Source organism: Accipiter gentilis, chromosome 2, assembly GCF_929443795.1.
Source record: "Accipiter gentilis chromosome 2, bAccGen1.1, whole genome shotgun sequence".
Classification (NCBI taxonomy): Eukaryota; Metazoa; Chordata; class Aves; order Accipitriformes; family Accipitridae; genus Astur; species Astur gentilis.
In genome coordinates, this window is record NC_064881.1 from 28,145,875 (window position 1) to 29,298,288 (window position 1,152,414).

General features: G+C 41.5%; 18 protein-coding genes across 41 annotated transcripts; 8 read left to right on the forward strand and 10 right to left on the reverse strand.

The window, feature by feature from the left end:
- Positions 1-116,425: 116,425 nt before the first annotated feature.
- TRIQK (triple QxxK/R motif containing) lies at positions 116,426-180,957 on the reverse strand. Of its 4 annotated transcripts, none has more exons than XM_049826418.1 (5): positions 180,876-180,957; positions 161,917-161,997; positions 159,155-159,235; positions 131,413-131,498; positions 116,426-121,673 (listed from the first exon to the last, which is right to left on the reverse strand). In XM_049826418.1, the coding sequence occupies exons 2-5, from the start codon at positions 161,975-161,977 to the stop codon at positions 121,560-121,562; spliced, it is 342 nt and encodes a 113-aa protein (XP_049682375.1). In that variant the 5' UTR covers positions 161,978-161,997; positions 180,876-180,957; the 3' UTR covers positions 116,426-121,559. The 4 variants fall into 4 exon arrangements, with proteins under 4 accessions (XP_049682375.1, XP_049682397.1, XP_049682386.1 ...); XM_049826440.1 differs by lacking the exons at positions 159,155-159,235; positions 180,876-180,957 and adding exons at positions 179,075-179,124; positions 180,059-180,324; XM_049826429.1 differs by lacking the exon at positions 159,155-159,235.
- Positions 154,456-850,628, reverse strand: VIRMA (vir like m6A methyltransferase associated). Of its 2 annotated transcripts, XR_007509260.1 has the most exons (25): positions 850,497-850,628; positions 847,126-847,241; positions 846,802-846,888; positions 846,350-846,398; positions 845,569-845,737; positions 844,522-844,644; positions 843,700-843,984; positions 841,871-843,023; positions 840,316-840,807; positions 839,411-839,565; positions 837,923-838,005; positions 837,409-837,502; positions 836,728-837,272; positions 835,912-836,147; positions 834,906-835,158; positions 833,118-833,335; positions 831,735-831,867; positions 830,983-831,135; positions 828,307-828,467; positions 827,944-828,040; positions 826,700-826,866; positions 826,221-826,552; positions 825,231-825,374; positions 824,376-824,768; positions 154,456-154,467 (listed from the first exon to the last, which is right to left on the reverse strand). XR_007509260.1 is itself a non-coding variant. In XM_049826205.1 (24 exons), exons 1-24 carry the CDS (start codon positions 850,557-850,559, stop codon positions 824,611-824,613), a joined length of 5,466 nt encoding a protein of 1,821 aa, XP_049682162.1. In that variant the 5' UTR covers positions 850,560-850,628; the 3' UTR covers positions 824,221-824,610. The 2 variants fall into 2 exon arrangements, 1 of the variants encoding a protein (XP_049682162.1); XM_049826205.1 differs by lacking the exon at positions 154,456-154,467 and having other exon boundaries at positions 824,221-824,768.
- Positions 465,655-487,198, forward strand: CIBAR1 (CBY1 interacting BAR domain containing 1). Of its 2 annotated transcripts, none has more exons than XM_049826355.1 (8): positions 465,655-465,748; positions 467,767-468,001; positions 470,551-470,619; positions 475,290-475,391; positions 479,095-479,199; positions 480,366-480,479; positions 482,111-482,230; positions 487,055-487,198. In XM_049826355.1, exons 1-8 carry the CDS (start codon positions 465,717-465,719, stop codon positions 487,160-487,162), a joined length of 885 nt encoding a protein of 294 aa, XP_049682312.1. In that variant the 5' UTR covers positions 465,655-465,716; the 3' UTR covers positions 487,163-487,198. The 2 variants fall into 2 exon arrangements, with proteins under 2 accessions (XP_049682312.1, XP_049682318.1); XM_049826361.1 differs by having other exon boundaries at positions 487,058-487,198.
- RBM12B (RNA binding motif protein 12B) lies at positions 491,864-498,521 on the reverse strand. Of its 5 annotated transcripts, none has more exons than XM_049826250.1 (3): positions 498,423-498,521; positions 495,258-495,303; positions 491,864-494,535 (listed from the first exon to the last, which is right to left on the reverse strand). In XM_049826250.1, exon 3 carries the CDS (start codon positions 494,505-494,507, stop codon positions 492,408-492,410), a length of 2,100 nt encoding a protein of 699 aa, XP_049682207.1. In that variant the 5' UTR covers positions 494,508-494,535; positions 495,258-495,303; positions 498,423-498,521; the 3' UTR covers positions 491,864-492,407. The 5 variants fall into 5 exon arrangements, with proteins under 5 accessions (XP_049682207.1, XP_049682217.1, XP_049682247.1 ...); XM_049826260.1 differs by having other exon boundaries at positions 491,864-495,183; XM_049826290.1 differs by lacking the exon at positions 495,258-495,303 and having other exon boundaries at positions 498,423-498,509.
- On the forward strand, positions 500,056-536,287 carry TMEM67 (transmembrane protein 67). The gene is made up of 28 exons (XM_049826224.1): positions 500,056-500,266; positions 502,730-502,818; positions 504,283-504,376; positions 505,937-506,036; positions 506,494-506,563; positions 506,651-506,725; positions 508,550-508,612; positions 511,031-511,185; positions 511,306-511,414; positions 513,024-513,110; positions 515,105-515,170; positions 517,369-517,525; positions 517,916-518,039; positions 519,210-519,315; positions 521,256-521,312; positions 521,409-521,507; positions 521,994-522,092; positions 522,439-522,525; positions 523,229-523,328; positions 523,430-523,569; positions 526,090-526,230; positions 526,707-526,787; positions 527,952-528,068; positions 529,275-529,391; positions 529,474-529,578; positions 529,942-530,044; positions 532,603-532,745; positions 533,203-536,287. The coding sequence occupies exons 1-28, from the start codon at positions 500,056-500,058 to the stop codon at positions 533,281-533,283; spliced, it is 2,976 nt and encodes a 991-aa protein (XP_049682181.1). The 3' UTR covers positions 533,284-536,287.
- PDP1 (pyruvate dehydrogenase phosphatase catalytic subunit 1) lies at positions 563,781-571,719 on the forward strand. 3 transcript variants are annotated; one of them, XM_049826313.1, is made up of 3 exons: positions 563,781-563,899; positions 564,395-564,429; positions 567,732-571,719. In XM_049826313.1, exons 2-3 carry the CDS (start codon positions 564,399-564,401, stop codon positions 569,381-569,383), a joined length of 1,683 nt encoding a protein of 560 aa, XP_049682270.1. In that variant the 5' UTR covers positions 563,781-563,899; positions 564,395-564,398; the 3' UTR covers positions 569,384-571,719. The 3 variants fall into 3 exon arrangements, with proteins under 3 accessions (XP_049682270.1, XP_049682275.1, XP_049682260.1); XM_049826318.1 differs by lacking the exon at positions 564,395-564,429; XM_049826303.1 differs by lacking the exon at positions 563,781-563,899 and having other exon boundaries at positions 564,164-564,429.
- Positions 642,306-668,169, reverse strand: CDH17 (cadherin 17). The gene is made up of 17 exons (XM_049826237.1): positions 668,125-668,169; positions 665,249-665,347; positions 664,457-664,594; positions 662,878-663,016; positions 661,511-661,669; positions 660,644-660,843; positions 658,786-658,917; positions 657,773-657,923; positions 656,837-657,052; positions 655,476-655,552; positions 653,808-653,999; positions 652,310-652,554; positions 650,323-650,453; positions 648,972-649,208; positions 646,886-647,002; positions 646,666-646,782; positions 642,306-642,415 (listed from the first exon to the last, which is right to left on the reverse strand). The coding sequence occupies exons 1-17, from the start codon at positions 668,167-668,169 to the stop codon at positions 642,306-642,308; spliced, it is 2,505 nt and encodes an 834-aa protein (XP_049682194.1).
- On the reverse strand, positions 691,740-700,666 carry GEM (GTP binding protein overexpressed in skeletal muscle). Its single transcript, XM_049826342.1, has 5 exons — positions 700,488-700,666; positions 698,383-698,725; positions 695,234-695,310; positions 694,547-694,751; positions 691,740-692,925 (listed from the first exon to the last, which is right to left on the reverse strand). Exons 2-5 carry the CDS (start codon positions 698,714-698,716, stop codon positions 692,648-692,650), a joined length of 894 nt encoding a protein of 297 aa, XP_049682299.1. The 5' UTR covers positions 698,717-698,725; positions 700,488-700,666; the 3' UTR covers positions 691,740-692,647.
- Positions 734,157-804,887, reverse strand: RAD54B (RAD54 homolog B). The gene is made up of 15 exons (XM_049826466.1): positions 804,800-804,887; positions 801,809-801,962; positions 800,944-801,118; positions 761,616-761,816; positions 758,153-758,440; positions 754,841-755,003; positions 753,895-754,120; positions 746,190-746,397; positions 745,507-745,646; positions 744,622-744,912; positions 743,196-743,371; positions 740,817-741,078; positions 739,619-739,685; positions 737,964-738,164; positions 734,157-734,520 (listed from the first exon to the last, which is right to left on the reverse strand). Exons 2-15 carry the CDS (start codon positions 801,944-801,946, stop codon positions 734,303-734,305), a joined length of 2,754 nt encoding a protein of 917 aa, XP_049682423.1. The 5' UTR covers positions 801,947-801,962; positions 804,800-804,887; the 3' UTR covers positions 734,157-734,302.
- Positions 777,920-785,109, reverse strand: FSBP (fibrinogen silencer binding protein). The gene is made up of 2 exons (XM_049826328.1): positions 783,724-785,109; positions 777,920-779,431 (listed from the first exon to the last, which is right to left on the reverse strand). The coding sequence occupies exons 1-2, from the start codon at positions 784,092-784,094 to the stop codon at positions 778,906-778,908; spliced, it is 897 nt and encodes a 298-aa protein (XP_049682285.1). The 5' UTR covers positions 784,095-785,109; the 3' UTR covers positions 777,920-778,905.
- Positions 805,027-822,232, forward strand: LOC126049648 (RING finger protein 151-like). Of its 4 annotated transcripts, none has more exons than XM_049826375.1 (7): positions 805,027-805,194; positions 809,545-809,662; positions 810,619-810,844; positions 812,092-812,231; positions 813,921-814,083; positions 815,329-815,449; positions 816,356-822,232. In XM_049826375.1, the coding sequence occupies exons 3-7, from the start codon at positions 810,639-810,641 to the stop codon at positions 816,590-816,592; spliced, it is 867 nt and encodes a 288-aa protein (XP_049682332.1). In that variant the 5' UTR covers positions 805,027-805,194; positions 809,545-809,662; positions 810,619-810,638; the 3' UTR covers positions 816,593-822,232. The 4 variants fall into 4 exon arrangements, with proteins under 4 accessions (XP_049682332.1, XP_049682344.1, XP_049682362.1 ...); XM_049826387.1 differs by lacking the exon at positions 805,027-805,194 and adding an exon at positions 805,262-805,651; XM_049826405.1 differs by lacking the exon at positions 805,027-805,194 and adding an exon at positions 806,305-806,345.
- Positions 850,629-856,099: 5,471 nt separating the features above from the next.
- Positions 856,100-889,788, forward strand: ESRP1 (epithelial splicing regulatory protein 1). Its single transcript, XM_049822299.1, has 15 exons — positions 856,100-856,480; positions 856,686-856,814; positions 857,718-857,831; positions 860,317-860,431; positions 868,008-868,106; positions 868,216-868,270; positions 870,081-870,191; positions 870,282-870,414; positions 870,498-870,540; positions 872,013-872,314; positions 873,847-874,065; positions 876,021-876,207; positions 878,130-878,298; positions 887,847-887,952; positions 889,471-889,788. Exons 1-14 carry the CDS (start codon positions 856,349-856,351, stop codon positions 887,935-887,937), a joined length of 1,899 nt encoding a protein of 632 aa, XP_049678256.1. The 5' UTR covers positions 856,100-856,348; the 3' UTR covers positions 887,938-887,952; positions 889,471-889,788.
- Positions 889,789-913,983: 24,195 nt separating this feature from the next.
- On the reverse strand, positions 913,984-914,948 carry LOC126048241 (GSK-3-binding protein-like). Its single transcript, XM_049822969.1, has one exon. The coding sequence runs from the start codon at positions 914,854-914,856 to the stop codon at positions 914,245-914,247; it is 612 nt and encodes a 203-aa protein (XP_049678926.1). The 5' UTR covers positions 914,857-914,948; the 3' UTR covers positions 913,984-914,244.
- Positions 914,949-970,137: 55,189 nt separating this feature from the next.
- Positions 970,138-1,008,042, forward strand: DPY19L4 (dpy-19 like 4). The gene is given in 22 exon segments (XM_049823827.1): positions 970,138-970,584; positions 970,586-970,693; positions 970,695-970,851; positions 970,854-971,138; positions 974,561-974,668; positions 975,649-975,773; positions 976,425-976,515; positions 978,290-978,411; positions 979,248-979,393; positions 981,244-981,367; positions 981,934-982,068; positions 983,349-983,480; positions 983,570-983,668; positions 984,833-984,906; positions 986,711-986,869; positions 988,574-988,693; positions 989,794-989,914; positions 991,400-991,456; positions 993,871-993,953; positions 995,769-995,901; positions 996,889-997,047; positions 1,000,983-1,008,042. Coding segments are annotated over 22 exon segments (3,108 nt in total). The 5' UTR covers positions 970,138-970,179; the 3' UTR covers positions 1,001,148-1,008,042.
- A 3,098-nt stretch (positions 1,008,043-1,011,140) lies between these two features.
- On the forward strand, positions 1,011,141-1,067,414 carry LOC126047444 (neural-cadherin-like). Of its 2 annotated transcripts, none has more exons than XM_049821097.1 (33): positions 1,011,141-1,012,499; positions 1,024,736-1,024,930; positions 1,025,386-1,025,611; positions 1,026,929-1,027,133; positions 1,027,539-1,027,650; positions 1,031,370-1,031,619; positions 1,032,545-1,032,687; positions 1,033,036-1,033,208; positions 1,033,553-1,033,721; positions 1,034,967-1,035,137; positions 1,038,423-1,038,595; positions 1,038,723-1,038,890; positions 1,039,830-1,040,079; positions 1,042,739-1,042,866; positions 1,044,045-1,044,231; positions 1,044,391-1,044,534; positions 1,046,264-1,046,547; positions 1,047,560-1,049,177; positions 1,051,707-1,051,800; positions 1,052,586-1,052,770; positions 1,053,377-1,053,609; positions 1,054,607-1,054,884; positions 1,056,450-1,056,664; positions 1,056,951-1,057,082; positions 1,057,915-1,058,038; positions 1,058,167-1,058,299; positions 1,058,382-1,058,562; positions 1,061,392-1,061,558; positions 1,062,231-1,062,495; positions 1,063,300-1,063,480; positions 1,064,795-1,065,048; positions 1,065,971-1,066,125; positions 1,066,552-1,067,414. In XM_049821097.1, exons 1-33 carry the CDS (start codon positions 1,011,374-1,011,376, stop codon positions 1,066,951-1,066,953), a joined length of 8,721 nt encoding a protein of 2,906 aa, XP_049677054.1. In that variant the 5' UTR covers positions 1,011,141-1,011,373; the 3' UTR covers positions 1,066,954-1,067,414. The 2 variants fall into 2 exon arrangements, with proteins under 2 accessions (XP_049677054.1, XP_049677061.1); XM_049821104.1 differs by lacking the exon at positions 1,066,552-1,067,414 and adding an exon at positions 1,065,681-1,065,738 and having other exon boundaries at positions 1,065,971-1,066,083.
- Positions 1,067,415-1,070,419: 3,005 nt separating this feature from the next.
- Positions 1,070,420-1,096,262, forward strand: INTS8 (integrator complex subunit 8). Of its 5 annotated transcripts, none has more exons than XM_049821119.1 (27): positions 1,070,420-1,070,638; positions 1,072,147-1,072,321; positions 1,074,373-1,074,513; positions 1,075,404-1,075,475; positions 1,076,603-1,076,654; positions 1,077,670-1,077,852; positions 1,078,351-1,078,458; positions 1,079,179-1,079,334; positions 1,079,800-1,079,900; positions 1,081,335-1,081,476; positions 1,082,640-1,082,710; positions 1,082,857-1,083,032; positions 1,083,925-1,084,058; positions 1,084,693-1,084,803; positions 1,085,495-1,085,696; positions 1,086,247-1,086,368; positions 1,087,425-1,087,609; positions 1,089,087-1,089,120; positions 1,089,781-1,089,837; positions 1,089,921-1,089,982; positions 1,091,067-1,091,185; positions 1,093,053-1,093,156; positions 1,094,768-1,094,818; positions 1,095,428-1,095,501; positions 1,095,585-1,095,649; positions 1,095,753-1,095,796; positions 1,096,047-1,096,262. In XM_049821119.1, the coding sequence occupies exons 1-27, from the start codon at positions 1,070,509-1,070,511 to the stop codon at positions 1,096,161-1,096,163; spliced, it is 2,988 nt and encodes a 995-aa protein (XP_049677076.1). In that variant the 5' UTR covers positions 1,070,420-1,070,508; the 3' UTR covers positions 1,096,164-1,096,262. The 5 variants fall into 5 exon arrangements, with proteins under 5 accessions (XP_049677076.1, XP_049677102.1, XP_049677109.1 ...); XM_049821127.1 differs by lacking the exon at positions 1,070,420-1,070,638 and adding an exon at positions 1,071,110-1,071,517; XM_049821136.1 differs by lacking the exons at positions 1,070,420-1,070,638; positions 1,072,147-1,072,321 and adding an exon at positions 1,073,064-1,073,121.
- A 97-nt stretch (positions 1,096,263-1,096,359) lies between these two features.
- On the reverse strand, positions 1,096,360-1,110,577 carry CCNE2 (cyclin E2). Of its 2 annotated transcripts, none has more exons than XM_049821180.1 (11): positions 1,110,474-1,110,577; positions 1,110,272-1,110,377; positions 1,110,032-1,110,088; positions 1,107,850-1,108,001; positions 1,104,823-1,104,958; positions 1,102,204-1,102,350; positions 1,100,886-1,100,981; positions 1,099,946-1,100,080; positions 1,098,987-1,099,098; positions 1,098,043-1,098,197; positions 1,096,360-1,097,617 (listed from the first exon to the last, which is right to left on the reverse strand). In XM_049821180.1, the coding sequence occupies exons 1-11, from the start codon at positions 1,110,485-1,110,487 to the stop codon at positions 1,097,516-1,097,518; spliced, it is 1,212 nt and encodes a 403-aa protein (XP_049677137.1). In that variant the 5' UTR covers positions 1,110,488-1,110,577; the 3' UTR covers positions 1,096,360-1,097,515. The 2 variants fall into 2 exon arrangements, with proteins under 2 accessions (XP_049677137.1, XP_049677126.1); XM_049821169.1 differs by having other exon boundaries at positions 1,110,272-1,110,380.
- Positions 1,110,578-1,121,564: 10,987 nt separating this feature from the next.
- Positions 1,121,565-1,133,549, reverse strand: TP53INP1 (tumor protein p53 inducible nuclear protein 1). Of its 4 annotated transcripts, none has more exons than XM_049824164.1 (5): positions 1,133,443-1,133,549; positions 1,129,978-1,130,261; positions 1,129,114-1,129,462; positions 1,127,389-1,127,422; positions 1,124,855-1,124,991 (listed from the first exon to the last, which is right to left on the reverse strand). In XM_049824164.1, the coding sequence occupies exons 2-5, from the start codon at positions 1,130,087-1,130,089 to the stop codon at positions 1,124,974-1,124,976; spliced, it is 513 nt and encodes a 170-aa protein (XP_049680121.1). In that variant the 5' UTR covers positions 1,130,090-1,130,261; positions 1,133,443-1,133,549; the 3' UTR covers positions 1,124,855-1,124,973. The 4 variants fall into 4 exon arrangements, with proteins under 4 accessions (XP_049680100.1, XP_049680090.1, XP_049680121.1 ...); XM_049824155.1 differs by having other exon boundaries at positions 1,129,114-1,129,465; XM_049824143.1 differs by lacking the exon at positions 1,127,389-1,127,422 and having other exon boundaries at positions 1,121,565-1,124,991.
- Positions 1,133,550-1,152,414: the final 18,865 nt, after the last annotated feature.

Genomic DNA, 1,152,414 nt, shown 5'->3' on the forward strand with positions numbered 1-1,152,414 from the left:
GAATGCTCTCTCTCTCTGGCATGTCCAAGCTCTCCTTTCACAGTTTTTTTTCCCCACATATAACTAAACTACAAGAACTATTTATTTGAAAGCCAAATACCTGCAGAAGCAACAATTTTCAAAGTTTGATCCAGTACGTGGCTAGTATGAGTGCAGATTGCCCACCAGTGTAGTTGAGGCATGCTAACTTCTTCAACTAAAAGCATAGAAGAGAGTGATGGGTGGGTGTTAACATCTGACGGCCTGCGGTTCCTCAGCCTGAACAGTGCTGTCAAATGTTGCTTACAGCTCCATCGACTGGGAGCAACCCTCAGCACAGATCTGGAGTAAAGTGTGAACACATGCCTCTGGTCTAGAGTACAGTATTTAAGGCATTTCACTAACACCCCACCCACACCATAAAAATATAAATTAATAATATCAGTCTGAGGAAACAACTGTCTTGAATTAAGTCTACTGCATGATCATCACCACCCTAAGAGAACTTTTGCTCTCGGACTGTTTCTGAGTAAGAAATTAACCTCTGAGATTAAAGTGAGAAAGTGAACTGCATATGGATATATCAAAAGACCAAGGAAAAGAGCTGGACAAGCATCTGGAAAAAATCAAGTTCACCCCTGCTTAGATTCTTCCAAAACAAGATTCTTAAAAGTTTTATTGGGCACCTGAGAAATGTCTCACAGTCAGGTTTTTCACCTGGTGGAAAATGTTGGAGGTGCCAGTTGCAGAACAGCCATCAAATCTATCACACCTACTTATTTTCTTGCTCTGTAGGCAAGTGGTGAACTCTATTTCTCGATGCCTCTCCTATTTGCTAGAAGTTTCATCCTGTTCTCTGCTTCGTAGCCCCACATTTTCATCAGGACTTATTTTGTCCCTGAGGCACCGACAGTAGCTAAGTCCCCTATGTGAGGTCAGTTATGGACCATCCGGATACCTGAGAGGATCAGGCATCTGTGTTCTAACCCACCACTCCGTGCTTCAGCAGGACTTCAGATACTGGGGAACTCAGCAACGTACACTGACTGCCTATGAATTCTGGGCAGAGATGTAGTTGCCAGAAATTTAAAATACTGTGCCTGAGAAGTTACTGTGATGTTAGTTGCTAGTGAAACCATTCCTTCATTTCTGTTAGATCTGTAGAGCTTGAGTGTGCTGGCCTTAACTTAGAAAGTTGCCCTTCCACATGCCTCCACCCAGCAATTTCCACCTTGGGTGGGAAAATCAGTGCAAAAGTGCTTGTCAGCCTTATCAGTTCACCATCAGTCTCAATCCACTTCCCTTTAGCACACAGGAACACACTGTCCTGATCAAAGACATCTTCACCAATACCAGATCCTGGCTCACAGAGTTACACTGCTCATTTTATGCTAGTTTCTGTTGGGCATCGAGGTGTTTTTGTTTTATAATTCAGCTGAGACACTTGAAGGCGGACATAAAGAACAGTTTTCAGACAAGCATTCTGGCTTGGCAGCCTCTATTCCCACTGAAGCAAAAGTGAGTTTTACAGATTTCACTGAAGACACAGCTACACCAAGAACAAACACGTCCAAGCACCTCACTCCAGCTGTCTTGTCTTGTAGGTGAATGTTCTTCCCTTTAAAGAATATGCTTAAAGGGACTAAGCATATATGTAGAGAGATTATCTCCTGTGACATCTGTGACATCTAAGATGAATGAATAGCGGATACTTAAATTGAAATTCAAGAAAGCATTGAATGAGTCAGAGCAATTAATTCGAGGTCTGCTGGACCAGTTAGCCTCTGACCCCTTAAACACTCGAAGAGAGGTTAGACACAACATTTAAGTTAAATACTTATAATGGCAGTCTTACTACTTCCATTGATTCTAGAGGGAACCAGGATCTGTTAATCTAGGAAAGAAATCTAAATCAATCATTGTCCTCTAGAACAGAGACACTGATGTACACAATCCCAAAAGATCCCTTCATCAGTTTGAAAAGTATGTGGATCGAGTTCTCACCTCTTTTACACCCTTGGCAGAGACACTGGGTCCCATGACATTTTGCAGCTATAATAGAAAAGAATTTAAAACATTGACTCATAAAGATCACATCTGCATCTCTTCCCTTCTGACTTCTCCATCTTCCACCTTATCCTTGCAGTCTGCTTTGAGATGCTTTAAATATATACACATGAAAATTGCATGGGGATTGTTCTGTTCATCTAATTAATTTTAGCATTGCAAATTAAAAAAAATTAAAAAAGTACAAATTTGTATTGTACCAGGAAATCACTTTTCTTTTCCTATACATTTCCATAAAAGTTGTTTGTTTGTCTTTTAGTTTTTTGTAGCTTGGATTTTCTTTTTTTTTCTCCAGGAGAGGATGTCCTAAATACAAATTGGTACAACAAACCCAAGCAGATCCACAGGCAATCATTTAAGGGAAAATGTTTGCCTTATACATATTCAATGACAAACCAAAGTGTTCCTGTATAACAGCTACATAATATATATTTCAATAAATTATTTAAGTGTGTATTTATGTAGAGGATCTGTACAGCACTAAGAGTACTTCTCTGATGCATGGATGGATGTCCTAGTCTGGAGAAGAAAGCAATGCTGATTTTGCTAAGTAATATTCTAGTAGACTGGGGCTGCAAGCTTCATCTCTCCACATCCTCTCCCAAGGACAAGTAGCTTCAGAGCTACTGAAGGCTTGAGGATGCCCTGTGTGATGCCAGGACACTCTCTGCTGACCATAGTCTGTATTTCCTCTTCCCCTTGTTTTTGTGCCAGGGTATCTGGCTGCATCTTCCTTGCCGAAGTGCCTGCATTACCATGCCTTCTCATTGCTCTGGCTGGTATGCAAGTGTTCACTTCCACTGGTGTGCCCCCAGCTCTCCCTACTATTGTTACTGATTATTTTTCTGAGACGTAAGCTGTTCTGGATGTCAATGCATTCCATAGGGAGGATGGTACAGCTATGATATAGATTACAGAAAAGCTACCCAAGCTGAGTGCAGGATGCTGCAGCTGACAACACTTAAAAAATCATTAATAAGCCATGTCTCTTTCAACTACATCACTTCCATGATCTGTTCCAGTCTCACGTTCCTCTGACATCAGATGAGCAAGACAGGTTTTATGATTTAACTTTGCTTTTTCAACTTTTTTTTTTAACATCAAATCCATGACACAGATTTCGCTACTTTCTGCCAGTCCCTTCTCCATTATTCAACATTAGTTGGAGAGATAAGTCTTGTTAGCTTAAATGGGTGCAGAGCGGAATATTTAGATTGATGTATAGAGATGTTGCTCATAAAAGCATGCACAAGGCCTTGACAAAATCATGCAACCTGTTTTCTCCAGGCAGTTTAAATATTTTCCAATTTAGCCAATGACTAGACTTATCCACTATTTTATTCATGAAAACAGTGTCAAAATGAGAAATAAGGGCATTCTGCTTCCTCCCCTAATTTGAAATATCATCTTGAATTGGAAATGAAACAGTTTTTTAAAAAAACCTTACATGCCTCAAAACCATGATTTTTTAATGCCGAGACATTTAATTCCCTCCCCCCTTTCAAACTGTGATTTTTTAGACAAGTGAGGCTTTTTCCAAATGCCCTCAACTCCCATGAAATAGTTCCAAGGCATCCTCTCCAGTTATGTCAATCAGTTTCAGGCAGTCTGCAAAGAGACATGACATTTCATAACAATGACATATCAGCCTGGGAAATGATAGGTGGGAAATAAGCAGTTTTCTCAAAATAATCTCATTCATCTACAGAAATTCATATTACACATAAAATGTTACCTTTATTCAACTTAACCCGGTTAAATGCAAAAAATATTAAAAAGTGAATTAAAAATTGGAGGGCTTGCTACCTGGGAAAAGATTCAGGTTTCACAAGTAATGAGTGGGAAGAAAAAAATGTCTGATTTCTCTGCTGCTCATGGGTATTTTGATTGAATTTAACACATCTCAAGCTGCCAAAAGCCAATGCTACTCATATGAAGCAGCACTGCTTCTCCAATTAAAAAGTGGAAGCGCAGCTGCTTCCAGGCAAGTGGAAAGGAAAGTTGGCTTGAGTGGCAGCAAAAGAAGAGGAAAAAAAATAAATAGATGTGCTAATTTCTTTATACGAAGTTTTTTATTTGGTTGTTTTTTCAAGCAGTTGGCTGCTGTGGTGATGAGAAGCCATCAGGACACAGGTGGAATGACTGCTATCATGCATTAACAAAGGAAACACAGAAACGTGAATTCCTTCCCTGTCGCTCCCTTATTTCCTTTTTAACATTTTTACCAGCTTGTAGGCTCACTCTTGTTCCTTTTTTCTTTTCCTTTCCTGCTGGGAAAAATTGTATATATTGGACCCTTGGAGTTCACTTCTCAAAAGCGAAAGGATTAACAGAAATTTCTTTTTGAGATACCTCAGGAATAAGACATGTATATATGATGTGCATTCTTCCGTGGTGTTTGAGCAAATATGGATATTTTAAAAGGGTGGAATACAATCCAGCTGGAGTACTGATGTTTTCTAATCCTTCCTATTGAACTGGTGTGCAGCCTAGATCTACTACTAGCTGACCTGTCAATATTGTGCTTCAATTTGTACACAACAAGAGTTGAGAAAAGCAATAAAAATGTCTTCATTGTGTGATAGTACGCAGGCATGCCTAACATCCAAAATTAACCACATGTAAATTCCATTGTTCTGACATTATTTATCATACCAATGAAAGAACATAGACAGTAACCAGCTATCACAGCTCTTTTCCATTCTTCTTCAGACTGCTGGCTTTATGCATCATAAATAAGTAAATAAATTAATAATGCAGCTTAAAAAGGAAACCTGCAAACAATTAAAGATGGGTACAGACACAAGATTCAAATATTCTCAGATTCTAGGATACATTAGAAGTTGGAACTCACAAATTGTTCTGAACTTTCCCAAATGCCCATAAATGATTACTAGGTCAAATTCTAGATCAAAGCACACCTTTTGAAACTATTTGGAATCCAGATACAAGTTTGAGTGTGCAGTTTAAGAGCTGAGCTGAGACATCCTCAGGTTACTGTGAGTTTCCAAATCACTACATATTAACTAAGCCAAGTTATATGTGTGCTTTTGTTCTTCACCAAATGTGAAATAGTTTGAAAACATTTAAAATAATCCTTATAACTTGGCACTCCCTGTGGCCTATGTACATATACATAGAGAGTTTATCCATTTCTATTGATTTGTAGGTACTTGTGCTGTGATAACTTTGTTTTCCAAGCCTAATTTTTAAACTATATATAGGTAGGAAAATAGACCAAAGAACAAGATCTATACCAGAGAATTTCTGGTGGTGGAAGATGGACCAATTATCGTCCTACCCTACATGGGTTCAAGGTCTAAGAAAGCAGGAAATATATGTCCTTCCCTTAAATGAGCTGTCAGATGGACTGAACTTTCAAAACTGCCTACATTACACAGGAACTTACACTGCACTTTAAAAATGTGATATTAGTGTCCAAGAGGCAGGGTTTTCTAAGGCAATTTGGCATTTAACATTGCAGGTAGATGTCAAGTGGGATTTTCAGAAATGCCCAAATCCCACTGAAATCAATGGCACTGAAGTCAGTCCCCCTGAAAGCAATACCCAATCAATACTCAAATGTTACTTTGCAGTGACAGGCAACCTTTCCAATGGCTAAATGCAATAGAGTTGAACCCCGTGCCAAGTCTTTTATGCCAATGACTGTTAAATAAAATAATACAGACTATTTAAAGAGTTCACTGCTATCTACCTTTCAGATGTAATTGGAATAGTCTGCTTGCATGAACTGGGAAGAAAGAAAGCATCCAACAGCTTAGTGCTAGGCACATGGCTAAAGTAAATCATACTACTGCCATATCAAATAGTGAAATTAATTTTTTTTAAGTTAATACCTAGACCAAATAACAACACAGCTCTCTCATCTGGAGGGGTAAAATGGCAACTTAAGCTTTGTGGCTGCTTTGCTGTAAGAAAAATCAACAACAAAAGATTTCTGCATAAGTCCTTAGAATGTCAAAAGAATGAAAATGTCGTTGGTTTTGTTCTCTTTTGTTAATTAGCTACATATTACCATTAAAAAATCTTCATTTAAAAAAACACAACCAAAAATCATCCAACAAACCTCTAGCAGTATTTCTGGGTTTGTTACTTTAATTCTATTTCTATCTTGAACACCATATGAAAAAGCAAGAATAGGCTAACCGTACTGAAGAAATTTATTGATAAGTAATATATTCACCATAAAAAGAGACTGGAATTATTTCTAAATTTAAATGTCATTCTGAAAAAGAATGTGATGAAAAAAATAAAATCAATTGAAACTTATAAACCCCATCAACATTATGGGTTTGGCTAGTACTTTGAAATAACTAGGTTTTCCAGTTCACCTCCCTTGATATATGGCATTGTTATTTTATTAGTAGTAGTTTTTACTGGTATAATTATTTTTATTTGCTGAAATGCCTAAGTTTTTCTTTGGCTTGATCTAAACCAAAGTTCTGTCCCTAAATTTTCAACTCTATTATCAATTTAAAAATAAAAGCATAGAAACCCCAGACATTATTTCTTATCCTTAGCTAGTAATTTGTGTAGATTGGACAGAGCCAATAAAGTAATTTTTCAAAAACATTTGGACACTATGAAAATCATTGTTCACGGATATGAAAGCTTCAGTCTTAAGGCATCCTCTAGAATCGCTGCCTTGACAATACTTTATCTGAAGCAAGCCCTTACAAGCAAATTTTTCAAAAGTACTTTGGTGGAGTGATGCCCAAACTTCTGAACAGCAGGTCCTATGCCTTGATTGGGTTTGTGGACAGTAATTTTCACTTAAAGGATTTTTACCAACTAGAAAGCTCACTTTTGCAGATATATAATGTGTCTATTGGGCTGCCAACAGGGCTTGCTTGAATTGCTGTCCTGACAGAGCCATCTAAATGCAAACCTGTCTTAAGACCCGCTCTTAGGAAATAAAAAGATTTGCTGGTGAAGCTCCTTCCTTAGAGATCCTTCCAGTGCAGATGCGATGCTTATTGACAAGTATGTCTCACCCATCCCTTGGATGAGACAAACTATGCTGGCAGAAGGATTTGATGTTTCAACTAAGAGTATGTTAGGGAATCTGTCCGTGTAAAAGTGTCTTATAAAAATAAATTACACTACCAGCTCACACAACTGTATTAACCAAAGTTGTTAAGGGCAGATCTGGCGTGTGCAGAGCAGAGGATCAATTGGGGAGGGGCAGGGGAAGCTATTTGAGATAACTTCAGGTGAAACAAAGCAGACTTCAAGAGCTGTGAGCTGGTGCTAGGCAGAACTGCATGTTTTTTCTCTCTGAAGTGAGGAGCACTAAGGCTTTGTGCAACTTCATTACTGCTGGGATTACAATCTGACCTTGCTTGCCAATCTGAAAGCAGACTCGGACCCTCACTGTTCATCATTACAGGCAAGGTGTTACCAGATTTAAGTAGGTACCCTCAAAGGAAAAGAAGATCAGTACATCAAAGCATTATCTCTAGTTTATTTAATGTGGAATGACCAAATGGCAGGCCTTTTTCATGTTTGAGGTTAGAACTGTAAGCAATTATATCTGTACCATTGTAACTGATACAGCCAACCCTGCATACTTACCAGGATCTCTTTCATCCTGTTTAGTTTATATAGCATTATCACCCCTAGGAGCTCACATTGCTTTCACAGTTTTCTAATGTTTTATAGACATATTTGGTCTCTAGGGATGAAACGAGGTACAGAAAAATAATACTCAGTCCCATCTAGATATGCCTTTATCTGCTGCTTTAGCACTACTGTGAATTACAGGCTATTTTTACAGCTTAGGAAAATATCTGTATCAAAGCAATGCAACAGTGAAGTGGCAAAAATACTGCATAATTCCCAAGTCCTGCTAAGCTAGATCTGAGTAGGATACACTAAAACAGACCTAAAGAGAACACAACTAAAGATATTCTCTGTGGTGTCTGACTGTGGATTTACTGTCATACCATGGTCTGGGGAGTCTGCAGAAAGCCAATCTTATTCAACTTCCACTCAAGATAGCTCTGTGACCGAAACAGAACATTTCCCTTCATTTCACCGGCCACCTGAAATGTGGCTAGCTTTCCTGGAAAGCCTCTTTAGGGGCAGCTGTGGAAATGGTGCCTCCTTCCCCAAAGCTGTGCCCCACTTGCAGTGTGAAACACAGCCCCTCCCTCCAGCTGCTCTGTCTCAATTTCCCCCCTCAGGGACCATCCTCCTTGAGAGGAAAACTAAATGTTTTCTCCACAAGAGTACTTCAAGTGAGTTTAGCAAGCCAGGCTTGTGATACACAGCTCTGAGCTGCCCACAGCCCCAGGGAAGGGCACTCAGAGGGGACAAGTAACTCGGTCCCTGGCGAGGAACTCCTCTCATTTCCCACATTGCTTTTAACAGCATTTCAGACATGACTGACACTGCCTAGCACCCAACCTATACTTTCTGGAGTAACTTTTCCTGTAACGAAATGGAAAATGTTCAGGGAAAGGAAAGACAAGGGAGAAGGTGAAGTATCTTCTTTGGCTTGTGATGTGTCACCACCAAGTGACAGCCCTGTTTCGGCTTCTATCCAGCATACGAGAGCTTTTGCCTGAGGACTGTCAGTGGAGGACTTTGTTCTATGAGAGTGAGAAGTCATTTATTCATGGGAGAAATGACAGCCAACAGGCCATGCTATTCAATACTTTGAGAATGCACCCCTCACTGCCTCCACAACAGCACCATGAGCCTGGATCTGTCCCCAACAGCACCGTTTACACAGACTTCACCTGCCAGAATGGCCATGGACTGTGGATGCCTTTGGTCTTTTATACAGATGAATGTGTAAATAGTTCTTCTGCTTAGGTGCATATCATTTGTCTGTGCTAGGTTCTGCTGTGGAACAAAGCTGCTTATTGCTCTCTGTTCAAGTTAGCCTGTCCTAAACTGAGTTTAGTGGGCCACTTGATGATTTTCTTTCTCCTTTGCCTACAATCTCAGTAGAAGCTGTGGTTTCAGGATATGAATCTAGGAGGCTGAAGGTCTGTGAGGAGAAGCCAGTGCAAACAGAAGCCGCCCTAAGGCTGCTCTAATTTGTGGTGTGGAGCACCCATGGTTTTGGGACCCCTCAGGAGCGAGAAGGTTGGTATCTTGCTTTCTGCCATGTGCTGTTCAGTCCCATCTAAGGAACAGAACAGAGATTTGCACTTGTTCAAAACCAGCAAACAAGTATTTTGCACCCTCATTTCACAACTGATTTCCACGCTCTCAGTAACTGCAGGGTAAGCTGGAAGGAAAGGCAGAGTCTATCCACTGTTTCGAATGTACAGACTTCTCTATATATGACAGTCCGAGTCAGCAGTTCTCTAAGACACAAAAAACCACAGTGTTTTTCACAGCTCATCAGTTAAGATATTATTTGAATTTGGGCCTCTTAGGAGCTGGGTGGCCGTATGCTATTCAGAATGAGAGGACCATGCTATCATGGCCAACAGATTTTCAGGTGTTCATCGCTATTGTCTATACAGTTTTAGGACTTAAAAATAATAATAATGACACCTCCCATATTTTACCTTACTTTTTTTTCTATTTCTCTTAGCCATACAATGAAAATCTGCTTTTAATTGTCTGATTAAGTTGAAGTCAGCTCTGTGGGGGTAAGGGTAGTCATAGTCCCTGTTAGCTATGTAAAATACTTTGGCTCAGAATGCAGTACCCCTTTCTGCTACTGTATCAGCTCTCATGCCAACAGGCATCATCATGGAGCAAGTTTATAATAGGAAATATGGAGTCTACCTGAACAATGTGAGAGCTGGAGGATCCAAACGTATGTAAACTAGGAATTAGCAAAAGTAAAAACCTAGGCTGATCATCACAGATGTCTTTGGATGGTTTTGTAAGGGAATGTGTTGAGTTGCACCTTCGAGTAAATAAGTAGCAGAAAGAAACTTCCGTGGTATGTATGGCTTGAAAAGCTTTTCAGTCTTGAAAAGAGCATTATTATTATTAAAGAGAAGGAAAAAAGGAGGTAGATACTTTTTTTTCAATTTAAAGGTAACTAATGTGCTGTGTAGAAATGGTGATGCAAGACATGTAACAATCAAAAAGTGTTCTCAGTAGCATTTCTCATAAGTGATATGTCTCCTATATACGGTATATATACGGGAGACTGATTGGCAGGGACTACATTTTTTGCTCAGGAATTAATGACCATATGACTTGTGACACAAGCCAGTACCTCCCCAGCACAGCTTAGCCCCCTGATTTCTCTCAACAGGAGGAACTAACCTTGCTACACAGCTCTACAAGGGAAAATTCTTCTCTCAAGTCACATCATTTTTAATGTGACCGTACACGGAGTCACAACAACTTAGACTGCTCCATAAGGCACTGGACGGGGGGTAGGCAACAGGAATTTTTTCAACAATGGACAAAAGGATTAGGATTTTACTGCCCAAAAGCCTGTATTCTTATTCTTCTCATTCTTCTGTAATGGTTTAATACCATTAACATGTAAGCACTGAAAGTTCGGAACTTGTTTCCTGTGGCGAAACCCTCAGGCATCTTAAGGCAAAGTAAGTGGTGATACTGATACTGTTATTGAATAGAATGGAGCAAAATGGATTTTTCGGGAGCCTAAGGAAGCCACAACACACAGGTGTCCACTTCAAAAACCAGACTTTTAGAGAGCATGAGACATTATGCGGAAAAATCTGTTTCTTTATTATGAAGACTAGCTTAGTGCATGGACAACAAAGCAACATGTGGCTCTTCTATTCTTATGCTAGGTTTTATATTAACTATTTTTTAATTTCACTCAGGTTAATGATGAATTTTAGGGCAACGTTCCACCTCACTACCTAAAATAAGCTAGTGGCAGACCAGTGTTGATTGGTAGTCTCCCGCTTTCTCTCTCCTTCCCTCCTGTCCCTTCCCTTGTACCACCTCTGAAGGTCAGCCCTTGTGCTGGGCCACTTCAGTTCACTGGCAAGACACCTGAGGTGGCCAGAAAAAGTGGCAATTTTTCTGCCGGTTTCACAATTTGAACCAGCTCAGGGAAAGGCCTGATAAGCACCAGAGCTGGCCCAAAGAAAGAAGAGGGACTGCCTGGCTGAGAGACGAGCAGTCGAAAAGGAGAAGGACCTCTCTCTTGGCAGCAGCGAGCTGTTAGACTACCCCAGCTTCACCCTCAGACGAAGGAATTTTTAAAAAAAGGCAAAGTAAACGAACCAGCAGCAAGGTTTTAAAGGCGGTGGTGGGAACATGCTGACGGGGGAAGACAGACCTGGCTGGGTTAAGATGGACTGTTGTTATTCATCCCGACTTTTGCATTTGGCTGCAGAAAGAGTGTCTGGGAGCTGCAGCCTCAGAGGGAGCTGGGAGGAGGAGGGGAGGGAGACAGGAGGAAGAAGGAGGGTCGACTCTGGCAACACTGATTCTGGATAATTTCTCATATCCTTTGATAGGGGAAATAGCCTCTCTAGGGAAATATGGAGCTTTTGATATTTGAGGCAACTTCTTATGAATATTTTGAGATTTCACCCCACCAGTGACTCCTATGGGCAGGAAATGTCTTATGGGAAGCAGAATAAAGCAACTTTTAGAGCAATCGTCATCATATTTCAAGCAGTACTAGCTAACAGGATTCTCAAGTTACTAGAAACTTTCCGCTGGCTAATATAGAGCCTATTACTGAAGTAGTATATTATTTGTTAAGAATGCTTTATAACACTGCCCATGCCTACCTACATGAACTAGAAAACTATGGTCAGCAGTTTGCTAGCAAGATTCACATTTAAATGCTGTTCTGTTGCCCACAACCTGGGGCAATGGATTAAATAAACTCTTATGAAGGAAGACACAACCAACCAACCACCCAGAAACTGAGCACGGCTTGGTCGAGGTGACAAGATTGTTGGTACTGTTGCTTCTGGTGACAGCACTATGCAGAAGCACTTGCAACAGTTGCCTCTGGGGTGTCTTCATTCTCCATCTACTTCTCCTTCACGCCCATCTGTTGTTCTGCAATGTGGTGTGTGGAATAGTACCAGAATGGACAGCAAGGCCAATATCTGGAATATAAGTATTCTTCAGTCTGACCATCTACCACTCTAAGCTTGTACACTTTTATCAAACTTGATCTTCAGCTCTCTGTACTGCTGTTTGAGATAATGCAACCATGAGTATATTCCTATGTTTTTGTTGTTGTTTTGCATATTGCCTCTCAGCTTGTGCTTAGACTTGACAGGTAACGTGTAGCAATTCTTTCACAGCGGCTCATCGCCTGCTATTGCAACTGCACTACCAAAATATGCAACACAGAAGAAATACAAGCTTATAAACCCTTTTAAAGGGTTTCAGAATGTTGTTGAGATTTACAGCAGTAAATAAGCAAGTCTGATCAAATTATTTGAGCACTGTCACTCAGCACGATGGCACATGACTTTTGGTTGCCTCGTTAGCTAGGATTCAGTCTGGTCTGGAAAAAATAAAACATGGAAGAGAATGTGGGAACCTAGGTTCAGCCCACACTCTCCTTAAAGGACTGTGCTCAGCCAAGAAAGGGTGTGCTTCTCCAGGATCTTTTCAGGGGTGACCAGTTCAGAAAACACTTTTTCTGAAAAAAGAAGAAGAGAGAATGAAAATGCCTCTTCATCACACTGATTACAGCACCCTGCTGCAAGAGGGACAACTGTGATACAGTCCCTGCTGTAATTAGTGTTAAAAATGTAATGGATCTTAAGTAATTATTAAGGAATTATCATAAGGTAGTATAATTAATACCTATTATTTGTAATAGGTATTAAGTACGTGGATGTATTTGGGAAGATGAAATCATCAATCAGGGATAAGATTCAGATTTTGTCCTCTAAGTATCCAAATTAATCATTAAACCCTTTCAAACTCAGGTGTCACACCTGACTTTAGTCTTACTCTAGGAGTACGTTACGCATTTTGTTCTATATTCTGTTGCCATACAAAAGGAAAACTCCTCCGAGCATCAGCAGCGCTTCAGCATGGCCTCGGCTCACTCATCTGGGGGCTGATGGAGGCACCGCGAGGCTGGTGGGAGCTGGCTGGGTGGGGGCCGGGTGCCTCTTTTTGGCTGGAGCACCAAAGTCAATGCAGGACAAGCCTTGCAGTAGGTGGAATAGGGAATTGCTGTTTAGACATGGGGCAGTCCAATTTAGACACAAACAAGCAAAGCCCTTCACAGCTGAACAGGACTAACATGGGCAAAACCACTCCTAAAGGCAGCTGAGACGGTTTGTGCTCCAGCACTAACCTGATCTGTGGGACACTCCAAGAAAAATTAAAATGTGTATTTTTTCTTTGAGAGAAGACCTTTTCTGTAGCAAGTCACAAGCAAAAATTGCTGGTGATTTGCTTTTGACTGAACACTACAACACCACAAAACATTGACGGAGCTCGTAAAGCTCCAGTATGACAGGGCAAATACCGTCACCAATACCTGGCTTTTGATTGCAAGAGTCATATGAAAGGGTTACTGGAAATTCAGCAGCTACAGTGATGAGTGCTATTGAATTCCATAATTACTTTTGCTTTTTAATCCTGATGCGACCTGTGGCTTCATTCAAAGTGCCATTGCTGGCTCCCTTGCACAGGCCAAGTACTGCTTCAGGGGAACACAAGGCACCTTCCCATGGGCCATGTGTGTCCCAGGGGCCTCCAAGGAGTACCGAAGGGTGACTGCAACTCAGTAAGGTGTTTCAGCTTGAAAAGAAAAATGCAGTTGTTTCACTTCTGTCCCTTTTTCTGATGAAGGTTTCTTTTCTTCCATATGTCTGTCACCCAGACCATGAGAAAAACTTTTCTGAGAGCAGTGGAGCCAGGACTACAACTTTTTCAAAACCAGTAATCAAATGGGTAATGAGTTTTCCATTGAAATTTTGATAATACAATTGCACTGATATTACAAATGGCCAGCTACTCCTTTTTCACACGGTTATGAATCAAGCATATTCCTTTCAAGTAGCATGAAAACAGACATCAGCAGTAAATCAATCTGGACATATTAAATGATCGATCTTATTTATTCAAGTAGATCACGTCTTTTCTTAGGACCAACTTTTGGCAGAACTGAAACATTTAAAAGAATTTCACATATATAAGAAAACCAAACTGTTTTAAAGCTTGAGAATTATTATTTTTTCATGTCTCCCCAGGTGCCTGGGTTGAGCAGAGGTTTAGATTTTGCCTCAGAACTGTTGTAAAAAGTTAATTTAAGTGAACTGCTATATTCATGAACAAAGAGACTTTTTACACTCAATGACGTGGGTCATTAATTGGACATCTCATTCATCATAGACCCTTACCAGAGAAAACAAAGAACAAGAACTAAAACAGGACTCTGGCTTTGTTAAAAAAAAAAAAAAGTTTAAGGAATCTGCATTTAATCAAAACATGCAAAACAATCTCCAGATACTGTCTGGCAACAAATTTAGGATTTGCAGAGCTGAAGTGTTCATTTGCTTGGCCATAAATATTATGTTGATGAAAGACAGTCCTAACTCTGTCTTCCACCACTTCACTTCTGATAGGGAAGTTAAGATTTTATGTGTTTGCTTAGAAACCCATTAGATCTAACCTTTCCAGGAGAATTACAAAGGCGAATGATAAATGGCCATGTATCAGTTCAGGGGAGGGAGAGGTTTCATCTGGGGTACTGCAGGGGTAAGTACTCAGTATAGGCATATTTGTTGTTATCATCCATGATAATGCATAGCATATAAATGAAAATCAAAGATTATACTATGACGGGAGGAACTGCTAATGCTAGTGAGGGAAAAAATATTTAAAATGACATCAAGTGGTTAGGAAGAGTAACAAGAAAATAAGATTAAAGCTGGAAAAATGCAAGGTATTACACCTGTGAGAAAACACTCCAAAGAGATATTTAGTGAAAGGAAAAAAGCAATAATGCAAGAGGGCTGAGGTTGAGTGGACTATTAGATACAGACTTGCAACAGGAAAAGACAACAAAAGCCAAATGAGGTGGTATGCATTCACAGGCCTTAGCTCACAACTGTGGAATTAGTAAACCTTTTCCATATGAATTGACAGCAAAAAGGCATTTAGAGGAAGGAGATGATCTGTGAAGTGTGTGGGCAGAGTTTTGCATAATTATAACCAAGTCAGAGGTTGCTGACTCTTTCAGACTGTTGGGTTCTGCATCATCTTGGCAGAAAGATTTCTAGCTACCTACACAAGCCTTGCCTCGGATCCCTCCACAAGCACAAATGTAAAGGCTGTGCAGAAGGACCTGAGAATCTGGGATTAAATTTTTGCACAGTGCCCTCTCTATTTCAGTACAGAGTTTAGCCCTCTGTAAACACAGGAGAGAAAAATACTGAACTGCACACAAATAATAAAGTCACAAATACAGTCTCTTTGTTCTGTGAACATAAGCACTGCGTGGGCTGTTACACTACTAATTTTAATTCAAGCATCTATATTGGGCTAAAACAATGTCCTTAGAGGTGAACACTATCAAACTGCAGTATTTGAAAGTGGAATTTGAATATTATTTTTAATCCAACTTTTTGGGAAAGTATGGAGTAATACAATACCTCTTTATTTTATACAGCATCTTTATTATGTAAACCATAACACCTTCTGAAAGAAAGATCACATAGCAGAGGAAAGCAAATGATAAAAAGTTCCAGGAAAAGGAGAAATATAGTGCAAAACCATCTTTCAATTGGTGACACCAAATCTATAATCATGACAATTGCAAATATTTGCATAAAATCAGTGCACTTAAAGAGCAAAATATTTAGAATACACACAACATTTTCTCCTCCTTAGGATTAGTGGCTCCTATAATAAATATCTACATGAAGGAAGAATCATTTTTCTCTACTCAAAGGTAAACTTTCACACTTTGTCTAAAATTTTCCACACATAAACTCCTGGTCATGTTTTACACCATGTTACATATTTAATAACTACTCACAATCAACCTGGGAAAATAACACCAATTTATCAGGAACTGGGCTCAGCTCTGAAAGATTATCAGAGAACACTATAAAAATACTGCTGTTTGTAAGAGACCACTAGGAACAGTACGTTATGCCCTGTAAAGCAGCCAGGGCAGTTTTATTAAGGTCAGATGGCATTTGAAGACAGAATCATGAAGAAACATATTGAAAAGGCTTTTATAGAATGGTCCTGTTGTGAAAACACCTTAGGGACTTAAGCACATGCATACATATGTTTCTTGTTTTTATTTCCATGACTTCATGTACAGTCACCCAGTTTACCAGTCAAAAAGTTTTCTTTCCTGTCACTGCTGTCCTAAGCCTTTATTTTACCTGTGTCTTCAAAGTATATGTTCCATACAGCGTGAAAATTAATTAGGCTTTTATCAATCTCACTAAATATTAAAAAACCCCAACCTGATCAAAACCAACAAACCTGCTTAAAAAACCTGATCAAAACCCAAAGACTTAAAATATAGATTATGATTATTATTATAATTATTATTATTATTTACAAAATGCATTCATTTTATAATTAATCACTTTCTAGGCCGTTAAGACAGGGGTGTATTTGAACTGGAAGACAGACACTGAACCCAGCAATCTGGTGTAGCGTCCAAGGAGCTGGGAGAGCAAAACCAGGGAGCCAAGTCTTAATGCATAAACAAGACCAGGGAGCAGGAAGAAGCGCTGAGCACTGCATCGGTAGAGCCCTGCTCCTGAGCTCCTTGCTCGAGCAAACGGCCATTGATTCTGCAGCCCAAGGTAGCCTTGCAGGAGGGAAACTATTCTACTGGTGAAGTCTTGGGTCAGCTCTCTCCCTTTTTTAGGTACCTCGATAAACATACTTTTTAAAGCAAGTTTAAAAACATGCATGTTTTTAAGGAAAATGCAATGACAAAAACCACCTTGAATTCTATGTGGTGTTTTCTTACCTAAAAGCTGTACTTCTAACTTAGCCAGTGTCCAATGAATTGCAATAATTGCAGCATTTTTTATATTCAGTTATATTTCTCATTGTTAGTTTAAGATATCAAGTCATTCCTTAAAATTTCTTTGGCTATGCTAACAAGTTCTGGATTCCTAAGAATCGCTGCAGTACAGAACTATTGCAGCTACCAGGCTAATTTTGTATGGATTTTCTGAATCTTTTCAAATTTACCAGTTTTCTTTCTGAAGTACAGTCAACAATACTGGAATTACAGATCCAGCATTAATCACAGTATGGCCATCAATCTGGTAACATGTCTGCAGTTCATATATCCCAAAGAGGTTTTATATCTTGCTGGTAGTTCATGTAGAGCTGGCTATTTATACTAATCTCCCCTCCGTCTTTCCTAGTCCAAAGAGAGTCACAGGTTTCCAGGACAAAAACCCATTTTAAGATTGGATTTGTTGTTCCTAGAAGCATGACCTGAAATTCAGCTGTGTTAGAATGAGCTCATTTTCCCAAGCAAGTCAGCCTGGCATATCTTATCAGTCCCTGACATTATTTTCTATTTACCTTTTCCTTTTTAATCATTCGCTAATATTACCAGCAATGGTTTTATATTGTTTTTCCTACCACCACCAAGGATAGCGTATGTAGACAGAGAATAGATCCCAGAGGGACCCACTAGAAACCTGTCGGATGATGATTTCAATTTACAGTTGCATTTTACATTCTGGTAGCTAGGCTTAATCTGTATAATACTTGCTATATGTATTGCATGTATTGTATTATACCAAAATATTGTGGGAGACTAGGCCAGATTCTTTTTTGACTGTAAATGAAAAGCAAATGTAAGAAACTAAATGTACCAGACAGGGAAAGATACTGGATTAAGAAAAGAAGAATTGATTTATATCGAGGAGATTTTTAAAATTATCATTATGTTAAGATGTTCAATTTCATTAGCTGGTATAGACCTTACTGTACTACTTTAGTACTATAGCATTTTATGTAGAAGCAAAAATCAGGTTTATATTTTCATTTAGGTTTTTTTTGTTGCTACTGGGAAGAATTTAATATGTGTGTACATATATTATTTAAGTAGAGTACATATATTATTTAAGTAGATTTTGAACATAGCATAAATTTACATCCATGTTCTTTAAATACATTTATTCTATCAGAAGATGGAGACTGACAGTATTTGCCAGATGACAATCTTTACACATGATTTGTTCATGTTACTTTGGACAGGACTTAGAATTCAATTACAGTACACAAAACAGCATTCAAGATGTCTTTATTTTTATTAAATAATATTATTTGTCTGTTCTGGGCACCATGAGAGAAGAAAGAAATTGGAGCATTTTTTTCCTCATCTTTAACACCATCTGATTTAGGAAGAATTGTTTGTGATTCATAAGTCTACAGCATCAAGAAATTTGTTTCTGCTTCATCACCTAAGCAGGACTGTCATCTTTGACTGCCTTTGGTTCTCAGCAGTCTTGTGATGGTCATAAATCTCTCAAGAGTGTCATAACTCTGAATTGTATTTGATGATTTTGTCAGAAACAGTCATAAGTACAGGGTGATTTATACCATCACTGTTGTGAGCGTCCAGCTGATTGAATAACGTTAAATACATTCTGTCATGGAATTATTATAAAGAAAAGTTTATTGACAGTGGACAGACAGATGAACAGGACAACTTTTAAACAGTACTATTGAAAATGAAAGAAAAACAGTATCCAGAAACAGGATCCAGGAAGGAAATACTTTCAAATAATACTTCCAAAAGGAAATACTTTCAAATAATACTTTTAAATACTTGTAAAATAGAAATTAGCATTTTTTCATTTCCTCCCAAGAAACTCTAAAAACAAAGCTTGTACAAATATACAGGTGGTTGTCAGTATTGACATTATGCTATGCAGTCATAACGCAAGAAAATCTATTATCACTTCTTTGAGGTAGTTACTAAATTTTCCTACTGTTTTAAAATACAATCAAGAGAAAAAAGCCAAGAATCTTGGGAAAAAAAAGCAAATGTGAGCTTTTTCCATTGCCTTCAATACGCTTCAGAAAGCAAACTTATTTGGTTGGCCTTCGTGTTAAGACTTGACTTCTTTTTGCTCTGTCACTTCCAGTCACTTCTCAGATCTCCATAGATTGAGTCAAAGGATGCCAGGTAGGAGCGTCCTCACTGAAGTTACAAGACATAAATTTACTTTGGTGCAAGATGTAAGGGAGGTCTCCTTGGTGCAGGATCTAAGGGAGGCATTACTGCCCAGGATTTGGTTTGAGAACACAAACGCAACTAAACTTGTGCACAGACTTTCTTTGGCAGTGGTTGCAGCCTGTTGTAGAGAAGCTTAAGTTGTTTCTAGCCAGGTAGGTGCGCTGCCACTCTCAGTCCTTCCCCAGCCCAGAAAACGGAGTACCAGCCACTTCATCCTGCTTCTTTCCTGTGATGGCAATTTCACACAGCTCATATTTGCACTTCTCTGAGCGCAGGCAAACTGCTGAATTTAATGGCAAAGCTACATGAGTCCCACTGCAAGCACTTTGAGCAAGGGATAAAAATGAGATTTTACTAAGTAATGTATTAACATGTAATAATGAAGTACCATTGAAACAATCTCTTACCTGGGTTCAGCTGCTGCTATTGTTTATAATCTCTCTATATCTTTGCATTACATATCTGCTTGGTTTTTTGATAATACTTGGCATTTTGTTAATAATACTTGGCATTTCTATAGCATTTTTCATGTTCCAACTGCTAATTATTTTATTTTTTTTTCCTGAAGAATTATTGAAGCTATCTGTTTAGTAGACAGTTATAGTTGTCTTAAAGAGAAAGGCAGTTGTCTGAGTTGTCTCTGAGAGAGAAGTTGTCTTAAAGAGAAAGTTCCTGTCCTCTGGAACAAAACACTGGGAATAGCTAGGACTTGCTAGGGTTTCTGATGGTTTGGGGGATGGAAGTCTCTTGCCAAAAAAATAAAAGGTTAATTTAATTAACAGGATGACACAATTTCCAACATTCATTTGCATTAAGCCACTGAGCCAAAAACAATTATCCCAGAATCCTAATTGTGACTCCTAACATACTTCCTTTAGCAGTGTTTATATTTTGTGTAAAGCAAGAACTTGTGATTATGATCTTGATTTTGGTGCCTGATAAATGTATCCATAAGCAAATGAGGAGGCAGAGCACTTGATTAGGTGCTCCTCAAAAAATTGTTCTGATCACAATTTATGCAAAACAAACCAAAACTCTACTGTACAACAGCAGAACACTTGGCAAATTATGCTATGCTACTGTATCATCTTTGAATTTTTTAATGCAATACCTTTCCATCTTTAAACTGGAAGAGATTTTAATGTGTTGTTGGAATCAGGTTTTATGTCTGATGATTGGTATGCCTCTTTTTGCCAACTATGAGGCTGGTACTGATCTTTTTTCTTCCAAGGGTACATGCAATTGCACCTATAATTTCTCTAGAATATGCCCTATTCTTTGCTTCTCTCCTTCTATTTTTCCTGTGCATGTTTCATGTTACCAGATAAAAAGCTGCAAGGACAATGTGGCACTCTTACAGTGATAGACAAAGGAGCCTCTGGGTTGCAGTGTAAAACTAAGTATTTGGAGTAAAAATAAATTTCCTTTTTTTTGTTGCTGGAGAGGTGTTTTGGCAGAGATTGCAGAGGCAGGTAAATTTGGAGAGGTACTAATACCAAATAAGAAATCATATCACTGACAATATAAATTCTCATGTTTTGTGAATTCATGAGCAAAAGTTCTCAGAGCTTTGAGACAGAAATGTCTCTCAGGGACTTCAGTGGAGTCTTGTCCAGGACCTACTGGGGCTCAGCAGGAAAATCCCCCATGCCTCTTTTGGCACTGCAACAGCACTCAAAATTAAAGAGAAAGTTTACATCAAAGCCCACAGACAGCAGAAATACACTGATGGGATTCTGGGCTAAAACAAGTTGCTGCACTGCTGTATGTAGCATCATATGGGACAGTATTAAACGTTAAAAATGAATATTACACAAGTTTGCAGTTCCAGCGTCAAAAATCTCAGAATTCTTCCAAGATTGTTTCAGAAATTTACATTTTTTCAATTCAGTCTATCACAATTTTGCCACAAGCCACAAGCTGGGATGGAATAAGACAAGTTTTTTAAGGTGAATTACTTTTAATGGGATTTGGGCACCCAAACTGTTTGGAAACCTTAGTCAATATTCTTTGCATTAGCAGCATATGGTCTTAGTATTTTGAAAAAAACATTACACTTACTTACTCAAATGTTTATTCCTAGTGTGAGCATTCAGACAGCACACTGGATTTTGCAATATCATAAACAGCTGAAAAAAGACACCAGTGAATCCACCAAACCTTATGTCTTAGTGCCTTTTGAAAGGCATTATAAAATGATGTAGATTCAAATACAGAATGGCAAAGCTGATATATCCTAGAAAGATTATTTCCAAGTCAGAAGTCAAAAGATGTTTATTGTGCCAGTGGGCATTGAAAAAAATTGAATGCAATCAAAACCTCCAGAGTTGTTTTCCTATTATTATTTATATTATTAATACTATATCCAAAGCAAAGACTATAGAAAAGTGTGAGGGGAAAAAAAAAAAATTAAAAAAATTACAGGCTGCCAGATCATTTCCCAGTTTGGAAGCTGATCAGTCATTTCCAGTTTTGCTCTGTCTTTTTTTCCCCCTTTCCTCTAAGCACAAAACATTGCAAAACATAGCAATTGTAAAGAGCGAAGTGAAGGAAAAATAATCCTAGCCACCCAGAAACATGACCTAGATCACAGAGGAAGGATGGGAAGGGGGGAGGGAGAAGTATACTTCTGAGACATATAGCTTGTGTCATTAAAAGCAACACTGAAAAGCAGAGGTCCTTTTAAAACTCCTGAACACTGAAATGATGACAACCTGACTTGGGCTTTCTCTGCATATTCAGATGCTACTTAGAGGCACACCAGCATCTTCTGCATCTGCCAGCTGAAGTGTATCATGTTACACAGCAGTTACAGCTCAAAATATAAATTAATTTCAAGGCCTCATGATCTGGACAATTTACAAAGGGATATCCACCAGCAGCTGAGCTATACACGGATGTCAAGACTTCATGTCATAATTATTACACTGCCAGTGTCCAAACAAGCCAGGTGCCTCTGTAGAAGAAATAACAAGCGTACAGCCTACGCCAGACAGGCATGGGAGACTTGGGAAGCAGATAAAACATACCAGCATTTTTTCTTGTTTTCTAATGACTTTATCACCAATAGTGTTTGTTTGTTTAGCGGGGACGTTATCAGCATTTAGAGCGGTCGGTAGCAGCTCTGGTAGTCCTCTCTGGAGGCTGATGGCTCAAGGCAGCACAGGGCTCTCAGGTTCATTGCCCTGCCCTTCCTGGGGCTGGTCCCAACACCCACCACCCCTGCCAGGAGAAGGCCCTCTGCCTTATACTGCAGCCATCCAAGGGCAAAATGCTTCGCTCCCTGCTGTTGACACAATTTTGTTTCACGTTACATTATTTCCTGCTTCACTGGGAAATAAATATAGTCGCTATAGCAAGTGCCTTTTTCTGAGCGCGGCCATCTCAGAGGGTCCCTGTCACTCTCTGTCCACACAGTTGTTGTTTGAAACTGCCTTCCAAGCGGGGACAGACAGAGGTGAGAAACCACTGCCACCTACAGAAGTATTTTTCCAGTTCTTCAGTTTAGCCACAGGTTTATGTTCATACATGGCTTTGCTCAAAAGGGGCTGCATGGATCAGTCCTTCGGCAACCTGTAGGAGACTTCTGAAGCAAAACGGCTTCATTCGCAGTTTTGTTGCAGGAATTAACCCATCGGCTCCTCAACCATCTCTAATTGGGTGCCAAGGGTCCCTCTAAAGGAGCTGTAAAGAGGTAAATTGCATAGGGCACTGTGCTGAAGTGCAGGGGACAGATCAGCTTTTGCTTTTTGACTCAGCTGATGCCTTCATAGCTGTGAGCAAATAACTTAATCTCTGCTTCTGGTTTTATTTCTAGCAATTTTCTTTTTCTCTTAAGACTGGTCTTCAGGGAGATCGTGTCTTTCAGCAAGTGCAGCATCTTAATTGATTACAGTTTTAGCAAAAATTGGCATTTCACCCCAAAAACCTATAAAGTACTTTGGGAATGGACCTGTTAGACTTTTGAATGATGGGAATAAATTCCAAAATATGTCAAACTTTTAAAAGTAGATTGGGTAAAATTAGAAGGAATAGTCTACACTTGTTAAAATATGCACAATCTTCTTCTCTAACTTCTTACTTTCTCTCTCTGTTAAGCACTTTGTGATGAAATGTATTCTAAACAGATCAACATTATTATTCCATTCACATTTTTAAGTGTTAATAACCTTTTTCCATTTTGCAAATCAACAAAATAAAAATGGCTTATAAATTCTTTCAGATTAAGAGATAAGGATGCTCAGCCTCACAAAAACATTTGGTGGGTTGATCTAGCATTAAAAATTATGTTTAGGAAACAATTTACCAGCCACAAAACACAACCTTGTAAGCATGAAGCATAAGTGTTACATATTTCTACTATAAATAATTTCCAAATAAAATGTTGCTTTATCTGTACATAATAAAAATAAGTAATAAATTCCATTCTTGAACAAACTAAGGTATCACAAATGCAAGGAGGAGAAGGAGAGTTCAGTTTTTATCCCCACCATTAAGACTGGAAGCTTCTGACATTAAAACTAACTGGAGGGTTACTTAATTGGAACAGCAGCTTGAGAAGGGATCTCTTGTATTGATAACTCTTATATTATAAAATACATGTCTGACTGTTACTGGAGAACAGCAAGTTTCAAACAATTACATCTGAGTTGGGGCCGAGGGCTCCAACAGTCTACTTTAGGAAGAGAAAGGGAAATCAGCTATTCTCCCCAGTATTTCTTCCTCCCCGCTGAGAAAATCCTGAAAGAAAACACCACAGAAAAAAAGCTAAAAAAAACATCAAACCAAAATTAAAATCCAATATACTTCAAGAGAATTGATTCAAATATAATGAGTGCAGCCTTTAAAAAACAATACTGTAGCAAATCAGTCCTTGCATTTTCTTTTGTGTAGTCTTGAGCACTTTTCCTAAGACATGAAGTTAAGCTGATGGCTCTAATTTCCCAGGATCAGCCCTGGCCCTATTTCACCTCCTGGAAGTCACACATCCTCCACACGACCTCAGCCATCATCTCTAATGACTCAGCCATCACCTCACCCAATGGTCTAAGCACTGCAGACTGGATTACATCAAGCTCAAACTAGTGTTAATATCCATAGTTGCACTCTACAGTTTTCCTACAGAATTGATAGAAGCTAAAAGAAGAAGAGTTGGACAAAATGGTTTCTGAGGGAAATATTCTGAGGCGTACTATGGTTTGGCTAAAACAAAAGCTGTGTCTCAAAATGTACGGAAATATAGAAATAAACACGAGTTCTCAAAATACATGGTTCGTCTCCTAAAATGCATATGATAATTCATTTTTCATCATAGCAAACAATATGAAAACAAAATCAGGAAAGTAAGTTACCTCAAACTACAATGATGTAAAAGCAAATTGTTAAGTGTAGTAGGTTTTCCATGATTTAGCTTACAAGATTTTCAAATTTCTGTGTGTTTGCAGGAAGACGTGAGAACAACAGAAGCAAATGTAAGAAATCTTGTCTGCGAAAATTCTCATAGTTAGCGATCCCACATTGAAAATGAGTAATCTCCATAGAGAGGATATTTATTTTAACTAGGTAAGTGTTGCTGTGGCTTCTTTAATTAACCAGAAATCCCTAGCACCAATTTTAGCATGTCCAGTTTCACAGGATACTATACTGAACCTGATCCGCTTGAGACCCTTGCCCTTACACGATGTAAGACTTACATTGTAGGAGCTTCATGCCTTTATGAAATCTCACCTCACCTAATGCATGTGGCAGAACCTCACCTTTATTTAGGCTGGGTTCAAATCCTCCCCTTTGTATATTTCTATGTGAATTAAGCTTTATGTTGAGGAAATACTTGTGGAAAGCAAAAGAAGCGAAAGTGCTGTGAATGCTCATTTAAATATAGACATGTGAGAACATTTGCAGGAGTAGTCTCTCAGCAGTGTGGGAAAGCTATCATCTCCAGTATTCATGCAGCACACCAACAAAACTATCATGGATGTTTTGTGAAAAAAAAAGAAAAAGAAAAAAAAAAAAAGGAAAAGATCTCCTTTCCTCTTCTTCATAACTCTCAAATTGAACAGCCTGTGACAGTGGCAATAGCATGCCAACTAGCACGTGAGCTATGCATAGACTAAATGAGACATGTGTTTTTGACCCTTGCAAGGATTTCTTGTGTGCATTGTGACCCTTTCTTCAGGCTTTCTGGGATGTATATATGATACGTGTGGGACCCCAGCAGGACTATATGGGGAATCTCCATATATCTGCCTCATCCACAAATCAGTTTCAAACACAGTGGCCCATTTGTACCTCCCACAATTAAATGAACTTTGCTAAGTGTTTACAAAACATGCAAATTCTGAGAGAACCCAATACAGAAAACATACTCTGCAGAAAATTCCCCAACTTTGTGCTGACTCGTAAATAAGTCTACAACAGCAACTCCTAAACTGTAGTCCACAGCCAGAGTCACATCTGGTGATCCGGTCCACAGAATGATGCCACTTTTGTCATGTTTTTAAATAAGTAACAATGATAAGGGTGCATGACGGTTTGCGGAAAAGATGTGATCTTGGCATGAGTCTGGGATCTCTCCACCCCTGCTCTCCCACAAAAAACAGTCCCCATGTCTATGCTGACGAATGGAGCTAGGGCACTCACACCAGAACGCAATGCTGAGTTTCATCCCAGGAAGATTTTTTTTCCCAGAGACCCGAGGGATTTGCCTCCTCTGAATTTGGCTGGCACATGCATGCCGGTACACCCTGGCTGAACTGCAAGTGGAAATGTCTTGATGGCACGCACCGATGGGGAAAGTCTGCAGCGGTGGTTTGACCTGGCTCACTCAGAACATAAAAATTCATAATCATCCCAGAGCGTGTGGAATCCAACAAATCATCTCCAGAGTTAAAATGTCTAAGAAGGCATTATAGACGTCACAAACAAATTAACAGACATAATCAGCCAGATCATCAGCTGGTATAAGTTGGCAGAAGTCCACCGTAGAAACATAAGTTTTGTAAAGCTAACCTGAATTACGCCAGCTGAAAGATTCGGTTTATTTTTTCTGCCGTCGTGCACATGAAATAACCTGGGTATCTTAAGCTTTTGGGTTGGTTTTTTTCACTTTTTATTTTTGTATGAATCTTGTCTTTATATACACAGACATGCAAATAAATTAAAGGGTCAATTCTCCATTCCATCTGCTCTACAGCAAACCGTTTGTTGCTCTTTAAATGACAGCTGCTTGGCCCAGGAACAAGTTCGGCTGCCACCGTGCAACACACGTGTGTGCTGCTGGCACAGCGGCAGAAAACCCCAGCTGCGTGCTGCCCTGCCCGCTGCCGCTCAGCCCCTGCCCTGCCCCGGCCCCTCGCTCCCGGGCAGCGGGGCTGAGGCACACTCTGGTCAGGAGGCAATGGTCGGGTGTCACTGGAGAGTTCCCCTGAAGGGGAAACATCTCCCCCCGCCCCGTCGTTTGGGTTTTTTTCCCTGTTATTAGGAGCAAGGACAGGAGGTCCTGGTCTAAAACCATGCTTATGCTGCAAAACAAGAACAGCAAAAGAATCACCTTAACGTGCCTAGGACTCGTTCTTAAGTTCAGATTTAGAAAACTCTAAAAGCTCTATGAAACCATTGCGATGGTGCCCACAATAGGGGGCTTATCAAATTTCTGCATTAGGAGTTTGCCGCTGAGTTTTATTAATTAAAATTATCTGCTCTCACCCTCTTGAATTAATAAAATGTGGCTGGCATTCATTGCAATATTACAGGCCATGGTTATTATGAAAATATAGTTGCTAGGATACCTTCATTATTTCATCCTCACATTATACTGGTCTATCAGTTAAAGAAGAAACACTCAAGCTACTTCTCAGCACATCTACGCATATTCCTGACGTGTGACTTCCCTCATCCTGTGTGCCACTCCTCTGTGTGTTCACCTTCAAACCGTGGCACAGGGAACAAGAGAGGGACCACATCGATTTGCAAACTATAGTAATGGTGCAACTCTTCCACTTGGCCTTTTCTCGTCTTTGTTAAAACGAGGACAGAAAACCAGATGTCTTTACATCCAGTATTTCTCCACTGAATGGACCTGAAAAAAATAATGCTTTTTCAGGGGCAATTTCACAAGTCTATGCTATCCATTATCCGTTTAAAACTTTTTATCACACAACCTCAGCAGTGTAATGCCTATTCAAAAATGAGATCCTGCAAAATTATATATTTCTCAAGGCAGTTATCTAATAAAGTACATGAGGTATTCTCATTAGATACGAGAAGGCAGCCAAAGCTCTGGAAATACTCAGTCCCAGAACTGAATTTGTCTGAAAGTCTGATGCAATCTGATAGACTACAATGGAAACTCACCTTGGATACACATGCTAAGCATTATCCTCTGCAGGAACACAGAGCCTGTGCAACACAAAACTCCTGACACAGTCTAAATGGAAATTAAGTAGGAAGCAGGCTTTATACAGACCTTCTGGTATACTGAATTTCACAAGCAAAGCAGAGTACGCACCCTTCACATCACTCCCAGAGTAGGACTGGAAAGTTGGAAAATATTCTGGCCGACCAGCAGTTAGTGAACATGGAGAGACAGAGAATAAACAAAAAGCATATCTGCATTTCAAGCTTTTTTTTTTTTTTTTAATAACAATTTGACCAAATATAATGCAATGATCAAGTGAACAAACAGAGCAGCTACTGACATTTTCAGACAGATCACCACATCTAAACAGCTGATCTATAAATAGTCTGCTCACAGTATTGCAGCACATGCTGACCACACAGATGTGATCTTGCAAAGCAAGTACCAGAGACTGTACACAGCTGTTTTCACTTGGTTAAAGCCTGTGTGGTCTTTCCTCCAGGACAAAGAAATACACTCCATTTTTTGAAAAAAAATTACAACTCCTACTGCATGGACTAATAGATTTTATATATTAAATAGGTTAATTTTGTCCTGGAAATGATCAGTGGTTCATTAAGCAAATAAAGGCTCTCAAAGAAACAAGCAAAGTAGTTTGCATAAAACATTAGGAAAATATTCCCAAAGCACTCCAGAAATTTCACAAGATATTAATAATTTGACATGATTATGTATGATTTGTTGAACACACAAGCATGCTTGAGCAGACAGAAGGAACACCTACGACTGCCCGAGAGGCACTTACTACATCCAGGAGCCTGACTTTTCAGGGTGCTTTGTGTTAAGAAGTACTGAGCACTCTTGTCTCTCACTGAAACCCTGGGGAGCTGAGGAGGCTCAGAGCTTGCAGAAGATGTGCAGAGCGTTGCAGAAGATGCTCAGCATTTACCAGGTCTGGGAGCTGTGAACCAAACTCTGGGTGATGCCAACCTCTTCCTGGGAACCTTAAGAAAAATGATTTCACTTTTCCCATGCTGTCCAGGAGCAGCTTTAACACCCTTCTGAGCCCATGATGTTGCTTGGCTGTTTGCTGTAGAGGGAAAACAGCCTGATGAGAAGGGCCCCATGAGCCCCTCTGCGCTCAGGGCTCCAGCTGCAGTGTCATCAGGTCAGTGTTGTGCAGTGATCTGCTCCCTTCTGCCACCGAGTCCCAGCCCATCAGCTTGGTCTGTCACGAGCTACTCCTGAGCAGCCCCACGGCCTGTCAGTGTCAGTGTCCTGTGCACGAACATGCCCGCTCCATACCAGGAAGGTGGACTGGTGACGGATCATCCTGATGTAGGTTGCTTCCCTCCTAAGGCATGGCAGAGGAAAGCCACTGATGTCTGAGCTGTCACAGCCAAAGCTCTGTTCCTCTACATGGCTGCATAGTCCTATCCTTCACTGCATGTAATGCCAGCTCGTATGCTCACTTTATATGGACATGTAACAGTACTGGGGAGAAGGACAAAATGATAAAATGATACATTTTACATGATAAATACCTTATTTGCTACCAATTGGCATGTCTGTTTATCTCCTAGTTGATGAAGCCATGAACAAAATACATATGTGATCTCAATCAAGTAGTGATTACGGTTCCTGAAATGTAAATGAGCTGCACACGGATTTTTCTTTCTTCACAATACTCCACTTCTTTCACTGTTCTATATGTGCTCTTTATTCTATTCGCATTAGGAGATTGCCTTTCATTGTCGTGTTCTCCACCCTCCTGTTATAATCAACTCTTCTGCCCTTTGTTTATGTCATGCCCATTCTTCTTTCATTAGGGCTTAATTATAGCCTGTGCCTATAACTTTCTGCCTTTTGGCTGTTTACAGTATTGGTTTTCTGCCTCTCTCTCATACACACACTTCACTCCTATTCTTTAGATCTCAACTTCTATACAGTCATCACCTTTTGAAAGTGCAAAGCAGGACAATTAGTCATTGTAACAAGTTTTCCAAGGCTGGAAGGTCACATTACAACTCTTAAACTTCAGTGGTTTAGATGTTTTGAGATGCAATGTGAAAAATGTCTTTGATCTTTTTATTGCCTTGGTAAACTTTTTATGGGGCAATCCATTTACCTAGTCCATTACAGAGCTCAATAAAATATTCTGTGCACAAAAATACTGCACTTCACCAATTACGTATATATCTTTGCTCTGTAAAATTTACACTTCTATGGAAAGGTCTAAAATATTTTATGAATACAAATTATTTTAACCTCAAAGCCCACCATTGCAGCAAATTAGTTGCTACCTTATTTTCTCAGTACTTTTAATCCATGGTATTAAGCAACCAATTTTGAAAGTCATGCCTTCCACTTATGAAAAATGAAGTCTTAGACCTGATAAGTGTGCAGTTGCTGGAATTGCAAATACAAGTTAACTGCTTGTGCATGAAGCCAACCAGCTCCAATGTATCTCTGGTCAGCTGTTACCCCATTTGTATGCCCAGTTAGCCCCGCAAAGGTGTCCGCAATTGGCACACACTCCATTCTGAAAGACCAGACTTCAGAGAGTAATGCAAACTCACAACACAAGCCAAGGCTGGAGCTGGAGTCACCAGTTTGGACTCCTCGTTGCCAGATTCAATATATACATTAAAAGTGTAAATATATACATAATACTGGCAGTGTCATCTTCTCTCACATGCAAAATTATCTGCTTTTGAATTCTAGACAGCAGAAAGGCAATTGCTAGCAATTACAAAAGTCTGGACCCTGTTGATGATGACCCCTTTGAACTAGCTCAGCTCCTTCTGTTTGTGTCACTTCAGAGACATGAAGTAACTGCAAAGGCAGCTTTATTGTTCAGGAAATGTTTCTCTCCCAGACTGAGGACCATCTTCTCACAGCCAATGTAAAGAATCACAGCAATGGGCAGAAACTGGATTATGTCTTCTCAGAGTGTAGGAAAAGCTGGGTTTTGCTCCTTGGATGATCCCTGGGGTTAACCAAGTATCCCAGGACTGGGAGCAGCAGAGTGGGGCCAACACGGAAGGAAATTTGCCATTCCTGTCACCACTGTGAAAAAGGGAAAGGTAGGTGTAAGGACTGGTACTAGCAGGAGGATCCACTCACCTTCGGCTCCTTCAGCAGTCACCACAGCCCCAGACGTCCAGGCCCTTTCCTGGTGGCAGTGCTCATGGCACGTCTAGAAAAGGAGTCAGGAAAGTCATGGCTATCTTACTGCCTCAGCAATCATTTACTGTAGGCAGTTGCCTACTGTGTTTCTTTGGCAAGTTTGATGTGAACAGAAGGCTGATACAGCCTCAGACGAACATCTGCTGACATCTTCAGAAGCTGGTTCGTATTTGAGTAACACACTGCTAGTCCAGGGCTTAAAGAATCGTTGAGATGGCATAAAGCTATCATTGTCCCTGTTGTGCACTGAGGATCATTTGTCTCCGCTGAAGAATACAGACACATCTTCCTTTCCCTTTCTCAGCCACTGAGTCAACTGGATACTTTTCTCCCTTTCTTCCTGTTGTGGTTTAATCCCAGCCAGCAACTAAACACCACACAGCCGCTCGCTCACTTACCCCCCACCCACTGGGACAGGGGAGAGAACTGGGAAAAAAAGTAAAACTTGTGGGCTGAGATAAAGACAATTTAATAGGGCAGAAAGGAAGAAAATAACAGTAATTACAACAACAAAAAAAAGACAATAATAATAAAAAAAGGATTGGAACATACAAAACAAGTGATGCACAATGCAATTGCTCACCACTCACCAACTGATGCCCAGTTAGTTCCCAAGCAGTGACCCACCCTCCCTGGCCAGCTACCCCAGTTAATATACTGGGCATGACGTCACATGGTATGGAATATTCCTTTGGCCATTTTGGGTTAGCTGTCCTGGGTGTGTCCCCTCCCAATTTCTTCTGCCCCTCCAGCCTTTTTGCTGGCTGGGTATGAGAAGCTGAAAAATCTTTGACTTAGTATCAACACTACCTAGCAACAACTGAAAACATCAGTGTGTTTTCAACATTATTCTCACACTAAATCCAAAACATAACACTATAACAGCTACTAGAAAGAAAATTAACTCTATCCCAGCCAAAACCAGGACACCTCCCTGTCTCTCACTTTCTGCCTTTGCTCTACCATTGTGCCACCACTGCATCACAGGTCTATTTTCCTCTCTCCTAGACCTCCACGTATTTGCTCTCCAGCTGGGCCTCCATGTCACCTCATTGCCTCTGGCCACTGTCCCCCAGTGCCCTGTAAGCTCACTCATCCAAGTTTCAGCCGCTTCATGGGATTTCAGCCCTCCCAGGTGGTGGGCAATGAGTATGTGGCAGGATTTGCTTGCTTGGCTTTTCTGCCTGGTTTCAGACTTGTGCTTGTCTGCGTGCCTTCTCTCTTGCCGTAATCTTCTCCCTCACCTGAGATTCCCCCCTTCCCGCTCCCTTCTTCTTCTCCCTGAAAACTCAGTGCTAAAGAGACCTTTTCCACAAGCCACCTCCATGCTAGAGGCAACTGTATGCATTGCCATTCACTTAGTTCACATGATACATCCCCCACCTCTTTTCTCCTTCTTCCCCTGCTACTGCAGCACTTGACCTGCATTATAGAGACGTGTTGGCTGCAAAGAGGAAAAATGATGATACCAGAAGTCATTTAATTGGTTGGGTGAGAGGATGAACTGCAGCTATCATCTCATATGCTCAACTAATTTTAGGAGGCAGGGATCCTATGGAAAGCATGATATCTCAGAGGGTCACACCAATTCACAATGTTAGTGACTTAGATACATGCGAGACTTTTATACCTAATGCTGCCAGTATCATAAACTTTTACAAACTTAGATTTACTCAGCAAACAAAAGGAAATAACAGCGCTCTAAAGAAAAATTGCATCTATTAAGCAATGTAACGTAACAGGTATAGCAGTATCTGTGACCTATCTCTGCTATTTAAACCATGAAGATGCTGTGGTCCTGGAGAAACTAAACAATTCCCCGGCAACAGTGAGCAGCAGTGTGAGGCCATTAATTGAAAGCGTAGCTATGGTCCTGCAGTACACATTGTAATCCCACTAGGCATCATGTAAAATTACTTTTATAAAGTCAGAAAAGGATTTGAAAAGCTTAGAACCACAGGATATAAATCTAAAATTACAGGGTGAAATTTTACAACACTTCAGATACTACGTAAATATAACTTTAAGACCTTCGAACCTACTCTTTGCATTACACTGATGATATAGGAATAGATGAACTCATTGGTTTTAGAGCTTAAATTCACATTCTCTGAAAACAGAAAACAAAGCTCAGATTTAATCTGAGGAGATCATTTTCTGTTGCTGTGAGTACTACAGTTAAGACTATGTATACTAGATTTGTCTCCAGTCCTCTTCAGTGACAATATCCCTGTGTGAGACACAGGAATTGCTTACACTCAGAGGTAAGAACAGCATTTTATATAATATAGAATGAGTCTGATCTCTGTCAATCCCTGACAGAATCTAGTCAGGTGAAAGATCTGGAGAAACATGCCAGTATCTATCAAATTAGTTAAACTGATTTTCCTCTCCAATTTCCCCTCCAACTCTGCCTAATAGTACTGAAATATTACTCATTCGATCTTTGGAGAAAATTTCAAGTACTGCAAGTGGCATTACTAAAATGTGTTAAGGCAACTAAACAAGTCAACAAACGTTATCTTATGTCTGTATCTGACATAACAAGAGAAGTAGAGGGGTATATCTTGATCTCTTTTCCCTTAAATCAGGAGGTAGAGAGGTCAGAGTTGAAAAAAAATTCTGCTTCTCAAACTGTGGAGTACCTGCAATACCACGGCATGAGGTGAGTGATAAAGCACTGTTCTCTGGCATCGCATTGCAAAAGCAATAAAGGGAGACTGATTATTTTATACATATTATGTCCTAAACAAATATTTTATTTCCCAACTTAAGTAATGTCAATGCAAACATTACTCATTCTGGAAGTCTGTTTAGATTTGCAGAAGTCATTGTTGATTCTGAATGCTATACACTAAAATTGATTTTCTTTTTGTGCCTCAAATTCTTTCAGTTTTATTATGACTGCTCACATACCTAGAACACTGGAAAGATGCATAACGTGCCATCTCATGCAATCAGGATCTAGGACATGAAAGGCTTGTTCAGAACAATGTTCCATGTCATACAGTGCAGGAGATCTGACCATGAGTTAACTCCAAAGCACAGACACATGTCAATGATTGCGTAAGTACAGAGGATAGCGCCATGATCTAGCCCTTTTCCTGGTCATGATCTCGTTCCCCACCATGACCTTGAACACAACCTCTCCCCACCAGCACACTTTCCCCCAGAAATGAGTTTTGGCCTTGGTCTTAGATCTTTTCTGACCTGAACAAAGTGCATAGATGATGACTCCCCTGTTAGCATCTTCCTGAAGACAAAGGACAAGTTCTTTAACTCCTGAACAGTTTGGCAACCATGGTTTTGTGGTAAGGACTTAGGAGTCTTAGTGGTATTAATACAGTGTGAGGAAATTGGTTTTCAAAAGCCACGACGCATCATCTATCAGCTCCAGTCTCACTCAGTTTCTCCCTGCTGGGTCCCCCACATCAAGCCTCTTTGTAGTTTTTGAGACACTGCTCAGTCCTAACCCTGATGGTGATTTCTTTTTACCACATCATCTTTCCAGTGCAGACTCCCTGTATGTAACATCTTGAGGTACCACGATTTAAAAAGAGAATATCTGTACAGGCTTATGCCACCCTTTTCCCATTCATTTTGAGCCTCTTGCTGAACTAAAGGTACCCTTTATATCATCCAGGAGACATGCCACTGAGTCATCTATCCCATTATATGACCCCCCCGACACTCATTCACTTCAGCTGAAGAGGAACTCTATGCGGGGCAAAAATGAACCTCAGTCCCACCCTCATAAAGATCCAACACATCCTGGGATACGGTGTGCATGTATTTATTGATACAGTAATCATGGCGAGTCACATTCTCTCTCTGTGTATTTAATGGAGACATTATTATTCTGCCCCCTTTGCCTCATTATAATAAAATCCTACCTTGGATTTAATAACTAAAATAAATCTGCTTGAGTCAGGCCAAGAGCTAAGTTAGTATTCTTCCTAAGGACCATCTTAGCTATGCAACGGAGAGATGACACTCTACATCAGCCAACATATGATAACCTATCTTTAATTTCTCTCTGCTCTGGTGCTATTATCTCTCCTCTGCCACAGCTGCATACTGCTATTGTCAGTGGTAAAGACAAGACATCTCTAATTAGAGGGCAGGATAAATTGCTTTTATCTGCTTTTAACATGCTTTTACATGGCACCTGGTACACAAGTCTTAGCTAGGCAACGATAATTTGAAAAGCAAATCACTGCTTGGAGAAATATGATACATTTTAAAAAGAAAATTAAATGTATAGAATAGCAGAATCAACATATTGGAGATTGCTGAGCTTTAAAGCTGTCAGAAGTCTTGTATTCTTATGTTTTATATTGAGTTAAAATAAGCAATCACAGTCTATATACCCAGCAGTTTCTCTCCCTCTGTCTTTCTGGATGATCCAAAGAGCAAGCTGTGATTTTGGAACTATACATTCAACACAGTAAAGACACCCTTGCCATGCAGCAACTCTGTCTTCTCTGATGGTAAGTCCAACTGAACAGTTTTAAAACATGCTCTACAGGATCAGCATTGACTCATGCAGTTTATCCCTGGAATAAACCCATCCTGTGTACAGTACAAGTCCATATTACTGCTTTATACCATGCTTAACAAAAATGAAATAAAAAAATACAAATATGCAATGACAAACATTTATCTCTGGAGAACAAAACTTATTAAGAAATGATTCACCTGTTCTAATGACCCACCTATTACAGCAAAACAACAAATTAGCTACTAAGGTCAAAAATTACTGATCTTTGGCTCACAGTAACCATCAAACATCAGCCAAAAATTTCAGCTGTCCATTACCTCTCTGAGTTCAGTTCACATAGCTGGGAGTGCATGACTGCTGTACTAAAACCACACTGTTCAATCCCTTTGCTCATCATCAGAAAGTATCAAGTGTTCTTCCATGAAAGGCATCGCTACAGAGACATATATTCTTTATAATGCACTGTCAGTTGGCTTCATCTTCTCTAGCAGAGTCAGGCAGAACTCATACTTCTAACACATCCTCCAGGCTTTTGATTACACTTTCTTCAAAATCTGTTGAGCTTGTCTGATTGTTAGGAGCTTTCTGAGATGTAAAACTTCATAGATCCAAATGGTGACTGGGCCAAACTATTTTATTTGCTATTTACTGCAACTTAGCAGTTTGGAAAGTCTATAGAAACATCCAAGAGTGACAGCTTGCAGAGAAAAGCTCAGTAGAGCTTCTGCTGTTAGTTTAATGAAAGGGAAATCTCTTTGCCTCCAGACTATGATTTCTGGCCCAATTTTCTCCTGTGGTGGCGTGCACATTACTAAACGCGCTCACAGAGCTGTAGTCTGCAGCGTACACCAGTTGCTACCCGTCAGAATTGCAAGTACAATGCTGGTAAGCAGGGTCGGGGAAAACACCCCAGGCCAGAATAGAGTGTTAGTCACGTTGGATGAGCTCCTGTCTAATCATAAAGCTAAGAAGGATCTTGTTTTCCCTAGCTCATTTGCATGAAATATCCTGCAAAGAGAAACCACTTGTTCTCTGTCCTCTTTAATGTATAGCTAGGTAGCCTTTTATTCAATCCCAGACTGGCTCAGAAAGAAAATAAGCCAAGCAGTTCCACCAGGGCATACTAAGCATTTCTCAAAGCCTCCATAAACTGTAAGAGACGCGGTGTGCATGCAGGGTGACTGACCAGAGCACCCAAGTGATGGGTGATGGGAGAGTCAGTCCCATAGCGGCAGTGGTCTAAGGCAGTAGGGAAAGGTTTGCAGGGAGACTGGGTCTCTATTAATACCCTTGCTGATACTTAGGAAAGAGAGACAAACTTTGGGAAACAGACCTTTCTTTCCTCTTCAAAAAGAAGGAATGAACATCAAGAACCTATGTTAATCTATGAGGCAAGAAATGTCTGACTGGGTTATTTTAGCAAATACAATGTGCAGAGCTGATGCTGAGCAAAACTATCAAGTGTAGGTGACAAGATACTTACAACAATGTTTGATGACTCGGGTACAAATCACAAAGCTGCAAAAGTGAAATTGCAATTTAATTGCCTGTCTCTAATACAAGCAAAATATTTTACAAAACAGTTGAAGACTATAATTTTGGTTAGAAAGTCAAGCACCTGGAAGTTAGAAAATGCAATTTTCTGTAAATAATTTTAGTAATACAGTCTCTGATAACCTTATCAGAAGCCATTTTTCCGTGGTATCCTGATTTCACCTAGGGCACAAAGTAGACCGGGCTTACTCAGTTAATGAACAACTATCCATTGTTCTTTCTCCTGTCCCATTTGCAGCCCCCTGATGCATACTATTCAAACAACCTTCTAAAATCAGAATGATTAATGTTTCTCCAGTGCTCATCACAACATTATCCAAATCTTGTTTAATCACACTTATCTTCATAACAACCTTGTGAAATGACAGAGTGGCCACTCTTTATGTTTCAGCTGGGGACCTAAGGCATAGATAGTAATCCTGAAAGTGTCTACTGATGCCGAGTACCCAATCTGAGACCTGTGAGACCCCTTTTTTTGATTAGTTAGCATTATCTTGCTCTTTGTACATTCAAAACAAAACTATTGTTGATGTCAGTTGGAGCAATGAGTTCTGAGCGTGTGTGAAAAATCTGTCTCAGATCAAACCCCTTAAAAGGCAAATTAGTGCAGAAGTTCTTGCTTAGTATATCTTCTTCAGGATCACCTGGGGATGTGTTGTAGAGATGAGAATAGAATCTGCTTCTTTACATAGGTATGGAGATATTAGTGCATTGATATACACATACATGTACACAAATATATGCATACACATTCATTTTATTTATCAATTGATTTTTACAAGGAAGGAGATAAATTACACTGTTATTCAAGATAATAAGTACTGAACAACAGAAAACGAGGATGGCAAAGATTTACCACCTAAATGCCACATAATATTTGGCATAACTTACCCTTGCTTTAGGCTGACTTTAAAGTTTTTCCCTGTTTCGCAGTTTGTTTCTTTTAACATACTAGTATAGCTTTCTTGGAACATACCCTTTATTTTTTTGAGCTGACTTTGTCCTCCTTGAGGCATTTATATCCTGTGAATACATAAGTGAACAAAAGGATCAGATTAGATGAAGGAAGAAGCAAATTCAGCAATAGATAGCAACAAGCACTTTGCAGTACTTATCATCAGTGAATAAGGTCTGCATCTTTCTCAGATAAATAAGCAAACACAAAACCAATGTAAATACATGGATAACCTCAATGGATTCAGTGCTGCAGACAGAAAATATGCTGTTTCAGGGGCTTCCAGGAGTAACCTTGACAGAATCTTCCTCGATGGAGGCAAAACATTGCTCTAATTAAAGAATTTTAAGTGTATCATCTTCCTCAACTGTTTAGACTAGTTTTTATTAAAAATACATAAAATTGTCTGAGCCCCATTTGAAAATTGGAAGCTGATATTTAGGCTAATAAAATTTAATTTATAAATATAATGAAAGGTTTTAATTTTTTCTCCATGTTTGTCATGTTTTAGGATATTGTTTTGTTACATTAGCACCAGATGCACAGTAAAGACATGTTTATATTTCCTCTGCTTCAAGTTATCTAATATATAATACAGTAACATACACGTGTAACTTGCCGGTATCTACATGCCAACCTAAAAAGACTCATCGTCCTTATTAGATTTAATTAGATCTAGCCACAACTGCCAATTAAGCTGTCACTTTAATATAGAACTAAAGCGTATGGATCAAATATGTAACCTTAATTGAAATTAGTAAGTCTTAGTTCCATTTTTTCCTAAAAAATTGTGTTCCTCATTAAAGGAAGTAATTATTTTAGTTTTAACTTTTACCAATTCACCATGAATGCTAAAAATAAAAAAATGCAAAAAGAAGATATTGTTGGAAAAATTGGAATGTACTATGGTCTGTATTATTTATGAGTGATTAGGGAGAGTAGGAAGAAGGGCAAGTTTTCACTAACAAAGCAAACCACATAGCTTATAAATATCTTGAGCTTTGAGATGCAGAGAGGATATTTGTTCTGGTGAAATATACATATAAAAGCAGGCAGAATTACATTTCTAGTCAATTCAACGTATAAAAACTTGTGTAAAATCCCACAATAGACAACATGTAATCCAACAGACTGAATTTTTAATATTAGGGTGATTCTCATGGGGAGTCCACTCTTAGTGGCCTTTTCTGGCATGGCAATGTATTCATAGAGTAAGAAAAAATATCAGGTTTGAAAAGTCAGGATTCCATAAGTCTAAGCATGGTTCAAATACATCTGTTGACTTTCAACACCAGTGTCCCAACTGCTTTTGAACTTTTTAAATGGAACTTAACATGGCATAATGGTTGGCAAAAAAAACCCTGAATCCTTCCCATCCTTCTACATACTACAGATTTTAGAAGGCACATATCCACATTGGTTACGCACACTCTGAAACTAGTTGAAAAATAAAAACTGAAAAAAAATTAAAATCCAGCTATTACTGAAGTCAGCAAGAAGGCTCACAATTCTTTCCTTCTGAGCAGAATCAGGCCCTTGGTTCTCTATGGAGTAGCTCCTGAATTCAAATGTGCATCAAGTTGATGATTCACGTTCTCAAAGAGCACTTTCATGAAAAGGCAAAGGCACAAGTGTTAAGGTGTCTGTTGCTACTTGCAGACGTGGTGATGGTGGACTATTGATGCTACAGTTCACGCTGATTTGGCTCCTATTTACTGGCATTTTAAGTACCTTGTCCAGATCAGGTGGGACCATTAATCCAGAGATAACAACTTTGGAAATGGTCCAGGTGTGGCAAATTTTATACAGATTCCCCTATGATAGAGAAGGCTGTGTTTATACAGCTTCAACTTTTTACAGAAGAATAATAAAAATTCACGTCAATCCCATACCAGCAAGGCAGGAGAAGAGGGCCTTTTTAAGAGGAGTCTACAGATTTAAGAAGACTTTTTTTTTCATTTTTTTGTTCCCCAAATGGCTTCCTAAAGTGGAGGTACAAGGAAAAGGTGACAAGAAGTGCATAGAAAAGATTTATTTCTGGCCAAGCTTTTGAGCCATCCATCAGTTGCTCACACATAGCCTAATCTAGCCACTTACACAAGTGAGGGAGGAAAAGGAACAGTGCAAAGTGGGTGAGGAAAGGAAACGGCTGGTTGCATTCAATTTTCAGCCAAAGGGCTATTCATATACTGGAAAATAAAGATTCTTTCTGACAACCTTTTTCCCACAAAGTTTGGTACTTAAAATTACTATAATTTGCATGATGAAAGCTGGCTTTTAGGTATAGTAAAAATTCTAGCTACAAATCTCCATCTTTAGTCTGAAGTTTTACCTTTTCTTATTTTATCTCCACTTTGGCAGGTTTTCTGGACCCTGGGACTGTGAATCTAAACACTTGCATCTGGACCTGGTTGCTTGGGGTCCTCTCTGTGAGTAATCAAGCACATTTATGGACCTCTGAATTGTCTTTTCCACTGTAAAATACAACTGCGGATTTTCCCTTCATCCTATCTGAATGCCAAGCTCTGTCACAATGGATATCAACCACGGTTAGTGCTGGGCGGCAGCAGATTTACCCATGATGTTCACTCTCTGCAGAAGGACACACCACTCCAGTCCTGGCTGTAGAGCGAAAGCTGGTCCGTGCTCCTAGACAAGGGAATCTAATCCCTTAATAACTTTCCCAGGGCTAGACAGCAGTGTCAGTTTTTCCCTGTTAGCTTGCCTTGAGAATAGCAGAAACAGACAAAATTTCCTGTAAAAATATATGTACCTATTAAAAATTATGACAAAAAAAGGTCTTTCCAAGACAAACAACCCACAGCCCTATTACCTTTGAGAGTTCAGGTATATATTGTCATATATAGGTAAATCTGGTTTGCAGCTCTGAATGACTCACAAATTAATGACTTTAACTGTTGGTGTTTTAAGAAAATTGCAAACTTCCATGAAAAGAATTCAACTGATTTCTTTCCTTCCCCTGTGTCTTCTAAATCACAGAAATCAAAAACTCTGACATTGCTTCATCTAAGAATGTTTTCTTCCCTGAAACGAATATTTAGACAACATATTTATTTTTTAAAAGCCTTGCTTTTTTGAGACTGAACTTGAACTCCACTTACTGGCAAGTCTGCATTTACAAGGCTGCCAGCTAAAAATAACACATGAAGAAAGAAGTCATGTGGAACAAGTCAGGGCACAACACAAACATTAAGAAATAAAATTCCTTGCAATATTCTGTACTCATACAGAAAAAGTTAAAGTTCATGGTCACAGAGGAAAAAGCCTGTAAGCAGTCCAATGCAGTATACTATTGCTGTAAGCTGAAACACAGCCTACCCCAAAATGTTCTTTTCACACTAGTATGCAAGTATGAAAATGTAAGTAAAGCTGAGCAGCTGATCAGGTGAGCACTTTTTTATTAATACTGCGCAGTGCCCCTGGTCATGGCAGGATTTATACTGGACTGGTGGCAGAATTTGAAGACACTGCTGAAGCTGTGGAAAACCACTGCCATGAATAAAACCACCCATATTTGCTTAGAATGAGCCAAGATTTATTAAATGTTCAGAGTGAGACTGAGGAGAGGTTTAGAAATTAGTTGGTACGACCCGGGTTCTTCCAAATCTCCATAAAATTGATACAATAATAACTACCACTAGACTGTAGCATAATCTATTGCTTGCAAAGTGCTTTGAAGTTTTTAGATAAAACTTGATGTGCAAGCTATTAAAACATAAATAAACCACAACATGAAGTTTGTGTATTGAGGGCATTTCTAGATAGATATGGGTAAACATTTTTTACTGAGCTTTTGGTGGTGAGAGGCAAAGGTTCACAAGCGTCTGTTCTGTGGAATCTTCCACTTAGTATCTCTTCCCTAAAAAGAAATAAGTCATCATCCTGAAAATATATATGTAGACTGTTTGCAGTATTAGACATAAATATGACATAACTATTACAAAGTCCCCCTTTAATCATTTTTTTACAAAGATGTTTCAATTTATGAAAGCTTTCTAATCATTTACATTTCAAAATAGAACACTTATTTTAGAATCATCTTTGTCATGTGATTAAAAATTCTGCTTTTTACCCAGTTCTGTTTCAAGATAAGAAGGTTAAGGCTTTCAGACTGCCTACTCAGAAAGAGCCATGTGCTGCATTGTGTAGCTGACTGGTGTATACATAAATAACAGTGCAGAATAAAGTGGATTTGTGAATGGACCTAATAGTGTGCACATGCAAATCAAGAACAGTACTCTCTTATACTGCTGTTTGTGCAACACAAGTCACAGATATGCAAAGCATAAATGTGCTTCTGCCTTTGGGCTACTGACTAGCTATTGCACAACGATTTGTCTCAAATTAAATGGCTTCAAAGATGCAAAATAAGCATGTCATTCACCTGCCATATCTTTCTTTATTATGCGTGATGCTATCATATCGTATTCTTCCTAATCCTTCTCTGGGGGTGGACTGTTTGCACCACTTCTGGTTTGTCTCTGACTGCAGTGGTACCACTGTGAGTTTTCTTTCAGCAAAACCACTTTCATTTGGCAACATCGTAACATCTATCACAAGAATCAAGAGCGAGTCCTTTTTGCTGCTCTGCCAAGATCTTGAAACTCACCTCCTTGTACTGTGAGCATTTTTGACCCGAGCTAATGCGATTCTTGACCTGTTTAAGAACGCCGAGAATCAAACCGCCGTCTCTTGGGAGAGGCAGGTTTAGCAAAATAATCTCAAACTCATTGAATCACCATGGCAGCAGAAAGAGATACAGATTTCCGCGGAGTGAAAGGATCTACAGATCGGAGGCAAGGACACAGGAAAAAAACCCCTCTTCCTTCCCCTCCTCCATCAATACCTCAGAAAGCAGACCTAGAAAATAATGGGGAACTGAAAGCTGTATCATTGCGGTTGGGGTAAGTAAGAGCCATCGAACAAAGGCCTTGGGCTCACAGGGAGCCCGGGGGTGGTTAACCAGTATCTGTGTGAGCACGCAGGACATGACGGGGGATTGCCCTCGTAGCGACCTACCGCCTGAGATCCCTATGGCCGCTGCTAGCTCAGCTACATTGGAGGACTGCTAAAACATCTCCACTGGTCTGGTCCACTAATCACTCAGGGCAAGGTTGTGGCACCCTCATTAACACATTCAAATCAGGCTGGCTACTGAGGAAATAAGCTGTACAGCAAAGTAAACAGTGAAAGAATTTGGGCTGTTATCAGCTCGCCTCATAAGCAACGAAGTATTAATTGATAGAAAAGCTATGCTCTGGTAAAGTTTGAATGCAGACTTGCTGTTCTCTTCATAGACGATTAGAGAAAAACATAAATATTTGGAAGTCAGGCAAGAAAAAAGTAAGGAATCGATGTGGTCCTCTCTCCCGAAGTGCCTGCCGCTCACCTGTGTGAGATCTGGGATGGAGGGCTTATGCCCCACTGCCTGACCCCATGCGTCAGGTCTGCATAGGAACTGCTACAGAACCTACATCTCATCCACCCAGCTGCACAACGTGCTTCTTGCCGAACACCCAGCATCAGTATTACTGTATTCCTTCAAAATCTGTATGGAATACGATAATAACCTAAATACAGGACTGGCAGTTCCTGATGCTTGAACCGATGCACAAGAAAAGGAACAGAAAGTACTTAGGGAACCCCGTTCACTTTCCTTCTTTGAAAAGAGATGTCAGTGACACTTGCAATCCCCCAAATCCCCTGAAACGCCAGTGAGTACTGCTGCTCGCCACGACGGCTGGTTGTGTCCGGGAGCAGAAGCGCGGGCAGAAGGAGGGCACAACTCACAAAGGAAGGAACACATTGAAGTTTTGTGTGGCGAACATGTTCATTTTAATTGCTGGGGAACAATGCTACTCCACACCACCCACGGCTTGGGCCTGTGACTTAGTGGCACAGTCTGTCCCTACACATGCAATATGGCTCGCTTGTTTTTTACTATTATTTTTTAGCACAACTTTACAACGAGAAATTTAACGGTTTCCTTTCCTGTTTCTGAGTGGCACTTGCACATTGTTTTCATGGTAGCTTTTTGTAATTTGAGGACCATGTTTCTCTGACCCATCACTCTTGCCAGTTTGGGAAGGAAACCGCAGATGATTTTTTTGCTGCCCTGAGCTACTACCTCCAGCAAGCAGCTGCCTGCTTTACCTGCCTCTACAGTCAGTCCCACACTAACACAAGGTTAGAAAGCACTCTTTATGCATAGGGAACACACTTATGGTAAATCCATGCTATTTTTAAACAATCACAATTAAAACCACCGTCACGTTTTCCTCAGTCCTGGCATGTGGCTGAACGTTACATAGGGTTCCCCCTCTTGGAACAATTTTTTACTGATCTTGCTTTGTTTAAACTGCTTTGGTGCACGATTTGATGGAATGTGTGGAGCAGAAGGAAACTTTGGATTGAATGCCAGATGCCTGCTTCATTCCTCTAACCTACAGTGTTATTAAAATATTACCAACTGGTTCTCAAGATCTTTCCACTGCAACAACTTAAAAATAATTTGGATATCAGTTTTTTTGCTTACTGTTGTGTTGTGATTGTTGTCTCTGTTGTCACAAGTATGAATATCAGGTAATGGGTACCATTCATTTTTGTAGTTAGTAGTTTTCCTGGGGTGCTAGTGACAGGAGAAATGTATGCATTAAAACAAGCGTGATGGAAAGCAGCTCTCTTTATAATTTCAGCCCAGCTGCTGTATTGATGGATACAATCTTTACCACATGCTCCAGGTGGCTTCTAATGCCTGACTCCCTGCAGAAACCTCTATTTACACATCTTAAACCACTTATTGGATTTGAACAGGATTTTTCAGCCTGAGTGCAGTAACAGTGTTCACTTACGTAATATTTGTAAATCCTGGCTTTACATTTCACTCACCAGACTATCTTCAGAGATATTCAACAAGGCCTTTATGTGGTCTGATTCTTGCTTTTTACTGAGATCCCGTCAACTTGTATGGCTACAAAGCACATTGCTAAATTTATTTTCCATCATTGTCAGGGATTTACAATGAAGTGTAACTCAATTAATCAGTCCTTGCTGAATAGTGCTTTTCTTTGTCACCAGATTTCATATAAAATTCATCTGAAAGCTTTGTATTCAAAGTTCACAGAGGTTAACCTTTATTCAGGGCATGCATCTCCAAAGGCTCTAATCAACTTGTCTACTGTTGTTTAAAACTTCACTTACTACTGTACTAGTTGCTTTGAATTATTGTGCTTGAGACCTTTATTTGGTGCCTGAGTGACTGAAGTGGCACACTGAAGGCTGCAAAATAAAGGGCTTTTATAATTATGGATGGGTAGAGCAGTTACTAAAGTATATATATTCCATCTTGTCTCATGCATTACGACTGTCCACCACCCAGACATTTACTGTACACTTTGTAGCTGTGCAATAAAACTTCAAGTGTTCTCATTCCCCCAGTAATGCTGTGCGCAGCCCAGATCTCGTATAATGTTTAAGGGACTTAATAATAAGTTAGTGTACTAATTAGTGGAGACAACAGCAGACACCCATGATTTATAGCAAATGCCCAACAGATGATTACACTGCTGAACCACAAGTAAATCTTTTCAGCAGTGAGCCTTTACAATTAATTGCACATCAGTATACTTATTTTGCTCCTTTATATTAAAGAAAAAGGGAAAAGATGAAAATGTTCCCTTTGAAAGGTGGACCTTATGGTGGCTGCAGGTGTTTCTGCTGATAGAAGGCATTGGTATGCAGAAACAGAACCATTTTCAGATAGGATAAACTTCTACTCCCGTCCTCCTTTGTTTAGTATGAAATATTATTCTCCACTTGAGTGATGTTTGCATTCCTTTCCAACACAGTTGGTTTGATTTGTGACCTGAATACAATGACATACATACCAGTGATCCATTACATGAACTAGCATATTTGGGATTCTTGAGGGTGGGAGTGCAAGGGGACAGCAATCTGACTACATTATTTCTTTGAATTTCGGTGTAAATTGCACATCTTGGTGTCCCCGTCTGTCCCCCCCCGTCCCGTCCCCCCCCCCCTCCCGTTAAAATCTCGTAAAGATATTAAGCACATAAATTTAATATGAATGCAAGGCAGCTGGACTGATACAATAGATCTAAGGAAACATTAGTGCTTAGATTATTGACCCAAAAGGCTGTAAGAAGGATTAGTATGACAGACTTTAACAGTTCCTCCCGAGCCTTTATAGTCTGTTGGATCCAAAGTCCAGTTTGCACAATCTCCCAAGCAGAGAATGTTCTCCAAATTAACATGTTTTCTAAAATACCTGCTAAGCTACAAACCACACTCCAGCAGAGCTGTTGAGGTCCATCCAGTGAGTATTAGGCAAATCAGAAAATAGATAGAATGTAGAACAGAAGCCAGCAAATAGTAGGCTTGAAAACACATCATCAGAACACTAAATACAGCAGTATGCAAATTTAACAAAAGTATTTACTTGAGATATTGGCCAAATCTGAGGTAAATGACACACAGAATATAGTTTATAATTCACATTGAAAGATTATTTTGGGCTAATGACTATCACCTTTAATAGAGATTATTTTTTCTTTTGTAATTACTACAGTATAAACAAGAATAAGTTTGATCCCTATACATTAAACAATAACTAGTAAGAGGAAGATTCAAATTAGTCATCTGGCCTCTCATGGCATCACTGACTTTTTCTTCAGTCTCACTAATGTAAAAATGTCCATGCCTTCATCTTAAATAAGGCAAACTTGGCGTTCTAAAGCAGCTTTTAATTTTCCATCTGGAACTTCTTCCAAAGCAAAGATGGCCATTGCACTTCCAAAAGATAAAAGAAAATGAAAAGTACTCTTAACCTTTCCTCTGTTTTTTTCTCATTTTAGTTGTAATGTTCCAAATATTATTGGAGGCAAACTGAATGATAAGGAAATCTGAGGGAGGCGAGAAGAGGAGACATAGTATCTCAAAAGCTAAAAATAATGGAAAATCCCTAACAGCTTTCTTTTCGCAAAAAATACATTTCTCTTTCAGGGAATTAGGTTTCTCCATTGATATATTGGAACATTGAAGACTATCTACGAAAACCATTTTTCAACCAACACTACTGTAATCACAAGGCTGCTAATGACATGCTGCATAGCTTCAGGGCAAATCAATTAATCTTAACATCAATATCTCCATCTGTGATATGAATATAATAATTCTTCCCTTTTTCTTAATTAATTCATAATATTCTCTCTCGTTACTTGCCAAATGCCCATAGCATTCATCGTTGAGGACTAATTCCAGGGAGCTGGAGGGGCTGACCAGCAGAGAGGCTGTGAACCCAGGGACAGAGGTCTAGTTCAAAGCGTTGACAGAGAGCGGGGACCTCCCCGAGAGCGAGGTCTCTGTCCTGCTTACCACAGGGTAATGCCATCCCAGGGAGTCCTGGGGGTGAGACCTCTCACCGTGACATCTAGCGAGCCCAGTCTGACCCTGTGTTTTGGCCACCCACCAGTGTTGCCCGCCTTTGGCTTGGGGAGCGTTTGCTGATGAGGCTATACCTAGCGTCAGCTCCCTTACCGCAGCGTGACTCTGATCGGGTATCAAAATATTTTATCCAGGATGGCCTTAAAGGCTGCCAGACACACAACAATAAACTGGCTTGGCCGCTCACGAGGTACCGGCTAAAGCCCGCCAAAGCTGATGGGCAGTGCTGTCACTGCAAATAGGGTCTGCAGCACTTCAAAACTATTAGAGACAATTTCACTTGGGAGTCTTCTCTTCCAGGAGTTACTTATCAGTCACTCTGCTGGCATGTTGCAATCACATTGCTGTTACAGCCTAGTCACAGCCCCCATTACATGACAGTTGCTTTAGAGTACAGAGCAATCCCATCGCACTTACTTTATATTGACAGTTGTACGATGCCACTGTCATATCACAGATATTTCCTTGTCATAACTTAGCGACATTGTAGTCACATGACAGATACTTTTTTAGAGCACACTGAACCTTTTGCATGGAAAACTCTGATAACGGCAGTCACTGCTTAGTTCTCTCTTACCTGTAGTTATGGCAAAAACATTTTGTGGTGGTCACTTCTACTAGGTGCTTTGACTGTCGCACAAAGAACCATGGAAAAGTTCCCCTTGCTCACTATAGACCAAGTCCTGGGTCTTTAGAACCACTCTAACGTCAAATTAGAGAGGGGGGTAATTTTATTTACAGTCAAGTCCGTATTTTATAGATGCTTCTTAATCTTACTGTTCAAATACTGTAGGCATTTCCTCTGGATTTTGAACTGTTATCTTTACTAAAGCTACGTGAATAATTAAGCATATAATTCTGCTTGCGTGTTTTCACAAACAATCATTTTTTTCAAAAGCATTTGTCATATTATTTCACATTATAACTTTGTAACTCTTTGTAGCCACTGTGTTACATGTGTTAAATAAGCGACATGTAGGTTGTGTATCAATACAGTTCACATGGCATATTTCTGCTCACTCCTTGACTGATGAGTCCAAGGAGAAGCCACCACTGTTGTTAATGTTCCTTCAGGGTTTTTGAGCAAAATGTTACACTGGAAACTGAAATGGCTTTTAAGATACATTCCTCCACATGTCTTTAAAAAGTAATCCTTTTCCAGCTGTTATATCACAAGAATATTTAGAGAAGGAAAGAAGCTAAATATGTTCTAAGTGAGCGAGTTTAAACTTTGGTATCAATGGAGATTTTGCAGTATTGCCGTTACTGTGTATTTATCTGAATATTACAACAGCTTCTTTTCCCTAAATCTCCATATCTACATGCTAGCAAAGAAATTCTGTCCTGTTTCAAATCTGCATCAAAACTCAACACCTTGTAGTCATTTCACCACAGGACCAGGTAATCAATGCAAGTCCCTTCTCTAGTTATATAAAATTTCCCAGTACAGAAGAAATAATAATAATAAAAAATCACCCGTCCCCCCAAGTGATTTTCTTTGTCTGTCTTTAATACTGCAATGAACTATTGATTCTATGAGTAAGTGTTCCATATTCCTGTCCAAATAATCTTGGGACTCATTATATGAAGACTGGCCCTTGTCCCAGGTTCCCAGCTCTACAGTTGGACTTCATTACTGATCCTACACATTGTAGGGGCTGGTACTTCCCTTCAAGTACTGAGCTGGATGTAGCAGAATAATTTCTTAGTTGTAGGCAATCTTCACTGAAGACAATTTTATGTTTCTTTTTGAATTGTAACACATGTGAGGAAAAAACCTGATTTTAGGTCTTTCTTTTAACAACTTTCTTATAAAACATAACTGTGGCGAGCCCTTTATTTAATTTTTGTTAATTTCAACACTTTTTTCCATCTTGATTTCCCAAACAGCTATTTGTTTGCTTTAAATCATCTCAGAGACAAGTGCTGTTCCTCCTCAGGGGACGTTTCCGTGTACTCAAAGCAGAAGCTCACCATGGCGGATGTCATACCATAGTATGGCTGGTCTGGGAGGGAGACTGATTTTTAATACAGGTTGCGACATTGATTCTTTTTCTTGCATGTTGCATTGTGGCATTATCTTCTAATTATTCACCTGGTGTATTTAAGGTGCAGCTCTTTAAATTCTTTCCCCATATGTCTCTCCCATTAAAACGTTCTTGTGTTCAAACTGAAGGGCATGATGAAAATTGTATTAAAGCTTTATAAAACGCAAAGACAAGGGATGCCCTCAGAAACACCACCGCTGATATCAGTGGAGGTAATATGGACCTTGCTGAACTTGAGCTTGAAGCCCAAATTTAAAAACTACGATCCCTCTGATTTTGTCAGGGATCAGACTTGAGTATGACAATGCCAGCTGTTTGAAAACTAGGGTACTTTTACAGGCAAAATCCCATTTTTACAAGCAAACCCAGCACAAACCAAACAGGGTTTGTATCTGGACACTTTATAGAGTGTCTACTTGTGCCAGCACTTAAAAATGACATATGTAGATGATGTGCCATTGCAAAACCACATTAAACAAGAAGCCTGATGTTCTGCTCATAATATAACATTTACTCTAGTTGATAACCTTAACACTTGTACTCATTTTCAGCACTGCATTACTAAAGTATCTTGAAATAGAATTGGAAATGAAATAAAATTGAAGATGAAATAATCTTAGTGCAAAGTCAAATTAGAAAAGAATCAATAAGTATTAACATTTTAAGAAATAACCAGGGGAAAACTAGCAAATTATCCCACAGAAAAGAGTTATTAATACAAACGAATAAGAAGCTAATCAAGAAGAGGAATCTGAACACCCACAGAGGAGTTTGCAAGCTGTCCTAGGTTTATTTCATTATTAAGAATATACAGATAATATCTGATGAAAAATGAACACAAAAATCTAAAATCTACTTGTACTTCTATATGACTAAAATCATAAGCAGCCAGATTATGCAGACCTGCCAAGTGAAGGCTTCCAGTAATTTCTCTCTTCACAGCACATTGCATTCTTATACTGCAGAAGTACTCAGCATGGAGCAGATCTGCATCCGTTCAGTGGCCTCCAGCTTCAAGATTCCTCCCAGAAAGCAAGATGCAAGAGATGTACATACAGTCTTGTGTTGAGGCTCTACATTGTGGGGTACATTTTTCACCAAATAAAACCTATGTTTTCTTAGGCATCAAACACTCATCTCCAAAATTCAGACTTGAGCCTGTGAACTGCAATGTGGTCTATGCCAACTCCAAAGAAATTGCTTAGAAAGTAGAGACTCTTTTCAGAATGATCCATCCTTATATACAATTTTCCTAGCACCTCAAAACAAATATGTATTTTTTCTCACTTTGGAGGAAAATGGGTTGAAAGCATCTGTTTTTCATGCCATCACACTTTTTTAATTTAAAGAGCAAAACCAGAAATATATAGCGGAACTAATATGGGCCACAGTCTTTTTACACTTATGTGTACTATCTGTAACTGAAGCAATAAACCTTTCAAAACAAACGACCTTTTTTATGTCCACTTTTATTTGTCTACCGTTCAAATAATAAAGAAAGTCTATAAAATAGTTCTACTCTGTAACTTGTGAAGTTAAATCCAACTCACCAAAATAATGAAGGAACAACGCTCTTTTAAAAATAGATCCGGTTGTAGCTTAATTAAAGAAGTGAAATACATTCCATAGCTATGAGGCACTTCACAGCAACACACAATTTATTATCCGGAATTAGTCACTGGGTGAAAAAACCCCTTTAAGTTCAATGCTTACTGTTATGGATTAAGGTAGTAGAAGTGTAGGATGCTACCAATTTATTTTGTTGTTATTTTTAGACTGTGCTAGTGATTACTTTCAAGCAATTATGTGCAAAGTTGCTTGCTTGGATTTTTTTTTGTTAATGCAGATAGGTTCATTGTATTTCTTCTATGTATTTCAAAATATAAAAATATGGTAAAATATTTCAAGTCAGTATGTTTTCATTGTTAAAAAGTTATTCCTGAATAGTTTCCTTTATGCATTGAAAATACCTTGGGTTGTTATGAGCAGTTTTTTACTTATCATCTGGCATTACATGATTTGTGTATGCAGTATTTATTGTATATTACACAGGTTAAATGTTTATGTAGAGGGCCAGTATAACTGTCATATAGTCTATAGCAAGGAAATACCAGGCAAGAGACCTGATCTCTCTCTCTAGATGCCCAAACACTGGATGGCTGGCCAGCAGACCAGAGGCACGTATGCACTGATGGGGCATCAGGCCTGGCCATAGCTGAGGGTCATTGCTCAGCCATCCTCTGCCCATGCCAGAGCACACACACAGTGTCTGTGGGACTAGTTGGCCAAAAAAAAGATGATATCACAGGTCATGTGCTATGCAGACCTGGTTTAAGTAGTTTAATAAACAAAATTAGCTACCCTTGAGAGGGTACACAGACTGTGTTGGTGGTTTCTTGACTACCAAAACCTGCTGAGTAAATCTGACCACAATTCCAACAATGCAAAACAACATTACATTTATCCAAAAGGAAAATTTAGGGGGGGTTGTCCAAAAATTTCATTTACAAATTGGAGGTTGTCTTCCCTTTGCATTTTTATAATACCATGACTGTGCACTGTGGAAGGTTCCTTAGTTATGTGCACAAATACATCCAGAGCAGCCCAAAGTTTGAACAAGACAATGCAGTGATTTACTGTTGGTTTTCTCACTCACTGGAGAATAAGTGTGGGGTGGATCAGAGAATTCCACTGTGATTTTTTTTTTTTTAATAATTTTGGGTGAATTGTGAAATAGAAAAACATCTGGAGATGAGAGGGACAGGTGCAAGAGGGAACATACCAAAAGGTATAAGTAGGAGTTACAATGCAGGTTTTAAACTCCTGGTGGTACTATATGCAGAAAAAAACTAACAATTGTGAGTCCAAGAAGAAATATGTTAGAGGCAAACGTGCCAAGACGGAAATAATCAAAACAGAAGCTGTTATGCACTAACTCAATGCAGAAATTATTCAGTGCCTGAAAAAGGGCACTTCCATGAACTATCACAGAATCACAGAACCACAGAATAGTTGAGGCTGGAAGGGACCTCTGGAGGTCATCTAATCCAGCCCTCCTGCTCAAGTAGAATGGTAAATTGCAGAACATGTGCACTAAAAAAAAAAAAAAAGGGGGGGGGGGATAGAACCCTAGTTACACAGGAAATCATTAAATTGAAATTTCAAGGAATAGCACAAGCATGACAAATTACATGGCAAAAGTTCAAGACCAGTAATGATTGGTGCATACAGATGATGTGTCATAATGGTTTTTGCCTACAGAGAAGGACTTCACTTTGCCAACATCTACCTTCCAGCTTCACCAAAAAATTCATTGCATTCCAGCAATACGTGATTGGATTGCATAAAGGTCACGATTATCTGCTGAGCCAAATGGGAAATGCAGATGATACACCAGTTTCCTTTGATGAGCCATCCAATAACATCATTGAAGAAATAGGCACAAAATCCGTCATCATCAAAACTTTGGGGAATGAAAAAATGTGCATTACAGTAATGCTGGCAGTGTTAGCAGATGGTATAAAATTGCCACCGTATGTGATCTTGAAGCGGAAAACAATGCTGAAGGACCAGCTGCCTACTGGAATAATTGTTAGGTGTCAAAACCAAGGATGGATGTCTACAGACTTAATGAAGGATTGTCTGAACATCGTTTGGAACAGGAGACCAGGTGTGCTGGTATGCAAAAGGAGAATACTTGTCCTACGTACATTCAAAGGGTATCTAACACCAGCAATGAAGAATATCATTGGAGAAATGAATGTCGCTCTTGCACTTGCACCAGGAGGAATGTCACAACTGCAGGTGCCTGATGTAGTAGAGAACAAGCCCTTTAAAGAGTGTTTGTAGCCCTTATGGCTCTTGGCAGGGGATCCTGCTGTAGCTCCTACAGGGAAGATAAAGAAGTCCTAGTGCAGCACTGCTTTGTCATTGGATTAAGACAGCATGGGATCAGATAAATCCAGAAGTTGTCACTGAATGGTTTAGGAAATACTGTATTTCAAATTCCGTGACAGGAGCCAACGATGATTTGAGTTCAAAGAAGCACCTGAGACTGGTGAAGACACTAAAAAGGGTTGTATGTTGGTTACAGATATGTAATAAACTTCCTTTAGAACCTTTTTCTTTAGGGATGTTATTTTAATTTCAGCATCATTGTCCCTGGGTAATATGAGATATTGTCTATAACTTGAAAATGCTAGGGAATCATTTTAATAGATAATATTCTGAGAAAGATGTATTAGATGAGGAAATCTGAGGAGCTAGCAAAAGCAATTTCTCTCCAAACTATTTACCAATCTGTTATGTAAATAGAACATTTGTCAAATTATATAAAAAAAAAAAAGCCAACAACAAACAAACCACTTTTCAATTGGTACTGCTGCTGGACTGAATGATAAATTCCCCAAGCTCAGAGAAGACAAGGAGGAGGATCTGCTGTGAATAAGGGTTCAAAGTCTGGCCCGTTGTTTTTATTTCAGTGTTGACATCCAGCAAAACCCAAGAAAATAACCCAAATATTGCTTTGGCAGCACTTAAAGTGAGACACAAAAAAGCGAGCCAGACTGGCTCTCACCACCCAACCCCCAAACCAAGATTGCTGCCCTCGCACACCTCCAACTCTGAAAATCTGAAGATCTGGAGAATCATGGAGATGTTTACAGATCAGGCTGCTTCAAAGGCAGCTGGAGAAGGAAGTTACCTCCATGGCTTTGATCCTCACTGGTACCTTGCCAGAGAGTTCCAGCTCTTGTCTCTTCACTTACTGTGATGAAGCTGTTGTCTACAAGCAGCAAATCTAGAAGGTTAGAGCTGAGACCTGTGAACTTCTGCCCCAGGAAATCAATAGCCAAGGCACATTACAAAGCTGTGCTGTAGGACAGCTTAAAAACCCAGTGGCCAACTTGAAACTCAATGCATATCTGTGCTGGACTTGCGAGGCAGCCTCCTGCAGCAGAGAGCACCGGGCAGTTATCTGTGCTGGAGAAAGTGAGAGGCAGAGATACCAGCCACAGGGTCAAGAAAAGACAGGCATGAGCCAACAAAGTCTTTCCACCGAGTTCAGTGGGTTTTGGATCAGGTCCCTTGCAAATACTGTCTATCTCAAAGGTCAGCAGTGGAAAATTTGGATGTTTAATATTAGTCTCTTTTTTTTGTTGTTTTGGTTTTTTTATTAAATATTCTCAAGCTAAAGATTTCCAGGCATACAGTGCTTTTCTTGTTGCTGTGTGAAGGAGATGAACAGCCTTTTTCTGTGAAATGCACTCGTGTTATAACTGGTTCCCCAGTACATTTATCTCTTCAGCTATATATTGCCTTATTTATCCATCCCTATCAGCTTTTCATTTGTTTTTTCTAAACATTGGCGCTAACTATACAGAAGCCAAGAAAATTCAAGGCAGTTTCCAAAGCTGATCATTTATTCTTTCTTTTTGTAATGAAGACTCTGAACCAGCACTGATGATTTCAAAATGTATGTCTACAGTTTATAAGCAAATCGACTTCCCTGCCATTCTGTGATGGAGCCTTAGAAACCACACAATGCCTGTCACTATTTTTCAGATATTTAATAAATCTGGTTCAATGATTTTCTGACAATTCTCCACCAAAATTATTCAGGCAGCCGGAGTTCTTCCTTAAAAAAAAAAAAAAAAAGTCAAAAACAATGCTGTATGGATTCAATTTTGAGTCAATAAATTGTTGATTAATCTGGCTCATGGTGTGTATAAACTCAGGCTTAGCTCTAATGGTAATCATCTCCAGAGTGCCATACAGCTGCATGCTTTCATTTCACACCAAGGGAGCAAGGATTAAATCCCTAATGGAGAAGACATATAAACAGTTTTAGTCTCTGCAACAAGCACAGTCCCCATGGCAGCATATTTGTGTATACAGCATGTGAACGTGTGGAGAGGAAGGAGGGACTGGTTTAAAAAAATAATAATAATCTTCACAAGGTGAATGGTGCAACATGTAGGACAACAGAAATGAGTGAGGGAGAAACCTAAGTGGATCAGGGCAGTAAGTTTAGCAGGGTGCGTTGCATCGTTAGGCACCTACACCGGCCACACTCAGGTGGCGCAGCATAAAATATCTCTCCTGCTCTGAGTGACAACATATGTACGGTGACAGTCTGAGACAGTGAGCCGTTATGTGCAGGCTGCTGATAGCCGTAAACTCCTAACAGCTATGTGTGTTCATTAGTATGCCGCCCTGACCATTAAGTGGTTTCATAAAATATGGTTTTACCCAGACCCTTATTTTCCACGATATAATCTTCCCAAAGCTGTCCCAAAATCTCTAATATAGCATTGTTAAACAGAATGCATTTGTATAGCTTTCTTTTTTCTTAGAGAATTTTAATCCCATTTATTGGTAACTAGCTTTTAAAATGACATTTTTCCTTGCTGCATTTAGCTTAGTCCAAGGGGAAAAAAAAAAAAAAGATGCCAGATGTCACGGGGCCAATAAGCAGGTGGGCCGAAGCTTCTGTACCAATTCAAACTGGCACCGCATCAAACCTGGTGGGTATAACCTTTAATTCAGTGCTTCCCTGGCACCAGATCTAGTGCCATCTGCTTAGCTTTGCTAAGCTGTGCTTGTTTCTGTGCAGGGACGATGCCAACAATGCAAACTGTCTCCTACATGTGCAGGGAATCATCGGTGCAACTAGTTTTTCAAGACCCATATGGTGGCATCTGCAAATGTACACTGTCAGCATTGCTACTCGTACCACCCTTCGTGTTTAAGAATGGAAAGAGAGAGCCCTGCTTTGCAATTCACATCAAGCTGAAGGGATATTCTCTTCCTCTGTGCTCCTGTTCTTAAGGGCAACTCTGGGATGAACGGAATGTGTAGCTTTTAAAGAGGAAGCCGTTTAGAAATCAGGCATGGGAACTGGAGGAAACCAAATAACAGTTGGGAAAAAAATGGTGATTTTGTGGAAACCCTCTTAACTCGTTGCCTGAAAGCTTCCCTGGTGTAGTTAAAGCCAAAAAATCACTGTATCTTTTCTCCTGGGGCTATGAAATAGGTTCATTTCCTAGCGGTCACCCCAAGACATGGACACATCCTCTTGGCAGGAATGGACGCCGTCCTATCCCCTTTTCTCCATGAGGTGGTACCATCAAGAAGAACACAGGTCAGAGGGACAGGGTAGGTAGAGGCTGGCTCCAGCACAGCTATTCTGGTGCTTATTCCAGGCATTAAGGAGAATGGCTACCGACACAGAGTAGGGGATGAAACGATAAACCTACGTGCAATAATGAACAAACCCAGAGCTATTAAAACTCACTTCAAGCTCTCCAGTTTAAATTTGTCTTTGTTAGAGAGCAGCAATGCCTCCTTCCAAGTGCCGGGATGGGGGAGTTCATGGGGCCACGGCCAGCCGATGCCTCCTCCTTGCCTCTCCCCGCCTGCCGAAACGCACCATCCTCAAGAGTGCAGGCTTTGCAAGAGCTTTGCAGAGCTGGCAGGTGTGCGTGGCAGTTTGGAGAGGAAGGGCAGAGAGGCACCATCCTTGCTCACACCTCTGAGCATTGGCTTGGCATTTTCCACTCCTTCATAATTTGGCTGCTCAGACATTCCCACTGGCTCTGATACGTTGCCACCTATCACCAATGTCAGTAAGCAAGATCCTGACATGCTGCTCTGCCAACCATCATCAAAACACCTCCGTGCGGTCAGGAAAAGTACATGTTGACCACAAAGAGCAGCTCTCCTTACTGCAAAATGATTAATCGCTCTCACAGAAGGCCAGAAAAATTTGCACTGAGGAGTTTGAACAAAGCCACTTTCTTTGGGTTGCAGATGCTGTGGTGGAATGGTTAAATACAAACAAAAGGGGTTTTTTCAGTGGAATAATTTTCCACATTTGATTTCACGGAAATTTTCTATTGATCTAGCAGTCTTCAGAAAAATCACATTTATATAGAGCATAACTCTACCTGACAGTGTGGCTTTAAAGCAAATCCTTCCTCCCTTGCTCCATGTTCCTCTGATCCCCAAATAGTTCTGTAACTATTTTATATAAGGAAAAGTTTAACCGAGCAGTTTGGGAATTGTGAAGCCTGCTGCCATTTTCCTTTGAAACCTCAAGCAATTCTCTATTCCTACAATAACATGCGCTCCCCCCTCCTTCCCCTTCAGTGTCATTGCCCTCCCACTGCATGAGCACTATAGGCCTCTCTGGGTCAAATTCTGCTTATAGGTCAAAGAGGGGGCAAAAATTATTCTTAATTTGCAGCAAAGTTACAAACCTTCACTAATTCATGGCTTAGTTTCAAGGTTTGGATAGAACATGTAACAAACTATGCCAATATTCCTTTTTTAAATTTTAATTCTATCAGTCACGTTGTCTTCCCTTTATTTAGAGTAAGATAACTGATCAGCACCAAACACAGCTACAAGTCATATCACTGGTAATGAATAAGGACTTTTTTGTTGCTGTTATGAACTTGCAGATAGCTTTAAACTGTGACCTTTAAATCACACTAGTCCAAACCTGCCTTTTTTTAATTTTTACACTCTACATGTTCCTTTCCTTGACATTCTACCTTCCAAAAAATTATAATTAAAGATTATAACTAATAGAAATTAAAACTTCCTTTATGGAAAGGCCAATCTTTTTTCGGCAGAAAGTTACAAGTAGAAGAAATATTTATTTATTCCTTTGATACATTAACAAAGAATTTATGCCATGGTAATCTGGGTCAGTGTTAGACTACAAATTCTTCCTCTAAAACAGTTCACCGTGATTGGTATACAATCTGTATGAAATTTCTGAAGGTCTTCTCGTAATACACACTTCCACAAACAGACAAAGAAGAAAAAATTCACACTTGTTGCAAGTTTGATACGGATGCTGCTGGTGCATTGCAGAAAACAGTTAATTGCCCAAATCCACCGCTTGCACAGTTAAGCAGAATTTTTGTTTTTACAAGGAAAGATTACTTGCAAATACTCCCTCTTGTGATCAAAGCTAGAAAACCAATGGAATCATTTCCCACTGGTTCAAATCTTTCTGACTGACATTGTTCAAGTGTTACAAATAGCCTGCACACAGGATTTTTAAGCCCATCCATTATTTGGTCTTGTAAAAGTGATGGTTGCCTTTCAGAGACATTAAAAAAAGGCTCATTCATCTCCTGATGAGGCATTGCATGTGCTGAACTTTGTATTTCATTTCATTACTCATGTGAAGAGGACATATTTAAAAGGACGCATTCGTTTCTCCTTTCCCAGTTGATAAGACAATATTTTAAAATTACATAAGTTGGTGAGTCTTCAAGGAAACAAAGGAGCATTTAAAACAACAAAAACAAAGTTCCTTTTTTTCATCTTAGTGTCTTCACTGAGTTAAAAAAATATTTTCTTTTCAATGTAAATCCCTTCAACCTTGAATTTCACCCATTGACCAAGGGTGGCTGCTGGACATTATGAGGTTAACAATATAGCACCTGCCTTAGACTTTCCAGAAGACTGATTAAAATGCATATAAATATTTTAAAAATAAAAACAAGTACATAATCCATGTTTTAAAGGGCTGTTAAGCTGCCTTTTTCTGCTTAGCTCAAAAGAGATGCTGGCCTTAGAAAATGATTTTAACCGCAAGAAATGCCACCTGAGTCCTCATTCAGAAAATACAAATTTGTGAAAATCCAGCTGTATCTCTTAGCTGATATTTATTTTTCACAAAAATGTTAATTAGGCTCCTGGGTGTGCCTTGTGTAGATTCAAGTCTTAAATTTAATGTCCTGATGTTTCACTGAGAGTTTACCATTAGCGTGTTACTCATTGTTTACCTCACCACCCACTGGACATGCTCCACCATTGATTTGTTCTGTCAGTCACTGTGGAAGAGGAATAACACTTCACAAATCAAGTAATAGTAACAGGGGAGCACACAGATTTGATGAAGAGAAAATGTTGTTAGAGACAAAAAAGTAGTTAAGGAAATTAGAAATTAAATATGCTAACTTTGACCCATTTATGCAATCTTACAGAGCTCTGGTTGCCCTCTCCAGCTACCTGAGGCAAATTGGAAGGAACTATGATCACATTTCTATGTGGAGACCAAAACCATGAATGCACCTGGATTTGCTTCTGTTTCTAATAATTACCACATGAAATGTACATGCACTATTGCACAGTCAGTAGAGAGACTCTACCCTGAGCTATGATGGACCATGTCTCTGGATGATCCCAGGCCTACATGTCACTCTAAGGCCTAGATCCTGCAAAAGTTTCTGTTCATGTTTCAAGGCGCTCCAACACAACCTGCTGCCAGCTATTTATACTGATTGCTCATTGCTATTTACTGGACATTCCTCAAACGCTTCATTTTCTCTTCCCAGACATTTTTATTTATTGTTTTGGTTTAAGTATGTCTTTGACATTCCTCTCCTTGCACTGTAGTGTATTTTACTTTGGGCACCAACAAACTGTTGTTTTTTCTTGAGATGTTTCTTTGTTCCTTGTTCTACTGAGATTGCTCCTGAACTTTCTTCTGGGCGCTCTTACACGTACCGCTGAAGTGCTCGAATCAATAAAAACCTTTTGTACGCTCTTTTATTCATACATGGCTCCATCATCCAGATACTAATCTGTATCTAAAGCTGTAAAGTAACACTCATGGCTCGGCCAGTTTGCTTCCAGGGTCCTCAAGGCTCAGTAACAGAGTGCCACATGCTCCCAAGTAAGAAATGATCAATAGAACATGCCCCCAATATTTTTGTTCATCTCACTTGATTATGTCAAAACATTCATATCAAATTATTTATTTCTTTTCTGTTAGCAACAGCTTAACCTTGGATTGTTTTAGGTTATAAATGAAGAAAACGATAGAAACCAAGTAGAATAGAGCAGACAAAAAAAGGCCCCTCGGCCCAAGCTGTGCTAGAGCACCAGACTGGCATTTCTCAGTAAACAATGGACAGGCTAAAATTCTTTAGTGTTTTTCACACTCCGCTGAGTGCTGTTCTAGTGCATTTTCTTTGGGGCCATTATAAAGCACATGCAAGAAACGGTCTCTGGGTTTTGCGAGTTTGGAGGATGGTATGGCTCCCTGCAAGCAGGGCTAACCTTTCTAAAGCTTTTGTTCTGGCGTACCACGGGCTGAATAATCTGAGAGTCAGACACAGAGCACATATAAATAAATGAATCACACAGAAGAATATGAAAATTCCCATGCAGGATATGCCTTTTGCAACATGTTAACCCTTTCTTCAGAGAATTTATGGACAAAGAAGTTGTGTTGATAGCTCCAGTCATCTGTGCTAACTCTGCCGTAACTTCATCCATGTGGAGTGAACTATGTCTTCAGCAATGTCTGGAATGTTCCCACATCTGCTCAATTTATTTCAGAAATGCCAGCAGTGTCACAAAAATGTTCATCTACACAGGCTTGTACAGGGTCTCAAGCTCTAATAAATATTACTACTTATTAATCAGTGACATTCATTTTTGTATGTTTAAACCGATTAAACACAATGAACAACAACAGAGACAAGAAAAGTATAATCCCCACTGCCATTACATTCCCATTTAAACAGATGTTTCCTTTCCTTGTTTTATAGACTGGAAGAAGTAAATTAGTTGCAGAGTTTGACAACACATTTTTTACAGCAGCTTACAAACTATTTAAAATCACTAAGCAGGAGTATTAGCATTGCATTTGCTCCGGGGCTACCATGGTGGTGAAATAGGCTTATAGGCACTTTCCTAAAGCCTATGAATGATTCAAACCCACTTTATATGCAAAATCATATATACATGCCCTCTCTCAGATATTACATGCTATGCCTATCTGTGAGAAGGAATACCCACCAGCATCTAAAGTATAGTCTTTATTTTTATTGAGTAGAATTCCAGCTCTGAATGGGATCAGTTGCCAACCACTGTAGAAACATATAATCTCCATTCTGAAAGATTTTATACTAGAATTGTAAATCAAAAGGCAAAAGGAAGATAGAGACAATAAACAAGAGTACCAGAAAACCAGGAAAACCTATAATGTCCTAGCTTACAAGATGTTTAACCACTGTCAATTTTTAGACAACCAGGTATATACTGCTCTTATCAGAGTGTACGATTACACTGCTATATCATTCCTAGTTGGCAAAACCAGTCCCTGATTATTCAGCTCATAACCATGCTTCACATCATCATGCTTTCTGTCCACACCCCAAAGAATAATGGCTATCAAACTACCCTGGGAACCAATATATTAGCAGAAAAATGCTTATTTGGTGTGAGGAATGCATCTCACAAAGAAAGTAGAGGTTTTGAAATTCAGTTGCACTGCCAAGCTATTACAGACAATCATTGAAAAGCACAGACTGAACATATTTATATACAGGGTAGATTCCCATTCTCCCAAATGCACGTGTTTCAAGGAAGAATACACAAAAGCTTGCATTTAATTCCTGGCTTCACATGCAGCACACATTGGGCTAGGTTGTATAGTAAACTTTGAAGATAGAGACACCTGAGTAAATATGCAAAGGTCAGGCCAACCAGTAGGAGTTTGCAAAAAGGCAAACTACCGATTTCTGGTATGCATGAACAGGGAAAGATGGGCTGAGGAAACGGTGAGGTACAGTTCTTCTGGAGATGGTTGAAGTACTGTGACAAATTAACACTCTCCCTCTTTTCCTGCAAGCTACACCCTCATGACCTTTGGTGAAGCAAGTGAAAGGAAACTCTATCCTGCTGCAACTTCAAAACACTGGCTGCATGGTAGTAACACTTACACGGTGGCAAGAACTAGCTGGTCTATCACCCTGCACACCCCTAGGTTGCAAATATGCTCTTAGCTCAAAAGATGGTATCAAAGATTAATAGCAGTCTGCGCTCATTCTGAAGCATGTGAGACAAACAACAGCAGTGGAGACAGACTAGACCAGAGAGCTCCACATTATGGAAGTGAAGTTAATAACTTTTTCTTCTCAGATCAGAAGTTTGCTACACTGAACAACGAATGCCCATTTTTATTGCTTTTGTCTTTCCAACTTTGGAACTCCAGAATAGTCCCAAAGAACACACACATAAGGAAAAGTCTCTGTATTGCATGTAAGAGCTTGTTCAATGCAAGGAGGAAAGACACTGTGGAAGCATAGTGGGAAAATTATGTCTCAGAGAAGTCTCCAGATGATGAGGAAACTGAAGTAGGATAAACTTGTTGGCAAACACACTCTCTTTTATCCACTTCTGCAATTGCACTGCTTGGCCCATTAGGGGAATGGCATCAAAATTCAGCCTTCTGTCCTACCCACCTACCTGGAGGTCTGCATTAACCCTCTTACAATATGCTTCTGAGGAAGATGCAGGAGACAAAATATCTGTTCCTCACAGCGGAAGCTTCATATCATTGAGAGTACAACTGGATGACTGAGCAGATGAAAAGTGTGGGAGACAAGATACATGAGCAGAGAGTCAACAACATTTAGGACAAGCTGAATTCTGTGGAACAGAAATTCAGGAGAGACATGCAGGAGAAGAATACCATCTTAAGAGGGAGAATTGATGAAAAGCATGGTTGAAGTTACAGCAGGAACACAAGGACAGGAAAGTACCGGCCCAGCTAGTGCAAACTGGTACATTGGTAAATCTGCCTTGATCTATACCAACTCTGGATTTGGACTTGATATTACATCTATAAGAAAGGCAAAGAATAAATAGCATTTCATTGGTCTGAATTAAAATATAATACTCAGGAAATGAAATCTGACTAAAAAACCTGACTGTCCTACAGAAGAATAAATATAGGTCACATACCTGCAAGTTAAATTTCAAACACCAAAGTGACTCTCTAGCATTGCTGGCGCAGGCCCTGCAAAACCTGCAATGCAGCTAGGTGCTCTACGCGAACCTCTCCCACAGCTCTGTAGATTTCTATCCAAAGAGAAGCAGCAGTGAGAGGAAAAGAAAGTTGAAGCACACTGTGGGTGCAGTTGCAAGACAGAGCCAAACAATCACCTGTAAATGATTTTTTTAAAAAAACCAACAATGATAATGACAAAACAGGAAAAGAAATTGAAAAGCAGTTAAGTGGTGCACTCTGAAATGTCTCCACTGAATTATGATAAGTATGTATTAGCTGCAGTATGTTTATCTATGTCCACAAGAGAGGATTAGCTGCAAACATTCTTCGGAGATAAACCAGAACTATTTGGTGCTGGCACTGTTAAATTTTTCTGATATGCAGGTGTTTGGAGTATGCGTGCAGCTTCCTCATTGGTTTTGATCCAGTTATTTCCACTGAGAGTATTTTTACGCACCAAATGTGACGAGGTACAGAGAATAATAGCAAACACTCCACACATCTAGCAAAAATAGCTTTATTCACATTGAAGCTTAAAATAGTTTCGTGCATTAAGGGCAATGAATGTAAATACTCACTTTGTCAGAAAAACCTGGGGTCAGTGAATGTCACCCGCTTCTCGTTGGCAGGCATCCCCACAGGCTGCAGAGTGCAATGCTTCTTGCAGATGGACGAGAGTGTAGCTACGTTGTTTCTGATAGCAGAGAGGGCAAGGTGTGAGCAGGGATTTAGGGTGGCTGGGAGGTGCAGTCCTGGGTCGAAGGGTGGGTGAAAACAGTCCTCCGCAGTGCCTGGTGCTTTTGCAATGCACCCGTGCTGCGCCAGAGCTCTTCAGGCCAGCCCACCACCATTTCTGTCCTGCTCTAACTGGCCTCATGCCAGGTCGAGATCTGCTGTTTGTCACCTCCCACCTCTTCTTTTTCCCAAAGATCTTCAGCTCAGCTATCCTCCAAGGACCCAACTTTCCTAGCCTCTTGATGAGACAGGCCAGGAAGATTTCTCTAGTGACTTTGAAAGGCACCCGCTTCTTTCCGTCTGGAGTCTTTTCTGATGTCCACTGCATCCTTACTGCCCTAAATGTAGTAGCTGTAATTTAGCAGTAACTTAGGTGTTTATTTCAGAAGTGGTGCTCTGTGTGACTTCCAAAATCTAGGCACAATTTTGATAACTGAATTCAGCAGACTAGATCCCAACTTAGACATGTGAAGAGGAGATTAAGTTACACAAAACCCCTGAAACTTTACAACTGCACATTTGTAACTTCTCCAATTTTTGCTGAAAAGCAACATTTTCCAGCTAAAGTATCTTTCCAAATAACTCATTTCCTACATCAACAAACCTAATTCCTCCTATCACTTACCAGCATTCCATTCTATCAAATGACTTATTACTGTAAATTGTGCCTCTCCTGCAGTTCCCGCTGTCCCGTAACCTCTTGGACTATGCTACACTTACCTAAGACACAGGGGCATCTCTGCAACTTCAGACTGATTCACATGGAAGGCCACTATACACTTTCACCTATGGAGCACTGCATGGTTTTAGTCTTGCCGCTCTTGCCTGCTGAAAGCCACATTCTCAGCCCCTATGAAATGTGACCTATTGTTTGCATGTAATTTCCAGTGTTTCAAATGTGAGGGGGTTTTAAATTTTTACATGTCAGTGCTCCGATTTCTGAAACTTATCACTGTGTTCTATGGTATAATTAGACACCTTGAAGTCTCCAACTATTTAACTACATGCACCCTCCTCCACTGCAATTGCCTTTCAGCATAGGTTACTCCCACTGAAATCTTGTATTATCCATGAGATCTCATTGATGTTTCATGGCTAGTAACCATGAAAATGCATTTCATTTTTGTTTTCTTCAAATCCCACATTTAACTTCTCATTGCAGTTGTGCGGCTTTCACCTGAAGTCATGAAGGATTTTTTGACACAAACCTTGAGATGAAAGGAAAGAAATGTATTTCCAAATGTTAAATATTACAAGGTATTGATAGGCTCCAGAGGACTATGGATCTATTCCTGTATCACTCAATGTGATTTTTACTTCTGGCTACAGTTGGAAGTCAGTATGGCCTTCATTCACTGTAAGGCTAGAAGCATTAAAAATTCAGAATAATAATTTCCATTGAATAATACACCTAAAGTGGACAAAGATTTACCTTCATTAATTACACAGCAAGAATATCTATATATTATCACTTGAAGATAGAAGTCCAACACACTTAATCTGCTCATAATTAAAGGAGCAGATTTGCCAGTGCTGCCAGAAACTGAAAAGAACTACAGTCACACCACATAGAGGACTTATATCTTCCTGACTTTCATGCTGAATTCTGTAAACAACAACAACAACAAATTCAAATGCACCATATAAAAATACAGCATTAAAATATTCTGGTATGAATCTTAAAATGACAGGGCAGAACATGATTACTGCAAAAATTAGATCGTTAAGGAAAACTAAAATAGCAGCCCAGACTTCTCTGTGGTCTTAATTCTGCAAACTATTTCAGCATGTCCTTTAGCACTTCTACACTAAGCATAGCACTTTTAACACAATTAACTGTAGGCCATTGTCAAGTATTTCAGTGAACAGGAATGGATATCAGGGTTGACATCCAACATAACAAACCAACAAAAACTCTGCACAAGACCTTGTGACTATCAAGCCAAACCATTCTCTCCTCTTCATTTAGTCAGTGCTAAAAAGCGCTCTGTAAGTCTGGAAGGCATCTTACCAATTCATCAGGTCTTACCAAGTGCTATGACTAAGAACCATGTCATATAAAGTGATTTTTAAACCTCCAAGACATTTTGAAAATCTTTAAAACTTTTTTAAAATAAAACTTTTTTTTTTTTTTTTTTTAACTCTTATACTTTCATGAGGACTTTCAAGTTCCTGAAAATTTCAAGACTTCTTTATTTTGTAATTATCTGACAACCTTTCATTCCCAGTTGTACCTTCACGTATGGCCTGGTCTGCTCATAACTGTTAGCCTTTAACCAGCTCTGTCATATTCCGAAAGAGTTTTCACTTGCTGTTTTTTCATTTCTCTGCTAGACAGTAACATGTTCTCTTCCAGTCCTTTTTCCCTATGAGGTAAACACACCAAGATCTTCTAATCTCTTCTTATAAGAACAACCCACCCTTTCCCCCAACAACCGTTTTTCCAGTTTGAATTCATGTGTCTTAATATAGGTGATCAGAACTGCAAAAACCTCTCTCTATGCTCATATTAATATCTAGGCTGAGACGTGAGGCTTAGCTGATATATCAGGGGACCGGGCTTACCACCTTCTTGGAAGCATCCCTAGGATGGCTCAGATGTATCCTGAAACTGATGAGGGTACCTGGCTCCTCTCTTCCTCTGCCATTTCCTGCCACTGAGCTTATCAGAGAAGTTCTTTCTAGTTGCCCCTCTAAGTGATTGACCTTGCACATTTTGCTATTGAGTTACAGCTCTTTTCTACTATTTCAGTCCTCTAGGTAACACAGATCTTCCTGCATTATGCTTCGATCCTCTCCATATTGACAAAACCTCCAATTTTGTCTCATTACCACACTGCCACTTTTTATGCCTTTGTCATTACTAAAGCTATTAAGGAAAGGTATGGACAGAGGAACTGGTTACCAGAGGGAAAGCCAGAACACATCATTTACTGTGCAGCAACTGCCCATGTGCACCCTCCTACCTTTAGCGAAAGAGAGGAGCCATCTGCTATTTATCACGGGGTACTGAGGGGCAAGTGTGTTCAGAGAAATAGCTTCTGCACTTAAGCTGTAAACTTACACTCCAGCCCATGACAGTCATGACAATTGATTAGGTCTCCTTAATCAGTCCCTAATGATCCCTCAAGACTTCAGAGTACCTCCTTCCAGCCTGATGATCCCCTTTAAGCACAAGCCATTGCATGATTATCTTGCCCTCAGTCAGCTCTTTACCTATTTTATAAGTTCCCTGCTAATCCCCATCCTCTCTAGTGCAATTAGTAAATTCCAGCAGAGCACTACATTAGATGCCCTACCAAAGTCCAACCAGATTTGACCTACCTTACTTCCTAGTTAAGTCAGTTATTTTACTGAATAATGATATCAGGTTAGTTCTGGTAAATACAAGTTGCATTTTAGCTCACTTAGTTTCATATCTTTGTTTGTACTTTCCTTCCAAATGTATTCCAAACTATATGCACTGTTGAGGTAAAACTTATGAACCTGTAATTGTCCAGATCACTTTTTCTCCTTTCTTAGTACAGGTTTATATTTCTTATTCTCCAGTCATACTCTCCACCCTTTTAAATAATTTATAAATATAACAGCTAACAAACACTAATTATTTCATGTGGCATTGATGATTATGTGCACGTTTTCTTCCTATGCTTGATGAAATTAAACTTTTCGGATTTTGATCCTATCTCAAATGTGGAGATTTCAGATTTTCTTCTTTTCCCTTGGATATCTTGATTAGTTTAGCAAGACAAATCATTGTTCAACATCTTCACCCTTGGCAAAAACTGGAAAAAAAAAAATTCTTTTTGCTTTTAAGCCATAGCTAAATGTTAACCCTCACCCCCCACAGAAGTATGGCTTCCTTCATTGTTCCTTTGTTAGATTTACTACTACCAATAAATCTTCTGCTATTTCATAGAATTGTAGAATACCAGGTTGGACGGACCTCAAGGATCATCTGGTCTAACCTTTCTTGGCAAAAGCATGGCCTAGACAAGATGGCTCAGCACCCTGTCCAGCTGAATCTTAAAAGTGTCCAATGTTGGGGAATCCACCACTTCCATGGGGAGATTATTCCAATGGCTGATTGTTCTCATTGTGAAAAATTTTTCTTTTGTGTCCAGTTGGAATCTCCCAGGAGTAACTTGTACCCATTACCTCTCATCTTTTCCATGTGACTCCTTGTAAAAAGGGAGTCTCCATCTTCTTTGTAGCCACCCTTTAAATCCTGGAACATGGTGATAAGGTCTCCCCTAAGCCTTTTCTCAAGGCTGAACAAACCCAGTTCTCTCAGCCTTTCCTCATACAACAGGCTTCCCAGTCCTTTGATCATCTTTGTGGCCCTTTTCTGGACCCTCTCCAGCCTGTCCACATCTTTTTTGCGTAGTGGGGACCAAAACTGAACACAGTATTCCAGGTGTGGCCTGATGTGGTGGGTTGACCCTGGCTGAATGCCAGGTGCTCACCAAAGCTGTTCTATCACTTCCCCCTCCTCACCTGGACAAGGGAGAGAAAATATAGCAAAGCGCTCGTGGGTCAAGATAAGGACAAGAGAGATCACTCACCGATGACCGTCACGGGCAAACCAGACTCAACTTGGGGAAAATTAATTCAATTTATTACCAATCAACCAGAGTAGGGTAATGAGAAATAAAACCAAATCTCAGAACACCTTCCCTCCACCCCTCCCCTCTTCCCGGGCACAACTTATCTCCCGGATTCTCTACCAACCCCCCCAGAGGCACAGGGGGACAGGGAATGGGGTTTACGGTCAGTTCATCACACGTTATTTTCTGCCGCTTCATCCTCCTCAGGGGGAGGACTCATCACACTCTTCCCAAATTCCTGCGATCAGAAGATCTTGCTCCAAAGCCAGAATTTGTTTTCCTCAGATGAATTAGTTATTTGTCATTAGTACTGCCAGCAAACTAAATACACTAGAACAGCAGCTGAACATAAACAATAAATAAAGTTTTGGTTAAAAAATTAAAAATATTGAAAATATTTTCAAACATTTTCTCAGATCTAGTTTTTTTATATTCGTCTCTTTTGATCCAGCCAACTTCCAGAATGCACTGACACTCAGAAACAATAATGAGAAAAAAAAAATCAGTAGCTAAAAAAACCCAACTTCTAATCTCTTCAGGAGCAATGGTGTTTTGAAGAAAAAGACTGGAGTTAGAAACTATATTCTGTTTATTTTCTCTAAATGAATTGGACACATTTATAATAAAATCATGCATTTTTTCTTTATTAAATTAATTTAGGTAAATTAATTATAAAACAATTATCTGAGTTTTATGTCATGCAGGAAGTGTCATTTATATGCCAGTTGTATGCAAAGAGAGAAAAGGTTGCCCTCTTAATTTATTGTAATGCATGCAACAATGAAACATGATTTAATTGAAACAAAAGACGAGAGGATGAAAAGAAACTTCTTCTTCTTCTTCTTTTTTTTTCAGAAAAATCCAAAGCATTTGCATGCAAGGCCTTGAAGCATTTCCACATTATAAATTATATATTTATATGTAAATGGACTTCTGGCTTCTGTCCAGAATATTTGGCAAATTGAATGCTAGATTCTGCTGTCTTTACCTCCATTGAGTTGTGAACTATTCCCTGAATATTCCTATAGATATCTACTGCTTCACATAACTTAAGCTACCATATGTAAGCAACATGTAAAGGTGAAGGGTTTTATAACAAAATGGGTGCCTCAGGGAGCTGCCTACTCCCCATTTGAAAAATGAAGTGTCCCATACCTGTGAAGCTGACGTGGATGGTCGAACCTTGGGATCGAAGCAAAAGGTTTGGACTGTTCTTCCAATCTCAGAAAGATTTTCCCCATAAAAAAAGATCCCTTTCCACACTGGCATGAATCCATGATAGATCAAAATCAGTTTGTGTGGCACTGAGGAAGAAGCGGTAAAGGGGAAGAAAAGAAAAAAAACTGGTGCATTTACAATAGCCCAGGGATTGACAAGGAATACCCTAACCACTGCACAAAATTGTGATCCTTCATACAAAATGGACGTAACTGCAGGAGGGAAGGAGACCACTTAGGAGTAGCCAACTATGTCTTGCTTAGGAATCCCAGACTGAACCCAAGAAATCTTTTCTGAAGAAACCAGTTCATACCCTCATAACTTCAAGGTCAATTAATTGTTTCCTGGCAAAATTATTTTGTCAGGAAATTCCTGACCAGCTCCTAATTATGAGCCTTATTTCATAACCATCAGTAACGATCATACTGCTGGTGGGACAAAGGGTTTAAATGATTCAATTCTGACTCCACAAGATGACTCATCAAGTTAAAGGTGACTTGCTAATAAGGGCTACAACTTCAATACCAAGGAAGTGTAGGAAGACATATAGCAGAATACACTTTACAATTCTGCTTAAAAAAGGCAAAAAAAATATATTACTTAATCATTTATCATCAGTGGAAAAGAAGTCTTTGAGGAGGTGACGGTAATGTGGGAATGTAGACAATAAGTGTGGGAATGTGAACAATAACGCACCCAGTCACCATTTTGCAGAATTTGCCTTTCCTTACTATTTCCTACAACAAATTATTTATAAAATATTTATTTTGTCGATTATTGATGTATACTTTGCTTGCATTACTTTTCATACAATAATTCCTTTAAGCTGTTCTCTTTTGGGGTTCTTGTTTGAAAAAAAAAAAAAACCAAGAGAGAAAGAAGGATTTTCCTTTGCTTAGAAAACCCTGGATCTCCACCTAGGGATCTCAAGTTTCAAAGGAAAACCTTTCCAAACCCCCTACCCTGAGGCTTTTTTAAAAAAACGGAACCAGTGGTTTTTCTCTTTGGAAATGCCACTGCAGCACATTATAAGAACTGTAGTCAGACACCTTATGCTGCCACTCTTGTTTGGGCTGGAATCTCTATCACCACGTTTGCCTCTACCACGCAACAGATAAGAAAGCAGGCAGATATTGTAGAACAGCATAGAAATACCTGAGCAAGATTAATGTAGGAATAAATGAAGCTTTACAGCACATTATGCAGAGGTAGTCCCACACTTTTCTGGAGCCTGGGCCACCTCAGGTAGCTCTTACTACCTCTACAGTGAATCATGAGAGTCCATAAGAGATGGAGGTACCCAAGCATCATTTGCAACTAAACAATTTCTGATATATGCCAAAAGTTGAAATTTTCCACTACAAAGAACAGGAATCTCCAGCAAAATTCTTGTTTCACCATCTGGTGGTAAAGATACAAAAATCTGACATTGAATGATAGAGCTGATACTGCAGCAATGACACAGGAACCAGGAAAAAAATGGTAGTTTGGTGTCACATAAAACTATTAGGAAAAATATTTTGCACATACAACGTCTGATACAAAGTCTGTTGGTTTCCATATGTAGATTTCAGAGCATGACTTTATAAAAAGCTTTGTTCCAAAAGGCTACAATACAAGCACTCTTGGCTGGACCAGTATTGGAGTCTCATAATACAATTTTACAGCAGAATTTAAGGCAGCAGTAGTTCTGCTTGTCAAATGTTCCAAGGGAAAGGTAGAAGCTTTTGATAATGACTTAAGATAATAAATAAATTGTGATTTTAAACTATCACTTTCTATTTTGGAACATGTATTTGCTTCAGAAATGGGTTTGCCTCATTTGAACAAAAAGCCTTTGCCTTATTATACAGAACGAGGGGTGGGCTGTATCATGTTCAGCCACAGTAAATCCAGACTCATGTTTTAGTACTGGGCTACCCATAAGCTCAGAGACACAGCTGATCTCCTTCAATCTGGAGTCCCTCCTGCAGTGTTAGTAAATAACTAACTGTTCCACTTAGGCAGGTGCTGTTACAAGGCAGGTTATAATTACATCTGCGCTGTGGTTACAACACGAAAAACACAGTGCCTGGAAACCTTAAAATTAGGAATGACTTCAGGTTCAACCAACTTGTTTTAAAATGTGGACTACAGCAAAACTAGAAAGCCCAATAAAATAAAATATCACAGTCACCTAGTATAATTAAAGCGAGTGAGCCAAATGATTTACTGGTTAACTGTATAATTCCCCCTGGATAGAAATACATCTGATCTGTAGCCAGAAATGCTACAAACATTGTTGCTCTCTCTGAAGTTGAAAATAAATATCTCTGTTGCTTCTTGGGGTGTTATGATCTCCTGCAGGCCAGTAGGTCACTGCCCTCTTCAGTGTGACACTAAACAGAAAAGGTGAAATAGTGGCAATGAGAGTTTTGCTATTGATTTCAGCTAAGCCAGGATTTCATTCCATGTGTTTCACCCACTCTTAAATTTTAGTAACACTTATCTTATCTATCCTAAGAAATTTCAATGGCAAAAAACCCACTTGACAGGCATGTAAATCTAGAAGCTTGGAATTTGGTGTGAAGGGAGACGAGCTCTCAAAAATTGGTTCCACATTCACCAAGATATTCTCAGCCTGCTGTGGGAATCTCCAACATGTTAGTGCTTGATCCTATCTCTCCCCAATGTCAAGTGCAACATCTCTTCAGATTTCAGCAGGAGAATGTGGTAACAGGCACGAAAAAATGAGTGAACTATGCCTTTTTATGCTATCCCTCATAAATCACCTTTGTTTGCATAAGGCCCTAGGCAAAGTCCATTGAAATCAGTATAAGCCTTTTTACTTTGGATCGAGTCCATTATCTCTGCTTCTCCTGCTCCTTTTTCTTTTGGCTGAAATGTCACGTCTCACTTAAGCGCTACACGGGTGGCCAACTGAAGAGATGGAGCCAGCAACAGGAGTGTCATGAGAATACATGAATGAGATATGTATATTCATAGAAAGATTCATTTTAAAGCAGAATAGCAGAGTGAAGATGCACCAGTTGCTCTTACACACTGATAATTTACACATTTTACACATTATTACTTTGCTGTTCTACAGCAAAAATGTGGTTACTATAGCAACTGGTTTGTCATATGATCAGAATGCTATTTTTAATATCACTCAAAGATACATATTAACATGCATAATATATGGACTGCTTATGAGGGCTGAAAATATATATACTAACATTTTTAAGCTTATAAGGGATAATTCCTTCTGATTTCTTTTACTGTCTGCATTTTTTTATTAGGCTATGTAATTAAAGACTGTCAAAGAGTGATGGAGTAAAACTGTCCTTGCAGCCCCTGGTGAACCCATACAGTTTTTTCCTTTGTGGTACAGGAGATCAGAAGTGCCTATGAGGTTCAGAGCTCCTAGGAGAGTCCCAGGGCACTGCCAAGGTCTGGCTGGATGTTACCAAGAGTTTTCGTTCCTGAGAATCTTTATCATCAGCTATCACCTTCTTCTCCTCCCTTTTTGTACCATGCTCCTGATTCAGCTTATTTTTTTGGATGACCCATGTCAAATGAATCAAGAAGACATCTTAAAGCATCAGTTTCTTTTCTCAGTTTAACATATAAAATGTTTCTGGAAAGACATAGTCCGGCTGCAACAGACACAAATAAGCCACTTCCCAGTATCATAGCACTCCTGAAGTCCCATGCACAAGACAGCAGATATGACGTCTTTCTCTTTGCTGCTAACCTGAATTTATCAAATAATGGATTTTCAGTCCAGTGGTCAAAGTAAGTGTAGGAGAAGTGGATGTTCAGGGAAAAAATAATTTTAGAATGGTGGTGGGAGGGGGTTGCACACTTTTTCACCTTGTCTCATTGACTATATTATTCACAAATTTTTGGCGGTGTCGGGGTAGGGAGAACTCTTACTGAATTTGAAACTCCCATTCTGGGAGCAGAATACCCATGCACTCATTTGCCGCAACAGCCAGGGAATATACTCACAGCAAAGCTTCTCAGGTTGCACCAGCTTACAGTTTGTTTTGGAGGCCGATGCAAAGCATTCCTACTGCTCTGTTGAGCCTTGAACTATTTAAGATTGTAACTGGTTAGGGAGGGGGACGGCTCCCAATTCAAATTATTTCAACCTTTTTACTCCCTGTGGAGACTTAACATGCTGTCAAGCCCCTTTGACTTGAGTTGATGGCAGACTTGGATGGTTTCTACTCTAGTATATGGGTTTAACATTACAGCTCCCTTAACACAGAACTCCATCTATACCATGCCCTATAGCCTTCAGCAAAGTTGCCCACATTGCAATTCTGAACTCTCAAAGGTAACCTTGAAGTATAACTTGGGTTCTTTCATGCCATAGGAAGCTTATAGGAATCAGTCTGCATGTCACTGACTTATGGATAGCAGAGAGAGGCGACAGATGCAGAGCTGCCAGAAGTCAGGAAGGAGGACTTGTGGTATTACTCCTGCATGTCTGAGCCCAAAGGATAAGGTCAGTTCTCAACATCCTGCAGAAAAAAAAGTGCACCTGTCTCTCAGCACATTCATATCATCCATGGAGCATTCAGTACGTGGTTGATGCTGCAAACAGAGCCCATGTTGACTGGGTGACTGTGTTGCTGGTTGGCTGGTGTGAGCTAAAATTATTCTCAAATTGACCCAAACTTGAGTCCCAAAGGAAAGTATCTCTCTCCTGGTATCATACTGCTGCAGCAAGTCACCACAAAGCACATAGCTTCTAGGATGCCCACCAGTAGTTTTCACAAGAAAAGACAGAGTACTTGTGATGCAAAGAGCCTGAATGAAATTAACCCCTCACCTGACTAAAAAAGGGTCCAGAAGTCAGCATCCCAAAAGGTTTGGAATCATGAGGACAGTTGCGGTTAAAAAAGCTTTGCCTTATTCTAATAGCTCAATGGGTTGGACAAGTGAAAAAGATGTTGCTGTAGATAGTGGCTCTGATGATACCTTGACATGAGGAATTTATATGTAATTATTTGTGCAGGAGGACAGACTCATGATGAATGCCTTATATAAATCCCAGTAAATATATAAATCAAAACATGCTATCGTACAAATATCCGTTTCTGTTCCTATGCTATTATCGTGGTATACAATAGAAAGCTTCATTATCTATTTACATCAACACTCTCACAGGACAGAATGCTTTTTTGCTTTCTGTTGTCATTATGTTGTATTATGTGTGGCAATGTCATAGCAACCCAAGATAATACAAGTACTGTAGCACAACAGTGTAATATTTTCTGGTTTTTATTTTTGAATGAGACAGAATACAGCTACCCACTCTATGCAAGCAATCCACATATACCAAAGATTTAACACAATGAGTAGCAATTAACAAGCCAACATTACTTACTGCAAGCAAGACTTTTTCTCCATTACATTCCAAAGGTTTAAAATAACTAAAGGCTACAATTACAGCATTGCAAAGGTATGAGCAGTATACATAGCACTGTAGTTCACAGGTTTGGGGTATGTCACTATGCACTTATTCACATTTGATCTAATTGAACATATGTATGAGATGTCTGGGCAACAATGATGTACCTATCACATATGAACTGGGTCAGGTCTTGGATTAATAGGCTAAAGGCTGAGAATCACCTTAGGATATGTTTATCTGGCATTCACGACACTAGTAGTATTTGTAATTGGAGTTGGTGAGAATAACTAATCAATATGTGCATGCAGAGTAAAATGACATTTTTAGTCACCTGAGACAATATGATCAGAGTACCTTCTCTTAAATATGCAGTAATTACCATGCCATGACCTTGGCGGAATAATGTATTTAGGCAATCAGGCACAGAAAAAAAAAACACCAAAGAGTATCATGAGCCAAAGTAACGAACTTTCTTCCTGCTGGACTTAGCTTGTGCCCTGAAATCTCTCTGATACTCTGGGGATGATGGAACCTGCCAGAGTTCAGCTTGTCAATATACTGGGATGCTCACCACAGGGTACACATTGCTAGTGGTTTGGTTTTGTGCCTTGTATCTAAAAATGATATACAACAAGACAGTTCACACTAGCAGGATACACTCTGTGGTAGGACACTTTGCATTAACTTGACTACTTCCTTTTTTCCTTCTTTATAGAGATTTTTTCCTGTGCTGCACTAGCTTAGTTGCATCGGATGGGGACAAGATGACAACCATTTTGCAAACTCTGACATATAGTTGCTATGCACAGAAACTAGACATCTAAAGAGACTTAAATATGGTTTTATAAGCAGTAATAAAAGTGGTCTTACCTGTCAGTGAACAGAGGAAAAAAAAATACATATACAGTTAGAGTTTGGATTAAGCATTGTTAAGACTGACATATGTAACTACTGACCTGATGTTCAGGTGTCTGGGAGGAGGCAAGAAGCATACTTGGGCAAACAGGTAATGACTGAAAGAGCTTCCTAACCCAAAATACAGAAATATGCAAATCCCTTCAGGAATCTAACTTATATGGATGCCAAATCTTTGCTGACCCCTGTGTGTAGGAGTGGATGAGGATGAGAGAGAGAGAAAGACCATGCTTGGAGGCAGAGGAAGCAGCTTTGGTTAGAGCCAGTATTAAGACTAAAGTGAGGTTCTGCAGAAAAGCCCATCTAGAGCAGAGGGTGGTGTCTGGTACAGGCTTAAAGATACAAGTAAGAGAAGACAAACTGAACCCCCCAAACAATCCGGAGTCATTTGATCCTCCTGTGTTCATGGCACAGGATATTGATATTTTCTTGTAAACAGAATTAGGTGTAATATACCTGACTAACATGACTTTTTGTCTTAACTGGATGATCTGCAAGATGTCTAAACTGCTGGATAGTTTCTTGGATTAAAAATGGAAATACGCTTTATAAATATAGTTGAGCCACAAGATTATTTCACAACCATTTAAAAAATGCTCATTTTTATAGTGCAGATGAAGCCAGAGTTAATTAACACTAGTCACTGGAGACAGCAGTAAGTAACTCACCTTTTTTTTTTTTTTTTTTTTTTTTGCTTGTGCTAAGTGGATTGCAATTACTCCCCCAGTAATACTGTGATAACAAAGTTCGATACACAAAAAAAGTATTAACAGCATCAACGATGCATCATGGGAGAGCAGTAACGTGAGGAAAAATAAAGTAATGGTTTTTTGTTCAGATCTGGAAAGGAAAGATTTTTCCTAATAAAGAAATGTATTTTCAACATTGTTTTCTAAACCCAGAAAGACTGCAAAGATTCAAAACCAGAAATCTTAAATAAGCCTTAAATACTTTTATAATTACATACATCTGCTTTATTTTATACAGATGTTTATGGTTAGGAATGCATTATTAGAACAAGCAAAGGCTTTTTTTAAGCAGGCAGGGCCACAGTTTCAGGAAACTGAATAAAGCCTATTTATTTTCCCTGCAGGTTTGTTTTTGGGTTTTTTTGTTGTTTGCTTGTTTGTTTGTTTTTTAAATGCTGGTATTTCATCTTAATACAGTTTGCTAGCAGAGCTCAAAAATAGCCTAGTTCCATCCCATCAAGTCTTAATAATACTGTTAAAGAATCAGATATGAAGCATTGCTGAGAATACTCACGGAAACGGCTAAATCATTCCACAACAGAGTAGTATGGACACTGTAAGAGCAAGGCTGTACAAAACCCAGGGTTTTCATTATTGTCCCTGGGAAATTGTGAATAATGCCACCACTGTCCTCCAGATCAAGTTAGAAAATGAAACTAGACTTTCCGCTTGTTCATCTTGGTAAATTAAATTTTAATATGTTACAAAAAGATAACAGTAGATTGCTCTATTTAGTTCAACATGCAGAACAAGTCTCTTAAAAATCCCACTGTAGGTAAAAGCTGAAGTCTATAGGACACAAAATGCTTTAGATTTGTAACTACTTTGCAATAACATGGAATTTTGTTTTCCAAAGGACTGTGTTAGAGAGAGGCATGCTGTAAGAATCCAGAGATGCTGCCAGTAATTAGGCAGCTGGGTGGCCTAGAAATCTTCTCCATTACACTTTTGTTTCCTTGCCAGTTCTTCATGTTCTCTCCTGAAAGAATGTTTTGTTTTTGTTTACATAGCTCTTGTAGGCAGAATGAATAAACCTTTTTTCCCCATGCTTGCCAGCCTTCACCGATACAATATCAGCTTCTCCATTTATGGGCTTTGGGCAGGCATTTCAGAGTATTTGGTTTGACCAGAAATCAATTTTCATGTTGCTAAAAGAAAACATCTTTGTAGAACTCAAAGTATTTTGAACTATCAGTCAGGTAAATTTGAAGATGAAGTTTACATGTGTTTTAGAAAAAGAGATCTAGATGGAAACCTTGGTTAAGCTGAGTCAGGACCAGCTGGGTACCTGCTAAGAGGAAATCCCCTATGGAAAGAACACCTTTCCCTGCAAAATCCCCTATTTCCCATCTCCCTCCTTCCTTCTACCACCACCTTTTCATTGTAAGTGTTATGTCTGTTCTGCTGAGATATTTATAATCTCCCCATTCAAACCACCCCTTTGGGGCTCTCAGGCTGAGCAGGGCAACCAGGCAATGGGCACTCTCAAAAGACAAGAAATTTCATTTGCTGCCTGAAATATTTTGGCAGAAACTCATTGAGCATACATGGGAAGGGATTAGTCAGCTCCCTAATATGTTTGTGATTGTTAACTTCTGCTCAAACTATCCAAGCACGTGATCCTTTCTGAAGGCAACAGGTCAAAATTCAACAATTTATCTTGTTTCTTGGACTAGCAGGGATGAAAATTTTACATTTTTAACATATGGGGCACTTTTTTGCTTCCTATTGTCTGAAGTGAAAAGAAAACAAAAGGAAAAGGAATATGGGATTTATTTCAAATTTTCAGAATAATTATTCTCCTTTGGGTGGAATCTAATCACTGTGTTTCAGAGCAAGGGGAGAAAGTTTCAGAAACTTATGAATTCTAAACAGAAGTAGTTTTCAAATATAGTTATTTGTCTCTCAATCAATAGATACTAAAACAAACTGTAGAAAGAAGTAGTTACTAAAAATAAAGAGATGAACATAACAGAAAAAATATACATTTAGTCAATTCTAAAAAGCAAGTCAGGTAGCCAATTTCACTGCAAGATCCCCAAAATATATTAAAGATTAAAAAGTTTAAGACTTCAGTCACAGAATCTTCTTACACTGAACATTCAGAGACTTTAAAATAAAGTTTTTACAACAGATAATCATATATACAAACAAGAGTAAAGCAATCCTGCTACAGAAACCTTAACTTTTTCATTACTAGAGCTTGTAATTTGACATATTCTGCTAAAGAATGTTTTTATATTCACCTGGAACAATTACCAGAAGAATCAGTACAGTTTTGTGGCATCAGATTGTGCATTTCATATCACTTCTCATAGTACTGTCCACTATTTGACATTTTTAGACATTTTCAGCTCCTGTTCTGAAATACTCTGAACTTCATTCTCTGCTCAGGTGTGAATATTTCTGGAAATTTGAGAACAAATGAAAATAAGTTGTTCCACATTTTTGAAGTGGAATCAATGTTATTTTGTAGCAAATTAAAATTAAATACACTGAAGACATTCCTTACTTTGCCACAAACATCTTACATGACTATATTCAAGCCACTGAGTCTATTTTTCTGTGTTCCTATAGATAGCAAAAGATACTTCTATACTTGCCAACTGCAATGTTTTGTGCATGTAGTTAGTTACCATCTCAAAGTTCTTCCGAAATCTATGAAAACCTGGGACGACAGTGAATACGAAAATGTTAGCTATCCATTTCCTTTTGCATTCATTTTCAAAATGGTCACAATCCATGTCCAAAAAACTTTAGCTTTGAAATAGGAGATGCTCAGGACACTAGTTTTAGAGGAACTTGTAAGTGGACCATAAACTTTATGGTATATAATAATCAGAAGCCTGGATATACCTGTGCTTACTCAGTTTAAAAGGCCAAAATTATTTTTTTTAATTTCCAAGTGTAATCCTTCACACTGCTGTGTTTACCTCCAAGAGACAGGAGTGCAACCCCTGTATCCAGCAGAACTGAAGCTTCCCTTGCACAGCAGCCATCCATCCCCACCGGCAGGGCTCAACCCGCACCAGCTGCCGCCTTCCGCGCAAGGGATGTGCTCTGCTTCGAAGCAGTTCACTGCCTGGATAAACAATGCTGCTGTTTGTTTCGACAGCTTAAAAAAATATCACCGTATCACTGACATGCCACTGAACATGTCAGAAGCTAGGCCATTTCACTGTGCTGAAGTGCTTTTCCTTTTATTGCCAGGCCTATAACAAGATTATTGAAATGATTCAACAATAGTCAAGCTGCAGCTATAGATACTTGTTGAAAGTAAATAATAAAAGCATTTTATCAGAATTGCTGTCATTTTCCTGTTGAGGGATACATCTGTTTCATAAGTACATTTTTATGTGTGCCTGCCTTATGTGAACCTGCTCTAATTTAGTTACACTGATAGGTACAGTTGTAGCTTTCTTTCTAACAATATTAACAGATGAATAGGGCAGTCATTTTCAGACAGCAATTTGCCACGGCTACAGTCAAAGTGGATTGGTTTGAGATTGCAACCTAGTAAGAACAGGGTTTTTTATTATTATCGTTGCAGTTACTTTGTTGTTACATAGGGTTTTTTCTTTTTCTTTTCTTTCTTTTTTTTTTTTTTTTTAAGCAGGCTATTGGAAACTGTTAGTTATGTAGTAATTTGAGATAAAAATTTATTGCAAAGAAAACCAAATAGGGGTCAAAAACATTCTTATGAGAAAACCAGTGATAAAGTACAGCCTATAGATATGGAAATGTACAGAAAACATCACCTCTCTGTGTACTGGGTACTGTCTAGAAAAATAAACCCTGATCACGCGATGCAGCTGTCCGACATACACACAAACAGCAAGGGCCATTTTTAGAAGATGACAGCTAAGGAGAACTGTAAAGCAAGTGGATGCATCATTCCATTTCTGTGTGAGGAGAGGAATCTGCCTGTGCTTGGAGATGCAGGGAAAACACGTGCTATTTTGAAAACCAAGTGCTTTTGTAGTCAGACTCAAACCTCAAAGGTATCAGCTAGATAAGTCTAGATGCTGTCGTTCAAAATAGCAATCCCATAAACCCTGCCCGAGCACTATCAGCACCTAAGGCAACTAACCTCCATCCCAGAAGCACCTGTCCACCTTTGCTGCCAAGTGAGTTTCAACCAGACCAATTTCACCCGGTTTTAACTGACAACCAAGGGTCTCAAAATTATGAACTTCCACCTAGAAGCTGGTGACTTGACAAAGGAAAGAGACCTGAACCAACAGCCCCACCTAAAGGAAAGGTGGGGTTTAAGCTCATAGGTTCCCCTTTCCGCCTGACCTCCTGGCTATCTAATAAAAGCACCGCCACTGTCTTGGGCACTAATGGGCGTCCCTGTCCCTGCCCAGCCCCCCGGGCTCCCCTCATCCGCAGCAGGGCTGGTCTCCAGCTCCCCACAGCCCTGCCCTGCCCGGCCATGGGCCCTCCTCAGCCAGGCCCACCTGCAGGGCCATGTCCTGGCCCAGCCTCGCCATGTCCCCGTCCCCAGGGAAGGGCCCAGGGCTGGGGCTGCCAGGATCCCCTATCTCCACCTTCCAGACCCTTTATGCACTGAACTGGTGGTCCTGCAAACGCATAAAGATATCTTTACGTCTAATCCCGTGTGCATGTGCTAGAGGTTCTCAGACCTCTCCCTTCCAGGGGTGTAAGTAGGGAAATGCCTTACTGCTTGACTGCCCACAAGAAAAGCCCCACGGAGCTTTACACCCAGTGCTTTCCTCATGGTAAGCTTGCCAGGGTGGAAGACACTTCACGCAAATCTTCACCAACACACTTTATTCCATCATCTAACATCGTGCTAGACACCAGCATCCACCCTGTGTCTATTTTCAGTGGCTAATAAGTCAAGGCAATGAGTAATGATGAATAGCTCCAGATCATCTGCATTTCCTCTTCAGTGAAGCAATGGTTATAGTGGTACCCCTGCCCCACCACCCCACCCTTCTTGTGTGATAAGGCACAAGGAGAAAGATGGCCATAAACAAAATAATTTTCTTGTTAAATAAGTAATGACCTCTTCTTGGGTCAAGAGGCTCAAAAGGTTAAATATATTAAAAATGAAAATGAATCAATAAACATTAAGACAAACATTGAATTAGCAGCTTTGCAGCATACAAATTTCCACTGTTATGAGTTTACAGATGTCAGCGTGTTTAACTCAAGTTACTTTAATTTTCTACTTGCCTGTTCTCAGCTGGCAAAATGCAGGTAGTGGGGAAGACCGCCAAAGCCCTCTTTCCTTTAATTTGCAAGGAACCAGGAACAAGAGCCCAGTCATCCTCCAGAGACAGCGGGTTCTGAACAATATTGCAACCTGGCAATAATGAAATCCCTTCATCCTCTTTAGTGTTTGCTCCTGACAGTGAAATTCAGAAACTCTCAATTGCTGGAACCTGGAAATATCAAAGTGTGCTTCAATATCGATCACCACCACCACCCCAAGAATATCTATTGGAGGAAACACAGGCAAAGCCTGCCCATCTTTGTCCCCTGCTCCTGAGCAATATGGGGCAGTGAAACCTTACAGGGTAAGGGAAAGTGCAGGATTGCAAAGACAGCTTGGACTGTGTCAGAAATTCAGTTTTAACAACATTTTTTCAATTCCCTTGGTTTTGCTAAAAGAAATACTACTTTCCCTCACATTTACCTCCATCCTCTTCTCCTTTGAAATAATTGCAGGAAGGAGAAGGTTAAGCAATCAGCCCTGAGGGAACACCTAAATCAAAGGTTATCTTCAGGGGTATTGTCCTTAAATTTATTTCCATAAAAATAAACAATGGAAACAAGGTATCTGTCCATAACATAGAGGAAGGGAGAGCTGTGGCTGTATGACTTCAGAGACCTGGTATGATGTAGGCTCCAGGGGGAACTACCCCCCTCAAACCTCACTCCAGAGCACCCAGGAAGAAATGAACCCCTCCCTGCTCCCGTGAGTCCTGCCTCCGCTCGGCTTCACAGGAGCTGGCAGGAGCATCAACGTGAGCTTCAGCAGAGCCAGAACTTCTCCCCAGGATACGAGATCCAGCACGGTGCTGTTAAATACATCCTGAAGATCTGCCACTCCTCATGAAAAAAGGGTTGGAGGTGGTTTCCCCCTTCTCCACAGTGGAGGGAAGCTCTTCGCATTGTTTGTAATACATCCAAATATCTTCTTCAAACAAAATATTTCCCTCATGAAGCACTTCAGCCAAAAACCTGGTACAACTTTCCCTCTGAGATGACAGTCCTTAATGAGAAAAATAAAAGAGTGTAATTTTGTGACTGGGAAAGACCTTGACATCAGAGATGTGGGAAGTCAGAGTGGGGAAGGGAAATACTTAGTTTCCAACATAAAAACTGATGTCCTTGCTCGTTGGCCTTTTTAAAAAGAACTGAAGAAACACTCAGGTTTTTTATGTATACACACGTTTAGACAGATAGATAGAAAATTTATCCAAATATATTTTGTACAGTAGGTATTAAAAGCCTAAATAAGTGTGGAAGTTTGTTTATTTTACCCAGAAAAACTAGACTAAGGTCCTTGAAGGCAGAGACTTTTCTTCTGTCCTACAGATTTAGCACCGGGAGTACTGGATAATACCAGGGACTCCTAGGTAGCACAGTGGTATAAAAAGTAGCTTACCCTTCTTGTCCCACTGCACCTTTTCCTGTCACTTGCATTCATAAAGGCTTGTCAATCCTTTTCTTCCTAGTTACTTCTCAAAGCTTTGCTGCTCTTGCATTTAAATAAAAAATTTTCATTAAACTCATGAAGATAATTTTCAGCACTTTAGAAACTCAGCTCCATTGGGCTCTCTGCTTACAGTTGTCAGACAGCTGTGTATTGTCCTTTCCTAATCAAAGTGGTCAAACTGAAGAGACAACAAAGACAAATAATGAACCTTTCTATCCCTCCTGAAGTAAACATTTCTCTAAGAAGTGAGCTGGTCCATGCGCAGCAGAACTAGCAAAACCTCTTGCCCTAAACATACATGTCCAACAACCCACACTTACTTACACTCATACCCCCCCCCAGACCTTCCCACAATAACTCCAATTCCTCGTTCAAGTCCTCCCACTTATTACCAGGTCCCATACTTATCAGATGGATGAACCAGAAGTAGCCTATGTGGTGGATTTTTGTGAAATAGGCATCCAGCAATTAGTTGAGGAATACATGTCTGTTACTCGGCTGGTCACCTACACAGAACACAGCTGCTGGGCTCACGCTCCAGATGCGCTCTCAGTGGAAGTACTAATTTTGGCTATCCTCTTCTATCTGCTTGGTGATTTTCATAGATTTGGTACATTCCTATCTTTGAAGTCAGTTGTGATGGGTTAACCCTGGCTGAACACCAGGTGCCCACCAAAGCCGTTCTATCACTCCCCCATCCTCAGCTGGATAGGGGAGAGAAAATATAACAAAAGGCTCACGGGTCGAGATAAGGACAGGAGAGATCATTCACTATTACCGTCACGGGCAAAACAGACTCAGTTTGCAAAAATTAACTCAATTTATTACAAATCAACCAGAGCAAGGTAATGAGAAGTAAAATGAAATCTCAGAACACCTTCCCACCACCCCTCCCTTCTTCCCGGGCACAACTACCCTCCCGGATTTCACCACCAAGCCCCCCCAGCGGCACAGGGGGACAGGGATGGGGTTTATGGTCATCACACGTTATTTTCTGCCGCTTCACCTCCTCAGGGCGAGGGCTGATCACACTCTTCCCCTGCTCCAGCGTGGGGTCCCACCCACGGGAGACAGTCCTCCACGAACTCCTCCAACGTGGGCCATTCCCACGGGCTGCAGTTCTTCACGAACTGCTCCAGCATGGGTCCATTCCACGGTGTGCAGTCCTTCAGGAGCACGCTGCTCCAGCGCGGGCCCCCCATGGGGTCACAAGTCCTGCCAGAAAACCTGCTCCGTGGGCTCCTCTCTCCACAGATCCGCAGGTCCTGCCAGGAGCCTGCTCCAGCGCGGGGTTCCCACGGGGTCACAGCCTCCTTCGGGAACCCACCTGCTCCGGCGTGGGGTCCTCCATGGGCTACAGGTGGATATCTGCTCCACCGTGGACCTCCCTGGACTGCAGGGGGACAGCCTGCCTCACCAGGGTCTTCACCACGGGCTGCAGGGGAATCTTCGCTCCGGCGCCTGGAGCATCTCCTCCCCCTCCTTCTTCACTGACCTTGGTGTCCGCAGGCTTGTTTCTCTTACATGTTCTCACTCCTCACTCCGGCGGCTGTTTCTCCCCGTCCCAACTTTTTTTCCTTCTTAAAAATGTTATCACAGAGGCGTTACCACTATCACTGATTGGCTCGGCCTTGGCCGGCGGCGGGTCCGTCTCAGAGCCGGCTAATATGGGCTCGCTCTCTCTCGAACACAGGGGAAGCTTCCAGCAGTTTCTTACAGAAGCCACCCCTGTAACCCCCCCCGCTACCAAAACCTTGCCAAACAAAACCAATACATCAGTTTTGGTAGAAATTGGTAAATGGGCTCAAAAAGTTATGGGGGAAGAGGACTAAGATTTCATGATTGCTGAAGTCTTTTCACATAAAGCTAAAAATGCCTACTCTCAAAAAACATCTTTTAAAAGATATTTTATTCACCAAATTTTCCATCAAGTGGTTAATGTGCCACAAGGAGCAGAAAATCTGGAAAAAGATGTTTTCAGACTACTTTTCTTGGGCCCAGCATCTATTTTTTCATTTCCACATTAAACAAAAGAGCCAGTCATATGTAAGTTAATAAAGTGAACACAAGGGAGATGTACCTCCAAATTGGAGCCAGACGGTGAATAACATAGTAGGAATGTACTTAAACCTCGGTACCAGCTCGTGACAAGGTCTGCTCTCTGTCTTAGCCCTTGGATTTTGGAAAAAAGCTTCAGGAGCTAAGAGAAAAACTTTCAACCTGACAAATATTCCTTGGCTGGAAAAGGCTCCTGTTTTAATTCACCACAGATGTGACTTTTAATGAAAGCATTATGGCTTTGCAGCTGCATGGATGATACAAACCTTTTAAAAGGAATAAAAGACTCAAAATGCTTTATTTTCACTGCACCATTATACTTGACCTTTGCCAGGCTACAATCCTAAAACCAACTACAATGCTGTTTATGGTTACCTGTCTCTTATCCAGTCTAATCCTGGGAGAAATGGGGCAGCCTGACTCCTGCTAGATGGGAAAAGAGAATAGCCCCATACTTCCCTGGGTGGGACTCAGCACTTTGCAGGATTAGGTGCCTGGTGAGTATAGATGCCAATGGTAAACAAAAAGGGAAAAATCTAAATGCACCAGCCAGCTAAGAGCAAAGAAATACTGGGTCACATTAGCACAGAGTCACTAGATAACACTGAAAACTAGGTCAATGTGAGGAACACTGGGAGCTTTTTCTACAGCAGTCATTCTCCAGAAATTAAGCTGGATCTAAGGGCTGGCTATTTGGCTCGCATTCAGACACCTGCTTCATGCAGGCACAGGGGTAAATCGTAAACTTAATTTCTTCCCTTCATTTCATGTCTTAATTCTGCTGGGCAAGAGACAAGACAGACACCTGTGTAATAAGTGTGGTTTTTTATAGTTAGTTACGTAGCATCATCTTCATCTCACCTAACTTCCAGCTGATTAGAAAGAGTCCACTTCTCTCCCTCCACACAGCGGCATCTCTGGGGGTAATTCACCACACATACCCTAGGATGGGATAAATCACCTCCTAGAGAGAGCCTGTCTCTTTCAACATAGAGAAGCTCAGACTAGACAGTTTTCAGATAGCCATTAAGGTGCAGCAAATCCCACCCTTATTATATGTGACCCCAGTGAGTAATTAAAAAAAAAAAGCCATGAAAATAATGAAGATCAAGCAAATCTTTTCCATCTCACAGAACAAGCACTATTGTTCTAAACACACAACTTAAAGTTACTTTTAGTTAAGACGTTTTGGTCCACCTTCTTTCTTGCTATTGTTTCTGTATGCACATAATTCTCCTGATTTATTTCAGGTTTGTTTCCCTATAAGGAAAAAAAAAAAATCAAACCCCTGTGGTTAATATTTTCTTTCACCCAACATGCCCTGTACAGGTACTGCACTCATCTGGCCCCGATTCAGCAGAGCACTTATCCATTTATTTAAGGACTGCTAAATCAAGGCCAGAGGTACCATCCTGTGCCCAGCAGTGAACTAATAAGCCAAATACCGTGGAGTCAAGTTTGACATGGTGACAAATTCACATTTCTCAACTTGGATTCCTGGAAATCCCCACATTACTGTAAAAATTTGGACTTCCGCTGATTGTACCCTTTGTACTGGAGTTGTAATATGTTACATCTTCTTATTGACTCAGTGAAGTTTTAAAAAATATTTACCAATATTCATATAAAACACTGATACAACAGTCTCCAATAATTAACCCAGAAAATGTATATCATATGCAGAACACATGGAAAGAAAGCAAATATTGTAAGAGAAAAGTTCATTTCCAAGCATAACAAGCAAAGGAAATAAGAGGACCCTGGACAACTGATGAGAGAGCACTAAACAATTTTGTTTAAAGGGAGAAAGTTTAAAGTTATTATTCTTTAGCAAATCATCCTGAATGAATTTCATCATTCTTGATTCAAATGTGGGGTTTTGACACTTTAATTATGAAGAAACTCTTCCTGAACCATACAATATGAACAGAGATGCCATAAGTTTAAGTAAAATGCTATTACCTCCTCATTTTGCAAAATTCACAGTCTCAATCAAATTAAACAGCATTTCTCTGCAATAGATGAAATGAATATTGCAAAAATGAAATTGTATGCATGGGTTCAGGAACATTTTAATCATTTTATGCTTTATATACATATATATGCATATGTGTGTGTATGTATATATCAAGAATGGCATGCTGGCAACTCTGCAGTTTAATGACTATATCTTTTTCCCATAGTAACATACCCTTTTATCTTCTTGGAAATGAGAAACATTCACTACAGCAGTATAACGAAGCAATGTTCATTAAAACAGGGTATGTAGGTAACAGATTTCTATTCCTACGTTACACCACCTACTTGACTAAAATACAGAGCACTCCATGCATTCACCTAATTTTATTGCTTGTACCCTCCTGCTCCCCATTTATTATTGAGCTACCACATTTATAATTCATTTGGACAAGTTTGCTCCAGAATAAAGCACAACCAATCTGCACAGTACAATGTTTACCTCTCACCCCTCCTCTTTCTTTTTTCCCCTCCCTTCTGTTTTATAGTCACAAATCACTTTTACAAGCTAAGGCTGATTAGTTGTCAGTTTGCTCCCCTTTTTAAATTTAACACACAAAAAAATTGAGCTCAATTTGTTTTTTTGTTAATAAATATGTGCTTCTGAATAATGCAGGTTGAGCAGTTACTTCAGGTATTACATAATACCCTAGCTCAATTGATAACATTTTAAGCCTGTAAATCAGGTTTTAAATTTGCATGACAAGTACAGCACATATGACATTTAAGCTAATGACTTGCTTTACAAATTTATGGACCCTTCTCACTCCTATAATGCTAGAAAAACAGGAAGCTTTTGTGCTAAAGTATTTTGATTCCAAAACATTGCAAAGTCCGTGTTTCACGTTTACAGGATCTGTGTTCCTCTGCCATGCAGTAAATTTTCAGGTGGTAAAAGGGCACTGCAGAGGGTGCAAAACATAAAAAGAGACAGACCATAACAAGCCCTTTTCAACACTAGCCAGAACTGAACTGAAGCAGTTTGCTCTACTATATATAAAGAAAAAAAGCTTAAAAAAAAAAAAATTCCTTAGGGAACAGGGCAGGCATTTGTAGAACTTCTTTTCTTATAAGGTATCCTCAACTCTATTTTGGCTGAGGGAGAGAAGCAAGATGATAGTTGCTGAACAGAAGCGAAGACACAGGAACAAACCAAATGTCCCACATTAGCTCACTTCTCCATTTTCACATTCAGGGTAGATGAATGTGCAAAGGAAAAAAAAAAAAAGCAGTCTGGCAACACTGTAGGTAAATATGTAGATATATTTGTCCCATTGGCATTAGGGCAGTTAGGTTTTCACTGAGTCACTTAGTTCCTTACTGTACCTCCTTTGTCCAGCTCTATTAAAATATAAAACATGCATAAGTGTATTAATTCAAATTACATAGTTGTATATATATCTACTAACCTAATTTATAAGAACAGTCTTCAGTAAGTACTTAACACCTTGAATCTCCAGCTCAGCTGCACTAAAATGACTTATATTGGACTCAATTCTCACCTCAGCTTGCTCAAATACAGAATTCCCTGTTGTTCAGGAAACTGGTGGCTAATCAAATACCAACCAATTAATGAAAAATAACAGATAAGATACCAGATACACTGAAGAACACCAGCCAGCACAACAGGAAACAAAGCTTGAGTGAAACTATGATTTCACAACGCTATTATTAATTTGCAATTGAAGAAAGAAAACTGGTCTTGTGGCTAAGAACCTGTAATAGGACTGGGGACCAGACATGTGATTTGCTTCTTAGCTATGTTGAAGTCTCCCTGAATAACTTTGCACTGGCCAATTTCTCTTCCATATCATTTTCCCATATATGACGTTATGATGTTTATACTTCCTGCCTCTCTGTCCTCTTTCCTCACCTTCACCCCTGGAAGCATTGGAACAGCAGCTGATCTCTCCTAAATGCCTGTTACTTAGAGTTTCTATCCTACTAGGGTTTTTCTATCATCTCTATCATTATCAAAATGGAGTTTCATTTCCTATTCATTAAAAAAACCACAAGGTGTAGGTTAAGGAAATCTGAAGTGCAAAATTTTACAATAATATTGTTTAAAAAAAATCTACTACCATAGCTAAAGAAAAACACTATCTGAGGACTCAGTGAAACTGTATCTATCTGCTAATCATAAAATACAAACTTTAAGATATTTAATAACTAGATATTTCAACACTACTCAACCTTACTATATCACAAGCCTTAAGGTCAACTTTGTAGAATTACTATTTTTTCAGTACTATTGAACTGCACAAAACCTTCTGCAAAATAAATAGAAACAGATATGAATTAAACATGATTCAATCTTAAATAAGTCTGCATATATAATTTTATTATAAAATCAATAATATTTTCTATTTTCCTCTTAAACAATATAGTCAGCATTTTTCTCTAAGCAGGGCTGTCTTTTGGTGATGTTCTAGGGCTTGTATTATGCAAAACATCAAACTACAGGCCCCACTTCATGAATATATATACCTTTTCTTCCAGCAACCTCAGCAATTATAAAACTTCCCAATTATTTTTTTTTACTCTACACTGAAATACATTAATTGAATGGACAGTATCCATGCATGTTAGACCAAAAGGGGTTGAGTGACTAGATAAAAGCCTTTTTTTACCTAAACCAGTTGACCTACTGAAAGACTTACTTCTCTTCACATAATAATATTAAATTTAGCCTTTATTAATTATATTTATTTGAGACAAAAATGCAGAAGTGCTTGAGTACACATAGAAAAAAAAAATACCAAATTAAAAATGCTTTAAAAATAGTTTTTCTTTACTTTAGCAATATGTACAGCATGGCATATCTCAACACATTAAGTACATTAATAGATCAATATCCAGAACATACTTGTTCATAATGCATTACAGATGGCTCTCCTCTAATTATTTACATATTGCTATATGGAGGCTACGATGCTTACTGCTTTGATGGTACTCTGAGTTACTGTTTTGATGACTCTGTGTAACTTTGAAGAACTTCAAGGTGATGCTGCATTTCACTTACAAGTCCTCTCTTGTTCTTATATATGTGCTTAGCATACAAATTGGAAGATTTCTATTTACAGGTCAGACACTAAGTGAACAACAATCTGTATCAGATAATCTGAAGAATGTGCTAACCCGTGCTTCTTATTCATAGTTTATATGTTGACCAGCCAGCTTAATAACTCAAAATTTAAGAATGATTTCTCTGATTGCAATGTTCATGTTGCTTTCTTAAGTCTTTGTGAATAATTATAATCAACAACTTTTCAAAGTGTTTCAGGAATAAATCTCACACCAACCCTCTGATCTGCCCTATTCTACTGAAATGACTTAAAAAAAACCATTAGTGGAAGCATCTTCCTTTGTAAATTAGTTTTCTCCATCCAAAATCTTATTTTTATAATGAAAGATACTTCAGAAGAGAAAATTATATTACTTAATGTAATTGAAAAGAAATAGCAATGTTATATTAATCAATAATAATATAAAGAACTGATTTAAACATTCAGAATAATCTTCCAAGCACATACATATTTTAATATACCATTTTGATTGTTTAAATATAACTATGAAGTCAATTTAGATTTATATATGCTTTTTTGATCTTCCTGAAGGAAGAATGATATAAACCAGAAGAGTGAAGCACTTTGGAGATAGTCTTGCAGGAGTGGAGAGGAGACTGTCTGTAGTTTAAAGGTGGAAGAAGGCTTCTGCAAAAACTCTTCCAAATTACTTTTTTCCTCTGAGTCAATTTAATCCCTTGGAGAGAATATCTTCTAGAGTGACCTGCTTGAACCTTTGTGATCAATGCAATAAAACACTAAAAGACCTGGAGATTAGAAAAGAGAGCCTTGAAACTAAAAAGAGTGTTCCTCAGGGCTATAAGTTACACCAACAGAGTGAGAATAAATCCCAGTGGGAAGGGAAGATCCTGTATCCTTACCATTAATTATCTGCTTCGTAATCTACTCCCATTATAATTGTAATACTTTCCAAATGCAGCTCTCCTTTCTCATGCCTGCAGCAATGCACATTGTTCCCTGTCTGACAAAAGCCCTCTTTGTTTGGGAATCACAAGCTATGTAAACTGCATAATAGTCTTTAAGAAAAAGAATCAGGTCTTTGTTGTGTTTATGCTACACATTTCTATTCCATGTTTTATACAAATGATTTGCCCATAGAAACCACATGGATGTTCCAACAGCGTAACTTAAGAAATAGTGATCTACGTGTCTAAATGCTGCTTTATTCTGTGCGCAGCTTTACCCACTGTATGTGTCTTCATTAATTATGTTTGTTCTTCCCCGTTATTTAAAAATGAAGAAAACCAAGTTTATCCTTGGGTACAACTGAGGACACCAAAGGCTTGCTCAGAATTATCCACAAGAATCACTTTGACCATAGGCGAATACAGTGCATACGTTTAAAAGAGGAGGAATGTGTTTATTCCCACAGATCATACCACTCGCCTCCACCGCAAACTAGGAGCATTGTCCACTGGTACAACGTGAACTGCAAACTATACTCCCGCACAAGCCTGTCGCAGGCACGCCAGTCGTATCCCCTGCTTTACTGCCTGACGGTCCCATGCTGTACTCTGCCTGAAGCCAGAGGACAGGCTCTTGGGACCAGGACTAAATGCTGTGGTCTCTAGTTGCAGAAGACCTCCCTGGTCTTGCCAGGGCTGCTCTGGCTCTGTTACTGCACAGGCACTGATAACGGAGCATTTCTCACAGCTTCGTGGTCCTGGGCCTTGAAAAATACAGGACAAGGAAGTTTTCAGAGAAGGTAATAAGGCACGAAATGCACACCTGTAATTTCACAACGAAGGCAGATTGTATTTCATGCCTATATTCTACGTGGCCACATATAGCGTACGGCAATTTTAGAGGTTTCCATCATTTCTTGCTCATGCTTTTTCCTTTTCCCAAGAGTGCAAAATTACTAGAGCACTAAGGCTCCCTCAGTTGGTATTGCTGAGTACCATCTTTGCTAAAGTCTGACTCCCGAGCATATCAAGTGTAATTCAGCAATGGCTCAGTTGTTAATGAAATGTTAAAAAAGATCCCTAAAAAAAGAATGAGGCCTATAGTTTATGAAAGGATTTGTGAGAATTGGGGAACAATTACCATTCACTAAGACACTTGCTTTGCCAGCTGCATACATATATTCTATCTCCATGAAGACCCTAATCCACAAAGCTGAAACAATCTTTCGGGAAAGGCCAATGTTTTGAGGGGTTCATTGTTACAAAGGCAAGCAAGATAATCAAGGACTAGTCATTTATAATCAGAGCTGTTAGTAATAGAGACACTGGTCTGAATCGGGAATGTTTCTAAATTATTTCATAGTTATTCAATATCCTTTTTCTTCTTTGCTTTGAAATTATTTTGTTAAAAAAATATTTGGGTCAGATTTTATCTTTAAGGTTTGCTGTTTAATTTTCTAATACTTTTAAAACACAGAAGAAAAGTGGTAATAGAGTAATCACTTCACATTAAGCAACAGCAGAAGAGTAATGAAGTGGAATCACAGTGTTCAAGTCCTTCATTTACAAAACACTCTTTTATCCCAAACACCTGCATCTTTCCCCAGGCTGAGGCAGCATTTTGACTTAAAACAGCTCTAGTGCATTATCGCTTCAGATCACCTACAGCCGACTGATTCTGGGTGTCAATTAATGTTATTACCACCTAATCAAATGCTACTTAATGCAAACTGTGGGCTATACCCTTGGCTTTGTATACAGCTTAGGATTCACAGTTGAAGAAGCGAAGCTGTTTGCAAAGGGCAGTTTACAGAAACTGCAAATATTACACTAGTATCTAAGCCAGACAGACAATTAAAAAAGAATTGTGTATTTCAAGGGGGAAATTTTAGTGTAATTACTTTCAATGTATTATATGCAAAGGTCATACTTTCTAGATTATCACAGGTTTAGAGGTTTCAAAAGCATAAAGTCTTTATATTAGGTGGGACTCTGTCCCTGCTCTGTAAAAATATTCCCCAAATTGGAGTTGGGGGCAGGGTGGACTAGATGATCTCCAGAGACCCCTTCCAACCTCAGCTGTTCTGTGATTCTCTGATAAGAAGGGTTAGCCTTCCATGTGGTGGGTATGCAATTATCATATGCAACCAGCTATGGTACACAACCTTGCGCCTTCTCACAGTCACGAGTGATATGTCACGTACCAAGGTATCCTCCTTTTCACCTTCATCCTCCTGAGAACACACCTTAATCAACAGATTGTAATCTAAGCTGAATTCCTCCTATCTTCTTCATAAGCTTCAGTGCAATATGCATAGTAAGAGACCAGACGTACAGAGTATGCTCCTCCCATGCTCAGCAGAAAGCGCAGGCACAGAAACATTAGCATTTGTTACAATTATGATATCATATGAAACACCAAAATATGCACTGCAACATGGTTTGGAACTTGGGGAATTTAGTATTTCTTCCCTGGGTGATGCCAGGACCACTGAGCCTCCTTGTTCTTTCACCCCAGTAACTGCCAACATCTCCCCTCCAGGTCTCAGAAGAGCTGGCACTTACAGCTGTCCCCTGGGAGTTTGCTGGTAGAGTGTCATATCCCCACAAATGAACAAGGAAGAAGCTAAACCCGAGACCTTCTTCCCTTAGGATTGTACACCAGTTGCTGACACCCTGAGTGAAGGAAACAGCAGCACCAGCTCTCCCCACAGGCACGAGCATTGGTGACAGCATGAGCTTTACCACCAGTTCAGAGATTGCTAAATAGAACGTGAGCAAACCTGTTCCTGTAAATCCTGGTGGGACAAAAACTGCAGTAGCCATATGATACAAAGAGCTAATCCAGCTGTTTACTTCACTTTCCCAGTCCAAATTCATTAAAAAGTTCCAACAAAACTCTCTTACAACCTTAATGCCTTATTCTTTGTCCTGCCAGAGGAAGAGTAAAGCCAGCATGAAAACATTTAAGTCTAAACCATGTATTGCACGCTCTGGCTGATTCAACAGAAACGTTCACATACTCATTTTTGATCCAGATCAAATTTGAACTTAACAGATCGTATCCTGCACCATGCAGCCACCACACACCTGCAAAAGGGAGTAAGTGTTTCTCACCTTCCCAGTGGAGGCCATCCTAGCAACCTGCTTTGGTCAGGATTTTTTAGTTCAGTGTAACAGTACGCTTCTCCACCTCTGATGCAGTATCATACCATCTTGCATACAAAAGTACCTGAATGCAGATTGAGCTCTTCCAAAACCTTCTCAGCATGCCATTAAATTTGGATGGGAGCTGGGCTGCGGTAGCTGGGCCTGTATAATGCATTGGGTTAGTCCTAATCCTGTCACACAATATGCAATACCTATCTATCTGATTGATAGATTATTTGAAACCCTGCCAAAACACACTTGAGAAATAAGTTATCTTACAAATGATTTCTAAAGAATTTCTTTCCTATTATAATTAAAAGCCCACTTTATATACACTAGGCATCTTATTCCCTTAATTATTTTCAAACAGTGCCTGAATGGTTTATGCATTCATCCCCAAACACACCAGCCTGTTATTCCCCACTGGAATATAGCATATGCTGAAAATTAATTATTTGAATATCTAAATGAAAAATATTCTTTTCCAATATCTGTTTGCTGACCAAACTTTCCATTATGAATCAAGCATGGCTAGGGAAGTTGCCTGTTATAAGAAGAAAAGAGCAATGACATAACACAAAGACTGATCTATGGAATGGACTAGTCATACTGCTGGATCTGCACTAACCATTGCACGCTATACCATGGCTTGAGTACAGAAACCCTTCAGACTATATAACTGCAACAGCAGCACCTGATTTGCATTTGACATCATTGCCTAGGGTTCTCCAGCTGGAAAGGCAATGCCCACCACTAGCCCTCATTGGGGCTCCAGGCCTTGCAGAATCCTACCTCCAGGCTGTGTTTGATAAAGTCCGTCACGCCCAGACCTAACTGCTGCCACCCTGTCGGTCTCTGTGATCTTCTTTGCTGGCCTTTAAGGGCCACCTTGAGCAATTTCTCTCAGAGCTGGTCATAACTCTGCCCTGAGTTTTAATGCCTAGTGCTTCTATTCTTCTCTTTGGTATTATTTTCCAGTGAAATATAGATACAACCATCTATATTTAAACAAAATCATCATTATTCTCTTCTGACCAAATGCTAAAAAGCTTTAAAATTAATGGCATTCAATGCCTGAATAACACCTTTCTGCAAACTTAAACATAGCAAAGAAACACTTTGAGCTTTCAGTTTGGATTTTATTACTGTATTGCACATGACAACTAACTCAATAAAACAGGAAAACAGTTTTTTATTACATAATATCTTTGATTTTTAACAAATCAAAACCTTTTTGGTAAATCTTCATGCATCTATCAGGAATTCTAAAATATACTTCAAACTGCATAGAAATATAGGAATTATAGTTTTAACCAAGAGAAATGAAATATAAGGCTGGAGTTTTGGTGTGCTCCAAACTCATATCTAATCCCCAATCTAGGTGCGTGAGGTCAGTGCCTTGATTCTAACCTTCAGAGAAGACAACAGGTAAAGTCATTGCCATATTAATACCTGCTTTCAACTCAGAAACCACCAAGGTAGCTGCACTTCTATGTACTAAAGATGCTATAAATGGTTGTGACCATAATGAAGGCTTTTGAAATTTGGAAGTAAAATATTTGAAGTGGAGGAAGCTGTGAAACCAGCTCCCAGAAACAGGTCAGAAAAATGCAAACTGCAACTATTTTTGAATATGACTCTGTATACAAGGCCTTTTTGACTTGAATGTGCTTTTGCTGTAATGTTTCCCAGTGATTTAAGAGGTATAAGTGTAAAAAATTTGTCCCAGGAAAACACAACCAGACAGTCAGACTGAGAAAAAAGTGAGAGAGTAAAAGAGGTGTTGTATATGGCCAGTGTTTTGAATGACCAATAAGCTAGTAATGCAAACTGCAGAGCAAAGTTTCAAGCTTTCTGAAGTTCGGGGTTTTGGTTGTGAGTTTTGGGGATGGGGATGGGGGGTGTTTTGGTTTGGTTTTTTGGCTCTAGTTGCAACCTATTAAGGAAGTAAGGTCTTGCTGTAATTATAGATGAAATTCTAACTGTCACTTCTAAAAAAGAGCACAACCAGTTCTTTTTAAAAGACAAGTCCATGAAAAAAAGTCATATTTTGATGTAATAAAATGTTGGCTGCAGAGTTTCTTAAGAGAATGCTCAAAAGCAAACAAAAGTTGCTTGGGAGTTGGATTTATTTTAATGAGCTTCCAGGAACACTTATGACATACCTACGCCAGTGACCACAGGTGGATATCCCTGCTGGGTAACACTCGGCTGCTCCTGAATAAAACAGGAGAGAACAAACAAACAGAAGAGACGAAAGAAAAAAGGAAGAGATTTATGTCAGGGTACACTTAATGAACACCTGCACTTCACAGGCCTGGGTAACTATTTACCACCTTCTTCCCTCCAGATAAATATCTGCTAAGAAATTACTCCCTTTTCTGTATCACTGACAAATTAAATGAAACCCTTGAAGAATGCTCGGAGGCAAACTACGCATAGGTTAATTTTCCTTTTTTGTATGCCAGGAAAATAATCATCATGGGAGCATCTAATTAAAAAGGACTCGACCCTTTGTGCACGGTCATGCTTGTTGCTTCATAACAGAATGACTATTGATCTGAACATGGAGAATGCAGTTAAACAGAGCTTCCAACTTTAGTGGTCCAACTGCTTGGGATCAGAGCACCCTAGCAGTTATCCATCAGAAAATCACCTGTGTAAACTTCAAACTGGCCACAGTGAGACAAATCACAAGGTATTATTACATATGGGAAAAAGGTCTCAGCATTCTTTGCTTCACTGCCAGTTTAGGAACTTGGCCCATTTGTCCAGATCTGCCTACCTTCCTCTCCCCATTTGTGATGACGATTTATGCATGGGCATGCTGGGCCCATGCAAGACATTTATAAGCCCAAAATAAGCTATCCAAAGAGGCTAGTGGCCTATAATCAATCCTTGGCACTTTGCAACCTGAATGCAAGCTTTATTTGCAATCCATGTGCCACAGCTAACAGGGACCCTGATGTACAAACACCCCACCCCAAGAATGCTCAAAAGGTAAATCCACAGAGAATGTAGAAGGGCAGCAAAATAAGCAGTACATTCTAGATACTGCTCAAAAAAAAAAAAATAAAATCCTGATCAGAGAATGGAAAACAACCACTCTGCATTGCACACTAAAAACCAACTAGTAGCAGTTCAGCAAGGTGAAGCCATAAGTTCTCCAGAGCTGCCGAGACCAGAAGCTGAAATTCTGACAAGTCCAGCACACTGTTGTTCACAGCCTGAAATCTGTCCCCAGTCCTGCCCATCAAATGCTTCTGTAAACCACCAGTGCCCTTGTGCTATGAAAAACGTGTATGCCAACAGAGGACAACCTGTTTTTCAAAGATGGTCCCCCAAGGACTGACAAAAACCTGGAATAGCTGAAGAGCGAATTTTAAAGGCCAGAGGTAGAAGTCATCTCAATCAAATTTACTTAGGTATCATTTAATCTGAATTAGTCACCTGAGCATATCCAGGAGGTTTGTCCCACTTAGCTTGCAGTCCTGACCAAAGGCTGGGATGTCAGTTCCTCTGGAGAGGACTATTCCTGTTCAACGAGCATAAATAGAGATTAAACATTAGTCTGGAATAGCCATGGAGTGTCAGACTGTTTAGACTTGGTTTAGATTAAGACACTTACATGTAGGTACCCAAATACGCATGTCTTAATCTCAGACTGAATCCTGCCCTGAACTTCTGGGCCAGCCTAGGAAAATATTGTCTTCATTGGTTTAGGAGAAGCTACACCTAGAATAATCTTCCCCAAGATCTGTAACCAAGCAGAAGTCTGTGCAGTAATTTTTCAGCTCCTCACTAATCCAAATTGGTCATTTTCAGATTTTCAACCTTTATGAGCAAAGAGCGAGCAACTCACTGCGCAATCATAGTGCAGACCTTCCTCAGGTGTTAAACTCCTATTACTTTTTGTTTTTCCTTTAAAGCACCCCAGAGGAAATAATTTCTTTCTAGAAATGCTAGTGCTCTTTCCTTCACTCTTTCTATTTATCTCAGTCCCCTCTTTACTTTCTGCTACATCATAAATGATAGCATTTTTGCTTTATCTTCTCTCTCTCCTGGTTTCATAGCTTCAAATAACTCCTTTTTATAAGTGGTTACACAATCTTCTGCTGCACTGACCTGGATCTGAAGAAAACAGATCTTGTATTCTTTATTTTAAATGTTAAACAAGGAGAAAAAGGATGAAAATTCTATTTTCCAAAGATTCTTGACTCAGATTTCTGTATTCTTACTACTGAACATGCACTTTTTGCGTTCACAAATTTTGGATACATAGTCATAGCACAATACTTAGAGAAAACAGCAGTACTGGTATTATTGCATTAATGTCAAAACAAATGTTCCATGCTCTGATGGCAAGAAAGTTGGTCCATCACCAAGGGTCAATTGCTTTTGCTAAAGGTGGCTTAGTTGTCATTAAAACAAATACACTGTTGTGACAAAAGCATCATAGGAATTATGCTCTGTGCCCCATACAAAAGGAGCCTTGACATCCTACAACAAAACTGGACCCTTAGTACAAAAGGCCAGAAGCTTCAAATACTCTGAGTATGACAGAAGAGAACAGGAGAGGTCAAAGTGCACCTCCTGGTGTCTTATGTCCTCATAATAGCAGCTAGCAAAAAAATGGATTATCCTAGGAAATGGACCATATACTACAAAGGCAGAAAAAAGGCTCTCAATGTTCTTTGCCAGCCTGACCAGGGGAAATCCTGACCCCAAGTCCCCATTGTGCAAGTGGCCGGGTACCCAGGCTGCTTCACAGTCAACTTGGGACATCACCTGTGCCCTGTCCAACATCCTGACTCTGGCTGCTGGGAAACACATTCAAGAATGTGGGATTCTGTCTCATTTGGGAAGTGTGAATTTGTAGATTCGTTCAAACATATTGCAAGATGCTTATCTCACAGTGTGTCGATACCAAAAAGATCCCCACTATGCTGTAGTCTTCATAAACAAAACAATATATTGCCTCAAACTGAAAATAAGACAGTAATTCAATAGAGAAATTTATAGACAACATACAACACTTGAATTCATTTTAAAGACTGCACTTACAGTCCCCCTTGGGTTAAAGCTTTTCTAACACATCGGGGAGAATCAAGCAAACAAAGTCTATATTTTCGCATAGAGTGTTTTATGTTCAATACTTCAATATTTATGTGTGGCATTATTTACCCTACACAAAAATAAAGGCTTTATGTCTTTCATTTATTCAACACTTCAGAATTGCTAATACCCATGGGTATATTACACCCACAGGTTTATTCCTCTGACAATCCTTACCTCAGGAAAATGAAATTTTTACATTTTAAATTAAAGCTAACTCTAATTTGCAATTGTAATGTACTGTAAGAGATTATTATACAGCATGTGTGCCAAAGGAGTTGCCTCACTCCGGTAAGGTACACTATAGTAAGGGCTGCTGTGAATGAATGTGACACATGAGAATGGGGAAAAAATAAATCAAGTAACTCAGGTTACGAACTATAACAACTCCACCCTGCTAAAGTAATTTCAGATGTGGCTGATAATCTGCTAGAACCCACCAATCTCTCCAGCCTGGCAAGGAAACATGACTCCACACACTACCCACCTGCAAAACAAACAATGTCTTTGTATCTATGCAGAAAAAGTGATGTCCCCGGGGTATCTCCCTTTTTTAGTTGCTTTGACATTAGCTCATCTGTTGTAGAACACCTCATCAAGGAATCTTTCTGGATATATTGTGTAAAGAGAAAGTTCTCAGTGCATCAGTTACAAATGTGCATCTTCCTATTGAGCCTAGATCTGTTCTAGGTGTCAATGATCCCTATTCCAAGAAGCTGCTCTGAAACAAAGCTGCTAATGCTCTTCTCAGATCTCTCTGAAGTGCTAGCCTGCTAAGCTACCTTTGCTTAATTCCACTCCCACATCAAGGAAGCTCCTGCTCCATCACCATCCCCTTCTTCCTTCAGAACTGGAAGAAGGATACCAGGTATAGCTTGGCTATACCATCTCCAGGACCCACTTCTATATTGTGAGTGGTGAAAAAAGGAAAGATTCACTCAGGATGATGCTGTACCTGACACACATCAAGCCTAAAGTACTTGCTCCCTGCATCCCAGAGATCACTTCCCCAGTCCTGCTGCAGGACACAGAGTTAATAAATCTTCAGAGCGTTACTAGTTCTGAAGGTGTAGTTTGTTGTCCTTAATGCAGCAAGAACAACAGAGCTCATGCTCCTTGACAGCTTTAGGTGCCCTGCAGAAAAGGATTGCCCATCCCTCAAGAGCAACCACAAGGGTTCATAGGATCTGTGGTCTGAAACGGACCAGACGTTCCCACAGAGCACTTCCAGGGGCCGGAGACAGAGGTGCCAAGTGTCCTCTTACACCGGTTATGTGCATTGGCTGGCCATATATTAGAAGAGCGTCTTAAAAAGGCATGTATGAAAACAGACCCCTTTGCCATCATGCTTTGTTTGCTGCCAGTGACTATGGCACGCGAGTTACTCTCCCTGACGTGGTCTATCAAGTGTTTCCTGCTTAAAACCAATAAGCTGTGAGAGTGTTATTTGTTCCCCCACCTCCCACTTTTTTAATTTTCACTGCAAACACAGCTTATTTACACTCTGTCTCTTTTAAAAATCAAGTGTCAACCAAGTGCTAAACTGCTGCTATTTGCCAATGTTTCATTAACACCTTATTAACTTCCAACAGCTGAAGGTGACTGGACCCTCACCTCTGTTTATTTCCTCAAAGTAACAGTTAACTGAAGCATCAGGATAAAGGCACCCCTGTAAATATGACTGAAAACAAACATGCATGCAGAATATAATCATGCACAACTTCAGCCAGATCTGCTAACAGACACCTCTAGTTAATTTTATGCACAGTCACATACTCTCCAGTTCGGAGCTTCAGATTCTTATTAGAGATGATAATAAAGATCTCTGTGTGCTTTTTTTTCCCTAGTCCTTACCAGAAATTGGCTAAAACAGAAATACAAACCTTGTACAAATTATGCCACCAGTAGTTTGCAATTTCAGTTTAAACACCAGGTAGAAAGTTGTGATCCTCTTGTCATGTAAATGAGCATAGCTCCACTGATTCCCATAAAAACTGTGGTGGCTTACACAGCTGAGCCTCCAGCATGTGTATATACATTCTTCTATACCAAACTCCAGCATATTGGGTTTGCATGGCAAGGTTTTTGTAGCAGGGGGGGTATAGGGCTGGCTTCTGTGAGAAGCTGCTAGAAGCTTCCTCTATTTCCAACAGAGCCAATGCCAGCTGGCTCTGAGACGGACCCACCGCTGGCCAAGGCTGAGCCCATCAGATACAGTGGTAGCACCTCTGGGATAACAGATTGAAGAAGGGGGAAAAAACCCTACACAATAGCAACTGCAGCCAAAGAGAGGAGTGAGAATATGTGAGAGAAACAACCCTGCAGACCCCCAGGTCAGTGAAGAAGGAGGGGGAGGAGATGCTCCAGGCGCTGGAGCAGAGATTCCCCTGCAGCCTGTGGGGAAGACCCTGGTGAGGCAGGCTGTCCCCCTGCAGCCCAGGGAGGTCCACGGGGGAGCAGATATCCACCTGCAGGCCATGGAGGACCCCACGCCAGAGCAAGTGGGTGCCTGAAGGAGGCTGTGACCCCATGGGAAGCCCACACTGTAGCAGGCTCCCAGCAGGACCTGCGGACCCGTGGAGAGAGGAGCCCACGCTGGAGCAGGTTTTCTGGCAGGACTTGTGACCCCACAGGGGACCCACGCTGGAGCAGTCTGTGCCTGAAGGACTGTAGCCCGTGGAAGAGACCCGTGCTGAAGCAGTTCGTGAAGAACTGCAGCCCGTGGGAAGGACTCACATTGGAGAAGTTTGTGGAGGGACGCCACACTGGAACAGGGAAAGAGTGAGGAGTCCTAACCCTGAGGAGGAAGGAGTGGCAGAGACAATATGTGACGAACTGACCCCAACCCTCATTCCCTGTCCCCCTGTGCCACTGGAGGGGAGGAGACAGAGAAAATTGGGAGTAAAGTTAAGTCCACGATGAAAGGAGGGGTGGAGGGAAGTTGTTTTAAGATTTAGGTTTTTATTTCTCATTATTCTACTCTGATTTGATTGGTAATAATTTAATTTTCCCCAAGTCGAGTCTGTTTTGCCTGTGACGGTAATTGGTTGAGTGGTCTCTCCCTGTCCTTACTTTAACCCATGAGCCTTTTGTCATATTTTCTCTCCCCTGTCCAGCTGAGGAGGGGGAGTGCTAAAGCAGCTGTGTGGTGCTTAGTTGCTGGCTGGGGTTAAACCATGACACCAGTCCATGTAGGTATAACTGTGAAAGAAAGAAGTTTTAAAAAAGCAAAACGCAAGAAATTGGACTCCTAGAGCAGGGAGACAGGAATCATCCTCCTTCAGAGGGATCTCTGAGGGATTAAAACCTTTCTTTTAGTTTTCCCTGATTCACCTGCCCTAATTTCTCTCCCCCTTCCTCCGCCCCACCTCTCCCTTTCCATGTTCTCATCTAATTTGAAAGGAAAGGGACAGCACACTTTAGACATATATGTTTGCTACCTCTCTCTCTTCCTCTGTTTTCCATTTTACGAAAAATCTTTCCCGCTGTTTTTTGTCCCGCTCTTCCAGACCATCATTCTGCACACACTGAAAAAGGATCCAATTTGATGGAAGGCAGTTTATAGAGATTTCTGGTCTCCTGCCCAAATGGGCAGGGTCTTTTGAGCTCCCCTATGCTGGGGGAGCTGGCGCTGTTCTGGTGGTTCTCCAGTTCATATTTCTAGTTTTGATGGCATATCGGTTTCTACAACTGCATTGCACATGTATTAACACTGGGAGCTTAGCTATCAGAGTGCTAGCTACCACTTTTCATCATCCAAACAGGAAGAATTCACCATGCTAAAAAGTGGGAGGTCTCTTCTATCATAAGAAGCATTCAAAGAGAACTTGAACCAATCTTTTCTGATTTTGGTAATCGCTCTCATATCAACCATCAAATTTTCATACTGTTCCTCATACATATAATGAAAAAAAGTTTGCTTTCTGAAATATTCTCTGCAAAAGCTGACGAATCACAGAGAAGCTAAGGTGGAAAGAGTAAAAAGAAAGGAATTAGCAGGTATTTGAGAACAGAAATACAAAGAATCATACGGGTGATTAATAAAACATGAATAAAATAAAGGGGATGTTGGTGCCACTAAAACCAGTCTTTGCAAGGCTGGAACCTTGAATTATTCTCCTCATCTCAAAATACTGTGTTAAACTAGAACATTTTAAAAATAATTGCAAGCTCCTAACATGAGCATTCATGTAGCTTATCTGATATGATCAATATTTTTTTGCATCTACCCAGGAACACTCCCGGGTTTTACTAGTTTTGATATAGGTTAGTGGATAAATTTTAATCTGTTATTCTTTTAGCGTTCACTCTGTTTATTGTTATTGTTACACACAGACTTGTGTTCAAAGATTTTTAAAAGTCTGCAGAGCAGTATATTTTACATGAGGACTAAAATGAATGCTTTGCTTTCAGTTCTATCTCTGCAAGTACATTGGACCAGATTTTGGTCTCATTAGCACCAATATAAATCTGGAATAGTTCCACTAGTCTCTGTAATGTTACTCCCAATACATGCTGATTTAACTGAGATCACAAGCTGGTCCATTGACCTAAGTGGTGTCAGTGGGGATGTACTGAGAACAAAATTTGATCTACTAAATTCAAATCCTTGAGGTGTTGTTCTAGCAGCCAAGTTATTTAGAAAGAAAACACTGAACTTGAATGTTGACCCTCCATCCCAGCTGGATCTCCATGTAAACTGTGCTCCTGCTGTAGCCTTTTAAATAGATCAGCAATTTACATTTTAAATAGATCAGCAATTCAAATTAGTGAAATGCCAGAATGTAGGTAGCATGGAGGGGGGAGAAATTAGCGCCACCTGAAATTTCATCAGCATTCAACAGTGTAACTCTCCTTACATTTTCTGAGAGCAGGGACTGGATGGGCTGTAAGGATTCAACTACCGCATGTCTGTGCCCAGAGACGGCAGAAGTGGCTGTTCTATAAAGGATGGCCAGACATAGACATGAGATCCCAGGTCTTGACTGGACCTTGACTGGCCATAGCAGGTGGGCTCAGGCCTGAATCTTGCTGGGGAGAAACCTGCCAAGGAAACAGTTCAGACAACTGCGGGAGACACAACCATGTTTTGGCCTGGTGTGATTTGCTAGTGCAGATGTGTCCCACAGATCTCCTCCAGAGGGTGGGATAACCTGGGGGGAGCCACGTATACAAAGCAGGGGTGTAACAACCCTGCTGCTGACACCGGGCCCCGAGCCGACACGGGCTCGCGGGTCAGAGAACCCAACCGTGCATCGGTTGCCTCTCGGCTGCCACGCACAAGCACAAGACGATGGCTTTGTGCTCTGGTTCTTGCTCCTTTAAAAGCCCAAACATTTCTGAGAACGGGAGGTGTTTGCTCCCGGGAGCTCTGGGGTCTAAACCGGGTACCTCTAGGGTTAAGCTGCGATGGCCTGTAGGTTTTTAAATCACATTCTTGGATTTTAGCACCGAAGGAGGCGGTCTGAATCTCACCGAAGATGTATTATTGGCACCGAGAGCAATGCATAAATATAGGAAAACGTAAGTGGAAAGGCCAGCGTAGCACTGTATGACTATGTGGCGTTTTCTTCTGAAGGCTCCGGCCCAAGTCAGTCTGCATCATGCAACGGCTCATCGGGCCCCGCCAGGCAGAGACTTGTCCTTATGTCTTCCTGTGGAGCCACACACACAACAACGCTCACTTGCCACTGAGGGCCCAACCTGCGCTCCTTACAACAGGCTTGTGGGATTATTTGGGAGCTAGAAGCAGCCAGTTCTTCTGAACCAGCTGCAGGAAAACATAAGGCTGACAGAGAGCGAGATTTTAATGAGATGCTTTGTTTGTTTGCTGATTTTTCTTTGCTTCCTCATTTACTTGTCTCTCCCGTCAGGTATTTAACCATTGTTGCTGGGCACTGAAAGGACTTTGAGCTACATTATTTCCACCTTTGACCTTCAGCACTGATCTTACTCTGAATGCACTGGGTGATTTTGGGGTGATAAAATGCTGCTGCAGTTCTCAAGGCCGGGATCCTTTCCCATGCAAGAAACAGCGGAGCCTTGGTGCTTATGTTCACCTACATCGCTTGCTTCCCATGCACAAAAAGCCTTTAATTGCTGCTGCCAATTAGAGGCACGTGAGGCAGGCATACACACCTCGTCCCCGCGGTGCTGGGTCTGGCTGTCCTTTGCTGAAGGAATACCATTGCATTTTATCTGCCTGCCTCACGCCCTGACACACAGCGTACAGCAGTGTCACGAACTTCAGTGTCTGCCTTAAAAAGCATCTGCGCCGATCACAACACAATTATTCTTAATCCCTCCAGCTCTGATATTTGTTCACCTCACACCAGGAGGAAGAATAGGGGGCAGTTGCTCGGGATAAACACGAACAACTGTGGGAGATCCCCTCAGGAGCAGCTCTGTCACCGAGGACGTTTGCCTCATTGACAGCCCAGCGCAGCCTGTCGGCTTGGCTGCTGCTCTCTGTGAGAGAAATGGCAGCATTTCAGGCTGTTAAAGGTGTGATTGATGGCTGCTGTCGGTCCCTACCTGTCAGCCCATCGCACTGACAGGAGCGAGATCCCCCCAGGGGAGACAGCCTTACACGATACAGCCCACCTATCCTGTTCAGTGAGACCCTCATGTCCTGCTGCAGCGCTCCGGGCAGGTGGTAATCTGCTCGGCAGGGCTGGGGAAGGGCAAGCGAAGAGCTGGGAGCTCTGTTTTTGCTGGCAAGGGCAGTGCCATCTCTCTCAGAAGTACACGGAGGTGCCGGAGCAGGGCTGGGAGCGCAGCCGAGGCGGGCTGGCTGCTGCAGAGAGCTGGTTCAGCCCGAGGTTAGGACAGATCCTGCTGCCGCAGCTGCGGCTGCGGGGACGTCAGTGGGAGAAACTTGTGGGATGCTGGCACGACTCCATGGCTTTGCATGTGCAACGTTAAACACGTGCAGAGGGTTTGCAGTATCTGCTCCTGAGCCTGAGGAATGACAGAAGTGATACAACCATTTACCCCTGCTTGGAGGAATCCCCCACGGATTCACATGGCGGTGCTGGCACACGTAGGTGTGAATTCTTCACCCCACGGGAGCGAGGCTCAGCGTCGTCTGACTGTTCCTCTGATTTTGCGTCAACCTAAATAAAAGTATCCAGTCAGAATAACAAATCACCCTAGGAACCAGGGATTTTTTTTTTCTATTTCGTGTTTGCTAGCAGGGGATTTAAGGTTGTTTTTCAACGGTGCAGTTTAAAGAGGATCTTTTCATCCACAAGAGCATCTAAATCAAACCTCAGACCGTTCAGCCAGTGTCAACACAAGAAAGCAACGGCAAGAAAATCCAGTTACCTTTCAGCAGCGCTTTCCCTTTCTTGCTGTCCCCTTCTCCTCCCCACCCTCTGCCCCCCAGACCAGCGGTGGTTAAGCTTTGCGCAGCTTGACCTGCCTCTCCTTGCATCTGGCTCACGGCAGCACCGGGGCTCTTGGGCCAGGAAACCCCAGCGGGGCCATCCAAAGCCCACTGACGTCAGTGGAAAGACTCCCACTGACTTCAGGGAAGGCTGCATCAGGCCCAGGTTGAAGCAGAGCCATCTTGCCTTCAAAACCTTTACTTGACAGTTCATAGGCCGGCACCGGCCCTGCATTCAGAGTTCTGGGGACTTGCTACAGTGCCTGCAAGGCGAGCGCTGACGCCACGGCTGGATCACTCGTCTGATGCCTCAGATACGAGTGCGTCTCGCAGCTTCCCTTTCCCCTCCAAATCAAAGGCAGCAACTGCAGCTGCACAGACCGGCGAGTCTGTTTAGTTTCTGTGGGCCAACAGCCACCAGCTGTAGAGGCTGCTGTGCCTTTTGCTGGATGGGAGCCTTTAATTCCAATAGACAATGTGTACAAATATTTCCCATATCAAAATTGTTCCATATCTTCCTAAGTTAATTAAATGCTAATTTTCTAATGAGGTGACAACAATGGCAATAACCTGTTATCAGCATGCTAGCTAGTGCCCGTAACCAACGGGTGAACACAGAACCCTTGTGCTGTTATTAAACTGCATTCCTATATTAATTAATTACTTTTGCAGCTGTATTATTCTGAAGCTGGACAGAAATGTGGATAGTAATTATATGAAAAAAACATTTACATTATTTGGAGATTGCAGAGTTCCTTTGTGGTATTTATTATTTCGCAGTGTTATTATAAAAACCCTTCATGCGTTTTCATGCCCAGTGCATGCTAGTTTAGCAAGAAATGGTGGAAGGAAAAACTCAGGATAAAAGTGCTGTTCAATCTACATGGAGCATAAATTAAGGTATACAAGTCTCCTGAGCTGTGCAGTAAGAATGAAAAAGCCACTCGGAGTTCAGATTGAAGGGTGGCCATATATCTGTCACATCTTCGTACTCAGAAAAGGATTTAGATTCTTAAAACCTGGCAGAGGTGGAATTTACGTGCTTACATCCAAAACAGGGATTCTGCTGTCTACTTCAGGAGGTTTCCAAACTGTCTCTGACTTCAGCTGCCAGTACAAAAGCTCCCCAGACATCCTGAATTCTGGTCATACCCAAGAGCTCTTCAGTCTTAAAAAGGTCAAGTTGCCCAACATCCAGTTCAGGCACCAGCTTAGTTGGGACCCCAAAAGTATGTTCCTCTGTTTATCTTCCCCCAGGGCTGGTTTGAGCGCACTGAAAATTCCTACCAAACAGCTCTGAAATTGGATTTTTCCTAAAACACAATGGTAGCTATCAATTTCTTTTGAAATATGGCCACTGGAGTCCTCCCCCTTTCTAAGCTACTGCAGTATTTGAATGGGATGTGAGAGATATAGTCCAATGCCTCACTCTGCCCCGTCAGAGCTCATTCCTCCTGTGATACATTCTAGTCAGGAGACTTCATCTCCCTGGAAGTCCGCATGAGATTTTTCTCACCCCTTCTCACAGAAAAGGAGTGGTAATTTCCATCAGGACTCTGATTTAGAGACATGATCACCACTCCACCTTTGACAGAGGTAGTTTAAGCACATACCATCAAGAGAGCATTCAGATGGTGGGGAAAAGGACAAGCCTTCATAATGGCACAGAAATTCAAAGCCTATTAAAGTCCTGTTCAAAAGTGGGGAAGGGCATGGAATTTCTGATAGGCTCCTGACTTCCATGTCTTCATGTCCTGCGATCAAGGTAAGGCAGCGTGTTCCACCCTTGGGCACAAAAAAAAGAGAGAAATAAAACCCCCAAAAACAAGTGATGCGCAATGCATTTGCTCACCACCCGCTGGGCTGGGCATCGGTCAGCCAGTCCCTGAACAGCAATTGGCCCCTCCCAGACAACTGCCCCCAGTTTATATACTGAGCATGATGTCCTATGGTATGAAATATCCCTTTGGCCAGTTCGGGTCAGCTGCCCTGCCCATGCTCCCTCACAGCTTCTTGTGCACCTTCTCACTGGCAGAGCATGGGAAACTGAAAAATCCTTGATGTAGGATAAGCGCTGCTCAGCAACAACTAAAACATCAGTGTGTTATCAACATTATTCTCACACTAAATCCAAAACACAGCACTGTACCAGCTACTAGGAAGAAAATTAACTCTGTCCCAGCTGAAACCAGGACAAAAGTTTTTCAGCCATTCTCTTAACGGTATGAACCTTGTCAGTATGAGTAACAGGTGAGGTGCACCTGTAAACGATTTCTCTGAGTGCTTCACACAGTCAAGTGTAATGATGTCCTACGATGGAATAATAAACCCTGCCAGGAAAATGAAGCCGTAATGTGAAATTCATGTTCAAAACTGTTCAAAGCAATTTGGTTACTGAATTCAGACAAATATCTCCAAACTGTTTTCATTGCATTTAGTGCTAGCTGCATCAAGGCAAAAAATATGAGGCTGATAATAAACTTGAGTCCATTCACATTAAGCAATAGGTAGACAATTATCTTTGCTGTATTCCTCTGTGTGCTTCTTTCTACTCCAAATGTGGATAAATAAATTCTTATTATTCCCTCCTAGTAGTTGACGATGATGATAATAATAATATTAATAGTAAAATAATCTACATTTAAATAGAATGTTTCCTCTCAAATCATTCTACAAACTTTGCAGAATGATGGAGTGGGACCATTTTAACCAGTTACTGAAATGCAGCCACCTCTGGAGTGAATCACAGTATCTGCCTAAACATGGAAAATGTCAATGCTGTGTGATAGATTAGGAAGAGGAGAAGGGAGAAGCACTATAACTAAGTAATAATGAAAGGGAAATTATTTGAGTTAAGGTTTGTAGGAAAACCATGGCTAAAACCCCTTAGATTTTGGAGAAAAGTTCTACAGGGTCTTTAGTAATTACTAGGTTTTTGAGATTTGCATCATCCTGATGGCAAAATCTTAAGCTGTACAGCTATCCCAACAGTATACTGGAAGAAGGAAAAACCTGCTTGTGACAGACCAGCACTGCAGCTTCCCTATGGCTGTGAAATGTGTTCTGAGCAAGTCTCGGGATGAAGCCTGCCAGCACCATGCAGTGAGTGAAGTGAACTGCTTTTTAAGATGCCTATTTTTGTCCCAACCTATCGCCTTTATCTTAATGAATTTGGTATTATTCAGTGTGGTGGATTTAATTAAAATATTTAAAGTATTTAAATTATTAATGATTTAATAATTAGAAATAAGTATTTTAATCCATGACTGAATAATGTATACAACTATTCATTTTTTGGAAATGAGGGTTGAGGTTTATCCTCTTCCCTGTATTTTCAATTCAGAACTATTCAGAAGTTGCAACTCTGCCACATTGGCTTCCTGCAAAATACAGTGAGTGCAAAACATCTTATTTGATGCAGCCCCAGAAAACACACATGTGTGTGGGAGACGGAAAGTGATACAGCTTCCTAAAGTTCTCCTAAAATCTTGGTGGTGGTTAGAGATACAGCTGTGTGAAAAACATCAGAAAAAAAACAAGTCACAAGACATAAACAAAAAGGATGTAATTATGCCAGAGCAAATGTAGAACATTTACACCAAAAATTGAATTACTTTGAATGTGCCCACAGTCTTTCTCAATGCAATATGCATGCATACTCACCCTTCATACAGGTAACAAACATGGCCTATCCTGGGAGCAGCTGGGGACAGCCCTTCAGAGATCACGGGCCCGCAAACCTGAGCACACCCAGAAGTAAATTTAATATTGCTGCGGTGTGAAGTGGGTCAGTGTGTTACCAGAAAGGTTGTTGCAAAAGTCACCTGTGGTCCCATTGTGGACAGGGAGCAGACAGCCTGGAGGACAGCAGCCCTTCGGAGGCTTGTTCTCACATATCTGCAACTCCAGACTGCCTTCTGCTCTCCAGAGACTTCTGGTGTGGGCAGTTGCTCGCTGTACATTCAGGATCAGCCGAGAATCAACCCTAAACCAAACCAGCCTCTACGTTCCCTTCATTTCTCACAGGAGTTGGATTTAGGCACCGTCCTCCTGACAATTTAGTGTATGGGCTCTGCGTCCCCTGGGGCTTCTGCTCATCCTCCCACGTGCATTCCTGCCTTGGTTTTACCTCCAGGGTATTGCTTGCTCAGGTCTACTGCACAGAGAAGCCCTGTCAATACTTAAACTGCTGGGAGGGCTGATGCAGCAGGAGGGAGCACCGTCAGCAGCCCTGGCCCTGCTGGGACTCAGGACCCCCGGACCAGGCAATACCACTGGGAGAATCACGAGGATACGCTGAATCACGAGGGTATAACTACGAGCAGACTTCTGCCTTCTCCAACACAAGCTGCTCTGCCGGACGCACTGCACCCATCGCTGTGAGCAAGGGCGATCTGTGCCAGCCGCAGTGAATCAAGCCACTACCTGCATGGGCTCTTTTTTTAAAATGCAGCTGCCGCATAGCCAAAAAAACAAGTCATTAGGAATATTACAGTATTAGTCAAATCAGCTTTGTTTTTCGGAGGGATGGAAGCCAGTGATATAATTCACAAATAGTGGGTGTTGGTGGGTGGTAGCATTACACAGAGGTTTTCAAGCTCTTTTCTCCTGCGTGAGCTAATTTTCATTCTTGGACAGACTTCCCGTGTAATTGCTGTTGAAGGACCACACCAGGTTTGTTTTTCCCAAACTCCCAGGCAGAATGAGCTGGCTGAAGGCTTGGGCTTTGGATGCAAAGGCTGCTCCTTTGGGCCATAGCACTGCTGTGGATTTGAGGCTCTGGAAGAAGGGGATGAACTGCTTGCTGGTTGCTGTCCTCATTTCAGGACCATCTATTCAGCCTTCCACATCACTGATTATTCCTCCACTGGGACATAGACAGCCCAAAGCTTTTTCCACTGTGCTTTCCAAGGAGGAACAAGTGTCTTTCCCAGAGTACTTTATCCCAGTTCCATCTCCAAGGATGGCTGTGATGTCTGCCTCTAAATGATTCAGACTAGCATATAGTAGAGGTTTTACAGGATATCCTCTTTTTCCTCCTCATTAGCCTGCCAACTTCAGTCTCAGCCTATGCTAAGGTCAAGGAACACCTTGTGAGAGGAGCAACATAAGACAAAATCTCTCACACATGTGACAGTCTCTGTATTCCTCAAGACTTCTGAGACATGGGAGAACTTGACAGCACGTGAACATGTTGCTGGTGGATCTGTTTTTGATATTGGGCTGTGAGGCATGTAATAGTGGGGTATCTATATAAGCTATAATTTAATGAACTGAGAGCTTGATTTCTGTAGCTCTCTAAATTGGGGCAGTTAGGTAGCCTGGTGTTTTGTAATCCTGTTTTGCTTAATTAAAGTATTCCTGTTGGCTGGGTGGAAAGACGTGTTACCCTGTTACTAGCACATGATGAAAGGAGGCAGACATCATTAGTGTACATGACTCCTTCCTCAGACCCCATCGGAGATAGGGCCTCTGTAGTTCCTTTGGAACAGAATTAGCATATTTCTCATTGAAATGTTTTTTCTCTCATATTCAGCTGCATAGATTTCCCTGTTACAAGTATTAAACTGTTTGGTTATCTGTACTGTGCCTAGACTTTTGCAAAGGTTCATTTACAAATGAATCCTTGCTGTTAGGTTAAGGAAGGTTTATTTTAGCACTTGCAGTTCCTATAATCCTGAGTTGTTAATGAATTGACCAACTTTTCCTCATCCTTAGCCTGAGAGATACTTTTCATGATCTCGACTCTTACTCCTGAAGAACAAGATTGCACTGGGGTCCTCTCGTAAGTTTTCTTGGGTTTGTGCCATTGGAGGAGGGAGTGCATAAGAAGCAGCATCTGGCAGTACATCTGCATCCAGTCCCTGCTGACATCCTGAGATCGTCTGCCCAGGCTCACTCCTCCCTTCGTGCAGAGCTTGACATATCTGGTACCTCACTGCCAGACAACCTCAGCAAATACTTTTCTCTCCGAGGGAGGCTAAGTCACTTTTTCAGTGTCTTCATCTTGTGTTAGCTCATTGCTGATCTGACGGAAGAGAGTATGCAGTCTCTTTTCAAACTGCTCACGGCTCTCTGGAAGAAATCTGTTGAAGAGCCTTGATCTGACCAAGCTGGAAGGCCTCATCTAGGTGCAAAGATCAAAACCAGCCTTCCTCAGACCAATGACCCTGAAGTTTTAATTCTTTACGGAGGACACAAAAACTAAGATGGTAACTGAGATAAATGTTGACGAGTGGACGTGACAGATCTGTTCCTCAAGGTTTTGCAAGGAAGCACTGAAGGCCCCCAGGCCAGCTCCATAGTTAGCTGATTAGTTGAAAGTCAGTTATAACTTTTTTCTGTTATTCTACATCACTTTGTGTTACACATTACAGTACATACCCTCTGACAGACCCTTTCAAAGTAACCGAATGACTCAATGCTTATCAAGGATACTTCTCTTCAAGTTCTGAGAAATACAAGATCATTTTTCATTCCGAGTTGGCAATGATGATCCCCAAACTAGTGGTGGAATAGGGGGAATAATAGCTTTGTGGAAACTACTTGAGATCTATACTGTAAGGAATGATGAATATATGACAGAGGAGTGAGGCCTACTTTTATCCTTTATAAATGTGCAGTGTAATGAAAGCTTCCTTTCTGTATTTGTATTATCTTTAAAATATAAATGCACAACTCCTGTGCTGCAGGAATGATTCTTGTTTCCAAATGCCCTTGCTCTCAGGGAACATTTTTTCTTTCTTCTATCTATATATTTTACATGAAGATGTACAAAACAGAAGTTATCTTCTTCTGTAGGTAGGAATTCTGTTAGTAAGAGACATCTTTTCTGTGTATAAGAGCATAACATAGTGCAGCAGAAACACTTGCCCCCGTGAGTTTGAGGGTGCAACAATCACAAGCAAAGTAGATGACTGTCTCAGATGCGTTGCCTCTCCATCACCCTGTAACACTGACATAGTCCAGTCACAGCAGTGTATATGAGAGGTTGAATAATGCATGTGAAGTGTCTGTTAAGCATTTATTTTGTTCTTTTCATATGTCCTTCAGGCATTACCCACTCCATCATGACACCAACTTGAAAATTTCCTAATACAGAAGGTAAAACTCACTGACAAGGAAAAATTCCAAAACCATTGCTGTTGTTAGAGTCATAGATCTGATATTTCTGTGGAGAATTTACCAAATTTTAGCATCACAGTCTTTGGAAAAAGTCATACATATTACAAGTAATCCCTATTTTCAGGCAACCTTTAGCCAAAGGGAGGTAATTATGATTCTGTAACATTTCAGATGAGAAGCTACATTTGACCAAACTGTATGACCCACAAACAAAGCCACTTTTCCATTAACTAAAAACAGTTGATGACTGGTTTTTGAGAAAAGAAAACTCTGACATATTCTCATGAATAACACAATCATGTTTATAACTTGTCTTATTTTAACGTGAACTCACAAGCCTTCATGCATAAGGGCAAGGACTGTCAACTGGCATTCACAAGAACAGAGCAGCTTTTAAAGGGCTGCTCTTTGAAATAAAAGGCTATATAGCGCACTTGGAAAATCCCCCCCCCCCCCAATATTTCCTAACTTCAAATGGATTTGTGGCTTTGGTAATGTTCTGAAGAAGCCACTCTACTCTCTTCTCCATTCAGCACATCCCATTATTACTGGAGCAGCAGAGAGACAGTGGCACAAAGGTAAAGTACTGCCTGAGAAGAGCAGCTTGAGAATGGCTACGATTGATGAACAGATAAACACAAATATGACTGTCTGCCTTCAAGAAGGAACAGTCACGTGCTCATTAGGGCAGTGAGAACCATGATACCATTGTTAAAACAGCCCTGCTTTATGTAGACAACCATAGCACCTTAGCTCATCTTATAAAAGAGAAGCTGAAGGAAGCCATCAAAAGGAAAGCAAGCAAAAACCTGACTTTCACTGTGCAGGCTGCTCTGAAGGCTCCTCGGGCAGGAAAGGCTAAATACAGCTGCCCTGAATTCAGAATTTGGTGTCCTTCTCAAACCAGAGCAGGTCTTACTATACTACACAGTAGTAGTTACTTGAGGCCTCCTCAGCTTCAGCCAGGCGAGAGCAGGGGAGGTGGCAGATTACTCCCCAGCCCTTCCTTGCAAAAGGATAATGTCTACAGCTTTCCTACCAAAAGCAGGGGGCATGAGCGTGGCATTCCTTGACTGGAAAGCAGTCCCACAGACACTAAGGGAAGCAACTATGCAGAAACAAGTTTCAAAAGGACAACGAAAGACAACTTTTCTGGCACCTCCCTGAGAACCTAATAAATAAAAGTAAAAAGCCTGAACATCTCAGCTTCTATTTATTTGTGGCAACAAATCAGGCACCAGTGGTGGTAGGAGACTCGCCCTGTAGGTTACGATCTCCTCTGTTCTTTTTTGTAGACTGTCCAAAGCAATCCAGGACCGCCGTCACACCAGCAGCTCCCCACTGAGCAGGGGCGATGCTTTAGGAGTGCAGAATCAGCAAAAGGGATCCCCTCCCATTTCCCCCCCCGTCCCTCCTCTCTGCTGATAGTATCACAGGAGAAGAAGGTATCTCTAGAGAAATGGGGACATTGCCAGTATCAGTACATTTACATTTAACTCAATAACAGACACACAAAGCTATGCTAGCTTGGCATAAAGCAACATTTTTTACATGAAGGCAACAGCAATTAGCCTGACTTATGCTTTGTGTAAATCCCCCAACCCCCCTTTATTCCTTACTTAAATAAATGAATCATTGAGCCAATGAGAAGTTGCTTCGCTTCAGACATCTTTTATCCCCTCCTGGCCCTTCTCTTCCCCTGTGAAAAATAAGAAATTGAGGCAGCTCTGATTTGATATCAGAATTATCTTTTCTTCCAACCTCTTCTTTGCAACATCGTGAGTTGCAAGGTGGCTGTCTTCTGGAAGAATTGGCCACTTTCCTTTGGTTTTCTTCCACTCATTCCTGGAAGAACTGCGATAGGAGAATGACATCAGTTTGTCACCAAACTCCATACTCACCTCCTGTGGCTTAGCTCTTTAAAATTCCTACAATCTCTTTGTGAAATGGCAGACTCCCAAAGATCTATATGCTGCTCAGTTTTTCCAAGGTTCAGCAAAATGAAGCTCTTTGTAGCTCACATTTGTAACTGTTATGACCTGAACAAACACCTTTCAGGGAAAATTTGGGCAAGGCGTGAACTGTGCTGCAGGGCTGTCAGCTTTTATCCACACTTTCAGTGATTCAGAATAAGACAACAGAATCAAGCCTATTGGTTGATTAGTCATGTATTTATTAGTGGTTTTAACATGCAAAACTAGTATAACAATTATAGGAGTTAGAAAAAAATATCGCACTGAAAAAAGTATTCATGCAGAATGAGGCTTCTACTTGAACTATCCTCCACAATCACCAGTTAGTTGATTTGTCCCAATATTTATAGTTCATCATCGCAACTGCCAAAACTGGCAACCACCAGCATTGTTGTCTCAATTAAGGACAGTAAACAGATTGCCCCATTTTTTTTAATGAAAAAATCTAAAATGTAATACTTCACAGTTTAACATGTTTATTCATTTAAACGAGCTAAAAAATAGTGGTGTGACATCTGCTTAAGAGACACTGGTACCTAACATTTTGGCTGTCTCCCCACCGATTTGGTTGTGATTAAGAGGGGATAAAAGAAAGAGTAGAGGATTCTGTCAATTAAATGCATTGATGAACTACAAAAAATATTTTTCTACTCCTGGAAAAGTGTAGAAATACATCTACAAAAGAATGCATTACAGCAAACTAAGAGGATGATGGGGAAAAGTGTTGCAAAATATCTCTGTCGGCTCTTTCAGGGAAAAATATTGTAAGCACAAGATCACAGACAATCTTTGCCAGTTTATTCATCTCATGGCTTCATTTCCCAAAGTGCAGGCATAATCCACTACAAAATCTTTTAAGAAGCAGTTCCAACATCACATTTATGCTGTCTTATTGATGTGCCATATTGTTATTTTCTTAGTCATAAGCACCACTAATTATTATGCTACTGTAAGTAAAACTTGAAATGCGATCAAGATGTGTAGTATCCTGTTTGTTGGCACCCTAACTTGCCTAGTCTGCATTTCAAGTACAGTCCTTTACTGAGAATTGTCCTGAATGCATTTGACCTTCACCAACTGGCTCTGTGTGCCTTATAGGCACAATCCCGTATCAGCAAAATGAATCATCACTCCACCAGGAGCTCCTAGCAACATTTTACTCCCTGAAAGGGCAGCATTCAAATCTTGGCCCTAAGTCAGCAGCTAAGCTTCTTCCATGGTAGCAATTTTCATGGAAATGGGATGAGTGGTTTTTAAGGCTTTCACTGTACCTTCATTTAGTAGGGTTGTTTAAAAACTGTTTGTTTTCAAACACAACTTGTTAGGTCAACTACTCTAGATGACACCAAACAGATGAGTTTGCTCACGTTGCGTATGTTCGCAGTTACATGTTGCAGCATCATCTCACAGTCTACGTGTCATCCCTGCTACAGCTGTCTGATGCACGGAAAGAGCTATGACAGATCCTGAATCACATGGTGTCTGTATGATATGCAACAGTGAACTTTAAATAAAGTGTTCTTCAAGAAAAGTTTAAATATATCTCTAGGGTCCATTAGGGAAATGCTTAACATGCCTCCTAAGCTTCCAGTAAAACATATTTATGGACTCTAGGAAATAGAGTTAAAGCCTTTCCTTGGCAACGTTCACCAGCAGCACTAGTAAAACTACTATACTGAGGCTTCTGTCCTGAGATGGTCTAAATGCTGGTTCTGCTCTTGTAGGATCAAAGGAAAAAGGAAAACTGCTGAGGAAAGATTTACTGAGCAAAATCACTGCTGGAAGACTGTTGTGCCTTCCTAGCCAGAAACTATTCCAGGTGGGACATCCACTCCGACCCACAGCATGAGGACTCGGTACAGGCATCTCTTCCACAACCTCTGCTGGAAAGAAATTCAGTTTACTCCACAAGCAGAGGGCAAACAATACTGACATCTACCCTTTCCCCAGAAGTGAATATCCTTGGAAAAACCTGCCCTGTTTACACAGCAGCCCTGGCTTAACAGTTTGATCAGCAATCTTTCTTTGAAACAAGCGTATAGATGTATTACTTTTATAACAAAGTCAATCTGTCTGAAGTTGATGGGAGCTACACGGAACAACTTTGTCTTCACAAAGAGATGTGCTCTATTGGTAATGGGTAGGATGCCAAGGGAAGTTCTCTTGATTGTCTTTTGAGTATTCATAGGCTACACTTAGTTTTAATATGAGTTTAGGGGCTAGAAGTGCCTAGAATAATCCAGATATTCTAAAAGTGGTGAGTATCACTGCTCACATTTGAATATTGTGCTGTTCAGATTGCTTTAATGTCCTTTTAAATGTATATATAATTCAGTGTGACACATCCAACATTAATAAGAGCACAAAAATAGTAAAAATACATTTATTATTAAAATAGACACTGAGCAACTCATACAAAGATAGGTGGTCCAAAACCCAAGAAGCATTCAATCTCAGATATAATTAAGGGCAAAATAAGCCACATGTTTGCAAGATTAAAATCAGTCTCTACTTAAAATATCAGGCATGGACAATGTAGCACTCCAGAAAGCAGAAATAATTTCAGGTCAGATTCTGATTTTCCCTGGGAGTAAATCAGTTGTAATTTCAGTGAACTCAGGGGAATCATAAATTAGTAAGCTTAGAATCAGACCTCATTGCTAATACTGTTGTGCTTGTGCCTTTTAGAAAACCAAGGATGAATAATTTGATGAAAAATGGGAGCTTTTAGCTTTATAAAACTATTGACATAGTCCCATTAGAAATTTTTGTACCGATAAGAGAAAAAGTGTATTTGCTGCAATATTTGCCATGTATTCCTATGTACACTGAACAGAAGTCTACCCAGTTTATCTAAGTAAAAGGAAATTTTCTTGTTACATAAGAATATCTTTCATGTAAATGAAAAGGCCTAATCTAAATGAAGCCAACAGACAAACTGCAAACTATGGCACTTGTGGGCAATATGGACTCATAAGCCACAAATCAGGGAAGCTGCTTCAGTCACACATATATGCGCTTTGGATTTTGTCTATGAGTCATAATTATGGGAAAAGCAATCTTCCTGTTCTAGAAACTACATATTCATAAACTTGACAGTAAGAATAGCTTGCTTTTTAATGTAACTGATTCAGAAAGCAGGTTACAAAACAATCTGCATGAATGGGATAACGACACATCTTTCTCAGGCCACACATCACCCAGAGAGCTATGTGCAGACACTAAGAATGCAATCCTTCCAGCATTTTATGGAACAAGAAAACTGCTCATGCAAAGTAACAGGAGAGGTCTGCAGCTTCTTGTGACATGTGCTGTGGCACCACTGAAGTGAAAGGCATGTCACATTCAAGGAGACAGCTTGTGATATGCTTTTCCCTACACTGAAAGTCGGGCCATGTGTCAGATAATGCTTCACCATAAATGCAACATGTTGCTAAGTGTTTGCTCCTGTGTGCAAGTATTAGTGGACTGTAAGTCATATGAATGCATAAATGTTAGGATTTTGTGTCTGTAACAGTCATAATTAGAAAATGAGAAATATTTGCACATGTATGTTTATGCTGCTATTTCATATTCTTCTCGGAAGACTGTTGTACTCTGAATTTCTAGAGGAGTTGTTTTGCGTTGCATAAAGTGAATGAGGTGTATGACAGATAAGAAGTGGACCCTTAGAGACTCATAATGTATATGGTCATAGTTACTGTATAGTTTAAAAATTAACTGTATTGATCTAAGTTCTGTAAGTGGTGATAATGGGACTGTGTCAATTTAAAATAAATATATTTTCCATTATAATATTTGCTATGATTTGTATCCCTTTGTCTTCAAAATCACTGTGAGAAATCTTAGTCGGGCATTTCTGGAACAAGTCACTAAATATCTCAGTTGCAACTAAACCTATCATTCAGCCCTGAAATTGGTATCAAAGATAAAGCCGAGCTAGTTTGATAGTAGAATTTCAGAATCATGATAACTTTTCTGGAAGCCAACCTGCCTAACTTCCTTGCCACGTTCAGCACCAATGACTCTGTGCTTTTCTTGGTATCAAAAGTGAATCCAAACTACAGAAAGACTGGCCACATTTTTAAACGAATCAAAACGGAACCTTTACAACCACAAGCTCAGTTATATGCCAAACCCAAAACAGAACAGGATAAAGCTAGAATTTTACAGCTCCCTGCAGCTGCTTTGACATACCAACTTCTTCAAGTGGCTTGTGGTTATCAAAGGGATCAGAAATGTTATCTACAGTGCATATTGTGAAAGGTACATTGCAACAACTGAAGGATGTCACGGGGCCAAGATTTGCCCAATTATTAGTATGCATGAAAAAAAAAGTTTTCTTAATACTTACAACTTCTCACATTAGTGTGATGATTAAAATGATTGTATAACTGAAAAGCAATTTTTTTACAACATCCCCCTAACAGGTAGAGCAAGATGATATCACAACCAGCAGGAAGAGTATAATTAAAATACGATTTTGACTTTATATTAATAATAGAGCAATACACTAATTAAAACCAACATCGACTGAACTTTCTATTTACACTAGTTCAGACAGCACAGGAGGCAAAGAACTGTGTTTCAGAGGCATACGCGAATGTTAGAGCTTCTGTCATCCAGGTGCCATTTCTGACAGAACACATGTGTGCTGAACAGTTGGCAAAAGAATGAAAAAGATTACTGCAGATATATGGGCACACAGAATCTGGGATGACATAAAATTAAGTCCATATAGGAGGTGACAGACTGCTTCTAAAAAGATATTTTTTCCTACAGTTTCTTCCATCTTTGTGCATGTGCACACATGCACAAGAAAGATTAAAAGGGAGGGAAAGGATGAGGGGGTTTTGATATATTTTAAATACAAATGAAGAAAAGTCTTTTTATTTGGTATTTCTGCTTTCTTTTGGGAAAGGAAAAGGAACTTAATTTGGCTATTAGGAAGCTTTGATTCCTAAACTTAGTCAAGGCAGACTCTCCTCCTGTGAAGTCAGCATCAATACCCATGATAATAATAGCACCTGTCTTTTGACATCAAAGTTCTCTGCCTGAGAAAAAAAATAATGTAAACAATAAACTTCATGTATTGTACTGCTGCTCCTGGCTTTGGTGGTAACCAAATACACTTGCCGGGCATGAGTGTTCTCTTATTTTGGAGATCTGGAATGTGAAAGTGACTGACGTATTGGAAAACTTTCTTATGAATTTGGACTGCAAGAAATGGCATCATTTACTGTCTCACAGTGAAGAGACTGTGTGTTCCTATGTAGTCTTGTTCAAGCTGAAGAAATCTTGGTGATAGATTCATTGCATCTGCTAGTTTTCATCTGGATCCAGATCAAGGTCAACTTCATTGGAAATGTTAAGATAAAAGAAAGCATAGAAAGCCAACAAAAATACCAGTATAGCTGCAAGGACAAGGGCAACTTCCTGTAGAAATAAGAAAAAAAAAAACAACAAAAACCAACCTGTTAGAAATAGTACCATATTTTCAGATAAATCAGGAATAAATATTATTTCCATTCTATAATGCACATCAAAATAACATCTGACATATATAATTGCATAAGGCATTGATACTTAAATCATTTCTTCTTTGTGATTACCATTTTGGAATATTATAAAATCCATTCGCTTAATAAAGATTTTGGTGAGTCTGGTATACTGCCAGAAATAGGATATTTGGCTTAAAGATCTTTAGTCTGACCTAGAAATAGGAGCTTTATGTCCTTTTATTATGCTATTCCTTCTTTTTTAAAAGAAAAGACAGAATTCACAAACCACAGTTTTGAACACAAATTTAGTTACGAATTTACACTGTGAATTTTGATGTTTTCTAGCAATATGTTACTGCTTTTTGCCAACAAATTTGTAATTTTTTAATGAAGCAAACACAGTATGGTGGAAGTCAATGAAAATTGCTACCTCTACCTCCCAACCTCCTGGCACGCATTACAATATGGAGCTACAAAATCCTTCAGAATTGGACGAAACTTTTCTTCCCTTCCCTCTGCAATAAGGCAAAAAGCACAACAATTTGCACTTGCACTTGCCTCTCTTCCCATATAATATTGCAACTTGCTGCATCTTCCTTAATTAACATAAAAGAGTCTTCCAAAGTATACATGATTTATAGCAGCTTTCAGAAGCAGAAAAATGTTTTTGTACTACACGTCATACTCATTATGTGACTGCCTATCATCATATTCTATCTTAAGGCTGGACTCTGTTAAGCTCCAACTTTAGATCTCACATATAATAAATCATAGTATGATCATCCTCTTTATAACACTACTTCTTTCAAAGTCCCAGTATTTCACATTTTTAAGTTTTTATTTTCCTGGAAAGCACAGCACACTTCCTATAGTGTTGACTCTCATTTTGCTAGACAATGAAAGAAATAGAAATTTGAGAAAAATCCTTATGTTCCTTCAGCTCACAGAAAGTGCCACTTCCACAGCTAACAACATGCACTGCTTCATTCCTTATCATCATGGTGTATTTTAAAAATCATGCACTGAGGTGCTCAAAAGGAACAGGTTAGTTTTTACCCCCCTCCCCCCCCAAACCGTTTTCCCTCCACAAAAAGAAGCAACAAGCTCCCCTCTGTATCTCAGCTTCATGTTAACCTACAAACCATCTGCATCAGAACAATCCAGCTGTATACTTAAAAGGAGAGAAGAAAAACAGTTCAGTGACTTTATAACAACTAATCTGAATTGGTACAGAAGATGCCACATCAAATCTACTCTGCCAGTGGGACTGAAAGGAGATGGCTACACCGCTCCTAGACAATCAGACATCCTTTACCGTCCAAGGAGAGAACGTGACCCTCTTTGGTGTAAGATTCATTGTGTCCTCTAAAAGAGGTCAGATGGATTCTTCCTAAAAATGACTATTTCTCCCCGTAGACTAGAAGGGGAGTGGAGGTGATATCTCTGGTGCGGAGACCTGCACTGTAGGACAAATTCCATCCAGTATCTCTAGACTGGTGGTGGCTTTGTGACCAACTTTGTGTGCCCACTGCCATGAAGGAGTTAAAGCTGTGTTAGCTTCATTTTTCGAAGTCTAGCCCATAATCTGGCATTCTTCTATAGAACAGCATTTCATTTGCATTTACATGAATGCATTATATAGTTTATCAGAATGTTGGATCAATAATTCAACATATGCCATCTAATAAACTTTGAAATACTACTGCCTAGTTGGCGTATGCTCTATAGGAGTCTTTGTTCTATAGAAACCTTTGCTTTACATTGTATATGGATGATTAATTGAGATGTACTTTAAATTTATTTTACCACATTAAAATTGCTCCTGTAAATTTGCTGAGGCTGTTTGCTACAGATTTCAACTACATTTTCCTCTTAGAATTATATCATCCTCTGAACCTCATCCTCCTGATTTCATATGATTTGATTAAAAAAAAGAAAGTACATCTAATTCACTAATATATTAAAGGAAAGTGATTTTTGCTTTGTTGCAGTTGCAACACGTCAGTATCTCACAAAAGGGCATGGCAGCATCAGACAGGTTTCATTTATTTCCTTGTATCCACAGCTGTGCTCCCAGACCCATCTGGCCACACAGCTACTAATCTTAAAAGGATGTAATAAACAAGTGACATACAACTGCAAGCTCCATCTGCTCAGGAGAGTGGACAACAAAACCGTACAATGCAGGCACCGTTCACACTTGACACAGAGAGCAAATTCATTCAAGTATTAAAAAGTTTTTTCCCTTGTTTGGATGCCACGCTTGCCACGCTTTCTGCTTTACAATAGGTTCACCTTTCCTCCCACTTCTCCCCAGTCTCCCTTATGAAGCGCTGTGGTAGCAGCAGCAAAATTTGGGGAATGTGTGCATTAAAGATTTGTTTTCTAGAAGTGGAACTGGGAAAATCTTGATTTTTATTCTCAGTCTGCCCAGTAACCGCTTTGACGGGAGGAGTTCTTTAATTCCTCTGCTTAAGTTTTACAGTGAATAACACTGAGATAACAATACTACTTCGCTCACACAGACATTAGGAACCGGGTGGCTGGATCAGTATTTATTAACCCTGGGAATGAAAAGCCTTATTGAAATTCCAGGTTTGAGAATTATGCAAGAACCTTAATTTTGAGTTACTGAAGAAGGCAGAGTAACAAAAATCTAAAATAAACAGCCTAACAAAGGACACCTGGCTCTCAGCTAGGGATATGCAGTCTCTCAAGAAATGCATCCAGTTTATGAACTTTTATGAACATAAATTTTGCAATATAAACAGCAAATGCGATCCTACACCACTATACCGTCTTTGCAACAACAGTATATATTGTCATTTTAATTTGTTTTATACTTATCGGACTTTGTATTTTAAGCCATGCATAGAAATGAAATGTTAAAATACTCCCCACTCGGCATATATAGCTCCTGTTCTCTTGCATTTTATGGATCATCCCCACCATCCCTCTGCGAAATCCATTTACTCAGAGGATTTCAGCATGAATAATTAACCAGTATAGAAAGAGTCCTATAGAAATAAAGTTAAAATGATCACAGGGCTTTTTCTCCTTTTTTTCTTTTATAACATGGTACAGAACGCTAGGAAATAACATCCCTGCTCTCAAATCCCAAAGTACAGTCAAAGAAGCCTTTAAAAGGAACAGAATTTTCTATTATATTTTCATATATTTAGAATAATGTCTGTAGAACCCTACTGATTTCAGCTTGGTTAAGTTTTCAGAAACTTTTCCATAAAGGAAACACATGCCATTACAGCATAACGTAGATTTAATTCTCCTATCGGTTTTTGTCAGTTTTATGTCTCTCATGTCAAAATACTTGGATAATGTCCTCAGATTCACCCTGATGGAGCAAGTTGCAGAGTTGGGAGCTAAACAAGTTTAATCAGGAAATGAAAAAATAAGGGTTAGGAAAAACGTTGGCTGTAACAACACAAATCTGGACACTGTGAATGGCAGCATTGTATCCTACACATATAGAGAAATACCACACTTTCAGGAAATTTTGGATTTTGTACGTATTTTTTATTGTCCTCCAACGAGAATCGTACTATTTTTATCTGAAAACAGCTTAAAACTAGGTGAAAGAGTATCACAAATTGCTGTCTTTGAAATGCTAAACTATCCCTAGCTATTTCTGAAAAGAGATGAAAAGAAAATCATGCTGACCAAGGATACCTGTAGAAATAAAACAAACATACGTGGACTTGACTATCAACTTTTTTATCCTATATAAATTCTAACTAGAAGACTTTATCTGGACATTCACTGTGACCATTTTTTAGAGTTTCAACAAAATGATATTTAAAAATGGATGTTTACTTCCTTAATGCAGGTTATTCTACATCTAATACAAGGTAACAAAAGTAATTTATTAACTTTTGTCAGTAATTTTTTGTGTTATCAATTTTTATTGTAAAAATTTCAGATGGAACAAAGATCATTATTGTCTCAAATGAGAACAAGTACTATTACAGAATCATCTAAAAGGCCTGGCTATATGATCACAAAGCAACAGGATTCATTTTAATATAGCTAAATGCAAGATCATATATACAGGTATCAAAGATGTAGATAGTACTTACAAAGTGGAGGACTCTGCCTTGAAAAACTGTGACTCTGAAAAGGTCTTTGGATTTAAGGGGTAACCACTCCCTCAGTGTGATCTCTGGACGTGCAAAGGTGGAGAGATTTCCAGTAGGGAGATGACTGGTATTTATTTTATCATAGAGAAGAATGAGAGGTAGTTTGGTTACAGCATATAACTACATATGCCATACACCTGTATTTAAGTAAGGCTCTTCACAGTGTGGCATCCTTTCAAGGTCCAGCTGTGGTTAGATAAGCTCAGTCTTGAAATAGTCTTGCTCCATTTCCTAGGAGCAAGAATGACTGAACATCCCAGGTACCTCTTGGGGAAAATATGGGCTTCCGTGGCTGTGAGTCTTTTATGGTCAGATCTCTCAAAAAAAAGTACATTTTTATTTAGCTATTGGAAAGAATACTTCAACTTGGGCTGGTATGAAAAGGAGGTTCTGGCTGCCAGCCTTCGAGCCGGCAAACTCAGCCCCCCAGACTGCTTCAGGAACTCGAGAAGACTGGGATTACTTACATGATCAGTGCTATATTCTGAACCCCTGAGTTGTTAAAAGATTGTTAAAACTAATGGCACCTCATGCTTTAGTGCTTCAGACTTTTCTATATAGGATCAAAAGAAGTTTCCTTCTTTTTCAGGAATTTTTCCTCCAATTGTATTGATTTCATTTCTGGGATTTGAGGTTTTGTTATTATCAACTATCCTTTGAAGTGTCAGAGATTGGTCATAAGTAGACACCAAAGCCTGAAAAAGATGGACTGCTGCTTTGAGATGGTACAGAAAATTCTCCTAAGCTCCTGCTTGGTGCATCTTGTTCACGTGCTCAAACCACCATGATTACTGTACTTACGTGTACAGGTCAGGCCAGGGTCAAACGGGAGCAATCTGATTTTGCTTTTCCCTTTGTATGTTTTTTTTTTCCCTTCCCTTCCATTTCAAGGTCAGGGATCAAAGTCTGACTACTGGGATCACTGGGAATATCACACTTAGTTCACTGGCGGCACATTAACCTGCCCCGCTCTTTATGTGAGGCACATAAGCTGGTTTGAAGACCCAGTATTTTGGCCATTATAAAGTGCCTGGACTTCCAGAAAGTATTTGGATGAAATTTTATGATTTGTAACATATAGAAGGGCAGATCAAATGATCTAATAGTCCCTTGTGGCCTTAATTTCTGCAAAGCTATGAAACTATATTCCCAACTTATCTTGGCAAATGTAGTTCACTAACTTAGCAGATTCTGAACAGCGTGAAATCAGAGACTACCCTTTGCCAAAATACATTAGGAATGTCTTGTTATCTATTCATACATAACTTGTTCCAGATGAGATGAACTCTTAATAGTGAGCTAGCTAGCTACACAATAGATTAAGTAGATATGCAAAAGAATGACAGACAGTAAGCTCTCTCTTTTTTAGGCAACATTTTTTCTTTAGCTCAATCAATGTACTATGTTGCTAATAATTCTCTATGGAGTGGTATTCTGCAGTTGATTATGTCTTTGCAAGTGGGTGTAAAATACTACTGTTCAGATTTGTGTCCACCTTTCAACAAGAGAGAAAACTTCATCATCTGCCCCATGGACCACTGATTTATTCGTGCGATCTGCGGAAAAAAACTCTCCCCAAGAATTGCCATTGCTTTTGGACTCTGCATACCAAACCCCAGCTACCTGGGGCTGAGCTCCCACATTCCTCAAACCATTTGCTGCTTGCCACCCTCCTGCTGGCAGCTCTTCCTCACCCACTGCGAGCAGAGTTAGCATCGATGGTGCAGACCCCTCGCTGCTCCACCTGGTAAGGACGAGCAGGTGGGCTTCCACCAGCACGAGCCCCCCGCGGGGGGACGACAACCAACCAACTATACAGAGAAGGTTCAAAGGCTCCCTTTTTGGTACTGCTACAAAGAATTTTGTCTTATCCAAACACCAGGAGACATACAGCATACTGCTTTCTCTCCGAGTTGTTTCTCCGAGACGGGGTCCTGCTTTTCCAAGAGACACCATATATTTTGGCACTCTCTGCATTAGTGTCACATATATAAACAGAGCCAGCACAACGGCTCTGCTACAAAATTTAATTTTTAAACGCATTTAAAGAGCAAATATTACACACCAAATACTAGCATGGTCACCCTGCCTGAACTAACTTTTGATAGTTATTAGGGCTTAGCTGCTTCTCTGACATTATCAACACGGATAAAATCTCTCATTGGGGAAATTAAAAAGTACTAAATGCCAGTGACTGAAAGAAACTTTGTTACTTTAAACCTTGCATTAAAATGACAAGGCAATCAAAGTTTGACAAGACAAGCTAATTAGTATGCCAGCGATGAAATGTGAAGGATCTCCAGGGGATTGGTTCTGAAAAGTTTTATGTCATTTATAGGGCCTTTTTTTTAAGCAAATGTTGTCAGCTTTCATGGTGAAATACACAACAGTTGAATTTCATTATCTTCATAGAAATTAAGGACTAAAATCCCCTCACTATTTTCCAGTCCTCTTCTTTTTATCCCCCTAAATACTACACCAAGTCTTAGTTTACAGCCAGGAATATAAGCTCTTCTGGACAAAAGTGCAAAACAACTCTAGAGGTGTCAATGAGCACTAAAGACCCTATCGTTTTAAGTGGCAGTATGGTACTTACTGTGTTAGGTATTTCACAGAATTATAAAAATATTCCTCTTTGCCAGAGAGCTTGTACTTTTACATGTATGATAAGGATATCCCTTCTCTACAATATTTTTATTAACTGCAACTTAGCTTTTTATAAGAAAATGTTAATATATTTTGAAACGCTGCATACTGTAGCATGTAGTGAAACGATATAAAAGTAAAATATATGGTAAATACACATATTTATGTGTTTTCTCAAAGATTTACAAGAACTTTGGACATTTCTGTTTAAAGTGCTGTCTATTACATTGCACTGTAGTTACACCACTTTTTTCTTCCTCAACACAGACTGAAGTTAGTCAACTGTCAGAGCACAGAATTGGGGCCTGCATCATATAAAAAGACTAAAATGCCAGCCTTTGGAAGGTGAATCATGTCACTTATCACCATCAGAAAACTTTGTTAATATGAAGTGACAACTGTGATGATACCTTCCCAAAGGAAGAGCTCAGGCACACTCAAAAGCTCTGAATATTAGCAAACAGTTAAAGGAATGCACACTCAAGCCTCAAAACAGTTTCACCAAGGTACATAATCTGATGGGACCTCAACTCTGCTGACTATTCTGACAGCCACAGGCATGAGGAGCAGTTTAACACCCTGCTGTCAACGCTAAGCAGGAGACTTCAAGAAATTCTTACTTCAAATTTTATCCAGAAGACAACAGAGGAGTATCTGGGACAGGCGTGGAGGATGAATGTAAGAAGATTGCTCTTGGACACCTGGAGGAATTTAACAACGGACTGAGCAGAACGAGCCCTGCCTGAGAGAGGGGGAGAGGTTACAGGGCTTCACAGCTAAGCAGCCTCTCTGGGGTAGGGGGGGTGATTTCCCTGCAGACGCTCCAGGCGCATCCACTGCCCATGGCGAAGCTCTGCTGAACTGGAGGGGTAGAGCAGGGTGAAGAGCTGTCACTGCGAGACGGGAAGAGGTGTGCAAGTTTACCCTGAGACATTAAATATGCCTCGCTTCCGTGCTGAGCGCTGCAGGGTCTGTCAGCAGAAGTGCAGAGTTTTATTCTACCGGGATTGCCCATATTCTGGTAGAAGTATTGTAACATTTAGTAAGCCTGAGGTTGTTGGCATTAAGCAGGTTCAGTGAGAAGGATGCATACAAAGGCCCTGCTTTCCTTCCCCCACAAGCACATTCCCGGAGGGAAAGGTGCCCAACTTACTTTCCCTTTTGCTTCAGCTCTGTCAGCTTTTCTCAGCAATTAGGGAGCAAAGCAAATGACTGTGACCTGTTTGGGGACGATCGAGAGTCATGTTTTAAGGTCCAGGCATGCAAAAAATATTACAGCCGCAAGACAGTATTTTAAAGAATTTCCTTCTTTTTTTTTCTAAAGGCAGAGACAGCATTGCAAACCCAAGCCACTGCATACTGCAAATAGCAGAACCCCAGAAACACAACATCCCATGACCTGGAGAGCATGTGTGTGCCTTAATGGCAAAACTCATTCTTACCTAGAAGTCAGCTGGTGTTCTGCTATAACCTTCATTATACATATGATTACACATATGCTTTCCTACTCCCCCTCATTTTTAAGTAAGAATTGCTTAAGAAAATGAGGAAAAGGTTCATTTTTTCTCACTTGTGAAAGACATGCAAAAAACTTGCACATTTTAAAAGAACTAGGCTGTACAGTAGAAGTCTCCAAGTAGAACATCACTTCTAAAAGGTCATGTCATTGAAAGTAAAATGAAAAGTAAAATTTAATAAGAAAGGAAGGAAAAAACATTGAACTCAAAAGGTTAATAATCTATCCTTTAAACAAAAAAGGCAATCTACTTTTTCTCATTAAAACCTGACACACAGCACTAACTGAGGAGATTATGTTGTGAAAACATACTGCATCGCACGGTAATGCTTGATCGAGATCAGCAATCAGGAGCAAAAAGAAAGCACTGTTTCGTGATTATAATAGCAAATTCTGGAAGACAACCAAATACATCATCTGGCAGCTCAACAGCTGTTACAGCTTGGTAGTAATACCTTGGCATTTGCTATAAGCTATAACTTGAAAAAATTGATTTCTCATCTGCCAGAAACAAGAAAATGTTCTCCTTTTAACATTTCTAAAGTTTCTTTCACCAGAATAGCCAGGTATTTGACCCTTTTTTTATTTTGCTTGGTTTTTTACCCTTACTAATTCTGTATCGATCTGATTAAAAAGTAAGTTTTTAGGGAAAAATACTGGATATAACTTAAATAAACAATGTGCGTTCAGATGAATCCTGTTTTGATGACACACCAGGTAGTAGACAGCACAAAATATCCCTAATTGTCCTCCTTGCTCATATTCACAGCTGTGAGCAAATAGTCATTATTATACTCCATACCTGCCTGAAAAAGGGACATTTCCAAAATAAAGTTCTGTACCTTTCCCTGTGTTTTGCTGTTAGTTAAGACTTCTTTTTCCAAGTCAGAGGCAGTATACAAGGATGTAGACCATGATAATAATGACAAGAATTTACAATACTTTACAAACCCAGTCTTTAAATTACTCCTTGGTATAGGATAGGAAGAGGAAGAAGGAAGACGTTTATTGCAATTTTTAGAACTATATGAAATTGTTAAAGCATTTGTTCTGTGTGTAGAGAGGCTCCCTGAAAATATCAATTTTCTAAGCATACAGTATTTTACTGACCTTAAAGTAGGTCTGCATCATAACAAGAACATGGACTACTTAAAATCTTTTAGCATTTCAACTATTCTAGTTATTTTAGGGTTAAGTAAAAGCAATCCATCATAAATATTTTAGATTCTGGCATTCCACTTAGATTTTGAAGTGTCATAAACAATATCTCTCAGAAATCAATATTCACACAGTACATCTGTGGGGAAAAGAAACAACATATACACAAAGGTGGTATAAGCTATCAAATAGATTTCTACCTTTACGCCTAGTGCAGTTTTCTTGGCCTCTGCTTTTAATCTTGTAGCTCTTAACATAGGCCTGGTTTTCTTATAATCTTGTTTTCCTAGAGTAGAAAAGCACATTTAATGAAAATGATGCAAAAAGATTATAAAGAATGTCAGCAATTATTTCAGTTGAAAAGTCAGATCTAACATTTTTGAAAACATCTCACAGTCCAGCACTTTAAACAGGAGCGACTCTGTAAAACGGGCTTAATCCATGGAACAACGGTCCTTAACACAGACAATGACAGCAACCAGCAAGAGCTGACAAATCAGCGTAGAACCTATTACTACAGAGGGACATCAAAATACGCATACGGATAGCCATTCACTAGTACAATATTTATTAAATTTTTCAGTAAGCATCAGAAAGCAAGTAAGTAGATTAAAGGTGGATGACGTTTTTCCCTCACATTTCAATCAAAACAAAATTTCCATTATAATTTTTGTTGGTTAGTCATCTCTAATGCATATATAAGTGTGTAATAGATGACAGTATGGTGAGTGTAAATGTTTCATCATTCTGAACTAGAACATTATTTGCAAGTATCAGAACTCAGAGATATCCCGGTCAGTCCAAGTAAGCACTAACAAAACCACTGCTTCACACCACCTGCTTGTAGAAACATGTTACACAGAACCTTCTAGAAGTGCCTTAGACGGACTTTTTAAAAGTTACAGGGACTATCTCTTGCAGTCACAAAGAGTGCAGCCAAGTGCACGATAACTGTGAGTCCACATGAACTGAGTTCAGCAGAGGACATGCAAGTACTTAAGAATGGTATAAATCATTTATCTCAACTTAATAATAAAGCATAAAACACTTGATATCTCCCAGGGATATTTTTGCTGTCTGAAGGGCCCGTTACTGCTGTGCTATGTACCATTAACCATAGCTTCTTTAAGTCAACAGAAGTCAAAGTACAGATACAGTCACAAAAGGAGGAGAAGGAAAAGAGGAATCTGTGAAGAAACTACTCAGAGGGGTAAAACCTCAGTACAACCACTTTGGCTTTTCAAAAAAGTCCCGTGTGTCCCGTCCCCCCTCCGCCCCATGCATACATGCCTTTTTGTCCTTTTTGCCTATTTCCAAAGCTGAGCTACAATGCTTAAAGCAGAAATGTTTGGCCATTTTTAAAACACTAATTTTACATAGTTGTACATTAGCTTTCATTATTGCTCCATTCAAATAATTTAATCTTTTTTCTAAAGCTGTGCCCAGTAGTTTTGCGTATGCAACACCCCTATTTGCTCAACCAGATGTGATCTTACATTCATAATCAATAGTACGATCTTCTCATTTTATGGTCACCTTCAAAACTGGGATATCATAGTGCAGTGGTGAAATTCTGAAACATGAATTGCAAAAGAAAGGTCTTCTCCAGTGATATACTGGATTCATGAAAACACACCTCTGCCTTTGTCTACTTTTTCTATCGCTCTGCTCATATTCAATACAAAGCTCCTCTCTGTAGCATATTGTGGATGCCAAACTTGCGTTACGAATTTGCTTTCATTGTATGATCTCTCTTCAGCCCTAGGGATTATATATTGTGAAGGTCTCTGTATTACCCTTTGGTCAGATATTATTCATAAAAGACTTGAAATAACTTAGAAAATACTCAATGACAAAAGGAAAAATAACCGAAACTATGTCTATTGGAAAAGAAAAAAAAAGGCAGCATATATCCAAGGAACCTTCTTAAAGGACGGAGTGAAGAAAAGATGACAGAATGACTATTTCTGTCTGATGCTCCAATATATTAATCCAGTCAATGTATCTCAGTTGCAGGACAGGACCACTGCAGCATTATTCTTCATTAGTCAATAATATCTGATAATAGGATGCATCAGGAGTACAGTAATTTTTTTGAACAGTTAGGGAAAGAATTGCAGGAACCACCAAAATAGCTAAGACATGAGACGAAGCCAGCCAGAAAGAGAACGTGTTTCTTCTCCCTGAAGTACTGCAGTCGTACTTTTGCTATGAAATAGTTAAAGAGCTGTCAGAATTTCTGTTATAAATGGCAGGAGTTTATAACTCATAAAAATTCACTCCAGGCTGAAATTTGGCATAGATATACCCCAGCCTTGAATTTTTTTGTTTGTTTGTTGGGAGCCAACTTTCAATAAAGTGATGCAGCTGTTCTTACTTACTTGCGAACAAACTATAGAAATTTATCCATCTGAGATGTTTTAAGCATGAAAAATACCTTTGTTTAGAAGTATACAACTGACAAGGACTAAGTTCAATTTCAGTTCTCATAATTCAGGCTTGCTGCTCTCCCGTCTGGGGTAAATAAAGCAGGACAGCCAGAGGTTTCGCTTCCAGTGATGCAATGGCACTAGATAATGAAAACTGGAACGCTTTGTAAGGCCCACCAGGAATGGGAAACAAGTCAGCTACCGAAACCCACATCCCCTTCCTCACATTGCCTGTTCTCCCTCCTCCTCTGCCAGGCTCAACTGTGAAGGTGACATGAGCAGGGGTAAATGTTGCACAGGAGACGCAGTCTGTGAACTACATCTACCAGCACGACCAAGCCCATTCCTAGAGAAAGGAAAGCTTACTGGTGTTCTTTCCCTTGGTTTCAGGCGCTCTGCTACTCTTTATTCCAGTATCATGGCTATGGCTAAGACTGGATTCTACTTATCTAGAGAATACTTCCAGATTTATATTAAATCTGATACGAACAACTAACCCCCCTGTATAACAAATAGGCTATTTTAATAATTACTGTAGAGCTGGTAGTTCTCCAAATCTATGCACCTGCCTTTAATTTACCACTCTCCTTGCTAGATGTGATAGCCAAAAGGGGGGAAAAAAAAAATGGTAGGGAAACAGTCTGAGTCCACCAAGTGCAAAAGTTTAAAAAGGGCATCTGTGGAGTTCTTTGTAATGAAAACCAGATTCAGCAATTGTACTAAAAGACTCTTAAAACATCTGAACTTTCTGAGGCCTTGGGAAAGACATCTGCACTACAGGACTATAAAGAACTATGAAATGCAAAGCCCCTACCATGTGAATACTGATCATTACCACCTGGAAAACAAGCGGAAATAAATAATACGGGCTCCTTACCTTCTTTAGGGCCTGCAAATTCAATCAGTTGGAATACATATATTCACACTCCCAATGTCTTCTAGTTTTAGCTCACTTATCCTGCAAGCTTTCTTGTACATTTATCTGTCAGAGTCATGAGCTGAAGCTGTTTCTTCTTCCCAGAAAGTGACCATCAACACCAGTTAAGACAGACTTATCAGAGCCCCATTTGCCTGCTTTACCCAATGTCTATTCAAGACACTGAGTCTTCCTGAGGGAATGTATGAAGGTGTGAAGAAGAAGCCAAAAAGACAGAATTGGAAAATTGGAAAATTTCCAGACCAAATCTTACTTTTTGTATCACTTAAGCAAAATCCTTTCCTCTTCTTGTTATTGTTAACAATTCGTCATCTCATCTCTTATCTCAAACTCTGGTGCCAGCTTTCCTTAACTTTTTTTATAACTACCCCAACTTCCTTTTTTTTTTTTTTTTTAAACAAATTTGCCACTTCTTTCTTTACAACTTTTCCCAAGTCCATCACTTTCTTTCCATTTTTAAGGCCGAAGAACTAGTCCATGATAAGGCAACTTTTTCTTACTGACTACAGCCATCATCTCTCTGCTTGTCCTGCCTCCTGCCAGTCCCTCCCAAGACCAGCTGCAAAGATCGTCCACACTTCCATTTGAGTGCTTGAAGTTGCCTTTGCCCTTTGGAAGCTCTCCAGAGCTCACCTTTCATCCCCCCACTTCCCTCGATCCTTCTGGCACAGTTTTTTCCAGTCCTTTGGTGGCAAAGGGACCTGAGTAGCAGCTGAACTGAGTTGTGCCCTGTTCACAGATCCTGCTTGGAAAACTTTCCACAGGTAGAAATGAAGACTATTCTGCTAGCTGTAAGATTAGAAAAGGGTAAAGATAAGGGTGAAAAGCAGGGATTTTTTGAGCCACTAAACACAGCTGTATTGTGAAAAATGCCAAAGTGTCTCCCTCAGAGCGAATATTAGGGATTCATACAATATGCAACATGAATTTGTTTCTCCTCATGTAACTAGGATTAAAAATCTACAGTTTTCACAAGAATTTTTGTGATTTATCTCTACTCACAAGGGAAATTGAGATCCCATATATTTTCTGTTCAATAACTTTAATAACAGATTAGAGATGACCTGATCTTGTATATTCAGTACTCTTTTTAATTAAACCTCCAATGACACCATGATTAATGCAAAACTTAAACTAAATAATACATATAAGCTAGACAAGTTCATTAAGTTCTGGGTGACCATTTGCTTTTTTAGTCTACAGAAATAATGTGACTTATCAGGTAGTGTGCATAACACTGTACTTTTGCATACATACCAAACGCTGTTATACATGTAACTGAGAATGCAACATGCTGAGCACTATATTTAAGAAAACTGACTACGTTTAAGATTTTGTTTAAGGATGCTGCTATTTAAGATACAACCCGAAAAAATCTATAGAATAACTTCACAAGAAAAAAAATTAGATTCCCAACCCTTCTAGATATTTACTCTTTTATTCTAACAATAGCTCATTACTGGAATTGAATAACAGACTAAAGACTGCCTCTCTGCTTTTCAATTCATCAGGCTTAAGCAGAAACAGGACTGCATCTTTGGCCTTTGTTGATGCTGCTGTCCAAGCTTATTATCATATGAATATCTAGTTATTGTTTTATAAATGTTCACATTTCGGGAGCTCCCTGCTTTCTTTTCTCTCAGTAGACTTTACAATATCCACCTTCATTATCATCATGTGGCAGCATTGCTCTTCGCCTGCATTTGCTACTTTAAAAATTAATGCACTGCTATTTTCTGAATACTGTACTGCGTAAGCTGCTTATGAGTACATTATGCTATCAAGCAAGCACATGCAGAAAAGCTTCCTAAACTGTTATTCTTTCAATGAAAATACAGCTGGTTCTGCTTCAAAGGCACTTCTTTTCACCTGCAAATGGACTTGCTCCTACACTTATTCCTCAATTCATTGTCTTTTATTTGTGTCTGCAAATCTTTAATTGCCTTTAATTAGAAAAAAGTAAATTCAGTGCTTTAATCTTGCAAATACATTCAATCATAATTCTGTCTGGGATGAATACCAAGTTCTATTCACTGACTGATCTTTATAACAAAGGTATATAAATTTATTGTCCGTTTATATAGACCGCACCAATTAAGCCACAATGGAAAAGCAAATAGATAAGAGTCAAAATATTTGAAATGAGAAATGTGCAATCTAAATTTAATTACTCAGACAAATTATTTGAAGATGAGTTATTTACAGCATGCCAAAAAACCTGACAGATAGTAAAATTTGCTAATCAACATTACAGATTTAAAATTCCTTTCAACACTTTCACTATAATTCATAACAACCAACAAACTGCTGTCCTGAATCTTTCTGTGCTGGTGTTATAGTCATAATCAAAACATTAGTAAGACATTTTCCATACAGTAGAAATCCATTTTATATGTTAAAGTATTGTTTAAGGTGTAATAAAACTACAACTACTGTGCAAATTTTAGTTACCAGTAGTACTTTAACTAAAGTACATTAATGTAACTGATGCCGAAACCCATATTAAAATGTATACATAGCTAATTAGAAACTAGAGACAGACTGTGGCAAGCTCTACTGTCAAACTGGAAGTGTGAAGTCACACACCTAGTTAAGCTGAAATCAATGTTCTTATGATTATTGATCTGAATTAGGGAAGGTTCCAGGAACCCTCCACAAAACCCCTCAGAACAAACACAGAACAAGTCCTCCAGTCTTCTCAGGTTTTCCACAGTCTGACTTCGAGCATCCCCTCCCCTTCCCTGCTGTAAAAGGGGGCAGGAAAAAGTTAGATCTCGCTGGCAGGGCCAATGGTCCCAGGTGGAGGAAGGCTCAGTCACACCATCCTCCACAACCTCCTTGCACATGCAACACATAGAAGGTCACAGCCACTGCACCTGACTTCAGTTTTAGGTGATTGCTTGTTTGGGTCTCTCTTTACTTCCCACAGAGAGACTTCTCCAAAGAGTGAGTGACAGCACTCTAAGGACAGCCTCAAGTGCTCCCTGGCAGTGCCTATTTTACTGTCACTAACAACAGAGAGACCCTAGAGATGTTCAGCACCCAAGTCAGGTGGGTTGGTTTCACCTCTAAGGTTAAGCAGAATGAATCTGAGACAAGGAAACTAGATCGAAAGGACAAGCGGAGAAGAAGAACCTGTTTCCTACATGATTTTATCCGGACTCCTGGGACATTTGCGGATATGGCCAAATTACCTTTGAAGTAATTATCTTAAGTATTACTAGTACTATAGAGAGAACACCACAGGGCCACGAAGGGACTGTAAAATGCATCTAAAATCACAGCTTGAATTCCACCCTTGCTCAGCTATGCCATGGTGGTTCCCAAGCCAGTTAGCTATGTCCGTACTACAGAGCCACTGTTGTGAAGGTGTACCGTAATTATCACACTGCTTCTTCAGAACTGTTCCTGTGTACCAGCTGTGGCCCCTGAGGCTTTAAGCTGCAGTCTCATAGGATAGTTTAGGTTAGAAGGGATTTGTGGAGGTCATCTGGTCCAACCCCTCCACTCAGAACAGAGCCAACTTCTAAACTGGATCCAACCTGAAAGTTAGCTCCAGTTGCTCAGAGCTAGTCTAGCTGAGCTTGTCTAGCCGAGTTCTGAGTATTTCCAAAGATGGAGATTACACAAGCTCTCCAAGCAGCCTTTTCCAACATTTGACCATCCTTCTGGTAAAAACATTTTTCTCCTACCTAATTGGAATTTCCATGTTCTAATTTGCCTCTTGTCCTATCATTGTGCACCTTTGAGAAAAGTTAGACTTCACCCTGTCTGTAGCCTCCTATTAAACATTTGTAGACAGCAATAACATCTCAGCTGAGCCTTCTCTCCTTAGAGCTGAACAAACCAGCTCTCTCAGCCTCTCCTTGTACATCCTGTGCTTAGACGGTCATCTTGGCCCTTCACTGGACTCGCTCGAGTATGTCCGTGTCCTCCCCCTAGTTTTCTTGAAGATGGGCACGGCATTTGCCTTTATCCAATCATCAGGGAACACTTCCCTGGAACCAGCTAAATGGCTGACAGCTCAGGGAGAATTTGGCCATAAAATCACGTTATCTGAAATACCTTAATGTAACTATAGTAATGTAACTAAAGTGCACAAAAGGTATTCAGCAGGGTCTGTAAACAGCAAGTCAATGGACTAAAAAGTTCAAATCAGTTTGTGCTTTCAACAATTCCACAACTTTAGAGTAGTTTGGTTTTTAATAGGAGGGAAGACAAGTATTTTATTTTTTTCTATGTGCCCTGGGACTTCTCAAAACTGGGCTCTACCATCTCATACACAGTAGCAGAATTTTTCTTTAAGTGACTTTATTAATGCCAGCAAGTTAGCTGTCTGGCATGGGGAAAGAAGTGTTTTCTCAAGTGCTTTGTAACATCACCCAGATCCATAAAGGCACCTAGGCACTTAGCTTCTAAGGTGCATGTACAGAAGTATATGATTAAATATCTTTGAGAGATTTTAAACCAGTCACTGTATATTAATTGAGTAACAGAATTTCAACCCAGTGAAACTCTCTGAAACTCTACTGACACGACAAATCTTAAGCATGCATGCCTCATCCGTAACACTATAACTCTAAAACTGGAAATAAATATTTATTTAGGAAGTTAAAGGAACCTCAGGAAAACAAAATTCCACAGGAAATTTCAGGCCCAACCTCAGTGAAAATCAGACATCAAATCACACATCAGTAGCAGTGTTACGTTTGAGTATCAGCAACAGAACTCTAGCTCACATCTATGGGAACAAGACCAAGCTCTCAACTATTTATTATGGGTTTTTTGTGCTCTTAGTGTCACACAGACATATTTAATGACCATTCTTTTCCTGAGAAGCAGAAGTGAGATTTTCTTATTTTTAATTGCTGTGATTCTAAATGGAGTTTTTGGAGTCTTAGGTTAACAGAAACATTTTGATATGTCTTATACCTACTCAAGAGTATGTCTGTACTCAGAAAAGGCATGAAAACCCCCCACAGTCTCTCTCTATTTTATTCAGGTTTAATGGCAGTTCAAATCACTGACCATTTTTCAATCTTGAGAGACGGAACAGCTTGACACTAATAATACATTTGCAAAAGACACATCATCATTTAACACAACATTAAGTGCTCAGGGACAACTTTCTACCGTAGACACAATGTGCTCTGAGCTCAGGGTTGACATTTAATACTACAAAGATAATCCAACCAGTCATTCACGAGGGGTAAATTAATTTTCAAGCAACTGTATTTCAGCTTTAAGCCAACAAGAAGGGTGCATTAAAATGAATAAGACACTTTTATGCTGCATGCAAGATTAAAAAAAAAACAAACAACACCAAAATATAAAGCATTCTTACGTATACCAAAATATACCCATTTAATTATTGCTATCTTTCCCTGATTCCAAAACAGAAGTCTGGTAATATTTGTTAAATATAATATTCTGACTAGAAACAGAATCCCTTAGAAAATCCCTCAGAATTTGCTATGATTTGCCATGAAAAGCAGCATTTCATTAAAGAAATACTTTACAATTAAAAATTGTATTAGACATTCGTTGATTGTAATGAGTAATTAAGAACATATTTAAATTGGCACCTTTTCTGATACTTCTTTTAAAGAGTATTTTAAAAATCTATATAAGCAATTAAGAAAAATTCAGAAAACAGGTTATCAATAATGGACAAAACAAAAAATAACATCAATACTTTAAATCAGCTAATTAGTCAGGTGATTTCATTGTTTTCAATACCTGTAGAATATACTCAATTAACTGCAAGACCATAATAAAAGATCTGAAGAACAGCACCAAAAATATTGATGCCTCCTAGATACTATTTGATGGGCAGTCCTTTTTCACACCTTTCTATGCTAAATGATCTTTTACAATCTTTTGCTCAAGCCCAAGAGGTTCATGCCTACAGCCATTAAAAAGTACTAGCTCCATGTAAAAGGAATATCTTCAACACACATGATGGCAGTTCTTCAATTAACCTTTCCAACAATCTTCTTAATATTTCCTACTCAGACAACTATGAAAACATTAAATACCTTTCTTAAAAATAAGTTAACACAACTAATTTGAAACAGATCACTCGGTGGGTGTTTAGCTTCTTTTCTTCTCCACCTACATAATGTATACATGCATTGATGTGCAAATGTAGTTTTCAGCACATTTTTATTACTTTGCTATGGAACAACTACTAGCAGTTGCACTTTCATATAAACAACCATGTTTTAGTATAAATTCTGAAAATGAGAAAAGCAAAACAAAAATACTACTGCTTAGGAGTGAAGTACCTACCATTAATGCAATTAAAAGCCATATTTTTATCAAACATTTGTTTAGATGACTTTTGGACAATGGGAACTATCGTACTATTTCTTTGATGATGAAAGGTGTGAAAAAGGCAGTGTAAGGCATGGCAAGAGGGACACACAGGACACAAAGAGTCCTTCTGCCTTTGTGAGACAGACTGCGCCCACCTCCGATTTGGCTTACACTGATTTTATTAACTTTGTTGGCTGCAGATAGAGGAAAATGTGATATACCCTGAAATAAGTGGAAACAGACTTACGGTAAGAGCTTTCTAGGAGGAGGGAGGTAGCATGCAGCTCCATCATTCCAGAGCTGCGCAAGTCCTGAGTATGCTCTTCTGGTCTTTGCCATCTCTGTCCCTAGAGGCCTCAGACTTTTTTTAATATATCCCATTTTAAGGTATACTCATACCTCACTTAATAGGGGGAAAAGCTGAATAGGAGGCGATCTGCCAGGCAGAAGCTAAGCAGCAAAGACAAGAGAAAGAGATGATTACACTGTTGTCACAGACACGGACCTGGAGGACACATCCAGCAACATGTTCCACACAGGGACAACAGAGTCACAGAAAAACCAGTCCTTAAAAATGGAGATGGCACAGCCTCACTAGCTTTCCGCCAGTGCTTCACTAGGTTTACTATGAAAAGTTTCCTCATGTCCAGTATCTAACTCAAATCTCCCATACTGAACTCTCAGCACATTACGTGTTGCCATATCCACCACAGACTTGGAGGACAGTTGATTTATTCCTTTCTTTGCATAAGGCTTTTATATATTTAATGACTGCCATTACACCTCTCAAGTCTTCTACCCTCCAGATTGAACCAGTCCTTCAATCCCAGTTTGAACCAGTCCTTCAATCCCAGTCCGTCAGTCTTTTTTTCTGGGCTCCTCTTGCTCTCCTCTGGACTTTTCTGATCTTTGTACAAAACTGAACACAGCACTTTGTCTGAGGCCTTACTGATATCTTTTACGTATACACTCTCTTCACACATTCAATCACAGTCTGCCTGTGACTCTGCTCACTGTTACAAACCCTTTCTTCAAAATTATTGCCTAAGCATTTCTTAGTCATATTCAGTCTGTAAGTTGATTATTTATATCAAAGTTAAGAATCTTTCCCTTTTCCTTGTTGGATTATATTCTATTTTTCCAAGCCATTTCATGAATTTCTCAAATGTAGTTTGAATTTTAATCTTAAACACTCATCTCTTTACTGCCTCCCGTAGCGGTATAATTTGCAAACTAAATTCATCATCCTACTTGCAATTAAAATATTGGGTCCAGGACAGACCACTTTTACAAACAGACAATAAACCATTAATAACTACCAAGAACAGCTTTCATAACAGTTTGGTACCCATCTTGCAGTAGCTTCATATTCATGCATCTGTAGTTTGTTTACTAGAATACTTTGTCAAAAAGCCTTGACAAGGTCAAGGCATATGGCACCTTTTCCTCTTCCCCATTGATAAGGTTTGCTACTTTGTCAGAGAAGAGAACTGAATTATTTGACAAATCATGTTGGCTGTTGCTTACCGCCTTGTTGTACTGTAGGTGCTTACAAGATACTGTCCGTCCCTGTCCTGAAGAGCTTACTGTGAAGGATGAGGAAGCTGCATTCAATAATTTATGAATATTATATGTCCCATCTGTTTGCTTGTTATTGTGATGTTGGCTTTATAATTACTAGAGGTTAGCTCCAATAAAAGCTAGCCTGTGCTTAGGCAGGAAGGTAGTAAAATACTACTAATAGTTCTCCACTGAGAGCACTTAAAGACAATAAAGGAAAATATAGAGACTGATGACCAGGTCACCCAATCCAGTTGCCCACAATAAAGCATATCCATGTTACACACATTCCACAAAACATCTTCTCTGTTCTCCTTATCCCCACAACTACATAGCCAGAAATTTCTCTCATTTGTCTTACATAAATTACTTTCTTTTGACCTTCAGCAGAACAGGAACAACTGAGGTCACAGGAGAAGTCAAAGATTCCCTACTAGCATATTTTTTTAGGAAAAAAACCACCACACATATAAATGATTCTAAGACTGTGATCAAATGGAAAACAATACCCCCTTCCCTATTTCCCCACTGAAGAAAACCCCTTCAGCAGCCCTAGCCTATCAGAATCAGCAAGAAACTCTTCCAGACACATCTCTGGCAGTAAATTTAACCTCTTGGGCATATGAACAGGACAAAAGCAACCACTGCCTGAAAAATGTTTTCAATACCAGCAATCTGAAATTTATTCCCAATTACTCTGGTGTAGATCATGCTACTGCCAGACAACATCACTGAGTCATTCACAACAGTGGTTGCTGAGTAAGTACCACAACATCACCAAGTACTCTAATACTACTAAACCTTCTGGATAAAGGGTCAGTGGTGTTTCAGGAGAGGAGGATCTTTCTCCCTCTGCTGTAGTTAACCCCACACTACGTGATGTGTCCAACCGTATTAGGTGACCGGGGCCCATCCCAGGGGAAGTCACAGTGCAAGTGTGGCACCACATGGATCTGGAGTCATCCCTCCTCCCATGCCCCTGTTCCTCCATGAGCACCCTCCCAGGAGCCACAGACCTCCCCAGCCAAACCTGACCAGCCGTTCTGCTGTGGGACTTTGCTTAGAGAAGGGATGGTGACATCTCGTCCAGGAAGGGAAGGACACAACCTGTCTCCCACAGCTTCCTTTTCCCCAGCTGGAACAGAGAGGTCTTGGGGGTAGAACAGAAAACCTGAGCAACTCGGGGAACAGAAGAGGCCGTACAAAACGAGTACAGGACCTCCATCGCAGATACCACGTTGCATCCATTTCTAACAATTTCAGAGTTTTCTGTTCTCACACAATAGCATGGCAGCATTTGAACAGTATTAGTACATCACCCAGCATTAAGTCATATATCCGGTTTCAAGAAAAACAAAAAAAGCCTTGCAGCAAACAGAGAACATTGACAAAGTCGCGTGATGAACCAGGGACAGAGCCTCAGAGACAGTGCAGCTCAGGAGAAGCTAGGGTCACTTCTCTCTAACGCCTGCCTTGTTGAGCTGAAATCTTTGTTAAAGTTAGCCTGCATCCTGGCTGAGAAGATTAAAAACATTCTTTGCTTCAGATTGTCTCACCGTTAATTCACCACTGGTCACAACTTGCTAAAGAAAAGCTTCCCACATCTGAACCAAACAAAGCCTGGACCGGAGCTAGAACTTGTGGGTAATGGACTAAATTTATGGATTTAGTCCAAGTATGGGATTCATGGTGTTCATCTAGGAGCGGAGAAGCTGCAAGAGCTGAGGGGGATACCCTATGAATGAACACACCCACATTTAAAAAGGGAAAGAGTAGGAGAAGAAATAAAAGACATCTGGGTGAAGAGACTTGCGTAAGGTCAGGCACCAGAAGAATGGGACAACTGTGATCCTGAATGCCTTAACTCCTGATCCAGTGTCTTATCCAGTGGATAATGCTTTCCTCAGAATCGAAAATAAATTGGATGCTGTCTGCCAAGATGCAGTAATTCCTTACTAGTAAGTCATATCATTCTGGACCAGCTGTGTATTACAAGACCATCCCAAAATACAAGTTGTAATTCATTAATTCTGCCCAAGTAAAAGGTTTCCAGTAATACTGTCAGCATTTGCAGTTCTCACTTCAATGAAGCATATTGCGAAGGATGCTTTGTCAGACCTATATATCACTGTCACTCCAGGAGTCAATGCACTGACAGTCTTAGCAGAGGTGGATGTTACAGGATACTGTGAAAGTCATTATGTAAGATGGAAAAGCAGTTTTTTGGAGTCTCACACCAGCAATGCAGGAATCAGAGGCTTTTAATGGAATTAGCGGAGAAGGGAACATCTCTTGTACACATCACCATTATCCCTTGGGATCCTAAAATTATTGGTGAGGAATAATCTCTCCAACTCACTCATAATTTTAGCACTCTTAAGAACTACGTATCTTCAGTTCGCCCACAATTTAAACTTCTTTCCTTCAACAGAAACACCACCTGACAGGTCTTAACTAAAAGTGAATGACAGCAATAGCAGCTTACTTAAAAGTGTAAAGGCAATGCATATTTATAAGCACCCAGAGTAATGGTTTAAGGACCTCAGAACTAAAGGTGTAATAATGTCTTGAAGGCATATTAGGAGACACAATTTTACTTTCAAAAGCCAAACTGGGCTACAGTCAGTGATGAGATCTGTGTTTGTCTTAAGATAATAGGATAGAGGAGCCTGGCTAACTTTAAAATTTACCTTCATTTTTCTGGACATACCACTCCATCCTTTTCTTTTCCATTTCTGAAGGCTCACAGAAATGGAACTATGTGTGTGTGCATGTAGTGTATTAAAACATGTAAAATAATGGGATTTTGCTCCTGAGATCAGGACTGGACTTGCTGCCTTACAGGCAAATGTCTGGTGTCATTCACAAATACTGCAATCTTCAATATATAATGAAGAATAGCTAGGCTTTACTTCACACCTTCTCTTTAGGCATATAAATTTGTCAAGTAACTTAAATGTTTTATTCTTCCAATCACTTTGCCATCAGAGTGATAGTAATGAGTTTATCTGAGACCTTTTGATTTTATGTTGTCATTCGCACCAGCATCAGTGCTCTGTTGATGTTTTAATGAATAAAGTCGGCTGGTTTCAGTAATAATCTTATTTTGAACATGACTATATTATAAACAATTTAAATAGTGAAAGGCATGTATTAGGGCAATTTATTCAAAGAAACAAGGATTGCTCGCAGCATCATTTTTTCTGAAACTTTATTCCACAGGATGATCTTTTAAGTATGCTGCCTCTTGTAGGAAACATACAAAACCTGGAGAGACTGCTGAGGAAAACAGTCTACCATCTGGAAAACTATTCAATTAGAGCAGATAAAGCACGGAGCTGTTTTCTATTCCTGAGTCTTCCATAAAATTACTGTATGACCTTGGGAAATCTCTTTTCCTTGCAAGACTTTGGTACTCATCAAAAACTCCGAGATCCTGGTCGAATGGTGGAATAAAAGTGAAAAACACTCATGAGTGTTATCTATTAGGGATGATTCTCTGATGGCCTATATTAATTTCTTTTTAAAGATTTTAAAATTACATTTACAAATATAATGAGAAACAATTTTTAAAAGTACCTGAAAAAGTAACCGAGTCTGCTACTGACCCTTAAAGTCAATTTCTTATTCATTAAAAATGCATGTTAAATATTTATAAACCCATGCACAAAGCAATTGCAGTTTCTGGAATTAAAAGCATACAAAATTAAACAGAATTAAACAGAAAACTAACTTCTAGCTATGCTTGTTTCCTCACAAACTGTTTATATGGACACTGCACTGATCACAAATGTCCTATGTAACCCTATGCCCCCCTCTCCCTTCCCTTGATGAAGAAGTCCCTCCGTGTAGAGTCACCTAGCGTGGTCTAGCATGCAATGCAGGACACAGAACTTCAGCCATGCACCATGAGGTGACCAGTGACTTGGTCCTAGTTCAAGGGCACCTCCCGCGGGAGAGTGCTGATGTGCAGCATCGGCAGAGAGAACCCCCCACCTCCCATGGCAGCGGGCTCCCAGCAGATAGGACAGGCATTGCTCAGGACAGATGAGACAGGTTATTTGTAAACTACCTGAACAGTCTTGTATTGACATTTCCCTCTCTGATTGATTCCGTTCTTTAAACATACCAGAAAGGACGCATTTATTATACATCGCATGCAGAGTGAAAAGCAGTCAATGCATTTCTTTTTCAGAGTCATTTTTCAGTTCCTCACAACCTAAAGGTTTGTCTCACATTCACAGCGAACTGTTTTTTTGAACGTCTCATTTTGTAGTTAGATAGATGTAGAAACACAGAACAAAACAAAACCACACACCCTCCCTATGGCCTGTTTTTCAACAGTTCAGTTCCTCAGAAGTGAGACACAACTTCACTTTCAGTAACAGTGCAGTCCTTATGACAGACATACTTTTCATAGATCCAAGAAAAAGCCAGTGGATCTGATTATGCTAAGTTCTAAGAATTTAGCAAAGGGATTTTGCATATGCAGAACAGAGGACACTAAATTATTAAAACAAAATTACTGCAATTAACATTTGAGTGACACATGCCTGCAATGAAGATTTACACTGACTTACTTCTTAGTTCTTTCGGTGCAAAATCCAAACGTGTGGCAGAAGTACAATGCTAATTTAATACTCCTGTTCTAATCGGTAATTTTTTTTCTTATGATAAAAGGCCTATAGAGTGTGGCAAAAGGACTTGCCGACAGTTCACTCTGTGGTATGCTAGTGCTTTATTTTTTTATTGGTTTTCTCCACAGAAATACCATAAGGAAAATCTTTAGGCGCCCACCTGTATTTTTAATACAGATACGGATAGTAGCAAGTTCAACGGCAGGCACTGAAAAGTCAAGGAATAAATATATAGTTATCTGCTCCTAACATATATACTGGAATACAGAAATTTATGAATTTTTATCATTGTATGATAACGTATGCTGCTCAGAAGCCCCCTCCTCTTTCAATAGCTAAATACGGACAATAAGACTCATTGATCAAGTTGTATGATGTGTAGTAAATGAGGCAAGTGACCAATGGAAGATGACAAACGCATTTATGGTTAGGGTAATAGATGAAGACCAGAATATCTTTTCCTCATTCAGCCACATTTTTTGGGTATGACCTTGGACAAGACATTCACGTTTTGATTCATCAAATGTGCAAGGAGCCCTAGGTAACAGTCTTCCTTCTTTTGGGTTAGGAAAAGTGCAGAGATTTGATGAGGTAAAACATGGCAATAGTCTTACCTCATTCTCCTCCGAGGCCAACATCTCATGCCATGATCAAATGGCAGCCTTAGTTGGTGTGTCCCTGTCATATGTTAGTGACTAACAGTCCACATAAACATGTGTGCCTTGATCACTTTCTAGTCCAGGTGTTTACCCAACTATAACCCACTCTAGCTAATGTATCAACCTATTCCAAGATTTATGGAGAACGAAGTTCTTTCAATGTCCCCCATACTTGTGTGCACTTCCAAGACCCAAGCAATTTTATGCCAAAGATTTCAGTAATGCTTAGTGCTGCACACCCACATGAATTTCTTTCAAAATGTGCTAAGCTAGGTTAAAATAAGTCTTGGGAAATGACTGATTTTGCGTATGCTGTTCAATAAATAAATAAATAGGTGGAGAAGGAAAACTCCACCCACAGAAAGCACTTCAGTCAGTGACATACGCAGTGCAGACAGCCCGTATTACCATGCCCTTATTCCACAACCTTTGGCACCTGCTGTAAACTGTTTCCAAACTCCACCTATTTACTTGCCGAATGAAGTATGTTCCCAGGTTCCTTGACAACCTACAAATACTATGCATTCCTCTTTTCTGCTCCCCTAGAGATGAGGCAACTGCTAGAAGAATTTGGTATGAACCATTTTTTAGTTTGCCAATGACATTTTTTGATGACAAGAATGCCTGAGTCACATCCTATTCCTACCAGTGGGACATGCTGCAACAGCTATGGCTAAAGGGTGACACAGTAAAGTCCTGTCACAGATGTGTAACTGGGGATCCTCTGACAAACTGCACACTATACTTACTACTAGACTGTTAAGTACTGCACTTCTATAATATAAAGAACAAAAAGAGCAGCAACACCAAATGTACACCCAGCAGTTTATTTAAACCCCCCCAAAACAAACAGGAAAAGATGATGCCATGGAAATGTTTTGATAGTTTCAGAACATTATGTTGAAAGCACAGGCACTGAAAAACAAAGGTTAGTGTTATGATCAAAATGTGCCCCTTTTCTTTCATCTGTCTCCTTTCAGCCTGGACTTTCAGCGCGAATTTCATATTCTCCTCAACAAAAAGGGAAAAGCCTGTGAAAGTCAAGATTATGTTTTCAGTTCTCCTGAAATCTTGATTTTGGTGAAATACTCAGCATTAATTTTTCCACAAGTAAAACTACAGTCAGAAAGTTATGGTAGTCCTTCCAAATGCATTTTCTAGCTATAAATATCTTGGAAAGCTGCTCCACTTCACAGTGAAACTTTGTCCATATGGAAGGTATGACTAGGAAGGACTTGGTGAACTACTGAAATCCAGTACTCTGTGAGTGAAGGCACCCATACCATTAAGTTTTGTTCAAAACTGATCATAGAAAACAATCAGTTGGAAAACAGGTTAGAGCTTTGGGGTTTTTTTGTCTTTAGCCCTACCATTAGGACATTACTCAAGAAGATCAATCTCCTGTTGGTAAGAAACTGCCTTCTAATTTCCAGCTATGTTTCTTTATGGACAATTTAAACACAGTTACAGACTGGATATATATGGACTATTGTATTTCCCAAGTGTTTATTCCCAAAACATTCACTGAGAGGAACAATATTTGGCTTAGTTTGTGTTCAGCTGTGCTAAACTAGGCTCTTCCTGGTCACCCTAGTAGTTCTTTCAGCATCTCTTTCACTTTTGATTCATCTTTCTTAAACGTGGATGAGCACAGCAGTACTCAGTACTTCAAACGCACTCTCTCCAGTACCCTATATAATGTCTTTGTTATTTCTTAGCTCTACTTTAAATACATACAAGGATAAAACACTCTTTTTTTCATGACCATGGCTGATCATCAGAAACAAGGGGACCTTTCCCCTAAGACTTCCGGCTGATGAATTGACAACATTGGTAGCGAGTTAGCTAGTCATCAAAGTAAAGATATAAGCCATGTTTTAAGATGCTGATGCAACCCACCCGGACATTCCCATATAGCGATGTATGACAAGTACCATATCATTAGTTTTCTGTTTCTTCATCTGCCCATGCACAGGAGTGTACTGAGCAGCCATGAGAACCTTTTCTGTGGTAGGACTCTATGCTGGTACCACTCTAAGCAAATATTCCTAGCATTTCAGAAACAAATTAGAATAATGGCACAGAATGTCAGAATAATTCAGGATGGAAGGGACCTCTGGAGGTTACCTACTCTAACGAGAAGCTAGGCCAGGCTAACTTCACAGTTAGATCACGTGGCTCAGGTCTTTGTACAACTCAGTTTCAAAAAATTTCCAGAGATGGAAATTCCACAATTTCTATGGGCAACCTGTACTGGTGTTTAGTCTCCTTTGTCGTGAAACTTTCCCAAAATTATTACCAAGTTAGCAACATGCACAGTTCTTTGATAGTATTTTGACAACAGAAAACAAACAAATTGTGAAGAAACATAGTAAGCCTTTCCAGTATGAAAATGTTATTCATTTTATCTTCACACTTATGAATTGGATGTTGCTCCCAATTACAAGGAAGAGCATCTGAAATAACTTGCTAAATTCAGTAGTGTGATACCTGTCCCAAATCTCCACCACCGTAAAATCCAACCTTCCTACTCATGGCCTCTTGACTGTAGGAAGTGTTTCTCTTCAGACTAGAAATTACCTGAAAGGTAGCTTGATAAAGCAAAAAAGTTAACACTGAACTATGCTTTTCAATTTCTCTTTTTGCATCAGTGAGAGAAGTAAGATGAGGAAGACAACCCTCTATGGACTACATTTTTTCTGCTTTTGCCACAGCTAAAATATTTTATTGTCCCTCTCTGAAGAATACGTGGAAACACTTCCCTTTTTGTCCTTTTCATGATGATTATTCATTAGAATTTGATAGTTTCTCTACACAAACACAACAGGTCATATTTACTTTTTCCATTAAGCCATTTGGACGGAAACTCTTCCATGGAATATATGCTATGGGGTCTGTGGTTTTCCAAGCTGCCTATCAAGATACACGGAGCCTCCTGTGTTACAGACATGAGTCTGATTTTCTTGTAACTCTACCAATCGTTTCCATCTGGTATTGTACTTAACAGGTTGATTTTCTGAGACACTTCACACTATGAAGTATGTTAAGGATTGTACCTTCAGTTCTATTTGATTTGCAATTTATTCAATGTTTCTCCCTGTGCAGTTCATTCTAGTTTGCACAGTCCCCATCTATTCCAGAAAAGACACAGCGGACTGCAGCCTATCTTTTCTGATAAAGTATTTCTTCAGAGATAATCCCACTAGTCACTTCACTCCATTTCCTTCTAAAGTTCAGTAGGCAAAATACACTTTACTATACCTGAACACTATGGAAAAGGCTGTGCCAAAAAAAGAACTCCATTTAGGTTTTGTTGTGCCTTCCACATCTATGGAAGACATCATCATCATCCACTGCAAACAGTGTAAAATCCTTCTAAAAACACATGGATTTAAACTATCGTAGTTATTATTCATAAAGTAATTCAGCCAGTAGGACTGATCTGGCCTAGAGAGGCTGCTGGACTGAAATCAAAAGTGATTCTAAAAAGTTGGGGGAAGACTACACAGGAAGCGAATCCTTCTTACACTTCCTAATCTATTCAATCTGCATGTTATACAGAATAAAAACTCTTCCTAGACTCACTCACTCGAGGTGTGGCTTGGCTTTGCAATATGTTTGACAGCAATACTGGCTTACGGCACTTGTTGGCCTGAGTTTTGCCACACACTTCGGTCCCTGCAGTGCGCTGTCCTGCTCTTCGATGCATATTAGCTCAGTTTGTGCATGCAGCCAGATGATGAAGTAGATCAGGGAATTGATTCAACTGAAAAACTGCCCAGCACATTTTTTTCTTCAAGCTGGATCAAAATGGCACACAAACAGCTGTGCCATCCCAGAGGATGGTATAGTATACACTGTGACATAGGGAGAGGAACAAGTAGAGAGAGGTCGGTGTTGCTAAAGGTCACTTTGTAATGTCAAACTGTACCCTCTAGCTATCTGGTTGTAGGTGTACCAATATATTACACAATGCCAACAGGATCTGGAATTCAGGGGTCTGCACACTCCAATTGTTACAACAGTCCCTGGCACAGTTTGTGCCCAGACTAGCCCTCTCCCAAGGAATTCCTACAGATGGCTCAAGACTTAACATGGGCCTAGAGCAATTTTCAATGAGAAGTCTGCCAGCAGCCACTCTGTTTTAGGGACAAAAGAGTTTAACAATATGGCCAGGGTCATTCGATGCCAGTTGGCCCCTGTGCCAGAAAGCAGTACCATGCTTGCTTAACCCACAAGTGCAGACATAAATCACCAGCCCAAACTCAGACCTTTCACCCGTTAGAATAGAAGCCTACAGAGATGATTCTTACACATCCCCACTCAACGCCTGCAAAACCCCTAGGAGGCCCCACCTGCATTCTACTTTAACTTAAAACTTCTTCCAGCTCTTCAGCGACAGTGGCTGAAGGCCCCCCAGGCCAGGCCTACACAAACAGTTGCACGCTCATTTTGCCTGACATGTGAACTGCTTATGTGCAAGCCAACTTCAAACCAGGGGACGCTTTGCCATAATACACAGCATCGTGGCCAAGTTAATTAGCACTGCTAAGAGGCACGTCAACACAAGCACTATGCTCAAGAGGTCCAAAGCTGAGGGATTTAACACACCCTCCGAGTTCAGACTTATTCACAACAGCTTCAGTGAATCTGGGCCACGCTTTCATCAGTATGCTGTAACCTTGAGCTGAAGGGACCATGTCTAATGCTGAGACACTGTTTCACTCCATATGCTAGTTCATTATCCAGCTCCTCTCTGTTTTGACTGCCAACAAATAATGATGTTTTTCAACACTTCTCCACTAGGAACTGAATGCACAAACATCGCATCATAAATGCCACCCAACATCTGCCAGGCAGTTACCATCTTCCCATGACTATCACCTAGGCTGAACCTGAGCAAGTGATTTAGTGACAAGCTGTGTCACATCCTCTTACCTATCACGCCCTAGATCATCCAAACGCCAGTTCATATGAACAAGAAAACCCACAGGTATTTGGTTAAAATTCCACAGGAAAATTAATTCTAACAAAAAACCCCATGCATTCTAAAATCACTGTCACTTTGTTAATGAAAAATCAAATATCACAATCAAGCATATCAATATTGTTGCAAATCTTACAGCACCAATGCAGCTATGCTGATAAGATATTCACAGAAAATAAACTAAGGAAAAGGCAGGCTTTTTCCACTTTTCCTATTTAACAGGCAGTCAAACCTCTTGAAAATATTATTATTTACTATATGACTTATTTTACAACAGTATCAATAGCTTAGCAGAGCAAAATTCACTCAGTCGGTCCCATGTTAAATAGGGTATCTATGTAGCTAGGATGATGACAAGGACTTCAATGACAAGGATGATTTCAAGTAAAGTATTTCAGAGATTAAATAACAGATTAATGACTTGTCTTACATGATCTGTAAATTTATTAACTGCAACCAGAGCACTCAATCAGGGCAGAATATTTGATTTCCCACATTCCACTTCTTATTGTGGAGCTCTTTGTTCACTTCATGGTGCTTCGCTGTACTGATCCAACTGCTACACAAATGAAAAACCTCAAAATAACTTTGAATGTGTGAATACTCTCAATAGTGCTTATTTTTAATCAGCCTTTACCATCAAGTAAAAGCAAAAGCTAGTCACATGATGTTTGTGATTTCTGTAACTGTAATTCAAATTAAGCAACTGCCTTCTTATATTTTCATTCTAGCAGTTTGAGCTTACTAAGATCATTCGCCTGCTGCCCTGTCATTTCCCATCCAACACTTAAAGCCTGCAAGTAATATGCAGAGCCTAGCAGACAATCCCGTGAATAGTTCAAGACCTTGAAAACCACAATGTAGCCAGTTCCTAACTTTCTTCCAAAATAAGGCATAACAGAAGAAAAAGCTTCCACTGAAAAAATATTAATACAAACCAGTTACAGAAATCCCTGACAACATGCAATTAATGGACCGCATGATAGCAATCACCAACGTGAACAAATTCATTACAAAAGCCAGATGACTGTTCTATGGTCATGCTTCCCCTGAACACAGATATCTAACACATTTTTTTAAGGCCATAAATAGGTGTAATACCTGCTGAACTACATAATGCACATGGTTACATCCTGAGGCATGAAATACAAAAGTCCTTTCAGTTAAACCTCTTGAATTGAGCCAAGGGGACTCTATGTCTTTCTTCTTAGGCCAGTGCCCCCTGCAATGCTCGCCAGTCTGCTTGCTGCCTTCCGTTCTGCAAGTCCAGACAATGGAGGAGCAGCAGAGGTTTAACAAACTGCCACTCTCCACTGCGGGACGACGACTAGACAAAACTTAACCACACCAAAAAAAAGTAGCACTACATCTCATAGCATTGTAACTGATGAAATGCAGTTACAACTATGCATTATGTCCACCTTAAACATCTATCAAGCGCATCTTGAATAGATGTATGTGCACTGGGCATTTCATTCTTAAGCCTTCTGCACTGCTGCCTTATGATAAAATAAGAGGAAATCAGATCTGTAGTTCACTGCCCAACTCTACTTGCACTTATATTGACGTAATATTACCTACAAATACAAGCACACGCACCACACACAGAGAATGCATATATATGAACACTGTATACATAGAAAAATTATGCCTGAGGTTTTTTAGAAACGGGTGTCTAAAGTTAGATTTACAGATTCACATTGAGATAGGAGTACTCTGAAGTCCACCCTTCACACATACGAGTTAGGATTTTCAAAGCCTGGCAAAAGAATTTCTAAAAATGTTAAACTGCTCTGCCTCTGAATGTACTATATACGTGTGCTTATATGTCTATAGTCAAATTTTTATTATTTGGAGAGGGTGCAAAGAGGTTGTTTTAGGTTGATTTTTTGGACTGCAGAAATGACTCTACTGAAGAATGGATCAGAAGCTGAGAGTAAGTACAAGCACAAATATGTATCATTGCAAGAGCCCTGTAGACACCAGATACCTTACAGGAATTGCAAGTGCTTGAAATAACACCATGCTGAAATGCAGTTCAGCAATTGGAAACAGCGTGTCAAATTTCACTCTCATTTACACCCATACAAAAATTCGTTGCGACTCCACCGAGCGAAACGACGATACCATTGAGGAGATTAAAATAAGAGCAGCCTCCATCTGTATAAAAGTACTAAACGAGTATAGTATAAACATAGAGTAAGAGTAGTATAACCAAACAAGTTCAAAGAAACTCTAGGCTTCTGGTGGGAGCCAAGGGTTAGATACACCAGCCTCCTCCTCAGCACCTCCGCGCGGTGTGCGGACACGCTCCCACAGCCCCCAGCCTCTGCAGTTGGCCCTCCTGCCCCTGCTCAGGCTGGGGCTGCGTCTGCCCGGCAAATGAAAACCAAGTAATACCCACACAAGCACAAGTACATCTCCAGATCTACCATCACCTTTTATGCTCTAAGCCAAAGCAATAAAACATAGCTTTACTGCTTTGGACTGTAAAAAATAAGTGATCCCATACTATATGTGCTTAAAATCCATCATCAGCCTTCACAGAACATATTTAAAAACATCCCAATCGTCACAAAATGTGGATTAAATTAGTACAGCCAGACTATGCTTCACTTCACAGCAGTGTTTTCCTCAGCTGCTCCTGCCTTAGTTTCCAAGAATTGATGCCACTGGCACAAAACTGAAATCAAAACAGCAATCACTGACCAAAAGATCTAGTTCAATTTTTGTTACAAAGAAATTCATTCTTCATAAAACCTCCTTCCAAACAAAAGAAAAGGGACTACACATGGTATCCGTGGCATATCACTGTGAAGTACGAAACTCAGCACAAGAGAAGATTCCAAAACTTGCCAACAGTCACACATAATAGCAAAAGGTGGGGTTTTTTTCTAGTTCTCTTTATTATGTGCTTAATAGTACATTTTTATTAGAAAAATTCAACAGAGTAAATGTAATGCTCCACATGCAAAGAAAATGGCACACTGTGCACTGGATCTGCCTATCTCTTGGGTTGTTTTTACTCTCTAAATAAATAGTAGGAGAGGTCTCTCCCCTTCTGTCTCAACTTAGAATAACAAGTATTTGTTTCTGTATTTTTCCCCTCCCTACCTTTCCCTCAATAAATAGGTGACTGACATCAAATGTGTGTGTCGGGGGGGGGGGGGGGGGGAATGATGACTCATTAAAAAAATAAGTTGGAGAATTTTAATACCATTGACATCAGTCCTGCTACATCTTTGCTTGTGACAGCGGAGAGCAATCTCGATGATGCAAATGCTGCCTTCTGGTCCTGTGCCTTTTCTTAACAGACAAAAGATACAGGAATTCCTGTTTTGTGATAAATGGTGTGATTTTGAAATTTTCAGCACAAATTCAGTCCAAGCATTTTTTGCTGTGGCTGCTGTTGCTGTTGTTTTAGAAATGAAATCTAAAATTTTGATGCTGATAACAAACGTTTCCTGATCCAAAACAAAACAAAAGAAATCACATTTCACTTCAAAGTATGTAATATATTTCAGAAGAAAGTATCAAAATGTAACGCTTCCCTTTTTTGTGAACTGAAAAGGAAGACTGCTAGTGGCCAGTTTGATTTGAGTATGTAATGGCACTACTCAGGATACGGAAGGTGGAGGGACGTTAACTCTGTAAAAAAACAGAGAAGGTGAACAGTAACAGAAAATGGAGAAAAAGATGAGGTGGCTAAAGAGACTTCTTTTAGCAGTAGGGCAAGTGGAGGTGGCAATCTGCCACAAGAAGGGCTTCCCTCTTGGAGACAGTGGGGCAACAGGTCCATGTTCATGACTGAGCTGGCAGCTGGAGGTGGGAACCCCAGAGACGTTCTCGCTGCTGCTAGTCGCCGTCCATCCATCCACCCATCTCACCAAGGTCTATTCTTCCATATTGTCAGTGCAACCGTATTACCACAAATGACTCCTGCGCTTTGGAGGACTGGGACTGCTTTCCTTCGCAATCACCCAGCTGACAGCTGAGCTGCCCTGTGCAGGAGGCTGGGAGGGAACAGAGCCAGCTCTGTCCACCACGCTCACGCTGAGATACAAGCTCTTCTCCATCTCATCAGGGCTACGCTGGGGCCGTAAACCTTGGCACTTGGATAAGGTACCTTTCTTCTGGATGCGTCACCAGTTCCCCACACCGAGGAGTTTTAAAAGGGGAGACTTTACCCACTGAGTTTTATCTGTTGGTTCAGGTGGGCAGTTCACTCGCCCCTCCTGTGCTGCTACAGCCGAGGTCTTGGGACTCCCACCCAGTCCCACTCACCGCCCCATTGCTCTGCACGTGCTATGCTAACGAGCACCACCACCACCACCACCACCACCACCACCGAGCCATCGCTCTCAGCCTAGCACCTTGTGCTTTCCAAAACAAAAGGAGAATTTATTTTCATTCATAACTTTTACTCCTTCCCGGGGGATGTGAGGAGCCTTGTTTACTCCAGAGATCCTCTGGGCTATGCCTATATAAGCTCCAGCCCCTAAAGGATCAAGCCAGCAAGTCAGAAGATACAGAGCAGACAATAAGCAGGCCTTTGAGTCTACAAATTGGAGGTTGAATGATTGGCAAACAACCTCTCCTCATGAAAAATTATGCTACAGCAACAATAGTAATGGGAGCCAAAAGTATGTCTATTCCCGATTTGTAGACCAGGTTTTAGTTATGCTATAATCCTCTCAGTATGCCTGCTTAGGATCCCACAATCACACGAGTCATGAACACTACCCACAAATCCTGCAGCTTCCATGCCGAGCAAGCGACACACCAGATGAAGAAGGATGGAAAATATACATGTGGAATTGTTCTGGGAACTTAAAGCACACATAACAGTAAACAAAGCAAATATGGTGCAAAACCTGTTGCTATTTTCACAGCATTTGCGGAGCAAAGCTGCATAAATGCAGAAAGATGCATACTGCCTCACACCTTTCCTTCGATCCCAGCAAATTAAGCACAGCAGCGCAAACAGCAGCAGTGAGAAGGAAATGCTATGCAGAAGAGCTGCTCCATTTGCTGCTGCACTACAGGTATATGTTTGAGTATGTGAGAGAAAGCTGAATAAAGAGCGTTAAAATTACTTTTCCTCATGCCTCCTCCAGAGCCTCAGCTGCTCATGGGGAACTGAACGTGGAGAGATTCCTCGGTGCCATCCTCCCTCCTCCAGGCACAGTCTAAGCCAGTTTGAAAAGGTTGCTGCTGTTGTTCCCTGTCCCACTTGGGGACAGTCTTCACGAAGCCAGTGCCAGTTTGGTCTGATAACTAAAAGGCTGCCTCTGCTCCCTACAGAAAAGGCAGCGCTGCTGTCGGATACCAGAGCACTTGCCGAACGAAAGGCACTGCAGACAAATTTTGGCTGGTGGCAGGAGACATGGCTGAAAGCCAGCTGACAGAGAAGAGCAATATCAATCTCTATGCCGCGGGAATCCTCTGAAAATGCTACTCAAGCAAACAGCAACCGCTAACGGCACAGTGGCAAACAAGATACAAGCGATCCTCCACTTAACGGAGGAGAGAAAAGAAAAAGGCAAACGGCTGAACTGAAGTGATCAACATGAACTTGAACCATGGCACAGGGCAAACATGTGGCATGCCGTATGGAAACTCAGAACAAAACAGAAAGCTTGGAACAAAATTCAATTAAAAATCTGCTTTTATTTCAAATTACTCCACTAAACATCTAACTGAAAATTGTGTTGAGTTGAAGTCGACATGACTTTGTGACATGTTGCTCCTTGAAGACTGCCATTTTCCATCAAAAAAAAAGGTAATAAAACTGTTTCAATCTGGTTACCTTCTATCCAGCAAGGCTAGAAAACATTAAATTGTGAGCTAAAAAAATCAACATCACTGTTAGTCAGGAAGAGATAGCTGTTCAGCCAGCATCCATCATAATATTTTCAAGAATCCATAGATATCAAACACCTGGAAAGTAAGGATGGCAATCACTCCAAGCATGGATTTAGCACTTTAAATGAGTTTGATAAATTCATTTTTTTAAAGACAGGCCCCATGCAGCCTCCCTTCGCCCACTGTTTCTAGATATAACCTTTCTGGGAAAGGGTGATCAAATGTCCATCTCCAAAACAGATGAGCCTGGAGCATGACAGCGTTCTGTATTCTGTGGGGTCTTCTACTGAACAGCCTCACACTAAAGCATCCCTGCAAAAGTACCTAAGCTGCCAAATCTAGGGCTTATTTGATAAACAGATTTTAAGAAAAAAATTTAAATTCCTTCTGTATAATTTCTAATAAGTATCTGAATGAAATCAGATAATGAAGAATTAGATCAAGAGGAGTTAAAATTAAGGATCTGGAGCATCTCTCCTGTGAGGAAAGCCTGAGAGATTTAGGACTTTTTACCCAGGAGAAGAGTAGGCTCATCAATGTGTATAAATACCTGAAGGGAGAATGCAAAGAGGATGGAGCCAGGCTCTTCTCAGTGGTGCCCAGTGAAAGGACCAGAGGCAATGGGCACACCCTAAAACACATAAGAAAAATACTTTTTACTTTGAGGGTGGTCAAACACAGGAACAGGTTGTCCAGAGAGGTTGTGGAGCTCCCCTCCTGGGAGATACTCAAAAGCCATCTGGATGCTGTCCTGGGCAACCGGCTCTCGGAGGCCCTGCTTGAGCAGGGGGGGTTGGACCAGATGACCTGCAGAGGTCCTGCCAACCTCAGCCATCCTGTGATTCTGTGATAAACAGATGAATTATCATCACTTACGCAAAACTATATAAGAAGAAAAAATCAAGAAGTAATGGCAAAAAAATGAAAGATTCCATTATGGCAAGAAAAGTTCTTTACTGGACAATATTTGTCAATAATACACCTATTTGTCCCATAATACACTTAAAGGCGTAATTAGACTAGAGGGCTCGCTCCACAGAGCTCAGCTACCAGGCTTAAAACTAGCCCAAAATGCTTATACATAAACATGCCCACAACATTAAAGTATATACCCATGAATTTTCAACCCCCACCTCTCACATTCATTAAGTTCAGAGAACTAATTTCCATTGGCAAACTCTATGGCTATATCAGTGAATGACCAGAGTGGGAGCTTAAACAACCATCATCAGAGCAAAAGGTAGTGGATAGTCTATTTTAGTTCTTGCTCTCTGTCCTCTAAGGAATACTACAATCACAGAAACACCTCCTAGGTTATATAGTTTATTTGTCTGCCGGTGTGAGATTCTTCCCTACGATAATTTTTAGCGCTTGCTTTTGCCAAGTTAAGAGCAACGTGTCGCATCTAAGGAAAATGATCTTATTATGAGCCCCCTCAGACACTGGCTTTTGCAGTACCCAATGGATCACGGTGCTGCATCATATAACAGGGAAGGTGCCAAATTGTTCAGACAACAAGCTAGCCCAAAACTGGAGAGTCAGCAACATAGCAGGATCCTTCTGCATGCTGGGCCCCAATCAAATACTCGCACCCCCTTGCTACAGCACAGCGTCCTCTCCCCTGCTCAAGGCACAGCTGATCAGTCCTGCTATCTCACACGTGTGAGATGTGCGACTGTGGTGCTGTGTGGTAGTAATGTGCCAGAAATAGCCCAAGCTGTGGAAAAGGGGGAGGTAATTTTGTGAGCCTTGTATTTAGATGCAGCTTTACATTCCCCTGGTCCTCCAGCAGCTCAGCCTGCTCTCCAGGGATCCCTCTGGAGATCATCAGTGTCTTTCAGCCTGCAGAGGACTTCAAAAAACAACTCCAACTGTGGTCACCTGAAGGTGTTCACAAAAGGAAGAAAAGCAACCCTAAAGCAGGTGGCTGAAAAAGAAGTGACTGCAATGAAAAAGATGCAGAGAAAATGCCAGAAAGCTGATGCAGTCATCCTCTCACCAAACACCCAGTTACACGGGACAAGTTGTCCCGAAGATGAGCTGCAGGGCTCCCAATTCTCACCAAAGCCATTTGGGTGAAATATTTGCGGTGTCACCCTATGCTGGGTAACAGTTTCCTTGTAAGGTTTTCTATGTGAAACCTAAATTGCACAAAAGCAGAGCGCCCATCTATTTAAAACCTTTTTCCAGTATATCTGCTTCCCATCCGTAAAGGTACTTGGAAGACTTCAGCTGCATTTCTATCTCAGAGAATGAACCAAGGAAGCCAGTCATGCAAATTGCACACAATTAGGATATATAGAGCATTCCACAGCTATCTAAAACAAAAAAAATACAAAATGGTCCCTTACTTTCAACTTTAAATGCAGACAAGACCATTAAAACAGTTACATTAAAATACTAAGGCAGCACTAAAAAAATTAAGACATGTTAAACATCAGGTCATTCACATACCCCTACCTCTTTCACCATGAGAATGTATATTATAAACAGCCTTTTCTTCCCAGACACTTGCTATTTTTATGCATATTTAAACACAGATGTGGGTGCTTAGCAACTGTAAAACAAAGTCATTCACTTAAATAACTGAGTATAGATTAAGGTATTTCATTTTATATACGTACTTTTAAAATATTGTGCCTATTTACAGTATCATTTAACACCTGGAGAGACAGAGTCCTCATATATGGATTCAAAAAATAAGTCAGTTACCTTTGCATTTAAGCAAAGAAATAGGGATTTGAGTCTGCTATGTAGGTATCTGTGCGAGTGTACCTGTGTGCGTGTGCATACTTTGTATACAAGTTACCTATATATACAACGGGTAAGAACAGAAAGAGACCTAGGAAAATAAATAATTAAAATGTTAAAAGTATTGCATTAGGGTGAGAATAAATGCAGTTATACAATGTAAAGATCTGTATCACTCAGAGTATCAAAAATTGTTATGAAGCAGGAAGAGTATTTTGCTAGAAATGCCCATATTTTCAACTGGAGATAAACAGGAAAATCAGGAAAGTTCCAACAGTTCAGAAACACCGTGGAGCTGCTGCACTGCAGTATTTCACTTTATTTCCAAACACAGAACATGGACTTTATTAAGTTACTCGAAACACTGTCTTCCTAAAAGGTTTTGCTGAATCAATTAGTCAACAGCATATAAAAAACATTTCCCTAGACTGCGCATTATTTTGCGCCACTCACAAGCAAAATGAAGCTTTTGAAGAGGAATAATACATTTGTTATACTAACTGGTCTGGGTGAAAAGACAGATTTTTTTTAAGTACACAAACTTTCCTTCAAGTCTCTTACCTATTTGTTTCCTGTACTGGTCAACAGGAGTCCTTGCTGTAGAGGCATCTTTTCTACCCATCGTTTTCAATCCAAAAATCACTGTCAGTATCAGAAAAAAAAATAAAATGCATTATTCCTAAATAAGTTACTAAGGAAATCAATGACTTACAACATCAGAAAAAAACTCTAACAAGCAACATTTACATGATTATACACAAAGACATAAGCCTTCCCAGCGTACAATGAGACACTGGAGTTAATCATCACTATTCTGAAGACTATTAGATAAATTCTAAACATACCTTTTTTCCTATTGCATGGGTTATTAACATTACAGAATGCCTGTTAGTTTGAATAAATAAAGAAAAAAAGGGATTTAAACTGATTGCACTGCAATTCAGCATTTGGTACCACTGAATTACATTCCTATATAATTTTTTTCTTTAGTACACCAGGGAGTGAATGTAGTATTGCGAGCTGCTTCTATTGTTGGCAAACTCATTTACACCACGCCCAGGAGTATGAAGCAGAACTAGGCATGTGTGCATCCACAGGTGTAACTGCTCAGGAAACCCACCTGCAGACGCAGCCCTCCAGCCACCTTGAGCAAAAGAGGAACAGATACTTAAAACACAGCAACCCCACACTCCCCTACCTTCCTGCCACAGGCTCTAGAAATATGCAAATGAAAGTGGAGGATAAAAATGGGAGCTGGGGCTGTGCCCATCTTATACCTCTCAGCCAAGGTATTGAGAGTTTAAATCACCTTCAATGCATTTAGGTAACAACCAACCTGACGCTTGAATGGGCTTCTCACGTTGCACAGCACAAGCAGGTGACGCTAAGATTGCACAGGGAACTGCCCTATCATTCATGTGAAGATGCTCTTTTTGGTACTTCGGTGCTCCCACACCACCCATGTAACTGAACAAGCATCATCTGAGCAGTGTTGTAGCAAACTCCCAACATACCCATTTAATGTGCAAAAGCTTATGGTGTCTTATTCATCCCCTCACAGGGCTGCCACTCAAATGATACAGTAAGATTCTACAAACATGCTCATTTCACTTCTTTTTCCATAGTCAAAAAATACCTGGCTTTTATATTCACGCCTGTTGCTCAAAACACTGGTTTTCAAACCATTTTGGCTGGGCTGAAGACCACTCATCACAGCGATGATAAGCCCCGCTGTCTGAGCATCTTTATGGCAAAACCGTCCCAACGTCAATCCCTGCACTCACAAGAGGACTGACATTTTCCAGAAGTGTCAGATTTACCGTTCAAGCGCAGAAGATGCACAACAGCCAACACTTGCCTTTTCACAACCGGCTTTGGCGAGCACAGTGCCAAGGGCAAACTTTGGCTGAACCGCCTGGGGTAGCCACAAACCATCTGCAGATTGTGCACATATGGCCTTGGAGTGTCTGTAAGAGTTTTACTTTTCTGTTAGGCATAACCAGCTGCATTACAGCGAAATGAGTTTCCCCAGGCTCTGCCAAGGCACGCTGTTTGGGAAGCGTAGCCCTGGAAGGCACTGTGATGCCAAACCACGGGCCAAAAAGCATGCCAAGGCACTGCTGAATGGGCTGCTGTCAGCATCCCAACCTTAAACATCCACCATTATTTCCTTCATAGCTTCAAACAAGGTTTAAAGTATAGCTGCAGGAACGATCCCACCAGTTATTTGTGCACTTTAAAACCACACAGTTTCTTCTTTTGTATTTATCTATTCTACAAGGATTATTGGCATTTAATGTCAAGTGACAAACCCAGGCTCCTTAATCTGAAGTGTGGGACACGGCATAAAATGAACTTCAGTGCTCAAAAGCTAGCATCCTTTTTAAAAGGTATTCAGGAATAATAACAAGGTATAAAAGACTGCCATTATTTTTTAATCCAAACTGAAAACTCAATGACAGTGTTCTAATGTTTCCATACATTACTTTGGTTTAATTCAGAGAATACTCCCATTTCATGTAAAACACATAAGCAGTGAACTGTAATCCACTGGGGGTTTTCTTCCCCTCTGTTATGCTTCCCAGCTATTCTCTTGACTGAGTTGTATTTCTCACATAACGTTCACATCATAATAATGACAGTGGAAAATAAAAGTACCATTTGAACTTCCAGCTAGTTGAGGAGGTAGCAGACACATTTTTACAGTGCAAAACTAGTTCTTGGCTTTTTTATGCCACTATTAGAGACTGTTTTGACTTGCCTTTTGCAATCTCCATAGCCTAATAATGTTTTGTAACAAAACGACAGCTGTGAAAGATGTTTGCAGTTTTAGCAGTGCCAATAAAACACAAGAAGAAAACACAGGCAAAAATTATTTCCCGACTTAATACGAGCCACAGAGATGCTCTCATTTGCCCGCATGGCTCGGTGTCACTGACTCCCACATCTAGAACCTCGACTCCTCTTTGTTCTTCAAAGGGATGCAGTAATCATCATTCATTTCCACCGCTTTGATGGTTAGATAGCAAACGCCCGAGAAACCCATGGAGACATTAGCACATACAGCCGCAATGTCTAATAAGACAGCTATTTGCATAAAAGATCAGCCACAATTTAGAATGTGTTGTGATAGATGTGGAAAGGGAATAACAGATCTATATTAGCATGTATAAAACCAAGATTGTTTTCACAATTTAATTCCTTGGGGACTGTGGCTCATCACCTTCTCTTGTAAAGAATCCTACGTTCCCTGAGGAAGCAACTTGCCACAAGCCAGAGTTAAACTAAAATATGGATTAATAAGAGATAATATTTATTATTTATGAACCTTGCTGTAGGAGTGGTTTCCAACATAACTTTCTGATCAGATTTCCATAAAGGAAAAGCCTGGAACCTTTATGAGTCACAAAACGACTTGAAAAGTGCCTTTTCCCCATTTAAAATAACAGTGGACATCCTACAATAATTGGTCATCTTAATTTTACTGTAAACAAAATTTGCACTCAAATCTTTCCCAGGTATCTATGGCTGCTCCACTGCCTCCGACGTCAGCGAGCGGAGGAATCGTCCTTTCCTCCATTTCCTTGCCGAACCAAAGGGCTCGGCAGCGTGCCATGCTGCATGCACCTGTCGTGGTGTTGCCCCAGCTGGCAGCTCAGCCCCACACAGCCACTCGCTTACTCCCCCCCAGCGGGATGGGGCAGAGAATCAGAAGGGTAACACTGAGAAAACTCATGGGCTGTGTAAAGACAGCTTAATAGGTAGAGCAAAAGCCGGGCACACAAGCAAACCAAAACAAGGAATTTATTCACCAGTTCCCATGGGCAGGCAGGTGTTCAGCCATCTCCAGGAAAGCAGGGCTCCGTCACCCTGGGAAGACAAACGCCATCGCTCCGAATGCCCCCCCTTCCTTCTTCGTCCCCCAGCTGTATATGCTGGGCATGACGCCATATGGTCTGGAATGTCCCTGTGGTCAGCTGGGGTCAGCTGTCCCGGCTGTGTCCCCCCCCCAACTCCTTGTGCCCCCCCAGCCTCCTCGCTGGTGGGGTGGGGTGAGGAGCAGAAAAGGCCTCCGCTCTGTGTAAGCACGGCTCAGCAATAGCTAAACCATCCCTGTGTTATCAACACTATTTTCATCATAAATCCAAAACATAGTCCCACACTAGCTTCTATGAAGAAAACTAATGCTATCCCAGCCAAAACCAGCACAACCCTGAGCAGCCTTCAGGTCCCTGGAATTTTAATGACTGCATAACCATTTAAAAAACACGTAAAGGAGCTTGCCACTGCTCTTTTTACAGGCTACCAAAAATACTTCAAGAGTAATTTCAGACTATTTGAAGGCAACTTGAGCCCTCCTCAACTTTCAAGCTTTTACAAAAGATGGTTTTAAGTAAATGAAGCGAGGCCTAAAGGAATGATTTTTTGTTTATTGCTATTTCAGAGATACTACAAGGTCAAAAAGACATCTTTGTTCCTGTGGTTCCCGTCACTGTTTTTTCACCCTCTTTCTCTTCCTCTCTAGTAATTCACCTTTGAACGCTTACAGCCTCAGAAGAACATATAATTTTTCTTTTCCTCCTCTTTTATTCATAAGCAGTGACTGATAATAATTAATACACACAATAAATTGACTATTATCACCTCTAACTGTGAATAGTGCTTTGTGAGATGAAAACCATTTCTGAATGTCCATTCAAGGTCTGGCCACAGGAGTGTTTAAATCCCAATTCACTATTCTTGATGCATACACAGCCTGTATGAACCAAAAAAAATTTAAAGCAATTACTTTAATGAAATAGACATAACATGAATGACTTTAGAAATACTAATGAAGAATAAGTGCAGGGACTATACAGCACAAAGATTGCACTTTGTGCATTTATGGTGCAATACAAATGATTAATAACAGTGATGCTACTTAAAGTGGGAACCAGTGAACATTGAAAGATCTACATATGTTCATGTGTACAAACTTTCTTAGCAGTGAAATTTGATAGTATGTCTGTACTCTTCAACAATAAGCTGCCTAAATATTAATAGAGAGCACGTTAAAGACATTAAAAAAAATATCAGTGAAATGACTGGTTTTGTAGCTGAAATATAGCTACTCAGTTGAGAGAAAAGCAAGTAAAACTTCAAAATAGAAAAGAACCACTACAGAATGTAAAAGTACTAGACCAAATCTTCGGCTGTAATTGAAAATTCAAGTGAATTCACAGTGAATATCTGCATATATGCAGAAGTGCCTTATTGCAAATGGATATCTAACTTAAAAATCCTTTTTCTTTTTTGTTTTTGTTTTTGTTAGTGGTGGTGGTGTTGGATGCAATGCAGGTTGAGAATTTGAACTCATAACCCAAATCATTCTTTAATACAATTCAAAGCTTACTGATGTCAGTGAAAGAACTGGTCTTTTACCAGTCAATTCCATAGTTCATAGTTTAATAAGTAATGGATATTAAAACCCTTACAGGTTACAGCAGAGCTAAAATAACCTTTTATCCTCCTCTGGAAAAAATCCAAGGAGCACATTGGATCTGCGAACATCAAGTTATTCCAAAGAACTGGTAGCACTGCACTTAAAGTGGGAAGCCGTCTCCATGTAAGTATTTTGGAAATCATTGCTGTTGGGTTATTTTAATTGGCTTTTTTGGGTCTACTGCTGAAGTACAGTAACTAAGGTCTGTCTGTACAGCAGTGGAAGAAATGCAGTGGAAGTAAACTACAGCCAAAATGGCAAGAATAATGCAGCTGAATACTTTTAAGCACACTGTAGCCAAGAGAGAGAATTTTAAAACCTTTACTACTACTATTTAAAAAATGCATACAAGCAAACAAAAAAAAATTTGAAAAAAAATGCATTCACATTCTATTGATAAGTCTTACAGTAGTCTTCACCGTTCCTCTGGAGAGTCACTCTCAAAGGATGAGACTATTATTTCAAAGGAATGAGTACCTGCCCATGGTGCTTCTTGCAGAATCTAGTTCTGCTTTCTTTGGGGATTTATTTCATTTTCTTTTAATAAAAGGAATTTAACATTTCTTTACTTAATTTAACCTTGAAAGGAGCAGGTGATTTAAATTCAGTAAAATTTGGGAAAATGAATAAAAAAACCAGGATCCATTACTCCAGTTAGAACAAATATTGCTAAAATAATCTTAACTTTCTACACAAGGACAACAAACACTGTACCATATCCCAAGATTAAAACCATCTAGGAATCACAACTTTTATTCTGGCATATATCAGGCTGTTTCACAGCTTCATGTAAGCACTAGGAACAAAATACACATTGTTACTTCCAGTAAGTGGCCTTTGCACTCTAGGGAAAGGAGCTGCTCTGTTGTTAGTTATACAGTGCCTAAAAAACCCATGAAATTAGTTCTAAATTTATTTAACAAAAGTAGTACACAGGTAATAGTCCATATGAATACTCAGCATATTCTCCTGGATGTTTCAAAACCCTGAGGCAATAAATTATGAAAAATAAATTTCATCAACAATCCAGATTAGTTCCACCTAATTTCAGGAAGGTGAGTGAGACACCCGAGTTATGCAGGAGGCCACCTCCGCTCCCTTTACAGTGAATGAAGAAAGAGATGCAATGGTAAGGAATCCAAATAGCCTCCAGCAATCTTGCTTTCTTGCTACACTCCTAAACCTCCCCTAAGTACTCAAAATTTGGTGGGGTTAATTAGGCCCAAATATTTGCATTTGCTCCTCTAGCAATAAGTCTACTTACTTTTGCTAGATGTAAAATGTTTTTAAACATCTGAAGAGTTGAAAAGATTGTCATTAAAAGTATTCATGACAGCCAGGAAAAAAGTAAAAATTTCAAGGATTGCAAAACCTAAGATTTTTTTGAAAAGACTTCATACTTATGTAAATTTGTTTTTTTAAGCAAAAAGAGGCTATTAAAAATGTCAAAGGTTCCTTCCATTCCCAATAGAGTACAGTTTGTCACAGCTTCCACAGGAAGAAGAATCAAAATGTACTAGGCCAAAACTCACTTATAAAAACATTACTTATACAGAAGCTATCTGTTTAGCAATTGGTGTTATACTTGTTATAAAAACAGTACGACATTTTGCAGAAGAATATTCCTATTTGTAGTGATTCTATGCACCTTACATTTACTTTTCATTATTAGGATTTGTAGTCTTCAGGACCAAATTCCCTACTCACATCAGAGCCAAGTAGAGCTGTACCATCTGTGAAACATATATTTATTTTAATATGAAGACAGATCTTCATCTGAACAAATTTTAAATTCCAAACATTCAAAGATTTTTATTTTTTTTTTCATTTTTATGAATATATGACAGCATTGGTGTGTCAAGAAAACATCCTTAAAGAAGTTCATGAAGGAAAAAAGCATACATGTGGTTCGATTCTGCCTTGCCAGACAGTTCAAAATGTAGTATTTCCCAGAGGAAAGACAAATCTCTGCTAAAGGGAAAACTACACGATAAATGACACCATATGCAGTATTTCAGAATAACATTCTTGAAAATAACAGAATCTGTTTAAACTTCTTTCAGGGGGTGGACTGTGGTAGAAATCAGAGCTAAAAAGTGTGGGAAGAGAACGGGCATCCAGACCACCCTGATGCCCAGAGGCACATCCACCAAGGATGGACACAGCCTCCATGGGAGCGACTGCAGAGGCTGTACAGCCACCTCTGCGGGCTGAGGGTGAGTGCAGAGGACACCACCACCACCACCACCACCACGACTGCGCAGGACAGAAACAAAGCACGCGCTCTCTGCCTCGTCAGTTAGAAGTTCATCGAGTCAAGAGCATCGACGAGAAACAATTATTGCTCCGTCTCAGTAATTGAAGCATCAGCAGCGAACGTTTTGCGGTTCAGTTAAATCCACGCGGTTTTATGCCCTCTTTGATCCCCACCACACCCCCCTTCAGCACTCATTTCCTTTGATGAAGTAGGAAATAATTTAAATCACAGGTATAAAGCTAGAGGTCACAGACCTTAAATTTCAAAATCGGCTAAGTCTGCCTAAGCACTTCACTTCTAATATGTTATGATGTTACAATTCTTGAATAGAGCACCAACTGGTTTCACTGATGTATTATTCCAAAACCTCAGAAACTTTGTTTCGCCCTGCTAGGTGTTACACCAGGGGAAAAGTGACTTCTTTCCCTTCTTTAAATCAGAAAATAATCCTTCTATTCTCCCCTTTCTTTAGTTTTGGGAGGCAACAAAAATTCCATTTTTTCCAGATGTTACTCCTTTGCTGGGACTGCCACAAGTCATAGCTTGCTATAAGTCTGGGTGCTTTAATTATATACACTTTTTAATTCCTCATTTGTAGATTTTAAGCTTAGGCTCATTTTTGATGGAAATGAAATTCTTCTTTCTTCCTTAAGTGAGAAGAAATATTTAGGGAGTAATTACACTTCCCTTTAGTATATCCATCTTAATCTACAGTTCACAACCATCCAAAGGACAGAAAGTCTGTTTCGCAACGTTTTCAATATTGCAAAATGGGATAATGACCTTCAGTGAGAACAAATCTTGTAACTTTTGAAGTTATTCACTCACAAAAAAATTTTGCAACAATAAGTAATTCCATACTGGTCATTCTTTTTGTTTCTATTGTGCCTTTTTTTTTTTTTTTTTTTTGCTTGCATTATCTTGGACCATTAAAATACAAAATTTCTGAGTGAATTATTTAAAAATTGAAATAGTTTCCTTGAAGTAACATACCAAAACAAGACAATTTGAAACTGCTAGAATTTTTCCTTTCCTCTCACCCTGTTTTTAAAAAAATGCTTTTTAAAGTATGTTAGGCAAAGTTTCAGCTTAATTCTTCCCCTGTTAATTCTAATATTGATATCCCATCTATGTTGACTCCGTTTTCATTGAAATTTGTCTATCATTCAAGAAGAAAACCAGCTCTCAGCAAATAGTTCATTCCTGCCTGACAATCAACCTAATAACTGAAAACCAGCAGAAAACAGACACAAATAAGCCACAGAGGCACAAAGCCAGGAAAAGACAAATATGCCTTTCTGTTATATATTTCACTGTAGTATAAATGATATCCCATCACACATGACTTCAAGTCACAGTAATTGCTAAAACTGGTCATCACGTTTATAGCCTAATGATTGCCTCACTTCTTACCTTCAGCAAGCATGCAAAAGTTGAAAGCAGCTACAAATGACAGCAGCAAATAACACTTCAGTACACGTAGACCTAATCGTAACACTTCAGCAAAACTGAATTATTAGTTCCATTACTAAACCTGGTGTTTGAAAGGACTTAAAAGGTAATCTTTCCATCCAGCTTTCAGAATGAAGGTGGGGTTTTTTCCTTCTATGAAACTACTGCAGCTCAATAAGTATTAAATAGACTGATCTATGAATGAAGAAAAATAGTTTTATGCCACTTTTGTTATCTCATATGCTGTATTACGTGTTCAGGAAAGCAACTCAACTTAAAAAAATAAATCAATTCTAGTCACCAGGCAAAAGAAACTTGAAGTGCAAAGGGTTTTAATTTGGCATTTATGTTTTCCTCTATTTTTCAATAACTGATTAAAGACAGAGTAACCTGTTAATCACCCCCATAAAGATCAGAAGATGAAGCTAGTATGCATGTCTTTAGCCTTAGCACAATACATAATTTTTTGTATTTTGTTTCTTTAAAATTATCTGAGGCGAAAACCAGTAGATAAACCAGTAGACAACAGTGTTAACATATCAAATGTAAAGTTCAGCTCTACAGCACTTAATAATGAGCTTAATAGTCAGGCTTAGTGAACAGACCCATAGATGTTAGCGGCAGCATTTTCAAAACCAAGTCCTACTCTATTGGTTTTGAAGGATTAGGCCATAATTGGGTGAAGAGTTTATTACAGCGCAGGTAACATCGGCTCAGTAGTTTCCAAAGTAGTTCAAAACAATAGGCCAAGCACACTCTCTGCAGATTATATCTAAATTGCTCAAGACTTGGCTCTCCTGAAACCTACCTAGAGATCCCATTAAACGCAATGATTTTTAAGATAAAGAATAAAGTAATAGTGTACATGATACCATCTCTTGAGGAGCTTTATGTTCTCTTTGGGCAGAAAGTGAATATAAGATCATTGATATCTACTAAAAGTCTGAATCTTGAACAAAAATTGAATTAAAGGAATGAATCAAAATCAGGCTAAAGCCTTTATACGCACCAAATGAAAAAATAATCTTTGATAGCCATCAGAAAATGTGGTAAACTGTTTACTTGCCTCATTTTAAGGCAGAGGAGACAAGTGTGGAGTGCAGCTGGGACGAAGAGGCAGCAAAAAGAAAAATCATCTACCAGCAGAAAAGTTTAGGTTGAAATAGCAGAAAGTCATGTGAATGCCTGAAGGTCCGGAATGCAATCATTTGTGCAAATGCCTGCTTGGGCTCTTTTCACAGCTTTCCGCAAAGACCACAGGATGGGAGGAGACTGCATCCCCGCCTATTCTCACTGTTCTTGAACAGTGTGCGTGTGTCACAAGGAAGAAATTTTGCTGCACGGTTCATTGTCCAGGAGAATGTCAAAGGAAAGGATGACACCAACTGTGACTAACGCATTGGAAAAAAAGTACTCCTTCAGATGTTTCAAGTCATGCAGTACACGTGAAATTCTATTTACTGTAAAAATATTAGTGAAATACAAAATTGAACACTTTTTCATGGGTTGCTGCTTTTGGAGACAGCACATTTTTAAGATCCTGGGTTCTGACATGTGAAAGGTTGGCCTGCTCTGGCCTAAAAGATACCTCTGATGAGAGATTCCTACACCTCAAACCAGTTAGGAATCGAATGGAGTAGTTATGAGACTCCTACAAGAGATCATTTAATGAGTAGGTATCACCTTGCAAGCATTTCTTCAGAAACCCTAGCCTGAGATAAAATGGCAGACAACAATCCACTCCATTCACTCTAATTTCCTGAGTGCATCTCTCTAAGCGCTAGGGGTTTGCACATGCTCTTGGCTAGTCTCAAAGGAGAATGTATGCTTCAGCACTGTCACAAAGTTTTATTAGGAGGAGGGGGATATATATGCTGCCTGAAATTTAACCTTGTAGACTGCATACAACAAAAAAAACCTGCTAGAGCATATAGTAATGAGTTCAGACTGGTTTTCATAAGAATGTTCAACACCAACACCACAAGATGCTGTGGCTTCCTGCTACAATTGCTCAGTCTGGCCACCACTGTACCAAAAGCTGTATAACCCTGTAACCAAGCCTAAGAAGTTTAAGGAGAGCTGGGTCAACTCTGAAAAGGACTTTAGCTAAGTTGCTTCTGCTTTTAACTTCTGAAATACTCTATCCCACGCACTCAGCTTTACAGCCATCCCGGTTGTTTCCACACCGATTTATTTATTTTTTTCTTAATAAGGTGAGTTAATGAAAATGTGTACCAGTATAGCACAGGGGAAACATCTTTCCAGCTCTTCACTGTTTCCAGCACTGACAGTGCTCAAGTCTGAAGGCTTAAAAACAGACAAGAGATAAGTTTCGTCAGAGAGCCACTGCCCCGAGCTTTTTCCTATACACACCATTCCCTCCCCTTGAAGGACTCCTCAAGGTACAGTACATATTCTATAGAGTCCTTCTATGGTCAGGATACAGATTTGAGCCAACCCTATAAAACAAACATTACTTGTGTGCAATAAATGACAGAATGCATTCTTTACTCTGCATATATGGCTACGTTTTAGTACAGTACCCACATCTAGATCGTAATTTCCATGGGTCTATATAAACATGCATGAAGATAAACAGGCTCTCTTCCCATGCCGAACTGGAAGAATTCATCCAGAAGCTTTGCTTTGTAAATAATTTCAGATGTATTTTACTGAAGCTATAAAGGATATTAGCAAGTGCACTGGGACCTTTTGTTTTATATTATTATGATCTGTTACTCTAACAGAAGTTACTAATATTATTTAACCCCACTGGTGTACTTAAAATGAAAATAGTTTGAAGCTTTTTTTAAATAGGTTTTGTCTCTATAATAATCATTTTTTTCCAGAATACCCTCTTCCTATTTAGCCTGTTGGGCTGCTGCTTCGTATACCCAGAAAGATACCGAAATAATCCAGGTTTTCAAATTATCCTATCTTTCAGAATACAAAAGTAAACAGCAATCTAAGAATGCTTTGTTAACCTTTTCACTCCAAATTATGGAAAGATTCATTCATAAATTAAATAGTGTATGTCAAAAACTGCCAAAGAAAGGAACATCCATCCTTGCTCCAACCATTTTATGATTGCAGAATCAAAAAAACCCCAAATTATTAGCTGCTGCAATTCTTTGTGGTTCCATTATAACCATACCTAAGTTTAATCACACCAAAGTCCAAAGTTGAAAAAACATATTACAGAAAGCTTTCCATGGTGCATATATACAACAAAAAAGAAAGAATGCCTTCCACACACTCTGTAACGGGAAGAAATGACAAATTCACACGGATGCAGCATAGCCTTGCCTAGGACACTCAACACTACCTACGTATGTAGGAGGGCCTCTGCAGCAGCCAGGTGGGATAGATAGCTAATAGAGCTTGTTGAGGTCCAGCAGGGGTGAGGTAAGGCAGACATGTGGTCAGAAACATCATGGCAAGCTTGAACCTACTCTCAAGCCCACCTACCAAAGGTAGGACCATTATCAGAAGTGAGCCTGTGTCTGCCAGGACTTTCATCATGCTTTCAAATTCTTCAGGATGCGTTTTTCATAGAAATAGAACCAGATGCAACATTCTGGCACTGGTCTTATTAAAGGGATTTAAACAACCCTCCTACCTCTCCTCCCATCTCTACTAGGCAGCACCAGCCCTTCTTGACACTGCCCTGCACTTGAATCCCCTTTGGCTACAGGAGCTTCCTCACAAACCCCAAGTCTTCCCACAGTCACAACTTTACAAGACAAAAATCTTTCCATTTTGCACACACAACCAGCATTCCTTCTTCCTCGACTCATTTGCAGACAAACTGCATTTTAACAGACTCGCGTTACCATGATCTCAGCCATGCTTTAAAATTCATCCCTTCTCCATCAATCCAGCAATCACTGAACCATCCATCGTTTGTCATTACTGTTTATGTTTGCACACAGACAACTGACTAAAACAGCAAAAAGTATCACACCCGACACAAATGCTGGAGAAAGTCCCCACAAGCTCTTATCCATTGACAGTGGCCTCCAGCCATTACTTCTAAGTGCTGGCAGCTCACCAGCTCTTTATCCATTTTATTGTTACTGTACAGTCCTAATTTTTAAATTAATTTTAGTTGAGTAACAGTAAATCAAGGGCCTAATCAAATTTAAATGTCAGCTATACAAATAGTGTACTTTCAGTCTGACAGCCAAGACAGAAGAACAAAACAAGTAATACATTGCTTCAGGTTAACTGCTTCCTTTTGGCAAGAACGTAAGTAATACCAAACTGGTCTAGCAGTAAAGTAAGTGATGTAATCTTAATTGGAGGCAGCATAATCAGCTCCACACACAATAAGTGCCACACTAAAACCACCCACTGCACAATTTCTATGGCTTACATACTACATGAAAGAAAGATCTATATTTTTTAATATCAACTTCTAGGGATGATCACCTTTAAGAGCAAACAAAACTTTAATGTCCTCCACACTGACTTGGTACAGTAACAAGTTAAAAACATAGGTAATTTAAAACAGAAAGTTTAAAACCTGTTCAACTTGAAACTACAGGGGAGTCTCATAAACAAGCTTTGGGTATCTGAGAGGCTTAGGATGTTGCTGACCCCAGCTGTTTAACCACCTCTCTGCCAGGGGTGAGCAGCCTGTAAGAAAGGGCAAAAAGAGGGGGTATGTTCTATCCCCAGGACCAGGGCCCCATTCCCAGCCTATGCATCAGCAAAAGCCACCCAAAACCAAATGTGAATTAAGGTGAGGGAAGCTAACTGAAGTGCAGGTATTGCTGGCTTTTCCATACAGACTGCAACCTGAGGGGTGGGGAGACCAGCTGGCAGCATCTTAAACCACAGCATCTAAGGCTTCCAGAGCACATCTGTCAGAGCCATTCATGAATAAATTTGAGCATAAGAGTTTGTAGAATTGAGAACTTCATACGTAAAGATTACAATGAAAACACAATAGATAAAAGCACAAAAAGCTACAAAGGCTGATTGATAATGTAAATGTGAGAGGGAATTATCATGGGTAAACTTAACCTTTTCTTCATTTACACCACACAGCACAGCCGGAGAGAAAACAATTGAAACTTTGAAATCTACTACATTTCCAACCCAATCTGTTTCCACACTATAAAAAGCAGTTCATAACATAAAAGGTTATTTTGTTCCCATTATTTATTTTATTTCAATGGAAATACACGAGGATAAATTTGGCTTTCTGGCTAAAGGCAACCAACTACAGGCGATATAACCCCATCTTTTATTTTGTTGTCTTACTTAAGAATAGAAATAACAGCATTAGTAGTTGACAACAAACTTGTGTACAAAATGGTGTGCTTCAGTTTGCCCTCTGGATTTTAACTTCCCAATACCATTCTCAACATTAACCTAGTGCTAACCTTTGCTCTTTCCCTCTCTCATACTTGCCCTTTCTGGTATAAGTGACTTGGCCACCGTAAGCTTCTGCTGTCAGAACAGTCTTTCCCCATTTATTCACTTCACTATCTCAACATCTATTCCTGGATTTCTATTTCACCCTTCCTCTCCTGACTATCTCCCATCTTTCTTTACACCTGCTGTTGGGTTTACATTGGCTAATTCATCACATCGTGTCTTTCCAATTGTCTCATTTTTTATGGTAAAACATACTGCATGAAGGACGATGCCAAGAACAATCACAACGCATGAATAAACAATATTTTGTTGATGTATGAATTATATATTTAACACTGCAAAAAGTCCTGGGACACAATAAACTGTATTGTATAAAGCTCCATTGTACCATTGCAGTATGTGGTTAGAGAGGCAAAATCAAAATTAAAAATAACTAACGCTGATTTTTAGCCTTGCTGCTAAAAAAAAATGCAGAAGAAACGGGAAACAAAGGGATTAGCACCGTCCAGGTCAAGAGTGCCTGGAGTAAGTGTTTACTCAACCCACTGAATTACAGGGGTATCTATGCACAGCTAGTTATACAAAAGCACCTGGGGTGCCTTGACATTTTCTCATGACCTTCAAACGTAATTCTAATGAATAAAAATTTATTAGGAATCATAGGCTGTTGCAGATAATTTGGGGATATTAAAGCTGCATTAATGCAAGTCCTACTTGGAAAAACACATGCAAAGTACTTTTTCTTCTTCTGCAGCAGTACCAGTGACCACCTATGTTTGCCATTACATGTAACCAGAGTTCTTTGCTAAATGGCAAACACCACTGTTTTTCTGGAACTATCTTTCCTTCTTATCTTCTTTCCAAAGGGGGGGAAAAAAAAAAAAAAAATCTTACCTGCTTATTCTGTGTGTCAAAAAATACTTCAGGACTAAAACTGATTATTAAAGAGCCGTAACATAAATTGTGTTTCTTCATCTCCTCTACCAACGACACCATGATGTTTATGTTGTGCATAATACTGCAATGATATATGAGATCATCAGCTTGATAACTAAAAACAGTTTCACTGTGCCTGTGATTGATAAACTATGGAAGTATTAAAACATTAAAAATGTTAATCTTTGTAATAATCTCCTGAAAACTTTTTATATTAATTTAAACCATCGATCATTTTAATATTTAATCATTGCAGATTTCATTTTAAATGAGGATAGCCATTCACTGAAAAGCACTTCATTTTTTATTTTAAAAAATGAACAGCTTATGTATTCTGTAAATCTCTTCATATTTTTTCCTCAATAAAAAGTAAACCTGAAAGCAAATGAAAAAGATCTACAAGAACAGAAAAATGTAAAGCAGAGTTTGTGTCAGAAAACACATACTTTTGCAGTCCTGTTCCCCAGCAGTAACTGTATTACCACAGTAGTATCATAAGACAGTCAGAGGATTCAGGCAGACTTCTACTGTAAATGAAAATCATTAGCTTCTTTGTCTACACCTTGCAACCATCTATGTTTCATTCTCTTTATATATCTCATAACATGTAAACATAACTATTTATGAAGAATAAATACTTAATATATTGACTTGGCTCTCCAAGATGATGTTGAATTGGTTTAGGTTTTTTAACATGTAACCCCATTTTGTAACATTAGCCTGCTTTAGCAACATATAAAGACTGTCCAAAGTATCCTACCCTCCTCTATAATTCATAGCTTGTCTTGCCTAATGAAAAAATTAGCCTAATATGGAAACATCCCAAAGTAAAACAAATCCAAGAACTTCCTAGTTATGAGAAAAATCTCACAGGAACTCTAAAATTCCAACTGCGATTAACTATAACTAAACTTGATGGTATTTGGTTTCTTTTGAGAGACTTTTAAAGCCATACAAGAAACAAAAACTAATTCATGGTCTCAAGAAACAAATTTCACATAAAAACCCAAAGAAAAGGTCTTCATTGCACTGCGAAAGAAACCCCTCATCTTGTTTTCTATGCAGAGTCTCCTAAAATTGGATGTCTCCTGGAGCTACTGCCATAAAGTACACTAAGCTTACATTGTCCTTTAAGACTGGGCTACAGGATTTGGCTGAAATATTTGAAGGAAGTAAATTCTAGATATACAGTGGACAATATAACAGGTTAATATATTAGCTTACATTACTAGTCTTCGTTCTTTATTTGTGACCAATAGTGAGTCAGAGGATTTTCCTGTACCTGCTATAAAACCGGCACACAAACTGGCTTCCTTTCCTGAAGAGGCTGCAGAGTGTAACAGCAAAAGCTATGAAGTTAGGGAACTGGCAGAAGTGCACATGGAATCTTCCAGTGCATATAAACTTACTCTGTATAGTTCAAGTTTATGAAAATAATAAAAAAACACTAATAAAAGCACTACCTTTATTCTTGATTTTATGAAGAAAAGTATGTGTCTTTTTGCATGTCACCTTTTGCTAAAGTCTGTTTTTAAGAAAAGATGTATGGAAAAATCCTGTTCATTCAATGAGATGCAGTAACTGAATTCAGGAACTCAGCTGCTTGCATCTGAAACGGAAGGGATAGTCCTGTTTTTATGGAACTTAATAGAAACACACGTATGTGTTTCTATGTATATCAATACAAGATTTAAATTTAAATACAAGAGGAGTTTTACCAATGCTAACAGGAATCTCTGTTTTAGTCATGCGAAGTAATCTTTCAAAACATAGATAATTGAAGAGCTTCCACATCTGCGTTGAAACAACTGAGTATCTTCTATATTGCTTTTGCAGATACAAAATACTATTAGACAGACTAAGAAGTCAATCGTAGAACATTGTTGTAATCTCTACTTGGTTAAATTAATAAATCAAGCTCACAGAATTACAGGATTGTTGATGTTGGAAGGGACCTCGAGGTCATCTAGTTGGGCTCATCTACCCCTGCTCAAACAGGTTCAGCTAGAGGACTATACATAAATTACAGAATTATAAATTATAAAATAAATTACAAGAAGGATTTACATATTGAAGCAAGAATAACAGAAGAAAGTGAGCAATTGCTTTTTTGCAAAAAAATGTGTCAACTATTTGTAATGGTGGGATTACTTTACTTCAAAGTCAACACTTCTTGTTTTCTCTATGCTCACACTTACAGTACTGACCTGAAGTAGGCTTACATCTTCACAGCTTCCATGAAGACAGAAAACAAGTCCTAGAAGGGTAAATTGCAGTAATTTGTGATCAAAGATAATCATGCCAACAAAAGTATCTGCCAAATTTTTCCTTAGTGAGCAGACAAGCTATTTTCTGAACAATGAAGTTTATCCCCAGCCCGTTTTGTATCAAGAGGTGAAGCGATTCAGCCAAGGAAGACAGGCCAAATAGCACTACTTCAGAAATGGTTCAATTTTCCCCATACTTGTAGATTTTTGTGTATCCCTTAAACATCACTTTCTACAGATTTCCACTACGGAAGTGACACATCAGTAGCAAAGGCTGGAAGAAAGTCAACATATCTTTAGTAACAGGTGCCCTTCCATTCTGATTAGCTGTTTAGGAACGAGCCTGGTCCCCAACAGCAAAGAACTTGAGCCCTCTATGACATGTAATTGAATTACTGTGTGTGAACATGTGTGCTGTACATACAGCCCAGTTATACCATAAGCTCTTTCAAAGGGGCTTTCTGGTACTATGCTCTGTCCTCCTAATTACCTAGGCTGATGTAAGGCAGAGCAGTTGAGGGCCACGCAAATACGCTGGCAGAAATCCCTGCCAACACTTCACACTTAGAAATGTTGTGGCTCCCATATTTCTGTCCAGCATTTTCTGAGGGTAAGCACGGCCAGCGCACTCTGCAGAAAACACGAATGAGTCCAACGCACCGGGAACACATCACGCCTGCAAGGTAAACACAGCCAGCTCAACAAGCCTGGGCTGTATCAGATTTACTGCATACACAGAGCCGTCCGACCCCGTACAGCCCCATTACGCACCGCACGTGCAGCGGCTCTAACACGTCCTGGTCCCACTGCACGTGGGGGGTCAGCATGCACACCCGCACGCACACACACCCACAGAAAGCAGCTGTTTGTCCAGCTCCCAGACACCCAGAAACCCCCCACACACGGGGTTTCACACACACATACCCAACCACACCGCGCTGGCGGGCAGCACGTGAGAAGTTGAGCTCATGAGGGAAAGCCGTGGGGTGTCCTCGCACGGACGCATCGCAGGCTTCCGTCAGCTCAGCCAGCCTGACAGCCTCCAGGCCCAGGCCTCAAACACAGCCCTCGCTGAAGAGACGCCGCAGTAAGAGATTTATTTCCCTCCAAATCAGCCAGTCGCAGCCTGGTGAGGGACCCAGCCTGGCATCACCTGGGGGCACGGAGGAAACAGGCCCGGCAGCCGAGGAGCGCTCGGTACGGCGTGAGGTGGCACCACCACCGGCCTCGACCTCGACCTCGACCTCGACCCCGACCCCGACCCCGACCCCGGCCCCGCGGGGAGCCGCCCGCTCTCACCTCCCCGGCACAGCGCATGCCGCCGGGGGCGGGGGCAGAGAAGTGAGACGGGTCTTTTCCCGCCCACACCCAACATGGCCGCGCCGGCCGCGGCTGCTGACCCCTCCCGGCCCCTCAGCCCACGTTCCGAGGGCGGCACCCGGCCGCCCGCGGCACCGCCCCGATTGGCAGCGCGCTCCGGCCAATCGCGGAGGCGAGCGCCTTCTCCCGGCCAATGGCAGCGGAGGCCCGCGCCGGACAGCGGGCCGGCGGAGCGCGCCGCCAGTGCGGACGCTCTCTGCCCGCAGGCCAATGGCGGCGCCGGAGGAGCGGCGGGGCAGCGCGCGCCCCCCCCGCCCCGAGGAGGGGGGGGGGGCGGTTGCCGTGACAACCGCAGGCCCGCCGGTGGCGGCCGGCCCTGGCGCCCGCGGCCCCTCGCCCACCCCGGGAAGCGGCGCGGTACCTCGGGCCGAGCGGCAGAGCTCCGCCTCCTGCCTCCTCCCTCCTCTCTCGGCGGGGCGACTTCCTGTGCTGGCGGGGCTGCCGCCGCCTCCTGCCCGAGCGTCCCCGCCGCCCCGCCTCCCGCTCCCACCCGCCCTGCCGGGCAGCGGCCTGCGCGGGGCCGGGGCGCCGAGCCCGCCGGGGTGGGGACTGCCCCGGCCCCGCGGCACCTGCGGCGGCGGCAGCGCCGCCCGGCCCCCGCCCTCCCGCGGCGCCCGGCAGCTGCGGCCGCAGGTGGGTCGGGGAGGGTGCTCGGGCAGCGGCGGCCTCGGCCCTCGCCTCCGGCCGCGGCCCCGCAGCGCCAGCTCCCGCCTGCCTGCGCCTCTCGGGCGTCTCGCTGGGTCTCCGAGCGGAGATGCTTTGGGGGAGGCTGAAAGTTCAGTCGTGGAGTGTTTCAGCATCCCCACCCCGCTTCGCACCCGCCGCTCGGTTTTTACCGCTCTGCTGCCTACCTGTATCAGAATTGTTGCTCCAGACGCGTAGAATGGAAAGCGGTTGACCGCCTTCACATCATCACCATCACAAGCCCGCTTCGGTGGGAACTTAGGTTTAAGGTCCTAAGAAAATAACGCATGGGAAATTACTAACCCCGACAGGTAGTTTTTCACCACCTTGAGATGACGCTAGGTCCGTTGCAACAGCTAATTCATTTACTTCAGTGCGAGCAGTAAGCTGCTGACACTTGGAATAGCTTACTGATTAGTAGTGCATGTGCACGCTCTGCTTCCTGCAAAATGGCGGTTGGTAACCAAGTATTAACGCTCCTCTGTAAGGAGAGATACACAAAAAAGAAATACTTGCATTTGTTTACCTCTGCGACTTAGGAAGTGAAAGCCATACCCGGCTGAACTTTCCCATCTTTCTAGATGGCACGTGTACAGAGTCAGAATGAGCCTACAGAAAAGTTGATTCATCGGAGCTTCTGTCTGGCACGTGTACCAAACCGCAGAGTTTTCTCTAGTCATTTCTGGAGCACACTTAATGGATGGCTGAAATTAAACAAATTTGTCAGAAATACAGCCTGTCCTGATTTCGAGTGGTGAGACACAAAGCTTTTTTGTACCTTTTCTGCCAAGAAATCTCACACTAAGGGTATTCAGCTGTTTTGAACATGGCAGCTCACTGGACCCAACCTTACGTTTTTTTCTCAGGGTATCTTGTCCCCTGTGGGACCCACTGTGAGCACCACATCTGATTTTTCTGACTACTGTGTGCTCAGAATTTTCAACAATGTTCTTTTTCATTCATACTCTTAAGAGTAAACCAGGAACCATATACATGTAAAATATTTTAATACTTTATTTTGATTCCTTGATTATTTTGATATGATTCAGTTAAACCCAAGTCATGATTATGTTCATGGATATTTGAATACAGTATTATGTGCAAAACAGCAATCACGTTCAAATAGCTGTTACACGTGATTTTTGACTGCGTAATCACAACCAAAATAAACATGAAGGAGTATAAGAATCAGTGTACCTGGCTACATGATTTTGTGTTATCTGAACCACTGCTGAGGAGTTTGTCCTTGTGAGTCCTTGTAGCAAAATACATCTAGTTCTAGTTCAGTTTCACCTAATTTCACCTAATCACGATACTCATTTCACCACCAAGTTATTCTTCTAGGTAATAAACCTTATTAATAAACCTTATCGAGTATGCCCAGCGGCCTCGATACTGAATCCATAAAGAAGTCATAAGGAATTACAACTTCATGAAAAGGAGCTATACAACCACTGAGAAATTTTCACCATTTTTAGTTTCACTGTCTTTAATTTCTTCATTCTTAATCCTCTTTTTATGGGAAAAATGTTTGTTTCCCATTGCAAGGTTTCTTCTGCAGACAAGGCATGCGTACTGGTAGAATGGTCAGAAGGGTGGTTGACATTTAGATGACAGAAAGTACTGCTGACAGGCTTGCTGTGTTTTGTAGGATAAGAAGCAGCCTGGATGGGGTATATGTGTCATGGGATATTTATAATCTGTCTCTTACAGGTATAAATACACAGGGGATACAATTACTAAATCTGTAACTATAACTGAAATGTATATCAATCAGAGAGGAATATTTTATTGATTTTGCCACACCCATCAATTTGGTGCCATATGCCTTGAGCAGATGAATTGAAAGATCCAAAAGTGTTTTTTTAAACTTCCATGGTTTAATTTTATCTGAAAAAATTTTGAAGAAAATGTATTGGCCGTTGTTTTCAGCGACTGTCTTTTCCTGGTTTTCCTCCCGTTTTTCATTTCTTCACAAGATCTTCAACTTACTCTGACAATTTGACAAGAATCTGTCTCTTTTTGTTCTCCTCCTATGCAGTGGTTTTCAACTTGATGATTTGTGAAAATTTTTTGAATAGAAGTTAAGTAAAGCCTACTGAAAATAGGCTTCCTTTTCTTATTTGTCTTTTGCAGAGCTCCTAGAAGCAGTCCCTGAGCTTTTAGAGTTCAGTAGATAAAAGGTTGGAAAATGATGCTCAACACTTTTGTTCCAAGTTGACAACACAGATTAAATTAACATATAGAAAACTAACTCCCCAAAATGGAACAACTTGTCTGCTGTCTAACCTGATGTCTCCTCATCTATGTCTAACCACATATGAGGTAAAGCTCAAAGATGTGAAAGAATGTTCTTAATTATTTTTGTTCTATTCATTTTGCCATCACTGTAAGTAAGAGTTTTGCCACGTCTCTCATCCAGAACTGTAGCCTGAGTATTGCCAATGAAGCAACAACTATGGGGCTACTATTCAGGCTGTTATTAAATCTTTCGAGTAATACCTTAGTCCAGAACTTCTAAAAGGTACAGTATTCCCCATCCAACACGTACAGTCTTGCTCTGCTCATATCCAACCAGAACTGCTGCTGAAAGAAATAATGCCCTTTGCTCATCCCTTTGTCCATGTCATTGCTCACTCTGCATTTCTCCAGTGTCTCCTGTCTTTATGCCAGCTCTGTAAGCACTTTGCCTTCATTTTAAAATCCTTTATTCCTATCCTGTCTTGTTTTCACTTAGCTTTAATATGTTGCTTCTTGCCTCTTAACTTACCTAGGATACTGGCTTCCACTGTGCTTTTATTCATGGGGTTTTATTAACAAACCCAGTTTTGCTTTCCCCATGTAACACTGTTACTCTCCAATCCATCCAAAAGACAAGTACGGCAGGATAGCTACCATTACTTGATGCCACTGGTGTGCTGAGCTGATTCCTACTGTGCTTCTCCCATATTTACTATTTCTATCTGTTAGTTCATGTCTTGTCTTACATTTCATTTGCAATTTCTCTAGCACAGGTACCTACCTTCCTGTTGCTCTTTAGTTGGTTAGTATTTAGCACCACTATCCCTAAAATCAGACATTCCTAAAACCTTTGCAGCATAGCCTGTAGCAGAGCAGCCCTGGACAACTGTCCTTACCCCTGCACCCTGCCAGGGCACAAGGGATGTGGAGACTGTCGTCTCTCCTTCCAGCCTTCCAGCTGAATATCTCCATGTAGTGTCAGTCATGATAGATGGTGTGTTTTGTGGCAAAGACAGCCTGCCATTAGGACAAACTCATTTCACTGAAGAACCATCTGATGATAATGACTTTCAGTCACAGACTGACCTAGGCTCACGCGAGTCAGTGTGCTGGAGGTGAAAGGCTCCATATTCCATTACCAGTACTCTGAGCCATCAAGTCTGCTCCATCCCACCCCTACTTAATCTGTATTGATAGACTTGGTAGCATTTTCCTAACTGCTATCATCCATACAGATGTCTGCCGTCATTTTGTTGATACAGTCAATCAATACTACATTAAATGTTACCTTCAGTTTACCCTTAATTGTCTAAAGTAGATGTGGTATTTTCATTATTTATACAACTATGCCATTAAATTATGCATTCCAGATTAAAAGAATAAAAGACTTGTTTACATTATTATTATTGCTCTGGCATCAACTTTTGGATTTCTGTGTAAAGAAATTAATCTCCTATCGGAGGGGGAAATGGGGACTGACAAGCACTAGCTCCTGTTGCCTCTGGGACATAATTATGCTTGCAAATACAAAACCAGAAAAATCATAAGCTTAACACAGTAGACACTCTTGAAAGTTTCATCTCAGCATGAAGCTATGTTTTAATTATTATTTTTGTCTGCATTGTTCAGATCGACAGTGCACCAACTAGAATAAGTGCTTATCCTAGTTAATTCTTCATGAGGCTTATGACACTGGAAGATGCATTTAATTTATTTCCTCTTTCTTTTCTTAAGCCAGCACTGACTAGGTGGTTATCTATAAACATTCAACAAAGGTTTTACTACTTTAGGGCCAGATCCAAATCCTGTTGAGTCAATTGGAAACTTCAAAGGTCCTTGGAACAGGCCCTATTACAAGACAGAGCTAAGCTGTGATTTGTTTAGGGACCTTGCAGAATAAAAAACCCCAAACTTATTTATATTCTGCAATATTAACAGATTTCCTATATGGTAGAGATTGTCTGTTCTTATGAACTGAATCTGGACACTCTAACATCCCCACACACCTCAATAATAATTTTATATACATATGTGCATGTCCTGATTCCAACCAAAGATTAATAACATTATAATAGATGATGTTTTTTCTAATACAGTCCTTGGAAATATGATTGTATGTAATACATACAGTTCTTACACCTGAACAACTGTTGTCTGTGTTGTGAGAGAAGGTTTTCATACTTACTGATTTAATTAGATAATTATAGTGATGCATTTCATATTGGGAAAAATCACATATTTTGAAAATTACTGTGATGCTATTTTGGTTCATTTTTTTTAAAAAAGTAACCTGTTAAGTATCAACATAATAGTTATCTATTATAGAATCAGAGAAAAAGCTCAGCTTCCAAGAATGAATGTGGGTTTTGCCATGCCAAAATTAACCAAAGAAATGCTCTGCCTCCAAATATTGGTGTGGTCATCCGGGAAACAAAAACCTATTTACAGTTTTATAAATTATTTGTAATATAGTTTGGGAGCCAGGTTCTCCATATTGCAGGATAGTGTCCCAAATTACTAGGTTGATACAGTTCTCCTCAGTTTCCCTCAGGAATCTCCATTTTGTATGAATAATAAAATATCCTATTAATTCTGGACTTGAACTTCTCTCCCATCCCCTATGTGTGCCTTGACTGAATTATGCACTGTCCTCCTTTCTACAATACTATTCCATTAGGTAATACAGAGTTGAACACTTCAGTAGGAGAAACAGAGAGCTTTTCGTCATACACCCAGTTACCCAACAGCAGAATCCTTAGGGCCCTCTCCTAGCAAGTGTGGGACCTGAAATCTAGTGTTTGTTTTGAATCAAATAGAAAGAGGGATTGAAAACAATTCCCACCAGATAAATACCCTTTCCTCTGGACTGCAAGGTAAAACAGGAATTTCTTTTCCATGAAAAGGCCTTTCCTTGGATAACTTTTTGTAAGGTGTGATCTGAGAAGTGCCACCAGACCAAATGCTATCATGCCAATGAAATGGGCACAGTGATGCAGCAACTCTCTGAGTCTAGTGTCTAAGGGACCACTAAATGTTGGACTTCATTTTTGTGCAAATGTCACCTAAAGCTGCAGTTAGATGCCCAAGTCCCTTTGCATATCCAGCCAAAGGGACTCTGTAAGACCCAGCCTCATGAACCTCAATCTGTTTAATGCAACAATGGAAATTTACTGGATGCTCTGATCACCATCTATGAAAACCTATCTGAGCAATCAAAATCTGGTAACAAAGAACTCCTTAAACTTTATATACCATTAGAAAGAATATATATATAAAGAGCTAATAGCTGGGAGTTCAAGCTCGACAAAGTGAGAATAGGAAGAAGACATACACTTTTCCTAAGCATTATACTGGATTCTCCACTGGTTTACTGAATAGGTGCTTTTTTCCTCCCAGAAGAGGAAACCTTTTTCAGTAAGGATGTCTCCTGGCTTTCGAGAAGCTGTAAAACAAACTAGAGGGTGATAATCATCCCTCTCAGCTTTACAGTCTATGCTTCTACTCAGCACACTACAAATAATAAGTTGTTCAGCATTTTATTTCTTATTGCTGTTTTTTGTGTACTCTCTCTTTTTTATTTGCTACTTAGTAGACTTCTCTCGATAGTTTAAATGTCCTATAGTCATTGATATCACTCACATTTGAGTGATTCAGAAATAAAAATTACTTAATCTTCATTGCAGGTCTATAAGATAAAGGGGTAGCAACATCACAGTTTTACAGATGGGGAAGCAAGGCACAAAGAGCAGCTGGGAGGAGCCAGGAAACTACAGATGAGCACATCTGACTTCTGTACCGGGGAAAATGGTTGAAACTACAATAGCAAATAGAACTGGATGGATGCCACATATGGGGGCAGATACCTCATAATTTTTGAGTATGAGGGTCATGCCTCCTGCATCTGTTAGAGTTCTTTGAAAGAGTCACCTAAAAATGTGGGTAAGGATGACTGGTCAAAATATTGTAACTGAAAATCCAAACCAGCTAAGTTGCTATGGGAAAAAGTTAAAAGGAAAGTTACTTCTCTTGTTTAAAGCTTAGAAAAAATAAATAGAAATAATAGCTCTGTTTTTGTACCAACGAGATAGTGGCATATTCACAATGATGTGTCTGGGATGCAGGCTGCTCAGTACAGTCCTAAATGACTCAATAGTAAAGCAACAAAATTTTCTGATTATACAAAATAATTAAAAACAAGAAAAATTAAAACTGGCTTCAATGATTATATATGAAACATACCATGATATTCAGGAACTGCATTTTAAAATGGCTGATGAAATCCAGCAATAAGAACTGCAAATACACCATGGGAGAAATAACTATCCATACAAATAATGGACAATAACACCGTCATCTGTGAACTTGCTGAGGGTACTTGCTGTGCCCCATCATCCAGATTATTAATGATGATGTTAAACAGGACTGGACACAGTATTGACCCCTGGGGTACACTGCTAGTTACTGGCCTCCAACTAGACTTTGTGCTACTGATCACCACCCTCTGGGCCTGGCCATTCAGCCAGTTTTCAGCCCACCTCACTGCTCATCCAGCTCATACATCAACAGGTTGTCTGTGAGGTTCTTCTGGGAGATCACGTCAAAAGCCTAACTGAAGTCCACGTAGACAATATCCACTGCTCTCCCCTTGTCTACCAGGTCAGTCATTTCATCGTAGCAGTTTATCAAGTTGGACTTCCCCTTGGTGAAGCCATGCTGACTACTCCTGATGATTTTCCTGTTAATGTGCTTGGAAATGGTTTCCAGGATTAGCTGCTCCATCACGTCCCCAGGGATCAAGGTGAGGTTGACTGGCCTGTAGTTCCTTGGGTCCTCCTTGCCCTTCTTGAAGATAGGAGTGGCATTTGCTTTCCTCCAGTCTTCAGGCACTTCTCCCAGTCGCCATGATTGATCAAAGATTATTGAGAGTGGCCTCGCAATGACATCTCCCTCAGCACTTGTGGACGCATCCCATCAGGGCCCATGGACATATGTACATCCAGTTTGCTTAAGTATTCCCTGACCTGATCCTCTTCCACCAAGTGTACATCTTCCTTGCTCCAGCCTTTCCCCTTGGTCTCTGGGACCTGGGAATCTGAAGGCCCTTCTTGCTAGTAAAGACTGAGGCAAGGAAGGCCTTCAGTACCTCAGCCTTTACCATGTCCTGCGTAACCAGGGGCCCCATCTCATTGAGCAACGGGCCCACATTTTCCATAGTCTTCCTTTTGTCACCCGAACATACTTGTACGTTGTTTACCCAGGACTGTTCTTTGACACTGAGGTCACGGCACATGCTCATAATATTATCCCTCTAACCATCTACAATGGTGTGGCTACATGCAGGCTACCTTTAGTAACCATTCCTGGTAGACAATGGCTCATGCTTCTGGAAGCTTGAACCATGCTTGGAAATAGTTTGGGAGAGACCTAGCTGACATAGGCCAATACTGTGCTGGTGACTGTTCTAGCTATTTAGTAGCACAGGTGATCAAATGCAAGTGCCCAGGATCAGCCTCTGGCAGAGTTCATTGTACTGCTATAGACACAGCCTTAGCTGTGTCTATATTAGCATTCAAGAAAGAAATCCTGAAGTCACTGTAGTTATTGGAAAATATCAGCTCAGTGCTTAGCACAGGTCAAAAAATCAAACTAGAACAATCAGAGTTGCTTAGAAAGGAACAGAGAACAAAACAGAAGTCCTCATTATACCACAGTATGCAACAATGTGTTTGCATCTTGAATACTCTGTCTTGTCACCCTGTCTCACAAAAGACACATAAAACCAGAAAACATTACGGAGGTAGGTAACAAGGATGATCAGATTTGGCTACTGTACAAGAGGTGATTAAACTGATTAAAGCTCTTCATCCTGGAAAAGAGATAACATGAGAAAGGGACACAAAGTCATTGCTTGTAGAGACTGTAAATGAGGAGCTGTTATTTGCTACCAAAAATAAAAAGGAAGAGGGCACCAAATGAAAAAAATCAGGCAACAGGTTTAAAACAGAGGTCCTTGCTGGACCATGGACCTGCTTCCTTGCTTTGCCTTATCTGGGGTGGTCAGTGGACCCAGTCATCTCCCCCTCTCTGCCCATCACGTACAGATGCTGTGGGTTTGGGTCCTGCTGGTGAGGGCAATGCCTGCCCTGCAGCTGCCAGCAGCTCTTGGCCAAACTGCCTTGTGGAGGAGCCCTGCTTTTGGTCCTTCCTCACAGTAAATTTGTAATTTAGCCAGAAATTCAATACCTTACTGTATGGTAAAACTCTGTATATGTGTAGATTCGCATGTCAAGTGGATAAATATGACATTCATCTCTTTTTTAAAAAAAAATTCTGTGTTATTTTAAGGTTACTGCCATCAGAGTAGCATTTACATTATAGTTAGTGGTTAAGGCTACTTAGAAATATTTCTTCTCAATTAATGTTTGTTTTATGTGGGCAGTGTTAGACTTTTATATATTTCATATATTTTATGGATGGGTAACAAGATTATTCAATTAAATGATTACATGATTCAGACCAAAGTAAGTATGGCTCCTTCAGAGTTTTGTCTCACTCATTGTGACAGGTTATATGTATTTCAGCAAAAGTATAGTTCGTCATGGACACCAGTAAAATGGTGCCTACGTTCCCCAGATTCATAGTTTACAGTCAGAAGAGGAGGTTAGATCATCTGATCTCACAGTATGTATATCCTGTCCTATTAAAACTTGCCTGCTTACTGTTGTGCAGAGGTTTGCTGAGCACAGGGACATGAGTCTGCTGCGGTTTGTTCCCATAATTAATCACCTTAGAATCATAGAATCATTTAGGCTGGAAAAGACCTTTAAGATCATCGAGTCCCACCGTCAACCATGCCCACTAAACCATGTCCTGAACTGCCTCTTCTACACTTTTTTTAATACCTCCAGGGATGGTGACTCCACCGCTTCCCTGGGCAGCCTGTCCCAATGCCTGACAACCCTTTCAGTAAAGAATTTTTTCCTAATTTCCAATCTAAACGTCCCCTGGCAAAACTTGAGGCCATTTCCTCTCATCCTATCACTAGTTACTTGATAGAAGAGACCAGCACCCACCTGGCTACAGCCCCCTTTCAGGTAGCTGTAGAGAGCGATAAGGTCTGCCCTCAGCCTCCTTTTCTCCAGACTGAACAGCCCCAGTTCCCTCAGCCGCTCCTCATAAGACTTGTGCTCCAGGCCCCTCACCAGCTTGGTTGCCCTTCTCTGGACACGCTCCAGCACCTCAATGTCTTTCCTGTGGTGAGGGGACCCAAACTGAACACAGCACTCGAGGTGCGGCCTCACCAGTGCCCAGTACAGGGGAACAATCACCTCCCTGCTCCTGCTGGCCACACTATTTCTGATACAGGCCAGGATGCCGTTGGCCTTCTTGGCCACCTGGGCACACTGCTGGCCACACCTTCATAGTTAAGATCAAAAAAAAACCAAAAAACCAGCCAAAGAAAGTTGTTCCTAATTTCTCATTTGAATCTGTTTGATACCCTCCTTCATCCATTGGTTCTTGTTCTGTCTTTATCTAACAGAGGAGTCTTGAGCATCTTTTCACTGCGAAGGTGCTTATACACTGTAGTCAGAACACAGTCTAGCCCTCCTTTTAATAAACTGTACTTACTGAGATTTGGGAAGTTTTACTGAGATTTCTTATTGTTAGGCATTTCCTTCAGCTCTGACATAATTTTTACAGCTGTCTGCTGTGGTCTATCTAATTTTTCAAAACACTTTTAAAAGTACAGGTGATAGAAGTGCATGAGTTATTCCAAAAATCATCCCATCAGTGACAAGGTCAGAATTAAAGCATGTCATTAACACTGGCCATTACTTTTATTACATAACTTTATATCCAACAACTGAGTATGTGCTTTGTCAAAGCTTTGTTTTGGCAAACTGCATTGAATCATTTGGGATCGGTGACCATAAGAGTTTCAAATCGTTGTTTTTCAGGATAAAGCCTTCCACCCTTGTAGGTATCGCTTTCAATTCTTTGTTTGGCTTCATTTAAAAATGGTGTAATTGTTCCAGATTAGCAACAGATTCTTATCACTGTATTAATTCCATCCTCAATGTTATTTACTACCTGCCAAACTTTTTGTTCTCATTTTTTATCAAAATGAATTTATATTTCTAGCTGGAGCTTTGGCAAAAATCTTAAAGCATGCGTGGCCTGCTGTCATTCCCTGCAAAATCTCGGTAGAAGTGTGTCTTCAATAACAGCTACTTTTTTGGTTCACCGTCTATTTCTTAATATCTTTAATGCGTGCTCTATTGTTTTGTTATTAGGAAAGTCACGCTTTACCATTTCTTCCCACAAACACAAGTGGACTGCCAAAATTTCCTAATTAGCTTAATAACAAATTCACAATTAGAAAGCAGGTCTTTCAGTTTGACAGCCTTTGCCTAATTGATGGGACGCGTCGTGGCTACAGGCCACCATAGTGCAGGAGCTACCTCAAGGCTGTCCTCTGGACCACATTCGTGGCCACCCCTTTTTTGCTGTCGGGAGGGAAGACAGCGGCAGTGGTGGCAAGTGCTCTGCAGCTGCACGGGCACCAGCTCCCTCACTGTGTGGCTGGCATGTTGTGCCTGGTGGGGCTGCCCCCCCAAACACCTTTTCCCTTTGGTAATGATTGACACAAGGCAGAAGGATCCTTCCTAGAAAGATCCTGGCATCACCTGCTAGGAAAAGCAGATGGGATTTTTACACAGCCTGAATTCAAGGATAATGTGGATGCTTTCTCTGTCAGCACTTCAAACCACTTAAGTAAGTACAGACATAACCCGTGTTTCCTGGCTGGCCACAAGTCCAAAGGCGTAAGGTAATTAGTTCCTTAATTCCCCTTGACTGCAATACGGCTTTGTGAGTTTCATTATCCCCTATGAAAACTGTATCTAAATGTTATCAGACCCAGAGTTTGGACACTTAGTCTTAAGCTCATAATGGTGCACAGCATTCATGGAGAGCATCCCTGTTCTCCTCCTTGTTTTGCAGGGGTAGAATAAGAATAGAGCGGTAACAAGCTGGAACTCCTCAGACCTGACAAATAATTGCCAACCATTGCTCCAGTTAACTGAGAAAATACTGAACCAAAATGTTGCAGCTTTGCGCTGTAATGTTTTATCCTAGCTTCCGCATATTGTGGGTCTTCTTGATGCTGCCCTGCTTTAATGGCTGCGTGGAGTCTATTTTTTTTTTTTTTATTAAATGAGATTTATATCAGAATGATCTAAATATAAGCTAAAATTACCTAAAAAGAAGATTTTCAGGGTTAGTGTAGCCAAAGTGAGCTGTCTTTTCATTTTCATCTGCTTAGAGCATCCACTGACTCAGTATCTTTATTCCAATAAACCGTTTACCCAAATGAAGGGCAGCCAGATCTGACTGGAATTCCTTTGACATATTTTATAAATCTATTATTACTAATACTGGTAATACTAATGAAATTTTGAACTATGCACCATATAAATGTACAACAAAAAGGTATTCTTTGCCTGAAAATTTCTGAAAATGAGCTTTGTGTAACACTAATGAGCTACCCTGCAACAATAAAATAGTGGACACAGTTTGAAAGGGGGGTCATTAGCTTCCAAGGAGCTGTTAAAAAATGTCAACACCAGTTTAGGATAAGGTATAAAAAATACCCAATAACATATTGAGAAGCTATTTCTTCAACGTCATGCATAAAACAAGATTTGAGTAGCTGGAAAGAACTGGAATGTTCTTGGTTCAATCCCAACCTGTATTTATAAATAAAAAGCTGGTTTCTCAAAAGATCAGGAATTATGTTTAACTTTTTACAGGGAAATCTGTTCCAGGATAATAGAATTCTGTAGTGACAAAGAGGAAATACATGCAAATATTTAATTAGCAATAATTCAGCATGGAGAATTAATAGTTACCCTATATAACAAAGCAAAAGGTAGCATATCTGAAAGACAATGTTATTCTCAGTTATGAATAATTTTTTATATATTTTTATTTCATCCAGTATCTAATCTCTTCATTCTTACTGAAAATGTTATTCATTCTGGAGTTGTATGCAAAAATCCTCATCCTGCAAACATTTATGTATATGCTTTATATTATACAATCCAGTGCTAAGTTAAGAAAAGTTCTATCTTCTAGGGACTTCAGTTCTCAAACACTTCATTTAAAAATCAGCTTAAAATTAAAAACATTTTTTTCTCCTTAACAGACTGTACATTTTCAAGTTAGCAGAATAAATAATAAATTAATGTGACAGGAGGTAGGCTAAGTATGAGGACTGAAATGCTCCATTTACAACTCTAACATGTTTTGAGAAAAATCTGATCAAAGGCATTTTATGAACAGAAATTTTCTATTTCCCTTTTGGGGTAAATTGTCTTTACTGTGCGAAGAGGAGTACTACTGGGAGCAGAGAATCTTGTTTTGAAATCTGTTTTCCTAGAATGAGTGCTTTACTTTTGCAGTTTCATAGCCGTTAGTCTTTTTCCAGCACTAATCATGCAAGTGATATCATAAAAAGTAACTTTTATAAGTTTTAATCACATATATTTCAAATCTCAAATAGGCTGTTCAGACAATACACTGTTTAGAAGACCCTATTATACCATGCAGTAGTGTGTGATGAGGAGATGCTACATTTATTTTAGGAGAGAAAGAAATCTGTATTTCATTTGTTACACTGCTAACTTCACTTTAGGTAATTGCATTCAGCTTTATTATTGCCCAGAGCAATAACTGATTGTTAGTTATTGAAGTCTGAAATGATTTTCTCATTTCCCAGGGGAATCTGGAGATTTACATGGTGCACAGCAGTAACTAATAGATATAATCTGGTCATAATGTAGCCCTATAATGTGTTATTTACTTGTTGAGAACACGGATGTTGAACATTTTAACATTTCCTCAAGAAGTGTGGCAGATTTTACTCACGATATGTGAGCTATAAGTGTGTACTACTCTTAGTTTCACAATCGTTGAAATGCCAGCAACCACTAAAACATATATAAAACACTGGAGATCACACACCTGTACTTACCTGGCTGCACTGGAACTTGGACAGATTTTATCCTTGATTTCTAGAATGTATGCACATGAATTAAAAATAACGCACAGTAAGTAAAATTTCATCAACGATACTCATTAGTTTGACTTGGAATATTCTTATTATACGAAGATAATTACAGCAGGACAGATAAAGGTTTTTATGGAGTAGAGCTTACTTTTCTTGCTCTCCTCTGAATTGTTTGTATCTATTTCTGTACCAGTGTATATGCAACCCTGAGTATTTTCAGTAGCTGTGTGCCTTGTTTTATGAACGTCCTGTGCCATTCTGTAGTCAAAGGACATTAAGGGTGTGCAGTCACAAGCAAAACATCCCTGGATGTATTCTGGAAGCAGCAGACATTTTAAAGATGGGATTAAGTTGCCTGAACATAGGCATCTAATGCCATTTTGTGTGTCGTGTTGTATTAAGAGCCTGCCCACAGGACTGGCAGGTAAGGCGTGGAGCCTGTGGGATATTTTGGCCTTCTGAAGCAGCCAGGTGAAATACCTTAGGGCACATCAGGTGTCTCGTGACCCCCCTTTTTAGTCAACAAACTACCCCTCCGAAAGTCTGCTGCATTTATTCAGTGCCCAGAACAAGGGACCCCAACCTAACTGGGACCTTCTTTAAGGCAGTAAAATAGACCTAAAATAACAATCGCTTCAAACTCAGCAGTTTTGTGGTATAGATGTCTGCCTTTGAAGCCACATTCAGAAATAGGCTCTTAGAGAAAGAAAAAAGAAACTGTTCTGTAAACTTGGGTTCATTCTGGCTTACTTAGTTAAAATACTCCATTTTGAGGTTACAGTAAAATGAACTGCTAATGTTAGATAAACAAACCAATAATAGGAAGTAAAGTGATGTTAGCCTTATAATGTATACTGGCAATGCAAGTATGTTATACATGATACTCAAGTAGATAAAATACCAACTGCTGATTGTGTAACAGTGGTAAAATGTTTTATTAAAGTAGGTTTTCCTTTCCATCAAATATGAATGTTTTATGAAGGTTTCAAAGTATTCCTTATGGAGACATTAAGGAATCTGTTCTTCTCTCAGTCCCCAGGGGATCTGTGACTGTTATTCACATTAAACCTAATGAGAATTACTGACATAAATACCTGGTGCATCAAGAGGCAACCAGGCTCTTAATCCTTAGCATCTTCATCATCCTTTCTGCACAGGCTCCACTTCTTCCCAAGCTGCTGCTTCTTCCATTCCTAGGGCTTATTTCCATATCCAAAAACATTACTGCTAATGTAGGAGCGCCTTCTTTAGTGTGGAAGATTGCTCGTGGAAAATCCTCTTCCTTGACTAATCATGCTGTGTTGCTTTCTTCTTCACTAGAGACAGACCCTATACCACACAGCTAAGATCTGGATGCCATTTAAAAGTTTTATTGGGATCCTTATTGGGTGGGGAGGGAATCAGAGCCGTTTCTGCTCTCTGGATTCAGCTCCAGACTGTTTATTGTCAGGGTGAAAGATGAAAGGAAAGAGAGAAAGAAGAAAGCAGTAAAGTGAGGACTGCAGGAGAAAAGGGGCCAGCGGGGTGGGGGAGTGAGAAAGGACAGGACAGGTCTGTGCTCTGATAAAAACAAAATATACAATTAAGAGTTCAAAGCCATTCCTTCCCAAACAGCAATCAGAAGGAGCAAAATGAATGAAATCCAAACAACACCATCCTCCCTTGAAACACCAACCCTTACTATTCTTCCTCCCTCCCAAAACCCAGAGCAAACAGCCAGACCTGTGTCCTGGAGTTAGGTGTCCCTTTAAAGCCTGCCATAGATTTTCAACATGAGATGCTGAACTGACAGTTCCTCCTCTGTCTCAAAGCACCATCCAGAAGGAAGGTGCTTCGTTTATTCTACTTCTCCTATGCTAGCCTAGATTCACTGCCTCATCTGCTCCTGCACAAACTATAAATAAAATCACCTGAAGCAAAAAGGCTGGGTTCCAGTGGGTAATCTTACATATTATGCTGTGATGGATCACTGCCGATAACATGTACTAAAAATGTCACATTTCACACTAAAGCCATACATCAGGTAACTCCTGCACTGGACCGTCAGTCAAGGCCACATATATAATCACTAACAGAATATGGCTTGAATTTTTTTTTAGGGATTTTAGTCAATATTAAAATGACTCAGTCTCTCCAAATCTTGTGGTGCCATTCATTTTCCTGTATCTTTGTTCTGATCTCCTGTGCCTCCAGCTGTGCTACGTTCTCTGCTAGTTCTTTTTTCCTACCTCAGTCACCTCCACGAAGCTCTTTCCCTCCCTTTTGTTCCTGCATGTGCATATTATAGAGAGGTCCTGTATTACAGAACCTTTCAAGCTTTTTAGTTGGCTTCCAATGATAGCTCTCACTGCAGTACTTCTGCCCTTTTGCTAATCCTGACTCCCTCACATTGGCCCTTTAAAATTATATCAGGGTTTTTTTCCAGAGGAGTTTTTCTGATAAATAAAAAATCTATACAGAACTAGAAGATAAGCTTTTGAGAACTCGTCATACAATAGCTTACTTTGTGAGTTTACTTTCTCTAATTGCCGTGCTCGTACAATTTCTGCTATAGCCACACGATTGTGCATCTGGCTAGCTCAGAACAGCAGCTCTCAGTCTTTTAATATCTGAATCCTCTTTTCTATACTAATTATAACTCCACCACTCCCCTGTGTGTTTGTCATAGCTCTCCGCACCCCAATATTAGGTTCTGTTCTGATGGGACCACTTCTGCAAGACTCATCAGCCATATTCCAGAAGAATTAGATGAATCTGGAAGAGACAATGAAAAGATTTGGATGCCCAGGTAAATAAGAAATATTTCATATGGCAGTGAATTAGAAAACTTGGAGTTTGGTGGGATATATGCCAAGGGAATGGGAATGCCTGGTAGGAAAATATTTAAACTAGATGATAATGCTAGTCAAATAGCAAAAAGAGTATGGTAATACTTTTATAAAAGAGTAATACAGTGACGAAACTCACTCTGGATGATTTTTATTTGATTATTAAGAAGATTTCTAACCTTTTGAGAGCAGAAACGCTGGAGTAGCTTTCAATGGAAGCAATTTGTAGCAAGAAATCCAACCCTTTTTAAGACAGACATTAAGGAGAGTCCCTGGTGTCGTTGCTTGTGGTAGCCAGGATGTAGACTTAGTGATCCAGGGGTGTTTACTGTTCATTGCTTTTTTTCACTGAACTTGAAAACATATCTGGGAATGCTGCATCCCTTTCTTGGGTGCTATATAAACTATCACCTCTGCTGTGTGGCTTTACATTGCTGCCTTCCAGTCTATCCAAAATGATGCTAACATTTTCTCCTCTGAACACGTCTGTCTGATAAGATCAACGTCATCTTTCTGTATTTTAAATGTATTAGAAAACCAGACTTAATTTAGTGGTCTTTGTTATCTTCATTATTAAACAAAGTAGTAATCAAAATGCATGATCCTTGCTAATGTCTTAAAGAACTGACTTTCTAACTTGGTAAACCTAATTTTATTGAAGCCCCAACAACCTATTGGATAAATATGTCAATACTGTACATATCCTCTCTGGCTTGCTACCATTTTCCTGTTTTGGACAGATTAACTCAGCAAATAAACTAAGTACACATTAACAGTATTGACTGTCAGGTGAATAACTTATCAATTATATATACCTAAGTTAGATTGCATTATCGATAAAGAAACCAAGACCTATTAAAATCAACTTTTAAATTAACTGTTTCAATGCTTACTCCTGTTTGGCATTCTCAAGGCTGTGTGTTAGAGCTACGAGCAATTATTGGCTCCTTCATTTCCAGAATATACTTTATTAGAAAAAGTGCTTTCTTTTGGAAGCAATGGAAGTTTCCACCATTTTGCTGTCCATCAAAGGCTGACAAGCAAGTCTTCAGCTGCTGAACCAACTTGTGCAACTAGAAGAGAAAAGCTACTTCTTCTACTGAGTTCAGTTTACAGCTCTTTATGATACTAGTAAGTTTTGCTGCTGTTTTAATTTCTCAGAATTTTTTTTAATATCTCCTCACATCCCTTGCCCACAGCTTTCTTCTTACTACCTTTTTGAACAAAAGAAAAGAAATATTCAAGGGGTTGGTTGTTTATCTGCCCTTGCAAAGGATTCAACTTTCCTTCAAACCATACCTAGACCTCTTCAATATTTGCACTGAATATGACTGTGTGTTTCCTAACATATTCCATAAGGACATCTAAGGTCAAGACTTTTAGAAGGATGGTCATAAAATTTCCCTAGAATTTGAGACACAAATTCTAACACCATATCTCTTCACTCTCTAAAAGGGCATGTGATAGCAGAATTGCCACTGATTTTTCAAAGGACAAGGTGACAAAGCATTTTGTATTATTCATATTGTCTTCCATTAAACTACTCAGGAAAACAAGATATTCTGAAAGAAGAGAACAACATTTTTGGTGATGGCAGGGAAGCCACTGCAATATTCTTGAAATGCCTGACATGTTGGTAAGCTTTATTAGTAATTATTCCGCAAAGTGAGAGCCATCACCATGGAATACAAATGTTTTCAGGGAGGAAACATCACTGTCCCTGGGTACCTGGGGTAGATATTCTGAATGGTAACACCCAATCATACATAGGCTATTTCTTAATCTTCCTTTCATATTTTACATCTTAGGCTGCCACTGTTAAAGGATGGCAGTTCTTCTGACGGTGTAATTTTTAATTGACCAACTTATGAATAAAGCTGAACTACACAAAAATGTTGTTTTTCCAGGCTTTGGGGGATTATTAAATGACCTTGTCAACTCCTGGAGGATAACAAAACCCAATGTTTTGCAGTTAAAGTGAGAATTTTTCCCTGTTGAAAATTGCCTGTTGTTTTTATTATTGTAAGAACTGGTCCACTGAACTTAGCACAGCCTCTGAGGTCTCAGTGAGAATCCTATGATTAATGAGGTAGCCATTAATGTCAGTAGATTGAACAACTGAAATCTGATTATATTAAAGTGCTTCCCAAACATTAGGGTCACATTAACAGTTTATTGAAACAAGCTGATAAAATTTAAAATGGTCATCTAATTCCCTAGGGTTCCTAATTGTTGCATGATAAATCACTCTGTAGAGAAATCTATTACAATGTTCCAAATGAGAAAATGTAATTTACTGTACCATTAGTGGGGTGTTTGAAGCACATCAGTTCTTTCATGGGGGAGTTTTGCCAGAATAAGACAAAACTCTGTATATGGAGATTTCTTTTTCTTTTAGGTCAAGATAATGCTCATGCCTTGAGCTGCCTAAATTACATAAGAAAAATGAGGCATCTTGTGGAAACAAATCATCTGACAGTGACTTGCAAGTCTATTACTAAAGGTCCAGCATGAGTGAGCATTCATCTATGTTTATGGTATTACTCTACTTACAAGCACATTTTTGCAGAGATTAAGAAGTTTTCATGACTCAATTATGGTGGCTTCTTAAAGGGAAAGAATCAGCTGAAAATTCACATGTTTCTGGTTTCAGAACCTCAGACGCTGAACCAAATCTATGCACAGAGGACCTAAGTTACTCAAATCAACATCAGCAGGACCAGGGTCAGTCTTTGTATTTTTTTCTCCTTTTGGTGTCAAAAATTCCCACATACTCACCTGTATTTACATCTTTCTTTTCCCCAATTTACTCACTGTATAATTTTATTATTCTCATTCTGTGCCTAGGTAGAGTTTGAGCTTCGGAGATTAATATATGTATTTCATTGTGTGTGTGTAAATAATGTGGTTCTAATACTTAATAGTTCATGAGATTTATTTCTTTTTGGGGGCAAAGCTAATATTGCTGTTGTATTTGGATCTTTCCTAAATACACAGAAAACTAAAAAAAAGGCATTACAAGTAGAAAGGCCTGTCACAATCACAACTGACATGGATAGATAGGCAGATATCCCTTTGTCTCAAAACCAGGCATCAGACAAAAAAATGAAACTGAGACATTCTAGAAACTAAGATGTTTGCCCACAGAACATGCAAAAGAGTTGCTGAAGGACTGGAGACCCACTGTTGACTTAAGCACCCTTATTTTTCTTCAGTCACACTGGAGTAGAAATGGCACGTGGTATGGCATGACAGTTCTGTGATGTAAAACCAAGTGATTGAATGGGATAAAATGCTGACATTTATACCTGGCATGCTACCAATAGGGACCTGGGTTTTCTTGAAGTGTGTCATTCTACCTGTGACAAAATTTTATTCACATTGCATGTGAAGAGGAAATTTGTACATGTTCCACATTCAAAAAAATTGGTGCATGATGTGGACTTAGTACTGCTTGCAGCTTCATAGCATCTGGGAATCTCTGGGAATCTGCTGCACAGCAGAGTTCTATGTACAAGGAGAGGCACAACGACAGGACAAAAAGACATGTTTCAGTAAGTTTCAGAGGATAAAAGAAGATATGCAGATGGATATATGGAAGTTAAAGGGAACATTAAACCAAGCAGCAGTCTCAGCATTGTTTGCTGTAGGTTTCACAGGAAAGGAGAAGTCTAGGCTAGCTGCGTAGAGAATAATAGGTGCAGCTTTGTGAAAATTTGCTGTTCCCAGCAAAAACACATCTGGAAGAGGAATTACTGCCACTGCTTCTGTTTTATACAGTGCTTCAGTGGTCAGTATAGTCTCATTGGAGACTCAGGTGCAATTTGCCAGCTTTAGTGGTGTGGAAGTCAGGTTGCAGAGGATGCAGAATAATTTTTGAACACAAAAATCTCTAGGTTTTTTAAATGGAAGAGACAAGAAAGAAGTAGTGTGGCAGTTGAAAAGCATTCTTTTTTTAAGATGGGAAAAATATTTAGGTTTATAGTGGTAGGAAGGAGCAAGATGAGACTGAACAAAAGCAGAGAGTAAGAGTGACTCTAAAGTCACTATCTTGAGGGGGCTCAGGGGATATCAGGCAGCAGACTTAAAACAAAGTACATATTTCAACTGTGGAACTCATTGCTACAAGACTGTGGAGGTAAAAAGTGAGGTTTTGGTTTGGGTTTTTTTTTCCCAAAAGAGATTAGACTTTTATGTAAGATAGATTCATTAGTACGTATTAAACATGACTGACCCAAAGTAACCTTCAGTTTAAGAAGTCACTGAACAGTGGTGGGTTTTATTTTCCTTTCCTTACCACCTGCTTATTACTTCGCTTTCAGATATTAAACACTAAGTACTGTGCAAAAAGAGTCACTAAAGATGATGAACATACCAGTCTTTATATGATGCTGATGAAAATACCAGATTTTCATGGGCCCTTTTGAAACCACTGGAATGGGTCTGCCTGATCATTCTGAGAGATTGAAGCCTGCCTGGACTTTGAGTTGTGTCTGACAGCACAAAGTACAGTTCCTTTTTAACCTGTCATATCTTCCTATGTCCTGATGGGGCTTAGGCATCCAGCTGCCTTTTGCCATTCACTAAGGTCAAGGCTGAAACTGTGTGACATCCAGACCACTAGATGAGATCTGCTTTCTCGTCTCTGGGCTGCACAGCTCTTTGTTGTGATCTCCACTCATTTTTGGCCCTCCTGTTAGCTTTGTTCTTTTCAGTTGATCAGTCATCTGGCTACACTGCAAAATGGGGAAGAAAGAAGAGTCCCAGGGACCAGTAAATTTTGCTGAGGAATACTTATTAGAATAATGCACTTCTTTGTTTTTTGGGGGTTTTTTTTTGAGATTAAGAGATAGGGTGGAAAAATGAAAGAAAACATGTAGAGATGAGATGAAGAACGTCACTTGAGGAAGGAGAAAGCAAAGGCAAGCCAAGAAAAGGAGACAAATCAAGGGATATGAATTAGCATGCTTCTGGTTCAAGTTCGGCTGTGACTGAAGTCATTCCAGTGTAGTTCTGACTCAGGTCAACCTTTATTATTCAGTTTGGAAAGCCCAGCATAGTTTGAATGAGTTTGGAAAATTAATAACTGAAACATGTAGACAGGTGTGTGACAGGAACCGGGCTATGTGGCAGGGCTTCTGACAGAGAGAAGCTTCTGCTTTTCTTTTCTCACCCTTGTGCATTGCTTCTCTTTGTCTTCTGAAGTCTGATGCATGGGATGGAGGATTTGAGAAAGAAGTAAAACAGCACAACGTGTAACAATCATCTGGTGCCATCACCATACCAGCACCAGCACTGGGAGTAGGGAAGGAAGAAGGGAGAACGTTCAAGTCTCCACTGAGTGTGCCAATATAGTGAATAGGAGGGCTTCTTTTGGGTGCAAATTGCCTTATGCCTATACATGGAGTAATGCAGCATGCATTCAGACACATCATTACACTTGAAGTTTCCCTCTTACTGGAAGCAAAGTTGAAGACACACAGTGAGACACCATCTGGGTGGTCCACCTACAGAGTGGCTGCAGGATCCTTGTCCTCTGTGCACAGATGGTGTGTGCCTGGGACTGGTACCTCGTCCAAACCTCCTTGCCATTGAAGTCATAATGTAGACTTACAGTACTGGAGCTATACAAGGCCCTGGCAAATCAAACCTTTGTCCTTCCTTCTTTGTGCCATACTGATGTATGGTAATGTAGACCTACCCTTCGTGTCCTCTCTTTTCTTGTCTTTGTAAATCCACATTGGTCAAAACACAACACAGAGGGACAGAAAAAACCACATCAGTGAAATACACTGGTAGAAGTGCTGAGCCCAAGCGGTCACCGATGGGAGTAACAGCACACAGCTCTCTGTCTGGAGGACAGGTTTGAAGATCCAGCCACCACCCCCATCATCTCTGTCCAATTTTCTCTCCTATGCAGAGTGAACAAGAAGTAGTAAGAGGGCGCAAAAGGGCTGAGGAGCTGCCCATTTAGCACAAACATAGGGTTTCATTACGCTAGGTTGTCATGCTGGTTAGCTAACAAGGCCTGCCTCAACCCAAAGGGACACTGCTGGGACTTGCATTATACTCACTGCCTTACTGGGCATCCTGAAGAATTGCTAAGAAATAAATAAATAAGAAAATAGAGTAATAACAAACTAATAAATTAGCAGATTGTTTCCCTGACAGTGACTGATTTCCTAGACTACGTGATGTTAATGCACTGCACAGCTATTGGTTTGGGAGGCACAAAACTACATCAGTCGCATGCCTTCTCTCCCCTTTTTTGTTCTTTAGGACTTGGCTGACTTTGAATTGAAGACCACAGAGTCACAGTGGCTGTGGATGTGCCCCCACAGAGTTTTTTAATACACTATTTTACTGGGGAAAGGTTCTTCAGATGTAACTTGTCTGTCAATTTTTCTCTAATTATTATTATTACTGCAATCTATGAATGATATTTATGAATTTCTGTGGATCTATGATAACTATGGATTTCTAGGTTTTGGCATTAGAAACATGAATATTGCCTAATGTGCAATTCAGTTCCTCTGAAGCTGCTGAAGGGTTCCATGCTGGTTTGCAGGGACTGCTTGCACACAACACATTACAAATTGGCCCTTTGAATGGTTGGCAGTAGAGTTTTTTGTGATACCATTTGTGTGAAATTGCCTTCCTGGTTTTGGTAAAACCTGACTGAAGTCAATAGAACTACTGCAGAGATGAATTTGGACCTTTGTATTTTGTTTATTCTAAAAAAGAAAAAAGAAAATATATTGCCTTTATGTAATAAGAAAACATACATAGTATTTACCTGAAAGCTCTCAAAAGCTTTTTCATAAATACATGTTGCATTTCCGTTCATGTAAATGTGTATTTGTATTTTTACAAAAAACCTACTTATTAGTAGCACAGTTAAATAAGTGTTTTGGATGTGTAGTAGGAGTTTCTTAACTCAAGCATGATTTACCTTATCGGCTATAATGACTGCCAGGATAAATGCATATTTTGCTGTAACTAAAAATGCATATTATTAATATTTTTATAATAGTTTACATTTATATAGCACCTTTCATCCCAAATACCATAGGGTATTATGTACGTGAATAATCCCATTGAAATGGTGTGAATAGTCCATTGAAACCGATGGGACTATTCACACAAGCAAGACTATTCACATGAATTAGAGCTATAGAGTCTGGCCCTCATTCTATAATGTATTTTTTCTCCACAAAATTGACACTCACCATACATGTTAGTTTTAAATAAATTAATTGGAGAGGAGATGAAATTGCAAATGCTGTTCCTTTCAATATATTTTCAGAAATTCACATTTATGAATAAGGGTAGAAGGCCAAATAATTTAATCTCTCTCTCTCTCTCTCTCTCTCTCGTATATTAACATGATAGTTTAGTGCCGATTTAAAATGAAGATGTCTCTTGTTAATGGCTTATCCCAAAACAACTTACTACAAATAAGGAGCTTAACCCTAGAAATTTTTACTTAAGGAAGCAGGTTTTAATCATGTTAAGAATCTTATTTCACTCAGTGGGATTACTCACATGAGTTATGATTCCAGGATCAAGATTAAGGCTAGATAAACCAGTGGCTAATATAATTGATTGCTTTTTGGTCTATATTAAATAAATATTCTACACTGAAACAGCCACTTGAGGAATCAGATTTGGGTGACAAACACTTTGCAGTGCTACTTTTAATTTCTGTGTGTTAGAGATGCTCAGGAAGCAAACTTTTTGCAAGATTCAGGGTAGATTATTTCTTAGTTCACCAGCTCTAACTGAACAATGTACCCGCAGTAAATTTCCATGAAAGAATAATTTAATTTAGCGCTACTGATCATGAAAGGATTCTTGCTCTGCTCTGCTCCACGTTGCTTGTTCCCGCCTTCTCAGCCCACCCTGGCCTATGTCCACCCAAGCAGTTGTGGAGCCATACATTGATATGTCAAGGACTGATCTGGCTGAAAACTAGCCAACTATTTTTTGACCAGTTTAGCCTTAACCCCTACTATTTGCCCAGCTGAAGTCCATGACTGCACAAATAGCTGTGCCAGCACCACGGAGACAGTGATGCTGCTCTTAAACTATAAAATGGTGGGACCACTTCCTTCAAAATTGCCCATAAAACTACAGCATTAGTGTGCAAGGGCTGAGGTCACCAGGGACCTGAGCATTGGAAAGGCTTAACAATCAGTGACAGCTGGCTTTCCTAAAGGTGGAGAGTTAGATGCCTTAGAAAGATATCCCAGCACATAAAGGTAGCAGTGGTGGTATTCAGGAGAAAATGGCAATGTAAGGGTTGTTTGGGCTCCTGAGAGGCTCTTATCCATCTCTCTGTACATTGCACAGTCAGGATTAAAAAAGAATTTAAGAGACTCTCTGGTAAAGTGGGAAGATCAAAAAAAGAGATGCGGCAGGGTTCTTCATACCTGTATTGGGTTTGTGTGGCAAGGTTTTGGTAATGGGGGGGTTACAGGGGTAGCTTCTGCAAGAAGCTGCTAGAAGCTTCCCCTATGTCCGACAGAGCCAATGCCAGCCGCCTCCAAGACAGACCCACCGCTGGCCATCAGCGATGGTGGTAGTGCCTGTGGGATAACATATTTAAGAAGGGAAAAAAACGTTGCTGCACAACAGCAGCTGCAGCCTAAGAGAGGAGTGAGAATATGTGAGAGAAACAACCCTGCAGACACCAAGGTCAGTGAAGAAGGAAGGGGAGGAGGTGCTCCAGGCACCAGAGCAGAGATTCCCCTCCAGCCCGTGGTGAAGACCATGGTGAGGCAGATATTCACCTGCCGCGCATGGAGGACCCCACGCTGGAGCAGGTGGATGCCCGAAGCAGGCTGCGACCCTGTGGGAAGCCCACGCTGGAGCAGGCTCCAGGCAGGACCTGCAGATCTGTGGAGAGAGGAGTCCACGCTGGAGCAGGTTTTCTGGCAGGACTTGTGACCCCAGGGGGACCCACGCTGGAGCAGTCTGTGCCTGAAGGACTGCAGCCCGTGGAAAGGACCCATGCTGGATCAGTTCATGAACGGCTGCAGCCCATGGAAAGGACTCACTTTGGAGAAGTTTGTGGAGGACTGTCTCCCATGGAAGGGACCCCATGGTGGAGCAGGGGAAGAGTGAGGAGTCCTGCCCCTGAGGAGGAAGGAACAACATGGGACGAACTGACCACTACCCCCATTCCCTGTCCCTCTGTGCCACTGGAGGGGAGGAGGCAGAGAAAATTGGGAGTAAAGTTAAGCCCAGGAAGAAAGGAGGGGTGGAGAGAAGGTGTTTTAAGATTTAGGATTTTATTTCTCATTATCCTTCTCTGATTTGATTGGTAATACTTTAATTTTCCCCAAGTCGAGTCTGTTTTGCCCATGACGGTAATTGGTGAGTGATCTCTCCCATCCTTATCTCAACCCACAAGCCTCTTGTTCTATTTTCTCTCCCCTGTCCAGCTGAGGGGGGGGGTGGGGGGTGGGGGTGATAGAACAGCTTTGGTGGGTACCTGGCATCCAGCCAGTGTCAACCCACCACAACAGCACAATGGCTGAAAGAGTCACTGGGGATGCAGAAACCTCCCTTCACACCCCCATAGTGCCTGATTTGGAACATTGACCACATTTTTTTACTCTTACACAAGGTGCCTGCACACTGGCTTAGGCAGCTAGCCTCTTCCTTTTCTTATTTGCCTTTATAGTGCAATGTAAAGCAGAAGACCTCCCACGTGGACACTAGAGGAGACCTACCCCAGAGGAGAGCACACCCTGGCAGATGGGGGACTCCCTTGTGGATGTGTGAGACCAGGGCTTATATTCGTGCTCTAAAGCAGGCAGAGTGGTGATGAGAAAAAAGAGGAGAGCCCCATTCACCTACCAATTCAGTAAAACTGAGCATGTCACTCAGCTAGACCCTAACATCTTAAGTCATGTCGAGTGAGGAGGCAGGTCTGGGTATGAGCCCTAGATGAGGGTTTGCAGGAGTGATCGGTGTGGGCTTGCTGATCTCCAGATTACCCAGGGGTTAGGCATGCGACAGGTCAGTAAGGTTAGCTTGGACTGTCACATTGGCAGGCATATTGGCAATTCCTTGGTGTCTAAGAAAATGTAGGCATCTGGGCATTTAGTTGCTTTTGAGGACCTCAGTTTTTCCTGCTATTGAAGTTAAGTACTTCACATGGCTGAAGAGTGCCTGAGTCCTTTTGCAGATTAGTCCTAACTTGTTAGAGAAAGTATAATTTTTTCAATATATATATTATATTCCATGTAAAGCTTCCTATGCCCTGGCCTAGAGGTTGTATTACCCCACCTTGAGGAAAGGTCACAGCCATAGGAGGAATATGAGGACAAAAATTCACTTTTCAGTTTTGAATCCATTATATGGGGTTGTTTATTAGTTCTGAATATTGCATGACCAAAAAGGGCCTTACTATCTCTCAAAAAGCAAAGATCCCCTCAAGGGCATTTCAGAATCTCTGTTGGAATGTCTCATATGAAAATGTGGCAAAGGATTTTTCAGCAAAATTTTTAAGAAAGCATATTTAATACTTTGTTTTCTTAAGTATTTATTTCAAATACTTCAGATTCACTATGCTTTTAATACTAATGTCATACTTAAAATAAATCACAGTGTGTACTTCCTGTGATCTTTTCAGAACGCAATAAAACAGATTGTTTTTAATGGCTGTTCCAGCAATGAAAAATATCTGTGTTAGGTGGAAACAACAAATTGATGCTTTTTCAATTCCTTTTAATGGCATGAGGATCTTTGCAACATGCTGTGAAAAATATTCTCTTAATGATAGGCCTGTGGCACAACTTAAGGAGTCATCAAGAAATAAATGCTCTGCTGTCTGGCTGGCAGCTTGGTGTCCCTTAATTGAAGTATTATAAGATTCTGTGCAGAGTAAAGCCTCCAGGGTTTTGTAGCTAAATGGCACGGACACCTCTGATGAAACATGCAGATGAAGATGTGTCAATACAATCTTCACCAATTTGCTGTAATAGCAGAGACTGATTAATTTTATAACCACGGGTGCTTCTATTAGCTAACCTAAGGAATGATTTAGACTTTATTAAGCGACTTATTTCTATCTTTTTCGAGAGACTTCTACAAGATAGTTTATCTCCAAGTGCTAGACAGCAATGCTTTTTCTAGTAAGGATTCTAAATTTATTATTTAAGGAGGGATCATGAGCGTGACTCAGTTACGTGCAGCATAGTGGGGGCGAATCTTTGTGACTTGGCAAATCAGCTGTACTTAGATTGGTGTTTCTCAAAAAATAAAGTGGCTTGATATCCTATGCAACTGAAATGGCAGCTCCTATATACATTTTTAATGTACAAAAAGGGAAATTGAAGCAACTAAATCGAAAGTATGTGGCTCTATATTTTTATCTTTTTTCTAGACTATAAAACTCTTTTAATATTTTATTATAATTGCTTATGGACATCTAACATGATTTGGTTACCCATAATCAACCAACACTTTATATTTTAGGGCTTTCTTCAATAAAATATGAATTACCACATGGACAATGCATTTCAGTGCTGGCTGTGCAGTCATGTTGCGCTTTCTCTTAGGAATAAGGAACCCAAAATTACTCTTGTACATTCTGGACACAGCAGACAGTTAGGAAAATGATCTTTCTTGCCTGGATGGAAAAAACATGAATTGATCGCTGTCATCAGTTTCCTTACCCATTCAGCAGGAAGACTGATGGCCATGTTTTTTCCATTGCAGATGCCAGCATGCCTCCAACCGTGGAAACTGTACGTCCCGCATTGTGCCCTACTGCTGCCTCCTGACAGGGGACTGCATCTTTATTGCCAAGGGAGAATGTTTTAACCACTGAGTGGAGACAAGACTCCCTCCTTACGAATATGAAAGTCTTACTTACCAAAATACTGGAGACATACTGATCTTGTCTTTTTATTTTTTCTGTTAATTTTTTGTTTTATTTTGTTTGTTTTCCAGCTAGCCAGCTCTCATACAAACTAATAAAGAGTATGCTGTTCACAAAAGCCAAGTCCACACATCACAAATTATAGCCATCAGCATGGGTATGGAGTAAACCACTTCCAGACTATGGCAGAGAAAGCAGTTACTCTTCACTCCTGTGGTCACAGGAACTGGACACAATGCAATTCAGTCTTGTGGGTTTTTTTATTTCCAGTCTCATTCTGGGATGGACATTTGCTGCATGAACTCATCTGTTACAAGGTAGGAGAGCTGCACATACAGTCTGAAGTTTGTGTTTTCCCACCACCAGCAAAAATGTGAATGTGGGAGGGTGTTTCTTTGGGTAAAGGCTTTTTTCTCCCTTCCCGCTCCCCTACTGTTTTTGTGTTTTGATTTTTCTGTGTGCGTGAGTCACCATTTTTATATATTCATTTCTCAATTGTGGCTAAATCTGTAAATGTATTTCAACATTTATTTGTTTGAAAATTGTTCTTATTACTTGTTTCATACAGTTTCTTCTCTTTGACCAACTGTTGAAATTATGAAACAGTAATAAAAAATGCCCCAGTAGTGAACAACAAATGTCACTTGTTCTGAGGGATATATGCCATTCGCATTAATAGCAATATTCTTCAGAATCACAGTATTTCAATACTTCATTCTTGCAGGCATCTGAAAGTTCAGCCTATAAAATTGTAGGAATCCCTACTTTTTGACTTGCCTAAGATCTTCTGAAGGTCAAATTATTTCTGACTTTGCCTCCTGTAGGCTCCATATAAATTTTTCTCAAGTATGTGGTGCAAGCTATGCACCAGTGGTTGTCTGATGTAGCATGGCAGGTCCAAATGCTTGTCACTGCAGACACATTCAAAGAAATCATTATCCAAAGGTTTGTGGGAGCCAAAGGCAACTTGCTTGTGAAGAACAGAAACAGCATCCCTTTGGAATTCAAGCAAACATTGGTGATCACTTTTTATCACACTTGCTTTGCTTTTTTTCTCTTTCCTACACCTGTAGGCTTAATTTTTTTCCCCTCTCCTAACTAGGCTCGCTGTCATCCCCACAATTTCAGAGTAGCAGGTCAGAACTGGAGTAGCATGTGAAATCTGGCTGCTTTATCTTAAGCAGGTACATGCCAGCTATACCTAGACTGCTTCTCTCAGTATTTCAGGCTTGTTCCTCCTGCAAAGATGAAGAATAGTGCTGCTGATTCAGGTTGCATTTGTGTTAAAGTGAGTAAGAACCTGCTCTGATGCTTACATTTCTCATTGAACGCTGCTGTGGCAGCTCCATGGTATCCTACCTACCAATTAGTTTTGCCTTCGAGACCTTCACAGGGAAGTCAGATTGCGGCTACTGAGAAAAGGTACTGTGGCATTTACTGAAGATCCATTCCCTTGTGCTTGAATTGGGAGCACAGAGACACTGGTCAGGGGAGATGTTGCTGAGAAAAGTCTTTAAAAAGTATATTTATATATGGGTGTCTGTGTGTGTTTGCATTTACACATTAAAGACCAGAAATATGCCTTAAAAAAGAATTATGTATGGCGAGACAACTTTCCAAATTAAAACACAGGCTATTACTTCGGCTTATACTTGTAATTCAAGCAGTGCCCCTAGCACCCTGCCCTCTGCATCCTCATGGAGAGACAGGAAGGAGAGCTAAGCTCAGATAGGCTCCTTGGCGCCATGTTACCCTGTCCAACGAGGCTCCCTAACCCTTGAATCGGCACTGCACCTAACGCTGATTGAATCACTAAGCACTATTGATTTCAGCTTTCTAGAGGAGCCATTCATACAGCCTGCAGTGTATAAAAGAGCTTCTATTCTCCTTGAAAATGATTTAATATAAATAACTAAAATAAATGTCAGTGGGAGATCTGTGAACTTATTAAGAAGAGGTAGACCTCTTGATGTGTTGCACATAGACTGAATGTGTATGCGTATAGATTTAAATAACGATACATGTATTTTCAGTCCAAGCCTGGCACAGCAGCAGAATGGACCTCAGAGTGAGTGCAAATACACCGGACAAATTACATAATGTGCATCTGCATAGGGAAACCCGGAGCCCAGGGGCACCGTGTCGATTAATCCTACCCCAGAGACTCCTAAAGGTTGGAGAATGCATGCCTGTAAATGTGGACTGCGTCCCCTGGTCACACAGGCGGTCCCTGGATACCTATTTGCACCCGCCTTGGCGAGGTGTTTTTGTGTCTTCGAGGGTGACCAGAGCGAGGGAAGAAATCCTGCCTTACAGCCAGAAAGCATCGACTTGGGTCCGTCCTGCTTGACAGCTGCATGGCTGTGCTGCTTTCTTTAGCCATTTAATTTGGGTACGGTTTCCTAACGATCCAAGCAGGTTTCCATTCCACCAGAAGACTTTTTACCCCTCTGCTCCCTTCTCACTGAAGCTTGAGCATAAGCAGGTTGGCAGGTGCCGGGAAGGAGGGACCCTGCGCCTTCCCCAGCTTCCATCTCTGCCCACCTTGGGAGGAGGACGGCGGTGGCCGTGCCGTGCCTGCTCTGCATCCATGTGGGCTGGGAGGAAACAAAGAGCTCCTACGTTGCAAAGAAGCAGTACACTGCCACGGATTTTTCCCAACATCTCCCAGTCTTTAAATAGTCTTGTTTGTTTAGGCTTTCTGGAGGTGAAGCACAGAAAATACAATACCATGCCAGATCCAGGCATTTCAAGTTAACTCTGATTCATAGTCTGCTGCAGGCAGTAAAAATCTCTCTATCGCCTCTGATAAAGACTCTGGATCAGCCAGATACTGAGGCACTAACAAAATCTAAAACTCTATGTACGTGTGCGCACACACACACATAGAATTCTAACCATATATACATCTATGCATTGCTTTAAATTTTCATACTAATATTGCATAATGCTGAATTATAAAGTAGGCCCATTGCTCTGTTAGCTTTTGAAAAATAAAAATAAAAAATATCTTCCCTAAAAATGGACAAGATTTTTTGTTCCATGTTCTTAAGGCATGACAGCCATCGAAAGAGCTATTTAGTATGTTACATGGTTTAATAAAAATAACTTGTCTGGCAATGTCTGAAAGCTTTTGCAGCTGCAGGGGTACTTCTTGGAAATAAATTTGTGTTTACACAGGTGCAGCCATATTTAACAAAATTTTTATATGCAATGCAAACAGCTGCCTGTCTGTTTTCTTTGGCAGAGCTCTTTCCAACTGAAACAATTTGTATCAAATATATCTCTCTGTGATACCTACATAAACAATAGACAAAATTCCTGTGAAAGGAACAGGTTTTCAATAGTGTGTCTTTTAGATAAACTAGAAAGCAAAAGCAGCCTGATTAGAAAAGCCTGGCCCTTCATGAAATATTTTACATTTGAGAAGACCTCGGGAATTCACTGGGGAAGTATTAAGCACTCTGTAGGATACCTCAGAGAGTTTTATCAAGTTACAGTCAAGCTGAAGGAGTCTATGATCAGTAAAAGATGCTTAGCAAATTGGATATTTTTCTTAAGAACAGTACCGTAGGTACTGAGGTATACTGTATTATTCAACTTTTGCCATATTTTTGTACAGAATGATGCCTTTGCCAAAATATTTAGCCGTAAGTCAATTATCATTTTTTGACTATACTATAAATATTTTGTTATATTTTTTCCATTGTATGAAATTCTAGTTCATTCAGAAAACTATAATTTATAGAAGCCTTAATAACCCTGCACTTTTCCAATTCTTCACAAATACTTATGCTTTTTAAGGGCTGCCCTATCGCCACCTTTCTTTCTGTCAGTCAAAATTCAGTAGATGAAAAGTCTGTGGATTTTAAATTGCAGCCTGGAATATGGGTTTCATAGACACTTTCCTCTGCCTTCCCTGTTCCCAACCGAAAGAGCAAATAGGAAAGAAACATTTTTCCACTTATGTTCATGTTCACAATTCCTTCCGTGCTTTGTTCATGTACAAAGGTTTTCTGTTTCATTTGCAGCAAAAATATGTTAGCATTAATATTTGCTGCTATTGATTCAAATTGCATTCAAAGATTATTGTACACATACACAAAATACAGCTCTAACAACATTACATATCAGTTTTTAATTATTTTAGCATCGATAAGGAATAATTTTCTGTCCACAGAGGAAGAGCAAACTCTCCAACAACATTATCTTCTCATGAATGTTTTTTTTTTCTTTCTTTTGTAACCATGCAGTATAGCATGTGAACCCATGCATGTGGTGTTTGATGGGTCCTTTTACTTCATCAGAAGGTGAAGTGGAGAAGGTAGCAATGCTTCTGGCATCCTCACTACAACAGAAACCATGTGTCTAGATAAAGATTTTAATAAATTATATATTTGTATAACTTCACTGACTTCAACAGAGGATCCAGCGGGCTTTGTGCTTTGCTTGCATTTGTGTGGAGCTGATACAGCTCCTGAGTGTTCAGAATGACAAATCTTAGCTCTGTTTGTTAGCATCGCTGCAGCTCTGCGGAAAGCTCTTCCACAAAATGCAGTTTTGTGTGCCAGCATTGAGGGGGCTTGTCACACCCTCTCCTAGGCAGTGTATTTTTAGGGTGGTGGATTGTTTGTTCTTTCCCTGTGGATTTTCCTCTCAGTATAAATACAGTCCAATAAATGACCTTTGCTTAAGACTCTTCTGCACATGACATATTCACATATCTCCACAAGATGTATTTACATATACATATTATATCCCATACATATTATATCCCTATATAGAATGAGGCAGTACATTACCGCTGGTTGGAATTACGGCCACAGCAGAAGATTCTGTGATTGTGCATTTTCTACACTTTCTGAATTGTTCTGGACTTCTGTTTGAACTTCAGTCTGATGAGCTAAGAACCCGAAAGACATGTTAAAGAAAGTTGTGCTCCACTTGTAAAGGCTGCTTTATGTTTATATGACTGCATTAGCTGTGAAAAGCAGTTAGAAAATGAAAATTCTTTGTGGGTATTTAGCTTCTTTTTCCCATCTAAATAGCATTTAAAGCATTAACTACGGTGTGATTATTTGTTTCTAGGTTTAAGAGACACACTTCTATCATCAGGCGTGCCTGCACATTTGGTAATTGTGTAAGCTTTGTGGTTTTGGTAGGAACAGATTTACTAAGTGAATGAGGACTCCACATACCCCTTAAGCTCTTAAATTTTCAGTCTGAAAGATTTCGCTCTAGTGCTTTTAGCTGAACTGGACCCTAGGCTAAATTAGGAACACTACTCACCGACAACCAAGGAGTCGGAAAATCCAGTATGTAAGTTTGCGATAGCAATCTTTTTCCTAATAAATGAACAATTAGATAAAAGAGGGTATTACATTCAAGTGAAATTAAAAACATTAATAAAAAAGAGATGTAGAAAATTTCACCTTGATGGAGAAAATTTATTTACACATTAACTTGGGACCGTGTGCTCAAGAGTGATGATCTCACCAGACGTTACAACAGAAACAGACCTCAGCCTGGGGCAGCTAACCAAAAGTGTTGAAAATGGCACTCTTTTATGTCAGTAAGTACTAACCAGTGGTTCTTAGCGCTGCTGGGGACTCTTTTAAGCAGGTTGCCTAACTGACTGCTGGGCCATGACAACTTTATAAACAACCCATTCCAGTATCTCTTTCAGATCCTAGCTTGCTTTCCACCAGAATTCCCTGTTAAAATGCACGACCACCACCTTTCTGTTCAACATCAGAGTAAAAAATATTTACAGGAACATGTAATGGTATAAAGTCTTTGGAGACTTTAAGAACCTCCTAGACAAAAAGGTGCATTACAGAAGCAATGATTATTATTTGGGTAAGTAATATCTTCATTTAAGTTACTTTAAATATACCTTATCTAAACCACTCTTATAAGACTTGTGTTCTTTCCTGTATGGGCTGTTATTTTAATATGCTGTCTTTACATGATATAGCCCAGGTTTGTGTAGGGAACCCTAAAAGGTGAACTGAAATGCTACAGAAGCTGAATCTTTAGTCTTGGATCTGTCTATGAGGAAGCACAAAGAAGCTGAAAATGTACTTTAAAGGGATAGCCAAGTTCTTGTCTAAGTCATGCAAAGTGAGAAAATCATGTCTTTGACATAGATATGTCTGATGAGGACTTACTACTGGGATCCTCCCCTTGAAATGAATTCTAGGGCAACCACCCTAGAATAAATAAAGAATAAGACTTGTAAGTCAGTAATAACTGACTACAAGTTTAGCGAGGCTGAGATAACATGCAGATACATTAAATCGGGCACTAATATTAAAAAGATGATACTAAAAGCTATCTCAAACCCATCAGATAACTATGTTAAAGTTTAATATGAACGCAACTATGAAGCTTAACTGCATTCTTTGGTATAAACTGTATCTTGAATTATGTCTCCAGAACAAAGACTCATGCTGCCCTATAGTGGGCGATGGATGAGGGGGCCTTGTTCGTTCCTTTATCATTAGCTTATAAATCACCCTTCTTCCCTTTCATGCTTTCCTCTTACTTCCTCTCCTTGAAGGTCCAAAATTAATTTAGGTTGTACTGCTGTGTGACTGGCCTGAGAAACTTCATGTGTGTCTGTGCATTAGCACCTAGGCTGGACGTTCCTGGCGGAGCAGCCTGGACGTACTCTCAGGACACACGCTTCCTTTACAGGTAGATGGTTTGTCCTACTCCGGTGTGATGCAGTCAATAATCGTGTCATTCATTTACAAACACAAGCAAGCGTTGTTACCCCGGGTGCATAAACATGAAGTTAAGTCACTGGGAATTAATCCTCCCAAGATAATGTGGTGAAGCAGTGGTGCAAATATATTATTGCATCATTCAAATTAATCAAATACACAGTGATAATGCTAGCTGAAATAAATTATCATACAGATACTAGGAAATAAAATGGGACAAGGACTATTTTCTAGGTTTCAAAGCAAGTGGCACATCTCATATCCATATCATTAAATTTAATTCGTATCTCCTTCTATTCCCCAAAAATAAAACAAAAGTTGTTTTGTCCTTGCATAATCCCTACTGGGAGCAATCCTAGTCCCGTTCAGTCTCCCTCAGCACACCTGCGTATTAGCTGCTGACTGGCATGTGCCAAAACTAGACTGGAGAGTGTGCTAACAACAAATAGTATGGGCAGCCCTTGCCATAATTATGCCATGGCCATAGTTTTGACACAGTTGCCCTGCTTATCTTCCTGGCACTGTGCTTCATCAGCTCAAAGGCATTTTGAAGGCAGTGGGATATTTTAATTTTGCTTGAGCTAAGGACTTAAATAAATCCCAGAATTCTCCCTGCTATACAGCAAAAGTGCTTAGGTCCCAGCAGACTCCAAAGGAGTTTGGTGATTTTCAGAAGAATGTTATATCATATCACAAAGTCAACTCAGAAGTAATAATAAAGTCTTTTTTTTTTATTAAAATGTTTTTTAAAAGAGTACTGACCAGCAAGATACTGGGTTTTTATGTTTCATTCTTGGCTGCTGCTCAAAAAGGTGAGAGGCAAAAAATTATAACACCTTTTTATTAATCATCTCTGAATTTTTTTTAGGGTGAGAATAAAGATTTCTATTCAGTACATGGCAACATTTCAAGTTCACTTTGGTGATTAAAAAAAGATCTATATCCTAGGGCTTGAATCTGAAGTCCTGCAAAGCAAAAAACCTTTGATAGCAAGGATAAACTTTGTTTGCTAAACAATAAAGTCTCATTGGTCAAGTGCTTTTTGGTTATACAAAGCTCTTGAGAAATATGCCATCTTTCATTCCTGGATGTGTTCAAAGCTGTTCTCCGGAGTACAGAATTTATTTGGCTTTGTAACCAGCAGGTGCTGTAGTAAAAGCAAGCTTTTTAAGGGCCATTTGACCATATTTTGTCCTTACTCTGGATTGGAGTCACATAGTTACATGGCAGACACAACCCTCTCAGCACTCCAGTATATTGACTTCAGACCACAAGCCAGTAACTGCAGTTATAAACCTCTGTTGCCATCGCCTTTTATTATGTAACCCGTTATAATATTATTGTGTCCCCGGTCTGCCTGTGATCACCATGCCACTTCATTGTTCTGGCCTTTTCTGTTTGAAACAGATGTTTAAAAACATTTGAATAAGATATTTCAGTTTGTAGACTTCTTGTCATCATCCTGCAAATTTACAACAGTCAGCAATGTAAACATGTACTTGACAGACTCCAGCAGCTTGTAGTCTTCAGAGTTCATCCACTCATTTCAGTGAGGCAGATGTTTCATTTTAATACTCTTCATACTATAGATTAGGATTATGTTTTTTCTTTCTTTTTCTTTCTTTCTTTCTTTCTTTTTTTTTTTTTTTTTTTTTGAAAAGGGAATAAACCTGACATGCTACTAATGTCATTTCACACTGCGGGCCAGATGGCGAAAAATGCAAAGGCTGCAACTCTGTTTATGTATGGGGAAAAAAGGAATTTTGTTCCTGAAAGACTTTCAGCTCAATCATTTGTTACTTTAAACTAAACACTAGATGATGAATAAAGTAGGACTATCTGAACTTCAAAAAGGTCCTTGAGATTAAGTGCTTAACAATGTAATGCATCTGGAGGAAGAGTATTACATTATTCCTGCTTGCTGCGTTGGAAAGATGTTGAGAACGTTTTCACTGTAGTGGCTGCCTAAGAGCAGGGTGCTTCAAGACAACATTTGGCAGTCCCTTGGAAATTTCTGGAGATATAAATCATATTTCCATCATTTTTTTTATTATTATCAGTGAAAGACAGTACTTGAGCCAAGGATTGGCAGACTGTCTGTGCTAAAATAGCTTGTTTTATCTGTCATTTCAAAGCAACAAAATGGTATTTTTACCAAGAATTGTATAAAATATTTGCAAAGAAATTCAGCATTATTCCAGGTAACCTCAATTTAGACTCTGAAACTTAGAAAGGGGAATATTTTCACTTCTTCTCCCCTCCCCAGCAGGTTTATATTGATTTGCAGATTATCACAGAATTCATCTAAATTTTGTGATTCTGTATGAGTTCTAGAGAAAGGCTGAGAAAACTCTAACTGTGCTTTGATTTGTTTATTAGTAAAGCAAATGTTCCAGAAGAGACTTCAATTTGGAGATCAAACTGTTTTGCTTCCCCCCCCCCAGTTCTGTAGTACAATTGTAGTACATCTTGGATGTTGTGGTCCAGTTGCCTCATTATGGTGTGTGGGTGGACAGGGCGGTATTTTCCATGAAATACTATTGCTCTTCAAGAATAGAAGTGGTTCTCATGCATCACTGGAGACTCCACTTTGCCAGGGAAAGTCAACCTTCAGACAATTATGGGAACAGAAGGGAAGCAAATCCCAGGTAGCAGTGCAGCATCATATTCAACTCTAATTCTTTGCATTTAGGACAAAGTATTTTGGTTCTTGATTTTTTACTTATTTTTTATCAAAATAGTGGTGCGTGTTTGTTGGTTTGGGTTTTTATTTTTTTTACATGGGAATTTTAGTTCGCCAGCTAGCTCCAGTAATTTCCAAACAAACATGAGAATGAAGTTTGGACTAAGTAAGAGAAAATATTCTGTTCCTCTGTGAGGTTTTTTTTTCATGAGTTTCCCTGTGATCATGTCATCATAGCCTCTGCATGACACCAGACTGGAAGAAGAAACTCCTATGTAGCTTTCCTCAAATGAGTTATGTCAGATTTGTAGAGGAAGGAATTAACTATGTAAAGAAGGGGAACAACCTTTTGAGATGAAAATTGTCTGGATGAACCCAAGAAAAACTCAAATAGAAGAGCATTGACCATCCTACGACCTCACAAAATTGCTTCCTTCACTCTTGGCTGAACACAGTGATGATATATCACAGTATGCATGAGAATCTGCCCGGATTTGTTAGCATATTAGGCCCTAGTTAAGGCTGAAAGGCAAAGATAGGATATGCACAGGCTGCATCTTTCCCTGAAACATTTGCTGGTGCTGTAAGCGCTACCCACATGAGTATTTTCCAGCATCAAAGTGCTCAGGAATAAAAAGGAAATACACAAGAACTCTTAAAATAAGTTCTCAGCAGTATTTCTGACAGTTCTACTGAGTACAAAGGTAGCATCAAAGGAAATTAGTATAAATGTTTGGTTAAGTCAGGTAAATAAGTGCATTAAAAGGAAACAACGTCAGGTGTGTGTCAACAAGATGAGATTTCAATTTAGGGTGATAATACAAACTGTGCCTATTGTGGATGTAGTCCCAGAGGTCACAGTCAATAATATTAAAACACTCCTGTTACTTAAGAAAACTATTCTGTCCAGATATTAATATCTAACAGATCCAATCTAAAAATTAATTTTAATACTGCTTATATTTTTGTCATTCAAAACAGAGCTTAATGCTTTTAATTATAATGCAGACCAGGAGTAGAGGAGGACTGAAAGCTCTGACTGAACCTCTTTGAATGCCTGAACTGTTTGAATGTGTCTGAATCTAACCCATCCCCGTACATTTTTGGTTCTTGGCCAAACCCAAATTAAAAGAGGGGCTTACTTATCATTTTAGATACAACTGAACTTTCCATGTGAGCGACTGACGTCACAAATTTTCCAGAACTCACACTGCTAGAAATTTCTGAAGAATAAATTATCACAAAAGTTTTCTCCTATTGCAAACTACCAAATCCTAATATAGACTCTAACATTGTTATAGCCTTCAGTCTACACCTAAACTCCCTCCAGTCTACACCCAAAAAAAATTCAAGTATGTGCTGGACTAAGTGTGGCTAAAACTTTTGAAGTGTCTGAAATAATACACTTTGGAATAAATCCACTGTCAATCTTCTTTTGGTCTTTTACATTAAGTCTATCAAAAGTGAAATGGAGGTATTTTGATACATAGAGACTCCCTTACAGAAACAATACTCTGCAGTGTGACTAGGAAAGTCTTATGTCTCTGTGTTACTTAATTAAAAGATGATGGGCAGAAGGGATAATAGGTTGTTTCTCAAATTTTAATGAATTTTATCATCATAATGATGATTACCAAATGTCTATATTTGCGAAAGAACAGCAGTTCATAAATATCAAATTTGTGCTATTATTAACATGCAGAATGTGCCAGGTTTTATCAATATAGGAATCTGGTAATTATCACTAAAGCTATTCATTAAAATTAAGAAGTAACTAAATAAGGAATGGGAATGCCGCTTATTTCTTAACATCCGAAGAGCAGAAGAATCTACCTATTGCCCTTTCCCAGCATCTGACACTGTCACAATGGAATAGAAGGTTGTCACGGTATATTAGTCCCCAGCTGCTGGGTGGGGGTGAGCCGAAACTGAGGCGTTTATCAAAAATAAACCCGGGGGGAAGCTGGGGACCGTCGCTCCTGGGGCAGCACTCTGTTAAATCAGCGGTGCTTCTGCTCCAGCGAGCGACGGAGGGGTGCGCCCCAGTCCACCTCGCTCCCCGCCTCCCGGCGGTGGTCTCCGGCCCTGTTGCTTATCCGACAGCCGGAGCTGGCGGGGGGACCGCGTAGAGATTGCCCAGCGCTGGAGGGCCTAGGGGGGCTGCACCCCTGCCCTGGGGAGACCCGTGGCTGAGGGCTCGGCACAGCCCCCCAGGAGAATGGCGCCGGACGGGCAAGTCGCTGCCTCAGCCCCGGTGCGGGCCCATGCTCGCCTCAAGCCTCACGGGCCCCTTGGAAGGTTGTGCCTAGCGGGGCCAACACCCGTGAGCGTGAGAGGCCTGAGGGGTGAGGCTGACCCGCCACGAGGCAGCCCTAGTTTCTTCATCGTCGCGTTGGAAAAAAGTACGGGAGGGTGCAAAGCGATGAGGAGGAGGTCTGGCGCTGGAGGGAAGGAGGCAATCAGGGAGCAGTGGAGGCTCGGGGAGGAAAAAGGGGCCGTGGATTCCGTTGCCACAGTGACCCTCTGGTGGAGCTGGAGCCGGGCAGGAGAAGAGACCGAGGGTCTGCAAGGAAGCCCACCCGCACAGCCAGGGGTGGTTAGTGCACACCTCCACGAAAGCAGCCGTCGAACCCCCACGTAGTACTTACTGCCAGCCAAATGAGGTCCGAGGCATGGGAAGGGGCGCCGCTGGAAAGGACTGTCATCGTGCTTATCAATACATTAGTACTAGCCAGCATCTGCACCGGACAGTAAAGATTTTGAAGCAGACCCGGTCTTCCAAGGCGGCGAAGGAGGAGGTGGAAAGGGTACATCTTTTTGAGGCAAATACCAGTTACCTCTGTTTCATAAAGGGCTTTCTGGTCTCCTGGCATTGTGTTATACATCTTCAGCCTCACTCGCTGCCCCCTCCTGTGTAAAATTTACACAAGCATTGAAAGATTGTGGAATACCCAAGGAAATCATTTTTCAGTCGATTGAGTTCTTAATGGAAAAACCTCCCTGAATGCTATCTTACAAATTAGAAGATCCCCTGCTTTCTAAATAGTTCAATTGAAATCAGCTTTTGTATTTATCCTTCAGGTCATTCAGGCTCAAATGTTGTTAGCTCTGAGTCAAAAAGTCAGATTTTTAAAGGGAAAATGTCAAGTCCTTTTAGGCTTCAACTGACCTTTTAAACCAGATTAGGGATTTGAAGCATTACACATGGATTTCTACATTTTATATCACAGTATTTAACAAATGATCAAATACAACTCCCAAGAATACTATTTTTACAAGCTTGACATTTCAGGCCTTAAAGGATGTTGCTGGTCTTTCTTTTACATAAAATTACCCTGGAGAAATTCAGCCTGTTTTCTGCTCTTCCATTTCTCTTTCATAAGAGGGGAAGTTCTGTGCATTTTATTTCATGCTGTTGTTCTCTCTTTGGCATTGCAAGCAGCAAAATATCATGATGAAATCCTTGAGATATGCTCAAAGTGATTGCTACAATAAATTCACTCAGTGGGTGTCACATACGGTTAGAGTACAACTCAGGCAGTTACAGATGCCAACAGGGCCCTAGGAATAGATCTGACCTTACTTTCGTGCCTGGACTGTCAGATAATGCCACTAAAAATGCACTAAATCTTCCTAGGAGGAGATAATAGAAACCCTGGTTTGGTTCCAGCACTTCCCTCACACCGGTAGGACAGAGAAACTGGATGGCAGAGTGGGATTGTGCATGTGAGAGAGGACACTCATGAGCTGAAGGACCAGCTCAGTCCAGTGCCCAGAGCTTGCAGACACAGCAGGAACAAGAGGAGAAGTCCCATTCTCAGCTACTGTGGTCTGTAATTGGTCTCTGACAGTCTTACATCCCACGAGCAGGACAGTCACGGTCATTTGGTACTGCCAGATGATGATACTTAAGGAGAAGGTAGAGACAAGGTAAATTTCCTTCTTGTGGGCTGTCAAGGGAAGGAGATCCTAATTCAGAGGTATCTTATCAGAGGGCTCAGCTCTGCCTTGCTGTCTTCTGAGGTTCGCCCATTAGAGCTAATTATGACGCTGGAGTTGGTAGCTGGACCATTTCTCTGATCCTAGCTGGAGAGAGCCCAGCGAAGGATTTCACATGGACCAAGCAGGCATCAGATAGCAATGGGATTCAGGTTGAAAAAGCTCTGCAGTAAACCACCGGTCAGAACCACCAGCTCCTTCTAAGTCTGTAGTGGAAACGTGTTTGTCATTTGGGCACATGGTTTTTTTCATACCAGACTAAGACCTGCAGGTTCCCTGACAAGTTCTCCCCGTAATTCCAATATCATCTATGAAGTCAGGATTATTATGGAGTGTAGAGGCCATCTCAAGGCTTTACATATAGTCCCATTTTTGTTCAAGGTCTTTTCCCAGTGACATGTTCCAACATAGACAAACACAGTGCAACATTCTGCTACGCACTGCAGTCCAAAGAGGTGGAAGCACAAGAGTTTGTTGCCACTCAAACATTCTCGATCCTTTGATAAACAAAAGGAGTTTAAAGGGTAAATTTTTTAGAAAAAGATCAGAAGCTGCCTTCAAGTTGCAGCCCTGTGTTGGTAGCATTTAATGCAAGTGGGTTTGTATTTTATTTGCCTAACAGGCAGTTGCTGTGCACACCACAGTACCTGTATGTGGTGAAATAGAGGCTTGCAACATCTACACTTTTTAAGTAAGCATGGAGCTTACCTTCTGAAAAAGAATTTTAAAGTTTCAATTGCACAAGTTGTTATGTTGGAAGGGACTGAAGCGGTAAGTCTTGTTAGAGCCAGAAATGGTGCTGACTTTGAGTCACTTCTGGTAATTGCTAACTATAAAGTAAACACCATTCTCTGCATAGAGCAAGTGTATACCTCTGTATGCTTTGATACTTTCTGCATCATGACACTAGTACTGTCATTATAGGATCAGAATAATTCAGTTTTCCCAGGTCCTACATCAGAAAGGTAAAATACAAAAAGAAGCCATCAGCAGCTCTGTGCCTGGAATGGATACAAAATTATTTTAGTCTGAAGTTAACATATCAGAATTGGTTAGAGCAATTATTTACAGTCCTTAATGTTAGTTTTGCTGGTGATTTCACTATTTTCAGCTCTTCTTACTGATGGGTTTAGAAGTTCTAAGTTATTCAAAACAATATTTATAACACAGAAAAAACATTTGTTGCTTATAGCCAGATGTAGAAAGTCATGACAACACCTAATGATAAAATTACCAAAGACATCTGACAGATGCCATCTTTGTGATGCTATTGTTTTTTGTAGAATAAAATAAGCAGCTATGCAGCTGTTTTAAAATCTTTGTCAGACTTTATCAAAATCATTTACCTATCACCATATATTTGTTTCTTGTAATGGAAAATACCTGTACTATGACAAGAAGATGAGGTTAATCTGAAGCAAATCAACATGATAGTTTTCCATTATTGGAACTCAAACAGGCTTGTCAAGAAGAGATGACACAGAATAACAATGCTGCTGCTGTTACACAAGCAGGCATTCACAGAACAAAGAGTATTTTGAGATATGTTTTTCTTCTTATTTGGTAACATTATCTCATGAAAATTAGGCTATTCTGTTAAAGCTTAGGAAGGCAAGCCCTTTTGAAATTACATGTTCTTCTTGAAGCTTCTGCTTTGCTCAAGTTTATCACCTTTACTGCCACACAAAGGAGTCTTTCTTTGCTTTAGTCATTATTAGAAAGACATAATTAAGAAAAGCTTGCCAGAAACATTTGGATTCATCATGCACTCCAAGTGTTGATGGGGAGTACTTGGTTTCTGATACAAAAGTTATATTTGCTTAATTTATAAATTTTATAGGACAGATCTTCTGGTCATCTGTTATTTCTTTGGAAGCAATTATACATGGAGCCTTCTTGGACCCTCCAGCTGACTATAGGCACTTTCATTTATGCCAGTCAGCTCTGTGCGTTAACAATTAGATGTTCGTTTGAGTTGCGCTGAAATGCTCGCAAGACAAAGCTCCTAAAAAACAGGATATTGCCCCCATAGCTCCCATTCAGAGTGTTCTGGACTTCCTTTCTCCATTAACCAGATGTGGCAAGGAAACAACACCACAAAACTGAAATGGCTAGTTACTAATGATAACTTAATGGATATAGCATCGCACTTTATTTCCAGTTTGGGGAACATCCTGTCACAACAGAGCTCTATAGTAGGTGACATGTCTATGATTTTTGCAAAGCCTAAGGGGCAACATTTTTTAGACTTGCCAAGTAGGAGCACAGCCAATTGAAAACACTAAGTCTAGGGTGGAGAAGAAAGTATGGTAATGTTAAAATCCCTACAGTTTGGAAATTGTTGTTTGCTTTTAAAAAGCACAAAAACCTCAGCTCTTGTTTCAGAGAATCTGTCTTCTCTCTTAAGTGTGCTGCAGGAATAGTTTTCAGCAAGTTACTCCAGGAACAGCCTGACTAGTGAGGAACTTAGCTGCGTTCCCGAAGCAAATTTATCACTGAACTGTACTGGTGGAGCTTCTGGTAGAGCTACTGGTAACCAGTGGGCCATGGTCCTGTCCTCACCATGCAACAGGGTGTGATGCAGAGGTTCCTGAACTAGTGCCACACGCAATGGTAGTCCTGGCACCATGTCAGCGTGCCCAAACCAACCATGGGATGCCATTTCTGATTTGTTATCTCAGCTGGTGTCTGTGCAGACTGTTCAACAGCAGCATGGACCAGGCTGCTAGGTTGTCTAACATTGCCCCTTGCACTCTGTGGCATACTCGTATCTAACAGTATTGTTCAGCAGTTTGCACTTGATGTTTCCCCTTATTCTTCCCCTTTTTTCTGATCCTCAATCTGAGAAGAACTACATCCTCCCCGACCTGCCCCTGTTCTAAGAGCATCGGCAGAAGCAGCCCAAGTGCTGTGTTCTGCATCCGTCCTGCCCTCTGCTTGGGAACAGTCCATTGGAATAATGATGGGGCTGGAAGGGGCAGCTAAATGTTCAGGATTTTGAGGCAGCCAAGAAAGAGAGAGGTAAGGTACATATAAAATTAGAATTATTTCCTTTTCTAATCTAGAGGATGTTCCTAGGGCCTTACATCAGCAGAAAGGCAGACATCGTATTTTCAGAAGCACATGGTTGCCTTGCTCCCATTTATCATCTGCCTTACCAGATTAAATTAGCCAGAACATGAAGATCCGGCAAACTTTCTCTGGGGTTCATGCTGGTTCACCACCACATGGACTCAGTTTTCGCATCACTCCCCATGTTCTCTCTCCCTTCTAATTCACTCCTTTTTTCTGGTCACCCATTTTTCCTCTGCGTTGTGCTAAAGCAGCCTGTTTCCTTCCCCCAAACACCTGCTCAGACCACACACGCCAGTTAGCAGCTCAGTGCTTTGCATCTGTGTCTGAGGTCTGTGCTGAGCTTCCCCCACCATCCATGGTTTTGGACATAAAACCTTTTGTTTGCCTGAGAACGCTTTCCCTTGCCCTTTACTTCCAGGCAAAAAGACTTTTCTTTCCTAACTATTACTTTACATTTATATTGGGTCTATCTTCTCAGAGCACCCCAAAGCGCTTTACATACTCTATGCAGGAATCAGTGGAGGGTGACTGCATTGGGGCTCTCTTGTTATTTCTGTATTCTTAGTTACAGCACTCTGTGTCATGGAAGCTGACTTGGTGACTGACAAGGTTAATTCTCCTTTGCCTAATGCATTCCAGTAGAAAAGCTACAAAAAAGTACAGTTTAAGTGCATAGCATTTTAGAGGGAATATCAAGCAGAATTCCTACACTGTTTTAATCTTGCTCTAAGGGAATGTGTGAGAAGCATAGTTGATAGGAAAGAGTATTTACATAATTTAGATTACTCCAGAGCACTTCATTATAATACCTAGAAAGAATGGAAAGAACAAGCCTTTTGGAGCTGGCTGTCTGGTCATCAGAACCATCCTTAGCCAATGATAAGAATCAACCCTTTCAGCAGTCAAGGAGACTAGGGTTTGGGTGGTCCTCATGAGAAAAGTGTAAAATATGTGAGAAAGGAAATACTATTTTACATTTCCAAGGACATGCCTCTATATTATGTATTTCAGCCTTTCAATAAAAAAGCCATCAACAAGGTATGCAAAATAAGGTACTGCTAGCATTGCTTAATCAAAAAACACATATTGGTCTACCTGTCACCTTACAAGGACAAAATATAGTCACATGTTTGAAGGCTTTACAACCTTGCAACAACAGTGGCTTCCATGCTTATGTCAGAACAGAGGAGGAAGTATGATCATATTTAAACTTAAGAGATCAATACTTCAAGCAGCCAAGGAATAGAGAAATATGGCATTCCATTTAACAAGCCAATTCCTTAATGCAATATGGTATAATAACTCTTATTTTGATGGTAACTTTCGGACAGGTAGAACACAACTGGCAGTAGTGAGACTCCATGTGGAAAGTGATGACAGAGCAATAACAGGCTATGAACAGTGAATGTTTGCACTGTACATTCACCATGTGCTTCCAGTGGACCAACCCACTGACTTTGAATGACTCTATAAAAGGACTTGTGTTTTGACCAATGCACTACATTTTCCTTTTCGGTCCCCATAATACAGCACATCCATCCACCCTACCATGGGGACTTACAAACGTACAGCAGACACTAATGGGTACCTGTTTAGCACAGTCCGTGCCACTGTCCTCAAGTTCCCCTATTCCTGGTTAGCATGTGAGACACCTCCTTGTACCTACTTCCACTTATTTGCCACAAGATAGATGATCACGGAACAGCTCCAGATTGAAAATGCCTGCCACACCACTGACAGCGGAAGCAATATCGCTTACAGCGTGGGGAGTAATGCAATTTTTCTTTCATCTGCCCAAAATGCAGTGAATAAAAACCTGAGACATACCCCAGAGGGAGAGGCTTTAGGAAAGTGACACTCCCAGCATAGAGCATTTCAGTCAAAGGTCCTCTTCTTCCAAAATGCCTCTAGTTGGTGCCATGCTAAACCCATGAACACTTACAAATTCCTCTTAGCTGGAGCTGCTGTAAAATACCGTCTACATTTACACTGAATGTTGTGGGCTTGTTGACTGCTGTGGTCTCAGCAGTCTGTAAGATACTCAGTTTGACCAAGCTTATGCCCAGCAGGTCCCAGGACTTGTGGAAATTAGTATGTCTTGATACCTGGTTCTATCATCCATAAAGCAGAGCACCCACATGATAGAAATTAAGATTGACAAGAAATCATGCAGTTCAATGCATCATATTTTGTTATTATAAAAGACCATCCGATGAGGTATATTGCATGGCCCTGATGTTTTGTGGAAGGTGCTTGAGTCTGGCCTAACAGTTTCTGCCTACCCTTATGCTCAGTTAAACCCATTGCTGCTGATGATGATTGCAAGTTCACTGAGCCCTACACCTCAGATGCCTGAGAATATCAAGAGCTAATCAGTGACTTTTTGACAGGAAAACCAATGACATATTCTTCCCTGTTGGATAAAAATCTCTTCACCAGCATGCACCTGAAATCCCTTTTAAAAAGCCTTATTCCCTGTACAAACCAGGAATGAAGGCTGTGGTTGTAATACCTGGAAGAGACCTGTGCCCACCTGTCGTGGACTCCTGATGTCCCAGTTATGCTTGTCTAGAAAACAAACTAATTCTTATTCTTCTTAGATGGTAATTGTGTCGCAAAACAGATCACCATAAAAAAAAAAAGGGTATTATTGTTTCTAGCTAGTAAGTCACTAGAAAGGAAATTAATAGAAGGTATGTTTATGTAATCTCATGATTTGGTCTGTACTTATAAGGGCATCATTAGAGAACTGTTCAACACAGTTGAACACTGTGAGTTCAACACTGTTGATATGGATTAGAATACAGTTATTTCTTTCCAGTTTATCCAAAGCTCCTGCATGTTCCAGCATTTCATCAATAACACTGTCAGGGATAGATAAACTCATGATAGTTAATTTTGATAACTTTATTTTTCTGAACCTGAACTTCTTTCTGACTAACATATCCCTATGTCGCTGAAGCGTTTCAGAAAAAAAACCAAACACCAAAATGTTTGATAAAAATACAGTGGAGCTCCTTTTCTATGTCCTCCTCTTCAGTGACTGCAGTATGGAGATGAAGAAAGTATGTGCCATCATGGCATGGGCAGCTCTTTTGAGTATTCACAAGTACATTGATTTTGATTTCATTAAGGATCCTCAAGGCAATTCAGCAAAGATTTTCCAAAGGCAGTGCTTCGCTATTCTTCAAAAAACAACAAAATTGACTGGATAAATGAATCTGTGTCTGCCTTTATCCAGTTTAAAGAGCTTTTATTATCTTTCTGTGTCCAGCTTGAAAAAAACACTTCTGTGTAAAGATGAATACATAAAATTAAAGAACTGGACCTGACCTTTTGCAACACAAGAATCCCGAAATGAACACTGTTTGTTCACATTCAATTCTCACAGTGAAGGGTGAAGTGTGAAAATAGCAAGGAACTTCAGACACCAAGGAGGCCTTCAGGCAATGGCATTCTCATTTGGAAGATGAGCAATGTCTGATTCACATTTTCATAAGGCTTAAGAACCTCAAAAACCTCCAAAAAGCCTTGATCTAATACCAAATTCAAGCATCCTTTTTCTTCTCTAGGTTCAGTTTCACAGTAAGCATTACCCTCATCCAAGAACAGTAGTCCTGGTGCACTATTCTACGAGTACGAATATCTTCACCCAGAAAGCACCTTTCAACAGCTTGTAATTATGTTATGATCCTTCCATTTTGTCAGTGCCTCCATGATCTGTAATGTACTACCCAATATTAAGGCCAGATCATGCCAAAATCTGTTTTCCATGGGAAAAAATGTGTTGAGGAAAAGTCTAGTCTTCATTCAATTTTTCAGATCAAGAATGGACCTCCATTCTTCAAAAACTAATTTTGCGCTTGGATCAACTAACCACACTGGGCTACTAAGACCACTCCACAATTCTCTGAGAGGGAATCACCTTGGACATTTTGAATATATGAGCACCTATCTCTTCAGGTCACATTTTAAAACTTCACAGACTGTGGGCCAGTGGCGTTGGTGATTCAAGTCTCACATGGCATCTCATTTCTGGTAGGCAGAGATGTAGATGGGTCAGGCCACGGCTCCAGCCCTGCCTGGGACCCTGTTTCCTGTTACGTGGAAAGTGCACATCTGCTCGAATGTCATGGGAGAGGCCGGGGGACCCCGTGGGACACAGAGCGACTAGGAATGGGTTGCCACTGCTGGAGTAATTCCTCCAGTCAGCGACCAACTCTCCGTCCTGCGCTGAGGAGCCCCTGGAAAAGTAGAAAATAAAAGCAAAAGTTCACATCTGCTCTGCATGTGCAGGACATCTGGTCCTTCCCAGGGAACACGCCACCACCTACCACCCTTTGGCGACAAGTGGAGGGAGCCGTGTGGCCCACCCAGCGGGGAAGGTTGGGCACCCCTGGTCAGGAGCAATCATTTTAAATAGCAATTAGGGAAACATTTGGCTTTCAAGTGCTCAGATCACTTGCCCTTCCAAGACTGCTTCAGGCCCTTTCCCCTCACCTTCAATTACTTTCATGTAGCTTTGCCCCCATTGCGTCCTTGCGTCCGCAGAGCAGCTCCTCCGCCTTTACCCGTGGGGGCTGCCACTTGGAGCCCCAGCCCCAGCCCAGCCCGGACCTGTTTCCTGAAGGCAAAGGGCTGCCCGCTCGGCATCGGCGGGGGAAAGCTTTGTTGTACTGCTGTCTCTGGCTAATTGGCTCTCTGAGACCTGATATTCTCCAGGACTTTTTGCACGAACAGCCAGGGAAACTTAGGGGTACAGAAGGGGCCTCAGGGTGAAATGCTTACTCTATTGAAGTAAGATGCAAAACTCCCTTTGACTTCAGTGGGGTCAGAGTTTTACCCTGTAGCTTTAATTAGCTTGCATTGTTGTAATTGTCCTGTGTCACTACGTGTGGAATGTAAAGTATGGTATGTTCAATAGTGATGTATACATAAATGATTTAAGAGGATATGAAAGTGGAGGAGTGCATTTAAATGGCATGAAGTTACAGGAGCAGGCTTGTTTAAACGCTACCTACTCCGTGCTTCATAATGAAACTGAAATCCATGTGAAGCCCCTGTAATTTAACAAAACAAACTCGCTCCCCCAAAAACAAGTATCTGTGAACCACTGGGAGAAATGTCACAGAAAAATGATCTGACAAATATAAAGTGAGCCCACTTTCAGATCATTCAGAGTGTCCCTTCTAATAAAGGTCTGAAGTTTTCATACAGATTTATGGGTTTTAAACAGGATGAGATGGCTGCTCTGCCAGGGAGAGGAGGGAAGAAAAGTCTTAACCGCCCTGCAAAGGGGAAGGGGACGTGTGGTGTAGGATGTTTAGCATGCTGCAGTGTAGTGGACATAAGAAATGCATGTCAGGGTGTCACAAGTGGTTCATAGTGGCCAGAGAGACGATGTTGCAGAGTGACGGATATTTTGACAGGAGTCACTGTGTGAAGACTGTTCTATGCAAATGCTGTGCCTGGGATAATGAATAGTATAATTTTTTCCTCTTCTGAGAGTTTCAATGGAAAGGACACCTGGATTTCACAGAAAAAGCCCCCACAGAGGAATTAAAAAAATGTTTTATTCATTTATGATACAGACTCTGTCTTGTGTGCAGATTTCATCATTTCATTGTCTCTGGTATCTCAAAGAAGAACAAACAGCTGGGTCCTCACTAGATGCTTCCATAGAGGATTTATTTTCTTTCTTTTTTTCCACACAGGAAAATGCCAGTCTATTTGTACAGGAAAGAACCAGACAATGCTTCCATATTTCCCATTTCTTATCCCTGCTGAGTGAGGAGGGTCAGTCCAGTTTGGGAGAGTAGAATGGGAAGAGCCACATCATTTTATGGCTTATCTGAGTCCTTCCTCACTAACAAGCCTTCTAAGTGCTAGAGCAAGGAGCAGTGAGGCCAGGCACTACCACTGCTCTGGAAAGGCTGCACATGGTGTGCACAGGGCTTCAGTTTTAACAGAAAGTCCACAGTCCAGGATACTTCTGCGTATCATTACTATGTGTTCAGACATGGTGTCTGCATCACAACTACACGCAAGATAACTAAAGTGAAGCTTCTCATATGCTTTTCTTTAGCCTTTCCCAAATTTTCAGTCTTTGGAAATTTGCCCTTTGATATTCTTTTAAGGTAGAATCATAGAATCGTAGGATCATTTAGGTTGGAAAAGACCCTTAAGATCATCAAGTTCAACCATTAACTGAACACTGCCAAGTCCACCACTAAACCATGTCCCTAAGTGCCACATCTACTTGTCTTTTAAATACCTCCAGGGATGGTGATTCAACCACTTCCCTGGACAGCCTGTTCCAATGCTTGACAACCCTTTCGGTGAAGAAATTTTTTCCTAATGCCCAATCTAAACCTCCCCTGACAAAACTTGAGGCCATTTCCTCTCATCCTATCACTTGCTGCTTGGGTAGGTAGGGTGGTATCAGGTATTTGTTTCTTGAGGTAGAGGGGGTGATAGTCATTCCGCTCTGTGCTTCAGTTGCACGGGTTTGCTCCAATTCTTATTGACACTAACAAGGTCCTAATGTGCTGTGTATCATAAATTTAACACTAGCAATTCTGTCTGCTTTGCATTGTATTTCTAATTGCTTGCATGATAGCTGTGAGAACACAAAATATAACTCAGTCTGCTCTGAATTCTTTTAAGGGAAGAAGAAGTTTCTTTCCATATCCTTTGTTATTGCTATGACAATATTCTTTGTTAATGCTATTTACAACTGAAATTTAATGTTTTATTCCATAATTTTCTCTAGATTCTCTATTGCGACTCTTCTTCCTTTTAGGAAACTCTGGGGAGACAGAATGTCTCTATCAAGAGAATACCCTGCATAAGGGAATTAAAAAAAACCCACCAAATTGTAATGAAATATGCTAGCAATTGTATAAAAATACATTGTGTGGGACTTTTGCCTGTGGCAGTATGTACGCACATGAATGACAGTATTGTGTGAGACAGAGCATTGTGTTGTTCCGTGCCAGTGTATAAAGCTACACTCATTTTGCATAAATATTTGACTGCTTTCTGGGATGTCTAGGATTTTTTTTTCAAGTAATGTTCAATTTCTCTTTCTCTGCAGCAGCTCCTTGGATTTGCATGTTTCAACCATGGCTGTCACAATGGGGAAATGTTCATGTGTCACTTCAGTAAATTTGATCAAATTGGGGAGAAGAAGTGGGAAGAAAATGTATGGCTTGAAAATCAACCAAATCTGATCTATTTTTCATTCATAAACTATGTAAAAACAAAAGAGGTTATGCTTTTAGGCAGAGAGTCCCTTCAATTTCTAATTATTCAGGCTTTGCAATGTTCCACATGCTTATGGACCATCTCCACAACTCCACGGAAATCCAGAGATAAGATGCCAGCTGAGGATGTGGTGCCTGTACAAATATCTACAAATATTTGTGTTTCAGTGTTTCAATCCCATGTGCACTTATGCAATGAAGATTTTTCTCTTCTCTGATGCTCCAAAGTAGGCATTTCTTCCATAGTTCATTTGATGATGAGAATAAGTTGCTCAGATATCTGGTCTGCTTACTTATATGGATCCACTGTTTTACAGCCTCTTTGCATTTAAGAAGCAGGAAGAATACATATGCAGGATGAGAGATGACACCTTGGAAACTAGGGACTCAGAAGAGGATTCAAGGGTAGGAAAAGACAAGAAATACAGCAAGATCTTCCAATGCAATGCCATGATGAAGCTAGTTTCAGCTTTGTAACTAGGTGGGCCAAAAAGGTAATGTCTCTCAGCACATTGAAAAATCTGATGATGGCACAAAGTGTTCAGGTGCTGTGCACACAGTTTTAAATTGGAAATCTAGAGTTTGAAAAAAGTCTTAAACTTCATGTGAAGGCTAGAGAAGATGTGGTACAAAGAAGCGTGACTCATTCAGATTCTTTAATAAGACATGTACTGAGAAATGGCATGGAGAGTAGAGAGATGATTGGATGGTGAATCCTGAAGAACCTTAAAGTCCCCATTTAATCTAACAGAAAATAATGGCTGAAGTCACACATTGATAATATAAATTAACTAACGTTTAACACTGTGAATGATCAAACTACTGAGGTAGAGCCTCTGTCTCTTGGGAGCTTAGTCAACACGGGATGCCTGGAAGGTGCCTGATTAGCCATCCTTTCATAAATGTTACTCAACCCTCAGTATAAGGGTAACTGGATAAGTGTTAATAGACCATGTTATTTGGGAGATTCAGTGACATAATCTAATGCCCCTTCAGTCTGTACACCTGATGAGCTCAAAGGAAACTCTTAGAAGGCTGGTTCAGGACAGAGAGTCCTCCCATTGCTCCCATTTTGCTGCTGCTTCTGTCCAGTTTGTTCGTTCAGCACTTCCAGATGTCAGCTGTGACACTTCCCATAGACGTCAGAGTAACCCAAAATGAAAGGAAGGCAAGAATCGAGAGCAGCTTGAAGCTTTGCCCAGTGACATCTTGGCAAACTGAGTTATCATGTATATCCTGCTATCACTTCAGGGCAACTGCACAAGTGCAAATATCTTTTCAGCCCTGGGCATCTCATGGAGAGCATTCCCAAGAGGTACACTGAGTCACTAAATAACCAGTAAGTCTTGCTCTAATGCATCTCATTTGGCCCAGCTAATTTTTATATGTACTAGCAGGCACATGGAAACACTGCAGAGGACTTGCCTCACAGTGCAGCTGATTAGTAAATTTTCTGTCACCTTGTGCCTGTGGCTGGGGTTGCAGGCCTGAAAGAATGATACCCAAGTTTTCTGGCTGCACAATTCTGTTGTAGATGAACTCAGAGTATTTACATTATTTACATTGCATTGAAATGATTCCTTTTTTGATAAGCAATGTTTTAATTTCTCATATATTTAGGCTTGAGGAAGCCATAATTCAAAAGCAAATACAAATCTACTTCACAGTATGTCCAATTAAAAAAAAAGTTTAACAAAAAAAAAAAATCCATTCCATTATAATGTGATATGCTGTTGAAAGGGATTCAAGAAACCCATCTCAGATGGGAGAAGGGCTGAGATCGTGAACAAGCCACAGAGCATGGAGAGAGTTTATTGTGTATGCTGTGTCAGGAAGCAGGATTGACAGAAGGCTCAAGGAGTCAGTCTCTAATTTGAGTCTGTGAGCATGAGACTGACAAAACTTGAGCCATGCTCTGCAAGTCTATGGCCACAGCAGGAGGAGTTTATGCCCTGTGCATCAGCTGCACAGTCTGTAAAAATTTGACACTCCGCAAATTTTCAAACATGGATTTCACCAGAGCAGGAACCACTCAGAATGACCATCCCTCAACCAAGCCTGTGTGTGAACAGTCTTGATGATGTGCTCTGCTGGTCTTCTCTGAGAGGCATTATGCTCTAGCAGTCACCAGGTCTCCACCAAAACTGCTGCTATCAGTCAAACAGTTTATCTTAAATGGAGAATGACTCACACAGGCAAGATGTAGTAAAGGTGAGAGGCTGTAATAGCCTCTTTGTTCAGGCAAGATGAGCTACTCCGACATTGCTCTGTTCTTCGAGGGCACTAAAGTACCCTCTTTGACAGCAGATACAGATGGAATGGCAGAAATGCCCTCCACAGCCAGTGCTGGTCTCAACTGGGAGGTGGCAATGAACAGCCCATCTCACCAAAGACTGAAGCCTATTGCCTGTGTGCTCTGCCTTGCCTTGACTCCTGAGAGGTGGGAGGCACCCATTCCTCTTTCCTAGGCTGCTCTCCTAGAACAGGAAAAAGTAGCCAACAGGGCATTGCAATAAACCTCATAAACATCCAGTCAGCTATGACTTGATATCCCATTCAAACAAATCAGAGTACAGTGGTGAACCACATCTCCTTGGACTCTCCTCCCACAAAGGGCTGCAAACTTTGGACTTCAGGATGCGCAGCCTGGCCTTAGGAGATCTATTATATGCATGATAGGTGAATTAGGAGGCAAAGTTAGACTCAGACTGGGGCAAAACCCATAGCGCAGACCATATCAGACTATAATGTCTGTAAGACTTCAGAGCAATTCCCACAGGGTTGTTTCTCCTCTGAATGATTTCCTACCCAAAAGGAAGATTAACATTTTAATAACAGCAATTGCCATTTTTAAGGTCCACCTGCATTGCACAGACTGCATCTCTTAAGAGGAGGAACTAAATTGTTGGCATCTCTGTGAAACAACTGTTACCCTCAATAAATACAGATTGGTTTTACCAGGTAGCTCTGACCATGAGCATAACTTGACTGTGTAAAAGATGCTATACAAGCACATAGGATAAAATGTGTATAATTTTAACAAGCCAGACAGACAAAGATTGGCAGAGGAAACAAAGGTGGAGAGAGGTCAAGGCATCTGGTTCAAGGTTGTTCATCAGGTCAATGGTAAAGTCAGGGCAGACAGTTGCCTTATACAGTCTCTCCAAACAGATAAAGTAGCACTGTGAGAGCATCCATATTTGTTAACAACAGATATTTTCATTATATTTCCATTGAATTTTCCTTGGCAGGAGTTCTTCTTGTTACTAAATTCTGGCTACATTCTTTGAAAGAGTGATTTAGTTGCTGTAGATTAATAGATGTGGTTTTTACTGTCACAGGGAAAAGCCGCTATTTTCAGTCCTTTAAAAAACTTGTGTTCTGGTGAAGGGGGTGAAACAGCTGAAAAAACTTGCTGCACAGGGCCAGTGGAAAAATCAACAGATGACAAAAGTTAAAACATGTTGCAATAAAGTGAAATCAGCTACACTTTATCCTAGGGATTCATTCATACAGTCTTAACCCTATGTGAAGGGAAACCTGATATGTTTTCCCTATTGCAAAATACTCAACAACAGAATTTGTCAGCTATGCCCCGGTAATTCCTCATTCCCACATTACTACACTGAACAATTTTTTACAAAACATTTTTTTACAATTGGCGATCTCACAGACTGACTCCTTTTTAAAAGCAACTTTCATATTTAAAGTTGAAAAAAATTAATATTCTGTGAAAAAAATAGAGGATTAGATTGTTTTCAGACTTTGTATGCAAAGAAATAAATACCTTTGAAAGTGAATTGTTCTATTCTTGAAAAAGAATCAAAAGCTTTGTGTCCATTCGTATGAAATACTTAAACAGATATATGTTCTCTTCCTTACTTTCATGTGAGCACCCAGAGCAGTTCAAGAGTTTTTTCAATAAAATGTTTTGTGACAGAAAAGAAGTTTCTGCAAAATCAAAATTTCCACAGGGAAAATTTATCTAGTTTCTTTTCTTTTTCTCTAGGGAAAAGAGAATTTAAATATTTAGTTCTGAAACATGCTTTGAAGTGTATGAATTACCTCCAAGCTGAAAATTCTGCTTTCTTGCATATATAAATAACCTATGTGTCTCTCAGTCATGCATATCGGTAATGTTAGCAACCGGTCTGAGTCCCAGGCACTTACTCCTGAAGGGCACAGAAAGACATCCATTCTCACTTAACCTGTGTTTCAAACTTTACTAAATACAATTATCAGTCTTCTGAGAGACTCTGCAGAGGGGAAAGCATTATATATTCTGTATTTTCAGATGGAATTGGTAATAGCTGGAAGTGTGAGACAGTTTGATAGCATTTAATCCCATGGCACTCCCCTATCAATGAGGTTTCTTGTTACATCACTCCACTACTTTGCCTCAGAAAGTGACAACCAGTTCAATACTGCACAACACTGTCTACGGTTCATAGCACGGGCACAACCAAGCCACAGACCAGTACAATTCCTGATTTTTAATTATGGTCACTGGCAAATAAAGTTGCTGAACTATCAAAGAGAAATACAAAGCTTTTGGACCTGAACTGTGAGTTTGCTCCACAAAAACTCTAGGCTAATCATTTATTATATTGTTATTTTTATTAGTGGTTATCAGCTATTTTTTATTTACTGCATGCAATGATTATATGTTATATTCATTATTTTGTCTGCTATGGATGGCTATTTTGTAATCTGAATAGTCTGAATCATGGCAAGGAATATCACAAAAACATATACAATAATAGAAACAAAAAAGGTTTCTATTAGCGTTAAATGATAAGTTATTGTAAGGAAATGATCTCAACGTTCTTAAATTAATACCAAAGCTGGGTAGTAGTTAAGTGGAAATAACATTACTAGTAAGGGCTTGCAAATCAAAGGTTAAGGTAGTATTCCTTGTGATCACTTGGTATGCTTGCTGTTTATTTCTCCTGTCCTGAAAAGCCATGTACTCCTGTTAACAAAGACCCCAAAAAATCAACACACATATATTTCTGGAAATGGGATTTCAGTGGGTGTCAAGGAATATGGAATCAAGTGTATGATTGCATTGTTCAGTATCCCACACATGGCAATGAAGGTGAAACAACCTCTGCAAAAAGTGAATGAAAAACTCTGTTCTGCAGAACTCTTATCCAACACCCTAAAATGAGAGACTGACTTAAAACCAATGTCTGAGATTTTATATTGTTTCAGGAATACAGTGTAACAGAACAACACCAAAGGTGTTAACACTGGAGATTGAGCTAGCTGTGATATCTGTCTTGTCTGTGTTTTCTATATCCATGCTTCACCTGTTGCACCCCAAATATGAAGAGAAAGCTCGTATAGGGAAGAAGCATTCTGAAGGAAACATTGATTTGTACTATAGTGTATCATCCATATAATTCTCCATCCTGTTTTGACCATCCTAATAACTGCACATGAAATTGAAGCCTTCATTGTGTTTTACCTGATTTTACCTATCACAAAGTACAGTTAGTCTACAAATATTGTAACCAGAAGTACAAAACCAAGTATATAGTAGCATGAGGTTTTTCTTTCTAGAAGAGAACTGGCAATAATTACGAATAATGAGAACTATCGGCGTTGTATCATCAAGGTTAAAACTGAATTGATTTCCGAGGGGTATCTTACAAAAATCAGCTGTAAGACAAAACAACGGGAGGCAGTGTTGGGCAAGGCACAGCTACAGCATGGCACAGGGCAGGGGCTGGCAGCCTTGGGCTGAGCTGAAATGTGGTCCTTGGCCATGGTCAGGAGTGGGGGAAGACCCCAGGGGAGGCTGGGCATGGCCAGGAAGGGCTGCGGGTGCTCCCAGGGCCTAGATACCTTGACTAGCATAGTCACCCTTGTCATTCCCTTAAAAGCCTATGAATGATACTGGCAATGAAGAAAAGGCTCACAGAGTGTGAGGAAACAGCAAGGCTTTCAGAAAACTTGGAATCCTCAAGTTAGATGCAATTTTTGGAAAAGAGACTGTCTTTTCATGGGGTTCTTCATACTTGTAAAACCTACCTCCTGCCAAAGGTAGCAGGAACTTTAATGATAGTCCCTGTGTAAGGGCTTCACGAAGGGAATATTTTAAAGTAAGTAAATAAATTGCCCCACTGAAACTTAAAAAAAAAAAAAAAAAGAAAAAAAAAAAGACAGCTCCAGAGGTGTTAGTTTTACAGGAAATCCTGTCTCACTTGGATGGATATATAGAGCCTGAAAAACAGCAGAACCATTAGGTAGCAGAGGTGAGAGAAAGAGAGTTACAGAAATACTTTACAAAGGGATACTATTCACCCTGTGTATATATGGACTGCATGTACAGAAGGCTACACTCTTTAACGGAGATGTATAAAATCTCTGTACAAAGTACTCTTTCTACAGCTGTCCTTGAGACATATCACAGTGCATCCCTGTTGCTAGACAGATGCTAATCCTGCATTAGCCAGTGTAACCAAACCTGCTTCATCAACGCAAGAAAGCCTTTGTCCATCACAAGATCCTCCACTGAAAAAAAAGAAAAATAACACATGAGGGGAAGAAAATGAGTCTTAAAACTGGTCTTGAGAAACAACAGACCTGGGCTTTGTTAAGCAGAGGGTGAGAAACTAGTTCTAGACAATGTAACTATTTTTCTTGAAGCTGTCCTGTACTGAGACGCAGGTGCGAATTTCCAGAGGACCCGGCAAGGAGGGTGCACTTTGACATCACCCTCACTTACAGATCATACCAGATGGTTAGCTGGCAGTTGCACAGTTGCAAGCCCGTCCCATGTGCTTTCACCCCCAGCCAGATGTACACATCAAGTCTTGTCTCCTTAGATTCTGTACCTGCCAAGTTGAAATGCAATGAGCTTATTAATATATACAGGATTCAAAGCAGGATGGGCCTTATAGGTCAAAATTAACCCAGAATTAATTATCTGCCAAAGAGCAAAACTTTGCAGAAGTATGCATTATGCCCTGTGCTAGAAGCTCTGTAGGCAGTGGTTCATACCTAGCGAGTGCCTGGGTTAAGGACAAAGGCCTTCACCTGTTTAACTTCAGCTCAACTGTTGAACAAATCCTGGGCTTGAACAGAGCCGAATCAAGGTGAGACAGCAAATCTGACACTGGGTTTTGCTCTGTGTGGGACACCTGTAGTTTAAAATGCAGGAGTAGCAGTGACCCAGAGCACTTCTTTGGTTTCATATTCCCCTTTGCTTGCTATTTTGGATTAAATCCTGTATGATGCAAGGCAGCACTTTATTACGAAATGTTCACTGCCTTTTTTGTGGGCAGCCAGATGAGTTTTTGGGGCCAGCTTTTATCTGTCATCAATCAGTGTGCAACGCTTAGTGGTGGCATGTAATAAAGCAGTTTATCAGAGTATGATTTGCAATAGGGTGAAAGTATTTAGATTCTCTGTTTGAGCACGTGTGATATTTCTGCCTACTGTCCATAATGAAACCCAAATGCAATAGCGAAGCATTGATTTCTGCCCTAAATATTCAAGACAATAGAGCTATGTCCTCTTTTATCCTCAACAATTACTGCATGTATCCTTCCAATACCTGCTTTGTACTATTTTATGTAAAACTATTTTTTCTTTTTGGTTTTGTAACCAGAACCCTGAAAGAATTTTCCACGGCTAAAAGACTATTTGTGCCTGGCTTTCTGCTGCATGGATAAGCTTTGTTTCCTGTGCGGCAATAAGTTATTCTTACTGCAGAGATCGTCATTATTCTAGAAAAGCAAGGCACTGGACCATATCCAAGCACTCAGAAACCCCAGTGATAACAAAGAATTTGTACGTAAGGAAGGTGAACTACAGTTCTGTGCCATCTGTATATCACTGGCTTTTAAATCCAGTTCACTTAGTAGCTGGATGCATGTAGACATTGAAAGGGACTAGAGAAAGAATGGGTCTTTGTCTAATTGAAGACTTACTTTGGATTCATGCCACCTGTCAGACTTGACATAAGGTCAACAGTGCCACATACTGCAAAGATATTAAGGAGAATAAGAATGGGTTTCTCCCTTGTATCCATTGACAGCAACAGACCTTCTGTGCCAGTCATCCATCAGTGCCAGTGAGACAGATTCAGCATCCTGCCCTGGCCTGTGTCTGTACTGCCTGTGACCCTAGATTAACATGAATAAACTTGTAAGTGGGTCCTCTATGAGCTTGCTTTAGAATACCAGATTTGATGGTAGGTGGCAGATGAGCTGAAATGATGTATTCAGGACAGATTACTGAGGAGAAAAAAAAATGAGGTTACGTACTGCTAGAAATACTGAGATTCCCTCACTGAATTAACCATTAGCTATTTCTGCCTAGACAATAAAGCAGAGCTATAATGATAACATGAGTCCCCAGGTCGTTGATTCCTTGTCCTGTAGGTGCAATGTTGGTATAAATCAGCAAGCTCTCTAATTTGCTGGAGCCTGGGAATCCCCACAGTTGTACTGGGACTACCAAGCCAGGGAAATCGCCATAGAGGACTACTACAGAGGCACATGAGCACAGGAGACCTCTGTAACACGTGTTGGTAAAATTTTTAAAAATCAGTGGAAACTAGATATGTGTTGTAATTCAGACTGAGCCCCAGAAGAGGCATACAGGAGAGGGTTACAAGGTTGCTCTCAGGTTATCACTTGTAATGGTTGTCACTATTGTTCTTTTGCACCATACTGTTTTCTCAAACCCCAGTTGTGTTTTGTCAACATTAACACAGAATAACAAAGAAACATTTTACCAAAGTCTATAAAGCTCTGGTGGGGATGGAGCTCACTATTCCCAAGGTAAGAGCTTGCCCTGAACAAAAATACCTCACCTTCATGTGAAGAGGTTGGATAGCATACATAGAAGGAACAGACATAAAAGACCACTTTGTCCTGGTGGCAAACAATATATGCAAGTCAGCCTGATTTGTGTTTTGATGTTAGGCTATTATAGATGGCGAGTTCTTCAGGCAAACTGTAAAGAACTGGCTAACAAAACTGTCTTATCACCCACGACTGAATAAGCGGACAACAAAACTAAACCAGAGGAGCGTCAGTGAAACTGTGGAGAGGTACAAGACATTAAACCTCTCCTTTTTCCCTTGTTTAGGCCTTTAGTTATGATTTATATGAGAACCTTAAATTCAGTGTAGTGGACCTTATACAGAACAGGAAGTTCCCCATGATTTGAAGCGCAGTTTTTCTTGTGCTCCATTTGACATGTCATGGGATCAAACAACATTAATTTGGAGTCATCTAGCGAAGTGTCTACATCTCTTGCAATTGTTTTGGAGACCAAGTGGACTTACAACAAACATGCCAGCTTTTTCTCTGAATTTGACTTAACTGAAGGAACCATCCCTGTCCTAAAATTAAATATGCACATCCATTATTATTCTCGGACTAGGGACAATAATTTAAATTAATATCAAGATGCATTTTTAAAAATCATCAATCTGCCATCTTAACTACATTATTTTCTACCTTCAGGCACTTGTTGTAGTTTTTATGAACATGACTCAAATAAATTGGCTCTTTTTCCTCGGTGGCTTCTTTAATTACTTTGTTATTATCCAAGGAACTGGTTTAATTTAAATGAACACAGTGTTCCTGCCACTACTACCCAGAGAAAACACAGACTCAGAACATGCTGTTTTGTAGTTACAGTGTATGGCTCTGCATGTGGATGCCAAAACTGGTCTGGTCTTACCCATTTACCTACCTTCATGTGATCCAAAAGACTCCTACCAGCCCAGCATAATCACTTGTCATGAACACTTTCTTGTGAGTCTTTCCAGATAAAAAGCAAAGGTAATTAGGCAATTAGATTAAAGGACACTTTTACAGAACATTTATTTCATACCTAGACTACACAGTTACTTCATCTTACCCAGGGCAATGTTCCCTTACTGAATATTTGTGTATTTTTAATCAAAGAAATGTGTGTAACAAACACACACAAGAAATTAACAGCATTTGCCCTGTTATGTCCTTATATTCCTGTTATGGTAATACAGGTTGGTAACCTGGTTCTGTACATAGGTGTAAGATTCTTCCTCCCCCTTTTTTTTGGTGTCTTTCCAACTAAAGTACATAATAAAATACATAAGAGGGTGTTTTTTTAAAAAAATACAAGCAAACACTGGTACTTCATAAAATATTTAAAGACCTTACAAAAACGCAAAACTGTATTTCATTTCCTGAAATAGTTATAGTTTCAAACTCCATCTATTTCTTTTAAACCAAACCCATATGTGTTCAAGGCAGTTTTAATCTGTGGAAATACTTTATTTTTGGCTGGCCTGCGTGAGTGAACATTAAGTATGAAGCAACAAGTATGGCAAGTCAGGATATTGAGAAGAAATTGTTGTATCTCAAAGAGCAAATTGTTAAAATCTGAGCAATTTCAGCTTGTTTGTCTTTTTCTGTGATTAAATATGAGCCACATGACCATATTTTACAGTGATGGTCTAGGTAGCTAGCGTATTTTGATTTTTCTGTGTGTTTTAATGGTAAGAAGTCTCCCTTCTGGTGCAAAGCTGCCAATTTTTGTCTCTTCCCTCAAGAGAGGACATGTGCACTGTCATTTATTAGAGCAGCGCTCACATATGCGGTCATATGGGGTCCAAATCATCACACACATTACTCACTTTTGTTCTTCCTTTATTACTTTCTTAATACCAAAAGGACATCTCAGTGGCAAACTGCTCGAGACACGAGCCCTGGTTTCTGCAGGGAGGAGGACAGCAGCAGCAAGAAAGCAGCTACCAGTCACCGGTCTCACAGCACGGACACCTTGAGAAGTCATTTGCAGAACACGTGAAATGCAGCCTCTTGATTTAACGGCCTTTCACACCATTCCTGTACAGACAGAAACCACGGCTCCAAGTACAAGTCAGAGGAGAACTGGGCTGGACAGCTCGCTGTACTTCATCCATGCTCGCTGTAGATGACGGCCCTGGTTGGCCCTGATGTGTCTCCAACATTTGATCTAATTTCTGTTGCCATTACTCAATTAATATTGTCATCACGAAATCAGAGGGAGAGGCAAGTACAAGAAAGGGTCTGTGATTATTTTCTTTTTTAATGTGATGTCTGCTGAGCATAAGGTTTATATTTGCTTAATTAGGACTTCACTATAAACATTAATGACCCTAAGGCCAACCTGATTTGTTTGAGAAAGGTAATAAATTATCTGCCAGAACAGTTTGATCTCTGTATAGAAGTCTTACTCCAGCTGGAGCCTGACTACATCCCCAAGCTTCCCATCAGTTCATCTCACACGCCTTTTACTTTACTGCACCACAATTCCTCTTGCAGCAGCCTCAGACATGTCAGAAAGAAAAAATATAAAAAGCCTCGTCTTTCCCTTTCAGACGGATGCTCTGCTGCCCACCGCAGCGCTACATCCTGAACAATCATTTCTTCTTACGACTACCAGGAACGTGTCAGGATCTTGAAAGAAATAATTAGATGCCAACTTCAGATAATAGAGTATTTAAAAATCAATTAGCCTTAATGGGAATACTTCGCAAGTTTTCTCATGATTCTGCCGTTTGACACGATGTGTTGAAGTGTGTCTCACAGACAAGTAATAGCCCAGTATCTCACGGGAAAGTGAAGCCTCCACTGTGATGTACTAAGAGTGCATTTTACTGCTTCTGGAGTCCATTCATTTCTTGCCATACCAGCGTCAATGAACTTCCTAGCTGCTGTCAGCGTGTTTAGTGCACATGTCAAGCCAGCACTGTGCTGGCCCTGACATCAAACAAACTGGCAGCAATCAAGATATTACCTCGAGCTGGCAAGAAAGAAAAATAGCAGGAGCCTATAAGGAGCAATAACTGAAATACTTTCTTTATCGACCACCCCAAGTTTCCTGTAATCTTGTGGCCATAGAATAATTAATCTGCTACAGACGATGGCATGAAGATTGTTGAGAAGGAACAAGTTATATCTTTTTGCTTCTCACTTCATGGAAATGTCATTTTAAAGCTGAGGTTTTCTGGAGCACGTTCTGCTTTCTTGATTTCCTGGGGTCTGCCTGGGAGCCGGTCTGGTCCAGCTTTGCCCCCTTGCTGTAAGTGCATCCTTGAATACCTCTTACCCCTAGAAGGCAGATTACAGACACAGCTCTGCTGGTCTGCTTGGCAATTTGAACACTTTGGGATTTGTTTTTCCCTCACTGTTTTTTCTTTGGTGACCTGATGTTATATGATGGGGCGGATAACTGACTGATCATTGGTTCATATGTCCTTCTAACTACAGCTCTCACCGAATCACTTCAGATTGACTTGAGTGTAAGATTTACTTCTTTTCTAGTCTTCCCTAAGTCCATAAAAAGTGTACATTTTATTTTGCCACCTCTAAGGAAAGGAAAGAAAGCAAGGAACCACAGAAATACCACTTCTTCCCCTCTTCTCCCCTTGACCCATCCCTGAGATCCAAGCACGTGAGGGGTGGCAGACTCAGGATCAGTCCCCTCCTTTCCTGGGGGGTACCTCAGTCCATTTTTCCAGAGAACCACCAGCATCAACAGGCTACCAAGTTCTCCTAGGCAGAATTTTGCTTAATCCTTCCTGTTTATGTTATTCCAGCTGCTACAGATACCAAATCCCCCCCCACCCCACAAAAAGAAGGACATTCAAGCCTGGTGTTTGAGAAACAACAGGAAGATGAGAAACCTGGGTTTCAGAGCCCATTCTAGTGAATATTTTGTCCCTTATCCCCAGTAGCACAGTGCCAGCAGAGCAGATCAAGCAATCCCCGTACCTTGCAGCAGCCCTTCGCCCAGTTCTCCTGGGAGAAGGTAAATCTGGAGTCAGGTGTTTCATACAGCAATTGCCCTCCAATGTCTCAGGTATGTGCTGTAAATGCTGGATCACATAGAGAAGGGGATGAAGAGTCCCAGCCCTGCTTTCTCCCCACTATTTTGTGACAGAAACACCCCTTCCTACTTATACACACAAAAAAAGAAAGCAAATACAAAGCAAACAAACAGCAATTATTGTATTCCTGGCCAAACCAACTTGATGTTTTGTTGATGTTCTTTCTTAAAATGCTTTTTCTGTTGAACCACTTTGATATGTTTTAAGCATTTCAGAAATTAAACAGAATAGCTGTTCATATAGTAGACAAATATTTGTCTGTTATACATACTAATAGCACAAAGATACTGCATGGGTAAGGGAATCGTAAAGATTTTTAAAAAAATGCTTCATAAGCTAAGTAAACAAAAACATATATATAAATCAAAAATAGCATAAATCAGATTTTGTCTGTGGGGTGCCCTTTCAAGCATCAGAGCGTGGGAAGAGACTGCTGTGAAACATTAAAAAAAATAGCTCTATTTGCATCATTTCAGTGGCTCCAAACAAAACAGCCATCATTGCATGAGATGAATAAGGGATGCACTTTCCCCTGTCATTTTGCCTGGCACTTTCTGACATCAGCTCAAACTTTAAGCAGCACTCAGCCAATCCTGCAGCATTATCATATCACTTTGACTATAAAATAAAAAAATAAGCAAACCCACCCAGATGCAGCAGCATATCTGCTTAAATGGATTGTTCAGCGATCTCTCCTTGAAGGTAGTTTCTCAGGCTTTTTAAATGGGTAGCCTTGAGCTCATATATCTCTTTAAGTACCAACACTATGAATCACCTTGAAGAACTTTAAAAAAAAAAAAAAAAAAGAAAAAAGAAAAAAAAACCACCTTTACTGTTGTACTAAAAATGAAAAATGGAGTTCCTTCTGGCTTCTACTGCCTGAGAACTGTGTCATCATTTTCTTTTTCTTCTTCTTCTAGTTTGTAGACTTAAGGAATAAGCATTTCCCAGGGTTTGGCTGACAAATATTTGTATACGAAAACACCTGCACGATTGAACAGAACAACATGCTTATAACTTGTCCTTTACTCTGCTTAGCAATCAATTCTTTTGCAGATTTGTATAGTTATGATGACACAGTAGCAAGGAGCTCTAAGCACTTGTTTCATCTGCCTCCTTTTTCAAGTGCTTATCATTTGAGTACATTAAGAAATATTGCTTTGAGCTGTGCAGGCTGCTATCTAGGACCCTGAGAAAAGATACAGGGACCCCTGCTTCACACTCCTCCTGGAATCAGATAGGAGTGTAGGTTATGGCAGTACTGTGTCCTCTTTTCCCAAAGCAACAGGTAGAAGCAGATAACTCCGTTGGAGTAGATGGACAAGATTCTTTCTTACCTGTGCCCATCAAGTCGTGGGCTTTTTGGCAGGTTTATATAGTGCTGCTGTTGCCAATAAAGGCAGCCTGCAGCAGAAAAAGGGCTCCCGTGTCCAAGTCCCACTCCCTTGAACATGGAGCCAACCCTTGTTCACTTGTCTTTCCATCTCTCTTTTACTACAGATATAGTGATGACAAAGGTTTGATTTTGAGTCATTTCCATCTATTATATTAAAAAAGCAATGTTTGGAATAGGGGGATTGCTCATTTTTCTGAAATTGCTATCTTTAAATGAGGATTTAAACAAACCAGACAATTTTTATAATTCTTCACAAGAATTCATTGCAAGAAAAAAAAGAGAAAAGAAAAAAAAGACAAGAAAATAAAGAAAACCCACCAGGGCTGTATTTAGCATCAGAACGTGTTCAAGTATGGAGATATTTTTTGTTCTTTAGTCAACAAGGAGTTAATTTTGAGATTTTATTTCCTCCTTTCTCTTGCAAGCACAGTAAGACTATAGGAACTGCTGAGGAGACAAAGGATGGGAGTACAGGGAGGGAAGGCATCCCGCCGATGGTTTTGTTTGTTACTGTCTGGCTTCCTGTTCTAATTTGTTTTCATAGAGGTTTTCTGTTCATCAGCCCATTGCCTGCTTTGCTTCTGCTTTCGAGCCCTTCTGGATCTGAGAGCAGCTGTGCTAGCCTTGAACATCGCTGCGTCACTGGGCAGAGCCAGTGATGACCCTGTGGGATACTGAGAGACTGCGATATCCCCAGGGTGCTTTGATTGAGATTAGGCTCTGGAGGTACTGAAGGAGACTGCCTTTTCCCCTCTGATCTTGCCATGTGTAAGCTCAGAGGAGGAGGGGGACCATTTCACCTTCAGTGTGGAATCTGGCATCGAATCAGCTTGTGGGGATGGGATGCAGAACAGGAACAGAATAAATTCATCTGAAAGGAGCTCTTGTGCCCAGACAACAGTCCTATAGGCAGGCAAGCGAAGCTGTGCATTTATATGCAGTGTGGAGGGTTGGCGAGGCTGCTCTCCGGGCTCCAAGCACTCTCTTGGTTAGACTTCAACATGACAGACAGCCATCAGGTGCAGACACAGATGGGAGATGTAGGAATTCTTCCTAGAGAGGACTGAAATAGCTCCTGACATTCAGAGAGCTGCACTGGAGATGGACACTTCATAGAGATGGGGGTAAAAACCACGGTGGCTCAACGTGAGGGGGTGGGGAGCATGGAAGAAACTCTGTTTCCTTGAGAAAAGATCATAGCATCTCCTGAAAAGAGATGTCTTCTCCAGGCTAGCAGCCCCCGAAGCTGCTTAGCCAAACTCCTTTGCTGCTGGAAATTTGGTACCCTTTTTCCACATCCAGATTCAGGTGGTCCTCATTGCTGCTGTTAGGGCACGCCAGGTACTGCTGCCTACCAGCCATGGAGGAGCCACTTCACTACTCCTTGGAACATGGGAGCACATCACATATCTTCCCCTAAATTATGTCCAAATCAGTTATCAAAGTGGATGTTCAGGGTTGACTTTATTACAGTATTGCAGGCTTGAATACCTGCGTGGTACTCTGTACAAGTGGATTAGGAATCCTCTACCCGTTAGATCATCCCAATCTATTTGCAGTGTGGGTTTTTCTTTTCCTGCATACAAAGCTTTGCAGCTCCAGGTATTGGGCTGCCACTGCTTTTGTTCTCCTGGTTTGTTTTGTGTGCCCATGGGAGCAAAGAGGACGCAAAGAGTAATCTTAGGTGGAGCAGAGATGCTTCAGAGAGGGGCTTGTTAAAAATAATCACTACTCCATGCAGGCTGGTGAGAAAAATGACACCCAGTGGTGCACTTTTCCAAAAAAAAGGGAGAACATGGAAAATTAGCAGTCAGGAATGAAAGACAGGTAAAATCCCCCATTGCCTTACTTGGACAAGTCTAGTATTGCTTAATCAGTGCTTCAGCAGCTACGCTGCAAAGGAACGACACACAGTTCAAACCTGTGGTGACTCACAAGCAGCACAGCACGTACCAGCAGGAGCAGCCATGGGGTCTCACATGTACGATGCTCTTTCATTCAGACAGGTTTCAGCAAACCCTAACTCAGAGTTTCTCACAAACTCTCTATCAGAGAAATTCTTTGTCCAGTTTCAAATATACCCAGTCCTGGGCTGGAACGAAGAAAATGTTAAACAGCGTTCATTCAGAGGGACTACAAATAAGGACTCTAATGAAAGTATGGTGGGATTTTCACATAAATAGATTGAAAAAACTTAGAATTAACAAGGTGCAAACCAGTAGCACCTGCATTTTTATTATGCCCTCCAAATTGCCAGTTTTACACTTATCCTTGCTTGCACTTCTGAGGGACATTATTGAAATGAACCTCGGATGTTATATTCTGAAAAGGGTATAACACGATGTCTCAACCTGCCCACATACTGCAAGCTTTTTTTCCAACCCCAGCCCCAGCCCCAACCCCAATGGACTTGTCAGCAGTTTCTATCATTAGCAACATAATCCCTCCTCTCTCCCGCTCTCTCTTTTTATGTTTTCCCAGGGCTGCACCAATAATGAATAATTTACCAGTGTGGAGAAAGAAAAGTGTCACTACTGGAGTCTCAAGGCTCATCACTCACAAGCCTGTCACATGGTCAAGAGTCATCAGTGCCATTATTTGTGTGAAGAGAAATTAGCACTAATCTACTGCCGAGTCTCTTGCTCCAGCCACTGTAAATGGTGCCAGATTCTTAAAAGAGCAGATTGTCTGTGCCACTGCAAATTGCTTATCTCAGTAAAGTTAAAAAAAAAAAAAGTCGTCTTCTCACTTACTTCACAGAGGACATCCTACACGTGTTAAGAATTAGAGGAGAGGCACTGTAATGCAAAGGGCTGTTACCTTTTCCGCACTGGAGAAGTGCTAAAGATTTGCCTCTCTGGTATTAATACAGAGCCATTGAATCCATAGAAAGGTTTTCAAGCAGGACTTTCAAAGGCGTACATTTTTTTGCAGAAAGGAAATATGGCTTTCCATGTCACAGAATAACCATGTGAATTTTAGGAAGGAAAGGAGATGTCCTGTACTGAACTATGAAACATAAACAAGGCACAAAATAGAACAAAATGGCGTCTTGAGTAAATAATCAGGGCAACAATGAGAACTACTGTACTGTGAGGGGCTTCCTCCTATGAAAGAAAGGAAGAGATGGGTAATGCACTCGGTTTGCTCCAGCAGTCACTTCCATCCATCGATCCAGGGATTTTAAAACTGCTACCATCAGCAGGTTTTTGGAACACCCCCTGCATGAAATCCGCAGTCAAAGCAAAGCAGCCATCGGCCCAGCTCATCCCCATGGCAGAATAAGTGACAGCTGGGACTCAGAGGCAGAAAATCCCGCAGTCCCTCCTCAAGGCCTCCGTGGATCCCATCAAAGGGCGAGGTTTGCTCTCCGCCGGGGACCAGCCCCCACATCTGGTGGAGTCCAAGCAGAGCTTGTGGCAGGAAAAAAAATAGTTTCCATCTCTAAAGGTTTTGAAAGGGATTCATTTTCTCTCCTTCCCTTTGTTCAAAACAATTTTCCAATTTTAATCACTAGCAAAATAAGCTTGTCTGAATAGGGGAGTCACAAGTAAAAAATGTAATCCTTTGGATCATGAGAGATGCTGGCCTAAAATCAGAAACATGCCATTATAAAACAAAATTTGGAAGAAGGAACTTCTTTATTTTGATCAGAAAATCACTTCATTTGTTAAAAAGTCTTGCCTCTTCTCACTCCGAGAGGACCTACAGGGAGCTGGGTCTCTGGCCTGGCTCTGTGCCCGGCAGCCAGCCTTTAGGACTGCCTTCACACTTCTCCTTGGCAGCCCAGCTCTGCCAAAACACACTCTGGGGGCAGCCCCCAGCTACGGCAGCCAGCATATTCCCCAAAGTGGGAGGCTACATGAGAAACACAACACAGCCTTGGGCTGTATTATGGTTTGCACCTAAGATCCTCCAAGGACACTATGCAACCTTTCTGCCACAGATTCACCTCCTCTCAGCCCTTGAAGGCCACTCTGTCTCCACTCGAACCTGCAAGGAGACTGTGTTTGCTTTTGAGGAAAACAGGGATAGATGGTGTGTCTTGGAGAAGATCTCCCTCTCACAGCGAGGGGAGGACCACCATGTGGAAGGGCTCCTTAGTGCTGGGATCAGGAGGGACCCCAAAAGTACCCAGCTCTTATGGAAATATCTGCATCCAAACACCAGTGCAAAACCTCAAAGAGCCTTCACAGGTAGTAAAATAAGCCTGGGTTTTAAAGTCCAAAGATCTTTGGGGTTTTAATTTTTTTTTCAGGATTTATCTTTTTTTTTTTTTCAATTAAAAAAAAATAATGGCAGAATTTCACACAAGTCTCCTGTCACTTGTGCAAACTAATAATGTTGTCCTAAAGCTGGTTTCCTGACTGAATTTCCTGAGTCCCTTTCCAACACTTATCCTTGCCACTATCCCTCTTGTCTCAGTTTTGATTGTACTGCCACCCAAGATTGGGAAGTGGCCATTATTAAAAAAAACTCAGCAGATGAGCAGCCCAAATGACATCCAGATTCTCTTTCCTTCTCAAGCTTTCCGCTGCTCAAAGTCATCTATTCCACTACGGTTCCAGTGTAGTTGTGTGTCCCAAATCAACACAAACCACTGCCAAAGCATCTCTACCTTGCTGCACTCACTGCATCCCCAGTGCCCAAGGCTGACTCCCTTCCCCAAGGCCAAGGTTTCTATTAGTCATCACATCCTTGCCAAGAGAAATGACCTACTTTTCAGAAAACTAAGGCATTGCAAATGTGTTCTGGGACTGCGGGACCAGGACTCAGAGGAGGGGACTGACCCCCGGTGAAGTCCAGTTACAGAAGGGAAGGACGAGAGCTATGAAAGAGCAGCTTGACCGAAGAGGCATCTCCCGGTGGTGCTGGGGATCAGCTCACCATATCCTGCCTCTGCTTCTCTTCATCTCTGCACAGCAAACCACTGTTGCTGTTCCAGCTCACTAGAGCAAAGAGGTAGAAACCTCAACTGAAGTGTTCGAAGGGACTCTTCAGAAAGAAACTGACTGTGGCTGAAGGCTTGAGTTAGACCATATTCAGACTTGGATTTTACTGTTATGTTGCACAGGAGCCCCTGATGCTTTCTAGCTCCGGGAGCACCTCTGTTGCTGGGAACATAACAGTGTTCACCTTGTGAAAAGCAACTTGTGTCACAAAGGCGGAAGGAGGAGCAGAGTTGCTGTGGAGGCTCCTGTGAGAGATTTCCACCATGCGCTGCTGCCTGCGGTATGCAAGGTGGAGGAGAGGGCACCCACGGCCCCACGCCTGGACTTGCTACAAAGGCAGTCTTGGCAAATCATGGCCTCTCCATTAACCACAGGAGGATTGGTCTCCACCTTCCATGAGGAGGGCGAGAAACTAAGCTGCAAAAGCACCTTACATCACTCCATTGGCAAACAAGGGATTTCTTCATCTGGCAAGGCAGTATGCTAAACCCATGAAACCTGCCGAACGCAGATCTCCTAGGCAGATCTTGCCTTTCTCTCTGATTTTCCAGTGTCACCAGCCCCATGATGTTACCTGGCTAGATGAAAACCTCATAGATGACAGAGTGACAGGCAGGCACCCACAAAAGGCATTTTGGTTTTCTGCAGCTGCATCTATTCTTCCCAGCATTTCAATCTTTTTAGTCACATTCATTTTGCCTTCAGGAAAGAAGTTTATTATGATCTTTGCTCAGACCAACTGGAACCAGCCTGAAACATGAAAACTATAACATATCATATCTGATGATGTCAGCTCACACTTCTGTGCAAGCCTCCCCAAGACTGAGTCATCGCAGGAGGGTTCAAAGTAATACTTAATAGCATTAGCTTAAAGGTATACTACCAGTGGGCTAATTTATCAGTACTTCAGAATGGAATGAATTTTTCTGACTTGTTGGTGCTGCCTTGTGCTCCCAGTGAAAAAGAAGCAGGATGCCCTTCCTGTATCTTGGATCAGTAACAAGCTTGAGATGATTTTCCTTTACAATCACAGCTGCAGTATTTGCTTTAGTTATTTCTTGGCACACACTTCACACTCTTGCGCAGTGTCAGGTATCAAACCTTTAAATTTGGAATTTAAAAATGTACAGGAAGACTCTGGCCATGTTTCACATGTTCATGGCGTGCAGCCCAAAGCCTTGTTCAGCAATTGTAGATGCTCCAAAGTGACCCTAAAACAAATCAGAATATTAATCTGCCTTAGAACAGTAAAACTCAGGTCACTTGCTATGTGTATGACCTTCTGAAAAAACTCCTAGGCTAATAAAGTCTGTTAGGATCTCCTGAACAGATGTCACACACATACTGAAACTTCTGAATGCATTGCTCTCTTGCACAATACAAGTCATTAATGGCTGGATATCATACATATTGATCTATCAGTGTTTCTATACACAGTCCACTTCTTAGACTGGCTGCTCTCAGAAGCAACAAACACTTCCTAAGCAGGTGATGTTCATTTCTGTCTCTGCAGCACTGTTGACTCAGAACGCCTTCGCCTTATGATAAATTTCTTGCACTGCCTTGGCTCTGAGCAGAGCGGTGTCAGTAGACGTCTGCAAAAACAACTCCTGCTGTAGGTCCACTGTGAAATTTGTCGCACCACTCACAAGTGCCCAATATCTCTCAGTGACTTAATGAGCTTCTCTGAAAAAAATTCTGCTTCACCCCAAAGAACTCTCTGATTGATGCAGTCTGCAGCATTTGTCTTTTGTCAACTCATGCTTGCCTCATGATGCTGTGATAAATCACAAATGCTATGATGCAGTAGCTGATTTCACTGCAGACTGAGCCCATCACAAATATAGATTTAAACAGTTGCTTTGAAACTTAACCTTTTTTTTCCCCAGCTTTCTTTACAGAGGCATGTTTTACAACAACCAACATTTGCTTTCTCCTACACTTTATTATTATCAATTAGCAGGGTCAAAGAGCTCCCCTTAGGAAGGCTTAAAACAACACTTTTCCCCTTTGGTTGTAATGCCCTACACCAGCTTCTGTGCCATCTACTATGTAGCAGTATACCTCCCCTTCGCCTTTGTGATCCTGAATATCTATGCCTTGCTTCATGGCCGGGACATGCAGTGGCAGCCAGATCACAGCACTTCCATGCAGACCTTATTATAAGAGCACAAGAGTATCCATTAAAAGAAATGAAATCTCTTGCTTGAGAAAAAAAACCAAAACCACACAGGCACGTGCAAAAAACCCACAGCAATCTTATATTATAGTCTGAAGCTAAATCTCAAGCTGTATGGACCCCAAGCCAAAGTGTAACCATGGTTAAGGGAAAGTGGCATAATATGTATTGTAACTACAAGCTTGCACCACAATAACAGACCTACAGGGCCAGTCAAAAGGTGAGTTTATTTGTCTTTGTTGGCAGTAAGAATTTGTGTAGGTTTCTTGGCTGAAATTTCTTATTTCCTTTAAAAGAGGGAAATGGAACACTCCCCTTTCCCCATCACTCTCCACCAAAAGAGCAGCGGATGGATCCCTATATGCTCTGTCAGCTGAGGTTAGCTCTGTAACACGGATCTCTTTTCTCTGAGATATTATTTTACTAGTAGCTGTAATGGGCTATTATCTGTGTGACACAGCCTCTCGAGTGACAGAAGATACCCCTTTCTCCTCTGCTGACAGACTGAAGAGCTAAATTATAATTTAAGGAACCAGGTACCCAGTTCTGTCAAAACATCTTGTGTGATTGTTTCTTATTCAAGAGAAAACTATACATAATCAAGTAAAGGTGTATGAGGGTTCCAGGTCTAAAAAGAGATATCAGAGACAATGCTAAGTAAGTGATGTTAATGCAAGGATGACCTTCTAGCTATTGTGAACCTAGGGTTGAACAGCTTAAGAAGAGCTCAGTAAGGAAAACAGATATTGCTAGCTTTGCTAAAATTAAAACCTGGAAATAATTCCAAATCAAAGTGAAATTCGCTGTCTGAACTTCACAAAATAAATAAAAGAATACAAAAAAATAATTTATTCTGCAGGTGAAAGAAGATACCTGACCGTTTTAAATTCTTCCATTTTGAAGACTTTATGGTTTTAAAGCTTATGAGCTGACACAAGACAGTGTTATGCTAGAAATATAGTGTGTGTTCTTCCACTTAAATGAACAGAAGATGAATTTTAAAACATTAAATGGTATTTCTTGAAGAATTATATGTAACATTCCCAGTGCAAGTTTAAACAAAAGTCAAGATGCCCTGCTTTTGGTATCCCAGGCTTTGAATTGTGAAGCAGTTTTTAGATAATTTAACAGCCAGAAATGGTTTAAAAGAAAGACAGGGAAACTGCTGGTATACGTACCAATTTGTATTCTCTGTTTCAGACCTCATAACTTGTTTCTGTGACTGTGTGACAAGCATTGATGGGAATGCTTGTGAAACGATTTTACACTATACTGAAAGAAAACCTTTGATGGTATTTTTCTCCCAACTATAAGTTATTTATACAACATCTTTCACTTCCCCTATTAATATATATTTTCATATTCTAGGAACACAAATAACAAGACACCATGCTAGTGCTCTTAGGGACACAGCAAAAATTTTACATTGAAAATACCTGCTCAAGTTGAGTGGCAAACTTTACAGAATCCAACTCACAAGAGTTTTAATACAGCGTTCCTGCTTCAGTTCAAGCAGATGACACCTCTGGTCTCTCTCTTGAACTTAGCTTTGAGATCGTTTCAGAGGCACACAGGGTGTAGGAGCGCAATGTGAGATTTACCCTTGGGATTTCTTCGACAGTCACAATCACACATGAAAAGAAGTGAGACAAACTAATTTAAACATAAAATGAAGGAAATGTGACACAGTGTTTGCTGAATGGTGGTTGTACCCCTCTTTGGATCGTGTGGTGCCCCGACCCCAACGCATCTGGGCAGGTCCTGTGGGAGTGTTTTGCAGACCCTGAACTGAATATAACTCGTGCTCACTGTCTGAAATTTGATTTTAGCACTAGTCTTCTATGAGTGTCCTCTTGGCTCCTCTTTGGCTGTGTGTAAGACTCCCTGCCCTTAAAGGCAGCACTGTTTTCCACAGCCAGGATTTTCTGTTTGGATGTAACTCTTTTCTCACAACTGGGGAGCATCAAAATAGAAAATGGTTGCTTTCCCCCGACATGTATCTAGGGGCTAAGGGGCCATGACTCCCCATTTTAATCCAGCTGTTTCTGTATTGATAACAGGAGTACCCTGCTGTCCACCTTTTTATGAACTCTTGTTTCTTTCTCGGATGGGTTAGTGGGGCTGGACCCAGTGGCATGCAGGTGGAGACTCTGCAGTCCCAACTACACCACCTAAGGCAAATTGCACGTGCTGTGTTTATCTGTGTTAATGGTGGTAACAGCCTACTTGTTCCCTCTTTTCCTCTGTAGGTCCACACCTTACCCCAAAGGAAGAAGTAACCTCCATTGAACTTGTCTCATCTGCTACAGTCTCTGATCAAAGCTGGATCAAAGCTCTGATCACCCTGGCTCATCTCCCCTTGCTTCCCTTGCCTCAGGTTCAGTTAATCCTACTCTAACTTCAGTAATTTACCTGGGATTACAGCAGAGAATCACTTTGCTTAGATGTTTTCCTGAACAGTGGTAATGACTGAAAATATGTCAACACGTGGAAAATTCACAATCTTCAGTTTATTCCAGTGATTATTTTTCCCTTACTTTTTTTATTCTTGCAGTTTAGAGAGCCCAGATTCCTTCCTGAAGAGCCCATTAGCAACCAATATTTTCTCAGCCTAAAGTGAGTTTAGAGCACTCATGTAACCTTTCAGTCCCTTTCTCAACAGAAAAATTAGATCTCTTGAAGCTTGCAAATGCAAAGCACTTTCTCTCTAGCTTGGGAAATATGTGTGTGTGTATACACACACTGACACAAATATATTAAATTCCCGTTTGAATCTTTCAACATCTTTTTTGAAACATAGACACATGTCCATCATAAAGTCAGCACTGTAGCTACTTCCTACTTTGTGATTCAGTAATTACATTAGCTATTTTGCAACAGCTTGGGATTTGGAGCTCACTTTGAACAGTTTATCCCCAAGACCGCTACTACTTTTGGAGCCATTGCTTGCCAGATCAGCTGCTGTGAAAGTCTGCCACCATTCTTATTCCCTGTTCACCTCTCTGCATTTGTCTGTATTGAAAGCCATTTTCTTTGGCTTGACCAGTTTGCCAAGCTGCATGTATCACACTGTCTGACTTTCTTGTCTTTGTTAGTGTCTATTTTTCTGTCTACTTTTCCATTATCTGGAAAGGTTGCTAGCAGTCACTTCCTGAGTATAAAATGAGGACTGAGCTTCAAATAAATATATCTACAGATTAGAAGCAATTTTACATACGTTTGCATTCATTTTGTATTTAGTCCCAGATTATTTATGAATGATCTGAAGAGCACAGGATGACTCAAAATGACCCGTAACATGACAACTTCTCTGTATGTGACTTCTCAAGACCTCCAAGACCTTTACAATTGCGCTCTCGCAGGGCTTATTTTTCAATTAAAACACTACTTAATATTAAGACAAAATGCCTGTAAAATTTCAATTGTCAATTAAACTCACGGCATCAAAGAATGAGCTGCAGTGATGAACACCAGTGGTTCTGAGCAGAGACCTGCTGGCCATAAAAACACATTGATGTTGCCTAGTAATCACTATCCTGTAATACTACTAATATAAATCTTGTATTAGTTTTTACATTCTGGTGCTCTGGGTTTTGACAAGGATGTTAGAATGACACCAGCCACTTAAAAATTATTCCTCAGTGTCCTTAGCCTTGTGAAACAGAAATTATCCCCATCTTTGGCTCCCTTATTAAATTTGTAGACTTCAGAACTCCTCATCCATAGTATTTCCTCCTTTTCTACTTATTAAATATTGGGGTTTTTAAAAATCTCTAATTCTTGCTTTCCTTTCATCAGAGCCAGATGGACTTCATGCAAAGTTGTCATCTTTCTTGACTGGTAAATGGCAACCTTTCTGGTTCTCTGACAAGCTCCTTGGGAAAAAACCTCTCAGTTTTCATATCGGTCTTTCTCCGCAGTCAGTTTCACATAATGTTATCTTTAACTTTAGGAAATCAGCCTTTTTGAAGTGTCAGATATATTACTGGTTGAGGTTGTTGTCCATTTTACTATGTTAAACCTACTAAGGAGGTGAAATCTGGTACATCAGTGACCCCTGGTTGCAGACCAGCAATTCATTTAATTCACACTGCAATTCAGAATTGAGTGCTCCTATTGGCTAAAAAAAATCCCAAACCCAACCTTTTTGTGCCAGTCTGTATTTTGTGAGATCTCCAACAGGTACATGCTAACTGAATGTCTCTTTCTGCAAGTTGAACAATGAGATGTTGAATGTCCTAGTTGTGAATTTGGGATGTTTGATGGATCCCAGACAACACCTTCTTCGAGCTTTGCTAGTTAAATCATAAGTTGATGCTTGCTCAGTCTCCTGTGGTTCCCAGCCAAGACAGCTAGACAGCTAGAGACAGGGGAAGAGGAGAAGCCAAGAGTACAGCATCCAACCTGAGCAGCTCAGCCAGCAGCCAGGAGCAAAGGTGACAAGGACCTCCCCAGAAGGCATCCAGGGACTTCTGCAAATGCTAATATTTTGAGTTTCGCAAAGCAAAACTCTGCAGTGTTCTCCAGGTACCTGACTTTCCACTACTTTGCCATTTGTAAATAGAGATTTTGATATCACTTCGAAGCCACTCAGCCCAGAGACTTCAATAATGACAATTGCTTGCAATTTTGTCTCATCCATCAGTATTTGGTTATTTTCCTCCTTACCTGATTTCCTGCCATTGCCCTCTAAACAGCTGAGAAGTGTCTCTGTTCACAGATTTTAGCACACAAGTTCAGTCTATTCACAACAGGTTAAGTTGGAGTTCACAGCACTCATCCCCGCTTGTGTCACTGATTTAACTCACCATTGCTTGCTGCGGCCATTTCCACGCAGGAAGAGGGAGAGACCCCAAGTCCCACAAGCCCGTAGCAGCTGGGTCAAATTTTAATGAGAGGCAGCCAGGCAATACTACAAAAAGCCAAGACCTCCAGCTCCCTGCTACCTACACATTCACCAGCTCATCCTTGGCTGTCGCTCAGCCGAGCTCTCCTCCTGTGACTGGTGCCTTTCTTCAAGAAATCTTGACTTTCTGTTGAGGACCACCACCACCACTAGGATGAGCTTCCCAGATGACTCACCATCACGATAGACACTGCAGCCTCACCACCCTCCCACGTCAGCTGAGCAGCTCAACCAGAGCCAGAGCCTCGCAAACCATATGGAGCTCTGCACCGGCAGCTTGGCTTTGGCCGCAGCGAGAAGTAAGTACCTTCCTTCAGGCCATGCAGGTGCCACAACTGCACAGGATCTTTAGTGCACTTAGAAGAGTTCTAATGACCCCACTCGGGCCTCAGAGATACACGGATATTAACTAGACCCAGACTTTTAAACTATCTGAACAATAACAATTACCCTTTTGGTGGAGTTATATTTACATAGGTATTTCTGGTATCTCCAACGACTTATTCTCTAACTGTACACAGACATTTCCAGGAACAGCAGAGTAGACCGAGACTGGATTTCTGATGTAATAAACAAAAAATGCAAACAGTTCAGGCCTCTTTTTAAACATCATAAAAGAAGAAAGAAGGGCAACAAGCCCATTTCCTCACCTTTTGCAGATCTCCTTTAAGAAAACATGGCTTAGTCAGGCAACTGAACAAACACAGTATGAATATTATTTCTCTTAGAACAGAACCTCTAATGAAAGTGAGCAAGAGGACTTCAGCTTATCCTGTGTAGCTGGCAAAAATGAAATAAAAACACACCCAGCAAAATCATCCCTTGGTATTGTCCCACCTCCTGCCCTAACTGTAAGGCAGCACTGCTATCTTCTGTACGCATCCCTGGGGCTACATCAGGCGCCTATACTGCTATTTATTGCTTACTGTCAGGGTATGAGGAGAATGGGTGGCTTTTACTTGAGAAAATAATTTAGTTAGCATATATAAAGCAGAAATGCATTCAAATGGTATAGAAATAAAGTCGAACATAACCACAGCTTTCAGAAAGCTAAGAGGGTTTTTTCAGAAAAAAAATAAATGACATCTTCTTTGTGCCCACATATTTATGAGAAAAGGACTTTTTAACCTATTTTATTTCTGGAACTGGGAGAATGTTTCAAAGTGCTCCCATTTAATTAGCTCACCTGAGAGAAGTATGCAGCAGTTACAAAAATGCCCCAATGATGCCCATTCCTTTCATGAATATTATTTAATTTCCTGCATCTCCAATCCGATGCTCTCACTCTCTTCCTCCGAAACACCTGTGCTAGCGGGCTAAGTATAGGATCCCTATTCAGCGCTGTCACAAAAGCAAAGAACATCTGGGCTTATATGTCCCTGCTACCTTCTGGCAAACATTGTTCCACACATGCCCGTTTCACACTTTTGTCTTCTGAGCCTGCTGGGGGGTTTCTGGGAGCTTTTCACTGTCTTGCTCAGGGAAAACAGGGACAACATGTTTGTCCGTAGGCACTGGAGGGGCGATTTTTAGTGGCTGACAACTAGACCAGGTTTCCTGAGAAGAGTGGTTCAGATTCATCCCTGGTATAACTCTGCTGACTCTAATGGCTTTTTACCAGGGATGAATTTGGCCCCATGTTGTTAGATGTGTGCATATTAGAAACAGAGTCATTTGCTACAAGGGAAACAGTCAACATCTTATTTGCATCCGTGCATATCAACAATGCAATTAGGGCAAACTTCTTTGAGAATTGGATTCAGATGGTAATTAAAGAATTGTGTTATGAATTTTAATTTGGCATTAGTGAAGTAAATTATTCTGTATTGCTCTGTTCTCACAGTTTGGGCAGAATACATTACGCTTTGCTTACTGAGACCTTTGAATTAAAAAAAAAAAAAAAAAAAAAAAAAAAGGAACCTAGTCCCTGTGTCCTTAGAATCTAATTGTGTGGAAGAAAATGAGTTACATAAAACATTTGCCAGTGATTCAAAGTCAAACAGCAGCGAACATCATTCCTTTGATTCCCTCCCACAATTTGGGGACTAAGTTGGAAGGGTTGGGGAGGAAACTCTTCTAAGCAGCAATAATTTGTAAGATCTAATAAAAAAAAGAAAGCACATAAAAATAGCTACTTTGAAAAGACAGGTGAGACAGAGACATTTTAAAAACTAATCAATGTCAACATCTATATCACTGATAATAGTATATGGCCAGCAGATATGACCTTAGAAATTCTGGGTGAACTTACAAAATCATATTGGACCCCTGACATATATGTAAGAGTGCATATGTGTGTATATATACATGTGTGTGAATATATATGTTTGTGTGTGTGCATTTGTGTCTGTAGTTTTGAACATCTGACCTCCTAAGTAGCACAAACCCTAAGTTTTAGCTACTAGCTTTTTGCACCACCATTGTGTTCAGTAGCTAGGTGCTGTTCTTCATGTCCCAAACTCTATGCTAGTAGTTCGCAGAGGGTTCTAAAGGAAGACTAGCAAGGACAAGGACAAGGACAAGGACAATTCCGGCATAACTATTTGTTGAATGGAAGAAATCTAGGTACATGCATGTGAAAGAAAAGGAAATGTTGTTTTTAGTAGTCGTCAGAGTAGTATTTAATGGAGCCACTGAAAGTGAACCTCCTTGTGCAAGATGCTCTGCATGTTTGCAGTAAAAGATGATAATTGCTTGCAGAATTTGCCCTCCAAGTAGACAACACACAGAGCACAGCATGGGAGGGGGAGGATGTTATTCCTCCGATATTATATGGCACACGAATCTCCTTTCTTCAACAGTGTGTGATCCAGGCTGCCAGGCTCCTGCATCAGCAGTGCCCAGCCGCTCCCAGGGGCTGGCCCAGCTAAAAGGCCTAGAAAAGGCAAGAGGAAAAAACCTATTACGTTCAACCCTTCTCTCCAGAAAACAAGTGAACAGACAAACTCCCTTTAGGGACTGGGAGACCCGGGTCCTGTTCCCAGCCACGGCGCTGCTCCCCAGCAGGATGCCCTGAGAGGGTTTGCTCCATGGGGCTGGTGAGGGGGCAGCCCCCTCGCTTCCCCCCCATTACCACCCCTCAGCAGTGCCTGTGTCCTTCCTGACAGATGTTGCCTAACCTACTCTTGAGGATTTCTGGTGATAGAGATGCTACAACTTCTCTAGGCAGCCCATCCCAGTATTTCACTGTCTTACTGTTAAAGTTGTTCTTTCCTCATTATTTAACTGGCATCTTTCCTGCAGCAATTTAAGTTGATCAGGCCTTGTTCTTTGACTAGTGAGAAAAATCTTCTGGTCCATTTCAAGTCAATGAAGCCATGCTAGTTTCTACCAGCTAAAGGTATAAAACTAGAAAGTGCTTGAATATTTTGTTACATGGGAGAAGTGAAAGTCGTTTTGTGGTCTGGGTTTCTTAACAGAAAAAATTAGCAGCTAGAATTCCAGGGCATCAAACTGTCATGCAAAGGGCCATACTTTCAGTATTTCTCAGTTAGACAGCTGAAGAGCCAAATGTTTCATGAGGACTAGGCACTTTCATGAGAAGGAATTTCTCCATTAGTTTCATTGTGGATTAAAATGTTTAAGACTTAAATAATCTTTGGATCAGGTCCTGACCTCATATTTGTATAAATATGGACTAGTTCAGCTGAAGTCTATGGAGCTATGTAAAAATAACACCAGTATAAGAGAGGATCCAGCCCAGAATATGTCAGCATATTCTCAGCCCCATGATATTGCCCAGCATCAGCACCATATTGGCTGGCCCCATATGCTGCTTCCAAGTGTCCTGACAGAGGTATTTGCAACTGCTGTTGGAGTGCTCAGATACGTGCTACAGTATGAAACAGATGGTAGCTCCATGTAAAATAATACATCCAAAGGTACCCACTGTAATAACCCTCCCGGTATTCATGTCTTTGAGGTAAGTTTACTACAGATGTTAGCCAGAGGACATACTAAGCTTATTCAGTGGATGTCTTTAGGGAAGGTAGATGCTTCACTCCTTACAAAATCAAAAATATATTACATTTGGTTTTTTTCTTTCTGAGATTAGTGTTTATCTTCAGATGTTACGTGTTGGTTCATCATGCTCTGCAGATGCAAGCGTGGGTGTTCTCTAATTTGCCAGCGAGGCGCAGCGAGTTGCAGGGCTGTGAAGGCAGTGGGTGCAGCACCCTGTCTGCCGCGGATGCCACGGCAGGAGGGCAGAGCCCATAAGGGATAACATCTTTTGTCAGCAGCACAGTGCAATAAAAATGACAGCAGTGGCAGTCAGTATCCAGCGTGCCCAGCTGCCCAGTCCTAAATGCTACATAACATTAAAAAGTAACTACAACAAGAACAACAACAACCCTATGTTGTCCCTCCTCATTAACTTTTTAAAGCTTCTGCTTACTTTGTGGAATCACCATTCTATCACATGGTCAATAATGTATGAAATGAAAAACTCCTGTCCACCCTGAGATGAAAAAAGCAGAGGGAGATTTACAGTAACTGCTTAGTGTTATTTTCGGTAGTATTGAATTCAGATGCAATTAAAAAAAAAAAAGAAAAGAAAAGAGCAGAGGCAAGAAAATTAAATTAAAAGAAAAAAGTGATCAAACATTTTAAAGACAGTCAGTGAGAGAGAGATTATATTTTCTCTTTCTTGATTTCTTTTACTCTGTCTCCTGCTCACAAGAGAGCCACAGGCTAGAGAGAAAGCAATGCCCTTTTTTTTCTTCATTTCCCTTTGTAAATGAATTTATTGCTCATGGAAGACACTCATCTCTGCTAGCCCCCAAGACCCAGAATTAGGATTAAATGCACATCTTCAATCCATCCTCCCATCACTTGGAAACTCCTTGACCTATTAACCATCTCACTGTTAGGCTCAGCTGAAGCATCTGTCCAGAGGTAGAACATGGCAGGATTTTTCTGATGGTGTTCAGCACTCCAGGGCTGGAGAAATACTTTGCCCTGTGCGATTAACACATTCATGTAGAGAATGGAGAACGTTGAAGAAATATATTCCCAGCCCTTTCTTCCAACGATTAGCAAGTGCATAGGGTTTGGCAGAACGGGCTAACTGAAAGAGGGCAAGTGGCATTTTCAGAAGCAGATTTACAAAAATAATGTGCTTAGCCATCACGGCATGCTGTCTGTCTCCAGCGTGACTCTTCCTGCTGCCACTGCTACTGAATTCTCTTGCAGAGGGAACAGCACTGACAGATCCATATACACAGCATCTGCAAAACCTAATTTGGATATGACCATTTCAGGGAAGCTTCCCGAAGAAGTGCTGAACCCACCCCTATTCCTGGTAACATGGTCTGCTTCATTGCTAGGGCTACTGCCCCAGCCATCTCCAGCTTTAGCACGCGAGTCAGAAAATTCAGTGTGGAATAGCAGCAGCAAACGGCTTCTTCACCTTATAACAACTCACAGCAAATTGGTGTAATCTGCATTTCCAGCTACAGGAGTTTTTGAGCAGAATTAATTGTAAATGACTTCTAGCCTAGTTATAATCTAAAATACCGTTTCGTTTTGGCAGTAGAAAGGAACTGCACTTTCTGCATAAAGCCAATGCCTATAAAACAGAAGAAAGCAAAGCATGATCAGTGTGGTGAGCAGGAGATAAAACAAGCTCCTTGGCACTGGGCAATGGCAGAGGAAGTCTGTTTCCTCCCTGATAGCTAGTCGAACATTGTTACCCTAAGCTGGGCTGGTTCTCCTCCCACCAGGCTGTTCATATACCATCTGTCCGTGCTGAAAATTATCAGGAGCATTATGTTGCGTCTTCACTTATTAAAAGGCTGAATGCAAACTTTCCAGAGCATACAGAGTGTTACAGCTTACTGCACCGGAAACTTTATACCATTATGTCTAGCGAGGCCCCTGAGTCTCTGGTTTAATGCCTTGGAAATACGACAAAGTAGAGCCAAGAAAGGGCAAAGTAAAACATGAAACTTTAAAATCAGGATCCACAGACTTTTCCCGTTTCCCTCCGTCTTTCACGTAAAACTAGAAACAAAACAAATTTATACTTCTATTGCATTTTTAAACCAAGGACAGGGTAAAATCTTTCCCACAAGCATTCTGTCTGTGCTGCCTTTGAGGGGTGGGAAAGCCTTCAGAAGAAAACTGTAGTGCTGGCACTTTTTCTTTTCCCTCAGGTCCCCCATCAAAACTTGCTTTCGCTAAAATGTGAACAGAAAATCATCTTCAGATACCGCCTAGATAAGAGGTGAAATGCAATTCTTGCTATTAATATTTAAGAATCACATGTATCTCCATGTGTTAAAACACTCTATTTACCACCACCAGCATCCACTTTCCTTCAACAGGCAAGTTGGTGTCTCCTGCAGTAATGAGATGACGATATACTAACTTGACCTGTAGTTTAGATATTCCTACAACAAAATTAGAAAATTGGCCATATTAGAATAATGCATATGTGAGTTTAGATTCAGATTTCCATGTGCACCTCGAGGGTGGACAGGGGAATACAGAAAGAGAACAGGAATTGCTCACTTTTGCTCACAGAACAGATAGACAGCAGATGCTGGGCATAAGGCTGAGAGTCCTGGTATTCAAAAGGGCTGAGAGTCCTGGTATTCAGATCACTGCTTCAACCATTGCCTCTTTCTCCTATTTTGAGAAACATATTTTTTAATTCCAGAGTTAAAATCTCTCACTGTTGACCAGTTTCATGTAGCTGAAAATAGGATACAAATTCAGGAAGATGCCTTTAGTGGCTCTTGAGCAACTTTAACAAGTGGGAATGGGTGGATATCAGTTTATTGAAACCTATCACTGATCACTGTATTTTTAAATACTCTGGAAAATAAACAGCAGATCTCCCTCCTGTTAAATAATCCTTTGAAATATTCTGCTCTATGTGAAGATGCTATTTTATTTATTTTTTACAGAAGACCAGATCCTATTCTTTATCCATTTCAAACACCCCCCAAAAGATTAGAAAAAGTGTATGTCTTTTAAAAGCCTTCTGTAGCATGGGAGAAATCTTTTTCTGTAAGTATTTTGTTATGGACTTCACAGAGGGCTGATTTTCTTTGCTAAACTTCCCGATGGCTCCAATTAAGGGTGAGATTTTAGAAGCCGTCCAGGCAGCGTTAGGACAGTGCCTTTGAGGAACCTCACTGTACTCTCTACAGGCATTGCACATGCAATCGCCTTACTGGCCAAGCATGGCCCGCGAGAGGCTCATCTACCCTAAAGCCTTTGTTGCTCAGATTACCCTTCTCTGTTTATTCAATTTTCGCTTCTCACCCAGATCTGCCACAAAGTACGCAAGCATATGTCTTTCTAAGCCAGTCTCTATTATTTTATAAAACCCAGTGCAAAACATACAGGAATTGATTGTGGTAGCTGTCAAGCCTGCAAGTGATTCAAGCGTGTTTGCCCTTTCCTTCACTGAATTTTTGGGTGTTATATAAATAGAACAGGAAATGTAAAATGCAGGTTAAGTAAGTCATTCAACGCTTCTGGTTTTTTTTCTGATTTGTGCCCTGTTCTGGCACCTTTTTTGAAACCCCTTTTTGTCCGTCAGCTAGTGTTGGAATATTTGTGGTTTGAAAGCCAAAACAATAGGTTCTACAGTATATGTTATCATCTTTGTCAAAATCAAGTATTGAATCAGAACCAGGATCCATCCAGGTTCTTCAAAAACCATACTAGACACATTCCTCATTAGGCATCTGTTTATTCCAAAACACAAACACACAGGGGATAGAATTAGATAACACTTTTCTGGCTTACTAAATGGGTTAGACTTAGTAAATATGGTACTCGATTTTCAACTGATTCTACCATCTGTCAGCAAACTTATTGCTTTTAGCAGGGGTTTTTCTTGTGGTAATTTTCTGGGAGTTTTTTTCCCCTCTGTTCTTTTCATGAATATACATGCCTACAAAGTTTAAGGGAAAAGTAATACAGAAAAATGAATTAATCCACAGAATCTGAATAGTGCAGGTTAGGTTATAATCAGAAGGTACAAAGGGACTTGCAAATTGTTATTAACAAGCAGCACAGGAAAAAAAATCTCATGTGTGGAAGAAACCTCCTATTGTTTTCCAGGTGTGTCTAAACCCCTCAGTCAGCTACTGGGGCGAATGGTGCGTGTGCAATGCACAATGCAGCAGGAGCTGTGTGTGTGGGCAGAGACTGGTGTAAGAAGGACAAATAGCTGGGATAAGGTAAACTACCCAGAAAATTGGCTAACTGGGACCCAATTTCATGAAAGCCTAAGCATAACATTCCTGTTGTGCTTTCATACTGAAAAAAAATAATAATTAATATACCTCAGGCCTATTCTGATGCTAAGTAGGGGCAGAAGTAAATCATGGCAGTAAATTTAGTAGCGTGTAGTTGTGATCCTGAGACTGTTGTAGTCCATTGCCTCCCAGACACTGGTATTTGAAAAAGTAAGAGTCATCTATAAAGAGGTTTCTTGCTGACCTACCAGGGCCAAATCAGTCCCTGGAGATGTGAACTTAACGCTGTTATCCCAACCAGAAGCAGTCCAGCACACCTTGTTAGTTTGCACGCAGCACTGCATGGCGATGCCCATTCTCCTTGGAGCAAGTACAGGCTCTGCTGGTTTGCAGGTCTTAGAACAAGCTCTGCTGCACGGTGTAGATATGTTGCTTCTACACTAGGAGCTGCCTTGCATCCCACAGGCAGTGCTGTGTTGCTGTTGAAGAGCAGGTTTCTAGTCTCACTTCTTGCCATACACATTGCATGTTTAGGGAAGGTATGAACTCTAAGAAGGAAGGGGTAAAGGAGAATGAAGACCTGTTCAGAGACACTGGTGATGGTGGTGGTTTAGCAGTGATTTTCTCCAAGGTGTCCTTGGCACACAAGACCATTCCTCTCCTCCTCAGGAGTCTCTAGCACCAGAACATTGTCACCATCCCCTCATTTGCAAGAAGAGACTGCTCCCGATGGGCAGAGGGGACAACAGGAAGATCTTGTGCTTCCCCTCCCAGTTTCAGCTGGTCCCAGTATACAGTTTGTCAGACACCGATACTCTTGGCCGTTCTTCATTCACAGTTTCAGGCCAAGCTTGTCCCCCTGACCAAAACAACCCTTTTAGCCCGGGAATAAACGAAGAAGATGGCAAGGCATGACTTAGCTGTAGGCAGCTTATGCAGAGGAGTTGGCCTGCTGAGATTTGAGAAATGATTAATGGCAGGGAAATGGATTTCGGGAAAGAAATGGCAGATAGTCAGAAATTCCTTATAGGCAGGTGCATCAATATACCCACAGCATTAAGCACCGTTGGAGCAGGCAAGCCCGAAGCTTGTAACGATTCATACACTGTGCGATGAGCAAAAGTACAGAAAGTAATCAGGAATGAGATAAAGGTTAGCACCGGGTATAAAACATCAATACAGGGGAGGAGTAGGAAGATTATAGAAATGATTGTGAGACTGTAGAAAAATGATAAGAAAAGGCAAGGTGAAGAATGGAAAGAGGTGTGAGTGAGATGTAAGATAAATGGGAAGACATGTTTTGTATACATAAAGGAACAAGAGGTGGAATGAGAGATAGAAGGGGTAATATATTGTTGAAAGGGCTGACAATATAAAAAAATAAAATTATTTATTTATTCCTATGTTCACAAAATGTGATGGAGAAGGAACCAGATATTTATTTTCCATGAGAAGAAAATATACCATAATAAATCAAGGCTACATCCAAGCTGAAGTCAATGAAAGGAGGACATCAGAAGGCTTAAACTAATTGCCAGCATCAAAGACCCATGCCCTATTCAGAAAAAAACAGAGAAAGATAAATGCAGGTATATTAGCAAATGTACTGCATTGAAAAACTTCTTAAAATATGAAAAAAAAATAAATCAATGAAATAGAAGGTATCAAATTTAATGCCTGTACTTTTAAGAAGGGATTTGATCTGACAAAAAGAAACCATTCCTTTTATTCAAAACAACACTGGGAAAAGTAATCAGGTGAAGATAACATTGGATGAAAGTGCTGTCGGAGAAAATATTGGGAAGAACTTGCAAGAGAAAGCTATAGTGACAGTTCTTGTTTCAGTTACAGCAGGCATCATAGACTTAATAACGGCAGTAGACTGCAAACCTCCCAGCAGCATGCCATGGCCAAAAGACCTAATATGAACCATTCATGGGTGAACAGGGAAATAGAAAGTAGGGTTATGGGTATTAATTTACCTATGTAGTCAGTAGGGGCAAGAGCATTACTGAGACATGCTGTTTCTGCTTACTCCACCTACATTTATAGGGGACAGTAGAAGATTGGAAAGGGCTTAGATTGTAGGCAGAAAGATGCTGTGAGAAGTTGAGGACATTCATTGGAGCGAGGGAGTGAGTGAGCAGCCTATACGGAAGCTGGAATGAATTTTCCATACTCTCTGCAGGGAAAAAATTTCTAAGGGCATTAAGTTGTTTTATCTTGCACATAGAAACATAACAGGATGCAGTGATTGGAGGCTGACATCAGTCAAACTAGATTCAAACAGCGAATTCAGAAGTGTGTATTTTTCACACAAATAGTAATTAACCACCAGAAATAAATGACCAGTGGCTGTGGACAACTCTTATCACTTGAATTCAAGACTGGAAGTCTTTCTAAGAGACGCTGTGCCGCTCAGGAAGAGGTAGTCTACACTGACCTAAGAACAGCTTCATAAAACTGTAGTTTGGGTCATACTGAGCGTCAAGCAAGATGTCCCTTCCGGTGTGAAAGTGTATAAATCTATGAAACACCAGTCAAACTTCTGAAAGAGTTAACAAGCTTACCACATGGCATCTGCTGTCAGGAGATCATTGTGGAAAAGGAACAGTGTTTGCCACACAGTTCCCTGAAAAATGCTTGGTGTAACAGATTATTCTGGCAGGGAATATAGAAATAATATTGGACTTCAGAGTGAATTAATGGGAAAGGGGATTATTGGAGAGTCAGAAGCTTCATTATTAGGACCAAGGTTTGTTGTGTTTATTTATTAAAAGATTTTTTAGTCAGGCAGTGGTATTTGATGATGATACCAGGCTTGGAGAGAGGCAGTCAATAACAAGGCAGAGTGGATTACAGCTGAAGCTGGTGCTGATATATTACAGACAGGGAGTGAGATAGACAGATCAGTGTCTTGTAATTGATTGTAAAGAAATTTAAAGAGATGAAGGACTAAAAGGGAACAAGCATCCTCCGCAGGAATAGAAGAGGGGGAAAAAAGGCTAAAAAAGAGCTATAAGTTAAACGCTAAACCCTTTGACAGTGTTTGTAACAGTTATTAACAAAAATGCAGAAAAAGATGAATAGCCTTGAGAGAGAGATCCTTGAGAGGTATTTCAATAAGATCATACCATAAGTTCTGAACACAGGTACTAACCCTGTATCCTCATTAGCAACACATATGTTACAGCATCACTTTATGTAAGCAGAAGCTGAAGAAATTTAGCCCAGCCTGCTTCAACAGAGGGGAAATGGAGCATATACGTACTTGTGAGAACCATGGTTTCTATCAACCAAATGCTGATGTACAGACCTGGAGTGAATTCACAGACCTTCTACAGTGATAGAAAGGTTAACGCAGAGTGTTTTGTGATGGCTTCTCTCACTGAATTGTTGGTATTACATTCTCATAAACATTTGTTAAATGGCAGAGTCAGGCACAAAGAATAATGACCAATTGAAAATAAATATTTAGAATAGATTTTAATGCTAGAAGGGTCTGTGGAGATCATACTTTAACTGCTTGTCACAGATCTCCTGGAAGCATCACCTTTCATCTTGTGGTTCCTTCATGAAAACATTCAGTGGTCAAAAGCTGGCTCAAAGCTGTGGGTAGCCTGATGGTGGATTTCAGCTATGATCCTTCCTGAGATCTATAATAGATGGTCCTGTATGCAATGTTTCTAAAAATGAATACATTGCGAAAGGTAAGGGATGAGCATATATGAGAAAATGTTTTCCTCCTCATAAAAAAACACATGCCAGAGGCTGGAGGTTAAATCATAAAGTAATTTATCTCCCCGCTATTTGCTGAGCCCCCTTCCTTGAGCAAACCAGCAACGAAACTAGCCTGAAGTACCATTTCCAAACAGAAAGGATAATGCTGGTGCCTGCACCACAGGTGTGCCTGCAGGATAGAAGTGCCCCTTCTCCAGGCGTTAGCGTGGTCCTGCCCCAGCTACAGGCAAACACTACCCGTGCCCTGGACTTGCTGGTGGTGCAGAAGGAGCTCAGTGCTCCCTGCCCTCCCTGCTTTTCTCCCTGCCTGGGGCTTTGCACAGGAATTAATTTAACCCCTTGCCGTGCTCTGTCTCACAGACCTTGCCTGTGTTTTTTTCTTCCTACCAAACACAGGTTTTATTCTTGTTCAAATTATTTATCCCAATGCACCTAAACTTTTGCTCAGTCCCCTGCTGAGTTCCTGAAAGATAATGAACTAACTGATTTCTGGGTAATTTATGCATAAATTTATATACTGAGCTGTAGTTTAATCAAACTCCTTTGCCTTGTGTAGTATAATAGCAATATCTAATGAAAACATATGAAGTATGTGTTTCATAATTACCTCAGACAGCTCATTTCGATTCGCTTCCTATTTAAATCCCCAAATTCCTATCTTCTTGCATTGTAAACACTTTCCTTCCTATCTCATCAATCTGAGTTATGTAAATGATGTGGGGGTGGGGGTACAATTAAATTTTTGCCTCAGTGTTATCAAAGGCCCTATTCTCCCAGAAACATCTGACTTGGGTGTATACAAAATATGCTTTTTTATTTGACTGAAAAACAAAGTTAACATTAAATCACAAGTAATGGTCAACACCAGTAGAGTGGTATTACCGGAGCCAGGACATACAGACTTCTAGATTAATTATTTAGAAGACACAGACATTAGAAAACCGCCTTTGTGATACTATACCGGAGACATTTAATATGAAATACATGCAGTACTATGGCCTCAACTCTACTCTCACTGAAGGCCGGTAAATCAGGTGTATTCACTTTGAAGCCAGTGAAGCTATAGCAATGCAATTTGGCATTAGAGAATCCAGCACTGTTTTCTGAGGTCTGAGAGACAGCCAATTTTTCATAGCAGAGAAGGGAAAAAAAATTAAAAGCTAAAGTAAAACTAGGTATCAACTGTTTAGTAAAACTACTCTTCATCAGCCCAACATGATATTTCAACATCCATCTGCAGGGATACAGATACATTTTTGCTGCATCCAGCAATAGTGAACTTGTAGTTATGGGTGGTGGCAATAACGCATCTAGGGAAAGGGCATAGGAAAAGATATCAGCGCTGATGCCACATCAGTATAGAAAGAAATTGTGAGTAGCTGACAATCTGCTATCCACATAGTGTTCCTGCTTTGAAAGATTATTCTTCCCTGGAATTATTTCCAGGCATTTACAGTATAAGTGTCAGTTTGCTTCTTTATTATTTTTCCCAAAGACTACAAGTTACACATACACCATCAATGAAATGTAGTTACATCTCTGACAAAACTGCAAGAAAACGGTACAAAGCAATATGATACACAAGCAGAAGATGAAGAGAGCCTAACCAAGAGCGCTGAGATAAGTGCCGAGCGGTTGACATGTTTCAGCAGTTCTGTTTCATATACAGAGAACAAAGAGTGTTGGAGCAGCTTCTCAGGGAGTATGAAGTGAGAGCCATTTACATCAGCTGAAGTCTGCCCCCTGCTATCTAGTCTGAGACAAATTATCTTATATTCAGAAAAAAAACCCTGCTGAACCAAAGAGCAAAAGCAACATTTCCATATGAGAATGAGAGAAAAAGAGAATAGAAATTTGAAGTTTATGAGATGTCAAGTCTCAGCTACAGGATTTTAAAATCCGCCTGACTTTAATTGTGCCGTTTGCCCACTTGTTTTTTTTTCTGAACACTGTCTTATCGGTGGGTTATTTCCCCATCTGGATCCACTCTTTTCCATCTCCTGCAGTCAGTGTTTGTTCCTGCCAGGTCATGACATCACCATCCTTCATGTCACAAAATTGATCAACAGCTGCACTGCTTCTACTTAAAAAAAGAGAAGAAAAAAAGACCTCTGTATTCAGTTCTTAGCAGTAATTGGTTTACAGTAAACCACAGAGTTTTGCAGTGCTGGGAACAAGCAATTTGTGAAGGAAAAATTAACAACAGAGCATGGCAAAGCACCTGTAAAGAGATTTTTATCAACTAAGTATCATCTAATTCTAAATTGGACGATTTCCTCTAAAAATTGCATTACAATGAAAAGCCTGGTTTTTTCCTCCTAGTTAATAGTTTCTACACAGTAAACAGTTCAATTAGCTCAATTTTCAAGCTCTTCTGAAAGAAATGTGGGTGATACAAGGCGAGTCCAATACTCACTAAGCTCCAAGGACCAGCCGTGGCAGGACCTAAGAGTTAGTCATCAGTTTTGATACATCTACACTAACAAATTATTCGTCTTTTGAATCATGAGGTAAGTAGGGATAAATCAGATCGTATGTAACTCAGTGAGCAAAAATATGTATAGTTATCCCTCATGTGCTTTGAAGGAAGATGAGATCTGAGAGGGAACTAGCAAACTGCAGGCAGCAAACACTGAAGTGCCAATTCTGGACTTTACAGCAAATGTGAGCCTCATCAGCTGGGGCTGACAAGTTATTATCAAGCTGGTGGGACACTCCCTCGCATGCTACTTCTATCTTAAAATTTGGGTGCCTGTATGTTCAGCTCGCCCCTCTCATCCACCCTCAAACTGCTTTGCTACAACCTTGCAGAGGCAACATCCTTCCTCAAGCTGACAATGCTGCTGTCTTTGGAAAACAGCAAAAATATCAGTGCCTGGAGAAGTCTTTCTGCTCAGGAACATGGAAGTCATTTGAAACTCTTGCTAGCTAGCCTAGGGAAGATAACCTAGCAACAGCCTCTCCTTTCAACTAAATGTCCTCCCAGCCAAGCGTTCAGGGGGAAAAAAATGTAAGGAACAACACTGAGGGAGGAGGAACAGTATGAAGCAAGTTATCACAAAGGGAAGAAGCCATGTAGTAGTGTTTTCTGTTTTGTGTAGTGTACGTGTTATTGAAACAGAGCTGCTGAGTGCTGCCTGCCGTTCCCAGGAGAGAAGTGATTATACAGCAGATGAGGGTACGACAGGGGACAGGCTCAGAGGAAGAGATACAAGCGGATCTGTAACCATTAGGCCACAATTCCTGATATCCTGGAAGCAAATCCAGTATTCCTGAGCAGCATTCCTTAGTTGTTTAGGAGACAGGTTTGCCCTTCTGGCAGAGAAGGGCCCATCTGTTAGGGCTTGTTGTGCCCAGCAGCCCGACAGAGGGGAGGCTGCTGCAGCTCCGTAGCCCCCGGACCAGCCAGCAGTGAGGCTGAGCACGTATTCCCAGTAGGCTCACACACATACCATACTTATACATACCTATGGCCAGCAATATGGATCAACACAGACAGAAAACACAGCACTTGCAAACACAGACGGTACCGTGGCCTCAACCTGTTCCCCTCTCTAACGGATCAGGATGACAGCCCGTTAACGGAAAACACATACACCCCATATGGATCCCTCTACTAGCTGGCTCTAGACACTCTGCCTGCCCCAAAAGTGGCCCTGGATCCCCTATCTCCCCAGCTGTTGACACCCGGACACGTGGGTTCCCAGGGCCTGCAGTCCCCTTTGGTCACTGGTGCAGAGCTGGCAGACCCTCTGGTCTCTGCCTGGCTTTCCAACCTCTTATCCAACTTGCTGGCAAGTCCAGCTTGACGTTTGCTAGCAATCACATGCTGGCATATGTACCCAGGCAGTGTGCATGGGCTCTGGCCTCTCCACTTTCTGGCACCCCAGGCACCTGGGCCCTATGACCCAGGGTACAACTCCAGTTGCTGGCCCCATACACCCTCATGCATGCAAAATATCCCTCAGTCAGGAAAACAGTTCAAAATAGAGTTTGATAAGAAAACAGGGGCAGGGCCTCATGTCTCTGACCAGGGTATTGGGGCCCCCCTGTCTGCCCTTGTGTCTCTGAGTTCCTTCATGTCATGAGCCTTTTATCCCATAACCCAACAGCATCCTCTTGTGGGAGCAGATCCACAGGAAGGGCAACAACCCATTCTCCTAACCAAAGGCTGGCTCAAGCCTGAGAAGATCTGTGACACTCATATAAAGATCTCAGTCTTACTCTTTCTCCATGCAGTGGGTCTGTAAGGCTATTTAACATAGTTGATATTCCAGTTCCCTTTCTAAAACAGGGTTGCATGTAAAACAGCCTATTAAAACAGTATGATGCTTTAAGACACCAAGAAACATGAGAAACACAGTTCAGCTGTCACCCTGAATACAGATGCTTGTGTACCTGTGTACTGCCACAAATCGTTTTTAGCCCATCTTCTCCTGACAGCAAGGCTTTGGTGGCCATGATGTTTTGAGTACAGTGGCTACTTTCAACCAAAATTGTCCAAAGATGACTGAGACCTCACAGCCTGAATGAGTGCTTTTTTTGGTGAAAATGGGCAGCTGGATACCCTTTTACTGCCTCCTTTAGAAGAAAAACTTTATTGTGAGCTCATTCATTATTACCTGTCGGAGAACCAAGACAGGAGAGAGTTAATACTCTCAGTGTCTTATCTACAAAAAAAACCTCCAGTGAGACTTCATCCTGGCTTAGACACAGAGGGCACAAAGCTGCAGCAGACTTGGCCTCACTTGTTCTGGTGCTGAGGCACACCACTGGTTTCACTGGGTGTGCACACAGGAGCATGCTCACCACATGCTGGATCACTTTGGGTTCTAGTTCTGTCATGTAGTACGTGGCCCCAGGCCCTTTCCAATACACCCCATCCAATCCTGGTGCTGAATACAGAGCCAGCATTTTACTTCAAGGCTTATTCATAGCACTCATCACTGTAGCACCTAACTGGTTTGAAATCTGTAATGACTTTACCTACATAACAACCTGATGATGGAGAGAGGTATAATTATCTCATTTGACTAGTGACGAACTTAAAGAGATTAAGATGAAAATAGCAAAAAAAATGCCCATTAATTTTAGGTGCCCACTTTAGGATGTCTAGGAATTAATTTTTTAGAGTACTTAGCATAATGTAGCTGTATACACTCAAGAACTTCACTGCAGTTATGAGTGCTTGGCACTTTTTATATAGAAACCCTAATCTAAGTTAAGCACTTTCAAGTGGAGGAACATGTAATTATTGGCCACCTGTGAAAGAACTGATACAAGTGACTGTCCAGCATCACACCACAACTTGGTGGTGGAACGAGGGAGAGAATCCAGCTTTCCAGGTTTTCTGTGAGCTGCCTTCCCATGAAACTATCCCCCTTCTCTTCTCACAGCATCCTGCCTGAAGCACTGGGTGTGTCCTAACAGCAGTCACAAAGAAAGCCAAAGCACTGCAGGTAATAAGCCTTTTCCCACACAGACGTAACACATTATTTCTGCATCCTCCCTTATATGAACTGAATAAGCCAAGAGTCCTTTGGAAAATAGTAGGTGATCGTGCAAGTACAGACTATGCTGTTTCACAAGGCCTTTGGCTAAGATTTCATAGGTGGCCACCCATTCTCCTAATCCCTGATCTCCTAGTCTTATTTCTCCTAATTTTTGAACACTTGACTTGGCAATCAGAAAGTCCTCTAAACACAGTGTTTTCCCCTGATATAACACAATAGCACATGTGGCATCAAAACAAGCACTTGGAATCTCTTTTCATTTCAGAAATACATAATTTAAAATAGTGATTTGTAGAGGACATATACTTTTGCAATACCATTGATATCTATCTTGAATTCTTAGCTAATTTGGGGCTTGATAAAAACATTGGTTTTCTGTGACCACTGACAGGATTGTAAGACAGCTCATCTCAGCAAGCTCTGGGTGGGCATTCTTCTGCATCACAGATATTCAATGGTACATCAAAAAATTAGTCCCACAAGTTGAAAATGTGGATTTAAATCTCCCAGTTTTGGTTTATGGCATTCCATGTGGTCATCCCACCTTTTTTCAAGGTTGTTTTCTGATGTTGACTGGGTCAAACATTTTTAAAAATTCACTTGCTTTCCAGGTAGTATAAATGGCAATACGTAGGCCTGGTCTTTTTGAAACCAGCTCATCCACGTAGAGATGATACTTGTCAAGCAGCACCAAGTATCAGTGACTAGTAAGAGTCTTAATGTCAGGCATGTCAGCTCCTAATTTCCCTCATAAAATAGCTAAAGAAATCCAGTAATCTCACTTTTATACATACAAATAAGAACACGAACAGCTCGTTGACTCAGACAGTAGCCACCATTTTGTATTTTCTCTTCTCATTTGATATATGTTTGAGTGTCTCTCCCACTTTCACTGTGAAATACAGTGAAATATTGTTGTGAATATTCACAACAAACACAGCTGTGGTAGCTAACACACATGTTGTGAATAGCAAAACTATTCAAGTAAGTCTGACGTTGACTTGGAAAAATGAAGGTCGTCTTGACTGTGGAGCTGGGATTCCATCACTTTGGCTTAAAAATAAAGAAATAGATGAAGAAGGAGGAGGTGCATGGGAGTAAACAAACAAACAAACAAAAAAGGTAAAATTATCTAACATTTAGCACAGAATAACACTGAACAAATGTAAGAAGGACTTGACACACTGGGCTATTGCCTCTATGGTGGTCAGCAAAAAAGAGGGGGACACTTGGAGGAGTCAGTGGTGTCATACAAAGCAAACAGCAATGGGGACCTTCGCTAAGAAACTGCATCATCCCCAGGACGTCCTCAGCACAGAGATGTATTCAGGTGGCATGAATTAACTGTGAGTTAATACATCTTGGAGGGGTTTACTTGAACACAACCTACACATAGGCCATTTCTGAAAAATGAATAATCTATAGCTAGCATCATTAAACACAGGATAACTGCCTCCCACAACAATAACACTGTCTACAGCATTTGTCATGTTTCCCAATATGGGAAATGCCACTGAAAAGATAAACATGACAGCTTGGTAAATAGCCAAAGCAACTCTTACAAGTTATGCCTATGTCAAGTAATATTTTTGACCTGATTTGCACAGTATGACTGAGAAAAATAAATATTTTATTTTGAAAGTTTGCTGGAATAATAATGAAGTGATCCGAAACAGATCTGCAAGTGACAGTCTGTTAATTTAAACGTATACTAGATGATAGGAAGCATCTTTTCCAATTAGCCAGCCGTGACTGCACCGTATTTTGAAAAGGCTGAGAAGATGCACTAGCCTGGCTTTGTCAATCTGATAATTCTCTGAAATAAGTAGCCAGCAATTATCTCATACAGCTTTACAGATGCATGCTTTGGCCATCGGTGAGGGCTTGACAGCAGGCTGTATGGCCCTGTGTTGTACTGGGCATACAACATGGTACAGGCTGGGGTTTTCAGCTAACTTATAGAAGAGTTGAAGACTTTCCTCCCTCCTGGAATGAAGGTCTTTGGAGTGAAAATTTGTAGTCCAGTCTAAACCCAAAATATTTCTAAATATATCCTACTAACTCCACAGAAGTGAAAGATTGTGCACACTACTAGAGGAGGAAAAAAATGTGTTTGTGGCCCAGAGTAATTTTTAGTTGCTCTATGTGTGTGTGTGTGTGTGTGTGTATCTATGTACAGACACACATGTCATTTCTCTTACAAACTTACATCTATACATTGTGTATTGCTATATCCAGGAGCCATCTTAGAAAGAAACAGAAAAAAAACCAAAAACCTTTCTTTTACCAAAGATTCGACGCTTCTTAAGAAAGCAAAAAAACCCAACACCACCACAGAATAAGAGTTAAAAAACAATGGAGGGACTAGTCAGAACAACAAAAAGGAATGACTCGTTTCAGGATGTCTGTATGTATCATGACAATAATATCTAATTAGGTTAAGTGTTCTATTTAATAATTCACTGTGTAATGAGATAGAGTAACAGAGAGTAATGGGATTTGTCAAAGCCCAAGCCAGTGCAATATAAAACATGCTAGATATTTAAAACACATTTAGAATAACAAGATCAATTGATTTAAAAGCCACTTATGATGTTTTGCTGTTGTGAACTGCCACATCCTATGGGTTATCTGAAGGGAAAGCTGTTTACTTGACCTTTTAAAACTTTTTTTGACAGTGACTTTCTGGAGGAGATTATCTCTGTGCACTAGGCAAAATGCATAAAAGCAGGAAACTATGAAAGTATGTACTCTTAAGCCTTTCTGAGACAGAAAAGAAAAAAGGAAAGAGAAAATATACCTCCTTCTAAAATAGCCAGTACATAATCTCAGAAGTTCATTATAGCCTTGAGCACACTGGTTTGCATCCCAGATTAAAGGATTTTCAAAAGGAACTGTGATTGTCTTGTCACGGTTGAGCTAGATATTAGTTGGCTGAGCTGAGTATCAAATATGGGAAATTAGTTGCCATTAAAAGCTAGCTTCAGGCAGTTCATTTCTCATCAGCCAAGCTGTGTGAGCCTCCTGCTGTGGACAGTGAACATTAGCTTACTAAATACTTTTGCTAATCAGACACTGCATTACTAACAGAGGTTCCTGAATTTAGAGGGGAGGAGTTGAGATTAACATACTTTTCTTTCTCAGAAGGGTTAACTTGCCTTTTCTCCAGGCCTCTATTAAAAAAGATAAGCCCAAATGCTTCCCTGGTTTTGTTTCTGCTTTTTGAACCATTCTTTTACTATTATTTTCAGTCCTGGGAAAGCCATAGAGGAGAGAAATTGAGTCAAGGTAACTTTAAAGTTAGATAACAGGAATTTGCTGTATTACCTGGTACTTGTAGGAACTTGCTGGCTAGGAGGATAACAACTATTTGCGACACCCTGGCAAACACCATCATCTTTGAAACAAATTTTATGTGTGACGTGAAGTACAGAGAGCTCCGGCAGCACATGATGAGCCATACTTGCACTTCTGCTGTGTTCCTTTTAAGGAACAAATAAACTGCTTTTGACAAAATCAGAACTGACCCAAGTGTCTGACATAGGCACCTTTTTTTTTATTTTATTTTGCTGGTGTTTTTGAAACATTAATGGCATTATTCTTCTCTTAGCATGCTCCTTTGCATTTACCTCATTGCTATAGCTACACACTAAAGTAGTAGAGTCTGGTTTTACTAGATTTCCAGGATGATTTCTAGACCCTACCTGCAGGTAAATGTGTCTGACCTGAAATGAACATACAGATTTCCACATGTCACCAGCAATATTTTGTTGTTGTCATGAACACCTTGAAAAGTATTGCTAGAAATCCGCCCAGTACATTAGGCAGGGAGATAGAAAGACAGTAGGAAGATTAATCCAGAAGGTGCAGCATTCAGAGGCAATGGGAAGACCAAACTAAGGGTGGTGGTGACCAAATCCGATCATGTCCCTTGTAAAAGAAACTCTTACCGAAAGAAAAACTGCACTGCAGAGAACATACATGCCTCCTAGTACAGGGCACAGATGCAGAAGGTACACATCTCTCCTGCTACCTCACCACCCTGGCTTTCAACCAACTCCCAAACCTTCTACTTTTGTTTTGTTAATGCTGAAGTAAAAGGATCTTCTGAATGTGAAGAGGAAGGGAACTCTGAGGAGCAGTTTTAGATTTCCATCATCACCTCTGCCTGCCACCTGTAGTTTTCTGTGCAAACTTGATGGGCGTGGTGGGCTTCAACCTGCTAAACCTGCAATGAGAGTCATCCCTATGACTGCATTCTCAGTAATTTCTGATTTTAAGGCATTCATGCAGTTTGGCACCTAGAGGAACCAAAACTGCTAGGCAGTTTTGAAATCTTAAGCTCTTATTTTTAATCTTTACAGGAACATTGTTCATTGTTATGACACTGGTGGGATTTTTGTTATGATTCTTTGTGTTGGTGATATCGCCGGTTAGAAAATTGCATTCTGTCAGGCAATACATATTTATACCAGTCACAATAAAATTAGACAGATTCCTATTTTAGTGCAAGTGTCACAGAAATAATAATAAGCAGGTATATCATCTGTATCCAAAGCCTTGTTTTCAGAAGCATTTCAACCTTACGCAGCAGCTTCTGCTAAGTTAAGGCAGAGCACTCGCTGATGTAGGTGGAAAAGGAGTTTGGCCACTCTCAAGATATTCAGCTGAGGTTGTGGGTCTGAAATGCTTGACTTCCAAACAACCAGCCTCAGCAGTATCTGTGCCTATCTGGGGAGTGTTCAACATACCATGCAAGAACAGCGCTAGAAGTATGGTCAGATCCTCACACACACTCAGCATTTGTGCTCTTATTCTGTTTTTTCTTATTTTGAGTTAACTCTCCTTTTTTTTTTTTTTTTTTTTTTTTTTTCCCCCCCTCTGTGGTACAACAGCCTATGCTGAAAACACTAAACAAAGAAAATGCTGAGCATGTCTAGGAGAGTGCCTTAGGTCTCTCAGTTCTGAGGCTTGGCCTCAATATGGTGACTGAAGTGAAGGCAACCCCATCTTCTCGGGATTATCAACTCTGAACTTATCCTGTAGGTAGGCATCTCTGCTTTTTCTGTTATGTCTGTCTTTCTTCAAGACACAAATAAGTAGAGAAGCAAACCAAGCCCCAGAGATGAAACAGGTAGAAATAAACCTGCTTCTTGAATGCTAAGGATGAAGGTGGTGCTGAGCTCTTGTTCACTTTCAAGATTTTTGTGCCGCTAGAGAAGCCCAGAAGTGGATCTTTAAACACTGGATGAACTTCAACATCAAAAACAGAGGCAGGTAAAGGTTTTAGATGGCAACTAAGTGAGATCCAGGATTAAAATTCTGCATAGACAAATACCAATATTTATGGCTGAGGAACACCCAGCCTGGACTACCTATAAAGTGCAGGAAACAAGAACGGGAAAGAAGAATGCCCAGCAGGCCCCAAGCAATTGTCCATTTGGCCAAGTGTTCTGCCCCAACAGCAGCAGCAGGAGACACCTGGCCCTCGCTTCTAATCCATTCTCTGCAGTCCCTGGATTAGAGATGCCAGAGGGTACATCCATTCATTCCCTTTATTATTATAGCTATTGGTCCATGAAATTGTCCATCTTTTCTTTGAACCATCTGAAGCTATCTGCCTCTAAAAGCTTGTCCAGAACTTCCTTCTGTCTATTTTAAAGCGATCTCCTACTAGTGTTACTGAGTGCCTGCACGTGGTGGATGAAAGCGCTGCTCTAACCTCATCTACCATCTCCATGATTTCATACTTCTGGAGTACCTTCCCCTCTCACCAGTCTTTTCCTCTACAAGAGTTTCATCCCTAGGCTGAAAGGCCAATGCTTCCTCTCCCTAATGATTGCAGCTGTCTTCCCTGCACCTCCTTCTCTGTTTTACAAAGACTTCTAGAAATTTCTGGAGCACAAGCTTGGAAATGAGGGGATGTACAACAAATTTATAGGCATCATCACTTTTCCATGTTCTGTTTTCTCCAGCTATGCATGCCTCGCAGCAGTCATTTGTCAACCAGGTGCAAATACATACAGCACCCTCTAGAGTTAGCCAGGTCCTCTGTGGCACTCCAAAGGAGAGAACTTCAAGAAGGTGCTCCCTACTTAAAAGCATCTAAAAGCTAAAACTTTTCAGAGCATTTGGAAGGTATGAGTTTTTCTTACACGCAGTTTGATTCAGGCTATCCCTCTCATTGTTTTTGCTCAGGAGCTGGTCCCCTCACCAGTGACATAGTAGGTTTAAAATGTGTCCCATTTATCTGATGCAAGAAAGGGATTCCTTCACCCTGTGCAGAACTGTGCTGTACACACTCATTCATTGAAAGTAACTGAATAAAACTTCAAGGATACTTGCAAAACTAAATACCTAATCAGCAACTGTACTTCCACTGTTTGAGTTGTTCTTTCATGGTTTGTCAGTACAAAACAAAATGTAGCTAAGTCACTCTGACTCACTACTTAACAGCTCTGCATACATTAATGATTGCACTTACTAAAAGCTTTAAATTGGTACCAGTTTGATGAAATCTGTCAGGCCTATAGTCATTGTTTCTGACAGTATTATGTGTTTCAAGTTATTGTGCCACTTAGTGCCTTGTTTCCTCACGTAATAGTTTTATGTTGGAAAGGCTGTTTTGTTAAAGACGTTTTTACTGTATGGGCTCAAAAGAGGATTACAGTTTCTCTGGGCGAACTGATCACATGAGGGAGGGGAAGCAGGTCAATTCAGCTTCCAAATTCAAGGAAGGTGTTTTATCCTCTACATATGGTGAATGTAAATTTTATTGAAAGCCCTGAATTAACTGCAGGCTCCTGTTGAAGCTATACAAATAGTGTCATATGTGCCCTGGAAAGAGAGGCTTCATTGTTTGTCTTCTGGTAGCACTCTGTTTTCTGGAGCCTAGAAGACAATTACTTCCTTGCAAACACAGGCAGATTAAATAAGTCACATTTTGTCCTTTTTGCCATCTGCCCCTTGCTTACTTTATTTTAAGCTGCATGACTAAGCTTTACTATCTGACATGTGAAGGTGGGACATGCTGGTTTTCTGCTCAGCTCCTTGAGGCTTGTAATGAATCCAAAGAAGCAGAACTGATCTGCAAAGGGGTGAGTCAGAAAATCAGTAACTGTACAATAATTACTTGCTGTGCCAAATAGCAGGACTTGGATCGTAACATAACAAAATCTCCTCAAGGAAGTTTCATGATGGAGGAGAAATACATATTTCTTTCTTCTAAAAAAAGCTGGTGGGCCTGATTCTGACCCTAATGCAGCTACATCAGTGAAAAGGAAACCAGAGCTTTACCCGGTGTCTACAGAAATCTATTTTACGGGTAACTCTCAGAGTAGAGGATAAGGAAGTAAGAGAGATGGGGCCACTTACACTTCAATCCCAGAGTCACTCTTAAAAAGCAACAACCCTTTTCCCCAAAGCTTTCCTGCAGGACAGAGGTCCTCATGAGGGCCAACAGGGAAGGGAAAGTCTCAGGTACCAATACTGTGTGGGGAGACAGCAGGGGCAAAGCAAAGTCTCTTGCAGTGTTGGGGACACGCTGCCTGGTGAGAGCTTCTGCATGGCCCCCAGTGCTGGGAGCTGGGGTGGGCAGCTAACAGGGGGTGAGTGGTGAGCTCCTCATCACAGCATGAAGGGCTGCCACCATGCCAGTGGATTTAACAATGCACTAAAGCCTCTCTCCAGCCTTGGGCTAGCAGGGAGCCTCGTAATTCCTCTAAAAATGGGCTGACAATTACGTACTAGTTGAAGCAACTGGTGGTATTTCAGCAGACTGGGTTTCAGGTAACCAGGGAACTGAAACAAAACTGAGCAAAAATCACATGGCGAAGGGTAAGGTCAGACACTCTCCTTTCCATATACCACTCTTCTGTGTCCGTGCCTATACAGGGATGTATGACTTCACATACATGCCACTTATCAGGAAACCTATTGGTCAAAAGGACTATTGCTTCCCTCCCCCAAGCACATAGTGTACTTGTTTGGTGGGTTTCCCTCCTTGTTTTACACTGTTGGAGCAAGGGCTATACTTGGGTAGGTTTTTTTTTATCTAAAACTATAGGCACCATATACTTAATTGGGATCCTGTTGCCTTTTTATAACAGTGCTACTACAGCAATGGAGAGATTTCCCTGGTGATAGACCACAAGAAGTCTGAGATCTCACTGATCCGTGTAATGAGGCAGCATCTTTGACATCCCCACTGCCCAGGCAGAGAGGCCTCAGCTGGGGCGGTGAATTGGGACCACTGGAGCCCAGGAAAAGGGCAGTCTCCAGTCCACTGGCTAGTGGTTGCCTGTTTGCTGGGCCAAATTACTGAAATGAATAGTTTAGAGCAACTTAAGACTAAAGCTTTGTCCTTCAGGGAATGTTGGCTTCTGTTAAAGGTCAGTGCAACCTTTGTGTCTCTTCTTTAAAGAGCAAAACAGCCATGGGCAATTCTGGTTTTGCTACTTTCTTTTCCAGCGGCCAGGACAGCAGGGCCAGGATGGCAAAGACGACTCATCTGTACGTGAGTGGGTATCACAGCATGATAGGGAGCATCCACCCTCTGTGGGGGATAGCATCCTGGACCCATGCCCTTTGCATGTTTTCCACTCCACCATCTACACAGCGTTCTGCATAGTGTGCACGCACGCTTTCCTAGCATGGTGTCCATGCGGTTTTTAACTGTACATCTCATGGGCTACATTTTGTGGCAATCACACAAGAGGAAGGCTGGAGGATGGAGAGGGGAGTTAAGAAAGGTTTGCATCTGGTGGAGATGCAGTCCCTCAATGCGTAGGAGGAAAAACTGCGCCCAGCCAACAGGCTGGGTATATGTGTATAGTCTTCCTAGGTTCCCTCTCTGGTCTTAAGAGGGCCAGGCAGCTCATGAGGGTGATTCAATGTTTAAGTGGACTGAAATGACCTTGGGGCTGCTTCCCTTGATTACAGAGGATCTACAGAGAAGTATGGTCTGTATTTTAGAAGCTTAACGAGAGACTGAATCCAAGCCTCTACCTGAACAGTGCTGACAGTTTACTAGGTGAACAGGAACATCTTAGCAGAGGAGATAGGTCTTTACATGATTTGAGCCTTGAGCTTGTCTGAGTAAGAGCAGCCCGGCGTGCTCAGTAAAGACAGAAAGGTACTAGCTCCGTGGTACAATTTTTCCATTTATTGTACCCACTGACTTAAATCCTTCATTCTTTGTGTACCCATTGATGCTGTAAAAGAGTGCCATGCTTAATATATTAGGATACGTTTCCAGGTATGTCTGTTTTAATACACATGAGAAGTTGCTCTAGAAATTATGTGCACTGTTAAAATGGTATCATGAAAAACAAGTTTAGGGATTGTCGTACTATACTACTTTCTCAATCTCGTGCTTATCAGAGGAACACCATCTAAGACACTTCACAAAGAAGCTATTCACTACAAAACTATCAAAAGATCTTAAAGTTTTCTGTATTTTATTACCTTTTGATACTGGAAGATTTGTTTATATCTTGGGAGGCCAACATGTGCTATGATAGTTGCTCTGATGGTGCGTGGGATCTTAGGGCTCTGAGGTTTAACATCTCTACAAGCCAACACAGATAAGAGCAATCTGAGAAGACTCTGCTGTCACACAAGGAACCTAGAATAACAAAACCCAGGCAGAGCAAATACAGAGTTTCTGCCTTTGTTTGAAGTGCTGAAGAAGTGCAGGTCAACGCTATAAATAGGGGAGGGAGGAAGGAAAAAAACATTTCTGTCATTCCTTCAGGAGCTGTTGCTACTCAGATAAACTTGAGTAACTTGAAAGCCTTGTGCAATTTTTCTTTTGTCTAGGCACATGGGCTCTTACTATGTAGGTCAAAGACCTTTAATATCCAGCAGCAAAACAGGAATCCTGTGGGATTAACGATCGTATTCAAATAATACTTTTACCTTTTCTCTCCCTTTTCTAATTCATGGTAGTCTGCTTTACAAAGCACTATCACAAACATACTGGACATGGCACAGAGTCTGACAGCCCCTGGTCATACAGAGCAAACCTGCTTAACCAGGTTTCCAGGTCTCAGATAAATCCTTGCTAAGCTTCCCCATTGCCATGTTTCGCCACTCATAAACTCACACAGAGTCCTCATGTGAGGGATGCTAAAGCCAGTTGTAGCCCAATGTATTTCCTTTTCTGACACTTACACATGAGGCATAGATGTGCCTTTGTGTTACACTACTCTCTCTTAAGAGAATTTATGTATGGTGAGAAGCCACCCTACCATAACTTTATAATGATTAGAAACTGCTCTGCTCTCTTATTGCATGCCACACCCAACCCATGTCCAAAACTTTTTCCATGCTGTGACTAATGCACCAGATTACATGAGCACTCAACTTCAGAGTGATCAGTGAGAATGACAGAAAATAATGCAAAGTTTCCTGTGGGCAAGTCTAGATAATTTTTGTCTAAAACTTAAGAGTTATAGATTTCTAATTTATAACACTTATGAAATGGAAGAATTAATTTTACTTTTTTTAAGTGTCTGGTTTTAAGCAATTGAATGACTTGCTTCTACAGCAGACATCCAATGATCTTTTTTTCTCATTGTTGCCCTGCATCCTCTCCCCACCGAGGCATGGGGATGGCAATGTTCTTTAACAACCAGGATTCCTGGGGAAGATCAGTGCATCCCAGCAACTGAGTTTACCTTCACTACCCATTGCCCCAGGCATACTAACACCACCACAAAGTCTGGGAAATAGGTCCTGTGTTAGGAACTAAACAGAGGTTTGGAGGCTGCCTGCCTTTACAGTCTGGGCTTTAGGATAGCAGCATAGTGCTTACGTAGTTGCTGGGGTTTTGTTTGTGGTTTTTTTTTTAACAAAGTTGCAACTGAAATTATACTCTCCTGAATGCATTGCTGAGCCAGTGGGCTAATGATTTGAACTCAATCAAAGTCAAATGAAATTCCTTGCCAGCAACAGGCAAAGCCATGAAGAAGTATGTTTTCACAATGTGATATTCCATACTGATGAACAGTCCATCAACCCCTTGTTACAGTCCTTTCCATAATGACCTCCAAAACCTGATATACTTGGAAGAATTTGCAAAAAAAAAAAAAAAAAAGTCCTAGCTTTTACACAATCAAAGCATTATCCCAAAACACTTTCACTTTGAACCTTTCCCATTTACAGCTGTGGAGTATTGCATGGAGAGAAGGCACTAATAAGCTGGTCCAGACCATTTAGGTTTATAAAGGTCAATGCCATCACCTTGAATCCTACCCAAGAGACCACAGAGAATTGCTGCGGTTTGTGGCACAGTGGTGTTAAATGTTCCCTGCTTTTGATAAGTGGGATAGCTCGCACTTTTAAATTCCCTCCAGGAATAGCTGCAAGTAGAACACATTGCCGTTGTCTGATCTCAGAGTAACATGGATAAGCAGAAGAGGATTCATGCCTAAAACAAAAGGTTATGCTCACATGAAAAAGCACAGAGACAGAAACACAATTTTCAGCACAAATTCTTTCTCAGGCATCCAGTTTCTCATATACTACAGTCTAACCTAGATGACTTCAGACCCCTCAAGTCCTGAAAATCTGATGGTAGGTAATACTTTTATACCACTGATTAATAATGCAGATAAAATTCTGGATGACTTCTGTGTTGACCACGGCGATCTCACCGAAGCCTGGTCATTCATGAATTGGGTCGTTTGTTCACATAGAATCAGCCATAATAGGGACATTGAGAGGCGCACCTTCTCCACACTGCGGACACTGTAATCCTATCTCCTAACTAACCTCTGCAGTTGCCCTGTGTTGGTTTGAATGAGGAGTGAAACAGAGTGAAGCTTTGAGCTGACCTCTCCACAGAGACCTTCGAATGGATAAATCTACTGACCTTTGAGCTTTTGCAGCATAAAAAAGCAGCAAAGCCACTTCAAAGCAAGTTCCAGCTAGTACTACAAAGAACCACTGGCTTGTCAAAAATACTTTAAGAACAGCTAAGTCTGACATTTCCAGTAAAATCACGTTGGACATGTTTTACTCATGTTTTTACTCGACGCTATGCAGAGCGCTCTGATCGTCAACACTGAGGCAGTTTTCAACCTCTGTCCAGACACATAACTCCCCAATAATCTCTATCCTCTGCCCCAGAAAAGAGATCTGGTGACAACAGCTATTTACATTGCAACTATCAACATTCAATAATGTGAGCGGAGGCCTCACCAGACCCTCTGTGAGTCCACTTGTCTCCCTGCCTCCAGGGACAGTGGCAACCCCCAGGGCCAACACAAAATCTGTGACATGAAGCCATCCAGGAAGAGTCAAAATCCAGACTTCGCATCTAGATGTTGCTGCCCTCTCAGTGAAGACGTACACATGGTGTCCAAATACAAACGATGAAGCCATTTGAACAGTGAAGCAAAGTATTCACAGCAAGAAAAACTCAGTTTCACTTGTGTTGGTGCAGATCTTATGATCAAATCTATTTCATTCGAAAAACATTTGTTCTGCATTTGACTTTGCCAATATGCTAATAGGTCACCCATCACTCCCCCTCCAGTTTTCCCCACACATCCTTAAACTAAGATTTCACAACTTTGTTGCTCTGTAGATGGTCACACTTTGCCATGAGCATAAGATGTTCATGCCAGGAATTTTAGCTTCCTTCCTCCTGTGGTGGCATCATTTATGACTCATCTATAAACCAGCATGACAGCTGAGCAAAATCAGGGGAAAAGGCCTTTAAAAGCCCTTGCATCCACAGTGAGGGAGAAAAGATCTCCATAATTACCCACCAGGTTCGCTGTAAAGAAAGTGATGACCACACACCCTCCTTATGTCTCTCAGGCTATCAGCTTTTTAGGGCGCTTGCGCCTTTGCTGAATTTTGTCCAGAGAGCAAGGTACCAAGTATGATGGAAACAAAGGAATTATGTTTCTCCCAGCATAACGAGCATATCACAAAACTACTAAGATGGTTAATAAAGTAGCATTCTTATCACATGGCTGTACCATATGAAAATCTCTAATAAATCTCTAATACTTCAAGAATCTCAGGAATTCTCTGTATGAAATCAGCATGGTCAAGCAGCTGTTTCTCATGACACTTTGACTAAGCCTGGTATCATCTGGGCATTTAGTCACTTTAGATTGGCTAGGGATTGAATATAAAATTTTCCACTTCATTCTTCCTTGCATTCTTTTCTTTAATAAACTTTTTGCATGCGTTATATAAACTAAACAAGTGACACCGATCTGAACAGGAGTGTCAAGTACTAAATAAGATGAATGAAACTCCTTTTTCTTTTCTCACTGTTATAAAACAAAAGTCCAACTGTTCTCTAATCTTTCCTTACATTTACTATCTGGTAAGTAATATGTGACAGTGGAGAAAGTCTTCATAAACACATGCAAACTTTTTTCACGTAACAAAATGCCTGATATCCAATGATTTAATAGGTATTTCACCAAACCAAAAAAAATCCTTATATTTGATATAAATACTTACATTATACACTTTTCCCTGCCCATCCCTCTGAGGCAATGTGAGATTGAGATGTCCATTAAAAATATACCAGACCTTCACACAGAGTGGAAATGACATCCTGTTGCAAGCCGGACATTAGCTTGGAAAAGTGATGCTGAGGATCTCCAAGATGAATTTAGCATTCTGGTTGAAGAATTCAGGATTATTCCCTGGATAGGCAGTAATATCTTCCTGAAAATGGACCATACTTAATACAGTTATGAAGGAAAAAACCTCAAAGAAATCAGGGAAAGCAAGGATTAATGCCTCTGGAAATAGCCTACTAAATGAAAAAAAAGCCCACACCAACATTTAAAGAGCAATGCAGTTATTAATTAAGGGAGTAGAACAAGGAGAGGGAGAGAAGCTGGAGTTAGAGAAACTGGAGATGCTAAAGCTACTATAGAGGTAAGTAAGTGAGGGATCTATGAAGACTTATGAGGCTATTGTACTGGAGAGGCCTGTATTGCCTTGAAAGTACCTTATAACATTAATAGAGGTCCAAAGAAAGCATAAGCAGTTATCAGTAATTTTTTAAAGAGATCAAACCAAAGCTCAGTGTTAATTTTCTACAGTTTTCCTGTAGAGTAAATATTAGTTTAAAAAGTCAGGTATTTTTACAAACACTTTTCATGGACCAGGAAACACCTCTATTCTCGCACATGCTGGCGAAGCAGAGCCTGCGCATTCCTGCACAGATAACGTCTTGTGGGGTCAGCACCATTTTGATTTCCAAATCCAGAGCCAAACCGTGTTCCTGCAGCTGTCACAAATGCCTAAGCAAATCAGTGCTCTTGTTGGTAAAATGATGTGTCTTATTAGCCACTCCCTAAATTGCTTAATCACAGCAAGCATGATGCAATTTGATAGGTTCTCAAGACAGGCTTTCGCACATCTTTGAGATGTGGTACCTAAAGATTGAAAGACACTATGTCAATAGTTTTTTAGCCACCAAGAAATAACAATTTTTTAATCGCATGCAACTTACTGTTTAGCACTAGTTGAGCAAAACCAGACTCTTATAGCTGGTCTTACATTGTAAAACAAACTGTAAGCATACATCCATGTAAGAAGCATGTAAAAGCCAAACTGAAAATTTACAGTCAATTGAAACCATAGCTGAGAAAAATGGAATGCTGAGGAAACACTGGCTAGTGTAAGCTTATGACAAACTAAATTCAGGGCCAATGCAATTCCTCCATAAAGTACTGTGTAACCTAAACTAAGATACAAGGCTTGCACAGAAGGAGGGAAGTAAGGCAAGAAACTGGACAAATATTCAAGTAATACTTCTGGAAAGTGTTGGTTCTGAGGAGCAGTATGAAGCCAGATAAGAATGTAGAAATTGCTGGAATCATGCAAAACTCATTATGTTAGGAAGAGAAACAGGAGGGCACCAAGTCACCAAAGCAGAGAGCAGAAGATTGGGATGATGACAGGATCCTTTGGTTTTAATCGAAAGTTAGAGACCTACAAATGATGACAGGCTGCAACTCAGGTGGCTCCTTGCATTGATGGAGGGAGAGGTGGACATGGATCATGGTAAATATCATCCTTGAGTCCCCAAGCTGGAATTTGACTTGTTTCTGCTTTCCTACTTGCAGAAATTTTTCTTTCTTCTGTTCTACAGCTTTGCTTTCCACCACGTTATCCTCCTTAATACTCCAGACACCCAAAGCAAAACTTTTGAGTAAAGTGAGGTAAAACATAAAGGCATTGCCTGCATTGCATGTTCAGCAAATCGATCACCAGGTCTACTGTCCCAACCTGTTGTTTCCTTTGCTAGGAGCTGTGAGCCCTCACTGGAATTAACCCCTTGTAATATTGTAAGCAATGCAGTAGCACTCCAAAAAGCAGAGGGAACATATAATATTCATAAAAGGTATTACAGGCATTCCCACATCCCTCACAGAGGGAATCAAAGAAAGAGTTGAAGGAGAAGACGACTAAACAGCATGGGTAAACAACACATCCTTAGATCACGGAAACGGCAGGGAGGATATAAAAAGGTAGCAGATGGATGTTTATTCTACCCTCTAACAGCAGCGTGCAGCCAGACTAAGGCTGCACTCTTTCTTTGCATTCTGGCCAAGGATTCGCACTTCTCTGTGCAGCAGAGGATGGCAGCAGCATGGGTGTAGGCAGAACTTGCCATTTCTCAAAAATCAGGGTTAGCCTTTGCATTAATTAAGGCATCAGGCTCCCCTATCATCCTCCATCCTTATTACTATCCTTGGATTTTATGCTATATTTAAAATCATGCCATTTCAGAATTCTGTATGAATAAATATGAATGTCAAGACCTGTGTGCATCTCTTATGCACACAAGACAGTACAGTACATCACGTACTCACAGAATCTTATTAAATTTCTCTGAGACACATAATCCTGTGAACCTCATTCTGTAAACACAGGCGGCAGTTGTACTTCATTTCTCTCCTCTATCCTTCACAATCTCCTCTCAACTATCTCCTCCCTCTTAGTCACTAACTAACCAAGAGCCGAGCAGAACCTAAGCACACACAAATGTATGTGGATAGGGTACCTGAAGATAAGCATTAGGAAGAGGACAAAAGCTTGATCAGAGAGGAAAAATAGTGCATTGAACACGTGCCAGTTACTTAAAGGTATCTGAGTACTAAAAACGAATGCAGACGACTGGAAGCAGCATAAGAGGCCCTATTTGGGTTCAGTGGTTTGTATTTTTAAGGATTTTTTAAAATAATTACTTTATCCATCATTATTTTATCAGTGAGATTAAAATTAAATGGCACAGTATTTAGTTTCATTAATCACCCTTCACAGTCAGCCTGCCGACAACTGTAGCACCAAATTGGGACAATTCTGCCACTGGATGATTCCCAGCAGTAGGTACAGCATGGTACAAGAGCAACCTCTGCAACCAGGTGAACCAGGGCTACCCAGGCAGAGAAGCACTCGGAGTTGGAAAGGAAAACTTTGCCCCCGGTAAGCTTTGCAATTGCCAGTCATGCCTTGATCATTTACATTGGTCTTTACATTGCATAGGGAAGACTGGTACCGTAAAGAAAGTTTGTGGAAGAGAGGCTGCGACAGCCCAGCTCAGAGCCCCCAACAGAGATGCACGCTCCTGAGAGAGCAGGTCTGGAGTCTTTGGTGGTGAGTGAGAAAACCTTCAAAGTCAGAGCGTCCTGCCCTGGTTGACAGATAGGGAGTAAACAGAGAAAAAAACCAGCAGGCTAAGCTTGTTTTATTATCAGCTCAAACTGATACATGACAGGGATTTAGGCCAAGTTTGGCTAGGCATTCAGGCACATGTTTAAACTTAAAGACAGGCATTGTCCTGTTATAACAAGTGACACTATCAGTCTTGAAGTAAGGTACATGCATCAGTATCACAGAGGATAGGGAAACTAACCTCAACCTACCTCTCCGCGGGAGCCACGCTTGAATTCGCCACATGAACGAAAGCATTCGCTTGCAGTTATTTGCAGAACACAAACTTTGCTCTTTTGAGGGAGATGGTGATAACTGGGATTATAACAGCTCAGAACTGGATCCTAAAATTTCACAGCTTGGGTTGATCATTCTAATTGTTATTGATTAATAATGAATATGGTGCATTTGTACCCAGGAGGGATGGGAGAAAAAAGGCCCACATTTTTTCCACCGGGATGTGTAATCTGCTGCCCCACAATATGCAGCTCCTCCAGCACATGGTTACAGGGTAAGGAAAATCAAAAGACATTCTCTTTATTAGTTAGCAGTAATGACCTTTTATTTTTGATTATTTGTGCATTAACAGCGTGGAATGGAGATGTGCTATGTAAGGAAGTTATTATTTGCTAATTTGCAGCTTTTAAAATACAGAGCACACTATCTATTATGTATCATGCATTACAATTACAACAACAGTTTAATTAATCACCAGCACCCTGTTTTGTATCAGTCTGCTGCTGAATTCTGGGTAATGGCGTTGTTTACCATTTAGCAAGTAGCAACATTTCACTCTGTTTCACTACATTAAACTGCTCAAATAAAGCAAACGGATATTGGAAAGAGTTGGCCATCTGCCTTTATTTTCTTTTACTTTTGTTAAGGAAAGGGAAAAAAATAAACCCCACCACAGCCTCTGAAAGGAGAAAGAGCACAGCCATGAAACTGATAGTGACAAAAAACACCCTTTTTTATCAGGTCAAAATCTCATCTAAATGCAGTTCTGATGAATGGTAAAAAGCTTGCTTTGTGGATTTGGAGTGGGTCTCAAGACCAGCAATGAAGTCTAATGATTATTTAATGGTGCCGCACTTGAAGCAGGATTATGTGAGACTCTCTCCCCCGTTAAGAGTTTGATGAATAGGTTTTGTGACAGCCATTTAGGAATAAACAAGAATTCATCAGTCTGCATAAGAAGAAGCCAGTTTATAGATTAAGTTTCTTGAGGTAATTCATGAGGTCAGTCCCATTTAGATGTAGACTATTAGGGCTCAGCTTTTGAGAGCGGCCATACAAGGGAGTTACTCCAAATGGACCCCGCTAATACAAAGCCCCCTTTCAGAGGGAAGCCTGAAATTTTTATGACCCTGCTGCTAGGAAGCACATCAACTTGTCACTGTGAAGATCTGCTGGGGCAAGACCTCATCACTCTATTAAAGAGCTCTGTGACCCTATTGATTTGAAGTATTTAAAGCAGGGGTGAAGTTCAAAGCAATTTCTTTTCTATACTATTACTCAGCCTCTCTGTGTCTTGGCTCTAAAACATCTGCTGTCAGTTCCTCTCTGGTGTCTGACTCTGGAATCTGTCACTGGAGAACAGAGTAGTTTTATTTAGAATAAATTGGATTCCTTTTCAGGTTTCAGCATTTCGTATTGTGATCAATGGTTTACACTCCTTCATGTGCCAGGAGACTTAACTGCCACTGTACCCTTTCATGTCTCTTCAGGACTCAGATGGAGCTTGCTCCTGAGGCTCTGTAATCGAATCTTTCCATTCTAACAGGTAAGTAGCCACCAGTTTTTCTAATTGGCCAATCAATAAAAATAATAAACTTTCACTTTTGGAAAGAAAAAAGAAAGGGGCGGGGGGGGTGTGTGTGTGTGTGGAAATCCCAGCATGTCACTCTGGAAACAAAACCCTAACAGGATCTTTTATGCTTATTTGCGCAGAGAGAAAAAAAAAGACACTGAGTAAACAACTCCATTATTTTTAAATGTCAGCAAGTAAACCTCGTAGCTGGTTCTCAGAGGTGGTTCTTCAGAACAATGCAGGCTCGTCTACTTCTCTGCAGAAGCTGCAGGCACCAGGACACCTCCTCAACACTTAATAATACATCACATCAGGTGTATTTATTACAGATGTGGTTTCTGACACCAGGATAGTTATTAAAGGCTGTATGGAGCATGAGATTAATATTCAGTTTGATGATGTTGGACAAAACAATTGAGATAAAAGATTGGAGCAATGGGATGGAAATGGTAATGAAATGGTTACAAAAATATTTAAGGTAATGATGCATAGCAACAGAAAGAAACTAGGTAGGGTTTTCTTGTGGAAGATAATTATGTACAGGATTACATGGAGCAAACTTATCTGTTATCTTCATCAAGCGAACTAACTTCTGATGTCATGAAAAATGCACCTTCTCTGGCTGCTTCGTCAAATTGCTATCATATTCCTACCCTACCTGTACTATTTAGACACATTTTATCACATATTCTAACAAATTGCCTAATATAACTACAATAAAAGGGATATATTTTAGCAGACAGAAATGTGTCCGTTGTTTTCAGCTGATTTGTACTGATTTACATTGCCTACAAATCTGCCCCATAATATATGTTGTCATCATTTTATTAATGCTGTTGTTTTACACAAAGCTCCTTTTAAAATTGAATGTGTTTCTGGGGGCAATGAATTACGTTTACTGCAAGATGGCAACTGCACAGTTTATTCAGCAGTATCTTTAAGAATCTAGAAGTCTGAAGACGGATGTACCTATTGCTTGTCAATCAAAATATGGGTCCTTTGCAGCTTTGTATTTTCTTTAGTCAGCAAGGAAATCATGTTACTGCTGTCTGAGGTCAACAGTAAATGCACCAGCAGAATCCCTGCCTGAGAATTTTCAATAAAGAGGGCACCAAGATGAGGAAGGAAGATAATAGTTTGTATTCTGCTCCTCTGAGGAAACGGGTGATAAACAAAATTCTAAGCCATTTCTTCTATCTTTCCTTTTAAAAAAATACAGCTGGTAGAAGTCACTGGCAACAGAACACCATTACAAGCTGATATCATCTTGAGTTCATGCTGCTGAATATGTTGGCATTTACGGCACATTCTCCCAGGGCACATTTCAAAATGAAACTGAAACTTGATGGACCAACTGTACTCCATTAAAAAAAATTATAAAAAGGCTTTTTTTTTCCCCCAGCCTAAAGAAATGAAGAGTTTCAAAACACTGTTTTCTACCATATAAATCTACATGTTGAAGGTCAGTCCAAAGGCAACAAATCAAAGCATTTTTTTCTCATCTTTTATTTTAGATTATGAATGATGCAAAAATTTATAGAGCGTGCAAATTTATTACCGTGTTAATGGGCCCCCCTGTTTATATCCGGCAACATATGTTATATCCAGAATCACTAGGAAGCAGCAGCATTTTTAGGGATGGAGGGGGAGGCAATTAAAGAATTAGGCCTAATTACCGTGAAAAATCTCTGGAAGAAACATACAGAAATCTTTTGCAGAAGAAACACAAAGAGAAGGCAGGGAAATATTCTTTAACATGAACACTGTTGTAAACTGTATTTCTAATCCATGCATTCATAACCAAAAGGCAAACACAATCTCAACTCAATAGCTCTTTTCATGTAATTAAATGAAAAGAAACAAAAAAAGAATTTGTGCCTGTGTAGAAATTTTCCTCTCTTTTAGAGTCTTCATGGGCATCTTGTTTCTAGCAGCTGAGCATATACCGAACCAAACACTCATTAAATGGCAACCGGCATCTTGTTTAACATAGGCTTCAGCCCCAGCATGGGGGCAGGACCACTTTGCAGTGGCTGGTAAAGGGATACAAGAAGAAAAGTAGATATGGCTGCAGGAGAGATGACTGTGCTTCACCCAGGGGGTTATTCAAAGGCACTCCTGAGGATCCCAGGCTGCATGACAGCAGTTTGATAGAAAATGTGGAAAATGCCTCATTTAAAGTGTTTCTTGCAGGCACGTAAAACTGGACTTGCAAAATGTTTACCTTTTTAGCAAACAAACAAACAAGTGAGTCAAAACCTGGCAATCTCACAACTGAAAACCAAGGTGTTCGGGGAAAAAATAGATACATGTCCCACCCTTTTATGCTTCTGTTCTTCTGTATGGGCCAGGCTTGCAGCTGACCTTGCCTCCACAGAGTGCTCTCCTGAAAAGGGGGAAAGATGTTAGGTGCTATGAGAAGTGCAGAATCAGGCTACAAGCATGAGGTAGCCAAAGGAATGGCTGTGTAAGGCATCACTGTGAAATTTTGTAATCAAAGTCTCAGGAATTTCAATTTCTTTGGGGAAAAAAACCAACAATCTTTCATGAGAAAACATTGTGACCGGCTGTACAATTTTCTGTTCCTATTACAAGATGGAAATGAGATGCAGGAAGCAGAGTAGCTTCAGACTGTAGGACCGAGCACAAATATTGGGCTTTTAGCATTGGCTGCTATGACCAGAAAGCAGACCATTGGAAGATGCTTGCTATAGTGGGAAGAATGTATGGGGGCAACAGGCCTAAGCTTTGCTAAAAGTATTCAGTAATTCGGTAACTCTTGAAATACAGAAATCACTGTCTTAATTTAGCTTTGGTAAAGGTATGTATGACAGTGGGGGTCTACAAGGGAAGAATTGTCCATGCATTGTTGGCTCCATGGGTGTCCTGAACCCACCGCAATGAACAGGTATGTCATCCTCACTTCAGCAAGGACTGCTGATGTTGGAGTAAGTTCACGGTCCCAGGCTCTTAAGTTGTTTTACGTCCTAAATATTGATCTCTTTTATCTGTGTGTTGCCATATCCATCTTTGTCTTTAATCATTCTTCCTCTACAGGTGGGTTATCATTTTTCCAATGCCTGTGTATTATGAGCTTTGCCACCAACAGAGATAATATCTCCCCATTCTAGGTTGTTTAGTGTGAATCCTTCCCATCCTGAAGTATTATTAATCATGTTGTCATCACTTAAATAAATAATAATCAGCAACAATTATTTCTATTTTCACAAAACCACTAAAATAATAAAAAGCAAAGCTGATATTAATTATTAATAAATATGAAGGGGACATGTGTTTTGCTGAGATTGAATTTCTGGTTTTCATCTGTATTACAGTGTCATCTAGAGGTGCTAGATAAGATGAGGGTATCTGTGTTTTCGGTGCTGCAGAAACTCCAGCTAAAATGACCCAGCGAGACAAAGAAGAAGCAGGTATGAAGGGGACAGGCAGAGCGAGGGCTAGCAACCAGACCATCTGCCTCTGTTCAGATCCCTATGGTCACGCAGAAGTGTGGCTTGGCAAGAGGAGGGCTCACACAACTTCCCCTACCCTGTCTTTCCTCCTACCCAGCCGTGTCAGCCCGGCGGGGGTCAGGCAATGTATACCTGGCCGCAGCCCAGCCAGGGCAGTGAGCAGCCGCGGCGCTGACAGCCCTTCAGCCCCTCTCCCTCCTCCCACGTTTCTAGCGTGGCTTTGTCTTATCCCCGTTTCGAAGGTGCGTCTTTTCCCTCCCCTGTTCCTCTGCACCCCAGGAACTGAGCTATACGGTGGAGGAGCCACACCTTCCCTTAGCATAGAGCGAGTCATTTTCCATCTGGTTTCTTACAGACATGAAGTTTTTGCAATTGCAGCATGTGTGTTTGTACCAGTCTGCGCATGCGTTTCCCTCCTTTCCTTTGCTAGCAATTTCTAAACCTATTTCCCACATTCCACTGCATTTGGCAGAGAGGCTGAGGTTTGAAGACATTACATTTCTAGAAGGCTTTGGAAGAAGAGACATCACCCTAACTTTACTCAGGAGGCAGGAAGCAGCTTCGGTTCTGGGTCTGGCAAGGCACATGTGCCTTGCCCAGCCCAAAATGTAAGGGATGAACAAATGAGGTGGAGGACGGGAATGCAGGGCACTGGAGTGCTGGAGGATTTAGGGGGTGCAATTATCTAGGCAACCATCTCCTTCAGTCCTGCTGCTCAGAGAGTGATTTGGTTTAGGGGGGACCTGAATGATTTATATGCATTATGTCCAAATGCAACCAGATACCATACAAGTCGCTGCTTGTAAAAAGATAAAAAAGAAAATAGAGTGGGAATGCAGCCTCTGTACTCCTGAAAGACAGCTCCTGCACTGGCCCACCCGGTGCAGAAGCAGAAGGTGATGCAGAACCAATGTCTTCAGGCTGCTCCTCAGCAGCAGGGAGCAGAGCCTGAGAACAGTGAGTGACTTTACTCTTTGGGGATGTCCAGCCTGAGTGTGACAAAGAGGGCAGAGCCCAGGCTCGGCTGTCTTAATCAGAGGGGGAAGAGGTCTGGTGCACAGCTAGTTCCCCTGACATAGTGCAAGAGTTCTCCAAGGTGTCCTTGTGTAGCCTAAGCCTCTGGGGCTCATCTAGTAACCTGTGCCATGATTGCTGATGGATCCAGGAACATTTATTTCTCTTTCACTTGAATGATGTGGAAAATGCACGAACACCTACTTAGAAACCTGGCCTCCTTCTTCGACAAGGGTGGAGAAATGTCACCATTTCAGATTTGCCCCATCTGTGGTTCCTGTGGTTTGAAAACACTGGTGGATCTGTAGAAGGAGCAGAGCAAGCTGCTGTAGCACTTGATCTTGTGCATTGATGTCCCAGCAGAAATGAGCCAACATGACACTGGCATGTACTGAGGTGGACTCTGTGCTCTGGGATCAACAATAGGTTAATTGGCCAAAAAAGCTCTGGGTTGTCCAGGTTGGATTTGTGTCACAAAAGTCACAGGCCAGACTGTACTGCCAGAATTTGCAGGTGGTTTGTGCTTCAGAACTGTTATTTCCAAATACAAGAGCAAAGTGGCACAATCTTTCCCCACCTTTGGAGAGACACAGGAATGTTTGCATCATACACATTATCGTGCTGAAAAAGGGGCTGGAAATCCACTGGCATGGCAGTAAAGATTAAAATGTTACCACATTTCCTTTCCCAATGCAGTCTGAGGGCATTTCTGTGGGCAACAAGATGAGGGAGTCAGAGCCAGCCTGAGTAGGAAAGCAGCAGAAAGAGGTCCTTGAGATAATTTGGAATAGCATTTGCAGACAAGGCAAATGAATGTCGCACAGCTGGGCAAGCTGTTAAAAGTCCTAACAACACACCTCACATTTTTTCTTTCCACAGTATTTTCATAAGATGGGAAAATTGAAGGGAAAAGAAAGACTCCTCTATTCCGTGTATTAATAGTAATAAGTTGGACAGTGATGATATAATGTGATAAATTCTGTTCTCAAGAAATGAAATTCCAGACTATTGGTTATTCAGCAAAATCTCCACAAATACAGTCCTAATATAAGCCTTAAAGCTATACACTCATTGGCATGATAGCATACAGTGCCTCACCTTTCCTGAAATATTATGGTTAGTACTATTTGTTTGCACCAAGCATTATCACTACATATGGCTCCACTTCACATATCTAGTAGCTAATAAACACAGACTAAATCACAGATAATAAGCACCGATTTGTGCAGACAAACTTGTTATTTTAGGAAAACTAGAAAGTGACTAAAGTACCTTTTGTTCGATGGATTTTTTTTTTGTTGTGCAAGAAGAAGGAAACCGCCTCCTGAGCAGTTATACCCATAACCAGGCAATTTTCTAGCCTGAGAAAGTTGTGTTTGACACTCAGTTATATGGCTTGAAATTTTCATTTTGGGTGAGGATAAGTGTCTTAATTTCCAGGGAAGTGTCTTAGTTTCCTCCTTGGAAGGAGGACATGCAGACCTTCTGCTTGCTGGAAAATCAGCCTCTCCTCACCTGCTCTTCACTGCATCTATTACCCATCCCATCCTTCATTTTCCTATGAAAACTTGAACTTTCCATCTGCTGCCTCTTTGATCTCTTCCATCTTGCACGTTTATAGGATAATAATATTTTTCTCTCTTTTACTAAAAAAAAAATTTCCTCCTTCACCACCACTCCCTTTACCCATCTCTAAATTTATTGAATGCACAGTGTGTTATTGCTGTCCAGAGAGCCTGTCCTCCATTTCCAAAGTCATCTCTCTTCACTGACTTACACCATTTGCTCTCAGTGAACTCTTCCCAGTGAAAATCTTGAACAACCTTTTCAACAAACCACTCTTATCCTCTTTGTCAGCCACCTTTGTGAATGAAGCCTTTTCCAGGATAATGTGACCACACTTGGAAATTACAAGAAACCATGTGTCTTCCATTAGTGCAGCAGGGCCAGAGCTGGTAAGACCTGCCAGCGACATGGTGAAGATTTGTCCACGTCTGGCCTTAGAGGTCTTGAAATCTTTTCTTTCTTTAGCTTCCTCAGCTCTGTTCATACAACGTATTCCTTAGAAGCTCTGTGTTACTTTCCTTCCAGGTTTCAGAGAGCAGAGGCAGGTGATGAGTCACACGCAGGCCACCTTTCCTTCTCTTTTTCCTCTAAACTTACTTCTGTTTCTCTGCTTTTCTATTCAGAGCTCCTACCATCTGTGCAAATTATAGTCCTGAGCTGTTTCTGTGATGCATCCTTGTGAGTGGTCATGATCAAGGAAGATAAAACATAGATTTTCATTTCCACTGTCCCAAGTCCTCCTCACAGCCTTTCTCTATCCTACCAGTCATCCATATGCGTAATCTAGTTATGATGTTTGGCTCAGCTTTCCTCTAGACACCAACATCTGGGCTATGTTTAAGACCTACAGGTCTTCCTGCAGAACATCCTTCAGACAGAACCGTAGCAATCCCAAGAAATTTCTAAAGCTGTTGCCCAGATCATGATAAAGCTTTTGGTATTTTCACTGATCTTGAGAAATGCAATATTATATTGACCCAAAATGCTGCTGCAAGATTATCTTCGTATCCCACTGCCCTGAAAACATCACCTCTCTCTCTGCATTTCCCCTTCTGGTCAGCAGGTAATGCCAGCCTACATTGTACACTTACTGGACTATCCAACAGGATCCTCCAAACATTTTATGATGCCAGAGTTGGGGTTCTTTCGGGGGTGGGGCGAAGTGTGAGTGATATCTCTCTAGTAAGCACTAAATACAAACATTGTTCTCCTTCAAAATCTTGTCTTGTAATGCTTCAACCATACAATCCTCACCATAGGAAGGTGCTGGGGCTAAACTCACAAGTTAATGGCCTTCATTACCGCTTTAAGGACTTTAAATGCAAAACGTGAATCCATAAAAATTTTTCCTTAACCCCGAAAGATCCAGAATTTCCCCACATTTGGAGTTCCTTCCATAAAGTAACTCCCCAGGTGCCTGGGGAAATTCCCTCCACTGGCCATACACAGACTATGTGTCATAGCAGAGCTGAACAGAGCAGGGTGTGCCTTATGCCAGAGTCCAGTGGGATGCTCCCGCCTGTCAGACCTGCAAAGCCTGAAATGCTGTGACCATCACAAAGACAACCAAAAAGAGCAACTGGTGGTATTTTACTCTCTTTGAACCAAAAAGCACAGTCAATGAACTTGGGGTGTGGAAGCCCCAGGGTCAAAGCTGCACTCTACCTAAGATAATCTAAGTAAACTATCTCTTCTTCTGTAAGAATGTAACTCTGCCCATCTAGGACCTAACGCATATTTAGTAGGGTCATGCAGGTAAAACAGTTTTAACAGAAAAAGCTCAGGAAGTGCCCCTGTGGGGTACCATATGGCTTAACAGTTTGAGAGGTGTCTAATGCTTTAAGCCTGGAAAAGGAATATGAATATAGATGCCTAACAATTCAAGAGAGGCTGGATGTAGCTGGTGATTTCCAAACTAATTTTTTTACCACACCAGCAAATATGAAGTTCATCTGTGAAACCATATTTCACTTTATAGTGGTTTTAAAAAATTAAATTAAATTGGACATTAGAACAGAACGGCCAATAGGAGTATATGCAGAGGTATAGAAAGGAGAAATATTTAATCCCACATTACTGTTGTAAGGCTAATCATAATATGAAGGACTGAAGTAAAACCCTCCCTAACAAGTAAGGCACTAATCCTAGAGGTAGTTACTGTTACTGGCCTCTTTGCTCCTCTCTCTGGGCTTCCCTTTCCCAAAGCACCTTCTGCTCTCGTAGGTGCTGCCTGCAGTCAAAAAGGCTTTCGGTGGACCCACAGCTGGTCGTGTAATTTCATTATCGGAGTAGCTTCAATTCATTGTGTCTCATTTCTATTTACATACTGTCTATAAGCATCCGATGAGACTCTGGAAGGTTCTTGCTAGCTGTAGGGGTTTGTGGGATAATAATTTCAAATTAATGCTTGGCTTGGAGCTGATTTTCTTATACTCAAGAGCAAGATTTTCATTCTTTGTATCTGGTCTGTTCTAGTTGATCAGGGAGGTGCAGAGCTGGATGAGCTTAATCTCTGAGCAGGCTTTTAGGACAAACTCTTGCCATGGATGAGCTGGAAGTTCGTGTGTATGCTCTAGTCTTCACTCAAAGTGTGTGTCTCTTTTAGGCAAGAGTTTCTTCCAGCAAAATCATAGTCAAGAATATCTGCAGAAAAATAAATACAAAAGGATTGCAGTGAAGTTATTTTTACAGAAGTTTCAAAAAATTACTGTATTTTTTACTCTCCACTCTTGAAAGATGGTTTAATCAGGTTTCTGATACCCCAGTAGCGTTACACTGTTACAGATACAGCAGACGCATCAAAAGCAGGGGCAGAGATGCATGCGGAAGCAGCACTGGTGACAGCAACACACAAGCTTTAATGTTTAACATGGACCTTAATTTTAAAGTGGCTTTTATGTAGTGAGAAAGTGTATCTTATAGAGGCAGTGTTCTCATGTAAACATTTGCAATGTTTATCCAGTATCCATTTCTGAAAGGGACCTAATAATAGCAGAGGGTTAAATATTGAAATTGCAGATATTTGTGTACATTACCCAATTCTAATACTATATTTAATCAGTAATAAAATTTAATTTTAAACTTAGTTTACCATGATTCTTTTAACTTCTCTCTCTGCATGCTGGGTCTCTTCTGAGCATCTTTGTTTCTCCTGTTGGATTTCAATCTGTATCGGGTGTGTGCTTTTGAAGCAAGTTGCCCTCATTTACCACACTTGCTTTGCATTGCAGCACTATCTTGGGTGATGTGAACCGGCTTATTTACACATTGCACTGAGCTGTAAGATGAGCTCTAGAAGAGCGTTTAATGCCACTAACAGGCTTTCGGTCCACAAAACCACACAAGAGCTATTCTAGGCCAAAATACCTGAAAGGTGTATACTGTGGACACAGGGTGAGCATCACCAGTTTCCCTCTGCAAGCCCTCTCCCTTTGGGTCACACTTGTTAGCGAGTGGGGAGACCCCAAGAGAGAGTCAGATGCCTCCTGTGGTGCAAGACCCCAAATCACTGCAGAAACACCTGAGTAAAGAGATGAAATGGGACAAAACACACAGGTGATGTTGCACTCAGACTTACTTACCTTGCAAACACTGTGTACTGTTTTAATTAATAGATACCTAATAGCCTTGCCTATTGTTGATGAGGTCCTGTGATGTGCCTGAAGAGGACCACTAGTGCAGAATAGCGGTGGAAGGACACATGTCTGATCCACCCGCTGCTGAGGACATGCAGGTTAACTCCCCTCAGGCAGGCTGCAGAAAATAGGCTCAGCCATTTGCAGGGTTTGGCCAATCCTTCCAAAATATTTTACAGGTATGCGTTGATGTTTCTCACTAGTTGTTTTGTATGCTCAGCTCTCTGTCCTGGGAAGTCTGAGTTTATTAGACATCCATTATAATTGACACATTGTTGCAGCAGGGGTGAATAGATGCATTAGACAGATGATCTTAATTGGCTTTCATCCAAAAGAATTAAAATAAAAAGACAGCTGAATTTCATTCACATTTTCAATTAGTAAAACTTCCTTTCATTATTATAATGCCTGCTGAAACAGCAGCCACATCAGGGTGACAAATCCCGTTATCATGCTTTCTGCAATTGTCTTCCAAAAAGGCGTCTATTGAAAGCATTGTCTGAGCGTGTGTATAATGCTGACAATCAAGCTCCGCTCGGAAAGCTGGGGGAGGGTGTCTGACTGTGATCTATATAGAAATGCATTTCTTTCCCGTGCTGCTGGTTCTTCAGTGCTGTGTGCTTGCGTTGGGGCAATGTGCTCTGACAGGCTATGCGTACTAACAAGATCAATCACTGAGCATTAGTGGAATTCTCATGCTTTCCACCTATTTTTCTTCCCTTTCTTTATTGAGCGTGATCCTCTGCAGGTGTTATTTGTTTGTCAGACTGTTACATAGCAAATGTGGAAATAATTTTTTTTTAGGGAGTAGATAACAGCTGAACCCATATTGCAGACAATGGTTTCACACTGAAGTACTAATCGAAAAGAATGTGAAAATAATTCTTTAGGCATTAGAGGAAGAAATAAATGGCTTCTCGGGGGTGGGGAGCAAACAAAGGGGCATTAGGGTGTTGTTTTTTTAAATCCTTTTTGAGCAGCTAACCAACCTAATGCACTTGTAATGGCATCCCAGATTCTTAGCTTAGCCAACTCACCTAACTTAACCAGACAAAATGATATTATTTATTTGTTCCATATGTGACACTGAAGAGAAGCATGTGGATAACTAAGAAAATCAGTTCATATGGGACTTGTGTTATCCAGTTTCCTTTCAACGAGTTACATGCCAAGAGCCAAATGTATTGCCTGAGGGTTGTTTTCCTTTTATTTATTTAACTATTTACTTATTGAATTGTTCCAACTTACATAATTTCCTACATCATCTAACTTTTGACAGTCGTGTTCTTTCATATCTTCCCACCTGAAACTACACATATGGATCACAACCATCACATTAGGGAATGATGTTCCGTTTTCCACATGCAGAAGCTGGGATCCATTAATTTCAAACATCCTAACAAGATATAGTCAGTGAATGCCAGAAATCCAGTTAACAGACTGAAAACTTGGCACTCTGATGCCACAGGTTTTCTGCAAGTGACAGCCCCTGCACAGATGAGGGGTATTAACACCTCTGCTAAAGCCTACTTTATCTTTACATGAGGATCTTGTAGCTCTAATCTTTTGAAACTGCCTCGTTCATGGATTCCTCGGGATTTTGGATACCACTGCCTTTGCAATTTTGTCTGCATAAAGTCAGCCAGTGAGAATTTCATGTGTAGTACCTGTGCTTTCACTGTGCCTTACCTGTACCAGTCTCAGGTACAGCATGAGCATGATGGATCTCAGCGATGCTTTATGGACAGGCAGAGAAAATTATATGCATCAGTTTAAAGGACTGGTCCTAAATTATGTTCTTCTGTACTAGAAACCTGTCCCCTGCCCATGCTTCAAAAGCTTCTAGGGACAGGTGAGCTGACCATTACTCTCCTGGGAGCTGGCTTGTCTGCTCAGTGTAAAACTACTGCTATAAAGAGCTCAGGCAAAGTCATGTCACGGGAGGAAGGAAGGCTGCGAGGCAGCAGAGAAAGCCAGCAAGTCAAGAAACCTTTTTTCCAACTACCTGCCTCCTCTGCAGTCTTGCAGTTCCCAGTGTCAACATCCATGTTCCCCTAGTTATTATTATTACATACATTTTCACAGCAGTAATTCCCAGAGCATTGTGAGGCTCTTCAGCACACTTCCCATTCTCCTTCACAACACCTTCTTTGAAGAGGTGAGCTCCAAGCACAACAGGAGGAATCCTAATTATCATCCATGGTGAAAACTCAGAAGAGAAATAAAGATTGGTAGGAAGAGTGGCACCTTGCAGGCAGGCAAGAACCAGACTTGGTTCAACCTCCCACAGAAAAGCAGCTCCATTTCTGTCAGTCCCCCTGGGACATGCTGTCCCTGCACGTCAGGTCAACACCCCCCCTCACAGACTCCCATGTCCGTCAGAGACAAGGCACCTTGCAGCAGGCTCCTGCTATCTCGAGTTAGGTGGAGGAGTATTTCCCCAGGAAGACTCCTTCCAATGACATTTCTGATCAGCAAGTTTGCTGTCACCTAGTTTATATAGATCTACCGGGACATGTCATTCATTTTCATAAAGTATTGTGAGTTCTTCAGTTGGAAGATGCTAAGTAAATGCAGTTATCGCCTGGAGGAATGAACTCCACATTATTTTCAAATTAATGCAGTTGGTACTTTTTATTTCCTCAGATTTTTTGTTCTTTGTCTCACATGCCTATGAAAACCCAACAGAACTGTGCCCTACCAGTCTGGGAGAGTTCCTCACTCCCGGCCCTACCAGTTTTGTTTTCCACTTTTTCATCTGGCTGGCCGCCTCCAAAGGATTAATTAAGCATTAATTTAATATCTGTCAGCATTTCCGTTAAGTAAAACCAAGACAATTTTGCTCTTGGTCAGGTTTCTGGTAAGGAAGAAAATGTGTTTATTTTTTAATGATGCACTGGAGCTCCCGAAGTTGCTGTAAAGCATTCTTTATAAAGTGTGAAATGTAAAAACAAAAGAATAAACCAAAGCTTAAAACTAAAACCACTAAGGAATAATGATGAAAAGGGAAGAAGGCAAACCATTTCTCATCCTTCCTACTAGAGATGCATTTTATAGCTAATGCATTTAATGAGTCAACATTGACTTATATTGCCTGAAAGCTCACTGAATTATTGAGTATCTGTGGTATGGATTATATGGAAAAAATAGTTTGAAATAGCTTTTTCCTCTGTGCAAATTTAATTTTATTTATATTCAGCTACAGTTATTTTCCAAGGTTGTTATTAGACGAGTTCATCTTTCCTGTATATTTTAAAGACCTGATGTGGTTTAGTAAAAAATAGACTTTTTACAGAAGCTTTAGAAGCTCTGGGGTTTGAAAAACACCTGAGGAAAGCTTAACTGAAAGAAAGACAAAAGAATAAATCAACAACAACAGCATTTCTCTAAGACATATGTCTACTAATTTAGCCTGAATAAAGCGTCTGTCATATACTGGGCTTTTTTTCAGATGGATAAATATTGACTTGGTTTGATTTTTTTTATGTCCTCTAAATAAATAATAACAATCTGAATATTTTATTTTTTCCCTTGGGTAATGGGAGGGCACACTGCTGGTGAACAGAGATGAAGAGGGAGCTGCTCCAGGCACAGGTACAGTGTATCCTTCACTGCGGACCTGTTTATTAGATTTTTCAACTTCCAGTCTTAGGTGGTAGATTGATTTGGCAGAGATTAGATAGGAGGTAGAAAGGAAAGCTGTCTTGTTAACCATTTCCCATATGATGATTTAACATTGACTTGGCACTGTTCTTTAGTGCCCTGCAAACAGACAGTTTTCCAAAAGGGATGGTGTCTGCAGCTTACATGCAGAGCTTTCCGATAGCTCTGTTTCACAGACATTTCTCTGAAAACCTGGCCATGGATGACACACCAGTGGGAACCATATTAGCAATATCATGCTTGTCAAACACAGCTTTGAGAAATATTATTTATAGGGCTGGCTAGTAAACAAATCCATTTTGTGAAAAATGTTCAGTTTTCAGAATGTGATTTTGGTCCACATCAGAATGAAAATGAGAGCTGTCAAACTTTTTTTTCGTGGAGGGAAATAAAGATCCTGGGGACTAGCCAATAAATGGTTTGCCAGGATGTGCTCCTGGGACGCGGAAACGCCAGAACTCAGTCCGTGTTTCTTCTGAGTCTGAAAAACACTCTTGATTCAGGAAAAAACCCCAACATTTTCTCACGAAAAACATGTCATCCACACTTTTGATACCAATTTCAGTTATTAGCCACGTCGTAACTGGTTGTCCATCTAGTCTAAACAGCTAACCTCTATACTGCGCACTGCGGTTCTCCACTGTTCCTCTCTGGCTAGTTAAACCTTTCACCTTTGTTCCTGCTAATCTATCTGGTGTTTCTCAAGTGAACCAGAGCTACTAAACAATGAGATTTGCCACCACAGCCAAAAACATCCATCACCTTCCTTTTAACTGTGCTGTCTTCTAGGGCTGTACGCCCCAAGCTGCATGTGCCTCATGATGGGCAAAGCAGATGACTCTGATTCTTGGGTGCAGCCCTCCAAAATCATAACACATACATTAACATGGGTATCATTCTCCAGGAAGACTTGGTTTCACTGGGCCACGACCTAAATAAATGCAATTTGGAGCAGAAAATCTGAATGTATCTGATTACTCGGTCTCTGTCTTTCAAACCATGTTCTTGTCCTCTGCAGTCAATTCCTGAAAAGAAATACTCATTTGCTTAGCTTTCATACTCTTAAATCAGTGAAGCTGCTCTCATCCATCAAGCTAGTCCAGTGCACTTTGCAGAATAGAGGCCTTATATTGTAAATTCCTTTCTAAAACGTCTTTCCATTTGGGGGTGATTACATATTGTAGAGATATTTCCCATGCTGAGAGTATGACACAGTGGAGCTTTAATTCCTCTGGTCATTACCACAGTGCAAATAATGGGGCAGCAGCAGCGAAGACCCAGAGCTGCTGCTGGTGTGATAGCAAATTCAGCTGCATAAAAAGTGCTGACAGAAAGGGTGCAGTCACAGCATAAGTGAAATATTAAAAAACCTGAACTTTCATTAACAGGAATTAATTTGCACGGTCTTGCCAGGCCTACTGTACATGCTTACGAGTTGTGTAAATAAATATCACTGTCCCTCTACTGTAGCTGGGGAACTTGGCATAATCTAGAGATGAGCCTGCAGCTATGGGAAGCGTTGGGAAGAGGATCCCACGTGCTCCACTCCCTGACCGATGCTCTGACCACCAGAGCATGCTGCCACCCTACAAAGCATGAAATGAGACCATTAGACAGCCTGGCTTTGCAGTGTGTGAAGTGGGATATCCTTTCTTAGGGCACAGTGACCAGCTAGCAGACATGATAAAAGAAACCTCAAGAAGCAGAGGAAAACGCGTACCAAGTAGGAGGCTGGATCTTATGTGCCGTACTTAAAAATGCCTTCTCTCAGGAAGGTCTTAAAAGTCAATCCTTCAACAAAACGCTCCCTTCAAAGGAGCTAGGAAGAGCTTGTGCGTAAGCGTGTGAGGGGAACACCTCGCAGGGCTGCTGCAGAGGGCCAGAAGGAGCAAGCGAGGACTTGGGAGACACAGGGAGCCACCCTTTCCCCTTCACTCTGCTTCACAGCAGAGAGAGGAGCTACGTTGCTTTAAAACACACTCACGAGGAGCCACATTCACTCCTGCCACCTTCACAGCCTTATCACCAGTCAGGACATGAAGACCCATTACCCCAGTGACCAGAGGTCTCTCTCTTCAGTAGCAACACAGGGGTGAGAGGCAGAGGCAAGGTCCAGGATCTCTCAGCTCCCTGCGCGGGTCCTTTGCTCCTGTAGCTGCTGCTCATGCACCTGAACCCCAGGAAGGCTTTAGCTATTTAACCTATGAGCTGCCGACCGCACGGGCAGACCAGCACGGGCCTTGGCAGGTGCTGAGGGGCTCACCCACCCTCCCCAAGGCTGTCTTTGAGGGTTGGCAGCACTTGGTGTTCAGCTTGGTGTTGCTGGCATGGGGCAGCTGGCAGGAACTCAGCGATGTAATTTAAAGCTTCTTAAACGAGTCATTAACATTCTATGTGGGCACCGACAAATGCGGTACTGGAGGGCTCGTGTCAGGTCTCCATTTTATTTCCACAAGGCCACCATGAAGGCACAGGCTCATGCAAAGTCCCAGGTTCACTCGCCTGAGCCTTTTGGAGAGGTGGTCGGACTAAAGGCTCAAGTAAGGTCACCGTGAGCTGCTGACTGACCAAGCCATGTGTTCAGACACCCCCCAGGGTCTAATGGGACCTTTGATCTGAAAACCTCATTGTGGAAAAGCACCTAAACTGTTTCACAGATAAAGGTCTAGTCTAGAAATGGACAGCCTCTCTCCAAAGGAATGCCGTACTTCTGGGGCACTATTCACCTCTGTGGCTGTCTATTTTAGCTGGGTTTGTTTGCTTTAGGTTGTAGTGGTTTTTAATAACGTCTTACCTCACTCTCCCCATGGCTGAATTTTAAATGGAGAATGGCAATATATACATGACACCATAAACATGCTCCTACACCAAAACCACATGCTGAAGGAGGCTCTGAGTCATTCCGAGGTTTCCTAAAATTGCACAGTGAACAAAATTTGACGTATAATTTTACACTACATTTGTATAATGTTGCTGGTTTAGGAGAAATACAGCTAAAAATACTTTTGTATGAATAATCCTCATTTAAGAATTTATCTACTTTTTTTAATTGAGACAACACTGCTTCACACGTGGCTAGAGGAGTCCTGTTGAATATGATGTCTCCCCGGTACTGAATTTTGTGCTGCCAATGCTGTGTTGCCTGCCTTCCTCCTTTCCATCAACCAGTGTACACACCTTGGTGGAAGAACAATGTTTCTTTCTCCAAGCCAGCCCTTGCTGCTTCTCAACAGCATCAGTTGGGGGACAGCCTGACACTGACCCACCACACTGAAGCACCAAGGAGAGAGAGAGAGAGGAATTAGCAACACAAATCCGTCTGGATAACTGAGAATATCTGAATGGTGACTCTTGTTTTTAAAACTATCCTGGATTCTATCATAAGGCAGGCAATCATTTCTAAATGCTTTGTAAACACCACATATTTGATTTTTTAAAGTATTTAATTTTGCTTTTTTTGTTTGATCTTTTTAATGATTGTTTCTCCTCGTCTCAATGTGTTTGTTACTATACATCATTTTTCAAAAAGAAGGCATCAAAATGATTCCAGTGCTTTAAAAACAAATGAAGGGATGGCCTTCGCTATAGCAGAAAATACAGACATTAATTCTGTGTACACCACACTGCCCAAAAACTCATCGTGTCTGGGAGAGGTAAATATCCACATTTCAAGAATAAGTGACAAAAGGCAGCCCTTTTTGCATCCATACGATAAGGGACTTATAATATTAGCAAAAAACCAGGAGCAGTTATTAACAGGCACCATGGTCCACCATCTGGCAAGACTCTTTAGGCCTTGCTACTCTAAGGTGGTTGCAATGGTGCCACTTCCCGAAGACAACATGCATGACAAGCTATTAGTTGGAAGTGAATCCAATTCATTCTTTATATAAACTGATGTATTAAATGCTGGAGTAGTACCAAGTGAGGATAGATTGCATTGCTGCTTTTGCCTTGTTTTTGTTGTTATCAGGATTAATTTAGGCTAGTGTTAAATGCTTTGCATTTCCCCTGGTTTCTTTGTCGCCAGTTGATAACAATTTACTGAAGCATATTTGGTTGCGATGTTCTTTTTTTCTAAAGAGTGTGATGATGTTCTTTTATTAGCATAAGCACTCAAGCTGTGTCCAATGTCTTAAAGCAATTTATACAAATCGTAATCACTTGAGAATTTTATTCCGAAATTAATGCTTTAAGAGTTTTGATTAATTCACTAATTTCAAGATTTCTACTTTAAATACTTCAACACTGTGCATTAGCAATCTTTGTCATCCATGGTATATAGTGCATGTGACACGGGTGAAATCTCAGCACTGGAATGCATCCACAGTTTAATCTAACACCAAGCAGCAGAAATGGTGATAGAAACGACCTGAGAGCCCACAGCACTCAAAGATGATTCTTAGTCTAGGATCCTGTGAAGATGCTGCAAAACTTATCAGTCCTGCCAAAAAAGTAACTGAATCCATCAGAAATTTACTCTGATCAGACAAACATTAACTTTACTCTGCAGTATAGGTCCCATACAAATAAAAAAAAAAAGGTCACACCCTTTTGTTTCACGCTTTCCTTTGATCAGGACCAGTCAGCCAAAAGTTGGTGGAAGCTGTTTGATTTCACTACAGGGCGTGGTGAGGACAGAAACCAGTATTTAACAGTACTTACCAGGTGGCTCCATGCCTCCTGTTTCACCCTTAGCAATGTCAGGCATCCTTTTGGCCTCAGTTTCCCGAGTTCAGGGAATCTGATGTGAAATGCTGAGGGGTATCAGAACCTGACTGAGGTTTTCTGGCTTGTTATTTACAATTATCCCAACAGCTGTCAGCATTCCTCACATGGGGACTGCTCTGCAGCACAGTGTACACAGTAGAAAAGCCTATAAGGATATTTCATCTCTGCTTCAGCTATAGCATGCAGCCTTTCTGAAGAAACAAGAAATGTACAGGAGAAACCTCTCAAAAACTGGAGGTGATCTTGTTTTTTCAGATATAAGGACACCATGGATGCCAAGGCTGACATGCTGTTAAAGATGAGGTTTTTGGCCATCAAGCAGAATAGACATAGGACAACCATGATGCCTCCTTTCACTTTTCTGCTATGGCTTTCCCAGGTGTGCATCTCAGGGTTTGTGTTTTGCCCGTCAGAGCACATACCTATTTGGTACGTGGATGGCAAAGGGCTGAGGGCAGAGTTAAAAGTCTGCCTCTACAGTCTGTGATCTCAAGAGATTCATGTGAGACAACTCAAAGACCTCCAAAAGAACCAAAGAACGTAGGAAATAAAAACTGTACAGCAGTAGTCATAAAAGACAGCATATGTGGTTTAACTGAATTTGTCTGGAGTCCAATTAAGCAATAAGACACGATAGGGTGTGTCGTATTACTGGGCCATTAATGCAAGTCTCTAGAGCACTGTGAGGCACAAGGCCAAAGAGAAGTGCATTAATGGCCCAGTAATACATGCTTTGTCATGTCCCATTGTTTTTAGGTTATGATAATGGTTGTCCTTTGAAAAGAAAGAAGAAGAAAACATACTTGAAAAATTTGGAAACCAAAATCAAATTTTCGTGTGAGTGCTAAGCAGAAAGGAGGAGCTGCACCCTACGTGCCATAAATTGGGAGATGTGGGATGGAGACTTCATTGGCTGCCTGGAGCTTCCTGTTACACTTCAGACATCTCATTGACGATCAGGTAGGGATCATTTTCTGACCTCTGACTGAGTTTACCTGGCTTTTGGGTGAAACAAAATTCCACCCATTTTAGGTGGAAAATCAAAGGCAATTTATAGTGCCAAATTTTTTTTCCAAAAAATAGTTGGAAATATGTTAAAGGGCATTTAAAAAAAATAGACTTTCTTAAATCACCACATCCAGACAACATACGAGTAAGTGTTTTCAAACTGCTGGCCAAGAAAATCAATGCATTGACCGTCACTTTTTGTATGGGATACTGGAAAAATTGTGGAGGACTACTGGAAACCTCATGTTAGAGCCATAGCCAAATAATCTGGTTAATGTGAGATCAAAACTCAGGCAAATTAATGGACCAGCAAATGAGGGGTTCAATCAATACAGATTTAAATGATGATAATAAATAATTATGTCAATCAATATGGTTTCATAGAAAATACATCTTGTCAAATTCATTTAATCATGTTTTTGATGAAATTACTACATATGTTGATAAAAGTGGCTGCATTGACTTAATATATTTAGACTGAATGCACTTCAGCTTAGTACCACAGGAATATTCTGATGAAAAATTAGCATCATACAACATCAATATTTCAAATACTAAATGGATTAAAAACTGACTATATGACAGAATTCAGGAAAAAAAAACACATTAATGGGCTTTTCTGTACAATTTAGAGGGCCTACAGTGGGATCTGAAAGATGGTGAATGCAATGATGTGGTTCAATATTTTTATAAATAAATTGGGTGAAATAATTGAAAATTTTTAGATAGGTAAACAAATACTGCTGAGGAGAATTAATAAACAAACTAGAGAATAAAACAGACTAGAACACTTGGTTAAACCGAAATAAATTGGACATCATGTACTTTATTAAAGTCAGAGATACCTAAAACTTCCAGAGAATGCCCTGAATGCCTGCACTCAGTCTTCCAGGTATGCACAGAAATGTCTAAACTGACTGCCAAATGAGAAGACAAAATAGAGAAGTATTTAAGGCCCCGAGGCAGTCTAATTTATTTTGCTTTTACCTAGACTCTATGATAAACTTGAACTTCCTGACTGCCCACTAAAGGTAGTTTCCTAAATTGTGCAAGTATGTCCAATTACACTTGCAAAGAGAAGAGGGTGCTTACAGTTCCTGATAGTCTACGTGCACCTTTCTGCAGAAAAATGCCTCTTTTGCACATACTGACTTTCTGTAAGACAACTTTTCTTTTCACAAGTGATGTGGGTTGGCTTTGACCCGTATTATTAACCTCAGTTCTTCCTTTTTTTCCAATACTGGCCTGCCCTTACCTTCTTCAGTGCGAAGGCAGGGACTGAAACCAACAAAGTGGGAATAAAAGGTACCGTTGTGCCAAGAGTAAAAGGGTAAAATGTGACCAAAGCAAGGTCACGTCCTCCACTGCAAAGCCTTTAATTGGCACTCCCCTTTTTTCTGTGAAAACCACAAATGAGTGCCTTGTATGATACATCATCATGTGACAGTGTTGAAGCTAGTGTTAATGAAAAAGTCCTTCATGATGTTCTAGCATTGCACTGGGTGGGGTAATGAGCTCGCCTCTAAGTCTGGGAAGGTGGCAGGGTTTGGAGTGACATGTAAGACAATCTCAAATCAATGAAATACTAAATCCTCAGTATTTCCAGCCTTATGGAAAAAAAGTGTCTTTTGAAGTCAGTCTCCAGTGTCTTCCTCCCCTAATCTAATCAGCGTCAATACATTTTTGACTAAAGCTTGCCTCTGTACATCACCTGTCATAACCTGAAGGCACAAAGGGATCAGTCGAACAGCATCCCACAGCCGAGTATCCCACAACATCAGGACCAGATGAGACCTGGATGGTGGCTGTTGTGCATTTTGGAGTCTGATGCCAACTGACTTTTGTCAGCTGATTCTGCCTCACGCAGGATATAATGTGATTTTCAAAGGCCTTTTGATTTGGAATTGCTCTTGGTTTAAGAGGAGTGCAACAGGTAGGTTCTGATTTCTAGAATAGAAGTTTTTTTCTTAGATTACTGACATCTAGCTGTAAGGAAATCAATTAAAAAAACATTTCTTACAGTCACATTCAGAGAAACATTCTCACAAGGCGTATCTTTCTTTAATTTTGGCTGTTAAAAGCATTTCATCAGCAGCTCCCTTCTCCGTTCCCAGCAAGCCTTGGTTACTCTGGATTGCCGCCTTCTAAGATCCAATTACTGTCTCTCATTTTCACCGCAAGGTTTCACTCTCTACAAATGAAATTTGGAGAATAGACTATGACTGAAAAGCAAACACCATTAAGGAGAGAGAAATAACAAAAATCATCCTGTACAGATTAGAAATGCCTACATAAAAATACTGAAGTGAGTTTTGGCATGGAAAATGAAAGATAATGTGTACACAGGAAGTGGAAATTATTTTCACCTGTAAAAGAAAGGGTGAGTGAAAAAAAGAAGGAAACTAGAGCGTAATAGAGTGGAGGTCTTTCCCTGTAATGAGGTGCTTACCTGCCATCACATGTGTACGCAGTACTTGGCACAACAGCACTGGTTTTCCACCAGCACTGGTTCAGCTTTCTGTTTCTGGCTTTGGTATTGGTACCTGGAAAAATCCAAGGGCTGTCTTCAAAGACCTCAACATTATTTTAAGAATTTGTCACTGAAATGAGGTTTTTCCTCTTCTACTCTCTCAAGGAACAAAACAGATGGAAGAACAGAAGAGAAATATCAATTCTTCATCACGTACTTACGGTATTAAATAGATACATACGTATGTATATATATAGACACCCATGCACATAAAAACATAGGCAACCTTACTATGAGAATAACTGCCTAAACCTGTTAGCGTACACCCACAGCCACATGTGCATGTGAACATGCACACGTTATATAATTTTGGTTATGTAGTTGAAATCACTACATGAAAATATTCAATTCAGAACTGTTTCCATGGGGATATCGGGGCTTGCACATCATTGTGAAGAAACATCTGTCCTGATTTGGGATTTCACCAATGTACCTTAGCTTTACTTGCTTAATGTTGGTTGAGATTTTACAGTCAAAAGCCCTCAGGCAAATTAAACTAGCCATGTACACCCTCAGGGAAATGAGACTTTAGTTACATGCCTGATACCAATTGATGCCAACTAGAAGAACTTTATGATATTAATGATTGTCTATAATTAAAGAACTGTTAATTGAAGTGAGTCAACCAGTCTACTGGAAAGCTTATACAATTTTTTGAACCTGGCTTTCTAATGTAATTGTATTTCAAGATGCCTGAAAATCACTTAGTAATTAGTGCATTTTTCAAGGACTGAGAGGAGTTCTAGCCATCCTGTTCATTGATTTTGATGGTAGAATAGCAGTTCAGATCCTAAGAAGAGTTGAGAAATTTCCTCTTAAAAAACTCAGCTAAGCTTTTCACTGAAGTCCATATCCTAAAATCTGCACGTGATTATGAATTTGCAGGATAAGGAGTACTTGTATAGCATGCATTTTCTTCTATCTCCAGTTTTGAAGGGCTTTCTAAATGCAGATACTGTTTTAAATATCTCCTTAGGAAATAACATACCCATTATCTTATAACACAATCCCATTAAGGACAAGTAAGTGCTATGAACATGTGAGCTGCTTGCATAAACTGCCGTGATGCACTACCAGCTATATGCCATGCTCATGGCATCAAAGGCCGGTGCTAAGTATCGTTAGCAGCACTGCCTGTTCTTACTGTGAGCTGTGCACTTTTATACTGTACCGAGAGCTCCCACTTGCCGGAATCAGTTGATTTTTTTAATGTTAAAAGCTCTGATTCTAACTAAAAGAATATTTCTAACTCATACAGTGGTAAAAAGGCTGAAAATAGCTCCCAAGAGCAACTTCAAAGTCATGAAAACCCCGAAATAAAATAAGGGAAACCCCATTCAAATTCAGTTCCTGATGTACAAAGTATAGGACTGGCTAGTACAGTTAGCTTACCTAAAGCCACAGGCTAATAAAAGTTAGACTCCACTAAAGTTTAAAAAATGGTAGATCAGCAGTCTGAGTACAAAGCCAAGTAAATTCATAGCCCTACCTGTTTCCTCCTCAAAAGTGAAAATGTTTGATGTTGCCTGGTTTGGGTTTTTTTTTTTTTAGGTAGGGAAATGTTGACTGGTATTTTCTGCTTTTTAAATACCTTATTGAAATATAGGATTACATATGGTACCATGTTAATAAACACACAATAGCTAGGTGCCAGCCCACCTTATCACACAGCACCTAAATATGGACTTTCTTGGGATTTTCTGTTTTGTTTGGCTCATTGAACACACCTGAGATACTCTGACACCTGCAGAGAAAATTAACTACCGTGCTCCCAAGCTAATAACTGCTCGGGTAAACTCCGAGATCGTTACCTGAAATCAGAGGAAGGTCTGTAGCCTTTCAGGCTGAGGTCAGCTACAGAGCAGGGCTTGGCAAGGAAACAGCAAGGTATGTGTAAGACTGAAAGCATAATTCTGAGGTGCACTTCAAGCTTTCAGAATAAAGTGTGAAGAAGAATCTCCTCTGCCCATCTCTAATGATAATCAAGATAATGAATTCTGCAATAGCTGCAATTTTAAGACTTAGTTAAGGCAATTCTCAAGTAACCTACATGAATTTAACACACAAAAATAATTAAACATGCTATGGAACAGATGCTGTACAAACAACAGCAATCAAATGATTCACACTTAGCAGACCTTACCTAGCAGTTAGTTTACAGCAGTTCTGAGTGACTGAAAGAGAAAAACAGACATAATGTATATAATTTCAAACACAGCACACCTGACTCACACCAATTTGGAAGATTCAATAATTTTAATCCATTTTCATTTTGTTAGACCCTTTCATTCATGACAGTTTTTACTTTTATATATTTATATATGCAGACATATATATGCATAGCCCGTACCCTTAGCAGTTTCATCAAAATCTGCTCCAGAAATTATTATTTTGTATTTCAACTCAGCAGCACACTGGTAAAAAAAAAATAAATTAAAAAAATCCAAATGCAGAGAAGACAGAGTCAGGTTTTAACATGGCTTAGGTGTGCTTGCATGTGGAAAAGGCACAACCATGTGCCCATCGAAAGCTCTCATGATTATTCATTCAGACTCATCAGTTGTAAGCCAAAAGAGCAATCTGGTGATTTTTATATATAATTGCGTAGACTGTTCATGGATCGTGTGGCAAATACATATATATACACATACACGAATTGTTCATATGCTTGTGGATTCTGGACACTGGCTTACTACCAAGGTATGTTATCAAGGTATGTTCATTTTAAGTACTGGCTACCTTCCAGGTACTGCAGTGATAGGCAGTAAATAAGTATTTATAATAATAATTAGCCAAAGTTTGAGGTATCTAACCCATTTTCTATCTTGCCTAGGTAAGGACTGAGTTAGCTAAAAAGAAGCCAATGAACTGCCCTAATAATTAGGGGGAACTGTAAATAAAAGAAACAGAAAGCAAAAAGGACAACAAAAGGGAGCTGATTTACATGAAACTTTCAGCTTGACTTAATGTGCACAGCTCCTGAGGAAGTTTCAGGGCCAAATTCAGCAGTGACACAAGTGATGGTGTAAGTTAGATATGTGTCAATCACAAAAAGAGTGTCAACCGGGAGAACTGGCAACATTCTTTAGTAGCACTTTCATGGGGTGATTTGATGATGGATGGTTGTGTGATCTAAACTGTAATTTATGCACTGTGGCAACTGAAGTGGAGGTTGGCAGCGCAGAGAGTAGATGACAAGGGTGAAAAAATAAAACAGGCTTTCACCTTTAGTGACAATATCCCAATCCTTCCAAAAAAACACACTGGGGGTATTCCAGCCTGCTTTTACCAGGGCTGAATGTAACCACCACGCAGTTATTCACAGGTGCCAATTAGAAATATTTTGCTGATTTACTAAATGATCTTTGGCACTTACTTCCTTTTCCTGATTGATTTCACCTGAATTGGCTCAATTGCATTTCAAGGGGGGGAAGAGGAGGAATCTAAATTTGAAATTCAAAAATTTAACTGAAATGTTATTATTCTCTCCTTTCCCATTTCATTGACTTCATGACTAACACGGTGTGTGACTACCTGCCCACCACTTGAGGCCATCTCTTGAGGGTATATTAAAAATCACACCACCACAGACGGCAGCAGCCCTTTTGTTCTGCAAGACTCTTGCTGTAAGAGGAATGACTCTGACACTGCCTTATGCCAACCTGTTTCAGTTGACATAGGAAGAGATGAATAAGCCAGATCTGTCAGAGTTGAAGAGACAGAGAGCCACCAGTAATTCTCACCATTAGCGATCCTTTGTAGAGTTGCCAAAATTCTCCAGTAAAGCTGCTTTTTGGGCAGAAAATTGAATTTTTCACATAAATGGATGGGTTTTGTTAAAGGCATATCTATTTTTTTCCCCAGTTATATAAAGTTTTCATTGAAACACTGTATACTTCAATTTCCAAGGTTTTTTGTTGCCCTTCTTTTTAAATCTCTGGCACAGTATAAATCAGAATCAAAGCAGTTTTGATGCAGAAATGCTGCTGTGATACCCGATTCTTGGTCAGACACTTCATGACCTTATTGACCTGCACAGACTGACTTCTCTAACGAGATCAGGCTTTCCATGATGCACCGCGGCCAGAGCCATCCCCAGGCAGTTCTGCCGTGGCTCCAGACAAAGAGAAGATATGGTGCATCGTGTGGTCTGCTCAGAAAGTCAGGACCTCAAAATAGATGAAGGACTGAGCTATAACCGTAACACAGGACACTGAGATATTTCTGGGGTTTGAAATTCCATAGTTTAGCTTTCCACTGAAAAGTTTTCTTCAGCAAAATCCTCTCAATTTTTTAACCAGCCCTAAGCCTTCGGTTTTGACACTGGTTTCCCTGCATTTTCTCCTCTGTGGACCTCACTCATAGGCTGGAAAACCTGAGCAGGCATTTGGGAGGATGGAGCGATTGTGGCAGGGGATGGAGAATTTGTCTTTTGTTTTCCATGGGCAAGAACAAAAGGAATGGCATTTTCTGCTTTGCGCTATGCATTTTAGCTGACTGTGATGTGATAGGTGTGCTAATGTTTTGGGTTTTCACCATTTCAGCGCTGTGGTTTTAGTTTCCAGAAAAGGGTGACTAGGCTCTCAGACCGAAGCTTTTTTATGTTGTATTTAAATCCATAATAAATAACATTTAAACATTAATGTTGCTGCTAAATTGAGCCTTAACTTAGAAAAGCTGTTTCTTAAATCAGTCTTTTGCAATGCACAAGTGCACAAGAAACAGTTTGCTTTCACTACCACTCCTGTAAATTCAGATAAATCACTTAATGAACACATAAAACATGTGATTGAGAAATCAAGGTGAAAACATAGAGAATTTACTAAAATAAGAAAATAAAGGGTAAAAATTAATAAAATTAGTCAGGAGCAATCTGACAACGTATAGTGATAGAGGGGTTTCAAAACATTTTTAAACATTTTTTAAACATTTTCAAAAGCATTCTTAAAACATTTTTTGTATTGTAATAACACATATACGTTCTATATATTATTATAATTAAAATAAAAAATTGGGTAGGCACATATGTAAAGTGTCTTTCATCTGAAGATGGAAGATGCTTGGCCTGGTTTATAATCTGTTTACAGAGAACTAATCAGCAGCAACATCCAAGGTGAAGGTGTGTGATTATTAAGTGCCAACAAGCAATGGCCTGCAAGTCTTCAGGACAGCGGGCTGTCCTGACTGACTTTGGGCAACCAACTGACAGTCCAAAAGCGATGCTGCGTGAACTTGCTGGACCAGAGACGCTCACAGTCTTTCTCCATGTCCGGATAGAAGATCCCGCTCTTTTCATTTGGAGTATTTAATATGCAAAATTCCTTCAAACCATCATTCTGAATTTTCATCTTTGACATACGTTCAGCAAATAGAAAAAATTAAAAAGTAATGAGGAGAGTTCCCAACTGCTTTGAGAAGATTCCACATATGTGCTAATTAGCGATTCTGTCTGAAAATATTCCCTGAAAGCTGTATGGGTAGTGCAGCCTGGGATAAATAATGCAAATGCCCCATGGCACTGTCACAAACACCACAATCAGTGCTGTTTGTGATTTCAGTGAGACTCTCCATGTTCTGCACCTGAGACTAAAATATTAATGAAGTAAAACTGTAGTAAACAAACCTCCAGTCCCATTCCCCCACCCACAGTCGGCACACACGCGCTCACGCACCCCGCACCCACTTGCTTCCTGGCACAGGATAAAAAGTATTTCGGGAAGATGAGAGTTGACTTGTGAATGTTTCCTTTGTACATAAAACTACTCCTTCCCCCAGTTGCTACACCAAGAGTCTCTTCATCACTGGACTAGTGCCTACACAGATCTTTGATGTTAGAAATGGAAGGAGCATTGCTGTACGTTGATAAAAATACCAGCAGGTTCTCTGCAACCCGGACTTACCGACCAGCATGAACGAAAAGAAAACCAAACAAACCAGTGGTTTGCACCCATTTCCCATTCGCCCCCAGTACAGATGCATCGGTCTGCTGTACAGCCAGAGAGCTAGCAGAAAGTTGCTGTTGTAGGCAACAGGCAAAAACTCAAGACAGACATGCCAACAGGAAGGTCTTCTCTGACTTGAGACCTGAGCCAGGGAGTGGACTAGCACCCTGGGAGGTCCCTGGCTCTGCTCTGCATGTCCATAAAGCCACACCATAGGCTCAGGCTGCCCACAAAGACCATCTGCACTTGCGACAGGCTATGGTGGGGCATGCCAAGGTACAGCTCTCTGGTCGCGTAAAGGACAGTGAAGATATAAAGGCACCTCTGGCATGCTCTCCCCTTGGACAAGCAGGCAAATCTTCAGGTCTGAGTTGTCCTTTAATATACACTTTCACTTACTACAAAACCCAAACCCATCCTGGAAAGCGGCACCGGTCTCTAGAAATACAAATTCCGCTGACTTTCAGTGCAAATTGAAAAGGTGCCTAAGCAGTACTATCTAGCTATCTAGCTGCATAGTGGGCTGCCACTGATTTCTGAGGAGGTTAAGTCTTTAATCTACTTAGGTTCTTTGGAAAATTTTGCTCAGTTAAGTGCCTAAGCCACTTCTGAAATAGGAGCTAAGATTTCAAAGTTGCAGAGAGGCTTTAAAGAACTTCATGTGGCATTCTCCTGCCCACATGATGCATCGCTGGAGTTAAATTTTGCTCTCCTACAAATACAGCTTCTCTGCTAACTCCATTACCACTATTGCAGGTGCACGGCCAGGGTGAAATGCAGAGTGGATTTCAACCCCTAATGACTGTTCACAAACTATTGTCCAAGTTACAAATAACCATTAACCTGTCCACTCATATTTTAGTCTATCGTCTCATACTGCAAATCATTCCTTCCAAGATTATAGGGACTGCACATTCTTAAAGCCTCTTATGAAATTACAGCCCTGCTGTTTTAGTCCAGTGTTACAATACCTGCCCACACTCTGTAGCACAATTCAGTGTCAGAACTAGTCTATAAATGTCAGTCCATGAACAGCATCCAGTAAAGCCAGTGGAAGAAAATAATACTTGCTAGTGTGATAAGTGAGGGCTAAACAGTACCGTTAAGGGAGTTTCTAGCTGTACAGAAATCTATTCAGAAGTTGAAGATTTGAGACAGAGCTCTCAGCTGTCCCAAAACTACACCCAGAGTCAGTCCTCAGACCTTGTTTTGGCCGTGAGATCTGTAAGCTCTGGTCTGCAGAGTGGCGTGTGCGTTTGCCCACAGGTACCCCAAATCCTTCCCCACCACCAGTCCTCGAGTGACGGCTGTCCAGCTGGAGCTTGAGGATCCTGGGACACTCATCAGATTGAAAACAACATCATATTTCCTTGATTACTGCTACTTTACTCCATAAATTGGGAAGCAGCATCCAAGGTTATGTTCGTCTACCCCAAGACCATTAGTGCCAGAAGCATTGCCTATCTTCCAGTACCTATTTTAGGAACACTTGAAATTCCCCTCAAGAAACCAAAGTGTGGCCTAGACTAGGCCACCACAATGACAAATGAAATTTTACAGTGGCTTGAGAGTCTGTGTTTGGCAGACTGTTATCACCTGCCATCAGCCTTCCCACCACTGCCTTGGTGCTCGCTTCTCCCTCTTCCTCAAGCACCTCCTGGATGCGTCCCAGCCCAAACCATGACTGCAAAATATCCCTGTTGTATAGCTGGCTTCCTAACCTCATTTAAATTCTTCCTTCAAGCTACCTCCACCATGATGCCCTCAAATTACCACCATCTTTTAATGAGAAGGATGCTATGCATACCCATTTTATCGTTATTGTATTCTCTCAGCCCAGCTGCCTTCCACCCAGTAGCTCCTGCCTGTTATGCAGATTGTGAGCTCTCTGGGGTGCCAACAGCTCTCTTCCTTGCATGTCTTCACAGTGTGTACCATGAAGGAGCCCTGATCCTGGATTGGGGTCCCATAACGCAAACAACTAGATAAAAGAATAATTTGTTAGCCCGGATTGCAAATCTTCTTCTGCAAGAAAAAATAAAGCAATTTCCCCAGGCTGTCAGAGGCACTTTCATGTGTCAGTATCGTAGCTCTCTTCTGGCGATGACAATGGTGCATCCAATTTCCAGGCACAAGAGGGAATGTTTGCTGCACTGATGTGAGCTCTGCGTGTTGCTGCTCTACATCTAGCCGTGCCACGGAGAACCGAACGGCTTGCAGGGAAGGGTTGTGCTATTGGGAAGGCTGTTTTCTGTGGGATGTTATTTTTAGCGTGGGGTGAACTGAGGGTGCGGCCTTTGATGGGATTTTTCCTGCATATGATCCCTTTCCTTTCAAAGAATGTAATATTTGGCTCGTGTTTTGATTTTGTACCTCACAATCATGAAGGGAGAGGATGGGCAAAGTTTGTTTGCACGGATTTATTATTAATTACAAATCTGCACTACGGGTTGCATACACTGAAGTGAAATCACCACTGCAGGTCTAGCTGTGGAGGAGGCAATTTATATCTACATTCAAAATTCATACAAAGAATATTATATTATCAGTAGGTATGTGAGCTGTCTTCCACCTGTCTAGAGCAGTCTCGAAAATATTCAACTGCCGTACCTTTTTTTCAGCTCACTCCTTGGGTAATTGAATCCAACTATTAGCAGCCAGGTACTAAAGTTTTTGTCCCATAAGGATTTCACTTCTTGATACAAAAAAGGTCAGCTCAGTCAGTAAGAAGCATTGATCTATACTGTCAGCACCTCGCATCAGTGATTTCAAATACTCCAGGGTCTGACCATAAACACATTTTCAAAGAGGATGTAACCAATGGCATCTCCTTCTTCTGCAGAAAAATATAAGAGTTTCCACTCATCAAACACAGCACAAAGATGTACATATCTATGGTGAGGCAAGTAACATCTACATAATGTTTTACAAATAATTCATACTTCATTTAAGGTTCCACTTGTGCTAACTTGACATGCTATGTACTTAACTTTATCATTTTTAATTGAAAATACGAAGCTTAAGCATCAGCAGCTTAAAAATAAAACCCTGATTTTCTCTCTCGCATAATGCTTTCTAAGTGTCCTTTCCCACTTATGACCGGTACATAACTATTACACCAGCTATCCAAACCTATAAACAAGAAGTGCTGTTTTGCCTTCTATGTTAAGATACTTCAAATAAAAAAAAAAAAAGATGGACATTTTCTTTATGTTTAAAAACATGTAATTATCCTGAACCCATCCCAGCAATCTAGTTAAGTTTCTCAGTAAAACACTAGTTAAACAAGTAATTGATTTAGCTTTGCAAAGGAAAAAATACTGCATTGTCTACAGGGAAAAGAAAAGTTTGGGCAACTCTGAAAAGTGAAAGGAAAATGGAAGTGGTTCAGACTCCATCATCTCAGATCAGTGGTCTCAGATCTCCATCATCACCCCTTCATTGATACCCCTCAGAGTCTGCATGACTGACACCTGTCAGGCAGGTGATTCCACCTGCCTTAATATTTTTTCCGATCTTTACATGTAAAAACCTCCCTGTCAGGACTGTACTGAAATCAATAACAGTTGCCCCATCAAATCTAAATCTTTAGGTCATTTTCCACCTATTAACCAGGATATGTTCATTAAATTGCTTATTTTAAAAACAAATTTATTAGGGATATTTAAGCCTTTGTTATCGTATAATCCATCAACTGTCCCTGTACTATTTCCTTAGTCTCTAATTTGAGTGATAACTTAAATAATGGCTTCTGTGGATTTCTGTATATGTTCTCTGTTTTATAGAGAGAGACCTACAGGTTACATTACAGTATTTCTAGTCTGTAAGAGTCTTGCTTGAACAAAATTTCATTTCATTATTCCACACAATGCTTTAACTATGTGCTCCAGTTTCGAGTGTTAGTGCTCCACTCCATTGGTTCTTACCTAGTTACTAGTACTTTAATGATCATTGGACCTTTGAAATTGATGACTGCCATACAGAAATTAGACCACAAATTTCTTGATTCAACTTAAATTTTCAAATTTTCAATTTTCAATTCAATTTAAAAGAATCGGAAATGGATCAGTCGCTGACTTAAAACCTTCCAAATATTTAGGACACATCTGCACGCTGTGCTCAAGGCCAGCTGGACAACCCATTGCAAAAGGAGGTGCAGCCGCCTAAAAACTGGTGCTCGTTTTGCTCTGGTTTCACCCTGCTTTGCACACCTAGATACCGCAGATACCGTAGTCTTCAGTTCTTCCCAGTTCGAGTGAATCCTCACTGATGGCTCATTTGACCAATTTTGTATCCCAAAGATTGCAAAGGCACTGCAGACCTCTCTCCTCCATTTGCCCAGAACTCTCACGGGTTTACATTTATTTGAAAATTAGGCTAAAATTCAAAGAGAACAATCCGTGCTGGACACGCTGCAGAGCGTGGTACCCCGACCTCGGAGACGGTAGTGTCAAAAGCCGGCATGAGGTGAAACTAAATGGCGCAGGTGCTGCCCTGGCTCCCCACGTCATCTGTTCATCGCCTTGACGGTGATGTGGTTTGTGAGTGGGGATCTCTCACCTAACCTCTCGGACCAGCCTTGCGTCCCCGCTGCAGAAGTGGGAAGCCGGGAACAGAGCTGTTCACTACCTAGAGGGGTGCCAGGGCTGCTTTCGGTGCTCCAGCTCCTCGACCGGTGGGAAGGCGCTCCCTAAGGGCTCCGTCCTTCCTCCTGTGCCACCTCAGCTGCAATGTCCCCCCGCCCAGGACAATGCTGTTTGACAGACCCCATCCTGTTGTTCAGGTCTCCCACCCACCGCTGGCTCCAGCAAAGGGAATGAACAAATGAAGAGGTCAGGGACCACGGCAGGAACAGCAAGCTCTCCAGGGGAGTGTCCAGAGTTTGTGGGGAGCCCTTGGCTGGGTAGAAAAAAACCAGAGGGAGAGATTATTTCTCAGGGCTGCAATTACTCACGGGAGGTGCTGAAATGAAATGATGAATGTTAATGCTTGGACTAGCCGGGAAATGGCAACCTCTCAGTGTAAATGTGGGTCTATTAAAGAGGGAAGTCACCCTTCGGGGACTGCAGCGGGGGAGGTGGGGGAGACGAAAGGGAGCTGAACTTTCAAAGCGGGAGGTTGAGCTGTGGCCTGTATTTTCTTCTCTACCCACACTGCAGTGCTTATTTGCTGCTGGGGCTTATTAATTTTTCACTTATGCCACGCTAAAAATAGTTAATTATTGAAAATGCATATCTGTCTGATGGTGAAAGGCTGTCTCTTCCAAACAGGTGACTGGTTCAGATAACCCCAGAAGGCACTTCTGGGTCTTCTAGACCCTTGATCAAAATTTCTTTTTTAATTTGAAAAGAACAGAGGTGATTAAAACTGAAAATGATGGTAAGTCTAATGAAAGCTTCCTCCCTCCTTCCCCAAGAGCTAGTGTAATGGGCTGAGGTTTCTTTCTTTTTTCTTCTTTTCTTTCTTCCTTTCTTTCTTTTTTCCCTTCTTTCTCTCTCTCTCTCTCTCCCCCCCCCCCCCCCCCCCCCAAATGAATATTTTCAGTGTATTTGTCATGCTGGTACTTTGATTTTTTTTAAAAAAAATCAGATGTAGAGATTTTGCTGTAACAATAGAGTGAATATGTGTGGATAATATTACTCACAGCACTGGTGAGAGTTCAAAGGCTGGAATGTCCAGACTAAATACACAGCAGAAAGATCAGTTCTTTAACATTTCAATTAGACAGAAACATGAAACAACAGGCTAGTGACTTCAGCTTCTCGAAATTAAACAGTTTGACACTGCACAGAACACACGTCAAAATTCATTATGCCTTCACAGCTTAAATCTCCTCCTCCTGAAATAGTGGCAGGAGTCATTCCTCAAACATAGGAGTCACTTTATAAATGCAGTGGGTCCTATCCTTACCTGGAGGTGGGGGGTTATCCTTCACATGGCAAAACCTAGATCAAGAGCCTCTTTGGAAGAAACAGGTCCCCAAGGATCCTGCTGTGCTGGGGAAGGGCTGGACCCTTGCCTGTCCTGGGCAAGCTGTGGGATCAGCAGAAGTGGAGCACAGCCCATGCAGGGACAGCATCCTTGCCCCTGCTCCATATCACTGTCGTCCCTGTGGTACCTGCTAGCTTTGCTACAGGATGGGCATGGCCACATCTGGGCACATCTGGGCGGTCGATGCCCTGGTGCATGGAGCGGGGTGTGCTCACGCCTGCCCAGCCTCCTCCCCTCCCCTCCTCCCATCCTCTTTCCCACCCTCGTTCACACCTGGGCCCATGAGGACCGGGAAAGAAGGTGGGACTTCCACTGGGGCGGCCACATCACCTTCCTCTGGGGGAAACACCTGGGTGAGAGACAAGGGTCTTTGTCATTTTTACTCAGTTCTTACTGCAATGCTTTTCCTACAGCAAGGCCCTGCCCGAGCAGTGCCAGCAACACAACCCCCATGGACAATGTGCAGGACTTGACCCTCTGTGCAAAGGAATCCCTCGCCCATCTCCCATTACAGGGTTGTCAGCTCACACCTCCCTACCTGCCACCCCAGCTTTGACCATAGTGTCATAGCATAGTATCACCTCCCTAATAAGAAAAAAGGTTAAATTATTTGTCTAAGGAATCATAGGGAAATCTCTTACTATCTCCAAGTCCACAATGTAACTGGCTGTGTTACTAATAAAATGTCCAGTGTCTATGTCTCAGGAGTAATTGCCAATAAAGCTTCTGCACTGTGTCAGCTCAGTTTCACATACTCCTCTGACATGTTTGCAGCGGCAACTGAAACATTATAGCTCCCTGAGAAAATATTTCTGTTATAAGGTATACACACAAACATACATGGTCAGAGAATTGCTTTCATGTTAGAAACAGGATCATGCAGTTTGCAAGAGGAACAGTGATGGAAAGAGAATATATCTTTGCTTTTAAAGCAAGGTGTCTAGAAATGACTCAATTATCTCAAGAGAATAAGTTATCAATTACTATAATTGTTATTTTATGGGCCCAACTCATGGACCTGCAGTCTTTGTCCCTAAGAGTTTCCAATATCAGCATAAACCAGGGGATGACAGATAGCTACAGAGAGAACTAAAAAGGTGGGGGAAAGACAACACTGGCCATCTTAATAAGCCAGACTTTTAGCTCTCTCTGAGTCTCAAGGTTATTTTGTAGACGTCACAAAAAGGACTTTTGAGGATGGACATGAAGAAAAGCAAAGAGAAGACACTAATATGTGTAAAGGGTGTCCCTTCCCTATTGCAAGGGATAACAAGGGAGAAGGAGGAAAGATATTTGCTTCAAAAATTAAGTGTTTTAACAACCAGACAGTGGAAGGTGACAAATGTCATCTCCTTTCCTTATGCAAATCATTCATGAGGCCATCCCAGCTCTTGAAGATGTATTGGTCATTCATCATCTGGAGAAACCATATCCAGCTGCACAGATGGTTCATACATTACTTTAGTCATTCTCTATTTTTCAGGGTCTATGCCTAGTAACCCCGGATTCATGGCATTATTTTAGCTCCCAAACATGTTGAATGAGAGGATTACCTAATGACAAATAGTGACACATAAATGTCAGGCTACTCTTGTTCTCATAGGACTATGGGTATTTACTTTTGCCAAATCTTCATTTTCTCTTTTCAGTAGCCTCCCGGGAATACTGAAGCAAAATTGAGGAAGCGGTCACAGAGCCCCACAAGGGTTTAAGTCAAGCTTTTAGCCAAATGGTCTTATTTTAGGCTTCCTGGTTTTCAGCAGAGCTGAGAAATGGGCAGCCACATAATTCCATGCAGGAGCCAGTGCTCATACAAGACCTGGCCAACTATTCCTGCTATGGGTCTCATTTCTGGAGGATATCAGACTGACAAGCCTCAATGTCCTCCGGATGTAGTGTAAACCCATTTCTTCATATGAGCCTTTTACCAAAGAACACCACTGTCTCATACACCAAAAATCCATAAAGAAGACTCTGAGGAATTAACACAAGATTACAAAGGAAGAAGAGATTTTTGTTAATGATTCCCGAATGATAGCCCAAGCACTCTGACTAGCTAAGTGTATTACATCTTCACCTATTGTATGACACTCCAGCCTGATGGAGAGACTAAACAAACAGGGGCAGGAAGGCTTAATTTCCCCATGCTGACACCAAAACTCCAACAATTATTCACAGCATCATGTCAGCACCCCACTTCTGCTTCCTCTTCAAGAGGAACGAGAGATAGTAACACTGGCTTAACTACTCCACCAGGTACCATTGAGATGAACTGGTTTTCCAGTCATGCAAATCACTAACCACTATGTTTTATGATGGCATTCTCCCCACTCCCCAAATTCTGACTCCTGTGCTCTGTCAGACTGTGTCCTAAACATCTCACCTTCTTCTGCTATGAGAGTATCTACAGCAAACCAAAGGTCACTCACCCTGTTAGCATGGTAAAATTAAAAGTCGAGTTCAGCTTGCTACAATGCTCCTACAGAAAGTAACAACTGTTGAAACAAAAATGGAACCGGAGCTAATTCAGCATTTAGAAGTAACCACACTTCAGCTTCACACTCTCACATATTTCACTGCCTCTTGTCATCCATATCAGACAGATACCTAACTATATTTGCCAGAATACTCTTATGTGGTACATAGCCCATGCTATAGTCAAAGCCATCTGCTCAGACATATTCTCCTGAAGAACTGAGACTGGAGAATGAGAATAGGCAATTAAAAGCAGTTCTGGGAGCAAAATTTTCTTTTTAACCAGACCCTTCACAAAAATACTGAGACAAGGGTGAGGGTGAGGTATTATCATGGATTTCCTACTTTAAAAGAAGTTCAGTTCCCATCATACCAAGTTTATTTCTAACAAGACCTGCTGCAATCATCCACACTGACTTGTTGGCTACTATTGCTCGCTTCACAGCACATTGGCTTCAATTGCACTATGCACACAAGAAAAAGCTTGGAACTTCCACCCCCCAGAACAGTTTTAGTTAGCACTGGAGATCAAGAAGTGGGCACAGAGGAGAGAGTTTATGCTAGCCAAGGCACTCCAGTTTTCAAATCTGGATCTTCTCGGGGAAAAACTAAGGGACTGTGCAAGGCAGATGTGAAGCCCTGGAATTTGAATCTAATCTCATCAGACGCCCCGTTACAATCTAGTGAGACACATTAACATGAACAAATGTGTTCAGTCTGGCAGCACTCTCATGCAAGCAGAAATGCTAGTTTCACAGGAATAATTAATAGCCCTTTTCCGCCACTGGGCTAAACAAGGAGAAAAGAAAAACAACAGGGTGAGATGAAAAGAAGATACAAAATAGATGAAGAGGATACAAATGTGAGTTTGATAATGACAGATTTCTATAAGGACCTACACTGAAGAAAAGATAGAGAGCAGCTGAACAGAGAGGGTATTGTGAAATTAGTCTAAACACAATTTTGATTGACCAAGAAGGAGAATGCGGGGGAAAAGCCAACAACAACAACAACCTGGAGAGTACCTAGAAACTCCAAACCAAAAGGCTTGGGCTTGTGTGCACTTTCCTAGGTGTCCAGCCTGATACAGAACCAAAGAGCAAAAGAGAGAAACAGAAAATATTACTGAGCAATGCCTTCAGTTAGCCATCTGCTGTCAGCGGTCTACCAAAGAACTGACTGACTCAGCTCCATGATGGGTATGAAATTAGTCGGATAAAGTTTTCCATATGTACATGCCCTCCTCTCCCTCAAATAATCTGCTCTTCTGAAATAAATCAATGAGATCCATTCTCCCTCTCCAACTGAGAGATTCTCATTAGTCCCACAGCATCTTGCTCCCCACCACACCAGTGCCAGAATGGTAAGTGCCCAGGGAGCAGAGGGTGTCAGTGCCTCAGGCTGAGCTAAGGTACAGTAAGCTCCAAAACCTCCACACCAGTTCTAACAGCCAGGTTATAAACTTCTGAAAAATGTGAGTTCATAATGAAAATACTAACACACCAAATCCTATAATACTCACATTTACTGTATGAAGCTTTATATTATCCCATAAAAATAAATAAAACACATCAGCTATCATATAACCATGGGGATTTCTTCTTGTTTTTTTGCTCAGATCACTGTTTTGCATACAGAGGAAAGGGATGATTTTTGTTTTATCTTACGGTTTAATGTTTTTCTCTTCTTTTTTTTGAACAGACTTTTGCTGTGATGTCTGTAATCCAGCTCCCAGGCTACATAGTTTCTTCTGATATACTGTGATCAAGTCCCAACTGGTTGGTCTAGTTTCTTCACATATATCTCTTTAGATAAAGCCTTTGCAGGAGGGAGAAGATAGCAATAGAGTTGCCACAAGCCTTGGATTTGGCTAGTTTATCTTGTACCCTACTCCACTTTGCTAAAGGACATTAATTGTCCTGAGGTCTCCGTGGCCTGTGCATTTTTTTTTCCCATTTTTCTCCCCTCTATTACCCTCCCACCAGCAGAAATCATAACCGTGCAAGCAGCAACTGCCAAAAGGCAGCAATTCATAATCAGCAGAGTGATTACAAAGGAGCCAGCAGCAATGCTGAAGTTTACAGCACTTCCTGCGCACAAAACTACATGGTAAAAATATTTGCAGCAGAGAGTAAACAGGCTTAATGGGCTCCAGTTTAATTTCTTTTTTATAATCCTGTAGTGAGAGTATATAGCGCTTGGAAAAAGTGCTATGCTGACAGCACAGAAGATGCAAGCGCTCTGCTTAGCTGCACAGCATGTACGGCATGGACACCACAAAATGCCAGATCTGCATGCCCAGGTCACATTGGGCATTGCCCGAGGTTGAAATTGCAAGGCTGCCAGCCTGACTGCAGCAACAGCCTAACCCCCACCCCTGGGAATGTCCCATCACACCAGCTACCCAGGATACAACAGTGTATTTGCATTCTTAAAAAAGAAACATGAGCAATACGAGGCCACTGAAAAGCTTTGGTGATTTTCCTACCCTTTTTTAAACAGACTGCATTTCCAGATCCCAGGCGCAGATGATGTTCCCCGTCTGGAGTTTCACATATGCAAGAGTCAATGTGTTTTTCTCTTATTCTCCCTGCACTTCCTGGGAGCTCCTGCAGCCAGAGAAAATTTCCAGCTCTGCTGGCTCCAGTGCAGACCAGCTACTGGGAGGAGTAACAGGTTACAGAGGGCTAAAATCTTTGAGTGATCTGACATGATTAGGGAGAAAAAGTCAGCTCATCCTCTATATCCTTTGCCCAATCCAGGCTTTACTTTGGATACATCAGGATGTGGCGGAAAACTACTGGCGCTGACGAGTGGCTGTCTTCTACACAGCCAAGGAGAACCATGGAGAAGATATATCACTCTCCATCACTGATTTTAATAAGTCCACCTTGTCTCACTCTTTTGCCAGGTGCAAAAATGTGGCACACAAAACAAGACTTAAAAAACTCCCTTCCATTTATAAGGGAGTGGAAAAAAGATATATCAAAGGGAAAAAAAACAAACTACACATCATACTGTCTGTAAGACAGATGCACTTCAAGTTTTCACATCTGGAAAAATATTTATTTGTCAAACAGACAGGCTGCAAGGGATTCCCTGTCTTTTTAGCTTCTAGGGTGAAAGGACTGCAAAACATCTCTTTTTAAACAAAGGCCTTTACCAGAGCCTAAGCCTGCTTTTCTAAGAGATCAAGAAACTTATACTTTTAATCTCATGTGATAATCATGGAGCTGCTTAACTCTAAATACTGCCTGAGACTGTGAGTTGAATTCATTATGGCCTCATTAACTGTTCAGGACTGCCTTGACACCCTAGCAAGGGGATGGTGAAGAGAGTTCCTGAGGCAGTGGAACAGTCCTGGTATAATTTTCCGTAAAGAAATGTAGAGGGATTGGGAAATTCTTTCATCAATTCTTGTAAATACAGAAGCCTTCAAAATTGTCTTTTGCATTTAGTACTTAGGAAAAAAGGCCTTATCCTTGGAAGATGGCAGGGATGGTGGATGGTCTGCCTCAGTTTCCCTCAGAGCAGCGGGAAGAGACAAGAAACCATTAAGAATAATGATCCAAGCAAATGCACAGCCTCATGAGCTAGGAAAGAGGGTTGATACACTCTTGGATCTTTCATTGCAAATAGCCCCCATCACTGGGGACAAAATGCCAGAATGACCACTTCCGAAAAGCTGACCTGTATCCCAGGGTCCACTGGGAGAGGAGCTAGAGACCACAGTGGCTGTCACTCACAGGGAGACGGTCCTGCGAAGAAGTCACAAGCTGAGTTGCCAACCCTAAAAGTTCCATAGGCTTTAGTTTTGTGACCTGAAACAGAGTCAGTGTATGACATGTCCTGTTACACCACCAAGAGCTGGATATCTAACTGCAACAGTGGACATTAGATACAACAGAGGATAACTTCACCTTCAACCTTTAAAAACTTTGAAAGAAAACAAAACCAGAAGAAAAAAAAGACTTGAAGAAATGGTCAAAGTAAAGCATCCACCACGTGAGGATTCACTCAAGAAAAGGAGTTTCTGAAGCAATGAAAAGGCCATCAGAAGCATTTTGTCTCTCAAAGCAGGGTGTCTAAAAAGAGTCGAATGTGACAGACATGGCATAGGTATACAGTATGCGTACTGCAAGAGCTACAAGTCTCCAGTTTTCAGGGTTTTGAGAGAATATATATATCTGCACTGTGAATAGGAATGTGGACAAGTGTTGATGAAGAACTAAGATTTTTCTTTTAGACTCCAACTTTCAAAAAGTTGAGATATCTATGTATACAGATGTGGAAGGTATCTGCAGGATGAGATCACTATGGTTTGTATAAATCTTTTTACCAGTTTCTCACTGCTTTAGTTTTACATTCACAAATTGTTACTTCCTAATGAAAAAAGCATGAGGACTAATTTTTTTTTACTGTTGACCACTGTAGGCCATCTTCAAAACATGAGCCCAGTTGTACTCAGAAACTCAGCCTGACATGGGGAGATTTCAAATGACTCAGCCATAGAATGAGCCTCATGACTGAGACCAGGGTGAAAAGCACTGGATAGCTCATGAGATGTTGACAATAACTCTGAAGGCACATAACCTTGATGACATCGTGGGATGTTTCTTTGAATCGCTCACAGCTTCCAGCAGCTGCCTAAAGGAGAAACGGACTGTGTTTTCATTTCCCTTGCTAGAGGAGAGAGCCCTGCAGAGAGGTGACAGGAATAAGGCAAATGCTAAGAAAAAGAAAAACAAAAAGTGAGATTCCTTAGAAATTTCTAAGCAACACTGCAGAATAATAATTCTACCAATTGTTCAAGAGCTTCTCAGACTGCATTGTCCAATCTGGACCTAAATGCACTTCTTGCAAAGATCTAAAGCCTGCAATGTGGCAAAGCTAAGTGTTGTGCAGACAAACCCAGCAGCACCAGAAGAATATGACTCAGGATGTCTTCATCATCTCTCTGGGTAAGTTTTTAAACAACCAACTTTTCTGACATGCTGTAATAAAGATCTGCAAAAGGAAGAACACCAGCAAAGCAGATAAAGAATTTTATTTCAGAGACATCGCCTGAGAATGACTTAAAGACCTAAACAAAGGCATTCCAAAACATTGTAAATTATGATTCACATCACAACCTCTAGCAGTCACAGTTCAGGGTGATAAGAAGTTGATTAAGGAGCTGCTGTTTTGGGGCAGGATAGGGAGAAAATTGCTTCATTTGAAAATTTCTATATTCTTTGGCCTAATACCTAAAACAGCCGTCACGACATGCTGCATACTTTTCTACTGAATGAGGGAAGGGATAGTAGAAGTGTCCTATCCCGCAGCACCCCAATTCTGGCTGCATACAGATCTTTCCATACTGGTCTGCTGCCTAGAAAGTAATGGGACAGAGGGAACTGGGAACAGGATAGATGTAGGAATTATAATAAAATATCAACATTTTTTAAGTTAAGTGTCTGCACTTAGGAGGAAAACAAGTCTTGGGTTTCAAAGATGCTGTTGCAGGCTTTTTAAACTGCATGCAATAATACTAGGAAACTATCGTGCTGAAGATGTTCTGCAAATTTCTTTGGGAAGATTTTATGCAGCAGTTGACAGATTTTATTATATGTATGTACGTTTCTGTTCTATACAAACATTCCCATGCTGTGGTACTATGTTACAAGAGCTCGTGAGAATGTGGTGGAATGATGAACACTCATCCATCACCTCCCAATGGACTACTCAGAAGTCCATTTATTTATGAGAAGGTAAAGCCATTTTGCTGTTTTCTAGCTAGTAGCAAAAAAATGAAACTACACAGTACACTTATACTTGTAGACCTACATTTTTAAAAATGACAAGTTAGATGTCCAGTGTGAAAAACTTTTTTAAAAGTTACTTCATCTTTCCCTCAGGGTTGGATGTCTCCTCTGTCTTCTCAAAAGCAAACCGTTTCTGAAGTTTTTGGAGGTTATCCAAATCAGATCTCTTTCAATGTGCAGGACCCAAAATCCAGACAATTGAGGACAGTTTCATTCCGTTGCCTCTTCAGCACCACATTTTTCTTTGAGAAATGGACATATCAAACTAATTTACACTGAACTACAGCATTATGATTGTTAAGTTTAAGTAGGAACACATAAAAACCAGAAAAGACTGTACAAAAGCTACAAAGTTTGTATCTACTGAGAAAAAAAAGATAAAGCTAAACTCTATCATGATAATTACTTATGATCAGAGATTTTTCTTCATCAGGAAATCTATTACCACACTCACTGTGTGCCTTTTGGCTCAGGTAATTTTCTTTTAATTTCCTAAAAACAATAATCTTTCCAAACTTCTTATTTGTTCTGGCAATTAACTTCAGCCTATTTATTTTCTTCAAATTTATATACCTAAGGTAAAAAGACCTTTGAGAGGCAGATTTTGTTTTCCAGGGTCTTTTGGAGGTTACAGCAGTAAATTACAAATTCTAAACTAATATGCATATAAGAAAGTAACAGAACTTGGAAAGTGGCACACTTAAAAATATTAGCAGCTAAGGATGTAATAAAAATTAATAATGAAAAAGGCACAAGATGTTGTGATGCTTCCTCAAGGCTGGTTTTCTGATTTCAGGAGCAGCCAATATTGAATGCTCTGGAGAGCAGGGCAATTCATCTATTTTTACAATACTTTGCTAGAAAGCAAATGTTGGCCTGACCCCAGCTGGTGATTAGGTTATACTGAGGAATCTGAGGATTGATAGCCCTTGTCATTTTAAATTAGCACTAAATGTAGTTGAGGATGTTATTCTTATTTGGGTAAATATTGCATTCTTTTTGCAAATCATCTATATTAAGGTATTTGTCTCATAAAATAGATTGAGGTCCACTATTAAACTGTGTGCAGTATAAAAAATAGCACATGTAATTCATTTTTACAAGTGTTGCCTTTAACTTTCATCAGTAAGAGCTCTTGACAGGCCATTCAAGATTTTCCAAGCCTCTATCAATTCCTATCTTTTTCTTTCTTCCCCTTTCCATACTAAATAGACAAGACTTCTGATCTAACACCAGAAAATGACAAAAAGCATTCATCTGCTTTGTGTTTGGAGTCTGCAACATCCTTCACAGAGTTTTCTCTTTTGTTGGAAGATTTACTGTTATTTTGCATTTCTCCAAAATAAATTATGCCAAATATAATATACACATAGACATTTCTCCAAGAATATATCAATCCATCTAATCTTACTTGTGAATGCTAAATACTTTGGAATAGCTTCTTCACAGGGTGTGCAGGGAGGGATTGTTAGCATTTTCCAGCCATCAGCCTTGGTTTATTTAAGTTTCAACTTATTTGAATAACTGTAGAGAACTGTATTCATCTTCATCAGCTTGATCATAACACTACAGCTTGGGTAAGGCATTAGAAGAGCTTTTGTCCAGTTGTGCTAAGTGCAAAAATCACGACCTCAGGAATGAGATAATTCTTTGCCCTGGGTAAGGACAAGTGCCCATTAGAGACTTCTTGGGTGCATTTTCTCTGACTGGAGTGTCCCCAGCTCACCCTCCGCTACAGATCCAGCATGTCTTTCCTCACAACTTAAAAGAAAGTATATCACTTTACTGTAACTGGCTATGCTAGCATTTAGCTGTTGCTCTAATACAGTCCCAGAGAAAATGCTTAATTTTAAGCACTAGAATAATTCCATTGACTTCAGCAGAGCTATTTGTATGCTTAGAAGAAAATATGTATTTAAGTGTTTTGTTGTATTTTAACAATAATAGGCAGTCACTGAAGCATCAGATGACGTAGATTAAATATATAAGCCACTCATCTTCCACCAACTTCCTTCTCTTGCAGACAATTTAAAATTTTGTGGCTGATGCATGGGAGACGGGAAAATACAATGAGGAAAATGTCATGCATCTCCTCAGAATTGCTAAATATCTTCAGCTAGCTTTTCTTATTATATTTGCCCCTTCAGAAACATGAGACCTACTAATTAAGCAAGGACTGGAGACTTGTCAAGATTATGAGAGTACTGCTATGACATAACCATAATTCTTGATGACATTTCACTTTCCCCATCCAGAAAAATCTATCACACTTTCTGAGATGTGACCTTCATCTTGTTAAATGAATACTATAGCAAAGAGCTCGTTTGACCTCTTACCTGCCCTCCCCTCTCCACCCTCCGCCCGGCCTCAGTGAGTCTGTCAAGCTTGTTTGCTTCATATTAATTAGCTTGATTTCTTTGGCTATTTTTACTTAGCACACTGCTTTTGGTTTTGTCTCTCTTTTCACCTTGCAAGTAGCTCTTTGGACCACACGTTTTTTCCTTTCCGACTATCTAACTTGCCTATCAGATTGCTCTCTTTTTCTTCAGCCTCAGTGTGAAACTCCTTATTTAGCCACATGTTTGTCTTTTCTTGGTACATTCCTTACTAGCAGAGGAGCGGTCTACATGGTTTTCTTTCTCTAGTCTTTAGTTCTTGGGGTTTTCTGTTCCCTTAGTCCCACTCCTCAGCCCATTTGATTTTTACAACCATGTAGCTCATCCTCTGGAGAAATGCAAGTCTGACTCCAGCATCTTTTTGTTCTCCTTATCCTCATTTAGCATTCATTTTTGCTGCAATCTCAGACCTAATGAGATTGTGATCAATGCTTCCCAAGTTGCCCCCTGCCTACATGTCTTCAATCATACCTTGGCTGTATAATCTACTATGCTCTTCTTTCTGTCAATTGGGGAATGTATATAGTTAATGTTAAAAGGAATCTGAAACCACAAAACAAAGCTTTTTCCCCTCCACTTAATAAAGTGGAATCTACCTTGTAATTACAGAACTTCCTTTGCATCCTTTCTCGTGTGAATGCTGTGATTTATGTGTTTATTTTTTTGTGGAGTCACTTTAGAATGCAGCTTTTTCTATTTTGGAAACTCAATACATTCCGGCTTTCAGCCTACTCGAGGAAAAAAGCAAAACAAGTATGACAAAATACCCTTTCACACACAATTATCTACCAGGCAATCACTATCCCATAATATTATCTCACAAAATAACCAGCTCTCAGGCAACATTAGCTTATCCCTGCAATATTTGTGTGTATGTCTTTCTTTTACAAGATACCCTGGATTTCACAGGTGGTGGGGGGCACCTTGGGATGCCGTGGTTGGTTACCATTGTAATTAACCAAATTTAATCAGCGCTTGAATAAAGGACTGGAGCAGACATGAAAGCGCTGTGACGCCGAGTGAAAACATTGAGCCTCCTCTCTGCCAGGTGGAAATCCAAGGCTGGAGCTCCTCGAGCTGTACTGATTTACAGCAGCGTAGGGCTTCTCTGCTTCGCTGTGTTCAAGAGAAGGGTCTTCACCTGACTTGTTGACTGTGATGATAAACAATCTTCCTTCAAAGAAAACTAAGGCGAAAATCACGTCCACACCTTTGGCTCAGCCAAAGGCTCCCATTTAACTTCCAGAAGAGAAAACTTGGGGCTTCTCTAACCCAGTCATAAACAAATGAATTTTGCCCTAAGGACTGACACCAAAAAAGATGAGTCCCATGTCTCAAAAGATTTTGAGGTTTTGACTTTTTTTTAAGCCCTACCATCTCTGCTCCGTTGTGTGCCTTTTCCTTTGTACATTATTTGTCTTAGACCGGTAGCTCTCCCTGACAGCTTGTGTGTTATATTTGAATGCGTTTTCCACACTGTATGAGCTATGACAACACAAATCATCCAGACAGATTACAAGGGAACGCCGCGGTTCATCGTCTTTACACCGCAAAGCAGGGGCGAAGGGGCTGTGGCCGAGGGGAGGCTGCCGGAGCTCCCTCCAGGGTCTCCCCAGCCCAACCTGGAGCACTGGGGCACCAGGGAGGAGCCGGCGTTTCACTTCCAGGACTTCAGGGGCTTTGGGGATCCGCACAGGAGATGAAACCAATTTATGATCAGACCTCTGCACATCTGTGCCATTATGGAAAGGTAATAAATATCAGGGAAGGAAAGGATATCGCAGACTCGATTTGAGAAAAACTGAAAGTCCTATGCCACAGGCCAAATATAGAACTCCATTAACCATTGTGAAGCACTGTTGATGAGGAGAGTAAAAGAACAGCCCAGGAGGAAATTAATAATTCTGTATTAAGTGCAGAGCTTGGATGGTGTTTGGTAAATAAAGCCTGGGGTCATGCATTGAGTGATGGAGAAAAACAAAATATTGAATAACTACCAGTTCAGCAAACACCATCCATCCTGTGCAGGGAAGAAAGCATTTTGCCTATGGATTAAAGAGAGTATTATCTTTCGATCAAAATTACATCAGAACGTTATGCACACAAAGGGGCCAAATAAATTTCCACAGCAGCTTCAGTAGTTCTGTTCCCTAATTTTGGGGTTCTTCACAGTTTTCTCTGTATGTAGTCCTTTTATATGTTTTCTTATGTAGCGGGTACCTTTTTGTTGTTGTTTACTAAGAAAGTTTAAAAACAAGCAGCTTGCATGAACCTACCTCAGCTTCAACATTATGCAACTTCACTTACATTTCTAACTCTTCTGGTTACAGCAAGGCTTGTAGGTTAATTATAGTGTATTGCAGGAGGAAAAGACTTGGATCTTTGTGCTGAAGGGCGGAAAAAGGCTGTCTCTAGGCCTTTAGTGACTTAGAGGTGTCTGGGTCAAGCATCACCTTTCTCCACCTTCATTCTGGAAGAGGGGGAGCTGGTCCAGCCCTGCTTACTGGGGAGCGCAGGTAGGGTCCACCTCCTCCCCTCCTGCAGAGACTGTGTCCTGATGTTCCTGCAGCCCCCTGAGCTTCTGCTGCTGCTGCCGCTCCTGGGGTTACAGCAAGAGCATGGGCCTTCTCAGCATTCATGTCCAGTCCTTCCAACACCACGAACCCAGACTCAAGTCAGGAACATAAAATTTTCAAAATTTGTACCTCACCCAAAGCTCTAGCCGGCATTTCGGGAGGGGTGGAAAGGAGCACAGGGAAAAGAAGCAGCAGCATTCCCTCTGTTTTGAGCCGTTTTCTTGCCAAATTTCAAAGGTCTTTTGCACAAGATAGACAGCTTAGAGCTTCTAAAGATGAAGATGAAAACAAAGATGACAAAGAAGAGGAAGGAGATGCATGAGGAGAAGAAGGAGGAAGAAGAGAAGAGGTTATGACAGAAAATCTTCTGGAAGGGTACACAAATGGTGTTTCAGTATCTGATCCACCATAATTTTCATGCAAGTCAACATGTTTAAACTGGGCTTTACAGAGACAAAATTGCACATAATAAATGACTTGTGACCGAAAATTAGAAAGACATACCATTAATGGAGAAGCCTCTGAGGTGAGTGTGGGAAACTGATAAACAGGTGTCAAGGTGAAAAAAGTTGGTGAAAGGAACTGAGGGAGTGCAGGGCTGGAGAGCTGGGAAAAGCAGGCAGGCACCAAGCCATGAAAGTCATCACAAGAAACAGAAGACTGCCCCAGAAGAGCTGCTAAGCTCGGGGGGTGACTCAAAATTTAAGGATTCCAGGGGCTGATTTTAGCATTTTATTACATGAGCAAACTACTTGGAATTAATAAGATTATACAAGGAACAATGTCATTCAACACAAAGATTGGAAATGACAATCAATATAAATCTGTGCATCCTCTTTCAGAGAAGTGATCATAGAAGCTAATGAAATGCAGATAAGTGCATTAGGTTTTCCACTTTTCGTGCACCCTCTTATCCTGTCATTTAAAACTCAAAAATCAATCTGAGTTACCTTAAGTGGCAATACTGTATCTTTAATGCTTGATTCATTTGTTGTGAAATACAGTCAAAATAATAATTTGAAAGGGAAATCTGAAAATGTCAGATAGCAAATGCATATTTTACTTATTTTAGTGTTTGTTGATTTGAGGCTTTGAGGGCAACATGGTAAATATTCGGTTTGGCTGGCACAAACTGTGCAGGAATCTAATAGAAAGCAATATTGTTGAAAATGGATATCAATTGAAAACAGAGAGCAGTGTCAACTATTCCCCACTGGGAGCAGACAACAATAAAACCAGTCAAGCATTACACAGTTGAGCCTGCCAAATGTCATTAGAGTGTAGAAAAAAGTAAAGGCACATACAAAGGGGGGGGGGGGGGGGGGACCACAACGAAAAAAAAAACCAAAAAGCACTCGCCTTATTTGTATTTTTCCCCTGGACAATTTAGTAAGATAAAACGGGGGGGGGGGGGGGGAGACACAACCACCCCAAAGTTTAAATTCATTATAATGGTGTTGTCAGATAATTTGGGGAAACATATCATCCTATTTGGAATTAAGAAAACCAGAAAGATAAAGCAAGGCAGTTTAATGTCTCTCAATTGCAAAGACATCTCCCAACAATTGCACAGCAAATTACATTGGAGTACAATTTTAATTTTGAAATATCTGAAGTTTTTTCCTAAGTCTTAATACCGAGATTATAGTATTAGGTGGAGTAATTAGGAAAATTTATTTTAAGCTCTGCTGAAACAACAATTAAATAAAAAAAAATAATAATTAAAAAAAAAAAAAACCATCCACAAACCCAAACCCAGGAGGAAAGGGTTTTTACGCCGCACCGTTAAGAGGAAGATTCAATATCTGAAGCAACACCCTGGTTAAGAGAACTGCGGGAGGAAGGATGCTCCGCTCCGCGGAGCTCCGCGCCCCCCGCCCGGCTCCGGCGCGGCGCGGGCGGACAAAGGGCGGCGGGAGCGGCGGCGGCGGCGGCGGCGGCGGCGGCGGCGGGAGCGGGAGCGGCGGCGGGGTCTCCCCGCAGCGGGCTGCAGCTCCACCTAGTGCAGGGCCGGGGAGGGGCTGGCAGCCCCCCCACCCACACACCCACCGCGTCCTGCAAAGCATCCCCCCCACCCACCCACACAGCCCCCTCGGCCGCCGGCTGCCCCGGCGCGGGGTCCCGCCTGGCAGCGCCGCTCGCCCCCTCGGAGCCATTTGCGGGATTCCCCCCACCCCCCAAAAATCCCCAGACCAACCCCAAAACCTACGTGAGGCACACGGGCTTCACAGAACCGGGCAAGCAGAGCACGCCTTAAATGCAGAAGGCCCCGAAATACCATCTCCCAGTGCCGGGGTGCCTCTGTGACGTACCCCAGCTGAGCTGCAGTACCAAAAATCTTCTCGCTCAGCCCCTTACAGAAATACTGTAAAATGACCATGTTTCGGTTGCAATCCTGGCTCCTGCTGTAGGCACGGAAAGCAGAGGGGGACTTCTCTGGAATTAACCTTCTCCAAGACACTTGGACTTGCAGCTCTCAAAAATCGTGTCATTTGGGAGTGTTTCTGCTGGGGGCTCAAATTTTGGTGTCTGTTTTTACCTGCCGTACAGATAAGCAGGTTCATCATTCCGATTGCCCTTTGTTCTGTTACACGTGCCTACGTGCGCTTCTTGCAGGTCCAGGTTTCCTGCGTTACTTTCAGTATCAAGCAACCTTCCAAATCAGGAGTTTCTGCTTCACTGACCACAAGTTGAATTTGAACAAAGGACCTGGCACTTGTTTGAGTAACCTTTTCGGACATACTGTTTTTTACTTCCACGGTTAATGCCTGGTGGTAGACACACCGTCTAGAGAAAGCCTAATTTCTCTCTCTGCTTCAGAGACTAAAGTTCTCCCTCTCGCCTAACAGCAAAATGGGTTCCCAAGCTCACCTCTGCCCATCTCTGCCCATCTCTACCCTGCTGCAAATCCCCGCCGGTGTCCTTGCAACCCAGGCAACCAGGGAAGACCTGCCTGTCTAGAGCTCATGCTGATCAGCTACCGCTTTTACCTGGGAATACCTGATCTGTGACTTTTTTATAGTGTATTCTGGTCTTTCTGAAATGCCTGGCAGCCGATAGCCTATCACTCAGGGTATCACAGTGCTGAAGTCAAATACCATCATCGTTCCAAAAGGAATTCTATGGTTTACCCGACTCAAAGACTTCATTAAGAGAAATTCTAATCTGCTGAGAACTAATATATATATATATATATTTGCAAAGTCAATTAGCTAGGTAGTTGCATAGTAAGATCATTTAATCACAGGTCAGCATAGCTGGGTAGACATTAAGCCCATAAAGCAAAGACCAAAAATACCTTTACCATGTGTTAATGTAGCTGATAGATCAGAACTACTTCTCCGGAACTAAAAGAGGCTGCATCCTGTTAAAATTCCCACATCCCCATGGCAAATTTTATTTCCTTTTGAATTCAGTTGTAAAAATTGGAAGCAAGGAAATTCACAGGCCAAAACACTGTCTAGATAACATTAAGGGGCATGTTGCTTCCAAAGCCTTGTGTGGGTTTTAGCCACATGTCTCCCACTGATTTTAATGGGATTTGCATGGCTAAAATCCTGTGCAGTGCTTTGAAAATGTATCCCTAAGGGTCTGTCATGAATTCATAAAGCCTCAGAATTTCTGAGTTAAAACCTAAGTACAGTGTTGGCTGATTTTAAAGGTTTGTTACCACTTTCCTAATTAAAATACAGCCTAGTTTGGTAAAAGGGCTATTCTAGTTTGTGTATAGTGTACATGTGTATAATATAACTCTAGTTCGTGTATAATTTAAATGGTTGTGTTTTTTACACTACAAAAGAGCTGTGTTATATGCACTTTCTAATTTTCCTAACACTTTCATTATACATTGGGTAGTAAGCCCCAAACAATGAATAAAATTGCTACTGTTCTTTCAATGAGCTCGTAAATGTCACTGAAGAAATTGCTGTCATGTTAAGGGTGAGTTGGTTTTGTGGTGCACTTACACTACTTATTGACAGAACAGTTTGTTCCAATATAAAATTACTACATTTTTCTTTAAAATGTTTTACATAGTATTATATCATTAAGGAACAAGAAAGCCAGCAACACAAATCAATATCTCACAAAATGTTGGGTTTCTGACGAATGCACAAAATTAAGGAAAGTCAATGGGAAGGCTGTTTCTCTTTCATTCTCGTGCCTCACAGGAGGGATCTCGGGTCAACATTGTCATTATATTGAGTGGCCCATGAACAGCCAGTATGTCAGGTCAGTGGTAGCAAACTGGTGCTACAGACTGCAAGCCAATTTCATAATGCTTTGCATTACCATGCCCACCAAATTTGCGGGTATATTTATCTGCATTTTCAAAACTCCAAATCTGCTCCTGCATACTGTCTCCTCTTTCACCCACGCTCATTAGAGTTGGATAATGTTATATTTGATAACCACCAGATAGAAAGAATGCCCTAGGCTCATATAGCTACCAGGGTAGGCAAGCATTTTAGCACGTCCTCTTTTGTCATATTAGATATTCAATAGGTGGTTACTGAACACACATAAACAAATCTGGTTTTGTGTAAGCAAACAAATACACCTGAAATACTTGTCAGTAAAATCAGTAGGTATAAGAAATTGCACCGCAGCTTTGCAAGTGTGTCCATTTCTTCTGTCAAGCTTAAAAAATCACTGAAACCAGCTTTGTCCCTGCTACAAGGTAGACTAAGTCTTGGGAGCATTAGTTTTAAAAACAGATTCAGGAAAGAACCGGCTTTCCAGATTCTGAGTTAAGCAATAGTCAAGTACAACAAACTTTCTTGACATCATCAGCTGAACTAGCCCAATGCGCAAAAGCAAACTACCTCCCAGCAATCCAGTCCTTTTAAAATTTCTTATTTCATATTTTCGTACCAACGGGACTCTTAATTTATGGAAGTTACCCTGAAGGATGAATAATCCCTGGCAGGTGTTCTTTAATGAGGACTGGTTCCATAGCTCAGTGGTCCACAAACTGCAGCCCATGGCTCTGTAGTGGCCCAAAAGCTTCAGATAAGTAGTCACAAATGGACTATAGACTATAATAAACAGAAAAATACACAAACTTACATTGTGTCCAAGCATTCCATGCTGCTATTTTCCATGTAGTTTTTCTGATTTGCCAGGAGGAAGTTTTCAGCAAAGTGCAATTTGCACTGTTGCTCTGGGCCCTGCTTTGAAAAATTCCCTGGTAGGTTCCTCAAAGGGCACATGGCAGCTGAGGGTTAAAGGTGGTTCACTGGTCTAGAAAAGCCTTGGGGGCCATTGCCTTAGCTAATTATGGGCAATGTATTTTCTCTGAAATCATCAACCCTTGCATTTTAACTCCGATACTCATTATCATTCTTTTTAAACAACATCAAAATTAAAGAGAACAGTGCATGAACCCTGAAAGGCAATATCCCTTGGCCTCACATATGCATAAGATTTCTCCTCCTCTCCTTTTTTCTTTTCCTTTCTTCCTGCCCTCTAATCTCACTTCTCGTTGATTGGTCTTTGATAAACAATAACATACAAGAAGCAAAACTCACACAGGCAATCAAACACACAAGAGTAAAACCGTACAAGAGGCAGTGTCTATGCACTGCTGTGAGTTGCCCTCTTCTTCGCTTGTTTTATTCTTCATTTGTGTCCCTGAGGAATTTTTCTGTTTGCCAGAGACACATTGGACCTTTCTGATTGAACATGTTTTAATTCTTCCAGGGGGAACAAAAACCAAAACCAGCTCTTTGATTTTGAAAGAAAATTGTAATCTGTATTGTCATCTCTGAGTCTGCCTTTGTCAGTGAGGCTGGAAGAATGCGCTCTGATCAAATATTTGGGTGTGTGCTTTTCACTCTGGAGCTGAGGACCTAAGTTCCATGACGTATCTTGGATAGTGGCCAAGTTTAGTTCCCTAATAATTTAAAACAATAACCACCTGCTTCAAAGGGGTGAAAAAAGACATTTCCTTCTTGCTGTTTGCTAGTTTAGGATCAGCAAAATCTTTTACTGCATCAGATTGAAATGTAATAGCTGTAAGGTTGAGAATTGAAATCTTGCACTAAGCACTTCATTGCTGCAGGCTTTTAATATTTTTTTTTTTCTGTTAAAAACATAGCCATACAATGCCGCTTCAGATCTCTGAGTTATGTACTTTGCCTCACAAGACCTGTCACTTAAGAGATGTAGAGTCTACCATTATCAGCCTTTTAATGAGGTCCAAACAGAATGTGTGTGTTTATACACATCCATCATTAGATATGTACATTTGTGAAGTAGAAATATCTATATGTCTGTTCTGGAAATTCTTACAGCTATAATATCCATGCAACTTCTACAACAGTGTTTTAGACTAAAGACCACCCCGGATCGATCCGTGCCCATTTCAGACCCAAGCAGATTTTAAACAGCATGTCATCCATCTTTGAAGAAATGAATAGCCTTTTTCTGCCCATCAATGGCAAAAGGAAAAAAGTGTCTTTGCAGACACATGAGACAGAAACTGGGTGAAGGCCATCCTCACAGAGCAGCACTGCTCCTTGGGTTCCTTTTGAAGCCACACAAGGTTCCTTTTGAAGCCACACAAGCTTCCCCAATACTGTTTCACCCCAAACGCAGCACGTCTCCCGTGTTTCCACCAGGGCCATCAGACTCTTTTTCATTCTTCAAGTGAAACAAGGTTTTGGTTGCCCATATCTTCAGTTTCCTTCAAAGGGCCCAGCTGGCCTACAGCAACAACCAGGTGGGAAGATGGTTTGATGGTTTATTTCAGGCTACCAGTAGGTCCCAGGAGATGGGCTGAGAAGCATCGTGTCCTACAGGACGAGCTGTTTTCAGGTGCTTGGGAAAATATGAAAGTAAAGCTAGTTTTGTAGGCAAAAGCGAGGAGGAGGATTTACCGCAGCAGCCACAGGGACAGGGCTGAATGTCAGCAGTGGGACACAGACCCATCTCGCAGGGTGATTTCAAGACACTGGAGGGTGGCACCAGGGGCTTGGGGTGCACTGAGTTGGGTACGTTTTATTTATCCTTCTAGAATTACAGTATCTCCTCCCTTTACAACTCTTTAGGCAAAAATCGAGTTCTGGGAAGGAACAAGGAAAGAATACTGAAACAGATGACCAAAGCTGTAGGATTTGCTTCTTTTAGATACTCAAAGTAATTTGCTGGGCAAAAAAAGAGGAAAAAAAAAGACCCTGTTTTTCCCCCTCTGCAGAATTTCCCCCTGCCTCAGAACTGGTCCAAAAGAAATTGTAATAGAAGAGGAGTATATTGTGGCTTCACGTTTTTGAGGGCTTTCATGAATGGTGAGAATGATTGTCCGTTCATGGAGATTCAAAGATGGGCTTTTTTTTCCTTAACTGCTCCTTGAACAACACAGTCCATATTTGACAAGTTAGAAGCATTAGAGAATAAATTCACAGAGATGAAAATAGAATTTCCAAAAAAGTTTTCCTTAGACTTCAAAGCAGATAAAAAGGATTCAAGAAAGTTTGATCTTTATTTTATAAGTATGTACAGGAGAAGGAGAGAAGGAAGGCAACAGTCAAAGAGAAGTCTAGTTTAATATTTCTCTTGTGGGCATACATAATGAGAAGTGGAACACCACAATTCCTCAGTGTTCATAGGGTAGCAATTCACTGCCATGAAATTATATCTGGCTTCTTAGAAAATTCCTTCACTTCTCTGTGCTTGTCTGAGGTATGACAACTGGCTCTTGAGGCTCACAGATGTTGAGCTGTTGTGGATGGATTATTCCTAGAAAAATTAAAACCTAACAGAGATGTAATCTTTTTTTTAAGCTTTCCACCTGAAAGGCAGTATATTTTCTCTAGAAAAACTAATAGAGTAATTAATTTTTAAAGCAAAACCTTGTAAAGTCTTCCAGTTTATAAGAATTAGACAAAAAAGAATGGGTGAATAGTATTCCTATTTGAGCAAAAGAGCATTTTGAAGTTTTAGCATTTGCAAAAAAAAATTATGTAAGTGAACGTTGACAAAATGGCAAAAAATGCACAAAGAAATAAGTCTGAAAAAAAAAATCAGAATTAAACAGAATGCTTTCTTCTAAGGTTTTATTTTAAAAACTGGATTTTATTCACAGTTCGATGTCAGGTCAGACTAATTACATCCATACCAGGAAATTAAATAATGCCAAGGAGTGTTTCCAGCCATGGCGTTTCGTCATCTGTACAGTTAAATTGTCCCCAGCAGAGCTTTGGCCCAGGCCAATAAGTACTCTTCCAAACAGGTCCTAGGCCTGGTTTAGGAGCTACTGTGGGCCAGGGACCATTTCTGCTGCACTGTTAGGGTATGATCACGCTGTGCAGAAGATAAGAGAATTTACCAATACAAGTGCAGCCTGCTCCATGCTGGTTTGCTCAAATACTGAAGAACGGTTCTAGTTATATAAGATTTGCTTGTACAAACATGACAACTTGATCTGTATCGTGCCAAAAAAGAAACCAGATAAAAAACCTCCATTACTATAGGTGCAAGAATGTGTAATGGATTTATACTACAGAAATAAAAACGTGTGCGTGCTCATGCATGTGGTCAGTAGCTGTAGTAAGAGCTAGACGGAAGACTGAGCCCAAGAGTGCAGTAACAATGACTGTTACTTAACAACAAGGAACCTGTCTTCCTGGGCTTAACTGACTGATTTTTGTTTTCATTTCTGTACTCAAAGCTCAGAGGTACACTCGCCTGATCAGTACCAGACCCAGCATTTCCCTCAATGGCTTCCTGGCACAGAGAGGGTTTGTCTTTGCAGATGCATGTGGAAGTACCACGTTAATTTGCCATGAGTTACTTTTGAATTTTTAAAACCTCATGCAATTCTGGTTATTGGCAAAAAGAAGCAGGTAATAAAGATATGTCAGCTGTATCATACCACAGACTGCTGCAAAGATCACAGGAATAGCACTAGACAAGCCAGCTCTGAACTAGATCACGTTGGTGCGGCACTGACCACATGGACACAAGAAACTGGAGTCAGCACCAGCTCAGGTGTTTCCAGCAATGCAGATCCCTCTTAGTGACCAGGCAGCGATCCAAAGAGCGCTCCAGTGCAAACTGGGGAGCACTGGGGCAGGCTGTTTGCACGGCAATTTTTGCTTTATGAGAGCTCGGTTCTGAAAGCACCTGAGGTAGATGTTGCTCAAGTTTGTTATCCCTTCAGAGTCATTCAGCGAACAAAGTGTTTGAGGACTGAACCCTAATTCTGATAGCTATTTAAATATCTAGTTAGTGATTCTGTTAGCTATAATACTTACCCAAATGCAAACTTGTTTATGCATGTTAATGTTTAAATTCCTTCAACAAAAAGTACAACTGAAGAAAAATGAAGAATGTCTACTATAAGTCTCAGACTTCTGTCACAGTTGCAGCAAAACAGAGACCCTCACATCTTTTGTTGGTAGGAAGGACATTGGGTTTTGTACGTTATGAACAGCTATGTCTGATGTACCCAGTTATGCAGCTATTTTGCTGATAGATATGTTACTCATCCAACTTGCATGACAGAGGGTTTTATTAGGCATATTGGAAGTGAGTGTTTTGAGCTGTGATGATTTTTTAAGGCATGATGAAGGGTCCCATCTACCCTAATCAACTTTGCATAGCCGGGGCTCAACTTCCAGTGTTGTCTTTCATCAGTGCAAGTGTCAGTCACTGGCCAACGCGTTGCCCACAGCCCTCTGCCCTCATTTCTTCATGGCGGGATGCATGTTGTTCTTTCAGGACAATTTCTTTTCGCCTGCTTTCCCAGCTTGCTTGGCCATGACAGGTCTGCCCCGGTTATGGCATTCACCATATGGCTGGGCTTGGCTCCACCCTATCTTTTAATAATTCCATCTCACTGACCATCCCCCTTGCATTACTTTCACCGAGGGCATTTCAGAATTCAGCCCCAAACTATTGGTTCTGACTAGCTTACCCATGTTAAATCTGAAAATATTAGCATTCATTTTCCGCTCGGTGATAGCCCCTGAAGTGACCTTAGTAGGTTATGTCTCATTTCATATATTTTTCTCCTATGGTAAACTGATACAGTGTTGATACAGCTACAGCTATTAAGTCACAGCTTGAATTCAGATAAATACGTTTGGAAACATGGTTTTAGAATATCATGTAATTCACAAGCATTCATTCCCTCTCTTTTTTTCTGCAAGTTTATGTATCAAAAATACATGAAAATATTGTAAAAATCTACTGTAAATTTTCCAGAGAACAAAAATATGGAAAAAATAAATACATGAGGTTATGTACAGAATGGACTACAGACCTCCTGCTGTTCTGAGGTGTTGATGCAAATTCACATTCCAAATTAAAAGCCAAGCTGGCTAAATATTTGTAAGTGGGTTTTTTTTTTTCATATGAGCCCTACAATGTTTTTAAGCTGTTGAAAGACAGAGAGGGAGCACTGCTTACTTATTTTGATCTGTGAGAAAGGAGAGCACTTTAAAAAATGAAAGATATTCAACAATCTTTTATCATTACAATACCTACAAATACATTACTTGCATTATAATGATTTTATTTAATATTTTTACATATTTTTGGTTGCATGCTTAACCAAATTGGTTTTTTTTATCTAAGTCTATTTGTCTATACACTTGGGAACACATGAGATTGTCCCTGCATAGTCCGAGTGTCATGATGAGGCCAAGAACTTTCCTACGGTTTTGTAAGAATTGCCTACAGCCATATTTCGGCCTACTTAGGCACATACAGTGATAGTTTTAATTACCTCTGTACATGCTATCTCCCATAAGGCTGCAGCCTCATGCAGCACAGAGGATGAATAGCGGTCACCGTGTTGGCTGTTTTTCACTATTTCTTTCCAGTCTCTTATTTAATGTGGCCAACGCTTTGTGTCCTGTGAAACAAGAAAACAAGGAAAGGCTTGTTTCCTTCTGCACTTTGCCAGGGCACTGATCACTTCAACGTCAAGCAATGTGATAAAGCTAGAAAGGTAACAACACAATCCCTCTTGGATGGGGAGGGACAGAGAGGATCTTACTCCTGCCTGCAGGCAAGACTGTGACGCACAGGTGGATCAAGCAGCATCCATCAACTTAGGTGCCCTGTTTGTTACACTCAAGACCTCCTTTTATCCAAGTTCATACACATTATATGTCAAAACCCAGCTCCTGTCCACAGCTGGTCCATAGGACAGCATTGCCAACTCCTTGGTTTCTCATGAGGAGCAGGCTGGTGGTGGGGACTGCGGTCAGTCCCACAATGGTATAAGGGCTGAAATTCGCAGTCAGGAGCCTCTGGTGGGATGACAGACCTCTCTCAGCTTGGTTCCCTGCCCTATTTGCTCTCTTCCCTGGGCCCAGCAGCCTGCTGGGGGTGCTCGGGGACAAAAATGTTGCTCAGGGCTCTTTCCTCCCCGCACCCTTGCGGCAGGGCAGGAGAAAGAGGGAGGCTGTCCTGTCCCCGTCCCATCCATCCTGGGGAGACACAGCACTGCAAGAGGGGCCGGGATGCAGGCAGGGGTAGCCCCATAATTATAAAAAGTCCTAGTGCCAACCAAAAATCTCTTTCTTTCCCTTTGTTCTTAAAAATCACTGAGATGTTTCTGCTGGGAGAGGTTTTTTCTCTGAAACTTTTTTTAATAAAAGACTCTCTTTTAACTCTTATATCCTCTTTTAAGTGACAGAAAAACACTGCTCTGTGCCAGCCTTTGAAGTCTGGTATAGTTGAGGTGAAAAGAAAAAACGATAATTGAATGGGTAATTTAAGGACCTTGAAATCAGTGCAGCTCTATACATATAGCTACAGATATATGTACACAGCACACCAGAAGTATAGGTATACAGTAAGATAGCCAAATTCCGTACAACTACGTATTTATAATTTAACTGTACAATATTATAAGAACCTGCGTAAGAATCATATGCTTTTTATCTGGCACCATTTGACTGCATGTGTTTCTGTTCTGGTTTATTGCATATCAGCTAATCGCATAATTCGGCTGGATGCATACTAAATTGAAGTCCAAATGCTGTTCACCGCAGTGTAATCCCTCTGGATAAATGAATAGTCAGTATACCCACTGGACTGCATTCCACCATCTCTACTTTGTAAACAGCTGTTAGCATGTGTTATAAAATAGAAGACAAAATCTGTTATTGCTACATATAAAAACGTGGTTGCTACGTTAAAATCTTCACTGCAGTTGTTAAGAGGAATGTGCAAAACATTAAGATGAGCTGAGGAAGCACTGAAATGCTCGGTCCTTTCCACGGCAGCTTCAGGTGAGGGCAGGTGCTGCTTCAGGGGCGCAGGCAGCAGAAGCACCCGGCTGGTAGGGTGCAGGGGAAGCCCCTGAAGTCCCATCAGGGATTCCTGCAGACTGAACCACACCTCTAATGAGCTCTTGATAGACCGCATGGACAAAACATAGCACCTGCAAGTCCTTTCCCGATTTGTGTGCATTCAGAAGATGAGACACATGGAAGTAAAGCACAGCAAGTAAAAAGAAGGTATCTTTTCCAGCTGTGCTGCCATGGAGCAGCCTCACCCCACCTGCCTCCCACCCCTGACAGCTCACGGGTTGCCCCTGCTTTTCAAAAGAGCAAGCAGCAGCCAAAAGGATGGGTTTTTGGAGGAAAACCATACCCAGCCATTTTGTGAAGCAACATTTTCCTCCTGACTTTTTCACTAGGCGGGCAACGGGGGCAGGTAGCAGCTTAGGGCAGAGGTGGGAAGGTCATGGTAGCCCAGGGAAGGTCCATGGGCGAAGGGGAAATACTCACAGGGAAACAAGCATACAAGCCGGGTCTGCACACGCGATGGGAGGGAGCCCTCACCCGCTTCACTGCCCAGCCTTCAAAGCGCGGCACCGGCCGAGAGGCCGTGGGCTTCAGCGTTCAGTCTGCCATCTCTCTGGGGATGCCTTGCGGCAAAGCTGGCTGCATCAGCATCCTTAACAGCAGCGTGGAAGTCTGAGTAACTGATCGTAATGGTCCCCTTCTGGCCTGAAATTCGATGAAATCTTTATAGTTCTGTTTTCTTAGCCAAGGGGTATTGTGCGAGAAGTAATGGTCCCCAAACACTCTCCTGATTTTGAATCCTTTCTTTAGTTTTAATTTTCCTTTGATCCTATGACCAAGCACTGTTTTGTTTCCATTTTTTCCATATTTGCTTTCCTTTCCTTCCCCATTGAGCAGACTTAATTCTTGGAGCCAGATTTGAGAGATCTGGAGCCGGAGGTTTCCCTCCCAGGAGCACGGGAGGGCTGAGGCAAGTCCCCCTCGCACTGCACGTCAGCCCCATCAGTCGCTCCTCCTGGGTCTTTCTGGGGAATTGCCAAAGGGTGTTTAAAACTGGCTTCAAAACGTGGCAAATAATATACAGATGTTTAAGTAGGTGTGTTAGAGGTCTGCTATTTTATCTTACTCTTTACTTGCTATCAGCACATCAAAAGTGAATGCAGCACCAGAAGCTACTCTCCATCACTCGTGCTGCTAACATGCTCCAGTGAAGAAAGGAAGGGATATAATGTGAGATTCCTGTAAATGAGATTCTTGTCACTGAGGCCAACAGCGTGGCAGGATTAGAAAAAGGAGTTATGCACTTCTGTGGAAAAAGAAAGTACCCACACTGATATTAGATAAGACAGAAAAATTAAGAGAAAGACATTTCCATGCTGCAGGGCAATGGCTACATAGATGGATAGGAAGAAGAAATTTTCCCTTGAGTTAGATCATTAAGAAATTATTATTTTTCCAGATTTTCTATGTCCCACTCTGAAATATCTCCTATCGCCACAGTGTCCATGTTTAACAGACCTCTGTTTGGAGGCAGGGTGGGAAATCTTCCTCTGCTTCTGATTTAGAGGTGGCCGAGTATATCTTGGAAATTAGCTGTGTGCATTCCCTCTAATCCGTTTTGCTTCAAGGGTGTTCACATCTCTATGGTTCTGTTTCTACTGGCAGTATAAGAAATGAGTTCACTGGCAGGAAAGCTCATTAAAACTGTGAGATTTACAGGAATATCAGTGACTGGTTTTTGAAAAAGTCTGGTGGAAGTTGTGACTTACTTGCCCAGGCAAACCAAGAAGCTTCTGAAATGCCATCTGAAATGCCATATGCCATTCTGGTGAGCTGCTTATAAACAAGATTTGGGAAAATTTGGGATAAAATCTCAAATACATTTGATATAATTGTAAGTTACTCTTGCATAACTTCAAAATGGGAAAATGAATTGCATTTGTCAAAGATTTTTTTTTAGGCATAGTTTGTTCTGTTATAAAATTGCAACTAAGTTTTTAACCTGTAGCATGATCTTTAAAGGTATCCACCTTTAAAACTGTGTTAAAATAACAAAAGTGACCAGGAAAATCCAGCCAGGAATTCTGTTGTAATTTTAATGCAGCTGTATTATATATCTTATGTATTTCACAACATGCAACCCTAATTCTGCAAAGAGCTAAGCATGTGTTTAAATTTATACATTTTGAGTTTTAATGAGAACTCATAGAGTGTAAAGTTAAGCATACATAAAATCAGATTAGGAGTTAGTGTTAACACTGCAAGTGGTACATTCAAACACTGGAGGGAGAAAAAAAAGAACATGTACTGTAGATGAGAGAAATTTGATGAATTAACTTTAAACTTCAGATGCTTTTTTATTTTTTAGAACACAGTGTTCAACCCCAGAATTGCAATAATACCGTGCTTTCTCCCTCCATTTCATCTGTATTTAAGCAGGCTTTTTGGGTGCAATCACTTCATACAATCAGACCCTTTTTATGAGAAAGCATATTCCTAAATGTAAGTGTCTGTTGCTGGATCCTATTTTTCATATTAGTATATCACCTGACCTTTGTAAGACTCCAGCTTATCTGATCACCGTTCCCAAGGCAATCCATTATTCTGCCATTGATACTCCTATTATGAGGGGTTTTTTAAATTAATTGACTTTATAGTAAAGAGGAGATGGTGGATTTAAATAGAGGTGAATATTTCACAGGGGCATGAGTCATATCATACTTAAGCTGCACAGTCTATGAGAGAGAAATGCAGCCTTTTCCAATCAGTAGATCTAGTGTATATCATCTCTGGTATTTCATTTATCTTATTCTTCTGCATGCTGCATGTAAAATCACTTTTGGATTTATTCAATCTCTGTGCTGTTTTTTCTGATATTCTTTAAAATACGTACAACTTCTGCACCTTGCAATGTACCAACCTGACACACTTCTCTGTCTTTGAAGAAAGCAGGGGCACAAAAAGAATCTTTTTTTCTTAGATACCTCCTCACAGAAAGTAGATCTTTTCTTCCACGTCAGAGTAATTCATGTGTTTCATCTCCATTCTCCGGAAGACAGTTTTCTGCCAAAGGGATGGCCAGGGCCTGGGGCAGTAGTACCTTAATTTTCTGAAGTCTTGTAGGAGTTTCTCTAACATGGTTACTCATAAGAGTGAAGGCAAGAAATTCAGTTCAGCACTACAGCTCTGAGTGTGGGTGGAGGCTCATGAGGAGCATGAGGTGCACTCTCCTTTGGGATGCTTGTTGGCACATCCATGCCCCAGGACTGTCCCACAAGCGATACTTCCAAAGACCTTCATTGCCACAGATTTTTTCCTCTGGCCATGCCCTCGTTCACCATCACTTGAGGATACCTCATTGGTCTAACTCTGTGAGCCTCCTGGAGGAATATTTTCTCAAGCATGTAACCTCTGGGGTGTATGCCTTAAAACATTTTAATCCAGCAGTAGTGTGAGTTAGTGGTGTATGCAGGTTATACAGTATTTCCCTCCTCGATCCACAGGCTAGTAGGTGAGAGCGAGGTGGCCGTGCTCTTTCAGGGGTGTTGCAGCTCTGGGAAAGTGGGAGCCTTGAGACAGTCTTCTGGAGCCACCTTCCTCCTCCATCCACATGTGGCAGGCACGCTGGGAGCCCCACACCCAGCCCTTCCTATCCCCTCCCTCAGACAAAGCAGGTGGCCCCATCCCTCCTGTGGACACCTTCCCCCTTCCCCTCCTCTTCCTCACCGGCCGCAGCCACCGTGAGCCGATGGTGTCTTCCAGTGGCCCCTCATCCCCACCCCCCCACCACCTCCACCACGGGGAGGGTAGCACCCGGTTTAGGTTTCTTCTCTGTACTCCAGGTCTCTTTGAAAACTCCCTTTCCCAGGGAGCCTTCCTACCTCGTTTCAACCACAGGCGGCCAAGGGCAGCAGATTCGCCCCTTCTCAGGGTGCAGAGACAAGCAAGGGGTGGGGGGAGCGGGAGGGGAGGAGGGTAACCTTGCTCCATCCTCATGGGCCACTTCAGGATTTCACCGTGTAGGTAAATATTGAGCAAAATTCATGAATATGTTAAACGTCACATTTTCTCAGTGAAATACTTACTGGGTTTTGTCTTTAAAAATTTGTCTTAAAAGATTAATTAAGGAGATGATGCTGATCTTACTAACAGGGGTGTGATCTCAGATCTCATTCCTGGCTTTTAACTGTGTACAATAATTCAGTTCACCCATTTATCCCTTTAACATAACATTTAGGTTAAGCAGGAGGCCTAAGGGGAACATGTTATTACTAGCCTGTTTTTTATTTTTCTTTGATGTCCTCGTTTCTATTCTCATTCATGTATTGGGGTGTGCAGCAAATGAACCTTGAGCATTTATTTTATTTACTAATTTTGCTTACTAGCGTTATCAAAAGAGTGGAGCAGCTGTGAGCTTCACAGATTGAGCATACATCTGAACATTTAACGGCCCCAGTTTATCCTGGCTTCAAGGCATCACAATATAATATTCACTGACATGAAAGCTGAAGAAAGGATGTCATGGCAAGTCTGAGCGTCATGCTGTGAGAGGGTATGTACTGCGAGACCCTCACTCCATTGGCTTCTAATAGGCTAAGTATTGATATGCAAATAAGAGAGAAGCTTGTGTGTGGCCTTTTAATACAGTCACTAAACATCAGTTCAGAAAAAAAAAAAATGAGTAAAGCCTCTCCTCTTATATTTCTAAGTACAGATGCACAAAACCCAAAATGGATGCATTTTCACTCAACTGCTTTGAAAGCAAATGAGGCCACTGCTGAAAAATCTTGCGTAGGACCTAAAAGCTGAAAAATTCTGATCCAGATTTCAAACACCAAGTGCTGAGGTAGGCTGATAAGCAGAAATGGGCTAAACCATAAGGGGGGGCGGGCGAGGGGGGGGGGGGGGGGTAAAAAAAAAAAATCATTTCCTTCATTCCTAACATGCCTCCCTGGGAGCAATACATGTGACTCTGGAAGATTAGGTGCTGGGTTGCCATCCCTGAAAATAGAAAGATGTTTCAAGGTAGCAGAAAGAGAGGCCCAAAGGGCATCTCCAAGGAGGCTTTGACTCTTCTGGTTCTGACACACACAGATAATTCCCATTTCAAGTTTGAAGCGGGGGCAGCGGATGAGAGGAAAGCAGCTGTTAGTTTATCTTGTAAACAAGCCCCAGCGTGCCACCAGATTATGACAGGGCTTTGGGTTGGAGATGGCCCTAGACAGCTAAAAGAGTGAAGTGTTTAAAAAATAGAATTGCCTCTGAGAGCACCATTACCCAGCTATTTTGAGCCACCTCATATACTACAACTGGCCTGAAAGCCCCAAAACAGTAAGGATGCTGGAAGTCCTCAACCCCATAGCTGGGAGGTCATGTGTGGTCCTCACCTAGAAGCCAACCACCGGGAAGAAACATAGCCCAAAACCTCCTTTATGCACTGAACTCACCTGCTCTGAGCAGGCTATACCAAGACTGAGCTTTCAAGCGAGGCATCCCGGAGAAAAGCCACGGCTGCACATTAAAGGCAGTACCAGGTTTACTACATATTGTCGCAGCGTGGATCACAGGCAGCATTTAATAGAAGGCTCAGTGGCCGAAGGATGCCCTGGTGAATGTCGCTTCGACCGGGCTCTTTGTGCTGCAGCTCTGTGTGGCCGAGCTCCACGTACATATGTTAACCGCTATTAGCATATGTTGGCTCCAGCTGCCCACATGCCCACCTGTGACTGTAGCTGATGCCAGGGGTATCATGAATAGCCCTGCCTTTGTTTTTTCCACTTGCCTCCGGGCTTGTCTGTGTGGGAGTTTATAACAGTGCAAGATAAGATGCTATATTTATATTCCTATAAGGCCCTCACAGATTTGCATTCCAGAACGAGCACATTTTTCCAGCTCAGCTTAGGCTGCTTTTGAAAGAGCTCAAGCTAAGCAAGAAAAAGCCATTCTTTATTCCCGAATAAATGTGTCCCACATCAGTACGACTGCCGAGTTGCCATTCTCCCCTGTGATTTCCCATGTGAAAACGAAGGGGCGCAGCGGGACAGGGCAGACCCACCTCGGCAGAGCCAAGCACCAGCTGCCAGGCTCCCCCCAAACCTCTCGGTGCATGGGTTCCCCAGTGCCCTCCTCAGCTGCCCCTTGCTCCTCCAGCAGCTGGTCCCACTTCTTCCTGCAGCCCTTCTCCAAATGGCTGTATGCATTCAGACTACTGCGTACGCATATCCCCTCCTAAATTCAACTCCTTTCCTCTATATGCAAGCCTACTTACAGGATTCATCTTACCTTCCATTTTCCCTGCTGACATTAAACAAATAAAAGCAGCAGCAGGGAAAAAGAAATGTAGAAGTCAGCTTAATACCCAGTGGATATAGACTACTGAGATACTGTAACACACACCTGCGCGCACACACTCTCATGCACCCATAGAGAAGAGCAGAAATCACTTATACGTCTTCCCATTATAAAACACACTTGCCTTTCACTACAACCAGTAGGGAAGCTGCTTAATAATGAAGACTTGAAGGTCTGCTCTTATTTCACTAGGCTTCAAATGCTCAGCTCAGCCCTGTGTTGTGGGCATCATCCTTTCTGGTGTGGAAGGCTTAGGAGGATTCCAAGAGAGCCCATTAACATTGCTTCTTAATTGGCTCAAGCCATCGATGCTGATCTCAGCTTGGCACAACCTTCACTTCCCGCGCATCACTCCAGGTCCCTGCCAGTTCAAAGAATAGAAAATCAGAGTAAAACCTGAGAATGATGCTTAAAATAAAAGCTAGAACTTCCTTAGCCTGGGAAATTGCAGGTGAAGGATGTGCATTTTACAGCCTTCCTGGGAAAATACTGCTTTCACAAAACTAACAAAGACATTTGATTACAGCTTTTAATTCTGAATTGGTGTCAAAGTGTTTAACCTTTCACTTACCAGTGCGCCACCACCTCAATACTATTTTGAAATGTGATTAAAATGCATATTCCCTCCCCCTGTTTAGCTGAGCAATGCTTGAGAAGAAAGTAATTGCAGGTGTACAGAGGCGTATTTTACACCCTTGGGCTGCTTGGGGACAAAACTCATACCAGCAATGACGATTCAACCCAACTCACCTGAGCTCCGCTGCGTCAGAGGAGGTAATTGCCATAAATCATCTGGTGCCCTGCTCTCCGCAGCACAGAGAAGATTAATGGCAGCAGACACCAGAGCTGCCAACTCGGAAGATTTCTGTGGTGGAGCAGGGACAGCTATGCACAAGGAATTTGTGATAAAAAGCTATAGTGGGACTATAATAAAGTGCTGGAAAGACGCCGAGGTCCTCTTCTATAACGCAGACACATTAAGGTCTGTCTGATTGTGGTGACAGACAGGTATTTGACTGAATACACTGGCAGCTATTAAAAAAAACCCCAGTAGCTAAAAGCTAATGTCAAAACGTGATGTAGGCCTGTCAGATGCCATCAGTAATCATTTTTTGCTATGACCAGTCACTGGTAAGGAGGGCAAAGGAAACAATACTGTCACTGACTGCAAGGGACCGGCTGCCTGTGATTTGTAGGCTTCAGAGGCAGAAGGTCTGCTGCCACCCTCCTCGACAGAGAGAGAGAGATTTATTGTCTCCACTGTGTTCCTTTGCCTTGGTTAGAGGAAAAACATTGCTGGGGAAGAAGAGACTAGGAATGTGTTGCACGGAGGTAAGCAGAAGTACCTACAGTGGGATTATAATATATAGGCATAAATGCATCAAATAGCATTATACATAGAGGTAAAGGACCACTACATGTAAAGCCTCTATAAGAAGGGTGCAGAAGGGCTGCTGGAGAAGCAGTATTTTGTAGTAGAAGTTCATCATGAGCTATCTAGCAGGAAAAAAAAGCAGAGCAGCAAAACGGCCTTAGACCCTTTCCTTGCATCCATCCTTCGGCCATGACGGTGGGCATATGCTGCCAAGAGGTGCGGTGGGAGGCAGGTGGCCCTGGCCGGTCACTGCTCCTGTCCGGCTTCCCTCTCATTTCCCGGCAGCAGCAAGGCCATGGCAAGAAGAAGAAAGCCTGGACTAAAAAAGGGGAATTACCAACTGGGCCTTGTTTTGTGACCAGCTGTGCCCCTCGTTACGTAGAAAGTTGCGCTGAGCTTACCAAATCTCCCTTAGCCCTGTCCACAAGAGAGGGGCCATACCCAGGCACGTGTCTTCGTTTGCAAGACAAGTTTTAAACCTCTGTCCCTCACTCCCCAGGACAGGCTGTCCCATCGGTGTTTACAGGGTGTCCTGGCTTGGGCTTTTTTCCCGCAGCACTTTGGGGAGCGATGGTTGGGCTTCGTGGCTCAGGAGCTGCATCTCTCAGCCTGATTTCCCAAATGTTGAAGTAGAGCTGCAATGCCATTCTTTACTCCGCTCTTTTAATGACACTTTTTTTTATTTCAGGCTGGACATTGCTTCTCTGTGTCCAAACAGACTTCAGATCTTTTTTCTCTTCTGTTAGAGAGTCCATTCTCTGCCAATAACCAGCTGCTGCTTTTTATTTTTGTATCTTATTCTTCATGCATAAAGCAGGGTGCAGCTTTCCCAGGACCAATTTCACCACTAAAAACATTTCGCCCAACTTCAGAGTTAAAAACAACAAGGAAAATTAAAGCGGGAACGAAACTAATCATCTGCCGCTCTTAAAGCTGGTGAGGCTTTTAGTCTTGCCAGCAGCAGATCTCCGATGAGATCTTTGTAGAGTAATGCAGTGGAGGCGCGCCGTGGCTCGGTGTGACAGATCCAAATGTATCCTGTCTGTCCAAAGGGGGCCAGTGGCTCACAGCAGCTGTCGAGCTGCTTTGTAAACAAGTGGGGGACATAGCTGTTTAACCTAGAATCATGCATCTGAAAATATGCTTTGCCTCTCCAAGGATTTTGCTGGAAATGCTTCAAAGGATTCTGTTTTTCCCAGAAAGCTGCATCATGTGGTGTTTATCAACTCCTAGAAAGTACTCGCAGCCTTTTTCCATAGGAGAACGGCACTTTGCAGTTTGACAGTAAAATCACACATGACTTGTTAAGCACAACTTCCTAATGTAGCTCCCTGTCTGTTGCAACAGTCTCCCTGGTGGTAAAAAAATACAGTACATTACACTCGCTATAGCAACTGTGATGGCAATATGCAGATTATATGACCATATCACTCTCCAGCATCTAAAAAAGAAATATTTATTTTAGCATAGTCTGTACTGCTTTCACAGTCTCTTCTTTTACTGTTCTTTTGTGTTGCACTGTCTTAACTTCATCCCGGGATCTCTTTGGTATTGCTTGATACCAACCATTTTCTTTCTTACACACACGCCTTTATATCTGAGTGGACCTTTTGTATTCCTTAGTCATCCACGCTGACCTCTGTATTCTGGTGTCTTTCTTTCTAAATAGCACACATAACCCAAGTTCATGGATCATTTTATCTTACAATACATACCAATTTGCCTATGTGTCTTCATTCTCTCCTGTGGCTTATCTTATTCTTCTGCTTTCTTCCACCTATTATATCTTTCTTTCAAAATGTGCCCTGCTGAAAGAGTTTTTCTCCCTATCTTTTAATTGGGTTTTTAACAGAACCTAGAGTAAGTTAGGGTTATTCTTATTTTGGAAACTTGTTACATAACAAATTCCCATCTTTTTTCAGATTTTCTCTGAAAATCTCTGGGTTTCAGGTCAAGGACTACTTTTTCATGATCATTTTTTATCCCTCGTGCAAGGGCATTATAGGGAAAGATGTGTTATTTGAGCTGCAGCTACAGACTCATTGTACAGCCAGGAATAATGAAGTTCTGGTTTGAAGTTTAAGCGTCGAATCATTCTTCTTTAGGACTGAATTAAATCAACTAATTGTTTTTCCATCTCTAGAATAGCAGCAATATTGTACATCCTACCTTACAGGGCTGTGTGAGGTTGCAATAATGACAATGAAGTCATAAGCTACCCCAGACCATCCAAATCAGTCTTGAAAAATGTATTACCATGCTTTTTTTCTCATTTGTTATTGTGTTTTAGCTTTTTCTCAGCAAATAGGTTTGCCAAGTCCAGTCTGAAGCCTGCATGCTGCTGAAAGGATATTGTACTGAAACAGGAGTGTAGGTGTGGATGAAGACTGCCAGAAGCAGCTCCTATTACCCCAATGAGAGAAACTGGGAGCCAACTTCCATATATCCTGTAGTCTGGACAATGGTGAAATACCATCTTTTTGGCAGTCATAAATGGATAAGCAGTAGGTAAAAGCTAAGTGCAATGTGAATTCTGTGCAAAAAAAGGCAGAGATCACAAGGAATTAGAGAAGCTAAGAAAATGCAGAGGGATAAATAAATGAAGGAGGCATGCCACTAGCCCAACATGCTTAAATAGAACAGATGAGAAATCTTTAGACCCATGCTCTCTTTGTACCTGACTGACATTCATCTGCATCGGTATAGACATACCCCTCCAGTACCGGCAGAGAATAGGTCAGTCGTTAATGTTAAGCTTTTCCTTTTACTAGGTTTTGCCATGTGAAGCATCTCCTGCTTTTGCAAGGTAGAGTCTGCATCCAGCAGCATTGAGCATCTAAGCACATACCACGTTTCTTGCAGAGGATGTACACACGGATATGTTTTTTAAAGTTGTGGTTTCTGTACCTTTCTTGTGAGAAAATATATGGACTGTCCGCTTAAAATTTTAGCATAAGATCAGGCAGGAGAAAAGGTAGTAAGATTGTAGTAAGGATCTCTACAACAGACCAAAGAAGAAGAGGAGCAGACTAGGGATTAGGTAGATGTTTTTGTATTAAGCAGTGTATGCAATTTGAGAAGAAATACATTTTTCCCTGTTTCTTTCTCAGTCTCATATAGAATCCAGGTCCTCCTCAGGCTCTGTACCTGTTAGACAGAAGTCCTAGTTTACATGCACATTAAGAAAATGGAAAAAAATAAAGGAAAACTTTTACCAGTTTTATTTTATTTTGACTTTTTTTTTTTAAATGAAATTGTGCTGCTTCTGCATTGCTTAAAAAGTTAATGTTGACTTGAGGATTAGATTGGGTTTTGGAAATGTGAAAATACTGATTTTAAAAGTATGGATTTTCATATTTTCCTCAACTTGTTTTTCATTACAAAAGGAGGGGAACTTTTTTAAGAGCGCTGAATGGAAGAAAACATAAATTCACAGGCTTTCTTACATTTTTTCTAACTGTTCTGTGAGAAGGGAAAGGAGATTTCTTCACTCTTACATGTGTTAACTCCATACTTCTGCCCTCTACCCTTCATTTTCCATTTGAAATGAGTGGGATGAGGAGATAAAAAGAAAATTGGCAGACAAAAAGAAAATCAAAACTGGCTAATTTTCTTTTTTTAGAAACTAAATTACCAAAATCTTTGTTGATATATGAAATTAGAAACAATCTTTCATTTCATATTTTCCAAGTATAACATAAAAAAACATCGAAAAAGGCTTTTGATTCCAATGGCACCACATCTTTCAAAATGTATTTTTTGGACAAAAATTTCCGCTCATTCTGCCATAGTCATTGACACTGACCTTCTACATGTAGATTCAAAGAGATTAATTAAAGGCGAGCAGCACTGCTAAATTGTCAGCAGCTGGGGGATGAAAGCGATTCTGGAGAGTAATTCTCCAATGACACTGTGGATAAGGCAGGACATTTAGTGGCTAAATTATCTCCCTCCTGAATTTAAACCGAGTCTGGTGAAATGGTAGTTTTCTGAAACTCCCTTTATGGTCAAATCCTATTGCTGGTGGCATGACTTTTTTTATAAAGCAAAAACAAAATATAAAATAAATGGTATAATTAACATTAAATGGTGCAAGTATACAGAACTTACTGTGCACTAGGGATTATACATAAGATGAACTTTACAGTTTTTACATTCCAAATTTATAATTATTTTTTCCCCTGTATTTCTCAATATGTTTCATTGGCATTCACAGAACAAGAGTAGAGTTCCCCTGTGGTTAATTTAACCCTAGGAAATTCCCTAGAGCATAATCAAAGATTGCACAGTGGCTAACATTCCTCTCCTGTTTCAAAACTAATGAAGTTAAATCCTGCTGGCTAAGACAGTATTTCTAAAAGTCTATTAGACTTTAAATATAGTAACCGAACAGACATCAGTCATAACTACAAAATGCATTTTTTACCACCTGTCTAAAAAAGGCAGTACAGCCACGGAAAGACCTCATCCACAGGCTTGAACCAGCCTCATTATCACCTATGAATTAAATTGAAACTGCCAAAAGTCACAGCAGTGAATTCTAGGCATGACAGTCAGACCATTGCCCGTGACACAGGAGTGAAATGCTTTCTCCAGACCTGGCCTGGGATTTACTTTCTTCATGGCTACCCACACGGGACTAACCTACTTCCAAGGGTGCTCAAGTGGGTCACGGGTGTAAGAAATCTGCATATCTTAAGCAATTAGGACTGTTGGAAATAGTCATATTAGGGAATAAAACACTGTTTAAACCATGCTGCTAACAGGAACACTGTTTGAGGGGACCAGGGTGAGCAAAGCGGTGTGAACCCCAGCAGTACTCCGGTAAATATCTGAGTTTTCATTTTTTGTCAGAGTTTGTGTTCCTCTTGGCTCTGGGATATCCCCACAGGGGACAGAAAAATGGGAAACCCATACACATGCATTTTGTATGGGTATTTGTGCAGCTACTCAAACTTCTCATTCTTGTGGCTACCCTGAACGCTGTGAGGTGGGAATCACCCAAGCAAGGAGTAGAATCACAAACCATCAGTCCCACCAGACAACCCAGAAGTAGGGCCACACAAAATCCTAAACATGCCAGGGCAGTAAGTGGTTTAGGTAACATTTGCTTAACATCATGTGTATATGTTAGGTTTGCAAATAGGATAAAAATCATTGGAAATAAGAAAATGACTAGAAATGGTTCATTGTAACAGAATGAGCAAGGTAAACATATCAGCAATACTTCTCCTTTTAAAAAAAATCATTCTTGAAGCCCTTGGAGGCAAATTTGTTGGTGGCTCTGGATAACACTGTTCTCTTTAGTTCACAGGAGTCCTGCAAACATGTCTCATAACTGAAACCCCTTTAAACCCAAACTTTTTTTTTTCTGCCATTAATTGAAACCCCTATGCAAACTGGCTACAAAAAAAAAAAAAAAAGTTGCTTTCAATTCCTGTTCAGAACTGCAACCAGCTCCTTTGTTTACTGTGGGTTTATCAGTTAAATGATCGCAAACAAACCCATTAACCCTAAATTATGCAAAGAACCAAAATAAGAGGCACTTGACGATTCCCAGGATTTGTTCTCAGCCCGCTTCTTTGGAGAAAGATGAGATTTTTCTGTCTTAATACATTTCTTCTTTCCAGCCCACTTCTGCTGCTGGTTTCTCCAATGTCATCAGTAATTGGATTAAACCCTGACAGATCCCTTTAGTTCATTAAAAGTGGGAGGAAACAACACATACTGGGGCAAAACAATCCCTGCCCTAACTCCAGCAAAGCCAGTCCAGTATTATCGCAGATGAATTTAGCTCACTCTGTCTTAATCTAGTCAGTGACCCCTCCACCCCACCTAACAGCAGAGTTGTTAGGTGTTTTTCTACCCAGGATTTTTATAATTAGAGAGACAATATCTTAATCTTGCCTTTACCCGCTGCTAAGGCAACTGGAGTATAACAAAGCCAAGTGAACAACTGGGGTCAGCAAAAGTGAATCATGAAATGACCCAAAATTAAACTGAGGAGCAGGTAGCTCTCGGCACATGCTTCTCCTGCTTTCTTCTGTACTCTCAATTTATGCAACGGACTGTTTGCAGTGGTTGGGTTTAATACAAAGATTAGACATTTTCCATGTATGGTTGGAGCAAATTATGTCCAAGCAGGGGTTCGGCGGGGCTTTTCTGGAGGGCTTTTCTTTTTTGTTCATTGATTTTTATTGTTTCTTAGGATACTATGTTGATATTATATTAACCAAAAACTTCACATTTATTACAGTAATTCATTACAGTATCAAGGGCTGGAGAACTTAGTGGTATTAGTGGTTTCATAAAGCTCTTGAACTAATTTTCAAGATTAAATCAGTAAGCAACTTCTAACACAGTTTCTATGAAACAGAGCGAGTAGCAAGAGGTCGACCTAGCTACAGATAGGGACTTGAGGGAGTGCAGAAACTGCATGGCTATTTTTGCACAGATTTCTCAAATTTTCTGGGAAGAGGGGGCTGCAGTCTGCAAAGAAATGCCTTGGGAGGGCCAGAAGCAGGCAGGTCCAAGGTGCTGTGCAGCAAAGCCATGGCTCCAGGAGGGCATCCTGCAGTGCCTATGCACAGGTGGGGCGGAGGGAGAGGACAGGGGCCCCAGTGAGGATGCACACAAGACAGCAAAGTGACTGGGAATGAAAGACCCCTTCATGAGGGATGTCCTGACACCTCCCAGAACTGAGATCCCAGCCCAGAGCTCAGATAGCCCTGTTCCCACAGCCTTGGCAGGGGCAGCTCTCCCTGCTGCACCGAAGTCTCTCCTACCGTGGAGCACTGTCGGCACCTCCCTTTTCCTCATATGGGGTTCCCACCCCATATTCCTCTTTTTCCCCCATCCTTTGCTTCAAACCTCCTCCCAACACAGTGCTTCAATCTCCTCCCTGTGCACCTGCAGTGTGGGGAGAGGAAAGAAAGAGGATACGCAATAGCCCAAGCCTGGGGTACTCAATATTATGCTTTAAGCCAGATCCAGAGTGAATGACAAGCCAGCCCAGAAGACAAGGAGAAAAAAAAATATCTCACTGTTAGCAAGGGCCTACATTTTCCCCACATGTTCTCTGTAGGAAAACATCAGGCTTGGTTGTAAAGATTTAAGAACTGCACTTGTTTGCTGCAGGAGAGCACTTGGCAAAGAAATAAATGGGAGGCTTAGTTTGCTTTGGGGAGAGTTGTGCTGTATTTGATTTATTCTGAATTTATGACTTTCACAAAGACAGTTGCTAAGGGACACTAGTGCAGGAAAGGACAGAGGAACCAATGCCACATTTTATCATTTTTTAAAATAAAATAACTTAATTGATCCTGGTTTAGAGCCACTGCACTGCACCAGCAGTTTTACCTCAGTTTGTGTACACCACAACAGGCAGGTTTCAGCATAAGCAGCACCTGTCTCTCCAATTACTCTTCTATGTCTTTAAATGCCACCATCATACACCTTCCATTGCACCTGGGCAATAGTTAGTTCAAATCAATCTGTTTCCATCATTACCAATCTATTTTCTGGGGACTAACTACTTCCAACCCCTTTGGTCCTGTAATCATTTTAAACTCTACAGAGCAAGGTTTTCTAGAAGTATTTTATCCATATACTGCTGTAGGGCTTTAACTGCATCAAAACCAGGTGTTATCCTTGGATATGTCTTTCCCCCCACCCCAAATAATTTAACTGCAATTGTTAAAAGCTGCATTAAAAAGCCCAGATTTCCATATTGCACAGTGCAGTTTTTAAAACGATGAGCCTGAACCTGGAAGCTGAACAGAGTGTGAGCTGCAATTTTTCAGATCCACAAACCAATAAATTAACATAACAGGAACTAAAGGAGAAATCTGATTACATGAAATTGCCAGCCAGATGCCAAGAATGCTGTTGGAATCATTTACAAATATTCACTACTGTTGCACCTCTACTCAAAAGTCATTCCTTTTTTCAGTATTACTACTTTTCTAGAAACTCTGAGGTGCCTTCTTGGCATGAAACTCGAAAACAGACATGCCAAGGGCATAAAAAAGGCACCAAAGATGGTTTCTGTGTGATTCCTCCAGAGACCAAGAGCTGTGCACCCATGTGCCGATGTTGGCACATGAGCTGGGGCTTCCCCAAAGGTTGTGAATGGAGTTGGCTGAAATCTTCCAGACAAATGATTTACTGGCTGAAGAATGCAAGGTAGGGTCAGTCAAAACATGTTATACATTTGTGACAAATACAGTTGAAGTTTTGGTCTAAAAAGTTGGAAAATGTTGAAGTATTCTAGGATGCCATCTTCTCAATGAAAAATTTCAACAGCAGTATCCTAGGGTTACAAGAGACCAATCACTGCTTCTTTTCTTCTTTTATCTTTTTGGGGGTTTTAACACTTTCTCTGATGAATGAAATGAGCAAAGCCTTTTTCAGTTAAGTAAAATATTATGTTCAACCCAAAATTATTACTCTTCTTCATGTTTTCTGTTTCCACCACCAATATGAATAATCAGTAACGTACATGCTATACTCATGGCTTACACTAAGCAGAAACATTTAGAAATCAACCTGGATTGAACAGGCAGTAACAGAGAACATTTTCAAACCAGCTTAAAAAGGTAGCCTATGGCTGTAAACAAGATTTTAAGCTCTTTCACAGCAGTGCAGAATAGATATTGAGGACAGACTGCACACAGCATATAGAAATCCCTCTTTCATTCCTAGAAAAATGTTGTCACACACTTCCCAAGAGACAGAATTTTCTGATAGGAGCAGTGTTTGCAAAAGGAGAGGGCTCAGGGGAGACCCTACTGCTGTCTGTATTGGAGGGTACAGAGAAGATGGGAGCCAGACTCTTTTTGGAGGTGTGCAGTGATGTGATGAGCAGCAAGACACACAAGCCACAACATGGGAAATTCTGATTCAATATTAGGAGAATTTTTTTTTTTTTACCATAATGGTGGTCGAACACTGGACCAGGCTGCCCAGGGAGGCTGTGAGCCTCCATCCTTGAAGGTGTTTAAGACTGGAGAGGATGCAGACCTGGGCAACCTAACCTGTTTAGTCCTGTTCTGACACATGTTGGACTAGATGACCTCCAGAGGTCCCTTCCTACCCAAATTGCTCTGTGTTTCTGTGATTAGATGATTCTAAAACTGAATGATGATGCATTTGGGCAGCAACATTTCTTGGCTCGTATTCTTAAAGACTTCCCACCTTAGGGAAAGTTCAAGGGGAAAGAGGAGATCCCCTGCATTATGTGCTGGAAGGAGGTAGCCTGAGTTTTACACTGGTCCACTGAGGTTTGTACTCTGCTCACCAGGGCTTCCTTCCCCATTGAATCAGGGACCTTCATTCATAGTTTGACAACAACTCTGCCCCTCTGCATCTTCTTTGGGAGACAAAGCATAAGTGGAAAGAAATCTCATGGAAAATCTTCCCTTCAGAGGAATTCGAGGACTTCAGCAGCCTTTCGGCCTTCTGTATATCACACCTACCTCATTCACTTGCATGGGAAGTACACGATATATTGTGAAACTCATTAAGAGGTACACACTCTATCTCCCTCTGACTCCTTTTCATCATGTTTGCATAAATATGGATTTCACTGTATGTAAAAAGCATTAAAAGGATAAAATTACTTGGATTATTTTTTTCCAAACAGAAAAAAAAATAGCAATCTCCTTTAATTGGGATCTCTTACAGAAAAGGACCAGGATACTGATTTGAAACAGATTTCCTTGGAAGACTAAATGATGTTTGAGCACTACATTTTTGGCACCTGAAGTACTAGACCTTCGATTCTCTTAAGCAAATTACTTGATGGCATTACATCTTTCAGACTCTGTTGCACTCCAAACAATCCTAATTTCTAGCTATTGGCATAAAGCAGATATCGTATTGTCTTATACCAATAAGCAGGTAGTAATGAATGCATTATAAAAGAAGGCATCTCTTTCAGGTTCAAATCCAATTTCTTGAATAATTAATGTGCTAAAAATTATCTGCAGCTCTGTGTGTTCCTTTGGCGATTGAGACAACAGTGATTTGTATAACGCTGTCTTTGTACTTACAGCCTTTCTCTCGTTGCCTTTCTCAGCAAATTCTTGAAAAAAAGGCCTTCACAACCAGACGTGCACTAATTGTTCATGGCCTGGACAAGATTCTTGAATTCTCATCTCTTCTGGTAGCCTACGAAAGCATATTGTTCTTTAAAGAGAAGAAAGCTGTCAATCAACTTCATAAACTCTCTTTCCACTTAAACACCACTACCTGCTCACATGTGATGTAACTGTCCCAAAATACTCTGCATTTTGTGCTTTGTATTGGTTTGGCATGGGCTAGATTATGAAACAGCAGAGTAGTTCTTATTCACTGGAGTGTCTAAGTAGGTATAAATACACCATATCACTTATGGTGAAATTCAGCCCAGGTTGTTTCAGTTCTTTATTCCTCTATGATCATTGGGCTTCAATTATGTTACCTGTGTTACTGTAACAAATACTTTCATCACTAATGCAGATCCAAATTCCAGTGAATAAAACAAGATTACATCTGATATTGCCATAGAAGAGAAATTTCCTAAATCTATAGCAGATTTGCCAGGTTTAGACCATCAGTGATATATTCAGGTGAATAAAACCCCAAAATCTGCAGCATGTCTCAAGGGAAGGTGATTATGGTCCGAGGTCCATAGGTGATTGAAATATGGAATGCATATTATTTGTTTCATTGTTTTTTCCCAAGAGATGGTATCTTTGGATAAACAAATAAATAGGTTGGCACAGGGGTCCATGTTGCTGCTTGTGCTGGACCAGAAATGTCACCAAGCAGAGGATATCACCTTGCATCCTTACTTTTCCAAAGCACTAAGTTCACTCCTGCAGGAGCCAAGAAAGGGACAGAGCCCTACAGTAATAAATAGCCCAAGAAGATAAAGTGGCACCAAAAATCCACCGAGTAAAAAATATCTGCTATTACATTTAGTTAAAAAAGAAAATCACCCCATTTGATTGTCTGGGAAAATGTTTCCTACACCTGTGAGGCAGCCAGCCCCAGGAAAGCAGAGGGAAACCGAGTGGCCCTCTCAAAGCACAACTTATTTGGCTGAATGGCACAGGAGCAGCAGGCTCAGCTGGTCACCGGTCCGTGCCTGAAACAGCAGGTCAGGCTGCACGGCCAGGGGAGCACACATGCTCATCGCATCCCCACACACCCCAGAGCTCGCTCACCAAAGAGCTGGTCCCCAGCGCTCCAAGCCTGACGTGGAAGTTGGCTGTACAAAGCACCAATACAATCTGGTGTTTCTTCCCACTCTCACCTTCTCCCGACCAGCCCCTGGTGTCGAGGCTTGCCTGTCGGAAGGCTGGTGGTTCCCAGGTGTGGACATTGCCCCAACGGCTCGGTGGCAGGGCGATGGTATCGCCAGCAGCCAAACAGAGACACAGCTCGTGCCCTCCACAAATTTGGTCCCACCACTGATCCGCTCTGCTCTCCTCGCTTGGGGGAGGTGGGATGGGGCCAAGGGCGGCGTGGACACCACCCTGCGGCCATGCCACCACCCTCAGCACCCAGCCTCCTTTCCCTGGGAGCAACCAGCCCTCGCCAACAAGTCCAGCTGGCGTAGCAGCAAAGCAATTTTAATGGGCGTTTATCCCAAACACTGGGATATAAATAATCTTATAAATACAGAAAACACATAGCCAGTGTGACAATGCCCTAAGGGAGGATAAGGGAGAAGTGTAAACTTCCAACTACCTCGAGCTCTCGCTGGCAGTGTACCTTCCCAATTAAAAGCCGTGGCAAAATATCTGTTCCCCAAATCTTTTGGCAAGATCTGCTACTGGTCAGGAAAAGGCACTTTGAAATGTTATTGCTGAGGAAGTATGTATTTTATTCTTTTATTGTTCATTTTCAAGTTAAACACATGCGCAGTCATTTTTGTAATCTTGAAGATGTATTTTAATTGATTTCCCGAGTATTTTAAGGTCTATTAATTCCACGGTTCTTGCAAACACTGCATTTTCTGCATTCCAGCTGCTGTTCTAATCACGTTCATTAACGGAATTACTTTTACCTGCCAGCGAATATTTTACATTGCATTAATAAATCTTCTGTTTGCTATCAGAACTGAGTGGACAAATAAAATAAAATACCCAATGGCGTGAGTTTCCACATGAATTTAACACTGTTCCGTTATGTCATTCTACCAAGGGGTTTAACCAGATTTTAATATAAAAGTGACAAAATGAAAAATATGTGAATACTATTTTAAAGTGTGTACTTTTACATTTTTAACAGTATCTCCTTTTTCCACATTAGAAATTAACTGGTTTTTCTCATATGCTTTGTTGTGGTGAAAGTCTTAAGGAAAGCGTGCTTTCTTCCTGAGGTATAACCAGCAGTTATAATATCCAGTACCTCACATACTGTATGGTCAATTCATTTTCCTATATTTCATGAGCAATATTAAAAAATACAAATATTAAGAAATACATTATAACCTCCCAGTTTTAGACTGTATACCCCCTAACAGCCAGCAGAAAGACCCAATGCAAAAGTCTTTTTACCTGTATTATTTTCCCACTGTTCTCCATTAATTTTTCTAAAAGCTCTGAAATTCTGCCAGCATCACACGTGCACGGAAGATAAAATGAAACAGCAATTAATCCAATCATCTTTGATTTAACATTAATGTAACTCAGTGCATTAGGCCTTGTTTTACATGCAACTGTGTTGTTCCGACTACATTTCAGAAAGCCCCCAAATTAGCCAATTCACAAATCATAATTGAACCAAGAAGGATGAGGGTATTCCACTTAGTATGGCCCTTCTGAAACATCTCTCTTCCCTGAGGAAGGAAGGCAGATTAGCAAGACGGGCAACTCTTCACCAGCCAGCGAGAACTGAAAATGTGAGATGCAGCACTACCTATGCTAGTACATTCAGCTGTGCACTGGTTGCTGCAAGGCTACAGCAGAAAATTAGGACGATCGGTACTTTCAGGGAATAAACTCTGGATCCGGCAAGTCCCTTATCCTGTAACCCTCGCGTGTTCCCATTGAGCACGGGAGGAGTCATGCGTGCGAGAAGAGTTAAGCACGTGGTCACATATTTGTAGTGTGAGAGAGCTGACTAGCGTTCCTCTTTACTGCCCTATTAATACTGGCGGAAGTCAAAATGATTCATCTTCTTGTAATAGTAAGCATGGAATTAAGAAGTATTAGGGTTAATTGTACAGTGGTACCATTGCAACGCAACCTGAAACTGCAGATGTGACTTAGGCATTTGTTTTGGCCATCTGATTAGCATCAGAGTTTTTCTGCATTTTGTTCTTTGCATATTGAAGGTTTCGCGACAGAGATGTAGTATTTCCTGAAGATACATCCCTTCATTGTATTCCTACTCTGAGTGTGGTTTTGATTTTATGGGAATGGTTGAACTTAAAGATTGTCACTCAATCACATGGACACCAAGCAAAGTTCAATTGCAGTACAGCTTTCGTTAAAGATTCATTAATAGACACTTCACATAAAGTGCTACCACATTCTCTTTCATATTTTTTTTCTCTCCCTACCCCCTCCCCTTTTTTTTTTTTTTGCAGCTGAGAATAATTAACTGTTCTTTTGTGAGTGTCATTTGTTCTCAAGGAATTAAATGCCACCTTATTTCTCAGAACAAGAATTCAACTGTCATAATTATAGCTTCATTTCAGGAGGAAAAAAAATCATAATTTATTACAGATTGTTCAGCATGTGAAATAGGTTTAAATGTCTTTGAAAGTAAATTGTGGCATGTCACGAAGGGCTTTTGCCATCACTGTAATTGATTTATAATTTTGCATTTAAAATTAACAACATTCATCCATTGTTCTCTTGTTATATAAGATTCTGGCAGGGAGTTTAGAGTTTTGTGTTCAGTTCTGGTCACCACATTACTGTAATGATAATAATAAAGTTGTAATAGTTTAAGAGATAAAAAATGATATGAAGAAGTGAAGCCAATACCAGCATTAAAAACATGCTTCAGACTGAAAATAGTTTTAGAAAAATACACTGTGTCAGAGAAAAAAATGAGTAAATGGGGAATTTATTTGAATTGTGTTAACTTCAAAACACAAGAAAGCTAGATTTAATTTTAATTAATGTTTACATTAAAGTGACCTACCAAAAAACCAGAAAATATATCAAAATTAAGTTTCAAATAATTGGGCAAGTCTACTTCAATAGAGTTCCTACAGGTGAAACCACTGGTCCCTTCCTTACTTTAGAAAGATTCAACCCACAGCTGCGGAACTGTGTCCTATCCCTGCATTTCAAAATTACCCCGTAGTTGCAGAACAGCAGAAAGAACAATTTCATTTTGTTCTGGGTGATGTTAGTGTTGTGGTACAGTTAAGCATCATAACTGCCCATCCATTTTTTTAAGTGGCTGCATTTCTTGGATAATGACATTGAACAATGTAATAATGTCATTGAGCAATGACAAAACTGAGATAATGACATTGAGCAGTGCTGCACATACCTGGAAAAAAAAAAAAAAAAAGAGGTCTCTAGGAATGCATAGGGAATACAAAAAACCACAAGACTCTAGATCCTGGATGAAAGATTGTATTTATTGGTTTTCAAATACTGTCTGTGATTCTGACCTCAGCAATTTCTTCAGGTTTATTTGATTTCATTGATCTCATCAGGTATCACACATAATGACATTAGTGTAAATGAAAACAAAATTAACTAATTATTCTACACACAGTTATGGGATAGAGAGAGAAATTAATGAAGAAAGATGAGAAGACTGATTTTGTCAGTTCTGCCAGATAAACAACAGGAAACAGATTCCCAGTTGGCCATGAAGATTCCTGTTGTGGTCTCCAACCTTTAGACCACACAGCCTTCAAAGAAGAATGCATACAATGAATACAAATGTGAGAAGACAAAGACTGGTTAATATACTCACTTCTTTAAAAAGAGGCAAAGAGCACCATCCCTTTCCACGGTACCTGGAGTTCATCTTACCAGAAACTTCTAAGATCCCTCAGATAAGAGACACCTGCCCCCTCGAAAGCTATTACTCCCATTTAAGACGGACAAAAGTAATCAACAATCTGACTCTGACCCATAAAACCAGGCTCTAGTAATTTCTACCTTTTGTTTACTCTTTTCCCCGTGCTTAATTTACAGAATCACATTTCATGAAACTTTAAGTTTTCCGAAGAAGGAACCAATAATAAAATTACATCTGCATCATTGATATTTTCATCAATTAAGTAAAGTTTTAAAAAGTTTGGTGGTGGGTTTTGATTGGGATTTTTTTCAGATTAACAAAGCAAAAGGTTTAACATCAAACTGGGGTGTGGAGAAGCTAAGAGAAAGCCTTAAAATATGGCCCTATTTTAGTAAATCTTAGTCATGGCAAATGAAGTTGAGGGTAAAACCAGTCCTGCAGGAGTCCCTACAAAGGAGTTTGATTCTGAAGGAGGCTGCGGCAGACAGGGGCCCACAGACTGCGCCAGCTGAACGGCACAGGTTATACCCTTCTAGTGGATCAGAGAAAGCTGAAAAGCATCAGTCCTGCCTCCTTCTCCTCCCTGGCTTTGGAAAATTTTCTCACCAAGTATTCTGCATATGTAGCCTATGATGGTCACTGACCCTTCCCCAGGCCAGTAAGCAAGAAACATTCCCCAGGACACTTTCTTATCCACATACACGTGCAAAGACAGGTCACAATCTAACAGATGCCATGAAGGCCATGAGACGATTAGTGATCTATATAATTTGAGATTGTGATACGATCTCTGAGGCCAAGGGCAATTCAAAGACCAGGGCTGGAACGGGGAGAGGTAATTGTGCTGACCATGTCAAACGTTTCCAAACTCTACAATAAACAGAACAGGACTGTGCTGTCCTTACGCTGCAGAGAAGCCTGCTGGAACCTAATACCACTGGGAAATTCAAGGTCAGTTTACTCTAGTAAAAATATTGTCATGTAATGTTGGCAAGGTCAGTGTCAGCTTGGATTACCTGCCATGCAAGTGCCAGTCATGCATGTTCTGCTTGCCTTGGGCTAGTCTAACTCGTGCTCTAACTTTTCAAAGATGTTTACGCCTACATCCTCACTGGCCGACATGGGTCAGCAATAAAGCAGATTTCACTGCATAGCAGCTGATTTCAGTAGCTGGAGCATCAAATCTGTTTCATCATAAAATCTTTTTGCTCCTTTTGTAAAGCACATACAGCTTGTCTTCACACTCTAATCCAGTCATACAACAGTGTGCTTCTTCACACTGAAAACATGCAGTGAAAACTATCTTAGAGCTGAATAACCAATTCCCCTACAAATGGTGGCTCTCACTCCCTACTCTCCCCCAGCCAGTGCTTCTGGAAGTTGTTGGGTTATTTCTTCTCAGTGTGTGGAAGTTAAAGCACACATGGAAAGAAATGAATTCTTCATTTGACATATTCTTTCTGGGCTTCTCTCCTGCTGCAGGACTGCTGTAATGAACTGCTGCCTCCAGCAATCATCTTTTCTGCCTGCCCACCGCCCACCTTCCCCCGGTGAAGCCCTGGGGCTCCTGTAGCACTGAGATAACAAAGCCAGGTTCCAAAACCTGCCCTGTTTATCAGGGCTTCACAGCCCCACTTCCTTAACCCTTTTCATCCAGTGGACATCACCGCACACAATCCACCCCCTGCCCCAAAACCTGAGCGAGAACACGAGCAAAAGCTGTAAATCTCGTATGAAGCGTGCCCTACACATGCTTTGTATTTTTTTTCTTTTTTCCCAGGACCTTGCTCAGTTCCTTGGAATTATTCAGGACTTACTTTCAAGGTCAATATGTATTTGCCATTAACATTTTTATGGTTTAGACAGTTCGCCTGACACATGATGATGTCTCAACCTCAGCAGACCCTGGGGTGGGACTGGAAAAGGGAACAGGGACAGGGACGGGGATGCTGCGGCTTCAGCACCGGGTGAGAATCGCTGCCAGGAGCCAGGCTGGAGGTGAGGAAATGGTCTGCAGCAACGGTCTGCGGGGCAGTCTGAAAGCTGAGTCTATCAGGCACTTGTCACCAGTGTCTGATGTGTAATATAAGCAATTGTGCTGGTTTTTATCAGGAACACACCAAAACAGTTAAGCTCAACATCTATACCCACTGAATACAGAAAGCAGTGATAAATCTGCTATGACCTGGGCCAAAACTGCCACTTCATCTGAAATAGCACATACTTTCAAGTAGTTACAACATGTTAAGGAAACCAAGCCAGGTCAGATTTGAATCAGTAGCCTGAGAAAAAGGCTCTTTTTCTTCTTGTTCCCAGAGTAATCTTGGCCCCCATGACCACTTCTAACTCCACTAATTTTATAAGAAGGTTTTGCAGAGATCAGATTTATGTCATTCCACGTTCTAAAATCAACTGCTGTGCAATATAATGTACATAATAGCAGTGTCCACATTTTATACCCATTTTATGATCCATATTCTTTATTCTTTTATTTTACAGGGGAAAAAAAATGGCAACTTGTCAGAAAGTGAGGGATTTATCGCTATTGCCCCCTTTGTCTAGAGAGAAAATGCAGTGTGATGGGGCATCGGTTTTGTAGTGATCTTCTTTGTAGATCACCATAAGGAAAATCTTTTTATTTTGTTCCATCTCAGCCAAAGGTTATAACCTCTTCCAGGTTATGGTTATCTTAATACTAACAAATTACTTCTTTTTTTTTTTTTTTTCATCTTTAGTAATATGGAATTACCGTCATTTGAAAGAACTGTTTAGGTTCCTTGACCAGAAGAGGCGTTTAACTATGTCATGTGTGATGTATGGTGCATTTAATTGCTCTGTGCAGCTATTCAAAAAGCATTCAGAAGTAATCATTTAGCATTAATATCCTGGGGCAATTCAAGGTCACAGTACATTAAAAACTAATTCAGAGTAGTTCTAGAATACATTTTTCATATACAGAGATACATAATTCTTTTATGGTAAAAGTGACAATGGCATTGCAGCATGATGAGGGGACAGGGATATTCTAAATATCTGCTACTGGTCTTATTGCAAAAGCAGAAAGACACCTTTTCACCATTACTCAACAACTACTAATTTCCAATAAACTCAACAAATCCAGATAAGTGGTGATGAACAAACATGCTTACGATAGCAACCATAAAAGCTTGATTTAGGATTCTTTTTAACTAAGAGTATCTGATATCTCTTTTGTTATTCTTCCCAAGAGTCAAGCTTCTAGGCAGTTTTTTAGGGACAGACCAGCATTGGACAATTCTAACATGTCCATAGCTAATTACGCATGTGGTACTCCCATGCAGAAAATCAAAATAAAAGTATTCTTTCCTTAAAATAATTGATTTTAGATTATGGAAAAGGGGAGGAAAGCATAAGAGACAACATCACCCTCAGTAGTCACAGGGTGAGTCCTCAGAGTCTGGAGGACAGAGCAGTCACCCTCCTGTCTTGGGGAGAGGAAATTCTCTTCAGTTAAAAGAGCACAACACAGAAATCACAAATACCAAAGACACATGCATCACAACATGATTCAGTGTAAAATTATTCATAGCCATCCTTGTCACACTCACACTGTTACCCACACACTGTACAAGGGAAATCTTGACAACCTACAAGTCAGATCTCACAATGGAAGGAGAAAACAAACGAACAATTAAAAAACCCCCATTGTATTCTTCACAACGTTACCTGACAGCCATTTTCTGCTGCTTTAGAATGCCCTTAGCACCTAGATGAGAAGCCACTCAGACTGCACAGCTTTTGGGAAAACTAATCAGGCGTATTCTTTCGATGGAACAAGACCTTAACTTGGGAGGAGGAGACTGAGCTGAGTTCAGGCACAGAACAAGCCCCTTCCGCACAGGTTGCGTGAGCCTTCCCTCATACTGGGAGGCTGCAACTGGTGCTGGAACCTGGAACTGGAAACTACCCAGATCAAAGCTATGTCACACGGGTCTGTACCAGCTGCAGTCACAGTTCACACTTCTGCTCCCCCACACAGATATAAAACTTGAACTGAGGACCAGCACTTTTTAGCTCCGAGGATGACAGCGGATGAAACACAATATGTAAGCATCAAGAAGTGAGTATTGGACACCCGCTGGTGCGCACTGAATTAAAGCATGGCAAACGCAAAGGCTGCCAGAGCTGCCTTGGTCAGGCGTCAGATTTTCTCTTTCTATTAAAAAGGAAAAGAAAAAGGTTGGTTGCAAATGAAATCGTGAACAGAAACACTGATGTAGGCAAGAGCTCAAGACTGAAGTGCTGCAACACATCACATGCTTCTTTCTCACTCCTTTCTTCCATTTTCATATAACCACTGAAGTCTCTAATAAAATAGGCACTTAAATTATTAGTGTCTGAATGTAACATCCACTGATAAGCAGGCAGGCCATATCCCTCAGCATCCGCATTACTGACATCAGCTGCATCAGGGTATATTTATTTCATATTTTTAAGGCTTTCCCTTACCTTTATTTCTTTTTAATGAAAGCCCTTTTTCTAAAGAACCAAAATGGCACCCTCAAAACAGTCACAAGTAGCAAGCCTGGAGGAGAGCATTTACCAGATACTACAGTGGCTTGGCTAGGGTTCCTGAATGGTGGATATGATGGGAAAGTACTAGCTTTTTATAAATTATCTCACACAGCAACCTGATAATCATTTTTCTATTAGATACATTAGATCAAAATGAACATTTTAATGTAGATATCATGGGAAATTGTTGAACAAAAGAACTCCTGGCACATCTAAAGCAGCAACTCTTCTTTGGAAGAGAAGAAGGTTTAAAAGAAGTGCTATTTGGAAACTCTTGCTAGAATAGCAGAAACAGTTCGAGTCCAGCTAAGGTACCTCAGATGTGATAACAAATACGTTAATATACCCAAACAAATAAGTTTCTTTGCAGAAACAAGGGGTCCAATAACAATAACTCTACAGTCAAAATGCCATTATTCCAGTCCCAAGCCATCACTTAAAGATCTCTATCTTGTACAGACCTCTAGTCTGCTTTAGTCGTTCTCCTCCACCATCCTACAACGTCCTTCTTTTGCGTAGTGTGCAACACCTTCACAAGTGCTTCACAAGCAAAACTCATCAATAGCAAAAACAATTGTGAAAGTAGTGAGACGTAAGAGTATGTGGAAGAATATCCTAAAATCATCCTGAAATTATTGCAAGTAACACCTCTCAGAAGTTTATTTTTAAAATACCAGCATCTATCATGTTAGGCATTAATGTGACAAACTACTGTAACAACTTTTAGGACACTGCATTTTTCATTGGGATCTTAATATTTCTCGGGAGGCAGACATTAGCCTTTGTGTATCGGTATCCAAAATACTTTTAATAAAAGTTTATGTAAGACTAAGGAAATTATTTCTTGAAAGTATTATCTTTTTAATTCTGTAATTTTTTGAATTTGGGATGATAAATCAGCTTTTTGAGAAATCGAAGAAATCTAAACTTGGCTCTCAGCTTAAAACACCTAAATTTCAGTAACAAAATTCAACTTTCTTTACATTTTGATTCAATATTAATTTAAAAGCTTTTAAAAATAAAAATGTTGATAAACTTAACATATTTCAACAATAAACTTTTCATGTAAAAATTATCTGTGTACTGATAATGTTATTGTGATCAAGGATATGTTTTTATTTTATTGCTCTCAACTATTGCATGTACAGTCTGATGTAAGTGCACAGTAGAGGTGAAAGAAGGGGACTATTAACCTCTCTTTAATGTTTCACATTCTTTTTGAGCATCTTCAAGTGTGCTAAAGTTGTTTGTCGCCAAAAACTCAGAACCTTTCTTTGTCCTTGAGAGGTGATACCTGAATATAACACACAACTGGGAAGCCTAAGAAACAATCGGACATGAAGGGCAATCAGGATAATAGTTAAAATCACAATGACACATGGGTAGATGTTTATGTTTTGACTTAACTTCACTGTCTAGATGACCAGTTTTAAATGGCTCAGCAGTCCAGATAAACACCTGCATAAGTATTTGCAGGATTTTTCTATCAGTGAAATATTGAAACAGGCTTGAAATTAAGCATATACACAAATACTCTGCTGTTTTGAGAACTTCTTAGGCATGCCTAATGCAGACCTGTCAAAAAATGTGTTACTGTCTACTGTGCCACCACTGTTAAAGTGTACAAAGAGACCTTGTGCCCACAAAAAGAGCAGTCACGCATGATTTACTTACTAGTAAACAGACTAACGAACATTTCTAAAGGACCATTTATTTTGACTTTATTGATTTTCAGTACCAAATCAGAGGACGGTCAGAAAGCCGTCACTGTGGTATCAAGTAAAAACTGAACATGCCAAACAAATCAGTACACGGAGTCGCAAAATTTGGTCACACAAGGTAACAAGTGAGCTTTCAGACAGACCTCAGTCCAGCCAGAGCTCACTGTGACTTGACTGAGAACCTGACAAATCTCTGCGTTCCCACTTCGTACCAATACATCTGGTATTATTGTGGTAAATTCACCTTCTTGGTCTTTCTCTGTAGTATGCCACCACATTTCTTTTATCCCAAGTCCCTGGAGTATGTGGGAGCTGACTGTCTCCTACCTGGGAAAGGGAAGGTTGCAGCACCTTAGAAAAAGCCCAGCTACTGGGATTTCTCCATCCCTTTATGTCACAAAAGTAGCTTCAAGTCATGGAGCATTGGGCCAAGATCTGACTGGTTTATCCTTGAGTTCCTCATGCCTGAGTCCATGCAAAGCTCTCTTTCTAGCTAACAGCTCTGCAAGTCAGCTAGCACTCCCAGCCATGAGGGAGTATTGTTATCCTCAACTTGATGAGGTTCAGTGATGCTTTCAGCTATCTGTGGGAACACCACTGGATGCTAAGGAACAAATGTGATACAGTACAAGGAAAAGTCCTCTTTTTCTGTTTGACAGTCTCATTACCGGAATAGATTTATACTTTAAAATCTAGACATTTAAAAACCCAAATCTGAAAAAAAACCAAATGGAAATGTTGCATGGTACCCACTGCAGACATCCTATGGGCAAAAAATTAATTTTTGAAATATCTTGTAACTCTGTGACATGAAGGACCCGTTCAGAAAATCAGTTAAAGATCTTTAAAGAAAGAAAGGAGATGAAGTTTCAAAATTAGGCCTATTCATTCTGTCATGGGAACATTTTTAATATGCTTTACAAGTTTTGCACCCAACATTTGATATTCCATTCAGGCAGTCTGTTCCCAGAAAACACTACGCAGATAGTGCAGTGACCTTCTGCAGCCCAAAGGCAATGAATTCAAACCCTGTTTTCTGCAGCTGGTGTTGCCACAGAGTACAAAATAGATGAGAAGAAAAGTTTGGGTATATGGCAAATTTCTTTGCGTGTTCTCTCTGCGTTGCAGTGACTGCAGGCTCCTACCTTCAAGGGTTTGTAATTGTTTACTGGACCTTTTCCAATGGGTGACCTGGAGCAGACAGGGAAAAATGGAGTGCAGATGGAGCAGGTGCAGAGCTGGGCACCACTGGCACATCAGCAGTGTGGGGATGGCACAGCCCCTCCTGCCCTCCCCAGGTACTATGTAGGGGCTACCTAGAGAAACCCCCCCCCTCCTTGCCAAGCCAATCCACCCCAGCTGCTGTGCGGGTCAACAGGCTGAGCAGGGGGACGAAGCAGAGGACAAGGGGAAGAAGGACAGATCACATCGGACAGATCGTGCGGTGACTTGAGTACATGTATGGTTAATTTTCATCTGCTTAATTTAATTACTTTGGTCCTTGGGAATAAATCATTTTAGTGCGGTCCTGGTTTAACCAGAAACTGAACCCATATGGCTGGGGGTGACAGACTATACAGTAATTTGCTGCACCTCTGAACCCCCCAGTTATATCTTGCGAGAGGAGGAGATAAAATGTTCTGTGTTAAAAAGCACACACAGGAATTATATCACAAAGGAGAGATCAGAACAGCAAACTTAATGACTTAATATTGTACAATATAAAATCATTCCAGTTGAATAACTTTTAATTTATTATAATACATAGATGCCAATTATGCCTGATTTATTAAGAGAAGTTCAGCAGTGCCAAGGCCCTGTGTTTGAGTGGTTGCCATGGTACCCAGCTTTTACAAGGACATCTTAAGGATCATTAAGGTGTCAAGGTGATAAGTTTGACACTCAGTGGATTTAATGACGGATGATAATAATGTTACCTCTTCACATCACAAAACACCTAGGATTCAAGTTAGGAGGTATAAATTTTAAGCATTTTTTATTTTAGGTATTTTTTAAAAGAGCCCATCTGAAGCTGACATGAAATAATGTTAACCCAAACTACATTCTACTCCCTTCGGCGTAAATTCCTTAACCTCAGGTTTTTAGTGATTTCAGGTTGCCACCTTCCCTCAAAGCATCTCGACCTGCTTTTATCAGATCTCACAGGCTTACCCCTGACCAGGGATTCCTGAGCAGCACAGGAAATCGCTTCCAGGCTGAACACTGCCAATGCAGCTCCCAGCAAGTCTTACAGAATATTTGATGGTAAGAAGGGAATTTAAAAAAAAAGGAGAATCTCTGCTGTGTACTGTGAAAAAACCTGATGGCAATATGCTCTGCATCTAAGCATCTAAGCTCTACACCAGCTGTCAAGCACAACCAATTCATTTCACATTGGACATAGAACAACCTTAGGCTGGTAATGACTTTCAGTTACTTGCGTAGGCCTGATTCAAGCCAATAACTCGAATACAAAAGTCTCTGGAGGCCTCAGTACATGCCTGGACCTTAAAGATGCACACACAGGAACCATCATGACACGTTATTTTAGGTGCTCGTTTCTGTTCTGGTACAAGAGGACATGCTTCAACAGGGCTGCCGCAGAGGAATGAGGGCTCAGAAGTGCAGCCCTCCCAAAGCCGCACACAGCACTCCACCCGCCCCCAACAGCAGCAGCTATCATGCAGGATGCTTTTATCTGAAAATACAATATTCTCGTGCTTTTCTATTTTAACTTTCCAGAAATATTACCCACATAACACCTTCTCTGGAAAAAAAATAGTCAAGTCACTGACCCTTACCTTACAAACTGTAAAGCAGTGGGACTGTCTATGTCCCTTCAGTGTGATGACAGTGTCATCAGACTGATGATTCCCAGGATACCACTGCCATTTTCAACCCCTGGTTCTGCTCAGAGCTAGACACAGCATCATTTCCTTAGAGCAATTTACCAGTTTATCCTCACCGTGGATTAGAGTCTGACTTCACAATCTCTTTTAAGAGAAGATTTATTACACTGACACTGTTTTCAACCTGCCCATTGGACTGGTGTAAATAAAAGACAGGGATTACAGATCTAAACCCCAAATTTACCACTAGCAGCCAGCACTCGTGCCTACTAAGCTGCACTTCATTGCCAAGCATCGCTATGCCAGGTATTCCATGTCTAGTGTAAACATATTTGACAAGCATAATCACAGTTTAGCTCTAGTATCTTCTACTAAAGCTATCTTACTGACATGAGAATAATAGTCTAGGACAAGTACATAATGTTTTTCAGTCATTCTAAACAATTCTGTGCATACTTTGCTCCAGGAGAACAATTTTTCCTGTGCCAACATGGACTCTCTTGCTTGACTTGGCCTGCGTTTTTGGCATAGGTTCCAAGCCTTGACAACTTCCTCTGTGTCACTAATAATTTGGGACAAATACTGGCCCTTCCCTGGATCTTTCAGTCCCTGAATAACTTCTGTGTATTCATGCAAATATATTTTTCAGTATCATTTTAGGGAGTGACATTCTGGCACTTCTAGACCTACAGGTTCCTCAACTTGTGAAACAGGAGTCTGGAGCATGGGATCTTGACCTCCCTGTGCTGGTGGCCTTTGCTTTCTGCAGAATCATTCAGTCTCTGTCCAGACTTCACATGGATCTGGAAAAGATTAGGATATCCTGTTCTGGACCTGTTTCTACTGCAGTGCTGACAGTCCTGAGGGCATCCTGTCACTCCACACTCATCTACATTTCAATTTCTGGTCACGAAAGCTCAACAAAATAATAATAATTATTATTTCAAGATTATGTTTGTTGTTCACTTTGCAAAGTTATTATGGTAAGTGACACCTGGTCAAGTTTCACCAAGTACTGGCTTCCCATAAATCCTCTCTTTCGACCACAGGGAGTGTCAATGCTTGTCATGTATTAGCCACCATGCTATTAAGTGATATCAGTAAATCCTATTCGCATCAAAGGAATGCTGTGAATTCCTTTGTAATTTATTTTTCTAAGGAATCTGCAACTTCTTACCTGTTGAGTAAAGCACATTTCTATTTGCTGTTATCGTACATTTGTGTGGACTTTTCTCAACACATATTATTGCCACTACACAGTGTCCATTCTTCTTAGGAGTAGTCCATCTGAGCTGGGTATATTGCTTTACTGTGTTGTACCCCATGCTGTGGTGTCAGCCCCTGAAAACTCTTGAAAAAGGATGAAAATGTATCACTGCTCTTCTGCATCTTTTCCATTTGTCAGACATTATCCCAGTCTAGGTTACCTGTAACAGGATGCACAGCAGTTCCTTGGGTATTTTTGCCTGACTCTGTGATTGAGTTTTGCAGATATCCACATATGATGACTCTTGCAGCGTTTAGTATTACACAAGCATGCTGGGAAGCACTGTCTTCCCTTTCCAAAGCTTCATCCTAGACTGCACCGTTTCTGCTTTTTTGCAAGCTCAAATGCCTAGTCAAGAGAAAATCTATGTATTAAATGATTTCCTAAATGTCTTGACTCAGATTGCAGCCCTGGTCCTTTCTGTTACCAGACAGTCAGCCTCTCAAAATTGCAAGATTGTTTTTTGAGATTTCACATTATGGAGAATTTTATGACCTGTCTCATCACAATCCTTCTGATTAAAACATTTCCTTCCTGTAATTCATTTTCATACAGCTTGCAGTATTCCTCAAATTTATTAACCACGGTATGAGAGTTAGCCTATCCTACCACAGATAATTGAAAATAACTGAGCTGAGCCAGTGCATTAAAACCAGCCACCACCAGAACCAAAAGATACCTTCTGAATTGTTCTTTCTTTCTTTATACCAGTTCATCAGCCCTGCAGAGTGAAGATCTTCTTCTACCTCCTTCCACTTTTCCAAAGAATCACAGTTTTATAATGGGTTCATTTTTGTTGTTTTCAAATTTTTGTGTCCTGGTGCCACTTGGTGTTAAAAACTCTCTGAGATGGGATGTGTAACAGGTACATACTTACTTTGAAAGTGCCACTTCCAAACCTTCTTAATTTATAGATCAATGACCTTCCCAAAGTACAATTTTTCAGTTTTCTGTTATTGCCCAAATGCAAGAATTTTATTAAACAAAATGTTCCACTATGTCTACTGAAAAGCAAGGATTTTCACACAGTTCAAATGTGCACTCTGTAAAAATACATAACTTTCATCTTGGACATTAATTTGATTTAAAATCAGATTGGACTCTTTGAAACAGTTACTGTAATTTTAATGCTTTTGATTTGTTGTGGTTTTTTCCTGTTGAAAAATGAGGCTTTTTCTTCTCCAAGAATTTGTGTAGAAGCACGTGATGTTTCTGAAAAGTAGATCTTTAATAAAAAGACTTGGTGAGTGTCTTTCTTTTCCATTCACCTGAACATTTCTGCAGACTCTCATTGTTCTTCTTCCACATACAGATGAGCTATCAAGCTTTAACAGGCTTTTTTTCCCAAAAAGAGAACTTTAAAATAGGAGAGCAATTATATCAGAAGCAATCCCTCTTTGCCCAATCACAGAACAGAAGCAGTATCACGTGATTTATGACTCACAGCAGCCCAACACCTCGATTTGGAATCGCAATTACCAGCTGCAATATAAATCATCTGGATGGACGCTTTTCCAAAAACATGGATATTGAATAAATCAGAGGAAATCACAATCGCCTGGTTAATGTTCACCAAAGAGGGAGGGAGTCCAAATTTGTTGAATAAATTATTTGTTAAGAATTATTCACTCACTTCTACTTACCACCATCTTTGCCAAAAGCCCCCGGGCTCTCTGAAGCATTAGATCAGTACTAAATACATTCTTCATAGTGTAATGACTGGAGCAGGAGTAATAAAAACACACTTACCGCTGTCAAAATTAATCTGTTAATAGGAAAGTTTGTGGCAAGCATTCTGTAACTCATATCTGTGAGGAAACAGGTTCCCCATTTACAGAAAATGGAGCTGTTTTTTCTTAAGCGGTGAGCTGCCTATTGTGTAGGTAATTACAAGAAGGCCTGTGTTGACCTGGCAATGAGGTAGTGTATCTAAATACCTGAAGTGAAGGAGAAAAACAGAAATGAAAGCGGAGGCCCCATCTGTTAGACTATAATGATTGTGCTATTTGAAGGCAGAAAGGTTCGTCTGAAGCAGCTGGTTTCTCTCCAAGTGACCTTTCAGCATTTCTGCTTTTGCCGTCTGACAGATGTGTCAACTCAATAATTTCAAAAGCCCCTGAGTAAATAACCAATTGTGAGCAAGGATGACCCAAAGCGATGACAAAATGGGTGCACACACAGCACATTACAGAACATAATACCTACGGAAAGAACGGGGAACATTATCGAAGAGGAAAAACATTTTACTCTTTATTTTTGTGTAAATGGTTTTCCTGCCCACAGATCAGTTGTTTTCAAGGAAAAAAGGAACTGTGAAGTGAATGGAAGGGCATTGTGGCATGTTTGCCCTTGGAGCACATCTGTAAGCTGGCTGCAGGACTCAGATGCAGTCGCCGATCTCAAAATGGACTTCAGCTCCCTGCCTCAGCCCACAGCTGGGAAGAAGGACTGAAGGCCACAGCTAATTGGCTTTGTGAATGATTGAGGAACTGCAAAGAGGTGACTGCAATCAGACAAGACCTGATCGAGTTTAAAGTCCGCTGAAGAGTTTTCAAAAGTGATGCAGAAGCTGCTTTTAACTCGAACTTGAAGCCTGGCTGAGGAGAACGCCATTGGAGACCCCTGAGCGTGCTCCAGTTTGATGACGCACCGGTTACTCTGCTGAGGGCCCACACCATTAGAAAGGTGCTTCTCCTGCACTGCTATCATGGACCCTCCACAAAGTATCAAATCTGCTAAATTTAGTCATATTTAGCTTAGTTGCACTTCAAAGCCTGTCGAGCTTTAAAGGAACTGCCAGCGCAGACAGCAACAAACCAGCCCGCGTTTCACTGATGGAGAGCAGTAACACAACAAAAAGATTAGATGTCAGTAGATTCATGCTGAAAGGTGGCTGGGCCCCTTCGCTTCCTTATGGTGTGGTAGAAAGTGCTAACAAAATAAACCTTCTTCCTATACTCCCCTTAGTGTGTAGAAGTATCTAAGAATCCATCTGAGACTGTAAGAAGGCCAATGCTGGAAGTCAGGAGGTCTGGACTAAGCCATGATTCTTCTACAGATCTATCTCAAATTCTCTTCACACCTGTTTCCTCAGATGTAAGATACAATGAAGAATATATCCCACAATGGTGCAGCAAGCTATAATTCACTAACTTCGATAATGAACTCTGAGCTCTTGGAAAGAAGGGAAGAAGTGCAGAGGATTACTGCGTGTTGGTTTTTTTAAAATATTACATTTCCCCTATATAAATCAGATCTCAAATTAAAAGTTTGATAGTCAGGAAGTTCAAGAATGGTAACAATAAAATTGTGTTTCTCAGGTGTTATGAGCAGGTCCAGCATGCAAGGCTGCAGACAACTGCCATGTAACAATTTCATTGCATTGTCCATCAGAAATTAGAAAAAACAGAAGTTTTAATTAAAATATGTTTTCAATGTAAGACCAGATATCTTTATTTATTTAAATGACACCTGAGGATATTTAAAGATTGATAATTTGTTTACCAGAGAAACAAATAAAAATTTAACTAGTACTGGTGTCAATCATATACATACTCTGAAAATATCATAATGAATACCTTAAGAATATAAAAATAAACTTATTTTAAAATCTGTATTAACACATATTCTAATTTAATGGAATTTTAAATCCATTCCGTACAATATCAGACACAAGCCAGTGTAAGACTGGACTTACAGTTATACTGATGAAACTTTTTCAAATTTTCAGATTTCTTGCAGTTGTTTCTAATTTTGTCACTGATTGGCCATTGTTAGTGAAGTGCAGCAGCTGATATGCATGCAGCAGGAGCTGGCAGAGTGTTATGGTTTTGGCAGTAGAGATAACTTTTAGATTTTTTTGAAGTTTCTAATTTTTATAAAACCAACAAAAGTTGTAGAATTGAAATTCCTTTTCACCACAGATCAAGAAACAGGCCAGATTTCACTCTACAGTGGCAAAGCCAATTTCCTTAGCCTTCCTACAGACATGTCAACTTCAGTGATGGGAGGAAAACTCAGATTCCACATCCATGAGCACGTCAGCATTTGGCCTGATTTAGTGATGTAGATACCTACCTGTTACTAGACAGGTTGAGAGGCAATAGGCCAAAAAGACAAGGAGAGGCATTTAGAAATTATTTTAATTAGAGGGGAATCATACGAAGTTTAAAACTGGCAGGTTTGGGATCAGGATTAAAATTTCACATTTCTGCAGTCTTACAACATGTTTGTTGAAGGCTTGTGCCTTTGTAAGGAATCGATCTCATTTTTGGCAGAAAATATTCGTTGGATGGCTGTTGCACAACACACAATCCAAATATTTAAAAATCCCTAAAAATAAAGAAGACTCTTTATGTATTCAGCTGCCTTGAGAAGTAAACTGCCTGTATGTGTTTGAACCCAAGGAGCTTGCCACCACTCCATCTAACACAGTCTGTCATGTTTAAATCTTGGATGTGAGGGCTATTGACCCCTTTGTAATTTATTGCCATCCCTTGCCGAAATAGCATCTCACACGTGACGGACTGTTTCCATACACATGGGGGCTCACCCCAATCCTCAGCCTGCGCCATTCTTCAGTCCTATCTCTGCATTTCCCTTCTCTCTGCCTTTCTTCAGCCACTTCAGCAATTTCTCTCAGTCCCTTGCAGGGCTGGACCTGAAGATCCCGCAGCAAGCTGTCCCCGGGAGCACGTCTGGCTTGCCCTGCACCCCTCCTCAGTGGAGGAAAGCCAGTTTCAGACCAGGGCCCAGATATGTGATTCATTAATTCTGACTTCGTGGTAACTCAGTGCAGAATCTCCAGGGCTGGGGTTCACTATAACCAGCTCTGGTTGCCGTTGTGACTGTGGGGACATACAGCCAAGACCATGGACGCTCATGCTTGTGGCTCTGACTGCACACCTCCCCTTCCCTTTCCAGTGCTGAATAAATTTTACATACTGTCTCATGTGATCCACACACTAGCTTGTCTGTCTCCATAAAACATCCCAGAAGCAGACAGGTGGCTTCACTGCAAGAACTGCCATGTTATAGGAAGCATCTACAGCATTTGCTCAAATGGCAGGCCATGTCTGTATTAACGAACAAACAAACGGCAAGTGGAGGTTTCTATTCTTTTTCAAATATCTTTCATATACTACCTCATGCATTCCTATACTTTTCTTTTTCCTTCAGTAGCAAAGGTGGGGGGGGGGGGGGGGGGGGCGGAATCAGGCCCTCAAAACGTAAGAATCAAACAGCTGGCAAACAAGTCATATGTGTACTATCAGCCTACGTACCAGCTCATAAGCAAGAAGTCACAGTTTTATTAAACCATTTAATATGAGATACCATAAGTATAAGGTAATTGTTACATATTTTGGCCCATACTGTTATCCTAATTATTATCAGTGTACCCTCACAGGCTAGTACTTTAAAATATTCCAGCACATTAAAACAGCTGTCAATAGTAGCAGCAGAAGCTTGTCACAACCGGGTGTTTTAGAGTCAATGAGAAACGTGGGAACTGTGCTGGATAACTTTTGTACTTACCTTTTTTACTGTTGTCTAAGTTGCTGCTATATTTAGAAAAGCCCCATGCCTATCTCCATTAGGTTTTTACACAGGTTTTTATGAAATCACATTATAAATTCGAGGTCAGCAACCACTGAGTCAAGTAATTTATCAAGTCATTACCCAGATGCAGTGCCTAACATCAGCTGTCTTATGATGCAACTTGCAGTAGAAAAAAAAGAGTGCAACTCCCTCCATGAGGAGCAAGGTGTGTTTAACACCACACGGTGTTAATTTATCCAAGAATACCTTTTCAATCATGATCATGTTACATTAGAAAAGAAGGAAGAGCAGCTACAATTTTTTAAATATCCCTCTGTTTCAGAGGAGAAACAAATATTTTGACTGTGCTTTTCTGTTCTGTCTTAACTGCTTCAGGGGCTTTTTCCTATCCATTTTTTTGCAACACTCTGTTATGGTTGCTAGAAAACATTATTTTTCTCCCTATCCATGTTGTTCTTTTCTATCTGGCAACCATTGATTTTTCTTTTCTTTGTGTTTTCTTCAAAGGTAATATTAAGATGGTTGTTTCCATTTAACAACTTCAGTTTATAAAGCATCTTGTCAGAGCAAAATTATTTTATTTGTTCAGTGCTGTGCAACCATAGGACCAGTGTAATTCCACAGGACAGGACCAGTGCATGTACAGTAAAAATACATATATCCTTTTTATTACAACTTATTACAGGAGGATTTCTCAGCAGACACACAACTGATTGATTGGTGAAGTTGAGGACTGATCTGCAGTGTGAAACGTCTGTTGGCCTTAACAGGAAAGCAGCGTTTCAGAGTCTCCCAGGCTCGGTGCTAATGGTGAATACTGCACCTTGCAAATAAAATCTCTAGTTTCATAAGGTCTGTTTTCTAAGATGTAGCATAATTCACTGTGTTCAGTGGTTGAAATGCCTCAGTAACCGGATTCAGCAGACCAGAGTCCACCCCATTTCTCAGGGGTGCTGCTCAGGAGAGATCAGATTCTGTATAAAAGGGGCCATCAGCACTTACGTGTGTCTCAAAGGCTTTTGGAGATCAGACAAGCCCATCAGCACAATCTCTGTTCTATTAAAAAATGTCAGTGCAAGTGCAAATAAGGAAGGAAACAGCTCCCCAGCCTCATCCCAGGGACAATGTGCTCCAGAAACAGGACACGTGGATTTTCAAGACAGTATGTCATCTGTAAGGCATCCTCAGATACTTCAGGGTAAAAATCTCTTTGGATACTATTACTGAACACCACATGAATAAGCATTTTAGAAACTACTTTCCCTCACCCACTTTTACTCCCCCTCACCTGTCCAGCTTAGCTATTTCTAGATCACCTAATATAATACCCAGGTGTTTCTTTATGTCAGTATGGTAGCTGGAATATGCTGAGATGTTTCCATTACTAACTCACAGACATTAATTCATGTGATATGAGATCAGGGAGGTCATATATAACAGCCTTATCTTTAGAACATGTTTCTGCTGAGACATCACAAGGTCCATATCTGCCCAGCTTTGGGCTGCAGAGTGAGAGCTCCTAAATACGACTTTCCCAGTTGTACATTTCTTATTGCTTGTATTCTGTTTCTTGACAGGTGAAGAAGGTAGCAACCAGGCTGCTTGTTTTGGCCTCATATTAAATTTCAGTATCTAAATAATACCCAGATACCATGGTGGATAGCAAGCATCTGTAATAAACAGTCGTCTAGAATGTTATCACATACTGGAATGCATCTAAAATGGGAACAACACTAGTAAAAAAGCATCTAACATGTCCTCATCAAATGTCTGGGGAAGAGCATAGTCTTTAAGTGGTGAACCATGGATTCTCTTATACAAACGCCAAATTCAAAAAGAAACAAGATGCATATCCAAAATCTGAAACCTGCAAGAGACTACACAGGGAGACGAGGAGCCAGTGGGCAGCTTGTCTCTGACCCGCATGAGTGGATCTCCTGAGCACGTGAGTCATCTTAAAAATCGCACACCCAAAGAAGTATGCATAAGCACAGGTGGGGATGATGAGTTTATGCCACTCAGATGTTTGGGACCCAGTACAAGCACAAATTTCAGCATACTGAGTTATTTTACGACTTAGGTAAGAGTCTCGGCTGAGTGGAAATTTACAAGCTCAAACAAAGCCCGATTTTATTTCTGGGCCCAGTGGAGCTCTGTAGTAATAAGCATTTGCTTACTAGCATGATTGGTGTTACAGGAGCCAAAAATTGATAGATGGTTCGATTAGATTGCAACAAAGACCTGTGCCATATTCTCCACACTGAGTGATATGTAAACTGTAAAGTCAATTAGCATTTTTTTGCTGTCACTCTGATACAAGTAGCCAGGTATCCATCTTCTCAAACATAAGTTATTTTCAAAAGCATGCTACCATTGTAATTTCAAACTCACAAAATAAATGTTTGTCTGAATAAAAATCTAAATATTAACATTTAAAGTAAAAAGCAAACATTCAAGCAGGTTGACTGCTTTGCATAATTTTGTTAATTTAAAACTTCAGCTAAATTCAATAGGCTTACATTTCACTATAACATATTAGAGATTTAAGAGTAATTCCACTTAGAATTCGTCTAATACTGATTTTAAGAATGATTGCATTTGCAATCAGATAAGCACACTAGAACATTATTACAGTAATAATATATTGTGAACTTACAAATTATAAACATTTCTGCCGTTTATTTCATGCTCCCACATAATATTTGGATGCATTAAACAAAAATTAAAATCCTGGAAACTGTTTCCTGCAACTTACTGTACTAAAAGCTGCTTAGATACAGACTTGCAGAGTTACAAATATTTTTAGTGCGGATAATTTTAAAGGATCTTACTGGTTTAGAGCCTAATTTAAATCTAAAAAAAGATACCTGATTCTGGCATTGTGTAAACCTGTGGGGAATCTCTAGAGAATGGAGCTATGCATTGAGTAACACATGTGGACTTCCAGAGTTCATAAAGCAGTCGTAATTTTTCTACCAAATCATACCCTAGTGGATTGCAGGATGCTATGGTCAAAATTATAGCATGAAGCTTATACTTGAGTAATGTGTATCTGCATTTAATAAACATCTCCTTTAGACAAGTGCAGTTGCTTAATACTAAAAGCAGCACTATCAATGGAGAAACAATACATGCAATCCTGTTAAAGACTTTCTGAAAAGAAAGCTTTCTAGAGAAAGATAACCAGCTTTAAAAAAAAAAAAAAAAGAGAGAGAGAGAAGAAAAGAAAGGAAAAAGGAGAAAAAGAAACCCTTCTATGAGTTGAAAAGGACAAGTGACTATAAAAATGTAAGCAGTCAACCCCCAACTGAGAAATAAAAATAGAAGAAGGGCCATTAGGCCCAGAAATGTCATCTGTGTCCCTCCTCTGTATGTCTGTGCAGGGGATGCAAGGCAGGAGAGAGATGCATTGAACTGGCTCACCTCCCTGCACAAAAGTATATTATGATATTATACCATCTGTTTTTCAGTCAATAGTAAGGCTTCTTACTCCTCAGTGCCTTCTGACACTGGCTTGTAAAATGGACGTTGAGTCAGTATTTTAGTTCAGTTTTCATGACTAAAAGAGCAGAAAATAAAAAGAGTGCTTCGCTATTAAAGGAACAATAAGAGTTGAGGGTAATTGATAAATTTGTCGGGTGAACTTCAGGTCTTATCATACTCCTTGAAGTTTCCAGTAACCAACCTAGGTCCCCTAAACTGCAAACAGGAGCCCGTCAGGCTCTAAGCACACTACTGGGGCAGAGGCAGGTAGGTTTTTGCGCATGCAATAGCTGTCTTGGGCTTCTTTTGTACTTTTGCCGACCAGGACAGCCGTGCGATGTAGGCAGTACTCGATCTGGTTGGAGAAAAGAGGAGGAGGAGGCCGTCAGGGTGAGAGAGGGGAGACCCCTGGACAGGGTTGTCCCCGAGCCAAGAGGGGAGCCCCCCGCTCTCCAGCAGCAGCTTTGCAGGGCGTTCCTCCACGAACACACATCCATTCATTTCTGTCTGCTAAGTCTAACCACATTCCCTTCACTGTTTGTAACAGTTTTGTTCCCCTTGTAAATCTTTTCAGGATGTGTAAATGTAATGTTTAATATCATGCCTTGTAAAAGCTACGCTCTGAAAATGGACAGATGTTTCCAAGTAGGTAATGAGTAACATCTTTCTCCAGCTTTCCTGGCAGACGCAGCGGAAAACAAATACATATGCACACATAGGTTACACTCCTCTCAGAGAAATAATGTTAGTGGCAGTTTCCTTTCAGTGGCCAAACTGGTCAAAGAAAATTATTTTCTCACAAAATTCAATATCTAAGTTTCTCCTTTAATTGGCTGAAACACCATTAACAATCCCCCAAAAAGCAGCTCAAGCCACCGCCAGCTTAATCCAATAGCCATTTCAGTCTGAAGAACAGGGAAAAATAGATACAGTTTCCACACTGTATGTTCTGTAATACAAATTAGATCGGTCATAGGAAGTCATTCTGGCCATACAAATGAACTAACAAGTATCCATAAAAAAGGGGAAAATAAAACTGAAGGCTGTTTAAGTACAGAAAAAGAAACGTCGATACACTTTGTAAAATAATACTCTGTCTCACACAAAAATCTAACAGGGGTTCATTAAAAAAACTAGGACAAGAATTTCTTGTGTTAAATACAACAAAAACATTTAGAAAAAGAAGTTGCAAAACACACTTTTGTAGCTTTAGCTATTCAGATATTATCAAAGGGGCTATTTCATTAAATCAAAGCTAATTAAAGGCAGCTAACCACATGCATTTTTGTGTGATTTAATAAAAACAAAACATAGTGAAAACAACTTTAAAGAGAGATTTAAGAACTGTGGGTGAATATAAAAATCTTGTTTCCTTCTTTAACTAACACGACACTAAGAATTAAGCAAACAAGATGATTCTTTGTCATCTGAAACAGTGCTGTGAAAACTCCAAATGGAAGCAAAGTAATTTTTTAAATTCCCAAAGAAAAGGCATTATGAGAGTCACCATAACCATAAGCATCAGCCCAGCTCCAAGGTAATGCCCTTGGCAGGGACCTCAAGCAACAGCAGCTCTTTTGGTCTACTTGAGGGTCTTGCAAGGGGACTTTGCTCTGACTTTTGATTTTATAGTGTACTTCCTTGCAGCTTTTATGTGGGTGCTTGCTCTCAAGTGCTTGGATTGCAGAAGGGGAGCAGGGATTTCATAGTATGACCTTTGCTGGGGAAAGAAAGCAGGTGGTCAGCGCATGTTCTGTGCGCTTCATGAGAAAAAGCAGCTTTTAAGGTGGATAAAACATAAAATATCTCAAATCTGGCACATCCACAATCACTTTGAAAATCCTGACATACATAGTTAGTGCTATCTAATGTCGCCAAATTCCAAATAATAACTTCCCTGACCCTTGTCTGGAATTAAGAGTTACACATAGGAAACAAGGGTGGTACATGATGCCTGCCAGCTTCAGCACCCAAGAATTCCTCAGCCCACATTTTATTAACAAGCAATTTTTCCTGTTTTCCCAACATACTGGACATAATCAGCTCATCCAATTCCACTGTGACTTCTTTTGAATGAAAACTTAGAACTATGGACATCAATCAACTTCTCCAATGCCTTTCTTCTGCTCAGGAAATTCCAGGACAGGTTTGAAATTCGCAGGGTTATTATTCAGAGTTGTCCATCAAGCTAAGCACACTTTGTGCAAAGAGTTCAGCCCCTGAGCTATTCCCTTTGGCTATCTGGCTGCTTGCTGATAGGTGTGGCATATGATTGCTCGTGTCAGATCATAAACTATCATTTCCAGATGTTCGACAAGCCTTTACAAATTGGAACCTTAGTGATGTTGAGATAGCCACAAAGGCATGCCCAGCACGAGCCTTCACACAAACAAATATGATGATCAGTGTATCTGGATGTGACACTCTGAAAGCTAAAGAGGCAAAAAAATCATCACTATGAGCCCACCTAGGAAACCATCAATACAGGTTTGAATTGTTTCAGCAGAGTAACTATTTATAATACATCTTGAAGAATTCACAGAGGCCAACAGACAGCATTACTGTCTTTACAGAAGACAAGCTAGGGTCTAATAGGAAGAAACTTATTTCTGCAGATCTTTTGCCTCATTGTATGACATTTAGCAGACAGTTATTTTTCTCTAATGGATGGCTTAAAAAGCTCCATATAATTGATTCATTCCTTCTATTTTTCTATGGCATTTTGGAGTTATTTCTACAGACTATTCTTGGTTTCCCTCCTACCAGCTTTGCCTGACACTTGCCTAAGGGTCTTCTGCATTTGAAATCGACAATTACAGAAATCTCTTTAAACTTTAGTTCTCTATCTTTATTTTTACTCTTCTTTTATATTGCCATAACAGCAGTCTGCATTTTGCTTTAAGAAACCCACTGGGCATGATTTACTTCATTTCCCAAAGTACGAAAAAGTTTGAACTTTCAGGGAACTATGCTGAATTTTCAAGCAACACCCAAGTAACACATAACCTCACTCACCTGCCACGTCCCTTAAAAGCCCAGCAGAACCCACATTGTTTAGCAAGACCTGGGGCAGATTTATTAAATACACCAGAGATGAAGCTGCTCTGTGCCCACATGCCAGAGGGGACAGTGTTGAGCATTCCCAGTCAGCTGGGCAGCAGGCTCCTCTCCATTTCTTGCCCCAGGTCCCACAACAGCCACTCTGCACCAGTACAAAATGGTGTTTCGTGTGCATGTGTGTGCACATCTACTGTTTTGTGGACCTCAATAATAATACTGCGTGGATATAAAAATCAAAGTTGCCTCTAGCCATGTACAGTTTTGTGCTCATACTGAACATATGACCTTACAAATATCATTATTTTATATAGCACCATTCGAGGCTTTGTGTGATTCCAGCCAGCAGAATATGTAAAACTATCTTTTTCAATCATCTCTTTAGATCACTATTTCAAGAATGTTTAAGTATGAGGCAGGAAAGCTCACCAATCCCATAACAAACAAATAAATAAAAAATAAAAACACTACTCCAATACATATGTTGCCCTAATCATGATTCATTTGATTCCATTTCATCATGGAAAGAGAAATAAGGGAAATACTTTTGTCTACAAATAGGCTTTCGAGGAAAGGAAATAATCAAGAACATATAAGGAATATATTCCAAAGGAAGCCTTAAGGGATGTGCAGACTTGACTCCTCAGAAGGGAGGGAAGATTTGCTTGGTAGCTAAGGTGCAGACCAAGACAGCTGACTACATCCCCAGCTGGACCACTAAGGCTCTGTGTGACCTTGGGAGGTTAAACAGCTCCAGTATAACCTTGGCCCTATTAAAATCAACAGCAGAATTCCCATTAACTTCAGCATTACTGAGACATTAACTTCAACATTACTGAGACCTTACCCTCTGTGCTTCAGCTGTCCTGCGGTTATCAGCGTCTGTAACCAGGCAGCACAGCCCCTCCCTAGCACACACAAACAACATATGGGTAAGTTTAGCAAGAGTGACTTGACACCAAATACCAGAATGCACAGAGCTGACATGCTCATCTCAGTGGAGATCACAGGTGCTTCTGAAGCTACCTAGAGCATTAATTATTATTGTCCTGTTAAAGTGCCCAGTCTCTGTTTCTATGGACAAGGACCAAGATTAGCTTGCCATGGTGCAGCTGGAGACCTTGCACTCCAAGTATAAGGTAGGAGACAATCACTGACTGTAGAGAGGAGCAATGGCAAAGAAATGAGCCTGGCCAATGTGCTAAGCGGTCTTTTAGGCTAACTGGTGTGATTATTTTTTTTAGGCATCATGGCACACGCTAGTTTTACAGATGGCTTTGGAGCTGCTTCACAAAGAGTGATGGGGAGTGCTCTGTGAGCAGAGGAGACAGGAGGGGAAGGATGCATGCACGCCACTTGTTTGTAAGGACGTAGGTTGGAGCTACCGACAATATGCCAAAGTCCAAAGCTCCTCCAGAAATAATGACGTAGCAATGACTACCAGCAAGTATAACTCTCTGCAATGTTTATTTACCTCTGATGCAGCGATAGTTATAGATAAAACATGGTAAAGAGTCAGTGTGTTTGAGCACATGATGGGCTGTTCGTTTGAATTCTGTTTATATGGAGTCTCTAAGAGAAACTCATGAACTTCCAGAAAAGGTTTGAATGCTTTGGGGGTGACTGTGATTTAAAAGTGGCAGTAAAAGAAAAAAGAAGACAAGGAAGGTAGTGGTTAATTGACCTTTATTGTGCCTTCTGGTTCATTTAGAAATGGAAATTAAATTAACATGATAATTCAGTCCTACTGTGTTAAGACTGCTATAAACCCATTAAATTTTATGGCCATTGATTTAACATTTTTTTCTATTAACTGGGTTTAATTTTCAATATTGTCATGCAGGTTCTGAAAAGTGGTAGCTTGGAAGAACCCGGGTGGATGAACCACTGTGTAGCTGCTTTATGCTGGTAGCTCAGTTACTGGAAATCATGAGCCCAGACTCTCACAGGCGTACACTGATTCTGGCACACGCCCTATGCAAAGCGCAGGGAAGTGCCCAGAAATACATGGGCTTCCATCATTTCCAGAGTAAAACTAAGCCTACCTGACATCCAACACCCTGAATTTAGCATCAAGGAAATCAGTTAGTTCTTTTGAAATGCTCTCTGTGCTGATTCAGTACATTTCTTTCAAAAAATTTTGAAACAGGGCTCATGTTTGGTGTGTTAGCTTGCTCATCCCTTCCATCTTCTGCAGAAAAAATATAGCCCACTACTTCTTCAGAAAGAAAAAGCGATGTCCACTTCAGAAGCCCTAATCTTGCAGCTTCTTGCAGCTAACTCTATATAGATATAAGCCAGTAGCTGCACAAAGTCTGATTTTTTTGTTATTCCTTTCTATTTTATTATTGTATTTAAATCATTCTTACATATTTACAATTAAATAATCAAGTTTAAAGTAGAGCTGGTTGGAAATCTTTCAGGAATTTCCATCCTACAAACCCAGAAGTGTAGATTAAAAAAAACCACACAAAACAAATTTAGGGAAAGGTTTCTCAGGTCCACCAAATGTCAGTGAAAAAACGGGAAATTTAAGGGTAGTCTTCCAAAGTGTAGTTTAGAAAAAGGTGATAAATGTTATTCTATGCAGATTTATATGGGTATTTTTTCACATCTCAAAAAGACACTCTGCAGTGCTGCCATATTTTTGCATAATAATCTTTTCTGGAGGCTGATAGCACTCTTAAAATAATATTTTTCTTCCTGTGAAGTAAGATTTAAGTGGAAGGAGAATGTAATTTCTATAATACTTTTCTTCCTGAATTAGTATTTATTTTTATATACACCTTCTTTCTTGAAGAAATTAAGTCAAATTCATAATATGAGCATTCTGTTTACTGTACATTTTCCCATGGTACAATGGTTACTCCTCACTAATTTCTCATAATAAAATGCTCACTTGCACACAAAAGGAACTTTAGTAATGTAAAAGCGTATAGAAGACAGCCTGTAACAATTCATAGGAATATGTTACCAACAAAATCCCACACCAGCAAAAGTGACACCATTCTATCCTTCCTTTTCACTGTCTTTCTTTTTTTTTAACTGAATCTAGAAGAGTGCACCAAACTCCCCACGTAGCAACCATGTTCTGATATGACACTTGGCTCTTTAACCTGCCAGAGCTGGCAGCAAATAAGGGAATAAAACTGTTTCCTACTATTGTTGGCAATAAATGCCTGTCTGTGTTAATTACACTTTACGTTGGTATTCATCATTCAGTCAACACTGCCTGTTTTACAGCTTTTCCACAAGAGACTAAACCCCAACAGCATCTCTGCCGATAGCAAGCCGTGGCGAGGCAGAAGTTCCCGGGAGCAGCAGCTTTCAGGGACTGGCCATGGCTGTCCACAGTGCAGAGGGCTGTCTTATTTCCTGGAGTAGTTGCACACACTTCAGGGTTGCTATCAGGCTGGAATTCAGCCCAGCGAGGCACATTTAACGTTGTATTTTATTTTGCCTTGCGTAAGAAACTTCGGGACAAAAACACTGTAAAGAATGCTGTCATCAAATTAAATGACAAATAACAACAAAGGAAAAATCAATGCTCCATAAGCAAAGCAGAAAAAGACTTTCAACTAATGCTAGAAGAAAAGTCTAGTGAAGCAGCAAGAAAGTTTTTCCAGAAAGGTGAACTACGAGAATATGATTTTGGGGAGGAGTAGAGGAGGTGCTAAATGAAAATGGACAAGCTGGAAAACAAAGGATTGAATGGCAAACAGGGGCCTGAGCAGAATATGAACGGCTAACACCTGTGTAAGTGTGGTGGGTTGACCCTGGCTGGACGCCAGGTGCCCACCAAAGCCGTTCTATCACTCCCCCCTCCTCAGCTGGACAGGGGAGAGAAAATATAACAAAGGGCTTGTGGATTGAGATAAGGACAGGAGAGATCACTCACCAATTACCGTCATGGGCAAAACAGACTCAGTTTGGGGAAAATTAACTCAATTTATTACCAATCAACCAGAGTAGGGTAATGAGAAACAAAACCAAATCTCAGAACACCTTCCCTCCACCCCTCCCTTCTTCCTGGGCACAACTTCACTCCCAGATTCTCTACCAACCCCCCCAGCAGCACAGGGGGACACGGGGAATGGGGTTTATGGTCAGTTCATCACACGTTATCTCTGCCGCTTCATCCTCCTCAGGACGAGGGCTGATCACACTCTTCCCCTGCTCCAGCGTGGGGTCCCACCCCCGGGAGACAGTCCTCCATGAACTTCTCCAACGTGGGTCCTTCCCACGGGCTGCAGTTCTTCATGAACTGCTCCAGCGTGGGTCTCTTCCACGGTGTGCAGTCCTTCAGGAGCACACTGCTCCAGCGTGGGTCCCCCGCGGGGTCACAAGTCCTGCCAGAAAACCTGCTCCATGGGCTCCTCTCTCCACAGATCCACAGGTCCTGCCAGGAGCCTGATCCAGCATGGGGTTCCCACAGGGTCACAGCCTCCCTTGGATGCATCCACCTGCTCTGGCGTGGGGTCCTGCCCGGGCTGCAGGTGGAGATCTGCTCCACCGTGGACCTCCCTGGGCTGCGGGGGGACAGCCTGCCTCACCAGGGTCTTCACCACGGGCTGCAGGGGAATCTCTGCTCTGGTGCCTGGAGCATCTCCTCCCCCTCCTTCTTCACTGACCTGGGGGTCTTCAGCATTGTTTCTCCTACATGTTCTCACTCCTCTCTCCAGCTGTCATTTCTTTCTGTCCCAACTTTTTTTCCTTCTTAAAAATGTTATCCCAGAGGCACTACCACTATCGCTGATGGGCTTGGCCTTGGCTGGCGGTGGGTCCATCTCAGAGCCGGCTGGTATGGGCTCTATTGGACACAGGGGAAGCTTCCAGCAGCTTCTCACAGAAGCCACCCCTGTAACCCCCCACCTCTACCAAAACCTTGCCACACAAAGCCAATACAGTAAGGAAAGGTGTGGGTATTATCTGTTCACTGTTTACCCGAAAACTCAGAGATGCAGAAGGCTTATTCAGCTTTACCAGACCTGTTTTCGAGTTTTCAGCATGGTAGTTTCTAATTTTGTTTTCAGATGATTTAGAGTTGCTTTGACTCTATTTTTCCACTTTCCTGGCATGGAATGCAAATGTACATTCACATAATCAAATTCTACACCTTCTATCACATGCTGTCATGTATATATGTGTGTGTATATACCGTAATCTCCATTAAAAGTTTCAGATGAGGGCTGGGCCAAGTTCATACAGTTTTGTCCTTATTGTAGCAGATACATTAATCCTAGTCAAGGCTGTTAAAGACTTGAGACCAGTTTTACTCCTATTTGTGCAGAACAGTGCAAATTCACCTCCTTTCCCTGACCCACGACTGACAGAAAGTCTGTCTTAGTGCAAAGCAGCCAATGGTACCAGCTCCTATGATGCTTTGTTATTTCTGTCTGGGAGCAGCACCTTTTGCTTTCACCATTGTAGTCAGAATATGAAAAACAGGACCACGTCCAGGTAACTTCAGGCTATGCTGAACAAAAGGTGAACCCTTTATTTTCCTCCCTCCAAAAAAAGGTCAAAAATGGAACAAACCATTAAGGGTGAGTGAAATCTCTCAATTACTTTTTTTTCCTATGAAAAGGTGTAATTTTTTATTTTAATAATCACAGGGAATATTTGTTTGTTTGTGATTGAAATTTGGAAAGTTTTACTGAAAAACTCCAAATCCTGTAAGCTAAGAAGTTTTGAAGGCTTGGGATTTGGGGAAGGAGCTGTACAAAACCTTTTTTTGGTAATGAATACAGTAACTTTCCTACTAGACCTGGATTTCCACTGAGGTCTAAGGCAGCTACAACAAAGCTGCATGGTGAGCTGTAAACCTCTGTAATGCTTCTTCCTGGGGACAACACAGTGGTTAAGGGAAAAGCCTGGGTGAATCAAAGCAAGATCTACCACGGGAGATGCCTGGAGGGAGAAGGGGCATAGAAGAGGATGGAGGGGGGGAAAAAGGGAAGAAGAGGGGGTAGGAAGCACCTGTATTCCTGAAGCATTCAGGTCATCCCAGTTTCCCCCTGCAGCACTGCTTGCAGGAGACTGAAAAGAAAGACTTTACCTCCTAACATGCTTCACAAGACCTGTGCATGAGCTGATGTTAATTTAGGGACAAGAATTTGGTCCCAAAACTTGCATGCCTTTTATCAGCACCATGTCATTTTATTGTTCTTATGTCTTTGAGTTTTACTGGGTTTGTGGGTTTAAATCAAACAATTAACAACAGAATGTGGTTTCTATTTGTGGTTTCATTCCAACATCTATTGCAAAATGTTATAGTGACACCATTCCCTGTGTATCCCAATTACTGCTGCAGATGTACATCTGAACACAATCAGCTTATAAAGCCCTGCTGTTCATCTGTCTAAAACCAAAGACCAGAAAACAGGCTCTAAAGTGTTTAAGATTTAAAAAAAAAAAAAAAGAATGTAAAGTGAGGGAGAGAAACCATCAAGACAGATTTCTTTTTAAATACAGTCCAGATTGGTGCTGCCCAAAAGCTGTTCCTAGCAGCTCATAGCTGTACTGTAGCCTTCGCGATAACAGTTGGTGGCCTCAGTCGCATCTTCAGCATGTTGTTTTCTGTAGTACCCCTGCCTGTGACCCACAGGAAGGTCATGGGGAGCCTCAGCAGGAGGACAGAGGGTCCCCAGGCCCCACAGTGGCTCCCCAGGCTCTGGCCCCCAACAGAGGTGCCCAAGATTGGAGCTGGAGCTGCTCCCTGATGGTGGACAGGCAGAGGGGACCCTCGGGCTAGGGGGATGGAGGATGCGTGGGGGATGCAGGTTTGCGTCCTGCTCCCCAGTGCCTCATTCAGAGTCTGAGTCCCATGCACCACGCAGGCACAGGTGGGTGCTCAGCCTGTGGTACCTTGCCTCTTCCCCGGGATCTCAGGCACTGTGCTCAGCAACGACGCTTTTCCAGTCCACCCCATTACCTCATCCTGTGGGCCCACAGCCATTGCAGGAAGGCATGCAGTGACAAGAATGACTGAAAAGTGAATTGATATTAAAATAGTAACAAGCAATTATTTTAATTAGCTCTTCTCGTGACTGAATTTTCATTGTAAGCTTGCACAACCAAATTATTTCAGTGGGAATGCTGCTGCTTTGTTCCATAAGGGAGCTCTCAGGCAAAAATGTGGCAATGTACTTCTAGCAAATATCACAGATCAATACTCATCTTTTTCCAGACTCAGATTGATTAATATCCATGACATACTAACTGTAAAATGAGCACGGTACAATTAATCCTCCCTGTGCAACAGAAATAACCCATTAACTGAAGCAAAAATACAGTGTGTCATCACCGGCCAAAAGCTTAGCAAGATGAAAACTACTAAGCTTTGGGTTTGAATCTGACTCTCAACCCCAAATTTAGCAAGACAGTAAACAACCTGGAGGGTCCATTTGTGTTCTGTAACCTCACTGAGCCCAGCACAGTCCTGTGGCTGATTTCAGGTCTGCACTGGCAGCGTTTCATCCTCACCATGCTGAGGTGGCCTTGCCTGGTCCTACACTGGGGAGAGGGAATTGCTCTGGGGGATCTTTCTGATTCTCAGTATAGAAGATGTGTGAGACATTCACCTTTCCAGTGGGCAGACTATTCAGTATTTGATATGGGCCAAAGTATCTTGCAAGTGAAATATTTTCTGTTAAATTAGTTGGTTTAGGGTTATATTCTTATTTTGCTGAAGCAATGAATGCTGCTCTTCAAATCAAGTGAACATAGTAACAGTTTCAACTCTACTGTCCCAATGCCATAGCCTGAGAAGGAAGACTGAAAGAAAACCATAGAATCATAGAATAGTTTGGGTTGGAAGGGACCTTGAAAGGCCATCTAGTCCAACCCCCCTGCAATGAGCTGGGACATCTTCAACTAGATCAGGTTGCCCAGAGCCCCGTCCAGCCTGACCTTGAATGTTTCCAGGGATGGGGCATCTACCACGTCTCCAGGAAACCTGTTCCTGTGTTTCACCACCCTCGTCATAACAAATTTCTTCCTTATATCTAGTCTGAATCTATTCTCTTTCAGTTTAAAACCATTACCCCTTGTCCTATGAAAAACATATCCAGCAGGACAAAGACACAGAAGAAAATGTTCTTTGCATCTTGCCTTCCACAGACAGACAGACGACCATAGGAAAATGTGGGTAAAAGTGCAGTCTGGTGATGGGTAGTAGCTTTCAGAGAGCAAAAGTCCCCCGGCACCCGGCCGGACTGCCCAGGTCTGGCACAGCGGTGCAGCACAGCGGTGCAGCACAGGGAGGGGAAGCTGCTGCTGCAGGCAGGTGCTGCTTGCTTCAAGAAGCTGGATGTCCACAGCTGCCCCGGCCAAACACAACAGCATTGCCAGCTACAGACCAGCAGCTGAGATTACTGGGGTCATCAACTACACAGGTGTTGGTAGATGATAATACTATTACTGGTAATGAAGATGATACCTTTACTGGTAATAATACCTGTAAAGAGAAGGTTAAAAGTGGGTTATTTTCACAGGGAAAGAACTGGGAACAGTTAACCACAGCTTAAGCCTGTGTAGATCAGAGTTGAAGACTTATTTTGCCTGTAACGATCTTATGGTATCAAAGCTACTCTGGAAAAAAAGGTGTAACTTTTACACTATGACCGACCATCACCATGGGGACCATAAGCTCTTGACAGCTGTGGTATCTCTTTTTGCAGCTACGGGTTGCTCAATAACAGAAGACAGAAATACAGAAGGTTAAAGATTGAAAGCTCTGAGTTCTCACTTTCTGGGAGCTAAGTCCTACACTGAGAAAGCAAAAGGATCATGAGAACACTCTCAAGCCTGACCTCAGAAGTCTGGTATTCAGCATCCCTCCCAACAGCCGCCTGCCAAGACTCCGAGTTTCACTCTTGGTGGAGGTAGCAATCAAAGGCAAAAAATGGGGAAAATGTCAAGGTAAGGGAAATATTAGTGTCTCCAGGTATCGGAGTCCATTTTACAGCTGGTTCCTGACACAAACACAAACTCTGCACTAGGAACGTGAGCAGAGCCACAAGCAAAGAATTACAGAAACCTCATGCGAGTGTAACAAAAGCAGGAAAACTGCTTCCAAACCCATAGGAGTCAGAGGGGATTTAATTCACGTTGTATCTTTTAGAAGATAAAAAGCTATTTTGAACCATGTTTTAATATGTTTATCAAAGGAAAGATACAAATCCAACAATAACATCCCAAATTCCTCACAGATGGAATATGGGAATCAAAGGGTTTTGCATAGAAATCTGTTGAAGTCAGGTTTTGTTTAGACAGTAATCCTGCAAAGAATCAAACAACTTTCCCCTCCAGTTTTAACTTGGATTGAGCTCTAGACGTTGGAAGCCATCTGTCCTTGCAAATCCAATGCAGACAGAAAACGATCCTGACTGACTTGGACCAGAAATACATGGTTATTTCAGTACCCGCTGAAGAAAAAGGTGTGGAGGTCAAATCATCCTAAGACTATTTCACCATGAAATGGCTACACCCCATTTAGACATTTGTAAGAGCGTGGCTGACAAAGTACAGATGGAGTTAAAATGTAAGGTTGAGTGGAAGTCATATTTTATATCAAAACTTATCTATTACTGCTTAGTAGGTTGTGCAGAGGAGCAACGGAGGCGAGCTTTACCCTTGCTGACTCAGGGAGTAGCAGCGATCAGTTAAGCAACGGGGACGATGCCTCAGCATCTCTCGGGTAGGGAAAGAGCAGCTGCATTTACTAGAAGAAATAGTCCATCTGCCTGTCTTCTCAGAAAGAAATGAGTCCGGGGGAGAAGGTGAGTCACCCTGATGCCACTAAGGGACTGAAGAGCAGTGCCAGCAGGTGAGGGGACGAAGCACTGGCTAACAGGGCTCGTGGCAGCACCTGCGTGCCAAAAGGCAGACCCTTGGGAAGGCCCCTGGTGCCAGCCACCATGCTGTGGCTCACCTGCAGGGAGGCTCTTCCCATCTCAACCCCACACAGGTAAGTTTATCATATATTGTTTCACATTTTTCAATTGCACATCAATGTTTTATAAACATTTCTATGTTATCCAGTTTGGGTGCTGTGAATATTTTATTTGTGCTTCAATGGCTTGAGTTGAGAGTGATTTCAAGGCAATAAAGTAGGAGAAAAAGCTGAGGCTCTGAAGAAGTGTCCTATCTCGCCAGCACACTCCCCAGAGTATCCAGAGGGAAGCAATGCAGAGCCCCATAGAAGCCAGCGACAAGAGAGCAGCACTGAGACAGAAGTGTCTGCTGATGGCCAGTGACAACCCCAGCAGGGTCTTTGCCCTTCACTAGGATGTTAGGGAGTCATTGAAACCCATAAGGTCCCCAAGGCATTGCTCACAATGATCCTGTTCGTAAAAATCTGTATTTTCTACAAAGGGAAAAACAAGAGTTTGACTTCTTAATTAATACTCCACACAACAGCATATGAGTAGGAAATAAGCGACTGGCATAAGGAACAGAAGCTGCAAGATATGCAGGGGATTGAACAGAGCAGGATAAAATTACTCAGTCAGGGGCAAAGCCAACAGACTGCCTAGAAGTCCCTGAAGAGCCACTCTGGGTGGAGGTGAACACTGCAGTCCCTACTTCTCCAAACTGCTGCTGGGACAGAAAGAAAATATCTTGGTGAGGATATTGCAGTCTGATCCAATGCAACCAAAGAAACTTCCAGTTAAGCTGGTCTCTGCACCATTGTCCTAAAAATGATCTGATGGGAACTCTTCATGTGGTATAAAAAGCAAAACAAGTGATCAAATGCAGAGGCAGATCCCAGCTTCCTTCTCTTCTTCATTGATTCAGTCTACTAATGAAAAAATAAATAGAAAAAAATATTCAAAAAATATTTCATGTACAAGAGGGCTTTATTTTTGGCCTTCAGTTAGCTTCTTTTTTCCTGGAGGATCACCACAGGTACCACAACCTAGACCTAGCACACTCTTAAGATGTTTGGGGTTTTTTTCACAGTCCCACATTGGTACCCATCAGAACACACTTCACTCTTCAAAGTATACATCTCAAGATGACGAGTCATCAACATTAAGCTTTCCAGCCTATTAACATGTAGTATTTTGCCTCAGAAAAAACGCACTGTAAGGGGAAACAAGCAGCTGGAGATTCACGAAGCTAAGCATAGCCTCACTTCTTACCAAATCCTCCTGTCGCCTAAGAACGAGAGGGCAAGCTCTTCTCTGGAGACAGGTCTCCACCTTGTCACACGCTGCCTGTTTCCCACCTTCCCTTGCCCAACCATTGGCCTGTGCTACCCTTAAGTAAAAACTAGCACTTTCCATGTTTTGTTTTATCCTGAATCTGGACGGGAAATGTGAATATTGAACACTTTCAGAGAGCAAACAATGCCAAGAAGGAGAGATAGTCCTTACTTTGTGACAGTTCATCTAGCCAGAGTCGTGTCATATGTGAGACACAAGGAATCAGGCTCCCTTATGACATCTTCCCCAGCTGTCCCAGGGAGATCCGATTGAATGCTGAGCTGATTTGAGCCAGAAATAAGCTAGGATTGTTCAACAAATATCTTAATTTGGGGGGGAGGGGGGGGAGGGGAACAAAAACCCCAAAACAACTTTTTTAAAATCTATATTTTTCCATTGAAAATAATTTTTGAAGAAACTTGCTGAATAAGAATACTGATTCTCTGGGATTTGGCGGGGGGAGGGGGGGAAGCAAGAGGGAGAGAGAAAAGAGCCACATTGGATGTGGGGCTGGAGGGGTAAGTCATGAGAGAAAACTGTTGCGGGGAGCTGCCAGATTTGCTGAAACCTCTGCTGGCTTGCCAGATGAATCAGACCACAGAATATTGAATTAGGAAGATTTATGACTGGGAATTTGAGGAAGTTACCTGCGATACAAAATATGTTATGTGAATGAGATCTCTTCTGTTCTATTGACAGAAGCGTATAATGAGCCGGGAGCCGGGTCCCCTCTGCATTACCTTCCTAGAGATGCTCTGTTTGACTGACAGCTGAGCTGGAGCGAGTCAGCCACAGGGAAAACAAGGGCAGCACGCTCTCAGGAGCTACAGAGAAGTCTTCTGTGTGAAACTTTCTGAAACTTAGGAAGCTGAAAAGGAAAAAAAAAAAAGTAAAGCAAATAATATAAACTTTCCTTCTCCTCTTCCATCATTAAACTGACTTACGCGCACACACACACATGCAGAGGAGCCTCAGAGTCTTTCAAGCACCTGGGAGGGCTGGAGCAAAGGTCACAGAGTCCACATTTATTTACCCAGCATCTGCTGCAAGAAATACAGAAACGGTCCGTTGGCATCTGGCAGCATGAAGAGCTATCAGGCTACCGTTTTCATAGAGGCTTCCAAAATACACTGGGGCACTAGGTACTATCCTCATATCGTACCAACCGGGATAGCTGGTTGCTCTAAAAAGCTAGCCAAAAATGCCTCCTACGTAGGGCAACCCGCAGGCGACACGGAGGTGTCACAGCTGCCTCCGCAGCGCCTTTTTCGAACCCCTTCCCCGCACAGGGGCACGTGCCAGGTCCAGCGCAGAGCACGGGGCTCCTCTGCCCCGCGCCCAGCAGCCGCCCAGCACCAGGAGCCCACGGGGCTACCGCTTCTGTGCCGCATCCTGCGCTTGGCAGCAAGCGGTGGGGCTTGGCCAATAATACACTGCGGGTTTCATCACTCAAAGTGATTTACAGCAGCGTAATTACTATCTCCACCTTATACAGGGGCTTTTCCTCGCTAGCCGCAGGGATCGGACATGGACAAAAAGCTCCGTCTCGCTTACACCGGCACTTGTGCCGTCCCTAAATTGCACAGTGGCAGAGGAGTGAGTCAGCTCCCTGAGTTCACACCTGCACGTGCAGGCTGAGGAGGGCTACCGACCTGCTTTGCAACGCAAGCAGAAGCCAGCGCAGGTGCTTCCACAGATTTATAACCCCATAGTTACATTCAAAGAGTGCATGGGATCTGACAAGACGCCGGACAGCCTGCTGATACCTTTCATCTTAACTTCAACAATATCTCCTCGTAAAATATTTATAATTATAAAATTGTTTACTCAGGCACTCAAGCATTATGGCTACCAGCTAGAAAGCACCTCAGTGTTTTATAGAAGAACAAAATTAATCCAATTTCCCCCTTGAAATGATATTACTGTTACAGAGCCTTTGCAAAAAATGCTCGGCAAATATCTGTGAAATCGTCTTTTATAATATGACATGTATAATGACACCGTGTTTCTCTTTGGGCAAATGTATCATGTTACCACAAGCAAATACTAACAATGCACAGATGTGAATGCTGCTGCGAACATCAATGCTGTCCCCTACAAAAAAAAAAAACACCACGTGAAGTACTGTATCTTCATAAATCTTACAGGTTTTATGCATTGCTGCCATTGGGAAAACAACAACATATTGAACGGTGCATTTTGAGACAGGATGAGTTTAGTAAGTCCACCTAGCTTAACTTAACTTCACCGTATGCCGATCTGGAGCCCTGCATCTATCTCCCGAATGTTACGGCGTGCATTACTGCTGGTGTAACAAGACAGGCAAAAAGGAGGAAGTGCGTTTTAACCGCAAAGTGAGAGATGTCTTCCTGATTTATTAATTATTATGTTGCATCCAGCATATTTTGCTACAAGAAATGTTACACACTGTTCTTTTTTAAAAAAAATAATATTTGTTCAGTTGTTTCTATTGTTCCAGGAAAGTGTAAATACATTGTACCCTACTATTTTATGTTTTTAAAAGGTGACCTATACTTTCCATTTCAAATGCGGTTTCTTTAATGAAAATATTGTAATGTCAGTCCATGCAAAGCAAATGCATATTAATATGCGTTTACATCTGTCTCATATTAATATTCATGCCTGAATCCACATCCCTACACAAAGCCAATTTTCTGACCATCTGTGTGATGGCTGGTGGATGCAATGAATAAATTTTATTTGTGAGGGGAGTGATAAATCATGTATCTTCAGTTTTTCACCCACAATCTCTCCTCTTAGGTGCTAAAATGTTTTCATTGTGGTTAAGAATTTTTAAGTAAACCAAACTGATTAACCCCTTAGCAGATCGTGTAGCTTCATTTCCCAGGTGAAAGTCCACAAAAAACATACAAGGTATGGTTATATGACTAAGAAAGAAATACCACAATTTTAGGAGTTTTAATTCTTTTCTTTTCTTCTAGGATTATTCCTGTCTCAGAATCACACTCAGTGTGATAATATAGGTCAAATTTCTCATACTGGTGTTGAGGAGTACCTTAGTTTGCAAACAGCCTGACCGCTTGCAGTGGGCTTGTCTTTGGAGTTAAATATCTATTCAGAGTAAGACGATTGTAACCTAAACTTCAGTAAAAACTGTTTCACATGGCTTTATTAGTGCTAAGGCTGGCTAAGTAACTGTCTGGGTACCAGCCACAAAAAAATGATTGCTAAAGCACCAACTCTATATCAGCTTCTGAGGGTCCAGAGTACAAACTGACTCTGACTTTCTCTGCAAAACAAGTTTTCTCTGCTCCTAAATTCCGGAAGGATAAATTTTGACCTCAGGCACACCAATGTCCACCCGGAGTAAGTTTTGCTGACAGAGAACAGCTTTTTATCAGAGGGTTGTTCTCAGACAGTTCATAATGTAAATGTAATACAGTCCAAAACCGCAACTACACAAAGCTAAGTGCAATAACTTTCAGTTGCAGAGTGTAGATAAAAAAAGATGAAAATTCTCAGCTAAGCTTAGGACCCAGGCAGCCGTAAGCCTGGGAGGATGATTAAAAAGTCTTGCCTCCCAGTGCACCCCAGCCCTGGCCACACTTTTTAAAAAAATCTTTTTGAACTATACCATTACCCAGACCCCTAAACACAAATATTTGCTTATTCAGGAGCATGAGATCTGAACAGACTCGGTCCTGCATCCTGCCTAAGCACTGCTGTAATTCGGAGAGATGGTACAAGAGGTACCGTGGCTCCGTCTCCAGCGGGCAAACAGACGACACCTAACGAACAGCAGCAGCAGCTTGGGTTTGTTCCTGAACGCACCAGCCCTGGGTTTGTCCCTGAACGCACCAGCCCTGGGCACATTCACTGAAAGACATGCTGGGGTAAACAGTGCCAGCGCCAGTCACCTTAGGCACGGTTAAAGCATTCGCTTGAATAGCGAGACTTGTGTTTGAGTCTTTTTCCAGTCTGCAGTATTCAAACCATGGCTGCTACCACCTCAAGGGAATTCCCTATCTTTCAGGCTGCTGACTAGTCTTCATCTATTTCTTTTGAATCAGCTCCTCTGAAGGACACATGTGCGCACGCAAATTTCAAATTAAAACATGGTTTTGCCAATACAAGACTAAATTATTTCCTCTTACATCTGCAGTGAAGTCACTTCAATATCAGTTAACTGGAGTTGCAATGACACTGTTTGGCCTGGGATACCAAATTCTTTCCTTGAAGTTGGACTTTGCACATTTATGGAGATACAGATTATGGAACCAGCAAAGAGGGCAGAGATCATTCTTTCCTCCTTCTAATGTAGGTCGAATCATGTCAGCAGCAAATAACCTACTTCTACCTTGACAACCCAGCCGTAGGTAGTTTGAACATTATTGTGCACTGAACTGGAATCTGAAAAAGGAATTGTGAATGAGCTTCACACTTCATCAGCATAATTGGCAAGAAATTACTTGTAGTTCAAATAAAAGCATACAATTGCTAAAAAAGAAGCGCAAATAGCACTACAGAAAATAAGTAACGTAGTCAGTCAATCATCATTTCCAAGAAATCAGGTTTGTGAGGAAACCCTGGCTGAAAATATATTTACATCTAATATCCTTTTGTCTTAGCAAATTGTGTTCCATTTACAGTTCATCATACGGGAAAACAGGACATTTCCAGAGACTGCCGAATCCAGAAGTTTAAATCTTTATTCCTTCATTCCTTTTCAGGAGGCAAAGACAGAACAAAGTGGAAGCTGGCACCTTTCATCATGACCTTGCCATTCAGGGCCAGTAGTGGTCCTGAAAGAAATTGCTGTTCTCATGGGTGTCAAGGGACCTATGAGAAATGAGCTAAGTTTCGTCAAAGTTCCCAGTGGAAAGCATCTGTATTACAGATACTGCTAGGAGAACTAATTGGTTTCCATGACTAATGAAATTCATATGGAAATCTTGATCAAAACACTCCCTTTAGGTTTATGTTTAAAGTGTGTAAATAAATACAATATAAAAATATCTAATATTTTATATTGATTCCTAATAAGTTTTAAAGCATAAAAAATGGAATGGATATGTGTATCTTTTATCCACTTGGAAAAACCAAAAATCATTTCAAAACTGGTTTTCACTCCTCTTATTAGTTTCTTTAATTGCTCATATCTGCTGAGACACATGGAAAATCTCTTCTTCACAAAAGCAGCAAGGGTAATAAAACTCCTGATGTTCACAGGGGCTACTCACATGCCAGAAGATATGAATGTTTATAGATGCTTTATCAGGCTGAAATTTTAGAAAGGCAGAAATCAATTCTGTAATCAGAGGGCTCCCCAAATCAAGCCTAAAGCGGAATTTTCGAAAAGTCCCTGCAAATCCACTGTAATTGTACTGAAAACAGACGAAAGCTGCAGAAGCACCGTGGGACAAGCTCCTGGTACCAACATGCTCCCAGAGGTCCCAGGACTGCATTCAGCTCCAAATGCCCACCCTTTAGTGACCCTGTCATTCTGTGCCCACAGCCCCCAAAGAAAATAAATAGTAGTAGCCTTGTATGTTCTAAGCTTCCAAAGATCATTTGTGTCCAAACACAAATAAAAGAATTATTCAGATAACATTTCCAGGAATGCCAGCACAGGAGGGGTTTTTCCCCTGGTGCTTTGGGCAAAGGGCATATGCACACTGTTATCCCCTCCAAGACCCTCTCAACAATTCCAGCACCTCTCAGTGAGACTAATTACAAGAGAAATGGCGAAGAAGCTGGTGTTAGATCAGAAATTCAAGCCCAAGTCAGAGAGCTTGATTTCTTCATTCCTATTCCAAATGCAAAGGCAGGACAAAGCAGGCGGTAAAGCTGTGCTCGTACTCCAAACCCTACATTTTCGTCTCGTTTGGTGTCAAAGCACACAACGCTGTTCGTAGAGGCCACGTGCTGAAGCTTCCACTGGATGGAAAGCCAGCTGTGGAGACAGCTGCTGTCTGCCAAGCTCCTGGCTGAGCCCCCCTTGGTCAGCGCAGTCAAGCACAGCCTCAGACCCTGCAACCCCACAGTCAGTGTCCTCCAGTACTGGCACAGCGAGTCCAGCCCACAGCCACGGAAGTGAAAAAGGGAGTGTGCCTTAGTAAAACAATTCCTCTCAGGGCAATTGCACTTCTTTATAGCCTTTCTCCTCCCCAGTATCCTCGTGGGTTGTTATAGTCTCCCTGGAGAACGAATTTTAATTTTAAAAGAGCCTCCGGTGGATAATGTTAAGAAGAAAACTCTTCCCACAGGAGCTGCTGCACTTGCAGCAATAATATTCATCCTCAAGGCTGAAAATGCTGACAAGTTGAGGTAGGTGCTCTGTTTCGGCATGGGCCGCCCATCGCCCCACCATCCCTATCTCCTGTCCAGTGTGATCAGTACCTATGAAGCTGCCCTAGGGACTGCAAAGACAGTTGAGGAGTTTAAAAGGCAGTTAGCTGAGATGATAAACTGCTAATTTAATTGTCTCATTCCAAGTAAACTATGTCTGTTGGTGGGAGGAGATTTTAAAGAGCAACTGGGAATTTCTGGGTTCCCACCAAGCCAGCACTGCGTAAGTACACTGAAAAACCCACTGAGGGGAGAACAGGTTGAAGGGAAAACCCTCATTGGCTTTCACAGGCTCTGAATCCAGTCTTTGCTATTGCTTCACATGTACAAATCTGCAATCATCCCCCTGTAAGTCTCCAGGATGCATTGCAACGAAATAGGATTTAAATGGAAGTTTTCTGGCAAAGTAGTTGGAAAACACTACTTCAACTACACAAAAACTTTTCACAGAGTTTATCTGCGTCCCAGCAAAACTTCTGCCAGCAAATCCTTTTCAGCAGCAGGATATAATTTCTGGTCAAACTGAGAAAAAGGATGTTGTCTCTGCACTTGTGACAGGGACACTGGGAACTGCACGAAACCCCAGCTTCCAGACCTGCTCTGCCTGACTCAGAAGAAAGACAGGCACTTTAAAAGAGCCTCGGAGCTGAATTTTTCATGCCCCAGGAGTGGCCTGGGGACTGAGAGTCTCTGCTTGCCTCACTGAAGATGTTTCAATCTCTGTAAAAAAAAAGGTGAATATTCAAAAGTGTGAAATACTCCTTGAACCAGCATGGGAGCGGCAGCCCCCACTCTCAGCTGGCAGCCTGGAACTGCAGGTGGATGAAGGTGGGCTTCTCCCATCCAGGCACAGCGCCCTAAACACTTTTCACAGGCACACACATATGTCTCTCTCATTTTTCCCAGAAGAAGAAAAAACTTTGAAAAGTTTTTGTTGCATCCAGCACAGAACAGCAAGCTCCTTTCACCTGCAGAGGTCTTGCAGGCCAAGGAAGTCTACCAAGGAGCTTGCAGACACGTGCTTCCCCTCTCACCTCCTGCTCCACCAGGAGATTCTGCCTCTTGGTGTGCTTGCATCTTCTTTCCACTATGCTCTTTTCATTTCTGTGCTTTTCCTTCTCGCCATTTGATGTTTCCATCAGCTCCGACCCGTAGAGGGGGAAGGGGAGGATGAGCATCACCACTTCTCCTGGGCTACCACCAGCCAGCCCTGCTGGAGAAAGGAGCCCTCTCTCATCCTGCACCTCTGCCACAGCTCCCTCCATCTCCAAGAGACCAGAGCTGAGCAGCAGCTTCAGCCACCCTGTCCCAGCTATTCCCCTCAGCCTTGGTTCCTGCTTTTCTCTCGGGTGCCGTGTTCCTCCTGTTTGTCACACAATCTGAAGGGTTTTCAGGAAGAGTTATATTAAAATGTTGCTGCAACTTAGAAATGGTTGGTGTTAAAATAAGGCTGTTTCCAGGAGAAATAGCAGCACGTAGGGGTGCTAAAATAAGACTATTTCCAGGAGAAATAGCAGCACGTAGTGGTGCTAAAATAAGACTATTTCCAGGAGAAACAGCAGCACATAGGTTTGACCTTGTTCTGACTGCTAAGGTAGGCAAACGTTCAGTCGGCATTGCTTCTCCACTTGAATAACAGATCAGGTAAAATACAGACTGGTGGGCTTTTGGAAAAAGGCAAAATTTAACTGCCAAAAAATGTCATTCTAAATGGAGAAGAGGGTGAAAATGAATAATGCTTCTCTGTGCATGGTCAAGCTTTTAAACTGCATCTCCTCTTCTATTAGAAATTCTGATTTCTCAAAACTCTCATCTTGCCTCTGTCAGTTTTTCTTTCTTCCAACCCATTATCAGTTTTGTCTTCCAGCTCTTCACCACAGAGGCTCTGCACATGAGGACTCTGTGCCACCAGTCCAGTTTCTTTGACTATCCTTAGTGCTATGTCCATTTTGACTCGTGTCAGAAGTTCTCAGATGGAAAGTTTCACCATCAGAAAATGTAGAAAAACAGTCCATGTAAATGCACAGACCTCAAGAGTCTTTCAAAACTGGCTTCTTACCTGTATGGAGTCACCAAGCCTTATAACAGAACTGTACCCAGCTATGGTCACACTAAGATTACCAATTTTTTAAATAAAATGCTTCTATTCTTTCTCAACAAAACTCTTCAGAATTTCTCTTCAGTGGAAAACACCCAGATTCCCTCTTTGTACTCCCCAAACCAACTTAATTATTTTTCCAGATCCTGGAATTTCACAAAGATGGCAAATACCCTCAACAAATCTGATCAACTAATTAACCCTTCCCTGCTTTTCCATCACTCACGATTCTACAGCACTAAACTCATGCTTGTGTCCAAGGAATTATATTTTGCAAGTCTGCATTAAATCCATGAAAAAAGTTTGGAGGATTGTAAGCTCTTAAAACTTTAAACCACTTAAACTCAGTCGGATACAGCTTGGGATGAGGAATTCTCAGCTGTGGAGCTCACTGGCGCTCCACTCACTCACTGGACTGATGCCAACCTATGAACTAGCAGAAAATCTAGCTCGTAGTTACTGCACCTCCAGGTGATCGTCCAAATAAAGCCCAATCAGCAAAATAAAGCTTTATTTTTAATTCACAAACAAGAAGGCCTGCACCTTGAGAAGGGCCTGGTTGTTCTGAGCTGTGAAAGACATTCTTTATTTTAGATGTCCCTCATATCACGTCACTAGTTGCAAAATGATATTAATAAGAATCAGTTCTAGAACCAGAACACTTCATTTTTATTAGTCAGTATAAATGATCTCCTTAGTACCCTGCTTCTGACAGATCTCGGGTTTTCAGCTAACGCACGCCAAAACCTGTCTCCCTAGCATTCAGCAATAACATCCTGAATAATCGCAGGAACTCATTTATCGTTAAAAAGTTGTACCTCAAAATCGGCTGCCATATCATCTGGCATCTTGAAATAATTGTATTATATTTAACCCCTCAATAACTCAGCTACCTAAATAATTTTCAAATTGTATCTTCCCTTCTCCTAGGCTTTCATTAGACTGACAAATATCTGTGTCACTACGTGAGCTACAAGTTCCTTGGAACAAGCAGTCTTCCTTGCAGTGTTATTGCCAGCTGATGCCAGAAGCAGGATGAGTGATTTGTTTGCTTTGTGAGGCTGGCTTTCATTGTCCTGAATTCAACACTACCATCTTGCTAATCCTGCATTTAAATCTACGGTCACTAATGTGCCCATTTTTGGATCTCCTCACTGAAGTATGAAAGGCTTAGAAAGGCTAACAATAATTTCTCCATCTGTAGGGCTCACAAAAAACCTGAGGATTAAAATCTTTGTGGTGGATAGGTTGTAAATTATGTATTTCTCTGGACATTACTATGAGTAATTCTGCTTTCCTTGGAGTGCTATGATCCAAAGTCTGCAAAAGATTAAAGGATTAATTTCCTTCTTGATTCATTATTGCACATTTTGTTCCTTTTTTCTTATGTTTCTACTCTGTTTATGTACTAAAAATGTTTTATTCGTGGATCCTTACGTAATTGTCCATGACCATGGCACAAGATACATTCAAATGCCTTGACGCTTCAAATATACATCTCATTTTATACTGTTTAGGACTACACAGACATAAACTGCATCATGTTCTTTTATTCTGATAGTATGACATCAAAACAGTTAAGAGCCTACAAGTTCAAATTTTGCAGCATAAAACCCACTTTCCTGTTGCAAAATGTACAGATGCAGGACTGGGCTGATTGCTCTAGAAGGCTCTGTTTGGGACTGACTTTTACCCTTTCTCCATATCGACAAAGTTGAAAGTGTTGGGCGGGAAGGGCAGGGGTAAATATTGGAAATCTACATCAAAATTTTCAAGGGATAGTAATATCTCTCATTGGCAGTTTTTCATGACTCTTCCAATTATGATCAGAATAAAAGTTATTTTTGCCTGGGTAAGAATTTGCAGTGCAGTTGGAATGGCACAAGATTCTGCTAATGGACTCATGCAAATGTATAGTCATAGCATACAATAAAACCTCTAATTAGTTCAGATATGACATTGCTCTCTATTCCAGTTTACTAGTAAAGTTAAGGGATGGTGTGTGCTTGTTTTGAATACATTAAACATTTTGTTCTGATTAGATTCTATGCACATTTCACAGAGGAAAATACATCTGCTCCATCAGTGATATAAAATGGGTATTTCCTCAGGGGTGTGTAAAGTGTGTATAAATCTCTGCATCTGCCTGAGATTTGCATAGATGCTGGTACATAGGTCACTTGTGCACTTAGTTTTCTTTGTGATCTGGGAGTAGTGCTGGTTAGCTCTCAACGCTGTAATGAGATCATAGGCATTTCTTGCTTACATGTGTAGAGCTTTATTCTGTTGTGCATAGGGCTCTATGTTGCATTACTGGTTTAGTCCAGTGTTTCTACATATTTAGAATGAAAAGCGTACTTTGAATGGTATTACTGACCAGTGTTTATGCACCCAGATTAGTTTCATCTTTCATGTTAAATTAATAATTCACATATTTTGTCCATCAAGTAACAGTAACAAGTCTGTATGTTGAAAGTATTTGTCACACCTCACAGAAAAGCACCCTTTTGTATAGCCTATTGTCTTGCATTAACTCACTTTTTTTCTCAAGGAATTCCCCCTGCAGCAATCCCCACTGTAAGCCATTAGTTGAGCACATCTGCCCACTCTAATGACCGCTCTAGTGTACACATACCTGACTGCCATCTAATTTAGACATCACCCATAGGACACTAACACTAATGTCTCCTGGGCCAGCTAAGTCCTGGATTATTGACTAGCTACAGTTATCACTTCATTTGGTCTTTGGAGGTGAACCAAGTGCACCTGAGGTCATAAATAGGTCAAATGATTATACAGCTTGTAGACGAACCACGTATTTTTGTTACCCTAATAAGAACCAAAAATATACTTTCTAATTTGTTTTGACAGCGAATCCAACTGCTTCGCCTTTATGCAACGTCCCCTTTGTGTAGCTATGAAAATGCAGCCAATTAGGCATAACATTCTTTTTCCGTATGAGCAGCAAGTTAAATAAATTGATGCCATTTAAAATTAACACAAAAAAAGAAAGAAAATTGGTGGCATCAAATATCTGATAATCAATCTTTTATTTTATAAAGAAAAGAAAAAGGAAGAAATCAGGGCTGCTATTTCTAATTAAAATAGTAAATAGAGATGTGATAAACAATGAGGGTTATGATTGCTGCCTATAAATACATTGGGGGGAGGTAAACACACGGAGAAGAAAGAGCTATTTAAGCTAAAGGAAAACGCTGGCATGAGAACAAATGGGTATAAATTGTTTCTGAATATGTAAGACTGGATTTAGAAGAACATTTTAAGCCTTCAGAAGAGTGGGTTCCTGAACAGCCCTCTAATATTACGGTGGGGCAAAAAAATAATTGGGGTAAATTGGAGCTTGATAAAGAAATTCTATAACCTGTTTTCATCTGAGAGCAAGGTACTGCATGCAGTAATCCAGGATTTCCCTTTCAGTCCCAAATCTGTGAAAATTGTGTTTGCACAATAAGTCAAATTCAGTTCTGTTGCAGAAAGCACAGCTCAAGAGATATTTGTGCCACTGCATATATTTACACTGAAAGCAAATCCACTTCTCTCTAGAAAAGCAAGAAATCACCTTCTTCCCAAACCTAACAGGCAAATTTGTGTTAATACCAGTTCTGAACTTGGCCCATTGTGCCGCAAATTCAAATGTTCACGTTTATAATGGAAGCTGTCCAGTACAGCACCCTTAGGGGTAAATTCTCAATTGTAGCAAGTAAATCTGCGAGAATGGAGAATTCTGGGTTTTCTTCTTCTGTGGACACTCATATACATACTAGTCTATACAACGCAACCTCTATTCAAGGGGAAAAAATGAGGTAGTAAGGACCGTATTAGGATGCAACCTGGATTTCAACAGCTGTAGCTTTATGAGAGAAGATAAAATATGTGCTTAAGAAACAATTTATTTTTGTACAGAAAAGGGAGTGGTTGAACACATGAACAAATGCATGTGCGTTTTCATGTAAATCAGCAAATCTACACAACAGCTGAGTGGGCTTGATCCTATACAGCTCAAACGCCAATTGCCTTCAATGTGAGCTTGGCATTTCCAAGCAATGTTTACAAATGGATCCATGCCAACATGCCTGCATTAAAAAATGTAAGTGGATACCATATTATAAGATAACATTTTGATAAAAATGTATAAAGATGAAAGAAAAATAATGTACCAACTCTTCTGCCTCTTAATTTTTGTTTGTTTCAGGGTAAGAAGCAGATACATGGTTTTCGTAACCAAGTTGGTACAAAAACCTGTATTACAGCAAAAAGGTCAGTGCTACAAAGCAATGTCTTTCCCTTGCCAAGTGTGTTACTTTCACCTGATGTTATCAACTATTGTGCTGAACATTGTGTAAAATCTGGGGAAAAGATAATCATTTTTACGTATTTCTTTTTAGGTGATTTTCATCGCAGGAAGGGTCATCAGCGGTCAGCCCCTCACCTGCCTTCGAAGCTGGGTGAAAGTTGGCGACTGCTGAAGTACTGGGACGAGGGGGGATGAAGGCGGCAGCAGCTGCCTGTTCCGCTGGTCCTCGGGAGAGCCAGATAAGATGCGTTGAGACACGCAGGAGCCGCTCCAAATGTGCAAACCTCCCTTGCTCTCATCACACGCAGCAAGTACCACAATAAACGGGGAGTGATGAGGCTTTAAAAAAAAAAAGAAAAAAAAAAAAAGAAAAGAAGAAGAGGAGTAATATTGTTACAAATAGCAGCGTCATCCCCAGAGTACCACTGCAGCTCAGAGAACTGTTGTTCTGGGAATGGCTCTGCTATTAGTACTAAAAATTAAGCAGTCTCACTAGATGCGGCTAACAGTTTTTAAACTGTCAAAGTGTTTCATATACAGTATCTCTGTTTCCCAATTCCATTTCCTCATTAACAAAGCCAGGAGAAAAAAAAAAATGACTGCAGTAATTAGTTCTCCTTCAGCTTTTTTTTTCCCCTTCTAATTACACTGGCTCCCCTCCCCCTGCCTGTATACATCAAAAAATTTCACCAGCTTGTGGGGGGAGATTTATGCAAGCCCTCGCTGAAGGATCAGGACCAGTGTCAGAGCAAGCACTGAATCATTCTTTCTCCTACACAACAGGAGCACCAGAGATTCAAACCTATTCCTTGAACATGGGAACACTGATTGGAGCCAATGCAGTGGTTCAGCATCCCTAACCATTTGTACTGGTTCTGGCTGGGATAGAGTTAATTTTCTTCATACTAGCTGGTATGGGGCTATGTTTTGGATTTGTGATGACACAGGGATGTTTTAGCTATTGCTGAGCAGTGCTTACACAGAGCCGAGGCCTTTTCTGCTCCTCACCCCACCCCACCAGCGAGGAGGCTGGGGGGGCACAAGGAGTTGGGGGGGGACACAGCTGGGACAGCTGACCCCAACGGACCACAGGGATGTCCCATCCCATATGACGTCATGATCAGCAATAAAACTGGGGGGGTGGAGGTTGGTGGAAGCTGCTCTTCCTCCTTGTTTTTCTTGGGGGGGGAGGGGTTCCCTCTCTTTTTGTTGGGGTTTTTTCCCCCTTTTTTTTAATTATTAAACTGTCTTTATCTCAATCCAAAAGTTTTCTCACTTTTACCCTTCCGATTCTCCCCCACATCCCACTGGGAGGGGGAGTGAGCAAGAGTCTGTGTGGTGCTTTGCCCTCTACTGAGGTTAAACCACATCACCATTCCCAGGACTTTGCTCCTTGCCAGTACCCTGCTTTTTCCCCCAGCCACACTGCTGCTGCTGTGGACAATGGCCACGGCGATGAAAACCGATGCAGGGGGTACATCGGCACCTCCATCGGCTCCTGCCTTCCCACACAGCTGCAGTAGCAGGTGGGCATGGGACAGCCACACGCTTGCCGGCATGTTTTTGCACGCAGACTCCAGGCTTGATAAGGCTTTTGTTAACACCAAGGTGAAATGAGGCTAATGGCCCTTCATCAGCACTTTCCCCAATCTTACCTTCCTTTCTTGATCTTCAACCACAGAAATGCCTGTTCTTCAGACACTACTTTGTCACTCAGTATTTTACAGAGGAAGAAAGAGACAGGGAAGAAATTGATATTCTTTTACAATTACCTTTACAATACGGTAAGCACGTGCAAGGTGAAAAGCTGAGCAACGACAGCAGTACAGCTGCAGCTGCCGCCTGCGCCTCAGATCCCCTGTTCAGCCTGCGCTCATGCAGCCTGTTGGTTTGACTTCCCAAAAAATCCCATTTAAATAACTACATACAAAAATGCTCATTTGCCCAAAAGAAAGGCTCATTTGTACCGCACAACGCTAGATGTCATTTGATTCCACCAGCTTGAGAGGTTTGCTGCATTGCACAGACACCTATGTGACGAACCAGCCGTCTCTCTCACTAACACGTACGCATAATGCGCACCTGCGAATCCCATCTCTCCTTTGTGCAATAAATGTATAGCATTAAAATATAGGCATCTCCCAGAATTTTTAGAAAGGCCTCAAGTCCAAAAGCTGAACTAATGAGATGATGCCTGGCTAGAAAAGTCTTTGGTGCTATTTCATTATTAGCTTGATTCTTGAGAGGGACAACAGGAGTCCCAGCCTGCACTAACTGCATAAATTATCTTAATGGGAGTGATGTCTGTACACTCAAAACTGGATTTCACACAAACTGCTTTCACCGAGGCCAGCCAGGCACTGGACGGTTTGACGGCTGTTTAATGGATTGAGCCACTTTTCATCTGGTAACTAAATAAGGAATAGTTCCACATGACATTATTAATTCTCTGAGCGTCCTATTAATTTCTCTACTTTGTTGTCCTGCAAGCGCTCAGCCCTCCTCTCCACTCAATAAATAAATGTCTGGAGAGCAGACAAATAGCCACGGTTTGTGCGGACTGCCAGAGGATGCAGGGACCACAGCAGAAGTGCTCTCTGGCATCCTCGTCTGCACGTGAGGGCTTTTCTTTCCGCCTCAACGTGCACTAGAGTGCACCCAAAAGCAACCCCCCTTCAAGAGCAGATGCAAGACAAGGCTTTTGCTCTGTCCCCAGTCGCCGCTGGGAGAGCTCAGACAGCCCCGTTTCAGCCCGTGCCTCCGGTACTGCCATCTTCCCCTGCCTTCTGGGGCCTCTTGCCCAGGGAAAAGGGAGAGGAAAGGAGAGAGGTCACAAAGGACATCTCCAGGGAACAACAAGACAACCCTGCGAGCATGCCTCTGCCTGAGCGGAGCCCTCCTTCCCGTCCCACGCCGGGGCGGTCACTGGTCATTCACTTCCACTTACAGTCACTGTACATGTCTTCTGCTGCCCTGCCTCCAGGTATGGTTAGCCAAGCTCTGTCTTCGGGCAAAAGATGTGACAGAAAGCATTAGATTTCAATAGAAAAGCCTCTTGATTGAGTTTATTGTGAAACTTTTAAAAGTTTTTGGAGGAACAGTCATGCCACTGAAAGAACTGACCTCTTCTAACATGGAATATCCTCAGGTTACCATTGGCTTTGGAAACATCTTTCTAGGAAAGTTACAGATCTGAACTTAACAAATGCAGATCTTTCAGGAGAAATACATGGTTTGTTTTATTTTCAGTTTATACCCCAGTTTTATTTAAAGAGGGTCTTAGAATAATACTGTTGCTTTGAAATCCTAGGTACATCTCAGCTCAGCAGTACAAAGTAATTTAAAGAAACATTATTATATATATAATGATAAAATCTTTTAATAGCATTTAGTTCAATAAACAGCAAAAACTAAATCTTAGATCCCAATATTATTAGATGCATAAATCTGCACCCATCATGCTCTAAGCTCCAGCTCGGTATGCAGAATTCTGCACCATCAGGATTTTCTAAGACCTGAAAACGGAACATTTTTCTCTTCAAATTTTGATATCATAAGGAAACAAGTGATTTTAAAAATGTGCTAGGTTTTGCTCTTCCCTGCACTAGTGAAAATCTAGAGTAACATGAAGCGAGTTTCATCATCCAGGACTTTCAGAGCAGCTGGGAACAGAATGTACCTAGTTGTGCATATTACCTTGTTTCATCACTGAAGATTTTTTAGCATTTTTGTACTTGTCTCTTTCCGAAATATGCATTTTTCTCTTTTTGTTTACAAAAGAAATTTGAATAACACAGTTGTTGAAGTTTCTTTGCCCATTTAGATTCAAGCATTACCACTGATGTTATCTGCACTCCACCAGAAGTAACATGTTTGGTCAAGGATAGAGGAGCAGAAAGATAATTCTGGTTTTTCCCTGCAAAACTCAAGAGGAGATCATTGGGAACTAAAAACCTATCTTCCTCCCCTGGTGTGAGAACTACAAAGCTCTCCAACTGTGATTAATGAGAGGTCTGGGCTGGAGCCTATAGTGATGACAACAGGTTAGTGAACAATAAGGAAATGAGCTTATGAAGTAGAAAAGTAATTCTTCTGGTGTATTTCTTAAGCTGCACACACCACACCTAATAAACAGCTAATCTAAGTGAGAATGCTTCAGGAGATGTTGCCTTTCTAATCACAAGAACTCCGGGTATCTTCACAATATCTCACGCTCCATATTTGTTCACCATCATTGCGCCTTCACTGTGAGATTTAACTTTCTTCTGTCCCATCAAGCAGTCTCCCAAATTTATCTTTATTCTTCACTTCACATCACTTGCCATTCTCAATAATCCAGTCCCCAAAGTCCAACTAGTGGCCTGGGGCTCAGGTCCAGTCCATAGGTGTTTTTCCATTCAACCTGCTATATCTTTCCTAGACAAGACAGGGATGGAGTTTCAGGCAGCAAACACTGTCCAAACAGCAAGAATTCTCCCCCTGCAACTGCCAAAGAATAATAGAGAGCACTAGGGTGTAAAGGATTTGCCTTTTCTGTCTCCACGTTTCCTACTGAGTCATGTAATTTGGGGAAGCAAAAGATTTCTGTGGTGTCTAGACCATCCTAAAGCAGGGTGATAGCCAAAGAGACAGATTGGTGTACAGAAACAGATCCATAACTCCTAATTCCCTTAGTGGTTTTTGATAGTGACACCTTGTCATATACTTGAGTTATTTGTAGCAAAGAAATAAATATAAATTATGTTCCTAGACAACAAAGTTCCCTTTCTGGCTACATTTAAATTAGTTATTGCAGTTGCATTCCACTTTGGACAAGTCAGTCACTAACTTAAATCCTTTTGTTTGTTTGCCTGTGGACTGGAATGAAAAACAGGAGCTCAAAGAGGTGATCAAATTCTGGTTTTGATAACAGAATTCTGAAATAAGCCAAGATTAGAATGTGACCTGTGGGTTGTTTTTTATTTTATTTAAATAACACCCTACTGCAATTTTGTCCAACCATATTGATGTAGAATTGTCACCTTTTCTTCCCTTTATTTTGTCTTTCCTCTTCCTAACCCTCAGCCACAATAACTCCACCTTTTAGCTGATGTCTTAATAAAATACAACTCTGTCATTCCAAAAGTACTTCCCATTCCAAGCAGATGCTTCTAGTTTCAGTGATCTTACTAATAAGAGTCTGGCATCTGTATAAAACTGGCTGTAAAATATTTTTCATCCTTGTTTTCCTTTTGTCACAGGTAGCATTTGGAAAAGCTAGACAATCCTAACAAATTTTGATAGCCAAATACCCCTCCCATCTCACTGCTTGAATATTGATCTCTTTAGGCTCTTATATATATCCTCTATCTATTCTACACTTAAGCAAAGTCAGCAAAGCTTCCCAACAAACACACCATAATGAATCCCATTACCTTAATCAAAACCTTGCCTTTCTGTAACTTTTGAAACACTCTGAAGCCCTTCAAAAAGCCAGATTGACATTTCATTTGCTTCATTTTGCAGTAAAAATGCCAGATCCACATCTTGAATTGTTCATGCTCCTTCCCCTTTAATTTTTTCTCTTCCTGTTTAATTTCGGCTTCCTTTTCTGCTTTCTAAGTAAAATCATACAAGACTCAGTTAATGTGAGCTGTCAAATAGATCACACTCATATCAGCTTTATTTTATGAGGGAAAAATGGTTGTTTGTATAATAGTACGCAGTTGCTTGCCCCCGTCACCTCTCTTTTACACATGACCCGTATCGGGACTCATCATGTGCACCAGAGCCACTGTCTAACTCCTGTACCAACTGTAACAGCTAATAACAAAAATCACTTCAGTGACCTGTTTGGTGTTCAGGCTCAGGTGACAAGAAATGGGTGAATTCTACGTTGCTCCCATTAGTGGAAGGCCGGATCTGTTAACTAGCACTTGTTCTGACCTACAATGCTGAAATCTCCCAGGCTTAGATCTGGATTGGTGGCACTACAGGTTTTGCCAAAAAGTTATACCGTGTTTAGCTTCATTCTTTTAACTCTTGGTCACTGACACCCTTCCATTTCTTAGTGTCTCCTGCAACACTGTGCCACTCAGTAAGCTGTCTCTACTCCCAGTTTTTTCCTTACCAAGACAATTTTCAGCCCATCATCATCTTACATCCCTCTCTCTGAGCAAATCTACTTCTCTCTCCAATCCAGCTGTGAATTTTGCTAACAGTACTCACAGGAAAAAAAGTTATATAGCAGCAATCTTTCTAATCTTAAATGTTTCTCAATATGTACAATAGCTTACAATACATCAGTCCCACCGGCACTGTGCAGATGCCTAGACCACTCAACACTACTTTCCAGCCAAACTATATCCTTTTGCATTCCTGGCTTACTCGTTTTCTTTTTCACCTTTGTAATGCTTCACTTCTGGTCTCCTGTAGATGATGAATTTTTTATAACTCTTGCAGATATAATCTTTGTCCAGTTGCTAAACTTGTTTTTCAAAATCACCCTGATCTGCAACTGATACCTGTTCGTTTCCACAGCAAACTCAGTGACTCAAAAATGGTTTCAAGTCCCCAGCTTCAGAATTACAATAAAAAATCCTAGAATGTCTATTTTCTTCCACACTGTTACCTGAAAGACTGCAAGTTTAAAATTACATTGAATTCACTCGTACTTAATGTCATGCAAATACCTCTAAGCTTTTCCTGGGTTCCCATCTACAGAAAAAAACCTACAGCGTGGCACAATTTATTAACCTCTGTTTACTGATTCAGCAATAGCAGGAAGGGTTCAGATTCTTACTTCCTACACCAAAATAAATTAATAGATTTACTCTCAGTTACACCACTTCAATACAAATCACAAAGCCTGACCTGAGTATGTAGCATCTCAGGAGAATCTGTAACACAAAAAAATCAAAAGATGAGCTGGCTTTCCTCCAAGAGGGAAGCTAAGTGCCAAAAGAACATGCAATATTACCAGCATTAACATGTTTATAGCTTTTTATATTCTCAGCTGTGCCCAGGATCTGTTGGGTATAGCTAAGGAAAAGCTGCCGCAGAGAAATCAGTTTTGACACCCTGACTCTGGATCTACTTCTACCCCATTCTCAGTTCCAGTTCTGTTAAAAGACACTGAAGGCCACTCAGATTTTGTATTTCCTGGCCTAAGATCAAAGGGAACGTCTGCTAGTCAAGGGCAACCCCAGCACAGTAGAGCCTCCTCATTCACAGACCCCCCCATAACCCTGTCTCTGGGAGAGGAGGGAGGTTGGCCTGAAATGGGGTATGGTCGTTCTACACCTCTAACACTAAAGCCGTCTCAGGTGAGGGCCACTTGCTGTGCTGCTGGGGCAAAACAAGGTGCCCCGACCCTGGTGAAGGAACCCACCCCGAGCTCTCCTCTGGCAGTCCAGGTAGTCCATCAGGTGGGTCAGGGAGGATGGCTGAAAGAAAAAATCACTCACCAATGTTGGGACCTACAGAGCACAGTCACCCCTCAAAGCTTTTCACAGACCATGAGGGTGTCCACAGTTTTCACTTTTCAACTCAGTTCCACGTATCAAAGATAACGAACTGTGGTCTGGAGTAGCTGAGCCATGCAGTAGGAACCATTGGACCAATTACTTTTCATTATATTTGCTGGAAGATGAAAATAAACAGTTGTGTTTTACTCAAGCAGACGTTGGAAGCACAGAAGAACCCAGGGTAAGACTAACTAAAAACCAGATTGGTCCAACTCAGCAGAAGAGGTTGCATGTCTCTAGAGCACAGCCACTGCTGGTTATCACAGCAAGCCACTCTACGCTTATTTAAAATTATGTGAGTAAAACCATTTATTAATTTATTTTAATCAGTTCTTTATCATTATGGAAAAAAATTACTATCATGTTCTCTTTTATTCAAAAACTGTGTTTGTAACTTCTGAAAACATGTTGTTACTTCAACCTCACACAGAGGTTTTACTCATAATGTAATAAAGCAAGCCAAGACTTTTGAAGACTCTGTAACGGTTTGAAAAATGAAATGTTAAAATTATCTAAAGTTTGAACTGGGATAATCTCTGAATTTAAAACTCCTAATTATGCCATTAGATAACTTAAGACCATTTAAGAAGACCTATTATCACCTACTGTGCACATAGCACAAAACTGGCTTTCAGCTGAAAAGCAAAACCATCAAACTCAGATAGAAAAGGACTGCCCTGTGACAGGGATACAGCCTTCCTCTACAGTGTGGTCAAAGGCAGAGAAGCATTCCCCACAGTAGTCTATAAATATACTTTTAATCATGGACATCATGATGGCAATAAGGCTTGAGAAGTTAAACCAGTCTGTCTGCCATCCAGTCCTTCCTTTCTCCTGGACATCCCAGCAGGAGTCCTAATTAGACAACTCTGGTTAGCATAAGCCTGTGCAGGAAATGACATAAGATGATCTAATGTTTCATGGCTATGTGACAATAATAACTTTCAGTCATCCAGAATCTAGATTTGAACAGATCTGCAAACAAAGTTCTCCCTACTCCTTAATTCTCTAAAGCACTTACTCCCCCAGCTGATTTTAACATGGTGTGTACATTCACCACCTAAATTCAGGTTAACTGCTGTTATATTCAGTGGAAGTAAACAAGCTCTTCAAGAGGGTGATTTCTAAGGAATAACATTTGATTTACACCAGTTTACAGAAAGAAGCATTTAGGCTTTGAATGCTATATTCCAGGCCTAAGTTCTAACTATTCAATAAAAGCTCTAAAAAAAGGTAGGCTACCTTTGGTGACTTGGTAATGTTCGTTGTTATTCAGCAAAGTCAGTAGGGAAATTCTGTGTCCTTTTAAAGGCAATAAATTCCCCCTGTAGTGCAGACAGCCTTTCACTCGGTGAGCTTTGAAACAGTCCATGGTTAGAAAGTTATCCAGCCCCAAAATCTGAAAACTAGGGTTCAGGAAAGGCACAGAAGCCACACACCCATTACTACTGTATATGATTCAACAAAATTGCAGGAGAATGCACCTTTGTAAATATTTTTCCAGAGAATAACAGAAAATTCTTACAAGAGAGTCCAAGCCATTTCATGCTTAAATGTTATAAATTTGAAGTAACTCCACTGGAATTCATGGAACTCCAGGGCTGTAAAATCTGTATCAGTGATCAGGGACTCCAATTTATTCATTTTTTGGCATATCTACCAAGTTTTCTTTATGTATCTGACTAGACTTCTAGGTGTAATTTAACCAAGAGAATAAGCATTATTTGAATTTGTAGATGAAATGATTGCATGTTCTGGGAAATACTTCTAACAGGTGCACTTTCATCTAAAGTAGATTTAGCTGGGGCATCGTTGCTAAGATTGTTGGCACCTGGCTCTTTATTGTATAACAATCTAGTAAGACTTATGGCAAAAGAGTGAATCGGTTTTGGAGCAGACAATGTGCATTAGACTCTGGGTATGTGTAAACCCAACATATCCAGCTGCATTCTAGGCATTAAAGAATTATATATACCCACTGGAAGTGTACCACGATTCTGGCAGAAGTTCAAGAATCTCTGAACTTTTATAAACCCCAGAAGAGTTGTTTAATAACCGAAGTTGGGGGGGGGGAACCGTTAGCATATCAGTCATTTTTTTGTTCTTCTATAACAACAAGGCCTTTTTCAAGCAATGAAACTGAACTTTCACTGCAAAAGCCCTAAATTACCTTTCAAAGACAAAACTTGCAGAAAAACCATGCTGGAACAATCCCAGGAATAAATTGGTCTAAAAGGCAAAAAAGAAAGTTAATGAGTTAAAGAAAGAGAAATATACACAGTAATGGATATAGTATCAAATGTATTACAGAAGGGACATAACCCCAAGGGTAAATCAGAGACTGTAAAACTGATAGCAGACAGAAAACAATTAAATACAATAATTAATTTGTGCATCCAAAAAGTTAACAAGTACTTTATTGGTATAAACTCTTCATTCCCAGTACGTCAATTGAAATGAATGCATTCTGCCCTGAAAACTCATACCATTTTCAATATCCTTTTTATTTCACAATAGTTAGTAGAGCTGATGCAGCACAGGTTCTGATATGACTTACTCTTTTTTGACTTTGTATTTTGCCACAGACTCAAGTGGTTTTGAGAGCAGAATCAGCCCTTGCTGCTAAAATGGTAAATCTGCATAGCGGGCACTTCACACCTGAGATACAGATTAATTTCACAAGAGAGATTAATTTCACAAGATACATCCACAACTATACAAAGCCAAGCACTGTTTTGTACTGATCTCACCAGTCTCTTACTCAAACATCCTGGGAGTCTCAGGGGCCTGAAAGTGGTCACCTGCAGGGACCCATGTGGATTTTGCTCCTTTAAGTTAAAAGTGTTCACCGCTTCTTTCTTCTGGACACCTTTTAACCTTCTTCCCAGTTCTTTCTTTGAGGCTCACTTCAGCAGTTGCTTTTCCTCTCTCACCTGTTAGATTACTTCCTCTATCTTTCTAAGGACATTTTCCCCAGATTTCCTGTTCTGTTCCCTGTGTCACATAACAGTGCGTGCCAGAAACTATGCTTGACTTTGCAAGAGAAAAACGTTCAAGAAAAAGTTATTATGCTAACTATAGCCCATGTCAGCTACCACCTGTTTGTCCCACCTTCCTTGAAGGCCCTCTTGTAATAAATGAAACCATTATCAACATCAAGGCCTGGCATGGCACATATCTGTGCCATTTAAGGCTTACTGGGTGGTAGTCAGTAATGGAGCCAACATTTCTCGGTGGCCAATACAGAGGCCTAGTCTTTGACTAAGACAGGAGGCACCCACCCAGTCTTGGTCCATGCAACAGGCTGTTGATTGCTCCTAATTGCAATTAGGAGCGTGGCTGCCAAATAAATTACAACCATATGGTCCAACAGACAGATGGATTCAAGGCATGTTAAAGACAGCGTCAGCTACACACCACCAGGTAGCCAGACATACATTAGAAGCAAATGTTCAAAAGATGGATAAAGTAGCATGCTTGTTGCACCTGGTAGAATGAAATATTGGCGATTGAGTAACAGAGAGCCAAAGGGAAAAAACATTTGGTGCCTTGCTTGCCTCAACCATTAATGAACCATTTTTACATCAGTAGACACATTATTAGCATTATTAGTACTATTAGCACTGTTAGTAGGACCACAATGAGATCCTAAAATGATGCATTTAAGATTCTAGCAGCTGTGAGTGACCACCCAAAGAAAACCCCACCAGTGATATTCTTCCTTCTTTTAATTCATTCCAGTATCTGCCCCTATGATATACAATTATCAAGGCCATTCTGGCTGCTTCCATAGCATTTCTAATAGTTATTGAAAATTTGCATGTTCTAATATTTCTTTTACATGAGACAGTTTCATATCAGTTGCGTTTGGGGTTATATTTTGATACCGGGTACAGTATTTAATGAGTAATCAACGAGAAAACACAGGTGGTTTATAAAAAAAAAGATGGCATCCAATAACAGCTACATTGGAGTCAGTAAACACAGTTTGATTGGAAATGTCATTAATTAAATTATATTCACACATTGTTCTGAAACACACACATCTTTTTCATACATAAGCTAATGCTGTTTTCTTATACTTCTGCAGAGTGGTCTTAAAATGGCTGGCACACCAGGCAACCACTTAACTGAGGACTTGATCCTGGATAAAAGTGAATAGTTTCCATCAAGTCTTGCCACTCTTTATCCAAGCTGTATCCAACACAGTCCTTCTGATCTCAGTGGGGAGGACTGTCTCCATCTCAGGACATCTGCTGGAAGTGCTGTACGCAACCAAGAACAAGGGAGCGTATTTTATAATTTTTTTTTTTACTTTCTAATACTTTCAGTAACACTTGATCTTTTCATTTGTTTTTTTTCCAGACAGGCAACACATCTCCTACCAACCACTTTTCTAGTACTACAGCTTGGCTATTGTTCAGTTAGGAGGGCACAGACACCTTGTACAACACTGCAGCCTCCAGCTAACTGGCAAGGGCTCCAGCATTTATGCTACTGACTTGCCTGAGTTTCCCAGTTCCTGCTCCTCTCAATCCCATGGCCAGCAAGTAGGATCAGCCAGACTTCATATATGAAGCAGCCATGAAGCCAAGTCAACTATCTTGTGTCTAGGGTAGACAGAAAAGATGTGTCATGTAGCCTAAGTGTTGAATGTTAGACAAGTTTAAGCTTTTTCTGGATTTTATTTTCATATTTCCAATATCTTTTCATGTGGGTTTCATACCTTGGCCAATCTGTGCCAGTCCATCTGTCTTTTACTTAAATATGCACTGGACTCTGACTCCTTTGTCTTTCCAACTGGGAACTATTACCTTTCCCTCTAAACTTCTCACAATTGTCTAAGTTTAGTCAGGTTCATACTATACACAGTGCTATACATATAGCAACCAAAGGAAACCCTGAAACCACAAATTTGAAAGTATTTGTACTCAAACAAGGCCAGAGATGCTGTGAGTTTTATCATTTTCTCAGTCCCAGTCAGGCTCCATTATCATTTTTCTGTGAAATAAAAGTCAAATCCTCAGCTTCATTAATATCTTTTCCATTAATTTAAATTTGAAAAATTGAACATTTTTTTCTGGTCTTTCTTCCCCTTCTAACTTTTAGCTGGTGGGGCTGGCCTATTTGATATTTCTGAGAGGTCTCATCCTCTGAAGTCTCAGCATGTGTTTTTTCTCTTTGGCTCTCTGTTACTCAGTCGCCAATATTTCATTCTACCAGGTGCAACAAGCATGCTACTTTATCCATCTTTTGAACATTTGCTTCTAATGTATGTCTGGCTACCTGGTGGTGTGTAGCTGACACTGTCTTTAACATGCCTTGAATCCATCTGTCTGTTGGACCATATGGTTGTAATTTATTTGGCAGCCACGCTCCTAATTGCAAATGGAGCATCCTCAAGTCTCTTCTGTTCCAGGAGATGCAGCAGTTCCTCATTCCAGCATTAGGATTATTGGGAGATTGATTTCTCAGGCTTTTCCTTGCTGCTTTACAACTTCTCTCAGAGCCATCTTCAGCGTTCAGCAGTCCTCCCTGGGGATGTCCAGCAATGCGAAGCCTTTGTGCAAACCCTAATGCCAGATGCAATCATTTATAATTTTTCCTGTGACATACAGGCCCCAGTCATAGCCAGTTTCTGTCAGAGAAACATCTGTCCTATCAGCACCCGAGCAGCTGTGCTGGCTCTCTTGCTGTAAATTGGAAATACTTCTGTCAATTGGTGAAACTATCATAAATGCCCTCATGGTCTTCCATTGCTTTTTCTTCATCTATTACCAAGCCAAAGACAGAGACAAGACAGAGACAGAGTCTGACCTCCTACTGTGACCCCTTTGTTCAGTTGAGGCACTGACCACTTGGTTAGCCCAGGGTTTGATGCATGACCTTTATCAGCCTTTTCTGACATAAGATGCATCACCAGGTATGCCACAAGTATGTCTCCTGACATGTCATAGGTCACCAGATGGGAGGGATATACATTTGAAGCATGAATTGCTAACTTCCAGTTATTTCCAATCTCTTCTATAGTAATGTATGAGGAGATAACTGCCCCTATTTCAAAACAAAGTTATCTTAGCGTTTGCACCTTCCTTACATTCAGAGAAGGAAATTGCGATCCTTCAAACGTCTTGTCCTGGAAGGTTATCTCTCTCAGTTCAATTAAGCTTCAAGCCCACCCAGAAATGCCAAATCCGTTGCCAAAGTGATAAATGTGGGTAGTGGGCAGTCAGCAGCTGAGATAAAAAAGTCTACCCTCTAACAGACAAGCTTTACTGGAACATACACAACTATGCAGAGCTAAGCCATGATATGTAGCCTCTGTTAATAAAATCTCACCATTCTGTTGGCCAGATGTCCTGTGAGTCTTGAGAATCTGGAGATGGTCTACAGCAGAGATCATGCAGATTCAACTCCTTTAAGTTCAAAGCATTCACAAGTTCAAAGCATTCACAAGTTCTCTGTTCTGGTCACCTTTTAAATTTTTTTTCCCAGTTCTTTGTTTAAAGCTGGTAATGCCTCCGCTTACCTCAGCAGTCACTTTTCCTCCCTCAGCTGTTGCATTCCTTTCTTTATCTTTCCAAGGAGGCTTTTTTTGGCTTTCCTTATCTCCTTCTGTTTTGCTTAGGGAGTCTTAGATAACGCAATGGCAAGCTACTCTTCTTCATTAGGAGAGGGGGAGGAAGGTTCAACCATAAATTAATTATGTTAGCTGTTGCTTATGCCGGCTACGGGCTACTTGGCATACAGCCGACTGACTTAAAATAAATTATAGACTAATTTAAATGTAGCTTTTAATTGTTTAAATCTAGTCACACTAACTCATCATTAATAATTCTTTACTTCATCAATACTTCAATAGATATCAATAGCTTTTAAAATTCAAGCAAATTGTGGCTATGAATTCTGTCTATCTGTTTTTCTGCTGAAGTATTTAAAGGATTTCTGCTCTACAGATGCAAGATTTTCCTTTACATAAGCATCATTCATGTTCTGTCATATCATGTCATCTGGATGCTTTATAACTATTTCTAGCTAGCATTTCATCCAGTTCATCTAATATAAGTTTTATTGACTTTTCTAGGATCATCCCCAAATTTGCTACTATTCTCTTCCTTTGCGTGGTGGTTTTAATCAGTGGCAGTTTCAATCTGAGTCATGTGTCAGTGCTGGAAGCGCTAACCAATATCCTCATTACTGGGTGTCTTTGCAATTCCTGGGCGTTCTCCCACAGAGCCCTGGAGTTTTTTTACCTCTTCATTTGAAAAATTGTTTCTTGACACTATTCCATCTTTATTTTACACAGGTAAGATCAATGTAGTGAACTCCCTGAAATCTTCTGAAGGTTTTTGGCAGCCTGTTCATCTGTCATAACCATTTGTTTAATTCTGCGAAAGCTAGTAAAAGCCATCACTTCCTTTATAGGTTTGTTGTTCCTAATATACTTAAAGGTTTCTTGTTGTTTGTGCTAATGCCTTTGTAGAGGAAAAAAATGAGTCTTTAAATAGTATGTACTCCAGACAACACAAGGAAACAATTCAAATATGTAAACACATGTTTAAAAACATGGAGAACAGAACATGACTAGGAACAGTCGGCATAGATTTACCACAGGCAAATTCTGCCTGACTAACATGATAGCTTTGTATTATAAAACGATTGGCACAGTGGGCAAGGAGAAAGCAGTAGGATAATTTATACGTTGACTTTAGCAAGGCCTTTGTCATGGTCTCCTATGGCCAAGTTGGTGAGATATTGGCTGGATAAGTGGATGACAGACAGAAAATTGTCTGGACTGCCAGGATCAAAGGGTTGCGATCAGTGGCACAAAGCCCAACTGGCAGCTGGTTACTAGTGGCATCCCTCGGGGACTGATACTGGGGCCAATACTGTTTGATGTATTCATTAAAGACCTAGAAGACACTCTCAGTAAATTCACAGATGAGATCAAACTGAGTGGAGCAGTTGATATGCTGCAGGTAGAGATGCTATGCAGAGAGACTTTGACAGGTTTGAGAAAAGGGCTGGCAAGAATCTTGTAAAGTTCAAAGAAGCCAAATGCCAAATATTCCAACATAGGTGTAGCAATCCCATGCAACAGCATAAGCTGAAAAAAAAAATGTGAAAAAGCAGCTTTGACAAAAAGGACCTAGGTGTCTTGGTGAGCAGTACATTGAACACCATCAGCAGCACGGCCTTGCAGCAAAGAAGGCCAACACATGCTAGTCTGCTCTAGCAGGATTGTAGCCAGCAGGGTGAATCAAGTGGTTGAATCAAGTGGTTCTTCCTCTGTTTGACATTAATGAGATCACATCTGGAGGACTGTGTCCAGTAGGGGTTCCCAGTACAAGAAAACCATGGACATACTGCAGCAAGGCCAGTAAAGGGCCATCAATATGGTCGTGGCTAGAGCACAAAATGTATGAGGAAAGGGTGTGAAACCTGGCTTTATTCTGCCTGGAGGAAGAAGGCTCAGTGGGGCATCTTACTGCTACCTTCAGCTACAGCGGTACAGGGAAGATATAGCCACTTTCTTCTCAGAGATGAATGGAGATGCAACCAAAGACAGATGCAACAGACACAAGCTGGAACATGCAAAATTCCCATTAAAGATTAGGAAAACCTTTTCCACTACAAGGGTGGTCAAATACTGGACCAGGTTGCCCTGAGGCATTATGGATCCTCCATCTTTGGAGTTGTTCAAAACTTGACTGGATGTGGCTCTGAGTAAGTTGATCTAATTGGACCTTCTTCAAACCTTAATGACAACCTCCATCTGCAAATATTATACATCCACCCTGGCAAGTCCTAGGCTGTTTCCACTTTCTCTGAGATTTTCCTTTGCAATCCAAAACTCCCAAAAGACTCCTATTCCTGTAACATGAAATCTTTAGCAATGGCAGCTGTGCTAGGAAGGAACTGGAAGGGCTGAGATGGTGCATCCCCATTAATAAGATTCAACAGCTTCTGACAAGCAAGTGACTTCTCTGAGTCAGAAGCTGAGTGCTTCTCAGCAGCTGTTTGTTATACATAGTACCTATATATATGGTACCTAAACTAAAGATGGCTCAGGTGTGTCTTCTCCAAAGCAATCATATTTCCTAGCTGATATTTATGTTTAGCCTGCATCCTCTCCCATTACTAGTGATTGGTAGGAGGAGGGTAGTGGGATAGTGACATAGTTTTAGGACTTCTCCTTCCCACAGTTCAGGTCTCATTCAGATCTCCTCTTGTCTTTTGAAATTTTACTCTCAGGCACCCCAGCATGATTCCTGAGTTACTCTGAATTTCCACTTTGGTAACTGAGAACAACATTGACTCTTGTGTTGCATCCGTTCTTCCTGTGCTTTTATGGTCACTTTTGAGAGAAGACAGGGATACCACATAGGTCCTATTATTTACACAGGTCGGGGGGGGGGGGGGAGGTGCCCAAGAATAAATTATATTAATACAACTCCTGTTAATTCAGCTACACTTTTGAAGGGAAAGAAGTAGATTTGCCATTTATACTTACACTCATACACTGTCCAAAACAAAAAAAAAATAGCTCTCCATTTCCTCAATGGTCCCTTTAAAGTTGGCATTACAATTAGCAAATCAATTGTCTGCTGACATGAAGAAGGGACAGAAGTTATCCAAATAGAGTAAACAAGTAGGTTTCTCTGCAATGGAGCTAATGACCCCCTACTGATTTACTTCTCAAGGGGGAAACCTTCCATGGGGATTCTTTGATGTCTCTTAAGGACAGTAGCCTTCCCTTTAGTGAGGTCCCTAAAAGGGCTTCTTTCCTCTACAAGGATTTCTATATTTCACAGAAGGTATAAGAACACAGTGACTGTAAGACTTCATTAAATTTGGTAGAAATCAGTCACTAGATTGAAAAATTAACTGGGCAGGCAAGCATTAAGGCACTAAGGCACATGTATTCATATGCCTTCACAAACATAATACACACACGTGTATATATGCCTGTTACAACATAAGTCTCATTTCCTTAAGCAAGCAAAATAAAAATACCTTTACAGAAACACACACAAAAAGGTCCAATGAATAATAATCATCCTCAGCGTTTTCATTAGAGAAGATTATTTTTAGCAAAACAATAATTTAGGAGCAATTATTAATATTTCATACAGGCAGACTACCCACCGCCTGCTAACAGAGGCGGCACACAACTAAGCTATAAAACTCCACGAAACACCAAGAAGAAAAGCAAGGTAAATCACCGCCTTTTATTTATGTTATTTGTACTCTTCCAATTATGAAAATCCATTTAAGGGATGGCAATCCCAGCAGGATAACAAAGGGTCTGTGTCAGCACTTCCAGCTGTTCCAGCCCTCCCCAACAAACACGCGCAGTCGCTGCTCTCAACTACTCAACGTTCATTGCATCATCCTCACTTCCAGCTCCCCACCTAGCTGGCGAGGACTCCAGGCAGCAATATCCTCCTCTGCCCCCATGACCCAGGACAATATGGGATTGGCCACGGCACCGCCAATGCCTGCTGTCAAACTCGTACTTCTAGCTGTGCCCGCGAGGCAAGCATTAAAAATAGTTGGCAACATTGACAGGTCTAAGTCAAAAATTCATGGGAGGCTCTTTAAGCTTCCTCGGCTGTGTTTTCACTCAGTATTTTCCAATCTTTTCTGTGCCTGTGCAAATAAGCAGCCCATCATGCCCAGCCACCACCACATCTTCCTCACCGCCTGCTCGCTGCCCTGACCTTTTTGTCGCTGGTACCTTGGGACCATCCACCTCCGTCAATGGAGACCGTGTGTGGTGACATTGATACGAACCAGACCTACTTTTGGCACGGGGCTGAAAGGTCAGCTTCTGTGTGTGTAAAATGAAAAAAGCTGAAGGTCTTGAAGCACATTTCAGCAGTAAAACTTAAACTGATGTAAAAACCAATACAGAGGAATCACTGCAAATGTGTATTGCAAACACTGTCATATCCACCTAAACCTAGCTTGCATCTTCTTTGTACCAGTATCTATCAACCCAACCCAAAATTTAGTCAAGATTTCCACAGATTATCTAACAGTGTGACTTAAAATTGGCTTGGTTAAACTCAACGAAGGTTTTGAGGCTAGAACAGGCATAAATTGTTAGTATGATCTTTCCAACCACCAGACTAGAAAAATTATATATTCTAAAGAATACTAATCATCTAAAAGAATTCTAAAATTATTCTAAGTGAAAATTATCATCTCTTTGGGAGCTGAAAGTTATAGAGGCAAGCTTCATTAAAATGCATAATTAGGTACAGGAAATACAAAAGATTGATCATAAAGCAGCACAAACTAAAGCCCTGAACCACTGAAGGTATTCCTGAAGGATTATCCCAGAGTCTTAAAAAAGTGATTTGGATGTGATCAAGAGATTTTAAACCAGTGAAGAAAATGAGTAAAATTTAGGCTGCAGTTATGCCAATGGGAGCTTGGTAACTTAAGTGTTGTAAGAACTTTGTTCTACATTCATAATTTATAGTGAAATTTGCACATTGGCATTAAGGATGAAAGCAGTACATACACAATTTTAACTTGTATTTATCTGCTTTTCTGTAATTTCATAGCATGACGGGTGTTCTTCCTCCAACATTCCCTCAATCCATTCAGCTCCCTCCCACTCAAGTCAACAGCAAGAGTTCAATTCCATTGTTTTTCCTTTGAGAAGTCTAGGGCAAAAGAGGTAATGAAAAGCTGCAATGCTGTATTTGTACCTCAGTGCATACCCATGTTGCTGTGTTATTATCCTTCTCTTTTTTCTCGTACCTTCTCTGTTATCTAGCTTTCTAGCATATGATGGACATCTGTCTCATCGTAAATGCAGCTCTTAGGACAAGGACAGGTTCTTGTTTTGTAAGGTGGCTACCATATTCTAAATGCTTATAAAAGTATGAATGATAATATTGTACAGCCATGGCTGGCCACTTATCTTAAATCCTTATCACTTATGGGCAACAGCGTAAGTCTGGGAAGGTAGCAGGGAGCTTAGAGAGTAAAAGGATTGATAATTAAAATTGCAATTTCCATCAGTTTCTCAGAAATGAATTAGACTGACACACAACATAACACTTTGTCTGTCAGCCAATTAAAGTAAGTGTAGTCATTAGTTAAGCTGTTTAAAATGTTGTAACTTCACTTTGTGCTCAGCTAAAAACATCTTTGACCATGAGGCTGAGACAAAGCCTGCTGAAGTTAGTTCAGACAACAGCAGTTCCGGAAGAGATACTGCAATTAAAGGAACAGGTATCATTTCCCAGGCTAAATGAAATACTAGGAAGATACTTGGGACAGGCTAGGATACAACCACTTATTATTCATAACAGATTAGTATTTATTTCCGTTTGCAGTTTTTTTCCTACTAGAATAACAGTGGTGCAGTTAAACAGAGCATCATCTATAGACACTTTAGCCAATCCTCTAGATTTTTTCACTGGTAATATCACTGCCTATTACATTTTGTGGGTTTTACAATCACTTTTTTACAAAACTTCTATTTGACTAGTTTAAGTTTATTCATTTCATCTCCCAGATTAATTTCTGCAGGACATTTCAGTTAGGAATGGCCTTTTTTTAAGCAGCTGAACTCAAGTCCTTATTGTTGTTTGCATCACAGAAGTAAAAGTCACCGTGCAGCTCTTAAGAGTCCCCGGTACTGCATGGAGAGGAATATGGGTCAAATCTTACCCCAGGTTATCCACAAGGTACTCTTCCCTTGAGGCTGTGCTGTAGATGCCAGGAACCAGGAGGCTCTGCACATATTGCAAGCAAGCTTGCTGAAATAAGAAGGTGAGAACTGGGTGATTAAGCCTTCTGTTTAAACTCTTTTACAGGACTGTCCCGCAAGATGTCCACACTCCTACATCCCCATCAACATAAAAGGAAATGATCTGAGCTTATCCTTCTTTCTTTGTAACACAGACCTCAAAAAGCTGTTCAGGTTCAGCACGCGATACCATCTTCTCTGCGCCACCTTGGTAACACAGCAGCTTTTTACTTTCCCTGGGCTACATATACATATCCTCCTCCGAAGTAGGCTTCTTTAAGTGCCATTCTGCTGCCAGCTTCTGACAGCCCCACTCACACACACGGACCCCAGCGGGGGCCAAGGTCACAACCACGTAGGACTGCAGCAGCATCATGTGGTCGGTCGGTGGCCCTGGAACTCGTGGTATTCTCATAAAATGTTGCTGCACTGTCTCTGTCACAGCCCATAAACCCTCACAAAGCACATGCGTGTCTGCACCGAGCTCTGAAAGTACACGTTTGGATGTTAGGGGCTGCCTCTTCACAGCGCGTTACAGTGGATAGATAGATGCTGGATTTGATTTAAATATTTTTTTCTCTATCCTCAGCCAAGATATGCTCACTCCTTCTTTTGTTTAATATTCCATCTTAATGAGACTATTTCTATTTTACACTAAAAGTGAGCAATTTCATCCTGCTGCAGAGTTGTCCTTTTCTTTTACATACATATATTAGGTCTAATTTGCAAGTATATATAAAAATTCCTTGGGGATGAAAATCAGTCTTATCTTAAACTACACAGTACACTCCACATATAATATTTTCCTAAGAATCGGTGTGTACTTCCCTACCCATCATTTATTAATAGGCTTACCATCTGTATTCATCTTTAAATTCCACCAATTAATAGACTCAAGCCTGGAAACATTGTGGGTACAGCTTTCATAATGTGCAAAATCTGATAAGCAATTCATTTTACACTGAGGAATTTAACCCAATACCAAAAAGATTGTAAGAACAGATTTGTTGCAAAGACTTAAAATAAATTGATTTAGTTGGATGAGACAACTTTCACAGGCATTCATTTAAACACTAAACTTCACTAGCTGCACAGAGTTAACAAATGTGCTACAAAGCTCTTCAACTCCCACACAAGCTGACTCACACAAGATAACAAAACTATTAGTTCTTGAAAGAACTCCATATTTTTCTTTATTGTTCCAATGACTTCCCCAGTTTTGAGGGGCACAATTTCAGAAGTGTACACTATAGAGAAAGCGATGTTTGGAGATGGATGGGTGACCATGTTATAAATCAAGGAAAAGAGTCCTGGTGACAAGTGGTTTATGTCACCATCCCAGCTGCAAAATCCATCCAAAACTTAGTAATTTATCCAGCTGCATCCATTATTTTTCCCACTAGCTAGCAGCCCATTCCAAAGCAAGCACAATCATTGCCGTTCAGTTCCTTCTTTTCACTGCATCCCTCTCATCTCATCTTTCTTTTTTTGTTGCTGTCACTTCAAAACTTGTGCTGGATGTCCTCAGTTAATTTGCCCACACTACTCATTTGTGGGTCCAAATGTCATTTTCTGTGACTCACGTGTTTTCTTCTAATACTTTTTATCTCAGTTGCTCCACAGTGAAAGACTTTTTTGACTGCTGGATCAATATGGACCTGTCAAACCCAAATCTGAAGTTCAAGATTTGTAAATGTCAAATTTAGATCAGATATGTCTTTGGTTTAATTTTGATTTGTTTCTATTTTTATTGGTATTCTCAACAAGAGTCCATACAGTTATTTCTAGGAACATTATTTCTTTGCTTTGTGTAATACACCTGAATGTTTAGTTACTAAAAACAGTGACTCGCAAAGCAGGTAACACAAATGCAGCCTTGTGTTTTCCTTCTATTTTGTCTGACTTAGGTCCAAATACAGATAAGTAACAAAAACAAAATAACAAAATCCCTGGGTGTTCTGGTCTTTTAGGCTGTGCCGAAGTTGGGGCACCTTGGAGCACTTCCAGCCTCCTCGGGCTGGAATAAGCGGTCCAGAAATTTGGACTTTGGGCAAAGAGCAGGCACTCACACCAGCTTCTTCACCCTGACATCTCCTGTTTTCCCTGGAGTGAAAGCCAGAATACATGAGTCAGAACTACCCGTGACCTGAACCTTCAGGGGACTATGACTGCAGGGGTGCTGCTGTACCACATGCACCAATTAGTTTATGTATAGCATTAGAAAAATAAACCAAATTATTGAACCGTATGAGATCGATTAAGTCTTGTACGGGTAGCTCAATGAGAGAGTCAGGAATGCCAAATAGCAGTCTGGAACAAAAATGCTTATAAGAGAAAGCCTGCTGGTTTTGTGAAAGGAAGGACAAAAAAACTGCTCAAGCAGGTTTGTGGGAAACCACCAGAGAGAGGACTGGGAAGGGGGCTCCACAAAAGAGCTGGGCAGAGGAACCCAGGTGGCACCTGATGAGAAGCAGGTGCAGAAATTCCCTAATGTGCCAGTCAGGTACAGAAAGAGCTGATGGTATGTCTGATATGTGAAAAGAAGGAAGGGATGGAAGAAAGAAGATTGAGTTTGGATTAAGATCAAATTTGAACTGAGAATGTAATGCGAATTGCTCAAGTCTGGATGTGGTTACGGGGAAATCGCAGAAGGGGAGGGAGGGTATGCAGCAGGTTTTTGGATCCATCCTGTCATTAAGAATGGGAATTCTTGAATCAGTATTGAAGAGGCTGAAAAGAAACAAACAAAACTCTGTGCTGATCTGTACATTGATATGTAGAAATAAGATTAACTGCAACTACCACCTGATCTATTGATTAGATGCCACCAGATGATGAACTGCAAGCTAATGGCAAGCTATTACCCAATTCAGTCTAGGAACAGCGGAGTAAATCAATACATAGCAGATATGTGACTTTTTTTGCTGGTTTGGGGGGGAGGAAAACTGTGAGTTGCTACATTCTTTTAGGTACACACAATACAGACATGCACCTTAGGAACTACATTTTCCTCTTAGTTTTCATGGGACAATTAAATTTGTTTTCTCTGCTGACTTCAGTGGACTGACTGGACCATCATTTTAACAGCCTTAATCCCAGAAGTATCAGCAGCTTCATTGTTCAAGCTACACAATGGATTTCTGCCTGAGAGGTAAAAAGAGGAAAGCCTGTACAGGGGATGCAGATAATACCTGGAACTTCTCCATCGCTGGAACAGCCAGCTTAAGTCAACTGTGGAATTCTCATTAAAATTCTGGAGCATGTGGCTTTCATCCTGTCCCTTATGCAGAGATTAGACCTTGTTGCCCTTTAAACTTAATGAGTTTTGACAATGTTTATGACATTGTTTCTAGAAGGTGGAAGAAAAATATTTTTGCAATTGTCACTTTGAATATTTGGGGAGTTATAGTGCTCTCAAGTTGAAAACCCAAATTGTAGAATCAGCAATATCAGTCACCAGATGTCATATACTTCAGTGCTATACTTCAGTGGGAATAAGTATGATATTATTGTCTCTCCAGATTTAAAAAGTCATTGAGATGACAAATACGAAAAGGAAGACAACGGTTCAAAATACTACAACTTCAAATGATGGAGTAGTACAGAGAAGGTGTAACCACTCTGTTCTCAGAGGTGAACAGTGATGTGACCAGAGGCAACAAACACAAGACGGAATATACAATATTCCCATTAAAGATTAGGAAAACCTTTTCCACTACAAGGGCAGTCAAACACTGGACCAGGCTGCCTTGAGAGGTTATGGGTCCTCCATCTTTGGAGTTGTTCAAAATTTGACTGGATGTGGCTCTGAGTAATCTGATCCAATTGGACTTGATGCCCACAAATTTGTCTAATCTATTTTGAACCTTCTGATACTGTCCCCTGCCTTATTCTGAATGCCCTTTCTGATGATTTCCAACATTCTGTCAGCTATTTTTGCTGCTGTGCATCAATCCAATAAATAAATAAAATCATTTGGTTTAGTCACTAAACAAAAAATTATTAATCCCATCATGCTATGTATTAGTCTTTCTGAGCTATACTGTGAGTTTATTGATGTACCTCAGCCTCAGTCTTGATACCATCAACTAGTGTCACATTTTGAATAAGTTTACAAGTTCCTCATGACAATGAACATGTCTTCTTTTTAATTGTGAAGTGCCCGTGATAATCTTGATCATCCTTCAGGCCTGATATAGCAGAAATGAGAATAGCAGGTATAGTATGAAGTGTGAATTACTGCACTTTGGGGCTAATAATAATAATTTTTGTTACCAGTTAGTTTACTAATACTAGAAGGAGAGAAAAAAAATAGGGTTTTTTAACTGATTATATGGTTGATCCTAGTCAAAGGTGTCAACCCGGGAGGTGATTTTAGTATGACAACTCATGCAATTTAGGATTAATTGGATAATGCAAAAAGAGGATTGGCACTACTGTCATTGGCACCACTGCCAATAGTAAATCCTGATTTGGAATCCTATGGATCAGCTTGGTACCCATCTTCACAAAAATTAGAAAAGATGTTGGGATGGTCTAAAAGAACAACTGGGAAAGAAAATAAAAAAAGTCAAAGAGCTCAGATCATTAACCCAAGAACACAGAGTCTCAGCTGAGATATGATTCCTCTCTAGGGATATAAAAGGGGTAACATCAGGGCTGGAAAGAGCTATATAAATCAAAGCAAAACACCAACACAAATGGCTATGAATAAATTTACATCAGAAATTGAAGACCAGAACCACAAGAAAGGGGGTAGTGGGTTGCTACAGGAGGACTTAATGTGCAGTGACTTTCTAAAAATTGACCTCTCTCTTCAAGATTGTGCAGATCTACTTGAATAGTTCCTGAGAGCAACCATCTTCCTTAGCCAGGGACAGCCTAGCACCTTGACCCATTCCCTGTCATAACAAGTTTAACAACCAAACAGAAGTTTCTGCTGCAGGTACTGGTCTCATAAAGAGGCCTCAGCAAACGTTAAACCTCTAAAATTCCAGAAACTAGATAGAGAGGGAAAAAAATCTCCCATCAAAGATTACAAGAAGGTACAAAAGATTCAAAACAAGATGGATATTTTTAGATTAAGGACTATGGATTTTGTCAATCTGCCAGGTCACTGCTGTCTGTATCTGCCCTGAACTTGCTCCTCTCTCTCTCTCTCTCTCAAAGCAATGCTGTGGTAGAGGAATTCTGTTCAGCAACAGACCTGTTCGGTCTCAGCTGGAGAACTTGATTTAACTGCTTTCAAGTAGCTGTTGAGAGAGTTCAGAGAGAAGGCATGCACACACACATGCAGAAAACCAGTTTTGGAAAGTATCCTCTTGTGAAAGGACAGGAGCAGTAAGCCTGCCCACCCTGGGGAGAGAATCTGACGTCTGCTCACAGATACAGATGACCAGGACATCATGAAGAGGAAGGCTCTCACACAGTGAGATGACTTAAGTTCTTCCTTCCTAGCAGAAAATGAGATGATGAACCGCAGAATGTGATTTCTCAGGAAGATGAGAGGCTGTTTACAACGGAAGAATCAAGGATCTGGTTCTAGCAATTATCAAACTAGAGACTCGATACATGCCAAAAATAAAGGTGAAGTCCTGCTTTCCCTTTTATTATTTTCAAACTGTCTGCAAAGCTCATTTTTCACTCAAATGTTTCACAGGTCAAGTATGGAGAGGAGCATGAAGTTTGCACTATCCCTCTCCTCATGCCGTAGCATTTATTCTGGAAACCAAGGAGGGCCTTTAAAAGTAAATTTTGTTCTTTGCAGCTCCTGATGATGTTACAAGAATTAACACTCTGGAGTTTCTGGGAGAAACCAGCAGTTTATTTGATTCATTTTGCTTTCTTATTTCAGAGCCTCTCTTTGTTAGAAGTCATTGCAGCAAAATTATTTCCACTGCAAAACTGCTTCATAATTTTTTCGGCCCTCTGCCTGGGTTTTTCAGTACATAGAACAGTCCTAAGGAAAATGTGGGGAGGCAAATATTGGCCTAGCATATCAGTTAAAGCCTATGAAGTAGGAACATAAGATCAATCCACTTTGGAAAGCCTCATCTTCAAATTTTTATTTATTCAGTATTGCTCCATTCACCCACTGTGATAAAAGATTCCAGACCGTACGACAAGTCATGATTACATATCGGCTAAGTGCTTAAATTGACTCTTTATCCACAGCCTGACCAGGAAATGACAGTCACTCTACTAAGAGATTTCACAAAAATCCTTCTTATTGAAAAATAATTTTTATTTTTTTTTTTTTTTTTTTTTTTGAGAGAGTGCACAGAGGTTCCCATGAATCAGATAATTCTGCCTTTTGGCAACTTTTCAAAAGTTACCAACATCAGGCAGAAAGTCAAAGTGTTATGAAGTGGATGAGGGCAAGCTCTCCCAGGAAAAGAAGAGAAAAGCTTGAAGATGCATGTACGTGCCCTACAGGGAAGCTTTCAGGCCAAGATCCCTTCTGACTCATTTCTGGTGTCAGCTCAGTGTACGTTAATGATCACTTTGATTTTTCAAAAGAAGCCAAAATTTCTCTCAAGTGATTACTAAAGCTGCACATAGCATATTATTAACCACATAAAGACCTGATTCTGCCACTAGTAGCAGCTGGGCTTGCTGCTCTACCTGCATCTCACAAAAGCCATGGAAGTTTCCTGCAAACTTAAAAGTCTACTACAGAGACTGCATCTCACAGGATCTGGGTGCCTCAGTAGGATCACCGATCTCTCAGAGAGCCAAGTTCAGCTGTGGGGTCTCGAGTCATACCTTCCCAGTGCTGCAAAACTGTGACAGACCACTAGTCATACACCAGAAACTCAATGAAAAGCAAAATCTCAACTTTCAATTTCAAAGTTATCCCTCGCCCTGCTGCCTTCAAAAGAATTCTCAGGAGTTGGATGTATTTCCCTGACTGCTTTCAGCTGTAATTTCAACCATCAGCCTCCTTTGGCTACCCAGCATGCCTTCCCTGTACTGCACTCGGCTGATGCAAAGGCAGCCGGCTGCCCGCTAGGTCCTACCTTCAATTTGTGCCAGCCCAGACAACTTGTAACGAGTGAGGTTAATATTCACAGACCTGCCTCTCCTCTGAAAAGACATGTATACACAAAGCCAATGCTCAGCAGGTGTAAAACTCTCAGGCCTCACTAGGGACCTCAAAGGAAGCAAGAGGAACCCCCGCAAGCTGCTGGAGACAGCTCTCCTGCTGCACTCCCTGGCCAGCTGGGGTTGCAGCCTTGTGCCTATCAGCCTTGAAAGGCAAAGCCCACGGGAGGCTTATCAAGGGTCCTGCTCAGAAATTTGATGACTGGTTGGGTCCGGAGCAGAAGACAAAAGGAGTATCAGGTGACTTGTGACAGAAGGGCAACTGGTGGAATGCCGTCAGAAGTTTCCCAGCCTTGCACAGAACACGGCTCACCAAGGAGCAAGTTGCCACCTGGAGCTCTCTGATGCCTCCAGACCTCTACATCCAACAAAGACTTTTTAAGCTCTCTTCCCTGTCGAAGCTCCTTGCTCCTTTACAGCCAAACTCACCAGCATCTCATTGCGCTTTCTCTGTGGTCATTGAAGTTGCTTTCCATCAGCAAAGACAAATATCAGTAAGCGGTCATATAGCTGCAATTTGAAAATAAAATACACCCCCCTGCCAACAAACTAAGCATACTGATGATACAGGCAGTTAGTTTAATTCAAAACCTGAGTGAAAATATCAAGCTCCGGCTGACAGAAGAAAAAACCCTGTCTAGTTCCATTTGCATTTTCTCTAACAGAAGAGTAGACCCAGTGCACCAAGTGTCATTTACTGTAATTTCATTATTCAGGGAAGTGTCCTCTCTACTTTTATTTGGTGTTACCCCAATAAAAGTTATTGAATTTTTTAAAAAAGGAAAATCAAGAACTTGTGAGCTGAGATGGTAAAAAAAAAGAAACACTATTATCTCATTTAAAAAAAATAAGGAACAGTGTTTTATTTTAAAGAACATTTTATAAAATTATGATTTATTTTTAGCATATCATGCACTTTCCTGTTAAGTATGTATTCCTGTTACTATTAAATATAAGGTTAAATTAACAGAAGCATCAATTAATCTATTATTTAAATGATACTTAACAGTTGTAATGTAGTTCACTCTCTTTTGGTTTTCTAATCAATTCTTAGAACTCCTCACATATACAACCAAAATTAACTTAATTGAAGCTTAGCTTTAGCAGAATCAGTCTTCAGCAGATTTCTGTAAACTGTCCAAGTATGTTTGCACTAGGAACGTATCCTCCTGCTGCCATAGTAGAGATAAGAAGGGACATTCTGACTCCCAAAACAAGCACGAACGCTCAACTGAATCTCTCAGAACCCACTATTTTCCATCCATGCTTATAAATTACTAAAACATCAGCTTTTTTTTTTCACCATCACTTTCCATTTTTTCCTCTTTTTTCATGAAGAGTGCTTTATGCATGAATGCCTACGGCCAAAATTGTCACAAGCTTTTTGTTGTAACTCACTGTTCAATTAACGAATTATGTCTTAAGCTTCAGCACACACAAAAACAAATGTTTAATTTTAAAAGTGTATTCATAGAAATCTTTTAGCAGATTTTGAAAGAAACATAAGCAGTAAACTGTCACTGGAAATATCTCTGTGTTTTCCTTATTTTCATTTTCCTGGAAGAATATAAAATTGCAGTTGTGCAGTTCACACCTAACAGTAATTTATAGGAGATAAAAAACATTTTAAGTTTCTTTCAACTGTGCAATATAGAATTAACCACCTTGTGGGGACATGCTTCATTATTTCCTCATCTTAAAGGCTGACAAAATTACATCTTCCTTGTAACTCTTAAACTCTTTCACAGACGCAGTGCAGGGTATGAAAACTTAAATTACACAACCTCAAGAATAAATAATAATGTAGCTATCACATATATTCATGTATTATGTAGTACATGAACTAAACAACTAACTGAAAACATGTAACTTTCCAATTTTCCATTAATCTGTATACAGTATTATCTGTTACAAATGATACACTATCATGATGATGCATTATCAAAGTTCAAAGCTGGTGTATATCTCTTAGAGTTGGAGACACTACTAATGGGGTATTATTAATAATCTTGAAAATAATCATGCATATGGTGGATGATTCTGCTTTAAACTGTGTAGTTAAAAACAATTATGGGAAACATTTTGATATTTCCATGATTTGAGTCCAAAATAAAAAACATGTCCATTTCAAAAGTCTTCGTTTTCTCAACTGAAAAAAGGATCTAATAGATTGTTAATATACTGAGTATCTGCTCTACCAAGATTTATCATTTTAGCTAAGGTAATCTTAGAAAACAACACTAATTTGTCATCATTATCACCCAAGCTCTGCAGGTGACTATAAGTACTATTGTGCATTTTTTGTTGACTCTTAAGCAATTTTATTTTTATAGCCCTTAAGAAAAAGTTCTGTGCATTTTGTTTGAAGCCATGCTTAAACTTTTAAGACCTGCTTTTGCCTCGCATCTGGCAGTGCACCACGATTAACTGAGAAACTGCTGCATAAGCTACAGCAAGCCTGAAGTGACACGCTCCATTCCTGTCTTCACTGAACCAAGCAGCTCATCCCTCCTTTCCCTCTAGAAAGCATGAGGGTTGAGCGTTCGGTATTAGGGCAAGAAGGTGACATGACCAGGTGCTCCCTAGGTGGCGGCTGTGCAGCCAGGATGGCAAACTCTCTGGGAAGAGCATGACCTCGAGACAGCCAGGCCCAGCCAAAACAACCCTTGGCACTACCTTACCGAGCCTTGTGGCAAGCACCAGCAGTAAACGTCTCTTGTCGCTGTTCACACAGCCATTAGCACACCTTTCCAGGGGTATTCTTCTTGAGTGTCAGTTCCCTGCCTAAGTTTAAAAGAGCAGACAGGCCAGGTTTAATAAAATCTTTTAAAGGGCAAAAATGAATAACCATTTATCTTTTTTTGTGTGAACTTTATTGCAACCTTAGCTAAAGACGCAAGGAAAATCTTTTATTACATTATTCTTAGGGTATTGCATTTTCTTCTTAGCTTTGAGTTTAGTTTTTGTCAAAAGATTTCATTTCTTCGGGCTGCCTTGATCACTGAAAACAAGGTTTAAGCAACAGTTCCACTGCTCAGTGCTGCTTTTTAAAGGTTTGTTTGACTAAGTCAACTTTCACCTTACTCATATAACAAACTAGAGTCTATTAAAGTAAGGAGCCTGTAGAAAAACATAGTGTAGCATGACTTCTTCATCTGACAGCAGTGTCTCTAGGAGAATTTGAAGTGAAAACTTGTAGACTGTATAAAACAATTTTCAATGTAATTAAGCAAAAATCTCTAATTTTTTTAAGTTTCTGCTTGACTTGGGGGGGGGGGGGTGGTGTCCATTTTATGTGTGTGCGTGTGTGTGCATGAAACTCCAGCATGTGCACATGGATAGTTTGTACATCATGGACAAACTGGGATGAGTTTATTGTAGTTCATGTCATAGTACAGCATGACTGCCTCCACATGTGCTCTGAGTGAGATATTGGATGGATTTTTTAGGAAATTCAAAGCATCAACAAAGGTTAATTTCATTTATTTCACTCCTGTCAATCTGAGGAGGGTTTTTTTTTTATTGGCTCGTAAAGATGGCCAGTTTTATTAAAGTAGGAGGACCAACCTCCTGCTGAAGCTCTCTCCTGTCCAAAGAAAGGACCCGTTGCAGGGACCTCCAGGTGGGCTGCCCCGTGCACAACGCACTGCACACAGAGACACCAGCTCACATCCATCACCCACCACAGCCAGCACAAACCTCACCAGGCCGGCTCTCGGAGCCAGCGCTGTCCTCCACATCCCTTGCTGCACTTCCAGCTCCAAAGGCAGCACACAGCAAAGCTGTCTCTTCTGCCCACAGCACAGTTATACCCTGGTACAGCTATAACTGGGGAAGGTATTGAGAGCTTTGAACTCAGTCTCAAATTTTCCTTGGTTATCTCGGTCCTTAACTTCCCAATTGCTTTGCATTTGAGCTTGTGCCTGTCAAGCCAGCCTACTCGTCGTCTTCTGTATCAAAATGAAAGCATGGCTAGTTTAAAAGGGCTGGTAACAAAATCCTGTAAACTGAATGAAAGAAAGCAAAACCAAAAAAAACCCTACCTCAGCATAATCATCTCTCTATAGCATGAGAAAGAAAAAAGTGACAGCAATTCTCAGATTTTTAAATTATCCTTATTGATTCATGTTGATGTCATTGCTGAAATGTGAATAAAAGATTGAGTTTGTTTACTAAGATCTATTCAAAACTTTACTGATAGCTTAACAAATAATAACTGTATAAAAAATTCAGCTGGGTGGAGACAGACATACTAAAAGGTATCTTCTTAATAAGGGAAGAGTTCACTGCCATATATTCACCCTTGAACACACCAAATGCATTTCCTGCACAGAGGTTGAAGGGAAAAGAACCAGGATGGGCACTGACTCTGCTGGTTCTGCCCTGCTAAGAGAAGAGCAGATAGAGAAATTTATTTTTGTGAGTAGTCAGTTGATTTGACTAGCACAAGGAACTTATTTGTTGAATTATCTTAAAATCATCACATTTCAGAGTAGAACCACACTTTAAACATGGGAAATGTTATTTGCTGTATATGTATTACGTAATTAAGCATAATTAAAGTTGAAAGCCACAGAACCACACTCAATGCTACTGCAAGACTACAGAACATTTCTGTGGCCAACACATATGCTGAAGATGTCAGCAGCCAAGAAGTAATACACTTAGTAGCCTAAACTACAGCATGCTGTGGGCCAGTATCTGTGCAAGTATTTCAGAAATGAGTAATGAATAATTATTCCAAGAAACAACTATGCCACTGCAAACATCGTCATTTCTAGATACGCAGACTGCCAAAGACTAAATATAAACCTTGGAGAAGAACAAAAACTCTCTTTATAAGGATGCAAAATTCTACAGTAATTCCCTGTTTGAGGCATCTCAAAGATACCATATCTAGCTAAAGTATTTCACCTCTTGACTTTTCTAGAAGCCTTGCTGTGATTTTTGCAGGCACTAAGTCACACAGAATATTCTATGTTCGCTTTGTACACTTCAGAAGTAGACAACAAAAGCTTCCCCCCCCCCCCCCTTACGTTATGTTTTATTCATAACCATTGAAAAGAAAAATTGAAACTATGGTGAGAGTCACTCTTTAGACTTTTCTCTGTTAGAAAATTGAATCAGAACTGTAAATGGTTTCAGACACAGATACCCAGGACCAGCACTGAAAGCAAATCAAGAACTAATGCAGACCTGGAAAAGGCAGTTCCAGTACAATTTTTTAAAATGCAATTGAAATAAGATCTGATTTGCACCAGGGTTGCCACCAGAATCGTTCACTGGTGAATGAGGTAAGGGCTATCTCTGAGACAAAGAAAACAGCTGTAGGCTTCATTAGACTCCAGAAGAGCCACGGTTTACAGCGTGCATCCTCCTCCCAGCAGTTCTGGACTCCAAGCAGCTTCAAAGGAACAAACTGCCCCAAGGAAAGGCCACCATTGGCAAGGGTGCTGTGAGCATGATCCACGGTGGCTCTCCCCAAACCAGAGGCATCCAATCTGATGCTCTGGGATGTCTCTCAGCTAAAAGACAGTTTCTTAGTCTGTATTGGAACAATCTCATTTCTTGACCTGCATAGCACTGAAATGATGACAGTTGGAGCCTGATTCTCTTACACTGACTGTTATTTCTGATATTCTGATACTTGGTAAAAATGCCCTCTAGGCCTGAGGATATAAGAGCCATGTTCCAGGCCAACAATGCAGAATTTGCATTATCAGAATGTACCGAAAGGTGGCTGTTTTCAGTCTTCTACATTCACAGGTAGCCATGAGGAATAAATCATACGTTAGAGAACCTCTACAATTTCATCAGCTTGTATCTGCAGCCAGATTGTTCCCTAGGTATGTGGAGCACAAAACTTAAGTTCTTCCTAAGCAAAGGGCCAAAGAGATAGAGAGTCAAGACATACTCACTAGAGAAGTTGTTATCTGACCAGTTCCCACTCCTCTAGCTCTGCACAAATTCGACTAAGGTAATTTTGAGAAGAAATTGTGTAATTTTTCTGAGACAAAAGGAAGTCTAGCTGAAGGTATATTGGGGGCTACAAAGTTAGAACAACTTCTATAGTGACAGACCACTGACCAAGAAAAATATAAGGGTTATGAGATGTTTAGCCAATTTATCACCATTTATATTACACTACAGGTATAAGCTTATATGTGAATATACCAGTGCTATGGTAAGGAGGGCTATAGAAAAACCTATGCATAAATAAAAGTCAATTACATTTAAAATAAAACTTTTACTTACCATCTTTCTTTCTTTTGATTGCATTAAGCAACACTTTTGAATTTATCAGTAGGGTTTTCTTCCAAAAGAGGGGGCACCCCCCACTATTCTCTACCATGTGTGGGCAGAGAAAAAAAAATCATTCACGTTTCTTTAAATACCACAAAACAAAACAGATTAAAAAAACCAATGAGCTAATATTTAGATAAAAACTATTACAATTATGTCATGTATTTTTTTATATCAGATGAATTGTGGCCTCAGAATGTTAATAAAAACCATAATGTTTGCATCCATAGTTCACACTGTTTAAAACAATGACAACTGATAACAGGAGTCCAATGTATTTTATGCACACTACTTATCCACTTAAAAAGCGGATAAGGGAAGACAGCAAGGAAAGCAACAGGGGCCTGATCCTGTTCCCATCAAAAAAAACGGGAAGTTTGCCATTAACTACAAGATGCTGGATTGTGCCTTTGGTTTGCTGGCAGAACTGTATGTGAATTTTGTAATTTTCTCTTGTGGCTAAAACACAGTCATTTGCTGCCCTCTAGAAGCAGACTGATGCATATACTTTGGTTTTCTTCAACAGAGGCCTGTTCCAAGCTGTGATTTTTAAAATATATGGAACAACAATGCAAAGCAATGTCAAAGGACTACAGAGATGTGATGAACTACGAGGTACTGAGAATGTTGAAGTGTTCTCTGAATTCAGAGTCATTTGATAACAAGACTGATTATTCTGGTGGAAACGTGGAATGGTGTCATGTATTGCTCCTGGGATTATCAAGCAGAGTTAACGTCCAGGAAGAAATCAACTCAGATTATTTCTTTACCCTGTTTAATAAAACTGAAAATTAACAAAAGAGGATCATGACTGCATTTTTTAAAGCACAACCCTCACCACACTGATACAGACCACAGAGAGGAATAGGAGATTCATCAGGTTACGCTGCAAAAATCACAAAATAAGTCAGTAAGTTTCAATTATGTGTAATGTTTTAATACTTAAATTTTTATTGCCTCCAAAAGTAGTAGCAATCTCACTTATTAATAATGACTACTTACTTATCAAGTTTTTAGAAATTTTTGTTCAATTTTATTTTGGTTTTATTAGCAGGAGAAAAAAAAGTCTAAAAAGTGCTGGGAAGTACCTGGTTTCTACCACCTCTCCAATGACCTTGGAATGGCTAATGAAATTTCCTTTAAATTATAAAAAAAAGACAACCCTCAAACCTTCTAACCTCAGCTCCAAGCAGAAGTCAAAGAATCTAGGTGTGAAAGCAATGAATAAGATTCAAATGTCATTTACCATTCAATTATCATCACATAATGCAATTATATGACAAGTATACAGTTTTCGTAGGTAAATATTTTTTTTATTTCACTACCCTCACAAGTGGATTTTACGGGTGAAATATTCAAAAGCAGGAATATTGCTGTAGCACCATTCCACAAACTGCCAAATGCCATTTATTTAGATCTCACACCATGCTCATTACTACATTATGTTCCCTAAAGTGACCAAGGACTTGCAGACCAAGACTTGAACAGCTGAAAAGTTCTTGATTCTCCTTACATCAGACTAACACTATCAGAAAAACTGCCCACTTAAGGATATCTGCACAGAGCTACCAAAAATCCGATGTATTCATATTTACCAGCCATTTTAAAAAATCTTGTCTTGCTTCTTTTCACAGTACTTTGACAACAAATACAAGGAGGATGGGCTTGCAACTTTAAATCTGAAGTTAGGTACTCATTAGAATCAAACTGAATGAGATTGTTGTGCCATATATCATTTTAGAGATGGATATAAATCTCCAAATTAAGATTCTGGTTGGTGAAATATATTTCTGATGTCTCATTTAAGTGTCAAAAGTTAGGCAAAGTGAATCTGTAGCTGTTTACATCTCCTAATAAACCTTAACTTATTAGTAATGCTAATGTTACACACTCTCCAGAATAAGTCTGAATATTTTTCCTTTGAGAAGTGCAAATGAAAGATTCAAGAACTCATTTCATGTACACTCTCCTCCTAAACAGATCTATGCTATCTTTGCTTCTAATTGACTTATCTAAAATCAAAGCTTGGTTTAAAGTGAGGTACAAGCCAAGGTCAAGACCAAGGGTCCAAGAGTTTAAACAGATTTTCCATGAATAAAAAATAGTTGTACAGTTTTCCAAAGAAGAGGATGAAGAAAGAGTTCAATCACTTTACTTTGATTACTTGAGTCAATGGCAAGGTCAGTAAATGTGTATACTCCCACACTAAAATACAAGCAGAAGGTGGGTCATGCACATGTCAAGCCCTGAGCATACCAATCGAGACTAGCATAAGGTTAACTATTATAAATACCCTTAAAGAATGTCAAGCCAGGAACTCAGAAAGTTTTCTCAGCTTGCTGGCTGTGGAGTTTTCAGCTAAATAAAGCATGGAGCGGATGCCACCAAGTGGTAGCTGCTATCACATACCAGTATCTTCAGTATGACCTCACTTCAGATGCAGAAAATATTCCTGATACAGCAGTTTGTTGGGAACAGAATACTACTATTGTAAAAAGAGGAAAACCATTTTCTAAGAATAAAATTTGATTCCTACTGCTAATGACAGAACTGTCACAGACCTAAATGGAACAAATATCAACTTCCTTTTGAAGCCTTATAAAATACTTAAAATCTTCTGAGAGCAAATCCAAGGTCACCCAAAAGATCAGATCTGCAGTTCATGTAGACAGCAAACCTGCAGGAGAGCCCCTAGGTGCATCCGGAAGAGATCCTCTCAGTATAACTGATTGTTTGTTTGGGTATATCTAGACTGCTAAATGTTACAGAGCCATGAGACAAAACCAAGTATTGCTTAATTGTTTTATCACTCCCCTACTCTTGGCAGTTCCAAATTGCTCTCTCTCAGACAAAGTACAGGCACAGTGCTGGGAATAATTTACTCCAGGGAATGATCACAAAAGTCAGTTGGTTGCAACTGCATGAAGTTTGCTGCATCTGCTCTGCCATAGACTCCCTGCATTCTCTTCCATCCTTCAACATTATTGCAGCAAATTTTGCCCCTCAGATACCTCATAAACCACATCCCAGGACATAGATACCCTCAGTTCCATGCTATAAAAACACTCAGGAGGGCTATTTCATGCCTTTGCATAATTTCAGCCACAGTGGCACCGCAAGAGACCCAAAGGAGACATACATGTAAACAGTACAGATGCAGCCAGCCTGCTCTCTGCTACCAATACAGACCTAGTAATTACAGTGAGGACATAAGACAACCCCTGCCACTTGGTGTTGGGATCTCTGGGAAGCAGTTGCTTACATGAGAAGCAATTCAGAAACATGCCCTGTCTACAATCTCATTTTTGAAGAGCAGTATAGACATCCTTCAGGAATCCTGCCACAACTACCAGTATAAGTCTGGCATAGAAGACATGAAGAAACTTCCATCAGAGGTATTGCACCCTGGTCCATGTTGCAGACACCTGGTCCAAGCACATGAGCTCCATTCATCTCACCACTCTTCCAACATCACTCACTTCAGTTGTGAAGGATCTAGAAGAAATTCCCTACTTGCTGAATGGGGCAACAAAGAACTCTCTACTCTTCCAATTTGCTTCTCAGGCAGCAAAGTGACTTGCCACCAGTTTTGTATTTTAATAAATACGAAATTGAAAAAGAATAATTCTGACTTGCTTGTTCTTGTTGACTCATACTCATTTCAATAATAAAATATGTCTGGAAAATAACTATTTACTAATTAAAATTATGTACTACACTAATAATACAAGCATCTATTTAATTAATGTGTGTATCATCACAGTTATCTGAAAGCAAAAGGCAGATTACATTGCTTCTGGCACTAGCCCGAGGGGAATGGCAAAACAGCCTGGCTTCACTGCCTACCCTCATCAATCAGAGTCCCGGAAAGCCAAGCGGGCTGCTTCAGTGCTACTGCCACTGAAGGAACGAGGGACGGTGCTGTAGAATGAGTAGCAGGCCCACTCTCCAAAGCTTCTTTTCCTCACTATCTATACCCTAATTTCAAATAAATCTTTTGCTTCTTACCAAAGATTCCCATGGAGAAGTGCAATAATAGTCTCCTTCCAAGAGTCCCCTCCACCCTGTCTCTACAGCAACACAAGTAGATTGGCATAGGCTCTTCATCTTCAACAATGTTCACAATGTGCCTACACGGCTCAGGAACCTTGAGCAGGCTTCAGTAAAGCACTTTGACAGCCTAGTCTAGGATTTCTACAGTGCTACCAACAATAACTGGAGCACCATTTGTTGACACTAATGAATAAGAACATTCAGAATCATCTAGACTGCAGATCCGGGAAACAGATGTTTTCCAGCGCCTTCCCTGGCATATGAATCAGTACTCACTACACGTAACTGAGATCGTGGTCTGCATCACAACAAATGTGATTATCTTAAACAGAGTATCAAACATCATAAAACAGTGTCAACACAGAACATCATCTGTGGATATCTGAGCAGTAGGTCTTAATGATAAACCAGAAACAATGTGTATTAGCTAGACTGGGGTAACAACTCAAGGAGATAGGGTCCTACTATATAAATGAGAATCTAGGAGAAACAAGTCTGAAAGTGTATATGGTATAAAAAAGCAGCTGTAAGACTGATAAAAAACCTTACTTATGACAGATCACTGAAAAGAAGAGACATCAAACAAACTTGTATAGCGGCATGTTCCAGACATATTTTGCATTTCACCTTTGAACTCAGTTTGCATAAAGAGAAGCACAGGAGCAGAAATACTTACCCACAGGTAAGCAAGGAAGCAAACAAAAGAACTCTTCTTAGTTTATAAAAAACATAACACCATAAAAGCATGAGTGCCTGTACTGAACAAGATCCAAGATTCTGCTAGCCGAGCATCCTACCTCTGACAGTGGCCAAAGCTCTTTTAAAGGACTATGAACACAACAGGCAAATGCATAAATCATCAAGAGGCTTCTACGCTCCAACCAATACTGACAAAATGGATGACAGAAGGTTATACCAGCCTACGGGTATTAGCCTGAGGAAACAATGTTTTACTGTTTTTCTAATTATGTTGTCATTTTTTTCTCTAACAAACTAACTGATTTTTAATTAAGATATCTGGAACTTGGTATTGGAGACTTGTGCATCAGGGAAGGATGGTTGCCACAAGCTGCCTCTTGTTTTTGAGAAAACACAGAGCTTTGAATAAGACCTGCTCTAGTTCCTGCATTAAGGGAACTGCAGACCCAAAGAAGTGAAATAGCAGGAAGACTGGAACTGCTGCAGCAGAAGAAAACACTTGAAATTATTAAATCTCAAAGAAAAATCCCCAATCTACTATGAGCTAAACTTGTGTGCTAAAATTAATGTTGTTTGACATCCAATGTCTACAGTGATTGCCATTCTGTACCTATTATGGGATTTGATAGCATAGGTGGACATGAAAATGGGAAATTATAAAAAAAGTTTAAAGAATATAAAAAATATTCTGAAGTTACAAAACACACTAGGATAAAACAGTCACACAAACATATAGGCAGCTCATCAATTACATACAGAAACTTAATCACATAAAATGTAGTGCACGGATGAGCCTCTGGACCTGTATGGATCAGTTTATAATTACTATACCATATAAATTAACATCAGTTAACTTAAATGAAAGTGACTGAATATTCTTTTTGGTATTTTACACGTATATCTAGGACAAACTCATTGATGAAATGTGAAATTCCAACCCAGAAAAATGGATCTACCTTACCAATGGCTAAAGTGTTCCCTAAATATTACGGAAGAAATTCTATGCCAATTCGTGCTCTTGAAATTTCCACAGACTCATGCATACCCTGTTTTTTCTAGCAAGCAATGACAGGCAATTCTTCACCACTGCTGAAAACTGCTGGAGTTTTATACTGTTGTTCAATACAACAGTACAGAGAATTTACTCAAGTTCATTTAAGTCAGGAAGACTCTGTTGCTTATGCTCTGGAGAAATATTGGAAAACACTGTCAATTGGATATTTCAGAGCTTTCTTATCTTCAGAATTTGTCATTTATAAGATGTCATCATCTGTAGTATGTTATTCTGGAAACTTACTTAGAGGTAATGAGCAGGAAATTTGGCATTACTTTCAACATCATTCTCCATAATTATTTCTAAATCATAGTACAAAAATATTTTTCCACTCCATGATTTATGCAGCTTGTGCTCTTGTGCGCTCTTTGATGACTCAAAATTTCAACAGGCCCTCATGACATTATTTTCAACTTTCTATGTGCAGCTGGAGCTGGTGGGCCATACATTCCAGGACTATCTGCAGCATCATATAAAGAACTATTAAGTCAAGTCATGTGCGAAATCAGCATATACAAATTAAGTTTTTTAATGTCTATGCCAAGTCCTATACTTCAGGACTGAAGTAGATTTGCAATAGCTGCAGATGAGCTGTCGTTCCTCTCTTGTGTCTTGTTCCAGTGACAGCTACTTCTTTGATTTTAATCACAAGCAACTTTTCCTTATTTTCAAAGTCTTTTACCCTCCCATTAAGTGTCAGTCTCTGTTTCTCATTGGCCTGTATTTTGAAGCAAATAACTTTGTACTTCTTCTTATGATGTTTATATAGCACCTCATACGATTAAGAATTTCTGGGTATTCTGGTACTTGCTTTGCTTGAGCTTTCCTGGGTGACCAAGTCTAAATATGCTCTAAGTAGCAGAATAGATATTTTCAACTTTCAGAGCTCTTAACACTACAGAAATGGGTTACAATTTATGAGCTAGAGGTCCAGTATGGGGCCTCGTGAAGAGCCAAGACCACTGCAGGAGATCAGGTGATTGTCCAAAGAACATGTCAAGGGCAACGATTTGTACTTAAGCACTTAGGAGCAGGATGCTGTGTGAGCACAAAACAGTGAAAAAACCCAAAACACCCACATTTAACAGGATAAGCCTTGCTTTGGTATGTCTGTTGTTTGCATATAGGATAAAGGGCTTAGACTTATTTGGAGCTAGGTAGAGAAAGCAAGGCTAAAATGGAACAGTATGTCTCAAAGTATTCAAGCTAAACAATACGCAGACAGTATGAGCTAGATAACTGAAGGGCAATTTGGGGGACCTTCTTGGGGGAAAAAAAAATTTCCCTAAAAAAAAATGTTCCAGAGATGGATCATATTGCACCCCGATAACAAGCAGCGTGACATGGTAGAGAGACAGGTCATAGAATTGTAATTCAGTGGTAGTTGTGTGTAATAAATAAGACTTAGAATGATAAACTCAGATCTTGCTACAGTGTGAGGAGTTACAGAATTGCACATTAATAATAGTGATGTCATTATTAGCTAGGTCATTTAACTGATTTATTAGATTATTGGTAGGGGGTTGATTTAACAATAAGCATTATAGCCTGCCATGTCTAGCCTGCAGTCGAAAGAAGAACTTCAGGTAACAGCTGACCTCTCACCCCTGCATCCTCTGAAGGACATTTTGGGATTGGATGTATTAGTCTGTCAAGTCCTTAAGGGCCGCAAACCTTTGGGGCAAGTTTTACCACTGATTTCACAGACTTTCCCTAAGGAAAAATGGCATCATTTCATTTTAGCTTAGTTGGTGCAAACCACTAAATAGATCTAAATAGATCCTCATAATGTGAAGAGTAGTTTGCTTCAGGTGAATTAAAACTTCAGCTTAAGTGATCTAAATAATATACTTTTAACAGAAAAAAAAGATGGAAAGTTAAGAACCAAATCTTAACTAAATCAGTTTCTATTCACATGCTCAGGCAAGCCTGTGAAATTTTCACACACATGCTAACACTTGTCTAAGTACTCAGCTTTTGTGCACTGCTGTATTTTCAGGTAGGTTTGTACTGGACACAGCACACTTCCCACCTTCCCTCAAGAGCCTTTCCTGCATTTGTCTTGCACAACACTTGCTGGGACTTTGCCAGCAGCCTCTTTCTTCAGCGCTGCGACAGGGTGATGCCCACACAGTCCCTAGTCACGTTCCAATACATTGCCTTTACAGAGAGGGCACCTGCAGGTTTTTTAACTGGGTTGGTGGGGGGGTTTCCCTTTTTTTTAAAGGCCTTTCCTGGCGCTCCATGGGATTTTTCCCCATGGCTGCCCAACCTCAGCAGCTCTCCCTCAGTGGCGGCAGACCGGCGGGCCGCTTCCCCTGGTACTGTTTCTCAGTTGGCAAGCCTGGATGTACAAAAAAAAAAAAAAAAAAAAAAAAAAAAAGAGGGAAAGAAAAAAAAAAAGAGTATTTCCCCACAAATGAGTTTTCTGAGACTTCCCGCTTTCTGCTCCTTCGCCGGTCCGGGTCTCCTGGGAACAGCCGCTCGGAAACGGGAGGCCTCCTCAGCCCCTGCCCTCCGGCGGGCTCGGGACCTAACCGCCCTCCGGCCACCGAAAGGGACGGGGTCGTTCGGCGGGCGACAGCCGGTCCCCGCGGACCGCCGGGACTTGGCGGCCTCCCCTCACGGCGGGGCGGGGCGGGGCGGGGCCGGGCCGGGGCGGGCGGTGACCATGGAAACCGAGCGCACGCGGAGCACCGCCCTCCTTCCCGCCGGGCCGCCGCCGCCATGATGCTGCTGGGCCGAGGGCTGGACGCCAGGTAACGGTGCGGTGAGGGGCGGAGGAGGCCTCCGGGGCGCCGCCGCCTCGGTGCCTGCTGCGGGTCTCTGCCCGTGCCCCGGAGGGCTGCTCCTGGGGGCTTGCTTGCGTGGCCGGCGGCTGGCTGCGTCGCCTGGCCTTGCCGGGCAGAGGAGGAGGCCCTGTTTCAGTCAGGGTACCCGGGGAGCGGCGTGGGGGCCGGGGGGCGATGCGGACCCAGTCCCACTTACAGCAGCGAACCTCCCTCGGGGTGGGGGGTCCGCCTCTGTTTTCCTCAGGCAAAGGCCGCAAAACTTTTCTGGGCTTACTGTTCTATGCAGGGATGAAGTAAAAGACTTGCCGATTTAATCGGGCCTCTCGCTGACGATTTTGTGGCCGCCTTTAAGTGGTCACACATAATTAGGAGGGGGAAAAAAAAAGAACTCTTCACACCCCCATCAAGGAAATGTAGTGTTTCATGTCCCAAAATTAATATTATTTGCATGGGAGTACTGTGAGATCAAAATTGTAAAGTGGGTGAGGAGAGGTGCTTAAGGCTTCCCCCTGGGAGAGGAACGCTTTCGCACATGAAGACCTTTCAATAAAATAGGAAAGATGTACCTTTTACTGAAGATTTTATCAGATGGTATTAATTTTGAAAAACAACTTTATTAATACTTAATGAGACTTACTTTCCCACTCACTGGGTGAAACCTTTCCCATTCAAATGGTTCTATGTTCAAGCATGTCCTGGAGGACTGAACAACTTACTTGGAATTTTTTTTTCTTTGAACAAAATCTCTTTTGAACAGGCTTCTAGCGTGCTTGCCATGAAGCAACACAACTGGGTTTTTGCCCGTAGCAGAACTTTGGCCTGAAATATTTTTCGTGAAGAGTTCCAGAAGAAAGGTGTCCTTCATTTGAGTTGACTGCATTGTTGTTTAAAGTATTAAATTTCTTCCAATTTTTCTGATGTTTCCTGATATTAAGTCAATATTTAAATATTGGTCAGCATTTAGAGTTGGGATAGCTTAAGGATATGAAGGGAGTTTTTGTTTCTCTCTCTCACTGGGACAGTAGTATGAGTGAATTCTCTTGCTGAAAATTTCAGCACTTCATATGAACCACCTCATGTAGACTGTGGAGGTTTCTTGGGACCCAGTATCTGGCAGTTACTGTTAGCTAAATTGTCCTGTAGTTGATTCAGATCAACAACTGGTATGAATGCACTGACACTGCTTTGGTTTAATATTATCACAGAAGCATAACTAAAGCAAGACCATCAAATGTGGGAATAGGAAAGCAAAATATCAAGTGAAATAGATGAATTAAAATTCAGAATGATTTACCTAGATCGTCAATAAAACATAGAGGCATTTGGTTCAAATAAAAAAATGAATTAAATTAATATAATTTAAAAGAAAACAATTTGTTGGCGTGATGAATCTCCTTTCTGTGTTTTTAGAGTTTTCATCTCTGTACTTGTGTCCATTCACTTTTCTTCTCTAATTCGCAGGGATATTTATCCTCTAGTGCTGACCAGGAGCAGTTTGGTACCTGTTCACAATTTAAAAAACACTTAATACATTTACAGATTTGCCCTCTACTGCCTAATTTCTCCAACCACTGATTTGTCTGTTTAGATTGCAGACTCTTGCAGGAAGTTGTATCACCCAGTCTTCTTTGAGACCTGTAGGTGTTACCACTATGTTAGTAATTAATACCAACAGTAATAGTGAGATTTTGCTTAACCACAGGAGGAAAACTTCCAAGCTGATTTTTGTGATTTGGGTTTTCCTCTATTTGTTCTTTGTTTTTAAGTATAAATCATGCTTTGTTTCTTTGTTATCAATTCATAAATAAGCACATATTACATCAGACTGTTACAACATTATCTTTTTAAGAATAGATTTCCATTTTGCACTGAAATGAGACATCTAAATTATGTATAAATTATCAATAATATATAGTTTTTCTTCTGTATGTGTTGTAAACATTTGCCCTCTTCTTATTTTTCACTTATTTTTCTTTGGTATCCAGGGACAATCAGACTAGACAAATACAAGATGCTGTTTCAAATGTGGAAAAACATTTTGGTGAATTGTGCCAAATATTTGCTGGATATGTTCGTAAAACTGCCAGACTACGAGACAAAGCAGATCTTCTAGTAAATGAAATATATGCATATGCAGCCACAGAGACACCAAACTTAAAAGTTGGACTGAAAAACTTTGCAGATGAATTTTCCAGACTTCAGGATTATCGCCAGGCAGAGGTACAAAATTGAAGCTGTACATGTTTTGTTTGCCATCTGAACTTTGCAGTTACTTATCTGTGATTAAAAGGCAAAACATATACTCTGCAGTCAGGAGAGAAACATAAAAGACACTTAAATATATTAGTGGCAAAGCAGGATAGGGTGCCAAAGCATTCATCATTTACTCTGCTAATAACTTGAGTGAAAACTGCCTGTGGTTAGTCCTGTTGAAGTCAGTGCATTTATCCATATGAGCACTCACAGTATTTGAGACAGAATAAGTCTTTTATTGGTCTCAGACTTTGGATTATAATCTATAGTTAATAATGTGTTCTTTTGTGACTTGAATTGTCTAGCAGCAGCTGAGGTAAAATCAGTCATTTTCCTTTTGCTGAGTCTGTTATCAGAAGCAGTATGGAAGAGAATACTAACTGGAATGCTTCACTGGGCACTGACAGCCCCTCTGAGGTGCTATCAGGGACCACTAGATTTTGTAAGTCTGTAGTTCAACACTAAAGTACAAACTTGATTTGGACTACATGTGAGAATATAGTCACATTTCTGCTAGATCAATGAGAGTGTGAAGAAAGGTGTTTTTGCCACTTACACATCTCTGTGCAGGGCCAGTCAAACTGTAACTTATGATCCAGAATTCCAAATGCTGAGATTTAAGACAAATTAAATTCATTTGCATGTACGCAAACTAGTTTTTGGAGTACATATCTATTCTTGCAGTAGGGCATAGAAAATTCCCATTTATAGTTTTGAAAATCTAAGAAAAATTATAATTTAAAAAAGAGACTAAAGTAGTTGACGTTCTTGGTGTTTTCAGGTAGGATTTTTTTTAAAGAAACATCGCAAGTAGTTTATATTAACAAAGTAGAAAAAGAAAAGCTTTTAATCTATGAGGTATCTAGTCTACTAAGTAGAGGGTTTGAAAAACAAGGAATACACATAGATCTTTAACAATGTATTTAGGGCCAGATTTTTAAGAAGTAATAAGAAATCCAAGGGTGTGGATAGTGTGGGTTTTTTTTGGTTTTTTGGGGTTTTTTTTCCATAAGCTCTTTTGCATCTGGCTCCAGCTGAGCCACATCTAGGTTCTTATACTTCAGTTGATGTAATAGGAATTTATCCCTCTGTTAATAGGGTAAATTTATATTATGGCTAAAGTTGTGTGTGAACTCAGACTGCATGATCTCTCTGTCTGTTTTCACCTTTAAACTATGACTGAATTTTGAGGTGCCTGTTTAACAACCTGATTTTGCTTCTTTTGATATTTTTTTTTTAAGTGCATTTTTAAAAACTAACATTTGGCCTACCATTCTCCTACTCTGTCTGTCCCCAGACCACCACTGCCCTTTGAAGGAGAAAAGGCAGAGGCAGGAAAGGAAAAGAGAAGCTTTTAGCCTTTAAATCAAGTTCTCCTTTGCTCATGAAAACCAAATAGATAATCTCAGCTTTATTTCTTTTGGGCATCAGGTTAATTAACAGTTTTCATATATATTGACAATGTGGGCAAGAGAAAATTAGCTTTTAGGGGTTATCGATTCCTGGTCTTCAGCTGTAGTGCTAGATACATAAATGCTGAGGTGTTAGGTATACTTGCACATCTGGAAGGGTAAGAAAGGAAGATGGGCAGGTTATTTGGTATGTCCATATCATGTGCTTCATTTAGAGCCTTGCTGCCCTATCACATTCTATTCTATTGTTAGTTTAAGTGAAATTGTTTGACAGTGCACTGGTAGGGTGTACTAAAGGAGATATGTTTGCTTAGTTGGCATAGATTTTGACTGACTGGTGACTGCCAGTTTAGAGGGGAGTGTAATGTCTGTCCCTTCCTAGTAGAGGTATGCACCTTGTCCTAAGGCGGACACAACAACCATGGGCCAGATGACTCACTGGTCCGAAGTCATCAGCAGCTTATGCTGGGGCCACTCAGGCAGCATTGTCAATTTTGACAAGCATGCAGGTCTTATCCTATTGCCTGTCTACCATATGTAGCTGTTTTTCTGACTAGGAGAACTGAAACAAGAATTCAGATGCACTCATCCATGAGAGCATTCATGCATTTTACACAGCCTGTTGTTGGTATTTTTAATATTTTCAATACCTGTGATGCTGTTTCCGTTATTTTTAAGAACAGAAGTGTTGCATTTCATATAGTATGTTTGATAGCAAAGATGGCGTAGTTCATAATCTATCAACAAGTGTAGAGCAAATACATTGATCTTTAGGTAGAAAGCTACAGATCTCCAAGATGCAGTGCTTGATGCATTTAGTACTCAGTTGTTAGAATCTCCATTTTTCATTTATCCTGATGTATTGCCAATGAAGAAAAAGAATTCCATGAGAAATCAGCTTGAGCTCCTCAAAATACAAATTATTTACTGGTTAATTTAATTGCCTCTGGTTTTTGCAATATTTTTAAAACCTCCATCCCACTATATTTTCAGCGTATATGGACTAAATTCCTAATAAGATGAGTCACTAGTAAATGAACTGTTACCTCTTTCTGCACACCATAGATGTGGATGATTTTAGTGACCTTGTGATTTCTTTTGTAGGTTGACAGGCTTGAAGCCAAGGTTGTTGAACCTCTGAAAAGTTATGGGACCATAGTGAAGCTTAAAAGGGTAGGTTTAACGCCTGTTTTCTCACAAGGAACATTTTGGTGTTCTGGCCACTCAGTTGAAAACTTCTACTTTACAGGGGGGAGTGGTTCTGATTTTTCATATTGCAGTAATCAGACTAGCTAAATTATATAGTAATACATCTGAACTAAAGCTATATATATATATATGTGGAGGGAAAAGCTTTGATGTGAAGACAAGGATATTCAGACTCTTGGAGCACAAGCAAATGCTAAAAAAAAAAAAGCATTGTGGATAGTGTGAAACTTCCTGGATAGTGCAAATTCAGGATGTTTTTCATTATAAATAATGTTTTTCTGTCGTTGTTGTTATTCAGACTTCCAAAAGATGAATTACATGTAATGCTTTTGGCTCTTTGTCATCTATATGCTGCCTTTAACAGCTTTTCTAACTTAGAATTGCATTCTACATTGAAGTTCATAATGTAGAAGACACTATTTGAAACTGATAAATAGGTAGTGGCCCAAATCCCTCTCTGTCCTGCAAAGTCATCGGGATGACCTGAAGATACACAAAAAAAATGAGGTCCCTTCATTCGCTACATTCTGGAAACAGTGTATATAGGGGTCTGAAATATTCCCACAAAATATGTGTAAATTTCTTTCCTCCAGGAGGAATAAGCTCAAGCAAGTAAATTTTAATAAGCGGATACTAGTTTATAGGACGAAAGTAGTTCTTTGTAATACTTGTATATTACATAGAGGATACCTTCATCCTGTAAACTTTTATATATATATATATATATATGTATCATAACCTATATAAGTCAAAATGTAAAATTATCATTATTTGATGATATTTTACATACAAAAATCTTACACTGTGTTCATCATGGTTAATTTGAGTACATTGTGGCATTGCATCTCAAACTAGCATTTTTCATATGTTTTTGTTCTTGTACCTTTTAAATACGGTGCAGAACCAATTATAGTGTTTGGAACTTACTGCACAGCTATCTCGGTTGTTAGAGAAAGGGTTATGAAGGAAATGCATCCTGCACTTGAGCAGTACTACGTTTGGTAGTCCTTAGCAGAGTTGTAGACTTCAGAGCCTGTATCCTAGAATTTGGTATCTTAACAGTCACTCTGAAACCCAGATTCTGAGACCTGGAACTGACTGAGTATTCTACAGGATACAAATGTTGAGGGTGGAAGACAAGTTTCATGTGTTTGTGGCATTAGCGTTGTTGAGGAGACACAGAGCACTACAGTAGTGCTTGGGGATTGAAGATACTGTCCTGCGGTGTGTTGCCACTGATAGCCGGTAAATGCTGAGGACAGAAGCAACTGAAGGCAGACCATCCCTTGCAACAGCGAATGGCATTTCCTATCATCTTTGCCTTTCAGAATGCCAGAAAGCATTACGTAATATTTATCTTGGCTACAGTGAGTACAAGAGCATTCTTAAACTGTAGATGGAATTAACTATTTTATCAACATACCTGTTAAATAAGAGAGACTCCACTAAAGATGTAGGCCTGTAAATGATTGTATTTCTTTTCCCTCTGCCCGTCACCATAAACCTTGGTTAAAACTTCTACTGTCTGGTCTTCAGTTATCATCTTTAAACACTGGGACATTTTTAGTGAAGAAGGAAGTTTTGTCACCCATGTAAAGCTAGCACAGGGTGCTAGTTGTAGAACTGCTTTACCTGTGACTACATTAGCTGATTAAGTAAAACCAGGCAGAATATGTCATTAGAGAGCTATTTATAAAGGGGATATTCTCACTGCTACTTACTGGATCTGTTCCAGGGTGTACACAAAGTATTTTTGTCCTGTATCTAAAAAGAACTGTTACTATTTCTGTGAGGTAAGACATCAATGTCCTGTGATAATAAATGCTTTAAAGAGGCCTAGGTCAATCAGAATAGTGTTGTCCTTTAACTGCTAATGCAATAAAATTGCTTCATGCACATGTCTGGGTTTACTATGCTGAGTAGCTCTCTGGGGCAGGATTTAGCAGCTTCAGTGGAAGCTAATATAATATTCTTGTCCTGTAATGCAGCTTAAATGTAGGATTTTAGGATTTCTTTCTGTTTCATTGTTCTATATATCAATCTTTACTTTTCTGCTTTTTGGCAACTCTGTTCCTGGTTCCTTCATATAAAACAGGACATCATAAAACCAAGGTGATCCACCTGCAGAAGAAAGGATTGGTTTGCTTTAATAACTTCAGTGACTAAAGCAGGTAACAGTACAGTGATAAGGATCTGCCAGCTCATTGTCTGGTGGATGGACTGTAGCTGTACTTCTGTATGGTTTGAAATTAGATGGCTGACCAGAGTTCTTATGTGTGACTTGAATTCATAGTTTAAATCCAGAGGGACTATGAATAATTTTATATTCTCTGTACCTGTCCTTTATCTCACTGGCTATTACATTCCATTTCATTTTTCCTTGGGTGTAATTAAAGCATATTTTCCAAAAACATGTCAAATCTTGGTATGAAGACACTGGAGGGGAATGTAGGACTGTTTATGGTAGTTATTGGTTAGTTGATGTTTATGGTGTTTTGTTTTAAATTAAAGACTCCATCTAATCTTTGGTTCTTGTTATATGTTCCACTGAGATTAAAGAGAGCTGTGATGTTCTGTTTTTTTCTGGATGAAGGTATTTAGATGCTAGTAAAACCAATTTTTCATTCTTTTCAGTTAGCTAATAATGTAGACCTTAATTCTTTAACCATAATGGCATTTTCCACAGCTTCTGAATATTTTTAATGGGTTTTTTCTGCACCCTTTTCAGTTTTTCAACATCCTGGACACAATATGTATGTATCTGTGCCCTATCTTTGTACATCCAAAACTTGTATATAGCTCCACCACTATAGCCATGCTAGCACCAAATCTTTTCTAGCAGAGAAGTATGTTTGGTGGCTGTTGTTGCTACAGAGAACAGAGGTAGAGAAGGGAACAGTGCAGTCCCTGTAGGTATTTCCAAAGTACTATGTGCTAGAAAGAAAATAGTGAATTTTATAATGGTAACTCTAGTGGTTTCCTTAGCATGTTCAGGTATACTTTGCATGAAAGTCAGAACCCTTTCAGCCACAGCGTTAAATCTGATTGACTGTTTTAAATGGACCTAGAAAGTCAGTCCTGTTAACAGGGCCCAGTCATTAAATAACACTAAAATTTAGAATGTAAAGCAATAAAAAAATTGTTTTCTATTACTGCTTTTCTTGCAGCTGCATGGTTTTCATAATGGAGAAAGACTTTTCCAGCAGTCTTTCAGATGGCCTTAAAGGTGGTGTAAATTCCCTTTTGAAAGAACAGCAGCAAAATTAGTTTTGATGAGCTAAAGATGCAGTTGTTTTTATTATCAGAAACCAGCTCTGTGTCCCTAAAGATGAAGCAAAATGTCAGTGATACACACAAGGACATAGAAACAAACAGTAAGAATAGAAACAAGGAAGAAGCTGCGTGGTTTGATTCTGAGTTCATGTACAGACTCATAATTGAAGAAACACAGCACTCTGAAATTTGGCATGCTTGTGCTTGTCATTGATTAGTGATCCAGTCACAGGATCACAGAACTTTTTGAAAGAGACACATTCTTGGTCGCATGTCTTTCTGGGTGAAGGAGACCAACAACCAAGTTAAAACTCTGAAATGCAAGGAAGGAGCATGGACAACTTCCTGACACAATAGTTTTTTAATAGCTTTAATCCACTCCGTTCTGGAGTGGTAGATAAATGGGTCTTTTTAGAGGAAATGATGGTTTGAAATGCATGCTCAACTCCTGCCTCAGACTTTGTTAGACTGGTTCCTTGGGCTGTATTTCTGCTTGTTCTAAGGTACTGCTCCTTTAAATTAGAGCCATCAAAATTAATGTCATTTTGCCACTCCAGTGTCAATGGAATGATAAATATCTGACTGACAGATATTAAATTCCTTGAATGCCAAACTATTTGCAAAACAGAGTTTTATAGCATGAACAAGAATTTGAGAGTGCTACGTAAACATTCTTAAATTGTCACAGATCTTCCTAGAAGTACATCCTACTTCTCCTTTGGAAATGAGGAGCAAAAAATAATTATCAACAGTGTCTGCCTTTTCTAGATCAAGAAATTTCATCTTCTCCAGCTACAGCATTACTAGGATGTATTTTGTTCCAAATATATTTAAATACCTTACTAACTGCATATATAAATATGCAGTTTAACACTCTCAGCCATGGATTTTCTATGGCACCTTAAGCTCTGTGAATCAGTTTTGTGTTCTCCATACCTTCTGACTGGTACTGACTGCTGCCTGTTTTGTTTTTTTCTTACTGATTTATTTGATGCCACTTTTTATTTCTAAATGCCACCTTTGTTCCATTGCTAAGCTCAGAATGGGCCTGTCTTCTTACTGTTTTGGGGATCTTAGCTTTTGACCATCTACTATACTTTTCATGAAAAGCTGTAAACGTATTTTTCTTTTTTTCCCACACATTTTAAATTATAGTGTGTGCTACAGAGAGTTGTGCAAGGTGCTAACTCTCTTGGTCCCCATTGACTTCTCTTTCAGGGGATCATTTAACAGGATAAGATCAGTAAAATCTGGTTTTGTTAAAAGCAGAAGTTTTGTTCATGTTTTCTAGGCAATGCATATATGAAGAAAAGTATTATCCTAGATATATTTCAAACATGTCTAAAACATTTTATTTCCAGGATGATCTTAAAGCAACTTTAACAGCAAAGAACCGCGAAGCCAAGCAGTTATCTCAACTGGAAAAGACACGTCAGCGGAATCCATCAGATCGACACATTATTGTATCCTGTATTTCTAATGGCTATAAGAAATATTTTAAAAATTTCTTGAGAATTAAACTATTGTGTATAGAAAGTAATAAGAGAAGAATCCTCTGTAGAGGGACAGTTTCCTATGTTAATGTTGAATCTTTTCTTAAACTTTATGATGAGTTACAGCTTGTAATAGCTGCTTTGTTACTCCCTTTTTGATTGAAAAGAAACTACAAAGTATTTGATATGTTTATGCAAGAGAGCTAGGCATAGATCGCATCTAGGGATTTGGAGGGTTTTGAAAATAAGTGTAATCAGACAACTCCTTTTTTACTTCTGTGGATTTTTTTTGTTTTACTGTTTTTCTCCCTGTCATTTTGGTAGTTGCTGTGCTTCCTTGTACCTAGGTGGGGTTTGAGTTTCCTCCAACTGTGAGATGAAATGTGAAAGGGAAAGTTGTTATTCTGTTAGAATACTCAACTGGACTACTCTTCCTTTCAAAAGACCAGTGACCCTCCCCAGTATAGTATTCAGTATCACAGAGGGAAAAATTAAGCCTCCACAGAATTTCCATTAAAATCTCATTGAAATTTCAAATTCTAAAGCAATCAGAATCTAGGAAATCCCAAACTAAAGGGGATCAAGGCAATCCTACTTCAGTCCCCTTATGCCTGTGTATTAAGATAGAGATTTTAAGTTCATGGTGATGTGCTGTTTATTTTTTATTACACTCTTATCATTGGACTCAGGAGTGAAGCAGTCCTGTTCTTTGTCAGATTTAATCAACTTTATTTCAGAAATTAGGATCTTTCTAGTGATTGGGGCATGGGACTGCCGAAAGAGCAAAAATTGTGATGGTCAAATGCCACCGATGAGAATTACATTTTATTTTTGTCTCTGCCAAAGAATTCCCATTTAATATTAATCAAATCAGTTAAATCAAGTGATGACTAATTAGAATTCCTCATGTAATAAAGACATATGGATGTGAGCCATAGGGTTAGAACTTGAGCTGTGATGCAGAGTTCTGTTCCATTAGAATTAATGGAGTAAATGGTAACAGTAAGCTATTTTCCCCAAAGGGAAACTGGTCCCAATTTTTTCCCTCTTGTGCTAATTCCCAGTTGAATCCATCAGTATATGGCTGGCACCTAGCTTGTTTCTTCTTGTCTCTTGCTAAGCTACTCCTTCTGTGTAATATCCTTCTGTGGCTTAGCTTCTTGTAACACCTGTGTTTTCTGTACTTAAGACTTTGCCTGAAGAGTTATTAAATCTCAGTCTGGTTTTGCATATGGCCAAAGGCACCAAACGCTACATATTTGCATTTTAAAGTGATCAACACAAAATGCATAAAAAGAATTGGGAGCAGGAATATGTTCATTTGCTTTTGAGGATGTATGCAGGTCAGCTTTTTGGTCCAAGAGAGGCTTCACCATGTTCGTTAGTATAGCTGTTAGGCTCCAGCAGTCGTTCTCTTATTCTTGAGCAACTCTGATGTTTCAGCAGCTAACAGCTTTGGCCACAGATAGCAAAGAATCTGTACTCACTCCCAGATTTCAAGTTCATCTTATAAAACTTGGGGGTAGTACAGCTTTGACATGAAAACCTTACCAGATATTTTTTTTTAATATAAAATTGTATTTTTTAAAATCAGAATTGATTTTTCTTTTTTCCCCCTGAAATGGGTCTACCTATGTTGTCTGATTTTTTTTAAATTTTTTTTTTTTTATAAATAAATAACCAAACCCTCAGTCCAAGACAAACTGCTGTACTGACATATTTTTGCCTGGATACTTGAATTCTAGCAAAGTTGTAACAAGCTAAGTAATGTCTTGGAGCAGGAAGCTTCAGACAACATAATAATAGCACCCTCCAAGTATACATAAGTTTTGAAGTAGCTGAGGTAAATGCTTCACAACATATTAAAAGTAGAAGTGAAAACAGATACTTTTATGAATATTGATTGTTATTTTGCCATTTTTTTCCTTTACTAACGTTTCCAGTCACAGGTAAGTGTTTCAGAAGAGAAAATACCAAACTGCTGTTGTGCAAACTATGCAGGTTCTGCAAGTTTAGACATTTCATTCCACAACAAACAAAATTCCTTTCCCAAAGCATCTGCGCACAAAATCTGGCCAGTCTATTCAAGATGGATTGAGAAGATATATTTGATTATCATAGAAATAACATACTGTATTTGCATGTGTAGTGGCTGCTTTTGCATAACAGCTGCCTTCATTTACAGAGAGTGATTGTAATAATTGAGAATACACAAAATGTCTTTTCTTAGTCTGTTTCCCTCTGTGTTTTGGGCAAAAGCAAGATGAACATGTGACTTTATGTACTACTAAAGATCATTACCAATTTTGTTTGCCCAGTAATGGCAGAATTCTGTCTATGACTTTAAGCTGTTTTTGTAATGAGATTGTTACAACTTCATAATCCTGTAATATAAAGTTACCAGATTATAATCAAAGAAAAAGAAGTGACAGAACATGCCTTGTGCCTTAGGTTTCCATATGCATACAACACTAAAAACTAGATCATAGGAACTGGGGCTGTGGTGTCTATTTTCATTTTTAAAAAAAAAGTTGCTCTCTTAAGTTGCAGTGTTGTAGAAATGGGAAGAATCCTACGTCTTGATCGTAGGATGCAATTACTTGATGCTTATACTATTTCCAAATCCCAGCACAGAATAGATTCCTGATGATATTCACTGACAGAGCCTGTAAGTAAATACTGTCTTGACTAGTCTATGACATTTGACTAGTAATGTATGGAAAATAAGTTTAGACCCAAATTTTGCAGTCTTCAAGTGCAAGCTCTTGCATCTTTACATCATTAATTTGTAATAGTATACAGTTCTCAGACTTTACTTAACCAGAATAGCATCAATATCTTTATTGAAATGGTAGTGTGCATTTTTATAAAGTTCATAGTTATATCTAATAAAATACATAGCTAAAATGCTTTTTGTAGTAACAAAATAAGAAAAACTGTAGGGATTGGTTGGTGTGTCGCCTTCCCAGTGCCCTGTTGAAGATGGTTTTTATAAAAGATTTTAATAATATAAAAATACTAAAAATATAAAATACCTGAAATGCTTTTGGATATAAAAATGGTATTAACTCTAGTCTGCTGATTGAGATACTTATGGGAGTAGTGCATTAGTTCCAGCTGCTGCTCTATTATCTATTCAAATAATTCATAAAATCTTAGTAAGACGAGGTTCAGTGCATAACACTGGAAAAGATTTGTTCTAGACTCAGCAGGTTGATCTGCACTTGAAAATAAAGGGTGATCTTTTCTGCTCATTCACCACTCCGGCCTGTGAACTCCTACCCTCTCTTTTATACCAGCTTAAGAAATATCTTAACTTTTCTGAAGGGTAAACCCTTGCGCTGGGTTAATTCCCTGAACCCAGTCACTGTGTCACCAGTGGAGTGTCAGGGCTGGCTCAGTGGAATTAGCGGATGATTATTACAGAAAGTGGATTAGGGCAGTGGAACTTTCCCGACTGGCTGCAGCTAGTCATTTTTCATGTTTCAGATCAAAGTCACAATGGTGTAGAAGGCATCTTTATTTGTTTATTAAGCTACAAACAAATTTACAAATACAGAAACACAGATGTGTAGTATCTTGAAAACCTGAACTTAAATGTTTTCATGGCAATTAGAGTAAATATCTTTGTATCAAATACAGGACTAATTTCACCTTTGTGTTACTTTACCAGGCTGAAAGTGAATTGCACAGAGCTTCACTGGATGCAACCCGAACAACACGGCAATTAGAGGAAACCATTGATAATTTTGAGAAACAGAAAATAAAGGACATAAAAGTATGTGTGCTCACATTTCAGTATATGACAGCACATTTCATCTTGCATAATAAAGTTACTATAGTTACTCTGGCAAGATTAGCAACATTTAGTATTAACTTAAGCCTACATAAATACAAATCTTGTGGTATTCATTAATATTTCATAATCCAAATATCATGAACTTGCAATTAAAAAGTCAGTTCATTATTCTTACAGTTTATTGAATTCAGAATTTTCCTGTATCTGATTGTTTAGTGTCTGCACTTCCAACAGGTGCTGTATTCTACTTTACTGGTAGCTGCATTTGTTAGTGGAATGATACATGTGGATTAATATCAGCAAAATTATCAGAAAGAGTGATAAGTAAATAATACATTTATCTGTGCTGAAATTTGTGTAGGTTACTGCCATTAAAACTTTTACTCATGCAGCAAGCACAAAATGTTCAGCGAGTGCAAATAATCAAAGTTTTCATTTCTCTCTTAATGTCAAACATAAAGTGGCTTAAGTCCCAAAGACTATAGTGACTGAAAAACACTTGCATTATGTGATCTCAAATTTAATTATAAAATTGCTGAAATGAGATACTTTTTTATTTGGGGGGAGGAAACAGACTAAGTAGGAAAGAACGAAAGATGGTTGAAAAACCCAACCAAACCAACCAGTACTTGGATGCTAGAGTAATATGAAAAAGATTGTGTGAGTTCTGAAGCTGTCATCGTTGTTTTTTAATATATATATATGTAAAGAATATTTTATTATATAAAATATATAATTACCTGTAAATTATAAGTATGTATAAAATTTATAGATAATTTATCCCCAACCTGTTATAAAAGACTGCCATCAATACATCAAAAATTCACTGACTACATCTTGCAAATATATGTATCAAGGAATATCAAGGGAGTTTTCAGCATGGCATTTTATTTATTCCTAATGAGTCTCCTCTTTGTTTTTCAAGCATTTACTTGGAATTTAGTATGAAATAAAAACTGCGTGACAGCCTAGCCAACATTTATGTTTAATTTCTAAAATTCAGATCTGACTACGTAAAAGTACTAGGTATCATGCAGTTATTTGTATTGTATAAATACCAAGTACAGAATTCAGTAATTTCTTGTATTTGAAGTGGAAACGTACTTTACTGCATTAAGAAAACCTTTGTTTTCATTTGCTTTTAGAACATATTTTCTGAATTTATAACTATTGAAATGTTATTCCATGGGAAAGCTTTAGAGATATATACTGCTGCCTACCAAAATATCCAAAATATTGATGAAAATGAAGATTTAGAGGTAAGAGTGATTAAGATTTGCTTTTCCATTTGCTTACTACATAAAAACAATTTTCACACTTTGGGGCTATACAGGTCCCAGGCAGAAAATGCAACATGTTTCAGGTTCTCAGAACAAACTTCTTAGTATACTGAGCCCTTTTTTGTGCTTTTCCAGCAAAAGCATGCAGGTTTATAAAGTCAGAGATTTTAAAAACAGAGGAGAACTGCAGTGGCTATCTAATCTTTCCCACAAAATAAGGATAAGAGACTTTTCCTAAATTAACTGCCACTCCAAGTTCAGCTAATCATAGTTCTTAAAGAAAACCTCTGCAGTGAATCTCATTGTAAACATGCACAGTGAGAGAAAATCTTACACTGCTCTAGTAAGATGTTCTAAAGATTAATTATCTCATTAAAAATAACTCTCTTCTATTCTGAGTTTTGTTTGCTTGTTTTCACATTTCAGTCATTGTTTTTCATTAGGCTGTTATAGAATTAAGAGACATTAGTTACCAAATTGCTTTTTTTGTCTTATGGCACTTATACCTTCCTCTCAAGTCACCCTTTCTGTTCTCTTTGAGTTATAGTCTCTCTTTTCCAAGACTTGTTTTTCAGTCCTTTATTCATTCTTGCAGTTCTTCTGGATGTTGGGCCTTTAAACTTACTATCTTTGAAATGTATGTTGTGTATATGTGTTCAACTTGTCAAGAAAGTTGGATCATTTTCTGTCTTTTTTTGTAAATCTTACCAGTCCTAATTTTATTTTTTCCATGACATAGCTCAGGACCAAGGATGGTGGTATTCAGTTAGCACAAGACATACAAAATTAGGATTCTTGTCACATTTGAGACTACTTGGTATTTTTACTTCATTTAAACTACACCATGGCAATTTTGTACTATTCTGGCTTCACAATTGAAATGTCATGTGGCATGACTTCAAAAATATCCTTTAAGTTAATACTTTGTCTTTCACAACCAAATTTCTAATCTCATTTTATATGTCCTGTTAATTGGATAATATTTACTTTCCACAAAAATATTGACTGACCATAATTCTACCATCTTCCTGGACTTTATTATTAATAAAGTCTTGCATGAACAGCTGCTTTATTTTTAGTATCAGCCTGTTAGTCTGTAATTTGTTCTTTGGCTATTGGAAGGAACTGGTAAATATAATGGATATTACAGTCTCCCCTATATTCTAAGGGTTTTCCCCGATTTTTCTTGAGCTGCACATCTCCTGTACATTTCAGAGAAAATTTCTCTGATGCAGCTGTGACTGGCAGCAAGGATTTGCTTATGAAGGGGCTAAGAGTTTCTCTCTCCAAGAATTGGAAAGCCTGCAGGGAGTTGCTGGGGTTCATACCTCTAGGTTAGCATGAAACTCAGCTACATATGTCGGTGGGAAACCATTGCAGTTTTCCTCTTGTAAATCCCCTGAGATCTCTGAAGAATGTTTACTTTGACTGTGTAAATGTGTTGAGCAAGGATGTTGTTTCAGCTAAAAGTGATTGAACTACAGCTGATGCCTATCTCTAGAGCAGGTTTAATTGTCCAATGCTGCATTTTTGTTAGCTTCAGTCTTGGTGATTGCTAGCTTGCAAGCTGTATCATGGTACCCAAGTCATAGCTTCCTTCATTTGAACAGGTTTTTCGGAGCTCACTTTATCCACCAGACTATCAATCTCGCTTAGACATAGTTCGTGCAAATTCAAAGTCCCCCCTGCAAAGAACTGGCACCTTAAAATCTTCATTGAGGACAGTACAGGTAAGAAAGAAAAATTAAATGCTAGATCACTGTATCAAAAGAATGTCTTAAGTAAAGCCTTAGCTAATGTACATGTACATGTATCCACTATGTTTACTCAGTTCAGGACAGTTACAGAGGTAAAGACACTTCCAAGGGCATAAAGATCATAGTAAGCTTTTAACAATGCAGCTTCTAAATATCATTTTTATTTGATGAAAAAACATAATCAGCTTTTAAAGCTGCATTGTTTCCTTTTGAAAAATAGCCATGTCCAGCTATATTATTTCTTTCATCAACAAACTGTGGCATCTCGCAGAAAAAAGATCTAGGAGCTTACTGGAAACAGAATTGACATTCTTTAAATAACGCATATTCTTAGTCTCAGTATCCCGATCTTAGAGTGTGGATTCTCTACCAGATCCTAACTCAGACTAGTGATACCTCCTAGCAGCAGAGTAAAACCCATGACCAACAGACCTTTCCTTTTATACTCTGAAAATTCTGAGCTGGTGAGGAAAAGGAGGATGATAAAAATAAGTGAAAGTGCCACTGCTTTTGAACCAGCTACCTTGCAAAAATATTTGACACTTGTTTGCAGCAGTAAACTTGCAGACATTGCAGAATGGCTAAATTATTTTTTCTTTATTGCAGCCTTAATCGTGTAACTTAAGATGATTATCAGTGTTTCAGTTAAAGACAAAGATGGCCAAACTTAAAATGTACGTTTCCCACTTTTCTTCTTTGGATAGAATCATGCATTGATATTGCAATGCCAGAAAGTTTTCTTGACTTCATACATACCATTACCCCTTCTCTTCTCTCAACACAGAAAGGATCAATTATTAGTTAAGTCATTCTGTTGAAAGTATGAGTTGAGTTAAAAGAACGCAGTGATGCAAGTGCATGAAGACCAACCTTGACTTTGAATAAGTTGCCTGTCCTATCAAACAAGCAAATTTCACATTCAAGCTACTTCAAAAAATACCTACCCGTTCATTTTTTTGAAGACCAGAGGAAGCTGTCAAAAATCTGTTGCTATCTTCCTTGAGAACTTCCTGCAGTGCTGTAAAACTGTATCAGAGGTATAGAAGCATCTGTACTTACTTTGAGGTGCCACACTTAGCTATGGTTTGGACTCTCTTAAAAAAAAACAACACCCACCCACCCCCCCCCCCCCAAAGAAACAAAAACCAACAGAAAACAATGTGTGTACACTGTGATTTCTCTCAGAGATGGAGTAGAACTCCATTTTGTCTAAATTCCAAGTTTACCTTACTCTTCTCCTAGACCTCTTTTAGCAATAACTTCAGATGTTAATGTTCTCATAACCTCTAACTGGAATGCCTGAAAAGAACAGGAAGTCATCTAGACCTAGAGGGAAAGTGCAATACATTCAAAATAATGTCATCTTACTGGGCTATGCAATGTATCTGCAAAGGAGGATCACATGGCAGAAAAAAGGCCTCGAACACCCTACTAATGCAGTCACTATAGGGCAGCGAGGAAGAGGCAGGCATCCTGTTCCATACATCCCCCATGCTGCCCTTTCTGATTCTGCAAATAGTATATTGCATCAGGATCACTGCCTTGAATTACACTAAGGGCTCTCTAATCTCTGGAACCCACCAAACCCCTCACTAGCAAAAAATGTTGCATTCAGAAAAACCTTCAGGTGACTTGTTTTACCTTTCTGTAAATCTTTCACTCCCAAAGTTTACACAAGTCTGGTTTCATGCTACATAATAATCATTTACTGATCATTTACTGACCATAATGTAGTACTTTGGAATTTGCAATTTAAAGCAATATAAATAATACGGTAAGCAGTTCACTGAATCACACAGACTAAGACTACAGGGCAGAGGGGGGCACACAATCACTAACCTGTAGGTGGGGGTAGGTAGTCAGGGCATACCAAGATGGGATAAATGGCACTGGTAACACAATACTTGTCTTTCAGAAGATTTAGCACATACCATCCTTGAATTTATTTCTGGTTCTGTGGACTATCTTTCTGTATTATTCCCGTATTAAAAAAACTAAAGTACTCCTTGAGCTTGCTTCATTTTTTCCACAAAGAGCTACCTTCTTTTAAAGTTCTGGTGCCTTAACGTGATGTCATGTTGTAATCCAAGTGTCACGTTGTAATCTAAGTGTCATGTTGCTTTGTGAAGCAACATGATAATCTAAGTGTGTCCTGTCACTTACTGCTGGAGTGAGTATTCTGAAAGGAGTACTGTATGCTAAATTATCAAAAGCAGAAATTTGCAAAGACCACTAATATTTTTGTGTCCATCTTAATGCTTTTGTCCCGCAACTAACTCTTTCCCCCCGTGACTTCCATAGTTGTTTTCAACTTGCACTCGGACTAGCAGAAGTAACTGAGATGCTAGTTTTTCCATCCTACTTGCCAGGCTTCATTTAGCAGACAGTACCATAAAACCGCAAGAAAAGGAGCCATGGCCAATCCTGCTAGAAAGAATTAATGTCCCCAGCTGCACTGACAGTACAAGGCGACTTGCATTTTTTAATTTCTATGCAATTGCTATGATCACAAGAGAAAACTTTTATGCACCAGGGAAGCAGTTTTTCATAGGATGGCTCCCCATTATGAAAAAACCTCTTCAGGGGTTCAGGGCTTTCTTTAAACATGACTATTGCAGATACTTAGTTTTATACAAGTTCTGAAAAGGCCATTTAAGTTTTCATGACAATCCTTTGTCAATCCTTTCATTTTGCACTTGGCAATTTATTTTCAGCATTTCATTTTACTGATTCAGGTTGGTATGCTGTACTTCAGACAGAACTATAGCAGAAGAGAATGACCATTTCTAGATATTTTAAATCAAGCTTAACTACACAAGTTTTATCCACATGCATTTAATATAGCCAACTGTTTTGCACCTGCCTTCTAAGACAGCAAAGCATCATTTTAACCATGGTTGAAGATGTCTGCATCCAGGTGTTCCAACACTGCCTGCTGTGTGAGACATGAGAGAATTGCCGTGCTTTCTGTAGTAACACATGCAGTGAAACATGCAGCTTAACAGCTTAAGCAAGGACAGTCATCACCTACGTGCAAACTTAAAAAAAAACATTTTCACATAAAATTGTTTATGATGAGCAACAAATTATCAGATTCCATTAAATTTTTTAAATTAAATTCTTTTTTCAGCATTAAGTAATCAAAAATTAAATTTGCAAATACTGGTATGTTCTAGCTTTATGGCAAAGTAACATGGATTTAAACTGCCTAATTTCCTTTCTCACTTGCCTGACTGATCCAGTTGGGTTCTTAGGTTAGCCATCTTGCCACCACCTCACTGCCACCAATGATAATATTTAATTTACTATTTAGTTAATTACAGTATGGTCAGAGGTACTTGAGTAGTGAGCAGAAAAAAGCCCTGAAGTGAAAATAGCACCTCTTATTTCAGGAAAGGGAAGGGGGAGCTTTTGTTCAGAAATATGATTGAAGTTCTGCTTAAGAATTTCAGATGCTCTTAACTAGAAAAAACTTGGAAAATTAGCCTATCCATTGAAATGAAGCTACCTTGGTAAACAGGCTCAATCTGCAGCACTCCTTAATCTCCAATTACAAATCAGTGTCATTGTGTTTTTCTTCTTTCACAGAATGAAAGATTGCTGGTTTAGGCATTTAGACTCAAGTTAACCCAGCTTCATCCAATGATTAAATCCATTGTCACTTATGTTCAGAGATTTGTAAGCAAGCATTTGCTTCAAGCTAAATTATGTACTTTGTGAGCATCAACAAGACTAAGGATTTTTCTGCTTTCATTAGTTCAGTGATTGCAGTTCGCTTTATGCACACACAAAAAACTTTTGTTACATACATAGCTGTATGTATTATGAAATCTCAGAAGTCAAGTTAATAACCAGCATTTAAGGACTTTTAAAATAGGGGGTTGTTTAAAAAAGAAAAAAAGGCAAGTTTTGTCTTCAATACTGAAGTTTTATTATATCACTTATGTGAGAAAAACTCAGAAAATACAACCAAAATTAGCACTGCAGATGCCCTTAGAGAACTGCTGAACCTAAAATCATTTTTCAAAAGCATTCCAGATGACTTGTATAACTATCTTTAATGTTCCTTTTCTCATGGGGAAAGAAAAAACCCCCATATATTCTACTTTAAATTGTAAATGTTGCATCTTCTGTGAAGAATCTGTCTTCAATAGGAATTAGATTAAGCCCTCATTAGAAGAAAGTATAGATTGCAGACTGTGTCAGATGAGATGAAAGCTTGGCAGCTGGCACTTGTTTTTAACATTTGATGAACCAAAAAAGGACTACTGCATCATTCTGAAGGGCAAGTGCTGATGGGCAGGGAAAGAAGTTCATATATGAATCAAGACTCTTCTAGTAAAGTTTGTCTAATTTATTCTCAAAAACAGCTTAGAGCAGCATCGTGTTTAATTTTTCATTTAACTGAAGAGGTTTGATGTCTTCAAGATAAGATTATGCCTTAATACTCATCTTCAGCCTGCTGTCTCAACAGCCACCCCAGAAAAAAACTGACTTACATCCTGTTGATTTTTTCACATTAATTTGATCAATGCATAGTTTTCCCTATCCTATAATAATTCTCAGGACTACGGGGATTTTTTTAGCTTTTAAAAATCATTACTGTATTTATATTCTGTGCCATATGTCCTTCTGTTGGCATAGTGCATGTTACTAGAAGTTGAAGGGTTAAGGGATAAAAAATTTCTCCCTCTCCCCTAAACGAAAAACCTACAAGTACTTAGACTGGAAATGCCAACAGAGAATTCTTTCAGGAGAACAAACACTTGATTTACCGTTGCTGGATTTTTGTTTTAGCAGATTTCCAGCAGTATGCTAAGAAAAGACGAAGAAGAAGAGGAGGAAGATGAAGATGAGGAAGAGGAGGAGGAGGAGGAGTTAGATGCTACTAAGGAAGTGAGATAACAAAACTGTTCTAAGAGTCTTTTTATTTTTTTGATTGGGGGAAAAAAAATATTTCCCTTTATGTAAAGGCTTTTGTGTGTTAATCAAAAACTTCGCTGAGGCTGTATTTTTAAAATTCCAACAGGAGCAAGAATTGGCACTAATAGTAGAGTGCCAGACAACAAATGACCAGTTTCAAAGAATGGAACAAAATCTGCTGAAAATGGACAATTTCAGTAGCTAGAAAATGAAATATTTAAAGTAGAATCCTGTATTATATTTGCATAGATGTTACACTGCAGTCACATTTGCTTAAACTTACATGATGAACAGCGTCCAAAACCTGCACTAAGCTGACAAGCAGTTATGAACATAAGGGTTTGCTTGTTACTTTGCCAGTATATTACCTTATTTTCTAGCTACACATCTTGGATTTACTGAGTCCTCTAGCTATACCCCTCATAATTGGTTTTATACATCCTAAAGTAACTGTTGTACTCAAGAAGCTGATGACGGCAACAATCCTGTTAGATTTCATTTTGTTACCCACCTTGGATGGCATAAGGCAGGGTGAGGTGTATTGTTTTCTCATCCTCGTTTTCCTCAGGCTTGACTAAGATGACTTTTGATTCCTTTACACATACAGAATGAACATTGTCAAATAAGGACCTAGCCCAGTATCTTACTTTTAATGCTGCTTTGCTTTTAAATAAAAGTGCCTTCATAATAAAACTAGTTGATATTTTATATAGTTGACATTTATTACATTAGTTGACATGCTGCAAGTTTCATGTGTCTAAACCAGTTGATTCAGTTACCAATTCCATCAAACGTACAAGAAATTGCACTTTTTGAGTGTAATTTCCTATGCTCTTTGGAGATGGTGGTTATGCATGTTCATTTTTTAATAGCATACACTTGTCTGCCAGAAAGCTGCTACCATATTGTTTATCTCCAGCTTTAGTATCTGCTAAAGAAAGAACACATGGATAAATCCAAACCTGTAACTGGGAAAACAATCTTAAGTTATAACCAAATATTCTTTCAGTTATGGAAATAAACCAGAAAGTGAATTTTTAATATTGATGCTGCCTTTGTCCACTAATGCAAAGTATGCAATGCATACTTGTTTTGACAGGTGAAAAAAACAGGTTTTGCAAAAATTAATGTGATAAAAATATAAGTGAAAATGTCACAATATAGGGTTCTGTTTTAAATCCAGAAAATAGTTTTACACAATTACACACTATTGACATTGAACTACTGTTGACAAGGGGCAGAATACTAATGACTAAAACTTAAAAAGTAACTAATTCCCATCTATTCCAGTGAATAGGGCACTTCAATAAATATCTGTATCACAACATCAGAATTAATGATCACTTTACCATTTCATATTCAGTGAAGTCATGTAGTCCATCTCCAAAACAGATGGTTAACTTCATGACTACACCAAGTTTTCATATAATGCACATATATGCAATAGCGATTATTTCTGTAATATGTCTTGAAAAAGGAATTCTGAATAAAAAAAGGAAGCAATGTCTAGATTAATTCCCACTAGAAGATTAGTAGCTAGGGTACAGAAACAGAATTTTTTTTTCCTCAGCAGCTTCAAATTCCTTCTCCTCCCCTACCGCACAAAAAAGTCAACTTTATGAATTACAGAAAAAAATTATAAGAAGGGAGAAATATGGTGTTGGGCAACTTTGTCCTGCATATATGATGTCTTAAATTTGCATGTTGGACAGAAATTGCGTGACCTCAAAACTATAGACGAAAAAGTCACTGCTTAAAAGTATTTTAAAGCCAGAAGAATTTAGAGTGTAATTATGGAATTAAATACTACCTAAAGATACTTTTGCAAAGATTTTTCGCATGGTATTAAGTGCTTACTGCAAGACTGACAGTACTCCATTTGCTCATATGTATTTTTGACTGATGCCTAGGTGATGCAGGCTTGTATCCATTCTTGCTATAAGAGTATTTTGCCACTCCATTGAACATGCTGTCCCATGCTCTTGGGACTAAGGATTATCTTCTTGCACTCATCAGATTGTCGTACGTCACGGCTTTCCTGAATGCCTCAAGCTGCTTCTGTACATGATCACTATTACTAGTTTTTGATGACAGAGACTATTCTCCTTTAAATCATAATTTTTGGACAATGGTAGCACAAGCAACTTCAGAGTAAGCATAATTAAGGAAATTAGCTATATTTTATATCAGCACCACAAACTGCAGCATGTCATTTGTTATTCTTTCACTATATGGATGGTACTTAGAAAGGAAGAGCAATAATTCAAGCTATGTAATTACAGACTGTCTCTGATTTGTCCTTTATACAGAAAGTACAGTACTTCCAAACCGTTAAACATCTCAAGTTATAAAACCCTATTATCAGTAAATGCTGTCATCACACCATGCACCTGTACCACCTGTTCAGGCAGACTCAGAATATAATGCCTGTACGTACACATCTACATCCCAGTTGGGAGGAAAAAGCAAAACACCAACCAGAATGTACTAACAAGGTAACAGCTATAAACTGTGAACCAACTGTCCTATTAACCTTCTTCTTATTTAACTGATGTACTGGCATCCCTTCCCAATTTCCCTGTGCTTCAAATCATCTGTGCATACTTTGAAGTACAGCTCTTGTCTTTATAGACTTTTTAAAAAAACCCACTTTTTTGGCCTATCAATCAGATATTTCAGATTAACCTAGAGCAGTCATAAACTCTAATCTGGCTTTAAATTAGACAAATTAGCTACAGGGCAAACAAAAAACATTTTGAAATGCCTTAATTATGACCTCTACCATTATAAGCTTTATGACTTTTTTTATTTACTATTTATTTATTCAGTAAGGGGCAAAATGTTTACCATCCCAAAAAGTAATGGTCTCTTATCAGCAATTACTCTTAACTTTCTTGAGAACGGATAATGCTTTTTCTAAAAGATAATATCACACTTAGCCAGCAAAAAAAATCTACTAAACTCCCCTTTCCAGCTTCCAAATCCTTTTTTTCATTACAATTCATGTGTTTGTACAACACTACTCTAGAAGCATAGTAAAAAGTTTACCAATTTATTTTCAGTGTTTGAAATCTCCTGTTGTGTAGTAGCTAGAACTGTAAAACCAACAAATCATCTAAAGCTGATTAACTGGAGAAGTTAGTTGCATTCACATTTACAACACAGCTGATAATATAGAGGCAAAAATTAGCAGTAAAGATGATGTTAGCTTACAAAAATAATCACGATGAAGTTTTCAAAAGCATGATTAGGTCAGACAAGTTTATTTTGAGGATTCTCATAACACATCTTTATTTTCCCTGCAAAGTCTTCTGCCTCCTTGATCACTTTTATAGCAGCTGTGAAATAAAAGCACTAATTTGTTGGGTGTAATTCCATTTAAATTCAGTGGAGGATTCAACAGTACTCTTCTGAAGCTAATTCTTACCAGACAGCAAAAAAAAAAAAAGTATTCAGAATTTGAACATTTGTCCACATTGAAGTTTCTTTGCTCTGAGGAATCTACACATACAGACTTGACATTATCATTCTTATTCAAAAGGCTTTTTTCCTAGGACTTAAAACAGAGGACAAATAATATGCAGAAGAAATAAAGCTACGCTAGCCTTTTAAAAATTATAGAATAAAAAAAAGTTTCTCTTGATTTTGTTCACTTCTACTTAAGAGTTTACATGGAAGTTTAGTAATGAAGATGACTACATAAACAAAGTAATTAAGGTTTGACCACCAATGAGGGTGACCAGTCACTGGAAACAGGCTGCCCAGAGAGGCTGTGGACTCTCTATCCTTAGAGCTATTAAAAATCCAATGAACAAGGCCTTGAATAACCTGTTCTCCTTGATGCTACTTTGAGAAGGGGGTTTAAGTAGAGACCTCCAGGTCCCTTCTATGAATCCATGATTTTTTGGTGTTGCCGAAGCAAAGGTTACAACAAGTTTCTACCACCAAGTTTCAACTTTGTTTTTTTAGTTTGAGAAGGGACTAAAACTTCCTACAGTTCTTAAGTATTTCAGTACCATCTTGTACAGTTGCAATGTCAACAAAGTCCTTATCCACACAACCTAAGTTTCCTGCTGAGCCTGAATTTTGAAGCTGCAGTTCTTCCTCAAAGAGGCTAGTTTTAATTTCTTCCTAAAATTTAAATATGCTGGTACCAAACCAATCAAAGCATTCTAAATACTGACAGAAGCATTTATTTTCTTACATAAGAAAACAACATAGTTGGTTGTCAGCTTGGTTGCCAGTGACAGATGTTAGTTAAAACTAATCAGAGATTGACCTGGAATACATCCAGACATCATTAGCAACTTAATATTCATATTATGAGCATATGGAGATAAAACAAAGACCACTCCGAAAGCTCAGGCTGAAGTCAGAATTCTTGATCTAATTCCAGCATTCATTTTCTGCCTCAAGGTACTACAGTAAGTAAGGAGAACAAGAAAGCCTATCCAACTGATTAACACAGATTTTGCAGTCTTTGTACACTACCTATTCATTGCTGTGTTGACGAACTGTAATAGTTCACTCTTTCCAGAGGAAGCAGCCAGCATCATTCTGAAGAAGACCCATGTATGCTAAGCATAATAGTTGAGATCATTAACTATGCAAGTTTTAAATATAAGACACACATTTAATGACAATTTATTTTTTATTTTAAAAAAGTTGCAAAGCCAGCTAATGTGAACAGGAAGCTCTTTTTTCTTCTTTTAATAGGAATACCTGCAAACACATGAAACTGAACAAAACCTGAACAGTTTACACCAAAAAAAAATATCAGTCATTTTCTAATTTTATTAAGCTAACCTCAGTAAGAAGTGTTATTTACTAATGCAGGTAGCACTGAAGTTCTATTTGAACCGTTTAGGTGGTCAGTCAACCAGCACTTACATTTTATTTGATGCAAAGTCATAGGACATGGAATTAAAGCAAACTAAAAAAAAAAACCCAAAGCATTACAACTCCATGCCTTTATACCTCGATGCAAGACATTCAATGTCCTCCAGAATTTCTGGGCTCTTCTCTGCCACAAGAAGTAGGCACAATACAGTTCTCATATCTTAACCATACAGATATTTCAACCAAGAGCTAAACAACTGAACTAGGTATTATTTACAACCGTTGATGGAAACCGTTTCTTCTGCATCTTCCAGCAATTAAAAAAGTGAAAATAACTGTCAATACTGTCAAATCTAGAACGTTTTATTCTAGAGCATCCTTTCCTCCTTCACAGCAAGCTCAACTTAACTTTCCGTGGACCAATTGGCCTATCATTCAGTTCATTAATAGCAGCCATAGCTTCCTCATAGTTTGTCATAGCAACGATGGCATCACCTGAAGGTAATCCTTGTTCGTTGTACTGTACAGAAACTGACTCTGGTATCACTCTGTAGCCATAGAAAAAATCCAGAATCTCATTAGGAGTAGCTTTAAAAGGTAAATTTTTTAATCGAATAGGAACAACACGTTCAGAACCACCACTGAAATTTGGATCTGGCATAAATCTTCCTTCAGGAAAACTTCCCATTTTATTATTCCCAAACTCCATTCTGCCAAAAGGTTCATTGTCACCACCAAAATCCATGAGGGGTGGTGGACCTCTAAAATCCTTAGGAGGGCACATGAAGTCCTCAGGTGGGTGCCTAAATTCAGAAGGATGCCTAAAGTTCCCAGGGGGACCAAATGAATGCATGGGTGGCCCCTGTGGTGGCCCAGATGGTGAACCAACTGGACGGGAAAGCTCACCTCTGTCATATGGATGTGAATGACCCTGCATTTCATTTGGTGCAGACAATGGTATGGTTACACCAAACTTCTGCATCTGCTCTTCAGATATAAGTCTTATTAATACCTCCGTTCCCAAGAATCTTCGACGATTTAAATTTTCTGCTTTCATGGCTTGCTCTTCAGATTTAAACTTCACTAATGCTTCTCCCAGCCCAAGTCCTTTGTCATCATATAGCAAGTAAATATCATCCTCATCTATATCAAATCTCGCAAAGAACTTTTGCACTTCGATTTTTGACACATCAAATGGAAAATTCCTTACATAAACACACGTCTTGGGGCCGGAATGACCTTCCCGATAACTTTTTTCTGGTATGGCCTGTCCAGGATGATCTCTGTCTTGTGATCTTTTCCTCTCACAAGAATCAATGATTTTCAACATTGACTTTCTTGAAATTGGAAAAATGTAAACAGGACGATTGAGAAGAACCTTTCTATGACATTCCAAAGCAGCCTGATAATCTCGCTCACTCCTTAACATCACAAAGGCATCTCTAGTCCTCCTCTGATGCTTATCTGTTAGAAGCTTGATTTGTTTGCTGCATATATCCAGATCAGGAAAGAAAGCTCTCAAATCTCTCTTCTCCAGGTTAGTAGATAGATTTCTTAAATGTATGTAATATTCCTGGTTGGGAGATGAACGAGAACGTGTTCTTTGCCTCCTTGGTGATCTTGAATGAGAATGCTTCCTTGAATGCATGTAGCCTGAACTTCTTGGAGAATGGTCTTCACACAAAAAGTGATCGATTTCATTTGGAATGTCTACCCTCCCACCATATTCAATCCACCGTTCCTCTGTAGTTGGGCTAATTTCTATAAACCTCTGACCCATGTATTGTCTATGACGTTTAAGTGCTTCTAACGCATCACCAGGCGTAGCAAATTTTACCAAGCAATCACCATTGTTTAAACCATTGCGATGCTTTATCAGAATCACTCCATCCACATGTATCCCAGAAAGGAAAGCACGTACTTCATCTTCTGTTGCAGAGTAGGGTATACCACGTAGAAATAAGTAAAGATCATCTGGGTTAAACAGATGAGAATCCTTTCTTGACTGATAGCTTGATTTAGGTATACCTATATCACCATGTCTTGTGCCGTTGGTATGGAAACCAGCCTCCGGATGATTTGGTGGACCATAACCAGGTTTATTTATTCCTTTTGGAAAAGCCGTGACTAAATGTGGAACGTCTCCAACACCCGATGCACCAGAACCATTAGTACCTGTTCTTCTAGAGCCTGACATAGTTTCTCGTCCCCCACGGTCAAATTGTTTCCGGCTCATTTCTATGGTATTCTGCATTTCTGCCTTGCTGCTGAGAAAAAGCTCTATGCGCGAGTCCTTGATAAACCCTCCTGAACAGCTCATGGCACGCCGTGCATCTTCGTCTGTTGCAAATATAATAAAAGCCTCCCCAATCTCTCCTCCAATAATATGCACACCTCCATCAGGAATATTCAATCCCAAGAAGAAACGACGAATATCTGCAGGACCCGCAACAACAGGAAGCCCCTGTAAACGGATGACTACAGCCATGCTGAGCTCAACCCACAGCAAAAATCACCTGCAGACAAAAAGGTACACATGATAGCACGTCTTTAGTACTCAGCTATTACAGTATCTTAACACTTAAGAAGCTAGAGCCTTTTTAATGAATGTCCTTATCTCAATCAAGAGAGAAGGTATCAAAAAACCCACAAGTTCACAAGAACAAGATTAAAACAAGATTCACTGAAAGTTGATTAGTCAGAACAATTAGCTACTCCACCGGCACACATGCACAAGTCTATCAATATTCCCTATCCTAAGGGCAACAAAATCCACCTGAGTCACTCCTCACCATCCACGATACCTAAAGAACACCTGAAGTCTTTCACGGCATAGTTACTGTATGCCAGAGATCTCTGCCCAGTCCTAAGGAACAAAAAAAATCCCGTTTACTTTTGAACAGGACACTTGTGATAGTAACACAGAAAATACTAGATGATAAAGGAGAAAGGAAAAAGGATAACTATGTCACTGGAAAATGAAGTAATTCACCAACAGTGATGACTTTACTGCTTTGACAAGTTGCTCTACCCAGTGATCAGTTCTGTTCAATAACGTATGTTTTCTCAGCGTTCAAAAATGTTGTCTCTTTCATGTAGTCAGAGTATTAACTGCAGCAGCCACATGCACTCAGGAGAGCATATCCTAGTTCCCAGCCACAAGTCTGTGAGAAAAAAAATGCTGTGTATGATCTTGTCACAATACTCAGTGAGAAGTGTTAAGCTTTTGGCAGCTTACCTGTTTCTGCTTTGAAGACCTGATAAATTCTGTAAAATCAACTTAACTGTGGAAAGAAAACGAAACATAATTAATGGCTGATATCCGTACTTCGCTTTACATATTGTGCTACACTGCCGCAGCTCATCCATAGCAGTGGCTAATATTAAAGCCAAGCATGTAATGAACCCACAGTTTGGGATACTATGAAGAACTCCTTCCATGTTCCAAGATGCTATGCACTGCATCTTTGTGTTTCCATTTTAGAAGCAAAAGAAATTCAAAATTTAAGTTGACTTCTGGAAATGATGAAAACACGATGAGATTACTTGGTCATCAATTCTGCCACACTGAACTGTTGAAATGAAAAAGACTGACAGAGCATCGAGGGAAAAGCTCTCAATTCAATTCTTTTGAGTCCTTGAAAGATGCGCAAGTCCATGTCAAGATTACAGGACGTGTCCATTCTTCTGAAATCCACCTGCTTTCAAAGTTCACAACAAGACTATGCTAACTCACCAGTCCAACACTGCACTTAATGTACACAGTGAAGACTATCAAATCAAAGAGCAAAAATACCCAACAAGGAGAAACTTCAGGGAGTACTTCAATTTAGAAAGCAAACTTCAGTATTTTCCCTATGTTTACTGCCTTTCAAACATAAGAACAAGAATCACTTTAATACACTGACTTAAACATATCCTGATTTTCAACATTATCTAACACCACACAATACATAGGACAGTACTCTCAGAACAAACACCAGCTTCTGTAGCAAATGACTACACGCCTTTAAAAAAAGCCCAACGTGCCAATGACAAGTGTTTGAGAATATCCCTTGTACAAACCCTTTGCTCAGTAACAAACATAAAGCATTAGGATCCTGATGCCAAGTTATATCTATTGATAACAGTAACTATCACTCCACCTTAGTTTAGCCCAAATTCTGTAAGGAAAGGATTCTACATCACTTCTACATCAGCACTTTGTAAACACAACAAACTGAAAACAACTGCCTATTTAGTAACTTCACTAAAGATCATCTGCTCTCTGTATTGTGGTGGGTTGACCCCAACCAGCAGCCAAGCACCCTCACAGCTGATCGTTCACTCCTCATCCCCACCAGCAGGATGGGGAAGAAAATAGGAACAAAGTCAAGAAAACTTGTGGGTCAAGATAAAGACAGTTTAATCAGTGAAGAGAAGTGAAGCAAAGAAAATCACTCGCCACCTCCCACAGGCTGACTGATGTCCAGCCTGCCTCCGAATAATAAGCACCTTGGAAGCCAATAAAAAGTCCACCCCCACCCCTCCCCCAGAAAAAAAAGATAAACCAAAACCCTTCTTCTTCCTCTACCTCAGTTTTTGTTGCTGAGTATGATGTTACATGGTATCGAATATCCCTTTGGTCAGTTTGGGTCAGCTGTCCCGGCTGTGTCCCCTCCCAGCTTCTTGCCTACTGCCAGCGTACCCGCTGGGATAACAGAGCAGGGGCAAAAAAGAGAAAGCCTTGACACTGTGCAAGCGCTGTTCAGCCATAGCCAAAACACTGATGTGTTGACAACACTCTTTTAGCCACAAATCCAAAACACAGAACCATAAGGGCTGCTATGAAGAATGTTAACTCCATCCCAGCCAGACACAGTACACTTTATAATGTATCTTCTCAACAGATGTGATGGCAATGCCAAAAAGCAAGGAGAATTCAAAGGCAGAATTTTCTTATAGGACCTTCGTGTCTTGAAAAATCAAATCCGCTGCCCTGCTACTTCATGATGTATTTAATCTGTAGTATTTCTGAATTTCACAACTCTGCATTCTTATCCCAATTTTTAAACAGCATTCAGAACAGATCTCCTCCGTATTTCTTCGGTGATAAACGGCAAGTTCTCCACGAGGTACCATGGATACAACATAAAACCTTCAGTGGTGAAAACTAGACACAGTGATTCCAGATCATAACGTGGTATTTAAGAAGTCCATGAACAGGAATGCAAGTTCAAATAATAATAATCTTTTACTGACTGTATATTAAACAATCAAGCACTCGTAGAAAGCGTAGACAAGCCATCCAACCATTTAAAGTGAATGACCAAAAAGAGTGACTTTTGGGATGAAAGTGCCACAAAAAACTAAGACCAATTCATTAACTGAACAAGGACTTCAGAGAGCAAGGATTGAGATAATGGATAGATAGACAACTTCATGCCACCAATTTAAATGCACAGAAGTATGCACACTGTTTTAAGAAATTTTAATTTGGACTGAGTTAACTAGAAAACAGTACTATACCTATACTTCCAGAGCCTCAGCAAATTCCAGATACCATTGAAACGTCACCAAAACAAACAAACAAAAAAAAAACCCCAAACCCCAAAACCAACTTGGAAACATTGTAGGAAACTAAGCTGCACTAGACTAGCATTTTTACCACAACGCTGAGAGATCATGCAGTCTGCATGCAGTGAGCATGCAAACTAGAAAGAACACCCACAGAAATACCCCAACTATAAAACCGGACCCATATGAGAATAACTAGTAAATCAGAGAACGATTTCTTATTCTAATCCTCTTCAAGATAAGCCTTAACAATCGAAGTAAGCTGTTGCTCATGGCAGTGTTCACATCGCCGAAGGAAAAGGCGAGCGAGCCCTGCAGCCGGGCCGGCGGCACGGCCGGCTTCAGCACGGGGCCGCTTCCGAGCGCTCCGGGCTGCAGAGAGCCAGCCGGACGCCCCGCCGCCAGCCGCGCCGCTCGAGGGCCGGCCCGCACCGGCCCTCGCACCGCTCCGACCACAGACGGCGCAGCCGAAGCCCGGAAGGGGCGAGCGGGCCGAAGCCCAGGGCCGCGGGCGGCGGGACGGGGAACAGGGAGCGAGGGGAACGGGGTGAGGGGGAGGCCGCCCCGCGCCACACGCGCTCCGTCCCGCCAGAAGCCGCCTGTGATCCGACCCCGCGGAGAGGCGCGGCCTCCCCACGGCACCGGGACAGGGCCGAAGGGAGGCACCGGGGGGGAAGGGTGATGGGCAGCCAGGCGGCACGAGGAGGCCGCGGCCCGGGGAACTGCCGCGCAGCAGCTCCGCGAGGGTTGGGGCTGCCGAGAGCCGGCTCACGGCACGAACCCCGCGCCCTCGGCTACACGCAGCGCCCCGGAAAGCCGGGCGCTCTCCCTTACGCCATCCACCCACCGGACGCGCCACTAGGACAGGCTCCGCGCCGAGCCCCGCTCCCCGCAGTTCCCGGCACAGCAACCAGCAAGATGGCGCCCTCCGTCGCTCCCCCCCACAACACTCTCAGGAGAGGCTAAGTTGCGCCTGCGCAAGCCCCTCCCCTTCGCTCCTACAGTTGAACCCGCACGAGTCCTTCCGGCCTTCTCTCGAGCCGCGGCGCCGGGAGAGCCTTGCGTGCGCATGCTCTGAGAGCGCGGCGCTCCGAAGAGCCGCCGGGAGGCGGGGCGGCAAGTGCCGCGTTCGTCACTGTTGCTCCCTCACCTGCGCATGCGCAGTCTGACGACTCCCCTCCCCCCGTCATTTCAATACGCATGCGCGCCCCTTTGGCGCGCAAACGGGATCGGTGCTGGCAGAGGCGAGCCCCTCTGCAGCTAGTGCGCATGCGCCCCGATCCCAGCGGCATCCGTCTAAACCCAAGGTTTTATATAAACGGGGGACAGCGTCGTTTAGGGCGCCCTTGCCTCGGCGCGCCAAGCGTTGTCTTCAGCCTCTCATCGCCGTTCGTCCTAGTGCCTGCCCGGCCGAGGAGGAGGGGCGGGGGGGAAGGAGGGCCCGGTGAGGCCCAGCGCTGGCTGGCCTGAGCCTGGGGGTGCCTCAGGCGCCAAGGAGGGGGTGTGCACCCGCCGCTTCTCTTCCAAGGGCTGCAGGCACGATTTCTAACCGAACTCGGGGCTGGCTCAAGTCTGGGGTTTGGGAGGAAAGGCAGGCAGGGACGGAGCGGGGAAGAGGAGCAGGAAAGGTGTAAGGCGGTGTACAGGGAAGGGTACAGGCAGACTACTTCGGTTTTGCAGCTGAGGTAGTCATTTTATCCTCGTGTTTACCCCACCTGCCTTTCCCTGTCTTTTACAGACTCTTCCCCTGTATTTCCAAGCTTGTTCTCTACACTACGGCTCCATTTCTGATAGGCGAAAATCTGCATTATGTGTGGTAGACACACTTAGTAAACTTGTTGAACTCAGCAGAAGAAATCTGATGAGGAATAAAGCATTTGGTGCGATAAGCATGTGGGCTTCCAAGCAATGCTAACGCAGAGAATGATAACAGTTAGGTAATTAGCACACAAGGAAGGGGCAGCAAGGAGTAATTAAAATCCAGGACTTGAAGTGCTCTGCAAAGTTCTGGTGACATTCGAGGGAATGTGAACAAGAGCGTCCTGGCAGGGGGGAAAGATAAAAGGGAGTAGCTTCGGCAGCGCATCCGCTCCTGTAGGCGTTTTGTGCGTGCATTCGCCCCGTTACCACTTACACACACATCTTACATTTGTATTACACATGGTGTAGCGGTTTTAGAGATGAGGCACCGGCAAGAGCAAACCAGGCCTCTCAATGGTTTCTTCCCGCTGACCTCCTCCAGCTCCATGCTCTAAAACGAGCCAAACGAAACCCTCCTAACTTCGCTTCTCCGGCTTCGGCTGCTCCGGCCCTGCCGCCCCGCTCGGCTTCCCCGACCTCCCTGCCCCTCAGCTGCTCCCCTAACTCCTCCCGGGGCTCGCCGCCCCGAAACGCTTTGCCTCCTGGGGCGGGCCCCTCGCGCTCGCCGTACGGGAGGCGGTGGACCAATGAGGGCGTGCCGCACGCGGCCGCCGGTAGCCATGGCGACGGCGGGGCGCTGGGCCGCCGCCGCGCAGCTCGTGGTCGTGGTGGCGGCGGTGGCGGCGGTGGCGGCGGCCGCGTTGCCGCCGCCCGCCCGCGGCTTCTCCCTCCCGCTGCAGCGGCCCGCCGAGTGCGGCGACGCCCGCTACTTCGACATCTCCCGCCTGGCCTGCGCGCCCTGCGGAGCCCACCAGCGACAGAGCGCCGGCGGTGAGAGACCCGGCCCGGCCGCGCGGGGTTGGGGGCGAGGCGGGGCTGGCCGGGCCCGGGGGCCGTGCGGGGGCTCAGGCAGCTCCGTGCTGAAATGCGCCCCCCAGCAGTGGGAGGTGCCAGGTGTGGGCTCAGGTTTTGGCGGTAAAACGGCAGCGAAATGGGCCAGGATCCCGCAATAGACGTAGGTGGCCACAGCGCGACTTTGATACCTGCACCTGAGATACATCGCAGAGAAGCGTCTGTAGACCTTTTTTTTATCATCTTTCTTTCCTCGGGCATTTGTACGGTTATAAGTATTCGCATTTTCATCGGTAAAATTCCATAGGGCCCTGAATTTATGTTCTCGAATGCTTCTGTGACTTGAAACTCCTTGTCACATCTTGAATGTCTGAGATGTTAAGTACCTGAGATCTTCAAGCTGTGCGCGTGCAAATCCAAGTCCCACGTGGGAACCTGGAGGATACGCAACACACCTTGACAGCGTGAAATGAAAGATACAGATGGTAGTTTGCTTTCCTTAGGAGTTCAGATGTAAAATAGTGTTCATCTTTTATAAATACACAGTCCAAGAGAAGCAGGAGTTCAGTGTTGTGTGTGCAGGAACCAATTCAAGACTAAGACCCAACAGCATCTCCAGAACTGGTTCCTCAGGCAGATGCAGTGATCTGGATGGCTGTGTTCACAACCGCCGCGTAAAAGCTGGTCACCTCTTCCACCACCATCGTGGTATCTTAGAAGAGTAACACCATAGTTTACTTGCAGAAAAAAATGCACTGTAATAGTTTTCAGACCCCCTGATAATGTGGATGTCTAAATCCATAGCTCCTTTCTGGCTTTGAATCTTCCTCTAACTCAAGGGCTTCAAGAATAGATGAATTCCAGGGGGAGGTCAAGGATGTTATAGACGCTCGTGACAAATTGGAGGAGCCAATTTGTAGTGAATAAAAAAGGTCGAATTTATTAGCAAGCGATAAGAGAGCAAAACAGCGCTGGGCGGCTGGGGAGGCAGTGCTCCGCCACGAGCTCGCAACTTTAGGTTATAGTTACATTCCTTATATACATTCCATGTATCTCTTTCTTGCAAGTCTCCGCCTTGTCCTGCTGCTTCTTTCTTCATTCGTGCAGGTCTGTCACTAGGCAGATTCGGTCTATCTTCTCAAGGACGAGTGTCTTTTGATATAGAATGTCCTTTGATGTAGAAAGGTGCAGTCTTGGTGGAGTCCATCCTGTTACCTGGTAGATTATAGTTGTTGTTCTTTTCCCTCCTTAGCTAGTAAGTTATAGCCGTTGCCCTCTTCCCGTGACCTTTACGCACCAATTAAGCAAGTTTTGTTATTTACCCAAGGCATCTGCTAACTCTCAATATGTCTCTTCTCCCTTCCCGATTTCATGAACAAAGTTAACTCGTTCATTACAAAGGATGGGTTTTTTTCTGCAGCATCTGACTGGAGCAGTGTAGGTAGCTGCTACTCAGTCTGCTGTTTGCATCTTGTCTGACTTCCACTTGGGATTGCACAAGTCTGCCCATGCACTCCATGGCTAGCTGATCACTGTGGATTCTGCTTTCAAGCAACATGCCTAATTGTTTAGGTGTCATCACGGTGAATGTCACAACTCAAATCTCTTCATTGATCTAATCCTATTGGGCTTTTTCTTCTTTATAGTTAAGTATGAACGGTTGATCATTTTGACAAATGTTGTTTCTGTAAAACTAGTCTCATGAGGACATACTTTAAGGTTATAAAACTTTTTGCAGAATTTTACATGATTTTTACATGCACAGTTCCATAAGCTTAAATAATAATAAATACAACAATAAATAAATTTAAAAATACGGAGAGAGGTCCATGATAGTGAGACTGAAAAACAAGTTGTTGAGCTCTAGCAGCTCTGTGCACTATGTTCTGTTATTTACTGAAAACCATTCAATATAAAGCTTGATCCCCATGCACAATTTTAAAAGCTTTGAGTTTGAAATAGCTTTACAAATGACAATTACATTTTGAGAAACCTTTGCCTATAAACATGTTTTGTTTGTAGGACTGACTTCCTATTCAAAGGATAAAAACTGTAGACAAACATACAATGCTGGTGTTGTACAGAGGATGGGCTAAGAATGGCACTGTGGCAAGATTTAAAGAGAGAGATTATATCTGTTATTAGACTGACTGATACAGTTTAGTTTTAAAAAAAACACAAAAACACCAGCTCTGGGTTCCTGTTCCGACATGGTCTATCAGTCAGCCTAGTAACATTTTCCTAAAACATCTCTGTACAAACTGTAACATGAACATTTTTTAAAAAGCAAGATGATTTTCATGCAGCTGTCACTCAGGTGTTTTATTTGTCTATCTAATAATCTATATTGACCTCTTGAGAACAATAGTGGTTGTTCTTAGTATTCTGTGAAAAAAAAGTCAGTTTTACATAGATTAAAAACACCTTTGGGTTTTTTTTCAGGTAGTTCATGTGTGTGTCAGCCAGGATACAAGATGGCTTCTAGTAATGGTGGGTCCTTGGTTATTTGTGAAAAATGCCCAGAAAATATGGTAAGTATTGAACTTTTCATACTTTACCATAATAATAGGTGCTTTTTTAAATTTTAAATTTCCTCCTGACTGCACATTATTTTTCATTAATTTAAAATTATTTTGTATAATAGTCTTTGCTTGGGAATTTTTAAGACCATGCTTATAGGTAGTAATTTTTTTCTCTTTAGAAGTGCTTATTGCTATTATTTTGCAGGCATCTTTTCATTATAAATTTGACCCCCACAGACAAAGTAAGAGTATTTTAAATGTTTAATTTCCTTCCACTGCTTTTCTTTTCTGCTTCATGTTATGTTATCCTTGCCCAGAGACCACTGTTTTATAGAATGCCAAAGATGCTTCTCAGCTCATGGGTATCTTATTTGATTATTTGTATAACTCCTATTATTGTAATATTTAGGCTGTATCTTTGTAGTCCCCGATACTTTATCTTTTTACTTCAAAATGAGCTGCTGCTATTATGTTACTTTAATTATATATACCTTTGTAGCTTGGTCAGTTCTTTCTACCTTTCTTGACAAATTAAGCTATAATTTTGGGTCCTATTCACAGTGTTGAGCCAGAGGCACCAGGCTTAACCAGCTTTTTCCTGCTATAGTAAATAGAGAAATAATTTTTCTCCAACAAAAGCAACTTTTCAGGGTGAAAGCCTTCCTGAATACTTCTTTCTCTCCAATAACTGTAGAATAACTCTCAAGACACCGGCTTGGTTGCATAAGTTAGGTGTTTAATGGCTAATGGGTGATGCAGGTAACCTTCCTCTTTCCATCTTCTTGCTACATTAGACAGAGACATTGACAAATACCTATTGGTGTTTTCATCATTCTGCTTTTTCTTTCTCTTTCCTGTAATGGTGGCATTTGTCTTTGATTCTATGGCAAGGCTTACGCAAAGATAAAATGATAATAGTGGAGAAGAGAATAACATCAGTATCACCTGAGGATGGGCAGTTATCTTCATTTTCGTCACTGGTTTTGATCTGTAGTGCAGCTACTTCATAGTATAAAATAAGTGTGGATATGAGCTGTTTGGGGACATGCAAAATTCCATGCAGTTTTATAAGCTGCTTCACTTAAAACTCCTCCGTTTCCATTATTTCTATATATTTATATGCAAATATGTCTATTGATGCAGTTATGTTTCTTGGTATTTTTATTCTGGTGTAGAACCTCTGTATCTTTTTTTAAACCTTCCATTTTTAATCAACTCTTATCTTCACATTAAATGGTGTTAGCTAATGGGTTCAGAACAACGTAAGAACACTTTTTTTAGCCTACATCTGCATAGGAATTACTTTTGCCAGATTGTTTAACCTTTTTTATCTTTAAAAGCTTCTTGAATGTTATTGATGTTGTTGTATCTGAACACATTTCCAGTTAATAACATCTGGATCAGGCATTCTTCACAGATATTTGGTGATGTCTGTATTTTTGAAAATTATAATAGTTTTACATTTTATTTTAGAGCGGAGTTACTCAGGACGGGTGGAATTGTATTACTTGCCCCAAAGGCCTAACTTCAGAAGGAAAATGTAAATGCCTCAATAATGAAATATTAGGTAAGACTTATATGCAAGTTATGAGATATTAGTGCTTGTTTTAGAGATCTGAGTTTATTAAGACATGCTCTTCTGTTAAATAAGAAAGGAAATGTAACATATGTTTACATAACTAATGTACAAATTCAACATTCCTCTTGATCTTAAACCTCACTCCTGAAAGACAACAGATAAATCTGTACCATTGTTCATTGCAGTAAAAACTATTATGCAAACATTAAAAAAAAGTATACTGGTGTATCACTTCCTTTCAGCTGGCTGGCACTTGGTGGAGGCATTACAATTGGAATAAAACCAATGTCAACATAGACTAAGACAAAACATTAAAATGTTTTGAAGTATGTGATGCACAGGTACTTCACAGTACAGGAATTACACATATACAAGCAGGTGGAACAGAATAGCCTGAGCAAGCCAAGCAAACCGCTGTGCATTAATATCAGTGGGTTTCATGCCTCCCTGAAACACGTGCCTCTACCTGTGATTTCCTGCGACATGCTTCCCTGTATCTGTGCTTCTTACTTGATGCTCTCTAGTAGTTGCAGATGAATTTCAGAAGTCAGAGAAAATTAATTTTAATGTTAACCTTAGTGTCTGTGTTAATTTTTGCTTATCTTGCATAGTAAAAAACTAAGAGCAAAGTATAATTTTCATCAAGGGTGTAAAACAAAAAAGCTCTCGGGAGCTCTAGTTTTCCTTATTTTCAAAGACACAGGATGGAAGAGACTTCCTGTGTGCCTGTAATTCTTTGAATAAGTATTATTAATGTCCACTTTGGTTACGTTTCTAACAGAGTATACTGGACAATCACTGTTTTCCAGATCATTAAATTAAAATTTTCCTAGGAATGTGTAAAAGAGTGAATAGCAACCTGGTCTAGTGGAAGGTGTCCCTGCCCATGGCAGTGGGGTTGGAACTAGATGATCTTTAAGGTCCCTTCCAACCCAAACCATGCTATCGTTCTGTGATTCTGTGATCTCCTTAAACTTTATGAAAGTTACAAAATACATTCTGAGCCTTTATGGTAAAATATTGAGAGCAAAGCTGATTCTGTAATTTAACATGCAGAAAGTATTAACATGCAGAAAGAAAAGTATTAGTATTGTAATTCTTTTAAATTATTTAATTGCTGGAAGATGCAGTTCTGAAACTTTGAATTTGTGGCATATGCATGAATCATTTCAGATGAAAATTAAAAATATTTTTTTCCAGTAATTTGTAAACTTGATGTTTTGAGTTTTAGCTTTGCAGTGAAGCCTTGGTTTGAAATTTGGTTCAGAATAAGTGACAAAGGAACAGCAAAACTGGACGTGAAATACTGCATTTCTCATTAAAACTAAAGTGCACGTGCATAGCTATAAACAACACACATATACATATATGAATGTGCATTTATAGTGGATGTTATTTGCAAGTTGTGCTCTTGATGTTTTTTAAAATGAGATCTTTGCATTTATTTTAGATCTGAATAGACACTTTATTTTTTCACACTTTTCTTAACCTGTGTGACATACTGTGCATCATGCAATTTTATCACAGTTGCTTTTCTTTTCCACTTAGTGGAAAGAAGAATGGATGGCATTTTGCTTAATGAAGCATTGTGCATACATTGTAATGGAAGTGAGCAATCGTTCTCTGCTTCAGATGCATCAGGAAATAGGTGAGTATTCTTTGCCTTTTGTGATGACAAATTTGAACAAGTCATGTTCTGTTTAAATGGAATATTCTTGAGGAACAGTCTGTATCTTTGGGATGACAGTTTTAAAAGCAGTGAATTGGAAATCCTCAACCCTATATCAAACTCAGTGTTTTGTGTTCACTGAAGTCTTTACATGACCAGCAGCTTGGTTGGTTTGTTTGTTTTCTTTTAGTGTGACTAAAAAGCCAGCTTTGCATTGGAAGCAGAAACAGAATTCTTATTTTGATAATTAACTATTTCATTTCTTTTCTACTCCACTGACAATAGAAACAAATCGGTAATGTCTTTTCGATTTCAGTTCAAACTAATGAAGATGCTGATAGTGTTATCAGGCATACTATGTAACCAGCTTTCACTAAGTACTAAATCTCATACTCAACTACATTTTAAGTGCATTCTTCATGTTTGTGATCCATAGGTGTGTAAGATGTGAACAAACATTCATCAATGTAAGCAAGTCTTGTGACTGCAGCAGCCCAAATGTTTTAGTAAGTAGAATAATGTTTATTGTATTGAAGCTTAGAAAAAGACTTGACAAGTGTATAAATTTCCTGTTGTGTTTTTTTTTCTTTCAGACTGGGGGATTGTGTTTCAGTGCTAGTGAAAGCTTACCTCCAAAGGGAGTTGCAACTGTTCGTTTTGCACAGCTAGTAAGTGTGTTTATTCAAAAACATTTTCAAGCTATCTCATTATTTACTTTCAGTAAGTCTCTTAAATTCTGTTCCTGAAAAACAAAAGGCTGTGGTTTGTTGTCTGATCACAGTGATTGGAAGGTAGTTTTCATCAAGATAGAGTGTAGACATGTAGACCAGGCAAGCGTTGTTCTATCAAATATGTTTAAGAAAATTTATGCCCTCTTGGAAACTGAAAAAGAGAAGTAATTTACATGAATTTAGTATCGAAACAAGCAGCATCTTGTCTACTGTATTAATTGTATGTATTTAAAGCACAATCATGTATCACAAAAACATGCTGAAGAGTCCATGAGGGCCTCCGGGCTTTTTTTTCTTTCCTTTTTTTTTTTTTTAAAAATATGTAAACTTTGTATTCATATAAAATATTTGAAAGAAGGTACAAGGATTGAAAGGACATTTTCAGTTGTCAGATGGTTACAGCTGATAGCAGATAATAGACACCTATAAAATTTGAGATTGTGTATGAAATTGTTGAAACTCCTTAAATTGGCTAATGAATGAAATTATGTTCTATTGAGAAGAATGAAGGTGTTTTCATTGTTTTAGCTAATGAACTTCTATTAGTTGTGAAATCTGCTCGAAGTTAGGACCGTTTTCCAAGTAGTTCTGAATTCAGGAAATGCTACGTGACTAATAAATGTAGTTTGTTCTTAAATGAATTAATGTTAAAGGCTACTGCTTGAAAGAAGCAAAAAGCAATCTTCCATTTTCCTGATAGCAAATACTGGTCTTGCTTTCTGAAAATGCCATCTTCTAAATAATATTTTATTGAAAACATGTCTTTTCAGTTGTTTACAGTATGTACAAAAGCTCTGTTTAGTTCAAATATGAGTAGTTATAAAAAGCAGGCTGTGAAATAATTAATTTGGCAATTTGGTCCTGAGTTAAATTTATCAACCAGTGTCATGGTTTAACCCCAGCCAGCAACTAAGCACTGCGCAGCTGCTCACTCACTCCCTTCCCACCCAGTGGGATGGGGGAGAGAATCGGAAGGAAAAAGGTAAAACTTGTGGGTTGAGATAAGAACAGTTTAATAGGACAGAAAGGAAGAAACTAATAATGATAATAATAACAATAATAAAATTACAATAATAATAAAAGGATTGGAATATACAAAACAAGGGATGCACAATGCAATTGCTCACCACTCGTCAACCAATGCCCAGTTAGTTCCCAAGCAGCAATCTGCCCCGCCCCAGGCCAACTCCTCCCAGTTTATATACTGGCCATGATGTCGCATGGAATGGAATATTTCTCTGGCCAGTTTGGGTCAGCTGTCCTGGCTGTGTCCCCTCCCAGCTTCTTGTGCCCTTCCAGCCTTCTTGCTGGCTGGGCATGAAAAGCTGAAAAATCCTTGACTTAAACACTACTTAGCAACAACTGAAAACATCAGTGTGTTATCAACATTCTTCTCATACTGAATCCAAAACATAACACTATACCAGCTGCTAGGAAGAAAATTAACTCTATCCTAGCCGAAACCAGGACACCCAGTCAACACCTTACCCTTGAAATCATTAGTACTTCCCTTGTGCAGTAAAGAAAATCTGTTTGTCACAGAATCTATATTCAAAACTTAAATATTTCTGCTCTTGTTCTGTATATTTTGTCTAATTTAGTGAAGTGCAAGAAATTACTGCATTATGGTTGTGTTTTGAACTGACCTGGTTTGATTGAGACATTTTTACATTGAGACATTTTAGCTGACAGTTTTCCAGACTGTTATGTTATGCATGAATTGTTCTGACCAAAGGCATTGAAGCAGTTCCTTATTTACAGGGTATAACACTGACATCAGCGTGGTTTCTGAAAAACCTGCAGTCCTCAGCCTCTGCCTGTTGGGTGAGTTCCATTAATGTTTGCAGTTTGCTTTTTTATATAGAAGTGAGACTCTGTATAAAAGCATGGCACTTCAATTTTTGGAAGTTAGCTTGCTTATTTTTAAAGAATCTTATTTGAGATGAAAGTAGATAAGAAAGAAATATATATACAGAATGTTTAGAAAGAATATTGAGCACTAGTCAATGTTAAAACAAGTCTCCGGGGTTGGAATCTTCACAAGGTGAATGGTGTTAAAGAAAAAATCCTGCAATAGTCAGTAGGTATGTGAACCGTTACTGAAAATATCCAGTAAGGGATCACTCAGAAAATCAACTTCTTGTGTATTCAGTATTGATTGACAGCTGGTCTTTACCTCCTACTTGGCTTTCAGTTTTTCCTTTTGTTTTGTGGTGGAGAAGAATAACCACAGAACCATCCTTTTTAGCTTTGGTTTGCTTTGCTTTATGTATGCAAGTGTTATTTACCATTATGATGCTCTGGGTGGCAGTAACCATGGGTAGAAGAGTGGCTGCAGCAATAGAATGATGCACTCTTGTGAAGGGGATATGCCTCTGCCTCTTTTTTACCAACTCTGTTATCACACATCCTCATTTCCCTTCTGTATTCCTCTCCTCAAAATCAGATTTTAACTTCTCAGGCCCTACTTTCTGTCCCAATCTGTCACAACCCAAAGGGTTACCTGGCCTACAAGTGTATAAAGATCACAACAGTGGATTTGCAGAATTCCATATTACACAAGCACACAGAGTCTTTATTTCCTACATTTCTTTATTACAGATTACTACAAATTACTATCAGTAAAATAAGTATACTTACAATTATTAAAGCAAGTATATATGTATTCCAGTGGTAGCAGCAATCAATAGTAGCAGCAAGCATATATTTCAATATTACAAGTTACGACAAAATTATCACTTGTAAAGCAGCAAATACACTTATGATCAGTTACCTATATGCATGCCTATGTATATTCATTATTCAAAATAGTACCAGTACAGAGCTCACCAAACAGCTTCCAGAAGTGGGGCCTTAAAATCAACAACAGATGAAGTCTCACTTTGAAGATGATCTGCATCGCAGAGTCTGGAGTCAGCCAGGTGTCCCCAGCTATGGTCTGATAACTTGCCTAGGACACCTCATAGAAAAGTTTGTGCAGGGGGACTTCTCTGTATGTGTGTAAGAGAGAGAGAGAGAGACAGACCAACAGGGACAGATTCACTCTCCATTTTGGGTAAAAAGTAAGTCATTTTTATATCACAGAGACATAAGGCAGTATAGGACAGCATCACCTGGAGCAGCCAACAGATGATGATGTTTTATATTCTCTCAGACCAGTTTTTATTTTTCCAGACTGTTTTTCTGCTCTTTAAGCTAGAACAGCCAATAGCAGTTGCTTATTCCTACTTTCTTAGAATGTTTTACCTCTTTTCCAGACTATTTTTCACATTTCCAGATTGTAAGTTTCTGTTACAGTTCCTTGGTTTTGTGCTTATTGATGGTATCTCAGGATGTCTCTGGTGTTTATGTACCCAGCTGGACTTCTCAGGGACGTTTCTGATTCCCAGGACTAGTTCCCAGGCTAGCAGTTCCCAGGCTGGCAGGCATTCTCTGTGTCAGTATTTCAGCAGACTTCTGTTCGGTATTTTCCCAGATCACCTTTGTGGCTGTTCCCATCGCCATCTCATACACGTAGCTCTGAGATGTATTATCCTACTTAACCCATTCTTTTTTACAAAGTGAGACTATCCTTGTCACTTATATAAGTTTATCCTGTTTGTCTTCCTCAGCCTGCTCAGCTCTTCAGAGGTGCCACCTGAATGTAACGTGCAACTGCCAATCTGACCCACACAAAGGCAATTAGGTGGTGGCAAGTTAATACTAGTGCAGTGATCACTGCACACAGATGCCAGGCACCACTTCTGCCTATCACATGGCAGTGATTTGTTTACCAAAATTGAACAATAGTGTAAATACAACATAGTTTAGGAACAGCAGAATAGAAAAAGTACTGAAACTGAAAAGAAGATATTTATGATACATGCAGCTATAGTTGTCAGTCTTAGGTCTTTGATAGATTCGTCTTTGTCATACAGCCTAAGTGATGTTAAACATTTTGATTCATACTTCATTTTCTAAATGCAGATTTTGACATTTCTGTCATGTCATACCATCTAGCTGATGCAACTAAAATAAACTGAAAAAGCGAGAGCATTGATATGCTGCCATCTCCAGACCTATAAAAATGTGGAACTTGAATAGCTGGGAGAAAATATTAGGTGTTGACAAAACAAAATTACTTTCAAGAAAAAACGAGGGTTTAGGAGTGGCTTATTAAAGATAACATTAATTTTATGATTGCCTTACCAAAAAGAGGGGTAAATAAATACTTTTCTATGTTCTTGTGTTTCTCCACTGCAGTTGTACTCTAATCTAACAGCATGCCAAGCTCTTGGAAATATGTGTGTGATGAATATGAACTCATTGAGTTCTTCAAGTACTGATGCCTGTGGTTTATTTCAGTATATTTATGTCAATACAGCAAGGCTAGGCATTGTTCATTCAATAGCCTTCTGGTAAGTTGCCTTTTCCATAACTTTCAGTCTTTAATAGTGTTTTATAGAAATTATTATTCTAAATGTTCTTTGATGCAAAACATTATGTTTCTTTAGAGAAAACATTGCAATTGTTTTCAGGAGGCATAATCTTCCATGGCTATATTATGGTGATCAACCAGGATTAGCATCCCAAGTGCTTGAGGCAAATCATTTCCCTGCAATCTTCAGTTTTAAAGGAACAGATAAGGTAGGTGTTGGGTAGTAGACATTGGGAAGCGGACATAAAGAGGTTTAGATTTATTACAGATGTGGCTCTACTAAAAATAATTTTTAGTCAGTCAGTGTAACAAAACCAGCGTGAGGTCTTACGGAAGAGGAAGGTGATATTTATGTAAAAAATCTCTAGGTAAGATGATTTTACTGAGTTACACTCGCTTACACATTTGCTTTGCTCACACTTTCATACCCACGTTCTCATAAGGCCAGGATGTGCTTGCTTGAGTGGTCTGACCAGGATCAATTGTGTGTGACACAAGGACCAAGGGATGCCAGCTATTAAGTCCTCATTGTGTCCCCAAGGTTATTCTGGATTGGCAGTGATGAACTAGTAATTAGACAAATCTTTTATACCCCTTAGGAGTTAGTAGTTGTTTTGGCATTGTCCTTTGCTTCAGAGTTTTGTTTACTTCTATCTCTGTAAATCTGAGGCAAAGTTGGTCTTTGTCTTTTTCTCTCCTTTGAAATGTATACACCCTTTTGTCAGTTTTCCTGGTGAGCTAATTGGAAAAAGAGGGGTATATGTGATGCACTGTAACTTTGTTGCCATTCTCCTGCTGCCAAAGTGCAGGGTCTTTTGCTGACAGGTTGTCTGTACTGTGGTTTTATCACAACCCATTTCTCAGCTTTATTGCTGGGAACAGTGTTGTTCTTTATTGCTATGTCGTGTTTAACCCTTTCTTTCTGTTGCTTCTGATGCTTACACGCACCTTTCTATCCCTACTTCATTTATACCAACCTCAATATTTCTGTTACAAATCTCTACAAGCTGAGTTGTATCAGAGATGGATTCAGTCTATTACTTCAGCCTTTTCCTCTTCCTACAGTGAATTAGTGGGGGGGGAAAAGAGGAAAAAAAAAAAAAAAAGAGGTGAGGAAAAACAATCATTTCAATGTTAACAAAGCCAGGTATCCATCCCTGGGAGGAATAGACTGCTTAAGTAGCTTGTTAACTAGCACAGTTTTAAGAAGAAATCAAACAGTAATGTGTTTTATTTTACAGATTCATTGTAACATTAGAATAACTAGACTAGTTTATTCAAGTTAAGCCAATCATAGAAAGTAGTGCTAGAGATAGCCTGTTTGTCCGTTATACTGCCAAATTTATCTTAAGTTTTCTTATTGACTCAGAAATAAAATAATAGGTTTTTTCAGCCATATTCCAAAAGATTGTGTTTTAAGTTAAACAATGTTGCAATGCAGCAATTGTTTTAACAACTAAAATATTTATTATTCTTCCTAACACTGAAGGTCCTGGAAGCCCTCAAGATCCCAGCCTGGTATATGTTAGAAATCTGCATGGATTTCTGATTAGTTTAGGACATGTCTACTTGTGTAGAAGTTCCTTTGGAACTTTCTCCATGTCACCAGTGAAGCTGTAGAAGAATGGTAAAGTATGTTTTTTTAAACAAAGTAAACTAGCGAAACCAAGATTAAAAACATAAAATCAAAGGGGGGAAAAAATGAAGCATTATGCTGGAATTTTTGGGGAAGCATCAAACGATGAGACAGCAATCCCTAAAGTGTTTATGTCCACTTTATGGCAGTTTCATTGTTTCTGTATCTTTTTTCATCATCAGGATGTAAAGCTGCAATTTATTGCAGCCTCATTCGATGCAGCAGGAAACTTTCTTAAATGGCAAAGTGTGGAAGGAGGCATCTTGCAGGTATGTTTGATATTAATTATCTTTTTTTGATACCATAACATTCTGATTGCCTTTACCCAAATTAAGACAAAAGCCAAGAGTTTGGTTACTACACTAGTGACAGTGCATAAGGTAACTATAGAGCTAGATTAGGGACAATAGCCCTTGATTCTTGCTCACAATGATGTCTACAAAATGAAAAGTATAAAGTCAGCAACATTGCCTTCATCCATTGGACCAATTTAAATTTAGAATATTGGAAAGCTCTGAAAAACAGTGCTAGTCATATAGAACCAACAGTCTCTTTCTTCCATTCAGCATACGGTTACCCATGTACATAATTTATTATTAGCCCTCTTTTTCCTGTCAAGAAAAGTGTATCAAAGAATACAGTCTTAGTGCACATATGTTTATAGATGATTCTATGAGTATGTCCCTGTTAGATGCTGTCACCTGTTTTCACACATCATGGGGATGCCAAGCAAATCAGTAGTTACGTCACTGTCAAGAGAGGTAGGAAAACTGATCTACTACCCCATTTTCTTTCAGTTCTCTTGGGATTTTTTGTTTGCTTATTTCTTTTGGTTTTAAATATAAAATGTACACTTTGGCTAACATCTGCCTAGCTTTTTCATAACAGAAAGTTTCAAAAACTTGCTGGGAAACTTTACGTGGAAATGGGGAACACTGGCTAGAAGATTCACAGTGTCCTTGCACACTCTACCCTCAGATTTCAGTGGCACACACACATTCTACTTCAGCAGTACTATGCCATATAGATAGGGAAAAACACAAGTAAGCAGCAAGTGGAAAGTGCAATAGTAATTAGCCTAACAGTTAGCTGAAATTGGCAGCTGTGAAACATGTTACGGAGTAGAATTTGTTTAGCAGTCCAGTGGTGATCTAGGCACTCTCAGCAGTTCCCTAGGCAGGAAACAATAGGAACACTAGCAAGAACAATTGGGAATTGTCTGTCCTCTTTTCTAGGCTCTTCATGTCACTCTTGGAGCATGTAACTTCAAATGCTCCAGTATCTACAGGAGAGCAGCTGACATTCAGGGTTTAGATAGTGACTGCTGTTTATTTTATTACTGTCTCGGGATGAACTGTCTTGCATCTGCCTCTCAGATTTTAAGGAAAGCTAGTGTCTGAGAAAACAGGTTACTAACCCAATTACTGTGCACAGATTTTAAGGTTTATTGGGACACCTTAATTTCCTAAATGCAGAGCTTTTAGTAGCTATCAAAAATCAATGGGAAAGGAATAGCTTTTCTATTCAAAGCCTCTTTTAATGTAATAGATTGTGTGTGATGATAAGACATCACAGTGCTAAAGCGCTGTCAATGTGTAATTGTAGCAATTCCCAGAATTTCAGTTGCACATTAATAGAATTGTGTTTTATGTAAATTGACTTGATTTTCATTTTGGGAAGATGGCTAAGCCCTCCCATAAGTGCCATGCTCATTTAGTTAGAATTTAGCCTATTTTTCTGGGTTCTACTTAGAATGGCTTGCTCTTTGCAGAAAATGTAAAAGTTACATTGAAAAAGGAAAAAAAAAAATCTGTTACTTGCCATGATAACTTTGATCCTCTGAGTATGCTACCTTAAGAGAAGGGGGCCAATATGAATGTGGAGTTTTTTTCTGATGGGATTCTTGGATTTAGCAGAAGCCACCAATAAAGCTTGAGACGGCACAGTGCATTAAACATTCAGTCCCCAAAAAGATTATTTTTGCCTGGTTGGATGCTGCTGGCCACAGATTTCAACTTCAGTGATGAACTGAAAAATACTTTGCAAGTGTGAATAAGCTAAAACAGCATTTTAAGAGCAACAATATTAGTACAATAAATACTTGTGTTTACTCTTCAAAATCAATCCCTTTCTTCTTAAAAAACAGAACAAAATATCTTTTGTGAGAACTGTGAATACATAAACTGCTTGGAGTACCTGTGAATATTTCATGTGAGAAAATGATACCTTTGAATTAACCTAGTTATAATTATGTTTTGTTCAGCTTTGTCCTGATACCCAAACTAAATTGAATGCAGCTTATGCATTTGGAACAACTTACCAACAAAGTGTAAGTAAGAGATAAAATGCTATTTTGAATTAAGTTACTTTATACGTCATCAGTAATTCAGTGCATATTGAAGGACCTCTGGAGTTTAGCAATAAGTTGCAACATGGACTTCTTTCTTGTGAAACTGTTGCTTATTTTAATTTCTTTATTATTGAATGAAATAAATGTGGGTTTTTTTAAATTATTTAACTATACATCACAAAACTTGTGTACTACATAGGATAATCAAAATAAATTGACCTGGCATTTGTATTAGTGAGGTTGCTGACTTATCAGTGGAAGAACACAATGCCTGAATTCTGATAGTCATATGCTTTGTGTCGTAACTTCTAATTTTCCTGCCTCCATCTTTGGCCAGGTTTCATACGGAAAGAAGACATATGCAATCATGTCATGCCTGTATGTTGTCCCATCAACTCTTTAATATATGCCCTGATTTCAGTGAATTTAATAAAGAGATTGAAGGCAAGTTTTAATTGAGCAGATGACTCATCAGAGTAAAGAGATTCTTTAGCTGTCTTAACTATGGAAAAAACTATTGGGGTTTTCACACCTTACTAAACACCAGGAAAGGGAGAGAGGATAGAGCACTTGAGCTTGTGTATATGTAGATGCTAAATTCAGTCAGACATAGACATGGTTCTGCCAGCAGTAAAGCTTCATTAATTTTTTTTTACTTATGTGTTAAATGGAGAGTTAGTAGTCTCTTTGACAGGGGGGTGGAGAAATAACTTCTTTATTTTTATAAAACTCCATATGTGTGAGCAGCATCTAATACCTATATCTCCATTAATATTATTTATTAACTTGTCTGCATTCAAAACTATTCCCCACATTATGGGTTGCAGTGTAAAATAGATAAACTCTGGCTCCTATTTGAGTGGTGTGAAAGTCTTGTAGTGTAATAGCTGTCAAAGCTTTAGTCCTTGAAAAACTGAAGTGTCTACCAAATAATTTTGGAAAATCTTTGTTAAATATTTTTACTCTTCCAAGTTGTTTAATGTTGTTTAAACTATATTTCAGACAGAATGGAAACTTACTTTCTATTTGGGATCATTGAACTAGTCAAGTATGGTTATTCTTTTTTTGTGCTTTTTAAAATGTTATGTATTTGATCTATTGAGTCTGTAGAACCTGTTGTTAAGTATTAACAGCAGTTAGTATTACTGGGTTTAAATATAAACACCAATAAATATTAACTTACTGAGTATTTTTTAACGTGATGATATTCACGGATTGTATGCATCACTTTTTTTTTTTCCTACAGCTTTGGAGAAAACATGGTTGACGTTATATGAGTATTTAAAGAATGCACAGTTGTTCACATATGCAGAAAACTGCCTCTTTTCACATTTAATTTCTTCACACAATCACAGAATGGTTAAAGCAGGCAGAGACCTCTGGATATCATCTTGTCCAACCCCTCTCCTCAAGCTGGTCCACCTAGAGACAGTTGCCTGGGACCGTGTACAGACAGCTTTTGAGTATCTCCAAGGAGTGAGACTCAACAACATCCCTGGGCAACTTGTGCCAGTGTTTGGTCATCCTCACAGTGAAAAAGTGTTTCTTGATGCTTAGAGGGAACCTCCTGTTTCAGTTTGTGCCCATTGCTTCTGGTCCTGTCACTGGGTACTGAAAAGAGCCTGGCTCTGTCTTGTACACCCTTCCTTCAGATAGTTGTGCACATTGATAAGATCCCCCCTGAGCCTTACGTCCAGGCAAAACAGTCCCAACTTTCTCAGCCTTTCCTCATAGGAGAGATGCTCCACTCCCTTCATCATCTTAGTGGCCTGTGCTGGACTATATCAAGTAGCTCCATTTCTCTCTTGTACTGGTGAGCCCAGAACCAGACGCAGTACTGCATGACTTCAGTGTTTGTGTTTCTTGACTTGAGTGTTTATGCTGTTTCAAATTTTATGTCTGTGAAATTTGCTAGGATATTTTTTCCTAATCTGTTGAAAAATGTTAGCAGAGCTTCATTCTCCTCATTAGTCATTCTAGTCAAATGCAGTCATTTCCAAGAGGTTTGTATAAAATCATTAGTACTTTGTAATTGCTTGCAAATAGCTGCAATGCCTTGTCTTTGTGAGAAAGTGGGACAGATTCCACAATAATTTTGTAGGGGAAGATTCCACAACTTGATAAAATCATTAAATGGCTAAAGTGATCTTTCTATTTTAACAATTTTTTTCTTGTAGTGCAAAATTCCAGTTTTGAAGATTTTATCAGATTTTGCTAATCCAATCTTTTATGACCTATTCCTTGAATATAATGGTGACAATGGACAACAATATCTTTGGGCGGTACCAGTTTTAAACTTGAATCTTCAGTACAGTGAAATGTTTGTTAATCAAGGTAAGACTGTCATAGTAACATTTCTGTGAACATAAATAATCTGAATAACTTCAAATAGAAAGAATTTGTGTTAATTACTGTTACTGCATTGTTTAAAGATACCACAACACACCATAACTGGTTTCTGTTTTAAGAATTTAGGGTTTTGGGGGCAAGTTCTGATAGTGTTAAGTGCAAGCTTTGGTTGCATGCACTGGCCCAGTCAATAATATGCACAAATAAAGTAATCTAATTTCACAATGTATTTGTTTAAGTTGAAAATAAATAATTGTACTTCCTGAATAGTTATATTTATTATACAGTTATATGTATCATTTCTAGTATATTTCATTCTTTTTGTGTGTCGAATTAGTTTTTTAAATATTATGTGACTGTCATGTTTTTTCAAAGGCAGTAATATGAACAACTGGCTTTTGACTCGTCGATTTTTTTTGGTGGATGCGCTAAGTGGAAAAGAGAATGACTTGGGAAAACTACCAAGAGTAATTCGGATTGCTAGCAAAATAACAATAAGGTGATTAATTGCATATAATATATAGTACATAGAAAATAAAGCCAAATTTGTGCAGTCTACGTTTTATTGACTTAAAAACTTAAAAGAAAGTTGTTTTATTATGTTGTTTCTCATATGTCCTGTGCTGCTTTTTCCATTGCATACTTTCCACAGGTTGTTCTGATGAGTGAGTGAGAAAGCATAGCATTGACTTGCGGGGGTTAAAATTACTGTGATTACTTCCAGGTGCCTGGATCAGACTATGTATGCATAATACAAGTTAGCAGGCATTCGGTCACATCTTAGAAGCAGGTGTCATCTGGAAAGACCTAAAAATTCCTCTGTTTATTCTTTTTCAAGGTGTATGTTGCTGACTATACAAGGATGCTGTTTCATACTCCACATTCTTTTTTGCAGTGTTTGTACAAACTGTTGCCTATTCTGTTACACAATCCAGAACAGACTTGTAGTCATTTAACTGAAATTGTAAGACTACCTGTTAAGGTTATTACTGATGGTTAATCTCAACTGGAATATGTTTTGGAAGAACCTCTTTTTCTTTATGTAATGTCTTCCTCTGAGATAACTGTCTAAAAATTGAGATATCCCTTCTTCTTTGGCTCTTCTTTACAACTTATTAGTAAAAAAGATTGCTGAGTAGCACTGAGTACTGATCCATACCAGTAATGATTCTGAAGAGTAGTTTAATGTGCTAACTCCATTTGCTGAGAATTAACATATTACATTGTTTCAAACAATAAGGATTAGCTTATGTATCTTAGAAGAATGCCCTCCCATCCTCCCTTCAAAAAAAATATAATGCCAGAAATTCAAAATACCCATAGAAAAGGTCCTTCTGAAATGTTTTGAGAAAAGTTACCTTTTGGAATTTACTTCAATTGCAGCTATCGTAATGTGATCAGTAGGTAAAGATTGATTCAGGTATTTTCTTACAAATAAACGATCCTTCCCAGCTTTTTCTTATTATATATTCGTGTACGTGCCTTTGTACATTCCGGTTGCTTTTCAAATGTGAATTGCCATATCATTGGGTTTGCAACTCACATTTTATTGATCAGCTTGTTCTGTTCATTTAGTATTTTCTTATTAGTACAAGTTTCAATGAATACTTTCCAAGCAAGTGATCCATTTTCTGTATTAAAAATAATACTTCTGTTTGTATTTCTGCAGTATTCGTCTGGTATCCCATACTCAGAGAGGAACTATCTACCCTCCTCTAATTACTATTGCTTACACAGATGTGCTTGTCCAAAATCCTGAAACCCAGAGTGTGATGGTGAGATCTTTGTGCTATCTTAATTGAACTGATTTGTTAATCATATTTTTATTTCTGTTGGAATTCTAGTTGAGTAAACTTGAGGGGGGGTTAAAATAAGCACTTTCTAGTTCTGCTCAGTTATGAAGTTGCAAGTTTTGACTAAAACTTAAAGCTTTTAAAACAAAACAGTTAATAGTATTTTCTTTTTAATTCATCTTGAGTCTTTTTTAACTTAAAATACTTAGAATTTTACATTTGGTTGTGTAATGCTAAATAAGGCTACAGTTCAAATGAAATACACACAGAAAATAACAGGAAAAGTACTTACGCAATGCACTGAAGGCAGCAATATATGCAAGAAATTGAATATATAAAGTAGTGCATTAAGAGGAGGTTGTTAGGGGACAGATATTTCAGGTCACCTGTAGTTTAAGTTAAAATATTGGTAATATATCTAAAACATCCTCTAGTATTTTGTCTGCTGTGTATTTTTTTATAGCACATCTCTAAGAATTAAAGTAAATAATAAAAAAATCCTTAGCCAGAAGGATTGGAGATCAGTTTGGGGGATCTTTCTCTACTGAAAGCCACCAAATTCTGCTGTAGCAGATGCAGAAGGGGACATTTCCTACTTGCACTTTTGCCTGCCATGGTGGGCAGCAGCTCACATGTCCTATTCCTGTGCCTTGTTTGCTTGTTAGGTCGCACTGCTTTAAAAAGTGAAAATGTTGAGCTTAATATAGTAAAATAATCATTCTGCTATTAAAAAAAATTATAATATTAACATTTTCTGCTTATCAACTGTCAACAGTTCAGGCTTCCAGTACAGATAGACGTCTAGCTAGAAACTTCTGGTGCTAGAACCATTCCTTGTATTCCATATTAGCTGCATGAAAGGAAAGAAGAGACAGGGAATTAGAATGATAAAAAAATTAGTCAGACAATTCTTCTCTGCCTAAATGATGTCTTTATTTAACCACAAAACCAGCACTGTTTTTAGAAAATAATTCATTCAAATGGCGATGGCAAGAACAATTGTTTTCAGTTTCTCTATTTTCTGTTATACTATTTCATCCTTACATCTACATCTGATGTACTTAGGTCTTATTAATTTTGGATGTCTTGTTGCATTTAACAAATGTTGTGCAAGTAAAAAATACACTGAATTTCATTCCAAGTTCTATAAATACTGAGATTCTAGTAATTGAGCATGTTTAGACTTAAATCCAAGTGAGGTAATAGAATGAGCTCTGACAGAAACAAATGATTTAGGAAGCCGGGGGGGGGGGATTGGTTTGGGAGGGGGTTGTCCTTTTTTTTTAAATCAAATTAAAAATACTATTCATTATCACACTTGTGTTAACTTTAGCCTTGCGGTGACAAATGCTCAGGCCAGAATGTTATAAAACCAAGATGCAAATCTTTCAGACCAAAGTCAAAATAGGTCTCAGATTAGATAGATATTTAAGCTACAGGGAGCGATTTTGAAGCTGCATGACAATTTTTATTTCATTCAAGGTGGAAAAAAAAATTGGTATCTGAGCCATGTAAGAGCTCAATTTATGATTTTTCATATTGCTGTAATTACATTAAAGTTACTTTTAATCAACACTAATAAAAGTGAAAGTATCAAACCTTTGGTGTCTCCTCTCAGAAGGAAAAAAATTATGCACATTTGAAAGGATTATAATTAGGTACAGCTAGTAACTTGCAGATAGCAGGCATTACTGTTAGTAAAATCTGCACTAAGCATAGCACAAGCACATGCTAGTACTAAGCCTGGCACTGTAGCACACCAGGTCAGATGTATACAGTAAAAGAAGATATATGTTGTCCTTGTATAGTAGCACTGGATGGGAATTCCCACTAACTGAATGTGTGAAAACTACCACTGTCTATAATGGTTGTAGCATTTCAGAATTTCTATGCATATTTACTTTTTGTATCTTAATATTCAGGTTTCCTTCTCAGTCGATTATGAGATGAATCAGTCAGAGGCTCAGATTCAGACCGATGTAAGTTGTATTTCCCCTTAATTTGTCGATATAATGATTTACTTATATTTTGTGTTTTTTTTAAAATATCTACAAATAATTTTTCATTCTCTTCAGATCACGCTGGGTGTTTTGGGTGGGCTCGCAGTGTTATGGTCCCTTCTCAAGACTGCAGGCTGGAAGAGGCGTACAGGAAGCTCTATAATTGATTTGCAGGTATAAACAGCTGGTGACCTAAAAAGGGACACATTTTCCTCTCTTTAAGGAGACTTTTGCTATCATTCCTTGTGATATAACTTTTCTGTTTCTTAAGGTAACTGAAATGATTTCTAGCCTAGGTCCATAGAACTGTGACCTAGAGTTAGGCTCATTGGAGGAAGCAGGTTTTTTGCATTTTTGGGAATTCTGATGTTGTCATTTAGGAAATACTTTTGCTAGAAGTAAAGGTATTTACAGAGCCGTTCTGATCAGTTGAGTGGACTGTTTTCAGATTAATTGTTCTTTGAACAAAGACTAGCATGTAGGCATTTCAGATACTGAATATACCATAAATATATGACCACAGTAGAAAAATTTTGTTCGAGGCTACTTTTCAGTACTGGAGTTCCCTGTAGTATGACCTGCATAAAATTTTATATGAATATACATATGCATTACTTAATTCGTTTTACAGATCTCTACAGTGTGTTTTTATAATTCCAGACAGTTTTGAAGTTCTTACTATTTTATGCTGGAGACCTTGCCAACGTTTTCTTTATCATCACAGTGGGCACAGGGATTTATTGGCTTGTGTTCTTCAAAGTAAGTGTTTTTCCAGATTTGGGTGTTATGAAAACCTATTAATATTATATATATTTTTACACAAAAATTAATTTTCTTTCTTTTTTTTTTTTGCTTTTCTGGTCAGAGTATTGAGGCAAGTTCTATATCATATTCTGGTTTGTGTGCTTAAATTTTTGTGTTCACCTGTTTCTTAGGATTCATTCTACTTGCAGTCTGCTTAATAATCACTTAAAATATTTTACAAATTCAAAATTATTGCATATTAAATATTGAATTTTTCTGAAAAATGTTGTTCACTTTTAAGCATTTAGTATGTTGTTACATATGCCATCCATACTATTTCAATGTAACTTCTCAATTATAGGCTCAGCAGTTTGTCTCTGTCCTTTTACCACTACCATCTCAAGAAGAAGATTTTGTTACATATGTAGCATGTGCATTTAGTTTAAAGGTAAATATTAAAGACATTTCAACATATGCTTCTGTATATTTTCAGCAAGCTTGTTTTTAAACAACTTGTGCAGTTCATTTTATTAGTGTATAGATGTAAACAATTATTTTATTCCAAGAATTAAGTTATTTTTCCATAGAAATTTACTTTGTGGAGTCTTTATAGGGAAACGAATGTCTAAGAAGATATCTATGGAAAATTATTCTTTCAAGAATAAAGGTGTAAAGAAACCCAAATAACACCATATCAAGAATAAAGCAGAATATAAGTGTTGTCAGTTCCTGATTAAAAAGAAGACAGATTAAAATAATTTTGTTTAAACATACTTGTAGAATTCAGAGATTGGTATTCTTTCTTCATGGGACATACAAGTATTTTATTAATTATGGGTATTGAATTGGAGTTCATAATACAGGTTAATATTTTATGGGAAAATGCTTTGACAATTTTTTGGAATTTGTTACTTTGCTGTATTTTCTTCATAATTTTGGACAACATCACATGACTTAACCATTATTCCAAGCTTTTAAATTAAAAAAAAAAAAAAAGTGTCAAAAGTTGGTAACAAAGTTGCAGTCTCAAGTGTAGTCAAGTATATTACTTGTCACATTTAATGAACGACAGGTGCAATGACTGTTTCTTCATCTTTGTCTGTATGCTGTTGCTGTCCGTCCTTGTTATATTTCTCCTTTTTCTTTCTTAGGCTCTGCAATTCTTACAATTGCTGGTTTCACAACTTACTATAGATATTTTCTTCATTGACTGGGAAAGACCTAAGGGCAAAGTTCTTAAAGCAGTTGAAGGTAACTCAGACTGTGCTTGTTTGTATAAACAGCTGTGGTTAAATTTGGATATTACTCTCAGGTATTAAATTTCAGAGCTTTATTGTATGTATTCTTTTTAGGTGAAGGTGTTATTAAAAGTGCTGCTGCACCTGTGAGCATATGGAGGACATATTTTATAGCAAATGAATGGAATGAAATTCAGACAGTGAGGAAGATAAATCCCCTCTTTCAAGTGCTTGCAGTTCTTTTTTTTCTGGAGGTATTATTACTACAATTATTATTGTTACTGTTAGTAATTTTTTATGATTCACAACCAAACTATAACACAAGGGTCTGGTTTTTTAATTCTTGCATTCTCTATGGTAATAGTGGATGACCTTCAAGTTCACTTGAAAACATGTAACTTAGTAAAATAATTATTTTAATACAACTTTTAATTTATATGTATGTATATATAGGTCATTGCAATATTTCATTAAGGAAGACTTTAAAAAAAAACAAAAAAACCCAAAAAAAACCCCTTTCATTACCTTAGAGACCTTTGTTAGTTTTGTTTGGATTTTTTTAATGTAATGAGTTATCCCAATGGCTTAAGAGACTGATAAATCTGTGTACACACCCCATTCTGTATTTGCCTACTGGCTCCCTCCTGCCACAGTCTACAGCTTCATTTCTGGTTTCATACTTATCTGAACTGAGCTTCCTTCCTGCTAATTTGCTGTAGTGACCTTTTATAAAGTAGGAAATGAAATGTGCCAGTTCTGTTACTGATGGTATAACACGAAGCAGGATGCCTTCAGTTACAGTTTAAGGATATGTGAGAAATTGTGCTTTAGCTATTCAGAAACGTTTTTGTTTGATTCTTCTGTAGTTTGGTAAGTACTTTTATTTTGGGAAGTCTTCTTAAAGCGTGTCGCATATAGTTGTTTATGTGAGGTTCTTTTACATATTTTTAATACTTTTATTCATTTTTATAGTCCTGTTTTTAAATTTCCTATTTTTCTTTTAAATTAAATACAGTAAAATACCCCAAACTTTGCTCATTCACTACATCAGTATTTTCGCTGTTGGTAAATACAGACCAGGACCAACTTAGTTGCCATGTTACAAGGAAGGAATGGGAGAAAAGAGAGCACATATTCCCAAAACTAACTAATCTCCTCAGGTTACTCTTCATAGGCTCCTGATATTACTAAAAGGAAGAGGCTACTCCTAGTAGAGAGTGATTAACATCTTGTTCTATAGCTCCTGCTATGAATTTCCCTCTGGAGAATCCCTTTCTTGCCACTGGAAAGATACCTAAATAGGCTAAAATTGGTGTTTGTGAAAACCTCAGATAATCTTTATAACTTTCATTGTCATGGTGGAGTTTGGAATGTAGTTTCCCTAGAAGCGTAATGCACGGCATAGATATGGCAATCAGCTGCTCACTACAAGGGGGAACTTGGGTATTGCTCAAAACCTGTCTTCTTGGGTTAGCAATTTTGATAAAGTGACTGTTCATTTCTCATTAATCATGGTGACAGGCTGTACAGTAGTAGAAAACGAGCCAGGAAAAGTAATAGTTGGAGGAAGTTGGGAAGTGTAGAAGGAGTCTCCCTCCCCTCAGGCCTCATGCCGGGCACCAAAGCAGCCGCTGGTTGGCACTGGTTGCCACGGCAGTGTTGACTAACTGGCTAGTGCAGATAGCACTCTAGCAGAAAAACTTTTCAATATGGTACTGGGTCTGGCTGGGATGGCGTTAATTTTCTTCATAGCAGCCCATAGGGTGCTGTGTTTTGGATTCGTGGCTAAACCAGGGCTGATAACACACCAATGTTTTGGCTATTGCTGAACAGCGCTTGCACCCCGTCAAGGCCCCCAGCGAGTAGGCTGGGGCTGCACAAGAAGCTGGAAGGAGAACACAACCAGGACAACTGACCCCAACTGACCAAAGGGGTATTTCATACCATATACCATCATGCTCAGCAGTAAAAATGGAGGGAGGGATTTTCTGGGGACTGGCTGGGCATCGGTCTACTTGTGGGAGGTAGGTAGTGATTGATTGCCTTTGCATCACTTGTCGTGGAGGGTTTTTTCACCTTCTTCTTCCCTTTTCCTTCTTTTTAAACTGTCTTTATCTTGACCCACAAGTTTTCTTGCTTTTGTTTTTCCTGTTCCCTGTCCCGCCGTAGTGGGGGTCAACCCACCACAGGTATGTTTCTGGTGCAGCTTCAGTTCTGAATGATTTTCACAAAATTTTCACGTCTTTAATCAAGACATAGTGTTTCTCTCATATTTTTTATTTGGGAACTTTCACTAGATTGTTTATTTAAAATGGATTCAGCCATACCGTGGAGAGAAATATATTTCTGTTCAATAAAAACAAAAAAATCAGTTTGTTACATTTGCAAAACAGATTAAAAAAATGTTTTAACACTGGAACATACAGGACCAAAAAGCTGAAATTTGGCAGAAATAATATCCCTATGCAGTCTAACAGTAGAATCTTCTGGAGTTTTTCAGTAGAAGTCAATGTTGACTTTTTGTGAGATTTAGCTGCGTATGTTTTTGAATTTATGTATCAACACACATATGTACAGTTTATGTTTTTAATTATGTTTCTCAGTAGTAACACTGGATCACACAATTGGGCTCTATCATAGTGAACATGCTACTATTCCCAGCTCCATTTTTCCTAATTTTTTCTTCTTATTTCCTGTTAGGATGGAAACAGCAGAGTCATAATTAATACTATTCATTGCCTCATGTTGTTATGTTGACCTTCTTATCTCTTCAGGTGGTAGGATTTTCAAACCTGGCTTTAATGGATTCTTCTTCTAGTCTTACAAGAAGCAGTGAGAGTTTCATAGCTCCTTGGAGCCGTATTTTAAGATTTGGTGTGTCTGCTGCACTCTGGCTAGCTATTGCCTTCTTACAGGTATGCAAAACACGTGACATACTGAATTATCATTTTCAGGCCAGTTCTTGGAAGCTAGAATATATCACTAGGCAATCCGTAGTACGTATCATAGCATTGGGTGTATTCTTAACTATTTTGCTTGATCTAGATTTTTAGCTGCTTTAGCATGGTACACCTTTAGAACTCAAAATGAATCTTCTGAGCTGTGAGACATCTTACCTTGTAGTCAGAATTTTAATTCTCTCAAAGATGTGAATTTATGCAATCGCTTTGTTTTGTTTTAAACAACTTTGAAGCATCTCGAAGCTCAAAATGAAAAGCAGGTTATTGCTACAACTTTACTTACAGGAAGGATGTTGATCCCATTTCAGAGTCCAATGCAAAGGTGGCCCCTACAGAAGTCTGTAATTTGTGGGTGTTAAACTGTGAAGTTAACTGCTTAATGAAGTCAATTCTGATGAACTAATTAAAAAAATGTGGTTTATTTATTTCAGATTATATTTTTTTCTGTGTTTTATGAAAGATTTGTTGAAGATAAGATAAGCCAATTTGTTGATTTATGTTGCATGAGCAATGTAAGTATTTCTTTGTCTCATTTGTACAGTGGCATTTTTAATAGAATAATACATAATATATGAGTATTAAATAATATTTATTCATTTAATTTAATCAGAGATTCCTAGCTAACAGCAAAAGTCAGTGTTTCTTTCAGCTCACTTTATTGGTGCAATCTACAGGAAGATTTCAGTTAAATTTGGAAAAAGATTCTGGAACCATAGGTGTCAATGTTTTCTTCTAGACGTGGGATTTTTAGGTTGTTTTTTGAAGTTAAATTGGTTACATGTGCTCATACAGAATTTAAAAGTAACAAAGTATGACAGAAATTAGGTCTGGAACCATTTGCTGCTGTTCTGTCTAGTGGTTTGCATTTTAGTGCTTTTGTCTTACAGACACAGCCATCTTGGTTTTATTTAATATGTTTATGTTCAGTTTGCTCCTATCCTGTGGTTGTCCCTCAACCACTGAAATTCATGGTTGTCCCTCTTGGAGAGTTATCACCTTTTTCATGCATTTTTGCTTACTTGCATCTGAACTAATTCCATTTCTCTAGTTTAAACATGGGCCTTGAAGCAGGCTTTCCTTATTAACCTTTACTGCAGGCTTTCCTTATTAACCAAAGAAGAGTGCAGTCAGAACACATTGGATTATCTCATTTGTCCAGAACTTTTTAAAAATACAGAGATTAACCCCTTTTATCAGCCTTTCCAGCCTTGGTTATTCCTCTTCTGTGAAACACCCATGTAGTCCATGGGTTGAAGAGAGAGTTAATTTTGTGGTTTATGTGATATATAAGCATGGCATTCTACTGAATGAAATTCTGTTAAATACAGTCTCCTAGGAGCTCAGCTGGAATCATGCATATGTATTCTGTATCACAGAAATAACTTTTGAATCAAAATAAAAACTAATAACTTTGCTTTAATTTTTTGGCTCTGTGGAATTAAGTAGTGATCCTTGCTGTTGATAAACTAAAGCTGGTTTGTGTTTCTAGTTAAACATACATAAAACTAATCAGTAAAAGAGTTATTAAATATTTTTCTGCCGTATTTATTTTGGTACCTGCCTACTTTGTATTTCTAGAAGGGCTAGTCTTGCTGATCTCCTCTGTGAATTCAAAAGTTCAAAAATAAAATTATAATGTTTAATTAAAGTATTCTTCTTTTCCCCATCTCTTTTAGATTTCAGTGTTTCTCTTGTCACACAGCTGCTTTGGTTATTATATCCATGGTCGGTCTGTGCATGGACATGCAGATACCAATATGGAAGAAATGAATATGAACCTAAAGAGAGAAGCAGTAAGTAAAAGTATTAAAGTTTACACCTGCTCTAATTATTTATTTTATAAAAACCGCGACACCTTTTCATTATGGATCTGCATTTATGCATTACATTGCACCAAGTTATGATACTTAAAAGATACCAACTGTTGGTGTATAAATACATGACTCAATAGTTCTTTTAACTAGCTGTTCATCTTTCTTCTTCTTCACTACCTCTTCTTCTCTGTTACTTCTTCAGATTTCATAGATATAAAATTGCTGGTTTTCTAAAATTTTTTTTCATGTATTTAAGAACCTTCTTTTTGATATTGAAGCTTTTCATAAGCTCATGGCCGCATTCAAAAAGATGCATACCAAAAAGCTTTCATAAAGAGGCAAATCTGAAAAACTAAGAAACAAACATCTACTCTTCCAATAAGTTCTTTTATTCCATCTTTTCTGCTGTGGTAATATAACCTATTCTTTACAGAGATCAATTTGAAGAAGTATTTTTTCTAGTTTGTCCTATGTTGTATCTGTGCTGCAAGATCAGGCAAATGTAAAATGTCTAATACACGATTGGAGCACTTTGCACTAAATTTCATGATATCTTGCATCTTCATAGGGACCAGTAGGAAGAAAGTCCTTTAGACAAAGGATATTTCTATTTCAATGATTAGTGGACAGAAAAAAACATAACCATATGAAAATTAAATCTCAAACTTGAAATGTAGAGGAATACTTTTAATAATATTTTTTACTTGTGTGTTCCTATAATTTTTTCCTGATTGCTTATTTTAATACAATTTTGGGGAAAGCTGTTTTTTCCCTATGGAGATGTCGAATTTTCTGTTTTCTCAGGGTTTTTTCAGATTCATTAAATGTGACCTGAAAAAACATATGGAAAAAAGTCAGGAATCCAAAGCACAAAAAAAGCAGGACAAGTACAGAACAAACAATAAACATAAAAGAAAGGTCTTCAGGGTGAATGTCAAAAGATGTATTAGAAGCTATTGAACTGAACCCAGGTGAAGAGAGGAATATGACTTTGTGACAGCAGGGGTCAGAATTTCATGTCCGAAGAAAATCTTGCTCTAATAGAACCACAGGTGCAGTGGATTCAAATACTTAGAGATATTAAGTACTATGTGTACATGAAAGAGAGGAAATTAAAAGCTTTAGACTTTTGGTGGTCTATGAATGACATTAGTAATGTTAATTTACATTGCTTTAATTGTATAGGAAAATCTATGTAGTCAGAGAGGTTTGTTACCAAACACAGATGGCCAGACATTTCAGATTTCCATTTCAAGAAAAATGCGACTGCACTATGACAGGATTCATGAAACCCTGACAAGAGTAAGTGAGATATTTGTATTCTGTAAAAGTTATTTAAAATACGTAATTTTTCTGCTGAAGTCATGGTCATGTTATATTTCAGAAACGTGGTCCTGCTAGGCTTTTGGACTCATCTGCAAATACTTTCGAACAAAGCACAAGGGCATACAACACCATGAACAAATTTCTCAATTCTTTTATTGATCACGTATGTATGTTGACATTACTTTAGTAAGGAAAATATAATTATAGTAAGAAGAGACTAAAAATTCTAAATCTGAAAGACTGTAATTTCTCTTTTAGCATATATCCTTAAAGACTTGTTTTTAAAGACTTTATGGCAACTAGAACAGTGCTTCATTAAACAAAAATAAAATTGGAGTACTGTCCAACAGTGCAGCCTGCCCTTAAAAATGACAAATCCTTTTTTGTTATGTACTTATTTTTGTCTTGGAATAGAACGGTGCTTTTTGTCATTCATAAAGGTCTAAATAGCTGTACTTCACTTTGTAACAAGTACTTTTCCTTTGAAATCATAAAACAAGCAGTATTGGTTTTCCTTTTCTTATAGGTTCATAAAGAAATGGATTATATTGTTAAAGATAAGTTGCTGCTTGAACGGATTCTTGGCATGGAGTTCATGGAACCACTAGAGAAAAGTATTTTTTACAATGGTAAAAAGATTTGTGACTTGGTATTTGTACTATTATAAGTATGTAGGTTTTGTGTAGATTTCTTTCCCAAGATTTACAATCTAAACTGGACTTACAGCAGGAGGGGTTATTAAATGACCGCTTGTGAGGGAAGTATTTAAGAGAAGGTCCTCAGGTTACAGAAATCCTATTTATAATTTGTCGCTGGACTCCAATGTTTTTTCTTTTAGGCAACTGAAAGTATACTGTGTAGAGACATACGTGTGTCTACGAAGTGCTCCTTTGACTTGCTATCTAGATCCACTATCCACTTTGTAAATGAAAAGAAGACCCACAATATTTAAATAGCTCCATGCCATTTTTTTTAGTATAGAACCAAATTTCTTATGAAACAATTAAAAGTACAGAAAGACAATTTCTTCAAGGAGTATATTGATCACAGTGAGGACATTTTAGTGGAATACTTGATGCTAATACACCACTCATCTTTACAGACTCCACTAAATTATTTGGGTTCTTGAATATTTTATTTCAAAGCTTTTTAAGCATTGCCAATACCTACAGCAAAAATGAGTATTCCAGCAGAAATAGGGATGACGCCAGTTCTGATTCTGGTCCCTGGAGCTATGCAAAATCAGACAGACTTGGGTTCTCCAATGCATCGTCCTGAATCCCAAGCCCATGCTAAACCTAGCCATAAGTATTTCCAAGTGACCAGTACACGTGTTAAACAGATTTAGATTTAGTGAAAGTTCTTGACCATATCTCAGCCTTCAACCTAGGTTCCTAAATTGGAATCCCTGGAAGATTGAAGCTGTGAAACACCAAGGCTTTAAAAACCTTAACCTATTCGTAATTACTGCCAGGTGACCATATCTGCATCACTGGAATCCTCACCCAGTGTTAGGTCTTCCACTTCCTCCACTTACAAGGTTCTGAAACCCTGAGTCCTGGTCTCCTCCTAGTAACAGATGCGGTCTGGGGACCAGTATCCACACTGCAATGAAATATGAGCTGTGAACTTAGGCCTGATACCAGTCTGCTTTCTCAGTCTCTGAGCTGTACAGAATCCCTCAAAAATTATCTTTGAAAACCTTAGTTCAGACCCTGATTCTACCCCTAACCATAAATATGGCCATCACCTGCGTGAAAACTAAACATTAACTAGTGATCCAAGATGATGCAAGCCCTCATTCTGAGTCCCTTAAGTACTTGGCTCTCCAGCCTCACTGTTCAAAAAATCTAAACCTTATCAGAACTGTAGTGCAACACCTAGATGTTACCAGATGACCATTACACATCCTAAACATGTCATTATTCTTATATAATAGCAAGCCGCAGATTACATCACTGAGCTGTGCAGAACTTTTCCTGCTCTATGACACTGGGGCTGCAAAAGCTGAAGCCTAATTTGAATCTCAAACCTTGCTATATAATCAGGAATGCAGCACATGCTTTCAAACTAGCCATGGTTGTAGTCTGATATTTTTGCTCAGTCCAGACATCTGAGCTACACCTAATTCATTAAAGGTTTGGGGTCTCCTCCCCTGTCATGGTGAAGCACTATCTTTAGTAATAAACGTTGCCAGATAGCCAGTATCTGCCTTAAAACTATAACTAGGGCTTTCTTCAGCCTCAGTCTGTGATTCCACGCCTTGCAATATCAGTCGTTCCAAACCCTATTCTAAACCCCAGGTCTACTCAGCCATAAATATTGTCAGGTGTGCAATGTCTGAGTTAGAATTAAGTGTATAAGCAGTATTCAACAGAGGTTTGGTTTGACTGCCATTGTTTCAAAGTTCATAATCGTAAGCATTGATACAAATACATTGTTTGATGGTTTAGATTGCCATGGTTTCCAGTTTAGATACACATCAGGATTTCATGGCAGTAGGACATAGAAAATTTGTAATGAAAATATGCTGTTTCCAATAAAACCAGCATTAGGCATTTTCCTGAAAAAGTAGAAAGAGGGAAAAGAATCTATTTTCTGTAATTGTTTATTTTAAGTGTTCTTTTCTCTTTTGAAAGTGGTGCTTTTTGATAAAATAAAGAAGTGGATAAGTGGTCTAGACTACTTTGGCTATGAAGAAGGTATTTTAAGCTTAAAAGACCCATTTCCTGGGAAAACTGTTAACCAATGAACAAAGATAATGTTAAGCTCTGAACTTCCTCCTAAGTAAGGCTTTAAGCATATGTTTTTATTATTTTGTTGAGTTGGGGCCAGAGGTAACACTTGCTAAAAATTTTAGTGACAAGGAAGTTACATCTGCTTCTTGTTCAAACCAGCCTTTTTTAAACAAACTGATTGAGATTTCAGGAGTGAATAAAGTTGCATGTGGCACGTGGGCTTTTCCTATTGTTTTCCATCAGTATTAAGCCATTTTATAAGTTAAAAGGCTTGTACTATTTTGCTTAAATAGAATGACATAACTAGCTCTTATGATGCCATAGAATGCCATAACTAGCTCTTGCTCTGACTTTCCTTTTTCTTACCAGCTTTCTCAGCGTGGACTGATGAACTCCACAAACTTACACTTCACAGAAATAATTTTTCAAAAATTATTTTCTTTCTGTAGATGAAGGACACTCTTTCAGTGACGTTCTCTATTACGGCAATGAGACAACACTGCTCATCTTTGATATCCTGTTTTTCTCCATTGTGGATCTGGCTTCCCAAAGTTTTGTTTTAGCAGCTATTCTAACATATTTGCAACAAGAGGTAAATTTCAGTTTAAGAACAAAGTAATATTTTAAAAATGTGGGTTAGTATGGAAGTTTGTATAGTTAACTAGATAATTAAAGCAGTAAGTTAGCAGTACGTGGTGACAGAAGATTATACTGAGAGCTTATAAAATAGTTTTTTGACTTTTTTTTTGTCAAATAGGCTTGTGAGAAATTAATTTTATTCACATGCCTGTCATGAATAAAGAGGCTACAAATAACTTTCAATGGAAAACACAAATATCTGTTACAATTAATCACACATAATTATATCATATTTCAGTGTGGAAAGATATTGGAAAATGTTTCAAAAATGCTAAAGGGAGTTGAGCATCCAATTCACTCATGTTATTTAAAATTTAAAGATAATATGAAGTTATTATTTTATGTTAGGTACTGAAACATACTGGTTTAAGTATTTCTTCATTAATACATTTTTTCTAAAATGTTCTTAGGCATTTAGGTTTATTCGTAATACACTTGGGCAGAAGAATTTGGCATCCAAAACCTTGGTGGATGAAAGATTTCTCATTTAATTGAGAAGATGAAGAACTTTGTTGAGGAGTTAATCATGGAAACTATGTCCACAATCAAAGCATCTCAGACCAGCAGATTAATTGTGCACTTTTCAATAATAATAATGTAGTGTTTTTGAAATTTTATCATTTTTTATATTGTGTGCTATTAAGCTTTACTTTTGTGTATTTACAAATATTTTTTTTAATTTGTGAACACTAAGCCATAGCCCTTTAAAAAAAGAAAGGTACATGAAAATAAGACAGAAGTAAGCTTACTGTTGCTATTATTAGAATAAGATAAAAAAAAAGTGACCGCTCACTTTGAGGTGATAATTTGAGCATTCTGGTTGGCAGGAGAGGTTGTCATCTCTTAATTTTTCTCAAAATCCTTTAACTCTTTTTTCTTTTTCTTTTTTTTTTTTTTCCTTCTTTCATTTATTTTGAGGTATAATGTTTAGCAAACATATTTCCAGTTTTACACAGCACAGGACTTGTTCTGAATTAAGTTAATATTTCAAGAGGATTTTTTAAAGATCACTTATTTACAGCAACTCCAACTTGAAATTTTAACTTTTCTTTATTGTGTCGTAGTATTCTATCCTTTTGTCTCTTCTCTTGGAGTTTATCATTGTTTTTCTTGGGTGTGGCCTACACGTGACAAAGTTTCCGTGTGTTTGAGATACAGTAGTGTTACAGCAATGCAGAAAAACAGGCTAGTTATGATAGTGCAGAGGAGATGGTTATAGGTATTTGGGGTTTGTTCCTGATCTTCTGTCACCTGATGCGAGATGCCCAGGGAAATAACAGTAATTCTTCTGTGATGTCTCCACACAAGTGAAATAGAAGCAATTGTTGTTCTCTTTTTAGAAGTGTTTTCACAGGTGCCTATATATGCTCATGTACCTCTGTCTCTCTTAATTTTCTGGCTTTATTATCTTTAGATATAACACAGAGACCGTAGTCATTTTACCATCCTCATATTTTTGGAATTTAGACAAGTTAATAATTATTCAAGTGCCACTTATTAAGTGTTAAGGGAGATTATGAATGGCCTTCAAAACACCTTAAAGTGAGGTGTCTACCTCCCATTTATATCTCTAAAAAGTCTCTATACCTTTTTAAAATTATGTTTTTCAGTAAATGATTAAACATGAATAATGTTTGCTGTTTTTACAACTGTTACTTGTCTTTAGATGATTCAACAAGGGACTGTCACCAGCAAAAACACCATGAAAATGTAAGTTGAGGTTAGCAAGCTTATTCCAAAACAGAGACTGAGGACATGATTAGTTGGACCTGGCAGATTTCTAATGTAGACATGCTTATCTGAGTTGAAGCAACGTTGTATTTCAGGTGTTTCTTGGCTTCATGAAGAAGAACATGTTCTCCTGTTGGTATCATATCATATCATGATATTAAACTTCCAGTAACATGGACATAAATCTCAGGGTCACTATTGCTCTAATGCATTTGCTCTTGGTGTTGCAAAACCTGTGTAGCTTGCTAGTCCGATATAGTTGCTATTAACTGATAGAATGTGTCTGCCAGTAAGGTAGATAACTGAAGAGTGGATTTTCAGTGGGACATCCATTTAATAATATGCAGTTTAGCATGGGCATTTCCATGTGATGCTTTCCTTACTTTTGTCTGCTTATGTGCACAATTCTTAGTTTGTTGGTGCACATTAGGTTCTGGATCCGCTAAAACAGCCGAAAATCAAATTTCCATTGAGTACCATGACTGTATGACTTCATTAGTTGTGAGTTTTCTGTCATATTTCTTGTCAGTGATCTACTGAGTGCCAAAACTGTAAACTAAGCTAAGGAGCCATCTGAAAAATGGTCTGCAGTAGGACATTTGCAAGGCAAAGTTAGGCTCACATGATGTCTTGTGTATTTCTTTGGTCGATATCTTTGCATAGCAAAACTAAACTTTCCAGATCTTACAAGTCCTACTGAAATGTCAGTGTACAAGAGGAAATACAATCTTTCTCATGTGACCATATTTATTCAAGGAGACTGGTGTAACTAAAGAGTTGTAGAAAGTTGCTGTGGTCTGTAAGTGAGCAAGTATTACCCTAATGAATAACCCTAATACAGGTCTTTTCTCACTGTCACTTTCCAGCAATAGTACTGTGCATCATTGACAATGCTAACAGGCAGAAGGTTTTTCTCTGTGTGACTTCTGAGGATGTGTTCATAGTCATGAAGTTATTCTAGGGAACAGAACCACACTTCAAACATACCTCTTCCAGAATGGTCTGATTTATGACCGACTTCAGTCAGAATAAAACGTAGTAACCAGACCCAGGTAAACCAGGGAATGTCTGCAAGCAAAATGAAGATGCGATTGTGCCATCTGTAGACACAGACATACAGTTTTACTTAGTCTAGTACCAGCAGAAATGGAGACATCTCAGCATGTGGGCTGTCACTCTGTACCCTATTCTCAATGCTTTTGCTAACCAGGTACACCTTTCCATGCAAAAATCATGCTTTGAGTTTGCTTTAGATATGCCTTTAATTATCTCCTGCCAGAAGGGCATGTGAAAGCTTTAATGACCTTGCAATTTGCAAGAACTACTGCTAGAGGCAACTCTTGTTACAGATAAATGATAAATTCATCTAAAAATGTCGTCTCAAAACAGTTCAGTCGGTTGGCCCCTTCTTGCTTCTCGGTGCACACGCTACTCTGTTGTGTTTTATTTTTCCAGGTCATTTATCTCAAATGTTAACATAGCTAACATAGGCACTCTACATGATTTAGGAAATAATTACAGGAGTCAAAAGCTTCAGGAGTTCATAGAAGCTTTTCTTCATTCTTGCTGTCCAGTGAACACTTGAAACAGGTTGACTGCGCTTTGTTCTCCTATTGCTTGGTATTTGTTCAAGAAATAGCTCTTGTGATTGTATTTCTATTGCTTTTTTAAAATTAATGTGCAGCTACCATGTGTTGTTCATGTGAAGAGTGTCTTTCAAGTTTCTAAATGTTTTATTTAATAACATAGCATTTCAAACCCTCATATCTGTCCCTCTGAGCAATAAAAAAATTTTCAAGGATTGGATAAGTTTTTTTGCACTTGTAAATCAGGTGACCCAAGCCTACAACATGCTTTTCCTTCCATGAACATGAGAGGTTTCAGAGTAGGGCAGGAGGCTGCTACTGGCCCTGCAGTCCAGAGAAGCTCTGTCAGGACAAGCATAAGAAAGGGATTTTGCAGTCGGCGTGGCAACGGAGGGTACAGTTTTGGATAGCCACAACTAGTGGAATGAGATGGTTGCTTTTTGCCAAGCGTCTTGGGGGTTAGATATCAAAATAGTTAATTCCACAAATAATTATAACTTGCATATACAGACAAGGTACACTAATTTCAAGAATATGTTTAAAATTCACAGGTTTCATTTACTAGCAAGGACTTGATTGATTTATGGTTTACTACAGCATTCATTTTAATGGTAGGGGCGGCTGTGTGTTTGAGGTAAATCGTACCAGAGGTGAGAGGTGCAACTGGCATGACGCTCGGAATTTCACCATGCCCATCAGATTGCTGCAGCATGGGCAGCGCGGTGATGCCATCTGAGCCAACTTCATGGGGTTTTCTGTTTGTTTTCACCCTGAAAGGGAGTGTCTGAGCAGTAGATGACTAGGGGAGAGTGACACTGTGATATGCTTCTATGAAGATCACGAGTAAATGGGGATGGTGGAAGGAGGTAACTATCAAACCTCTCAAAACCGGTCTCCCTCAACACCACCTGCTTTCCCCTACGTCTCTTCCTTTCTCTAGCCAGGGTCCCAGTATCGCACCCTTTTCTTCCGTACCTTTTCAGCATTTAAAAGCACTAATCCCCTGTCCCTCTCTCCTGTGCCTCGAGCTGGTGCCTCCGCGTGGTGCCTGCCACGGCCCCTTGCTTCGCCCCACCGCCTTCAGCTGACGTGCAGGTCCTGCCCCTGCCTGCCCGCCCGCGGGTCTGGCAGCAGGGCTCTCTCCGCTGGGGCAGTCGCTGCCTGTCCCCGCTTCCCTGGGCAAAGGAGGGAAACGCAGCCTGGCAGGCCAGAGGCTGAGGGGAGGGGGCCTTTGCAGGAGAATGCTGCCAAGCTGGGTAGGAATGAATTGCGTGCCAAGGCGTGCCTCGAGCTAGCAGCGCAGGTTCTTTGGTGAGAAGAATGAAAAACCAAACAGCGTCAGAAATCCGTTTAGAAGCATGAAGTGCCAGCTTCCGTGTCTGCCTAAGAGGAAGAAGGAATGAAACCAAGACACCTCCAAACAAACTGCTCTTTGAGCACTGGCTTCCTCCGGCTTTGCCTCTTTTACTGCCTACATACCATCTCCACCCCAGCACTCCCCACTTCCTCGTGTGACTCCTACCACGCCACAGCAGACAGATGACACCTGCTGCAGGTGGCACGGAAAAGCCACCGTCCTCGCTGGCCCACCTCCGGCTGCCGAAGGCAGCGGGACCGCGGATGTCACCCCGCGGGCAGGACGGCCGAGCTGTTGCACGCCGGTGCCCACAGGGAGGACCTGGATCCACAGATGGGGCTGGGGATCACGGAGCCTGAGGAGCGTTCCCCAAGGAAACCCCACGGGAGATGCATTTGCCTCTCTAGGATGAACGTTTCCATCTTATCTTGGTGGAGCTTCAGTAAGCCTTGATGGTCCAGAGCCCTGACCATCTGCATCCCTCTCTGATCCAGACTGCTTTACCAACCTCCTGGTGCTACTCGAGACTTGTCGCCCCCTTAGTTTTCCCGGGTGACCTCTGTCACAGCAGGACTAGTGGTAAGCCTGGCAGCTGGGGAGAGGTGAGGCAGCCCTTGGGGTTAATTAGGAAATATTTTATGTTCAAAGCTCACCTGTGGAAGAGCTCTGCAGCTTGGTGGGTCTGCAGAGATCAGGAGGCAGCACCGCGTTAGCTAACATTGAGAATTTCCCTTTGAATGTTCAGGATTGTTCTTTTAATCTGTGAAAGCTGAGCCCACACCAGACAATCTCCTCACAACCTGTGATGTTCCTGGTATCAGAAGCAGAGGCTTTATCTGAGCAGAGAGAAGGAAGTGTACTTGTCATAGCACTAAAGCAGTTATGCCTAGAAAACACGCAACAATTAAGAGACAGATCTAGGTGGTTTCTTTCTGTGGTTGGGGGGTTTTTGCATAAGTGCCTGCTATTACAGCAGTTATCGAATTTCCATTTTACAGCTCTGTGCATCAGGGTGGCCGAAAGGCTCATGCAGTATGGAAGAAACTGGAATGAAAAAAACAACCTGTAACCCCATGGTCTCCGTGACCTTTTCACCCTGGTTTACAACTGTGGGGAAAATAATCCCCTTCAAATCATGCAAAAACTAAGTCTCCAGTTCTTCCTGCAAATGCTGAACAGAGATATTTGCTTTTGGCTTTGCCTGATCCCTGGGACAAGAAGAGTTGCCCTGACCTCCCTCCCGAGCAAACAGCTCACTGTCTCCCGGAGCCTGGCCTGCTCCCCCTTCCCAACCCAGCTCCACCAGGGGCAGCCGAGCTGGGACGAATGGATTTTGTTCTTTCATGTGCCGCGGTTTCCCCTGAATCCTTTCCATGCGCCGTGGGGCTGCTGGGGCACCGTGGGGGCCAGCACCCCCCTCCATGGCCTCTTGGAGGACAGATCCAGGCACCGGCCCTTCCCCTCACCTCTTCATTTCCAGGTTCACCTGGGCCTGCAGAGAGCCAAACCCCCAGAAATCTTGGCAAGGGGATGCAGGAGTTACGCTGATATCTTTATGTTTAATAACAGCTGTGCTGAAAGCTCAGTGTTTATTACATTATCCTGGAAGGTCAGAGCAGAGATGATGCTGGGAGAGGGGCCTCTCAGGTGTTCATTTCTCCTAAAAGCATACAGTCAGATATTAGTTTCTGGTTGTTTGAGACAGATTGCACTTTTTCCTGGGAAGGAAAAGGCTGCATTTCCCATTTTCAACACTTTCCTTCTTTTCGTGTGTGTGGATATAAAGATCTGAGCTTCACCACTGAAAACACCAAAGTTGCTCATCTCTACCTTGTATGCAGTAGTTCTCTCTGCAAACACTGGAAAACATTACAGCATGGTCAGACACATGACAGGACATGCAGAAGTTTTCTGTCGAGATTGCTGTGCAGAGGTGGGTTGTGTCATGGGGCATCCAAGCTCAACACAGAACTTGCTGAGACTCCAGGTTCCCCCCACAGCATCCCAAACCCACAGGGACAGGGAGATATCCCTCTCCATAGGCACGGAGACAAAGCCTGACAAGTTCTTCTATGTAGACATGATTAGATTTCTCAAAAAAAAAAAAAAAAAAAAAGAGCTAATATGGCTGCCCAGTTTGCACAGGCAGCTGCAGCTCTTACTCCTGACTAACACCAATCTTATTGCATGTTACTTCTCTTAGATGGCATCCTGCCTTTGCATTTGTGGAGCCCAGCAATATGCTGTTTGGAAGGCAAAACACTGAGTTCATTTGAAGGCTGGAGATGCTGCAATGTGTCCCAGGGATTTGTGAGCATGGTGATGGGAAAGAGCTGTATCTGAGACCTGTGGATCAGGACCATCTGGTCTGGCAACAGAAACAGCAGGATCCTACAGCGATGCTGCCTGGTTTGCAGCTGCAGATGTGCAGTTACAACATCCCTGTTATCCAGGTTGGTGTAAGGGAGGGTCGGCTGCTGTCAGTGAGGAAGTTTTGCTTCGTCACCCCAAATACTGTGAGCAAACCGCAGTTTCCTCAACTTTTTTTGCTGTTTAGAGCTAGCACTGCTCTCCAGTGTCTTATTTCTGGCAGTATGAATAAATGCAGAGCAATGCTTCGATGACACACTTCTTGGAAATAATAATACTCATTGCCCATACTCACCAGATGTCAAGCCAGAAAAGACCATGAAGTAATGGAGCCTTTCTCGGTGGTCCGTCCGTCCGTCCCCCGACGGTGTTCTTGGCTCCTCTGACCCTGCCCTACCGATTCCCCATCATTTGTCATCAAGGGCAACACTGCAGCCTCAGCAACCATTACCTGGGAAGGGCTGAGACTCTTAAAGATGCAATTAAATAGCAGACGCATTTAAATGTATCTAGATGGAGGAACAGAAAGGAGTTGATCCCCTCTGGAGAATGGCTTTTGTTTCCCGATGGCTTTTAGCTTTCTCAGCTTCCCCTTTCTCTCCAGCACTGCCGGGTTGCAGCTGCTTTAACTGGGAGAGCTTGAAATGGGTGCAGCAGGTGAAAGCAGCAGTTACAGAATTTGGGAAGCTTAAACCCCCCCCAGTCATTGTCATGCCACCAGTAGTTATAAAAGCTGTACTGGAAACAACAGTGTATAATTAGAGGAGGCGGATGTTTTCACGTTCCATGCCGTTGTATGTGCTGGAGTGCAAAATCCTAGCTGCTTTTCACACCCCTTGTCAGACTCCCAGCTCAAGGACGGTACGGTAAGAGCCTGCAAGGAGAGCGAGCCAGCTCTGCGGGTGCATGGGCTCAGCAGTAAACCCCACTAGAAATCAGCTCACAGCTGGGAACGAGCCCTGGCCCCTAACACCATCTGGGCAAGGGTGCTGAAATGGATCTAAATGGGCAAGCGGCTCAGAGGGTTGTTGGTAAGCAAGGAGCCCTGGCAGGGTTTGCTGCCCTGCAGGGCCAGGACGATGCTAGTGGCACCAGGTGAGGAGAAGAACAAGCGGAGGAGCCAGGCCTGGGAAGAGGTGCCCAGGGCAGCGAGGGCAGCGGAGCAAAGCACAGCATCAGCTCAGGTCCACCATCTCTTTTGGCTGTTTTTTTGCACTGCACAGGAAATACAAGGCAGCCCGTTCTCATGTGCTCCTTCTCTGCAGCTCCTTTGCCACAGGAGGAGCATGCAGTATATGTGAATGCTGAAGACACAGTACCACCACCATCCCTGGCTGTCTGCAGTCTGGCCACCTTTGTGCTGAGCTGGGACGAGAGTGAGGGACCCAAAGCCAATGCAGCAGGGACGCTCACCCTGTGATGACACCTTCTCATACATGTATTTGTAATCAGGCCTTGTATTCAGGCCTTTGTATTCATTTGTATTCAAGAATCACCAGACAGATTTCCTTGTCCCAGCAAATACAGCATTTCTTGAGAAAAGTGCCTACCGTCCTGTCTGTTGCCATCTTCAAGCTTTTCCCTGTGTGACAAAGGCTCAGAAGACCGACAGTACATGCATGACTGGGACCTGCAGGTCTGATTTCTGGTGACTAGACCCACTGATATTCCTGTTTGATCCCTGGGCTCCCTCCTGGGTGTGTGGCCACGTGTTTGGCTCCCTGTTTGTGCCCAGCCAAGGCAGCCTGATGTCCTTCCCCAGGGAGTACTTGGGTCTCTGCAGTCACCCCCAGAGTGAAGGAGGGACCTTTGGTGAACCACCAACCTTCCCATTTCGTAAGCAATCATTGAACCATAGAATGGTTTGGATTGGAAGGGACCTTCAAAGACCATCATGTCCAACCCCCCCTGTCATGGGCAGGGACATCTTCCGCTAGATTGGGTTGCTCAAAGCCCTGTCTAACCTAGCTGTGAACACATTCAGTGTTGGTGCATCTACAATTTCTCTGGGCAACCTGTTCCAGTGCCTCACACTCTGACTCTGACTCATGACTCTGCACCTGGTTTTATTCCTGTATGAGAAAAAATGCTTTTCTGAACAAGTTGCTCCTGCCAAGCTCCTCTCTACTGAACACCAGTTGCATTGGAGAGCATCTGCTTCAAGAACCATTAAGGCTGAATTTTTTACTCAGGGTGAAACCAGCAGAAATTGTATGCACAAAGTCAAAAGCCTCCTATGATGTGGTAAACAGCAGGAGAAAGTGTGTGCATGTGTTGTGTTGGGGGAAAGATGGTGTATCTAGGGTCCCTCCTGATAAACAGTGAAACCATCTGGAGCTCCTGCTAAGGAACTGGGAAACTCAGTTGCCTCTCCATGGGACTTCTTAACAGGCCAAATCTCCTTAGTTACAAGCACTCTGAAGCAGAGTTTAAGGAAACATATATTTATTGAGAGAAGATGTCATTTTAATTTAACAACAGAAGCCGGTAGAGGGTATGTGCATCTAAATAATACAGTGCTGCCCAGCCTGCTGGGTAGGTTTGTCACTGACGAGCCTAAAACCCATCCCTGAGACATCCCAAAGACTTGTCTCTTCCACCCCAGGTTCATGGCTTCAGCCCAGGTCACCCCTTGGGACCAGAGGCAGCCCCCCAGCACATGCCCTCATAGCCTCAGACCAAGCCAGATCCTTGCTCCACACGGCCAACTGTTGAGGGATTTTCCCAGGAGAAGTGTAAGAAGCCCTGGGGATGGCCAGGGACAAAGCCTGACCCCTTCAGACAAGTTCCTGCTGCAAAAGAAAAGCTCCTTTTCCCTCCTAGAGACTCCCTGGGAGCTGCCCCCTCCCCTGCTTCCCTGACGGGAGGCAGCCAGGACCAGTAAGGGCACTGGGAGTCACTGGCACGTGCAAATTAAACTGTCTGCGGGACCACCTACACCATCAGAAAGGTGGGGAGTAGAGAGCACTTTCCTGCAGGGCAAAGTACACTTTCTTCCCCCAACCACCTCTGCAAATAGGCCTGATGGTTCCCAGCAGGGTGGCCACTAGTTAGCTCCCCCGGTGTTTGTAACCATTAGCCCAAGAGCTGGTAGGGTCCAGTTACTCTCCTGGCCCCAAGGCATTCCTTAAGAGTTTAAAGGAAGGCTGTAAGCAATCATAAAACTGCCCCAAAGCTCACATCCCTGTCCAAAGTCTGGTGATGCTGCAGCTCTCTGTCTCCCCTGTTGCCAAGGCCTGATTTTAGCTAAAGGAAAGGGGAAATGGCCCTGTTTGCTTTGGCCGGTGATGCTGGTGCCTGTAAATGCTTTTCTCAAAAAAAAATGACCAAGCACATGCTGAAACCCCGCTGGTAGCCTGTTCCCCCCTGCTGTCTCATAGCGCAGGCTCTTGCACAGTTTGCTCTCAAAATACTCATTTTTAGGGTTAATTTCTGAATGGGGAAGGTACATGTGCTCCCGACGAGCTACACTCTTAATCAAATGCAATTTTTCTCTGGGTTTACACATGTGTAATGAAGTCTGTACTCAAGCCAAGCCTGCAACAGAAATGTTTTAAACAACCTTCCTCTTGTTTGCTCAGTGCCGGAGCAGTATTGACTTAAGAATATTGTCTTGCGGGTGACCTGTTAGAAAAGTTTAAATTTCTTTCGTAACCTGGAGAGAAAAGGGGGCCTCTCATTGAAGCCCTTTCCTGGCAGCAGCAGGAGTTTGTGCTGGGCTCACCGCAGCCCCGCTCCCCAGGCAGCCAGCTGTGCCCATTAATTCTGCTGGAAGGCTGCACCGGCCCGTCATCGGTGAAACGGGAGGGCTCTGGAAAAGCACGAAGGAACGCAGTTGATAATTCCCTGTTTGCCTATGCCTGAGCATACAGGTTTAAACGTATGTAAACACAGCTCCAGAGAAGTGATTTTGGAAGGCTGAGCCAGCGCCCGAGCCTTGCTGGGGTTGGGCTGGCTCCTGGGTCAGGGGGCTGCGCTCCCAAAACACGGCAGAGAGCTGACAGGGGTGATTTCACTGCGGCCAGCATCTTTGGGAGCGTGTAACAAAGCGGGACAAAAGACACACTTCTGTAAGCTGCGGGGGCCGAGGGAGGAAGGGTGTTTTCTGGCACCCCTTCCTCTCTCCAGCTGCTGCTCCCAGCGCAGCCGCAGCAGCACTCCCACACCCCTGTGCCGCCCAGCCGCCTCCGAAACGGCCCTTTTGGCATCAAGGCAGCACATGAGGATCAAACCCGTTGCGCAGCAGCAGCTCTGCTGTCAGGCCGAGCTCTGCTCAGCAGGAAACTCCTCCTCAGCACCGCAGCAATTGGAGCTGGAGAAGCTCTGCGCTGCCAGCCTGGCGCCCCAGAGACAATGACCAGTTTTCACACCGATCTTGGACATGTTGCAGGGGGTCGCTTGGCTGGTCGCCCCAAACCCCTCTTCCCTCCTTAGTCCACAAGTCCACTTTTTCATCCTCTCTGAGGACATTTTCCCACATTATGCACCTGCCTATCCCAAACATTACATCCTGCAAGACCCCGAGTGTCCCCCTGCCTGCGTGTCCCGCAGCAGGATGGATGCCAGCCAGATGCAGTCTCTCCACAGGGACAGGGCTGCCACCGGGAACGGGTGCAGCCAGGCAGCTCTGGCTACCACCATCCTGTGGGGTTCCTCCCGCGCTCGGCTGCTAACAGAAGTCGGGTCGGACAAAGCCAGGCTTTTTCTTGGACAGAAAGCGACTACAGGACCACCTTTGGCCCAGGGAAATTCTGCATCCAGGACCGATGCAGGGTTTTGTTTTGTTTCCTGGGATAGAGGGAGCTAGGGGGGAGGAGGGTAAAAACGTCTGGGGGAACACAGGAGAAATGCCTCTTGATGAAATTTGCTGTTGTTTCCCAAAAATACCTGGGCTGAAGGCTGAAAGCATCAGTGTTGCAATTTAACTCGCATGATGCCACTGCGGCACAGAGGGTTGGGGATGTCCACTGAGAATGGTGGCTAAAACACTCCGAGCTCCCCAAATACCTTGCAAAATGTTGTATCACCTCTTTGCCATCAAATCTCCGCCGAGCACTTGGAGACCCCTGGTCCAAGCCTGCTCTGCACAGCCTGCTCTTGCACAGGGACAAGCTCTGGCCCAAACGCTGCCTGTCCAGCAGCAACCCCAGAGCTGGCAGCTGGGTTTCAATGCTGAGGCTTCTTCAAAGCATGAACAAAGCCGTGATCTCCTCTGACCACCCCATCCAGCAGCTGCTTATCAGACTCTGCCACTGCTGGCTGCCAAGGGGATGATTTTGAGGAAAAAGACAAAGGAAGAGCCTCCTACTTCTGCTTGTGACAACCTCTGCATTGAACTCCAGATGGATTTTTAAGTGTCCTACAAAAGCACAAAATGTGTCTCAAAGGGACTTCAAAACATGCATAGAATAGGATCTCGTAGAGGGAGAGAGGTAAATGTGAAAGATTACATGGATATATATCTGTGTGGCCAGAGAACAGCAGATTAAAAAAATATATTAAACACTGCAAAGTATCAGGTTACAAAACTTCCCCCTGCCAGGAAGTGACCTTAAATAGTCTCTATTTTATTTGTTATCATGAATTTGCTTATGTTTATTTGCTTCAGCCTGCTCCATGCTGTGTCTTTGGCGTGTCTTCTTCTTGTGTCTCTCTTATGTCCTCCTGTGCCGTTCCTGCTCTCCATGCCAAGTGAAGAGGTAAAAGGGACAAAACAGCAGAACTGATGTTTCCAATGGAGAAAGTACAGCCCTAATTAAACCCAACCTTCCTGTAATTATCTCAGGTTAATGTTGGTTTTGTAATGTTATGCCTACAATAATCTGAGTTAAAGCTGTTATATCATATTGTTATTTGTTATATATATGTATTATTATATGGAACAACATGCAAGTCACTCCAGGGCCATCAGCTTCTTGTCACTGCCATCAACATCTCACAAGATTTACTGAGAAAGCATGAACTGAGGCAAGATAGCTAGACATTACCAAAACCCCAGTTATTTTAGATCAATTATAATCAGAAATATACTTCCATGAAACCGTATGCTGGGGCCATATACCCACCTACATAGACATACATTTCCTGTTTATGTACTCGGTCAATTCAGTAATTAAAATCACATTTTTCTCACCCCCAGTATAGCAAAAAGTAAATATGCAACTTGTTTTGCTGCACTGCTCTGTACATCATTGCCGAGCATCAGCCACAAAAGGGTCCAGGAGTTAGTGCTTAGCTGGCAATTTTGCTGATAATGCAGGAGGCAGAGCAGCCTGCTCGTTTACAGCCACCTCACCTCTGCTGACAGAAGTAAAAATGGGCTTCTGTCATTGTCAATAAACAAATTAGAAACTGCTCTAGAGAGAAATGAGCCCCGGTAGCCCCATTGCATCAACAGGCAAAGAAGGGGAAAGCCAGGCCCTTCCAGCATCTGGCTGCAGGAGATGTGAAGAAGGACCTGCCTGCCTGTAACAGTGCTCCTCTCCAGTCCTGGTCTGCTTTGAAGGCAGCCCGTGGACCCTGGCCGGGTGTGGACTGAGTGGGGCCGCGTTCTCCGGGCATTGGGACTCGGAGCTTGCTGGCCCAGCTGACACCGGGCGCTGCAGCTCCGCCAGGCAGTAACGTACATCCTACAGCTGGCGGGATTTTTCCATCAAAACAAGAGGTTTTCATCAGAAAATGCCAGTTCATCAAAATCAGCATGCTTTGAACCAGCAGAGCAGTTTCTAATGAACTTCTGAGAAAAAAGAAACAGATTCTTTTCAGGACCTGCCTCATTCCTTGCTGGTTTCTTGAGCTATACAGTTGCCCAGGACTCCTGCATATGCGGCTCTGGGGGGCTTCTAATATTTCCAGACTTTTTGTTTTCCAGGGCTGGGAAGCCTGGAAACGCCTAACAGGAACAGAGCTTATAGCTCCCTGCAGCACAGGACAGAGCCTGTCATCCTGGAGGATACCATCTCATACCAAGAACATTAGGATTCCCATGCCCAGGGAACAAGGAGCCAGGATGCACTGAACAGGACTCAGATAATGCAAAAGGAAAATTCCTGGGGAAAAAAGGAGGTTTACAGGAACACCAAACACTAAACCCCAGGATTTCCATTCAGGTCTCATACATGTCTACATGTTTATCCAAACTTCATTTAGAAATTGGACATTTGCTTTGTGGTCTGTGAGGAACAAACCCACCACCCATACTCCCACTGCTGGGAAAGGAGAGTGGGTTTGTAAGTCTCCGTCCCTTCCTCTCACTTGTTGCAGGAACTGCAGGTTTTCCTGTGGATTTCTTATGGGAAAATGTATTTCCCTCAGTGCTGGCTTCACTGTATTGAAGGCACACAATTCGTTCTTTTATCCAGGTGCTTATCTCTCCTGTGTTTGATGTTTAGAAGAGCTATTTGTTGATGATTTCCAAGGTGTCGTAGTAACAGATGTTGCTTCTCTTACGTACGCCAGAGTGAAATTGCCTGTTTGAGATCCAGAGATAGGGCAGAATAAGAGATGTACTGCTTTGGCTGCGGCTATGATAGTCTCTTCTTCTGGGTAGACCTTTCCTTCCACCACCCAGGGCAAGACTGGATGTCCAATTGGGCAGGTCTTTTATAACTGCTGGAGGGCCTTCTCTGCAAAGTGCAAGGGCATTTCGTACAAGGTGACAAGCCCACAGCCCTCATTTCCTTACCCACACCGAGCTGTTCAGATGCCTTACCAGCACTGAGCACCTGCAGCTCGGAGAGACCCAGTCTGCAGGACTCATGCTAAATACAGGTGACATTCAGGGGCATTTTGCAGAACTGCAGATACCTAGCTCTGACAGACAGTTTCCAGCCCCCAAAGGGACAAGGCACACACTTATCACCTCCCTCTAAAGTGCTTCCGTTGCTGTTTCTGGTTGATTACCTGTGGTTAAGAGTCCGCTTAGTTATAAGCACTGACTTGACTTCCTCATTAAAAACCCACATGTTCCTCCAAAGGTCTGTTTTAGCATCACCTGATGCAGGCGTGAGCAAAGGACCACCACCTGCAAAGGGCGGCAGACCCTGAGCTGAGAGGAAAAAAGGTGTCCCATAGCTCTGGCAGGATTTGAGGAAAGGCACTAAATACATCTCATTTCTTTTGCTTGTGGAAAGTAAAAGGAGTAAGTGACATGGGGAACAACAGACAAGAGAACATGAGGAAAGATGAAGGGTTTGAGGGGGAGAACAGTTTTCCCCTTGTCACCAGTGAGGCTTGGTGCCTACAGCAGGGGTTATGAGATGCCTTCTGATGTCAAATATATCCTGGTCTGATGTATCACCCTATTTTCCCTACCATGACTTTATTACCAGACCACTTTGTTGCTTTAGTGCATTAAAAGCCTCTGCCAACAAGGTTGTAGTATTGTGCCTCCAGAAGAAACATCCAGAAATCCTCACTGGGTTCAGCGTGGTGCCTTTTTTTTGGTCCATCAGAACTATACGCAGCTCAAATGACCCTGCTGCCCTCTGTAAGCAGGTGGCCACCCCCTCAGAAGCAGAATGGGCACAAGAAATAAAATGGTTAGAAGAGGTTAGGATTCAATAAATGGAGAGACAAACACTTTGGTTCAGGGAATGGCCCATCCTTTTCCCACCCTGATGGACGTGGACTTACTGAACTTAGAGACACACAACTGATCAGTCCTTCACCTCTTTCTCTTTGGTTGTGAGTTTTTGCCCTGTTTGCTGCTGGCAGAGCAAGTTCTGCACTCAGCCGCTCACATCCAGATGTCACAAGAACCGATCAGCACCACGCAGAGACACCTGAACGTGTAACGTGCCCCGCTTTATCGGCTGACCTTCAGCTCCAGCACTACTTCACTCTTAGCCTCCTCAGATTTTCACTATGGGAAAATTTGGGCACTCCTTCCACTGCTTTGGTTTTAATTAAAAACATGGTTTAAATTCCACTCATTATTTTGAAGAAATTGAATAGCTTTAACTGAGCTAAATGTGCGTTTATTCCTTTAAAATCTTTTTTTTTGTCATATGACTTTTCATCTTCTAATTACTCCATAAAGGCTTGAAAAATTACTGATTTCCTACAGTCCATGTTTTAGATGAAGGCTCAATGCCAGTTTGCTATGGGGGATTAAATATAAAGCAAAGATGAAAGAGTAAATGCAGTCCTCTGTGTTCAACAGAGAAGCCAACTGTACTGTTTCGAGGCATGTTTCAGACAGAGCCATGCAAACTGATTTGGAAAGGAAATCTCAGCTGTAGGCTGAGAGATTTCAGTGCTAACTGCAGCAATGCTCTCTCTCTCTCTCTCTCAACTGAACTTTATCAGAAAAACAGAAACATCCTTAGTATTCCTAGCACAAACCAGGCATAGATCCAAAAATATTTTACCTCTGAGTAAGTGGGGAAATGAGTTTTTCTACTGTGCATTCTACTCCAGTGACTCACCAAGCGGCTCAGCCCCCAGCGTAAGGCGTCCTTGGTGATCCATCAGCAGCAATGCTCAGCCAAGCATATGCCATCGCAGTTCACGGGCTGCAAGTGAACTGAAGATTAATTTCACTATGGGTATGAAATGCATATTTCATTATGTCCACTATGTAGATGTGATGTGCATATAATCTCAGCTCAATTTTAATATTAAAGGATGGTAAGTGCTGGTTTTCCTTAGTGTTCTACCAGTGTTGTATCAAATACCATGTTCAAAACAAAGCCCCGTTCATATCAGTTTACGGTGGTTTGTCCCAAATGTCCAGTGGATCCCTTCTCTAGGGTACACACATGCCATATTCCTGTCTGGGAAAAAAAATTCCAGGAAAATGTTCACAGGACGAAGGTTGGCCCTGACCTGTCTTGTGCTGTGGATGTGCTCTCCCACCCACCATCTCAGGATAATAAAGCATATTTATTCTCACTACCGTATTAAGGAAGAGATGCTGATTCTTTAGCAAATCCCATGGCAATACACACCTTTAAGCTCAAAAGGCACAGCTTTATGATAGAGTGGAGCCAAGAGGAGAAGCAAACCTGCTTCCCTCACTCCCCTTTCTTCTCCCTGGGAGTCCATGGCTCCCCTCACCCCAGCCCAGCAGTCCTCTGCCTCCTCTCTGGGCAGATTCAATTCACTGAACCAGCAGTATCCAATGCAATGAGAAAAAACTGAATATTTCCAACTTTGGGAGTTGCATTGTCCCAGCAAAGGGTCTGTGGAGCATGACAGCTGGCACAAGGAAGGGGGCTGGGCTACAGGTGAGAAATGCAGGTAGCAGAAGGTAGGAGTGCCGTGAGGATGTATTATTATTGAGGCTGTATTGATGTATTATTGCATGGCTGTATTGCTGAGCCGCTGCCCCTTTCCCCACTCGGACCCATGAGCAGCGGCAGCCCGGAGAAGGCGTTGCTCTCACCGGTGAGCACGGGGCAGGGCCAGACATGCCAAGTCCTCGCCTGCAGGGCAGTACGATCTGGCTCCCAATCTGCTTTGTAATGACCCAGGAGCCTGAAAATCTCCCAAACCATTACCAATTATTCATGTGTCATTTTTGATGTGTTAGCAAACAGCCTATGGAGACAAGTTGTTCCGACAGTAAGACAGACACCTTGTCATTCTTCATCTAGAGAAGGCATTCACTTTTCAGTAGATATTACATGAAGTCCTCGATGGTTCCTGCTTACCAGCCACCATCTTCAGACCTGATCCAAACCACACAGAAGTCAATGTTAAGACCTGCTGACTGCAGTTGTGTTGGAACCTTTTTTTCTGTCAAAATAAATGCCAATGTAATGCAGGTCTTTACATGCAATATATCCTTTATAAAAGGAAGTCGTGGGCATACCTGTCTACTTTATGGTGTATATTTTTGCAATGAATTAAAATGCCAAACTAAATTTCAAGGACTAAGCTGAAGTTATGCACAGAAGGTATGCAGAGTGGGTGCAGGAAGTACCATGTCACTCGCTGGTTTTGGTGAAAACAAGAGAATGGAAAATGTCCCCCCTCCCACATTTGCTCAAGCATTTTTAAATGAATGAGCAAGATCTTTCACATCGTGGTTAATTACAGAGATGGAAATATGTCTTTCATTCTACCAAAGCATGAGGACCGAGATAAGAAACTAGAATTACAATACAATAGAGCTAATTTCTGAACTCAGCTGTAACTATGGCAACCTTCATTCACAGTATTTAACTGAGACTATAGAAAGACAGTGCACTCAGCAAGCCTGAATAAATTATCCACATAGCTGGCTTACAAAAGTTTCAATGACATGAATTTTTTAAAAAATTAAACTTTCTAAGAAGTTTGTATTTGCAGAAATCATTTGATGTTACCTCTGCATTCCCTGTTCATGTTGACTACAGGGACAGGTCTTTCCAGATGACAGGCAAAGGAAAAAAAGAGGTGAAATACAAAATTAAGTATTAACATAAATTCTAATACAATGTCCTGTAATTATGCAGTTACTGGCACTGTTATCCTTGATTGCATAAAATCAAAAAGTGACACTGGGCCAAGTTCTTCTCTCACTTAAATGTATGTTTTTCCCTCCCATCTTCATTAGCATCAGCAGCCTCAGCTTGCTGCACTGTCACAGTCCCCAGTGCTCCCCATACATGAGCTTGAATAAGGGAGTAGCGTGGTGTTAACAGAAAACAAAACAAAACAGAAGTAATCGATCAATATAGTGACATTTCCTCTCTGCATCCAGCTCTTCTGATGTTCTGGCCTGCCAGGGAGGTGCTTCACTCGCCGGCTGCTCCCCAGCACGTGGCACAAGCCCGTCATTCAGCTCTGCTTCATACAGCATTTTTATCTGTTCTTCTGGTGCAGAAAGTGGCCGTAGCTGACAGAGGATAAAGCAAAAGGGAGAAAAATAATAATTTTCAAGCACCAGATCCAAACCTTTCCTCTTTATATTTGATGTAGCTGCCTGGTTTGAGGCAGCTAGTGAACAAGCTTTCACTTGCTATTTACTGGTGATCAAAAGAAGTGGAGGAATGCTCCAGATCCTGTATTTACTTCAACGTTCACTATACCGATGCACCATATGGAAGCAACCACACCGTAGCAATACTTGACAAACCCTTGACTAACCCAAAGATTGGTTAGTGGTGCTTGGACACAAGAAAGAAGGAATTTCTAGTTCACAGGGATGGGCAGATTTCTGGCAGGACTCTTATCACTGAAGCTCTAACGCGGTCAGGGATGTGTGGCTTCCCAACATCATACTATGCCTGATGATCTGGCCTTGGTAGCAAAGCCAAACAGGCTTGGACGCGGTCACAAAACACAAGGTAGAGGTGGCAAGGCACCTGGAAGAATTAAGATTGCTGTTGGCATGCTAAAATCCTGAAAACATGAGGGTCTGGCACTGTGAGTGCTGTAAAGATGGTGTTAAGAAATGACCCTGGAAAATGGTACAGCATGGGAAGAGACTCAGTCATGCTATAGTCCTTTTTCCCTTAATCAAATTTTCCTTGTTTCATATAAAGAGAGACCAGAGGTTTGTCTATTCTCATAGGTCATCCTTAAATATTTGAAACTAGCTGCTTTTTTTTTTTTTTTTTTTTTTTTTTTAGGAAGACCTGGCAGCAAAACAACATTTTAAAACTTTTCTTTCCTGACATGACTGGAATGTTTGGGTGTGAGCCTTGCTGCAGTGAGCATTGCAGCCTAAATGCTGTGTGGCAAGTCCCGTGCCTTTGAACACAAGCTGAGCATGGGGAGTGCACTTCATGTGAACATGGGAGCCCTAATATATCGCCGTCTGGAAGCAGTTCAGATGTCGACGATGCAGAGTTGCTACTCAAAACTCCACGTGGCTGAAGGACACAACACACTGACCTTTACTACAGCCCTGGGAATGTTACAGCAGCCTGAAATGACTTTCTAGAACTGCTCCCACTGCTCGAGTCGGAGAAGACTCTTTGCCAGCACTGGTGCGGACACTGTGCCTCTGAACAAAGCACCTTTTTTATATGCACTTTTCAGAGACAGGGGAGGAATTATCTCTGATTCAACAGGGCTTTCAGATACCCTTTCCAGATTACTACAGTGGTTTCATTCAGTTATGCAGGCTTCAAATTAAAAGTTAATGAAAACTAACACACTTCTCATTTCTCCTGAGGTGCATTTGTTCTCTTATTTAGATGGCTGAGAAAAGTAAGTCAGAAGAAAATTCCTCCTTGTTTGACAAAGGGTGCAGGGACTCTGAGAACTGCCTGGCAGCACATTCCTGCGTCAACACCATTGCTGTCATTTTGAATCAGCCGTGCTCATTTTCCAAGTGCGTGTTATAGCCACCTCCCACATGGCAACGCGTGTGCAAGTGAAGTAGCTCTGATGGGCACCCTTTGTCTTCCCAGGAAATGACTTAAATGGTATCCTCAAAAAGCTGACAATTGGAGAGTAGTAGAAATTACAGACTCATGTTTGGCACGGAGTGTCATATTCGCAGCTGTACTGACTGCTTGCCAGGAGCCGTCTGCCTACAGAACATGCCGTCTTCCAGTTGCTCGACCTGAGATAGTTCAAGAGGGTAAGAGCAGTATTAGAGAAGCGAACAGGCTTTCTTTTTGCAGATTTCTCTTGCTTGGTTTTATAGCTCTCCTCTGGAGGAAAGCGAGCTTGTTGCCAGTTTGCAGGTGATGGCAGATTCAGGCAGTGGTTTCCAGATTAACCTAAGGCATTGCTTTTTGACTCTGGGTAAGGCATCCCTTCATTATTAAAATGCAAGAAACACACAAACCTTTGAATCTTACCTATTTTACTCACTGATACATGCAAATACAAACCAGAAAGACTTGAATCTAGGAAAATCACTGGGATTTTTTTTTTGCTAACATCTTTAAACCCTTACAGCTTCATAGCCCCTGCTCTCCCTAATTCCAGCTCTCCTTTTATAGCCGTTCCTGTTTGCTCCTAGCAATCATCTTGAGTCATGATGCTGGTACTGCATATACTGCAATAGACTCAAGCATTACTCTTTATACAATTCCTTTATCTAAAATACACGTAAAAAGTTCTTGTTTTTCTCAACACAGCAAAAAGCAGGCAGCCAAACAGCAGGAGCTCACCTGTGCTCACATTCAAGTCTTTTCCAGAAAGCCCTTTGCCCCAGTGTTCTCTTTCCTTTGAGTGTCACATCTCTGAACTCATTTTACTGTGCCCTTTGCATTTCTACCCTTCATTTTTTATGTGGTTTTTTTTCCTCTCTTACATGCACATGTGTGACTCCACAACTCATGGCTTAACCACTTTCTGTCTGTGTGTATCATTTACCAGTACACTGTATTACCAGCCTGTATGGGACATAGTATTACTTAATTTTGTGATACTGGTGCAATATTTTGGGAGGTTGTAGCCATATGTTTGAGTTAATGCCTAGGCTGTGGTGATACTGCTTAACTTAGGGTCAAACATGATGCATTGTCCTTTAGGGAGGACCATTGCTCAATAGTTTCACTATGCAGGACTGATTACTTTGTATCATACCTCACTAACAACTATGCCCTTGAAGAAGAACTAAAAGACTGATAAAAAGGGAACATCCTGCCCCAGTAGGCACCAAAGGCCAGATGATTGCCAGAGAAGCATGAAGTCAGAAAAACTGCAGTAACTAGGGGAAAGGTAAAGGCGGCAGGGGGAGATCACTACCACTGACTCAATTCAAGACTGGAAAGACTTGCCCCCCCATACCTGCAAGGAGCATGCTTGCTAATTTACATAGCAAGAGAGGCTAATTTAACTAACCAATAGTAGATGAGATGGTGACTATTAACCAATGAACATAAATTTAGGTGGGTTTTTACTAAACATGTAACACAATAAATACGTTGTAGTTCTTTGGTGTGGTGTGCTAGCTTTGTGGAACTATCACCTAGCACCCATCTTTGCGCAAACATGAAATAAATAAATATCTTGGCTCTCTGCATAAGATTGGCTTATTGCACACCAGGTATCAAACCCCACTTATGGGCCAACAAGGTGGATTGCACTGTTTTGGTTTTCAGTAATCAGAGTCATTTAACTGCTTCCTCATGCAGAATCAATTTAATGTATTTTTTTCTCATCCCATAACTTTCTCTTACTATTTTCAACAAGAGTTGATGTGATCACAGGCTGATTACATTTTGCTGGATGAAAATGGAAGTAAGTTACAATTGCACATGTGGGATTTTGCAAATGGCCAAAATGATGTTGGGATAGAGGCATAGGCTGATGGAAAGAACAAAAATCGCTCCTGGGGTGTGGCTTTGTAATCCCTCCTGCTCCCCTGGCCCCGCTTGCAATGCCCTTCCCTTCTGCCAGAGACTGCTGCCTGCCCTGCTCTGCCTGCTGAGCAGCCTGTGGAGCCCTGCCCTGAACCTCTCTGTGAAATGATCCAAGTTTAAAAGTGCTTTTGGGGTAGTTCCCAGCACTTCCACTTTAAAGTATGGCTGGATGCGCTCTTGCATGAGTGGCGACCTGGAGGGCCTGGGAGGGGACATGAAGGAGGAATCAAGAAAGAGCTTCCTATAAATGAGGGTATACAGCCGGACGACTTAAACCAGACAGGTGACAGAGTGAATAGAAACATACGGACCCGCCCTAGGGACCTCCAGAGTTATCTGTTCTTGTGCCTTTCACCTGAATGGCATTGGTATGACTGAGACAGATTATACAAGACCGTAGTGACACGTTGCAACCCAGATGTCCACTGGGTGGAACAAAGCACTCAAGTATGTACTTCAACTGTGAATCTAATGTTTTCCCTGAATCTAATGTTTTCCATTGAGAACAAACAGTAAGGTAGATTAATTGCTGTGAGCACTGAAAACGAATGAGCATGAAGACTGTGCCTATGATGAAAATATTAGTGAATGCATTTGTTTTCTGAAGGTTCAAAGTAAATATTTTATTCATTGTCTCATATGTGAATGCATGATTATATCAGCAACACATATTAAAAAAACGAGTATTGTGTGCTACTGCATTTTGCTAAGGAAACAGAAATACTGACTTGAAGTCAACCAGTCCTTATTAACCAAAGCTGTAATTTAAAACGTAAATGCCTTTCTGAGCTCATCTATTCTAAGCTGGATAGAGCCCAGCATGTTTCAGTTTTTAAATAACTCATTCCCATGACCTTTGCAACTCACTACCTTACACAACAGTGCAAAAAAGAGCCTCATACACATGACTCAGGCTGCCTTAGGGTTGCTGAAATTTAAGAAGGCAGCCTACATAACATTATCACAAGCAAAAGGAAAATAAAAGACTGATTATACAACATCCAGCCAAATTGAACAAACCACTGCAGTTGTATAAAGCTGTGGGCTGAAGAGATGCATCCGAAGTTCAAAGAAGTTTTAAAGAAACAGCCTGATGTGGCAGGTGTTTAGCCCCAGTGTTTAGTATCAACGCTGGTAGAAGAAATAATCCTTCCTCTCAAAATACTACTCTAAAACACTTAGCTTGCAATCTAGACATACTCCAGGACATTTGAAGCACATTGAGTAAAATGATCGTGGGGAAAGAGTAAGGTGCCAGAACTGCTAACTTGCAAGCCCAAAATCATCCACAGGAAACATATGCCGTGGTCTCCTGACAACGAGAAGGGTAGTGGTCACCTTACGCTTACTCAGTGTCTTCCTGATGCTCCCAGATCTTTCTGGAGGTTACTCAGAGGCACAGCCCGTCTGTGGGGAAACCTGTGATCTTGCTCCACCTCCCTGGCCTGTGCCACTGGGACATCATTGATCTCTGCAACTGAGTATGCAGGTTATTGGGACTTGCAAGCTAGATCCAGCCCTGGGCTAGAATCCAGAGCCAAGGAAGGCACCCAGGTGCCAATTCAGGGCAAAACTAGAGTGGGGATCCCTAAATGACCTTCTAAAAAACTCCCCGGGACAAGAAGGGCACGCCTAAAGCAGGCGTGTTAGAAATGGTCACAGTCAAGCCTTCTCTTTTGATTAAAAGCCTGGCACAGGAGCACAGCTTTGTTCTGCTGAGATCTACAGGATCTCTCAGAGGGAGGTGTCTACCTCCAGTTCCTGAACACCACAAACAAAGCTCCAACTTCTCTTGTAAGACATAGTGTTGCTCCTTCTGCCGGTTCCTATCTTATCATGTAATAGCCTAGTGGCTAAAGCTTAGTCCCTGTAACTGGAAAACACTGGTATAATTTTCACATTCAGTCCACACTGCATGTTTTTCCAGGCAGGTACAGTTACCGTCCAGCTGTAGGTCAGCTGAGGTGAGGGCAATCCTTCGCCCTGCAGTGAAGACTGGTCCCCAGCTCACACAGGGATCCACCACAACTTTGGCTCAGGGTCAGCAGCTGGGACTCTGTAACCTTCTGCTTAGGGCAACTACCTGGAAGAACAGAATAATTTACTGGATCTAGCCCTAAGACTTCAGACCGTTTAAAATTATTATATTAGTTAGATTACATTTTTAGTTATTTGTCTGTGGCTAGACCCAAGCGAACTCCTTTCCAAACCACCGGGAAAGTATTTTCCTTGTTTTGAGAAGCACACTGTCTACGGACAGGCAGACAAACCAGATTGAAGGTAAGAGGATAGAACAAATACATTTTTGGTTTGCTGTTTAAAAATATAAACTAAATATGAAGTATAAAGCAAACAGTAAATATTTATGTAGGTGGGTTCACTTCAGATAATAACTCTATTTATTAACCAAGGAAAACAGTAACCTAACTCATCTTTCTTCTACAGAAAAAAAAAAAAAGAAGTAACAAAAGCTTACATATTTTCATCAAACAAAAATTTCAAACCCCAAAGGGTAAGGCTGGGTCTTATTTTCCCAGTATTTAGGCAAAGGTAAACTGCAGGAATGTAAATAGGAGTGAGAAGGAGGTCATTTCTGTCTGGTATTCTTTCTGAGCTTCCTTGTTGCAAGTGGAAATGAGACCTGGTCTAACCCCGGGCCCCGAGACATCTAAGAGACTGGTTCGGAGTCTCCTCTTGGTTCTAAATCCAAATTTCTAATTTTATCTTCCATAACCACTTTCCACTCCAAAGTACACCTTCATGCTAAGAAGATAACACCAGTACTTTAAGTCATTGGCACTGGTTCCTCTTCCTCACTGCTGGAGAAAATATTGTTCTTTAACATTCACATTTGCCTAGTGAGATCTCAAATCAGCCACCTGTTTCTGTAGAAAATCTTTTAGACCATCCTTTAGCTTTCCATCTCTTGACTCCAGCGATCTCAAGTAGAGACGAAAGGCCGTATGCAATTACCAATCTCTAAACAATCTTTAATTTCAGAAGTATCATATATGATAAAATGAAACCGGGATATCATTGTTCCAGCAGTTTTAGGCAAATAATATTTTGTCTGTTGCTAAGTGTAAGCTATTCTTTTTCTGGAAAAATGCAGGCAGATTCCTCTCTCCTCCCAGCTTTAATCTCCACTACTTCCCCCGGAGCCTACTGAATCTTTTGCACGGCAGCCACCATAACTGCAAATGTAGTTACTTTTTTAAGTGACTGTAACAAATAAACTTAAAAAATGCACATGATGAACTACAGCTGGAAAAGGGATCAGCCCCTCCAGAGCCAAAATAATTTCTGGAGCCAACCTCCTGATATCCTGAAACTGCTTTTTCATAGCACAGACAGTGATAATTCTTGAAGCTTGCCAAAAAAAGTATTTTCCAATAACATTTTACTACAGACTTTCCTTTACTTCATCAAGTTGTCAGAATGCTGTATTCCTCAAACTGAATACCAAACCCTGAAAGACAACCCATGTGAAGGGTGCAAGGTAGTGTACGACTCCTAGCAAATGCAAAAAATGCATTTAGTCCTCTGCTAATGAGATTTGAGGAATAGAAAAGTGCCATGGTTTAACCCCAGCTGGCAACTAAGCACCACACAGGTGCTTGCTCACTCCCCCCATGTTGGGATGGGGAAGAGAATTGGAAGAGTAAAAATGAGAAAACTCATGGGCTGAGATGAAGACAGTTTAACAGGTAAAGCAAAAGCCGTGCATGCAAGCAAAGCAAAACAAGGAATTTATTCACCACTTCCCATGGGCAGGCAGGTGTTCAGCCATCTCCAGGAAAGCAGGGCTCCGTCACCCGTAATAGTTACTTGGGAAGACAAACACCATCACTCCAAACGTTCCCTCTTCCTTCTTCTTCCCCCAGCTGTATATGCTGGGCATGATGTTGTATGATAAGGAATATCCCTGTGGTCAGTTGGGGTCAGCTGTCCCGGCTGTGTCCCCCCCCAACTCCTTGTGCCCCCCCAGCCTCCTCGCTGGTGGGGTGGGGTGAGGAGCAGAAAAGTCCTTGGCTCTGTGTAAGCACTGCTCAGCAGTAACGAAAACATCCCTGTGTTATCAACACTGTTTTCAGCACAGATCCAAAACATAGCCCCATACTAGCTGCTATGAAGAAAATTAACTCTATCCCAGCCAAAACCAGCACAAACAGGATAGTGCAAGGAAGTCCTGGAGGGCAAGAGGCAACCGATACAAGCTGAGCAAGGAAAATTCTGATTAACTACAAAGAAAAAATCTGAACAATGAAAGCAGTGAAGCACTGGAACCGCGGCTCCGGCAGGCTGGGGCACCTCAGTCCTCAGAGGTGTCCAAAATGGGACTGGGCAAGTCGTGAACAACCTGACCCAGCTTTGAAGTTGGCTCTGCTTTGAGCAGGAAGTTGGCCTATAGGACCTCCAGAGGTCCCATCTGACCTCAATTACTCCATGATTCTACGAAGCTGGATCCCAACTGCTGAGTGAAGCCAGACCCAGTGCTTCGTTTCAGAAAGGAACTGAGAATGAAGATACAAAGGGCCTCCGGGGGGGACAAAATAAATCAAACTATCCCTGGGTCCTACAGTGACAGCAAAATACCCACTGAAAGCAATTGTCTCTGATTCCCCATTGGCCTCCCTTTTAGAAAGGGCAGGGGAGAGACGAGTCATGTGGCTTAGTGCTGCTGGCTTAGTCTAAAGTTGATACTTATGTTTTTAAAAAAATCACCTTTTGCAGGGCTCATTGTAAAACTTCAGAAACATTCATCCTACCCAGGAGCCCAGCTGTGTTAAAGGAGGACAAATGCACCACCCACAGCAAACACTCCCTGAGAGGGCAGCAAGACGCATGAATGTACAACCGAAACCTTCCTTTGAAGCAGACTGAAGATCACAGGCCATCGCTCTTTGCAGGTACTCCATCTGCTTTGAGCTCTACTGACACATTTATTTTTGCCATGTAATGCTCCTGATTTCTGCTAAAAATAAATTACTGCTCTGTGGAACAGCAGACTTGCATTGCTGTCACTGCTTCTATAATGCTTTCTGGGAAGGAAAGAAGATAGTTTAGTCTTGTCCTATTCTTCCTGTTTATTCACTACATGGCATATTTTTGTCCCTTATTTTCCCCTTTGTTAGGCTTTTCTTTCCGCTTTCAAAACTCGTATGACTCTTCTATTTTTATTTTTCTGCCTGCTCCAGGTTGGTATGGCAGCATGCCAGGTGGAAGTGTTTGATCTGTGCACACAATTTTGAGACAGGTTTTATGAGTGACTGCTCTTTTCAGCAGGCACAGGAGAAAAATGGCATTTCTGAAACACTGTGTGCAAAGATAACCGTAAAAATGTTAAGCAGTCAGGATATATACAATCGATTGAAGTATTACCCCGTGTTCCTGAACTGGCTTTCCGTAAAACTGAACCAATAAAATATTTAAACATTAGGCACAAGAACTTATTTAAACTAGATGGTTATTACAAACACCTGATTTAAAAGGAAAATGGATTTTGATGATCTGTAATGGAGTTTCTCTGGAAATGTGTGTAGAAAGCTTTAGGGGAACTACTGCAGCACTTCAGCTGCAGGGATAATGCATAGCTGCCTATCGATTCTGCAATGCAGAATTACCCACTGTCGGCAACGGGCACAGTAGACAAGAATTGATGTCTTTTGTTACGCTCAGATGATAATCCTTCCATCCAGGGAAACAGAGAGACTTCACATACCTTGAAGCAGTTACAAGTAATTGCTTTTCCATCAGTCCTAAAATGTTAAACATGGAACAACATGTTTTTATTCATTAAAATGATTTTTATTCCTTAGAATCAGCAAAAATGGACTGTTGCTCAAAGTGCACAAAAAGGTCTTGGCAGCAGCAAGATGAAGAAAAGGAAAACCTAACTTTCCAGTCAGATTGCAATATCCAACTTCTGGCACACCAGCAAACTCGCATCAGCTTGAGGAGCAAAATGTCAGCCAAGTTTTAGTACTTTGTCTTTCATTTGCAGGATTTATACACAGCTGCCAGGGCCGAATTCTCTTCTCACTCAATATTTTAAAATTCAAATTCTGTCTTTTGTTCAAAGAGATAGGTGGTATCAACAGGATACTGTGAGACAGGGAGCCACAGCTTCCAATACCAGCTCTAAAAGTAGCTTCTCTCCTGGCCTTCAATCAGGAAGAGAAAGGGATGAATAGAATAAATACACAGGGAGCTATAACACTAACATTTCATTTTCACAGCATGTTATGGGGAATTGAACTAATGGGCACAAGATGTTCTCAAGACCAAAGTGCTAAATGCTAATTATTTTGTGGATTTTTTTTTCTCAATAGGCAACTCTAGACAGCAACATTCTCTTTAGAAGTCAAACATGAATCCACTCTACAAACCCTGTACTTCCAATCAGAAATAGAAGGTGAAGAGTGGTGACTGCATCCCAATCCATTTCTGTATATCTACTCATACAACTATCACTCAAATATACCCAGGCACAGGTCTCTCTTCCCACAGCGTTTTACCTTCTGATGCCTTAATTGTGCCATTGTGCACATCTTACGTAGTCTTTAAAAACATTTCTAAACTTGGGTCCTTTACAGTCACTCTTGCTGCAAGTAGAAAATTATGTAAATGGTTGTTGTTAGAGCACACTCTGCCAATCTAACCATGTGCTACCGTTAAAAAGGAATGTAAATTATTCATCTTCCATGCTGTTTAATGAAGTCTTTAATGTACAATGGTGTCTGTCAGATGGGTTTTTTTTATAATTCTAAAATAGGCCTCAAAGAGAAGATGATGGTGCACTGTTCTAGATAAACAAATAAATGTCACAAAAGTCATCCACAACACCAAAAAATGAACATTTTAATACTCTGTGCTTCAATTACTACTGTGGAAGACTTGCGTTTTTAAAGATGGCATAATTTTATCTTTCTAGCTGGTTTTCACATAGAGGGTCACAGGACAGTTCTTTCCACTCTCTTATATCCCAAGTAGACCTCTTGAGTCTTCTGGGCACTAAGTACAGATTTTCGTTTGTTTCCTCTACTGGTTTCAGTACACAGCTGTAAACATCCTACCAGCTGGATAAAGATGCAAGCACAGTCAAAATCTATGTTTTGTTACAGCTGCTAAAGGAATGCTAATTGCAACACTCAACAGGCTAGCCGAACATCTGCTGGCAACAACACACAGCAAAGTGGGCATCCCAGCCACCCTGAAAATAGAAAGGCATGAGAGCACGTGCATCTATAAACAGAGCAAGAGATGATCAAGGAAATCAAAATGTTGTTGAATTTATATACTTTCCGTATTCAAAAATTTACATGAAGAGTAAGGCTGGATTAAAGTATCTCAAAAGTGTATGCAAAATTGAATGTTGCCCTAGAGATGTGGAACGGGGACAGAATTGTATCTGACAGAGGGGAGAGAAAGGAAGAAGGGGAGTCCACTGCTCCTGTTGCACTGGTAGGAATGACAGGTGCTGCTCTTCTGGGGAAGGACTGTTCCTTCTTGATAGCCATTGCCCTCAAACCATTCCTTGCTGGCAGTGGCAGCAGCCAATGTGGCGCTCTCAGAAGCACAGGACAGAGCTGTCCCTGGTTGTTTGCACTCCGTGGCAGCCTGTTTTGCCTGGAGTGATTGTGGTGAAGGCTAACCACCAGGGAGCAAAGGAAAAACACAAACCCCAAATGTTGCAGTACAGGCTTCAGTGGTCTCTTGCAGTTAACGTGCTTTGTGACTATTAAAGGCACTTCGAGAACATTTCAAGGGGAAAAAACCCCCACACCAAACCACGTTTCCCATTCTTTTAAAATTAATTCAGAGTAGAAGTGCATACGTGCTACAGAAGTTTTCAGACATTTTCCCATTTTCAGTCTCCTTAACAGGCAGAAGTTAAATGACTCTGACTCCTGATGAAAGGAGCGTGGGGGGCAGGTTGCCGCAGGGGTGACTATGCAGCACGGCCGCACTTGCAGGACAGCGGGACGAGCCACCACGGCTTTCCCTTCAGCTCCTCGACTTCGGCGCCAGCGGGAGGCCGGGGGCAGCCGCTTGTCCAGTTTTTATCTGCAAATCACCCGCAATCACCTGTAACATCCGCGTAGCGCTCCGGGAGCAGCTGCCAGCCGCAGGCACGGCAGCCCTCACCTCTGCCTCCGTCCCCGGGGCGAGGAGGAGGAGGCGAGGGCAAGGCCGGCGGCCCGGCGCCGAGTGCCGCAGGGCAGCCCGCTGCCGCCCGCCCGCCCTCAGGAGTGCGGCGGGGCTCGACCTCCCGCCGGCGGTTCCCCGACGGAGAGGCAGCTTCGGCCCGCTCCCGCGGCGATGCGGCGGAGGGAGGGCGGAGGGAGGACTGAGGGGCGGCGGGCGGCCGAGGGGCGGCGGAGGGAGGACTGAGGGGCGGCGGGGGGCCGAGGGGCGGCTGGCTCTCCCCTCAAACACGCCGCCGGAGGGGGGGGGGGGGGGGGGGGGGGAGCGTTCACGCCTTTCCCGCCCCTGCGCATTGCGCGCGCACGCAGCGCCCGCCACCTCTTCTCCCCCGCTTCCCCCCGCCCAGCAGTCCCTCAGCCGAGCCTCCGTGTCACGTGCCCTCCTTGCCCTCCCCGACAGCCAATGGGAGGCGCGCCGCGGGCCGCAGGGCCTTTATAAAGCGCCGCGCAGCGCGGCGGCCGCGGGCGGGAGGGGATCGTGGCGTTCGCCGGGGGTCCGGGAGCGGCGGGTGCGTGTGGGCGTCTCGGTCCCTCGAGTTGCTTCCCTGTTCCGCCCGGGGGAGCCGGGCTGGGCTGAGCCGAGCCGTCCGGGAAGGGGCCAGGTCTGTGCCGGGGCGGAGGGCGGGAGGGAGGAGGGGGTCGTGCCGGAGGCGGGCGGCTGGGGAGGGGCGGCCATGTCGGGGCCGCGCGGCGCCTGAGGGGATAGCGGGCTCCGCCGCGGCGACGCCCAGCGCTGGCGGGCGGGCCCTGCCCGCGGCGAGCGGGAGCGGCGCCTCGCCTTTGCCGGAAGGGAGAGCGGAGCCGGCGGGGGGCTCGGTGCCCGGCGGGGCGGCGGGTGTGGGCGCTGGCAGTCGAGCTCTCCGCCGGCGGCTCCGGGCGCGCCGCTGCGGGGCTGGCTCGCTCCCATCGCCGGGCGGGCGGCGGCGGCTCCGGGCGCCCGCTGACGGGCTGCGTGCGTGTGTGCGTGTCTCCTTGTCTCTGTCGTTCCCCCCTCCGTGTCGGAGCTCTCCGTCCTCTCTAACAAACTCTCTGCCTTGCTTCTCCCCCGCCCCCCGGGCTTCTGCTTTGTGGATGTTGGCGGCTTCTTGTTGTGACAGGAGAATGTGTGTGTGTCCTGGGCCCAGGCGGATCGGTATGTATCCCGCACCGGTACTCGCTGGAGCGCCGGGCTCGGGGGTCGGATGGGACCCGGGGAAGGGATTGCCAGGCTGGGCTGTGTCTGAGGGCTGAGACCCAGCCGGAGGGAAGGATTAACGGTTCTGCTTGCCTTGAATGTTTCTTGTTCCTCCTCTCCCCTCCCCGACAGGCTAATTCATTCAGTTCTGTCGAGTGTCTGAAAGGTACCTGGGGTAAATGTTTTTGTCTGAAGCCCTGGGTGTCTTTGGCACAGTTAAAGCAGGTGTTTTGGAGGAACCTGTCAGTGCAGCATCAGTTGGCCTTAGTTGTTATAACAAGCCTTTATTAAAGGAAGGGGTAATATCTTTTCCATTTTATTAGCGTTGTACTACAAAACCCACAAAAGGGCCAATAGTGAGTCAGATGGTCAGATTATATTTGTGGCCTTAAAAGTAGCATTTGCACCCTGCTCCGGGCTTGGAGAGGTGTTTAATACTGGCTTGATTCTAATCTCTTGACAAATCTTCATTGGATTGTAAAATTTCTGTTTAATCTCTTTTCCTTCTCTGGCATCTCTTGATCAACCATAATGAACTTGGGATCTTAAAGTAATTATTTAAGGGCTAGTTGGAGAGACTGGTTATATTTGGGGTATCCATGATGTGGGGATAAATGGGATAGACTTAGGATAATTTCACTTCAGGTTGGCAAACTTGGAATGTCTTTTACTTAATCAACTAGGATTTATTAAATCTGATATGTGAAACAGACTAATATCTTCAGCTGACATGGATCTTCTGTAGATGATACAGGCTGTGGAAAACTTGAGGCCAACTTCTTACTACTGTCTTGAATTTCATGTAATGTTTGATAAACTAATGATTAAAAAAATCAGCAAAATATCCTCTAGTGGCACTGCAGACCCACTATAACAGCAGTACTTTCGTGGTTTTCCGTCATCATGGATCAACAGCAAAACTGTCAGAACAGTTGTTGTGGCACCATGTATGGGTCAGCCCTGAACACTAATGCTTAGCAGTCAGGAGAAGTAGATTCAGGTAGAGTTTAAAGGGAGACCAGCACCAAATCTGAGGTGCTGCTGTGGACCATGCACATCTGTAGAACCTTGAGGTTCCCATTCTGTAAGTAAAACTGTTGCTTTTAAATGTTATGTGAAGAAATATACATAACTGTTACCAAAATAGCTCCATTATAATTAGAAGGCAGTGAGTAGATTTTAAAATCTATATTTGGAGTTGCAGTTTCTTTCTGTCATGCTGTATGCATGTAAAGCCTGGACTGGAGAAATAGACTTTCTGGGAAGCAAATGGCTAACATAACTTTAATATGCATGTGGAAGTTCAAGCCAATACAGTGCTGCTGAGTGTCTGGACAGCTGCCTGTGGTCCACAGGGCTATAACCAGAGCTCTTCCTGGTAGGTGAACAACAGAAAACTGCACAGTTCAGTTTTCATGGCTGTCAGTGGGAGACCTGCGAGAGGTCAATGGACAAGAATTTTTGTCAGTGTAAGTAAAGACTGACAGTCACTAGTCATGAATACTAGGAAGCCAGTGGCATAGTAGAAACATGAACTCTACTTTGCTTGCAGTACTTATGTATCTTGTAACAGAGAAGCGGGTTCCACTCCTGGTTCCTTAAGGAGAACAAGTAAGCTTGGAGGGAAGAATGTGACTTGCTTCCTTCTCTTGCAACCCAGAGAATGAGGTGAAGCTTCATATATTTCCAGACCCTTCTCAGCTGGTCTGGGTAATCAGAATCCTGTGGCAGAAACTATGGAAAGCTTACAGAACAGGGTGATTACAGAATGCAATTCTTCCTATGTTGCATGATCCTTTAGATTGAGTATTGGGGCTTACTGCGTATTTTATAGGGGTTGTGTCTCGTCTGAAATACTGGTATGCCTGCTTGTCTAAAAAAAAGGCAATCAATTTAGTGACTGAAGCACCTTGCACAATACAGCAGTATCCAGTTTTTCAGTAGAACAATTAAATCTGAGATACAGTGGTGCTGATAGACTAGTACTTATGACTGCAGTAAGCCTTATATAAGAGAATTTGTAATGGTTTTCTCTAAGAAGTTTTATGATGAAAGTTGGAAAGAGAAAACTGAATTCCCTTTAACTGTGTGTGCTTCATTCACACAAGGCACAGTTCAGCTTTTTTCCACTATGGAATTCTTTTCTCAAGTACAACATCGTAAAAGACTTCCTGATAGTGAGGCATAGTGAGGGATTTAAGAGGCACTCACACTAATGTTGTGACCAGGTATGTAAATGGGGACAAGGAAGAGTATGTTAGAATAATCTTTTTTCAGAGGAATTAAAAATTAAGGAAAGTTTTTGTTGTTTTTTTAGATGTGGCAAAAAGTAGTAGAATACTTTTCTTGGATATTAAACTTAATAGTTTATCTTAACACTGAACTAGCTTTAGGCTAATGTGCAGGGCTCTATTCTAGTCATGGAAGCAAACACAGTTTGCCTGTAGTCCTTCAATTGAGTAGCTTTTTAAAGCAATTTATAATCCTAAAATCTACAGGGGTAGATGAGTTTCTGGTAGGAGAGATACATCTGCTTTCTACCTCTTGTATTTTTATCTGATAAGCTAGAAAAGTGCTGCATAGGCTGCTGTGGCTATTTCACACATGTATACCATGGTGTCACACAAGTTTGAAGTTTTACACGTGGAAGGGGGGAGAAGAAACAAAACCTGTTACTGACTTGTGATTGCCTGAAGAATATCTGCTGTCCATGGCCTACTGCTTGCTTTTGTCATCTAAACCATCTTCATCTTAAACCTAGTCATATGTCATCTCAAAGTTGTTTCTTGAATCTTACTGTTAGATGCTTTATCTCTTCAGCTTTACAGAAGGAGTGAGTTTTCCTCCTTGTGTGCCACATCTGGCTGTCAGCTGGGAAATCAGCAGAAAAACAAATCACCATAAAAGCCTTATAGAAGGTGGCCATACTGTAGAGTTCTCCATGCTAACTGTTGTCTCAAGTTCTGTTTGAAGCTGCGTTGTCCGTCTGGATGATGTTCTCACTTCCTGTCTGCCATCTGGCTGGGTATAAGAGATAAAATATCTGTGCTGAACTTAATTATGGTATATCTTTTTTGTTATTGCCCCATGTAGTGTCTATAAACAAGTGCCTCTTAATGCATTTTCTTTCTCAAGACCTGTGAAGCTATGAACTTCATATAATAAGCAACTTTGTTAGGGGCTGTAAATGTCTTAACTCAGAGTTCTGGGAAGAATCTGTTAGCTGTCCCCCTAAGCATAGTTGTTCTCTTGTCTTTCAGCAATTCCAGTCCGAAGCTCCAGGCTACCATTGTTGTCTGATGCCATGCCAGCACCAGCTCATCTGTTTCCACTGATTCGTAACTGTGAGATTAGCAGAATAGGCAGTACTGTGTGTTACTGCCACCATAAACATCTCTGTTGTTTATCATCTCATTTTGCTCACAGTCACTTCAGATATGCACCTCAGAAGAAATTTGCGGCACTTTATAGGCCAAAGGAGAACTTTAATCACTTTATTCACGTGAGGGATTATGCTTCTACACCACAGAGATTTTACCTCACTCCTCCACAGGTCAACAGCATTCTGAAGGCAAATGAATACAGTTTTAAAGTTCCAGAATTTGATGGTAAAAATGTAAGTTCTGTTCTTGGCTTTGATAGCAACCAGTTGCCTGCTAATGCTCCGATAGAAGACCGGAGGAGTGCTGCCACTTGCTTACAGACAAGAGGGATGCTTCTGGGTGTGTTTGATGGCCATGCAGGTTGTGCTTGTGCTCAAGCTGTCAGTGAAAGACTGTTTTACTATATTGCTGTCTCTTTGTTACCTCATGAGACTTTACTTGAAATAGAAAATGCTGTGGAAAGTGGCAGAGCTCTATTGCCCATTTTACAGTGGCACAAGCATCCCAATGATTATTTTAGCAAAGAAGCTTCCAAGCTTTACTTCAATAGTCTAAGAACTTACTGGCAGGAGCTCATTGATCTCAACAGTGGAGAGACTACTGATGTGAAAGAAGCTTTAATCAATGCTTTTAAGAGGCTTGATAATGATATTTCTTTGGAAGCTCAAGTAGGAGATCCAAATTCTTTTCTCAACTACCTAGTACTGCGAGTAGCATTTTCTGGTGCAACTGCCTGTGTGGCCCATGTGGATGGTGTTGACTTGCACATTGCAAACACAGGTGACAGTAGGGCAATGCTTGGGGTTCAGGAAGAAGATGGGTCTTGGTCTGCAGTTAATCTGTCCTATGACCACAATGCACAAAATGAACATGAAGTGGAACGTGTGAAAATGGAGCATCCAAAGTCTGAAGAGAAAAGTCTTGTGAAACAAGATCGTCTCTTAGGTCTTCTGATGCCTTTCAGAGCTTTTGGTGATGTGAAGTTTAAATGGAGTATTGAACTACAGAAGAGAGTAGTAGAATCAGGCCCCGATCAGCTGAATGACAATGAGTATACGAAGTTTATTCCTCCAAACTATCACACTCCCCCATACCTCACAGCTGAGCCAGAAGTTATACATCACAAATTACGGCCACAGGATAAGTTCCTGGTTTTGGCCACAGATGGGCTGTGGGAGACTATGCATAGGCAAGATGTGGCTAGAATTGTAGGGGAGTACCTCACTGGTGTTCACCATCAGCAGCCAATAGCTGTTGGTGGCTATAAGGTAACTTTGGGACAGATGCATGGTCTCTTAACAGAAAGGAGAGCAAGAATCTCTTCAGTATTTGAAGATCAGAATGCAGCAACTCACCTGATACGTCATGCAGTGGGTAACAATGAGTTTGGCACTGTGGATCATGAGCGACTGTCCAAGATGCTTAGTCTTCCAGAAGAGCTTGCTCGAATGTATAGAGATGACATTACAATTATTGTGGTGCAGTTCAACTCACATGTTATAGGTGCATGTCAAAATGAGGAACTGTGAATTTAACATAGTGAACTAGTTACCAAAGTTGTAACAATGGCCAGTATGAGCAGCAAATAAAAAACAACCAGCTAATAATAAAGCCCCCAAAACCCCTCAGTAAACAAATTGGTTGCTTGCTAGATTCACTGTATCTATTTTTCCTGCCTTCCCCTGGAGCTCTAAATACATGGGAAGTGCTGTTGACCTAATGCAAATTTGAAGAGGATACCATAGCTTGGGAAAAGGTTTTTGTAATAACTTTGCACTATTGATTTCATGAATGCTGCTAGAAGAATGTCTTGAATTTGGCAGACTCGGATGAGGGAGGGAAGGAGGATAAAGAATTAACTATCAAAGATCTGGCTGTTCAAGAAACAAAGCCTGTTTATAAATACCTGTAAATATCTACACATTATCTTAAAAGATGAGTAAAAAGGAGTATTGCTGAATTCTTACAGGGCTAATTTGTGCAAAGTAAATATGGGGTTTTGTGAATACTACTGTTTCTTTCAAGCAGAAGGTCACTTTAACCAAGTAAATCTTCAGTGTAACAAAGTTGTCCCACTTTCATATAGACAATGTCATTCACTTAAGGATATTTGTCTAAGTGTTGACTTTCAATGCAGGTTTAAGCCATAATCAATACCTGAGATTCTGTTACAGCTTAATCATATCTTATGTGCAGTAACTTCTAAACTTGTGCATCAGTAGTTGCTTGGCTGTGGGTTTCTGCACAATTTGTAGGGCAATAATACATTACAACCTGCAGTAAGATATGAGATAACTTTGTGGAGAATTTTAATTTGCAGTATGAAGAAACTTGCAGACTTTCAAAAATTCACTGTTGTTCGTCAAGACTGCGTTGGCTTTCCTAAAGGTCATGTCCTTCATGGACTCCACCCCTGTCTGGTGTTACTTATCTGGGAAATAAATTTTCACCTGAAAATATCAGGAGGTCATTGCTAACCTCTTTGTGGCTTTGTAATTTGCACTCATTGTCACTTTGGCTATTTCAAATCGTCACATACTGGATGTCTTGCACTTGAACTCATTTGTAAGTTGGGTTAAAAATTACAAATTACAAAAAATTGAAATATGTCTTGTAAATAGTGTTTTAGTTGGGAAGCTAACTGGTGTGCATGTGTATGTTTAATGCCTTTTTCTAGCAAGTCTTTATTAGCAGCTCTGTATTTCTGGACAGCTGGTGTATGCATGTTCTTACAGTCCAGAATGCTATCACAGAGCAATATCTGAAATGGGTCTCTTTGGCTTGTAATGGTTGAAGTTGAACTTAAGATTAGCTATAACTCGTGTGCCTGAAGTTGTTGGACTTGTAACTGTAAAAAGTAGGGACTGACAACAAATTTATTGGTCATCATTGCATCTATTTCAGATATGTTGCATTGTATACAGATCTATTTTAACCAGCCCATAGGTTAAAAACTTAAATGCTGGCTGAAATACCAGCCCTTGATGACTGAGAGAACACAGGTAACTTGTAACAGTGTTTTAGAGAACAATGGTAGGTCAGCGTATTTCACTTTACCAAGGTGTTTCAGTTAAAATACCTCCCTAGGCTTCATCATAGCTAATTAAATCAACATTTAAAAACCTAGCTTATTTTGGCTAATTGAGTATATGGCATTTTCTACTAAATACAGATATTGCCAATTAATGCTACTGTTACATAGGGTACACTTAGTTTGAACAATGAACCTGTGCTATAGTAAACATTGGCTCCTCAAATGCACAAATGCTATGTGTACTTAGTGGCCTGCAGCTTCAATGTGTCTATTTCTTTACCCAACCTTAAATATCAGGATTAACGTTGCTGTGAGGTTAATGATATCTAAGTTCACAGTCAAGATGTGTACAACCCTTCTTTATTTGAAGGGAAAAGGGGAACTCTAAAATGCTTAGACAAGTACTGGCTGTTGACATTGCTTCTGTATGTTGTGTTTTGATGACTGTCATTAGCTAGGTCAATAGACTTTATGTTCGATCATTCAAATGCAGTATGTATCTAAGCTGTTGCAGTATTTAACTTTCTTACTTTTTTACTGTTAAAGCTCTATTACTGTATTGATGTATTTAACCTATGATTATTGATAAGGATTTGGTACAAGTCATAGCTAGAAGAACTGAACATTGGTCCCATGGATACAACTTTTATTGAGGAATAGCTGCTTTTTGTAGTAAACATGCGTATGTATGGGGTCAGACAAAATAGTATTTATGTATTGCCTGGAGACTTGCTCAGTATGTATGCAGTGAACAGAAGCAGTGTAACTGCCTGCTGAACAGGTGACCTGAACAAACATCTTTTAACAGATTCCAATAAAATGATCAATTATGCAGAAATCCGTGTGTATTGGATTGATACAGAATGTGATAGCTATTCTACTAGGGCTGAAGCTTATGAATTACTTGTATTTCAAGAATATGTTCTGTTGTGTCATCCCTGTTATGAATAGACCAGATGGCCAAACAAAGTATACGTGGAAACAGACTGAGAATTGGACTTCAGAGCTCCTGAATGCCACTGTGAGGCTTGAACTCCTACATCAGGCATGCTGGTGCTGCTGCCCCTGGCAGCAAAGCTCAAATCTTTGTCAGTTATCACTCTGCATGTCTCAGTTCCATCATCTCATGATTACCTTCAGGGCAGTGCTGCAGGTAAAGCAGCATAATTAGATCATTAAGTTGTGGACTGTACCCTATACAGAGTAATACAGCATTTCATAAACAATCTAAAATACTTAACGTGCAGATTAAAATGGCATGAGAATGAATTGATGGTAAACTAAATAGAAACAGCTCTTTTGCCACAGGCAGTGGGCTTGTTCTGTTTGCATTGTCTACCAAACTTGTTGCATTGCAGAAAGTACTGCTACTTTAGATGCAAGGGGGATGCTGTGATTACTTTTCCAAATAAGGATTTCACAGCTGCAAATACATGGCTCAACCCAGAAGGATGGCTGAATCTTGACAAGTCAATGTGTGCTTTCAAGTTCACCTTTAAATCTTGAATCTTTAAAACTGTTCTAGATGAATGTGTCAACAGAACAGGTTACCAGTAGTACTAGGTAAGAGAGGAGTGGGAGATCATCTCTTAGTCTATGCTTCCAACTTAAGTTCTGTTAACTCTGTTCCCTTGTGTTTAAAAAGGTATGTGCATTATATTTGCTTTTGACAGTTTTACAACTACTGTTGTGATAACTTGCATATTCTTCATTTGCCCTCTATGAGCATGACTTGGTGAGTACAGAACTTAGTAAATTATTTTCCCTTTCCACTCATTTCCTCATTGCATGGCAGAGTTTTGCATGTAGCAGACTAAAAGTTGACACATGCAGCAAGGAGCATAGTCTCATTGTGGACTGTTTATAGTTGGACTGTTAAACCCAGGTGCTTTGAACAATTCTGGAGTGAGAGGATGCCTGGTAACTATTTCTGATGGGTGCTCTGCAGAATGTCTAGGCTGCTCTGCTTTTCCTCAGTGGGGAGGCATATTTGTAATGAGATTACCTGGCACAGATAGATAATTCAGGTTTCTGGTTCTAACCATCTGTGATGTCCTAAGCTCCCTGATGCAGACAGTCCATCTGGTTTCATGACTGCTAATAAATACAGGCCATCTGATTTGCACCAGTGACCATTATGAGCGTAGACTGCTGAACACTGTCATCAGTGCTGCTGCACAGAAGTCCAAAACGGTGCTAGCACAAGGCATTTTGGGATGCCAAGGGAGTTGGGCATCTTTTAGTTGATAAGTTTGATCCTATGTAAGAAAATTGGGAAGCTCCTGATTGTTATTCTGTAATGTATAAATAGAAACTAAATCTCTGGAGGTGGAACATCTGGCCAAAATGTCCTGTCTTTAATTTTGAGAAGCTTAGAATGAAGCAGATCCTGTGGATAGAAAGAGAAGTAGCTTTCTTCCAGCTGGCCAAGTGGCACATGGCAGCTTGAGGTGGTTTTCTTGCTGTATGTACAATGAAGAAACTAGGTTTAACTTACCAAAATGAGGAAGTCTAAAGTGTCTGTCTCCAGAGATCATCTATATCCTGATGAGAGGTGCTTCAAGTATGATAGCATTCCCCAAGCACTGTTTGGTAGATGCTTTTTTCTGTTATGTTCAGAGGCTCAAGTATAGAAGTTAAGGAGATACTTCATTGTTGTGTATTTGGTCCTGTGTTGAAACTAATGTGCTTAAAATGAAGTGGGCTCTAGAATGAATGCATTCATGGTCTCTCATGCTAGGTTAACTGTTTTGTCCTTGTTCCCTACTCTTATTTGAAAGCCCTCCATTGCCAAGTACCTTTAGTTTCAGGATCTTGCTCATTCTTGTTTTGTTTTCTGTTCAGCAGTGAAGGCAGGATGTATTAATGTCTGTCTTAGCACTGAAGTATGTGTATTTGTGCAGGAAAAAGGTTTGCTAAAGTGTTCTGGATTGAATTATTTATTCAACAGCTACAGCATATTTAATTGCTGTGCAAACAAGTAGATATTGTTCCTTTGTCAGGAGTGTGGTGTTATATACAAGCTATGTAAACTCATTGGTAGAATATTTTTCAATTCAGTGTTAACCTGACTTACCAAATCTTGATTAGGGAGTTATTTCTTTTAGTTTATTCTTTTAAAATCTGTTAATTACAGTCTGTAGTTTGAAGTTGAACACAGTGTAAATGTTCTATCATCAAATACCTGTGCAGTGCAGGAAACACATCAGTTCACTTTACTTTCTCCTATCCCAGCCAGCTATTAATACCCAGCCAGGTATTAAAAGTTACTGATGACTGATTCAGTGCTGTCTTGTAAAGACCAAAACTTGGAATGAGTTCCTGAGTTGTTCTTACCTTTGGAAGTAAACAGGAGGAGAAATAAAAAATAGATCAAGTCTTGTAAGGCATCCTTTAAAAGGACAAACTAATTTGAATTCTGGTACTTCTGTTTGGCATCCTATCCATGTGAATGCTGAAGCACAACCAATGTCAATTTTACATGCTGTGTTGTTTCAATGAAAGAAACCTTGTAAGTATGTGGTTCTCCCACTACACTTTCATCTCATTCTGTGTTGGGCGGGGGGAGGTGAAAAAATGACAGCGTGTATCTGTTCTTAGGGTTCCTAGTCTAAGTAACTGGTTGTACAGATTGCATAGGATTTTTTAAGCAGCAGGCTCTTTGCAATCGTCATGGTGGATCTTTCTTTGAAGAGAAAAATTAACCTTTATTTATAGACTTTCTGTTAGAGATTTCCTAGCTAGGAAATCCTATTTAATACAACTTGCCAATGCCAAACTATTTGTATATAGCATCATGAACAAACTGTTCAGTTTTAATATCATATATCTGTACATCAGGGTAGTATTTGATATATTGCCTCACATCTTAATTGCAAAATTAATCCAGTTAGGTCTGTCTAACTGTCATGTCACAATGCTGAAAGACAGGAAAGATGCCTAATGAAAACCAGCAAAATCATTGATGTTAACAGGAAAGCACCCCGTGAGCTGACACACACAGCCATGCATTAAGCCCAGTGTCACTAAAAAGCTCTGTTTATTAATGAAATGAGTCAGCTCCCTACGACTTTGGTCTCTGTCAGAATTGTTGCAAACCTATAATCATTAATTCTGCAGGTCTTCCCTGTTGCCCATCCTTGGTACTTCCTTGCCCACTGTGGTGGTTTGTATTGGCTAGGCTAATATAAGAATACTGTTTTCCGGGGTTTTATGGATTATATACAAGTTGATTGAAATGGTCAATAGTAATCAGTGTTCCTAGTTTTAGGCAGGTGGGAGAGGGTGAATGGTGCTTCCCTAATAGCAGCCTCTTCTAGAGGGGGAAAAAGGTAAATCTTTATTCATCTCTTAACAAGAACTGGCTGCTGTACAGAAGACATAGCTATAGCACAGCAGTGCTTGACAGGAATTTATTACTCCTGCTAAGAAGCAAGGTGTATTAATCTGTACAGCATGCTACATTAGTACAGCCCTACCACTCTGCTACTCAAAGTAGTTCAAATGCCCCTGCAAAACTCAGTGTTTTCCTGTGTATACATAGTCACTGTCTGTTATGGGCAGATACCTTAACAGCTTTATGTTAAGACAGCTGAACTTACACACTTCTCTGTGTGTGCCTGCATACTGAGTGTTGAAGCTGCTATTATGGGTGATGGAGCTGTATTCAGTGCGTGCCGTGGAGTCTTAATAGCTACTCAGCCCACTCCACATCTACATTAAACTCCACTGGGTGTAATAGAAGCTTAGTCACCTTGTCCATGTATAGGCAGCTCCATTTAGGTGTTCTTTGGAGGCAAATCTTAACCATCCTTTCCAATGTCTTCAAGGATACAGTGGGCCTGTGTTTTTGCATCTGCCACTTCTGCATGATGACTGTATCTAGGTTTTTTAATTCAGTGGAGTACCTAATGTACCCACAAATAGCCTTATTTTATGGGGCTGTTCTTGCCCTTTGGTCCTTTAGGTATATGGAAGTGCATCTCAAAGCCCGGTGTTGTCTTTTGTGCTGACCTACACAGGCAGTGTGCAGGATATGGCTGTCATGAGCTATGATGTGTTGCTATTACCCCAAAGACTCCCTTTATTTTGCCTGTTACAGAGCCCTGCCAGTGTTTAACTGTTGTTAAGTGGGCAAGGTATGGTTTCCTTGGCATAACTTCTGAAGCCTGCACTTGAAACAGTGTTCAGCATTCCTTCTAGTTTGAATGAGTAGGAATCTATAAAGTAAAGGTCACAACACAGCAGATCAGAGGAATCTATGTTCTTCTATTCATTCTACTGCAAAGCTCAGTCATAAGAACAGCTCTATAGAAAAGATGATCTAGGCCTTTACATAGTTACCCTTTATCTGAAAAAGAAATAATTCCTAAATTGGGGAGAAAATGCCTTTTTGTCAAAGTAGTCCAGCTTCTAAAAGGCTAAAATACTAATAATCAAGGAAAAAACCCCAACCCGAACTTGGTACAGAAGGGAGAAGATGACTCTTCTAGCAGGCAGCTTGACAGCACTGTAACTGTGGCAATGGAAGCAGACTTCTGCCAAATGGAGTCAGGGAATCTGATGTAGAAATGGACACCGAGGTGCCATTTGCTACTTAGCAAACATTGACATGAAAGAGTCTGAGAAGCTGTTTAGCTTAATGTCAGAAAGATAAGCATAGAAAAAGATTTGTAGGGGTTCGACAGACATTTGACAGTCTTTGGTTTTTGATTATTTTTTTTTTTACATTTGGGCCATGTTTATATAACTTCATGCCAAATCATCTTCAAGCAGGTGAAAAGCGCCTATATTCTACAGAACTGATGTGTTAAGATATGTACCTCTTACAGCTGAGGAAGGCTACTGATTACTCAAGAGTGTGTAAGGAACTGTTGTGAAAATCCAACAGACAGAAAAGTACAAGGTGGAGAGAAAGTCATACAAGATTAGGCTCCAAAAATAACAAAAACCCTCCAGGTTGGCAGCTGGCAAGCATTCAAGCTGATATTACTGCATTTTAAAGCCACTGTAGCAAACAACATTTTGTCAATTAAAATTGCCTGAGCTATGACATGGGTTCAAACAGTTGGAATATATCATTTTTTGATTTGGTAAAGGCACAATCCAGACAATTTTGATGCCTGCTGTATTTGGTAACCTGCATTAAAATAGAAATATTGGAGTGCTATGGGCCCTATTTCTGATGCAGCAGCTCACAGGAGCCTTTGAAGCATGTCAAAGCAGTGAGATTAAAAGCTCAGTTCTGAAATCAGGGAATCATGAAAGTCCCTTTGATATGAGATCAAGTGTTCGCAGGGTACCCGCAGGAAGGGTGCTTGGAAGCTCTGACTTGGTGCAGCAGCAGCTAACTCCTGTGGGGTTTTTTGGTATTTTTGTGTTTTTGTTGTGGTTTTTTTTTTTAAAAAAAAACCACAAGATCTGTCTAGCTAAGGAAGAGACAGAAAAAGGACATGATAAACTCTGAGGCAATGACTGAAATGGCAGTGAGTAGTCAGGAGGCAGGTTCAGAAAAGTAACAGAACATGGAGTTTTTCAATAGTACACTGAAAAACAATGTGAATCCTAAAAAACATCCAGGATAAAGTAGGAGAATGGGGGGATCATGCCATAGTGTGTCTTTAAAGTTGAAATTGTACACATGAAAGAAAACTTACATGTGTGTCATAAAACACATGCAGAAGGCAGCACAAAAAACTATAATGGTGTCAGAGATGGCTATGAAGAGAAAGATCTTGTCAGTTACGGTTGGTGGTGTGGTCCCTGCTCAGAAAAAAAACCCAAACAGCAGGCTGCATGTGAGATCAGAAATGGCTGAATGCCTAAGCTGAAGACAAAAAAAAAAAAAAAAAGGCTGAACAAAGTACAGGTGCTGCTGTTTTGATTTTTTTTTTTTGAGGTTTACTTTACCATATTTGTGCAAACATGAAAACAGAGACAAAAGTCATCAAGACAACTATAGGGGTGCAGGGAATTTTAAAAACCAAGGACTGTACACATTACAAAACAGTACCCTTCTGATTTTTATATTGGTGTGGCATCTTAGTGCAGAAGAGAGAAAGGAAGCCGTGAGTGAGGAAGAAAGAAAAAAAGATCAGAAAGAGTGAGCAGAGGAAAGATGAAAATCAGAGCTGAGAAGCACCCACTGGAAAGAAGGAAGAAGTGGCACACAAGAATTCATTTAACTGCTTTAATGCATTGTTAAGGATAATGAACAGTCAGTAACTGATCATGTCTTTTCCTTTGTGTCACAGCCTGGTAAGGGTTCTTTTTCTCTATTCCCCTTTGTCTATCTTTTTGTCACTTAATTTTCTTTTTCTATCAAAGTCTTCTAATTTGAATGATGGCAGTATGGGTTTTTTTCAGAGATTTTTGGGCCCTAAGGCTATGCTTGCAGACCATGAAAAGTTATGTTTGGCTTATGATGCAGTTAAAAGCAGTTGTATGCTGACATTTTCACAGTTGTTAAAATGCAAAAACAGAAGTTTTGCTCTCATGCATTCCACCAGTTGCTGCCCAAATGAATACTAATCGTTGCAGCATTCCCTTGTTCAACAAGTTTTTCTAGTTCTCCATACCTCTGGTGAATGCTGCTATCCTGAAGACAAAGTACACAGAGTTCATTTTGTCTGTCTTAAATCACCCTCACCCAAGAGAAGAGCATGGTAAAAGCATGCACATGGGTGTCTATGGGCATTCCTTAAACAAGATGTCCTCAGGGTGTTCAGAAATCCTGCCAGTCCATCAAAGGCAACTGGGCCATCTACTACCAAGAGGGGAGTAAATAATCAGATGACAAAGTTGTTTGCAAAACTGGGAGCATCACATGATGCCTGGCAGCTATAGCTTCATAGACAAAGAACTAAATTTTTTATCATAAGATGGCTTTCAAGGTATTTCATTTCCAGAGACTTCCTCTGAGATAAATTTAGTTCCCAAAATATTCCACTGGTGGGAGTTGGACAGAACAGTGCATAAGTCTGCATTGGTGATATGGTTGATTGGGCAGAACCTGCCAGGAGTGCAAGTCCAACATATGTTTGGACTTTGCAGTAGTGAATTGTTGAATTATTAATGACTATGCACTAAGCAAAAAATGACATTCTAGAGTATTAGATTAACAGGGACAGTAATACATCCAGACCTGACAGCAAAGCAGGACAAGAATGCAAAGCCCAAAGGTAATAAACTGGACTTGGATCTTAGGGATGATAATTTAAGGGGCAATCCTATATATACTATGACAATAAAAACATTGCTCTGGATGAAAGTTTGTAAAGTGTGAAGTAAAATATCTAGTTCCAGCTGAAAAAAAACCCCAAAACCAAAACCCAAACAAAAAAAACCAAAACCAACAAAAATTATTTTCCAGTGTAAGTTCAAAGTTTTCTTGTAAGAGAGGGGTGAAAAGAGAAAACTGCTGATTACTAATAAGGACAGAGAAAATGTTTGATCGAATAGATACTAGTTTTGATCTGCTCCTGATTTTAAAAACCACTAGACTTACCCAAGATACAGGTCTTTGCAAATGTTTTTGTAGGAGGAAACTAAGCAGCAGCGTAAGTTACAATGGCTGCAAATGGCATCTTGGATTTAAAATGTGTATCCATTTTCATATGCTTAATTCCGTTTGCAAGCATTCAAATGAATTTTATGAATTACTTTTCAGAGAAGCAGGGAAGAATCATAGAATCACTTAGGTTGGAAAAGACCTTTAAGATCATCAAGCCCAACCATTAAGCTAGCACTGCCAAGTCCACCACTAAACCATGTCCCTAAACACCACATCTACACCTCTTTTAAATACCTCCAGGGATGGTGACACCATCACTTCCCTGGGCAGCCTGTTCCAATGCCTGACAACCCTTTTGGTGAAGAAATTATTCCTAATACCCAATCTAAACCTCCCCTGGAACAACTTGAGGCCATTTCCTCTTGTACAAGCACTTGTTGCTTGGGAGAAGAGCGAAAGTGCAACTTCTTTAATTGCTAGTTTTCTTTTATCTTAAATTTCAGTCAAACTAAAATACTATTTTGTCACTTAGGAATTTGAATAAATCATTCTATTCTGTGAACTCCTCCCAGATGCTTTATATCAGCTCTTTACTATTCATTCATCATCTGTAATTAGTCACTTCAGTCAAAAAATGAGGTCAGAACAAGGAAGAAATTGTGGTTTGAAATTTTTTTAAGAAGTCAAACTTGATAAAAAAAAAAGGGTTCTGCTGCTCTTTAATGTGAGGAAAACTCTGGGTGAATTTCATCAGATTCTTTATTTGCACAGAATCGCAGAATGGTTGAGATTGGCAGAGACCTCTGGTCTAGCCCAATTCTCTTGCTTAACCCCCCTGGTCAGAGAAATTGCTGTCACAGCTAAATCAAGTAAAGCAAAGCTCTAGGCAGGTCAAGAGAAGTTTGGACAGGGCAAGCCTGAGAAGCATCAGTCCTGAGGCCTTGCAAACTCGGTACAAAGCTTACAGTCTGTTACTAGCAATGGCTATGCTGTATTACAGGGCTGCATGGTTACAAAGTCCACGCTGGCTGCTCCCTGTCACCTTGTCCTTCAGATGTTTGGAGGTGGTTTCCAGGAATACTTGCTCACCTTCCAAGGGACAGAAGTGAGGCAGACCAGTCTGTAGTTCCCTGTGTCCTCCTTCTTGAAGATGGCAGTGACATTTGCTTTTTTCCACCCTTCAGGAATGTGATGGGTTGACCCTGGCTGAACACCAGATGCCCACCAAAGCTGTTCTATCACTCCCCCATCCTCAGCTGGACAGGGGAGAGAAAAATATAACAAAAAGCTTGTGGGTCGAGATAAGGACAGGAGAGATCATTCACTAATTACCGTCACGGGCAAAACAGACTCAATTTGGGAAAATTAACTCAATTTATTACAAATCAACCAGACCAAGGTAATGAGAAATAAAATGAAATCCCTCCCTTCTTCCCGGGCACAACTTCACTCCCGGAATTTCACCACCAAGCCCCCCCAGCAGCACAGGGGGACAGGGATGGGGTTTACGGTCATCACACGTTATTTTCTGCTGCTTCACCTCCTCAGGGCGAGGGCTGATCACACTCTTCCCCTGCTCCAGCATGGGGTCCCACCCACGGGAGACAGTCCTCCACAAACTCCTCCAACGTGGGCCATTCCCACGGGCTGCAGTTCTTCATGAACTGCTCCAGCATGGGTCCTTTCCACAGTGTGCAGTCCTTCAGGAGCACACTGCTCCAGCGTGGGTCCCCCATGGGGTCACAAGTCCTGCCAGAAAACCTGCTCCGGGGGCTCCTCTCTCCACAGATCCGCGGGTCCTGCCAGGAGCCTGCTCCAGTGTGGGGTTCCCACAGGGTCACAGCCTCCTTCAGGAACCCACCTGCTCCGGCGTGGGGTCCTCCATGGCCTGCAGGTGGATATCTGCTCCACCGTGGACCTCCCTGGACTGCAGGGGGACAGCCTGCCTCACCAGGGTCTTCCCCACGGGCTGCAGGGGAATCTTCGCTCCGGCGCCTGGAGCATCTCCTCCCCCTCCTTCTTCACTGACCTTGGTGTCCGCAGGCTTGTTTCTCTTACATGTTCTCACTCCTCACTCCAGTGGCTGTTTCTCCCCGTCCCAACTTTTTTTCCTTCTTAAAAATGTTATCACAGAGGCGTTACCACTATCACTGATTGGCTCGGCCTTGGCCGGCGGCGGGTCCGTCTTAGAGCCAGCTAGTATGGGCTCGCTCTCTCTCGAACACAGGGGAAGCTTCCAGCAGCTTCTCACAGAAGCCACCCTTGTAACCCCCACCCCCCGCTACCAAAACCTTGCCACACAAAACCAATACAAGGAACCTCTCCTGATCACCATAACCTCTCAAAGATAGTTGAGAGTGGCCTCACAATGACACGCTCTCTCAGCACACATGGATGCATCCCATGAGACCCTGTGGACTTCAGTCCTTTTTTTTTTTTTTTTTTTTTTTTTAAATTGTTGCATAACTTGATTCTCCTCCACCTCTCTTGCTACTTTTGCACAGATTTCAGGAGCCTGGGATTCCTGAAGGCTGGTCTTACCAGTAAAAACGAAGGCAAAGAAGGCACCAAGTACCTTAGCCTTCTCTGTTCTTTGTTAACATGTCCCCTATACTGTTCAGCAGCAGGCCCACATTTTCCCTGGTCTTCCTTTTGCAGCTAATACTTGTAGAAGTCCTTCTTGCTGCCCTCCACATCTCTTGCCAGATGCAACTCCAGATGGGTTTTGGCTTTCCGAGTCCTGTCCCTGCACACTTGGTCAGTGTCTCTATATTCCTCACAGGCGACCTGTCCTCGCTTCCACCTCTGGTGTAATACCTTTTTATATTTGATCTTTATCAGGATGTCCTTGCTTATCCTTGCAGCCACCTGCTGCTTTTGTTGATTTCCTGCACATTGAGATGGATCATTCTGGAGATAGAGGTGATGATACTTGAAAATCGACTGGCTTTCTTGGTCCCCTCTACTCTCTAGCAATGTATTGCACAGGATTTTTCCAAGCAGATACCTTAAGAGGCCACAGTCTGCTCTCCTGAAGTCTAGGGGTTGATCCTGCTATTTACCTTGTTCCTTCCCTGCCAGATCCTCTACCATTTCATGGTCACTGCAGCCAAGGCTGCCCCTGACCTTCACATCCCTGGCAAGTTCTTCCTTGGCTGTAAGTGTGGTGTCCAGCAGAGTGCTTGCCCTCGTTGGCTCTGTGATCACCTTCGTTAGGAAGTTCTCATCAATGCACTCCAGTAACCCCTAGATTGGTTGTGCCCTTCTGGGTTGACCTACCAGCCAGTATCACAGTGGGGCAGAGATTTGTTAGAATGTAAAAATTCAGCATTTAATCAACTTCGTTAAAACAATATTGGCTTTTGTGAAGGTACTAATTTCTGAATAATGCAAAGAGCAGGAAAAAAAAAAAAGACTATAGCCGTGAGACTTTTTCTGAAGTCTTAATCAACAGCTCACCTAATTTTATTCTGCAGCATGGGCAGCAAATTAAGAAAACAGAAAAGTAATCAGGATAGCAACAGACAGCTAAAAAGAGAGAAACCACTTACCTTAGTCTGAATTCTGAGTAAGTGAAATGTAAAATAAATGTTTAAACAGGAAGGAAAAACCATGCTGCTTTTAGAGAAAGTGAGTCAGTTGAGAATTGAACCAATACCCATTTACATGGAAGAAGTCTTGAATGAAATCCCAGCTCAAGTGAATTCAAGAGAAATCCTTGGTGGTTCCTATGAGGCATCTGGCAGCATTTTACTTATCTTTGACAGATACAGATTTTGTTTCTTGTTCTGCCAGGCATGATTGGGTAACCATAGGCAAGTTGCCCAAAATCAAGTTTTGAAACTTGGCTGCTTAATTTGCAAACCTGGGTCTGTGGATTACAATTTCAAAGCTCCTGCCCATACAGGCTCAGAGTGCCCATGCACCCTTTGGACTTCAAATGGCTCTCTGAAGGCTCAGCACATCTGAAAAGTCAAGCAAGAGAAGTCACAACTGAACAAGCACTTTGCATGCTTTCCCTTTCTTCTCAATGTGTCAGTTCTCCTACTCTTCTACAGATTTTTGTAGCCATAAAATAGTAATGAGGCTATTTACAAAGACACTGCCAAATTAAACTAAACTTTGTGGGTTATACTGCAATTAGCACAGTAAATTCAAAATGCAAACTGCTGTTATACATTCATACAGTAACTTTATTTTATTGTCTAAAACTTTCTACTAACCTTCGCTGTTTTCTTTCAGCATCATCCCATAGCACCCAGGAAACCAATTTTGCTTAATCACACCTTCCTGCCTGGGCAAAATGTGTTTGGCATCATAACTAATTGAGTTTAAGAAAAAGCCACATCAGGCTACAATAACACAGCAATTGGCCTGTCTAATTAGTTAAGTGTGTTTATTTGCTTTTATAGACCCTTGTTGTAGGCAGTTGGTCTTTGATGTTCCTTCTTTTGGGGTTCCTTTCCTGTCACAAAACACCTGTTCTCCACGTAATTGGGAAAAGTTGGGATAATGTAATTAGGCAAACATCCCCTAGCTGGTGAATCTTTTTCCTGATGGGAGTTTAGCTGAAAGAAGCACTCTTTCTTTTACCAAGCACTGATTATTCACTAATCTGTTTAGCCTGGATACGGGATACCCAGTAACTGCAGTCTTTTTTCTTAATGAATTATTTGTAAATTGGGCTCCTCCTTGTGGGTGATGTTTGTAGCACACCGCTGGGCAAACGCGAGCTGATGATCCCTGCAGGTTGCTGCCTAGGTTTAGAAACAGCAGATCATTAACGATTAGTATGCAAAAAGCATTCCAGTCACGTGTCAACACCCACTTCATATATTTTCTTTTGTAAAAAAAAAAATAAAATAAAATTATAAAAAGCCAGGCCAAGGCAGTGTGAAGGGAGATGCTCTCCTGCAGAGACCGGCAAGCCTTTTATTCACAGCCTCGGTGTTAGAAAATAAGTAGCAGCCTAAGTTTCAATGGCTGCAAGGTGCAATGGCTGATAGGAGCGAGTTTGCCCACCACCCTTCAATTCCAGTTGAATTAATTTTATATTAGCTGGAGATGCTGCTCCTAACAGCAGCAGGGATGGCAACAGCAAGAACCCTGAGAGGAAACACTTCTCTGTGTCCTGAATCAATGCAAAATGGCAGTGACCCAGTCTGCCCACAGTTTTATTTCATGGTGATTTTTCAGTAAAATATTCTTTCCAGTAAAGCTGAAGTAATGTGCTGTGTTTTCAACCCTTAAAATATCATGTCTGAATGTTATGCTAAAAGGAAGGATCCTGCTGAAGTGGAAACTCTGTCCATTCAAGTCTGAAAAAATCAATTTTTTACTTTAATAGAATTCTATAGATCCTTCTTTTATGCAGTTTATCTTTGATGTTATATCTTCTTATATTTATTTCCAATCACAAAACATCTGTTCTCCACCTAGTTATGAAAAGTCAAAATAAAATCAGGTCCACCTGAAATAAAACCTGAGATTTTCTCAACACAGCCCTTTTGAAGTTGTTTTTTAAATTTTTTTATTTTATGTAAAATTGAGTATTGTGAAAGGCAAACACTCTTGAAAAGGAAACTGACACACTCTTTATAGAAATAATAATTAAAAAAATCTCCCTCTTTAATATTAACCAGGTTTTTTTATGGTGCCTTTAGGAAGTACTGTTTCTCGTTGTGCTTGACATGTAGCTTCCCTGGGTAGGAAAAGCAGCAGAGGATGGTTCTGGTTCTGGTGGGGGTGTTTGTGTGGCTCCCAGCTTTGGCAAATGGCAAGTGTAACATCCATAGTCACTTGGCAAAAAGGGGAAAGAAGCAGTCGTTCAACTTCATTTCACTTTAGTACTGTTTTCTTTTCATTTACAAGATGGAAGAAGGAGAAGCAAAATCATATCTCTAACCATCACCTTTATTCTCCAGCAAACATGTAATCCAGAGATTTGTCACACAACCTCTCCGAAAGGGATATGCAGGTGACTAGGCAAGATCCAATACAGGGAATATCCCACGCAGTCCTCCTTTGCTTTGCTCTCATTCAGATTTTCACCCTAGACAGACACAAGCAATGATATTTCTGAGACGTGCGCGTCTTTCTAAGCGCGGCTGTGACCAGACATGCATCTGTACGTCCGACTGTGAGCAGTCGCAGGTGCAAGGTCTGGCCCGCCAGCTCCGTGCACTGCCGATTTGGTGTCATTTGTCAGCCGCTATGAGCTTGAGTGGCAGCAGGAACGTGGTCCAGGGGCTTCTCCTGTCCTCTTCCCCATCCCGTAGCTTCACCCTACTGAGTTGTGAAGTGCCACCTGAGCCTCAGAGCAACCAGAGGAGTCACCAAGCCAGTAAGCTTAATCTCCCATGGGGATCTGAGTGAGTATGTCCTTTGGACATGATGATGATCAGAGTGCTCTTGTGATTTTCCTAAACAAACACCTAGGCTTGATTTTTCATTCGGTTTAGAGTTATAACGACAGTAGAAATATGCTATGAAAAAATAAAAAAACCTATCTAAGTGATCTGATACATTACCTACTATGCATACTACTGAGTGAAGAAAAAAACCCGTGCAGATATGGGAAGCTTTTTCTGTACAAGTCTTTTTTTCAGTAGAAGTAAATAAGCCAATTTGTTTGCTCTTTTCAGTGAGAGAAGAGGATATTCAACAGCTGTGAAAGGAAATAAAAGTATGAATTATAAATGAAAGGTTTTCTTATAATCAACCTATCAATTGTCCAGTCAAGAAGGAACGAATCGGTTATTGTCTTTGTGTCATTGTCACAGAGATAACGAGGGCATAAACAGCTGAAGTACCTGCAGGATTTTATAAATGCATTTGGAAATTAGAATGACTTCCATACCTTTAAGATAAAAGCTATTTTGTACACACTAAGGAGTAAGTTGTTTTAGTGGCAAGTTATTTTTTGACTGCAAACTATGGGTTTCTTGTAACTTTCTTGAAAAACTATTATGTTGGCTGTGGAGATGGTATAGAAGATAAAAGAATGTTGGAATATTGGAAGAATGGCGTAGTAAATATATAAATACGAGGAGTGGATTTATTGGCAGTTGTATTCCTGGCTTGGTCAATAATCCAAACAAGCCTTTCCTGCAGAAGCTAATGTCACTGTATTGTAATTAATGCAAATTTTTCTTCCTGAAAGACTGGCCAAAAGACACCTTTTAAAAAAACAATATGCGTGCTGTTCCTCAGAGGAAGAATGAACTAGTGTGACCAGTTTGAAAAGAACTAACAAGACAAAGAATTCAAAAATATGTGAACTGACAGATTTGGTTTAGGAGAGAAATATTGATATTTGAATGGATAAGCACGAAATTATGACCAGCCTGCCCGTCTCTTCATGTAGGGGATGAACAGGCGCTTCATGGCAAGGCATGCATAGGTATTCTTTTCTTTTATTTTAGGTTTTGTCTCCGTGATTAGTCCTATGTTTTATGAGAGCTTGATTCTGACATTTATGACACATTAATTCTATCATTGTCCTGAAAATAACAGAACTGCTGGTACTAAATTCAGTCAGAGCTGCTCAGGCGAATGGCACAGTCTGTAACCCAGATCTCAGCCTGGAAAGAAATACTGGTCCCCTGTGATAGAGGCTGACTTTGGAAAGGGAATTTATTGAGATGGCTACAACTGGGCAGAGGTACTCAGTGCCTCTGGTAAATCAGATACTGATGGTTATCTTAGTGTTTTGCACTAAATGGACTTCTGACCTGAGCTATCTAAAAATTATTATGTTGCTAAATATGGTCAGTAAAAATCAGTCTTCCTCTGGGTACCTTAAGGGAATCAGGTTCACCTATAAGAAAGCCAAATAATTTGTTTAATTTATTGATAGCATGTTCTACTGCCTGCCAGAATACTGTCAGAGAATTGAGTTCCTGCGAGGTGGGTGCTTTTCAGGTTTTACTCAGCAGGTTACAGCCCAACAACAGAGCCTGGCTCTGAAAGACGAGACTGTTACAGCCTAGGAAATTCAATTATTTCAAGAGTGAAAAAAAGTCTTGAATCGTCTGAATTGTACGTGAGTTCACAAATTTGGAAATAAGCCAGTGCATCCTGAATTTTTCTAAATCCTAATTTTCTGATGTTTACATTGCTAAAAAAAACCCCAGCTGCGTACCACAGCATTTCCTTATACATATGCTAGATGCTAAATGTAGGGCTAGAGAGATACCGCCATGTAGGAAGCCCTTTGTTTTGCTGCCATATCTGTGTACCTTCTGAACCGATCTAAACTCGGCCTCTTGCTGGCAACGAAATGCACATCATCATTCTCTGAAACAAAAGATGTTTGTTTATGTGATGCCCAGCGTGCTGCCCTTCAGGTCCTTGGCTCCTGGAAGGAAGGGGAAGGGGCCGAGCTACTGAAGTCACGAGGGAGCCGTGCTGTAGCATTTGAATTCTGCTTTGAATTTTTAAAAAGTGTCTTTGATGTTTGAATTTACTCCATGTGACTGCTTGAAAGCAGCATCTGAACAGCATTTCTGTTTGTTATTTCTTACATCTGTCATGTTTGGCCCAGCTACTTAGCAGGGGCTATCTGGAAAAGCTTACCCAGCTTGCAAGCCTGAGTGTGGATCTGCTCTGGCTGGCACAAGCCAAATGACTCATGTGTCAAGAATGGCTCTCTCCAGATTCAGCCCAGCTTTATAGCTTGAGATTGCTCGGCCTTTGCTTTTCAGCTGACATCAAAGAGTGTTAAAATAGATGGGGTTTTGTCTCCAGGCATTTTCCTCAGTTTAAACTGGAATTCTGAAACATTTCCATTTCACAGAGCAGAAAATACAGTATTTTGTGCCCAGAAAAGTTTTTCCTTACGTGGCACACATTGAGCAGCCATGTCCTTCTCAAGTCCCTCCTTCCATTAATTGGCCTTTGCTCTCTTTACTTAAACAGACGAATGCTCTTAAAAAGATGGACTTTTTGTTATGTTTAAAAACATTTTTCTGGAGGAAATTATTGGAAACCTTGTTACTCAATATTGAATGTAAATATTACCATTTTTTCTAGGACCAAGGCTTGTGTCTTTACAGGTGAGGCCTTAATTTTGTTCTCCTTTTCTACCTCCTAGCAGCTTATGCAGGCAGCAGGTCTCAGAGGGGCTGGCAGCTCTGATAGCTCCCGTTAGTTCTTCCATCCTTCTTGGCACATTAAAAGTTCAAAACAAATTCTAAGTTAATGTTTCATTTATAGTAGAGAAATCCCAATAAGCATATCAGCTGGCAGCTAGGATGGATGCGTGTCAATCTCCAGAAGTGTTTTCTTTATAGTGAAAACAGTTCCAAAGGACAAAAAAATGTAATGAAGCAAAATGAAATAAGGAACAAAACAATAACATAAGCTATGACAAAAAGTAAGGGGTGGGAGAAGGATGAAAGGTACACCAAATGAAAACCGCAAGCTTTGGGTTAGAAAATTTGTTTCAAACAGGCCATTTTTATACCCAAAACAAGGCACTTGCCTGGTACACTAATATACTCCAGAGTCATTTGGTGTGGCACCAATATAGCCTTTATAATTTTAAATTAGCACTCCTAAAGGGAAGAGTCCTCTCGAGAATTTTTTTCTTCTGTTTTTAGCTATACATTTAAAATTGATGTTATATTGCAGTACATGTCTGTCCACCTAAGCTGCTATCAGCCTTCCTTAGTGTGCCCCATCCCTGGAAACATTCAAGGTCAGGTTGGTCAGGTCTGAGCAACAGGATCTATTTGAAGATGTCCCAGCTCATTGCAGGGGAGTTGGACTAGATGACCTTTAAAGGTCCCTTCAAACCCAAGCTATTCTATGATTCTAATGTTGTTACTGCCCACAGAATTTTGCTGAGGCAACTCCTTCAGGACAGAGTTTGGGCAATGCCTAATAAAATGGGCCTTGGATCCATAAAGGAGCCACGGGTTGCCACTGCAGTGTAAATACTCAGTGTTACTAATAGCAATCAATGTGATCAGAGTCCTGCACTGCAAGCAGTGATCCTTCCTCGGTTTTCAAAGCAAAAATATCCAAAGTCAATACAGGGTACTGCTAGAAGCCTTGAAGAAATGTTTTAAAAAGATGAGGATTGTACAACCTGCTTAGAATATGTATTTCATCAGGATGCTCAGAGCAGCTTTGATTGCCATGGAGATAGTCACAGCACTCCCTAGAAATACTTATAGTTAAACACAGGAGCAGGTGTCATATTGGGAAGCTTCTCCTCTGGAGTGCCCTGACACCTCTGGCAGAGTTCAACAGTATAGAATGGGTTCTTATAGGAAATTATTTTATATTGTGTAGTAAAACTAAAACACATACACAAGCTTTCCTGATTGTTCAAGGTCTGCCTGCATCATTTCAGATCGACTTAGACTGGAATTTTTGGAAAAGAGGCCTCATTCCTTTTGGAAATTTAGCAGCCCCTGGAAGGAAACCAGTGGGATTTGCAGTGTTGATTTTTACAGCTGGAAGGAGCAAAGCAGTGAAGGAACTTCATTGCAGCTCATCCACCTTGGGTACGATTTCTCCCACAGACTGCAGGCTCCAGTAATGAGTATCACAGGATGCTACAGATTTTGGAAAGGTTGTCATTCAAAACAGCATATGCAAAAAGTGAGTAAAGTATCATAAAGTCACTGTAATGCAGCCCAAAAAGATCTGGGATAATCTGAAGTTACCACTGTCTTGTGACATGGACTTAGGTCCTTCCTCTCCCTTTTAAATGATGCTGAGCAATTTGGACAACTGTTAACTCAACGTGCTATCTGGTGCCTGTGGAAATTATTTTCCCCGGGAAGTAACTATTTTTTTTCCTGTCCTTCACCACCAGCTTATTATTGTTGGAGGTCCCCCAGTGCCATACCTGCCAGCTTGGGGCGAGGTTGACCATCATGCCAGGAGAGGCAAGAGCTGTGAGCGATTTCCCTTGCCTCCACTAGAGCTCAGCCGGGGCCAGCAAACGAGAAGCCAGACAGAGGGCAGCATCTGCTCAGCGAGCGGCCGGGCTCCGGCCGGGCTCCGGCCGGGCTCCGGCCGGGCTCCGACCGGGCTCCGACCGGGCTCCCACGGGGCTCCGGCCGCGCTCCCACGGGGCTCCGGCCGGGCTCGGGGAGCCTGCCGAGCAAGAAAATCAGCTGTGGTCTCTTAGGTGCAGTCGCTTGGGACAGTTCTGGGAGCATAGGAAAGAAGTTTTCTTTTCCATAAGCTGCAGGAGCTTCTGTGATGGCGACGGATCGAAGTTAAGGGCAGCCTCGCTGGTGAAGTTATATATGTAGGTATCAAAGCGTTCTGTGGAAGGAAACCTACGGCTGCGTAACTGGTGTAGCAATCATGGCTAGAAAGCTGGATGCTAATTAAAGAAGTGGGGACAATAAATGGGACATCTGACTGTGGACTTTTGTAGTATCACATATTATCTGGAGCACTGATTTCAGCTGAAGCAGATCAAAAAGTGACAACTGGTCCAATTAACTGCTAATCCAACAGTTACTTCTTCTTGTATATATATATATATAGGCCTTTGTTTCCTGATGATAGACAGGGTTGTTTATATAAGGACACAAAGAGCTGCAGATTGCTGTGACAATTTGAATAACAGAATGCCTGTACAGTTACTTTCTTCTGCTGCTGATACTGGAAGCCATAGATTAAGGTTTGAGTTGCAAAAAGGATTGAGTGAATTCCTGAGCCTCCTATAATAAGTACTACACAAAAGGGAACATTGACAGCTCCTTTTTAAACCATGAGTACCTAAAAATTAGCATCTACCAGTCAGTTCCACAAAGCCCGAGTACCTTTGTGGAGCTGAGCCGGTGCAAAGCAATTAACGTCTTTCGTACCTAGTTTGTTCTTTCTTTCATCTTATTCCTAAGAGAACTGTGTGAGCGGTCAAATGTTTGTGGGATGTTTCTGTCCTTGAGAGCGTCAGGCTTTGATCACCTCCGCCCACCAGACATGGTGGTCTCCGTCACTGGGCAGGGCTCGGCTCTAAGGCCCCAGCTTTCCTTACTGGTGAGTTACAGGTGCTGGATATATCTACCGCAGCCTTTTTACCAGGGTGAAGTTAGATACCAGCTCCGCGACAACCTGCGTCTTCCTGGGAGAGGGACGGTGGCGGGGCTGAGCACTGGCTAGAGCCCCAGAGCCTTGAGCCCAGGTGAGCTCCCCAGCCTCCCTCCCTCGCCAGCCCCTGGGGCTTTGGGCACACCTTCCTCCCTCCCTCTGGCTGCCAGATGTTAAGAAACCTGGCAGGTTGCTGCCTGCAGCATTAAAGCAATTGCCTGCTGCAGAATGGTCCCCGCTGGGCCAAAAGGAAGAGAGCTGGCAGCTCCAGTCTGTCCTTGTGTGGTGTGTTGTAGTCCTGCGCCATGGAGACCTTCGGAAGGAGGGACAGGGGATTCCCGGGAAGCTGGGGCAGGCCGCTAGGCTGGCATTGATGGGCTTGCAGCAGGGACAGTGCAGTGCTCTCCGGCAGTTTTTTAAGATGACGGCCTTGTGCCTGCTAATGCCTCCTCCCCTGTGTTAGCACACTGAGATTCATAAGGCAATACACCATTAAAGCCCAGCTGTTTCCTCAGCCAGGGCTGGACAACTGATACCATCTCTTCCACAGCCCGCTGGCATGCAGGGGAGGTTTGTCATTACTTGAAATTGGAACAAGATTTGTCCTTGAGGGCTATATTCAGAAATGAATTTACACAGACTGGAGGTATCTAGTCCAGAAGTATTTTAGTACTTATTCTTCCTAGACATTTCCCTTGAGCTCTTATGCTGCCTGCTGAGATATTCTTAGTCCAGGACAGCAGGTACAGGGTTTCCCCCACAGCCAGCTCAGATTAGGGGAGTTAGCTGGAGTGGTCCCGAGTTCACTGAAGCACCCAGTCCAGAAGACGCAGAATATACATGTTCGTGGCAAAGGACACAACAGCACGACGTGCCATCAGGGCTGCCACCTTCTTCTCACTGCTGCAGGACTGTTTCTGCCTCTTATCTGTGACGGCTTAACATAAGCAACAGTCATAATCTCACAAGAGGGAGCTACAGTGTTCCCTCATCCTTGTCAAATGTCCTTACCAAAACCATCACGTTTTCCCTAAGTCTTCTAAGTCCCTTTCTCTCTGAAGTCCCACATCTCTCCCATCCAACCCTGAAATAGGATGCAGTTTTGACAGAAGGAGGGCTTGTGTCCCTGTCTCTCCTCCCCTCCCCTGCTTTAGCAGTTATTGCAGCTTCCTGGGAGCTGGCAGGTATTTTGAGCTCTACTCTCTCGCTTCCCAAAGGAGTACTCATCACAAGTCAAACAGGTAAAAAGTGGGTGCCACTTCAAAAGAAAACAGGGAATCTTGCTCCATTCTTGATCACTTCTTGAAAGAAGTGATTGATGTAGGGACCTTTTCTCTGAAGGATTCCTGGCTTTGGGTCCCCCGGGGGTGCAAGCACCTAGGGGCAGTGCTGAATTAATCCCCTCAGATCCTTAGAAACGCAGCCTCCTTCCTCCACCTTGGTTTTTATCAATAAAAAGTTAGATGTCCACACACTTCATGTGATGGGGTCGGACATCTCTGAAGAAATATCCAGAAACTCCCTACTCAGAGATGCCTGACCCCATCCCACGTGGTATACAGACATCCAGTTTGTACCAGGGAATCCTGTGTTCTACTCAGCAAGTTCAGTATTGCTTAAATTCCTTACTGGTTTCCTAGGGATTTGGGTGTCTGTGATAGTATTTGTATGTGTTTTATTTTTTTTCCATAGGTTATCTATGTTAAAGGGTTTGTTGGTTGTACACCCAATCTACAGCTGTTCTAAACATCTTACTGGGTTAAGCCAAGTGAAGCCAATTGTTTTGCACCAGGGATGCAATGATTCAGTTTCTCCAGACATCCTCATGGCCCACCACCTATCTCTAGCTTTTTCGTGGCCTCCAGTTAGTCCATCCTCAAGTTCAAATAGAAAGAAAAAATGCATTACATTAAAAAAAATATCTTTTTCCAGTTCTTTTCCTTGCATAAATTTGAAAGTGTGCTTAGTAGCACTGAGAGCAGGCAGAGTGGGACCAAAAGCAGCATTATGACTTATGCAGGGCTGAAGATTTTGTACATTAGATACTTACCTATTCCAGTAATGGGGGCACAGTGAAAATCTCAAATAGATTTCTTCCAATGAGTTAACAAGCTACTGTAAGTAGGTACTCGTAAGATCAGATGCTGGTGTCATTCTCCACAAAGTTAATTCAATTCAAGTAGCTTACACTGCATGATTAGGATCTTAAACTTCAACTGCATGTGCTTCATTTTTTCACATACGGGCCAGGTTGACAAAATTCATAAATACCGAATATTATCCTAGCAAATTGCAAGCATGTTTGTTTTCACATTCAATTTTAATTAGGACAAGACCACTGTGAATCATTTGAAAGGTTCTTGGGACCCATTTTAATGACATCCTTTTGTCTGTTTTTCCATGCAAACTTCAGCTGGTGTACTCATGGAAAAGATCAATATACAAATATACTCCTCAGAAAGCAAAGTTGTCTTTGTTACTTAGTAAAACAAACAAACAAGCACATGGCTTTCATTCAGGCGTGGCAATTTTCTAGCTGGTAGGTATGTAAGTGAACAACTGAAGTGAAATGTTTTGTATCTCTCTTTCTGATTTCTTACTCAGGTGCGACAGGGGGATTCAGACAGAAAAAGACAGGGAGGACTCTTCCCCTGCCATGAAAGTGCATGCTAGAAGAAGACTGCCACTTCCTACCTGCAGTGCTAAAAGGGAAGTAAAGACCCCGCGTTAGCTCTGGGGTGCCTCCATTGCACAGCGGGTACACGCTGCCCTGTGCTTCTCTGCCCATAGGAATGTCATCAGCCATTGCCCAACATGGGTTCTTAAATCAGAATTTCTTCTATCCACATTCCTAAAGTGGTCACACACATACTATACAATGATGCTTTACATTAAAAAAAAAAAAAAAAAGTGTATGTCACTGTAAGTGAGTTGAAACTGTTCAGAAGGGACCTACTGCCTTCACCATTGTTCTCTGTTCCAGTCGTTATGCCATGCAGTGGAGTGAACTGCCGGTTTATCTTTTGCTCCAATATTTATGGGAGCGTTTTATTGCCAACCTAAGGTGGTAATGTATGTTTCTTCTTGATCTTCTTTAAAAGAATTTACAGAATTTATGCATTTTTCTAAGCACGTACCAGAAGAAGATGTTGCCGTTCCAGAGAATGGAGCACAGTCCTGTGCCCTATTACTTTGAGCACTTGTTCTTTATTAATCAGTGCAAGAGTCCTCTGCTCTAGAATAATTCCTTGCTACCATGATTGTTGAATCTTTTCCCAGTTCATTTACAAATTGGACTATCACCATGGTAAAAGTTAAACACTTCACTGTAAACTGCTTCACCAGCAGATCAGTTTTATTTTTCTCAATTAATCTTGAGTGCAGGGCTATCTGGATGGCTCTTCTTCCCTGGTTGCTGCTGATACACTGTACTGTTTTGCAAGCTAACTCCTCTCATTAATTCTGCCTGGTTGTTTTTGCCAGCGTGACTTGCTGGAGTGCATACAGTGCCAAAGTTTGCAAAAATTTCCATGTGGCTGAGGGGTATTCTGCAGGGAGGAGGAGGAGATGTGAGAGAAGTCACCTTTTGTTAGTGCAAGTGTCTTGAATGCAACATACGGAAAAAAGTGCAGTAAGTGGCAGCTTCTTTAGTTTCTCATTTTCTGCAAGGGTGAGCCCTTTGTCAAGGAATCAAAGTGAGTTTCACGCAAATTTTTAGAAACTCTTTAACTCTTGGAGTGCTAGAAATATCCTGTGAGATGCATAAAAAACTTTCTCTTCTGAGATTTTATATTTCAGTAGGTGGCCTCCTGTGTTTACATATGCCACACATCTAACACATCAGCCCTTTTCTCCAGACCCTTGAAGGGAGCTTCTGATGGAACCTCCTCCATGGTGCAAGTTGACCATCTGTGCAGAGTGGATCCTTTAAGCTTGTTGTCAGTCGTATAGGAGCCTTGGTGGGATGGGTGCGAGGCCTCCTCCTAATCCCACTGAAGTCAGAGGAAGGACTCCCATTAACTTCAACAGGCCTTGGATCAGTGCCTGTGGGAAGCTATTTTGTAAATCCCAGCTTGCCTTGAGCAGCCTAATAATGCCTACAGTTCTTTTAACTTACTAGGACATGTTTTGATACAAAGCCGTTCTTTATTTCAGTTTTTCTAGGATTACTTGGAGGAATAAGGTCACCCTGTTGAGCTAAAATCTGGGGTCTTGGAGGTTAGGAGGAGAAACTGGTGGTAGGTCCAGTATTTTCTTTGATGCAGCCCTGTTTATTTGTGAAGAATGTAAATAGCTCTTTTTTCCCAGAGCACAGCTGAGATCAAGAAGGTTACAACTCTCTTGCTTCTAGCACCAAAATCTTCTTGCAAAATCATCTGTCTTAGCAAATGCACTCTTATGCCCGTTCACAAATGCTGCTGTTGTCTGACCATGTAGCAGTCTCTTGTGCAGTCTGCTTGCTTTCTCTTCCAGTATAAATTAGATCTTCACTCACAGCACCTCCCACGAGTGACTATTTCCCTACTTACCACCTCCTGTTCAGACTCCATTTATGCTGAATAGTTATATTTACAGTGCAAGCTTCTGGGAGAAGTGACCATTTTGTGTTCTGTGTTTATACATCAGTGGTTTCTTGGTCCACCATAATGACAACACCAATAATAATAAAAATTAAAGCGTGGTGCTCCCTGCTTTCCTGCTACTCTGCCCATCACTCCCTCCATGCAGTACTCCTCTGGTAACCCTGTCTCAGGTGGGTTTGCAGCTGCAAAAATGCTAATGGGATGTCTGTTCCCAGCCCCCTACATCCCAAAGAAGGAGTTAACTGGAAGGTGTCAAAGGGGTAAGGAAAGTTGACTGCAGAAGGGGAAGGACCTGAAATGGCGTATCTGGCCATTTCTTTCCCAACTGAAGCCCACAGATGGCTGATTTAGGTTTGGGGGTAGGAATTCTGCATTCCCTAGAGGAAGGAGGGAAAGGTCCTGGCCAGCTTCTGGAGACCTGTCCCTGTGCACGTGGGCAGCTTGTTTTGAACAGCCAAGTAGTTTCAAAGAAGGATCTAGTTATTAAATGTGAGTACATAAAAAAGAAATGCTTGTCAAGCCTGCTGCTGACAGGATTTCCCGTCTTAAAGCTTTGTAAGTAAGGGGGGGAAGACTTTCTGGAAACAAATGCTTTTTCTTGAAGAATGACTTGGCACCAGGAAAGGAGTTCACTGTGTTTGCACTGACCTGTCAGAAGGTGAATTTGGACTCACTGCTGTTGCTTATCCTGCTGGACCGTGGGGTTGATTTGTGAATGTGCAGTGTTTACAGAGGGGAACGTGAGCTGGGCACATCCAAAGAGCGAGTTACAGTTTGTCAGCGCAGCTTCTCTAAAAGGAAGATTATATGCAAGCATTTGTAATGTAGCTTGGGTGCCAGCTAATTCTGGGGGCCTGTGGTGTTCATTATAAAGGCACATTGCATTTCTTAGTGCTTGGAGACCATTTTATCACAGCCTTTGATGTATAAACTGAAGTCAAAGTAGAAACCGGCTTTTTTATCGCTGGTGGGAAGGTCATAGCGTACCCTTGCCAAATGAGAGTTCAGGGCACAGCAGAGGGCATCATTAAACAGAGGTACAGATCCAGCCCTCTGAAATGGCTGTGCAGGCAGCAAAATTTAACTTCAGCTGGGCAGTTGTATTGATGCTTTTCATACAATCACCATGCCACCCAGGGCTCTTGCTCCCCTTGGCTCTTCTCACAGTGGGATTATGTGACGCAGGGAAGTGCCATGCTGAGACACCAGCTCTGCATGAGCTGCCTTGGCTACTAGGACCAGTTGTAATCGTGTTGATGCAATGCTTGACCTGCGTTAATTGGCCTTTCTGAGAAACTACGTGCAGTAGTCCAGCAGACTCTGTGTTGACATGCCTATTTTGTTTGTACCCCTCGCACTACCTTAAGTATCTTCTGCTGAGCCATAGAAACATACTCCTATACCAGCTGTACCCAAGCCATCGTCTATGGCCCTGGGTACTGTGAGAGATGGTCAGTGTCACCATCTTGCAGATATGAATTAAAAATAATTCACCTTCTCTGTTTATTTCAGAGCACTTTTGGCCTGCCGATATTTTGGCCCATGTTCTTCTAGCGTATTTGAAACTCTGAACAGTGTGTGTAGGAAAGAATAAAGTTACTCTGAAAATACAGGCCACTGGAGAACAGCTGTGTTGTGCCTATCTATCATTAAATAAAGAATAGAGCTCTAAAAGTGTTTACAGATTGTAAAACAAAAGCAGATTGAGTATGTTTTAAATTCTAGGAACTAACCTAAAATTCTCTATAAAACAAATATATGGCTTACAGCTGGAAACCTGTCAAAACACCCAAATGATTGCTCTGCACTGTCTGGAAAGAGTTTCTGTGCCCAAAGACTTAAGAACAGCAACAGATGTACTGTTGCATAAGAGAGACATCCCTGTTTTGAATTTCAGTTTATAGTACAGAAAGGCATACAATAGAAGTGAAGTTCTTTTCATCTTACCCAGGTCCCTCTGCTTCCTCCTTAACATCTTGCTCCATGTACTTCTCCTGTGTTAAAGCGATTAGCAGAGATATAGAAAGATGAGAACATACATCAGTATAAGAAGAGAAAAAGCCATCTGGCTCAGTGTTTGTGGCTGGCTCTTAATTCAACCATGTTGGGTTTTTTTCCATGCCCCTCAAGCCCCTCCTTTTCCAGAAACAATCTATGTGATCCCACATCTCCTCTTCAGTAACGTGTTCCAGATGGTCATCTTTGTGAAGAATGGATTTGCCTTAGCTTCTCAGTTTTTTCCTAGTTTCTTTGTTTTCAGATTGCTTCTCCTTTCTTTGAAACCCCTTCACCCAATCATCTAGCTCTCTCTGGATCTTTTTCCTAGTTTTTATAGTGTAGTCAAAAGATATTTGTGTCACACAGACATTTTTATCAAACACTCAGTCCCTGCCACACAAGGATAATGAGGCTTTTCTTGTCTTTAAATGAAGATGAGGAAGAGAGGTTGTGGGAGGCTGCGTAAGGAGGCAGTTTTACAGAATGCATTCAATTAATCAGTATGAATTCAGCATTTTCATTGAATATTCTATTCAGTGGACTAAATAATATTACTACTATCACTCAGCAGTATCTCCTCTTGCACTTTAGGATGGCATCTACACTGCAAACAGCTTAGCTCTGCAGTTCACATTTATCTCCTTGTTTCCTGGCTGCCCACATGGCACCAGTTTGGGTTCCCTCCTAATCCTTCCTTTGGAGGAACTGGTTTTCTCTGAAACACAGTGTGCATGTGGTTCTGGAGGTATCTCCTCCTTCCTGAGACCCCTCCAAGTAGCTGGGAAGGATGATTTCCATCACTTTGGCAGCAGGACGGCTGCCTCCCCTTGCATAGCCCTCTGGCAGTATCCTGGCAGCCTTTGGACCCTCAAGCAGCCCCACTTGCTCTCCTGTGCAGCCCAGGACACATAACGTCTACCTTTCACTACATGCCCTAAAACCACTCAACATATTGCTGGGCTGCAGCACGGCCATCAGAGGTCTTTTGGACATTTTAAACCAAAATAACAAAGCCCATAGAAGATAATTTAGTTATTGGGAACTACACTGGCTCAACAGGCTGTGTCTGCGCTGATAAGCAAAATCCCCCGGCACTGCCCTTCCAGCCCAAGGCAGGCTGCACGGCACGGCAGCCACGGCCAGAGCCCTCGTGGCGTGACTGTCCCCTTTGAGCCGAGCGGTCTTATCCATGCATGTTATCCCAGGAATAGTCCCTCAAAGGTACCCAGGCACTGTCCATGAGGGGACCTGATGGCTGGGGCCAAAATCGCACCAGGCAGCCAAGCTGGGCAGGGGGGACAGATGTGTGCCAGTTGCGTGTCAGCGTTCAAGCCCCGTTTCGTCTATTCATATCGGCAGGGCTGAAGAGTCTCTATTTACAAGAAATTTTAGAAACTGGAAATAATTATGAAAACATCCCGAGGCCTCATGGGAGTTCAATAATTCTGAAGATGGAAAAAGATAGTCTTTTATAACTGGAGTGTTATACCCTTAGTCCTCCCTGCGAGGAAATAGCCAGCTTTCCTGGACAAGAAGTTAGACAGGGCTCATTAGGTTAGGAAGATTTCCCACATTTTCCATCTGTTGGTGCAAATTTTTGAGGCAATGAATGTGTGACATTTCACGAAGTCAAGAGACTCTTTCAATCTATAGCTGGGGGCTATTCGTGCTCCATGGAAGCTCAGGCTTTAATGCACAGATTTCCAGGAGGGAATCGTTCTGCGGTGCGAGGGTAGAACAGCTGGAGACACCCATGCACAGCCTGTCTCCAGCCCTGCCATAGCTCGGAGGTCTGCTTGGGAAGTGGGCTGGTCACCTACCCAATGCTTTTCAGCACAAATCCCCCTCTGAATTGCTTCTTCTCCATGCCTATAGCCACAGGAGTGCATCAATTAAAATTAGCGGCATAGTAAAATGCAAAATAAAAGAATGCCTTCTATAAATACACCTTAAAACAAATAGGCTTTTTTTAACGTGGAAAAAAATATTAACCAAAACAGTGGATATCTCACAGTTCTTATTGTTTAGAAACAGGGATTTTATTTCTCCAGCCTGCTCTTAATTTTTCCATTCTCTCTCAATTTGGAGTCCAGTGCAAATGCAGTACAGCCACATTTCTTCTTTCCATCCTACACCTTGCAGATCACATTGACAACAATTTAGGCAAAAGAATTGCTCAGAGTTACAAGGATCATTTGATTTACGGAAACTCCTAAGCTGGAGACAGCATGCTCTCCTGCAGGAGACCGGAAACGAAAGAATGTTGTATATTTTTATTAATATCTTTGTTGTCTCTCTGAGTTTATACCAGTTATGAAGCAGAAAAACTTTCAGTGTGAAATCTTGCTTATCAAAGCTCAGTTCCACATCTTTAAGCACAATGACAAGAGCAATCAATCAAACCAACCTACTTTTTTTTCATATTCCCTGGTGGGAAAGCCTTCTGAAAGCTAGTTGTTTGTATCTGTGTTCAATACAGGCATGAGTAAGACTAAGAGAGCTGCAAATATGAAGATTATTCATAGTAATTTCATGCCGAAGAGTATTCCATGGCAACTATATCAAGATAAATACATTTTATCCACATGTACTTTTTGAAGGATTGTCTCTGCTTTTTTCTAGATTAGTAATTGAGCAACAATACACTGCAAGCATGTTCATCGGATTTGAAATAGGGCAATGACTGAACCACATTTGCAATTGTTCCATCTCATTTCCAATAGCTTTTGGGCGCCTGAACTTACCCAGCTCAAATACCCAGGAAGTGTTAATGTTAACCTCACCTGTTAAAACAAAAACCCAACTTCAAGGTATACTTTCTATTGTGCTAATTAGCTTTTTCACCGTAAAGCTGTTGATGAAGATGTCTCCAATCTCTAACTGAGACCTTATAACTTTGTCCTCTGCTTCTCTCTCTCTACGTACCTCTGAGAATGCAACTGAATTGTGGAAATCCATGACTTGGGAACACCCAGATTACACTTAATGCACAGCAGGATCAGGGCTGCGGTTTTGTATACTGTGGTGTCCAAGCACCACTGTCATGGAGTGGTTCCTTTCCACAACATAAACCATAGCTGTGTTCTCGTGGTTAAATACCCTGATCCACTGTATGATCACCTCCAGATTCAGGCTGTCCCAGATTATGCCTTTTGCAAAATTTTGCCACCTACACAATGAAGCATGATGGACTCTGCAGCCTGTAAGATACCCAGAGCTAAGCTGTGGTCTGCTTAGCTTTTGCTCTGCAATCAGGATCATGCCTTTGCTCTGAGCTGTTTGCCTTGTGATATACAACAAGTGATTTTACAATGTTAAGTACCATGGGTTTAAAGGTTATGTTTTCTCTAAGTTTTCTTACCAAAAACCAGATTTGTTCCTTAATCTGGTGGTTACACCAAAGCCATAGGGATAACTCTTATCTGTTATGAACATACACTCTCCATCCAGGAGGACGGGGAGACTGTGCCAGGTAGATGGGGGCATCTGCTGTACTCCAGGGAGGAGGGAACAGTCTGTAGGCATCTCCTCTTTTCCCTAGATCTGTACTTGCCTTGTGTTAGCTTAAGGGTTTGTAACCCTTGCAAAGCTCCTTAATGGAGGTGTTTAGGGAGTTGCTGTGGGTGGCCTGACTCTCAATGGGTCAGGGCAGGACTAAACACAGCCTAGGTCCGAGGTCTGGGGACCCTGACAGCAGCGGCAGGTGGTGACAGCAAGGTCTCGCAATAGTCAAGGGAAGTGGCTTCACGGCAGAGGTGGGGAGCAGCAGAAAGCCCCAGAGAAGACACCGTGCTGCCGCCCCTGTGCGCTCACAGCACGGGTCTCCTCTGGTGGGAGCTGTCACGGCAGCCCGGTGGCTGCTCTCAGCCGGCAGCTTTACCAGATCCCTGTGACATTAAGTCTTTTGGCAGGGAAAACTGTGGAAAAAGCAAAAGTTGCACTGGATCTTGTTTCGATTATTTGTTTCTAACCTCACTACAAATGGAAAAAATTTCTCTGGCAAGCATTTGCTTGTTATTTTCCTATTGTTTTATCATCCTCCCAGCTCTCAGTAGGGATGAATAATCCTCAAATGCCACTCTGAAGGCTGACGCTTAGGCCAGGTTATAGAGCTGTAGCAGTGGGGATGGATGTTTTCCTTCTCTTTTATGTTTTATTTATTTCCCTTCACTTTATTCTGCTTCTGCTCCATTCTTCTCCTTCTCATCTTTTCTTGCTGCATTTCCAACTACTAAGTGCAACCAGTAGTCCCTTCAGTAAACAACCCCTTCCTCTTTCTCCCAGTTCTGTTAGGTGGTGAGAGATATGGTTTGGTTGTGATTAACATGAACATTTCCATAATCAGGACAAGTAAGGTGTAAGCAGCTCATCCATACACAGGCAAGCAGTATAAGGTAGGACATTTGGTGAATGTTTTTCACAAAAAAACAAAGGGGGGGGGGCAGGAGTATCAATATAATTTGAGGTAAATTTGCAGCTCTTGAATCAAACTGAGCCAAAGATTATGTTCAAATTGGCTTTTGTCAAACACATATGGCCTTTTGAATTTCAGAGACTGAGCAGAAATCTCAGGTAATGATGGGCTCTACACAAGGAGAAAATTTGCTGTCAAAGAACTGAAATAGGGATTTGCTGCTTGAAGGTCAAAATCTGACTTAGGAGAAGATGGGTAATGAGGAGATGAAGGGAACAAGTAAGCTTTTCTGCAGCATCAGTGACCTTAGTGCAATTGGATGTCTCATGTCATTGGGCAGATACATTAAGTTTTTACTAGAGCATGAGTGCATTTTTTTAAAGGCAAAGATGTTATTTCAAATCCACAGAATTTTCCACTGGGTAATAATTAATGCCAGTCAAACTATAACCTATAAGAATTCACTTCACATTATCTTAAGAACTAAATTTATTTCAAGATTGCTTAGGTTCATAGGATTTATGTTACAGAGAGGCAAGAGACACATTACAGTGCCTGAGTCATGTAGAGGAGGATTATGCAATACTTAGCTATATCTAGATCTAAATCTAGGCCTTTTCTCCCTCTCAGTTTAATGTCTTTATTTCAATAAAAATGTTTGTTAGTCTACTTGAAAATACAGAAACATTCAAAACACACTTTTGTTCTTTGTTTTTAGGATTGAAGCACAATTCCTCTTGTTAAAGCTTAGTTTGAAAAATTCATTTATAACATAAACACAAAGAGCATTGTAATGTCAGTCTTAATCCCAGCTGCCTCCACCTGTTCTCTGCCTGTTTGAAATAGAAAATAAGCATCCAACGATGTAAGGAAATAGCACTTACACTTGATTACTGCTTGTTTCCAAAGCATCTTACAACATGTGTAATCGTTGTGGCAAATGGCAACACAAGGTCATGTATCCCAAGTCTCCCATCTTGCCTGTCTGCTGGACTGCACTCTTAGCTCTGTTTCAAGATGCAGACCGTTAGAGAAGTTGAAGGTTAGTTACTGTACTTTTCCAGATGCTCTCCCCCATCCCTCCCCTAAGTCCCAAAGGCCGTGCGGTCTCTCAGCCGCCTGCTATTCCAGCAAGGCAATTCTGTTTTGAGGTTGTATCAGCCAAGGGTGTTAAAGAGATGGAGAGCTTGGCAGTCTTGCTGGATCACAAGTTCTTCCTGAATATCCAAGTCTCAATGATGTCAAATAAGTATCAGGTTTTACTATATTTTTTTTTCTTTTCTGTCAGAGGTAGGGTGGCACATGCTTTGTCACTTGCGCTATGACACTTTGTCATGGGTTGCAGTGTACCCTGCAGCTCATAAACTGCGCGCAGGGCCAGAAAATGTGTGTGTGCGCCCCTGGAGAAAGGAATGGGTGATATCCCCCTTTTCAAAAATTTTACTAAATAATCAAAATCTTTTCAGCCAGACCGTAAATTCTGAATTGCCTCTGTGTACACCCACCAGACAGAGCAGGATCTGTGCTTCCCCATCCCATTCCTCCCACGGGCAGAGTCTCTCACCACGTCCCATCTCGTGCAATGTGGTACTTCTCCCCTCACCAAGCTCTCCGGTGCATTCAAGGTGACATCCTGTGATGAAGAAGTCCAGACCACAGAGGAGCTTGGATGGAAAACAGCTGAATTTCAGCTCCTGCAACTAATGGAATATTGTAACAATATTTCAAAATAGAAAATCTTTATGGCCAAAATATGTTTTTGTTGTTTGTTTAATAGCATGAACATCTTCCATAGGGGACACCTATTTTTTTGTGAAGAAATTTGTTTACTCAAAACCCTAATATTCTCAGTAAGTTTTTGGAGGTGGGAGGCCAATTCCAAACCATGCTGTATTTGTTTACTATGGACTGCATTAATTCTCTTTGTTAGATTTAAGGATGAGATATTTAGCTTTCAAATTTTGAATTTAATTCCATGGTTGGGTGAAGGCTGCCATATTCCCACCAGGTTTCTCCAGCCACATCCACTCAGCACGAGTGCTGTGATGGAGTAGACCATGATTAGACACAGTCACCCTCTAGCTCTACCATAGAGATACCAGTCAGCCCCGGTGTGCATCCATGGGCTGGGATCTCATGTCCTCACTATAAAAAGCTATTTTTAAATGGAAAGTTTGAGTTTGGACCTTTCTGTATTTGCTAAGCATCACACAAAATTGAAGCACATTTTAGATAAGGGATCTTAACATTACAGAAGAATGCAAATGTCTGAATGACACTAAAAATCTTTTTCTCCTCTGGGAACAAAATACCCCTCTCCCAGAATGCCTCTAGAACTCCTGTTTTGCTAGTCTGATTGCAGGAACTTTAATAGAATAGCAATATTTTTTTTTAAGCAATTCCTTTCTTTAAAAAGCAAATATCTCTTTTTTTATCTTTTGCTGAAGACTAATCTTGGTAAAATCTAGTGCTCATAAAACTACAGCACTGCCCTAGGAATTTTTTGAAAGACTGAGTTATTTCTTCCTGCTGAACTTTCAAATTACAAGAAAAATATACCACCCTTTTCTAAAAATATATTCTCCCAGTTACACTCAGAAATAAATCTGTCAGTGTGTATCCTGATAGATACAGACTTTACTATTACTGGTTAATAAACATTGAGTTTCTCTTTCCAAATCTTACAGTAACTTATAAATGGACTGTTTAATTCATCCTTACCTGAGGTTCTTTGTTCTGATGTTAGATGAAGAATTATAACTTCTGTTTATTTTCCCTTGTAGTATATTGAATTTTGATACCTTACTGAGGGCATCCTAGCCTACTCTTTTAGAAAAAAAATTTGGTTGTAGCAGTATAATAGATAGAAAACACATATTGCCTGTTCAATTTACTTTGAAAATTGCAGTTATAGAATTTCCACTTAAAATGTTGCGATCTTCCCTTCCCTTCCCTTCCCTTCCCTTCCCTTCCCTTCCCTTCCCTTCCCTTCCCTTCCCTTCCCTTCCCTTCCCTTCCCTTCCCTTCCCTTCCCTTCCCTTCCCTTCCCTTCCCTTCCCTTCCCTTCCCTTCCCTTCCCTTCCCTTCCCTTCCCTTCCCTTCCCTTCCCTTCCCTTCCCTTCCCTTCCCTTCCCTTCCCTTCCCTTCCCTTCCCTTCCCTTCCCTTCCCTTCCCTTCCCTTCCCTTCCCTTCCCTTCCCTTCCCTTCCCTTCCCTTCCCTTCCTTTCCCCCATAGGACTGTCAACACTGCCTGGCTTTATTCTACTTGGGAATTAGCAGCAGGGAAATCTGCTGTCCATTAAAGGTAATTTATCTTCTTTTTACAGTACCTATTTTGTGTTTTTTCTTACGATAAGAGAGGCAGAGTCAGGATAAGAGACACATTTTGTGGAGGTGGAAATAAAATGGCACTAAATCACATTTTCATTTCTGTGGTTTTCATCTAGAAAAACAATTAGTTGTTTTTTCTTTGTATGATGATAATTAACCCAAACAACTATCAATTTGCTTTACCTAATTTTTCTCCTAAACATTTTTCCAGAGTTCATAAACTGCACAATGTTTCACAATGGCACAGGAGATAGCTTGAAAAATCAGTGGGCAGTAAAACTGGGTAAGCATGAACACACAGAGGAAGGCTTAGCAACTGGGGGGAGACACCTCCTTGGATCCAGTGAGTCTCCAGAAATGCGAAGAGCCGTAAGGCAGCCTCCTGAGATCCAGCCCACCCTTATTACACCTGATTTAATGATCTGCCCTTTGCTTTGAGATAAAAAGTGATAAATATTCTCAATTTCAGTTTAAGACCTCCCTTTCCATCCTTCATACCTTTGATTAAGAAAAATGAATATGCCTAAGTGAGAAAATACCTTTCTGTTTAAATAGCTAAGGGATTTTTTTTTTTTTCTTTACAGCTGTTCTTAGGAGACCTTTTTGGACAAGATTTCATTACAAGTGATTTTCTTATGAAGTATATGGCAGCAAAAATAAACTGTGATACAGTTGCTTTTCAGTCTGTCACTATGGTTCAAAACTACAATTTCTTATAGAATTAGATATTACAAGGAAGAGGATCAGAAATATCTGTTAGACATATAGACAGTTTTTATGCAGACCAAGTAAGAAAGAGATTCTGGTTTTCAAGGGTGAAAGCTGACACTGAAAAACTTATCTTTTCTCAGTTTTGCCTTCATCCTCTTGCAGAGCCACTGTCAAGATCAAGATTCATGGTTCCTCCCATGGCTGCACAGGAAAACATTGTATTTTTCATCACCTGATAAAGTTCATTAAAATGTTGTCTACAGCACTTTTCTTAGGTTATTTTTTCTCAGTGGCATGTTACACCATTTTAAATGATTCCCGAGGGAAATAAGGGCCCTGTTATTCAGCTGATGGGATGAGAGAGACAATCTCTCACATTCCAAATGAAGGGAGATATATTAATAAAGAAAACAATGAAAGAGTGCTCTAATTTTCACTGATCTAAGGCCCCTTTCCATTGTTCTTCTTGGGAATAATACCTGATTAAAGACTGCAGGACTTGGTACAGTGAACTATTTAATGAATGCTCTCACAGAAAGTGAACTCTACTCCAACCTACGCTTCTGACTGTATCAAATCATGGATGTAAGCAGTCAATGGGAGGAATAGCCTGGCATTACATGGCTGCTCTGATAGGGACCCAAACAGCCCATGTGCGCTAGCCCCAAACAGTCATTAAGTCAGCACGCTACAGCAGGAAATGTTGCTGCAGCAGAGTCCTACACAACCATCAATATATTAGTGATAAGGGAAAAATCACAGAAGCACTTCTGAGTTATCAGTCACAAAAGCACTTCAGAACAGGGCAGTAACCAGGTCCCATTAAATTCTCTAAATGAGAATACACAGTTTTGGATGCAAGAGAAAGAAGTATGGTAAATAAACGACCTTGTATCCAGGATAATTGGGGTCTGTGACTGCTTATTATTGTTGACCATTTGTCAAAAAAACCCTGAAAGCTGCAAAAGAATAAGAAATGTTTTATTCTTGGTCTTTCAGCCATTTTTACCTGCTTGATGCCAAGAAGGTCACTACCTGCAGATTCAAGGGACTCTGACAACTTGGACAGAAGCAAACTCCAAATGGGATGGGAGACGGAGTGGGAAGGGGGGGTCCTCACGCAACCCCGGTTTTGATTTGTGGGCTTTTTTTTCCCTTAGGTAATTAAGTCAGAATGTCCTGAAGTGGTGACTGTCTAAAGTGGTGCCTTCATTAATGTAAGTCCTTGCAGAACAAAAACCATGATCCAGAAAACTTGTATCATCTCAGGTGGCTTCCTAAAAAACATGCAAGAATAGTGGTGAGACGTCATTAGGTCTGCAGCCATGGCCTTCAAATTGTAGGGCCTTGTCACTACAAGGTCTGGCAAATGTAAAGTTACACCTGGAGCCCCCAGCAAGGAGTTGAGGCCAGGGATGGACAGACTCGGCGCTCAGCCTAGCTCCAGCAAGCTGAGGGCACGTGAAATTTCACATGTGGGTCTTATTGCAACTGTCCTTGAGAGCCTGAGGCGAAGGGCGGCGGGGGGGGAGGCTCGACCAGATCTCTGGCAAGAGATTTGTTCATTTGAGTTAAGATTTAATACTGATGTCTACCAATGTCGTGGTTTTCATCTACAAGTGTGTCTCAACCCTGGAATACATTTGGTATTGTCAAGTTTTAATGTCAAATTAACTTGCCCAAAGTTGAAGCCAGGCTCTTGCAGTATCTAAGCAACTGTTCCAAAACAGTGGTTAACAGGAGGCTGGGATGAGCGGAGCCGGAGGCAGCGGGCGCCGGCAGCTGCACATCCACTGTCTCTGTTCTGAGCAAGGTCGTTGGTACAGGTGCACCTGAGGGTCTGTGTGACCACCTGGGGATTGGCATCGGTGTCCCGCTCACTGCAGGGCTTTTTTTCTCCCTGTTTCCTATAACAACAGCCTTTTCATGACAAAGCACATTTGAAAAATGGTGCTTTCACGTTGAACAAGCGACTGAATCCAGGATCAGAAGCTATAAACCAGGAGTGGGGCAAGTTTTTTCACCCACACTCTACTCAGTTACTTTGCCCTTTTGCCCAGAGCCTCTTCTGATCCTACTTTCTCTTCAGCTGAACCAGAGGAGCCAGAAAATGCCTATAAACGGCCTCTGACCTTGAAAAGTCCCCTTTTACCCTGGTGACCTGGCAGCAGGCACAGCACATCGATGTATGTTTCTGCTGTTGTGCTGATCCTGCTGTTCTCTTCAGAGGCGATCAAACTGCCTGCGTTTCAGTTTCTGACTAAGGCTCTGGAAAGAAGAGCTGTTTTTCTTAGAGGGAACTAAACCCCTTTGTGTTTAGTCGGTAGAGAAAGATGACACTTGCAGGGGATAATTTGGGATGCCCAAGGCAGGGTCTGGTGCTCAGTTCCCTGCCGAAGGTGAAATATCTCTCTACATATTACCTGTGTAGGAAACCTGTTGTGCAAGATCCCTGCTAGTCAGTTGGGTTTCCCCAAATTGTAAATCCCTCTTAATCTGGCTGGCGCTAGCTCCCAGTCTTACCTTGCTGATTCATCTTGCAAACGTTCTTGCTCCCTAAAATGGGTGCATGGATTTATTGTTTAATTTAATCTAGACATTAAATTAAAAATGGGGCTTTGCTGTGTGTGCAAGGAAAGAGAAAGAACTAGCTAGACCTCAGCTTGCAACTACAATGGCACACATTGTTTAGTTCAAGTAGTCCATCTTTACAAATCATGTACAATTGCAAAATGTCATGATATTGTCGAGTGCATACCATGACACCTCATCTGGGTTCATAAGCAATTCAGAGCTCAGTCTAAATGGAGGGAGTAGCTTACATCAATAAAATCTTTCAGGATCATTTAGGAAGAGAACAGTACTGAAAGCTGCAGGCTATTTTGCTTTCTGCCTAGCCCACAATAACTCTCAAATAAGAATATTGAACTGAACTAGATTGACTTGTATCCTGTACTCTGCTCAATACTCTGCTTTCCTGCCTGGCATTTAAATGGAAATATCGCTGTTCTGCAGCATGGCATGAAGGCTGAACATGACGATGTTCTTACTAACTGCTTGTATTCAAGTCACCCATCTGGATGATGGGTTGGTGACTATTAAACCGCAGACACCTCCAGCAGTAATTCCCAATAATGTGGCTCAGTGGTGATTATCAAGGCCACAGTAAATGGTCCACGAATCATAAAGGTCTCATGTTCGGGGAGGGCAGTGCCTGCAGAGGCATGTGGCTGCTTCTCTGCTGCCGCAGAAATCCAGGTGGCCAGCCAGGGTCAGGAACCCTGCAGAATGGTCCCTGAAAAACAAACAATTGAGGACAATGTTTGTTTCTCTGGTATACACGGACGTGGCACAGGGGCTCATCACAAAAGGAGGTAGTTGAGGCACACTACCATCCCAGCCCGAAGCATTACTATCCCTAGGTACGTGACTAAGTACTATCTTTCTTCCAGACACAAGAGCTCAGATTTGGTTTTGGATCTTATTCATCCAAAATAGCTGACAGGGCAGTAAATCCTGGATTTGTTTTCTTCTGATGCATTCCAAATGCTGTTGAGTAATTCCCTTTTATAGAGCTGTCTTGTTGAGATACATGTCTCACACTTAATTTCCACTTCTTCCTACTTCTCCATCTAGCTATTTTCTCGCAGAAGATACTAGTGAAGAAGGGAAGAAGCGAGGTGGCTGGGGACATGTCACACAGGCACAGGTTCACTGCAAAACCCTCCCCTACTTGTTCTAACTGAAGATAACTGAAAGAAAAGACACGAAGCTGGATTTTATACAGTATTTCTCGAATGTTGTTTAACTCCCACTTGTTAGAGTTTATGGCTGCATTCTTTCTCCTGTTCTGAGTTTAAACAATTTTCAGTGGGAGTCCTTTACAGTGGATGCTTCAAAGCTGTTGGCACTGATTTTACTGTCTCTTATATTTTCCTCTCATACTTATGAGAAAACACCATGTCCTCAAAAAATGTCTGTGCTGATCTAGAAATCTCAGATTTTGACATACATTAGTATTGCGTTCATATCTTCTTCTCTTCTGTATTCTTTTCAGTATTTTGTTTCTGAGATATGAGTCTTGCCAGCCCCTAATCTGTGCAGGCCTGAGGTTATGCATATGAGTAACTCCACAGAAATGCTAATGGTTGCAGACCTCAGCCCTTGCTTTTTAAATTGAAACTTGGAACATCAGCCTTAAGTGATCCTTCTGTGTGTGAGTCTTGTAAGACATTCTCTTTGGTGATCTTAGTTATTACATCCGGGGCTGTACCGTTATTGTAACTCATTATATCTGTAATTGGCATGACACAAGCCAGCCTAACAGCCTAACAAGTTACCAGTGGGACAGCTGCCTGAGGCTGTCCTTAATATGATAATTGCATTACCACATGTTGATGACTCAAAACCACGAAGAGAACGATGGGGCAATTCAAACCCCTGCATCTGGGAGGGTCTCTGTCCATCCGCCTCCCAAAAACCCAGTCCATTGGTTGTAATTTTTTCTCAGTGAAAATGCCCTGAGGCCGTTTTACAAGTGGATTTATAGCTCCAAGTAGAATAGTAATACTTTGGGGGCTGAATCCCATGGAAACAATTCAAGCAAGTAGCTTTAGTCCACAAGTTACTACTTTTCCTCTAGTACCAGCATCATCCTCAGTTTTTCTTCTGAGCTTGTCCATTTGGTGCCTCTTTAGCTTTGCCTTGTGTTTTGAACACCAATAATCAGATATTAGGGGTCTATAGCCCTGAGGACTGAAGGCAGGCTTCAGATCATTGTTCACCCTTCCCTGAGAGGACAAAGAGTTGTACTAAGCACAATAAATGATGTCAGTAACCAACACTGCATCAAAAGTGTGTGACATGAGAGAAAAAAGCACAAAACCTACCAAGGACTGAGACGGAGCCCATCCTTGCTAAGGATGGGTGCCTCCCAGAAATTAAGTCCACATTCCTCCCCACCCAATCTTTTCAGATGATGTTAGAAAAGGTCTAATAAAATGTACTTGTTTTAGTTAATCATTCCTTCAAGCTCTCCCAGCCAAGCTGAGTTGTACTCCATGAGGTCAGCATGCTCCTCGTACTCACAGCTAATGTTCCCTTTTTTTATTAGTATATCAGCAGCGCAGTTTACTCCAGTAACGCAACAGTGTCAGGGCCTCATTTTCCATGGCATTAAACTATTCGCGCTTCACCTGCTAGCAAACGGAGCTCTGCTTTTTTTCAAAGTAGACAGACTGTTCCTACCTCGTATGGCTTGTCTTTGTCTTGAAAGCTTCTTCAGACAATGTACAGTCCAATTTGTGAATTATTACTCAGTCCCCCAAAGTAGCTTAATGTCTTTCCCACGGTGAAGAAGGTAATTTAGAAAAAATGTTCTCAAAGCCATCTCAATTGTGACTGAGTTATTATCTACAATCCTTATTACTAGCTTGTCATGTGTGGGCACTGTAACAGCAAGCTGGAAGGCATGAGTTTAAAATATGTAAGTATTGTCGGCGTCTAATGAGTTCTAAAATATCAGGATGATTTTGGAAGTTTCGTGACTTTCTCAGGCTGGCAGAACTGTGCTAATTAATAAATCCAAAGGAAAAGCAGACTCAGAGAAGCCCCCAAGCTGAGGGGAGCAATCCCCTCCCCCCAGGTGTCAGTGACAGGAAGAAACTCTAAAACCAAGAAGGGATTTGAAGAGTGAAACAAAGAACCAAGGCAAAGGAGCTCCACCTTTAACAGAGGAAAGGAAAGGACATAAAAAACCCAGGGGCTCTAAGTAACCCTGGAAAATGTAGGGGAAAGGAGAAGTTTGAGCCTAGCCTCTGCAAGCTAAATAAAGCACCAGAACAACTAGGGAGGAGACTTACTGCTAAACAGCATCTGTAAATGCATTTTCTTACTTGATGCTTTTCTTTTGCAACAATTCTTGGAATTGCAATGACTAAAATGTCAGTCTTAGTTTGTTGATGTAGAATAAAACATGCTAATTTCTCCTGAAACTCATGCAGCATTAAAAGCAACTCCAGAGAAATCTAACACACACTAAGATTCCTGGAGATGTTGTACCTAAAATGCCAGCTTTAGCAGCACTCACAAACCAAGACACATTTGAGGCTCCCCAAACTGCAGCATGCCTTCCCCTAAAACTGTGTTTGTGAACTGAAGTAATCAGTTGTTATAGTCAAGGAAAGAAGAGAAGCCTTCTCCCTCCTCCCTTGTACCCTCACCGGTTGTCATTCATTTCTTTTCCAGCTAGGGAAAGTCAGAGGCACAGCAACCAAAACCTTTGCAAATTAACTCCTAATGTCACACAATATTACAAAGGAAGAAAAATGCTGATTTTTTTTTTTTTTTCTCCCTTGGTCTCTGGATGTTGGTTGCACACACAGCTACTACAGTTCTGATTTTGTGGCATCCAGGATTCCCGCTGCATGGGGCTTTGTTTTGAAGATACCAAAGCACAGAGAGCTGTGCTGGCACTGCCACCAGCAGCTGAAGGCCGAAAGGAGGGTCAGAAGCAAGAGCGCTGGGCCTCTGGGCTCTGCACCTGCTAACAGTAAATGCAGAAAAAAATGCAGAGACTTAGCTGAGATGGAGACAACTGTAAAAGCCAGGAGATTCACATAGTCCAGAGAGTTTAAGAAACTGCTAAAAGTGATGGCCAAAAAAAGCAACCAAACTAATGAAACTTAAAAAGTAGGATCTTTAGTCACAGTTCCTAATCAGGCAGGAAACTGCCCGAGAGAGATCTCAGAGATGTCTTCAGCCAAACACCCTCAAAGGAGAAAGATTTTGTGTTTCTACCAGGCAAATGTAGAGATTTCAGACCATGGAAAATATGCAGGTCCTGCAAAAAGGCATGGAAATATTACCTCAGAGCAACCTTGCTTTTATGTCTTCCTTCAAATTTATTAATGGAATTCAAAGAGCTAATAAATATTGGGAGGAGAAAGCAAAGTATTCTTACATTTCCAGAAAACACAGAACTAACAAGAACTCCACAGTAACATTTTCCTAACCTAAAAGAGCAGTGTTGAGCGTTTTTCACATGTTAGACAATGAATCTTGAAATAAAGGATAATTCACAGACTAGGTTTCTGAGCAACCAGTGAGAGGATGGTTGGCTGTTTATGTTGTTTATGTTAAAATTCTTTGTATGGGTTTAATGCATCTTCCTCAGTCCAGTTTCTGCCTGGAGGGAAGCTGAGAGCAGAATATTATACTGTAAATTCTTCTGGGACTGTTTTTTCAGCATTGACAATGCTCTATTTAGGGAAAGATGTTCCAAAAGTGGGGCAAAATTTAGCAAGATGTTAGATCTGCAGTTACCTAATTTTTTTCAACTCTCTTTTTAACCCAACATGCAAGACAACACGTCAGTAATTGTAGCTTGGAAGGGCTTAGGCTGAAGCTTATCTTTTTATGCCAGAAGAGTCCCACTGTTAAACATGGAAGTCCCCTGGGTCTTCCCAAGGTGGGTGAAGTGCAGTCAGCTTCACATTGCCCCTGATGCTTGGACAGGAAAAACAGGTGAATGGTTTTGAGGGCAGACAGCAGCCGGACACAGGGGGGGCTGTGGGAGTAGCTCACCCCGTTCCGGCATGGCTGGTGCTGAGCTGGGGCTCAAGAGCAGCAGGGAGCTGGGCTCTGCCTTGCAAGGTGGTTGCGGGTGTCTGCACCCAGAGGGCATGCTCCTCGGGCTGCTTTCCCGTTGGCCTGGAGTGGCTGGTGTCCGCAGTAATAACCGCTTTTCTCTCCAGCATCCAGGCTGCCTGACCCTGGGAATGGCCCCTAACCACGCCATCTCCCAACCTGCCTGGTGTCCCCTGGGGGGATTATTCATCCAAGCCCCAGGGTGCAGGGCATCCACCTGGCTGTACAACAGTTTGGCATAACCTGGTCCTGTTCAATCTACATGTATAGCCAGAGCTGACATGTCTCACCCAGCACTACATGGAAAATAGTGTGAGCTGGACAGAGAGCTGTGCTTTAAAGTGGTGTTAAATAAATGTCCAAAGTGGTGCTTGCATGACTGCCCCCTTCAAGCTCAGTTCAAATTGGTTGTGTGTTGACAGAGGCAGGTCACTAGTTTCCATTGAGATTTCATTGTTGATCAGTGAATGTACAGACTAGCCACAGGGTAATTTCTCCTCCTTATTTAATCAAATGGAAACTTTCAATCCATTTTTGCATTCACAGAACAGCCATTGCAGTTTATTTAAATAGGTTAAATACAAATCAGCACCAAAAAAACACCCCAGCAGCATAATGATACCATCCCTTTCATTTACAATATTATCTTTATTTTCCTTGGTCTTGTGACTGCTCAGAAGTGTTTCCTTTGGTGCCCATTGGCATTTGTTTGCTAGTGCACAGAGCCCTCTGATTTAAAGGCTTTGACTTAGTGCTGGGGCTTCAAGGGCAGCAGTGCACCAGTAACAGCTCCAGCACAGGGAGAAAGAAGCAGCACTGTCCTTTCCATGTTAAAATCAGCTGCAAAGCTCTCCACAGACTTTAAATGGAGCATGATGAGGACAGTTTTATTTTTTACTGAATATAGGCAGCACATTCTGGCCTCCAGGTGACTAGAAATAGGCAAAAAGAAGACGTAGCTTTTTTACAGTTGGACCCACTTGAGCATGGTGTGATGGAAGGAGAGTGGTGGTGGCTTTGCCAAAGGCGCTGGGGAGCTCCCATGTGGGTCATGGCCATGGTGTGCACCTCATGGGAGCACAGGTCAGGGACACTGCAACCGCCTGAGGATTGTAGCAATAAAACTGATTGATTGGCAGTGTGGATGGTACAGGGGTGCAGGTCCACCGGCGCCAGGCAGAACCGCAGTAGGTGTGGCTGGTGGTTTGGAAAAATTCATCTTCAGACAGCAAGGTTGAGGATGGGGATTTGGCATTGTTTCTCATTTTCATATTCCCTGTTACACCTCTACACAATGTGGAAAATTAAGAGGTGGAAGTGAGGAAGCTGGATGGATGTCATTTGCACGAGGAGGTCTGGAGAAGTTTTCTGTCACCACCTGACACAACTTGGCTCCTCGGGCTCTGTAAAACAGAAGAGATAGGAGTAAACTCTTCCCAGCTTGCGAATGCTGAGCCATTGCAGAATTAAGAGCAAGTCAAACAGCTCTCAGGAAGATGTGATTGTTTGATAAACAAGAACATTTTATGGTAATCTCTGTATTTACAAACACAAGGATGGGTCAAATGTCTGCTGCTTGGAAATTTCTTTTTTTTTTCCTAACAGAAATTTCCTTTAAAGCCTACCAGCTAGAAAATGCTTGTGCTAAAAATAAGTTATAAAAGCGCTATATCCATGTTTGCTCTTCCTCTCACAAAATTCAGTATTTTGAAAGCATTGCTGTTTTTTTAGACCACTCAATATTCTTGCAAGCTAATGTAGACTGCTTTATCATTAGATCATAGAACCTGTAAGTCTCAGACAACACTTAACTTTAGGCACGTCCAGGAAAGATTGCTAATGTAATGTCTGATGCTGTAAATGCAAAGGCATCAACACAGAGAGGATGTCAAAGACATCTACTTGTGTAACTTTGGTGACAATGTGACCAAGTACTCATACACAGCTGGATATATGTTGACTATTCACCATGTTTTCCTTGAATACACAATATTAGCTAACAAAATGTCACTCATGAATGTAGGAAAAATTCATAAAGCCATTGAACATGTTGTTGAAAGGTATTGACAGAATTCAATGTTACATCTGTAATCTGTGATTATTTAGTTTTACTTTGCAGATCAAACTATAACTAAGAAGGTAGAATTTAAGAATCAATCCTGATTGCTAGGAAAAGATAATTACATTTCAGACATCCTGCCTATAAAATGTTGCATGCTGCTTGGTGTTTTTCATAATTTTAGAAAAACACAGATAGATGAAAGACATGATCAAAAGGTCAAGAGGTATTCCCCTATGTGATTACCACATCCCATAGTCTCATTTCACTCAAAATTCTCACTGTCTTCATTTCTGCTGTGGAAATTTCATGGAATTACAGGGAATTCTGCCTATTAGAACTGTGTAAAAGCCAAGCTACATCTGTAGTGCTTCCCTGTTTTGTTTGCATTATGTATTTTGGAAAGTGAATGTTATTGATCTAAAAGATCTTTACAAAAGTTACTGCTGAAACCAGATGCTTTTGAGTCCGGCCCTAAATCTGCAATGCACAATAGCCCATGACAATTAGAATTTAATATCCTCAAAGACTTGACAATTTGTGTAGCACATTGGAAAAAGTCCATTAATACAGAAGAAAAGCACTGAACATGACTAGACACAATGGTCTCCTCAAATTTGACACAACACTTTTTATCTAGGAAAAAGTTATTTTGGATTTCCCTGCCCTTTCACAATATCTTCTTCATCCAACTGCTTAGATATTTATTGTCAGTTCTGATATTTTGTAATGAGGATTCTGTGTATACTTTTAGAAGTTTGCTATTGAAACAACTAATTATGTCATTAAACAATTTATGTTACTGAAATAACTGTATCACAGCTTGATATATGTTAAATAGGTTGATTTATTAACATACCTAATGTATGAACAAGTTTAGAAGTTAAATGTCTTGCTAGAGAGATCCATGCAATAAGATTAATGGGACAAGTAAGATAAATGATACTTCCAATATCGCAACTTGCAAGCTTTGATGCAGCTGACAGTTTGGCAATATTAGCATTCATTTTAATGTTGTGTGTAGGCAAAAATAATTATTGTTCCAAACAGAGACATCCAGAAAATATAGCTCGTTTGGAAAGTGACCTACAGTATGAGAAGATAGATGGTCTATGTTTCCTCCCAGTGTTTTTCCATAGCAACACTGCCATAGTCTAGAGACACGGGTAGTGTACTCCCTGTTTTGGTAATGTCAGAAGGAAGGAGGGACTGATAAAGAGCAGACTTACCATGTTAGTTTGTGAGGCCGTGGTCAAAGGAACATTTTAAGGGGCTTTGTAATTCAGCAGGTACCTGGGTAGCCATGCAGGTGTCACTCAGCTGGCAGGAAAAGATAAACCCACCTCAATTAAGCACGGATTTAGGGAACTGAAGCCAATCTATGACTGCTAGACCAATGCTTCTGTACATTCCCTGCCTCAGTCATTCCTGAGAACTTTTGGGGTGTCAGCACACATGAATGACTGTCCATGACAAGGCATGAGACAGTGGGCTGAATGGACTCTTTTCCCTTAGAGGTGCGCACGTGTGCTTTGGGTGAACAAAAATTCATGTTCAACCAGTCAGTCAAAGGAAGCAAATCCCAACCTGTGATGTGATGTAGCCTTCTAACAGCTTTGTAATAGACTGCATGATCTGCCTTGTCAGAAAGATTGGGCTTGTCTGCCTCAGGTCACCTAATCCAGTTTACTTGTACTTCAAGCAACCGTACCATACAATTTCTTTCCTCATCTCACCAAGCTTCATTCTGGCACTGAGATGCACTACAGCTATTTGCTCAAACAGCATCAACAATATAATAAGGTATTTCCCAACACTAACAAGGTGGAAATCTCCAACTGGGGAGTTTGATTGTTTTCGCACCATTCTGAAAAAAGGAGAGTGCCCATGAAAAGACTTCTGCCAAGTGACTAAAGCACACTGAAGATACAACACTGGATTGCCAATCTCTAAAGACTTGACCGCGGGCAACAGCTGCAATCAGGGCTGCTTTTTGCTACCTTGATTAATTTGTAGAGACACTTCCCATTTTTTTGTTCCAACTGGAGGCACTGGAAAGATATGCCTCACTGGGTTTGGAGAAAGCAGAGAGACAGCATATGTCCAAGAGCACTGAGAACCTCGTTGCGTTTACACATGTAGGAAAACAGTGCTCATTTGCCTGGTGTTAATAGTGAGCAGGTAATGCACCTTCACATGGTATGTCCCTCTCCACACCAGCTGTTAAATCACCATTGAAAATGATGATCAATAAAATACTAACAATAATAGTTGGTGTGGTGCTGATGAGACGCTGATTTCAGGAAGATTACAAGAAAAGGATGAGGATGACAGCAATGAGATCTAGTCATGGTTCTTTTCAGGCATATCTGGGTGTTGTGGTACCTTCCACTTTGCCTGTACTGGAAATTGTTTGAAGCAAGATTAATTCTAAGGGTTAGAGGATAATTAATTCCCCATCCTCATTTATTCTTTGGCAACTCTTCCTACAGGTATGCTGGCTTTGATGGGTGCAGTGATTTTGAGCTGTATACACCTGTTCTGTAAAAACTAGATTCAGGGTGCCACATCTCAGTTCACTAATTCCTCTGCACAGCGATCAGAGGTCAACACCTTCTGTACAACACCAGCCTGAGCTGTAAGAGAAGCGATGATGTGGATGTCGGATGTGTTATGTCTTGAGCTCACCATCACTTTCCAAACAGAATTTAAAACTTAGCCATAAATTGCTTGGGATATGCACAACGGAGAAATTTAGCGAAGAGGGCGAGGGAGAAACATACCATTCTTCATCCTACTCATAATCCTGCATAGCTTTCTCCACTTCCATGTTACCTAATATAGTAGAGAGAGCTCAGCATTTCATGGCTGCTTCTGCCTCCTTCCCACAGCACTTCAGACTCTACTTCTTAGCTGTTACAGTGTGAAAGCATGTTTAAAAGATACACCTCCTGCTGGCATTCAATTCTCTCTAGCATAGCCAAACATTTTAAATGGGATGGGCTAATTGATAATGGTGAGCACTGTGGATTTGTTAAGACACAACAATAGCTGGATGATAACATTCAACCAGTATTATAGTGTACACTGGCAAGTGTTTCCTTTATATGGCCAAGGAGATCTGAGTGAGAGAAAACACCTCCTTTGAAGACAGAGCATGCTAGATGCTTTATTAGATGAAATTTTCTGATTAGACTGAGAAGCCATTGTGTCTGTATTGTCCTATGTGAAGAGATGAGAAATGATTGAAGAACTTACTAGTTTGATTACCAAAAGCAGGCAGAATGTACTTGCCAGTGCCTGCTTTTTCAGTAAACTTCTTGCTGTTGTGCTTTCCACACATTCAGGTAGGTATGGAGATGGCTGCTGTTCCTGTGAGGTTCTTCCTTCCATGGGAGATACTGATCTGTTTTGCTGCTGTTCACAGAGGTCACAGGCACATGTATTTGGATTTCTTTCAGTGCCACAGCTCAACACATGTTTGATCATATTTGGTGACTTAAGAAAAGGGGTCTCTTCCCAAAACACATTGCCAAATCTGCATGGTTGACTAATTTCAAAATCCAGAGCTATGGATTCTGACCTGCCTTGGCTGTGGGGGTATCATTCAGGACAGTGTCCCTGAGCTGTAGACATATACAGCTGTAGAGGAAACACAGAACTGGAGTCTGTAGCTTTGTTTACCTCTTGACAAGGAAAAATAAAGCAACATTGCAAACTGAGCCAGAAAAAGTACATGTAACAAAAAACAATCAGAAGAAGACTCACTAGCAAATAGCGATCTTATCTGTGAAAGGAAGCAATAGTCCCAGAAGTGGCTGTATTCATCAGGACACAGAGTAACTTGGTGAACCTCCAAGAGTTTATGTACAAACACATACAGTACTGTACTTCCAAAATGTTAACAAAGAGTGCACTCGCACTTTTCACCTCAGCCACAGCACGTCCGCTGGCAGAAAGGGAAGGGAGCGTGGTGGTGTGCCAGAGGGGCTGGGGAGGCACCGAGAGCAGCAGGCAGGTGGGAGGCAGCTGCCCAGGGAAGGGTGCTGGCCTGGGATTCCCTTACCAGCCTCCAAGAAAGGAACTGATAAATAAAAAGAGACTGACATGGGGAGGAGCAAGCAAAGAGTCACTGCAAGGGCTAAGGCTGTTTTGGCCACAAGCAGCAGCTTCATTATCACGGCCCTCTCCACCGGTTCCTCTCAGGGGTGCAGAGCCCAGCATGACCCACGCTGGGCAGGACAAAGGCGAGCGGTGGGACATGTCCCACACAAGGCACGAGGGAGCTCCATAGGATTTGCTGTGGGAGGAGGCACGACCTGGGCAAGAGGGGCCAGTGACACACGGGAATGGAGCAAGCCCAGGAAAGAGTCCTCCAGAGCGGCAAGCTGGCCACAGGGCTCCATTCATTTAGAGATTTTTTTTCCTATAGTTTTGGGGTTTGCAAGACTGCATAAACCAGCTCGTATTTCAGACTTGGTTGTTTGACTCTGAGAAGGAAGATAAAGTCCCTCACTAGCCTGATTGCCCCTCTGGTCTTTCCTTGCAGGCACACCGTCGTACGAAGTTCTGGAGAGAGGCAAAGGTGACTTGTAGTGTCTGACATTTCTAGCTTGCCTTGTGATTTCTTGCAACATGTGGTCAAGACTTCCCCTCAAACAGCATGAAAGGACTGGCACCCAGTTATGGGATCCAGAAGGATACACCACTTCCCAAGTTGACTATCTTCTGCTGGCTGAGACACAGGAAAGGAGGAGCTCTCTGCTTTCTACAGCCTCACCACGGTACTGGAGAGCCAGGGGACAAAGCTCCCGTGTTTCTATTCCACCACAGTCTGGTGCAGGGGTAGGCGTGACTTTGGCTAATAACGAAAAAGTAGTGGCTGAATCATAAAGATGATCTCAACAACCTTGATTGCTCCTTCTGAAGTGTATAGAGCTATCAGTCATGTTCCTATAAAACACTTATGTACAGCAGCATCCTCAGGCACAGCTGGGGCACCATCGCGACAGGCACTGTACAAACGTGCAGTTAGGCACTGCCTGACCCAGGAGCTCCTGCTTTAAGTAGACCTGCAGAGGCAGGAAGAAAAATAGAGACACACAGGTGAAGGGACCTAAGGTTCAGTGCCCTACTAACAGAGTCCCCTTTTTTAAATAATATCTAACATGCAGGAAGATGCTTCTCCCATGCTTTTTCAAGCAACAAAGCACAATAAATTATGCTTGACATTTGTGTGGGCATGCAAAGCCTCAATTAAACTCCAAAACACATTTTGTTTACAAAAGTCTTTACATACAGTATTTTCTTGGGGGTTTGTTTTCTCTGTTAAAAATCAGCCACACTCAAAATATTTTTTTCTCTTTAATGGAAAAATGTAGAGTCCCAACCCTGGCTGAGGATCAGCAAGCAAGCCTCTCTAAGCTGCCATGTCCTGGGAATAGAAGCCATGGGTCTGGCCAGCAAGTTGAACTGCTTTGCAGAAGCTTGTCCTAGCAGAAAGGTCTCTGCATCAGTCCCAAAGAAGCCCAGTTGTGGTAGATGACACAGGGCATTGCAGTCAACAGGGAAGAAGCTGGGAGATACTTCTTTTCACGTGTATGTCACACTCACAGAACTCAGTACTCAAAGTGTACAGCTTCAATGCCGCCCCGATGGTTAGGAAACCTAGGCCCCTAAAACCTAGGCTAGCTGGTGCAGCACAGCTCACCACGGTCCTTGCTGCCCCTTTATGCCATTGCGAGAGCCTGGATCATGGGTCAGAGGGAGGCTTGGATGGGAGGGAGAAGTACTGCCATAACCTGCATGCAGCAGCATAGCAGGAGCACATGCGACCGTCTGTGTTAGTCCCTGGGAGCTCAGAGCAGGGGCACAAAACAGTCTTACTCCCAATATCAGTATGTATATTTGGGCATCAGTGAAGTTTTCTATCCCACTAGCTATTTTCTACTTAGCTTTACAACACTATAGGTCTGGCCAGGCCATCATTACCACTGTTATATTCCACCAGCTGCATGTTGAGGATTACTTCTTACTACTATACTGAGCCAAAGAAATTCACAAGTGATACAAAAAGTTCTATGAATAAAAAAGCAAACTAGAAAGACAGCAGATATTGCAGTGTGATATCTTAGAAGACTCGCACTAGAGGATAAGCTATTTTATGTGCATTGGGTTTATCCCAGCTGCTGTTTCCCTTTGTTTGGAGCTCCTGCGGAGAATACTTTCCACTGTACACACTGCACACATGCTGGACTGGTACAATTTCAGTCTCATTGCAAAGTCTGGGGAGGATCCCTGTTGATCTTGGTGGGCCTGAGGTTCTTTGCTCTTTTGGGGGTTGGTATGGTTAGACAATACAATGGATAACTACACATGCTTTTCATTTTAGTGCATCCTCTGGAGATTTTTGTACGGTGAACACTTAAAGCACAGCACCACTGAGACACAGTCATCTCCTGATTTGAAGGCAGCTGTTGAGCTGCCTGAGATGATGCACATTGTAGTATAGTGTGGGTAGAGTGTACCCAGGTGAACTCCCAAAAATGGCCAGGGAAGCTTTAAACTTGACATTAGACAGACAGGATTGGGCTTAATAAACTTTCCAGAACTATTTTGCTTTTGCAGAAGCATGAAACAGCAAGTCAGTGATGACAGGATGTGAGCTGGATAACTAAGAGGGGTCTGTTTCAAAGGAGCCCATCTATGAAATGGTGCCTGGTGCCCAGAAAGTGCTGTGCTGGACACAGCCTATGGCCTGATGTTAGCTGGCCCCAGGCACAGATCAGTGTTTTTGTTTTTCTGTGGAAATCGCATTCTAAATATGCAAAGGAATGTGAGGACAAGAAAAAGACAAAATAATTTACTCCACTCAAGGCTGGATTTTTGTAAAGAAATGAGCAGGGTGTTATAAAACAGAAATGATCTGATGATGCACAGCAATGATTCATCTGCTCAGCAGAGATTACAAACAAAAGAGACCTCTGGCTTTGCTGCTGTTGCTGGCCAGTGCCAGGATAAACGGTGATGAACATTTCCATTGACACAAGGAAAGAAACACTTCTGTAAAGAGAAGGATTTGCAAAGCAGGCTTCTTGCCTCTACTGAATGTTCCTGCCAGCAGCTCTGAGTGCAAAGAAAACCCATAGGCTTTACCTCCTTGCTGTGCTGCTGCTGTATCGTTGCAAGTGATGGGGACAGGCACGCGTGGTTCAGACTTGAAATCAAGCTCAGGTGCTAAAGCCCAGTATTGTCTGCTGAGGGTTCCCCATCAGTCCGTAACACCTCGACCTCTGCCTCCTTGGTGTTGATGTTGTCCCTTTCATGGTTGATGTTTATTGCCTGTCAGGAGCTAGAGGAATACCACCTCTGAAGTAGCCACATTTAAGTCTTAACGACAACTTCTCCTCTTTCCCCACCTTGTGAACGGTTAAGGAAAACTACTGGGCCCCTTCCCACAGTGCAGGTGCCCAGCACTTCTTGGAGGAGGCCATTGGTGACAAAGAAAGATCCCACTCACTCTAGTTGGGTTGTAGCATCCTTGTGGTACAGACCAGGGACACTTTCAGGGCATGTGGCCCTGGGAGCTCTGCAGAAATCAAAAGCTCTGGTGGGAATGGTACCTTTGGTGCTTGGAGGAGAGACAGCACTGCCCCAAAGGAGTGCCTGTGGTGTGACCCTGGTCCTTGAGTGGTGACACTGCTTTGCATGACATGGTGTTTTATGAAGCTTTGCTTTAGTCAAACATGTTTCTTAGATTTCCCTTCAAAACATGGACTCAAGGACAGATGCCACATCAAAGACTCAAATTATGAGGAATAAATCTAAATCTTTAAAGATTTCTTTTGGCAAAGATAACACCTGTTAATTTGAAAATATTTGAGGGATAAGAGACTCTTCTGCTCACATTTTTAGACAGACCCACAAGTGGATTGCTGAACAGCTTTTTTGTTTTTAAGCAGCTACAGACCCATAAATATTTCTGCCAGGGCTTGTCATCTCCACAGCAGTTCCAGCCCCTGTTCAACCGTACCAGCAGTAGTTCCACGAAGGTCTGCGAGGACAGCATTTACGCCTTCCAGCCAAGCTCCAGCGAGGAGCTACATCATGGTGTTTGCGCTTTCCATTCAGTGAGATTTACAGCCTGCTGCTTTCTCCTGCCATTGCAGAGCAGCCCTCTTGTCAGGGCAGTCACCCACCGTCCATCCCGCGCTGGAGCTGGGGCAGTTCATGGGACGGCTCGCTGGGCTGAGCTGCGTACAGCAGGGAGACATCCCACCCCAATCCTGACCCCCCCTCTTAATGTCATCATAACCCGATGCCAAATGGTAGCTGGGCTCTGAGTGATGTTTAGCCGTGTTTAACTTTTCCATAATAGACGTTTTAAAACAAGCTCCTGTTTTTCATGCAGAGTTGAAGATGGTTCGAGGGTCACACGGGGGCACTCGCTGGCATGCTCCCGCCTCCCTCGCTTGGCTCCTCGGGATGCACATAGCTCTGTGCTATGGATGATTTTTCCACTGCATTTACTGGAATGGCCCCATCCTCCACTGCTGCCCAAATGCTCTGTTAACAAACTCAAATAACAGCGATAAATCTTTCTCAGGCCCTGCACCAGCACTACTGGAGCTGTGAACTCACCTGTCTTAGGATGATGTGAAATTAATGATGCACTCAGAGTGCTGGAAACAAAGACCTAGTATGTGCAATACCTCTTTTCCTTGACGTACCTGTGTGCAGGGCTTACACTCAAGCACCTTGGCTTTTCCTAGAAATCCTCCTCACGTGGTGCAAAAGCAGTTAAAAAAAAAGCCAGCACCTGCCTCAGGCTTGCATTATCAGTGCTGCTTGCACGCAGAACTCCTTTAATTGCCAGTAATCAGCACTTATTCAATATTACTCAGTTGAGGCAGCTGAGGGAGCAGAAGAGCGAATATGCAGTGCAACAAAAGGTACTATGTATATTGAGGACCAGAGCCTGGGTTACTCCCATTGCCTGCAGCGAGGTGCCTCCTCTGGTGGGGCTTTAGGATGGGGTCTGTGGTTTGATCCTGCCCCATCGTACTCGCCCTGCAGAGAGGCAGCGGTGGCTGCCCTGAAAACCTGCATTCTGCAGGGTCTTGGTGGAGAAAGTGTTGATGTGAAAAAGCAGCGGGTACACACAGCAATGAGCAGAACAGCAGCAAATGTGTTGTCTCTGCTCCTTTTTCTAGTGGGCGGAGCTTTTTCAGCAGGAGACTAACTGATCAAGAGTGGAAAAAGATATTGAGGAGAAAGAAAAGGGTGTGGATGGCCACACAAGAACTAGGCAAATTTTTTCCAGTGGAAGACTGTTTTATTGGTCAAACAATGCCATTCATGTCAAAACTGAAACTTTCCATGGAAACATGGGTATTTCAAGAACATTTTATTTTGGAAAAGGAAAACCTCCAGAAGCCTTTAAGGAGGATGGAATATTTCAGTCTGGGGTTTTTTTTATTATTCCTTTAAAATTTCACAGTCAGTTTTGAAAATGCAGTGTTTTTCTTTTACTTCAGGATAATCTTTTTCAAAATATTTGGGTTTTTTCTTATTGGAAATGCAAAAGTCAACATGAAATATTCTTATGGACAGGAAATGGTGGGTTTTCACCAGTATCATTTGCTTTGTGAAAATTTCATGGTGCTGTTCCAATAAGAAGAAGAAAGACATTTCCCCAAACAGATATTCTGGTTCCCACACTGCTCTAGGACCAGTACCAAAACACGAAGACTGGAAGGAAGGAGGAAATCACAAAATACAGTAAAGGCACCAGCATGAATCACATCCTCAGCACATCAGAAGTGCCTGCTTAGCCGCTGGACACCAGACAGCTCTGGGTACCTTCTCCCAACACTGCCTTTTCCTTCTGAGTTCATGGAAAGGGAAAAGATGGAGGAGAGAGTAAATGAGCTTCCACTTTGAAGACGTTTGCTGTTACAAACTCCACTGCAAACCAGGCAGTCATCTGGGTGTTCAAGGTGTAATACCCTTTCCCTGTTCTGAATCTGACTTCTGTTTCAAGATGGGAATCATAAAATAAATTACATTTGGGCTTAATTTTAACCTATTATCCAGCAGTGTGCCCAGGTGGCCAAGAAGGCCAACGGCATCCTGGCCTGCATCAGAAATAGTGTGGCCAGCAGGAGCAGGGAGGTCGTTGTTCCCCTGTACTGGGCACTGGTGAGGCCGCACCTCGAGTGCTGTGTTCAGTTTGGGTCCCCTCACCACAGGAAAGACATTGAGGTGCTGGAGCGTGTCCAGAGAAGGGCAACCAAGCTGGTGAGGGGCCTGGAGCACAAGTCTTATGAGGAGCGGCTGAGGGAACCGTAGTTGTTCAGTCTGGAGAAAAGGAGGCTGAGGGGAGACCTGATCGCTCTCTACAGCTACCTGAAAGGGGGCTGTAGCCAGGTGGGTGCTGGTCTCTTCTATCAAGTAACTAGTGATAGGATGAGAGGAAATGGCCTCAAGTTTTGCCAGGGGACGTTTAGATTGGAAATTAGGAAAAATTTCTTCACTGAAAGGGTTGTCAAGCATTGGGACAGGCTGCCCAGGGAAGTGGTTGAGTCACAATCCCTGGAGGTAGTTAGAAGTGTAGATGTGGTGTTTAGGGGCGTGGGTTTAGTGGTGGACTTGGTGGTGTTAGGTTAACAGTTGTACTTGATTATCTTAAATGTCTTTTCCAACCGAAATGATTCCATAAGTATGATTCTATGATCCTGAATGCACCTAAGTGTTCTTTAAGTTTAGCACCTGCTTTGCACAGTCAGCAAACCGTTTCTGAAAATTTCTGTAATGTTGTGCCTTCTTGTTTCCCTTCCCATCCAGCTCCTGTGGGTGAGTTCTTTTCTACCTGAATAACTACACCTGCTCCTCCTGTATTCACATACCTTTTTTTGGTCTGCTTTCTCTGTTTCTTTTTGCTTCTCTTCTTCTTCAGCTACTTTTCCTTTAGTTGCTACCCAAGCTTTCCCTGCTAGTTGCAATTCACCTGCTTCCTCTCATGTCCTATATTCTCTGCCACAAACATTGATTTCTTCTTCTTTTCTTCCTAAACCCTAGGCCCAGTGTGAAGTTATTCACACACTTGCAGTGACCATGAAACATGAACATCTCTGGACCGGGCACTAGAGCAAATGCAAGGCTTTTGGACGCATCCATCACTGCGCAAGATGGGGGATATACAGCCACCCAGTTCCCTGCAGCCCAGCAGTGTATTTGCTTAAAAAGGCACAAACTCTAAGGGCGCTGAAATGGAAGAACAACAGTGACATACAAAGAGAGAAAAATGATTGCTTCCTGTGCAGATTAGCTTCATCCAAGCTTAGACTTCAAAAAGATTTTGTAACTTCTAAACAAAGCAGTTCTCCTAATCACATGTCTATGATAAAATGATGGTAGCAGTTAATCCGCTTTATGCTTTGTTTCATTTAGACACGAACTGTAGGCTGTTTTTGTTAAACTTCACTCACTGCACTGCTGAAAACATTTACTGTTACAAGGAAAATAATTGCAAAACTATGCACAGCTTATAGCTTTATTGTATAATGCCTGGCCTGTGGAAATATGATTTTTCTGTAAATTAAATAGAGCTAACCTTCCACCACAAGAAGTTGGTACTGTATAGTCTATAAGGGAATTCATGTTGCTGGCAGTGAAGAGAACTGGCAATCCCAAAAAGGGAGGACAGTATGCATTCCTCCACTGTGAAATGGTTTCAGCGGTGCATGTCCAGCAGTGAGATAGTATAATGACACAATATATGTAATAACGCATAAAGCTTAACAGCCAGATTGATATCGAGAGCTTCTCATTCAAATGGGAGGAATGAATTGTACTGCTAAAGCAGAACAGGAGTCAGAGGTACTGCTGGCTGCAGAAGATGAGCACTTTTATATTTCGATGCACATAACACTTAAGTCAAGGACTAGGGAGAACTGCAGAGCTCTTGTTAAACCAGGCTGACAGCTCAGATGCAGGAACCACGGGTGGTCATACCACCAGAAACAGGGGCCTGCCTCCTCCTCCTCCGGGAGCACATGGGACCACCAAGTGCAGTCTCCTGCTTCTCAGGCAACCCTGTTGGGCGCAGTCCTTCTTTGCAGGGATCCTGCTGCATGTTGATTCCAGGTGAATTTCTTGTTCCACCACTTCTACTGGGAGGATGTGCCACAGTCTTGCTCTTCTGAGTGATAAAAAACAAATTCTATCATCTACACTGTTTGTAAATAGTTTATATTTCCATCTTATGCCACTTTCCCCTATATAGCTGTTTTTCTTCCCCTGGTGTTTAGTCTTTCCTGATGTATTTCTAGAAACCTTTTGTATTCCTTTTCTCTTCCCTGTTAAGCAGGCTCTGGTCCCTCCTGCGAGGTAATGTCCATCAGTCTGATCATTGCATCTGCTCCCATTTCAATTAATCCTTCTTGAGAGAGGATGACCAGGAATGTCTGCAGTGTTTCAGATGAGATCTCACAGTGTCTTGGAGACCAATATTCATAATTTGCTGTCTGCAGTGAAAGTTATTTCCTCTGATACACACTAGGCACATATTTGTTTTTTTCATGGCTGTGTCGCAGCAGTGGTTCATGCTCATCCAACACCACACTAGTATAGCAGGCTTCTCCCCCAGCCGCTCCCATCTGTTTTTTCAGATACAGCAGAAATTATTTTTGATCCCCAAGTGATAGTGCCCTTCATATTATTAACTTTCAACCCATTTCTATTACTTATTTCTCAAGGTCACCTTTTATTCCTTTGTGATACTCTGGTTCTGCATTGTGTTGACCATTACAGACTACTTGTGTCTCTAGCAAATGTCATTGAAAAAATTACATTTTTTGCTGAAGTCCCAAAGGAAAATATTTAATTAGATGAAACCAAGACTAATCTTTGACAAAATCTAACAATGTACTTCAGACCAGTAGTTTCCTTTTTAACATGGTCTGGTTTTGCCTTCTCTTTGTTAAATCCTGGTATGACTTTTAATCCCACTTCTATCCTCTACCTTCCTCTGTTATATTGATCATTTCCCATTTGACACTGTATCAAAATATCAGCTGACACTCAGTGGGATTAGACCTGTTATATTTATTTTTCAGGGGAAATTCATTCTTCTGTCAGTCTGGGATAATTAAACTTTGTGAACCCACGTGCCTTTTATCCTATTAAGCAATTATTTTCATGTCTTTAATTATTCTTTCTTTTCAGTTATGTTTGTTCTTTAAAGCCATGCCTACTCCTGAAGTCAGGGTACTGGTCCTGGCCCAGACAGAACACTATTTTTTCCTCCCTGAAACAGAGGCATCATATTTTCTATTCTCTACTCATAATTGCACTGTTTTTAACTTGCTACCAAAACTGTGGTTGCATGTAACTAATTATTCTAGAATTTAGGAGATGGAAGCCCATTATTAGAGTACCTGAAGTTTTGTTTATACCTCAAAGGCAATAATTTCCTTTAGTTGCCTTGCTTGTTTCAATGCATGCTTTATTTCATTTTTCTTATTGTAAACTAAGACTAAGTATGAATTTAATGTTTCAGCTATTTAGTCCTTGCTCCATTGTGGCTCCACTTCTTCTTTCCCTGTTGTTTTTTTTCTTTAATATACTGCTGAAAAAAAATGTTTTGGTTTTAATTTCCATTGCAGCATCTAAATCTATTCTGATTTTTGGCTTATTCTTACTTTATCTCTCACATCCTGATGTACAAAACTTAGTTTTATTTGCTCATAAGGATTTGTTTGTATTCTTTAAGGACCATAGCTTTATATGCTCATAAGGATTTGTTTTTCTTGAAGGACTATTCCTAACATCTTCTTTGAGAGGATACTCAGCCAATTAAGTCTGGAGTGCTTCTCTGTAATTTTGTCTCTCCCTACAAGTAGTTTTTGCATCTTTGACTTAAAGAAGTACCAGGATTAGTCCTCATTCAGTTCTCTGAGTTTTTCAGTTCATCCAGCTTCACCATTTCTCTTTATTTTACCAAAGCTCATGTTTTAGGACTTGCAATTTTTGTTTATAGACCTATCTTTGGCAGTCTTTCCAGAAAATATAAACTTTTAATATAATTGCTAAAGTTTTATTTTATAATCAGGTGTTCTATAATTTCCTTCCACTTACTGAAGTCAAGTCTAAAATAGCATTGCTTCTGTTTGTTCAGTAATTTTTTTGAAAGCATCTTCTGACTAGTATATCTAGGAACATCTAAGCTCCAGTAGAGTTTTTTCTTCAAACTAAACTTGGAAAGTTAGAGTATGTTCACATGATTGCATCAATCTGAGATCCTAAACATTTAGGTTCTGCTTCAGTTTGATGACTAAGACATACACTGATGGTCTGCTACCAGTTCTCAGCAAAATTTCTTGAGATATAGTATCTTTTCTATCCTACTCTTTTTTTGGTGGAGGTAGTTGCTCTTCCATTCTTCAGTGCAACCACGTCCTCTTTACTGCTTTATTTCCTCTTTGTACTGCTGTATAAACTTTTTCTTTTACTCTTTCTTCCTCGCTGTTTGTTTTCTTCTCTTGATAACACACTTCTCCTGATCCCCTTCTCACACCAGCATCTGCCTTTTTGTGTGTCCTGTCCATCTTCAGTGTTACCACTTGCCCATGGGCACTCTGTTCTATCAACCACATCAGGTGCATAAATACCTGCTGACAGGTAACCCCTCTTGCAACTTCTGTCATCTTTGTCATCACATCCATTCCTGGAGATACCTCCACTCCCGCCTAAAGAATGAATTTAAATTGCCATCATTGAATTTCCTCATCCTCAACATTTTTCTTCACAGTTGTTGCAGGGAACTCTAAGATCCCCTTTTATAGCCTTTTATTCATTGGTTTCCCCTTGTTTCTGCTATGCCTGTTCTAGTCAGCCAAGGAAAATCCATTCTACTCCCTGTGTACTGCAATTAAGTGCCACGATCCTAGAGCTGCCCTCAGTGTCCTCAACGTGTCCTGCAGGTAGCAATGGATCCTGAAATGTGAGGAGTTTCATCCTTGCAGCCTCTCCTGATACAGCTGCTGCTGTTATTGTTTACTGCCATACCATTGCCATAGTCAAGACACCTGACACAGTACCTGGGCTAGGATGCTCCTGACCCTGGGTTTAGAAAGTTGGAAACACACAAAAACATTATTTTGCAGGGTAGGGGTGCATATTGTGCCAAACCTTGGACTAGCTTATGCATTGCCATACACAGCATCATGTGGTTCTACTGAGTTAACAATACTAAAGGCATATTTTTTCTGCTCTCTCTATGAACAAACCTGTAACACTTTGCTGCTGTATCCAGGGATACTCTGGAAATTGCTAGTGAAAGGCAAAGCTCATACTAAGGGCAAGTCCAGGCTTTTGTCATTTATGTAGACAACAGGATTCTGAATCAAGTCAAATCCAGAGATTTATATCCCCCAGACTTCAGAAATGAAGTATGCAGAGTTAGCAGGAAGCACTGATCTTAAATTTAAGTTGGCTTTCAGGGAACACACCTGCATCTACCAGAGCAGTGAATGGAAGAGCATATTCTACATCTGATACAGATGTTTTAGTGCCTTGAAATACCCAAATATCTTTAAATGCTCCAGTGATGTTCCAGAATTTTATCCATAATATTTTAGCATTAGATTGATGTATAGTGACTTGATACAATAATCACCTCTTTTCTTGGAAAAATAGAGTAATCTTTACATTTCCTTTGCCCTGGGACAGCTTTGTCAAGGTAGTCTGTCTATCTAATCCAAACAAAGTGACAGTCATGGTGTTTCTGTGTAATGTCTTCCAAGAGATCATAGACATTCCTCTTCTGGATCGTTGTTTTGATACCGAGAGCTTGGCTGCTGCTCCAACCAATTAAAAAATGCATGCTTCTTTGTTGGTGTATGTTACAGGTCCATCAAAGACTTTTCAGGTGAGTGGCCCCTCTAGCTGTGCTCTCCAAAATGGAGATTAAATGTTCCAGGGAAGTCCATTTTGCTTTGGAGCAGATGATCACCTCATCCTTACATGTACACACTGAAACCCAGCAGAGCTCCTCTTTGTGGGGGCAGCTGCCTCTAACTCTGCAACTAAGGCTGTGCTATCAAAGCAACAGGCGGCACAGTCCTTGTTCTCCTCAGTGTTTAGATTTCTGTAACTCAGTTATCAGCCAAGTAATCAAAACAACAAGGCAGACGCCCACTAAAGGGCAAATGCAAGTTATACTATTCTGAGACCTCCCAGTTACAACAGTGAAAAAATGTGCAATTTATAGAGGTTGTTCTGCTGGAATTATCCTAGTAAGATAGTTCCAGTAAAAATCCTAGTATGGATCTGCCTTACTTTGAGAGACAAAACCAGCCACCTTGGATTTCAGTTAAGACTTGAAGGCTGCTCTGCCATAAAAAGGTGAGACTTCATCCTGGAGGTACAAATTGAGTTGGAAATCCTGGAACATGGAAAATTTCTGGTGGCCAGACATATGAACCTGAGATCTGAATATCTATCGACTCAGGTAGTACCTAAGATCACACCAATCCACAGAGGCCCATAGCACTTTGATCCTTCCAGACATCAGTGAACCTGCCTTCAGAAATCATCTCTGAGCTGCCTTGCTCACAAAACTGTATCTGGTGACCACCATCCTTGGAGATGGATGGCTCCATGCAAGGGTCCCCCACTGCCCAGGGCCCTTTATAGTATCTGGTTTCCTGCCGTGTTGGTCAGGGTAATTTAGGCTGAGGCCCACACTCTTTTCTTATACCTGGTTGCAAATCCTTAGTCTTCTAAATGTCATGTTCAAATCCTTCTACATTGCTCTGTCAGTTAGTCCCCTGCAATGGAAATCAGTGGTAGGTAACATCACTGCCTTCTCAAACTTCATTAAAGTGATGTGGTGTACACCTAACCCTTGACCACGCTTGCTCAGGACGATGCCCTCCATGCCTTCACTTTCCAGGGTGCTGCTTTGTCAGCTCGGGGTTTCCTCCCTGCTTCCACTCTGCACTTACTGGCTCCACTTGAATCCCCAATGCAGCAAAACTGATCAACCACCATGCCGAGAAATTTTGGCAAGAACATCTGCATTGCTTCTCCTTGAAAGGCCTTACTTTTTCAACTGACAGCTAAGTGTTGGAACTCCTCAAACCACAGACGTACTCACCACTGTTATCTGTACCTGTTTTCAGCTAATGCACTGATGCGCCCTGTGTTTTCTTGCCCAACACTACAAAACTCCAGGAAAGACTGTCATGTTTCAATGCTTAACCCCTTTCTGTTCACTCACATCCTCCTCATTTTCCTCCCACGTAAGTCATTATCCATGGTCATGACAACTTTATAGTTAAACACATCTTGAACCCCAGAGGGCAATGCCACAAGCTCCCATATGAACAAGCTGGGAAGGGTTATGTCATTGCCATCTGCTTGGCCTTGCAGATATGACCCAGGATCTGTGGGAGACCTGCACCCTCCTGGCCCAGCACCTGTAGGGCAGGCAGGATACCCAAGTGCTCCTCAGAAGTAGACTCGGCCATAGGCTTAGCGCTCGTAGGCATTGGTGACTGCTCCTGATCAGCCTGTTTACCCTGCTCCAGTCACTTTCTTCCCTACCCTCCTTGTTTTTTTAGGTTTCCTGGCATTTTTGTGACTCCAGACTGCACCCCCGCATTCCCGTTGGATGCACCGTGCTCAAGGCTCATTGATGTTTTGAATCATGACCTGGCCCTCAACCATGGGTCTGCCTTGTCCACATTTCCACCTTGGCTTTGGTCCCAGCCTGTTTTGATGCAAATCCTACTGTCTACTTCCATTACTTCTGCTTTCCTCCAGTTTCAGCTGGTCTGCCCTACACCCTTGGTAGCACACATCAGTCGGAACATGTCTGTCTGTCTTTTCATGTCACCACCTTCTGAAGGCATAATGGTGCACCCTGAGAGACAGGAATGCCACTGGCAGGTTGATTATAGTCATTCTAATGTGAGCATCACACAACGACAAAAAATGGCACAAGTAGAAGCGGCATAGGGAACAGCATGATGACAGAGAGCTGCTTTGTCTCCCATACATGTTAGTTTTTCACAGGGATGTTTCCTGTGGAAGTGTTTTATGGCAACACTTCTTTGTTAAGTCTACCTCAGCTAACATTGCCGCATGCAAATCTCCGCAGCTTAGGAGCACCTTCAGAATATATTTGAGTTGTACCTCATTTTATTCCTCCTGTCATGTGCTCTGGTGGCACCCTTTGATACCTCTTTTGGAGAGGGAAGCCATGTTTTATACTCTAGTGTTAGAAAGTGGGACTCCACAGTAAGTGTTGGCAAGAACTTAATTTCCAGTCAAATATTTTGGGCAGTTGCAGTGGTGATGGTGGGTAATTTCTGAAGAGAAGCTATAGGTCTTACTGTGGGAATTTAAAACTCTCTGGACCAGGGTAAAATGCTGGTATGCAGTGCAGCAGAAAACTAGCAGAGTTTGTTTAAGACTCTCAGTGATATGAAAACTACTGACACTGTTTGAATAACCACAGGCCTGTCTGAGGGGCCGAGAGACTTCCTAGCAGCAAATGAAAACACTGCAAAAGGAAATGAATGTGCTTTGTGTGTATGCAGGAATGCACATCAAAGGCAGGCTGAGGCTGGGTGATAGGCCCTTGCAAATCAAACAGGCTCTGGAGATTGCTAGTATCAATAATATTTAAATGTCTTTCACTCCAAATATTCTGGGAAAGTGGCTATCGTCACAGCTCTGCTTTGATAACGCCTCCCGGAGCCCCTGGGAAAACAGCTCTTTCCACATCCCTGCAAACCGAACATCCTTTACACGGCACCCACTGAGTCACTTGGTGTCTGGCCAAGCTCCCTCCCTCCCCAGCATCAGTGTTTTCCCAGGCAGGGCTCCTTGCTGCTCCAGGGTGCTCTGCTAGGACGGCCACCCCACCTTGGGCCACCTCACTACCACTTTTGCTCATTGCTGCTTATGATGTCCGGCGTTCACTTAGTCCGCACAGAGTTGTCTTTGTTGGCAGAGCTGGGTACCTCATCCACGTGAACAGTGCGAACAAAGCCACTTGGTGGGTTCAGCCCTGCAGGAGAGCAGGAGGCAGGGTCTGCCTGAGCTGGCAGTGCTGCGGCAGCGCCGGCACAAGAGAGCCGGCAGCCCAGCGAGGGCTCTCCAGGGGATGCCCACAGCCCCACGCAGGTGATGAAATTCCACTAGTTGACTTAAAAGGTGTTTCTCAGCAGGTCTGACTTTTGCAGATGAGGCATGCACCCTGCAGAGAAGACGTCTGCTTTTGTAACTACCGATTAGAGCTTTCAGAAGCTAGGCCTTAAAAAAATGAGACAAGCATGTGGGCTGATGTCTGCAAAGCAAACAAGTGACCAATGCAGAAGAGACATGGGGAGGGGATGTTGTAGCATGCCCTGACTCGGGGGCATTCAGAGTCCCACTCTTCCCAGGGTCACCCTCTCCTGCACCATGGCAGAGCTCTGAAAAGGTAAGAGACATTAGCAGGTGACAGACCTGCAAGCCCAACATCCAGGATGCTCCTAAAATACAAGACATTTATAACTAAATGAAACATTAGTACAAAATGGTTTACTAATGCTTGAACCAACATAGCCAGAAACATGAGCAAACACAGTCACTGCCTAGGGCTTCCCATGTGTCCCTTTCTCATTTTCTTCTTATCTTAACTAATTAGGTGCCATTCAGCTTTCTTTTGGCCTCAGCTTCCCTGGTATAAGCATGTAGGAAGATGCCTTATCTCTTATTCATTCACCCTGTCTGCTAGCCCACACTAACAGCCTGCCTTACACAGAAATAACAAACCCCTCTTAGCTGTGCCTCACTTGAGAGAACTGCACTGTGCATCATGGAAAAAAAAAAGAGCCCAGCAAAATGCTTAACAACTGGGACCAAAGACAATAAACCTAAGGCTCTAAAAATTACACTTGGCAAAAGGCATTGCAGATAAAATCAATAAGGAAAGGATAAGAATATATTAACACAACATATTTCCTGGGGAAATGGAAAAAGTTTCATAAGAGTAGATTTTAACATCAACAGAGTTATCCAAAGGGCAAGAAAAAAACCTGTAGTGTTTCAGATGTTGGCCAAAAATGAAAGAAAAACTGGCGCCTTCTCAGTCAGGTCTGGCAGCAGCAGCCACTGGCAAAAGGAGCTCAAGAGAGGTGGCAGCTGGAAATCCCCCAGCTTCTGAAGCCACTGGCGCTTGCTGCCTCTAACCCTTCTGCGGCCACCAGACCCAGAAGGATCTATTTGCATCATGAAGCTCACCGATCTCCTTCCAGGGAGGAAAGGCAGTGGTGGTTCAGAGGAGGTGCACAGCCTTCAGGCATTGCTGCTCCTGCAGGTCTTCAATCAGGGCTCAGAGTACGCTTCTGCTCCCATTTTTTGGCATGTCTTGCTTGGTGCTACCTTCTTGTTCCTTCTGCCCTCTGATGTTCTCCCACCATCACCTCTTCTGGTAACCCTTCACCATCTAGACTGAATGTGTGAAAGCAACACAGCACCAGCTATGCCAGTCCCTACCTCTTCTTAGTCTGCTGAGCTGGCTGGGACAAGTTGGCTTTGAAAGATTTCTTGAGTTATGTAAATCAATCAGTAAACCTTTATTGGCTCCACTCTAGTACTGCTAGTCCTCCACTGCCTTCCCATGATGGCCTTTCAGTGCTGAGTGAGGACAGACAGGTCACTGCTGGGAAGGGACAAGCAGCATGGGTGAGCTTGCTGCACTGCACAGACAGACGCAACAAACCTTCCTTGAGTCTCACCTGAGGAAAAGTCTTGTGGGGTCAGCTGCTGTGTCACTTCGGCTTTGCCAAGCAAAAGAAATACTTCAAATGTAGGAATGTAGTTCTGCAATGAAGACCTCAGGGTGTGAACTCTTCAAAGAGGCTATTTCTGGCAGGTGGAGAAACGACAGAAGGTATGCCTATGCTGACCGTTAGGAACTGGATGCGAACACCAGCTTTTCACCTAGTGATGGGATTCTTGCACCAGAGAGCACCCCTGGTTGCTAGCTTCCAGCTTCTGTTCTTGCTGTTCAGTTCTGAGCATTAGGAATGATGTTCTAGACCTATACTTCCTTAGAGGACTTGCAAGTTAAACGTTAGTCTTGAGGAGCTTTGCACTGGAAGAGGAGGTTGTGGAAACACATTTCTTGACCATATTCAGCATTAACGTATGCCTTATGGAGTGATTCAGTAATGGCAAGATGAGTCCACTTATGATACTGATATCATATCCAGATAAACTGGATGCAAATACGCTTGCAGCTCATGGCAATAATAGTTGTCATCTTCTCAGCTGTGAACACATGACACTTCTTTCCCTTGAGCTCATCTGTGGCGTAATATCCTTTTGCAACTGTACTCATCCCCTATCTCTGGCCCCCAAGCTGTAAACAGAACAGGCTGGAGCAGTTCGTCTCCCTAAGCTGTACGATCTTTCACTATCAGTGGAGGAACATGCTGTTCAGCAATGAGTTCAGAGATCTGCTGCTGGTTTGCCTTTAATCTTCTGTTTTGCTCTTGGAATACGCAATCAAAAAACTGGAAGTATTTTTCCTGGCTTAGGATCCTTGACATGATGCTGTTGTCCATCTTTCTGAACATTTCCATGATATTTTACTGCACTAAAGTATGGTCATGTACATCACTGTAACCCTTTGGTCACAGGCTGTGGTGCCTCCCTTTTCTGAGCTTTGTCCACACAGGTTGTTCCCCTGCTGTGGCAGAGACCTGTAGCTCTAGGACTTTGTCTTGCAATTCAAGCTGCTAATTTCTGGGTCCTCTGTTCAAGGCCCAAAGACAGCCAACAGGGAAGGAGGACTTCGCTGGGGGGGTGAATGACGTTGGAATGACATTTAGAGTCTGGGCACAAGATCTCTCATGTCTAGAAGGAGTGGTAATTCCATGGATTATGTGGTTCCTTGCTCTAGTTTGCACAAGCAATTAGTTAATTTCAGCTCCCTGTTATGGCAATTATGCAGGAAATAACACTAGGAATAAATGTGTTTATTATTTTAAAGTAAAGTCTTCTCAAACTCCTAGTGAGGTGCATCTAGGATTAGCTGCTACACAGAGGCACTGTGAAAGCACCCATCCTCTTTCAGCCAAAACCAGTTCCCCTCCACCAGTCAGCTTCCTAATCCCGCCTAAGTGCCCTCTGTGCCCCTCCACATGGTGCTTCCCTACCCCAAGAGCACAGCTCACCGCAGAGCCTTTTCACAGGTGAAGACACATTTCTCCCTGCATTCCCCAGCTCTGGAAGGAGACGGTCCCTCCACAAGCGCCGGTGGCTCCAGCCAGCCGGGCGGCACAGCGGTCCCAGCCACGCTGCTGGCCCGCGGCCCTCCCCACCCATCGCCCTGCCACTGCCGGCTGCCTTATCTTCATCCCCATTAATAGGCACAGCAGTAGCTATGTGTGGTGGTTACAGCCTTGTGCGGTTGATCGTGTGAGCAGAGCTGATGAGCTATCCTTCAAAACGTGGATTAAGGACACTTTTTTTTTTTCCCAAGAGCTGCCGTTCTGTGGCATTCATTCTATAAACCCAGATAAAAATCTTGTTCATACTTTTCAAGTTTATATTTACAAAAGGGTTGAAATATAGGCATAATGACAGTTTAATTAATGTATGCCATTAATCCTGGAGATAATGAAAACCCTGATAAGTCTCTAATCTTGTAAAAAAGAATTAGAAAGCACTGAAACATCTTTTGCTATCTGTGAACCTTGTAATGAGACGTTGCATGCTTGGAGGAGGAGCCATGGAAAGGAACCACTCCAGAGGACATATTCTCAGCAGATTTCATCACTGGACTTCTTGTGTGATATTGTTCTTGGCAAAAAGGTTGTAACTCGAGTCCAAAGCCATCAACACTGTTTTCAAAATTTGTCCATCTGCTGTCAATGTATAAAGTTGTTCTAAAAATTTGTGGATATAAAATAGGAGAGCTTTAGCTTCTCTACTATTTTCTTTTAAGTGTCATGCATTTAAAGCACTAATTCAATTTTAATGCTTGCAGACCTTATTAGTTTCCTTGTAGTGAATCATGTTTGTATGCAAATCATGCTGGTATGCCATACCTATTATTCAAGCACAAAAAAACCCAAATATAAGCCAATATTTCAAAGTTGTTTAAAAAAAATAATGTGGCCAACTTCAGAGAACTATTTTTTGGAGATTTATACTAAACTCTGTTTTCAGTGCTGTCTATATCTTTACACTTTTACGTGTAAAGTGCAGTTTATGCCTTGTTAGTTATTACCAAGAGGTGTTAGTGAAACTATTTTGGAGGACGCAGTGACTAACAGACATTGACAGGAATTTGAGGAGCTCAAAAAGAAGTGCTCGTCCTTTAAAACTTGAATTCATAGCAAAATGTAATGTACAAGCGCAAAATGTCCTAGTATCTACCGTTCCTGCAGGGACCTGGGAACCAGCTGGGGCTGGTGGGAAGCATGGTGGGAAGGAACAATAATAAGTATTTCTTCTCTTCCTCTCCAGAGACCCAAAGAAAACTGAATTTGTGCTCTGGAAAGGAGGCCGGGGGCAGCAGTCTGCTGCGGGGGAGGGTTAAGGCTGGGTGAGAGCTTTTGTCTGGCTCCCAAAAGAGACTGAACCTGTGGAGGAGCCAGAGCAGGACTGGGTTAAATAAACCCCCGGAGGGCTGGGGGTGAAGTCCTGGCAGGCAGGCAGGCAGGGGGAGGGTGATGAAAATGAGAATATTTGTGGCAGCATTGGAAATGTGGGTTTTTTTCTTTTTCTTTTTTTTTTTTTTTTTTTTGAGGGTAGGACTAATGCACAGTACAAGAAGCACTAAGAAGAGCATGGTGCCCCAGCCTCAGGTTAGGTAGCAGCTGCATTGCTTAGGTAATGCCCATGCGAGCTTGAACATGACACGTCCCTTGAGTGCAGGGGACTTTGGGCGAGTGGGTGGGAAGGCGGTCAGGGTGCTGCAGGCCCTGGCTATGCTCTGCTGCAGCAGGAGCATGGGCTGTCAGGGGGTCATTGCAGCGGCAAGGGAAAACCTGCTCAGCCCCTACAGATGCTTGCCCAGGGCAGCTACTGGACAGGGAGGACCTCGAGGCAGTTTCATTCAGACCTCTCCTACCACACATGAACCACATTTGGTAGCGTAATACCTGCAGGAGGGTTGACCCCCAATACACCAAGACTGAAAGTCTTCGAGATGGAAGATGTGGTCCAGACCGTGAGGAGGGGGGACTTTTTTGTTTGTCCTAGAAGCTCTGCTATCCACTGGCCTAAGGGCAGCTGGGCAGAGGGCACAGTGAGTTACCGTGTGAGACACAAGAAATTGTGGCAATGCCTCTGTAGGCTGAGGAAAGGGATAAGGTCCTGCTATCAAACCAGCCATGAATGTAGGTAAATAAGACAAGAAATGTTGACCCTTCTTCAGAAAATAAATTGTTGAAAATAGGAGGTGCATTTGGGCAAAACTAGCAAACAGAAAGACAGGTCAGGGAGATAAAGCAAAGTGGAACTTCTGTACATTTTCCCCATCTTCAGATAAAGCTCTATTGGTATACACAAGTACAACAACCCCTGAACTTTGGCTCCTTTACTTGTAAAACAATATACTGATCCTGATCCCCGGACGCACTGACGTAACTGAATGTCATACTTTCCAAATATAATGGATTGCATTCCCATCATAAAATAAATACATTCCAGCAGTGAGCCCCACAGCAAATAACAGAGCTCCAACAGCTGGGGAAGCTGGGGTAAGAGATACAACAATTGGGTTGTGTTGCTGAAGCCCAAAAGCAAAGTTTTTGCTGGCAGCATTCTAGGAAAACCTATTATAATGTAATGCTACCAAAAAAGTGCTCTTCTCTTTCTAGTTCTGTGCTGCATGCAAAAGCTATTAAAAAAATCCTGTGTAAACAAACATACTCTTTTCCATATGACTTTTTCTTCAGTGTTTTCAAAAGTATATTGTCTTTTCAGTTTAACAGAATATTTGTCAGCTTTTATTTATAGCTTAAAAGAAAAGCCTCCCTCAAACTGTCACCAAAAATGCCCTTCTATAGGCATGCTGTCAGGAGAAAGGTTTTCCTTCTCTGAGTGTCATCCTGGGCTCAAATACATTTTACTGAGACCAAGATACAAGTGCTTCCAGCACTCATTGCATCTTGAATCAGCTGGACACGTACCACTCTGTCCTGAGAGCCATTTTTAATCTGTGTTATGCAAAAGTGAGAGTTAAATACAATAAATAACCAAGCAGCAATGGCTTGCTCTCATGCACTTTCTCTCTTTTTTTTTTTTATTTTTTTTTTTTTTATAAAAGCAGCAGACACTAAAACCTTTAAAGAACATTTTTATTCTTATCTAATGTCTAGGGGGCAAGTACAATAAAACAGCACATTACCCAATTCCATGTGACTCAGCATGTGTCTTTTAACTTAGAAACTGTAATGAAAGGCCATGGTGCTTCACAAAGTGGTTATACTCTGTGGATATCAGCAATGAAAAACTGAAATGTCACATTGCTAGTGAATATTGCCAGCACAAATTCAGCAGCATAATGTAAGCGGGCATGACCCAGGGCAAATTACAGATTGCAGGAAATTTGGGAGCTCCTTTGCTGAGATCCAGAGGGATTCCTGAAACTTCATGGGACATCTTCAAATGTAGCACAGGACTTTATTCCCAGTTCTGCTATTCAGTAACTTATTGAGATGGAAAGAGCCAAAGATGTGCAGTTAGATAAAATGTAGTCCTCTCGAAAGTCCATATTCACTTCAGCTGCCAAACAACGAAGGCTGGTCCCATGTATTGATCCTTGCAGGAGCTCAGCATTTGGTGTTGTCATGAGTTAACATCTCAGTCAAATCTGATATTCTTATTAATGGCTGCTGCTGAAGTGTACGTATGTTTTTTGTTTCAGTCTGAATAGTATTGCCTACAAAAGTGAAGACAAAACCCCGGGAGCCTGCTTTTTCATGTTTGTATCCTCAATTTGTGATAGTACACTTCTGGGCTTTGGGAGCTACAAAGCTCACTCCTTCCCAACCCAAAGGTCATATTTGTCTCTTGATGAAACAGTCATTAAGCCAGTCTGTTGAGTTCAGACTTATCCTTTACATCTTTCTGATGGCTCTTCTTTTCATTTTTCTGTTTGTATCTCATGTGAAAAAACACACTCCCTATAATGAAACCTGAAAAACAGAGACCACTCATCAGTAAAGGGAAGAGAAGACTTTCTGAAAAGGTATTTTGGCAAAGGATCTGACACCCACACTGTAACATCCATAGTGCTTTACCTCTTGAACAGAAGCAAATGGCTTTGGGGAATGACCACACAGTGTTGGACCAACAGCGTGTTCAGGGACCCAGGGTACTGGTGGGCAGGATCAGATGCCTCAGGGCTCAGGAGACTTCCCCCAAAGGAGAACTTCTCCTCTAGGTTCTGACCAGGTGGCAAAGTGTCTTTTTCAGACCGCCTCTCTTTGAGCAGTGATTTGTCATGTTTGTCTTGAATCATAATCCCTGTTCTTTTTTTTTCCCAATGGAATGGCAATTCTGTCACAGCAAAGCTGAGACTCCTAACAGCAAAATTGTTCTTCAGGAACTCCTTGGTATCTGTTAGGAATAGCTAATGGACCCCAGAGATTTGTGGTCCTATGCCCAAGAATGACTGAGATTTTCTTCTGGCCTGGATTAGAAGTGCTTATACCCTTTATCATTACTTGTCATATCTAACCTAAGGTGTCTAGGTGTCTTCATATACATATATACATATATATGTATATATACACATCAAATATGCATACTATGTGTGTATATACATGTTTGATCTTTTTAAATCATGATGGGCTTGTATGTAAATTTATTTACTCTTTATCAGTGCTAGGTTATCTATCACTTCCAACATTTCTTTGTTGCTTTACTAGAGTACATAGGAGTGCTCAGCTACTCCCTTTGCCCTATTCATTGCTCTGAGTATCTGTTCTCTAGCTGCTCTTATTTTACATTCATGTTTGTGGTATCTGAGTAGTTAATCAAGGAACATGCCTGCTATCTGCCACCCAATAGTTATTTATTCTTCCACCTTCTTCTCAGTGGGAGAAATACCTTCCAGGAGAGAGACAGTTTGTCTTAATGAAAGAGTTTGTCCCATCAGAATGGCTTGGCTGAGGGTTTGGGGTGTATTTTTTGTTTTGTTGTATTTTGTTTTCCAGTGTATATGCTCTGTGTTTCTTTTAAAGAAAGTAAGACTACAGAGGATCCTTGCTCTTGGAATGAAAGGTGCTGAGGTCTGAGAGAGTCCCTAGCTCATGTGGGAATTCATTCTGGTGTCAGACAGTCTGAGCTTCAAGGCCAAACTTAATGTTTGTAATCTCCCCAGGTTTCATAAAATCTTTAGATACTTCTCATTGTTTTTTCCTTGCTCATCTCATTAAAACCATCTGAGAGGCTATCATCTGATTTTGCCTTTACAGTGAAAAAAAACTTGCTATTGAAAAAACCTGCATATTCATTTCAGTAATTCTTTTTAAAATCCTGTCTGAGCTACAAACACTGTGTTTTTTAAAAGTCAAAAAGCAGTAGCAACTTTTACTGTGCTCTCTGAAGCTGACCAGCTCTCTTGTAGTGAAAACATTTTTAGTCAGTTATCCAATAAAATTTTCACTTAAATGCAGCGCTATACTAAGTGAGGGATCAGACTAAAGCATTGTGCAGAAATAAGTGCTGTGAGAAGCTTAAACACAGGTGATGATGCAGTTTGAGAGGTTTCTCTGTCAATCACATGGTCTGAGTATGGCTTCTTCCATTTAAGTCCTTTGAAAATTTTTTTTTCCTCTTTTTATCTTCAAAAGAAAAACACATATGTGTCACATATGCATCAGCACTTTCTCTTGCTTTAGGGGTTTGTGTATTACAAAAGAAACTCAACACAGAGCTTTGATTTTGTCTTTTTAGGTACTGAAGTTGTTCTTGGGGACTCGTTCTCTCTTCTTTTAGAATTGAAGTAATGGTAACTTACATAAGTTCTTGGTTTTTTTCCCTTTTCTCCTCAAATTCAATGTGACTCTTTTGAATATGTGGTCTGTAACGTATTTAATTCCACTTTGATTTTCTCCATGGGTCTTTCACACTCCCTCTCCTCTCTACAGCTGAGTCACAGTTTCCCAGTCTGGCTCTTGTGACCATAACATTCAAAAATCAAACAGAACTGAGCACTGAATTCTTCTTGCTCTTCATTTCCTAGGAGACTAGATCCCATCAACAGTCATCCTCACTACTTTTGCACTTAACATTGATAAAGAGAATACTGAAGGAGCTAGAGGATATTATGGCAGGACCCCTCTTGATCATCTACCAAAGGTCTTGGGAGTCTGGGGAGGTCCCTGCTGACTGGAAGCTGGCCAATGTTATTCCAGTCTACAAAAAGGGTGCGAGGGAAGACCTGGGGAACTACAGACCTGTTAGTCTAACCTCAGTTCCTGGAAAAATTATGGAAAAAATCATACTGGGTACTATTGAAAGGCATTTAAAGAGCAATGCAATCATCTGGCACCGTCAACATGGGTTCACAAAGGGAAAGTCCTGTTTAACTAATTTGATGTCCTTCTATGATAAGGTCACCCACCTCGTGGATGAAGGGAAGGTGGTAGATGTAGTTTTTCTGGATTTTAATAAGGCTTTTGATACTGTCCCTCACAGCATCCTTCTGGACAAGTTGTCCAGCTGTGGGATGAGCAGGTTCACTGTGCGCTGGGTGAAGAACTGGCTGATGGGCAGAGCTCAAAGGGTTGTAGTGAATGGGGCTACTTCTGGCTGGTGACCTGTCACCAGTAGTGTTCCTCAGGGCTCAATTGCAGAGCCAGTTCTGTTCAATACATTTATCAAGAATCTGGATGCAGGATTTGAATGCACCATTAGCAGTTTTGCTGATGATACCAAACTGGGGGGTGCTGCTGACTCCCTTGAGGGACAAGAGGCCTTGCAGAAGGATCTAGATAGATTGGAGCACTGGACAATGATTAATGGGATGAAATTTAACAAGTTGAAGTGCCAGATTCTGCACCCAGGACAGAGTAACGCCAAGCACAAGTATAAATTGGGAGAGGAGTGGCTGAAGAGCAGCCCTGCAGAGAGGGACCTGGGGGTGCTGGTCAACAGCAGGTTCAGTTTGAGTCAGCAGGGTGCTCTGGCAGTCAAGAGGGCAAACCGCATCCTGGGGTGCATCAAACACAGCATAACCAGCAGGTCAAAAGAGGTGATTATCCCACTGGACACAGCGTTGGTGCGGCCTCACCTCGAGTAGTGTGTGCACTTCTGGGCCCCACAATTTAAGAAGGATGTGAAGGTCCTTGAATGTGTCCAGAGGAGGGCAACAAAGCTGTGAAAGGGCTGGAAAGCATGTCCTATGAGGTGCAGCTAAGGACTTTGGGTTTGTCTAGTTTGGAGAAAAGGAGGCTGAGGGGTGACATCACTGCTCTCCACAGCTTTCTGAGGAGGGGATGTGGTGAGGGAGCTGCTGATCTCTTCTCCCTGGTACCCACTGATAGGACATGTGGGAATGGGTCAAAGCTGTGCCAGGGGAGGTTCAGACTTGACATTAAGAAGCATTTCCTTACCAGGAGGGTGGTCAAGCACTGCAACAGGCTTCCTAGAGAGGTGGTTGATGCCCCAACCTTGTCAGTGTTTAAGAGGCATTTGGGCAGTGCCCTTAATAACATGCTTGAACTTTTGGCCAGCCCTGCAGTGGTCAGGCAGTTGAACTAGATGATCATTGTAGATCTATTCCAACTGAAATATTCTATTCTATTCTATTTGCAAGAAAGATTTTATCTTGTTTTGGAAAAAGTTTTAAGCTACTTATTGAAGTTGCATCAGCTAATGCCTATAAGAATATAATACTGTTCACTACCGCTTAACAATATAACTGTACTTTGTTCCTGTAAATGTCAGTTTCCCACAGCTCAAAGCAATTGTCCATATGAAAAATGGAAACCTACAAAGCTGAAACAGGTGAATAAAATCATAATTGTAAGCTATGGGTACAGACATTGTAAGCATGACATCCCTGGATACTTCATTGTTTTCACTATAATCTGGAAGCCCAAGACAAGGCTCCAGTCACTTCCCTGAGAGGCAAAAGGTAGTAGGTAGCAATGAACTGACAATATGCTACAAGTGCAGCATTTACTTCTGTCACAGCTGCTTGCTGTACCATTGTACATTGATGCAGAAGCACAGGCCAAAGAAAACTATTCCCATGAACAAAACCTTACAAGTTTGCAGCAATCATGATACACAGTCATGAGATCTTCCCTCTTTTGCACATTCTGCAACATTCATGACATTGCTTCACCCAGCAAGTGAATAAGTGTCAGAAATGCAGCAGCACCATCATATCTCGGACACCTGGCTTCATATCAACCAAGAAAAAGTGACCTACCAATGATCAGCAGGACCCCAATAAGAATCCCAATTGCCTGGCCAGTGCTTGGCCAGGAGTGCTCACGTTGTACTTCAATAAAACACGAATTTTCACTTGAACACTTGCAGATGTTTACTGCAAAAAGAAATGCCATGAGGTTAACAAGTTTAGTAGTCCGGTTTGATTATTCATAAATGTAACTGTTCTCTTGAAATGAATAGTTCTGAGCATAGCATACCTTCAAGATTTACTTTTCTTTCCAAAGGTGGTTTTCCATTGTCATTAATTATTACTGGAACATTATACACCTTCTCTTTGAAGTTAACATGTTTTGGAGAAAGGTAAGCATGAGTAGCTGTAAGTAGGAAATGGGACACTCATGTCAGCACAAGAAAGAAATTTAGTTCACCATTCATACTAGTGGTAAATGCACTTTTTTAAGGCTGCTTTGCATATGATGGTAGTTCCTGTTTCCCCCCATGTGTTCCCAGGTCTCATTGGTTTGCAAACATTAAGTCAAAAGGGACTGTCTAAATGCTTAGTCTGGCCTTCAGCATAATATAGTCAGAGAATTTCCTTCCTAATTTCTACAGCAGGCCAAATCTGACCTTGGGTAGTGCTACATTGATAGCATCACATCTAAGCCAAGAATAACGCCCCATACTCATAGAAGCCATAAGCAACTTAAATTGTTCCCAGGATAACTTACTAGGACAGACCATCTTTCTAGTGCACTTGCACTGTCACATCTAAGACTCTTTAAAACCTGGAAACGCAAGACTATAACAGCTGTTGGGATGGGACCAAAGGTCTATCGATGTTGGTATTTTGTCTCTAGAATAAATGGAGACTACAATAAAAAAGCAAGCATGTATTTTATTTTCTCCTAATGCTCTCCCAGCCTTCAACCATTTTCAGCTCAGGGACTTCTCGAGTGAGATGCAATTTCTTGCTTTGAACTTGTAGAAACTTCCTACATACAGAACACCCTGTGGCAACAAGTTCTATAGTTAACTACCTCCTCCTTCTATCTGCACTGGAAATAACTCTCATAAGCTTCATTTGAGGCTCCCAGGTTTGAGTACTGGAAGAGAGGGCAAACGATGAACCTCTGGCCACCCTGACCATAGCATTCATGATTTTATAGACCTCTATTGTATTTTTTTCCCTACTCTCTTCCAGGATAAAAAGTAGTACCTTACTTTGCTGCTTCCATACTCTTTCTTATATCCATACTATTTCTTATACTCCATAACTCTGTCCTTGTTGCCCTGTCTGAGCCTGTTTCCAGTTCTACTGCATCTTTTTGGAGACAGAGACACTGGGGTTCAAGATTTGAACAAACCATGGATTTATACAGGGGCATAATGAGGTTCTCTGATTTCTTCTCTGGTCTTTTCCTAGTAATTCCCAATATTTGATCTGCTTTTCTGAACACTACTGATAATTTGATCTCACATTTTCATGGAACTGCTTACAGGTCTCACTCCTGGCTCGTAATGGCCAGCTCAGCACTCATGATTTCAAATGTGAATTTGGGAGTCTGGGATTCATCTACATCTGCCATTTTATTGTTCAACCAACTCGGTCTTGCAAGGATGTTCTGCAATTCTTCGCACTTGGTTCCTACTCAAATAACTTTATATAATGAGTAAACTTTGCCTCCTCAATGCACACCCATACTTATTGACCTACACAGGTCCCAGCTAAAAACTCTTTGGAAAACCACACATGAACTCCCTTTGCTGCAAGAGCTGACCATTACTCCAACTCCTGAATTTTAAATTATTATTTATCCTTTCAAAGCTTGTCCCTTTCACATTGTGGCAAGCCACTTTCTTTAGTGGGACATTTCATCAAATGTCTTTCAGCAGTTCGGAGAGTCTCTATTGCCCAAGCACTTATCCATGTGCTTACTGACCCCTTTCAAAGAACTCCGGTTGGTTTGTGAGGCAAGACTTCCCTTCACATATGAAATGTCAAAATAGACAGTTTGCAAACTTCTCTATTTCTTTAGCAGAAGTGATTTGTATACATTAAGCACACAATACATTTTATTCTTACATGTTTCTTCTCTCATAAGTACTAGTGAATTTTAGCTTGCAACACACTAGATGTCACCTCTTGAAAAAAATAATTAATGACTGAGGTGTTCAAATAAATACATCCCAAAATGCGTGTAATTTCTCAACAACCTATTATTTTCTCTACATGGAATACTGGATATGCAATAGTAGGAATGAAAAGGAATTCAATATTTCTTTATATTTCCCACAGTACTTAGAGAGTCCCATATCTTTATAAGAATAGCTTTATTAACTTACCATTGATTGTTGAGATTTCCCAATTATTTTTTGTATTCATATCATCCGCAAGAGAAAAAGTAAATGTTGAATAATACGAGTGTTCATCAGCATCAGCAGCTTGAATGAAAGCTCCCTCTCCTCCACGGAGCGGGTGGCAGAAGAAAGGAGCATAATCCATAGCTAACAGTGGAGGGTTGTCATTCACATCACGTAAGTGTAGTATCAAGGTTCTTTTGGATTTCTGAGCTGCATTTTCTGTAGAGTTTAACAGAATGCAAAATTACATGCACATCTTGGACTTACACGCTGGGTTGTTGCACTTGCAGCTAAGGTATAGGTACACCATCAGGCAGGCAGCAGGAGGTATTCTGTCTGCAGGTTGCAGAAGCAAGGTCTCAGGAGGTCCTGAGGGATTTATGGTAGCTGCCACCACTTTTTGAAAAGTATGGTGTATTTACCCCAACTCTTGCTAACTACAGAACACTAGCAAGTGAAAGGAGGTAGATAGACCATCATATCTAGTAAGCAGTCACATCCATCATATCTAGTATGCGGTCACATCCAAGGGGACCAGTGCTCTTTGGAGCACTCTTTTAAGCATGAAACTCCTTAAGTTTCCCATCTCTCCTCTATATATAGGAAATGAAAGTCAATATTCTCCCTTGGGGCCAAGGCAAGGGGCCCAAGAAGAGCTTTCAGAGCCCTGTCATTTCTCCAGCCTGTTCCTGCCAGAACAGCCCCACTCCATCTGGGTGCTCAAGGAAGCACTCCTTTTTTCTGACATATGGGAACTGCATCTTTAACCATACCCCCAAAACAATGGCCAACATTATTGTTTATCTGTGTTTAACAAGGGAAATCTAGATTTGTACCTCATTCAATCAGATATAGTCCAGAGTTTTTAACTCTTATTAAATGTAAATCATGTAATGAAATCTCCCCGAATGGACTATTCATAATAAAATGAAATTCTATACAAGGTTGCAAGTTACTCTCCAGGTATGTTTTCAGGAAGCCTAAACATACCTACAATAAAGACTAAAATCTTTATAGCTATAGAGGAAAAAAGTGGCAGAAAATGTTGATGCTGAAATGAAGAAATTCTAACCTTCTCTATATGCCATGTGGCTCAAGCAAATATAACAACATATGATAGCTAACTTAACGAAAACTATTTTAATCCTCATTATCTACAACATTAAGATTTCTTTAAAGAAAGTTACGTTCTTAAGAAATACATACTTCTAAGGTTACACCACATGTTCCTGTACTTTTCATGGGTTTAGTCATGGGAAGTATGATAATTCCTCATAAAACAGTAAGGGCAGGGAAGTCCTCTGTGTGTATATGTAGTTGTTTCATCACTTACTTAGCTCTGATGCAACAACCTGAACTGTGTATGTTCCTTGTTGTTCTCGATCCAAAGTGGAAGCAGTGTATACCTGTCCAGTGATTGAATTAATCCTCAGCCATTTCCTCACGTCACCTTCTAAGGAGTATCTTTGGAAAGAAATAGGAAAGAAATCACATATACTATTCCAAATCAGAAGAAAATGCTGACAAAGCACATACTTCTTTTTTTATTTTAGGCAAGCGTCTTGATTGCAATTGTACTCAAAGAGAGGGTTCTTGGGAGAGTACCAATACTACAGCCATCCAGGAGAGACAGACAGAGGAAGGGAGGCCAAAATCTTTGACAATAAGAGTGCAAGCAGAACCATAGGAATGCCACCACTCCTCCAGCCTGTGTACTGCAACTCTACCTTCTTCCTAATTGGGAAACCTGGGGTGTTCGTGAGCTTTTGGTCCAAAAGTGCACTTTGTCCCAGCCCCATGTCCCTCTCTCTCCATTGCATCTCCCATGTCTTGGTTTTGATGGGGGTGCAAGCCAAAGGCTGGGGGGCAGAAGGAGAAGTGCAGCCAGGCACCCTTTTTTGGATCAGCAAGGGGCCAGGATCCCGAGATGGATTACAGTGGTTATCTGCTGCCAGTCTGGAGCAGCCTGTAATTACCATCAGGGCAGCCTTGGAACAGAGAGTGCTTTAAACATCACTACATAATGGTCTTTATATTATTGTTTAAAAAAACACAACAAGGTCTCTGGGTATTTACTTATACAAATTTAACCATGAACATATGACCCACTTAAAGCACAGGCATTTGCTTGAGTAGATGTGACCTGACCTCATTCAACGTTTTTGTTCTTTTTGTACCCCTTGTATTAAAAACAGCATGCTGACATGCTTGTACATCTTTTACTTTTTATACTTTTTATTTTATGTCCTTTAACCTATTTTTTAGGAGAAATGTGGTTTATGTATATATGAATTCCTGTCATCTGTCTCTGTCAGCATCCCCCAGAGGTTCTGGACTATGTGGCTCACTTTCAAAGCAGTTTGACAGAAGGCCAAACATGCTAAGTTCTCAAAAGTTAGGGGAAAGTAGAAAGCCAGATGAGAAACCTCTGGGAATAAAAATCCACAGGAGGCCTAACAGTCATATTCTGCAACCCCATTAATTACTTGGTGTTTTGCTGAATTTTAGTTAAATTTAAAGGATTGTTTGTTTTGGGTTGATCTGCTCAGCATCCCAGCTGGGAATCCTGCAGCAAGAGCCACAAATAATTCTTCTATCTGACTCTACTGTGTAAGGTACATTTACACGTTGCAATGCAGCACTTTACATAGACCCTTGAGCTGGCAGACACTCATGGTGACTTGGTCATACAACATGGCGTTGGGCCACCGAATGAGACAGTTGGAGGTTTTGCATCCCACTCACAAGCATAGGAGTTGTCTTGCACAGAACTTTGCATCCGCAGTGGAAGCAGGCATATCGTCTTTGGCAGTTGGAAAAGAAAATAAATTGTCTATTATAGACTTGAGTTTCAGTACAGGTTGTGTGTTTTGGTGGAGAAAAAGCCCTGTGCAGTTTCCTGTGCAACATGACAAGCAGCTACTGTCTGACTGGTTCCTAGGGGTATGCAGTATATGCTTCATTCATCTGTTAAAGGCATTATGGATCTGGAAACCCTATTATTCTCAGACCAGCTCAGCCTTTTTCCTGGAGACATATACTGGCCTTCTTTCCTTTTAGTTTCCTGGTTCAAGGGCCCCAATGGCTGATGCTGGACACAGCATAGAGAGAAAGCTGGTTAGAAAAGCAATGCCCGGCAGTCTACTGCAGGTGGGTCACTGGCCACCAGGCCACCACCCCACCTTCTACTAGGAGATAAGACTTTGGTAAAAAAGACTTTTCCTGCATGCCAAATATTGGGTGTGGTTTCCTTGTACCTCTTCTAGAACAACTTTTAAAATCCTAAATTCAATAAATAAACCATGGTCACTCTTTTTTACCGTACAGTATCCCCCTCAGGATCATAGGCCTCTACCGTCATGACCAGGGTATTGACAGGAATGTCTTCAGACACTTCTGCTTTGTAAACTGTCTTGTGGAAAACAGGAGGCTCGTCCACATTTGTTACAAAGACTTTAAACGAGGTAAGGGAGCTTGAGTTGTACTGCACGCCTGGCACCAATGGTTCGGGGTTTGTGGCACTGATCACCAGGTTGTACACTGAAGCTGCTTCAAAGTCAAGAGCCTGGATAAATTAGAAAAAAAAAGTGCTTTAAGCAATGGCCCCGCTGCCATGGGGAGCTCCCATGGGAAACCACAAAGGCCCCCCCTCCCTCTCCTTCTCAAGGAAGAGATTGCATTCCAGATGCAGATTAAATAAGGGAGACCTGTCAGGAGCAAAATGACACTAGGAACAGTCAATTTAAATGAAACCATATGCCCATTTGGAGGCCTCCTTGGCAACTGCATTTTCTAATAATGTTGCCACCTGCCTGACTAGGTTTAATAACTATATCCTGTTTACAGCAATAGGATTTATAGCTCTGTACAAGAAGGCCTCAGGTGACTTGCAGGTGACAAAAGTTGTGTGAGGGTTGTTACACCACAGTTTCTCACAATTGCCTCCTTGGGAAAAAATGACACTGAGGTTGAGCCTGAAAACGGTCCATGAAATGCTGCATCTGCCTGCCCTTGGCCCAGACAGCAACAGGTGAACTGGATGCAAACAACATGTCACCCCTTGGAAAATGAGTGATAGGTTTTCTGGACCCATAGTTCAAGCACCTTCGAGAAGGCTAATTTCAAAGGGAGAGCACTTTTGCTATTGAAATTCATGGATGCAGCAGAAAGTGTTACTTATTTTCCTGTCTCCAGCATTCAACGTATGAGATGTATCACCCACTGCAGTATGCGCTGACCTTGGCTTTGTCACGGTTAATGTTTGCCTCAGCAGGAACAAATTGCCTCTCCATCCTGACATCGAGACATGCTGGTCTCACTTGCACCTCCCATTGCAAAAGCCACTGATGGCCCAGGGCACCAGCAGGGAGGAGGATCTACCCCGTGACAGCCCACCACCACGACTACAGCCCATGGAAGCATTTAGCTGGCTTTCTCTTTTCCAGGAACACTGCTGCGAAATCACTCAAATAATGCCTTTTTTTTTTTCCTTTATGGTGCATAAAGACCTACTTCATTGGCCAGAGCCTTCTCTGCTGGAGAAGAGGCCAACAGCAGAGCCAGCAGAGGGAGCTGCTGATGGCGATGGGCGAGTAGGGCACAGCAAAGGCAGGAGTGTAAGTGTGCCTGAGCATCACACAGGCACAGCACCTGAGCCCAAGAGTGGGGTCTCACGCAGTCTGCACCATGCTTAGGGTGTCCTCACCCCACCACCAGCCAACCCCCACCTCTGCAAATCATCACCAGGGCAGTTACTGTTTATGACATATATATATATATATATACATATAAAGGAGAAGAACAAATCCATCTATTCACCTTGTTAATCTTGACGAATCCTCGGTTTGTTTCAGAATCTGTCTCTATGATGAACGTGTTGTTTGGATCTCCTTCCTTCACTTGGTAAAAGATGTAGGAGCTCCCTGTGGCAGGCTCGTCTCCATCGGTGGCTTGAATTTCTAATATTACTGTTCCTACCGGGAGACTTTCTGCAACAGTCACGTTGTGATACTGAGGAGAGAGAGATCATTGAAATGTGACACACCGAGCACCATCTGCAGAAAAAAAACTTGAGCGCTATAACAAGCTTGCGACCCACAAGGACAGATGTATTTGAACCCACAGCACCTGTGTGAGGGAGGGATGCAGTGGGTGCACGGCACAGCAGAGACACAACCAGGTTAGAGAGATGTACAAAAGCATTAGTGAAGTGCCCTGCAGCAGTACAGGTGAGCTATCTTGCCGCCCAGGGGAACCCAGACCTGCAATATGGGCACTAGAGCATATGCAAAGTTGCTATATCCCCCTTTTTAGCATACATTTATCAAAGGTGATGGGATCTCTGTCAGTGGGTAAGCTACTAGCATAGCAACAGTCCCAAACCTTTACCTCCTCCGTTGAAACCACTCCACGTTCATGCAATGCTCAGAGCAGTACATCTCCTCTGTACCCAGTGAGCACCCTAGCCACTGACTGTTAAATATTTAATTGCTCCATGCAGCACAGGTTGTTGCCACATTAGCAGCCCAGCTCCATTTACTGTGTTTGATGTGTGCCCTGACCCAGCAGTGTCATCTTGAGACCAGGTCCTGGACTGAGACCTTGAGGTGAGAAATTCAACAGCCTGCTATGTAGGCACCTGGTCTGCATGTGTCTAAGCTCCCTCTATCATCAACAGAGAGCTGGGCAATGCAGTCAGCAAAGTCCAAAAACCAACACAGCTTCCCCAAAAGGACACCTACACCTGATGGGCCAGACAGCTCTCGTGAGCCCATGGCCTGCGTTGCCTACAAGTATGGTGGGAGGTTAGACACCTGAATGTAGACACTCTGGCCACTGCAGTGTCTGCAGGGAGGCTTGGGCCAGCAGGCAGAAATCACAGAAGGTCTGCAGGTCTCTCTGCCAGATGCCAGCAGCTCCACCAGAGGAACAGGCAAGAGCCTGACACCCATTCTGGAATCAAGGGCCAGCAGGTATGCGTTTGGGCATGGATCACTGGACCACTGTTTCTGGTTAAAGCAAATAGAGCCTTTGGTTTCCATTCACCTTCTGGCTTTTCTGGATATGTTAATATTATGTTTGGAAGGGAACTCGGGAGATGTTAGCTTTTTTCCATTTAGCTATTTTAATTAATTTTAAAGCCTTTTCTTCCCCCTTTCCCTCCAGAACTTACATTTCTAGAATAAACTGCTTTAATAGAATCATTTCTTTCTTTACACATAGTTTTCCACTGAGCAAGTTACCTTGTATTTCAGAATTCACTATGAGTCAGTCCCACTATTCACTGTCTAGATAGAGCTTATAGGCAGGCTTTGCAGCAATACCTCTATTTGTGTATTTATGTGTATTTATTTTCACTAGTGGATTGCTCTGTTACTTGTTCTGTAAATGGTTAGTTTCGCATTAACATACTATAGACATTGAACATATGCTCAAACATTTGTCGAAAGTTATTGGGACATCAAAAATGGCATTAAAAATACTCACATCTGATTTTTCAAAGATGGGAATCCGATCATTGATGTCGATGACATATATTTGCACGTCACAGATTGTTTGGAATACTGCATGGAAAGAGAACAAACAATGTCACGGCAACCCTTCTGCCGAAAATAACTTTCCTCCAAAAGGGTTCACTCTGAGCAAAAGTGAGCGCTGCCAAACTGCTCAATCCAAGCAAAGTCCTGCTGTTGTAAGCAGCACTTGATCTCCAATATCTCTGAGTCAGTGTCAACCTCACTCTCCAACTTACTATTCACCTTCCCAATTTTTTCAAGATTGTCCCATCCTGTTTCATTTCCCTCACTTTTTTAACCACATCCCTTTACCAGGACAATGATAACTATGAATTGTGTTAGCTTTCTCAGTATTTCTTCTGCATGTCAAAAAGTAAGCTCAGGTTGTTATGTTACCTTGTCCTCTTGGTGGGCCATCAAGCAGCACCCTCATTTTCATTACAGCCAGACCTAAACTTCAGATCTATGTAAACCTAAGCGCTACCTGAGCAGGGGTACCCATAGCAATGGGGGTTTGTGATTTTAAAAGCATACTCTGTCTAGTAGTGTTCTATTCATATGCAGGTGGATTTTAGTGTTTTGTGGATGTGCTTCATGAGCTGAAAGTTAAGGAATATTCTAAACAAACCTATTTGGATGGAATTCAAATAAGCATCCAGAACAAATCACCAGCTTCTCCCTTTGCAAGTGATGTTATCTGCAAGTCATCTGCCTAAGTGATGTTATTTCATTTACAGACATGTCACACTGCTTTCTTTACATGCCAGTTTCTCCATCCACAAGTTTTGCCTGACTATAAGCACTCCAGCACAAAGCTTTAAGCTTTAGTATGGAGTTTGATTTCCTTTCCATTCAGTGAACCACAAAGGACTCCTGGGAACTTACATAATGGACAAGATTCTTTTTGAAGATTAATTTCAGCTCTTAATCTTTTAAAATACATTATCTGGACTCTGAGCAGCTGTCTTTAATTTCTTAATTTTTTTCAGTGAGTCCCTTTGAAAGATTTTTGGGGAAAACCACACTCATGATCTCTTCATTTTTTTTCCCCCCTGTGGAAGGAAATCTCTTACTGGAGTACTTGTTAACAAGCTTCCCAATTTATCCACACTCTGCCCTAGAGCTGGTTTCCTTCCATACTTGCATTATGAATCATGATTAACCTCCCTGCATCTCGAGAACAAGGCAGTACCATGCCAGAGCAAGCCAGCTCTCAGTGCTGCTGCCTGTCCAGTGAATCCTCCAGGTCTCCTCTCATCCCTTGGACACTGAGCACAGGGGATGCCAGCGTGGACAAAATTATTCTGATGTATAACAGCAGGCAATACATACCTGCATCTGTCACCAGCACCTTCAAGGAATAGTTGGATGCAATGCGCCTGTTTAATGAACGGCTAGTTAACTGCAAAATCCCAGTTTCTTGCTGAATAAAGAACAGATTACTTGCAGGAATAGCAGGAACCTGACTTCCAATTTTGAACTGCAGGCGAGAGTTAAGGGTGCCCTCCTCATCCATGTCTGTAGCTAACAGGGTGCCAATGTTACTTCCTGTGGCAGAGGAGAGACCAGAGTCAGTCAGGTAATGCGGTGGTCCTATTTCTCCACAGAGGTACGCCCTGACAACAGTGATACCAATGCAAAGAGTAGAGGGGCAATAAAAATACAACTGCGTGGAAAACACTGCAATGGAAACAATCATTTGACTTCTGGGAGTTTTTACTTTAGCATCCCAACCAGCTGTTTTGGGCTTGGGGCAGTTCAAAAGGACTGGGCTACATGTTTTTATCAGAAAAAGTGACTGTGGCAGCAGGCACTTCAGCCTTGAAACCAAATAACTGATGTGAAATTTCAGTAACGGTCCATTGAAGTCAAAGGCATTATGCTGGAGGAGCATCTGGATGGGGGAAAACAGGCTCATGCAACTTTTAGAGCAGTGTTTCTTGTATTAGTAATAAAAGGGGTGGTTTTGTTTTTACGTTCTAAGCAGTTGTCCAAAACTGTGGTTGTGGGAAAATGCAATTTTATATTTTAAATGGAACAGCATTTTTTAAGTAGGGGTCTTGGGTCTGTCCTTCTCAGGTTATTGAAATCCTTTCCACATGAATTATTGAAGTGAAAACAATAGGGCTATCTGCACAGGAAAACATTTCTCTAGGAGAGCTACATTTTACTGTTTGGGATCAGAATATCTAGCTTTATTTGCACGCAGCTGGAAACAGTAACAGGACTAGAATGATATGTATAAATAAGTAGAAGCTGTTTTCTTACCTTCATCTTCATTTTCTTGAACTTCAATTACAGTGAGGGCCTGCTGGCACACAGGGGGATTGTCATTAATGTCTTCTACAATAACATGAATGTGCAGAGGCTTGTCCACCAGTTCTCCCTTGTTATCTTTTGTGACCACAAAGAAAGAATACTGCAATAAGAATATCGAGAGTATATGTATTGAATGTCCACTGTGACAATATTTTGCGTTTAGATGTGTAACTATGGGAGTGTTCTATGCAAATGAAATATCCTCTCTTATGTTTGTTGAGTATTTTCACTCTGTTTAATTCAAAACTCTTCCATCATCCCTTAGTGCCTAAGGTCTGAGTTCTCGAAAGAACTTGAAAGTCCTGAATACTTCACAACACTGTGAACTTGCTCTTGCAAAAATTCAAGAAAAGCAGGAATATCTCATTTTTGTGACTTTGCAAATTCATCTGTCACATACAGAGATAGGATTCCTCCAGCATATCTGATCTCTGGCCTATTCTGTGCCCATATTTCCTCCAAGACCAGAAGGGGACAGAGGGTTTTCTGTCTAAAAGACCCCAAGATGGGGAACTTCAGGGTAATTTGACAGTTACAACTGCAAGATAAACTCTGCTTCTGCTGTGGAGGGATCCCTGAGGTTCCTGGGATCTGGAGTAGATCTGAAACATCCAAATCTCCTGCCCTCCACAAATGCCACTAACTCTTGCTCATGCACCTACAGTCTTGCGATGGTTAGCCCATGTACATTATACATATGCTGTGGGCAGTGATTGCTACTGCCAGACCTATGTAGAAATGTTGTAGGGTACCAAACTGAAGGCTATTTACAGTGTAGTAGATTAATGTGTTTTCATATCTATCAAGTCATTCCCAAACAGAAATTACAAGAAACAAAGCTTTTCTTTCTTTTTTTTCCCCATCTGTCCTTTCTAATGAGGTTTCTCGTATTTACTCCCACACCAATAATCAGCTTCCTGCTATGGTCTCTCCCATTGGTGAGGTTTTATGTGTTTACTTACAGTATCCTTTTCTTCCCTGTCCAATGGGTCAGTCACATAAATAACCCCATTCTGATCGATGGAAAATGGGAGCCTGGGCAGCTTTTCTTTTTCAAAAAGGTCATAAATTACACCTGGCTCATTTGAATGCACCTAAAAACACAAAAATAAGTCAGGATAGGAAGTCAGAAGTGTAGACTGAGATTTAGCAGGGATCATTTCTGGACCACAAACAGAAAAGATTGCATTCCTGTTAGCTTCATAAACCAGAAAATTAACAGTTTGGCAGGCTTTTAGGACAAGCTGCAGAAAACCAGACTGATAATCCACCTCTGCTCTCTGAGGTGTTGTGGTGAAGCCATTTTACCTCAGTTTCTCCAGCTGTCCAGATGGGTTGTGATACTTATCTTTTTATGGAAGGGTTTTGGGATGTGGAGCTAAATGTTGATACATGAGAAGAAAGCATTATACGTATTTGAATGCCTTGACACTAATTTATTCCATCTCCTGACACTGTCTATTCCTGCTGTTGTTTTGGTTTATTTAATTCAGAAATGTGGAACAACAAAACAAATACCCAGCACCTATCTGCACATATGTGTGTGCATGCTCTTTACATGCATCAAAGCCTGTCATGAAGGATCTTTTGTGGGCTGCTTCAGATTTAATGCTGTTAACAGACCGCCAAATAAATGAAGGAGTCAGTATTACTCTTTATGTTTTATACTATATAGCAGCAACTGCATTTCATTTTCCCCTAGGCAGAATCAACATGTCATTGGCTGCCATGTGAAATTTATATACAAGTGACGCCAGAATGGGAGCACTGTTGCATTTTAGTTTTTCTTCCACCTGTTTTCACTCTGGACTTCCTCGGGCTGTCACTGAGGCCAATGGGAACAGCACTGAGTCAGTTACTCTTGCAAACAGGATCCGAGGAATCCTGCCATGTCCGAGGGATGACAGCATTGGGGGTGTCAGTGCCAAGGCATTTTTCAAAGTCAAACATTTCTGAAAGGCTGCTGGCTTGTTAGTTAATATTTACTGATGTATGTATCGCTATCGATCTGCAGTTATTGGCAAAATATTTTGCATTTGCACTGTGAAAAAAGAAACTGTGGGAATGCAGGATGCTGAAGGAGGGCATTTCAGTCCTTCCTAGGTACTTTTGATATAGCAGGTGTGCTGTGTCACACAAAACTGGTCACAGCAGATGTCCCTGAGTGCAGGGAACTGCCCACAGCAGGGTTGCAGTGGAGCTAGTCCCCTGCCAGGCTCTTCTGAGGATGGAAGAAGCTAACCTCAAAATAACAGGTCAGCTCTTGGTTTGCCCAAAGCCTGGAGTGCCTGTGGTGTTACAGCAAGTCTGGAAGTGCTCAAAGAAACCCATCAGAGAGAAGAGTGGCACCTCCGCAGAGGCACCCAACTGCCACATGTGTGTCTAGGAGCTCCCTTGGGCTGTCTCAAGGGCTTTATCTTTCATATTGTGCCAAATAGCCTTGTAAAGCACCTTTTATCTTCCAGTCACTATGCTGTAACAAAATTCTCCAAATGTTTCCTCTATCTATGGGATATTCTCACACACAGGTGGTGCAAACAGCCTCTCCAAACTGAAGGGCAAAGTCCAGTCACTCTAATGTTTGTATTGACTGTGTCTCCATCATCTTCAAACCATTAACTTTCATACTAACAGTAAGTTAATGAGACCTGCGCTAAAGATCATTTCCAAAGGATACCATATAAAAAATAACTGGGAGGTGCCAAAGTCCTTCTGAAGAGCCTAGTATTGAATGCAGTGGAGACACTTTCACAGTTAGCTGGGAGAAAACAACTCTGTGGCAGCAAGGAGAGGTGCAGGAAGCATGGCCAAGGGCCCTACCTGGCTGATGTTGACAGGGTAGATCTGGGTTGAGTTTTCTTGGATGCGGATGGTGGGGGGAGCTTTCCACAGGCTCTCCTTCACAGTAATGATCACATCAGCACTGCTGGTGAAAGCATTCATTGTCATCCCTGCCATGTCCTTCACAGTGACGACAAGTGTGAAGGTGTCCTGCTTTTGAGGATCTAAGTAATAAGAGCCTAGAGACAGAGCAAAGAGCCAAGTGAAGTGAAGCAGAAGCTGTGGAGATGGTTCATCTGCCCATTGCCTCCTACACGCCCTATGCTTCTTCATCTGCTCCTTCCTTAGATGGACCTCTGTGGCAAATCTCAGCAACCTGTTTCTTCTGGCTGCTCTGAACAATGCAGCACAGCATCATGTGGACATAATCGTATGAGACCTCTGTGCTGTGGTCTCGTGTTGTGCAGTTGCATCACTGAACAGCCCTCAATCCAGTTAGGCATTTGTTCAGCCCAGCAGAAGAGATGGGGGTTTTAAATCATTGCGGTTTAGTTGGGGTCACGTGGCCAGCTGAGTTTTCTCTGCATTTTTCATGTTACTGCTTTTGGGTTTCTAAATTTCAAGGAAGACAATTAATCTCAAGATATGACTCTGCGTAGTCCTGAGAGACAGAGGATCTACCTTCTATTCTTAATGTACTATTAGATCCCAATCTCCATTTCTGCTAACTTCCCTTGAATTTGGTGGGACACAAAGAAAGTTCCCCAAAACCAGGGCCTCAGTGGAGTATGTCCCACTCGCTACATTTATTCAGAATTTAATATCAGAGCTGTGTTGTTGTTTCATTCCTATGTACACCCAGGAACACATGCTTGCTTTTTGACAAACAAGAATCTTTTTACATACCTGTCATACTTGGTGAGATTGCTCCAGTTACATTATTGATCTGGAAAAGCATTTCTGCATAAGGGTTGGGAAAATGATGGAGAATGCTGTACGTCAGCTGTGCATGGGGAGTTGTAGGGTCATCGCGGTCAGTGGCATGGACGTGCATGAAGGGCTTGCCTGTTTGGATTAGAGAAGAAACAGTGGTAAGAGGAGACTGAAACCTCAATACATAGTCCATTCCAGGAGAGCTCTCAAACCAGAAAGGCAGCTTAAGAGGAGCTGCCACTGTTTCATAATGCACCTCTCATGGTAAGCCACATTTGTGTGTGGAGGTTATGTTGCCTGTGTACCATCCCACAGGTCCCCCCTCCACCAGCTCTGCTTGGTAAGATCACAATAGATGTGAAGACCAGCTGATGAAGAAGGTGACAGAGCTAAATCAGAGACCTATCTAGCACCCAAGAGTGCCTGCACCCAGAATGTAGCTCACTAGTATCTCTCTTTAAGGCCACTTTGCAGTCCTTATACAAATCAGTTCAACCCATAGCACCTTGAGAAAAATGCCCTACAGATGTGACACTGTTACAATTAAAGGAACAATCATACAGTGAAAAAAAATATGGAAATGCATGGTAACATAAGTGAATTTTTGCCTTTTGATCACCAGTGCAACATTCAAAATCTTTTTGACTTGGATGCAATTGAAGAATACAGTAAAATATTGCAGAATGGTTTTCTGAACCCATGGAGCTTTATATGCATATTGTTTAGCAAAAGTTTCTTACTGAGTCCATAGTCACAATGATAACAGCTGGCTGAGTCCTCTGTTTCATTTCCAAGATGTGTGTCTTGAGCTGCTCTGATACTTTCCTGATCTCTGGACTGGATCACTGCAATCCATAATCTAAGACTCTCTCCTAAATACTAAGGTTCAGCCCACATTCTGAGAAGCATCAGTCACAGTAAACACATACCCCCCATCTACACTGGCATTTTATTTCACCGATGTGCAAAGACTTACGTATTCTTAGCATTCTCTTTCTGTATAGTCTATGGCAACCTTTAAACTTCAAACTCCTTCTAGCACGGGGGTGGTGGGGGCAGTTCAGTGCAATGGTGAGGGCAGCAATATTTGTCTGTTAAGTGATACTTGCAAAGCAACAAGTGCTATGAAATATTTCTGATTACACTCATTCTTGTACACCACATGTGGTCACCTCTTTGCCCTTTCATTATATTTTCACGCTCGCATCCTTATTTTGTACAATCCTGTGGGAAAGAAAACTTACCTTTTTTCAGCTCGTTGAAGTATAGCATCCACTTCCTGTTTAACTAATCTACCTAGCTTCCTATTAACTATAATACTTAATTATTAAGACGATTACCTGGACGGGAGTTCTGCCTCACTACTCCAGTGTACTTTATCTGGTCAAATTGTGGTGGGTTGTCATTAATATCCTCCACGTATATTGTAACAGCATATGGACCTTTCACTACGTTTCCCTTTTCATCCAGACTTTCCACCTTGATTTGGAAAACGAAGGAACAGCAAAGAAATATTTTCATGTAGATAAATTAAAAGACATGAATGAACATCAGGATGTCAAATGCCAAGTCATTCTTACTGTGACGCAAATCTGGTGAGAGCCATCACTGGGTGGCTCCATCTACAAGGACAAATTTACAAAGGTAGCTCACTGACAATAATTCACCACGGTACATAATGCCAACAAAACAAAATAACCTACTCCTGCTTCTGATGACACTTTTCAGAGGGCAATTTCGCACTTCCAGTCTCAGCAGACTACTTGTATTCATGCACAGCTTAGGCTTCATGCTTTTCTTTAAATAGAAATAGATACTTTCTAAAGAACAAGGAGAAAACCCAACATGATACAGCAGACTCAAGTATGCTACTGTAAATATCAACCAGAAAAATAGGCTGGTCTAAGGGCTTGTAAAGAAAACCTAATTCTTGGTTCTGATTACATTTTTGTTCCAAACAATTAATTTTTAGCCTTCTTTGACTTTAAAGCACCACGTACATATCATGTCTGTTGGACTTTATTTTGTTTGCACATAACAAAATCATGATCAAGTCATGATTATTTATGCCTAACCAAGTATCATTTTTCAGTTCTGTCATCACTTCTTGTCTGTAAAGGATTCCCATGTTTAGGGTTAATAACTTCTGGGGCTAGAACACTGTCCTGTCTAATTCCAGGCCAAGGGTGTTTTAGACCTGAGAACATGACATCTCCTTTTCCGTTGCTAGTGTCTCAGAAAAAGACAATACTATTTTTGACACAGAATAAGAGCACAAGGCTATACTGAGACCAAAAGATCGCCTACCCACTGTCCAACTCCCAACAAAGTTTACGATGAGATCCTTATGAAAAGAGTATAATAGCAGGACAAGCACACAATGCTCTTTCCTCTAATAGCCTCCGACATCTGCCAAACAGCTTTCTGCTGTTATCTAACAGAGGTTAGAAATGTGCCTCTGTGTCCAAATGTCATTTGCTCACACCATTTGTCACTAAATAGATTATGATCTTCCTAAATAGATTACAGTATTTTATTTTCCCCTTCCAGCCATGGAATTCATCCTATCAGTCTTCAGGGATAACAAGTGAATCACATTCATGGGGCCAGATTTCACTTCCAGTCAAGTGTCCTCCTCGTATTAGGACAATTAAAGGATTGGTGTTGGCATCCGGGTAACTTTTGTTTTCTCAATATAACCTTCCTCTGCTAAGGAGCATTTTCATGTGCAAAGTCTTTGAGAACTATAAAACCATGCGTCTTTCAGCAAAGCTCAATATTAAAAATAAAAAAGCTGTCTGTATACATAGACAAAAGAAAGAATTTGAAATTTCAACAGTTTTCCATTAATTGCAGGTCTACCAAAAAAAAGAGTGAATATGAATAACCCTCCCTTCCTCTTTTTCACTGAGTTTTTACCTGCAGCCTGTGCACTGGTTTGGTCTCCCAGTCCAGAGACCCACTGAGGTACAGGACACCTGTCTTCGGCACAATGTCAATTATTCCGTCTTTTTCACCAGTAGCTCTGAAACTCACAGCAGGTGGCTCAGATGTGAACTAGAATGAGGAAAAATCAGAGGCAAAATCATCCTTTTTTCAGCATTTTCACCATAATTGAAATAATTTCATGCCTTTGTGTCTTTTAAAATCTATTGCCAACAGTGTCCTTGGCTGGGGGAGTGATATTCCAAGAGTCTGCTCAAACAAATCTGTTCTTTTCTGATCCTCAACAGAGGAGTTTTCACATTGTTTCCTGAATGCTGCAGGAAATCCCAGCTGTGGTTTCTTTCCAAAGCAAACGTCTGCTTAGGACAGGGCTTTGTCTGAGCACGGGAATGGAAAAAAATGACACACATCCTCCATTTGCCTGGGAGCTGGATCTGTCCTTCTGTGGTTATGGCTTTGGGAAGAAAACCTCAGAGCTGAAGAAAAATGATGACACAAGTTACATGGAAACCCATTCTCTAGGAATGTTGATTTTATTAATCTCTGTCTTAGGATATCCTCTTAAAATGTGTTTGAGAGAAGGGGTTGTCTCCTGCTTTTTGCATGTAGACTCTTCAGTTCCCAGATAGAGGAAGTCAAAGTTAATTTTGATTCTCTCAAGGGACTGTTCTTCCCACCAGCACAGATGACAACACTGCCCGTGAGGTCAGTGTGTGCAAACCATGGGGTTTTTGACTGGAGTGGATACCAAGAGACACTTATTACCTGGTAAATGACACGCACTCCCCCTCCTTCTGGAACAGAGAAATTCATGTCCTTCAGAGGTCCAGTTACATGCAAGTCCCCCAAATTCTGGCATAGAGCCTGAGAGAGAGAGAGAAAAGAATGGAGGAAAGCAGCTGAGGGATGTCTGCTGTCACCACACATGAACAGCAGCTCTCCATCACTGAGCCTCTTGCAAGTTATTTTGCTGTAGTATAATGGAGGAGACTCTTGCTGGTTTGCACCGAACATCTCCGGGTTCTTTAGTGCAAATCCATTTTTAAAAGTAGTGTTATCTATTAATTAATTTGAAAACAAACATTTGGGCCCTGCCCTTTTCTAGCCACTACACACTTAAATGAGATTTGATCTACCTTCAAGAGCAAACAGAGGCACTGAAGAGCCGAATGTAGACTGAGAGCAGGAGGACATTCTTAAAAGCATTACTGGATCACCTCTGCGTCCCCAGCAGGACCAGCCACATCCCATCCAGGAGCCACACAGTCCTGTGGCCACAAGTGGGTTGGGAGACCCAATGCCACACCTGGGGATGGGGAGGAATTGGAGTTGCACCCCTAGTAATTTTCTCAGTAAATCCAAACCTTTTTTGCAAGGGAAAAAGGTGGACCTCCCCAGGTCCCCTACCCCACCACCTTCAGCACCACAGCCATCTGGGCAAAAGCTACTCGAGCCCTGTGCCTTCACATCAGTTGCATGTGAGTGCAAACCACAGCCAGAGCAAACATGTTCTGCTGATCTTTGCCTTCTACCTCACAGCAAAAATGCCATGCAAATCTGTCTTGGCCTCTGTTTTCTTTCTAATGGCAGGCAATGCCTTTGCATAGTGTTTTTTCTGGCAAATTTTTAATGAGTTTTATACGAGTTTTATAACCACCCCCTCCCTAGGGCCCGAAGACCTCCAGACACACTCCTACCCTAATGTTTCAGCATTGTTCTTGCTTTCAAATAAAAAAAGCGAAGCAAAAATCAGCCTCCCAGAGCAGCCCTTGCACACAAGACAATTCAGCCTACAGTTCAGATAATCTACCTGTTTCTCCAAAGGCAAGACTAAACTTCCCTGAATGCCTACTCTTCTTTGCCTGTCACCAAGGTCTTGCCAACGCTGGGGAGCTGCCTGCCAGAATTAGGGCTTCATCATTTGGCTGCACAGGTAAAACTCCCTTTCTTCTGGAGTAAAAATGACTGTGTTTTGCTTTACAGTTTTGGAGTGCCATTGCCACCCTGTCCATCACCCCACGGAGTCAGACTCTGGGAGTCCATGTTCTCTGCTGCATGACTTTTCCCCTGGATTTGGTCCTATTGCTGCTGGGACAGCTATTTGGCCTCTCACAGAAAAGCACAGTCGACATATTACCAAGGGAAAACTTAATTCTGCCTATGACAAAAACATGGCTAAGTTCAGTGCAATTTACCCTAAAGCGCTGCTCTGTGTGTGTGTGTCACAAGTGGTGTTTGAATAACGCCAGATTCTGCTTAATAATAGCCAGACATGCTGCCCTCCTTGCCTACAAGGGTTTGTGACTCTTTTTGCGAACAGGAAAACTAGAATATTGTGAGAACTGGGGAAGGAGGAGGAGGGATACTAGTGAACACTAGTGACAGTAGAAAAATATCAAAATGCCATGTAATGGGTACGCATACCAGGAAAGAATACTTTACAGGTACCCTTTACTATTTTTGCTAAATGCTGACTGCTAGCCTCTGCCAGGGACAGGATAGCAGGACCCTGGATCTAACCTGCTACGGCTGTTCCTGTGTCGCACAGGTGGGAACAACCAGGCTCCTGGAGGTTTTTCCCAGGGCCATTTTGTGGAGGGAATTTGCTTGGTCATGTTCCTCGCCATGGAGGAACAAGGGCTGGTGCTATGAAACCCAACAGGTTCAAAGTGCAGGCTGTGAAGCAAGTAAGAGATATCTCTTCCTGTCAATTAAAATTACTTTATGTGGACCATAAATCTTTCCAAACGTATGTCTACAGCATGAATCACTACTCAGGGGCCTGAAGGGGAAATAGGGTTTTCTCCTTGGCCCTTATCTGGCTGGTGTCCCTTTTGAAGATGGCTATAAGGCCTGTGGAATGGCTTTGTGGGGGGTCGGCACTGCCACAGGCAGCAGATTTTGAAATGGGAAAGAAAAAGGGGGTGCTCACTACTGCACATCAGTCCCACCCCTCAGGCTCTCTGTATTCTTAGGCATTTTTTAATGGACTTAAATTTGACTCTTTTTTTTAATCTTTTCTGTTAATCTCAATTGTAAAGTAGAAGCCACCACTGTAGCGTTTGCAAACTTCAGTAAATCTATTGAATTTAATAGATGAGGTCCATAAATAGCATAATTAATACCTTTCAGTTCCAGAAAATCCTCTGAAAAGGGATTCATATAGATGGAATAATGAGGATAAATAATTAATATGCATGGTTTAAACTATGTGCCGTTGTATGTCTTAGAATACATTCAATATGTCAGCACATGTGTGAATTATAATACAGAACACATGATACAGATGTCTTCACTGTTTGGTGATTTGCTGCAGTATTTTAAAATTTTTTCTAGCATGAAATCCACTTACTGGAAAAAGTAATATCTAAGGAGGAAGTACAAGAGGCAAAATAGGTAAATTGGTGTCTTTTAGGCTTTTTTAATTTTTTTGGTAATGATTGACGTGCCTTCTTAAGTTTTGGCCATAGGGTCACACACGTGTCGGGGCCGCACTCCCACACCCCGAGTCAGAGCTGGCACATGCTGCCAGCGCACACATGGACCTGCAGACTGGGACGCCCCATGGTTTAGAGCTCAGAGGCTTGCAGGCAACCTTTGCCATTTGCTCCCAGATAAACAAAGGAAAAGCTGTAACTCACCGAGTGGATGACAAGCAGAAACTGAAGTCCACACAGCTTACACATACTGGAATATGCTTTGCTTCAGCTTCTGCAAAGAAGAGGTGATAGTCACTTGAACACCATAGAGTTGGCCCAATCTATGTGTGAATAAAGGCTACAGCTAAGCTTTCCCGAAGCTGTAGGGAGACAGCAGCCAAGGGGTGAGCTCTGAAGGACCAGGCACAGCTCTGCTCATGGGAGGCAAGACCGCTCGTGTCCCCGGGCTGGGTGGGAAGGTTGTGCCCATCAGGTCTGTCCCCAGTGGTGCAGGAGGTGCCACATGCTGTGAGAGCCTCAAACAGCCGTCAGAGGTCAAAACTGGCACAAAACTTCAAGCCATGCCACCTCACTGTTGCAATGATTCTATGTCACCCAAGCCCCATTTTCATTTCTGCTTTACTGAAGGCAACAACCTGTTCGTGGGAAACACCATAACCACACGATGAAGGTCTTGCAGGGACCATCCTGAAGCCCCTGTCTTCTGTTTACAAAAAACAACTGTTCAGTGCAGCTTGCAGAGGCAGAGGAAGCCGGAGGTGTCTGCACCCCCTAAAACAACATGGCGACCGGAAATGAAATTTCCAAGTCCAAGGAGCACTGCCTGCCTTGAATTTCAAAAAAATGCTGAGCACGCGCTGCCGCGACTTGTGTTACATCCTCCTGGAAATTAGATGGGTTCCTGAAAAATGAAATCCTGCTTTCTCACCACTTGTAGATTTTAACAAAAAGGATGAGGCCAGTTCTGGAGAGAGGTGAAGCTGGCGTACAGTGCTGCTGTCTTCAGTGGTGCTCCACGTTATGTGGCTCAGACCTACAGGGATCCTTCAGCCACCACAGCTCTGTCCCATGGAGGCTCCCAAGGAGAAGAAGACAGTGTTGAGGCACAGCTTCCTCCAGATGCCTTCCTGCTTGGACTTCCCATCGTACCTCCCCCCCCAGCTTTTTCTTTCCTCAATGGCTGACCAAAAAAGGGGACATGTACATATAGAAACTGCTGCCCACGCTGCTGTTCTTTCCAGCACTCACTTTAGGATGTGCCACAGGACTTTATCTTGCAAATCCCATTCTGACCAGGGTTTTATTGTGTGTGCAATTACACTCTTTGAAATTACTGGGGTCTTTCCTTGGTCTGGAGCTAGCTGCAGGGGTACTGGAAGAAAATAAAATGACACTCCTTTGAAACCAGAAGAGATCAGGAAAATCATCAGATTTGTCAGAAAACGAGGGCTGAAGGTGAACCCCCTGTAGCTGCCTGGCTGAGCAGGTCCCGCACTGCCCTGACTGCAGCCAGAGGAGCTGGGGCTTGGCACAGGCAGGACAGAGGGGCAGAGAAGCTACTTTGAACCTTTTGAACCAAGACCATTGCTGATATTTCAGTTAAATAGTCGCCAGAAATTTGTTCAGTTCCTCCATCTGTCTAACAGCCTCTCCACTCCCCTCCTCCTGCTCTCTTTTGAATACATCAGCCAGTTTCAGCCATTCTTAATAGCAGGGTGGGAACTTCAAAAAATTAATTCTTTATTAATTTGGAGTGGCAGGTGGGACAGAGGACCCAAAGGCATGCCCTCCCCAAGGGTAAGGCCACAGTGTGTGCCCAGCAGCTACCCCTCCGGGTGGGTGAGGAGAAAGTTTAAGGAAGGGACGCATCCAGCCCTAGGATAGGGGACGGAAAATGCTGGAAAATGCACTCTTTCATGTGGCTCTGCAACCGTGCTGTGTCTTGGCCAGGTTTCTCTGTCCAGATCCAACTACGAAATGCAGCAGTGGAAATACAGCCATTTTGTAGGTTACGGGCTTGTGTGATAACAGCCTTTGCTTTTCCCTTCTCTTTGAATATAAACATCATTCCCTAATGTCGTGTCATTTGCGGTGCCGGTTACAAGACCAGGATGAGTAGCTTGATCAGCCCTTGACCATTCATTTTTGGCTGGAAGCTGCTACCAAATCTCATGAGGCATCACACTGCCAAGGACCAAAGCCCCAAAATACATACTCTACTGTCAGAATAGACTTTCAGCATATATAAACTCATACAAAAGTTTTCAATAACAGACAGCTTCAGGATTAGAATAGGATCAGCTTAACCAAAAGCAGCCTGAGATCTGGCTGAGGACTGGAGCTATATTTTCCCCTTCATTTCTTAGCTTCGTCTCAGAGCTATATCCCTAATAATCCCTTATGGTTCCCCTGCCCGAGCAGAAATCTCTAGGATAACCATCTTGCAAATATCCCAGTGACTTTCAATAATAAACATTCAGAGAACAAAGAATGTTCCCAGAGGTTAAAGATCAGTAACAATCACAAGTATCTGGTTCCATGAAAAAAAAAAGTATTTTATTTTCTTTAAATGATTGATTTCAGATGTTCAAATTCAGTAAAGAGAAAACAGAGGAAATTGATCCAAATCAAATACAAACCAGACTAAGCCTTAGCACAGCAGTCATCCATTTTACAAGTACAGCTGATCTCCTAACGCTGCCTGAAAAGCCTTCAGCAAAACCCTTGCTTCAGCTTTTAAAATCTTTCTGTGAAATGACAGTTATATCATCCCTTACCTGTAACATGAAAAGCTTATTTTGTTCTAAAAATCCTTTCTTTCAGCTGTGGGAATCGTCTTTGCACAGGCTGGCAGTGTCCGTCCGTGCTTCTACACACAGTTCATATTATAGTTCCTCAAACTCGCCCTGAAGGTTCAGCAGCTCAAACATTAACAGCATGGAGAATTATTGATTCTTAATGACTAGGTGTGGTATGAAATGGCAGCCATGTAAGGAAGCAATGTAGCTCTGAGATAATTTACACCCTCAATATTTTTATGTCCTTTGGGATTTTCTTTCTGAATTCAGTTTTTTTCAGTGGGGCTGTAAGAAATGAACATGCAGGGCACGGGTTAGAGCCGCAGGAGGAACGTTATCCTTTTTCTAGGAAAGGAGGTGGAAAGGAGAAGTCATGGGCCTCATGTGGAGATCACGCTTGCTACTTGCCTAGTTGCAGGGATAATTCACATTTAGAAGACAAGAATTTGGAATAAAGGTGGCTTGTTTTCACAGCAGACCTATGCATGGGAAGGACCTAGCTTGGTTATAAGAATAATTCGTCAGTCATCGACTCAGAAAGTTCAAATTCTGTCTGAGCTCTGCAACAAATTTACTTCTGGTAACTTTGGGCAAATCACTCCATTTGCCGGTTTCCAGATACTAATCTCATAATGGATGTAATCATTCCTTTCCCGTATGTGTCATCTTTCATGTCTGTTTAGGTTTTCAGCCCTTCAAGGGAACCAGTCATTGCTAGCCTCTGCATTATAGCACCTGTAGTAAGGGGAACTGAAATCAACTCGACTGTAAAGGATGATGGTAAACTAAATAATAAATAAAATGTATTTGGAAAACCCAGAAGTTTTTAAAAAATTATCATCTTTAAAATGTTATACTTTCTGCTAACTCACTTTTTAGTATCATGCTTATTTCAAAGTTTTGAACAGGCTTATTTTATTCTCTCATGAAATGTTACTTTTCATCCAGGTTCTAACTTCTGCTTTCAATTTCCTCAGTATGTTAGCTTGCTCTTGAACACTGTTAAATTATCTGTGCAGCACATTAAATATTTTCTGAATTATGCATCCAAAGAAAGAAGCATTTAGAGTCAATTACAGCTGGAAGGTGTAGAGATCTGGGAAAGATGAGCTTTCTGTTTGTGCTTCAGATCACAATTTTCCCTCGAAATCAGTGTTTGTTTCTCCAGGAAAAAAAACTCTAGACTGTGCTTTCAGCATGCTTTCAAACACAACTGTTCTCCATTTGCTCATGCACTCAGAATGATTCAGACTTTCTCAAAGCTGTCTGCTAGCAGTGGGTTATCTTTAGAGCACAGCTCAAAACCAACAGTTTCCATTAAAGCATTAGAACCCATTGTTCATGATTTCAAAGTATATAATTAGGGGGAGGGAATTGAAGTTTCTTGGAAATATGTTGACTTTAAGTGACTTACATGCAGATTACTTTCAGCATAAAGTATAAATTTCAAAACAAGAATTCATGCTGCAATAACAAATACACATAAACAAATTCCTAATGTCATTTTTAGCTCACCTATACATGACAAGTGCAGAATCACTCAAGTGGTGATATCAGAAGTCAGAGCCACTTAAAGAAGTTACGTGTTTGTCTTTCAAATGTTATTGTCTCTGCTTGGAAGTCCAATTATTCAGAAGTGCAGTGTGGTACTTGAAATACAAATTTAAGGTATCTAATATGCTTAATTGAATGCTTACATTTTTTAAAGTCACTGGAAGAGGTGAGCCTGCTAACTGCCAGTATCTTTCTCTGGATGAAATAGTTTCCCAGCCATAGAGCAACTGTTTACAGGTTGTAACTATACAGGGAAAAAAAAATATCTCCCATGTCAAATACATTACAAAGTCCAGAAGCTCTTAAGGCTTTACAACAGTCATAACACAGTGCCACAGTTTCTTCACAAGAAGAAACTCAGCAGTGAGACTGGTTCCTTGAGCCAGCTGTTCTCTGAGTAAATCTGGTGAAAAGAAGGCAAACATCCAGGTGTTTATTGTGTGAATCATTGTTCAATGAGTCAGTTTTTCCAGAAACAACTCTTCTCATATCATTAGTCACATCCTTTTCACTCTTTCCATTTATCAGCTTTGTCAGTCCTTCCTTGCTCCTTTTTCATTTTTTCTTTTTGTCTTTTTACTTTTACTCCTTGTTTCGATTCACCTGATGTCTCTCCACGTACCTCTTCCACTTCCAAAACTAACGGGACATGCCTGACCTCCACTTCTTTCCCTTGCTGTTTGTTTAGAAAATATGTATTTTATGGATCTCTTAGGGCATGGTGATTTCACAACATCATCAATATATGTCAAAATGAGCTAACACCAGTGGAGGAAAAAGCAGCATAGAAAAATACTACTTAAAAGAAACTCAAGTTTCTAGTCATCTAGTTCCTTTACTTTTCCTGAGGCAGAATCAGCTACACTCGCAACCTCCCTGATTGTAAAAAGTGCAAATAATGGCCACTCCTAGTCTCCACAGCTAATCCATTGTGGTACTTTCAGACATATGCTCATTCACATTGTTGTCCTTTGGACCCTGTTCAGTCACTCTCCACCTTTCCTGATGAGCTATGCCCCCACATTCTCCCAGGTGAGATTTCCCAACACTGCTGAGGACAGGCTCCTACAAACAGTATCTCCCAGCAATGTAACACTTACCAATGCACTTATAAAATATTTTCATGTTATCCTCATTGCACTGCCATAATTCTGATATTGTCTGTATTTGCCTACGCTATATACTCACCTTTTAGTGGTATAACCTACTTATGACTGTGTTTGTGCTTTCTTGTGAGTTTGGGAACACTGAAGAACTCTGATTTAAGAAATTAGTTTATTCTTACTACCCTTCCTAATACTACTTCTGCACTGGGACATATTATGCCATTCATTCCATTTATACAGAGACCTGGTCACTCCTGCTAATGCTTTTCTTTAGTTTCTTTCCTATGAAATTCTTCTTATCAACAGCCTTATTTTATAGAAATCTGCTTTTTTCAAGTCCATTGTAAGTTTTCTTCCTTTTCCCTCTTTCCCTTCACAAGGACTGGGGATTCTCATCATGGTATAATTATCAGACACTTACATCACCCCCATCTCCCGTAACTTTGCACTTCAAACTAAATCTATTCATCCACATCAACATTTCACTTTTTTCCTGACAGTTCTTTCTGAAGCACTTTACCCTTTTATACAAACAGTCCAGTCTCAAATTATTCAGCCAAGTCTCTGTGGTTCTCATAATCTTGAGAACTTGAGAACAAGTGCTGCAGGGCCCCATATTACTCGCATTTAAGATATTCATCAGGCCTTCCTTTTACATCTCTCACTCTATTTTGATGACGTTGCCATTTCTACTGTTTATATCCCTGTTCACGTTGAGATAATTTATGTTTATACAAAGGTGCAAGATGTGGTGTTGAGGAGAGGGAACTTAGACAAAAAGCACAAAACAAGAAGATGAGATGAACATATATTTTGTGACCAATCATCCAAACCAAGAGGCACCGTGGTAAAGGGTATAAGGGAGAGGGTGAACTATGTAGGTGTGTGTTGGGATAGGAACAAAGCATGGCACTGACTTTAGCAAGTTCCCTGCAAAGAAGCGTAAGCAGATGTATCCAAAGGTTCACGGTACTAATGCTTGATGGCCAGGGTGAACAAAGCCACACCACTTGTGCAACACTGTTCTCCTACCCAGGAGATATGGCTTTCTGACTGGCCCATGTATGCCTGTGCCTTGGATGATGAAAATCCTACCTGAATCTTTCCTCTTCCCAGAACTTGATATTCAGTTTTGACCTGCTAACCATAATTCTCAGTTGGATCATTTATCCTGTCTGGGGAAGCAGATAACAGACCACCAGGAGCTCAGGTGAAGTACCTAAAAAGGTTGTCCCACACTGTCTCAAAGGCAGAGACACTTTCTGCTTGCTTTCTTCCTTGGAGCCGTCATCGTGAATTGCCCGTCTGCTGGAAGACATGGGCTCTGTCCTTCCTCAAGAAAGCTCATAGGCCATTTCCACACCACTGAGGGGCATGCTCCTTCACTGCTGTTGCTGCTCGATGTCTCCAGCATCTTTGTTTGGCTGTCCTTGGAGGACTCCATGTCCGTTATATTGATACAATTCTCCCAGCCACCGTTGTGTCTCTCAGACTAGCCACCTCCTCCAGCAGCCCTTCACCCACGTGGTACCTCATCCTTGGCTTGCATTGACACTGGTGCTCCCTCACAGTTCAATAAATGCCCACCAGGACTTGGGCAGAGATATCCCAAGCTGGTTTCATTCATAGGTACGTGTGGCCACCCTCAAAGCAGGAGGAAGCTGAATGAGCAGCGCGCCTGGATCTGATGAAGCAGCAGGTCCCCACTATTGTTCCCAGAGCATCTCCTTGAAGGCCTTGGTCAGCCCCATCCCTGCGGGAGTTGCCCCGCACAGGTAGTGCTCTCAGTCATGGTCCCCACCTCCCCAGGCACAGATGTCTGACCTCTCCCACCACACACAGACAGACCATACTGGCTTGCCTTCTTCATCACTGACAGAAGAGGCCTGTTGAGAAGTTACCCAGTTTGCTGCTGTCAGGTGCTGGTCCCTGTTAGGGACCGAGCTAATGCTGTTAAACTTCTGGGCTATTAAACTTGCCCAGGTCAAGAAGATAGATTTTAGTTTCCCTTTTTCTTCTTGCAAGCAATGACATAATGGAACCAAATGGCCCTTCTGGAATAAACAATGCATATTCTAGAGATTACTTGTGTTTACACTACTTATTGCAAGACCTCCAAAGGAGATTAAAACTTGAGCTCTGTACTGAAGCACAGGGAAATTCACTTTCTTTCAGCATGGTGCTGTCCTCTAGCTAATTCTTATGACGTTTTAGGGTGGCATATGCATTAGAAGTCATGAACCGCACATTTCAAAATCATATTTTTTTCCTTATAAATACAGAAAAGGAATTTTTTTACCTCTTTCATTCATTACTCAATACATATAAAGACATCTCCACAATTTGCACAGCTCAAAATACATAACACTGTCTCAAAACAAAAGAGGAAACCCAAGTCTTTTCTTACCTATAGTCTGTTTAGAAAGCATGATAGTATTATGACATGAAACAACCATCAAGCTGGCAGGCTGACACAATTTTTTGTTTATTCACACATGTATGCAAATGCAGATGGCCTTAGGACCCATGAAGCAGACGGTCTTTGAACGCTCTATCATCTGGATATACATGCCCACCTGTAGGACACTGAAATAGACGTGATAAAACAAACTAGTCTCTAGGGCTTTGTTTATCACTGTGATTGTAGATTCTGCTGCCTGGACTGTTACATACAGAAGTCACTGGATAAAAATCAGAAATAAGCCTGGGAGAAAAGCCCAGATGCAAGATTCCCCCTTCAAACTGAAGCAGGACTCAGGTGCCCTTCATTTTCCTTCCCCACTCATCAGGAATCAAGGCCAGGTGACCCCCAAGGACCCTGGGGGAGATCTGGGGCTCTGGGTCCCAGGCGTAGGGACAAATACTTTCCTGCGGGCATCCAAGCCCCAGAGCCGGGGCGGGTGCTCACGTCCAGCCCCGTGCTTAGCCTTCCCTGGTCCACAGCACTGTGCAGCTCACTGCTTCGCCCCCTCTCTTCCTGGGTTTGCCTTCCTGAGGTGTTTCCCTGTCCCTATTAGCTGGATCAGGAATAAGGTCTTGGAATTTTGTAGCCGGATTTTAGCCCAAGTGCCTGAGAAAAAAGCCCAGCAGTGTTTAAGCTTTTTTTTATATCTGGTTCTCAACCCCCTTATTAAAAACTACTATTACTACATTCAATATGCATATGGTGCAATATGCATATGGTGCATATGCAAATATGCAACATGTATATGTTGACTGACTTAAAAGTAAAGCCAAACCAAAATTCAGTGGACCATACACACAAATCTGCAGTGCCTGGGCAGTCCCAAGTCCCATTGCTCAGCTGGGAACCTGGAAAATCGGCCTCTGAATGAAAACGTCTTTCAAAAATCAGCACAGGCAACTGGAAGCTGATGCTGTTTGACTCTCTCTGTCCCACCCGCCCAGCTTTGAATATAAAATGAGTTTCTGCCTCTCTGTCTTTCCTGCCCCTCCCCCTTTGCCCTGGCTGTGTAAAACCAGCAACAGGGCATCAGTCCAACACCCTCAAGTTTGATGAGTCCTCTAAATGGAGGCATTTATTATTGCCATGCTAATATAAACCTAAGAAATGGAGAGCTTGACCAGTGAAGACAAAACTGCTTCATCTTTATAGTTTATAACGAGCTTGTTCTGCTGGGATAGGTTAAAAAGAATCACACTCTTTCCCGAAGCAGGGATCAGACAGTCCTGGCTTATTTTCCCCTTGGATTTAGCTCTTCTCTTCCCCACGCAGGCAGTATTCGGACTGACACTGCTTTACATCACGGGGTGGAACTTTTACAGCCTGATAAGATACCAGGTGGCTCCCTTGAGCACAGTACCTCTCACAAATATTTGTACCAGCAACTGTAACAGCAAGAAGAGCAGCAAACTTCAGCTCATCAGGGATTCTCACTTATGGTTGAGTTCCCAGAGTATGTTTCCCTAAATAATACTGCATTTCCAACACTGAATTGGCTTCCTTAAAGCCTTGGACAAAAGTGGGAATAAATAGCAAGGGACTGACTATTTGCATTGATTTTGACTAGTGGTGAAGGTACTTTATGTCTAAATATCAAATTCAGGGTTCATTTTAGCACACATTCTTTTCAGAGGAACTGCCAGATGGCCATAAACATAATTCCTGCTGGAAAAATTATCACAAATCAGTTCTATTACCTCTCATCTCAGCAGGACCATGAGGTCTGGTTGTGGCCGTGCCTTCCACTGAAAGTATTATGAACTCCCAGAGAAGTGCTAGAAGTGGACTTGAGCCTTCTAGGGATCTGGCTATTTCATTTCAGAGTCAAATTACATGACTCACATCATAAACCTGAATCAATGCTGAGACTGACCTTTATCTATTGACGGTAATTTTACAGGCATTAGAGGCCAAGCCAAACATAAATAATCTCATTTATTTCAAGTACCTGCTTCGGTGATCAAGACCTAGTCACATGGATAAACCATTAAAGCATAAGGCCTATGGCCTGCAAGAGAGGACTGTGCCTATTTGGTGTTGTAGCCACCTACAATGAACATTATTTAAAGTACTAATTCCTGTGCTTAGAATAGAAAATGCCAGAAATACCACATAATTTTAACTTCTGCCAGCAGTGAATAACTAGCTTTCATTGGCACACCATACACAAGCTAGGACCTCAAGGGACTACTTCTGTGACTAAATAGCTGTGGTATTGGACTATCAGTGTACGTACGTACTTCATGTTCACTTCTGTACTTCCAAAGAGCGCAGTGCAACCATTTTAGCTCTTTCCCTGCCTCATTTGTGACTTATATGGAAATGCCTCCCTGAACATACACCTCTCTTTGCTTGACATTAAGAGAAACTGCATGACTTAATGCCCTCCCTCATCTCCCACCTTAAAGTCTCAAACTTGCATCTGTCTCATTACCTTTCAAGTTAAAAGGGCAGTCAGTAGGATAAAGTCACCAATTCAGAGCTACCTCTGCCTTTTTGCATCTCAAGGTCAGTGCAGCCGAAGGAAGAACCAGTGCTTTTAGCATTGCAGTGCCCATGAGCAGAGGTGCAGTGGTGCTGGCCTGGGCTGCTGGTACCAGCTGTGGTGGTGCAGTCCCCCTCGCCACTCTGAGATTTCGGGATAAGCAATGCATGCTTTGGGAAAACCTCCCATGGTGCTGTTATCTTGATTAGAGTTGCAGAGACATTAGGGCGTCAGGCACTCTTTGGCCACACCTGGGCCATCTGCTGCCTGAGTTGTATATCAGAATGACTCAGCAGCCGTTGTGGCCAGAATGTAAAATAATGACCAAATGCAATCATCTCGAGACCCTATAAATAGCAATCCAAGGAGAGACCTTTTGAGCATTTGGGGACTGCAGCGGGCTGTGTGACCCAGTATCTCCCCCTGAGCTGGGACACCTCTCAGGGTAGATTTCACCAGGACTGAAAGATTGTCCATCGACAATTTCGCAAGGACTTAAAGGCCTGATTTCGTGATGTTTACTGACCGTCTGTTGATGAATCCTGCCACATAAAAGTGAGTAATTCATGAAACTCACGAGAGGGAAATTTTAATCATAGGTTAACCTGGTGGGGGGGGTTGTATCTGTGCATGTGCATTTGCAGTTTGGTTCGGAACTATTTTGCCCATCTCTGTGTGATTTGGTTTGGAACTATTTTGGCTGTCTGTGTGGTTCAGAACTGTTTTATCTGCTTGTGTGATTTGATTTAGCCTCCACCTGTGTGCAACCCTGCTGTAAGTTTTGGGTTATCCTTCCCATTTTCAAATTTTTAACTAAGTCTCAAATTTGATTGTAACATTCCATTGAATCACTCTGTTAAATTGGCTCATAATTAAGGACTGTTACAGTTATACAACCTAATCTTGTGATCTATCTCAAAAAAATTAATAAATCCTAAATTGCTGCTAAACTAAAGCCGTGTAACAAAATCTCATTCGCAACACCAATAACTGGGATCCAGGACCAGCAAAGCTGAAACTAAATGCTGTGCATTCAGGGGTTAATTTCAGGTCAAAGACAACAGGAACACAGGACAGACTTCCTCCTGAGGAGCCCAAACATAAGGTTAAAGGTTTCACTAAGAAACAGCAAGCACAAAGCCGTTCCCTTTCACCCCAGACTCCAGCGAGGCAGCTGGGCTCCAGTCAGAGCAGCACCTTTTGCCTTTCCTTTTCCTAGCTACTTCCCAGACTGTATCCACAGCCCAGGTACAGCAGAGCAGGGCTGAGCAAAGAAGCGACCCAGAGCCCGGCAAACTCACTGCTGCCGGGCGGATTCTCCTGCCAGTGCAGAGGGAAAACAGCATGCTCTAGTAGCACATCTATAAACCAAAAACCAGCTTGCTGAAGAACAGTTTGCCTCAACTTCTTGGTTTTAATGGGTCTTCTGTAAGTGCTGAATGGACCCAGCAGTTCATGGGATATGGAACAAATTACATCAATTACTGGTTAATGATACATTTACATTTAGATAATGCATTATAGGAGTTCCAAGTATTTTGCAGACTTGGATTAATCCAATTCTGCAAGATGTCTGTAAGAAAAATTATCTGCTTTCCACAAAAGTAGTGCTGCTGCCAATTCCAGGAATTCAAAAACCCTAATTCAGGCCTCAAAATACCATGATAGGCTTAGAAAGGTCTTAATAAGAATAACAACATGAATGAATGTCTTTTTATTCACCTTTTGCTGTGTGACTGTTTCTTTATAGTTATGATTAGACTTTTTTTGAACAAAAGGAAACTTCTCACATATTCATAGAATTGTAGAAGCTATCAAATAAAAAATAAGATTGTTTCAACACAATGTGCTCAGAAAACAAAAATATAACTTTGTCTGAACTTTCTATGTATTTTTCAAATGAATTAGTATGCTGTTTGGAACCACAAAGATATTTGGCTCCTATCTTTAACTAACCTAAAGTATAAAGAGGTGGTTAGCAGTCTAAGGAGTTTGAGTTTTGTTCGTGAAACAGTAGTGTTTTAATAAAGTTTTATGAATGACTTGCTGGGAAGTTGAACAGCACAATGAGCAGCTAATGTAGAAAGAGAAGCAATACATGTCCAATGCCTTTGATGTTTGTGCACTCTACTAGTGCATGATCTAGATCATGGAGAGGAGAGATGGGAAGAGGACAGGGCGTTGCTCTTTGGGGTAGCTGGTTGGTTTTTTTTAAGAAAACTGGAGAGGGCTTTTTGTTCTTTGTTGTCCAAAACATGTTTAACTACATGTTTAGCCCCCTGTTTGCACCACTTGTTTTGTATATTCCAATTCTTTTTATTATTACTATTGTAATTTTACTATAATAATTATTTTCTTCCTTTCTGTACTATTAAACTGTTCTTATCTCAACCCATAAGTTTTACTTTTTTTTACCTCATTCTTTCCCCCATCCCACTGGCGTTTTCCATCTTTTCGTTATTGTGCTGCATTACTTGTGCAAAAGTGTCTAATACTTTTTTTTACTTCTCATATATAGAAACTGAGAAAAGCTGGTCAGGAGATATGTCCATCACTTTTGCTCTTACGGCAGAGATTTAGGGGGGCAGCCATTCACCAGCCAGCATACCACACAGGCACTCACATGTGGCTGCTGGCAAGTACCCCAACTTCATTTGCAGCACCTTGCAGCGCTTTGCACCACACTGACCAAGACATTTGGACATCTTCCCTGTACTCTGCTGCAAAGTCAGTGATTTCCAGTGGAGCAGGCAGCAAAGGAGGAATGATTTCCTCCTTTTTGATTTGATGATTTGATGATTTATTTTGGTAGAAAAACCACTTTTGTTAGACATATTGACACTTTTATTAATTCTCTCTTAAATGATATTTTTAATTTAAATGTCTTTTTTTACTAAGAATTGAATTATGTTTTCTTAAAAAAATGCAAATCGGGTTATTTTATTAATTCCCATTAAGAGTCCCTTTGCTTCCAGTAACAGCTTAACTAAAAAAGAAATAAGGGAACACAAGCATATTATTATTGCATTTGATATTCTGGTTACTTTTTTAAAGCAGGCATGAAAGAAGTAACTGGTTTTGACAACGGTATAGCATTTCAGGTAAAAATAAAAACTGGACTTGTGTGTATATAGTTTGACTACAACAGCATTTTTACAGTTAATTCCTACAAAGTGCTAATTACTCTTAGAGTTGGTAACTTCATGTCACTGCAAGTTTTTACTAAATTAAACTTGGTGAGCACAAGAGAAGCAAATTTATTTTCCTTATTTTGTTTTTGTCCTTTATTTTTGGCTGCTTATGGAATCCAGTTTTAAATATGCCACATTTGCAGGCTTTCTGCTACATTTTAAGAATGAATGTCAGTTTTGATAGTTCTAGGTTTGTTTTTCTTTGCTTTTAATATCTAACTACTATGGAAGTTATGTGTGTATATTTTTATGTAGATATTTTCTAGCTTATTTGCAGAAAGGAAAGCAGTTTGTTGAGTAAGCATAAGTATTTGAAATAGTAGAAATGCTGTGAAGGGCACATGGAAGGCAATGTTACATAAATGTTAAATAAGTTCTATTTAAATAGCATGCCATTGTTGCCTATTATAAATAATAAAGATTTTATTCATATAACATATAAATGCATGTGTTCTTAATTTATTTGTAAACATTAGTTCTTTATCTCTTATATGGCTAATAAAAACACTTTACTTTGTATCTTTAGCACTTTTCCATGTATCTGTAGTACTGTGTTAAACTTTTGTTAATAACTTTTACCCGATCTAAAAAAAACACGACTTAGCAAAGATGTTATGTGAGGTCTCTCAGAAATATATTTTCATGCCATTGGGGATTTCTGTAGCTGACTTTTGCTTCGTATTTAGACAACAGTGACTATTGCGTGAGGATCTACACAAGATGCAGATTACGACTGCAGTCAAGACTTGCTTTTATGTCGGTTTCTACCGATTGTTGAAAGCGGGATTTCAGTCGATCACTGGGGAAGTTCTCTTGGCTGGTGCCACAAGCCATGCAGCAGGGTTTTTGTTGGAAGAGTAAATCTATTTGTGAGGAGGAATAAAGTTTCTGGATGCATGACAGATACATTATTTTATGAGAAAGGTAATTTAGTTCTGAGGACAAGAGCCGTGATCATCCTGTGTGCCCCCAGGAGGGCTTCCAGGACGAACGTGTGGGACCAGCCACAGTGGTGGCTCTCGCCCGCAGGAGCCAGCACGGCTGAGCTAAGGGGGCACCTGGCACAGAGCAATCCTGCTCTCCCCTTCATCTGCTGCTGCTGCTTTCTCACCAATTTTGAGTTGGGTGCTGGCCCTGTGCATCGCTACTGATTCAAATAATAGTTTATCTAACGCCTGCCATTGCCTTACTATCCTTATAGACAGAAAGGAAATTTTCTGGCTGGCTGTGTTATGGTTCCAAGCCACATCTAACCCATATTTACATGTACTTCAAAAGGGAAGACTCACAAGAGGAAGGCAAGAAAAGGCAAAAACAAAAGGAAAAAAAAGAAAATGCAACGTTCTCAAGGGCCTTAATTACATTGGCTTGGGAGAATTCAAAGCCAACAGATTGCTGGCTCACTCCTTTATTTTTCTTTCCAGACAGAGCAGTACTTCTCGTATGTCCCTCAAGGTCCTTGCTCACTTGCCAGTTTGACAAGGAGTCTAGAGTCGTTGTATACTTGCCCCGTTCGGTAAGCAGCTGTGGACTGGCAGGGGTCAGCTCCAGCTGAGCCAAAGGGCTATCATCAGACCAGCTACGTGGTAGCCAGGCAGCTGGGCGGCACCTCTGACTACAGCTTTTTAGCTGATCACTTTTGATACAAAGTCCTGTTGCAAAACAGCAAAGATCACAAGGGAGAGAGAAACCACGTGAAGTTGTCCCGATCCAATATCGGGGAGGGTTGTTAAATGATCCCAAGAGCGAGATTAAGACACAAACGAGGTCAGATGCTGTACAACCTTACAACTTTTATTTCCTACAACAATCAGTAACCACATTAGAACAGAGTGAGGAAGAAGAAAAAGAGGCAGACCTAAGCAAGAGAACAGAAGAGAGGTAGCAAGACTAGTTACCACCACCATGAAGCCAGCAACGTCCCGCTGAGTGGATTCCGACGCCGGTGATGGAGGGTCGGGTTCTTCTGCTGCCAGTCAGGTGTCTTTCCTTCAGATCCAGGTGTTACAGTCCTTCAGATGTCTTCCAGGTTTCAGTCTTCCACTCAGGAGAGGGGAGTACACAGTTCTTTTATTGTTCCAGTCCCCACAATTTCTCTGAAAAGTCCACCCATTTCCACAGAACTCATTATCCAGTGTGCCGCCCCCTGTTCCTCCATGGGCGCATGCCCAGGTGCTCATGGTGGTTTCTTCACCTTGCTTGTGGGCAAGCACAGCTCAGCAGGCGCGGATGTGGTGGCGTCTTCAGGGACACCTTGTGCGTACTCCCCTACAATGACAGGATGTCGAGGCAGCAGCGATGTTGAGTCAGCAAGTCAACACAGTCTCTTACAGAAGTGAGCAGCATTAAATGCTACTACGCAGCTCGGGGTGGCAGGACGTCAGCAGGCAAAGCAGTGGGATAGTGGTACGTGGTCTTCCAGGGGGGGTTCAGAGGTGCTGTGCAGGGATGCTTGTGCTATGCTAAAATCCTTGCAGATCTGTGGAGAGTCACATTAGAAACACTGTCGTTTTTTCCTATTTAGACTTAATGTAGTTTCATTTTCTTTAGCTAGACTGTTATTTATGATAGACTTTAGCATGTGCATCAATAGCTGACTACGGTCTTCTATTTCTGTAAATGTGGTTAATGTTTCTGTAGCTGCTTTAAATACATATTGCATGCAGACAATAGTGTGGCTTCTGAAGACACATCCAGTTTTTAATCTTGTGGTTCAAGGTCAAAATCTCAACACTATATAACTATCTATTATACATACATTGGCTTGCCATCATGCTAAACTCCTTTTTTAATTAGAGGGGGAAGAATTTGTTGGTTTACTTGTATTTCAGTAAACTTTGGCAAAGACTTTGCCAAGGATAGCCAAAATCACTGCAGTAAATGCACAGTGACAGAGCCTGCACAGTGTCTGAGGCTACAGTTCTGCAGAAGGGTTTCCTCTACCATACATCCCTCCCAACTGTTGTAACCAAGACCTTGTGACTCCCACAGCAGGACCAGGAACAAGCATTTTTCCCCTCCAAGTTTCCACTCTGGAAACCAAAACAGTCACTGGTAGCTTATACTTTAGCAGGTGCCATCCAGCAGGGATGTAGATGTTCTGCACAGTACATATGGTACTCGTAGCAAATCCTGCCTTCCAGAGCCAAGTATTTAAAACCAACAACAGTTCTTTTGTGGCTCTAAAGCACTCTGGTCATTTCTCTCTTCTATTTAAATAGAAGTGTTCAATCACCATGCTGATGAAATACTGCAGGTAGGAAATATTAAAGTAGCCACCTTTGGATGTGGGGCTGGACCATGGGCAAGGTTTGCCTGCACCTCTCCCAGCTGGCAGGCCCAGAAGTCTTCAAACTCCTCGTGGAAGATCCCATGTTTCTTATCATCCTCAGGTCCCTGGGAAGCACGTGCACTGTACTGTGCATGAGGGCTGGCAGGGCTGGAGGTCACCTACTGCTTCCAAAGAAATGCGCCTCCCAAAACGCAGCAGGCAGCATTGAGTCCTGCACACACATTCAGAATGATATCTTTCAACCACATGTGGTAGAAAAGGAGGCAGTACTACTCTCAGCATGCAGAGGGCAAGCTGAGATACTTGTTTGTTGAGTAGCCTGGCTACAATCAGATCTGAAGTCAAGGAAAGGATAAGGAATAAGATTAAGATGTCATCCTTAACCCTAGAGTTGCTGTAAGCTCAGAGAGGCCTCTTTCCAACCAAATTCTATGCATGAAATTACTTTTTCAGAGCAAATGTGAAGTCAGTTAGTGGACCTACATGCTGTTTCATGGACTGTAGCCGTTTTTAATGGCTTTTGGTAATCGGGTCTGCAAGTTATGGAAGGGATTGCCTGCATAACCTAAATGGAAAATTATACTTGCACGGAAATTTTATTTTTCTCCATCCAACATGCCTCCAGCTCTGAGCAGTTTAGAGAAAAGTCTGTGATTAGTCTCAGTACAATATCTTGTTTCAGTGTGTGCCAAAGTGCAGAAAATTTTCAGGCCCTACCCATTGGAGATAAGAGTACACCTTAAAGAAAGTATCAGATGGACCAGATGAAACCATGACGTATTTCCTTTTCATGTGGGAGAATGATATAACTTCTTACTCACAAACAAAGCAACAGATCCTCTTTTGGCACTTAGTCCTTTCTTGATTCAATAAAAAGGACACTGTCTAGTCCTCGAAGTGTTAAGTACCATCAGCTGGACTCCTTGCTTGAGCGAACATCTGCAAGGACTAGCTGCAAGTGTCCTTCTTCCTGCTTTCACATTTATTGATTGATTTTGTCAATACAGCTGCACTAGGCAGCTCTGTTCTCTGGGCTTCATCAGCTGGGCACAAGATCCCAGACACAGCACAGATGCCAGGGGAGCTTCTCCAGTGGAAGCCCATGTGACGAAGGATTTTACACATATCCTTGGTGGGGCTGGGTAGCTCCCAAGTACAACTACTGGCACAAATCCTGCCATGGGTAAGCTAAGGGAGCATCCCAGCCGCCATGGCTTACTTCTGAATGGAGCAAGTTGAGGAGAAGCAAATGCAGCCATTCATGCCACAAGGTTGCATCAAGGGGAGGAGGAAAATCTTAAAGCACAGAAGACTGAAAATAAAACTAAAGCAACTAAAATGACATTATGGTGGCAAAGCTTGACAACATCCTACTAGGCATCACTCAGTGATTCAACAGTATTTAGGGAGAAAATACATCCTGAGCAACTTCAGAGCAAAGCTGTGAATTGGAGAAATACATACAAGCTAGTGAAAGCCACAGGTAGACACCGAAATAGCATCCTGGCCATGTAAAAGTTATTGAGGTCCGTTCTGAGTTCAGTGGAAGTTAAACCGTTAAGCAAATCAGTGAAACCCAGGCAGAGTCAGAGGAGAATGGGTGCAAAACTCAGCAGAGCTGGAGGTCCTTCTTCCAGAGGGGCGATCGCTGTGCTGCCCCTCACCCTTGCGTGGGAGCGTTGCCTGCCCAGTGCCTGCCCAGTGCCTGCCCAGTGCTCCCCCCCAACTCCCCCGCTGCTCCCCTTGCCTCAGGTGGGCAGCGTCAGGTCCAGTGGGGGATGTGGCATCCTGGCGCTCGCTGTAGACACCAAGAGAGCAGTGCAAGTGGGGAAGAAACACTAGTCCCTGAATGCAGTATGTACGGATGCAGCAGTTGAAGTCGGACACCATGCAGTGTATCCATGTGATAGTCTGAATTTTCTCATAGAAAATTCCCACCTCCCTTTCTCCTGTTGGCCCAAAGAGCAGTCAGAGTTTGGCTCCTGGCAACCTGTGTCTACCTGGAGGCTTTTGAGTACACACACACAGAGTATCTGCTTAGAAACAACTGCCTCTTAGAAAATAATTGGATTTTAAAATTACTCAGGCATAAGTTTCAAAACTTAGAAGAATTGTGTTACACTAATCATTTTCTCAGCAAATTATTAACCAGGAGATGAGACAGTGCTGATGGTGTAAAGCGACCCACACAGGACTGTGTGCTCTCACGTGGATGCCTTGTCCTCACTGTCTGGCAGCAGGGAACCTGTTGCAACAAAATTGCTAAAATCACAAGTAATTAGTTGTCCGGGTTTTGGCTGGGATAGAGTTAATTTTCTTCCTAGTAGCTGGTATAGCGCTGTGTTTGGAATTTAGTATGAGAATAATGTTGATAACAAACTGATATTTTCAGTTGTTGCTAAGTAGTGTTTAGACTAAGTCAAGGATTTTTCAGCTTCTCATGCCCAGCCAGCGAGGAGGCTGGAGGGGCACAAGAAGCTGGGAGGGGACACAGCCAGGACAGCTGACCCAAACTGGCCAATGGGGTATTCCATACTGTGTGATGTCATGCCCAGTATATAAACTGGGGGGGGGAGTTGGCTGGGAAGAGCAGATTGCTGCTCAGGGACTGGCTGAGCATTGGTGAGCAGGTAGTGAACAATTGCACTGTGCATCACTTGTTTTTCTTGGGTTATATTTCACTCTCTTTTTGTTATCTTCCCTTCATTACTATTATTATTACATTTTATTTTTTATTTCAATTATTAAAGTGTTCTTTTCTCAACCCACAAGTTTTACTTGTTTTCGATTCTCCTCCCCATCCCACCGGGGCAGGGGAGACGAGGAGGAACAAGCGAGCAGCTGTGTGGTGCTTAGTTCCTGGCTGGGGTTAAACCACATTAGTACCCTGAATTTCATTGTCTCTAGGCAAAAAGCCACTACTTTGATGATCTTGCCTATGTGATCACAGAGGATAAATGCAGAAATGTTGCCGGCCCTTGTGTGAGGTTGTCACTGAGAGAGCAGGTTGGGCTCACCACGACGTCTGTAGGAGATTTCTGGGGCGAGAGCACTATAAGGAGGGGGCAGGTTGGGGAGGTTGTCAGGCTGCACGCTAACAACATACATTCTCTGGTCGTGGCAGATTCTGGAATTCACCCTGTTTCCTGCAGCTGTCCCTACCCCGTGCTGGGCCCCTATACTTGCAGATCACTGGCCCATGGTTGCTTCTGGAAGCAATGGCAGGAGCAAGGCTTCTCCACAGCCTTTCTGGAGCACAGTGAAGAGCATAGCATGGTGTTCCCTTTTTTAACTGGACAGGGCTACATTTAGAGACCTGGGGGTCACTGTATAAATCTCCCACAGAGTCTGCCACATTTAAAAGTATGACCAGCAATGTGACATTTAGCATAATTTTAACAGAGGATGCCACGTGTGCCTTGGGTGCTACCACACACTTAGCGTTGCATGGGTCCTATGAGTGGACACGCACGAAAGAAACCACATTTTGTCCTGCTGTGTCAGTCCTGTGCTACACCACTGAACCAGAACTGACAGGGACCACAGGCAAGGTAGACAGTTCTCGTTAAATATTATTTTGTGCATCTGGAAGCCAGCAGTATGCTGAACACCACCACAGCCCACAGCATTTGCCTTCCTACCTGAACAACAGTCTCTAGTGGGTCCAGAAAAGAGAGTCAGAGGAGGGCTGGCCCCACAGCTCTCATCTGCTTTAATGTCCTGCACTTGTGTGTCAGACACAGGAATGATTTATTGAATATGTTCAACTCTACAGTCTTCAGAGGCATGGCAAGGAATGAGTTGCAGGGTTCACTTTTGGAGATTCAAGAATTTATTAGTCCAGGGATCTCACCAGTAAAACACCATTAGTACTCCCTAGCGCTTATATCTTCTCTGGGTGCCACAGCTTTCTCTAAAAAGCCTTTCCAGAGAGAAAGAAGAGCTGTAGCTGATCGGAGAGACAATACTGCACAGAAATAACCTGCTGCCTTCCTCTGCTGCAGCCCCATGTAGATCACATTATCCTCACCATGACTGCTGCTGTGAGGAGCCCTTTCTTCCATTTATATCTGAACTCCAAATAGCCCAAGAGAGAGAACTGTGGCCCATGTTCTTTAAAGCTTTCCAAGGGATTGATGTTGAAAGGCTTGTATATGTGAGGGTTAAATCCACAGCGCATCCATTGATTTTACTGAAAATGCCTTTCTTTTACTTGACTAAATTTTATCAAGGCTTCTCCCAAGTCCAGAAGTGTGTAGCACCCTGCAAATCCACATAGTGCCATAATAATGAATAATTCTTTAGTGTAGTTTTGTCCCAAAGCATAAGTAAACCTTTTTTTCTTGCAGTGAATCTGTCATGATTAAATTAATTAAAGCTGAACATGCCCCCTAATTCCTCTTGCTGATCTGATCTATCTTCCTAAAAAGAGCTTTTTATAACAGCTGTTACACTATAATTGGCATTTTGTGTGTTCTTAGACTCTAGACCTTTTTTTTTTTTTTTTTTTTTTTTTTTTTTTACTGTACTTATTTTATTTTATTTTATTTGGACTCCGTGATTTTGCCATTTTGGCCTGGGTGTGCTCACTGCTATGACTCACGTATTCCACAGCTACTGCCAGATCTCTGGGACCGGCATTGTAATTATCGCATTAGGATCTGTCATTGCAGCCCTGACTTAATAAATAGCCAGGGCAGTGATTAGAACCACTGATTGATCCATTCCACAGTTTTGGATGCTCATGTCTGAGATGAACAGAGGGACTGTGAATATTAAGGGTTTGAAATGTCAGCATTCCAGATTAAACTAGTATTAATTAGTCATTCCAGGTACACTAGCTCTTATATATAGTAAGCAATTCTGTATTTGACAATGTGGTGATGATCAGCTAAAACCATGACTCAGATTCATCTCATAAGCTGCAGAAGAAAGCCCTGGCCCTTCCTCTGTGCCCAGCTCGCTGGAGCCATGCAAATCACAGCAGAGACCGGGGTCCCTTTCAGGGGAAACTCACGGTGCCCTTCAGGAGTGCAACTCAAGCATTGTAGTCCCAGGTGGGCAATCAGTCCACAGGACCAGGCTAGACCAGGTCCAAAGCAAGAAAAGCCCTGAAACATGCAGAGTGTGGATGCTCAGCACCAACTGCCTCACTCCACATCCAGAGGCTGAACAGTAACATGCCCTGACGGTGTCTGAGCAAACTGAAGCAACAGCTCCATGGAGGGGATGATAATGATGATGATGGTTCTTCACCCCACAGCTTCCTCCATGCTCTCCCTTGAAAACTCAAGGGCAAGGCAGGAGCCTGCAGGGTGGACCAAGAGGGCCAGCGGGAGGTTGACTGGGACATGGAAGATGGAAGCAGCTCTTTAAATTATTTTGGTCCAAAGGCAGTGCTGCGCTATTCTGAGGGACCAGCCCTGGTCCAGCAGCAGCCCCAGAAGACAGACTTGCAGTGATGTCTGTTCCCCATGGCCACTGGAAAAACATGGTGATACAGTATGCAGAGCTTCTGACAGCTCTGGGAATGGGCCTACCACACCGGGTTTTTTCTTTAAAAAATATATTTTAGAAGGAAATTTTGTTTTCCTGGGAAGGATTAGAAGGAGATGAGTGAGGGCATGAAAACTTACTTGGTAACTCCCAAGTCTGTGTTGATACTGTCTATGCATTCAGTGACGCTGAATTCAGTGATTCAGTGATGCTGTGAACGTGGATGGCTTTTACCCCTAAAGGCTGTATGATCAACATGGATGTTTTACATTTGTTCAAAACCTGCTTGATTTAGATTTGTTGGGTCCATGGCTTGACAGATATAGAACAGACTAAGGAAATGTGCTGGTTGAGTTCAGCTACACTTTCAGGTCTTAAAAATAATCTTTAAAATGTGTTTAATTTGTGAGATTTTGTTTCCATTCTTGAATGAGGAAAAGGTTCGGAGAGTTTAAAAGTTCTGAAAACTGTTGTCAGAGTGAGTATCATTCTCTAGACTGCTCTGGGTCGACATTAAGTTGCATGCTGACAACTTAAAAGCATTCATTCAAAATCTGGCAACAGGGATCTTGTCTGTGCTCTATTCAAAATGTTTTCTGTTCTTGCCAATAGATTATTCTAGATCAGGAATTCCCTTCCAGGGAAATCTGAATACTGCACAAGTGGAGAGTCATCCTGCAACATGGTATTTTACCCTTAGAGAACCATTCAAGTCATCCCCTCAGCAGAGGCAGTTTTGGGCAAACACTCAGCAAGCTCACTCCTTTCCAGAGCATTTGGTGGTGCACAAAAGCTGAGCAGCCCAAGATGGGGAACCCGATTCTCACCTTAGCGCTTCATTTTGTTGTCTTCATAGTCAAGGAAGATGAGCTGCCAGGCTGGAGACTTGGCTTTTTTGAGCCATCTGCAGGCAAAATGTAATGACTGTACCTCTACCTTGAATGCTGCGGTGTGCCTACAAAAACCAGCATAGTCAGGAGGAAAATAACACAATTATGCCCAACAGTAATTAAGGATTAGGGCACACCATGCCAGCTACCTACTTTCTGTCCCTGAATGTAGCATTTCACTTCTTCTCATCTCCAGAATTGGGGTAAGGGTATTCATCTGCATTTCTAAAGTGTTTTCAGGCTTAGGGCCAAATACCGTTTTTTAAGAATGATTTATTTTTATCTCTATCACCACAACCACATTTGCACATGAGGGATACCATGCACTCATAGCTTTGGGGCTGTGGGTAATTCTTGCTTTGTGATCCTAGGTTGCTAAGTAGCCTGTGTCCAGAGATGTAAGGAATCCTCACTGTACTTGCCATATAGCAATCTTGCCCAGCATTCAAAATATTTTCTCAACTTGAAAAATGTCTTAGGGATTTCCCACTGAGGCTCAAAAGCAGTCATATATTTTATTTATTTTATTACAAGGCATGTAAGTAAAAACTTGCATATCTGAAAAAAAGATATTAGATAGAAAACAGTAATAAAATTAATATTATTCTTTTAAGAAACTTGGTAATAAATACATTTCCCCTCAACATTAAAATGCTTGTAATTTTGCACAACAATAAATACAGCGTAGCTCTGGCATAGAGAAAGGCCAAGGCTGGATACAAGAAGTCCATGTGGTTCCTTAAAAAAGCTTAGGTGATTTATAAAGGTTTGGCATCCTGCACGTGATGCACTTTGATACAACTTGCACTTTAATTTTTATTTTACTATGGTTTTTAAACAGTCCCATAATATGAAAATGAGAGGAAAATTTGTTTGATTATAGGATTTTTCCTTTAAATATTTTCAAAGTAAGAGATGTGTAAACTCATTAAAACCAATCCTTGAAATAAAAAAAAAAAAGTGTCTTGGTGGCTATTCTACAAAAATGCAGATTTTTCAGCTGCGGGTGCTCAAGCCTGACCAGCCAACTGGCAAAGGACCAATCCCCAGTCAATTCATCCATTCTTTACACAGTTTTAAAAAAGAAATAATAATAATAATAAGGATAAAGAATAAAGATTGTAGTATTCACTTCCCAAGTCATGGCAGTTCGAGGTTCTTACACTATTATCCAAAGGTGAGAGGAGAAACAACAGGTATATTCCAGAACACTTCCCAGAATAACTTTGGGTCATTCTGGTCTATACTTCTCTTCTAAAACTACCAACAAAAAAAGAGAGATATTTCCATGCACTGTGCTGTTCTTATGCCAGCACATATCATCACAATCACAACTGTGAACCTAAGTCACTTTGATAGCCCAATCTAATATAGATTGATTGATTGTCCCACGACATAGTTAGATAATGTCCACAAAATGCCACAAGCTCTGGCAGAGTCCAGCGTTCTTAAAGTACCGATAGGTCATGGCAAGACTTGGACTTGAGTTTGAAGGCCATGTTCTTGTTGTTCTTGGCAACTATTTTGCCCCAAAACCGCCTGGCTTTCTTTGGGATGCTCTCTCTCCGTTTCTGGTACGCGAGCCGCTTCTCATTCTTTTCCTTGCTGTCCCTCCGGAGCCGGACTTGCCGCACGATGCCTTCAAACAGCTCTTTCACGTTGTGCTGCACGGCTGCCGAGGTCTCGATGAACTTGCAGTCAAACACGACGGCGCAGGCTCGTCCCTCTGCAAAATTGTAAGGTGGAGATGTCACGAGGTGTCGCGAGCAGGGGGAAGGCAAAGCGGAGGCAGGCTGCCACGTGCAGGGAGCCAGTGCCACCGGGGGAATTCCTCAAGCCTAATATAGGTACGGATAAGCCTTTAATCACTTGCTGCTCCCTGCTAGCCCATGATTCATCTGCTCTGTGTCACACTCCCTGCCCAGCAAGGAAGGGTAAATCCCCTCTTGGAAAAGCCCAGTCCCTGCCGTCAGCTATGAAGGGAGCTGGGGCTGATCGACTCCTGCCAAGACACCAAAGACTGAGAGGTCAGCCATGACTCAAAACCACTGGTCATCTTACGTGCTGACTCTCTCAAGTTGCATTAAAGGGTGATGACAGCACCCTCCATGCACATAGCACAGGGTAAGAGGCAAGGCCCAGTCCTCCTCCATGGGTCATGGGTGTAAACCAGGGTCTTGAGACAGTAACAACTTCAGTGTGCACATGTACAAAACTCTTAAATAAAGGCAGAGCTATGCCTATGGCTTCAGAGATATAGCTGCAGTCATAGTTCTTATCCTTAATTACGTGAGCCTAAGCTAAATCTCACAGCTGTCTTTCACACACAAGCCAATTTATTCTGTCTTCTGGCTTGGTATGAATTCATCCCCAGGATGACTAAAGTGACCTGAATGCACCTGCCATCTTTCAAAAGATTTTTCAAGTGGGGCAGAGAGGAATGAGATGGCAAATAGGCATTCCTGGTCTCCTGTGAGGTACCTCAGCGCAAACTCCTCACTTGGGGCAACTGTGACAGAAGCCAGAGGAACTGTGCACATCCCCAGTGAAAAAAAGTCTAGATCAACTGGGAAATAGAAGAGGAACAGCTGCAGAGAGAAGAAAATGCTGAGCAGAGGAACCCATGTTTCTGATGGGCCAAGATGAATGCATTGCTGTGTGTTATGTTGTGTCACCTAAGCTTCAGTGAAGACTCTCCAAGAAGAGATTTTACTGACTGCAGACCTTGAGAACCAGCAGCAGCTTTCCCAGCAGTCTCTTCATTCCTATTTATGGGCTTAGTGGTTATTCATTTGTGTGCAGCAGAGGGAGGGCTGTTTCAGCATCCCGAAGCAAGGTAGCAAGGAGACCTCTCCTGAAAGGCTGCATGGTCCCTGCCCAGACTAGCAAAACGAAGGGTGAGAGGGAATTTTAATTCATCAGGGAGGACAGAGAGCTGGTTATAAAAAAAGAGATAATCTTTGGCAGCAGAATAAAGGGGGCTAAACTCATTATACATAAAGATGTATTGGAAATCCAAAGGGTTTCCAGCTACCAGAGAAATCACACACTGCACTGGTCTTACACTAGGAGCTGGCAGGGAAGAAATTCCAAGCTGCTTTTATGATGGTACTTAATAAATTTAGGAAAGGGATTATCTGACATGTAACAGTATTACCAAGGGAGGCTTAAGGACCTGGCAGACCCCTCCCAGTCCTCTGCCCTCTGTTCCAATCCTCTGTTGTTTTCCTGCTCTTTTATTGCCCAGTCCTGGTTACAGCCTACTCCTTCAGCCAGAGCTCTGCATTTCATTCAATGCAGATGACTCCTAATGTTTACATGGGTTTTATCCTCATCATTTTCCTTACCTGCCACTGAAACTTCGCGGCACCTGACAAGGTCACTTTTGTTGCCAACCAAAATAATAGGGATGTCTTCTTTCTGGCGTGCCCTGCGGAGCTGTATTCTGAGTTCGGAGGCCTTCTCAAAGCTTGCTCGGTCTGTGATGGAGTAGACAATCAAGTATGCATCTCCCACTTGCATGCAGTGGTCTCGAATCCATTCGCCCTCACGCTGTGCAAATTAAACGGTCAGACATTGTTATGCTCAGAGCAGATTTTACTTTGAAAGTATAACGTTAAAGAATCCAAATACATTCCTGCTGTAACTGTAATGGGTACAGTTTGAATCACAGTTATACTAAAAGTAATTCCAATGCAGTGATGGTATGAATACTTCACCACAAAGGAGGGCAAAACTTGCCCCAAATAATTCATTGTGCTGGCTTTAGACTGGAATGAACATGGTCTGGAAAATGGCTTGAATGTTTTTTTTTTATCATTAAAAAAATAAAGAAGGCTTGCTCTTCTCAGGCTCACACTACAGAGCTCTTAGGCATGCTTGGCTTGGTGTGGGGGTGGGGTTAAAACTGTATTTTCCCTGATGCTGAAGTATGGAAAACACCTACTTTCTTCCCAAAAGATACCTACTTTTGATATGAGCAGTCACTCATATGCACTTTTCTTTTGTCATTTGACTAGAACAAATAAAAGTACCTTATTATCCCACATGTCGAGCAGTATAATGGTTGCACTTTCCCCATCCACCATCAGGGTTCTTTCGTATGTGTCTTCTGTAAAGAAAAGTAGAAATGTTGTGAATATATTATTTTGTAGCATCATGTAGCTTACAAAAACCAAGTAGTTGAATATGTATAATTTGTTCACAGTTCAAGTTATTGAGCCAAATTTTATGCTGGCTCACATTCAGTTCTTTCCTCATTTCCATCAGCACTGAACCTGCCCTCTGTTCATTACTGGTTGTCCTACTTTCCATCATATATGAAGGAGGCTGAAAGATCAGGAAACGAAATTTTCATTATTTTGGCTGATACCCTCTTTATCTTATGTGGGAGAGAGAAAATAGAACCAGTGGAAGAAATAACCAAAGGCTGAACATTTGCCCCATGGGAGCAGCAGAGTCCAGCGAGGCTGAGTAATGGAAAATATTTGCTTTCGCTTTAGCAGGGACAGTTTACGGGTGAACAGTCACTGCTGCTGAGAGCAATCAACCAACAGCCTACCAAGCAATGAGGATGGGGTTTTGTGAGACAAGGGCTGTTGAGTTTTAGAGAGGCTGAGACTTCTGCTGCGTCCTAGTTCTGTCCCATTTCACGGTTTCCCACATTACCTTTGATGTCAAAAAGCAAAGGAATCAACAAACCACAGAAGTTCAGTTATTTTGTACAGTGGCCACAAAAATTCATACCTAGATTATAAATGCCACATGACAACGTTCTGCTTAGATCTGGGGGGGGCTGTTCCCACTCTTAATTTCAATCAACCCTTGCTGTGAAATCTCAGTCTAGCTTCTGCTGCAAATACTAACCTTCCTTCTTTCCCCCAAACCTGGGGACATTTGGATGAGCAATACGGGGTTTGGGCCCCTCTCTAGCCTGGTGTTGCTGGTGACTGAAAAATGCCAGGCTTTGGGCTTCTGAGCAAACCAGCAAACCACGCCTCTCACTGCAGTGTTTAAGGGGTCTGTCCCAACCACTCTTGTAATAGGACTGTGTCTTAACCCTTGCCTCAAAGAACTTCTGCTGGGCATTAATTGAATTAACTTTCCCCTAAATTGTAAGAGAGCCTTTCCTCAAAGCCAGGAATCTACATCCATGCAAAAGAATGAGCCAAAAATATTACACATTTAAAATAAAATCAAAAAGAGCCCAGGCTTGACGCAGCTTAAAATGGCAAGATTAAAAAGACAGAGCTAATCAATAGCAGCAGTTTCCCTTGCAGGCCCAGTAGAATGACACTTGTGTTCATGAGTTAGCTTAATCTTACAGTCAGTAGCAAAGCCTGTCTATAAAAGCAGTTAGATTCCCTCTGTGAGTTGGCTATCCTGAAGCCATCCTCTCTTGTAATAAGATTTCCATTTTGCAAGCTAAAGTTTGGAGAATAGTTTCTTCAACTGACTGAGCATCTGTGTGGGAACAAGCTCCATATATATCAGAGGGCAACATTCAGACGACTCCTTCTCCACTCTTACACATGGAGAGGCTACAAATATGTAATCACACTCCTCAAAAACATTATGCCCAAATGGTCGTATTCAGCACTGGTTTGCACCTTGGTCAGTCCTAAGGAACTTCCACAGGATATAAAACACACTGGAAGTGGGCAATTGGTTCATGTTATGCTTATTTTGAAGCTGACACTAAAAAAGGAGAGATAAAACAACAGCAAGTTTTCCAATACCTCAGCAGAGCTGGCCTTGAAAATCTGTCACTGCTCACTCCCAGCACTATTGCTGGGAGTGCAAAGGAAAGAGGAAACCATGTGGATTCGCACGGAGACGAAAACTGTCTGACAGGGCTGTGCAAAGCAAATCAGCTGCATTTTCTGACTCCTTGCCCAAGGGTCCTACTCCAGTTCACTTGTGTAGCACTAGGAAAACTTTTATCAGAGATAGTCCAGGCTGAGGAGCTGGTGGGATTATGGGAAAAGTCGGTTGTAGAAGCTGAAGACAAAGCACACCTGAATAACTGATTTGGAGTGACTGCACCATGGGGAACTTCAATTTCCCTAAAGGCACAAAGATCTGTGCCCCCAGTCTGTGACAGCAAGCAAGGAAAATGTGGGTCTGACCTTCCTGATTCTGGGCTGTATTAAATCCTGGGCAAAAACCTCTTTTAACTGAAGAGCTAAAGACAGAAAAAGCTGTCCTGCCTGTGCCTCACTGAAAGTCCTGCATACTGACAAGCAAAACCAGCCCGCAACCTGTATGTCCTCTGAAGGTAACAGCATCTGGGTCCTTAGAGCTGCAGCAGATTTCTGTTGCAGCAGAAACCTTCCACATCAACATCTTGCATACAATATAGCTCAGGACTTTGTGCCACGGCTTCACCTTCTGCGTGATCTGATCTTTGGTATTAAAGAACACTTTGCAATCCTAAACAAAGCAGAGGAGGATAGCAAGGGGGAAGCATCAAAGAAAATCTGACAGCTTGTGCCTTTTTTCCCTGTTTGGGCAATAGGAATTTTCCTACACTGCTGAAGGACCTTTATCTGTTCTTGCCCTGGGGGAACCCATGCTGTGCAAGTAAAATGAAATGAGGAGGAGACATGTTTTACTCAAACTCCATACAGCCTACGCTGAGGCAATGAGTTTATACAGAAAGGCTGAGATGACTTCTAATGGCAAATATTTTGGAGGCGACTGAAGGACTCAGCAGAGGTTTTTCTATTTTTCTTTATATATTATAGCTAAATATTTCATTCTCATAGACCATGAGGACCTTCAGTCATTTTCTCTCCCCCACAGAAATCTGGAGCCAGCCCTGTGGAGCCAGTGGTGACACAAATGTTGGACCAGCATGAAAGCTGAACCAGCCATTTGTGTAGCATCATCACAGGCAGGAATGAGGCAGTTTCCAACAGGTACTTTGGGATGAAATAGCACGGGAATCTGAATTGTTCTTTTTCAGAGGCTTTCAATCATTGTTGGTGAGTATCTTACTCATCTTATTTTGCTTTCTTGTTTTCTTAAGAGACATACATGAGTTGAATCAGTTTTGATGACCAGATCCAAATGTTTGTTACCTCAAGTTTTGATTAATTGGCCTCTCTGTTTTTCTGTGCCAATTACTACTAGCAGAGCTGATTGCCAGCAAGCACAAACATGCCAGGACCTAACAACCTACCTCCCAGCACCTCACAGTCGCTGTCGATGCTGTCATGCACCCCTGCAAAGATGTTGGCTAGCGAGGACTTGCCTACGCCATGCTCCCCGATCAGCACCACCCGGTAGCAATTGCTGCCGGACTCAGAGGAGATGACAGAGTCAGACGACTCTGAGGACCAGCTCTTTCTGTAATATTCATCAGGACTGATGGTGTATCGCTTCTGTGGGTGGTACTCGTTGGAGTCTTTCTGGATCAGCAGATTCCTTCCGTCAGCAGGGATGCTCCATCGCTGCTGCTGCTGCTGCAGGCTGTTGTTGTGGGTGCGACGCATGGTAACGTTGTTGAGGGTCATTTTTTACCCCTAGTGAGACACAGGAAAATCACAAGCATTACCCACAAAACATCTAGAAATGCATTAGCACTCTCTTATTAACTTCAAGACAGCACGTCCTGCTCTTCTACAGGGATCTAGTATACAACCAAAGCAAAATGAGACTTTCTGCACTCTTTCATAGTTGGTGGTACACAAAGAAATATTTCTAGTTAGTGAGTCAGAGGCTTTTTCCTAGGGATGATACCACCCTCACGTGCTAAATCCCATCTTTGTTTAGCCTTTACAAGCTCACGGCTGTGCTAGGTGCAGCCCAGCCCCGGAGAGAGTGAGGCATTGCTGTGTCCCAGGAGGAGAAGGAAGGGGCAGCGTTCACCAGAGCTGTCCCACATGGACTCTGCGTCCCTGCTGAGAGGCAGCCTGTGGTACAGGCAGCACCTACAGGTACCTCTCCCCGTCTTTTGTGCTTAACTGGGGGCAAACAGAGGCACTGGTCCCCGTTGCCTCCAACTCCCACTGCAGCTGAGCATACAGCATCTTTCACCTTGTCTCAGTTAAGAGCTGAAACTTTTTGGAAAGCAATAAGGCATCACTCGCTGCACCCTTAGACAACCCTGATATGAGAAGAGAGCCATGCAAGCAAGTCTTGCCATGATGGGATGGATTTGGGTCTCGTCTACGGCTGGGTAAACAAAGAATGACTCTGCTTCGGACAACGGCTTTTTTGCTGGCAAGAGGGAGGACACAGTCAAGTCCAACAGCTTTTCTGAGGAGGTATAGGTTCTAGCTGCTATAGGAGGCAGCACTGGGAGAAAAATCTCTGAAATGTACAGATATTAAATCAACGACTTTATTTACTGTACATTCAGCTAGATAGGATCACTCTTCTTATCTAAGCATGGCTCTCAATTACATTTTACCCCACAAACACTATTTTGCCTTGCTTGGAGGCAGAGGACACTGATGTCATTCTCACGGGCCAACAGCTACCATTTTTAGGAAAGTTACTTTGATGCATTCCAGTTCCCAAAGTGACAGTTACTTAGACATTTTGCTTTTTACCATATACCTGATGTTTCTCGGCTGTCTTCTCTGTATTAGTAAACAGTATTAGAAAACTGGCCCTAAAATGCATCCAACCACTTTCAAACCTGAATAATGGGTGGTGAACAAAGAAAAGTACAGCAAAGCATCGAAACAACACGTACAAATCACTATTCCTTTTCACACAAAACTGTCTGACAACTTCTGTGAATAAATGCACAGAAGGACAAACATACAGAAATACACACTCCAGCTGAACTTATTAACGCATACGCAATATTTTCTGTGATGTGCAGTACTTAGGGGCAAAATGAGATTGTTAGCACGGTCCCAGTCACAGCAACTTTCTCAGCAAGAAATATAGCTAAACTAGAAATCACACACCAAGCAAAGGCTGCTTCACACACAAAATTAAATATTTACTGTGGCTGAATTTTAAAATGCATTTTTTCCTTGCGGTTTCCCGGCTGAAAAGACCAGATGAGAAAAGCCAGCTCCAATTCAGTCATACAACAGAGCCTAGCTCCCAACCTGCAATAAACAGTCACTCACTAAACGGTCACAAACATGAACATTTTACGATTTCGCCCCTAACAAATTATCATCCTTCATTAAACAAAGCCAACTAAGTCCCTATCACACACTGCGTCCCGAGTTCAAACTGGTTTTGATAGCCCGGACTGCATTGAGCTGTCTGGGTCTCCAGCACCGACAGTAAAAGACTGTGTCCGAGCCAACGCTGCCTTACTTCTGCCAGGCTCCTCCAGGCAGCCGGGTCCTTCGCTCACACTGCCCTTCTCTCTCGGTGGGCTGCGGTACGCTGAGCTGCTCTGCTGGAGTAAATCCTCTCCTGCTTTGGGGCTGCCTCTTTAATTCTTTCTCAGGAAACCTGGTTTATATTAAGCCCATCTGATCAGAGACAGGGCTTTTCCGTGACGTGGTTGGCCTTTCCATACAACAGCCAGCCCCCAGCTGGGAGGAAGGAGACATGCAGAAGAGCAAAAACTTGCAAACAATCTCAAAAGACTTACTCAAAATCATATGATTGTCTTAATATTGCCAGTAAAATAAACACATTTGGTTCTTGCATGATGAAAACAGGAAAGTGGAAAAAATCCAAAATAATACATGCCACTTCGCCTCACTCAGTTTTTCATTCAAACGTTATCAAAATTAATGATGTTTAAAAAATGACACAAGTTTCATTAATGCATAAAATGCTGTAAATGTATTATGTTCTCTGTCTGCAAAATACACTTAACCCCCTGCTGGACAAAAGGGTTCTTTGGAAAAAAAATCTGAATATTACTTTGGAATTATCCTCAAAGTAGGAATATTATTCTGGTTTTTTTGTTGTTTTGTTTTATTTTGTGTTTTTTTAAAAAAGCTCTAATGTATACAATCCTATAGTTCTCTGTCAGACTCCAAGTGACTGCACCCAGTTTCCCGAACTGCATAATCAGCTCTCACTTCTACTGCAACACTTTACTGGCAAGGGCTTGAAAAAACATCCAACTATAAATTCAGTGTTCCTCCAGCTGAATGGTGGCAAAGATGCATCAGAACACACAAAGTCTGCACAAAGCTGGAGTAGCACAGTGCTGATGTTGTCCACAGGAAAGATGAATATATAGCGTACATGCCACAAACCCAGGGTCTGCTCCTTAAAATTTTATAATCTCATAGTTTATTGGCAGAAGAAATTTTGCCAGAAGGAAAAAAAAAATCCAAACCTGTAATGTGTGCCACCAGATGACACTTCTAACAACATATGCAAAATACTTCTTGATTAACAAATGAAGAGCAACAAAGTTCCACAGAACTACTCGATAGGGGTACTGCAACTTATATAAAAGTATATGGAAACTCTATAGTCAGCTCTTAATTATCCAGACTCTGATTAACTATGACGAGCTCAAAACCAAGCTCCTACAGCTTTCCTTTATATTTACAATCTCCTACTCTATCAGTCCCTGAATCTAATAGGTGAGTAATTCTTATCCTGAATGTAGGAAGTCTGAACAACTTTGTTCCTGAGCAGGGGAAAGAATGTTTTTTTCAGGACCCCATTCTTCTCATCCTTCTTGCCACAGGCGAGCAAGCCTTAACTGACAACGTACCTTTATTAAAGGGAGTAGCGATATGCAGAAAGGAACATCTCTTGCTATGATTGCAGCCTAGCACTTATTTCGCATTCCTCTGCTGTAAAATTGGTAGGTTTTCCCCTGAAAAAGCAGAGCTTTACAAACTTATTCAACTGCAATCTGTTTGCTTTGTTTTTCCTTTGCTTTATTGCATTCCTGTGTCTTTCATGAAGATTTTCAGGGATGTCCTGAGCCCATTCTCAAGTTTGAAAAGCCAGGAATTTTTCCCAAAGTAATATGCACTCATTAATGTATATGGAAATTATTCAGATCTACCAAGGGGACAACTGAGCAAAAATATGTCCTGTTTCCCTTCACCTGTATTTCAGTGCTTGGCAGCAGCTGAACTGGCCCCAAGTCCTGCATCTCCACCTCACCTGTCCCTTACACGTCAGGCTCTGAGTCTCTGCTGCTGAGTGACAGTCCCAAAGAGCATGAAGTACCACGTCTCTCTGCATAGGATGTACAGAGTACTTTTTAATACTTACTGCACAAAATGCAGCAACATCTCTGTCAGGGAAGGTTTATGGCATGGCCAGTGGTTTGCAGAAAGACTTTTGCTGTCAGCATACTCAACTGAGTTGCTCATTTTTTTTTTGAAACGTGCTGGAAATCAGGAAGGTGAGTGGGTGGTTGGAGTACTGTGCTCTGCACCTTGCGTTCACTTAGCTCTCTCTAAGTTGTCAGTAATTTGTCACGGTGAGTAAAAGAGCAAAACCTGTCCACCACAGGACTGGAGAGATTTATGGCCAGATTGATCTCAGAAGAACTGTAGGTTCTAACGTCTCGCCCAAATGTTTAACATATATCATAGTAGAAAGCTCAGACAGCAGAAATAAACCAAAGTCAGAAAAGCCTTTGTGTTTAGTTATGGTTAGTGTTAGATTAGGAATTGCTAGACATCATCTTCCATATCCTCTTCATAAAATTCAAGGCAGACAAAGAAAACACAGCTCTCCAGTGACCACACAATATCTCTCTTCTATAAAGCCATCCATAAGAGTTGTCCCAACTGTGGCATGAAGCGCTTGCACTTCGGAAACTTGCACGTGTTTTCTTTTGTACTGCCTCTTCTGAGCCTATTCGGGTTTTCCAACTGGATGATTAACTCTCCAGGTCCCATTCCGTATTACTGTCTGCCTCCACATGATGAAGAGATCTTGTTCCTCAGGGAATGCCATCAGCACTCATGAATTTCAATCACTATATTTGTGGGGGAAACTTCTCCTTACTTTTTTTAAAAGCTGGGGAGACGTGCAGCATTTTCAGCCTCCTGGTACTTTCTTGTAAGGGATAACAGCAAGCTGATTAATGAAATATATGAACTGAGCCCTTCTCAACAGGGCTAGCTGCAGGCTTGGATTTCCAAATACAGTCCCATAGATCAATGGAGGCTGATGCAGTCCTGGACTGCTCAGCCCTCTTGCACTCTTCTCTGGTCAACACTTCTGCAGCTCAGACTGCCTGAGACACAGGCAGAAGAAGAGACAGACCGTAAGACCAGGTGCTGTCGTAAAGCACACGAGTGCTTGGATGTTACTGCCTGGCACAATATTAAAACTCAGAGCAATTGTTTTTCACCCATTTCTTATCCATGCTCTGCTTCAATAATCATGTCTTAAAGGAATGCTCCCTGCAGCCAGGATGAAGTAAACATCGCAGAGTAACAGCTCTGCAATCCTTCTCCAGCCAGTTACAATTAGACCAGGTGATGCCCAGAGCAATTAGGCAGAAATTTTCCATTGGATACAAAAAGACAGTGCTTTTTAGCTGACACTTTTTTTAGCCATTTTGTATTTATGTATATGAAGCCAAAGCAGTTCCTCAAATCACCTTCTGGCATAAGGGTTGTGCATAGAGAGGACCTGAATCAATGACCAGGTAAGAAGGTTCATGCCGAGTGAGAAAGGCACCAGGGTTAAAGTTCTCTGAAATTGGGAGCTATGAGGTAGGGAAATGAAGGATTATGTGCCTGAGGAGAACTACTGAGGGTCTTAAGTGGGGAACGGGGCAGAGAAAGACACTCAGAAATTAAGGAATAATAAAACTTTGATTTTTAGGGAAACAGAATTAGGAGCACCTGAAAGTGCCCCTTCCCCCCATCTAAAAAAAAAAGCCACTGCTCCCTTCAGAGGAATAAATTCGGTAGATTCCTTTCCCAGCAATTGCTTGCAGGGAGTACTGAATTTGTTCCACCACCTTCTTTTCTCCCACACCACAGCAGCATTTTTACAATTCTTTAACCGCGCATCAAAAGCAGAACATGATCCTTTGGTGATGGAGCACAAGGATAGGGAAGAGGCACTGATCTGTACTCCTTGTGCACAAGATAGCAGTAAAAGCCAGCATTAGAGCTCTCGGAATATGATCGCCTTTAATCAGCTACCTCATCAGAGAACCCCTCATTAGTCTATTACTTGCAGATAATCTGGATTCTGATGTACCAAAAGGAAGGTGTGCTCCATATCCATGCACTGCAGAGCCTTGGTGACTGTAATGGGTATCCAAAAGGTATTTTCCCCATTAACGCATTGAGCTGGCACAGTTGAATACTCTGCAGAGAGTGAGAAATGAGCAGCCAGGGGAAGTAATGCAGTTCAGTTCACGATAAAATAAAAGTTACTTTTTAATATAGTTAAAACTGAAAAGAAAAACAATCAAAACTACTATCAGCTGTGGAAAAAAAAGAAAATGATACAGAACAAATGGCAAAAACAGATTATTTCGGTAAAAGTTACTTAGAAAAAGGACTGTCTATTTCCCACCCTTGCACTGACTGACGTTAACAAATTCTGCCAATAATTGTCCAGGGAACAGGATTAAGTCGTGTATGGCATAAATAAATGTGCTTTTCAAATGAAGTCAATGCAAATAAAGAAAATTATGATAGACTAATAATAGTAGGATGTGAGCTAGCCATAAATGTTCTTCGAATACTGAGCTAAAAAAACCTTCAGACAAATGGCACCAGCACAGACCATTTTTTTGCATTTGAGATCTTTGTAGTATGTCACCGTCCTCAGTGCAATCGGGTTCAGGGTCTCCTTTGCAGCTGAAGGATTCACAGATTTCAATAACAATTCTATAGTACTAAGTCATGGTGGTAATTTAAGGATAGGCAACTTCTGCATCAGCAAACTGTAGGCTAGAAACTTCAGCATAATAATCTGGGCCTTTGATCTTCAGAACTGTGGAAGGGAGATCCAGAAAAAGCTCTTTTGCTCCAAATGCAATTTCTTCTTCACTGTGGTGCCCAAGACTCTTACACCGAGTGCTACCAACAGTAATTGCCAATACTCAGGTGTACAGGTGTACTCCCCCAAAAATACAAAGGAAGCCCTCAAAAACCTGCCAATAAAAGCAAATTTACGTTAAAAATATTCCATGTGGTGGCCAGAGCTTGACTTTCAGGTCCTGGTTGCGTTTATCTACATGACAGGCCTGCCTGGGATGAAAAGGGAGCACCACTGAGCTCTCCGCCCCACCTCAGCTTGCAAAACTCCTCCCGGTTTCACTTCATTAAAAGGTGTTTTGAGCTCATTGTCTGGGTGGAGGAATCCCATCACTGGGGCAGGGGCTGACATGGGGTCCCGAGCAGGGTGGGGGGAGTGCTGGGAGGGTGGGCAGGGCTGTGGGTGCCCTCAGGGCCCCAACGCCCTCTTGGTGCGCTCCTCGAGGAAGGGTGGTGGCACATGGTTGATGTTCGGCCAAGGCAGAGCTGAGTTCGGCCGGGTCCGTTTCAGTCAAGGTCACGCCAGTGCTGTTATTCACATTTCCACTAGGAGAAAGGTGATATGTAAAAACACGCAACACGTGGCAGTGGCTAAACCAGCTACACACTTCTTCCAAAAGAAGATCAGGCCACAGGTGGAGTATGGCATCTAGGCATCATATCCCTCCCCAGCTCTCTTTTTACCACACAGACGACTAGCAGTAACAAAACCACAGCTAAATATGGTCTGCTTGGAGGGAGCCAACAGCTCTTGTCTTTCCCCGTTTACAGTATCGTCCATCCAGTGCCCCTGGTTCAGCGTTCGGCTGCCCGGTCGCTGCACCAGCACCTAGTAAAGTGATGCTTCATGCGATTGCTCAGTGATTCACTGCCTTGTTTGGATTTTCTGGCTCCCAGGCTCATGGTTATCAGCAAAACACACGCTTTCTCTAGCGTCAGGCTGTAAGCGGATTGGAGCCATACAAAATGCCTTTGAGAGAGATGCTCTACACAGTCAGGCGTAATTAATGTCTATTTAATTGAACAACGGCACCTCTTTTATTAACATGGCTTTACTCCCATGTCTTTCAGCATGTGCCTTCCACTTTTCCAAAATGGAAGATGTAAAAATGAACATGTAAGTGAAGATATGTTGTTTATTTTCTTTTCGAAGATCTAATTTTTCTTCTCTGTTGTACTGTGTTCATGACAGGACAACTGAGCGCCAGGCCCTGCAAGTAGGATTCACTTCACCTCATTTAAACTACTTGCCTTGGTTCTCAGAGGGACACAGACAGGGTTAACCAGGCAGCTCCAGGGTGATTCATCTAACACAGGTTGCATGAATCATGGAGATGCCTCTCTCCCTGCTGACAACAGAGGGACAGGGAGATGAGTCTCTTTGCACTAACGCTAGCTTTAAACTGCACTGTCTGAAAGCTAGACTGGCAGTCAAATGAAAAGAAGAAATCCCTAACAGCCTAAAGGCTAATTTTTACCAGTGCCTTTTCAGATGGGCAATAAGTAAGACAAGGTTTAAGAAGTAATCATTACATATGCAGTGCTGAATAAAACTATCCTGCTGTAGTACAGGAGGTGCATAATTGTACAAGCAGCTTGGCTACAAAACTGGAGAAACCAGTACAGGTGCCATGTTCAGCATGGATGGCAACAGGGGTCTTTTCCCAGTAGCTGCTGGGACACTTCTGGGGAGGAATGACTTCTGTTGCCATCCAGACTGACCGAGCACCAACTGCTGTTTCTTCACAGTCTCTGACATATGGCAGCATGGCTTGTGGAATTTTCTGCCCTGCTTCTGCAAGCCAGTGAGTACTAGCACTGTGCATCACCACAGACACGTCCTGCTCCATCCATCCTGCCTCCTGAAAAAAGGAAGATCACAGCCAGCACATTTTTCAGGGAACACACTCAATAAAATACCAGCAGTTACAATGCTGTCAGCTTCAATCTTACTCCGCAAAGCCAGTTCCTTGGCACTGAAGGCTCTTGCGTTCCTGTAGGAGCCAGAGCGGGATGGCACAGCTACAGCAGGCTCTTCTCGAGCCCTCTAGCTGGGACACACACATGCACACACGTATGTCTGTGCTCAAGCTGCTGGGTGACCTCCTACAACAACCACTTGTTTGCCTTTTGCTTTCTCTCTTTTGTTTTGATAAAATTTATTCATTTTGAAAGCAGGCAGTAAACACAGGAGCTGGGCATAATAAAAAAAGCCATCATTAATAATTAAAATCAACAATTTTGATGGCTAGCGGAACCTTTAATACTTTCACTGCATTGTGCTCCAGTGCAAATCATGCATCTGCAAAATGTACATCTCTGTGATAAAGTGCGCGACAACACGGTCCTTTTCAGAAGCAGTGGACAGCAAGCTGTCACACACAGTTTTCCTTCTTCATGGTAATTAACACATTATTTAATGCTTTCTGAGCATTTTCTACACTGAAAGCTACTAAAGTTTCACATTAAGGGAGGAGTTTTTGTCATGAAGCCAAGGACACTGAGCATGCTACTGATTCAAAGATGAGAGTGGCTAGAAAAGGGAATGTCCATCAGTTGCTCAAGCACATTTCTCAGGTGACCTGCTCCAAAGCTGGGTACCTGACACGCATTGTTCCTGTGAAGCACAAAATTAGAGAAACTGGTAGGAAAAGGCTTTGATTTCTTGAGCCTGTGGAATTAGCTACAGTCCTGGTTTTCACAAATCCTCTGTGTCGCTGGAAGTTTAATCAATGGCCAGGCTGGCAGATTTAGAAGCTAAAAGAAAAACAGCCAATTCAAAGTCACAAGCTCAAGGAAAATAATTTTAGCATGACTCACAAACTAGATGTGATTGTTGATGCTCTACAAATCTCAGTTCTATGTAGCTCGCAATTTGGCCAAGGGAGCAGAGCGAGCGAGCCGGCCACACAGCCACGCTCTCCCTCCCGCCACACTGCGTGCTCTCTGCAGCCGTGGTCTGACAGATTTTAAACAGTTCTGTTGCATTGTAAAGTAAGACCCAATGTACCACAAACATGAACTGAGATGATAAAATATGTCATAGTGAACAAAGAGGGACGTGCGGGGGAACAATACGGACACATCCCATTGCAAAAGGCAGAGAAAATATTTTGATCTCCTAGTTACAAGCCCACTCCTGTTTGACTTCTGACCCAAGACTATGCTGCTGGCAATTACATCACCACTGCTGGGCAGTACAACGCTGCCTCCAGAAGCTCTTTGCCTCATGAGCAGGGTATTCACAAGGGCAACTTTGCCTCAGTGAGTCAGGGGAGGGAAATGGGCTCCTTCAGAAGGGACAGCGGAGCAGCTAAGGTAGGCTTTGGTGCTGGATTGCCTCCCATGCTCTCCCTCACTTGCAGCTTAAGGAAAAGATGAAGATAAAATGAGCAGCACCCTTAGGTGACAAAATGTTCTTTCACTAGATGATCACATGGCAAAACTCTGTCTGACAGCTTACCTGAACATTTTCAAATATCTGCTCTTATGAAATGCCTCCTTCTCCTCTCACACTTCACATATTAGAAGGCACCCTTAAAATAAGTCAAAATCAAGCATAACTGAGATTTAAAAACATGTCCAAATTATGTAAAAGGAAAACAGCAGTGCAAATCCACATGTTCCACAGAGGTGAACACCTCGTGCCCCATATACCTGCATGTTTCTGGTTCAGCAAAGCCTGTACAACACATGTGCCTGGATGCTTCTCACACTTCACACAAAGGACAGACCGTATCTACTGCCTTCATTACCCTGGATTCTCCCTGCCGTCTGCCCCCACATTGCAGGAGGCCTTCAACAGCATCTTTGGATTATTTTCTGATTAACCACGATTAGTATTGTCCTTATATGTTGCATATAACTTGTTAACCTTCTAGCCAAATAAAAAAAAACAAAATTGAAGAGAGGAAGAGAGGTTGAGAGACAAAGAGACAGAGAAAGAGATGTCCCACTCTCAGAATAGCCTTCCTGAGATTGTGCAGTTTCAAGCACTGTGCCTTATCTGAAGATGTTATATCATTTGCGGAGTGTCATTCACAGGTTTTTATACTGCCAGCATCCCAGGAAAGCGCTCTCTTTGGAAGTCCTTAGACACCCAGCTCCCAGTGTCTCAGTCTCATATTGCTTAGAGTAATGTGACTGTATTAAGGAGCCAAGCCTCTCAGCCCAAAACAACTAGGAGAGACCTAGGAGAGCTTCACCACTTCGGCTTTCCAAAGCATTCCTCAACCGTCAGTAACATAATGGTCCTCATCACAGATTTTTACCTAGCCTACAGGGAGGGGAGGCCTTTCTCCAGCTTTCTGAAAAAACAGAAGTTTCCCCATGGGTGCCCTAGCACTGGCTGACTCCAGAACACCAGCAGCTCCACCTGGAGTGAGTATTGGCTGCTCTGTTCATGCTGGGGGCTGGGGAGCAAATACACAAACTCACGTGCAGTCCTTGTTCAAATTCGACAGAAAAGGGAACCCACACATTTGAACAACTTCAGGCCCAAAGTCTGTAGAACTGGGAGGAAGCGAGGATGGGGAGATGGGGACAGCCTGCATTAACAACATTTTACCAATGATGAGAGTTGAGACAAGATGAGATTACTTCTTCCCCAGCCAGGAAGCAGTCAAGTTCAGACATGAAGTGTAACTTTCTGTGAAGGACATACCTGGCTTGCAAGCAGCTCGTTTTCAGATTATTTTATTTTCCATTTCTGAAGAACACTGGAAAGTACTTTTCACAGTGAGGCGAAAAGTTCCTGAATTTTAGAACAGTGCAATAAAAAAGTCATGGAAGTGAAAGGGGAGATTCTTAACACACAATGTGTGGGAAGTGAGCTATGTAATGGGGTTCCTCCACAGCTTGAATGTACTCAGCAGCACTCTGCTGTTGGCCTCACAACTCCAATTTCACCTCCAGACCATGCCAATGGTTTCTCAGTGGCAGCTGCTTGTAGCATAGTCCCCTGCTGAAGCTGCTGCTCCACCTTCACCAGATTAGCACCTAATACTAGGAGAAACTCAGCTGCCTGGCCCTGGCTTGGTCTAGAAGCAATAGAAGTAGCAATCACATATATTTAGCCTTTTTAAAAAAGAAACAAAACCCAGTGACGGGGACAAACATAGCTGTAGACTGGCAGCCACACCAGCTCTCTGCATCCTGTGGCAAAGCATAAGACAGAATAACCCCAAGCTCAGGCGTGAGAAAGTAAGATATAGTACCTTGCAGAGTCAAACGCAATGCACTGTCTCTAATATTAATTACTAATTTCATTAGAGCTGCACAAATCACCTGGTAGTAACCTTTTTGTTTATTTAAAGTCTGCGTCACTACTTTAGTTATTGTCTTTCCATGATGCACTTATGGAGCGTATACTTCCCTGCAAACAGAGCAGCAAGTTCCCAAAACCCACCTGTTTAAATGGACAAACTGTGCCGATTGCATTTGGGGGAAAACTGATTTATCAAACGCAAACATACATTGAGAAATTCCTGAGCAGGCTGAACAGACCCTCCTGCCTGCTGTCACCTCGCCAGCTGCAGTGGAGGGAAGGAGCTGCCAAGTTCAAAACTTCATCAAAACACTCACGGCTGCCATAGGAGCTGCCTCCTGTAGGGCTCAGGGACTTCAGCTGCCACCTCAGACGGGGAACGTGCAGGAGAGCACAGCTGAGCCAGCCCAGCCCAGAAAATCTGGGGGCCATCATCACATCGTTACATATTCAAGCCCATGTAGCTGTTAAGTGACAGCAAGGGTTAAAAAGCTTAGTCCAAGCTTTTATTTAACACAGCAAGTCTGAAACATCTTAATGATATAAATAGCCACCATTAATACTGTGTTACCCAACAGCTGAACTAGGTTATAGTATTTTTTAGTTTAATTGGGGATAGCCCAATATATAAATAGATTCTGGTTATGTTTAGCTGGGTACAAGGATTAGAGACTGGCTTAACACAGAAGTAGATCCTGATAGACCACTTAGGAAATAGAAAGAGATTAACTTGATTATAACAACAGAGTCCAGACACAATGACCAACCAGCAAATAGTGGGTTTCACTAATCACGGATGTTTATCGACGACAGTGGTCTGACGCCTCTGATGTTTATGTCATTTCCTATGCTAAGACAAGGGCATCCCCTAAGTATTATAAGATGGGTAAATACTCCAAGGGAATAACACTAAAGATTAAATTATTGCTGACACTGAGGGCATATGCCAGGTATTAGAAAGCACGTGTTTTACTCCTGCCTCTCGTTAGCAAGGCACTCCCTCCAGAGCAGCAGCACTTGGATTTCAATGGTTGTACTGTGTGGTTTTATTTAGACATCTGGAGCAGATCTCCATATCATTAGGTCTTGGGCTTTAAATCAGTAAAATGATACAGGCGTAACACAGTGCTTGTGAGGAATATTGGAAAAAGCACTTAGATTATTAAAAGAAATCATAACTGATGTGGAAAATATTGCTAAACTAATTATTTGCTTCTAACTATTTAAAAGAGAACTTCTCAAACAGTTACAAAGCTGGAGACTGAAAAAATTGGAAACAACACCATTATTATTTGACATACACAGTCAGACACCAAGCCCCATTGTGCCAGCGCTACACAAACATACATCAAAAATATAGCCCTTGTCCCAGACAACTGTCACCCTTGTTATTAAACCAGAGGCATGGAAAACAGAAGGAAACAAAGAGAGAGCACTGGTCATTAGGAAAGGCAATGGTGAGAGGAAATCAGCATCACAACAGACAACATATATTTGTAGAATAATCAAAGAAGACTTTTATGTAGACTTTAACAGAGAATGAAATAGCTCTGTGGTCTATAGGGATCTTCTAGGCACAAGGGACAGCAGAGGAAAAAGTATGGAAGAGTGGAAACTGTAGATAAATTCTTCTTCATTGCTATGGAAAAATTATTTTCTCTGGAGCACAGTTGAGTACATTTCTTAACAGAATTCTAAATAGCTTTAGGGCTTTTAGCATGCCTTTGCGTTGCCTATAGAATTTATCATCCAGTTTCAGGCCATGTTCATAATCTATGACATTTAGCCTTAGATAGTCTGTTAGTCTGAGTCCTGCTTGGTTTTTTCAAAACGAGAAATCACAAAAAAAAATTAACTTTCTCATATTTACATTTTCTCTTTTTTTTCATTTTTAAAAAATGCTTAGAACACCATAATCTAAATTTCCAGAAGATAGCAATAATTTCTCGATGCCTTGGTACCTTAATACTTTCTTCAACTCCTTTTTTCGGTCTTGTACCATAGAAAAAAGAGTGTCTGAAAACTAGGTTCTTACCAAGCCTGTTGAGCTGGGCATGAAAACCTGTGCCTGGAAACATAAAATCATTTATATTAAAAGACCAAAGACTTGCCTATGTAAGAACATAATGAAATATGAAAACAACCACAATGGAAACAGTGGAATAGATTTACAGTTTTAAAATAGCACGCATGATACAAAAGTTCACGGGTCTATTTAAATTTCAACAGAAAAGATGGTGGTTTTTTTCATTAAAGCAGAATGCATTCATTGCGGGTTTTAAGCGCCTCAATTTAGAAGTTGAAGGCAATTTTTATTAATAGCACATGTAATCCCGACACAGGAGATTCCTGTGGCAGATTCGTTTGCTCCTTAAACAGGCACCCTTAGCATCAGTAGAAAAAAGGGCTGAGTAGGAATTGCTTGTCAAGGGGTGACAGCGGGGTCCCGGCTGGCAGTGTCACCGCAGGCAGGGCGGGCACGCTGGTCACGTCCTGAGGACAAGGCACGAACGCGTGTCCTCCCCACTCTGGAAGGAGATCCCACTCAGAGATGACACACACGAGTCACGGTGGGTCCTGGGTCTAAACACCTGGGGACGAGGACCTCAGGATGCTGGGGAGTACAGGCATGGCCATCGGGAGGGGGAATGAACACACTGCTCCGAGGAACACGGGGAAGGAAAGGCCACCTTGTTGCTGTCGCCGGCTGTAGCTGACAGCTTTTTTTCTAGTTCACCCTGTTTATTCCAAGAACTCCTCTGACTTACAGGGAACACTGGCAGAGTAGGACTGACACCATCACTGCGGTCTCTCTGGTTACTATGTATGGATTCAATTTATCTCAGCCTTTTCATGGAAATAGATCATGTGGGCCAGGGAAGAAGAGAAAATATACTCTTCCCGCCTTCCTGAGAAGGCAAACAGCCACCAGGAAAACCCTCTGTCCAGTACAGCCTGACGTTGCAGTAGAGGTGTAATCAAAATAAATGTCCCAGAATCCACCTCATCAGAAGCCCTGAGAGATGCTGTGTTTCCCAAACTCACAGATCCCCAATCTCCCCCTCTTTGGAGAAAGCTGCCACTGAAATGGGAGACCACGGCTCAGGAACTGCAGTGGGCAGCCAAGGATGCTCAGACCTGCATGCACCAGCCCAGCCTTGCAAGAAAGGGATGGGATTTCATTAGAGAGCCCTGACGTTAAAAAGTAACCCTAAGTCCAAGAGGCATCTGAAAACTCTTGGTAAAATCTTTAGAAAGGCAAGGAAGAGCAAAAAAGCAAGGGGGAGGTTTGAAGAAGACCATCATGCAATAGCAGAGCAGTGGTGAAAGAGAGCCCAGAGCTGCAATGACATATCTGTCCCTCTGACTGTCCTTTGAAGGAATTTGAGGAATGCCCAGAACAGGTCTGAATACTGTACTAAATGTTTGGGGCGGGGAGGGGGGGCAGGGGCCGGGGCGGGGGGGGGGGGGGGGTGTCTGCTTGTTATAAATGTGATGCTTGAGTGATTTCTGGCCCTAAAAGAAGAATTCCAAGCCATCCTGAAGGCAAAAGGGCAGGAGCCCTCATTACCAGTGGAGTCTCTGAAATGAGCTACAGAAAGACTAAGACTAACAAATTATAATTTCCAGCTGCTGATGCTCCCAGTACGCAGAACAGAGCTGTCATAAGCTACGACAGCTCTCAGGAGAGGGGAGAGAGATGCCAGGATTGCAGAACCCCTTTACATTAATCATTTTATATAAAGTTTCCAGTGGAAACATTTTGGCACATCTGCACTTGAAAACGTCCATAAAAACCTTGTATGAAATATGTTTCTGCTTTTCAAACTTTCCTTTCTTTGTGTATTCCCCTAATAGCTCCATATTTGCCAGTGAGCTACCCCTGAGGCAGTTCTGGTGTTTCAAAAACCAGCAAGCAGTGGAAGTGCGGAATTGCAACACCAGCCCACACCCATGGCCAGTTTAGATGCTGTCTCACCAGTTGCCTTCCAAGGTGACTACCTAGCCGTGCATTTTATCTTGCGATAAGTTGTGCAACACCACGAACATTTATCTGGTGCTGTTATCGCAGCAACGGGAGAGAATTCAAGGTGACTGCAACTCACTGGCAGGGATTTGAATTAACATGGAAATCTTTTATCGACACTCGCTGCCAGGGCATCCTCTGCTCCTTAGCAGCACGGTTACCTTCTCTGGCCATTGTATATATTGGTGTAGGCAGTTTTTGTTCTGGAAGAGGTGGTTCTCAAAACGTGCTTTGGAGCATCTGAAGGCACAGGACGTCCTCATGACGGGGGGCTCGGGGCGAAGTCACCCCTCAGCCAGGTCTGGAGCAACAGCTTCAGAGACTGGAAAGCAGCAACGGCACAGGGAGCCCCAGGGGCTCCCTTGGCGATCGGGGGAGATGGCAGATGAAAAAAAAGGAAACGGCTAATGAAAGAGGCACCTGCTCCAACCTAAGCATTGCATAGCACGGAGGGCAGTGCCTCCTAACCCAGTGTGAGAACTGGGCAGGCTCAGGGAGGGCCCTGCAGCCAGTGCACACAGCAGGGATCTTTCTTACAAAGATGATAAAAGCTTGATATACGCCAGATAAGGCCTGCCAGTAGAATAAAAGACACGTAGTATCATGAGCGTGACGCTATACCCAATGTATGTATTATTCCCCAAGACGTTTCCAAAAATGACAAATGATCTCAATGCAGATGCTTCTTTATGTATTATTCCCTTTTCATATGTCTACTTCTCCTCTTACAGGCATTTTCTGGCACTTAGGTAAACAATTCAGTAGATTTCAGACCTGTCAAAGGCCCAGGCAGTTGTCAGGATAATAGGGATAACAGATAATACATATTTTCTTGCATCCTTTTATCACACAGACAGTCCTCACAGACCTCACTGGTGAGATGAGTGTGAATAAGAATTACCGCACAATAAAACTAACTGTAAAAAAAAAAACCCAAAGAACAAAAAAAGGAGGATGACAAGGTCAGAATAATTTATGTGGAATATCAATAAACCGTCAAAACAGAAACACTTTTCTGCATTTTTCTTTTTATCAAAAAACATTTTTACAGGCAGTGCAATGCTGCATCTCCTGCCAGCTTCTCAACTGGTGCTTGTGCACATGGGCTTTGCACAAATTTGCACATGCGGAGGTGAGTGCATAAAACATTATTTGCACACAGAGCTACACTACTGTACATGCAGAGGGAGATGCAGCTCATGCGTTTTTATTTTTTGGAAAACACCTTTTTTCTTTAGCGCTAAAAGACGATGAACAGAAGAATCTGTTGGCATTATAAAATGAGAAGTGTAAGTGAGCTCACAGATCTAACAGCTACATATTGTGGGTCATGGGCTGGAAAGTATGCAAAAATATTTGTGTATGCATGTAGACAGAGTTAAGTTTTCCATCATAGCTCTTTCTATGTCAGAAAACAAAGAATTTCAACCCATTATATAGTCATTTAAATAACTGTGCACTTTATAGCTTTTCCATTTTGTGTGGTCTTGCTTTCTTCATTTCATGTGTGCCCCTTACCATCTCCTGTTGCCAATGGTTTGGATTCCAGTTCTAGGAGTTTTGTGTTAGCTCACTGCTGCAGCAGATACTGAGCAACAATGTTGGCTGCAACAGCACGTACACTCAAGTCATGAATCATTATTTTTGGTTCCTAAGAGTATACATGATCCTAATCAAATTCATCTGTAAGCAAGACAAGTGTGCTTGATTAATGCTAGTGAGGAAAATCTGAGGGCAGATAGGCATGTAATTTCTACTTCATTTAAAAGACATATCGAACGCTGAAAACCTATATTGGTGCAAAGCCTATTTCTAAAATGTTAACTATACTTTGTCTTTCTGGATCTGTCAGCTATAAGTACTGACGGGTTAGGAGCAGGGTTTCTCCATTGCTGCTGCAATGTGGTTATTCTTCTGGAGACATATGTGTGCCTAGTTTTGCAGCCACATCATAGTTTGTCCCTGAGGCCATGAAATGTTTATAGGGATCCTTCCACTCATTTGAATTGCAGCAAGCAGGACAGTCCCACAGGTCCCACATTCTGAAAAATATTTAGCCATCTTGTCCCCACTGATTTCAGTAGCAGGAACCTAAACAACTTGCAGAATCAGGGCCACGATCACTCACGCAAGAGGTACAAAGCAAAAACCAGTTTGTACCTACTTGCATTAAAAGCCACTGTTACGAGTGACCAATAGAAATTATCAGCAGTGCAGGTTCTGCAATCCCTGGAGCTGTGCCACAGATGCTGGCGTGCCACTTGGTTGTCACTTTATCTCTTAACACAGGTGGGTGTGAGACAGTAAGCCCGGTAGATGTAGGTAACCACAGGTATGAAATACAGGCTTGCACGTCAACAACTCTTTTATGCAAACATTTTGCTAGAAGCCACATTGCCCAAAGACAGATGCCAGCACCAGTGGGGCAATGTGTTATTCCTGCAGCAGCGTAACCTTCCTTTTCTGGGCGTGCATGGGTAACTTCACAGCCTGATTTACCATAGCTCTACCGCCTGCACGGCAAATCCGTTGGCTGCTACCTTGCAATACTTCAGTAATCCTGTTCATCGTAAATAGCAGATAGTTGTTGCTGCAGGCTGCAAAACAGCTTACAACATGAGTAACGCTTTGAACCTCCAGTGTTGCAGAGCAGTGAGGGCAGCAGCCGGGATGATGATGATGATGATGATGATGCAGTGCCCAGGCTCAAACCCCCGGGAGGAAACATCCTGTCAGCCAGACAGAGGAGACAAAACTGCTCAGCCTGCCCCCCTCTCAGCTTTGGGCAGGGGGTCTTCTACACTGCAGTGTATAGGAGAGGGAAGTGAGTATAATCACATCTGGCACTTATAACCTATACATTACTGTGAGTACAGAAAAGGCAATGACTGTATCAGTCCTCATGTCTAGCACTGGTGCAAGGGACACAAGGGAGGAAAAATGTGTGCATGAGTTCCTAGAGTGCAACACAAGGGGGAATTTGGTGACTAGCACTAGCAAAACAAGCTACCAAACCCCACCTAGCCCAACAGTACACCCAAGAGGATATAGGCATATAGGATTTTGCCAAACAATGTTGTCGGGTGCTTAAAATTCTGCACTCTGGTGCCACAGCTCTGGCCAAGATTATCATAACTTTTCTGCTGAGATTCACAAACTGCTCGCTGTCGTGACAGCCTGGTCTCTTAGGGATTCCCAGCACATATCTAAAGTATTCAGCAATATCCTTTTAGCAAACGACAATCAAACAAAGAACACCCCAAACAGTAGTCATTTCCATCCCGAAATAGCTAGAGGATGAATTCCAGCAAGTTTTTCACAGCAGCCTTGTGGATAGAGCACTCATGCAGGAAATGAGAAAGCAGTATTTACTCCTCTCTTTCGCTGGAAAGGACTCAGAGCCATACGCTCCCTGGGCTGCTGCTGCAATGTACCCCGAAGGAATCAACGCAGAGCCCAGGGATGAAGCTCAAGCCCTCCTCTCCAAACCAAATCTTTTAGCCACTAGACTACATTCCTGCTTTTATATATTAGACTGTTTCCATGAATATTATCAGCCCAGTGTGTCAGTTTGGGCAAGAAGTTGCTCCCTGTCACCTGCAATTCTTCTATAAACCAGGGGTTCAGGCATGCTCCTGAGAAGAGGAAGCTGCAGAGCTGAATTCCTTCAGGGTGAGGAGCTCCCCTATGGATGAATGGTGTAAGGATCTGACTATTGCACAAAAGGTTGCCTTGCCTTCTATGCGCAGGCCCTGCTTTTCAAGGCTGAAAGAGAGAAAGATAACAGAAATACCTCTCAGGTGCACACAGGGGTTAGGTGTGATTTTGCGGCTTGTTCTGTAAGGTTAGTCCCCCATGTTCCCCCGACACTGCACCAGAAGAGCTCATGTGCTCGCTTTTGTATCCAGTCTTCTCCCTTCCTGACACCCCCCAAGTGCTGGCCATGCTGGTGTGATTGCACCCACTGAACTGTTCAGGCATCAAACGACTCTGGTGGGGGGGTCTGAATCCCAGGCTCACACAGCACTTAATGCGAATCGATCCCGAGGAGCATTAGCCCCCCAGGATACAGAATTAGGGCACCCATCCCCAGTTCAGAGCGTACTGACAACATGGCCCCGGGGGCCAGCTCTCTTGAAGTTCGTTATGCAGTGTCACCAAGCTAAGGGCTTTTGGGAATTTGAACGCCCTGCGTGCCTTCTGCCTACACACTTCTCAAAGAGCCGAGGAAATACCTGACTTCAGCTGAGGGGAAGCTAAATATTTTTGTTCGGATCGTACCTCCTAGGGAACGGATGCTTGGAGCCAACTAGCAGCAAGCTTGCTTGTCCAATGAGTTTGATGTCTAAAAGCATTTAAAAGCTGTGTGGATTCAATTCTCTGTGTGTGACTGTAGTCAAGACTGCCTTGTGTATACTACAGTTTGGGGCTTTGGGCACACATCGTTGTCTAGTTGAAGAGACTGCCCCAAGCTCCATTAGGTTTTACCATTCTCCTCATGGCTTTTCTGCTTTGCCTGCTGACTTACTGTTATCCCATCTACTTCCCCATCTATTAACTTAAACCAGATTGATGGTGATCATATGGGCAGCTCAACCAGCTACAGTAAAGAAGCTGCAACCTGTGGTTGCAGCATCCTCTGCTCTTGCAAGGGGCAAGCCAAATCTCTTACTTGTGTGTTAAGGAAGTTTAGCATGTTGCTTCAAAACCAGACCAAAAATCTTTGAGCTATATATCAGCCTCTTTTCCCCATTTAGTGGAAGAGAAAAAATCTTTTGTACTAGCAGAGTTTTGGCTGTTTCTGTGTCGCTGCTGCCCGTAACAACATGGACAGAGGAACAGCCTAGAGCAGACAGACCCTCCTGGGGGCCTCACAGTTTAGATATTATTTTTTTTCTGTGCAGTATTTTGTAATGACTAACATTTGCCACAATGTCTTAGTGTGTGTTTCTATACGTAAAGCTCTCAGCCCAACGAGAGTCCATCACAACTTTCAGCTTTGGAAACCTCTCTTTTATATCAGCAATGATAGCAAACAGAAGGCACAACCATCCTGATTAATTAATCCCCATACAGCACCTCCTAGCAACCAAAGGTTGTTTTGCTAACACTTCTAGCTGGGACTTGTAAGAGTATAACTTAACCACATGGGAATGCACTATCTCATTCTCATGAGCTCAGAAGTCTTTAAAGGAAACGTTACCTACCTCAGTGCTTTCTCTGAGATGCCATCAGTGGCTGGACAGACAGCATGACCAACAGACAGGCTAGTCACAGCAGGCAGGAAAAGAAGGTCCAATGCCAAAACATGTAGTTACAATTAGCAGCTCTTCCGCTCTCCCGAAAGGCTGATGAAGGCACCCAGCCAGACCTCGACTCCAAATGTGTCCGCTACAGCAAATTACAAGGAATTTCAGTGCACAAAATTGATGCCTTTCTGGTAAGCACCTAAAACACTGAACTTGTGTCACTGAGTTTGTACAGCATTAAGTGCTGATAAACAACCCGAGACGTGCCCATCCGGGATGCAGGGAAATTCACAACTTTCATGAGTTTTTGACAGTCTGACAGACACTATCTGTGCAAGAGCAGTCTCCAGACCCCACATTACAACAGCACTGGACCCTCCAGCACTGAAGCTTCCCAGATATACTAGTGAGTGCAATGTGGCATCCCACCCTTGAAACCGCTTTCAGCAATATTACATTAAATCCCTCTGCCTGACTTGGCATTGACAGGTTTTTAAGGTTTTACTTCAGTATGTCTGTAAGCTTGTGTTTTTAAGATGCATCTTTTACTAGAAAGTCTTAGCTAAGCAAAGCTAGCAGAGAGAGGCTTCTCACCCATCCCAAAGCGTGAGGAGAAAATTAGCTGGCTCCAACATTTACACTTGAGACAAACCAGGAGACTCTGCAATCAATACAGTTAATTTACCTCCAGTTACTGCTTTACACTGAAATGTGTATCCACCTGCTGTGCTTCACCAGCTACTGGAGGTCAGTGTACATGCACTTCGCTGAAATTAATTAACATGAGGAGCAGAAATTTATATCATAATTAATTAATTTTCAATGCACTACATTACCAGGAAGCCCTAGGAGTGTTTATAAGCAGTGGATCTCCAGGAAATATGGATATACACAAAGAGAGACCATTTGGGATTAAGGCCCCTGCCTGGCATCACATACTGGAGCATGAAGGTGCACTTGATGGACTGGGACAACCTTAACAGCTGCAGATTAATTCTGTTAGCCCAGAGTGCACAGAGGGGCATCTCAGGAGTCAGCACCAATGTTACCAGTGTTTATAAATGTAAGTTTCTGTTATAACACTTGCAAATAGTTTTTTAATTCTAGAAATTTGGGGGGTTGTAGTTCTGCACTTTAACATAATAAAATGCATTTTATTGCCACTGAACTCTTCTCTGGTATTGAGAGGGATGTCGAAGTGATCTGGGAAATGTTGGCACTCCTCCCTCCAGACAGCACTGCATTACCCACTTAGGACATTGGGGCTGGTTCCTCATCAGACTTTCCTTCCCTAAGCAGTGTGTCACATCAGTAACCACAATGCCATCTTCTCTGCAGGCCTCCTCTCACACACATTTCTAGCACCACAAATGTGTGACTTCCCTCCTAAAAAGGACAGAGAGACCCTTTACTGACGATGGCCTGCCAAACCATTGCTGCAATTTGCTCTTCCTCAAGCCTGACCACACACAGCAGTGTTAGGTGAAAATCTCGAGGTGGCGGTGGGAAGGTACTGGGGTAGGCTCTCACGGGGACTCAGTGGGGTGTCAGAAAGAAGCAGCAAATAAGCCACCACACCTGGGCTGGGGTCTCGCTGGCAGCGTCCCCACGCAGCCTCCGGTCCGCAGCTACGGCCGCAGTGCACCGGGACGGCCCTCAGGAGCTGGGCTGGAGGACAGGAGACAGCTGCCTTCTCTCCAAGGGGGTGCAAAGATCAGAGCTTCTTAGCAGCACAACTCACCAGCACAACTGTTGTTTGTTGCAAATCACGTACCGAATTCTCGAAATCAGACGCCGTAGGAGCAAAGGGCCGTATGTCCCCTGGCTTCGCAAATCATGTGGGGAGCTGAAGGAGAGGGGAGAAATTACTTTTAATACTGTCTGGTTGAAAGAAAGCCATTACCCTTCCACCCCACCATGCCCTGGGGCTGGTGTGAGTCCCCACAGCCCCTCGCTGGCCATGGCCACAAGCAGGAGGGGTGCTCCCACCGCCAGAGGAGGAACTGGGGAGTGCAAAGGAGCTCGGCACTGAGAGCGCATTATTCCCAGCAACCCATTTCCAGTCTAAGAGGAACACGTGCTCACTGTAACTTCTCACCCTCCTTCCCAAATCCTGGTTTTTTGCTTCCTGACCTATTTCCCGTAGGTGCTCCGTGACCCAAGTGCAGTAATGCAGTGTGCTGCTCCTTCTAAGAGGTGCAGACCACCATTTGGAGAGAAAGGGTGCCCATCGTGGACATCCTGCAGGGCTCGGTGGAAGCCTGTAGTGGCTCCAGACACAGGTCCTGCCAGGAAACGGCCAGCATTTCAGGTGGAGCCAGCGTGCCCTGGTACGGCAGCACCTCACGTCCGGGAAAGGTGGGAGGTACCTCTGCAGGGCATTCCAGCCAGACCGTTCATCTGTGCGGCCAAACCTCCCACTGAGCTCAAAGCACGGTGGGGATGGTGATCCAACAGCCACCACCTTTCGCAGGGGCAGATGACTCCACTGTGGGTTGGAGCATTCCCTCTAATGATTTCCCCCCTACCCCTCACATCTCCCACAGGAGAAAATCTGCTGAGAAGCCATCCAGGGAGCAACCAGCTCCCACTTGCAGACTCCTTGCAGGGAGTCTCCAGGCCAGCTTCAGAGCTCAGGTTCAGAAGGACTTTGTTTCATCCCAGCTGGCAGCACAACCACCCTCAGCCACCCCAAAACAGGACCTGCTGCTGACAACTGCTGGTAGCAGGCAGGGGCTGGACGTTGGGTAATTAATTTTAACTTGACGTTAAACCTGTCTGTGCACCAGCCCCATTGGCAGAGGCTGTTTAAAAGCTGTACGTGTTCAAACACAAGATCTCATCAGTCTGATCTCCAAGCAGCTCAGTAGGTTCTCATGGGTCTAGGCAAAGCAGAGCAGCAGGTAGCTTTGGCTAATAATGAACAATCTCTACAGGGGATTTCTGGTCACCAGAAGTTATCTGCCTGACATACTCCAGAACAAAATGAAAGCAGCACCCACTTTGGTAGACAATTATCAGTGATGCAAACAAACTTTTCCCCACATTTTACTAGACTTTTCCCCATGGCCTTTCTCCGATAGTACTTTCTTGGTTCTTAGAAATGCACTTCAGATGTCACCACACTAGAATCAATCCAGACAGGTTTGGCTTGGATGCTGGGACAGATGTGTCTTAGTGGGATGTATGCTGTTCACATGGTGAGCACCTGGAGATGGAGTAGAAGCTGTCATATCTGAAGAGAGAAAATGAGCAAGACGCAGTAGTTTCAGATGCCTTCCTTAGCAGGTCGGCCCTCTGTATCTTAAACCCTGTTCTGTCTGCAGCTGAGCACTCCTAAGGTACAATGGCTCACAGGCATCAGGGAAAAGCAGCTGGAGAATGCCAGGCTTGCTTGAACTGGCTCTGAGCATATTCATGATTTGGAAAAAAAACAAAGCCAAACTTGAAGCATTGTTCCTCTCCTGCTCAGTTCTTACCCAAGGATTTCAGGAGAAGTGTAGCCTGAAAGAAATTTTGTGTGTGGTCTCGAGATTTTATTGCCTAATTGTAATGCAGTAAGAATTAATTCTGTCCCACAGGACTCTGGCCCTCCCAAACGAAACACCAAGATCCTGGACCCTGATAGAGTGATGCAAAGTGGCCAAATTTGGTAATGGACGGAGTTGGGACCTTCCATGGTCTTAACCACCACTGAGGGCACGTCTGAAGGTTATAATGGGTTGTGATGGAGCAACCTCTTTAAACTGTTACCAGGCATTGTAATTTAGAGAAGCCCTCAGGCTGCCTTAAGTTACTTACAAGATCCTACAGTCTTCTGCTGGCCCTGGAAATGAATAGAGCAGTTCTATGCAGTCATTTCTGCTTTTCCCTCTTGGCTTGTAAGCAAGCCTTGGAGAAGGATGCCAGCATCAGCCAGATTTGCAGAGGCACAGGTGCTCTGAAACTCAGCATTACGGCACCAAGCCTTTTGGTGCCTCTGCCCGTGTTCAGACACCGTAGCCCTGAGCTAGGTGCACGGGCACACTCTGCAACACCTGGGGAGAGCTGGGTACCTCCACTGGGGTCCACAGATGTCTACAGCATGAGGAGAAAGACACAAGGGCATTCCCACCCTTTTAATGGCGGTGGCAAGCCTTTGGCACCAAAACCCTCAGGGAGTTTATTGGCTCAGGTAGGCGTTCAGTGTGTTTAGATATTTCGCAGCTCAGCCTGCAGCTGCAGAGCGGTTTTAGGACTCCGGGTTTGAGGTGCCTACAGCAACTCTAGGACAGCACTTAGGTACCCAGATCCCTTCGCTGCCGCAACCCGTAGCGCCCGCACTCGGTTCCTCGGGCCGTCAGACACCCACAGTCGGGTGCCGGCTGCAGCTTTGATTTACAAGCCGTGGTCTTTTACATCAGTTAAAAATCCGCACGGCTTGCCCTTTCTTCTCTGGAAGGTATATCTCACGATTATCGTAACTCACGACAGAGCCGGTCACCGGACCGACGCGTGCCTCACTGACTTCAATACAGAAACAGAGAGATCGTGCCTTATTTCTGCCTGGAAACAGCAACCGATCAGGTTCACGCAAGGTCTGCTTTGTAGCAAGGTCTCCTTCCTGGTCGCAGGCACCCCGATGCCACCCTCACCCTGGAGGGCTCCCTTGGCCACCCCCCCGTAAGCCCGCAGCGCTCCCCGGGGAAGGGCTCGCAGCCTCCTCGCCCCGGGTACCGGCGCGGCCCGGACCGACGGTCCTGCGAGCGGCTGCTGCCACCCTCAGGTCACCCTCGCACCGAAACCTCTCCTTCTGCCTTTGCCCGACGCTTTCTCCAAAACAAATCCTTAAAAGCAAACGCAGCAAAGCTGCCGGATGGTACGGCTCTTGCACCCTATTGGCATCCTAGCGTCGCTTGCCGTGGACGAGTCGGGGTTTTTCATCTAAAACGCTCTGCGTGAGAGCAGGAGCAGGGACGGCTCTGCCGCAAGGGGCACAGGTGCCGGAGCACCACCAGGGCCACAGTCCCGTCTCACGGCTGGGCTTGGGGTCCGGGGCTGAGGCCTGCAGGCAGGGAGCAGCACACGGTCCCTCTCCGCTGCGTGGTGCCTCAGCTCCCTGCCGCCCAAAAACTTCCCAGCCTGGCGCACCTGGGCAACCGGCCGGGCAGCTGCATCGGGCCTGCAGGAACACGAAGCTCAAACAAGCTGCACCCGCCCCGGGAACGCGTTACCTGCAAGGACTGGAACTGCGAGAGGGAAACTGGAAACCAGAGCCAAAGAAGGAGGTGGCCTGGAGTCACCTTAATTCCCCACTTCCAAACCCCCAGGTAAATCCCCAGCTGGATTTAGACACTCACATCCTTACACTCCTCTTTCCCAGCAGTAACAGCACGTTTGCAGCTAGACCCACAGCTGCGTCCAAGGCTGGAAAAGAGTGTTGCATCAAGCAACCTTAATTGCTTTCTAGCGAGTGTTTTGCTTGCATTTATACCACCACGCACCACCTACATCAACTTGTCCCAGCTGAGGGGCATAGGTCTTGACACAGTTGAGATGAGATAGCAACAGGGGAAAAAAACGGCAGCGCTGCGAGGCAGGGTGTTGCTCTGAAGGCAGGCGGTGCCCCTTCTCCCTTCCAAGGCTGCTGCGTCGCTGGAGGAGGGATGAGCTCAGCGGTGCAAACTTAGCTTCTGCCAGTCCTCTGTAGCCAGGGGGTTAGCTTTTACTGCCTAGCCAGTTAAAAAAAAAAAAGAAAACAAAAAAAGAAAACACCAATTTGAAGGTGGGCAAAATCTTTGTTCTTATTGCTCTGCTGCTATAACTGATCTTTTCACCTCTGCGAGACTCCTGTAATTCTCCTAGGGAGAGGAAAAGAAATTAATTGTCTGGAGACCACTTTTATTGGCACATATAAATGCAGAACCAAATAAGCTGTGTCCTGGGGGAAAATTTATGTCCTCTAGACAATGTACACTTAAGGCTACTGCTGGTGATAAGGATTTTTCTTGGGAGATTCTTTCCAGAGGTTGCTTGCATGCTGAAGTAGGGAGCAAGCAGAAATTCTTTACCAAGCAAGTTTTGTTCCTAAGAATGTCAGGGTCAGCAATATTTTCATCTCCAGCATTTTCTTCCCTCCTGATATTTTTCTGTTGGATTCTGAGACCATCATAGCTGCTAGGAAAGAAAAGCAAGGTAATTTCCGGGCTGTGTTTAGCTTTCAAATTGAAGTTAAGATTTCAGAACTTGCAACGCTTTAGCAGTTTATTAAACAGCTTTTCAGGCCATTAAAGCCCGCAACATCTTCAGGGGATATCAACATCTGTAGGGGATATACACATTACTATTGCTTTTCAGTTATGTTTTTCTCTAAGGTACAGCCCATACAGAGAGACTCAATGACTAGACGATGAGTAGAGTCATTGCTAAAAGCAGCTTGAGGAAAGCTGGTGCTGCAATTTCAAGTGGCTCTCAGGTTTAGGCAACCTTCCACTGTTCATCTGCATGCCACAGGCTCCTTGGTTAACACTGGCTTCTGGGAGCTGCCAACGCACATTAAGTAAAAGACCTCACAACCCTTTCCAGGCTGCCAATTTCATACTGGTGGTAGTAAGTTCCCCTCCACAAAGCAGGATGTCTGAATTCTTTCATCATATCAGATTTTAAAATCTCATTGTTCCTGAGCAGATTCTGTTGGTCTATATCCATCACAGATTTTAGATCCCAAGGAGCTTTTGAAGATAGTCAGTGACTGTTAGTCAGTCACAGACCTCACAGAGCTGTACTTTCTCCATGCTCCTAACAGTCCAGGAGATCACTTACATTAGAAGGAGCCTTTGGAGGTCATCTAGTCCAGCCTTCTACTCAGAGCAGGGCCAACTTCAGCTTCAGATCAGGTTGCTTAGGATTTTGTTCTGAAAACTGCTAAGGATGGAGCTCCCACGGCCTTCTGGGAGGCCTCTTTCAGTGTTAATCTCTTTTGCTGTGTTTTTTTTCTTTTCTTTATACCCAGACAGAATTTTTCCTTCTGCAGTTCTGAACTGTCACCTCTTATCCTTTTGTTGTGCACCTCTGACAAGAGTTCAGGTCCATCCTCTCTCTAAAACCCAGGTCAGGTGTCTGATCTCCCCCCTATACAGCCAAGTGTTTCATGCAGTTTGGTTAATTTATCTTCGTACCACCGCTATCAGATGAAGAGTTAACTGCACTAATGAGGTGGAGCATAGAGACTAAAGGCAGCAACTAAAGGTCAAAGAAACGAAAAGTCAAAGACATTCACTAATTTGGAATGCCCCATTAAGATAAGTGGTACCAGATTTCCATATATGTAGAAAACACAAATTCTGTTCACATCAGCTGCCACTCAACTTACTCCCAGATCACTGTCTGTCCTTTTAGCTGGATGAAGCAAGGAAACAGGAAATGTGTTCAGGCAAGACTTCATTGTGATGCATATGTACAAGGCCATTAAATGTCCCCAAGGCAACGTTAATCCCAAAAGCCCGCAGCTTGTAAAATAGTATCTGTATCTTTTAAGAAGTCATGCTGCAATGAAGGTTGCAAACATTTTTTCACCTGGATCATACTTTCAAATTTCCAGTGATTCACAAATGAATAGCAAAGAGAATTCAATGACTCTAAAAGCTTATAGACATCAGCTGAGAGCAAACAATTGCTTTACCAGTGACTTCATGGGCATTTGCCAAGAGCAGGAGAATGGTGAGACTTGGGAATCACGGGGTCTATTGCAGGATCCGGAGGAGAGCATCCTCCCTCCTTTCACCAAACCTGATGGTTCTTTCTTTTTAGTAGTGGTATCTGGTTCCAACCTTGATTTCTGCACCATCTTATCCCTACCCAGCTGCTCACCTAGGAGGACCTGGCCTTCTTTGGCTTCTCTACCTGACTCTATACCCCATCTTAGCCTTTGCCTGCCCAGCCTCAGCCCTCCCTCCTACCTGTCCATCTCCTTGCTCCCCTAGGTCCCCTCCACTTCCTTGTCTCTGTATTGGGTTTGCATGGGGGGAAGGTGTTTTAAGATTTGGTTTTATTTCTCATTACCCTACTCCAATTCGATTGGTAACAAATTAATTTTCCCCAAGTCGAGTGTTTTGCCCATGATGGTAATTTGCAAGTGATCTCTCCCTGTCCTCATCTTGACCCACGAGCCTTTCGTTATATTTTCTCTCCCCTGTCCAGTTGAGGAGGGGGAGTGACAGAGCGGCTTTGGTGGGCACCTGGCATCCAACCAGGGTCAATCCACCACAGTCTCTCTCTGTGCCAGTCCTCACCTCAGTGGTTTCCTTATCCCATACCACCTTGGCTTTAGTTTTACTGCTCTGACCTGGTTCTTTTTGCTCCTTGAGGCAGACGGGATGTTGGTAGGCTGATTTAGCGCACAGATGAGACAGTTCCTTGCTGTCAGCTGCTGCATTTGTGCTCTGCCTAGCAGAGAGCAACTGGAAGCAAGAATCACAGGAAGAATCCCCTGAAACAGCTCAGGTCGGACTGCATTTAGTCACCCTGTGCAATGTGGTGTATTCAGGGCCTGATCACAGGTAAAAAGCTCTGAGGGAATGCAGCTTGCTCAAACTGGTAAAACCTAGCAGTTCTGAGTCTCGTACAAGCCTGGTGTAGGAGAAATCAGGAGACATTTTAGCTGCTCAAAAGAAAGAAGTCATTAGCATACATATTCCTACTGCCTTTTTCTTGCAAATATTTATAAACCAGCGCAGATTCTAAGGGGAAGAGTGAAAAACATGCTAATACAGAAGTCATGCCTTTTCCTCCCATCTCTTCCCACCTCTATTTTAAGTCCTAATCCAAAATATGAAGGCAAGAAGGCATTTCAGCAGAAGGGCTTCTAGTTCTGGAATAAGGACAAAACAAACTGTTTTCTCCTACCCACAGTCTTAGGAACAGATCAGCCATTTTTGCTGAAGCTTTTGACCCAACACAAACATAAATCAGCCTGGCAGCAGCAAACTGATGGGGAAAAAAATTAGTCCAAACAGGAAAAGCTTCAAAGTAACAAACAAATGAGAAAAGTGCTGTACAGCAGGAAGTGTTGGCCAGCTTTAGAGTTAGGAAGTACTGCTAACCCCTTCTACATCTGCAGTACATGTATCAAATACATCATTAGTATGAGCAACCCACAAAGGTTCATCTACTTAACTCAATGATTTGGGCATCTAATCCAGATCCCAAGTCTACAAGGTTTTGGATAAGCCTTGACTGCTGCACAGAGCTCTGTTGACTCAATGAGGCTGTGGAGGGAGACCCGTGTGCCCAAACCAGCTACAGGACAGGATGAACACCCCATCAAAGGCAACACCTTCCAACTGGAGGGAGGAAATTTCAGGTTGTGCTTCTGTTGTTGAGCAAACTCCATCCCTCAGAAGGAACCTTGAAAAGTCAAGGGTCACAAGGGACCTCACTGTTACGTGACGTAACTCACGCTCTGGAAAACTAAGGCCTGTGCCAAGGCAGTAATAATGAAGAGAGGGAAAAGATCTTTGGCTAATTGACAGAAAATGCCCCAAAAACTAGCTTGCAGGGGCACAGGCTTTTGTCACTGTGGCTGATATTTTGCCTATTTGGAAGGAGAGAAATTAGAGGGGAATGAAGATCATATGTTGTCAAGTGGGTGTAAATCAAACTAAGCAAACAAAGGAGCACAGGGAGAACTCAGGCTGACATCAAGGCTGACAGAGGGTAAGAGGCTGGAAGCAGCAACAGCTGCAGATGCTTTTACACAGACATGTTTCCTTCAAATCAGCTTAGATTTCCACATGTCGATGAAAAGCCAGGTGAAAGGTAGCAGCAACTACTGTTCCTAAGCAGGGAAGTTTCTACCAGAATACCCACAATTTGGCTGCAGTGTTCAGTATTACTTATCTGGGTCCTGACTTGTGGTGCTTGTGCAAACAAGTATTGCCCCTCAAGAGTGGAACGCTGTGTCATTCATTATAAGCCGTGTAAGTACCTATGTCTACAAAAGCAGTCTTGCTTTTGTACTAAGTAATAGAACACAAGGCCTTGTTAAAAACAGATTTCAATACAGCTTATTCTTCAGTTGCTCTATAAAGCCAGAAGTGGTTTTCCTCATTGTTCTTTATCACCTTCCCAGATCTTATAGCCACAAACACATCATTTATTTAAGCCCCACATAAACAACCATGATTTACATCAACTTTTCATTCAATGGAAAGCACATGAAAGAACTACTTTCCTTCTGTGTGTTACTTGCCTGCAAGGGCTGGAGTCTCTTTTCGCAAATTCCTGGTGGTAATCCCAAGCAGTTGTCAAAGCTTGTTCCATATTTGTCATTTTAAGAAATCCCCGTGAGTTTATTCCATTACGGAAGCATTCAGTCACCATTTGGCACCTTTCTTGCACCAGATGACGAGTCAAAGAACTTCATGATCTCTGAAAAAGGCAGACCTTTAACTGGACTTGATGTCAACCTCTTGTGAGAATGCAAGATACATCTACTGCAGTTGCCATAGCAGTTGCCATACAAACTTGTATGACACCCAAAGCTTGTTTTATGGTTCCTTGTCTGACAACAAGTGAATAGAGTTGTAATGCAGATCGCTATTCTGCAAGTGAATAATGATATAGGGTCACCATTTCAGTCACAAAAAAACCTGAGCCAGGATGGATAAAAGCTGAATCAACAAAAGCAGTCATATGAAACCAGTTAAAAAAAAACCCTTGCTGCAATATACAAAAATAAATAAAACACCACCCCTTCTGCTTTTTAAAATCAGGGTTGGTCTCAGTCAAGAACATGCAGCACGCTTGTCTCTTTGGCAGTATGCCCTATACCAGAAGTAACAGAACTTCTCCAAAATCCCCTCCTCCCAGCTAAGAGCTGGCAAGGAACACAATATTGATTGCTGAATCTGAGGGCTGGTTGACAACCCTCCCTGCCCAGTGTGATTCAGAGACCTGCAGTAGCCGTTCTAAGATTAGCAGACTGTTCCCTAAGAGCACGTGTCTTTGTGATCTGTTCTCCTGACAGGGTGAGCACTCCTCTCTGGGCCCACCGGTGCAAAGCAACTCAAATCAGTATCATTCAATGGAGTGCCCTACAACAAATCTGGGCTCAGACAGAGCACACCCTGAATTGATAACCCTCAACATCTCACACCTCTGAAGGCACCAGGACAGTTAGCTGGCACTGCACTCGCTGCTTGCTGCCTCAGGCATACCTCTATGCATTTTTGCTGATTCTATAGCATTAATAAATGTCAAATACTGGCAATCTTTGCTTAGTGTTTGTTGAAAAAATACACTGCCATTGTGCTTAACACCTATAGTTCCTGCTGCTCTTCATGCTGTACTGAAGAAGCCACCATTTGAGACCTACTGTTAGGCAGATTTGCCTTATTCTTTGGTGTGGGTCCACTTGGTGGATGAACACTTGCAACCTTCAAAAACCGAAAAAGGCAACAAAGTACATTAATCCATACCTTGTGTTTCAAGCGCTGCAGAGGAACACAGCCATGGCTTCAATAGCCATTGCCTCCCACTTTCTGCAGAGCAAGTCTTGGATCTAGGAGACTAGGACTGATTGGTGGAACCATGCAACATAAACTGCATAGTGCTTTACAGCTGGCATCACTGGCAGTGAACACAGAAGCCACATCTGAGACCATCTGCTAGGACCTGATACTTGCCTTTCAGCACCAGCCACCTTCTCTATGCTCTAGGGTTTCACAATTGTTAAGAGAAGGGGCAATGTGACCTTGCAGAGACTCGAAATTCTCAATACGCCTTATCAGTCAACAGTCGGGTTAGGGTAAATTCACCACAGGGACTTTTCCTAGTAGACATTTCTCACCTATGGGTGAAGAAATGCACATGTCCATGTGCTGCACTCTGTATGAAAACACTGGATATTATACTACGATTATGTGAGCAGGGTGGGATAGTCTCATTTTGCAGGCTGTTGTAGACTACTGTGGGAGAATCACAGATGGCATAATAAATTAGTCTGTATTCATGCTTCCTGTATTTTCCACAGCCTATTCTTCCAGTGAAAAACATAATTTTCCAGGACACATCAAATTTCAGAAAAAGATTTTCAATCTGCATCATGTATAATGCCGTGTGCAGCCTGGGTATTTGGGTAGTATTGTCTTACCCAAACAACCAAGAAGCACATGCGTACTTCCATCATGCCCAGAAGTCGTGAAGGGTTAATGAGGGGTGCACAACTGGCTGGCCAGATGGATGCTGGAGGAGCCTTCCACTGAGAATCACCATGCCACTGCCAGAGATCTGGGGCAGCTTGGCATAGCAGGGCACAGACAGGGAATCATACTGAAGCAGTAACTGGTGTTGCATGTGTTTGTATAGGCTGCTTTGGGCTTCTTAACCTTGAAGCAACATTACCTAGTGTGATAGCCCATCTGCCAGAAATCCCTCCCAGAACAGTGATCTGAGCCTGGATCACCTTCACACATACAGCAGTACGCGTCTGGGGGCTCATCCCCTCTGGCCTCCCGAGAGCTCCATGGTGGTCCAGCACCAGCTTTTATATTTTTTAATTTAAAAACTGCCAAAATAAAACTGCCCTGGAGGCCAAACAATAAAAGGGCTTCTCTGCCAGACCTGTGTTCTGCCAGCATGCAGCTACAGCTGTATTGTGCGGAGTGGTGCATGACGTGACAGCAAGTAGGACTGTCTGAGGGCAGGACTCAACAGGTGAGGTGGGGAGGCCTGCTGAGATACCCCTGAGGGACTGCCTTGGGCAGAGAAGATGAAACATGGCATGGTGTGGATCCTGGAACTTCCTTCTCTTATATGCCCAGGTTTCCTCAATGGCACTGCCAGGTGGTTTGCTCCAAACCAGAGCGGGCTCATGTGTGTTCAGTGGAGATGACTAGGGTCCCACAAACAAACCAGCAATATAGAACCAAACTGGCATCTACTTGTTCATACAGATGCAAGAAACCACATATGAGATCAGCATCAGCAGAGAATGCCAGCACGCTTCCTACAGACAGGGACAAAAGCACAACTAACAGAAACTTATGGGCAGCACAGATCTAAGTATGATCAGTCTCAGGTAATTATTAATTACAATAATGATTATTATACAGATTGGCTAGAATCTCTTTCTTGAGTTACAAAGCTGCAGGCAAACCTTGCCCTTGCTAATTAAAATAAGTTGTGGGAGCTGTAAGATACCAGACAGCCTTTGTCTAACAGCGAATTGGCACCACAGCAGCACAGCATCTGGGTAAGCGTGACCACCACACTCACCATATACAGTGTGAAGAACAGGCTCTTTTAACAGCCAGCCTAAACTGTCAAAGAATTAAACTCTAGGTGTTAGCAGAATTGTAATTGTTACCAAGAACGCAATTTGCATGCCAAAAAGATGTTTGCAATTGCTGACTTTCTCGATCATTCTCTCGCTTCAGTCTTCATTATTTTTCTGGTGTCATTCAGCATTTAGAGTCAAAGGAAACTAAAAAACCCTCTAAAATAAATGTGGATGGTGAAGAGAGGTCAGTGCACATGGCTTTCAGTTCCCAAATTGCATCAAAATGCAAGGAAAATGTTTGATGATGGGTTAGTATGGACTGTGAACTCAGTGACAGCCTAGGGAAAGAGAGAGCACTAACTGTTATAACATGGAGAACGAACCAATTTTAACTGTTTTCTGAAAGCTGGTTGGGCTTTTAGCCACTGCTCTCACATGTACCAAATACCAAGAGATTGTACATCATGTGGCATAATGCAGGATTACCACAATGGAGCCCTATTCTTGTTCAAGGTCTTTCAAATTCTGTAAGTTTGCAGTATTTGTGGAAATTATCCAATCTTCTGTCCTTCTGGGCCTTTCAAAGTACTTCACTTAAAAGCTGTAAACTGATTTCAAACTTTTGCACCTTCAAAGAAGAAGGAAAATAGTCATAAAAAAAAAATATGCTCAGTACTCCAGTGTTTGGTAAAAAGAGTCCTTAAAAGGAGTTAGCTAGATGTAGATAAGCCTGTACTCTGTATGTCTGAGAAATAAGGTTTTTTATTTTCTCAAGTAAAAGCAATAGAAGAATTTCGGAATATTTTGTCACAGTATCAAGCTGTGGTCTCAGGATTTTGGACCTCAGTGGCTATTGCTCTGAGTTTCATTAAATTTTAAATTCAAGGGAGCAAATACCTACCTTGTCATAAAGCCACAGTTACGCAGATACATAACTTTTCATTGAGAAAACAAAAATCCAACCAGGGTCTTGTTAACAGCATATACATGCATACGGCATTGCCTAATCTTACAAAATTTGGCTGAAGAGTTGCCAGCTTTACAAGCAATAAATCATCACGATTAAATGAAAACTATAAAACAAAGACATACATAGGAATGTGCATAAAAACTATCTTACTAATTATGTTATCAAAGGAACAGAAGACTGGAAAGCAAAGTTAGTTTTAAAAACCTGTATTATAAATATAGTAAGTATGATTAACTTAGTAATAACTGTAACTTTGTATAAACATCGGGAATCACATTTACCCAGAAACCTTGTCAGAAAGACACAAAACAGAACTTGGCAAAAAGAACAAAAGGTAACAGCACATCAGTTGATCAGTTGTTTACTATACCTATGAGGAGGAGGATGCAAGTGATAGGGAAAGGCACTTAAGTTTTATTAGCTGGTGGAAGTTGGACTGGTTACATTCTGGAAAATGAAAGAAACATTCTCTTTAATCCTTTCAAGGAAAGGATCAGTGAGAGTCTGATGTTGCCCAGAGAAATGTTTCCATTGCATCAACTGTGACATGGAGAGTGGTTTCTTTGAATGAGGCTTCCCATGGTTTTGTCCAAGCTGGCAACTTCTAGATACAGAAGGCTTTTCTGAGGAAGGATCTGAAAAAAAATGATGCAGTAGACTAATCAGAGAAAACTAAGACAGAAAATTTCAGTCTGAATCAATAAGCCAGTTGGTGGTAACAAATGAGAGAAAACAGAACAGCATATATAATCCTTCTATGTCAATGAAACCCAAACATATGTATCCACAGTAAGAGGGGAAAGGCTGTTTCTTGCTCATTGATCGAGTTTATCAAAATCACCATATGCTAGCATGAAGACAAATCCTTTTACACATGGATGGGAAAGTAAATATCTTATCTGGCAATTTCCTTCCTTCTGTCTTCCTAATTCTGTGACATTTGGGCTGCTCCCGTTCTTTAAGTAAAATCTGAATCTAGAAGTATGTTGCAGCAAAATTCATGCTAGCTTCTATTTCATCCCAGGGAAGTCATTCCAGCCAGCTAAGAATAGTTTGAATAGCTATTTCATTGACTCAGCACCCTAGAGCTGTGCACTTTGTACGCCCAGGTTATGTCAAGTTGTTCAATATACGCAATATTGTATACTGTCTATCACAGTAAGGAAAAGACTATTGCTGTGAAGCACAAAGAGAGGAATTCACTTTCAACAAAGAATCCTAAAGACCCAAACAGTACCACCTCATTGCAGGGTGTGTCACACATTGCTGGCTTCATGATTCATCCAATGCATGTGATAAATGAAGAAATAATTTTGGAGGGAAAAAAATTGCATCACTGCTGTTACTGGTTTAAAACCTGTTGTCACATATTTTCATAACAGTGTTACGTGCTCCTTAGGAAAGACCAGTGATATGAGCAGCACGATGACTCAGAGTATTCTTGAGTTTTTTAAAGTTTTGGAGACCCCATGAAGACTCATATATGCAAGACTTTCCTTTTGACTGACATATGATGCACATTTGCACTACACTTGAAACATATCCTTTTACTGGTGCCCTGGTTTCAGCTGGGATAGAGTTAATTGTCTTCCTAGTGGCTGGTACAGTGCTATGTTTTGAGTTCAGTATGAGAAGAATGTTGATAACACTGATGTTTTCAGTTGTTGCTAAGTAGTGTTTGGTCTGGAGTCAAGGATTTTTCAGCTTCTCAAGCCCAGCCAGCGAGAAAGCTGGAGGGGCACAAGAAGTTGGCACAGGACACAGCCAGGACAGCCGACCCAAACTGGCCAACGGGGTACTCCATACCATGGGACGTCACATCTAGTATAGAACCTGGGGGAATGGGGGTGGGGGGAATCACCGCTCGGGGACTGGCTGGGTGTCGATCGGCGGGTGGTGAGCAATTGCACTGCGCATCATTTGTACATTCCAATCCTTTTATTATTACTGTTGTCATTTTATTAGTGTTATCATCATCATTAGTAGTTTCTTCTTTTCTGTTCTATTAAACCGTTCTTATCTCAAGCCATGAGTTTTACTTCTTTTCCCGATTTTCTCCCCCATCCCACTGGGTGGGTGGGGGGAGTAAGTGAGCGGCTTTGTGGTGCTTAGTTGCTGGCTGGGGTTAAACCATGACAACTGGCCAGAAGAAAATTTAGAATAGATGCACTTCTCAAGTCCTTACAGATTATGCATTCCTAACGCCATAAATTACACCATGATCAGGTAAAACAACAGGCTTACAGCTTTGTAGCTGATCTGAAAGCCAGCAGAATAGCAAACAACCCATCTGCACAATCCATGCACAGTTAATTTCTTCCTTTCCAGGCACCTGTGGTTTCCTAAAGATGGCCCTAGTGTGAATGGACAACAGGAGCTTGGTCAAAAATATCCAGTCTCGTTGGTATATCTAATGGAGATCATTAGGAAAAGTTCCTATATTGTGAAGCCTGTATTACATTGTTTGGTTCCTCTTTAGTTTATCTTTTGAATCATACTTGCTAGAAATGGAGGAGAAGAATCAGTGAAAGTTCTTGGCCTTTTCTGCACACCAGCATCTATCCCCAGTAACCTGGAATCTGGTTCCCTGATGAAGTAATTTGACAGCTTTCTGTTCTTAGGAAAGGCCAAGAGACCAACTAGTGGCAGCTGTGTTCTAGGTGATCAAACTGAAGACCATGACTCACAACAATTTGACCAGGGAGCTGGTTAGCCAGTTTGACCTCTGCTCTTTAGGATATCAGATCTTCCCCTCACTCTGCCATTTCCACCATTTAAGTCTAAGAATGATCTTCAGGTTTTTCCTTGATTTACTGCCAAAAGGTTCTGTTCACTGGGACCAAGGTATTAATACTCTTGAGGAAGTCCTGGTTACAGGATCCAAGAGACCAATGCTGTAGCTGGATTGATGGAACCAATATGCATTCAAAGCATAAGATAAGCCGTCAAGACTGTTAAGACAACTGCAAAAATGCTAAATAAAATTATATGCACCAGTGTTCATCACAGTAATAATATGAAATTTCTCTGGATTTCCGCAGTCCAGGAGCTCTGCCTGCCTCACTGCACACCAGTGAGAAAATCTAGCTGACATTTAACCCTAAAGGTGCCTTTTCCACACAGGTCCTGTAATAGTACTTAAGTGGAGGCTGCTATATTTTCGAACATCACTTACTCATGCAAAAACAGAAGGTCTAATTTTTCAATCATTTAAGAAAGATACAAAGACAATGAAATCAGTATGTGGAGCAAAAATAAAGGAGAAAGTCAAATTCTTATGGCTACAGAACCACTGTGGTTTCACTAGCTGAGTCCTCCCCATTTTGGGTTGAATCAGATGAGAAAGGAACACAACTCTAGCCTATTACCTGGAAACGTGCAAACCATCAAGCAAAATAGTCTCACTGGGTCTGTATTACTTAATTTCTTGCCCATGTCTGTTGAGAACATGCACCCTTGAACCCATTTCTTTGGTTCTTTTTATGGTGGTATCTGTGTGCGTTTAGAAGATATCAGTAGTGGTACCTCACTATCACCCCTGTAAATAATGTACATGGATATTTCATGCCCAAAGGAAAGAAACATACCAGGACAATAGACACTCTTTCCTTTAAGAAACTAGATGAGCTAGTTTTAGTTAATAACTGTGAAATGACGGCTTATATTCAGATTTCCGGCACAGATCTTCATCTGGTATAGCTGTCCTCAGATAAACAGCTTTTGAACTAGCTCTTACCAGCTATTGATTACTGTCCTGAATATTTAGAACCAAAACACCATATAGTGCCAATTGGTTGAATGAATTACTAATTGAGCTGGCCATAGCTAATTCAAGGAATTAAGAGGGATGACACTTGAATTGGTTGTTACTGCAAGGAATGAATCTTGTCTCCTCTTCATCTTGTGAAGGGCTCCTATGGATTAGAAAAATCAGCCAGTATCTGGAAGATTCCATAATGAACCTCATTACTTCAATCCTATTTTACTGAGCAGCAGAGTTTTCTCCAGTGACAGACTATATATTCAGAATGGATGTACTTCCTCAACAATAGTCAGAGATAACGAAAAAGAAACTCACTTTGATGGTCTTTCTTTCCCATACAGTCGCACTCAAGCAAGTCATGGGTAACACAGGTGGAATCTTCATGAAGAGTAAAGAGATTTCTAAGTTCCTCAATGGAAAAATGGATGTGTTCAGATGTCTTGGAAAGGTCTACAACTGCCCCAGAAAGGTCTTGTTTGCTGATCTGTCTTTGGTAGATCTTTTCTTCTATTGAGCCTGTATTTAAAAAAAAAAAAAAAAAAAAGATACACTGGAATAATTTTTGATCAGTACTTGTAAAGAAAAAAAGTCAAATCCTTTTCTTGATAACAGTATGCATAGCTGTATTGGGTTTGTGTGGCAAGGTTTTGGTAGTGGGGAGGGCTACAGGGGTGGCTTCTGTGAGAAGCTGCTGGAAGCTTCCCCTATGTCCGACAGAGCCAATGCCAGCCGGCTCCAAGACGGACCCACCACTGGCCATCAGCAATGGTGGTAGTGTCTCTGGGATAACAGATTGAAGAAGGGAAAAAAAGTTGCTAGGGCACAGAAACTGCAGCTGGAGAGAGGAGTGAGAACATGTGAGAGAAACAACCCTGCAGACCCCCAGGTCAGTGAAGAAGAAGAGGGAAGAGGTGCTCCAGGCACCAAAGTAGAGATTCCCCTGCAGCCCGTGGTGAAGACCCTGGTGAGGCAGTCTGTCCCCCTGAAGCCCATGGATGTCCACAGTGGAGCAGATATCCACCTGCAGCCCGGGGAGGACTCCACGCCGGAGCAGGTAGATGCCCAAAGGAAGCGGTGACCCAGTGGGAAGCCTGCGCTGGAGCAGGCTCCTGGCAGGATCTGCGGACCCATGGAGTGAGGAGCCCACGGAGCAGGTTTTCTGGCAGGACTTGTGACCCCATGGGGGACCCACGCTGGAGCAGTCTGTGCCTGAAGGACTGCAGCCCATGGAAGGGACCCACGCTGGAGCAGTTCGTGAAGAACTGCAGCCCGTGGGAAGGACCCACATTGGAGAAGCTCGTGGAGGACTGTCTCCCGTGGGAGGGACCCCACGCTGGAGCAGGGGACAAGTGGAGTCCTCCCCCTGAGGAGGAAGGAGCAGCAGAGACGAGGTATGGCGAGCTGACCCCAACCTCCATCCCCTGTTCCCCTGTGCTGCTGGGGGCGAAGAGGTAGAGAATTTGGGAGTGAAACTGTGCCCGGGAAGAAAGGAGGAGTGGAGGAAGGTGTTTTAAGATTTGGTTTTATTTCTCATTACCCTACTCTGGTTGATTGGCAATAAATTAAGTTAATTTTCCCCAAGTTGAGTCTGTTTTGCCTATGATAGTAATTGGTTGAGTCATCTCTCCCTGTCCTTATCTCGAACCACGAACCTCTTGTTATATTTTCTCTCCCCTGTTCAGCTGAGATGGGGAGTGATAGAATGGCTTTGGTGGGCACCTTTGCGTCCAGCCAGGGTCAACCCACCACAACAGCAAATGCTAAACCACTATTTTCAGTTATTCAAGCAAAAGCAAAGCAAAGCAAAGGCACATGAATCAATGTGATGTCTCTATTTTAACTGAATTCAGAACAAATCATATATATTTTTAAAGAACGAATTATTTCCAAAAACATTCCCTCCCTTTCTTTTATGGACAAAATTTCAATAACTGTCTCACTCTGGGATATGTTTGAGAACCGTCTCTGACCTGTGGTTAGCAGTCTGTAGATATATACAGTATGTTTCTGACCATCTCTCCATACTCTAGCCATTGCCTGAAGAAAGCAAAAAGATGAAGAGCATTAACAGCCCACTCTACAATGGTATTTCAGCTAAAACTTGTAGCCTCCGCTGATCACATTACCAGTTCTGCTAGCTCATTTGGAAAGACGTTGTCCAAAGAAAGCATTCCTCAATAACTGTCTTTGACTGTTTTTATGTGTCTTCTGGTATTAACTGTAAACAATTCTGAAAATTTAGTTTACTGTCTGCCATTTATGCCCCCCTTTCTTTCTGCGTATAATAGGAAAGTAAGGGTTTCAACTCTTTCCTGCCAGAAATCCCCTCTTCACATTTGTTTTCCAAGTATTAACAACTGTTTGATATTTCAGGAATACTCATCATTCTCCCCCATCCCCAAAATTGTTTTTTGCCACAATACATCTTTAAAAAGGACTTTTCCATTTCTTTTAAAATTGTAAAATTACTGTTTTACACCCCCTTTAATTCTTAAAGAAACACAATGTAACTGAGTACTACTATATAATTTTTTTTCCAAAATGTAAGGGTTATACCTACATACTGGGTACAAGTACCCACAACATGGTTTGTGGTCTTTGGCAACCTGTAGCAGTTTTGACACAGACAGCAGACTGTGTTTCAAGTAACAAGAGAAGTGACCACATGAGGGTACTAATTCACACTTGTAACTGAAGCAGGGCCAATAATCAGAGCTTATTTCAGATATTAAGCACAGGGCATCACTCTACAAAAAGAAGTTTCTTACTATGTTTACAAAAAGATTTTTATAATTGTTATTGCTAAGGACTATTTTAACTGAACACTCTTACGCCAACTAAATAATCCCTTGAGGCCAACAGTGCCATTACAAGAATAGCACAGCACTGGCTTTGTTTTCTTTCGACATCATTGCCACGTGATTTTCTCATTCTCTTAATTCTGATCAGAACCTCTCCCTTTTTCTCAGGTATTGCAAATCAACAGTAATATTCGCTATGCAGTCTAATCATGTTTTTCTTTTTAGAAACACGGCAACTTTCCAGTTAAAAAGAGATGGAATGTGATAATTGGGTAGCAATAAGACATGTAAAGCCAGGCATTTCAAACTCAGTCAAGAAATCATTTGATGCCCATCTCAACCCACATGTACATAGTTGTTATCAGACCTGAATATCTGTAGCTGGATTCCAGTCGATATCATACAGGATCAAATGAGATGCTCCAACCAGATTCAGTCCTACTCCACCAGCCTTTGAACTCAGCAAAAAGATAAAAGCTGGACTGAATTTACTATTAAAAGTATCAACAATCTGTTGTCTCTGGGAGACAGGAGTATGTCCATCAAGTCTAGTGTAAGAGTATCCATAACGTTTGCAAGTCTCTTGTAATATGTTTAATGTCTGAGTGTAATTGGATACCAGTACAACTCTGTCAAACAGTAAAACAAAGTTATCTTATCATCTTAGACCTTGGTAAAGTTAAAGTCCAATAACAAATTACTGAAAACATCTAAGAAAATAAAATTACAAGTCAAGCAAAAATTACACATCAACCTGAGGTTACTCATATTTCCTAAGAAAGAAAACATTTCCTATTAATTTGAAGCACATACTAGATTTCGATGCATTATTGCTACTGTTAAGCATTTAAATGTTAAATAATGAATGTTTTCCTTTGCAACAGAATTTGGCTTAATGCACAGATTGCAGTGATCCAGAACCAGCCACAACGATAAAAATCTCTATTTATACAAAAGAGCTGTTGTTAAGGCAGCATTTGCAGAGGGTTTTGTAGCAGCTAATAAATAATATATATATGACTCTACTTACTGAAAAAGATACTGTGAGCTTCTATAGACAACCTCAGAAAATTCTAATAAACAAAATCATGAAAGTCAAATAGGAAAGCAGTGACTCTTTCCTACATTTTATGAGTGAAAAGAACTGGGATGAAGGATAGTGAAAGATATCACAAACAATATAGTCTGGATTTTAGTTGTTATTTTTTAAAGCAAAATCAGTCTGATCCCTTACACTAATGACCCATACTATGTTGGTGTTTTTTCTCTGAAATTTTTACTAAATAAGTTTCAGAGATCTGCAAATCTAGAATTTCTATCCTCCCAGATATTGAGGATGATTCTACTGAGTGGACAAAGCAAGTTCTTTTGAATTTAAGCCATAAATAAAGTAATAAGGGCTGTTAGGGCATTTTCTGCCAGATCTTTCTGGGAGGTCTTTTATAATCTAAACTAAATGTGACAAATTCCATGAAACATGCTCCATGTTTTAAAATAATTTTGATTAAAAACAAGTACTGAAGAACTAGACAAACAATTTCATGGAAAACCTGATAAACTAACATTTTAAAGTTGTTTTAAAGTATTTTGATTATTACACTTTACAGTTGAATTACATCCAAGACTTGTTTGTAAAGACTTAACAAGATTGATTTTTTTTGTCAATCAACACCAAATTCACACCTTTGTTTTCATTCAAAAATAGAATATAAACTTCAGAAGAGGACTGGAATTGAGTCTGTATATTGCAAAAGCTATTTAGTACTAATGAGAGCAGAGAAACAAAAGAAAAAGAAACATGAACAGCACTGAATTGAAGCAACAAAACTTTTAAAGGTGTAAAATAATGCCTCAACATCAGCTGTAACTCAGCAGCTCCTATAGCACTGATACAGGAAGAGGTGTTTTTCCAGATACCCCTGTTTCTTTTGACCTACAAGAAATAAGGCCAGTACATTTAGATATTTATCTTTCATTGGTTTCAATGGATGTTAGGCATATAAACTCCAACAATGGGCTCAGCTTTCTGATTTGTAAAAAGAGAGCATCTTCAAATTCCATTACATCAGTGCCAAGAGATCTGCTGTTACTTCCCACTACTGAATTACAGCATGTCCTATTCAAGCATCAATTTAAATAAAAGTTAAAAGCTAAATACTTTTGGAATAGCTGGGCTTTAAGGCATAAGTCCATAAAAAAGTTATCATGGGACACAAGGTCATATGAGACTTCCGTGAAACAGCAATTGCACAGTAACTAACCATGTGCATCCTATTACGCCATGATAAACAGAGGTTTTCCTACATGTCAGTGGCATTTACCACAGGGGAAAAAAGTAGTTGCTGTGCAAGTTCATCTGTTGAGACTGGTTAACCCTGAACAGAAAAGGCAGCAAGCACTGAGCAGTTAAACGTGATTAAAGAGGAAATAACTTATAATGTAGTAATTAAAAATATTTTAATGAAATTTAAATTATTTTATACATCAATACATATCCTCAAGGAGATACAAAGCATTGGAAAGTCTCTGCAAGTAAAGACAATATGAAAATTATGTCAGCTGCAAATCCTAGTCTAGCAATTTAACAAGGAAGTGCCAGAAGTACAATGCCTAAATATGTTTGGCACCTCTGCAAACAATTGCAATGGCTTTACTTTGAATATTACATTCCCATGCATTTAAAAAGCAATACAATATCCAGAAGGTCACTCCCATTACTTCCCTTTTACCTTGCTTTCACACTTGCCTTTCAGAAGAGTTGAGCTCCTGGATTGCTGCTAACAACTTCACCAGCACCTGCAATTTTCCTGAATCAGTTTCAGAGAAAGTGTCCGAAGTATAATCTTGTGGAAAGACATCTATTAGACCTTCATAGAGGCTAGACTCATCATGTTCATCAGACACAGGATCACAGCTTTTCTCCTATTGAAAATAAAAGGATTCAAGTTCCATGTTTTGTGTTTTTTTTTTTAAACTCTCCTATATTTTTATTACAAAGACAAAAGGAGGCATCAAAAGCTGCCACAAAGTACTGTATCATGTGAGCACATGTTTTACTTCTAATTCTCCACTTAAACAACCACACAGAGGTACCCCCACAGCAAACCCATACCTACAACTTGGGGCAGGGGGGGTAGAAATCAACATTCTTTATTCTTTCTAAATCCCATAATACCTTATTATGGAACTTTCCAGTCACTGACTTTTTTTAGGAAGATGCTGTCATTAAGATTCAGTTATGCAACTGGAAATGAAGAAAAGCTATCAAGTAAAAACAATAAAATAGAAGAAATACAGGTGGTATTTTGCTGTAATTTGACAATCAATGTTTCACAGGGAGGAAAAAGCCAAACTACTCAAATGCCAAAACCACAATGGCAATAAATGACTTGCACATATAGTCCTTTTCATCCCTATAGTTTCTAAAGGCTTATGCTTTCACATACAAAAAATGTCTAATGCTTATAATATGAAGTAAAGGCAATGAACTTTACTTGGCAGTGTTGAAAGTTACAGGGAGGTCTGTGCTGTGGACACTCCTACAAAGTCATGAAGTACATCTTTTAAGAAAGATTTACGTTTCCACCCACCTTACTTGGACTTTGACTAGTGGCCATAGAAGTTAGCATTATCAAGTTCTAACAATCACATTATTTACCTATAGGAATGAGAACATTTCTACAGAAATTACAAGGTGTACAGTGTGAAAGTGTCCCAGGAGAAGTGGAAATGGAGACATCTAGTACCAGTGACATCTTGAGCCTGCAGCTCCCCGTGTCAGTGAGCCTGAGTGTGAAATTATCATGTGGACAGGGGGGTTTCAGAGGAACTAGCAGACAGAGTACACAGAGTAATCTCTAGCCAACAGTGTTCTTTGTAAAATTCACATTTATATGTAATTTTACAAATATTCAGAGACAAGATTAAGAGTGAAAATACATGAAGAACAGAAAATACCACAAAGCAGTAGGAAACTGGTGAGATACCTTCCCCGAGTACATTCAAATTTCCTAACTTTTATGTTGAAAGCAGATCTCCTAAAGCAAGTTGTATGTGAGAAGAGAGTATGGAAATGACCTTAAGTAACATGCACATTGACCATAATATAGTTTTAGGGACCTTTGCCTGCTGAAATGACTAATTGCAGGCACCACCCCCATGAAAATAGATACCTTTATAGCTTTAAACAGAAGACATGGATGATTGCAAAGTTTTTTCAAAGCTCCTATACATATTAGGTGAGGACTGTTTTCTAGCCTGCCTTGTAGACAGGACCTAATAACTCGAGAACTAAGCAGTTTTTGATACAATTCAAGTTGCAGTGCTGTTGGTCGGCAGAAGATTATGCTCTCCTTTTTGGGGGGCAGAAATTTGTTTATAATCTCCTGTGTTCTCCTTAGAATAAAGAGTCCAGTGAGGCGTGTGAGTTCTGCTGCTCTTTTTTCTCCTAATTCCTTTTCTTCCTAAAAGAACAAAGCACAAAATTAATGATAATTTTGCATTTCATCACAGTAATTTTCTGTATGATTTTAATTAGGTATTTAAATAACATTTTAAAAGTATGATACCACTTTCTGACATGGGACTGTAATGACCAATTCCTCTCCAATTAGTACCACTGCATTAGCTTAGTTCTAGGTCTGGTTTCTAAAGTCTTAAACAAAGGAAGATAATGTCCCAGAAGACATCCAAGGCTTGAATTATATTCTAGAATTTCTGGAGATGCAATAAAATCATGCAGAATTTGCAATGCTGTGGAGAAACTAAGAATGAATAAAGTATCATCACATGGTAATGCGCATGGCATTTTTGGGAATGCAAAGTGTTGGAGAACAATTTTTGCCTGCTAATTAATAGGCAGATGAAATGACGTGATCTCAACAGGCATGCATTCCTCCTGCTTCCTTTGGAGAACAAGTGAATTTATTTCAAATAGGAAAGTGAAAAGCTTTTGTTACTATTAGTAGTCCTGAGTTTCATTTTATTCCATAGAAAGCAAATTTCACAGTGCTGTCTATGAATTTTCTTCTATAACTGTATTTTTTTTAATAATATACCTTTGTTGCTGAAGGTTCTCTAGATCTGACAATTGGTTCCTCATATATCTTTCTATATGTGGATAAAGAACCAAGTATTCCTGGATTCACAAACTCTATTAACGCATAAAATTCTTGCAAGTCATTTTGGATTGGAGTACCTGGAAAAAGAAAAACAAAAATTCTGCATCTGGCAACTTTTTCTTGAAACTGATAGAACTACAATCATTGAAGGCAGGGTTTAATATTGAGAATGCATCTTGAAAACAGAGGTTTTGTTTCAATGTGAATTACTCAGAGTTCTGAATTAATCTAAAATTTTATCATGATTAATAAGCTAATTAAGACCTCCTAACTAAACAGACTGCACATCTTATTGTTTTGACAAAGGAATTAAAAAAGTCAAGTTCTAAATCAATTTTATTAAATAACTACAAAGGAAAACAATTACTGTATGCAGAATCCTGATTCCCTTACAGAAGTTCCCAGGCTCCTTGCCTGCCCCTGAAGATGGACAAATTATACATTTATTTAAAAAAATTGGAAATAATCTGTTTTTAGAGGACCCAAAATTTGTCCCTTTAATACCCATTGCCAAAATTTATACTGTGCTCCTGCCATACTTACAATAAATATCTTTTTTCTTTACCCCAACCTAGCACTATTGACATAGTGAAATATTAAAAGTAACTATAGATACTAACCAGTAAGGATAATCCTCCTCTCACAAGACAGACTAGTGAGGGCTGCAGTTGTCTTAATAGAGCTATTTTTCAGACGATGTCCTTCATCGCAGATTAGGAGGTTAAATTCTATAGCCTGAATTTGATCCAAAGATCGCAGTAGCATCTCATAACTGATTATCATAACTGAATAAAGTGGAGAACCAATGAATTCCTCTACCTTGTGGTCCTGCAGGCATAAAGGAAAATATATCATACAGCTATTTCTTTGGAGATCACTCATCATACTCCTTAAACATCCAGTGTCTACAGAAATTTTTTCTAGCATGACACAAGACATTTACTATCTCCTTCATGAGTTTGGGTTATTGATTATTTCCTCATTTGCAAAGGAAATATGGGATCTGATACAGCAATTTAGAGTTTTACCACCTCATTAAAAGAAAATGTATTATTCTTTTAGGCCTTCAAATCCTCTGAGACACATTACTGTGAAGGTGAAAAGCACAGGCTCCCTGTAACAGCTTCCCAGTCCTGGCATTTAGGTAAGCTTCAAATGAATAATTAAAGCCAAGATAACGAAGAAGCATAAGTAGCTGCCTGTATGTTCACTTTGGGATCTCAAGCTGCAAGGTGCAGTAATGGGGTCCAGTAGGAAGTTACCACATTCTACCAAAATTCCCCTTGTAGTTTTGAATTGAATATGATATTATATGAATATTATTGAACCTATTGAATAGGGTTTAGGTTTTAGATTTTAGAAGAGCAAACTGCAGCTCAATCAGAGCTCAGTTGAGAGGGACTCCATGGGAAGCTTCCATGGAGGACAAAGGAGCTAGTGAGTGCTGGGAGTTTTTCAAGAATACTCTCCTGGAAGCACAAAACCATCCCCTTTAAACGTAAGGGACATAGGTGGAGCCAGAGACCCCCTTGTCTTAACTGCAAGCTTCTGAATCTGCTCAAAACCAAGAGAGAAACATACCAGATGTGGAAAAGTGGATGAATACCCGTTGAGAACTACGAGGTCATTGCCAGGGCATGCAGAAATGCAGTTAGAAAAGCAAAAGCTCAGCTCTGATTGAAATTGGCCAGAGATGTCAAAAACTACAGGAAAGGGTTCTTCAGGTATATAAACAGCAAGCAGAAACAGAAGGAAAATATCAGCCCACTGTTAAATAGGAGAGGTCAATTAGTCACCAACAATGCTGAAAAGGCAGAGGTTCTCAACATTTTCTTCACCACTATCTTTACAAGCACTGTTGGGCCCCAGGCCTTGGGAACAAAAATTCAGGTTGATGCAAACACAGACCCACCATCAGTGAAGGAAGAGTTGGTATGTGAATTATTACAGGAGCTTGACCCCTATAATTCAATGGGCCCTGATGTTATCCACCCAAGCTGGCTGATGTCACTGCAAGGCCACTCTCCACAATCTTTGAGAAGTCATGGAGATTGGGGGATGTCCCACAAGGCTGGAAGAAGGCTAATGTCACCCCCATATACAAGAAGGGCTTAAAGGAGGATCCAGGAAATTATAGGCCCATCAGTCTTACTTCAGTCCCTGGGAAAGTTATGGAACGAATCTTCCTGGGGAATATCACAAGTCAAATGAAGCATATGGTTGGGAAAAGCCACCATGGATTCACCAAGGGCAAATCGTGCCTGACAAACCTGATTACCCTCTACGACAAAGTAACCTCCTTGGTTGATGTCAAGCAACCTGTGGACATTGTCTACCCGGATTTCTCCAAGGTTTTTGATATGGTTTCCTACAGCCTCCTCCTGGAGAAACTGATGCGTTACAGCCTAAACAAGTGGTCTGTGCGGTGGGTGGGGAACTGGCTGACAGGCAGCACCCAGAGGGTGGTGGTAAATAGCTTCTTTTCAAACTGATAACCTGTCACAAGTAGGGTCCCCCAGGGATCAATATTGGGCCCAACGCTGTTTATTATCTTCTTAAGTGATCTGGATGATGGGATCAAGTGTAACCTGATGAAGTCTGCTGATGATATATCAAACTGAGTGGGAAAGTGGACACTTCGGAAGGGAGAGCCACTCAGCAGGAAGGCCTGGATAGGCTGGAAGAGTGGGCTAACAAGAACCTTATGAAGTCCAACAAGGACAAGTGCACCTGGGAAAATATAATCCAGGCGTGCAGCACAGCTGGGGAGCAGCTCTGCGGAAAGGGACCTGGGGATCCTGGTGGACAACAAGCTCAGTATGAGTGAACAGCGTGCGGCTGCGGCAAAGAAAGCCAGCAGGATGCTGGGTTGCATCAACAAGGGCATCACCAACAGAGATAAAGAAGTCGTTATCCCACTCTACTCAGCACTTGTCAGGCCACACCTGGAATACTGTGTTCAGTTTTGGTCCCTGCTATGCAAAAAAGACGTGGACAGGCTGGAGAGAGTCCAGAAAAGGGCCACAGAGATGATTAAAGGACTGGGAAGCCTGTCATATGAGGAAAGGCTGAGAGAACTGGGTTTGTTCAGCCTTGAGAAAAGGCGGCTTAGGGGAGACCTTATCACCATGTTCCAGGATTTAAAGGGTGGCTACAAAGAAGATGGAGACTCCCTTTTTACAAGGAGTCACATGGAAAAGGCAAGGGGTAATGGATACAAGTTACTCCTAGGAGATTACGACTGGACACAAGGGGAAAATTTTTCACAATGAGAACAATCAGCCATTGGAATAATCTCCCAATAGAAGTGGTGGATTCCCCAACACTGGACACTTTTAAGATTCAGCTATACAGAGTGCTGAGCCATCTTGTCTAGACCGTGCTTTTGCCAAGAAAGGTTGGACCAGATGATCCTTGAGGTCCCTTCCAACCTGGTATTCTATGATCCTATGATGATTCTATGATTAACTTTGTTACAAGCCCTTAACATTGATGGGTTGGCCAACAGGTAAGGACAGCCTGGGACTCAGAAAACAGAGCCCATAACCAGCCCCAGAAAACATGCCTGTCTACCGGCAAATAAATGCAATTGATTTCTAAACCCTGTATTACTAGTCAGAAAATGCCTGTGAGCCCCTCCACTCTTATATACCCTTCAAAACCTTTTCCTTCGATAGACATCAAGACTTTTGATGTCAATTGAAGGAAACAGACACACTAAATAAAAAGTCACTGTAATGTGACAGAGAGCTTCTTCCAAAAAACTTTCCTAGATATAGTTATATTTCTGTGCAGACTTGAGAATGTACTAGGATTGCTTACCTGTCTTGCAATTATGTGTAAAAATGGAAAAACCTAGTGAGCATGCCCCTCACCTTTCTGCTTGGCTTCAGACACTAGTTCCCTGCACGGTCTTTCCTATTTCCTAATGGTGTTCACTAACTAAGCAGGCTACGGGTGCAGCTGACAAGCTGAAGGACCTCTTTAATTGTGAAAGCAAATCAAGCTAGAGCCTCAGAAGGTATTTTTATTTTCAAACAAGATCAGTTACCAAACACAGACAACTAAGTCTGGAGCCAGATGGTGTAATATACTGTAAAAGCAGCACCACTTAATTATCACAATCTTTAGAGCCCCCTGGCAGGTGATTCAGATGAAGCCATGGGCCAAATCTGGTGCATTAATCTCATAAAGTACCTTGTGGTAGATCAGTCCCCACACACTGCTCACGAAGAGGTGCAGCACGCATAGGAGGAAGCAAGGAGTAGTGAGGAGCAGGTAACGAAGGCATGCACTGATTTCCCCAGGTGTTTGGATTGGACCTGAGCATATCTGTTGTTTCCAGGACTGTAGTTAACTGCCTGTTTTCTGGCCAGTATTTTTACTGGCATTTTCAGAACAGGAGCAGAAATTTTCCCAACCCAGGAACAGAGACACAGGGGAGCCCTGTAGGCAACACCCAATGTGGTCCCTGCCCAGTATTCAGGCTCCACACTGAAGCCCTGAAGACAGAGGCAATGCCTCTCTGACCTTCTCTTGGGACGGCATCAGAACATGCCCAGGGTTCAGAAACCATTTTGTTTCCATACACTTTCAGGCTGTGAGCTGAGACTACAAGGAAAGTGCTGAGGCACTCAGGAACTGCCACCAATGTCCCTCCCCTGGTAAATCATCAACTCTTCCTGACTGTTTGAATCCCTTATAATATGTCAGGGCTCTCCTCCTTTTTTTTCTGAGCCCCCTGCAGCCAAATATAATATATTCATTGCTGTATATAACAACAGCAGTGAATGATGGACTAAAAATAAATTTACAAGCTAATTTCAAGTAATTAATTTATCCTCTTAACTGGCTGCAAGATATGTATGTATTACAGCCTCCATTTTCACGATTACCCAAAGTGACTTGACAGGTTTAAGCAAGTTGCCGGGAGCCACATATGGAGCAAATGTCAATCAGTATTAGAGCTCCATAATGTCCCAGACTTGCTCTTTGAACAGACCTTTCTTTGCACTAGTCCAAATCCAATGTAGCTGGTGAAGTGTAAATTAAAAAATGCTGAATCATAAAGCAATGTAAACCTTTAATTAATTAATTCTCCAGATATTTTGACTTAAAAACCAAACTAAAACAACTCCAGTAGAAGAGATACTCTGCAAACAGATAAAGGAGTTATTCTCTCAAACAGGTCTCAGATGCTGATAATATGGATTAACAAGACCTAAATGCAACCTTTGTGGGGACGCCTTCATTTTAAAAGCCATGTCCTCTACATAACATTTGCATTTTAACAGAAGTAAACTGTAATCACATTTTAAAAGCAGATAATGTCCTGGTTTTTTGAAGAGTCTATTACTGAAGGGTTAGGATCAGTTCATGGTGTTTCAGCATGAAAGTGAGGAAAACATGCCTAACATTTTAAAAAGTCTGCCAGTTCTTTGAATGTATTCCTTATAGGCAAGAATAGAAAAAACCTTTGAGACAAGCTCTTCCTTTTAAGTTATACTGGAGAAATAACAGTATGGTAATTGCTGTTTTTCCAGAGAAGATAGACAGTAAATTATTTTGAAATACTCATTATACCCCAGGCAAGTCATATTGTGTCTTCCTTTTGCATGACAATGTATTCCTTGCTATTTGGGAACACAATCTTAAAAGCCGCTGAGTGTCCTCGATCCAAATGGCTCCAATGAGATGAGTAAGAATATTAAAGTCATTTAAATGAAAAGAAAATGAAAGCTACTGTCATTTTGGGTCACAGTAACTGTCAGCAAATTCAGGTTTTCTCCTCCCAACATTATTCATAAAAACTGCAAGAAAACGATCAATTATTTCTAACTACCTTTTCAGGTAAAAATGTTGCCATATTATATTTTGCCTTGTATCCACTTCTTTTAGAAACTTCTATATTTCTCAACCTAACCTATATTACATTAAAGTTCCTGACAAGTCGGTTTGCTTCATTTCCACATCTTGAAACAAGTTACTAAGAAAAGTAAATGATGCAAAGAGCACCTATTATATGTGGATTGTTCTCAGTGGAAGATGAGTATGTTCAATAATTTCAAGGTTTTGACAATAATGAGTGGAATTCAAAGAAATAATTACTCTTACAAAATTTTGGATGCTTTTGTCCTGGTTTCGGCTGGCATAGAGTTAATTTTCTTCCTAGTAGCTGATATAGTGCTGTGTTTTGGATTCAGTATGAGAAGAAGGTTGATAACACACGGATGTTTTCAGTTGTTGCTAAGTAGTGTTTAGACTAAGTCAAGGATTTTTCAGCTTCTCATGCTCAGCCAGCAAGAAGGCTGGAGGGCCACAAGAAGTTGGGAGGGGACACAGCCAGGGCAGCTGACCCAAACTGGCCAAAGGGGTATTCCATACCATGGGATGTCATGCCCAGTATATAAACTGGGAGGAGTTGGCTGGGAGGGGTGGATCACTGTTCAGGGACTGACTGGGCATCGGTTGGCAAGTGGTGAGCAATTGTATTGTGCATCACTTGTTTTGTATATTCTAATTCTTTTCATATTATTATTTTCATATTATTATTATCATTGTCATTATTTTCTTCCTTTTCTGTCCTATTAAACTGTCTTTATCTCAACCTATGAGGTTTTGGGGTTTGGTTTTTTTTTCAATTCTCTCCCCCATCCCATTGGGTGTGGGGATTGAGTGAGAGGCTGTGTGGTGCTTAGTTGCCAGCTGCCGCTAAACCACAACAGCTCTATAGAAGAGTTTAAAAACAGTTTGAAAATTTCCATTTCATGCGAAATAGTCACTCTTCCATACAGACAATAAGGATAATGCGAGAAACTAAAAGCAAATTTGATTGATAGAAGAATCACGTTATCTTTAGAATGAAGTACTATTTGTTTCTTCAATCTACTTGTTTGGAACTATTAGATTAAAAAATAAATTTGGAAAATAAATATCTTTGTTGCAAGCACCAATGCAGATTCTGTAAGTTCTCCACTTTCTCCCACTGGCACAATTCAAATATATAGGACCAAGGAAAAAAGTAGGGGTACAACAGACTGCTGAATGTAGATATATTAACCACCGTTTGCTAAACAACTTTTCTTTCTTTTCTGCTGTGAATGCCCACTCCATATGGACATGGGGACCAGAAGTTTTAGGAAAAGAAATACTGGATGGTAAATTATTAAAAAACAGAGCTTGAATCTGAAAGCTTCAGAAATATTAACAAAGGCATGAACAAGCCTCCTGTTCACAGTTTCATAAATGCTGGTCCTGAGGGGACCCAACTCTCTGACTGAGATATTAAGCCATGCTTAATGGGAAAAATTTACATGGCAAGAAAGCCTTACTGGATAACCAGAGCAAGATGTGGCTCTCCTCCAGAGAAAGCCCTCAGTCAGTGATGCTACAGCCTCACTCCTTGTACTCCCTTGTATTTCACTTGGCCAGGTGCTTTCATTCCTGATGTGGTCAATAAAGGTGTCTGAAGCACAGTCTGTGCTAGAACTTTTAGTCTTTGCATAAAGGACGGAGAGAGTATCGTGTTTCAGAAATAAAGGCAAGACCCTAAAGGTATACCAAGGAGATTAAAAGATTACATACTTCATCAGCACATTGGGATTCATCCAGGCACTACAGGAACTTGGGAGTGTCATTACCAGTGGGAACAGCTCCACTATAGAAGGGGACAGGGATCAGCATCATCCTGCTTCTTGATTAAGATTTGTACTTGTCTGCGTTCTTCTAGAGACAAGAGATATTCACATTATCTAACACTGAGACTCTAGGCTTCTATCTTATGAGACTTTAAATCAGCCCTACAGAAACCTAATTCTTGACAGTGACAGTAAAGGGAATAACCTTCTGAAGTAACCTGAACCAGATAGCCAAAACAAAGAGGAAAAGGTTTTCAGTACAGAACAAAAGCAACTACCACAGAAATGGAGTACAAGTCAGTCAAGGCAGATGCTCTAGTACATAAAGCAGGGAAAGTGTGCACTTTGATAAACAGAAAGCTGTTCCTTAAACTGAAGAGGCACATGGAGGAGCATGTCAACTTTTACATCTTCAAAGGTGAAGCCTGAGGAAAGATAAGACAGACATATTCTACACAGGCAGGTGAGCTTGAGTTATGACCTGGTTACTGACAGCTAAATGCTCATATGGGCAATTACCTGAAGGAGAAATAAAGTATTACAAACAAATATGAATAGAGAATTACTAGTTTTGGTCTCTGGTTTAAAAAAAAAAAAAAAAAAAAAAAAAAAAGAGGAAAAAAAAATCACAAGCCCTGTATTCTGAGCCAAGTATGACCTAATCCCCTTTTGGAAATAAAAATCTTACCTGATCAACTGTAAAGACTTTGATCCTTTCACTTCCCAACCACTTCTGAAATTCTTTTTTCCAGTTTTTTACCAAACTCCCAGGGGTGACAATTAGAGCTCGCTTTAGTACAGGTTTGCATCCATAGACCCCCTGACGCAGAAGAGTCCAGACAAGTGCAATGCATTGCAATGTTTTTCCTAAGCCCATTTCATCAGCAAGAATAGCTCCAAATCTGCCACTAACTCTGTAAGATATAATTAGGCAGTGGTAACATTTTAAAAGACATAGCTATAGTTATTTACAACTGGTTTAGGGAATTGCTTCTTGTGGTTGTTTTCTGAAGTACAAAGAACCTATTTACACTTATTATGGTTATTATGCTCTACTGTATGTTTTCATTCGGCTATACCAATAGACCTTAGAGTGAAACTCCTCATTTTCTAGATTAATGCATTAGTTCTCCAAAACCAAATAGTTTAAATCTTCTTATAGAATTAAAAATATTACCTAATACTTTTAAAACTTGTGTATATCTTAAGGAATCTATGACTTGAGAAAACACTTTTGAAAATAGTACTGTATTTTTTCAACAGGTTGGTATAACAGCTTCTTTATTCAAAATGCCTGGATTATAAATTATATGAATAATCATGAATAACATGAATTATAAAACCCAGAAAGCAGCGTGCTTTAGCATGGGTTAGATGGTATCTGTGTTTACAAGACTTGGTATTTGCAGTACAACTTTTGGTGCACTAGCTTCTCATCACAGCTGGCAAAGTCACAGCAAGCATGATGTTACACACAGGTCAGAAAAAACTTATGCAACCTTTACTTGGGGAAAATTACTAATACGAATTCATTGAACAGTTGCTCAAATCTTCCCATTCAAATTGCCTAATTTTGAACATGGGCATGAAAATATTACAGGCATTGAAAGCCAAAAGGATAATTATTTTCTTACCTCATTCCCATTACACATTCATAAAGAAATATAATTCCTTCTTTCTGATGTGGTCGGAGGTTATTTGCAATGTAAGGATCCACAACTACATCCACCATAGGTAAACCAGCCTTATTGAACATCCACTGATGACTTGCATTTGGTTTTGGCATAACTAGAGAATCTTGAAATTCAAAATATATGCAAGCATTGCACAAAAACGTTATTTTTAGTCTGTTACCAAAGGGTATTTTTTCTCTAACTCAGCTACAGAATAAAGTCAATAATCTAATGACTGCTAAAAATACTGTTTAATATATTGACCATTCTCAGACAGAAAATATATTTACCAACAGACCATCTGGATAGCCTTCAAAAGAAAGATCCTTTCATGTAGAGTTCCCAGATTGTTTGCACTTTTCTCAAATGTAAAGGCGACAAACTGAGAAATCCGAGTATTTCTTTATGATGAGGTAAAACTGCCTACATAATAAATGTTGCATGATGACTTCGAATGCATAGAGTTAAATCAGAAGTTCTAAAAGGCTTCTTAAAGGAAAGTTTAAGAAAAAGAACATAAACAATGACCTACATAAAGTCTAGACACTACATTTCAAGGGGATATTATTGTAGCTGCCCAGAAAGGCTTCTCTGCCTGAGAAACAGAGATAAAAAGACAACGATTTGTTTAAAAAAAGGGAAGGACTGAGAGTGAGCTGACAAAGGCTGCCACAGTGCATGAATAAAAGAAGTTGACAGGTTTGAAGACATGCAGAGGCAAAGAGAGCATGAAGTATTGGGATATATCCTTTAGCTACATCTAAATAACAGTTTTGCTTGCCATAATTTGTTTACAAACTCTAACGTCATAATTTTGCTAGACAACGTCCATACTGGATTGCTTATATTGATGCTACACATCTGCACTGAAAAGTTGTATTGTCAGAGGACAGAATGAGAAAGCAATTTATAGCTGCTGGTATTTTTATGTCACTGGAGTAGATCTATATTGATAATTTATTCACGGGAATAGGTTGGTTGACAGCTTGTATCATTCAGGGAGATTTTGTTTCCTACTGACAAAGGGCTGAGTTCTGATAAATTGTATCAAATTGCATGCCTGTATATATAAAAGCCAGTGGTGACAAAAAAAGATAACTTTTCTGACAATATTTTGCAGCCTCAGAGATGGGGAAGAAACAAGGCTTAGATGAGCAATGGACTAAAACCTTAGAAATCATACTTGGAAGACATGGCTCTACATCTTTGTCACTGTGCTGTTCTGCTGAGCACAAGGATAAATGGCTTTCCATTTTGAAGAAGCTGCATTTTAATTATCTACTGGCATAGGCCTCAACATGAAAACCTCAGAATGCTCCAGTACCAAGGTGTCCTGGTTTTGGCTGGGATAGTGTTAATTTTCTTTCTAGTAGCTGGTACAGTGCTATGTTTTTGAGTTAGGTATGAGAAGAATGTTGATAACACACTGATGTTTTCAGTTGTTGCTAAGTAGTGTTTGGTCTAAAGTCAAGGATTTTCCAGCTTCTGATGCCCAGCCAAGAAGGCTGGAGGGGCACAAGAAGTTGGGAGGGGACACAGCCAGGACAGCTGACCCAAACTGGCCAAAGGGGTACTCCATACCATGGGATGTCATGCCCAGTATATAAACTGGGAGGAGTGGGGGCAGGGGGATCGCCGCTGGGAGACTAATTGGGTGTCAATTGGCAGGTGGTGAGCAATTGCACAGTGCATCACTTGTATACTCCAATCCTTTTATTATTACTATTGTAATTTTATTAGTGTTATCATTATTAGTTTCTTCTTTTCTGTTCTATTAAACTGATCTTATCTCAATGCACAAGTTTTACTTCTTTTCCTGGTTTTGTCTCCCATCCCACTGGGGGGGGGGGGGGGGGGGGAAGTGAGTGAGCAGCTGCATGGTGTTTAGTTGGTGGCTGGGGTTAAACCACAACACAAGGTCCTGGTCTAGGAAAGTATCTCCACTACTTCTGAAAGAGCTTATGCAACAAGGTGTTTATTTAAACTACATGATTCTCCTGTGTAAGCAACACTAATGACTGACAGTCCAACCTACTGATGTGTTGAGGGCTCTCCATATCAGGCAGTTTAGGGAAATCTCATCGGAGGTACTCAAACTTGCCAGAAGAAAAGTCACAGGAGACAAAGAACTAGAATAAACCATAGCTTTTTGACAGACTAGTGCAAAAACAACAAAGAAGTTAGTTTGAGTGTTGAATATATCGGGTCTTTGACAGATTTTAGGTTAGAAAGATAATGTACTATCATGCAACCACAGGAAAGAACATCCTTAGGCACAACATAACCAAATTGAATTCAGACCAGAAGATGGTGTTAATAAGGCTGCTCTTACAAAAGGGCCAACGATAACACTAACTACCACTTGATTGGGATTTCATTGTTTATTTACATAGCAGCCAGGTAGCACCTTTGAAAAGTCCCATAGTATCAGGATATGAGTTAAGAAGTAGCATGGAGGTAAAACTATAGTAAGAATGTAGAACAAACTTTCATTTTTTTTTACATACACATTGCTCTGCTTAATAACATTTCTTTAAATTCATTTTTATCTTCCACCCGAAAGATAAAGCCATCAGCAGAACATAGCTCCTAAATGGTTGGTTATTGACAGACAAAAGAGTACTTCTCATTTCAATAAGCAATGCCACTCCCTGCAGCTATTCTGTTTACAGGATCCCTCTTATACAACTGCTTAAGCAGCCTGTTTCTACGCAATTTGTGAACTCCCATGGCTCTTCAGCACATGGTACTTCTAGCATTGCAACACAAAACTTTTATTCCAAAATAAAATGAGTTTGGGCAGTGTAGTTACACTCGCTGGCTGTGAAGGATCAGGCACTGTCAGGAGCAATTCTTTGAATCAGGCTTAACCTCTCTATTACTGATCCTCCACTGTAATTACTGTGCTGCCATATTATGTCAGTGCTTCACTGAACTCAGCAGGAAGCTGGAACTCATCTAGAACTTCTAGCATGTGTCAGACTGTTTCTCTGATCAATAAACTCATTTTTCGTGGCAACATTCTCTGAAACCACTCTAACTTGTTTTTACAGCAATCTGTAACAACTATGGGGAACTTTATGCAGTGCAGAGTATTCCACTTGTTAGATACACGCATGATAAAATCCTAACATGGTATTGATAGAAACACTAGGCCTGTATGTCAGAAATACTTCAGTAATACATGGGGAACATGAAAATTTTGGTTACACATTCAACATTTTTTTTAAGAGCCACAGGATGCTTAAAGAAACTTAAAAACCTGAATCTTACTTGAAGCATTTGGATCATGGCGAGGTTTGTAGCTTTGAGAATCTTTGAGCATATTCTCTTCAGTATTGGGCTGAGAGACACTTTTGAATGGTTTACAGAATGGTTTCATATTAGTTTGAGAAAAAGCAGTTGGGACTGTGTCATGCGTCCTTATTCCAGCCTGAAAACACCTGCCACTGCTGAAGTCATCTGCTGAAATTACACCCATCACTTCAATTTCTTTTCCTCCAACCATCAGTGTTTGACCTTCATCAAGACTGTCTAGCTCTTTAGACTTATATCCAGTACCTAAAAGAATGTAAAAATTTATCAATTAGGACAACACAGCAAATACTACTTCCTTAACACCAGTACTCATCTGCAGGAAGCAAAAACAAAACTGTGAACAGGTATTTGATTCCTAAGCATTTGAATTTTTACACACAGGAACTCATAAAGCCTTTCCCTCCTTAACACAGATTGAAACTTGAGTGCTAATAATCAGAATTAGATAGTGGAATATGTGAGCAAATATTCAATCATCCTCATCTACAATTGATTCTACTGAATGTCAAATATCCATTTAAGGGAATTTTTAAAAAAACAGCCCCATGTCATAAAATCTAGCAGCTTGCCTTAGTTTGAAACTTGCTCAAAACTAATGACCATTCTAGGTCCTTTTTCCTTCCTTTCCAACAAGAACACCACTAGCTCCTCTTGCTATTGATCTAAACAGAATAGTTTACTTTTAAAATCATTCTAAATTAGCTTTTTACAATTAAGGATTCAAATGCATCTGAAATCTTTACTTCTATACATGCTCTGGAACATATATGCTCTGATTATTGCCAGGATTTATCAATCAGCTCAACAGTTTGTTCAAAAACCTACCAGGGAGGTGATGCATTTTTCTATGTCCCCTCAGGGAGTCCATCAGGTGGGCATTCTCAGAGCAGCTACCACATACCATCAGTCTCATTACAAAATACAGCTACAGCTGCCACTTTCTTTTAAGATAAATATGTAGGGAAGAGTGGTGGTTCCTTCTTTTAAATAGCATTCTAGTTATTGAAGCTCTCACATAAGAAACAGGAGACATATAATTTACTTTCTTAACTCAGAGAGGTCAAAGCCACATCTCTACCTCAGAATTAGAATCAGGCACGTTCTTTACCCCAATTGTTCAATTTGTGCCACTTTGGATAAACAGGCTTGAATCCTTAGTTGGGCCAAAAAAATAAAAAGCATGACTGTGTAGACCAGCAGTTAAAGCACCTACCTGCGAAAGAGGCAAAGCCTCCCAAGGTTTTACACATATTTTATCCAACAAACACTACATATAAAGACTGCTGGGAGCTGTTTGCAAAGCTCATGTCTCCCACTTCTAGGAATGTGGAAGGTTGAAAGGTAAAGATCTGGATACAAATTCTTGTAAGAGACAAAGTTTGCTGAGGTGTTTCACAGTCAAAGCAAGTGCTGAAAAATAGCCTGGCTAAAAGGGAAGGGGAGGTGGTTTTCTTCCCCTCCTCTAAATGTATTCAAAAAGCACACGGTGAACCTTGTTTTGCTCTTGAAAGAACACCACTTGCTTCCAGGAAAGAGCTGAAGATGCCTGAACACAGGAGAATGCAAGTGCCTTCCCAAACGAGGTGCCTGGGGAGGGCATTTATGACCTCTCCTTTGCTCTGCATTTTTGTTTTGTGTTATTATCTCAACATAGCTTCAGGCTGAGCATACTGAACACAGGTGTATCCTTGTACAGGATCTTTTGGATTCCAGCCTGAAGAGTCTAATTCTAAGGCAGGATGGGCTTTAAGGGTAGCTGGGAACTTAGGAAAGGCAAAAAGCAAACCTATAAAGGTCCAATGTTTATGCAGCTACCAGAAATAACTGTTTCTATAACATACAGCAAATTACAAGAAAGCACTTCCTAAATTCTTTGTAAGACATTACTAAGGAATTAAGATATTTGCAGGGAAGAAAAGCAACATGTTCTGTTGCCTTGAAAACAAGCTACAGCCTGTGTTAGTTTTAGGTTTCCATGCCCCTTCTTAGATGCAGCCCTGGTATGCCTAAAACAACAACAATAATAATAATAATAATAATAATAATAATCTTCCTTTGCCCTTTTCTTCCCATTTAAAAATAATAATTCTGGATGGTCATTCACATTCACCGTAAACTTCCTAGTATTAAATACAATTTTCGAGGTAAGCACCACTACCGGACTTTTCCTTCTCACTCAATGGCCCTGTAGAATAATTGCAGAAATTTAAAACTTACACTGCTTAAATTGGTCAATTTATGATTTTCCTAGAATCAACAACTATTGAAAGCAACTCTGAATGGGCAAGTTAATGCCAATGACACTGGTATCATTGTGCTCCCTGACACCATCAAACACAGCAAAAAGACTTTTACTAGCAAAAATCAGAATATTCCTTTTTCTATTGTGTTTTCTGCTAATTCAAGAAGACATGACTTGAAAATAAACACAAGAACAACAGGGTGGTGGCTGATGCATTCCAAGCATTACTCTCTTTCTCTCTGCCTTTTTCAAAAACAAGCAAGTCTGTACATATATTGCTTTGCTATAAATAAATGCAAATTAACTTCTAGGTCACAGACTGATTTGCAAATCAAAACTGCCTGGTCCTAACAAGGCTCACAATGTCATGACCGTAACATAAGAGCAGACAAGACATCTCAGCCCTAAAATTAATCAAATTATATTTTGTAGCAACACTGTCCAATCCTACTCCCTTACAAAATATCTTTGGCTCAGTTAGCAAAGTTAATTCTTTCTTTGCTTTCAATAAAAAATTACTGCTTCAAGTTGACTGCAGCCTATAGTTTGCAAGTCTTATTTTTAACTCTGATATCAACCCAAACTGTGTCTTAACAGCAGCAGCTGCTGCTAAAACTGCAAGACTAAAAATTGCTACACAGTTGACTTTGGCTGGGCTGGAAAATGTTGCTGTTCGCTTGTCTTTCCAACAAAGATAGTATTTTTAGCTGAAAAAATTTGACTGGCTGAAAAGTACAGATCCAACCTCTGACATTCCCAGTTGCCGTACTACTGACTGGAATATCTACAAGAAACTTATCTGTGTATCTTTCCCTAATTCTAACACCTTCTCTAATGCATTACGTGAGCAACTGAAATCAACTACTCATCATCCCTCATTTGGCATCTCCGCTGAATTAGTACAGCCGTTCATTTCCAGATCCTCTCCTTGGACTAGCATTTGGTGTTTCTGTGAATAATGTTATTCAGCCTCCCCCATGCATCTGCCTTATATGTAAGAAATATAAAGCTTTCTTTCCGTTGCCTTCTCCCCCCAAAAACCTACTAGTTTTTCATCCTGTGGTCGACATTGGTATGGAGAATTCTACATTATCTAAAAAGCTGTGTCTCTGTTAATCAAAGCACAATAATTTTAAGCTAGTTGTTCACTTACACAAGTATGCAAATCTACAGTACCTCTTCCAATGTCTTTGCCTTCCATATCTTTCAATATTACTGACTTTCCTTTTGTAATAAGAACAGCATCACCTTCCCACTTCTTGTGCTTTTTCTTTGATGCCTTACACCACACAACACTGAAATATTTCGCAAGGCAGTCAGGTTCTTCCTGAGCTGCTTCTTCCTTTGCTGCCCCTAATGTTGGCAAATACAGTCCATCTAAAAGGGAAACAGAATAACAAAGAATATCTTAGGTCCTCTTGATGAAGTGTACAGTCATTTGCATTTCAAACAAATCAAGAACAATCTATGCATTCATCTTATATAAACAAAGTAGTGTACTTCCTGTCCTGGGCCACTTACGGTTAAGTTTGGACTGAGACAGAACAGCACATAAGGACTCATCCTGAAAAAGGAATCATGAAATTGTTTTTGGAAAAGCACATTACTATTAAACTAATACAATGAATGTTTGTAACAAATTCATTTTAACATGTTCTGGTCAGATCTGTCATTATCACAACCCTTTGTGCCCCACATTGGGCACCAAAAAGGACTATCGTGGTTTAACCCCAACCACCGACGAAGCACCACACAGCTGCACACTCATTTCCCCCCACCCAGTAGGATGGGGGACAGAATCTGGGAAAAAAAAATGTAAAACTCATGGGTTGAGATAAGAACAGTGTAATAGGACAAAAAAAGGAAGAAAATAATAATAATAATAACAGTAATAAAATGACAATAATAACAAGAAGAAAAGAATTGGAATATACAAAACAAGTGATACACAATGCAATTGGTCACCACTGGCTGACCGATGCCCAGTCAGTCCCTGAACAGTGATCCACCCCTCCCAGCCAACTCCCCCCAGTTTATATACTGGGCATGACGTCACATGGTGTGCAATACCCTCTGGCCAGTTTGGGTCAGCAGCCCTGGCTGTGTCCCCTCCCAGCTTCTTGTGCCCCTCCAGCCTTCTTGCTGGCTGGGCATGAGAAGATGAAAAATCCTTGACTTAGACTAAACATTATTTAGCAACAGCTAAACCCACCAGTGTGTTATCCACAATATTCTCATACTGAATCCAAAACATAACACTGTATCAGCTACTAGAAAGAAAACTAACACTACCCCAGCCGAAACCAGGACAGTACCTTAGTAAGAGAGCTCCTGATTTGACATACAAGATGACAAGAGTGGAGAAAGAATAGAAGGGAAGACTGGAAAAAAAACCAAAAGGGAAGCAAACATAGGAGAAAATGAAAACAGGGTCCTGGAGCTGGGCAATGTTCGGGAAGCAAGGATAGGAACACAGAACTCAGGAAAGGGAGCAAAGGAGGCCAGTAACCAGACCTGCAGCTGAAGTAATTAGTACTAAGTGGCAGAATAACCATAACTGTAATAATGCAAAAGATTATTTCAACTCCTTATATCCTTTAAAAACAAGTAATTGTGCAAATCCTGAAAGAGACCATCTCTTCAGTTTGCAGCAACTCAAATGTTGTTATTAGGCTTAGATTGATTTAGATTTGGCAGCAGTTACCTAATTATAAGTGTCACGGATGTAAATATTAATAGGAAGTACTTAGGTTAATAAGGTTAAGAAATCATAATAGAACAGACATCAGTTGATTATAATATCGATTAAGAATAAACACATGCTTTCAAGTGTTAGCCATCTGACATGAGTAATGGTAGATAAGTCCCCAGCATTACCTAAAGGAATATCTGTAGCATTCCTTTTCAGCACATGCACAGCTTCAAAGGGAGAATCGGACTAATTTTCATTAAAATACCCTTGCATGCTGGTTAAAGGCTTAAATCGGTTTGCTCCTTTGATTCCATCTGGGATTCAACACCATACAAATCTGTTACAAAAAAGTGCTTATGCCACAGACTAACCATTCCAATTTCCAAGTGTGCTGGTATTTAAAGGAGAAGTGGCAAGAGAAAACTTTTTCTCACAATAATAGTCCAATAAAGAGGCAACTTTGTCACTTCTACATCAAGTCTACACATTCTTAAAACTGCAAAACACTCTTAAGTTACATGCCTAAAATGAGTGCAATTTTTCAGACTAGTGTATACTAAAAATATACTATCAAAATGAAAAATGCTATATTTATTGAATAGAATTTTCTTCCCAAAGGTCTCTGAAAGTTTTACTGTCTGTATAGAACTCTATGCTAACACAAAGCCTAACGTAGATAGGATTTTCCATAGGTGGATGTTTCTTCAGGGCATTAGCCACATCTGTAGTGTTTCATGTGACAGATGCCCCCATCTCCAAGGGGTAACAGAGCAGCTACTGAACACCAGCATACCGCAGAAGGATGAGAAAAAAGAACAGAGCATCTCTTTTTGAAATGTAGGGGATTCTTTGCAGATGAAACCTGGGAAATGAGCCAGAGAGCAAGAAAAAAATCCTTGCAGATTTGCAAAAGGTACATTAGCTCTATTGGATCTTCAGCAATCACAAGTGATAAGATTTGGAGGAGTGAAGGAGGGGCGGGGGGAGAAAACCTGTACACTGCTAAAAATACAAAAGACTAATTTGATTCTGTATTGAGTTTCTAACTGTAAACTGATTCAACAATATAAATACAAGACTTTTCTCTTTGCTTTTCAAACTGATTCTCTTAGTTTAATCAGCAACTTCTTTCCTCCTATTAAGATTTTAAGTAAATGTTACTGCAAGAACTGGAGATTTCATTGCAGAACTTTCTTCTTGCTTGAAGGATGGCCATCCATAAACAAATGACCACCTCCTTGTCTCCTCTGCTGACCTCCCACATGAGTTTGGTGACCCCTGAGATCTGTTTTATGGTCACTGCTCTTTTACTCAGGGAGTCCTGCACGGTGCTATCTGAATCACCAGTAGATTAACTTTCAGGTCAATATCAATTCTTCAAACTCTTCTTATCCCTACTTCATTTAAAATAATAAGAAAACCAATAATTTAGAAACAGAGCTAGAAACTGCTAACATTTTGTAATAGTGACTTTTGCCAAAAAGGATTTCCAAAGCAACCTGCCTCCCGTGAGAAGCAAACCAGCACCAATATTCCATATAATACTACCATGTTCCTACAGGAAAACTGAAAAACAACAGCCTCTGCCATGCTCAGATTTCCTCCCTCAATTTGTCTTCTGAATTACCATGATTTCTAGTTTGTAAAAATATCCAATAACGATTTGTTTCTATGGTACATAAAGTATTCTCCTTTTACCTATAACTACAGGATAGTTTCAGATAAAAGTGTTAAGGCATATTCCTTTTATAAAAATTGAGCATTTTAATGCAAAAATAATTACATCCTCTCAAAATTATCTTACATAGAATTCCCTTGAATAGAAAACTTTAACCTGTTCACCAACAGTGCTGATCAGGTACTTGCATTCAACCTTCTTTTTGTCATTTTTGTTTGTATTCAGCATCACACCTATTTAACTTCAAAAATTTATTCCAGTGCAGTAGCAGAATATCCAAATTCGATAAATACACTGTCAGGAACTTTTCAGGAACTAAAGTGAGACTAGTATGGTATGCACAGGGACTAAGTTCAGTCTTAGATACAGGGGTATAGAGAGCAACGGTTTCAACAGTAAAACCCTTGCTGCACTGACCTTAGACAGTATCTTAAACGCAGCTGGGTTTGCCGAGACCCTGGAAGATAAACTGCAATTGTAAATTCTGAGCTCTGCTGTTAATCAGTTTGGACTGAAAATAATAAGTAACAGGAACTATGTGTACACCACAGTATGAGAAAGATCAGGAAATCATGCCCACTCATTTCTCTCCCAAACAGCAAACTGCCCAGCCTGGCAGTGCGGTTTTCTTAACCATGAAGAAACTCTAGCAAGTGGCATGTCTTTCCTCCCAGAATGAAGGACTTGGGAACTTTAAAGACATGGCTAATAAGGCTTTGAAAAGCTTCCACAAATAAGAAAAGCTTTCTCTCTCTGGTTGAGAAAGCAAGGGCTTAAAGTTTCAAGATATAAAACATAGCCTAGCTGATATGAGGAAAAGTTTCAGCTGCCTGAGGAAGGTGATGATTTACAGAAAGTGGGATGGGATCCAGGAGAGGGGACAGGGGAGCATTCCAATGGCAAACTAGTTTAACCAGTTTCTGATGAGCAGGATTTAGAGAAAATGCATCGATTAAGCGCGTTAGGTTACTCCCAATGCACCAAGAAAACAGCTGCATTACGAAAGACCACAAAAGGTAACGCAAACGTGCTTTTCAGTAGACTGTACACCGTAGCTTGCAGCACTCTAAGTATGCGTTACCGTAAGGAGTGCAGCATGCTCCAGCGAGCGGGGCACTGGACACCTCAGCCTGAGGTGTGGATTAATGGATGGCTTAACCCCATCCAACTGCAGGCTGCTGGCAAAGCCCATGAGCTCACCTTTCCTTCCCTGTCCCCTCTGCTTCTCATCCTCCAGCTGCAGGCAAGCCAGTTCAATGAATCCCATCAGCAACCGCAGTCAGTACAGGGAAGGGACATGTGTGGTTCGGAACAAGGAGACTGGGAGGCTGCCCCTTTTTTTGTGGCAGCTACTGTTCGGTTGGGGTGATTTTGAAACCATGGGACCTGTCAAGTTACCTGACATCTCCGTACCTGAACTCGTATGTTGTAAGCACGTATGGAACGACGGGGAGTTTACCCTCAGATGCTCTGAATCTTCTAAATAAAAAGCACTGTTGCAATGCAAAAATTAAAATTTAAAGAAAACAACTTTGATTCAAGTTGTGCTCTATAGCGCTGAGAAATAATTAAAAAAAAGATAGGGAGGGAGCAAAAAATCTGGACTGAGGTAAAAGGAGATTTCGGCTCTGAATGAATCACAGCCAAAACTCAATGGCAGTGCTCTGCTGCAGCCTCTGCAGCCGCTCTGCATGCGTGCCATCAATCTGCTCCACAGAGCTAGCATCATCTCTGTCTTCTGAGCAAAGGAAGTAATCAAAAAGTTCCTTAATCAAATTAATTCATAACATTTAGAGAACAGCTGTCTACATAGTAGTTAAATATCCTGTTGCATATGAAAGATCTGTATGTTAAACACTCCCAAGATATCCCAAGAATATTTAAAGAAATATGAGACAGAGATAGCATCATCCTTCATTTGCAAAGCAATTTCAGTCTAATGATAAACTTAATACTAAGCTAACATGTAAATGTATATTAGCGTGCCTCAAAGATGGAGAAATATGTAATAACTCTTGTCATAGCACTTCTGTGAGACTTTTATAAGGAGTGCAATCAGCAAGAGTTGAGCTGACTTGCCCTGAAACCACAGGAATCAATGACAGCTGGGATTACGTCTCAGAGTCGCTTGACTACAACCCAGTGCTTTGTACCCCTCTTTCAAGCAGAAAATGTATATGCAATTCATCGCACACATATCAGCATTGTTAGCAAACTCACCTAAAGACTGATATTTCAAGCAGGAATATTTTCTTTGAAAAACAATGTGGTTTATATTCAAAATTATTTTTAAACAAAAATGCAAATGATCAAATATTTTAATATTTGTAAACATCTGTGTCAAAGATGATGATGGCTCAGGCTTCAGTCACTTCACATGCATAGCTTTCATCTGAAACTACAATCAAACTAGCCTCTAGATTCCTGAGTGTGCATTACTATGGGGACCTCCATGAGTAGATCTTACTTTACATAGCTGATAACTTTGCCAGGCCTTCATCAGTCCATACGACATCTTCCATGCTAGCTGTCTCAGTTTAAGCACACATATTCACACACACACACACAATGTCCATATGGACAATGTCCATAAAAACTCACTGTTTATGAGAACAAAAATCACAGATTAATAAAGTTTTAGTCACAATAAATTATTACTCCTTGTAGAAGCTCTAATAACTCAATCCTCTGGAGAAGAATCTAAAAATTTGGGGAGACCATAGTGCTTCTTTTTTCCTTTGGCTGGGGTAAAACTTTTTCCATTCCTGAAAGCTAAAAGCTCTTGGAAATAAATGCAGTTTGCACATTCTCTGCAGCTTAATTTCCTGAGGATTACAAACTGGACATGCTCTAACTGAGGCTGAGAATAGCTTTCTCTGTAGTCACAGCTCTCACTGCTCGGACCAAAGCCCGGTCTCTTCCAAGCACGCCGGCAGGGAATTTCTCCTGGTCCCTCTCCTTCAGAGACATCATCTCCCCTCCTGACACCAACCAGGGAATGATGGCAGAGGGGACAAGGACCAGCTACAGAGAAGAACAGCTTGGGAGAAGCCTGAAAAGAAAGACTACCACTGGAAAGGAAGGCTGATGTTAAACAGGTAGAAAACAGACAACTGGGTAAAAGATGGTAAATCAGAGCTGGAATCAGAGCACACCAGGGAAAGGCTAAAAACCAAGCAGGGAGTAAAAAGAATAGGAAGACAACAGATTATTTTAGGAGAAGGGATGGGGAAAATAACAGGCAGACTGGGACTGGAGTCCAGTATAAGAGTCAAGCAGCAGAAAGAGAGAGTTGGGATTTTCTGAGCAGGAACTGGGGAAAGAAAAACTTACTGTCCCTTATCTCTCTCCCTTAAAATTCAAGGTTCACTAAAAAACATATGGCTGGAAACCATCAAATCAAGGGAAGACTTGGGAGGATGAAATGAGAACAGAAGCTGATTAAACAGTGACAGGGAAAATAAAGTGAGAAGTGACTGTGGAAGAAACCAGCTAAGGACAACGCAGCATTGCGACATAAAAGATGTCAAGCAGATGAGTCCAGAAGGACACTCGGAGCAACCCAGCCTCCTGGTAAACAGGGCCCACTCCTCTTCCCCCATCCTTCTAGTTTAACTTGTTCACTAATTCAAATTTTAAGACCACCAAGTCAGTCTTAAAGGTAGTCAACATAAAACTGCTATAATTATTATGCTGTTCCATAAGATTTTACAGAACAGGATCCAGCAGCTGCTCTCCATGTAGGTAGGGCTGGGGGAGGACAGCAAAGAAAGATTTAGGTGCAACATAAGAGATGGAGGCAATTAAGCTTTTGAACTGGATCCATCTGACTGATCATACCCTGCGAGAAACCAAAATCAATTCTGAGTTTAGGACTGGTGGAAGACACAGAATCAGGCAAATAATTTCTAGTGGACAAGTCAGTGAAGGCAAAGCAGGAACTAAAGCTTGGATCATTGTATCGTTTAACCCCAAGTCCCTTCGGTACTTTCTGCTCTTCAACTTCAAAATTTTCAGTCTTTCAGTTTTTCTGCTGTCAGCAAACACGTGCAAAACTCACTGGGCAAAACACTGCATGCCACTATATTAACAGTCTACACTGAATTCAGTGACCTCCTAATGCAGTCATTCACTTTATTATCCCAAAGGGTAAAAATAAGAGTTGCAACCTTGCCTGTCTTACACAGATGAAAATATCAAATTATACGGAATAATCTGTCTAGAAATGTTAATTTGCTCTAAAAGCCAAAAGATTAATATCTACAACCTCATGGTACAAAACTACATCATATACCCACCCCATTCCCCAAACCCCAGCTTGCACTAAGTGAAAATTTTAAAATTGTGAAGTCGACCAAAGTTTGGAGATGTCAAAAATAAGACCGTTTAGTGACCTGATCTGCCCCATTGTGCATATGCATTAATGATAAAGTCTTTACAGAAAGCACGCTGCACTACCTTGCCGTGGGACCTCTTGCTCATTCACAGCAGAGAACTGAACTGCTCGGCAAGAGCAGGATAAAAGAGGCTGCTGCTGCCAATGGGATCCCTCAGCTGCTTTGTTGCAAACGGCAAAAAGTGTGTGATGAAGGAGGCCGAGACTGCAAGAAGAGAAAGTCCACCCCTGTGGTCAGATAAGCTGAATAGTGCCTTAGAGAACTGGATTTTACATGCATGTCTTCTAGAGTTCCTCTGTGGTATAAGGAAAGTAATTTAACCCCAACTTTTCAGCAGTAAACATTTGTCTGAGCGCCTGACTTGTGATTCAGTCTCATTTGTAGTAATAGTGAACACTCACAGGTGCAAATGGAAGTTGTGGTTTGGAAAGATTAACTGTACGGTATACTAAAGCACTGAGATAATGAATGCAGTGCTAGGTGATTCAGTCTGCACCTTCAGCAGTAACAGGGCTTTTCGTTTTTATTCTCTCTGTGCCGCAACTCCTACATTATCTCCAACAAAGTGGAGATTATACCAACCTCTTATCTCACAAGGATGTTGTAAAACATAATTGCATCTGTGAAGCACTCCAATACTATCATGATGGGCACTAGAGAAAAAAACATTCGCTAATTAATTCAAAATAGTTTGAATAGTGTGCTGAAAACAAGGCATAAGTCTATAACTGCACAAAGAGGCGGAAAGAAAATACTGAATAGTGGCTCACTAAGTGGACGCAGTCCAGTCTGTGAACTGAAATTGGCAAGGAAGCCTATAGAAATATAATCCATAATCATGTAATTAATGACTATACCCAACAGCATGAGAAGGCTGGATTCGGGTTGTGCGTATTTGCAAGTTTTTGGGTACTTGAGTTTGTAACCTTTATTTTCTTTTCAAATAGGAACATTCTATATACAATAATAGAGATGGTAGTTGTAGTTAAATTGAACAAGTAGGAACAATCCTCTCATCACCTTTCAATGAAACATTTACCTCTTAGGGTATGAACTGCAGAGAAGGGAGGATGGAGAGCATTTACCTTCAAAATTACAGCTCCGTAGTAGAAAACTATTCTTCCTAAACCTCTCAACTGTCTAAAAATCCAACAGACTCCAGCTTCCACTGTAAAAATTTAATGAACTAAGCTGAAAGCTTCTGTCAAGCCCACAGAAATAGATGTGCAAGTCCTATTATCAAAGGAAAAAGCAGCATCATTGAGAATTCTGAAAGGCTGCAGGCATCATTCAGTGCAGTGAGCCAGATCAGTTCCGTAAAACATTGGAACCAGTCAAATGCCATCCAAGTTGACTGTTTACTACACTTCTTAACGCTGCCATCCACACTGAAAGTTGTTTTGATTAATTTGTCAAGTAAAGGCTCTTTTACTTCAAAAAAATACATGCAAAAGTCAGGTCAGAAAGCAACACCTATACTTGGGTTCTGTAAATATTCAACATTATTGCAATAAATGATAGTCTAAATGGGATATAAGTGGAAAAATTCCAAATATTTAAATTACAAAAAAATCCAAATTACTAAAGAAATAGTTAGTAGAGTATTACACAATCACGGGCTAATTGTAGCCATCTCAAAAAGCAGTCAATTTTTGAAGTGGCTTGCAGATATGTAAGTATGCATCCTTTTGTGTTTAAATGTTAATTGAAGGTACACAGCTAAATCCATACATGGTACTTTGAAAATATACAGTTTGGCATTCTCCTAAGCATTTGCTATTACTTCTACTGTTTTTTATTAAAAACAAAACTGTATTTCCATGCTGCACAAAATCTCCGTTCCTACAATGCAAAGACTTTTAGATCTGTAACAAAAAGCAAGCAGGCAGAAAGGGATTTATTAAGATTACATTTCCTTCATATTAACATCTGGTTTAGCACATATTGGAAGGAAAAACATTTTTAATGTACTGTTTGTGTTTGTTAATGGCCATCTTTGATTTCCCTGGATTATAATAATGAGTCCTTAAGATAAAAAAAAAAAATCAATAAATCTTATGCCCACTGTCATAAGCATGAAAAACAATACATTCCTATCCTAAATTATTTAAACAGGATTGTTTAAAATTTATGACATTACACTGGAAAAAGGCACACAAAAGATGAGTCATATTTTTGAGAATTTTCATGTGTTATGCAGCAATGATTTCTTGCAGAGTGGCTGACGAAATATTTGGAAAGGGAAAGAGTAATCTTTCCAAATCAAGTTACATAACTTTGATGTACATAAATGTAATCCATTCAGTAGTCCAAGCAGAAAAGTAATATTTATGGCCCAAGCACAAAAACCTATAGCTCTAGTTGTAATTCCTACTAAGAAAGCAAAACTGGAACAGGGAAGGTGAGGGAGGAGGGAAGAGGAGAAATTCATCCTTGTGCAGGAAAGCAATGCTTACTGTGCTGCTGTTGCTGGTTCTGGATTTAAGAAAATTGAATAGAACTTAAATTGCATAGAAATTCCAATGCAAATTGATAGGATGACTCCATGCAGGGAGCTGTAAATTCAGGATGCCTTAAACAGGGTCTACTTTATGTCAACCCTGCCTATTTTTGGTCCTGAGCTGACCACTTACATAAGGAAATGCTAGAAGACATGGAAATGTGGCAGCTTTCCATCAGCAGACTGGGTCCACTTGCTATTCCCAAGGGACTGCTTTGACCCTTGATGTCGCTTGAAAGCCTCTGCAGCATGTGCAGCTCTTCTTACCAACTTACCATATGTGTATCTCACTTGGTTTGTGTGTGTGTGTGTGTGTACATGTACATATGTACGCGTGCATACTGAGAAGGATGAGATTTAAAACAAGATCAAATTTATCTCTATGGTATTTCATCTAAAAACAATCTTTACAGATGCCCACTGTATCTTCAGAGCTAAAGTATATGAAATATATAAGAATATATTTAATTTCTGGACTGTTGAAAAACATCTTTAGTACCATATTGGAAGTTGACTTAGGAATTGTGTATTTTCAAATCTTAACTACAGCAAATTAGTACATGCAGTTGTATAAAAAAAAAACTCTTCGGAAAGGAACAAATTTTATCTAGCAGAAATAATTATAACAACAATGGCTAACTTCCCTAAGCAAGCTTAATTCAACCCTCACCTGTGCACACACTACGCAGTACTCTGAATCAGAGCTACACAGCATATTTTCCAGGCTATTGCTGGTCTTCAACTTTTCACAGAAGATCTGTGCCTATCCAGCTGTATAGTTCAAGAGATTTGAAATCCTTACTGCCCTGAAAGAAGAGCAGCTGTGCTCGAGATCCTTGCTGTCATCTGTCACCCTCTGTGGAGCTAAAAAAAGTGGCTTCCTCACTGAGGCTACCTGGCCTGTTAGCAGCAAAACTAGGGACACATTTTCTTGCTTTCATTCAAGGTGTTCACAGCTGAGAAATCACTGTTCTTCTCTCAACAGTGCAATGTGCCCAGGTTGGAGAGACTGTCCTAAGAACTCCTTTAGAGACTATATCTGAAGTATAACAAACTTGTACTGAAAATGACCAAATTCCATGTTTGCCCGTGACTTAGGAATTAGACAAACTTGAGTGAGGTTTTACAAGAATAGCCAAAGATCAGCTTGGTGCCAAACTTCAAGTACTTTTTGAAAAGCACAGAGAAACTAGAACACTACAAAGGGGAGATCATAAAAATCCAATACATCCAAACCAGCGTATTGTCCTCTCAATCTGCTTCACGGAAAAAAGCTGAGCTACTTCAAAAAGATATAAAAACCACAAATACATATCTAGAAAACACAAATTACAGCCTGAGAGGAGGTAACCCAGCATAAAGTGGTTTGATCAAACTGATAGTTGATGCTACCAATATTACCTGGAAGCCATCATGACGTACAACCTACTGCCAAAGGTTCCTTACAATGCAAAACAATGCAAATATCATCTGGATGAAACTTGCAGAGTTTACAAGTCAAAAATAATATTTTTTTTTGTTTACATGTGCATCCCTAAGTGAATGCAATATTATGACAGAGAATGTATCAACAGTAATAGTCATGTTATACATACCCAATTTTATTTCTGTATTTTTGGTACATGCCACACCCAATTTTATTTCTGTATGTCTGGTACATGCCACACAAACATTTCTAGACTTCACAGAATAGGATTCTTAACAGTATCGACATATGGGCTAAGTAAAATTCACCTGCAAGCTGCTGCAGTTATGATAAATTACTTTCTTTCACATGACACCTTCGGTGATTAATAATAGATAAGACTCAAGACTACTGCAACAGATTTTATCTGATACAATAGAGGAAACAAGTAACGTTGTAGTAGCTAAATACAGGCAGTCCAAAATCCTTCTCCACATCCCCAAACTAGATAAACATTTTGTCCTACTGTTTCACTGTTGAATTAAAGCAAAAAAAAAACCCCAGTAATTTATAAATTGATTTTCTTATTTCAAGCATGCAGAAAGTTCTGAGCTTTAAAAAAGACATGTTTGAGAAAGCATTAGCAATATAGACAAGGATCATACAAAGACATAGCAAGTAAGGAAAAAGCAACACACAGAATACTGTAAACAAAATGACTGAGCCTTAACCAAACTGGGTCCTGACATCAACAGAGTATGGAGGGGCACTATAATCCAGAGGAATTATTTTTTAGCTGACAACTATGTTAAATTATGCTAATTATTGTGACTGTACTAACTATAGATGAAAATCAAGAACCAACAGGAAATGGCCAGGAAACAATGACTTATTTTTTAAACAAATTCTATTTGCATACATAAAATACAAAAAATCTAGTAGGATTTTTCAAGTCTGCAGTTTTGCTAAACAACAAATAGCAGTCATAAATCACGTGGAGTAACTGCTGATTAAGTATTCAATGAAAATTACATTATATTCTTCTTGTACAAATAATACCGAGTCAAACAAGGTGTTATGTTCACTCAGAGATGTTTGGATACATCAACAAATCGTTCTGTGTAATCACTAGGATAAAATAGCATGAAAATCCCATAGCACAGAAGAAAGGCAGGGACAGTGGGGAATGCCAATGCCTGCAGACAGCTGAGCCTTCCTTGGGTTCTCTGACCCTTACCCACCCCCTCTTAAACACAAATCACAAGCGAGGTTTTCAACTACTTTAGCGCTGAACAACTGTAGGTTTTACAAGGAAGAATGCACAGAGACTAATTTTGTTAGCTAGTATTCAATAAAACTTCAGTAAATTGTATCTTTATTATGGAGGAAACTCTGCCCAGACAAACTGGATGCCATTTAAGAGCAACCATCACTGAACAGGCAACTTGGCCAACATCAAGGCGAACGCTTTCATTTTGAGCAGGGACAAGACACAGAAACATAGGTCACAGAATGACTGAAATTTAGTCATGTGTTACACACCCAGCCTAACAGACCAGTATTTTAACTACTGTAAACAACACACTTTTTTTAAATCTAAGACAGACAATGAGATTTCTCAAATTATTTAAGACCTGGATATTTAAAAACAGAACAAAAGCATGACTTGTTAAGAATACACACTGAGAAGTTACAGTTCATGTATTTTAAAACCCTGAAAAATGCTAAAAGGCATTTTTCTTAAAGGCTTGTCTTTATTTTCATGTGCAAAATAGAAAAGTAATCAACATCCTAGGAAAACACCACTTTATCAACTTCATGAGTAAGCTTTTTATGATTTTACCGAAGTTAAAATTCATAGGGAATCATCCTAAAGCACTTTAAAATAAGATACAAGAAATTTTAAAAGACAGCTTAGCCAGCCAGCCTGGGTATCACAATTCCTCATTTGTTTCTCCCACTTAGAAACAACTCTCTTTTAATTATAAGCAACTTAATGGCTTTGCCTGTTGGAAATCTAGGGACACAAAGTCTGCCCAAAGAAGGTAGTATGCAAGTTTATGCATTTTCATTGTACGGGGAGCAAAATCCCAAGCCAGAAAAAGTGTAGAAATATAAATGAAAGAAAGGAATTGAAGTTGGTGAGGTGGGAGATGTAAGAAAACAGGAGAATGACAAGCAAGATTAGCTATAAGTAATCTCTCCTGGTCTTGGAGTACTTCTCTCTCCTACCATTTTTACCTGATAAGAATTTAGATCTAAGGCGAGCACATCAACTAAGATGATTCCACAAGAGTTGAAAGCTTGCAGGGGGAAGCAGGGAGAGACAAAAAAAGCAAGATAATTAGGGAGCAGCCAACAAAATTACGGACTGATCATTAGACAATTAAATAGATGAAGTTGCCATCACAATTATCACAAGGTTGTTATAGTTACAGTTTTTTACTCTAATCCTAAACATAAGTCCATTAGATGTTGGGAATTAAATCATTCCTGGAGCCTGTTTATTTCAGTTATCTTAGTAGAAGGACATGAACATATGGTAGAAATTTGTCCTTGCCTAAAATTACTCTGCTTGTGCTACATACATCATGAACACGCAGACAGGGAATGGCACTGCCAGATGTAGTGAAAGGAATAAGAGGATAAGAACAGGGTTGAAGGAGGGAAGGGCTTCCCACCATCCCTTTCACACATGCTAACGAAATATCATTTGCTGGAACAGTAAAAATCATAGCACTTCATGGTCCAGAAGGACTAGCCACAGCTGTGGTGCATGTACTCACATTAGGAATACACAGAAAAAAAAACAGCAACAGGCACCGAGAAGTGAGAAGTCTGACTCAGACAGATAACCTGATACTGTAAAGCAGATGTGGAGTGAGAAAGAAATGCAGATCCATCAGCATGGAGAGGTATAATATATAGTCAGCACCATACTGCACTGACGGAGCAATATAATGTCACTGAAGGAGGAAACATTTCTGTAGTGAAAGGAAAAAATGTTATGTCACTGGTAAAGAAACAAGCAAGCTCCACAGGGACTCAAGAGATGTCTCCCCCCACCCCAAGCTCCCCAAAACCCGAAAGAAACACAACCGAGAATAAAGGAAAAGAGAAGCATGAAAGATCTCTGAACTAGAGGTGCTGCCTGCAGATAAGAATGAAAGGCCTTCCACTAAGAAATGGGACAACGCCAGAATAACCAAACATGGAAGAACACCGATTATAGGGAGCCAGTTCTGACCAAGCCAGTATATTTTCTTTCTTTCCTCATTTGCAACCTTCCCCTTCCAATATCAAGAATACAAGGGAGACTTTGCTCTACCCAGAGTCCTATATTTCTGCATCTACTTTGCCTGTCAGTTCAGAAAGGACTGCAAGCTTTCAAAGACTGGAAATTCCTCTGGTTCTAGTCCTTGAAATAAAAATACCATGCCAATAGAAACCCCAGAGGTCACCTCTTCATCTAGTTCAAGGAGAATAGAGAATTCAACTGAAAATATTCTAAAGTCCCTAGACAATTTTGGTGGCAAATGTAAGAGTAGCTATAATTCAACTGCAAGATGATGAGCTGCATGGGAATTATTTTCTGAACTATTAAAAACTTGTTCATTTGCATAATATGTAAGGACAGAAACAACAAACAGAAATTAATTCCTTACCACTGGAAATGAGAATTCTGATTCTCAGCTGAAAGGATAAGATCAGGCATTTCCAAATTATAAGACGAGCGCAGAGAATTTAGTGCTGTTTCCCGTTTCTGAGTAGAACAAATAAAATCCTTATTTATTTATTAAAGCCAATATTTTGACTCTTGTAAACTCATGGAAGTGAGTATCTCCTTGAAGTGTTTCCAGCTACACAAAAACAGATCAATGTTCTTGAACTGAAAAATACTGCAGAAAGCCAAGGACTGTACAGAAACAGAGGCCACTTATTCAGGCATCATCATTTTCAGCGCACGCAAAAATTCCCAAGAGAACAAACAGTGCTCTCTTCTCTAGAAAACAACTGGAAAACTATTGGGGAACTCCATATTGATGACATCGGTTTTCACTGTCTGTATTTTTCTTCAGTTTGTAAACAAAAGACTTGCTTCCTCTACTCCTCCCATCTGTAACCTGTTAAAGTTATCCTGGGCACCAACAGTCAAGATTATTTCTCTCGTATCACTATCATAAAATTTTAACTACAATTCTTTAAGCTCCACTAGCCTCTAAATTAAACTTAAATGCTTCCAGCCTTCAGTTTTTAATACGCATTTATCCCTGCAGCTACAAAGGTAACCTGATTCACTCAGAAGACTGACAAGGAGGTGAGAGGCTTACCTCATTCGGAGTCTGCTGATGCAGACCAGTGCCCCATGCTTGCATGCTGAGGTTCTGTGGGAATGGAGAAAGAAGCAAATTTGGGGAAACAGTGGTGACAGGAGCAACAGTTACAAGCAGCCACAGGAAGAAATATTCTTCTTCCTATTGCTTGGGCTCTTTCTGTTGTTGGGGCCCTCTGAGATGCACAGGAGGAATTACATCTCCTTTGTTCTCTCTTCTTCCTTGATGCTATGCTTCATTTCCTTTTTTTGTGCTAAAGATTAGAGGAAGGAGAAAGTACTGTTACAGGGAATAAGAAGCCAGAGGTCTAAGGCAGTTGTGGATCCATTTGTAACAGGCAGGAGACTAAGAATTATGAAGAAATGAATCATCTGGGACTTATGCTTTCCAGGTATTTTTCTTTCAGTTATGAACGCTCATCATAACTGCAGAGGAAACAGCTTCTACTAGGACAGACAGAAGAATCAATTTCTTTTTCATTTGGGGCTTTTTATTTGAAACTAATCGAAAGACCAGAACAACAGCATTTATAAAAGATACCCAGAATGACAAAGAATCTTCTGTTGATTTCAAGTCACATGTTACATACATACAGAAACTATTTCATTTCAGTAACTTATAGTCATAGTGATACTGATCAAAGGCACCTGCAACTGTCTTGGTTGCACATGCACTGTAGTAATTATGCATGCAAATGAGGAAATTAGACTTTTTTGGGGGTTGATCACCAGTATAATTACTATAACTGAATATACGATCATGGTAACTGTACACACAAATTACACATGCATGCAGCTTTAAAAACCAAGCGTTGTATTCATTGTTTCTATTTTGATAACGTCCTATGGAAACACGCCTCCACTGGAAACAATAAAAAGTATTAACTTTTAAAAACATGTACATTTATTCAACCATCTACTGAACATTAAAAAAATATAACAATCCAGTAATTTTGTGTTCCAAGCCGATATATCAGCAAAGTCTCACCTCTGTCATAAGATTTACCAACCTGAAAAGAGTAACATTTAAACTTAGCCTCTTACTCTTCTTTTTTATATGTATTTATTAACCTGTAATTTCATTAAGATATTAAAGGATAGGTGATTATTTGAAAAAATAATGCATATGATCAAAATTTTTAAAAAGAGCTGAGCTAAATTTCCATTAGCTCATCATAACTCTTAACAGATTTAAGTGGAATTATTTTAGAAGTTTGAATTTTTATCAACCTAAACACTTAAATATACAAGATTTAATTATACTTCAGCCCAGAAGAGTTGGTGCATTCAAACCCATACAAGGTATCTTTCTAAGGTACATAAACAACAACATGTAAAATATGCTTTCATCTCTCAAGCCCAGGTTTTGATCCATCCATATTAACATAAGGAACAATTTTGCTGGGGAAAAAGCATTTATTAATAAGTATTTCAAAGAATATGACAGAAGTAATAAAATATTTAGATATTGCTGTATTCTGGCAGATCACGGCGTAGTCGTATTGCCTTCAGCTTCTCTACTTTGATTTTTGTTCGCAACAGTTCTTCTTCCAGTTGCTGCTTTCTTTTCAAACCATCCCTTTTTTCTTGGACATAAAGACCAATTTTTCTCTGATTTTCTAATATTATTTGATGCTCTTCTTTCAGCATTTGTAACATCTGTGGGTCATAACCACACATTGGTCTAAAGCGTTCTCCAACCTCAAGCCTAAAAAACTCATCTCTTCTTGGTACAGGAGAGGGAGACATCATCACTCTCATATCAACTGAAGATACTGATGTTGAAGGAGACCTTTCCATAATATGTACCAGCTGGTGTTCTTCCTCTTGTTCTAAGTTCTCATTTTGCTGTGAGTCTATAATCAAAGAAGGAGGAGGTTTGACATCCTCTTCCGACTGCAACTCCATCATGACTGTCGCAGGATGGTGATCCAACATTGCCTGTGGTGAACTGGTACCAGCAATTGTTTCTTTATCGATACTAGCACTAGAACACACAAAATCATATTTAAATAATCCATTAAAAACTATTTTTAAAAGGCGTAGCTGTAAGTAACCAAAGCTTCATTTGAAATACTACTGTGCTATCTATGCCTGGGACTTCACTTCATTACATGAACTCTACCTGTACTCCTCCTCCTTTCCACCACATACATACACAGCCCTGTCCTACTTGGATTCTATTGCTATAAAGGCAGTACAGCCAACAGAGAACTATCCTGGTAGGCCCATCTTCTGACACTGGAGAATCAAGAGGGGCTATTAGTGACAAATGAGAATAAAGACAAAGCAGCAGCAAGTCATGCAAGTGACAAAGGAAAGAGTTGATATAATATATAATGTGATTTTTAAAGGCCATTAATTTAGATTGAGTGAACTGTGGCAGAAACATTTCCATCTCCCAAACTTATTCATCTTGTCCTGTTCTAATGTGTTCCCTGTTTCCGATTCATGCACCCGAGTATTTGGGGTTTTTTTATGTAAAACAATCACTGAATAAAATTACACAAAGAGCCTTGGGAGAAGAAACCAGAGCCCAAATGATGACCCTGCCAGTAGATCAGGGAATCAAGCTAATCCTTGCTCCTTCTCTTTGAATCAGTGATCTCAGTATTTTTCCAAAGCTTCAAGAGAAGACACAGAAATATTTCCATTAAGAACAGCCTATAGTTCTGTGCATTTCTTTTTGAAAGTACAACGCCCACTTGACTCATCTGTCTTTGTGTAAACCCCTGAGTCAGCAGCACCTCAAATCATGATTTGACATTACATTGGCTTTGATGATAATAATGGCTCAAGCTGTTCCTGCCACTTCTCTACCATCGGTTGTGTTTGAAACCCTACACTTCTGCACATCACTCCTTTATTCAGGCAATGGGTTTTTTAAGCCAGATCAGCTTCCTGATCTATTTTACAGTACAGATCTACAAAGAATACTTTCAGCATGACTGGGAAGGCAGTATAGTGTAACATGGGAACACGAATATATTAACGTGGTACCGATACCAAAGACAGTGCATCGTCACGGCCATGACTGTCTAAAACAGGCTATAACTGGTGGTTGCAGATATGAGACATTCCCCAACCCTTGAACTGAGCTACTGCTAGCAGCTAAAGACAGTGAGTGGATCCATGATTAATGTAACATTCACAGATGCTCCCCAACCCTGGAGGACCTGAGTTGCTGTCTATTAAACTGGGGGGTGGGAGCTGTTTGTTTACACTTTTTAAACTCCTTGTGAGCCCTACAATCCACAAATTGAGAAACACTATCTGATTACTAAAACACTGTCCTGGTTAGCAATAGCTGTGGGTTCAAATTCCCAGAAGCAAAGGAGAAATTTAATTTGTACATCCTATTGCTTGTGTAAATGCACTAACTCCTCAATCAAAAGGTGGCATGATCATCTCTTCTGCACCTCCCATGGTCTTCAAAACTCTTGGTTTAAAAGAAATAAGCAGTCACAGTTGCAATTTCCAAAGGACCCACATCTAGCCTCCCATCCATTAACCAGGAAAGTACATTTTTTAGAATAAAAGCATGCAAGCTTCTCAATACTCAATTGTAAAAATGTTCAACAGGGTCAGAGCAATATATTTTCCAAAAATTAATCCTGTCAACCACCCAAACTATTCTAACTAAAGGTTTGGGGTTTTTTTACAAAAAAAAAAAAAAAGTCCATCTGAAGCAGATATTGAAAATAGACCTTTCATCTACTCCCTGAAGAAAATGCCAGGATAATCTTCATTCTATTGACTGTCTGTTACCTGAGCTGCCTATAGAGTATCAATTATATCACCTTACTCCCTCCTCCTCATGCCACAAAGCTTCACTTTTTCCTATATACCTTTTTCTCACATTCCTTTTACTCTTCTCACTGCGCATCAGAAGTATTATCCTGCACACAAATTTTCACTTGTTTTCCCCAGTGCTGACTGTAATTCTGGGTTTCCCCCTCTTCACAACCGCAGCTTCTAATACAGCTTCCCTCCTTATTTGCTGGCTCCTGGCCAGCTTCTAGCCTGAGAAAAGTGGAAACAACCAGCAGGAGAAGCAGGTCATTCCGACAAAAGGAAACAGAGAGAGAGCAGAAAGAGAAAGTGGGAGAGGTTAAAGAGAAGAAAGATAGGTAAGATTTAGTCTAACATAGACTAGATCCTCCAAACCGTGAAAAATCCATCTCTTAAAGCGTAATCCACACAGAACTAGAAAATTACCAAATCTTCAGGTAACTCTGATGAGGCTTTTTTTTCTTTGTCTTAGAGTCAGTTTCTTAAGAGGAAAACAATTAGACAGCAAAGAGAGAAAGAGGGAATTGAGAAACAAAAGACCCGCCTGTATGGTGGTTACTAATGTTGTTTCTGACAACTTGACTGAAAGAAAGACAAACAACAGTTACCACAATTGGGGGATGGTGTTTATAACCCTGCAGGCACCCATGATTCACCAGGTTTTGTTTAATCACAGCAAGCTAGAAATTGCTTAAAGGTGCGATTAAGAATTCGGATTCATTGTAAGTTGTATTTCCCTCCTACAAAACCTAAGCCATATCCTGGTGAGATAAAACCCAATATAAGGTTTTGAAAATTAGGGTAAAATGCAACTCAGAGTTAATATTGGAACTATCAAATAATGATGTATTTGGGCAGGGAAAAAAAAAAAAAATCTTTTAAATTATATTCTTTTCCATCAGCATACAGTGTATTGGCTGTTCCTAGGAACAACCATTTTGGGTAAGCAGTAATCAAGTCAACGTTCCCAGAACCATAAGGGACTGCAAAAAATGTTTAAATTATAGGAGACAAACTATGGAGATCATTAGCTCTTAATCATTCATGAAAAGCGTCAGTGCTTTTTATAAGCCGATCTACAAACCAAAGTTCTCACACTATTTTTTTTCCCCTCCTTACAAAAGTTGGTAGTCAAGACACTGCAACCTTTATTAGCGCAATTAAAAGCCTCGTTTTGTTCCAGAGAATTCTTTGGAACGGTTCCTCCAGGGGCATTCACCAGGAGCAGCAGCACAGCCCAGTTGCTTCAGACTTCTTTACGCAAAGGACCCACAACAGCATATTTTTAGAGCATCTGGCATGTTGGGATTTAGACAATTGTTACCATTCAGTTCAACCAGTGGCACCATGAATCCAATTCAGCGTGTGTGCGCATGCCAGCTTTTCTTAGAGTGTTACACTGCTGCACCGACTATCAGTATATCTGATTAAAATACAGAAAGTTCACTTCCCATTAATATGCTTGGGAAAATAGGAAAAATCAGAGCTTTCTCAAGGTTGCTGGGGAGCTATTTGACTTCTTTTTCCCTCCTCCCTAGCTTAGTTTTTGTATGTGGAGGAACCAAAACCTGACCCAGGCATTTTTTGATCCCTCAAGGACCAATACAGAACCAGCAGAGTGTTGCAAGTCAGATATGAGGGGCATTAGCCAGCTGTGGGAGAAAGCCTGCATGCTGCCTGCCTGTATTATGTCTGGCTCAAATCTAGACAGTGTGTCTCACTTTACTGAGCAGTTAAAAAAAACAAAACCACCCTACAAAAAAAGAAAACTTCTAGTGCTGTACCTCTGAGTTTCTGTCTATTTAAACTACCTAACGTACAATATGTAACTGCTTGGAATTTAGACTGCAATTAGCCTTGCTCCAGTTTCAGGGAACCACCGTCAATACAAGAAAAGTATAATTTAAAAAAACAGTTGCACTCACAAAGGCACTGTGGTGTGGGGAGTCTTTTTTTTTTTTTTTTTAAAGGATTGGGATCAGTTAAACAACATGCAAACATCAGAGTAAATAAGAGAAAAAAGGTGTATGAGTAAGGTTTCTTAGCTCTGTGAACTAACTTTATCAAAAATCTTATATAAACTGGTAATAGTTCCATATGTTGCAAAATGACTGCAGTATTACCTTAAATGGAGGAGAATAGCCATCACTTTGCCAGTGTTTGAATAATCTGCCTATTAAAAGGTAGGGGAGGGGTAGAGGTTGGAGCTACTATTTCTCTTTGATTCTCTCTTAACCCTCACTTTCCAGAGTATGACAAAGACTCTGAAACAGGCTTTGAAAGAGAGCTGAAAGAATGAATGCAGTGCTAAGTCACCATAAAGCTTCCCATAAAACAAAAGCAATATTATTTTGCCATTGTTCCCCATTTGGGGATTTTCTCTGCTACACGTTTCCTTTAGGAGCCTGAACACAAGCAAAGCGTTACAGAGTAGATAGGAGGCGCCATAATTTTCATTCAGTAACAAAATAAAAAGAATCGTCTCACCTTTGAACACCGCTCCTGTCTCTTAAACACACATTGGAAATCTGTGGAATCATCTCCACAACTTTCTTGGTTGGCTCGGAAATGCTGCTTTTACAATCTGAGTGAGTCTCCTTTTGCTGCAATAGCTCCTGTTTGGCATATTCTTTGAGCCTCTTGTACAGCGTGCGCAGGCCCTGTGCAGTGCGAGGAGGGCGATCTACTCCGATGGCATTGTAGTTATCAGCTATGATATCCCAGCATTTGTTTTTTTCCACTATTACAGAATGCTTATTGGTATGTTCCTCGAGAATTTTAACGTATGGCTTCACGAGTTTTAGCAAATCGAGCTTTTCAGATAAGGTAAAATTAGAAGATCTGGCCTTCCCAACCATTGTTATCTTTGAATTAAGGAAGCCGTTTCTGAAGCCACCATGCAGTCCCTAGCTCTGCTCAGCTCTTTTTCACAAACAGAAAAAGATCAGGCTTAACTAGGCTAGTCTCATTTAGGCCCACGCCTACAAGGGAGGGTTTATTAAAATTCCTTCAGCTTAAGCTGACGCAGGTTCAGGAAATCTGCTTAAGCCAAGCCTGACCTACATAAGGCTTCAGACTGAAGACGACGAGAAGAAACAAGCAAAATACACTTTTGTACGAAGAGGCCAGACATACGCAGGATTTAAAAACATAAAGGTTTAAAGATTAGCACGTTACCCAGCTAAAAATTACCTAATTTAGCTTGAGTAACAAGCTCTGACACATCTCCCCAGCGCTCTCACACGCATCTCAAACTGAAACCGCGCTCGAGATGATTTTACATGTAACGACGTCCCCAAAAACGCAACAATTGCTTTGTGGAACGCACTGAGCGTTACAGGGAGCGGGAGGCGAACGGCAACGGCGGCGGCGGGCGAGGGCGGCGTGTGTAGAGAGCTCCCTGACAGAGCCCCCGGCCGCCGCCGCCGCCGCTGCCGCCGCCGCGCTCCCCTGCGCCATTTGCATAATGCTGGTCCTGCTGTCAATCAGGGGCGGCATATCCTCCAGCCGGTTAGGTTACACTCAGGCGCGGGCTTCGCAGTAAAGCTGAGCTTCTCCTGCACTTGGCAGCCCGCTCCAGCTACCTACACGGGGGCTTCTTAAAGAGGCCGCTCCCCTGGGCGGCCGAGCCTCCGCGGCACGGCGAGCCGAGGCGAGCCGGAGCAGCGACGAATCGGCCTTTTATTACAACTTGGGCCGGCAGCTGTGCCCCGCGAAGACGCGGCTGCCTTGCAGCGCCTGTGTCGTCGCCCTTCGGCCCAGCGCCGGGGCCGCCCGCAGGAAAGGCTACGGTGGGTCGCGGCAGAGCTGCCGAGTGCGTTACAGCCTGTGGGACACTGGGATTCCCCTAATAGCCACCAGGAAACTACCTGCTCGTACTACAACACTTCCAGGCGTCCTTTCGGCATAAAAACCTGATTCTTATTAACGAGATGCGCGTGGTATGTGCGTGCATTTCTAATATTCGCTCGGAAACACAGCACCTTAAGCCAAGCCCTCACATAAAAACACACCCAAGGCTCTAAAGTTGCTGTGGTCCAAACCAAATCGGCACATCGGAGAAAGAGGAAAAACCCGCGGATGTCAGCAAAGGTGCTCTCAAACACAAAAAAACACCCAAAAACTAACTTTGAAAAATGACATCCACGACTCGGAGTCCGGAGGGTGGAAACAAACACCATTTGGGATAGTAGCAACAGCTTTCTCAAGCTTAACATGTTCAGCCTTGAAAACAAGGGAGCCTTAGAAGGGGGGTGAAGGAAAGAGAAATCTAATTATAGTTTGAAATATCTTAAGGCTATAAAGATCTAGGTATAAGCTTGTTTGCTCTGAGGGGAAGAAACCCAAAGCAGACACAAGCCATATTCAAAACAAGAAATTCAACCTAAACAAAGGGAAACTTCTAACTGCTAAAAATCAATTAGCATTTGGAATAACAACCACGTTTGGAACCATTTCTGAGTCTTGGCTTGTCCGTATCACCTAACAAAATTGCAACCAGTCCACTTTGCTGGAATTGCTTTCAAGCCAAGATTAAATAAAGCATTTTATAGTCTGAAGCCCATTACACTACAATTTGAGAAACAAAATACTCATGTGGTTAGAAGCACTGTATGAAAACCATCACTTTTGAAGACCTAATCCTTCCCTATTTCCCCACACTTTGCAGTTTACTAACATTAAGAGTAGAAAGTTGCTGGTTATCTTTTTTTTTTTTTAATGCGCTTGGTTGTTCTTCAGTGACTGGGGGAAAACAAACAAACAAACAAACAAACAAATGTGCCTCAGATAGTTTAGGCTCTGGCAGTATCAGAATTGAGGAGTCACAGGCAAGCCTAAACTGTACCCTCTGCTGTTGAAGCAGCTGTGCAATGCCTCAGTCTCTTGACTTGTTAGTGACCAAAAGAAAGAAGTCAGTATTAGGTTGTGTGATTAAAGGCTCCTCCCCACAGACACAAGCAGCACAGATGAACAGTGTCAGGCAGAGGAACCCCAATAACCCAAATGAAAGAAACTGAGCCCTCAGTCTGGCTGCTCCCAGGGCTGTCAGCAACACGAGCAGCCCAGTGAGCTGGGAGTGAGGCCCAGACGGAAAAATCCACAGGAGAGGCTCTCTGGATCACCTTGCAGACTGAAGGAGGGGGTTACGGCCCGCTGAGAATGGGACTCGTGAGGTGCCAGGAAGAGTATTTTGGGATTGCCGAAGGCATAGTACAGGATATTTAGAGGAAGAACCAAAAGCAAGAAAAGGGAGGGATGAAAGTGCTTTGGGACAGAACAAGCATAGGAAAATATTGGGGGAAAAAAGGGATAAAAGGGGCCACATGCATGTAAACAGGGGATGCTCAGTACGGTTGTCCAGCCATGCCCTGTGCCTGATCACTGCAGTTTGTCCTATCTTCTTATTCAGCTACATTTGTAACCATTTTTCTGGGTGAGGGGAATCTCTACTCTGTGTGCCGGACTGTGCATGGAAGCCTACATGCCAGCAACTGGAGTTGTACCACAGGTCACAGGGGCCCGGCTGCTTGGGGTGCCAGCAAGCAGAGGCCAGAGCCCACGCACACTGCGTGGGTACCTATGTCAGTGTTTGATCGCTGGCAAACACCGAGCCGGACTAGCCAGCAAGTAGTCTTGGGAGCCAAGAATTGGAGCAACCATGAGTCTGGGCCAGATACTGGAGAGACCAGAAGGTCTGAGATTTGGCTACTGGAGGGACCAGAACACTGGGGGACTGGCCACTAGTAAGGTTATGAATCCGGACCAGCTGCCAGAGAGACCCAGTGTGGGTTTGTGATGCCATTGGGAGACCAGGGGATCCAGGGACCAGCTACTGAGCAGAATAAGAGTCTAAGGCCACTTGCTGGAGGGATCCATATTGTACACATATGTATTTTCCACAAACAGGCTTTCCTCCCAGTCAGCCAGTGAAGGGAAGGGATGAGGCCATGGATGCTGCTTGTGTTTGCGTGGGTGCTGTATTTTCTGTATGGCTGGCCGTATATGTATGTATAGTGTGTACACATGCGCATGTGCCTGTTGGGAATACACCCTTGTGGACCTGGCCACATGATGCTACAGCAGTCTCCTCTATGCAGGGCTATCCTAATGTAGCAACTCCTAATATAGACCTATCTAAACTTGTATTACTCTATCACCTTGCTGCTTAACATTGCTAGAGACACCAAGTTTCCACACTAATGCAATTACAGCAAAATACCACTACAAAGATTTCTTTTGAGCAAGTGCCTAAAGGAATCAGTCTGAATTACATATTGTTCTGCAGGAGTGTAAAATAACCCTTGTAAAAACGAAGCTGGCTGCCAACCAAGATTTTTCCCCCCCTTTTTTTTTTTCTTTTTAAAATAGCTCTGCTCATCAGCCTGAGGTCGTATCAGTACTTGGATGAGAAATCATAGAAGGTGAGAAGCATGGATATTAATGTTACATATAGACTTCTTTGAGGTAAAACAATAGGTGTAGTTCCAAGGCAACTACAAAGAAATGTTGCCACAGTGCACTCTTCATCCTACACCTTCCACCAACACTAGCACTTAGGTAACACAGTGCACAGCCAGTTCAGGGAGATGATCCAGACACAGACTAATCAATTATTTATTTGGGGGGGGCTAGCATAAACAAATATTTAGTTTAATAAATGAATAATTGCTTAAAGTCAACATAAATGTGGGACATTGCCAAAACAGGAATTTCTGCCTCCCCCTAACCCTGTCATGTTCCTGCCCCTTCACTGTGCTGATATGGTGACAAATGGTCACAATATCTTCTGAGCAAGTCAGATCAGGGAACTGTCTGCAAATTCATCATTTTTTTCAGAGCTGGGCTAGTTTTAACCACCAGCAGTTCCCTGATCCTGTAAGCCACAGGACAAGTAACTCTTACAAAAGAAATACATTGAAAAAGCTTCTTCAGATTCTATCTGGATCATTTTAGGAATATGGTTTGCAGTGCACCTACAAAAACCTGTATTAGCATAACTGCTGGGACAGCAAACCACAAGCAGGGAGGAAATTCTGGTCACTGCTGAAGAAAACAGCCACACACACGCACCCCTCACATCACTGCCTTCTATGCCTCCTGTTTTAATCCTATGCGCAAGGTACAGCTCATTTTTCCTTCATATTTTTAAGGTGGAATTCACTAATCTACTCAGAAATCTGAAAAGGTAAAAGTATTGGATTCAGCATTTTTCTTTACATTTGCTTGATTCTTTCCTTTTAAAAAAACCCAAATGCTTCCCAATTTAAATGTTAATATTTAAAACCCCAGTTTTCCAGTAGATGAAATCTTCGCATTTGGGAGTTCATGAAAAATGGGAGCTGTAAGCATAGATCATTTTTCTAGGGAAAGGAAAGTCAGCATAATGATTCAAAAACCAAGCAACAGCGCCTTGCTAAGGTTGCAGAACTTCAACAGTTGGGAAGTAAGACTCAACAGGTAACAGGTAAGTTCAGGTTTTGCTGTGGAAAAGTCTAGAATTAATACCAAAGAAATGATACAAATAGTGCATCCTGGAGAGCTATCAAGAGATGAATGAATCACAGCTGTAATACAGTCAGGGATTAAAGTAGCCAAATGACTATGAATTGCTGACAAAGCTCCGTGGGCCCAAATTTTACAAGTGAAAGATTTGTATCATGGCCAATAACTGCATCAACTGGCCCATGTAAATTTAGGCACGTTATGAGACAGAACACCCTGTAAAGGAGAATGTCTTAAATCAGGAGAGCATCTTGGATGGAGGGAAACGAAAGATCCTTTATCACACAGAACTGAGGAAAAATCTCTCCATGACAGACTTAAAAAAAAAATTAAAAAAAAAAAAAAAAAAAAAAAATCACTGTAAGGTACATGATTCAAAGCCAAAAAAAGAGAATTAAGCATGCCCAAAGAAAAAATGTGTCTTGAAAGATGCAGTTTGGATCAGACAGCAAACTTGAATGTTGAAAGGAATGACACCGTCTTAAGTGTTTCAGGCTGGGACCTTCTAGTGCAAAAAATACCAAATCAACAGATAAAGGATTGCTAAACTCTGTGAAGGTGCTCTGCCCACAAAGTGGAAGCCCCAGAATAAATCTGAAGGACATCTGTTCTTACTTAATAATGTGCAAGCAAACTAGCTTTGCAGAGACCTGGGTTTAGCATTTGCAATCACCTAGGAGCCTGAAAATCTTAAGAACAAGAGGATGATGATGAGATTTGAATCAAAGCTGAAGTGAAACCCTGATACCCCTATGGTCATGAGAAACTGTAAGAAGATTCAGCAGCTAGGATGGGGTATGTTACATATCAATTAATATACTGGGATATACTGGCAGCAGAAACATTTGGCAAGTATTGAGGCAGTTGCTCACTCTTGCAAATGAATTTGGCAGCTGCATAAGATGACTTGAGAGTGTCTATAGGTAGTAAGGACTGCAAAAGTTCCATTAGGTCATCATATAGTCCTCTTTACTGACACGACAGCAAGACAGTGCCAAGTCATTTGATCTGCCTGTCTTAAGAGCCTGCTGCAGCAAAGGGTGGGTCAGAAAGTTTTCAACTCCAAAGATCTCTCATAGGGACAGTAGTTTCATGGGTAATCTCAAAAACTAAGGGTTGCAGGCATTATTCATTAAGGAGATGGTTGAGGATGACAAACTTTGTGAGACAAAGTTGCAAGACAACTTCCCCTGGAAGCTACAGTGCTTAAATACATTCTCACCAGACTTTTTAGAAATACTGTCAGATCATTTAAGTTGCATTTCAAATAATTTTCTAATTTCACTTGACTTTTTCCCCATCTTCATCAATACTTTCAGCACCAATTTTGCACTTTCTTGTTCTTATCCTTGCTGTACCTGAACCTCTCAGACCACTCCTTTCCTTTCTCCTGCACAACTATTTCTAAATATTTCTAAACCCGTATCCTGCATTGGGCGTGGGGAGAACAAAGGAAAGCTTTACTTCTTTTTTTTCTGCATCTACTTCATTGATCACCATATAGCATGTATTAACTTCTAACATCTAACAGTTCTTGCAACTGCTGCAAGAACACGGGTGCATGTGCCTCATGACAAGCACAGAAAATGCAGACATGAACAATTATTACCTTTACACCACTCTCTTGAAACTAGCCTGAATTACACATGGCCTACTCCAGAGCTCTTATTAACTAAAATTCCAAGCATAAAAGCTAACTACACTTCCGTCCCCTCTGCTGATGTAAGGCATTCTCTCAACTTTTAGCCCACTGAAATGGGAAATATTCAACTTAGACAATTAAAATGCCCCCCATGCCAAATTTTAAAGAATTTGTCTTCATCTCAGTCTGACATTCCAGGGCCCACACATTCAGATCTGTAACCATCATTCAAACTAAGTTTGGCTTAAAGCTACAGGACTCTAAATTATAATACTGAGTGACTACACAGCACCATGAATTAGCTCTTCACTTTATAAGTAACGTTGTTAAAAAAAAAAAAAAAGTTAAGAGCACCATTCTTTACAAATTCAGAAGTGTGTCCAGTTCCTAATACATGCTTGTATCTTCTCTGATCCTTTCTTCCAACAAGCTTTTTGATGACTGATCAGAAGCAGCTGAGAAATACAAAAAGATTTTAAAGTATGATTTTCTCAGGATATTTTGCTTAAATTCTTAAATCCCCATTAGCAAGATAGCTTCTAAAAAAAAGAAATGGGGTAAGAGAAGCCAAGTTTCTGCAATTCTCTGATCTTTTCATAGAGAGATGAAAATTTTGGAGATTATGCTTTTAAATACTGACCTCAAAATACTTCCCCATGTACTATTCCCTGCATTTGACATAGGAGCAGCCTTCTCCATTCTTCTAATTTTGCTCAGTGGATATTTTGAGGACAGGGAGATAATAATCTTATCACTATCTTGTTGATTTTAGGAAAGTCATATTGTGACAAAGCTGCTGTTACAGGGGAAAACTTAAGGCCCAAAGCCAAAAGCTGGGACTGAATTCTAGTTATGCTGGCATGGCAACAAAGGGGATCCAAACAATGTGCAGAGCCACAGAAAGATTTGGCAACTGTCTTTGAAGGGATCCAGGCCAAGTCTGTAATAATACTCACGATAGCTCAAAAAGATCTTCCAGTTCCCTTCAGTAAGGCATTTCTTGTCCCTCCACCTGATAGCTATATTCTCTCCATCTTCCCTTAAATCCACCTTTGTATCTATTGGAGACAGGAAAGCTAGGGGGAAAAAAAACCAAAACACCAACCCAAACCCCCACATACCCCAAATTAGGGCTTTACAAAGGGTGGGAAAGGGGAAAAGAAAAACATCTGATAAAAGAAAAAAAATCTGATAAATTTAGAATAGCCATATATTTTTCTTTTGCCCATCTTTACTCTTTACACACTCACAGCCTGACAATAAATTTTGATAATCAGGAAGAAACTATGTGTACAGCTTCCTCAGAATGAATGAGGAAACTGAAAGAATTATTACTGCTAAACCTGAATTCTTGAAAATAGTCTCTATACAGAGTATTTCCTAAATTCCTCATTTTTAAAGTTCTGGTGTTAGATAATTTCATTTTCTATATATTGCAGACTATATGCCGTGTGTTTGCATGCAACTCCCAGGAGCTAAATTATACTAAATATATTGGGATAGTATGTGTATCCCAACACATCCCCTGCCACGCTTTGGAAAGGGGAGTTCTCTTTATATCTGCAGTTTCAAAATTAGGTCTCTGTCTCTGCACAAGAAAGAGTATTTAATCTTTATTTCTTGTTTACAAATTTTAATTTTCAGTAACTTAACAAGTTAAAGAAAAATGCATAAAAGATTATTGTCTCTACATGGAGCACAGCTCACTTCAATAGTGGATATATCACTACTCAAAAGTAAAGAACCTAGCAATTTATGTTTTTTTCATTGTAAGGAAGCAACAATAGTTCCATTCAATAGGCAAGTTTCTACTGCAAAACTTTCACTTTAATCCCTCCAACTTTTTGAAAAATGTTTAATATCTTGCATCTTGCATAATATAACTCTGTTTTTCTTTATTTTCTGACCATGTAATACCCTTCTGATTTCTGGTTTCCTTCTTCTCTCCTTCATTGTCTCCAATGGTTCAAGTAGACATATTAGAGCACACTTAACTAGGACAAATTAAAAGTATATTTCACTGTCAATGTGTGAATATCCTGGTTATATCATCTATCATTACAGAAAGCCTACTTATTCACATGACAGCAAGATATGATCATAACAAACTATAAATTATGTTGTACTAACTGTGGAAATATCACACAAGAATTACGCAAGTCTGGATTTGTTTTACAGCAGCCTATTATACTGCATTGCAGATGGCTACCCAGTCCAGGAAACCAGCTTTGCAGTTGCTGAACTTTATATGATATGTTGCCTTTCGTAGTGAAACTGGTATAAGTTCCTTCTTCCCATATCAGCCTTGGTTGCTAATTCTACTCAGCTGGTGGGCAGCCCAGATTCAAGATGAGTAACACTGGTTAGGGATGTGAACTTCTTCAACAGGCTAGTGTATCACACAAGCACACTACGCGCTTTTACTTGCTTTCAGTCTATGGCAACTGACTCCACGTTACCTGACTATTGCTACAATCCAATAATGGTTTCTCCACTGATAGACTTTAAAACTAAAGAAGTACGGAATTCATGGCTGCTGCATTTGGTGCTTCTGAGCGCAGAAATAAAGCCCTTGAGGACAGTGTTCTGCTCGGTACATAGTTCTGGTCACTACCACACAGAAGGTGATGAATCTATAAGAGGAGGAAGCCAAAAAAAACCCCAAACAACCCCAAGAAAACCTAAAGAATCATTAGAACAAGCAATGTCAGACTAAAGAACCTCTCATCTTTTTCTTTTGTTATTGTTGGTTTAAAAGTCCTGAGAGCTTTGAACAGTTTAAGATTACAGTAGTAAAGTTACTTTGCTAAAATGCTGTTCCCTGCTTTACTATCATACCATCTCCATACATAACTGTAAACAATGCATGACCACAGCCAAAGGGAACTCCGAGTGTGCATAATCAGCTGGGGAAATGCTAGGGAAGGTCTTATGCCAGCAGCAGAGTAGAAGACATAATCCCACATTCCAAGCAAGAACACCAAGCAAAAGGTGTTGTCCTCAGGAGATGCCAGTGTCCCAAAACTGCAGACCAGAAAACACAAGCCATCTAGGACTAAATAATCACAGAAGTCTCGGCAACAAGTTCACCTGCAACATGTTTACTGCTGGGCAGTGGGGTACTAGGCCAACAGGTGACAATTTGCACATATACCCACCATGATGGATGTATAAATGAACACTTCTGGAACCAGTGTCAGATCAGATATATGGACAATTTCTCTTCTGATACATTTACATCAATCTAGTTTTCTTAACCAATCCCCATCTCCTGAGATGAACTGATCAAACAGGTACAGATGACACCTAAACAGTAAAGAAACTATCCTGAATTGAAAAAAAGCTTGTCTATAAACTTGTCTATTCACTATTATAAACTAGTCTGTCTATAACATTCCAGGGAGAAGGAGGTCATTCTAAATCATAAAGAGCTAGCAAAGTAATTTGATACTATTTTGAATAAAAAAATTACAAAAAAATTTACAAACTTGTAAAATCTAACTTGCAAACAATGCAGTAATAAATGATTTGCACTCAGGCAATCAGTAACACCTTATTTGTACTAAGGTGTACATGGTAATTATTAAGACCTACAGATGTTTATGCAGTATCTTTTACCCAAAGACTTAACTGCTTTACCAGCTGTTTATAAAAGCATTTGAAAGGCCCACTGAACCACAGCTGTACGTGCAGCTCCACTACTAAAATAGACAGACAGTAAAAATAGCCTTGACTGGACTATCTTTTCCAGTTGAAGCTGTGAAGTGCAATAATAGAAATGAATGCAATAACAGAAATTACAATTAATACTTCTACTTTTGCAGATATCCAAGTAATTCTAGCGATAACATGCTTCATTATGAGATGTCAGGCTTGAATGTTTTTAGTTGTATTATCTAGAAACCAAAAGTAGGCAGTTAGACTGAAATTGGACAATATGACAAATCCTGAAAACAACATTTTTTAATCCTCTGATTAAAAGTGATAGGCAATTGATTGCTACTGTCACAACTGAATGAAAAGTGGATTTTCTCTTATAACATTCAAATTAATTGGTTAAGGGGTTTTATTCATATGAAGTGACAGAAGGTATCAGACTAACCTGTAGCAACATTCTAGAAAGCTGAAGGAGCCAACAAAAATTCCTATTATGAAAATAAAACTGACTTAAATGAGCAAAGAGTCTAAACCTTATAGACCAATGTACTCGGTAAACATTAACACCCCAGAGAAGATAGAGAAAATACATTCAAAGCTATATGCAAATAATAAATACAGTTAATACCATAGGCATGAAAAACATTCAAAAACATCTTTTGAGAGGCATAGGATGAACACATTATCCCTGTTATGAAATAGTTACAATCTGTTTTCATTGTTAGCTCAAATATAATATTTGAGTATGACTTCCGACAAAGTTCCTCTTGGAAGACACATTAACAGATGTTAGTGATGGATGAAACAAAGTACTCCTGAACCAAAAACCAAACAGGAGGTGAGCTGTAACAGAATAAAACTCTATACCCAGCTTTTCTGTCACCTGCGTCAGGTTCAAACAATGAAATCTCAGTCCACCTAGAATGTTGTGTCTAAGTATGCAGGTGAAAGACCTATTCACTTCCACACACGAGACAGTAAGGCCAAAGGAAAAAACAAAGCAACATTCTCCTGGATTAAAAATACCAACAGAAAGCAAGCTGCAAACTCAGATAATAAGCATAAATTAATTATGTATGTTTTATATAAATTAAAAAAATACATATTAAAAACGTTAAGTTGTGTGGTGGTGCATTTCTTCCCCTCTCTCTGGGCTGATCTACGAATTCAGGAAGTCTCGCCAGGCCTTAGCGTAAGTGTAATGAGTTGGGTGGTTAAGCATCCCTTGACCGTATCAGGAACTCTTGCATGGCTCAGACAGGGAGTTGTGCTGACCATTCCAAGGACTCCTGCTGCCCAGCAGAGGTGGGGGACGAGAGTAGAGATAATTAGTTTTCTCCTGACAACCTTGGGACATATTTCAGTCCTCTCCTTACAGCCTTGGAGCATCCCATATCTGAATCTTAAGTCATTCTCTGACAGCCCTGGAGCCCTTATCTGAATAGTAACTCTTGCAAAATGGTACCAGTGCAACTGGAATTCTAGTAATTTGCTGATGACTAAAGCCAATCATCTCCCAAACCTATAAACAGTGGTACTAAGTGAGACCCTCTGAGCTCTCCTGGACCACAGCAGGCTGCATCCAGGATCTCCCTCTGAGTGGGACACCTCTCAGAGCTTGCAAGCTGAAAAGTTTGCGAAGACTGGAGGTCTGTTGCCAAAAGCCAACAAGACTTGGGCCGATACTGTCCGCTCCTTGAGGCTCAACTCTTCACCCATTGAGAAAGATGCTAAAGCAGCTGATGTGAATATTTTCACTGAACTCAAGGGGAATTTTTAACAGGTATGCCTCTTTTACCCGCTTATGTATCTCTTAGTGTCTTTATGCATGTGTGTGTACTAACCTGAATATTTTATAGCAAGTATATTAAAAATATTGCTTTTTAAATCTATACTTAAATTACTGTTGTGAACTTTATTTGACTGTGAATGAATCTCAGGCTGCTATTATAATCTCTTTGGATATAAACCATTGACTATTGACTGAGACTAGGAGTCGATCCAGCTGCACCTAGACTCCGACAGGAGTTTAGAAAGCAAGGGGGTCTTCTCTGAACCTCGTGACTCAACGGGAGGATCTCCCCAACTTTTTCACATTCCCAATCTCTGTACAAATCACGAGAAAGCAATTCTAACTTGATTTTTCTTTGTATGTTTCTCTTTTACCCTACTGTGTCTTTGGTCTCTGTATACATAATTTTAGTTTGATTCTTACTTTATTTTCTTTTGTGCATTTCATCCATGTAATCCAAGTAATAGAGTGAACCTTGCCATCGAATTTTGTGAAGTCACACTTTTATTTAAATTCCTGTTAAATCATTTTTACTAACACCATTGGAGGCAATTCTTTAAGCAGTCCAAACCACTCCATTTAGTGACAAGTTGAAAAAGGCAATGTAAGTAAAAGCCTCAGTTCTGGCAAATCCTGCTGACTAGCAACACTGGGAAGATACCAAGTATAGTTCAGAGATCTGCCTGTCTGTTTTTTCTTCATATTCAAATTATTTGGATTTTTTTGTTATTGCTTATAGGTCCTCAGAATGTAATGAGGACAAGTAGAAGCCAAGCACCTTTAAGAGCTGCAATAATATCCTTCCAAACACATTTATGATTTTGTTTTCAATTACTGTTAAATAGTTTAGGAATTTTAAAGTAACTTTAATTTTTAAAGAGCGTCCAGACTTATTTGATAAATTCTCTGGCAGCATGTGAGGAAAAGTACTAATGACAATGTCAAATAAATTACCTCCCCTCCACACATCTGTTGTCAGTGTCAACAAGTACTATATTCTGAATACAAAACAAAGGTACCATAGAGATTGCTGTTCTCTTTGCTTCTTAAAAACAAGCAAACACTGATTCATAAAGCAGTCATAAAGTTAATTTTCCTACAAAGATATATATTTATGGAAAAACATCATTTTCCAGTCTTCACAACTCATAATCGTGATCAGTAAACGGCATGTTGAATAGCATGTTCAATATCTTACACCTCAATTTGAAATTACAACACATAGGTGGGTTTCACTCAACAACAGTTGCTAAAATCTTATGAAAACATCTTTAGAAATATCTCATTTTGCAGAATTTCAGAGTCCCTTACACTTTACTATTATTAGTGAAATTTTAGGAAAAAGTTTATTTTGAGAAGCAGCCTAGAAAAGCAAGTATTTTTTTAAGCCAGATATGCTATAATTTTTAGATTGATGTTATCTAATCAAATCCTTACTTGTCTACTCCAGGAAACAGACACCATGTGTCAGATAACAAGGCTTTTTTTGAAAGAATGCGCAGCATTTTCAGGGCTGGGTTTCAGAAAGATTAGCTTTATGAACAGTGCAGTTGTCCAATGGTCCACAGGTGTTTCACAAGAATTATAATGGAAACTGGGGTATTTATTTACACATTCCACTGCTGCACTGGAAACCCAAACACAGCAGCTTTGAGCATGATATAAAGCTAACAAAGAGTTTATCATCTGCATTAAATGACATGGAGACAATAAACCAAATTAATGCATACACACAGACTTTCTCAATCTTTAAATTATTTTAATGCCCCTTTAACAGAGAAGTCTTCTTTGGCTGCAGAGACTGGCAGTCAGATATAATTCCATTACAATATTAATAATAATAAAAAACCCAAACTGACTCTGGCTTTCACAACTGGTTTCCATTACTTCTGAATTTCATACCAGAAACAGCTTTAACAAAACAATTCCTTTTCACACAACAAAGGAGGTTATGGTTTACACAATCTACGTAATTGCTACATTAGCCGTAATGAATAGCAGACAAAAGTGACGTAAAGGGCAGAAGCTGTCTTGGAAAATCCAAGTTATCAAGAAATTACTTAAGATTTAATGGAGCCTTGATGCAGGATTGTTTTCACAGTACATCACCAGTGAACCTGATGACCATAACTAACACTGACATTAGATATCTTTATTTTATACCACATTTCATCATGACTTGCAGGTTAACCCCATTCTACAGACATAGAAAGGCCTTAGCACAAAATGGCTTGTTCAGTCACTCAGAAAGGTAGCAGCACAACATTAACAAAAACAGCTCAACCAGTCTCACTCCACAACTTTCTGGTTATTTTTCTGAAGTCATCACAGAGAACTCATACCAGCTGCACCCAGAATTCATGATACTGAAAAAGCATTTAGTATCTTTTCCACTTCACGGCACTTATTATTGGGAAGACTACTGATTTCTCAGATTATTTTGGAAATAAATCCACTATTTATCTTTCAAGTGCACTGCTAGACAGAACCAGCAGACACAGATTTTTGCAGATGTACCTATAGGGAAGCAGGACCATTAAAACAACTTGTCCCATATACACTGAAAATTTCTGCAAGTATGAGCTTCATCAGAAGAACTGGAAGTTACAGCATGCAGCAGATAAACACAAAAGCTGTGAGACCAGAAGGACTTAAGACATAAAAGGAGGCTGAATTTTCCCACATTAGCTCTGCCAAACAGAGTGCATATACTGTGGGTCACATAACATGATAATGGCAGCATCCTCTCAGGGCTATCACAGAGGACCAATCAACCCCATTTTCTGGGGGTGAAACCCAACAAGAAGAGTCAGTGGGAACAGCTCTCCAGAGCACCTTACAGAATGAAGGGTGTTGCTGCCTACTAGGGCCTGGAGCTCATAAGATGCTAGAAAGGGCATCTGGAGATTGCACAAGGCTTATAATGAGAGTTTTGAAGGAAAAAAACCAAGGACAAGCCCACAGATGAAGGTGGTTCAGGGAGGAACAAGCACAGGAAAATAAAAGGAAAAAAGCAGCCACCTTTAAACAGGTGACTGGTGGGTATGCTTGTCCAGCAATGCACTGCACACTATTGCCACAGTCTGTCCTATCTTCTTATTGGACTACATTTCTAATATTTTCCTGGGTGAAGGGATGCTATTCTGCATGCATAAATGTGTACAGAAGTGTACGTGCCAGCAGCTGGAGCTGGACCATACACAGGTCATAGGGCCCAGGTACCTGATGTGCCAGCAACTCATGCATACTGCCTGGGTACATGTGTCAGTGTGTGATCACTAGCAAACACCAAACTGGACTAGCTGGCAAGTAGGATAAGAGGCTTGAGAGCCAAGTATTGGAGCAGCCATGAGTCTGGGACACACATTGGAGAGACCAGAGGGTCTGAGAGTTGGCTACTGGAGGGACAAGGAAGTCTGAGTTACTGGAGAGACCAGGACATCTAGGGGTTGGCTACTGGTAAGTCTGGCTACCAGAGAGACATGTTCGTATGTATACATCTCTTGCACACAAGGCAACTGGGAGACCAGTGGATCCAGGAGCCCACCACGAAGCAGACTAAGTGTCTAAGGCCAATTAATGGAGGGACCTATAGTGTGTTTTTATCTGTGGCAGCGCAGCTCTGAATAGCAGCAACTGAACTGAGAGCTGTGGGCCTTCGTGGTTCATACACCCACGTGCCCGCAGCTGGGATGTCCAACAAATCAAGGAGCCAGCTACTTGACTGAGCGCATAAGATCAGTTACTGGAGGGATCTATATTCTGTGTGTGTGTGTATCTATATATAGATATATGTATATTCATTTATTTTCCACAAACAGGCTTTCACCCTGATCAGCCAGAGAGGAGAATAGGACGTGTCCATTGGCCCTGCTTGTGTTTGCCCAAGTGCTGTCTGTGTTGGCCTATGTTACCAGCCATCTGTATATGTATATATGTATTGTACATATGTGTGCCTATTGGGAATACGTGCTCAGCCTCACTATTGGCTGGACCCTGGGACACAGCTATGGCAGTTTTGTTTCTATCAGGCTTCCAGATTTAGCAGCTCTTATCACAAACAAAATTAAACATAACTTTGTTAAAGCCTTCTGACTTACAATTCCAACCATTATGGAATCAAGGTGATATGCAGTCATGAAATGCTCTTTTAAAACTCCGCTCACTACACAAAGTATTACCAATTAAATGAAACCTAAAACAAAGAGAAAGATCATTATCAATGTAATTAATTATGAGGAAACAACAGGGAATTAACTGTAAGACAGATGTTGAAATGCCTGAGCTGGCTCCAGGAGGAGTGATTTCATCCAGCAATGTTAGTAACGCAGTTCAAGTGCAACGCTTTCAAGATGCACTTGGCTCCTGAGGTCATACACCTGCATTCACACAATGCAGAATGTCCCTGTGCTATATCTGTGGTCAGGGCACACAAAGAGTGGGAAATGAAGACACTCAACCCCACAGAGTCATTCAGGTCCATCAAAGTGCACTTGCTACACTTCAGAATCTTTGCTTACTACCTAGCTTTTCAGAGTAATTATTCATTACTGAGGGTAACAAATGAGAAAGCGCGCACACATGAATGAACAGAGCCAGCTCGGCTCTGATGCTACACTAGAGTTAGCAGCCCATGCTTGAACCTTGAGTGCCCACTGGACACACTGAAGAAAACAGCTCAAATCTTGCACTGAAGAAAAGAAACCCTCAAGAATTCTGAAAAACGTGAATCCACTCAGAACCGTTAGCATTCTCCACATAAGGCCATCAAGGTCTCCAAATTACAACACTTTTCCACTATTTAGGGTATCCTGACTCTCATCTTGATACTCTGGATTAGAGTGAGTTCACTATAGTACTCTTCTGGAAGACACACACCTCAACAGCAACACCACCAACTGACTTCTAAAACATTAACTTTTTTTCCTTTTCTATTTAAAAAAATAATTTAATGTTTGTTTTTTTCACTCTCTACCCAGTGGAACACCAAATAATGCCACCATTGCATGACCCTTGTATTAGTATTTCATAAAGGTTTAGTAAGTAGTGTATCATTCATAAGCTTTAAAATTATCTTATGATACATGGCAGTAAATAAGAAAGAGCATCTTACCAGCTTTGGGTGTATTTAGTGTTTCCATTTCCACCTTGCTACACTTTTTAACACTGAAACACGCTTTTGTAGTCTTTATTTTTCCAGTTGACTCCACAGACTGTGTAAAATTTGCATTTTGATTCTGGCCATATATTTCAGAAAGCAGTGAAGCACTTCCCTCTTTCTCATCTATCTGCAAAAGAGAAACAAGTTTACAATAGCATTTCCTTCATGCAGTTGAAGAGAAATGGAGAAAAGAGCAACGAGAAGGGATCTTAATAGATACTAATCCTCATTATCAAACTCTCTACATAAATATAAACATCCCTACACAAATGTATGCATCCCAGTGTTCACAACAAAAAGCGCATGCACACAATACCAAACACCACTCATGCAAGTAGTTTATGAATTGAATTTAATAGATGTCTTCTGTAGATAAAATCAATAAAAATTGTGATGCTTTTTTTGGTTGATATTAAAGGTTTTGGAGAAAGTTCCTCGCAGCAAAACTGCAACTCGATGTACTGACATATCATTACTAAGTATCTTAGTTTTTTAAGTGCTTTTTCCAAAGCATTTCAAACATTTGAATCCAAAGTCCAGGCCAAGAGGCAATCCATACCTCCGCCATACTGAGAACTGTATTTGGGATTAATACTAATTACTTTTATTTATTTGAAAAACATTTTTCTGCATCCACTTCGCAGAGTGAGAGAAACCTACCTGAGAAGCAAGATCAAATGTAAGAGCAAAGGTATCAAAATCTATTCTGAACAGACTGATTATTTAAGCAGAGACTGTTTGTGGTGAGCTCAGTTGCTATCTTTTAGTAACAATACTATAGAAACAAATTTATTTTTTAGTGGACTGTTCAGTTTACCTCCTTTAATTTAATTTCTTGGTCCATCTCTTTTGTTTCATTCTTGAGACAAGCTGTGATACTTTTTCCTGGTGGTATAAACCTTCGCTTTTTGGCTACATTTCCTAGCACTTGACTTGGAGCTGCTGATCGCCTCATATTTAGTTGTACTGCTCTGGAGGGTGGAGAGGAAGGAAGGAAGCAGATAAAGACAACTGTAGTCAGAATAGGCTTTAAATACAAAAACATATCCATAGATAACAATATAAGCACTGTTTTAAAACAAAATAAAAGATAGCATAAAAGATTTTCAAATAACAATCTTAATTCATAAGCATAATACAACTTAAGAAGAAGTAGTATTGTTGCAATGCATTAAGTACTAAGAAAGATTGACTACAGCAAATTCTGCCATTTAACACTTCATTTTTCACTTGAAAAGCCAATAATGTGGTTCTCAAAAGCAAGAAATGCTCTGGAGATGCGCAATGTAGGGCTGCTTACCAAACTTACACCAGTTTATAAAAAGAAAGACAATCTGAAACAGAGCGAACTATTCTAAACACTTCGAACATAATTTTGAAAAGCCCATTATCAGTGCACAATGAACAACAAATGTTGAAGGTATGTTTCATGTCTGAGAGTAGTACTTTGCATTAAACAGTTAAGTATATTAGTCATTCAGATTCACTATAATAAGATTAGAATTCAGCACAAAATTATCTCAAAATTACAGTGGAGATTATCACTCCACGTTATATTCACCCGAACAGTGGAAGGAACGTATTATAGCTTTTCCGTCAAAATATAAGACCATTATTCCCCTAAACAACCTCAGGACAAAATCAAACATACACCAATGTTAATATGACAAAGCATACTTGCAACCACTAGAATAACAAGTTATAATCTTAATACTTTAAAGTAGTAGAAACAAGACAAGAAAAGGAAATTCCAATAGAATAACCCAGCTGCCGGAAGACAAGCACAGTACAGCAATTTATGGAACATATTTTGGTTTAATTCTCCATTCATACATGGCCTATTTATTTTAATTGATCCCCCCAACTATTAGGTAAAAATAAACCATAATACGGATTGCAGACACAAACTTCTCTACCATCTTGAAAGCATGTTTGCATCCTATTGCAACAGCCAGTGTGTTTCTGCACTTTTTTGACGCTACTCTGCACTCCAGTGGCTTACTAGAGCACAACAACCTTTCTTTTCAAGATTTGCACAGAAGTTGTAACGAAGTACCGTCAAAATACTACGCAAACATGCAGACACTAACGTGAGTACTGCTATCTCCTTCACAGAGAGCAGTTCACCTAAGTTAGGCCTACTTACACCTACACTAACACTTAGGTTACTTACACCTACTGACAACGGTGTTAGCATATGAACTTTAGTTAACCCTATGCAATAAGGGAGTAGCTTGGTTATTATAACAGGAGTATCTGTAGGGTAAACAACTGATAGTCACTGTGAAAGCTGCAAAGGTGCCAAGAACCTTCCAGAGGAGCAGACTGCGAGTGCCAGTGCTGACCACAGCCAGGTTCAGGTGCCACATGAATTTGAACAAGTTCTCTACCCAGTCCTATAATGCATGGTGACACTTGGGAAGACAACCCAGGACACCCCTCGAATCCACATGAGGACTACGCATAGCATGGCTGAACTGCTACACTAACCCTGCCCAATTCACTCCCAGAGCTTGTCACGTTTCCTGCAGAACAGGGGAGTTGTGCAATTCATAAATTGCATGTGTCTGTGATTAAAATGTTTTGGTTTCCAAATCCATTTGGACTTTGCACTATCATTTGGTCTTAAACCACAAAAAACAACTCATTAAGAGATTTGCAACTTAGTAAGAAATTTAAAGCTATGACCCTTGATAACTCAGTAACTTCACTCCCATTAAATTTAAGAACATGTAAGAATATTACCGGTACTACCTACTTGCAACTACAAAAACTATTAGAGGTTTGTGCTTTTAAAATGTAATATTGCTTCCAGCAACACATCCCTCTCTGTCTTCAAAATGTAAGCTTTTGTAAAATATAATTAAAATATAAAATACAAAAAATTATAAAAAAGATGTTTGCATTTTGTATCTTTACCGTACTATATGGAAAAAAGGCCATTATGGATGTGCAACAAATGACCGATGCTAGATCTTTTAGATGGGATCAGAGTAGGTGTAGCAAGGGGGGCAAGGAATAGCTCCACATTACAACTAAATCAATTGACAAGCAAACATGCCCTTGCCTCTGACAGCCACCACTACTTTGAATCACCCTGTACGTGCAATACCATTAGGTACGGTTGCAGGCAAACAGCTGGAGGTAATGAGAAAAGCACTGCTCCTGCCTTTTATTAGCAACCTAGCTTGACCAAATCAAGTGTACCATGAAACCACAGCCTAAAGCACACGATGAATGCATCTGGTTTTGCAAGCATTAAATTCGGTAGTATTTTTCTCCTTAAAGGCATCTTAACAGCTGCATTCAAATGAAATACGAAGAGTATTTCAAAGTTTTACACATTCAACCCAGCACGGTATGCCCGGAGTCCCGTCAAAGGCAGTTTTGGCACAAACTTAACAGGCTGCTCTCTTGAACATTTGAAGAGACACTCCCAGCATAGATGACGAGGCCAAACGGTTTTTGTAGGCAATTACAAAGACGCGACACAGGACTAACTTTCACTCAGTTGAAGTTGAACTGCAGGCAGCGGGTGCATCGCCTTGAACATCAATATTAGTGAAAAATCACTTCAAATGAGTAGTAACTGTAAGGATTTGGAGCAGGTCCAAAAAGCAATGCTATTCCAAATTGCCGTTACCCGGCCCAGCCCGCCTTCAGCCGCCCGGTAGCGGCCGCGGGGCGGGGTGTCTCCCTGCGGGCAGGAGCTGGGAGCGCGCAGGAGCTGGGAGCGCCCAGCCGGCTCTACCACCCGCCGCCCCCGGGAGAAGAGGCCAGCGGCCCCGCCGCCCGCCCCCGGCCTTACCTCAGCCGCCGCCTCGGCACTCAATTGTCCCGCCGCCGGCTCCCGTCAGCCCGCTGGCCGCGCCGCGCATGCGCCCTGCGCGGCGCCCCCCGCCGAGTGCCGCGCTTCCCGCCAAGCGCGCATGCGCCGGGGCCGTGCGCGGAGGTGGGAGGGGGCGGGTTACCTTAACTGCGCACGCCCGACTACGGAATCGTGGGGGTGCGCGTGTGTGGCGCTGGCTCTGCGGGGCGGCTCTCGGCGCTGCCGCCGCTGGTAAGCGGCGCGTGCGCGAGGCCTCGGCGCCACACACAGCATGGCGGAGAGGTCGCGTTCCCGGCGGCCGTCAAGCAAGAGCGGCCGCAAAAGCAATCTCGGTTTCGCGACAGCGAGTGGCGGCGGCGGCGGCGGCAGGTGGGGTGAGTGAGTGGGGGGGGCTGCGGGCGTCGTGGGCAGCCGTGCCGCGGGGAGGGGGGAGCGGCGGGACCGCAACGGATGGTTGTGGGGAGCTGGGCCGTGAGGCGGGACCTTGGCGTTGGTCAGGGGCGGTTCGCCGTCGGCAGGCCTGGCGCCGGGCCGGCGGTGGCTTTTCCGTCCTACCGAGGCGGTAACGGTAAGCGCGCCTGAGCTGTTTGAGGCCGCCGAGGTGCGGCGACTCGGCGTTGCGTTGGTGCTCCCGGTGTTTCCAGGCCAGCTGTGTTCTCCGTGTCCCAGACCGTTGGGCGTTCCTGAAGAGCCCGCCCAGGCGTGAGCCGGGGGCCTTCCTCCCTCCGGCCTGTGCGCAGGGCCCCCCTCCCCATCGGAGCCTCCGAGGGAGCTCCTCGGTCCTTGGTCTTGCCTCTGTGCGGCAGAGTCCAGCTCTCCGAAGCCTAAAAAGTGGTTTGTGAGATGCGTGTCGTGTATCGCTGTTTTGAGTAGGTTCTGCAGCGGGACGGCAAGTGGAAGCGTCACGTAAAAACGTTCTTTGTGAAAGTAGTTCTAGTTTCTTAGGTAGTTCCTGGTAGAGGCATAGGCCTCAAATTAGTTGTATGTCTCGTACTGGCCATTATAGAAGTTTTTATTGATTAAGCCAGTTTCTTACATCGGTGTGAGCTGGTATTGCTATCCTTTCGTTCTTATCCTCTTCTGTTCCCTTTCTCTTACACGAATGATCCTGAGGCTCCACAATGTACCAGTCTGGGGAGCTGAGATGAGGGCTCAGGGCCAGGGCTATAGCAGCCTTAACCACAGACCCTGCTGCTGTCTGTCTTCCCTTTCTGCCCTGGCTGTGGCTTCTCATCCCCTGTTTTGACCCACTTCCACAGTCACTGGAGGTTTTGCTGAGCCACCTACAAGAAAATCTAGCCTAGCAAATCAGTGAGTAAAGGGCCAAATCAAATGTTTTACCTGATTCAAGGGAGGAAGTAGAGGGAGGCTAGGAGGATGTTAATTAGTGGGTAGATTGTCAAAGTTCAAACTTTTTCTTTTTTTTTTTTTTTTTTTTTTTTAGTTCAGTCTTAAAACCGGTCAGTTACCCAGCATGATATATCAAGTGGCTATAGAAACAGCATGTACTGTCACAGTTGAAGGGGTGAGTCTGCCTCTTTGGGCATTAATGCTGGCTTGAAGTGGCTTACGGTGACTGTGGCAGAATGGCATAAGACACCTTAAAATGTTGTTTCTACACATCAGGATTTAAAGCATAGTGTATCTTTGTGAAAATAGAAGCTAAGGCAATATCGTGTTTTAATGTCACCTCATCCCCAGGCCCTATATAGATTGTTTGTTCTTCCAACCACACAGCACTTCTGAAAAGGCTGTCTTAGTGATGCACATCTGTAGTTCTGTCATGATTCACTCCAGCCATTCAAACAGTTATGCTTTGTTTTGTCACATGGAAAAGAAACAGTTTTTAAAAATCAGAAACTACTGTAGATGAAAAAATGCAAGTTACTAATCTGATCTCAGTGTCCTGATTTTTACAATGGGATAGCTTTGATTAGTGCCAGGCATTTAGCAAACTATGTGACTATGTTGTTGGGAACTACATCCCATCTGTATTCTCCCTGCTATTATATCCACACAAAATCTCTGTTTGAAGGCATTGCAGTACATAGCTCAAGGCTGGTTTTAGGTGTGCATCTGCCTGGCAAACAACATGGGACAACTGCTACTAAAAAAATTTACTTAATATCTGAAAACTGGAGGAGATTTTTGCTTGTCAAAAACTGTGGGGAGAAATAAAATATGAATGAAACAATGGAAAGCAAATAGCATGTAATAGTTTGTGCTCTTTCTGCCTTCCGGATTTGGCACCCACAAATTCCAGATACCCTAGTCAACAGTGTCACTGGCAATGGCCAGGTGGTGGGCAAAATTCTGGATCAGAGAAACCAAAGACAAGACAAGGCAAGGTTTGGAAATGTTAGTGGAGTGTGGGAAGGCAGTGATAAATAATGTAGTTTCTAGGTGCAAACGAAACAGGAGTGTGACAATCGGTGAATTGTAATAGAAATAGAAGAAGAGGTTTTGAGGCCAAGTTGAGAAGAGAGACATTTCTAGGGAAGAGCAGAAGTTGAAAATTAGGTCATATTGTGGTGGAAGTACTGAGTAAAGTGATCTGTACAGCTAGAATGCATTTCATTCATCTGATGCTCTTCTTCTGCTTATCTGTTGACTAAAGTGCATTTCTTGAAGTTGGCAGAAGATAAAACATCTCTGGTTCTTCAGGTCCAGAAGTTTCTTACTGGAAGAGATCTGGGACCCCAGTGTTGTCGTCGGTCTCAGAGTCAAAGCCACAAGGATTCTGGCACTGTGCGGGATGGTGCTGCTCCAATATCAGTCTTGAAAACATACCACAGTTCTCACCAGAACTCCCCTTGATTATATTTTTTGCCTCAAAGTTCCCATCCACTCTCCATTTGAATTTTGGTTTTGGTAGGGGCTTTTTTCGTGTACAGTTGTTCCACTTCATTTTTCTGTCAAGCATAAATAAAATTTTTGTTTCCCACTTGATTAAAAATACTCTTTCCTGCATTCTGATAGACTTCAAACTTGCTAAAATATGCCAAAGAGTATCTTGAAGGCTTAGTGTTCGGGGATCAGAAACATGTGTGCAGTGTGTAGCTTACAGCATCCACAATTCCAGTAAAGCAGAAACGCTAGGACAGCAAAAATATTCAGTTTTGCTGACATATCTTATATCTCTAAGAAAGTTTTCTAAAAGCTGAATCCTCTGGGATCCATGAAGTGAAATCAAAATTTTAGGCTCACAATTCAAATTATAGAATGTATGTATGCTGTTTAACAGTCCTTCAGCATAAACATACGATACGTTTCAATGCTTTCATCAGTATTGGGAACTGGCACTTGATTTCACGTTCTGCTACTGATAATTAGCATTGTTCTCCACTTTTGAAACTTTCCATTGTGGTCCTTGCTGTCCAAATCACAGCTTAGTGCAAACATAATGCTCATTTTATTCACACTGAACTAGCAAAGTCCTGAATTTCCTGTCTTTGCAGGAGACCTGTAAAAACATACAAGGAAATGACAGTGTAAAAAGAATTGTTTATCATCTTCATAATACAGTGTTTTCTTGAGCAGATACTTTTAAGACATAGAATGTCCATGCTGTGGCTGAAGGAATAGCATATCCCAGATACCTGTAAATTTAGTTTCCCTGTGTTGTTGATGACAATGTAGCCACAGAAGCGCAGACCTAAATGCAGTCTGTGAAATCTGCCTGGGACCTTGTTAGGAGCCTATATGGATTGCACTCCCTGCTGCTGTGGCAACACTGTCACTAGGTCACCCGGCTAGTAGGTGTCCCAGCTAATCTAAAGCTAGCTCAAGCATGTCTGCAAGCCACAGTGTTGGCTGTGTGACAAACGTGCCGGTAGAAACAAAACACAATATGGAAACCATGTAGCAGATTATGTGTTTTGTACTTGGGTAATATGCATGCTTGCTTGTGTTCTGTATGCTTTCATTACAGGTTTTATTAACTTTAATCATATCAAATACCCTTTTAACACAAGCACCTTTCATAATCAGTGAAGATATGTTTTGATACTCAGACATATAAGATCTTCTAAATTCCAGATTTATTTTGTATTCATGAAGAGGAGTTGCAAAGTTCTTTTTTTCCCTTTAGAGCAAAATTTGACATTAGTCCTTAGAGGTCTTTATTGTTCCTACACAGTTCTAATTCAGATTGAGATTCTCTTTGAATGTCATATTGCAATTGCTAGATAGCAACTTAAGGGATTTAAGTGATTACATCCTTTTTCATTTTTTGTTTTAAGTGAACAACCTTAGTTATGCTACATATCAGAGCAATGTTATTTGTCAATACAATGAACTTGACTGTGATAGTTTTGTTTTAAAAATGAACTGCATGTCATGCATGGATAAAACCAAGTTAGGTAACAAACTCTCCTCTTTTTAAGGAATATAATTTTACCAGATTTCAGTTGCTGCTTTTCAATAATACTGAATTCTGTTATCTTCAATCTTACAAACGTAACTGTAAGGCTTCAAATTTAAATGGCATCAGGGTGTTCAGTTTTGTGATAAGTATCTGCATCAGTAATAATTGAAAGAGGGACTGATGATGATTCCCCCACCCCACCCCCATCTAGTCAGATCTCTTGTGTTGAATTGTAGGTTTTGCAGTGGCTTGCTTTGGAAGGCTTTGTTTTAATGGGCTGTTAGCTGGCTGGTTAGACATAGGACTCAGTAACTTAGGAAACACTACTGAGACTTTTTCTTTCTCATTTTTCTCATAGGCATAATAAAGCAGTGAAGAGAAACTGAAGGAAGGAAGTATTACATGTCTTACTGATCAGAAAACTGTTTCTGAAGTGTTTGGACAAACTACATATACATGTAGTAAAATCTAAAAAGGTGGGATATCTTTCTCTTCTGTTTTATTTGGGAAACTTCATAACTAGTGAAAACCTCTTTCACAATTCTCAGTGGGGTTACAAAAGTAATTTTGTATGTTAAGGATGAATGAGAAGCCTAAAACATTCTTGTGAGTGAGTTCCGTGGAGGCTTACCAAATTCGACTAGGCTTTTCATGACAGGATTTTGATGAAGGCAGATTGCCTGTTAGTTCTTCTTTACAAAGCTTTCAAATCCATTTAAAGGCTACTCAGTTTTATAAAATAGACCATGTAGGAGAAGACAGTAGCTCTTCATGATTTCAGGGTTAGCTGCAGTTCTGGCTTCTTTTTCTTCCCAAACATTAAGTATTTCTCTAGGCATGTGGATATTTCATGCTGTTCCCTCTGGAATGGAAGTCTACAATGAGTAGAGAATCTTAGCCTTTTTTTTTTTTTCGGCATGAAAGCAACCTATTAAGTGATATGCAGTTCATAAATACAAAATCTGCTAGGTGAAAGTGCCACAGCTATTGTCTGTAAGGACACTGTTTGGTAAGTTTGTTAGGCATTTTATAAAAGGCATTACAAATGGAAAGCAAACTCTTGCATTTGAACATCTATGATGTTTCTGCTTCTGGTAGAATTCAAGTAAATAGAAACTATATGTTCTGCAGTGGCTGCTAGAACTATGTTCAATAACAGAGTTCAGAACAAGCATGGCTCAACTGTCTGCTAAAGTCTTTGCTTTCAGAATTCAGAGAATCTTGATATAAAATTGGGATTCTGACATCCAGCAGTACAATCCTCAGATTCTCACTTAAAGTCTCCAAAGTGTGTGTTTGCATTCTGACCTGTGAAGTTCTTTATTCACGTTAAGTTCTCCATGTTTCTAAAATTGCTTCCAGGCCTTTTTGTGGATCTAGCCATACAGATTCAGGACAAAGACTGCTTTATTTCTCTGTGCTGTTTTAATAGGTTGAAAGTATCTGGAGAGCATGGGTTATGATATTGAGCGTTTCGTTGGCTATGTTAATGAAGGGCTATTATGCTCCATCTGCCGTGATGTGTTAGAAGATCCATTACAGGCTCCTTGTGAACACGCTTTCTGTACTGCTTGTATACATGGATGGCTTGTTCATCACAGTAACTGCCCTGAAGACAGACAAATGATTGATGTATCTTTGCTACGGCCTCTCTACAGGTATACAATAATCTTGCTGTATGTTGAAATTACATTAATTTATGATTTCTCAACTTTGCTTGCATGGCTTCATCTCTTGTCATTTACTGTCACTCAAATTGTCTTTATCCAATATGCATATGGCAAAACCAATCGCTTGCATGAAAGCATTAGCATTTTCTGTTTATTATAACTAACTTTCAAGGTATTAAGATTTCAAAATGGAAAGACTACTTAGTTTGTTCTCCACCTTTTTATATTATGAATGCTGATTCTGGATATCTGTCTGGTTATTATTCTGAATGTCTTCTACAGCACCAACACTTTCCCATACCTTTATAGAGAAAGCAGGCAAAGCAACTCTTGACAGCAGTCACTAAACACTGTATAACTTTTGTTTTTCTTTTCAGTCTTAACTAGATACTGTAGTGGGGTTTGTAATGAATAATTCCTCTAGATATGAACCAAAATTCTCACCTTCAAATCCTTTTTAAAAAAGGTCTTTAGCCATAAGAATATCTGTCTTGAGCCACCTTGTCATGTAAAGCAGGCTGTTTTCACAAGTGTCTTCCATAATTGGTCAGGCAGTTAGACTAGATGATCATTGTAGGTACCTGCCAACTGAACTATTCTTTTCTATTCATTCCTGCTATTACCAGCACACAGAGTTCCATAAATAGACACTGCTTGCTGTTTAACCCATGCGTTGTCTAATCTTGGTCCGATTAACAGTTATGTTGTGCTTAAAACCTTCAGCCACAGATGTTAAATTAACTCCATTCGTATTCCCAATTTTTTTGTCACTAATGAGATTTTACTGTCTGGAAAGTTGAAGTATAGTGTAGACAGAACCCTAGAGTTAAATTTATAGATTGTTTTGACTGTACTCACTGTAGTCAGTTTGGTTTGGCAAGTTTAGAAACACAAAACTTAAATGATGAATGAGTAGCCCTAGTGTTTGCTATTGGTGATATCTGCTGAGCTAGTGAAAGGTCACAGTTAAAAATTTCTTCAAAAATAAAGATTTCATTTGCACTTTTAATTTTGGAGACTGAATTATCCATTAACATTGTTTCTTTTAGGCGTGTTCTTTTCCAGTATGGTGACTTGAATTAAAAAAACAAAAAACAAAAAAAACCAACAAACATGATTATTCAGAATTTTTCCTAATGGGGACTAGAATCTTACTTTCTTTTCCCAAAAGTTGAAAATACAAATTTTTCAATAATGTTCCCAAATTTAAGAACAAAATTTTTTTTTGCACATAGATATATGAAAAATGATTTAAACCGTCTTCAGCTACATTGCAAAAACAGAGAATATGGCTGTGAAATGGTTTGTTCTCTGGAGTCTATAGACAGGCATGAAAGGGAGTGTGAATACAGTCAGATACCTTGCTCCAATGCCGGTGAGTAACATTCAAAGAAGTTGAATCCTTTTTATTCAGAAAACATGTGTTTGTCATCTTTCTGTCAACAGAATGGCGATAGTGGCCATTATTTCCAAACAGAAATTCAAAGCTTTGACATGAGCTACTCTTTACAGCAGTGTTTTTGAACAAAATGTATTGCCAATTTATGGCAATCATGATCCTTAGCAACAATATCTTATCCAAGAACTAACCAAAATGAATGAGCATGATGGACTTCAAATTTATGCAAATATAGTAGTGTATTTGTTTTGCTTTCTGTCAAGCTAGGAGTTTGTCATTCAATTTTGACTGTTCGTTTTGATGTTTGAATCAATGTAACAGCACCTACAGAACACTTACAGGTCACAATTTATGAAACAGCTGGTTGCCTCATGCATGTGCAAGCGCTCACTCTGTCTCACAGGTTTTAACAAAAACATATCTTGGAAATAAAAACTGGTTTAAGCTAAATTCTGGTTAGAATTGTGTTCATGTTAAGGTTTTTATTTAAAACAAAGCTACACCTCCTGAGGAAGAAACATACTGCTAAAAAGGAATATACTGTTAAAATTTCTCCGTTGATTTTATTCAAAATGTTGTATGTTCCTAGACATAGTTAATTTCTAAGTAATGACACTAAAGGCATAGTCAAGTCTGCCATTGTAATTAATTATAAGAAGATTAAGGTACTATAATTGCTCCACTGGAAGTTATAATTTCAGTAAGCAGTAAATGACTCTTGCAGATGCTTTAGATTCACCTGTTATACTTTCTACGGAAACAGTAGCGTTTATGGAGTTACTACACTTTACCTCTGGTGTTCAGGGTGTGAGGGCTCTTGCATCTCTTGAACTCTTTCTCAAGAATACATTGGAGTATTTTTTGAGTACCTCAATTACAAATCATTGTAGTTATTAGATAAGCTCTTCTAGAGGGCTGTCTTTTACAATTTTCTGGTATGGTTTGTTGGAAGGTTTCATCGCTCCGTTGTTTCAGTTTTCTCACATCGATTTTTTTCAATGCAAATCAAATGCAAGAATGTATTACAGCAAACAGCACCTCAAAGATTAAACATTAAGACTACGAACTTCAAGTTTAGAGTGTTAAATGTAGCAATAATTTATATAGTGTTCATTTTTGGATCTCTACATTTTATTTTTAATCACTACAGATTTATAAAGTTTGTATCCTATAATTTCTGTGGAAATGTTTCTATTGTTGCATCAATTATTAAATGTTCATAAATGTTCTTATTTATTTATGTAGTCTAGTATGTTATATACAAGACCAACCAATTATCAGGAAAACAAGGTACATTCCATCTCACCCACATCTCTCTTACTATGGCTTTGGACCTTTTTTCCTAAATTTGATAATCCAATATTTTTTTACACATGTGCAGTTGTCTTAATTCCAGTCACTGCAATTTATGGTGGAAGCACAGGCAAGCTGCTAGGGTCTTAGCTTGGCATTAGTGTTGTCATTACTGAAGTCGCTTCAGTGCCAGACCAGCAGTAGTAGACTTTACAGAAAATACCTACTTTCAGTTTTTCAATATTTTCATTTAATGGATAAATACCTTAATAAGATATTGCAGCTTGCTTGCTTGAGTGTTTTTGTTTGGAATTAATTAAAATGCTTTTGTTAGTTGTAAATGACTGGCTTACCTTACTGTTCCCTGTTCAGGTTGTACAGTTCAGATTGAACGACGTAACTTGGATGGTCACCTGGCAGTGTGTGAATATCGGAGCCGTGAATGCCCCAATGGTTGTGGCTACACCATTCTCAGTGCGGAAGACACTCAGCATAATTGTGTAGCAGAGCTAAGAACTGAGCTAGAACTACTGCGGTACAAATCTTCTGTTTCTTTGATGTTTGTGTTAGTCTGGGCCTAAAATCACTGCATAAAGCACTTCAAATACTAGCACTGGATTCTGGTATGTGTTAAATAGTCTATTAATGACTTGATAATAATGGGCCAGAGTAGCGTTATGTGTCAGCCTAGACTTTAAATTCTTACTGTTTTGATTCTTCTGCTGTTATTTTTTTGTCCAAGTTATTATAAGTCCTGAAATACCACTGCTTGCAGTTGAACAAAACTGAGCTGACTGTATAAAATGACAAAATACCTAAGAAAACTGGACTGAAGTTCACAATGTCATTTTTCTTTGGCCTGTTATAGACCCAGAGTCACATTATTTAATAATTTTGTTTTGTTTATAATTTTACAGGTCCAGAATAATAAAATCTCTTAATTATTTTGGCAGGTATAGACTGATAGATTAAGCATCTGAGGATCTAATTTTCAATTTTTATTAAAAACCTGGCAGATGGTGAATATGACTCTTCTTACTGCCATCCTCTTTTTCCTCTTATATATGTTTCTGTAACTTTCCCTTTCTGTGATATTCCAGTTGGACTCTTTTTTTTTTTTTCTTTTTTTCTTTTTTTCTCCCATGCTCCTTCCCATTTCTATCTTTCCACTCACTGGCTAAGTCTTGTGCTCTTGAACATGGCTGTGAAGTCAGGCTCAAATCTGGTTTAAATGCATTGAGACAAGGGATTCTGCTACCTGACTTCTGAACTCAAGATGTTAATGTAGTAACAGCTAGGTTTTGGCTGTGAAGCTGTGTGAATGATTAGGTTATAATAGTTAACTGCATACTATAATTCAGTGTCCACCATAAAAGTGACAAGATTACATGTTTAGAAATACTATAGTATTCACACTTTTTATCTTGACTGCATGTGTTTAGTAATACTAAGCAAGCATATACTGTAGGTAAAAGGCAGTAAATCATTTAAAGTCATAAATACATGTTCTTAAGCTCATAGAATTACTTCAGGAGTGATACAGTTGTCCCCTGTACAAGCTGTGCATGGTCACTTTAGTGCCCCCTGGGTACAATGCACTTTTTTATGCTAGTTTTATTTAAATTAATAAATAGTACTATCTTGCCTCTAGAGGCATGTCCTGCAGAGTATGATGGGAATCAGATTGGGCTTTTTGGCTGCAACAAGGCTTTCTGGAATTTGAAAAATCATTTTTTTTTCTGTGCTTACAAGGCTTAACAAGGAGAAATAAACTTTTCAGGTCAGAAATGATCTGCAGAGTGGAGGAGGCAAAACATGAGATGGAGTCAAGGTTAGATTCACAGAGAAGGCATATGGTCCAAAAAGAGAGTATTCTGCAAAATGAAATTGAAGAGCTAAAGGTAAATATGATCACTTTTTCTTTTTCTTTTTTTTTCTTTCCTAACAGTCCAGCTTTTTGCTTTTCCCAGTTGTAGTCTCTTATTTTGCAAATGTAGTCTCATACAGATAAATTACATTAAGTATGGGCAGCAAATCAGGTGTTAGCACAATGTTTTGCTAGGCTAATCAGCTCTGTTGAGAAGCAGGCTGAGTGCTGTATTCGTCCGGTTTATCTACTTCAGATTAATTTGGAGCTAACCTGGGTACCCCTGTGCAAGGACTGCATTGTTTTGTGCATACATAACATGTTGGCAAATCAGTCTGAAACTCATTTTCAGTCTCTAAACATAGGGCATACATCATTAATTAATCCAATGCTGACACAGAGCCCTACTGCAGACACTGTGGTTCAGCTGTGGTCAAACAGTTGAAAAGTTGCGCTGTAAACTTCATCAAGTAACGAGCAAGGCTGTCTTACCTTTTCATTCATCCAGTTGTTATATCACAGAGTAATGATTTTTAAAGCCCAAAGCAATGGATGTGCTTTATAGTTTACATTTTTATTTTTACTGGATTTGATGTTAACTCCTTGAAGATACATTTTCTATTTCAAGACCCCAACCAAAATAAGATTTTGGTTATGTTCAGGTAAGTGGCAACTGGATAAATCCACTGTTTCTTATTATAGTTTATAATAAACTTTTTGCACTTTTAGGAAAACTGTATTGGAACTTTTGAAACAAGACTGTCTCAGAAGGTGAATGCTGGATTGTGTCTCAAATTGTTTACATCTGTTCCACTATCAAAAAATTAGTGTTGCTTATTCTTTATAATCCATCATCTTACATGCATGGCCAATTCAACTTCATACTACCATCATTAGAAAAGAGTTTGGGTTTTGCAGTAAATTTGTATTTGCATTTCAGAGTCAGATGTCACGAATGATGTCAGATGTACGTTCTCTGATGGCTGCAGAGAGGCAGCACCGTCAGGAGCTGGAGCAGGCAGAGCTGGAAAAACGGGAATTAATGGAGCTGCTGAGGGGGCTGCAGAAGGACTGTCGATTAACTACTACAGAAGGAAGCAGGAAGTCAACAAGTTTCCGCCCTCTGACACGACTAGAGAGTGTAAAACGAAAACCTAGGGAAGTTACAGTTATCTAAACAGAAGTAAGCTCAAAAAGCATTTTCTTTTAATTTCTGTGACCATCTGGCAAACTTTTCTAGTTTCTAGGAATGATTGGTAAACTTTATATAATTTCTGATTTACTTGTTTTCTTTTCAAATCTAGATTACTACTTTATTTCCTCTTGGGGCATAAAAACAAATGGGAGAATTTTCTCTTAGGGAACACTGGGCATTAAAACCCAGTAATTGGCAAATACGTTTTTAGCTAATGTTTTTATAAAAAGGGGGAAGGAGACTTGATTTGTTATCTCTTCGGTGTATCATTTACAGGAGTCTTTCAAGCCTGAAAGCTAGAGCCTTTTAAAGTCAAAGATACTTAAAGGTTGTTTCCTTCCTGGTCCATTATAGTCCGTGTAAGTCTAGTTTATGTTTATACTTGGAACAGAAAGAAAATGTGATCATCAGTAATGACATTTGGGATGTACTTAATTTTGGGAAAAGTCAGTAATAGAATTAGTAAGTCAGTAATAGAAATTGATAGATTTTGTTTGTTTATAGTCTGTAGAAGGTCTATTTCAAAGGTCGAAAGAAAGCACTTTAAATTGTAATTCTACTGCTATGTAACAGCTTCAGGTGAGGTTGACTTTTACATTAGAGCTTCTCTAATTTCACAGGCTGGCTGATACACACTTAAGTCACTAATACCAAAGCGCAAGGTAGTAGAGTCATCTAAAACCTTTTAAATAGATGTGTGAGTAACTTTGAGTTTGTGGGAGGGGATCTGCATTTTATTTAAAAATTTGAAGCTTTTATATGTGAAAGTATCAACTATTTCTACAGGGTCCTTTAAGCTTAAGAGCAGCCCATTTGGTACTCAGTATCTTTAAAGCATATATAAATACCTAGAGTATCCATAATTTTCTTTTGGCAGGTTTCAGGCTACTTGAACATTAATATCCACAACAGACAAATATTTGCAGAGTCACTTGGACTTCAGATGTTCTTTATTAGTATTCAAGTTTTAAATTGTGTAAGAGGTAGGGTTTTTTAACAGACCCATAAATACTGAATCAAGGGGGTGTTTATCTGTGAGGCCTGTATGGGAAATCTGTACAGTTCAAAGACTTTTCTCTAAACTTCTCACACAGCCTGTTCATGTTGTTTTCAGTGGTGTAACTAAGCCATATTCTGTCCATTGCAGTTCTTCAGTGGAGTAACTAGGGAAGAACCTGGCCTCCTGTTTACTGAATGTGCTAAATCAGTTTTGAACTTTCAGGAAAATGTGTGCGGGTGTAACAATCTGAATAAGCTAATTTTATAGTTTAGAAAGCAAATACATTACTGTGCATGTCTTGCTGTCACTCAGAGCAACGCTTTTATGGCTAAGTACGTAACCAAAGAGAGAGGCAGCAACCTTCTTTAGCACATACACTACATTATGAAGACTTGCGGTCAGAGCTGTCCTAATTTCAGGCATTAATTAATCTTTCTAACTTGCTGTTTCTTTAGTATCACTGAAGCAGACGTGCACATGTTCAGGTCTTATGCATTTAAAAACTGGCAGAAATAACTCTTCTGTAAAAGTTTTTGGGTTTTTTTCTGAAAGAAAACATTCATAGGAAGAGTTACGTCCAAATATTTACTTGTTTTCAGTCCTTGTATTCTAGATTAAATTGCAATCATTGACAGTATTTAGGTCACTATAGCAGTCTCACCAACTCATGACATTGCACATCTCTTAAGCAGCCATATTTAACAATCTGAAACAGTAAGACAGTAGCTATAATTTGGAAGACCTTCATTCACACTAAACATTCAGTGGTCAATTCACATAAATCAGTGTGTGTATTAAAGCTGTAGGTAGAAAGTAAGAATGCTTTTATTATCTTGTGTTCTAAATAAGCAAGTGTTAGTGTCTGTGGTCTGTGTGACTGACTCTGTTTCAGCATTCATGCTAATTTTGAAGCTTCTTGGCAACACCAGATTTCATGCTATTAGAATCAATCAGTGCTTTCTGTGTACTGTAACTGTGTGGTTTTGTGATGTGACTTTATCTACTTTGCTTAATGTGAAAGAAGAAAATTACTTCAAAATCCTATAGAACTCAGATGAGCTGGATCATCTTTCCCAAGTTGGAGGGCGGTAATGATCACCCAATCTTTTCTGTTCTGATCACAGAAAAAGAATTTATTAGCTCTGTGCTTTCTCCATAATGGGATCTGCACACTTGTTTGTTTTAGGAATTCCACCTGCTTACTTATGACTAAATTCCTTCTAGTATAGGAAATAGGGCTTATTTAATATTTACTTAGCATTTGGTCTGCTGTCAGTCCCCTAAGTGACAGGCATGAAACTGCGTGAGAAAACGCATCCTAGGTGGTAAAGAAAGACTTCCTGCTGCACAATCTATGTAACTCCCCTAGTTGCCAGCTCTGGAGAGTCTGAACTTCTAGTGTTGAAATATGGCATCAATTTGGGCTCACCTGCTGCTGGAATGACCTGTCAGCTTGGGTTTCCATTAGCACTGAAGAAGCACTTGCAAAGGTATTTTAAATGGGCACATAGTAGCTAATAGCATCAGATCCCTCCAGTTACTTTAAGCTTAATCTCATTCCTCTGTGTTGATAACTGTTCTGTGCTTAAGAATTTCCACTGGTACTGAACCCCTCACAGGGTGTTGTTTGCTGGAGTGTGGTCATCATTTTACCTGTCTTATAATTAACTAGGCTGAAATTAAATAGCCCATTATATTAATTTTATCTACTTCTAGCTTTTCTAGTCTCATGTGTTACACAGCTCTTAATAGCAGCTGGCAGAAGCAAGGGATTTTTTTCCTTTCTTTCAAATAGTCTGTTAATCCTTTTTATAAAAACAAAGGGTCCAAATATTGTAGTAGACTTGGTGTAAGTGAAGACATTCACTTGGAAATGCTACTTTCCTAGTAATGATCGTATCTTAGGATTATATGAGACACTGCTAAAAGTGCATTATGGGAGGGCTCCAGCACTGGATTACTGGTATTAGTATTCTCATACTAAATCACACTTTAATCAGTTCCATTTCCTCACAAGTGGAACTGTTACTCAAGTGGACCCATAACCATGCAAACAGTTGTTGTATTTTCAGTTGCTTCTAATAGCACTTTGCAGCTAGAAGAGGGAGAGAGAAGACTGTGGAGCTGGGAGAGTGGAGAGGAAGAGTAAGGGCAGTCCGACTGTCTTCCCTCAGCCCAAGAGCAGTGATGCAGCTGCACCAGCCTGTGCCACCAGCTAGCTTACCAGTGTAAACTGCTAGCATGTGGCATTACAATTAACATAGCATTAGAATTAAAAGATTAAATCTTTATCCACAATTAAGTGGGTACAAAATGTAATAGTACCAAACCTGAGAGATGCACAAACAAAACTCACAGAGAGCAAGCTGTCAAGTAAAGCATGTGAGACTACAAGGTATTACAAGTTGAGCAAACCCTTATCCTACATTAAATTGGGTGAAAAAGAATAACACTAAGGATATATTTAAAGAAATTAATATTTTAAAGCAAGTCGTAAGTTTGTCTTTGAAAGAAAATCAACATATACATATTTATTCTGAATACCCAAGAGGTCCGTTACAAATACACGTAAACTAGTTCCCTTAAACTGACCTCTCCACTTGAGAGGTCAAATTCAAGACAAAATACTGTTTCTTCTGTTTTCTTTAGCATTAAAGCAGGGAATGCACCCTGTTCTCCTGCACTCCTCCCAAAGCAAAAAATAGTGGGTGGTCTTGGCCAGTATGGATCATTGCTGCTAGGATTACTTTATTTGGAGTGGGAACAGTTAATTTGGGGGAGAGCTTCTGGTAGGTTTAGATGAGTTTCAACAAAAGGCACGGAACCGAGAATTATGCACCTGAGTTGCGTGCAGGAGTAGCAAGGAAAAATTTTGCTGGACTTCCTAATTAAGGTGACAGGTTTTAGGTAGTATGATTCTAGTACTACATTAACAGTCTCATATGAGATAAATTAATTTAGTAGCACACATATACAGGAGTTTCTTGTCAGCACAGAAGGGAATGGAATTACATAGTCAAGCAAAATACCTAATGTGGGCAGTCAAAATACTTCACTATAAGTGTTTTTATCTCAAATGTTCTTTGGTGTTTTGAAGAAGTTTAATGTATTAATACATCCCAGCAAACAGCTCCTACAATTTATAGAAATGGGTAGCCTTGCAAATTAAATTTTCCATGTACTGTCCTCTTCAATGTTTCTGGCATGGTGCTCTTCTACAGCCATTTTACTTAGAAGTGCTGGATAGTATTTAAAAGGAGCAGTACTAGCCTTGCCTTTCTCCCGTACTGCTTGTAGGATGAAGTATGGTAGGTCAGGGAGGTCTTACCACAGAGATAGATGCCTTTATAAAGACCTACAATTCTATGCAACTTTCTATTAACAAACTTGGAACTGTCTTCCAGCATTGTGGTTCACTGCCAATCTATGTTTTCTACCTTTATATACACAAGAAGGATAAAACAGTGCTTAACAGAGCTTAATCTGTAGTCTGTAAAAGAAACAGTAACACTATTTGTATCACTTTGAAGTGCACTTTGTATAAAAGTTGAACTAATAAAGGGTCTATACCATAACTGATGCAGTTTTGTTCACTTTTTTCCATTACAGAAGTTTGAGTACCCTCTTTATCAGATGAAATAGCAAAATTTAGGTATGCTGGCTGCACAGTGCAGGAAGTCATGAATAAATGACAATATAGGGCCAGTGCATTGGAATAGGTAAGGCTGTATTTTGCCAAATAGAGGGACTATATAGCAATAAACAAGGCAGGTGTTCAATCAAACAGTATCCCTTATCAAGTATTTTTCTCCTGCCTCACAGATGGGAGTTTCTGAATGGGATGAGCAGCCATTTTGAAGGCAAAGAGCTAGCAAAAGTTGAATACTCCTAGACTACAACAGTATGCCACTCCAGTCCTGCATAGACAGCAGGATAACAAAGGGAAAAATTAATTTGCTGTCCATCAGCTGAAGGGATCTCATCCCTAATGCAGGTTTTTCATAGCCACTACAGGAACCCATGTGGGATATGAACACATAAGAACAGGACAAGGGAGTCATTTGGAAGTTGTAATCCAGGGATGCATTTGCTTAACTACGATCAATCTGGACGCAGGGCACTCAAGCATGAACATGCTGCATGCAGTACGCTGCATTAACTGCCTCAAGCATATTCTCTTACCTAATGGGAGGAGTTACTCAGCAGGGAAATAAAGGCTGACAGCTTGGATGTCACAACTATAGAGAGCAGCGCAATAGCTTGCAGATAACCTGTTTATCTGCTTATGACTATCCATCTGCATCTGGCCTTCAGCCAGTATAGAATAATAAAGACTGCCTAGCTGCTAAAGATTTTGGAAGTAAAAAAAAAAGTGCACACAACTTGTCCTATATACAAACTATGCATTTTTTCTGTCCATTAACTAGGACATTCACTGAACCAAGGCAATTCTTACACATTTCAGCCAGAAACACAGCCTTGGTTAAGATGGTCTCCTTTTCTTAGCACACACTGCTGCAGAGATAGGGTCTGTGTATTCAGCTGCAGGACTTTAGGAGGGAGAACTGTACTACATTGTGGTTCTGTTCTGTCTTACTCCTCCCACATGTAAGCATACAATTCACTAAACAGCATTTTGACATTGGCATTAGCTGCTTCCATTGTTCTGGTGCTCCGGGCAGGAAACAAAACTTGAAAATTTAATGCTTAAAGTGTTATTTACTTGTGGTAGGAATCCAGTTTAAAAGAGCAAATCAAATAACTCCCAAGTTTTAAACAGCATTATTTCAAGTTGAATTTATCCAAGAAAGGAACCACTGTGCATTGAAGGGTCACAGAACTAAATTCATCAAAAAACCCCAAATAGAACATGATAGACGTATACTTCTTTTTCAAGTTTAACTAGATTTACAGAGCTTCCATACATCAAACAATTTAACCAACCCTTTATTTCCTCCTAGTTTGAAAATGACTGGTGTGACATGCCATATATTTTAAACTTTCAGGAACCAGTACTGAATATTTACATATTTATTCCACACTTGACACTTTACTTTTCATTTCAAATTCCCTGACAGAAACCAAATTATTCATATCCCTGCTAGTTTCCACATAGTAAAGTTTCTTAAAAAAAATAAAACAACCTTAAACACATAGTCTAAAGGAGTTAGTCAGCTTTAAAAATATTTATGCAGTGTTCCTTAAAAAAATAGCATTAATACCTGTAATGCCTGTGAGAGCTCCACCCATTTTAGTCATTACAATTGCATTATTAGTAAAATTAAATCTCCCTGTTACTTTTACCATTGAGAAAATTGTTTGGCTTCCAATCCAAATCTTTGTTCATGTTATTTTAAACAATGTTAAAACACACACCTTTGTGAACAGATACTATTCCCTTTAACTGCACCCAGTCAATTAATAGGAGTTTGCCACTTTCATAGGTTATGTCAATTGATGTTGTACAACCTAATCGCCTCTCAAACAGTGTGACGGTGTCCCAGTCTCCACGCAGAGAAAGTACCCTTAATAGGGGCCTTCTGTGGTTCAAATCAAAACCTACTTAATTTAGCCAGGCAGTATAAAGCTAAAAAAAATTCAATTTAAAGTACTACCATGCTTTAGAAACACTTAAAATAGGGTGTTAAACTTTATGAGTCTAGGCAGATGAGTTGTCCAAAGTAAGTTAAGATTAACATAAAACAAGAACATTACAACTAGGCCTTATTTAAGCAGACGAAGACCCTTTTATAGCACTTTTGTAATGTCAAGAGACCAAAGCATAAGTGAAAATTGAGCTCAGCTAAGTCTGACAGTGGAGCTTGTTTGTAAAAATTTTATGTGGCCTTCAGAAAAAGCTACCACTCCTCACCCCAGCCAAAAATGCAATAAAAGGCTATTGGGAATCAGTTAATTCTATGAAATCCCATGGAGCCCAAAGGAATGCAAACATGTAAAAAGCTTACTTCAATCACTGATTTAGTATGAAAATAAATTTAGAGTTTAATCTAGTGGTAACATTTCTTTATGAAATCCTACTTCTCAAAGTTTTTCTTTTTGCATTGTATCTCACTCTAATTACAGAAACAAAAGTCCAAACCATCTATTCAAAGGGAAGGTTTAGCGTTACTGCTTCACTATATGGTTTTTCAGCTCGCACATCTGTCTCTATGCCTTCTCCTCAACTATGTAAGTCAGCAGAGGCAGGCAAGTAATTAACCCAGGCTGTCTCAGAGTACAGGTATCTTGCTTTTTAACTTGAAAGCATACTCTGTCTTCCAGTGAAATAACTCTTGGGCTCCTAATGCATGAGCTGGAGTTGTAAATGCCAGAACATTATCTTATTCTCCCTGAAGTCAATGACAGATTTTCTACTAATATTAACAGGTGTGGTATCTTATTTAAGTGTCTAAACACATTACCAAAGAGGTACAACAAAACCTACATAAATTACATTTACATTTGTATTCTTTCACAGATCAATTAATTTCAGTCAATCTTCTATCACCTGCTACTTCAACTGCTGTCAGATGGACCTCATTCATTAATAACTCAGACTCGCTATAAAAAAAAAGGCTAATGGCTCTAAACCTGAGAGAAAAAACTAAAATTGCCTTACATATAACATTTTTTTAATTTTCTTGCAGTAATAAGTCACACACACAAAACACCTGTACCTTTCATTTGGCACAATGAATATTTTAAAAGTCCTTCAAGTCTTAACTCAAAGAGGTTCTTTACTGAGTATTGTCTACTGAAGTCCACAAAAAAATTAAAACATTCTTTCAAAAGGAACAAAAAATTTACAATTGTACACAAAAAGTCTTGAATTTTATTGAAATTTCAAGTCTTGTATCAAACAAAAACTTCTCTTCAGCAAAAATATTCTCTTGGTGTCCTCCAGATACCAGTAAATCTGAATTGGTCCTTTAGTGCCGCTGCTTTCTTTGTCATCTTCACAGAAGTCCACATGGTTGGGCTGTTCCATTAGGTCTCAATTTTATCGTGTGAAGGAACGTACATGACGACCTCTTCCACTGCCTCCACTAACAAACTTTCCTCTTGAGCCACCACTGCTACTACTATTAGCACTTGTCCAAGACGGTCCAATTCCTCCCCGGCCTCTGGAAGCACGATCGCGAGGACTCGGTCGGTAGCCTTAAAGCAAAGAAAAGTATACTCAGTTGGAAAAAAAAAAAAAAAAAAAAAAAAGCCCTAGGCGTAGTAGCTGCTGCAAAAGCATAAGAAACAAAAACAAGATGAGGCACAAACGGGGTCTGTTTCCTCCTTTTAATTTTCACTTTTCTTTTAGGCAAGCATTTTTGCTTTGATTGGCTCTATAATTACCATGTAGGTACGAAGACAACTGAATTGCAAAAATCTGAATGCAAAATTAAGATTCTGCGATCAAGTGTTCAATTCAGCAAGTTTTATGGATTACAGGGCAGTTCGTATGAAAGCATGTATTTGACACAGTCTCAGTGACAACTGTTCATATATGCTTAAAACATTTGCTGAATTTCAAGGTGTCTGCAGCATCCTTGCATGGTTTCATTTGTAAAGCAAAAATGAAATTCAAGGAATTTTCTATAGTTCGATGCCCATATGAATACCATGTACCTGCTGAACTTAATGGTCTCAATGGTGGCAGTGGACCCCTGTTAAAATTGCTTTGACCACCTCTACTGTCATTGTAGGTTCCCCTGGGTGTACTCTGTGCACTCCAACTTGAGCCTCGAGCACCTTCACGACGACTGTAATTTCCTAGATAGAGAAAAACACACCCACTGTTGAGCAAACAACACTTTTTTTCCTGTTTAAATCTTCACAATACTCAGAGTGGTAAACATAATATTTACATAATTCAAATAAATGAAGCTATTCTGCATCTACATACCCTCAGTATTCTATCTCAAAGTCTACAAGTAACTATATTATCCAGGGAATTAGAAGAAAATACCTGTTTTTCAGATAAGTTTAAAAGAATTCACATTATCTAGTGTATTAAGACAGACTCCTATACTTCAAGGTTTTGTGGTAAAGTAAATCCTAGTATTTTTAACTTTACTAAATGGAAGTATTTTCTGTATCTACTGTGCAAGGATTTGCCCTAATTATGGGATGGAAGGGAAAGGAATGCAAACTAGTCTATATATGAAACAAACTTAACACTCTGTAGCTACAATCTCCAGGTTCACTGAAAATTGCATCTTGACTCTTGTCAGGATCTTCCATCCTTTTACTCAAAAGCCTCCCTTAAGCCCAGATATGTATTGTGATGCTTGATTTCAGGAACTACCATGTCACAAATGATAGAGAGGGCTTTTTATTTTTCTGACTGCATCTCTGAAGCATTCCCAACAGTTGCTAAAAGAAAACAGCTAACTCCTTTGGTAAAAGAGGGAAAGAGGCAACACAGGAACTCGCAGCTTTGTTTCAATTCCACAGCACTCGAGACAACCTTTTCTAGCACTAAACAACTTATTTCAACAACGCTGTTTCACGAATATCTCTACACCAGGGATGACTAACTGCTAGTAAATTGGGTTAGTATTACTGAAGCATTTTTAGCATTCATTTACTCCAATTCTAATACAGGAAACAACATACCTTTTGAAGCAGGTGGTGTAAAGAACCTGTTCTGACTGTGAAAAGCTCCTCGTCCTCCACGATTCCCTGAGAACCCACCACGTGAAGAAATCTTCTGTGACACTTTTGGTGGCCTTTTGGCTGGTGGTATCCCATCTGGAGCAACCACTTCTTTGCTCTCTGCAGCAACAAAATCATCCACATGCATGGAGGGTGGCCTGCTCGTATTCTGTTTCCTCTGACGGAAGATATCATGGGGTCGAATTCCTTGTCCAAATCCTCCTCTGCCTCTTCCTCTTGGTGGTGGGACAACATGAGCTCTCTTTGCAGGCTCTATGTACTCAGATTTTCCACTGTCATGACAAACCATGATTTATTTAGTTAATGTAAAAATGTATACATACTGAAGGTCAGGCATTCTCCATATTGGAGATGCAATTTTAAAGGTATTTGACATTTTGAGAATATACAAATCAGTGCTGAACACACTGTTTACTTACCTTGAAGTTATGAAGGTCTCATGCTTGTGCTTGCCGAGTTTGAACCCTTTTGTGGTTTTTGTGCGGCCAGGAGATGATGGTTCTGACAAAAATGACCTCTCCAATTCAGCTTGCAAGTCAAAGTCACTGCAGCCCTTCTCTGACAGTTCAATTAAGTCAACTTTTACCTGCAATGATAGAGTTTAGTTTTATCACAACAATGATTATTAGCACCTCTGAAGAAGACAACATGCTGCACCAGGATGGATGACATTCAGCTAGGGTCCTTCTACTTGAGCAAAAAAGCTCCATCCTCTACCCTTTAATGCAGTAGTATGCCTCAAAAAAAAAAAAAGGCAGCAGTAACAGAACAAAAAAGCAGCAGAGCTGCAGCAAAATTGTCTTGATAGTTCTGAATCTCAACAAAGTCAAGGGCATAGCTTTCAAGTATGAACACCTGTCTTGTCACTAAATGACCTACAGTGAGGCACTCTTTTGCTTAAGCTACAGTCCTATAAATTTATTAATGCTGCTTTTATACAGGAATCAACAGTTTTGATTTTGCCTAAGAAATGAAAACATAAGTATCTCTGCATGTAAATTTTTAAAAGTAAAACTAAAAAAGAACAAAGGCAATAAAGTCAACAGAAACTGATTATTTCTCACATAGGAAGTTAAGACACTGCCAATCACTTAGTTTAAAAACAAAAAGAACATTATTTTATATTTTTCAAATGACATTTAAAGTTTAGATTATAAAAATCAAGTTTCAAATACTGTGAAAAGTTTTTGTGCAAGTAGTTTCATTTACTACTACCATTTTTTCCACTTCTGTCACATCAGAGCAAAGATTTTTAAAAAAAAAAGTGTAGCTATCAGGCTCTTTGGATATTACTGCAATGACAGAAGACAAGCAAGGAAAAGAAAATAAATCACATTCTTTGTCTACATTTAACACAAACTGCTGAAAAGCCCCAGCAGCAATGCAAAATTAGATGCAGATTAGGAATGACACAACTGTTCTCTAAAGGAGATGACTGCTTCATTAGAGCACTGCAAAAGGTGCCAATCTTGCGGCTGCTTCCAAGTGAACCTGAAGGCATTTGATAACAACCTTTAGCAAATGCCAACCCCTATATCTGGGTCAATTTACAAGGGTGAGCTCAGGAAAACAAACCATTTGGCCATATGAATTTCTGATGCTACTAGCTCAGGTTAACCCTCATTTTTAAATCCACTTCAGTTACATTAATGAAGCCTTTTACCATATCCAGATCAGTGTCTATTTCTTCAGCCTGAAAGGGTGAGAACCACATGGACTTCAGCTGGTCATCCATCACGTCTGCCAACACGTATGTAGTCCTGCAACAAAACAATGCCAAATACCTATTTGGTTATGAACTACAACCAATCACAAGCACATGCAGCATTACAGAACCTGAGGTGAATGTTGCTGCCTTACCCTTGATACCTGCATGAAATTAAATACACTCGGAATAGCAGGTAGTAGCGACAACAGTGCTGTTTAGATCCTGTTTGTAACATACGCATGCATAAATTATTGCATTTTCTTAAGTAGTATGGTACTATGCATACAGGTAGTATACTCACACACTTAACCATTTTACCTGTTATTAAACAAATTCTGAAGAGAGTCTGGTGCAGAAAGAATAGGCTCTATGTCTTGGTCACTCAGTGGACAAGAATCACCCGCTGATTCCAACATCTGCCTCACTCCAACAATGTTGTCCAGTAAGGATTCAAGGCCATCATCTTCCTTAGAACGATCCTAAGTCAACATAGCACAAGTCAGAACTTTTTCCCCTCCTCAGAGAAGGAAATATGCTTTTGTTAATTTAAAAAATAAAAAGGGGGCGGGGTACTACACAAAACAGTCTATCCATCCACAAATAGTGAAACCAACACACCTGAGCACACAGACAACAGCAGAGAGCTCCTCAGTATGCTATAAAACAAACCATGTCACCACACGCACATTCTAGTCTTTATTTCCAGTTGATGCAATAACCTCCATAACATAGCCCCAAAGAAGGCATCACCCCAGGTTTTAGTTAACAAGCTCTCTGCTAGAGCACTCCAACATCCTAAGTGTCTGCTATTTCTCCTTCAGCACAGTCGTGGCTTTTAATCTTTTAACACCAATATAGGCAGCCAGGGAAGAGACAGGAGGGAGTATAGCACTGGAAAGGCATTTGTGACCAACAGGCTATGGAACAGCTGTTTTATGGACCCTTCTAATTAGCCATCTACTGCACAGCTGCCATCAATTATGTAGGATTAGATTTGAATATTCGAGTTAAGTTTGTGATTAGAATCACAGAAACATTGGATGAATTGAATTCTGCATGTCCTCTAGTCCAATTTCCCCCTGCTTGAAGAAGGACTATCATCAAAGCCAGATCAGGTCAGCCATAACTTTATCTAGTTGCATCTGGAAAAAAGCTCCAGTGACAGAGAGCCCACAGCCACTCTGAGCAACCTGTTCCAGCCCTGCATTTCTCTCAGTGATTTTTTTTTTTTTTTTTTTTTTTTTGCTAATGTCAACCTGAACCTCTGTTCTGGTTTCAGCTGGGATAGAGTTAACTGTCTTCCTAGTAGCTGGTACAGTGCTATGTTTTGAGTTCAGTATGAGAAGAATGTTGATAACACACTGATGTTGCTAAGTAATGTTTAGTCTAAAGTCAAGGATTTTTCAGCTTCTCAAGCCCAGCCAGAGAGAAAGCTGGAGGGCCACAAGCAGTTGGCACAGGACACAGCCAGGGCAGCTGACCCAAACTGGCCAACGGGGTATTCCATACCATGTGACATCACATCTAGTATGGAAACTGGGGGAGTGGGGGTGTGGGGAATCACTGCTTGGGGACTAACTGGGCATCGATCGGGCAGTGGTGAGCAATTGCACTGTGCATCATTTGTATAATACAATCCTTTTATTATTATTGCTGTCATTTTATTAGTGTTATTATCATTAGTAGTTTCTCCTGTTCTATTAAACTGTTCTTATTTCAACCCACGAGTTTCACTTCTTTTCCTGATTTTCTCCCCCATCCCACTGGGTGAGGGGGGAGTGAGTGAGCGGCTGTGTGGTGCTTAGTTGCTGGCTGGGGTTAAACCACAACAACCTCTGAAGCCCCAGTTTGGGGCCATTGCCCTTTGTTTTATCATCCAGAATTACCAAAAGGAGTTTGATTCCACCACCTTTGTTACTATCCCCCAAACAGCTCTAAGTAGCTTTGAGATGGCTCCTTAGCCCTCTTCACCAGGCTAACCAAGCCCAGCTTCCTTCTCCTCTCTCTGTAGCACATGTGCTCTAGGTCCCTGACCACCTCAGTAGAACCTTCTTCAGTTTCCCTAGATCTCTCCAGAACTGGTGAGAGGACAAAGCTGACCAAAGGTGAACACAGCACTCCACATGAGAGCTCACCAGCATCCTGTGGAGGCAGACAGTAAGGTCCCTTGATTTGCTGACCACGCTCCTTCCACAACAGCTCTGAACACAGTCTGCCTTGTTTGTAGTGACCATGCACTGTTGGCCCATGTTCAACCCAACATCCACCATAACCCCCTGGCCCTTTTCAGCCCAGCCCACATCAAGGCATGGGGTTACCCTGCTCTCAGTGCAGAACTTTGCGTTTTTCCTAACAAGCCACACAAGCTTCCTGATAAATAATCCTAAAACATTTATTGAGGTCCCTCTGGATTGAGGATTTGCTGTTTGTCACCTTAGTCACTCCCCCAGCTTACCCTCATCCACAAATTCACTGAAGATTGTATATACATCATTCAGGTCTCTGATGAAAACATCCAACAATATCAGCCTCAGTACTGACTCCTGGGGATTCCACTTGTTACTGGTCATCAGCAACATCCAGCCACTGCTAAGCAGTGGTTCCTTTTGCGTATTACATTACCAATCTGCTTCACCACTGTCCGGCACTCTGTTGTATGCATTCACTACCTTTCATCACAGAGTTAACTGCCTGTGCTCTTATGGTGTGCAAATACTCTCAGCACAAGGGGACCCCAACCTTATCTGAAACTTCTTAGCATTACCACAACACAAACAATAAAGCCAGAATCCATCCTGCATCAGAAGGATGGATCCAAAAATCACCTGATTTTGGACATCAGTATTAAAATAATGGCAACAGCTATTACCAATTCCACAAGGTATGCTACAGAATTGCACACCCTTCTCATCAAGAAGGGATAGCCTATATTGTTTTAAAAACACATTCAGATACAAGACCGCAACATCAACTTGATTATTTAAATTCTTTTACCATAACATGTTTCTCCAGATCAAGCAGCAGGTTTTCTGGGGTTTCCTCTTTGTTCTGCAATAGATGTTTTAACTCTGCAGTAGTTAGACCCAGTGTTCTCCCAGGATGAGATCCATCTGCTTCCATAAGGCTTCCGTCATCTCCACAACATCCCTGAAATAATTGACAAGTGGGAAATAAGTACACATAAATATTCATTATACTTCTGGACTGCAAACCCCTTAGAATTCAAACGTACATTAGAGCAAATCCAGCAAAATAAGAATAATCTTTTGATTTAAAAACATATTATACAATATATTTTAATAAAGAACACTTCAATAAGCAAGTTTAGATGTTGCATCAGGATGAATGCAATGCTTTCCTATATAAGATGAGGTTTGTATCACAGAATTAGCAAGTATTTTAGATTCCTTTCTATACTCCTTATCTGTACAGCAACTCTAACAGGATGCCATGAATCTAGAACCTGGACACAATAGGATGCTATTCATTTAAGAAATCAATATGAATCAATATGCTGTTCATCCTACTGAAAAAGCCTCTTATTTACTAAACATATATTCTGCCTAGCTTTCACAGATCTCATTAAAAACTAAAGATGGCACTAACACTACTGATGGAAAAGCCTCACACAGCAATCTGCATAGTCAACTGCTTTCTGAAATAATTGTTCCTGAATGTGTCTCACACTGCAGATTTCAGAGAAATGCAGCTAGGTTTGTCTAAGTATTTGATATATATTCACTTACCAGCGTATCAGAGTTTAGAATCTGTCGCATAAAATCCAAAAAAGAAGAGGCCAGTTCACCCGTGTCTTTGCTAAAACTAGTTATTACTCGCTTTAATACAGTATACAGAGCACTGCTGTGTTTTCTTAGAGAGCTGTTTTCATAATGAAAAGAGAGAAAATACTATATTAGTGCATTCATTGTGACCATTCCACTGTAACTTGTTATAAGAAAACAACATATATGCAAAATAAATGTGGTAAATTTTACAATTATCAAGTTGAGTTTTTATTACAAAGCTGGAGCTTCATTATTTTCTCTGTATTAGACTGTTGTCACTGGTGCTGTCTGCAGATATTTCAGACTGCACATATACAGCTACACATACTACAGCAATACCTCCAAAACCTGCAAGAAATTACATTTTCATCTTTGGCAGACAAGGGATAGGGGTACAGAAATATTTGCTTGCACAAGGGCCTTATGTATAAAGCAGGATCATGCTTGCTCTTACAATTTCACTGCATCTCATTATGTCTAACTGCAGAAACAAACCAGAAACAAACACAGAAATAGCAAGGCTGTGCACTGAAGCTGACAGCTAGACATATGAGATCATAGAAATAACAGCATCTTTAACCTGTTTATTTTTCATTTGTGGGTTGTATAGCTTCTTGCAGTCTGAGCAGCGCAGTTCTGCAGCACTGCTTAGAAGAGTGTTTTGAACAACCTTTTATTGACAAGGCTCTAGATACTACCTCATTCTCTTTGGAAACCTCACAAATTACTTGCCTCTCTGCACCTCTCTGTCACCTTCAGTGGACAGAAACAGGTCCAAATACAGGACAACGAGTTAAGTGTCAAAACAACATAATACTGCCCAATGCATGTATATATTCTGTTCAAAAGGGAGTGGAGTCAACAGAAATCGTTTAAAAACAAAAAATCCTCATTTCAAAAGCCTCAATTGCCTGGATGTCAGAACACTCTGGGGAAGTGCAGACTGAATCCCCTCAAAATAGAGGGAATGAAAGACAGCTCTCCAATATCCCAGACAACAGCTCTAACTACTGAGTCACTCAAAAGGGAAGGACATAAGCATTATATCTCATTCTAATCCTCCAGCCTTGGAGTAGGGAAATGGAGCATACAACCCTTTTTTCAATGCTTTGTTTGTTTCTTGAAAGAAAGTGCTCCTGTGTGCACACTGCAGAAATTATTCAAAGGTAAAATCTCAAGTGAAGGAAGACCAAAATACTGAGTAAAACACTGAAGCCCCAAATAGAAATGAAAGTTCAGGTGCCTTATCCTCAATGTCTCCTACTAGATCAGTAGGAAATGATTTCACACTGCAGAAGTTTTTAAATACTTCGAAGTTGTCAGCAATATCTTAAAATACCATACCTCTTTAAGTGATAGAAGCCATAGTCATGCTCTGTAAGGAACATCATTGTTCGGATACATGTCAGCAGACAACTGTAACTGCTCTCAGAATTAGTTAATGTTTCCATCAGACAGTCACAAATTAAGGGCATCAGCTCTTTGCTTGGTAAGGAGTTGGAAAGCTGCTCTGATTCAGACACAGAGCCTTCTGATGAACTCGGTAAAATGAGTGCAATATCCTATAAAAAAATTATTATTATACATAGTAAAAAATGCATTCTGTACACCAGCAATAAGTATAAACCATACACTAAGTCAGAAGCACTAGGTTCTTTCACCACCCCTTTATCATCTTATTCCAGTATTTCAATTACTGACCAGTAAAATACTAATCCAAAGTATCCTTTTTCATTTGGTTCTGTTAAGGGTTACAAACCATTATTGATTTTTAAAAACAAAAACTTCAAAGGGTGAAATGTGATAGCAGAGCCACAACTAAAAGCCAGTCATTGGATAATATGCATACAGTTTCCTGCCTAGGTAGTCAAACTGTCCCTTAATCTCAAAACATCCACCAAAATACAAGGAGCGGCTGAGGTCACTTGGCTTAGTTCAGCTTGGAGAAGAGAAGGCTGAGGGGTGACCTCATCGCAGTCTACAACTTCCTCAGAGGGGGCAGGGGAGGAGGAGGTGCTGATCTCCTCTCTGGTGACCAGAGGTAGGACACAAGGAAATGGAATGAAACTGTGTCAGGGGAAGTTCAGGTTGGACATTAGGAAAAGGTTCTTCACTCAGAGGGTAGTTGGTCACTGGAACAGGTTCCCCAGGGGAGTGGTCACGGCACCAAGCCCATCAGAGTTCAAGGAGCATCTCAACAATGCTCTTAGTCATAAGGTTTAGTTTTAGGTAGTCCTGCGAGGAGCAAGGAGTTGGACTTGATCCTTATGGGTCTCTTCCAGCTTGAGATACTCTATGATTTTGTGATTCTCTGAAAATCAAGAGGCTGCAGACACCACCTAGAAAGTTTAAGATCTACTACCCCCTCCACGTTTTACATAAAATAAAACAAGATTGATTTTCACAATGGATTTGTATGGGCAAAGAACTCTTGTTTATATGCAAATGGCTGATTAATCTCTACTGACTAACAACGCCCAAATTGTTTTTGCATAAGGGGATAAGCACTAAAGCAAATAAATACATGGAACTAGTAAGGCAAATAATGACATGCAAATCTATGAATGCAATAATGAGAAACTACCAGGGCTAGTCTATGAGTCAGTTTTCAGATAACATTTCTTACCATGTTCTAGTAACTTATACTGTTGGGTTTTTTAATGGTGGAATTTTACGGTAGCAGCATATCATATATATCTTTATATTTGGAATACATTTTTAAGAGGTTTCAGTTAGACAACTAAGAGATACTTATTTATTCAACTAGGTAAGAGGTGAGTAGTGACAACTCAAGTTTTGCCAGTGGCCCATAGGGAGAAATAACATCACACTCTCAGCTGAGGGGACAGTCAATCTTTGTGCAATTCAGTTTTCGGCCTCTAATGAGCTACCAGAATAGTGCACATAAAGCAAAAGAGATATCAATAAAACGAAAGGATTGACATACATTCAAGAGCAACAAGACAGCAAGTCTGCAAAAGCAGCCAACGATACCCATTTTTTCTTTTTTGTGTTTTAACAATGTTGATGGGGGGTTTTTTCTTTTGGAAAAAAGCAGGCACCTAAGAAGTGACCTCATTTGATTTGTCTCCTACAATTATCAACATTTTATGCATTAAATATAGAAAATACCTGATCACAGAGGGACTGCAAAAGGGAAGTTATGTATTCAGCGCACTGCTGATGAGTGACATTGTCCCCAGCCGATCGCATCAAAGCCAAGAGCTCCTGGAAAACCTCTGCATACTTTTCATCACCTTTAGTAGTTCCATTGATAAGATGCAAAATAGCCAATTTACAAGCTTTATGTGAAGCCAGGGCATCCAATAAAGCAAGCAATCGAGTGGTCTGTCCAGTGTACTGTTTCTCTTTATCTTCCGTGTTGCTGAAATGATATCAATGCACTTTGAAAAAGCTGTTTTAAAGTGATCTAAAAAACTACAAAAACAACCATTACAGGAGTCATATAATTCTGCATTTAAAAAAAAACCACCTAGTTTACATATTTCAACTTAGAGTTTGATTTACTTTTTGAAAACCGCTCAACTTTCACTAAATGACTTCTGATTGCATCATAAATTAACTAATCTACTGTGCATTTAACATACAATAGAGTATCAAATTGTATAAGGATAAATATGCTTTTATACAAGCAGTATGGAATTCTGTGTGGATAATTATGCTTTTAAATAAAAGTACTCATTGTTTCAAAACCCTCTGAATTTGTAGTACTCAACTTCCTCCAGCTTACAAACACCTACACATTTTCCTGTTAGTATGCAAATCCCAGGACAGCAAACTTTACTGGCCTACTTTTCTTATTTATATCAGATAGGTCCTTTAGAAGCACTTCACACATGAAATATGGCTTTGTAGGGACAGCCTGAAGAAAATCTTTCTAAAATACTTACCATAAATATACGATGTGAAACTGTCTACATCAAAACTTAAAAGTATGAGCTGGTTCCTTGGCAACATTAAGCATTACCAGGACACAGTATATAGCACTGGACTGAGAATTCATTCAGTTCACAATGGTAAGTAATATTTCTGAAAGTATTTTCCTCCTCTAAATCTACTGCACAGAACCAAGATGAATTTAACACTTCATTAAAGAAATCTTTGCAAAAGAAGATACCTTTGTAGGTCTTCTACAATCAGATCCAATACAGTCCTCATGATAAGAAGAGCAGTAGGTGAAGCCAAGTCACACAACTGAACACAAATACGTCTCAACATATGCTGAATAGGCTGGCAAGATGAACCAGAGAAAGATCGAACTATCTCTTGGATCAGTTTGGCCTGAACATGAAGATGCATACTCCACAGCTTCCTGGTATTGAGTGCTACTGAAATATCATGTGGTTCAATCACCTGCAGGAACAGAAGGACAGGAGGTTTTTCCTTTCAACTTTTATCATAAAACCTGAATTCTATCACAAGGTATAAACAAAGACTAAGTACTAATACTGTCCTCATCAAACATATGGAACACCATTTTCATTATTATCACTGAATGACAGGGCATGATTCCAGCAAATTAGGTATTCCTTCAGGAGCATAGGTTGTCACACATCTTTTATGCTTACAAAAGATCACAAATTCAAGATCCATGCCAAAAGAAAGAAGAGCCTTAATATACTGAGAGTTTGGCATTCTGGGTTAAATTCAAAGGCTTCATAGCCAATCATTTAAGTATCAGAATGGGAGTCTAGATAACTTCACAAGGGGCAAAAGGACAACACATGACTGCTAATTTTAAAAGATGCTCCAAATAATAACAATTTTGTTTCTGATGAAAAAATGTATCTTCAAAGACTCTATATGAACACAAATGCTTTACAGAAACTTTAATTCATCCTTTCACATATCTGTTTTTTCCACAACTACAAAAATGGTCTAAGGGTTATACATAATTAAAATTCTTTAAAAACTAAATAAATCTAAATTATACCTGAGTCGTCTGCATGGGCAGTGGAAGAGGCAACAATTCTGAAAGCAGTATAAGTCCAGAGAAAAAGCCTTCAGGAATTCTCAAAATTGAAGAGAGAACTTCCTTCAGCATTAAAGACCAGGTATTATTTGCCAAAGTTTCTTCAGAAATTGTAAGTTTTTCATTAACACCTTGTGTAAAAGTCAGTAAGATATCAACAATGTCATTCTGAATTTTTTGTTCATCGCTATCTAAGCGGCCTGAGAGAGGAATAGAACACAGGAGCATGTGTAAAGAAACAAGTGCTGATGGAACACGCATGTCTTTGAATTCAAAAGATCCACCCCTCAGGAGTTCTGTTAGCATTGTTTTAAGGAGAGTAAGTGTACAGCGGGCCATAGAAATAGTAGTAACTCTGTGAAGTGTGGTGCCCATGTTGACATGGAGTCGCCAAGGCTGAATAAGTATGCTGTTCAGCTTCTGTAATACCCGGATGAAGGTGTCCATTCCCTCAGAAGAAAAGAGCTGAATAACTGCAAGATTCCATTTAAGGTCTTTCTGTTGACCTGTATGGAAAAGAAATAACATTTCTGTATGTCTAATTTCTCTGTGGCAATCACAGTTACATTTTAGACATATTTAAGTCAAAGACTCAGAAAACTAAGATTTCTATGTTAAGCAGTACAAATGTATCAACCGTACCTTCTACCAGAGGCGGTGGACATGCAACATGACAAAGAACACGAAGTGCAGTAGGAAGACCAACTCCATCTGGGGTCATCAAACTGTCAATATTCTTTTATGGGGAAAAAAAATAAAAATAAAAGAACCTGTATTACAAGGAAGGACTTTACAAGTGTATCACTAGCTTAGTACTCAAATTCTGTATTTACTTACCGTAAGTAATCCACAAAATTTAAGCTCAATTATTCCACCTTTTCGAAAGTGGTCACAAACACAGCAGAAGCAAAAAACAGAAGGTCAATGTTTGCGTTGTGGTTTTGCATCATGTAGTTACCTTAGATTTTGTTTCAATAAATATAACTGTGTGCAAGAACTGGCCTAGACCATAAGCTTTAATAAAAATGTTTTGGATAATAGTATATATTTTTAAGTATCATATGTTAGTACATACCTAAGATAAAATATCAAACTACAAAAGGTCTAAGCTTATAGAACACAACTAAAAGATAGCATCTATCTGTGTTTTACTAACCTGTTTGATATATTCAATGAGATTTGGAATACAATTTATTTCAAATCTAAGATTCTTCAAAGGTTCAAGCCACTTGCTGAGCTCTAGGGGAAAAAAAAGACTTAAGTAACTTGTCAGTGCATTTATGAAAATAGAACTTTTTTCAATAAAAATGTACTTAATTTACACAACAGGTACTAAGGCAAAGTGTGAAATTTGTGAGGTATACATTGCAGCTGTAGCCAGCTGAAAAGCATCAACAAAAATAAGACTTCAGAATAGGCAATACACCTCACGTACATGGACAAAATTTGGCTTAAGTCAACCCGAACACTCAAATAATTTTCTTTTTATTATCTGTATTATTTGTAATAATATAAAAGACACTAAGGGTCCCACTGTCAGCTGAAGAAAAAGCCATCAAGAGCAAGGACCAAAGCACATTCCCTTTAATGTACATAACAGGTTATTACAAAAGGAATACAAAACTCCTATTAAATGCCCAAATGGAGCCAATCTCTGCATCAGTAGCACATACTCATTCTGGAAGTCTTTATAGATTAACAGTCTCTCTCTTAGTCCAGAATTACCTGAAAGTCCCAATTTTTGGGGACAAGAGATTTAAAGTTTTAACACCCATTGTTCCTGAAAATATTTAAAAGAATGTGAAGGTTCAAAGGTCAATTGGATATGAACTGAACAAGTATTCTCAGACTAATTACATGATTTAGTTTAAGCCAAAGGCTTAAGGCATGTGAAGCCCTGCCTCTCATGAAACTGATTATCAGGTGACAAGGAAAAAATAAAAGCATGGCAGAGGGAATTAAACTAAAACTTTGAAGAATTCTGATTTCTTTCAGTGCATTTAAGTTTTGGAAGAAACTATTGAGATGTCTATACAAGCCAGTTGAGCGGTGCAGAGCACGACTCTGGACATCAGAGTTTCAATGTTCTGGTGTCAGAACAGTCCCCAACAAGCTTTTTCTAAATGACCTGGGCCTGATCTGTGAGGCAACACATCAAGACACAGTTTGGAGGTCAAAAAATTTAGTAACAGGGTAACATGGACTATTTCATGCCACTTGGCCTAGGTACCAGGAAACAGTCCCAGGTTTATTTATTAGTATATAAAGACCCTACAAGGCTACATCACTAAAGGGAAAAACAGAAGTAAGAGTCAGCTCACTGACTAGTTAGTCCACTTTTAGTAAAACTTACTCTCCTATTTTCAACACAGAAATAATTTCAAACTTCCTGTAATTATCCAAAATTCATGGTAGTTATTACTTGAAAAATAATATAACTATAAAGAATTTCCTATTTAACTCTCATTAACAGAAAAACAAATTACACATTATCTCAGTGACTCAACTAATCAGATGCAGCTGGAAAAAGAACTTCATTACACACATTATCCAAACCAGATGATCACGAAGCATCAATTACCCACATATAAAAGGTTTCTTCTATACATTCAAACAATTCAGTTGATAATGACACAAACCATACCTTGCAATTTGGTGTTATTTTCATCTGCTTTACAAAGCTTCAGCAAAGGCACCGAGTGCTGCTCCAGCATTTGGACATCACTGGAAGATTGAACCACCAGCAAAACAAGGATGCAGGCATAATTATAAGCAACTGACTTCTTAGACTTTGAGTCTCTGAAACAACAATAAGGATTTTCTTTAGATCTCAGCTAATACAACTGTGTATCTGTTAGGTTTTCATTCTTTGACCCCTAAAAATCTACCTACAGCACTTTTACCTTCACCAAGGATTGCCTCATAAAATTATCAACCAAAGAAAAACCCCAATTTTCTCCTATCCTTTTGGAAAAGTGAAAGCTTTCTTTTACATTGACTTCATATCTATTTCAGCATCCACAAAAGACTAGAGCAAGTCAAGCATCACACAAATCTTTTTCCGTAACTCTGCCTGTTTTACAAATCTTGTTTTAAAAGCACCGCTACCTAAAGTAGTAAAACTGCATGTCCAGAGAAAATAATGACTGGTTTTAACACTTATATGAACTCAAAGAACTGAGAGATTCCCACCCCAGAGAAGTGTGCAGTGTCCAGTTTCCCCAGTCAAATCTTTTGCTTGTTTCACAGTCAAATTTTATGCTTGAATGAAAACTGCCTACTTACTCATTTTTTCATATAGCCAGAAGTCTGACTTATATTACAGCACCTTTGTGGATGACCTATGCAGATTCTGGGTATTAAGTACTTGATTACAAATGACAGGCCTGATTTTCTATTACATTCTTCTACTTAAAAGTTGTTTTGTTTTTAAATAAAAATATCACGATATAAAAGAAAAAATAGTTTAGATTTTACTGAATTATTTATAGAAGACATATAGTTTTAAAATGTAAAAACCTAAAGGATATAAATAAACTCATAAATTACCCTAAAGCTTCTTTGGAATAGTACTCCATTAAAGTAATAAGACTTTGGAGATTTTTCTCCAGACTGAATACATGAGCCACAGCAGATCTTCCCACAGGGTTAAAGGTAATCAAGTAAAGGTTGTGAAGTGTTCCCAGCAGATCTGAATGGTCAGTCTCCTCACTGGCTGTGCACCGCTGAAAGTGGCAGAATAGTTCTGAAATGCACTGTAACGTCTGTGTTGAATGCAGGAGCCACAGTGCAAAAGTATCCTCACTGGCACCATCCGATTGGAGACCTTCCTCTTGATCCGGATCAGAAAACTGACAAAGTGCTCTGATCAACAAGTTTGTTGCTTCATACTCAGAAATAAAGAAAAGAAGACCCTTCTGTGACTGTGCCAGGAAACGCAATATATCTCGTATAGCTTGAAGCACACCTGGATGTGCACCTGTCACTGGAATAGACAGTAGCAAAGTAATGCATTCCAAGAAATGGTGACTATGAAGATACCTAAAAAAACCAAACAGGAAAACGATCAGTAATATTATAACCATCTGTCAATACTGCATAACAACATCATATAAAGTTACATGCTTCCTAGCTTCAGTACTTACCGCTCTGTGGACTATGAGAAATTATAACTAATTATGAAGCAGTACAAAATTTTAATCTTACAAAACATAATTGCTATAATATTTACAGGGAATGAATCCCTAAACATAAAGTTCTGATCTCAAAAAAAAAAAAAGAAAAAAAGAAAAAACAAAACAAACAAAAAACCCACTCCTTACCTACTAACAAAATAACACTGTATGTTTTATTAAATTTGCTGCATCTGAATCGTCATCAATGCTGCATTAAATGTTTTAAATGTGCTAAGAAATTAATCATTATAGCACATGTAAGAGGTGATTTGAAGACTCTTTGCATGTAGATACTTATATTCAGTCATGACCTATAATGCTACTATCAAAGAAACCTGTTAGCATTTAGAGAAATACTTTCTAGACAGAAACTTGCTAACAGAGAAATAATGCATGAGAGCCTTTAAATGGCTGAAGGCAGGCAGACCTCAGCTTCTCTGCCCATGCTGTGAAACAGTGAGCTACACTGACACAACTGCATGACTTCTAACCAAGGCTGGCTTATATCTTGCCAACTCAGCATAGACAGAGACGTATTCCAGACTTGTTTTTTTCATACACATAGACTTGTTCCAAGACTACAAAGGGAAAACACTCTAGATCTATAACAGTTTTCAAATATGCACTTGTACAGCACCTAGCACAACTAGCCAGGATCTACGAATGCGACTGAAGTGCTAGCACGGTACCAGTAATAGCAAGAGGTTAGCTTCTTGTTATATGCATGCTAGGTTCATTGAAAGCCAACAAAGTAACAGGTACATTAACGATCAAACTTTCTCAGTCTCTGTAAGCACAATCCAGAATCCTCCAATAAAGTACAAAGTGAAACATCTAGAAAACTGTTAGTCAGCAAGGTTGTCCTTAAAAAGTATCTGTATCAAGCTGGAGGAAATACACTCTGGAAAGTGAACTTGCAATTGCCATACCTAAACAGAACAGGGTAAGGATCATCCCTTTCTGGAGGGCCTGTAATGCGTGCCATGGTTGGGAAAGATTTCACAGGTGGCTGAATCATTGTATGAGGAGCAGTTTCCATCAAATGGAAGATTTCTTCAAGAAGACTAACAAGTTTTTCCATTTCTCCTTCACTTATATTAGAAGATTCCAAAAGATGATCCATGTCCATAGGAGCCTCCACATCATTCTCATACTCTTGGTTGGTTCTTTCAAGTCCTGTCAAGTCCTGGTCCTGTTCTGGCTCCGTGTGATTTGGAAGAGAAGGAGTGTTCTCTGCTAACTGATCAACCACCTTTTTAATATCTGACAGAATCTCATAGAAGTGACATTTCTGGAGAATTGCAGAACCAGCAGTAACTACTCTCACAGTCTGATCTAACAGTATGAGTTCCAGGAGTTTCTGATAACCACTTTTTTCATGTACATCTACGCCACCCCTTAGAAACATTTCCATTCCCTCAGTCATACTAATAACACTATCCAAAGCTTTAAAAGCATTAAGCTTAAGGGAGGATGACACATGATCTGCAAACAACAGTTCAAATAACACATTAATAACTCCTGCCTGCAAGAGTGCCATTATTCCTTGCGTCCCACATTCTCCTAATGACGATACCAATTTTGTCCCAGCTTTGAGTTGTCGGACATTCAAAGCAATGGGCTGTTTGAGAGCTACCTGAAGGTTTAAAGCTTGCAGGGTCCAGTCTACTAGCTGGGTAATATAGTCTTGCTTTGTGTCTTTCATCTGCAGGTAGCTCAATCCTTTTACTATTAAACTCGGAACTTCTTCTAATGCAGTGACCCACTTTGCACCCCTTTCCTCTTGATATAATTCCAACAGTTCAGTTAATTTAACTGAGGCTTCCACTGCCCCTGAATTTTCTTTTTCTGAGTCTTGGTCCTTTATTTTAGCAACTTCATTTTCAAATACAGTCTTGTAAGGGCAGCTAAAGTATAAAAGAGGTCCAAGCTCCCTTTCAAAAGGTTCATATGTCACAGGAGGCACAGATGCAAGATCCTCAGGAGTATATTCAATATCAAAGCTTGGATACTTAAATGTTTCACGTTCCAGATCAGCAATTCCATCTTCATCACTCGAAATCTGCTCATATCCATCATCTCCTAAAAAGAAAAATATTCAGTTATGAAATAAAATCACTTATGAATAAACCAGTTCATAACTGCAGAGAATATTCTCAAAATAAAAGCGTAATATTTTATTTAATACAAATATTACTGGTTAGAGAACAATCATACACTAACATACAGAAAGCTTTCTCTCTCCAGATGTAAGTGAAAGCCCCAGCTGACAGATATTTTTTATGTAATGACAGAGATATTTAAAAGAATATATAAAGCGAAAAGTTTAACCAGGTTACACATTACTACAAGAATATTGTCCAATTTTCTTCCTATGTATCTCTCATAAAACTTCTAGTCTGACTTCATTACATAAACAACTTTATTTGATTTTTAATTAAGAAATAATTTCTTTCACCACTTTCCTATATTTTTAAACAAAACAGATAACGAGATCGAATGTTCATTCTCATCTATAAAAGCTGTATCTATTTTCCTCCATTTATGGAAAGTAACAGGAAGATTTACTATAAAAGAATAAATATTCCACAGCGAAATACTGTTCTCAAGAATGTCAGAACCATAAATAAGGCAGGCAATGGTGCAATGACCACAGGAAAGAGATCCAGTTCTCTTTGCACCTAGTCATCATAACAGTACTCCCATCAAAAATTCATAAACCTGATATATTTTCCTAACTTTTTACAACTTCACTTACCTTCACCTTCTTCTTCCTCTTCACCTTCTTCTTCATCTTCGTCTTCCTCCTCCTCTTCCTCCTCCTCATCAGCAATGCTCTCTACTGTATGCCCATCATCATCATCCTCATCCTCCTCCTCCTCAACATCCACATCATCTTCATCTTCTCCTTCTTCTGGTTGATCTTCCTCTACTTCTCCATCATCAGAATACTGGCTTTCTTGATGAATGGATGTTCGATCAGGAGAAATGGGCTCAAAGTAATCCTCCCTATGGTCCACATCATCTTCTTTTTCCCCAACCACTGAAAACATATACAAATTTTAAGAAATAAGAGTACTTCTCCGAAATCCAATGCTCAATAATATGTTTTAGAATTCTGCACTATGCATCGTGGAGATATAAAAAAAGCTTGAAGAAAATCTTCAGGCGATTTGATTGAACACAAGCAACAATCACTTATTTCTATAAGACTATAAAGAAACATGTAAAGAGTTCTTGGCACTTTTAACCCATACGGAGACCAGAGAATTTGGCAGATGCTGCAAAGGGATAGAGAAGAAGGGCAATGAACACCAGAGTCAACAGAACACTTACATAAATATGAGCAGCATGTTCAAGCAGTGTATTGGTCAACAGCTGATATTCTCAAATCTACCAACTCTTAAATTGATACAATTTAACATAGCCAACAGATTTTCTTTCAAATCCCTTTCCTAAAACTGAATCTGTCCAGCAGGACAAACAGCAGACAGGAAACCTCACATGGGGCAGGATCACAGAATTCTGCCTCCACTAAGCAGTGATGTACAGCAGATAAAACAGTCTGTTAGCATTCTACCTGACACTGGCATAGGTTCATCCTCATCATCATCAGGAGGAGGAGGGCCTGGAGGTGTCCTTGGTCCCCTAGGTTGTGGTCTTGGAGGGCTGCCATTGAACTGGTCTTCTTTCTCTCCTTCAACTATATTCATTGTGAAAATAAAAACTTGCATTTAATGGAATCGCAGGAACAGAAGTGGGAAATCTTAGTTTTTCAGTGTTACTTGTAACTAGGGAACACCTTCATTTCCCAGCTGTTACTTAATCTGTATTCTGCATCTGCAGTATGTGAGACAGTTTTCTGAAGTCACTTTTGATGTAAACAAGAACTACATCAATAAGCAAGCTTATTAACACTACTCATGGTTTTTTAATACTGGGTTAAAATTAACATGGGTAATTGCCATTTTTGCCTTTTACACTAGCAATAGTGTAAACTCTACCAATAATATCTGAGTTACTTTTTAAAAGGAAGTTTACATTTTAATCAACTGTTTTTTACAGTTTAGAACTGTTTTTTACTACACAGAATATTCAAATTTTGCAGCCCAATAGCTGTACCTTGAACAAGACAGTTCTAATTTTAAATTGAAAACCAAAATTGAAGCAGAAACTTGATCATGGATTCTGTTCATGGACACTCTAACACCAATGCAAAGCAAACACTCTTCTGTAATGTACTTTACATACGAGTCACAAAAGGAAAGCTAATTATGACTGTCAAATTTTCTTGTTATGATTTTAATACTATTCTAATTACTTTTTTTGAGATTTCAATCATCTAAATTTTAATGAGTTTACACAAATTAAACTGCATTTTGTCCATCCTAAGTAATTAGCAATAGATGAAGCACCCCAGTCTCAAAAAAGCACTACACAAGAATGTACTTAAAACCATTCAATACAAATCTAAAAGAAAATACAAAACTAAAGGACAAAGACATAAAGCTAGAAAAATAAAGCCACTGAAATCTACAGTGTGAAAGAATTGGGCTTTTTTCAGATGGGATACTATAATGTTGATTTTACAGAAAAAAAAAAATCTATGTCTTCTCACAAGGCTTACCATGTTTCGGGTTTCTTTTTAAACCAGGCTGTTGCTGGGGTGGGGGTGGTGGAGGTGGGGGTGGAGGAGGTGACTCTCTCTCATGACTTATTACCCTGTCAACTGAGCCATATATGGCCAAAGTCAGACAGTTGTACCACCCTCTTAGAACTAATCCATCTGTGTTGACCTGTTTTGTTAAAAAAGAAAAAGCACTTAAAAACAACACAAGACAACTTCAGAAAAGTTATTTTATTTTAATATCACTCTATCAGTATCTGCAGAAAAGCAAGAAAGGAGAACTGAACATTAAAGTACCTCTTTACCCCACATTTTGAAAACTGAGAAAACTTTAAATATATCAACCATTACAACAAATAAATAATCTTCCTCCAAAAGCATTGAATTCCTTGCAATATATTGCCTAATGTACTACAGGCTATTAATGAAAAAAAAACATTACTGTTGGTCACACAAATACTGATCTGAATGAAGTAAACCCAAACAGAACTGAAAATTATGTGCTTAGCTGTAGCCTGCAGCCACAATGTTCTGATCCATCTTTGCTCCTTAGTGGGTAGTTCTTTTGCTTATCTCCATAGGAACTGTCAAGCAATCAAATCTTCTACAACTTATGCCATTACAGATGCAGACTCCAAAGTAACGAGTATCTGAACTACAGGCAGGTTTTAGAATAAGATCTTAAACAATAAATGCTTTACACAGTGCTAATGGACCACATGCAACCACATTTATACCTAAATGACATACAGAAAAGGAGGTTTAAATCATATTGCATTACCTTTGCATTGGGTCTGAAAATAATTGAAGTATTTTCATCATATTCAAGGCTGTTAAGTAAAATATACAAAGTTATTTTTCCATTAATGTAAAGCATGTTTATAGAAATGAAACACAGCAGTACTAAGCACATAAGCCAATAATAAAACACCGAACAAATACATGCTCTTAAAAACACGAAAGCAAAATCACTTATTTCTACAAAATACTTTTCATTAATATATATGTGCTCTGTAAGTTTAAAAATAACAGAATCTTCTCTTCTTTTAAGCATGAACCTCTGTCCTCCCACGCAGATTGAAGGGAAAGGGCAAGACCACAACTAGCAAAAACCAGACCAAACATGAAAATCATGGGAGATATGGATTTTCTATTGTGCATTTTCTGCACTAAAAAATTCTCAAGAAGAAACAGTAGATAATGAAGTCACACACAAATCTTCAAAGTACTTACCTCCCCAGCCTATCAAAAACGGGGGCACTTGGCTTGCTGACATTGTTGAAAAACAAGTCCAGTTGAAAGGTATGCGGGGATGTCTCCCTGGAAAGAGAACAAAAGTAAAAATTAAACCCATTGAGCTCCTTATCAGAGTAAGTAGGACGGGAAAAAAACTTTAAATTATACTGTTCAAATAATTCCCCAAAATAATTACAAGTTCAGCAGACACATAAATACGTTTTACCTTTTTATATGGGAGGTTCTATTGAGATATACAAGTTCAAGACAAAAATAACAGGAAGGTGTTCCTAAATCAGACACCTAGCATCTTTCACTTACCCATAAGCCCTATTGTCAGGCAAACTTGTGTGAGCTCTCACTCCTGGAGGAATGACACGTACTTCATTTATGTAAACCACACATGGAAAACGAACTACATCTATATTGGTACTTTGCTACAAAACAGAAAAAAAAGAAAGTCTAAGTAATGTAAAATGGAAACAACATAATGTACCCATATTCTTTATTAACCAAATTAAGCTTGCAATCCTAATAATTACAAAATTTGATTGTGTAAAATGTTAAACACTATTAAATTAAAAGATTTTTTTCTTCTGGCACTTTTCATATATTTTAACACTGTTTCACAGAAAGTGTTACTGGTTTATTTACACCATTAGTTCCCTTTATTTGCAAGAATCTTTTAAACAGCAACAAGTTTTTCTCTAGCAGAAGGTACATTGGTAAGGGCAAAAACTGGAATTTAAATTATTAAAGAAAAACTGAGTATATAGTTCCCTTTTATTAAAACATATCACGTTTATAACTAAAGAAAAAAGAAAATGTGTGGTTTAATTTTAAACACTAGTAAATGTTATATTGAAAATGTAATATTAGAAACAACGATACTATGAATGCTTTGCTAGACCTGTACAAAAATTCCATACGATGCTTATTTATCCAATTTTGCAACAACATCTGAAAACCACTTGGAAATAACATTTCTGTCTACAACACAGAAATAGCAAGTATAAAGAAATGCTATGCTTCAGCACTCCTAAAAGATGCTTGAGCAAACTAGGAAGTAATCATAAAGTCACAGTGAGTTCCCATGTAGCAGCCACCAAATTAATGCTAAAACTCTCCTCTCACTAGATTCACTATATTAGGTCTTATTATATTTATACATCATCTCTATTATATGTACACTCACAAAATAGTAACCATAGATCAACTGTATGTCCAACTGTAAGCATATAAAGATTTTCTTGAACAGAAGCTCAGAATCGCATTTCTCACTGAATGTTTCCAATTAGCAAATTGGATTAGCAAAGACTGCACTAGCAAAAAAACCCAAAACAAACAAAACCAAACAACTGACCTAAATGTCTACCAACTTAACTAAAAAAATGAAAATTAAAAAACAAATTGATCTGCAACCAAAAGTCATATAACTTTGTCCTGGTTTCGGCCAGGATAGAGTTAATTTTCTTCCTAGTAGCTGGTATAGTGCTGTGTTTTGGATTTAGTATGAGAAGAAAGTTGATAACACACTGATGTTCTCAGCTGGTGCTAAGTAGTGTTTATACTAAGTCAAGGACTTTTCAGTTTCTCATGCCCAGCCAGCAAGAAGGCTGGAGGGGCACAAGAAGTTGGGAGGGAACACTGCCAGGACAACTGACCCAAACTGGCCAGAGGAATATTCCATACCATGTGATGTCATGCCTAGTATATAAACTGGGGGGAAAGCTGGCCAGGGGCCACTGCTCAGGAACCAGCTGGGCATCGGTCAGTGGGTGGTGAACAATTGCATTGTTCATCACTTGTTTTGTATATTCTTTTATTGTTGTTGTTATTCTTATCATTATTATTATTACGACCAGTATTATTATTTTCTTCCTTTTCTGTCCTATTAAAGTGTCTTTATCTCAACCCATGAGTTTTACTTTTTTTTTTTTTCTTTCCAATTCTCTCCCCCATCCCACTGCGAGGGGGGGAGCAAGCATCTGTGTGGTGCTTAGTTGCCAGCTGGGGTTACACCACAACAAACTTTCATCACAATCAGAAAGCAAAAGACACCCCAAAATTACCAGCATAAGGCAAGAAAGTACTCAGATTTTTAGAAAACTAATAAACACAGAAATAGTCACAAGTTTTTTAAACAATACTGAAGTGTGTGCTTTTGGGCACATATTACTGTCATTTAATAAGAAATCTATGCATACATCCTTTAGCTCACAAATACAACATCGTGCCCTGTGGGCTGATGCATTACAAGCAGGATGGTAGAACAAAAGGAACCCTGCTATGACAGGGAGCAAAGCTTTCTTAACAAGAACAAGGTGACTGTAGCCTGCAAGGAGCGAGTTGCTTTGCCTTTATAAAAGGTGTAGTGTCATGTGAGAGACTCAGATTTCTGAAGAGAAGGCTGCTGCTGAGGAGGCTGCATCCCCAGCAGCACTGCCCAAAGACAGACAAATTCCTGCTTAAATGATATGGGATTATGCCCTGACAGCCACGCATCAATATTATCAGGATGGCAAGTGAATCCAATCCACGTTCCCTCCAAAACATTTAAAAAAAACCCCGTACAATAGAACTGGTCAACACATGTTAAACTTCATAGCTAAGCCAAATAAATAATTTTATTACAAAACTCAGCAGTACTTTTCAAGAACTGCAAGTTCCAAGGCAAGACTCATGATCCATTTAGCTGAAGAATTAGGATAACATAAAGAACACTTTTCTGCAACATGTAAAACACGTTTTGTTTTTTTATTTAATAAAAATGCAGTATGGTTTAGGTTTGGAAAATATCACTGGCAAGAATGAAGGTGCCAGAAAGCATTATAGACAATTAAAAATGTTGAGTAAGAGAATATACCGTCCTGGAGAGGAACAGGAGTGGCTAGCATCTCCTGCCTAATATTGTCTTAAATAGTAGAATGAAAAATACACGTGGGTCTCTGATCCTGGTAGCTAGAAAGGACTCCAGAATAACTTCCTTTTTGTTTTTAATTGCAGCATCAGCTCAAAATACTTTTTTTTTTTCCCTTAACGCTTATCCATAAACATAGTTGAGATATTCCATGATTCCATAACATCTTTGTCATGTTACACTACACTTTTTGTTTTCCCTGATGGTCCCCTTCTTCCTCCCTGAACAGCACAATGGACTGAGCCCTGGGCAAACCTGCTGCTACACAAGCAGCCTCAAAGATGCTCAGGATCCAGCAGCCTTAAAGCAGAATATTGGCACGATCTCCCACTGCTAAAGCAAGGCTGAAACATTCCTTTTGTTCACGACGCATGCAGGCTGCATGAATCTAAGGAAATATCTTACCCACAAACAAATGTTCCTCCTCAGCAGCTATAAAAAAGCATTAGGCATCTCACCAGTGGCCGGGTACGGCCCTCTCCCCGACCTCCTCCCTGAAGGCCTTCTCAAATCGGTTTTACTCTCGTTGTTTCCCACTAGACTCTCCCCCCCATTACCTCTAAATCTTCGCTCCTCTCCCACCGCCGTACCCTCCCTTAGCCCCCTGCCACTGCCGGGGCCTACACCAGCCCCGCTCGCCCCAGCGGCGCCCCGTGCCCCGCAGCCGCCGCGGCCCGGGGAGGCCCCGGGGCGGGCAGGAGGCCGCCGGCAGCAGCCAAGAAGAAGGAAGACGAGGGTGAGAGCGGCGACCCCAACGCCCCCGCCGCGTTACCTCCGCGCTCTGGTGCTTGAACGTATCTAAAAACAGCAGCTCGGTTGCGGTGTCCACCGCCATCTTGGCTCAGCCGAGGGGGAAGAGCTTCCGGGCGGCAGCGCGACCGCTTCCGGGCTGCCGCCGTGTCCGGGAGCGGGCGGGGCGGCGGCGAGGGGGCGGGGCGGCGGCGAGGGGCGGGTCGAGGCGGGCGGCGACCGTTGCCCCGCCCGCGCGGGAGCCACCGCCCTCAGCGCCGTGAGGGGAGGCAGAGGCGGGGCCGGCGGCGGCCGTGGCCGGTCTCCGGCGCGGCGCTCCCGGCGGGCGAGGCCGCAGACCCGCCGCCCCCGCTGCTCCCCAGCCCGGGAGAGGTGCGGGGTCACTCGTGGCGCTGCCGAGCGTACTGGAGCAGGGCAAAGGCTGGGGGACGGAGAGCGGGGAGGCCGGCCGGGCTTTCCCCTCAGCGGTGGCTGCCCGCTGGAGGCAGCTGAGGGAGAGCTGGGAGCCGGGTCGCCGTCGCGGCACTCGTGGCTGGAGGTTGAGCTTGTGAGCAGGGGGCTGGTGCCCTCGGGCGGTGCCCCTGCTCTCCAGAGACCCAGCTCGGCGAGCATCGCCCTGAATTTGGCTGGGCGCCACTGCCGACCGCTCCAAGCCTTGCTTCTGCTTGGTTTCACAAGATTCAGCTCCGGCTCAGCACTGACTAAATTCAGTCCTGCTTGAGAAATTTCCTTTGCAGCCTTTCCGCATTTAAAACTAACCCTCTGCGGATGTAAGAGATCATAGCATCTCGCAAGTACGTGTAGAACAATTCCTTGTAACTTTTCTGCAGCTCCTGACGTTCTTGTTTAGCATCCAATGCCCTTCTGCAACAGCAACCAAGTTGCATGCGCATTAGGGACGCCACGAAGCCGAAGTCAGCCCGTGGCCGGGAGAATGATGTGGAACTAATCTTACGCAAGCGGTGTGTGTGGTTACACAAGTTTTGTGTACAAGTTCTACATCTGTAACTGCAAAACTGCGCCATGTGTCTTTAGAGGAAGTCTAGAGAAGGATGCGTAACGTCTCTGAACTGCTGACTGGAGCCTCAGCCACATACCTGCACTTTCCTTAACGGTGATAATTACACCTTATTATCTGCGTCTTGTTTCTGGAACAGCTTCTTAATGAAATAAGCTGGTTTGTGTGCACACCAGGAATTGGCGAGTCCCTATTTTTTTTTATTTTTTTTTTGTTGTTAGCTAAGCTTGCTGCTCTCTCAGTGCTCCACAGTTTCACTTGCACCAGGACTGGCAGTCCTCTAGGTTGGACTTTATGTGAAAATGTTGCATCAGTTTAAACAAGGCTGTGGTTCGATATATCCATTTTCAGTGGTGAAACTAGCTCAGGAAGTTCCTCTCCCCACACCACATGTTGGGGAGCTGGGCCACAACGCGTAGTTCCACAACCAGTTTTATCGGCACACCTGAAGAGGTGTTTTGTGGCAGTGCAGGAAGACTCATCGACTGGCATTGCTTCCGAATCCACTGAAAACATGGTACTGCCTCCTCATACTATTTCAACAGATAGAGTTAAAATACTGCAAATCCCTTCACAGAAACATTTCAGAATTTGAGAATCAAGGGGCCTCCTTGGCCATGCTGGCAGATTTGCCAACCTTCATTCTTGTCCCGAGTGGGGACCCTCTCTTGTCCTGATGGATAAAGAAATCTAAACTCCTGAAGTTTAATATAATTTTTTTATGTAGAAAACCAAAAATCTTTATATGTATTTTGCTGAAGTAGCACAATGCCTCACAGCTGCTAGTGACACTTGCCATGGCTTATTTTGGTTATGTTTATGGGCTCTTTGGAGACTTCTACAGGAAAGTAGCTTTGCAGATATACACCAAACATGGGCATTGTCACGCGTACCATTGTGCTGGAAGAGCGCGGTCCCAGTCAGATGGCTTTTCTCCTGGGACAGCCTGGAACAGTATTGCAACCAGGTCAGCTAGCGCGAGTAGTTTCTGTAACTGGCAGGGGAATTCCAGCCCTGCGTTTTTATCTGCAGTGACTCCCTTGCTGCCCATAACATCTGTGGCTCTGGATGTGAGAAGAATTAGCTTTGCAGGATTCAATTCAGACAGCTCTGAGTGTAATGTCATTGATCTCAGCACATGGCTGGGCTTACAAGTCAGTGGCATTTCTTTGCTGCAAGGTAAAGGAGCAGTGTTTGAATGTCACACCCAGTTGCATGATTTCAGGGAATGATTTGGGTATTGAGAGTTATTTTTTGACTGATGAAAGTGGAGAAAACAGAATTTGGTTAGCAGCAGCAATTATCTTACAGGGATTAAAAAAAACAGTTGGTGGTAACCATTGACACATTCCAACAAAACAATACAGCTCTGCCAATTCTCCCATTCCTGTAGGAAAAAGTTGATATTCTGAAAGAAAACATGAGCACTGATGGGGAAGAGTGATACAGGTAGGAGACCTGGTACGGACCAAAGGTCTGCATGGGAAAGGATAACAGTTGCAGGTGGTATTGGGGTGAATTGAAGACCCTCCTATAGAGGAATAAAGCAGGGTGGGAGACACAGAACTTGCAGGAAAAACCTGGAGACAGTAAGATGTGCAATGTCACAGTTTTGTTCAAAATAAACTGGGAAGAAGGGGGTCAATGGGTGAGAGGAAGAAACTTCAGGAACACGGGGAAAGTAAATAAGAGGGCATGTAGGTCTCTTGCCGTGGTCAGGGGATGGTATTAACACCAGCCCCTTGGCACGAAGGAAGGTGTGAGTAGTTTCAGAAATGTGCTGAAACAGAAAGTGGCATGAAAGGACATGTGGCAGGAGACCAGAACTAATACAAAAAAGACAGAGAAACAGTTACACTGAGATTAGCAAAGGGGCTGGAAATCAGACAGATGGACAGCAGGCGGGAAAGAGAAGGAATATCAGAGGAGAGAAATACAGCTACAAGGTGCTGGGAGGAGCCTTGAGAGGTCGTCGTGCCCCAAAGTGCCCTAGTACATTCCTGTAGGTAACAACACTGATGTCATCTGGACGGTGACACTTCATGCAAAGACTATGCTTAACCAGGCCCAGGGATAATGAACAGCCAGGGAGAAGCAACTGGAGTGGGAGTACACAAATGCCAGGAGCCTGGGCAACGCAACAGAGGAACCTGAACAACTGGTGCATGTTGTCAGACCAGATACTGCTGGCATGAAAGAAAGAGGGTGGAATGGGAACTGTGGCTGGAAAACAGGCATTTTAGGGAATGTGTTACCCAAGAAAGAGAAAAATAAAGGGTAATGGCACTACAATAGCAATTAGCAGCAAGCGGCTTCCAAAATAAATAAATAAATAAAACACAGATTAATCAAGAACCCAAAAGGGTTTTATGGGAATTAAAAATACTTTTAGGGTACAGCTTAACCTATGAAAGGGGTTACTATACGTAATGGCAGCCTGCTGTGGCAATAGGCTGGGGAGTCTGATGCTCCTAGATGGAAAGAGACAAGATGGGACGAGACAATAAGGCGTAAGAGGGAAGAAAAAAAGAAATGCATAAGCCAGAACACAACAAATCACAAGTAAAGGAGGAAGTATCCATCCAAAAATTGTTCTCACAAAGGCAAGGGTTGCATCTCAAAAGCCAAGCAGGCATTGGGAAGGAAACCATCTAGAATGGATAGTTAAGTTTCACTGAAAGACGACCAGCTAACCAAGCAAGCACTATCTATCTGGCATGCTCCAATGTGAAGTCATTTCAGAAATGTACTTCGGGACTCTTTTACTGAAGTATGAAGGTTTTTTTAAGAACAAGTTGCACTAAACTAAGACCTGAAAGGGAATCTGTGCAAAGAAATCCTCTGTGCCATTGAATCTCTCTGCTGCAGGCTAGGCAAAGGTCACAAAGCAAACTCCCTGTGTGAGGACCAACCGTACTCTTCAGATGTTGAGTACAGATCAGCTGCAGCCACCGCTGAGGACACACACCCCAGCGCTCTGCTTCACGTATGATTTACTCAATACATCAGAAAGTCGGAAGACAAATGCACAAAGAAAACCAGGCACTCTAACCCTCTGACAAAAGGGGCACGATTAGCTTGGGTGTTTCCTGATGCTGGATTCATGTGGCCAATTTCAGGTACTGCTTTTAAAAAACGGAGGAATTAATTTTACCCCTCAAATTGCAGCATAGAATCATAGAACGGTTTGGGTTGGAAGGGACCGTAAAGATCATCTGCTATCAGTGAATGCCATTTTCGAAATCTTATACCAAAAAGGGAGAAAATTACGCCAGCCGCCCTCCCTCACGCAAAGGCTATCTGTGGAAGCACATAAACTACCAAGCAGGAATTTGGTGGCGGTCCCTGCAAGGAGAACCATGCTGCACCGGACTGCGGCGGGGCAGGACAAGGGTGCTGGGCACTGTGTGGACTAGTCAGTGGCCGACGGGATCCCCAGCGCTTGTGCAGCACATCCTCTCCCTTCCTGCCAAACAGACAAATGTGTACGCGTTAGTAAAAGATGGCGCCAGCTGTGAACCGGCACCAGCGCAAGGAATGGCGATGGAGAAGAGCATCACGTGCACCATCACCTCAGTGAAAATTCAGAGAAGCAGCATCACGATGAAGTCGGAAATACACAACTGGGGTCTTAAAGAACCGGGTGTGCTACAGGATGAAAGTTGGTGTTACTTGTTTACCCTACATTCAGCGACCTTTCCGGTTACTCGTCCTGAAAAAAAACCCCAGGTTTTGAGCAATACGCGTTTGAAACATAAATTTCACGGCGCGACAAAGATCACCAGAAGCGGGGTTGCCGCCACGAGGACCAAAACCGCCACAGCTCACCGCGGGAAGGCTGCGACCCCCCCACCGCCCAGCTCCTCACGCTCGACCAGACCCGCCGGGCCGGGCCGGTGCAGAGGCCGCCACGCCGCTTGCCTGGAGCGCGGCCGCCCCGAGCCCGCCCGGCCCTCTCGGCAGGAGCCCTGCTCCCGGCGGCGCCCGGCCCGCACAACGCCCCCGTGCCCCCTGGCACGGCCGGGCCGCGGCGGCCGAGGGCGGCGTGGCCGTCTGCCCTCCGCTTCCGTCCAGGCGGAGGTGGCCGCGGGCTGCCCGGCGACGCAGGAGCGGGCACACGTCCCGGCAGGAGCGGGCGGCCCCGCCCGGGCCCGCTCCCGCTCCCCTCCGCCGCCCCGTCGGAGAGCAGTCGCACCTTCCCGGGCAGCGCGCCCCGACGGCGGGAGGCGCAGCCCGGCAGGGTCCGGGCCGCCGTCGGCGCGCGCTCGGGCTCCTCCGGAGGCCCGGCGCGGCTGCGGACACAGCTCGCCCGCCGCTGCGACAACACCCCCCCCCCCCCCCCCCCCCGCACCCGGCCCGCAGCCCCGGCCCCGCGCTGGGCGCCCCGCCCGCAATCGCAGACCCCCGCCCGCCCCGCGCTTGCCACGTCCCCGCTCGGCGGGGCCAATGGGCGGGCGGCGCCAGGTGTGTGCTACCTGCACCACGTGGGGCGGGGGTGGGCAGGTAGGGCCGCGGCCCCGCGCAGAAAAGCCCGCAGCCATTGCGCGCTTCCCAGGGGTGCAGCCGGCGTGGGAGCGGCCGCCGCCCGCCCCGGGGAAAGGGGGGGGGATAGCCTGCGCCTCCCCCGCGCCGGGTCCTCGGGGAGCGAGGCTGCAGGTGGGGGCTCCGCCGCGTGGGTCTCGCTTGGAAGCGCCTCGGGCAGGAAAAGTTTCTGGCCTCTTCTCTCCCCCCTTCCTTTCCCCTTTTGCTCGCTCGCTGCTTTTTTTTTTTGCCTTTTTTTTTTTTTTTTTTTCCCCTTTCCCCTTTTTTCCTTTCCTCCCTCCCCTTTGTATCCTTTCCGCTGGCTCAGTGGCACCATGACGGCGTCTCCCGACTACCTGGTGATCCTCTTCGTGACCACGGCGGGCACCAACGGGGCAAGGCTGGGCTCGGATGAGCGAGAGCTGCTCCAGCTCCTGTGGAAAGTGGTCGACCTGAGGAGTAAGGAGGTATTTTCCCCCGAGCGGGGAGCACCCCGACCTGCTGCTCCCCTTGGCCCCTGCCGTGCTGGGTACAGGCAGGGTGGCCCCAGTGCTGGGCTGGCGGTGGGTGCCTCAGGCTGGAGCAGGCTCTGGTGGAGGGCAGCGGCCGGTGCTGCAGGTGGGGACCTCCAGCCCGGGGAGCTGACTCACCCCTCCTCTGCTTTCTCCGGAGCTGGGGCACCTACATGACCTGCTGGTCCGGCCTGACCACCCGGAGCTGACGGCTGAGTGCCAGGAGACCACCCAGGTGGATGTGGAGAGCCTGGCGCTGGCTCCACCGCTGGAGCAGGCATTGAGACAGGTGATGCCCTGTAACCGGCTGCGGGGTGCCGGTCTCCCACGGGGGCTCCCCGGTGGGGTAGAGGCAGTGTTATCATCCATTTATCCCCTCCACCACTGGGGCAGTGGAGCCTGGCACAGGGGCACCGCAGACACGTGTGGGCCAGGCAGCCTGGTCTGTGGTGGGCTTTGTGGGCGTTTCTCCCTTGCCTTTTGCTCATTCACATTGGGAGGGACCAAATCCCAAGAGAGGAAGGTCGGGGTCAAGCACCCCCCTTCCCTGGTCTTCTGCCGTGCTGGACCCTGAGTCTCAGCTGAGAGTGAGCCCTAATCAGTGCTGGAAGAGGCCAAGTTTAGGTGCCTGATGAAAAGGCTGGGTGGTGGCAGGCCCTGTTAAGGCTTGTGGTGGCTCATCAGTGCTGGGAAGGAGACAGTGCTGAAGGCCCTAGATAAACAGGGAGGTGTGTGTGATTCTCACTGAGGGTAGGGCTGAAAGCCTGTCTCCTTTCCAACATGCCGAGTGCCCTGTCTGAAAGACTCTTCTGCCCTGGCACTCCCTCAGCTCTCTGCAACCAGCTTTACATCTCCTTGCCTTGCAGTGCTCTTGCAAATGCTCCTAGAAAAGGATTATTTTTTTTTCTGTGATGTGGATGGTCTGTGTGGCCACATCTCACTAGAAGGGGGGGGCGGGGGGGGGGGGGGCGGAAAGGGGCAATTTCCTTGTGAAGATAGTTATAATGAAAGTTATGCGCTTAGCTAGTAAGAAATGGATCTACAGAAGTGAAGGACTAGGCTTACACAGAAAGGAACTCCAGCTCCATGTTCCTGCTGCTCAGGAATAACATGTTACCAACTGATGATGCTGTCTAGTGCAGCCACCCTGATCTTTTTTACATGTATGGTTTTTTGTTGTTCCTGCTTTCAGTTTAATCAGTCCGTGAGCAATGAGCTGAACATCGGTGTAGGTACTTCCTTTTGTTTCTGTACTGATGGACAGTTGCACATCAGGCAGGTTCTGCACCCTGAAGCTTCCAAAAAGGTATGTAGCTGTAGCTTAAGTTTGACTCTTACTGTGCTTTATGTGATTTCTTGCAAAACTGATCAACTTCTCTTTACTATGAGTGTGCCTCCATGCCACCCTAGCACAAACATTACTCGTGTTAATATGCTTACCAGACTAAAGAGCCTGTCCATGTGGAAGGCATAGACAATGCCCTGTGCTTATGTAGCCCTGAGATAGATGCCTTTTTAAGGTAAATCAGGAGAAAGATTTTTCTGGAGTTAAGTGTTTGAGAAAGGAGCAATGCATTGACATAGTACTTCTAGCTCCTACAGCTGTAGAAGCTACAATGGGTTAACAAGTGGGAATTTGGAAGTGTTGCCAAATAGTTAACCACCTTAATCATAAACTGTCTTTTGAAATTTTACATTCACCTTTGGCTTCGGCAACTTTCAATCCTCGCGTATTCAGTTGATGCTCTGAGGGTGGTGCTTGCATTTGTAAGAAGCTGAACAGTAGTTTGAGGCAGGCTGTGAGTGATGACTAGTCCCATAGTCTAGAGTTTTCTATAACTTCAGAGTTGCCAAATCACTAACAGTGTTATGACGACCTGCCTACTTTTCATTAGTGATAGGGTTGCAGCAATATGCCAGGTCTTTAGTCCTGAAATAACTGCTTCAATATTAATAACAACTCATTTTGTGGTTTGCTATGAACATGCATTGCTCTGAGCTGTTCTGCTCCTCTCTTTGCAACTGATCTCTGTGCCCATCAGTTTGCTGCTTCATCTTTGAAGGTGTACTGCTGCCAGTCTGTGCTGTTACAAAACTGATATTGGATGAGTTTGGTTTTAATACTTGTTGGTGCTCTAAGTATTTATACCTTTAAAGGTTTAGAAAAGAAACAGTGAGACTGATTCATAGTTAAGAGATACTCCCTATATATGTAACTTGTCTTGGGGTATAATGTGAGAAAATGTGGAAATGCATTTTTGACAGATTTTCTTCTCGCTTGTAATGGGTATGTGTTTTATACAGTTAGTCTTTCCATGCAGTTAAATTACATGGACAAAAGAAGGGACAACTCCTATGATTATACAAGTTTGTCAGGGATAGGCATCCTTTTTCTATATCATCACAGGGTTACTGATAGGAATCAAATCTTCATCAAAATCTTGTGTTGCTCTTTTGTTAAAAATTATTCGTTTAAATCTGCTCTGTGCTGCCTATAGATGAAGTAAACCAGATGCTTATAAGACCTGTAACAGTTCTTTGCATACTCTGATCCTGAGGTGGGGCTGGAGGAATTGCTAAAATCCAGATAGGCAGAAATCACTAGGCTCTTGAGAATATATATTTTTTTTTAAGATGCCCAGTCTGAACCAATCTAGCAGCTCATGGTATTTGGAGAATGAATTGGTATCAACTGTTCCAACTGAATGTCAGTGAAGTACAGAATCTGATCTCTCATCAAGGAAGAAAAATAGCCATGCTAAAACTAGAGCAGGAAGTCTTGGCAAGCACACCTGTATTTTCCTAAGTTTGTCTTTAAAGAGTATCGTTTGCCTAATGCACCTGTCCATATGCTAAGATAAGCTCTAATGTTCTCGAAGCAGAACTTGTTTTAGAGCCTAAACTTTTTTTCTTCAGGATCCCTAAATGTGCTTTCACATATCCTGTCATTCTCTTATAATGCCAAGATGCTAACTAGTTGTTAAATCACAGAAACACCTTACATTTGGTCTAGAGGGGCAGTGCAGGCAACAAACAGCTAAGTGGAATACAAGGTATTGTGTCTGTGGGGAAGCTCTGGGGTGAAGAGCTAACTAAAGGAGTAGGGGGGTTGTGTTGGTTTAAACAGCTTCCCTGCAAGTCTTCTCCACGTCGTCTTCTTCCTACCCCCAAAAAAATTAAAAGCATGTGGTAGATGTAGTGGTGGAGTGAAAAGGGTTTTTATTGACTTTCAGTGGGCTACATAACTTGGTCCTGGCTTCATATGCTGCAATTAAAGCAATTGCCGCGCATAGACTCGTAGATTGACAACCTCTGTACCGTATCAAACCCTTGCCTGCACACAGTTGGGGTTTTTGTTGTTTTTTCTTCGGGGGGTGTGTGTTTGTTTTTAGGGAATAAATATTTGAAGTGTGACTACTCTCTGAAAACTCGGCCTTGTCTATAAACCAAAACAGTTAAAATTAGAATAAAGAATTGATGATAAATGTTGCAATAGCAGGCATTTGCTCTCATATGTATATATTGGATTTGAGACACTAGTAATGATAGCAAATGTTTCTCTAGTAAAAAAAACACATTTCTCTTTTTAAACCACAGAGAGAGGAAGCTGCTTAAGCAAAAAAGTTTATAAACATATTAATGTGGCTAAGAAGAGCTACGTGAGTTTCTCTGTAGCAAAGGCTGTTTATGTTTCCTACCCATTATAAGGAAATTGTTAGAAAGTTTGGTATCTAAAGACAAAATAGATTGAACTTACACTAGCTGACAGTAGTTACTTTGTCCTTTTACAGAATATTTTACTGCCTGAATGCTTCTACTCCTTTTTTGACTTGCGGAAAGAGTTCAAGAAGTGTTGCCCTGGCTCACCTGACCTTAGCAAACTCGATGTGGCGGCCATGACAGAATGTATCCTTTTAACAGTGATGGTGTCTACTGCTGTTACAGCTTTGGCTGAATTTTAGGACAGAGATGGGTGAGTAATGCTTGCAACACATGTTTAGGGGTGGTATAACTTTAATGAGTGACTTGGAGCAGTACTGAGCTTTCTCACAAAGATAAAGATAAAAACATATGCATGCTTCCATGGGGAAAATCCTGTATTTCTTCTTGATTTCTGTACATTTTCTTTACTACCTTTATAGTTTTGTCTCTTTAAACTTCACAGTTTAGTGTAACTGGCACATGTGTTCAAATGCTGACATGAATCCTAATGTTAAAGTTGTGAGGCTGCTTGTTGCATCAGTTAGATTTTTATTTTATTTTTAGGCAAGAGTGAATGCTGGGAGACATCTTAATTTTTAGGAGGGGAAACAGTTATTCTTGATGTGAATTTGTAGTGAATATTTGATTCGGGATTAAACCAAAGGCAGGGATGCTGTTGGCACGTGATATTCAGTCTCGTGGAAGTTGTATGTGTTACACCTAGCAAGGTGAGGCTGGGCTGGCAATAAGATGCAGTCAGTAACATGTTTCCATTTCCAGTGACAGGGATGTCTAAAATTACATTCTGAATAATTTTAAGTGGTCTCTAAGCTAGTCCTTTCTGGCTCTTTACTAGTCTTAGCTTGGTTTTGTTTGCGTGCCATGTACAATCACCAGAGCCGAAACTGGGGCTGTAAATGACTTGGCTGTACCTTCCTCCTTGCTTATCTGGCAGGCTCCCCTCTTGCTGCAGGCTCCAGTCCTTATATCAAACATACTCTTGGACATGGAAAACACTTGACTTCCCTACTGACCTATTGAAGCAGTGACCACAAAAGCTAGCTAGGGAGGAAGGATAAAAGACTTTGAGAGTACTCTTTTTATATTTTCATTGGGTTTTGTTGCTGTTGTTTCCAATAACTTTTTTCTCTGACTACCTTATTGTGTCCATAGAATGGTTGCCATTAAGAGCTGGTATTTTTCAGACTCAAAAGCCTGTGGCTTCTGAATTGTTTTGGCCTTTCACTGCAGGACTAGCATCACCTGGGCTTTGTACCTGCGTCTGGGGCCATAAAATATCTATGTATGTGTGGATTTTTTTGTGTTTAACCATAAGGTTGAATACTGGAGGCTGTCTGATATGCTTTGTCATCTGCAAATTAAGATTAATCTCCCCTAGTGAAGAGGCAGAAATCACTTTTCCCCCTACTCTGAAGCAAAGCGGTATGCTTACTGTAGGAGTGTGAAATTTTTGTGTAGAAAAGTGAAATAAATGCTTGTGTTGCATAGTCTAGAAGGTGGATGATGGAGAGTTCTTAAAGGTATGGTCCAAAACTTAATACATTGTTTAGGAATGCTTTGATGTGAGATAGAGAAGTTAAAGACAATGAGCTACTTTGGCTGTTTTGGAGAGATGCCTTTGTTTTGTCCTTGTGTGAATGTCTGGTGTATGTCTTGCCACTGTGGAAATAGTCATATGACTGTAGGCACCTGGAGTGTCACTGGGCAGCTAAGGCACAGTGACAGACTGGGTACTCCCTGCCTGCTGGGAGAGGGGAGCAGACCACCCTGCATGACCTGACTGTCGGGAAGCCCCTAAAGAGTCAGTATCATCCGAGGGTGGTTTTGGCAGTTGCCAACAGTATTTCCTCAACGTTCTAGAAGCTCGGTTACTCTATCCAAATGCTCTCAGCTTGAGTCTGAATTCTGGATCTGATGTGCTTCTTAAGGTGTATATAAACCTAAATAACTTCATTCTGGTTCTGTATTAATCTTTGTAGTTTGTTGTCTTTTGTAACTGCTGATGCTCTTATTTGTAAACTTGCTATGTTTATGCAACATGGCTGAAATTAACTGTTTCTGCCCTATATTGCTTGAGGGTGCTGAGGGCAGAGGATGCAGAGACCAAAAAGATAATATTTGTTTTCCTTTTATTGACAAATATGATAACTTTCTCCTCACCTTGCTGAAATGTATCAACTTAATCTCCCTAGGGTCAGAAGCTGTGTAAGTTAATTGCACTTGGAGAGTCTGGACATGCATATAATGCTTGGGATAAAAAAAAAAATAAATTGCTGAAGCAGGTGCTAAGTTTAAAGACTAGTTCAAACAGTTTTGTGCAGAGATTTTGTTTTTCCTTTCATGTAAGCGGGACAGCTACTTTCTTCCTTAGACAGTTATGTAGCAAAGAAAAGAAAAATGTCTAAATGAAAAGTAACTTGGATTTGAAGTGGGTATGCTGGGGAGGGGGACCAAAAAAAAATTTTTTTAAAAAAAGTAGGTTGAAATGAAGCTACAGATTAGTGCACAGAATCTGACCAAGCTCTTCTTATTGTTGTAGAAAGTGCAGATCTTCCACCCCATAGCTAAAGGGGCTTCATGAGGGGAATCTTCCATGATTTGTGCTACCCAAACTATATTGGGACAGGTCTGCTGGCATTTGGTGGGGATAGAAGGTTTTGCTTTAGGGGTAGGGTACTGACTAGATATGCAGAAGACCTGCATTTACACACTGGTAGGAGCAGGACTAGAATGATTTGGGTGGGGGGCACATCCATTCAGGTACTTACATCTCCATTTACCTGTGTGCAAGTTGGTTGTGATCAGTGAGAGGAAACATACGTGATACGAAGGAGTTGGGGGAAAGCTGGGTATTATTGTACAGTCACTTAAAGTATTAGGATTATTCAAAGATTTTATTTTGATTACTAACATTTGATTAAACAACAAGTTACAGGCAAATGGAATGTACTCTATTGTTCCCAACAGTCAGGGGAGAACTTCCTACTGCACAGTCATTCAAGATGCATATTCCAGTGTATAACAGGCTGGGTAGTTGGTGCTTGGCTATGTATTTCTTGCAGACAAGGCAAGCACAACCTTGAAAAAGAGAATGGAGATATTAAACCAAACAATTGGCTGGGTTTTTCTTCCTTTAGAAAGTACTTTGGGGACTTATTGTCTCAGCAAACTACTTGAAATTGTGTACAGCAATGAAACTATTCTAAATCCAAGCACTCAGGTGAAAGCTTTCCATTCACCACTTCCCCACCCCCAAGAAATTATAAATTTGATGTACAAACAGCCACTGATTTCTTTTCATTCAAGGTAAGGAAATGTTACAATTGCCATGAAATTCGAGGGATTGAGGAAAAACTGAGACTAGCTGTAACTGTTATCTCTGAGTGCTACTGCTGCCTGACTTACAGTCTTAAAACGGTTTTTGGTGTAGGAGACAGTCTTCTGGCAGACTTTCTCTAGTCAGTATTGTGTAAGAGTAGTGACAGCAGGGCAATTATGAGAAATTTCGAGTAACAAAAAACTTGAGAGAAGCGATCATGTTCCAGCAGAGAAAGGAACTCGGGTCTGTTGAAATCTTTTTTTTTAAACATGTGTAAGTATACAAAAGAAGGAGGGTTGTTCTTGCACCCTCTGTACCTCCCATACTTGCTGCACTTGATTTGCAAAGCTTGCTGAGCCAGTTTTCACCACTGTGAGTGCCTTCAGGGTGGAGTGAACAAAGCTTGCATGACTATTCATATTCAGTCTACAGAAGACTCATCCTTTGCCTTAAGATTGGGTGTGCAGGAGCCATTAAATGGCAAATAGCTCTTGCTTCCTCCAGTGCATGGTTTGCTCCACTCACTTCTGAACTGGGTTTGTGAGGGTAACTCCTTACCAGAAGTATCTGCTGGATATTGTCTGTAGAAACACAGGTGTACTTCTGAACAGCCTGCTTAATGTGCTGGATACAATCTGGATACTGCAATACTGAAACTTGGTGGGGTTTGGGTTTTTTTTTTGACCTGGGTGTGTTGAAAACAAGATGTGGAGCACAGTTATAACCAATAGTACTTAACTCTGGCAATAAAAAGCCCATTATTGGGTATTACCTGAGAATCTTGTATATTGCTGTTTGTATTTCCTGTGATAGTACCCAGGAACTGGGTAACATCAGCTTACTTTTATGCAAAGTAGTACTTAAAAAAGGTGTAATCTTCTTCCTGAAGAGACTTAAAAACAGAACAAAGGGGTAAGAGGATCAGTGCAGAATGCAACTGCAATACTAGTTTATGTCATGTCATCTCAGACCTCAGTTGTTCTGTATTTCTTTTGCCATAGTTAAAGAAGTTGAGAGACTGAGAAATGGAAGAGACAGTGGGAGGGAAGAAGTCTTGGAGGGCACTGGCAGTGGGTGAAGCTGTGGTGATGAATCTGAGGAAGTGATCTAGGAATTTCTTCCTTATTATATAGGCAACCCTGATATAGAATATGCCTTCCCTCCCACCCCCTTTGTTAACTTGCTGAGTGTTGCAGGAGGTGGTACTGCAGCTGTGCAGCAAGATTAAGAAATTCCTTGTTTCCCATCCTGCTTTGTTGTTTGGGAGTGTCTTTTGCCTGTTGCTTCATTTAGAATGTGTCCATGCTATTGCATATAGTAGCTCTAGACAACCAGGTCTGTTTTCTAACACTTCTTTAAATGTGAACCTGGATTTACCCACTGCAATCAACTCTTTCCAATTGCCCAGGAGGGGCAACCTTTAAATATCACAAACACATGTGTGGTCTTGTATCCCTTCTCAGAGCAAGGGGTGGGTTTTATAAAGACTATTCCATTAACAGCTTTTTCCCAAGTGTCCATAATTTCTAGTGCCTCTGTTCATAGGAGTCCATCTGTATGTAGTAGGTCTTGTTCTTTAGAATTCAAGTTTTCACTTAACTAATGTTATTATTAACATGCTCCTTACATGTGCAGAAAACTATCAATTTTCTTCTCCAGTCTTGCCTAAAAGCCTTGCTTCTAGCTAATCAGAGGTGAAGGTGTGAGCGATTTCTCAGTCCTGCTAATGTTGATGACTTTCTTCTTCCCCTCCCACTGTGTTTATATTAATCTAGAGTTCCTAGGCACAGCTGACTCCCTGTTTCTGAACACCTGGTACCAGCTTCTGTTGGCACTAGAGCATTTTTAGGAACTATATCTCCTGTTGATCAAGATTTTCAATGAAAATGTTTTCTGAAGAAAATGAACATGGGATAGGGGAGTTGTTTGTTTTTCCTTATGTTATTGCCTTGCTTCAAATTCCCAGCGCCTTCACACTGCTGCATTCCCCTCTCCGGCAGCTGATTGCTTGTGAGGATCTTTGGCTCTGCAAAAAGGAAATACTGAAATGTCTCTTCAGTTTTGACAGCAGTCTAACAGCCAAGTGCGTGTGTGTGTGCACATGTGTGTGCATGTCCCCTGCTGTAATAGCTATCAAAACTCCTGCCCAATTTCTCTTGACTCTGACAGAGGAAACGTAATATTTCCAAAATATTTATAAAAAAATGGTCAGGCAAAACCAGGATTTCAATACTTGTATCTTCAGCAGCTTCTGGTTCCCTGGATGGGCAGCAGAGACTCTGTGAAAGTGCAGTGTGGAGCTGTTAGATGCTTCAGGGGAAAGGGTGTCAGGAAAAGGAGGAGAACCACTCTGCTCTGATACATGAGGTGCCCAGAAACATCTGTGTGGTGCTGATTAGGCACTCTGTCTGCAAGGGAGTCTGTGGATTATTTTTCTTTTCAACCCCCCTTCCCCAGGGGGCAAGGGAGGAGATGAGCTTGAGTATACAGTTTAGGAAGAGATACTGCAATGAAGAAGTTTCTTGTCATAAATACTAATAGTCTCTTACATTGTGCTTTGGGCTTGTTGCATGTGGCTCGTTCAGGGTTTTTAGCTTAGTTTTTAAGAAAACCATTTAATGTTCTCACTACTTCACTCCAAAGAAGGTACCAGCAGGAAGGGTAATGGCAATGGCTAGCAAACTGTATTTAGTAAAGGAGTTGGAGGGGATGGATCACTGGTTTGAGTTTTCTGGGTTTTAAACTATGATAATTCACTTTAAACTTCAAATGCTCCTGTAAGACTAAGCACCATCCTCTCACTTTCCATACTCCAATGCATGCTTAAAACCAACAAAGACTCCAAATTGGCCTCAAAGTGTATTGTGGTGTCACAGCAGCTTTCCTTTCCTTGCTGTGGAAGAGGAGTTCATTAATTCAGTTGAAATTATTTTTCATCTTACAGCAAGATAACAGTTAAACTTCAAAAACTATTTAAAAAACCCTGTTTTGTAGGAGTGACTTGCAGGAAAGACTTTATTTTGCAGTGAAATTTGTGCTGCCTCTGCTGTTAATGAGATGGTGTGACAAAGCAGGTGTGTGGTGTCTGTTTCTAACAGAAGTTGTTCTTCTGTCCCCTGCCCTTCATATAGGCATCTGCCAGCTCAAAATGTGCTCAACTCTAGGTGGAGAAAGCTCTTTTTTCTTTTAGGAGGAACCTTGCCATCTTGGACTGAGAAGCAACTTTTGAGCAGCAAAATGTAGACTTTTGAGCATTTGAAATGTGTCTAATGTAGGTTTTTTGGGGATGTGGGCAAACAATTGGTGTATTTGTTTTGAGTGTCTTGTATTGCTGTACTGACATGCCAGGATAGGTTGTCTTTAAGGAAGTCTCTCGCTTTTGCTCTAAAGTCTCGATGCAGAGTGATAAGAGAAGTCAAAAAAGCAAGTCCTATTCCCAGATTGCTTTATATTTCACTTCTTGTTCTGTTCCTTGTTGATTTTTTTTTTTTACCCTACACTCCTCAAAGATGCGAGTAAAAAAGACCTCTTAAAAAATTTGCTTTATAATGATGGAGTTGCAAGTAACCTTATAGTCCTGTAGCGTGGTGTTAGAGAGGGGCAAATATGACATGAAGCGGGAGAGATACCATAGTAAACTCTGTTTAAAGTTGTGTGAAAAAGATGTGCAATTTATATCAGACTCCCTTTATGAACATGGGGTTTTTGGTCATTCTACAGCCTGTCTTTCCAGGACAGAACACTTCCTGCTCTCTGTTGCAGGAGAGCTTATCCTTGCTCTCATATTCCAAAATTCTTCAGATTGAAAAAGATGGGGATTGTGGCACTCGGTTTTGTCCCTTGGTTATTTACAATGGTGCACTCTTACCAGATACACTGTTATGCAGAAGCATTTTGAGAAAAACTCAGGTTGTAACTTCTAATAGGCAAGGTTTAGACAAGGTGCTGTTTGTGGATCTTGTCAAAGTGCTGAGTAAGGTATTTATTCTACTTTGGGATTTACTTGTTCAGAAAGCATGTGGTATATCCTATTTCTGGAGCTTCTAGTTCATGGTTTGCTTTTCCTTCCCCAGATCTTCCCCTAGAGATTAAAGATGATGTTAATTAAAGAGGACAGAACTCCAGTCTCTTCTGCATGCAAAAGTGTATCTGTCTGTCAAACATACATAATTCATGGGTATATTATATATACTTACATATATATATGTCCTTATTATGGGGTCTCATGTCCCCAGACACTTTCTGGAGTGACCTCACACTCACACAGGTGGCAGTAGTTAGAGGCCAAGGCAGAACAGCTAATGTATCCCAGCAGGAAAATGGATTAAATTTTCCCCTGAGAAGTGACTTACCATCAAGGATAACATGAAAGCTTGTTGCTCTAGCAGGAAGCCAATTAGAGATCTGTTTGGTGATGATTGACTTAACTCCAGCATAAAGATTTAAATCTTGACAAGAACAGTCCAGCATTTCCTTATGGAGCCTCTCAAGTTGAAGATATGGGGAATATTATTTTAACACTAGTATCTGAACCATACAGTAAGTGATTGTGATGAACGAGTTTTCTCTGCTTGTTTGTTTTTTTTTCCTGCCTGTCCTGTATGCTGAGGAAAAAAAAAAAACAAAAAACTTGTACTGTATTTCATAGACCACCGATTTTCAGATCCAGAAAGAGTGAGCTACAAATTTGAAAGTGGGCCTTGGTAAGTATCTTCCCTCTTCTCTCTGTGTGTGCCCCCCCCCCTTTTTTTAAAGATACTGTTTAGATAAGCTGTACTTCTCTGTATTGCTAATTTGCAAATAGCTGTATTTTTATTTATCTTGCTGCTGCTGTGGCAATCAATTAGATGCTTTAAGTGGGGAAAGGGAACAGATATTCTATGATCAGATGCAAGCCAGTTATCTTGCTAGGCTTCAGTGTTGCCTGTTAGCTGCTGGTAGTTCTGGGTTCTGCTAATAAGTGCTTATAATGGGTGTTAAGTGTGCTGTGCTATTAACAAAGAATGTAAGCAGTTTTCCAGAAGTAACCCTATTGGTACTAACTCCTACGCTCTTCCTGCAATTTGCTTCACAGTTACTGAACACACATCATGGGGTTTTTTTTATAGGGAAGAAACATTTCCATAAAGATACTGTGCTACCAGTAAATTGCTTAAGCTGTGATGATCATCTTCCAAAATATGTTTTAAACATAAAGCTTTATCTACTTTTGACTGTTTTGTTGCTTGTATGTTTGGGTTTAAAATGTAATCATGCTTTTCTATGTATGAATACAGATTTTTCTCGGTGGTTTGCTGGATACTCCCTCTGCAGTTTCACAAGACACTGGTGTTAAACTGACCTTATTTATATTCCTGTCTTGCATGAATACTTACTTCCCCCTTCCAGATTAAGGAACTGTCATAATGGTAGATGATGCTGGCATTTCTGAGCCAAAAGAAGCAAGAAAAGAATGCAACAATATTGGCAGAAAGTATCCAGTGAGAGTAGCTCAGGGGTTATGTTTTAGCATTGTTCTAAGCCTTTTCCCTTTCACTAACAAAATCCTGGGATGAGGTGGAAGATTCCAATCTTATTTGTGATAGTGAGAAGTACAGAATTAGGAGGTGAGGGGCAACAGCTTGGGACAGACACCTACAGAAAGGCCACCTGAGAAATTAAAATATGAGTGAGAAACATGACCCTCTTATAACAAGGCATACCACAGCCCTTTTGTACGAGGGAGTCCTGCTGCTGAACAACACTTCATCTGCTTAATCAATCACATAGTCTCTTCTGCGCAAAAACCTGTCCTTGCAATAGCCAGAAAGGCAGCCTTGGGTAGCTGTGAGTGTTTTGTTGTACATAGCACTTTTAACAAGTAAGAGAACAAAAGAGACTGTGGTAATGACCAATTAAACCTGGCTTTCTGTGGCTGAGCTATTCCCATGCTAAGCAGCCAAAGTAGCCGGTAGCTATATTAGTCTCTAGTAGCACAGTGGTGGCCTGAACAAGCAATGTTAAGGCTAAACTGTGGGCAGGAGTCCTCTGGGTACTGACTATAACCCTGAACAGATTTGGTCTTGGCTTGTGAATGGCTCTTGCACACTGTCACAGTATAAATAATAAGCACTAATCTTGGTTACATCTAACTGCTTTGCTTTGGTTTCAACCTAGCTAAGATTAAAACAGCAAGTGCTTGACTGTACCAGTAACACTGTTCAGACAATGGAGCAGGGAGTAAATTGGGAACATGATCGAAGAGATGAGAGCTCAAGGAACAAATGTAGTGAAGGAGGAAAGGGGAGCTGGGAATGGAACAGCTTAACAGAGCAGATATTCCCTGAGGAGAAACATTATAATGGTTTTGGATGGTGGTGGCACTTGGCCCTTGCTGGCCTGGCATTGTCATCCAGCAGACAGAGCAGGGACAGCAGCCTGTCCCTGGAGCACAGGTGACAAGCAGAGAAGGTAGTGTGTGGTGGATGCTACAGGCAGATGTGTCTCCTTTACCCACTCTTTCTGTGCCTGCAGCAGCAAGATGGAACTTGTGGATGACAATGCTGTTATCCGAGCAAGAGGATTGCCATGGCAGTCATCTGACCAGGACATAGCAAGGTTCTTCAAAGGCCTAAATATTGCCAAGTTAGTAGCTAAGAATTTACCTCTACATTTGTAGTGCTTCATCTGTGTTGGTCATGGAGTTTTATCTCTCTCTTTGTTTAAATCTTGCAGGGGAGGTGCTGCACTCTGTCTCAATGCCCAGGGTAGGAGGAATGGGGAGGCTCTCGTGAGGTTTGTAAGTGAAGAGCATAGAGATCTAGCGCTACAAAGGCACAAGCATCACATGGGGAATCGATACATTGAGGTGCGTGACACTGGCTTTGAAATCCTCTTCTCAACAGGAGTGCAAATAGCACGCCAATCGCATGTTTGCTTTTCTTTCCTTAGGTATACAAGGCAACAGGTGAAGACTTCCTTAAAATTGCAGGAGGTAATTTTTAGGGGGTGAGAAGGGAGGGTTTGTTCCATCAGCATCTGTAACTAACTTTTGACTATAAACTACTCCTGTTGGTTGTGGGCTTTCATTTTCTTTCTTTGAACAAGTAGTTGGCTGGTGTGTTGATTACTATGTGCTCTGCTAGCAGTAGTCCAAGATGTTCCATGATTTATCTGTCCATCTTTCTCTTCTATGTTCTTGCCATTTTCAAGCAGCCTATCAAATAAGGATTTGATCAGGCAAGGTGATCTTGCATATGAACTTAATTTGTTAGGCTGCCTTCTTAACTGAAGGGACCTAAATGTTATTGATTGCTGAAAAACAAAACCAGAGTAGTTTTTCAGAACAATATGACTGCTGTTGCTGTGGAGACTTTCATGTAAAAGCAAACAGATATCACAGTGTAAATAACAAGGGATTTATGGAAATTATTTTCTTCAAATGAAATCTTTGCCTCAAACTAAAGGGGGAACTTGGGGGGAATGCTTATTTAAGGGTAATATTGAAATATTTGGAGCCTTGAATTGAAAGGCTGCAAAACCTGCTCTACAAACTCTCCTGTGGTCTCTTTTCCTCCCCTTTATGACTGCAAGCATACGGAATTTGAGTTAAGATCCAATAAGTTGTTATGTATCTACAACGCTATCTTAAGGTCCTTGTTGGTTCCTGACAGAGATTTGTTTGGGGGATTGTAAATGACTAACTGGATGTCTGAGGTTGAGGTTTTAGAGTGGGAGAGGCTATTAAGCTGTCAAATAAATAGCTAATTGATAGGCTTGGTAATAGTTATAACATTCAAAGTAAAGACATTGCACACTGATGTTGGGTAAGAATGGTGCATGTCTGGCACAACCAAACCTCTTTGCAGAATGAGCTAGCTGTAAGTGAAAGGATCATATTAAGATGTGGAGTTGGTTAGCAGCTAGATTTGGTTAGGATAGTGTTATAAGTATAAGCATCAGTGATCTTCTAGACATACTGAAAGTAGAGTTGGCAGACTTTGACAGTTTTTCAGGGTAGAATGAAATTTCTGAGCTGTTTTCAACATGCCCTTCCACCTTTCTTTCCCAGCACAATGGTCTGGGTACTTGGTTACTATATATTATGGCTTCAGAGCATGCCAAAGGTATTCATAAGTTAGAAAAGCAAGGTGCATGGTAGCACAGGTACTGCTCACACGAGATTCGCAGACTGCTTTCCTTGGGCTCTGAACACTGTAAGTACTTTTTATTCTCCCTTTGAATAAGGATGAATCTCTCCCAAATGGATTAACATTACTAGACTTTAATGGGAAGTGTCCTATACAATATTTCTAGTTTCGGAGGAACACCTTTCCTGACTTTGGAGGCAAATATTGTTCTACTTGCTCAAAAACTGTCTGTGGGAGGAGGTAACTATGCCAGACTTGTTCATGTTTTTATGCAGCTGCCTAGACTTAAGCGCTTCTGTACTACTTTTTGTTAAAGGCACTTCCAATGAGGTTGCACAGTTCTTGTCAAAAGAAAACCAAGTGATTGTCAGGATGCGAGGTCTACCTTTCAACGTGACAACAGAAGAAGTGCTGGCATTCTTTGGCCAGCACTGCCCTGTAACAGGAGGAAAGGAGGGAGTCCTGTTTGTTACATACCCTGACAGCAGGCCAACAGGGGATGCCTTTGTGTTGTTTGCTTGTGAGGAATATGCACAAAATGCACTGAAAAAGCATAAGGACTTGCTGGGGAAAAGGTACATTGAACTTTTCAGGAGCACTGCAGCAGAAGTTCAGCAGGTGGGTGTAAACCTTACAAACTGGCTTCTTGTAATCCAAACTCCTACATTGACATACGGTAGTGGAAGCAAATACTGCTTGGCTGTGACTTGAAAGATTCTTTTCTCTAGCTCTTGACTCTTGCTGAAAAGAGTACTGTCTGAATTTCCATGAGACTTTACTCCCTCTAAATGTAAGATCTTATGGTATATGGATGTTTGCAATCATATATATATACACACACCTTTGGGATTTTGATTTCCAATAGCCTTGCAAACAGCAGTTATAGTAGAAAGTTTATGTGGGTCTAGTGCTTTACGCTACAGGTACTGAATTTGTCTAAGTCCAATAATGGTATATTCAGGAGGACTGTTAGCAACAGATCTTGATCTAAAAGACTTGTCTTTAGTCACTGGCACAGAAAAAGGCAGCCTTTTGATGTACTTGTTTTTGTCTTCACAGCAATGTACCTGAAGAGTCTTACGAATTGCCTCTAAGGCAGGTCTTAGCCATCTTCTGCCAGCACTGGCTACCTAGCAGAGGGTGGCAGGACTTTGCGAAACTGGGGCTCAAGTGTGTCCTGTCTTGCATTAACATGGCTTGCTGGACCATTAATTGCAGTTATGCTGTCAGGGAAAGGAAGTAGAGCTGAGAGGATTGTTTATATATGTCTTTAAGGATCTGTAGAGCCCCAGTCGAGGTCACTAACTTCTAAACATGATTCTAAAAGTTCTTGTCTATGATGCGAATTATGGCCAATCAATAGCTGTGCCATTGTAACCAAGCAATGGTGCAGCTCTGTTCCCCCAAAAAGTGCCTTGTTTGAAGGGTGACACTAATGATGAGAAGGCATAGCTGCAACACTCGCTCTTGTCACTGTATTTTTCTCAAGTGCTCTCATGATTCTTTCTTTAGCAAAACCTTCTGATAGCTGTTTAAATGTAAGTGAATCTTTATCTTGCTCAGAGAAAGTTAAAGGATAGTGATTGTATAGTCAGTGAACTCTTGACCAGGCAGGGTTTTTACTGTTAAAATTGGTAACAAGAAATCTCTAAAGTGTGACTGTTACAAATACTGTGACTCAGTAACACCACCTATGTTATTTGATGGACTATTGCATCCGAAGTCAGGGCTGTTTGGTAGTGAAATATGCTGCTAGTTCCCAGACTCTCCTGAAGTTTTGCAGAGGAGATATTTTGGATAGAAGTGTCACCATGACTCTGTAGATGGTAGAATGCTTTGGGATATTTTCCCAATAAAAATACTGTAGAAATACAGGTGTTGTGTTCCAAGATGACTTTTGAGGGTTGCATAACAGTTCAAGTAAAACATAAAATTATGTTTTTTCAAGAAAAACGATCCAAAGATTTTCTTTAAAACATCTGAATTCTAAGCACTGCCATTGTGGTTTAAGTCCAGAATCTAGCTCACTTGTTCCTTAAAATACTGCCCAGAGTGAAACCAGACAGCATTGGTGTTGCATTCAGTTCCTCTGAGTTGAAGAATGAGTAAGGAGGCTTTCTGTAATCTCTCTGTTCTTCTGTTTTGCACAGGTGCTGAACAGGTACTCTTCCACACCTCTCATTCCTCTCCCAACACCTCCTATTCTTCCAGTATTACCTCAACAATTTGTGCCTTCCACTAACGTCAGAGACTGCATACGTTTGCGTGGTCTTCCCTATGCTGCTACTATAGAGGATATCCTGGAGTTCTTGGGGGAGTTTTCTACAGATATTCGGACCCATGGAGTTCACATGGTACTAAATCACCAGGTTGGTAGATGCTATGTTTCTAGCTACTTTGTGCCAACTGCCTGTATATGCAAACACAGTTCTTCTGATGATATCAGTAGGGAAGCACCTCTGGCATTGACACTAATGATATTAGCCTTCAGCTTTCCTCTAAAAGCGTACTGGCAATAGGTGTGGCTTATTTGAACCCTGCTATGCCAGCTGCTGCATCTGCTGTAGAGTGGTTTCTGCTACTGAGACCCATGTGCCTAAAGTGAAGCCACAGTCTTGGAGGGGTTGGTGTTCCCAGAGCAAGAGCTGTGATCCTGCGCTGTAGGAGGCTTGAACTGAGGAGTCCTGCTCAACAGCATGCATAATTTCTCTTGTACCAGGCAAGGAGTAGCTTCAAAACAAAAGCGTAGGCAATGTTAGCTCTGAAAGGAGTGCTTTGCCCCTGCCTTGCTGAACAATGTGCCTCAGGTATATTTGAGGACAAATGTGACTGCATCCTTTTAGAGACAAGATTTCCTATGGCATAAGTCAGCAGCTGAAGCTTTGGGTTTCCTGAACTGTGTGGATGCTTTCTTTAAACAGTCATAGCTAAGCACCAAGATTAACAGCTCATTGACATGTATAAACAGTGACATCTTTGCCATTGTTTTCTGGAAGCAGTTTCTAACAAAACTTTTTAGACAAGGGATTGCGCATTGTTGTGATCTCCCTTATCTGCACAGTCTTGTGACTTTAGGGGGAGGAGATGATGGCAACTCCTTAAACTCTACAGAGATGTCCTGAGTGATTGCACTGATCACACTTATTATCGTGGTATAAAAATGGTTCTTCTAAAATCGTTTTGGCTGACACTAAGCCTAAGCAAAAACTACAAAATACTTCTTTGTCCTGGTGTAGGGCTTCTGTGCTTTGGGGGTGTGGGGAGGGAGAGGGAACTATAGTTATTCCAGTACCTCTCTAAAGAGATTTCTGTGTCTATGAGGATTTGACCTAGCCAAGGCTGAAAAACTATAACGAATGTGCAGGGCTCGAAGAGGCCAAGAAAGATGCCAATGTTAAAGCACAAGTAATGGTTTGCAGTAGTATTGGCCCTTGCCAGCAGTAGCAAAAGAACCTGAAGGAAGAAATTGGTGTGTGTATATAGTCCTGAGGGCTGTCTGCCACTCCTGCCCAAAGCTGTGGTATTTATTTTTCCCCCAGATACTGCTTTTGCCTGACTACTAGATTTTTATTTTTCTGCATGCTCCCACCATTCCTGTTTTCAACCCTCTCATGAACAACTCTGTCAGGGATGCTGATAAAGTTGTTCTTCCCTCTGAAACTGGAAGAACTGGCCCAGAACTTAAGTTAGAGCTGGCTTAAGTTTCTATCTCTAGTTTTGGCTACTTCAAGTCAGCAGCTGCATGTGACTGAAATGACTCTTCTATCCCACTTATTTACAGATCTATATAAGGATGTCATCTTTTTTTTCCACAAGAGCATATCAAGCCTTAGGCTAGTACCCTTCTAAAACTTCCCTGCCCATATTGGCCTTAACAAAATAAAATTTTAAAACCATTTAACATTTGGCACTTGACTGTATTTATCCTTGAATTTTAAAAATCACAGGTAATAAATGTGAATTAGATCTTTCAATTCTGTATTCTTACTAAATTGGTAAGAACGGGTCTCAAAGCACCTAAGTACTCTTGTATTGTAGTCTCTCACATATGTGTCATTTTTTTTAAACATAGAAGTAACATGGGTCAAGTTATGATGCAGCTTAATTGAAATGGGTAAATACAATCTTGTTACCACGAGTGGGAACAACTTTGGGGAGGAGAGCTTAAACATGCTGATGGGTGCTTGGGTTGACTGACTGTATTTGACTTTGGAGATGGATGTATTTATGGCTGAAGAGACTGCTTTTGACAGCACAAATTATTGCTATGCTGTTACTTCATGGGAGCTCCAGAAACATTTCTTTTTGTCTGCCTTGTTTGTAGGGACGTCCTTCAGGAGATGCTTTTATTCAGATGAAATCTGCAGACCGAGCTTTTCTAGCTGCACAGAAGTGTCATAAGAAGACTATGAAGGACAGATATGTTGAAGTCTTTCAGTGTTCTGCTGAGGAGATGAACTTTGTATTAATGGGGGGCACTTTAAATCGAAATGGCTTGTCCCCACCACCATGTAAGTTACCATGTAAGTTTTGCATGGGTCTTGCCAATATTCTACGCTATGTGCGGGTAGGTGTTGGATCTGCTTTGTTGACTCTGATTCTGGTTCTTGGAAAGGAGTGTCAAATGGGGGTATTAAAATAATGTCTTTTCATCTTAAATCATCAGCAGCTTGCAATCATTATTTTTCCCCTTGGTTGTGAAATTACTATGACTGAAGAACAACTTAAAAATTACTCTTGCTTTTCCAGTGGCAAACTTCCCCTCCGCTCCCTGAAACTTAACTTGGCCAGGGTGAGCCATGACTCTGAAAAGCAATTTGTAAGCCCTGCCTGGACCTTAAAGAACTGTTTCCCATTTAAACTAATTTGTATTTACATTTTTCATCATGGTGAACATGTCAAGTAAAAGCCCTTCCCCTTTCACTTTCAAAACTTAATTTATGAAATAAATGCTCTCCTTTGGGACTCAACCACAAGTGTTCTGCCTATTGAACCACTACTGACTGAACTCTTCCTTTGCTTTTTGCTGTTCATACAGAACTGAGGTTGCCTGTGTGGGAGTAAAATACATGTAGCTTTGGCCTCAGAGAATGGCAGAAACTATTTCATGTGAAATTATGCTCCTCAGAACTACTAGCATAAACATGGACTTCTAGACAAACGTTTGGGGGAAATGCTTTAAGAGCTTAAGGGCTAACTTACTAAGTATATGTGCCATATAAATCTGAGCCTATGGGAAAAATAATACTTTGCTTCCAAGATCATAAATGGCAAGGTAGTCAAGTAGGAGCTTTCTCTCTGTCTCTCTATGCAAATGTATTATTTTTGTTGTTGGCTTTAAGAAGTGTCTTCTAAATCCTAGTCAGAGCTGCCAATATAGTGGTAAATTTCTTGGGTGTGGCTCCTTTTGAGTGTGAATAGACCTTCACCTAATCCTTAGGAGATAAGTTTTCTGGGGTTTTTGTTTTGTTTGGTTTTTTTCTCCAATGGAAGTATCCTTCTGAGCTGGGATCTGCAATATGTAGTTCTATGTGTGACAGCTGTTCCAGACAGGGGTTGGAAGCTTCTCCTGAGAGCTCCTAGGACAGGTTCTTGGCCAGAGTCCCAAACTTTGGGAAGTCTTAGGTGTCAGTGTTCCCATTTCCAACTATCAATGCCAGTGATGTATTCCTCAGATAAGCCCTTTTGGCTCTGTCACTGCCCCATTCCACAATGCAGTGAGATGCTGACTGTCACTTTAAAGTAAGCCTCTATTTTTGCTATTCAGAATTATCTAAAGCTTTTACATGTTCATTTTTATGGTACTGGGGAGGGGAAGAGGGAAGAAAAGGAAAAGAGTGCTAAAGGAAGAGGGTGAGCTCTCACGAGTGAGAGTTCATTTAGGACCTCACACCTTCTTGAAGCACCACAAAGTCCTGGGGTTTTTTGGGTTTTCTCAGTGTTAATGCTTGAAGCTGCAAAGCCATGACTTCTCTCATTGTGCTGTTGGTTAATTGAAGACAGAGCTGTTTGGAGGATAGGGAGTGTCAGCATGAAAAGGTGTCCTCTGCTGTGGGGAATGTTAGGCAGATCTTTAGCACGGAAGTTTCTTTGTTTCCTTTTTATAGTGGAGAAGTCTCATTCTTGATTGGAGACTTTATTAAAATCTGAGCCTAGACAAGAAAAACTGGCCGCCTCTTCAGAAAGACACCCTATTCCAAGAGTGAGAGGTGGCTTTTTATGTGTTACTGACTTTGCGTTTGACTGGGGAGCAGTGCGGTGGGCACAACACTTGTAGTCAAGCTCACATTGGTGGCTCAGATTTATTTTCTGTGATGAGCAAGAGAATGAGAAGCTTGTGAAAGCTCTTACTGCAGAGTTGTTCAGCTAATGAAGACCATATATATGCTGGAATTCAGAAGGTCCTAATCTATTTTCCATTTGTTCCCTTTAGGCCTTTCACCCCCTTCCTACTCCTTTCCGGCTCCTGCTGCAGTTGTGCCAACAGAAGCTGCTCTGTATCAGCCATCCATGCTCCTGAACCCACGAACGCTCCAGCCCTCCACAGCATACTACCCTGCTGGGGCTCAGCTCTTCATGAACTACACTGCGTACTACCCCAGGTAAAGCAGAGGAGAAACGAAGCAGGAACAAAGAAGTCTTTTTGCAGCAAATGCACAAATCTCACAAAAGAACATTGTCTGCCGTGTTAAAGGCTTGTGCTACCAAGAACAGCTTGTTCGGTATCTTGTTCAGGGAAACAATTTCAGGGTATCTAGGGATTTCCCAAGTTTTAGAGTATTTCAGGTAGTAACAATTTTTTTTTAAAAAAAAAAAAAAAAAAACACCAAAAACCCAAAAAAACCATAAGTCACAGAGTTACAGTGGGATTTTTTTGGCTTTTTTTTTTACCTAACATGCCTCTTAAACTTGTTAGTTTGAATTGTTGTGCCCTCAGTGGGAATTGGTGTGTGCAGTACTCCTTCCCATGTCCCTAAAGAAGCCCTTGACCCCTCTTTAGAATGGGTGGATTGGGGTCTGCCCTAATAGCTTCTGAAATTCTGGCTCTTTGTTTTTGTAATAAAGTAACTTTTGACCTTTATGGTGAAAATTCGGTTTACTTATTTATGAATAAGTACTGCATTGAAGCATACATGTATTGAATGCATATGTAAAGCATATAGAGACATATTCTTCCTGACCTCATAAACACCTCTCATGAAGGGCTTTTGGCTCTTCTGGCTATATTAGCTATCTTCTATGGAACAAAAACTCTTGATTCCATTTGTCATCTGCAGTCATGAGGCCTTGGAAAGGCCTATGTTCCCTGTAAGCCATAAACCATTCCTCATCTGACAGGAAACCTGCTAAAGAACTCGTCTTCTAATAGATTCTGACCAGTGCTTTTTTTATCTCTGGAGAAGGGTCCAAATAGCTATTTGTGAAGTTGTTGAGCAATATGGGCTCTCTAGTACCTGTAAGATAACAAAGGTTTTCTTATTACTTTACACTAAACCAGTATGTCTGTAAGCTGCCTGTTATGTTTTGGGTTTTTTTTATTAAAATATTTTCTTCACTCATGAGTTAATTTCTATAATGCCTTCAATGTCTGTCTTATGGTTATGATAACATGTTACCAAACTCAGCCTCTTTAATGTAAGATCAAGAAAAATAAAATTCCAAACTTGCACTGGCAATATAAAACAAGTTTCCCAATAGTTTTATATGTCATGAGAACACAGTAACAGTAATAGTTTGTAGTGACTTTGACATGTTGTTCTTCTTAAAGTAATAATAGAGTCTAAACTCTCTTAAATGGAGTTTTCTGGTTCTGAAATTTAATTCAAAAAAAATGTTAAGCATGTGCAGCAGGAAAGAATAGGGTATCCTCTGTACTAAGTGGTGCATTTAAATGCATGTACATGGAAAAGTAATACAGACCTGGTGGCTAATGATCAGACAATGGTTCATAAATCTAACTAGCGAATACTTATGGAAATAAGGAAAGTTCCTTTGACCTGCTGCCAAAAGGTTCTACCACTTGTGTTTTGCAAGGTCAAGTTGCTTTATAACAGCCAATTCCATTCTTGCACAGTAATCAACCTAGATGGTACGAGGGAGGGAGGCATTGCTTTGGTCTTCAGTATCTCTCAGAAATCCCTGAAACTCTCAGACTTGTCTTAATGCTCTTATAGCTTTAGCAATGAAACCCGATGGTGTAAAGAAATGGATGCCTTCTATGCTATTAAAATAGCTTTAGTGAACTCCTAATGAAAAGGAGGGAGAGCAAGTTATTCGGGATCTGTCAGCCTTTGATATCTCTGTTCAGCTTGTAATTATATCTGGCAACATGTTCTGACAGCAAATCAGTGGTCTTGGTCTCTGCCTAGTCCCAGGCTTTTGAGAAAAAGAATAATAGGAGTGAGGACTTTCTTTCCTTATCTAATCTTGGATAAATAAGTGTACTGGTTGCTGTATGTATGTTGAAAGTAATGAATAACTGCTAATGTTCTATAGAAACTTCTACTATAGACAAACTTGAAAGTTACTGCTACAGGATAGGTAGTTTTAAAACAAAGTTAAATCTTATTGTATTTATTCAGTTCTAATGCCATTTTGATCACTTTTAAGCAGTGCCTTTAAAACCTCAAAAGTTTCTGTCAAAATCCATAATTGTACGAATACAGACTCTTTTCTTTTCAACAGTATTTTGAGTAGTGGAGTGGAAAAAGAGCTTCTTACTCAGTGGGTAGTATGCTGGTGGGACTTGTAGCCAAAAAATTGTGGAAGCTGAAAACTGATGTGGGTTCAAACAAACTGGATAAAGTCAACAGCAGGAAATTCATTGTGAGTTAGTGAATACACAAAACCCACATCTGGCTCAGGAAGTCCTTGAACTCAAAATAACTGGAAGAGTGTTCTTATGTTCTGTCCCCTATGGTAAACTTTTATGCTATTGAGCCAAGGTGGGTAGGTGAACTTTTTTGTTCGCATCTTTGAAGTAGTACTTGATACAGGTACTGCTTGTGAGCATGGGTCTTTTCCAGTGTGTTTGTAGTTGTATTCAGCTGTGTTAACCCAAATTTAGTCACTATTAGACTATTTCCCTGTTGTGTCAGTGTATATAGTGCTCTCCATTGGAGTGATTTGAATTAAAAAGTCTTTTTCTGTGGTAGTTAAAGGCATGATTCTGACACTTGCTGCACAAGGAAATAAAGGGTAATTTGTTAGTGTGTTCATCTATCTGCTTCTGCCTCTTCCTGCTATAGATTGGGTATAGGGTTTTTTTCATTATGCACTAATCAACTTGTAAAAATTTATAAATACATTATATACATATGCCACATACATATAGCATTAATATATACTTATGCATACATACATAAAAAGTGTATGCGTATAAAAATAACATGACTGAGGTTAGAAAAAAGTTTCACTTGTTCTCTGCAATGGATCAGATCCTCCATTATGACCATCATGCAGAACAAGTGAGGCTTTTTTCTAACCTTGGTCATTACTTGGATCCATATTGAAGCACAATTAACTTACAACAGGTTTAAACTGGCACAACTAGGGACAACTTGGCTGGATTAGGAGTGATACCATTCAGAGCTGCTGCCAGCAGCTTTATTTGCATATCTGTGTGTCTGGCTAACCAGCATCATTTGACAGAACTGGGTTAGGAAACAACCATATGTGTATTTAGCCTGGGAGATGTGTCACAGATGGAGAACAGCAGCAGCCAGAAACAAAACCTCTTCATCAACTTAGTTATAGCATCATAGCAACACTCTGGACCACAGCTCTTAAACTGTAGTACTTTTTTTTTTTTTTATAATAGGTATGTCAGCTTGGATTGCATGAGATAACATCTGCAGTGAATGGGCTCACTGAGCATAAAAGCCTACTGGTGGCTTTTAGTTGCTGCCCAGCAAATGGACTTCACATGTTTACATCGAGTGACAGAATCTGGGACTCTTCATTACCTATCCTTGCTTACTGCAAGCCAGTCTCCATCATGAATTTGTCAAAATAACCTCAACTCTTTAGTTAATGGCACAAACTTGTCACCAGAATGATTGTTTTGGGGGGAAGATTTAAGAATTCACTTCTCTGATCCTTGGCAAGCTACGTTCACTTAGAACAGCAGGGATGCCTTTAACTACTACTGTATTTCATTGGAGGAGTGTATTAGCAGGGAAGACTAATTGTTGCATGCCTCCAAAGGCTGTCATTATCTTTTCATTTGTAGCTTTTAATTAGTAAGACTGCCATGGTGCCTGAAAAGCAGCAGAATGGTAATGCTTTGATCAATAGGTATCTGAGTATCAGGGTAGTAAAATTATTTAAATTAAAAAAAACCAAAAACCCACAACACCACCTTTCTTCAAAGTTGATAAGCCTGTAAAAATGTTTTTTCTGGTAGCAGTGTGCAAGATTTACTTGACCCACCATACAAAATGCCACTGGATGATGGTGGAGGTTCTACTCGCAGATCCCAGTTCCTTTTGTTTGCTTAATAGACTAAATGATTTGATGTTAAGTTAGCAGTTTTTCCTTTTGCTTATTTACAACACAGATCAGTGGTGGGAGAGAAGAACCTCCTGTTGTGCCTGGAGGCATGTGTGTCATCCATGCAGGTGGCTTTTTTAAACATTTGCAGCGATGGCAAGTGATCTCAGCTTATTCAGGGCACAAAGTTATGTTGCTGGATGCTTCTCTTTACTCAGCAGCAGCCCTCTACAGGGATGTGCTGAAAGTCCCAACACTACTCAGGGCAGACCATTGCAGTCTGCAGCAGCAAGTGTTTCTGGGGCTCTGTTCCTATTGCTTGTTATTGTTGTGCTACCATTAACTTACACAGATGGGAAGCTGATTGCAGTAGGCAGACTGGTTAGATACGTGTTAAGTGGACAGCAGGTTATCTGGTTAAATGTGGGGATGGCGTCTGCACTGAAGGAGCTTTTGGTCTTTCCAGGGGTAGAGTTGGGTTGATCTTGGAATAAAGCTCCTTAGAGCTGAAAACTTTTTTTTTAATTTAAAAAAAGAAGCCTTCCCTGTTGAGAACAGTCTGTGATATTTGTACATGATTAAACAGCGGCCATGGGGATCTAAGTGTTTCTACTAGATTAACAGATGACCCTGATGATTTAAGACTCGTACTTCTGTTATTTGTCGAGTTACATGGCCTTTCTTTAAATATGGATACACATTCCGGTCTTGGAAAGGGAAAATTATTCTGGTTATGTAAATACTTTTGCTAATAGTATGACTTCTTGGTTTCTATGAACAAAGTACCATGTTAAAACTTTCAACTCTGGTAATTATACCACAAAATTTACTAGCTTTGCCTCTCTCAAACTTTGTATGAACCACTTCTAAAAAGGCTTTACACTGAAGCTGCATTTTCTCCTGCTTTTGGGCTGCTTTCCAGCAATGAACATTATAGGCATTATGCTGCAAGCTTGTGTATACCTGCACATTATAGCCATGACCTATGCCATGTGCCAGCCCAAGGAGCAGTTGAAAATCCCTGTTGGACTCTGGAAAAAAATCTGTTGTTCATCACATGCTGGGGTGATCTGTGAAATTTTCTTGAGGTTTTCTGAAGGCTGCTTGGTGATGTGCACCTTCTGCTTTTCGCGGTTCCTCCTGCTGGCTTCAGTCAGAGGATCTGGCTTTAGGTGCTGCAGAGCTCCTCAGGGTCTGCTGGGTTTCCTAGAGCTAGGTAGAAGCTAAAGTGGGAGGCTAATTTAATCTCAAAACACTAGTGGATGAATCCAAGCTGATCTTCCCTCCCCCCTCCCCCTTCTTTTCTCTCCCATGATTTGTCCTACTAGTGTTCCTCTGAGTAGTATAGTGAGGGATGTGTAGTAAGACTAACCTGCAATGTAGGACTTGTCTTACAATCCTGAAACTGATAGAAGCTGTCAATCAGTAGCCTGATTAAAGGATATCTTCAGTATCTGTTGCCACAGAGCAGAAAATAGTCAATGCTGAACAAACAAAAAAAACTTTTTCAGGTCTACAGAGAGCAAAGTAATAGGGAAAATAGGGATAGAAAATCTGCAGGGAAGGAACGGAAACCTGTAGATGGTGTCTATGCACATATCTGTTACCGCGTGCAAAAAGTGCTAGGTATGTCTGTGGTTCTCTTGACTGACCTACAGGATGCTTGGCAGAGATCAGAAAACCTGCTTGGTTATGTATGCTGACTGCTCCCAACTCACACCCACTTTTAATATAAACCACAGCTTCCTTCTGGATATTGGTATCTGTTAAGCAAATGTTTAATGGAAAAAATATTAGGAAATCAAATGGGAGAGATGGTGATCTTCAATGTTTCTACGTAATTATTTTAGTGATGAATGTTTGGGGTCCCTTGAGGTGCATAAATGGCATTTAAATGCCAACATGAACCTTTAGAACATGTGAAAACTTGTTCCTGCATCCAAAATTGATTTCTGAAACTTAATTGTGTTTCATTTTGAGAGTCTTTGGAGAATACCACAATCTCAGAAATATGGATTGGAAAAAAAATCCAATCTGGCTGTTGATTAGATCCAAGAAGAAGGATCAATTCATAAGTAAAAAAAGTTTTGCATTGGTAAACACTTCATATGTTTGATTTCAAGAACTAGACTGATATAAAAACAGGTAAGGTCTTGCACTGCATCACTGTATAGTGATATGCAACTACTAAGAACAGCTGTAGAAATCCTCTCGGATCGCATGTAAAACATGCCAGTATTTGTTCCTGGGGTATGTTTAACCAGAGAAGATAGGTTGGAATAGCTATTTGTCTTGTATCCCTCCCTGGACACTTTTCATTACTGGTGTCCTCTACCTACGGCTTTTCCAACTGGAGACGTGGCCAGTCTAAGTCGATTGCTGCTGTTCTTCCAGGAGGTTATCACCCCTCCGTTTGGGGGAATGCAGAAATGGCTGGGGGCGGTCCATATGTTATCTTGTATCAGGGAATTGGAGCAGGTAGCGCCCTTAGCCTAAGCTGTTGCTGGAGCTGTTACCTTTATCTCCAAGATGGTGTTATGAATTAGCAAGTGCTTGTAGCATCTCAGTGCAAAGCCAGCAGGGTTAGCCTGAATAGCTGGAGTTTTAAACAGAGATGTCTGACTTCTTAAAACAGATAAGGAGCCTGTAGAAGTAATAAAAATAGAGGGTTGCAGGGGGGGAAGAGGACTGAAGGGGAAGCACCTTTGCCTCACCCAATGCTGCCCTACCGAAGCTGAGGGAAAGCCCATGGCGGCTCAGCAGCAGGGCCAAGTGGCTGGGATGGGGGAAGACTGTGCTCTGGGACACACAGGTAAAGCTCTCATGGCCCACCACTGCAAATTCTTGTGGTCCATCTCTCACCAAGGCAGAGGAACTTCAGTTTAACAGCGATACAAGGGCCCTATCCTTGCTTCAAAAGGAAGGCTAGATTGCCCAAGGCATCTGTCTCGTGTCTGTTTACTGGTGGTTTCTTGTTTGGTTTGGGGGATTTGTTTTTTTTTAAACAGTGATGCAAGCTAAGTCTGTCTTGCCTTACTAAATTGGTTTACCTCAGAAAGCTGCGTCATGGTCTTGTATTCTGGGAGTTGGGCTTTTTATCCCCCCTAATAAGAATCAACTCTGCAAAGAGAACTGGAAAAAGGTCTCTTTCCTTGCTCTTCATATGAGTTTTAGAAGTAATGGAGTTGTTTTCATAAGGATTCTAGAAAAATTTTAACTATTCTATAGCTTAAGTTCTCTTACAGAGTTCTGTTTTCTTATCTCAGATGCACAAATTACTCTTCTTGGTAGCTTAAGCTGGCTGGCCAAAAGTATTAATGATGCTTTCCACAAAGCTATGCAGTTGCAAATAGGCTGCGGGGTGTATCTAGTTCAATGAAACAGGGTAGAATTTTTCTTTATTAAATGTTATGCATATATACGTGCATCTAGTAGTAGCTTGAAGCTCATGGATTACCTGACATTTTAACAGAAAGAGGATATTTGCTGGAACTGCCAAATCAAAACAAAACAAGGGTCTGTTAACTAGCTACAGTTTTGTGGCAATTTGAATAAGGCTATGGAAGACCTGACTAAGCATATCAAAGTTTCTAACATCTTCAAACTGTGAGTATTTTGGGTGTTAGAGTGTTTTTTGTATTACTCCTGGAAAAAATATATTAATTATCATGGCATTAATATTGCTTTAAAGCAAGACAAGCATGTCCCCTTGTGGCATTAACCTTTAACCTGTGGCAGTTGCCATTGACTACAAAAGATGCTGTGTCTAAAGAGTCTATGAAATATAAGTAAATAAAAGCAAATACTGCTTTGCTAGCACTGCTGGCATGTGTGGAGAGCTCCTTCCTCAGATGTATTTGGCAGGTAACTAATAGAGAGCACTGACTTACAGCTTGCATCCAAATCATGGATGGGCATATCTGCCATGGATTCATCTCCCTACTCTTTAGCTACATTTAAAACTTTGGGGTTGTAGACAGCAAGTGATGGCAATAAGCTTCAAAGCTGATGGTGCACTGAGGGGGAAGAATTATTTTCAGCCTCCTTAATGTCATAAGGTGAGCCCTGGTTCTTGTGTTTGAGAAGTTGAGTAGGAAATAGGTATATTGACTGTGGTAGTATTTTGTCAGAGATTAGTAAGATTATTAATAGTATGGAAAAGGCATGCAGGGAACCATTAGTGGGAAGTGTTGTATTGTGATAAATTTGTATGGAGATGCAACTCTACAGCATAAAATCTTACCTTCCCGTAGCTGTTTTCCTGACAATAGTCTCAAAATGGATATAAACGATTGCAAGCATCATCTTTGGCATTTGACCATCTCTGCTATCTAGTGGAGCCACCAGTGAACAATTATTCACAAAGGTACACAGGAACACAATATTGTGGGGATAAACAAGCATTATAAGCTGTTCCTATGGGAAAAAAAGCTCTCCTTCTGGACATGGATAGCTGTTCGCTGTAGAAGTAGTAGTGTTAGGCCTCAGTCAATTGCATTTGTTTAGTGAAACCCCTTGAAGACTTCTGGCTGAAGGGAAACCATAAACATCGGTATGTTGTGTCCAGGAATGACTTGTCTGCTGGATTTGCTTGTTGCCTGCTGTGACTGAGCTACCCCTTCCATACTGTGCAGTATGAAGATGGCCCAGGGCTTTGCAAGTAGTGGGACCTGGGGAAGGGCAAGACTGAAAACAGTGGTAAGAACACACGCTTGGAGGCAAATGCACCTACTGGACTTAAAAGTGCAGAGGAACTTAAGAAGATGAGCTTTAATTTAGAGAGATTGAATACAGGCTAACACTGTAGGACTTGTGGGGAAGGAAGATTCCACAAGGCATCTTGGGACAGTAGCCTTTCGGCTAAACTTAATCTTCATGAATATCGTTTTAGCTAAAGATTTAAACATAGATGTAAGCAAGCAAAATAAAGACCGATAGTCCCCAGCAGAAACTTTCCCACGGTTATTTTATAGCCATGACTTTGGGGAACGGGAGTGGAGGTGGTCTGGGAACTACCTTTCTAGTATGATTTGAGGAGGCTGTCCTAGGTCTGAGGAATAGCATGAAATGGTAGGTGCTTGAAGCCATGCTCAGGAGATAAAGCAAAATTATGAAGGTGGCTTTGAGCAAGAAGTATGGGCTTTGGGGGGTGATGGGACAGTATTTGCTTTTTTTTAACTTTAATCTTAAAATTGTGTAGTAAGTAGGAGAAGCCAGTGGCATCGCTCAGTGTTAGGACAACTTCAGGGGTAAATGGCTTATGTGGATCTACCTAGTAACAAACTTGTTAACTTTTCCTTTAGAGCCTTTGAGAGTATGTGTGGCTCTGGCTGTACAGGAGGTGTGTTTGTCTCTGATCTCCAGGGACACTCTCTTGAGACCAGTCATGATTGCCAGAGTCTGGAGACAGTAGTCTTCAAGATACTGTGTGCACCCGTCTGTTGGGCTGTTAGGAGAGGCTGATCTACCCTGGTGTAGTTTCTGTTGTTGAATTGCTCTTGATGCCATGGTGATGGGAGCGTTACAAGTGTCTAGTTATGTGGCCTGAACTGATATCTGCCCAGGGCTTTAAGAAAGGTTAAGGTCGTATAGCCAGTTCTTGGCTCTCTTCTGCACTAGTTTGGCTTCTGATTGCTTCTATCTTAACTTGTGTTTGTAGTATGCAGCAGAGGATGGACTTGTACACACAAATGATCCGGCCAGGACAGTGTCTAAAGAATGGATTTGCATTTAAAGGCCCCAGCAGTTAGACTTCCTTAGAGAAGGTAAGGATAATGAACCCCAGGAGATGGGTTTGGGGGTATCATAGTGTTTGCTTCAGATAACCACCACACTCAACATGATTTTTCATTTGCTGCCCTGGGAACATGGCTACTCTTTGCTATGTCCAGAATGTCAGACTGCAATATGTAAGACCTTGGCTACTAAAGATATCATTTAAAGGATTTTGACTACTCCAGTCTTGTTATGGGCTGCTACTTAGCCTGCTTCCCAGGGCTCCAAATGCGTGCTACTTCAAGCTTTACTATCAGTATTGAGAGCCTCCAGAAAGCTCCCCAGAGTCAGTTTTCTCTGAGGAGCAAAGTGCAGAGATTGTTATTCTCCTAGCAATGCACTAGGATATAGTGTTGGTTAGGCAGAATGAACTACTTTCTTAGGTAACTACGGAATCTGATTTCTAACCCTCGTGCTGATGTGAAATTGCAGCAACGAAGTAGACTGTGTTTGTATAACTGGCTGCTACTCTCTTGCTTTTGTAAGCTTTCTGATCAGGCCACTTCAGCCTTTCAATCTTGGTTTACTTGACTTCCTATATAGGAACAGTCAAAGGGTAAAGTCAAAGCATTTGTGCAGAAAAATGCAAGTTGAACTGAAAAGCAGTGTATTGATGGCTGCACAATGTGTTTTATCATGTGCAGTGGTCTTAGAGGAAGATATAGAAATATATTTATGAAAAATGCTTCTGTAATCCCTAGTCTTTTAAAAACACCTAGTGAATGAAAGATAAGATTTCTTTTATGCCCTTTTCTTTCCTCTCTTTCATTCTTCCTCTTCTCTGACACAAAGGCAACTTAGCCCAGGGTGTCATCTACTTCTGGGCAAAATCTTCACCTACAGCATCACCTTGCTGTGATCTGCTCTAAGAGTCCTGCAAAGTGAAGTACAGCATGTGTAAAAACAAAAGTGACCATCTCAGCTAGCTGGTTAACAAGCCGACTTTTGGCTGGGCTGATAAAGCTAAACTCCATCCCTATAACTAACAGTCTGAGGCCATAGTTAGGTACTTAGTAGCAATCTGGCTTAAACTGTGCTACATCACTTCCCATCCACCTGTAGTTGCTTGTTGATGGTGAGCATTCCCATGCAGTGACCTAGGCTGGGAAAGCTCATCCAACTAGCAGAACCCATGGGCCTTGTCCTTCAGTCTGTTTTCAGGCAATCCAGTTTACAGCTTAGTTGTGCAAGTACCTGTGTCAGCTCAGAGATGGGAAGGTAGAAGTGAGCAAAGTGGGCATTGACAGATAGTAATGGCATTGCCATGTTGGAGTTGATTGTAAAACTTCACTTTGAATGCTAAAAGGTCATGTAATATTGAATAAATTCTGGCATACTCTTAGTGAAACACTGTTTTTGCTAACAGAAAATGTCATTGAAATCCTGTGTGTGCAAGGTGAAAACTAAAGCTTTTGATCCTTCAGTAAAGATTTGAGATTTTGGAAATTAAGAGATTAGGATTTGCTTTTATCGTGGTGTTCAGTGACCTGCACAATTCTTTCATGCAGATTCCTCTACCCTTTCTGATGTTTTGAACAAACACAGCGAGCCTACCTGGAGATTTTGATTATGTTCCCAGTTTTACCACTGCTCAAGCCAATTGTGCTCAAGAAAAATCATCAGAACTCTGGAAATCGGCAGATGGACCTCTAAGTGTTTTAACGTTAAAGCACAATTTTCAGACACGCGCACACAGACCACCAAGCCCTTCACTGAGAGCACAGGTGCTGAAATCACGCAAGTCCTTGAGGGTTGTTTCTTGATAAAGAAAGTATTAAGCTGCTCTTAACACAAAATAGTTTAGCCTGAACCTACAAAGTCTGATCTACTGCATTCTTTGAAATCGCAAAAAAGTCTTTTTTACCTAATTTTGCACATAGTTTAAAGTTGTTCTTTTTTTTAAAAAAAAAAAGTATTTTAAGACTTCTGATTGTGCATTTGACATTTTTATAAAAAACTTGTTTTGTACATATTTGTCTAATCTGTGCAAAAGAAGCCTCTGTAAACTATATACAGGCATGTTTTACACAGTGCAGAAATAATTAGGAATGTGAAATGGATTATCTGAGGAAAAAGTGCTGTAACTTTGTAAAAATACAAGTGTGGGATATTAAATGCTTTGTCTCATTCTTATCTTATATGCTCTCCATATGTACTCGGGTATTTAAATTTTAAATGGTTTAGAGAAGTAGGCATTTTCAAACTTTGATCACATTGTTTAGTCAGAAAATGAGAACTGCAGTTAACCTCTCTCCTGTGATATTGTTTTTATTTTTCCACTTCCTGCTCTACCCACCATGCTTCATGTTTAACAATCTCATATTTAAGAGAAGGAATTGTGATCAGTTGTAAGACCCAGCACCTTGTCTGCTTTAAGGAAGGGTCAGGCAGGGACAGTAGTTTGAATTTGGTCTCTGAACTAGAGTGAGTATACTTTGACTCTAACCCAGCACAACAACTGTCACTCATAGCAAAGCGTGACCTCAGGTGATGTACCTGCTCTTACTTAAATAACTGATGTCTTTTAGCAGTCTATGGTCTCCCTGCCTGCCCTGGGACCGGACTTCTGTTAGTGGTTAGGGTACAGCATCTTTCCATGGCGATTATATTCGTTATTTGCCCTGAACAAAGGGAGGTGGGGGAAAACAAACCCTGAAATAAAGAGATTTGTGAGGCTAACAGTTGCAGATGGGATGGGTTCTCTGGCATGTTCAAAATAAATATTACGGAACTGAGGGCTGCAAGCTGATCTGTTCCTAAAATTGGCCACAAGCAACTCTTCTCTGCTGCAAGTTAGAAACTATCTTCCAAGTGAAAAAGTTGCTGCCAAACACGATAAGGTACTTGGCAAACAGACCTGTCTCATGATTTAAAAACACACAAATCCACAAAAATGTGTTTGGTTATACTTCTGGAGGTTGACATGGGAAAGGATTTATCTTATGGACTCTTCCTTGCTGGTCTAGATTCTGGAAAGCACAGCTGGGCTGCTACCATCCCAAAGCCCAGAGACAGGCACTCAGAGCTGTGTATGTGCTTTAGTGCAAGACTAAAACACGTCGATGGTCCAGGGTAGAGGCCCTGGGAGCTGGGACCTGCGTCTGCTGGAGAGGCTGAGCTCAGTATCAGGTTCTGCTTTGTTTGTTCTCCCAGTGTATCTTTTATGCCAAAGGGCTGCACCTTTGTGCTCCTTCATTTGTGTAATCTCTTAAGAAGAAAACAGGCTTTTGCAACATCGCAGCCTGAGAAGGGCCTCAGTCCACCTTGTAACCAACGGTTGCATGAGAGAAATCTTTCACCTCTGTGGTTGTTAGACTTGGGGGGACTGCACAGGCGATGTCTGGTTTGGGTCCCCAGCAGCTTTGGAGCCTGTTTTGCTTTCTGTTCTTCCCTGCCTTTTCACCAAACTCAGCAGAAAGAATGGCAAAATGTTAGGATGTAACTCATCCTGTGGTTCCTGGGAGGCCCTTGGGAAACCTCAACAGTTAAGACAGAGTTCCTGCAAAGCACTCTGGCTATGGGTTGCTTATGTTCCCCCTAGAGCAGTATTTAGTTACTATGACACCAAATCCACAACAGTGCCTTGGTATCTCTGAAAGTAAGTACAAGGGAAGGAAAAAAAAAAAGGGGGGGGGGGGGGGGAGAGTAGAAAAACTGTTCCAGACAAGGCAAGTGATAATGGAAATGAGGCTAATTAATCCCCCCCCCCCCTTTCATTTTTTTTCCCCTTTTTTCTTTGCTCTTCTCTTTCCTGTGTGCCATCCTCCCGCAATTACTACAGCCATAGTAATCTAGATTTCTATTTTCTTCTGGCAAACTTCACACTGTTACAGGCTGAAGTATTTGACAGGGCATTCTTTTAAATCACTGTTCTGTAAACATGAGTACATTGAACAGGATTAATTGATGCAAAATATTTTAAAATGGTATTTCCAACTTTTCCTTCTGAGAAGATGGTTGGGTCTTTAATTTTGGAGCACGATTATAAATTAATAGTTATGCAAGTTGAAAATTACCCTATATAAGCCACTTGGGGTGTGATGGTGGAATAGAGTCTTTGCATATTAACTGCACAGGAATATCCCAACTGAGCAAATACAGATAGGGAATGAGTGGATGGGAAGCAGTAGGGCAGAAAAGGTTTGGAAAAATAAACCACAAACTGAATGCAACGATAATTAAATGCTTTTAAAAAGCAAAGGCAAACACATGTTGGGTTGCACAAATGGGCCTTTTGTTTGGGACGTCCTTGAAGTTTTCTGAGTCTTCTATACAGTGCTGGTAAAACTTTAGCAAAAAGTTACGGCCAGCAATTGGCACAAAAATTGCAGAAAGATGTGGACCAACTGCAGAGTGAACAGAAGGGATGTGGAAACAGCTCCCAAGGGCCTGCCGAAGGCATTGGGATTGCTTAGTTTGGTGAAAAGGAGGCTGAGGAGAAGTGTGAGAACAGTATATTGAAAAATACGGCTATGAAGAGAATGAATAAATTCTTCCCATTGTGGATGGGACCAGGGGAGAGGGATTGAGTTACAGGCAGGGATTAAGGGAGGCATCGGAACAACCTTCTCATACCAGCAGTAGTTAAGTACTCATCTGGACTGCCTGTGGAGGCTGCTGAGTCTCCACCCTGCTAATCTTTTGGGATGGTTGGCCAAGCACCCATCAGAGATGGCACTGGTATAGCTGATCCCACTGCCGGGTGTAGATGTGGACAAGATGTCCTCTTCAGGTCCCTGCCAGCCTTGTTTTCTACGATGACACCGCTTTCTTCTTAGAACCTTGGCCTCTTTATGAAGTTAGATCATATATATTAGGAAGTGTATCCAAGTTGAGTTTTGGGTTACTTTTTGCAATTTTTCTTTCGTGTTTGGGATTCTTTGGGTTCTATTTATTAAGTTCAGAACTGAATCCTTTATATTCTTTTTCAATAAGTCTGTTTTAATTGATTACAACATTAAATTTCATTTAACCTAAAGCTGAGTAGTGTACCATTCCTCAATAATAATGGTTTTATGTTCTAGAAATCAAACTAGAAATGAAGCGATTCCTACAAAAGGGGAAAATGTGTATATTCAGTTTTCTTCTTGCAAGATTAATTGGGAAATCTCACAGCTTTGATATCTCTGAATATCTCAGTTAGGCAGATTCTCAGCTGGGGGCGATTTTATTTATTTAAGCTGGAAAGCCTGAGACTCCATCAGTAAAGATGAAAGTCCAGTTCTACAATGTAACTTTCTCTGAGGCTAAGATTATTGATTGAACTGGAGATGTGAATCTACCACTTATGTATTCAGATCTGTAAATAATACGTAATATGAAGGCAATAACTGGAATTAAAAAAGATTGTAAAAATATATAGTATACTTTCATAAAGACTATATTTATTGTGGAAGAAATTCACCCTCTGAACTACAGTCTTAGTAAAACCAGGTTTTAAATCTAATGGCTTTATATGTTTAAAAAAAAAATAATCTAATCTGTGGAAGCATATTATACCTCCCACTAGCCTGGATAACCTAAGGAATGACAACCCTGTGTACCCTGATGGTAAAAGTGTGCCCAGTATTCAGGCTGCTACAAGTTTGTCCTGTTTCTTTTTTTTTTTTTTAACTGAGTCTCAGCAGCATGTTGTCTTGTATTTTAAAACTCCCAAATTAAAAATCTAAAACTAACTATTTATATACTTTATGTAGTTTTTGTAAGACCTTAATGTTAAAGATTTTTTTAAATAAGCTTTTGTCTAACACTTAGGTTCTTTCTGTGGTCAGTATGTCAGCCTGCATGGCATGAGGTTACACATTTTAACTAGGAACACTGCAATCTTTTGAATGGTTTTCAACCAAGAAAAAATAATAAGAATTCTATCACAATTTGTTTACTATGAAAATAATGCCCCACATTTAGGGTAGGATTTTTTTAAGCCTAAAGGAGTTCCTAAAAATTCCACCCTTAAATTTTTATTTTTCTATTTGCACTTTTGCAAGATGAGGGATAATCTCACTATAACATTTTGCAATGGCAAAAGCTGTAAGTGGGTGTTGGGAAAGGCTGGTTTCCACACTCCCCATGGGCAGCTATAGAGAGCTCGGTGCTCTTTCATTTTTGCCAGGTCTGAAATTTCTCATCCCAAATTTCCTACCATGCATCCTGAGCCATGAAAACCAAACAATTTTTAAACTATCCAATACTTTAAATCTTTAATTATATTTTAGTCTGTGGGTTTTGGTTGTTTTCCAAGATTGCACTGAAAATAAATATACATTGATTAAAGTAACTTGCAAAGGAGTACCCCAAGTCTGTGAACACAAAGCAGTTTTAACCCATAATTAGTAACTTGCCAACCAAAGCTGTGTATGTTCTGGTGTCTGAACTGCAGCAGTGCCGTTCTCTAAGGAGACATCATTCATCAGGGTGCTCTTATCACTGCTGACAGCCTTGAACACTAGGACTGCTGTACTTCGGGATCTTACAAGTGCTGAGATCCTAAAAGCAATGCTGCCAGAAAGCAGCACATTGCAATGAAAAATGCGATCAATGCCTGCACTGCCTTTTTTTTCCAATAGTTTAACACTTTCAGCAAGGGACCTTGTTAAAATGCAGAGCTGGTAGGAACTGGCCACAAGAATGAGAAGAGGGGAAAGACTCTAACACCCGCCCTGTAATGAAGCGCTCCAGGGTGGGTTGAGCGTGAGGATGCCCTTTTCCACTCTGCAACCCACTTCCCTGAGTAAGGACTTTCTGCCTTTTTTGCATACTCCCACCTATCTCTATAGACCCTGCTCTTTCTCCGAGGTCACCTCCTTGGCCCCTCTGGAGCTGGGGAGGGAGTAGAGCCAGGCTGTGCCCCTCATGGGGGGAGAAGGGCTGACAGAGGGGCAGTGCTGGAGGGAAGGGGGCGAAAGGCACGGTGCGGAGACCCGAAGCACCGGGCATCCCACGCGAGCGCTGCGGGTGGCACGGGGCAGGCACAGCCTGCTCCCCAGCATCCCCCATCCAGCCCCGTCCCTCTCCGGTCCCGTGCCTCAGGGAAGGAGCCCATGTGTTTGCCGGCCTTGCTGCCACCTCAAAGCAACCGGTTATTTCAGTGCGTGCTCAGACATCATGTTCGGCTCGTGGATCCACACGGACCTCTTTTTTGTTGTTGTTTAATCATTAATCACTTGAATGGAGATGTAAACAGCCGCTCTGATCTGCATCCTCGCCCGCACAGGGAGCCAAGCGTTCCTTTTACACACCGCAGGTCAAAGATGGGCTACTTGGCAAACAAGCCTGGGCAGTCAGAGCGAGCGTAAGCGAGATGAGCTTGCTTTCATCTACCTTTGCCACCTCTGCCCTGCGTGGTTTGAGAAGCCGATGGAAGGTCATGCTGTGCTAAATTGGAAACAAAGAAAAAAAACTTGTTTTCATGGTGTAAATGGAGCGTGGTGATAAAAAATGTTCTCCTGTGGCTCTTGCATGGTGCATGGCTGTTACTTGGCTTAGTACCTGCATCTCCCCAGGGGATGTGTAATCCTGGTCTGCTGCGGGAGCTCCTGTGACGAGACACTTCAGTAATGGAGTCAGAGCAAACCCTGCTGAAAGAACGCACGGCCAAAGCACTGGCTACAGAACTGAGCTGGAAAACAGCTGAAAAAGCACCATGGCCACGCTTAGAAAAGTTATTAAATACCAACCCCACTGCTTCATTTACTGCTGTGACAAATATGGCTGCACGCGTCAGCCTGGCTGGGCTTGAGGGAGAGGACCGATTGAGTGGCAATAAGTGAGCAAGGAGCCCACATGAATGAACCCCAGTAAACCATAGCCTGACTGTCTCTGCCTATGAGATGTCTGAAACACAGAAATATCATACCCAAAGAAGGGCCCGGAGACCCAAACTTTGGGGTTTTTTCCAACCTTAACACTCCAGTTAATGAAAGATATCACCTCTGCCTACAAGGTATGCCCCCCATTCACATCCTGGGGACCTGATTTCATAGCATGAAAGCAACCCCCTCCAAAAATCCCTTCTTCCTCCCCAACCGTGCTTGCACCCAGGCCTGTGCCACCGCACGCCGTGTTGGGTCCTGGGCACAGCTCTGAGGGCCCAAGGGCATTCTTGGGCATACAGAAGGAACGGAGACCTTTAACCATTGTAATAGTTCCCTATCACTGATCACAGTTTGGAGCTGGATCAACAGCGGTGGCCACGCAGCCAAGGGAAGCCCCGCTGCAGAGCCAGGAACGAGCAGGGAGTGGAGGTTGCACCACCATCAACACTGGACTGTCATTAGAGCATCACAGGATCCCAGGCAACGAAACAGCCTGAAAAGACCCAGGGAACATTTAGGGAAGGCCAGCTGGAGGCACGGCACTCCGCTCTCACCCTGATGATAGCACTAGCACATCGAATTGCCCCACACTCGAGGCTTCCCGTGATGGGCAAAGCTTATCCCACCCGGTCTCTTCGCCCCACAGAAGAAAACCAAATGCAGGAGTGGTTTGGACCACAAAGGCTACGAGCCTTGTCTACCCCAGCAATTGACAACTAATCTCGTACTAATTTTTGAGCCTGACTGGTGATAAAAGAGCGGTCCCAGGCTCACCACACTCATGGACCCTGGGGTGGGAGTGCAGAGGCCCTGCTGTGAATTACTGCTGGAGTTTGGGGAGGGGGTTTGGGCAGGGGCTGAGGCTGTGCCAGCCCTGCTGCAGCCGGATCCCCGAGGAGGAGGGAGGGGAGTCCTCTCTCACACACAGCTGCAGTCACATTTAGCAGCAAGAGCCCTCCGTGACAGCACAGGAATGAAATAAGAACACACAGAAATGAGCACAGAGAAAATTAAAGATGGCCTAGATTAATCAGCAAGCCTGGTTTGCTTTTTAGAGAGCTGTTACACGTTGGTGCCTGTAGAGAGAATCCATCACTGTATAATGAAGCATCGGCAGCAAAAATGGGATTTTGTGCGTGCTTGCTCTGTGATCTCTAATGTCAAACCCCAATGTCCTGTCTGCATCCATGCGGGTGGGCAGTTGCATGGGCTGCTGTGATCCAGGGGCTGCTGTGCTTCAGTCCTGGCACAGCAGCGCTGTCTGCGTGTCCCTCTGCCCGCTCCTCCGGTCGCCAGGAACCAGGGAAAGCTCCCCCAGCCCTGCTTTGCTTCCAGTCTCAGCCCCTACATCAAAGCTAGCGTGAAGTTACAGAGGAAGGTGCCGGCTCTGCGAGCCCCCCAGCCCTCAGCTGAGCCAGCTTTTGGCAGGCAGCGGCTGGCACGTGCACGCCGCCTGAAATGGCACAGCAGTGTTTCGCCTGCATTTCTTAGGAGACTGGTGTGTAACTTGGGGTGCAAGATACATGCCAAACGAAGAACAAAGCAGCCCATTTATTAAAAAGTTTCAGCCCGTGCAAATCTGCCTGCAGGGTAGAGAGGGAAGGGATGTTGCAAGGAATAAATGCCTGTTATAAGTGATCGTACGTAAGCACAAAGTTATGGAGTGACAACATTTCTAGAGCACCCTGCTGCTCGGGAGCCATTCCTGGTTAAAAGACCCTTGTCACTGCTCTAGTTCAGATAGTAGATGAGCTATTTTTACTAACCAGCATCTCAGATGGAAAATACGGTCACAACCAGATGGAAAGAGCTAGTAAGATAGAGCTGATAGATGGGCTTTAACACTTGAATCTTTTTCAGACAGCAACTGCAAAAATAGTATGCTGGAATCACACATTCACTATTTCTCTCTGACTTCAGATAAAAAAGCACCCTGTGTTGGAGGAGACTGCACCCCAAGTTTCAAACCCAGCCTGGTCTCCAAGTCTCAGGTAGGCTGGGTCTCCTTTCCGTGCACCGTCACCAACTGCCGCTGCTCTGCAGGTTCAGTAACACCCTCGCTGGCACCTGGTGAAGGCTTCCAACTGTGCGGGTACCCTGGAGTATGGTTGTGCAACCCCGGGAGCTCACAGCCTGCAGGGGCCTGTGGTCAGCAACACTGCTGGAGCATCGTACAAGGTTGCTATGTGTCCCCCACCCACCCACAAGCAGGATCAAAAAAGTATAACAAAGTTGAAAAGAATAAATCATGACAAGGTAAAAATGAATAAATAATGAGAATGTACCACTGGGTGCTATGGTTAGCTGTACGTACGCCACAGGGCAATAACAGCATATTTGAGGTCATTACGCAGATCTTCATTCTTTGTGACAAGAGCAAAACAGTGTTTGGGAAGAGCTGGGGGGCTCTGGCATGACCACCCCATCTCCACGGGCAGCAGCCCAAGGGGCAGAGCTGAGCTGTCCACCCAGCACTGCGTGCCAAATGCAAAAAACTACCTGGAAGCTAGCTCTTGGCCACAACGGGTTTGGAAATCAATGCTGCTTCTGGTCTATTGTGCAGGTGATTTTTCTCCCCCTCCCAATTCGTTATAAAACCTGTGAGCTGTGACCAGCTTTCTGGATGCTACAGGCGAGTAATTCTATCGAAATGTTCTGGCTACGGTACGGTGAGACCTGGCATCGCCTTCACCAGCTGAGGCCACGGCCACAGAGCACGCTTTCCAGACTGGGAAGATGGAGGCTGGTAGGTGGAAATAAAAAAAGGCAGCATCTTCCAAATCTGTCCCTGTATGTGCTCTGGGATAAATGTATAGCAGCTGAACCAACTGGAGGGAAGGAAATTTCTGGTTTAATTAAATGAACAGACTGAGCAACCAGATGCTTGAATAAAGAATAAAGAAGAGCTGCCGCTTGTCCAGGAGAGAACTTTGGGGCTGGGGGCTGGTTTGCAGACAGGCCACTCTCTCCTGCTCCCGCCCTTGGGGAAAGCACTGTATTGTCCCTTGGCACGTAGGTGACATCAGTGGTGATCATACACTTGCACGGGAGGGGAAACCGAGCTCCCCTTGATGGCAGACGCTGGCTCTCCCTGCAGTGCACACCAGGATCACCTGACAAATCCCGTACGGGTGATGCACAACACGCTTTGGGTACTGACAGATTTACAGAAAGCTGCTTAGGGTGGAAGGCAGCTGCACGGCGGCTGTATGAGGCACTTGCACATCCTTATTTCACTGTGTTCAACTCAACTGAACTAATAAGACGAAAGGCAATTTAAAAGCGCCTTGCAGATTACCTTGTCCAAGAGCTTCTTAAAAGCTCACACAATGAAAGTGCATTTGAGCTAAAAATATGGCATCAGTCATGACAGTATATAATAGCTATAATGTTTAACCTAGGAGGAATCAGCTCTGTTAAGCGTATCACTTTACAACTGCTGGCACCTGGGAATAGCGTCTGTGTTTCTGGGTCAGTCTTTCAGATCCCAGTTTGTCAGACCAAAAGGGACTGAACCTCTTCTACCTAAAATGTAACAGCCCTCCGTATTGCGCACTTTAGTAAATCTAATGGCCGGCAACAGTGCAACAAAAATCATGCGGGCAGCTGGTGAGGTAGTTGATGCCTGTGATTTAACCCATCCCGAAATCAGTCTCAGGCACCCCAGTTCAATGCAATTTGTGTGCTAGGGAAGCTTTTCTGCTGCTGAGTTACTTCTGTTGTTTCAAGCCTGGTGGTGGTCGCAGCCCCCCCGCCCCATCCTGCAGAGCTTCCCCCAGTCCCACTCTCTGGAGGCTCTATGAGAGCGGAGTCTGAGCAACCCCTGGGCTCAGGGGACCTGAGTTTCACCTTATGCTTTGCTAGCCAAGTCGTCTGACTTCTCTTGGTTTTAGCACAAGATGGCTAATGAGCATTATCTCTAAGCAAGGGAAAGTACAAACAGCTTTTATCTCCACGAAGCCAGGCAGTGTGTCCCCCCACCGGCTTGGAGTTGACCGCATCTATCTACGTGGTTAAAAAGTACCAGCCCCTTATCTGCAAAACCTCTTGCAACAGAGAGACCTGAAATATCCTGTTTTCTGGCTCTCAAGACAAAGACTGAGGCTTAGGTCCGCACTTCAAAGTTTCATTTTGCCAATCGGGAGTTTGCAGGGCTTGGTGCTTACCAATGCCAGCCAAACAGCCACACCAGTGGGACTGCTGTTATCACAAAAGTGAAACCTATTTAAACTGCCATCCTGCTATCAAGTATCCCAGTCCCGATACAGCCAAGGAGAAGCAGGTAGTCAGTTCAAGGGTTAGCTCTGTTTGCTTGATAAATATTGATGGTGTGGAGCAAGGAGTACTGCAACGCTGCAAAAGGTCCTTAAAAATGTTCAGAGGATGAAAATTGCCGGCACTGTTGTGATTTTGAAGCTCAAATAATAAATGATTCAACAACTGTACAGTTACCATGGGGATGAATTCTCATTGAGCCTAAAATTACCAAGCTGCTGACAAGGACCTATTTTTAGTATCAGCAGATGTGTATCTTTAAAAACATCAGCACAAACCTACTACTGTGTGTTTGTGTATGCATGCCTGCTTGCCTGTAATTGAGTTTTCTGATGCTAATAACAAAAGCAAAAATAAGTAAACGTCTGATCGCTGCAACCGACAATGCAGCAATTTAGGGTGAGTGTGATAAGTGGAAGTTGCAATTAATACCTGATAAATAAAGCATGCAAAGTGGCCAGATTGCCAGTATGTAACTGAACTAGTAAGCAGAGCCCTATCATTACTGTCAGCTAATGTGCTACAGTAATGGACTGTCTATTTTTGGTGTCTGTGAGTATCTAATGGGAAGCGCCCGTCTGCACTGTCACAGCCCTGCAACACGAGAAAACGGAGGCTCAAAGCTGACATGAGCTGCTGGCACGGATCCTGAATCTCTGCACTCAAAGATTGAGTTTGTCAGCGCTCTCCCTCTATTTCGCACTTGAGGGAGGTGCAAGGATAACCCCCCCAAGAAAGCACACAGATTAGGCAAGGTGTTAGTACATCCCCAGCAATGACATAACGGCAGCTGGTATCAGTGCCAAGTCGTGGAGTGCTTGCTAACCACCGACCAACTCAACCCATCCATGCTGACTCACCACGCCGTCAGCAATGCAAATAGTGCCGCCAATTTAAGAAAGGTTAAGGCCCCTGCACCGCTGACTTTGACTGGGTTTTTCTCGTTAACTCTAACCGGACAGGCTGGAGACCTGCCTTTTTTTTTACTGCCTAATTTTGCCGAGGGAGAGGCCAGAGGGTGGCTATTATGACATCTCATTTGGTGATAAAAGGATCGGTTTGTTTTTGCCAAACACGTAGCCGGATAGACATATCTCTGCTCGCCTCTTGGCATGCCAGTGCAGTACGTATACATGCAAAGGGAGTTTGCTAGCAAACCAGCCAAGCAAAAATCAAAAGCAGTACATTACAGCCGGGTAGCATAATAGGGCATTACAGGAGACAGTTCAGCAGTTTTGTTCAAAAACCAAACAAGCTCTTCAAGTTTCTGAAAGGCAGGGATGGAGACAACGGCGAGGACTGCAGTGGTTCATAGCAGCCAGTAGTGCTCCCCGCCTGCACTGCCGCGTGAAGCGCCGGTCATGCCTCCCACAGAGAGCAATGGGGAAAATAATGGCTTTTCAGATAAGAGAGAGAAGAAGTAAGGATCAAGAAAAGCCCTTGTGCCGAGATTTGAAAAAAAACCTGTGAATGATCTTCTATCCCAAAGTAAATTATGTAAAGGGGCCTGATTAAACCATCCATCATTTCCCATTTTTGATATTTAATTAGGAAAGAACAGTTAGTTCCTCAGAGTTGGCTTTTTGAGATGTGTTGGCCATATACGCGCTGCTCTTGGAGCGTACGTGCCTCTGTTACAAATGTCTGACTCTACTAAGAAATACCATAGTGTTCTGCCACTGTAGAAAACTCCAGCCCCCTCCTTTTTTTTAATAATTGATCTTGTATAATTTGGGGCTTGGGGGTGTTTTGTTTGACTTCGAAGAGGCTGTCCCTGTGGAAGCCAGCCAACCAATATTCCAGGTGAGTTTTAGAGATGCTCTCCTTCAGAAAGACTGAACAACTTGGCCACGCTACTGAAGATTAAACTGAGACCTTTGGGAGATCTGGATAGCTGAGCTGCCAGGGCTGGCCCTGCCCTGTTAAGATCATACATGTGGGCTCTGATCTGAATTTCCTAATGCCCTTGCTAAAAGAAGAATAGGGTAGTATGCACTGGAGACCAGACACGTATGGAGCACACAGACATATCTGAGAGGAGGTCTCAGGCTTGTGCCTTATCTGAAGCAAAGGACGTGAATTTAATTCTGTAGCAAAGAGAAACTTGACATCAAATTAAATTTTCAGTTTGAACAATCAAAATTGGGGTTTTTTTGTTGTCTGGGCACAGTGATCTGAAACCCCCACCATGGGCACTGGACTAGAACATTTTCTGAGAAGTCACTGGTTCACAGCAAACTGCTTCCTAATAAGGAGGGTGTTGTCAGTCCTTGTCGAGTCCCAAGGCACTAGGTTTGCTGAGACAAGAGCTGCCATTATGAACACCATCCTAAGAGCACAAAAGGTGGGGCCCGTCAAATCTGGGAAAGGGCTTTTTCTCTTGCTCTCTTAGGAAGAACCCTTACCCTTGGGCACACGTTAACATTGCACTGGTTTGTTCCCTCTCGAGTCCAAGATAACAACGGATGATCCAGATGTGAGCTGTGGGGGGAAAGTAAGATTGCCTGAAACACAAGGATGACATCTGGTTCTTTCTGTCTGCCTTTCCCAGTGCTGGAGGAAAAGGTGCATGTGTCTGCCTGAGCAGTATCAGCTGAGCAGCAGATGTCCTCCCTGTTGTAGACGAGCAATTGGTGGCTGGGGAAAGGCTGTTACTGCTTTTGAGCCCTCACAGATCTCAGTGAGATAGGGCAGAATCTAGATCTAGAAGAAACCGAGGGGAATGGTCTTGTCAACAACAGAACCCTAAGTGAGAGTAGTACTCAGGGTGAATCAGGGTGAGTGAAACTACAGCAGGAAAAAGTCTTGAAATTACATGCTTGTAATCACATTCATGTAGCCTGTAGTCCTTATTCCTAGCAGCACTGGGTGAATTCCATGCGCTGCATTAGAACAGAATATTTTGTTGCAAGTGGATGTGCCAACTTTGTAGGATTGTAGGATCATTGAGGTCAGAAGGATCTCAAGAGGTGTCTAGTCCAACTGCCTGTCCAAAGCAGGGACAACTCTGAGGTTAGACCACATTGCTGAGCATTTTATCCAGTCTGATCTTAAAAAAATGCCAAGGATGGAGACTGCAACCTCTGGGCTACCTGTTCCAATGCCTGACTGTCCTCATGGGCAAGAGGTTTGTCCTTATATCTAGGACATAAGGATGTGCCTCAGAAACCTCATCAAACACAGTGAGAGTGTTAATAAGTGAGTAACAGCTGTTATTCAAGGGAAGCTGTTGATGCCAGGATCACCCAGGGCCACAAATCTCAGCCGTGACACTCTCAGTACGACGTGTAGAACTGCAAAGGTAGCCCATGCTGACAACGTAAGTGCTGAGGTTTTTGGTATTGACAAAGGTTTTGTCATCATTGCTAAACATACAGTCAGAAGAAATGCAAGACAATAATAGACACCATTTGTACTTAATTTTGCTCACTGTGATAAGGGTTAAAGCGCAGCAGCAACTAACTTACTTAAACACAAAAAACTCGAAGAGTAAGGTGTAACTGCTACAACTTCACTGCTTTCAAAATCACGAGCTTTGCAATAACCAAGGAGCCAACAACCAGGCAGGTTCTGTCTTATAGCCACAACTATGGAAATAAGACTTGGGCAGTGCTATATTTCCCCTTCTCTCAAGGGCAGATGGAGGAGGCTGAGGCTTCTATGTGCAGCATTAGACAAAAGATTCAGATCTCAAGTGCTGGGGTGTTGAGGAGTACCAATGCACAAAAAATATGGTCAAGCCCCCAAATTATGTGTCCTACCAGTGCAAACGCACAGTGCTGGAGGCAATCAGTGACAGGAAAAAGGCAAAATCCCAGTGTATTGGGTTTGCATGGCAATGTTTTGGTAGCGGGGGGGTACAGGGGTGGCTTCTGTGAGAAGCTGCTCGAAGCTTCCCCTATGTCCGACAGAGCCAATACCAGCCGGCCCCAAGACGGACCCACCGCTGGCCATCAGCGATGGTGGTAGTGCCTCTGGGATAACAGATTGAAGAAGGGAAAAAAAAGTTGCTGCACAACAGCAACTGCAGCCTAAGAGAGGAGTGAGAATATGTGAGAGAAACAACCCTGCAGACACCAAGGTCAGTGAAGAAGGAGGGGGAGGAGATGCTCCAGGCACCAGAGCAGAGATTCCCCTGCAGCCCGTGGGGAAGACCCTGGTGAGGCAGGCTGTCCCCCTGCAGTCCAGGGAGGTCCACGGTGGAGCAGATATCCACCTGCAGCCTGTGGAGGACCCCACGCCAGAGCAGGTGGATGCCCAAAGAAGGCTGTGACCCTGTGGGAAGCCCGTGCTGGAGCAGGCTCCAGGCAGGACCTGCGGACCCGTGGAGAGAGGAGCCCATGCTGGAGCAGGTTTTCTGGCAGGACTTGTGACCCCGTGGAAGGGACCCACACTGGAGCAGTCTGTGCCTGAAGGACTGCACCCTGTGGAAGGGACCCGTGCTGGAGCAGTTCGTGAAGAACTGCAGCCTGCGGGAAGGACCCACATTGGAGAAGTTCGTGGAGGACTGTGTCCCATGGGAGGTACCCCATGGTGGAGCAGGGGAAGAGTGTGAGGAGTCCTGCTCCTGAGGAGGAAGGAGAGGTAGAGACAATGTGTGATGAACTGACCTCAACCCCCATTCCCTGTCCCCCATCCCCCTGCACTGCTGTGGGGGAGGAGGTAGAGAAATTGGGAGTAAAGTTAAGCCCATGAAGAAGGGAGGGGTGGGGAGAAAGTCTTTTAAGATTTGGTTTTATTTTTCATTACCCTACTGTGATTTGATTGGTAATAAATTAAATTAATTTCCCCAAGTTAAGTCTGGGTTTTGCCTGTGACACTAACTGGTGAATGATCTCTCCCTGTCCTTATCTCAACCCACGAGCCCTTTGTTATATTTTCTCTCCCCTGTCCAGCTGAGGGGGGGGATTGATAGAGTGGCTGCGTGGTGCTTAGCTGCTGGCTGGGGTTCAACCCCAACACCCAGCAAGACCAAGGAAGGTGCTGAAGCCAAGAGTGCACCAGAACAGAAGGAAGAGCTGGGTAAGTGCTGCCCACATGCCAGACAGTCAGGGAAAGCTGCTTGAGTCTTAGTTTTCTCTGCTGTGCTACTGTTTTTCCTCATCAGCAAGCTTGTTTCTACCTACAGTTCTCCAGGTGGGTCTCCACCACTCTTCCCTCTCATGTTGAGGCTCCATAATCTGCTCTCAGAGCTTTAGTAGTTGCCCTCTCCAGGAGTTAGTTAGTAAGAGGAATTGAGGCTTATGCACACTTCTGGGTTTCAGTGTAGGTCCTTCGGGCTAGAGCGTCTGAAACCACTTTTTCCCCAGAGTTCTTCAAATCCTTGTGTTGGTTCAGATCTCACCTCTTTGGGGAGTGTTTTCTCTTGCTCATCTTCTGCTTCACTTTGTGGTCAGCTCCAACATTTCCTGAGGAGCCTTTTCTTATGGACCCCGACTTCCAGTCCCACACCCCTCTCTGGAGGCAGCTTCCGCAGGCAACATCCATTCCTGATGGTTCATCGTCAGCCCTCAGCTTTACACCCAGCAGCCAAGTCTGTCACCAGGCATGTCTCATGGGCTGGCCAGGCTCTCTGCTTCTCACAGAGGGAACCTTGCTCCCCTGACCACCTCGACCACCGCCCTCTGCAGAAGCCAGCTTTGCATCCAAGCATAAACGGGCCAACTGACCACAGTAGGTCAGGTCCCCTGGCTCTGAACGTGCTGGACCACCCATACCATCATGCACAGCTATCAAGAAAATCAATTGTAACCATGGCTAAAGCTCCAAAACCCAGCAGTATGGAAGGGATAGTAAGGTACATAACCAAGAGGGAGCCAAACTGCCAGATATCAGGATAAGAACTGCTGGGGCTCTTCCACCATGGAGCAGCTGGTACGAAGCCGCTGACCAGCATTCAAGATACTGAGCTACTTAGTGCTCAGGTCTTTCTTACCCGGTATGACAATCCCTAGAGTTTTAAGATTTAATTATGTGGGACTGTCATTTATGACAGGTCACCTTTGGTGTCAATCCATTCATCTCCTCTGCTGAGTCACAGGAGTTCAAATAAATTGGACTGCACTACTTGCGAAGTTGAAATCACCCACTGAAAATCTTTGCTCTTTTTATTTAGTTTTAACATTGAAGTTAACTTCCCCTCTCCAATTTAAAACTTTCTAAAGTTTATGGACTTAAAGGTAGTGCCTCCTGGATAACACAATTTCAACTTCTAGGTATCTCTGCTTGTTGTACTTAAAGTTGAAGATCAGTTTGTAGTATTATTTCCCCAAGCAAATACAATCTGAAACCATTAAATATTTTTCACAATTTTATTTTGAGCTTAATTTTTCTTTTCTTTTTTTTTATCTCCTAACCCTGAAGGAAAACTTTTCTGACTTTAGAAGATATGAGAAAAATCTCCACTCTTGCGAATGAGAAAAACATTGCAACCACATTTAAAAATACTGAAGCCAAAAGACTTGAGACTTTTAATAATAGAGAAGTTAAAGCCATTGCGATCATAAGGCATATCTGTATTGTGCTGGCTGCAAACTTTAAGTCACTCCTGCATGAAGACGTCCTTGAAAGAGTTATTCAGCATAAATATATACCTGACAATAAGAATTTTTGTTTTGTTTAGGAGGAAGCAGGTGAACCAAAACCCATTTGAAATTCTATTTCTTACAATAATATGGTAGTTCTGATAGGGTCTGATCTGCTTTTACTAAGATAAGACCTGTTCAGGAGCAGCTCTCAAGGCAATGCACGCACAGGACATATGCAGTATTGCACTAAAAATACATTTGCCTTAACTTTGACAATGAGACAAAAAGCACAATGGTATTCTTCCATAATCTTTGCTGTATACTAATTTTTTTCCTAAAAATTTAATTTTAAAGCTAATTAACAGCACATGTCCTTTGTGTAGGACTATCTTTTATTCTCAGTGTCAATAAAACATTTGATCCTGCGCACTACTGTTTCAGCAACTCACATTTGACCCCATGCTTGTGTGTGCACCTACACAGCACCCATGCTATGCAGGTTTGCTTTTTAGCCCCGGAGCATCTCTGTCTTACCGCAGGAGAACAGGGTCAACACAAACCAAATGTGCTGTGAAAGGGTCCCCAGCAAAATAATGGGAAAAGTGAAAAATGGGGCTGCGGATCACTCCCAGATCCCTACCGAGGTAGGCAATTTGACTTTCAGAGGTGCCTGACATCTGTTGCCTCTCTTAAAAGGAAAAGAAAAAAGGGGGGGGGGGGAGAAGAACAGATCTATACAGATGCAGAGGTGGGAATTTCTGTCTCTTATTTCCTTTCTGCTACCAGTCTGGCACACTCCAGGCTGACATACTCCTTTTTTACGGGAATAAGATTTCCGTGTCCTGTTATCCCAGGATCCAACCATTGTTGAGGACATTGCTGAAAGTGGCCGAGAAGTTTGTATCAGAGGCTTTGGAGGAAAGCAGCTGTCAAAGCAGCCTGGTGGAAGCTAACAGAAGAGAGGAGCAGCAAGATGAAAAATATAAGTATCTGCTTTTTTACCTTCCAAAATGATGTACGGATATCACATCGGTGGGGCATACCTGTGCACTGACTGACAGCTAGGTATTGCCAGAATAGCAACTGCCAATGCTGCCTGCTAACAACAGGAGAGGATTAGATACCCCCTCATTTTCCATCTTTCAGGAGAAGCTGGGGATGTACGTACACACATTCAGTCACCTTCTTCAGCACTGCTTGGTCTCCTGTAGAAAACTACTAGTCTTGTAAAAATGAAAAGGCATCGCAACATGGATTTAAGAACACTAATAACCTGAATTTGCACCTTAACTTAGAACCCATGCTTCTTTAGATTTAAGCCTTGAAACTAGGACAATTGTTGTGATACAGGTAGAATAAGCCCAGACCTCTTGTGGTAAACTGCTTAGAGCAGCAAATATTTAGTATTAAGCCAGCAAGGATCCATTTCCTCTAATTAAATCTTTTTCATCCTGGTGCTGTTTCATCACGTACCACCGAATGAAAAATGTATTTCTTTAACTCAGTGCTGCTCCTAAAGGTGATCCCATTGAGCTGGAAGACTACAGCCTCTCTGGACTGTACAATCAATCGAGACCACACTCTGAGGGGCAGCTGACGGCACAAGCCCCGTAGCATGCCGGGGAGCAGCAAAGTTCCTCGGATGAGGACTGAGAGTACCTACACAGGAGGAAAAATGAAAGCAGGTCTATTTACTTTCTAACTTACCACTTGGCTTCCAAGCATAAAAGCTCCAGCAGGATATTTTTTTTTCCCTAGCTTTACAATTGTTGCTGCTATAAAACCTGTACTTGGGGTTGGAATTGAACGTATTAAAACTTCTTCATACAGCTCAGGAGCTTACAGCCTTTCTTTAGCACCTCTTCATGAAAGTCCTGCCAAGTGAGTGATTACCAGGGGGACAGAGACAAGGTGTGTTTACAGTTTCTTTTGATTGGTGATGTCCTAGCGCCTACAGCAACGAAGAGCACCCTTAGCTGGCTGTATTACTGTACCAAACACCACCAGATTAGATTATGGGAAGCAAAAATAATACAATTTAGATACAGGATATTGCATAAGGAACAGCTAATGCTGCACGCGTCTGAATTTATGGTGCCTGATTTCCTGTATCTTCCTCTGTTGTGGAGTCTACAGTGTCTACTAGCACGGCTTGGGCACACTGCAGCCTTCCTCTTTCTAAGGGCACCAATTCTTTCTTCTCTAGCAGCTGCCTTTTGCCATAGAAAATGAAGAATGGCAGTTCTGCAGCTCTGGCAAAGGTGGTCAAGGTGAGTCACACAGCTAAAGCATCATTTTTGGAAGAGAAAAAGCAAACCAACCTCATTGTCTCAGGAAATGAGTTTGCCGATGTTATTTTTGTGTTGCTGCAAAGGCATTTATATAGTTATCATAGCACTTTAAGTGGTGTTTTCCAGCTACTTCTACAAAAAAAACCCACAGGAGGAAATTCCCATAGAAGTTGAGAGGAATTTTTCTGTTAACTTCATCTGTTCATTTCATTGCAGCTAGGATTTCACCTCTGATTCCTGCCCCATGTTGTACAAACTGAAGATGAAAGACAGTTGTTGTCCTGGTTTTGGCTGGGATAGAGCTAATTTTCTTTCTACTAGCTGGCATAATGTTATGTCTTGGATTTAGGATGAGAAGAATGCTGATAACACACCAATGTTTTCAGTTATTGCTAAGTAATGTTTAGTCTAAAGTCAAGGATTTTGCAGCTTCTCATGCCCAGCCAGCAAGAAGGCTGGAGGGGCACAAGAAGTTGGGAGGGGACACAGCCAGGACAGCCGACCCAAACTGGCCAAAGGGGTATTCCATACCATGTGACGTCATGCCCAGTATATAAACTGGGGGTAGATGGCCCGCAGGGTATCACTGCTCGGGAACTAACTGGGCATCGGTCGGTGAGTGGTGAGCAATTGCATTGTGCATCACTTGTTTTGTACATTCCAATCCTCTTATTAGTATTGTCATTTTGTTATTGTTATCATTATTAGTTTCTTCCTTTCTGTTCTATTAAACTGTTCTTATCTCAACCCAAGAGTTTTACTTTTTTCCTTCTGATCCTCTCCCCCATCCCACTGGGGGAGGGGGTGAGCGGCTTTGTGGTGCTTAGTTGCTGGCTGGGGTTAAACCACAACAGTTGTAACTTGCCCTCCAACTCATACACTGCAATGTTTATAAGTAGTAAAACAGATCTTGGCTACCAAGGAGTGACTGAACTACAATATTTGGAGCCAAATGAACAAGCAACTCAAAAGTCCCTACCAAAAAGCAACTGAGGAGAATACTTAATATTGGGAAGAGCGATATGACATGGACAAAAGACATGTAAGAGATTACAACCACAAGCTAAAAATAATGGCCTGGGTAAGGGGGGGAAATGAGGGGTGAGGAGAGGAAAATCGTGGGGCCAGGGACTAGGAAGGAATGAGGGATGCTCTTGAGATGGAGATGCCGCCGACACTGGGACTGGCCCTGGCTGGCCAGAACTTCGGTTGTGCATTAGCCAGCCTACATCCTTCTTCTCCCTTATGCCTTCCATGAGATGCACTTGCTATTTTCTTCAAAACCTGGTTTTAAGGACTTAGGGCAGAGTCCCTACTTTCCTACCTAGTTTACTATGCCAAGTACTATACCAACACAATTTTTACAGGGGTCTCTAAGTGTTGGTGCAATACACAACAGTAAGCTAAAAGGGAGACAGGAGACACAAGGGGAGTAGCAGACCAAAATCATTCTACCTGCCAGACTTCCAGCTGAACTGAGTTACTTTCAAGAGCTCAGGGAACGCGAGAGTAGAAAGAGCAAGATATAACAAGGGTGTGAAGCTGAGTTTTGGGCAAGGGTTCAGGAAAGCACTTGTTCAGTCATACAGAGAAAACTCAGGAGGAGTTATGCTGCAACCTAGACTGCAAATGAAAAAGCTGTGGCAGCCTTGTGCCGTGCTAATGCAACACCACAGAGAAGTGCATTGAAAGATGAGACTGTGAGTCTTTTGTGCATTCGTTTACAAAATTATTTAAAATCAAGTTTACCCCCAAAATATAGCCCCTCGAAAATATAATGAAAATAAACTCCTTCCCCAATGCATTGCAATATCACTTGTTACAAATATCTGAATGGCTTATTTTTGATCCTACAGTTCACGTGATCCACTGCAAAATCTTGTTTTGAACAATTTTTTTCCCCACAAGATGAAAAAAAAAAAAAGATAAAATCTAGCTAGATGCCTATTATGAAAATATAATTTTATTCCAAATCTAAAGCTGAAGTAAACTATATTTTCACTTACAAATGAGGACAGTCCAAGCATACCGTGAAGACAAAATGTAGCATGTACCTGAATTTGCTTTTTGCTTCTCTAGAAACCAACAACTGAATACCAGCACAGGCTAAATGTATTAAAGAAACCCTACCTCTCTAACACAGACATTTAAAGCTTACAAAAATGTTTACGTCACTGTTCAACATCTTTTACCCCATTTGGGAAACAAAGTAGATGGTGACTTTTATATCAAAGTTCCTTTCTGTTTGTATGCCTGCATAGCGTAGCACAAGGCAATATTTAAAAAAGAGAATTTGCAATGAATCAATGGAAACCTTCTGGCAGTATTTCAATTGGTCCAACATCTTGTAAAACTTGGCTTCCAAAACCAAAATAAGCCACGTTTGGTCCGTTGCCTTATGAAGAAGTGACACGTGCTCTATTTTGAAGAACATAATTTTGAATACTTATAAGGGAGATGTGACGATAAAGGTTACTGGCATGAGCTTAGGATGTTCACGTTAGGAGTCATGAAGACGCATCGGTGAGTTATGCAAGTTATCTGAAACAAGTGCCAAAAATCCTTTTACCAAATCATCACACTCTACATAACACTTAGCTCACTATAACCCTTTTCATATATACATCTCCCAGCCTCACACAAAGGAGAAAGTAAAAGCTATTTTAGAAGTAATTTAGGAAGCTTAAAAACCAGCCAGTCACTGCGAAATTTATTAGCATCTTTTCTAAGCCTTACTTCAACCACCAGTTTATTGAAAAGTGTTATTCCAGTAAAATCCTTAAAAGGAATGTCTCGAGGCTTTCAATGACTACAAAGGACACTTGTAAAGTTAGCTGTTCTCATTAGTATACAGAGGCTAGGATTTGGGGAGGGGGGAAGGGGGATGCAGAATCGATGCATAATTATCAGTGGCAAAATATTAAAGTCAACCATGCCAGCTTTCAGAATTTCAGCTGACAGCCACACGTATACTTTTAACCGTAGTTGTGTAACAACTCGGGCTCCGTCGGTTATGCTCGGTTTTCAGCCTGTTTCCTCCAGCTCTTTCAGTAATTAAACTACTCATCCTAGGGGTCGCATTCAGCGTCGACACAGCAAATACCTATCTGCCCGAGCATCTAAAGGACAAATACGAGAACAACTAGTTTTTTAGTTGTTGGCTAGTGGTTATATTTGAAGCTAAGATTTCTTTTGAAATTGAACTTTTTTTCCCCTCGATTAAGAAAGAAACAACAAAATTTCAAGTAAAAATTCCTTTGAAGTAAGGACAACCTACACCTTACGTTATTGTATTAGAGGGTAAGAACTAATGGCAGATCCGAATCCAAGTTGTGCAAAATGCCACAAAAGCAGCATGAGAAAAAGGACTTCAGATGTTAGCAATTAAGGAGGTTCTAAAAATGCATTGAACTTCTTCCTTTGCATTTTACATGCTTTGATATGGAAAAACTGCATTCTACTTATAATCAAGATAAAGCTAATAATAACATCACACACTGAGGACATCACTAGCACATGAGGAATTCAGTGAGACATTATAAAAACCTTCAGCATCAGTTTCTATCAGTAGCTGGTAGCAGAGAAGAAATCTAAAATATTTTGTGGATTTAATGTATTCCTGAAAGAACTAATCACACAAGTAAACGTAGCTGCTCAAATTGCTCTCTTGGACAAAGGCAAACATCTTCCATTTTCTTTCATGTGGGATTGCTACCTTCTTCAAAGGAGCAGCTTTTACCTCAAATTGAGTGGGGGTTGGGAGATTGTTATGCTCCAGTCTGTCTGACGTGCTCAGTTCTGATCTTGAAGCTCATTCTTTGACTCCTAAAAGCCGAATGTAGGATTTTACCAAGGAAGCTATTCACAATAGGGATTGGAACTTAATCATCACCAACATCAAATTCTATGCTTTAAAGATTTTTTCTTTTTTTTTTTTTCTCCAAAAAATTGCTGCCTAGACCTCTCTCCCCTCCTCTCTAGAGTCTTTTTCCCGCCCTCCCCCCCCCCACCCCGGAGAACGAAAAAAACCCAACAAACCCAAACAAGTAACCAACACAAGCTCTGTTCCTTCCCCAATACAAGATACCCAATTTTGGTTTCAGTATGATTTGACTTCTAAATTCCAACAGCCACATCCTCGGCTGCTCGAAGGGGCGTCTCACAGCTTACGAATGAACGCTGCTGGCAAACAAAGGGGCTCAGTTGCATCTCCGTGCATTAATAACCGGTGTCCCACTGCATCAGACTATGCGGATTGTTGTGGGGATTTTTTTTTTTTTTTTTGTCTGCAAAATGGAGATCTCGCAACTGAAAGATGATCAAGGGGAACGTGCCTACTGGAGCATCATCCACATAGTTTTGTTTTCATGAACCAAAATTCACTTCCCCTTAACAATGAGACACAGACCCAAAAATAAAAACAAGACCACGTTTATTCAATACAGACAGGTTAATTAAGACAGTAAGTCCTGTAAATCAGGAACACATTTCAAACACTCCGGTACGAAGTGCATATATTTAAAATCAACAGCTGCATCTCGTATTCGAGCCATTGAGTTTGTCGGGGAAGGGTGGATTCAGGTTTGTTTTTTTTTTTTTTCTTTTTGGTAGAAAAAACTTGTTTCGGCTACCTATGTGAACAATGCGTCTCAGGCTCCATTCACTCATCAGGCTTTAACAATTAGAAGTCCAGCTGCCTTCCAGCTTTGATATTCACATTTTTTTTTTTAAACTGCTTCATACAGTCACAACGGGAAAAAATAATAATAAACATTAAAATAATAATAATAATAATAAAAAAAACAAACAAACGAAAAACCCAAACCAGCCCGGGAGGGGAAAGGAAACACCTCCCGCCGGGGTCAGCGACAATTATTGCAAATGGCTCCTGGGAGACGGAGCAGCCCCGCGGCGGCCGGGGGACCGGCGACGGGGGGGTCCGCGGCCCCGGCCGGGTTGCCCCGGCGGGGGGAGGAGGAGCTCCCGGGGAAGGCGGGGGGGGGGGGGGGGGGGGGGCAGAACAACAACAACTCGGGGCGGGCGGCGTGCGCGGCCTCCGCCGCTTGGAGAGCAGCGGCGGGGATCGGCGCCGCGCCGGGGGTGACCTTGGGCGGGGGGGGGGGGGGGGGGGGAACAACACACCCGCCCCACCCCCACCGACCCCGACCCCGCCGCGTCCGGCCCGTCCCCGCCCGGCAGCGGGATGGGGTGGGGGGGGGGAGCCGCCGCCGCCCCGCCGCGGGGGGAGACTTACATCGCGGCGGAGCCTGCACCGCGCTCCCGCAGTCCGCTCGGCGGGGGGGCCCGCCGCCGCGACCGGCCGCCCCAGCCGCGCTCCTCCTCTGCCCCGGCCGCCGCCGCTCGTCCCCCGCCGGCTACTGCAGGGGCTGCACCGCCGCCGCCGCCGCCTCGGCCGCCTCGCCGTCCGCGCCGCTGCTCCCCGCCGAGGCGCTGCCGCTGGAGGCCGTGGAAGCCGCCGCCGCTGCCGCCGCCGCCGCCGCCGCTAGCTGCAGCCGCCGGACGGCTTCTTTGATGAGGTTGCCGGAGAGGATGAGCTGCTGCAGGAGCCGGTGGGGGTCCTCCTCCTCCGCCGGCCCGTCGCCCGGCCCCGGCGGCGGCTGCTTCCTCCGGCGGGCGGCGCTCCGCAGCCAGCCCCGGCCGCACAGCTGCTTGGTCACCCGCTGGTGGCCGCTCCTGTCCGGCCGCGGGGGCTCGGCGTGCTGCTGGTGGGCTTGCGGCGGGGCCGGCCCCCGCGGCGCCAGCGGGCCGCCGCCGGTGCAGCGCGGCGAGTAGGGGGCGGCGCGGTCGCGGGCGCTGCCCGGCCCCAGGTGCTTGGGGGCGCGGGGCGGCGGCGGCGCCCGCTGCGCGCTCAGCTGCAGCACCTCGCCCAGCTTGGCCACCAGCGCGTCCACCTCCTTGGAGCCCGCCTGCCCCACGGCGACCGAGCGTTCCAGCAGCAGGAAGCGCTCGCCCGGCCGGCACGGCATCTCGGCCGGCGCCCTGCCGCGCCGCGCCGCAGACGCAGCGGGACCGGGGCCGCCGCCCGCCGCCCCGCGCGCACGCCAGCACACGCGGCTCCGGCGGCTGCGGTTGAAGCTGGAGCTCGGCCCGCTGGGGTTGGTTTGTAAACAATGGGTGACGCGGGATCCCGGGCGCCTCCCACTGCGCCGGGCGGGGGGGGGGGGGCGGGGGAAGCCCCCGCCACCGGCCGCCCGCCGCCCGCTCCCGGCGACGACGCCCCGCGCGGCGGGCGGGGGCGACTCGCCCGCCGGCGCGGGGGGGGGCGGCTCCCGCGGCCGGAGACCGCCGGCCGGGCGAGGCCGCCCCGCGCCCGCCGGCCACGCCGCTCCCTCTCCCCCCCCTCCGTCTGCGCGCCGCGTGGACCGGCCCGCTTTCAAACCCCGCACCTCGGGTCTCGGGGGCGGGGCCGGGGTGATTGGCAGGAGGGGTGTGAGGGGGCGGGGCGAGCGGCCCGCCTGAGGGGAGGGGGAGGCGCGGCCCGGCCGGCCGGGCCCGGCCCGGCTCGGCTCCGCGGGAAGGAGGGGGGGGGTGCCGAGGGGCCCCCGCGCCGGGCGGGGAGGGCCCGTCGCCGCCCTGTCGCCTCGGGACGAGTGCCCGCAGGAGAGGGGGGGCACCGAGGAGGGCGGACGGCGCCCGGGCGCAGAACGAAGGGCGGAAGCCTGCCCGCCGTCGTGTGTCCCGTCCCCGTCCCCCCCGCCGCCCCGAGGGGCTTCCTCCGGGCGCCCGGCCCGCCTTCCCCGCGGCCGGTACCGCGTCTGCCCCGGCCCCGCCGGCCTGACAGACGCTGCCCCGGGAAACCGTTAACAGCGTGACGGGCCCCGGCTGCGAGCGCGGGCCGGCGCCTCTGTAAGCGGCGGGCCGGCAGCGGTACGCGTTCGTTCCTGCTCTTCCCTGTCACGGCGCGCGTGGAAGCGGTGCTTGCGTTCTCCCGGAGGAGAGTGCCAACGCTAGGCGCCGGCGCCTGCAGGAGCGGATCGTTACGTTGCAGTCCCCGTTACGGTGGTTTCCCGCAAGACGCAGTTCTGAGGTCGCCCCGCCTTCGCGCCGCAGCGCCCGGTTGCGGGATGATGGCAGGCGGCGGGGCCGCGGCCCGTTCGCGCGCGTTCCTTCTGCTCGGTGCGCCTGCCGTGGCCTCGCACCCGGCAGCGCGTTGATTCTGGGTTGCGTTCCTTGGCGTAGAAATGCCGCCGGGGTCTCGCTCTTCACCGCTGGAATTAGCAGACGCGAAGCAAGTCTGTGCGGGCGTTCTCTCGGGTTTTCCACCTGCCTGCGGTTTACTTCGTCACCTGGATCGAGGCTCTGTCCTGCCTCTCCCTCTCCCGGTCCCATGCCCTCCCTTGAACCCATCACCACGTCCTTTAAGCGAGTGCTGAAGTTTCTACAGTGAGCACTAAAGAACGTTTTCGGGATGTCAGAGCTCTGGGGTCACAGCCCGGAACACGCTCATTCACGTAACCGGGCATGCGGTCGCCGCTGCTGGGGAACCGCTAGTAAAATGGAAGTTGCTCGCGCGCGTAACTGCTGTCGGCGCCGTGCCCTTGACTAATCAGTAAGTGGCTAGCAAAGGAGAGGGCAGGTCTGTTTGTCCATGTTTTCCTGAGCTACTTTCACTTCCCGTACAAAACAGCAAAACAGACCCTGTGCGTATGTGCACGTGTTTGTGAACGTGCCTGTCACCTGAACGTGTTACTGGTTGCTCCAGCCCCGGTGTCGAAGTCTGTTACTACATCCCCAGGCTGGATTTATATCAGCTGGGCGTAAAGCATGCTATCTAACTGCATATTATTTATTCATCTATATATTTAATGTACTGATACTTTCTTATTTTCAGCACCTTCTTGGTAACTGGCAATTAAACGTCAGATCGCGTTGGTCTACAGATGATGAAAAAGTGAGACCTTGTTTCCCCGCACCAAGGTATTTTTAAGAAAACGCTTCTACCCTTATTCCTTAATTATGCAGTATCTTTTCAAGCGAAATAAAGGCAGGCCTATGTGGCTGCGGTGGATGGGTCTACTTCAACTCCAAGGGAGATCTATATTCAGAGCACTTCTGAGTAGGTAATCTCGTATTCTGTACAAGCAAAACTGCAATAAACCAGTACAGCTTATTCCAGCCTTTTCTTCTCCTCCCACAAAAGCAAAATAAGCTATACCAGCAAAAACTCAGTGCTGCTTGTGATTACATCTACACCTGGGGCTTTCATGAGCCCAGCAATGATAATCGCAAATCGCGCTTCATTGCATCCCTAACCAACAGCGGCGCTGGGAAAACTTTGCAGGATAGAGCAGATCGGTGCCACAGATAGGGAGCTCAGAGCGCAGTCATTAGCAGAATCCTGATGTCCTCAGATCTTTTTTTAATGCAAAACTTCAGTGGTGACTGATTGACGATCAACTGAGCAAGTATCTGCTGAGGATTTTAGGACTAAACCCACTGAAAATATTTACATCGCATGCTACTAATCAGGGTTAATAGTTTTACACCTCAACAAAGTGAGTGTCGTTTCAGATTATGTTCTCCTAGAGGAGAACCTCAGCCGTTACTTTCCTCTTCTAAGTGCTCTCTTCACAGTAAGAGTGAAAGACAAGAGAAAGGCTGAAATGCTGCTGGAGAAGACAGTATATGCTGTGTCAGAGCTGAAGTTCCCCCTCAGAGATTTGTTTACGTGGGAAAACTATGCCAAAGAGGGCTCAGTATGAATTTACATCCTACTCACATCTGTGGAGCAGATCTCAGCATGTCAGCACCCAGAGACCTTTCTGGCATTAAACCCCGATCCACGCTGGGAGCAGGTCTAAAACGTCTGCAGCCACCATCAGATGTTCCCGGCAGAAATTAGTACAGCAGTTCATGAACTGTTAGCTGTTTGCTACTGCCTCTGTCTAGAAATGAGAACAACCTCAACAGCGGGTTTTGCAATAAAGTGGCTGTCGTACATATAGGTAGGTGCCCTGATGCAGAGTTTGTGAGCATGAGCAACAGGGTTGGCTACCAGGTCAACCCTGAAGAAGCTGGGGCTTCTTCAGTTGTAGCCATCAGGTCATTTGGCTGAATCCCGAGTTAGCTATAGGAAGGCATTCTCACTTAGATTAGGAGAATCACAGACGGGTTGTCATACTTTGTCTTCTACTGCTGGTGATGAGTTCTGCAGCACTGCTTTTACTTTAGCAGTTTACCACAATAATTTCAATTAAAAAAATCCCCCCCAAACCCAAAACATTAGGGATAGGGGCAGGTTCTTTTAAAAATAAAAGGATGAAAAGAGTTGACAATATTTTGCTGACCACTGACAACATTTTTCTGAGCAGTAGTTTGACAATGAGCATTGCCTCGATTCTTTTTTTTTCTGTATTATTTTTTTCCTCTGTATTGTCTGTTTCTGTTCCGGGATTGCCAAAATTCCCACTGCAAATGGTTGTCTAAGTCATTCTATTAGCAAGATGTTACAGTTGCAAGCAATAATTGGTTCCTTTATATTATTACTGTTAACCTGCACTCTCACTTTATCTGTTTACATTTTTAGAAAACAGTCTTTAAGATATTTTCAGTAATACTTGACTTTCAGGTATCCCTAGCAGAGGACAAAGTCTGAGTTTCATAAACAAGTACTAATTGTATTAATTATGTGGCCATCTATAGAATTGTGACATAATTTTATGGTGTTTCCTGAGGATACCTTTTATTTTCAGAATATAAAGGTCAATTTATGTATCTTACCTTTTGTACTGATCCTCAGAAGGTGGACAACTGGGCATGAATTCTGAGCTTTAAACCTCTATAAGGGCAAAGAAAGAAAACCCTTAAATCCTTTGAAGTCCACAATCCAGTGTAATCTCAGTCCTTCCACTACATGCATGTGTTCACGGTTGTGCACATGTTTTAACCTGTTATGGGAACCCAGTAACCCAATCAATGTGAAATGAGAAATAATACTTACTTTGCACAGTTGTTTACATTTCAAACCCTTATGCTGGAGCTGCGTGATCTGTGATCTCAGACTTTGGCATTGTGTATAGAAATAAATCAGGTCGATAAGTTCATGACAGACACTATGTAGTGTTGCATCGCAATGGTAAAGTATTTATAGTGTTCTTTACAAAACGGTAAGAGGGCTTTGAACTGAGTGAACCCACTGACTAGGACGTCCTTTCTCGTCCTTTCTTTCTCCAGGCATTTCTCATGCCTTTTATTTTCAGCAGAAACTTCTGTCATATCTATTAAATATGCAGAGCTTCTCTTCATAACAATAGTGTCAATGAAGGATGCTTGTGCAAAGTAAATTAATTTCATGTGCACCCTTTAAATGCAGAATGGGGAGAGGCCAGAACACCATCCAAATAAGACGAGTTTCGATTCCCCAATAATCATTTTATAACCTGCATTTATAATAGATTTCCAAGAACAAAAGACATTCCTTTAGAAACAGCTGAGGTTGCTAAGTGACACAAATGTGTTTACTGTGTCATAACTTGCAAAAGCCAAACACATTAAAATGGGGGAATTAATAAGCAGAAATGTCATGAGTCTTACCCTGACTCCCAGGGTAAATATAAACCTGTTGGCCAACAGTTTTACATGGTTTTGGATGCCCAGTCTGAGACCTTTTTGGAAATGGGAAACATCAGGTGCTTTTGAAAATACAGGTTTTCATTCTTAAGAAACTCACATATGCATATTTTGTCCCAACACAAGAACCTGAATTTAGATGTATGGGATTTTTTTTCTTTCATGTATTGTTTCTGTTTATCCCCAGTCAATTACCTAGGAATTTGCATATAGGGATACTGCTTCCTAGCTAGGCTGGGAACTACATCGTCTGTTGTGAGGCTGAGTTACTTCTTTTTGCTGAAGTTATCACTGCTTCTTACATCTTTTAGACACCAAAACCCCAGTCTTTAGGGGAAAAGCTAACACTGGCGCCGTCTTCTACCATCTCACCTTCTTCTCACATCTGACACACCGAACTGTTCTATCCCAGCTCGTCCATGCGATCAGGACACGTGTTTCCTTTGGAGGGACCACAGGAACCTTCCTTTGGCCTGATAAGCTGATTCTCCCCTTTCCCTAAGCTGCAAAACCTCTTCTCCCTCCTGCGATACATACAAGATGCTGTCGATGCCTGGTGCCTGCCCCAAATGTGCAAAGGTGCCTGGTGTGCAGGGATTGCTTCAGAAGAGTGCATTAAACTACCTGTTTGTTAGGAGCTGTCAGGTTGCCTTGCACAACAGCCTCTGCTAGTTTAGGAATGAGACAGCAGGCGTGGGAAAGGAGCCTGCAGACGTCTCAGGGATGCACTAAACTATGGGGCAACCAGGTCTTTGTTTGTTTATTCAAATAATTGACTCACTTCCAGCTTTCCTAATAACCGGAATACATTTTAATGGTAACATTATATTATAAGCAGTGGGCCCGTGTAATCTGTCGTGTGGGGTTTTATAGATTTTCCATATATGCAATTCCTGTGAATAATTTCCATTTGTCTGATCTTTTCAAATATTAAAATATAGGAAGCAGAGATGAAGACGAAATATTGAACCACCCCCAACATCCCATGAAATAGACTTTTGTGACATCTCTTGAAAAATACCAGGGATTCAAAAGAAAATTCCATTCACCTTTTGTCAAAATTCCCTGCACATTTCTGTATGTCCTGATAAAATCCTTGTGCTTGCTGTTATACCTTCAATCGGTAATTGTTTGTTAACCAGACACGTCTCTTGACAGTTCTGTTAAAACAAGCCTATCTACAGTGAATACTGAAAAGCCACAATCAATAAACTAGTATATAATGATTACAAGTAATGTGCCTCACTCAGCGTGTAGGCGAAAAAAAGAAGAAGAAAAAAAAAAAAAGCCTCTTGTCTAATTGTGTTTGAAGTAGACTTGTCTAAAATTAAGGGAGCACTTGTCCCACAAGGACCGGAGCCAATTCCACTGAATCAATGGAACCTGGGCACGACTGCCAGCTTTCTTCATTGAAATCCCTCCTTCAAGCATACTTTTAACATTAAGCCATTAGAAAAGGATGACTGTTACTTAAAAAGAAAAAAGAAAACCAGGCACCACCTGAGATCTGGTAACCCCTTCTTGTTCTGAATTTGAACTGTGGTGTTTGCGTAATTTAGGGCCTGGACTTGCTCCTCACAGAAGCATGATCACGCCTCAGATGAGAAACATCTTGGGGCAGCTGCTATGGTTATAGGTACAGTTACATTTCCTCCTTTCTGCTCCCTGACCACAGCTCATCTATTTTTTTATTTTCTTTGTGGTGTTACTCATCATGAATTCCTCGTTTTTCCTGCTTATTCTTGTCCTGCACAGCACCATGATGTCCAGTAGTGGTACTTAGTAAGTCTGAGGTCTGATCCCTGCCATTTTTCTCTGCAGGAGTCTGTGATTAGCAAAAGATTTTAAAACAAAAAACTTCATATCCATTTTTCTAAGGTCTTATTAGCCCCTCAGAACAAGACAGGTAGGTCTAGCTTCTTGAAACACCTTCCCTTCTCTCTAAAAAAATTATGCATGTGACAGCCTGATTCCACTGCACCACCCCTCTTTTTACCTAATACAGTCCTTTTGATCTGCTTGGAGTCCTTTTTTTGGTGGTTTTTTTTCCCCATTAACTTTTAAAAATCCACAAGCATTTGTGAAGAAGTGGCTTATTTAAACCTTTTGGTTTTTTTACCATGTTTGCTTATTTTTCCTTCCAGCCACCTATTAGGTAAGCCTGATTTTCCCTTATTAAATCAAGCCAATATATTTAGACAGTGAATTTCCCAATAGCAAAGTCAACAAACACAATCCATAAATTATTACACAGTAATAATTTCCATCACATTAGCAACTGTGTTTTCTTGTATATTTTGTTTAGAGCTAAATTCACTCTCAGTGGGTAATGAAAAACAGCCCTTTAGGTTGCAAAACTTTCGGTGTACAATGTCCAACATAACAGATCCTTGGGTGCTATTGTACTTTATGCATTTAGACTAAGTATCGCAGGTCACGTCATTTATCTCCTGATGCAGGGCTCTCAAGACTTTTGGATTAACAAAAAAGCTCTGGCTTACAGTAAGAGACATGGAGAGGTTCCTGCCTCTTTCACTTTTCCTCTTTTCAGGGTCCTGCTGAACTGCCGTGGTTCACAGCCAAGGGCACCCATGTAAGCCAGCCGTGACTTTGATTTTCCTTTGTGGCAGTTCTGTAGCTGCAGAGGAGCAGGCTAAGTTGCCCCTGAAGTGGGAAGGGCAGGCAGTGGAGTAGTGGGTGGGAGAAGCTGTTGCAGCCGTCCCAGCATGAGCATTGCCTTCCCACTGGATCAGAGCATTGTGCTTGGGTTGAATGGAGACCTGTGGGATGAAGCTTTACAGGTAAAGTCCTACGGGAGCCACTGCTTTTTGCATGATCTGAATTGTTCTTACTGGACTCCCACTGTTGCTATTGGTAAATATATTCTCCTCCCTTTGAAGATGTTCAGCATTTTGGAATAATTCTTCCCTCTTCCCTCTCGATAGCATCATTTAAATTAAGAGCAGCAAAACAAAATTCCTGCCAGTTATGAAGAAACTTTTTCAATACCTTAAAACCAAATAGCAATAACTTTCCTGCCTCGCTCTGTGTTTCCGCTTCCCAGCAGTGACTGCTACAACACAACAATTACTGCTACCGGACATTTTGATTCCTGTGTTACATCCTTTTCGCAGAAAGACGTGACTGTATTTCAGAGGGGTGAGTCATGGGGATTCAAGTGCCTTTTTGTCAGGAAAATTACAACTAGCCCTCCCCAATACTGCCTGAGCACTGACTGCATTTTGTTGGGATTTACAAGTGATCTATATGCTCTTGCAGTAGCTGCTTCAAGCAAGCCCCTTGCTCCTATATAACGGGACACTTGCAGCCTCTGCCCCCAGGAGTGTGTCTTTACACCTTTGCTTGTGCCTGCTGCTGTAGCCACAACTTCACAACGCAAAATGTCCAGTAACAGTATTGCTTTAAGTTTTCTGACCCCGCACACCCACTGCCGTGCCTGTGTTTGAGCCCTCGCCATTGTGCTAGCGTAGCTGTGTTAAGACACACTGGGAGCCATTGAGCTGTTCTTTAAAAATATTTTTTTTCAGGACTCTAAAAATGCTGGATCAGCAGAAATGAGCAATACTGGGGCAGAGGAGAGCAGGGCTGAGGAAGGGTGATGGCACACTGAAAGTGGGTTCTACCCATAAAAACTTCACACCATAAAGCCATGGACTGAGATTTCTGCCAACCTTAATGGTTCTTAGCAGTACCATGAGCTGGCTGTGCTATTGATTGTGTCCCAGGTATGAGCAGGAGCCCTCTGGAAGGAGGAATGGGAAGGCACTGGAAGACCAACAGCATTCAAATGGTGCAAAACTGTGCTCACGGTACAGAGTAGCTGACACTCTAATACCAGCCTATGTCTTCCTGTTAAACTCACTGCCTCAAATCAAAAGCAACCGCAGGCCCAGACTTCATATTTTTTATGTGGAAAGGATTCCAGTTATAGCTGGAATAAGTTATAACTCAGGTTAGCTTTACAGTGAAATTAAGCCCAAAGAGCTTATAAACAGAAACCTTGATTGCAAAATTGATTTAAAACTGTATAAAGTAGATCTGCTGGCACAGTTCTATTTTAGCAATGAAGACAGGACCCCAAAGGCCAACATTTCTAAGGCAATTTGTCCAAGGAAGAAACACCCCTTTTCAGTTAATGAACCATTTTACAAAGCACTTAATATTATTAACTTTCATTATAACTTTCCTATAAAATACACATTAGGTCACCATCTTCAGCTAGGAAGTCATCATTCAAGTTATGTACTGTCGGCATTATGAATTCATATATTTCAGAAGTTCCCTTCTTTGCTCTTTTCACAAATTTACCTACATGATCCATTTTAAAATGGTCCCTACTTTAAGTTTGTGTTTCTTATTGAATGTCAAGCTGCAAGAGGAAAACTCTCCACTGCGTTTGCCAAAATTCGTTGTTGTTGCAGCCTGGTGGGTTTTACTACTTAGATTTAACGTTCAATTGAATAAGATAGTAAATTGGGTAAAACAGTGCTAAAACCAGAAGTTGCAACATGGTTTGTGAAGACACAAACTTATAAATGAGCGACAAAGCTAGGAACCAGGGGAGCTAGACCTGATCTGTCTATATGCTTGAGACTACCTTCCTTCTACCTCAAAATCATACCTGACCTAAAACATACGCAGAAAAACACAGCAGAACAAAAATAATTAAAAAATATCAAAAGGAAAAAACTCCCGTGGCAGTTCCAGCTTTGTGATGACTTTCTTCCTCATGGCTTTCCTACTCTTCATATTTATGCAAATTCTTATCAGCACTGGGCATTGCATAGTCTGCTACAGCAAATTGTGGTATATTGGAGTAGGGATTGCACTGCAGAAAATAAAATGTTAATGATGATGATTAAGGTTTTCCTGGGATTCCCATATGTACTCTTATTATCACTGCTGCCATCATTCAGCTGCCGAACCCTCCATGCTGTGTTCATTGATGCCTCTGCTACTGAAGTAGGTAGGATATTAAGCTGAAGAAATTTCTTGAAGAGAATGTGAATCTAAATTGCTTTTCCTTCATAAAATCATTCTGAAAGAACCGTGCAGTCCCAAAATCCCAAAAGAAAAGCTCTTCTAAGTTACCAAAAGAGGAAGACAGTTGGATTGCTTAATAAGAAACCCCTTGACAATGATGAGCAGAAGGGGTGACCACATGAATATTTCCTGTGCTGAGGTACCCCAGCTTTCATGGGGGTGTTGTAAGGTGACTTGTGTAACTTGTGGGTAGTCTGGCTGGCACCTCATCGTGGAGATGCCATTTGATAGTGGCCTAACCTAGCTAAGCCAACCTAATTGCAAGTTGCCTTTGAAAGCCCTTCCCCACCTGCAACCCTCTCTGTGTTTCTAACACATCCCTCGTGCTGGCCCTGGTGCTCTTTGGAGCCATAGCCAGTCAGATCAGAGGGCTCAGCCAGCAGAAAACTAAGCCTGCAAAAGAGCAATGAGTTTTATATCAGTTTAGCTTTCTGCGCTGGATTATTTATGGTTTGATGTACATCCCTCGGAAAAAGCTTGCAGAAAGCATGGCTGGCAAGCAGGAGGGGGAGTGGGACTTCTCCTTTCAGCTGTAAGTTTGGCTTAACTGAATCATAAAGCTGCAGGTGGAGTTTCCCCAAGACACTGACTTTGGCAGTGAAGCTCTTTTAAGAAGTGCCTACCCTGCTCCGTGCCCAGCTGGTTGCTCCTGCCCTTGTGCCGAAGTTCACAGCCTCCTCAGATGGGCCCGTGCAATCCTCTTCTATAGGGCTAGACTATAAATTGGGCTGTGGCTCAAGGTATGTAACTTCTCATGCAACAGCAGGGGTGATGAGCTGTGGTGTAAGACCAGGAGTGAGTAGCTGGAGGTCACAGGACAGGAACTTCTTTAACCAACGTGGTTGCTGGAGCCAGTCTCTCATGAAACTACAGTTGGAGGGATCTCAGTGGACCACGTTCCTTGAACTCATCAACGCCTCCAGTTCCTCTGTGCTTATTAATTAAAGAAAATTCTCTGTGTGGCAGTTACAGTAGTGGATTCAGTTTTCTCCGCAAAAAATGTTCTGCTGGGGGAACAAATTAACACGTAGCTATTACGGCATAGCATTGTGGGCTTGTATGTGACACCGTGGCTGTATATCATTCGGTGTTGCAGCGTAGGCAGGCATCGCAGAGGCGACTCTAATACAATTGCAGTGCAGTTACTAGGTGTTACTACTGCCACAGATCTCCTTTGCAGAATGAAGCCATGCAGATCTGCTCAATATAGACTCATTAGCTCATGTTACAGCCCTTCAAAATCTACTGCTTTAATCATGATTTAGGAATAAACAAAACCCCAATTTCTTCCACGCTGACAATAAACCATAGTTTATGTTGGGGAAAAAAACAACCCCTTAAGAGTGCCTATATTTAGGCTTGGGCCGAAGTGCCTGAAGGTGTGGTCTTCACAGGCAACCTCAGTGTTTCACTGGGAGTTTCTGTGCAGACAAGCCTCCAAAAGAGGTGTGATTCTGATGCAACCCTATGACTTGCAGAACTGGTGTCTGAGCAAGGACCAGTCACCATAAAGAGCTGTCTATCTCTGCTGAGGCTGGCGTAAGGGACGAGTGAGCTTTTTTGCACCTCTCCTGCTGAGAAAACTTCATAAAATATTGTACTTACAAACCAGTTTCTGCTTGGAGAGTGTGGCAAAGTTCAAACTAATTATTCACTATTTTGAGTGAACTCTTTCTCCCATCCTTAGATGTTTGAGTTGTCCAGCTCAGAATGAATGCCTTCTCTTACTACAGCCAAGAAAAAACATGTAATGGATTTTGGCAAATCCTCTCCCACCCCTGCCAGCATCTAAAGGAGACTAATACCGCTGGTAAAAAAATTATGAAGAACTTCACACACATAGTTTCTCATTCTGATAATAAGGCAAACACGAGTATGATGGAAATAATTTCCTTTCTGAACCGATTTGTTGTATATATATTGCTGTTTGGAGAAACAAAGAAGGCATTGTAATGTAAAAATTTCAGTTCTTAAGTTGAGTTTGTAGTTGCAGTTATCTGATTATATAAAAGGAGATGGTGAAGAACTGTAAAACTCTCAAATATTTATTCAGCAAAAAGGCTGAATCCTGTACACACTTTCCTAGCCATGCACATGTGCATGTTTCTTGTATGTCATTTAATGTGTGCTGCATTTTATAGCATAGTTTGTGTAATTCATATCTTTGATTTACTGTATGATTTCCTGAGTATGTTAACAATCCCGAAATAAGTGCCATTTTGTGGGTAGCAAAGTATTTGAGTGCAGCTCACCACCTCCAATGTGTCAGCTAGATCTATTGCACCACTATTAATGGCATATTCAGAAGAACTCTTATGCTACTATTGAAATTCTTCTAAGACTGTATTTAGCTTTGGCAAATGTTTCCCACGTGTCTTTGAGTGGCAGTCCATCTTTTGATGTTTATGTTTGCCATCTGGAGATGTCAGCTTTGTTCTACAGAAGAACTATGAAATGGTGTAAGTAAATCTCACGAAGTGGAAAAGAACATTTTTAAAAGGTTTACAAACAAATGTACCCATAAATAGTAAAGAAAAATGAAAGTTTTATTCATGTGTAATGGTATGGACATACTTTTTTGGCAAGTCACTCTACTATCTGAAATTTTTTTAGAACCTATTGCCACAGATAACCCAAAAGGAATTGTAAGCAAATTCTGTAAGAGAAAGAATATATACTGTATTTTTTAGCGTGTTCATTTCATGCACGTGATCATATGTTCAGTATGATCAGGCTCACAGTTCTTCCAGTACTCCTTATAATGAGGCAGATTTCCTGATTTTCCTGGATTTTCCACACAACAACTTTTGTGGAAAATATTTGAACAAAGGATGATCTACATGTAAAATATAAAAAATTCCTGGGTTCCCTGGACAGGCAGATGCAAGAATTATGCACTATTTTTATGGCTGTTGCCATTACTATTCATACTTGCAACGATTTGAATGCAGAATCTGTATTTCCTTGTACTCAGCTACAACTCAGATAAGGATCAGAAGAGATTAAATATAACCGTGTAAAGGATGTAACCTCCTGTTATGCTGCAGTAGGTTTGTTTTGCCACCAGCTACTGCAGGATAACCACTAACATGAAATTCAGATCTTGGCAGGTAAAACACTTCCAGCTGAACTTCATAATTTCCATAATGTGGAATATTTGAAGCTATAGCCATGTTAAATAGAATTAGATGCAACCGATGGTCGTAAACCACAGAACAATTAAAACTCAATCCCTAGAAATGTGTTAATGTTCTTTCCAGTTATTTATGCTGTTGAGATAGGCAGGGCCATATACAGTATTCAAAAACGATACGCATTCATCTATGTTTATATCACCGGGAAAGACACTGCCATCTGCCCTTAGCAATTCTGTCTCTACTCTTTGCTCTTTGTAAGATGAGCCCAGCTTCAATGTCATGTTAAGATTTATTGCTAGCGATCTGCTTCGAGTTGTTTTCTGGTCACCAGTAGTTTGTTTGGATTCCCTTTTCTCTTCACTGTTGGCTAGTGCCACCGTGGGACTTGGGCTTGTCAGAGTTATTTTATACATCATTAGCTCAGCAGTGCAAGGGACGATTACTTTCCCATAGAAAAGTAATTCTTTCTCAGAGGATGCATGTAAATCTTGGCTGTTGAGACAGTGGCTTTTGCAAATTTCCTTGAAAGCTGAATACTCAGGATTTTACTCTTCGCTGCCTCACACCTCTTGCCGTCATTTATACTCCTGCCAAAGAACGCTACTGAATCAGCGGCACCACACGCTGCGCCTTCCAACCTTTGAGACTGCCTGCTTTGTAATCTTAATGCCCTTGTTCACAAGCCTTATTTACTTATTTTAATGTAATTTCAAGTTCATTTCCTTTAATGATCAAGAGTCGGCAGCATGGTTGAGCCCTGAAAAGGAATGATACTACAGCCCTTGCTGCCTTACGGAGAGTAACTAGGGCAGAGGCCAGCTGGGCGGCAGCCAGCGCCTGACTCCAGAATTTGCAGGCTGGGAAGCTCCAAGGTGAAACATAATCGGACACTCTTGAAAACTAGAGGCCGTAAATAGAATAAAACAAATAAACGCATTCAGAAAAATGAGGGCTGCAAGAGCTGGGTTTTTTCCAAACACTCTTCCTATTTTTTTTACCAAGTCATCATTTCACTTGTATGGTAACGCAAGCTCTTCTCAGCAGTGCCCCTTCCACAGCCTGACACGTGCTCGATTTTCTGTCCTGTTCTGTCTTGTGATGTATTTTGCTGAAAGACTCTGGTACATTGCTGTTAAGAGTCCATGAATTTGGCTGGTGGGATCAGGACACAGCAATTCTCCGAGTACATTTGGGGTGCCTTGGCAGCCAGCTGCTGCCATTTGTGTGCCGGGGGCTCATTTTCAGAGCCTGAGAGCTGCTCTGTCATTGGAACCTGTGAGAGCTCGGAGCATTCAGCACTACCCCTACATTTCTCCAACATCAGGGTTTGATCTGTAGAATAATTTCTCCAGTGTCCTGTTCTGTTCCTGCTTTGCAGATGATGTGATACTACAGCAGTGCCTGCTTTCAATGGCGAATCGAGGCTTGCAGGGAGCCAGGTACGTTGTAATAGGCAAAGTTGTCAACCATCCCCCCACACCCCAAACACTTCAACGCTTAGGTGGGCCCACATACGTGGTAATATTCATTAGCACAGAACTCTATTAACCAAGCTGTCAGCCCAACTCAAAGCATTTTCAATTCAATTTTTATCTTTACATCCTCTGACTTGTCCACCTTTCATTTTTCCCCAATGAACTCTGTCTATCGTTATCAAGAAAAGCACTTTCTGGAGTAGTCCAGAAGAACTTTAGTGATTCCTTTGCCTTCCATTATTTACATTTTGTTTTAATTAAAATACGATTTTTTTCAATCTCCCTGCACTGTAGCAATATCAATGAAGAAACGTGTGTCCCACCCAGATAATGGGGAACAGTTCTTCCTGTGATTAATCCATGTTACTTGTGAAAATCCAATAGTGTTTGCTTTATTTAAGGGCTGCACAAATTACCTCCTGGGGAGGCTGCAGACTTATTAAAGCTTATCTCCCTTGGGCCTAATTCTCTTCTGTCTTGGTTTCTTATTAGCCATTTATATTTGCACAAGGTATACATCAAAAATTAGGGGTGTATTTTTGGGATTTGGTAGCATTTTACCTTCATTCACAAAAACCTACAGTGACCAAAACGTCATGCCGGCAATACCGTACTTCTGGCCAAAGGTGTCTTTTGGTGTGCTCCCACTTTCAGGGGTCACTGGGATGCCTGTAGTGTAGAACTACGTTGGCGACCCTTCCAAATGGACACCGGCCCTGAAGGACAAGTCACGACAGAGAATCAAAATTCTTACCAGTGGAGACCAAGCTGGTAAGACCTAGAGCAACACTTCCACAAGCACTTCGGAGAAGTTTACACATGTAAGTCTCCGTAAAGGTCATCTTAGGTTGAGATTTTGAAGGGGGCAGAGGGTCCCTTGGTGGAATTGTCTAGGGAGTGAGCACACCTCATAGCCAGTGGGTTCCTACTGTGATCTTTTTGTGATGGAGACAGGTCTCAGACCATGACTCCACTAAGGGAAGCATCAAGGCACTACTAATTACAGGTATTCCTTTCTCTGACATTTGTCTCTGCCCCTGCCAGTGCTGCTGCAGGCTGCCCCTTTGGTATGTCAGCTTAAAAAAGTAACCCTGGGGGAAAAATGTGCTGACTTCTCAAAGCTGAACCGGTTTCTCGATCACTCCCGCAAAGAGCTGGGTTGGCTTCCCTGATGGGACAGTGCATTGTGATTTTGGGACTGGGGACTTGTGGTCAGGACCGATGGAGGAGGATGGAGGGGGGCTCTGTGGTTTTGCTGCCCATCTTCTTGGTGGTTATATTCCAGATATGGAAATATATTCTAACTGGAGCAGATTTACTGAAGCACTCGGGAGAGAATGACTGTTTTGCAGTCAGTGTGCGAGGGTGAATTACCTTATAACATGCACATAAACTATAGAATGAAATATCCAAATGTATGAGCACCTCTGTTTATCCTTACAAACACACTCTAAAATATTACTTCATGAGAGGCTGCAAGAAAGAAGGCAGAGCAAAAGGAAAAACTAGAATAATTCACAACTGTCAATTAGGAAATGATGCAGTACCTCAAAAAGTAGAGACTTAATGAAAGCCAGCTACGCGCTGCAGTCATTTATGCTTAGTACTGGCTTGTAACTATTGCTATATGTAAAAGGATAGCAAATAATTAACATAAAACTGGTTAGTTATTACCTGGGCCTGGAGCCAAGCCATGTTGTAGCTGATTTACTGTAAAGGCTTATCTGCATTCACACTGTTCCCACCCTTGCTCCGGTACCAGAGCGGCTTCGGCTGCGGTAACAACTGCAGAAGCTCTCGTTCGACCAGGCAGGGGCATTTTTACTGCCATGTGGCCTAATCTGGTTGTGCAGTCATGTGTGCACAGCACAGCGTACGGATGTTATGTTTTACAGCTTTTGCTTAGAAATGGCTTTAATATGCATGCCAACAGTCAGCATATAAAAATCATTTCCATCGAGTGATTTTGGGATATGGGAAAGACAGATTTCAAGGCTTGTTATTATGCTACTGTGATGGGCTTTAAAAAGGAAACATTTTTCCTAGCATGTTATAAATATCTCATCATGCCATTACAATCACAGGCTAGGAAACTACCACATGAGAAAGACAACACTGCAGTAATATAAAATCTCTCACTCTCTTTTGTTTTCCTGATGGAAAGCTGCAAGAAGGAAAACCTGCTATGTCCAGACATTTTCTTGCCCTTTTTTTAAAACCAAAATTGCTGGTTGTTTACATTAGAAACTGAGGCTTTGTTTACCGTGTGTTCTGTGCTGTGAAGCGTATGGAAATACAGGCAGTCCCTGCTTGAGAAGGCTCCTTTCTCACTGAGCTACTCCAAGGCTACGTATTCACAGGGGGACCCAGATTCAGGTTTGGGGTGACTAACTCAACACATACACATGTCTCAGAGGACTCAGGCATTTGCAAACATAAGCCTAAGTTTCTAAAAGTAAGCAAGGAGTTAAACAATAAACCATATCAGGTAGCCTGTTTATTACCATATGGCTATTTCCACTGCTGTTCTCCATAAAGTTGTGCCAGCACTTTCATTTTAAACACTGTTTTTCATTAGTTTATATAACACAGCTGTAAATATTTTTTCAGGCTGAAACTCGGCATTCAAAGTCACAAGGGAGAAACTAGGAAAAAGCCTACCCCTGGCTATGCTGCTTTTGACTGATATAAAAGTGAAACTGCTGGGAGAGTTGCATGGGATGGGTGTGTTCAACTCAATAAAAGCTTTGGATTAACAAGTGGAGGACGTACAAAGCCATCTCAGCAGAAGCCCTCCACAAGGCAGCAGTCCTGGAAAAGGTCAGGGAACAGGCCTGTGTGTTGAATCTTGAACTGGAATGGAAGAGCTCAATAAACAACATACCAATATAGTAATGCTGAAGGAATATAATGAGCCGCCACGTTCTTGACTTCTGCTCTCTGGTATTTCGATTGTAAATGTGGATCGTCTCCATCAAGCATGGGGAGAACTGTGGATACAACCGTGTGTCCTTGTGTAAGTAACACAGATCAAGGATCTGATCACTGAGGTTGAGATCATATAAGACAGCTAAGCCATCTAACAGCCCGGTAAATAACTAGCCTCTTTTTTTTTTTTGGACAGCCTAGTTTTCTTCCAGGTTAGCGAGCTCAGTCGCTCCGGTGAAGACTTCAAATGCTAGAGCCAACACAAGCAAAATGGCCAGAGCAAAGACCCTCTTCACAGTGCCTGTTGACATAGCTCAGTCCCTTTGCGTGACCAGCCTTGGGAGCATCTTCCAAGGGGATGTCTTCTTGGTAGCAGCATTGAGCAGCTGCTTCTCCCCGCTCGTCCTGGACCCCATGCCACCTCTCTGTTGGGCTGGCACAGCTGTTTGTGCAGCCAGGTGGTGAACTGCACCGGGGAACATACATCGTTTTGCTGGGTTATTTCCTAAGGTGGTTTACTGCATGGTTACACAAACGGTCGGGCTGGTGCAACTTGGGAGGCTGTAGGGAGGCATGAATGATCAGCTGATAGGGACAGGGTAGACAGCAACTCCTTAAGCCAGTCCAAAGCGGTACTGACACCAGAAGCCAAACCATGGGCTCAAGTTATTACAGTTCTTTCCATCAGCTTCAGTGAACAATAATTAGTCCCCTTATTGCAACCCCAAATCTCAGTGAGAGTGAAATAAAGGAGAAATTTTTTCCTATTATTTCAATGAAATTGTGTTTAGAGTAAAAAAATCACCTGAGTTTTGATGTTGTTTATGAAGCTCCTATCTGAAGGCCTTTGGAGTGGGTACTAAAAGGCCGTTTGGGTAGCAACTCCTAGAGTTTTTCCCATTTCCTGGCTTATTCACCAGTTTTATGTGATTATTGATATTCTACAAGAGCAGGTATTGGTCTTTGCTGTGACTAGGGATGATGTAAAATAATATGAAGGTAAGTTCCTTCAATCTGAACCAAAGAAAAAAAATATCTGTGGCTGACAGGGGCTCCTGTGCACCTGGCTCAGCTGAGAACACAGGCTGGGACAAAAGCACTGGATGCCTGGGACTTGTCTGCTGAAAGCGAGCATCCTGCCCTCCTCGTCCTTGTTCCTGGCCATGTACTCCGTGTGTGTAGCTTTAGCAGTTGTGCAGAGAAAGTCCCATGCTGGCTCCCCTAAAAGCCATCATGGACTTGTCCATCCGGGTAGGTCAGTCCATCCATTAAAACCTAAAACCCCACTTGCATTAAACCAGAATGGAGAACAACTCTCCAAAACAATCGAAGGAGGTCCAACACCTGGGGATTAACACAACGGACCCTTTAGGTGTGTAGCTCATGCTTACAGCAGGATTACTAAAATCTCACTTATTTTTGTCTTGTTTTGGATCTAGGTGCCCAATATCCAGTGTAAGTATCAAAGTTTTGGCCAGGAACTCCCTAGGCGTGGCCATACCGAATGATAATTGCTGCTCCAACCTGCGAGGGTTTGGCTTTTTGAAAGGAGCTTTCAGCACCCCTAGAAAAAATCAGAGGAAACAACTTGATGTCTCTGGGAGGAAGATTTGTTTCTCAGTCCTTACATCTGAAAAATGCTTGTAATTACACCTAACCTCAAGAAAAGCTGTGAAGCTTAATTACTGCGTGCAAAGCCCATCAGTGTGTACGTGGTGAAGACTGTTGCCCTGGCAAGGGAAGGGACAAGGTGGCCCAATAACTCTGCGGTGAGTCAGTGACGTTACTTAATCCATAGTGCAGCTGTGCCGTGCGGGATACTCGCTACAAACACACTGCCTTATCACCTATTTACTGGGGAGGGTGAACTGGTTCAGCTAAAATAAGAACAGGAATAAACCTCTGTCCGACAGCACCTCAACCTTACCTCCATTTATGCTCCAGCACTCCCTGTCCTGGGTGAAATGAACTCCCAGAGGATTTTTTTTTTTTTTCTTGAAATATTAATTACTTAATTGAACTAAATGAGGGAGGATGAAAATAACCCAGAGAAATGTGGGTTTGTGCAGCGTTTTAACCAAAGTTTCCAAGATGAAGTACAGCAATAAATGTCAGGGACTAGCTGCTTCCTTTCCTACATGAGTCCATGTGGAGATGGTGATTCCTTCCAGATTCCCCCGTGGGAAACACTGGCTGAGAGCATTATTTACAAAAGAAATAAAGGATGTCAGCAAACAGAGGTGGACTTTATATTATTCCCTTCTCATTTTCCCCTTTCCAATCCACCGAGTGCCATGGCTGCGTTCAGGGGACTCATAAAATCATTTGGCCCACGGAGGCTCTGGTTCCACTCCTCTCTGAAGTCACGTCCTGCTTTCCACCACCGTGCGGGAAGGAGAATGAGGCTAAACATTCAAAGCATAGCAGAAGGGTTCAGCAGATGTTGGTTCTCCCCTCACCCTGTCTGTAGGGACACATTACGCGTCCTGTGGCACATCGCTGTTGCTTATATGTGGTATGAGGATAAGAACACCTTGTCACCTCTGGAGGATGCTCCAAGATCCTTAGTGCTAGGTAAGTGGGTGATCATTAGAGAGGGATGCCTATGAAGTATACAACTCCAGACATCTTAAGATTGCAGGCGATGAGGGCTTTATATATTATTTTGACAATTACACAGCATTTATATTGCAGGAGCGATCAGATGTGCTAGAAATTGTACATACTTACAGGGAAATACAGTCTCTGTCACTAGGGGACACTTTTAAAAGATAAAGGAGATGGAGTCAGGGGGAAAGTAATACTCTGTCTCACAAACATATACCAAGGTAACGATGAGAGCTCTTGCACACACTTACAGATCACACCCAGGGAAATACGCTCATAGCAGAATTGTTAATCTTAGTTTTCCTGCTTAGTTGTGTATTGTTTAGAAATTCAGTTTTTGAGTCAGGAAGGGCTCATCAGAATAGAAATGATAGAGGGGGGGAAAGGGCTAATCAGTAAGGGGATAAGAAACCTGAGGGAGATGGGGATAAAGAAGGAACAGAAAGAAAGAAGGTGAGTGCAATAGGAATGGAAAAACATATCAGTGGAGAATGCTAGCATGGGGAGATGACAAGGGTGCAGAGTTAGAAGAGCAGTGTAAAGCAGGGACAACTGCCATTGGTACTTTAGGAAAAGAGTGAAAAATAGCCAAAGTTTTAAACATGTGTAAATGTTGGGCTCAGGAGCTCTCGAGGCATCAGAAAGGAACCAGCGACCACTGGGACTGAGGCAGGGACGCCACCCGAGCAAGAACAGAAGAGGATGCTGCTGCCTCCTCCCCCCCCCCCACTGCTTCCCCCTCAGCACCCTTTTGTTAGGTCTGCTGTTAGAGTAGCTGCTCCTAAGGCCACCAGTCTACTGCTGTGGTGCCAACCGCCAAGCAGGAGCAGGAAACCGATCCAGGTTTAAAGTAATGCTTTAAAACTGGGAGGAGAAGGGGAGAGAGGGAGGGGGGGCATGGTTATTTTTAACCTGAATCGATTCCCTTACCCACTTCATGCTGCAACCTTGCAGACGCTTGCACTGGTGGAGCAGGCAATGGCAATGAGCTGGTGGCTGGGGTGTGTGTGCTGCTGAACCTTCCTTGCCAACAAGTCAAGGGTGGCATATGCATGTGCTCTGCTCTGCTCAGCCTGTGACGTGCTGGCCAGTGGCTTCTGTTGCTAACACCTTGAAAATGTACCCTTCGTTCCTCCTTCCGCATGGGGAGTTCAAGGCGGCAAGCAGCTGGAGGTCAAAGCTTTTTTTTATTCCCACAGAAAACCAGGGGTGTATAAGCTGTATGTGACATTGCTTTAGCTGAGCTACATTGGCCCGTCACAGAGATGAGGATCTTTTTGGCTGTGCTGACTACTCTTACAACATTATCTCGAGTTTCGTGATATCAGGTGATGTTGGTAGGGGCCAGCTGTTGGAATCAGACGATCATATGTGAATGTCAGCTTTCTTTTTCCTGTCTTAAAGTAAGCTTATGGCAGGAAAATGAGGGAAGCCTGACAGCATGACACAAAGGCTGAAGCATTTAAAGGCCCATAAAACACGCTTCAAATGTACATATTTTGTAAAATCTCATTATTTTTTGAGGCTTGATTCATGACGGCTGAATCCTTGGTACTAGCAATATTCATATAATGTAAAAGAGCTATAAACATTAAAGAAGTAAAAATGCACAAAGCTTCTACACCACCCACCAGCTGCAGCCAAGCTATGCCTCATCGGGATTTATTGCAGCATCCTCAAGCAGAGCAAGTGGTGAAGTGGTACTATTACTTCTGATTACGAATGGACTGGGTAAGAGCATCGGTGCTATAAACACCCCATTATAGAATGGGCTGCACAGTACAACACCTACTATATTAATAACATTCAATTCTTCAGTTTTAAAAATAGTGCTCTCAGGAAGAAAAGCAATTGCATTCTAGTCTGACACCTGAAAGGAAATGTGGGAAGGAAATAACTGTAACTGGCACAGCTAATAATGGGTTATGATGTTACCCTCCTGGAAACCGGGGGGGAATTGTCCTGCACTTTGGGCTGGAATTAGCCTGGTTTCTCAAATGTAAATCTGTGTTAATCCTTCTAAAAGTTAAAAAAAGCCCAGGTGAGCTTTTGGTCCCCACAGAGCTCCTCTGTGCCATTTTGATGGAAGAAAAGGGTCAGAAAGCTGCCTCCACAGTTTGTCCAAAGGTGCCCCTCATACAAGGGAGCCAGAGACATCCCTGCCATTCCCGCACAGTGTCTTCCCACCTGCTGAGGGCAAGAAGAGCCTGGAGCAGCCTGCCCTTTGTTAACCTTTACCTAAGTAATGGTCCCTTGAGGCCTTTGGCAACTCAAAGATTAGAGGGCTCACCTGAACACAGAAGCTGCACCAATTTAACTTATACCATGACTTTGATTTGCATTCCCAGATCCAGTGCAAGGTGCGGTTTCGCAGGTTCCTAGCTCTCTGTTCCCATCCCTCTGCCAGACGTCTGTCCCTCCCAGTGGAGCTGGTGGCCCTGACTGTGGGTGCTCATCTTGGCTGCTTTTGTGCAAAAACTGGGCAGGTTCCCGTCAGGCACTTGTGGGAGGACGCTGGACTTACGCCCCAGAGGAGCTGGGGCATGGGGCGGTTCGGTTCTGCCAGCTCACTGTGGGATGCTGATGACCAGCACAAGCACTGAGTAAACACCTGGGGTGGGGACTCCTGGAACGTAGCAGCGAGGGTTGTCAGCCTTTGTCAGTCAGCACAGCTGCTTCCACAGCCCCGGGGAGTTCAAACCCTGCTTTGCCACAACCCAGCAGCATGTCCAAGCCACACGGCTGTGGGATAGCTGGAGGAAAAGGGGACACTCTCCATCTCATCCCGTGATTTGTTATCTGCTGATAAGAAAGAAATCAAGGTTCAGGCAGGAGGAGCAAAGAGAGGCCTTAGATATCACATCCTACTGGTGGATCTCAAGGTGGATTTGGAGAGAAATAGTTTTACACCCATTGCATAGACTCTACACAAATAGCATTGAGTAGGTGGCTGACTTGCTGAAGGTCACCTAGCAAGCAAATGACAGAACTGGGAAAAAATGTTCACTTAGACCCTTTCCAGTGACCCACTCACTTCACAACAGTGTCTCCAGCTAAGAATCTCTCTGGCAGAGACAGACCATGGTTAAATGCCTGCATCTTCCTCCCACCCCCTGGTCAGGCATCAGATTTGAACCAAACGTCTCCTATCCCTATGCCTAGATTCCCTTCCACCACCCAGATTGTGCACATGGGGCCTTACATGACCCCGCTTGCACCCATACACGCACCCCAGAGGAGTGCATCCAAACTTTGAGACAGACCAGTTTATCCATCCCAGGCTGACACAGCATCTTCAGTTAAACTGATGCAACATTACACATGGGCTACAATGGAAGTCCCTGCAACCTCTGAGAAATAAGATAGCTGAAGGGGGGCCTAAAGGTTTGTTTAAACCTTTGTGCCCTCGCTTTTTCAGACTAAGTAGTGCATTAGCTGAAGATCCAACTTATTTTGTAGCAAGTGTAGATTGAATTAATCTATCTCAACTCCAGTTGTACAGTGAGAGGCTTCTTTAATGGCAGGAAGTTGGCTGTCCCCATATTCTTCCCTGAGACAAAAGTTCTGGGCACTGCTAGATGAGAAAATAGCTCTGGCTTTTTCTAAAGAGGCAGTGAAATAAAATCACCGGAGGAAGTATTCCAAAGCCCTTCAATAGAGCAAACTGTGTAGGCAAAGCAGTACAAGCAAAGATTACATCATCCCCAGAAACAAGCAAATAGCTCTGTGAAGGTAATTACCAAGTATGATGTAAACAACTGGATAGGGGTTATGTGTAAACACTGCTAAACCAGAATACTGAGCATGTTATCCTGGAGAACAGAATGAGAGCATTTTAAGGCATATGTTAATTCATCAGCTCTCACTATTATTCCTGATCATGAGTGCTGGCGTTTCAATACTGTCTTGGGAAGCTGTGAACATCAAAGCCCAGAGATGCACACGCACACACATCCAGGTCCACCAGCTCTGCCGGGGAGGTATGAATCTTCAGCAAGCAGATGATAACAAGTAGCAGGAAGCCCATGAAACTACATCTTAAGCCAGCTCTGGGAATGTGAATCAAAGCCACGATTTAAGTTACTTTGATTCAGCCCCTGTGTAGAGACTAGAAACTGAAAATCAAAGTGGGGCTTGGTACCTTTTTCAAGGAGGTAGCTCCATGGCCTAAATGAAAAGTGTTGGTAGCTCCCTCAGAAGCGCAGGTCCAAATCTCAGCCGAGATGTGGGGAGAAGCTCTTTTCTTTTTTCAGAGCTGGCTACACAAAGGAGTTGACTTTGAAGTGTGGTGTCGCAATGTAATTGCTTCATATAAACTAGCATGCGGGAGCAGTCTCCAAATGAACACAGTTTTTCCTTCCCGAGTCGTGTTTTCCGCTTGGAGAAAGGGAGGGAGAATTCTTCAGCCCATAGGGTGAGCTGGGACCCCACAGTACCCGACAGAGCTGCCCGCCTGTGGGATGGCTCCTGTGACACCCAGTGGGGCACATGACAGAGCGTAGCCAGAAGTCACAGATTTCCACCCAGATGTTTGCACCGTCAAACCTCTGTGATTCACCTTTCGGGTGGTATCATTGTTCAAGTTCCCAACAAATCACTACGAACAAACCAGCTGTCCCTGAGGTAACTGGGATGGTAACTGGGCGCTGGTGGCAATCAGTGTGGGGATATTTGGCATGTTGGTGCCGGACAGCTGCAAGTTTTCCAACCAGGCACAACTCTCCCACGCAATTTTGGCTGCCATGTTTCTGGCTTCCTCTTCCTTGCCAGCAGCAGTGCCAGAATAAGGATTCAGAGGAGAAGCAGAAGGAGCTCAATATGGCTGAGCAAGGTGCTCTCCTGGAAAAACTGCCTTTCAAGTGTCTTCCCTCCTTATCACGTACTTTCCATCCCCGGTGGGAAAGGAGTATGCTGAGGGCCACCACTGGCCCACAGGACCTGCTTCAAGGTGAGAAGAGGCACCTTTCCACGTGCAGTTCACCTGAGAGCCACCACATCAGACTGCCTACTCAATAGCAGACAGCCATCACCCTCCAGAAAGGTGTCGTCAGGGCAGCATGTGAAAGTCTCCAGGTCCCCGACTGTTGTTAGTGTCACCTCTGAGGGTCCCTAATTTCACTGGCTTGGCTGGCAGCAGAGCGCTTGCTGTTGTTATCCCTGATCCAAGGCTTGGAGTTAGGAAATACAATGAGGTACTCATAACTAGGTGCAGCCCTGGCATCGATGGAGCAGACTGCACAAGTGCAGGATCACTCCTGTTCACCTGGGCCAGTCCCATCTCGGGGTGCACCACAGGCGGTACTTCAAGCCCCACAGCTTTCCAGTAAAACTTCATCTAGGGATTGTCTGCTCTACTTCAGGCCTCGTGGAAAGCTTACAGAGGTCTTGGTCTTTACAGTGTATGCAATTCACCAGATTGTCACCTGCCTCCACTGCTGAAAAACAAAGAGGACTGCCATCCCACACAAGAGTGTCATTAGTAGTGCCAGGGTTTCTCCTTTAGTTTCTAGAAGGTCCTGTCTGCACCCTCGCTGCATGGCTGAGTAAGACATTGGTGGGACATCTGGGTCATAGAAAAGTCCACTTAATGACTCTCGGAGCAGCGACAGGACAGCAGTGCAGCGCAGCTCCCCGTCGTCACAAGCTGTACGGAGACATCAGCCCGGCTTCACGAGCTAAGCACAGTCAGTCCACGGCTACAGCTGCCCCCTCGCTGCACCAGAAAGAAAGAGGGACTCGCCTCGGTTGGGGAGCGGAGGCTCAGGAGCTTCTAAGCCGTCATAGCAGCCCGTGTCGTGCACCCATTAGAGTGGCAATTTCCAGAGCATGTGTCAGACAGCCCTCCTACACTGATGCCGAGACCAACACCTTGGATACGGGCCTGACATAATACTAGGAATATTTGTCATGATTTGTGGTACATAGCATCACTGATAAGGTGACATGACCTGCTGAGCTGTGTGGGACATTTCCTTTGCTATGAGGTGCGAGTTCTGCATGCTCGGCAGGCCTTTATTAATTTCAAATAGAATGGTAGATGTCAATTAACTGTGGGAGATATGTCAGCATTTGTTAATGCACTCTGTACTCCTTTATTAATTTTTCATACCGTCATGGATGTGAGTCTGCTCAGGGGAAACATCAACAGTAGCACAGCACATTTCCCTGCAGGGCCCTATGTTGGGAGGCAGGGGGTGGAGAAGAGGGGGAGGCTCTGTATTATTGCTCAGTGACATTTTTTTTCTGAGTGCCTGAGTACACTCATGAATGTATAAAATTGTGGAACTTGTGCATAACCAGTTTGAGTGCCTAAGTGCTGGCCTGTGGGGCTTCCCTCCCTGCCTGCAGCATCGTTCCACAAGCTTTATGGGCCTTTTCTAGGTCAGATTGATTTTATATATCGGACTACATGTTGGCTAATGCTGGTGCATTAAAAAAAAGTAAAAATCAGCTTTAAAATGAAGAGAAATATTAGACAAAACTTTTTTTCCCCCTGGAAAGTGCAGTGCTTTAATGCTGTGCAAACAGAGCAACAGCAAGGGGGATGAATTAAAGGACAAGGGAGATTTTGGTATACAGAGCTGGGACCTCTTGGCACATTGGGAAGAGTCTTCCAGTGTGTGTGACCAGCTTTCCCTATCTAGGAATCTTGGGAACTGGTGTGGCATGGCTTTGTAATCTGCTCACAACATCAAAGGTGGATCCACCTCCACGAACCATTTTTTGTACCGGTTCTTTGAAGGAAGAGAGCTGTCTTGCATTCTCCAGGCTCTGCTCCTCCCAGAGCATCACACTCCTGTCCTGCACATTTCCACATTTCTCAGAGCTCAAATGAGGTCACCAAACATTTTCTTTGTTTTTTTCCTTTCTTCACTCTCAGGTCCTCTCAGGATGCTTCAGGTACAGATCTTGTAGAGTCAGAGAAGTCACGGGCAGACTTTGTCCCCTCCCCACAGCAGCTGAGTTAAGGGAAAGGACTCGCTGCCCCACTCTCGGGTCCCACGCTAACCTTATCAAAGCCTTACTCATAGCACTCTGCTGTCCTACTTGGACTTCCTACAGTTCTTCTGATGGAGAAATCCCACTTCAAAATTGTTAGCAATAAGAAATGCTTGTCTGAGTTTTATATGGTTTTGCACTGGCAAAGGTGGGCTGGCTGGCAGGCAAACGGGCTGTCTGAGGATTGAGCACAGTGATGGGGTGGTGGGAGAGGAAGGCAGGGAAAAGGATGGGGAGCTGGCGCTGAGCCGGGCAGGCTCCCTCTTGCATCCCATGTTGGTAGGAAGGGAGATTGTAACATGGGGTTGTTCCACAGTGGCATAAACCACTCTAAAATGGGGCTGCCGTGGGGTTCATCCTCCTTTCCAGCCATAGCTGTACTGGTCTTGCACACCCAGAGCTGGCAGGGAGCTAGCACAGGGAGCTGAGCTGGCTGAAAGCTAACACCTCAGGTTAAAAATGATGAATCTTCAGACAAAGCAGCTCCCTTACCCAGTCACCGCGTGGTTGCACTGGTGCCAGTACTGGTGCCAGAGGTGGGAGACAGGGAGCATGGCTGCAGCCCCAAATGATGTCAAACTGAGGTCCAGCAGAGTTGTGTCCCAGGTTGGAAGGCTCCTTGAAAGACGCCTGGCTCCTGGCTGACTTCTTCCTTCCTTGTCCATCCAATGTGCAGTGTGCTGCCGAAGGGGTGCTCTGTTCTCAAAGGCCACAGGTATGTTAATAAATCAAATGGCTGGGGGCTTTTTCCTTGGCCCTAAGGGCAGGTGGCATGGCTAAACTATCCTCATCCATCCTGCCCCTTGGGGAATGGTCCCTGTATTGTTCATATCCCCCCAGCTGGGCTGGACTGTAGTCTGGAGCCAAAATCATGTCAGGGGGTGCTCTGGTAGCACTTAAATGGCATGACAGTGCGATGGGATGGCTCGTGAGGGTGGATGCCAGAGCAGGGGATGGCTCACATGCAAGGATCCAGCTGCAACATAATGTGGACATATGGGAGGAAGCCCACAGGGAGCCACCGGCTGCCACAGGGCAACTTATCCCGAAGGGTTATTCAGGGTCCTCTGAGATGCGATGCACTCTGTAAGTATAGACACCCCTCTGGCCCCAAAGTAAATATGTGTCTGTGAAAATACCATGCATTTCATCAGTGACATTGCTGTAAGGAACTGTGCCTTTCAGTGTTGTCAAGCATTTGTGTAGCCCAAAGAGACCCAAGAGATGCTGCACAGCTGTTCTGTGAGGGGCTTTGGGGCAAGACCTTCAAATGTCCTGGCTGCTCCACGTTGCTATTTAAAGGTCAGTTGTATTCTGAAAAGTTACCTTGACGGGCATGGTGGAAATTTGTCTTTCTAATAAGCTCACAGATTCACCCAGCTGACAACTGAAAATGTGCATTTCCAGACTTTCCAGTTCAGGGTAAGGTCAGCGGCAAAAGCCAAAGTGGCTTTTTCTGGGTCTCCCACCCTCAGCAGTGAAGGCTGTGTAAGAAAGGCTTACAAGTCTGTGAACAGGGCTGGAGCTGGAGTAGAAATGTGCTATCTTGGGTGAGAAAGTTCTGCAGCCTTAGCAGGCACAAAACGTATCAAAACCTTAGTTTAGTGAGTGAATTCCCCAGATGTGCCTGGGAACAAGTTGATTGACTACAAAAGATCTATTTATCCACAATCACTATTTAGAGTAAAACTGCACTTTGGAGTTTTGAAGGCACTTTCGCAATAGAGGGGTTTGCCCCGGTGTCCTTGGCCAAAAATAGTCACTTCTCTTATTTTTGTCCTGCTAACATATGCCAGCTGGCTGCCACTCTCTATTCCTGACACGGCTGCATTTCAGTTCTGTTTTTTATGTAAAGTTTGTGCAGTGTGATTTAGGGTCCTTTGGGATGAAATGTACTATGTCAATAGAAACTTTTATTTCCAAAGCCTTTCTGTAGCCATTAAGGGACTAATTCATCCCACCAAGCAGGTGTTCACGCCAAGATCTGGCCAAATGGATGCGGCTCCCAGCATCTTCTGGCACCTAGTGGGTTCAGGCTCTGGAGGAAGCTTCCTTGAGCAACTTCTGGAAATACTGCAGCGATGCTCAGTGCCCCAGCACTCAGCCTTGGTTTGGACCAAGATTTTGAACATCCAAGTGGAAGGGTTGTTTGAATACAAGGGCTTAATTTGGCATTTTACTACATAAACTTGTTGTTTCCAAACAGATTGGAATCTGGATTTGGAGTTTTGCATGTTCCTTCACACTAGGCTGTAGGATAGTTTAGATGCATCTGGTTTATCTACCAATACAGCCAAGTAAGTGATAAGGAATAGGATGGGCTACAGCCATCTAAGTGCTTCTCTTTCAACCTCATTATAAAGACTGAGATTGAATTTTAGCAATCATGACAACTTCTTTTCTGGCTTTAGGTCAGATATCCCTATAATTTTGAGTAATGTGCAAATTTACTGCTTTTACAAACAAAGCCAGCCCCGCTGAGGAATTGGGAGAAGTAAATCTGGTCCAGTGTGATTATATCTTGCCATTTATGATGAGTAGGGGCCTATCCCAAACTCTGTGCAACACATATTCACAACGCACACTACATAATACAAAACGCAACATTTGCAACATAGCAAAGCAAATTGTCTACAAGATATAGCCACCTATTTAAATAGTGTCTGAATATTTATCCACAGGAATTCCTGTCCCTTCAGCTGTAGAGGGAGTGGGAAAATGGGGGGCTTCTAGTATGGCTGGAAAGGTAAAGAATGTAAAAAAAAGGTAAAAGCAAAGTTTGCAAATCCAGGGTGGTAAAGCCAAGGGTCTAGGATCACATACCTACAATACCCTTCCAGCAGTTTTTAATCAGGAATCTTCAACCTCCACTGACTGCATGTCGTGGTTTAACCCCAGCCGGCAACTAAGCCCCACACAGGTGCTCACTTACTCCCCCCATGTTGGGATGGGGGAGAGAATCGGAAGAGTAAAAGTGGGAAAACTCATGGGTTGTGATAAAGACAGTTTAATAGGTAAAAAAAAGCCGTGCATGCAAGCAAAACAAAACAAGGAATTCATTCCCCACTTCCCATGGGCAGGCAGGTGTTCAGCCATCTCCAGGAAAGCAGGGCTCCATCATGTGTAACAGTAACTTGGGAAGACAAACGCCATCACTCTGAACGCCCCCCCTTCCTTCTTCTTCCCCCAGCTGTATATGCTGGGCATGACATTGTATGATAAGGAATATCCCTGTGGTCAGTTGGGGTCAGCTGTCCCGGCTGTGTCCCCCCCAACTCCTTGTGCCCCCCCAGCCTCCTCGCTGGTGGGGTGGGGTGAGGAGCAGAAAAGGCCTCGGCTCTGTGTAAGCACTGCTCAGCAATAGCTAAAACATCCCTGTGTTATCAACACTATTTTCATCATAAATCCAAAACATAGCGCCATACTAGTTACTGTGAAGAAAACTAACTCTATCTCAGCCAAAACCAGCACACTGCAGCAGGAACGACATCGAACAACAAGAGATTTCCCTTAGTTTTTAGAAGCCACAAAGCAAAAAGCAGAGCTCTTGTGCCTTAACAGCAGGTGAAGTTGAAATTGCACCTGTGCCCAGCCAGCACCAGCTTCTGCCAGCCCAGGCAGACCCTGTGACGTGAAAGCCCGTGCCTGTGTTTGTGAGTTGGTAAGCAGGAAAGTCTGCAGCCTTCCGGGTACACCTTCTGCAGTTGATTCAACTCAGATGAATGTCTCTGCCTCCAAGAGCAGTAGGGGCGGGGGGCACAAAAATGAAAGGAGGTATCTTTCTCCATGAGTCTCTCAGCTTTGCAATGAATTAAGTTTCCAAAGGTGCAATAGCAGCAGCACATACTCTCAGGCTGGGCCTTTCATGAGCACTTTGTACCAGCACCGCAACCGCCAGAGCAGCAGGAGCGGGGAGCTGCCTCAAATAGATGCTGCTGAGGATGTCAAAATTCAAACATGAAAGGAGACTTGTGGGCATTTGTCCCCAGGCAAGAAAAATGAAGACCAGAAGGAACAGACTGTCATCCACGCTATGCCTGGTATAAAATGCTGGGGATTGCTCTGGCAGCCCTGCTTGCTTCTGAGAGCAAGTGCTGCTGAACGAACACCTCAGTCACCAACAAAGCTCCTCGTAAGCACTGGGATGCTATTTTGGAGATCAGTGGATGCATTTCTCAGGCAGGCTACTGGGACTTCACAAAGCAGGTGGGAACACTGCACCGAGAGTTAAAACCTGGAGCTGCTGAATTTACAACAAGCAGCAAGACTAACCTGGACATTGAACAGGCAGAGTAGACATAAACCACATCTCCAGGCCAAAGCTGTAATCCTCCTTTTTTTATGGGATGATGCACCTCTGCAGCCCACTCCAGCGAGCCTGTCACCCTTCTGGAGAACAGACTCACCCCTTGTACCTGTCTGAAGGCAGGCAAGAAAATCGGAGAGAAGAAGTCTTGACGGTTGTACGTGACTCTACCCCAAGTGAGGGCTGGAGGCAGCACAAGGCTAGGACACTGGATTTAGCTTAGAAAATAGAGACTGCAAGGCATTATTTGAGATTAGGGTTATTTGGGATTAGGTGCTATTAGCAGTAGGCATTTTGCTGACGGTGTATGTGTGGCGCCAGCAGGTGAGTGTGGGGCAGGGCCAGTGACCATGAAGCAGGTCCCACCAGGCACCCCACAGCCTGACTCTTCCCCACCAAGACAATGTCCTGGAGCACATCAGTTCTCTCCCAGCTTTGTTCCAGCTGGGTGACCACAGCATAGACACTCTTTCCAGGAGAGCTGGTAGGTCCGTGAGGGGTGCCACTGCACCAGGGGTCCTCAGGCCAAGGTGTGAAGAAAAGCTGGGGGTGCCTCAGAGCAAAAGGAGGGGCATGAGGGAGCTGAACCTGGCACAAGCCAGCCCGTGTGTGCATAGGAGGAGTTATACCCACACTGTCCACCTCACCCTCCTTTACTATGTTTTTGCCTTCCACCCCCGTGACTAATATCTCAATCCGCTACCCCCATCTTCCCACTGCACATCCCAATTTCCCATGCAGGATCCTAGATCCACAGCTCCTATTGTCCTACTACTTATCTTCCCTAGGACATTTCTGTCCCAGGTCCAGCTCCCTCATGCCCGTCAAACCTGGATCAATCCCATCCCCACTTCTATCTGCTGTCACATCCCACCGAAGCCCTTTTGTGGCCTTCCTGGACCTGATTGGATTCCCACTGGGCTCCTGCAGCATGTGCTGGGAGGTGAGATCTGTTCCCTGTGTTTCTCTCAACCAGCAGCACATAGTGTTTCTCTTGCTTTCTCCTTGCAAATTCAGCAAAAGAAGGAAATAATTTGATTTTTCAAATGTGCCCATGACTGTTTGAGGCGACCTGATCCCAGGGAGGTAGAGGGAAGTGTTCTGCGCCCTTCCCCAAGTTCCTTTTTATCTCTGTGCCCACTACAGCTGCCCTGACCTCACAGCACATTAGTTAAAAAGCAATGGCTGCAAAAGAGCTTGGGAGACTACTTTAGGTCCAAATGGCTGAGCTCAGAACCAGTGAGGAGCAGGAACTGGCTGCAGTGGTGATGCTCACAGACCTCCAGGACTGGGGCGCCTGTGGGCACCATGCTGGTCCTTTTGCTCTAATCAGGCACTGCGAAATGTCAACCTGGCATTGAAACAAAACCAGAAATGTAAGCATTGACAGAACCCTGTCATATCCAGAGACAGCTGAAAGACTGTACCTCATATTATGCCCTTGCTGTTAACAGAGGTTGCTGCTTCACTTACAGTGAGCACATCACCATTACTGAAACACAGGACTGGTGCCAAGGTGACACATTTTTAGCGGAAGTGCATGAAAGGGAAATATCTCTTTTTAAAAAAAAACCCTTCCTCTCCCAGGAGCTATCATAACTCACTTTTCCTCTCCAGGTTCCCCTCTCCTCATTACACTCCCAATGTTTTCTGCTTTTTTTTTCTTCCAGTTTGGCAAAGAAAAGTTAATTGTTGTGTTGTTATTCCCAATGCAAGAGTTAGGGCAGCAGAAGGTGCACCACAGGCTGGCAAAGGGGCTGTGGTGTGTAGTTTGCCTGTCTCTGGTATCAGCTGCATTTGGGATGAGTCAAGGAGATAAGTTAGGGAACAAACAAGTGGGAGAGCAAATAGGCCAGTCGGCAGCTTGGTGAGGGTGCGTCTGCCGCTGACTCAGAGACCTAATCAATGTCTTATCGTTTCTCACGCCTTCCAGCTCCAGCCCCAAACCTCCAGGAGTTCTCATCGGGGGATGAATTCCTCCTCCTCCTCCTCCTCCTCATCGGGAGCATGCCCTTGAGCCCTCTGCATGGGAAACATCCATGTCTTCTCCATGTGGCAGAAACACCCAGCCAATGATTACAGACACCAGCTAATGGACAGACACGTGTATCTCAGCCGGTTGTACCTAGATGCATAATGCAGATACATTATCCCTGGTTGCAAGCAGTATCAGCAGCCTGAGGAATGATTAGATATATTTTATAATGGAATTAGGAGATTGTAAGAGAAATGGAGCCTCAAAGGAAGAAGTTCAGACATCCTGAAGAAAACAAGCAGAGGTACTTAGGAGGACATGTATTATGCTAAAACACAAGTCTATCAGAAGCAGCTGAGTCCTATGTCACAAAATGAAATTATCTCTTGGTGTCATTCTGCTTCATCTGAAGATCCTTTGTGAAGGCTGGAAGTCATGTTGTCCAAGGAGTCCTCTTGACCTGAGAAGAAAGAGACAGGATGAGTGCCACCCCAGTGCCTTGCATGTGAACCTTGTTGTCTAGAAGGGAGCCATACTGCAAGACTCCCTAGAACCAAGCTCAAGAAGGACCCTCTTTGGCTCCTTGGTGGAGCACATGGGCATCTCCTAAGGCTCTTTGTCTTGTCCTCTTCTTCTTCACCTGCTCTCTATGGCCCTTCACTCTGGACAGGGTTATGGTGGTTGTTAGTGGTTGCTGATGATTTCAGACAACATTTTTTCCTCCCTCAGGGCTCCTGACCCCTGCCCATCCTGGACCTGCCTATAAATGATGTTCCTTCTTCCTGTCTTGCCCCAACTTTTGTTCTTTCTGTTGTCTCTCCCTCTCCCTCATTATCCAAAGTGCTTGGCATATGTCTTTCATCTGCCTAGAGTGGGCTCCATGGGTATGCAATGAGCGCAGGAGCTAATTAGTGACTGATGCCTCAGGGTTTTAATTTGAACCTCGTGGTGCAGCCATGCCTTGAATGCAAATAAGGCACATGCTTTTGGGTGAGCATGTGGGGTCCTTTGAGAGCTCTTCAGTGGAGACCAGCCTGCTGTTCAGGCCCAGGCATGACCTCTGCAAACAACCTCTGAAATACTCAGAAGACTTACTGTGCGCTACTTACAAACTGTTTTGAAAATTTCCCTCAGTCCTTCAACTTGTAACAAATTCCATTGGGAGCATTGGTGAGCTACTTGCAACTGCGCATGTGCATAAAAATTGTGAAATTTGCTATGAATCTTTAGAGATCACTGTGGGCACACTGGCATCCGTTTCTGACACCCCCCCCCCCCCCCCCCCCCCCCCCCCGGCTCCATTTACTAAAAGAAAATGAGTTTAAACAAAGGGAGTAAAATCAAGGAAGAGATGCTCCTAAAGCTAAGCTATTAACATTACAAAGAAAACGAGACAACAAATCAAAATCAAATAAATGTATCAAGATGATCTCAGTAATCTCAACACAAAACCATTTAATCCTTGTAAACGTTAAGAAAGGCTCTTCAGGAAGCAGCTGTCCCTTTAGTTACAAACGTGCTAAAGTCAATTTAACATAGAAACTGTATCTGCTTAAATAGTTTAGTTTTGAGACATTACTATCTAATGTTCACATCACAGAGCCAGTTGTAAAGCTCCTGCCTTAGATTTCCGTTCTCGCAGAGTAGGTAACCCTTTCCTCCCCTCTGCAGGCAGACTAAATGACAGATTTCAACAAAAGAACTCTAATAAACAGAATTTTGACACATCTGATTAACCAGAAACTATCTGGGGCAGTGTCAAGGGCTCTAGATTTTTTTTTTTAGCATAAAATACTTCTTCTTTATTAGCCAACATTTAATTCTAAAATGTTTTCTTCATAGTGCAAATTTTAGGAATGGACACATGCATGCATGCACACAGCAACACTTTCATGACATAGAGCGAAGTCTAAGACAGTCCAGACATTTCCTAGACATTAAACAGAAACAGCAAACATTGATAAAGAAGTCACTTCCCAAAGGACTGGGCCTGAAGCTCCAGTCACGGAGGCAGCAGACATCCTCTTGTCTCAATTCTTCTCATGAAAAGACCTTGTTTGGGTGCTGGCAGGGAGGCAGGAGGCAGGGACACCATGACCAGCAGAGTTTTGACTTCTTGTCTTTAAAATGACTACTCGGAGTCACTGGAGAGCCAGTCTTCTCTCAACAGGCTCATTGACCTTAAAGGTGAGATATCCCAGACTGGTCCTTAAGGTTCGTGAACTTTGCTTACTTGGCCTGGTGACATTCCCCTCAGCCTGCAAGCAAATCTGGTGCAAGGCCTGACTTGGAGCTACCCCAGATTTGGACTTAGCAAGTGGCAGGTTTGGAAAAAGTCCCATTTACATTTGCAGAATAAAAAGTATTTGGTGCCTTACAGAGCAGACACTGTATGTCTGCAAACATTCCCCCGAGCCTTCATTCCCCTCCCTCCCCCCATTTTTGTAAATAAAAAATTAAACGTGCAAGATGTTTCCTGAAGATTTTGGCATGGTCTTATCTGGATAAAAGGTCTCATGACAACTCTGTTGCCAACTTATAGAAATTTCAACACAAAACTATCCTATAAAAATAACTGCTTGCCAGGGTTTGTTTGTTTTCTTCCCAACAATTGCTTGACATTCGCCCATCTGCAAACTCAAAAATAAATGTGTACAATTTATTACTACTGTCATCGTTCTTCTCCTAAAGAAGGCAACTTATAGTCAGTGTTCTATTTTAGAAATAAGCTAGAAGTCAAGCAGTTTGTCTCTTGCACTCCTTTAGAGTAGCAAAACCTGCCAGTCATTCCTTAGCTGACTTGGCCTCTGAGCAGTGCTGGGCAATGCTGGCTGACGCTTCCACAGCTGATACAAAAAACCTGCTGTACCCTACCAAGATCAACATTTGCAGTATCCCTTTGGAGAAGAAGTGGCTATGGGGTTTCCAAGGGGCTGGGATCTTACTATTAGCCCCTGAGGAGACTGGCCTGGCTGCAGGGTGAGGGGACTGGGAGCGGGGGCTGAACTTCAAGAACTTTATCCCGGGGCGATGCTGTCCTAGGCAGGGTGGCAGAGCCCTCCCCTTCTCTCTCTGTGCACAACCCTGCTGATGCGGCAGCAGGGCAGTTCCCCACTTCGGGGGAAAAGGGAAAGTGTTGTGGCGGGGGAGAGTGAGAAGGAAGCCATCATGTTTCTCCCTCCCCAGCTGCCCTCCCTTCCCACTTTGTGGAGGAGCAGTGATGATGGCACCCCTCCGACACCATCATTAGTTTATAGTAAATAGTAGTACATATTCTGTGTTCCGGATTTCTGTGTCCTTGGCCTTGCCCAACAGGGAGAAAGCCTTGTCCCTCATCCAGAGAGTTTGAAACATGAGAGTGAACGACTTGGTGGGACTGGGAAGACCCACTTTTCTCTCCTCCATTGCAGACTCATTTTGCAACAATGAAAAGATGTCCAGAGCTAGAGAGAAGCACAGAGTTGGCTCATCCTTTGAAAACCAGACCCTAAACCTTCTGTGCCCGAGCTCTCCATCTCTGGTTGGCAATAAAAGCACTTCCCTACGTCCTGTCGAGAAATGTATTCAAAACTGAGGAGCACTTAGTCATGGGGCAACCAAGTCCCCATGATAATAACAACAGGGAGCAAAGATGCTGTGGGGGGAGCTGCCCTAGCATGTCAGATTGCTCTTGGTGGGACAGGACCACCATGCTGATGGAAACCAAGGCCCTGCTGCCACATCAGCTTTGCTGGGACACAAGGAGCCAAGGGCTTTGGCCGGGCAAAGCAAATGGTGGGAGGTAAGCAACCGAGGCTTGCAGCAACGGCAGCCCCAGCGAAGAGGAGGCAGGCCCATTGCTTCCTTGCTCCAAAGAGGAGGGAAAAGGAAAGACTTGGACCCCATCGCCTGGTATAAACATTAAAGGGATTTTGCATGCTTATACTTTTTTCCTTGGAGACAAATTATGCTGCTTTGGGTTGCCATGGTTCCTGGTTTCCCTGGTTACCCCTCGGTATGGGGTAGGGGATGAGAGAAGATGAGGGGAGGGAAGGAGGAGCCCAAAAAAGGCTGGAGCCAATTGCAAAGATCCTGAACAAGGCAGATGACGTCGGCAGGCTTTTTTTCCCAGGAAAAAGAACAAAAAGGCAGAATGGATGTCTGTTGGCAAGGATGGTGGCTGTGTTTTGCACCCTTTGGTGTTTTATAATTCAAAAGAGGGAGAAGGTTGTGCAACAAAATTAATCGTCAGTGAAAACCTACAGCCCGGTGTTTAATACTTCCTTAAACTTAGAAACAAGATGATCAGTGGGGAGAGAACCACAATGTGAAAGAAGAAATCACAGTGATGGGGGCACCTGGGGCCACGTGCAAGCTGGCCGGCGAGGCCAGTCTGCCTGTACCGGCTCTTACAATGGGCTGGTGTGGCTAGGCAGTACAAGAACTTTGATGTGACTCCAGCTCCAGAGAGAGCAGGTCGACACAGCTCTCCTTGCCAGCCCCATCCCGCAGAGCCTCGCGCAGACCATCCCCTTCCAAAAATCAACAGGACAATGTACACAAGGGGGGCTTCCTTACATGGCCAAGCCCCCAACCCTTAGTGAACCCCCCCATGTTGTTTTCAAGCAGTCAAGCTTTGAGTAAGGACTAAACCAAGCCTGCGTGAACTCTCTTTATACAACCGCATGTTTCAGTGGTTGGACAAGAAATCCAATCTGATCCCAGTGGCAGCGCGCCAATAGTCCTCTCACCTTTCTCTTAATATCCTGTGACTCAGTGATATATGTCAGGCCATTTAAACCCCAGCAGCAGAGTTCAGGTGCTGTACCAATTATATTGAGTGGACGGGGAGACATGCTAGTTGAACGGCAAATAGGTCAGAGGAATGATTTAACTAATAAATTATATTAATGAAAAGTTCTTTAGGGAGCCGTTGGCTTTATAGTTCTGCAGAGGAGAAGAGGGTCAGCAGGAGCCAGGAGGAAAATGAGACAGTGGGTAGTGAGAGGACCTGGCAATAGACCTGGGTAGAGCAGGGAAGAGCAACAAACGGGCAGCTGAGGAGATGGGAAACCAGATGAGCTGAGCATGTCTGCTTTCTTCGGCACAGACCCGGCTGCACCAGCACTGAATTCGCCTTAACATGGCACAGAGATGCTTGAGCTAGCTCAAGTCGGGAGGAAAACCACTGCCTTAACTGAGTTCTCTGCCCAGGTCAAAATAGGCAGTTTTTCATCAAGGCTAATTAGCTGGGATACGGTGTCTCACCAGCACAGCAGTACCGACCTCCAGCCCTGGCAGTAGCTCACTTACTTAGACCTAGCCTGGACGTCTTTACACAGCGATGCATTCACCACATAGAAATATCTACGGGCCTGTCCAAAATCCGCTGACGTCAAGTCTTCCCGGCGCTGGGCTTTGAATCAAGCCCAAGTCTGGTGTCTAGAAATAGAGTTAGCAAAACTGAAACTGCTGCCAGGAACACATAGTATCCTTGGGTTGCCTTCATTAACAGTTCAGTTTGAAACGATTCCTAAGGACTAATTTGCTGTGCTCTGATTGCTGGGGCTTGGAAGTGCAGGGGAGGATTTCAGCAAGGGGGTAGCAGAGATCCTGCTCCTTTCTGCAGGGTCCCGTGCCTGCATGTGTTGTACCTGCAGATAAATCAAGCCAAGGTGTAGTTTCGAATGGTACTAATGGTGATTCATTAAGTGTCCTACAGGGAGTGCAGGGCATTACTGGGTGTTGGGCAAAAATTACAAGGATGGGTAAACAAGGTACCTTTGGAGTCTGGTCCCTGCCTGTGATAACAGCGAGATAACTTCAAAGTTATGCTGTCATCACTGCAGATGAAGACCTAGAGATTTGTGACATCTAATTTTAGCTGTTTTGAAGCTAGATGACTGTTGTCAGCCAGGGGCACAGCTCCACCTGTGTGGAAGGGAGGAGGGCAGCTGGGACCACGTGCCTCGGAGGTGTCCCTCTCTGGCACCTTCCATGGGATGGCATGAAGCCTCTCCTGGCGGTGCCTGTTTCTCTCCACCATTTATGGAGAAAGCCCAGGCAATGGATTTCAGCTATCTGACTTCTGAGTGGACCACGTCAGGTGTACAAACCCCACCCGTCCTGTCTGTGATTGCTGTTGGTAACCTGCGTCCCCTGTCCCCAGAGCTCCTGCTGAACATGCCTGGGCCTGAAACTCCTCTGGGCAGCTAAGCATAAAACCGCTCCTGGTGGGAGGAGGTTGTTGCTGAATTTCATTTATGTCTGATGCTGAGTGAAACACAGAAACACGGTCTTTATCAGAGCAAATTTATTTTTGTAGCGACATTTGAAGAAGTTTTACAGTACCAGCAGTTTGAAAAATAATCTTCAGCATTCATGAGATGTTATAAATTGGGGCTTTTATGTATTAGAGACAGAGCAATAAATGCCAAAGGGGATTTATTGGTTATTGCTGCTCTGATAAAAGGGTCATTAAGAGTTATAAAAGTCTAAACGATAATGGGGAGATGTTGTAAATGCTGTAAGTGAATAGAATGAAAGAACATGATATACTCATTGGCTGAGGTCACTTCCTAATAGTTTATAGCCCTCTTCTAACCACAGAAGAGAAGGCTGGGTTTGCCCAGCCAGGCAACCGAAAATGCCCATCAGTCACTCCAGTTGCAGTACTGGGGCTTTCTAACCAACACCTCACTGACTAGCATCTTGAGAAAGCCCAAGACTACAGAGTAAGCCGATATACCATGTGGGGACTGGTCTCTGAAGGGCAAGTATGGAGCACGGGCATGCATCGCACGTGGGACAGCACCAGGGGCCTTTCTGAGCGAGGCACTAAAACGGTCGTGCCGGAGAACAGACTTATGTGCCCCAAATCTGCAGCTGTGATGGAGACAAACCCCATCTTCCTCTTAAATGCAAAGGGAGTTTTGTCTGAAATACTCCTGCAGGACTGCCAATGGCTTAGCAACACTATTTGCTTTATCTGCCCTGCACACAGTGTCTGACCAACGAGTCCCATCAAAATTTAAATGTGAAAATGATTTTAAAATGAACACCATCAATTCCCATAGCTTATTGTAAGCAGAGCTGCTGACAGTATCTATTATTAAGGTCTCCAGCTTGTCCCATTAGGAGCCTTGTTTTCTGTTGCTTATGATTTTGTCAAACTTGCACTGAAATTTTTCATTCCAAATCTGTCTCCTGTTGAATTACTGTGGAAAATTTCAGGCAGATCAGTGCAGCTGTGTCCAGCTGTGAGGCTAGAGGAAGAGACATCATTTTGTTTGTGTTACATTAAGACACTAGCAACTTTTTCTTTGAGGAAGCCCAATTTCTCTATACTCAGGAGTCCGTCATGGCAGCATTATTTCTTTTCAGCGATCTACTTTTTGCAATTTTGTAGAAAAGTTAGAGAAATCTGGTAAATTATGTTCTCTGGGAGAAAAATAAATCAGCACGTACCCAGTCGAGATGCTAGTGCATCACACCCAACTTCCCTGGGGTGCTCCAGCACAAGGTGGCCATGACTTGATCTGCAGTTACAAGTGGGAAGTGCCGCCAGTCCAGCGAGGGCTAGGTGCTAGAACTAAGGGGAAATGGTGATTTTAGGTCCCTAACGTGACCTGTGAATGCAGCTGTGAAGAAGTCACCTGATATGAATGCAGTGCTGTGGGAAATTTAGGGCCTGATTTATAGGATATAGGCGGGATAAATTGTGGGAAGGAAGGAGATGAGGTTTACACTGGGGCAAGGTATTGTGGATACAGATGGAGTGTCTGTACAGGAGGCTCTGAATTTTGCTGGTGAGTCGGGTGGGCTTCACTGTGACAGTGCCCAAGGGAATTGCCCTTGGTTTGTTTTCCCCACTCCCCTGCATGGGTGACCCCCCCTGCCCCGTCCCCCTCAGGAGCATTATTGCAATTGTCAGGTCAAACATCCACAGATGGGAAATGCCTGGGACTCCCTGCACATCTTCTGTTTTTCTGAGCTACTGCAGTGATACGATCATAGGAAAAAAACCACGTAAAAATAAATAGCTCTGTTTACAAAGCAGGGTTTAAAGAGTGTACAGTAAACATGGGCTGGGCACACTCAATATAGAGTAAACAAACTGCTCATCCTGGGCACCAGAGGAGGGGAAGACACCAGTGGGTGATCATGTGGCTAGAGATTGTATCATAAATCATTTGCCACCAGGAGACAAATGTCGGCTGAGTAAGCATCCTTAATTCTGGCATTTCTTAACTTTCCAGTGTTTGCCTTTGCAACCTAACCGTGCTTTCGGCTTCTGTGATACATACGATATCGTGGCACGCTGCGTATCAAGACACTGCAGACTCTCTCTGACCTAGTAAGAGAGGCACGTCGGATTTATTCTGCTAACAAGACTTGAGCCGGCACACTGCAGACCTGTTCTCTGCAGCAGATGAACTAAGGGGCTTGGCATTTCACCTGGCCTTAATTCCCCCAGTCGGTGCAGACCAGTCGAGACTTCTTGTGGCACCTGATGGAATGCAGAAGCTCTGTAGTGCCCAGCTTGGTTAGTAACTTATTTGCTCTGGCAGGTACTGCAGCACCTTGAGATATCGATTTCACATGAGTAAACTAATCTGGAGAGGATTAAAAGATTGGCTGGCATTTGGGCAAACAAGGTGGATATTTTTTTTCCTAGTGGGATCTATGAGTCATCTTTTACTTGACTAGTTGGACAACTTTCAGATATTAAAATACTTCTTGAAAATACTTCTTGAAAATACTTCTAAGCCCTTTAGTTATTTTAATCAAAAGAGCATTGTTGTTGATTATACCTGGTTTTAAAAGCTTTTCATTTTTCCGGTCAGGAGCAAGTACAATGAAACATTTTACAGCTTAACTATAAAACACAAGGAATAAAAAATTTCTAAACATCACATGAAATGAGAAGCTATTCTCTGTATTATTCACAGAACACTCACAAATAAGGAATTTATGTAGAGAAAATGGGGACCACTATGCATATTCAAAAGGGAAGAAGTTCACCAGTGAAATAGTATGAGCAGCTGTAACTGTAAAAAAAACATTTTAAAAACCAGTAACAGTATCAGCAAATACTTCTCAGACAAATATCTTCAAGCAACTGACCAATTATGACATTATTCAGAAAAAATCGGACCGGTCCCAGCGCTGCAAAGAATTCAGCAAATTGTCAGCATCCTTAGAGAGGATAACCTCATTTCCAGCACACCACTGAAAACAGACAGACAAGTTGGTTTTGTTTTCAATTTCATTTTTGTCTTCTTGTTGTTGTAAATGGCATGCTGTTGTTTTGGTTTCCAGCACTTATGGTTAAGCTACTTATAAACAGCATGACTGTAACTTCACCCATGGAAATGATGGTGGGTTTATTTACAAGATATTCATTTGCACTTGTGTAATTGAGTGGAGAATTCTCCTCCGACCTGCGTGTTCTCGCCTGGCATTCTTCCTGTTTGCTTGTTTTTAATTACTCATAATACGCATACTAATGGTCTTAATAACTTTGCTCATGAAATCTACATCTGCAGTGGGCTTTTAATTTACAGCTTGAATGCTATTGTTTTAATTTTCTTCTTTCCAATAACAAAGCAGCTACTGATGCTTCAGATGCGATCAGAGAATTTAAACATCCCTTCAGTGTGCAATGGGATGCTTGCTGCCTTACCAGTACCTTTCCTGGAATGAGCCAGCAACATGCATGGGACAACCCCGCACTTGTACCGGTCAGTACATCACCCACTGGCAAGCCCTGAGCATCCTTCCCCACAAAGCCTAGGGGGGCCCTCAGTGAAGGTTACTAACTGCTGAAGCACACTGTAAAAGGAAAATAAGGACCCTTGTTCCAACCCATATTCTCTTCATCAGGTCTGTTTCTTGACTTGTGCATCCTTCTTTCCCCAGTTAAAATAACCTCACAGCCTTCATAGAAAGCAACGTACCACCTCTACCCCAAATCCTGACCGTGATTGTTGTTTCTTTGCTTACTCATGCGGCAGTATGGGTTTCATAAATTACAGCGTAGCGTGGGGCCTCCCATGCACTAACAACCCTCACATCAGGGGATTAACTTAGAAGTTGTGAGAGTATTTGGGATACATCTGCCTTCGTGGTTTTGAGTCTTTCCAAGTTTCTGTCTAGATCATGAAAGTTGGGAATTTGCTTTTTTGGGGAAAAAACCCCCCAAACACACCAAAAGCAAAACAGAAAGATAACCGAGATTCTTCCTGAGGCACGTGACTTCTGGAATGCGAGTTGAAAGCAAAACATAAAACAAATATAAAGCTTCAGAAGTCATGAGAAGCGGAACCACTGCAAAGACTGATTTGTGTGTGGCAATTATTGTGTTACACAAGTAAATAAACTCTGAGGTCACATAGCAAATAATGATTGTGACAGATGATCTACACTGTAAAAGGTTCTAGGTTTGGCCCAGATTTTTAAACATAAACTAAATAATTTTCTGAGAAACTATCAATATACATGAGCTTTAAAAGGTCTTTAACTCTGCGGTACTATGTGGAGTAAATAAAAATCAAACTCTGTATTTACATACAGTAAATGTGCACAGCGATGTGTTTTAAAAAGGACAAGAGTTAATAATGCATGAAGGGTGCTACAGGTGGAGGTGGAAGTATTGGCCTCTGGTTGCTGAAAACTTCTGAGATGCAAAGGGAGTCACATAGATTTAACTGTTAGCTTTCCTGGGAGGTTTTTCTGGGGTTTGTTGGTAAAGTTGTGATTCACCTTGCTTTTAGTTGAAAATAATGAAAAAAAAAAAAAGGTTTTCTGGAAAGAAATGAAAGAAGGGTTTCAAATGAAACAAATATTACCTTAAAGAAAAGAAAAAATATTAAAATTTTACATTTTTACATTAATTTACGTTCTATATTAAATTAAAAATACATTGTAATAAAATATAATTAAGATCTTAAAAAATAAACCCCTGAGAGGATGTTTGTAGAATTTTTGTGGATTCTTTATTAATAACATACTAGACAATCCACCTTGTAAAATCTCCTTTTTCTCCTCTGCTCATCCTATGTATCTGTTACCTTCAGCGTGTGCTTCCTGGTGTTCAGACTTCTTCCTCTCTTTCTAAGCCCCACATTTGTGCCGCTCGGGCACGATCCACCTCATGCACCGCCAGCTCTCAGCCTGGCTATGGCAAACTTGCCGGGTGTGATTCCTCACACCTCTCCTATCCCCCAGGATGGGGTGAATGGCCCCCAGGAGATTAGCTCAGCTGGAGCTGGAGCAGCATGCCAGGCATTCAGATGGCTCAAGATAGGAGAGGCGTATCCCACCCCTTTTCCCAATAACTTGTTTCCTGGTTTTCCCAGAATTACACAGTGCTGAACTCTTTGGCCCGGGAGGAAAAGGAGGAAACAGAACACCCAAAGAAGAAATCCAATTCCACCAGGAGCTGCCGATGAAAAGCATTTAATCTGAGCTCTAAAAGTGAGGCAGAAATATTAATTTGCGTCTCACTTTAAGTGACCCATATTCATAAAGCAGTGTAAAAGTGAAGGGGTAGCTGCCCTTCAGAGCAGAGCTTCCTTGGGAAGCACATTTTGTGATCACTGCCACGGGGTGTCAGATCAGGTATGACAAGAGCCATTAAATCAATAAATCATTACAAAACTGAAGGCTGGTGCTATTGGAAATCAAACAGAGAAAGGCACAAGACTGGCTGAATGCTGCACCGATCAATTTAATAAAAATTAAGTGGCAATTTGAGGGCTAACGAGGATTCAAAGCTCAAAGTCCTCCCACAATGTTGGCATCAGATGGGGCATGGTGTTTGCTAGGTGAGAAAGGCTGCCCTGCCCTTCTCCACCCTGAACCTGTTTGTGGGTAAATACATTAATTCAACGTCCCAAATGACTTCGTATTTCAGGCTACTAACCTGACCCTCAACTCCTATTGAAGCCTTGTTTATCAGTGCTAACGGCCTATTTCACAGGGCAAGTCTTTATCTTGGCTGATATACTGTGTTTCCAAAGGCTGATGTAACAAGGGTCGCAAATGTCTTGTGACAAATCTCTTCCATCCTCTCTAATTCCCATGTGAAATCAACTCGCATGTATCCTAGATTATACACCGCCGAGCAAGAAGGAGGCGTCTTGGCACAAGCACGTTTAAATCCCCCAGGTGCAGGGAAGGAGAAACAAAGATTCATTACAGTAATAAAGTTTCAGCCTTCTAGGGATGAGGTCAAATGGGAGCAGCAGAGCGCTGGCAAACAGGAGAGCAGCATCTTATGTACATGTGAGCCATAAATAAGCCTTCTGATGTGTGTCTGTTCATCAGGGTCTGTTGAGGGAAAATATCTACCCCATCACTGAACATTTCACAGGGCAAAAAATGTTCATTGGACAGTGTTGTGGAAGTAGGAAATTTTTTTTCTGTCTGAATTTGCTGTCTGGGCTTACTTACCTCCAAACGTGGCCAGCAAGCCATGAGTCCTGACAATTTCTGTATGTTTAATACAATGGAAAAACACTATGTGTTATTGGTGCACTTAACAATTTTGTATTTACTGCGAATCCTTTCTTTGTAATGATGGAAATTCAGTGTTTAGGGTAGGAACTGCTTACTGCAATCAGGTCTGGAAACTGCAAGAGTGCGCACCAGAACGCTGCCCACTTCTTTCGAGTCATAGAAAACGCGCATTTGTATTAATATGATTTTATTACCACATATTAGTATGTTTTTGTTACAGAGTAAAAGCTACTGATCAAAAGCAAACTGAAAAGTACAACTAATATCTAGGTTGCAACATGTTGCCATAACATTTCTGAGAAACAGGAGCCTCCCGGGAGCCGTGTAGGTGGCATTCGCTCACCTCAGAGCCTCAACATCTCTGTCAAATCGCGTTTCCCTGCCACTGCGCATGCCAGAGTCTGCCTTAATTTAGATTCTGCACTCATAAGACCCTGAACTCCCTCCACTGCTCCCTATTGCGGGCACAAATGGCAGCCAGAATCTCCCAGGACTGGTCTCGTAAGCCTTTTGTCCCTCCATTCAGTTCAGCAGAGTTACATGACATATGCATTAGCTTGGATTTAGTTCGGTACTTCTTCAAATGCCAACCGCAAAAACAAGGGTGAGGAGGAGGAGGGAAGAAAACTTTGCAAGCAAATGTAATACCCGCAGGCCAATACTTCCATTAACCTTTCTAAGGAAAGGCAGGCACACTCGTTTTCTAGCAGTCGATCACTTTTCCCCCCATTTATATACATACTCTTTGCCCTGGCCATAAAGTGTCTAAAAGAAAATTTATTGCAGGGGACTGGCTATTGATTTGCAACCCTGCACATCTGGAAGACATGAACCAAAAAAAAAAAGTCCATTCTTTGAACTAATGAAAATTTAAACTCTAGCATATAAGAAATGGTTTCAGGATAAAATTAACTGACATTTTGAATACTCGCCATCTACGCTTGTTTTTAATTTATAGTCAAATCCTGTTTACAAAACTCACCAGAGAAGTTTCAGTGATATTTGTGGGACTATTTGAATTCATTGAAGCCACATTGAGCCCTTACAGCAATTAATTATACCCTCCTGAAGTATCTTCCAGGGAAGGGTTACGTGATTGCTGCTTCTCAGGGTCCCTGATGTCAATGGGATGGATACCGTAGTCTCTCTTGAGACTATCCATAACGTTTTCTGTGAATGAAATGAGCTAGTCCCTGACCAAGCAATTCAAGTAAACTTTCGTTCCAGGAGGGAATCCAGGTTTCCCCCACTGTGTCTTTGTGTTTCGTTCCTTCGCATCTCTGCCAAAAATGACGAGTTCAAGGACTAAGCCTAAATTTCCTGTCAATTCCTGTCCAAGTCGTTGCTGTTGACATCCTGACTCACTGAAGAGGAAGGTATTATCTGCCTCCGTCAACAAACATCATTCTCTTTGCAATTCCTAGGGCAGGACCAAACTCTTCCCTGTAAGGTCAGAGTTACATAAAGCTGGGAAGGATATTTAACAAATGACTCTAACATGATGTACACAGGAAAAAGTAGCACGGCCAACTAAGCTCAACCACATAGCCTGGTTTCCCCAGACTCTCCCATCAGAGAAACCATGCAAACACTTGGCACTTTCACTAGCAATATGCACCAACATGTTGAACGTTTGCTCATCTGAACTCTCCATAAATTAGTCTCTTCATAAATTGCTCATTAATGATAGATCTCTCATCCACCTACCATCCAGGTTGTCTGTTTTACCTGCGCAGAAAGCACTTGCATCATCAACTCAAAAACACCCAGAAAGATTTACAAGGAAGCAAAGAATCTGCTTTTGTTTTGAGATTACTGTATTCAGATTAAATGTCAAGTTTAGCCACTTTTTTGCTTGAAGCAAACACATACTTTTCCTTCCCTCCCTCCCTCCACCTGCCAATGTATATTTGCTTCTTGTGTAAGCATTGCAATAAGGTATTACAGTAACAGCCACTATAACACCAGTAATGATACCACTAATAATAAAGATCTTGCACTAATTTAGTGCCTTTCCTCTCGGGATCACACTGTGCTTTACAAAATCAGTGTGGGCATCTCCTCAAGAGTTTCCATTTGAATGGAATAAGCTGAAATCCCTGCCTAGCCAGCTCCTCTCTCTCATGGCATTGCTCCCTTTTGCTCCCCTCTCCATCTAAGCACATTCATTTTACACAATAAGGTTTCATCCAGAGCTAGCTGAATGAGCTAAACAAGCTATCGAGGGTACCAGAAGTGGTACGATGCCATTCGCTGAAAGCAGAGCACAAATTTGAGTGCAGCAAGCATTGCAGCAACACAGCTGTGCTGCCTTCTGCGCCCAAGGTTTGACCAACTTGATGCGTATCAGATGATGGGACTATTCGAGAAGAAATATGCAACTGCAAAAATGAGTCCAAGGCGAGTGGCATAAACGGAAGGTTGGGGAGACTTCAGATGGAGGAGGAAGAAAAGAGCCAAATCATGGCTTGTATGCTTAGATTTGTTACCCCAGCTGATGGAAATCCATCTGTCAGGAAGAGGAAGAGTCGGTCTGCAAACAAGTTTAGTGATATTCTAGTAACGTCGTGAGCTTTGGCACGTGGGGTAAATCATTCTTCTTCTTCAGACGACCCAGTTTATCACTGGATCAATCTCCCATCTTCATTAATTGCTATTGAAATGGCAGGCAATAATCCTTTTACTGTAGAACAAGCAGGAAGTATTCAAAGTATGATGAATCAGTGCTTTAACTAGCCCAAACACGATAGGCAAAGCTTGCTGCCGTCACTGGTGATTCCCCAAGAAAAGCATTTATGTAACTGTATAGTTATGCATAATTATACAGTGATGCATGTCCTGCCTATACGTTAGGTCTATTTGTTCCATGCATTTTTCATAATACCCCATGTCTCATAACAGCAGTTATACAGACTGATGTAGGTGCCAGTAGAAGTAATAATTTCAAATGCAGCAGTTTAATTCAGACAGCTCCAGGCTTGGGGACCATCAGTTCTAGGAATGAAGTCAAAGCCTTGCAATGCTGGCCAGGAGTTGAGCAAAGCTCAGGGAACAGAACTGCTCTTCCTAGTGGAGTCACACCTCTCCGTAACAAACTGCCTGGCTTATGTTTGCTGTTCAGAAAATTACAGCTGAGATTTTCAGAGCTGCCTGGGAGTTGAGAATCTACATCCCAGGTGGAAGTTGCACCCTACATTAAGAGCAGCAGATAGTCCCATCCACTTCTTTTCCTGCTGTCTAGGAAGCCCTAGCAGACAACAAACAGTTTGGTAGCTTGGTAATAGCTAATCTGCCTGGTCGGAGTGTGTTTTGCCCATATTGGAGTCTGTTTCTACTCACTCCACTGAAAAGCAGCACCAGCTGCAGAGGACTGCTTCAGTCCAAGACGTTTTAATAACACTGGACGCAACTCTTGAGAAGGGACCTAGACTCTGCTTAGTGTTAGGGCTATGAGTTGTATTCCTGATTTATAATCTTCAAGCATCAGGCCAAACTCCTTCCTGCTTACAGTTGGAAACCCATCAAAAGCAGTGATATTGCCCTTCCTTCAGCCAGCAGTAACACGGCCGGGCAAGAACATGGGGCTAAGAGTGGGAGTTGCTGTGTTGGGATAGGGAGATGTGCCCAACTAGTGTATTTAGTAAGACACTAAGGCACAAATATATTAAAGATCGCATTGCACCACTTCTCTGAAAAATACGTAGATGAGTAAAGGCCAGCACGATATTCCCAGCGCAATCTCCTGGACGTGATCATCACTGCTGATGTCAGTGCCAGGGACGAGGCTTCAGTGACTTCCAGTCGTGCTAGCCCTGCCCTGCAGGGGCAACACAGGGCCTGCGAAGTGACCTGGATTCTAGTGCTTGTTTTGCACCAGCCGAAGTGTTTGCTAAGCTCTCATCATCAGCACCTGTGCAATGCCACCAGCTGTACTGTCATCGCACAAGTGTCACCGGGGACGCCACCGGGAGCTGGGGAGGCTGCGCTGCTCGTGGCCAAGCAGCTGATTAACAGCGAGGATGCTGCACAGGGAGGCAAGGGGCCAGGCTGCCTTTCCGTATTGGCAGTGCGGGCTGCGGCGGGGACCAGCACCTTGTTCCTCAGAAATGCAGCCCCAACAGGTGGGCTTTGGAGACAAGAGAGCCTCCGGGCTCCGAAATCTGCAGGGGAGGGTTAAAAACCCAAAGGCTATCAAACCCAAGGGGAGGGAGAAAGGGGAAAATGCAGCTTTGACCAACTGTAGAAAAACAAGCATAACTCTGACCCAGCAGAAGTGACAGTGAAATCAGAGATGTGAGCTGCAAGGGATGTCGTCACAAGCAATAAAAAACCAAACCGCGGTTTAGTAAGAGCTGACCAATGTCCTAGGTGGCAAAGCATGAGTCAAAGGAAGTGCCGAGCTGTGAGTCATCCACCTCAGAGGGCTTTATCCTTGGATGAAAGTCAAAGAGACAGCTCAGGGAGAAAAAAGGAGTGCAGGAAAGAACAGAGGCAATGCCAGAGCACTGGGCCTCCTCGCAGAGCAGAGGCCAAGCGGAGGGCAAGGCTGCTATCGGCCAGTTACCAGTTACGCTCCCTTACAGCTATTTCTGGCCGGGCACATAATAGGCTGCATGTTTTACAAATGCAAGGGTCAGGCTCCTGCCCTGGGGAACTTTGTCTACAGCACAAACAAGAACTAGAGCAGGAGTAGAAAGAGGGAAGTGCTACAGAAAGCAAGTCACATCACTAAGTGCGTGTGTGTTTAAACAAGCAAACAAACAAATAAATACCAATTTTTTTTCTCCTGTAGTCCTTTTACCATGACTTTATTACTGATATAGTGCTCCACAGGCACTTGGGCTGGAGGAGCAATAGAGCAATTAGCCAGCTGACGTGGCTTGGTCTTATGAAGAAAGATGAAAAGCGAGAAGCTAATACAGAAAATTACAGGTCAGATAAAGGCAACTGTGATAAGGATCAATGCATTTTTGGAGGGTGAAAACACAAAGAAGGGTGACGAATTATTTAAGGTTGTACAAAAAAGGGATGGAGAAGATGATGGGATCGTTAGAGGGAAGTAAAAGAGAAAGCAGACAGGATGAGAGGCTGTACAGCATCACGCAAATCTAAACACAGGCTGACTTATGAGTTCTAGATTACAGGGAAGCATCAGGAGTGATGAGAAGAAGTAAAGAAAATGAGCGTGCAGGATCTCATGCTGCTTCAAAGGACAGTATTGGAAAATGCATCACTATCATGGTTTAACCCCAGCCAGCAACTAAGCACCACGCAGCCGCTCACTCACTCCCCCCCCCCAGTGGGATGGGGGACAAAATTGGGAAAAGAAGTAAAACTCATGGGTTGAGATAAGAACGGCTTAATAGAACAGAAAAGAAGAAACTACTAATGATAATGATAACACTAATAAAATGACAACAGTAATAATAAAAGGATTGGAATGTACAAATGATGCGCAGTGCAATTGCTCACCACCCGCCGATCGACACCCAGCCAGTCCCCGAGCGGTGATTCCCCCCAGCCCCACTCTCTCCAGGTTCTATACTAGATGTGACGTCCCATGGTATGGAATACCCCGTTGGCCAGTTTGGGTCGGCTGTCCTGGCACTGTCCCATGCCAACTTCTTGTGCCCCTCCAGCTTTCTCGCTGGCTGGGCTTGAGAAGCTGAAAAATCCTTGACTTTAGACTAAACACTACTGAGCAACAACTGAAAACATCAGTGCTACCAACTTGCTTTGCATACTGAACTCAAAACATAGCACTGTACCAGCTACTAGGAAGACAATTAACTCTATCGCAGCTGAAAACAGGACAATCACTGAAGACATGGTAAATATGAGAGGCAGGGTACAAGACAAAAGAGAAGAGCAAGATGGTCATAGTAATCACATCAGTAGTGTCTTCTGTTTTAGGGGGGGACAAAAAACAATTACAAAGGCCCCAGTGGAAATCAAAACATGGATTTACCACCAGAGATTTGAAGCAAAGAGAGAACAGAGCCAAAACATGTTTCCATGATCCCAGCTTAGTTTCAGTGCACAAATCTAAATCAGCTCCATTAATTTAATGGATATTAACCAAGTTTTATAATGAAGCAGGTGGCAATAGAACCTGACTCATTTTTATCCTGGGCAAGGCAGGCAGGAGCTGAAGCGATCAAAAGCACTGGAAGCTGTGCTGAGATAGAGTAGGAAGAGAATTAAATAGGTGGGAAAAGCCCAAAGGTTCTATATGGTTCTATATGGTTTGAGTAGTTTAATTTTCTGACTTCTTAGGTCCAGTTTTAAGCAATGCTTCCATATTGTCATTATCCTCCAACATCACCCCATTTATTTCCTTGCATTCCGTATATGAGGTGGGAGAGCACAGTGCAAAATTTTGGTCCCACAAACACTTATGTAGGCATTATTTTTTACATCCTGGTAGAACATATACAGCTTCAGGGAGGGAAGGGTCTGAAATAATTAAAATAAGCAAAACCTTGGGATGCTGATAATCCAGAACCATAAATTAGAAACCAGAAAATTAATCCTACAAAACATATAATGTAAAAGAAACACACCTTAGTTTGTTTACAAAATAAACAAGTACGCATTCTTTACTTTTGAGTAATGACAAATATGCCCAGTATTAATGCTTTATACTAAGGTACATCTGTGTCTACATCTCTAAAAGAAAGAAAGATTGTTAAACTAGAAAGCATCAATATCATGGACTTGCAAACAAAAAGGAAAGTTATGTCTGTAGGGCTTAGAAATAATATGTAAATAGAGAAAGAATGTCATCATGCAGATACATGATGCATGTTTGTACAGAGAAATCTTGGAAAAAGAACACAACATCCCCATATTTATTCATTGTAATGTATTACAGCACAATGTTTAGGGCAAATAATAAGTTGTCAAATGAAATAACTTTCATATAATATTAGTTACAGAAAGCATTTTGGAAGATTGAAGCACAGCAGTAATAACATTTTCAACATTACTCTAAAAATTATTTCAGCATATTCATTCTGTGAGAAAGAAACTTGCATGAAAGATGACTTTTGGTTCTCCCACCTTCAACTGTGCAATTTTTTCTATAGAAGGCCTTGGAAAAAAATGAAAACCAAGTGAGCAGGCTGGATTTTTCACTTCTCTGCTATCTGTACAGTTGTGCATGTAAATAACTTGATGTGCATTTATAGTTCTACTGAATTCAAGGTGTGGGATGATCCACATGCTGGAGCATCAGTAGAAAAATGGTGTAGCACAAGAAATGTAACAAGGTACAGTATGAAACAGCAGGTACAAGGAAGGCTTAAGAAAAACAAAATTTAGAGCATAACCAAGTAGTCATTTGTTTTATTCCTGTCCATGTATTGATGGTCTGAGTACAAATATTTAAAATTATTATTGTTGTTTCGATTGCAGTGATTATTTGTGCTTATTCCGGTAACTTACAACTGAATCAAGTTATGAAAAAAAATCAACCAGATCAAAACCAATTACATTAAAAATGCGGTGGATAATTTATGGATCATTAAAAACATAAGCAACTCTTTTAACTATCCAATAAATCAACAATTGCAGAAGTATTTTAGATTTTATTAAAAAATCCAGGAAACTTATAAATCTCATTTTACACTCACAATTTGTAGGACACACAAATCAGTTTAGTTTTTCCTTGCAGCTGCTAGACAAGTAACCAAATCAGTTTTCCAGCAGTTGATCAGCCATTGGCCTGACTGCACATCAGAAGATGTGCAGTCCCCAAGGGGCGATTCCCACAGACCTCTTTGATAGATCCTCCAACGGTTTACTTCTGAGAGGTTTAAATAACCCCAGCTGCTCTGCTCAGTGATGTATTCCTGCAGCGGGAAAGGGTCAGCTGAAGAGCTGCCAGGGTCACAGCCTCCTGACCCAAAATTGAGCCCAGGCAGCGCAGCCCTTGGCAGACCGTACCTGGAGAACTCCCTCTGCACACACACACATGATGACATGCAGACAGCACAGATCCTGGCCACCTCTGTTATTTCACTCTGGTTATTTCTGAACTATTAGTTAGCAAATAGCCGGGTGCCTTCAGCAACCTTTCAATATTTGGTCAATACCATCCTGCTCCCAGAGATGATGATCCTAACCTGGCAGTTCATGTACAGGGCAAGACTCCCTCAAAGGGTGGCAGAAATTAGTCCAGAGCACTTACGCAGAGAACAATGTCTGCGCCCTGGTAGTGAACCTTGGTGCATCTCCACACACATGCCCCAGATCATTAGAGATCCCAAACCTTCAACATTACAGGTCTGACCTAAGACAGAGTAAAATCTAAGCTGATTTAGCTAAGCATCAGATCTTGCTTCAACTCTCCAGCTTTGCTAGAGTATCTCCGCTAAGACCACAGTCTTACAGACTCTGGAGCTTCTCAGCATACTTTTAATGCATGGGACCTTATACACGACCTGTTAAAGAACTCACCCTGACCATCTGATGATGAGTGGAGGTAAATCCCACACGGAAGGCTAGCCTGTAGTACAGCTGTGGTCCGTTGAATGGCTGCCTGCCAACTCAAGCCCGTGCCTGTGCTCAGTCCATCCCCAAGAGCTCTAGCAAGACACTGGGAAGGAGACAACACAGTGCTCCTTGGAAAACATGCTGCTTGGAAGCACCCTTCCCCCTGGGCTGGGTCCTGCACCAGCAGTCTTGATCTTATCTGTGCACAGCAGGTTTGGGCAAAGCTTAGAGGTCCTCCCCAGCCTTCCTGAGGGCTGTGGCCAACCACTAAACCACAAATGCCCTCTGTGCTCCAAGAAGCCCACTCAGCCCTGAGCCCTCAGCCCACCACAGAGATCTGCAAGTAGATTTTGGGGCATGGCAGGGTGAGAACTTCTGTCGTTGACAATCCCAACCCAAGAATGAAGCATTCAGGTGTCTGCCACGGCGAATGCAATCAGTATCAGCAAGAGCCCTTCTTAGTGGGACCTCCTAAGGTGTGCCCCCAGGCAGTGGTCAGGGAAGACGCCAGCCTTTGCCCTGGCCTGGCATCCCACGTGCAGCATAGGAGTAGCTTATGTTGCCATAGCTGTGAAATCAGGGGATTGTCATATTGCAATGAACCTGGCTCCGTGTATATAATCAGCTCAGCCTATTGTCATGGCAAGAACTCAGGACTTTCACCACCAAAAATCCAAGCTGCTACTGCTTCAGGGTGATACCTGTTCCCTCTCGCAGCAGTACTACTTGTGGACTGGCGCAACCAAACACTGTGCTTCACAGACTCCCCCAAATGACAAGGTCTTGAGTGGGAGAGCCCAGAAGGCCTCCTGCAATAAAAGACGCATTTGTTTACAGCAATGTTACAACACCATGTTGTTTACAACAATGGGTGGTGTTGTAGCCACGTCACCCCATTCTTGGTGTCTCTTCATTGAGCCCCTACCTGTTGTCATTTCAAGCGTAAAGTAGGTAACATCAGTCTAAAGATCCTTCATCACCAGTCCTGTTCTCCTAACTTAGCTACTAACTCTAACCACATCCATCAGTGAACATACCGGCTTCCCCAGGTCTCTTGTTAAGTTACAGAAAACACTTTTCCATGCTATCCTTTATGCCCTGAAGGCATACCCAGCTCACATTCATGAAATTACCCCATCCCTCCAAATCCTTCTTTTGCCAGGGTGCTGACAATAACCACGGTAATTAGATGGCTCTTATGCTGAAATGCCCACCTATTCCACTGCATAAGGATGCTTCATCTCTTCCTTACGCTCTTTCACTGGCCTCCCTTTACCCAAACACAGCCCATTTTCCCAAAAGCGGACTGTAACTTCATCCGGGGTGGGGGCATCCTTTTGTCCTGCACTTGTACAGCCCCTGCGACAGCAGGGCGCCGGCACCGTGCTCCGGTAGTTCCTCACGATACAAAAAGGAGCCCACGGCAGGTGTGCGTCAAGGCCCAACCAACCACTTCCCTCACCAGGCCCTCACAGCTGGCCCAGGGTTTTGTGCACGACCATCGAGCCTGGACTCTCCTGATAATGCTGTGCAGGGGGGGAGGCCTCCCCTTCCACGGAGGGAAGCTCTCTGCAGAGGGCAGATGGGGTTCCGAGCGAGAGGCACCCCCAGGAGATGCTCCGCGGCCTGGGTGGGCCCCTCTGAAGGGGCACGGTCCCTCTGAAGGGGCACGGTCCCTCTGCAGCCGGGCTGGCAGGCGGGGGCGGCAGGGACCAGCACTTCGCTGCCCGTGGGAAGGCGCTTTTGAAAGGCTGCGAGGCGGGGCGGGCTGACAGGAGGTCGGAGCTTCGCGCCTCCGGAGCGGGCAGGGGCCGGGGCCGGGGCCGGGGCCGAGGCCGCCTGCAGGGGGAGCCCCCCCCTGCCCCGGGCTCCCCGCCGCCGGAAGCGCGGGCCAGCTGGCCGCCCGCGCCTCGGTACGCCGCCGCTGCGCTCCGGCCGCCCCCCATCCGCTCTGCTACCACAGTTCCGCCGGAGAAGACGCGCGACGGCGGGACCAACAGCGGGGCGGCAGGAAGTGAGGGCCCGCTGCACTCCGCTCGCCGTGTTATGCGAGACCGCTCCCGCCCCCGGGGCCGACGAGAGGCAGGCGGCGGCCGCGGCGGCAGGAGTGCGGGCGGGGCGGCGTCGCCCCGGAGAGAGCGGCGGGGGGCCCCGGCGGCGGGCGCGGGCCGCAGGCCGGCGATGGAGGAAGGTGAGGGGGGTGGCGGCGCGTGTGTCACCCTTATCCCCCTCCGCCGCCCGTACCGTGTGAGGGGGCGCGCGCCCAACGGGCTCCTCAGCGGGGCCGCCGCCGCCGCCTCAGGCCGCGGAGCTGGGGGGCAGGGAGGTCGGTCGGTGTGGCCCCGGCCGTGCCGTGCCGGGGCCAGGGGCCTGGGGCCAGGGGCTGGGGCCGGTTCCCCTGGCGCAGGTCGGCAGTGTGGCTTTGGCTGGGGCTCGCGGTTTTGTGTCAGGTACGTGCCGGGATAACAGCGCCGGTACGAAGGTAAAGCGCCTGCCTGCGGGACGCGGAGTCGGCCTCCCCCGGCAGCGCTGGTCCCACCGCCGCAGCGGCTGGTGGCAGTGCCGGCTCAGGCCGGCCCGATCCCTCCTCGGCGGCCCCCGCTGAGGAGGCCTCCTCCTCCCGGCCCAGGGCAGCCCGTCGTTTGCAGCACCAAGCGGGAGGAAGCTGGGTGGATGGGAGCCCAGAAACTTGGGGTCTGTTTCTGTTCCCTCGCCCGGCATTGCCCCTGTGCAGAGCCCGCCGGGCAGCATCCGTCAGCTTCGTGGGTGCCTCTGTGAGCGTGCTTTTTCTTTGGCATCCCTTCCGTTTCCCCGACTGTATGTTTCAGCCTGTCACATCCCTCGTTTCCCTTTTAGCCCCCCATACAATTATTTTTCTCTAGGTCTCTTTGGTGCTAATCCCCTTCGTGGGCCCTAGGAGTTAGCATTTAGTTTTCTTGGGGAAATTGGCAGAAATGCGACTGTAAGTAGGCACCCAGGGAAATGCAAGAGCAAAACAAGCATGTGTGATACTGTCCCATGGTATATTGCAGCCTCCCAGCTGTTCTCGGCTGGGGTACTTTCTGAGCTGGACATGGTTTCTGTGTATTTGGTAGTCTTTGGTTGCTTGTTCTCCACAAATGTGTCCATCTTCTCTTGAATCTGTGTAAACTCTTCGTTTACAGAACATTCTTTGGGTAGGAGTGGTCTACATGAAGGCGATGTGCAATGAACTGGTTCCTTCTAGCCTGACTCACTGGGTTTGTTTGATAACTTCTTGTTCCAGTATTAGAAAAGAAGGTGAATCACTGCTCTCTATTCAGCCTGCTTGTGCACTTCACTACCTTGTAGACCTCCGGCATGTTTCTGTTGGTCATTTTCTTTTCCAGACTGAGGCATCCTCAACTTGCTTCCTTATTCCTTGTATGGGAGCCATTGCACACCTTTAATCATCCTCGTGGCCCTTCTCTAAATGTTTCCCAGCTCTATCTTATTCTTCTTTAGGTGAGAGGACAAGAATTGCAGGCAGTGCTCAATTTGAACGTGAAAAATGGATTAATATAGTGGCACACAGGAGCAATGGATACACACACAAAAAAGTGGAATGTATGTTGTCTGAACAAGAGTTGGAAAAAAATGCACTGGGAACTTACAGAGAGCTAGAAAGCAATCTCATGAAAAATTGCATGCTGGATAGAGAGGTACTGGAGGCTCTGTCATCAGTTCAAAATCCTAGGTTATTTTTAGTTGTCACCTTGTTTGACTTTTATTTCACCCCATTTAAAGGATTCATAGAAGTGGAAACAGCATTTTTCTTGTTTGAGGCAGCTGCAAATGCAACAGAAGTAGCATACTTGGATCCTTCTTTGTTATTGCTTTCGGGGGGGAATCTGTTGAGCAGTCTTCAAAACTGAGGTGAAGATCATTTGCTGACTGAGATGTAGTTGTTTCAGAATTAGAATTTTAAATTGTTCTTTCTTTGGGCATTTTCTATTACTGCTGGTAAGTCTAGATGTCATAAGTGTGTTACACTTCTAATATGGCTTACTTATCTGCCAGAAGAGTGAAAGAAATGCCTTTTCCTCCAGTGTTCTCACTGCTGTTGCTTATGACAAGGGCATACAGTTGTCTTTCCAAGCACGTATCCACCCATTCTGGTGATCTAGGGTTTTTTGCCCCATTTTATTTTGTGTGGTACAAGTGACTTTTCATTGCAGTGCACTCAGTTTTTGTGTTGCTGATTAACTCGTATACATGACGTGAAGAGATACTGGTGTATATTTCATTTTGGATTGACAGAATGATAAATGTGATACTAAACACCCTAAACCTTGTTTTGTTTAATATCTTTCCAATTCTTGTCTTATTTAAGAGGGTAGGCATTTTCTTTTCATTCCATGAAAAATGTTATCATTGAAGTCTTGGTTTGCTCAGAATAATTTATAAATTGCTTTGAAAATCCTGTTAAAACACAAATACATGCGTCCTGATACAGGCAGACACCACTTTAACAGTTTATTTATATTGCTATCTCTAGTTTCTAACTTCTAGATTTAAAAGTTGGGAGTTAAAAGTAGACTGGTTTAGACTTGAAGTAATATGCAACCAGAGTAATTAAAAGGCTTGTTGTGGGATGTGAAGATTTAAAGTTGAATGGCTTTATGAAAGAGCTGTTTTACGTCCAGAGGAAATCAGTGGCTACAAAATCTCAAGCATTGTTGGACAGTGGGTCAAACTGGAGAGCTAAAAAATCTGGAGCATGAGTTACAGTTAAACCTTTTCATCACAATTCTAAAATGACATAAATGTTGTGGGATGTCATCTTTAATATAGTAATTATAACAGACTTTTTGCAATGAGTCCTTCTGTATGGAGACTTACACTCTGTGAATTAGCCTTGTTGCCTTTCAGACTGTGAAATAAATGGGCCAGGACTTCAAACTGCTGTTGTTTACAGAAAACTTAACAGAAGCCAAAGAAGCCCTCAGTCTTGTCATGTGATCTACATGGCCTAGCAGACTGGGCTTTTTAATTATATGTTAGACTAAAAATTCATAAATCTGCTCAGTTCCAGTAGATCGGGAAAAAAGCGGTAATATATTTACTTTATAGTATCATATATTTGCTTTATAAAAGCTTTCACCGTATGAATAACAGGCAGCTCAATTTAAAAGTAATGGACAAGCCCAGTTTTTGTATTACAGTATAATGTGCTTAGTACACTACTGTACTATAGCAGCATGAAACCAGGATGAGAGTACAATGGAATTGGCACCAATTTCTCCCAGTGTCTCTATCAACTTATCTAAACTACTGCTTTCCTTCATTTGTGTAATACATTCGCCATGGAATAAACCAGTTAGCTTCCAGTTTGGGTTCTGGGTAATCCCAGAGTATGGCCTCAGGAGAAAACTATTGGATTTTCTAAGGAATAACATACGAGTTGATTTCTCTATTGTTACATTATTATTTTAGTTAGGCATATGACATACTTTAATTGAGTCTTTTTGTCAAATATATCTGCTCTGGGATTAAATCAGTAGCAATTCCTGGCTGTTACTTGCTGCTGTGTGCATTTCTCAGAGTGCGATTTTTAGGTATTGTGTTGCAATAACTTAAAAAAAATGTCTTCAGGGGCAGCAGACCTGCGACAGAGAAAGAAGCAAAACTGTACAGAATCTGACAAAATGGCTTCAGAGGAGAGAAACAAAGAAAACGCAAAGCTGGGAAGATCGCCAAAGTGTAAGCTACAGAATTTTTAGCCAACTTCTGATTTATTTTTCATTATTCTTTAACATTTTATGGGAAGATATTTGTAGCACAGTAATTTATAACAGACTTATTTTGAATTAGGTTTTTGAATGTTTCAAGAAAAAACAGGCATGCACTTTAGAATTCTTTAATAATGACATTTTATGTATTGCAGAGTGAAACAGTAGTTCTGGATTGTTTCAGGTTGGGGGCGGGAGGGGAGGGGAGAGGCGGATGGGTTAAGAATCTTACTGTTGTTACTATTTGAGTACAAATAAATATTTTAATTGCGCCTGGAGTGATCTTTTGGTTGGGGAGCTGAAAGGCGTGAAGTAATGGTACTGAAACATGAAGAGACAAAAAGTCTTTACAGCTTTTCAAGAAACAGAACTAAACCCAGGTGTAATTTTAGGCAAGTGCTCACGAGCTACCAAAAACTTTTATATTAGAAATGTGTACTAACTTGAAGGAGCTACAGGTGAAGTAGACACCCATTGAATGAATTTGGTAAAATTCAGATTAGTTCCTTCCTCTCATATTTAAAAACAGAATGGAGAACAGAATGTATTGGTATTGATGTTAGATGTTGTATTGCCACCTCTTTCTGATAATGCCTCTAAGAAGTTTGCGGTGCTCTGGGTAAAATCTAGAGTTTGCTCTGTTTACTTGGAAGACGCTTTTTCTTCTTGGAATTCATTTGAAAATGAAACTTACTAGAATGGAGAGAAATCTGCAGTGTAGTGTGTAAGTATTTTTTCTGAGAGTCGTATGAAGGAATGGTAACAACTGGGAAAGAAAATTCTGCAGGACAGGAATAACAAATGAGTTCTCAATGTATATGTGCTGCTGATGGTGTGATAATTCGGATGCTAGTAAGTTTACTTGCTGTTCAGAAATGAGTCATATGTAGGGCATACTGTTTGTTTCTAATTCCTCTGGACTATTTTAGCTTTTTCGCTGTCCTTTTTCAGATATGTTAATTCAGCGTTTTGCAAAACTTTTCTTTGGCTGTCTTGCGGCAGTCACTAGTGGAATGATGTACGCTGTGTACCTCTCAACATATCATGAACGGAAATTCTGGTTTTCCAGCAGGCAGGTAAAGAAAAAGTTAAACTACTGAAACAAAAGCCAAATTGTATCCTTGAAATCAAAGCTGATCCATGTCAGGTTGGAACTACTTGCTTATAGAATCCCGTGTCCTCTTGCTCAGGCCTCTGTCTTTGATGTAGTCTCTTTTTTTTGTTTTCTTTCTTTCTTTTTTTTTTTTAAGAGTTTCTCCTGCTGCCAGTAGTCTTGTCTTGTCATGCTTTTGTATGTTTTTCCATGCCACCCTTTATAATTGAAATACCTTTCTAAAATTTGGAGAAAAAACTGAAGCATACTGGGATTGCATAAGCTAAACAACAGGAATGTATGTTTGGGTGGTTTTTTTTTTAAAGTGTATTATTTAGTGAAGTATGGAAAGTTGAATGAAATTCAGGTTTGTGAATATGAAAGGATCCTGTGGATCTTGTGCTGACTTATGATGTGGATTTGAGTTGCTCTGATTCCAAGCATGTTTGCTAAGTTATAGAGACCTTTATATACCTGATGGAGGTGCTGTGAAGATTAATGTTTTGTGGAATACTTTGAAGATGTACAGTAGAGTCATAACCATGTGCTGTATTACAAAACCAGTCTATCTGAAAATATATAGTCTTCTATGGGAAGAGATTGCAGGAGGTGAATTTTATTTTTTTTTTCCTAGGAACTTGAACGAGAAATTACATTTCAGGGTGACAGCGCCATTTATTACTCATTCTATAAAGAACTGCTAAAGGCTCCTTCCTTTGAAAGAGGTACAAACCCTGTTTGTTTTATTAACCTTGAAAAGTCCTGTTCCGTTTGGAGATAGTAAGAAACCTCCTGCAGACCGGGGAGACTGATTTTATACTCTTATATAGGTATATCAGTCAGATTAAAACCTGCAAACTGTCCTAACCTTTCAGTGCCTTTTAAAAAAACAATATTTGACTATCCTGTATTCCACCAGATCGCCTTTAATCACTACTCTGCAGTGGGATTAATATTACTCTCATACTGCCCCGTATGGAAGTTATCATTGGGTTTTCCTACGCTACATAGTGGATTTTCTGCCATGTGAGCATAATTTATGTTTAATCTGGGAGTGGGGGATGGAAATTACTGTTTTCCATCCTCTGTGAAAAGATGGAACAGTTTCTGTCAAGAGTTGATCTGCTCCATCCTGTCCTTGCCAGAGGTTTACTCCTGTCAGCTATGATGAATAGATGTTGATGAGCACTGAGTGATGGGGACAGAAATCAAAAGGAAGGAGAACAAACTGGGTGGCCATGGTCTTTCCTTCCTTTGGACCCCTGATCTTTATCCTCCACTGTCTCTAGAGCTCACTCACCCTAGGTCCTTAAACCAGCAGAAAACTAAAGCAATTAAAAGAAGATGGAACAATTTAATGCTAGTTTAGTGAGTTCAGAAGGGCAGCTGGGCTAGCATGGGGAAGAGGCGAGAACTCCGGAAGAGGGAGTGAACAGCCCTATCTCTCAGTGGTCAGCCATTGAATTAGTTCAGTCGCCTTGTGAAACCTCATATGAAGCCAGTTAAACTTTGTATGTATAGTTTTATTGGTTAAACAGTTTCCTAGCTGATGTGTAGCACGTCAGCAATATATAATGGGTCTTTGATACAGTCCGTTCCTCATTATCTCTGGGGAGATTACCCTTGCTCTGAATAGATGGACTGCCTCGTCCAGGCTTGCTGCCTGTGCAAACAGGTAGACTTATGTGTCTACTAGGTATTATGGGGTCACGCAGTTTTCGAAGGTGTATCACAGCTGTGCTGAACCCAGTTATAAGTCCTGCAAGACCTGGTTTGGCCTGCAGAGAACCAGCTGCAGACCACACACCAAGATACACTCAGAGATGGAAGCAGTTAGCTTGTTTTGCTGTTGCATTGTTGTTGGGGGGTTTGTTCCTCTTCCCCCCCCCCCCCCCCCCCCCCTCTAATTTGGATTATTTTTCCTCTTCTCTCTATTGTCCTAAGTAATGACAAGTCTTTAATTATAATATATCAGAATCATCCATCCTTCAAGTATGCCAGCTTCAATTTTATCTTGATCCCATACAAAGGCGTATTGTGTTGAGTGAGTGATTCTCAGAAGTCTCAGAAACACAGGGCTGAAAATGGTGATGAGGCCATCATATCTGACCTCTTTGTGGAGATGGGTATAATACATCCTGCTTGTCCCTGTTAGATATTTGTATCACTTCTTAACCTCCTGTGAAGGTGATCTGTAGGTAGCTGGTTCCAGGGCTGCATCAGTAGGTTACTGAAAAGACTGTGCTTCAGCTGGTTAGTTTTGGGCCTTCTATTTAAAGACTAGATTAAAAAATGGTAGTAACTTTGTTACTAAATTAGTACAGTGGAGTGGCATCTGGCACAGAAATTTCTCCTTCCTTTAAAATTAGGAGTGATGAATCAGTCAGTAGCTCTAATGGTCAAGTCTGTTTCCCCCTACTTTTGAGTACGCTTTCACCTCTTTTAAGAACAGCAATAGTAAGTGATTACAGTTATGATACTTTTTTTTTTTGTCTACAGGTGTTTATGAGTTGACACACAACAATAAGACAGTATCACTGAAGACGATAAATGCAGTCCAGCAAATGACTTTGTACCCAGAGTTGATTGCCAGTGTTTTATATCAAGCATCTGGTAGCGAAGTATGTGCATGTCTCCTACTTCTGTGCTTTCGTTATGGTTGTGTATGTGTGTGTATAAGACTTTCTATGCTGTATACGATAAACACATGCGATATTTGCTGAATGAGTTGAGCTACGCCTCTCACCAGATCCAGGTTCTCCTCAATTATGATCAGTCTCTGGCATAGGATTTTGGGGGTTTATATGCACTAAACTTTTCTGTCTGTTATTCTTTACTTCTACAAACTGCTTAGAAATTTGGAGAGTATCTGTGCTATCCATTAAAAACAGGGAAGTTAGCTCCTTCGGAGTACAGAAGTCTGTTATAGTGGTACCTGTCTGTACGCATTCCCATATAGATAAAAGAGAAAAACACTTTTGTAGATAAACCTTTTGTCTCTCTCTGCTCTGCTCAGGCTTTGTTCTGCTTATGCTGCATACTTGTGTCCTCTCTCATTTAACTTTCTTTTTTAATTAATTTTGGAACCGTTTTTGCCACATCTTTACTTCTCCAAGTTTCTCCCCTACATAACTTCTTCCAGTAGTCCTGTGAACTTTGTATCTCACTGCAGTATAGATTTATTAAATCTGACACATAACTATGTTCATGCTAAAACAAATACAAAACTCATGGCACTAGCAAGCTGAGTCCTGAAGTGTGCTTTTAATTACACTGCTTTGTTCTCCCTGAGCCCAAAATAAAAGCATGCTCAATACTTTTCTAGAATAGGGGCTGTCTCTTACCTGTTTGTAAAGCACCTAGCACACTGTTAGCGGTATGCAAATAGTAAATAGTAATCATTTCCAGCTTCAGCTCAGTTGCCGCTATGTCTCTTCGTTTTTATTTGTAATTTCAGGAAGTTATTGAACCAGTGTATTTCTACATTGGTATAGTTTTTGGACTGCAGGGAATTTATGTGACTGCATTGTTTGTAACCAGTTGGGTTATGAGTGGGACTTGGCTGGCAGGAATGCTGACTGTAGCATGGTTCATTATTAACAGGTAAGAAAAACATCTTTCTACAATCTAGTTTGTCAATAAGGCATTTTAAAATATTAGAGTGGATTGAAATGCTTTCTATTAAACTTTGTGTTCTCATTTTGAGAGCAAGCTCTTATGCTGAATACAAAACATTTCCCAGAGATGCACTCATTCTCATGATGCTTTTATTAATGGAAAGGCCTCCTGTTGTCCAAACCATCTACACTGCTAGATGAACTGACTTTATGTATGTGTGTGAATACAGGAGTGTTCTCAAACAATTCCATTTTGCAAAAACATTCCTCAGAAGGTTTTGGTTTTATGCTGGTGAAGAATGAAAACAAATTTCCAAAGCTGCTGTAAAACAGAATTGTTCTCTGTGTCCAGCTCTAAATGTTGTGACGGTTGTTCTGTTGCTTAGAAGGAAATGACCTTGATTTTTCTTGTAAAGAGTCTTTGATTTTTTATATTTTTTTTTTTTTTTTAATCTGCATTTTGTAGTGGGTTTTTGTGCAAAGTGGAATCTTCTTAGAGGATCCTGATCTCAAGGGGTTTTTTTATATTAAAACATTTCACTTGCAAGAAAATGTCCCTTCCCTTTATGAAACACTGCAGTAATTGAGAGCCTCATTTGGGCAATGAGAACTTGTGTTCAGGCTCCTGGTTTGTCACCAAGTAGCTCTGGGGCTTTCTGTGAGCTTGAGAGCACTTGAAAGAAAAGACATGGAGGAGCAAAATGTTAGAGATATACCTTTAAAGTTGAACGGTTGGGAAGTGTCTTTTAGGAGTGTGAAGTCATCATGACCAAATCCGTGATTAGTAGCTAAAAATACTGTTCATCAAGCTGGTGTAAACAGTAGAAAGTAGGAAAAATGGTGAATAAAGCTGTATTTTTTTCAACAGCAAAGAAGATTAAACAATGTTAACAAATTGAAAGGTCTAGTAGTTAAAAAAGCTCCAAATACGCCTCTGTAAGAGGCTTCAGAGGTAAAAGTGAAAGGTGACACTTTCAAATATCTAAATGATTAAGGAGCTTGAGGCTTCTTTTTAAAAGCATAGTAGACACAAAGAAGACTATATACCTCTGAAACTGATGCCTTTGATCACATTTGAAAGTGTGACTTGTGCTTCTAAGTCACTTTAGCACTTTTAAAAACTTTCTTCTACAGCTCTAATTGTGCAGATACTGTCAAGTCATTCCATGAGAAGACCCTGCATGCTCCCCATCCGTCTTTAATCTCTTGTTTTGCTGGGCAGAGTTTTCCCTGTAGACAGAGTATCTGCTGGTGCTGCTGCTATGAGGGAGCACTACTTTGGATTCTAAGTATGTCGTGCTCGACCGCTTAAATCACTTATTTAAAACATATTGTGTGAGAACTGAAAGGAATCTTTTCTCTCAGCTGTGAGCTGATTTTCATTGTAATGTGAAAAGCTGCTGTTACAGCAGCGATCCCCTGCCTACGGACATAACATAAGACCATTTAGCACTGCTCGTGGCCAAAGAAGGCTCCATTGTCACAGTGCAGGTTGGCAGAAGCAGTGCATGTTGCGTGCAGTGCGTGATGCATCCGGCTCGCACAGTGTTGTGGGCCAGAAAAGGCTGGAGGCAGATGGTCTTTGGCTTCAGTCCTGTAAATGCCACCTAATAAGGAGACCTGCTGAATAAATAACTAAAGTTTGGACCTTCCATGCTGATATTAAATTTGTGACCTGTATCGGCAGCGAAATTGTGTCAGTATTACTTTACGGCTAACACAGGAATAGTTTGCTTGCAAGGCCACACTGATAACTAGAAGTGACATTTAGGCTTTCCTTGATATTTTTGTTCCATAAATCTTTTAATAATTTTGTTTGTCTGTACTTTATTCTAGGACAGATACAACAAGAATTGATTACTCCATACCATCAAGGGAAAATTGGGCTTTGCCATATTTTGCATGTCAAGTAGCAGCTCTCACAGGCTATTTAAAAAAAACCCTAAATTGTTCTGCTGAGGTAAAGCAAAATTAATTTCTTAATAAAGAGTTGCTGGTAGAACTGTGCTCTAGAGTAGTTACCTCTCTCACTATTGCCCTACTAGGCAGAAAACAATAGATGTTTTGTTTGTTCTTTTCAAAACAGCCACTTGGATTTCACCTAGGCATGTGCAGTTTTTGCTAAGCGACTCATGCCCTGCCCTGTTATGCCCCCATGAGGGTTCAGAGAGAACAGTGTGGTAAAGAGCTGTGTGTTGTCTTTTTAAAATAAACTGATGCAGATTTTTTCTCACTATGTAAACTATTTTGTTGCTCTTCCTGTTGCTTGGAGAAGATGGTGGTAACTTCCTTTCCCTGTCTCACTGTCAAAGATGTTTCTTCTGATTGGTTTTAAATGTTTTTGAATGTTTCAGTAATTTCTTCCATCTGAGAATGTTAAATATGTCTGAAGTCAGTATTTTTATTATTTCCTAAAATAATAATTAATTTCCATAGTTTCTGTTTTAATGACCTCTCAGTTACTTAGTGACAGAGATGCATAGTATGAAATTAATGCTTTTTTTTTTGTTTTCTTTTTTTCTCTAGAAGTTTTGTTACCTTTTGGTGAGTGCTTCAACGTATACCTTCATGATGATGTGGGAATACAGTCATTACCTCCTGTTTGTCCAGGCTGTTTCTCTTTTTCTGCTAGACAGCTTTGCCCTGGCACAGACAGAGAAGGTATTAGAACTCTTCAGCCTACTGATAATTGGGGACTTAAATACAGCCTCAGAGGTGCCTGCCGTAAATAATGCTCAGGAGCTCCAAAGAGTGCAGACTGAGTGATGACTTGAGCGTCTTGCAGCGTGGGTCCAGCTGAAGTGCATGTCGTGTCCATCAGAAGAATAAAATGAGTTTAAACTCGCTGTCTTTTGGACTGCTGTGTTTGGGACAGCTTTCCTAACAAAAGGGTCAGAAGCGAGACAAAGCTGCCGAGACCTCAAACATCCTTGGAGAGCTAGCTGAAAGAGTGATGAATGATACTCAGTCATGCATCCTTTTTGGCCTTGCTGCCTCTTCTTTTCTTTCCCCTATTCACAGTAGGGTGGGGCTGACCAAAAAACTGCTCTGTTGGCTCTGTACAGTTAAAGGGCTCATATTCACCCTGAATGGCCCGCACTGTACTGATTTAGCCAGTAAATAGGCTAGAGAGATGCTGAAGGCCAATTGATTTTTCAATACAAGAAAGTATTTGAATTTATTCTGCAAAATGGTTCTTAGAAATGTTGCAACAATAAGGCATTTTTACTCTGCCTATTGCCATGGTATATATGCTACTTTGTACATGTGTGCCTTCTAGTTTTATTAGATGTAACTTCCGTTTCAAACTGCATGCAATTCTAATTCATCACTTCTTCTTTCAATTGCTTTTTTTTCTGTTCCTCAGCAGTGGGAAATGTTTGATCTATTTTAGTTCAAAGCAGGGTCCTTAAAATACAAGGGAGAGTTTTGGTAAAAGTCTAAAAAATCAAGTATCAGGGTTTAAAAGATCTGCTTATCAATTAGTAAATAACAGAAAGTATCAGTAACAGTCTGTATATTCCTGAGATAGGTTAAATGAACAACTTATTGTGAGGGCAAGGAAAGCGCATGTTTACAGTAGTCAGCTCTTTCACACAAATTGTGTGTTCATATGGTTGCATTGTGGTTACTTCTTCATGCTGCATCATAGTGAGGTGTTACTGAATGGGGAGGCTTTGTAAAATACTACTACTTTTGGCATTTTTACAGAATTCTTGTGAAGTAATTGTGCATTAATTAGTGGGGCTGACCAGGATCATTTGATGTGAAATACTTTCCAGAGCTAAATGGTACCCTGCTAGATTCATGAGTTGGAGGATAGAGATCCATTAATCCCCTGATTAACAGAGGAATGGAGTGAGGTATCTAATTCTCTAAAAAGCAAGAAGTGTATCAACTGCAATTTTATTTTATTGTGTTTTATTTTGTTTCTTCAACAGGTCCATGAAGTATACAAAATCTACTTGTTTTCTCTCTTCTTGGGGTACCTTTTGCAGTTTGAAAATTCAGCCTTACTAGTGTCACCATTACTGAGTCTTGTAGCAGCTTTAATGCTCTCTAAATGCCTGCAGGTAACTAGACTCTCCTCTAACTCTGTGTGTAGTTTTTATTATTTAAACTGAACTCCAAATGATATGGAATTCTTAAAATATTTTTGCAGATGAATATGAAAAAAGGTACATTTATGTCAAGATTGCTGAAAATAATGTACATTTATTTGGTATTTACAATAACAGTGACACTAAACTTCTTACTAAAGGTAAGATTCCTCTGTAAAAAGTGATTTTATTTGTCAAAATGTAAATGGAAAGTTGCAGATGTATCTTAGAAAAATCTTTTGAAATGTTGCTTAATCTTACTGATCTGAGAGTTCATCGCTTAATTCATAGCAAATTGGAGTACTAAAAATTGAGTCATTCTGTATTTATATAAAACGTCTGTAACAACTCAAGCAGCTGTTTCTTGTTGGGGTTTTGATCTTTTGGGTTGAGGTTAAAGCATGGCATAGAAAAACTTTTTAAATCACATGAGGTATTTCATAAATGTGGGCTTTGTTATAACTTGGATGGCCTCTACAAACTGGTCTGAATATTAAAACGATATTCTTGTGTATGGAGAAGACCTAGTAGCCAGGAATAGGTATGAGTAGTCTCAGGGTAGATGTCAATTTTCAATTAAGTTTCAACTAGAACATGGGAACAGAGACCTTTGCTCAGTGTTGGAGTCAGCTAGGAGTTGAGATTACAGAATAGGATTTTAGCCTGGTCTTGTATTTTGGTTAGCAACTCCCTCTTGCTGGCTCTAGTCTTTTGCTTAACAGTGTCAACTTAAAAATAAAGAAGCTACTGAACGCTAAAAAGTTTGAGAGAAATTCAGATCTGATTATTTTCTTGTGCCATTCAGACTGGCTAGCCTTGCTGTATCTCCAGGAAAATAAAACCTAACCTTGAAAAATATGACTTAAATTACATAGACAGTACACAGAACTTTTGGCTGCTCAAACAATTTATGTGAAGATTACAAATGCTTATAACTTTTGCTAGACTGCAGTCCTATTGTTTAGTGGAGCCAAATGCAATGTTCTTTGGCTTGCTTGGGGGTAAGTCTATGTTTTTCATGATCCTTTTTACACTGCTTGGTAGTCTTCTGACAACTTATTGACAGCTTTTCACTTGCCCTCCTGTTGGGGTATGTGAATGAAATGAAGGGAATGATATTCTCAAGGAAACCCTAAAGATAGATTGGTTTAAGTGAAGATTTACGATACTATACCAGTACCTTAATTGGCACACTTAATCCAATTTGTTAATTTTAACTTAATCTTGAATAGTTGATTGTTCCTGTTTGTAATCTGAATGAAGTGACCACATGAAAGCTGCTTCCAGCACTCCATAAGATTTTTCTCTGCTAACTTAATTTTCAGATGTTTGTTCCTCATAAAGAAAATGAGCATTTGCTGAAGTTCATTGAAGTAAAACTTGGCTTAAACACAACTAAGTAAGTTTTTAAACTCTTTACAGCTTCTAAAATATCCAAACTTCTGAAACTGCTATGAGTGTAAAATTTCAGTGGGTTGTGAGAATTTTATAGAGGAGTTAGGGAAACAGTTTCTATTTGTCACCTGGTTTTAAAGATTGACTTAAAAAAAGATGCATATACAGAATTCACTTAGGATTTTGAGGTTTATGAGGCACCTCAATATTTTTCGTGCATTGGGGTGAAAACATTTCATAGATTTTTGTTTTCTTTTGATGCTGAAGAGCAAAAACTTTCTGTACCCTGTCTAGTGTTTCTAATAAGACTTGAAAGCAGAGATAATAGGGTGAAGGTGGTGGTACTAACCTTTTATAGCCTGGAAAAGAAAGGGCTCTGAAAAGAGTCATGAACTATTGGTACTATCTCAAAACAGGGTTGGGTTGTGGGGTTTTATTTTTAGTTTTGTAGGAATAACACCCCAGAAGAAAACCCTGTATGTTTTGGAAGAAATTCGGACAAGGGACAACTTAAAAGTCAGAGGGAATTGTGATTCTAAGAAAAACTGTTTGCATCTGTAAAGAGTTGAATGTTGGTCTACAAGAAGATGACGTCATGGCTACAGATTTTCTGCAGAACTTCAAATGGAGTATTGGTAAGGACTGAGACACCTCCTGGACCCAAGCCAAGACTTGCAATTCTGTGCAGGAATTGGGACTCTCTCCGGGGAACTGCATCTCTCTTACAAAACTACTTCACAGCCTTTCAGGGGAAGAAGTGCAAAATGACATTACACATAACTGAAATTGGGGAATTTTTGGAAGACAAGATGTAATGACATCGACTAAGATGCAGTGTTTAACACACATACATGCTCATTTGTAAGTGTTTTGCAAGAAAAGAAAGGACTGCTTCTGGTCAGGATTTCAGTTTCTTCAGCTACCAGGTATTATGGATTTTATTTCCCCCCCCCCAGGGATTTGCTACATGTTACTTTCCAGGCTGTCAAACTCTGCAATGAAGCCAGTGATTGAGACAAACTGGGTGCAACTACGCCTAGAAAATTGTGTAACTGTGGGTTGGAATTATGGTTTGCAGCACAAGAGCTTCAAGATCTGTCTTCTAAGGCCAGTTTGGACATGCCCAGCTGTTAATCTTTAAACTGATTCTGTCCAATTGAAAGTGGTTCAGTTCTCTAGTCTTCCCTTGGGGGAAAAGAAAAAGAAAAGAGGGAGGAAAGCAAAACAAAGTAAGACAAGAATGCATTCAAAGCATCACATGCTGCACCAATTCCAGTTGAGAATACACATCGATAGTGCTTCTTGGCAGAGTATATAAGCTTTCTGCTCTTTAATTGAGAGAGAAGAATGATCAAGTGGGTTCGGCTACAGAACTAGAATTTCAGCATTAAGGATTCTATTCTTGGCAGTGCCTCGGGCTTGTGATCTCAGATGACCACTTTCCCTTCTTCATCTCCCCGTTTGGAATGAGGACAAGCATACCTTCTTGCATCAATATCTCTAAAATCTTAATCCACTGTGACAATGAAGTGCTTTGTGGTCCCCATAATGGAGTTAAATGGGAGGTTGGGTTTTTGTGATATGGAGTTGTAGTGTGGTCTCTTCAGATCACTGATTCTTTTTTGAAAGATAAGCTTTTGACAGTTACTCTAAAGAGTACTTGCAAAGCAGTTTCAATTCAAGGATGAATTTGAAATAGTTTCCTATGACATGAATAGGTTAAACTGTGATTGGTTATGTGCAGGGGTTTTTTTGCTAATCTGTGGGGTATTGCTGTTGTTTTTAATGGGATGTTTTTGCCTCACTAGGAATTTTACAATGAATTGGCTCCTTTGTCAAGAATCTCTTCAGGCACCCTCCCAAGACTTTTTTTTGCGACTAACACAGTCATCACTGTTGCCTTTCTATATTTTAGTATTAATTATCTGCCTTTTTTCTGTAACTCAGGTCATTTTTAGGAGAATTTGGTAAGTAACTTATTTAAACTGAAAAATAAGTTAAAAATAAGAGGTTCATGAATGTCTAAGTGAATGGTCATCATAATTGTTGCTCCAAAGTTTGTTGCACTGTGTAGCTTGCCAGGGTGTGAGCACCAGTGGAAAGGCCCACCAGAGGCTCCTAAAGAAAGTCCTTTAGTGAGGACCTTCTCGAGCATCCCTCCAGTAAGGACAGGGAGTTGTCATTGGTTTGTTTCCCCATAGGTGCAATTCCTGCAGAGCTTTAGATAATATTTTGTGATATGTTTATGTCTCTCCCCACTGCAAGCGAGAAAGATGTTTTGTCTGTTTTCCCCTTCCGACAGAAAAGTTATCTGACTGTTGCTAGTGAATTTGTTTCTCTGTTTTGGGTTTGTTTGTTTGGTTTTTTTCCCCAAGTTTACATACTGTGAAGGATGATATGGGTGGAGTTGAGAGGATTTCAGATTTCTAATGCTTCACTGTTTGGTGGTTTTGTTGTGTGGGTTTTTTTAAACTCTTGTTTACTGTGATAAGGTCCATCAGCCTTTGCTGCTCAGAACAGAGCTGAAGTAAAACTGCCTCAATTATTTTTAGTTTCACAGTGATTCACGGTTCCCTTGAGAAAGGGTAGTGGAGCTGTCTGTTTACAGACTAAGAATAGCAACACTGTAGATCCTAGAGTAACTTGTCTTGGAAACTCAGTGGCTGGGAAATTATCTCTTTCTGGTAGAAGATGAGTTGTGTAACTGCTCAGGTATTAGGGCAAATTTCTCACCTGTCTGCAGCAAAAATCAATAGATTTTTTTCAAGGACCAAGATTTCTAATAGATAAAGATTATACTGCTATAAATGAAAAGATTTGTCAGGTTGGATGCGTGATAGTATATTCAAAACAGTGAAACAAGCTTCTGATTTTTTTGCTAGTGGTTGAAATAGCTATTTAGTACTTTGTAATGAGCAGTGACTCCAGTATGGCCAACAGCTTTTTAAATAAAAGCTTAAAATAAACCTTCTCCCTTCTCAATTTTTTTTTTTTATTTTGAAGCAGTTAATATTTTCCCATTTGTCATGAGGAAGCTTATTACAAAATTGTAACCTGAAATTATATCATGGTAGAATAAAATGTTATCTATTGGATACCGTGTTATCTCATTTGTAGAAAAACGTTTGTTGTAAGATTTTGGTTCTGATTATTATAAATTCCGTATCAGTAATATATTATAAATAAAAATGTGACTAAAACCTGGTTTTGTTATCTTATTTTGTTATAAACTGGTATACACATTCCATATACAATTATCATCCCACAGATTCCATAATTCTTCACCAAGTTAATGATATGAAGAAACTTAGTTAGAATGCATGTACAGCATGCTTCATCTAAATGATTGTGGGGTGTGCATGCTCTTAAATTATACTGTCTCTTGGTGCTGAATTACCTTAAAATAGGATTTATGGTCATGGGCAGTGATCCTATTGTATCAATTCATAGCCATTGCTCCAGAGAGCTTACCGTCTAAAACAGGGGCCAGCAGGTACTGATAGATCATTGATGAAGTACAAAAAACAAATAAGCAGTGCAACAATATTTTATGATATGGCACAGAATGATCTCAGTGTACTGGTGACTTTACAGTCATAAGAGTATTTTATTGGCACCTTTGCCTGAGGTAATGTCTGAATTAAGTGATGTCTCATTTTCTCCAACTGCAGTGGTGAACCACTGAAAGAGACAGTTAAACTTGAGGATGGTCGAATTGGAGAGAGGCCAGAAATAGTTTATCATGTAATTCACACAATTTTACTTGGTTGTCTAGCGATGTGTTTGGAAGGGTAAGTCTGATTTTGTTGTATCTCTTTTGAAAGCAACAGAGAGTTCCTAACTGGACATGATACGCCACTCACCCCTTTGAAATTCATCCCTTTTCAGAAATGTATTTGGCATATAGTGGTACTAGTTAGTAGAGGAGAAAGCAAAGATCGTTTTGACTATAAATTGGATACAGGTATATGATGAATTGTGCTTGGTCTCTTTAACATGTTTTCCAAGCTTTAATGCAGCCAAATCTGAGACATTAATTGAAGCAAATTTTAATCACTTTCTTTATGGTATTTAAGTGTAGAACTGTGCTGTAATTCTTTTAATATTGTATTCTAGCAAGATCTTGTGTAGTGTTTTGATGAACAGTGTATGTTCTGGAATATTGGGACGTGAAAGATTTCTTATCCATCTTCTTGTGTCTAGGCTAGCATGAAGTATACCTTTGCTTGACATGTTAAAGCAGTAGCAAAACTATTTGCAAAGGTGTTTTGTCAGTCCTTAAAACTACGGAAGCTAATGTTTGGAAGACGTTATTGTCTTAATCTTTGCTCTCAGCTAAATCAGCTTGAAGGTGGCAGACTTGTGTTTGTATTACGCTCATTGTCCTAAAATCTGAATATTCACCAATTCTTAAAGCGAGCAGACTGTTGTGTTACCATGTAATTGTTTTAACTTGACTACTCTATCCTTAAGAGGTAGCAATACCAGTTTATTAAATATTTTCCTTTCCTTTCTTCAGGAACTTCCTTATAGTACAGTGTCTGTACAGCTTTGCTGAATAGCTGCTTTTTATCCTTGCTTGGCTGGAAAACTGTAACAGCCAAGTGACTTTACTAGTCTCTTTCTTTCACCCCTCCCCCCCCAACTCTGTGAAGGATTTTGTCATTTTACCTTGGATCTCACTCCTACATCTTGCAGCAGACAATCAGGTGCCTCCTCTTCTGCTAGAGATTTTCTTGGTTTACCCTTCAGTGCCATCAAATTTGATCTCACATTGCTTGAACATCTAGACTGTGTTTGACATATGAAAAATAATCTGAATGTTTTTATAAATAGCTTGAATAGAGAGGCATGTGCAGGGTCCCAACTAAGTTGTTGCAATGTTTTTCAGAATGAAGTATCTATGGACACCTTATGTTTGCATGCTTGCTGCTTTTGGTGTGTGCTCTCCTGAGCTTTGGATGACGCTTTTCAAGTGGCTTCGACTGAAAGCTGTGCACCCGATATTGCTGGTGAGTTGCTGTTGCTGATACCTTGGGAATTACAGCTAGCAAGCATATAACTTTTCAAACAATTACCCAAGACCTATAGAGGAACCTGTTAAAAGAACATGTAGTTTTGTGAGCAGTGGTTTTCATATAGTCTGCTTTTTCTGTGTCTATTGTTCTTAATATCACGTTTTCACATGTTCTGTGGTAGCTGGTGATAAAGTTGTGTTCACACTACAGCCTTTTCTCCTAAGAAGCATGAAGTCTTCATCTCTCTCTCTTTGACTCATCTGTTTAATTTATTTTAACACATCTTTGAGACCTCAAGCTCTCTGTCATATTTAATTGAGATTGGCCAAGAAGGTCATGTGCTTTTTAGGAGGAGCACAGGAGAAAAAGTACAGGCATGCAGGCAAGCATCGATATAAGCCTTGTCTCACTAGGAAATGAGGCTAAAAATGTGGTAGGTAGGTGTATTTAATTGCTGAGAGTAAAGCTGCTTCCTAAGAAATGGTAAGTGTAATTACTTTGCATAAGATTTGTTCATGTGTGGCCATTATAGAGAAGTGTTGTGATTGAAGACAAGCTTGTGCTACAGTGCAGACAACTTCCCCACTTCCAACCCTAACTTTATTCTTAATATGTTGAGAGTTGCTTTGTGCAATTTTTAGCAGCATTGTGCATTTATTTTATTAATAAAATAGGAATAGGATATTACTTACCTTAATTTTGAGAGGCTTATAGGAATAAATATTTTATACTTAAACAGAGATTCATCATGTCATTTGTGAAAATGCCATACACTGTTACATCAGAAACATTGACAGTGTTCTTCCAGTCAAGGATTAACAATATGTTCACGTACATAGTAAACACATTCTTTTATATATGTCATGCTTTCTGCTATATGGACCTGCTTTTTTACTATTAACATAGTAGATGTGTTAATAGATTATTATCAAGAGAATGCCTTGTGTGCATTCCTTACCAAATGTTACCTTTACCTTGTGAGTTATTTTCTCCTTTTTGCAAAGCCAAATTATATCAGCTAGAATAATGATATGCTGAAGAATGGGTTTCTGGGGTTTGCATATCAATATTGTTAATCTGAACAAAAGCATCAACAAGATCAGAGGTTTGAAATGCTTGTTTCATACTTTTTTTCTTTTCTCATATTATCTCATTCCGTTTGTATGTGAGGTGTTTACTTTTCTTCTGTTCCGTACATCATGTGCATATTGCATCATTGTTATCTGAGTAGTAATTAACCATCCCTAATATTGATGGTAAAGTTATCATGGGTCAAGTAAGTTCTTCCATGCTAAATTAGGCATATTCTTGTTTGCAGAGAGTTTTTTGCCTGGTAGAATACTGCAAAGTGTCACCTACTGTCACTCTAAGGTTTCAGGTGTAAATGTAGCCTACTATATGAGCAGAAGCAACAGATAGTCCGAGGCTGGAGAATAGAGAACAATGCATAATCCATTTCTTCTAACATGTATTTTCTAGGCTCTTATTCTGAGTATGGCAGTTCCCACAATAATTGGATTCAGCTTGTGGAAAGAGGTAAGAAAGGTACCTTTTGTGTTTTTTTTTCTTTTGTATGTAGGCATAATATGAGTCAAAATGATGAGCAAATATAATGCAATATACTTGGTAAAATATATATGATGAAATAAAAGCTGTCAGCCACTGAAAATATGTTTTGTTTTGGTGGGTTTTTTAAACAAAACTGTTTACATTTTTCAGTATGAGGTATTTGACAATTTAATTTGTTAATGATCACTTACTGTAATTAAGAAGTGTTTAAATGCAGACTTTATGATATTCAGCTATTATGCTTTGGATATATAAACTGACTCAACAAAGAAAATACTGCCAAATAAAAACTCAGGATACTGAAAACTGTGTTTCCCCAATCTTGGTTTTAGTGAGAGGGAGAGAGGTTAGATGGAAGTAAAATTATGGGAGGCCATATGCAAATAATCTGTTTGAAAAGCTCCCATCAAATTATAATAGAGTTAAATCCTTTGTGCAGAGCACTGTGTAGAGGTACGTATATACTACAATACAGGGAAGAAAAGCTACAGATTTTTCCATGTTTGAAATAAATACTTAGTTCTTTATTGCAAGTCACAGACAGACTAGGGGTAACAGTGTTTGGAAATATTTTTTAAACTTCTGTAAGTGCAAAAAATATGGGACATATCCCTGAAAGCGTAACTCTGCTATACTGACATAGCTTCAAAATAGTTAGTTTGAATGGTTTTATAAGAATTCAAATATAAAAGCCGGTCTTGACAAACAGTATTTTAACAGATTTTGTAACTTCTGTTTTATAATAGAAATTCTGGTTGCAATGTAATCTGACTCCTTACACATTTCTGCCAGAGCAATAGATATTCTCCTGAAAAAAAGCTACAGTTTCTCAAAAGTGTTATGAAATCTATTACAATAGAGGAAACTAGTTTAGTTAACCAAATAATTCTTTTTCAGATTATTTTTTAATAAAAGCAGTGTGGGGGTTTGGACTCTAGAGGGCTTCATCCATTGCAGGTCCAGTTTTTGTTTTTAAGCAGTGGTGAACAGTTTGGTCTCCAGGTTTATAACTCATCCCTGAGCTTGGAAACTTTGATTAATAGTAACAGGACAGTGCGAATGCCTTCAGGCTCTTAATCTGTTACCGTAGCTATAAATGGCTGAATGTACAGCTCAGCATCTTTCTGCTTGGCTGCCTTCTGACTCAGTCTGGCATGGTCCTTCATCTAACTAGATTTTTCGAAGCGCTCTGATTGATAAGTGAAGCTGGTTCTCATTGGGATGGCAGTAGCTGTTCCTCTTTCTGTCTGGCTGTTGTTCTGGGGACTGTTCAGGTATATGTATAACACCACTGCTACAGCTTTCAGCCCTGATGAGAACATATGGCACTGTTCTTGTGCTACCCTGACATGTCTGGTTGTAGACTGCTATCACTTGCTAGCTGAATTGTCCAGGTAATGGGGGTGGAAACTCCTCAGGTAAAAGCAGGCTCCCACTTCCAACTGTCTGTCCATTATGGCTGTCCCAAAGTAAGTTGTCCCTTTAGTCTGGCATAAGCTGTAAACTTTAGCCTTTTCAAAAAGTGCTGGCATCCAGTAGCTTTCACTTAGCATTTACAATAGCATGAATATGCTGCAGCCTGTCAAGGCTGGCCAGCTTCTAGCCATCCCTTCTTCAGATAAACACTCAAAATGGCTCAAGGACTGACAAAATCTCCCATCTTAATAAAGGACTTGTTGTTACTTCTCTCCTCAAACCTGACAGGATAGGGAAGCCATGGTATAGGATTGCAACCTGGGCTGGTCTTCTTCTGTCTAACTTCCAGAATACCTCCTTTTCCCAAAATGTTTTTCAAGAGCATAAACTGAGATATACTTCATACAATATAGTGTTCTTTCTTTCACTGCAGTGATTGAGGTAAAAGTCAGAGGTAGATTACCCACATTAATACTCTTCTAGGAAATTTCTTCTCTCCTGTCCTGCTTGCATAGCACCTTTCCATCAAGTCACAACAGTCCAACCCCTCCTGCTCAAGCAGGTTTACCATGAGAGTTTTATCAACTTCTTGGTTCAGTGCCCTTATTTATATGCATTTGCATATGAAAACCTGAACTATGATTTTGATGCATTTAAGGCCAGTTAAAGTTGATGAATGTTGTTGGTGCATGGGGCTTTTCAAATATTTTTTTTTTTTATTATAAGTATTCTAATAAAATAGAGAGGGATGAGAACTTGTGTTTAACATATTTGGGAGAAGGTCTACTGTTGTCAGGTAAGTATAAACTGTGTTTTACAAAATACTCAAACAAAACATAGCGATCAGGAGGGAAAACTCGGATGAAACCCATTTCTGTTGTGTTACTTAAGGCCTTAATGTAATGAGATGCTCTATAGATTATCTTTTTTTTAACTGTAAGTAACCAAAAATATGTTTCCATCAGTTTTTCCCTAGGATAATGACAGAGCTTTCAGAACTACAAGAATTCTATGATCCTGATACAGTAGAACTTATGACATGGATAAAGTAAGTATGAAGTCCTACATTTCTATTTTACTGCTTTATGTCAGAGTATTTTTATCTCAGCATTTTGTGGAGCTACCTCTATTAAACTGAGTTTTCCCTTGCTAAGTCATTCCGTGATGTATGGGAGGAGAACTGTGTATTTTATGTTTGGTATTACTCCCATGGAAGGAAAAAGGAATTTATCATTGATTACAAGAGAAGATCCTGAAACATGCAAGCAAATCATGTATAGTATCATTACTAGGCCTAATTTCCAAATAAAGGTGGATATCTTAGTACTTGGTTCTTTGCACACTAACTTTTCAGTAGATTAGAGGATTCATGTTGATTGTAATGCCAATGGGGGACAGAAACACTGAAATTTTTGTGTGCGGGAGCCAGTAAAATGAAATGCGTGAATGTGAGGATTTAGAGACTTCAGTCAAGATACATGCAGCGTAACATGTATGATTCAAACTTTCCCTTTGACAAAAAGGCTGGAAGGGTTCTCATCTGTCTGGCTAGGCAGGACATAGCAAATACTGAGCTATGTTATATAGTTTATACTGAGCCATATACATAGCTAATACTGAGTCAAGTTATTTTCACAGATATTTTTCTTCTCACCAAAAGTTTCAGAACTGGATTCTGGCCTTAATCAATCTAACTTTGAACTATGTCATTAGGAAGTGCACTTCTCTGAAAAGTAGATCCCCTGTGTTCAGATAACTTACTTATCTTTAACTGGTTGGGTTTTTTTTTTTGTTTGTTTGTTTTTTTTTTTTTTTAGAATATTATTTTATGTATTTATGTAGTCTTTAATGTCAACCTGTTCATCTTCGGAAAAGGCAAGGCTGGTAATTACGGTGTTCCAGCCAATTTCTTCTTTCTGTTAATAGTAATGTATGTTGTTTGTCACTGCTGTAGCTCTTCAAGGCAGCAAGTGGAATAATGCCAAGTACCTAATGGCTTTTACATTAGTCTGCATATATTACACTTCAAGTACATAATTAATCACGGTGAATTGCATTGAGATTCACTCAGCTAAGAGCAATTTGACTACCCTTATTTGTAGCAGCTGTTCATATTTTTTAATGAAAACAAAGATTTTTTTCTTAAGGATATACTTAGATACCCATATTGGAATTTTAATTGAATCCCATTAGTACAGTATATTTTCTTAAAATTTTCGCTCTGATAATATGAATTTATTTTGAATTTTTTCTGCAGGAAAAGTTGCCCAAAGTCTGTAATAAAGTGTGACAATGATTGATTTCTTTCACTAATTCAGGAACACGAATAGTCAAAGGATTAAAACAAACCCAGAAATATAATTACTGTAGACATTATTCTGTATCATGACACTATTTACTTGTAGATGATGAAATACATGGTCTTGGAGATCAAATGAAAATAATCACAAATCTTTCCCTTATGAGATAACATCATGTTGTTTCTCCTTCTCCCTACCCTCCCTCCCAAGCTTGTTTTGTCACAAGTCAGCAACCATTCAGAAAAGCAATAGTTTGATCCATTCCAGGACCACTCTGAATGGTGCTCCATGGATTGCAAGCAGGGGAGAAGAATGGCCATCAGCCCTTGCCCCAGCAGGAGGCCTTCCTTGCAAACTCTATATTGCTGCAGGTCTGAGCTTTTCCTGGCAAGGAAACTACTGCCACTGTAGCATTAACACTAATTGTAACTAGAATGATATCGTCGTGTACTCCAATTCATACCGTAGCACATTAAAAGATTCACACAGTGTACAAAATTAAAAACATTGATTTCACAAATGTATCCTGTACTCAGACGTGTATGTTGATGTTGCTTTTGCAGACGACAGGCTCCTGTGGCTGCTGTGTTTGCAGGCAGCCCACAGTTAATGGGTGTGATTAAGCTTTGTACCGGATGGATGGTGTCAAGCTTGCCTTTATATAATGATGATGATCTTCTAAAAAGAAATGAAAATGTGAGTATCCAATTCCATAAATGTGTGTGTATTATCAGTGATTTATAGACTGTTCTGCCATATAAGACTGAAGAGCCTGATCAAGATGTGTGGGAGTGCTGTAAATATTAATGCTCGAAAGAAGATGGCCTTATAACATTCCTTATAAAACACACATTTGCATTGCTCTTCTGTGCCGCCCAGGCCACCTGGTAATGCAAATTATTACATGTGAGTGGCATTCAAATTACTGCCTTTTCTCCAAAGTGTTTACAGTCTAAGGTGAGAAAAGAGCATGACGTCTTGTAAAGAAAGATAACAAGATAAGACCAATATCTAATAAGCTCACGAACAAGATTCCTTACTGAGCAGTATGGCCGTATTGAATTTTAGGCAGGCTATCATTTCTGAATGATTGTGAGCGATTTTTATTCTGCATGTTTTGTCAGGGAGAAAGTCACAAAGCAGAACAGACTTGCCCAGTGACTACCTAGCAAAGAAATCAAAACTGCTATTCTACGTTAGTTCTCAGTCTGTATTTGAACACTCCAGGATTACAGTCGGGAGACAGAAATCTCTAGCAAGATACTTGATTTGGAAAGCTTGGAAAGCATCTCACAGGAACTGTCTTCCTGTTTACCCAAATGTAATGAGGAAAAAAAAATAATCAAATAGAAGTAAGGAGAACCTAGGAGTCCAGCAAACAGTGAAGGGAGTATCAAGTAGATTGTCAATGCTTCACTCTGGACAGAAACAAATATCAAAATATTTCTGAAGACTTTTCAGGCCACTTGAAATATATAAGATGAGAACTTGCCATCAGCAGAGACAAATACTTCCCATTCAGCTGGCCATTACCTCACCGGTTCTGGAGATTTCAAACCCAAACATTTTATAGCTTGCTGTGTACATATAATTTGCTGTTGCAGATAAGTTGTCCCCCTATGCCCCAATATTTAATTTATCACTGATTTTTCCATTGCATGAACATGTTTGCTTAATTTATAGATTTATCAGATCTATTCAAAGAGGTCAGCAGAAGATATTTATAAGATACTCACATCTTACAAAGCCAATTTTCTGATTATTGAAGATTCAATTTGCAATGAAGTGGGACCTGTAAGAGGATGTAGAGTTAAAGATCTATTGGACATTGCTAATGGTCATGTAAGTAACAGTAAGAAAAAATGAATGTTTGAATGCATAAATAATTAATTTAAAAAGAAATCTTCTTATAATGCTGATCTTTTTCTGATTGTAATTGACATGTAGACAAAGACTTATGAATTTTAGAAGTGATCAATTAAGTTTTGGGTTGTCTGTTTCTTATACACCTGTAATCTTACCCCATACTGTTCTTTAACTGCCCTAATCCCTCCCAGTATATTAGTATTTAGCTGTACTGCTTTTCTGCCAATCATTAAATACCATTTAACTATATATAAAATTTTAAGACTGTAACACCTGAAGAGGTTATTACAAAAGCAGTGAAGCTATGCCTCAGAGGGCATTCTTTACTAGCTTTAAAGATGAAATTTTAAAATGGTGCCATGGTTTCAGCCCAGCTGGTAACAGTGCCATGCAGCTGCTCGCTCACTTCCCCCCTCCCCCCCCCCGGTGGGATGAAGAGAAAATATAAAGGCAGGCTCATGGGTTGAGATAAGGACAGGGAGGGATCACTCACCACTTATGGTCACGGGGAAAAGACAGGCTCAACTTGGGGAAGAAACTAAATCAATTTAATTTACTACAAATCAAAACAAAACAAGGATATTAGGAAGTAAAACCAAACCTGAGAACACCTTCCCCCCACCCCTCCCTCTTTCCCACCTCAACCCCACTCCTGGTTCTCTCTCCACCTCCTCCCCCCAGCGAAATTCCCTGGCGTGGGTCCTTTCCACGGGCCGATCTTCAGGCACCGGCTCCTCCAGCGCGGGCTTTCCGATGGAGTCCCGGCCATCTTTGGGGGCCTCCGCTTCCCCACTCCCCTCCGTGGGCTGGGGGGCACAGCCTGCCGTCTCACCAGGGCTGCAGGGGCATCCCCTCCTGCGGCGCACCTCCTCCCCTCCTTCCTCACCGACCTCGGGGTCTGCAGAGGGGTTCCTCTCGCATCCCAATCCCCTACTCACTGCCGGTTCCCCTTCCGAAATCTGTTCTCCCAGAGGCACTGCCACCGTTGCTGACGGGCTCGGCCTGGGCCAGAGATGGGTCCATCTCGGAGACAGGGAAGCTTCTAGCAGCTTCTCACAGGAGCCACCCCTGAAGCACCTCCCCCGCTACCAAAAAAGCCTGCACCACACAAACCTGTAACAAACGGATCAACTCAGTTCTAAAACTCTGCCTGGGATGAGGACCAGCCTGCCATTCAATTCAGTACAGCTTGTCTGGTACTGATGAGGTTACAAGTCTCTTCAGTCTTGCAGATAAGTTAGCACCCCAATAGATAGTTTAAGCCCCAGCTGGTAGAAAGATTGGTTGAATGAACTGTAGAGTTATGAGGATACCCATGAATGCTACTTCAGTCATTGCCATGCTTTTTCTGTTCTGAATGCTGATAGTGCTACTCTTCCTGCCAAAGTAGGGAATGAGATGGGCTTTATAAAGTGATCTCATTACCACTTGTTCATCTACTTCCTGGGACTCCAGAAGAAGTTTTGACTTTATAAAGGCAGGAGTGGCCCTCAACTCACTTAGGGTTTGGTTGCTTATTCTCAGGTCAATAGGAAATAGGGAGTCACCAGTTACTTCTAAGCAATCACAGATTAGCTTCATTTAGCTGGTTTCCTGACTAAGGAAAAGAACTTAAGCATCTGTTTGACATTACAGCCTGTTGTGTATTAACTATACCAAGTTAATCCTTGGTTTGAATATTTGGCGTTTGGTTTTGGTTTTGTTTTTTTTTTAATGGGGAAGATACATATGTTTCTTTTGTATGTAGTCTTATATTCCATTCTTGGGGAAAAATCCAAGCTGTTCGTCTGTGTTAGGTATTTTATAAGCCCTACTTTTGATGATACACATTTCAAAAGAACTTGTAATGCAAGCATTTCATTTCTGTAGTTGCTTTCATTTGGGGGAGTAATTATAGGGGTTATATGTTTTTAGGGGATTACTCTTTAATTTCTCCAGGAATCTACAACTGGTGTCAGTTTCACTTGTAGGTTTCCTGGCCAGTTTATCCATGGAGGATATTGTCTCTGTTTTTCTATTAACTTTCTTAGCATTGCTGAAATCTATCCTTTTCCTTTCTTTGCCTTGCTGCTAAAATCATGTATACCATGATTATTCCTTGTTGTAACTAATATACTGTACCGTAACAGAGTGTGTGTGTATGAATAACCTCTACCATTGATAATCGGCACATGTTATCTCTCAGTTTCTTCTCAGATATGTTTTTGCATAAGTTCTTGTTCCCTTTTCACACTTAGGATGTCAGCTGGAACAATTAACCACAATTTCAGGATTCCACACAATCTTGATCTCATCCTAACTTCAGCAGCACAGTTTTACTGTTGGGTTTTTAAGTTTTTGTTAGATTCATATATCAGAACGAGTTTCTTCCTCCTTTAATTCCTAACACCCAGTTATTTAGCAGTTCATCCTAAGGAACACTTCCCAGTAATTTTCAGAGCAGTTGTTGTTTATCATGATAATTTCAATCAAAGGGGGGGAAAATACATCAAAAGACAGTATCCAGTGCAAGGAGCCTGTTTTTGATAAATGCCACACACAGCACTGTCAGTACAAAAAGTGAGACATCTACTGTTTTTGTGTAATTAGTATTGTCGAAGTGACAAGGGTTATCCTATTTATAGTGGAGAGATTACAAAGAGGAAAAGAAAGTTCATGATAAGAGTTTCAGTTAAAATCTGTTCTGCTGAATATCTGTAACAAAACAACTGGTATATACATTTAAATATAGAGAACTGAGTGTTCAATATTTTTAGAAAAAAATTGGTTGGCTAGTAATGAACATCACTTATGCTTCCTGTCTGTGGCTGAGTCCATACTGGGTTGGATGCTAAAAATTATAGTTGTAGAGAAAATATTGGAATGGCCAACAGGAATAAAGTCTTTTTTTCAGAAAGTTGACATAATTTGTTCCTGAAAGTTGGTATAGTGTGTTGTCTCAAGAAGCTTTGAAACAAAATTCTCAGTTTGCTTGCTAACAAAAATTGTCTAAGTCATATTGAAACATTATCAAGACATTCCAAACTAGCGGAAGCTAGTGCATATGTAGTTGGAGACTGCAGCATTTACCTATTCCCAAAAGAAGTGAGACAGTGGACAGGCTGTTATGCTCTTGACAGACCTATGGATTTTTTTTCCAAATTGCTTTGTTTAAGAAGATAAGTATTAATTCCTAGCTTGGACTGTGTCCTATTGTCCTAGTCATAATCTTGTTTCTGACACTGGCTGAGAGCATATGATTATTGATAGGGCAAGACAGATGTTTTCTGGCAGTCTGTTGATGAAGGACTGTAGCTCAGGAGAATGTATCTTTGTGTTTGGTAGCCACCAATAGGTTTTTCTCCATGAATTTGTCCTAGCACCTTTTTTTAAACCCATGTAAATTTGTGCCATCAGAAGGAGTAGCGAAGGGATTTCTTCGAGGATAGCAGATGGTAGGTGCTAAAATGCACAAGCAATTTGCTTCTAAGTCAGTTGGTTGGAATTTATAGGGCAATATGTGTGTGTGTCTTCAGTCTTTATTAGGTATGTCAAACTTACTTGGCCTGGAAAAGGTAATGGAGAATTTCCTTCCCTACATAGGTGGTATGCTATGTGCAGGTCAGGTTTGAAGTACTGGGTAGACAGGACGTGTGGATAATTTCCATTGCTGCTGTTCTTTATTGTATGAATAAAGTACACTGGCTTTAATGTCTGCTATCCTGACAAAGGTATTAATTCACAAAAGCTATCTTAAATGGTTAAACAAGTTATAGGGGAGTACATTTTCAGCTTATTGGAATCATACAGTATGGAAATTAAATGCCTATTGTAAATGAAATTTACAGAATACAGAAGTAAATTAAATGTACAGAATTACGTTCTGTAACCACTTATCTTCAGTATTTTAATTAGATCTTCTTTTCTGACAGGTGGTTTGTGAGGAAGGCGACAGCTATGCCTACTCAAAATATGGACGATTTTGTCATGAAATCAAAATGAACTATTCTCCATATGTGAATTATTTTACTCGGGTATACTGGAATAGATCCTATTTTGTATATAGAATCAACACTGTGATATCCTTCCAGTCGTGAAAAAGCATGCAAGATTCTTTCTGAGGATTGTGAATGAAATTCAATTGGAAAAGTTCCTTTTGATCAAGGAAGTTATTTTTGCAGATACATGTGTGCACATGCAGAGTATTGACAACTTTATTTTACCAAACTGGAATTCCTTGAACTACAGATCAACAGACATAGATACCATCCTTGAAGGAAACAGGAAAATTTGTCAATTTTACAGTCTCTACAAAGTGTGACAGTCTTCCACGTTTTTGCATTTTTCTTCCCATTTAAATCATCTTAATCTTCATGCAAATGAGATTTCTAACTTGAGTGTTAGAGACCTGATGTGGGTAGACTTCAGTAAGAGCAGAAAAATTATTTAAAGAGTTCATTTAAGTCATACAGCTTTTGTTTTCCAGAAAGAAAGCAGTCGGTATCCCAAGTCTTTTCAAGTAAGTGTTTGGGGTTTTTTTTTGTTGTTTTATTCTTCCTGTCTTCCAGTCTAAACATTTCTGTGTTTATCAAACACACATTCCTACATCTTATGTATAGCTATAGTGTTTGTATAAATCAAATAAGGAAGATTTTATTTAAACAACACTTCCATAGATTATGGCACTGAGCTCTACATTGTTAGCGACATGTTGGTGCAAGTGCTTGGACTTAGACCTAGCAGTAGGGGTTGACAAGGTCAGATCTTCAGTTTGGAAAGAACTTGTCTTCAGGATTTTTCCATACTTAAATGTGTATGTATGTATGCATGTGTGTGTCTTAGCAGCTATCAGAATGGGCCAGTATACAACAGTATGCCATACTTGGTTTTGGACAAGTGTAGCAGGACAACTAGGTTTGCTACTGAGACTTCTGCACTTCTGTTTCACCCCCTCTGTGTGTGTGCTGGAATATATGTGTGTGTGTGTGTGTGTGTGTGTGTGCATGGGGGGATGGGTGATGGTAATTTCATTCAACTTACTATGTGATAGTTATATTAAGGTAGTGCCATAACTGTAATTTAAAACACTATAATTGCCACCATTAATAAATAATGGTACAGTTGTTCATAGCTATTTTTATACCAATTATGCAACTACACCGAGATCTTTGAAAATTTGGGAAAGTACTCTGCAATCTTGCTTCCCTCTAAAATTTGTCTTCCTTGTATGACCCCCTTTGCCTCTACAACTATTTTTCTTAACGAATTATCTGTTCATCCTGTTTGTTGCTGGCTGATATACTTTCAAGAGAATGAACGATGCTTTAATTCCAACTCTGGGCCTAATCCTGGTGTTGTGAATGGAAAATCCAATAAAAGGTAATGGTAACTTTTGCTTATGTAAGTGTAGCTGGACAAAAAGCCAGGACATAAGTTTTGGAAGAGGTTATTCACCCATTAGGAGTTACCTGCAGTTATGGATTCGTGTAACACCTGGCCCAGAGACCAGTCTATTAGGCATGTGGGAATGATTCTTTGGAGCCCAGATGAAGGTTCTGGCATAATAGGATGAGCCTTCAACTGAAAAATCTGCAAATGATTCTGCAAATGAAAGCTGCAAAACGATCCTTACCACACTTCTCGATAAAATGCAAATTCAGAGATTTTAACTCTGAAAATATTAGGAACTGCAGCATGTTGGTGTATATGCGTGATTCTTATCTGCTCTATGCAGATACATTTGCTTACTTTACACTAGCAGGTAGTGCTGAGATTTTTTTTTTAAAAACCTATTATCACTATTGGAGTGATTTAAAAGAAAAAAGCTTTATTGTTGTAAGAGTCAACATGTCTGTAATCTGGTTTTTTTTTTTACTTTCAGTTATATTTTTAGGCCTACCAGTCTTGACAAGATGTGAAATTATGCATTTTGTTTGAAACCAATGTTCAGATAAATCCATCGAATATACTGGATGTGATCATTGAGAGAAACATTTATCAGTACAACTGAGTTACAAGTTAAAAGTAAATATCCTTTCTGGGTATACATTCATTGTGTTGAGGGTAGTATGTACATGTGTCTCTGGCCAAATACAGTCTGCATTTATTTGCTTATGCACAAGTGCATATGTTTTATTGCACTGGACTGTTTCAGACTTTTCAATTGCCATATAACAACAGAAGCTAGTGTATTAACTTAAGCTATGGCAGGCCTGCAGGAACCTTCTCTGTATGTGCTAGTATGGATGTAGGTGTAATACTTGGAAGTGAGTTTAGAGTTCCTTATGCAATTTAAGTTTGTTTGAATCACTGTCAAGGAATTACATGTCTGTGTGTCAGTCATTTACTTGCCTGAAGTTAATCATTCATGAATATCATTTCATAACAGCAATAAGGCATTCCAGGTAGCAAACTTCAGGGTTACAACTGCACTTGGGTGGATGAAGTCGCATAGCTTACGGCTTCATGCCTTAGACTGCCATGCCAAGATGCAATATTTAACTATCCTTGACTGCCTGTTGTGTTTTACTGCAATGCTGTATGTATGTGCTACCACATGTAAGTATTCAAACAACATTCTATGTAGAGCACACGTGTAAAGAAAAACATAAATGCGGCCATCTGTACATCTAAAGAAAACTGTCTTGTAGCATGTTGGCCTTTATACATGTTTAAACGAACATGTTGAACTCAATTTGAACTGTGACATAGTTGTTGTTATTAGTTTTGTCATAGTTTTTAAGATGTATTCTTGATACTTCAATTGATTCTGGTTTAGGAGAATCATTTAAGATTTTTACCTTGCTTTTTATATTAGAGAAAATTGTATTGCAGCACCATTGGCACAGCAGCCTTAAGTAACAGAAGGAGCCTTTTACATGGGAGAAACATTGCTGTTGTTCCAGTAAAAAAGCATAATTTTTAAAACGAGTGACTGGAAGAATCATATCTTACAAAGAAAATGATGAGCTTGGATTTCTTACACAGCTATGGATTAGCAAAAATAATTATTGTCTATTCTAGTCTCCATCTTCTGTGAAAAATAAACAGTACATTTCATGATATCCCTCAGAAGGACAACAATAGGGCATAATTACATCGGACTTGTACACACAACCTTAGCTCGGTTTTCAACCAGGTCACAGGTTTAACTCCTTGAAAGGCCTGGGGGAACATTTTGCAAAAAATGATCTGTTTTGCTGTAGATGTTGCAATTCAGTTGAAACGTGCCTTGCAAGCTTTTATTAAACAAACAAAAAACTCAATTTGTGTTTCTTTTTGTGAAGATTTTTTTTTTAAAATTCCTATCTCTCTGATTTCTAGAGCTTCCGTTGTGTCTTAATAGCCCAGCCTCCAAGGATGCTCGTGTAGTAAGTGGTGCAGCTAGGATGCATGCCAGCCATCGAACAGCTGTTCACAGGGAAGAATGAGAATTTGCATAGCAATTTGTGTTGCTATTTTGCTGGCTTATTTTCTCCTTCACATTTCCAACTTTGATATGCTTGATCTTAGTAAATGCAAAAAAATTACCTTGAAAGAATAAATGAGTGTAGTATTTTCAGGCACTCACCTGTTACTGTTAGACTTGTGGATGAAAGTTGAATCAAGCCACAGCTAAACTGACATGTACAATTTTGTCTTAATCTTAAAAAAATGCTCTTTCACTTCCTGAATTACCACATACTTGAATTCAGTTGATAGATTTGCCAGGAGATGTTTGAGACTAATTAAGTAAAGGCATTTCAGAACATAAGCTTCTATTCATGTTATTTAAAAAAATACTGGTTTTATTTCTTCCAAAGTAAATGGAAGTACAATTAATACAATACAATCTTAAATGCAATTTCCATTGGGGGGGTAAGGAGGAGATACACAAATATGGAAGAAAGAGGGCCAAAAGGTTTAACAGGCATTGAAAATTCTTCAAACTGCTCTGGTGGCATTACTACTTACTGAAAGGTAGAAAGTTAGGGACCAAATCTTGCTCTTATCACCTTACTTTTACTAAGTCATCTGCAAATGTCCAAATCTTGTGACCCTTCATCAGCTTTCCCATGCAATTCACATGAACAGGAGCTGCAGGATTGGGTCGTAGGGATTGTAAGCTGTCATTGAAATACTTCTTGATGACTGCTGTTAACTTCATATAATCTATCCTTTAACCAAATATCTAGCAGGAAGAAAACGTAAGCTGTTGGTGTGTATGCGTGGGCATGCATGTTGTGTTTGCATTTAGAGATGGCTGGTTTACTGTTGCGTTTTGGAGATGTAACGAGTAGCTTCTATTATCACTAATGGTGGTTGAATCTATTAATCTTCTAAATAACTGACAGGCAGGTGGACTTTAGAGTACCATGGTATTAGAGATGAAAGAAAAGCTGAATTTATTCCAACACAAGCAATATTTCATGTGAAATAATACCTCAGCATAAATCTGTATAATCATGCCTTTAGTACTCTTTTTAAAACATAACTTTAGGGGAAAAAAAGAAGAAGTGAGAATTCTAAAACATGGAGTGTGTGTTATTTTAGTAATCATTTCTACTTCCTGAGTACAGCTGAAAGAAAATATCACCATTATGTTGCTGCACTTTTACTATGCCAAATGCAGAGCTAGCAATGCCTAGTGGTCTTCTGAATTGTTTGGTACCTCAATTAGATTTTTAAATGTGTAATTAATCTGGCAATGTTTTTGATTTCAGCACAGTTAAATGTATGTAATTCTGCCTTTCAAGTGATGTTTAAGGTTACCTATTTATTTGATGGAAAAGAGGTGGGTGTTTAATGCCTTTCAAAGTTTCAAACTTTGTTACTTCAGTAATGCAGAACAATTATTGGTGGTGCTTTACTTGTTAACAGTGACATTTAGCAGTAGCGTGTATGGCATATGGACGTATCTATGTGCCGCTATTTAATAACAAATCTAAGGAATCCAATTCCTTTTATCTTGTTTGTTGTCTTGGACGGTTTTTTATCAAAATAATGTATACATCGTAAATATTTTTCTCTTGTGAAAAAAAAATTGTAATAAAAGCCAAGTCGAGAAAGTATGGATTGTTTGGGGCACTGTTTTATGCTTTTTTTTTTTTTTGAGAAGTCTGATACCCTTTCACAAAACCCATGTAATTTGTAATGAATTAACCTCCTTCCGCTGTTGCAGTAATAAAATGATTTTTGTATTCTGTTGTATTATTTGCATATGCAATTTTCAGTCAAGTGAAGACTGTACAGCATAGCTAAGACATCTGTCTTGACAGGACAGCATAAATAGTCTTGCCGCTCTTGAGGATTACCAGCCTGCTCAGACTGGATCCATATGTCATGCTGACTGTGCCTACCTGTTGAGATATACTGCTATGAAGATGAGCGGCAAAATGTGAGATGCTTCTTACGGAATTACTGAACTCTTTCTCCCTACAGATCCTCCTACAGCAAGCATGTCACTTGGAAATAAATTCCTATGCAACATCAAATGCTTACTGATTTATTTAATTTTTTTAATCAACTAATATATCATCTGTCTTGCATTTTTACAGATCATGGTTACATATATTGGAGCCTTCTGTCATTTTATAAGATATTAGTAGGAGTGAAATCTTTCAGTGCAGACTACTGTATAATAATTTACCATGTAATGATATGAAAACCTTGAGATTATTTTAGTTAAATTCTGAAGACGGTAGAAATACCTTATGAAGTGCTTCTCCAAAAATCAATCGTATAGCACCTTAGAAAATACATATTTACATCTTTAATTTATAATGGTTCTGAGTTTGAACATTCATCAGACTGCTTCCTTTTAGACCAGTCAGGAACTGCACTGATGTTGAAGTATTCAAGTTTATCCATGAATTCTTCAAGCACTCAGGCTTTGTGATTGCTTCGCAGAAAGGGGAATGGAGCTCCCTGGCACCGTGTTTGTTGGTTCCATATGTTGGTGTTTGTGTACTCTTCCACGTTGTTATCCAAAACTGAGACCATCATTACCAGCTGTGAAATACAGAACATTCTATTATATATAATAGAACTTGTATTCATAGATATGTGTATATAAATAGGTGTATATAAAAATGTGTATATGTATTTTATGTGTGTATATATCTCTGTATAAAATACATATTCTGATTATAATCAGTGTTTAAGAGGTGTTAGGTAAAATTACTGTTGGTTTGGGTTTTTTCCCCCCCTAAATGATAGCTCTGTAATCTGTTTCTAGGACCTAGTTTCCCAGATTTTCTGATTTTTGCTGTAAGCCAGACTAGCATACTTCAGTTCCTGTATGCTTTCAGATTGCTTAGGTAACGAATGTGATAGACATTTTTTAATAGTAATGAGATGAGATGCATCTCATTATGAATTAAATTGCATATATAGAATATACAAACATAACGCAATATAGAGGAATACTGAACTATTCAGTAGCTTATAACACACCAGCGATATATACGTTTACCTTCCGCGTTTTGAGCAGCTTTATAATCCCTTGGACTTTCTTCTTGTTTCAAAGTTACAACTGTAACGTGCCTGCTGTCAACCCTTGACTGCTGACGGTACCATACTGACTGGTTATAGAAAGACCAAAACCATGTTAGACTGACTTTTTTTTCACACTGTTGCAATAAATGCCAGCAGGTTCTGTAAGATGAGCGTGGATATAAAACGATGCCTTACGCCATTCTCCCCTCTGAAGAAAGTTGACAAAGGACGGGCAAGAATGCAGCTGCCTTCTCTTCGCGGCATCATGTTACGCTGTCTGTGAGACCCTGGGCGCAGAACCTGTGGTCTCCCTGGAGTAACTGTTGGATGCTGGAAAGAACGTGTGTGGTTTCCTTGGTTGATCTAACTTCAAGTCTGGACAATAATGCAAAATCACTGCTGCAGAAGCGATTGACCTGTTTATGCAATTTTAGAAAGGTACATTAAAACCAAGTCTTGTTTTCATTTCATCATGAAAACTTGTTTCTGAAAGACATGAGAGTAATTTGTATCTATTTCTGCATTATTAACACCTAGATAAATGCTGCTGCTTTTTAAATTTTTTTCTTCTTTTTTTTCTCCTCCCAGTTTGGCCCATTTTATGATGATTGGAGCTGTAGTCTGTACTGCTGGTTCTAGGGCCTTGTCCCAGCTGCGAGAAAGGGCCAGAGGAAGGCTGTTGGGCTTGCTGATAGTTTGGCCTTAGAATAGCAACTCTTAGATTTAGTGGTTGCAATTCACAGTCCCCAGTTCACTAGATAAGGTTTGCTAGGGAAGAATCTGAAAAATAAATTTCACTATGATTCTTTGGCAATAGAAGCTGATAGTGTCCTGAAGATATCCAAGGAGCTTATTTATTTCTTTTCCATGTTGTTTTCTATCAATCAGAGCCAAGAGCCATCTCCGCTATCCTTACTCAGGTCGCCTCTTGGATTAACGCTGTATCAGTCTCCCCGTGGTTTCTGCTTCACTCTCCCGGGAAGAGTCAAGTTCCTTTGCAAAATACGGCTACGTAGAAAGAGCCGTACCATTTTCTCGGCAGTGTTCTGAGAAGGAGATGAGGTTACTCCAGAATGGTTGGTCTTGTAGCATTTCAGTATTTACTGTACATACGTATACATACATAATACAGCTTTTGAGACTTGCCTACCATCCCTTAAACTGTTTAGCTGCCTGTTGATCCCTGATGAGCACATAGGGTCAACTGTGAACAGTGGAAAATATTTTTCCTGGGTTTTGAAGTGGTTGCTAGAACAGAATATCACCCACTGAGCCTAAAGAGACCCAATCACGAGCCTGTGCTTTGACTTCCAGAATCCCCATCAGCCAAAGCGGACCTCCCTCCCTACTCTTCAGTTCCAGAAGAAAAATGATCTTCATTGAAAAGACTGATAGAGACGTTTAGTCTTTTCATCAATACTTTCCAACAAAATATTGCAGTTTGGTCCTTTTGTTATAGCTTGAAAAAACAACCAAACAGCCCATTATAAATAATTTTTACCATTTCAAAACATGTACTTAACGCATATGTAACTGCCTGACACCAGTAAGAGCAATATTTCAGCCGTGCCTGGCTGGGATGCAGTCACATAATTTTAGAGCTGGTAATCACACACAAATGCACCTCAAGTGTGTTTGCATCTCTTTAAATTGTAGGGTAGGATTTGTGTCCACAAATATATATATATATATATATATTTGTTTTGTCAAATTGCACAGGTTTTGTGCAATTGGATGTTGAAAATAACATGGTTGTGCTAGTAAGTATCCACGGTGGCAAGGTTGTCGCTGGTTCTGCTCTGTACGGTGTGCCCTAAATTCTGTCAATGGGGGTGATGTACAGCAGAAGCCTAAATTTACATCACCAAAATGATGTGTTAATGAACGTATTAATGATACATGGGCTCATATGTGTGAGGGAGAACGGTGAATAAAATCCAACTCGGGTCTTGACGGGCTGTAGACAAAACCATATGTTTCTAAATGCATGTGTATGAATATAAGAGAATAGAAAGGGCAGCACATCTTGCAGTGTAGCTTAAAATTGAGCACTTGATTTTGAGTGGATTTAATTTGCACGTTAAGAGTTTGTGTAAGGCCAGTAGGACACATCGCATTTCAGAAGAGGGTGTGCTGCACTGTATCTCCGTGCTGATCTGAACTTTTCCTAAACTGAATGCTCATTTCTGGTCATCCGGCTGGTTGAGATTAAGTGTCGTAAGTTAATGAGCTTTCCTGTGCATTTGTGAGGCAGGGAATTATTCACATTTTATTTTTACATAGGGCTGAAACAGTAAAGATAGCACTCTCACAGCTTGCTACAGCACGTTAACCCTGGATGGATCTTGATGCTTACTTTCCTGTTGTTACTGGTAAACAATTCCTTAAAAATGTTTGGGTTTGCATTTTCCCTCCCAGTCCGAGATCTGCATCATGCCCATTTTTAGAAACAATCATCCCATCACTTTCCTAGGTGAAAATAAAGGCCGACAGCTTGTAATAAATGTGATGTGATCTGCCAGCGATCACTTCTCCTTAAAAGTGGTAGTTGCCCAGGTGGCAGAGGTGCAGATCTAGCAGCTGGTTGTCGCCTTTGACTGTTGCCTGTAATATTTGACTAAAGCTGATTGAAATGGTTTCTGGCTTTCTTGAGCAAAGCTTCACTTCCAGCCTAGCTGTGTCCTCACTGAAGCTACAACACCCCTGCCCTCCTAACAGCCTTCTAGTAAGACTAGCAAACCGGTGTTCAAAACAGCAAGAGGGAGCATTTCTAATAGAAAAACGTTAACTCAGTTTGACCAGCTGGATGCGGAGGCTCGGCAAAAGGCCGTTCCTAAGCTGTTACCGTCACTATGCAAAGGGAGATGCGTTGTTCTTGCTTATTTGCAGGAATGGAAGATGCCGCTGGGACTTGCGCTTGGAGCGACGAGAAAATGAGTAATGTTTGGTTTGACGAGTAGCGGGGAGTGATTGGCATTGGATTCACGCTTCCATTGATCATGGTATAACCAGTGCAATGATTCCCATGCCCAGATTATTTTACTTGTGTTTAGCAGGACTGACGCATCTGCTTGCCTAATTCAGTAGGACCGTTTCAGTATTGCTCTCAAGAGCAGCACACGCTATTCTTTTCCCCAAAATGTGTTTCGCTCAGAGACTGAAATTTTAGATGCGATAATTGGTGCTATTGTTCAGGTATTATGCTGAGACCCGTTTTGCTCTTCCCCCTTCTGCCAAAAAATGCACCTTACCTGAAGGAGCAGCAACCGGTGTGTGCACTCCTGAGAGGCCACACTTCCAAGACAAGCCGAGCTCACATCAGAAAAATATGCCTGCTTGGTCACAACTATTTTTCAGCGATTCGAGCATCTATCCCAAGGCCCCCTCTCCCTCACGCAATAGTGTTTTTTCCTCTCTTTCTTTTACTGGTTGCTCTTCTAGCTTGGCTGGGTTTTTTCGTACACGCTCAGGAAAGCGGGAGCTTGCCCGTTATTCCCCGAGGTCACGCACACACACCACCCACCCACGCCGCCCCCATCCCTCCCCCGGGAAGCACCGCTCCTGCTCCTCTCTCTGCCCGCTTCGCTTGCGGAGCAGCGGGACGCGAGCGGCAGAGCAGCCCGGGAAGCAAGCTCTGGAACTGGGGAAGATGGGGCGTTTGCCCGGCTCTGCTGTACGCTTTGCCACGGGCGGGGCGGGCTCGCCCCGTCCCCGCCCACGGCTCTGACCGGCCGCGGGGACGGGCCGGGTCTCCACGTGGCGTGGGTGTGCGCGGCGGGAGTGCGGCGCGGTGCCGCTCCGTGGGGTGCTCCGCTCCGCTCCGCTCCGCTCCCCTCCGCTCGGCGGGATGGGCCGGGCGCGACGGGGCGGCCGCCGGCGGCTCCCGGTCCTGCCGCCGCCGCCGCCGCCGCCGCCGCCGCTGCTGCTGCTGCTGCTGCTGCTGCTGCTGCCGCCGCTGCCCTGCGGGGCGGCGGGGCCGGGGCGCGGCGGCGCTCCCCGCCTGCTCCGCTTCTCCGGCCGGGTGCCCGAGAACAGCCCGGCGGGGACGCCGGTGCGGGGCTTGCGGGTGCCGCTGCGAAGGCTGCTGGGCCCCGGGGAGCCGGCCGGGGAGTGGGCGCTGGAGGGGGACGGCGCCTGCCGCTTCTCCCTCCAGCGGCGGCCGGGCGGCGGCCGGGGGCTGCTGCTGCTCCGCACGGCCGAGCGCCTGGACCGGGAGGCGCAGCCCGAGTACGGGCTCCGGCTGCGGCGGCGGCGGCGGCGGCGGGCGGGCGAGTCCCCCCGGGAGGCGCTGCTGCGGGTCCGGGTCCTGGACCGCAACGACCACCGGCCGCGGCTGCCGCCGGCGCGGCCGCTGGAGGTGGACGAGCTGGCGCCGCTGGGCACGGAGGTGGCCCGGCTCCGCGCCTCGGACGGCGACGAGGGCGCCAACGCGCGTCTCACCTACCGCCCCTGGCCGCCGGGCGCCGGCAGCCGCCTGCTCTTCGTCGTGCCCCGCAGCGGGCAGGTGCTGACCGTGGGCTCGCTGCTGGGGCTGCGCCGGCTCCGCCTCTGCGTCGCGGCCCACGACCACGGCCGGCCGCGGCCGCTGCGCAGCCCCGCCCGGTGCCTGCGCCTGGCCGTGCGCGGCCGGCGCCCGGCGCCCGGCGAGGAGAGGCGGCGGCGGCGGCGGCCGCGGCGGCGGCGGCGGCGGCGGCGGCGGGGGGCTCGCTCGCTGCCGCCGCCCGAGCGGCCGCCGGCGCCCGGCTCCCGGCGCTACACGGCCCGCCTGCCCGCCGGGGCGCGGGTGGGCGACACCGTCTTCACCGTCCCGCGGAGCCGCGACCGGGCGGCGGGCGGCTGGTTCGAGCTGGCGTCCCCCGGCGCCAACCCCGTGGGGGTCGACAGGGCCTCGGGGCGGCTCTACCTCCGGCGGGAGCTGCGAGCGGGCGCCCGGGCGGAGGTGCTGGTCAAGGTGCACGGCGGCGGCGGAGGAGGTAGGGGGCCGGGCCGGGGCCGGGGCCGGGGACGGGGACGCGCATCTCCCCGCGGCGCTACCCCGGGGGGGGGGGGGCGGGACGGCCGCGAAACGGCCGGGCGGGGACGGAGGGTCGCCCCGAGGGAGGGGGGAGGCTGAGCGGGCACGGCCGTGCCCGGCACTTGTCACTCGAGGAGCTGCGGCCGCCCTCCGTGGGGCGTTGTGGCAGCTGCCCCCCAGCTCAGGCTGGGTTTGGTGGCGCGGGGGGCTCTCCTCCGCTCCCGAGAGAAGCGTTCACCTCCTGCCTTTGAAGGGACAGGTGAAACGCGTGGATGATGGCGGGTTTCTCGGGTGATGCTGTGTTGCGAGGAGCTCCTGCCACAGCAGGTTCACTTCTGTAGGACCGGAGGGGCCTGCGGGCGGGTTAAGCAGCAGTTAGAGGGGGGAAGCACATCGCCACAGACAGCTCGTCTTCTGGCGGGGGGAGTTACCGGAGGGCCTCCTCGGTTCCCTCTGGTCCTCCGTGGCCGGGGGAGGGAGAGGTGACATTGTCCTGGGAGCGCGCGCTTACAGACCTGCATCCACGGCCCACTGCGCCTGGAGATCCTTCTGCCACCGTTCGCTGAGCGGCCCTGAAATGGTGCTGGAAGCCCGCTACGGCAGTGGCAGAGCAGTGCACGGGAAGGGAAAGAAGCCGTTGCAAAATAGGTGTCGATGAGCTTAGGACAAGAAAAAAATAAAAAAGGCCTGAATCTGGAATCCTAGGCGTTGGTGTAGAGAACTAGATGGAGATACCGTTACGCCACTGTGTAAATCCTCTATACAGCAACAGCTTGTATACTCTATCTGGTTCTCCTAATAATACAGCCAAGAGAACGGCTAGACTTGTTAAACTTCTTAAACCGTGTTAAGCTTGAGGTGCATAACGGCTACAAGAGCCATCCTTCCCATGTGTTACTTTCATCTTATTCAGAGGAAGTTTTATAGCGTGTTTGTAACTGTAGCCCAGGTCTCTGATAACATTACTGGTTATCATTTGCTTGGGGTTTGTTTTTCATTTTTTTTCTTAGATGTTTACAGCTTCACTACAGAGGGAATATTTACAGTTTCTGTAAATGGTTTTTACAGCCTCATACTCAGGAAATGCGAAACAGAGAGCTGGGAGGAAAACAAATGTGTCGAAGCGTGCTGGGGGTTGTGATCTTGACCGTTGTGCACTGTGTGTAGTCTGAGAATCCCAGAGCCGCCTGCCTGAGAAACTTATTCTTGCAGGAACGGGCTGTGTTGGGCAAGTGAGAAACATTTAACATAATAAAAATGCTGCACGGTATTTCTAGGTACTAACTTTAAACAAGTCGCCCGATGTTGAAAGTAGAACTTCTCATTCAAGCTGAAGATGGAGTTGGAAAGGTGACCTGTTGGTTGACCACCTTGCTTATTTATAATGAAAGTAAATAACCTTGTGAGCAGCGTTGTACAAATGATTAATCGTGTCGTCCTCTCCAATCTGGTGCTGTACAGCATGTTTTTACCACTGTCTATGCCCTGATAATGTATTGACAAGAGATGAGCCTCAGGGAGAAAGGAATTCGATGATCAAGTGGGACAAGGTCATTTTAGACACTCCTTTAAGCTACTTTGAAAATCAAATCTCATAACTTTGTACAGTAACGAACTTGGGATCTTTTTCTGGCTGCTTATTTTACAGGAGATTGATGAAACAGTGGGAGGCTTTGAGCATCCATCTTTAATCTGAAGAAACATGGTGAACTGTCTAAAGCAGAACAGAATTAACTTTGGTCTGCTCCTCATTTCTCTTCATGCCCCTTACTAAATATAATTAACAGCGGGTCACATAGTAATCAATATTATGGAACTATGTGCCGAACTTTTAATCCTCTCACTAATTGAAAAACAAAACTATTGGACCCTTATTAATTGCCACCTCTTATGTAAAAGTCGTGAATGGAAGTAGGCGTTTCACAGGTGCTGCAGGAGGCTGTAGCATAGTGCTGTTTCTTGGTGTAGTGTCTTATGGTAGAATATGATTAGTATTGAACACTTATGACTCGCTGGGAGCAAACTACATTTTAAAACGGCATCTGTCAAATCTTGAAATTCCTGAAAATACAGCCTAGACTGCACACGGAAAGATTACATGGTTTGAGTCCCTTGCACTTTCTTAAAAAACTTCCACCAGGATGCCTACTGGGAAGGGAAAACCTTTCAATCCACATAATACAGCTTCTGTAAAAACTAACAAGTAATATGTATATGTTGCTGGCTGTGATTTCAAATCAAGATACAGCTTAGGGTTTGGTTTTTTTTTTCATGGAGCCAGAAATGGCCCATTGCTTCCTGGCACCCCCTGACATTTTTAGAACAAAATAAATCTGACTCCAGAAACAGAAATCTGACCTGGCAATCAGGTTTGGAGGTCATACTATAGGCTGCTTTTTTTTTTTTTCCCCTCCTGGTATCAGACTGATTAAAACCATCTGTGGATACCATTGCTATGCCTTCAAATTCAGGTGCCGACAGAGAAAAAGCTTGCTTCACTTAAACCGTGAAACCATTTTAATGGCCAGGGATCATTACACAAAACAGCAAGCTCCAGGATGAAGGTTATTGTGTTACCCTGTCTGTATGTATCTTTGGAAGAATCTTACTGTAAAAAAAAATTGATGTGAAAATATATAATGACCCGGAGGCAAGAAATAAGCGGCAAGAAATCTGATAAAGTCTATAGCTGAGAAACCAACAAAAAGCTTAAAAACCGAAGAGGTAAATGTAAAGTTTATGTTACGAATATTCTTAGTAAGGTACGTAAGAAGCTATTTAAATGATGACAAAGCCTTTATCATAACAAGTTAAAGAGAAAAGCAATAGGAGACCTTAAAAAGAGAATATTCAGGCCTTTATTCTTAATGTTAACATCTTACATCCTTTTATACAGCCTATGATTTCATATTTCTGAGTTTTCATTACATTACAACAGCAGGAAGGCATTTAAAAACCTGTTTTAGACCCATTTCAAGGCTGCACCATGCCAGAAATATCCCTGCATGCTCTCAGTGTTGTCTCACGCTCCAGGAGCGGTGTGGTGTGTGGCAGGGTTTAATTTTTGTGTACAGGCTGGCTGTAGCTTTGCATTCACAAAGGAAGTGAAAAATTGGCTGAAGATCTGTCTTTGCTGCCTCTGTGTGCAGTAGCACCTGCAATTGCCTTTTAGCTCTGATGGTCCCACTGGTTAAGTCTACAGTAGTATTGAGACCTTCCTTCCTAAAATTGGAGAGGTGGTGTATGAGTAGAAAACGTGTCCAGGTGCTGGTGTATATTAAGAAATATGTCATGAAAATAATGCAAAGTGATCTCTGCAGCCTGGTCTGTCGAGCTTGCTGGTTGTGGTTAACCAGGGAGGGAAAATTGAAACCCACTGACATAGCTTTTAGATGAGGCAGTTGGTACAGTCACACTGCCTTGCTGTTCTGTGGCTGTGGGCTCTTCATCCACAAGCTAATGTGGTGGTTTGTGGGCTTTCAAGGGAGTAAACACACCTGTTTCCGTAACTGTGATGGTAAGGAAGTTACCTCGCCTTCAAGACATGGCCCTCTCTACTTAGTCCCACATGAGTCCAGTTGGTGCGCTAGCGTGTTACAAGGGAATACGATACCCTTTTAGGAAGTCCTTCAGTGTTTCTTAATTAACAAAATACATAAGCATGTATCATAAAATGAAGTCCCAATACACTTATAGTCTGTGTGCTGCTCTTCAGAACTAATTTTCAGATGTCTCTGCTGCTGATGCATTGATCCATCTGCTATTTCACCTTGGGAGTATTGCTGTGAAACCAAATGTGTTTAATTTACAGAAACTTCACCCTCAGGAATCTCTCGTCAGTGTTTGGGGTGGAGCTGACCCATCATTTTCATGACAGCAGACTAGCTGTGCTAACACTGCCCTCATACGACTTTTCTTAGGAGAGTTGGAGAAAAGAAATTCATAAAATTAAGGCTTTAATTTTGGAGGGGGGACCTGTGCTCTCTCGTGAAGGCTCTCCCTGCCGTGAGAGCTCCTCCTCCCCCTCCAGCTTCTCCCAGTAAGGCTGACAGCACGTGCTGTAGCTGGGGCAAACACATGAACATCATAGGTGTTGCTGACCGGTCTGCTCTTTGAGACCAAGCAAAAGCTGCTTTCTCTTTTCCTTTCTCTCAATGGGTACCTTTATTTGGGATGAGTGTCTTCTGGCCAGCTGCTGGCTTTCATAAAGCTTGTTGGAACAAACTCTCCGCCAGATTCAAAAACTGCTTGGGCAGAAGAGAGGCAGCACAGTAGACAGCATGGCTGTGTAAATATCACTTCTTTAGGCTAAAAGGCATTTCTAAAAGTGATTATGAACTCTGGTTAAAGATTAATTATTGCTATGAGACATTTTCTTGGAAGTTTAAATACTCTTAAGTAGACTATTCCTACATATACTTTAGTTTTGGGGAAATATCTGAAAGGCACAACAATACACATGGAATATGTGAGGCATGTCCATATGTATTTTAATTTTTTTTCAGATTCAATACTTCAGTGTTTGTAGGATACTGCTTAGTGGATGAGGACTGGATTGCAGGTACTTAGGGGACAGGGATATTTTAGAGTTAGTTTATGAGATACTTAATACAGTGACCCAATCTTGTCTGATCCTCAGGTAGTACTGGAGTACGTGACTGACCACAACTGCAAAACAAAGACTGGAATGTTCAAAAGCAGCTTGACTTTTAAAAATATCTGTTGTTAGTCAAAGGTAATGGTTAGAAACTGGGGCACCAGCGTGTCTCACAACCACAGACCATCTAGTTATTAAAAAGGCTGATGAACTAGCATTTATGATTTGCGAGGTGGTTTATGCAAAGCTGTCTTCCAAAATCTGAGTGAGAGAAGTGAAGAGTGCTTGAAAGAAAAAAAAAACAACAAAACAAAACCAAAAACCCGAGAAAAAACAACTAAAACAAGGAGACATTTTCATCTACTATCATGACAGTATTAGATGACAGTAGGGGGATTTGGTTGTCTATAGTTTTCGAGGGGCATAAAAGCCGCCTCTCAGTGCTTCAGCCATCATGCTTGTGGTTTAAGTAGCTCCGCAGGGGGGTTTCACCCCAATTCTAGCCCTGTTGACTTGCAGAGGTGTCAGTGATGACAGCCGTGGCTTTTTCGCTGCTCCCCCAGAAGAGCAGGAGGCCTTGTCTCCCTCTCCTCTTTTTTGTTGGACCTCATCAAGGGGATGGGGCTGCTAGCTAAGGGAAATGTTCATCATTGTCAGTGGCTTATCTTTAAATCGCTCTGTGTTGGGCAGGAGGTGTGAAGTGTAGAAGGCTTGCAGTTTCCAATTAGTCTTGTGTTTTCTCTCATCTTCCTGCACAAATCCCCTTTGTTTTCCTTCCCTTGATCTTTCCTGAGGCTCCCCAGATCTGTCATACATTTGAGAAACTAGACTGGGAGCTGCATGTTGTAACCCCTGGTGACTGTAGTGTTAAACATAAAAAAATAGAAAAACGTTTCTTGTGGCAAGCAGAGAGTCTGGTCTCTGCTACAGATCTTGGCAATAAGTAGTGGTTCCCCCATCTTCACGCTGAAGTGCAATGTTAAGGCATCGTGCTCTGTCAGTGGTGTTTGTTGGGGTGGCTGCTACCTGCCGTCATGCTTTGTGTAAGCTGCTGCCTCCACAACTACCCTGTCTGTGGGGGGCTCTGGAGCCAACTTAAGCCTAAATAAGTGAGTCTTTATTTTTTTTCTTTTTGCTTCTGCCAAAACGCACTGATATTTTCAGTCTTCAGTATATCCAATTACATTTTGTAAGAAATTACTCTTGTAAATTGTAATGTATAAGGAAAGTTGCAAATTTATAGCACAAGCATTTATAGTATTTCTATTATATTTATATGTATATACACAAGATATTTTCTATCTCAAACATCATTTTGTATGATATTTGAGATAGAAGTTTATTAACTTATTCAGTGCATCAGGTGTGTTCTGGGAATTACATTCCTTTATACTTTGAGGAAATACAGGTAATTTGAAACTAATTTTATGTTTTGGTCCTGAAGATGACAAGGGTTTCTTAGCCATGGTAGTAACCATTTCTTAGGTGTACATTTCCTGGTGAGGGTTCAATAGCGAGGCAAAGCTCCTGTCGTCTTGCCCTGCCACTGAGGGGTAACAATGTGGCCTGACACCATGATGAGGGGCTGTGTGGGCATTCTCCCCTGATGTAATGAAACCTCCTCTTTCAAGCTAGGTAGTTTAGAAATGTCTTCGCATACCACACTGTCTCTTTTACATTCAAATGATTCATTTTGCCAGAAGGGATATGAGCAAAACAAAACCTACCAGGTTTTATGCACATTTTTTACTTCTCATCTTCCCAACTTCAATCCCATCAAACCCACATCAGTCAGTGCAGCTCTAATCCTCATCTCAGGAAAAGAAAATTACTTCTATCACATTTCCTCCTTCCCTTTAGGGAGGAAAATAAACAATTAAAGGCACACAGAGTTGACAGAAGCTTGCAAGAATGGCCACTTGCAGTTTAAAAACCTTTTCCCATTCTTTCTTTGCTTTCATGCTCTTGTCCAAGGATGGTGCAGGTATATCTGCTCTGATCTGCTGAAGTGTGTTTAGCCCTCAAAGATGGAAAGTAAGCAGGCCTTCATTGCGTAGATGGCCGTGTGGTGAGTTCCCCCATCCTTGCACTTGCTACATCCTAACCTTTTTACTTAGGTTCCTCTTAGCTGGTGGTTGGTTGACATCCCTTTCATGCCATTCCTGACACACCTTTCTTACATGCAAGCAAGAGGTAAAGCTAAAGCCTTGGGGATACGCTAGTATGTCCAGGAAAATCAGCCCCCCTTAATATTCTCTTCTAGATTGATCATACCAAGACTCTTTCAAACGTGTGGTGTGGAGGCCAGGTATTTTATCCTGTTGATAGTCTTGTTTCACAGGCTATAGAGCCTGCTTTCCTGATTATTTCCTCCTTTTCAGTGGATGATTTGTATTGACAAAGTGGGTGAGCTGTAACATCACTGGGTGATGTTGCATTTTGATTTAATAGGATGCTGTGGTTTTGTCAGTGGAACAAAATAAAACACTATTGATTTCAGAGGCTTGATCTGTTAATGCCTTTGCAGTTATGACAGTTGAAAAAACAATGCATTGCTGGGGAAAAAACCCTCCTTTATCAAGACTGGTTTTGTTTCACTGACTTGTTTCAAGTCAATGCAATAATTTTCCATAGTATTTGATTGCCATGTGTCTATAACACCTTAAAATCCTTGAGTTTCTCGTGCCTGGTGTGTGTGCAAAGAGGAGACAGCTACCAGAACAGAAATGTCTGCGCTGCTGAGTAGTGATGGCTCAAAGTGCTGCTTCTGAGTGGCTTTTTCTGAATGATGGGGCAGAGTAGTGGTTGACTGGCCTCCTGTTAAGTCTCCAGTGCATGTTCAGCACTGTTTTTTTTAGAGTTTGGGACTTGCTCAAACTTAGACCTGACCAATATAACAATCTTTTCTTCATAGAATCATAGAATCACTTAGGTTGGAAAAGACCTTTAAGATCATCAAGCCCAACCATTAAGCTAGCACTGCCAAGTCCACCACTAAACCATGTCCCTAAGTGCCACATCTACAGATCTGTTAAATACCTCCAGGGATGGTGACTCAACTACTTCCCTGGGCAGACTGTTCCGATGCCTGACAACCCTTTTGGTAAAGAAATTTTTCCTAATATCCAATCTAAACTTCCCCTGGCGTAACTTGAGGCCATTTCCTCTCATCCTATCACTTGTTACTTGGGAGAAGAGACCAGTACCCACCTCGCTACTTCCATTCATTCCCTGCCAGAATTAGAGCTCTGATGTCTGTATGCAGATAACCCGGGCTGTTTCGTCAGCATGCTTGCAGGTTGCTTCAGTTTAAGTTTTGTTCACTTGAACAGAGAGAACAGCTCTGCTCTTTAGAGGCTTAAAAGCAGAAATAAATGCTGAGGGACTGAAGGAGTGAGCCAGGTCTCAGCTGCAGAAAGATGTTCCACCTGATAGCTGAAATTTGTTTCCACCTGCTGCTGTACCACAGCCCTCCAGGTTTGGCCTTACCCTGTGTTCTTCCTTTCATGTGTGGTGCTGTCTGTTTCTAGATTGGTGTTCACTCCTTCCCTCACTTCTTAACCTTTAAGTGAACAGCAAAGAAAAACATAAGGTCCAAGGAATGTTTAAGCTAGAAATTCCCTCAGGCTGCTGGGGAACAAGTGACGTGAACATGTAAGTTTCAGAAATCAATGAGATGCCAAAGCTGAAGAGCAGGGGAATTAAAGTACGATGGAAAGGATTTAGCCTTCTTGCTGGTACTGTGCCCCTTCCTAGAGGCAGGCTGTGCTATACCAAAGTGATTGCTGGCAGATATTTGTCTAGTCAGGTCTTAAGGATCTCATTGATGGATGCTCTCTTGCCTCTTCAGACACTATCAAGTGCTCCATTATCCTTATAATTAAAAAATTGCTGGGGGATTTCCACCCCCACCTCCTCCCCCCCCCCCCCCCCCCCGCTTCTTTCCTAACATCTAATGCGAATCTTCTCCTTGGCCATGAGAGTTTGTTATTTTTTGATTCATGGCATAGGGAATAGCTGACTGACTTCATACATCAGTCCTTCAGCATCTTATAGTCCTGTTAACATGTCCCCTGCAGTCTCCTGAACATCTCCAGGTCTTTCCACCTTTCTTGACAGGCCATATTTTCTGGTTGTGCTCTTTGCTCTTCTCTGCCAGCTGCTCCACATCTTCCTTGAAATCCAGTTCCCAGAAATTTAGTTCAGTGGCACAGGTTGCTCATGGACGTTGTGGAGTCTCTCTCCCTCCTTGGAGACAGTCAAAAGCCATGTGGACACGGTCCTGAGCAACCTGCTCTAGGTGGCCCTGCTTGAGCAGGGCGGTTGGGCCAGATGAGCTCCAGAGGTCCTGCCAACCTCAGCCACCCCATGAGGCTCTGATCTGAGGCTTTGCTAGTGTCACAATTTTACGAAGGTTCAGCAAGGGCTGAATATGAGCCAGCAGTGTGCCCAGGTGGCCAAGAAGGCCAACGGCATCCTGGCCTGCATCAGAAATAGTGTGGCCAGCAGGAGCAGGGAGGTCGTTGTTCCCCTGTACTGGGCACTGGTGAGGCCGCACCTCGAGTCCTGTGTTCAGAGCGTGTCCAGAGAAGGGCAACCAAGCTGGTGAGGGGCCTGGAGCACAAGTCTTATGGGGAGTGGCTGAGGGAGCTGGAGATGTTCAGTCTGGAGAAAAGGAGGCTGAGGGGAGACCTGATCGCTCTCTACAACTACCTGAAAGGAGGTTGTAGCCAGGTGGGTGCCGGTCTCTTCTATCAAGTAACTAGTGATGGGATGAGAGGAAATGGCCTCAAGTTGTGCCAGGAGAGGTTTAGGTTGGATATTAGGAAAAATTTCTTCACTGAAAGGGTTGTCAAGCATTGGAACAGGCTGCCCAGGGAGGTGGTTGAGTCACCATCCCTGGAGGTATTTAAAAGACTTGTAGATGTGGTGCTTAGGGACATGGTTTAGTGGTGGACTTGGCAGTGTAAGGTTGGGCTTGATGATCTTAAAGGTCTTTTCCAACCTAAGTGATTCTATGATTCTTTTTAAATACACATTTCAGAGAGGAGGGAGGTGAAGTTTTTGTAAAAGTCCAGAAAATTATTGTTAATTTGAACAACACGTATCTTTCCCCTGACATGGTGTCCTGAACTCAGTGAAATTTATTTCCTTTTCTGTCTTTTTTAAAGCAAAAAGCTCTGGTTTAGATCTGACATTTTGATGTGATGGTGGTTCTTACAGCAGGATTAGGACCTCATTATTGATGGGTATTTAACACTTGGATTGTCCCTACATGGGACAATATTGAGAAATAAGCCATATAATTATAATTCTTTGAAATAATTCTCTAGGTTTCACTAAATGGGAAAAATGGTTGACTAGATATTCATCTCCACAGAAGTTAGAACTGTCTGAATTAGACCAATGAATGAACAAAAATATTTTTAAAGCCGCATGCCTACAAGTTTTCATTCTGTTACTTGACCCTAGCAAAATGACACTGTCTATAGTTGGGTTAATTAAGACATGTGTTTCTCAGCCCTCCCTCTTGGCTATGGATAAAATACTGACCGCTACAGCTACTCTTGTGAGCCACTAGCTTGTGCGAAGGGTTGTGCCTTGTCTTACACCAAGCAATACAGAGAAAAAATTCTTTCAGAGCATGTTTAACAAATGTTCCCATGTATGCAACGCTGGTACATTAGAAAACCAGAAACCATGTAATCTAAGAATTTCCTCTAGCTAAAGAAACCATGTCTTAAATTATTTTAAAGACTTTAAAACACCCGCAAAAATTCAATTAAGTCTTTTCCCTCCTGGGAATGATTACCTCTGGTAAATTTGTCCAGCACTTATTTTTACTGTGGGGTAAGGCTGCTCGCAAATGCAGGTCTTTTGTGCCAGCATATGTCTCTATCTATGGATAGTCTTGTATTTAGTATTGGATCCTTGAGGTCTACAGTTAAAATTTGTTTGGCATTTCTAGCTTATTTCTTGCCTTTGGTGCTGGTTTTGTCCACATGCTGCTGCGGTCCTCTTCCATCCTATGTGAAATGTGGCCTTCCTGAAGGCAGAGATCAAGGATTTCCTGTATGAGACATATGTACACCTGGGTGGGTGTTTCTTTTGATAGCAGTGTAGTCCTTAACAGACCTGCAACCTCAGTGCAGTTTGTTCAAGTATGTGATCATATTTTATCAGGCAGAAAATGTGCTTTTCTCATATGTACTTTTCTACTTCTCCCCCCCCCTCCCCCCGGCCATTTAGTTTCTTTTTTTTTTATTTGAACTTATTTTATCTATTCAATAATGTATTCATTTTGATTTGAAGTCAAATCTCAAGGCCACCTCTGGAAAATTTCTTTGAGAAGCTCCTATGTACCTCCAGCATCTGTTAGCAAATTGCTGTGAGTTCAAAAGGTTTGAATTTTGGTCTCCCAAGAGGTACAAATATTGTGATTAAATCACTATAGGTTCTTTGCGGTAGAAGGTTCCTTCTCTTTCTTCTCTGTGGACAGCCCTTCTGCACAGCAGGGGTTCACCTCTTCTTTTGGGCTGGCACTAGCGGTGGCATAGCCACCCCAGGAGCAGATCTGGGGTGATTCCTAGAGCTGTCCCACTGGTGATCAACCCTGCTACCTGAAAGCCATCAGACTGTGCTGCTGGTTGGAGGTCAGAGGGGATCTAGGTCAGATGCTCAGTGATGTGGGTCCTTCCAGGCTGCTCCCAAGTCTGACAGTCCAAGGTTGGCAGATGCAATCGTCTGCACCCGTTGTTTTAGGTATCGGAGGTCACTTCTAAGCTGCAAAGGCAGTACAGGCGCAGTCAACGTATGTGTCGTTTTTCTCCAGGGTTTCAGATTAGAGGTGCTTGCTGCCGACCCCAGATCCTCCATGCCCAGTAGAGAGCAGTTTGTGCTGTGCTTCCCCTGCCAATACGTAGGGCTTGCTTTCTCCCTGGCGCTGGATACAGCTGCTGGCTGACCTGCCCCTTTGCTTGCTGCTCCCTGCAGAAGCAAAGCCCAAGGCTTTGCCCTGGGGCAGGCGTTTTATTACAAAGCTGGCGTTTCACTCGGATGCAACCAGATGGGATGCTGGGGACAGAAGGGGGAAGGCACGTCTGCCTTTCCTTGAATGTCCAGTGGTTTGAGAAAATTAAACAAATTTGCATTAGAGCTGGAAGAATTTTAGGGAGTTTTGATTGCTTACTACTTCCACTGATTTTTAAGAGAAATATTTTAATAAGCCCTAAACCTGATTTGGTAAAACTGGCAACATTTATGCTGAATTTGTTGCAAATAAAAAGGCCAAGTTTCACCCGAGTCTGGATAAGTACACACTTAAAACTGTGTCATGGCAAGTGGTGTAACTGACATAGAATTTAGTATGCATATCTAACTCATTAAAAGCTATTATTGAAAGTATTTTTAATTAGTTGTTAATTGCACTTAATGCACATCAAGATACAAAGTCCGTATCTGTTGAATTTTTTGTGTATGTGATAGGATGAATGTGATGGGCAATTCAGTTTGTTTACAAATACTAATGGATAAGGTCTTAAACATTCCCAACTAAAGTTTGTGAACAAGCTGTCTAGAAATCCGTGCATCTTTTGCAGATAATGACTGGTACCTCTGCCATGTGACACTCCTTGCCCCAGAAGAGGAGCTTCTGTCCTGGGGCATGTACCCATACCCCTACCTGGCACGTGTTGATCCAGATGCCAGAAAAGGCACTCTCATCTACCAGCTTGTTGCATATTACAGTAACAATGAAAACACCAGTGCTGGGATAACTTACACACTTGTTGCAGGTAGGTCTATTCTGAAAAAAATGGTTAAATTCTGTTAAGGTACAGAATTTTCTTAACAATTTCCTATTCTGTTGATAGATTTTTCCATTGGGCAATCCTAAAAGATACAGCAGGCACAGCAAATAGAAGCTGGAGGTGCTTTAAGTAAAACAGTTATGTGGATGGGAATCTTTCTTGCTGCCACTTTCTTTGCTTTACTTCTATTTTGAATTTGATTGCAGCCTTACTGTTAGCTTAAGGCTCCATTTCTTACCCGTTCTCGTCTCTTTTACGCTGCACGTTTTCAACAGAGCACAGTGTGAGTGAAAGATAAGGTGCACAACTGGAGAGGAAAAAAGAAGTGCATGCAAGGACATGGGTAGATGGTTTGAGGATAGCTTACCTTAAAATAGTGAAGATGCAAATGTTCTTGCTGTGGGGCATTTTTCAGAGCAGATTTGTGCATATATTGATAGGTGGTGAAGAGCGATTCCGAGTTGATAAGGATACTGGCATTATCATGACGACTGGCTTGCCTTTGACGTGGAACAAGGAGTACGTGGTTACTGTGGAAGCCACCGATGAGTACGGCAACAAAAGCCCTTATGCCTCCATTTCCATCCTGGCGGGCTCCCGACCTCCGCAGTTCACTAACATGTCCTACAGTGTGTTTGTCCCTGAAAATACTCCAGCAGGAGAAAAGTAAGTTGTACTTTGTTAGGCGAGCTCCCTGCCTGCAGTGTGAGAGAAACTTCACAGAGCACAATAAAGTGAAATTTTGGTGTTGTTGCTTGTCAGGGCTATGAATATGTGTTTGCCTGTTACACTTTAAAAATAGCGTTGTGCTTTCTAAAAGAACTTATGGCTTTTCTGGTGTTTGAGAGTCTCCAGTGTGGCACATGGTGTAGTCTGGGATGCTGGAATTCTGCTGAAATTATTATTTTAATGCTTTTGGGGCCTTACTGATTGCATTGTGAATTAAAACAGCCAAACTCCGGGCTATGCATCTCCTGAGCACTTCAGATATAAAAGAGTGCTTGAAAAATACTGCCTTTTAGTTAACCAGATTTGGAGTTGTTTGTATCCCGTTTGACTTGTATTTAAATTTTTAGAAAGGCAAGCCATTGCCAGACTCTTGAGATAACAACACCCATGTGAAGTGCAAATAGCTAAGTCTCCAAGGGGCTCTGCCATTGCAAGAAGAGTAGCTAAGCCAAGCCACAGTGGGCAGATGTTGCTGAGCTGGCTCTGGTTTTACTGTCAATGTTCAGCTGCTTGAGAGCAGCATGGGCTTTTAAGGCACCAAGTAGCAGGTGGAACAGTGCCATAGGGCCTTTAAGGAGTAGGAAGCCTCAAAATAAGCTGATGAAGTAGGAAAAATTGCTGGAGATATGCCACTTACTTCTTAAAAGAGACTGAATGAGGAGGAGGAGGAGGGAAATTTTTCTCCTTCCCTGGAGCTTTCACTGAGATGGGCTTAAAGAGTATTGTCACGCTGGCCAGAGACTAGTGTGAGAGATGGAGCTTCAAAACGTAAGTCATGGTAGGGAGGCAAACATTGATTTCATGCCCTGCCAAGGCAGACAGCAGGATCTGGAAGGGCTCTGTGCTTCATGGGTTTCCCATCCATCTCTGAACCTGTTCCTTTTCTGAGTATACAGCTTCAAAGAAAGTCAAAAGTGTAGTAGCTCAGTTATCTCTGTAACTGAGGCTAAGCCAGTAACTGCTGTCAAGTATTTGGAAGGGTATGATAGGGAAGAAAAAGATGTTTTCATGCTAGTGGGGGTTGAAATGGGTTGTTATGCCAGCTATGTCAGGGGATCAGTTTGGTGAGAGAAGAGAGGGTAGGTGGGCTCCCTGTAGCATGGGGATTTCCAGTCTGAATACAAAGCTGAGTCCAGCATTGACAGAGAGTGAGCGATTCACCTTTCCTCATCCTCATCTTCCTCTTCTAGGTGCTCAGGAGACAGCTTTTTGTTGTTGTTTTGAAGCAAAGGGTTATTCTCTCATTCTTTACAGAGTAGCAGTTGTTGAGGCTGTTTCTTTCCAGAGCCAGCCTCTTTCGTACACTCTGCTGACGAACCCCAGCGGGCTCTTCCAGGTGAGGCAAGAGAGTGGAGAGCTCAGCCTGACCCACACCGTGGACTACGAGAGTGAGCACCACCTCTATCACCTCTTACTGAAAGCCATGGAAGTTGAGAGCACTCTTAGCAGTGTGACTGAGGTATGTGGATCACTTCACTTCCTACCCACTGTCCCTGCAATCCTTGTTACCTCATTAGCGGGACCAGTTATGCACGTGGATAGCCTAGAGAACTTGTGAAGATGCTTGGGAGGGAGGAGCCCTTATGGTCCAGGCAGAAGGCTGGGCTCTGAGCTGGGTTCAGGTTTAGGCTCTGCGAAATACCTCTTGTTATTCCTCTTTGGCTTTGCCTCCCATCTGCGTGGAAGTGGAGGAGATAATACTTCTCTGTGTTACAGGAGTAGTGTGAGAAAAAGTTTAGCATCAGAGGTGTAAGGACAGGACAGTAGCAAAAGCAATGACTGTCCAGGCAGCGTCCAGAATGAGGTACCCATTTTCCAAAGTGTAGAAACTAAAATCCTCTCTCAGCATGTCCTTTTGTCTCAGGTCATGGTCCATATCACCGATGAAAATGACTGTTCTCCAGAATTCCAGCACTCCATTTACAGCAGAGACAACATTCCTGAAACCATTCCTGTCGGCACGTCTCTACTGCAAGGTGAGGACTATCCCGGTATCTTTTATTTCAGTCTTGCCACGGACCTGCTAGTTTGTGTTACATGTTCATGTTCTCACCGTGAGGAAGTGCTGGCTCTTCCACAGCAGGCACTGCCTTTGTACGATGTGGATGGTAGCTTTCCTGGAGGTCTGTAGATGGCTTTTAGGTACCATGGAAGTTGAGTTGTGAGTGTCTTCAGGCAAGGATCACTGTGGTGTGCCCAAGGAGGGTTCTTGTGGTGACCCAAGAGCAGTTAAGGCAGCCGACAGGTAGTGATTTACTGGATTGCCGTAGCTTGTTTCCTTTAACTCTTATGGCTGTCTTTTAAGTCAGCTTGGTGATCTTTTTGTGTCCTGGAAGCAGCTACAACTCGTCTTTCTTTTCTTAATGTGTTAAGAAAAAAAGCAGGTTTTTAAATGGGCAGCTAGTTTTATCAAATAGGTATTAATGCTGTATAATTGACTACAAAGTGTTAAAGGAGAAAACTTCGGAAAACCTGTGAACTTTTATACTTCTGGTTGTGGCTTACCAGCCATCATTCCAAGTTTGTTGTGTTTAAGATGGCCACGTATCACTTGCACATAAACCTGAGTGCACAGATGACATTTTTAGAGGCTAGAATCCTGTGGAAAGATCAGAGCTGTTGGAAATAATTTTAAGCCCGAGGTTCCGACCAAAACTTCAAGATCACTCTCAAAATATTGTGGTTGCATAAGTAAGGACTGAACTTGGATGATGTTTTACCTCTTGTCTCAGTCTTCAGAGCCCAACAGACAAGGGAAAAAAGTCCATTCTCCAACCTGTTTTACTGATGTCAGTTAAATGCCTTCAAAGATGTCTTGAGATCTGACATAGTCTGTCGTGATGTGATACGTGCCACAGGTGTGTTCTGCCTAAAACTCAGAGAACGCTTACAGGCTTGCTGTCAGTATTCAAACTGGAAGGAGTGGCAGGTATTGGGGTAGGTAATGGGAACACTGGCTGAGAACTCAGGGGGATTATGAACTGTGTGAGAAATGGGTAAGTGCCAAGGCAAGACTTAGCAAAAGTTTACATGTCTAAGATGTGTCTTTTGATGACAATGATGTAAATTTCCTGAATTTGAAGCTGAACGTGTGCAGGTTGCAGTGGTGTTAAGAAGCTTAGCTTCCCTTGCGTAGTGACGTGCTGGTAACAAGCCTGCAGGGCCTGCTTTTTCTAAACACTTATCAAGAGAGTTCAGTTTGCTGTGGCTCTTTTTTTTTTTTTATTTAAGGGCTCTCGGGAAGAAATAAGTTGATTGGAATGATCAACTCCTAAAAAGTCCTAGGTATGTGATTTTTGTTACAAAAAAGAATATTTTTCTCTCCAGGAGACTTGTAAAGCTGATCAAAATTCACCCAGTTGTGGGGCAGAAAAGTATGCCTCATGGCCAAAGCAAGCAGAACATCAAAGCTGTGCAGTACGGTTTGCAATTGCGTTCTGTTTGGTTGTCTTTCCACACAGGGTACATTTCAAGAGGAAGAGGCTTCTTAAATAAGAAAATGCGAGGTGGAAGTATAGTGACAGTCAGTAAAAATGGGTGGGTGAATGCTCACTTGGGGTTCAAGGGCAGATCAGTGTTGGTAGTGGCTGCAAGGAAGTGGTACGTGCTGTAGCCTGTACCCTGTGCTGGATGAGTACTGTGCCACTAACTCTGACCGCCAAAGCAAGTATCATCTCAGGAAAAGCAGCTCTTACCCTGGCTGTTGTTCCTTGAGAGGTGGGATGTCGCAACCTCAGGTTGTCCCACAAACAAAAAGAAATGCAAATTCAAGACAGCCTTTGCCATTCTGTGGCGGATTGGGTTGCTATCAATGAATGAAAAGGGTACCATGATATATGCCATTTGTTAAAACTGTGGATGATGTAAATGTAGATTTTAGTTGTCAACCATTTTTATTTCAACACACTCAGAAGTCTGCCTTGTATCATGTTTGTGGTGCTGATGCTACGCTAGCTGAGTCAGTCTGTCTACTTAGTTGTTACGGGCAGATTTCTGCTCACTGTGTGTGCTTTAACAGGTCTGGATGCAAACAAGCTATGATCTAAAAGCATGGAGGTACGCTCTCAGCAGGGATTAGTGTGCTCCTTCAGCTGCACCACTGTGCCAGCAGAGCAAGGCTTAGAGTTGTAGCTGGCAACTTTGTGCTAACATCCTAGGCTTTGAGCTGGAGTTAGCTTGCACTAAGCTAGCTCAGAGCACGGGCAGAGCCAGCACAGACCTGTTTGTGGCTGCTGTATGGTCCTCGAAATAGCTTTGCAATAAAGATCTGTTTGCAGGATGGAACAAAATGGAAGGGGAATGGAATTCCCAGTTGCTACTGGGAAGTAAGACATGTTCTTGTCATGTACAAGTAAGCGCCACATTCCCAATTTGCCAGAAGACATCTGGGGGCGGGGGAAAGTATGATCCTTAAGCACATAAAATGTATTTCTGTGAATGGTTACGATGTGTCAGTAGTGACTCTGTAGATTAAATCAGAACTTTTCAAATCAAGTATGCTTTTCACTTTCTGCATGTGTTCCTAAAAACAATACTTAACCACTAAATTTCAGAGTTTTAAGTCACTTTCATTTCAATCTTTCTTGAGTTTTTAATATATTTTGTCTTTCAGTACAGCAAGAGAATGTCTAACTCTAAGGCCCTTGCTCTTATAGTCTGTAACACACCCAAACATTTATTCACAGCAGGATTTTGAGAGATGTTAATCAAAGTGTTGCAACCACCCTAAATGTCCTTTTAAACCAAGATGAGTAACTTTCCACAGGCAGAGGTAGTTGAGGTTTTTTGCAATTAAGTAGCACAGCACTTCAGTGCGCTTTTTGAAATCTTTCTTTTCCTCTTTCCTATTTTGAATTAATATTCTGGTAGTGATGTGTTGTTGTTTCTTCATCTCATTTTTGGATGACACTGTAGCTGTCTGCCAGGGTGTCCATGCACTGCAATCACTGTTCTGTTCCCAAAAGGCTGTGTGCTGTCGCGATGGGTGCATCTGTATCCGCCTGGTAGAATAAGGCAATTGTTTAATACCAGCGTGGGTATGAGTTGAAACCTCATTGTTTGGCTAGAAAAATGACAGGGTAATTAAAGAGGTGAGCTCCTGCTCTTAAAAATCACTTCTGACACTACTTTGTGAGCTCTAGCTCTTTATTCTGCTGATTTGCTGCTTCTGAGCAGATGGGACACCCAACGTACTGAATAAACACTTGCTGGGGAGGAATGTTTAATCACTCTTTGTACCTTGAAGCACCAGGTAATTAAAAAGTACTTTAGCTATAACATAGCTGGGAGCTAATTAAATTTGAACGGCATCCCCAGGGAGAGTGAGGACACAGTTTATGACTGATAATGTTCTACCAACATGTATATTGATTGTGCGGTAATTACCAGTGTTGACTGCTATTTGTACAAAGCATGTTGTGTAGTATTGGGATCACGGCTCTCTTGCAAGCCCGCCTTGCTGCAATCGCTCAGGCTGGGTTGGAGGAGGGGGAAGAGTTGTTTCGCTTTTTTATTCCCAGCCTCCTGCTGAGTTCCCAGACTCTTACCACAAATATAAGGCTTTTATGGACAAAACAGATTTAAGTGACCTCTGTTCTCAAAAAAAATAAAAGTATCTGAAGTTGACTTGGTAGGAAATAGCGTAACCAAACCTCTTCTGCAGCATGACTGTTCTGTTAAATGTGTTCTCTAATAGTGCTTGCAACAGACTGCGACTCTGGCTCCAACTCTGAGATCACTTACTTCATCCAGAGCACTGATTTTTCCATCACACATCACGGGGTCATCAATTCTAACCAGAGGCTGAACTTTGAGCGAGCAAACCATATGTATGAGTTTGTGGTGATAGCTGTCGATAAAGGACATCCCCCTCGGACAGGGACAGCGTCTGTGCGTATTCGAATGACCAACGTGAATGACGAGGCTCCTGTCTTCTCCCAGTCTGTGTAAGCCAGCTTGGACGCCTGCTTTGGTTTTTACAGATGCTGTTCATATGCGTAACCTTAATAACATTTGACTAAATGGTCACTTTTGTTGTGCAACTGTAAGCACCAGTGAAATCGAGGGGTAATTTGTATGAAGAAAGGCTTTAGAAGTTTGCCCTTTATTTCTAGATTGTATCAAAAAAATATACCAGTTGTGATACCAGCATATTGACTTTATAGAGGGAGAACAGAATTAATAAAAGATCTAACTCCACAGGGAATGATTTTGACTGTGTTGCCTTCTGGATCTCAAAGTGATTGTCCATGAATAAATATATGACAGATAAAGATGGTAGTTAGCAAACATTAAAATGTGATTTTTATCAGCAGCAGATTGCATTATAAGCTAACTTCATGAGGCCTGTTTGTTTAAAATGCCTTCTTTCATTTCCCAAATGAATACAATTTCTATTTTTTTGCATAAGTTTAAAGTATGGATATGTTTTAAATACAAAACATAAATACATTAATTTACAAAATTATATACTGGTTTTACATCATCTCTGCAGTATCTGATGCTTTCCATTAGTAGATGAGGACATAAGAAACACCGTATGACAGATACTAGTCCTGTTTCTCATCTTTAGGAGCTAAGTGATCCTGGTTTGCAGTGCAATGTAGTATGGTACATATTGATATCCTCCGAAAGATCCTTGGAAATTATGTATACCAAAAATGCAGGATTACAATCCTAAAATACAAACCCTATGCCAAACAAAGATGTTCCAAGTCTCGTCTTAAACTAATTAAAGATTGCATGATTGTATGCCCAAAGCTAAAAAAAAAATTACATTCATAGTGAATTTATAATTCTTCACTGATGGTTAACATGGAAATGGTTATTCTGATACTGAATGTGCTGCCATTGCTCCCTTATGTCCATCAGTTACAGAACTTTCCTTTCGGAAGATGCTGGTCCCAGCACCTTAGTGGCTACTGTTCGGGCAGAGGACCCTGACGGAGACGGGCTGCTATATCTGATTACGGGAGGTAATGAGGAGGGCAACTTCGAACTGGATAGTCAAAAAGGTAAGGAAAGAGGTTTTAGAACACTGTTATTTACTGTCTAATCTGTACTGACTCTGCTTTACCTGTGTGTCAAAAATCATAAGAAAGCACCATGTTTATATAATCTGCAAATGGGGATGCTTCATATCAATGAGAATTAGCTCTTGGATATGATGCTTGTCCTCCAAATATCAACCAAAATTTGAGGTTCTGGTCCAAGGACTGTGTGGTTTAAGATGACTGAATCCTATGCTTTGCAACCAAAATACAAGCTGAACCAAAAATACAGCGGCAGAGAAATGTGAAGCTCACGTGATTTTGTTTGTTTACACGGTAAAATAAAATGACACTTTATGCTTCCAAATTTAGGTATCATTAAACTCCGCAGAAACCCACCACCCAATCTGAAAGGGCCACAATATACACTGAACATCACTGCGATAGATGACAATGCCTCGGGGGGACCCACCCCTCTCAGCAGTTTTGCTGAGGTTATTGTAGGAGTTAATGACATTAATAACAACAAACCTGTCTTTAGAGAGGTAAGATGTCTTTCTGCAGATATTCTTTTCCCATCCATTATTGGGGTTATAGACTCTCCTTGGCTAGTGGTGGTTGCCGGCGGGCTGAAGGGATTGTGTGTGCAGAGCAGAATGAATCTGTAAGTGAACACACAGCCAGCTTTCTTCATACTTAAAGTGTAAAGTCGTTATTCTCCTTTTTTCCTTTCTCTCCCCTAGAGCTTGATTTCTTTGTGAGTATAAGTAATAGAAGTGATTTTCTTCTGAGTTCTTCTCAGACGTGCTTGAAAAAATATTGACACTGTGCAGCAAATTCATGTGGCTCTGTGTAATATGTAGCATTGGATGTTTGGGTGTATTTTTAGTGCGCTTACTACAGTGACAGCACCTGGGTTCTGGAGAATCAGCCTCCAGGCACGTATGTGCTACAGGTGGAAGCCTACGATGCAGACCTCGGCGTTAATGGAGAGGTGAAGTATGGGCTCATGCACCGAGATGGAGCTTCCCTGGGCTTCAGCATTGACCCAGACACAGGTCAGTAGCTTTCAGGTTACTGAGATAAAATGAAAATGGCATTGTATTGTAATGAGAATGCCACTGTATGAGTGTGTCCAAGTGGGCTCATGCTTTAATGGTGTAACTGCAGGATTAGCTAGAACAGCTTGTGGAATAAACACTGAAAAAAGTTCTGAGTATATGGATAGCCATGCACATAGATTAAATTAAGATGATAGTGATTTAAATGACAAATTAAGTAGGGGAACAAACCCCAGTTAAATAGGAAGATAAAAAGCTATTCTGTATCAGTTATCTTCCTATTGGATCAAGTGTAGCTATAAAAATGCAGAGCAGAAAGTGTGACGCCAACAGCTTGAGTTTGTTCTTCCCTTCAGCGTGGCCACAGTTTATTTCTCATCTCATGCAGAAATAGGAGGTCCAGTGCAGTGCATGTAGAGGCAAAACCCTCGTACCAGAACAGGGCAGTGACAGACAGTCTTGATGCATTTCAGGTGAAGGAGTTATAAAAGTAGTTGTTGTTGCTATAGTCAAAAAAAAGATAGGATATTTGCGTGTCCAGGACTGCACAGGAGACTGGAAGGACCGACAACAGAGCAGTAGAATCCTGTTCCCTAGCATAGTACTGACACAGGTCTGAAAGTGGCCTCCAGAAGGCCAGTTTGAAGTCTCCCAAACAGAAAAAAATATCTGAGGCAGGAAGAGACCTGGTCAGTGGAGAGGAAAAGCTGTATATGGGGAGAAAATTGTTCAATTTATTAACTGAGCTATGTGATTCCACCCTATTTTAATCTGTTCAATGAAGCAGCCTCCAGCTCCCACAGTAGAGATTACTTTGATCATATCACTCATGCCTTCTGTGGTGTGACTCTTCCTGGGAGTAATGAGCTGTCTTCAAAATATTCAGTTATTTGGACTGTCTCTGGAGTTAACCTAAGAGATGCCTCTTGATGAGGAGGAGAAAGTCCTATTGTGTTCCATGAGGAGCGCGATAACAAGCTACTCAGACTGAAGCTCCTTATCAGGGCAGCTGGAGAGAAAGCTGTTGACCCTTGGCAGTATGTGGCATGTGAGGAGAGGAGAGACAAGAGAACTGGCGTTGGTCCTGTCCAAGACACATGTTGCAGAGTTGGTGTCGATTAAGCTTGACGGTTGTGCTGCATGTGGTCAGAGCTTCCTCTTGTGTGGGAGACGTGCTGGTCCCTTTCTGCAAATTCAGCCCCGAGGCTGTGCATGCAGAACAGGAGGTGTCTGTGTTCCCAGGAGTCATCACAACCACGCAGAGTTTTGACCGGGAGAAGCAGAGAGAGTATACACTGTCTGTTACCGCTACCGACCAGGCACAGGAACCGCTGATCGGCGTGTGTCAGATCACCGTCCTTATTGCTGACATCAATGACAATGATCCCAAGTTTGAGAACAGTCGCTATCAGTGTGAGTGTTTCTTAACTACCTGTCCCAGTACTGCAGCATGAACCTGTTTAAGAGTTCCTTTTAACAGTGGTCAGTTTTTTAGGTGACCAGCCAACTTTAGGTGCTGCCAACTAAGCCAGTTACCACTTAATCCGTCATCAGTGGATATATGCAGAATTGATCACTGTCCTCTTTATTCATTGCAATACTCTTAAAAACATTGAGAGTCTTCACTCCTACTGATCAGGCAGATCTATCCCTTTGTGGCTTTTCCCTCCCTAGTTTTTCTGTGCACTGAATTTTTATTCAATGTCCCGAAACACAAAGTGACATCCTAGCTGAGAAGTCAATGGCCCTGACTAGAAGAGCAATTGTCATCTGTGTCTCTTGGACACAGCACCTGTGTTCAAATAGGCTGGAGTGGTATTTATCTCTTGTCAAACAGCCCCAAATCCTTGGCTTCTAGCCTGCCATTGGCTGTGAGCCCTGATGCCTCCTGTAACTGTGCTGCTGAGCTAGCTTTTCCTATTTGTCCTGGTGCCATTCCCTTTTTCATCCCCACATGACATGCTTTTCATCAGTCTTGCATTTAATTTTACTTGATGCTTCTCCAGTAAAGTCCTGCACCTGGACCCTCTACACTTGATGTCACCCACAAGTGACAAGTGTAGTCCCTAGCTGCTGGACTAGAACAGGCCTTTCCTTGCATAATTGCCTCAAAATGGCAAAAAATTGTTGACGATGCATGTGGCAACAACTCCATTTTGGAGATGTTTTCCCAGTTCTATGGAAATGTCATGTAAGGCAGAGCAGTGACCAATGCCTTATTAAACTGGAGATGGCTCTTAAGTGAGTCGTCTTTAGCATCACAGAGGCCAGCATTTTAGCAGGATTCAAAAAGAGGTTGGATGCTTGCATGGCAGAATTTTAGCAAGGAGAAGTGACCTGCTAGGAAATAGTCTAAATATACATCCACGCTTCAGAGTTATGCACAAGGTCAGAAAGAAAATTGTGTTCCACCTTTTAGAATAACTTACAGCGACTAACTCCCAGTGCCAAATGGGTTAAAATGTGCAGATTGGAAATAGCCGTTTCTAAATTCTTACCAGTGGTTTCTGCAAACCTGGCCAAAGCAGTGCTGAGAAGTCAGGTGGGAGTGATCTCACTGGAGAGAAATATTTTTGGACAGAGCACAGAAGTCCTTGAGGTAAAGGTAATGATTGTGCAAAGATGAACCTTTGTATTCTATCTTCAAACAAGTCCTTCAGGTGAAACTGCCCTGGGTTATTTTTTTTGAAAATTAGTGAAGCTGAGACGTCGCATTTGGTAATTATGGTGACTCCAGCACTTCTGAGGAATGGGTTGATTTTCTTCTTTTTTCATGAACACAGACAACCAGCAAAGGTCCTGAAGCAAAGGCAGTCCTTTGGGATGGGGAAATGGCAGATAATGAGGTCACTTTATGCATAGCACTTTTCCAGCATCTATACATAAGTAATCAATGTCTGCACGTCACAGAATTAAAAATAGCTTCTTCTCTAACAAGATCAAATGCCATTAGTCATGGTCTATTCTTCCTGGCAACTGCTGGTTCTTTATTCCTCTGCACTAGGATGTTGGTCAAATCCCTGATTTAAGCCATACATCTTATCATCTGCCTGCAAAACAGACATTAAAGAAATTATTAACTCTATGCAGTAGGGATGGCATGTTAGAGTTATGCTAGCAGCAAGCAGAAGTACATGAAATGAGAGAGTATGGCCCTTCCAAGTAATTTTGTATTTTTTCTTACAATGTGATTTAACAGGATTTGACTATAAAGACATAAATTTAAACACACAAAAAAGGATATTTTACAGTGTTTCTTAGCAATAAATTCCATTTCCATTAATCTATTTTAGTGCCAGTAAATCTCCTCTGAGAGCAGCTTTGGCTCTTACTGACATACCAGGAATATGAATCCTAGGCCAACTAAATGTCCTGGGGGACAAGGGCAGCTGATTAAAGTTCAAATTTGTGTTCATGGAGCCAGCAGTGGTGGTGGTTTAAGGTTCTACTGCCCCGCTGCCATGGAGCATAGATGTTAAGGAAGAAAACCAAAACAGAAAACTTGGCCACTCCGCTTTCTAAGTAGTGTGCAAACCTGATTGTCCCACCTCAAAAATGCTAAAGGAGACACATACAAGAGAAATCAAAGATTATGAAATAGCTTCTGAACAAGAAGTGATTAACTAGACTGACTGGATTGTCTAAACCTAACTGTGGCAGCCTTCCCACTGCCAGGGCTGTTTCAATACGCTGAGCTGATGGAGCCTTAGTGCATGGAAATGGCTCAAAAACCTGATCGGGCAAGCACCCATAGCTACTTGGAGGGGGAATTGGGGCTGGATGGCTGAGGATGGAGGGAAGAGCAGGACCAAAGTGACTAAAGACTGGGGTATGGAAAAGAGGCAGCCGGCAGGGAGGCAATAGCTTTATATAAAATTATGCCTCGCAGAGAGGAGGGGACTAGGAAATGACTGCTCACAATTTCCCATCGTTTTGTTGGTGTCCTTGCCAGGAATCAGGCATTAGGAAGACAAAATGAATTACTTTTCTGTGCAATGGGCTGTGCGACTCTTTGCCTCCAGGTTTTTTAGGTTATGTTTATAAAAGCAGGTTCAAAGAAGGACTGGTCTGTGTAAGGCTACGGACACAAAGGCACAGCCTCTATCTCAGGTGGATTGCTGGGAGCAGGGATTGAGACCTAAGGAAAGGGCCGTGTATAAATGCTCATTGCCCTTGCCCTGGGCAGCTTCTCCAAAACACTGGGGTGTTGGGGGCACCCTCGCTACGACCTGAATCTTCATGCTTTGTGATGCCCTACTGCCTCCCGCTGGCAACGGTGCTGCTGCCACTCACGTTCGGGATTAATTCAATTCACACAGAATACCTTTTGATGCCAACCTGCTTTTACCAGCAGCTGAGCCCAGCAGCCTGGGCTGTGATCTGAAGCGGTGGGTGCGCGGGCGGGCGGCTGCCGGCTTTGCCAGCACCACCGTGGAGAGGCACAAGTGCTGGCAGCGGCGTAGTCGGCAAGCCTGCTTCACCAGCACTCGGCTTGACAGCCCAGCGTGTCAGGGGAAGGGGAAGCTAAAAGAGGACTGCAGACACTCTGTTAGTGGCAATACTTTATAACCTGCCTCATTACAGAAACATTCAATCTCACACGAAGAGATTTTTTTTTTTCTTACAGGAGTGTTTCTGTTATACACAGCCTGGTAAATCAGAGCAAGACCTGCTGACCATGCCTTTGTCTTTTCAAAGACTTCCTCAGCGAAGACACTCCGGTGGGGATGAGTTTCCTCCGTGTTGCAGCTCATGACAGTGACCAAGGTGTGAATGCTGCTGTCACATACTCGATGGTAGAGCACCAGCTGGAATACTTCCAGATCAACCCCAGCACGGGCTGGGTACACGTTAACTGCCCGCTACCCCAGGTAATGCGACTCTCTGCTTGGAACTGAGCAACCTCCAACCCCTCAAATCCATTGCGGAGGGTTAATGGCAGTCTCTTGATTTGTACAAAATGGTTTGCAAATATCCTCGGTCTTCTTCGTTTCATAGGCAACGCGCATTAGTCGCTATATTGTAGCGACAGACGGAGGGAACAGAAGCAGCACCGTGGAGCTGACGGTAACTGTCACTAATGCACTCAGCCAGCCGCCCCGGTGGGAGCAGAGCAGATACTGGGTAACCATCCCTGAAAACACCATTCGTGACACCAAGATAGCGGTATGTTGAAAGTGCTGTTACTTCCCTCCCTCTCCTCATTTCAACTTCTTCCTCTGTTGTGCTCTGTCTCCAAGTTAAGAGCGCATGGATGCCTGCTCCGCAACATTACTGCGTCGTGCTGTTTCCTGATCAGCCTTCACAGCTGTGTACCCCATCGGTGTTTGTCAGGAGTACCTGTTGCAGAATAGGCTAGTGTTTCAGCTGGCAGCAGTTTTCCCAGTGACTTCTTAAACCGGCAGCCCTCGGGGTGTGCTCCCGCGGGCAGCGGCTGTGAATGAGAAGCAAGACCCGTGCTCTGCCTGCGTGGGAAACCCTTGAGTGTTCCCACCAAGGGCCGCCTCCTCGCTCCTCCATCCTCAGTGGACCATGCTGCCTGCCTCCATCTTTCCTACAGCTTTTTCTCAGTTTAGCACTACGGCATGAAACGGCTGTAGTTTGTTTTGGACTCTTCTAACCCAAACCAATTCCTTTTTAACCCGTACAGACTTATTCTTTAAGGATAGTCTCTTCTCTAAATTGCCAGATGATCCCTGCTTTCCTCCTCCTGCATGTAATATCCAAATACTTGCAAACAATTTAGGTTTTGTCTGTATCTCACCTGGTAAAATGTACAACTCAGTGGAGAAATCATCTCCTTTTGAATAGCTTTTGTTTTGGAAGGAGGAGGGAGGAGAGATTTCCTTTAGCCAGTGATGCAGTTCTTGCTTGGCACATTTACAGGAGGTAAATTTACTGTTGATTAAAGACCTGCATCAAAACTAAATGTTGTAAAATGAAACTCAGGTCTGTAAACTGTTTCTCTTTTGTCTGTTATCCAAGTCATACAGGCATGTATGTTGGAGAACATACATGCATGTATGTTCTTGCCATCAAACTGAACGTATAACACTTGCAGCCTCATGCTTCATGAACATATGTGGTGGCTCTTTTCTTCTTCAGACCATCAAAGCCACATCCCCTCTTGGTGATCCCAGGGTTACGTATAATCTGGAGGAGGGTCAAGTTCCAGAGACTAACATGCCAGTTCGTTTCTATCTGAAGCCAAACAGAGCTGATGGATCTGCTTCTCTTCTAGTCGCTGAACCACTTGACTTTGAGACAACTAAGTTTTTCACCCTGACAGTCCGGGCACAAAACGTAGCAATGACTCCTTTAGCTTCCTTTACTACTGTTTGTGTGAATGTAACAGGTAAGCTTTGCTGCTGCTAGAACAGCTCATTCAGAACGATATTCTTGTTATTTTTAGTATAACACCACGAATTCAGGTAACATCCATGAAATTACAAATCACCTAAGAGTGCTTAGTACGTTTCTATACTGTAAAAGGAAGTCATGCAGTCATTGAAAAGGTCTATTTGAGACAATTTCCAAGTACAACTATCAAATGTAGAAATGTGATAGTGCAAAAATGGGCTGTCTGAATGTTTACGCAACACTAGTGCCTGCTTTTATAAACGTAATTGGAAAGATTTTCTTTTGATAGGAGGAGAAATCTAGTAAATGTCCCCAAGCTATTGAAAGGAGATGAGTATTACTGGAAATATTCTGTGCTATAGAAAGAGAAACAGCCCAGATAGGTTGGGTTTGTGTTTGATATCTGTTTAGGGGTTTTTGTTATATTCAGAATTTTCTATTGAACACCGAGATTAAAACTCCAGAAATGAAAATGCAACGGTTCTTACAATAGATGCAATTTTCAAAAATTTGATCCAACCCTCCTTATATTAGAATCTTTTTGTAAGGCTCTACTCCTGTAGATCCACATAAAACTATAAATCTGATTTTAATTCCTGCTTTTTGAAGCACTAGTGGAGTTACTTTTGATATGTAGACATTTAGATGAAAACATGAGTAAGTGAAGTCTCCAGCAAAAACATTTGTCTTCCTCACCACCATGGACATGAGAGACCTAAGTGGTAATTTGAATGGGAATCCAACTTCCCTGCTTCACTTTATCACAGCATTGTTCTGTCTTCCACAATCCACCAATGCAAAAACCCTTCAGGTTTGTAGATCAAGAGTGCTTCAAGTCAGGGTCTGAGCCTCATTGTAGATTATGGACCATGACCCCAAAGATTTTTCCTATAGTGCAGTTATTGGTATCAGAATTTGGCAGAAACTTCATTTTGCTCACAAGCAAAAATCCTTTTTCAATAACTTAGTATTTTATACAAAAAAAGGTTTACACACACATGTATGTCTTTAAACACCTTTAAAAGAAAGAACCACCAGAAATTTTCACATGCAGAATTGTCCTTTATATATGCACAAGCACACAGGAAAGGAAGTCTTTTATAGCATCTTATTTTCCTTCCTTGCTCAGTGAATTTTCTGAAACTTATCTCTAACAAGACATATTCTCTTCTATACAATACACCGCCCCAAACCTGTTAGAAAAGAAGTTTTCACAGATGATTGTGCATATAAGAGAGAAAGAAAATTGGGATTTATAGGACCCCACACTGACAACTTTAAAAAATAAAAAGTAATTTAAGACATTGGTCCTGCAAATAGTTGTGTCAGAATCAATGGAGTCATGTGGCAGTAGTAAAACTAAATGTGTGCTTAAGGGTTTGCAGAATGAGATACTAAGAATTTTGTCTGCTCTTCATAAAGACAGATGGATCCAAGGAACTTTCATTACAGCTCATCTGTTTTGGCACTGTGCCACGACACAGGAAAATGACTTTCCTAATACGTGGCTGTTAAACTGTGAAAAGTGCAAAAAGATGTAGGGGACTATGCAGCATTTCTAAGTTTAGTCATCTTGCAGACAAGGAGGAACACCAGACTGATATGTCACAGGCTGAGCAGGAGGACGTGATTCTAGAGCAGTTTAAACGGATTGGAGTCAGTGCTGCCATAGTCCTGCTTGCCTGTCCCTTGTGCTCACCTGGTCTTACACAGCAGTTTTAGGGAGAAAGTGTGTCAGAAACTGGCCCTTCAAAACACTGGGCATACCTTTTCCAGTTTAGGTCTCTACAAGGGTCAGGCAAGGAGGACAAGCCAGACCAGCACTGGTGTAAGCTTAACGTGGCTTTGCCTTGTGCCTAACCTGACCTGACTGCAGACGGCTGCCCCTGGGGCAGCCCCTCCTTGCCTTCACCTGCACTTCTCACCACGTCCCTTGCGTTGGATCTGGCGATTGCACAGCTGCAGAGCGTTTCGGATCACAGCGAGCCCTCTTCTCTCTGGAAAGGCAGTCTCTCTCAGAGCAACAAAACGAGCGCTGTCAACACGCGGCCACGTGACCCAGCTCGTGGGAAGGGGGATCCCATGGCTTAGAGCAGGGTGACAAGAGTGGGAAGATCAGCGTGCTTCCTTTGGACATTGGCCAGTAGTTAGATGAGGGAGGCTAATGTGCAAGTGCGTCCTAAATAATCATTAGGTCCTACAGCCTAACGTGACTCTTGCTATACTGCCCTGCAAAGGCCAGGAAAGACTGTTTTACATGTGCTCTTTGTCAACTCTATAGACTCTGCAGGTTTAATTCCACCATAACTTAATCAGCCCTTAATAAAATGCTGAAATTAACTGCTGCTGTAGATAACCAGCTCTTCACAGACTGTGGATGACAGGCCTCCTGGTCCTGACATTCATGGACTTCCTATAAGTAAAATTGCTGGTCAAATCATTAGCTGGTATCTTAGCTGAAATTAGGCCACTGTCTCCCAGAAGCTGCTCAATGTCTATAAAATGCCTGACAGCTGCCATGAAAATGGGAAGACCCGAAGCAGGGTTGCTTCTTACTGTGAACAATGTGAGTTCTTTCTCCAAGCAAAATTATGACAGTAAAAAAAAGTCTTCAAACACTTTCTTACCATGGTCCCCATCAACTCCTTTTGCAGATGTCAATGATAATGTTCCATTCTTCGTGTCTTCTAACTACGAGGTGTCTGTGCCGGAAGGAGCTGATGTTGGCACATCTGTGGTTCAGGTGTTAGCTACGGACTTGGATTCTGGCCTACATGGAGAGGTTTGACTTTACATCCAATTCTTTTCCTCCCAATAGGCAAGTGTTGTAATTAGCGAGAGCGCGCAGACAGCAGATGACAGGGTAATGAGCCACAAACACTTCATACAGCACTTGTCAAGCATTTGTCTAGCATATGCCTGATGTGCATAATATGGGATGCAGGCAGAGAAGAAGCTGTTCACGATCTTGAGATCCAGCATCATAGCAGCTCATCCTGATCCAGCAACTGTGACAAGGCACTGCGGCGTGATTCTCAGGGGGGTTGCTCCCTGACAAGACAAGTGGAGATATCTGCAGAACATGTTTCCAAACTCTTGTCTCTTCAGCTCATTATTTAATTGACCATCAGTGATTACTGTTAGTTAAACATGGCTGTTTAAATATGGTCAATTAAATAACATTTCATTTCACCACCATTGGTGAAATGGTTGGTCAAACCAACATTTGACCATCATTGTCATAATGACCCAACCCTAGGAAAAAGTAGTGTTATGAAGGAAACTGCTCATTTTCTGTGCATTTTCCTGAGCCTTTTCCAAAAATCCTACTAGCTCTTTTGGGAGGAAACTCTAGCTAGCAGAGATCTACTGTTCCGTAACTGTCATTTTGCAACTTCTGAAGAGCGACCTGTGTGGTAGAACTGCCTGGCAGTGCTCTGGGCATGACTTGGGGGTGGAAATGTTTTTTTCAGAGGAGGAAGCCAAACCTTTGTTAAAGGGAAAAATGTGGATAGCTTTCATCAGTGGAGGTTTTCGTTTGTTCAGTCCTGCTGAATGTGACCCAAACTCTCAGCCCCATTTTTTTTGAGATCAGAAGCACAGTGGGTTGCTAGAAGCTGGGGAGGCACCAGGGAAGATGTTATTCCATACATTCTCTGTCCTTCTGTTATTCATGATCTTTTTTAACTGCTCCTGCTGGCCACTGTTGGACATTAGATACTGGGCTTGATGGGCCTTGTTATCACTGGTACGGATGTTCTTCTGTTTGAGAATTCTGGTTTATTATATCAAAATGGGCAAAAGACCTAGAAATATTCTGTCCAGATGAGCTGTCTTTTCTCAGAGTGTTGCTGTTTTGCAGATGGATCCAGGAGGCTGCTGGGGAAGGGGGAGGTCACAGCACTTGGACATACAAATAGAAGTGGAAAATGTAACCTCTTTTAACTATTTCCTTTTTAGGTTCACTACTTAATATTGAAAGATGCTAGTGAGGATTACCAATTCTTCACCATTGAGCCCGAGACAGGAATTATTTCCACCCATGCATCTTTTGACAGAGAGAAAAGAGCCTCTTATTTGATTGAAGTTCAGTCTCAGGACTCTTCAGAATCTGCTAGACCTGGTGTTCGTGGGCAGCCCAACACAGGTAAAACCAGTAAGGAATAATATATTGGGTAAAAGATATCAGAGATTGGGTTCCTTGAGTTTTCTAGACTTGGGGCATACGTGAGCTGTCTGGAATATGACAAGGTATCCCACCTCTGCCGTTTCTAGTCTGCATGTTCCTCTTGCGTCTCCTTCTTAGACACAGCCTACGTAAGGATTTTTGTCAGTGATGTGAATGACAACGCTCCAGCATTTCCTCGCGCAGTGTATGAGGTCAGCATAGATGAGGACAGGGATGTTGGAAGTCCTGTTGTGACAGCAACAGCAGATGATGAAGATGAGGGTGAGTGGACCCTGCATGTCTTTCTAAGTCCTCTTAGTATGACTGGGTGTTGTGTGTAGGGCTGCTTCCTCATGGGCAAACAAATCTCTGCATTCAGGAGACGATTAAGCATTTCAAGCATTTGTAAAAGTGAGGAGAGAAGTTTTGGGCAGGTGGGAGCATTTTCTTTTATTAGGTGCTCAGGTTCACAAGGCAAAGGTTAAGCTAGCTGGCAATCTCTTTGGGGCAGAATGAAATCACCTGGAGTCACAACCCTGCTGTAACTTCACAAGAGGTAACACAAGAACTCACTCACTCCTGAGCATGTTCTTGCTTTGCGCTGACTCCGGTGCTTTCCAGATCTCCCTGGGAGTCAGTTTTACTTATTACGATTGCAAGAAAACCAAACCTGTGTGCTTTTTGGTGAGTTAGTGGTTTGAATGTGCTTGTGGAAGAATCTGACAAACGGTAGAAAATGTGGGATGACATGGCCAGAAATTAAGGCAGGGAGAAGGCAGGAATAAAGCAGGAAAAAAGGGAGAGCCAGACCTTCTTTTTGGGCTCACACTTACATCAGCTCTGATGGTGTGAAACTGCCCCTACAGTGTGGCGAGACCAGATGGGCTGAGCCAGTCCAACAGCATGCACCACCAGTCAGTTCCATCGTTGCTTCTGCTGTGGCTTTTTTGCTCCTTTTATGAGTTGGTCCAGCTCAACTTGATGGAGAAAAACAAACCCATTGAAAGAAAGAAGGCAAGCTGGTGCATTGGTGACATAGCCCAAATGAGCACCAGAGGAACATGTTGCTGGGAGCAGGTGGGAGCTGACCGTTCCTTTCGGTGGCAGGGCTGTAACGCCCGCGCCTTTTAGTGCCGACGACGGAGAAGTAAAGAGGCCGTTTAAAACCGACTGCTCCACTTGAGAGAATTTGGCAAAAGTGACTAGCAAGTGATGCTCAAACTCATGCCGCAAAGGCAGCCAAGCTCTTCCAAACACTAATGTCGAGCACAGCCTTTTCACTTTCTTGCCATCAATGTTGCTCTAGTCTTCTCACCCACTGCTGCCTCACAATTTAAAATGCTGAATGTTCTTTCTACTCCTAGCAGTTCACCTATTTAATTTGGGAAATGACTTCATATCCCAGAGTGCAATGTCATGTATTTTTTTTCCTGTTCAAAAAAGTAAACATGAAGCACCAAACAATTTTGTTGTTGTTGTTGCTAAGCGTTTTGCATCAATCAAACAACTGCTGTTGTACAGGTGGTATAGTCTTCTGAGATGAATTCTTGCTCAAAATAGAGGACTTCTGTTATATTTTAGCACCACCCAGTGGTTAAAAAAATATTGAAGCAATATTGGCATTTGAAATGGGAGGCTTAGGAAACATTGAGCAAAAATAGCTTCTAGTATTTTAATAGTATGTTACTTTTTTATTATTGGTAAATGAATGCCAATAAATTAAAGGCACACAATTCCTTCATTGTCAATAAACAGGTGCTTGTCTGTGACTGCAAATTATATTTGTAAATATAAATGGAGACCTAACTCGCAATCTACCATACACATACCCTTCCAATTACATGCATGGATCATTCTGTTTGTGGCTGTGTCTATGTTTTATCTCCCACACACACTGTAACAGTCTGGGCAAATATGGTTTCTCTTGGATACATGTCCACCATGTATAGCTGGATTGAGCATTCAGAGCTCAGATAGTGGACAGGCAGTGGTCGTTTACTTTCTCTTGTAGGTGCAAATGCCAAACTAAGGTATCAGATCACATCAGGAAATGTGAAAGGGGTTTTTGATGTGGAACCTGAGGTTGGAACTGTCTTCATCGCTCAGCCTCTGGATTATGAACAAGAACAACATTATGAGCTCCGTCTTGTAGCTTCTGATGGAAAATGGGAAAACCACACTCTTATCATCATCAATGTTGTCAATAAGAATGACGAAGCACCAATCTTCACTCAGAATGAATACCAGGGCAGCGTCTTCGAGGAGCTCACAGATCTGCCTGTACTTGTCCTAAAGGTAAAGCAGTTTGCTCAAAGCAGGGCAAAACCCAACTTTTTGTTCAGCTCAATCCCATCCATTCACAGATTCACACAAATCCAAAAAGATAGTTTCTTTAGGGCGGGTGAGCCCTGGTATTAGGATTTAGCTAGCAACTTTCTGTAAAGAAGAGAATAAAGAAAGCCTGGTTGAATTTGCGTGGTGGACTTGCTACCTTGACCAGCATAAATAACGGTTGGACTCGATGGTCTTAAGAGTCTTTTCCAACCTAAATGATTCTATGATTCTATATGTCGAAAAAAACATTGACATTCTATATGTCGAAAAAACTCTGCTTTACAAAGCAGAGTTAGCATATTTTGAGTAACTGTATAAGCATAGTGTGGTTGGCTCATGCACGTACCTCATGCATTTCAGTCACAGACTCTTTAGCTATATTTATACTACCAAATAAACATTACCAGGGATTGTTCTTTGACTCTGGAACTCGATCATCTTCTTTGTTTTGTTGTTAGAACAGTCTCTGGCATGAGGATTGCTTGGTTGGCCCAACTGGCTGTCTCCCAAACAGTCCCTGGATGCAAGTCAGGAGCTGGGAGTTCTCTCTGGCCTGTGCTGATAATCAGTTTGGATGCATGGCCACCCTGTTTTTGCAGCCTTCTATTCACTTGGAGAGAAACACTCCCTGTTTGCCGTTGTATTCCAGCTCCAAAGAGTTTCACAAGAAACATTTGCTCAGCACATCTGTTAACTACTTCCACTTGGTTCTTCCTGCAGTTATTTCCTCTTTCCAAAGTATACTTGGAAGTAGAATATATTGGTCTGTCTAAACGTGATCTTTTTGTTTCTCTAGACCACGCATGATGTTTATTGAAAGAGTACTTGACCTGAATGACTCAAACCAATAGATGTTTGCTGTTAAAATGCATGCTATTTATTTAGCCTGCACCATACCAACTGCCATCAGTAAAAGAGCAGTGATTTCCCCTTTTCTTTTACATAAACACTTACCTGCTGTGATTTGTTCCAGGTTTCTGCAACAGACCCCGACCAAGCAGCTGATCAAAATGCCATTAACTATTCCCTGCACGGACAGGGGGCCAGCAGCGAATTCAGCATCAATGAGAACACAGGCGAGATCAGTGCAAATAAAAGGTTAGACCGTGAGAAGCGATCAACATGGCGCTTTCTTGTTCTTGCAACAGATGAGAGCGGGGAGGGACTGACTGGCTTTGCAGATGTGATCATAGACGTGAGGGATGTGAACGACAACGCACCCCTTTTCCTCTGTGTGTTGGATGGCTGTTTCATGGGCCACGTCCCTGAGGATTCTCCGGCAGACACTCCTGTCATGGAAATGACAGCCGTGGACCTTGATGACCCAAAGGCTGGTATGAATGCTGTGCTAACATACAGCATCATTCAGAATGTCCAAAATGAAATTAATCTGAACTTGTTCTCAATTGACTCAGTTAGTGGCACCATCTATACAGTGCTTGGGTCCCTGGATCGGGAGAAGGAAGACAAATACCTAGTAGTGGTTGAGGCCAGAGATGGAGGAGGGCTTACTGGGACAGGCACCGCCACTATTGTGGTGACCGATGTAAACGATCATGCTCCAGTCTTCCTGCAAAGGATCTACACAGCATTTGTCTCTGAGAATGCAAGTATTAACACTGAGGTGGCAGTGGTGTCTGCTGTGGACAGAGATGAGGGAGAAAATGCCATGGTGACGTTCAGCATCCTTGATGGGGACAACGACCGCAAGTTCTCCATAGAGACAGATGAAGTCAACAACTGTGGGTTTATCCGGCTACGAAAGCGAATTGACTTTGAGAAGCCTCATGAGAGAGTGTTCAATCTGACTGTGAAAGCAGAGGACATGGATTTCTTCAGCGTCGCTCACTGCGTGATCTATGTGGAGGATTCCAATGACCACGCTCCTGTCTTCTATCCCCAGTTCTATGAAGTGGCTGCACTGGGGGAAGACGCGCCAGTTGGCACCAAAGTTGTTCAGGTTTCTGCTGTTGACTTGGATTCTGGCCTGAACGGAAGGTTTTCTTTCCACCTGCTAAACAAGTCTGACCCAGGTGGCCAGTTCTCTGTGGCTAGTGATGGGTGGGTGATGGTTGCAGGACTGCTGGATCATGAGACAGTGACACAGTACCAACTCATTGTCATTGCCACCGATATGGGGCAGCCCCCTCTGACTGGCAGTGCCACTGTTTTGGTGACTCTGCAGGATGTAAATGACAACGGGCCAGAGTTTGAGGCTCATTATAACCCAGTGGTCTGGGAAAACACAGCTTCTCCACAGGTCGTCCAAATGAATGAGACCTCTACATTGCTGTACGCTAAGGACCGAGACACTGCTGCTAACGGAGCACCTTTCTCCTTTCACCTTCTCAGTGATTTCGATAGCCTGACTAACTTCAATTTGCAGGACTTACACAATGGAAGTGCCTTGCTCACTGCGCTGCGTACCTTTGACAGGGAAGTGCACAAGGTGTTCTACCTGCCCGTCCTGATCACAGACAGCGGGATCCCACCAATGAGCTCCACTAACACACTGACCGTGAATATCGGGGACCAAAATGACCACCCGCATTCTGCTGGCTACATGGAATGTCTCATTTACAGCTATGATGGTAAATCACTCCCTGATGCTTGCTTCCAAGTGTGACAGTAAGGTCAAAGGAGTAGCTGTGAGATTCACAGGAGGACTCCATCCTGTTCCACATAAGCTAAGATCTTAGTAGAGTTGCTACTGAAGTTTACTTAAGCCCCATCAGAAAGCAGTAGGTGTGTGGGGTGCAGAACTCCGGGCCACTTGGTTTGTGGAAGAAACTGAGCCAGCCTTGAAAGAAGACCATAGCTGGCTGCTAATATGCATGTTTCTATCAAACTTGAGTAATGGTCTCTTGTTTTCAGATGCAGTTTTCCAGCAGCATTAACATTTCAGGGGGGAAAAAATTAACAAAATTCATAATGTTGCTGAGAAGCGATGAGTCTGAATGCTGAGAACCTTCTTCCTCCACTTTAAACCTTTTTTTCCTCCTCCAGACTGAGTTCAGTTTTAGTGAATACACTTAAGCTGAACTCGTGTAAACTGCCTGAGACATTCATATAAGCCTTCAGCTGACAAATGCTGTTATGGGGGAATTTTCTGTGAATGTTGGCTGCCGGCAGTGCAAGAGAAGCCACCTTTCCCTTCTTGCTTTGGCAATTAGCTAGCAGTTCTCTTGTGATCCAGTGTCCCCACATAATAAGCCCAACAGCAAAATAAACCACACAGGTAAAAACACTTTGGGACACTTGCAACCATGTAGGTTCAGGTCATTCTTTCCTCTCCTACTCTGCTGTGTATCCTGTGGGTCAATAGCACATTAAATAGATTGTCTATTCTGGGCACACTAGAAACTACTATGTAGATGCTGTTGACATTTATTTGTACTGAAATGTTGTTATGCCTGTTGTGTGCTCACAACAGCAGCTTGTGTTCAGCTTATTGTAAAGTTGAAACCAAGTCTGGTTGCTATTTGCTGAGAAGCTCTGCTTGTAGCCTAAGTACCAGATCTTTTCATTAAGCCTGAATTCCCTTTTAGTTGCTTCTTTAAAGATTAAACTCATCTGTACTGTTAATTTCTGGGAGGGACTATTCAAGTCTTCAGATCTTTGGTTATTTAAAATATTAAGGAGACACAGAATCAGAAGGCTACTATCATGTTTTATGTTACATTCATATGATGTTGGAGTCAAATACTAGGGCATCCTGTATACTGTCTCCTGCAAAATATCCAATGAATGTTGCCATAATTGCAGGAGAGATACAGTTTTCTCTCCTTTTTGCATGCAGTCCCTCAGTTGTCAGGGTTTGTGCTGTTCCCTTTCACAAGGTTGTCCTGGTTTCAGTTGGGATAGAGTTAATTTTCTTCTCAGTAGCTGGTACAGTGTGTTTTGGATTTAGTGTGAGAATAATGTTGATAACACACTGAAGTTTTAGTGGCTGCCAAGTAGTGCTTATCCTAACTTAAGGATTTTTTAGTTTCCCATGCTCTGCCAGCAAGTAGGTGTACAAGAAGCTGGGAGGGAGCATAGCCAGGACAGCTGACCCAAACTAGCCAAAGGAATATTCCATACCATAGAACATCATGATCAGTATATAAAATGGGGAGAGTTGGCCAGGAGGAGCAGATCGCTGCTCGGGCATCAGTCAGCGGGTGGTGAGCAACTGCATTGTGCTTCACTTGTCTTTTCTTGGGTTTTATTTTTTGTTTTATTTTATTATATTCCTTTTCATCATAATAATTATTAGTATTATTATTAGTATTACATTTTATTTTACTTTAGTTATTAAATCTTTCTTATCTCAACCCATGCGTTTTACTTTTTTTTTTTTTTTTATTCTCCTCCCCACCCCACTGGGAGGCAGGGCAGTGAGTAAGCAGCTGTGTGGTGCCTAGCTGCTAGCTAGGCAAATCACGACAAAGGTGAAGTCCCACATTTTTTCCTCTTCTTTGTGATCCTTGATTCTTTACTCAGTAGATCTATAAATTCAGATACCTGGGGACCTTTCCTTCAGAAATAGCTTTTGTAAAACAAAAGAAATACTAATTTGTGAGCCTTGCTGAGAGGATGCAAAACCAGCAGAATACATGCTGCTTTCCATCTCACCCCAAAGTCTCACCATCTACCCAAAATAAGCCTGGTTACTGTATTTTGGACAGCCTCTCTACCTTGCTTTAATTTCCTCCAAATTGCTATTGTTTTTTGCCCTTTATAACCTTGTCAGCATTTTGGTTGTTTATCCTGCCAAGCCACAATCCCTGTCTAAACCACTCTGTAAGCTGGTTGGATACTGCAGCCGAAGTAGCGAAAATGAGTAATTCTGAATATCTCTTACATCTTTCCTCAGAGGTGGCTTTTCTTTTTTCCTTCACATTGCTTTTCATTGCAGCCACCTGTTGAATTAAATCTATGTAGCCATACAGCAAACACCTGATAAGCAGGACAACATGTGGTATTTGCAAACTGGTGCACATCTTCTCTCAAGAACTATCACAACTATTTTCGTAGAGGTTTTAGACTTAAGACAGACTAATAAGACTTGAATGACCAACCTGTTTGTGTATGTGTGAGAGGTCCAACTGTGCCACTTATATGCTACATTGTTTTAGGTATCCTCCCCACAACTGTACTGGGCCAGGTCCATGCCCCTGATGATGACGATTGGGATCGCAAAATCTACCAATTTGAAGGGAAAACATCAAGGTATTTGGAGAGAAAAATGGGAGTTGGGTGAAATGTGTGGAAAACTTGTCCACAGACAAAACCATTAAAAGTATTTAAACTGCCTTTTTTTTGAAAACAAGTGTGCAAAAGCATTTTGTTGGTTAGATGCTTGCATGTAGCTCTCCAAAAGCCCTTCTGAGTGGTAGGCTGCAGTAAATAACGCTGCATGCCAAACCGGTCTGCTTCCCATTGCCTGATGGGCTAGAATACCATTCTGAATTCCTGTTCACAGTCATGTCCATAATCAGTATCAGTGAGCCACTACAGAAAAAATACCCACTAACTTCCATCCTCCTTCAGCCAGGCTCCTGGAGAGCTGGTGTTTCCATGTCACCACTGGTTTTAAGACCTTATTTGTATTGGATGTATTCACACCAAGGTGTCTGGATTGTGACCAGGGTTGAGATGTACATGTGCCATTTGGAGGTTTTGACAGAGGTGTCACTCTCAATGAATGTATCTAAAGTAGGAGTTTGCACTGTTTCCAAAGTTATGACTACAGTAGCCTGAGTCTTCCCACTCAGTTAATATGGCATAGAAGCAGGAAGAAACCTTCTTGATATACTGGTGAAGAGTCATCAGGAGCCAACAGAAGGCAATGCAAAAAAGTTCTGCTCTGCTTTGTCCCTTCATGAGGGAGCACACCTGCTTTCTTTGATAGCTTTCTCAAAATAAAGTGGATCAGAAAAACCATCAGACGTGATAATTACTACTTAGCTTTTGAACTTCTCATAGCTTGTTCCTTGGCTTAACTCTTATTACAGGTACTTTATCCTTAATGATAACTCAGGTTTGCTGACTATTAAAGAAGGAACCCCACCAGGAACATACAACATAAGAGTTCGAGTCGTTGACGGAGTCTGGCCAGATGTTGTCTCAACCGTAAAGGTTATAGTGAAGGAAATCAAAGATGATGCCCTCCATAATGCTGGTTCTATACGAATAAAAGGTAAGCAATGTGATGAGGTATGTTAGGATCATAATACTGAAATCTACCTGTTTAATGTTACTGCTGTGTTACTTAGAATTCTAATGCTCTTAGACATGGGATGGGAGTTAACAGTTTTCTAGGTAAGGGTTTGAAAATGCATCTTTGTTTGCATGGTCCTCTGACACTGCATGTGAAGGAGCATCTATGGAGAAAAAAGACAGCAAGAAATGCTTGTCTGATGCAGAATACAGAGATGAAAGATTTCTACATAACTTTTTAACAAAACAGCAATTTATATTTCAGAAAAAAACTTTATTTGAACATGTGTCTGCTTGAAATTCATCAAATTGTTTCAATATTTGTGGAAAAGTAAAATCTTCTTAAACATGTTTCTGATTTAAAAGAACAAAACCAAGAAATTATTAAGAGTCAAAAAGCTTCAGAACACAAACTCTGAGCAAAAGCCAGCATGGAAAATTTCAGAACCTAAACATGAAAATACTCCTGAATTTGCAGTTCAGTCCATTTTCTGCAACCTTAATATTTATTCTGTGGTGGTCCTCTCTTTTATTGCTACAGCAGTTGCAAGATATGTGTTTGTCAGGTTTTTAACTTCTATTACAGATATCACTCCAGAGGAGTTCATATCCCAACCCCCTGAAAAACAGAGTAAATACTACCAGATGAAGAAGCTGCTTTCAGAAATTATATCAGTCCAACTGGAAAATGTTCACATTTTCAGTGTATTAAAAAGCCCAAGTCAAACCCGAGGGGTTGATGTTTGGTTTGCGGTTTATGGTCCACCTTATTACAAAGCAGAAAAACTTAATGGCAACGTAGCAGCCTCCAGAGCGTGGGTAAGTACCCATACTACATATGAAACCACAGCATCTTCTCTTTGTGTCTATTCAGATAATATCCATTGCCTAGTGAATGCGCATACTTAGAATGACTGAGGGAGTAACGTGTGAGAAAAATGGATAGTTTTAGTCAGTAAAGTCAAACAGTCCTTTAGCACTTATACTAAAAGTTGCAGATACCAATGTTTTGAAAGCCAGCCTATAAATACATATTAAGTCACCGAAACACAATGAGCTTTTAGGAATGTGAACATATTTTTCCTATTGAAAAGACTGTGAAACTCTGTATAAAGACTGTGTTTGGCTGTTGCCTTTCTACATGGTGTCTTAATGTTTCAATTTTTAGTCCTCTACAGAGAAATGTTCTGTAGCTGAAACTCACAAACCAGTCAAAAGTTCCAACTTTCTGAGTTAAGAGGACAAAGCAGTAAAATAACCACTCTGCAGTGGAAAACCAGGTTGGAAATGTGCATTGACGATTTAGTAAAGTTGCTGCCCCTCTTGCAAAAAAAGTATTGATAAGAGTTAAATGACTCGCTCTGTTGGAAATGTGTCTGTTGGTAGAGTTATGTTTAGAATCAGTGCTGCAGTACCAACTCGCTCCTGCCAGAAAAGTTATGTTTTCATTGACCAACGCCTGTCCACCCTTCCCAGTATTTTTAAGACAGAAGTCCAAATTAAAAATACAGCTCAGATGCTATGTAAATAATCCATCAGAACCATCAGTGATTAAAATTTGTCCACTCAGCTTATGATGAATATGACAATAATTTTGTCATCTAAGTGCTTACTCTTGCTATTTATACCAAAGCTTTGGCCTTAACAGATGCCAGGTTGAACTGCCTTTGGCTGGTTAGGGTGAGGTAGATGTTGGAAGGAAGTGGTACAGCAACCAGTTTTGAAAATAAGTAAGACTTGGGCTTTTCATTGCTCTCATTTGTGAGTTTCCTTTCTGTGGAAAAGTCAGATGAATGCAACTAATTGTTCTCCACAGCTGGAAAACATCTTGGATATAAATATCACCCAGATTGGCATTGATGAATGCGTGACTGCAAACTGCACTCATAGCAGCGGATGCATCAGCAAGCATGAACAGAGTCGTGTGCCAACAATAACCACAGCTGGAAGCATTTCGCTGGTGTCTGTGACGGTCCTGAATCATGCCCTGTGTGGCTGTGCAGCTCGGGAGAGTCCTCATCTCTCCTGCTCCTCATACCAGACAAACCCTTGTCTCAATGGTGGCACGTGCGTGGATACTGAGTTGGGCTACAGGTTGGTAAAGCTTTGTCTGCTGTCCAAACAAAATGCTTCTAGTTCAGTCTGTAGGAAGGATGACTGGAAGCTTGAGGAGGCATCATTGCATGTCTTCTCACTGTGGCAGATCTGAGTTTTGTTATACTTCATGGACAGGTCTTGCAAACAAACCTCTATTTTCAGGTAAGTACTAGGTTTGTCATAGTCTCTGGGAAAACCTTGGGAAGTTTGCAGGCCGCACTGGTTCCATGAATGCCACCCTGCAAAATGCTCTTATTTTGTGCAGCCTACCTTAATGCTGTTAAACGTTTTAATCACAGGCTCAGAATGAGCCTGGTCCCCTTCCAGAAGGCAAGCCTTAGGCATGTTTGCTTAAAAATGGTCATCCCAACATTGGAAAGCAGAAACAACTGGCCAGCCTCTTCTGAGCACCCTTGATAGGTGTGACTGGACTCAGACTGAAGCTGCAGAAACCCTGGTCATGGTAAAGATCTGAGTCTGACATTGCCGCTCAGATGTAATCAACCAGGGAAATTTTGCTGCCCAGAAACCCTTGGTAGGCTCTGCCACATATCATTTGCTCAAGTCTGAGGTTTCTTTGCTTCTGCTCCATTTTCAGTGGTTTTGTGAGTGATTTTTTTTCTGCATCCTACCCCTGCCATTCTGCTCTCTGTAGGTACTAGCAATCTATGGGAAGCAGAAACTAAGAAAGAGGCGCCCAGCTGGTCTTCCTTCCTGTCCTCCTGCCCATTTCTGTTGCTCCTTTGGTTTCCCCCTTACAGGTTTTGTTATTGTCACGCTGTGATTACTCTTTTCTACAGAATCCCCAGAGTAATAAGGAAAAAACCCCAAGCAACTATTTTTGGTAGTGCAAAGGAAATAAACCAGCAAGTAGCTTGCAATAAGAGTGAAGATGTCAAGTTCTACGACTGTCACACCTTTTCTCACTTTTTCTGGGTGACATTACCTTCTCAAACCCTTCTGGGGAGATTCCAATTGGACATGAGGAAAATTTTTCACAATGAGAGCAATCAGCTGTTGGAATAATCTCCCCAGGAAAGTGGTGGGTTCCCCAACATTGGACACTTTTAAGATTCAGCTGGACAGGGTGCTGAGCCATCTTGTCTAGACCAAGCTTTTGCCAAGAAAATTTGGACCAGATGATCCTTGAGGTCCTTCCAGCCTGGTATTCTATGATTCTATGATTCCTTTGCTTTCCCTGTCAACATTATAAAGTCTTTAAACAAGCTGATAACGAAGCCTAGTGAAAAGCGGGTTTCTTTTTTTTTTGCTGAAGAGATTAGAGGTTTTCGTGTGCTTTGTGTGTTACAACGGCTCCATCATTTATTCACAGAATATTCTTGCATAGACATATTTTCACTTAGAACTAAAGCTAAATTGTGTTTGTACAAACCAGACAATAGGGAACATTTTTTGACATAAGCATTGTTAGTGCTTAACTTGCACTATGGCCTAGGCAACATGGGCTCCTGTGTTTAAAGTGGGGAATCCTGCTGTGGTAAGAGCCCCTCGCAACTTCTGCTTGGATGGTGGATTTTTGCTTTTATTTATTTTTTTAATAGATGCAAATGTCCTGCAAATTTCCATGGACCAGACTGCCAGCAGACAAAACACAGCTTCAGAGGCCACGGTTATGCCTGGTTCCCTCCTCTTAAGCCTTGCTTTGAGAGCCGCATCTCCTTAGAGTTTATCACTGAAGTTGCCGATGGCCTTCTGCTGTACCATGGACCAGTGGCACGAGGGCAGCGTGGAGAACGGGAAGATTTTCTGGCTTTAGGTTAGCACCTTAAAGAGTATTCATTCTTTGTGTTTGTGTGAAGGTGAGATTCTACTTAGAGTTGATAGGGTTTTTAAAAAAAAATGTTGAGAAAGTTACTTTTGGAGAATGCTGAACAATTTGCCTGTGTGCCCAGTTTGTATCCTGTGTCACTGTGTTAGAAGCTGGATTATTTTAAGCTGTCTAAAGAACTCCTCCAACTAAACTCTAACTGCAGCAGTCATTTCAACTGAGTTTGAGTGGGAACATGGTTAATGCATATCCAATAAGAGTCTCTCCTTTGCAGAGCTCTCTGGTGGTGTCCCGTCGCTGACTGTGAGCCACAGCTCTGGTGAGCTTTTCCTGCAGCTGTCACAAAAAGTTAATGTTGCAGATCGCCGCTGGCACAATATTAAAATTATAAATGATGGAAAGGCAAGTGTAAATATGGACAATCCTGTGGAAGTGTTAATTCATGTGCTTAGCTATTCCTTCCAAATTCTTCCTTCTGTAGAGCTCTTCTGTCAATCAGTCTTTTGTCATCTCTGCAACGGCAGGGATTGAAGTTTGTCAGCTCAGACATCCCCTTAGTCTTGAAGCAGTAAAGCAGAACAGGGCCTGGAGAATCCCAATCCAATTTTGAAACTGGCCCTGCTATTTTCTTTGTTTAATGATCCTATCTATCACTTAGACTACAGAGCTGTGATAATCCAGAGGGTAGATGCTTCCTGGACTGATGGAGTAAAATATTCTTAATTTCTCTCAGCAGGAAACCTGGCCCCACCAAGTGACTTTAGACACACAGCACAAAGGACGTAGATATGCGTTTGTGTAAGGGGAACATCTTGCCGATGTAACGCTGGTGAATGCATCTGCTAGGATCCCCCTTCCTCTCCTGCATAAGACAAGCTGGGGGGGCATGTCAGGATCTGGGATGGGGAGCCTGGCAGACCGTCTACTCTGCTAGATTGTCTCTCTGGGTTCTGATTTGGCAGAAAACTCCAAGAAAATCCCATCTTCCCTCTGTCATGTCAGTGACTTGGCATGGTCATGGTAGAGTCAGATCTTTCTTTTGTGTGGCTCCTTAGTTATACGCCACATGCAATAACCTTCCAGCTTAGTATGAGGAAGTGTTTTATTATTTTAATAAAGTTTCCTGCACTGTAATTGCTAGTTACTTCCCCCTTCTGCTAAGTGAAAGAAAATGTGTAATTAAAATACATGCACATCTCTGGATGCAATTGTTTTAAATAATGCCTTTCTCTAGAAAGTGAAGCTGATCCTTGACCACTGCATGAATGTCTCAGTTGGAGACAATGACAGTGTCATTAAGAAGATCTCCCAAATGGATCTGTCTGCCTGTGAAGCCTCCGGAGAGACTGTGGGATCTCAAAGGTAAAAAACCCCCAAGAACTGGAAATATAATTACTCAAAAGATCTAAGGAAAAAGAGGGGGAAAAGTATCAGCCAAGTTGCCGTGTTTTGCATGCCACTAATTCTTTCTTTTCCTTCCTTCCCTTCAGCATGGGCAGGCTCTTCAGTGGCCATCAGCCCCTGCAGCTGGGTGGAGTTAAGAAGACTGTGCCTTACCACGATTCACAAAGGCACTTCAGAGGGTTTGTTGGCTGCATACGCAATGTCGTTGTTGATAGTAAGGTATGGCTACTAAGACCAGTCTTGGGTTTGCTGCTGTTAACTGTAGACACCTGATGTGATGCTTCTCTTTGTCCTTTTCCAGGTCTACGATTTAGAGCACCCTGCAGAGTCCTTGAACAGTGCTCCCGGCTGTGTCCCTATGGATGAAATGTGTCAGAGTGGTGGGATGGCCTCCTGTGGTGCCCATGGCAAGTGTGTTGGTGGCTGGGATTTCTTTCGCTGTGACTGTTCCCCAGGATATGCTGGACCAGCGTGTGAAAAAGGTACTGCAAGTACTAGGGAGAAATTCATGGTGAGGATCTGTGGGAGCAGCATCACATATAATGCTCTAAATTTGCCACAACTTTGAACTGAGTAGCCTAGTAAGACCATGCTTTACTCTGGGAGTGATTTAGATCTGCAGCAATGTAAAGATCCTTCTAACTCTTGTTGAATAAAGATAATGCCACAGATGAGGGTCTTGTTGAGACCTGCTTTACTTTGTGGGGGAGGCAAGTGTCAGATGGGTTGTTTTGTCCTTTTTATCACAGCATCTTATTTCTCAGTGGTGAAAGATGAAACATTCTGCATTGTGCCTTCTTCCTCTGATCATGCTGATCACAAAACGTAGTTTAATGAACATGGTACTATTTGTCATCTTGCAGCAGTTATAAGAGTGATGAGGTTCTCTCTGCAAAACTTGGGGGACAGCCCTCAAGTCCTCAGGCCCAATTTTCCATCTGTAAAATGTGGATAATTCCGTTTGCCTCTGTCACTGGAATGAATTGAAGATTGTGCAATGCCCCTAGACGACAGCAGTGGGTGCATGTGGGGACATAATATCAGGCTGGCTCCAGCAAATGTGTTATCCTGTACAAAAATCAGCATGAAACATGTATCAGAGAACAAAGGCATGCAAGGGTGGATAATGATAACCTCAGAGACATAGTAAGAAAGTGCAAAATCTTAACACAATTTAAAAATTTAGGAAATAAATTATTTAACTTCCAGTAGCCCACAGTCATGTTCAGGGTACAGGGGACACACACTTGAACTTGGCTCTGTCCTCCCTATCTTAATACCTTCAGCAGCCATTTCTCTGAAGCAGAATCAGAAGTGAGTTACAGGTGTTTATTGGGACTTTTCCTGCCCTGTGTCTGCCTTCTCCCTCTACGCACAAGGTACAAATTATGGGATTGATCGTAACAGTCTATAATGAGCACCAGTGCCCCATAACTTTGGGGGCTTTCTGAAGTGTTGGAAGAGACTTAGCGTCCTTGTTCCTGTAGTTTGAAGGAGCTACAGGTGAGGATGAGCAGCAGTGAGCAGTTGGGAAGGAGCACAGGTGAGGTAGTGTTGAGTCAATGTGCTGTGATTAATAGACAGGACTGGTGATGTATTACACACATCCTTTGAGCTCAGTGTGGTTACTTTTCTTTCTTGTATACAGAACAATAATAAAGCCAGACCCTCTCTTCCTTTCTCCATCTGCCACACAAGACTTAAAAGATGTGACAGTAAATTACTCAGCGGAAGCTCTGTCTGTCCAGTGGGGTGAGGACTGGACTTGTAATTGGCACGCTCTAGGCCTGAAGCCTTCACTGTTTATCGTGTTTATAATGACCACAGAAATGGTTAATATAGTTCAGTTATATGTTTTGCAGACAGATGATACTGGTTTATAAACATCTGCCTAGCTTTATATCTTATTCTGTTTTGCATGATCTTGGGATGCTGGTTCACAAGCCCAACTGCTGTATTGGCTCCTACCCTTCACCACTGTGGGACAAACCAAATGCTCAGAAAGTAATTACTCAAAATCCGTAAGTCGTATGCGGATGTAATAGGAAAACTTTGATTGGTTCCAGCTTCTTCTAATATATTGGGCTGCAAAATGCTGGTGTTCAGCTGGTGCTTTGTGAATGGCTGAGCCATGCTCGCAGCAAGGAGCAGACAGCTGGGGACAGGAGTCACTGCAGTGTCCCAAGAAAAGCCATCCCTGCTCATCAGTTAGAGCCTGTAGCTGCAGAGATGGTGAACAAGAGAGAACAGTGGGTTATGAAGAATAATATGAGGGCAATAAGCTAGAGGAGAAAAGAAAACATGCTTCAAGAAAGAAAAGAAAGAGGAGAAACAGCGAGAGGAAATGAGAGTGCAGAAATGAAGTCTCTTAATCATTTGATATTTCATGTCCTGGGAACCAGACTAAATGCCCCAGGATGAGCTGGGTACTCTTTGGATTTCTACTTGTGTGACACTGACTCAGATTAGCCATTGCTGACCCAGCATTCTTCCTGTCTAGTAACTAACTTGGACTATGTCTTTATTTGGTAAGAGGGAACTTATTTTTTCAACTAAGCTGTGCCCAGAACAAGGAAATCTAGGATTGCTGTCAGGTAGTGAGACTAGAATGGGTGCCTGCTGCCTAAGGGCACCAGGGTCTGAGTTTTTTAGCGGTTTTCGATTTCCACAGAAGTGTGCAGTGCAACTTCATCAAACTCTCTGCTGGACAATTCTCAGATAGATTCCCCAGGATGGTGGGGAAAGAATTAACTTCAGTGCATTTTCCCTAGTTAAAATAATAAACACTGGCTTAATCTCTCTTTGCAATTAAAAAAAAACCAAAACACATGACTTTGCCTGCCCTGAGGTTTTCTCTTGTGCCAACTGAAATGGGAAGTGCATACTTTCTAACAGTGAGGTTACTAACCACAGGACTAAGCTACTGAAAGAAACAGATTCTCTTTTTTTTTTTTTGTCTTCAGATCAATAACAACTATTTTACTGGATGGTATGTTTCAGATCTTAAAAAAAAAGTTAGTGGGCTCAGTTTAAGCATGATTGGGTAGAACATGTTGTTTGTGACAGGCAGAATGTTAGAGGCAGTATCTAATTGTCCCTTTCCTGCCTAAATTCTATATCCTTAATTTGTTCTTTTTCCCTTAATGCCCTTGGCAGTGAGGGGATGCTTTCCATGATGCTTCATTACATCGCCAAAGTTTCTTAAGAATTCAAACTCTGACATTCAGACTGGTTAATTCTCGAGCAGCAGAGATCTGAGGGAGCAGTAATTTCTCAGATTTTCACTTTGGTTTTGTATATGTTGTGCTTAGTTCTTCCAGAATGGGCTTTTGGAAGGGACAGTTGGATCCATTATGAGCTGAGAAGCATCCTCAGCACTCACAGCACTCAGATTCAGCTGATGGTACGCACCCGTATCTCCCACAGCACCCTTCTCAGCTTGTCCTCTGCAGATGGGAATGGATACATCCAACTGGAGGTGAGCAGTCCAAAAGCCATTCTGCTTCAGCGCTCTTAATTTGTCATGGAGTACCCTAGTAAAAGAAAAAGATGCAGTTTCCGATTAAGGACACCTATTCTGTAATGTAATAAAGAGCAATAATTCTCCACATGAGGGCAACTACTCTCATTTGTGTTGTCCTTCTCAGTATTACCCTTTCATAGCATAGATTCTAGTTGTTTCACTCTCAGCAAATTGTACAGGTGAGTGCATGTGATACACATGAATGGGGAAGATTGTTTTGTCCTTTTTGCCTTTTCCCTTTGCTTCTATCTGTCTCTGTCTATAAAACTTGTCTCTACATTTTTGTTGCTGCTGCAAAAACCTGTCTGGATTATATTAGCTAGACAGAGGCTAATTATTCCAGTTGTAACAGGAGGGTCAGCTGGGAAGACTTAGAGGTAGACATCAGTAGGAACAAGACTGATAAAAAGGTTAATGTGAGTTAGAAGAGTCACCTGTAAAGAAAAGAGTTGATAATTCCTGGAACTGCAGTTTTTTTTGTGATAATTTTTATCCAGGAATAAAGCACTTAAAAACAAGAGTGCCATTTTCATTTTAAAAACTGGGGTCCATTTCCTGAGGCGTGACTGTGTAATAACATTTAGAAGTACATTTCTGTTATTAAAGATATTCATCATCTTCCTCTAGGTGGTTGAGGGTTTTTTTAGCGTTAACTTCAGCTTGGGGGACAAAAATCATTCTCTGAGAATGAGGACATTACGTATAAACAATGGCCAGTGGGTTCTTCTGACCATGGAGCGCTACAACAATGAGTTTACCCTGCGCGTTAACAGTGGTGGAGGTGATCAAGAAGTGACCTCTGTCTTGGGTACGAATAGATGGTTTGAAATGGATTTGGCAAGCGTTGTGCTAGGAAACCACCTTCCCAATCATTCAGAGAGTGATTTCCAAGGTAAGCGATATGACGGGTTCCTAAAAGGAGGGAATTAAAGTCTAAAAGTGGCATCTCTGAGTGTATTGGAGAGTCTAAAACCCGGGTAAGAATTCCCATGGAGACTACCATGCCCATGAAATAATATCACCTCCTCTTCTAGGGAATTCAGAGCCAGTGTTCAGCTCTCTATTTGCCATTGTATCCTAGTGAAGATGTGAGATTTCCTGTAGATATGAAAAAAGAGCACTTCAGATTTTTACTTCCCTTGCCAAAGGCCCAAGGCAGGGAACTCATGCTGCAATCTTCACTCCCCTTTTGCCTTGGAAGGCTTTAAGGAACAGACACAACACCTCCTGGTAGGAGGAGAAGGATTTGCAAGGCAGTTCATAGTGCTGTCTCCATTTTCTGGGGTGGGGTGCTGGGACTTTGAGATTGTGGCTCAACAAGAAGACACCTTTTTCCATTATGTTTTTTCTCATTCAGCCCCACTTATAAGATTATATTTTAAATCTAGATTAATTTAGTGGAGCTGTTCTGGTTCATAGCACAGTTCTGCTAAACTGTTGCATTGGTACAGCCAAGCTGTCCTGGAAAAGCATTGTTGATCTGTAGATGGGCCAGAGCACATAGGCACATGTCTTGTAGCTCTTCTAAAATAAAACTGATAAGTGGTATCAGTAAAAAAAGTAATCTTTTTTTTGAAACGTTTTAAGTTTTCTACAATGATGTAAGGTCTCCTGCATATGTGTTGGGGGCAAGGCTTGAGGTGGGGAAGTTGCTAACTCAATGTATTTCTCTGTATACTCCCCTGCTTTGATACAGGTTGTATGCGTGATGTCCAGCTGAATGGTCAGCCGCTTCTCGTGGAAGGCAAAAGCACAGAGTTTGGCTTAATTCTGAGGCGGCAAGGTGTCACGATGGGATGCCATTCTAGTGCCTGCAGCAGCCAGCCCTGTTACAGCCCTTTCCTTTGTGTAGACCTGTGGAGGAAATATGAGTGCCGGTACGTTAAGCTTTTGTTTTCATACAGGGGTGTTTGGGAAGCATTTTCTTTCCACCTTAGTTCAGGCAATTTGCTTCTAACAGTGAAAATCCCTGCTGCTGCTGGCCAGAGAGGGGCATCCCAAGGACAAATCCTTCTCTCCATCCCATCTGCCATCATGGACCACACTTGTCTTTTCCTGCAAGTCTGATATAGAACCTATTTATTCCACCATTTTTTCCATGGTAAGAAGTTCACAGGCCAGTGAGGAAGTGAAACGCCCTTTGATAAAAGGTGGATTGCAAAAGCTTTGCTCTTTCCTCTGTGTGAAAATATATGTATTCTTATACAGCATATATAGTGCATGCATATATACATGTATAAATACATATTGCATATACGATATATATTTACTTATATTTTCTGTAAAGAAGTTGAAATTAATCATACTTTCTATGAATCAATGACACTTTCAAAATTAGACTGTCACAAAACTGGATTCTAAAATTGGCTGCCCAGGGTCAGAACCAAAGTCTACCAGCTTCTTTAAAGAAAATTTTCAAAATTTGTATTAAAATATGCAAGTCAAAATATAGGCATTTCTGTTAAAAAAACCCCAAACATACATATGTGCAAGACTGGGAGAAAGAGCCACTGGAATTCTTTCAATTCAGCCAAAATTTGGCACTTCTGAGGCCTGGTGATTCATTGCTGAAAGAGGCTGTGAGATGGTCTTAAGTGTGCCTTTTCTTTGGTCTACTTGTGAAAGAACAATATGAAGACTCTTCCATTTATTCACTAGTATTTCTTCTTTGGACTGCAGAAAGCAGGTCTGTGCCCTCATGGTATTCGTCCATGGCCTCTCCAATTACATATCAGAAGAAATTGCTTTCTGTGCAGTCCTAAAAGACAAGATGGGTCATTCCGAGGAGGTCAATGGCATCTCTCCCAAAGGTCCAAGTGAACATTACAGAGCTTATACTAAGTGCTTGCTAGCCCTTTTCCCATTCCATTTCTTTCTAGGGGTTTTGAACACATCTGTAGAAAAAGGGTTAGTCTGTTCAGAAGCTGATGGATCCCTTTTTTAAGGAAGGAATGAAGCTCTTCTGCATATCTTCTGGATAGGGAAAGCAGAACATACGTTCATGTTTTCATAAGCCTACTAGCTCACTATGTTAGACTTTACATGTATTTCATACTCTCAGTGTTGGATTTGTGGTCTGCTTGAAAAGACTTTAGTTACCAGCTTCAAAGAAATAGTAACAAACTTTGCACAAGACACCACCACCAGGTGCTTTGCTTGCCTAAAAGATATCTTCTGCTTTTGTTGTTCAGGTGCCCAGCTGGGAAGGTAGAAGTGACTGACAACCTTACAGGGCTCAGACACTGTACCTCATCACCTTGTGGACACTGGACCTGTAGGAATGGGGGTACCTGTGTGGCTCAATCCCAAGACAAGACTATCTGCCAGTGCCCTGAAGGTTACAAGGGAAGATGGTGTGAAATCAGCCAGGTGAAGGCTGGAAGACCCGTTGGACTCAGCTCTGGCTCTATTCTGGCAATCAGCATGTGCCTCCTTGTCTTCCTAGGTAGGAACGCAAGTCCCTTTTTTCTTTCTTTTTAATCTTGTACCTTGCTCCATTGAATCAAGTCTGCTTTACCCTTGGATGTTGTGATCAGTGTTTCACTTTTTCTGGAGATCACCAGTTGGGAGTTCATTTGAGGATGCTGAGAGACAGGCATCAGCACATTGTTACAGTTTAGTTGCTTTGAAGCCAGTTCAAGCAAATTTAGGACTTCTCTCTTTCAGAATCACTTATTTTCAGTCCTTCTTAAATAAGAGCTTTCCATCTGTGTGTGCAAATCTGTGTGCAGCCACAACCATCTGAAACTCTCACCTGCCCTGAGCCCTTACATTTGTAATAAGTAGGACCTACAGCTAGTACCTGCTGTTCATGTATTAGGAAGGAAGAGATCTTTCTCTAGAAAGTTTATGACCTTGACAGGCAAGCCTCCTTAAGAGTGTGGGGCAAAAAGAGATGTTCGCAGTGTGTCCAGTTTCAGGCGCACTTTGGCTGAAAAGTTAATAACACCATAAAACTGTTTTCCTATTGATAAATTGCATACACGTCTCAGAATAGTAGAGACTCCATGATTATATTACACTTGTAACCTTCATTAAAACAGTGTTTTACTTACTTTGGGTATCTTATTTACTCAGGATTGGTGAAAGGCCAGAGATTGGCCAAAATGCCTTCTATTTAAATGGATTCCTTTAGGTAAGTAAAATACCCTTTTAATGAAGTCTATGATGTAATATACATAGATGATTCTTTACATTCCTGAATATAAGTTGTTTATATATTAACAATTACGCATTTCTTACCTGGGAATTTGATTGTCAAATTAAGAGTTGATTTAATGTCTCAGGAGTCATATATCTACTTGTTTTATCATGCATCATACTTTGTCATAAGTCACATAACATATATGTGTCTTTATTTCTTCCAGCACTCTTGGTCTCCTACACGGTGTGGAGTCAATGGGGAAGTTCAGGGTTTCGGAAAGGAGGAATTTACCACATTCCTGAAGAGCGTGAAAGTTGGGAGGATGTTAGAGAAAATGTCTTCAATTACAATGAAGAAGGAGGTGGAGAACGTGACCAGGTATGACGCAACTTCAATCCAGTCTTTGCAAATCTAATCTCTCCTCACCTTCCTTTCCCAAACCTTTTATTTAACTTACTGTCCTTATCCAATTGGCTTTTTTTTAAAAAAAAAAAGAAAAACAACAAAACCTGAAGTACTCTCGAGTGGGAAGCTTCTATTTCAACCCAATCTGTACCTTTCGTGATGCTGGTCATCTGTGGCCACCTTTGAGGGGGCTGCTCTGGATACAGCATTCTTGCTTTAGCTGAACACTATCATTACGCAAGGGGATTTGGTATGGTCTGAACTAGGTCCTCTCTTTTCTTCAGTTTGTAGAAAACTCACAGAATACAGTGTGTGTTGCACTGAATTTTAAAACATTTTTTTGGAACCTGTTTCCTTTTTTGTGGTTTCGCTCTGATATTTGCATTCTTTTTTTTCCAGAATGCTTATGATATAGATGAACTGAAGAAACCTCTCCATACCATTCCCCACTTCTCCTTGAGGGCAGCTGCTCCACACTCCAGGACACCCACTGGCCAAAAAAGAGACTCACTCCCAAAACATGCACATCAACACCAATCAACATCAGCTGTTACCAGCATCCCAGACTTCAAGGAATATGTTTCTCAAATCATCTGGGATGCAGACAATGATCTACAGAGTCTTCCAGCTGACACTATTCATTTTTACTGCTTAGAAGGGCAATGCTCTCTAGCAGGGAGCCTTAGTTCCTTAGACTCCACTAGTGGTGATGAAGATCTAAATTATGATTGCCTCCAAGAATGGGGGTCAAAGTTTGACAAGCTTAAAGAACTCTATAAGGTCTCAAATGAACATTTATAATCAGAGTTAAATGAACTTGACACATTGCCATGACATATGGACACTACTTTTAAAAATGCCCTTTTTTTATATATAAGGTACATCAAGTAACTTACTTGATGCAAGTTTTTAGTTACAGTAGTATGATATACTCAGTTTTCCCAGGAGCGATACTCTGAATGGTCTTTTTATATGCACTGTACAGTTATTTAATGGTAGAAGTGCAAAGGCTTTTAAAGCATGAATTTTCTTGAAAACTTTGGAATGTAGGATTTGCATAGAATAGCATTATAATATCCCTTTTTATTTGTGTAGACCACAGTGACTTACTGGAATTATCCGGGATGCGAGAACTTGAATTATTTTCTCCCTAGTATTAATATGAATCCTATCAGGTGGGTAACAATGGGTACAGCATTTTTTTTTAAATTGCATTCATTTTAGACTGTGAAATAATTATTTAAAATGTTAAATATAAAACATTTAAAATTTCTGGGTTTCTTGTCAGCTTTTGTCTTACCCTCCTAAACCATAATCTCCCCTGACACCACACACACCACCTCACTCACTGTTACAGGCTGCCCAACTGTGGGAGACTTTTTCTGCCTGACCATTTTTCTAATAACCCGTAAAGAGGGGAAAAGAGCGGAAAGATCCTAGCTGTGAATAGCGCTTTGCTGGTGTGACAATTTTACACTCTTAAAAGCGGTTGTAAGACCCAGGCAAAGTTTCTATTCAGTAAGCTTTTATTTCCAACTTTGCTTTTCACATGGAACCCTTCTTCAGAGTCTGCAGCGGGAAAACAGAAGAGCTGATAGCAGGTATGAAGAGAAGCTAAAAGGTCATCCAGGCAAAAGTTGGAACTGAACTCTTTCGATCAGGACAGTCATTGTAAAAATTGGGATCCTCAAAACAGAAATCATGGGAAACCTACCCTGTTCCCCTTTGCCTCCTCCCACTCCCCCCAAAGGACTGTGGTTTGAGCATGAAAAGGGAGTCAGGAGCTTCTGAAATCTAATGCTGACTTGAACACTCACCTCTGTGACCATGGGTATATCATCACCTTGTTCTTTCTCTCTTACCTCTCTGAAACGGGGGCAGCTCCCAATGCATGGGGTGATCTGTGAAGGTTAATAGGTGCTTACAGAGTGCTTGAAAGCTCTGAAGTGCTAAAGGTTGTTTTGTTTTCTGCTCAGTGTTTTTTTAATTACCAGTACAACGTGATACTCAGTGTTTGTTTTTTATTGAAGTCTTGACACTTACTTCGATTTATAAACACTGTTTTTAAAATAGATCTTTCATCAGTATTCATCATTTTACTTGCCATAAAAAATGAAAATGTAAATTAGTTTTGTGCCAAGAAGGAAGATTTCGATACTATTAGAACAAGTATAATTTAAACTGAAAATTGATTGAACAAAACCACCATGTGAACTGTATAAAACAATCTGTATTAATTTTGTAAAATTGTTTATATCAATGGTACTAAAATAGTGATATTTATTAGAGAGACGTGGAGCAAAGAGTCAGTATGAGCCACTCCTTCGTGCCAAAGTCCTACACAGCTGGGCATTGGTTGTTCTTACAAAGTCATAAAAAATCAATATTGTAGCTATATTAACATATAGCCACATCTTGCTTAATGTAAATTTTTCCTCCTTTCTAAAGACATATGGTGTGGTAAGAAACTACAAAATCTCTTACATCTGGGGATATTACATATGTTGTTGCTGCAAATGAAAACTGCTGAGCCCCAGAACTCCAGTAAGGCGACTGTTCAAAGTCTTGAACTCTTAGAACACTTTCATGAAGTGCATATACATTTTTATTGTTCTTTATTAAGTAGTGTTTTCTGAACTTGGTATCAAGTAAAGCTTAGCATAATTACGGGTAAAATGCCTCTTCCAAAAGAGAGTAATTTGAACAATGTGCTACAAATAATGCTAACAGACTAACTATGATCTCCTGGAGGATTATTTCGTAATTCGTATTCTGAATTGCATCCATTTTACGTATGGATGCATTAAACAGTAACTCAGGAAGTTTGAAGCGGTAGATAATTTTTTTTCCCCCTCAAATAACTGAAGACACAAAGTAACAAGCATGACAGAAGATAACAAATTGCACTGTAGTCAGGACGTGTAATGGACTTGTGTCTTCATGGAAGATGAGAAAGAGGAAAGTTCTTCTCTCTCCTTGCGTCACTTGTAGCCAAATGCCGAATGTTTATGGCTGGCAGGTCACTGTCTAGCTACATAGTTAGATGGTCCGAGACTAAGAAAGGGCCACACCGGGCACTAGTTTGATGCAGTATCCCCAGTCGTGGCTGTTGAGTAGATGAGTCGCAGCCCCGTAGGAAAGGAAAAACCACCTAGTCGCTTACAGCAGTGACTGGGGCAAAAGAGATTTGTGTTGTGTATCTACGTTGAAAACTTGCTGTGCAGCCTTTGTGAGCTCTTTCCTTGGTAAAATATTTGAGAAGTTCAGCCAAATGACTGCAATAGTTAAAAGCTTCTGCTAGTCATCCTGCCTCTCCCCCAGACGTTGACATCCCCGGAGCAGGGATATCTGCAAACCCGAGAACCAGCTCCCGGCTGGTTGCAGCTCAGAGCGTGGCAGAGTCAGACGCGGGCTATGTGAACGTGGACGTCTGAGTAACCCTGGAGGTAACTGCTTGAAAGGGAGTAGCTGCTTCTGCCGCTTGATTTGAATCTGCCCTTCTTCACGGATCGAGGCCTTAATTTCTTTTTCTTTTCCCAAGGCGTTAAGGTGTGCGTGGGCAGGAGGAGGATGCAGGATTAGCCGTGTTACCCCCAGGCTGAGCTGCGGGAGCCTGCTCTGACCGCTGCAGGGGCCCGGCTCTGAGCACTCTCTTCTTGCCATCTTCTTTAGGTAACCGCTAGTCACCGCACATCAAATAAATGTATTTACCGTTGCTTAATTAAGCAGCAGCAGGGGAAGGGAAGGAGGGAGCGGTAAGGCACGGGAGGATTTAGGAGCCTGTCGCTGCGAGGGTGGGTCGCAAGAGCCACCTCTTCAGGTGGGGCTGGGCCTCGGGCCTCACGGGGGGTGCCACTACGGGGACACGGCCACTGGTGGACACGCAGATGGAGGGAGGGCTGCCGTGGTGCTGGGGGCGACGAGGGGCGCCAGCGCCACGGTGGAGGTGACGCCCGCCCACGCCCCCACCCATTTCGGAGGGTTAGGCTGTTCTTCCACCGGGTTCCGCGCCAAGCCGCGACCCCCGCGGCAGCTAAGGCGGAGGCCAGCGGGGAGGCGACCGGGCTGAGCCCCGACCGGCCCCGCGTCCCCACAAACGCCATCTTTCCCGCCCCGCCGTGGTGGGCGGGGCCTCGCCCGCGGCACCGCCCCCGGGCAGCCCTACCGGCTGGGGCCCCACGGGGGGGCGGGGCGGAGACGCACGTAGCCCCGCCCCCCCGCCGCGCAGGCGAGGGGGGGGGGGGGGGGGCGGTGGCTGGCGGCCATCTTGTTGCCGCTGCCGCTTCCTCCGGGGGAGGGCGCGAGTGGCGCGGCTGCGGGTGGTTGCGGGGCTGCCGTCGGGGCCGGGCGGCAGCGATGAGCGCGGAAGCGGCGGACCGGGAAGCCGCCACGTCCAGCCGGCCTTGCACGCCGCCGCAGACCTCCTGGTTCGAGTTCCTGCTGGAGGAGGCGCTGCTGGAGCAGCACCTGCAGAAGCCCTCTCCCGGTGCGTGCGCGCGGCGCGGCCCTGCTGGCGGCCGCCTCCCCGCGGCCTTGGGCGCGGCCTGGCGGCGCTCCTCAGGGGCGCCGGGGAAGAACCGCTCGCTCGTTTCCCTGCGGGCCCCGTCCCTCGCCGCTGCGGCCTGCAGCTCGGCCGCTGCCTCCGCCTTCCCGGGGCCCGCTGCTGGCGCTGCCGGCCGCGCACCGGCGCCGCCTCCCTCGCTCCCTCCCTCCTTCGCCTCCCCCTCGCTCCCTCCCTCGCCTCTGGCTTCCCTCCCGGCGCTGCTAACGCGGTGGCCGAGGAGCCCCCGCCCGAGGGGTTGCGAGGTGGGAGGGTGGCGGTGCGGAGGGGTGTCTGCTGGCGCGGGGCTCGTAGGCTGTGGTACCGGCGGCTGCGGGGGGGCGGGCCCGGGGGGCGGGCAGCCACGGCGCTGCAGCGTTAGTTAACGCGAGCAGCGGTGCGTCTTTCCCGTTTCACATCAACTTTCCTGTTTAATAGCTTCGCTTCTCCGTCTTTCCTGTGTGGTAGATGACTCTTCCTTTCGCGTACGTGAATTTTGCTTGCGGAAATGTTACAAGCTGTTAATTTTCGCAGCGTGAAGCTCTGTTCGTAAAAAATCATTACAATTTTCAGCTGTTCTTTTCCCATTAAAGTCTTGCTAGTGCCGGAAACTAGAGTCCTCCTAAAGGTTCAGTGCTGAAATTGCTGTCTTCTTAGACCTGGAACGAATAGAAACCTCGTCTGATGTATTATAAGAAAGTGACCATATTTAAAAGTAGATGATCTTTTGACGATCACAAGTGGGAATCATCTTTTTCGGTACCTGAATACTACAAGCAGGTGGAGGAAATGGGAAAATCTGGGACAGCATTGCCTCTGCAAAGAGTGAATTTAAGCATAGTCAGGCTTTATCTTTGTGCTTAGATCTTACACTGTTGTTTTGCAATTAAAAATATTGATTCATACTAGTTTTATGTTTCACAAAGTTCAGTGAGAGTATAATAGTTAAGGTTTGGCTTCAGTTTTTCATAACAGCTCAAAGGTATTGGAGAGACTGTCTTATTGTAAGGGAGAGATTTGGGGGCTTTTTTTTTTTTTAAATCAGTCTGAAAGTATCTTCTAAATGTATTCAAGTACCTGCAGTTGCTTCTAAATATATTTTAAAATATAGAGGAGGCTTACAACTAGGTATGTATTTTTACAATAGCAAACTTGTGATTTCAATAGGCACCATTTATTTTCTGTAGATGCAAGCACTGAAACGTAGTTAATAAAAAACAGGGGAAAATAAATAAAAGATGAGAGTGTGGTCAAGTAAATTTGAAGGTTAAACAAAGATATGTTAATGGTATGATTTGAGTCAGCATAAGCGAGATAACCTTTGGGATTAGAATCTGCCAGGTGACAGTGTCAGCTGTATAAATGACAAGGAGATAAGATCCCTGTTCATAGCTGCAACATGAAATTAATTTCTGGGCTTACAAAGAATTTGAAGAGTGGCTGTGTTTCTGCAGATCCACCACCTGTACAGCTGATTGTCCAGTTCCTGGAACAAGCCTCGAAACCATCAGTGAATGAACAGAACCAAGTCCAGCCACCACCTGATAACAAAAGAAACCGCATTTTAAAACTTCTTGCTCTTAAAGTTGCTGCTCATCTGAAGTGGGATTTGGATGTATTGGAGAAAAGGTATAGTCTGTACATCTTCATCCTGAAATTAAAACTGAAGTGGCTTGAGATCTTTATTTTAACAAAAGGAAATGTGTCTTGCTCTCTTTTGTGACGGAGTCTTCCTTACATTAAGAAGAGTCTCGGGTGTGACAACCAAAATCAAGTTCGATTTCATCTGTGAGTTAGAAAAGGGTTTTGATAAAGGCAACATCTGTGAGCAAATCAATATTGTTCATAATTTAGAGAGGAAGAATAGTGGGTCTTAAACATTAAGATCTGCACATCTAAACTGTATAAAGATGAATTTTAGCTTACGTTTTCTTCAATGACAAAACTAGCTTAAGTTTCCCCATTCTGACATGCTTGAAGTTGGGAGGTCTTGCTCCAATTTTGTTCATGTAAAGAACTCCATATATCGGCAAACTAGATCACTGAACTGACTGTGGTTGAAATGGACAAACTCCTCCTTTGCATTTTTCCTTTGAATTTTTTTTAACTCAAATGATTTCAGCTGCTGAAAGCTGAGGCAGGATTATCGCTTGCCAAAATACCTTTGCAAGATACCGCACAATTGCAGAGAATGAACAGAAACCTTTATTGTGGTTAGTTGTGAAATACTGTATGGACAAAAGTATCTGGTATCCAATAAGGGTTTTTTATATATACTTTAGCTTTGAAAGCAGATGTATATGTGTGCAAGAGTGGTTTTGGGGTTTTGGAGGGGTTTTTTTTATGGCTGCTTCTCTTGCAGGAGGAATTTGTACTGACATTTATTCATGGTGTACTTTCTGTCGATTAGTACCTTTACTTCTTAAAATGTAGGTATAATCCTGATTCAAAAATCAGCCCTACTGTATGTATGACACTATTGGACTGATTCTGTTTTGATAGGATTGTTTTGTCCATCTCTGGTGGTTTTTCTGAGAACCAATCTGAAGTCATTTCAACTACTAATTTAGCATCTCTATATAGTAGTTAGAGTTCTTGCTCTGTTAGCTCATGCAGCCTAAGATTGTTTTTAATTAAGAAACATGCATTTGGTTTTTAACTGATTATACCAAAAGGTTCAGTCATGGTAGTTAAAAAGGAATAAAATAACAGCTTGAGCCAAGCTTTTTTCTAAAACTTGTGCTGTTATAAACAGTTGAATGATGTTCTACTCTTGCCAATGAGAACAAGATTCCTGGACCTCGCATAGTAAAAACAGGGCTTGTCAGTTTAAAATGATAGTTTGATAACAGACCTGGAGTCTGATATAACACAAGACCTAAAAATTGTTAAACAGGAATTCTGGCTTTAGTTGCTGGAAGTGTAGTTTCACTGGCTGTTTTCAATGCTGGTTGCAATGAATGCAAATTTTTCACAAGATGAAAGGTACTCTGGCTGATGACTTCCGATTTCAAGTAACGTCTAAATTAGTAATGGTGTTTCAGATGTGTTAAATTATACCTCAAAAGCTTGGATTTATGCAGTCCAGCCTGCATGCCTTCTCATTTTATCAAGGAAGGTTCTGTCCCAGCTAATGTATATTTTACATAACACAGCTTACAATGCTTTACAGTGCTTTATTCCAGTTCCTAGTTTTAGCTTCACTGTTTGCTAGTGGATGCTGCAGAAAGGGAGATAAGCCATGACAGCACAGAGAAATGTTCCCTTTATGTGAGTGAAATTCCATTTGCAGTGGAACTGTCGTTGTTTACCTTCTGGAAGTATGATCTGGGACTACTTTGAAAAGAATTTCTTGTTACCTGGGACCTGCTGTTAAGGGTGACTGGATTATTCTGAGAATGTGTCTGTGCGGACTACTGCACTGGTGCATAGTAGTAGTTAGCTGTCAGGGCAACCTTCCACTTGGGCTTAATTTATGCTGCTAATGCTGGTAACTGCTTTACATACCTGACCTAGAATGCCATCTGATACAAAGCATTTCATTATGCTAAATAAACATACTACCCTTACTTCCATAGGATGTTAAGTAGTAATATAGTACTGAACAGTAGTGTATATTAAACATTCCAGAAGTAGGATTACTATATGAAGTATCTGATTCTCTTGGGTTTTTTTAATAGCTTGTCTGTTCCTGTATTGAACATGCTACTGAATGAACTTCTGTGTATCAGCAAAGTTCCCCCAGGAACTAAACATGTGGATGTAGACCTGTCCAGCTTACCCCCAACCACTGCAATGGCAATACTACTCTACAACAGATGGTAAACTACTTTAAGGCAATAATCTTAAAATCATGATAGAACAAAGCAATGTTTTCTTCTCTATATATACTTGTACATAGAAGGAGAAAAAAATCTCAAAGTAATAATAATTTTGTGATCTTGAATTTAGGACTGTGAAGATGAAGATGATCAGGGGGCTGAGCACCTCCCCTATGAGGACAGGCTGAGAGAGTTGAGGTTGTTTAGCCTGGAGAAGAGAAGGCTCCAGGGAAACCTTTTAAGTGGCCTTCCAGTACTTACAGGGGGCCTACAGAAAAGATGGGGAGGGACTCCTTATTGGGGAGTGTAGTGATAGGATGAGGGGTAACAGTTTTAAACTGAGAGAAGGTAGTTTTAGATTAGATATTAGAAAGAAATTCTTTACTGTGAGGGTGGTGAGACACTGGAACAGGTTGCCCAGAGAAGTTGTGGATGTCCTGTCCCTGGAAGTGTTCAAGGCCAGGTTGGATGGGGCTTTGAGCAACTTGGTCTAGTGGAAGGTGTCCCTGCCCATGGCAGAGGGGTTGGAACTAGATGATCTTTAAGGTCCCTTCCAACCCAAACCATTCTATGTTTCTATGATTCTGTGATCTACAGGTAGGTTATAGGGAGGAGCTGAGTCTGAAAAGCTATTGTACAGCTGGTTTTGTTCCCTTAAAAAAATAGTCAACGGAGTAGTTTTAACTGTTACCTTGTAAAGGTAAAAATCTTGCTGTCTTCTAGCTTTTTATGGACATAAGAGCATTTCTTAAATACTAGATGTGCTCTTGAGTAGAGGATGTATTCTAATGGTATAATGTATCTGAAATGATAAACTGATATTTTTAAGAGGCATGTAATCTGCTTCTGAGGCTAATACCATTCTTTGCTTAATTTTCTCCCCTATGTAGGGCCATAAGGACCATCGTTCAAAGTAGTTTTCCTGTAAAGCAAGTGAAACCTGGTCCACCTCAGTTAAATGTGTAAGTTACAGGTATCATTCGTTTGGGTTTCTTGTGTATTTTGTAATCAGAAATTTAATTTCTAAGTGGATTAAATCATGTTAATAACATACAGTTGCTCAAAGTGGCTAGTTGTAGCAGGGAAAACTTGCATTTATTTCAAGTATATTCTTACTTTCCTGTCAGACATGCTTGATACGTATATGTACTTGTCTGTTGTTCCACTTTTTTAATAAGTTATAATATCTGTAAGTTCATAGGGACATGAAAAATCATGGGAGAAAGGGAGACAGCAATTTGCCTAGGCAGAATGCTTAGTCTCTAACTTAGGGTACATTTCTTGCATCCTGTTTTAACTTATTATGGTTGTTTTATTATAGAAATTTGCTGCATTATGTATGGTAACCTGAGAAATAATGAAGTATTTTCATTTGCTTCATTAGGCAATAATCTGTAATTTGAAGTCAGTATTCATTTTGCATTCTAGAAGTTGTGTGGCTTTAGTTACAACCTGTTCTTGGAATTGAGTTTTATGTTACAAATTTCTCCCATAAGGTTAGAAGTATCTCAGTGGTACTTTTCATGTGTTTTATACTCTAGGCCATACTTGTTTGAGAGAATCTGTTAAGTACGTTGATTAAAAATACTACTACTACTCCTCATTTTACTATAAATCTCATATTGTTCTATATATATCAGAGTCTGATCCTGAATCAAAAAAATTCTGTATGGGGAAACAATTTAAAAATACTTTTAATTTTTATGTAAACACATCAACACACTTCTGCCCCTGACACATGCTTGAGAAGATTTAAATAGTGAAGCTTCAAGAGGCTTGAGGCTGTGGAAGCTGATTTTGTCATGATAGTTTTGCTAATATTAACAATCTGATTTTTAAAGATAAAAGCAATGAAAACTTTGTAGCTTCCATTTTATTGAACCACGTTCTCATCCAAAGCTATATTGTCATTATGTAATTCTGTATTTGAAATGTAGATACATAAGAACAGTCAGTTCCTGCATAATGATGTTTAAAATGTAATTAAGTAAAACTTACTATGAATGAATTGTGGTCTAGAACATGAAGTAAAATAATATGCAGGTTTGCTTTATAATTGAGATCTTGACCTCTTCTCTCTCTTTTCCAGGATGAACCAGATGCAGCAAGAAAAGGAACTAACTGAAAATATTTTGAAAGTGGTGAGACTTTTTTCCCCTCTTACTTTTGCTTGAATTTACATGTAAATATGAATGGACAGGAAATAAACAATTGCATCACAGTTTTGCTGGATTCAGTACATTTATATTTGCCACTTCTAGTATTTGCTACAGTTCCACTGTGTGCATTTTAGACAGTGTTGTCTCTGCAGTGCATGTAGTATGGAATTTGCTGTGTGTGATTGAAGTATTGTTTCATCAGCCCTTCCTTGGAGCCATATGAATTGAGCAAGCCTCTACAAAGTCAGTGTGTGATTAGTAATTAAGACCATACCATGCTTGAGCTGCAAAATCATATGGCAGCAAAGTTCAACACTTAAATCCTTCTAAAAAAAAAACTTTTTAGTAGCTGAGTGTTTTCTGTATGTAGCTTTCAACATAATGCTAATTGTGCCTAAAGCCTTTCCCTTTGAGAGAAGCAAGAAAGAGGAAGAACAAACCCTCTACTTTCATAAGTAGCCTAGCTCATTTTCCAGCTCTCGTACTACTTGGAATCAGTCAATGAATTGGTATTATACATTTTCTACAATTTTTTACTTTTTCATATTTTTTCAAATAGATGAGCACGAGTGATGTTTAACTGTTCTACCAATTCATCAAAATTTTTGAAAAAATCTTGCTGTTCACGTAGAAGCTAGGTTGGTTTTTTTTTAGCTGTGAAATAAGAACTTAAAATTTACCATCTGACTGTTGCATAACTTAATGCTCCAAAAATGGACAAAAAGGTGTAGGTGAAATAGAAAAATGTTTTGTTTCAATTGGAAGTAAGGGTTTGATTCTCTTTCTCTTAGTACCTGAAACTGAAGTAGAAGTCAGAAATTTCTTTATTGTACAAGAAATACAGGCACAGATTCTACATAGCAATAAGACAGATGTATAAGGACAATTATTTTTACTATTCTTTTACTGTACTGTTACATTTCTAGAGTTAATTTAAACCCACTGCTGAACTCAAAACCAAGATGTTAATTTTTTCAATGCATTTGAACTATTACAGTTGAAAGAACAGGCTGCTGATTCCATCCTGGTCCTAGAAGGAGCACTTAAATTAAACAAAGATCTTTATGTCCACACTATAAGAACTCTGGATTTATTAGCCATGGAACCTGGTATGGTGAATGGAGAAACAGAGAGTTCCACAGCTGGACTGAAAATCAGTGCAGAGGAGATACAGTGCCAGGTAGCTTACGTTCTATATTCAAGCTTTCAATTGATATCTATTTCTTCAGACAAAGTGTGAAGTAATATATTTGAGATCAATTGCAGTATTTTTCTATTAATATTTTCTATGTTCTTTTTTTAATGAAATGAGATATTATTGACTTCATTTTTACATTATTGGAACTTTTTTTCAACACTAAATATTGTTGCTTCCCCTCAACCCCCTGAGTAAAGCATTATATGGCAAGGACAGCTTATTGCATTGTTCTTAACGATTATGTGGAAATCATTCTGTAATTTTGTAATGCTTATGCAGAATTATTTGTATTGAGATCGCAGTTAAAGAGGAAACAGTTGACGTATGTGGGGAAAGGTATGCAGTGTACGTTAGTACATTAGATAAAACTAGGAATAGTTTATAAAGTACGTGTAAGGTTTGAGCTGAAATACTTAATCTTGACTTAAAATGTTATATAGATTTCTAAGAAAATATGTTTTATATCAATGCTGTTTGCAGGTTTGCTATGATTTGGGTGCAATCTATTTTCAACAAGGATCTACAAATCCAGCTGTTCATGAAAATGCTAAAGAAAAGTTTTTCAAAACAAGGGAGTTGATTGCAAAGGTAGTGAGTGTTTTAATTAGCATGTATGTTCAATTCTTCTAAAAAGACTTGTCTAAATTATTGCTTGCTTCCTTTAGCAATTTAATAACTGTTATGGGTACACATGTTTTTTAAAGAAACTGCATGGGATTTTGACAGCAATTTTTCTTTTTTCACATTGTGCCTTGTTTGAAATTTTATTATTCAGCTGCAATATATTGCTGCTTTGTTCTATATTTTGTAGTGCATATTCTCTTACACAAATTGTATTGATGCAAGAATAACATCTCTGGTGCTAATATTAACTCGACTGAAGAGTACATTCCATGTCTGTTGTGGTATTTTGAGTGTGGTGATGTGTTTCTGAGGAAGATAACCATACAGGACTTCCTATTCTTTTTTTATCTTACTTTCCCTTGGAAATCGGATTGTCTATGTTCTGACCTTTTAAAAAATACAACATTTTAGTTTACAGTTAAGGTATGCTTCCTTTTTTATTTTGCTTCATATTTATATTCCCAAAACTGCAAAACTCAGATTTTTATTTAAATAGACAAAACATGGTCTAAGCTGTGAAGAGCGCATATAAAAGTATGCTTTTAAAAAAAGTGTGTACATGCACATTCTTTTGTTGTTTTGTTGTTACTTGGGGAATTGTGAGTTTCTGTTTTCTGTTTCTGAATTAAGCTTATGTTTCATAATATTTTGGGCACTAAGATTTGATTAACTCTTACTTTTCAGAATGGTTCATCATCACTTCATTTTACCATAGATGAAGAACGGTTAGCTGGGTACTGTCAAGCTTGTGGAGTTCTTACCTCATCTTCTGATGATGCATCTCAACAGGCAACTCCTTATAGTCAAATCCATAGCTGTATGAAATCTGGCAACTATCAGGTAGGGTGCCTAAATAAACACACATATATTTGAGGGTTGGGTTTTTTTTATCATTCCATGTGGATGATTCCACCTGAACTGATAGGGATTTTAATAAATTTTAGTGTTCCAGTTAACCATTAACATACAGTTTTAGAACACACGTATGTGGGAATATAACCTGATACATATTAGATTAAAATATCTTGGATTCCATACAATGTAAATAATTCCTACTAGCTGATGTATGGAATTTTCAGGTAGAATCTAATTCTTTGGGTTTCAGGGAATGTTGCTGCTGAGATGTGCAAGTTTGGGGTTTTTTGATTCTCTGACGAGAGAGAACTTTGTTGTTTAATGAATTTTAGTATTACATATGGGTGCAAGCTGCTTTGGTTAGTTTCATCATTTTTACCAGATAGAAAATCACTTTATCTGTGTCTTTTGCTTTATCCATTGACTATTCCAACTGTGTTTGTGTTATAGGACTTAGTGAAGATATTCCTTGAAGATAATCTAGCCCTTAGTTTACCTGTTCAGTTCAGGCAATCGGTGCTGAGAGAACTCTTCCAAAAAGCTCAACAAGGGTGAGGCATTAAATAATGATCTGTTCAATGATGATGAAAACCAATTTTCATGAGTTATGTTTTTCATGGACAGTATACAAAATCCTTTAACAACAAATTACTTGCATCCAAGAAACTTCAGCCTTTATTTCTGTTAGCAATAGTCTGAACTACGTCTTCCAACTAAGGAGCTACGTTGTGATGTATCTCACTGTGGCCTTGTATGGGAAAAATTTAATGAGTATTAACACTTAATTTTACCACTTTACTGATTTATTTTTTTTTACTTATGTCATAACTGATCATATATATGTGTGTGTATATATATACAAATTTATAACTAAGTCAATGCCTCTTTAGAGGTCTTCTAAAACTTGAAGTCAAAGCTGGTCAGGCTAACCATACAAAGCAGTAATATTGTAGGAGATGTACTTCACTGGGAGCACTGGCAGTGTAGTTACCTGTGATTAGAAGCCTTGGGTGCTGCTGAACTAGTCCAGGGCTGAAGGACTAGTATGGTACATTTATAATAAGGAAAAAATTTATAATAAGCAGAGAGAATTAGGCACATTACAAGGGCAGCTTGTGGATGGCTCCCAACTGAGAAATGCTGAGCACATGGCTGCACCCAAAATTCAACCTTCTGTGGAGCTTAGGCACTTGAATCAGGGCTATACATCTCCATATAATGATGATGATAATTCTTCTCTGAAGGGAAGGTGCCTACAAGTATTTCAGTTGAAGAAGTGAGAGAGGCTCAGTTCTACAAACATGTGTGTGAGGAAAAAGAAGTATCGATGGTGACAGCCTCTTGTGTAAAACCTTAGTAGTTACTGAACTCAGCTTTCGCTTCAACCAGAGAGGAGTCAAATAAGCATCTCTTAAAAGAGGACCTTAGAGGCTGTAGCTTAGCACTGTCTAGGGGTGTTTTCGTCTCTGATATGGCTGATACGGAGCACCTTCAGTGATAAGTACTAGCCAGATAAGAATGGAGGAGCACGACTTTACAATCTAGTCAAGGCACACAGAGAAGGATTAGGAGAAGGAAGCCATAGATTCTGGTTATTTGTTTTGATTTTTGTCCAGTGATTGTGTATTCTGAGATGCATAAATACTCCTGAAGTCTTTTGGGCTGTCAGGCATGCTTGCCAAGAAGCAATGCACCTTTGTGTCAGTCACACTGCTCTAGCTTGAGTTCCAGTGGTGCTCAGGTTGAAGTGATAATGAAATCTGCATGTGAAACAGAGTTGTGGGCAGGGAAGGAATTTTCTTTTAAAGAAAGTGAGGTCCTGGGTAAACTGAAGTAGATCCTGAGTAAAGTTTTTCTGAGGGTGGTCTTGGGCAGAGGTGTATGCTCCAAACTTGTCTTGGGATCTGTCACCTGGAGCTTTGCTGTGATGCCAATTCTGTGTTTGTCAGAGACGTTCTGTGATTTTGGGTTTTGTGTTCGTGCAGCAATGATGCTCTGGATGAAGTTTGTTTCAAAGTCTGCGTGTGCAACACAGTCTGTGATGTATTGCAGGGTCGAACCATTGATATTCAGTTTTGTCAACTGTTCCTGAAACCCAGTAAAGAGAAAATAGACTTTCTCCTTGAGGTAAGAAATTACCTGAAATTAGAAGGGGAAATGGTATTTAGTGAGATATCTCCTTCCCCATATAACTGGATTATTATTGCAAGTAATGCTCAAATTTCTGAAGCAGAGAAAAATACTTTGTAAGGTAACTTCTCAAACTTTATTCAACTTCTTCACACTCTGTGATAGTCTTGCATCTATGTTCATAGCTGCATGTCCATCTGTTGGGGAGGAACCAGTGTTGACCTGTTGCTTCAGCTTGGATTTGAAATTGCTGCTATTCCTGACATCATTAAATTATATAGAGATATTATTGAACGTTTGTTTTCAAGGAACAAAGAAGCAAATTCTCCAAGACAGAGAGAGGTACTAGAAAAAGAAGTACCTGTTGAAGAGGACTGCTTTCCCTTACCAGCTTTGTTGTAAAAGTTAGCATGTCATGAAATGATCCTGAGTTTCTGTATGTGTGAGACCTAAACTGTTACCCTCAGTGAAGCTTTTTAGGAAACTTATTGCTCAAACTGAACTTAATCCTTTTGTTGCTTTGCTGTTCTCTTCATATCTTCTTTTCTTGATTTGAGCCTTTTGCTTGTCTCTTCAAGGATGTGGCAAAAATTCACTGACTGTACTTCAGAGCAAGTAAAAGCTGTTCCATCAGCTGCTCATATTAAGACTTAAACATGTTTCTCAAAAAGAAAAATTATTTCTTGCAAGCTGCCAGTTGAATTCAACTATCTAGTTATTTTTCAACTGCTGCTTTTTTTAAAAAAAAAAAACCACCTGTTAGTCCTAGTGAATCTTAGGTTTTGTACTTAGAAATGTTGGTTCATTTTTAAACGAATGCAAAAGGGCTTTGTTATGTACTTGATCTTGTGAGGCTGACTGATACTGTGGCACTTGGCATCAGCACATCTAAATATCAGAGGAGGAGGAAAAAGGAATGTGAATTGTGATCTGAAGGAAGATCACAGTTGTCTGAAACAGGCTGTCTTGTGTACAGGTTGCAAGAAATTCTGATTTATCTGTGATGGCTACAGTGTTTATCAGATAACTTTGTTGCCTCTTTTGAGAGAGAGGGTTACTGGCTGATACTGAGAGTCAGAAAACTGGGCAGTAACACTGTCTGTAACTAAATATTTAAAGTGTTCCAAGGCTGCTTAATTATATTCTGCTTTCTTTCCCAGGTTTGTTCAAGATCAATAAACTTGGAAAATGCTTCTGAAGCACTGAAGAGAAAAATGGCAGCATTTCTCAAGTATGTACCCATATTAAGATAACATGAATTTAGACTTTATAACCAATATAATACAGGACAATGGACAATAAATGTTTTGAGAACTTTATAACTGGAAAAATAAGCAGATTCTTCCTACTTGTGTATTAACTTTTTTATTTGCTTAGAAACTTGTGTTTGGGTTTGGAAGATCTTCAGCTTGTCTTCATGATTTCATCTCACGAGCTGTTCATAAAACTGCTGAAAGATGATGAACGGAAGCTGCTCATTGATCAAATGCGGAAGAGATCTCCTCGAATCAACCTGTGCACAAAGCCTGTGACTTCTTTTTATGATATCCCAGGTAATTTTCACAGCATTTCCATTAACTTACATGCAGGCAGTTACCTGTTTCCATGCTTGAGGTTACTATGTGCAGGTCAGGTCTCAGAAAAAGTTTAGAGAGAATGTTTTTACAGGGAATACTTCCCATTTTTAGTTGGCGAATGTCCTACTTGTTCAAGAAAGTGGCTGTTATTTGCTTGTATCTCAACTGAGTATAATAGATATGCTCAAATGAATGTGTCCTAGCTGACCAAGTGAAAGAGAGGTGTGGCAGTTAGTTTGAACCAAATCTGGCTGTGGCAGCTGTTCCCAGAAAAAGCACCCTGCCTCTGGACTTATACCAGTACTAATGCTCCTGTGACTATGTGGTGAGCTGGACCAGGGATACCATCTGGACAAAGTTTTAAACCTACCAAAGTGAAACACAGACTTTTTTGGCCAGTTCATTTCCCAGATATAGCTGGCTGGCTGTGCAGCTGCACAGGTCAAAGCTAACATAAGAGGTGCCAGATGGTGACTGGAGCTGGAAAGAACTTAACCTTTCAGCTCTAATACAGTCTTGCATTGACTTAAGCCAGTTGTGAAAAATGCATGTTTTCACTAAGGCAATATTGGAACACCTTTTTTTGTGCAGATCTTGAACCTATTGCTTTACTGTAACAAGGGTAAGGGTGTAATCAGAGCTGCTGGTGTGAGAAAAGGGGGCATTGCAAGCAGTCCTTTAGGTCAGGGGAGCTGGGAAGCTAGTACAAGGTGTTTGTGGAAGGGCACGAAAGGATGTATGGGACCTATGAAAGCATTGATGTATCTGCTGTTCTTGCTGTGTTATGTTTAAAGTGTTATATACTAAAGAAATGTAAGCATCTACATTAAGAAGGAATGCGCTGGAGACCTAATTGCTTTTCTTCTAGCTTCGGCAAGTGTCAATATTGGCCAGCTTGAGCATCAGCTCATATTGTCAGTAGATCCTTGGAGGATTCGCCAGATCTTAATTGAGTTGCATGGTATGACTTCAGAACGCCAATTCTGGACAATTTCAAATAAGGTAATTTATTTCATGTGGTCATGAGAGTGTGTAATTCAAGGACTGGTTAGGTATCATACTGCAGTGAACGGTAAACATTTTGTCATAGACCCTCAATGTGATCCCCCCCCCCCCCCCCCCCCCCCCGGCATAATGATGGTTTAATAAGAATGACGATACATATCTAAAGTCACATTCTCTGTGAAAAGTATTACAACAGAATGTATAAACTTTGTTTTAAGGAATTACTGACTGTATCACAAGCTTTCCTTGTGAGAAAACAAATTCCTGTAGCTTTTGCTTTCAGTGTTCTGACTAGTTAGCAATATTATTTTAGTTTAAATTCCTGTCATTAAAAGCTGGGAGCAGGAGAGAGGAAAAGGGTTTTTTAAGTAAAGATTTCTCATATTTTTGTGGGTTTTTTCTCCCAATTATTGCATATTCAGAGTATGAACAAAGTAGAGTAGCTAGCCATTTTTATTGTACTTCTGTGTAAGCAATACATTACTTCTGATTAGATGTAAAAATTAAAGAGTTGGAACTTAGATATCTGTCAGTCACTTTCAATATTTGAGTTTTGTTTATAATGTTTTAAGCAGCAATGTGAATTCTAAAACCTGTTTCTGTGCAAATGTCCTATGTATTTCTCTCCCAGTGGGAAGTACCAAATGTTTACGGCAATGTTATTTTAGGAATCAAAGACAATCTGACTAGGGATTTGGTCTACATCCTTATGGCGAAGGGATTACACTGCTGTGCGATTAAGGTGAGCAACCCATCTGAAGTTACTGGTTAGTTAGTTTGGACAATGGAGTTTTAACAACACTGAAAATATGGAAAGCCCTTTTTGAGAGAAAGAATTGAAAAATTGGGAGGTGAGGGAGATGTAGTAACAAGCTCTGTTATCATATAATGGTTAAATATTTCTGTCTCTCAAAGTTCCATCAGCAGAGCAGGGATAATGGCTTTCCAGTGAGTTGGGCCTGAAGATCATTTCATTCATATGAAGTTTTGATTATGATGTACTAAATCATGTGGCATCTAAACCCAGCAGTGATTTGACTTACTGATATGAAGTGCTGTTCTTTCGACTGTTTTGCATAAGGAATTTATTGGAATGCTCTTTTATTTTCCTTGTAATTGACAATACTGTAGTTTGCTAAACTACAAGGTAAAGCCAAACTGTACCTAATAATGCCAGTAGTTACTTCTGGTATGTTTTTGCTTAAACTTCTTGTTTTGTTTGAAAAATCTCGAACTGTTGGAACTGTTAAGCTTAATAGCAAGTCCAAAGGCCTCAAAAATGTAAATAGTAATTGTGAGATGCTTGAGCAATGCTAATGATAATGGATGCTGAGGCCAGTTCAGCCAGTATAGAGCTGAATAGCACTTTAACTCTTAGTCTTTCCCTTATGAATCCATTAGGAATCATTAATGCATATCCTTTTTTATTGCAGGATTTTGTCCATGCAAAACAGCTTTTTGCTGCTTGCTTGGAGCTGGTGACAGAGTTTTCTCCAAAACTCCGTCAAGTCATGCTGAATGAAATGCTGCTTCTGGACATTTACACTCATGAAGCTGGAGCTGGTGCTTCTGGAGAACGTCCTCCTTCTGATCTTATAAGCAGGGTCCGAGGATATTTGGAAATGAGAGTACCTGGTAAGTACCTTGCTGTCTTTCCTGGGATGCAGTAAAGCACAAAGCTTGAGAGAAAGGTAAAAAAAACCAACTTTGTATTGTAGATATACCATTTAGGTGTATAACTGGAAAAACAATAGTAAAGTTTGACACTGGTTTTAGTGAGACTTTAGAAGTTTGATTAGTTTTAAGAAGCTGAAAATGAGAACAGCAACATCATTATGCCTACATATTGCTAACTCTGACAGTTTCTGTTTAGTGCCACTTAAAGGACTTGAACAGGATAAACATAGCTGCGTTTTTACCTGAAAAGTTGTGCTAGTTGTTAAAGGAGTCCACATGGTTTCACACTAAGGGAGTAACATAGTACTGTTGTGGTTAGAGGAAGCTGTTGTTGCTCCTAGTTTTCGGATGTGAGATCTCTTACAGGGCTAAGCATCGTGTTTTTCTGTGATAGATATGGAACAGAAATGGCTAATTAGAGGGAATGGGTTTTGCTTGTTTTTGTGTTACACTGTGTTTTCTCAAAAAAAAAAAAAAAAAGTTAAGCAAAGAACCCCTTTTCTTCCAGATATTCCTCTTCGACAAGTTATAGCTGAAGAATGTGTTGCCTTCCTGTTAAACTGGTGCGAGAATGAGTATTTGACCATGCAAGTTCCATTACCTCTGGTTCAGACTAATCCTTATGTGAAGGTAATGAGTGCTAAGTCTCAAAGCCTTATCAAGCTGTAATCAACTTTTTCCTGTTGAAGTCTTTTGTACTTTTAAAAGCATGTACCCTTCTGTCTCAAGAGTGTCAAGTTTTGTGGCTATAATGAATTAAGTCTGGTGTAGAAGACAGCAGGGCTAAGCAACAAGTGTGTTTGACCATTGACAAAAGACAGGGAGGCTGTGCTGCAAGAACAGATGAAACAAACTGCCTCTTAGCCCTTGCTGGCTGCCAACTGAGGTTGATTCCATAAGCATCAGGCATGTGTGGTTATGATCCATAAGCTGATTGAAACCCTGTAGCACTTTCATGAAGGACTCTCCTCTCAGCTGGAACTCAGTCTAGATTCATGTATAAGAAGTGTACAGATCTCAGGCTTCATGTTTGGTTGTTTTTCTGTTCCTAAGACACTTGTTCTCCAAATGTGCTATAATGGTTCCATTTTTTTAACCCAACATCAGGGTTGAATTTCTGGGGACATTCAAGCGCTGCCTTTTTTGAAACTTTGTTTTCAAAATGGTTTTACGGCAATGTTTCTACTTCAAAGTCAGGCAGTAAAGCTGAATGCAGGTCATATTACAGGAGAGATTAATTTTTGGCCTGCTCTGCTTACCTGTGGTATTTCCTAATTTCCGTTTTGAGGTTCAGCTTTTTCTGTATAGCAGAGGGTGCCAGTTTCAATTCAGATTAATTATTATATGAAAGTTAAGGGAGTTCTAGGGTAGCCAGTCTTTGTAAAACTATATTTTATGGGGTTTGGGTTTTATGCAAATATATTTAAGTAGAGTGTAAAGCTTGTTTTCTGGAGCCTGTAGTAAGCAAATATGCTCTAAGGAAACTAACAGAAAAATCCTCTGTTGTTTAATTCCTGTGTTCCAGGTTCCTCCTCAGCGTCCTCTGCTGCAAAGTTTAGTCACATTGCTTTGTAGTTTGTAATTTAAAATCACTTGCGTAGCCATTTTAAATGCCAATAATTCCTTTGCTGTAGTCAATATTCAGACAAGCTGTAGTTACTGTGGTTTTTCTCTTGTATTACATAGCTGGGACAGTTGCTGGCTGCTACATGCAAAGAACTTCCAGGTCCCAAAGAAAGTAGACGGACAGCTAAAGACCTTTGGGAAGTAGTTGTACAAATCTGCAGTGTGTCCAACCAGCACAAACGGGGGAATGATGGCAGAGTGAGTTTGATAAAACACAGGGAGTCTACACTGGGCATTATGTACAGGTGTGTTTTCTTAAATTATTTTTAAGGACTGTTCGAATTGTCTATTTGACCCCATGTTCCATTCAGAAATTGTCTGGATTCCACTATCAGAGTGGTGGCAGCAGCTAAAGATCTCAGAGTGAACAATCTGCCCACTGGTGGTGTTGGATATTAGTGGTAATGTGTTGACTTTTTTCCTTTTCAGAGAAAAGGACTGTGTGGGTTTCAGGTCAACACACAGACACCAAAGCATGTATGCATGTGCTCCCATTATAATCAGTGTAGATCTTCCAGTAAAGTCAACGACATCTAGAGGGCAGTTGAGCTGACCAACTGGAGGTGTCTGCTTTACATCAAATAGAATTGCTCTGCAGAATCCATTGACTGTATTGGTTAACTACTTTTATAACTATTAAACACCTCACAGCATAGGTTTCTGTACTTAGCTTTAGGTTTCTGAATCTAAAGCTAAATGTTACTCAATCTTGAAATTAAATTCTAGTTCAGCTGAGATCCTGGGAAGAGGGAAAGGAAGAAAATATTCTTGACTGGAGTAATTTCACTGTCAGTTACCTAACCTCTGCCAGCCTTGGCCTTAACTGACTGATTGATTCAGGATAATTTGTCCACTCAGTAAGTGTTTTCAGCCTGTTCTTAAGTCCAAGCCTGATTATAAGTTGCCTAGTACAGTAAATTCTGGAATGTATGATTACATTGAACAGCTTTCCATGTTAAAAACTTGGAAAAGGTGTTCCTGTCAAACTAGTGACTGTTTCTTTGCTTTCCTTGACCTAATCAGGTTAATGTGTGCCCAAAGGCCAGCTGCTTTTGCTGATGCTGCTGTGGGATGGGTGTAAGAGGGTATGTGCTTGCTGTAGGTTTCAGTTGTATACTCTGGCAAGGAAAAGGAAGCAGTACAGGTGTACTCTAGGATGCTGAACGTTTTCTGACTCCTCTGATTCAAATAGTAAAGGGCAGTGACCCTGTTATGGAAAAGCAACAGTGAAACCTTTTCCAAACAGGCTGTGCTTGTCTGGATTGTTTTATGGTGACAATTTCTGATATGGCGTGACAAAGAAATCAATGTACGTTATAAATGATCGCTGTGTACCCTCTTCTGTAAGCCTGTAGGTCATTGTTGCAATCCTAGCTTGGAGAATCACAGTACAGTTCAATTGCTTTCCCTTTTAGAGTCAATGGTTGACTTACCACAAAGTGATTTTCATGCCTTTTATAGCTTGATGGAATAACAGATACCTCATTTAACCTGTTCTAAATGCAGAAGTAAAACTTGCTAGTGACTGTATTAAAAGTGAATGACCTGCTTGAGCATTTTCACTTACCTGCATTTCACCCTGCATTTGTAAACTTAAAGGTGAAGGCATATTTTGGCATGTGAAGAATTTGCTTTGCTGGCTCTCTTTTCCAGTGTATTAAGTTTGCATATATTCTCTGTTGTGGATGATTACTTACATGGGTATTTGTGTTCCTAATTTAGGAGTGAATTGCTGTCCTTCATCAAAAAGCTTCGGGTAAGTTGAGAATGTATTTTCAACCAGAACTTCCTTTTGATACAATATTTTTCTGGACTCTTCCTGTTAAATTCCAGGAAATCTGACAGCTATGTAGGTGTTTTGTATGGCTGAAAAACTTCTGCATTCGCTATACCTGCCATACAGCAGTGTGGAATAACTTGCGGAAAAAAAATCCTGAATTCTGACAGTGGAGATCTGTTAACCTTAGGAGTATATTTTATTGCAGCTGTCATGAAGCAAAGCATTCCTTTTGGAGGGAGAAGGAAGCTGCTACTTGCATTATAATAAGCAGCAGAAGAGGAAGGGAAATTGTTTATTGCTTGTGGATTTGTAAATGCATAGAAAGTTGTAGTATACCTACCTTAAGTTTGTTAGGCAGTAGCCACAGAAACAACATAAAGATGTGTAAAACCTAAATGAAGTCTATATCCAAGGAGTTATTCAGGAAAATCTGAAGTAATTAAAGACTTTCTACAGAAATTTTCTCACAGTATCCTTGTGTTGCAGGATTCTTGACAAAATATTGCCCTGTTTCAATGGGAAATTATAATGAAGTCAGAACTTCCTACTTTAAATCTTCCTAAGATAGCTTTAAATCTTAGGGAAGAAAGTGGAGTTTTGTTAGTTCATGGGAGTACTATCTTTTTTTCCTTACAGGAACCATTGGTTTTAACCACAATACTGTCCTTGTTTGTCAAGCTTCATAATGTTCGGGTTAGTATATATCATAAACTTCTTACTTGGTTTTCTTGAAATGTTTCTCTTTGTAATTTCTCCTACCATCTTTCTTCTTTTAGGAAGATATTGTGAATGATATTGCAGCAGAGCACATTTCCATCTGGCCCTCATCCATCCCCAAGTAAGATGATAAATAAAAATCCAATTCTCAAAATTTGCATTTACATAATTGGTTTGGTTCCAGTTACTGTGTATTAGTTATGGTGTGTTAGTGTGATTTTTGCCATGTAAGGGCATCACTGACCCCCATTCTGTTTGTGGGCAGATAGGTCTGATTGCATGGAGGTTTTTGGTCCTAATTTGATGGTCCTGCTGGAGATGCGGGTACAAGAAACTGAGGGATTTTTTAGCCGTGTGCTCTACTGAACTGTATAATACTTCAATATGAAATAACTAATATTTTTTGAGGTATGTTTGAATAATTACCAAAATACTAAGTGGTATGGGATATGTATTGATTTGTTCTGGCTGGATTGAACTGTATTTTTCCAATGAAGTTCAGAGGCTCTGTGGGGCTAGAACCTCACTGTTTCAGATTTCGTGTATGCATCGGGAGAGATGACTCTTGTGAGAGAGAGTGAGTGTAATGCTTAGTGTGATTAATCTGTCTTTAATTGGTCTGATTGAATAGTCTTATTGTTACTGATGTAGACTTCGGTGTATAAGGTCAAGCAGAAGAAAGTTGTTTTCCATGTTACCAGAATTCAGCAGTAGGGTGAGAAAAAACCATGTTTTTTAAAATGGAGTTTCTACATGGACTTTGGGAAAGGTTGCCCAAGCAATATGCCAAACCATTCCAAGCCTTCCTTTCCAGGCTAGTTCTGCAAGTTTCCAGAGATTACCGTCTGTGGCCATTCATGCAGATGCTGTGATAAATTTATAGTGGTTTCAGGTGTTCTTTTCAAGCTTCTTGAAACTGGGAACATATACTCTTGCATAGAACCCTTTTATGGTATCAGCCACCGATAAAGTTCTGACTTTTTGTCCAAGTCTGTGAAGGGTGTATTTGTTCTGTCATGTGTACTGTATTGGAACAATTCAACAGTAGATTTAGTCCACACTAAATCTTCTCTGGAGCTATTTTTGCTTGACACTTAATGCAAGGTGCTTTGGACTTAAACTAGATCAGAAGTCAGATTAGTGTTTAAAAACCCAAAACAATCATTTAGGAATTATTTTTCTTCCTTTTTTTTTTTTCTCTCTAGTCTTCAGTCAGTGGACTTTGAAGCTGTGGCTGTTACAGTAAAAGAGCTCGTCAGCTATGCATTGACTATCAACGCAAACAACCACTTCTGGTTAATTATTCAGGCAGATATTTATTTTGGTAAGTGAAACCAATGTCTATTTTTAGCATGTGTGTAGGGGTACCTTGCTTCTCTGAGATTTGCTTGACATAACCCTCCTTGGATTTTCTCTTATGAAAAGAAGCTTAAGTGATATATGAGTTTAAAATCTTCAGATGCAGTAATGTAGGTGAAGTTGTCTGGGAGGTTGTCTAGTCCCACAGAGAGACTGAGCTTTCGATGGGTCATGCGGACTTGCTTTTAGGGTAAGGGAAACTTTACTGTAAGAGTCATGAGTCATTGTTAACTTTACTTTTTTAGTGCAGTTGGTCCTTGAGTGGTATAATTACTCAAATCCCTAACATTGGAGTCTTTTATTAAGTGAATGGAAAGTTGTGTGAATAGTGCTTGGTTTTAAATGTGGAGATCAGCTTCACTGGAGCAGAAGATGAGCAGAGTGGAGAGGATCTGTGTTATATACGGAAATGTCTAGGATTTGTAAATGAGGAAACCTGAACTCCTGATCTGGTATTGGTTGTGATAGGAAGCTCTTCCTTATCATTCTGTTCTCACCTAATACTTCCCAAGTACTTATCCTTGCTCCTCAGCTGGGAGCAGCCCGTAGAGTTGGGATGTGAAGAGTTTCAGATCCTGGGCACCACAATATGCACCCAGACTGTACCAGGGTAGCAGTTGCCTGGGGAAATCTTGCCCAGTCTATATGATACTATGCTTTGTTAAATTATTCCACAATTCAGAGTCAGTTCCTGCAGCTTGCTTTCTAGTGTGAGTAAAGAGAGTGCAAAGAGGTAGGTGCTGAAGAGTAAAATTTCAGAAAATAGCCAGACAAGTACAGTACTATCTGTTGTATGTGCTGGAGAAGGACATGGTCATAGCCTTCCTCAAAGGTAGTTGGGCATTTCTTCCACTTAAATTATCTGTTGAGACGACTCTAGTGAAATTTAGCATTTAAGCCAGATGGTTCTTTTCTAGTGATAAAACAGGGTATGTGCTGTGCCTCTGCCATCTACTTGCTGGTGCTTTGGGCTATTGCAGGAGGCAAGGTACATGTTTACAAATCTCTGGGTTTTGGCTGGAAGGATGTCTGTGGTGTGCAGTAAGATGTAGTGCAGAAATCTGAGCCTGCTGCTTCCAAAGGAGACAAATTTGTCTAGAAGATGCTTTACAACCCTTGGGGTGAGGGGAGGGATCTTAATCCGGTGTTTAGTGCTGTCACCTTATATATGGGAGAGTGACTCAGGGTTATAAGCTGGCAGTATTCACCACTCATACAAAGCGGAACAGCATCCCAGAAGGAGGAAGTTTATGTAGGGAGCCTCAGAAGCTGGCATCTGAAAGGGCAATGGTTGGAGCACTCCTGGCATGTGTCAGGTCTGTATTTCAGAAGCCGTGTGGACAAGCAGACTGCCCTTGCCACAGAGCCCCTGAAGGCTGTCTTCACATCGGTTCAGTAAGAACTTACTGGAAGTAAAACTAGTGCTGAACCATGAGATGTGTGTGGTGGCATCAGCTGGCCCTCTAACTCATACCAACTAAACTCCTTCACTACCACCCACTGTGCTAAGTTCAGTGAAGGCAAACTTCTTTTCCACTCTAAGGTTGATGGGTTTAAGATCAAATACTTGAAACGTAAAAAATGATTCTCAAAAGGCAGAACTTTGCCTGTGTTGCTAGTTTTCCTGATTGTGTAGTTTTCTATCACTGTTTTACCACCTCCTATGTGTCTGTGCTTTTTAAACAATGATATGCAAGTCACTTTCCCAGTAGAATTCAGCTATGAGATATGTGTATCTACATAATTCTATAAACACTTGATCTGTGTCTTAGAAATAACTCCTGTGTTTACTTTTAAGAAGTTATTTTGTGCTCTTTTTTTTCCCACTGCAGCAACGAATCAGTATTCAGCAGCCCTTCACTATTACCTACAGGCAGGAGCTGTATGCTCAGACTTCTTTAATAAGATGGTACCACCAGATGTGTACACAGACCAGGTGAGTTAAAATGGGATTTAGATGTACAAAAATATCTCTTTGGATTCGGTCAGCATCCTAATTCTATGTAGAGACAAAACTGCTCAAGATACACGTATTCCTGTAGCCTGTAAGATTTTATATCTTGGTGCATTTTAGGGATATGAATCCTCATAGGTCTGTTTTTCTTTGCTTGTTGCTTGAAGGCCATAGAAAATCTGAAGCTTCTCCTTTGGTGAAGCACAGAAGGCTTTTCTGCTAGTTCATAGAGGCTGAACGTGCAGAGCTAGCCACTGGGAAAGCACTGGTGTTGGACTCCAGTGCAGTGGTGAGCAAATGAAAAAGCCAAGAGTGCACACATCACCGTGTGGTGTGGCGAGGCGATCCCCCAGCATATTGTCCCTGCAGGGCTGCACCGTGTTGTGCCAGGCGGGCAGACCAGCTGCACTCGCTCTGCCTTGCCAGCTGTGCTGGAGCACTAACCTGAGCTCCCAGCCAGCAGAAATGTCCAGCTCCTGCTGTGCTTCTGGTGCTGGTGTTGCTCAGGTGGAGCCTGCTTGCTTCCACCCATCGTGCAGAGGAACATAAATGTGTTGTCTGAGCGCTTCTGAAATATTGTCTGCTCTAGCTAACACAGATGAGGGATAGGAGTATGGATCGCCTTAGCAGTGATATCCAGACAACATTGGCTCCTTTTCATGCACACACACTAGTGGTTTTTTCCAGACTGACAGTGAGGAGAGCTGCATCCCAGCGCTGTGCAAGGTTGCCTAGAGATGGGTGGACTGTAACTTACCATTGTCAGCGTGCTGGAGGTGTGGCACTACACAGCATGTACTTGTGTACTTTGCAAGTTGGTGTAACAAGTGGCTTGTCACTTGCAAGTGGGCCATGAGTGAGAACCCCTTAACTGTGTGTGTTGGGAGGAATCTTCAGTCCCAGCCACAGCATGTTCCAGCGACACCTTGCAGTCACTTTAACCTTTATCCAGGCATTTGTCTTGTTCATTAGGAAACCATTGTGTTACTTGTAGGCTGTGTTTCAGTAGGCAATAGGAAGGAACTGTCTAGACCCAGGGAAGGAGGTTATTTACGTACCCTGTCCAATTGCTGCTCCTTTTGGGTTCGTATGAGAAGTGAGACCTTCGGACACTGTCTGGGATCCTGAATGTTGACAGCCGAGTCTAAGCTGTGCCTAATGCTGGGCTACAGTGGTGCAGGAGCACCGGCTGGGACCACCGTGCTGTCACACAGCAGCATTGCTGCTCACCAGCACGTGCTCACCTGGGTGCAAAAGCTTTTGTCTGGGAACCTGCTTGCTGTTCTGGTCCCACCCAAGTCAGGCCTTTTCTGTGGGCAGCAGGTGATGAAGGTGAAGCTTCTTAACAGACCACAGCCTGGTGCTCTTAGAAGCATGGCTCTTTGTTCTGCAGCATGCATCATACCCTTGTGAAGTCTCTGAAGTAACGAAAGCTCAGTTGATGAGCTAAAATCCAGGAATTGTTGGGGGGGTTAGAAGAACGTAGATAGCTACTTAGCTGGTTCCTTGTATTTAGAAAAAAATAAAATTGCTGTTTGTGTTCCGATACTAGGATTTAAAAACTTGTGTTTTGTTTTTTTAACCATTCTGTAGGTGATAAAAAGAATGATCAAGTGTTGTTCTTTACTCAACTGTCACACCCAGGTAAGAGGTGAAACATTGCATTAAGTAAAACATTAGTTTATAAATACTTTGATGTTACAGGAGGGGGAGAGCTTTCTAAAAAGTAAAACTGAATCCAACTTTCCTTGTAAATGCAATCTGCAATAAAGTAGATTTTGTTGTTACTGTTGCTTCTAGGACACTAAAAGGACTGAAATTAATGAGTAAACAAACATATACTTGGAAATGTTGTAAAAAGTAGTAATAGTCTGGAGTTCCCAACACCTTGTTCTTCATGATAACCGCATGTGGCCGTTGTTGTTCAGTGGACTTGTTCATTCTCCAAGAAGTAACAAGGCTTATATTAGACTCTGATTTAAGAGCTGTTAAATGCATTTAGAAACCTGGAAGCTGGATTAGTCCCTTCAGATTTGAGTAAAAACCCTTTTCTTCCTTTCAGCTACTACTGATGTTGATATTTCAGAATAAGTTGTGTATGCTCTTGAAGTTTCGGTGCTCGGAACTTGCTTGCTATGGAAACAAGCACTTGATTAGGCCTAGAAATGGGGTGGGATTACTGAGGTGTTCTGTGGAAGATCTGTTTGTGGGGAATTAAAGCTGTCAGAATCACCTGTGAGTCTTTCCTTACAGGTAGCTATTTTATGCCAGTTCCTCAGAGAAGTAGACTATAAAACTGCATTCAAGGCACTGCAGGAACAAAACAGGTGCATGTTACAACAAAAAGTTTATAAATACCCATATGCAATATGTGAATGTATTAGATAACCCAATCTGTATTCTCTCTCAGTCATGATGCCATGGATTCTTACTATGAATACATCTGGGATGTCACCATCTTGGAGTATTTGACATGTATCCTTTCACTAGAATACCACTACTGAAAGCTCATACTGGGTGTTTGTGGCTGGAAAAAGTCTGTTTCCTACCCAAGTGTCTTTTCTTGACTTGCCCTCAGATCTCCACCACAAAAGAGGCGAGACAGACAAGCGGCAGATAGCAGTAAGTTAACACAGTAGTGGGATTTCCTCAGTGTGTCTTTCCCCCCCAAAACCATCTTTGAAAAGAAGTGCCACTTCCAGTTTTAATTTTGTTGTGTAACTCTTAATAGTCTGGATGGTGATGGGAGGGGGTTGTTGGTTTGGAGTGGGGTGGCATAGTGTGTTACGGAAATAAATCGCCCATTGACGTAGTGCTGAAAATGCCTTGTAATGAAACAGCTTTACTGTGATGTCTCCTCTCTTGTTTCAAGATAAAAGCCATTGGCCAGACAGAGCTGAATGCCAGTAATCCTGAGGAGGTCCTACAGCTTGCTGCACAGAGAAGAAAAAAGAAGTTTCTTCAAGCAATGGCAAAACTGTACTTCTAGGCTAACAGTGGAAGAGTATTATAAAATGTGTGGAAGTGAAAAAAAAAATCTTTCAAGACTTTATTTTTTTTAAATTCATTTAAATTTTTATACAACATTTACAGTCTAGTATCTTTCTTTTTAGAAATAGATGAAATCTTATAATAAACCCCTTATTTTTACAAACTGTACAGAAGGCTGGAAGCAACTTCAGCTAGTTCCACAATGGCTTGTTTGAAGACATGAATTCAAGTTTGCTAAGTTAAGCAAATGTGAGTTTAATGTGGAAGTGGGTGGCAGTTGATGCTCTGGTGCAGCTTCATGGACTGCTTGGTGTCACATAAAACTTGACCCTGGGTGTGGGGTGCAGGTAGGAGCATCTTGAAAGAGGGAGGAGGACAGATGCCCATCTTTCCCAGTACTGTCCCTTCATCACAGAAGTGATTCAGAGGTAGTGAATATTCCAAGGAGAATGCAGTAGTTAATGCTGTTTATAAACACTGATAAAATAGAGCTCCACAGTTAGTTTAAAACACTGTTCCTACAATGTGAGTGGTTGTAGAATACCAGGGGCTCACTTTTTTTCCCATACCCTCTCCAGTTTTTATGTTTGTTCTTGTTGAAAGTTAGTGGCTGGGCCTTACAAAATAGAACTCCTTCCTTCCAGGACTGTACTTCCTCCAGTTATAGTTACTTCAGCAGTGGGTCCTTTGCTTGTACTCTTACCTGAGGTCAGTGATACACTAGAACTGAAGTCTGTGGCAGCCCTGAAAGGGCCACCTTAAATTCATCAGCCTCCTGTGGAGCTAGAATTTGATACAGGGCTGGCAACACTGTACTGCAAAGGAAGAGGGGATTCTGAAAAGTAAACTGCTTACCCACTGACCTCTCTAATACTGCACCTGAGCTCATGGCTGACTGACAGGCATTAAGCTCTGACCTTACCAAGAAAAGAAAAAAAAAAGTCAAGAGGTAATATGTACAAGCTGTCATTAAGCTCTGCTGTATTGGCTAGCCCAAGTTAAAGCAAGTTTGATACTTGAGTGGACAAACTTGCCACTCAGCCATTTTTAAAAAGTTCTTGAAATTCATAAGTTAGGAATGGTCAGAGTTGAATTAAGTTGTGTCTGAGAATGGACCAGAGTAGTCCAGGCTCCTGTGAAAGCATGGAGGGATGCTTGGTCTAATTTTATTATCATCAAGTCTGTAGGAAGAGACCAGTCTCAATTGCCAGCTGCTGCTCTGTTGGCTGTGTCTTTTTACTGCCTGAGTCTTGAATAGCAGTAAAGAGCGTGAGTCACCTTTAGTGTGGTCTTGTTCTGAAGCACCAAGTCCTGTTTCTGAAACTGTTCATGGTGGTTGTTGTCCCTATTTCATTTCTTCTCTGTACTTTTGGGAGGGGTTATTATGCCTCCTGTTGACACAGGTGATAACTGACCTGGGACAGTAGATGCTACTCCACTGTTAACTTCTTCCTGTGCATTGGGGGAGGAAAACAACAGTTAGAACTTGTCACAGGTATTACCTTTTTGTTTCACTAGTACACAGCAGCACTTCCTCACACTGCTAGTGCAATTCAAGTACTCCAGCTTTAAGGCAGTAAATGAAAAACCACAGTGACAGTACACAACAAAGTAAAGATTATCATCTTTTAAACGCTTCACCAGTACTTCTAATCCAAGTCTTTGCTTATGGCCTGTGTTATGGTAAAACATGTTTAGTTTATAGCATCATCAACCAGGAGCCAGAAACAAAGTGTTAGGCACTACTGAACACACTGGTTGAGGTGAGCCAGGCCAGGTGCGAGCACGAAGGTGTTTGGCCACCCTTTGCTGCCTCAGGAGAAGAGGTGTGTAACGCACTCCCAACTGCCTGAACTGCAAGCCCACAAACCACCTACCAGCATGTCCAAATAATTTGTGTGTGTTTGGATATTATGCCGATCTTCTGCTGCAACCTTCTTAAAGTTCTTCAGCTTCACAGGGACTTTTTTTGCCACGCTCACAAAGGGAACCATCCATTCTACACACTCTGAAATGCTGTCCCAATCTAAGCCTAGAGGGTAGAATGCAGTAATATATTTAAAAACAACAATAGATAATACTCCAGATAAAAATTCAGAAACATCCTCCCAGAAACTCCCAGCATTTCCTTGTTACTTAAAAGCATTGTGGCTGACAAGGGCAAGCACAGGCCTCCTGAGCAAAGCAACTCTGTGGCCACAAAGGTTCCTGTGCTTACCAGGGGATGCTGAAGTGACTTCGGCTTGAACACAAGCTTTTGGGTCAGACTACAAAAACATACACTATTGCCACAGTCCCTTATGGTATCTCAGGCAACACACAAGGGCTAAGCTCAGTTAAGTGATCCCCGCTCCGCAGCTTGTAAGGGACAGGCTGGTAGGAATTAGCACCAAGGTTAAGAGAATGCTGCTGACAGACGAGGATGACTACTTGATAACTACATTTTAGGAAAAAAAGTAGCCAAATAATGTATAGCTAATGATCCCCAAAACAAAAGGAAGTCACAGAGCAGTATTAGCCCCAAAGCAAGAAGGATAAATCTGCTACATTTCCTTAGCAGAGTCTATGCTTCTGAAAGCGTTTCCTTCTTATTATAATGAGTCTTTGTAACATCTGAAATAGTGGTAGGAAGTAAAATTAGGGGGTAAAAAAAACCCAACCAACCAACCAAAAAAAACCCCATGGAACAGAACAATTAGTGTCCATGTAGCTTTTGCTCTTCAGCAGCCTGGTAAACCAATATAGTCTTAGCAGCTTCAGGCATGTAACAACTTCCAGAATTCCCTGCCTAACAAGACAGAGCTTCACAAAGGCTTCTTACCTGAAGCTTTCTTAACTACTTCAGTTGAGGTATAGTGGCAGAGCGCTGCAGCAGCTAGTGTTCTATACTGGAAGTCCAAAGAATTCACATCCAGAATACAGAGGTCTAAGAGCTAAGGAAACAATAAAGAGTGGAGGAAATAAGTGTTACAAGTTTTAACAAGACGATACTTTAGTATACTATAATACTGTCACAGAAACTGCTATGCATACAGCAGTCCTACAGTCTATGCTCTATAACATGGCTGAGCTTTTTAGCATCAATTGTATTAATCTAATTTATTTTTGGCACCAATTGCAGTTAAAGTGGGTCTCACAGCCTTATGATGCAAACCAATTTGCACTTTTACCAGTAACGTGCAAGACACTGCACAGATTTACATACACCTTTAAACTTATCAGAGCTCCAGGAAGGTATTTTCTTAAATTAAAATATTACCTAGCAACACAGTGACTTAGACCAGTCTGCCCTTCAAGTAAGCCTCTCTGAGGCTGGACACAACACATGGCTGTAAAAATTGAACCACAGCTGTTTCAAAATAGTCAAAACACTCCTCAGGCTGCCTTCTAGGCAATAACACAGAAACACTGTTACAGGCAATACAGGTAAAAACAGTTAACTGTCCATAGCATCTTAAGTTATTCACCCTCAGAGCTGTTGCTGCTGTTTAGAGAACACTGTAGTTCATAGCGATTAAAAAAACCAAGATGGATTTTTATTCTTCCAGTGTACAGAAAAGTCTTAAAGTTTACGTGAGAGCAGGGAGACAAGAAGCACGTGGGTGCTTGTCCTCAAAACCGAGTATGAAGTTCTCTGGCAGAGTCAAACTTGCACATTCCTTAAAGTAACATGTTAGGCGAAACAAGGAAAAGCATTCCATTAATGGCTTTTGCAGTGTAATGCTCAGTTGTGCTTGTAATCACTCCAGAAAGCATTTTCCAATACAGTTTACTACCTACCTGTGCTATCTGAATGAATTTTTCCTGAGAATACTGAGGTAGCAGCACTTTCGGAACATCCTTCAGAGCATCCACTTGGAGATAGAGGTTCAGCCAAGAAATGATTGTCACCGGACAGAGTTCCCATTTTAAAGCCTGCAAACATTAAACAAACTGTTAAGTACCTTAAACCATGCAAGGATAGTTTTGTGCTCCGATCTCTTTTCCCATACTTCCCCTTCTGAGTTTGCCAAGCTTATTGTACAGATCCTCAAAAGACACTAAAGATTATGTACAATTTCAAGTACACATATTCATTTTAGATTGCATTCTCACTACTTTTTTGAACAAGCTGGTTTTCAATCAGCACAAACATATCCCTATAGGGGATATAGGGATATAGCCCTATATATCCCTACCTATACCAGTGCAGTTGGATCTTAATTTATCTTCCCCATTCAGAAGCTGGGAAATTAGAGCATTTCCCCAAGCCTTCAGGCTAGCTGCCTGAACCTGCAGCTTATATCTATTAAGGAAGAATAAACATATAAGGAGTTCTGTGATGGTAAAGATGGATCCTTTCCAACATGAGGAGCATTGAGTAGTGTCAGGTCTTTGCCTGGATCTCCTAGAGGCCCCTGTTCCTGGACAGCAAAGGATGCTGGCAAGTGCAGCACATGACAGCGACAACCTTCTAGTCTGCCCCGTGGCCGGCTGTGCCTGTTTTAAGAGCCTCTACTTTCATACAAGTGTGAGAAACCCGTCCTTTTCTAACAGACAGGGATTCACCCCAACCAGGGGCTTTAGAGGTCCACTGCACACACAACGAAGGTTTCGCTGTTTTGCAGAAACTGGGACATACTAAACGTGTTGCTTTTCTAAGCAAGTAAGTGACATTAAAATACAAGGCTCAGCTGGATGGTCTTTCAACCAGCACTTACAAACACAGCAAAGTTATTACCTTTAACATAATAAGTTCCATTCTTACAATATCATCTTCACTGCAAGCACCATCAGTGACGTAAGCAAATTCCTGTATTTTAGGAGCGTATATTTCCTTTAAAGGGAGGAGGGGAGGAAAGTGAAGATTAGAGTGCCTTTTAATTCTAAGAAAGCTTGAGAAGATACTGGCAAATACTTTTCAGTCCATATTGAAATATTAACATTTCTTATGCTCAAACAGTTTTTCTTGTTACACGAAGTGACTTGAAACTTACAGGATGGAGGAGGTACTAAAACCAAGTAGGTTGTATGTTATCTGTTGTAAAACACAATAGTTATTGCAACTCTTTTACCTTTGGGGAAATAAATGCTGACCAAACAATCGGAACACCCTTTCATTTATACCACTTTCTACTCAGCCATTCCATTTGATGTAACAATATACACCATCCTAATTCTCGTACAGCACACTGCTGCATTAGAAATGGCTTGCTGATACAGGATACGTGCAATGTCAGTGCTGATGTAGTCTCATAGATAAAAAAAAGCTAGAAAAAGATGAGAAAATCCCACAGCCACCGTAGCTGGCAAAATCCATGGTGCAGAGATGGTTAACGAAGAAATTTGCCAACCCAATCATGCCAATTGGGGCCACATATAGCTAGGTGTTAGTAAAAGAGAACTTGCCAGAACTGCTTCTCTACCAGCTGGCTTCACAGCCTGATGCTCCATGCACTTCCTTAGGAGAGACAACTGCTTGTAGTGTACTGCCTTGGCTTCAGGAACAACAGCTAGATCAGGGGTTTCCAAGTATATAAACTTAATAACCCAAATTTTCCCCTCAGCCTAACCTACCACGCACTATACAAAAAATACGCTCATGGCTTGTAGATGTAGTGCACAATATAATGTATCACCATCACTGCACTTTAAAACACTCCACTAAATGGGTTTATAGGGATATCAGCCTGATGTACAGGCAGTTTGAGACTTAGGCTTCGTTTTGCTCTAAGTCCCACACCCATTCCTGAGATTGTTTGCCAACTGCTGTATATTTGGAAGAAGACAAAACAAAACTACTCCTAGCACATTTGCATACCTTTTAAGTTTAAGTGGTCTCTTTCCCCGCTGTTGAGGAAAGGGAGGACAAAGATTACGCTCCAAGAGACTGACATATGCACAACTGAAGGAAGAGAAAAAAATTTCCCCTTCTGACCTTCAGTATTGAATGTACACCACCAAGTTCAAAAGATTCAGACAGAAGAAATAAATGTTATCACTGTCTTTTTTAGTTATTCCAAACTTAATATCCTCCTCCCCGTAACAGTGCTTCTTACCTCAAGTTTGGAGGCAATGAATAATGAGGTAATTCCTATGAGCTGAAGCATGCTCTTGTTAATGTTCTTTTGCGTCAACATAAATCTATCAAAAAAGTCTTGAGCTAGGTAGAAGGTTTCCCTGTGGAGTGCATACACCTCACATACCTACAAACAGGAAAAAAATATTCAGTTTTCTGTTATAAAACTCTATGTACACACATTGGAGTATTCAAGCTTTAATAGTAAAGCACAGTATTTTAGTAGTAATAGTAAAGCACACAATTTGATCTTTTGCACACACAAACTATCACATACCTAGGTGTGTTAGGAGGTAGTGGCTAATATGGGACTGGAAAAAGTATTTCCCATGCTCCCACCCAAACAGATTGTCTATGATGCACTAACATATTTCCAAAGTGTACTTTTTCCAATCTGAATGGCATCATTTTCCTAAAAATGAGTACAAACCTTTTTCCACTGAAAGAAGAAAGCCTCATTGCGGGGGAGGGGAACAGCAAAAAAAAAAAACCCCACTAATTTGTTTGATTAAGAATACTCTGCGCTCAAACCTCAAGTTGAAGTCACTGAGCAGATCTTCCCTGTATTCCTAGTAGGTCTGTCTCAGGGCAGAACCACTAAAAAACATGAAGTCTTTTGCTCTGCAGCAAATAAGCCTGGAAGCTCCTGCTTGAGGGGGCTCTGCTGGCAAGCCAGGAGCACTGCCTGCAGCCCCTCAGGCACACCGACAGCCTCACTAAGCAGGAACAAAACTGCAAGAACGGCCATCTGCTCCATGCAGTTGCGGGTTTCCCTGGCAGGGAAAACTTTTAAAGCTTGCATTGTATCAAAGTGGTTCAAATGCCAGTTCAACAAAAAAGGAAGGGAGACTGCTGGGGCCTGGAGATCTTACACAGGGGCCTACTTTTTCACCTAATCTCTAACTGAATTTGGGTGGGTCTACCACAACTCCAGCTTATATGCAACTCTGTATCCCTTCCACAACTAGAAACTAGTTAGCTATCTATCAATTACTTACAATCTACACACAATCAACAGGAAAGAATATCCAAGAAACAGATCCCAAGTCCAAGCTTCCTGCCCTGCTTCGTTATTTCACTTAGATACAAAATCAGAATAAAATCTCACTACTACTAGCCATTTCCTAAGTTAAGGTTGAACGCCCATTTGCGAATTAAAACCCCTCCTGACCAAAGACACAACTGGTTGGCAGTAACACCACAGCTCATTCTTTTTGACCTGATCTAATATTTGCCAATTAACGTGCTACTCTGATATTTTTAACTACTGCTCCAAACAAGAATCAGAACTAAAAACTTACAGACCAAGCCCATTCATGAATAAATGGCACAATTTTTATAAAAAGCATATTGCCCAAACATAATAATGCTTGGTCATGTTAGTGTCTCAGTTATGATGTTACAGAAGGCAGCACTAGGAGCTACTGAAGAACTCTCAAAGTTGCTGGGATTTTAATCCACTGTGGCATATAGAACCATTGAGCTGGACAACAAGGCCCTTGTTGACATTTTTGTTTAGAAATTGGATGATTTCCCAAGAGTTTGAGATTTAAAAAAAAAAAAAGGGCAATAAAACACAATTTAGTCAATTTAGTGGTGGTATGTACATTACACACATTAGAGGAAGTTGTGAAGTATACAACTGGAACAGTTTTTATGTTCAGACCATATTTTTAAAAAAAATAACAAAAAAAACCCCAAACAACCAAACCCTTCCTTTCCTCTGAAATTCCCTGCTATTAGCACTGTTCCACCAAGACAGCAGGAGTGCCATTGTAACATCTGCTTCCTTGGAGTACTTGATATGGAACCAGTAAACCCGCAAGATCCCTTCTGCTGATGGGCAAGGATTGCATGAGTCAAACATTGCTTTTGGCAGTGGTGATTGAATATGTTCAATACAGAGTTCTTGGAAACAACTCCAGAAAGTAGGTCTCTATTTACAACACTAATACTCCTTTGCATAGGCTGCCAAGATTGAGAGTTTCCATTTTGTTTGACAACTGGAATAGCCTGAAGTAAAGCAATTAGACTGGAATATGGATATGACTTATTTGTAATCCTTTTCAAATAAGAACATGCCTATATCAAGAACCTTCAGATCTCAGCCACTAATGCACTACTTTCTTCTGCTTTCTTCATATTAGTGAATTTTTAATTCTATCCTAAGTCAGAAAATAGTGTCAGGGACTGAAACCTAAGAGCTCTTGATATAGACAGGGCCAGGGTGATAACTCAAGTCCTCAACTCAGATGCAGTTGACTCATGGATTAGATACAGTCTAAGATGTAAAGTTACAGCTCCATAGCAATTTCAATACAAGTGTCTCAAAACTAGACTTCCCCCCTTCCCAGGAAGGGGAAGTTAAGTACTATTGCTCACTGCCCTGCGTGGAAGGTTCAGTGTCTCCTGCCAGGGAAGACCAGAATGTAGCTCACCAAAAGGATCAAAAGCAGTAACTTGTAACCCTTTTGTTACAAACTAGTTTAGGCATTTATCATTACCAGACATTTTGCTATTAGATTTTTATGTAAAAGCTGTGCTTTTATCTGCCTACTTCACAGGCATAACACATGGCAAAGTAACTAGAAGAACACACCTCTAACAGCCAGTCTAACAGTATTGATCTCATGTGAGGTTGCAAACTAGAATGTAGTGATGTGAAATGTTTGCAATGAGCGTATCTGTTCTCCTTCTTCAGGATGTTGAGCCAGACATCTTTGGAATTTCCCCAGCTACGGAATAAAGTTACATAAAGCATTGTTAAGTATATATACACCTTCACAAAAGGAGTTTAAAAACAGTGTTTAGTGATATTCAAGAACAAAAAGAAAAATTCCACATGCTGAAAGATCCTTAATGATAATTAGAAAACTGCAGGTATACTTTGAACATTTTACATCACCACAACGGTAGCCTGCCAAGATCATCAGCATGTCCAGTTTTGCAGAACAGCCAGTAAAACTAAACGTGTGCATCCCAAAGTTGTACATACAACCAGAGTTTCCTATTTTACCTAGTTAGGTGGCTGTCCAGGGAGCAAGATAAAAACCAAACCCTCCCCATAAAAAAGGAGAAAAAAAAAATCACCCCACTCCCCAACAAACGCAAAATACACACAAAGTTGTCTGGTTTAGTTTGAGAAAAATATTTACAGATGGTGTTTAAAAGACTCATCCATCCCTTCCTTTTCTAGTGTACCTTAAGGGTCAGAAACAGGCTACTGTGAGAAAAGCTGAGCTCTTTTATTGCTAACTTACAATTTATTAGCACTCAAGTCTACTTGGTAAGAAGTACCCCATTAATATGGCTTGGGTTTAATTTGTAATTATTATTATGAATTGATGTGGGTTTTTTCTTAGATGTATTTCTCATCCTACAGTTACTAAGAGGGACAGCATGTTAATCAATGCAATAATGACTTCCTCCTGAAATTTTTGGAGTTAAATATTTACCTTTCCCCAAGCAGAAGCAGAGAGAGGTTAAACAGACCTGATCACTGGTATTACCTACAAATTCTAACCCATTCTGCTGCCATCATAGTTTAAAAGCTGGAGAGATACTTGCTTGTTCAATGCACAAGTCTCCCCATTTAAGTGGGCAGTCATCAAGAACTCTCCCATTATGATCTTCCTACAGCAGTTAGGAAGGCATGAAGAAGGCAGGAGAGAGTACATGATCATCTTATTCAGCTAATCAGAAAGGATGGAGCTCAGCTTTACCAGATGCCTATCAACAAGAGGTGAGCATCAAGGATTAAACTCCTTGCATGGAATTCTGTATCTGAACTACCTTTGGGATCCAGCAGTTTCCAACAACAGGCTAAAGGAGAACATGAGATTGCCTCATTCACCATCTTTTTCTTTTTTTTTTTAAATACTTCCTGCTAAGCTTTCCAACAGATATAAAAATGTGATTTTCTAGGTATAGAGAAGAGCATACTGTTCTTTAAAGCACAGTTCAGCAGGCTTGGGAATCACAGAGGTATCTGGACAGGCTGGATTGATGGGCCAAGGCCAATTGTATGAGGTTCAACAAGGCCAAGTGCCAGGTCCTGCACTTCGGTCACAGCAACCCCACGCAACACTACAGGTTTGGGGAAGAGTGGCTGAAAAACTGCCCGGCAGAAAAAGACCTGGGGGTGCTGGTTGACAGCCAGCTGAATACAAGCCAGCAGCATGCCCAGGTGGCCAAGAAGGCCAACGGCATCCTGGCCTGTATCAGAAATAGTACTGCCCGCAGGAGCAGGGAAGCAATTGTTTCCCTGTACTCAGCACTGGTGAGGCCACACCTCGAGTCCTGTGTTCAGTTTTGGGCCCCTCACTACAGGAAAGGCATTGAGGTGCTGGAGAGCATCTAAAGATGGGCAAAGAAGCTGGTGAGGGGCCTGGAGCACAAGTCTTATGAAGAGCGGCTGAGGGAACTCTGGTTGTTTAGCCTGGAGAAAAGGAGGCTGAGGGGACACCTTATCGCTCTCTACAACTACCTGAAAGGAGATTGTAGCCAGGTGGGTGTCAGTCTCTTCTCCCAAGTAACAAGTGATAGGATGAGAGGAAATGGCCTCAAGTTACGCCAGGGGAGGTTTAGATTGGATATTAAGAAATATGTCTTTACTGAAAGGTTTGTCAGGCATTGGAACAGGTGGCCCAGGGAAGTGGTTGAGTCACCATCCCTGATGGTATTCAAAAAAACGTGTAGACAAGGCACTTTAGGACATGGTTTAGTGGGCACGATGGTCTTGGGTTGACAGCTGGACTTGATGATCTTAAAGGTCTTCTCCAACCTAAATGATTCTATGATGCTAATAATAACAGAGAGGAGCAGCTGAGTTTGAAATTCAGTGAAAGAGACTGTAGGAGACCTACTGCTTTGCACTGAGGCAAAACATCACCATGCAGCATCTCCCAGTTCTGGTCAAGTTTTGGCCAGAACAAATGAAAACATGGTGTATCTAGAAAGATTTGTTCAAAGTAAAGCTTCATGTTCTGCTTCTCTCCTCATTCATCTCAGCAGTTTTCCCTAATGCATTGCAGTAAATGGAACAACTCTCTTATAAAACACCAGGCTGATACAAACAGCAGCAAGGGTACTCATCTAACACACCTGAATGGCTAAGAAATTCAGAAATTGAAAAATCTGAGTCAGCTAATCTATCCCTCTGTAGAAGGGAAACTTTCTAGAACTGTGACTGCATCAAGCATACTGCATTGCATTAGCAAGCTACCCATGCAGCAATATTGCCACAAGCTTATTTGTATATTTGCACATTTTTAAGTTCTTAAAGAAAACTTTGCTTAGTATTTTTTGGTTGCTTAGTTCCAATAGCACTGAAAGAAGTTTAGTTTAACCATTACGTGCCTCTTAACCACTTAGAGTATCCAGTGTTAACTTATAAAAGGACAGCTCTGAAAGGTGAAAATGATCTGTCCGGTGCATTTATAAGACCAGGGCAGGGTGGGGAACCCAGAATTTTTTTATTTTTTTTTTTTTATATCGAATTGCTTGTGGGATGAGAAGACAATTAGAGGTATGGGTTGAGTACTGCCCACTATTATACAAACACAATACAACAACAGATTTTACTACAATAGTTCAGTACAACAACTGCTGCATCTGGTAAACTTACTTGAGTTCTGGCAAAGGTGATGGATTTATGAAGAGGTTTCTGAACCTGTATTTTTTGAATCTTGAGAAGTCAGTAGTTACTGAGTCTTTGTGAGGTGTTTCAATAATTATGCAAGGTGAGATGCCTCCTGTTATCGTGGGCGGCCAACAACTCTGCAACATAAACAAGGTATCTTTTAAATGCCAATTTTACCATGAGAGCAGGGAAGGCTCATAGTAAGTAGATTACAGTTAACAACAACAATATACGTAATGCATATTAGTCTTTTTGGATCTCAGCATCAATTCAAGTACTGAAACCAAGAAAGACAGAGAGATTAAATGCCAACAAAGCCTTTTGTAGTCAAGATGGAACGTATATAAACAAATTTGATCAATTTAGGAAACTCAGCTTTGAGGAAGACAACTGGTTTTAGTTTATGAACCCACAAGTAACCATTCCATTGTTTGAGCTGCTCAGTTATAGTACATAAGGCAAAAGGTACTCATTGCTACTAAAACACAGGACATTAGGTTGCTGGTCCTATCTACTTATCTACTCAGAGGGAAAAGAAAGGAGAGGGTGGAGGTTCTACTGTCTCTCAGTGGAAATTCAGCAACTTGTTATCTTCCAATTAAGCACTCCAGAGAGGAGCCACCCACCTCAGCTCCAGAGCTAGATACCCACTGAGCAAGCAGCAGCTGTGAACTATCTCTCAGCTTGCCAATGCCAAATATGAGATGCAATGACTCAAAAGGAGAAGAGCACAAAGTTATTAATGCAGAAAGCTTCAGAGAAGGAATTCTAGATTACTTTCATTAACTCTGTAACTTGTTTCATTAATACTTATTTGGTTGTACGTAATCAATACAAGTAAGAAGGTATCAAATGCATGGAGCATATGCAATGCTGTGATGGCTGACAGCCTTCAAAATGGTGACTCAGAACTTTAATTATGATCTGTGGAGTTTGGGGGGGAGGATCCCAGTCGCAAAGAATGGCAACACCTGCCCCTGAACACAGAAACTTTTCCTATTGTCCTGGTTTAACCACACCTGTATAGCTGTTTTACAAGGTAAACTACATATGATTTCCTTAGTATATCTAAACCTGGTTATAGCCAGAGTAAAGTACCCTAGGAGTGAAGTTACGTATTCCAGCAGAATTGATCTTAACAGCACACAGCTAGGAGAAGAGGGAGATCCTGGCTCCTTCTCCTCTCCTGTGATCCTCACTACACAAGTCCCACCCCTTCCTTCTTTTGTCAGCTTTGACACTTGTCAGACCCTCTGCTGGCTTAATTCAACCCACTAACCTGGCAGAACATTAACTTATTTTGTAGTGTCAAATTAGCAAGTTGAACCTGCATATGGCTGCATTTAAAGAGAACCAAAAATGGAGCAAGGCAGGGTACGGAGCGCATCGCCAGCTATCAAGGAAGGAAAGACAGGTGAGCAGGATTTACCCATTTCGGCAAAGCTAAGTTGTGACATGCATTTTCACCCCAAGTACAGCTGACGTACTTACACAGCATTTTTCCCCTACACAAAGTTTGCAAACACAGCTTCACAGTCAGAAGTTTTGCTTCGCCATAGCTATTAGTCTCATGTGCTTTACAAACACAGTAACTGCAAGCAAGATTGTTTGCAAGACAAAATTACATTATTTTACTAATCCACTTTAAAACAAACAACTGTAAAGCCCCTCACTTGGTTTAGGAGTAGCCTATTGTGGTTAAAACAGATTCCTAAACTGATTTAAATAATCAAAAGAACCGTTAAAAGTTCTGTTGAAAGTAAAGAGGGCCCGCAAGGTTACGAGTCTTCTCAACCAAATGGCCGTGAAACCACACCTTAAGTTAAAACAAGTGCAATGATCTTGTTTAAACTTGCCTCTAGGCCTTACCTGCTCTGCACACAGAATTATTATGAAATACCTGGTTTTATTCTCATTTTTACACCTAACCTTACTCTACAGTGGTTTTCACATTGACGTACCCTTTATCTGCAACAAAGCCATACTTAAAAAAGCAAAAACATATAAAAAGATGCTAAGGTGCTGAGCTCCCATAATTTTTAATATCTGAAGGTAGAGACTTCCCCTATTCAATACTGTCTAGCGTGGAACGGACGACTTCACACCCACCACCATAAACCAGATGGACTCCCTCGCTAGTTTGAGTCAGGATTCAGGACTGAATTACCTTAATCTCATATTGATGTTTTTTAGCAATTTTCCCATCTTCTCTTTTCTTGGTCTCCTGCGAGAAGAGAGAGACAAATCAATACACTGACAATGACCAGCACGCCCACCTCTAAAGCTAAAGCAAACTGTCGCTACTCCCGTCCTCCTTCCTAACTCAGCAGAGTTAAGATTCTCCCACCCAAATGCACTGGAGAACTTTCAATACTATTAAGCTTTTCAAGTTGCCCAAGTTGGTCACCTCTGCTGTTCTCCTTTTTCTGGTCTGGAGATGTTCTAGTGCCTGCAGTTCTTGTGGAGACTCTTCTTGACATGACAGTGGCTGCTGCTGTTTGGCTTGCAAACGGCTACTGCAAAGAGCAGAAAGACATTAGACGTTGAAAGAGCAGCAGTTGTCAGTTCACTACAGATAAGCTTTGTATATTATGATGCTAACAGCTTACCTGCGTCTTGACATCTTCTTTGGGTTGTGAGATCTCAGCCTGGATCAAAGGAATAACATAAGCTCAGTTAACGTAACCTCAGGAAGTTAGGACCAAGTTCCGTACTTGGTGTCATAAGACTCATCACAGAGAGCAGCATGGTTTACACAACTGAAATAGAAGGGCACAAGTATTTTACAGGTGCGAGGAGTGCCTGAGCAGAGGACGTCTGTGGTTTGCAATCACACACAGCTCCACATCCTGCTGGGGGTCACACTGCTGAAGGGGGTTACACAGGGACACCCACACACGCCAGCAGCCAGTTTGGCTCAGGCTAGCTGGGCTTGTCTAGCGCAGGGGGAAGCTGTAAAGGGGCATTTCCCACGTAAGAGGATGGGGGGGGGGGGGTGTCCCTGGGGCTATGACACCCCCCACACAGTCCCCCTACACCCTGCACCCACCAGGCACCCACACAGACATACGTTCTGCCGGTGCAGCGTCTCCCTCCGGGAGGATTTCGCCGCCGGTCCCCCACACCTGCCGGGATGGGCCGTGCCGGGCCGCCCGCCGCCGCCCGCGCTCCCGCCGCGCCGGTTCCGCGCCAATTTGCAGAGAGCGGGGAGGCGGCGGCCTGCGCTGACTGCGCCGCGCCGAGCCGAGCCGGGACGGGACGGGGGACGCCTCGGCCAGCCCCGGGGCGCAGCGGCTGAGGCGGGGGGGGGTACGGGGGTACGGACACCGCCGCTGCCCGCGCTCCCTCCAAAAGGGGCCCAGCCGCCGCCTGCCCCCCTCCCCCGCACGGTCGAGGGGTGCGGAGGGGACGCGTGAGGGGGCAGGGAGCAGGGCAGGACCGCGGGCCCCCCTCCCCCGCGCTCCCGCCTTGCTGCGAGCGAGGCTCCCTCCAAAACCTGGGGGGGGGGGGGGGAAGCGGGGTGGCGGCTGCCGGGACGGCACCCTCGCACACGGGGACACCCACCCCACCCCCCCCCAGCCGGGACAGCCTCCCTCAGCGGGGGACACCCCCACAGCGGGGGGACGCGCCGCAGCGCGGGCTGGGGCCGGGGCACCGCAGGGATCGGGGGCCGGGGGGGTGTCGCCACCAGGCGCCCTCCTCGCCAAGCCCCTGTCCTGAGGGCCGGGGCGGCGGGGAGCCGGGGCCCGCCGGGACCCGGGCGGGGTGAGGGCGGGCGGCGCGGGCCGGCGATCGGGGTCAGCCCGCCAAGCGGCTCGGCCGGCTTCCCCGCCCCCACCGCGCCCGTCTCCCTCCAAAACCCGGCAGCCCGCTCCCCGCCACCCCCACGGGGCTCTCCGCCGCCGGGCGGCCCCGAGGTGGCGGGGATGGAGGGCGGGGGTAGGGGTGGGGGGAGGCGATGGCGGGCTCCCGCCGACACCCCGGCCCGCCGCGCTGTCTCCCGCCGGCGGTGCCCGCCCGGGCCATCGCCCCTCGCAGCGGCGCCCGGGGGCGCTGCCTGCCCCGGGCGGGAGGGCACGGCGGGGGCGGATGGGGCCGCGCGCGGACACCCGCCCCCACCCCCGGATCTCCTCAGCCGCTCTCCCTCCAAAACGGTGCCCGGGCGGGCGGGCATCCCGCCTCACCGCTCCCGGCCGCCGCCCCGCGCCACCCCACCGCCCGCCGCGACTGCGCCCCTCACGCCGGCACCGGGTCTGCCGGTACCGCCACCGCAACCATCACAACCGCCGCCACCACCACTACTACTACTACTACCACCACCACCACCATCATCATCGCCGACCACTACCTACCACCACCACCACCACCACCGTCATCATCATCATCGCCGCCGCCCCCCGTCCCCACCGGCGGGACCCCCTTCCCACACCCCCCGCGCACCTCTGCCGCTGCCGCCCGGGCCGCGCTGCTCAGCTGGCGCCGGCGCCAAGTCGCTATATAGCGCGGCCCGGGCCCGCGCTGCGCATGTGCGAGGGCGGCAGACAGCTCCCCCGCCCGCCGCCCTCCCTCCGCCAGCGCCCGCGCCCCGCTCGCCCCAGCGCCGCCCCTTCGCCGCGGGGCCGCCCCGGGCCCCGCAGCTCCCCGCCGCAGACCGGGACACCCCCCCCCCCACCCCTTCCCGCTCCGCACGTCCCGCCCGCCCCAGCTCCCTTGGCAAAGGCGGACCGAGAGAGCGGCGGGCAGTGCCGGCAGGAGGGCTGCCAGCGCTGCCGCCCCGCAGGGAGAGCCGCCCGCTGCCCCAGCCCCCTCTCCCCCGCCCCGTCCCCGCTGACCGCCATCCCGATCCGCTGCATCAAGCCCCGGGTCCGCGCCCCGCCGGGGGCGGCCGCGGCGGAGGGGGTGAGGGGCTCTGCCGGCGGCCCCACGCGCCCGGCAGAGCGCAGCCCGCCCACCCCGGGGCGGGGCCGCCGCCCTCCTCCGCCAATGGGAGCCCGCCGCTCCCCGGCAACGTGCAGCGGGCGGCGGAATGTAAACACGGCTCCGCCGCGCGCGCCCTGCGCCGCCCCGCCCCGCTCCCGCCGCGGCCTGAGGGGGGGGGGGGGGCTCCTCCCGCCCGCCTGAGGGCGGCCGCCCGGCCGGTGTCGCCGCCGGCAGCCCCTGTCAGTGCCTTTCTCCCTAAGGCGCCAGCCTCCTGACTGATCCACACCCCGATGCTGTGGGACCAGCCCCCGACACCCCACCGACGCCCCGCGCCACGGGTGGGGTGGGGGGGCCAGCCCACGGCCCCACGGCTGTCACACATCTCGCCATACAAGGATGGCCCTCACCCAGCTGTGCCCCGTGGAGGCAGCCGGCTCTGCCCCGAGGGTCCTGGGCCTCCGTGTCCGAAACCTGCCCTGAGGTCCCTTCTCTTCTCCTCCATTCTTGCAGCGTGTGTGACCGCAGGGAAATTGTCCCCAGCAGAAAACAGGCCTCCCCCAAGCACAGCCTCCGCGGTCTCCCCTGCCTGGTAGCTCTCCACTCCTGTCAGCCAGGCCTGCCACCGCCCCTCGGGGTCCAGCCGAGTCCCAGGGCAGCAGTGCCCACCACGGGAGTGCCCACCCTGCAGCCCCCTTGTCTAGCAGGAGACGATGCTGAAGCTTACCCTCGGTGCCAGGCATGCCTCCCAGTCACCGGTAACATCGCTCAAGGGCTGCATAGAGATTTCTTAAGTATCCTTAAAAAAAAAAAATAAAAATCCACACCAAAACCAACCAAACACCAGAGTACCTTGTCCTTAGCAATGCTTGGAGCACACGCTTTTATTTAGAACACCCACGGCAGGGGCTGTGCGTGGAGGCAGGCCCTCACCTCAATGCAGGGCACCTGCAGCCATTTTGTTGATGAGAAACAACTGGTACTTTCCCTCTCCTCTCTTGCAGTGCAGAGCACACGTGCTGCAAAACAGCACAAAGAGAAGCTGCAGCCGCCTTCAAGTAAATCCACCTCATCATAGGTTTTTTTCACTTCTGCTTTTTCTTTTCCCAAGTGTAATGCTATTAAAAAGTAAACACAGTTTTCACCTCCAACTATGTGTTATAGTAATTAAGCATGATAAGGATTTGGTGCTTACCTTCTTATAGCTTTGCCATTTTGAAGGGCAAGAGAAAAGGCAACGCAGCCCACCAAAGGCGGAGATGTTACACTAAGGTCGCTAACAGTACTCTAACAGGTCACAAATTTTGGGCAGCAAGGGCCACCTCTCAACTGTGAGTGCTTACAGCACCTGATGGAGCAGGGACAGCGATTCCTGCAAACTTCAAGTAAAGGAGCGTGCACCACAGATGCGCAAGATGGACATGGCAGCCACCAGGCCTCCTCAGCTCTGCAAAATGCCAGTCCTTATCATGAAGGAAATCTGCTAGTCATGGCTTAAAAGGGACGTAAAAAAACCCCACAAAACACTGTCATCTGTTCAAGCACATTGGCACTTAGAAGCAACCTTTGTCAACTCCCTATATCACACCAGATCATTTCAAGAAATCTAACTCATGTCATAGTTTGGTATGCCTAGGGTAGACATGCAGGTAGCTCTGTTAGCTGATCTCCACTGAAGTCCACCAGCAAGACACATCCCGCTTTCTGGAAATGCATCTCCCACTCCACCGACTACAGGGAGAAGGTGGTCTCCCAAACTTGGGCAAACTTGACCTATCTCTAACCTCAGGCCTTTAACAGACTTGCTGAAGTTGAAGCGCTAGGGTAGCCAACTTGTTAAAAAGAACTGGAACTTCAGGAAGAGGGTAGCAAGAGAGGAGAGACAAAGTATCTTTTTCCCCAAAAAGCCTCCACCCCTCACAGATGTCAAATTAGGGCTTGGTGGCAGCCAGCCTCCAAGCAGCAAAGCGGTTTTCGTGCATCAGGAATAAATTCTGTGGCACATAGTGACAGGAGAATACTGCAAAGTGAATAGTAGCTAAAAATTGAACACATCACATCTGCCACAAATAGGTCTTAGCACAAAGACTGTAATGACTACGCCGCTTATTTTTCCCCACCTTTTGATGTGAGCTGCTGCAGGTCGCGTGCCACAGTATTTGTGGTTTTGCCTCAGTGGTGGAAAATGCACCATGTCCCATAATCATTCTCTGCCCTGCCAGCAACTTCTCCCATAAATTTTCAGCAGTACAGAAAAGAAAGAATCCCAGAAGTTAGTGTCTAATAAAATCCTGCTGCAGACAATGAAATTATGATTTTAATGCAAGCTAACATACTGACCTTTTGAAGTGGCAATAAAACTAAAGTGACTTAGTCCACACTGGGACATTTCCAAGTGAGTTAGCACACAGTACATCCTATTTCATTATGTGGATGCCTCCTTAGGGGTGATGAATGTAGAAGAGAGAAGTTTTTTTTAAGCTTCTAGAAAGAAACTACAACTGCTAAGCAGTACTTGTGCTGGGATCTGTTAAGTCCTTTTAGATTAGGCAAGTGGTTTTAATTGGGTTTGGGTTTTTTTTTTAATTCTAATGATCACTTCTAGATATGTTCCAGAGGAGGTGTAAACCCCATTGGAAAGGTGGGAATTACAGGGCCCTTCTTACAAGTTTACACAGCTGAGGTTGCTTTTCTTGGTTATCCTTTTATCGATTTCTTTCAAGGAGCCCAGAGTCTACTAAGGATCTATAACATACAGACTGAAAGCCATGAAGATCAATCCATTTACTGGGTGTGCTCAATACTACTCTTCTCCCAGAGCTTCTGAATCTATCTGGTTGCTCCCAAGGAAGGGAGCAGTATTTCATTACAAACATTTGCACACAGCTGCACTGTGATCCAGGCACATAACAACACAGAATATCACCCCGCATATTCCTACCTTGTTGCAGTAAATATTTTACTGTGATCATTTGCTTGTGCTGCTAGGCTTTGTCCTTTTGAGTCACACCCATGTTGTCAAAGCTATTGTATAACTTAGTTAAGGGAAAGGCCTGCTCCAGGCCTCTTGTGTGGATGAACTTCACTGTTTTTAAGTGAAATTTTAAGCTTATTTATTGCAGAATTTCTCCAGCTACATAGCCTAAGCAAAGCACCATTAGAGCTTTATTACCATCCTAAAGAGGAATCCTTTAGTAGGAAGTTGCATCCTTCCCAAACTGTAATGGCTTTTTCTGTTGAACAGCGTGGGATAACTTGAAACCCTGATGTTTCAAACCCCTTGCTTTCTATTAGAACCTATAATATTCTATGACTTCCCTGCTTGTTTCATTTCAGAGACTTTTTCAGACAAGGTGTGATCCAGTTTAATATGCATTAAGGAATATTTTTAAGACCTTACAAGATTGACTTATTTTGGTTTGGTTTTTTTTTTTTTTTCTGATCTGGTGGGGAGAGAACCCATACTACAGTTATTAAGAACCTGTTAGCTAAAATATAACACAGAACAAACCTTTTAGTCACAAGCATAGGAATATGTCTTTCTAAGGTCAATACCAGCAACAGAAAGCAAAGACAACGACCAGCTATTGATAAGCAGTCTGTATGATGATCAGATCAGCTTAAGACAATCAGTACTAGGAGTTACTTTAATAATAAAGGAAGAAAACTCAAGTAGAGATCAAGAATAAGTTAACAATTCCCTTACAATCTGCAGGGTCAGACCTACAACAGCATAGCATGACACAAGGATTTCCTCTTTGACTTGATTTTTTTTAAGGGGGAGCGGGGAGCAGAGAGAGAGAATTACCAACCTTTTAAACCCACATTCAGAAGTAGGTGCCATCACTTCCCAGCAGCCATAAAGCAAACCAATGGACTGTGTTCTTCTGGCTCTTGCTAGTAACCTCTTTCTTCTTGAGATGATGTACCTTCCTCAGCAGCAAGCAGCTTGGAATAAACATTATCTTGTCCTGAAAGCCCTTTTATGCAGGAAACACTTTATCCATGTCCTACCAGAGACCCATATCCCTTCCTGTACATGAACATTTAAACTTCCACTCTCAACAGACCAAAGGTAAAACACCTTTAAGGTACAACCCTTACAGCTGACCTCCTGAACAAAGCCCACAGTCACACCCCAGTAAGGACAACTGCTCTACAGTGGGAAACAGCCCCTGTAACTAATAGACAAGCATCCAGTCTATCTTCACCTACACCTGTGTTGGCTCTCCTGTCTGCAGCTCAAAGAAATAACAAGACACACATTCTTCACATTTTCCAGCATTGCTTCACCACTAGGCTGTAAACATGACACCGTTTGGATCAGGAGATAAATCTCGATAGGGGAAAGGAAGGAATCTCAGGTCATAGAAAAGAGTCATGTAGAACACAAGTAGGATAATAATACAGAATTTTTTAAAAACAAAATAGATTAACTTATCCACACCATGGACTCCTAGCATGGGCAGCATGTTAGGAGACACCCCTTCCCCCTGCTGCCAGGAAAAGCAGGCAGCTGGCTGCAGGGGAAGGCCCTCTTCTCCCTGACTCAGTCTCTGACCTAGGAGTGTATGTGGTTCCTCATTCAGATGATTCACACCACCTCATCAAACCTACAGCTGCTGGGCCCTGTGCTCAGGACTTTCCCTCCCAAGCAGGCAAGGTGAAGAGTGTTTACTGCTGATGCTCCAGCTTCCAAGCACTGTAGCAAACACCTTTTCAACACTCAGGGACTGAGACTTATGATTCTCCATAGCACTGATCTTGGCTGCGTTCAGGGCACATCATAGATCTCTCCAGAGGCAAAGGTGATGTGCAGAAAATAATGCCCAATCCCAAACTGCCCACCATTACTAAAGATGCATGTACTAATCCAGCTGTTTGGCGGTTTGTCACCAGCCACAGAAGCCAAATTCCTCTCTCTCCTCCCCATTTAATAGAAGGCACATCCATCTCCTACTCCTCAGTCTCACACCACAGACACAAGAGCTAGAGCTAGAGCTGAAATTCACTGCTGGGAGCAGAGAAGGGGATTCCTCTACCCATGTCAGTGCCCCCTTTCTTAATTGTGATCTCAATCTTCTTTATTTGCCTTGCAAAAATTGACAGCCTTTGGCCATTACCCACATACCCCAAAAGTCTGAGGCCTCCCTCCTCTTTCCCACCTCTCTCTGCCTACTAATTCTCTGCAGAGCCTCGTTTCGGGGAATACGTGATTCTTTTAGCACTCAGTCTGCTTTTAAAGCATAATTATATTTCTTATTATATTGCCCGACTAGGTCATCTCACTTGGGCGCAACAATGTGAAGGCTGCACATCAGGAGAAAGTATAGACTTATGGTACAGCCCACATCTGCAAGTTGAGATCTGAAGTCTGCTCCTGGCCACTAGCCTAGTTTTGTTACTCTTATCTGTGTTTTCTTTTTTGGCTATTATTCTTTTTCTTCAGCTTGCCCATGAAATTACAATATAGTTATCTGCCTCATTAAGGTATTTGAGTGTTCAACTATCAATCTGCCCTCAGAACTTTGGAACAAGTCAAGAGACTTTAACTTCTGAAGGATTAGTTACACAGCAGTGGCTCCAGGACAGTATTTTCACGAAGAAAAAGGCTGGCTGAGAAATAAAACTTTACATGCATTCTCTTAAGTCTTGGTTCGGTCCCATTTATTGTAAGAATGATCTATCATGACCAGATCATGGGAACAACAGTGCTGCAGCAGCACTGGCCTGTTCTTTTGATGAGTCATTTCTACGTGTGTCAAAAAGCCTGAACCCTCCTCGCACGTATCACTCAGTGTGTGCGTGGTTATAAACATGCACATCACATGAGTGTGTGGTTATAAACATGCACAACTTGAGGAGGAAACAGAGTGCCTCCATCAGTGTCAAGTGTCAGAGAGAACAGTAATTAGTACGCTAGCTTCATCAGAGACGTACAAGGATTTGTATAAACAGGAAAACTAGAATGTAAAGTGAGAACTTAAGTCAGTGTGGTTACATTGGTATGACCCTTTATACTAACATTTTTGCTTCAACAAGGAGAATTTTTAAAAGAATTTTTAAAAAACACTAGTTCATGATGTTTTGGAAAGTGTCCAACCTAAATTTAAAAAACTGCATTAAGTCTGAACTAAGCACCCCCAAGAGGAATGCTATCAGTATAGCTATGTTAGGTTATCTGTATGGATATGATTATAGAGGCATAATTGGTCAAACTTTCTTCTGCAGAATACTGTACAGCTCTCATTATAGACTTGCTGCTTTGATAAATGTACAGGTCACAAAATCTACATTTGAAAAGGAAAGGTTTTACTCAGTGTTTGCTCTGGGAAGATGGATGCTTTGTCGCATGAATTCCTTTTCATCACTGGCAGTTAAAAAGATAATTTTGTCACCCAGTTTGTTCAGCGGGCGAGAATCAAGTCAGGGACTACTTGCAAGAGCTCAGCCCATACAAGTCCATGGAGGCCATCAGCCTGCATCCAACGTGCTGAGTGGGCTGATGTCCTTGCAAGGCCACTCTCCATTATCTTTGAAAAGCAACAGAGATCAAGGATGCCTGATGACCGGAGGCGGGGTGGGGGGGAATATTCACACACTGTTTCAGAAAAAGCCAAAAGAACAACTTGGAGAAGACCAGTGAGCCTATTTCTTACATTTAAATGGAATTTCCCATATTTCAGCTTCCACCCATTGCCTTTTGTCCTTTCACTGGGCACCACTAGAGAAGAGTCTGGTTCTGTCATCTTTACTCCCTACCTTCAGGTGTTTATACACCTTGACAAGATCCCCCCTCGGGCCTTTTCTTCTCCAGCCTAAACAATCCCAGCTCTCACCCTCTCCCCATTATTTCAGTCTTCAATCCTATTATCATCTTCCCGGCTTCTTGCTGGATACATTCCAGTCCATCGGCATCTCTCTTGTACTGGGGAGCTCAGCACTGGACACAGCATTCAGATCTGTCTCACCAGCACAGAGTGGAGAGGAAGGATCACCTCCCTCCACCTGCTGGTAACACTCCTCTTAACACAGCCCAGGAAGCTTTCGTTTTTGAGGCCACAAGGGTGCACCCCTGGCTCATGGTCAGCTTGGTGTCTGTCCACCAGGACCCCCAGAGCCTTTTCTGCCAAGGTGCTTTCTAGCCTAGGCTAGTTGGCCTGGTGCCTGGGGTTATTTTTCCTCCAGGTACAAGACTTCACATTTCCCCTTGTTGAACTCCATGTGGTTCCTGTCAGCCCACTTCTCCAGTCTGTTGAGGTCCTTCTGAAAGGCAGCACAGCCCTCTAGTGTATAAACAACTCCTCCTATCTTCTGCAAGCTTGCTGATTGTGCACTCTGCTCCGTGACCCAGGTCATTAATGAAGGTTTTTAAGTGTAAGATCCAGCATTGATAAGGTACACCAGCAGCAACTGGCCTCCAGCTAGGTTTCATGCCCAGGCCACTGATCACAATCCCTTTGAGCACAGCAATTCAGCCAGTTCACAACACAACTGACCACGATCTACTTACATGGTCCATAATTCACCAGTTTGGAAGGATGGTATGGGGGACAGCATTAAAAGCCTTGCTAAAGTCAAGATAAACAACATCCACCGCTCTCCCCTCATCCACCAAGCCAGTCATCTAATTGTAGAAGGCTGTTAGGTTGTCAGGCACGCTCTCCCCTGCATAAATCCATTCTGGCTACTCCTAATCACCTTCTTGTTCATGTTTGGAAACAATTTCCAGGATTATTTGCTCTATCACCTTCCCAGAGGTCAAAGTGATACTGACTGTCTTGTCATTCCCCCCATTCTTCTTGTCCTTCTTGAAGACAGGAAGGACATTTCCTTTCTTCCAGCCCTCATGAATCCTTTCCATTGCTATAACCTTTAAGATAGCTGAGAACAGCTTCACAATGACATCAGCCAGCTCCTTTGCCAGTCATGGATGTGTCCCATAGATCTGTGGCCATACCATCTCTTTAAGCATTTAACTTGATCCTTTTCAACCAAGGGTTGATTGTCCTTGCTCTAGCCTTTCCCAGTGGCCTCAGGGGCCTGCAGTTCCCAAAGGTCTTGCCAGTAGCGACCAAAGCAAGGAAGACATGGAGTACCTCGGCCTTCTCCATGTCCTTTGTCATGAGGACTCCTGCCCCATTTAGCACGTCCACATTTTCTCTGATCTTCCTTTTTGCGGCCAATATACCTGTGGAAGGCCTGCTGTCTTCCACATCCCTCGCCCCGTTCAGCTACCGATGGCTTGGCTTTGGCTTCCCTAACTCCGACCCTGGACATTTTCACAGGATTTCTATGTCCCTCACAGGTTACCTGTCCCTGCTTCCAGCTTTTGAATGCTAACAGCAGCCTTCCATACAGATTTTTCACAGTGGTGCGTGGCAGGAGGATGATAAGCAATGGGTATGAGTTGAAACAAGAGAGGTTCAGCCTAGATAAGGAGAACCCCCACCCCATGCACACTTTAAGTGGTAATGTGTTTTTTTATCTCTGTCCCCTTCACCTACGGCACTTTTGCATGCTGACCAGGAAACACAGCAGTTGGCAGAGATGCATAACACTAAGTGGACCGTGCATTGTCACTTGATCAGCAATGCAAACTGATTCCCAGAGGAACTTCTGTACTAGAGCAAGCATTCTGAGATACTCTGTACTTGTACCTACCACACCTGAATGGGGTGCTCAGGCATTTGGATTTTGACCAGCCTGTAAAAAAAACCAACCAACCAAAAAAAAAACACCAAACCACCCAAACCAACAGACTGAGAATTTTTAATAGGCCATTTTTTATTGAGAGTTAAGATCATGTCTCCCCATGGTGTGCAGAATGCACTATGAAAACAAAATACAGAGGATCACTTTAGTAAATACACACTGGTTAAGCAATGCTACTTTTTGGCAAAGTGCTGTATTTTGTCGGTTTTCAGCTTGTGTTAAACTATTAAAAAAAAGAGCCAGACATTCTTCCATATCAAAAGGACTGCTACAAATAGAGAAGTGGCTCTGGAGAGAAGCTGCCATATATGCATAGACTGATGTACAGTATTAATCCTAACTGAAATGTCCCTTTTGAATCTTCAAGTTTGCTGTGTAGAAGGCACAGTTTAAAATGCAAATCTGTCTATTGACCAATACATATGAAAATAGATTCAGCAAGATTCATTAATATCAATCAGTATGAGACAGTGCAAGGCCTCCACTTTTACATGAAAACACACACACTTTAATACAATTCAAAAACCCATATAAAAAGCCACACAGCTCACTATTAAAACAGAAAACCAAAATAAATCTAATCGCCCAATAGCTTCAGGCACAAAACAGGGCTAGACCAACATAAATATGTAAAACAAATTAACAAAAAGCCATTGATGCAGTACTATCTCACACAATAATATGGTTTCCAATATTACAAATTGAGAAGCACAGCTTTGTGCAACAAAATAGTTTATATCCTGAAAGATATAGGTTTTCATCACCAGAAAGTCATCTAGTAATGTAGTATAAAAAGATCAGTATCTCCCAACTCTAGGAGCAGTCTAAAGTTGCATTTACTTGCCTACTGAGAAGAACAGACCAAGGCTCTCATTGTAATGCCCGAGAGCCTTATACTCTCAACTCCATCTCCCCGTTAAGAGTTAAAGGATTACTTACTCCTTCCAACACGGAGAGGTGGAGACTCCATCTTCCTTCATTTCACTTTAAGAAAATTAAAGCTGAAGGAAAGTAGTTACTTTTATATAAAGAAAAATACAGGAAAGCAAAGAATTTTCCTGAGCTAGAAAGTTGGCAGTGAGGAGAAGGAAGTTTAAGCCAGGCAAAAATTTGGAGTGATAAAGGTAGATAATCTGAGCCAAGTAAGAATATTCATGAACATACGAGAGACTGGTGAAAGTAGTTATTTGCAGATAAACCAGAGTATTTGGACCACAAAAGAATTGTTGTATGGACATGGGCACATACTGCTGAAGAGACTAGTAACAAAATCCATTTTGGAAACTCATGATGTGACCAATTTAGTTTTCTTTCACTATCCACATGAATTAGTATGTCTTAAAAAAACCCAACAAACTAGTGTATCCAGGAAAGCACCTCTTGCTTTTATACATTTAACTATGTGTTAACATATCTTTGCAACAATCCTAACTAATCCCAGTGAAGCAGCACATCTGCAGTGAAATAGAGGTTATAAATGCCATTTCCTGTACACTAAGCATGTTCCACAACAATTCCAGCTGCAGAATGTGCAACAGTACCACTACATCGAGGTCAATGCAAATTATCAGGAGTTTTGCTTCAGTGAAATGAAGCATTTGGCTAAATTTAAAATACTTCATAGGTCTGGAATAATTCACATTATTGATTTTTCCTAATTTCAGAGACTCCTCACATGACTCCTTATATAACTTCTGTATATGGACTACTGGAAGACATGGTTGAATGTAATGTTAAAACTTTAATGCCCTAGGCACTAAACACAAGGAAAAAACAGTAAGTCACATTAAACACTGACCAAAAGAGGGATAAACTTACTTATTTCCCCCATTCTTTCAGTGCAGACTTCCACTTCCTCACCTCTATAACTATTTTAATCTACTTCCCAGGTATCAGGGTTCAGCACGCCATGTGGCTGCTGTGTGATCCACGCTCTTTTTAACAGGTGAACTTCACTTTTTTTTAAGTGCCTGGCAACTTCCAAAACATCTTGCACAGTGTTCTTGAGAAAACTACTTGTTAGTTTTAAATGGCTTTTCTTTCCTGTTGGCCCACAGAATTACTATCCAGTCCTTCTGCAGCCAATGGGCCGATCTATCTCAATTTTTATACACCCTGTTATCACTCTGTTTAGTTCTGTAAGACTGTTTTTCGGCATCCTCTTTTTCCTGCCAAACACTGCCCTTCATTTCCAGTCACAATTAACTTGGACTTCATTTTCACAGAGAGAGAGAAAAAGAGAATTAGCAGAACTTCTAGTAAAACCTTCCTTCTGGCTACTTTTGAGCTACTCTCAATCTGTAAATATGAGACAATATAACAGCAATTAGCAGCTCAGAAATAGCTATCCATCAGCCTGACTTCTTTAAAGAAGAGTCAGCTACTGATGGGATTAGAAGAACAGTCAATCCACCATCTTTTTCCTTTAACTAGACTAGATATTAAATGAAATAGGGTAGGGGAAATACATATTTCAAAGACAGAAAGAGGAAGAGTTAGAGAAAGGGAGTAAGAACTTGAACTGTACCAAGTAAAACCCAGTTCAGCTCTCTGGGTTGTGCATCTGCACTTAACCCATAGGTCCACTTCTCCTTCCACTCCACTGTGAGGTACTACATCTCTAACACCAGTGCCATATCATACTGCAACAATATTGGGGGGACATTTAACCTTTTTCTGATACCTATATCAAGTACCCAACACACCTACACAGACTCCACTAACACAAGTAGGTACTAGGCAATTTAGATTAGATGTCCTTCTTGTAACAGCTCAGCATAGCTATGTAATATCCACCAGCAGCTATAGTATTTCCTTGTTAGAAAGTGATCATATATGCTGAATACAGACAGATACACAAGCTGTCAAGTACTGGTCATTAAAGCATTCGGCTAACCTCAAATTTTCTAACTCCACTTTGATTAATGCAAAATGTAACCGATTTCCATCTCAGTTAAGTTTCTTAAAATACCAGCTAAGAACCCACCTATACATCATAGTTTATAAAACAGCACACAAGCTATCATACTGATAGGCTTCCAATGCATTGATATTTAACATCAACGTTTAGGACTCGCTGCAAGACGTTTGGAAATTTATGTGTCATTTCAAAAGAATGCAACACTAATTATGATTGTGTTTGAGGGATTGACAATCAGCTTCAGGTTGACCACACTTACCTATGCATGAAAACAAGAGCAACCTAAAAAAACCAATTAGACTGTAGATTAAAATCATAAGAGCCATCAGTAATTGAACTGACGCTGGCAAGGCTGGTGAACAAACAGTCCGTTGTGCTTGATTTGCCGAGAGTGGCAATCCCTGGTAAGGTTTTGGCGACGGAGACTGTTTCTGTTGAGATAGTGTCTTCCATTATGTTCTTTTAACCAGTGGGTAGGACGAAAGCTCTTGTTTTTTTCCAGAAAAGTTGAACGAGTAGCAAGAGCTGTGACATAGCAGTGAACACGCTGTCCTGTTTCATTTCGGGCCTCCAGTCTAGAAACGTAACAAGCAGATATCAGTCATTACTGGGTGCATTGGAAAGACATGCAAAGTATAAAGGGCAGAACATGGACATAAACATCCAGCACTTCAAAAGGGCACCCTTATTCTACTGGACAGAGATGTGGGTGGAGGCGAGGTCAAGCCAGTTAAGAAAAACCACACTGGTAAGTAATGCATAGTGCTGCTAACTCACTTTTTGTGTGAGGGCACCACAATAGCCTTCGGACTTTTGTCTGGTGTCTTATACTATTGCGCCCATCCTTCCCCACCCCCCATTCTCTAAGTCCAAGATGCAATATAGATCAGAAATACAAGGCAATGTGTGTCACACTGCTCCAACTTTAGAAGACTTGGAGTTATCCACACGACAAAGTTTGATTTAAAATCATCTTGAACATAGGTGTTTCAGCCTGAAAACAGAAGCACACTAATGAAAGTATGTTTGGATTGCCAGCCACACAAGCAAATCCAAACAACATTCATGCAAAGGAATGAGAAAGATAGACCAGTTGTGACACACGCAGGAAATAACTTAGAAGGATTGTTCCTCAACCAGCCCTCTAGATTTCATGAGCAGAGAGTCAGCAGTTTTGGCAAACCCTTATTCCATCATGCACTAGTGAAAAACAAACCAGCAGCCTATGCAAGCAGGGACTGACATATTGAAAAAGGACCTCCCTACTTGACAGAACAGTCACTGGTGTTTCCTGAAACTTCCAAAGTAAAGCTAAAAATAGCCTGGCAGTTTTAAAAGCAAAGCAAATCCCAGGTCTGAGTGCCACAGCCGGTGTGAGACTAGTGACACAAGAGTTCCTTGCCTTCTCTCTACCCCACCCAGGACCAAAGGACTAGCTGTCAACTCAGCAGCGCCCAGGAAAGATGTCTGCAAGACATCTAGCTCAGGCATGAGCAAGAGGTCTCTTGGGAAGTCTGTTTTTCAGCACTAGCATGACCCTATAATAAAGTCTCTCCTGGAAGAGGTTAACTGGCATTTATTGTATGTCGTCTCTGTAGACATAAGTCTGGTCTGCCATGCCCACAGTACACCCCCGTAGCCTTGCTCTTGCAGGGCTGCAGGTGCCTTGCACAGAAGTGAGCTCTTCTGCCTCCCGCCACTCCACACTAGAGCAAAATACTCCCTGTCAGCAAGGGAATACTCCCTCCCTTCTACTTTTTTCTTTTAAATATCCAAATCCACTTGCTTTTGGCTCCTTGGGTAGCTTGATATGACTGACTAAAGCCTACAGACTCCAGAACAGCCATGCGTGACGCGATGGTTTTCCCCTGTTCATTCACTGGATTTTGTCCTAAACCTAGCACTTGAAATACAAAGCAAGAAATACCAGAATAACACAGCACAAACCAATTCACAGAGCCGTGTAAATACTTTCTATGCAAATTACACCAGTTTAATTTACATGAGGGTGCCTGCAAATATGGGGCTACTGTTTTCTATATGGGGTGATCCCTTAACATGTTCAACAGTGCTGGAGGCAGAACTCTAAGAAAAGCCTTTCTGGGGAAAGCCATAAGGAGCTAGGAAGCCACACCACACTCATTAGAACTTGTATTTCCCAAGCCTGCCCTTGCTGCATGTCATTAGCTATAGCAAAGGGCATCAACACTAAGACAAACTGTTGTGGTTTGTTACGGAAAAATATGACTAACCTGACAAACAGGGGTAAGTTTATACAACATCCTTTTGTTTTGAAAGGAATTTAAAAGGAACAAATAGATTTTCTCCACAAAAGGAGAAAAACTGGTTTAAAATTGCTGGTTGAAGGTATTTAAGCTTTCTCCCCTCTTATCAAATACCCTTCCAGCACTGGTTTGCAAACCAACACTCTTCTACTTGTCATCTTAAAGTGAAACTGGGATAGCAGAGGTAGTTTGAATTAGCTAAAAGGCCACGTACTCTTCCGAAATGGAGCATTTTGGTATCTTAGTGGTTGCCTTTGGTAGCCTGGCACTAGCAAGCCCCGGCCACCGAGAGAACAGGGCTGATGAACTCCCATCAAAATTGTCAAAATGTAGTTTTAGAGGGGCTGTGTCTAAAGCCAGAGCGTCACGACATACATTCGCTGCTGCACCCCCGGCATCTATTTTGCTAGAAAGCGTAAGTGTCCTGCTAGTTGTGCTATAGAGCCAGACCTTACAAGAAACATTAAAGGCTTCAGACCCCACCCCAATTAATATTTAAGTAAATTTTCTGCACTTAGCATTTTGGCTTGTTAAAGCAGCTGTAGTTAGGCTTGATCAAGTAACATCATTTGGCACAAAGGTTAGTCCTAAAACCAGTATTGTTTTGGCAGACAAGGCTCTAGAGGAAGCAGTGTTGCTAGCAGACTGATCAAACAAAAAGCATTGTCCCAAAACAGTAGTACTTACTGTGCCAGTGTGCCTTAAGCAGCTTTTCTTGGCCCTACAATGTTAAATGGCCAACCATTAAACCACTAGAGACTTCAAAACAGCTTTTGAAACTTACTGCATTATCAGTATAAATTGATGTTCCCAGTTCTGTACTCTACCTCAACTTTAGACTTAAGTCTCCTCCCAGTTCTGCCACCCAAAATAACCTATACAAAAGCCTAGATCCTCTGACAAAGCAACAGCACAGGATTCAGTGTGAAGAAACTTTAAGCACACACCAGTTGAAGATCATCACACCTTTAGCTTCCCCACACATTAAAGCAGCTTAACTGTACTGTGTAACATAAGACAGGATTCTTCTCCAGAAGAATTTATACTAGTATTCCCAGTTTAAGTCACTGAGAAGTCAGTATCTGATTTTGCATGTTACTATCCACTGCAAATTGATATTTTGGATAAACGGGTCTACTGTCTTCCACTAGGGCATGCCCTACAGTCTACCATTCTCTTGCAGATTCCTTCAGACCCTCATTTTAAAAGGTGCTGTATGCTCATAGCTTCTCCCCGATTTAAGTTAAGCTACACCCTTGATGCTTAACATCAAACTGCCCTCCCCAAATTACACAAGTCCCCCACTCTAAGATTAATGGTATCAGCACTATACTTCAATATTATACAGCAGCATGTCATCTCAGTCACCTGTTTCTTTGAACTAAGAACTTTAAATATGGCAAGAAGCTGATCAGAAAAGTCAACAGGCATCTACCTACAGGAACTCCACTACTACACTCATTTTTTCCTGTATAAAAAAAACAAACTGTATACTAAGCTTTGTTAACTGATTCTAAGGGCAAGTACCAGATGGGATAAAAAAAATAAATAAAAGAAATCAGCCTTTGTTATTAACCAGGATTCACAAAACACCCAATTATTTCCAAATCAATGAACACATGGGCAAGTGTGGAGTCATAATGGCAAAGATATACTCTATTTGTGTACATCCATGTATACTATACTTGTATAGCTGTATATACTGGACAGTTAACAGCAAAGCAGCAGCGCATGGCAAACATGCCTCTGCAATAATCCCACATGGCCAAATCTTTAGGACTCAAAACCAAAAAGCACAACTTCTTACCCTGCTAAAAGTAGAAGTTTGTAGCACAAATTTTTATCTTGAGGGGAGTAAGTTTTGTGGAATATTTCAGTTTGCTTTTGTTCCACAAATCGCCCATGGAAAAATTTAATCCTGTCCTAATCTATCACTACCTTGAGGAAAAAAAAAAAAAAAATACCAAAACAGACTTCCCTGTCAGGATAATTAAAGTAATATTTTTCATCTCATGAGGTAACTGAAAGGGTACCAACTAACAGTTATGAAAAATACACATAGCTATGATGGGGGCAAAGTGTTTTCAAATCTGTGTTACCAGCTACACAGTTAACTGCCACCAGTTTCAACAGGACTGGAGCACATTCTGCAAGGGAATAATTAGGCTCCATAAATATTCATTGCAGTGTCAAAATAGCATACCCAACTGTTTCCTGACACAGTCATCTTGCATAACATTTTTCTAAGCAGGCAGGCAACCCTGACCATCCTACCCACCTTGTGCAGTATTCATGCTTTATTCACTTGCTCTGAAATAAGCTGGAAAATTCAGTATTAAGTGTCTAAGCTGATCAAGTAGAAACCAGATATTTTCAGCAACAGAGCTCCTTGACAAGAGAAGTCAGACGTACCTGGGACTACCTGGGCTGCGAAACTCCTCATCTCCACATCCAGTCTCATTAAGGCTGTGACAGGCATTGTGGACAGCATACACAGACATGCTGGGATGCTCTATTAGGAGGTTCTCCATTGGACTGGTTTCCACTTTGATAGTGGTTAATCCACCTGCAGTGAAACATGGGGGAGGGGTAATAAACCAGCTCTCCTCCATAGGACACGACTCAAACTGGATGAAGCAAGACTCGCTGGCCTCCGGCAAGTGTTCCAAGGGAGACGGTAAACAAGAGAACACGGGCGAGCCGTCTGCAGCTGATGCTTCAGTGATGTCCGCTTCCTCCGCGGAGCAATTAGTGCAAGTGTCTGCTGCAGGCAGCCATTAGTCAGTGGAGAGGAACCCATGGATGTTGGTGATTGCAGGGGGTTGAAAACAACAAGGTTGCAGGTAGCCAGAGATGCAATAAAAAAAAAAAAAAAGACAAAGAAACAGAAACAAACCTCTATTAGCACATACACATGTGTTTATTTTTTTTAAAGCAAGGGGAGTGGAAAAGGGAGTTCCCTGATAAGCCACACTAGAGACGTAAAACAACTGCTATCAGTAAAGCAATACAATTGCGTAATAAGTCAAATATATTTTATGTGTACAAGTGGTTCTGCTGAAGCCCGTGTCAGGCTTATAAACCTGACATCATTTTTCTCATCGGTTTGCATAACATGTTTTGGTACATTCGTTTGGGAGACACCCTGTGCTCTAATCCACACTGGTTTTGCTTAGGTAAAGTTTCTCCCAAGCTACTGGTTTCTTCACACGGAAGTAAGACAAGTAAGAGCCAGAGCAGGACAAAGGCAGAGCTTATGCTTGACAGACATCTTACCTATAAAGTCAACTAGAATCCACTCGTCGTCTTCCTTCTCACTGAACTCTGGCTCTTGGCTGGACAAGCTATCAATCTCTCCCATGAGCATGTTATTTAACCTCTGGAACATTACTAAGGCAGGAGCAAGACTTTGGCTGGTAGGTCTTTATATCCAAGGTTCAAGGCACAGCTCACACTGTACTAGCAGAGTGGCATAGACTTGAGATTAAAGTGCATAGATGCTTTATCAGCTTAGGTACAGGATATGCAGAGGCATGACTGGTAAACAGTTTATGCAAAACCTGCAAGAAACAATGACAAGGGTCTTAATGGCAAAGCAACACATAACATCCCTAGGGAACAAATTAAAGGCCCTCTCGTTAGCGCAGTCTGAGGTACCAGTGAACATTTTTCCCTAAGAGAAGAGGCAGCTTCACTGGCATTCACCATCACCCTCCCAGCTAGATACATACAGAACAAGCCTCGGTCCCTCCTCCGAGCTGAGTGCCTTCCTCTCAATCCTCCTCCCCATGCAAAGGTGTGTTCAGCTGTCAGCTCCCACCTTCTCCTATGGGAGGAGAGGACTCTTTTACAAGAGACCCTTGTGCCTACGCTCACCGAGGTGCTCCCCCAGCTCCCTGCCCGTCTTCCTCCTGGTGGGAGAGAGATGCAAAGGGCAAGAGCATGTTTTCTGCTCCAGAGAGCCCATCTCCTCAGTTGACACAGCCTCACACCTCTCCCAGAGACTCCTGTGAGGGCTCCCAGGGGTGCCCAAGGCAGCGTTTCTTCCCCCCCAATCACACACAGCTCAGGGCCACTGCTTGCAAGTTAACACAGTAGGAAGGCATGTCCCATCTTCAGGTTCAAAGTGCACTACATAGCTACTGGTGGGATCATTTTCACAGCAAGTGCCCAACTATTCGTGTATGGTAAGTCTAAGTTACAAGGAAAAGAAACTCATATACTTAATTAAAACCAACGTTTATTTCTCAAAACACTTCCCTAAACCTACATGTAATTAGTCACCATAAGCCTGAACTCTACATTTGGCAGTTAAGATGAAAAATCCCATTAGTGCCGATAAGCTGAATGTTCAACCACCTCAGATCAGCATGCTTACAGCCTTTGAATATTTATGTGTGTGCCAATAAATAGAAGCCATTAAAGTAGCTGAAGAAGCAAAGACTATATGTGAAAAATATTCACCACTTTAACTACAAGTTCATTCAAATACTACTATGGTGAAATTGTCACAGCATGTCAGAATTATTACAGATTAAATACCCGTTTCATAATTAAATAGGGAAGAAGATATGCATGTAAGAGGGTACGAGTGTCTGCATTCAGAAAGGGAGTAAGACACACTACACTGGACAAACCCAGCCATTAGAAGAAGATACAACCCATAAAGAATATAATTTAAGGCCAGTACACCCTGCTTCACCCTATAACTCTCAGGCCACACTAAAAGGGTCATTCTGGCCTCCTATGTCATCTTACCCCAGGACACCAGACCCCATCATCTACTTGTTCAAAGCAAGGACAAGCACCTGCTCCATACAGTACTGCCTCTATAGATATTTATGCAGCTACCTCCTTATTCAAGCAGCACAGAAGGATAGGATTAGAATTTGAAGTAGTCTTCAGAAGCAATATGAAAAGGTACAGTGTAACTCAAGTGGTTATGCGCTCTAGTTCTTCGACAGGAACTATCAGCTGCAGGAAAATACAAGACTGGCAACAACTGGCTGAGCTGCAGTAGCGATAAAATGCTAGTTTTTAAGACCATGCTTGACAATGAAACATCTGGGCTCTCTTTAAGAGAGCTACAAGAATGATCAGAAGTCTAAAGAAAACCAGTAAGTTTAAAAAATTGAAAGGCTTAACAGAGGGAAGAAAAAAAAAAAGTCAACTGTAGTCAATTATGTGAAGAGAGGCAAAAATTTATTGCCTTCTACATTCACAGCAAGAAGAAGTGGCAGAAGTGGCTTTTAACTGCAGTAAAGTTCAATTTTTAGTGGTTACTGGCAGGAAACACTTTTAACCATTAAGGTTGCTAAGCCCTAGATGGGTTACTTAAAGAAATGTCAGATGCCCATAGTGTTCCTATGCATCTTCTTGAGAAGGCCCGAGCACTGCAATTGTAGCCAGAGTTTGCCACGGATATGGAAATGGACTCCAAATGAAAGCCTGAAGTCTGTAGCTTTCCAGTTATCTTCCACATCCATCCCTAACCCTCTTCCGGCACAAGTCCTAGGAACAAAAGAATTTGTTTTTTCTTTAGGCTAACTAGCAAGCCCTAGTGTAACTGCCGGTCAGCACTGGCTTTCCCTGTACTCCCACATGCATGTGTCGCCTCTTTCCTAGATCAAGGCTGGACATACCTTCAGGCAGAGGCTGTCTTTTTGTTCTGTGCATAGAGCAGAGCAAGATGAGAGCTCACACTCCTACATTAAAGCTCCAGAGGCATCGCAGCAACATCAGACGACTAACCCCTAACAAGCGAGGGATCAGCGTTCTTGAGAATGTAAGCTAAACAAGCTACAGCTTTCGACCCGTAAATGTCTTCCTGTAGGTCAGGAGCAATTTCTCCCATTGTCCCCTTCCCCCACTCCAACAAGGAGGATCCAAACAACCATCTGAATCATTTAGAAACTGGTGGATGTTTTGACATCCTTTTGGACAAGTGCCTTTAAAAACGCCACACTTGCGTGCTATTGTGCAAGGCCGGTGGGGACCAAGAAGTGACACTCTTTTGTTATCCCGGGCCATCCTTAGGGGAGGCAAACGGGACCGAGGCTGAAAGCGAAGGTACTCCTTCGGCAGGAACTATCAGCTGCAAGAAGAGAGAAGACTGGGAACAACTGACTCAGCTACAGTAGTGATTAAGAGGCTGTTAGAGACAACACACCCAATGCATGTCAACAATACTGTGCTGCTGCTGCTGCAAAAAAGAACCCTTCTTTTTTCCCCTACCCCAGCAGAGGAGATCGGGCGCATGCTAAGCAGAACAAAAAACCGAGAAGAAGGCACCACCGCCCCAAATCACTTCTGCAGCTCCCTGCTGGAGCCCGGCTGCCGGTCCCCCGGGCCCTCAGCTCGCCGCCCCTCCCCAACCACCAGGAGGCTCCAAAAAGCCGCTTTCGCCCGAGCCGGCGGGTGACCGGCAGAGCCCGTTCCCGGCTGCGCTCAGGCGCCCGGCCCCGCCGCTGGGCGGCGAGGGAGGGGAGGGAAACGGGACGGACGACGACGTGACTACCGGCTGCCCGACAGCCGGGAAAAGGGGAAAACCCCTCCCGGCCTCGGCGTTCTCCCAGGAGAGAGAAGCCGGGCTGGATGCACGGGGAGACGGGAGCCCTGCGCGCTGCTGCTGCTGCTTTTCTCCCCCTCGCCCGGGCGGCTCAGACCATTACGGCCCGCCGCGGAGTAAGCCAGGACGCCCGCAGCCCGCTTAAGCCCCAAACCCCACAAGAGCGAACTCACCGAGACCGGACCGGACCGCGCCGACTCCGCGCCCCGCGGAGCCCTTTGTTGTTATAGCCGCGGCGCGCAGCTGACGGCCCGGCCGCCCCGGCCCCGCCCCTCCCCGCCCCTCCGCCAATCAGCGGCGCCGCCGGCTGTCGCTAACGCACGTGACGGGCGGGCAGGGACGCGGCGGGGGGGAGCGGCGGGGCGGGGCGGGCGCGGGGGGCGGGGCGGGGCCGGATGGCCCCGCCCCGCCCCCCGCGCCCGCCCCGCCCCCGCGTTACCGGAGCCGGTGCCTGCGGATAAATTTGCTAAGTTTGGGGAAGTAAAGTGCTGAACGCAGCGGGGGAGGGGGGAATTCCGTTAAGGCGGTAGTTACATGGTTAACTTGGAAAGCAGGTGGTTAGGAACAGAGGTAATTAAGTATACAGAATCTTAATTAATGACGTGATTATTTATGCAAAGTAATTATTAATTAAACGCGCGTTTAATTAGTCACTAAATATGCACAGTCTTGACTTACAGAGTGGTTTGGGTCGAGAGGGGATCTTCGAACAGCATCTAGCCCAACCCCCCCAGCCGTGGGCAGGGGCATCCCGCACTGGGCCAGGTTGCTCAAAGCCCTGTCCAACCCGGCCTTGGATGGACCATCTACAGCTGGGCTGCGCAACCCGGTCCAGGGGCTCGCCACCCTCGTAGTAAAAAACTTCCTCCTTATATCCGATCTAAATCTACCCTCTTTCAGTTAAAAACCATTGTCCCTTGTCCTGTCACTACTGTCATTTGGTAAAAAGCCTCTCTCTCTCTTTCTTCTAAGCCCCTCTAAGTACTGGAAGGCCACAATAAGGTTTCCCTGGAGCCTTCTCTTCTCCAGGCTGAACAACCCCAACTCTCTCAGCCTTCCCTCATAGCAGAGGTGTTCGATCCCTCTGATCGTTTTTGTGGCCCTCCTCTGGACCTGCTCCAACAGGTCCATGTCTTTCCTGTGCTGAGGGCCCCAGAGCTGGACGCAGCACTCCAGGTGGGAGTAGAGTAGAGGCTGATAACAATTATTAGGTTGAAGCACCTTAGCTGGGCTGTAAAGTTTCCAAGTCACACACCTGAAGCCCTAGAAAACTTGTGCGTTAGGTCACTTACCCCATCCACTCCCCGTTTTTCTTCAAGAAAAAAAAAAAAAGAAGAGGCGAGGAACATAAATGCGGTGCTCTTCTGAGAGATCAGCAGCTAAAAGGAAAGGAATTTCCAAGCGGTGAAGTTACAGCCCAGGAGAGCTGGCGTAGCCATGCCGCACACCTTCAGCGGCTTAGTATAACCCTGAATGTATCGGAGTGTTAACAGTCACTTCACACTGCAGCAAATGCTGGCAAATATCTGCTTCCTTCGGAAGATGCTGAAATAAGTGGGTGATATGTAGCCAAACAGCATTTTACATGCAACACATCTTATCAATTTAGGATTTTTCATGGGTTCAGTAGAGCTGAGTAACTTGATTTGTAGCAAGCAATCATAACATTTTCTACTAAAATACAAGGTGTGCAACATGACTGTGTTACAGTTGCTGGAGTCCAGATAAACTTCTTGATCTTTTAACCTCAGTGTTTAATAATATCTTGCTTGTACACTCTCTGTTTTTTGTTTTGTTTTGTTTTGTTTTTCTTGTAAGGACAAAGCTTTTCAATGTAAAACAAAATGGAGCAAGTAAATTTTGGAAAAATGCTGCAAAGTGTCTTCCTGTGGCTGGGAGTAGGCTATGTAATTTGACTGAAAAACCGCCTAGCTGTACAATTTGTAGTATTTTTGCAAAAAATTCAAATGTCTGGTATTTGATGATACTTTTCGAGGCTGAACTAACCCTTCCTGAATTAGGAGATCAACTTTATTTTTACAACATCAGCACTATCAAGGCATGTAAACTGATCATATGTTTGATTGAACTTTTGGTTTATAAGTTGAAGCAACTCGTGAAAAAGCCTACAAAGTCTCTTTGATTTTCAATGATAGTGGCTCCAAGATTGAAGGGAGGAGGGGAAATGGCAGAAGCAGCGCATGTCTGCGAATTCAAGATAGGCGAGACAGAAAATTAAATTTACAGAATAAATGCCCCAAAGGATTTATCTGTGTTGCAAAATTACATTGTGTTAGAACACGTTAATTAAGGCGATACAAAGCACTTAGTGTAGACAAGAACTGTCATGTTTGGAGCTGGGTTACCTTGGGTCAACAACAACAACAAATGTTAAACATAGTAGTCTTTGTTTATATTGACTGTTACATTAAGCATTACGTGTTAATACATTAACATAATGTATTTTTCCAGTGTAGGCAAGCCCTAGGAAGGATTGGGTTGTATTTGAGACAGACTCCTAATGAAGTTAAAAGACTAGTGTTTATATTTTTTAAAGTCCCCTGAGAAGTAATTAAAGGGATAGAAGTTCTCCTCTTTCTGTAGTGCTGCTCTCAGTTTCTTTCCTCTTCATTTCACTTATCTTATTTCTTTATTCCCTATCGTCACAAAATGGTGGAAACAATGGACTTGCTTATTCTTTCCTCCAAATTGCATTGCTCTTGGCAGGAGAGGGGCAGACCTGAAAGCTACCCACCCCTCTTCTCAGCCTGGCAACCAGCATGCTTTTGTTCCAGATCTGACAAGTGCTTAAGCATATGAATGGTTTCAAATGAAATAAATTACGTGTGTGGACTTAAATACCTGCTGACCAAAAGCCCGGGTATTTCATCCTGCACTCGCTGAGGTCAATGACAAATTTTCTGGTGATTGCAATGGTGCAGGTTGTGGCCTTAGATGCTTTATCCAAAGTCTTTCAAATCAATTAGCCTTTCTATTGATTCTAATGGTTGTTAGATCAGGCCCTCAGACAGCGAAAGAAATACAGTCACATCGTTCTGGGGCTTGCTGGACACAAAAGTTGACTCAGAGACTCGCCTTCCCTTCAGGAATTCGACTTTTTTATTTGTATTACAGAAAAAAAAAATTCTGAAGAGATCTCTGGAGCAAGGGAACCATTCATGTTTCCAGTAATACGTGCCCTTGCATGATTCTGAATTATTGACAGGATTTAGCAGAGAGTCCGTTGTAATTTCTGTGTGCTCAGTGGCAGCTTAATGGCACAGCCATTGCTGTGCCTGCAAAAATTTCCCTGTGCGTCCAGCATGCTCTGTCTGTCATAGGAATAGTAAATGACTGGGCAGCAGTCCCCTGTTATTTGAACTGTATTGATTTTTCAAGATCCTACACATTAATGCAAGGCATGACCTATTGTCCGGGTTCCCACTGCGATGAAATACTACAGCAGTATTTAGCAGGCACAATATATGTCTAGCCATGGAGTACAGAAACCACTGACCTTCCTACCACAAGACCTGGGAGTCACAATGAGTGCATTGAGCTTATAACAAAGCACTGCCATGTGTCATGCCTCTTGGAGAGGCCCTACTCCGGAGACGTGGCTGTTTAAATGGGAGGTGAGAATGCAGATCTATCTCTGTGTTAGAAAGATTGAGTAGCAGGAGGGAGAACGACGCCAAATAGAGCTTACACAGACTAAAAAAATAAACAGTCTCTAAGCTTTGGGGAAGATATATCCTCCAGACAAAGAGAAATAAAAATTCTTTCCAAACAATGTGTAACAAACCACTTTATATCACTCTGAGTGACTTGCATGAACAAATCCATTATTCCCATGCAGCATGGACCTGGCATATCTGTACAGCAACCTCCACACCATTCACCTTTGCTGATAGGGTGAGCGCAGCACAGCTACCAAAACCAGTTTCAGTTTAATGTTCAGTTAAAAACTGATACCCCAAACCTAATCATGATGAAGATCAAGTCTAATGCCTTCTGCCCCATGGCTTCCATCTGGCTGTGGCAGAAGGTCCTGTGCTGTATGGGAACAGATTCTGCATGATTCTGCAAGATCACTCCTGTCAGATAGGTCTTGGGTCTGTCCTGCTGAATGCAAAATGCAGAAATAGCAGGGGTTTATAATTTAAAAAATATCTCAAGTATATGATCAATCCCGATTAAATAATTTTTTTTAATTTTTCCCTATGGAAAAGATACTGGCTGCTGTTCAAAAGAGTCCAAGCTTTTCTGTCCAAATTTAGGTACAGTCACTTCAAACCTGTTGTTTAAAGCACGAGCAGTCTGAACAGATCTGAGCTTAAAAAAGCACAGTCTGACATTTGTGTCCTTGCACAAATGTCAATCCCTTTTTTTGAAAGTGGACTTCTAGATTTAAACATCAGTCTCAATGAAGACGGGCACTTCCTTTTTGCTCTTCTTCCTCTGACTTTACTTAGTGCAAAGGTTTCTGCAACATTGGCTTAAAGATAACAGATTGATTGTTCCTGCTGTAAGTCACAAGTTTCTAATGTTATTTTCCCAAATAGCAAGTTAAAATTTTGAGTAAGAGCAGGCCCTTCCAGACTTTTATGCAAAACAGGTGTTAAGAGACCTGTTTCTGTATTTCTAGAGCATGAACTCAGCAAATTCAAGAATCCAATTTTGACATGACTAGGAGCCTCATGATTTGGCAGACCGAGATCCAAGGACGCAGAAAATATTGGATATGATCCTCCAAACCAGGCTGAAAAAGTTGGGGGATTTGGTTTTCTGTGGAAGAACTATTATCTTAAAACATTAAACCTGTTGTCCTTTTCAGAAAAGTGTCCTTGGTTAGAAAAAACTCTTTTTCCTTAGAAACTGTCAAAATGCAATTCCTGCTTTTCGTATTGTTCGAGAGCAAAACCAGGTATAATTCTGTCTTCAAATTGCCATTGGCAGGAAGCCATTGTAAATCATAGCCAGATTAAAAAAATAACGGTAAGCCTTCACCACACACTGAGCTCTTTTCCTCCGTTCCGTCAAAATAAAAATCCTCTCAGAAGTCAGTAGAGATTTCCATGGTCTGAATAACTCTGCTTTTCTCTAGAGCACCTTCAGTGACAGCATTTGGATGGTTATCTTGGGCTGGAGTGTGTTGGGCATCTCAGCAGGTACTGCCATACTGCAGTGCCAGCCAGCAGAGAGCCAAAGGCAGATGCCTCTTCTTGTGTCATTGTGTGAATGATTTTCCTCCTGAGCCCAGAGGCATTCATCAAACATTTTCCATTGGGATTGTCTGTCCTCTTTCATATTTGCCTCTTGTACTAGAAAAAGTCCAGCATATTTTCACTGCTCTTGCCTGAACCTCTCCTCTCCTTCAGAACTTGGTAATAAAAGACCCTATTGTACCTCTGGGTACAACCAGGAATCATGCTCTTCTACTGTTTCCTTCTTTGCCCTGGGATTAGAGAGGCTTTCCAGAAGGACACCTCCCACCTAAGAGTCAAGTAAAGTGTTCCTATCATCCAAAGGAGAAATGGCCTGTGAATTCTTGACTATGGCATTGAACATGCATTTGTTACATTTATGAAATTCCTATGTTGATGTTTGATGGGTTATTACCATGGTTATTAACACTTCTTTCTTTTGTTGTTCTTTATTTCAGTGGTGATGTTAGGATGATGGGCAACCCACAGTCAACATATAGGCAAGTCTGCTTGATCAACTACTACAGATTGAGTTTAGGAGGAACCTACCTCGGTGCCATGATTTACTTTCCTATGCTGGATTTATTTTCACAATGATTTTCAGTTAATGTCCAGTGAGAGGGTAAGTAGGTTTCTCTGTCTGTAACATCTCTGTGTTTTAAATCACGTGGGAATGACAGACAGTGTGTGAGAGCTTCCTCCTTAAATTGTCAGCCCAAAGCATGTTTTGTTGTGTGGCTAGCCATGCTTAAAACCCTTCCTTGAATTTTCCTGCACAACCGCAGAGTCAGCAGACACACACTGTTCACATCTCTGAGGCATTTTTAGTCTCACCAGCAATCCATTTGTTTCCTTTCTGCTCTCCCACTGATTCATATGCTTCCTAAAATAGTGACCACTATCTTTGTTCTGTTGTGACGAGTTACAAAAGAATTAGCAACATCAGTTTAGCACAAAGTAATATGAATCACATCATGTGCTTGGATTTCAACTGTAAGGCTCCATCCCATTGCAAATTACCATTATTTTTGAAAGATCTCTTAGTCTTTGCAGGGTACAAAGCCACACACCATGATTCTGCGTTGTTATTCTTTTCAGCCATGGATGTTTCTTGCAAATACTGAGCCCAACATTTCTCAACATCACTCAGACAAGCCCCAACAGATTAAAAAAAAGGCCAAGTACTTCTGAGAGAAGATCAAATAATGACTATTACAATGGAGCCTGAGGTGGTCACGGTGGATAAAAAAGACGTGACCTTTCCTGCTCCCAGTTCTCAGGCACTGCGTTGGTAACAAAGACAATCAATACTTCACAACATCCTCAGCTGGCATGTTCAAACCTAATTTTAGCGTGGTATATATACAAATGTATATGTGTGTCTCTGTGTATTTCATGAATGATTTATACAGTATATTGCAGTATATATGTAAGTATATGTAGTTTCCCCATGGAGGAATTGACTTGGGATCCCAAGCACTTATTGACAGGTTCCCTTTCTTGCTTAGGTCAGACACGATGAACGCCAGCATGCTGTGCCAGCTGAGCTCTGCTGAATGAATAAATAGCGTGGGAGGTCTTGTCTGTTGAGCTAAGCATTTCATAGAAGCCAGGTGCAAGCGCCATCGTTGCATACTGAATCGCTGCAACTCAGAATCTGGTATTACAGTCATCTGAAGAGCTCTTTTCAGATAGCATTTTAAAACTGGCTCTGTGCAATAACAAATTAATGAGGTCTCAGTCTCTGCAAGATTTGTGCTAATGAAGCCTCCAGGCAAGAGACAGATCCTGCCACATGCCCTTCCAGTCTGGAAAAGTTAGTGTTCACAGCAAGGTACAGCTTCCCTGCATAACACTATAACTCCCCAGATGACAGTAAAGATTTCAGTAAAACTTGCCAGCAAGATCGTCTCGTCCAGCCATTACAGCAAGAGACCTGTAGCTCCAGATTTAGTTGTTAACCTGTTGCGTGGCTTTTGGCAGACTACATAACTCTGCCTAAGTTCCTCATACGTAGGATGTGGTCAGGTAGTCAGGCACTCCACTGGGATGATGCAAGAGAGTTGTTTGCACTTAACCCTTTTTACTATAGGCTGTCTAAGAAATTTTCAAATAGCCATAGGTTTTTGGAAAGGTTCTTGGATAAGGTACAGTAGAGCTGCATCTGGGGTATTCTTCCAGCTGATGGTTCAGCTGGTGTGAGGTCCAAAACCTAAAGAAAGTAAGTTAGTATGCTTCGGTTCTTAAACATATACACCAAAATGGCACTTTCTTGGCTATGAGTGGCAGTGTGACAGAATGTGACAACTTGACAGTGATGCCCTCAGTCTGCGAGCTCCTGGTATCCCCCAGGGCTCAATCCCAACAGCTGATGTGCTAAAAGCCATTTGCCTCACCTGTGCCAGTGCTTCAAAACATGCTACCTGATGTATTTTAAAGATACACCTTTCATCCTGCTGTGGTGAAAGTGCTCAAGTATTAGAAAAGTTTTTTATAAAAAAATTCCTGGCAGAAGCAGGGCCTTAGAATGTCTTCCAGGGCTTTTGGAAAAACATCATGACTGGTTGTGACAGAGTGAGGAATGCATTGTGAGAAAACAGGCACTTCACGAGAAAAGCTAAATAAAAGATGCTGCAGTTGAAAGAACTTTTTTTCTCTGTGCCTGAATTTTAGACATATTATCACTCAAATGTCAGTGCCTGAATAATTAAGGTGGTGTAATGAGATGTAATTGCCAGAGCTGCAAGGACAGTAAACATAACTGCACTATTATCAGCACAAGCTGAGCTTCCAATGGTGCAAGAGGTCAAACAGCTATAATCATACCACTGTACCTGGAATAGGATAAGTGCAGGGGCCAAGTGCAGGCTACACATGAACATACTGTACCTGGGCTCTGGAACTATAATTAGAGCAAAGCTGAAGGTTTATAGATCCCAGGCACAAAACAGCGTGATAAAGCTTAAAAAAATTGAAAGTAAATTGGAAGAAATGTAAGCTCAATATTCGACTGAGCAATGTCACATTACTTAACTACATAGCTGGGATTGTTAGTGAAGAAAAATAAGATGCTATTTAAGAATACGAAATCCAAGATTTTATGTCTGGTCAAGAACAATCCACTGCAAAAACCCAGACTGAAGAGCAAACGAGTAGGGAGCAGCCCTGCAGAAATATTCTGGAGACTGCATACTCTCTCAAAAAAAGCAAACTACATACTGAGAGATATAAGTATAAATAGAGGCTATAAAATATGCGAAGTAACTCTTCCACTTTTCTCAGGATTGGCAAAGCTCAGCTGGAGCTCAGTGAGCCTGGCTTGCGGCACCATACTTGGGAGAGATATAACACTCATCAGGCTACGGAGGAGAGCAATGTCTGTGATCAGACCTCTAGAAAAACACTACTTAACATGGGAATATTGGAGAAATAAGGGGTGCTGGCTCTAGTAAAGAGAAACCTGACAGAAATATGAGAGCAGTCTTCAAAAATAAAGATATTGCAGATTAATAAGACATTCCACTGCAGCAGAAATAGACTTTGGTTAGACATTAGGAAAAACTTTCTAAAAATAAGGCTAGTGATGCATTAAGCTAGATTGCCAGGGGATTGTAAATCTTTTTAAGAAGAGATATCAGATAAAACTTAGTCAGGAATGACAGAGATAAAATTCATCCATCTGTAGAGAGTGGGATGATATAGATGACTTCTTGAGATCCCTTTTCATCTGAGTTTTCCATGATCATCCAAAAGATGAGTGTTTGGGTTTTTTTCAGACTTGCTTGTTTATTCATGCTTCTTCATCTTGGAGATGGAAATCCTATTACTCAGTCCCAGTCAGCACTGGTTTCAGGTTTTTCTTGTACTCCATAGCGACACAATGTGACTGTTCAAGTTGCAAAGACATCAAGACAAAGTTTAAAATGGTGTTGGTTAAAATAGTAACTTTGAAGCGACAGTCATACCAGTCAAATACTTATCATTGGCTTCAAATCAAAACATTTCACAAAAACAAGTCCTAAGTCTCAGGTAATTCGCGTGGCCCCTTTGACAATTCACAGAGACCATGCTGTTTGGATGAAATGTGCAAGTTTACCAGGACAGGCAAGATGGAGTCAGAAACAAACCCATTTGGATTCACTCTGCAGAGCAGCTGTTCTCGCTCTGGTATGCCACAGAGGAAGCAGGAGACCTGTTACCATTTCACCATGCTGCTGGCACCCATTGACACTTGCATACATATCCACATCCACTGCCAACAACACAGAGAGACTTGGAGTCCCTCTGACACAAAGGAGGTGGCAGGTGGATTTAGTCTGCCCACAGTGCTCTCAATGGATGACTGGGCCCTTTGGTAGGATAAACCTGAGACAAGCTCAGCAATTTGGGGCTCCTCCTGCTTCCTTGGATGCCTTTGGTGTTTTTCTTCCCTCAGTGTTCCTATGGTGGCAGAATCAAAGCCTTGAACAGCTCATCCTCCTGCCTATATCCTGGGAGATTTGAGCAACATTTGGTTATGTTTCTGTCTCCATGTAATTTTGGTTATTACTGAGAGAATTTTAGCTCACCTTCAAATAATTTCAACTCCATTATGGTGATCCTTGTTGCAACACGCTAAGGCACTTGGCTCCTGAGCAAGTGCCTTATAAAAAGAATAAAGTGCTTCTACCTATTATGATTAATATTATTTTGCTAAAGATGGAGGGCACTTAGGCTGCCTTCCCCCCAGGTTGCTACAGCAACACACATCTGTAAGGAGTCATTCTTCTAATTGTGTCAATTAGGCTTAAATAAGAGTATTTCAGTGATCCAAATGCTGTGGAAAGCATGGTCTGAGGTCTGGCTGAAGAAGAACCTCATGCTCCAAATGCTAACGAAATTATTTTAAAATTCCTTCTGGTGTAATTGCATTAGTCATGGCAAGCAGGAAGCAGTGCAGTGGCTCGCTGAGCTGGGCAGGTTTGCTTGCTTCTCTGATGGAAAGGAGCACAACGGTGGCTTCTGAAATGCACTTCTGGAACAGAGGAAACAAAAAGTGAGCTTGCATTTTGTTTGCAATAACATTATTTTACAATCAAGACAAAGGAAATTAGAATGCAAACCCAGCATGTAATGATGCCAGATTAACAATTAATACTTTGCAGCTAAATGATGCCAGATTAATGACTAATACTTTACAGCTATACACTGCTTTTCAAATAAAGCCAATCTGTGAAATACTTGTAGGTGTACAAGTCAACAACAGCGAAAGTGCAGCAAACTTCTGATTGACACTTTTGACTGGAGCAATCTGAAAGCTGCAGGGCCATATGGAAACTTTCCAGACAACAGCAGTGCCTTTCTCATGCGAGAAAATTATGCTTCTTTCCACACAATAAAATTAAATGAAGTTTGTACTAACTAGCTGCTTATTTTATTAGTTCTATCCTCCAAGGGTGTGTTTGCAACCCAGATCATTATGTGTGAATAACAAATACTTTCTGAAAAATTGGTCTACTTGAGAGGGTTGTCGTTAAAATATTAGCAGAAGACACCGACTTGCTGTTACATGACATTACACAACCACACTTGCCATGTTTTGCCGATGCTGTGACTCATCATAGGAGTTTGCTAGAGGCCGGCTATTGAAATGCCATCCAATTGCAATAATTGTTGGCTGAAACCTCCTGAAACAAAGAAAATGGTATCTTTAAAGTGAGGCAACTATGTCTAATTACATCCTGTGATGGTCATGAAATAATATAACTGTCCAAACATAACAGTATGATTGTTCAAATATATAATTCCATTCATCCAAAAGAAATGTAAAAGTTTCAAAAATCAACATGCTTACTCTTCCCAGATTCTCATCCTGTGTTGCAATGGAATTACAGATCAGGCTGGAATATTACTTATTGTGTAGAACATGGAGTGACGGTCTTTTCACACAATGTTTTCAGATTATAGAAAAGTGTAAAAACAGCACTTTGAATAAAAGTTTCTCCTTGCTTTATTTTTAGTGCAGCCACTGGGCGGGCCACAAAGTAACTCACAGTTGTGTGTGAGTAACTCACGGCTGTGTATGTGTATGAGATTGATCTTGAAATGTTTTTATGTTAAAAGATGATAATGGCCTATATAGGACAAAAGGTGAGAAAAGGACCCCCTACACTCACAGATGCCAAATCCCAATGCCAAACACATTTAATAACTTGCTAACTCTAGACTAAAATAAGAATCACCGTATTCAGAGTAACTTATTTTATCTTTGCATCAGGCTGCCTAGCACTCAAGTTTTTGGTTAGGAATAAGACTGTGGAGCTGAATGCTCAGTACATGAAATCACAACACCAAAATGCACTGGCTTCCCTTTGTCAAAGAAGGGGTGGGGAGGAGGCAACATGGGGGAAGGAGGCGACCAGAGAAGTTCCCTAGCTTAGCATTTCCAGTGCAAGTGTTGACCTACATTGACCTGCCTCCCAGAACTGAAGCTTTGCCATACTGATGCAGAAAGGATTACTTCCCCATGGTTTTCAGTCGTCAGTCTTCCAACCTAAAGCTCCTTTCTCCTTAACATTCTCAATAATTCTTCTGTTTCAGCAACCAGAGAATTGCTATAAATCACCTTTCTACATCAGCACTTTTTCCCCTTCTGTGCTCTCTAAGAGTGTTTTGTAATTGATCTTGTCTGCCCTGCAACTCTTTTCACTATTTTAGCTGCATTTAATTAGCATGACCATTTGTAATGCTCAGAGCTGAACTCTGGACTGTTTGTGGATTTGAAAACAGTTGGTTTTTAAAAGGTGTTTTAGAAATACTTTGAGATCCCACATCACCAGAAAAATGGGGGGAAGTGAAAAGCAGGGCAGTAGCTAGGCATCTCATTTTTCCAGCAACTGCTGTACTTAGCTAGTTATTATGGTTGGCTGATAAGGGGCACTTTTGGGGGAGAATGTTTCTACCTACCACTGCAGATTTCAGTATTACAAATCCCATGTATGTTTGTGCCCCGAAGTTCTCTGGAGAAGATCATCCCAGTTCCTGCCCAGGTGTGTCCCCTGTTCTAGGCCCCCTGGATATGGCAAATCGCTTTGGCCAGGCAGAGTTGGGAGAGATTCTCTTTGAGAAGAGGCAATGCCATCTGTAAACCAGCAAGGATGCTAACTACTGAACAATGTGAAGTTTCCCCACCTGTGATGGCTCTGCTTTGCAGCTTCCTCACATGCTCAGGGCCAGGGGATGGAAAGAAAAAAAAAACCCCAAACCCTTGAAAATAAATTTGGCATTATTCCCTGGCTACATGGATGTTTTACTATCTGTCCACTTCCCTGAAGCACTTCATAAATTACTTCAGTTACTTGGGTGTTCACAACCAAAAGGTCAGCTTCCTTGTTTCCTCTGCAGGCTTCTTCAGTACTTTCGGTTTCTACTACATTGTATGTACTCTGCCCAAGGATCCTCAAGTACTTTCTGTCAATCCAGTGATGACTGGTACTATCATTTACATTTTCCACAGTCACAGAATGACAGAATCAGTGGATTCTGTTCAGAGGCTGGAATGTGCCTCTAGATCATCTAGTCCACCCCCCCCTGCTTAAAGCAGAGCCAACTAGAGCTATTCTCTACCCCATACTTGGGCTTCATTTTGTCACATAAGGGGAGAACATGCAAACATGAATGCTCATGTGGACAGCTGAAAGAGTAGGATCCCAATGTGAGATGGAGCAGAGCAGTGTGTCAGGGTGGAAGCACTCTGTGTGACCTCTGAGGAACCGGGCTGAGTCTAAGAAGGGGACATTATTGCCTAAAGTAAAGACTAGGAAGAAAGCAGTTTGACTGGACATTCAGGCCCTGCTTGCTGATCTGAGGAGCTGTGAGTGCACAAGATTTTGCCAGGAAAAATACCTAGGCACCCAAGATCCTGTTTCTGCACATGGCTGTAGGTGCCATTATCCTGGTAGAGCCAGCTGTCATAGCATCTCTTGCACATCATCATCCCTTACCTCAGGGACCAATGCCAGAAAACCCTGTATCCTCTCAACAATCATTTAAAAATTAGCATAAATAGAACAAGTGCTGCAGTGTCTCAGGAGCCTACATGGGTGTCTCTACACTGTATTCTGCAGTCCTGTCCCTACAATCATTCCTTATAGTCTGTACTGTATAAAATCATCAAACCATTGAAAGATATTTCAGTTGGGTTGGCAGCCTTGCACCCTTGCACAATGGGTTTCAAAAAGAAACTTTTTTCAAAAAGAAGCTTGCAGGGTTTGGGGCATTCTCCTGCTAAGCAGCTGACTGCACAGCCTGCCCTCACTGGGACTGCCTGGCACCTGCCATGAGGGGCTGGGATGAAGGAAGGAGAGAAAAGAGGCTGGCTTCATACCATGAGCAGGGAAGGAAGCTGCCGCTGGGAGGCAGAGAGAAAAAGTCAAGGTGGCATGAATATGTGTCTGTGTCCTTGCAGCTCTATAACTTTTGGACACGTTGCTGCCAGCTGTTGGTTACAGGTGAGCTTCCCAAAGCATTGTCTCATCCCCAGTGACTGGCACACTGCCTGGCCTGCAACACCCCAGGAGTGCCTGTTCTGCACAGAAAGTTTTCTCTGAGCCCTTTTACAAGCTGTTAAAAGGGCTTTGGAGGCAGCAAGGGTGCCTGGGATGCTGTAGCGCTGCCAGAAAATCTGTAATGTTTTTGCTCAGCTGCCTGGCAGCACACTCAACCCTGCAAGAGTTTGGAGCCTGGTTAAAGTTCCTGGACAGGTCAGGGGTCAAGCTGAATTGACCATAATGAAGAGGGATCCCCTCGTGCCACCAGTTTTTTAAACAGTAGAAGACAGCAGAAGTTCCTGGCTTGTGTCTGGTGGAATGTACCCAAGTGCCAAAAGATGCTGTCCCCTTGGACTCTGCCAGGGTAACCAGTTTATGAATTATCCTCATTGACTGACAAGGCTCGGGCAGATCAGGGACTGGTACTCTTCCTAGTTCTTGGTGATATAGACACCACGTGGCAGGCAGCAAAAGGAATGTGGGTCCTACTTCTGCCTCTTGTTTTGGTGAAATGGCATTGGGCAAACCCCCTTACAGCTCAAGGTCTAGGACAGGGCACTCACGATGCTGAGTTCCACCCTTTACCTCTCTTTAACACACAAAAGCAGCAAGCACCAGCATGCCTGCACAGGGAGCGCAAGGCAGAGGATGAATGGCAGAAGAGGGAGCGGTCCATACCCAGCGACAGTGAGTGCTGCTGGTCTCATCCCCTCTGTCTCAGGTAGCAAAGCTGGAAACAGGCCTGCGGATGTTTCCACAGTGGGACAGGTCTCATATCATCCTGTGTCCCTGCTAATATGCAGTAGTGATGTGTCCTGTGCACACAAAAGGCCTTGAGACGTGAACACTAAGGATGCAAGTCAGTTAAAATGACTTGGCCCAGGGACTGTGAAGTTACAGCCACTCTCAGATGTAACCATCGCAGACAGTACATGTGTTGCCATAGTAAGTGAATGACAGGACTTCAGAAGCCAAGCTGCCAGTCTTGTGCTTTAATTACTCAATAAAGCTCCCTCCTGTAAGTTCCTAAAAAAAAGAAAACATAGGAAAATTTAGAGATCTCAGTAGAACATGATAAGGTTCTGGAACAAGTTGTTCCCTCCTACTGTTGCCTCTCTGCTGAAATGCCTGAGGGCTCTCTCACCTTGCTATATCTGCTGTCACTTCTTTCCAGACTTGTCAGGGACAAGTTCTAGTGATGCAGTTTCCCATTATTCACCTTCCTTTCTTCTGAGTGCTACTCTAGCTTGCAGGGTTCCAAACAAAAAGATATAAAAAGGAGCAGGGTTCACAACAATTACACCTGCCCCCAACACAGCAGACACAACATTTAGCTCTATTTTAACTCTGGTAAAAAACCATTTACTTGGTGGGTTCCATTGAAATCCTTATTATATTTGCAGTTGACTTCACCTGCATGCCAAAACCGAGTTTGCACACCCCCAGCTTCCTCTCTCTCTCATCTCCCTCCCAATAACTTCACAAAAATTTCAAACAAGAAAAGGTTGGCAACTTGTTGAAAGAACACAAAGACCTTGTCCTTGCTAGCCAGAGAAAAAGCACTGGTACCTGTCCGTCAAGAACTTGTGGCTTTTCAGTTTGCATGTTTCTTGCTAAGACTGTTTATCCAGGTAACACAGATGGTGCAGATCATTTGGCAAGCTCACCCCTAAGCTTTTTACAACAAAGATGACAACAGGTGCAAGATAAGGGATACATACAAAAACAAGAGTTCATTACAAATACATTTGCATCCAAAGTAGCAGCAGAAGGACTTGGCTCTACTTTATCTTAAAAGCATACAGTTTGTGAATTCCATTCAAATACTCACTGTATTTGCATCTGATACTGTATGCTGTCACCCCAGGCAACAGCATGGAACCAAACTTGTTTGTGTGGGCCTGTGCTTCTGCGCAAGGGCAGCCAGGTAAGTCATCTCTTCTCATGACAGTATGGAGGTTTTAGGATGGCTCTTGAAAAACTAGAGACAAAATTCTGAAGAGAGTGCACTGTCCCCACAGAGAATAGGATTTTCAAAGGGATTTTCAAAAGGATTTTCAAACTTGTTAATCACAAAGGCTTCTTAATTCTGAAGGTCTTATTTCGATGTCAAAGTGGAAGCTGAGCAGTTAGGATGAGCTAAGCCCTTGAAAACCTGGCCCCAAATTCTGCTTCTATGTGTTTGTGTGTTCAAAGAATGTGGCACAGCTGTGGAGAGGTTCCTGGTCAGAGAGGGTCAGTAATTGACAACCAGTAGAGAGACTAAGGTTAATTAGCATGATCTGAATGCTGAAGCTATGTCCTTATTCTGAATTAGTCTCTGTAAAAGTCCTATTTTAATCCACTGGCTAAAAAGAGATAAGAGACTATCCTAACAAAAGATAGGTATCAAAAGGTATCATGCAACAATAAGTTGCATGACTTGAATACACACTGTTTCACTTGCAAGTCTGCAGTCTGAATCAGGAGTAATTGAAAGTTGGTTATATCCGGCCTTCATTTGATGGTGTATGTAAAGTGCGTTGACAGATCCATCCATTTCATGGGAGTAAAACTGAATCTCAGGTAAAACCACAGGAGGCTTGGGAATATCAGATGAGCAGTAATTCCTACAGAGTGCAGCGGAGTATGCCCATGGTTGGAAAAGGTGCTGGTGAATAAGGAAAAATTGCTGTTTCCTTTCATTCTGAAGGACAGTCACTGCCGCTCAGTCCTGCAGCCCACAGCCAAGGAAGCATGCAGTGGTCCTCATCCTTCACAAATCACTGAGACTTTTGTTTCCCACTTCATAGCACCTTTTACAACCTCTATTTGTGCTTGAAACTGGGGAGTGAGAGAGCACAACGGTAACAAATAAATGAAAGTTTACCAGCAATTTACCTACAGACAAACCTACAAAAAATAAACAAATGCAGCAGCAACAAAGATGAAAATCCTTTACTGCAAGATCCTTTTGGAACTTTCCATCTACTTTGTAATTAAAGACTTAGATGTTTAAACCATGGAAAATGGGAAAACTGCATTTTAAAGTGGTCCAGTGCTTGTTACTACATGCATTAATGTATTACTCTGTGGCCAGGACTGAAATGGCTCCAGTTAGACATGTTTTCTTAGTGTACTCCTTTAAACAAAGATTTTTGGTTGAATGTTTTTAGTAGTCCAGGTAAAAATAACTGCATACGCCTGTTCACTGTCGCATGGAACTGGACAGGAAACACTATTGTTACTACACACAGATTTTTCCTTAACTCTGATAACAGAATGAATCCAGGATTATTCAGAAGAGGAAAATGAGATAAAGGGAGAATACATCCTTGCCCATGTGAACGTAGAGAACAGACCTGTCAGATCACCGTTCATATTTCTGTTCTCATCGCTACAGATGAGGGATCCCAGTGCCAGTCTCCCATATCCCAGTGAATGCCTCAGCCTCCGGTCATTGGATGTTCTGAGGCAGGTCTCTCTCTCCCCCATTCTCCTCTGCATGAAGAATTTTGGGGGTACAAGCATGTGAATATATGCAGACCTCCTAAACTTCAGGCTCTGTTTGGCCATAATGGGACTGCAAGCATGTGAATATATGTAGACCTCCTAAACTTCAGGCTCTGTTTGGCCATCATGGGACTGCTGAGGGTCTCTTTTTCTCATTTATATGTTGACAAATAATATCTGGATGTTCTTTTAACAAGGGTCGGCTATAACTGATTGATATTTCCTGGCACAAAACTTGGGTTTTTTTTCCAGAAATTCCAGGTTAGAGCAATAACTGAATTATCTCTACCTAAGCCAGCCATTGCTGTCACTAGCATTGTTGCCTAAACATTTCAGAGTTTTATCTGGGGAGTCAGAGGGACAAAATACTTCAGTAAGAAGTATGCATCAGAGAGACTGGCAATCATCTTTCAGCTTCTGAGAGAAATCTTGTAAAAGGTGATGAAACGTGCTCTTTAACACAATGAGATCATTAAAAAAAGTTTGTAGACGCCCCTTACTAAGCTCAAATTTTCATATACAGTCTTAAAAACTCACTAAAACACTAAGCCAAATCATTACACCCACTGCGCTGGCAGTACAAAAGGCTAACTTACTAGAATCTATACAGACTTGAAGAAGCTTTTCAATAACTATACAAGATGTGAAATATTTGTTTAAAGAAAAAAAAGTAATTTAATGAGAACAGTAAAGGTACAGAACAATAAGAAACAAATGTCAGCACATGGAGAAAGAGGTCAGGATTATTGTTTTTTATACGACACCTGGTTTATTCTTTTCTTACTAAGGGTTTAAATCAGTTTAGCACCATTTTGGTTCATTCAGAGATTAACAAAAGTTAATATTTTATAAGATTTATTTATAATACCCTTGAGGTTTAGAGTATGTTTATGTAACCCTTCTGCCAGGAATTGGCAGCAGCTGAAAGAGCTGGATTCATTTATCTAGGGGTTCCCTCCGAAAACTTAAACAACAGCAGTTTCAGCCTCCACCCAAAGCTAAATGACCTCCTTTGGGTGCCCTGACAAACAATAAATCCTGCTCAAGGCATAGCAAGGGTTTAAAACAAGGTCCAGAGTTTCAAGACAAAGAGAACTTTAGAGACGAGGGAAGGGGAGAAGAAAGGCTCAGGATAAACCCACAAAAGCCACTAATCAATAAAATAAATAATGCTTAAGTGAGATCCCTAACCTCCTTTTTCTCGTTTCTGTGACACAACATAAAGGCTTGTTCTCATTTCCAAACATATGCCTTGTGACTTGAAAGTCGCTGCCCACTCAAAACTCTCCCTGTATTTACTGTGTGGCTTCACTTTACAGCTAAGCTAATGAACATATGTATTACTGTCCACAGTCCGGGAGGTCCTACCCTCTCTTCAGCCCACAGCCCCTTGCTCATGCTAATGCCCCATGCTGGTGCTGACGCTCAGCTGACCATGCAGTGAACTGATTTAAGGCACAAAACTGGCAGAAAACAAACTCAGGAAAACAAAAAGCGAGCAGTGGATAGGTTTCTGCTGGTTTAACTCCCGGAATCAACTCACTCTACTGTAACGTGAAGGTCAAAGCTGGCACCAGGGAGGAAGACGGCAAGGCTAGGGATGGAAAGAAACGGCAGACTGCTGTCGTTTCTAGTAATAACTAGGTTGGGCTAGTTACTACTAGGGTGGGTTGGTGTAGTTTTAAGATGCAACTGCTCTTGAGCATGGTGGCACTTTTGTATGAATTTGCTGGCTTATACCCATATAGGCCAAACTTTGAGGGAGCACTGCTACTCTGTCCGTGACTACGGGACTAACAGGACTGTTCCACCTCTAAGTAAACTCCAGCCAGCCTGTACGGTACGAGTCGTGCCTCTCCCAGCCAAGAGGGAGAAATAGGGCCTCTGTTGCAAAACTTAAACAACACATTTTACCTAC

Coding starts and splice junctions, on each gene's coding strand:
- TRIQK (XM_049826450.1), bottom strand. CDS start 180,140: ATGCGTCCGTGCGAGGACACCCCACGGCTTTCCCTCATGAGCTCAACT. Junction 161,998..180,058: donor CGCCAGCGCGGTGTGGTTGG/GTATGTGTGTGT, acceptor TGATACTGACAG/TGATTTTTGGATTGAAAACG. Junction 131,499..161,916: donor CCAGTACAGGAAACAAATAG/GTAAGAGACTTG, acceptor TTTCTACTCTAG/GAAAACAAGATTATAAGAAA.
- CIBAR1 (XM_049826355.1), top strand. CDS start 465,717: ATGATGCTGCTGGGCCGAGGGCTGGACGCCAG. Junction 479,200..480,365: donor AGAAAATAAAGGACATAAAA/GTATGTGTGCTC, acceptor ATTTGCTTTTAG/AACATATTTTCTGAATTTAT. Junction 480,480..482,110: donor ATGAAAATGAAGATTTAGAG/GTAAGAGTGATT, acceptor TCATTTGAACAG/GTTTTTCGGAGCTCACTTTA.
- RBM12B (XM_049826250.1), bottom strand. CDS start 494,507: ATGGCTGTAGTCATCCGTTTACAGGGGCTTCCTGTTGTTGCGGGTCCT.
- TMEM67 (XM_049826224.1), top strand. CDS start 500,056: ATGGCGACGGCGGGGCGCTGGGCCGCCGCCGCGCAGCTCGTGGTCGTG. Junction 513,111..515,104: donor TGGAAGGAGGCATCTTGCAG/GTATGTTTGATA, acceptor TGTTTTGTTCAG/CTTTGTCCTGATACCCAAAC. Junction 523,329..523,429: donor AGTTCTTAAAGCAGTTGAAG/GTAACTCAGACT, acceptor TATTCTTTTTAG/GTGAAGGTGTTATTAAAAGT.
- PDP1 (XM_049826303.1), top strand. CDS start 564,369: ATGTTGGCGGCTTCTTGTTGTGACAGGAGAATGTGTGTGTGTCCTGGG. Junction 564,430..567,731: donor TCCTGGGCCCAGGCGGATCG/GTATGTATCCCG, acceptor CTTGTCTTTCAG/CAATTCCAGTCCGAAGCTCC.
- CDH17 (XM_049826237.1), bottom strand. CDS start 668,169: ATGTGTAAGCTGTGTGGACTTCAGTTTCTGCTTGTCATCCACTCG. Junction 660,844..661,510: donor AATCTCACCAAGTATGACAG/GTATGTAAAAAG, acceptor CTCTGTCTCTAG/GCTCTTATTACTTAGATCCT. Junction 646,783..646,885: donor AAGAAAAGTAAATCTTGAAG/GTATGCTATGCT, acceptor TTCTTTTTGCAG/TAAACATCTGCAAGTGTTCA.
- GEM (XM_049826342.1), bottom strand. CDS start 698,716: ATGACCCTCAACAACGTTACCATGCGTCGCACCCACAACAACAGCCTG. Junction 695,311..698,382: donor CGACTGTGAGGTGCTGGGAG/GTAGGTTGTTAG, acceptor TTTTCTTTACAG/AAGACACATACGAAAGAACC. Junction 692,926..694,546: donor CCGCGAAGTTTCAGTGGCAG/GTAAGGAAAATG, acceptor ACAATTTTGCAG/AGGGACGAGCCTGCGCCGTC.
- FSBP (XM_049826328.1), bottom strand. CDS start 784,094: ATGGTTGGGAAGGCCAGATCTTCTAATTTTACCTTATCTGAAAAGCTC. Junction 779,432..783,723: donor GACAGGAGCGGTGTTCAAAG/GTGAGACGATTC, acceptor TGTGTGTTCTAG/TGCTAGTATCGATAAAGAAA.
- RAD54B (XM_049826466.1), bottom strand. CDS start 801,946: ATGAGGCGATCAGCAGCTCCAAGTCAAGTGCTAGGAAATGTAGCCAAA. Junction 758,441..761,615: donor AGGCAAAGACATTGGAAGAG/GTACTGTAGATT, acceptor ACATTCTTTTAG/GTACTGGATATAAGTCTAAA. Junction 741,079..743,195: donor GAGCTCAACTCTTCTGAAAG/GCAAGTGTGAAA, acceptor ACTGTTTGACAG/AGTTGTACTGGTATCCAATT.
- LOC126049648 (XM_049826375.1), top strand. CDS start 810,639: ATGGGTTATGATATTGAGCGTTTCGTTGGCTATGTTAATGAAGGGCTA. Junction 810,845..812,091: donor TTGCTACGGCCTCTCTACAG/GTATACAATAAT, acceptor TTTTGCACATAG/ATATATGAAAAATGATTTAA. Junction 814,084..815,328: donor ACTGAGCTAGAACTACTGCG/GTACAAATCTTC, acceptor TAAACTTTTCAG/GTCAGAAATGATCTGCAGAG.
- VIRMA (XM_049826205.1), bottom strand. CDS start 850,559: ATGGCGGTGGACACCGCAACCGAGCTGCTGTTTTTAGATACGTTCAAG. Junction 840,808..841,870: donor CCTTACCCTGTTCTGTTTAG/GTATGGCAATTG, acceptor TGGTTTTTTTAG/GTATCTTCATAGTCACCATT. Junction 831,868..833,117: donor GGCTTCTATCACTTAAAGAG/GTATGGTATTTT, acceptor TTATGAAAACAG/CTCTCTAAGAAAACACAGCA.
- ESRP1 (XM_049822299.1), top strand. CDS start 856,349: ATGACGGCGTCTCCCGACTACCTGGTGATCCTCTTCGTGACCACGGCG. Junction 870,541..872,012: donor CTTCCTTAAAATTGCAGGAG/GTAATTTTTAGG, acceptor TTTTTGTTAAAG/GCACTTCCAATGAGGTTGCA. Junction 874,066..876,020: donor ACATGGTACTAAATCACCAG/GTTGGTAGATGC, acceptor CCTTGTTTGTAG/GGACGTCCTTCAGGAGATGC.
- LOC126048241 (XM_049822969.1), bottom strand. CDS start 914,856: ATGCCGTGCCGGCCGGGCGAGCGCTTCCTGCTGCTGGAACGCTCGGTC.
- LOC126047444 (XM_049821097.1), top strand. CDS start 1,011,374: ATGGGCCGGGCGCGACGGGGCGGCCGCCGGCGGCTCCCGGTCCTGCCG. Junction 1,027,134..1,027,538: donor CTCTTAGCAGTGTGACTGAG/GTATGTGGATCA, acceptor CTTTTGTCTCAG/GTCATGGTCCATATCACCGA. Junction 1,038,596..1,038,722: donor TTAACTGCCCGCTACCCCAG/GTAATGCGACTC, acceptor TTCGTTTCATAG/GCAACGCGCATTAGTCGCTA.
- INTS8 (XM_049821119.1), top strand. CDS start 1,070,509: ATGAGCGCGGAAGCGGCGGACCGGGAAGCCGCCACGTCCAGCCGGCCT. Junction 1,072,322..1,074,372: donor TTGGATGTATTGGAGAAAAG/GTATAGTCTGTA, acceptor TTTTTTTAATAG/CTTGTCTGTTCCTGTATTGA. Junction 1,089,838..1,089,920: donor TCAAGCTTCATAATGTTCGG/GTTAGTATATAT, acceptor TTCTTCTTTTAG/GAAGATATTGTGAATGATAT.
- CCNE2 (XM_049821169.1), bottom strand. Junction 1,110,089..1,110,271: donor GAAAAAGGAGAACAGCAGAG/GTGACCAACTTG, acceptor CTCTTCTCGCAG/GAGACCAAGAAAAGAGAAGA. Junction 1,100,982..1,102,203: donor TCATTGCCTCCAAACTTGAG/GTAAGAAGCACT, acceptor CTCCCTTTAAAG/GAAATATACGCTCCTAAAAT.
- TP53INP1 (XM_049824133.1), bottom strand. CDS start 1,130,089: ATGTTCCAGAGGTTAAATAACATGCTCATGGGAGAGATTGATAGCTTG. Junction 1,129,466..1,129,977: donor GATTCTAGTTGACTTTATAG/GTAAGATGTCTG, acceptor GGCTGCCTGCAG/CAGACACTTGCACTAATTGC. Junction 1,124,992..1,129,113: donor CGCAGCCCAGGTAGTCCCAG/GTACGTCTGACT, acceptor TTACGTTTCTAG/ACTGGAGGCCCGAAATGAAA.